Source organism: Melospiza georgiana, chromosome 3 (genome assembly GCF_028018845.1).
Source record: "Melospiza georgiana isolate bMelGeo1 chromosome 3, bMelGeo1.pri, whole genome shotgun sequence".
In the NCBI taxonomy this organism is placed as follows: domain Eukaryota; kingdom Metazoa; phylum Chordata; class Aves; order Passeriformes; family Passerellidae; genus Melospiza; species Melospiza georgiana.
Window position 1 is genome coordinate 60,156,166 of NC_080432.1, and position 1,125,963 is coordinate 61,282,128.

Here is a 1,125,963-nt window from a genome sequence, read left to right on the forward strand (position 1 = left end):
ACAGAAAAAACAAATTAATGAATCATATCAAAAAGTAAAAATTGAGTCTGATCATATAATTTTCAATGCTCACCACTACTCCCAATTGCTCCTATAGCACTTAAGCTTTGATATAGAGCCTGAAGCTTGCAAACATTTCATACTAACTCTTCCTGTTCTCTCTCTGTATTTTTAAAGTAGTTTACACAAAATATGAACCTCACAAGGCATTCTGGACAACATAAAATCAAAGACTGTTCCTCAAAATTAGCAATAAAAGAGCTATTCAAGCAGTCTGGCTTGAAAAAGGAATGCACTGTAATTATTCCACTCTGTGCCAATGAAGAGAATCTAAAGTTTAATTTGTATTTGCTGTTCAACTTATCAGGGCATTTTAAACAAATATGAGATAAAATATCAAATTATTTTTTTGCTAAAGTTAGAATTAAACATGAGTAATAACTGCTGCACATTCACAAGTTAACATATTCTGTTAACTGTACTGAAAAGTTTCTGCCACTGCTTTGTAGCAGTACTCCCATTTTAGAATACCAAAGGAGTATTGAAAAAGAGTAAATAGTAGATTTCAATAGATTTTCTCTAATATCTCTTCTACATCCATAATCAAGTCTTCCTTTAATTTGTGTCCAGACTCCAATATACATTGAAGTGAGAGGAATTTGACAGAAGGAACATAGTACTGATAAGGACACCTTTCCCCCAGTCATCTACAAAACATGCTGAAGGTAGACACTTCAAGTCCACAAAACAGATTAAATTCACATAAATAAAGCAAATAGACAGGCATGAATACTGACCACACAGTTTTTAAAACCAATCTATCATTAGCTTGAGACTGAAGATATTGAATCTCACAATTAAACTGAATTTCACGGGTGCCACCCTGGCCACACTCCTGGACAACAGAATAGCTCTACTGACTGGAGACTGCACAAGACAAAATGTTTTCTAATATATTTATAAAGTAGCAAGGTGCTAGCTCTGTTTAGTTGCTACATTTCTAAAGTTATCCCAGTTTTGAAACTTAACCAAGTGATAATGTTAAGCATTCACAAAAAATAAACAGGAGCATCTCTGAAAGCCAAGAAGGGTACCCATTTCCTGCTGTATATACTTTTTTTTACAGAGATCCCTGATAAAGACTGTACAGGAAAGTAAAAAATCATAAATCAGCATCCAAGATAAAGTACTGACATCAAAACACAAAATTTAACCTTGCTGCAAGTATTATTTTTTTTTATGTTCCATGAGGAAAAAAAACCAGCAGTGAAATCTAGTTCATCCTTCAAACCCAACCCATAATGACACACTACATTGATATGCCACTATCTGATGATATAAGCAACCTGGAGTACACAAAGAACATAAAACTCTTGAAGGGGAAGGTAAAAGTCTGGGATAGACACTGGAGATATAATTTCTCTTACCCTACTGTTTCAGGATCAGTTACTGAAAAGGCTGTCCAATACAAACTCATGTTGAGCAGATGGCTCTGCACACTTAGCTGGAGCAAGGATATAAGTATTTTTTTCCCCTTCAGATTCAGGGAAAAGATCATTTATGCATTTCATAGAATGAGCAGGATTACATCTCACCTATTTCTCCAAATATGCTCTTTCCTGCCCTCAACTTTCCTTTAAAAATTCAGTTGCCCCCTCACTCCAACCACTGTTTCTTATATTACAGATTATGGTACACTAGTTGAATAATATGCATTAAGGATTTTTTTTCCCCTGGATCTGTAGCTAACTTTTTTTGCTAAATCAGTTTATAGATGTCTCCTGAAGGCCTTTTATACAGCCTCAGTATGTCTCAGGAAAGCTCAACTCCACATAACAAATATCTGCTTCGACAGGGCCATGTGGGAAAGACATGTCAAGGAACACTCCACATCTCACAGCATTTATATCTATAGCACCAAGATACAGTTTAACCATATTCATCCTTAAACCATGTTTATATCAACATTAGTTCATCATCTGTCACCACAAAGCAGTTGCCCATTTTTATTTAGAAAAGCATTTTTAAAATCATAAACCCCAGAAGCAGGAAGTAAAAAGGGACTGTGTCTAGCTTATTGCTTTATGAATAAATGAGTGGGTCTCTGGTCAGGAAACAATCTCCTCAGTGCAACTTTATGAAATACATTCCTTATGCTCACTGAATTGGAATTAAACAGAGTAACGCATGGCAGGAGAGACAAGGTTCAACAAAAAAAAGGCTTAAATAAAAACTCTGGTCATAAGAAATCAGCCTACTTTTAATACCGTTAATGCTTATTGCTCCGTTGAGTATTCTGTTGCTCCACAGCATGGAAAAAGCAAACAAATCACAAAAGAAAGCATTAGAATATATTTTTTTTTAATTTTTATAAATAACTTATCTGTTACAAAGGCAGTTTACCCAGCTAAATCACAAAACCATCAACTCAAGATATCCAAATTAGGTTTTATTAATAAACAGGTAAAAACTGATTTGTCAATCTTCACATAGAACTGCAGATGAAGCTGAAAAACAAGGCCTCATTTTATAAACAAAATGCATTGAATGCAACTGCTTTGGGTCTACTGCCTAATTACCTGGGATTGACATTTTCTTCCCACATAAAAAAAAATTGCAAAGCCTTCAAAACAAAGGCCTCTGTGCATTCACATAGATCACTTGTAAAACTCCTAATAAAAGTGTCCACTGGCGGATGTTTACAGTGGGTGACAGTCTACTTTGTCTCTTGCTACATGGTTAGCACTCCCTCCAGCCTCACACTAAGTGCTGCTGCTACATAATTCTTTGTGTGCCGTCTTTCATGCATATTGTACTGGAATTCCATTTTCTTGATCTCGGTTACATACATCCCCGATCATGTGAGTATTTTCCTTAAAAAAATAGATCATCAAAATAAAAGAGATGCTTGAGGTTGCTTCAGTGTTCAAGTCTGTTTGATTTCTCTTTTCCAGCCTTTATTTCAGTTGTCCTAAATATTGCTATCCTTGTTTTCTATAAATATGAGACTTCACCACAAAGTCAGGTATAGAAACTGGCTGCCAAAACAGGAAAGCATTTAAAGTCCTTGAACAGAGCCGTATGATGCTGCTGCTGTTGATTTTGGCACTTTAAGTACTTCCCCAATGAATCTCTCTTCAGGAGTCTGCAAGACACCCAGCAGATGAAGCAAGCTTAACTCGGATGCTGATCTGTTGGTGGGTTGAAAGTTTCCTAGTATAAAGTTTCCTCACAGCAGACAAAATGCTCCCTTTGTGTCACCCACCGTAAAACTCAGTGTACAGAGTGAACTATATGCGTGAACTCTTCCAACTTTTCCTGCACTTTTACCACGCTGCATCTGCAGGTCTTCACAGATCATCAGCATTTACAAGAGCAATGTACAGAACGAGCAGAGGAAAGCTATTTTGTGCATAGTTTTTTACTAATGCTCTTATTTTAAGGCATTGCTTCTCTCAGATAAAAGCTTAAAAAAAGGGACATGATCGTGCTTAATCACTTAAAGGGAAAAAAAGAAAGTTAACAAAAAGACTATTACACTATACATACAGAAGTACAAGAAAATAATAAAGGTGAGGAAAGGAAATCACTTAAAGCAGGCTCTAGAGCTATGTACAGTAGGAAAAGCTTTGGGGTATTTCACTGTGTGTATTGTACAGACAACGCATGCAGTTTTTCCTTTTCATCTTTAGATGTGATTGTAATGATTTCTGGCTTCACAGAGATGTTTTCAGGGAAGACAAGGCAAAGAGTACCACTGATTTGTGAAATTCTTCCCTTTATCAAAGGCACTATGTGGCAGCAAACAGTTTAAATATTTAAACCTTGTTCCTTTTAAGATTTCCTTTGTGCATGTAGTGTTTCACTGAAAGCTCTGAAAACAAAAACACTAGCACTCTATTCCTTTCCCCTGTCAAAATTCAGTAGTGACACTGGGGCAGAGAAGAGGATGGGTGACACCCAGGCACTGAACACGGTGTGTGTTCCTGGTAATACTGTACATGGTTCAGGCAGCTGGCGAGTCTCTCAGCAGATTGCCCTTCAGCCGATCAGCGTCAGCTGCCTGTGACACAGCTCTGAGGTATTGCTTGCTCTGTGGGCTGACATTTAACAATAGCAAAACACCATCTTGTCACACCTTCCATTTTACAAAACCCTATGCATAAATGCTTTTTTTGCCCCCCAATGCCTGGACAATTCCTTGTACGTTTGCTATGGTTTTAGGGAAGGTAATGGGCCCGTTGGCTCAGAAATGCCTGGGCATTTCACACTGTTCACAGCGATTTAAGGCAGGATGGTTTAAAAAAGTACAGGCGGTACAACTCCACTGAGCTCCCTCATCTTCATCTGTGTCTGGAACAGTCTTTGGTGTTTTCACAATGGACCTCTGATCTGTGACATGGAAGAGATAAGATAAGCAGTTACTAACTGAAAACAGCATGGAAAGAATTTTGAGATTTTTTTTTTCAGTAACTGAGAACAATCTTGTTCCTCTGAGAACAGCACAGTTATTAAAAGTGACAGAAGCAGCTTTTTACCACCCCCTTGACTACAGCTTGATTGTAGGTAAGCCAAAAGGCTCAAGGTAAAACTACAAAAATCAAGTTTCCCATCCCTTAACTCTGCTTTCTTCCCTTTCTTCCCTCAGTTCAAAGCTAAGGCATAAAAAGGAAATAAAATTTGCAAATTAATCAGCACAGGAAACATGGATTTAGAAGATTTAGAAGTCTGAGGTCTATGAAGTGGTCTCAAATTCATTATGACAAGAAGTATGTGCTTTGTAACCCTGTGACATGTCAAACTTTTTGATTCTAGAAAGAAGGTAGCAGTTCTTCAAGCCAGCTCAGCACGCAGATGTATTAAATAAAAACCATTGCAGGGCTCTGTCATGCTACAGAGTAATCATCCCAGCAATACCAACACATCTTTTTGCATGATGTGTTAGACAGTAATCTTCAAATATTTTAAAAGAGAAAAGAAGAAGAGAGAAAAGGAATGAAAAGGATGAAGAGAGAGATGAGTGACTTCTCAAGTTAAGGGTTCCCCAGTTTAGGTAACTGTGAAATCCTTTCAGCCCATTATTTCATCTGGAAAACATCTCATCAGCAACAGCAATTGCTGCAAAATGACATCAAGATCTCCATAAGTACAACACTACTGATCACAGTACAAGAATTATTTTTGTTCTTTTGTGAACAGCAGTAATTCTGTTTTAAGTGAAATTCTGTTTTAGCTACATGATAGCTAAATTGAAGCTTAAAATAAAATTAAAATTAAAGTTAATGAAGAACTAAGATACAGCAGTGATACTTTTTTTTTTAAAAAAAAGAAGAAAGGTAATTGACAGAGGGACTTTAGAGCTTATAAACCAATCAGGGTCAATTTTGTATTTTCAAGATAGATTGAACGAAACACTTAAATTTGGGAGTTCCTAAAAGATAAGCCAATAAAAATGTTGACAACTAGTCAAAGAAAATTAATTTTTCTTCTTTGATGGGTTAGTTTTTATTTATTATAGAAGGAACTACATAATTGACAGAACTTATAAGTTCTTCATGGTTCAGTTGTAAAATGTGTCTAATAGGAATGTGTTTGGATTTAACTTTACTCAGAATTTTCACTACCAGCTCAGGTAGTGGAAGGATAAAAAGTGCTTTATAAAGTATGAAAAACAGTATCAGTTTGGAAGTGCTGCAAAAGATTGCAGGACAAAAAGTTCAATTTATCTAGACTATTTTACAATGCAGAATTGTCAGAAATCTCCAAGATGAGATTCTGTGACAACAGTTACTGCACACCCCAAGGACAATTAACCACACGCATCTATATTATGTGGAGAACTTCCAGGACAGAAAGACTGCACAGAAACACCTGTGGATTATCTCCATGTTTTGTGAGATGGTGTGCCTAAAGTCATAGTATAATGATGTTCCAAGCAAGCTGAATTCATTCTCTGCTTTATGTAAAACACAAGAGGTAATTGTTCAGCTTTGTTTGACGCCTTGAGAGCGGAACAAGCAAGTTATGTGCACACTAATGATAAACAGAATGCTCAAGAGTGGCTAATACTCAGCAATACTGACTCCCTACTGCTCTGCATTACTTTCCTGTTCAACTACCTAGAACTATATTTACCAATAGTCAGAAGAGGCTTTCATGTAACTTGTTAATAGAAATTCTGCAGTAACCACGAATTCCAGTGAGGGTAACCCACCTGAGTTGTTACTACATGTAAGTAAATCTACTGCCCACTATGGATAATGGTGAAGTCATCTAAGTGAGTTTCACTGGCCCCTAAGCAATGTACCTCATGCTCATTTTTAGAGAAAGATGGATGCTTCCATTACATAAACTGCCTTACAATATATTATTCATCTTTAACATAACCCATTTAATATACTTCTCTTTCCTGAATGTATGAGTAGAGAGGAAACAAGAGCAAACAGAAGCATATTTACTGCCAATACAAATAAAATGTGAGGTTTGTATGCTTTTGAAGTAATCTATTTCAAAATCAACACTTCAACAAGATCTGTAAATTAGAACTTGGTATTAGATACAAACCAGGTATTTGTATCAAATCCAAATTTTATCAATACAATACCTTTGGGTTTTGGTGGCACGGGACCAAGAAATCCAATATTATCGTAAAAATTATGAATAGCGCTGGGATTAAAATGTGGTCCTAAAAATAAAAAAAAAAAACGTGCAGCAGTTTAAAAAAATAAACTTGAGTAGGAAGGCATATCAGTTTTTTCTGGCAGTAATTCTGTAACCATACTATTATTCACTTATCACCTTTTATATCAAGGTGTCAATACAGACCTAAGTGAGATATTAGTGATTTCAACAATACACTTTAACAAACTTATTGCCCAAAATATGTAATATAAAGTAAAGTCAGAGACAAGCTCTAGCAAACTAAACTCCTTTAAAGGTATCTTTTTCTATTACTCTTTAAGATCATTTTATTAGTAAATCATATCTGACTTTTTCCAAATTGCAACTATACTCAGAGATATCTTACCTACTACACAATGTATTATACAGGCTTAGAATTAAAACTCAAGAGAAAGTTCTAAATAAAATTTACTGTAACAAGCAAAAAAAAAAAAAAATCACCCACTACTCACTCTATTTAAGGTCAGGCTTTCTGTGTACCATTACATTCAGGACACCTGTCTGCCTTCTCCTGAACTGCAGGTAGACTGAATTTTGTGTTCATGTGTGGAACTCATGTCCCAGCTGATCTAACAGCTCACTGCTTCTGGAGTGGGAAGCATCAATTCCTTCCCTATCTCAGTTCTCCCTTCCTGTGCCTCTCCCTCACATCAGCTATAGCAAGCTTTTCCAGCAATGCAAGTTTTAGCTTGGCTTGTGAACAGAATCAGCTCTGCAGAGAGTCTAAAAAACAAATACAGAGCCAGAGCTAAGTGGCAAGAGAGAGAAGCAGGAAGAGAGAGACTTTCTTGCTGGCAGTTCTTGAACTGGCTCAGCTGTCTCATCATTTCACCCCCATGACCAAAGGCTGTGTCCCTGCAGACAAAGAAAGCAGAGAGCACACTGGAAGTTACAACCACATTTTATATTTTCTACCTTGAGAGACTAAATACAGACAGAGGTGGAAGACAAAAGAGAGAGATGAACACATATGTATAGATGTATCACTCAAAAAAATTACTCTTTCTTTGATACACAGATAATCAGATTTGTATGAAATAGGAATGACTGTGGAATTAGGAAAATCATAAGGCCGACAAAAACAAGAGGCTTTAAAGACAGTTACTACCATGGTTTCACTCACTCACACTAGTGTGATGATTTATCAAAAAGTATGTATATTCATCATTTATGATATGGACTTTTTTGAAACATGTAGACAGTGAAAAAAAATCAACATTTACAGTTACTGATGTACTAAGACATACTGTACCTCTTGCTTGAAAAAGATCAATCTCTTTGGTTAGGCAATCTATGTCTATCTGCAGCTGTCTGTTACAACTTCTTAACTGTTGCATTTCTTCCAGCTGAAAAAATAAATCTGCCTGTTAGACAAATTTTCCCAGTTTATGAACAGTTATCATTCACGCACAGGTAGACAACATTTAATTATTTCAGAAATGATGATAAAAGAATCTTCCCTAATGACTACCTTTCTTTTAATCCAAGCATTATCTTAGAAAAAGCTTCCAGACCTACTGAATATTTCTCTCTCATCAGACTTCAGAGAAGACTGAACAACTCCAAACTTCAGTCAGGGCACAGCCAGTGGTCTGGTCCACCAGATCAATGGATGATCATCTAGCACTGAAAACTGGTGCATTAATTGGTTTCTTTGAGCTCAGTATATGCACCATATGCACCAAGACCAAAAGTACTTGGTGTGATAACAGTACGAGTATTAACTTGTAAGGACTATCACGCCAAACCTTTAGCGACTGCCTGTAAAAGCAGTTCTTCACAAAGCAACTAGCAAGCTGCAAGCTTGTGGTTAAGTGACACATTTTTAGTCCTTACTCTGAACTCCACTGTTCACCAACTTAATTCTAACTATACTGCCTGTCCCTAGTATACTGTCAATATACGAACAAGTCTTCCTTCCATTTATTGTGACAGACCACACTTGTGGTTAGGTTTATACCCTACAGATGTTTCAACTTACTGATGGAATTTGGGAAACAGAATTCGATCTTTTCAGGCGCCTTCGTGTTAGATTATTCTCCATTTCATTGACCTCTGATTTTAGTTTATCCAACTTTTTCTTTTGAACCTCAAGTTCTCGTTGAAGTCGCTCCATCCTGGCCTTCTGGTGTACCAGTAAAGCTGCAATACATAAAGTCCCATTTTATCTACTTTATTATCCTTCACATGGCAACATCATATTAAGAAGCAAGTTGGCACTCTTTTGGGAAAAACACTGAAAAAACCACTGCTACAGACTGGTTTTCCAATTTCCTCACAAGAACAACTCTGCCATAAGACAGAAAGGGCTGTATTTTTGAAAACAGCACAAGCTAACTACAGACAAGCAAATATGAGGAAGCCATACAATGCAATAAATGGCCATGCAAAATTTAACTGTAATCTTAAAAACCGACAAGACTAACTACCTAAAGGCAGGAACAAATATTTCTGTGTGTATTCATCTTAACTACTGTAAAACAGGTAGCATGAAGAGGATTTCAGACAACTGCAATATGGAGATCTGCATATGCTTATTACAATTAGGACTGGATCCAGTGTTCATCATAGTACAAACCATCAAATGATACCAAATCATAAATAAGCACACCACTAGCAAACTGATACTTGTCAAAAGCTGGACTGTATGTCACTTTACCCCTAAACTATGGTGCAGAACCATTAGCTCAGCTTCTAATTTCTAACACTGGTTACTATTTGGAAAGCAAAAGGCACAGGGAGACCTAATTTAGAAACAATGAAGGTAGCAGAACTTCACAGTTTCAAACCACAGTTTTTTAAATGTATAAAGAACCTAAGTAGAAGATGACACAAATTCATGCAATCTAATGAGTTTATTTCACTGAAGGCAGGTTTACTATTAAATATAATCACAAAAGTAGATATCACTGCTCAAAGCAATAACCACCTTCTATAAAAATGTATTTAATTAAATAAACTAAAGAATAATTTTAATTTCTGCACAGCCATTCATTCATCCATCAAACTAGTAATTCCTAAACTGTGATCATTTTCACAGACTATGTACCTTTATATCACCCTGGAAATTATAAAGAAGTAGCAATAACACGGTATTTTAAAAAAGACTGAATTTGCCTCACAAAGTCTTTAAACCAAACTCCAGCTGGAACATGATGTTTAACTCCTCACAATTTCTTCAGGTACCAAAAAATTAGAAGCACTCAAATCTGGTTGCCTAGGTTTCCCAAATAATAGCAGAGGAAAAAACAAAACCCAAAACAACATCAAAAAGATGGAATGCTCCACATCTCTGGCAACTGACTTCTCCTGCAGATCCTGCCTGCTCATTCATTCATTCACACATTGCATTTTGTCTTCCAGAGGTTCTTTAAAAGGAGGAACCATGCCAAACTATTTTTGAACAGTGTTACAGACCATACTGAGATCCAGCCTAGGCTTTTGAGTCACAAATGTTCACAAGATACTGAAATGACACCTAGCTTCTGCTACATTTTATTCAAATCACAGAAGTTTTCATAAATAGACACCTTTACTTTGGGTCACAGTAGTTGCACTACAGTAAAAATTGTAGCTGTGCTCATATGTAAAATAAAAACATAATAACTGAAACCTCAGTATAAAGATTTTTGTTGAAGACTTGAAATTATCAGGTAAGTATTCTCAGCAGACAGCCTCTCCTCTTGAAAAGCCTTTTACAAACAGAAAATGAAGCTGCAAGTCTAAAGAAAGGAAATCAAAGACTACTTCGCCTCTACTCTGGTAGAGAGTGTACAAGTCCTTTTTCTTTCTACGTTTTATTTCCACTTTTAGACAGTCTCTTCTGTTTTCATTACCTTGGTAAGCCTGCTAAGGCAACACAGCAAAGCTCTACTGCCCAGACCCAGAACTCCTCAGACATGTCAAATGGTGGATGCAGGCTGCTGCCAAGTAGCCAGTGCTGCTGGATGTGCCAGGTGAGGAGCATTGTTACCAGAATATCAGGTTGTATGGCATGGCCTCAAGAGTTCAACTACGACCAAAACTTTGCCTGTGCATCCCTCATCTCCTTTTTTAAACTACTTTTGTAAAGAAAAAGAACCCAAGATTCCTCATTTTGATGTTCTCCCACTTGTGTGGTTTAGAAATTTGGCTGTCAGTATGGAGCTGTACAAGGAGGAGAAGGCACTGATGGATGCCCCCAGCATTACTACATGCTTTTCATTTTCATGTCATGTCTGGAAAGTCATGCACTTTATTTTCCTAGGAACTTTGGGACTACCATCTCACAATTTCAAATCCCAATAGGTTTTAAAAACACATTAAAAATTACCATTGTAATTAAAGAAGAATCACTTGACACTACTGCGCTATCCTTCTACTTATTAAAAGTAACTTTGATAAGGAACTTGAAAGAGATTGGTGTAAGCAGAGACTTTCATATACAATTTGGTAATTTTGTTTTAATACCAATTTGGTAGATGCAGGAAAACAATGATGGGGGGAAGACAAAACCGTCCTATTTCAGTGTCGTAATTATGAATGGAAAGCCGCAATTTAAGTATTCAGCTCCCTCTAGCGTTGCTCAGAGCAACTGAAAACGTTTTCTTAATTAAGTGCAAACAGGGTATTTGGCACATTTAGTTTTTTTAATACTTCTGCATGTTTGCATTCAGCAGAGTACAGTACACTTCAATGCCCTGGCAGATGCCACGGTTTCCTCTGACAACCAAAGTGCATATTTTCACATAAAAGCTGTATATCATTATAATTACAGGAAGGAGCATAAAAGTCTGGAGGACAAAAGTTCACTCTTCCTCTCCCAGAGATCTTCTCAGTCGGGCACTAAATATACCTTGAAGTTTGTAAATGTATGCATAATTGTTTTCTCAAAGACTCTGTGAATGTGAATTTTAACGTTAAGAGTATATTTTATTATTTTAAATGTTTCTAAGATAAATTCTAATCGAGGAATACAACGATTTCACCCTATCCTATAGACCTACACAGTTTTAAAATCTCTTAGTTTGTCAGATATGGAGGGGATTTCTGACAATGCAATTACACTGCAGCAGGAGGTTCATGAGAGTCTCACAACTTATGCTTGGGCATGTTGTCTAAACCTGAAGCTGCACAGAATTCAGTCATCTGATATGCAACTTCAATAGTTCAAACTGATTTCTTTGTTCTCTCTTTTCAATACTCTCTTCCCCTAATTTTTTAAAAGAACATCAGTGAAGAGTGGGGTGTGATATACAGAGCCAAATATAAGGTGGTATTTTTTCTTAGACCATATGATGCAATGGGCTCAGAGCCCCGTGGTGCATAGGCCACAGCTGTATCTTATTCAAGTCTTTTTTCTTAAACATCTATGAGGACTGGCTAAGAATGAAAAAAAGTTGTTTCCTGCAGCTTTATTTTTTTTAAGTTTCAAAGATCTCCAAGAAACCAAAGCAAGAGCTGTGCAAAATATTAATTTACTAATCTAGTTTATAAATTAATTTATTTACTTTAAAAACAGTGGCAAGAATTGCTAAGCAAACATGCTTCCACATATATAACTATAGTTGGCAGCAATGATTCACTCAACTTTGCACACCATCCTCTTTCAAGTTGAAGAAAATAATATGAAAACATCAGTCAGTCAAAGGCATATAATATTGAACCAAAGGACTTAAGTTCCCTAGTAAGAAAACATGCACCTAGTGATTTTATTATACAATTATGTATTTTCTTGAGAGGTTGCCTTCACTTATTACAGATGGAAAGCTATACCCAGAATGAGCAACTATTAAATAACTGTTCAGCCTCACTACTCATCACATGACATGCATACATCACAAAAAGGTATCTGAGTACAGCATTTTCAATTTCTAAAAAGATTCCAATTTTCCATCCATAAGACATGTTATACTAAACTAAATTATACATTGAAATCCCACTTAACTACTTCATATTAATAAAACTAATTATAAATTGTAATCTCCACTAAGTAATGGGAATACTCCTGCACACTGACAGAAGTGATACTGAACACATAAAAATGCATCCTCTTTTGGCTGTCCTTCTGGGCATGCATCTAGCATTACTCTTCTCACAGCACCATGAATTCTTACTGACTTTAACAGCAGACACATGCACTCGACACTTCCACAAGTGAGTCCTCAGTATCTCAGACTAGAATCCTAGAAAATGAGAAACATCCCTCAGCAACCAGTTCTGAGAAGTCTGGTGACAGTGAGTTTCTCAGGATGACAGAGTCAGTGCCAGAGATACAAGCAAGCATTCCAGGAAAATGACATTGATCTTATCTGAGCAGTACCCACTCCTTTACACATTCTGTAACCTCCAGGTTTGGCAGCAAATAAGACAGAGATCTGGGGCAGCCTTCTACTACCCACTGCAACTTTCTTGGGAGGGAAACCAGAAATATCATGGAAGGAGACTGAGGCGCCTACACACACTGCAATTAAGCAAAGCTTCTTTCATGGCAAGCAGCAGCACCTACAGAGAAGTCAAACACATCTTCTGTTCTCCTGGGTTGGACCATGTATATAAATGTAAAATAAATAAAAAGAGCAAAGGAAATTTCATTTGACATCAAAGCAACTCCATCTTCCACCCCAAGGTTTCTTTTTCCCCAAGCCAGTTTCAGTTCTCCCTGCCAAGATAAGGAGCACTCTGGTAGAAAGAGAAAAGCTGATAAAAATACATGTTTCTCTAATCACGGCCAGAGAAACTACTCATCTTCTCTGGCTAAAATTAAAATGAAACAAGCACCTTGCATGGAAGGATTCTGGCAGTCTGGCTAAATCATAAGCAATTTAGAATACAGAGAAAACATGAAGTAACTCAAATCCCTTTTTGTACGCAAGACGAAAAAGAAACCACTGCTAAGTATAAGAAACATGTTTAAAAGCAACAGTTAGGACTTTCAGATATCAATATCATACAGTAAGTCTATGATAGACTTCTCAACTTTACAGATATTAATTAATAACAAAAATGTAAGAAACACTGCACTTCTTGCAGCAGAAATGGAGCACACATGCCAGAAATCTCTACATGTAAAGAACTTCAGGACTATTAAGTGCACTTTCTAGTGAAGGACACAGAAGGATGGTGATTTCCTGAGGTCCCTAAAGTTGTACCAGCCCACATCATAGATCTACACATCATCTAATAGCTGCAGCTTGGTTCAGGAAGAGCTGGGCTCCACAGCAACTATGAGGTCAATGCTTCTGGAAGTCTAGGTTGTGTATCAAGCTTGCCTGACCTTGATAAACTGAATGCTGACACCTGCAGCTTGCGGAGAGATCACAGTGGCCATCACTACCAAGGGTACAAGAGATAAAAAGGTAGAACTGGTAGAAGTCAGTGCCCTCAGAAAGGAAAAACAGACAAAAGGGACAACTCTCCAAAATGAGCAGTTTGGCAAGCCCCTAAAAAGTATCCAACTTGCTTGGGAAGCAAGTTCATGACCTAAAAGACTGTTTAAAGCCTAAGGACAAGATTTCAATTGCCGTATTTCTGGTATATGAAGTTTTCCAGGACTAAGACTAAAACAAACAGCTAAGTCTCCCTCCACAGTAAGAAATGGAAATATGATATGGGGTGGCAATTTTTTTGCTTACCTACAGGTGAACTTTCTGAAGTTCTTTATGCACTGAACATAAGAGAACGTAAGGATGATTAGCTTTTTGGTTTTGACACATAACCTTTGGAAACTCTTGAGTTAGGATTAACTATTCCTCACTAAATATAGTTATATCCAGAAGTAGTGCACAAGCTGGAATAATTTTTTTTTTTTACTTCATTAACACGGTACTCCAGATGCAGATCTGGCTTCCAGTGTCCTGATCACTGTACTTACTTACAAAAAATAAAATGGCTAAGTTCATCTGAAGAATGTTTACACTGGTTGTGCAACAGGCCAGTTTTTTAAATTCAGAATTGTTTGCTAGGTCCAGAGGGGACCAGTGAGGTCAAGGACAAATTATTTTGACAACCTATTGTGAATACTGCTTAAATATGCTAAGACTCATTCAACATTTTTATGGAAAAAAGCTCACAGGAGGGTTAATAAACGATTAAGTTGGTAATAAAAGCATGCAAACCCATGAAAACAGAAGAAAAAGATTAACAGGTTATCTCGCTTTATCACATATTCTAAGCTTTACACCTCCATTACCACTGACCCCTTAAAACAGATTCCTTTGGTTTGGTGTTCCTTTTCACATTTTAAAATGTAACAGAAGTAAGTATCAAGACTTTAAGCATTTTATTGCCAGGAACATAATAGGAAACATGGAGGCCAGGCCAACACTTTGTGCCATTAATTGCTTTTGAAGTCTGCTTTTCTTTCTTCTTAAAGAACACTCGCAAAAAAAAAATTATCCAATGTAAACAGTATCTCAACAGATTTAAAAATCTGACAATGGAATTGTAGCTTTAAATCACTAGGACAAGTTGAACAAACTAGATTTTTCTTTCAGAACAACATAAAAATGAAGATGGCATGATTCCACTTCATTAAACAGATAACATATCTACTTAAGACAAACAGAAGAATATCTCCAAGTATTCAGTTACATGTCTTTACCATAAAAAGAAATCTATGAATTGCTTATAAAATGCTTTTATTTATTTAGGAAACACAAATGCTAAAATTAAAGACACTGTATTAACGTCATAAAGGTTACTAACTGTTTCCTGTTCTGCAATCTACACACTGAATTGACAACCTGGTCAAAATCTCTGCAATTTATATTAAGAATATTACCTTGTGTGTAGGCAGCATCATCAGATCCCATACTCAATTTCCGTGCATCACTGATCCTATCCACATGTGCTAAAACAGGGTCAGTAAGATGCTGGATACCCTCTGGTTCAACATAGTGATCAGGAAGGTTTAGAAGGTTTGTAGGTTCAAAAGTTGGGGATACTACCCCTGGGGAAACTGCAGGGGGCTTATTTGGAGAAACTGTAATTTTAAAAGTATATTTTGTGTTAGGCTGAGTAACAACCACTCGAGGAGAAGTTGCAGTGGTGCTGTTGCCCACTGCTCGACTCTTGGGTGGATGGTGATGAATAAATGCAGGACCCATGCTTACTTGACCAGACATATTCCTAGCAGTAGTAGATACTCCAGGATTTGTGGATATGAAAAGCGTGGGCTGGTTCCGCACAAGTTGATCATCTCCTGTTGTGGCATTTGCTGAAATGTAGACCTTGGGCTGACCACGTGTGATCACTTCATCAGTATTTGGAGGACTGGCCGATATGTAAACAGTGGGCTGACTTCTACTTAATGTCTGGCTATTGAGGGAAGAGGGAACGGTGGAGGTGCGAGGGCCAGTTGAACGCAATTTAGAAGAACTGTTTCTTTGTGGCGGTTCAAGTTTGATTTCAATTTGATTTTTGCGAGGTCCTGTGGATATATTCTGAATGTTGTATTGGCTATGAGCAGAAGATTGTGAGCTACCAGACGAATGAATCATAGGTGCTTGTGGAGTAGTAGGAGAACTGATAGGCATGTACACATGAGAAGTCTGGTGGCCTTGCTGGTTTGGCTGTGTCGAGTGTTGCGATGAGGTATGTGGCGTAGTACTGGATGTAGGAATAGTAGTCCAGGGACTTGGCTGTGAAGGCTGGTAGACTTGCTGAGGGTGCATGGGATTAAACTGAGATGCCCAGCCTGGCTGCTGCTGTGTTTGCCGAGCAGTACCACTAGGAGCTGTGATGTAAGGCCTAATATAGATAGAATTTCCCTGGGGACTGTTAAGTACAGGAGGAGGTACACCATGTATGTGCAAAGACGTTGGGGTATTGCGACCAGGCTGAATGTTTGGGGCTAAAGTTACCATAATGGGGTTGAATCTGGGTGTTTGTTGAGACAAGTTAGATACTCCTTTGCTGCCTAGGTGAAATCCAAGATGCTGCCCTGGATTAGAAGCACTAACTGTATTAGCCATCCCAAAGACATTAAATCCTTGTGGAACCTGCGCAGGTGCTGTCTGTGGTTCCTGCTGAAACAGTTCATTGTTGGACTGACTGGTTTGAAGGTGTCCATCACTAACACTGTGAGCTAGAGTCCTACTTCCATTCATTCTACTTCCTTCTCTTCCATGGTGATAGACGTTCTGTGACTGCAAATCCAAATTAAGAGATGTCATGTGATTTCGTAGTCCAGGAATCCCAGAATCATCCGAAAAATTCAGGTCTCCTTCACCGTAGAGATATTTTGTGCTCTCTTGAGAGAGAACTGCACAACAGGCATCCAAATTATTGTTATTCTAAAAAAGACAGATGAAAGTTTGACATTACTGATAAAATACTGTCACAGTTATGTATGAATACATCCAATCACAACTGAAAAATGAACAATACAGCATCAGATAGAAAGCTTTAGGTGGCTGGCTAGCGTAGCTGCTCTATACACACAAGGGGCTTGCCTGTGAAGCTCACTGCTCTGGGAACAGTGACTGAGCCAGTGGCACCAAGGGCAGAGTTCTGCATTGCCTCTGAAGCAGTGACAGGGAGATCCTGCACCTTGGAAAGCTAGCTTTATACAGTATGATACACCTTGGATGAATACTTTCCCTATTCCTTCTCAGTTTCAGAACCATCTTCAGCAGAGACCAAAGCTCTGGCTTTATGGAGGAAAATGACAGCAGGAATGGATTCATAGCATCTGCATAGTATTGATTAATAACTTAAAAACAAAAATAAAAACATGTTTATTTTAAATGTTTTCCCAAACACTTCCATACCAGTTATGCATTACCTCCTGCTGAAAACAAAGTGAATCTTATGAAGAGAAGAAATACACAGACTAAAGAAACTGTACATGACTTCAGAAGAAATGCAAAAATTCAGTTTATACAAATACATCAATGACCATTCTTTTGTAAGATCAAATCTATTAATTGAAAACCCAGAGGACATTTGTATTTTCATTTTAAATCACTGCTTGCAAAGCTTTGAAATACTTTTTATTTGTACCTTTTAAATCTAGTAATAGGATGACTTGGAACAGAAACCACAACCTAGCTAACTCTTTTTTCAAGAACATTTCAGATGCAAACAGCTAATCTCTTCTCCCTTTCCACATGTGTAATAATATTGTACTCTAATCTTCCCAACTGAGTTTCCTACATGAGGATTGTTAGAAAGAGTGAACATACATCAGTGACCTAATTTCTTCATACTGTGCTCCACGCTTATCACTTTTCACACAGAACCTCCCACCCCTCAAGAAATAAAGGTTAATATTTTCAGCCAGAAGAGCACCTGTTCATTACGTCATTAACACTAAATAGGTGGCAAATCCATCTCGCACAGAGAAACGGTTACTAGAAAATATGCATGTGATCAAGGAAAAAAAGTGCATGTGCCAAGTAGCAACGTTATCAGTTAGTTAAAAAGTAACACAACCAGATAAACTGATTCATGCTACATGCTTTCTATTTTGTCATTTTTGTTAAACTAGCAGACATTTCTCATTCTTCAACCACTATGAAGGTGACAGTGTTTTTCAGCCATAGCAAGACTGTCTCTACCTCACAGATGTACAAAAAAAAAAAAAGAAAAAGGAAAACAGAAGTGGGAGAGGGATGACAAGGCTAAACTTCACCCACAAAACCAAAACTGTGTGTTCATACAGACCAGATACAGTTCTGAATTCTTCCAAATTAAAGAAAAAAAAATCCCAAAAAAACCCTAGCCACAGAACTTTTTAAAATGACAGGATTCTCTAAAAGCTATCTATCGAGCCAGCGCTATATATTGCTGCAAAAAAGTATTCAGCGATATGAAAATGGATCAAATTGATGATACACATATTGGCTCTAGTTTGGAATAAGCACCAGAGGATGAAGTAATCAAAGGAAGTTAGTAGTGAAGAAAGGAAACACACGGACAGAACAGTGGTAAGATAAAGAACAATAGCCTGGTATTTGTTGCAAAGGAGAAAAGGGAGCCAGAAAAGGGAAAAAGATAGGATGCCACAGAAAAACAAGCTAGAAAGATCTCAAAGGCAGATTTTGCATGAAGTGAATTAAAATTATTAACAGAAAGGCCAAAAATACCAAACCAAAAAGGAACAGGCCAAGCTTGCAAGGCCCTTACATTCAGCTTGAATGCATTTCTTTGGACAATTTTTTTTTCTTTTTTAAGACCGCATCCAATCAATTCCAAAATTTCAGTGACGTCAATGAGAAAATTGGAGAACTCAAAGGGGAAACGGGGGCACATGGAACCCCTGGCATCTTCTGGCTGGCAGAGGCAGAGTTTCAACCGCTTCTAGCTCTTTACAGATCAGAGAACCGGTTGATGGCAGAACTGAGCATATTCCAGCAAAACAATACCCCTCATCTTATCTCTGCCCATGTCCCATTTGAGTTTAAAATGTTGGCACCCTGAAAGAGAAAGAAAAAAAAAAGAAAGAATAAGAATGTTGGAGGGAAATGAGGAAGCAAGGAGAGGACGTAGACTTGAGGAGCAGGTACAGAATGCTCCGGACACAAAAAACAGAATAACAAGGAACAATGTCCACTGACTGTGGGCACTGCAGTGACTCCTTTAAATGAGAAGAATGGGAGATCTGAATGCAGGAGGCTTGTTGGGAAGAACAGAGGGATACAAAACTTCTTAGGAATATTTAGTGCTGTCAGCCCAAGACCTTTTACTACCTAGATTAAGCTGGTTTAGGTTTCCTCCTATTAGCTCTTTGGTGGTCCTCTGCTGTTAGCATGCTATATATCGTTTAGATATTTCAACAAAGGGCTATTTACAATAAGGTATTTGCATATTCTCTTTATCCCTAATTTTTTCATTATAAACATATAATGCTATAAATCTTCCTTTAGAAACAAGCTGTGTTTGTTTACAAAGAATTCATGAAGGATGACTGAAGTATCTGTACACTTTTTTTCCACAATTCACAGTTATCCAAAGAAATTTTCCTTGTAATAAAAGCCTCATCAATAATATTATAAACTGCATAATTGCTTATATTCTTTCAGATTCTCACTTGGGGTATGACTCCTAGCTTAAAAAGAATTTCCCCCTGACATAAGATGGCTGTACATAAGGTACTGTGGGGACAAGGCACTTTGTATACCAAATGTCCTCAAGTACTTGTCTTTGATCTGAAATACACTTATTGCCTTTCTTGGAAATTCCTTCCACTATGTTCAGCTACAAGGTGGCAGAACTCAGGATTCAGATACTGTTCCAGCAGCATTGAAACATGCGCACCAGAATTCTCAAATTCCGCTTTTCAATCTTTCCCATCAGTCCAAATACAAAATTTGTTGGTTTGAAGAGGTCACATTAGGCAGCTTTTATAACAACCCCAAACAAATCAAAACACAACAAACAAACAAACAAGACCCCAAGCCAGAGAGTAGCAAAGCTAGAAGGTGACTCAGAGAAACCAGAGCTCATGAAATTTCAAAAAAACACCAACATGACAGGATTTTCTTGGTGAGTCTTAGTTCACAAAAAAGGCAGCTTTCCAGTGTGACAAATTAGTTTAACAATACTGCACACACAGAACATTAATTACTTTAGACTGTTTTTGAAAGATTCTCTTATGAAAGCTGACTTAGAACACTTCCTCAAAATCTAAACCCATCCCCATAAATCTGTCATATGGGATGCACAGTATCTTTTCTTCACTGTTATAAAACTCTTTTCATTTAAAGAGATCCACTGTATTCAATGTTACGAAGACCGCTGACTCTATTAAAGACAAGCATTAGTTTTTAAATTTATCAAGAATTACATTCAAAAGATGATTGCTGATGCATTCACTCCATCAAGTCTACAGACCTTGCTGAACAAGCAGCTCTCGTGTTCCAAGAACAAAACTGTACTTGTAGTATAGAGTCCTACAGGGCACTAACAAAAATAGCAGTGTACAATCCTGAGAACAAGTACAGGCAATTTATACTCTGGTTCAGTTTCCATTTCAGCTAAATAATGAAAAAGAAAGAACTGGAGAAAGCTTGAAACTTCATGAGCCTCAAGCAGAATTTTGCCACCTTGCAAATCAAAAGCAATTTTGTTGATGAAATGCACTTTTCTCAACTTCTTACTCTAGAAACACCGGAGAGTTGTGATAAAGTCTTGGCAATATGAATGTTAAATTGTCACAGACACTTTTCCCAGCAGTACAAACACTTTATTTGAATGCATATGTGTGTGAGTACATATACATATGTAAGTATAGAAAAATATGTATTTCATAAATAAAAATACATATAAATAGCAAGACAAAAAATTAGGATATAAAGAATGTTGAATCATAACCACAGTTGTCCTAGCCACACTCCAAAGAAGTTAGCTTCTGGGAAGCCATAACATCTTTTTTCCTATCAGTGTATACTGATAATCAGTATGACTACTTGGATAATTCTCTCATTAACCAGAGTAAATCAAATGTTGAGTATCTTAGAATGAAAAAGAAAGTCAGCTATTATGGATGCTTTGAATTGATGGAAAATGCAAAGCAAACACATCTAAGCAACACAGTTAAATAAGTCAAATCTACCAACATAAGTTAACTCCAGGCATTTAGGTGTCCCTGTTGGGCTTTGAAGGGACATTAATTTATCTTCTGAAGTAGCTAACATGATACAGAACAAGAAGCTGAAACAAAATATGGTATGTGCTCTGATAGTGGCAGCATTAAAAAAACAGCTGCATGTAGAAGTTGAGAATATGCAGCTTTAGCACTAACTACAGCACTGGTCAAAAATGATTTTTTACTATCAAGCCCAACAAAAATCCAATAATTAATTACATAGACTCCAAACGTACAGCAAAAAAATGAAGCCCATCTGGCAGCCAAAGCCCTGGGCAGATGCACACCAGTGCCTCACCCCTGCCTCTGGTCTAACACTGTGGAAGGGAGGCTACAAGCACGTCATCCTGCCTGAGAGAGCCCGACTTGGAACACCTGGCTGTGCCCATGCCACACTCCAGGCTTCCTGCTGGAGAGGGTACCTAAGGCCACCAGTGCTGGCTCTGCAGGCCAAGGGAGCTGGGAATGGAAAGTATTGGTGCCAATCTGCATGCAGGCAAGGGCCCACCTTTAAGACTGATGGAGACCAGGTAGCAAAGTTTCTTCTGGACCTGCTTCAACACTTAAATAAAAATTAAAATAAAATTTTAAAATGCTGCTCATTGTAGCATTGCCTTAAACTGTCCCTGCTGGACTCAAGTTGGCTTTGCATCCCTCCTTTTGCCACAGCTAGTTTTGGCTGTTGAGATGGCCAAAAGTCATGAGCATACTGATTGGTGAGACAGCAGTCTCCATGCACACACCAAATATTGATTTACAGCCTGATTTACTTTGGACCACCCCTGATCAGGCATGGAAAAAGAGAGGCCAATTTAACACTTGCTTGCTGTGCAATATAAAGAAACTGGTTGAGTATATTTGCTTCATTTATAGAGAAAAAGAAAAACATCTGCTTTCAAAGGAGACGCCCATACAGAAAGCTTAAATTAGCAACGTTGCTTACTTGTACAGCCATGAACAGAGCACTGACCTGTAACATGCATCTGGACACAACACCTTCAGGTACCTCAGGAAACTTCTGTCGCAGGTCATGTAAAACCTGAATATCAATTTGCTGGCTTCCTTGGGCCATTCGTATCTTGCCTGGTCAGGATTGTTTTTCAACAGGCAGTTTTAGGCCTTAGTAAAGGGAGTACTCATCTCTTCTGTCCCAGCATTTTCTGCAAGAGAAAGGAAAGCCTTGAGACACCAAAAGCAGGCACTTCTGATGTAACAGAAGAACACCCCACAAACTGAAACACACATACAAAATCCCTTTTCAATTATGCAGCCAAAATTTGTACTTTATTTTGATGTTTTCCAATGTGACATTTCTAAGTAATTGTCCTTCACACATTCATAACCTTGAAAATTGCCCATTTATAGACACATCTGACAGTCAGTTTTCCTTCTATCTTTGGTTTTATACTGATATTATAAAATACATTCAGAATAATAAAAAGACTTTATTTACCAAAGTATTAAAATTATTTGGTTTAAAAACAGTATTTTTAGTTATTTTAAACACAACTGAACACAAAGTAGTCCACACCAAATATTGGAAAATAGTGTTCACTTGACTTTTGAATGTAGCTGCATTTTTACCTTTACCATCATTGTTTTTGTTTACTGTCAGGATATTGTGGATAGAAGTTCAATGTCTCTAAGTTTCAGAAATTACTAGCAATTGTCTACTTGGTTTTCACCCAACATACTTCAGAATATTCTGAAATTATTACTAGAAGGAAATAACACTGCAGGCTTCTTCAGCTAATTCTGTTCCTGCTTTGAAGGAAATTATGAAAGCTATGAATAAGACAATTTCACAATCACCAATCAACACATTCATACAAATGATCTGTCCGGACCATATGACACCTACAGGCATTTACCAAGAAGAATTTCTACCAATAAATCTTCAAAGAATGCACCTGAGTGTTAAGCAATGGAACAGGATCTTCTTCATATAAACTAGTATTATAAATAAATATGGTTCATAGAAACCCTGGCATAGTCAACTCCAATGAACATTTGCCTCTTAAATTAGTAAATCTTATTCAAGCATCTCCATTAATTTTATTCACTTTCTCTGCGGCAGCAGTAGAGCAATTCAACAAGTTACTTAGTCCATATCTCACTAGAAGTACATGTGTGTTACTTCTTCAACATTTACAGTGCTGGACTAATTTAAGCAGTGATAAGACTACTGATCTTGCACCTTCTTTAAAGAAAAAGGGAAAACACTCTTCAAATGAAACAGCTAAACAACTATATTGTTTATCAAAAACTGTATTGCAATACTTCTCTAATTAAACTTCAAACTCAACGAGACCAGAGCAAATCCACAAAACCAGAAGATTCTATTAACCAGAAAACTGGTTTACCCTAGTTCAGTATCAAATGCCACTTTTCCACCCCTCTTCTACCGAGCAGTTCATTAAACTTCCTGCTAAATTTTTAATTCCCCTCAATCCTCCTAAGATATCTTAATTTTTTTTCCAATCTCTCTAGCCTAGAATAGCAAATTCTATGACCTCCACCTCAAGTTCCCTGGACAGTACAAAATTTTTGTATTTACTCTTCATTTAAATTGTACCAACAGAAAAGCACCTTCACAGCTGTCACAGCAAAAACTCTGTTGAAAGAGATTCATCCATGTAGTCTATTCAAAAAACCACAGAGAATAAATAAAAAAACCCAGTACTTAAAACAAATGCTCCACATTGTCACCCCAGTGCTTCATTTCAATAAAGTATTTTGTGTTCTAACTCATTTTTCAATGTCTGAAGTCTTAATAAAACACACAATGACCACAGTTCCCATTTATTATTCCAAAGCAGCAAAGTATTGTAACAATTACCTTATACTTCAAAAGTGCTACAGAAAAACTTGTCTGCATCTTCATGAGATGTAAAATGATTTATGGGTCATCATTCAGTGTTTGCAAAGTTCAATTATTTGTTGGTAGCATGCAGAACTTGGGAGATAGCTTATTTTTATTTTTTCTACAGTACTTTTAAGTTTTGGTGGCTTAGCACCAAGCAGATGCCTGCAAGCAGTATCGCTACTAAATTTGCTGATAAAGTTTTGCATGTGTGCATCAAATGTCTCAACATAGCAAAATATTTTTACTGTAATATGGGAAGAAGTGAAGCAAAGAGGCTCTGTCCCCACTATTTTAACTCAGAGAAATACACTCCAACACGAAAAGAAAGATTAGTTTCAATTAATTAGTTTCAATTACAATAGGCAACTGATATGGCTTCACTGACAATTTAACATATGAAAAATGTATCATACAAATGTGAAGGTCTCATTCCAATCATCACTTCAAGAAGAAAAACCCACTAAAGAGCTCAAAGATATCAAAAGATTATTAATAAACTCAAATTAACCTTAAGGAAGGCTGAAGTGAAAGGTCATGAGGTCTTTTGAAGTCTCTCTAGTAAAGACAGATGAAAAGTTTTTTTCCCAGTTCCTGATGTTGCAAGAAGCTACAAAAAGGACTCAGGATGCATCTCCAGGGGCAAACTTAAAGGAACTGAAAGTTACTTTGACAGATGGAAGCTTAAGGGACAGACACACCACACTGTTGTCAGTCATGGAACTCAGGATCATCCAGAATATTGCCAGAAAGTTACATATGCAAGTGGAAAATAAAAGGCATGAATGCAAGAGTGAATAGCCAAGTCTGCCAGTAATTAAGACTGTAGAAGAAAAGGGTATCAACAGGAGGCAAAAGAAACTGCTGGCAGCAGCATTTTTGCTTCATTCAGAGACTCTGGCATAAAAATCAAGGCAATACAGCATTACAGAAGTAATCAGAAAAATCTATTCAAGAAATTAATTATTGGAAGAAGGAAAATTCAACACTGGTGACTCAGAGAAATAATTCTTCCCAAAATCATTAATATCAGAGTTTAATTTCAAAGGAACACTTCTAAATACTGCAGTACAATATAAAGTTATTCTTATAGTAATGCCCATTTACTAATAGTTTTACATACTGCTTCTAGCTATAAAAAACCCCTCAAAACAACCCCTTCAATGTGACTTTATAATGTTGAAGAGAGACAGAGATCCCAGTGCTCATTTATGCCAGAAATCCAAAGTAACCGGAAGAATTAATTAGCTGTGTTCTTTTTCAAAGAGTATTGGCATGATCCCCAGACAACTTAAAAGGCCTGGCAATTGTATCATGATGGAGCTCCTGTTGAAGCTTTATTCTGTGAAAACTATTGAAACCAAAGTAAACAATGTGTCATCTCCCAAAGACTACTCAGAACCATGAGTATGAGACAAAATACACTGCCTCTTTTGTTTATGAAAATATTCAAAGACAACTTAATGTGAAATATAATTCAGATGCCAAATACTAGGCTGTTAGAGTGCTGAACCAGTGCTAGCTAAATACATAATTTTTCAAGTCTCCTTTCTTCTGACAGAGCACATGTTTAACATACCACAGACAATTCTTCAATACAAACCTTAACTTAGTATATCACATTGACTTTCCACAAAATACTTATAAAGCAAGTGTTCTTCAGAGTAGATTCTGCCAACATGGATCTTATGAAATAATTAAACCTGACAAAATCTAAACAGACTAGAATGTTATCTGCACTTCTTGTTCATTACAAAATTTTTCCTACTGTAACTTCACATGCAGTCCATGTCACAAAAAATATCAAAGATAATTGTGCAGATTTTAACATAACTACTGTATTTAATAGTTCCAGTTGGAGTTATGATGCCCCCATTATGACTGAAGTCCCATTCATGGTTAGCTCCCATTTGGGAAACAGCCTTTGTGTGTTCAAGAGAAGAGCTTTTGGAAATATGCAGAACACTGCCACAGTAACCAGCATGCCCTTCACCTTCTCCAAACTCAAATCAATGCAGCCTTTATATCTCCCTTGTTAGTTCAGCTACATCTAGTAAGTAAATTCCTCATGTTTTTCTGTGCTTTTAATCTGATCACATCTGATCTGTGCTTTACTCACTTGGCTAAAATGCTGTAATCTATCTAAAAGCTTATTTTAGAAATCAGGCTGTAAATATTTCTTAAGAGAGTGAATGCAGAAACAAGAGACCATTTTCTTGTAGCATTTATGGTGTAGGAGGATACAGACAATGTGCATAAAAGACTGCTGTAATGACAGGAAATCAGATGCAGCAAGTTGCAATGCAAGCCTGGTAGAGGTTGCTAAACCAACAGCAGAAACACACAAGCAATTAAAAAGGTGACGGAAAAAATCCCAAAACCCAACAAAAACCCCAAAATAAACCACCTAATCCCTCTATACATGTCTAATGCTCCTTCATCAGGACTAAGACACACAGCCTGTGTATCTGTGCATTGGGTAATTCCAAAAAGTAAAATGATCTTCACCCCTCCTGTCCATGCTTTTTTGAGCCATACCTTCTACCTTCCCCCATATATTTAGATACATTTTTTTCTGTTATCTTAGCCAAACACCTATCCAGGCAACAAGCCAACAAATATTACGAAACTTCTACGGGCCCTTTTTTCAGCCTGACGTTTCACTCCAATAATTCAACTAAAGACTAACCTTAGTTCACTTTCCATTGAGGATTGCGTTACACTGGATTGCTTCAATGACAAAGTATAGTTGATATTAATATTGCTAGCATTTCTTTCAGCTTTCTTTAAAAAATATAATTTCCTCTCCAGTCTACAAGATGGGCAATCGCATTATAAATATATGAATCTCTATCCACAGAAGACCCCTTCTAAGCAGGATCTCCATTCCTTTGACTGCAACAAGCATTGCAAGCTTATTGCCCGTTTGTACCTACTTCTGTGTTAACACTCCCATTAAAATTAGAAGTATGTTTCTGTATTCCTATTGCTTAGAAAAAAAATAAATCATTACACAATAAATGCCATATTGTTCTCTTGCAACCTTCCTCTCCAATCTCTTACGTTCCTATTTCTACACCTATTCTTCCTTTTCTTCCTTACTTATAACTGAACATTCTTGTTAAACATGAGACTAGAAATTTTCACTGTATGTGTGCCTAGCAAATGGAGGGGGGAGAAATTAAAGAGTTACCACTGCATGTAAGGCCAACTTTCCTTACAGAAATTGGTTCCAAGCTACATGTAGGACAGCACCACTTTTAACTCTGTCAATGACACCTTGCAGGCAGGAAAAAAGAAAAACCCAAGAAAAACAAAACCAAAATTGTCTGGTTCTCTGAGAAACTACAATACAAAAAATTAGAAATTAAACAGCAAGGAACAATTAAATTCTTTCCTCCCCATTTAGCCCTAATAGACTTTTTCTGAAAGCCTACATGGAGCCAAATATCAGGCAGCCTGAACACAAACTTGTTTTCTTAAAATTAAAATTTAGAGTAATTTCGTAAGGGCAAAAATACAGAAACAAGAATATTCTACCCCAGAGTCCCATATTCTTTCTGCAAAAGAGATTAAGAAGTGACAGAACAAAATCTAAAAGCTTACACTAACATCACTAACACTTTAAATGCATATTTTAAAAAAAAGTGTGAGAACTGCATGATGGAAACAGGTTTGTTAAATACTCCTAGTATAATTTAATTGTTCTAATATATTATTCACCTTTTCCATGGCCAATTTGAACCATTTCAACAGTTTTTCACCAGTATCTCCACTTAAAGAATAGTATTATCAAATCCAGATGTTATACTTCACTCATTGCCATCCATCTCTTAAATAAATAAAGAATTAATAAATTTACCCATCACAGTTCGTTTCCCATCTCATCCTCAACTTACTATACAGTGAAACTTCCTTGTAACTGTTTGCCACATTTGTACTCTACACTGTTCTGAATCCAAACAAGAACACAAAGGACATAAACCTGATTTCATTGCATGATCTCAAAATTGAAAAAAAACCCCCAGAATTGCAAATAAGCATCACTAAGAGTTTTCCCCAAGCACATTACTGAATTATATCAAACCAAAAGACTTCTATCAAATAATTAATGATGAGCAAGGTCAGAGGAAAATGGCACACTCTGGAACAGTTCAAAGAAGGAATCTGTTCTTATGGAAAATTTATTTTAAATGACCATACCAGGAAGTAATTCCTACCTGGAAGCAATTCCTACCTGGAAACACAACTTGGTATTTTTTCTTCCTCCAAATTCATTACAAAGAGTAATTTCCAGAAATAAATTTTATTTAACACATTTCATAATGTCTTTTAAACTCCTGGCCGGAATAACAATGTACTTTAATGGGTCCCACAGCAAAAGTGCACACATGAAACATTTAAAGAGGTTTAATCTGTCAGGTATTCCTTGGAAACTATAAGCAGTTACATAATTTCTTTTTCAAGGGAAATTAGTTGGGTTGTACGTTTGTATTGTTGACCAAATTTAAAAAAAGGGTTTGGTTTTGTTTGACTGTGAATTTTTAATTCTTGCTAGTTCAGTAATGCTAATGCACACATTAAGGGATCCTACTAACAGATTTTACTTAAGTTTGGTTTGGATTTTTTTTCCCTTTTCCTTAAGAGAATTAATTAAAAACAAAGCCACCTTCCTTTACCGCAGGTCATTCTGTCAATTCTATCAAAGCATAGCTGACCTTTTCACAGCTCAGCAATATGCTGGCAAATCTCATACATAAGCAGCACATTGAAAATGAAGTTTCTCAGATCACAGTAAAAATTTCCTCAGGAATATGGTTTTGTTAGAGAAAAACCTATCACAACAGTTGAGCTTGCCTTAAGCCACCGTTAGGGGTTGGCAGCTTGAAATTTGACCTGTAATCTTTGCACTGGATGTTACCAACATCTGAAAGCTTTGACATTTGTAAAAAGGGTTTAATTCATTTTTACTGGAGATGAACTAAAGGTGAGGAAAGCAAAACATCTCTAAGATAGCTGAGAAGGCGTTTTCAATTCTTCCTACACTTATTCACCAAGGCACACCCAACCATTTAAGAGCAACACTTCTCATGTGCTCTCCTGTCCACAGTTCTCACAAGACCCCTAAAAGCTCTACATCACTACCCACTAAGTTATACTGGAAATATACATGAAGATAACAAAATCAGAATTACATTACAAATTCTGAATTACATGTGTATCTTAAATAAAGTACTTGATGAAAATCAGAATTAAAGTCCAAAAATGTTTTAAATCTATCCTTACGAACCATTTCCTTCACCTTAGAAGCAATCATATGTTTTGTATGAGTCTTGTAAAACCCGTTTCATGGCAATTGTAGGATGTCATATGGAAATGAAATACACAAAACTAAAATTGCATTGCATCATCTAGTCAGGATATTTTTTAAAATTATATTAATGAATTTCACAGTAACTCTAAATTCTGCCTGCATTATGATTCCAGTCCTAATATTCTTCATGTCAGTTTTACCTAGATAATCAAAGCTCTCTACCTCTAGGAGATTTATTCCCTTTTTTATTATGCAAATGTGTACATTTGCTTCCATTTGTCAGTTTCCCAACGAATGAAGAACCCATTGTTAATTCACAGGAAGGTCAAGTAGCAAGCATTAATCGTCACATCCCCACCTGTGATTGTATCAGGTTTCTTCCACAGATTGACAATATGAGAAAGCTGTCAAGTATTTTATTTTCCTTCTGCATACTTAATTTATATGTTGCTGCAGTGTAAAGTTTTCATAAAAATTAATCCTCTATGAACTCTCTGGAGTCAAAAGCAGGTGTAGCTATTTTGAAGAGTATGCACTATTTCCAGCGTAACTGTTCTAAGAGCTGAAGGAAGAGAAAATAACTTATGACAATAAAAATGCCAATCAGAGAAAGAGGTAGGAAAAACTCTTTAAGAGGCAGCCCTCATTAAAAAATCTCAGAAAAGTAACTGAAAACAGTGACAGTCTACAAAGAAACATGATTAAACATTTTTTCTTTAATTCACTTGACTATATCCCCTTTAAAATCTGCTTTTGATTTATGACTGACAAAAAGATACAAGGACTTCCTAAAATGAAGCAATGATTTTGAACAAGCAGTTGAAACCTAACGAGATGCTATAATCTCTCACAGATTCTCTGATCACAAGTGCACTAATATAAGAACATAAATATCCTGCTGAGTCAAAAAAGGGTCATTTTAGCTCAGTGTTGTTTGCAAGAGTGGCAACAAAAAGCAATATTCAGGAAGAACATGTAAGCCTAAGCCTTTTTTGAGCACATTCCTCTCATTCTCTCTGTATGTACACGTACAAATGTGTGACTGAGGAAACTTGAGAGCAGTGCCCTGCCTATTCTCTCCATAGATCTGCTGATGATGTATTAATCAAATTCCTTTTCTTAACCTACTGAAATTATCTCCTTCTCCAATACATTATGGCAAAGAATTCCAGAAGTTTACTACTCTGTGCATTTTGAAATAACAATTCAAAATCAACTAAAAGATCTTCCTTAGACTTTTTTCAAACCTCTTGTCCTACAGGTCCTAAATGAGTGGTACACAGTTCCAAGCTGCAGGATTTTGTAATGGTTCTGCACTCACCACCTGCATTAATTTTCAAGCTTCAATCATAAATCCTCCTACAATCTTCACCTCTCCAAACTGGTAAGTCTGTCATCTAAATGCCTCCTTGGAAGGCAAGAGCTGTTGCCATGATTAAAAATAAATTAACATCCTCTCAGTACCTTCTCTAACACTAACATATGTTCCTTGAAATACAGGGACTGTAGCCCTTGGTTCTCAGGGGGAGGGCTTACCAGGAATGACACCGTTTCTCATGTCCTCAGTATCTTTCTGATGATGCCCAATAGCTCTGCTGGCTTTTCCACCTGCTCCTGAACATGTTATGAATGTAGTACCTATACTAGTTCAGATCAAAATCTTCCTTGAACAAACTGCCCCCAAAAAGCTGTAGATGTTCAGGGAGCTCACCAGGAACCCACTGCCAAGAGCAGCAATAAAATGTGTATGAATGACAAGTTGAGTAGCTTCAGGAACCCCTACAATAGCTGACTCTGGGCCAAAGGGGACTATCCTGCAGTGTAAGGACACAGCAGCTCATCTCAAAACCCCTTGGCTCCAAACACCCTGCCAATAGTATGAAACCACATTCCAACTGACCTGGATCTGCAGAGCTTGCAGACTTCTGGCTCCACCACTGGAAACCAGTCCAACATGACTGGCTGCTTCAGAGCTGCCAATCTGAACTCCAGAATCATCAGTCCCATGACAGCTTCTCTGAACCCAGGGAAGACTCAGCTTACACTTGCTAAGCTCGTATTTAAAAATCTTCACATAAACGAAATAGACATCTCATGAAACTAGAATCATGACTCCTAGCAACCTACACATTTAGCAGTAGTTTCTGATAGTGATTTCCCAATTTAAAACTAAAACAAGACAGCACACACACCAGATACCAAACCTTTCAGTGAGAGATGTGCAATTACAAGTGAAGAGCCATCATGGGATATCAGTGTATAGAAGTGGGCACATAGGAAGGACATGATGCTTTTTATTCTTTGAAGATCACATGATCAGGAATATCTCTGGTTTTCCCAATGTAAAGCTCTATTACATTATACATATTTTTAGATCATACATAAACAAATTTTTTTGGACACAGAAATATGACTTAGAGAAATAAATTTAGATAGAAACAACTTGAAATTGCATTTAACCAAGCATAAAGAGACTCAAATCTGCATTGAAATACCGAAGTATAAAAACACTGGTGGTTTTCATAGTGAAATTCCACATACCTTAGCTTTCATTCTAAAGAGAACAGCAAGAAGTGCCATTGCTTCAATTCAGAGCTAAGTAAGAGTGCAGTTAACACTACACCCTTTCAGTGACTCAGAAGACTGTATCAGAGAAACACTGCACACCTAGCTGGCCTGAAACTGCAATAACTCAGATTTATTAATGAAAAAAAAAATCTTCAATTTCATTATTACATTGCCAATTCAACGGAGAGAATGAGAGATGAGAGAATCCAAAAGGCTAAAGAAATGCAATTACATGCATGATATATAATGATTTTGTTCTAATTTATAGTGACCTTTATAGTGACCTACAGTTGTTGCATGTAAAATTATCCTATTGTTTGTCACGTTTGCACAACACTGCAAAGTCTGAGAGTGAACTTTGTGCCCTTTTAGTATGTTCCCAATGAAAATATTACCATATTTCATTAATATTCACATGAGAACATAAACATGTTGTGCCATGTTTTAGCAGCTTGCCAGGTAGTTCAATTTCTGATATGTATTTTGGGTTATTCAGTTCACAGCAGGAAGCTCTGGAAAGCCTCTGTATCCAGGCAAATAGCTGAACTTCAGCAGTTCAATACAGAAGCCAACAACAGCATTACAAATCTCAGAGCTTGCGTTATGTAACCCAATCTTCCAGTGGTTTTGCTGATGACTAGATTGGTATTTGAAGGACTTACTTCAGTGGTTCATACTGATACTAAAGCAAGTACCTCTAAAAATGCTGAGAAGTTCCATTATCCTACAAGCATAAGCCAGAATCAGAGATCAAGGGATATGACAGCATTTTAGGGAAAACGTTCCAGAATCAAATCTCAATGACTGCCCACAGCCACAGTCAAAAACTCCTGAAGATGAGGTAATAATTTTAAACTAGAAGAACATATATTTAGATTGGATATAAGGAAGAAATTATTTGTGTTGAGAGTGGTGAGACACTGGAACAGGTTGTCCAGGGAAGTTGTGGGTTCACCCCTCACCGGCAGTGAACAGGTTAGGTGGAGCTTTGAGCAACATGAACCTCTGAAAGGTGCTCCTGATCTTTCAAGCCCCTTCAGACCTAAAACATTCTGTATCCATGGTGTCCAAACCAAGGACAATTAATTGGATTTTGATGCACTTAAGTAATGCCTTTAGAATTTTTTTTCATACGATTATACGATGTTGCTGAAGTCAGGCTGTATAGCAAATTAAATGCATGCAATTACATTAAGAAAAACATACAGAAATCCCAGCAGCAACAAGGCATGCCGACTGTTGTCTTATTCACATTATATTATGTGTCCTATTTTCTAGCACTTGCATTACATGTTTCCCTAGAGAAAAAAAATGGCTAGTGTATAATATTGGCCTAAAATGCTGTTGATAGCACACCTAGTATATAGAAAGTGAGAAACAAAAAAAGCAAGTCCCAAATAATTTCTAAATTATGGTCAATCTTTCTTATTGCTTTGACTGAAAACATTAATTTATGGAAAAAACTCCTAAGACATTACATTTGCATCTTTCTTTCCTTCTTAGGCACACATAATGTACAGGCTATTTCCTGATCTTACAAGGAAGATTTTCTAAGTATTTGTCTGATTTCATGGAACCCTTCTCTATTCTTTACTTTTTAACTTAAATGTCTATATTCTTAGTTGTGCAAGCCCCATCCATACAAGGACTCATTTTGTCACAACCTGGTCACTGCAGCACAGCCCAGCAAGAGCAGCGCCCGCTGTCAGAAGGCAAAGAGCTGCAAGTCACATGCCAAGAAAACCTGGTTCTCAAATGTTTGTGTGACCATAAAAAGAAACAAAGCACACATTTCAAGTTCAGGTCTAGCTGCACCTTTGACACTCTCTCCAGTTATTAGAAATTTAAATCAAAACATATATGTTCCTATTTGGAAGATGTTTACATTTGGCAAGTATGGTCTTTTTATTATTTTTCCCATGTTCCCTTTATGTCTCTTGAATGTGACTAAATGAGATAAGTAGGTAACTGAATTATTGTTTGGACAAGCAGATGGAATTCAAAAGGTGTCAGTACAGCCCCCCCGAGTGACCAATACAAGTGGCCAGAAATTGTCTAAAGGTTGACAGTTCAGTCCATCCTCTTACTGAGGACAAAAGTGTAAGGTTAACTATAAGGATCTAAGGGAACATAAAGGATATGAGGCTAACTCTTGCTATAAGCAGGAGCTGGGAAAAAAAAAAAGCCCAGGTCTGGAAAAATGATTTGGAGGAAATTATCATCTCTGCACTAAGATTTAAATTAACCTTGTTTTCTTAGTAATTCCCAGAATACAGCCAACCAGCCAAGAGACTCCTCCATCCTTCATTTAGTCTATTGCTCTAAAGGTTGTTACTACTGCAGCAAGGGCATCACTACTGGCAATGCTTTTGAGTGCAGCTGTGGTACTGAGCAGAAACCTCCCCAGGCCATGGAGGGAAACATATTTTACTAAGTTTCTAACTCAGCCAATGAGATACAATAACATTTCACGCAGCAAGAGAGGTCTCTAGCTTGAGGAATTCTCATTACCAAATTTTAAAACTGAGCTTCTAACAGTAGGTATATTAGACTAACAACAATAATTTTTAGGAAAGTATTTTAAATTCTCATTTCCTGCTGCAATAAGGCTACTATGAACAATAATATTCTTATTAATATTGCTGCTGAGTCTTTGCCCTTGTAGCCATGTTAGGTACTGTTCATCATATTCTACAAATGAAAAGCCAGACCAACATAATAACTGAATAAAAGGCCTCAAAAAAGCATGACTATACCAAAGTTAAACTAATAGCTGTGATACTCTGAATAACATGTAACTGTAATGCCAGCTCAGTCATATAATGACAGCCAAACTCCAGCAGTAGTACCTTCTTTAAATATATCTTATTTTCCATTAATTATGTTTCCTTTGTCTCTAAAACCAGTGTGTATTGTTCAATAGTTGACATATCTACTATAGAACAGCCTATATTAATGGTGACTTAACTGAGAAAATGTTCTAAATACACATAAAATCACATTACTTGTGTAGAAAAAAAATCATCATGCACTGGGAAGTTAAGAGTAAAAATATTAGTAACATCACAGCTAACCCTGATGTGATTTCACACACACATTGCTCAAGTCCCACCTAACATCCTGCAGGAACTCCACAGTACTGCCAGGAAGAGAGCTGCACACTGAATTTAACACACTGGAACACAACCAAAGAGACAATTTCTCTCTTATCATACGCCAGCTCATTCATCATCTTTCTCTTGTCTTGCAGTAGGCAAAACATTACATTTCTGAATTGTATCATCTTCTAAACACTCTTATCAATGCAGTCTCCTTGCTGATCTCATTTTAAAACATAGCAGGAATTCTAACTTGTTGAAATAACAAGAGTTTTTCCAGGTCACAGGGTCAAAGTCTCTGATTCCCCTTACGCTAAGCAGGCACTTTAGGAAGAATATTAACATTTTGTAAAAATTTACAGCAAGGGCTCTGTCATCACTTGTATACAATGCACTTGTATACAAAAACCTCCATTCAGCTTGCTGAAGTCACATTCATACAGTATTTCACTGTGATTCACTGGCTACTTTGAGAATGCCTGGTTTACACAAAACATTACTCAAAAGAAAAGTGAAAAATTCCTGAGCAGTAAACTGGCTTTGGGGAGATTATCTGCTTACAGAAAAGCAAAGATACCAAAGATAGCTCAAGCAATAATATTTTGAGCAAGTCTGTAAGCTATCACAGGTTACAAACCGTATGATTTAAGAGCAAAACAACTCCATTGCCTTCCATCTTCAGTGCTCTTTCCCGGACACTATAAACAGTTACCTGTACATCCAAATGTACCTTTGACAGCACACACAAATGTAGTTGGAAGTTTGGTGGTGGAATTTGTAATCCCATTTCCATGAAAGCCACAGCACAAAGCATTTAATGGATCAGCAATCCATAGCTGTGTGCGCAGCGCTAGAAGTGGAAGAAACAAGATGGTTTATTTCTCCCTAGCTGTCATGTACAACCACAAGACCACACAACTTCCTCCTAGGAGGCATGTGTTAAAATACACCATTTACAGAAAAACTGGAAGTAGCTTTGGACTGTTCAAGAAAGCATCAAACAACAGAAAACAAAAAAAATCTATTTCATATACACCAGACATAAGTAAGTATTTGAACAGTTGCTAAGCAGCAGCAGGCTGTGTGCATCACATCAGACTTTAATGTTTGACTGATATGTTAGAGACAGTTTTGCAAAATCATCTATCAAATTTTTTAACTATTTAGCCATATTTCATCCAAAGCACAGTCTGAAACCTTACTAACCAAGCACTAGAGCAACTCACACAAATACAGATGCTGTCGTGTCACAAATAGCGCACATCTGTGCTTTAGTCCTCTGGAGCAAAATAACAGACAACGAAATAACAGAGAAAGCTTTTAGATTTTTGGCAGGGACCTTTTCCCCTATGGATAGAACAGGCTGTCCCCACAAAACTGGTATTTACCAAACGCAGCTCGATGATCAAATTACACTTTCTCTGGTATTCACAAAGTAGTGAATGCATGTGTCACAAAAAGCCACAAGAAATTCACAACGATGAAGAGTAACTTCAAGTATTCCCTTTACTTTACAGATACTCGTTTCAGAAAGCACTCTCAATTCCATTATCTATATGCAAAAAGCCCCTTATTTTTTATATTCATATTTAAGTAACAAAATTTCACTCACTTTAATTCAAATCACTTAAAAATATTCAAGTAACACAAATAATTAGTCCAGGATGGTAATGATACTGATTTGAATGTCTCAAAAGCTGGACCTTTCTTTTAATTAAGACTGCCAAACTAGGAGCATAATTTATGGCAAAATCTATATGCATGGAAAAAGAAAACAATTAGCTGCCAAAGAGTGAATTGTGCTCATTCAGATTAAGGACTCCACAGGTAACACTCATCTCACTTTTCTTCTTTGTTCTTTCTTAATTAAAAAACAATAAATACTAATGCAAAACAGTTTAAGTTTTACCAAAACAAAATATTTAACTACCCTAAGCAAATGATACTTCTAAATATTTAGACAGAGTCTACTGGCTTGAATAAAAATGAAAGCTGGCTATTCAGCCAACTAAAAGTTTTCTATCTTTCAACTCTTCAAAGTAATTCCAGAATTAACACTCTGGCCTACTTTCTTTTGGAAAAAAAAGTAGGAAAAAAACTCCCTTTCAATATCTATGTCTGAAATCTCTATGAACCTTTTCAAATCAGGAGTAAAGGCCACTCACAGCTCCAGATGCAAACAGTGAAGCTCTAGAGCTCAGATTATTAAATCTGTCAGGTGCCTCCTGTGGCACAAGGCCCGTGAAGAAGCCACCTCAGTCAGGAAAGCACAGAAACGGCTCCTTTAGCTTCCCTCAAGACCACAAGTCCTCAACCACTATTCTCACCCACTGTGAGGGTAAGATTTTCACATCAATCTTCCTATGAGAAGACTGAGACCCAAGTTAACTGTGTGGCAGCAATAGTCAGCCTTGCATGCTCCTTTACTAATGAAGTGCTTGCAGATTTAGGGTGAAACTACATGAGAAAGCTGAACAGACCAAAATCTTCAGTATACCTTGCCTTTCTCACCACTCTGCTCTTAGACCCTGCAATTCTGCCCTCTTTCTTACTCTGGCCATGGTATTTGTCCACCTCTTCTCTGGGACAAACTGAAGAGATCAATCTATTAGAAAGTAATACCTTTCTTTTTTGTTGGATTTCTCTTTGTGTTTCAGCAGCAATGAGCTGCTGTATAAGCTCAAACCATCTTGGATACATTCAACTGTAACACATCCAGCAGACTGGAAGATCCCATCAAGCAGAAAGCCTGAAAATGCCTTATTCTGAAATCAAAGATTTTACTGCAAAACTGAAAGAAATAATGAACTAGGCTGACACAAATTGCACCTGCTTTCCAAGAACTGTAATTAAGAATCTGAATTACAGACCCTGTAAGTATGGCTAGACCAAAAGCTGAATTGGAGCAGGGAGTTATGGGCCATGTGCTGTTACTTCAACAGCCAGCATTAGATCAGTGCTATGACTGGATCATTTTTATATCCCATTCCTATTAAAATCCTATGAGACTACATATTAAACCAATTCTACACCTGGAACAGGTAAGGAAGAGCAGTGACTGCCTAAAAAAAAACAAAACAAAAAGCATTTCTAAGAGACATGTAAAAGTAGATTTTAGGAAGCAGTAATCTCAATTCATGGAGCCCCAAAAAAGCTGTAACTATATAATCTAAGGCTGCTCTGTCTCAAAGCACTTCCAACAGCATCCCAGACAAAACAGTATTGATCTAGAATGTTTTCTAAACTTGGGCCTATGATTCTTGAATACTCTAATAAAAACCAACTCTACCATCATAGAATTGCTGATAAACTCAGGTTGGAAGGTACTGACAGAGGTCAACAGCTCCAAACACTACTGAAAGCAGGACTTGACTTCAGGTTTAAACCAGGTGCACAAGGCCTTGGACAGTCAAATTCTGAAAAATCCCAAGGATGGAGATTCCACTAGGTTTCTGGAAAATCTCCTCCACTGATTAATCACACTCACTAAGAGCAACTTATTTTCCTTATAAACAAGGAAAATTGGGATTTCCCTTGTTGCAGTCTATTACTTGTCATTTTGTTTGCTACCTGAGAAAGACATTCCTGGCCCATCTTGCCTGTAATTCTGTACATCAGTCCATCTTTAGAACTCTCTTCCCCACATGAAGCATGCTGAGGTTCCTCAGCCTCTCCACTTATGTGGCTAACCATCTTATTTCCCTCAGCTGAAGTTGCTATCAGCATTTCTTGCAATGGCAGGCTCAAGGCTGTCAGATGCACCCTCACAAGTGCTGAAGAGAAAGAATAATCACATCCTACAGCATGCTGCCTATGCTATTGCTTATGTGCACTTCAAAAAGCCCTTTTGCTTATCCTTCAACAAGTTGACTTACTGAGAAGTACATATTGAGAAGCCCATTCACAGCTGCTGTTTAAAAGATGCTTTTTTAAAAACAAGGTTAATTAACTTGATGTTTTTACAGTGATTTTGCACCAGAAGTTGTATTACAGATCAAGTAAAGCTAGGTATCTAATAAAAAGCAGTAACTGGCACAGAAATACTTTTTCTCTACTTTTACATGTATAATACACATATCTCCTACATCTCACTCTTCCACAGAACACAGAGAAAACCATTCAGATTTGACATCTGCCTACATAAGAAGTGGGGGAAAACACACAGAGAGAAATTAAAGTTATGGATCTGAATAAGCTAGGAAGAAGAGCAACAGGAAAAATTATGGACCTCAGTGCAATTTCTGACACTGAGTCCAAATTAAATTCAAAATCTGTGCCAAGTATTTGTTACTGTTGGGCTCTATGCAAATCCTTAATCAGTAGCTTCTGTGAGTCCCAACACTTCTTTCCCAGACCTTTAGATCCCTCTCCACTAACTAGATGCTTACATACCTCGGTGGAATTTGGTTCCATTTGAGTAAGACTTATTTTTTTTTTAGCCCAGACACATGTCTTCTCTAGACATCACAGAGAACACATTTAAATATTTGAAACTGAAATTTTAAAATGCCAAACTTCTTAATGCCAAAAATCAAAGCCACCGCTAACGTTATTTGCACAGCAGGAAAGTTTTGATGCCAGTACAGAGAGTGGAAAAGCTTTTTCAATATCATATACTGAAGTTCAGAAAAAATTGTCAAGCTCCAAATCTTCCCATGTCATCACAGCTGGTAGATCTTGTTCTGCCTTCCTGAGAAAATGCAGGATGGCCATCAATTGGCTATAAGAACAGTAAGCCTTGCAAATGGAAAAGCATATAAGTATCAAAAAGGGCTAATGTGAGTTGCTACTGGCACCAGTTATTATGAAATTAAGGAAAAAATAAAAATCCAAACCAAAACCAAATGTTTTCAGATGGACTTCTTGATTTTCCCCTCACTGCCCTGAAAAGCAGCTCCTCACCAACAAGGAATGGAAACTGCTACACTTTCCATAAAACAGAAGTTACCACCATGTTGCAAATAAATGGTTAGTTATTTTAAATGAGGCGGTAGAGTTAATTCCTTACGTGGAAATAAAAAAGAAGATTAAAAATATTTTAAATGCTCTGGTTTCCTCTTATCCTATTATTACCCTATAATTCCAGAGGGTCTACTCATTAGTCTAAAGACCGTCATAAAATCCCTTTTGATCATTACACAAGAAGTCCTTAGAACAAAAGTTTGAATGTCCTTCTACTTTACCCTAAAAGCTATGTTCAAGCTGTAAAAAATGTCAGTGATCTGTCACTGGAAATGCTGTATCCTCATTTTGACACTGTCAGGGTACTCTTTTGTACATCTTCAAAAAGCAGTTCCCTCGGTGACTGAACCACTGAGGAGCCCTTTCCCCCACTATTATCATGCAGTAGTTTTAATAGCACTGACCAAGACATCTTTACCCTTTCACTGAGAGGCACAGAGGACAGACACAGCAGGTAAGGTGTGACAGTAACCAACTGAATCACACTGGGACAAATTCTCAAGACATCACAGAAAGAATTCTGACCATACTGTGCCCTTTTACATCAATGAGAGTTAGATATGCTTACAATGCATGACTGATTTTAGGCTTCCAAAGAAGGCACTGAAGTTGTCATAATACAACACAGGTTATAATAAATAAATTAGTAAATCTAGAGCCATTTAACTTCACGGTGTTAAAGTATATTCTGAAATATTTTCACTTCTTTCATTGTTTCAGCTATAGTAAAATCAATCCCTTTTTATCGGCAGTGAATCCTAACAGGGTTGATAGCTCAGTCAAAAGAACCCTAAATGCCACCAACATCACCAACCTGAGAGGCCTTGTATCTTTCAGGAACAAAACAAAACATATTCTAGAACAATAAAAGCTTCTGTCAACACTCCATTTCAGGCATATGAATTTACAATGAGGAATTATGAAATGCTTCTATGCCTGAGTTAATAGTAAAATTAGTATGTGTAGGAGTAGAATAAAACATATCCTACCCACTATAATGTTTCATAGCAAAAACTCATCTAACAATTAATTACTTAAAACTCTACAATATATGTAACTTGCCTTTTAAGAAAAGTATTCCTTGTATCTCAATTCATAAGAGATACAAAAAAAGCTTTTCCTGTAACTTAAAATTCCATAAAGAAAATTCCATTACGAACAACACTGGATGTTAGAAATGTATTTCTTATAGATTCAGCAAAGGAAACCACTATTAATTATAGTGAAATGCATTGCCCATACTCCTTTTTCCAACATCAGAGGAAATTCTGCATGAGTTGTCTTTACAGCTTCCCAACTACTGCATAATTTTCTCAAATATCAGTGACTGGAACAATTTCACTCCAGCACAGATCAGTAAGCTTACCCTTATATTAAAATTTCTCTTCAGTGCATAGGAAAGCTACAAACAGTCAGCAAAAAAAACCTGTCTACAAAGAACAGATTTGTGCTTCCTTTCCAAGCCACAAAATGTAGAAGTTTAGGAGCTGCTCCCCCCCCCCCCCCCCCCCACTTTAATGAAACCTTAAACTCTGCATAATTAGAAAAAGCTCTTTGCAGTTGTTGCCATAGGGACAGTGAACTCTTAAAGGAATACACAAAGCACAAATTTCTACTGTAACATCATCTTTGATTTCTCAATTGATTTGTAATTGCTCAACTTTAACATTATATGATAAATACACAATTACATATATGGGTATTTGTAAATGGAATTGGGTAGAAGGCATTACAAAGACTCACTATCAAATGAAATAAATGAAACTGTTTTACAGCCACACAAGAGCTCAGGTATCTGCCAACTTAGAGAGTAAAAACCATGAAATACTGCAGCATTTTTTTTTAAATCCTAGAAATATACTGTTAGGCACACATGGCTAAAGGAAGCCCACCTTAGCAGAATGATACCTGTATACAAAGAAATGTAATATCAGCTCTTTTATTGTACACTGTATACTATGCATGCCAGTGTGCAGAAATACAAGATTTAAAAGTAAAGCATCACAAAATTCTAACTAACTAGTCCGAGTAAGGGAAAATACTTGCCTTCCCCCTCACCCATTTATAACATGAGACTGAGAACTGAAGCTGAATTTAAAATTATTAAAAAATCCAATCAGAAATGAAATTAAAAAATTGAATTGTGTGTGTACAGGACACTTGACAAGCAACACGAAAGCCAAAGTATCAGGACAAAGAATGAAAGCATTTTTATGCTTTCTTTCCCAAGGGGACCCATAGCTACAAAGATTCAGCAAAGACCCACAGATACATAAGAAGGAATTATTATTCATAGCATATTATCTCCTGAAATCTTAAATCTGTTCTTCAGATCTTTAAGTTTCTTATCACATCTACTAAAACACTGTGAATTTCATTGCTTCTAGGACTTTCTGTTGCTCTCATCTTCAAAAATAAAGGCTGAATGAACTGCGGGAACACCAGTATTTTTGAAGATGGAAGCGACTATCTCAGCATTGCATATATTCCAAGCAGACAGCATTAAAAAGCAGAGGATGTCTTCATTTTACAGTTCTTCAATTTTCTAATGATCCATAGTAGTTCAAATCAGTTTATATAAACAGTAACAAATTTTACACAGAACTGTCAAGACAGGTTTTATAGACATATTTTGCCAACATAAATACATCAGAGCAAACCCCACAATTATAATTTTCTCCATTCCACAGTCAAACCATGCTAATAAAAGCTGTATCTATGTGAAGAATATTTTGCCAGCATAGTACAACTGTACCTAGAACACACAGATTAAGCTATAGTTTCATAACACTTTTTCCACTACAGTACCAGCTTAAGCAGTCCTCATTCCTCAGCTGTGCTGGCACAACTGTTTGTGCAGCTGAGCAGTGAGGCCGGTCAGGGAATCAATCCAGGTTAAAAATAATATTTTTCTGATGGTAAATTCCACAATCTGCTTTGCTGCAAAGCCACCTGGCACATTAACTAGTTACACCAGCACAACTGAGGGGCAAGGCAGGAATAAGAAGCTAAGGTCAGGACAGCCCATGCCAGTGCTGAATGGAAAGAAATGCTCATGAAACTACACTCTTGGTCTTTAAATGTTTTGGCATTCCCGGATTAAGTGCATTATCCAACTACCACAGAATAAAAGGGAATACTAACTACTACCTTACAAGTATGTTTTAAAAAAGAAATAAAAAGGAGGTTTCCACCTACTTTTGAAGAAATTCAATGCAAGGGTTACAAGAAATTCTCTTCGAAACTCATTTAAAACAGAAGTTTCAAACTGCCTCCCCCCATTCCCTCACCATGACAATTTCCTGTCTGTGGAAGAAGTGTATTTTATCATTTACTGATTCTTTCACTTGTTCACACACAAAACTTGATCTTGGATCTCCATCCTGCAGAAAAAGGGGCAAAATGTAACTGCATTTGTCCTCTTAAATCCTAGGCAATGGAAAAGGAGGGGAAAATAAACTGTTAACTATAATTGGAACAACTGTCTACAGCCCCTTTGTATGGAAGAAAATTATCTCTGCTCTGATACAGTAACAAGAATAAAACAATACAACTCACCTCACAATATTGGCTATCCTATTTCTGTAAGGGCTACATCCCAGCTCCTTGGGAAGATTTTAAGCTTCCGTAGCAAAAGGACAGGACTTTCCTTCTGTTAGTGATCCACTGTGCTCTAAGTTTATTCAAAAAGCTGTCTACCAGGCCATGAAAAGGGATGAACTCTTGTTGGCTGTGCTCTATTGATATAAGCACTGTCTATCCTGGGCACAGGCTATTGGCATACAAATACTCAGGTTTACAACTACACGGATAAAGCTTCCTGACAGAAGCTGGTTTAGATCATGTTGGCATGGCATGGAGCCATACTCTACACACACAGGGAGCACAATTTGTGTCTCACACTCAAAAGAAGCATCTCTGGCACACAACCTTCTACTTCCAGCTGGTTACAGCCCAATTTTTGAGAGAATTGCGGTTAATATTGAAAGAAAACAAGCTTTTACTTTATCTTAAAAGGAAAAAACCACTAATCCTGGAAACATTCTATTATTTTGTTTTATACCTGATGCACACATACATATTTCACACTTAGGCAAGTCTCTGAACACACATCAGAAAAGTCAATAAATTAAATGTATCATTCCAACCATTTAAATTTAAAATATATCAAGGAGCTATATCCCACTTTTGTAGCTTCTTTCTATGAAATTGCTTCAAAGCATCCATGAGACATTTTTACCGCTATTAACTTAAAGAATAAATGTATTTTTTCACCTGTTAACTTCAAATGTTTATCATCAGATTTAATTCAAGATACAGTTCAGAATTTTTGCTAAGAAATACTGTAATTGAAGAATAAGCCATATAATACTGATTTGGAAGAATTTTTATCACCAAGTACACACTGTACTCTATCCAGTCATGGCTGGGCAGGGTACTTCTTAGAAATGTGCCATGAGGAACAAGCCTTGTTTAGTATTTTGATTCTTTATTTACCTCCCAACAGATACTACAATATGGCAAACCAGTAACAAGATACATGAAAACCTGTGGACTCTGGACTAATGAAAAAAAACCAAAACCAAGACAAACCTTAAGCAGGAACGACTCTAGTGTCAAACACAAACACAGGCTTAATTAAGTTTAAGACAGAAGTCTCCTCTCACCTGAATACAACTTAGCACAGGATCAGTCACGTTGGAAGGCACCACAGGGTCATCTGGTCCCATCTCCCTGCTCAGGCAGGATCATCCTAGACCACACAGCACAGGATGGCATCCAGATGGTTTTTGAATGGCACCAGGAGTGAGACTCCACCACCTCTCTGGGCAATTGATTCCAATGCTCAGTCACCCTCACTGTAAAGTTCTTCTTCATGTTCAGGTGGAACTTCCTCTACATCACTTTCTGCCCTTTGCCTCTTGCTCTATTGCTTATCCCCTCCCAGGAGTTAAGGTTGTGCACTTCCAGTTTTAAAAAAACTAGCCAGAAGCATGCACTTCTTCAGCAATTAAGAAACACAAAAGAATAATAAGCAGTGCATTTGTCAGACCTTGCCCAAATGACCCCAAACTACCGACCATCCTGTGGTATAACTACAGGAGCCCATATCACGAAGGCAACACTACACTGAAGTTCTGAGACAGCAGTCTGGCTTCTCATCTGGTCTGAACACCCCTCTTCAGGGGTCAAGTTTCACTGCATTACTGTTACAGTATAAATTCTGATAAAATCATGGTCAAACTGTAACCTGTGGGAGCCCATAAATATACTTCCTTTAGGTACTTCTTCTAGCACCTTACCTGGTCTTGTATTACTCTGATACAGAGTAATGAATTTTGATGTGACCCAATATTTCACCCTACGCACATACTACCTGTTCACCTTGCACAAAAAGTACACAGTTTATTTAAAAATACACATTTCCCCATACATATGTCTCACTGTACCATTACAGTAACACAGACAGGCTTAACCCAGACCTTCTCAGAAGATCCTACAATGAGTAGCTGAGCAAACAACAGCAGCCTGCTGTCACTCAGAGGGGCTCCTTTCTAAACACCACTCCAGAGCTCTTTTGACAAGTGTCCTGCACCACATCTTGTTATACAAAGGTCTGAGAAAAATAGTTTAACAGTCACTATTATTATTATTATCTATTAAAAGCTAGCAAGCTACCTTCAGTGAAGTTTCTTCATCTATTTATCATTTACCAGCCATTTTTCCATGCCCTCACACCCCCAAGTCAGCCCAGCTCAACAGGTTGCTGCTGCCACCTGCTGTAAAGAGAGCTTTACTCTTCTTTCTCCATCACAAAACCTCTCCTGAACCTTCTGCTCACTGGACACTTGAAAAGGGGAAGTCCATTTGCTAGGTGATCAGAAAGGGACTATCTGGCAGTCTGAACTTGTAGCAAATGGAGCTGGTTAGAAGAGGTACCTGAGAAGTGCCAATCCAAGCCCACGTGTAGGGGAAGATACACTTCTTTTGCTAACAGGAGGGAATTCTTAGACTGGCACTCTATTATTTCCAGTGACAGGAACAAGCAGAATGACTGCTGCACTCTCAAAGCCAACCAGCATGATGCTTGTTATAAATAAAGCCACCTACTGTTATCATCAACAAAACTAACCATGTCAATGTTGCTTACAGAAATCATAAAAAAGTTGATTTCTCCAATCCACTATTTTCACACACACATTTAAAGACACTAGGGCCTTTGAAAATAAAGCTCTTAGCTGACTTTAGGCACCTTCTAGAATTCTTGGTCTTGTATCCCTTTGCAATGAAAATCCAGTCTGAAGTACTGAATTAATCTGAAGTAAAGACCACACATACTTGATTTTAAGCTTTCAGTGCATCTCCAGGGAGCTGAAACAAACGACTCCATTGTTAGCAACTCAGCTAATACCCATCAGTCTGGTAAAAGAGCAGAAAAACAATTCATCTGTCCACTAAATTCCTTCAAATTTGACTTAAGCCTCCTGAAGTTGCAAGTGAAGTAAGGCATGAAGCATAAACAAAGTAACTGAGTTGTACAGGTATCTGGTAATTCATAAAGATAACAACTTCCAGAGTGCCATGGCGATGCATTAGCCTAGACTGGTACTGCATCACTCAATTGTGAAAGCTCCTCAGAGCACCAAACATTCCATTGGGTAGTTTTACATTTTTTAACTTTATAACAAATGTCATTTTAGATTAATTGTAGTCATCAGCAGCATGAAGCTTGCTGGAACTCTTTGGAATTCCAGTTTTAAAAGTAAGAAGCAGTCATCAATATAGACAACCACATATAAATGGGCTCTGGTTTTCTGGAAGACTTCAGAAGAAAGTCAAAGAAGAAAGAAAGAAATTCTTATCAGTACAATTTATTTTCCTTTCTTTCACTTTGTTTTATTCAAAATAATCAGACATTATGCCACCTATGTTCTTCAGTCTCGAAGGACAGAAGACTGAGGTTTAAGAATATTGAAATTCTAACTTCAGTACTGGGCAAGCACCATGCAGCTCATTGCAAAACCACCGAAGTTTCTTCTCCTACTTATTTTTGTCATTTCTTCAGGCCCATTCTGCCAGGGAACAATAAAATGTATTCAGAAACCAACACTTTAATTACCCTATATTCCTTTTTGTCTAATCTCATATCTGTTAAAGAGCAATCTTCCCACAGTCAGCAAGACCAAACCAGGTAAAGATGTAGTGTGAAATAGGTCTGGGAATGTAGGATGGAAGAAAATGCTAAAACAGGTATAGAAAGAACACAGCGCAGATTCCCTTGTAGAACACTCAGGTAAATCAAGAAAGGAGGAGAAAGGTCCTGAGAAACAACCCACTAATGAAAAAAAAAATCTTGCATAGCAGATAACCAGTTTAAACAGCAGATCTTTGGAAAGGGACAGATGAGTCAATAATGCCTACTACAAACAGGCTTTGACTACCCTCTGTTGAATTCCTTTAAAATATATTGCTACAAATCCTATCAAGTATTGTATCAAACTGCAACATTCTCAACACAAAAGTCCATATGCCTGCCTACAGTGACTTGCTGATCCGGTTCTTAGCAATTTCATCTGCTCTTGAAAGGTAAGTTTTACTGCCTGCTCTGATAAAATTTTTATCTACCTAAAAACATAAGACTACAGCAGAGTAAGACTCAAACCTCAGGCTCTCCTCCCTCTAATTGCAATAATTTTCAACATCGTAATTTTCATTCTTTAAGTCCAGGCTGCCAAGAGAAAACTGCTACCTACATGAAGCTGCACCTTTGCATTTTGCATGTTGGGGATAATAAAAACAAGAAAGTCCCTTTTTCTGCCAAGGAAAAAAGTAATCACACATGATCCTAACCAAGAAAAGAGGAGTAAAAAATTCAGACCAGATTATCAGAAAACACTTCCCCATGCACACACAGACTCATGTTCCTCACTCACTATTTGCTCAAATAAAATCAAACGCCTGCTTTTTATGCATGACATTAAAGGTAAAAACCCAAGTACCTGAAAGCTATAATCATGGTCCCTTAACAAAGCAAAGACACTTACAACATCACTCTCCCTAACAGCTGAAGAAAAATTAAAGGAAAAAAAAACAACTTCTCCCTTATGAACATCTGCGCAAGTTGGGCTTCTTAAAAAAAAAAAAAAAAGTTAAAATATTGGTGGCAAGAAACTACCAATTCCTTTAACTCATTTAAAAAGTGCAGAAATTCAATTAAGAGATTCAATGAATTATTTAAGCCTAACTGAAAACCACTTTGTTCAGAATATCCAGGCAGAAAATTAGGTTCTCAAGCTTTTCAAAGAAAATAGCCTCTTGCTTGTCCTAATGATTCACACAGACCATATTTCCTTTGCTCAAGAGCATCTTCAACTAAAATGCTTCAGATTACAGATAAAACCCATTTCAAAACACTCACAACTACACTTCAATCCAGAAAACAAAGACAGCATACCAAAATGTATATGTGTCACGGTGTAAATTTTTCATCATACTGAAAGGCAGAAGTGAAAGAAAATCATGTTTTTTGCTAAGGCAAAAATTTTGATTGCATGGAAAATGATTGGCTAAGGCAATCAGTCATATGCTTCTCTCATTTTAATAAAATATAAAGCAGATTTGTTCCAACAGAGGCAAATCATTTTGGTTATTTAAAGGATTTGAGGACATCTCCACCCAAGAGTTTATTCATACAGGTCATCTTTTGAGAACAGCAAGCTCAAAGATACAGTAATAACCAAACAAACAATTAAAAGATATGCTTGATTGAATAGAACAGATCTTCAGTTTCACGCATGGCTGTACTTCACTTCACCCATATTTTCCTGAGAAAATGACTACAATTACTAAAGAAAATTCCTTGAATTTTTCCTGCAGGCTTCTAATCCAAAATAAACTCTCCTTTTTTCATTTTGGCATGCTTTAAAATTTTTGCAATTACATGTGGAACTGGGACAGTAGGACAAGTCTCAAGGAATCATCAAATGCAAATCTCTCACTCTCCTCTGGCATGACCACCAATACCTTGTCCTGCACACTCCAAAATGGTGAAATCTCTTATGGTTAACTCCCATTCCATAGAGGTGAGTAGGTGAAAAGAGGCTAATGAGCAAAGAAAAATATCCACCCACTCTTTGGAAGTACACCAATCATTTTGAAAACACTTGCACTTTTCATAATATAATGACATTATTTATCACTAACAAAGAGTCAAAACAGTAAAATGTGTGCCCACTATCAGACACTCGAGTACTCCTTAGAAAGCTCCGTGGTCCTAATTCCCACAGAAACAGATGCAAGCAGAATGAAAGGTCTGAAGGAGCTGGGCCAAGGAATATGTAGTTAGATAACCAGGCTGCCAAGTACCATGAGCTCCAATTTCCCTCCTGTTCCCTAAAGATAAACCAAGTAACTACAGGACAACTTCTACTTCCTTCTCATTGACATTTGTGACTCACCTTGAGAAACATCTCAGTTTATTTCACGAGCTTTGAGATTTGTTTTAATTTCCCAGCAACCCTCATGGTACTGTCTCCTGATCAAGGAGCACAGTGGATTGTGTCTCACACACGCTTTCACTTCTGGGCTGATTGAATACTTTCCTTTACTTCTGGGCTGGCTCAGTATTTTCTTTTCCATTCTTCCACCCATTACAAAACTCAAACAATTTCTTTAATTGATGGGAGAGGTGCCACTGGTAAATCCAGTATTTGCGTAAATACCTACCCAGACTGTCAACAAAATAAATTCCTTTTTCATCTTAATCAAGGATTTCACTTGTTTACCAACATATCCTTTACTTATAATATTTTAATGACAGTAAGGCTGGGTATTTCAGCCACTCCCTAAAATGCTGTTCCAAACCAATTCAATACTGCCACTGTCATTCCTCCTGTTCTCAGGCATGCATTCCCCCTCTCCCCCCCCTCCTGTGAGTGCCCAATTCTGGTACTCATCTGATTCTCCAGCAAGCCAGTTCATGGAGCAAAATCAGAACAAGGAATAATGTCATGTTAATTCTTTGCTAGTTTAGCTTTGAGTCAGATTAATGTCAGGGTGAACACAGGGAAAGAAGCAGAGCAAACTTACACTGATCTACAAATCACACCCTTAACATTTCCTAAGGACAGTCTTGGAGACGGGAGAAAAATCAAGGTTCTCTTCAACACTAAATCAGACTTTTCTGATTTTACATTATCTTAGCACTAGAATAAACATTGAAAAAGTTAAAAACCTAGCCCAATCAGACAAAGCTGCTTCTGGCAGCTGTTACAAACAAGCAACAATGTAGGCCTGTAGGATAAGAGAAGGAGGAAACACACAAGTTCTAGAGAAGCTATACAAAGGGTAAATAACAGCAAACCACTTCCTTCAATTGATAGCAGCTATAATTGGAAACAACTCTGTCAAAACACAGCACCTGAACTTACAGGCAGCAGAGAAGTTTCAGAAAGATTGGCAGGACAACACCAAAAGAGAACCTCCCACCAAGAGTTAGTGAAGAAAAGACCTTTAGCTATTTAACACATTATGACAAGCAAAAAAAATTGGCCACAGAACTCCCCTTTTCTGACAATCCTCTTCTCTAGAAGGTCAACTGAGATCCTTAGATATAAAGGGTGTCCATATTAGGAAGAGACTCACAGCTGGGCTGCCATAGTTTTAGGCTAACAAAGCTTTACTTTGTATCTGCAGTTATCTTCACCTGTGAAACTACACTGGCAGAAATCCCTGCGGTAATAGTGGAGGACTTTTGACAGCTGCCAGAAAAAAGGGGGAAAAGAAAGGGTGAAGTGTGGTAATGGAAAACTAGTTGCTGTTTTCTCTTTCTTCTCTATTAGTTCCCAAACCAACACATATAAGGACAAACCCAAGAGCATCACTGCAATATCTGGGAGGAAGCCTCTAGTTTCCACTTATTTTCTGCCAAATTGTAGTAGAAGAAAATAAACAAAAATCCAGCCAAAAACCTCCACCAACACTAAGATGAGGTAACAGACACTGATAGGCATGAGTCAAATAGAAATACTCATGGTGGTGCCCATACAACTTGGTTTTCTTGTTGCTTTTCTTCCAAGGCCCTATCTGATGCCCAAGTAGAGAAAGTAACAGACAGATATCTAAGCCACTATTCCTCTAGCTCCCAGTTAGCTTCCCATACTTATCTTCTAGAATAAGATTTAGATTTCTCATCAAGAAATTGATAATAGATAATTTTTAAAATTGCTATTTCTGTAGGTTCCTCATATTTCACTATGAACTGTCTTCAAGGAAGATAAGAGTGCCAGTTGTTCTCCATCCTTTTGTTAAGGAAAGGAAAATGTGATCACTGCACTTGCTATTATGTAAGGGACTAATACCACTGATCTTTTTTTCTGCATTTTACTCCCCACAAGGCTGGGGGAAGGCGATTAACAAGGAAAGGGGAGAGGAAAGCCAGGAAGAGCTGAAATGTCTCCAGCATTCACAGCTTCTCAGTACCTATTGTTTCCTGCTGTTACAACCTTTAAAAGACAACTACTAACCCTTTTACAAAGTAACCCATCATCTACGTTTTTCCTACCTTAAACTAAAATTCCTTACAAGAACCCTGTCAACAGATACATACTAACAAGACAACTAGCTACGCTAAAGGAAAAAACTAAGTAACCTGCTCTGAAAAAGGCGGACAAGGGAAAAGTAACAGGAAAGCTGAGAAAGAAAAGATGCCTCATGGCACCAGGAAAGTAAAGAGCTTTCAGCCTTCTAAGGTCTTCCACTTTTTCACATCACTTGGGAAGAAAAAGAATCCAACGGCAGTAGTAAGTTTTACACAAGGCTAAAATTCACATAAAAAATCCAGAGGACTTGCAATTAAGATTTTGTCCTTGTGTGATCCCTATTCCGAGCCCTCTCTGTAAACCATGGACAGACAAGCAGAAGAGAAGTGTAGAAATAAGCAATTTCTACTCAGATTTTGACTTCCCACTGTGTTTTCTGGGTATTGTCTGGATATATTTACTGGATATTAATATCAGCTGACAGCCTTTTATTAAGGAAAAAAAAAGGAGGAAAATATAAAAAGTACATACAATTAAGAAGAACTGTTAAACCTCAATGTTTCTATTCTAATCAGAGATATAGCCAGAGATTGTGTATTTTCAGGAATCTAAAGAAAGCAGAGAACTCATTTTATGAAAATAAATATTAAACAAGAGCATGGTGAAAAAGTATCTCTGCTAGTCTGGATATCTCTGCACAGCTTTGACATACTAATACATTTCTTGCATTTGCAACAAAGATAAGAGGCCTGTTAATAGAAGTAGACCGACTTTTGAAAGATAAAATGAACAGTGTCACACAGATAAAGCAGCAAAGGATTTGTAACTATTTAGCTCTGTATTTCACAAGAATTCCATTTTTACTTATCCCAATTTTTCTAATGTTTGTCCTGCTAAAACAATAAGCTATAGGTTACAGGCAGCATTCTTTAAAGGCAGGCATAATTAAAAAATGCAAATGGATACTTTTCAGAGGAACTGGCAAGAACCAATGTATTAAAAAAAAAACACCTCATGCTTTAATATTGTGATATCACCACCATTTCCCCCATAAATAAACAGCAAAGTACTATTCCTTCCAATTACATTCTAACAAGAGGTTCAGAAAGGATGATAAAGTAGTGACAACAAATTTTTAAGTTCATAAGGCAAACAAAGCTGCACTGCTAGGCTTCTCCTAAAACAATTTAAAATCCCAGTCAATCCATACATACCAAAAAACAAAGCTACAGCAGCAGAGAAGGTGGCAATAGTAAACCAAAATGAGAAAGGGCTTTTGAAAGCAGTGAATTCGACAGTCTGCACAATCACTGCAGGCATTCTGCAGCATTCATTGACATGACAGTGTAAGGTGATGACTTGCCCTTATCACAAACAGGCAGCAGCTTGAAGTCACACAGACAATGCTGAAATACTGTTTTGTCCAAGACTCTGAAAAACTTCAAACATAAAGACAAATTTCTTTTACCTAACAAGATTCCATGCTAGTATAACTCTGAATATTTTTCTAGATGATGTATTCCTCTGAAACTATATTATGTTGAGGCAAGTTGAAGGTCTCAATCTCATTTGCGTTGGCAAGAATTTCCTCACTCATTGATGGGGAGTGGAAAAATCCTTCCAGAGAGCTGTCCCTGGCTCTGCACTGAAGAAACATAAGCTTCAGTTTGGCCTGTTCTTTTGGCTGGTTTCAACAGGAAGGAAGCCTGTAGCTTCATCAACTCTGCTAACTCCATTAGGTGGTACTTGAAGATACTCTCTTGTCACAGCAATACTACTGGCAACCAAAATCCCTAAGAAATCAAGCAAAACCAATATAATAAACACAAGCAAGAAAACACAAGAGAAAGCACAGCCTAAGCTTTAGCTTGAAGAAGTTGTTGGTATCTGCCAGCCAAGAATGTGAACATGCAGGCCAGATTAGCAACTACTGCTGAGTTCCAAAGTCCATTCAAAATCTGCAACTGAAAGAAAGAGAACACCTACACACTACTTTTAATTAACCCATCTTTAAATGAAGATTTTTATTCATGAATATGTTTGAATAGCAGATTATAATTTAAGAGATTCACTAGTTTTGTCTTATAACCACTAAAGGTTATAAAAGGCTCCAACTCCAACAAATAATGCTCCCTTGTAGTACACAGGCAAAGCATGAACATCATTACAAAACATCTGTTTTGCTATCCTAATTTAGCCACATTTTTCCTCAAGAGTTCAACAAGTGCTGCACCTTTCCTCTCAATCTTTCTCTTTCCATATTTTACATAACTCGTTGCACTTACACTTACCTATTAGCCACACTTTGACTAGTTTCAGTGGAACCTGAATTTCCTACTGCACTGCAAAACTGAACTACAGCATTTAAAGATCAGAAAACCTTAGTAAAAACCTTTCTTACTGACAAAGAGAAGACTGCTAGGATTCTTGCAGGCACCATCACTTAAAGCTAATTTAAAATACAGCTGTTGAAAGCATTTAAGACTCCTTGATTATGTGCAGATAAAAGGAAAAAACTACTGTTAGCACCTTTCATCCAGGTAGGTCACTAGTGAAGATTTTAGTGGTAGAATCCACATATATGTGTTCTGTGGTGAAGTTAGTTGAACTAATTAAATTAGTTCAACTTATGAAGTTAGTTCTACTTTTTGAAGGGCTAGCTTTTAATTTACACCATTTCAGTATTTCAGCTGGTGACTGTGAACAGCTGCAGTGCCACAGTGAGTAAGGATGAATCCTTGAGCAGGTCTTATTTCTCTTCATAGGACCACTCTCAGGTCTACACTTTCATCATCCACAATACCAGCTTAATTAACTCTTATTTCTTCTATGTATCTATTCTCCTGCTTTTTCTACCATATCTCAGAAAAACCTATTTGTGGGCTCTGAGGAAAGGATGGCAAGTCCATGCCCTGTCACTGATGTAGTACAGAACAACCCCCTCAGTGTGAAGTTACAGGAGGCCACCAGACTGATCCAGCAGCTCCTCGGCACCCAGGACTTATTCTCAGCCCAGGAGATCACCTAAGTTTAACAGCAATTTGGTTCATTTTCTAACCACCCATACAGAAACTGCCCTGGCTCACAGACAGATGAGGCCAGAACAAGGGAGCAGCTGCTTGTGTCAGTGAAAGCAGTCTTCTCTGTTCAGTCACAGCAAAATATGGCCCCTGATGCTCATGAACACTTTGTGTTCTTCCATTTTTTACTCTAAACCTCCTATCTCAAAGCCATTTTTTATATTACTTCAAGAGCAATTAATGTATGAAGAATACTGACAAAATAGCGAAAGCAGTCCTTTCATGGCAGCTAAGGCTATTTTTGTATCAATAAACCAAAACAACTCACTCAACATTGCAGCTCTTCCAGAAAAGCAGCACCATTCTGCACACGTGACCACACTACACCTCCAATCTCTGCATGCAGACTGCTGCACCATGGAAGGATGACACTTTCATCCATCCAAACCATGCAGCCATCCTTGGTACCTTTCCCAACTTTGACAAAACCAATAGCATCAGAACAGCCAAGATACCACACTGTCAAACTGATATTTTTCCTCCACAGCATGTGTATGAGAGCCCTACTGGCAGAAACTGTATTTCCTTTTGATCTGGAAACCACAGGGGTTTTCAGCCCCATGCAGGGGAAAGAAGAAACAATTAATGGGTATTTTCTCTGAACCTTGCTGCTTAACACAGGAGACTGGAAAGAACAGGAATTTCCACAATTCAAACGACAGCTTTCACCTGCTGCTGATAATTTATTTTATTCTCCCTCGCCAGATATTGTGGAAGAGGAACAAAAAAAGTGTTGCACTTTACACATGGAAAAGAAAGATCAACATGTGCTTCTTGTAGAGGCACAAAAACTGACCCTCTAGCAACTTTTTTTACATATATGTTCATACTAAGTTTTAACTCAGATAAAAATCAAAATTAAATATGTATTTTTAAGAAGTTGCTTGTGGTCAAATTTTCCTTGTATTCAACTCATTTTCTGAAGAAATAAGATGTTCTTATTCAGAGTGAAGCCCCAAGTGTGTCACAGATGGGATCCACTCTGATAACCTTCAACTCTCAGCTTTGATACACCAACTTCTACCCTAAGCAGCTACCAATGAATACAAGCTAGTGAGAGTCTAACTCAAGCAATGTCATACCTCTTCTATGAGTTTTCCAGGCAAATATTAAAAGTAATGTCAAAACATCACTAAATGAATTACAGCTATCAAAGACAGTTTTAATTAATTTTTAAAGACTGGAACAATTTTAAAATTACCAGAGAACTAAAAGGCCTAATAAATGAAAGATAAAAATACTTTGCTAAATGTCTTTGTCTAATCCAATATATGTTCCTAGGTAAACAAATTCATTATTCATGGGACTGCAAACTCTTCTAGGACTGACTTATTTGATAAATATTTATACACTGCCTTGCACAAAAGGGCCTAATACACATTAAACTCCAGTCAATACAATATAATAATCTGGTATTGGCAGTTATTAAGTAAGACAGTTTTAAATACACAACTTTTTGCATACAAAATAATCTTATCCTCATTTACCAAAGACAAGAGTGGTACTTAAAAAAAAAAAAAAAGGAGAGAGCAAGACACCAGATTTTTTTACTGTTTTGTACTTATCAACCTAAAATGCCTTTACAAGCACACTTTTGCTGAGCCCCTGGAGATTGTCTGTTCCCAGGCTTAAGGCTGTTAGACTTAAGAAGGCTCTTTGGGAAAGATAACCTACTATTCCCTTTGAAAAACAAATGCTTGTTCAACAAATGGAAGTTGCAGTTTGAACCAGTTGAGTGACTAGAAAGAAATCCAAGTACAGAACTCAGAATTTTTTTTCTATCATTCTCTCAGGAAAGCCTAAATGAAGCAGGGGCAAACTTAGCAATGATACTGTGAAGAAGAGACAAAACGGGAATGAAATGACAAGTGCTGAAGGAGTCTCTTAAGAAAGATTAGAACAAAAAGAATGGCAAAGTCATGTATAAACAAGAGGGCACTAATGCTTCAGCTATAAAGTATACATCAGCATGCCTAGGCAAGGTAAATGGAGAGGATACAAATGACCTGATTTCCTCTTTTCTAGCTCCCATACAAATATGATACAATGTCAGTAAAGTGGTTGAAGGAAATAAATTCTGCATGACACAGATATTTCAAAGAGTAAAGAAAAAATAAACAGAAAAACTATGAATGCTGTAAAAAGACAGGAGAGTACTGCAAAGAGATGTGAAGCACCACAGATGCAGGGAGGGGCAATCTCAGCTCTTAAGACTTTAAACACAACATGAATCAACAAAAGATGCAATTACAGACCACACCGTACAACTTAAATATTTCTTTAATTGTGCCTTTCCCCTCTATATATAGGTGAAACAGTTAATTTTTTTCTGCCTGGGGAAATCAGGCTTAGGACTTATACATGGAAAGACTTTTCTGCATTTCTAGCCTTCAGTACAAAACAGAAATCAATTTCCAGAACACAGAAAGCTTCAAGAGAGATGATTTATCTGAATGTACATGTCACTCACAGCTTCTGAGGCATCAGATCAGTAACTAATGTCTGTGGTGTAGTTAAATTTTGAAACATACTGTATTTTTTTAGTTACTTTACTAAACCTGTCTCATTTACCCTGTTAAAAAGGGCATTTGGAGAACATGCTGATAAACTGATGGATCAACATGGGATTTTTACACACAGTGTAATTTCCTTTGAAAAATGCATTCTAAAGCCCTAGCTTTGACAGTCTCTAAGAGTTACTCCCTAAACATATTTATGCTTGATCTTTCCACAAGTCACTTACAAAAACACCTGATAACAGGAAAGTATATTCATGAAAAATAAAGACAGGCTGCAGCAAATAAAATTAAACGGTTGCTGTTAAAGAGTATTTCCCATCTGCCAGTGATTTCTTACACACTTTTACTAGCATTGTGGACAAAAGAGAGGTGTACCAGGCAAATACTTATTTCTAGACTCAAAAAACTCCATAAAATCTTTAGTCTGTAATAAATCTATATTAAAAAACAAGTAATTTCAGACTTACTAAAACAATTTGATACTACCATGGCTCACCTTCACAAATAAATCAGGGAGTGCATCACATGTACCATTGCATGCAACAGCCGACAGAGACATGACTGAAGTGTACTTCCACCATGCAACCAACATGTAAGTCACATTATCTAAAGAAACTCTACCTCTACATGATGCAACAGTAAAATAATGTTTTTGATGGTGTATTTTGAGAAAAACATGTATGTCTTACACACTTACATAACTCCTCCCTTACTCATGCACATTCTTGCCCTGTGCTGCTTCACACACTGTGCCAGTCTGGGCACTCCTGTTGAATCAGACTCACACAAACACAAGAGCAGCCACAGCTCAAGAGACTCTGTCATGAATGGAAGCAACAGTATCACCAAATTTTTTTTTTCAGTCTTCATCTTCTTAAGAACCTACTTAAATGTGATTTTTGTTCAGGATGCTGTCCCAGACAGTGCAGAAGTAATCAAGCCCCGCTTCCCACAGATTTCTCTGTGTCTCAGCCATGCCCTTGTGCTCCAATCAGTCACATTCCACCTCTATCCCAGACATCCATTATCTTACCACTCTCTCCCAAGCACTGGCCACAATACACTTAACCTCCCACATCCTCCAACTACTGACTGGAGAAAGGAGTACAGCACTTCATACCTGGTTCTTACCCCTCAGACAACGGGGAGCTAAGTACAGGTAACTGCTAAATTCATGCAAAACTTTCCCCTAAAGAGATGATCTTAATGAAGCCATCAACTTTAACGAGTTTAATTTTTGTTCAACATTATTATAATGTAAAACCTTTCACACCTTGACCCTTGGCTAATTTCTCTGCTGAAATTTTGATGAGCTCAAAATTTACTGAGACACAAGATTAAATGAAATATGATTGCTCAAGATTTGTGACTTTAGAAAAGCAAATTAAAGAGAGTTAATCACTACACAAATATACAAAACCAGCAACTATTTCTTAAAAAACCCTACAAAAAATAGGTGCATCTCAACATTTTATCCACAAGAGAACAGCTGATTCTGAACTCCCAAACTGCAAAAAATTATTTTCTAGCATGTCCAATTAACTAAGGCTTCTTAAAGAAATTGCATTTATGTGTTTTGCTTGTCCTTTTAATAACTACTTGCATCCTCTGATTATTTTCAAGTGCATTTTAAAGGAATACAAAATCCCACAGATAAAAAGGGTTCTACAACTTCTGTGAAAACTGGCAGCTTTGTAGAAAAATAGTAACTTGAATTCATGCTTTCAATGAGAGTAAAAGCAGGTTCAATTCTGCTTGCTCCATTGGCAGCCCCAGAAGACCAGCCAGCCAGCACCAGATTTGATTAATTCTGGAACAAGCATAAGATACTTTGCATTGAAGTGGTAATCTACCTTAAGTAAATCATCAAAGCAGTGAGCATATAAAGTGGCTTTGTCCTATTTTTGGCAAATTCTAGCAAACCTAACAATATGACTACAAGGTGTACAGTCCTGGTTGCTTGGGTGATCACTTCTAAAAAACTCACATATACAACCTACATTTTTCTTCTGCCATGGAGTATTCCTAAGGTAATGATTTTTAAACACTAAAGGGATAACAAGGTTTAAATCCATGCTGAAACACTGATTTTTAAATAATGGAAAAATTAAATTCTGTTCATAGTACAACCCCAATCTGAATGAGTTTTAAACCACTCATCACTAAAGACAGCGAAATCTGATCTTCATCTGTGCTTAGAATAGAAAAGAGCTACTCATTTTGCACATTGCTACAAAAATTGATTCCACATAGCATTTTTCTAAGAGTAGAATGCATATTTCAAACAAAAAAAAAAGTATTTGTGTGGTAAAATTGTCTGACTAGGTATTAACTTACAATTTTTTTAGCACATTACCAAATTACGCTTGACTTCTTGCAACCAACAAAAAAAACCCCTAATACATTCTAAAAATATTATGTATTTAAGTATTCCTTAACTGCACCTATGGCAGCAAGAATATAGCAAGTGATGCCGTTCATTCAGCAATGGTCATGTTCCAAGAATATCGTGATACTACACACAAACCCCACAGATCTTTTAACTTTACTTATGTCAAACTATTTCACTTGGTTTCACTAGAATTCAATTACTACCAATTAAGGAACACCACCTAAAGGCAGTGTAACAGAAACCAGAAAATTCAGTAAATGTCTGTAGAGCATTTGTAGTAACTTTTTGATTGAGAGTTTTACTTACTGATCAGTTCAATAAAAATAAATTCCTAATTTTATTATAATTAGGATAAATGTCTACAAAAACTTCTGTCAGGGAAAGCATCAATATTATGTCAGTGATTTTTTGCTAAGCATTCTCAAGAGAGGGTGAAACTGAAACAACTATTACACTGAAAAATGCCTAATGACATTGGAAAGTTTATAAAAAAATATTATCCAATATGACAGTTTTCTTGCTTTCACAGTTGCATTTAAATTTGTGAAATCCAAACCAGACCAGGTTGCAAAGAAGGGTTCAAGATGCCTTGGAGCATCCAACAGCATTTCTCCTCCTTGAAACAGAAAGCACACACTTGCCCATTTGAGATAACCTACTACACCAATGAAGTGAGAAAACCCAACTTGAATCACTGTATACATTCGTGGTAAAAAAGTTACCTTTCATGTCAAACATTTAAATATTTGAGTTTTGAATACAGCTTTAAAAAAATCCAGTTCTGAATCACTGGAATTTTTGTTCTGTTTTCTGTAAAAGCACCAACAGTAACATGGTTCAGCATTCCGCTTGCAGCAGTTCAGAAAAGATCAGCCTGATCCCGCAGTCCTAAATTTACAGTCATTTCATAAACTTGAGGTCACGTCTCACCAACTTATTTCTTCCAGTGTTTCCAACCATGGAGATCATGATAAGGAAGGCAGCACTTGCAACAGGATGAACAGTAACATAGCTTTATGTTTCAAAATACACTCAAACAAAGAACTAGTTCGCCAATAGCTCTTTAAGCTATAATAGCTATAAGCTATAATATAAAATATTCTGGCAAGAATATTTTTTTTTTCTGAGAATAATCTCTCGAACAGATGACAGGTTTAATTCTACAAGACTCAAAAAACACAGAGTTACCTATAACACCAAAAACCATTATAAAACAACACAAGACCTTGGCCTTCAAAGCAACGCCATGGTGCAGAAAACCACTATCTTCTTCTGTTCTGTCACTGCTGGAAAAGAGAAGTTTCCACAGGACACTGTCATAGGAAGAGTGCCCATTTTCAAGAATTGTATTATTGTATCAGCACACACAAAGGAAGAGTAGAAACGTTTGACTTCTCTTGTATTGAGAAAGATAATGGTTTGCATTTCACAAAGATGTGAAAAGCTGGCATAAGCAAGGGTAGCATAGCACAGCATAGCAAGATGGCACTGCTCCCACAGGTAATGATAGGGATGATCTTTATCAAGTATCTGAAACACAAAATTGGGATGACCCAGACTGAGTACCTCCCCCAACCACCTTCCTTGCCTCTTCCCCTTTGGAGGCTCTCTCCCCTGTGAAGCAACACGAGAAAAACCACCCTGGTCTTCTCAGTTTTTACAGGAAATTGAGACTCAACTGAGGCTTCATTCTGCTGCAGCACAAATCAAGGTACTATCTACAGTTAAGAATACTGAAGTTTAACACATGGATCACAGTCACAACTGACTTAAGTTTTCATTTAAAATGGAGAGCAGGACTCACTGAAGCTGATGACATGTCTCTCCTAAGTCAGTGGAACTTCCCTCTTGCCAAAAGCAGGTATCAGCATATAATTACAATTGTAATTACATACAGTTACAACAGTATAGGCAAAGAACAAATAATTGAAATTTGTATGTGAAACACAAATGCCCAATTATCTGGCAAATCAATAGCTAAGCTGAAAATTATTCCTGATTTCAGCAAATTGTAGCCAATAGTGAATATAATGCTATTGCTACAGCATCATTAGCCCTCCTTATAAAGTAGTGTACAAGCAGTACCATTTTGGTGGGTAAAATCATGACATGAACTAATTTGAACAGTCTAAGACTCTATCTGACTTATGCTGATGTTTAGAAGGCATATATGAGAGTATTGAAAATTATGTGCAGCACCATTTCCAGCGTTCTACAGGTGAACTTCAGAAACTGCTTTATCAAGTCTGTATCAGATATCCTAAACTTATGACTAGAAATCCACATCTGAAACCCACTCCTTGCTAACAAGCATCCCTATGGAATTCCTTTTTTATGTATGTGCTTTCCATCATTAATACAGAAACACAAGTCTTGGGAACAAACCAGGCCCTGCCGAGCCACCAGGCACAGCACAAAGAACACCAGATTTCTGCCCTGAAGGCCTTGCCTACTTCTAACAGGACTGAGCATTCAGACTTTCATACGAGCCTTCCAATGAATGAGACAGAGTACTACACACCTCCGCAGAGCGTTCCCACGTCTCTCAGAGGGACAAAACAGAAAAAGGGAAGAAAACGAGAAGCGCTATGCATCTCCCCTCTGCAAAACCCCTCTTATCAGAGCCACTTCAAGAATGTCTACTCGACAACTAAATTGACTCGAATAATGGAAACCAACGTCCCAAATATACTATATATGGAATCGAGCCCAGCCAGCCCCCGCAAAGACACGGGGCACCAAAACCTCCCACCTCAGACATTCGGGTACTCATCCTCAAATGGCGGAGTCGCGCCCGGCGCACTCACACCTGTCACCTGCCAGGCGCCGCGCCAGCCCCTCCCTCTCTCTCCTCTCTCTCCCCCTCCCTCCCGCGGCCAGGCGAGCCCGCTGGCAGCTCCCGCCCCTCCCCGGGTCGCCGCAGCCCCCCGATCCCTCCCGGCGTCGGGAAGCTCCAGCGACTCGCGAAGGAAAATAAGTTTCCATCTCTCTCCGAACGCCCCGCTGCGCGGAGCCTTCCCGTCGCCGCTCGCCCACCCCGCCCCAGCACGCCGGCAGGAGCGGGGTGCCGGGGCTGCTCCCTCCCCTCGCACAGGCCTTCCCCGTCTTCCTCACCCTGGCACAGCCCGGGGCGCGCTGAGCGGCCGCGGAAGCCCCGGGCCCCCCGCCCCTGCCGGCCCCCCGCGCCTCTCCCTGCAGCCCCCCGGGGATGGGACCAGGAAACCGGCCCGGGGAGCCGCCACCAGGCCCGTCTCGGCGGGGTCAGCCTTACCCTGCTGCCGCTTCTCCTCCTCCTCCTCCTCCTCCTCCTCCGCCGCCGCCTCCCCCACCACCACGGCAGCAGCCGCCGCCACTACCGCCGCCACTACCGCCACCAGCGCCGCCGCCGCCTCCGCCCGGCAGGGGGGACCCCGCCGACCCGACCCTCTCCGCAGCCTCCCGCCGCCGCCGTTCCGCTCCGCGGGGGGAGGAGGCGGAGGAAGGAGGAGTAGGAGGAAGGAGGGCAGGGGGGTCCGTGCTGCCGCGGCGGCGGGCGGGGAGGGCTGGGGCTGGGTGAGGGTGTGCGTGCGGTGGCTGTGGCGGCGCCGCTCCCGCTCAGCCGGAGCCGCCGCTGGGGCCGCGCGCCGCTCCCGGCCCCCTCCCCCCGCGCTCTCTGCGCTCCGAATCAAAATAGAGCGACAATATGGCGGCGGCGGCCCCAGCATCGCGAGACCGCGCCGCGAGCGCTAACGGGGATGCGCCGCGCGCCAATGGGCGCCGGGGCGGGCGTGGGGGGTGGGGGGGGGAGGGGGGGTGCGCGGGCGGTGCCTCCGCCGGCTCCGCCCTCAGGGCGGGGCGCGAGCGGGAGCGGGAGCGGGGCCGCCGCCTCAGAACCGGGACCCCGGCGGGACCGCCCCGGGACACCGGGATGAGCGGGAGCTTACAGCGGCTCCTTCCGGGAGAGGGGGAAGCGGCGGTGGCGCGTAGGTGGGCTGCCCGCCTGGAAAGCAAGCAGGGTGTGAATGGGCTGGGGAAGGAAGGGCAGCATCTGCAAAAGGACAAAAAAATCCTAGGAAAATTAATATTAATTAAGCCCTCTTCCTCCCGCCCCCCCCCCCTAGTTTATAAACAAAACGGTTATTTCGAGGGAATTGCCAGACGCTTTCTCTCAGAAATAGGAGTGCTTACTCCACATTACTCAGAGTACGTGATTTCCATCATCCCTCTGAGGTAGAGCTCTGGTTAATCATCTCCCAAAAATGCCGCCAGGCGAACGGGGCCCGGTATGCTGGTGAATCCCTCTTCCCCTCTCAGCCCCACCAATACCCTGGCTCAGACCACAATATGCATGCTTAATTGTAGTGGGTCCAAGTAGGTCTTTATATTTCGGTAATTTGGGAAGTTTCAGCTTCAATGTAAAGACAACTTTCTCATTAAAAACATCCAGTAAATCAGTTGAGTTTCAGAGTTGTGATACCTTACACTATCTACTCCTTATTCTTCCTATATTTGCTTTCTTCCTGCATCTCTTGAATCATCCTCCTTCATCCCTGCAGTGAGCAGGTGCTGCCCATATTGTATAACAATAGTCCATCCATCCATCCATCCATCCATCCATCCATCCATCCATCCATCCATCCATCCATCCATCTTTGCGTAAACTTACTTGAAAAAATACAGACACAAAAGTCAAACACAGAAATAATTTTAAAGTAATCTTTATTATTTATAGCAGAAAGAAATTGCCTGAAGCCCTGTAACCTAGAATGGGACCTGGAAAGGAATGGGATGTGCTGAAGCTTTCAGGTTTTCCCACACAGTGGGACTAGGCTGGAATCAACAGAGAGAAAGGTTTTCTCCGCCACCTTGATTCCCAGAGGCACCAGTGATTTCCCACAGATGCCAGTGTGTGAAGGGTACTACAAAATGGGCAGGCCATAATCATCTCAAACCTTAAAACTATCCCTTGCACTATCCATTTCAGTGGTGTGACAAGAGAGAGCTGCACTTTCTTTGTAAGACTCAGCTGTTAGACTGGCCAATTAACAATTGCAACACAGAATGACAGAGACTGATACAAAATCTAGCTTGCTGTACCAGGAACTAAATTACTCATGACAATTGAGGCTAAGTGTTCTGTTAGAAGAAATAAAGACAACCTTGCCACTGAAACAATGGATATTTGCAGAAATTATTGGAAATGCATTTTCTAAATGAAAGCATTAATAAGTGAAAAAAAAACCCTCTCAGCTACATTTAGTTTAAGCTGTCAGAATCCCAAGGGAAGCTACTGCAAGGACTGACTGCTTGGAGTAGGCAGGGAGAGAAAATACCAAGGAGTCTAATAGTGAGTTGTTATGCTGCGATGGGGGGAAAAATAGAAAAAAGGGGAAGAGGAAGACAGCTTTTTTCCCTCACAAAATGTGGAAATATAGGGGTGTGTGTGTGTGTGTATGTACATTCCATTAAGAATCAGTTGCTTTCATAAGCTGCAACAGAGAAGTCTGCAGTTCTTTTGTACATGAGCAGCATGGAGGATGGAATGCCCATGTCCAAACCTTATTACTCAGACTGTCTTGTGTCATGCTTATACAGAGAATCACTGAGATTTGTTTGTTAGTTGTAAACAAAATAGTATTTCCCCAAACAGACAGAAATTATTGCAGTCCATTACAGCCATAATGGGTAATGGGGACCTAGAAAGAAGGTGCAGTGGGAACATCAGGTCACAGCTGTACCAGGCACTGCCCCGCTCCAAGTGTTTGGGTGCATTAATGAAACCTTTCTCTTTTGCCACCTGTGCTGTAGACATGGTCTGTAGGCATGGTCTGCCTGGTCATTGCTCAAGCACCCTGCTCTTCAGCTTTCCAGCACAACTGTTTCAAACTTTGTTAAGCCATTCCTGACCTTTCAGACAGATAGGATAATAAACTTACATGAATATGTTTTTTGCACAAGAAACTCAGTTTATTTTGCTAAGTTTAATACCAAGTTAAATATTTGACCCTTTTGCCTACAGTTGCTAAAACAGGGATTTACCACAGGAGAGTGAGACTACTTCTCACTGTGCTATCAGCAGAATTTACTGCAATGCTTAAGCACTGGGATCATGTGAGTGAGCTACACTGTCCCCCCCCACCCCTTTTCCAGGCTCTCCACACCACATCTATGTCTGAGCCTGTTGCTAAAGTAGCTCTTCTCCTATAGCAGCTAATTTTGGATCAGTTTTTAGCACCTTTCCAAAATCTCAAAGCACAACTATTTAGGAAATCAGATTTTTGTAGTGAGATTAGAAATTAACTGTTTTCCTGTGTATCTGAAACAAGAACCTGGCAGATCTGTCTAATAGTGCATTCTGAGAGTAACTTACCATGGTGCAAATCAAAGCTCTGTCACCAATGAGGCCTTGCATCTTTCTCTTGAGATTTTAGATATTACTCCCCTTTTTGCCATAGAAGGTATGAGTTCATGTTTTTTAAACCTTCATCAGACGGTTTATATTCTTCCCTGCTAGAAAATGAAATTTTGAATAGGTTTGGGGAATGATTCTTAACATATTGTACAGAAAAGCTATTTCTACAAAGTACAGTCAATTCCATCAGCTTGTGACTGACAATTCTGATGCTGAAATTTCCTGATGCTCTTTAGGAAAGGTAAGAGGAGGAGTCCAGTTAAAATCCACAACAACTGGCATAATTATTTCTGTAACTGAGTTTAAGAGTCATCTTCCACAGCAAAAGGTAGCATTGGCAGCTTTAAAGACACTTTTCCATTGAACATTCTACTGGCAATTTATTTTTTGTTCTTCTAGATAGGAAGTCTGTCAGTCCTCCTATTGGAAGGGTGACAAAAACAGAAGTAGCATTCATTGGCCAAGGACAGTCCTTGCAAGCTGCTAGCCTGAGGTTGCAACCGCAGCTTCTCCTACAAAAACAATTAGAATTTGAATTAATAACATGACAAGGAAGTACAGAAATTCACCTTATTTCACAAGCATTTTCAGGCACTGTACTTCTCCCATTCCACGTGGAAGTTACCAGCTAGGTGCAGTTACAAGAAGCTGTTGTGCCCCGATGTTTTCCTTTGCAATCTGCAGAACACAAACAGCTCCTGTTATTACTGCTGAGACTCCCTTCTTTTCCAGGTTGCTGCCGTCCTTTCTTCAAGATAGCACCGGCCTTTTCACTTCCTAGCAGCTCATCTGTTTGGGAGCGGAGCGCAAACATGACATGTGCGATAAGGATGTGATTAAGAGGTGCCTTAGTAGTTCATGAGTTCTAGCAGCTTCACAAGATTTGGATAAGGCCTTTGCTGAAGGAAAGTCCATTGAGATTTTGAGGACAGCCAGCCTACCCAGGCTTTTCAGTGGTAAAAGCATAGGGACCTGTGTTACGGCAGAACATTATTGCAGTCTATGTATTAAACTGACATACAGAAATAGCATGTTTTGAGACTTGGTAAGACTTTTTGTAATGCATTAAAAAACCCACACTTGTTTATATTGATCATGAGCATACTGGGATAATGTTTACACTTGAAGGAAAATATCTGTGTCTACCCAAAGCAATTCTGAATTTTTTTTTCAACAATTGTTTTAAAAAGTGGGGAAGATAGTCATAATAAATCAGTCTTTTGAGTAAGTAGGGAAGAGTGCATCCTTGACATATCTTTCAGAGCTCTGAATAAGAGAATTAAAAATGTGTGAATAAAAACTCATATGCTCATATGACATACAGTTGAGTCAGTAGCTACTACGGAGACAAATTTAATATTACTTAATGCTATGATAAACCTTTTTCATTAAACTATTTTATGATAATTCAAAGACATAAAGTATAAAAAGCCAAGACCATCTGAGGCTTCAAAATACTTCAGGAGAAACATTGATTATGTTTATATCCAAATCCTCTGTTTCCTATCCTTTGTGGGAAACGGAGTAGAAAGTAATGATAAAAATTTATTCCACTTTACTTAAGATTTATGTAATACTGGTATAGAGTTCCTACATGTCTCTAGGGTCTTGATCAGCAAGACACCTTTAGTCTCTTGCTAAAGTCCATCTGTATTCAAATACCTCTCAATCACTTGCTTAAACTTTATGCTGTGTTGAAACCTGAGACAAAGAATGGGTTTAAGTGTTTCTGGACAGGTATAACTTGCTGAGTTGAGACAGGAAACCTACCTTGAAGTCCAAACAAATGACTTGCCTGTTCCAGATACAAATCAGGCATGAATGTTTTCATAGTGAAAACCCTTGCAGAATGTCTTACAGCTCTTTCTTTCTCTAGCTACTGATTTTAACCTCTTCTGTCTCAGTGACTTCAGCCAAATCCCTTCCCTTTCCACATTTTGAAAATGTGAGAAGTGAGAGTGAAAACTGTAAAATACTTAATCTTACTATATATGTTAACACACAAGGTGCAAAAATTGTATTAAGTTTAAATTTCGCTAAATGTGAATCAGGAGGCTGTTTGTAGGTGGCTAGTACATTTTAAAAAGAACCCAAAGTACTCTCTAAACCTAAATGTTTCAAGGCATTATATTTCTCTGTCTTCTTCTGGCCTTCTGCCCCACCGCTGTAATTTCCTTATCACCCAATATTAAAACTCTCTGAACAAATCCTGCGCCTGCTATTAAGGAAAATTAAAGCTTAGTACAAATTCTCTGCATTCTTTCTTCTCTTCAGCTGCAGTCCTTGACAGCTTGCATGGTACAAATGAAAGCCTTTAAGCCATCCCACATAAAAAAAAGGCAACTCAGAGCTTTGTAATGCTGATAGGTATTAGACAAAGTCAATTTTGAAGAAGAGGGTACTGGGTCCCCCTTTTGAGTGGAAAACCCACTAGTGTAACAAAACAATCATGTGAGCTTATATATGCACTGTGCTGGTTTGTTTCCTTCTGGGTCTTGTGCAAGCCCTTGTAAGGAGAAGGCAGCTTATTCCAGGTCCACTGTGTCCTAGGTCTGTCCGAGACTGCCAGCAGAAGTGAAAATTGTGGGAATGAATTTCTCTATGTAACCAGTTGTCCTCTAGCTACTGCATCAGAATCCTCAAGTTCCTGTTATACTTGTTTGATTTTCAAGTTCCAAATTGAGCTGCATTTCAGTCATAATCCCCTGTGGTTTCACCCTTTCTGTGGGAAAAGATCACTTGTGTGCGCCCACAATTAAAAATGTTTCAGTATCACAGAACAAAATATTAAGAAATACTAAACTTCCAAATCATCAGCTCATTAGCATGAAGAAAGATCAACTCTTTTCCAAGGTAATATTCTTGATACAACTAGAAAAACGAATACAGAAAAGACAGTGGTCATTTGTGAAAACAATCAGCTACCACTGCACCTGTTTTCAGCTACTGCATTGTTACATAGTGAAAGAAGAGGAAATTGTGGCAAGTTTGTTAGGAGATGCATGACATACTTATTTAGAGGAGAGCATTCATCTCCAAAACTTTTAGTGTTCACTTGTTGGTACATTTTTATCTTGAGATCTTCTGATAAATAACAACATATCTTAAAACTCCACAAAACTCTGTTCTTCCTTCAGGAGGGCATCCATTTTGCAAAACACACAAAGCCCTCTAGACCATAAGCCAGAGACTATAACCCCAGCTAAGCCAAACACAAATTTGTACTTAGATTTAGGCGTAGGAAAGTTTTGTTGGCTTTATTCAACTTGCTTAAAATTAAGCATATGTTTTAACACTTTGCTGGATTAGGGCCTATGTCAGCAAAATAAATTTCTTGGGAAGAAGTAATAAAAATGTAGCTTGCAGTGAGGGACAGCAGAGCCATTCACAGTTACAGAAGCTTTAAAACACTAGCTGGTATTTATACATTTAGAAAAGAAATCAGGCGTGAAACAAAACATTTTAGATAGCAAACCAATTAGTCTGCTACAGAATATTGTTTTTTTTAATTTTCATTTGAAGAAAAACATTTTTTTGCATCCTTGCACCCCCAAAAGCGAATTGATTTGCACATCAAGGAGAAACAGTTTTTGCAAGCACAAGTTTCAAAAGCAATTTCCCCACTGTTTAGTAACAGCTTGGCTGTTCCAGATATACCATTGCATTCCCTGGAGAAGAGGACCAACAGGAGGCCAAGCTTTTTAAACAGTTTCATTACACACATGCACCTGAATTTGCTCATTCAAGTTCACATAATTACATATACACTATAAATGTCAGCTAACTGATTCTCCTGTATGCATTGTGCACTGGTGTGTATTTATTTTTTATGCTAAGAATATCTCTGAATATTTGACGTTGTAGGTTTATCCTTTAAAGAGAACTTACATCATTCTCAAAACCAGAAGGAATACAATTCTACCAGACTATGTCCGTGCTAATTTTAATTTTTCCAGCAAAACCTTTCTGTTGCTAACAACAGTGGGGCAAAGTATGAATTCTAGTGTAGCTATTTGCTTCTTTGGCATTCAAAGCACAGGGCTATCTGTCATCATTCAGAGCTGCTCTATCTTGTGTGAAGGGCCACACATCCTTCAGGAAACCCAAACCTGGGAGGGGCAGAGCTGGAGTTGCCCTCTCTGTGACGAGGCAACACTTGGATTGAATCAGGCTCTGTCTTGGGTGGGTGATGAGCAAGTCAAGCGTTTATAGGCTGGGTTTAAAGAGCAGACTGGTCAGGGTGGGACTGTGTGGTGCTTGCTGCAGGCCATCTGATCACAGGGAGGAAGTAGGTGAGGCCTTTTACAGACAGCTGGAAGCAGCCACAAAGTCACAGGCATTGGCTCTTGTGGGGGACTTCAACCACCCTGACATCTGCTGGAGGAACAACATGGCAAGGCACAAGCAGTCCAGGAGGTTTCTGGAAATTGTTGGCCACAACTTCCTGACACAGGTGGTGGAGGAAAAAACGAGTAATGGTGAGCTGTTCGACCATGTACTACCAAACAGGGGAGGCTTTGTTGCATATGTGAGGGCTGGGGGCAGCCTCGGCTACAGCCACCATGAGATTCAGTATCTTGCATGGAGGAGGAAGGGCAGCAAGTCAGAATGCAACCCCGCAGTTCAGGAGAGCTGCCTTTCAGTGACCTTCTTGGAAGAATCCTATGGGAACTGGCCCTGCAGGGAAGATGGCTAGTCAATATTCAAGCACTACTTCCTCCAAGCTCAAGAACAGTGCATCACTAAGAGCCAGGATCACAGAATTGTACAAGTTGGAAAAGACCTCTTAGATCATTGAGTCCAACTGTTAACTATCACTTGCAAGTCCAGCATTAAAGCTTGTCCATTAGCAGCAGATCTACACATTTTTTTGAACTTCAAGGGACAGTGATTCTGTCACTTCTATGGGCAGCCTGCTCAAATCCTTGACCACCCTTTCACTGAAGAAATCTTTCCTAATATCCAATTTAAACCTCCACTGGTGCAATTGAAGCCATTTTCTCTTATGCTATCACTTGTTAGCAGGGAGAAGAGATCAACCCCCCCCCACCTATCTACAGCCTCGTTCAAGGTAGTTGTAAAGTGGGTAAACCTCAATGTCTCCACACTAAACAACCCCAGCTCCCTCAGCTGCTCCTCATTGGACTTGTGTTCCAGATCCTTCACCAGTTTCATTTGCAGAAGTTGGTGCGTGGGAAGTTTAACCTGAACATGGGGAAGAACGTCTATACTATGTGGGTGACTGACCACTGAAACAGATTACCCAGAGGGGTTGTGAAGTGTCCCTCCTGGTGGTATTCAAGAAGTGTCTGGACACAATCCTGTGCCATGTGCTCTGGGATGTGTTTCTGTACATTGAGGCACCAGCGGTCACAGCAGGACTCTGCATTAACACTTTGGCACTTCCCAGCAGCAAGTGGAGCTGTACCAGCAACCTTCTCACTAACATCCTCACAGAGAAAATGTGTTACACTTCCACAATAAGTGTCATCTACTCCTTTAGCATTGCTTCACATCTGAATCACCAGGCAATGCGTGTGCATTGTATTCTGCCTTTTCAAAGGGAAAAACCTTCATTCAGAAGACATCATAATTTGTTTTCAAATTAGGTCCTTTACTGATCCTTAGTAGCTCTGTCCTTATAGCCAGTCTTCCAAAGGTGCAAGGTTGCTGAGTGCACAGCCTGCAGGTGTTTGTGCTCATTCTGCATTGCCAGCTACAGCCCCAGAGCACATTGAACAGTTTCTGATGACACGTTTCTAGTTTGGAACTTTTTCAGAAAATAAGTGTCTGGGCTGAAAGCAGTATCCTTACAAAAGGGAAGAATGAAGATGGATCTTCTCTCATCCTTATGACACATGAGGGAATCCACTGGAAACATTAGCCTTGACACACATGAAAAGCAGGTTTCATCACTCCACTGTTAATAAATTCCTGATCTAACTGGATTTTACAACTAAGGATCTGCAATCTTCTTTTCATGTCTTATTCACAAGGCCCACTGCTCACCCAGAAGACTGGGTGATGGTCCCAGTGCCCCACAGAAAAAACAAACAAACATTTAACAGTAAAATTATTGACTGCATGAAACTTATGAGATCACAGATGGAAAGAAAAGTAGCTTCAAAGGAATGTTTTCTGCAGTAATCCTTACAGATAGTTATGGGACTCTAATTAATAGGGTTTGTTAAAAAAAAATCAATTCTTCCTACCAATTATGTCAGAGGTTGCTTTTTCTTCAAAATTCACCTCTTCACCAGTTCTTCTGAGGTCCTGTGTGGATTTCTGCAGTGTTGTATACAGATACCATTAATCAGGTTAAAGTTTTTAATAAATTTTGAAACTGCACACTTCTAGTAAACCCCAGTGCCACCTGTTCAGCTGGACATAAGCGCTGTAATGTATAATATCATGGAGAAAATATAATGGAGAAAAATGACACATATGAGTCACATCTCAATTCTGCTGTATGGCTGTCATCTGCTACTGATGGGCAGGAGACCGGAACGCAAATTGGAATTGTGCAGGTTTTGCGTTGAGACAGGACTGCAAAGGAGCCCTAGCACTCAGCTGCACATTGACTGAGAGTGTGGCAGAAAGGAAAGTTTCATTTTTTGGCAACAGCAGCAAAGCTGGGGCTTAGTCCAGTTGGGCAGGCAAGCTAAGTTGTGCTGAGCTGCAAAAGAAACCAGCTGCAGGGAGCAGGCTAAGGTACAGCACGGCTGGAATGACAGTTCAGGTTCACCAACAGTTAACTCAGCATTGTGTGTTTAAAAGAGCTGTAGTAATGGAACCATAAAAACTCCCACCAGTTGAGATCTCAGTTTGGGAGCTTCCTAATGCATTACATATTTCAAAGTTTAATCATCAGCCCTTCTCCAAGCAAAACTCCTACTCATTTCAGTTAATCTTTGTCAGAATTAGTCCCAGTAGTAGGCAATGCTCTGCAGTAAAGCAAAAATAAGTTTCTAATCACAGAAATTAAGTTCTGAAATAGTCTCCCAACCGTAATGGTGAGTGAAAACTAGATTTAAAATGTAATTAAATTTAATAAATAGGTATCATTGCAGCATCATAGAACTATGTGCAATGAACCATAGAGGTTTATCTGGTTCAATTTCCTAACTACCAAAATCCAATACCTAGTAGTAATCTGAAATTTGTACATGCATTGAACTGTTATTGATTAAAATAATTGTCACTAAATAATTATTTTAGTGAGACCATCATCCTCAGAAAAAAAAAAAAAAAGAAAAAGAGAAGATTTAAACCAGTGTTAGTAACTTTTTTAATAAGTAATTTTTCACCTTGTTTATAAATACTTGATGCCCAACAGCATAAACAGACTTTGTTTCTTATTTAGAAAGTATCAGTTTAATTTTTAGGAATAGTGTTTCTATCTGGAAATCTTGCTAGAGTACTACACAGAAATTTTTGTTCTGAATAAGCAAGGTCTACAAAGACAATGCATGTATTAAATTGTCAAAGAATCTGTGCGTTTTTGAGGCAATAAATATTCAAGTAATTAGTATGTTTCAAGTATGATTAGTACTCATAGAAACTTAGGGATTTTAAAAATCTGTAGTTTATATCTATACTAGCTTTTATGCATCAGCTTATATAAGAGAGAAGACACTCCAAAATAAAATAAAATACTCAGAAAAGAGAGTAAATTTTAGTTATTTTTTTGATTATGATTATCTTAACCCTGAAGAAAAACCCCAAAGAAAAATCACCACAAAATAAAAACAGGTGTGGAAAACAGTTAAGAGATGGTGTTACAATGCTGTAGCTGAGACTCATAAGGTATCTGTATAAAGAACAAGTAACACATGTGCTGCACAAGAGGTGACTTTTAAAATATGTAAGTCAAGATGTCCTAAATATTTGGCTTCCTTTTGATTGTTCACCTGTGATAAAGCAATAATTTAATTTATCCAACTTTTAGTTTAAGAATGTATAAGTCATTAATTTTGAGTTGTGATTTCATCTAATTTAATCTACAGCAGTTCAGATAATGCAGCTTCAAAAAAGGAATTACATAGACCACATGGCCATGTAACTGGGCAATTTAATTACAAGTGCTCTCTGTTTCTTTGAGGTGTGATAAATTATCAAAGAAAATTATATATATGTAGTCACCCTGAAGCAATGTAGTGATGAAAAAAAAACCACCTGGTATAATTTCAGAGTGGAATCCAATAGAAATGTTGTAAAAGGGAGGAGAAGAAATTGTAGCACAGTGTGTAATTTTTTGTTGAAATGAAAGAACATGCCATCCTCAATGATGCAATAAAATAATAGTGTGCAATGTTAAAATGCCATGCATTGCAATAAAGGAGTTGGCTTGCAGACAGTACACCTACGTTTCCTGTAAGGTGGTGTGTATTGCAATTGTCTCTCTCAGATCAAGAATACTGGGAAGCAGTGCCTTTTATTCATATGGATTTTGAAACTGCAATAATTTGATAAAATTTTCAAGGAAAAAATGTGTGTATCACACTGGAAAGTACTTTTAGCAGTATTGTGGTGGAATGACTTCTAGGCACTGAAATTAGGCTGAAAATAGCTATTGAAGTGTAGCAGAGTTGCCATATCCATATCACTTTACCTCTTCTTCAGATAACCCAGTGCCCTGCCTCTAAATATGCAGACCAGATAATCATTGTGTTAAAATGTACTCTTAAAATATTTTTCTGAGCAAAGCTTCAGTGTCACTGTAATGTAGCAAGCAGCGATGCCTTCTGTTTTGGTTACCTGGCTATGTATTAAGTTCATAAAACTTTTAAGTTTGGTACTTACAGGGAAATATCAGTACTTAAAAAGCCCATTGTGTTTAAGAAACTAGTTATGCATATTAAGAGGCCTCATTACTGTGTGTTTTAAACAAATAATAAACTTTACAAACTCCACAAAAGTCAGCAGTGAGCACTAATTCCTGGTTTAGTGCTAGGTAGGAGAGCATTTCAAATGTAAATCTGAAGGCTCTTAGTCCTTGCCCTTGTGGAGCTGACTAGTGTAAATTGTAGTGAGGTCTTCTGTTTATGGCTTTACTACAGGTGTTACTGGGCAAAATTGTTCAGAGCATCATCCCAGTCCCAACGCTATTCCAGATCACCCTGTGCAAGCAGGAGCTCTTCCATCTGCCTTATAACAACCTATACAGAAGATGAGGCAGGAGCACAAAGCTGCAGGAAGTACCAAGCAGCAGTTTGTGGCGCACAGCTACAACCACAGCTGGCTCTGCAGCCCATCTCAAAATAGAGCCCACAATAATCAAGATAATTTTATGAGCAGAGTTCTTTCATGTCTCTACTCAACACACAGTACCTGGACTATGGTGGCAACAGGTGCCTTAAAGATACCTCTCTTTAGAGTGATCAACAGATACTGAAAGTTTTATCATGTGTCTTTAATCACATTGCATAATGCACTTGCATGTGATCTAAAGCAAGTACTGTTTATAATTCCTTCCCTGGCAAGGTAAAGGGGGCATTGTCAATTGTTTATGGTAAAAACAGATAAGAAGTAAGCAATAAGTTTCTATCAGGTGTAGTGTTTGAAATATTGCTAATAAAGTAATGTATTGAGGATTGTAATTCCTAACGTTTTAACGCAGTAGGAAGATGCCTACGTTTAAAGTATTTACTTATTCCTGTGGTAAGAAAAGTAAGTGCCATGCACCTAACTTGGAGACATTAGAAATGCCTTAATTAAAAAGCATGCACATAGGACAGCACAGCAACAAACTGGTTTGTTACAAACAGATCTTACATGTAAAAAAACCTCCCCAAAACCACAAACAGCAGCAGAACTAACCTGGGCAAAGGCTGGGTCCTTCCCCTTGCTGCAAAATGGGTTCTTTGGAACTCATGAAGAAAACCTGGTCTGAATGTAAGCACACTGGGAGCATGGAGCTGTTGGCTTTTGGCATGCATACAACACAAAATAACCTGGAAACAAAGAATCCCCTCACCTCAACATCAGCAAAAGCTGGGAAGTAGGTCAAATGCGCCATTGCAATATTTCAAATTACATAACAGTTCCATTACATGAACACTGCTCTTCCATGACACTCTCAAAGTAATATTTCTCCCTCCTACTAGAAAAAAATTACAACTATTACTAGAATTCCTTTCATTTCCAATATGTGGAAAACAAAATAAATTATATATTCTACTCATGTTTATTGGTTTATTTCTACTAGGGTATTCTCCCTTTGACTAAGTTCCAGAAATCTGAGATTGAAACTTATCAACCAACAACTGTCCTTGTTATTTGTGCTTCTGTGTTTCCCTTTAAAACTCAAAACCGTTGCCTTTTAATTGTGTGGATTTTTCCTTGTTATTAACAGATTCTTTAAAACATTTGTACTAAGGACCAGTTCTTGCTCATCACTCGCATTAATTTGTTTCAGTTCTTTGTTTTGCAAGTGCCTGGCTGATCCATGTTCTCATCTTTGTGAAATAATCCTTTTCTAAAACAGGAAGAACTTCAGAGTAAGCAATCTCATATTAGGCTTCACAAAAAAAAAAAAAAAATGTCAGCAAAATACAGAAAGTAATCTTGCCCTGCTCAGCACTGGCTCAAGTGAACCTTTCTAAACAGTGAGTGCAACAAAAGCATTGCAAGAGCTGGGGTAGTTCAAACAGCTCCACCTTTGGAGATATCGACAAAGAACTTATGGTACAAACACATCAGAAATGCCATAGGGTATAGTTCATCCCTTAGGGAATAAATTAAACTACTTCTCTAAGTCCCTCTCCAGGCCTATTTCTATTACATGTGATTCAGGTTATACAATAAAACTGTGTACTTAAAATGCAAATATTTGTATTAGTTTCTCATAACTTTTACCCTTGTGATCATCTCCTTTATCTCTGTAAAACATTACCATGTTATATATATGCAAAAACCACTGCCCAATGTAAACAGAAAAAAAAAACCAAACTGCATTCTTACTTTGTCCTATGGTTCACAAAAGGTTATACTCCTATTCTCTACATTTTCCTTCAGAGTAACAGATGATAAAGGAAAAAGTCACCTCCTTTTGAGGCATTTTTTGCTATTAGAAATGATCATCTGAGGCATTATCAGTAAAAAGACTGGTAAACAGGTATTTTAGTCTATTAAAAAAGAATTGGTAAGAATCTCCTGGGTCACCAGAGCAGCCTTTCAGTCTACAGTTTAGCAATCTTCAATATGTTTGCAAAGTTCTGTCTTAAAATGCTACTTCCATTATACTGGCTGGGCAGCTGTTCTCCTTTCCTCTGATGTTTCAAAATTTCTAAAGTTTTCAAAGTATATTTGTTGAGGGCAGTTTGTGCTACTTGATTCTTGTGCCAGCATTGACTTTTATGTTAAATATCAACTTTCTGTCCACCAGAGAGGGAGATAGCAATCCTAATCTCTCTTTGGTTTAAGGTTAATATTGGGTTTTTTTGCCTCTTCTTTAGATGGTGTGTTAGCCACCTTTTGGTTTTTTCATACAAATTTTCAACTTTATTACATTCATTTTTTTTCCTTTACATGCTTTTTTGACATCCAAAGCACTTCAGTCTAATGCTTTACTTGTCAACAAGAAGAACTTGACCAGTGGTAAAGACATATGCCTTATCACTATGATATAATCTATTCCTAAAGTGTATGTTGTATCTTATTTTAAATTTTTCTCAGTATCTTTGGTTATACTTCATTCAATATTTACAAGTTGATATCTGATCAATGGATTCAACTAATAACATACATTGTATTCTTGCTTCATCCTAATCATAGGAACATATTTGCTATTTATGCCCTTTCCTTACTATCCGATCAAGTGACAGCCTCTCCTTCAAAACCTTTGCTTCTAGATTCCATTTCATGTGCTAGTTCTTCAAATTTAGTGATTATCTTATTGTATTATCTCTGCCCCACCCTTCAAATGAGCATCTTCACGTCTTTAAACTTTTTTGCTATGTTAGGTGTTCTCATTTTCATTTCTCAGTGTTAAACATCCTTTTCCTTAAATTGAGTATTTCTCAGTAGCTCAGAGCTAATACAATTTTTTACCTCTACTTTTACTTCCTTTACTTGTCTCCATGCACTGTCTCTCCTCAAATTGTTGGTGATTGGCACTTATTTAAACCAGTGGACACCAGCTACACTTTATGCAGTAGCCTACAGGACTCACCAGAAAGGAACCAACTAGCACGTGGAGTGTTCCTCAGCCAGAGAGGGTCCAAGTAATTCCTACATGCCTGCTCTGATCACCCACGTCACTACAGGAAATTCTCATGCAGGGCCTCCTGCATCCCACCTGGTACCCGAGTTACTGCATAGTTCAGATAAAAACCCCTTCTTCTTGGCACCCAAAGTGGAAGGAGGAAGAAAGAGTTTGTGTTTAGAGCCCACTGTCAGGGGTTTTGGCAGAGGTGATGCCTGAGCTGTAGCCCCCAGGCTGGTAGTGCATTTCACCCTGAGGCAGAGCAGTACCACAGCACTGGCTGCTGTACCAGCTCTGTGGATCAGATGCACAGAAGTGCATGTACCAAGATGAGATTCACAGCAAACCCTGAATGGATGGTAAATCTCAATCCCATTCACAGTTCAGTGCCAGCTGATAGTGGGAGAGAGAGAACACCACTGTGGTGCAATTTTGATGCCTTCAGATAGAGAGGCAGGCAAAGAAGCTTACAAAATTACTTCTTCAGCAACAATTTGCAGATAAAACTTGAATCCAGCCAAACTTTAGGAGAAGCTTTATAGCTGTGGACTTTTCTAACCACTCCAAACTCCCTAACCTGTGCAGCTTGCCTGTTTGTAAAGGAGCAGTAACACCCTAGCAGAGTTTATGTAACTGCTACTCAATATTGCATTAAGCTTCCTCCGTCTGACATGTAAAACTTCCACCTGCTCAGTCACCCAAGTCCTGACTTGAACTAATGACTTTTGATACTACTGGGCTATATTTGCTCCCAGCAGACCGATAACAAAGTGTACAGAGGATTGCCTGATCCAATTTATGCTACAGTCTGAGATAATTATTTTACACTGGCTGTTATTGCCTAGCAGCAGAATCAGTTTAAGTTTGTTGCTCTCTAGAAAAGAAGGAAAATGCAAATGCAGTGAGAAATCTATGTGCTGTGGTATTTTAAAATGTCAGAGAGCCACTACTGTATCATTAGCTATAATTTTAAGCTTTGACAATGCTGTCAATGGTCCTTGGTATTTTGTCATCACTATACTATTTGAAAAAATCTGTTTCTCTCCATTGGTGGCTTCTTTAATCTCTGTGGTTGGCAGTGTTGTTATTTGATTTTCTCTCTAAAGGAAATTCTAGAACTACTGGTAATAAAAAGAGTATCGTTATGAAAAATACAGGATTCTCCCTCCTCAAATACATCTCTCTTTCACTGTTTAAAAATTAAGACTTAAAATGTAAATGAGCACTGCTTCTTCCCCCTCCCAATTTGTTCCAAAGGTAGCAGGAGCTTTTAAAATCTGTTTCTCCCTAGACTTACCACTGATATAATTCTGAGTCACTGTGAAAAGTTTCTTTCTGCCCACTCTCATCTTTTCTGCACAGAGATGTCCTCACAAATCTCTTGTTATCAGGCAGTGCTGAGAGTAGAGCAACTGTGGAGTCTCAAAATGCCAGCAAAGATGGTCAAGTTTGCAGTGGTAAAGTACAGGAACAAACGAAACATTGTAACATGCTTTAAAGATTCAATCTGCATTTGAGCATTTTCTGTGCTTGATGAATACGAAATAAGTATTAAATAAGCCAGCAAGTACAAAATAAGTCTGTGTATTCCTTTAGAGCAGAATAAAGCAGCTTACAAGCTTTCTGTTTAAGCCATTGTAACACCCTGATTACCAGGGAGGCTCCAAAGCTTCTGAATCTGGCAATTTTTGTAATTACTGTTATGCTTATTTAATCTTCCATTCTCTTATTTGATCTTTAATCTATGATCTAATCTCCCCTGCCCCTCCCTTAATGCATGTGCTGATCCTGCTACTGTATGCAGAGTCAGCTTTCTGGATGTTCCCTCAAAACATACAGCACAGCTCACCTTGCCATGTGCAGATAGCTTTATCTGCTCCAAAACCACTTCTATCTAAAGAGAAATGAAGAAAGAAAGAGGTCCATTCACCTTGCTAGAAGCTGGTCACTGGAAATCCATACCAGCAGATCCACAGACCAGAAAATCTTTGAGAAAAGTGGATCTGGCTCTGCTGTGCTGAATTCAGTGTATCCATGGGAAACCAAGCCTCTCAGATGACCAGGGATGAGCCAGGTGAATTCAGGCTGAGGTTATGAGCAAGCAGCAGTGGAGAAGCTCAGCTGCACCAGTGGCAGCCACCCTGAGCAGGTAACTAGAAAATTAGCAGAACTAGAAAATTAGAAATGCCCAGACCTCATTAGGTGTGTTTTGTGGATGGCTTATTAAATTCCATTTCAGTAAAGTTTTACATTTTTCCTTTTTGATGTGGCTCTGCATCAAAGGAGCTTCATTTTTTACTTGGTCTAGGAACTGCAGAAGAGAGGTGGGGTAGAATGTGGCAGTGCCCCCTTGGCTTCTCCTGCCTCCCAGGTCATTTACTGGTGTGCATTCAGTGGGGACTTCAGCCACAGGTGGTGCCACAAAGTGCAGGGCCCTGTCCCCAGTGAGTACCCCAAACTCAGTTCTTCCAGGGAGCAACTGGATACTTCAATTCTGATCCACAGCTAAATGAGTAACCAAAAGAACAGGCATAAATCTTGCAGGCAGCTTTAAGCCCATCCTTGGCACCTTGACTGCAGTGTGAAAATTTCCAAGAAAATGCAGAAGACAGAAATTCAGGAAAAATGAGAAGGCATCCTGCAGAAAATTACACAAAGTCACATGCCTGAGTGCTAGATTTCATCATCAGGGTTCCAATTTAGATTACAAGTTTGGTGATACTTTAGGTAACCCCACAATGTGCTATTCCCAAAGTTCTCCTGCCCAAGTTCTCAGGAAGCATATGAACAACAGGCACATGGGATTAAAACAAGGAGTGTGTAATGAAATGCCAACTTATTCTGTTGATATTAGTAAGGGCTTCATAAGGAAAGATTTTATCTTGTCAGAAGAAGAGCTTTGTGCCCAGGTTACTTCTAAACTGTAGCATATATCAATGTACCATACAGAATGGTGTGTCTGTCTAGCCAGAATGAGTATTTAAGAGACAAAACCAGAAACGTATCGATGTGAAAGAAAAGGACTGTGGAATAAGAAAGATAGTTTGCTTTCCATTTCTAGAGACACAATGAAACCAAGTGCTTTGCATTAACTATGCTCTCAATAGCTTAAAAAGATTAGGAGCAGGGCATTCTCTTTGTGCACGCGACCTTTTCAGCAGCTTGGCAAATAAAATAAATAAAGAGAATAAGCTAGCCCCAGAGGTGGGTTTATATTTAAGCACAAAGTTTACATTCAAGTTTCTAGGAGAAGAGTTGGAACAATGTGATGTAAGCTTGGATCTTTTAATTAAGATCAAATTGCATAGTATTTTTAGACTTTAAAACAACATGTTTTGACCCAAAATGCAGTTCAAGTTTTCTTTTCTCTTGGACTTATTGTGAATTATTAGCACTTGACATTCTGTAAACCAGGTCTGGCACAGACTTCAATGGACATAAACCCAGAGTCAGAGGGGGGCTGCTGGGTTGGGTTTTTTCTCTTTTCAGTAAACACAAATTTATAATGTGCCAAAAATTCTACAGATCCCTTCAGTCCAAAGTCAAGGGGGAGGCTTTCAAAACATTCTAGGCTTTTTTATTTGACCGACCTTGTAGCTTTTTGTGTAGGCATTCCTTCCCAGCAAATAGCACAAGAGCTAGCATGCTGAACAAATAAATACAAAAAGGTTACTGAGTGCATAACACTTTCCCTCTGAGCAGCCTCCCTCTACCTTGCTGCACACTGCAGGTTTGAATTCCAAGTGTAATTTAATTCCCACAAAACAAACCAGACAAGGCCTGCAAGGATTTAGAAAAAATATTATTGAGTCATAGCAACTTGTTTCATGTGTGAACTTACTGAAGATATAAAAGCTCCAGAAATAACTTCTGCTTGTTGGAACCTTCTTTTAGACCTCACCTTAACATTCACAAGGTGCTCCCGTGCATCTTGACCCCTCCACAAGCAAAGATTAAAAGGTTACTCATGGAAACACCAAGTTCATCTTCTTGTGAGATTTTTCTGACTTCAGTAATAAATGTACCTAGCCCTAGTGGCATCTTGTTTAGTGCTCTTTTTTGAAACCTGAGGCAAACATGACTTAATAAGGCAAATAGTCCTGTGCAGTAAGGTATTGTAAGGTTTTTCCTTAATCTTAAATATGTAAGGCAGACTTTGCCGCTTTAAAAGTGAAAAAACCAAACAGTTCTCACAAAAAAGTTGCTTTTTGCAAGCATACATCATGTTTCACTTACAGTGTTACAAAACCACGCCTCCCAGTCTCAAAAACCAAGCTCACTTTTTTCATAACTTGCCATCTCTGAAGCAGGTAAACACATCCAAGTAATTAAAGCTACTTGCCACTTCACCCTAGCGGACTGGTTCACTGTGGTAGAAAGAGGAACCTTTGTGCCATAAAAGTGATTACTTTAGGGCTCCTAAGGACTACACCAGCAGTCTTCAGCTTAAAGAAGTGAGATAAAGAGAAGCATCATTTGCACAGTGTTTCACAGCACCAAATCCATACACAAGGTTCACAGCCAGTCCCAGCCCAAAGATAAGTGGTGATCCTAAGCAGGCTGTGCATTGTCAGGCAGCAAAAGCCACTTCCTTGTGTACATGCCCAGAGCCCTGGCCCAGCTTGCACAGGAAGGGAGGTGAATGGGTTAAACCTCTATTTCCACTGCTTCTTGACATGGTTATATGAAGGCTGAAGGTCTTAATGGAGCTTTTCTAAGGTTTTATGTCAGATCTTGGCTTCTTGTCTTTTTTTTTTTCTTTTTTTTTTTTTTTTTTTTCCGCAAATAGTATTCAATCTTTGGAAAATATATTTTTATAGAGATTAAAACATACATGGTTAGAAGACTCTGACCTAGATTTGAAGGTTTCAAGTGGAATTGATAAAAGCAGAGTTTTATTGAATTTTCTTCTCTCTATGAAAGTGACATTAGAGATTCACATCTTCACATATGGATGTGAAGATGTGTCAAAGATTCTTTACCTACTACTTAAAGCACATTCACTATCTCCTCTTTCTCCATGAGGCTGTTGTCTCCTCCTGTCTGCTTGTTTGGATGGAGGACATCATTGACAGGGCAGGGATGACTGGCAGAGGAAATTCTCTATTGCAGCAGTCACACAATGTGACATGTCCAGTGACTGCCTTGGAGAGAGTGGCTGTATGCTCAGGAAATCCTTAGTGTTTAGGGTTTGTTGTTACATTTTCCCATGAAACCAGAACTGAAAGAAGACACAGTTAGAAAGAACCTTTTTAACTTGGCCTTACAATCTTGAAATTCAGTATTACTCTGGGACTTGGAAAGAGTTAGTAATATGTCAGATGATGCAGGTATATAAAAAAAATCTACTCTTTTAATGATCTCTGCATCCACTCCTAAACTGATTTTCAGAATAAAGACTGGACCTATCACAGTGCAGCACAGGCATTTAGAAGAAGTGGTATTGTTGCTTAAGGGATAAGGATGTATCTTAATGATGTGAGATCTAACCCATTTTTTGCCTGTCAGTAAATGTAAATACTGCCATTAGTGTCTTGGGACAGATTTCTCATCTCCTTTGCCATGTTAGTGTTGTTCAATGATTTTTCACACTACTTTCTCTACATTGATTTTCGGTTTCATTTCTTATCTGACCTTGTGTGTTTCCCAAGGCTTGAGCTGCCATTCTTCCTTTAAACAACAAAAATACTAATTTTATTTTCATTTCCCACTCTCTCTCCATTTGTCTTCTATTCTCAACCTCATTTCTTCCCACTGTGTTTTCTACTTCCCATTTCTCTGTCTCAGTTCCTGGCCTTTGTTTCCATCTCATCCCAGTCTGTAATCTTGACTTCTGTTCCTTCTCTCACCCCTTGCTTTCACAGCCTCTCTTCTTGATTTTGCCTCAGTACTGTGTCATTTCAGCTAGCCTGCTAAGCTCTCCGAGGATACGAACATATACATACATACAAATATATATAGACATACATATATGTATATATGTATATATGTATATATATGCACACACACTTTGCTGCCTCAACAATTGCCATTGGCTGTCTTGGGTTTCCCCCCATTCTCCACAACAATTTCAACTCACCAGTCACTTTGGGACTCAGAAATGTGCTAAGGAGGCTGGTTCTGAAAGTGCCCATAAATAAACAAAGTTTTTCAACTTTTCTCCTTTCCACAGACTGCTGCTTTTGCCTGTCAGAGCTGTCTTTTAACCCATGAGTCTGCAGATAAACCTGCTCCCTGATCTGCTGTACTGTGCTGGTAGAAGTCCCTCCTCAAGTGGTACCTGTACATGATAAACACATTCAAAGAAATGGGTGAGAAGCACAAATTTTCTCCCCTGCTGAGATGTTCTGGTGTTGCTGATTCATGCAAACTAAGCACTAGCTATGAAATAATCTGGTCCATAGTTCACATCAGTTCTTGTAGTCTCTCTAAAATGATCCAAGTCATCTATTTGGGCTTGTCCTCTTGCTGCCTCACTGTATCTCCAAGCCGTGGACTCCTTGGAAAGGCTCTGTCGTGCCTGGTTGCAGTGGGAACATCCCCATTGCTATGGCTACAAATGCCCCTCGCTGTCTTGTCCCCACGTTCATCTCAGCTATTAAGAAATGAAGGCCCCAAGAAGAATGAGCAGGCCCCAAATCAATCCTTTGAGCTCAGTGTAAATACAGCCTGGTGGGAGAGAGAGCTGGATCTAGTCCTTAATCAGGCAGCGAGCACAGTAGCGTGGCTAAGTATAGAAGCCACTTAGTTTACAGTACAGTGACCCAATAATTATGCAAGATAATACTGTATGCACTTAGCTGGCCTGTACCATTCAGAGCACTTGCCAATAACACACGAACATATTTCATTATCTCCTTCCCCAGCTCAGGGCTCTCTATAAACAGTTTGTTTTCTCCCCAGATTGCTGGAGCTATGGCCCAGAGCACTGTCTAGGTATATTTAACCCCGCGGCTCATTCCAACATGCTTCTTTAAAAGAAGATCATATTGTTTTTCCTGCTTTCCATTTTTGTAAGCCTAGGCTTTGGCTGGAGGGTACTCTACATATCTGGCTGTAAATAGACTGCTTGGAGCCAAGCAATGTGGTGCCTTGACTAATTTCAGCATTCACTTAAGCTAAATTATTTATGATACTCTCTGCACAGGCTTTTCTCTGTTGTTGTTGTTTTAATGTCGTAATCTCAGCCAGAATAAAGGGATAATTTGCATGCATTTTCAGCTACTGCAGTAGCTAACACATGGCTCTGAAAACTGAAGCCAACTACAATATATTCAAAGTTTGAACTGAGTGGCCAGAGAAGGGAAATCTTGACGTGCCACTAAATCATGTTCCTAATGGTGAGAAAGCTTAACGTTTTTACTTAACAGCTGAAACAACATCAGAAACATTTTCCAATGATACAGTTATTCACTTGTATCAAGAGCTCATCACCTTTGCTGTAAGAACGTAAATCAGGAGGATGTTAAGCTGTGAATGGTCTATTTTCACCTCTACGCTGATATTACGAGTCCAAGTTCATCGCCAGCAGAGCATGTCTCCATCGTCATGAGAATGTAAAGCACCACACAGGCAGAAGGAAGAAACACAACTGTGCTTTTAAGGAGCCTCTGAGTTTCCAGCAGGCACAAGGCATAAGAGATAAGAAAGAGAATAAAAGTTAGAAGGGAGCTCACAGCAAAGAGGTACCTCCTTCTCCACCAGCTGGTGGCTTGCCAAAGAAAACAACAGAAGTGGGGATTAGAGTTTGCAAGGTTGCACATTATAGGAGAGCTACCTATTCCCTGCCTTTTCTCCTCTGAAAAGCTGCCATGTGAGGAGAAACATTCCTTTTATTATTTATGGGGACAGCCACTCTTGTTTATTATGCTCATGTTACTATGCTACATGCCAAGTACAGGCACTCTTTTTCACAGAGAGGTTTTTCTTTGTACAGAGGGGGAAAAATAAAGGAAACATAATACACACCACCTCCCCACTCCCTGTTTGTAGGATTGGTGAGGAAATTAAAGTCAGGGCAGTTAAAGGAGGTCTTTCTACAGAGTTGTGATTTTGCTTAGAAAGGTGGCAGCAGCAGAGCACTGCAGTGGCCTGACACCATCGTGATCTAGGGGATTAGCAGATCTGCTTCGAGAGCATTTCTGTTTGCCCCAGCACTGCCCAGGCAATCACATCCCTTAACAGCCCAAGGAGTGGAGAACTCACAGGAGAAGAAACAACCTATAATCTGAACATCAGTATTTGTACAGCTTGTAGGAGGTGGATATTTTCCCTCCCTCTGAGTTTGGAACAATGTTGATAGGAAAGAAAGAAAAACAAGTTTATTCCTCACCCCCTTTTTATTTTTTTAAAGGCAGCTGAAGGACAGCTGACCTATTTTCTGAGTTGAGCAACAGAGCAGGCTCCCCAGCACCTGATCACTTCTTTGTGCCTGTCCCCTGAAGCATGTTGAATTCTGAAAGGCCTGGCCCTGGTCAGGGATTGCAAAGGAGGAAACCCTCGTCTGCACTTGGACTGCAGCCTTCGTGCTGAATGCAGGCAAGGATTTGAAACAATCCACTGAATGCAAAGTAAATCCCAAGGCAAAGGGAAGGGAAACTAGGCAACAGTACTTTCTGTGGTAGATGGCAGTGGATTTATTGCCTGGCAGTTCACAAACTGCCTACAGCTGGGGGAAATTGCTAGCTCAATTATCCTATGTTTAATGTGATTACTGGTACTGGTTCAGAGACTTAATTTCATTCCTTTGAATTCCTCTCCACTAACAAAAACAAAACAATCAAACAGAAAAAAGGTGCAATAAAAGATCTTCAAAAATACAGAATATAAAATGCATTTTTCAAACCAGGAAACTTCATTTATCCTGTCTTCAGGGTTTTTCTTATTTTTAACCAAATTATACACAGAAGGATCTTATTCTGAAGGAAAAATCTGCCATGTAAGAAAGAAGGAGAGTTCTTCATCCTTTCCCAATGGGGCTTTTAAAGATAACACTGACAGATGCTCTTTGAGTTTAGAATCTAGGAATTAAATATTTAGATATGACAGCAAGATAATCTATTTGCAGGGGCCATGTAAAAACCTGACTTAGCTGGATGGTGAGGAGGTACAGCTCTCCCCAGCTAGAAGACTGTGCTAGGAATGAAGCTCCAGACTTCAGCATAGCAGCTCCCACACAGAAGCTTGGTTCTGCCAGGAAGGGATAAGAGAGCAAACACATGAAAAGAACAAAAAGACTCCTATCTCACACATAATTTTTCAGATTTTAGCCTTAAAATACAGGATACAGCTACTTAGTTCTGTTTCAGAAACCATGTATTGCTTCACAATGGCCTTAGAATAAGGTGCTGACCAAACATTTTCCTGTTTATCAGCAACATAAATGCCATGTGACAACAGCAATACTTCAGGTAGAAGTATTTTCTATATTTTTTTTCTTTATTGGGCATGATCTGAGACATAGGAGAATTCCCAAGAGCCAAAAGAAACACACCATAAAGAAATGCATTCCAACAAATCACATTCTTCATGCTACAAGGCCACTATATAACCACTGTAAACAAACAGTAAGTTTAACATGCCAATTTACTCTTGTTTGCAATAGGTGGCTGAGCTTACTTGGATTTCAGCCTTAAAATAGTATCAATAGTTGTTGTGAACAATTATGTTGTGAACAAGTATTTTATGCCTTCTCAAGGCAGGTTATTGAATCAAAAAGCATAACTTTCCATGCTCTTCCAGAGTTGCTGTGGTGAATTTTGCAGATATGGTTTCTTTCACAGAAAGAACATGGATGTTCTATTTTTTGTTTTTCTCATGAAACAGCAGGAATCGTTGCTTTTTTAGAAACAAAACATCTGATATATGGCAATGCAATACTGCTCTCCCCAAGCCCACTGCAGAATGCTGTTTTCTTGCTATTTTTCTTACCTGTTAAATAATTTTTATGTCACTGAGACTGTCCATTTGACTTAATTTACAGCTCACTCTGCAACTATTGCATTATTTTAACATTTATAATTCTATTTGCCAATGACTGTCTCCATGTTTCTAATGTGTTAATTAACACTCATAACATACCTGATTATATTTTACTTATTGTTGGCTTAATTTACATTGAATGAACCCCAAACAGTTCTTACCAGTTGAGCTCATTACAGGAATAATGTTATGCCATTTTTAACAACAAGCTACAGTTAATAACTCACTTCAGTCCCTTCAGCTTCACCACCAGCAGGCACGGAATTATTGTCCTGCTGATGGTGTCCCTGACTGCACAGACCTGCCCAAGCCAGACATTATCCAGCAGGTTTAAAGATGAATTATGTTCCAGAGATGTTTTTTTCATCATCATTTTATTTTTTCATTCCCTCTCTGTCCTCACCTAATGAAGATCACACCAAGAAGTCCATTTGCTTCCAGGGAATTACTTGTATTTATATTGGGAGATGTCTGGGCTTTGTGGTCTTGACCCTTCTGCTGCATCCCAACATCCTTGTCTCACTCCAGTGCCCCAGCAGCCTTAGTTACTTTACTCTATCAATTTTCTCTAACTTCAGACTTACTTCTGGCTTTCTCCACTTGTACCAGCTGAGTCCTCACAGTCCTGCCCAGCACTTCTTTTACTGCAAAACCACTGATCCCTGTGTTACTCAGGCCTTACATTCATACCTGCATTCCTTCTACTCAACAACTTTATTACCTTTGTAGTCACTGTATTCTAATAGAGGGTATCTGCAGCCTCTTAAAACCTTCCCCCAACCTCTGTGTATTTAAAAAAATCACAGATTTCATTTCTGCTGTGCTGATATTATCTTCCCTCTGAGTAACTAGGCTGTCTCACACAGAAGTGAGTAGGTGAGGAAATATGAGTATGCGAGGGAATCTCTTCCCAGTCTCAGTGGACCTAGTATCTTCCCTCCTTCCATTAAATATCACCAGTTCTTTCTCAATCCTTCCACACTCTCAAAATAGCACAAGTCCGCACACTTCTCTCCTCAAAGTCCTCCCAAAATTTATCCACTGGTATAACTGGTTATCTGACTTAGGTTTTACTTTGGCTTAAGCTACGAATCAGCATATGTTCTTGCCTTCACAAACCCTCTCCCTTATTGAGGGCCCATGGTGGTGGCTCCTACTGAAGCCCTCACAAGGGAAGAAATGTCCCCAGAGAAGAACAGTTCTGGGAAGAACAGTGGCTGGACCTTGCCCTTCCAGCCTAGGTCATTCCTGTCCCTGCAGAGAGGGTGGCACACTGTGGTGGGGCCATCAAACAGAGCATCTGCTGATGCCAGGTTCCAAATTTCATGCCCAAATGGGCTGCTGGGGTACTGCTCCCACTCTCCAGACCCACAGTCTAAAGGTAGAGAACCCACTCACTGGCCACCTCTGCAGGATGACTACAAGCCTTTATTTGGCCTGAGAAATGCCCCTTTCTCTTCCAAGAAGAAGGCACAAAATGGTGTCCCCGCAGCAATCAGACCCGAGTCTGCCAGCGGTTTTTCCAAACCCTCCCTGGTTGTGTTTGCTCATAAATGTACCCCAAAGCCTGGATGTGATTTTATTGTACTGCACTTCCTGGCTCCAGGTCGGCTGCCTGTGCTAGGATTCCTCATGGAAGGAATGGTATCAGCTCCTCTGTTTATGAGCCTTGTACGCGCGCCTACGATCGTCATGGGGGAGATCTGGGCACCACTACAGTACTAATAAATGGCCAGTAATAATAAAAATAAAGGAATAAACTATAAACAAATAGCAGCAGCAGGAGCTGGCAACAGTCAAGAGACTTGAATGTTTTCTTCTCTTTGACTTTTTATTAAAGTTAGTAAAAAAATTGTATATGAGGAATCTTTTCCAGGAGAAAATGCCTTTTTTTTTGCTTTTCCCAGAGTGAAAACTCAGCAAACAGAAACACAAAAGCTCCTACACTACCAAAAACAAACTTAGTCAATTCACAGGTATATTCATTTACTGAAACAAACCATTTTAGGCAAATGCAAGCATTTGACAGGATTTTAAAGGTGGTCCTTTAAAAGTGTTTACTAAAAATTATAAAAATTAAGAAACCTCAAAATTTAATAATTTTATTTGCTGTCACACAGATCCAGTTGCACAACTTCTGCTAAAAATTTACAACCTCTTTGAATATATTGAATGCATAAGTGCGTGTGCACGTGTACAAATATATACAAATACCTACATGTACTTAACTCTTTCATGGCCTTAAAAAATTGTCATGAATTCTCAGATGTCAACATTCACTGCACTTGTCCTGAAGCAAAGTCTCTGGAAAGACAGCACCTGTCAAGCACTCACACTCTGGCTACCATGGGGTATATAGAGCCCAAAGGGGCTATTGTCTGTCAAAAGTTCATCTGTCTTGAAATGGAAATGACAAATGCTTTGCTACACTGAAACAAGAGCTGCTGGTTTTCACTCCATTTTGCAAAGTCTGCAGCTTTTCTTGCAGCAGAACCTTGTGAGGGCCACCCATCAACCAGGTTCTGCTCTGTGAGAGCGGTGCCTTTTCTCCTGAAGAACAGAAATAATTTATTCAGTGGAAAGTGACCAGCTGAACTAGTCTATTGGGCATGGACCTCACCCCATCTGAAAACTTTCCCCACAGGCTACCATCAGCATATCTGTCTCAAAGCAGCCTTAGGTGACTACTTCATCTTATGTCTGAATCTTGTTTGGAAGGGCTTTGCCAGAAAAATCCCACATAACCAATTTTCTGTTACCAGGCACTCACTGTCAGGGACATTCCACGTTTTCCACCAAAGCACTCTTCCTAGTTTTATTCTTTCCTTGTCTTTCCTAAGTGTGTCCATATGGGATAATTTAACTCTTTCTCAGAACTTTGGACACCAAAGAAAAAGTCACAAAAGTGAAGCATTTTACATTTGCAACATGACAATCGAGACCAAGTCAGTAAACCCAAAACCCCAACCAAAATTAAGAGTAGAATTCAGTCAAGCAAACTGCTTCCTAGTTAATCTTCTTTTATTAGAGCACAAACACAGCAGATCTTCATATGTGAAGGACCTTTGGGAATCCCTGTGGCTGAAGGCCTTTACTGCCCTAAATTTCTATCTCTGTGCTAGGTACCTCCCTGGCTCCTTCACCATACACCCCTCTAAAAGCTGAGCTTCTTCCCTGTTTGCAGCAACTGTTTTCTGCACAGCTACAGAGAAATGACACATTTCACCCCTCAGCTGCAGCTCCTGGCTCACATCTACTTTTTGGTCCTTGTAGAGAGCAAGGTAGCTGTGATGAAAATATGATCACAGCAGCCACTACTTCAGAATCTGGGAGACAAATAATTATCTGAAAAATTAATTTTATAGCACACCTCCTCTTGGTTGCAGATTATGAAATTACTAATACAATATAAAAAACTTTATCCTAAACATAGTGGCCATGGGTACCTGCCAGCTGAGATGAGCTGAGGCAACCCCCAAAGCCAGAGGTGTTTGGGTAACCCATAGGACAAAGTGTCAGTGTCTGGGGACTGGGATCCTCAGGTGCTGAGTTTTAGGGAAATCCCTCCTTGCAAATACAGAACAGCTCCTCCTTAGCAGTCAGAAAGCAGCAGAAATGATCTTTTGCCTGGAGAAATCAGGTTGCCACATATTCTAAACATATATTAAAAAGGGCTTTTGTAAGGTTATACCCTCATTTTTGAATAGTTAAAGCATAAGACTAAGGGATAGGATCTAATTATCATAATTATTATGTGAAGATAGATGGCTTAGTTTCTTGTAACCATTTCTTCAAAAAGGAGCCTCTGGGACTATTTTTAAAGGAGCTTTTAAAAGTAAGTTGAGTAATTTAACAGATCTGCTCATTTCAAAGCCCTTGAACCCAAAAACTGTCCTAAAAGAAAAGCTAGTTTTCATGGCCACAATTATGCTACATGGGTCCTAGAGGAAAACAAGGCAAAAAGCAGCAGCACAGCACCAATGCAGCCACCCCATTCCAGAGCAGACAATGCCACACAATGTGAATTTGAGCTGGTGTTTACCACTTGGCTCTGGAATAATAATCTCAAATTGAGGTTATTGCACTATGTGCACATAACAAGAAAATACTTCAGGAAAGACTCTTAAAGCAATTTACAAACACTGAGCTTCCAGGGAGCCCAGTGAAACTCCTGTTAAGAGTTTTGGAGATAATGAAGCAAGGTGCTGTAAGTTTAAATTACTCATTCATCATCACAGAAGTTATTTAGCAGCAGAAGCCCAAAACCCAGAACCCTTTCTGATGCCTGGTAAGCCTGTAATAAATGCTATGAGATGACAGAGGGCTCCTGAGGCAGGGGCCAGGAGCTGATAAGGCAAGAGTTGCATTCCACCCCCCTATCTTGTGTTTACTTCAATCTGACCACTGGGCAGCATTCTTTCTAGTGGAAGGAACAAAGTGCAAATCTCCTTCTTTCCTGCATTCTTAAGGGCCAGGCTCCATTTCTGGGCAGAACATGAAGGTTTGCCTTATCAGGAGAAATTCCCACGTGGCACAGCCAGACAAGCAGCTCAGCCATGTGCAACGTGCAGCCATGTGCTGCAGGGAGAGGAAGAGCTGCTGGAAGGTGCATTACTCTGCAGTATCTCAGGGACAGAAAATACTGTAATGACAACAAAATCAAGTCTGAATGGCCTGAGAGCATTAATGAGCTGCAGCAGAGCTCTCCAGTTGGGATAATGTGGTGACAGAGTTTGCATGGTCTTCATAGTTCAGAGCATTCCCCAGTGCCTCAGCCCCTGCCAGGCAAACAATGCAAGCCTTAAACTCTCTAGAAAGCACTTTCCATGTGGAAGTCACCGGCCAGGGCTTCCCACTCTATTTTTTTGAATGCAGGAAGGGATGGCATCTCCTACTGATAGCACAAATGAGCCTTGGCCTTATGAGGAATTGTTTTTCTCAGAGCGGTCAGGAAATCTTAGGGAAAGCATTGGCACCCTGGAAAGGCCTGAGGCAAAGGCCATGCTTCTGTCCATGTGTTGAACCAGGCAGTGCCAGCCCTTGGCAGAGCAGGAGGTGCTGAGGGTCTCAGGACATTAGAGGACATGAAGGCTCTCACCAGCCCAGAGCCCTGGGATGCACTCTGGGCAGTGGATCCAGCTGGCTTGGTTGATCTCACTGTAACCATAGTGCACAAGAGCTTTTGCTCAGATGGGAGGAAATTCTCCTACCTACAGCTCTGCTCTGGCTCCTTTTCAGGACCAGCACTGGAAGAGCCCCTGCCTGCATCACACTGTGCTGCAGAGTCACTGCACATCTGCTCATCCTCCATCTAAATAAGTCCCCAGATCAGCTACTGTGTCCCTGCCAGAGAGGAATGGTTTTTTGGTTTAATGAATGTGGTACTTGGGTTTTGCTACTCTCTGTGGATTTTTTTCAGTTTATGAGAGGAAAGATCTAAGTTTTGATCTGTATTTGAGTCTGCAGTGATGGGAATCAATTTCAGCAGGAGTCTGTGGGCTCGTGCAACACTGACACATAATTAGGCACATTGGAAAGTGCAAATAACAGCAACTTTTCCTTTCAGATTGTACAGTGGTATCTGTCAGGCTTTTCCAAATGTGGGAGCCAAGGTGGGATGGTCTAAAAACAGTGGCAACTGCATATTCCTAATACCCTCTGAAAAAGTCCACAATATCATCTGTTAAAAAGATCTGGAAAATCCACCTTAAAAAAGCCACACCAATGAAATGGCCTGCCAAGCTGCAGCTTCCCAATCCTTCCATTATAAAGAAATTTGCTTATGGTGCAATTTATGCAGGCTCCATATTCCAGCAAAAATACATCAAGTGGTATCAGGTTACTAGAATCAGTCCTAAAGCAACTGTTTCCTAGAAGGGGAGGATAAAAAATGAAGCAGCAGCTTGCTTCACACTCAGTGACACAGGTCTACCAGGAAAGCAACAGGAATATGAGAAATGATGGTGGGGTTTTGGCTGGGGGTTTTTCTGTGTGTTTCCTTACGAAAGCCTAATGTGGTGACTAAAAGCAGAGGAAACACCCACTTTTCAAAACTGAACTGTTATCAGTTTTTCAGCAAAGATAATGTCTCAGGCCAGCAGTCTATCTGCCACAACAAAACAATGACAATAGTAATACCCTTCCCTCATCTTTGAGAAATTTATTGGCAAAAACCTTTGTCATATCTTAATCTTTGAATCTGCTGGTTTGAGAACTTTGATGACCAAAATGTTTTGACCCTCTGTTTGGAGTCAAAGAAGCTTCCTGAAAGAAGATCTAACACTACAACCTCCCACTCACCATGGATAAACTTGTCTTCCAGCAGAAACTCACCATTTCAAAGACATGATCTGACATGAAAGTAAAGGTTTACATCTTTTGCTGAACTGCTTAGGTTTTACTGTAAGGGAAGCAAATATTAGCGGAAGACAATGCAGCTGCTACAGAGGGTTGGTGTGGTTTGGGTTTTTTTTTCTCTGTGTGTTTTTGTTTTTTGTTTTTTTGGTTTTGTTTTTTTTTTTTGTTAGGAAGCTACATCGATGCACAAAACAAAACTAAACCACATGTTCAACTAGAGGGAGTTAAATGAGTTTCACTAGAATCCACAGTCATATATTCATCAGCTGAAGGCACCAATTTTTATACAGGGAAATTTTCCTTGCTTTCCCCACTTTTCTGGAGCAGAAACAGCAAGCTCAGATGAAAACTTGAGCCCAGACAGTTCCTTGTTTCAGAGATTAACCTGAGTACCAGAAGAGCACGGTTGCACAAAGTGGAAGTGACCTACTTAATGACTGTGACTCATTTCCCTCTTTCTTAGGCTGGTAGTCAGCTGCCATGCCCCCATTCCCCACACCCCCCAGGGAAGGGATCTTGTTTTGCTGAGCATATGTACATAGGTTTAAGTATGAAGCATTGCAAAAAGTGCTCTGGAGACAAGGACAAGCCTGAGGTACCTGGAGCTACATAAAACTTCAGCTTCACAGGAGTCTCATTTTGGCAGGCAGTAATCCTGCAGTTACACAGATGGTATTATATGGTCTTCCAGAGTAAATCAAGGCAGGCATGTGCTTGTTTAGAACATTTAAAACATTAGATCTGCAGAAGATACTGGCTCCTCTACTTTCTCAGCTGATGTGATCACCTGCTCCCATTACCCGACTTCTTGAGCAGTAAGAACAAGGTGATCCTGAAGAGGTGCCACCCATGTGAGGTATTTAATTTACATACTGGCAACAGCAGCTGAATTTTTAGAGCTGGTGCTGCATTATGTGTTAGGATAAATGTGAGTAGGAGTGTGACACTGAGCAGAAAACATGAACAAGGCTGCAGACTGCTTGCACTATCCAAACTTGCCCCTCATTTTACTCCTGTAGCCATGAAATCCCAAACATGCCTTTTAGTTTCAGCATACTTCACTGTAATCCCCACATGAATAGTCGCTATGCATGCAGAGGAAGAGATTAAAAACCAAAAGGTTGACTCATATCAATCTAAGGCCTGGCACACAGTAAACTCATTAAGGAGTAGCTCTCTGAGCTTCCCACACAAATACTTGCCATGTGTGACTCTGCCCTTTCTGAGACTCCTAACCTGCCACTGTGGCTTGCAGCTGGGTACCCTGTTCTTCCCTCACACCCAGACCTCCCACTCCTCCATAGAAACTCTCAGAACCCTCCTCAGCCTTGGCCTGACCTGGTCTCTATCTTGGCACCCCAACCACTGGTGGAACATCATCAATTCTGCTGAGCCACACAGGCACGGATCTGTCATTGCTGGCAGAGCCAGGCAGGGGCTGGGTTTCCCTTTGCTCAGATGTCTGTGGTTCAGAGCAGAATGACCAAACCCTCTGCACCATTTTCTATGCACACAGTCCTTTCAAATCAAAAGGAAAAGAAAGAAGAAAGGTGTTTGTATACTTCTCGTTCTTTTCCATCTGTAGCTACTGCTTTAAATAGGTACTGAGAGACTCTTTAGTACTTTTCAGTACTAAACTCTTTCAGTATTTTTCAGTACTGAACTCTTTCAGTACATTTAGGTAAAAGCCAGGACTGGGGGCTAGAGCAGCCTTACAACAACCAGTGGCAGTACATGGCACTAAACTGAATGAACTAAGAATTTGAAAAAAAATCTGTATGTCTCTTGAAGGTCTTCACTAAAAAAGTGCCTGTGAGCAAAGTTATTTTCTTATGTTAACATATATTTATCAGCTAATTTCCTACATGCAATTTACTGTTTTACAAGTCAATGTATGATATAAGATTGTAATTATAAATATCTTACAGTATTGACAATATTGCTCCAAAACCTCATCTCATATGGTAAAATCATCTCTCCATTTCAGTTTGTATTTCTGCCAGCCCTTCATGCTTCTTCACCTCATCTCCAGCAACCCTTTCTGAAGAATTTAATTACTCTGCCCTTCTCTGACAACCACAGCAATCTCTTCCATGGGTCAGTTCTTCCAATCATGCCCTGTGCACCTTTTAAGGTATTAAACATTAAAGCTAAATAAAAACAAAATAAAAAGGAAACAAACCCTAAAAATACAGAGCTACTTCTCTCTACATGGAACTCTTTCACCAGATATGTTTAGTGCCAAGCTGGTCTTAAAATATACTTCCTTTGATGGTTTACATCCTCCACCCCCTGCCAGACAGCTCCCCTCTTATCAGCCTCTTTCATTCTCCAGGTGTTTTTTAGATATCACACAATATAAGAATCTAGTTAAAAAGCAATCAAATTAAAATACTTGAACACTGAATAAAATTGAAAGACCCTATGCTGAGGGTGTGAGAACTCAGAGACTGACAAAGTGCTGAGAAAAGCAGATACAGAACCAAGCCTCAGTGATGAGCTTAGTGATATTTTCAGAGTGATAGTTTCAAAGACCTTCTCAGAGGAGATTTTGTTGCAGTACAGAAAGTTCCTGAGCTGCTAAACTGAGAGAAAGCCTAAAAAAGGGACCTTTTCTGCCAGGACATAGCAGGCAACAAGTAATTTGGTTTCCAAAAGCTTTCATTTCTGTTTTGTCTCACTCTAAGTTTTATCTGTTTTTCAAGCTGTGGGATCTAGTTTCTGTTAAAATAAAACTTGGATTTGTACTTAAAACCTCTTTTACAGTTTTGAGAACAGTTAACTTAAGAAAAAGATTTACTCAGATCTGCCTCAAGATTCTAGCCAGCTTGGAGTCCCATCACAGTACTTTAGGTTGTGAAGAACACACATATTTTCAGTGGAAAGTAACAAGAAATAAGCATTTCTAGATGCCACACTTAGTCAAAGTGCTTTGCAACTCATGAGAGACATCTGTGTCTGCCTTTAAAGAGCTGTGGTATTTTTGCTCGGGGAAGAGACACCTGCTTCCTCTAGTGAAACACGACACAGGTTCTGCCTCAAAACTTTCAGAATAATCAAGATACAACACTGTACAAAGCACACATCAACCTTTCTGTCTGCATTTACTTGCATGACTTTTAGTGATCTTGGCTATCCCATGAAGTCTGTATCTTGTATTACAGTGGGGAATCAGAATAAGCAGCATAGGAAAAAGGTCATTGGAAGAATGAGCAGAATAATCAAATGGCTTATTCAACCAGTTAAAGACAATGGGTGCAAGTCTTAAAATCCCATTTTTGCACAGAAAGGCAAAATGATGACTTCTCTTGCCTGATACACTTCACAATTCCTCAATTTGCAAACATGAAGTCATTGGTACTGGACTTATCCCCATCATATTTGACTATCAGAGACTTTTCTTTTTCACTTGGCAGCAGCATATCCAGTTCAAAGGATGGCTGGGAGCCTTCCATTCGTTAACTGAAATGAATATGCCTTTTTAAGACATACCCATTTATGGCACAACACAAACACACAACTCATTCAGGTTGGAAGGGACTTTTGGACAACCCCACCTCTGCTGCACAAAGCAGGACTAACTTCTAAGGTTCTTAAAGCTTTGACCAGTCAAGTTTGGAAAGCCTCAAAGGAGGCATTTCATTTCAGTCAGGAGTTCCCCCTTCTAAAGCCAGTCCCTTGCCAGGGCTAGTAATTTCTGAGTACTTCTAATCCAAAGGGATTCTTGAAGACCAAACAAATGTAAGCTTCTTCACAGTGTTCTATGACAGCATCCCATGGTAGCCTGAAGAAGGTGAAATCAGCTTTTCTAAAGACAATATTATCACCCTGCCTACCTTTCTTTCCTCACTGGCTTGAAATTTATCATCTCATGGTCACAGTAATGTCAAATTGTAATGTAAAGCAGGTTGCCAGGTAAGCAGTAGAACAGTCACAATATCAGCTTATTTTATAGTTTCAAGACAATCCTTTATAATGCAAATATCAAACTCAGAGACATTACCATAATGCAAAGCCAATGAGAGTGACCATTATATATCTTCGTATTACATGTCAGTTCAGTTTTACCTTCCAAGTTTTACCCAGCAACGATATAGTTAACAACATTAAAATGCACAGTGCTGCATCATTTAAGTAATAACATGTCATTAAGATGAAAAGCAAAAGTTCATATCCCTTCAGATCTTGCTCTGCCTGCCTGTGGACACCTTTGTACTGCTTATCTTTGGCTTGCACTTTCACAACTGTCCTTGCAGCCATTTGAGGGCCAGCAGGATGTTTGGGAAACATTAAAGCCAGAGGGTAGAGCACAAAGTAGCATCCTCTGTGGGACAGATTTACCTGGTGCTGCCTGTGAGCCAGCTCAAACTGCCCACAGAGGATGTGTCCACATGATTTATTCACTTCTCTTGGGTCATACACTCCCTTGCCCTCCCTTCATCTCCTATAGTGTCTCATAGTTGCTTTAAGAGCCATTTGTACGGATGGAACAGCAGAAAAACTACACTTAGAACAGATATGGCATTATCTCACCTGTGAAAGTAAACACATGGATTTATGCTTCTACATGTATGCACATTCAAGTTCAATTTAGTGATTCTTGTTTTTCTGCCTTCCCACTCCTTCCTAGTTGACATCCATAAAGATATTGCCATTAACAATAGTTTGGAAACTAGTAAGCGTGAGTTTATGAATAGAATTTCATTGCTGGGCTATTTAGTCAGTTGTCAGTACTTCATTTTACATACCATCCATAACATCTCCAAACCAGAATCTCATTGACTGAATATGTTTCAGCTTTAGCTAATAATAACTATTCAGTTTTAGAGACACAAACCATTGCTGCTAAAGTGTGGTCCTGACAAGGAGCTTGAGGATATCAAGGTCTTGATTTGATGATACAAAACCGGCAAAAAAACTGTCTAGAATGTGAAGTTACTTCCAGTGTATATATCACATGTAAATCACAATGCAAACATCATGAAATAGTAAATAAAAGTGTGAGAAATTCCCAATAGCATCCTGAAAAATATTGACACAGCCTTTCATGCTTCCTCTCAAAGTGGAAGAGAAGCAGTCTGTTAAGAAGTAGCTTAGTAGACTGCCAGCTCCTTTTCTCTCTCTCCAGACTGTGGCTGACATCTCAAAAGTTATTCAGGCACCTGACTCTCATTTGAAAGGTCTGGGCCGTGGTTTCTTCTGTCAGGCTCATGTAGATCTCTTTAGAGTTCCTTTTACTTGCGGTCCCCTTTTCTTTTTTTACCTATCTTCATAATTTACTATTTAACTATTGCTATATTTATCACAGCAGCATTTGTGTCAGCCAGTACAGAGCTCTCCTGAATATACAGACACAGGCTCTCCTCCTTGCCTCATCCATCAGTGTGACTGAGTGGTGTTCCTGAAGCCTTCCCAAGTCCCATGGTAGCCATGGATGGATTGAAATCCCCAGCTTTAAAGAGGTGTCAGCTGCCCCCACAACCCACCTCTGTCAATGCAATAATCATGATCTGTTTTGCTCCCAGAAGCCCACTAAATGCTTCATCTACATCCTCAGCTCTCATCACTGCATCGCTTACAACTTTCAAATCTATTATTGCAACATGATCCTTTGAGCAATTGCTATTGCTTTTAAAACCAATTTATTCCACCCTCAAGACCTCTAAACTCCCATAATATTCAGATTGGTGCCTGCACATTAAACTGGTTGCTAACAAAGGTCTCAGAAAACTAGCTGGTTACTCATTCAAGCTAGTGCAAAAACAGTAAAAAGAGAAAAGGACAGAGACACATTCAAACTACACTTTATAGTCTATCTTCCCAATTAAAAAAATTCCCACTGTTCTAATTCAAAAACAAGCAGCTCCCCATACAGCTGTGCAGGATAAAGGCTGTTCAAAAGCTCTTTCTTATCATTACCCAGTGAAGAATGGGTGATCCAGGGGGCAATGGGAACCCAGACCCAGCAGGACCCACCTCCCCCAACAGGGCCCAAATGAGGCAAGCAGGACAAACATGGAGACAATTGCTGGAGCCAGCCAAAACCTCTGCTCATGAGGCAGGATCATGGTGACAAAACAGGTCTGAGGTCAAGCTGGAAATTCAGTCCATAGGTCAGGGTTAAGACCAGGTTTAATAATGGCCAGGAAGGTCCACAACAACTAGGCTGGATTAAGCCAGGATATCAACCTGCTGGTTGAGGTCTGGATTGATAAGGCCCATGGCAAATAAAAGGTACAGCAGCAGCCACAGATAAGAGAGCAGCAGCCTCCATTACTGCTCAACCCTGGGCTGGGTTGAAATGGGGATTCTTGGCCCCATGGGTGTGGCTGGAAGCTCCAGCTGAGGCTGATCAAGGCTTATTACTGTGTCCAGGGGCCCAGCATGTGCAAACTTGATGAAGAAGATGGCACAGGGATCAAAATGGTGGCACAGGGCATTTGAATCTATTCAGCTATTACAAATAACCAGTGACAATACCCCACAAACAACAAATGCATACTTCACTTTGGCCCAGAGGCTTGTGTGGCCAGGCTGAAAACGTGCATTGAGCATGGCTTGCTGCAGGGGTGGGAGTTGCATTCTTCTGCTCACACTGTTGTTGTCTTTGCATTTCCCCTATGAAAACACACTGGGAAAAGCAGGGCTAGTGTTTTGTTAGGTCTAAGACTTCCTCAGGGCTATCTGAATCTTACTTGAGAAAAGATTTAAAAGCCAAAATGCCCCCTTCAAAGAGCCAATGTGCTGAAAACACACACATGCAACACACACATGCACCAATGGGTTATTGAACTTGAATTTACAAATGTAGATCCTGTGTGAGGCAAGGGTCTCTTCTTGGGACCTTTTCCCTACTGCAATTAATTTTGATGTCTACTGAAAGGATAAGAATTATATCAGCACTGTGAGAGTGATTATGTCAGCCAGTTTATTATATGAAAGCAACTATGTTATAAAGCTTTTGCTTTCCTCGTGTAAGCTGCAGAAATGTGAGAAAATTCAGGCTTGAGCTGAATTGCTGATTCTGTTGTTAAAAGTGCCATGTCTCTGTGTCAGCCAAACTCAGGGCTCAGCAGAGCGGTCACCATCTGCCCCCTGTGCAATACTCATAAATGTTGCAATCAATATAAAATGTGGGATGTGTGGGCAATGCTGGAAGGTAAAAATATTCTTTCTTTGCCAGATATATGTTAATTGGTTGTTTCATTTTACACATATGGGACAGTAAAATGTATTTGTTTTCTTGCCAATAAAAGAATATTTTCCTAACTCCTTAGTCACAAGGTATCTACAAAAGGAGAAGGCTCTGATGTTTCCTGTTGGGTTTTTGGTTTACATTACAATTCATACACAAATGCTTTTTGGCATCTAAATCCTGAGCTAGAAGTATTTTTAAAATTATGTCCTGAAATAGGAACTTCAGAACACTGTGTCGGCATCTGGCAGATATCTCAAGAGTGCCATGAACTGTTACTACTTGAGGAACTTGGCAGGCTCTCCACGAGCCTTGTGTACCTTACAAGTGTGTAGGAGTCCAGCTTAATCACCGAGCATCTGTATGGCTGGGCTCTCCAGTGGGCACAGGTCCACCCACCAACCCCAAAAACACGTGGTGGTGAGTCTGCATTCCACAGGATACATCTGAGCCCCTGAGCAATGAATGCTGCTCAAACACGAGTGACAGCAGCCCACTATTCTATAAAGACAAGCCTTTCCTCAGGACAAACCTTGAATCACTGATCAGTCTCGCTGCTCAAAGCATTTGGCATGTGTGTTTCCATCCTCATGTGTTTTACAAAGTGCTGATACACACGTTAAGGCTGAAAGCCCTTTATAAAGTGTTGGGGATCTCATGTGCAAGAGTGTTTCCTGGTAGAAGAGCACAGGAAGCATTTCTGGGGCCCTGGGTGAGGCACTGGTGAAGCCAGTGGGCCTCAGTGGTGACCGCCACTCTGCCCCAGTCTAATTGACATTGTAGCCATGCTTCATGACTGCTCAAGAGCAGTAGCAGATGTGTTTGTAGAATAAATTTGCCTGTAAAGCAGGTTTACATGTGTCTCCTTAGCGATGCCTTCACAGAGGTCTTTTGGTGGGAGTTTATAAGCGATGTCCTTCAGAAGCTCTCTGGTCTGCAAACATGCTCTTTCTGGACAAACCTTTGCTGCTTTCAGAAGGCACCCATGTACCATACCCTTCTGTATGGTTAATGACAAGACAAGACTTTTGCCATTTTTGAGGGTCTTCATGGAAAAAGTTGCATAAGTCTACACAAAAATGTTAATATTTTTTCATGGTTTACTCATAATTCCGGCACAGAAACCACATAGCTCCAGCACAGAAAACAATGGCTTTGGCACTGCCTGAGCCAAGGAGCTAAGGGCTGGAAGCCCAGGAGCCCCATGGGGGTAAGCAGTCACACCAGAGACTCGGAAGGGGAGTCAAGGCAGATCACCAGTTTCAGCCTGGCTGTGCATGCCATGGCAAAGCATTTGACAGCTTTTCCCAAATGCCTCAGTGATATTTGATTTCTGTGCCTTCTGTTTTTTTTAAAGAGCATAGAAATCTCCCAGATTAGGAAGACTTCTGAAAAGAAGTGCAAAGGACAAAGTATAGACCACCAGTCCCAGAGCCCACCTCCCAGACAGGAGGAGAGCAGGACAAAACCAGAGTATGGGACAGGCAGGGTCCAAGGTGAGAGGTGAGTTATCCTCTCAGTGCCATGTTGCATGCACTTATTTAAGACACCAGCTTTGCTGAAGCTGAGCATCTTCTCTGACCCACCCTCTCCAACAAGTGTCTCTGTCCTGGGCTGTCCAGCTTTTGCTGTCCCATAGTGAAAATGAACCAGAATGTTCCTGGTGCCTCTCTCTGGGCCTGAGCTTCTGGACCAGGCAGGAGGACTTGCTCCACGCAAGCCCTTGGCTCTGGGATTTATTGCTTCTTGACACAGAGTTTGAACAGTTGTAGAATGTGTTGCAAGACAAAACTTTTAACTCTGGCCTTTATTTAATTTGACACTGGGTGAGGCCTTTATTCTACATCTTTCTTTAGCGGATAGAAATGTGTTTGGTCTCTATTAATTTTTTGTTCTGTACCAATGGTTGGCATTGATTGGTTTCATTTTATTCACTATAAATGTTAAAATAAACAAACCAAGGTCCCAAGTGGTGGTCAGGGATTTTGCCAGACCATGGGAAGTAGTGGGCCCCGAGAGGCTCTGAAAACCACCCAGAGAAAGATCTGCACCAAGCAGGGATAATAATCTGTTCCAGAAGCTAGAAAATATTTTCCAGGAGACTTGGCAATTGTGGCTTAAGATGGAGAAAAAGATGGATCGAGAGAAATTGCCCCTTTTCCAGGAAAAATGGAGAAGCCTGAGAAAAGAAAATCCCTGGCTATTGCAGGGTACTTAGCCACAAGGACAGATTGCCTTTGAATCTCCCAAGATGCAGAGACAGTTCTTTGCCCACCTGTGGAGTCCAGACAGGCAAAAGCTGGAGAAAGTTTTTGCTTACAAGAGAGATAACAAATAAGGCTGGTAGATAAGAAAAAACTTAAACTAACCTGTACCAGTCTCTAAGACACAAAATGATGGCTAGGGAAGTCAATAAATTCATCTGGTCTGAATTTCCTGAAGCCAGCTGAGTCGCAGTCCTTGGGATGGGCCATTAGGTTTGGACAGATTTTCCCATCAGGAGCCAAAGGACTTGTTTAACAGCAACTCCTAATTTAGAAATGCCTGGAGATTTGATGTGATGATAGCTTGATATGAAGAAGCAACCACTTTCTTTGGCAAATTGTTTTAATGCTTACTCTCATCGTTAAACATTTCTGTTCATTTTTTCATTTGAAGGTGCCAGGCTTCCATTTCTAGCTATTGGCATTTGTTGCACATTTCTCTGCTAGATTAAGAGCGTCTTCATCCATGACATTTCCTGCCAGGAAACATTCTCTGTAATCAAATAATTTCTCATTTTTTATAAGTCTTGATTAACTCAACAGACTATGCTGTCCAAGTTATTGCTGTGGCCTTTTTCTCTAGATCCTGTACAGTGTTTTGGCTCTTTTCCACACCCATGCCAGTATTTCAACAATCTCCTAAAACCGTGGGTGTTGAAAGAGTACCCCTAATACTGTACATGGATAAAAGCACATCCCTGCTCAAACTGGATTGGGGTAGTAAACTCTTCTGTTTCTGGGATTTTTTTGGTCATTTTTAGAAGCTGATCTGGATTCCATTTGCCAAGGAGGTAAAGCACTTAGGTGCTTTGAGGGTGTCTCTTGCTCACATGCCTAAAGTAAAAGGGATCATCTGAATTGGTTTCCAAGGTCAAATCATCAAGCACATTTGTGAAGTTTTTATCCTTTTTTACAGCAGAGATCAGTCGTGTGCCTCTCACCTGAAGAGTTTCTTGCTGATGTGGCGAGATCGATTCTGCCTCGCTCTTGCCTGTGACCTACAGCTGATGATTGAGCTGTTGTCTGTAGTCAAACCACAATTTAACTGCTGGTTGGTTCAGTCTGGTTGTACCTCAGCAGCACTGAATAACCTGCTGCATACAGATGGCAGCCTGAGGGGAACCAGCAGGACACTCTTTGGAGGGGCTTCAAGCCCTATGTTAATCCCTTTGGAACAAACCACACAGACACTGTGTATCATTAGTGTCTTACAAGAATGCTATCTTGTAAACCAGTGTAGACTTCTGGTGACTGTGTTCCCACTTAATTTCATTAACAATTCATTCTTCTGCTGCCTAGGATCCCTTGTCAGGCAGACCGAGCTGCAGTGCTGTCAAGCATGCTGGTGACCTACTGTGATGTTGGCTGAACACTGTGCATTGTTCTAGTGTCCTTCTGGTGTTTCAGGATTCACTAAAAATGATCTGCTCCTTCATCTCTGTAGGTGTCTTGACTGCAAGTTTTCTAGACCTGTTGATTTTCAAAAAAATTAATTCTGAGTCAGTGTGTTTTAATATAATCCTGCTTTATAAGTGGAAAGAAGGCATCCATGCTTATTAGCTTTCTGGCTTCCAAACACAGCTAAGAATGAAATTAGTCTATCTTTTCTACATGACCATTAATAATTTTATAATTTTTATTTATCAAAGGACCACTTACCTCTTGTGGTATGCCTTATATCCTTGCAAAGTAGTCATGTTGTTGATTCTGATACAAATATGGCTGCCCCACTCCTGCCTGTGTTCATCTGCTTTTTACATCTTCCATGTCACCAAACCTTTCTCTTTCTCTTATTAATGCACAGTTAATTTCACTTGAGTATTGCTCCTGATGGCTGGACAAAATTTTCTGAGAGACACTAAAATATACAGTCTGAAGTTTTGGGTTCTGGGTCATGCCCTAAAAGAATCAGTGTTTTTCACTAGAGGGTTCAGGCTCTTTCGTGATGTGCTCTGCTTTTTACCACATTATGAAAACCTAAATAAGAGTGAGTGCTGCAACTGTGTGGATCACTGTAGATCAGCTTTTGGACCTAGTTTATTTTCTTTCAACTCAAGATTTCTTTCTCTCTTTAGTTTTATATGAACATGTATATACATTTGTCTTTAAGTTAATAATCATTATTCATCTGACTATTTTTTCCTCCCAATTCTTCTCAGTTCCAGGAAATGTTTTTTATGAAAATATGCCTACGACTCAGCAGTGTCTTCCATTTGCCCCTACTGTGTATCATGCTGCTACAGGCAGGCTACTATCAAGTTTCATCCAGTGAGTAATTATCTTTCTTTAGTATAAAGAAACCAAATGATTTACCTCTTTGGACACAATACCCTTTTGTTAGAAATTCTTTTCAGACAAAGATTATCTTGTAAGGAAATCTTACCTCTTCAGAACTTTTTTAAAAACAAGGCAGTTAATCATATCTGCTCCTCCTCAGCCCTTCCAAAGTCTCCATCTGTGGCCTTCTGCTGGAAACAAGAGCAAAAATGGGAGGAGGAGGAGTAGAGGCAGACAGGTGGAGTAAGACTGACTGAGAGATGGACAGTGATCTTAACTTATGGACACTCTTCTCAACCCTAATCTATTACTTGTATTTACCCCAAGCCCTGTGTACTTGACGCTCTGTGTTATTAGAACTCAAAGCAGTATTGCTTAGACTATTTTCAGTGTTGACAGTATCTTCTTCAGTGCACAAATCTCTGACACTGTTACAATTAATAGCATTCTGATCATAACTCCCCTCATTGACCTGTGTGTAGGGTTTTTGGTTTTGTGTTCCCTGTAACAAAGTATTCTTACCAGAATGAGGAGTACCTAAAAATCCCCAGTTGTTGTTTACTTGTGTCTGAATTTTAAGCCCCCATACTGGAAAGCAGAAAAAATAGAAAATGTAATGTCATTCATCCAAATTTTTGTGTAAATAGACATAGCTGTTCCATGATGCCTCCAGCTAAATAGTTTCCTTAGTTGCTGTTGAAATTGAACATCAAATTGTCTCCTGTAGCCTGCATATCAATATTTTTTCTACCATGGTGATGATAGTTAGGGAGTCATTAAATTCAAAAACAGGAATGTAACTGGATAAATAAACCCATGAGATCCCAACCCATAGAGAATTGGTATCCAGGTATTCAGCCAACCCAAACTGCAAATGCTTGTGCAAGAAAAGGACTTGTATTTCTTGTTCTGTGCCAGGCCCCTCAGTAATTATGTTCCAATACAAAACTCTTCATTCACCAATGCTGTGCACATGTCATATGGAGCTCTTGCAAAACCCTTGAGCAGTCCTGAGCCCAGCAACAAGCACAAGCTTGAGTCGTACAATGCAGGCCTAATGGAGCCAGAAGAAGCAGAAGTGGGTAGGTGAAAGGAAAGAGAAGGGAGACAGGACAAAAGGTACAATTCAGGTGTACAATGAGGCGGCTGAGAGTAAAGAACTTGTGGCAAAAATAGAGCAGCAAATAACCTTAAATCCCAGCACAAGGTCATCTCCAAAGGAGGGGACTGCATCCCACGTGATTGCAGACTAACAATTCCCACTGACACGGCAGGGAACACTCAAACACTCACAACCTGACAACTGTCTGGTTGACTGGACTCCACAGGGGAGGAATCAAAGCCAGGAATCCCACTGCCAATTGCAGATGTATGATTGCATTCTTCTCCCTGCCTCCTTCCTAGATCCTGAAGGCAGCAGGATGGGCAGGTGACACCAGAGAGTGCCATCAGAGATGGTTGTTTTACTGCTGAAAAACTGAACAGTATTTTGAACAAAGATTTGGGTAGCCAAAATTGAAGGTACTGTGGCTTATCAGAGCCAATGAAACCCTGTCACAATCCCTTACACTGAGTATTTTGCATTTCCAAAGTAATCACAGAGCTGTATCCGTAAACACACACAAAGTGTCTGCAGGGCCTTGCCCCAGGAATAAGGAAGGAAGGGAAAGTCACTTACTGCAGGACCAACAGTGTTTGTTGTCTGGCAGATATGGTCTAAAACAAGCCTGGAATTGAGAAGTTTATCTATTGTGCCTTTTTTGTTTGTTTTAAGAAGTATTTGCCAAAGAAGATGCCATGTTACCAGGAAATGACTGCTTGACATGATATCGTGTTTTCTGCAGAGTTGTTCTGGAAGAGTGACTGGACTGAATGCTTAGCCCATGAAAACAATTGAGACCAGGCCTCCTGATACAATGGAACCATTTTCCATAGACACAGGCTGCTTTAAAGGAATATTTAGGAAAGCACAGTAAGCATAAGTGACTCTAGAAAGACTGGTGCAATGAATGCTTCTAACATCTGTTGTTAAGCTTTTCTCAACATAAGCCTCTTCATTGTATCCCAGCATAATGCCAATGTGGGAACAGCCACTTTCTCTCCTTGTTTCACATGAAGCTGCTCTCTGAGCTAGATCCCAGGCACAGGGAGGTCCTTGGAAGACCCCAGTGAGAAGATCTCTCTGTGCTGCACTGGGGAAAGAATTTGGCCCATTCAATAGCAGGGTAGAAAGATGGGCAGCTACACAGGCACGTTTTCACTTCTGTTTTAATTTGGCTGGTTCCTTGGATGAATGTAAACAACCACTGCCCAAGATAAGCACGAAGAGAAGAAGCCTGCTGATGGACATGTGGATATACCTGGGCTCCCTGTAAAGGGTGGCAGCATGACTTGTTCACTTCCACCTTGTGTGGGTGAGCTGTCGAGTCCCAGCTGTGCTTGCAGAGACAGCCCCACACTGGGCATGAAGATGGGACCTACACTGTGCTCCTTGTGGAGTGACTGCCTCACAGGTTCCACACCTATCTGCTTCCTCCCCTATCTGCTGTAGCTGAATCCCCAAGAGCCTACCAGTGCTCTCTCATGGGCCAGATCCAGCCATTCCTGTGGGAACCACCAGCAAGCTGCTATCCACTTCCACAGGGAAGGAAAGACCTTGTACTTTCAGCAGGAAGAAAGATGTCTGTCTGCCCTTGAAGGATAAAATACTCTTATTAGCAAAGTATGGGTAGAAAGACTACATCTTGATCAAAGCAGGGCTCACTGCTTTGCAAAACATGAACTGAGTTTCTCTTGCTAGCAATTTTCATAGGACCCATTTGGGACATATCTATCACATTTGCAGTTGCTAAAGATGATAACCTGCTATAGATGTACCAATCCACCACAGAGGCTCATTCTGACACAGTTTCCTCCTCACAGCTCAGTCATCACATAGAAAAAAACCCTAAAAATCTCTTTTCAAGATTAGTGCACTCTTGATGTCCAAGGAGCGAGAAGATTTAACTGGAATACACTAAGAATGAATATGGTGGTGTATTTTGTGTGTCTTTCACATCTGGTTTGCAGTGAAAGAAGAGTTATTTGAGTGCTTTCCTATGTTTCACAATAACTTCAAGAGAAGGAGATACTTAGATTTGACCTGCTTCATCAGGAGTCAGCTATTTCTGAAAATGTTGTTGGCTAGTTTGCTCCAGTGACTTATTTGGCTCACTATAAAAAACGATCATTTACACATAAACTTGGCAAATGTCAATTGCTTCCATTCTAGCCTGGGAGGTTTTATTGCACTCTTGAGAAGAGTGGCAGTTGGGTGAATAAGGCCTTTTAAGTCCCACTGGCAGCACAGAAGGCCCTGTAACAAAGAGCAGCAATTTTCATGATTCTTAGAGGCCGACTTGTCACTCGGTCCTGCAGGCACATCCAAGGAGCCCTGCTGGATTGTTATTTCCAGGTTCTGAGAAAACAGCTTTGAGGGACAGCAAGTGTCTGCTGGTATGGAGCATCAGTCAGAGGCATGTGATGGGAGCAGGTAGAGCAGGCTATGTGAGCTGCAGATTCCAGAGGTCTGGAGGTGCAGGCACTGGAACATGAGTGACAAAAGGGAATACTACCCATGCTGAGAGGGACACATATCTCCATCACTCAGGAGAGAGATCAGCTGCATAAGACCAGGGGCTGGTATCAGCCCGTCTCCCCTGCTAATTGGGTCTTTCTGAGCTAAGCACAGTGCTGGCAGGCAAACGGAGTCCCTGGAACAACAGAGGGAAAAGTTTCACTGGGCTTTAGAAGCACTTTGCTTTCAAGCATTATGCAGTGAGATTTCTTCCTGATACTAGTTTAACAACTCAGCAAACATAAAGCAAATGAGCAGATGAAATATGGATAATTTCCAAGATTAGCTAGAAATGAAATGTGAGCAGTGGTGTCTGTGGGGGAGGAAGCAGCCCTCTCTTGTAGCAGCTCCTGCAATTCAGTAGCATTTGGAAGGCTCCAGTCCAATCCCTGTTCTGTCACACCCGCATTTACTGGTATGCCTGAGATGTCAGCAAAGAGCTCACAGGCCAGGTCCCAGCCCCAGGACTGCTTCTAACTCGCAGCAGCTTCTTGTTATTGGTGGAAATAAAGGGAACAGGAGCCAGAGCAGCAACACAAGATATTGTGACTCTGAGAATGAGGAAACTGTCCCCACAACAATGGCAGAAAAATATTTTTGATGCCAGCATCAACTATAAGAATAAACATTTTCTTGGGGCACAAATCTAGGATGAGTATGCTATATTAAAATACAGCCCTAAGAAATTCCTGTGTGCATTGCTTGAGATGGCACATGGAGAAGGGGGAAGGCAAGAGAGGTAATGTTAATAAATCATTGTCCTGTCCAGCGGGCTTCCATTATTCATAGAGAAGGGCAATTACGAAGGCATACCACTGTCCCGCTTCCAAAGTTTAACATTCCTGTTTGATATCTGATCTAGCAAACAGTGTTAGGAGGTATCCAAGCAGCATGCACAGCACTTTAAATGATTAAGGGAGCAAAGTGCTTGGGCACGTTGGCATTCTAGGCCGTAGCTCTCTGGCAATTAAAGGCATACATACATACCTACATACATACATACGTGTCTCCTTAGGTATTCATTGATACAACCCAAACTTGTTTTCGCTGAGAAGGGAAAACCACATTCCAGGCCCAGTGTTATTGGTATGAAGTCTGAGGCTGCTGCATCCCTGAAACAGGTAGGCTTATGCTGCTGAAATCAGAAGCTGCCCCCACTTCTTCCATTTCTAAAGCGGTGGTGGTGCTCCCACTGGACTCCAGCTCTCCACATCTAGGAAAAGGTCACTGAAGTATTGGCAAGATCAAGTGGACAGTTCAGACAGTCATCTCCTCACCCTCCACAAATAACAGGCTGGTTGGCTCCAAGTCCAGGACTCTAATCCTACAGGACAGATTCCAACCTAGAGATACTTTGTGCCCAATTCAATGAGTGTAATGCCTACCCCTGAAAATAACCACAAAGCCACAAGCTTACTTCAGCACAAAATTTCAAGTACTTCAATTTCTGCATTAGGATGCGTTCCCTCCTGTTTCCCGTGACCATTGGAGGACTGACCATGAATTAAGAAACAAAATTGTTTTATGTGATTGCATGTTTGCCCATCATAACCTCATTGATACTTTCTGCAATGGTTCCAGTAACCTCTGATAAATTGCAGGATGCTGTGCTATGGGTCAGAGCATTAACACTTACCTGGGATGCTTCTCATGGATCTTCAGAATGAGCTTGGCATCCCACCTTGGCTCTGAAGCCCAGCTACAAAATAGGAATATAAAGACTGATCTGACTCACTCAAGTGTGCATTTGTCTGTGTGTGTGTGATGCAAAACACAGTGCCAATACCGTAGTTAACATCTTCTGGTGTTGTACACTGGCAAGTGAGAAAGGAGTTAGACTTACTGAGGCAGATTTTTATAAATATGTACTGGAGCCCAACTGACTGTAGAGCCCAGTATGAACTGAGAGCTGAAACACCACATTGGCTTGCCTGACCTTTAGATTTGTATTTTTATTTATGGTTTGAATCACCTTCTCCCCCAGGATGGTAAGGGTTTAATCACTTGAAAGAAGAGGACGCTCAGAGTAGTTCTAACAGTGACTAGGTAAGTATAAAAGCCAGGCAAGCTTTGCAGGGAGAGGTACTTACTGTCTGTAACTTCCTCCTGCTTTTGACTGCTTCAACTTTCCATGACACTTCTGAGTCACTTACCAAACCTCTTGTGGGTTCAAAACTAATTTACAGAACAGAGAGAGAGCTTCCAGGAGCCAGCATCTCTATATCACAGGTCAAATGCTCTGATTTCATTTGATCAGTAGCATGGCCCTTCCCTTGCTGCTGTGCTCTGCAAAGGAACCCAGACTGGAAATGCACAACATGGACATAGGGGGTTTCAGCCTGCTAACTCTGAACTAGATAAAGCTGATGAATGCCTTTCACAGCACCTCACATCAGCTCGGGTTGTTAAACTCATAGGCTAAGCTTGCCATTGATTCTCTGACCAAGACATCCATTGCATCCAGCTGCTACATCTTTCCTGTGGTTTTTGAGGAGGACCCATAGAAAAGCCTCCTTCCTGTGGCAAGACCCACTCATCTACCTGGCCTGTGTTGATTCCCCTCTGTCTGCCTGTTGCAGATATCTCTTTCTCACTATTTTAGCACAAGAAAGGACAGGGCTGAGTCTGCTCTGAGGGACGAGGTCTGGGCCATATCAGTGAAAACCAAGGCTGGAGATCAGTGGAAGCAGATGCCAAAAGAACCTTCATCTCCTTGGCATTCACAGCCACTGAGGACTTGTCAGTGTGAGCTGGAACTTTTGGCTGAGCTCTCACGGAGAAGTACTGACATGCAGTACCTGAATGGAAAGCTTTTGTGATTCTAGAGACAAAGTCGTGGGTGAGGCACCTGATATCCAAACAGGATATGCAGTCTAACCCAAAGCAACCTCAAAATACGGACTGTCCAGGTCAAGCCTTTATGTTCACTAGACACATTCATGCATGCAGATGTGCATGCATCCATCCACACACTGCTAATAAAACAGAATTCATTTTCATACAAAACACTAAATTGAAGAAGAACCCTTTCATTATTAGGCTCACAAAAAACTCCCTGAAATTCTTAATTGTGGCTGACCAGCTGTCAAGATCAGTTACCCTGTCATTGGCTAGTTATTGCTCTGTTGTACAGTGGTACCACTGCTCCCACTGTGAGGTGCACAGTGCAATCAATAGATGAAGATCTCTTCTATGCTGCTATAAATTGTGGATATTCTGTGCTTGAGAGCTCAGGGCACACTGCTGAGCCTTGTCCACTGAAATCCCTCCCCTAACAGAACTGCCTGTATTTTAATGCAAGGCAAAACATTTGGAGTTATCCTCACTCTTTCATGCCTGAGGAAGAGGTGCTGGTTTATACCTAATTTTCTCTAGTCAAACAGCTTGTTCTGCAAACTAGCCTCTGAGCACTTCTGTTTTAACCACTGCTGACCTCCAAACCCCACAGTATTCATTCACAGATATTTGGAATGACTCAGTGAAATGTACCTAGGAGGAATGCAGGCATGAGAACTTCATTCCAGGATGCAGATTCTGGGATGGTTAAATGGTTTTACCCAGCCGACAGTGGCAATTTGGTTTTCATCACTCAATCTCTTTGCCTCAGGAGAACAAATGCATAAATTGAATTTTGGCAATGTGCACCAGAGCTCCATTCCAGAAGATGTTTATTAGCTGTCTTCCCAGTCAAAGAGCAGAAAGAGGCTTTTTAGAGAGGTTGCATCCCTGAGTCATTATCTCAATATCTCACATTTAAAATACTGTAATAAATGAACTTATTCACCAGGAAATGGGCAGTCAGTCCATTGTAACCTTCTGGTATCTCTGACAGTGTTCTTAGGGGGGCAGGCTCAGTCAGTCTCTGATTTGAATATGGGAGCCTTTTTCCTTTTATATGGCTGTAATAGATCCATTGTGACAGTGAAAATGCCTCTGGACTGCCTGTACTTTCTTGGAAGTATAGGCTCAATATTTCCTCACAGCAGTGAAGAATTCTCTGATAAATATTTGGATGGTCATCTCTCTCCACCACCCTGGAGACTGGACTCCCTTAACCCACCTTTACCTTGGATAGGCTTTCCATGGTCTGGTGAAGTGCACCATCTGACCAGAACTTCCCAGGCAGGGATGAAAGTTCCACTACCAGGCACCAACACCCCACCCAATTGTTCTTGATGTCTTTTGGAAGAAAACATGGCAAGATGAGGAAGATCACCAGGACCTGACATTCTGGCTCCTGGATTACCTGGAGCGTGCAGCTTGGTGTAAGGAAAGACTTTGTATCTTCTATCTATCAAGGGAGGAAAGAGCCTTTTCTGAAGGGAGGGTTATGGGATGACTTCAGTGAAGCCAGAATTTCACCCTTCTCCTGGAAGCACCCTGTGACAGAAGCAGCAGCCTGAGAAGAGGTCAGGTGAGAGACAAGGCTGCTCACTCCTGCTCCCACACCAGGGATAGCCGTGGGCTCAAGGCACAATGGGAGCTGCCAGCCTGCTGCACCATGCTCAGCTGAGGAGATCTCTTCCTCAGGTCCTGCTCAGTGAGGTCCATGCTTCCACACTGGGTTCACAAGTCTTCATATTTTCTTAGCAGTAATTTCCATAAGGAAAGGACTTTATGGAGAAACCATGCAATTGACTTAAGGACTGATGCTACCAACATCTGTCATTCCTATTTATGTCTCATTTTAGTATCTCTTTATACAATGCTTAAATAGCACAATCTCTATTCTACAACATCCTTCCTGAAAGCTAAACTTTGCCAAGAAATTTCACACAACCACATGTAGAAATAACCAGATAAATCTCCACTAGAAAGAGATGAACTTTTCTTTGCACTTTCTGGTGGCTTGAGAAGTTCTCTCTGACCTTAACATCTAGGGGCATGACAGCATCTTACGAAGAGAGAGGGAAGTTCTCAACAAGCTTGCTGCCCATGGGCACACTCCAGTGCATGAAGCACAGCCAAACCTCTGACCACTGCAGCTCCTCTCAGGGAATGACAGCCCTACCTGCTTGGGAATGCGTTGAATTTCTCTGTATTGATCAATTACATACCACCAGCTGGGAATGACTGATCCCTGAGCCATCAGGTGCAGGACAGCACTGTTTTCCTGCAAGGGTCAATGCTACTTATTTTTCTCAAACCAAATTCCAAATATTGACTCCTAGCTTACACTAATTTATAGCAACCTAAATAGCAGGACTCACAAGAGTGTTACTTTTAAATTTAAATACAAATGAAACAATCTGTACTTGAGCTACAGTGATGTTAACATCTTATAAATGCTACATGAATGAAATCAATGCAATGCAAGCAATTTGCCTCCTTCTTCCTGATAAAGCAGCTTTTACATGTTCTTCTGTTAAGTGCTTGTTGAAGATGAGACTTAAAAAAACCTCAGCAGCTATTCAGATCATCTGCCTCAGTACATCTGAGCTATGTGATTCCCCTTTCCTGGTCCTGACAAAAGAATGTCTTTTGCTTGTTACCCTCACTTTGAAACTGTTGGATATCAGCTACGGATACTACGCCAGCTCCTCCAAAGTAGGTTTTGTTGGTAGCTTGTCACAATTCAATGGTGACATGAAACTCAGTTTCACTCCTGTATTTTGGGTCAAGTTAAAGTGCTATGTGATATTTAAGGAGCCTTTGGTCCTTTAACTCAAATCAGTTTGCCATTGTATTTTGGCAGCTTTTAAAGATACCAGCACAAAAGGATGGTTTCTGTGGAAGTCCTGAATTCCTGCTGATTATTTCTGCTTTGCCATGGTGGAAGAAGCTGTTTGGTCTTGCCCTGCCCTGGTGAACCTGACACATGTGGGTAGCTTTGGCTTTGTAGCTGCTGCATGCATCTATGCCTTCTTTCCGCAGTTCTTTCCATTCCATTTCCCCCAGTGCTTCTGGCCCATATTCACACTCTGTCATGTATCGCCAAGATCACTTCTTAAGGAGCATCCAGGTGATCCAGGTCCCCAGCTCCCTCTAAGGTCTATAGAGAGGCTGTTGTGACAGCCCTACACCTCTTGTAACAGTGGTTTCTCTATCCCACCTCCAAAACCCAAACAATCCTGCTTGCCTCTCTCTTTCCTGTGGTTCCCTCTCTCTACCTCGGGCACCTGGTGCTATTTCCGTGCTGCCCCCCAGCTCACAGCCTCCCAAGGACTGGCAGAGGAAGGCACCAGCAGAAGGGCATTGCAGGGTGTGCTCCTCCCCAGCAAACAGGAGAACTAACCCCAGGGGCACCCCTTCCAAATGGAATAGATGACAAGAAAGGAAAAAAATAAAATCCCTTTATGACCTGCACCCTGCAGAGACAGGCCCGCCTCTCCATCATCCCTGCAGGCCTGGAGACAGGCTCCAACACAGAGAAGCTGGAGATAGAGGCTAACAGAAGAGGAGAACCAAAGCTCTTTTTCCCTTTCTGTTTATCCCAGAGGCCATGAAATACGTGCCTTTCAAAAACAGATATTGCTGACACATTCCTCCACTAATATAAATTAGCGTAGGCCCCACACTTGATCTTTCTGGTAAATTCAGTGTATTGTCTCAGCTTCTACTTCAACAGGACTCTCTGAGGTCTCAGATGCTGGCGAATTGCTTTCAGCACTCAGTGCTGTTGCTGCATGGTGGGTGAGAGCAGAGGCTGCTTTACCCAGATCCACCTTGCTACAGAGTTTCCATTGTCATTTCAGGAAAACTACAGACAAACCAGAACACCTTTCACCACAAATTCCTTTTGTTATCAGACAACTGTATTTGCCAAAATGTCCGAGAGCTTGTGTGTTGCCTCTGGAATTTGGAAGAATGAAATCACCACCCATCCCACCACCCTGCTCTCTTTGAGACATTTCTGACTAGGCTCACATGATGTGGTTGCCTCCAATTAGGAGGCACTGGGATCAGTGATTCAGGAGGTCACTTCCAGTCCTGCAGCCCTTAAATAGTATGGAAAGAGTTACTCTGAGCTTGCCAGTAGAAAGCAATGGTAATTGTTAAAAATGGCTCAGGGCCTGGAAGCGTGTTACTAGGGCAGGAGAGGGGAGATTCTGGTCCCAGCTGCTGCTTAACTCAAATCATTATGTTTGGAGGATCTCTAATACTGCTGTCCTTTATGATCTGAGGGAGTTTGTCCCCTGGGAGCAAAGGCTCTTCCCAGCCTCGGCAAGGCCCTGTGATCTCTGTGTGCACTGACTCATGCTGGCTACTGGCAGTCAGTCTGGGTCAGCAGCAGCACACAGACTGACAAACTGACTCGGTGCCATTGGAAGGGGCCAATATCCAAAGCTGGATCAGTTGCTCTCCTAGGTCAAGATGGAGGTACTTGTGACATATGTAATTTTCTCTTTCCTGCACTCTGATTCTGTCCTGGGAACACCTCCTTGCAGGATGCAATAGGCACCATTGCATCTTCTGTCCAACCCTCTGCAGGGCAGTTAGATACTCAGGAGTGTGCTTGTATATTGCAATTAATTGGGAAGGCTGCTTTAGGAGCCTTTGCTTCTCCAAAACAAACACAAAAGCCAAGCAGTCTAATCGACTACCACAAAACAAAGCCCTTCCCTCCTTTCCCACATGCACAGCCAATATTAAATAACATCCTCTTGTCCAAACTGGGACAGATCCCCGTTCACCTTGGGCACGTGGAGCCTTGAAGGAACTTTCTTACACAGGATATTAGACCAAAAGTACTCATGCAGAAACATGTTTATATGGATGTGTTTATAGTCACACGTAATTATGCAGCAGTGAGGCGTTTTATGGTCTTGTCCTCTCTCTGTCTCCAACAAAGACTGCCTTTAATGTCTCAGTGATGTGCCAATTCAATGTTTACATCCCCCTCAATTGTGAAAGCAACTGTGTGATGCCTGACAGCAGTATTTCCTCTCTGTTATAAGCAGCACCAACAACTGATTTTCATTTCCTTATAGAAGAAACCCACATTTGTGCTCCCCAAAGGCAAAAAATTTGTATAAAATGGGTTTCCCAAGGAGTAATTTCGAGGCATGATATGATGCCAGCCTTGAGTCCTGATGCTGGAAATTGTTCTGCAAGTTATTTCTGCAAGTTCCTCCTTTAGCCTGCAGCTGAGAGTGCACGTACTAATAACTCAGCAGAATAATACATGTGGTAAGATATTCAGTAATATTCAGCTTTACCCATGCATTCCTTCTCCTCTGTTTTTGTACAGCGTTCCCCTTCTTCTTACAGTTAAGCCTGGACATATTTTTTCTATTTTAAATTTTCCAATGATTTGTACAAGAGAGTATTAAATTGCTAAAGGGCATATTAAGTATTACTGCTCTGTTAAACTTGAATGAAGCAATGCAAGTCTGGAACACATTTAATAAATCTGCAGCCCGATAAGGAAACTCTCCTCGCCGAATCTGACATTCCTTTGCACTAATCACCTTTGTGAACGAACTGCCTCTAATTCTTTTATTCTTTCAACTTTCTCACCCCAGAACTAAAACCAGCTGCAGGCTTCCCCTTCTCTTGGCAGCATATAATTTAAAACCCTTTCCACAGCCTTGAGAAGAAGGTGTGCAGGAGCTGGGCACTGTAGAGGCTGCAGATCCATCCACATGGCCCTGCTGCAGCACTCCTTGCTTACATTTTTCCAGGGTTTTTTTTTAGTTGGAAAATGAGCACACAGCACAGTCAGCTCTGAGGAGGGCTCGTGGTGAGTATGTGGAAGCTGTACCAAGAAAAGACCTACAGCAGTGAATGCAGGGGGAGGAGACCAAACCAGGCCATCCAAAATTGCCTGGGAAAGCTTGGAGATTTAATACTGAATATTTTTCTTTAACCCATTTTTTGAAGAGTTACTCTTTCACATGAAAGGTCACAGGTCATCTCCAGGGTGATTGAGTTCCTTAATTTGACCCACAGGGGAAGTGGCCATTGAATTAGGCTCCATGAGGAAAGAGTTTGTGAAATGTGAAACCATTTCAGGGGCGATATATGGTGACAAATCAGTTTTGATGGATGACAACTCTTCTAAATGGCTTTGCTTTGCATTTCAGTTTCTTCTGGTGGTGTATCCCTTCACTGCATCTGTCCTTCTCACTCCCTGCACCTTCTCACCTCACAGAGCTTTCCTGGCCTGTCTGCTGTATGCTACACTTATGTTTAGCATATTAAATGAATTCAGTCAGGAAGATTATGAAACCCACTCCAACAGAGATTTCAACCCTTGTGAGAAGCCTGTATAAACTCTCAGACCTGCTGATAAAAGAGCAAAGAGAAAACCTCCAGGTCTCTATGATGAAAGCTGCAGCTTTCTCATATCATATGATAAATAACCTTGTTGTAGTCAACACTTCTTGCCCGTGATAGCCTCTTGCACAGCTCTGGACTCACTCTTGATCCTCACTCGGAGGGAAAGGCTGACAGTGGCATGTACACAGCTACACTGTACCTGCTGTCGTGCTCCTAGAACTGCTCCTAACAACTGCTCATCTACCTGACAGCCTGCCCACCCATGTGCCACTGTACCAGGTACCAGCTGGGCACTCAGCCTCATGCCCAGGAGGAGCTGGGGAACAAGAGAGGAGGGTTAAGAGGCAGAGGAGATGATGGGCTGTCTGCCAGGTAGCAGGAAGATAGGACATCACCTTTTATTTGGGAGAGAAGGACAGATGGTGAAGTCAAAATAGTAGCCACAGGATTGATGGTGGAGTCCTGGAGCCTCGTGAGAGGAAACTGTGTGTCCTTCTCCTTTAAAGTGAATGTACAGTAAAGGGTACCCATCCCATGTGCCAGACTGGCAGGACAGAAAAGGAAAGCCGGTCCGTGTGAAGAGGGCAAGTACTGTATTGACAGCGAGAGCACAAGGCTCCTCATACTTTTCTGATGACACGCTCCAACCCAGATCAAGCTCTTTAGGAGTGAGCTGCCTCGTGTGTCACAACCCTCAAATCCTTGGCCTCCACACTGAGACTACCAACGAGAATGCCAGCTATGATGGTGGGTTTATTTTCACTGGACTGAATGGACTTCCCTCTCATTCCACAGAGAGCACGAGACAGCTGTAAGTTAGCAACAGCTTTTCCTTGGAGAGGGGCCCGAGGCATAAGATTTAAACCACCTAATCTCTCTCTGTGCCCATGTCCCAGAATCTATGTTCTGTCCGGACGAAAACAGCTAACAAGGAACCACAGCGAGTCTACCTAACGAAAACTGCACACAGCCCTTGAGGTGCTGCTGGAGGAGAGGTAATGGGAAAGGGGGAACAATAAGGGGGAAGGCTCCTGCCTCAAATGAAGGAAGGGATCCAGGTTCCCACTCCTGAGGTGAAGACTGGGTACTCATGTGCTTCTAAATGTGCCCAGCAAAGCTGGGATTATGACAGTGAATTATCTCTCAAGAGAGTAATAAGGTTCAGGCTATTCATCTTCTTTTGGGCTTTGGCGTCACCAGAAGAAAGGTACCAACTGTGTGGAAGTTTAATTTGTTCTTCCCGTTGCCAAAAGTCAGTGGGAATATGTTTTTGCAGGTTTGATGTCTGTTCACAAAAGGTTGTCACAGCCCCAGCTTGAAAACAACTTTTCACAGCTTCGGCTTCTTTGGTTGGCCTTTAAAAGCAAGCTGTATATTATCATTTCACTACTCAGCAATACGCGTTCTCCTTCCTCCTCTCTCTCCAGCGCGCCTGGCTTTTGCCTAGATCACGAGACACCAGCGGCCACTCCCTGGTTTTCATCTTCTAACATCCCGCCACATCTCTCACCACCTCCCGCCCGGGATCTCTTGCGTTCCTCGGTGCCCGAGTGCCGGCCAGAACCACTCGTCGGCCCGGCCCGGCTCTCTGGGCCGCTCCCTCCCCGTGCCCCGGCAGCGGAGCCGGAGCCGCAGCGAGCCCCGGGCGCTTCCCGGAGCCGGGGCCGCTCCCGGCGCGGCTCCACCTGCCCGGGCCGGGGCTGGCGGGCACGGCTGCGGCCGCGGCTCCCTCTAGTGCCCTCCGGGGAGCCCGCACCGCCCCGGGCAGCCTCACCCCGCCGGCCGTGCTCGGGGACAGCGGCACCGCATCTCTGCCCGGCCGGGGAGGCGCATCGGCGCTTTCCAACAAGGCGGGAATTCCGGGCAAAGAGCAGAGTCCGCCCCAAAAGCGCTGGGAGAAAAGCAGACTTTCGCGTCTTGCATGGAGAATCATTTGTTCGCTTTCCACTGCTTCTCATTATAAATGCTATTTTTCCCAAAACAGGATGTTGGGCCAGGGGAGGTAATATAAACAGATGCATTCTTTGAAAGCTTGCGGTGCATTTTTGCGGAGCGCAGGCTCTGCGCTGGAAAAGCAGAGACCCGTGAGGTATGGGAAAAAGGGACCACAGCAGCAGGAGGAAAAATCCTTCTTCTGACAAAAATGAGTCAGCCCAGAGCCTCCCCTGACTTTAGTACTTTTTCTTGAGAAGCAGAGGGCACAAAGTTGAGACTGAGAGGTGAAAAAAACCCCTAAACAAAGCTGGTATTAGTAGCTTACTGGAAGAAAGCTTGAAACAGTATTATAGGCAGCCTTGACTCCTTTTAAAAAACGTGCAACATTAGTTAATTTATACCAGCACTCACCTTCGATGACCAGAACAAAAAAGCATGAACAAATTCCATCTCTGCTCATTTCCCCTCAGCCTGGCTCCAGCACCTGAAAGCCGGTGACTGGCAGGGTTATTAAGCAGTTTCCCCTGGACCCATCACTTCATCTAGGCACAGGTTGAATCTTTTCCCCATTGCTGTGTGCTCCTGTCTCTTATCAGGTGTGGGCTTTTCACCATCAGGAGTAGGGAAAGTGGAGTCAGAGAGGCTGTGACTGGCTTTTTTGCCAGCTCCCTTATGGATATCAAGCTGCATGGAGAATGCCCAATATCTGTACCAGGAGTAGCTTTGCCCAACCCCTCTTGTACAGGATTCTGCTCCTTACACCCCATGTGTTCATCACCTCTGTTTTGGTTTCTTTGCTCTGGTCTCTAACAACTCTTAAATCTTCCACAAGCAAAACCCTTCTCTCTTTGGTTCTAACCCCTCTGCAGAGCTCCAGAGGGCCACAGTGTTTTGAAGCTGTGCACATTACACTTGCCTGTGTTCCCATACAGTGCCCACACCAAACACACACTGACTGTGACACTGCAGCACTAGGCTGGGAACTTCCATTGCTGCAGTGCCAGCCTGGTGTTGCTCCCCTTGGCTGTTTTCCCCTTTGTGGTGGCACTTTCAGGCAGGCTGCACCAGCCCTGAACAAATTCACCATTCAGGCAGTCCCTACAGCTAATGCAGTGCTTCCCCAAGAGAGAGCTACCAAGCACTGGTGCAAAGTTCTGCGCTTGTCCACACCATTCCTCTGCCAGACCTCCCCTGGAGCAGTGCAAATGGGAATGATGAGTAAGGGATTAGTACCTTTTGACTCACTGGACTAAAGCAAACTACTTTTGGACGGACAGGCTAGGAAAACAATGGATACCTAGGTTCGGTTTGGCTTGGTTATTTTTTCTGTTTTGTCTAAACTGAAATGACTGGCAGGCACTGGAGAGGAAGGAAGAAGGGGAAAGCTGGCTGTTCCCAGGCATTGAGCACTGCAGTCCAGGCCTCCTCAGCAAGAGGCTCCCACAGTTTAACCTGCACTCATCCCCTTCCTGCATAAGGCTTCCTCTGCATGCAAAGCATTTTTCTTTCATAATCTACTGTTTCAATTGAACATCACTGTGAGGTAAACACAACATTATTATCATTACTATTTGTAATTACTATCACAACTTAATTTAAAATATTACCAGTAAGAGGAGTCTTCAAGGCCATGACATGTGACTGCTGGCTTCACAGTACGTAAGGGCCAGCCAAATTCTGAAGGGCTATTTTGATGAAGGTAGATTACCTGTCCTGTTTAAAATTGCTTTTCCTAGCTCACTATCTGGTAGGAAAGCAAGGAAATTTTTCCCATGGAAAATTTCCCCAGGGAAGTTCCCAGGACCTCCTTTTTATTTCTGGAGGAAGACAAACAAGTGCAAAGTCCCAGAGCAGTTTAGGGAGCTACATTCAGCTATCTTCCAATGGTGCCCATGCACTTTGCTGAGCCTGGGACCAAAAGAGAAGGAGGGAGGTGAAGGCTGAAGTGCTGTGGGCACTGAGCAGCTGCACCTCAGCTGGATTGTGAGGGTCTGGGGCACTTTTCCCCAGACACTGGTGGGAGGCAGAGGAGCACAGCTCCTCCCTGCAGAGGCTGTGTGTAAATGAGGCCAACAGTGCAAGCGTTTGGGTTTGCATAGTCTGGCTCTGCCGCAGCTATTGTGATCCCTGTTATTCAGGAATTCTACAAAACCTTACCAATTCTCATAAAAGTTTTGCAGAGTAGATAAATACTGCACTCCAGCATTCACAGCGAGGGGAAAAGGAAAGCTTTAAGCAATTAGGCTGGGCCACACAGCGATTCGGCAGCGGGCCGGGCTCCCAAGGCACCCTCATCTGCCTCCTGCCACAGCACCAGCACGGCCCCACGGCCTGGGCAGCTCTGCCAGGGGCTGGGGAGGGGCACTGTGGGACCACATCCATTGCCGAGGGAAGAAAGGGTCTGCTCTTCCTTACTTTAGCAGGAGCAGCAGCTTTTGGGAAAGATGTTGACCTGCAGAGAGAAGCATTTTCCCTGGATTGCCCCAGTGAGCTTTGCTATCTATTTTGTGCTTTTCTATTTTGTAGAGAAGTAAGAAGCTCTTAACTTTGGTCAGAGCTGCTCTTGGCCAAGGTTTTTTCCAATGCCTCTGTTCCCTTTCCTGTAGTGAAAATAGAGAAATGGGCTGGGTCTCACCTCCCCTTCCTTGCTGGAGCTGTTTGCTGTAGTGCTTTACCTACAGGAGACAAAAATGCTTTAGGCTCCTTTGGGTTCACCAGTCCATGTCCATAAGGATTTAGAGTAATTTTGAGAAGAAGCCCCAGTCCCGGGGCAAAAAGAGGACATTGTATTTTCTTTTTGAGAAGCAAAAAGCTTTTTTAACTCAGAAGATATTGTTTTGGAAAATCAGAGCTGACTGCACTAATTCAATCTCCTTTTCCCCGTTTTGGAGCAATAAAGCATGCATGATGCTGCTTGACACTGATATTTGTAAGACAAAGTAGAGGTCAAATTTGTTGAATGTTTTCCAAATTCCAGTGAGGTTTATCACAAAGACCCCCATGCACAGACCCAAGTGGCGTGACTGACAAGGGCTGGATTGTGAAGTCACTAGAAAGCTCAGTTTCCAGCCAGGGCTGATGGGCCAAATCATGTTCTTTAGGGCAAAACCAGATGGAAAGCTACAACTGTGCAGAGAGACTCCAAGGAGTTTTCATGGCTAAGTTTCTGACACCAGACTCCATTGTGAAGAGCTGGGTTTTCAGGCTTCAAGGAAAAAGTGCTTTCATGCAGCACTGTCCTCTACCAGCACCACCCTGCCTAGGTCTGATGAGAAAGAGCTTGGAACTCAGCCCATGGGGCAGGCAGGAGGCTGCTGCTTTCCCTCCCCCACACCCTGACATCTCCCCAGGATCTCTGCAGCCTCTATGGAAGAGAAGCACTGCTGGGTTTTCTTTGCCAGCTTCCTGTCCAAAGAAGCGCAGGAAAAAAGTTTCCTCTCCGCAGCAAGTGCTGACAGGACCAGCAGAAACTTGTCCAAGGGAGATTGGCAGAAGTGCCCACCAGTGCGCCATGAGGGAGGAACCGGCTCAGTCTCCCCCACCCCACTCAGACACCAGCCCCCAGGGCTGCTGCTGGCACTGAGTGTCTCTGCTCACACTGGAGGACTGACACTATGGAGAATTCCTTGCGCGCTGACGGGCTTACCTGCCAGCGCATTTCAGCCTCCCGGCCCAAAGCCAGAGGGGAAGGATTTGGTATTAATTTGGCTAAGCCTCATTATTTCAACAGAGACAGGCCAGCACCTGTCCTAACAGTCAGAACAGAAACTACATCTGGAGCAGGAACAAAGATGACACCTGCAAGGTGGGCTCAAAATCAAGAGTCTTCCCCCACTATTAAAGTTTGGAGCCAGGCTCACAGCTCATGCATCTCCATCGACACTTGGAAGAGAGGATTATGGCTACATTTGCACAATCTTCCTTAAGATGCTCCCAAGAATATTTAGGCAAAAGCTCTAATGGTGTGTGCTGTCCAGGTGAGGGAAGGGCAGGGAAGAGATGAGAGGAAAGCACCAGATCTCTCAGGTGAGAGGCATATGCCCCTACCCAGTAAGCAGAAGGTATCAGAAGTTGGGGTATATGAGTACATCAGACAGAACTGACTGCTTGGGAGCTGTGTGAGAGCTCTTTTCACTCTGTGGTGGTTGCTGAACAGCGAGGCATTGCTTCTTTTTCTGGGTTTTTAAGCACTGTGGAAAACCAAATGAAAACACAGCTTAGACCACATACATGAACACAGGTCTGATGACTTTTCAGGTAGGCTACAAGTGCCACATATTGCAGGAGAAAATGTGACTCTGTTCTTGTGAATGACTAAATTTACAAGATGTGACTTCAGCCACCGATCTATCTGCTTATCTCCTCCTAACTGCTACAGGAACACTGTTCCCAAACACAACATCTTACAACCACACCATTCCTGCAGGTCTTTAGTATGCAACTGAACAGATAAAACTTGGAATTAATCTTTGTCCCAAAAGGAAATAAATGGTCTGCAGAAGGGCTAAAATATCATTCACATTTAGGCAGTTAACAAAAAGATTTTCCCAGTTTTAAGGAAAAGACTCCAAGTAACTAAAATTTTCCATAGTAGCTGTTTTGCCTTCTACAATCTAGGGCTGATCTTACAGCAGAAAAAAAAGTTCAAGGACTAAGACACTTGGATAAATTATCATCAGCTCTTTTTCACAACCTTTCTGTGTGACATTTGGGATATCACTTACACACTTGCTGTAACCATTCCCAATGTATGAAATGGGGATAACAGCACTTCTTTACTTCCATTGTGGATCAAAAGGATAAGCATATGAATAATTTCATTAAACAATATGATCTGGAAAGAAATACCCTACACAGACTGACCCTGGCAAGTACAGCTAAATAGAACCAAACAGAGGAAGTGAAAATGGAAAAGACTCACAGCTCTTCTGTGAAGAAGAAGAAGCGCAGGTTCCTCATTGCCGCTTCTTCTAGCACGCTTATCCAGCGTTATCTTGAGAATCTTGTCTTGAGGAGTCAGAGACTAACAACTGCAGCTGAATTCCTCTCCCTGAGCTTCCCACCACACCAACTAGACAGGAAGCTTCTAGAAGAGAAAGCTCTGTGTGCTGTGGGAAACCACAGCCGGGACTGCCACTCTTACGTCTGGTACAAACAGTAACCACCTCTGCTTCTTTCCTGCACCTAACCTGGGATGATCATGAGTTCAACACTGTGACATGCAATTGGCTTTTGCTACCTGACAATGGTCTCATGACCCTTGAGGTTATCCAAAGTCTCCTGTAGTAAACTGGAGAACTGCAGGAATACTTTCCCTTGTGGCACAGTAACTAAATATTACTCCGCCTGTTAGCAGCAACATTGTGCCAAGGATTTGTTTCACTCTGCTCGTCACTTGCACTTGCAGAGAGGTTTGTAGAAGGATCAAATCCGTGTGTCTGGTGAGCTCCTGCACATCAGATACAGGAATAGGCTGTGTGCTTATGCTCCGCCAAGTTTGTGAGGTGAAGCGGCAACTTGAAAGCACAAGGAAAAAGTAAAAAATCCAGTACTGTCCTGCTTAAATGTACAAATCAAAAATTGGAAGAAGCATTTGATTTTGAAGCATAGTATCAAGTTTTCTAGATAAGACAAAGCCACAGAGTGAGCAGCTTGTGTGCCACTGCTGCTGGTTGCTCTGTATCATCCTTGCATTTAGACCAATAATCTTATGAACAGCATCACCTCCATGTATTCCTGCTAATCTCTACTTTTCACAGCACCAATTGCCCTGCAGTATAGCTGAATTCTTTCACTTTTTTTTTTTTTTTTTTTTTTTTTGCCCATTGTATCCAAAGAAGGGAACAGAGAGATGACAAAAGTGTGCATAAAGCACACTCCTGTGCCTGCCTGACAGCAGTTTTATTAACTTACCCTTCCAGCCACAATCAGTTAAATACAAAACCAACTCACATCCTTTACACACTCAGAAAAGGAAATCCACATGTTTATATTCAGAATCTGAGTTTAAATAAACCAGTGGTCAAATCTTGCCATCTTACGGTGTCTGCAAGGCCAAATTTGTATTTGCAGAAAATTTTCCCCTTCCCCCATCCCACTGCCCCCACAAAAACCTTACTGCAGGCTCTTCCAAGATGACAGGGTCAGCCATCGGTGCTGAGACTCAACCATGATGGTGTGCTGGTGCTCTCCTCACACACACACACACTGATATTCTGAAGCTTGCAACTGAGATCCAACATTTACTGCACACTGCAGCTTGGCATACAATGCCATTTCCAAACAAACCAAAGCAAACTTACCACTGCTTCTCAGCTGTGAGACATCAGGACTTGATTTATGCTGGTTGCAATTTAACTTTCAACCTTCAAACCAAGATCCCTTCCCATCCACTTTAAATATTCTGCAGCGAAGGTTTTTTACCCTCCAGTCGCCATTTCTCATGGAGTTGCCTTCCAGCACCTTCCTGCCATACCTGTGGGTACTTAAGCAGAACCTAACTTTGCAAACCCTCCCTTGGGACAGATCCTGCAAAAGTTGTTCCAGTGATTCCATTGCCAGCAGACAGGCACTTCCAAGGCTGGGTAACACCCTTGTTCTTCCCGTGCAATCTGTGTGTGGAGGTCTGTATGTAGCAACACTCAGCTCTTTACTCCGGTCTTGGCTCGTGCAAGCAGACTGATCAACAGTGTTTTATGTGTTAGCTGAACTCCCCGCAAAAAAGGCCGAGCCCTTAAAAATAAAACAGAAGGAATGCTGTGGTACTGTACTACAGTATTTTAGCTCTCAAAAATGTTGCTGTGTTGTTTTAGGCTAATGTTCTAACATCACAGATGTTCCCTTTCTTAAAATGGAGGGAATGATCAGAGCACCATTACTGTTAGCTGGGAATTTATTATCAGGTCTTTATTTTTTAAAAGAATGTAGAATTTTATTCTTTGGCAGACAATGTTTTTTCATTTGATAAGAGGATAAAAGTTGGCATGCAGTGTGGTTTCCTTTGCTAGTCAAAAAACATACCTGTACATTCAATTAATTGTATCACATACTGAAAGGAGGAAAAATTCCATGGCTTGAATTCACAGATGTATTCTCCAACATTTAAAAATTCGTGGCTTTGCTTGTGTGTTTATGCTACAATGCACCATTTTACATCCTAACACTCAAATGATTCATCCAAGATCCACGATAAAAGAACTGCAAAGAAACTGGAATGCTTTAAATACACCATCAGTACTTTGAGTTCTGCCAAGCTGCTTCTCTACATACAAGTAGAGAACATTTGAGACACTTGGACTTAGCCCTGCATTGCCAACAAAATTCATATGGCAGAGAAGTAAATTGAACAGAAAAAAAAATGGCACAATTTGTCATTGTCACTTGAAACTTAAGACTAAAATTTATTTTTTTTCCAGAATGCTGCATTTTAACAACCGTTGGTTCTCTCTTAATGTGAAAGCATTGATACTTCACTTACATTGTAACATCACTCTGATCAATGAAGCTTTTATGCCTAGCCATCAAACACCATATCTAGTAAAAATGAAGTGTATGGAGACTAAGTTGTTTCTCTCCTGGATAAAACTTCTACTTAGCAGCCACGGAACACTGGACAATGTACTTCACTGTACTGACCACACACCTCAGGTGAGTAAAACAATTCAGACCTCAGCTCACACCTCCAGACAGCTTGGGAGATGGAATAAGCTAGGAGAAACCTGCTCCAGTCTCACTGCTCGAGTATGACCCTCAGAGGATGCCCCAGGCTGTATCCTGCCCTGCTCTGTTGGGTGCAACTCCAATATCCTCCCCACAGCCACTGCATCCAGGCAGGGAAACTACTGTAAGCAAGAGGACGATGGCGCCAGGAAGAAATGTGCAAGTTTTATTTTTAAACATCATTGGACTGGAAAATAAAGAATCATATGGCTTATTGATATTTCAGGAGATAGTAGTGAATAAGTTAAAGAAGATTTCATTCCAAAACATATGTTGCTTCATTTATAGCTAAGCTAATGTAGACATTTATTTTCTTATTTTTGTAAGTGTTGAACCGCCACCTTTTTCCCCCCAAAAAGATTTCCAAGTTGGCACTTTCTACAAAGCTGTTGTGGACTAAAGGCTTACAAATAGTGATTTTTTTGAATAAGAAATATTCATCAGACCCAAACACAATTACTTAAATCAAATTCTTCCTGAGCAACTTAGAATTTGGAATGTGCTGAAAAGTTTCAATAAATAAGTCAAAGATTTACCAGCTTATAACGTACCTTTTAAAAGTTAAGCAAAATATATTTAATTACAGAGAAACAGGCCATAGGACCAGGAATATTAGATGCTATGTGCCAGATAAATTTAAGAACTAACATTTGAGGAGGAGAGGCCAGGTTGATTGTTACGAAAATACAACAATATTAAAACCTAGCGAGTAAATCATGAAGCAGCTTCTGTATTTAGATTATAAGTAGTGATGGCTGAAGATACCATTAAATAAACAAACAGATAGAAACAGACTTTACTGTAAGCGGCAGTGAACTCTCAGGAAGGGTGAATGTGTTAAGTGACTATATTCTGTTAAAACACTGGCAGAAAAAGGATTCAAACAGAATTTCAGAAACATGAGAATACTAGTTCTTTCCAAAATATAACAACTCCACAGTGTGTAAACTAATCATTACTCTTTCAATGTAATTTCATAGAAACCACTTAAAATATACAATGCAGCAGATTCATATTTTAGCTAATATGTTAGTTACTATCTGTGCCATTTTCAGCTTTCTTTAATGTGCTCCCCCACAGTAGTGCATTGCTACCACCAACCTGGATGTTAATAATAAGAACAGAATCTTCCTAGTATTTTCTGTAAGTTAGCATCTTATCTTAACTCTCCTTTATTTTCATTCTCTGTGTACAGGTAAAGACTCAGGAGTGAAGAAGATCGATCATAATTTTTATTGGCTCTCAGCAGGCTCATGGAAGAGGAAACCCTTGGAAAGCCCATTTGAGCTGATCCTGAGTTTATATGCTTCATCTATCACAAAATAACTTTTGCTTGATGCAGCAAACTGAAGAATGGCCTTGCAGAAAGCAGCCGTGGAATAGGAACCAAAAATTTTCTGGTAAATGTTTGAGAAAGGATGTGAGATAGACAGAGGTGGATTGTCCTCATCCTGGCAAGCAGCTGCAACATCTTGTACCTGCTTCTTTCCTGTGCTCTGGGGACAGGAATTTTTTGCTCTTATTCTCTATTAGTCCAGCTTTCTCTGGCAATAATGGTGCATAAGAGGCCAAGGCCTCATCAAGACCCCAAACTCCCCCTATTCTGCTGTGTAGCAAAATGCCAAGGAGCTCTGCCCAGGACTGCCTGTGTGTCTGTCCCTCCTGCACCTCCAGGGCTGGCAGGCTGGCCAACAGCCAGCACACCCACATCACAGGGAATCCCACTCCAGGAACACCCACCTGAATGACTCCAGCACCTCACACAGTGGTGCTACTTCTCTTTCACCAGTTTCCACCGATCCCTTTCCTAGTGTTGGCAGATAATATCTGTAGCGGTTAACAAGGGCAACTTTCACAGTGACTCTCTTTCAAACCTATCACTGAATCAGCTTTGGTTTTGGAGAGCACATCTTGTCTTTGTTTGATGATTCTGAACTATTTCAACTAGAGAAGCTGTGTATGCTCATATTGGTAATTTCCCTTCTAGCCACACTAAAAGCAGGAGTTTGGTGTTTGTGCTGGTGGGGAAGCTGCGTTCAGATTCAGATGTGAACAATTAAATTCTGCAGTTGCAGAAATACAGGTCGTGCTTAATAGGAGCTCCGGATCACCCCAGCTTTTTCATGAGTAGCTTTTTCTGCATCTATTTGGATTTGTGACCCAAAAGAATGATAAAAATCTAAAAATACCATTCTTGAACATAAAGCCCATATGTTACACCTTTTCCTTTAGAGTTTCATAGAAACATACTCAACTGCTGACATAAAGCTCTGCTTGGCACTTTACATTTGTTGTTGCCATTCACTGATCTGGTAATGTTTCCCACTCTGTGAACTAGAAGGCTTCACCAAAAATATCTGGTTCGGGTAGCTTGCCTTACACTCACTAGTACTGATTTGGTAGAACAGCAACCTCACTCCGCTGGCACAGGTAATTCAAGGAGCTGTTACCTAGCCTCTTCCTGAGCCTGGTATCCTTGGATTTGAAGACAAAGCTATGGCTCTGACCATACCACTAGGATATCAGTGTGCTTTGGACAGAAAGAGGCACTCCTCCCAAAGGGCTCACTGCCTGTAGTTCATGCCACAGTGTTATGCTATGAAGACTTTTTTATGATCAAAGAGAGAGATGAGAATCTGTAAGACTTGCTTTTCATGAATGCCCAATCTATTCTTTTGTATTCTGCAGTTCACAAAGGACTACTGTGTATTCCAAAAGTTATTTTGTGACAGATGGTAGGTCCTTCTCTCTTGAACTATGCTGGAGCAAGGATGCTATAGAGCCAACACTGTATAATGAATCAAACCTGCAAAATCAGGTATCTCCCAATGGCTCCAGCATGTGGGAATGATCTCCTCTGTTCCATTTCAAATCCGCTGCGCATTAAATCAGTTCCTTAAGGAATTACTTTTAATAATAATTAAAAAAAAATCTTAAGAAAGCTGGAGGGGTCACCAGAAGAGAGAGGATAGCTCTTCCATCCATCACCTTTTATAGATATCCTCTAGCCACTTTTCATCATCTTCTTCCTCATCATTTATTGGTTCTTCTGTTTCCAGGGGAGAAGGAATGAAGAACTCAGGTCTGGGACTTGGTTTCCTGATATGAGACTTCAGTCCAAACTTGCGCTTTAGCAGGTGGAACTGTTCTTTGACATAGTAATAGAACTCATATTCATATCTCATGCGTTGGTAGAGGACCTGTATTGCTTCTGGAGAGGGGACGGTCTTTTTCACTGTCACAGTCAGATTGCCAAGTTTCCTATGTTCTGTAAAGAAAGAACAAGCAGCAACATGGTGGGTGCTGATTAGTGAGGCCAGACGAAACTTTTTAATTTAAACATTAAGGCATGGCCCTGCTACATTCCTGATACCAATGAGTTCAAGTTGTTTCTAACAACGGATTTACTTTTAACAAGATATGAAAAAACCCTGATGTTTGAAGTCAGACTTGCATGTTTAAATACGGCTAGTTCACACAGGTCTTGTCTGCAGTCACCAAAGATCCTAATTGTCAATGGTTACCTGAAAATGCAAACTACATCATATGAACTACGAGCATGAGCCACACGTAGAGAAACCCAAAATCTTGCCTAGCTTTGGAAATTCGACATCAGGCACGCCACCAAGCTTAACTAATCAATTATTTCCTATGTGGCATATGGTGACAGGTCTATGCTGTGCTTTATTATAGTTCAAATCTAAACAGATACTTGTCAACCTGAATCCATCTCAGGGTAGCACCGAAGGATTGCTGGCATCACCTCATGACACTTTAGGATCAACTGTGCCTCTTAACTTTCTCGTCCTGTTATACCTGTTAATGGAACTAGACTCATCTTCCTGTCATGCCCTGGAAGATTTCACTACTTTTTTGTTCACCCTGACACTTTTGCTTTGGCAAACTGAAATACAAACCTTTTATCGTTGATAAGGAATTAAGAGTTACTAACAAAAATACTGAATTGTCTCTTTGCCCTCTCTCTCAATAAATGAGTCCATCACTGGAGATGAATGTATTTAAATGAGGTGTAAAGCAAAATCTGAAGGCAATAATTTTGCTCTTTTCTAGATGGCAATTGGCTGCCAGAGCATCCCAAGTATTTTCATCCTAAGTATATAACACGGGAACCTAATTCTTACTGTTACAGCAGTTCTTCAAGTCAGAATTATTCAAAAGGGTCAGGCCATGAAGGACAGCAAAGAAAAAGCTAACATGGAGGAAGCAGACAACAAAGAACATTAAATGTTTCCAGCTGGGTTCCAGTGGCAGCAACTACCCTCACTTCCAGAGGGAGTCCCTGAATCAAAATGTGATTTTACCATGCGCAGAGTTTTGTTCATGTGAGCAGAACAAATGGAAGTCTTCTGAAGCACCTGCCAGCAAACCTTAACAAATGCTTAACATCTCTACAGAGAAACAGATTTTCACAATTGCTTACACATAAAGCTAAGGGATGCAGTGCTGGTTCCTAGCAGAGAAATGAGTTGTTCTTGGGATCCCACAAGTGATCTGTTTATCCAAGAGAAATAATCAAGAATAGTTTTTTGGGGAAGAGAGGAACTTTAAACAAAGACAAACCCTTTTATCCCAAGAGGTAATACAATACTAGTAAGCCCATCTAGCAAGCACAACAGCAATGATCTTTAGAGAAAAAGTTGGTACAAGACTTTAAACCTTGAAATGTCCAACAGATGGGCAGAGCACAGCATTGAACATGAACTGCTTTCTTTAAATTTTAAAAGATTAACATTCATAGAGCTTAAGGTATCCACACTTATAAAAATTTCAATTTTCAGTTGGGGAACACACATTTTCCTCCTACAGAGTAAAAGAATTAGAGAAAAATAATTCAGAATATTTTAATAATACTACATGAGACAAGTAGTGCTGGGGTGGACATCTTTTTAATCACTGGACTGCTCTGTGGCACACCCATCTGGTGCAGAAGAAAAAAGTTACATCTGAAATATCTATCTTTGAAATTGTTTTGCTTATCAACTGTAGCAGAGTAATTTGAAATGCAGGAAGAATGATACAAAGGGAAGACATGTTGACTAGCTTACCCAATGCAACACTGTTCTAAATCACAAAAAATTATTTAAAACATTAATTCTATTTTGAATCTATACTTTTAATTCCTTCTCTAAAGGAAGAATGGTTTTTATTAGTTGGCAACTATTAAAACATACTACTTTGTAATTAAATGGAACTTTTACACCAAAGTTAGTAGTTCTTTACACTGAAATCTGTCTCTACTCATATATGTAAGTAATTAAATAACTGAGTACACAGAGTTCTCTGTTCTTTAATTACAGTGATGTAATGTGAAATATGCTCTTTATTTACTGACTGTTTATCAATTTGCTTAGTTCTATTTAGATAGTAGTGAAATTATTAAAATATACCAAAAAAAAAAAAAAACAACAGGAAGAGAGATGAAATTTTACCATCTATTAGCTATTTAGCTAAGAAAAGGTGTAGAGGAAGGATCAGGAAATGCTTGCATTTCAAACAGACAACGGCATAGAAAGCAGGACCTGTGGTTAATGAATAGTGTAAAGTATTCTTGGTGAAAATATCTGGGTTCCCCAAGAGCTTATTCTCTTCTGCACCACCTTCACCCATAGACCAGAACAGACTCACAAATATGTCATCTACATTTTTAGTCAAGTTGTTCAAGTTACCTTCAAATTGCCATTGTGTATGAGATGACTACATTCCAGAAAGGCCAATGTACTCAGTCTGTCCTTGGGTGAGAAAACTTTCTTATGATTATTGAGCACTTCAAGACACTCCTCTTTATTGTGCTTAACTGATAGCTCGTGCCAGCTTTGCAGTCTGGTTTTCTTTACAAATTCAGCAGCAAATATACACTACTAAATATTGCATTTATTAGCTTAAGCCTTTATACTGCCTGCCAACTTTATTTTTATTTTACGTAAGTTATTTCTGCTACAGAAAACTCCATTTAGCTCACTGGAAAAAGCTCTTTGCTTATATGGTCCCTCCAGGACTGTAAGTGGGGAAAGCCACTTTCACAGCTCCAGCTCCCTTAGTGCTGCTCTCCCAGCAGAGAGAGGCACTTGTGCTGAGCCCAGGAGCGCTGCCAACAAGGCGAAAAGCACGAGACTGCTTTCTTTGGGGGGCAGTCTGTGGGGGCAGGAGCAGCCAAAGGCAGCGTGCTCCCAGGCAGGGAGCCCAGTGCTCTGTGCCACCCTGGCAGCACAATACACTCCTCCTCTGAATGTGCTGCTGCAGTGGCACAGGGGTTTCTGGATGTGTGCAATTCTCTGTTCTGTTCACACACCTACTTACAGAATGTCCGAGCAGACAGGAACAGCCACACTCTGGAAGGCTGCAGGGGCTGTGTAAATTTTCTGGCTCCCGTTTGTTTGCCTTGCAGCACAATCATTGGAACCACAGAGCATGAAGAGCTGTGAGGTGTGGGCTCTTGGGTGGTGTGAGTTGGGCCTGTGCCTGGCTGCAAGCTCAGCCTTTTGATAAAACAAGTGAACTCTGCTATTTTTTGTGCTTGAACTTTATTTAGGCTATGTTTTAATCTTAAATACTCTTAAAGGGCTCTTTAATACAAATACGGATGAAATCACAAAACTGCCCCTTGAAGTCACCTCAAGTACCTTTTCTCATCATAGAAGCAAAATGGAAAATTAGGTAGATCTGGCTTAAAGCCAAAATACCAATCTGCATATGCTACATAAACCACGCTGCCCCACCAAAGGACCCCCATTTTATGACCTTTGAGACAGCTAACCAGATGGAGGGCAACAAACTATACCATTTACTTCTTAGGGTTATTTTTTTAAAAATATGTTTGCTTTGGCATTATTTTCAATTACTAGAAGAATGTACTATACAGTAATGCACCTCCCAGGGCAGCCTGCTCATACCTTAAATTAGGACTAAACTGGTATGCAGATAGGAATGAAGAAAATTAAATTCTTTTGGGTTACCACTTGATGAGTGTTTACTGTTACTTTCCACACTCTCACTTTTTTTTTTTTTTTTTTTTTTTAACTAAGAAATGGACATTACTCACTGCACCAATCCAAACCATAGGGAAAAGTGAGTTTTATAACTTGTGGCTTCAAAAACCCTGAATTGCCATATTTAGACAAAATGATCCTAAAGGCATTCTCCACCTCAGAAGAAACTTTCCAAACAATGTGCTCTCCAGTGTCTTGCTGGTTTGGGGGGTGCCGTGCAGAGGCTGCTCCTGGATGGAGCCACAGGGAGCCAGTGTCCCTGGCACCCTTGAGGAGAGGTGAGGCAGGCTGGAGGCAGCACAGGAGGGCTGCAGGCCAGCAGAGCCGTGGCTTGCCGGGCTCACACCCGCGGTGGAAGAACGCCACGCCGAGCTGTGCCGCTCCCACGGCTGTGAGAGAGAACACAGTGGCTGTCACTGACACAGCAAACTCATTTCCTGCAGTGGGCAGGGAGGCCCCACGTCTCAATTGTATGCAGCTGAGTTACAGCACATACCTACTTCTCCAGAGTTTTAAATGGAAAGAAATGTGTGTCACTGTGGCTGGATGTGACATGTGAAGGGGCGAGGGTCTCTGTTTGATCTGCCTCTCATTGCTGTGGCGCCAAGCAGGGCTCTGATGGCTACACTAGAAATTATCTCCCCTGGAGTGTTCAACTGCAGCTTAGCAAAAAATTTTCTGGCACAATTGATTTGCTTTACAAACTCGAAATTTTTAGCCTGGCACTTGAAGGATATCTGGAAAAGGACATTTCCGGGAGAATGGATGAGACACCAATGTGCTGGGCTTGCATGTCTTTCCAATGGCCACTGGCTACTGCTGCTCAGGAGTCTCAGCACAGGGCAGGTCCCTGGATCTGAGCTGGAGGAGGGATGGCGTGCTGCAGCCACACTCTGTGAGGGAGCACCTTGCTTTGGCTCACGTTTGTTAACGGAAAGCAGGGATGGTGGAGAAAATCTAACAGAGACACTGACCAGAAATATATTAAAAATCAAAAGTGATGGAAAAGTGAAGTATCAATTTGTCCCACAGTATCTACCAACTTCATCCAAAATACCATGAATCCCAGTTATTAACCTCTTTACTAGAGGTTAGTTTAGTCTCAGTTATTCCCACCAACAAAATATGGCTTCAGTTTTAACAACACATAAAAAAAGATTGGACTCTCAGGTGCACACTGGTGACAGCTTGCTTGGCTTCAGCACTTCTGTCCTGAATTATTGTGGTGCTTTGCTGACACAGAACAACTCCTAACTCCAAGGGATTAGGAGAACTCTCACACACTGGCACACAGCCATTTCCTATCTCCTAAAGGTCAGGTATGGATCTCTCTGAAAGAGCAGCTCTCCAGAGGTCATGGAAACTCCCAGAACTTCAGGGATCTGCAATCCTAGGCAATAGAACATCCTATTATTTATCAAACAGGGATCTTGGGAGCAAATACACCAGCCTGTAATTGGCCCAGACACTCTAAAATGATGGAAATAGGTGAGATAGCAATGTTCTTTCTTCTTCCTTACCACTACAATAAATAAAGAAACTGGAGGAAAGAATAGTCTCCCTGTAACCTTACACAATTTCATGACTTATATTAACATAGAAAAAAATGCAAGAAGCTCTGATAATGACAGGGTGGCACAGAAAAATGGAGGGATGCCAAAACAGAGATTAGCCAGGAAGAGTTCAAAGAGATAATCTAAAAGACACATAATCAAACAACTACTGATGTTCAAGGATGCATGATATAAAATCACAGCAAGGAAGAAAGATGAAGAAAAAAGAAAATAAAAGTTAGCAATAAGTCATAAATAAATATCAGCCCAAGGAGTACCTTGGGCTGATAAGGCCATAAATCACAAATATCTTCCTACACTATACAAATAACATATATTTAGAAAATATTGCAGAGGTCAGCACTGCACTGGTCTGGCTGTCAAGTGGACAGTGCAACAGCGGTATGTATTCAACAGTGCTCTTACATAATTTGAGCTGTTAAAGGCATTATATCACTGTTATGAAACACTTGCCATACAACACACTCAGCAATGCTAATATATAACTTTCTCCAGCTACTACTCTCTGAAGTCTTTTCTCCAACCAGTAAGTATAAAGAAATCTCTAAACTCTCCTCCTGGAAATGTCACAGTGCTATGCCTTTGCTCCTACCAGTTCAGAGCTCTGGATCCAACAACATGGATTTCCAGCTGCATGGGACGCTTCAGCCAACCCTGCTGTACAACACACTGCCTCTGATGCTGTCCTCAGCCTGGAAATGTGCTCTATCTCACACAAGATCAGATAACAAATCTCAGCAGCATCCTCTAAGAGACTCCTCCATTTGGTGCATTCTCATGTTGCATTCCCAGTTCAGGTAGGTTAACGCAGACGAAAAAGAAAAGTCGAAAATTAATCCACACTGGTAGAATGAACAGGCAGATTCTTATGAGAATGTGGTCAGGTACTTTTATAGCCATTAAGCAACTTTTAAGTTGAACTAGACAGAGTTGGAGGTGCCAAAACCAAAGTCATCTGCAGAGGAAATGCCAGGATTGTCTAGTTTGAGTTGCCGAAAGAACCAGTATGGTTGCAGCTCATATGCTGCAATTTCTAATGTATCTTTTACAGCTGTTTAAGAGTTATTGAATGAATCCAGTCAAATCTGGATCTGACAAAACCACAAGTTAAAAATAGGTTCTTACAGATGGCTTGTGAACAGTGCTGCATAGTAGGTTAATCAGATACTAACATTATCACTTTTTTGCAGACAGAGGAGAGAGTTGCAATGACCGAGACAAATTTCAGCAGCGCTTACAAGCAGGAAAAGCTTCACCACAGCTATGTAATGCAGAAAGCCTGCAGAAATACAGCCCAGGACTTGAGAACCTACAGCAGGCATCTTGTCTTTGTGCTTCGAGTCACGGTAGGCTGCTATCTGTGATTTTTGTCCACAAAAAGGAAATGATGAAGAGGCATGCTGTGCAAGCTAAGATGTCCAAGAGGGATGGAGAGAGGTGGAGGTATCTTTATTTCCATATATAGTATTGGTAAGTGAAACACTGGCATACAGCATCCAGTTTTGTAACCACATCCTAAATCAGGAAGAGTATGAAAACAGCCTCAGAATGAACACTGGGGTTGAAAGGGACACTTTGGAGAAATATGATAAATTTGCTCTGGTCAGCTTACAAAAAAAAGATGATTGAGAGGTGACTTGTTTACAGCATCCGCATATTTTCATGGTGAGAAAACTACGGGTACTGAAGGGTTGGAAGCAGAAGTCAGACAAATGTGGACTTGAAGTCACTGCTTTCTTGAAGTGGCGAAGGTGATTAATTGTTAGTACAAAATGAACACAATTGATTGGTATCACTTGAAAATTGTGCATCAGTGATGGATGCACAATTGAATGAACTCCAGATACTGGTCTCTATGCAGAAGAGAGACTGTGTGGCCTGTAGCACACAGGAAACCAACCTCAGTGACCCAATGATCCATTTAAGTCGTTCACAGATTCAAGTTTTGAACATCTTGCTTGCATCAGCTTCCAAGTCAGAAGCAATGCATGCAAAAGCCTTTTTGTCACTTCATTTCAGATACCTCAGTGTTAATGTCTTTTTTGGAAGATGTCTGAACACCAAATTTGATACATTTTCTACTTCTTGACTGTTCAAACTTAGTGGTCACCATCCTGTAGTATCAGGGCTTGCAGGAATGGGAAATAATCCTATATTTTTTTTTAAATATTGAGACTATAGCCTTAAAAACTGTTAATTCTTAATGCAGCCTCTTATATGCTTAGCCTCTTAGACTTAAGCCTAAGTCTTCCAAGAGCATATATAAAGAAATAAACAGTCTTATATAACTACTGAAATGAAAAATGGATGCAAAAATACTAACTAGGATATAACTAATGTCTAGTAATAAAACTTATGCACTGCCAAGTCAAAATCACAACTGAGAGGAGATACAGGACTGGGAAGATGGATGTTGCAGTATGAAGGCTGCTATTAAAATGGGGGGAAAAAGGTGCTATTGGTTCTTTTCCCTCTTGTGAGAAAGTTGCCAGTTCCAAGAAGATTTTCTCCCAACCATGTCTGCACACACACAGCTGAAAGCCCCAAAATGGTTTTGTTTCTTATTATTTCAAGTTACAGGCGGTCAAGAGAAAATTGTCTCTTTTGCCCTTAGGTTCTTTTGTGCATAATGAGTGACTGAAGGCAGCCAGGGGCCGAGGCACTGCTGAAGAAGGAAGAATGCTACCAGAGCAGAAACAACACACTGTTCCTTTCAAGTTCACCCCCTCCTGGCCCACATCCCGACTGCCTTGGCCAGCTGCCAGGAGATCGGGACAAAGGCTTCCTCCTCTGGCCAAAACCAAGGAAAAGGGTCTGTTGTTTAACACAGGCAGACTTGTTTCAGCAAGAGAAAAAAAAAAAAAAGAAGGGGAATTATATTAACTAGAAGCCCTGGGAGAGGAGAGTAATCTCATAGTGCGGCTAATGCAATTCTCACCCCGTGCTTTTGCTGGAGAGGGAACATCTTGATTTTCTACTGTTCAGGCTAGGAGGCAAAGTATAATGTCCCAACAGGGCTAAGCCTTAAGGCTGCCAGGGTCTTCATGTCCCCTGAGGTCACTATGAACCAGAAACAAGAATTCATCTTTCCTCCTTCCAGGAAGGTCCAGGCAACCCACTCTACCCTCCACGCCTGCATTAATAGGCTCACGTGAAGGTCAAGTGTCCTCACTCACAAAGACAGTAATTGCTATGCACCTAGGAGACCTCCAAGAGTCTGACAGATAGATAAGCCAAACATTTAGCTATCTCAGAACTTCACAGTGACCAAAACTCCTGCTGGATTTCCACAAGTGCAACCCAAGTCAAGGTGAATTCATGCTTGGGTTTTTCACTGCCTGTGTTACAGAGCCTGCAGCCATGTCTGCAGTGAGGAACCTGGGACACTTGGGATTTGCTGTGATTTGAGAGTTTGTGTCTCTCCTGGAAACCTTGGAGGCAGATGCTGTTGCAGAAGTTACAGAGATACAATGGCTCTTCATGCCAACCTCAGCATTTTAGCAGCTCAGTCACAGGTGAGGGATGGGAGCCTGAGAAAGGCAGAAGAAATTCCCTTGTTCTGGTGTGACCTGCTTGATCTCAAAGCGCTCCTCAGAAGCTGTATCACAGGATGTAGTGACCTGTGACAGGAGACTTCCCCTGGCAATTCCTTATATGCATGAGAGCTTTTGGAAGCAGGACCCAACTCAAGGATAAGTATAATTTTAATCTGTTCGGGTTAATATAAATGAATATAAAACATTTTTAGGTGCTTAGAAGGTGTTCAAACACCATCAAGATTTACATATGCATGTACTTGCTCTATATTCCAAGCAATATATTTTCTTCCAGAAGGAGTGTGAAAACAGCATTTCTGACATGCTTACAAGACTAAGATCTTGGAAGATAAAGGCTTCCCTACGCACTCCATCCATCTGTGCCAGCCAGAAGCAAAGACAGTTGCTTTTGTAGTAACTCTCACCTGTCTTCTGGGACTGACACGATCAGCTCCAGCACACCCTCACCATTCTTGCTTGTGTGTCAGCACCCAGAACAATCCACTGAGGGAACAGGGCTTGCTCAATGATCTTTTTTAATTCAACTCCCATTTAACATTAATGTACAGACAAGGAAGAGATACATGGGTGCATCACTTTGCCATCTATCACCTTGCTTACAGGAAGTATATTCTCAGTAGCCTTAACTCTATTGCTTGTTAAAGGACTTAGCTGAACACTCTGAAAGCACACATGATTCCCAATAAGAGACTTATGGGGCATGAAAAGCCATTGCTCCTGCACTTAATTGTGTAAATTGTCTTATGTCTGCAGTATTTCAACCAGTAGTTTCATGCCAGTGCTAGAGAGACTGGCTAGTATCAAAGTTTCCAGGATAGTCTGCACATTAGTTTAATGACAATACTAGACCTGACATAATGACTACTGTGCTTCAAAGTTATACTGCACAAACCTTTCCCTTGTGATTAACAAAACAGGAGATAAAATGATCTGCTGTCTTTTTCCATTTCAGTATTTACAGGAACTCGTAAATGTTAACACCTCTGAATAAGAATAAAATGAGACAGAAACCAGGCAATGTGACAGCAATTAGGAAAAGCTCTACAAGATAAATCAATTTTGGGACGGAACGAGGTTACTAAAAGGAGCACTATGCGTGCAACAACCTAGGCTTTTGTGGAAGAACATTGCAATTTTCTACAAGGCAATCTTGAGGAGTGGTAGAATAAAGACATTCAACATTACTCACAAAATGTGCAATAGTAGAAGTTATATCAAGATAAAGAGAGAAACCTGTTGAGGCAGGCTGGACATAGTCAGCAGTCCAAAAAAATAAAAAATTCACCTCTGGCTCAGTGTACATTTGTGTGGAAGGGATATTGACCACATTGATGTGTGTATGCACTTACACATACACAGGTTTTCACCCAGGCTTAGTGCTCAGTGGGTGAGCAATGCACACAATCAGGTTTTGTCCTAGAATCATAAAATCATTAAGGTTGGGAAGACCTCCAAGTTCATTGAGTTCAACCTTTGACAGAACACACCAGGTCAAGTAAATTATAGCATTAAGAGCCACATTCAGTCTTTCCTTGAACACTTCCAGGGATAGCGACTCTACCACTTCCTTGGGAAGTTTCTTCCAATGCTCAAACATCCTTTCAGTGAAGAAAGTTTTCCTGATGTCCAACCTCAATGGTCCCTGGCACAACTTAAGGCCATTTTCTCTTGTCCTGTCACTGGTTCCCTGGCAGAAGAGACAGACCTGGGTACAATCTCCTTCCAGGTAGTTGTAGAGTGGCAAGGTCTCCCCTGAGCCTTCTTCTCTCCAACTTGAACAAGCCCAGTTCCCTCAGCTGCTCCTCATATGACTTCCCCTCTAAACCTTTTACCAGCTCTGTTGCTCTCCTCTGGACACCCTCCAGCACCTCAATGTCTTGCAATGAGGAGTCCAGAACTGAACACAGCACTCGAGGTGTGGCCTCACCAGCACCAAGTACAGGGGGACAGTCACTGCCCTGGTCCTGCTGGCCACCCTGTGTCTGACATAGGGCAGGATGTTTTTGGCCTTCTTGCCTACCTGGGCACACACTGGCTCATGTTAAGCCAGCTGTCAACAGCACTCTCAGGACCTTCTCTGCTGGGCCACTCTCCAGGCAAAAAAAATCTACTGGGGAGGTTGTCCTCTGCAATTGAATGTGCAGCTTTGGGAGAGACACACACGGAGCTATTGAAGGAGGAAGGGTACAACCAGTCCAAACAGCAGAATCAACCTTGGCAGCCAGTGTAGGGACAGATGCTGCAGCTAGATTGCCTTCACATCCAGTCTTAGTGTTGCGTATGCAAGTCCTGGAACCCAATTAAATGCCTGGATGGGTCAAGGATCAAGTTCGTCAGTAAACCCACAGGTGCTGGGAGTACGAAATTGTGACTCTGAGCTCTTTAAAAAAACATTTCTCACAGGCTACTCCAGTATGTCCAGTGACTGTGGTCATCAGCTTCTAAATAAACAAAGTAACCTGGGCACATCACGCTCAGCTGAAACTTAATCCATCTGCTTGCCATAGTGGCTGACAGCATTTCTGGCACATTACCAGAGCATTTAATTTTATTAAGTACATTTACTGAAGAAATGAAAACTCTTAAACTGAGTAAATATAGAGTCCTCATAAATATAACTAGGTTTTTTTCATTTTGTTTGAGCAACAGTGGGAAATGAAAAACTGCAAGCCTAAAGGAAGTGAAGGGGCTATTTATGTAGCATGGGAAAAATTAAACTGAGATTCAACACTTTAAAGTGGGTGACATCTGTTTATCAAAATACTTTTGTTGTATCTTTTGCTTTTTGTCTCTTCCTGCTAAGACTCAGAAACGGGGATGCAGTGCTAGATTCAGCCTTTGATTTCACCAGCAATCTGGGCAAGCTCTGCCATTATTTCAAAAGCAAAATATTGGTCTGGCAGTGCCAATTGCTAATAAAATACACTAATGTATCATGTGCCATTTTTTCACTAAATTACTCACACATGTTTATACAGTATGAAAAGATGTGTGCGACTAGGAGTTTTTCCTTTTTTGCACATGAGATACAAAGTGGCTATGTGCTTAAACTTTTATTACTTTTGAAGGAGTGAGATGCACACCAAGGTGTGGTCTGAAAGGGTAACTGAAGCAGTCTGTGAACTGAGCAGATGAATTAAGCAGGAACTCAAACCACTGATTTCCACAAGTAGCTTGCAAAAACATGCACCAAGGAAAATAATTTTCAATGATTCAAAGCAGAACCTTTGGCTAAGTGGCATATCTGCCCTTAAACTAGGCTAAATACTAAGTACTTTCTGCAAATGCACAAAGTACTGGGGCCTGCCAGGGACCCAGTACCATATTCCAGCAGGAGCAGAAGGCAGTGCCAAATAAATTCTGAAATTTAATATACAGACAGATATGCTTTGCAATTTCCCTGATCTGTTAGCAAAGCCCAAGATGAACTGGGCTGACATCTTTGGTAAACTGCTTGCTAAAGTGTAAGACAACAGACTGAGTTTTCTTGCTATCAACCACTTGCACTGGCATGTCTGCATCAAAAGGCAAAGTTGTACAAGATGCAATTTGTTCTTGTTATTTTCCACTAATAAGAGCTAAAAATGGCTGACTATAAAAAGGGCTTACTGCTCTCCAAGAGCTGCTCCTGGTACATCTGGATAAATATATATTTGTATCAGGATGTGTGTATGTGTATGCCCATCATAATAATGTGTTTCCTTCAAGGGCTTAGAGCACTCATCTCACCCTTTTCACTATACTGACTAGAAAGAACAATCTGCCATTTCCAAACAAAACAAAACAATCTTAATAAATTGTTTCATTGTGCTTAAAAAGAATTCACACCCTCCATGCTTAGCATCTCACCTGGTCATTACAGAAAATCAATGAATTGGCTTTGCACACAAAGTCATGAGCTAGACTAAGTACCAAAATTCCAGAAAGAATGTGAACTCTTCAAAATGCTATTTGGTATCCAGGATTCCCAGCTGATGTCCTGACTCTAGTAGGACTCTAGGTTTTAATTGCCATCACAGACACTCAAAATTTACCACTGAGTTTACCACTTACTGAATTAAATAAGAATGGAAATAGATAGGGTAAGAGTCTAGAGTGGAAAAAACTCCACACCTGAAATATCCACAAATCCGGACATAATAACCCCAAGTAAAATGTGGAAAGCATGTGATACTTCTGTGGTGCAACTGGACAAACACTAATCTCTATGAACCAGGATTCAGTGCAGAAAAACAGATTGAGGACTTCTCAATCACCAAAACATCAGTTGTGGGCAGTGAGTGGCCAGAGATGTAGCTAATCCAAAAATCTTGGAGAGAATATGGAAGCAACTGGTGAAATTACCTCACTGCCAAATACCTGAGCAGGTTGGTTCAACCATCATCCCTCACCACAGTTGATCCTGCCATGCTTCACTCTCTTCAAGACCCTTCATAGTTTAACTGTCCAAAATCTTTCCCCAGGTTCCCATCTTCTGCAGTTCATTCACTCTCTAGCAGTTGCTTTGGTCACCATGCAGGGGTTTCCTGAGACTTTACTGGAAAAGATCTTCCTCTTCATTCACCTCCCTTGCTCTTGGTAAGGGAGTCCTGGGCTTCTGCTGTGTTTCTGTACCCCACAGGGGAACTACAGTTATAGACTTGTTCCTGGAATCACTGCAGGAAAATTTAGTGGGATGCTAAAAAAACCCAAAGTGAAGTCCACAAATGAGCCCCAAATAATTAAACCAAAACTTAAATCAAATAGCACTCAATGATGCACAGATCTGTCTATTGGATAGGCAAGGAAAGCACTAAGAAGGATGACATAAACTTTGGTTTTGTACTCATACTTCATCCCTGCTCCTACAAACACTACTGCATGTCAACTCCTAGCCAGCGTCCCTGTCTACCCTACTGTATACCAGCATGAGTACCAGCATGAGTCAGGAGTACTCCTGCTGATGAACTCCAGACAGGACTCAGGGCACCAAACAGCCCTCAGAGAAAGAAACAGCCATTTACCTCTCTTCACTGGTCACACAGAGAGTTCAGTTTCCCCAATACATAATTTAAGTACTGACATTAAATAATATCAATACCCAGTGAAGTATGGCAGGTTTGTTAGCTGTCTGAAGACCCTTCAAGGGTGTCTCATGGCTACTGTAAAAATGGCAGAGCACCCATGGAACAGTAGAGAGTGGAAGAGAACTTAAAAGATAAAAATAAGACTTCAATGCCCAGAAAATATTCAGTGGTATTTAGGATAAAACAGAGTTTTTGGTGAATATTTTCATTCAATGTTTTAAATAAATTTGCTTTGGCTATGCTGTCACTTCTGTCATGTCCAATTTCCACTAGCTTTGGGAAGATGTATATTATATATCAGTCACCCATTAATTCCATATTCTCATTTTATGTAACAGAAAAAGCAAGTGTTCGTGCCCAAGCAGAAAACCTCCAAACTTGGTAACATCCTAAAAGCCACAGGAGCACAGCTCTGCAAAGCACTGTGTGCTCTGGTTGACTGTGCATGCCCCTGGCTCCCTGCATGCACCAAACTCTGCTACAGCAACATCCATGTGCTCCCTGCCCCTGTTTTCCCTACACACAGGCTCAACACAACCACTGGCTCTCCCAGTAACTTCTGCTGCAATTCCTTCCAGTGAGAAAGAAGCAAAACCTGAAAGAACCCACCCCTTCTGTTCCCTTTTCTTTGCTAGATCCAACAGTACTCTCTCTGTTTTTCCCCCTCCCACTCCACAAATACCAAGAAATAAAACAATGTAGGTGATGGCTTGGAAATGATTTGAAGCAGTCAAGAAGCAGGAGGAGCAGAGACAAGACAAGCACACAGCTTTTGCTCTAAGCCCTACCTTTGCATGCTCTGCTACACCAAAGATGTGATACCCATAATGACTTATGTACCCCATGACACATGTACCCCAAGAACAGCAACACATCACACAGAAACACAACGTCCCAGGCCCTTCAAAACTCAGTTGAAAGCAACAAAATGGAAGAAGACAAACCTCATTCAAAACTTGCATTACACAAAAGGTACTAACAAGAATCATATTGAAAAAGGCACAACAATAAACTATATTATTTTATCATTAATCTGTCAGAACACAAGAAATTAGGTTTTTTCCTATGCTGGATGGATAGAGCTGAATAATTCCACAATTATAGGGAAGCCAGCCCAGAAAAAACAACCACAAGGAAAGCAAACTGTGAGGAGAGTATTTCAGGGCCTGAGAACAGAGCAGGAGTGCTTGCATGGGCAGACAACAGATGCTGCTCCAGCAAACAGCAGAGCAGAGAGGGATGGGTAAATGCTGGCATTTACTTGCTGTTTTAACTTAGGCAACAGGAGGAAGATAACAATTTAAGACACTGCCTCCTGGATAGCTTTTGTATTTCTCCTGAGTCTCCAATTATTATAGTTTTCTCTCTCTTCAATATTCTCATTTCCCCTGGGTATGCACTGACCAGCAACTTGCATTCTCTAGAAATCCTCCCACTAGCTATCTGGAAAGAAATTTATGCTAGAGGGCATAACCCCCTTCTGACATGTAGATGCCTTTAAAACCACAAGTCATCTTCAGAAAGCAAATTGCACAGAGATGCATAAAGAATTCCTCCAAGACCTATTTTGGAGGCAAGTGAATTCAGCCAACTCACAAACATCAGCAGTAATTTCAATTCAGTAAGCACGACTGGCATTCTCAAAACCTTTGCCCAAACCACACAACCTCCTTGCACGTGCACTTCTTCTAAAAATATTTCTTCTTGCTCTGTTTTTGTGCTCACTTTTTGCCCTTGGCCTTTATGATAAAAAATTTCTGGGTGAGCCCTGGAGAACTGAGCAGACCAAACACTAATTCTCATATGGAATTTATTTAGAGGGGAAGAAAAAAATCCCTCAAGTTGACTAGTTACATTATTTTGAACTGGTTTTATATTTTATGCGTACATAGTGGAGCTGGAATTTCAGGGCTGGCTTTTGTTTGCATTCATCATGAAACATTTGTTATATGAGCTGCTGCTACCGCTACCAAAACAGCTGCTGCTCACTGCTAGAAAACGAGAGGCCAACTCAACAGTTTCTTTCTTTCTCTGGTGAGTCTAGCTGGAAAATGAGGCCTGGTGTGTCTGCAGAAAATTACCTTTCTTTGGCTTCGCTGTCATCCTTGCCACCTTTCGCTTACCCAAAATGCAAACTTGAAAGAGAATGGATAAATCAGAAAAAGAGCAGGCACGTTCTGATCCTCCTGAATCACCTACCATTAAACACAAATCACAACTACAGCTGTGTGAACTCCCTGCTTTGCAGTTAGGGCAGCACTTCCAAGGGGAATGCCTTTCTTTCAGCTGCTCCTGCAATTCAACCAGGATTTAACCCTTCTGTCCTGCATCATCATTGTCTGCCATCTGGAAAAATTGAGTAATGACTTGATCTAGTGTCACATAAAAATTTCTTCTGTAGATGACTGCTTCCCCATCTGATAATCAGTGCACTTTCTCACCAAGCTCCACATGGAACAGGACTCAGAGCATCCTTGGACTGCAGCTCTGAGTGCCGAGGACAGACCTCAGCAGCACTTCAATGAGCTGAATTTTAATGCTTTGCTTTGTTATGATTAGTAAGCCACTTCAGTGTTGTTTTTGTTGCTCCCTGGTAACTTCATGTCACCACTGACCTCCCTTACCTCTGACATGGCTTTTTAAGAGAACATTTGTCCCAGGCTGGAGCACAGTCCCTTCAAGACTTCCCTGTTTTTTATACTAAGGGGGCACGAGGAAACAATGAATGCCTACCTCTTTCACCAGCTTTATCCTGCAGGAGACCACTCTTTCTTCTGTCCTGACACCCAATTTTCTTAAAGAGCTTTTGGACAGAGACCTTGCTGAAAATAACACCTGTACCATCTCATATCCCTGTGCTTGCTTAGTCCTTAAAGATTTCACAAATGCCATGCTGACTTTTCCCAACTGCGTATTAATCATATCCTCTATTACAGTTCCTCCCAATATGTCAATTTGATTTTTTCATCTGTTGGTGTCTAGGTGACAATTGCAGCCCTCTAAAAGCTTGAGAGTGATCTTACCTATTCTTCCAAAATAGCTGCTGAATGAATCAGGGGATTGCCAACCACAGAGCTAGCAATTTCAGTTTCAAAGAAATCCTTGATGAATCCTTGCTCTCACAGCAGCATCCCTAACACTGCTGTCCTGGTTTGAAGGAGTAAAGACAGCTGCGGAGTAAAAGATGCAACACTCTAACATTTATCTGTATTATAGACGGCATGTAACTGAAAAGATATTCAAACAGAGTGCAAACTCAGAAGGTAAGGTTTATAAAGTGCAGTAACAATGATGGAGATAGGCAAAGAAAACTGGAGAGAAGATAGCAATAAAAGAACACAGTGGGAATGCAGTTTGGAAGGGGAGGAAACTGGGAAGATGAGCCTAGAGAGAAATGGAGGGGAGGATGCTCTTTCATGCTACATTTGAAAATTTGCGATTCAACTCCAAGAACTGAGAAAAAGAAGAGAACCAGAATCCTCACAGCTATATTTAGTGAAACTCTCTTTTCTTGATATAGCTTCTAGGAGAGCAAGTTTTCAAGAGGGACAGATCAAAAAGGCTGGGAAATTTCAACAAGGAAAGGAAGTAGGGAACATAACTCCAAGAAAGACTTTGGAAGAGCAAGGAGACAGCTCTCCAGCATCATAAACTGCCTTCAGGGCAGGTAAAGCAAAGGGGTTCACAGGAAGGAGCACAGGAAGGGTGTGAAGCTGTGCTCAAGTGAGGAGACACATCAGCTGAGAGCTACACTGCTAACATATTTACTTCATTTTAATTCTTAAAATTTTGTCATCAAGAGCTGACCCTTGCAGTTTGCTGAAATTCATGTTACTAGTTCTTTCCCTTCTTTTCTAATAGCAGCAACAGTATCCTTAAGATGATTTTAGAGCACTATACACTGTGTCCTGTGGGAGCAAGTGGCTCCTTTACAGATGTACCTTGGACATGTCTCTTCCCCAAGACTGTCTCCCTGCACTTCTCCCAGCTGCCCACTGCCTCTCTCTCCCTGACTCTCTTCTCAGCCACCTAGCCCTGATGTGGCTGGAAAAAACCCTTTTGGTGTTAGCTTTATAAAATGCCTTTTGCAAGTTGCATGCCTTGCTATAATTTCACACATAACTTGTCAGAATTTATGCTCTCTCATGTTTTCCTAATTTTAATTATTACAACATTCAAATTACTATAGCAGCTGATTTGCATCACTGTAAAAACCTGATATTAAATTGCAATGTTTATGTGAAAATCTAAGTAATTCCTAAGGGATGGCTCCTTGTCCCTGCTGCACAAAGATTACTAGTAGAAGTGTTTTAACACCTAAATTTCTTTTCTATAGTTACCCTATCTTTAATTCCTGGCCCATCAAAGATACTGGCTCATGGTAGTTGCATTGTTCTTCCAGATGCCTTGGGAGTAAGAATAATCAATTTAACCCGCAGCCCATTGTGCCACTGACACAGTGATTTAGTCTGAGAAAAAAAGTACAATAACTTTATTTGAAGAGTGAAAATAAGATTATGCTCCTAAAAGTAAATAGTCAGCTCTGTGATCTGCTTTATATTGCTCCTGTGTCTTCAATGCCCTATATGCTTTGTTTTCAATTAAGAGGTGTTTCTCCCCAAACACTGGCCCTGAAAACATACTGTGGGATACACTGATTATTGAGCTAAATTCTCAGTAGTTTTGGTCATTTATTAATAAAAGTTTTTTATATTTCAGCCTCAGTCACCTTGCGCAGCTTGCTTGTTTCCATGTAGGTGAAATGAAGACCTGTTCACCTGGGAACAGAAGCTGGTCTATTAAATGGGATTTAATGGCTCCTTCTCTATGCCTTCTGTTGCCTGGGCAGAGGGCAAAGTTGTCAAAGAAACAATCTGCATAATCTGTTACCACTGTAATTTTGGTTTAAATGCTATTTTTAAAGCAGAAGCAGTAAGGGAGCTTTAGTGAAATGCTACTGATTAAAATAGCATTATGATTTTATTTACTAAGTTACTCAAGAAGGAATGAACTGTCATTGCAGGCTTTAACTGCCTGTCATTAAAGCGTTTGTGGTACATTGTCATCAGCAACCCTGGATTATTTATGAGATATCACTAAGGCTGTATCCAAATGCAGATTTCCTTCCATGCAGGAGCTTTAACAAAGCTGGCTACCCATGGGTTTTCCATTTTGTGACACCAGGAACAGGAAATATTCAAAAGATGCATTGGGGAATCAACCTTAGATGAGCAGCAGGAGCACACTTATAAACCATAACATCTTTAGTGACTGATATGCTCATTAAATAAACATGACAGTTGCTCGGAAGATATCAGTACAAAATGATATCCTGACATACACAAAAAACCACCAAGACATATGGATTCTTGAACTGTGAGATGTAAGGGCTTGTTTGACTGGTCCCTCGGGATTTAGAATAGAAATAATTTTTGTTTTTACTGCAAGACAGTATGAAATTACATCTATGAGGGTTTAGTCCAAAACCAGACAAGCCATTGATAGAGCTGATGAAAAGAAACTGAATGCAAGTGACAGGAATAGGTGGGATGAAATGCAAAATCTGTAGGCTGAAGTCTTGGAATTGCTCTAAAAGACAAAGATGATGCAATAGGTGGTCTCATAATCTTCATAATCCTACAGACGTACAGAAACTTTAGAGAGGGCAAACTGTTATTGATAAAGAGGTTCAGATAAGCATGCAAAAAAGTAAAATTTGTTTGGCTTCAGGTAAAGACCCTGCCATTTGACAGGAAAGAGAAATATGAAAAAGGTGGAGGAGAGGAACAGGAAAAAGATAGCAGATTGCAGCGTACAAGCTGGGTACAGGCATGCATTATAGCTCACAGAAAGGGAACCTTAGGTAATTCTACAAAACACACTCAGCCTATCTCTACAACACATTGCTGTTTGTCAGAGCCAGTCTATGAGCTCATATGTCCAGAAACTGTATTAGAAGAACAACATTAGATCTAGGTTTTTCAAACAATGATTTAAGAGAACATGGACTTCATTTTCCAATACAACTGATTCTGAGCAGAGCCTTTACAAATTCAACGCCCATGAAAATCCAAGCCTAAAATAAGGATTTAAAAATCAGTACTGTAATTAGAAAGAAGAAAAACTATATTCTTCTTTGTCATAATCAGTGGTGAGATCTGGAAGGCAGCCACCATCCTAGAATGCCAGAAGAGCTGGGAAAGGGAACTATGGATCAACAGTAGCCTCATTCCTCATTTCTCCAGTTCATGAATCATGCCCACTATCCTGGCCTGCCAATGGGAAATATGTAAATTTCTCACCTGATCTAAATGATTGTTGCTGGTGCTGCTGTACTCAGCAAGTCAAGCACTGCTCTTGACTCCAGGAGACAGCAGAGCCATAGTGATGTGTTTGGCAAATGGACACTAAAATCCCACTTCCCTGCACTGCAGGCTCAGGGAGCAGATTCACCCAGATCGAGTGCCAGCCCTGTGTCAGGATGTCAGCTGCCTCACTTTTGATCTCAAAATGCCATTCATTTGGGGCCACAAGATGTATTTACAGGCAACCTCTCTGCTGTGTAACTCTGCACATATGAGCTAACTCAATCCAACAAGTACACATTAGCAAGGAAGAGCAAATAGTTAGGACTTGAGCCTGGATGTACACAAGCTCCATGTGGGTTGGAAAGCCATACCAAACTCACTTGCCACACCTTTACTCCCGGTCACATCTTAGCAATTAGACTATCTTGGATAAATCTTTTGGTGCCACAGTTATGGTTTTCATGTCACACACATATTGCCTGGAGTGGCTTCACCTTCCTCAGCAGAACAAGAACCACAGCTGTTATAAGCTGTAAAGCTTTGCTTTAGAACTCATCACAGAGAAGCTTTGCTTCTGAGACAAATCTTCCAAAGACCTAGTGGCCCTTTTGAAAAACACAGTGATGAGAAAGCCCAGAAGTGCTTAAATCCTTTCAAGAGCTCCTATTCGTAAAACTGCTTAGCTTATTCACAAAAGGATTTCAAACCTCTGGAAGACAAAACAACGTATTTTTCTTTTATGGGACTGAAAAAGAAAAGATACTTTCACTGACTATCCTTACCACTCGTTAGTGTATCCACTAACTTCAAGTCATCCTGGATCAGGCAGTCTGGTTTTTCTCTGCTCTCCAAACCTTGTATCTTCATGGCCAAAGAGCTAGATAATGGTATCTACAGCTTTTGATAGTACCTTCACTTTTACAAAACAAACCAAGAACAGATTAGTTGTGCAGAATGTCCTAGATGTTATCGACCTAATAAAAAAGAAATGTCCTCAGGGATATGCACTGTGACTCTTCCTCTTTCCCTGCCCATCTTGCACACAGAGAACAAGGAATTTGCTTTACAAGAAACAAAAGTACAATTAAACACTTTTCCTAGATCTTAAACTGCATGTTTTAGCATTCACGTCGTTTTACAGCGTTTCCTCTGTGCAATACTGAAAGTTGAGACTTCAAAGGGGGAAGAGAAGAATGGTCTGCTCACGCTTTCTATTTTCAGAACAGGATGCTGGGCGATAAGAGAAGGCCCCCCTGGCGGAATGTGAATCCATGTGTGCCGCTGGCGCTGGGAGCAGCGCACACGCGGGCGGATCGCTCCATCTGCTGGGCACAGCGGCGCTGCTCACGCTCTCATCACACACGGGAGTGTTACACAGGGAGTCACCTCCCAACTCCAAACTCACGCTTTGCCTCCTCGAGAAATTTGGAATTTTCCTCCTCTGTAGAAAATTTTCAGAGTCAGTGATTCCTGTTCAAAGTATTACATAGGGAAAACACAAAGCTCTAGTTTTAGAGTGCAAGGCAAAAGAAAAGACAGCATATTTTGAGTCTCCAAAGCTTTTGAACATTTAAATGTTTTTGAAATTTTAGAAGTGATACCAAAACAAAAAATCCACAAAAAACCCCACCCAAAACCAAACTGAACAAAAAAACCCACCACAAAACTCCCACAAGTATTTACATTAAAACTAATCCACGCTGATTTTATTCTCTCAACAAGAGTGCAGGTGCTTGTAGGAGAGAGGAGGGTTGGGCACTTCAGCACAGGAGATGAGCCATTGTATTCCCTTCCCATTTACCAGTCACAACCCTTTCCAGAAAATACAGCTCACAAGAAGCCAGCAGACTAAGAAGCCTCATATAATTTTTCCTAATTTCTTCTTTCCTTTCATTTTGTGCTAAACAAAGGCAGAACAAAAGACGATAAAATGATCACTATTTAAAAACATTGCACAAAAAGCACTGCCTCCTTCCGCTAGAGTCCTATGATCATTTCTTGCTCAAAGTTTTTGTTCTTGGAGGTGGTGCCTGTAAACACATTCACTACAATTTCTCAGAGGGAAAAATCCCTTGTCCCTGAACTTTTCCAAATGCATAGCACCTGAACCATCTGAAGGCATGGCCCACCTTCAGGGCTGGCCTGGCACAGGAGTGATCTTCAGCACAGCACGAAGACTGCTGAGCTTGATTTCACCCTTCTCCTAACTCCATCAAAAGTGCTCTGCTTCCCAGGACCTTAGCTCTGCAATAAAGACAAATGGCACCATCTTTCTCCTTAATGGGTTTAAAGAGAAGGGGAAACTTATGAATAGAAAATGGCAAGACTGTATAATTAACATTCATGAACATAGCAGATTTAAAAAACAAGAGGGTTTATATTACCTGGGATAATATTACTACTACAGTTTAAGACATTCCCTGTAAATGCAATTCTTATGGGAATCACATTTTCATTGCATTTTTTTTTAATTTGCAGTTTACCTAAACAATATATTTTCTTTCAGCTGACAGTGTGAGTTATTTCATTGCATTCAATAAAATTCAGTGTCTGAAAAGCCTAAAGTCAGTCTTCCTGTTGTGGAGTAAGACCTATACATTCTCCATGCTAAATGCACCTTTCAGGAAACAAAGGGGTTTTTTCCTGGTATTGGAAAGAAGTGTTTTTATAGGGCTTCTGGTGCCAAAGAAAATTTATGAACTCCTGAGGTGTGAGGACATGGCTCATTTCTGAGGTGATAAAAAAACATTTTATTGCCTATTGTTTTACATTGGATGCTGTTAACTTTCACTCCATGCCACAGAAACTGACAAGACAGAAGAAAACTGTTTTGCTGAGTATAGTAGGTATTTTTTTGTCTCTGAAAAGCAGCAAAGATATGAAACCCACATGTGCCCATTTCAAAAGAAACTGAGTAAATATTCTCAGGGTTCTAGCTCCCAGCCAGATTACAGAAGTGAGCTGCAGCCAGCAGAAATGAACAGGACTGACCAATCTTTTTTTCCTTTAGCCTCTGAGAGTGAGGAAAGACTTTACATGTCAAGTTTTGTTATAACTATTTCAGGCCTTTCAAAGAGTTAAAGAATACTTTCAAGTTTTGCAATAAATATATTCTAAGGCTCTGCAATTGGATCCTATCTGCTTCAATGCTGGTGAAAAAAAGACAAAATTTTGAGCAAATTTTACTGTGTTAGCAAAGAAAGCTATTAAACATAAAAATGTATTTTTAAAATTTATTCTACCCCTCTATTAATCTATCGATTGATTTCAAAATCTGCTGCCCCCATTCCTGCCCTTTTAATCTCTTGTCAAAGCTAGTTTTGGCTGCCAGGACAAGTTTGTAACTTTGGACAAGATAGGCATCAAAAAAGAGAGTCCTTTTGCAATTCTTGACTTGGTATTAACATTAAGATAATGCTTCATTTCAAGCAGAGAGTGGAGAAACAGAAAAACAGGAAGCCCATAGCTTTAAAGTACTGTACAAGATAAAACCAGATTAGTTCCAATGAAAACTTTAGCACCACAAAGAGCTTTCACATTTTGTTACACGTGGTTATAAAACACACAGGTCAAAATATGTGGCATATGGAATAGTTGAATGCAATGTTTTTGTTAATGCAATGAAGGAAGTTATCCTTCTTGTGTCCTCTGACATGAAAATTTTCTTCCATGCTGAACTGCCAAGTTTTCTTAACATTTTACCTTTCTTCACAGTTTCCTTCTGCCAGTTGATATCAGACAAATCATTAGCATCAAAAAGAAAAGTTCAATTCATACTGCTTTAAGCAGTTACCTGTGTCATCAGGTATACAGACAGACAGTAACTCTCTGATGAAAATGTCACACTATCTTATCATAGAGCCACAGTTTAAATGATGAGCTTCAGAAAAACAGCAGAAAAGTATTTCTGAAGGTAAAACAACTACAGGCTTTGTTTTCTGCTAAGAGAATGCTGAGCAGGAGCTTCTTGACAAATGTTATCACAGTGCTTCAGATAAGAAATTTTACTGTAGGTACAAAAGAAACGGAGAGCTTTGAATATGGCCTGCACAGTTCAAAGGAGTAGAGATGAGGAAAAGTTTATAGATTTCCTGATTTCTGTATTATCAACCTATACTGAAGGTTTTCAATACTAAGAAGTTTGCTTAGATGAGATCTACAGTGATCTGGTGACAAACCAAAGCACCTGTAATGAGCAAGGGGAGTCCCAACTTCAGGAAGAAGGGGTTTAACTCACAACTCCTGCAGATGTATCTTATATGCACATGTGATTTTATGCATTTGATAACATCTGGCATTTTGCTTCCCATAGCAGGAAGGTGCTTTTAATATAGTTTAGATTATGATGTTGGTGGGACAGCAATCACCCGTTTCCTACTGTGATTTCTAATCTATGTAATCCACGAAAGCAACACTGGATTGAAAATGGCTTTCTTCAGCTAATTTTTGCTTCAAGGCAGCTCTACAAATCCCATTTCTGAATTGCCTCCAATCCAGAACTGCTTGTTGCAGTGGACTCTGGTGCAGATATTCACAGATCTGGAAGTGAATTACCTTTCTGTACATGTCCTTCTCTGTGTTTTCCTCATCTTGTTATGTTCAGCTGACAAAAGATAAGTTCTAGAAAAACTTTCCTTCTTTATGTGGAAAGAGGAAAGAAAAACTGCCATAAGAGATTATCAAGTGGAGCAGCAGTTCAGTAGACAATACTGTAAACTATATAGATTTAATCTGCAAGTGTTAGTTGCAACAAAAGGTCAGTTTTGGCCCAATTTATCTGCTGCTTTGTGGGACCACCAGACAGCTGGCAGAACAACATGTCTTCTTCCCTGCACTTCATGATGCAACAGCAGAGAGTGTTGCAGATCAGGTCTAAGATACCCTGAGGAGAACAATGTACGATTTCTTACACACCACTTGAATATTTTTTATTTTTCTGGCTGATTCTTTTAAGGGTTTTTTTTTTTGGCAAGCATTAGCACAAACTCAAAAATAACCAGAAGATAATTATGATAGGAAAAAACCTTCAAACACGCATGTATGAAAAAAGGAGGAGAGAGGAAACTGCTTTCTAACTAATATGCCCAGTCAATAAGTGAATGGGAAAGATAAAATAAAGGTTTAATCCACCTAGGGAATACTGACAGAAAGTGGTGAATCTTTAGATTCATGATCCATTTTTCACATGAAATCCCAGAGGAAATCATTGTCCTGTAATAGGTGATCAAATTTCCTCCTGGTACTGGAAAATGCAAAAAGAGGAAAAAGATTACCCAGCAGTTAATGATTCTGGCAGATTGCTTATTTCCCACCTGACAATTTCTAGGGCACCCCGATGAAAAACAAAACCCTTGTGCTGCTTATTAGCTTCCCCCATTGTAAAAGAAATGAAAATATATGGTGCACAGAACAGCTGAAGAAGTCATAAACTCAAAGAAAACTCTCATGGCAGAGAGAGCATATCCTTCTATTGATCCCCCTGCCTTTTGTCTAACATCCTATGGGGAAACCTTCGAGACCAAATTGCGCAAACTTTTAGGATGATTTCCACATATTACAAACATCATTATTTTTCTTTTTTAATTTATAAAACCAAGGGAAGTACCTGATCCCAAACTAGGCATTGCTCTTATGTCAGTACAATACTGTCTTTATGTCTGTTATTAAGCAAAACTACTCTATGGCTGGACGTGGCATCACAAAGTTACACGCCCACCTTCCAAAGAGCTGCCTTGCAAGCAGACAATGACCCACTGCAAGCACGTTCAGAAAAGGAATGCCATACTTTCCCCAGTACCTGTATCACAGCTAAATACAGGATTTCCAAAGATGAGTCCTAGAAGAAGGGTTTGATGGACAGTAATGCCTAAATCCCGTTTACGGACACAAACCCGTAATTTCTCCAGAGTGACTTGACTGACTACTGTAATAGCTGTTCTCAGTCAGAAGCCAGCCATCAGTTGCATGCATTACAAACTAAATTTAATCTTTGTTCCATGTGCTTTGAATATACAGCTTGGTACAAAACATAATAATTTCACAATGACACAAGTGCAACCGAGTCACAAAGGAAGAAGGGAAGTTTTACCCCTGCTTGGTGCACACAGTGTTGATGGGCCAGTCAAATGTAAGCAAGAAATCAATTCTGCTGGAATGACATGCACAGCCCTCCAGAAGCATCATATCTATTTTTAGCACAGGATACAAGACAGCCTTTTAAAGAAGTCAGCAATAAATCAGTGTTGGAGGGACGGATTGGTGCAGAGAACCCTTTCAGATTGACCATGGGGTACAAATTAAGGAGTAGGCCGAGTGCTCTCCATTTTCATTTCTCAACTCCCGACTCCTAAGTCTTTTTCCTCAGCATGCTTTGTATTGGAAGTGCTGTAAATGCACATTCTTATTTGTATTCTACCTAAACTCAGCTCAGCTGAAGGTTCATTTCATTTCAACCCATAGTCAAGGCTGAGAGAAAATAAATAACCTGGTCCTGGAGAATCATCAAAGTGTCCAGCTCCCCAAACCATTCCTTGAAGGTTTATTTAAGTACATATTCTTGACACCATTTTGACAATATTTTGACAGTATTATTTGAGAACTGAGTATGACACAATTAAAAGAAGAAGGCACTTCAGTGGAAAATGGGAAGCTTTCTGGCAGGTGGAAAGATCACTGAGCAACAAGTGCAGGCAAGGAAAGAAAACCACACAGTAACATTAAAGATAAAAGTGGAATATGTTACTTTCCCCATCATAAAATCTGCTCCCTAAGAGGGAGATAAACTTCTTCATTGACTGAACAAGAAAGAAACACATACCCTTCAGCAGCCACGCAGATTTAGCTGAAGTTTCTGTAAGAACAGCTTTTTAATGGAAAAAGTTACCTGGATTTTTGTAGATGCTAAGCACATCCTTGAAATAATGAGGTAAGAATCTTTCTAATAAAAGCAGCACGTCCTCCAACTCCTCCAGAATGCCCACAAGCAGAAAATTTTCATTAACGTTCAGCTTTGCTCTTTCAAGGGCCCATTCACCAGGCTCCCTGTATGAAATTGATGGGGGAAGATGGAGGAGGGAAAAAGAAAAGTTAAATATACATTTATTTCTCAAATTCAAGCCAAGAACACAAGTGAATAAAAAATATTCAGTGCTATACTTAGAACAAAAAAAGACCCCCCCACCAAACCCAAGTAGCTTACTGAGCTTTTCCATGCAACATTTATAATTGGATTGGCATGTAAAAACAGGATCATGTCAAAAGGAGGCTAATCATTGTGTGAAAATACTCCATTCTGAAGGGAACTTCTGCCAAGTTGTTTATAAGCTCAAACTTGTGAACTTTGGTATTTCAACTTGGAAGCACAACCCATCTGATCAGAGGGATGACTGCCCTTGGTGTTGGAAGGTTCTGAGAGTGGTGGTGTCCCTGAATTACATCAGGAGAGCTGCTGGGATCAACCACTGCTTGCTGTTACTGGCGAATCCTACACAGGACACTACCATTTTCCACCTTATCCTTCATTTTAACTTTTGCCAAAGTCTCCAGGAGCTTCCCTTCCCCCTGTCATTACCCCCAGTTGCCCTGCAGCTTTGCTACAGGATTTGCATTTTTTAGCTGTGACTGATGCTGGTTTTGAAGAACAGTTTGGGGTTCTTCTGTCCTTTCTCCCAGCAGGAGAAGCTGGCAGGACTTCACTACATCTTTATGCTTCTCTGTTTCCCAAAAGCACAATGTAGTTAGACAACCATACAAATCCTAAATCCCGTATAATAATTCATATTAGTTATGTTCTGGGAGCAGCAGCCATCATTCATATTGACACAGGATATAATGCCAGTGTCCCAGGCTAAAGGAATCAGCTCCCCACACTGCCTGGGAGTAGCTGTAAATCACAGCTCTTCCACGACTTCATTAGGTTATTGTGGATCCTATGCAATAGTGAATTTAACATTTGTCTGAAGCTCTTTCTTTGTCATGTGGAAAAGCTTACTACTTTTCACTCCTACTAGAGCAGACTTGTAGCAGGTTTTTCATGCTCTACCACCTTCTGGGCACTGATCTGTTTTCTGGAATAGCAAAGTGTCCTAACAAACACTATAGCCTCCTGTTTGCAGCTCCTTATGGGACTAAGAAGTAGCTGAAGGAAGTTCAAGGGCATAACAAGAGCCAAATCTACAACAAGGTACAAAACAGTATTCAATATCCTGCTTGGGAACCTCACAGAGATATTTTGTGAAGGTATTCAGGCATGTGACTGCCATTAATGGGATTATTTGTGCAGGCAAGTTAAATGTGCAACCATAAGCATTTGCAGATAAGGCCAAAATATGTTAAAAAATGTGCAATGAAAATGAAGTCATTAACTTGTTTTGTTTCTTATACATAAGTTCAGTTAAGCAAAAAACCCAAAAAGGTAGGATTTTACAACATGGATACTTCTTCTGTCTTTATTTGTAAGTAATACATTTTCACTTGTTATTACTGCTACAAGAAGTATGGCTTTTGAAAGAAATTCTGAAAAATGTGCAACTGTTTCATTATGGAGAAGCTTGAATAATACAGAAACAGAATGCCTTGAAGTTGAACACCTAACAAAGAACATTTGTTACTAACAATACTAAACTGTTTAAAGCCAAGAAAATATTAAAAATTATTCCTATAGTATTGTATAAAAATCTACTAAAAATATGGTATCAGTAACTCAGCATTATTAGAATGGTATTCACAGACGTTAAAAATGAGGTAGCTCAATTAAAGCAGTAGAGGGCTGTATTTTATATGGTTTTGAGCACAAATACAGTTTCTCACATGGACACAGAAACATGTATTTCTCATCTAGACCTGATAGAAGCATCTGAGCAAATCAGAAACACGTATTACAAAATTATAGTGCAGATAAAATGAGTAACCCAGAAAAAAATTACACATAAATACATTAATATTTGATGAATTATTCATGCGATAAATCAAGAAAAAAGAATACTGCTACATTTGCAATGGCCTCCTTACTTCAAAATATATCCATGCAGTTACCACATGCAGTGCTGCATTCCTTGTACTTTCATTTTTCTCTTGGACCTCAAATAATGTCACCTCTTTATTACCAACTTCTGACAAAATGTTTGCAATAGCTATTGCTGAACAAATTGAAATACCTTGCATATATTTACCTGCATCTTGGATGCTGTCCACAGAAATATGGTATGATGTAAAATAACCTGGGATTAGAACATTCAGGGTAGTTTTCAAGGATACATACATTAATGTCCTGTGGGGGAGGAAAAAAAATACTGTATTTTCCTTTCTCTATTAGCAACTGCTTTCTTTATCTCATACATTTTACAGTCATCTCAGGGTTAAAGAACTGTGCCAAGGCCATAACAAGTATCTTCAAAATCATCTATTGGTCCATTTATCTACTTCTAAATATCAGCAGGGGAAACAAAAGTTATTTTGTCCTAGAATGCACAAAGCAATTTTTTCTTCCTTGCAAACCCCACAATTATTTTACTGAGATTACTGTATGAGTTTAAGTGGGACACATTAATCAACTTTCATACTAAATAACACTTAAAATATTCAGAAGATTATTTTCAGGCTCTTCTTTCTTCTAAATACACCCTGGAGAAAACCTGAAGTAGCCAGAAAAAATGAAATTGAGACAACATTTATTACTTTGCCCCTCCCGCCCCCCCCTTTTTTTTTTTAAATTCTGCTGCATTCAATGGCTGGAATGAACAAATGTAAGATGTAATTTATACATCTCACTCAATATTATAACATACATCACTTTTAGTTACAATTCTGTAAACTTAGATTTTCAGAACTGAACTGTGCGAAGCCTGCTGAGAAAATGGGTTATTAGAAAGTATTTATCATTTTCATGAAATATCATTCATCTAATTAGAAACTATTTATCATTTTTCAAAGACTTGGCATAGCTACTGAACCCTGAGGAACTGCATTCCATTTATAGCTTTACTTCAGCACAATAATAAACATGTGGGACTGAATTCCATTATCCAAATCTAACAGAGCCTTACTCTGCAAGCAGACACACCCTCTGCAGAGACATACAGGGCAAAAAAATGGGTAAGACAACTAAAGCAAGGATGGAAGGATCTCACCTGTGCAGAATCAATCTTCTTTGTTATTTAGATATGGGCTTTCACAATGCCATAGGCACTATACACATCAGTATCAAACCAACAACTAAACAAAACCATAATTTATCAAGTAAATAAAATGTGATAGAGAACATTGCACAAGACAGATTGGAAAGCATGGAAAACATGGAGAGCATCCCCTGCTCTCCCTTAGAGAAGGGGAGGGTACAGGCCTCCAGACACAGCATCTGCATCTGAGGCCTCATCAGAGAAAAGCTCTTCCCAGAACTTCAGTCCTCTCGCCTAACTTCATTAGATCCCCGTTTCGGCCTGTAAGCCTTTTAAAGTACATTTCCTACTCTGTCTCACAGTCATGTGAATCCAACTTTATAAGCACACCAGAAAACTGGGCTAGGAAGTAAATCACATGGCGAGGAACCATTAAAGAAAATAACATAGAAATTGCCAGCTGGGATACAAACAATCCATTTCCCCTGCTCCCCACAGTATATTTCAGGGCTTGCCTTAAATACATACCAGAAGATTTATGGTCAAGACCTGAATTTTGACATTAAAGGCTCTGAGCTGAAGCTAACCAGCCGCCCATGCTCCATGCTATTACTAAGAAATCTTACTGTGGATGTATAGATTGCACAGGCAATGTGTCTCTCCCGTCATCTCAACAGGCCTTTATAACATGAATTACAAATTGCACCTCTTTAAAGGCTTATTGTGCTTTTACTATAGACAACACCAGAGATGTTTTCAGTAATACATATTTTTAGCTTTCATAAGAAACTAAAGACCTGCAAAAAATTAATAAATCTTTTGGATAAAAAAAATGAAATATTGCCCTGACAATACTTTAAATTATGGCCAAGCTGACTTGCACTTGGTAGACGGATTAGATGGGAGGTGGGTAGAACACCTTCCATAAGGTGTTCTTAAGACATAAGACTTAAAAATCTCTACCAACACCCAGCTAAGAACATTTTCTCTTTTCTCACTGTCATACAAAGGCAAAAGGACATTAGCTCCCAACAAAGAAACTTACAATTTCTTTACAAGAATAATGAATATGATGAGTCAAGTAATATTCCCTGACATGAGTATCAATACCCAACACAAAAGTGTAACTGGGACCTTCTGGTAATTGTGAAAACAGTATTTGATTCACACGGCCAGAGAAACACCTGTACAATAAAAGCAATGTAAATTCATGTGGAAAATCCTGCAGCTTTAGCAAGCAGACAGCTGATACTAACTGAAAAAGAGATTTTTAGTGTCCTTTTTAGGGTAAATTTATGCAGGATTACTGAAACAACCAGGCTGGCTCTAATCTAATCTCATCTCCCCCATTCCTTGCTGATAACTCAAGGTTTAAGATAAAGGCCAGGTGAGCTTTCATACAAACCTACAATATTTTGCCACACAAGGACATGCACTTCACCCTCCTGACATCAGAAGCACCAGGCTTTCTCTGCAGTAAACGCACTGCCCCTTCCCAGGCCTTGTTTCCCACCACTGCTATGATCTGTATTGCAGCTGCTGGAGTGTCCTCAGGCATTTGCAGCCCCTGCTCACTCCCTGAGATGTGAAATCAGTTTTCAACCGAAAAGTGGGTGAAAGAAAGGTCAGCCTGAGGTGAGCCAGTCATTACAAAACTTAAACACACCTACAGAAGATGCTTTTTGGTGCCAGTGGCACACAGGAATTTCTGGCGTTTTTTCCCAGCATGGAAAGTCAAGGTGAAACGACATTATCCTAGGCAACATTAATTAAGCCACATCTCCAAGTAAGAACATGCTTTCTCAGCAGAACACAGATCTTTCAGGGCAGAAATGTTTCTACGTGAGACAAAAATTTGCAAGGTGACAGATGAGAGCTGTGCTCATTTAAATGACTGGAGGAGCCTTGTAAAAAAATTATTTTAACACAGTCAGGAAAGATACAGAAGGAAACACACAGAGCTACTTTGATCATAACCTTTCAAAACAAAGAAAGCAGTATTTTACTTCATTCCTCTGCTCCTGGCTACAATTCATATCACTCACATCCCATGGGGCTTGTGTCTTCAAAGGGGCAGTGGCAGGCCTGGGAATCAGCCCTGCAGCTCCAAGTAACAACAGAAACTATCTTTCTTTTAAATAATACTCTATTTTTCTACTCATGTAACAATTTTGTCTGAAAAGTTAAACCGATAATTTCTGCTTCCTTCTTCTGTAAAATGGTCTTTGAAATGAAAATCACAACATGCCATAATCCTTTAATCTGTCAATGAGTCAGACAACTGATCAGAAATATATCAAAGCTGCATTATTAATTTGGGGTTTTTTTTGAGATTAGTAATAAACTATTTCATTTGCCATAGTGAGCTCAGCGTGCTATAAGAGAAGTCAGCATCTGATTAAAAATATTTCATAGAATAATTGAATCATCAGGTTTGGAAGAGACCTTTAAGATCATCTAGTTCAACTGTTAACCCAGCACCACCATAATCAATCCTAAACCATATTCCCAAGTGTCACACCCAGATGCCTCTTGAACACTTCCAAAGATGGTGACTGTATAATTTCCCTGTTATTCCATTGTCTAACATCTCTTTCAGTTAAGTTTTTTTTTTCTAATATCTAATCTGAACCTCCCTGATGCAACATAAGGACATTTCCAACCATCCTTTCATTTCCTCCTCACTAAAACTCCTTTCAGGTAGCTGTAAAGAGTGAAGGGCCACAAAATTCCTTTGGGAATTTTAATTTCATCACAAAAAGAGCAAGCTTTAAGGTGTTCTTTTGCAGAACAATAAGCAATTTACTCAAGTCAATGTCTTATGAGAAATACTGTACCATATACAAAAGGATGTGACACAAGATTTGAGAACTTTTTTCCTCCAAATACAAAATCCTATGAGTACTGACAGAAATAATAACTTGGTTTTTATTCAGTTGAAGAAACACACACACAAAAAAAATCATATTGGGTTTCAAGGTGCAGTAGCCTACAGCTGACCTGTAGGCCTCAAAGTATAAATAATTATAAAATTTTAACGGAAATAGGTAATCAGTTACATAATTCCCTTACTTACATAATTTGACCAATAAGAGCAGGCCCAGGCCGTTGGAGACTCAGGCTTCTGTTGGCAGTAACTGGCTCAGCCAATGAGGATTAATCTCATGGACTCCTAAGATATATCAGGGAGCAAGATCGGAATAAAGTGGACTGCTGCTGCATGAACTCAGCATGTCTTGTCACTAGTCTGTCTCCAAAACTGTGACAAGTGGTGGACCACGACATGATCACAACAGCTGCCGCCAATAGAGTGGGGAGACAGAGGGGACAACCAGGAAGAGTTGCCCGCAGCCTTTGAGCTATGAGGAACGGCACATAGAGCCGTGATTGCTTCGGACTCCCCTTTATTATTTCTTTTAATTTTTCCTTTTGTAACTGGAAGACACCACCAGCATGGGAGCATGGGCTTCAACACCGGAGGACCCCCTCCTGAACATACAGACACCCGCTTTAAAGAAAAGATTTGAAAAATATGAGGAATGGGCTTTATTTTCCCTCATAACATGGTGTGAGAGCCACGGACTGGATGTATCAGAAGGGGCTGTGCTAGATTTAAAAACTTGGGAGCGGGCTGGACGACACATCTGTACAGCTGCCTGCACAGGAGATGACTCTGCCATTTATGTTATTAAACCATGAAGACTCATAATAAACATGATAAAAATGTTGCAGAGGCAAAAATGTTACTAGGCAACTCAATGGTGGCTGCTGTAAGAGTGTCACCTCGGTATTGTAAATATAAACAGCAAGGCCATCTGAAAACAAATTGTTCCTGTAAACCCATCTTAACAGGGACAAATCCTGTCAAGGACCAGGGAAACCAAAGATTCAGCGTGAGGAGGGGATGTGTGAAGACAAAAACATCTCCTCACCTTCCTGTGGCTTATGTGACCAGCACGCAGGAAGGACTCGAGGAGCAGCTGGAATGGATGTATTCACATCCAACACAGTAACCATATGCAACCTAAAGGTACATAAGATTCCTCTTGAAGATCGAGGACCTACTGGGAAAGGATTAAGTGCACTATTGATTGGAAGGCCTAGTGCTACAATGCAAGGTATCTTTGTGTATCCTGGTTGTTATTGGCTCAAACTTTACTGGACAAATATATGCTATGGTTTCTACCCCCACTCTACCCATGACTATCCCTGAGAAAACCAGAATTGCTCTGCTTATCCCATTTAAGTCTTGCATCCCACATACAGACCCAGAGGTGCAAGGAGACCAGGGCTTTGGATCAAAAGGAAAACCCCAGGTATTTTGGACCCAGATTGTAGGTGAACAGAGGCCCAGCGTGGAATGTATCATTACAATGCCATGTAACATAAAAACAGACAATGGACCTGCAAACACATCACAAAAAACTAAACCATTTCTACAGCTCTGGGGTGTGGCCCACCAAACTGGTATTCCCCGACAAGCAACCTGACAGGCCATTGTAGAAAGGGCAGATGGCACTTTAAAATATATGTTAAAAAAACAGAAAGAGGAAATGTGTGGCAAAACCCCACAAAGCAAAGTGGCCAAGGCTGTTTACACATTAAATCATTTAACAGTACCAGAGCAACCTCAAAATCCAGTAATTCTAAATAATTTTCTATCATTGCAATCGTCTGGTGATGTCCACTCACCCAAACCCAAGTCACAGTTTTGGAGACAGACCAGTGGCAAGGCATGCTGAGTTCATGCAGCAGCAGTCCACTTTATTCCGATCTTGCTCCCTGATACATCTTAGGAGCCCATGAGGTTAATCCTCATTGGCTGAGCCAGTTACTTCCTGGTCAGCCAGCCAATAGAAGCCTGAGTCTCCAACGGCCTGGGCCTGCTCTTATTGATTGAATTATGTAATTTATTATATATTTCCATTATAATTTTATCATTATTTGTATTTGAGGCCTACACAGCTATTTTTTTATTATGACTGTCTCAACCAAAAATTACAGAAAGACCACATTCTGCCCAGGATGCATTAGAATTATTGGTAGCCCTGACAATTTAACATAAGAAATCATAACCCAAATGCCTACATGCTTTGCAAATAATTTCCATTCCATTTCCATGTGTTCATCTATGGAGAACCACCAAAATATCCCTTCTCTTGCAATCAAAACAAAAAACCACATCCTCTTTCTATGCCCTGCCCCTGTGAGATACTACAACTATTGTGAAACCATGAGACCCTGCCCACAGCCCAGGAACAGTGCATGCTACTTCAGGCTGAAGGGTGAAAATGTGCAGGTGTGTCAGCAGCAACCTAAATTTCAAGTTTTCATAAAAGGAAATGAAATAAAAAGATGTGGAAAACCAGTGACTGAGCCCAGTCCAGAGTGACCTCTCCTGCTTACAACGCTGTTTTTCATACACCACTACGGTCCACAGTGCAGTCTAGTCCTCACTGCTGCCAGCCAAGGAAAATTCTTCCGCTCTCCTGAGAGCCACCAAGAATCCTCTCACAGCTTGTTAAGTGCTTTCTCACATAGTTGGTGTTTGTAAAGAGGTCAAACTGACCATTACATCCTGAGGACAATGTCACACTATATGAGCTAAACACAATACACAAAAAAAAAAAACCCCAACATGATTTCCCACCTTCTCTGGCCCCAGCTGGGGAGCTCTGGGTGGCCTTAGAGTGATTGGAAAGAAAATGTTAACATGGTATCTCAGAAAAGGGTTTGTGAGTACAAATATGACATGAAAGAAAGAAAAGTGTGACTTCCTACTTTGGAAGGCTGCAGAAAGATACTGAAAAGTCAAGGTATAGTTGGCATGAAGGTTTCCAAGTATAAATGTAACATAAGTTACTAAATCTTATTTAGGAGCACAAATTGTTTACACATTTTAATGAAACAAGATAAAATGCAACACATTTTTAACCCTAGTTAGAGTTTTACTTCACCAGGTGATATTTAATGTTTCTGTTCAATCTCAATCAAGTATTTGGGTAAGCAGAGCCACACAGCAGCAAAATTACTTCTTTCTTTCAAATATATTTGGTATCTGTTTGTGCATCTATGCCAGCAGCACTGGCAGTAGATTGCTGTGGAGTGGGTAGGTGCTGGGCATTGCTTCCCAAATCAGCATTGCCAATAGAGACAAAGCCAAATGCTTCCCATCCTGTGCTGATGGGGCACTGAGGCCTCCCCAGGGTGGGCTGCCAGGTGGGGTGGACTGTGCCAAACTGTGTGGGATGATTGTCCTCTGGAGATACCAGCAGGCTGGACAAGTTTATTGGGACACCAGTGGCAGGCTGCAGAGTGACCAGTGGGAGAAGCTGCAGAGTGATCCTGGGGAGAAGCTCCACAAGATGGCAGAGCAGATCCAGCTGAGCCTAGAATGCAGGGTTTCTGTCCCCAAATGCCCCCCAGCACCAGCTGTGGTTGTTCCTTCACTTCTATGAGGCTCAACCAGCTCAAAAGGCAAAAGAAACCCTTTTCTGTTCCTCCTCCACTGCCTTCTGCTGGTCTTCTATCAGAAGAGAGGGTGGGGGCTTGCTCACATTAATGCCACCCCAGCACTCCAGCTGCACAGGGCAACACAGGTCACTGTGGATGACTTCAGTCACTGCAGTAATTTCTTTTACAGCCTCCCTTGGGCATCCACCCTCTATAGTCTGGGGTCCTCCATGGACTGCAGGATCCTCCATGGATCTCTGCTTTACCATGGACCTCCATGGGCTGCAGGGGGACATCTGTCTCACCATGGTCCACACCATGGGCTGCAGAGGAATCTCAGCTCTGCTGCTGTAACACTTCCTCCTCTCCTTCTGCACCGACCTTGGTGCCTGCAGAGCTGTTCCTCTCATGTCACTCCTCTCTTCTCCAGCTGCAACTGCTCCTGTGCAGTACCTTCTTTCCCTTCTGAAATAGATTATCCCAGAGGTGCTACCTCCATCACTGAAGGGCTCACCCCTGGTCAGCAGTGGACCCATCATGGAGCTGGCTGGCATTGGCTCCACTGGACATGGGGGAAGCTTCTGGCAGCTTCTCACAGAAGCCACTCCTGTAGGCCTTCTGCCTCCCAATCCCCCACCACTGCTACCAAAAGCCTATGGTGCAAGCTCAATAAGTTTTTGTAGAGGATAATTCTGGGGTTTCTTTGAATTGACTTTCCAATTTCTTCTGGCAAAATGCATGTTTTTACTTTCCTTCCCCCACCACCACATAAGTAAATAGGCTGCTAAGTCTAATTCCCACTTTTTTTTTGGCTGGGCTAATTTGCCTGGACTCTTCTGCCTGGGCTAATTTGTCTGACTTTTCAGCCAACAATATATTAAGCTCCTTTTTTTGGCATCTTTACAAGTGAAGTGGCAGCTAACAAAAGAGCATCTTCTGCTAACCATCTACATTTTCATTAAGTGCAGACATAAGTTTTTCATTCATATACAAATTTTTGCTGGTATGGACATAGCAAAAGTGATGAACTATACCCACAATGCTCCTATTTAGATGTGACAAACATGAAACACATTTGTACATCCCTGTTTTCTAACCTAAAATGATGTACAACATCAGGAAAATATAGGTGGATATATTTCTCTCTGTTATCAGAAATCATGGTAGTAATTTGTCAAAGATAAGTTTTACTGTTAAGAATGGAATCACTTCATAGTTGTGATTCCATTCAAAGCAGGAACATTATAATATCTTTTCCATTGCTTTTGTATTTTTCACCTCAAACCATCTTAGTACGGGAAATATATTACAAAAAATAGAAAGAGATTGCCAAAAAAAAAGGATGAGTGGCTGCCAGCTGGAAGCAGTGTGTAAGCATTAAACACCATCCTGTTACAGAGGGCACAGATCCAGGGAAGACCAAAAATGAAGATCATTATACTGTAATCAAGAATGAATCCCACTGGCAACTAACAGGAGGGGGAGAGTACATCTGCTAATTCTGTTTACTAACACTTCTTCATAAAAGAACCTGGAAAATTTGTCTGCTTGGATAATAAGCTTTAATAAAATCAATTAGGGATGGCATATATTTAATTCTGCAAATGAGAAGCAGGAAATACCCACCACCTCAAGAACTTTTCAGCCCTCCCTAATGGAGGGCATGTGGACTGTAGCAAATTGATGCCTACAAGAAAAGCAACAAGTCACAGAACGGTTTGGGCTGGAAGGGACCTTGAGATCACCTAGTTCCAAACCCCTGGCAAGGCAGGGACACCTTTCACTAGGTCCAGTGTACCAATGCCCTACCCAGCCTAGTCTCCCAAACACTCCCAGGGATGGGGCATCCACAGATTCTCTGGCAACTTGTTCCAACAACCATCACAGCAAAGAATTTCTTCCCCATCTCTAAACCTGCCATCTTTCAGCTTAAATCCATTTCTCCTTGTCCTGTCACTAGATTCAGTTTTTAAAAAGTTCCTCTCCAGCTTTCTTGTAGACCTCCTTCGGGGGTGGGGGGGTGGTAACACTGGATCATCACCTCGCTAATACATCACTCTTTTAATGTGAAAAGCTAAAAGCATTAATGTTCAGCCAAGTAAATTGTAATACTAAGACTCTGTGACCTGTATTAACAGCAAGTCCTGCTCACAATTGAGCAGTAATATGCATGACCAGATTACCCAGAATGAAAAATCATGTAATGAGAAAAACCACACATTACATCACGTTTGGATTGGAAGGGAAGTTAAAGAGCAAATGTCTAGTTCCAACCACCCTGCCACGGGCAGGGACACCTTCCACTACACCACGTTGCTCACATACAGAAAAGGGCTCTCTAGAAAGAGCCTAAGTCAGGAAAAACAGTCTTGAACTGAAGTGCCAATCAAAGACACTTTAGAAAAAATGGATAAAATAAACAGAAGATTGGCAGAACCTAACTAGTATTAGACAACACTGTAAATGAAGAACACAATCAGCAGGGGGAAGAACCAGCAGCAGCAGAAAAGCCTTTCCATCTTACAACAGGTCTTTAATCCAGTCACTGAAGGTGTGATAAACGTCCTTTGTTCCCAGTACAAAAAAAAGGGAAACAAAAAGAAAGGATAGGATGAATAAGGGCAGGAAGCTAAAGACAGGAATAAAATAGCTGGTTTTCTTAGTGAAATGAGACACTGAGCAAGGATGCACAGCACCTGTGCTGAGACAATTCTTGAGAATAACAAAGAAGGGTTAACAGAGTGGAGCAGCAATTTTTTCAGGGAATATTAATGGGAGCAGATAAGAAATCTGACCTCAAGGAGATACAGAAGGACTCCAGAATGCTGAAAGACATTCAGCATTAAAAAAACATAGATCCTTACAACAGAATACTCTGGATGACAAGGATGTAATGGGATTTAAAAAGAAAAACCCAAATCACCAAAAGAATAACAACACTAATAAAACAGAAACTATATATTTATATTACAGAGGTCTATCAAGGGCTATTACACACAGATATGGCAGCAATGCCTGCTGGTGAGCTGAAGGATGTCAGAACCTGGGAGGACACTCAAGGGGAAGCACTTTTTACCCTGCCCCCAGTTTAGCTGGCTTCCCCCGCTGGGCTGGATGGTGCTCACGGCTCAAGAAGGGCCTAATGCAGAAAGTTCACACCTCCACATATGACACAATATCATTTGCACCAAGCTACCAAGGAATTCAGATGTTTCAAAATATCGCATTTCCGACAGTATAGAAAAGGCCATTTAAATAATGAGACATTTCTGCAGTTCACATTTTTCTCCCATTTTCTTTCCTAGATCAAACATTCTCATTCAGTTAAAACCCGACTGGATACACAGAAATTATACTCAGCAGATTTTAGCCCAAACCTCAAAAATGCTTATATTAACAGAAACACATTCAAGTTCTATGAATACCTCAACATCTTGAAGCTAGCATTACATTTGTTTTTAGCAGAGGCCCACAATAGTAGTTTAAACAATATTAAAGTTTGAAAGAGGCTCATTAGAACAAATGTCAGAGTTCTGTATGCTAAATATATCACCAGAGAAAAGAAATCCGTTAGCCATAAGAAAATTAATTTAGTATCAATGAGCATTAGATATTATTGCTTTCATACATCCCAACAGGACAGAGGCAAAACAAAAGAGATCATTCCATTTGCCTTTTTTTAAAAATAGGACTTCATGTGACAAGAATCATGGAGGAAAATCTTTACCTTCTGCAATATAAATCTTCCAAATAAGAGAGTGAAGAGATGGAGAAGGAAAGAAATGCCTCAGATCAAAAAATTATTGCAGGCATCAGGAAATAAATATATTTTAGAAATTATTAAGCTTTTCCTAATCTGCAGATGTAGCAAAATTCTCATTTCAGAAAATAACCACTCACTAGCCAATGCATGTTTTATTTCAACATACTGCTCAGTTATAGCTTAGACCATCTGCTGTCACAAATTCCAGTGATACAACTCCCTTTTGCTCAAGTTAAAGGGAGAGAAGCTGTATCCAACAGCTCCTGATATGTCCCTGAAATAATCCAGTCACATAAAATACCCTGCCTAGCAAAAAAGGAAAACAAACATGCTGCCGACCTCTGAATTAAAAAAGAAAAAATACAGTACATGTTATGAATTTCTCCGGGTTTGACCATTTTTAAGTCAGATGGTAAATCCCAAAGATCACAGTACTGACTTTTAAGAAAAAAAGTTCCTCCTTGTACCAAGGTCTAAATGTCTTTTATGTCTCCTTGACCCACCACATTTGTGATGGCACATTAACACAAACCTATTGAATGGTGAGAAAACAGCTACAAGTTTGAGTTGTGGGCTAATTTTACCCTCTTATCAGGTTTCTGCCTAGTGTTGACTGACTTGGAGTTTCTCCCCTCATATCTCTCAGGGCTGAAAGGAGAAGGAGTTGCAGAGCAGAGAAGAAAATCATACTGCTTCTGCATGTGGCTTCCCCGCTGCTACAACTGGAGGAGGTTTCTGCTCTGCTGACCCTATCTAATTTCCCTAGTTAAAATCTTCCCCTTGCTGAACACTTCTGATGCTTTTCTGGAAAATTACTAATACTTTGCATTATTCATAGCACTGCCATTCTGAATAGCATACACAAAATGGAACATATTGATTCCACTTTTCAGTTTGACAAGACTATCACCATACTGACAAGATCAATATTAAAAACCTCATAAAATTACAAGGTTCAGAGGCATAAGTAATGCACCTATTAGCATTTTTTTTTAATTTTCAGTCATCTGCTGAAATTCTTTTCTACAACTATGAAAGAAAAAACCACACTCCCCTGCCTACACAGAAACCCACAATCTCTCAATGCTTTAATCTCAGGTGCTGCGGCTTCAAAAAGCTCAGCAAGCAACAAGATTAAGTATAAAATCATGAAGGTTAATAAATCTGTTAGGAAGAGAGAAAAAAGTGTCAAATATGCTTCCCCTTGCCCCCACTTCCTACTATCAAAGATATAATCATTTGGATTACAGTCTGAGGAAATTTTAATTTTTTTTCCTTCAGCCACTGATGAAGACTTGAGTTTTCTTTTTTCCTTTCAAAGAGAACAGAAAATTAATTTTGAAGAAAATAATAAACTCATTTAACAATCCATCTTCACCATGGAAAGTTTCCTATTTGCCACTAGTTAGTGGATTTTTCCCTATGAAAAAGGAAATTACTCTTGACAAGCTCAGTTATGAATAGTGGCTGGCTTTGCTTGGAGCACAGTTCATAGGAAAAAAGTTGTGTTCAAGGTAACCTGACTAGCCTGTGTTTCAATAACTCACTGAGCAGTAGCCAGATTTGCTGAAACAATGGCAGTCCATCTTCCAGAATCTACAACAACAAACAATCAGCTTAACACCCTTTGTTGGGATTTTTGGACAGTCTGATTTTGATTTTATGTAAAGCAGCTATATTTACAAGGTATAGAGGAGCTTTGAAAATTCTAGCAAACAAGAAAAAAAAAAAAAAGTAATGTTTGGAATAATAGCCAGAAAAAATGAACACTGCTTTTACTTCAAAGGAGAATTTCACTACCTTGTTACACAGGGAATATATTTTCTCAGCTGACACAGCAGGTCTACTGCTTATCCTGAAAGATGGAGTTACCATTTCATTCAAGACATGCACCCCACCATCCCTGATAACTTGCAACCATGTAATATCATCAGCAAACTGGTCAGGGACATGTATTTTTGAAAAAGGCAATTCAACTTGAAATAGCCATCTTAAGGCAAAAACCAAAACCACATTTGAAACAGATGATGTCTGTTTCTTGGGGTTTTTTTTTTTACATTTCTTTCTTTAAATAATGTGGAATTACAAGGAAGATAATAAAAAATTATTTCCTGGCAGCAGTACCCTTCTTAACTTGACTGATTATTAACAAAAAATGGGGAAGGAGAGGGAGAGGAGAGAGGAGCAGTTCTTTTTAAGCCAGGAAGGAAAGTCTGATTTCTGGAATACCTGACACCTGAAGAGCACTCCTGAAGGAAAACACAGCGGCCACTTGCCAGGCAGGGCCAAGCAACCCGAGAGCAGATTACAATCCATCTGCCAACACAAACCTATGGCATTTGGTTGTTTTTGGAGAAACACAAACACCCATTCTCTCCATCACAGGAGCAAACTGAAGCAAACAAAGCAAGAACAGACAGACAGCACCAGATTTTTAGGCAGACTATTCCCCCCAGTTCAGATCTATTCATTCTGTAACGAGACCGAAACAAAATCTACATTTGCACCTCTGTCCTTCGTCTTCACTGCTGTATTAGGGGTTCTTTCCCTGCTGGGTGGGCTGGCTGGAAAGAATCTGCCACCTCCCTAGTGGGACAAGCAGCCCAGATGTGTCCCACAGGATATCCAGGCACCCCACGTGGGCTCCACAGACATGAGTCTTGGTGCCAACCAGAAAGGAGCAAGCACACTGCGCTCCAGCAGGCCCTGGGGTCCCTCTGAGCTGGGGGCAGGATAAGCCACAGGATTTTACTCTGCAGGCCACAATAAACCCTAAAAACTTCAGAAAAACTAGAACAAACGAAGTCTTGAGTATGTCTGGGCACTGTTGTCCCTTTTTTCCACAAAATGCCATCTCTGCTTCCATATGATTTCAACATAAACTACTTCAGTCTTAAAAATACAGAATTGACAAGTGTGCCCGGCAATTCTGCAGTCAACAGAAGAGTCCACACCACCAGCAAAAATTACACGATAGGAAAATATTTTGTCGTCAACAAACGCCTAAGGCTCAGGACAGCTTTGGATGCCTGAATAAAGACATGTCTATCCTTCACCACGTCAGCCACACACCATGGGCAGGCACTTCTCCCAATTCTACTGCCCTGCGCTCTCCTTGCCATGCACCACCTCACAACTTCAGCTTTGCTTTAGCTAGGAAGTTCTAGAGATCAGGATCTCTGCTTATTTCTCTTTGCTGGCAGCTCTGACAGCCAGAAAACTTAGGTATAAGCCACAGAAAGGAAAGAGGAAGGTGAATGACAGACAAGGAATAAAATGGGCTAATAAATTCAGTTTTATTTTCATGAGTTGTCAGTTCCTGCAGGTTTTGACACCTACAGAGTGAAGTGAGTATCTGACTACCTGAAATTACGTTATCATGCCACAGCCTGAACACATTCAATATGCTGGCAGTAAGAGGAGGGGTGTCTCTCTCTGTCCTTCCTCTGTCAGGAGGAGCAAAAGGTTCTGCAGTTTCCTTCCCCATCCTACTGCCAATAAAAAACTTTTCATTCAAGGTGGTTAAAGCATAATGCAAGAAGGAAAAGAAAATAGGCAAGGCAAACTCCTAGCAAGGAGTTTTTATAGTATGGAGTATAAAACCTTCCTACTTAGGAGGTTTTATAGTATGGTTTCCTAGGGACAGCCACCATGATTTCATTAGATAAGTCTTCATAAAAATTGTTAATTAAACACAATTTCAAAAAGTCTGACTCCTACTCCTAAACACAGACATATATACACATATGTACATTATTACATCATATTTTTAAGACACACTATTTGCTGGTCAATGCCCCATCTCCATTATTTATGCCATGTACAAACTGTAACTTTAAAAATAATTTTTTAAAACTTTGCACTAACAGAAACTGAAAGCGTTCTTTTTTTCTGGATGATAAAACTTTCCAGTTTTAAAAACCATTGTATTCCAACTTAAGACAAAATATCAATCAATAATTAGTTTTACTTGATGACTACTAAATGTTGCTTTTGTGTTCATAATGCCCAAAATGCTAGACTATGCACTGCAGATAACATTCATATCACACACAGATCCTCTTGTTTTTTTGTCAGCTAATTATAATTGTTAAATCATCCCTTACTGGGAATCATGCAAGTGTTATCTGCTTAGATGTGTGTTCCTGTTACTTTCACATTAACAAAGTATGTGAGAATTGAAAATGCAAATACTCAACTTGAGGCTTACAAAAATTATCAAACACTCGAAATTCACCCATACTGAAACATCAGACCAAAGAGACTTCACATTTCTGAACAGCATGAAACAAATGTTACCACTGAAACAGTGTTTTATCCATCAATTTTAAGGATTTTGACATCTTCTCTTCTAGTACCTTTACTATTAACAGCGCACAATGTAAAATTGTGGATGCAGTTCACACTTGAAATGCATTTGTATCTTAGCTTTTAATGATAAATTTGAGAATAGTTGTGACAGTGTTAACAATTTATAGCTTCAGCATCAGTTTGGAACTTACAAAAATTAATTTGATTGGAAGAGATGTAAGACAACAAGTCTTAGCTACTATGGCATATACCCAAGAACACTCAACTATTTTAAAGTCAAGAAACAACATTCAACTGGAGATGTCTATAACTGTAACTACCTTATATAAATCACCTAGTAGCAGAATTCACTTGTAAGCATGTCAGTTTCAAGTTTGCTTTTGAGTTACCCAGAGCAGAAACCAATTTCAGAAAATCACTACTGGCTATGAGGAACATTTACCATACACACAGGACCTTTTCCTGGGTACCCCTGAGGCTTTAGATTTTTACTGATCAGATATTTTCTGATGAAGAGGCGTTGCTTTGGTAATTAACAGACCTTGGGGGCTACATAGCTGCACTTTTAAGACTAGAATAGAATAGAATATTTCAGTTGGAAGGGACCTACAAGGATCATCTAGTCCAACTGCCTGACCTCTTTAGGGCTGACTGAAAGTTACAGCTATTGTTAAGGGCGTTGTACAAATCACTCTTAAATGTTGACGTTCCTTGGGCATCGACTACCTCTCCAAGAAGCCTGTTCCAGTTCTTGACCACTCCCTCTGTAAAGAAATGTTTCCTAAGATATTTCCTTTTTGAATACATCAGAACTTATTCACAACAATGACCAGAAAGGACTTCCACAGCTTCAGTACACGCTGTCCAAACCATCGCATTTTCTATTTTTTACTGGATCTCGTAACTATCCATTCCAGCTGTAAACTTCTATTAGTCTTACACTGAAACAGCTCAAAAGTAATCATCCTTGAGGCCACTTTTTCATGCCTCCCAAAAATCTGTCTTCTTGTATCCTTTCCCGTGTTTACTTCTTCCTCGAGAGCCTGAACCTATGTAATTCCTCATATGGAAATTATTTAATCATTTCTCCCACCCATTTGTGAGTGTTTTCTGGTTCTTTCAATCCCATTTTGGGAATGGGAGGTGTCCTGGTTTAGGACAAATCTGGGAGGAAATACCCTAGGACAGGAAGTCACAAATGTCAAATGAAAGTAGTCGAGCGCAGACATACTGGAGATCTACATACAATGAAGCTCTCTGTATTGCTCTTTATTGCTTTTGGTTTGCCTTTTTTGACTGCTACTGAGAAACAAACATGCTATGGTAGAACCACCCAACGCACAGAGAAGATCTCACTCCTAACCCTGTAAAAGGCCTGTGAGAGTCCATCAGTTTCTAAGTGAAATAAGGATTATCCCCCACAAAGTGCTTTCCCTCCTTCACTGAAGGCAAGGCTGGCTTTTGTCCCTGGGCTGCACAAGAATGCTCTTTTCTGTTCTTGTTCAATGATCCAAAAATATATCTCCTTAAAATATAACACAGACATACCCTCTTCTCTTATACATTTTACATGGCCTTAAAAAAGCTGGCATCAGTATATTAGAATCTTTCTTCTGTGGTTGGGATTTTCCACTCTACAAACAGGATCTTCCTATAGAGAAGCTAGAGAAAACTATTTCCCCAAGCTACCACAACACATAAAACCCAAAAAGCAGCACAAGAGAGAAATCAAGAGCTGTCCTGTATTCATGCTTAGAAGGCACAAATAAAAACTTGGCAAAATCACCATAAAAATTAAGATTCATAATTTTAAACTTAATACAGCAAGGTCCTTTAATAAAAGATCTTAAGTATATAATATATAAGTATAATAATATAAGTATATTCTTATGCATATAAATGTCTTTAAAAGTGCTACCGAAACACAGTAAGACCCTGTAATAATGTTACATTTAAATAAGGTTGTCGGTATTTAGTGTTGGGACGTCTACTGCTACTTGTTTTCTGGTTTTCTGTGCAGTTGCTTAAAATCTGCAACAGCCAGAAATTTTCAGACCACTACAATGCTGCAAGAAAAGACCCCTCACCTTTTCACATTCTGAAGCAATATATTGTTGTTATCCTGTATCCTGTCTCCACAAAAAGGAGAATGGCAATACAGAATGGTATCATTAAAATAAAAGCATGGTATTAATCTTACATTTTCTATGAATATAAGTATGTATTGTGAATTACATGGAAGTTTTTAGTGTTGCAATCTTAACCAATGCTATATTGCATATTTACTATATGCAACTGACTCAGACTACTGAATGAAAACAGATTTAGAAGGCCCATTTTTTTGCTTTTGTATAAATGCATAATGTTGCAATGTTTGGAATGCAAATGCCACAGGGGAACATTAAAAAAATATTGGTTTGTAAATTAAAGTCACTGAAAAGTAAATGTCAGCCATGAAAATATTTCCTTTAATATTATAAGTTGTTTAATCAGTCCCTCCTCCAGCTGAGGTCTGAATTACCATTAACTTTGTGGTTCAATAAATTATTAATACAAAGTGGGAGAATCTAAGGGGGAAAATGGTGCTTTAGAGCACACACAATAGATGAAGAGCTGCAAAAATGGGCCAGAAATTTTGCTGCGAAGAGGTAATACAGCAAAAGGGAACAGCTGGAGACTATTAAAAGTACTCATTAGAGGGAAGAAGCAGCGAGCTGTTCTAATTGGGTCAGCTGACAGGTGGCTGTGCTTCAGCAGTGCTCTCCTGGCAGCCCTGTCCTGGGTGCAGGGATTGGTGCTACTGTGGGATCCAAACCCAACCTCAGCTGCAAACTGCACTGCAGCACGTCCAGTGACCAACCCCGTCACATCCAGTGACCAACCCCTCAGCACCAGGGATCTGTGCTACTGTGTGATCCCAAACCCAACCTCAGCTGCAAACTGCACTGCAGCACATCCAGTGACCAGCCCCAGCCACATCAGCACCAGGGCATAACACAGGCAGGAAAATGACTACTGTCTGCATGGGGCTGTGTCAGGGAAAACACTGAGAGTGCCCAAAATGTTTAGTCTCCTAACTACAGCTCAGAACACAGTGAAAAGTGAAAAATGTTCTTTTTAATTTGTAGATTTAACTCTCCAATATCTGGTATGCACTGCACAGACAAAGGCAAATAATTTTAACCTCTGCGTGCCTCAGATTTCCAGTCTAATCAATGCTAATCAAGTTATCAAAGCCTCCTCGACATTTCCCAGGTTCAATCAACAGACACTGGTAGCCCCTCTTGTGAGGTCCTCAACAGGAAAATCAGAGTCATGAACCCTGTACTCCCCCACTGGACCAAATCTGCAGGCAGACAACTCTCTCCCAATATTTTTTTTTTTTAGAGAAACACACTCATGAGAGTGACAGTCAGAAGAAGAAGGCATGGGCTCCATACCATGGTCTCTCCTTGGAGGCCAAGTGTCAGGCAACTGAAAAGCTTCAAGAAACTTATCTGAAGTCACAAAGGAGAAAGCTCAAAGATGACAAATACTAATGTCAGGTACTGATGACAATTCATAATATAATTACCCAGGATATTTTGCAGATAAACATAGGAAATAAGACAGCCAGCTGCTGTCCGAAAATCAGTGTAATTGGTAAAATAATATTTTTCATTGTAGATAGAAGTTTGAGGATATAAATAACTAAACTAGTTAAATATATTTAGTGAATATTCTTATATTAATGAAAACCATGGAAATAATAAAAGGAAATTCTCAAGATTCAAGACTAAAAAAAAAAATGTTCTATGGTGAAGGGAACACCATTTACCCATTCACCTTTTGTAATTATTTTGTTTGGAATTTATGAAATAACCTAAAAAACATTAGTTTAAGTATTTAGCCATAAAAGGTAGCATTGCAAAAGGAATTTTTTCCCTATTATAAGAAATTTCATGTGAAAGTTCCCTGACATCACTTGAATTTTACTTCCCTCCTTTAAAGTAATCTTAATACACTTTTAACAATTATTTTAACATTTCATTTAAAACACAAAAGGACAGATGCTCCTTTATGGGATCACTTGCATAAGTAATCTGTAACATAAATGAGGTTGAATATTGTTAGAATATTTTTAATTTTTGCTGAGAAAAACATATTTATTTTCAGAGATGAAGTTGAAAAACTATACAGAGCCATACAGAGATGCTGTGCAAATGTAACTCTTAATTATAATGAAAATTTCAAATATCCTATGGGAAGGTGACAAGTTCTTTTCTCACGGAATGATTTTTTAAATGCAAAAATTCTCACTTATGATACATTAGCTCAGCAATCTTTTACTGGAGTGAGCTAGGAGTTGTAGTATTAATGAGCCTAACAGAGATCAGAATCCCATGTAACCAGATTTGCTGCAATTCAGGCAACAACACACAGCCTATGCTGCTTCACACACTTATTCAGCCTGAGTAGTCTTAGATCAAAGTTTCACCAAGTATTAAGAAAATATGAAACACCTATACATGCCTTTTTTAATATTTGATATCTCAAACTGAAGCTGTAATAAACACTAGATAATTACAAACAAGTCTTCTGGAAGGAACAATTGTAATATAAAACATTAAAATATTAATAGTAGTCCCTCTTCATCGGGGTGCTTCCTGCCTCCTGCCCTTCCAATCCCTGAACTAAATCACATCTCAGGCATGTTTTTCTTTTGCCTGGTACCTGCAGCACTCAAAACTGATAAGGGTTTGCTTTCTTTATTCAAGCATATTTACTCCAAGAACTCTAGTTCGACCTGAAACATATTCACTACAATGGATTTAAATTAACTTTTGTGACTTTAACTCATCTTACAGGACCATAATGTAGGGCTGACAGTCACATCAGTGTGCTTGAGACTTGGCTCAAGGTGCTCACCGTTAATTACCTCTCTGCCACACTCCACACTACCAGGCTGCCACTGTTTTTTGGGAGGGAAGCTTGGAAGTGATTTCTTCGGGTGACTAACAGTAACTCAGTCCAGCAGTGAAAGTGCCAGGTCAGGCACTGGCAAGGAGCTGGTGGATCTGGGTAAAAAGTCACACATTGCAGCAGCTGCCTCTGCTGTTATCTGACTCATGAATAAAAGGCTTGTTTTCTATCCTGACTTTCAATTAAATTTTGGTAAACAGAGACATTTACCAAAATGTTTAGTACAATTTATCTGACTCCTGAATGAATGGTTGTGTTTCCTGGAACAAAGTCAAAGCCTGAAGCTCTATTCAGAGAAAATTTCAAGTGATCAATGAATGGCAGAAATTTCTGTCTCTATTTCTGACCTTTGCAATGTCAGCAGTTCAGATTTTCGATGTTAAAAAAGCAGCATGCAAGGTACTGCAAGACTTCAAGATAGTCTGTTTTTTTTTCAACTCCCTTTTTTCATAAGGATCAGAATTGATGGGAGGGAATGCTTCCATCAAGGGCATCACAACCTGATCTTAAAATGCTTTTCCACCCTTAAGAGCCTGCTTTCCAGAGCAGCTGAGCTCCCACACCTTCACACTGCAGTTTGAGGGAATATGGATGCTGCCCTCAGCTTTTCAATGGAGATGGCCATTGCTGGCAGCTGTTGATGAAGATGCCAAGATGGCCTGGAAAGGCTCCCAGGTGCCCGCACCACGTTCCAGGAGATAGCAAGCCAAGAACGTCATGGTTGATAAAAGCACAATTAGCCCCTAAGACCCACTTTCCACATACATGTATTTTGCCTGCAAACCCATTTCTTCTGGTAAAACAGGAAAGTAATATATAAAGCTTCTCCAGTCCATTTTGTAAGTCTTTAACTGCTATGACACAACAAGTACTCCAGCAAAGAGCTCAGTGTCATGGATCAATTAACAGTTATGTGTTTTCCTGGCTGATGGAAGAAGAAAAGTAAAAGTTCATATCCTCCCCCTGCTTTCATGTATCTGCTAGTGGTCAGGCACACCTCATCCCCAACAACTTAGGTTTAATATTGTCATCAATGTTGAAACTATTTAATATGCTAAATCTAAGTTTATCCTTAAATAGTCCCCTGTAAAAAAAAGTAATGCTTCATGATGAGTTTTGCATTTAAAAGAATATTAGTGAAGAACTGCAAAAATTATGTGACCTGCAAAGAGGCCACACATCAGTCCTGTGCTAAAATGGCATATTGGTTCAGTCTCAGAGGTAAAACCAGCTGCTTACTTTCTTCACAGTTAGATCTAACAATTGATTTTGCAGATTTCTGAAGCCATGCCTCCAAAATCCCCAATACATGAATTTTAAGAAATACGCCAGCTGATTTTCTTGCACCACTGAGGAAAATATTAGAATGCAGGCATGCAATATATGATGTAGTTGGTTAGCTAAAGTGTTAAAAATGCTGAACATTCAGAATGACCAGCTTTTGAGACAATTAATTTCAATGGCAAGTGACCTATGTCTTACTGTCACTCTCTTTGAGCAGTGCAAGTGACTGCCAAAGTCTGCCAAGGAAGGATGGAAAACAGGTTCCAAAAATATTTCCAGGATTCTAACACTGACTTACCAACAGAGAAAATCAAAACAAAAATGCAAAAATAGTTTTTATTAAGGATACTAATGGTGCCTGAGATGAACAAACTGCCTTTTGAACAAAATGATTACTGACCTCAGTCAGACACATTTTATTTCTTTTTCATTATAGCTTTTGTACTGATCTATGTATTCACAGATATCTGCATATGCATATAAATAATTAACTTCTTAAAGAACATACCAACATCTCTGAAAATGCAAGGTAATTTCTATTAGATTTTAAACCAAGACAATATGAATTGGATCTATTTGTTTCTGTTCTGCTTGAAGTAAAATTTCACTGGCTATATAGATCATGTCTTAAGCTGCGCAGTCAGTACTGGAATAATACCAGAGTCAGTCGTAAGAGATGCCAATCACTGCACTTCAAATGAGAAGGCACTCAAAGCAAAGTACAGGCTCTACCACTCACTTTTAACATTTCCAAAAAAGAAAATGTAGTACTGTTATAAAGTTGTAGTAAAAACCCCCACCAATCAGTAATTTCCTCAACCCTCTTGTCCCATTCAGAGACAGTGATGCAGAAGTCCATGCACACACAACAGGCAAAACCTTCCAGCTCTGCACACCAGGAGGTCAAGACCCACTCAGCATAGGGACTTCTTTGGGATCCATAGGCACATAGCAAATAAGAAACCCTTCACAGTTTATACCTGTATAGGAGATGTCATTAAATTTAAGGCTATTAGATCGTTACACTGATACCTCCCCCTTCAATTACCCGTAATGTACAAGCTTGTCTGTTCACAGGGCTCTACATGACCAAAACCAGAAGACAAATGAAATTTAAAAAGCTCTGTAACAGGGAAAAAACCCAGCCCACCTTGGATTCATCTAACTTCAGCCAGGGCTGAAAGGTAGCGTGTGGCAATTGTTCAGAGCTGTGTTCTCTACGGCTCATCACACATCTTGTACTCTACTGCCTCTTCAAAACCTCACAAAAACATCCTCTCTTTCTCCTCCAAAAGCCACAGACATATCTTGTTCTGACATTATCTGGCCTGCAACATCTCATAGCAGACCATCAAGCTGTCCTGTCACTGCTGTTTCATTGAACTCTCTGCAGTTCAAGTATGCCTGAAGGCTGAATCCAATCCAACTGGATCTCCATTAGAGAGAGAGCAAGAAGTAATTCCATCATTTTGTCTTTTTGAGAGGTATCTGTGTACATGCAAAGTGATCAATAATAAACCAAACTAGCCACCTTCCTAGCTTCTCAGTTTCTTATTTAGCATTCATTCAACACCTACTGCCATGGGACCTTGCTTTGCAACAAAAACTGGCAGGTGTTACGACTGTTCAGCAGTCGTACAAATTTAAAACTTGTTATGAATAGCTTATTCAGCATTATTGCCATCACCTTAACACAAAAATGACAAAAGGCAACAAAACCAAAGCAAGATCTGAGATTAGAGCCCTGGTGTAAAGAACATTACAAACAACTTGGCAGCAGTAACACTGGAGACTTGAGCTCCCTGAATTGCTCTGTTTCTCAATTTTCTTCTGAGGCTGCCGAGTTACAGACATCGTCTGAACCTAAAAATCTGTGTGAATATTCACAGTGATAAATATAGGCAGAATTATTACATTACTATGCAGTGCAAATCCAACGCAGTGTGAGGACCATAATTCAGTCATGGAAATCTGGAACTTGCTGTCAGCTTATTCAAGATCAAACTGAATTCATTGGCAACACTCTACACAGGAAAGTTGCCCAAACTAAGGACCAGGCAAGAGAAGACAGAGGAAAAACACAAGATGGAAGATGCCTGTCTCCCACTTTTCATGCATACAGTTTGAATAACAGCACTACATAACAATGATGGGAAATTGGTAATCAAAACCTTTTATTTAAACATACCAGGTATCTTTCCTCCTGCCTCATGTTGGGGGTACGGATCATGTGATTCTGTTCTCCTCTCCAGTCTCCGAAACGTCGAAAAAAATAATTGGACAGGAATCGGTTGACAGGATCTCTAATAATATTGATGTACACGGGCTGGTCTCCTCCAAACCTGGTGGAAAGAAAAATGGGCGAATCTCATCACAGGCTCCACACAAACATATATCTATTATCTCTCATTTGAATGCTTTCAAATTACTTCCTACAGAAATTCAGAGCCTTTACAAGGTGAGGAGCAAAAGTGAGAATCTTACAACTAGTTTCCAAACCTTTGTAAATGCATGTAAAATCTCTTCAGGGAGAACAGTAAATATGAAGTCACATTAAGCTATATGTGTACTACAAACATTTTAGTTGAAAACCAATTTTTATACTGTATCAACAGTTTTGCTTCTTGAGTTCTCTCCTTGCTGTTTTCAGATGAAGAACCTTCTGCAGATGAATCAGAGAATGAGCATTTCTTCTTCTCAACACACTTCTTACCTGGGCAGTCATGTTAGAACAGGCACCACCCAACAGTAACTGCTGTAAGGCAGCCTTGGATCCCCTTTGCCTGTACAGTAAGTGTAGTAATGTGCAAAGGATTTTCAGCTTACTTTGAAAGCTTTTTCCCAGAGGTTCCTCTGGATGAACTGACAGATATGCATGGTATTTCCAACTTTTTATTTGCTGGAACAACTTGTCCCCTCACCCCCAGTCTGCACCACCGGCTGGATTTGAGGTTATTTCGTGGTTATGCAATACCTTATCCCTGTACTGCACTTCATGAACTTTTTTTTTTTAAGTCTGCATGAAAATTCTATATTCAAAAAAATAATTAAATATCAATCTCAAGAACATGCAAGTCCAAGGAAAAGGAAAGGGTAACAACAGCTGTGACCAGGCTTGCACATAAACAAAATCTAGCAGAGATATCTGCAACTTAAGAGATGAGAAGATAAACCAGAGCAACTTCACCACCTTGACTTTACCCTCCTGTATGTCTCCTCCTGGTGCTAAGTGTAAGCACCTCCTGGTGCTAACATCTTCAGTTCAATAGCTGCGATATCAAAAGAGGAAAGGAGGAAAAAGAAGCTTGGGAAAGTTTGTGATTACACTGTATTATCACAATGTTAAAACACTGACTGCATATTTTATATCAACACACAGCATCAGGCCTAACTGGAAAAAAAAAGCGGGGGGGAAAGCTGCTTACACTGTTCCATAGTCAAAATGAAAAAATGGACGTTCATGGAACAGATGTATGGACTACAAATTCTCTGAGACAAAGAATAAAATAAAACCTTTCTGGACTTAGGAGTTTATAGGATAAATTCAACTTGGAATTCTCCTCATCTAAGAACACACATCTAAGATTATGCTTCTCTCTTCTGTTTTCCCAATTTAGGTGAACAATTCTCACTTAAGCACTAGCTTATACTTTATTTTTGTGAGACTGAGAACATAGCCATATTTAAGTATTTAAATGCTATTCTGATGATTTTCTGAGTCACAATTTATATAATTTCTTCTAAACTGTAAAATACTAGATTAAAGAGAGAAAACTGAAGACACCCTTTAGATCAAAAAAAACCCTCTCAGTTTCTCCCCATCTTTTGAGGCAATGAATGACTGAATTTGTATAATAAAAGATCAGGGCTTCTCATTAATATTCAAGAGGCAGCAAACTTGTTTAAAATTATGAATTCTAGTAAAAGACAAGAGAAAAATCTCACAGAGTTTAAAACTGATTTTTCTCCTGCATGATTCCCCAGACTCCTAAACACAGTCTACAAAGGCTTGTCTCATGAGTAACTATGCCTATCAGTAATCTCATTGACCTCAGTGTTGCAGGATCACTGCTGTAATTTGAAACTGCACAGACAGCATAAAATTTTAAAACAATCCAATTAAAAAGGCATATGCTCCTTGCTTCCTGATTAGTGCACAACCCAGTTTGGACATGGATGTGCAAGTTAAATATCCTGAATTTAGTACCCTGAATTCTTCTCTAAGCTTATCTTTGCTGCTTTTTGTCTTTATACAGAAATAAAACCTGTATTAAAAAAAAAAAAAAAAAAAAAAGAAAAAGAAAAAAAAAAGGCATTTCTGCAAATACAACAGGACAATGTGGGCATAAAGTTTTGACAATATTTACTCAAATAGAAATCTCTGAGTGGATGCCTTGGCCTGGTAGTTTTGAAAACTAAACTTTTCAAGTGAAATTGTTGGAAAGAATGGATTGCATCTAAATTACTGGACACATTATCCTCCTGCTGCTTGATGCAGATAGCAATAATCAAAAGACAGAGGTGAGTGGAGGAGAGCAAACAAAAGGGGAAGCAGTAGCGATTAAGAAGCGATGTCAGCAGCAAGCTGTCTTAAGACAAAAAGATCGTAAGATTTATAGATGCAAGAGAGCAAGGATGTCCTGCCCTAGGTTCCATAGAGGATGTTAAACCTAAAAGCTCATCAGAGGAGCGAAAAATGAAAATCAGACAGCTAATAGCTGTCTTGATAGAAATTTTCAATACATACTGTCTTTTCTGAAGTAAAAGGAGGAGTGAGATTGTACAACCAACCCATCATATTCCCAGAGCCCACCCTTTTGCTGGTAAGGTCATGTTTCTGAAAATGAGAACAGTCCTGAGTAATTCAGGACCATAAGCCCTGAGAAAAGAGGCCCACACAAGCTCAATCACCCTCAGAGGACAGCTGAGACAGGAGGTCACTCTTCCACAAATGCTACAGAGGAATTCCCATTTCTGAAATGCACATTGTGCATGCTCCCCCACCTCCCCAAACACAGGACAGCTCAAATTTCTGATTTTCTGCACAATGTAACCAGCTGCTATTCACCCAGCTGTGGGTTGCTCCACCAGGCAACAAGCAAGGGATTATTAAAAAAATCAAGTCTGTTCTGGTCCTTATTCAAATGTGCCTTTTTTTTTTTTTTAAACATAGTTTATAATACTGCAAATTCCAGCCATTTGTTTCTATCAACTGTACTTGGAGTCATTTATGGAAGCTAAGCAGCACTCACAGAGCATAAAAAATCCTAACAGTTAAAAGAAAATCAAGTACCTTAAGCTATTTAAAGAAGAAAAGGGCAAATCAATGCTCCATTTGTTCAAGTATGTTCTGCATATTTTTAGATACCTATCAATCACAACATATTAAATGCTCTCCCAAGTGAAACTTTTCAGATTAACAACACCCACATGAAAGCGCTCTTGCAAAAAAATAGATATGTGCTCTCATTATACATCACATCACCTTATTTGCACTCAAACCCCTATTGTGAAGGATTCAACATGGGACATGATCCTATTTTCTAGGCCTGAGTAGCAGACTTACCTTCCCTGAATGGAATCACGACTGGATCCCACATGATGAAGTTGCACAAATATTCTCATCTCCAGCAGCACATTGGCCTGACTGGGAAGAGTGGGTCAGGATACCACCACTCCACCAGAGCACTGCAAATGGATAACACACCAACCCTCACAACATTATTGCTGTATTTAATGTTTCCTGATTTATTTTATATGCACTAGTAAATCCCATTCGTTTTAACTGATCTGTTGTTGAAGGTGTAGTTTTGGAGTCCTCATCAAAAAAACTATTTGCAAGCTTCAATCAATGATATTTAGCTTCATTAATAATATATTACCTATGTCTTTTTTAATAAAAGCAAAGTAAAAAAAAAAAAAAAAGCCTGAGAAGCATCTGAGCTTGCCCCTTCACATTTTCACATTTCTGATGAATTCCAATTTTATTATTTACAAACCCCTTGCAAGCTAGGGGGGAAAAAACCAACAAAGTTATTTGCTTGGCGTTAAAAGGGAAACTCTCTTAGCTCCTATTATTTTACATTTCACTTCAGGAGGCTTGTGACTTTGCATTTAATACAAAACTCTTCACACAAGCAGAAGATGGTTACTTCATCCTTGCAGGCAAATCATAACTCCTCAAGGAAAAGATGACTCCCACCCTGTTCTCTGAAAGAATGTCGTCTGCCTCTTACTCTTTCAACACACTCTGTTTCCCCTTAAACAAAAAGGGTGGTTGCTAGAAATTCAGTATAATGGAAGCAAAGAAGAACCAACAGCCACATAAAATTAATAGGAACAGGCATATTGTTTCCTTCTTATAAAGGAAGCACAATTTCCTTTTCCAGCACCATACAAGTAAGAATCACATGCTGAGAGTACAACTGCCCAGCCATCTTTACTCAGCAATTATGTTAGAGCTCCATTACCTGCCCTGCAGCACAGCTTCACAGGGAGGTCAAGTAAAAGCACTAACATAGAACCTTCACCTTTTTAGGGCTTAAATAAGATGCAGTTACCACAATGTTTATCTTCTGAAAAAGTTATTTTGAAACACTAGTTTTCATAACATCTGCATCGGCATGAACTTGTGGCAAAGCAATTCTCTCCACACAAACACCAGACACTTCTGGGATGCTCCAGTGGTCCTCCCAAGGGATGAGATGCAAAGAGGAATGGGCTGAGGTACTGCCAGCCTCCATAATCAAGAGTTTATCTTCCTGCTCTTGTCTGCCTCTCTTGCAGCCTTCAGCCTCATGCTGTGGTCATGCTCTCAACCTTTTCTTTAGAACTGGTGGAGTTTGAATAGGGCATTTCTCTACTGATGCACCTATGTCACCCACACAGTTATTTCAGTCATAACAGTACAGGCTGGCACAGCTGAACTGGTACAAGGACTATCTAGAGCAGACTTCAGGTAAAACTTTGGCTTCATGAGGCCTTTTTCCTTTCTTGCAGAGTACTAACGAGGCTGCCTCTCCCCAGCAAGCTGAACTTAAAGTTATGCCAGTCTGGTTTATTGTTATCGCTCTCTAATTTATCCCAGACACAAAACAAGCAATGCAGACAGGTGATGTATTATCATCCTTGGAAGCATTCAAAAAACATGTAGGTGCAGCACTTGGGGACGTGGCTTAGTGGTGGACTTGGCAGTGTAGTTAACAGTTGGACTTGATGACCTCAGCAGTCTTTTCCAACCTTAACAAATCTATGATTCTATGAAACAAGTATTTTCATTTCAAAACTTTATATTTGACTGGCCTGCCCTTCAATGAGAGGTATGTGCAGGGATTCAAAATGCCCAGTGGTTCAAAGTTAACAGTAAAATAGTGCACAGTCCTCATCAATCATCCTTTCTGGACCTGAGATTTCAATAATAGAAATTTCAGTTTCTGAAGTGATGTGTCTGGGTCACTGTAAAATTACAACGGAGTCCTTTAGGAATTGTTTCGTAAGCTGCCTCAGACCAGCGAATGGCTAAAAGATAACGCTGTAAAGCCTTGTATTTCTCTACTTCATTATCCTGTAAATCTACCAAAATATTTTAGGCTGTATTTTGTCAGTCATTCATGCATGCTAAACAATTAGGGTCTTCTTTCTACCCTATATTTTTCATTCTCCTGAGGATATCAGAGAAGTTTAATATATAAATTCACAATGAACAGCACCAACACGGATCATCATCCTGCATGGGTCCCAAGTAAAGTAAAGGAAATACTAATTATGTTTACATTTATGTAATGCAAACAGCTGGTAACAAGTAAAAGAGTAAACTAAGTCCATAAAAGACTAACAGCAGCTAAACTCCACATTAATTAAAATCACCTAATTCCAGATACCCTGTATTTAAGACTTTCTTCCAGAGGTCTGGCTCAGGATTTCTCTGGAACTCTGATTAATGTTTCACTGTAATTCAGAGATGCAAATGTTATGCATTTGCACAGAAGAATAGGGAAACTAATTACAAAGTATTACAATAAATTTCCTGCAAATAGTAGAATAGCTGATACAGCTCTTTGGAAAGTATTAAATCAACAAACATGATAGGTAGAAAAGATGTATTTTCAAAATTGGATGAGACCACAGATTTGGCTGAGGTAGTTACATTAGCATAAAATCTTGGGGCTCAACTTCTTAGGAAGGTTATTATGCAAAGGATGCTGCAATGTACTCAGCATTGCATATTCAGCTTCCTGTATGAACACATTTATCAAGAGAAGCATGGGTGACTCTAGCCATCCCATGGAAATGGCTGTTGCAGACAGCAAGTCAATGCTAGGAGTGTCCACATGCAAACTGAAATACAGTAAACTGTGCATAACAAAAGAATAAATCATTGTAACTCAGCAGTACATATCATGTATGCAATCTATAGAATATAAAAATCAATGTAAGTGAAAGCTATAACATGGCTGCCCTGTCACAGATGTGAAAATCTGCTGTCAGAGAGGGATTGTGGATGCCACTCTGCTTGAGGCTTGGAACCTACACAGTTTAATGTGACAACCTGTGATTCAGAAGCTATGTGCAACGTGACAATATTTTAAGAAAACAAAGGAGGTAATAATGAAGGGAGTGGTTTGCTGGTAAAGAGTCACTTGAGACAAAAGGCAAGAAAGACTTAAGAAAACATTTTGCACTGCAGTACAGCAAATGAAACCCAAAGCATCTAGAACCTGAAGCAGAGCATATTCACAGGGAAGGAGTAGTTCTGGCAAGGACATGCATACTTCCACATATTATCAGGAGTGTGGGAAACCCTACAGGCCACAATAATAATCCTCGTTTCCCTTTTTCTAAAAAACAGGAGGAGAGAGGAGTAAAGGCCTGACACAGCACTCGTGAGCATTCACAGAGTCCATTTTCAGAAAAACATGAACAAAGTTCATGCAGTATCACAAAAATGATAAAAAAAACTAAAAGCCTCCAGCTTGCAAAGAGAATGAGAAGGAAAAAAATACAGAGAAGCCTGAGAGATGACTGCATGACAGTGTGTAAGAAATTATACATAAGTACACAGGTGAAAAATTTGATGTGTCTTTACGTAGTGGACAAATGGACTCCGAGATCCAAGGAAAAGGAATCAACTGAACTTCTCTGAAAAATTAGGAGGAAAAATAGCTCAATTTATTATCTGAGAGAACAATTCACTATTGAAAGAATTTATCAAGTGCAGCAGATTCTCTATTACTGGTGATTTAGAATCAAGACTTCCATTTCCTTTCTGAAAGATGGAAGCTTCAGGTTTAAACTTATTCATCAAAGGTAAAAAAAGCTTCAAAATTATTCAGAACTGTCACTGTCCATCTTTTTTTCTGAAGGCAGGATCAGCTATGCGACTGCCACTACCAGCTTCAAAATCCTTAAGTATAAGCTATTCTGTTGCTTTGCTGCCCTTGTTGTTTTAACCTTCTCCTAAATGTCTGATCTAGAACTCAATAGCAATTTCAGTCCGCCACTTGTGTTATCATTACTCATTAAGAACTGCATAGTCCCTTTTCCGCTGCAGAATCTTTTAAACTAAAAAGTGAAAAAATCAGAAGTGTTATAACAGTCCTCTCTTTCCGTCTTCTCTATTTGTTTTTCTTTTCCTGTGATTTTAGGTAAATTTTTAAAATCTCTGTTCATTCTTCTTATTCTCTTTTGGTCCCCTGTGGATTAATCATCATCTTTCTTAAATCAAGTTACTCCCAAACTGATAATCTGCAGTGTGACTGTGAGCATGGAAGCTGAAAACAGTAAAAACAGGATAATTGAGGAGACATGCCTGACCCCACCTTCAGTAACTAGATTTCAAGCAACAATCTCTATTCTGAACATATCATATTATGAGTTGAATGAAAGATAAAAGTGTATTATGCAACACAGGAAAGCTAGAGGAATAAATTAAATAAATTAAATTATCTTAAAATGTGTGGAAAAATTCACCAGAAAGCAATGGTTTAAAAAAAAATAAACCCCCAAAAAACCCTGCTTAGATCACATAAAGGTCAAACTGCACATGAGATTTGTGCTTAACCTTCCATCAAGTCACAGTTAAAAAGCATCATTACACACTCGCATAATTAAAAAAAGGTAGCATAAAAAAGGAAAAAAAATACGTAGGAGGGATTACAGCACCATGTGGCCATTCATGAAATGTGTACTTTACAAGGCAGACCTCACATGATGGTAGAAAGTGTTTCATGATGTGTTAGCAAAAAGTACAGATTATAAAGAACACACATAAAGACACAGTGTTAAGGCCATGCTCGAGTTTAGCTGACATTTCCCTACTTTTAACAGCTTGCCCAGAGGGTAACTTTTTTTTTTTGCTACCATATTTTTAATGACATTTCCCTAAGTGGGTATTTTTTTTTAAAGGAGAAAAAAATCCCCCAACATAAAATTACTCTAATAGATAATCTTAGGCTGCAATCATTGTTTCAAGATGTTGATTCAAGACGGCATTCTAAGAGCCCAATCCCTCCCACAGCTGAGCTGTATAGTCAGTGATGCAAGCTGACCCAAGTACTGCTCTTTGTACAAAGTATACCTGAGTGCATTCAAAGGGTCCTGAACATTTAGCATCTTGTTATGCCAGCTCCATGCATTTGCTCAACACACTCCTTTCAAATGCTAGTGGAGCATGGTTAGCAGACATAATAGACATGTTCTACAAAATACGAACAAACTGTGTGGCACTACTTGTTCCAGAGAAAAGAAGAAACAATATTCCTCAAATTACTAAAAAAAGTCTGGGTGTCGTGACCAGAATTGCATGACTCCAAGACAATGAAAACAGCACCACAGGATCACTCTGGTTTTACTGACCTCCAGTCAGTCTATAAAAAAGAGAAATTCTATTTCCAAATCAATGGACCAAAGACATACATACTTAGGTTAAGTCATTGCAAAGCAAGATGTTTATTTGTCAAAAAAAAAAAAAGGATTGTAAATGTATCATCCAGCCCTTCCAAATTATCAACAAACTAACATGCAAGGCTTCCAAACACAAGCTGCCAGCACAGAGTGTGCTTCAGCTTTCAAACACGAAGCTTATTCACATGACATAGTTCATTCATCCAGATTTACCTCCTTTTTGTTTGTTAGCTATAGACACATTTTGCAAGAACAAGAGAATGGTGTAATACCAAAGTGCTGTGTTAAAACACAATTTTTAAAGCTGCTTCTGAATGGGAAAAAACACTGTAACAATGACTAACAAAAAAAGCTCAACGACATTCAGAAATCAAGTTTTGTTTTAGGCTTATCCAGAATTTCTCTGTCCATCCCTGCCTTCACATAGCATGTGATTTATTGCTACCCATAGGTCAGAATTCAGGTCCGAGTTTAAGGAAAATTGCCAACCTGACCAGCACTGCTGCATGTGACACTGTCTGGCTGCTACAGCAGTTTAATTTACTCATTTTTATTAGTTAGTGTTGGCCATTTAATCTGTGCAAAAAAGTAATAAAAAAAATTCTCAACAATGTTGATACAGACTGTCTACCAAAAAAGGCTTGTTTCAAGAAAAACAAGAACTTTACACATGAACTCTGCTAATGAAAAACAGAAAACTGGAAATATTCCTTATGTGGATTCTAGGGACTAAAGGCAAGCTCCTTCCCAAGAAGACGACCTACAGACCTTTCTCTCCTCCCCCAAACCCGTCTCCCCACAGCTCTCACATCGAGCAAGGACACAACAGAGCAGGGCCCGGCATCCAAGCAGGGCACAGGGAGGTGACTGCTGGCTGTGGCCCAGCACAAAGTCCACCAGCTCTGTTCTGCATGGCTTTGCCTTCAGCAGATGTACCTGCAGTGCGGCTGTCTCAGAAGTCTAGTGACCTACTCAATGTGGTTTCAAAGTGGCCAGCATGTTCAGAAATTATTTAGCAATTCAGGAGGGGAGAGGATGGAAAGACAGGCAGGACACCTGAAACTGCTGCATGGATCTCATTTCTTTAGAAACTTATGTCAAAAGTGAAGTGTTGTCCCCTCCCTTAAGCACATGCACACATGCTAAATACACACTTAAGATATTAAAAACTGCAGCTGAAAGGAAGAAGAGGGCAGCAGCCTGACAGCACAGAAAGGATGACTCCTGGCACAGCAGTGCTGGGTGATAATTCATCCCGACTCTGAACAAGTAAGATATACTGAACTGAATTATAAGGGCTAATTAAATTGTAAAATTAAGTAGAATTGGTGCTTTATCTCTCAGCGGCCCAGAGCTACTGCAGAAAGCAAAGAATTCATAGCTCCAGTGAGACATGAAAAAGTCTGTCTCACTTTCTGGGTGGTTGTTCTAATGCTTCTCCTTTCTCTGACTTCACCCTGCCCTGATCAGCCAGCCTCCAAGCAAAACTCACCAGCCACTGACAAAGGCATGTCATTAGATTTTTACACACTCAGCTGCACCATTCACTTACCCCAAGACAGGAAAGAATGCCCAAGCTCCCTGCTCTGCCCAAACTGGGCTCTGTAAGTGCACGCCCGGAAGAGAAGAGTTTGATGTTGGAGAGAGACATGCTGCCTTTCCCCTGACCAAAAGAGATGTTGCGCAATTCTCCACATCCCTGACTCATCCTTACCCAAAACCATGGCCTTGCCACCCGCCTCTGCATTCCTGCAAACATTCTTCCTGCTTCTCTGAAATCTGTGACACTTGGAGCACTCTCCAAGTGTCTTGAGTCACTGCCCAGTGACTGTTACAGTTAATTCAGCAGATTACTGAGAAATCAAGGGGGGCTTTTCCACGAATTTGAAGCCTCTTCCTGAATATTTTTTTCTTGGACTAAGTAGATGACAACAGGCACTCATGGTAATGCACAGTGAACAAACTGCAGCTATTCTGAAACAGCTTTTTATCTCTCTGCAGGTTATTCTGCTTCTTCACAGCTTCTGCACTTCTACACTGTACTCCCTGGATCTACCAGCAACACCTGGAATCTCAGCAAATATATCAACACATAAATCTTTACCTCCTTAGAGACATTATTTAATATTTGCTCTTGATTAACACTTTGGATGTTTTTCCCAGCAATATTACTATATAAACTTCAAGTCAGAAAAAGACAATAAACATCCCCAAACTCACAAAAAAACAGCACAACAAAAGAAACAGTCTTGAAATTAACTGGGTCGAGTAGCCACCCTCCAGAAGCACAGGATCATCTTCTGAAGCTAACCATCACTGCACTGGACAGACTGAGAACAGAAGCTGCAAAACACTTCGAATAAAAGCTTTCTCTGTGACAAAGGCTATGTAGAAATTCACTAACATGAAAGAAGAACAAGACAGTTTTTTATCTTCTGTTTGAAGCTGGAAAAGGTTTTGCTTTCATGTCTCCTTTTAATATTTATCTTTTTGTCTGCCTCTTCACACTACTTTGGATTGAGAAAAGATAGTACTGAATCAGAAGATGAAGATGCAGTACAGGGAGATTAATTTACTCAGCTGAACCAACAGGCACTCTTTAAAAACTGTTCAAGAATGACAGGAAAATGGCCTTGGCAAGCATTCAGGTCAGGATGAGATTTTCAAGGTTTTAGAACTTTGTTCAGCAAAACTAATGGGACTTCAGAAACACGCATGTACTCAAACTCATCACTGAAGGCTTAGCTCACTTCCACTAGAGATTTATTCTGGAAAGAAGATATAGCCTTTTTTTTTTTTTTGCTTGTTTTCACTTGGAAACAATCATAAGTAAATGCTTGTCTGAATAATCAGAGAGCTTTAAGTGCTGACAGGTTTATAAGCAGGTACAGGGCAACAGGGCACAAAGGCAGAAAATTACTGATTTGTCACTGCTGCTGTTCACATCAGCAATGTTAAAAAAACCCAACAAGTCTGTTTTACTACTGTTTGGGAAGCTGAGAAGCACCAACAAGGATGAGGAAAAGGCTAAGGTATTTAATGCTTTCTTTGCCTCAGGCTTTAATAAAAGACTAATTATTTTTGGGGTACCCTGCCCCAAGTTGGAAGACAGGGAGCAGAAAGAAGTCCTCTTAATTCAAGAGGAAACAGTCAGTGAGCAGCTACACCAGTTAGCTACACACAGGTCTACTGGGCCAGATGGGATCCACCCAAGGGTACAGAAGGAGATGGCAGGAGTGCTCACTGAGCCACTTTGCCTCCCTCACCAACAGTACTGGATAAGTGGGGAGGTCCCTGTTACTGGAAGTCAGCAAACGTGAGCCCATCTACAAGAAGGGCTGGAAGGAGAGTCCAGGGAAGCACAGGCCTGTCAGCCTGATTGACATCAGGGCCAGGGAAGGCTGTAGAACAGATGACTCTGTGTGCCATCACAGGGCACATGCACAACAACCAGGGGACCAGGTCCAGCCACCTTGGGTTTGTGAAAGGCAGGTTCTGCTTAGCCAAGCTGACCTCTTCCTCCAAGGTGACCTGCTCAGTGGATGGGAGCAAGGCTGTGGATGTTGTCTGCCTGGACTTCAGCAAAGCCTGTGACAGCTTCCTCCAGCACCCCCCCAGGACAAACTGGCTGCTCATAGCTTGGATGACTGCAGAATTTGCTGGGTGAAGAACTGGACAGCTGAGCCCAGGAATGGTGGTGAATGGAGTTACATCCAGCTGGCAGTCACAGGGGGTGTTACCCAGGGCTCAGTATGGACCAGTTCTGTTTAACAGCTTCTGGTTACCAGCTTTACTAATGATCTGGATGAGGGGATCAAGTGCACCTTCAGACAACACCAAGTTGGGCAGGAGTGTTGATCTGATGGAGGGTAGGAAGGTTCTGCAGAGGGCTCTGGGCAGCCTGGATTGATGGTCAATTGTGTAAGACTCAACAAGGCTTGGTGTTGGGTCCTGCACCTGGGTCACAACAACCCCAAGCAGCACTACAGGCTGGGGGCAGAGTGGCTGGAAAGCTGCTTGGTAGAAAAGGACCTGGGGGTGCTGGTCAGCAGCTGCCAATCATGTGCCAGTGTGTGCCCAGGTGGCCAAGGCCGGTGGCATCCTGGCCTGGATCAGCAACAGGGTGGCCAGCTGGACAAGGGCTCTGATCTCCCCCTCTATTCAGCTCAGGTGAGGCCACACCTCAGCTCAGTTTTGGGCCCTCTCACTACAAGAAGGACACTGAGGTGCTGGAGTGTGTCCAGAGAAGGGCAACAGAGCTGGTAAAGGGTCTAGACAATAATTCATATGAGAAATTGCTGAGAGAGCTGGGAAAAAAGGAGGTTCATGGAAAATCTTACTGCTCTCTGCAGCTATCTGAAAGGAGGTTTGTAGCCAGGTGGGGATTGATCTCTTCTGCCAAGGAACAAGGGACCAGGCAAGAGGAAACAGCCTCAAGTTGCACTGGGGAGATTTAGATTGGATGTTCAGAAATTTTTTTTCGTGGAATAGGTTGTCAGGCATTGGGACAAGCTGTCTGGGGGAGTGACTGAGTCCACATCCCTGGAAGTGTTTAAAAGACATGTAGATGTGGCACACAGGGACATGGCTTAGTGGCAGATTTGGCAGTCCTGTGTTAACAACTGGACTCGATGATCTTAAGGATCTTTTCTACCTTAAATAACTCCACATCTCTATTTTAAGACAAAGCAAATCAGATTCACATTTTTCACGACTCTGCTTATATTTCCTCTGCTTCTCTAGTACCTTGGTGATATGCTCTAAATGGCTTAATGCAAACCCTACGCATCTTGAAAACACTCAAGCAGAGAGGTGCAAGGCAAGCAGAAGAAACTTCTTTTGTTTCTAATGTGACCAACCAAAAGAGTAGCAAAGTAACACGCCTTCTAACTCCCACCTGTTCGCCAGCTGAATATATGCAGGAGGAAGGAGAATAAATTGTTTCTTTCCTGTGAACAAAAACTTGGTTTCAAAGGTATAAAATGCCAAACAAGAGAAGTGAGTCACTGGACTGATGTCCAGAAAGGCTGCTCCTACAAAAATTCACAGAATCCAGTAATGGCTCTGCTGCAATGGATGAGGAGTTTTGTATGACTTTTATGTTGAGCTGGCAAAAAAGCTGGGGCAAATAGGAAGAAAAGTATTCCATAGACAATCTGACTCCAGCTAACCACCACAGGTAGGAAGGTTTCTATAAAGAAATAGGGTAAAGAAATCAAGCAAAACTAAAACACTTTCATAATATTGTAACATTTATAACGTGTATTTAAATCACATCCTGAAATTTCTGTAAATGCAATATTTGACAATCCATTTCCTAAAGAAATCAGTTTAAAAAAATCACCCTAGAATTAAATAACCAAGAAAATATAAAACATGCTACTTCATTGTTAAGTATTACACTGCTAATAAATTTTGAAATGAAAAGTGTTTCATTTATCAGAAAACACTAAGAAATGCTGAACACTAGTATGCAATATTGCTGCAATTCAATGCTGTCTGATTTAGAAGACTCATCAGCCTTTTCACTACTCTCAAAAAAACCCCCAAAGGTCTTCAGGTTTGCAACAAAGAGCCAAAAGAGAAGCTACAAATAATTTTATACACCTTATGTAACTGGTTTATATTTTTGCAGACTTATATTATAAGAAAAAGGTAAATACATTGTAGATATATAATGTATACACTACAGAAGAAATGTGATACCTGAGTGGCAAGGATGTACCATAGGTACCGAAAATGGGATCCCCAGGGAGGAGCAAGAGGTTAAGACTGTTGATCTTTTTCTTTTATACCTGATGCTGAATACCATCTCTGTAAAATCAGTCTAATCAGGAATCATCCCTCTGACCCTCACATGTGCCTACTCTTTTGATCTTGCAGTTTGAAGAGCAAAGAGATCATTTACTAAAAGTGTGAAGTCCTAATGGTTTTTATTTTTTAAAGGTAATACATTAGAAATGGAACTCTCAAGGAATCAGAAGAGAGAACACAGAAGATCAAAATTTTGTTTAACTCCTCTTTGTTTCCATATAAAAAAATCATGCCCACTGTTACGTTCTATATCAAATGAATTTCCAATTGCTCAAAATATTTTATTTTCCAAGAAAACAAAAATAAACACACTCTGCCCCTAATTTTATAATTTCTTACTACACTGTCTACAGAAGCCTGAAGCCATGCACTCACATTAACTTCCATGCAAACAAAATGCTGTGTAATTAGGCAGGCTTTGGCAAAGATCTGCAGTACAATCATAATTCTACAGAATTTAAAAAAAATCTAAATGCAAGGAATCCAATCTGGTGGCACAGAGAGCATGGTTCCTGAATATCATTTCCAGATTAAACTTACAGTCTGGGCAATAAGCATCTGCAGTCAGCTTTAACCTCTGCATCCTGGCTAAATGCTAACTGGCATCATTCATTCAAGTCCTTCCAAAAATTCCTTAGAAGTTTCATCCAAATTCAATCTTCTTCACATTCCGTGCTATAAAAGTCTCTAGAGTCTTGCTGCATACTTTTAAATATCTGCCAGAAGAAACAGCACTCCCATGATACAGAGTGTAATCTGTTTGCAGGGTTTAAAAATACTTCCATAGCCTGTGGAATGGGGACTATTTTGTCAGAACTAAATTAAATTGGTTATATTGGTGAAGAGTTATTCCAGGCACAAAATTAATGAACTCAGTGCAGATTTAGATCTCCTTTTAGTGTCTGGCTATACACAGATGAATGTTAACAGAAGTGTTCTTGCCACTTTTAAAACACAAGTGCACAGTTTAAAGTCCTAAGTTACCATCTCTTGCATGTTGACTGCAAACATTATAAATTACAATCATTTTAAGAGGCAAAAACATATAATAGCATTCTGACTTTTCACAAACATACTGTACATAATTATGCTACAGAAAAGTAAGTGCGAGGGGAAAAACAACAACTTCAGAATGTGAATTCTAGTGCCAGAAGGAAGGGAAAAAGAAGTGCATTATATTGTTTATGAGTAAAAGAGGGGAAAAGTTTTATGTATTACAATTAATAGAAATCAATGAAAAAGGTTTTTGACCAAAAAAATGCCTTACCTTGAGAAGTTGAGGAAATGAACATGTCTAGTGAATAAATAGGGCTGCTCAGCAGTGCTTATGTTTTTAATCAATTCCATCTAAAAAGAATTAACAAATCAAATTTTCCACGTTACATCAACGCACAATTTGAGACAAACATAAAACTTTCAAAAAACAGATGATGATATAATTTTCAAGTCTGAATTACTCAGGACCTCCTTCCCCACTATCATCAAGAGAGCATGATGAATATTTTATGTCTAAGCAAGAAAGGTTGAGCTGCAGACACCATTCTGCTACCATGGAGCTTATGTACTTCCAAAATACTTCCAGAAACAGGAATCAGTCTAAACAAAGGCATAAACTAAAGGAAAAATCTAAACTGTCTAAATCTGCAAGAGCCTTCCAAATGGCAGCTACCCTCTGAAGACACTAGCTCTATTCACCCCAATGCCAAAAATGCAAAATGTCTGTAACAGAAAGCAGGAGCTGAACCAATGGTCATTTTTGTGTAACAATAAACACTGCCAACACAGTCAAGACACCAATTGATTTGCTTGTTTAAATATAGAAATCAGGACTTGCAATTTCTTTTACTATTACAACAAATTAGGAGCACAATCTGAATGGGCACTTTGAGAAAGGTGATGCTAAATTCTAGTTCAGGCCCATTCACATAATGTTAATTTTTTCAAAAAAGTAATTAATTAATTTGAGTTTTCAGATGATTAAGACAGAATAATGTAAACAACACCACAGACATGAGAATCTATTTTGTGTGAGCTGAACTCTAGCTATGATTTAGGGGAAACTGGAAGTATCTAGTGAAGCATCATGCTAGAAAGTCGATGTTTCAGTTAATTTTGCTTCCTTCTTATTAATTTCCTAAGATTTCATTTCCAATTTTCTGTTCTGTGTTCAAATGCATGCTATGTTATGGACACTGAACAGAAACACACTTGAAATGACAGGTTTATTGATTTTGCAGACTGGGTAGTAGAAAGCAATTCATACACTGGATAAAAAAAGAGGCAAGTCTGTGAACTACATGTTCTGATTTGAATCATATTAATCTATGTGAGGGGACAGTAATTAAAAAATGTATTTCTTAAAACTTGAATACTATAGTTGACATAAAATAAGCAAGAACATGTAGTCCAGCCTGTTGTGTGGTCAAAATAAAGTAACTGGCATATGTGGAATTACTAGCAGCAAAAAGAGCATGGTAAAAAACTCTGCCCATGCCATAGCAAATACCAAACCACATTTAAGAGACAGCAGTTGCCAATTTTTTTCCCCTTCTAATGTCCAGTTTCAATGGACTGGTATTTTGCCATGGTTTTTGTAATTTATATCACATCTTTTTGCTTCTTATCCATCCTCCACTTGCATCCTCTGCTTTTTCCCAGTGCACATACCCTGCTGGCTTTCTTTCAGCCAACATAAGCTACAGCCATTTAACTGCCAGAAAAAAGTGCACACACTCATAGACTTTCTCTACTTTCCCTCTGTCTTCAACAATTCTATACACACATATACACTATGACCACTAAAGCAAGGAGTTCAGATTGTCCACCTTCTCAGGATGGACCTTTCCCTGTCCAACTGGTTTGAGCACATCAGGGTATTTGAGGCACAGACCTCATACATCACAACATATTAGGTTTGAGAAAGGACAGCAAGGTATGTTACACCTAAAAAAGGCTGAAAACCCAAAGACATGGAATGTAAGATGAGATCACCAAAAGAAGGACAATATAAAGGGAAAAGAGAAACAAGAGAATATGGAGAGAACATGTGCAATTAAAATAAAAATTAACACAAGGAATTTAAAGAAATATTCAGGAAGGGAACAGCATCCCTTCCTTAGCTAGTCATATATGAAGAGCAAAGCTTGTCCGGATCACAATTAGAAAGCCCAGGAAGCTTTGCAATACTTAGCACAAAGGAACTGAGTATTGTTTCTTCGTGCTCTGAAGAGACAAAGGCTTTCCTAGCAAACCAGTATGTTGACATTTCTTTAGAACTGGTAACTCACTCTGACAAAAAATTATATTCTTCATTCACATTCATTCACCTTGTAGAATCAAACAATAGAAGACCCTGTAGCCTGTGTATCAATTGGATTCTGTGATAGTCAACACGCTACAGATTTTTTTTCTGTTTTTGGTTTTATTTTTATTGAGACAAGTTACAGGAGAAGAAGTTCTCAGAACTGTATAAAGCCTGATGTTATATTTTGCATTTTACTTGTGTTGCTCTATCTGCACGAATTAAGGACTGAAGACAGCAGAAGAAAGTTACTGATCTGGTATAAAAACTCTGTTCATGCCCCTATGGTCATCATTGTAATTCCTGCTTGGCATAAATTTAAAAAAAACCTTACTAGAGTATAAATATGGAGATGTAAAGATACTATACCCATGCAAAGTGATCTCACCAAATCTGAAAACACAGGCAGCTCTAGTAGAATACTGCTACTACTAAACATAGATAAGATAAGCATAGCTGGGGGTATATGTGAGTGTTGCAAAGCACCACATGAGCTTCCCCTGGCTCCCAGCTGTCGCCAGGGCTGGCACCCATTTGCTGTCAGGATTCACATCACAGCACTGCCAGGTTTCTCACTCCATTCCACCTGATGTCAGTGTCACAGAACCTGCTGCTGGACAAGCACAGACACTTCAGCCTCAGGAGCAAAGGGAGGCTGGAAAGATGTGCACAGTGCAGGACAGCATCTGGCTCCTGGCTTTTTTTTTGATCTCTTGCTACCAAACTCAGTCTCTTGAGCAAAGACAACAGCTTGATCTAAAGCAGAAACAGAATTTTGTTTTGACTTAGAGTACCTTCATATTTAGACACTTAATGATCAACTGGACTTGTAAGCAGATGTGGATAAAGCTACAATGTGCATAAGAACAAACAAGCAAAATCCATTCTTCTAAAAACCCTGCCAAAAGGGTAACTAAGGCTCAACTGAAATGACACACAGATGTCAGGAGGGAAAAATAAGTAACTGTAATGGCTCATGGCCACATGCAAATTGTGGCCATATTTCCCATGGGCCTCTCCCTCTCTCATCATGCTGTTCTGAAATGCTTTCAGGCCAACAACCCAAATGTATTGCTCAGAAGGATATAGTGAGCCCTTCCTCTTTCTAAGATTATGTTAAAGAAAAAAAAAAAAAACCACAACAAAAAGAAAAATCTCCAGTGTCTCTCAGAAGAGTAAGTTTGGTTGGTTGGTTTTGGTTGTTATACTTTTTTTCGTTTGTATGTTTGTTTCTCTAAGATGAAACAAGAATGAAAGAAAATAAGATGTAGAGGATCCAGCCCACAGAGAGCAAGAGTGAGCAGAGGATGAGGGCTGAAGAAAGAAATGCTTTTGGATGAAATGAGTGACGAAGGAGAATGCCATACAAGTACAGATGATCATATAATCCTAAATTTGAAAATAAATAAAAGCAGCAGAAGATAAACAATCCTGGCAAACACTGCTAGGGAAGAGATGAGTCAGAACACATCCATGGTTGGAGGGAGAAGCTGTAGAAATTGGAGAAGTATGAAAGGAGCTTGCACCTGCTGGGATTAAGAGCTGTTTCTCTCTCTCACTGCTGCCCAGAGCTCTCCTGCAGGAATTAGGCAGCTTCAGCGAAACCTAGCTGAAAAATACACTAATTTGCTCTTGAAATTAACTTGCAATGGGCAAGCAGTATTGCGATGGGTTGGTGCTGTATTGCAAATAAAGCTCCAGCAGATGGCACCGTGAAGTGACTCCAGGAGGGCCGGATGGGATGGATTTTCTCTAGCCTCAGCATTGTTCCTGCACAAAACCTCAACTCTGGCCTTCGAGACAGGTCGCCTTTCTCTCTTCTGGAGATGGCTAGTCCAGTCCCTGTGCTAACCACTCAGGGAAGTCCCACTTTAACTGTTTGAGGTTTGCAGTAAGTAAATTCTACTGGGAACAAAAGGAAATAACCAGGTAACAATCCCACCCTAACAACAGACAAAATGTTACTGTATTTTTTTAAGATGCTGTATTTCAGTGTGAGAATTTGAGGTCAAAATATTTCAAAATGGTGAGGCAATTGGGATTTTGCAATGTGGTCTGCTGTATCACACTATGGTCTCCACTACTATTGACACAAAAAGGACAAAAAAACCCCCTCTGTATCTATCTTCCCTGTGAGCTCTTTACTTTCTTCCACTGCTTTCAGTCTCTACTGAAGGCATGTAGGGCTCAGGAGGCACAAGTACCTACAAGAATTTTGGTATATCACTTTCATCTCAGTACTCATTTCCATAAACAACTCACAACTCCCAGGAATGAGACTAGATCTTCATTTTCAGCTCTCAAAAGCTTGGAATGGTTTCAAGAATTTCTTCACCTCCCCAGGCTGGTATGACCAATTTTCTGTCTTTAAAAGCATTTTAGAAAAATTTGTGATGGATTTTTAGTGCGTTGAACTGGAATTACACAGTAAGTTGGCTGCACAGCCATAATGATGGGTGGTAGAAGGAAACAATTTAAGGATAAACTACCAATTACTCTTGTATGTGACTGGCATTTCTATACCTATAAGCATACTCATTCTTACTTCTCTGAATGCAATAAAATGATAGTGGAGGACAAAGTCAGGGCAGGGGAAGACTTCATTTTGCAACAGTTTGAGTGACATTTTAAAGCCACATCAATTAGGTTAATATTATGTGTTATTTCCTGTATTTAATTTACTTGAAAATATTACAGCAAATGGCAAGCCATATATTAATACATCTGTTTCCAGAACTCACTCCCTTATGCCCACAGATGTTCAAAGGCTGCACTTCTAATTGCTGGCAGACACACATAATTTGGGAAAATTTCTTAGTAGGAAGCAGACTGGAAAAGGCAATGAGAATATGGATTCCAATTATGTGCAATCCCCACAGCCATTAAAAACACCTACATGCTTAACTTTATTTAACAACGGCAGACTGCATAAGCTAAATATTTACAGAAAAGTCTTGGCTGGATCAGGGCTTTAACCAAACACAGGACCCAGAAATGACAGAAGGAAGAGAGACATATCATCTCAAGTGAGAAGCCCATGCTCATGCTGAAGCCTACAGCCCAGTCCAGCTTTCTTTTTTCTTTTTCCAATGCCTGGAGCCTGAGATCATTCATTGCCTTAACTTCCTCCTGTTACACCACATTAAAGGTGGAAACCATCATTTATTTTTTCATATTCTGCTCTTAAAAATTGAGTAGACAACTAAAAATGCCCTCAACAACAGAATAGTTACTGTCTCCAAGCATGTTCTCTGGTGATCAAAGGCACTTTTCAGCTAAAATACTCAATAAATTATGAGCCTATTGTAACTATGGAAATAAACCATAAATAAAAATAAAGAGACTCAAATTATGGCAGGGAAATCTATAGAGTAAATCATCAGCTCTGTAGCAATACTTCCAGCAGATTTGCCATTTAGTAAATTAACCATTTGGGGAGTGCAAAAGGTAAGGCAGATAATTATTTGTCAGTGTGTTGGTTGCATCAAAGGTAAGTCTGGGTCTCCCTGGAATCTCCACATGCTGGACAAAAGCATGGAAAACTGTGAAGAAGTGATCTTGTACCATGTTTTAACAAAGGAAAATCCACCTACCAGAGAAAGACAGAAAAGAACTGAAAGGAAGAAGCTGATCACAGTGAAAGCTGGCGATTACTATCACCTGAAAGATTTTTGGGATTTATGGTATGTCCCTCAATCAGCAATGAAAACTGGTGAAAGATACAAACAAAACCCGAGCAGTCCTACCCACAGAAATCCCATATCCCAGCAGAAAAACTAAGCAGACAGGCTCTGTAGCACGGGATAGTTTGACTCCTTTCTGATGGGACCATATCGCCACCTTCCCAGGCTGCACAGGGCTGCCATAGGATACACATGGGAATGCTGCAGCAGATGCAGAGCAGCCATTTCCTTGGCCACAGGCAGGGGCAGTGAGGGGACACTGTCCCCCTCCACAGCCTGTTTGTGGTGTGCCACATCCAACCATGCATAGCAGCTGTTTTTGGGCTGGCATGGCCGCCCTGCCCGTGGACCCCATCTCTGGCTGAACTTGACTTATGGAGTGTTAGGTCAGTCAGCTGCAGTGGGACTCCGTGGACATCTTGAAGGGGAGGAAGATGGTACCTGAAGGAGCAATATCAGCTCCTAAATTTTCTTTTGGAGTGAACTGCTGCATCTAAAATAACAAACTTGTGCTCATGAACAGGCTGCAAGTAAATGACCCCCAATCACAGCACAATGTCACTTGCAGGCCCACAACCATATTTTGATCATTGCACACATCCTTTTGTGGTTTGCAGGCTGCTATTTCTAGAAGTGACACAGGCAGCAATTGCAGCCTTTACCTGATCAGCAGCTCAAAATAGCAGCAGTGGGCAACGTGTGCAGCATCCGACTACAGACATGCACTTTGAGGTTTTCCTGCACCACTTGTATCAATCTACTCACAGAAGTGATACATACAGTGGGTACCCTGAAGAGAGGAAAATTTAAATAAGCAGATCTGTCACAGAAACAAAGCTGCAGAAGTAATCCTTCTACAACTTTAAGGGAACATGAAAAAGGGTGTTTGCGTTATGACGTTTCATGTGGTATTTCCACTTCCCTCAGTGAGGGTTGTGCAAAAACATGAAAAAGACAGATAAGCAAAAAGCTGAGATAGGATCAAGGACATGTCATATTATAGAAACATGGGTTAGCATGGCCCTGGGAAACAACTTTTTGAAGCAACTGATTACTAGAAGTGAATTAAGAAAGTCATCAAAAAGGACCTTTTTGGCTATTATTTACTCCTGCTCTAAGACCCAAGCTAGGTCTGAATAAGGTGTCCTGGTTATAGGATAAATGGCTGCAGATACATTAATACATGTCCCAGATCTGTTTGCACTTAACTTCACTGTACTGATCTTTCTTGCCTTGCTGGAAGTCCAACTGCTATGCTGATTAAATTCAAGAGCTGTCTCACTGGAAGTTAGTTTTTCTGGTTAGCTGCCACATCATGTTGTTCTTGGCTCTGCCACCTATTTCTCTTATTAAGTGAAGTCACTTAGAGAACGATGAATTCCGCATGATTACTCAGGACAAAGTAGCAATGCATCTTTTTAACAGGATTATCTGCTAACATGTGCCTTTGTTTCTCAGTTTCATACACATAATAAGAAAACAGAGTCTAAGACAAGCAAGAGTAACTTACCTGCTCATTTTTGGTCAGTCTTGTTTTGTTATGTATGTCAGATGTAACCAGGTTGAATCCATGTTTCTCTGATAAAATTCTTAAAAGCAAAACCACAGTTCGACTTCCACACTTTCCAACTCTGTTGTAGACCACCTGACTGGGGAAAGGAAGTACCTAAACAAAGATTGAGAAAAAAATTGAATCAATACATTGACATTTTGTTTCTGTGTGCTTCTCAATAACATGCTTTTACCTTAAACCAACAGTCACATAGAGAAGAATTTCTAGGCCCTAGGTCAGAAGCATTCACTTCCCCTAGGAAGGTAGAAGCTCTTCAGAAAAGAAACAGCATGGCTCAGGGAAGTGGCAAGGTGAGATTTCCCCCTTGAGATTTCCCCCAGTTAAATGCAACAGATTGACAACTACTCCAGAAACACTATTATTATTATTATTATTATTATTATTATGTTGGTAATGATCTAGATCTTACTGCTTGTAATCTCAATGCAAATACTCATCTTTAGTTGACTATCTCCTGTAAAAATAATTTAAAGGAGTGAATTTGCACTACAATTTGGGAACTTGAAGTCAAGCTGACATAATGCAGGAGGAATGAATGCTTGGATTGCAAAACTTCAGTTTAAAAAGAAACAAAAGCAACCAAATAACAACCAGTTGCAGAGAGCTGAAATTAATCAACCCTTTTAATTTAAAATATAAACATGAATCTTTCAAACAGACTCAGAACAAATCATGCCACTGGTCAAGGATCTACGCGCAGAATAATAATCAGGGCCACAGGGGGCCTGAGGCCAACTGGCACAGTCTGATCACCTCTGTACAGGTAATGTTCATTAAAAATCAAACTAGAACAGCAACATCCAGCCTGGCCACTGGGAATGGTGTCCAGCCCACACTAATTCTTGCACCCTGCTCTCCTTCCCAGGAAACCAGAACAAGCAAAAAGTAACTCAGCGTCTCACAGTCTGTCAGATGCAGCCTTATTTTGTTCCTGGATGATCTCTATGGGCTATTTCAGCAAAGGGCATTCTGGAGTCACACTATTGCACTAGACAAGTATTTGCTGTAAAGCACATACAGCAGCATGTGATAATACAGGCCCAGAGGAAACTGTTTCCAAGCCTTTAAGCTGGCTAACAGAGTCAGGAGCTCTCAGTTTCACCCACAGTGGGGCATAAACAGCACTTAAGGAAAGATCATTTTTCTATTTAGACAATGGCACAAAACATATCCTGACACAGGGCCTGCACCTGGGTTCCCAGCAACCTGTGTTCAGCACAAGGAATGGCCACAGTGATGTCTCAGTGGTGTCTCTGCATATAGCTACTCCTGCTGCTGATGCAATCATGTTCCTCCAGCAGAAGGAATTCTAACATAAAAGCAGTCAGATGAGGCATATGGCAGAGCAGAGTACTGTGTACTTCTTCACTGCATTTGAACTGCTAATAGATCTTGATCAAGGAAGCAAAATGATTTGTCAGGCAACCCTTCAGACAACTTTCAAAGAGAACTGCCAAATAGAAAGAAAAAAAAAGGAAAAAATCTGTATTCCCTTATACTTAATGGGAATCTACTGGCACTTTGCTCTCAGTGTAACATTTCATGAACAAATGAACATTGCTGGTGTTACTGGTTGCAATGTTTAGGATATCCTGCACTGCAACCTAAATATGGAGGCCATTTTCCCCCAAATCACCCTGGGAAGGACTAAGTATTGGGTGTTCATGGCCTCAGTTAAGTTGGAGGATGTTGCATCTGCTGATTCAGCAAGCAAAGAAGGGCCTCTCAAGGCCCATACAAGCCCCACATAGTGCAGTATGTCTTACTATTTTGTAACATTTTTATAGGGTTTTCTATGACAAACATAGTCCCCATATTTCTTTATCAATCTTTCCTTCAGAAGCCTTGCTTCTTATGAAATGCAAAATCTCAGCTTCAATTATTAGAGAACTCCTAAGGTGATGAATTTAACATCCCTGTGCTACAGATGTAGCTAACCTTTCCCAAAACTACTCTTAATGGTGTCTGAAAGGTTAACAATTGAACACATTTTATTATGCTGATTATCACACCCTAATCAAAGAGAACATGAGCCCTATTTTGGATTGTCCCCTTTTTGGTTCATTTCTTTGCATAACAAAGACTAGCATCACTACTTGTCCCAGTCCTGCAGCACCATCCACACATCACTGCAACTTGTGGGTTGGGAATTACTCCTCTGCTTAGACACATGCTTTTGGAATACTTTGCTGTGTAAGTGAGTGAAAGTCTTCAAGATACATGATAAGTAGATGCTGACAAGTGTCAGTGAACAGGAAAGAGCACATGCACTATATGTTTGTCTAGCATTCCAGAACTTAGATGAATGATGGGAGTTTGTAGAGTTATGGAAATATTTTTAAGTGCTTCATAATTATTAACTGCTTTGATTTTGCTAGCAGTTTGGACTAGGCAAGATAGTGAGCAAATTTTTTTCTTTATTTGTACTTCAGTCAAGTACAATTTTACTCACAGATTACACTCAAATTCTAATTAAATCCTTGACTGGATTATCCAGTAACTTTGGGTGAATCTTATAAAAATGATTCTTTAAAAGCTAGATAAAATTAAAGGGGGCCTTTGTAAATTCTCTATTCTAACTGCAAACAACTTTGTCAGCTTGGAAAAATGACAGTAGTTACCAAATTTGGCCAGTTCTCACATTCGTTTCTGAAACTCACCTTCCTGCACACAAACCATGGTAACCCCCAAAAAGACACGACAGCAAATACTCACTGCAGAAAAAGGAACCTGAAATAAAGGGCTATTATTTTCAGACCCTTATTTAGCTTAAAGGAGACCAATGTATCAATGCCTTCTTTCAGTACACAGTGAATGCACTTAGGTGTAATCAGACAAGACTCAAGATAAGCGCTGCAGCTCAAAGGTCACTTGAGAAGAAGAATCACGAGTGGTAACCAGAACTTCCCTTGCAGCACCGCTGAGTGTGGTTGGCTTTTGGGATGCTCTCCTGAAACCCTGCTCACGTTTCCCCCGTTTACGTCACCATTGCACTTATCACACCCAGACGCCCCACAGGGTGTGTCCAGTGCACAAAGCCATGCAGTACACAGGCTTCTGGTGCACAAGCAAGGTTTGTTTAATGTGACCAGTTCCCTCAGGATGCTGCAAATCTGCTTTCTGTATTTAGAAAATGTTGAAGTTATTTGAGGAGAAGAAATATAACTTCCAAAAGCATGAGTTTGTATCAGACAAAACTAAAAATGCAAGAAATTGAAAACTTCTCCAGAGAGGAACTTTCTTTTCCCCCTCATGATACTCACAAGACAGACAATACAAGAGATGGTGGCAGAGAAGGCACTTAGAAAGAAGGCTCCTATTGTGAGAAACAGCAGTTGGACATTTATAAAATGCTAATTGGATTACATTTTATTATTACTTATTACCTAAGAGTAGGTATCATGTAGACTGACTAACTGCTGAGATGATGCTCTGTCAACTTGATATTCATGTAACAATACACACAACTGCAAAATAATTGCAGAGTGACTTTATTGAGCACTCTATCAAAGCCCAGAGGTGATATAAACAATTCAAACATATAATTCACTTTAGAGTTACACAAATTAGCACTTACAGCCATAAAAAAGTAAAACCCACAGTATAATTACAACAGCTCTCTCCAAGAGTTTGGAAAGTTATATGACAATTTACTTGTCAGTTCAAACAGGGTTTTTTTTTTTTTGTTTGTTTCATAATTAAAGAATAAAGACTGTGAAATGAAATCAAGAAGAAAAAGCAAGTTTAGACCCAAATGAACTTGCATTACAGAAAATGACTGTCAAGAACCTCTGCAGAGAGGTCTGCCAGTCTCAGAAAAGGAGTCATTCAACAGATAACCTGACAAAAACCCAGTCTTTCATCTTCAGTGGGGGCTTTGTCTGCAGATAAATCTTTGCACCATTAAAAAAAAATTTAGGCTGGATAATTACTTGTAGCATCAGCGATGTAGGGATTCAATCATAGGCCTAAATTATTCCACTTTTACTGAGACAAATCCATTACAATTTTGCCCATTTGCCAAAAATCTCCCAGTCCAGGTACAAGTTGCCCAGGTGTCAGTCTCTGACTCGTTTCAGTACAGTGGATACTTTATTCACACCTCCTGCAAGTAAGTGACCCCTGTCCTTACACACAAGTGGGGCCAGAAGCAGATGCCAGAACTGGCTTCTCCTTTCTGAGCAGACACTAACCTGTGGTCAGGCAGTGCTCCATGTTTATCAGGTGAGTAAGGCCAATAACACACAAAGTACTGATAAGATTGTGGAAACAATGCAACATTTGCTGGCATATCTTTATACAGCATTACATCCTCCCAGTCCAACCTCTTAATTTTATTTTCCTGTCCAACTGACACAGAATTATAAGAATTTTAAAAATGGCTTAATTGGTCAAAGGAATGGCCCATTTGACTCATGAGAGGAGGATGATACTCATAAGGTAACTACAAACCTGACAGCTGTCAGAAGCCCATTTCTCTCCAGTGCCTCTCTTCTTTCTCCAGTGTTCTCAAAAATTATACATGGCATGTTAAAAGGCACATCCTTCCATGCTGCCTGAAGCTTTTCTTACACAACTTGTTCCAGTATTTTTTTTACCCACCATGCATTTAGCTTTTAATTAATCTTCTATGATTTCCAGAGAATATCTGTTCTCACATTGTGAATGAAGACAGATCAGATAATTCAGTCATCAGCTTTGAGATCTTCTCAGATACATTGGATGCTCTTTTCAACTGAAGTTTTTCACAAGCCTGCCATGGTCTTTAATGACAAACTCAAAGGCCACTAAGAGAAAGCCTTCCAAAATTAAGTTCAGGAACTGCTGCTCAAAACTCTCATTTCAAACAAGTATCAACTTGCTCACTTTTAAAGCAATCACAATGAAAAGTTGCTAACACAAAGTTATGTCAGTAGAAAACACGACTGAAGGGTGAACAAGGAAGTAAACAAAATATAGCTGGAATCCTTCTTCCCCATCTAAACCACACAGTTCCAGTTATATAAACAGTCACCTGTAGAGTGTAGTGATGCTAGACAGAGACAAGCTTTTTGAATTAATCAACTCTAAAGCAGACCAGACAGCATGGTCATCTGTATGGGTCACTGAAAATACACTCGAAGGGAAAAGAAGAAAACCACAAGAAAAGGTAAAAATTAAATTTGTTTGTTTTCAAAGTTTAGATGTCATATAGCTGTAGCGGAGCATGGAAAGTAAGCAGAAGAAGAAACAGAATATTCTTCTGTTGCATTCTCATTAAGAAACTAATTTAATTGAAAAAGGGTGACTTCCTCCCTCATCACCACAAACAATGCATTTCATCTGTCAGACAGATGACATATTTGGAAGACTAAGTCAAAATGTGTTCTCTAATGGCTCAACATCCCTAAGTACCAAGCTAAATTGAAAACATAAGCACAGAGCACCAGCAGCAAAAGGAAACTTGGTTGTAGACAGTCCTCGAATTTATTAATACTAAAGAAAAGCATTACTATGAAGTGTTTGCCAAAGCCTATGGTCCCTGATGTGTCCCACAAGACAGATCTGTGTAGCCAAAATCAAAACTTGCAGTAATTTTCCTGTGAAGAAGCACTACACACTTACAAATCTAAAAAGAACTGAGTTCAAAGCACAGACAACTATTCCCATTAAGTCTCCCATCAGGTCCTATTACAATATACTGCAGCTATAGAAACAACAATAACATCAATAACAGTCTGGGAAAGTTACAAAGAAAAGGACAAAGATCCAGTTTCTAATGTTCAAAGTTTTGGATGCATCTTGTCAACATGTTTGGGTTCGCTCATCTTATACCTTACACCTCATTTACTCGTCTACAACAACAGTTTGCAGCAGAGCAAAACCCCTGCACTTCCAATCTGCTGCACAAGACTACCCACACCACAGGGAGTGCAGAACCAGGTTTATTTCAGGCATGTGAAGTTGCAGCAACATTCAAACTAGGCACATGTATACGAAGTCAAACAGGTTGGCAGAGAGCACATGCTCTGTTCACTCAGCACTTTCAGGTACTCACTGATAGTAGGCAGCCTCTGGAGGTGTGAGTGGCACTCCTGGCTTTCATCACCCAGCAACACTCACTTGCACTTAAGCGATGGCAGCTCAGTTCCAGCTCCTTCCAGGGATGAAGCAGGTGACAGGGAATCACCCTACTAAATGGATAATTGCTTTGGGACGGGGTACAACTGCCATCTCTAGACTAATTAAATCTTTTCCTTTTGGCCCTTATTAACATAGCACGCTTTTCAACCTCTTCTGAATTCTTCTTGGTTTCCTCTGCAGTTCACAACTTGTTCACCTCTTTTGGGGCCAAAATCATATACAGTGCTGTACCTTGTATCCCTAGTGCCAAGGAGAACTGAACAGTTTCTGTTCACATCTTGGAGATATCTCTTTTTAATACATCTCAGGCCAGAGTTTAGAAGCATCAAAGAATATGGCACTGTCCCTACTATAGATGCAGAGGGATGCAGAACAAAGCTATTGCTCTTTTTCTTCTTTGCCCTACACGAGTGAATCCAGATTACAACAGAAAAAAAAATTGGAAGACCCTCATTAGCTTTCTTATGAAAAGCAGTATATTTTTCTCTTTTTAAGTTAATCACATTGTGGAAGTTATCTTTCTGGTAGGCACCCACCTTGTAAGAAGATAAAGCAGACAAATTATCTAAGAACATGATACTGGTATTTGTTGAGAGAATTAGCATGAGGTCAGGTAGGTTAAGAATTTTAGTGTCACTTTAATTACCCCATTTTCCACTAGAAGGTTTAACCTGCAATATCAAAAACCCCTTAAGCTGCAGAATTTGTGCAAGACTGATTTTACCTCCAGAGCAGCATCACATTATATGTATCTTGGAACTGTAAAGTTTAAAATTGCCGTTTTTCCTTCGGAGCCCAGGGTTTAGTACATTCTGTGATGTGCTCAGAACACACTGGCACAGTTATTCTCTGTTTAAGTAGTAAATCCTATCACATCCAACCCACATGTTTATATTGGATACTTGCAAAATGAGAGATATTAAGTAACTAAGCCTGGTTTTAAAACTTTTTATAATACTTCACAGCCCTGGCATTCCCTTAAGTAACCTCACCACCTTATGGTTGCTTCTGTCCTTCCAGTGCAATATTCACAAATTCACCCGGGGAGCCAATAATACTGGATTTGAATGTGGTGAGTGGCAGACTGAGTAATTTATTCCTCTGCATGCACTTGTCTTTCTTCACATTCAGGTTTAACTCTTCGGTAGCTATTGTGGTTGACTATTGATTGGTTGACTAGCGCAATCACCATTGCCAAGGACTGTCATGCTGAGTTTCAGTTTGTCCTTTACTTCAGGCTCCCTTTCAGTAACTCCACACTCTGTTTTATAGTCTCTAGTGTGCTTGTCTTTTCCACTGTACTTTGAACAGACACTTCATAAGCCAATCACAGTATGAAAGAAAGTTTGTTTATAGCCATAATTAGATCTAAATTTCGTAAAACAGGCCAGTTCTGCTGGACTGTAACCCACACGCTCATCACCAATGAGCTGTCTCTGAGGTGCTCTTGCTCTGCATACTTGCAGGAACTCAAAGGGAGTTCCTTCCATAGCTCCTGCAGGGAGCAGATTAAAATCTAGTTCATGGCACGGTCTCTTTACTTGGAAGTAACAACGCCAAGAAGCACCTACAGGAAGGACAACATGCTGCTATCCAACTCTTCCAGCAGAACCAGAGCTCAGCAGAAATCAATAAAATTACTTATATGCCCCAAATACTTTCCCTTACAAACCATGTCCTGAATCACAAATGGATCTTGTGGTACTGAAGATGGCACAACAGAGTCAGTAACAGAGGAGGCCCAATATCAAGTGCTCCCATTTCACTCTTCTGCACTTTGAAATTATTAATTTGACTTGATCAGAGGAAAACCAAACCTCATTCCTGCTGATCAGGGCATGACTCCTTCCCATTTTAACAGATGGAGGCTCTCCTTGCATCTACTGCAAATCCCCAGTAGTGCCAGCCACAAAGGCCTCCACACTCCCCAGGACGTCAGGATGCTGTAGGTGCTGTGGCAAGAACTACTTTGCCCAAACTCCTTCACCTTAATCACCGTAATACTGCCACTCCCACACTGACTTCTTCAGCCCAGCCACAAAGCCCTGTCCTCTTTGCCTGATGCTTTGACTCTGCTCCTGACCACACGTAGGCATGTTCACAATCTCCTATCAGATTAAAGCTTATGACCCTTTCCAGAGTACTTCACTCCTATTTACAGTTTCCTGAATTAAACTTTATCCTTTCTTAAAGCCCGAGTAGAAGACTGGCAGGACCTATCAGCTCATCTTCAAAATCATGAGGCTTTCAAAATTATACTAGAATTCTTACTTGGTGGTTGTTTTTTCAGTTTTGTAACACTCCCCAGCATCCCAACTTTCAGATTTTTTTTTTCCTTCAAACATCAGAGCTACAAAAATTCCTTCAGTTCATGATTTAAGAATACCATTAACAAATATAAACATGTGGTAGAAACCTGAGTGATACTCATCAGAGTCTCAAGGCTCAGCAAGATAAACCAAATCAATTTGTCACTCAAAAGACACTCTGTCATGTTATCTCTATGCAGAATGGCAGATATTTGTTTTTCCACTGAAGGTTTAGGTCATCCAGACCCAGCTGCAATTGGACATTGGTATTATAATCCACCACTTCTTAATAAAAAGGCAGTTATGATTGAGTTGCCATGACCTATAACATATAATGTGCTAGTTTATGAATATCTTCCAATCATGAAAAGAAGGAAAGGAAGAAGAGAGGAATGTACTAGACAGCTGGAAATCTAAAACTGTAATCTCTAAGAGATATTCATATGCTGTGTAATAATCTGCATAGATTATTTGCAGGTGAACAAAGACCATCTCAGAATGGATTATGTCCTAAATTTCAATGAAAGCACAGAGCTTTACTAGCTTCAGAAATTGTGATTATGCCTTGTGTACTTCTTTAGCTACAGCGTGTGACATAGAACAAAACCTACAGGTTGAAAATTTGGTGATATTAAATTTTTTTCTATTTTGGGAATACTGGGTAGGCTGCTGGATTAATGCCAGAGATAAGCAAGATTCACCTTTAAGCACACACACAGCATGACAATTAAAGTACCACCAAAAGGCAAAATATTTTCCAAGCATCTTTGAAATTAGATAAAAACTACAGACTACTTCAGTAGTCACAAAACCTGCATACCTGCTAAGTCTTTTAAAATTTAAGGGCTGCAAATGTCAGGCTTAGTAAAAATCCAGCTCACTACTGTTTAAATTTTTGCAAGACATCAGCATGCACAGAAACCCTCACAGATTTATCTTCTTGTGACAGGCAATCTGGCTTTAATTTCCCAAGTCTCTCTGTACTTCCATTTATGATCAGTCAGCCTCCCCACATCAACAACTTTCTGATATGCTATAAACTGAAGTTGTATTAAAAAGTAAGTAATCATCTATTTTGATAAATCATGGAATCAAGTGATTGTTTCATCCTTAAGATTCTTGAGCAATAAATTAAAGTGAACAAAACAAACAAATTAGTGCTCCAGTATAATTCATATATTTTTATGATCCAATTCACACTTAATAGTAGAGATACAATTCCAGCCTTTGGATATATCTCCATACTATTACAGTGCTGTATCATTCACCACCTGCTTCAGCAGAACTGCAAAGAATTATGAATAACAGACAATGGGGTAATACTCTGTAAAAACCAGATTTTTCTTCCCTTGAGATACTATCATTTACAAGGAATGAAAACACAGTTTAAAAAGAACATAAACCAATTATTCTACAAATATTTTATACTGTATGCTAGTTTTAGCTAGGATAGAGTTAATTTTCTTTACAGTGGCTATTATGGGGCTGTTTTGGATTTGTGCTGAACACAGCATAAATACAGAGATACTCTGTTATAATATAGAGACTTTTTATTATTGCTGACCAGGCCTTACACACAGCCAAGGTCTTCTGTGTGCTTTTATTTTGGCAAGTAGATTGAGGGTGCCTGGGGATTGGAAGGAGATACAGCTGGATAGTTGACCCCAACTGGGATATCCAAAGGGATGCTCCAGACCATATGACATCATGTCCAGTATATAAAGTGGGGAGAAGAAGGAGGCAGGAGGAATATTTGGAGTGACAGGGCTTGTCTTCCTAAAGTCACTGTTACGTGTGGTGGGGCCCCGCTCTCCTGGAGGTGGCTGAACACCAGCCTGCCCATGGGAAGCTGTGAATTAATCCCTTGCTTTGCTTTGCTTGTGTGTGTGGCTTTTGATTTCCCTATTAAACTGTCATTATCTCAGCTCATGAATGTTTTACCTTTTATCCTTCCCATTTTCTCCCCAGTCCTGCTGGTGGGAGAGTGAGTGGCCGTGTGGGGCTTGGTTGCTGGCTGGGTTAAACCACAACACACTGCTTCTAGTAAACAGAGGGAAGTGGAGAAATGCTTTATGGGTTTCTTAAATCGTAGTATTTTATTGGCTGTACTAGGCCTAAGAGCTCAGTTTTACTGTAAAACTGCTTCAAACTCTAAAAAGGATCTTTGTGGTTAAGGCACTTGGTGAATTCTCTCTTCGTATTTTATCAGCCAAGTACTAAGCCTGGTAACCGTAGGAAATTACTTACTCTATTTTAGCGTTGCTAAATTCTGATGATTTCTGCTAGCTGAAAATTTGTACACTGCCCAATAATCTCAAGTCTTCATTTTATAAGCAGGATAGAATATTTTTTAAATCACTGAAATCTTTCCTAGCCTGTCCTGGAACAATTACTTTAAAGATAATCTGCCCATTTTTCAATTAAAGCTAAATTAGACAGTTTCAACTCTATCAAAAACAACACTACTATTCATGCTCTTAAAATCCCTAGTAAGTATATACCTAAAAGAAAACAAATCTTGCTTGGTTCTAAGTATTGTGGAGTCGGTTGGTTTGTTGTTTATTTTTTTAATTGGTTCTTTGTTTGGCTGACTTCAAATCAAGCACTTAATCCCTAACAAATCAATCACTCAAGACTGTAGAGAGCTGAAGGGTTAAAACCATGTTCTCATAAGGGATAGCTAGAACTAAAACACTATTTCAAATGAAGCATGAAGTATCCACTAAAAAATAAATAATCAAAACTAAAAAACTAAAAAAGTACACAGCTCTAAGCCATTACCTTAATGTCTTAATTCTGCTATCAAAATTCTAGGAAAAAATAAAACTGGCATAAACCTGATGAACATAAAAACTCAAGTGTAAAGGGGACAATGCTGAAATAATATTTCAGTAAGATTTAAAGTCAAATAAAAAAGAATAAATAATCTAGTTGACAATGGAGAGTGTCTAGGACTGGGTACAGTATGACACACCAAAGTGTGTCCACGCAAGGATTCTGCTACCTTTTCCCATAGTGGTGAACACAGTGTTGGCTAAGTTAACAATTGGACTCAATGATCTTAGAGGACTTTTCCAAATGATTCTATTGTGCTATGGTATATGGTATATTCCATTGTGCTATGGTAGTCTTGCTCCATAAGAAAAACAAGAACAATTAGCACATAATTACTACCTAAGAACTGAAAGAACGGTGAAAAGAATACTTATCCACTTTCAAGATTTAAACCAATAAAATCAGATAAAATTTATTTTGTGTATGCCTCTTATTTAGATTCATTTTGACCTGATCCTGACCCCCATCCATTTTTGTATTCATTTAAAGCTTTGAAGCACTGTCACACATGCTAAGCATAGTGTCTTGCTGACACTAAGAAGCTGCCAAAAGATATACTGGGTCCATGACAGGCAACCCAAGGGAAAACCATCAAGAAAAGGAGAATAGACTACTTCAGTGTAATTTATCTGTGTGCTATGTGCACAGCTCCCCCACAAATATATATGTCATTTCTGCTGAAACAGGGACATATCTTGATGCTCTTGCCAAGTTCTCAGGGAAAAGCTTTCAATCAAGAACAACTGTAGGTCTGATAAAGTTCATATCATTTGTCCTCCAAGGCCAGTTTCACCATCTTGGATGGAGCAAAAAAATCTTGGGAGGATCTGATAAGGAAATGGCTGGTCTAAATACTGGAACAAAATACACCCATTTTATTTGCAGAAATGCTCAGACATGAAATATATCCAGTGAACACCATCAGCCATTAATGCACATCCATTTCAAAGGTGTTTTTGAAAACCAAGGCCTCACTTAAACATCAATCTACAGAAAAAGGATAAACAAATTATCAGTTAGCAAACTTTGTAAAATTTATGCTTTCAGAAACTTATCTAAAAAAAAAAAAAAAAAAAAAAAGCCAGGAAGTCAGACAGAGATTTGAAATAGGAAAAAAGTCAACTTTCACTGGCAGTGTAGAACCACCAGCAGTGGCTGTTTTGCTCAAATGCATTCCTTTTCTATCTGTCACATACTAACACCAGAAACACCAGAGGTATGCTAGGGCTACTGGAGGTTGCATCTACCTGAAGAGAAGGACACAGAGATCTGTCTCAGAACTCATGAACAGCCTAGGATTGGCCCATCTTCTGAAGTCTTTGGTGCCTAAGGACCAAAGAAGAGTGGCCCATGTTTGTGTATTCAGTATACATGGCAAAGTTCTGCTACTACTGAGGGGACTGCAGGAGTGGCTTCTATGAGAAGCTGCCAGAAGTTTCTCCCATGTCCAATGAAACCAACACCAGCTGCCTCCTAGACAGACCCACTGCTGGCCAAGGCCAAGCCAATCAGGAATGGTAGTTCTGTGTTGTAGTGTGTTCGTTAAGTTTATTTGTTTGCTCCCCTATTCTCTGAATTGTTTCCCCCCCTGTTTGATAATGGTTCTGCCCTCCCTGTTTTTCTGGCAATAGACCTGTCTGTTATGTTGTTCCCATGGCAACTCCCGCCATTGGGGTTGTCAGTCCCTTTAGTTATGTAATTCCTCCTCCCCCTAATATCCTTATATGTACATTTGTTTCTCCTCCCCGGGCCCAGTCAATCATCCCCACTCCTCCTATTTTGCCAGAATCTTCTTCCCTAGGGGGGTTATGATTGGCTGTGGTCCCGGGGCCCCTCCCTTACTTTGTATTGATTGGGTTTTCCCTCATGCCCCTTATGTCGTGTTCACTCCCTGGTTCTCCCTTATTGGTTCAGTGTAAACCCCTCCTTTGTATGCCCACCCCCTTTATAACCCTGTTCCACCCTCCATTCCGGGCAACTCCCAGGTTGGTTGCTCCTTAGTTGGTTTCTTGGGAACATCAATAAACTGACTTCACCCCCAGAGAGTGTCCTGCTCCTTTTCTCGTCTGACCAGCAGCGAGAGCCTGTCCGCAGCCAGCACAGCCCAAGGCCACCAGATGCCGAGGGGTGCTGGCAGGGAATTGCAGCTGGGTGTCGGCCATTACCCTTGGCTAGCCGGACACTGACCCTTTGGGCCACATACGCCTCGCCGCAGTACTGTCTCTGAGATAACATTTTTAAGAAGGAAAAAATGTTATTGTGCATAAGTAATTTGTGGCCAGAGAAAAGAGGCATGAGAATGTGTGAGAGGAACAGCCCTGCAGTCACCCAGGTACATGACGAAAGAGGGGGAGGAGATGCTCCACATGCCCACAATGAGATTCCCCTGCAGCCCATTGTGAAGACCATGGGGAAGCAGCTGTGCTCCTGGAGCCCATGGAGGTCCACAGAGGAGCACAGGTCCACCTATAACCCATGGAGGTTCCTGGAAGGACATGTTGACTCATGGAGAGAAGAAAAGTTTTCTCAGCAGGACTTAGTGACTCCATGGGGGACCCATGCTGGCAGGATCAGTCTGCTTCTGAAGAACTGCACCCCGTGGAAGGAATCCACATTTGAACAGTTCATGAAGAACTGAAGCTTGTGGCAAGAACTCACACTGGAGAAGTTCGTGGAGAACAGTCTCCCACGGGAGGGATTGTGCACTGGAGAGGGAGAAGGCCTCCTCCCCCTGAGGAGGAAGCAGAGGCAGACACAACATGTTTCTAATCCCCACTCCCTGTCTCCCTGTGCTGCTGGTGGGAAAGAGGTAGGGAATTGGGAATAAAGTTAAGCTTGCAAGGGAGGAGAGGTGGGGGAAAGGTGTTTTAAGATTTGTTTTACTTCTCATTATCCTACTCTGATTTTGATTAGCAGCAAATTCAATTAATTTCTCCAAGGTGAATGTTTTGCCCGTGACTATAATTGGTGAGTAATGTCTGCTTGTCCTTAGCTCACGAGCCTTCTGCTATGTTTTCTCTCTCCTGTCTAGTTGAGGGTGGGAGAGACAGAGAGGGTTTGGTGGGTGCCTGGCCTCCAGCCAGGATCAAACCACCACACCTAGACACATTACCTCCATATCACTGGCAAGGATAACCGCTGCTCATCTTGAACAGCCAAGTAAACCTTTACTGGGGAACACCATAAAAGCTGTCTCACATGGTCTTTGAGAAGAATCAGAACCACACCAGCAATGCTTAGGAACAGAAGTGAGCCAGGCTTTCATTCTTTGCTTGCACTGCGAAAATTGCTGCTGCCACCTTATCTGAAAAACACAGACCAGTACCCTGTTCTCCTGAAATGTGATGATGCTAATTCCTTATTACAAGAACAAGTGCTATTTTCAGCTCTTCCACTGGGGAAAAAAGCCCCACACGGGTATTTAAAAAAATCCAAACCTCTGGCACCTAGCCATGACAAAGAGCCAAAACTAATATGATTTCCTACAAACACTGGAATGTACTCTGCAAAACAGCTACGGTCCAGTGCGTATCAACTATCAACTGCTGGTGGCCTTCCCCTACAGCTAACTACACACTGCCCATATTAGCTACCAGTCATTTCAACCTCAGGCAATGCACTGTTGTTCATTATCTCTACTTCTAGCATTTCAGCATTTTATAATGAAATACTTCAAATGTTGGAGTCAGGACCGATTTCTTCTGATGCCTTTTTGTATGTGGAGTAAAAGCATGCATAGAACTTAACCATCTGTTAGTTTAAACAAAGTCAGCTATCAAGTCATGTGAATGGAGGCTACTTGAAAGATAATGACAATTACAGTGAATTTCACTCACACCCACAGAGTTCACAGTTCAGATATGAAGCTGTAAGAGGGTAAATAACTGCACTTAGCCAAAAAATGCAATGCATGAGATTTGCAAAGCAAGAGCATCTTAGTTCAAAGCATGACCCCAAGCAAATACCAGGAATTAGCTGGGGATCCATCAATCCCCACCCATATTTTGATCAGAGGAATAAAAAACAAAACAAAAAAAGCAAGCAACTAAAGAATAAGCAGGTTTGTCCAAGGGATGATCAAAATGATTCATATTTTATCAATGTTTTTGAAACACGGGCAAATACTTCAAAAAGCAAAAATACTTTTAACTTACACAATCCTATATAGCCTGTTACTCTGCTGAGCTTTTCATCAAGTTTCCAGGAGTGAGGATGACTACAGAGGAAGGCCACAAACTTTACTGACTGTAGGTAGCTAATCAAAGAGTATCTACCCAACCAATGAGTAGCTATCTAATCAGCTGTCCTTTCTACAGACAACTGAGCTGCAGCTGGATGAGGCTGTGTGAACATGGCCCAAAATTACATGTTTAGACAGGCAAAAGATATTTTCACAGTGTAAACAGAAAAGTATCTGGGTTGGATAAATCTGTCCAATTGCTACTGCCCATGGGAGTATGGGTCCTATCCACAGCACCATTAATGAGTAATGCAAAATGCCTGAAGAAAAAGTACCAAAATCTGAATGAAGTTTTCAGGGTTAAAAACCCTTATCTAGATGGAAGCCTTTTCCTTACAAGAACAGCTTATTTCTGAATGCTAATGCAAGCATGAGAAATACAGGTTTTGAATAAGCATTGCTTTAGTCTTCGAAGGAGAGTGCTCACTGTGAAGACACAACAAACATAATTCTTTATTTCATGCAGCCTGTTGTGCTCCTGGACAAGAGAAGCAGCTGGTACTAAATTAAAAAAGAAAAATGTATTTTAAAAGAAGCAGAGAGCGCTAAACAGATTTTAGTGTGAAACATTTGTTTAGCCTTAGCATACTTGTGTCTTATCTCAGTTTGCAATGATAAACACAACAGGTTGATTTTGTCACTTCTGTCTACATCCATTTACTTTTGTAATTTGAGCAATTTTGTTGACAGGAAGAAAATCAAATGTACATCATTCCTCCAAGTGAGCCATCTGAACTTTAACAAGTACAAATACTCACATACCAGCTGAAAATTGCAGATTTTGTTGCCCAGAAAAAAGTTGAAGAAACCCAGATTCCTGTTTTCACTAATAACTAAGCTAAGTGGAATTGCTTTCCACATTATCCTCCTCCTGCTGATCAGAAGCCAACTGTTTCACCACACAGGTGCACACATGTGGTTGATCACTTCAACTCAAGGCCTGTGGCTCAGGATGTGACTTCATGGTCAGCTGAACAGAGATGAGGGAGGGCTACCACCAGAGGCAGTGGCTACTCACACCCATCCCCTCTCTAACTACTCACTGTCACCTGCTGCACTAGCATCCATGGTGGGCCACAAAAGTGAGATAGTCTGCCCTTTCAGTACAGGTCTGCACCGTGCAAAAGGAACTTTAACAGGAAAGACAGGCATAATATAGTAACAAATCTGTTTAGAGAACAAACCAACACAGGGTAAAACAAAGAAAAACAAATCAGGATACTCTAAATACCTATTTCCACTTTTTTTCTCTTGAAGAAATTATCACAGTGCCCTTCCTAACCTGAAATGTCATGAGGTGCCATGATGACATAAGGGAAAAGCTTATGCAGCGCAGTCCCATATGATAGGAACAGTGAACCTTATTCCTAAATAAGGGCTCATGACTCACATTCATTAAATTTATCCTACTGACCTGCTTCAAGTATTGTTTTTGCAGCAGAACCCAAGTTCCAGAAAATGCTGCCAGCCAAAGGCCATCTTCACCTGCCAGATGAGTTACAACTGTGGTGTCTTGGTTTTTTGCATGAAAGTGCTGACAGATAAAACCACTAAATCCCTGTCTCCCTTGACTCAGTGAGAAAAATTCCATTACCTTAATGCATTTTAACCCAAGTTACTTACAAACATCTGAAAACATCTGGGGGGTAAAAAGTGGGAAAGGCCACATGCTGTTGATGTAAACTCAGCAGAGTTGCTTGGCACACGAGTAAACATACAATGAGTCAGAAACAAAAGCCAACTAAGTAAGGATAAAGCAAATACAAAATAACAACAGCCTACCTTTTGAGGAGGTGGTCCGTGGTCATCCAGGTAAGTGGAATTTCCTACAAAAATAAGAAGGATGGAGATAAACAAAAGCCATCCAATGCAACTTTCAAACTTTCCAATTCATGGAACCAGTACATCTCTATCCCACAAGTTTTGTGGTGTCAAATAATTAAAGGAAAATAAATTCCCTCTGCTTTAATTTTTGATTAACAAATAATCTATTTGACTACATTTGTAATACATTAGATGCACATTGCCATTTTACCAAAAAAAAATTACATGACCCAAGGCAGCTTTAATTAATCAATCAGTATTCGATTATTTGTATGACAAAAAATTGCCAGCTGCATCCTTGTACATTTTGAGCAAGTGAGCATGGTTAACTTCAAAAAGTTTTCTTAAGTAATCAAGTATCAAAGGCCTTTATCAAATTTTGGTCTGATGGAACTGACAAGCATTCACTTCTCTCTCTTTTAACTGTATTTTTCCCAACCTCCAAGCTACTTTTTTGTTCCTAAACAGCACTGATTGAATGGGAGTGGTATTCTCAGGTAATTGCACCTGCCTTTTCAAGATGTTTGCTAAATTCAGACAAAAAGCTTCAGAAAAAAAAAAAAAAAAAAGCTTCTGAACAAGTTCACCCTTGTTAGCTACAATAAAAATTTCAGACTTTTTACCTCTTACTTACAAACACACACTGATACATAAAATACACACTCCCCCACACACATAGGCTATCTTCTGCAACTGTCCCTCTCGAACTCTTCTCCAAAAGTATTAATCACGTGCTTTCCCAACACCTTCCAGCAGATAATGAAACCTTGCAGCAAGCCTAAAATTCCCCCTTGAGCCATACATGCCTCTCCTCTCAGTCATGCTCCTATCAAAGACAGAACAAATACCTCTGCTCTAACCATACATCAGTATGGGGTATGAGAATTATTTTTACAAGTACCTACTAGACATCCTAAAGGCACATGGAAGAGGACTTTAAATAGCTTGTTCTGCTTATGAGCTCCTGGGCCACTGAATAGGCAACAGAAACACAGGCTAGTGGGATAAAGCATAATTCAGAACCAAAGCACTTTTCTCTTTACGATCTGGCCAAATCCCTCATTTTTCCAAGTGCCAAAACCTGCCTCCCAGAGGTGTCTGTGTCTGAGTGTTACCGTTACAGAAAAAGGAGGTGAAGCTTTAGCGTGGAATATTCAATAGCACCCACACCAGTGCTGGGGGCTGGTTTCAGCAGGAAAAGCAGGGGGCTGGAAGTGGAAGGGCCACCATTCCCTTGCTGGACTCTTGGGAGAGGCAGCCACCACCTGGATCACATCATCTTGGGGTGAGAGAGCCTGCAGATCACCACCACTGCCACAGCATGATGAATTTCTATGTGTAATAAGAAGTTGGGATTACTTCTCAGAAGTATTTTGCTTTCTGCTTTTCCAGCACGTGTTACAAAGCCATGAAAATTTCAGTCAAAAGGCTTACAATTCATCTAAAGGAAGCCTCAATAACCCAAGCATGTTTTTACAGATGTATGTTCCTTGATCTAAGAGTTTGTGCAACTAAAAAAGCCTGAACAGTAACTTTTTTTTGGTCATCTGAAATCACAGATCATCTTCTGAAGCATACCAGAAACTCATCTCTCTATACATTTGACACAAATACCCACCCATTAATAAATCCAGTGACTTAATTTAATGCCATAGATAATATGGCTGATGCCCCACATTCAGCATAATTTCTTTATCCATCCCTCTGATATGATTCTGATTTCCAGGGAAGAAATTCAGCTCTCAGACTGCTAAAAGAGTTGGCACTCTGGTTTTCTCTTAAAGTAGCTACTCCACACACAGTGACACAGAATTGAAAATAAGCATTTTCAAGCATTTCTCCTCCCACTTAATCTGGGATAAGAGCAAGGAAAACTTCTCATTCAGAATTTAACTTTCCTGTAGAACCAGGCTGTTAATAGCTTGCAGCAGCTTTCTCCTCTTTGTAATTTGACAGCAGAAAGATTGACACATTGATAAAAACATTCCTTACAGTTTTCTCATTGTGTCAGGAAAATTGTTTCATTTTGATACCTAACAAGAAAAGTGATGTTTATTGTTTAAAGAAGGTAATATACTAGAGAAGTCAAAAACATTAGATAAAAACTACTAATTTAAAAAAATGAGCAAAACTAAAGTTTCATAATTGGTGTTAAGGTGGTTACAGGAGTAACAGGTTTTTTCTCGTGTCTCCCCAAAACAAATGCAATTTATGCTTACCTAAATAAAAATATTAATTACATATGTATTAACTATCTTTACCAATCACCTGTCACAGCCAATTTCACAGTAGAGAAGGACTTGGAATTACTAGTCAGGAGTTTACACAGCATCTCACAGTGCAGCATCAAGAGTGTCAGAATTATATCACAGAAACATTTTTGAGATATTTCATAAAATTAAAGAGCTTATAACTAATTTCACCTCTCTGTGTCAGTAATGGATGTTCTTAGTATGGAGACTGCGTTCTCCTTCCTTGGAAATTTTCAAATTATCAAAACGACATGGAAATATCTCTAGCTTTGAACATATGCCTTGTAGATTTTATTTCAGTAATCAAAATGTTGTTTCACAGCACAGTCTAGTTACTACTGTACCCACTTACAAGACAGTAGAATTATAGGATATTTTAGAACTGTTGTTTTCACAGCAGTTGCTTGCTCAAATTTAGAAGCTACAAACTGACAGAAACTAATTGCCAGGGCAACACAAGTGAAGGAGGAACCAGAGTATCAATTTGAAACCTGGTCAGAATTACTCACAATGAGCAGAGGATGGAAAGCTGCAGACAGCCCCCAGAGCCCCACACTCCAAGTGCAGAGCTGGCCACTGTCCCATGTCACAGCTCCTCCTTCTGCTCCCCAGGTATGTGAGCCAGAGTCAATCTCAGCATCCACAGGTTGCCACATCAATTTAACATTCTGAATTATTTTGGGTTCAAGTTTTAATTGAGAACTATTTTTTTTTTCAGTAATAAAAGCAAAACCCTTTGCTGCATGATTCATACCATACACTAAGCAAAATACACTAAAATAACTCCACAAATCCAGCTGCAATGGAGTGCAGCAGCAGCCTGTGAGGTACACCAGCCAGCTCCTTAACCCCATGAAGCCCAGCAGTGCCCTTACTGATCACTGAATTACAGATCTCAGCTTGCTTCCCCTCTGTCTGTAAAACTGGGCCACACTACAGGAGCCTTAATGCATGCAGAAATGTAATGAAAAATATGCAAAAGGCCTGAAGGAAAGAGGATGACTTTCTAACACAAGAGGTCATGAAAATCTTATTAAGCATGACTCCCAGGATGGGTGTTTGTAAGATTTAAAAACTTAAAACACGGTGCCACTTTTACACACAGGGCCACTTTTCAGACAATGCATATCAAATTAGGTTAGTTTAAAAACAAAAGAAAAATTCAGCATTATAGAAACTGCAACCATTGGAAAGTACGAGGTAAAGCAAATCCATGAACTACCAGCTAGCTACTAACAGCTGACATAGTAGGAACGTTGCACAGTAAAAATCAGAGACTTGGGCTTGTTAATGCAGTTGTAATAAACATTTTAAATTAGGTACAATGCTTTTGGTATCCATTACCATCTAAGATGGAGAACATTATTTTACAGCTTTTATATACCATGGCAGAGACAACATGTGATTGACATCACTACATGCCACAAGCAGAGAAGAGGCTCTCTCTGGTAGAAAAGGTAAAGTGATAGAAGAGAGAATCATCTTTCCTCACTAGGAACCTTGTCCATTGCCCCAAAGCAACCTATGGCATTAAATTATTAGGATGACTTCTTCCAACTCCTTTAATAAAGCTTTAATAAAGGCATCATTGCTCTTTTCTGCTAACAAGATTATTTTAGTTTTTCTGTTTTGGTTTGGTTTTTTCCCCTTGGAGTATTTACTCTGCAAAAAGGAAATTTTCCACCTTCCTGTAATAGCACAAAAGTCTAAGGCATTAGAAACAAGTCAGACAAAATAATCAGGTCTCGAAACAAGTGGTATTACACATTCCACAAACACTTGGGCTGGCTGAACATGTCTCCTCCACACTCTGCCAGAGATGATAAAAAAAAAGAGTCAGCTTTAGTATAGAAAATGTTGAATGCATGGAGGCAGTCCAGGCTTTTCCATAATTCATTATCTTTGAGGTTAAGTGAATCAGCTGTATGCAAAATCTTTGGGGAAACCTCGTGGTTATGTTCCTTTCTTCTTGGAATCAGTCAAGTGTGGGGGTTTTGCTTGAAGCAAGCCAAGTTTAAAGAGAGAAAGATGGTCAGCCAACCAGGATTAAGGACAAATATTGCTGTGTACAGTTTAGAACCACAGATAATGAAAATAACTGCAATTCTGAAAAAACACCTTTTCAAAAAATACTGTAGAGTACAGGAATAGAAGTAAATGGACTTAGGCATGAAGTGAAGACCCTTTGATAGCAACTGAAACAGTGTGACTCTACTTGAACAATTCCAATATCCCACGGAAAGAATTGTGTGAAGATAGGGAGAGAAAGCCAACACTGAAAATGAGGAGCTTGGATTATTATTCTGGAGCAGGTTTTTCCCATGTAGGGAATCACAAGCAGCAGCCTAAGGGAGCTGGGGTCCAGCGAAGGCCAAATTTAATTTGCCTTGTGAAAATCCTTCTTTGTTCTTTTCACTTGGTCACCATCTCAAATTTCCAGGTGCCAACAACCTCTACTGGCAAACAATCCCTTAGACTCTCTGATGTTTAAAGGAAAGGAACAGTTTAATAGTTGCCTGAAGAGTCTTCTTGGTCTGGAAATCAGACCCTGAAGAATAATCTCTCCACCAAGCCCCTCTAATCATTAAGAGCTGCACCTTCAAAATAAACTGAAGTGCCAGTGAGTTATCAGAAGATGATAAATTCTGCTGTGCTTCCTTCTTTTTTCTTTTTCCCTCCCAGTTAAGCAGTGGACACACTTGGAACTTTCATGAGTATTTCTACATCTGAAACAATATGATTTTCTTAGTCATCATGTCTTGGAGCCCTCTGTGGTCCAAAGGCAGGAAGGGAGTTAGGAACTACAACTTGAAAACTAGCAGATTAGCAGAATTGATGTTGCCCACAGCTCAAATCAAATCTAAGAGAAAAAACACTGCTAATGCTGAGGTAGCACAGCCACACCAGCTTTCACAAAGGAAAGTTTTCACAGAGGTGGACAGAGAACATTAACACAGCAAAACCCCACTGACCATTCTGCACTGGAATACAGAGTGACTTACTGCCATTTCTTCCATCATATGTAAAAAGCTGCATACCTACAACTGGTTTCCTCTGTGCAAGTGTATCCTCCTATAAACATTTCCATTTTTAACCACAAAATAGTTAAAGTAAACATTATTTTTAAAGGCATTCCACAATGGATTTTTTTTTCTTCTTTTCTTGCCTTCAAAATAATTTTGGTTATTTTTAAAAACATAAATTCAATAAAACCAACTAACCACAACAACAAAAGCCAACCTACAGCCAAAAACCAAAACCAAACCAGCACCAAGTCCACATTCAATTCACTCTACATCACTGCACACAATGAAGGAAAAAAGCTGGAACATGACAAAAATACCTATTTTGCTTTATTACTCCGTGACCTGAACCCCAGAAACTTCATCATTATATAATTCAGATTTGATTGCCTACAAGTTTCTTACTTCTAACACAATTAGGAGAGAAAGTGGCACATTTAAGGAGAGTTTTTGAAAACTTACTGGCAATTCTGCATATATGTTATATATGAAAGAACCACTGAAATACAGATATGAAGGGTTTGAATAACAGGAGGTTCTAAACCAGTACAGGATATAATATACATCAGATGGCCCTCCTCTTGCAAAGAAAGGAGACTGCAGAAGGCAAAGTTACTTCAAAATCACAGAGCCTCTCTGAATTGTGAGCATGTAAAAATGTACAGACAGGTGTTTCATTTAATTGTTTTGTCAATAAACTGCTTTATTAATAGTGGGGGAAGGAAGGGGGAAAAATTAACATTTAATCAAGAAATAAAACAGCCCCACCAGGTACTTTCCTGCACACAAAGGAAAAGCACATATACAGCTTTACTGAGACACTGCAGAGAAAACCTAATGACCAAAAAAATAAAAAGGGGCCATTAAGCCAAACTACTGCAATTTTATTTTAATTCATTTTGCTATGTAAACAAAGACTGTGATCTATCTTTGTGGCCTGGCAGCTCTTTACTAAATGCACTTCAAAGACCCATTAACTTGTTGCTAAATTCAGTCTACTTTTCAGATAGTTCTTAAATTCAGCATTCTCTTAACATACAGCAAGTGGGGACAGATTAAATATGGTGTCCTTTTTTTTTTTTTCTCCTGAAATATTTTTATTTTACCATCTGTCAAAAAATGTGCCAAATATTTTGTAATGACTTCTTTTCTTAACTTCCTCAGCAAGGCTTACCTTAACAAAATGCAGAGTCAGTTCTATAAATACACACAGGTGTTCCTGAGGAAAAAAAAAACTCTCAAGATGTGTGGTCAATGAATACCTACAGCTACACAGCTACCAACAAACCTGTTCAAAATTTAATGGGGCAAGTTGGGAAAAGCTCACAGTTCAACAGCTGAACTGCCATCCACTGAAATAACACAGATAAACACTGGTCTCTGACTTCATTTCTTAGCTGGACAATGTGAGAATAATAATGGACACTGTATCAAATTATTATGGCTGAACACAAAAACGATCAGAGTAGTGCAGAAACCAGCAAGTTAGAGAGTAGTCAGAAACATCTGACAGTTGTAAATAAGCTTGACTCCATGACATCCAGGGAATCTGCCTGCAGAATGCTGCAGTAACAACTGTCTGAGCATTAACAGGGATTGAATGAGTCAAATATGGCTGAAAGAAAATTCTCTGAAATCAGCTATCAAAACCCAACACTCTTAAACTGGAAACAGAGAAGTGTTGCAACAATCAGGGGATGAAGACTGGACAGCACTGAATATACCTAAGAAGAAATTAGTCAAGCATCTGCCAGGAATGACCCAGGTGTTATCATGCTGCTTTAGAACCAACAGGCAAATTAAACCAGGTCCTATTTCAGCAACATTTCTTTTAAATTATTATCTCCTTTTTTTGTTTTTGTTTTTAATCAGGCAAACTTCCCTTGGGTGTTCTTCTGCATCCTATTACTCAATATTCTCATTCATTACTTGAAAGATGCATTAAAGAGCACCGGTATCAAATCTGATAACAATACCAAATGAAGGGACTTAAAATCTGCTGAAACTCTGAGGAGAACAGAAACATACTGACCCTTTAAAGCAATGGTCTGAAAATACAGGCTACAATCCAGTAAAAACAAGCATACAAATTTCAACTTGGAAAAAGGCAACATCTTCATAAAAGCAGAATGGAAACAAAGTGGAAACTGCAGAAAAGAGCCATGATGGGAGGTGAAAATCAGTTCCCTTCCTTTGGATTTCTTTGAGCACTCTGAAAGCTTTTCAGGAAGATCATTCTATTCCAGCTGCATGTATAGAGATAGTTTCACTAGCTTGGTAAGAAGTTCATTTTAATTGATTGTCCTATGAAGAAACTTTTTAAGACTTAGGATTTCTCCATTTTCCCCTTTTCTTCCTGAGAGATAACTGCAATAATATTTGCAAGCCATTTGATTTCTTCAGAGAAAACTTCTTTCCCCTCGGCTGTGCAGAATGCATGCACAGCAGAGAGGAAATACATGCATGATGCAGAGGAAGAAACTCCATGGGAGTGATGTTGGCATGGCCACAATCCTTACCCTTGCAGCGCACACATTCTGCCACACAGGGAGCAGCACAGCCAGCACAGGAGACCTCCCTCTCTCTGCACAGCTGAGCTACAAGACTGCAACTCCACAGCTGAACCTTGCCTTCACAAGGCTCCCCTTGGCAAAGTGATGACACTGAGGCTGAGGGAGGGACAAGGTACATAATGATGAAGCTTCAGTGAAGACCTTGTCAAGTGCAAGGCCTCTCAGTCTCATTTCACTCTGCCATTCAGGCTACAAACTCCAGCGAATCTGTATCTGACCAGACACCTTCTCAGATGATACCAGTCAAGAGTTTCCTCTTACATCAGTGCCAGACATCAGCTCTGCTCTTTCACATGATGTTTTTCCAGAGACAAGAGTTTTATTATTTAAACTTAACCCAACTTGCAAGCTTTACTCCTGTCTGCTGCATTTTTGCAGATATATTTCTGTCCTTTCCCCCTGCACAGGCAATCTTGGCAAACAGCAAGTTAATGAATTTTGGAAAACATCCAGCTGGCAAGTCACCAGTTATTCAAGGAAGACTTTTATTACTATTATTAGTATTATTAAGTACTACACTGCAAATGCTATCCAGAAGGAGTGGTTTGTTGGGTGTTTGGTTTGAAGTTCCTGTCCCTGGAGGCACATTTCCGAGAAGCTGCCTAGGTCTGTGGTCTGACCCCAGCAGCACCTTCCTAGCAGAGAAAAAATGAACATGCTTCACAGAAAATTGGTCACATAGATCTCTAAAGAATTATTCATATTTTTATTGTGCCGAAGCCAAATGAGTTTTCCTTGCGTGTGCTTCTCACAACATCTGAGTCATCTGGTTGCTATGATTTTGTCACACGTCTTTACAGAGGCTGCTGCACTGAGGAAAATGGACCCCCTATATGAGGTAGCCTGACAAGACTGAGCTGTATGTCTGTTTTTCACTTTCTCCATAATTCAGGTTCTTTAAGTATCTGATTTTAAGAAGTACAAATGAAAATTTTTATAAAGAGCCTTTTTACAAGTCTGTCTCCTTTTCCCCCTAACCAGTTTTTTGTGCCACAGGAGAACCACTCTAAAACTCTTCTTATATATACTCTACCTATATACCTCCTGAAAAGCAAGAGCACTCTATGTAAGAAGTAGCTATCTTTGTATTGCTTTCTTTTCTGAATACAGAATTAAAAAAGAAAAAAATTACAAATTGTTTAACCATTATTAACTTCCCACCCTCCAATGTCTTAAGAGACATAAAATTAGAAGTAGCATTTCTTGCCAAGTCTGTTAAGATGCCTATAACTGCAAAATGGAGCATATAAGTAGGTCAGATAAGGAACATAATGTACCTAAATGAGCTATTTCTTTTTTATGACACATTAGCATAAAATTTTATTAATCTCTACTTTAAAAAATACTACAGCTTCAGATGGCTTTCGAGATTTCAACATGATTTAATAGAAATATTTTCCATTACTATAAATGCTTTGGCCAAACTACTCATTTTTCACACTATCCAGCTTCTATTCATGAAGACATTTTAACTCCTCCCTACCCCAGTCTCAAACATGCATTTGGGTGACACAAAGACTTCTCAGTGAAGGAGTTTTGTATTTTAAGAATTTCTGTAGAGAAATCGCACATTCAAAAACAGGGGATGAGATTTCGCAAGCAAAGTGAATTGCGCTAGATTCAAACCTGCCTTTCTATTTCAGCACCGTTTTATCTCCTGCAACTGTAAAATTAGAGGATTAACCCCATTCTTGCCATTCCAAACCCTTGCAATACATAACTTCCACTTTAGATTTCAGCCTTTACTTTCTTCTTTACTGAGAAGAATCATTTTGTTACATGGACTTTGGTAGCTTAAAAGGTAACTTAAAAGGCAGCTTAATAGGTGACTTGAAAGTCAGTATTTTGAGAAGTACTTTTTTCCTCTACAAAGCACTGCAAGACTCCAGCACAAACTTTATCATTTATGCCTAGAAATATTACCTTTTCTGCCTTTAGCCTCATTTCTCATGATCTTAAGTAAGATTTCTACCCATTTTTGTATGAGTGGATGATAGGTTGATTTGTAAACATTTGGCAGGATGCCCTATGGAAAAAAAGGACTTAATTGTTTTGCTCTTCAAAATCTAATGGTGTCATCATCATTGCAGCTGAGGACCAACTATGCATCAACCAGGCTTACCTGTGTGAAAGACACTACAGAGCCTTCATGAGTTTCATCACCTCAACATATCCAGCAGCAAATACAAACATGTAACAATCTGAAACAGCAAAAGTTTGGCTATCCATTTTTTGATAAGCATTTTGTATCTTTCAATTTTCAAAAATTTGAGTGAAGACCTTTAGAAGACAAGTTTTCAGATGTATTGATTAATTCTTGCTGCCTTCAGCTCTCCAATGACTAAAAGAGCATTGTGAAAGTGTCAGCAATGGCAGGTTCTGCATTGACATCGTTAGGTGGAAAAGGTAACTGCACTTGTAGCAGTGCCACAAAACTACAGAAGCAGACCAGGTGTCATCGGCCTCTGCACAAGTCTTCAAATCTGTTTTATTTTTCTTGTGCTCTCTAGCTATCCTGGAAACACTTGCACTCAATATATATACTCCTAACCTAACTGAGAGGAGCTCAAACTTGCTGAAGGCAACTAGGAGGAACTAAAATGTATTTGCACTCACTGGAATGACTGTTTACTTAGGACTACTCTCGGATGCTTTGACCGCACTCATGAACTCTGAGTTGCAAACATTCACTACTGGTAACAATTACCTAGGCGTGCTCTTTCTTTTTATATCATTTTCCTGTGTTTTATTTAGCTTGGAGAACCACATCAGGATGTCACCACTAAGATGTGGCAGTTTAATAGAGCTCTAACTGCCACTCACCAGGCCTCCTGCCGACAATGTTTCTTACAAGAAACATCCTAAAATATATGAAAAACATCTGTGCCATGTAGACTATGACAATACAGTAGTCATCATCTAAATTCAACTTCTCAACATACACAGGGATTAAAGTTTTTTTTTTTTACTATATCTACATATAGCTGGCTAAATATATAAATATATATAAGCAACAACCACTGCTTTGCTTCAGTGGTTTGGAGATTCCTATACAACATTAAATTGTTTCAAAAGTGCTAGCAAAGGTACTCACATTGTCACATCCTACAGATGAGTATAAATTAGATCAACTATTATATTATTTATGATAGATATACTACTATATTTTGTATATATACTATTATATAACAAATATACTATTGTATTATGTATGGTGTAGCATTTTAAGGACATGCTTGTCAACCTTCATTTTAAGAGTAAAAATTATTTTCTGATGCCAGAACTTTATGACAATGCTTTTTAATTTTTGCTGAAAGATGAGAATAGGCTTCTTGTTCTAATCATACAGCAGGCAGAGTGGTGTTATTCTACATTTCACAGGGTAATTTCAGCACAAATATTTAATTTCTACAATTTTCCATTGAGTTTGGCTGAGATAGAGAGTAAAGAAATTGCAGCATACTGAAATCAATGTTCAGATACATGAAAAATGCAATCTTTTGTTCTTTATTTTGCACTAGATTATACATTTCTCCGAAAGATGACATAAAAAAAATAGGGAAATCTACCTAGAGAAATCTAATCTAAAGAGTTGTTTATATTGTATTACATTAAAAAAAGATTGAAGACCCTCTAGAGCTAAGCCAGGCTACTGTTTAAACCTATCTATCAACAGCCACTGTGGTACTAGGAAAAGGTTATTATTAACTACTATTTATGTAGCATATATTTAAAATATTAACCATTAAATGTGTCCTCTCATTTGTATCTCCAAGGATGCAAGAAGAATACAAGAAAATCATATACAAATGTAACACAAGAAACATCCTCTCCCCTATTACAAAGTTAGAGTTGTGATTTTCTGTGCTTTAGAAGCTTAAATACAAACTTACATACAATTACAGATCAGTTCATACTTCCAAGTTGTGTTTCCTTAAGTAAAAGCATTTTTACATGGCAAGAACATCCAGATCACTCTCATTAATTTTCTTATGGCTTTGCCTTTCTTCACATGGGATTTCTGTCCCTTTACAGATGAGGTTCTTTAAGTATTCCTGTAATTGGTAGCAAGTAACTCTGAAATTAAATTATTGAGTTCCCCAGGCAACAGCAGATTGCAAAACTGACTTCTGCTAAGTAAGTCCCATCTAGGATGCAGCCTTCACTCAGGAAATGTGTCCACACAAGCACTGCAAAAACAAAGTCAAATCTCATTTCATGTATTCAAGCGTTCAGTGCTCACAGGTTTTGTTTGGTGAACTTTTTTTCTATTTTCTACTGGGTTCTTTGTTGGTCTGGGGTTTTTTAATTCTTGTGGTTTAAAGCCAGGTACTTAAAAATTAAGGAACCTAGCATCACCAGACATAGAAACAATGGTCTGCGGTGTAAAAGCCATAAGGGCACAAAACACACAAATGATGGTGCCTACAGTTCTCGCATTAGTTTTTCACAGAGAATTTAACCCTTCTCCAAGTTATCCTGACCTCTGATTCAAAGATGGAGGTACTTTCTGAAGAATAAGGAACTCTACCCTTTGAATAGGCTCCTGTGGGAAAGAGATGCTTAAAAAAAAAAACCAAAAAAACACATTCAAAAAATCAGTATAATGCCAACACCAAATTTGTCTCCATCTGAACACAACCTCTGCACTCTAAAAGGGCACATCCACTGCACTGCCACAGCAATTTCCCACCCTGACATGAACATGAAATACCCTCTCAGCAAAGTTGTGGCAATTTGCTCTGGGCTTCCGTGTCTTTTGGCCTGACAACACTCTAGGCTTTGGGACACATGTCAGGACTTTTGTGGCATTACTTTCCTCTTTAGACCTCAAAAATTCATCTCAGACTTCCTACCACAAGTCATTTTGTTCCAAGTCTTGACATCCTTATGGATCCGCTATCGGCAGCTCTCATGCTATGGTCAGCCAGTGTCAGCTCCTCAGCTCCCCTAACTCCAAACAAAATACAGCTGTGAAAATACCTCCTCTCTGCTGCCACTGCAGCTTCACACAAGCTGTTTAAGAGGTCTCCACTGTTTTCTTCTCGTTTCCCACAGCAATTTCCACTGTATTACATTATTTAACAATCGAGAGTCCTCCAGAATTTATTTTTGTCAAACTCTAAGAAACAAAGTAATTCCCCTAGCTGCCTTTTCCAAAAAAAAGTACATTATTTTTTAATAAAATTGGAACAAACAGATAAAAAAAGACATGGAAAATATACTAGCCTAAATTATTGAAAATTAGAAAGCTGAATATGGAATCTTAAGAAGGTAAAAACTGAGGTGGAAGACTTGACAAAATGCCAGGGCACTGGGATTACCCATAGTTGTATTTCAGAAGACACCAGTGTATTTACTCAGGCTGAGATTTGAGTTCACAGCCAAGGCACAAGCAATAAAGCGCTTCAAATGACTTGACTGGGCCCAGAGCTCCTACTCCCATGCCAGGCAGCTTTCCTTCCCTCTTTGCCATCCTCCCTTAAATGAGACAAAACAATGTCATCACTTCAAACATCTCTAATAGCAATTTTGTCTACAGTCATCCTTAAATACAAATCATTGTTGATGTATTTTGTAAGAGTAATAGAAGTGAACCATTATAAAAGTCCTGTGATGGGTTACTTTCGTAATAGTAACCAGTAATAGCTCCTGGAAAGACATGAGAGGAGATGATATTTTATAATAAGGTCTGCACCAGCAATGCCTGCAGGACTGAACTGTAAGATTAGCACCTCTTTGGAAAGAGGATACAGCCTTCTGACACACTCATGTAGGGCCCAGCACTCACTAACTTCGCTATTAACTACAACACATGAAGTTTCCAACATCCCCAAAAGTTCACTATTCATTTACTTAAGTCCAGGACTTTATAAACTCATACACTTTTGACTCTTTCATTGGCACGTAAACAAGCAATGCATTTAGCTCCAAAGGAACCCTGTAATATAGTGCCATTTTAGGTCATGGAAACTTAAAGAACGAGGCATAAATAGAGTGCCATCAGCTAGAACATGCATTGAGTGAGCACAAACAGGATTTTGCATATGCAGCTTTATGAGGCATATATAAAACAATTTTACAGCAAGACAGAATCCTACACATCATCCTGAGTTGAAATCAGGGTGGTTGTGTCACTTTTGTTTCCTTTTTAAAACAAATGACCTGGTACATGAATCACAGCACAAAATGGACATACCATCATCCCACCCCCCTTAATAAAACCAAAAACTCTAGAGCTTGACAGCCAAACTAGGAAAACCAGCTTTGTGCTCATACATCCTTTCTGGGTTTGGTTTGTTCATTGTTCCTCTCCTTCTATATCAGTTGCTATTTTAGAAGTGTGTCTTTATTATAATGGAATCACATTCTACATATAATCTTGACTGGATGAAAGGGAACTTTGCATTGCTTCATCATGTCATATTAAGCTACTGCATTTCTGCTTGGCCTGGGAAGGATGCCAGCAGGGTAAGCATACTCCTGCCACCTTCAGTTAAGGAGAAAGTTTCAGAGCCTTATGCTTCTTTCTGTACTCAACAAACCGTAGCTTTGATGATATTCTCCCTTTTTATAATGCAGATGAACGACAGAATCCATTTTCACCATGTATTTTCATGGCACTTGCTGAATGCTTAGTCAAATTTTAAGTACAACACCTGAAAGCTATTAACTAACAGAGGTCATCCCTTATGAATTCACCAAGAGAAGAAAAAAAACAAACAAGCAGAAACATGGATATGTTTCACCTCATCACTGACATTGCCAAGTCTCAGTCTTCTGCTGCATCCTCCTGGGCTACTGCAGGTACACATATCCCAGGAAAAGCCTAGACCTCATGCAAAATCCCAGCATTCTTCAAGGGACCAGGCCATGTCCTCAACCTCTTCCACCATCACTGCTAAATCTGGGAGTCCTACCAGCAAGAGCAGGATCATTTCCTTTAAGTTAAACATCTGCAGAGTCTGAGACTGTTCACAACTGCCAATGTCCCAGGAGTTGCAAACCTTGGTTGAGACTCCACAATCACAGAACCACTTGGTTGGAAAAGACCTCTCAGATCATTAAGTCTAGCCATTAACTCAGTACTGCCAAGTACACCACTAAACCATGTCCCTAGACACCACATCTACACATCTTCTAAATACTGCCAGGGATGGTGACTCAACCACTCCCCTGGGCAGCCTGTTCCAGTGGAGAAATTCTTTCTAATATCCAATCCTGGCACAATTTAAGGCCACTTCCTCTTGTCTTGCTACTTGTTACTTAGAAGAGATGTAACACCCCCAGCTTGCTACAACCTTCTTTCAGGTGAAAAGTGATAAGGTCACCAAGCTAAACAATGCCAGTTTCCTTAGATGCTCCTCATAGGACTTTCTCTAGACCTTTCATCAAGTGTGTTCATCTTCTCTGGATGTGTAATTTGGACACATTTAAATGTAAACACATTCAAAGCTACTCTGGGAGACAGCAGAGGAAAAGGGCAGTGCACATCAGTGCCAAGAAACATGGAGTAAAACATTCCAGCATCAGGTGGATCCCTTTCCTCTTTTAGCACAAGTGAACAAGAAAGCAAATATTAAAATGAACAGTGTCTAAAAAGGTTTTGGACTTCCATAGTTGTTTCTCAAAGTTGTGGATTCAGCACAGCCAACCCTATTCATTGGCCAACACAGGTACCATTGCCGGGCTAAGGCCGCATTGATGATGCACCAGAAGCAAATAGGTTCATCACATTAGATAATGGTGCTCTAACCACAAATCACAAAAAAACACCAAAAACAACACCCACAATCCAGAAATAGAAAACTAACAAAACGCACCATTTACCTAGCTACTTATTCCTGATGCCAATTTCTCAGCTGTTCTGCAGAACAGATTCTCAAATTATAAGAACCCACATGAACATTCAGAAGAATTTCTGCTGCAAGACAGTCCTGAAATAATTGGAAATTTTCAGCTACTTAAGTTTTGGTTACACAGAATAGTTTCTTCTCTGAAGGAAAGAGGGATTTTCTGCAGAAATCTGAGCTGTTACAAGGTGGACTTTTCTGACACTTTACTTCTTGTACAGTATTCTGACAATATTAACACAAAAATACTGGGCAATCGAGGTACCCTTTCCAAACCCATACATCTGTAAGGGTACAACACAAATAAAAGACAACTCTGAAGTTTCTACAACTTTACCATTGCTAGTCAGCAGTGACTTCACCCTGATAGAATAGGACAGCAATGTATGTTAGTAGTAGTTAGGGAAAGCTGGGAAATGTGATTTCACAGTAGAACTAGGAACAATTTAGTCACTCCAAGATCACAAAGGGGAGAGCAATTTTACTCCTCCCAGTTGCTGAGCAATATCCTGGATGAACTACAGTTTCTGTTAAAATGATCACAGAGAAACAGGCATTTTACAATCTCAAAAATTGTTTTCAGTGCAGAAGTAAGTGAAGGCAGTTCACACTTTTCAGGAAACTCATAAAGGCAGTAAAAAATATCAGAAACACAGCTAGGATGTCTTCAGTGATTAGAAGTTTTTTTGCTGTTACAAATGGAAGAGTATCTTCACATTTAACATAACACTGTTTTCACACAGTTAAAATTATAGTCTTTTTTGCTTCCTTGTAATCTGGCATACAATCTGGTTTTTTACTTGACTTCCATTCTTAGTATGCCATTTAGGACCCAGAACATTATGTAATTTTGGCATTTTAACTAATTTTCCCCAACTATGGCAATTCCATATTTTTTTCCACAACTGACCTGTTATTTACTGTCAATGTATTACTTCTACATTATTCTGAGATGTGTCTCTGCCCTTACAATATCTTTGCTTCAGCATCATCTGCAAATATAATCAAAATGTTACATCTCCCCTTGCTAAGCCCTAAAACAGATATTGCTCAAAACCAGAGTACTGATCCTTAATAGACATCTTCCTTAACATGCACACATGCCATAATAGCTGTAGCACCACAGTGTATGAAAAATATTATAGTCATATACTCAGCATTCTCATCAATAAAGAATATAATAGAAACTGAAGGTTAAACACAGTAATGAAAAATTACTTCTATAACACTACTAGGTTTCTGATTATAATGGCATTATTGCACTCTAGCACACCCTGAAAGAAACACAACCACCCAGCAACCAGACCCTATTTCAAACTCTCACTGCCCTCAGCATCCCCTGAGACCATCACAACCAGCACACGACCGTGACTCTGTCTTCCCCAAACCTGCCCTGAGCTGTCCCTGGGTGCAAACACAGCACCTGTATCACTGGGCTGCCAGTGCCACTCTGCAGCCTGGTGACACGCTGGCAGCAGCCTCCAGTCACCTCACCCAGTCACAGTGACCAGCCAGAGAGGCACCTCAGCGATGCCACTTTCCCTTCTTGAGCAGCACCACATGGGAAGTGCCACATCTCACACTGCAGGAGTGGCTTTCACCACAACCTCCATGTGCTGAACAGTTGCATCAAATCCGTTATTCCCAGCACACAGCATTCACCCTCCAGCTTCTCCACACTTTGTGTGAAGCACTTGAACAGTAATGTTTTTATGGCTGATAGTAAACTGTGGGACACTAGAAACAATTGTGTTTTTAAACTTGAATTAATGACAAAATCAGCAAATGCACCTTTGGACAGTCCAAAACTAAAATGTATGAATATATGAAATATATGAAATAATTCACCGAGATACAGTTCCTGACTACATTTTCATTTGTAGCAGCTCTGAATTGAAACAATGCATTTTGAAAGTAGGAATCCTGAGAAGCTGATCACTTCAGAGACTTCTGTTTAAGTCTTGCAGTGTGGAGGAGACACAGGGATTACAAGCTGCTTTGAGATTTTCTTTTTGCTTGCACTGAAACCTGTTTGCTTTCTCTTCCTACTGCTGCTTTTAGAAAAACTCAAATTCACACTTTTAAGCTCCTGCCTTCACTTTACAAGAAATCCCTACTCTGCAAAATACTTTAAAAAATAATACTTCTTGACTCATAAGAGCATCCTGTGCCATACAGTAGGAGACCTGTGCTCGTGCTGCCGATGTGCTTCTTCCCAAAGACCCTTTGATTTAATCATTCATCTGATCAGCAACAAGAGGGGAAAACAGAACAGGGAATGAGAACATTCAAAGCCAAAGCTGAACAACTCACTACTACTCAATGGCATCTGAGATTTTGCCAAATTAAACAGAAGGCCAGCTAACTTGATCTCTCAGTAAACTCCATCCTCCAGTTACATTTCCAGTGAACACTTGAATCGTGACAATTTTGCACCTTCTTCAACTGCTAGGAATGCAGTTCTAATGAAATAACAATAAAGAGAAGCCCCAAACCACAACTCCAACCATGCAATATCTAAGACTGACAGCCTTCTGTTGCAATACAAACCAAACCTAAACCTCCAAACAGCCTCTTGCTGCCCACCATGGCCAGCGAACAACCTGCGGCAAGCGGGCATCAATTCATCCTCACAATCCCATCAACACTTTACCTGCCTCCCTGTTCCACACCAGAAGTAGAGTCTCCATCTGAGCTGTCGGGCTCTCCTCCCAAAGGCCTGCAGGAGCCAAACCCCACAGAGCCCTGGGTGGCAGTCCCACAGCAGAGTTCTGCAAGCCTGGCCACATGGGACCCTTTTGCAAGGCCACCATGGAAAACAATGTTCCCCATGCTCAGAGACGCCTGCAGGGATCTCTGTCTCACACAGAGGCACCATGGTTGTGTAGTAACTCTCAGACCTGTTGCCACCTCATGTTTGGAGCAGCCACATGGGCAGCCACAGCAGCAACTATTCTGAGGAAGGTCCTTCAGGACAAGCCAAGGTACGGATGCATCAGGAAGCATGCAATCCATGCACACAGTGGCTGCTAGGCTTATGGAACAGTCAATAAATCATTCTTCCAACAACTCAAGGCAAACAAACATCCTGCCTGAACTACAGATTGGTGCCAATTGTGCAGCTGAAGTTTCCAGAAAACTGGCAGAAACATCTTCCCTTCCAGGTCTGGAAGAAAGGGAGCGCTCTGTTTGCAATCACTGGGGCACACTGGGGCTGCCAGTGGGAGGCTTTCATTTCCCACCCTCCTGCTCTCTGCCTCTCTTGGGACTGCTCTCACACTGGCACCTGATGAAGCCAAGGGCAGCCTGGCTTCCTGCATCACTGATGCAACAGTGTCCTGCACCCATTCTCCAGCCTCTCTACTGATTTTACTTCCCTACTCCTTGGCAGCAGTCCTGATGGCATATCAGACTGCCCAGGTGGTCACAGGAGACCTCCTGCTCTCTGTGATCTTCCCATGTGACGACTTCTCACGGAAAAAAGTGATGACTTTTCATGGAAACAGTGAGGGAAGCACCACCAATATTTCAACTATTGTGCATCTGCAGCTTCACATGGCACTATTACAAATAAACACCCACTTTTATTCACTTCCAGCTAAACCATTATTTTCATATTGCCAATACCATTTCTGGCATTGAGTAATGTTAAAAACAAGGTCAAACTCAGTTTTTAGAGATGACATTATTTTCTGCAATCTAAAGACACAATTGAACACTTTCCTTCTAAAATCTCAAATTTATGAAAACTTGTAAAAACAAAATATCTATTTTGAAACTGACTGACTCTGAAGCTTGACATGGAAATTAGAGCTGGAAACATAACCTGGCTTTTGAGTAAGCAGAAAAAAAGTAAAGTAAGAAAATACAAACAAAATCTTGATACTGTGCTACCCAGATAGTTTTCAGGATACACGAGAAACACAATTTTACAATAAGAAATAAAGAAATTAAAACTTAAAACCTCACCTTTTCACTGAACTGAAATTTCTCCTTTCTTGTGCTTAATTGAATGTTCTCCAAACAAGACATCTGAATTCAATTAACAGACGTTTTGGTTTGGGGCTTGCAATTTGTTTTTTTTATTTTAGTGGCTTTGTTTTGTTATTTTAAGTACTGAAAATTTAACTATGTGAACTCATCATTGTTGAATGTCAGAATCACGGGATGCTAAAAGCATAATCCAAGTTCTGAGTAAATCCTTAGGAAAAGTTGTGTGCAAATTAAAAGTGGAATGTGATCACAAGGATATACTGCAGTGAGATGTAGAAGTCATGCTGTTACTATTTCATATATTCTGAATTTAGGTAGTTGTTTATCCTCAAAGTCTTGAGCACACAGACGATGTGCTAATTTGTTCCCAATTTAATGACTTTACTTTAGAAGATAGATTAACATTCTCTTTGTCCTTGGCCTCTCAAGTAAATCTATAAGCTTGAAAAACACATGTAATTAAGAGCTCTTTTTTGCCTAATATTTCCAGATACTGTTTTGTACCTGACATGAGGATATTGATACACAGAAAGTTCTGGTGCAATGACACAGAAATAGTCTGAAGTTTCTTTCTAATATCGCCCATGACAATTTGTGTTTGTCTGTAAGCCCAGCTCTTGTGTCAACTTCCCAATTTTTACTTGATGTATGTCTCAGAGGCAACTTACAGGCTGGAGTTGACCTTACAGGAGGCTTCCTTTAGGAGGTGTGGATTTTAGCTGCTGGTGCAGACAAGTCATTCAATACAGAAGAGACCTTCATGATCAACAGCTTCCATCATAAAGGCCTCATGACCTTCATGACCCACTAGTCCAACTGTGATAAAATACCCATTTCAGACATCTTCTACACTGATTATTTTATTAACAGATCTTAACAGACTCTTTAGTTGTGCTAACCTGGCTGACACTTGCTATGCAATATTCTACATCATGACATCCCTGCTCTTCCCGAGGCCGTACTCACAGAGATGTCTCAGGCTGTTGTGCCTCGCAGAGGTGCTTAGGAACCATGTCTATTTTTCCTTAGAAAAAAAAAATCTCCTTTCTAATGTCTGACAAAATATACCAAAAGATTTTTACACCAGAGCTGCATGCTTTCCCACAAGTATTTGTTCACAAACAAGAGATGAGACAGAGGTACAGATCTCATCAAGAAGAGCCTGAAAGCAAGAAGCCTTCCAGCACTGTCCATGTCCTTTGCACAGCCTGAGGCCATTAGCTTCTTTTGTTGTCTTTACACTGTCCAATAAATGAAACTAAATCCAGCCTCATTTGTGGTATTCCATTATTTAAATGAAGGCATTTATGCCTTTCTTTCCTCCAGCTTTTTCTTGCAAATTTTCTTGGGCTGATAAACTGGTGATCCTCTTATATCTCCAGCTTTATGAAAATAAATGCTGGGTTATGAGAGAGAGGATTTGCATTTTTTGATCTGCAACTGCTCTGTAAATACCTCACAAAGTGCACAACAAAATACTCAGACACAACAATATCACAATATGTAACAGCCATGGTAAACCCAACCCCAATTTTAAGGAATTTTTTTTTTCTTCAAAGTTGCAAATATCAGTTTCAAAACAAATAGTGTGAACATTTGAAAAGCTGGTTGATGCTCACTGTAACCAGAGCACACATATTCAAATGAGATGATCAAGCACTACAGAACATCATTAACTTCCATATAAAGCTGTAAAGAAACATTGTATCATTTCTTTTTGGGTGTTTTTGTGAGAAATAACTATCATCACTAAGTTTGGGAAAATAATTTCTCTGCTTGTTACACAAAAGGCAGAGAATGGCAAAACATTTCTTTCCAAATTGTTATCTCTCACATCTGACTTAACAGTACTTTCACAAGTATGAACAAGTATGTTTGTTTTTCTAAAACCACTCTATATATAGAAAATTAGGTTGTTTGGTGACCCCAGACTAAAGCAAAACAGCTATCTCCTGGCACATGACCAGCTAACACTGGTAATGCCAGGCATACACATTACTCCTGAAGCACAAAGCCCTAAAATTAACTGAAACACTGAGGAAGAGAAGCTTGGATCATTCAGTTGTGAAAGAAGGCTAGTTGCCTACTTCTCTCAATATCTTAAGACTAAGGAAAGAATCATCACTCAGTAATTTTAGTCCTGTTGCTCAAAACACTAAGAACATAAGTATAAAAGACTCAGCTACCATTACAAGAAAAGACTGACTGCAGACCATCTGAAGAGAACTCAAGTAATGGAAGGCCAATTCAGAAACAGGGCACTGACTCTAACAATAGCATTTGGTACTGGTTTAGATTTGGATGAAAATATGTAGTGCTTTGGGAAGTTATATGATATTAAACTGGACATCTGCTCTTAAGCCACAAGAATTCACATGCTTTGGTTTTGGATTTTCAACTCCCCTTTTCCAGGAGGTCAAAGTCCCAATTCAATGCAATGCCAACTCTCTTGCTGTTTTCTATGAGAAGCTCAAGACAGAGATCCAAGAAAAGCAGAAGCAAATCTTGGCCCTGGCATGTACAAGAATTTCCCAGGAGCAGCTATGTTTGTTTCAGTGCTCACTTGGCTCCACTTTTGGGACAGTCCTGCTCCATGGCTGCTGTCCGCTGCAGACCTGGCTGGCTGGTGTGACCAAAGACAACCCTTACTTGCTGGTTGTGCTCTGCAGCACCTCTGCCAGCCTCCCTCCCAGCCCTCTTCCCCTCTCTGCAAAGCCCAGCTCAGCTCCATCAGCTTCAGGCTCAGTAAATCACCATTCCTTGTCCACATTTCTCCCCGGACATGTTGTGCCTGCAATATTTCTTCCTCCCTTGCAGTCAAAAGGGATCAATCTTGCCAACGAAAGAACAGATAGGAAACCATTCTCATTTTAAAAAAACTCGCTCAGTGAATATTTGCACAGCTTTTTCAGAGCTCTCTTGAGGAACTCTTCCATGACATCTCTGTAGATCTTATGCTAACAACGTCTGCCAGAGCCCATGAGCTCTGCTCTGACTCCCACACCAGCAACTTCTTTAAGGCTGTTTTATGAACACTACCATCCACAATTGTTCATAATACCAAGCCCCACAGAAACCCCTTATTTTTGCAAAGGGACGAGTATCCAGCTCAAGCACACAGAGTATAAATAACCCTTGGGCAAAATATACAGAGTGAACAAACAAGGCCAAAAATATTGCATGAAGTTCAGATTCTTTCCTGAAATCAGACTTCTCTCCCCTCCCAAAGGTCAGAAAAAGCTATTCTCATATCACAGTCATGTACAACAGGTAAGGAAATTTTACTTCCAAATTACTCCCTTCTTCTCCCACCTGCAGGGTCTTTCAAAGCATTTACATAATACTTCTTTCATGAGAGTTGCCATTTTGAAGGCAAAAGCAAAGCCATTGATCTTTCTCAAAGAGCTTAAGACTATTTTGACAAAGATAACTAAGATTTATTTCAAAACTAAAGAGCCACAATGAGCATTAAAATGACTGATTTTTGAAGTGCTGAGTATTAGAACTCTAGCATTTGCCAGAACATTTGCATTTTATTTTTTAGAGAAGATCTATCTTTGAGTCTTTGCCACAAGAAATGTTTTTGTCCTGCATTTTTGATAACCTCCCAGAACATTTTCTCCTCCCTTAATTAAGAAATGTGGGGGTTTTTCCATAGCTTCTACACAAACAGGATATGAAGGCCTAAATGTTTCTTGTAACTTTTTACAAAGAACACGCTACTCATAATGACCTTGTTAGAGACAGATCCTCCACAACAGATTTTTCTTGTCACATATCTTATGATTTTCTCCAGTTCTCCACATAATCTCATTATCATTGCTATTTCCAATTCAAATTTATCTGACTGCAGCTTCCAGCTATTGCTTCCTGTTATTAATTTCTCACATACTGTAATTTCCTTGGAATTTTCTCTCTGCAAAGGTACTTGAACACTGTGAGCCAGTTACATCCCAGTCTTCTTTATGCAAAATCAATATCAAGTTTCACATTGCAAGGTATTTTTTCCAGCCTTCAAATAATTTCTATGCTTTTCCCCTCCGACTACTCTTTGCCATTATTTTACCCCCCTAAAAATGTGCCTTTCAAAGCTGCACTATACACAGAGGTGCCATTTCACTGCTGAGGTACATCTCACACCTATTAGGAGAAAAGCATTCCTCTATTACCACAGCATCAGTCTGAGGGGCGTGGTGATATACAGGAAAAAGACAGTTATATATAACAAAAGCTTTATCTTGAATATTGACCTACCCAATTGCATAATTTTATATATTTAAGCATTTGCAAGTATTCTAAATCTGAATGGCACAAACATACCAGTGAAAGTGACTGCTGCTTAGGCATGTATTTAAATATATGAAATGCCAGTTTATCTCTGCAAGACTGAGATTATTCTTCAGGTTTAAACAATCAAATCAAGTTGTACTCCTTACAAGGTTATACTTTATACCAGCAATGGTTTCCAAGTGGGAGCGAAGGAAAGCTTAAAAGCAGCATGCTGTTTTATCAGAGACTACAAATAATACTTTAGTCCCTAAATATTCTGCTTTTGACTTATGGATTTGGACCAATTTCCACTTGGTTACATATACAACCCTTAATATCAAATACTTTAGTGAAATACCTAGCAGGTACTGACTGATTCCAACCAGACATCTCTCTGCAGCAAGTTAATAATAGCTATAAGTTAAAACTGCTATTTTGTCAATAGCCATTTTGTCAGGCACTGTCATTAGGTATTTTTGAATTGAAATAGCACATCTACATTCAAAAAACGAAGTCTACAGTAGCAGAAGTCAAAGCATGACTTTTAATGAAATCTTATTGTCTTTGACCATCATACAGGCATCACCATTTGTATGAAAAAAATGTTTTAATGAAGAACTGCATATGCATTCCTCACACAAGGATATAGGTATTTCTGCAGAGCTTATGTTCATGATTTATGGAAAGCCTTCCTTTCTTATGGAGGAAATATTTGAGTGGCTATAGCCAAAAAGGATACATCTTAAACACCAAATAACTTTATTTGTTGCATTTAATTATTTTACCATTCTGCAGATTCATTTCCCCCTTCTTCCCATATTTACATTGCAGCCATCATCCTCATTAAAAAGAAACTGAAAAATTTCTTTTTTCTTTTCTTATTCTAAGCACTACTTAGCACAATAAAATGTCAGTGTTTTATCAACACTATTCTCATACTAAATCAAAAAACACTGCACTACATCAACTACCAGCAAAAAATTAACTCTATCCCAGCCCAAACCAGGACACACAAATAGTAGTCGCCACGAGACAACAACCCTCACAGTGCTCAGGGTCTGTCAGTGTGAGCAAAATCACTTGTGTAAACAAAGACTGCAAGCAGGCTGTGGGAAGGGAAAGAAGGTATCACACCTCCTGAGAGGACCTGCCACAATGGCAAGTGCCACATTCTCTGCAGCTTGGTCTCCTAGCATCTCCTCTTGCACCTGTGTGAGCTCTCGCCTGCAACAGCCAATTCAACCACCTCTTCACCCACCTCAAGAGTATAAGAGTGTAACAGCATTTTACTGAAATAGGTATTCCCTAAATAAAGGATTCAAATTTTTCTTCCTTCTGGGAAACATTAACTGAAGTAGTAGCTTTCATTATGATACAGTCCCTAAGTTGTAGGCAAATTACTTGTATCTGCAGTAAGACCCTTAGGCACATGCATGAAAGCCCACAGCCTATGGACTCCAGTAAGCTGTACAGTTTGTTGCCTCTTTGTTGCTATTGTAACTCTCTTACCTAATCCCCTAACTATGAAACACAAAAATATGAGACACATGTTGGGTTTATCTTCAGGCCCCTTTGACCTACTTCATAAGCAACTGCAACCAGCACACTAATAGCAGAAGAGCTTTCTGCTGCCTTCACACAGTAGTCATTTTCTAGAGAACCACCAGTACAGGTAACTGCACTCTAAAGTCCCCCCAGTTTCTGCCACACCATACTAGAAAAATGAATAACAAAGAAATAGTAACTTGTAAGGAGCAAAAATCTTATTTCAGGGGAGGAGGTCTTCAACTGTTTGACAGAAGCATCACTGCTGATCCAAACTCACTGCTGTTTAAATCTTTCTCACCACATGCAAGAGAAGCACATAAGAATGCAAAAGCCAAAGCTGCATATGCTCAAACACTTTAAGGATTGTTACAGCAAGGACTAACTCTCTACTGTACTCTCTACCTACTGGAGCACCAGTTCTCTGCATCAGATAAGACACTGCCAGCTGCTCTGATTTCCTATTCAGAATGAAAGGAAGAGCACCTGATGGGACAAACCTGCAGCTCAGTTTCAGAAGTACTGAGCAGATTGCTTACATCTTTCAAAAAACTTAATGCACTTCCCAGCATCTAAACAATTTTTTAATCATTTAACAGATAGAAACAATTGCTGTAAGAAAGCAAACCAAATACACTTCAGGCATTTTAGAAAGTTTTCTAACAGCAGATGTTATTTTCCAGCAGCCAACTTCCATGTTATCATTGCTTACTTCAACAGGCGGAACAAGAGCTGATACAGCCATTCCAGGGCTGCATCCTAATTAGGGTGATTTAGGCCAATCTTGTGCAAAACATATTTGCAAGTTTCTTTAATATGGCCTTCTTGCCCCAGAATGAAACTCACCCCAGTTCTCCCTCTACCTCTAAATTCAGGGACAAACACTTCCCATTTTCAGCACAAGAAAACATCGTAAAGCTTTCCTTTGCAATAAAACACTCAGGTACTTCGGCAACCTTGGAAAACTCCAGGAGGGAAACCAGACCACCCACACGTTAAAGTTCTGCACAAAGTTTCCCTTGCAGATGTGCAGTCCTTTTCCATAACAGATCAGATCTCATGGGTTTTATGAGGTAGAAACATTGATCCTCATCATGTACAGTTCATTTGATTCAGCAGACATACAAAAATAGGAGGAGACAGAGGTCAATGGTTAGAAGTATGTCACATTTTTTAATGATGAAAAGAAAGATACTTCGATATCTCTAATAAATGACTCCATATGTTCCTCAGAAAGACTTCTGAAGGCAACCAATAATATCCAGTCAGATGCATTGTATTTCATACATGGAAAGGGAAAGATGAGCAGTTTACACCTAACATACTAATATTTTACTTGTGGTATTTATTCATAAATGACACAGATTCAGAGCGATCTTAAAGCAACTCTTGAAATGGCTTCATACCACCAAGAAGACTACTCAGCACACTAAGGCAAAAAACATTTCAATCCTTTCCCTAAATCCAAACAACATACAAAGAAATAAGAAATTGCCATGCCAGGTAAGCATTGCTCACATTTACCTCAAGTATCCTACTCTTCATCATGATCTTCTGAAACTGTGGATTACAAAACTGATCTTCCTTTAATGAGGTTCGTCAGAAAGTATCACTTGAATATTTTAAAATTAATTAGAAAAAAATACTAAATACCTCCAGTTCAGCGATGTACTAGATTTAATTAAAAAAAATAACAGTGCTTCAGGTTTCTGCTTGAGAAATAAATAACTAATGGCTTGACAAATTTTTCAAGATCCAGTCAGAGCAATCAGCCATGCACAAATGTCATCCTTTGAACTCAAATTTGGTCTCCTGCGAGCTCTGCCAGGGTTGAGGGAGGAACACACTGGACACAAAAGCTGCCACAGAGCATTTTCAGGTATAGTGCAGAACATGAAACAGAGAGGAAAACAATGGCAGCACCTACTTAGTTCAAATTAGTAATCTTAAGAGGGTTCTCTGCTGTCATCCATCTCAGACTCCCAAAATTTCCATTTGTGTGTTCATATATTACAAATTCATTTGCAGTTATAAATAACTCAAATAGCAAATTCAAAGGGAAGAACTTGTTTGATCTTAGTCTGACACTCCAAGGAAGACAAAATTGTTACAGTTTCATATATTTACTGTAAATCAATACCAAACCAAAACACAGAATTTGGCCCTCTGCTCTGAACTTAATCATTTCCACCCAAGAAAGAGAGAAAAGTTTGTAATTGTGTAAGAACCAAAAGTTACACCACCATAGTTTGGACATGTTGCAGTCTATAATCAAAATGGCATAATTTTGGTAATTACTTTGGAACAAAGGTTAGGACAGCCATAATGATGCTCCCAGGGACACAAAGCTGGAAGGAACTGTCATCAGAGGTGGATTTGATCTATGGAGAATTGTGGCAATGCTGAGGATCAGACTAACAGAAATGAGATGCAACTAACTACAAAACTTCACCCTGAGAAATCCTCCCTAACAGGATATGAGCTTTCCACCTGGGAACAACACATTGATCAACAAGTCCATATCTAGATGAAAATGAATATTAAAAGAGCAAACAGGAACACAGTGTGCCTCAGGAAAGTTTTGTCCAAATGGAAAAAGGAAGAACTAACACCACTTAAGCTTTGCGTGAGGTTGTATATAAAGTACTGTGCAACATTATTTTCCATTTTTCCAGAAAGTAATTCACCCTTTAAAGTGTTAAAGGAGGCGTTACCCGCACCATCAGAGGAAAGGAGGAAATCCTGCTGGAAACAAGAGTGTTGTTTTGGGTTTTTTTAATGAAAAAGGGCTACATTAGCTTTTACAGGCTCATAGAAACAGGAATTATTTCATCTACAAAACGACTGTGGCACAAAACCAAAGATAAATCAAGATGCCAGAGCAAAAAGTTTCAGTTGGGTTTGAGAGGGATTTTCTAAACATCAGAGCAGTGTTGTTTGGTGACAAGTTTTCAGTAAGAATGCAGAACTAAACAAATCTACCTAGTTTTAAAATAGTTATTAAATTGATTATAGGAGATCATTGCTTTCAGTAGTAGGGAACTTGATTGTAGGGTCTTGCCCTCCCTGTATTCCTAGCTTTGATTTCTGTATTACATCCCTCATATCTCTAGCGCTATTCAAGAGAAATATTAAAATAGCATTCTAATACTTCATCCTTGCAGTTTGGCAGCTGGACAACCCACCTAATATTATTAGTTATTTTTTTCCCCAGTAAGCTGATCTCCATAAAAGCATCTCCAAACAGAACATTTAGGAATAAGCCTATAAACTTGATTTCACAGAATGTGCTGAGCTGTAAGGGACCCATCAGGATCACCGAGTCCAACTCTTGGCCCTGCACAGCACCATCTCCTGTGCCTGAGAGCATTGTCCAAATGCTTCTTGAACTCTGTCAGACTGGTGCTGTGACCTCTTACCTGGGTAGCCTCTTCCAGTGCCCAGCTACCCTCTGGGTGAAGAGCCTTTTCCTGATACATCAAACTTAAGCCCCACTGACTCAGCTGCAGGCCACTCCCTTGGGGCACCACAGAAGAAAGTTCAGTGTCTGTCCCTCCTTTTCCCTTCAAAAGGAAGTTGTAGACTTCAACGAGATCCCCCCTCAGTCTCCTCCAGGATGAAGTGCGACCAAGTGACCTCAGTCACTCCTACCATGTGACTTCCCCTCAAGGCCCTTGGCTTATCTGCACTGTGCTCCTCTGGATGCTCTCTAATAGCTTATCATCTTCTTATAACCTCGTGATTTCTTTATGGATCAGGAGTATTCTTAGAACAAAACACAAGGGCAGAGATTTCAGCTGCTGGGCTACACCCACCCCATCCAACTCCCTGTATAATCTCATGCTGTTGTTCAGGTAACACCAGGTGTTAAAAGACCTGCCCCAAAAAGTTTAACCACTATTACTGTTGCTACTAGTGTTCCCAGCTTACTGCTCCACCTATACCTAAACAGATGAGCAAGGACTCATCACAAGGCCAGCACACACCCAAATCCAGTCCTTCACCTCACAGCTCAATCAACACAGAGGCATCAATTGGTACAAAATGCACTGAAGAGCCACAGCTGCCTCAGAGCTACAGACATTAATCTCCATTTCAATAAAACTACTTCAGATACTTCCAAAATATTTATCACCAATTTTTTTCTTTAACTTGTGCTCTCTCCTTTATTATTTTCAATCTGTAAATAATGTATGGTGATCAGCAATTAAAAAAAAAAACAAAAAAAAGAAAAAGTCACTTGTATTAAGAAAACATTACAAGCTTGCAGACTTCTAATGAACAGTGGCTTTCATACTTGCTGATGGCCACCATCCCCACCAGAAGGGTGAAAAGTCTCCTGAAACACAACATCTTGTTTATGTTATTGAAAATATTAATCCAACTTGGCATTGGCTCAGCATTAGATTTTTATTTTACTTATTTCTAACTTTCTACTCTTGACACCACGAGAACTAACAAGCAGAAAAACCCCCAGCAAATTATGCCACATCATCTTGAAGCTCCAGTTGAATTTGAAAATTCAAGTGTAAGAAGAAAAAGTCAACAACTTCTGAACAGGCAGGTTTGCTGATATGTGCTATTAAAAGCTGCTTATTTCAGCCCAACTCAGGCAATGCCATAAGAGTAGGTTTGATTGTGTTCAGAGCCTTTCCAGTAATTACAGATCTAGAACCACCACAGTGTGGCTGACTATTCAGAAACAAACAGCTTTACCCATATGCTTATCGAAAGGGAAAATAAAGGTAAGTTATTTTAAACAGTACACCGAATATATCCAGTAGTAAAGGTATATATAGGACATGGGTTCACTCCCCCATCCCAAACCTCTAATCATGTTTTCCTCCACTGAACTGTTGCCACAAAAATTCCTAAAATGTCAACAGCCCTAACATACAGGAAAAAAAAAATGAAACAAAACATCTTAACCACAGTATTGCAAAGGTTTTTGGTGTCTGGGCAGATGCACATGACAGAACATTGCTTTCACTCTTAGCTTTGTGCTACAAAGGCTTCCATAATACTACCCTTTGATGCACATATTTTCAATGCTTCCATATAATGCACTTTAAAAAATCCAACATCTGCAAAGTTCAGAAGACAAAGACAGCCCTCCAAGGGAACTTGGCAGTACTCAAATCAAGAAATTTGCTGCAATCAGGTTTCACCAACCTAAACAGCATCTCCAAAATTCAAATTCAGTTTATCATCTCCACTTTTTGTAAAGGCCATCTTCAAGTTTTGCAAAATGGGCTCGGTCATTAAACGTAACATTTCTTTAATTTTAAACTCCCAGTTTTATTATCATTGCAAAAAACCCCAAACCCTAGCAAGCATTTACTTCTGCATTCAGGTGTTAACACAATTTAAAGCAACGTGATGAAACCAGCTAGGATACATTGGGTCTGATATCATAATCAAGGCCAATCTCTTGCTTTTTGACAAGCAGAAGATTTTTTGTTCAGAAAATTCACCAGCACAGGCTCCCAAACATCTGCATCTATCCAAAGTTAAATGTTAAGTAAATACAGTTTACATATTCTATATTTAGCCAGCACATGGCTTATTCCACATCTCACAAAGTAACCCAGCAAGTCTGTTCAGTAGCTTGTTAGTTTGCCACTGTTAACTGTTGTCATTATATTGCAAAGGTTCCATACTGTTGTTTCCTTATTGCAAGAGTTTTGTACCTCCTTGATGTTTCTCATAGGCATCTCTTCTAGGCACTGACTCTTCGTTTTCACAGCAGCCACTGACTCCAGTTCCCCCTCAACCAACCAATCCACTCTTTTATAGCACTCTTCTTCTCACTGGTTACAGCTGTGGCCTGTTAAAGTCAGGCCTGCTCCTAATCTTTATTAATTGGCCCCAGCTGCAACTTAGGGGTAAGCTTACTCTCTATACTACCTTTATTTTTTTATATTCTATCCCCCTACAGCTAACTCCATGACTAAGGATAGGAAGGAAGAACCTCTGTGTGAATCCAGATGTTGCATGACACAGCATCCTCTTCAGCCCCCAAACCAAGAACCTTGTCAACAGCTTCTAAACTCACTGCAACATACAACAACTTATTGTCACACACCCCTGCAGAGCTGGGGGGTACTCGGTGCCATTGTGAGAGGCACTGGCTTTCCAGACTCTCAGACAGAGCCCAGAACAGACAGGGAACCTTTCACAAGAGGCACGAGCTGTTTTGGAGGAAGGCCAGGATTTTGCATGTAGTTTAGGTCTACTGTGGGCAAGACTGAACAAACACTTTCTGGTCAATAACCCACAAAGTCCTTGTGTGTTTCCTCTCACAGCCCTCAAGACATTTTCAGTGTTCATGGTAGCATTCAACAGTGGAAGAACTACACAAAGCCTACAATGGCATCTCCTGTTATTCTGCAACAGCCAGCAAAAAAAATTATTCAGCACCCATCCAACTAGCATTATTTAGCTAACATAACTCAGTATTTTAACAGATAATACTGATTACACTATTCCTAAGCAAGTCATTGGCACTACCAGAAAAATCATAGCTCTGACAGGCAACCTCAGCCCAACACAGACCACAGGTATACTGTGGTCTGTGTTGGGAATTTGGCTTTCCTTAGCACCCATCACTCTTCTTCCTGCTCTACAGGATGTGTTCGCCAGCCACCATGACCAGGACATGGCCCACAATTACCAGAAGACGAGGCACAGCATGTCCAAAACAATATTCCGCTCAATATTCTGCTCTGTGTATTCTGGTTTTAAAACATTAGTAATTTTTTCCAGCTGTTCAGTATTACTAGAAGCTTTACTACAAAAATCTATATTATGTTATTGATATCAGTTCACAAAACTTTAGAACTTTCTAATTTGTCCAAGATGTACCTAGCCCAGGAGCCATCCAACTTCTAGAATGTCAGAAGAAAACAACTGAGGGCATACTAAAATTCAAGAACAGACAAGCTTTCCAAGTCACTACAGTTCCAAAACACTGAAGTAACAGAAAACAAAGAATCGGAACTAAAATATGAATAAAGCTAAAATGCTGTAATTTCTGAAAAACCTTCAAAGCTTTATCTTGCTACTGCCAACCTTCTCTTTTCCTTTTCTTCAACCTTACTTCAGTGTAAATTTTATGACTACATCTGCCATTATAAGATTTTTAAATACTATTCACAGAAAACTAGAAGTGCACAGTAGTCAGGTTCTTTTTTCCCCCCCTGTGACTAGAATTCAAAGAGAAAATGAGTAAATGTTTTTTTCTTCAGAGAATATCTTCTGTATTCCTATAAGAAATACAGATTTCCTATCAGGCATAGTACTAAAAAAAAATTACTAGTTTTGAGTCTTTTGTATCTTTTTCCTCTCTTCCTAAACTGTCAAATGTTGCAAATCCAATGGTACTGCAAGCACAAATGATGGTGCTAATTAAAAGTAAGTTTACCTAAGTATACATTTTGTCCCAAACCACTGTAATTGTCATCTCAGAAGACTCATTTAGGACACTGTCAATTGAAATACACTTTCAATTAAGTTTACAATGCATTGTAATGTTCAAAGAAGTCATTACTAAAGCTGGATGCCTTTTTTTACATATCCGTTGAAAGAGTTATTACCAATGACCAAGTTAACGCTACTTGTTCATCTATGGGGTAACTTAAATGTCTTAGGTCAGACAAATTGTGCCTAAAACTACACTCTGTGATGAGGTCCTCTGTTCTGACCACAGGGTGCCCCACAGCCAGGTGAGGTGAAGGACCCAGCACAGCAAGGCTGGGGACAGATTTTGCCTGCCACCTTCCCAGCAAGGAAAGACTTCCCAGGAGCAAGATGTCAGCGAAGGAGCAGACAGATCCTGGCTCCATGTTACTGTCCCACGTGAAAAACCAATGTACAACATTATTTTGTATGCTTGGCAACAGCAACACCCAAGCTTCTAAAAACAGCAACCAAGTTGCAATTGTCTTGCCCTTGAAAATTACCAGGTTTTATGCAGAAAACAACACACCATATGCTCCCTAGGAAGAGTAAAGCTTGCTCTCTCAGTAAACCAGAACTTTGTAACATGAACCCAGAAAAAAAGTCACCTCTTAAGAAATCAAAACAATACACTTTTTTTTCCTGAGTAAAAAATTATAGTCATACTACCTAGAAAATACAAGTGTTACACCCTTTCTAAAATACAGTCCACTTGCTAAAACATAACAAACAGGAAATAAAGGCTCTTTTGGCTTGAAGCAAACAAAGCATTAAAGCTTATTTTTATGGAGGTCAAAAATAAGATATTGTATCATGTATCATCTGGAGCAAAACACACAATAGCAATAGAGACAAAAGAGAAGTAACTGAAGGACATTTTACTACACAAAAACCTAGAGCCACTTAAAGAGTCATTGGATTTTATGGCAATATTGAATTTATATTCACTAGAACAGTTTGTCATAAGTTTCTAGTGTCTAACAAATTTCCTTCCCTATAACAAGCTCTATGTGTGTTTCAGTGAGATATAGACTATTTGGCACACCACAATGCACGCAAAAAGCTGCATGAATTCATCCCTTCATACTTACCACTCTTCATACGCACCACTTTAATTTTTTTTAATTGGTGTAATTGACCTAATTTTAGCCACCACCTGCTATCTTATCTTGTTCCTGCCACATGCAGATTCCCCTCCAGTCCCACCTGAAACATGACACACACTATTTGCTCTCTAATGACGGGGTTCCCACTTCCCATAACATAGACGCCCACCAAGCAGAAATATTTGATTAGGTCCCTGCCACCTATTTCTAGATGATATTCCTCAAAATCCAGGTGAACTGGGCATAGGACTTTTTTGGCCAACATGCACTTACCAAGTAGATTCAGAGATGCTGTCTGCTTAATATCAGACCTACAAACCCTATTCAACAAACACTGACTGCTACAGAAAGTTGTATGAAATCTTTAAAGTACAAAGGTAAGAAAAAAAGAGATGAAGTTACTTTTAAAATCAACACGCTGCTAGGGTTTTTTTCCTTTTTGACAAAGCCATAATCCTACAGATTCCTTAGAAAAGCTTACTTACACATATAAAAGTACCCCAAAATATATAATTCTAGCCTGAAACCAAATACCAGAGGAGTTGAGGCGGGTGCTGCTGCCTTTGAGCTATGTTGTTTTTCAGAGCGCAGCTGTTCCCTCTCTCGGTTCTGTTTGTACATTAGCTGGCAGCTACAGTCAGCTGCATTTTTGAGAGAGAGAAGGATTTTGATGAGAGTCCAACAGTAAGCAGTAGTAATTTGTTCTCTTCAGATCATGGGGTTTTCTTAACTGTTAGTAGTCACTGTCAACTACGTGATGACAATTTCAATATATTTCAAAATTAACTGACCATGTTGATATTTACTTTTGGAAAGCCAGATTCAAATGAAGATCCAAGATTCAAATTATTTCTTTAACAGAACAGCAAAAGAGATATTCAAAAATTCCTACAGTTTCAAACATTCCTCCTTGGAGCTTTAAACACCACTAACTTTTTGGAATACCATTTGATTCACAGTTGTTTCTCTAGATACTTGTTCGTGTGGTGCAGGGAATAGCACACTGACAGACATAAGCTTAGAACTCCAGTAATTTCTCATTCTTCCCTACAGCTACAAAATGTACCTCCTTTGCAAATTCTTGTCTAAAGAATCTAAAACCAAAGTTTGCATTTAATAATTATGAACATTATGTCGAGACCCTTTCTTCTTTCTGGTCTCAAACATACTTTTTAGGATATAGGTGCTAGGTTTTTAGCATTAGTTCTGATAAGCACTGCTCCCACAACATTGCTCCAATTATTTAGATCTTCAAATTTCTCCTTTCAGTTTGCAAGGAAATTACAATCTAACTAAGCACAATTAATTTAAAAGAAAAAAATCTCCTATATGTAACACCAAGAAGTCCCATCAGCATTTTTTGAAACAATAAAACTAAGTCACAGTGTAAGGTGCTGTATGTGTATTAAGTAGATCAATATTTAATTTGCCAAGAAATTCTTCATCCTATTGCTGAAGCTCCTGCCTTCCCAAGAAGGGGTAGAAAATAGAAAAGCAAACACCATGGTTAAGCAAATGCTCATTGTGAGTGCATCAAAAAGCTGCCATCTCAAAGTGCTGAGAAACTACTCTTACCCAAAAGAAAACTTTGGCTAACAGGAAAATTTCCTACTACTTGCAAAAGTCTGTATAGTTCCACAGGGCAACAAAGCACAGCCTTGTAAAAATGGCATACAAGTCTACAATATAAAGCAGGATTTAATATTCACTTTACAGTATCAATGTTTATCTTTATTCCCAACTCTCTTTATTGCCACTGTTTGCTTTTAGAGCAGAGGATCATCAGCTTTACAGGGCTGCTGGGCAGAGGTGCAGTACCACAATTCCCCCTCCTCCTCAAGAAGTCTCTCTTGGTCTGGCTTGTGCTCACAGACTGGGTGCTATCACCCACTAACGTAACTGAGGTTTGCATCAAAGGGAGTGAAAAAAGCAGAAAAGAGTCTAATTTAATTTTTAAGTAGGACAACACACCCTACTAAAGGGCCCTACAATGCACCCTACTAAAATGTACATTTTGCATGGCCTGCAGCTGGTGTGAGTAGGGAGAGGTGCAGAGAGTAGAAAGCTAGGTCCTTACCTTTTAAAAGCATTTGGGATCCACTTACATGGGGACTATCACAATAAGAGTTCTATAACCTATTTAGATACTTGAGGAAAAGAGAGGGGGCAAAACTAAGAAAAATCAATTAAATGCAATTATATGCCTCGATTCTATGTCTTAAAATAATAATCAAATTAATTCTTTGTCTACTTGCAACATCACAGCATCCATTCTGGAAAGATATCAGAGCATGCCTTGATACTTTCAGTCTTCATCCTTTCTTTAAAAGTTTCCTTTAAAACTTCTTCAGAATCTCCTTGCTTGTTGACAAGATCTAGTTAACACACTCAGTAACAGGGAACTGCAGGAAAAGGAATGCACAAGTATTCAAATTGCTCTTCCTTCACTCCAGCAAACAGAAGTGCTGCAAAACCAAGAAAATTTCCTTTGGATAGGAATGCTTACCGGTGCCAAATATGAATATGTCATTTGAGTGAAGGAAAATCTCAGAATATTGCTGCTTATCTTAGTAAATAAATTAACACAACAGCTCTCAATTCACATGTAACTTTAAGCCCAGTTTGCTCTAATTTTTTAAAAGTTAATCTCTAATTGAAAAAGTTCTTTGTTTTCTTTTGTCTCCTTAAGCTTCAGGACTTCCATCCTTGGCACAGCCATCTGAATTAGATCCAACTTGCCAGAGGTATCAATTTCATTGAAACAAATCTGCTTCAACATTTTTCACTTGAAAGAATTAGACCATGCCTTTGCAAGATAAAGTCACAGTAAGAAGGAAAAAACCCAACAAACAAGCAGGCTAGATTCTGTCAATCTTTCACTAGAAGACTGAGGCATCCTATCTTTTGAAGTTAATACATCCTAGAGGCACAATGGATTTACTGTACTACTTCCCTGTTCTAAGAAACTGCTCTCCTACTGACCCAGAAGGGAAAACATACCACGAAGGAGGAAAAATGCCATTGTGCTAAAAGTGGTAAATGATAAGCAGCATTGCCAAGGAGCATTCTCTGCCCAGCACAACCAGATGCATTCTCTCTTGAAGCAGCTATCCATCCTTTTTCTCCCTCACATTCAAGACATCATCCAAGACTCTTCTTGGAAAAACTTATTTCTGTCAAATTCATACATAAGCTAATAAAACACCATTTCTAAATGTTTTCAGCTACAGTATATTAGAAGCATACATTATCCTGATTTCTAGGCTCAAGTTCAACGGGACATTTAATTGTGCATAAAGCAAACTCATGTGTTTTTACTGAAGGCACTACTTATTTTTCTCTTTAGCCACTTGCTATATCTCCTTCCTTGAGAATGACACAATGCAAGACAACAGGCAGATTTCACACAACCACTAAAATAAACCTGAAGCTTGATCATGATATACAAAGGATACCATGATCAAGAAAAGTATGCAGCAGCATATTCCACCTTCTAGCTTACTGTGTAGCAAGTAAGATTCATAGTCTGAGTTACACAGTTAGCAGTCAGGTAGTTTACCCTTCCTTTTGCAACACAAAAATTATATTCTTGCATGTTAATTAATCAGTTCCTAGAAAATAATTTTCCAAAGTCCTGGAAATAAATCAAGTCTTGTAAGTGATTCATAAATGTGACATGCAATTTTGACATATCAATCTCCTTCACACTGAGACTGACACTAGAACCCAGCCCCTGTTCCTAGAACTGGCACTGATCAGCAACATGCCTGTCATGTTCCACACTTTACACTAGAGTTAACTTTTCACTCCTACTGCTAACCAAGTTTCTAAAAGGACAGCACATGCCATGAGATCCCAGACGCACAGTGCCACTGCACAGTGGGGCAGAAAGGCACCCCAGCAGAGCAACCTGTCCACTCCAATCCCCTGCTCAGCCAGACCAGGGGGTCAGGAATTGCATTGCATATCCTGGGGAAACCTGTGCTGGGGTTCAATCACCCCTGCGTGAAAAGGGTTTTCTGATGTTTCAGTGGAATTTCCTGTATTTCAATCTGTCACTACTGTCTCCTGCCTTGTCACTCTGGGTATTAGTGGGAACAATCTGGCCCTGGCAATGGGTCTTCCTTGCCTGAGGCTTCTGAAGGCAAATCTCACCAGTAAAAGCTGAGGTGGAGGTGGCTTTAAGCACCTCAGCCTTTTCTGAGGCCCTGTTCAGCAGCAGCCCCTCATTCTCCTTGCTCCTGCTGCTGATACAGTTGTAGGAGCCCTTGTTGTTCCCCTTTGCATCCTTTGCTAGATTCAGCTGCAGGTGGGCTTTGGCTGTCCTAAGCCCATCCTTGCACATTTAACGTCTCTGCACTCCTCCCCTGGTGAACTCAATACAGAGCTTACCAGAAAGGCACTGGTGAGTTTCACTTGCAAACATTCATGAAAATATTTAAGCAGTTGGAAGCACAAACCACATTCATTGCTGCTCAAGCTCCCAAATTTCAAGAGGAGGGCACCCAGAGAAATCAAAGTTACTTTCAACAGCACATCATGCCAATTTCTTCATAGGTACATTGGTATCTACATTCAACCTGGCCATTTCCACCTTGAGAGGAGCTCATATGAAACACATAGAAAGTATTTTGGATCAATCTACTGGGTTATTTAACTCTTCTTACCCACAGAACTTATTAACTACTCCAATCCTTGCTCAATAATAGCTATTACCACAGATGCAGGAGAAACATCAAAACTGTCTCATCTGAACCTTATGGATAAAGAAGATCCAGTGCAAGTGTTTTAATTCTTTATATCCATTCCTTATTAATTTTTACTTTACCAGGAGGACACAAATTCTCACAAGCAAGGTAAGGAAGAAAGCTGAAAAGGTTTAAACAATTTACTACACATGCTTCAGCTTCATGTCATGCATGAAAAGCGGCATCTTACCATGTTGATAAAACTATGTGTAACCTGGAATATTATTTTTATATTCACACACATTATTTTTATATTCTTGTTTTCTCCAGAAGGAGACTATGTCTTATTTCTCCTACAGAAAATGTCCTGTAGTAACACAGTATTTAAGCTCTAAACTACCTCTACACTAAAACACATGCAAGAAAAATATTACTATTCATGAAACAAATCTAGCATGCCTTCCTCCTAAGAAAGAAAATACACCACTACAGACTGATCTCCAAATAAAACAAATAAAAGATAGAGTTACATAAATAAAATAATATTAAATAATGAAATGCAAATTCTAAGAAATTTCAAGATATGCCAGTATAATAACCCCACTTTGGACACAAACTATTATTTCTCGTAGAAGAAAATAAATATCAGGCTCTACTGAACCGTAATTCTTAGCAGGATCCTAACTTGTGTGTCACAGACAGGCTGAAGTTGGTAAGGCTAACATAAGAACCATCAATGCAAACTCTGACTTCCATGGCCAACTACAAACTTCCTCAATTCAAAACTATTTTTCTTTCCAGAATTCAGGCAGTAAAGCAAGTCTTTTTCCTCCTCAAAGAAATTGCAATGCATGCAAGAGAACACAAAAGAACATTCCATGAGTTTAAAGAAAGTATAAACTTTTTTGTGGTTCACTAATAAGTGCAGCTTCAGGAGTTTGAGCACATTAGTGCTACCACCACTTTGTCTTAAGTGTCCATAAACACATTAAAGGAAGGAAAGTGAAAGAATGCTTACTATTCTCCTCTTCCTTGTTCTTGCCTCCCACCTCCTTTCCCAGCTGAGCAGGAGCATTTGCCAAACCACAGCTATGACTGGCGCAGCATTACAAGGCTCTGTGCAACAGCACCACATGCAACACACAGGTTTGCACTAAGGAATCCCACTGCTCACGTGGCATCAGGAACTAAAGGTTCCCCATTCTGCAATCCAGGAACCATTCATTGGCCACTAAAGTAAACAAAAGAGATTCATTGAAAATGGGAGAGATGCCTTGCCAGACCCAGAGCAGTCAGAGATGAGGAGTGCAAACAGGCTAGAACAGAAGTGAAGAATGGGTGTTTGGAGAAAGTATAAAGCACACTTATGATGTTATTTATAGAGTATGAGGAAGGAAATATTCTTAACCAGGGCCATATTACACATTATATTTAGCTGAATAGCTAAACCTCTCATTTTTATCTTATATTTAACTATATATTTAAATCAGTGTGAATTTCTAATTTTCTTTGATGTTGACCACATTTACAAAGGAATTGCCTGAGACCACCACATTTATTTCTCATAACCATTAGATCTCAAGCCTGGATGTGGATCCAGAGAAGTCTGTATCAAAATTTTCTGTTTCCAGGCTTTGTGAGCCAAAACAATCATGTTGCAAGAAAATCAGCCATTCAACTGATCTGCCTTCAGTTTCATCATTATTTTGTGCTTGTGACATGGTAATGATGCTTTTAGAGTGGAAGAAGAGGTTCTCTGGTCATCCTTCTCATACAATGCAAGCATTACCTCCAAATAAAATAAAAAAGGGGATGTAAAATTTCAGTTTAAATAATCAGAGAGCTTAACAGATGGATAAAATTTGCTTGAGCAAATCAACCCCCTTGCATTATGAGCTCCTTTGTATTAAAAAATATTTTTGTCTTGAGACTAAGTAAGTTAAAGAAACATTTCTGAAGCTGACTATATAGCTTTCAAGCTGTGCCGTCTGCATAAAGCAGCTGTTTTATCATCTACCCGTGCCACAAATACAACTTTTTCCACTCACAGCAGAGGCTTTGGTGAGCAAATTCTACAAAGGTGCTGAAGAAAGCTGCAGAAAGGAGCAAGAAATACTTTTCAATAGGAATAGGTGCCACTTATCACTTGTCTGCTCCCCCAGAACTATTCCTGTCTCTCACAAGCTTATTTTAAGTAGAATACATTAAAAAGTATGCTTTCTAGCTTAAATCAGGAAAGTTTTGCCCAGCAACCTCTGCTTCTCTCACCCCACTTTTTCTTTTCACAGCTATCACTCCCTCCCACAAGCTTCCCTGTCATTTTGAGCGTCTCAAGCCCAGCACACAGTTCTGCAGTAGCAGGCTTCCCTGCTGAGGGAAACAGGGGAAGAAAGACTCTAAAATGCTCCTCCTCAAAGTCAGAAATAAGAGTTTCTATGCCTGGGCTGAATGGAGGTTCTGCAGGGCAAAAACTGCACACAGTTGGGTAGACCTGTTTTCACACTTCCCTGTGCCTCAGAAGTCCCCTCAGAAAAACAACTTCATTACTTTTCAGGAACAGTGTACAGATATAAAGCTCACAAACTGAACAAACTCAAACCACCCTACCCAGGAGAGGCAGGCAAGTGCTGAAGTAAGGGCAAGTAGAAGAGTTTCCATGTTGCTGAGTACCAGTGTTTTGTTGGACATGGTGCACAGGTTTCTGGGAAAATCCCTGCCCTTCTAAGAGTGCAGAGAATCACAACTCTGTTCCTGATACTGCTTCTAATCAGGCATATGACACCAAAGGCACATCACCTCTCTGTGCGCTTTAAATGAAATCAGAAGTGCCAATATTATCTTCCTCTTCAACATGCTAGATGAAAACTGAGGCATGAGGATAAAAAAAACAGTTGTACTCTCCAGTCAGTAGCAATTGAGGGAAGAGGAAGCAAGAAGGACACTTAGTAACTTCTTTTATAGACGATGGAAAAATTTCTTTGTTTAGGACACCTGGGAAGAAAATTTCAGGCTTGCCTTTTTTTTTTTTTAATAATAATAAATTTATCATTGATACAACAGCTCCAAACAAACAAGCCTAACTATGCAGCAGGGTAGTACAAAGAAATTCAGCATACAGGCACAGCTCTGATCCTGGGGACAATTGGGTCCATGCCTCCCCTCCCACCCCCAAGGTTTGTAACCTCCATTAAAAATCTTTCTGAATCTGAAGTCCCCCTTGCATTAAGTGTGAGCAGCACACACACCATCCCTAAAGCCAGAGCACATTTAGAAAGAGGGACAAAAGTGCATCAGCCCATTGGGAGCCCTACCAGATAAAAGCCATTGGATCCTCCACTGGTGCTACACACTCTGTCACTGGCATGACATGCAGTATCCTTGAGCCAGCAAAGAGGGGAGTGGCAGTGTCACAAGCACCTCAATGAACTTACTGCACACAGCTAACTGAACACCTCAGCACAGTAATAATAAGATCCAGTTACTGCCAGCCTCAGCCGTATTTGAGCTGGGGTCAGAAGGTGAAAGATGCTATATGCTATTTAAAAGCCTTTCAGTTTCGAAAATTCATAACCAAAGAGTTGCAGAGGAAAAAGAACTGAAGCTGTCAGCTGTTTCCATGTAGCATAGTGCAAAAAACAGACAACTGCTGAGCTATAAAGAATCTCAGAGCTTTGCCAAAATTTGCTTCATTGATTAGATGAGACAAGTATCAGATTCAAAACTAGACAGGGAAAATGCAACAGGCCTAATAAAGTAAGGCTGTTCATCAGAAGACTAAATAACTCATGCTGAGTTTGACTGACTCCCCAGAAAAATACCATTGAAAATATCAATGATGATATTAAGTAACAGGTTTTGCTCATTAATAGAGAGGCAAGGTAGAGAGCTCACAGTTAGACAATGAAGCATTTTCTATTTCAGCTTTCATTTAATCGCACTTCTGAACATCTCTATTTTACAAAAAAAATCCTCCCCACCCCAAAAAAGCCCCAAACCAAACCAACCCCCACACACACACAAAAACACCACAAAGCTTCAGATAAACAGGCGGTAAAGGTTTAGGCTCCACTGTTTTGTTATTCACCCTAATTTTCTTATTGTGCTATCTCCCAACAGGCAACACAAAAGAAATCTGCACATTTGTATGGGGAGTTCTGCTAGGAAAAGAACAATCAGCTGCAGACATGAAAGGAACTGAGAAGTCAGCAATTTCACAGCCTTTGCCTTGCAATATCTGCTGCAACATTTCAGATCGTATCAAAGCTGTTGTCGCGCTCCATTTCCATGGAACTGCAAGAGTTAGGAAGAAACAAACATGGCACCAAATCCACCCATCAAACATGGGCAGATACCCCCATGGTGCTCTTCTTCCAGGGCCTTATGTAGTCATTATTTTATGCATCCTAAGCACTCACCTTTCAGTGACCCACTGACATGAAGTGATGATCTTTCTGTTTAAAAATCTTGCTATGTAACTTCCCAGCTCCTCTCTCCCGTCCCCATCCTTCTCTTCCTCCTCTTTGGAAGTCTGGTCATCAACGAGTGTTTCTCAGAACACCTACCATGACAACTCAGATCCTTCCCACCAAACTCCAAGTATTTCTTTGTGCTAAAGTTAGGGGTTCTGCCATCATAGACACATAAGAAGCCTGAGTAAGTCTTTGGAGATACCACTGTCTCTCCCTGCAGACTTCAGAGGGAACCTTTGAAACGAGGAGTAAAGGTCTTACAGACAAGCCATGTGCAGTCTAACTCTTGTGTAACTTTTTCTAATCAAGACACTTGTCTGTCCTTTGCTCCCCCTTCAGTTCTCTCCTATTTAACATCCTCTTCTTGGCACTATATTGCTCAATCTGAATGCAATTTCTATCTGTAATTTCATCAAATTTGTAGAGAGGAGGTCTACCAACATCACCTCTCCAAGATCTTGCTCTGTATTTCACAGCATCCCAGTAGCCTTTTTCCTTACCTTTTGGGAATACAAAAGCATGGGCTGCTTATGGGACGCTTCTTCTCAGATCCCATTTTTTTCTGATTTTCAATGCAGAGATTCAGCTGGCTCTTCTCTAGATGTAGGCCAGCAAAAGAGGCAAGAGTATTTGCTCTATGATGCAAGCCACCAAAGAAAGAAAACTTGGTTGAAGGAAATAGGACCACCAGCAATTCATGACTAGGAAATCACTATCTGCTAAACATGGTTTGGTGTTACAGAGGAACAGAGTAACAAAAGGACTGGGAAACTACCTGTAAGTACAGGGACAGCAGAAAAAAACAAAGTTCTTAGAAGGTAAGAGAACAAAAAATAAGACTGAACAAAAAGACACCAGTAAGTATGGTCAATATTGATGTAATCTCCTCCAAATTGCCATGAGATAAACAGAGGCATAAACATTTATCAATTACTGTCAACATTCACAAAATTACTGTCTTCTGAAATCCAACCCAAAACTGTATATTGTGAGATAATTCTCAAACTCTTTCCAAAACAACCCCATATGTCTTCCCATGCCCCAACCCCTTCAGGAATCATGCCCATTGCAACACAAGACTGGCATGAAGGAAAAGCATAAAACTTCATAATCTGGATAGAATAAAAAACAACCAAAACCCAGAACATTCAGACAAGTAATGCAAGCTCTAATCCACACAAGAATTTCCAAATCTTAGGGTATTTTACAAGGAGACGTGTAACTGGAATTTGTATTTCAAAAGCAAGCTTTGAAATCAGGGCTAAAACAACATGTAAAGATCTTTGAGAAAATCAAAGTATCCTCCAAATGAATCTGCCATTACATTCAAAGGCCAAGCAATGAGAGAAGCCTCACAACAGTCTCCAGCAGTAACTAAGCAAAACCTAAGAAACATTCACTTATTCTAACAACTTTGTTGTATGTATTTCATAATCATCTATTAGTAAACTACAAGAAGAATTGTAAGGAGCAAGTCCTCTCCCAGAAATACCGAGGACATTTCACATCAGGAAAAAAAAAAAGAAAAATAAAAAAGTGGAAATAATAAATCAAACTTCCTTGACTAGCAACTGTTAATCCAGGCATCAGCATCTCATCTCCCAGAACTGTCACTCGCTAGCAGTTAGTAACCTTGTAAGAGTACAATGTTATGCTGGCAGCCTCTCTCTGGGGCAGCTACATTAAACTGAACCAACCATCCACTTGATCAGCAGAAGTTTTTAAAATAAACACTCTCAGGGGTGCTGAAACATGCTATTTACTCATGGCAGAGACGTACTGCTTCTTCACTGAAATAGCACAGGCACTGTGATCTCCATCCCAGCCTCCTGATGACTTCTACTCTGAATCATTAAGTATGATAAGTAGCAAGCCTTGGCAAGCATCCAAATGTCTATTTCCAAAGCATTAGTACTCAGAAACCGTAACACAAACCTAATCACTGTGCTTCCATGCTTACAAACAAAGCCGAACATCCATTTTCAACACAACAGGGCCTGCTCCCCTCAGTGCAGCTCTAAAGAGCAAGAGAGTAAAATAAATTTCACTGAAATAATTGCTCTCTACTTCCTATCCACCCGTCCAGTCTCCAAACATCCTCTAACCCAGATTCTAAAACAAAGAAAAACAAATGCCTCATTATATAAACACAAGTTATGTTTGAAAATCTACTTGCCTGCTCACCAATAACGATGAGGAAACATTTCTTGGTGGAAAAAAAACAAAACCTAAAAATCATGTCATCACTTTCCACAGCTTTCACTTGAAAAAAAAAAAAAAAAAAAAAAAAAAGGACAGAACCAAAAAAAAAAAAAAAAAAGGAAAAAAAGAAAAAGCCCAAACTATAAGCTAAAAGCTTGAGGAGCCACTCACTGCTGTGCCACTAAGACTTGGTCTTTCAGGCAAGCACCTCTGCTGCCCAGGGAAAGGCAGTGGCAGCCTATCCCAGCTTGGTGTTCCCTTCTAAATTAATGTCAACAGGCTACAGACAACTGACATTCCCAAAAAGGGCTGATCCTACTCATATCATTTCTGTAACAAACTGTAATGGCCTGGAAATGGCTCTCTCCCTTCACTGATGAGACAGGAAAAGCAGACAAATAGCTGAGAGGACCATGTATCTTCTAGCAAGATTTGAAGAGGAACTTAATTCTTGTCAATTTCAAAAGGATTCTTGTCTTCCCTGCCCCCATGGTATGAACGAACAGCACCCAGACCATTGCAAGCCCTAGCGCCAAAACTTACTGGTCCAAGGAAAAGAAACAAATGCAGCACAGAAGGGGGATAGGAGGACCTCCCCTTGCAGCCCAGTTCTCAGGAGAGACAACCCAAATAGTAATATTCTCAGAAGTCTTCTGGCCCATATAACAATGCAGTAGCTGATTTTTCTAAGTGTGTTTCATACACACCCACATGAGCACACAGAGTGGCTGCTGACCTCCTTGGCTGTACCTGCAACAGAGGAAACACAGGGCTTTCTCTCACACCACTGCAATTTAAAACAGACCTCACAGCGGGTCAGCAGCAGGTGCAAAGTCACAACTTCAAAAAAAAACCTACAACAGCCTTGTTTTTCCTGTCCAAGATGAAAATAAACTCTTACATCCTACCTGAAACCTGTCTTTGCAGAGAGGGACAACTATGAAAACAAAATATCCAGGTCTTCCTGAATAGGTTACAGGAGCCAGAAGCTGACAATGTGCAACTACTTGCACATGAAACTAAGAAAACCACCCTGAAAGAAGGGCTTCCTTGTGCGCTCAAAATTTATGTCCAAAATATGTGGTGATTATCATACAAAATACACTCAAGCAATTTCAGTAATCCCAGATTTTCCCTAGACACAAGAGACAGCAGACACACTTTCTATTAACATACAAATTTAAATGATGGGAGAGAAAGGACCAATTACCATCAGGAAACAGAGTGAAAAAAAGATATGTGGTATCTGCTCAACCATTTTACAGAATGTTCCTGCCAAAAATCGTATCAAATCCAGTTCCTTCTGTTATACTTTCATCATATGTTCTACAAACTTTGATAAAAGGCCCCTGTGCTTAAATAACAAATGAAGAACTTCAACTTACTGTCACTGCTGATTTTAACATGTGCTACTGATTTCAAAACAGTTTTTATCAAGCATCAGTGCAGTAGAGCTAGCAGAGATGTTAATTAATCTCAAACCTCTTATTAGAGGTAAGGGGGGGGAAAAAGTAGAGAGCCTTTATTTTCCCCACAGAGCACGAAGTGTTGTAGCTTCTGTAGGAGTTATTTTGCTACAGAGTCTCTCATTCTAGCACCCGTGAATGTTTATCAGTCTTTGTAATACCCCAAGCAAAAGCAACCTTCCTTCTCCCTAACTTGGTGTGAAAATACAAGAATCACTGCAACAACCACTTTTTACCTCATAACAGTCTTTTGGCTGCCTATTCTCCAATAGAGAACCTGCCATTCACTTAGGATAAACAAGGCTTCAAGAAACTGCATTTTCACAAATCAAGTCTAAACAGCACCACAGGAAACAAGAAATAAATTATTTGGTAACATCTGTGGACATGAAGTCTTCTAGATGAAGTAATATTTAAAAACTGAAGTCCTCTGATAAGACTCTGGAAACCAAATATAATAACCCTGAAGTAAAACTGAACAGAGTCTGTGATAGCCAACAGTGGTGGCACCCTTGAAAGAAAAGCAGCTGGACCACTGCCTCAGCCTATACAGGAGCTTCCTCCTAACACCATCTGCCTTATCTCTTTGACACAGCCAAAACCTGCACATAACAGAAGGGTTTATCAAAAGCATCTTTTCCCCCTCAGTATTTCTGTGGCTATGACCACCACACTATCTCAGACTATCCTACTCTCTCACACATTAATCTTCAAAATGTCATTTGGACAAAAGGGAGTTAGAGAGAATTTCTACACAATTTGTTCAATGTCACATGAAGTCTGTCAGGGCAGAGAACTAAAGCCTCTCATCTCCTCAGGCCCAAGTGAAACATCCCATTTAACCAGCAGACTTGTTTTTACACAGGTAAAATATATACATACCACACTGCAATATAACCTGCAATATAACCTGAAAGTAAACCAAATAAATAATTTTTTGAAAAAGCTGTAGTAATATTCCCTCTCATCAGGGACTGAGTTAATCCTTTAAATCCCTTGTCAAATGACAAAATGGAGAATAAGAAAAAGAAACACATACACAGACACCCATATGGAACTCCTGATTCCCAGACTGGAGTGTGACTTCAAAAGCAGAAAATACATTCCTGAATAAATGCTATTCAATTTTTCAAATATATTTAGTATATTATCACAACACATTCACACCAGCATTTTTTGCTATGACTTCACTGTACAGAGTGTTTTAGCCAGCCAGCACAATGTAATCCAGAGGCCACTCAATCTTTTTGAAAGAAGAGGCTTGAGTTTTATGACCTTGGTTATAAAATTAGATGCATTCTGGTTCTCCACAGAGTATTCCCTGACATCACCTTGTGTTAGGAAAAGCTTTGTTAATCTTGCCATCAGACAAGCTGTGAGTGATGAGCAGTCTTAACAAAAGCTATTTGGAGATGAGGCTCCTCTTTTGTCTTCCAAAGAAGCTCACTTATAACTTGAGACTTTAGTAACCTAAATGGAAGTCCACACTTATTTTATCTAAAAGATAATATGGATTGGCTTTCACAACAGCAAAATGAGGAAGTTCAAAGAGGACAGAAAAGCTAATTAAGAAAGACACAGCTACATACAGACTTGTGATTTAGGTTCAGACCATCTCTTTTCAAGGCTTTTAGGAAGCAGATTCCAAACTGACCTTACAGTTCCCTACAATGTTAATGAACTTTGAAACATAATTAATTCCATGCGTATTGCAACTAAATAATTCTGTGAGAAGTCAGACCAAAATAAAAATGCTTTAGAAGAGCTGTCTCTTTTGAGAACAATAAGAGGGGGGAAAAAGTCACTAAGAACATAACCCAGGCCTTTTTAAAAGCCTAGGCACCTCAGAAATGGGTATTGTGTCACTACAGACCTGACTCAGACCTCATCAACAGACCTGACTGTCTTTCCTTGAGTGTGTTTCTCCCACACACCTGAAGGGCCTACAAAACTGTAAAGGATTCCTGATCATGCATGTGCAAAACAAAACTGAATGGGTCAACCCTTTCTGGCCATGCAAAGTCAGCATGCTGCTGACTACCTGCAAAATTAAACTATGGTAAGTGCTTCTACTTTTTAGAAAAGCTTGCCCTGAAGAATTCTGTGCTTTACATTATTCTATATAAAAATGCAGTATTACCAGAATAAAAATCCCAACCAATTCCCCTGAAAAAAGCCCTAAAAATCCTTCTGTTGTCCCTCCCTTCTACGGCTTATAAAAAATTTGCACACAAAACACTGACACTTAGTTTAACTGTTTTCTTTGGATAGTCAGGTTTTCATTTTCGTCCCTCTCCTAATAGGTTAACAGGAAAAAATCAGGTCAGGAAAAAAGAAAACAAAACCAAACCAAACAAACAAGAAAATCCAACCACAACACCCTACCAAAATAAAGTCAATTCACACTAGCTTGATTTAAATAAAAAGTTTCCCTTGCTGCTTAGTTTTTAACATTTTGAAGATTTTTGTAAAAACTTCCCCAAATACTCAGATTTCTTTCAGCTTCTTTTATGGTTATATTCCTCAAAATAAACACAACTGTTGCTCTAACAACTTTAAAGCTACCAAGCCCATCTTGGCCAAAATACCTGAGAACTTCCAGTGTCATGAAGAGGGAGAGCAACACAGAAATTGTTTGAGGAACACAAGTGGACACTTAAGACTTTTGCCTTGCATAGGAAACCACAGGAAAGGCAACTTTCACATGCAATCACACCAGTGTACTTGTACAGGCTCCTGGCAAATTCAACAGGGAAATGTTTTAATTGACACGAACAACAAATTTGCACAGCAAATACTGAAGATACAAAGGTTTTATGTTTTTATTGGCCATTAGAGGGTTGCTACCAGCCTTGGACATTCTCATTTCTGTAATTTGAAGCATGTATATATCACAAGTGAAAGCAGAGACGAATAAAGCAATGTAGAACCACTGCAGTTGCACGGGAGTGGCGTCCCTGGTGCGATCCCCAAAAGCCACTGGGCTGTCCAGGATTTACGATTTGTGTCTTACTCATCTAAGGGAAGACTCTTCTCACTTCCTTCCACTGCTGGAGCTGGTTTTCAATTAGTGAGCCAGGGTTACCTTGGCAGAATCAACAAGCAAGACCTCATTTGTGCAAATCCCAATACTGCAGCTCATTACTGGAAAGCCTGGCAGTTTTTAAACCTTCCTGTTTTTTGGAGATCATTTTTGGTCCAGGACTGGTATGCACCCCCACAGAGCAAATTTAAGCCTACTGCCAGCAGATAGACTTTTAAGTGTCTTCCACAGATTCTTGAGAAATAACCCACATATGCCTATGCCCTCTGCAATAATTTCATGCTGAAAAGCAGGGTCCCACCGGATGGGATGACTGCAGTGAGAAACTTGAGCCCTGTCACTATGAGCCACATTCACAGCAGACAGCAGAAACATCAGCTTTCCACAGACCTTCTGTACTCTGAGCTACTGTGAGCTTGAAGTCAGAACAGGATAAATAACAAAACACAGCCTCATATCTACTACTCTACTCTCATTTGCTCAGGATGACTCTGCTATAAAAGAAATGGCCATATCAAGTGGAAATACTGAATACAGCTATTGCCTACCCTAAAAACAACCATAATGTTTTCCCAAAATTCTCTCCAATCAGTATGGCAACCAAAAGAAAAAGAGGCATATATGGACAAGACACCAGAGAAGCTAGTCTGGGAGAGAAAAAAAAAATTACTAATAGTCTGAATGTTCTGAAAAAATATTCATCTTCCCCACCTCCAAAGGAAAGTTAATAGAACTAGCAAATGTTCACACTTCATTCCTTTGAAAATAAATGTATACCTCCTCCACAGCATATGATGCAGGCCTAATAAAAAAATTGAAGTTTTTCAAACCATGTGTTTTCACACTTGATTTTCTTTTATGCACACACCTGCCTAATGCAGGCGAGATTTCTGTCCAGACCACTATTGAAGTTTGGTGTTGTTGCTCAGGAACTTCCTTTCAAGTTCTGAGGTAAAAAAATCCAAGCATTCCCCTCACAATAACATAACTAAACATGAGCAATGCACTGAAACTTGCAAATACAAACAAAAACTCTGAAGTCAGACAAGATGACCCCTCCCACACTATGGAGGGCACAAAACAGAAATCAATATTCCCTTTAGGCTACTCCTTGGTTTCTGTAGATTTAAATCCAATGAGGGAAACTGCAAAATTCACATAACAAATATGGTTTACAAACTAACTGCTCTTTTTCTAGAGATGTGAACTTTAACACCATATATTGTGGGTTGGAAAGAGTAGAAAGAAAGAGTTACTTGTACTGAATCTGTGGCTTCAGGGGGGAAAAAAGGTTTGTTTTGATTTTTTTAAACATCATGAAACTTCCCTCTGCTGTATAAGACACACATATACACGTACAGCTTTGGTAGTTAGCAGGATGTGATGCCCAATACCTATTCTTCCAAGCACTCCTGTTAGCTCCCTGGAAGACAATACACCTTCTAGTTACAAAAAAATATTGTTCCTAATTTGAAAGCCTTCCCAGCTGGATACCTCAAGGAGTATGCATCACTGTAAAAAATTAAAACATAAAATGTTCAGTAAAGTCACCCACGTGGATCAACTTCGACACCCAAATGAAACTGCAGACCAAGGAAGTATAAAGTAACTCCATAAAGCTGCATGCAAACAGACACCTCAGTGCCCAGAGCACATCCCACCTGTCTGCAGAGGCAGCAGCACCACCTGCTTAGTGGGTACCAGGACTCCAGGCAGCCAGGAGGACTCTGCTTCCCTCTCAGGCACTAGCCTGGTGCAGGATGTTAGCCAAGCCTGCATCTCCTTAACATCCCAGGCTCGTTAGCCAAGCCTGCATCTCCTTAACATCCCAGGGCACTCATGCACAGAAAGGAAATTCCTACACTAATTCATGTAACAAGTGCAGAAGTTCATTAGCAGAGATTAATAGATCTGTCTGCTTTCTCCTGCGAGAATCCCACACATCAAAAGAACCCCAAAACATTTTCAGTAAGACTACACTCCATCCCCAGGGGCACATCACGTTCAGGCACACACAACAAAGGCTTTTCTGCACTTGCTGAGCACCTCACAAAAATTATCCTGACCCATCCTCCAAGACGCAGTGGTTTCCAAGCCTTTCATCTACAGGCCTCAGAAGATTTTCCAGCAGACATGCAACTACTGGCTAGAGTGGTTAGGGTAGTAGATCTTAGGGTTTTTTCCCCCATTCCTCAAAAGCAGTCAAAAGGCCACAAGCTGAGTAACTCTGCATTTCTTGCAGTCTATTTTCACTCAACCTAAGCAATATTTATCCCTGAAGAAGATGAAAATTTAAAAATTGACAAAAACTTTTTTCTGAAACCAAAGATTGTGTTTAATCTCACTAAAGTATCAATCAATTGCAAACAAAATCTTCTACCAGCGTGAGCTGTGCCTCTTTAGTCCAGAAAAGAGAAGACTGAGAGGGGATCTCATTAATGCATATAAATATCTCAAAGGTGGGTGCCAAGAGGATGGTGCCAGACTCTTTTCCATGATGCCCAGTGAGAGGACAAGGAGGAATGGCCATAAACTAAACCACAAGAAGTGGCAGAGCACTGGAACAGGCTGCCCACAGAGACTGCGGAGTCTCCTTGTCTGCAGACATTCAAAACCCACCTGGATATGCTCCTGTGTTGACCTGCTCTAGGTGACCCTGCCTTGTAATGGGAGGTAGACGAGATGATCTCCAGAGATGCCTTCCAAAACTAGCAATTCTGTGATTCTATGGCAGAAAAATTGTCAGTTTCCTCTTCAGTGGAGGAATTTCTTCCTAATTGTAATATTAAAGGGAAAAAAAGTCATTAAAACTCAAGCTAAAATTGTTGTGTTCATGAAGTAATATCCAAAACGTTTTTCTTCTCCTATTTTCACTTGAATTTTCACCGACTTTATATGGCAGATTTACGGAATAACATTTTCTGAAAGTGACTTCTGTTCTCCTGGTCCTATTTCCCCAAGAAAACAGGAAAAATTTACTTGGGCTGCTCAGAGGCTAGTCCAGCTGAATTCTGAATATCTGCAAGAACACCCCAACCTCCCTGGGTAGCCTGTTCCAACACCTGACTTTTCTCACACTGAAATCTTTTTTTCCTGATATCTCATTGGAATTTCCCTTGCTGCAACTTGTGTTTGTTGTCTCTCGTCCTACTGCCTCTCCATACTCTCTCACTAGTTAACTGAAGACAAGGGAGAGTTTTCCCATAAGGAAAAGCAACACACACACTTAGGGCTGTATTCTTAAAATGTTCCTAAAGTATGGACACATAGAAAAGGACCTGCAGCTTATTTTTCTGAAATACACAAACAGTATTTTTGTTTGTAACCTAACATTGTCTCTTACAGCTTGCACCTCTGCAGCATGTACCACCAAAGCCTCACCTCCACACACAAGTAAAGCAGACCAGCCAATGTGGTAAAAACTCACACCACAAAATATTCTGTAGAAATCCTCCTGTATTGAGAAACACTCGGTTTTTGTTCCCCATTTCATATCACAGAATCACAGAATGGTCCTAAAGGTTCCTTCCAATCTAAACCAATCTCACCCCTATGGGCAGGAAGCATCTTCCACTAGAACAGGCTGATCAAACCCCCATCCAGCCTGGTCTTGAACAATACCAAGGATGGGGCATCCACAGCTTCTCTGGGCAACCTGTTCCAGTGCCTCATCCCTCTCACAGTGAAGAACTTCTTCCTAACAGCTAAATGCAATCTGCCCTTTTTCAGTTCAGAGTCATTCCCCCTTGTCCTGCCACCACCTGAATGAGCCCGGCCAGCCTAAGGTAATTACTCGACCTCACGATAAACTCTTTTTTACACAACTCTGCTGAGCAGGGAAGCAACATTTAGCGATGTGGACGCTAGCTACAAAGAAAAACCACGTGAAAACTTGGGGTCAGCATGAGGATGAGAACTGCAGGCCACAGCGTGGGGCTCACACCCGCTCCACCGGGGCTCCTCCTTCGGGGCTCCTCAGGCAACCAGGCTGGGAAAGCACCACGGTGAGCCCGAGTGTTCGAGCGCTGCTGCACTGACCCTGCTGAGCAAACCCCTCTCTCCAGACTCCAACCTCCTGCACAAGGATGGATGCTTGGTTCACAAAGTGCATCTGGGGTTCTTGGTTTTGTTGGTTTTTTGGGGGTTTTTTGGTTTTTTTTTGAACAGCATCTTCTGCTGTGGGCCATCGGCACCCCGCTTGTCCTCCCCGGGGCACAGCACCCGGCGGGGAGGCGCTGACAGCTCCGGGCGGCTGTGCCCGAGCTCCCCCGGTGCGCCACCCGCGGGCGGCGAGCGCTGCCCTGCGCTCGGACCGACCTGGCGGCCGGAGGAGCCGGCACACCGCGCTCTGCCACGGCCACCGGGCACACAAAGAGCCGCCCGTGGGGGCACAGCGTTCCCGGGGCTGAGAAAGTCCCGAGGGGACTCCGCTTTGGCCAGCAGGAACTTGTGGCGGGGCGCGCCCCACGCTCGGTCCCGCTCCGGTGTCAGCGCTCACGGCGCCGCGTCCCGCCTGCCCAGCCCGCCCGGCAGCCCCGGCCTCTGGCCGCCCCAGCCCCGCGGCCGCGTCCCCGGTGCGGGGGGAGGGAGGCCCGGCCCAGCCGCCACGGGGGGCGAGGGAGAGCCGCAACAAGTCGCCGCCGCCGCCGGCCGCCCTTACCCAGACAGTGCCGCAGGGCCAGCAGAAAGTGCGGGGGGCCCCCGTTGAGCTGGTAGAAGAGGGAGCCCAGACAGAAGAGCAGCAGGGTGGCCATGCAGAAGACGTAGTCGCGCAGCGAGAGGAAGGGCAGCAGCGAGAGGGGCCGCCGCCTCATCAAGCCCCCGCCCTGGCCCGGGCCCCCTCCCGCCGCCGCCGCCGCAGGGGGCCAGGGCGCCGGGCATTCCCCGCCGCCGTGCTGCTGCTGCTTCTTCATCCTCCCCTTCGCCGCCGCCGGCTCACGCAGCCCGCCGGGGGAAGCGCATCCTCCATCCGCCTGCCCGGCTCCGGCTGCCCGCGGCCGGGAAAGTTCCCGGGAGCTCAGGGGATCCGTCCCGTCCCCATCGCCGGCTGTCCCCGGCTCCGCGTCAGGCGAGAGTCCCCGGCGCTCCTACGGCGGCTGCTGCTGCTACGGAGCGCCGCTAAGGGGAGGGGAAGGAGGTGGTCACCATCCCGCTCCCTGGGGCTCCTCTCCTCCTTCTCCTCCGCCGCCGCTCTCGCTCCCTCTCTCCGCTCGGCCTCTCGCCCCGGTGTCAAGTTACAGCCAGCGCTCCGCCGCCGGCCGCCTGCAACTCGCGGCCGACTTATGCGCGCCGCCCGGCCCCGCCGCCCCCCGCCCGGCCCGGCCCCGGAGCCCGCCCACCCCGGCCCGCCCCGGCCCGCCCCGGCCTCCGGTCCCGCCGTGCGCCCGCCGCCTCCGCGCCAGCGACCCCTGCGGGCGCCGCCGCCGCCCGGCCCCGCCGGCACAGCGCACCTGCCCCGGGCCGCCGCGCCCGCACATCGCCCGTGCCGAGCACGGTCCGACGCGGCGGGAAGGTCCCTGCCTTAACATGTGTAACATCCTCTATGGGGGACGAAAGGGACCACCACTCTTCTCCTTGCAGCCTTGCTGGGGCGATTGAAGCAGAGCTGTTGTCTACTGGGGACAAGGCGTTAGACAAGTACAGAAATTACAAAATTAAGGTTGCACAAAGAACCTTAATTTGACCCCGTTGTACATATGGCTTATGATACAGTCTCTAATTACTCGATCATGCCATTTTTTCTAGACAGCCACTGGTGGGTGAATGGCATTCAATCAGCGCTGAGCTGGGTAATAGCTTCATCCTCTTTATACAACATATGTCCCCAATGTGTCCTGATGGCTTATTTGGAGCTTGTTCTTGGACATTGTCTGATGTAGAAATACATTTCATTCCCCGTGCAGCCGTGTTGCCAGCACAGCAGTGGAGGGAGGAAAGCTTGGGGTGGTAATACTGGTTCACCATTTTGTTTTATTGACCTGGCTGGAATTGGGGATTTCCCAAGATGCTGCTCATGGCATCATATGAGACTCTTCATTTCTAAGAAACAGAAAAATTCTATTTGCTGTGGTTTGTAAGAAAAATTGGAAATCAGAAGCCAAGTGTAACTCACCATGGAAGAAATTAAAAAGCAATCACACTTTTCCTTTTAAGACTTAGAAAAAAAGTATTCCGGTTTAGGGGACCTGATTTAATCTTTTCACACTGACAGCTGGAGATTTTGCTCAGGAGACTGCATTCAGATGTTTTTGCCACTTGCCCTGAAAGGCTTGGGTAAATGCTGCCTATGCTACTGACTTTGATGTTTTTGTTGGCAACCAGCAGCAAAGGGTAAAATACACAAATTAATCTTCCTGGTGTGGATAAGAGGACAAAGACAGAGTCTAACAATAAAGAACCATTCTCGCTGCATTCCTTGATAAAAAATACTCTCATATTGCCTGAATAAACAGACCTTCTTAGTTTGGAGAGGAATCTCCTGGTTTTAGTTACACAGTTCTACAACATCAATGCACAGATGCTCCACAGTCTTATATAGCAAAGGCAAATTGAGGTATGACATACCATGTCTGAAAAAGAAAAAGTAACAAGATACAAAAAAAAAAAGCCCACTCTGGGCTAGGCCTTTAGGGCTCAAGTTCATTTGAAAACAAAAATAGCCAACACCTTTCACCAGATAAAGTCAAAAATCTAATTGCATGGTTAAACTTCTTAATTCTCATTAATATTTCTTTGAAACACTTAGGAAGTAGTGGGGGCCTCCTTACCATACTCTGCTTCCATTCATGTTTTATACTCCTTTGAATACTTCAGTATCTACCATCTTGCTTGGATGACAATATTGCAGATTTGGTTAATAGTGCTAGTTGCTGTTGCAGATGAGAAACAGATAAGCTCTTACAGTGAATGTTTAAGAAAAATGGAGGCTTTGATGAGAAAGACAACACCTGTAAGGGAATCAATAAATCTTTATTTTTCTGGTTGCAAAGAATGTCTTTGATCTCTAGGCAGAGATTAAAAAAAAAAAAGGATGGAAAAAGAGACCAATCAATGGAGCAAAATTTAAGTGGGAAGGCTGTATTGTTGAGAGTTCTTGCCATATTTCTAAGCATCTACAGATAAAAAAACCCATCTCTTGGGAGGAAGAAGAAATAGAAATCTCTGTTGTTGAAACATGCTTAAACATGTAAATTAGCTGTAAAATTATTTACTTTCATATATGTGAACTGTCGCACCTATTATTACAATTTCTAGCTAGGGCAATGTGTGGGAAAAGAAATAAAATTTAGTTTATGCCATATCTTGATACACTGAAACTGTTTTTCCTATTTTTATTTTTCCCCTATTATTCATCCACTTAAAAAAAAAGTATGATTTTGTGTGCACAGTGTAAAGCAATTTTATATATATATATATCCTTAAATTATTATGTTCTGTTCACACAAAAAACCCCAAAGAATTCAAAACACAAGCTGCACATGAAAAGAATATTATGATTAAAAATCCAAGTATTGACACTTAAGGGTAGGCCAAGGGTAAGAGTTTTCAGACGAGCTTGTTTTGACTTGTAGAGGGTATGACTTAAAATTTAGCCTTTAATTGTGTGATGTTACTGTTTTGTTCAGAGGACCACTGCCTTGTAGAGTGCCTGGGACAGACGCTGCGCAGCCTTTCAGTTTATGTTTAATCTCTTTGTTCAGCATATGTCCTTAAGCTTTGTTTCAATCTGTTTAATCCTCCTTGCAATTATTGACATCGTAGCAGGCTTTTTTTTCTACAGCATTTATTGTTACAGTACCTTGAGCATACAATGAATGCTTATGAATTATGTTCATGAGGTGCAGGGAATATCAACATTTTACTTATTGGGAATTGAGACAGACAGATTAAGGTTAAACATGCCTATTAATTTTGGTTGCCAGCCTTGAGATGACTGGGGTTTGCCTTGGTGAAATAGTTAGCATGACACAGTGCTTTGTACGTTTGACATCAGATGCAGCTGTGAATGCTAACTGCTACATATCAGACCCCAGGCTTCAAACCTAACAGCAAGTGTAAAAAGAGCACTCGGTGGCCACCTGTAGTTCAAGTAATGCACCTGACATCATGTAGGAGAGCTCTCGGGCTAGCAGGCACAGAATCAATCATTTTCAGAGTGGTATTCACTGCAGCAGTCCTCATCCTCTGCTTGCCCTGACCTTGTGTTGCTGCTTTTCCTCGCCCTTCTAGATCTGGTCTCAGCTCCAAGATTTTTGTCCAAATCTGTTTTCTTCCATGACCTCACCCAGACTAGGTCCAGCTTTTGCTCCGACTGAATCCCCCTCCTGGCTGCAACAGTTGCAGCAAGGAGGACATGGTGAGCACGGAGGCACTTACCTCAGGGCTGCAAGAGGATGCTCCTCTGTACAAAGGAACAGAGAGCATACCTGCCTAAAATTTCCAAGTGAGTCCACATTCGAACTGTGCTACATACTCCTGCACTGAATCATAATTACAAATGCATGGATTCAGAAACAAGTTCAACGAGTGAGATGGAGTGCAAGGAGGTTGTGTGTCTGGCAATTCTTTGCAGAGAGACTCATTTGGCCAGATCAGGATGGGTTACCTATTGGTTGGTCAGATCTGCTAAGCAAAACATATTTTTCTTATTCCTAGGAACATCTGAACACCTTTTTTAAAATTATTATTTTCTAAGTAAATTCTTGAAGTAATCAAAATTTCTCAGCTGTTATATTTCAGAGTTGGCAGTTGGCAAAGGTATAAATAACTAGAAAGGAATAAGATACAGACCAGGCCCTGGTTTTTACAAGGCAGCAAGGATAGAAGAAATCTAGATATAAGGCTTCCCTGAGTAAAGGTTCACTGGTATATAGAATGACATAATGTCATCTGGGAAGCACCCATGAAAGATTTCAGATTTCAATTCCTCCAGCACTCTGCAATTCAGAACGGGTTCAGAGAGTAACAGAGTAATTGATGGCAACTATGCAAGCTTTATTTTGCTTTACTCAGCAACAGTTGATAATTTGATGAAGATAAAATAAGGATGCACCATACTTTTTAATTTAATTCATATAGAATTCTTTCAAGTTTAATCTGCCTTGGCTGAACTGGAATTGCAGCTCTGTGCTGGTGATATTCATTTCTGTCCTTTGTGGAAGGTTCAGGAATATATATGCCTATGAAAAATTTGATAGTAAATATCAGAAGACAGGGAAATGAACTTGTGTGCCAGATTAATAAAATTTAGTGACACTCTGAGCAGGTCACTGCAGAAGAGAAATTTATAATTTGTAATTGAAATGGTACTTGGAATTACCTTAGCATGTTCTATCAATATCACTTGGAGTATGATAGATTTGTCACAAGGAATTTGTATTAATCCCTTAGCATTGCTGGCTATCTCCATCAATGTACTACTTACAGGGCCATCTAAGTCCTGATACCATTGTTTTTATTTGTTTGGTTAATTTTCTCAGAAAATGGGTAACAAGAGAATTCAGCCAGAATGCTTTCTGTTTTAGTCAGCACGCATATCATTCAGAAGGGGCAATCAAAGCTAGATAGAAAAGAGGATGCTCTATGACATATAGTATATCCACTCAGAACACCCAAACTGTGTTCCCTTTGTCTTTGTGTCCTCTTTGTATGGATTTTCAAATAGCAGTCTAATTCCTGCATTTGTCTGCAGAAACTACTAATAGAAAGGCAGAAGTTTCCGTGTGTTAACATGACTTTTCACACAACAGACCCATTAAAAGCTTCATTTGTTTGGACAGTTAACAGAGTAACACCATATGAAGGACTGGACAGGTTTAGACATGTAAAGATGGAGAGGGTCACACGGGGAAAGCACAGTACTGGTGCTAATTAGGCACCAATTAAAGTAGACAGGCAGGAATGTCTAAATCCAGGAAGTGCAAAATATGATGGAAACACACAGTTACCTCCAGAGTAGATGGTGCATGCATGCAACCCCATGCAGTGTTACAGCAGTGCAACGCCAGAGAGCAGCAGTGACAGGTTAGCACGGGGCTCTCAGCACGACTAGACAGAGTGGGCAGGGAGCCATCCTGGCACTGATTTACCTCAGCCAATTTGTGAGACATTTTACAGCTTCCTGTAGAGCACCACATTCTGTAGCATAGGAAAAAGCTTCAGGGAGAAGCAAGCTAATACACAGAGAAGTGTGTTGGTGTTGGAGCTGGGAACACTGTGGGAAGACGAAGCAGCTACCTAGTCTAATCTGTAAGGAACCCCAATCCAGATGTCTAAAACTACTCCTAAAATTAATATTCTAACTTCAGATATTATACTAAGAGTCATGCCACCCCTGTGGTCTTATAAAGTATGGCAGACCTGAAAACAAGGTCTCTGTCACAGTATGAGATGACTCTCCAACTTGTTTGGCTTTAAGGTTTTGGGGTTAGGGGCAAGGAATGTAAGGAGAAGGAAAGTGAAAAGCCAAAGTGAAGTTAAAAAAGAAGTGGGAAGCAAGTTCCTATGAGGGACTGGAAAAGAGTGGTCCACCAAAGGTGAAGACAAAGATCCTACACCTAGTGTGGTGTGCAAAGTGGAGGGGTGATTTGTACTTACAGAGAAGAAGGAAATGCTTTCCTAGTGGGGTGGGAAAACAGCAGCTGATATGGCCTTAGTGCTTAGCAATCTCAGACCCCAGACAGGATTTTTAAAGGCAGCTGTCCGAACAACAAGAGTAAATCCCTCAGTAAATTTGGCCCATTTTTTTTCAGCTAATCTTAGACCTTATGTATGAAAAAAGTCACAAGTTGAGAGTTATTTTACTGAATTATTCATAGACAGATTGTATGTAATCAAAGTACTTCAGAAAAGCTGTTTGTTCACATATCAAGAAGTCATGGAATGTCAGGTTCTGTAGCATGGATCCCTCGCTTGGGAAAGTGGTATTAACCGAAAATAGAGTTATGCGTTGGCTGCTTTTGTATAATCTGCCACAGGGATGTCATTACATGTGTCACGTCAAATTTTGGAAGAAAACAGTGTACAAAAAAAGGACTTACACAGAAGATGGAGTTTATTGTAAAGCCTGTGAATCAGGCTATTTCATCTCCTAACCTCCAAGAGTGGTGGCCTTCAGTGCATGTGTTGTGTGAAGCTGCCTTTGCTCCTCCTTTGGCTGCCCATGTCCTGCTGCTCCCAACCCCAAACCAGAAGCACACCATACTTCAGGGGATACAAACCTCCCTCCTGAGCCACAGCAGAGGGCATGTCCCTCAGAACTCTTTGCATTTGCTGCATAGGTAACCCGGCACTCAGTTCTGTCAGCAAGCTTTTGAACTGCAGAGTGGTGATGCATGGCTGAGAACTGAAATGGAAGGTCAAAATTTAAAAGCAGCAAGCCAACAGATAACATATCAGCTGCATACCAATATCTGATAATTCCCCCCTCACATGAGGGACTGGTAAACAGTGGGTGAAGATGAAAACACTGTCCTGTATACAAGTATGCACACACATATATGAGGTACCTATAGGTGGAAAATGCTGACTTAGACTGGTTCAGACAGCTTATTTCAACAGCTCAGAGATTTCTTTTTCTAACTTAGTTTTTTGACTCTTTTCCCAGATGGTTACATATAGAATCTTAGGTTCCCATCCTTTCCTTGACACACGCACATATAAACCTAAAGATCTTGAAGTTGTATGTGACGTTTCGTTTTGATGTCAGATTACGAGTTTTATTCAGTATCAGCTTGCAGAATAACTGTAGGAAAAATGGAATGTATAAATTTTTTAAATTCCATAAGAATAGCTCACAAGTAATTAATTCTTGCTACTCTTGAAGTTTCATGTTGTTCTTAAAATGTGAAATATGCAAAGCAGAAAGTTGATCTGTATATCATAAAGTATTTCCACGTTTAAATTAGATTCTTTGGCAACAGTACTTCTGGAATGTGGTATGCATTTCTTTTGAAACTATACAAAGTACATCTGGAAGATAATGCTTATGAAAATGCCTGTTGAAAAAGTATACTATATAAATCAAATATTTAGGACCTCTAAAGTAGAGCAATAAAATCTCTAAAATTACTATAAAAAGATACAATGTAATTAACATAGTTATGAATGTCTACACAAAAATAGCAGCCAAGCATTTGCAAGAGAAGAAAGAATGCAATTCATTTATAATGAAAAAGGGCAAATAAATCAAAGTCTCCTTGCTCAATTTATTGAGTCCTATTCAACACAGGGACTTCCTCTGAACCAATATGATTTTTGTTCGGTCTTTGTCTAGAACCACATGACTGGAGCAAAACTACGAATTGCTTTAAGCACTCCCAGATGCTGGAATTGTCACTTTTAGATCATAGCACTTCCAATTCTTGTGGAAAAAGAAAGCATATATTCTCATTATACTGGGCCTTCAGCTGAGTAATGTTCAGATTTAGAGACTTGAGTTTAAAAAAAACAGTAACAATTATGATCAACTGGTCTGATTTCTGTTGCTTGATGAAATAAAAAGAATTACTCTGGGGTTGCTGCTGCTGTTTTGTTGGCACTGTGGTTTACTTCCCTGTCTCTTGCTGCAGCACCCTTAGCAGTGTCAGTGGGACTGTACGCGTGCTGCTGATTGAACTAAGCCAGACTTCAACATCACACCTTGTAAAGGCAGCTCCTATTGCCCTAATGGGAGGCTCTTTCAAAAGATGTCACCTCTTTTTTTTCCTTTCTTTTTATCTCCAATTAACACAAGCAGGCTCAACCATATGTCGTTTGCATTTATAAGAACAGTGCACTGATCTTTGAATATCTGCTTAAATTGCATTTTTTCGTATTCACAGCATGAATCAAAAAGATTATATATGTTTGTAACTTTATGGAAAACGTTCATTTACTGTAAAAGAAAGATCATTTTGCCTTCTCCTCAACCTTGCCTTTTTATTTAATTATATTTATCCATGGAAAGCAGGGTGTTTCAAGGACTGTGTATGACAGTCCCTGCTTACACCCTCAGATATCTTAGTTACAGGCCTATTACATTTGTAGTCTTAGGCTGGCTCAAGGTTGGGAGATGACAGATGTGCATCTGAGTAGGAAATCTCACCCTAAACTGCATCATGGAAACCCCCAAATACATATGGAGATTATATGGTATGTAAATCCCCCTTTCCTTCTGGATGGATAACCAGAAAAGTGTGGCAGGATAAGGCTATTGCTCCAAAATCTGCACTTTTCACCATCTGCATCTCCACTTTTCTGGATTTCAGCCTGTGTTCCTTGTGCCAAGCGCAACGTGATGAAGAATTATTCTTGCTGCAATCATCTGTGTCTGATCCCAGGTCAGGAAAAAACTACAACACTGAGCTGCACGTGTATGAAATGCAAGTGCTGTGGAAGAAATTATGATACAGGATCAAAAGTGTGATTCTTACATTGAATTCAAAGATTTGATTGACTTGTTTGTCTCTGTTATAGTAAAATTCTTCCTCAAAATTACATTTTAATAGTTACTTTGTTATTGGCTTAAGTGTTCTGTCATAAGCATCCATACATTTGTGGATCCTATAGCAGTTATAGGATAAACAGTGCCTTTTATCTTCATTCGAGCTCCCCTTCCAAATGACGGCTTTGTACCTCTTGTACCTCTAAATTTTCTCAAGATGGAAAGCTAAAATTGTCCCACTCTGCATAACTGCAAGTACTGCTCACACAAGTGACCAAAATGTCTGTCTTCTCCAACATAAGTGTGGTATGTTTGTTCAAGCCAGGGGAAGGAGGTGCAAAGCTGAACACTGATGTCTTGAAAATTCTTCTCCTTTTAACCAGAAACATAAATATTAGGTGGAAATAAATCATGATTAGACCAAGCCCTCAGACAAAACCAAAGAAGAATGTTTACTGTAGGGATGAGATGCAATTTTAGAAAAATAGGGCAGTCAAAAGTTGGGTTGGGTTTGTTTTGTTTTTTAAATTCCTGGTGCTTTAAGTCTAAGCTTCAGAACTGTAGAAATGGCTTCATTTTTAGCCTTTGGACTTACCCCAGACATGATCCCTTACAAGGACAAGTGACTGTGTATTGTATATGTACACAATGGACTAACTGTTAGACTAATGGGGGGCTGCAGGAGGTTTCTGTGGCCCCTTCATTAAACTAATGACAAACATTCATCTCTTATTACAGAGGATACATTCTCTTCCATTTCCCTTTTGCAACTCACTGTATTTTTTATTTTTTGCAAAAGCTTTTCAGATATGTTCTCTGAATTCTTAAGGGTGTATATGATGAAGACTCTTATTACCTATTAATTACTAATCAAATTTTCTAATACTAATAAGCAGCTGAAGTTCACGTAACTGCACCTCCTATATCCTATACTATAGCTGAGACATTTCAACTTCTCTAAGCTTGTGGACATGGAAGTCTAAATCCATTTACATATGATTTGCTGTTGAGGCAGAGCCACAACTCACCTGAAGACAGTCACACACACATTTATCTCAACTGAATGGACCTACCTTCCACTAGGATGCCTCTGCTTCTCACCCCCTGACTCTGCTTTAAAGGTCTCTTCCATTGAATAGATGGAATGTAAGTAAGAAATACCAAAGCTGGAAGGGGGTGATGATAGTAATTTTACATAAGTTTCACAGCTGGGAAAACTCTGAGAAGCCAAAAAAATCAATACAGTTTCAGAAGACCTGGGATAACATTGCTTAATGGTGGGAGTTATTAAATGCAGAATGGTGAAGGCACACGAGTACACCACGTGCTGTTTTTGTGCACAGCTCAAGACCTTTGTAAATTAAAGCAGGGCTGGAAGATCCCAAAGAAGTTTGGCAGGGCGACTGTGAAACATTTTATAACATTTACATCATTGTCTTATGTTTTTCAAGGGAAATTACTCATAGTGTGATTTTTACAGTGAGTAGAAATGTACTCTCGCCTGCAGCACTGCACTCTAACTTAGAGAGAAGAAAGATCAGCTGATCAGCAGGGTGAGAATTCTCAAAGTTTGTCCAGTGTCTCCAAAGTTAAACTCTAACTGCCCTTTCTTTACTGAGTGAATATGCAAATGTGTTAATGCTTTGGGGATGTCCGTGGCGAGAAGCTGAGCTGAGATGCTGAACTTACTGTCTACAACTCAGTTCTTTGCTTCAGAGAGGCTGACAGATGTTTGCACTCTGAGCATGCTTTGTAGCAGTCTCCATCTTGAAAGGAGCAATCAGGTACCTGCTTTGGAATTTCTAAAGAAGTTGCTTCAGGGCCTGCAGTGCTTCAAAGAAAAGTTTTTGAGAAAATATCAGAAGTCTTGAAGTGTGCAGAACACACCATAATAATAACAAAAGGGGATGAGCTGTGTTCTTGCAAGCAGAGTGCTAGCTGAATAAAAGCAAAAGGAAAGAGATGCAAAAAAGAAAGTTACAGTAGGAAAATTTCCAAATTCAGAGCCCCCAAAACTTTCCATTGCCACTATTTTCAACATTTCCAACATTTTCTTCATTTTGGTAAATATAAAATGCACATAATATCACTTTATCTTTTAAAGAAGACACTGATTATCAAATAAACCTAAACTGTCACTACAAAGTTCACTTTTGAGCTGTCACCACTGGGTGATTCAACACAGTCCTTGCACACTTGCAAATAGTAATACAAGATTTATCAGGAAAAAAGGACTGGATCTTATATTGAAAGCAAGGGTTACTTTAAGAGGTAAAGCCTACAGGAATTCTGCAGTGGTTTATGTTATGCCATAGAAAGTGAGAAGAAACTGCTGTCACTGAAACTGTCAAGTCCTTTTGGGATTTGGCTGGCTGGTAATTGAAGAATGCAAATAACTGAGGATTGAAGAGTATTTTAAGAAATTGCAGATGCATCATGTTCAGAACGTGTGCAATTTTTGCAAAAGCCAGGCACACAAAATCTGATACAGTCCCTGAACACAGGACCTCTGGCTGGCAGAGTGGTAAATGTGCTGCAAAGGTAGCTGCAGAATATGTACTGATTAAAAAAGAGCCCCATGTGGAGACCACCTTCCTGGAACTTAGTGCTTCTTTTTTAAATTTTCAATTGAAATCACTCTTTTAAATAATTTGAAATTTGTATTTGTTATTATGTGGACTTTCCAAGCATGTAATTGTTACATTCTATTATTAGATTGGTAGCTCCTGCAGCAGTCCCTCATGCTGACATTTTAATCACTAGTACTTGCTGCTGTGAAACTTCTCCCAGGCAGAGCTGATTTGTAAAATCAAATCTTACATCCTTTATGGGGTTTGACATCTTACATAATTAACTAATCTACTATACACCATAGTTCATTGATTAGAAGTTAGACCAAAATTTGCATCTATTATCTTATTCCAATGGATCATTCTGCCCACCATAAATGTTCTTTTTTGTTTCATTTTCATGAAAGAAGTTTTGTTACTGATATAAACATGTCATGGTCATTCTGTTTAGTTATTGATATATTTTTCTTTGTAGAATTGCAGGGTTTTTTTAAATGTGGTTGAAGTCGTTAGCCCCCAAAACCTATCTGAGAAAAGGATGCTTTATATCTTCTCATTTCAGCCTTTTCATAAAAATCAATATTGTCTTTCTATATGAACTATGACTAGCTTACTGAATCACTTACTTTGCTGTCATGATTTGACATAGCTCGAGCTTTAGTTTTTCTAACAGATTTTTCTTCTTACTGTTATTATTAATAGAAGCAAACGAGAAAAAATAGTGTTTACTGTCATCTATGTATCACATGAAAGTAGCTGAATGCTTGAGTTTTTCTAACTCAAGTTGCTGGGTTAATGTTTTCTTCCAAAAACTTCCAGTTTCACACATTATGGAAATACAAATATTATACACTGCATTTTAATTCCCTTTCCACTACAAAAAGGTAGCTTGTTTATCACCTTTTAATATATCAAATCTCTTTAACATAATGCATATTTGGTTGAATATAATCTAGCTGATTAAAGAAGTAACAGTTTACAGGACTACAATTTCTTTGGTCTTTTGATATTACAGATAAACCTACCATGGAAGTGGTTTCCAAACATAGAAAGAATGAATAAATTAATAGGTGATAAGCAGAACTTATTTGTACATCAGTGATGCAGATCAAACTGCAATACTCAGCTTTGACACAGGGCCTTTCCTTTGAGAGTCATGATTTAGAAACACTAAATGTTCCTTTAAAAGTTTAGAAAGCCTAGGTTCCTGCTTAGAGAACAGGCAGGCTGCTATTGTCAATGTTTCATATGCCAATCTCCTGAATGCAATGCCGGGTGCAGAGCTTCTCAGTGACCAGCCAGGTGCTGTGGACACTGCTGACTCTGCCCGAAGCCAGGCACTCTCCAGCACTCACAACAGGCTTCGGTCCCTTCCTCTCCCTCCTCTGTCCTCCCCAGCTTTCTGTGGGCACAGTTTTCTGCCTCTGCTGCTCGTTTATGGACAGTGTGAGCTATGATCACTGATGCAGTTACTGTGGGTTTGTGGTCTTGCAGATTGACTTCAGATGAGTCTCCTGTCCAAGCTGCAGCTCATCGCCCTTGAAGTTCATAGATCTTCAGCCATTCATGCAGTAGAAACAATTACTCAGTCATCCTCTATGTGTTCTTTTCCTATTTTCCTCTTCATGCATTTAGCCACCCTGCCAGTCTCTCAAACCTAATATCTGGTGTTATGTTGAGTTGCACCTCTTTGGCATTCTACAGTGTAGGCTGTTCCTAAACATTCCCCATTCAGTAAGCTGCTCTGCCTAGCCATTCATTCAGATTAAACAACTTCTGGCACTGATTTTCTATCTCAGTTTTGGTAATTTTCATGTCTCTGTCCTTCTCTGATCACAGCTGAAGCAGAACTTGGGAGGAGGCATTAACTGTGTAGTTAAATCCATTTTTGTCCCTTTGAAAATACAAGCTAATGGAAGAAAAGGAAAAGAACTGTTAGAAAGAAGACCAGAAGTTTATTTTGTTGAAACAAAACACTGATTTCTGAACTTTTTCATCTAGTCATAGGGCAAGCAGGACTCTGCCCCAAGGGGCATTTTGTGGGCTGGGGCTCCATATGAAGACCCAGGGTGCCATGGGCACTCAGAAGTCCTAATGAAATGCTCAGGTGGAGAAGAGTTTCCTCACCTCATGTCCTGATAACTGTTTTTTACTCTGGTCAGAGCTCTTGTACATAATGCTGTTCTGGTCATACCTTACAGTCACAGCATTTGGGAGAGAGATGTCTAGCAGTGGCAAAGATCTGAGTTGTTAAGTGTTCTCCTGCCCTTGTTGTGGAGTTTCTGATCCTAATGATTCCTCAAATTTAAATGATAAGGAAAGTAGAAGAGGTGTCTATCTGTGCATGTAGTAGGGAATAGACATTGCAAGACGGAAGCAAGGTGTTGATGTGATGTAGATTAAGATAGAGAGGACATTGAAAAGCTTTGATCTTAATCTAATGTGATCTAAAATGAGAAGGAATCAGAATCAAAGAGAACAAACAAGGACACAAATTAGGAAGGGGAGAGTATGGCAATGATGTGCTGAATGGTGAACTGAAAGTCAACAGTGGTTAAGAGAAGATCTTCCTAACGTGAATGACTGAGGCATATAAGTAGATTGGAAGAAAATAAAGCTTCTGCTCTCTGTACCTAGCATTTTCACAGTATTTTCTACACTTAGGAGGCATTCATGTTTTGCCAGGGAGCGCTGTGCTCCCAGCACCAGAACTATGAACCAGCAAAGACAAACAGCATTGCAGTTGTGATCCAGCAAGGCTCCCTCCTTAGTATGCCCAGGTATCAAGAACTAAATCAGTTCCAAAAGACATGTATACACATTTTGCTGAACAGATAACCATCTCATTATCTAGAAAACCTACCTCCTATAAACTGTAACATGAAAGACCAAGATGAATAAATTACAGATTTAGGACAAGTTTTCACTGCTTTGAATAAACTTGAATGTGTATGGACTGACTCCAGGAACAAGCCCAACCAACTATGGGATCTGGAGGGCATAATAGAAAAAGGCTCTGCTATAGTTGCGGTTTCTGCTGTTACCTTCAGTGAAAAAATCCCTATATTCAATGGGTACAGCTATATATCACTAACTCTTGTCTTCTGCAGCCAAGACTATATACATAAAAAACACTTTCCAAAAAGGACATGTTTTTGACCATGTAAAACACCTCTCCTTCTAAGTTACTGTGGTGATGGTGGGGCATTCATGCAATTTTTTCTCTCCTCAAATGTAAAGCAATTTTATATTACTCTGTAGGGGATGTAAAGACACAGGAATTATGCATCCAGACAACAATAATCAGAAGCCTGAGAATCCCTACATTCCCTGTAATCTCCAGACACACAATTCCAGTCCTTTGTTATTCTGACTCAAGTTGTCTCATCTACATCTCACTTGATGCAGTTTGAGATCATTACTTTTTGTCCTTTTCACAGAGGTGACAGAAAAGCTGTTTAATTTTTTGTTGTTGCTGTTATTGTTGTTTGGTCTTGTTTTTCTGGTGGCCTGTAGCATTTCTGGGGACTTTTATTACTGTATTTCTAAATCATCTTTTCCCTATGCTAAACAAATCAAATTCCTGTGACTTTTGTCAGGCATTTCCTCCAGCTCTGCTCACTGCTGTTGCTACCTGTGACTCTTCAGTTGTTTAAGAGCCTTTTTATATGAGCCCTGTTTTATGGTTTAATGATCTCTTACCAAGGCAGACAGCTTTATCTTTCGCCATTCAAGTCTGCTCTCTGGGACTCAAATGTCTCGTTTTTATGGACAATTAGTTTGGAAAAGAGATGAAGTGAAAGTCCTAATTAACAAAACCATCTTTAAAAGTTGATTACCAACCAATAATCTTCCAACTAGCATTTTCCTTGAAATGTAACAAGAAAAGTCTAAAATGTTGTCTCTTGTAGATACATACATAATAATCGCCGTTCTCACGTCTTAGAGAACCTTAGAGAACCAAAATCACAAATTTTAATGCAAATTTTAATATCATAAATTTCTATGCAAAATTTTAACTTAAGCTGTTATTTAACTATGCTGTTCTTTTCTAAGATGGTTAGATAGTTAATTAGAAAATGGAAGGGGATATTACTTTCTGCAAAATTTGAGTGATTTAGGAGCCTAATTTCCTATGAAAGGTTATTAGCTTTTTGAAATCTTCTTTTAAAGATATGGCTCAGGCCTAAATGAAAATGTGAAAACTGAAATAAAATGTTTCTTTTTAATGTGTGTTTGTCACAGACATCTTTGTATGAAAAATCCTTTCCTTAGGATTTTTCCTCCTGAGAAGCTGAGAGGCCTCAGGAACAAAATGTAAACTGCTGCTGTGGAATGCAACAGGTGCATCTGTGATTGGTCTCGTGGGCTTGTTTGTAATTAATGGCCAATCACAGCCCAGCTGGCTCAGACAGAGAGCCGAGACACAAACCTTTGTTATCATTCTTTCCTTTCTATTCTTAGCTAGCCTTCTGATGAAACTTTTTCTTCTATTCTCTTAGTACAGTTTTCATGTAATATATATCATAAAATAATAAATCAAGCCTTCTGAAACATGGAGCCAGATACTCATCTCTTCCCTCAACATAAGGGAACTGAACACTGTCACAGTGTGTTTACATTCTTTTTATTTTATGTTTACATTACTTTAAATAAGTTTACATACTTTATGCATGTTTACCTCTTAATCCTTCTTTGTATGTTCTTCTCCAGTCTTTATTTTTGCTTCTATTAATTGATTACTTTTTAGAGACTGCTATTCAACACATGTATTTTACTCCTCTTGACCATTAAAGCCATTGGAAAGGAATATATTTTTAAAAAATTCCAAGTCATCTCAGTTTTTCTTTTCCCAAGCCATTAGCACCTATGGCTCAAATGAGCAGCCATTAATGTAAGGTGAGGGAAAAAAAATCCTTCTGCAGCCTGTTTTCCCTCATTGCAGTCTTTCTCTGCAGCAATAGAAATACTGAGATTTCTCCCCAAAAGCTACCTGTTGTCTCCTGAGACCTGAGTGCAGCAGACCCTGAGGAGGTTGTGCAGAACTTTCTGCTCAGAGGGGATCTGGGCATCAGGAGGACCAGGACAGGAGGCATCTTGCATTGCTTCCTGCCACAGTCATTAAGCAGTACATACATAACCAGTATGACTTGCACAGAAGAAGCTCAGAAGAGTTATTTAATTGTAAATACAATTCCACGCACATAATCCCCTCAGTGCTTCTTGGGAGAAGTAAGTCATGGTACGCACGGTTTGTGGGTGTAGCTTTGATTGCAGTAAATCCCCAATTTCTTGCCACAAGAGTGGACTGACAGCATTTTCCTCAGAGCTCTCCAGTGGCAGACAGACATGCAAAGAGGTTTTGTTTCCGCTGGTGATTCCTATCAGGCTGTCCAGAGCACACAGAAAACTGAACATGAGGGTCAGCTCCCTCTCACCCCCGGTGCCATTCCCACCGTGACCCTCTTTACAGGTGCTCCACTTTGCATAAAGACTTGAAGATTCCTGGGCCCAGGGGCAGGGGCCAGCAGGCTCTGAATGAAGGAGCTTTGCAGAAAAGTAGTGAATCCAAGTTTAAATTGCTTTAGGCAAGAGAAAGGCTCAACATTCATGTCCTACACCTTGCACAGGGGGGAAATGCTCCCCTGTAAATCAAGTTCTGCAGTGTTATGATCACTATATATTTTAACAACAAGTGACAAATTGTTTGACAGCAGCTTTAAGGACAGGCAAACAGATTTTAATCTGGCAAAACTACTGCCAAGTGACTAATTTGTATCTACGCCTTGTTACAGGCAAAGGTACAGAATTGTAGATTACATCAAGAGAAGAAAGATGCGAAATACATTTATTCCTGCAGGAAAACAAACTGCTCTTCTGAGTCAATAGTCACAAAATGACACATTCTCTCTTGATGTGTATTGTAAAACTTTCTGTTCGACCAGAAGCACAGGCCTTTGCTTACAAAACACCAGCAGCTGTAATTAACACCTGAGAAACCCAAGCAGGAGCGTGCCTGTAAGGCTTGTGCAAACACATCCTACTACTTACTTCTGTTACGATGTAAACAAAAGCCATATGCCTTAGAATAAAAGAGTGTAAGAAACAGCAATAAATATTTCACAGAGATGGAAATAAATAGGCAGGAGGAGTTGAGAGATGATAGCTGGAGCTAGCTTACTGCATAAACAAATTCCAACTTGAACTTAAGTATGATAGGGAGAAAACAAGGTCGAAGGAAGAAGGGCATGTTCAGTTGAATTCTTAAATTTCTTGTGCTGCATACTCACAGTATTTTATGTAATTACTAAATTTGGTGTCAAGTCAGTTCTCTGAATTCTCACATCCCATTTAAAATAAAATTATGTTTCTCAGGGTCATGGCTGTGAAGAAATCATTGAAGACATGAATGAAACAGGACTGATGTAGTCTTATGTTCAAGAGACCAAAGACAATCAAAAGAATAATTTTCAGTCTATTTGACCTGTTCATCCTTTACAGTACTGACTCTGAAATCTGAAGATGACAGACAGAATGTGAACATTGTTAACTGCTGATAATTTTAGTCATGTTACCTAAAAATAAAATATACCTAAAGACAAAAATATGTATACGTTCCACTTAGAGCACTGAACCAGCCTGATTGTACAAACTGGTTTTTACTTGATATTTCTGAATAGAAAAAATCTTACCAAAAATATGTTCATAAGTTGTTATTTTCTGTATATTTGTGACGAGCTCAACAATTTTTTCAAGGCCATCTAGAAAAATATTCTAGAGTTGGGAGATGGAAATGGGTTCATTTATCCCAAAATGAAAGGTGATTTCTTTTTGAAGGCTTATTATTATTTAATGAGTGCTCTCATGTGAATCAGCTGGTCCATGGATTTTAACAGAGTTAGTACCTGTCAAAATACCTCCTAGCCCACTGATCTCCTTCAGCTGGGCTGGGCATCTGCTTCCCAAATTATTGTGGCATGAGCAGAAGACAGGAAGTGAACTTTGCCCATGAAAACAGCAGCAAGACCCCACCAAATCAAACCAAACCCCACAGGCAGAGTGCTTTGGTCTTCACATCAATAGCCTAGGCAGATGACTGCAAGCATAATATCTTGTTGTCATTGACTCAGAATTACAGATGAGGAATGCTAGGTAGGTGTTTAGGGTTCATATGAAAAAAAAACAGCGGTAGAAGAGAGGATCAGAGGGGAGATTCAGGAGAGAGTGCAGAAGGGAAAAGTTTCCAATTTGGAATTTTAAACCAGCATCCAGAGCTGGAGCTGACAAAACCAGTACGTAAAGACCCGGTAAGGCAGTCACAAGAGCTCTACTTAGACTTTTATCTTACAAGGCAGGAAAGCTTTACACATCTGGAACTTTTGAGGCCAGCAGTCCCCCCTCCTGGACTGCCAGAGGCTCCTAATACTTAATCCCACAGCAGTCACAGAACCGCGTGGGGTTTTCTCCAGAGGGAATCCAGAGCCTGAAGGAATTGGATACAGGACTTCTGCACTATCTCCATTTCCCTCTTCAACTCAGAGTTTCAGTACCAACATTTACATCTAAATTATTGGTTTTTAAATTTCTAAGACATTCCGTCCTCCTCATAATATAAGAGTTTAAAAAAAAAAAAAGGCTGAGTGGAAGTCACTATTTTTAGTTATGCAAAACTGGCAGTAATCTCACCTGAATGGATGTGGAGGTCAGCAGCTCAGTTTTACTGTTTCACTCTGAAAATAGCACCTTTCAGCGCTGAGACAGTGGGAAACAACATCTACTGAATGTCTGGGGAAAATGTGGTGCTTCCATGTTTTTCTCATGCCTCCTACCCAGTTCTGCAGTTCTTTGGCTGATGAGGGTTGACATTGCCACTTCCAAAAAGGCTGGCAATCTCCACCTGCTGAAGACAGTTTTTCACTGTGTGATTTTGACCATCTGGATACAGCATCCTTATTTACTTTTTTTTTGGAAATAGCTCCTTTCATGCATTCCCAGGAAATTGGGTTTTACTCTGCTGCTTGATTCAAGCTGACAAAATCATCTGTTGTCTTCTTCCAAATGGTTAAGCTTTTTCCTTCAAAATCTTTTGGCTTTAGGACAGATCATTCATCCCAGATTTTATTGTGTCTCTCCTCAATCATCTGTAACCTGCCTTTGAAATAAGTTTCCAACAGTTTCTCTGCAGGCTGCCTCCTTCCTATATAGAAAGTTTGATAAAAATGAGAGGAAAAGTGTTTTTTCATTACCTAAGTTGTCACATTCACTCTGAAGAGAATGCACTGCCCTACATTTCATAATGCCAAAAGCAATTGTAAATTAATTTAGCACTAGCACTTGAGCCTTAAACCCCCAATTTTATCACTAAAAACACCAAAAGGAACATTATTTCTCTTGGCAATGGATGTTATAGTGTTCACTGCAATCTTCAGTGACGAAAAAAAGAGTAAAGATATACCAAGAAGCAGTGAGGCAAACACAGGAGGTGGAGCTTAGACAAGATGAGTAGGTCATCCATTGAAAATTATCCAAACTTAAACGTCAAACTACATGTAGGAATGTATGTGTACAGTACCCATATAGTATATATGTATTCTATATTGGACTATGCTACCTCCTTTATAATGAAAAAGTTAAAATAATGGCTAGTTAAAATAATGTGCTAGACTCCTATATCACCTTTTTATTTGCATGTTACTGGCTATTAACTGGTTTTTTCAATCCTTTTTTTTTGGGGGGGGGGTCTGTCTCAGGCTTTAAATAGGGATAGGAGAAACACTCAGACACAATAAAACAGATAATTAAACAGAGATCTAAACAGAAAAAAGCCCAAGAGGTAGTGCTCACAGAAACTCTATTTGTCATTGCCCCTCATAGATTTTCCTGCATTATTTGCCTAAAGTTAGCATGCTGCTAGATATCCTGAACCCTTATCTGCTTTTTCAATGGGGAAAAATAAATCCAACAATCAAGCTTTGTGTTGGTTTTGCTGAATGCCTCCTGAAGCTGGCTTTACTCCTGTGCCATGTACAAAACTCTGCAACTTCCGTGGTATTCAGCATGATTTGATAGAAAATAAACATATTTTGCAGATTTCTCCAGACCACATTTAATAAACAATATATCTGAGCAGGTTCATGCAGGACCTCCTCTCAGGAGATCCTAATGTGTTTTTGGAGTCTGTCTCTGCAACACTTCGTTCGCGCTTACTAATGTAAGGGGAAGGGAGGAGTGGCTACCAGCTCTACCAGCTGATGCTCTGTTGTGTGGAAGCCCTTGGGGAAGTCTTGCAGCATTTATAATGTAGAACAGGTAGTCAAGAAAGGTCAAGATGGACGCTTGCAAGCATCTATCTGAAAATATAATGGTTCACATTTCAGTCTCCCTATGTAGCCTCAGGAGCTTGGGGACACCACATGACACAGGTCATGGATGAAATCGCCTGCTCAGTGTGCTGCAGTCTCTTGGATTTGTCATTAATTTGTGAACAAGGTTCCTCAAATTCTTATATCCAGCATGCAACTAGAAGCATTGCAGAAAATGGGTCATGACAACACTATTTAGTATATGGGTATGTTTATGCATATATTCAAAAATTCATGAATTCCCAGAGGGCTTGAGTCTGGTATCAAGAAAAAAAGTCAGTAAAAAGTCAGTCTGATCATAATAGATGGTTCAGTACTTCTAGAAGTGTAGCAGACAACACCCTTATTACCGAATTCCTGTGGTTTTGCGTATTTAAATTATGGGTGGGGTCATTCCTTTCAACTGCCCCTCTAACACGGCGCTGCCCAGCATTGGGGAGGCGCCAGGCAGGAGTCCTGGGCTAAAACGTTACCAGCGCAGCAGAAACTTGGGAGCATGACACACAGACAGCCCAGCAGCTCGGGCCAGAACGCAGCCAGGAGCTCTCACAGCCAGTGCTCTGCCACTGGACACCTCTGCTGCGCTCTGCTTAGCTGCCCAGCCCTGCAGGAGCTGCTGCTGTGGTGCACAGCACGGTGAGACTCTGGAGCCTGTCTCGGGGTAGGATGCGGAGTGCTGCAGCAGGAGGGCTCTCTGGGGATGTCACAGCTGTGAAGCACAGAGCAACCTGAGCAGCTCTGCACCTCAGCCATGGAGCCAGGCTAAGCACCAGCGCATGGTGTTGTATGGACACTTGTATGGACCTCACTGACACTTCAGCACCACCCATATCCCAAATCTCTGGCGTTCCTGCCTGTGCAAAATGTTCCCACTGTTATCTGTGTTTTTCATCACATCAGTCTTTCCTGGAGGAGTGTAGAGGCAGTTGTGTTCAGAAATCACAAACAGAGCGCATGTAGCATGACGGTGCATAAGCACGGCCTCTTAATTCTTCTGTCAGGCCCTGGTAGAAGGAGAGGGCTATGAATTGCACTAGAAAAGATCCAGTTATTCACATGAAGACCCACCAGCTCCTAGACATTTCCACAGTCTGTCCTCCCTGATGTTAGTCGCTTTTTTACTAATATGTCCACTAAAAAAAAAGGAGAACCAAAAAACCTCAACCCCAACCTCAAAACGCTGCCAAGCATGAGTCCTGTGGTAACATTCAACAAACTCCAAGCCAAGATATGCATGTTTCATATCTTAATAGTACAAGAATGTTGCATGCCTTCTGTATTCCAGTGAAAGCAGGTTTTTTCCCACAATACAGAAGATCAATAAAACACTCTTCCATGGAGTTAACTAAACAAAAGCTGTTGTTTGTTGGCTTACTGTAGGTGTGTCTCAACTGTTCAGTGATTGATACAAAAAACTCACTTTGTCTCTTCAGCATTTCATAGAAAAAGGTGCTTGAAATGTCTTTAAGTCCATTAAATATGACGATAAGCAATAGATGTGTGGTCTTGTAGGTTGCCATCAGAAGACTGCGCTTTTGTGAGGTGGGAAAGAAACCTTTGCTACTCCTGGCTTTTTTTGACCAGACTGGATTCTAAAGATATCTGTTAGAGTTGAAAACAAGGGGAGAAGAGAGCATCATTTTTACAGCTCTTTACTTAACATGCTTATTTAGGAGAGCAACTTGGGGGGGGGAAAAAGTAGACACCTGTTTTGTATTTTTAAAGAACTCTCTCCTTAAAACATGGTAAGTATGTTCTCAACACTCAAGCTGTTGAGCATATCCCAAGAAGGCTGGCAGGCAGGAATGGGGGTGTGTGGTGCTACATGAAGGGGTGTCAGTGGTGCAGCTGAGGTGTTGTCTAGCCAGGTGGTTGGCAGCAAAAGCAAGGATTGCCTGTTGGTGGGGAGAGCATCTGTGAGTGCTGGCAGAAGTTGAAACTGGTTGCAGCTCCATCCCCAAAAACCTGTACCCATTTCCAGACAGCATTCTGGCTCTACCAGCCTGATCCTTTGATATCCTAGACTGGGTCTTGACAAGCAGCATGCTCTGGTTTTAATCAGACAGATGTTTTTGTGAAATGGTAAATGCAGATGGCATTGGATGAGTGGATTTGCCGGAGAGCTTTGGAGACAATCAGTGCTGCAGAATGGAACAGAGTGAGTATGCAGTGCTGATACCTCTGTGTGGGAGAAAGCTACCAGTTGTCTCCCTTTTCTTCTTCTTATATCCCAGCCTCTCGTTTCAGCAGATGTGGTGTTTAAGCATTATCACTGTATGGGCAATGCAAACAGCATGTTTTCTATACTAGTCCCACAGCTTTCCACCAAAAGTCAAACTGTTGCAGGGCATGAAGAATAGAATGAAGGTTAAGTTTCTTTAGTCCCTCTGCTCTCACTGGATTTCTGCAGCTGCCAGCTACTTGGCAGTAATTACCCTCCAACAGCACTACATATAGGAGAAGTAATTCCCACAGGTAATCCATCATCATCTGTTTACAAGAGCTGTCACCTCGAGAAATGATGCTCTGGTAAATCTTCCTAAAGTAAGGGACGGTAGAAATTACAGCCACCAATAGCTCGGGTCAGGCTGAAGTCAATGGTCTTGTGCTCCCTGGAGCTACAGCAATAATAAAACAAAACCAACAAGGAGTGTAGTCTTCATCCATCTTGTGACATTCATTTCCCCCCCACTTTTGAAAAAAACCTTCCTCTAATTTCCACAGTTGGTGAGAACTCAACATCTTCTCCTTTGTGCTGTGGGTGAGGTTAAATGGGAGGCTGGTCCCACACACCTCACAGCCACACACTTTATCCTTATTAGAAGGCATTAGCTTTCCCTTAGTGCTACGAAATATCCGACTTATATCCACTTGCCTTCCACTACAGCTTCCAAAATGACTTTTGCTGTTGTAAGTATAACCCTGTTTACTAAGATTTAAGTGAATTAGAAACAATATACATATATGTATATTCCTAGGACCTATGGTAAAGGTTCAGATGTCTCTTAACCTCAAAATAAAACTGAAATAACTCCTTCCTGGTTCAGCATCATGCAAAACACGTGCTTACAGCACCAGAGACCATCTTAAACTTTTACATACTGAAGATGTAATCAAGGTAAAAGGTTGATGAATTGTATCTTCCTTTCTAAAAGGTAGGGGATGGTTTAGTTCTAGCTTTGAGACGACAATGCATTTAGTAGTCACATAGCAATTCTTTACTGTGGTTTTGATGCAAAAACAATTTGTGATGACTTTGATGGCCTATACTAGGCAGATATGACTCCCCTCAATAAAAGGCTTAATCCATTTAAAAGCATAATTGCACTGATGTTAATTTAATAAATTAAGCAGCTGTCAAAATTTTTCCTCTGTAAAGTGGACTGCTTGAAAAGATATGGGCAGTAATTCAGCAAAATAGTTTCTTATCAGCCTGCTAAGTGAGAGCACAGATCAAAACAGTTCAGAATAGGACATTTATGAACATTTCAAATACAAGGAAAATGATTTTGTGTGGCAAAGCACTGAATCCTACTATTAATTATAGGCAAAGTCACACATCCATAGATAAGTGAGAAAAATTGCCATATTCCTAAAGGGGCAAAGCAGATCTGGAAGGCAAAACCTTGTAGGAGAGACTATAGACAAGAAAATAAATAATTCAAAGAATAACAAATAAGAAATATTTGAACACACTGAAAAGGAAAACAGGCTAAGAGACTTCCATCAATGCTCGAGCAAACAGAAAGAGTTAAACTATAATGAAAGCTTACAACTAAAGCTAAAAGACCTTAAAACCTGCTCACCCTCCCGAGAGTAGAGACCCCTCTGCACAGTACCTTAACATCAGCACAGAGCTTACCTCAGCAAAGCCAGTTCAGAAATCCCCCAGCTTGCCTCTGACCAAACTCCCTGCAAACAAGAGCTAATTAGCAATTACCACACGAGCCATCCCTGCCCCTTTTTTTTTTTTTTTTTTTTTTTTTTTTTTTTTTTTTTTTTCCTTTTGTAATTGAGCCCAGCCCAGCTACAGGTGCTGCTCTGCTTATGTTCTCAGCCTGGCTTCTGGCACCTGCTTCAGCTTTTATCCTTGCTGCTCCATGCTCCCTTCTGCACCCAGCATGGGCTTGGCATTCCCCTCGTATATTTTAGTGTCTCCCAGCCTCTCCAGCAGCAGGGCCCAAGCATTTCCTGCAGATAGGCCTGGTGGTTGGTGGCATTAGGGTCAGACTGGTGGCACCCTGGATAGCACGTCCTCCTAATGGCTGTGGCCACAGGCTCAGCTCCTTCCCTGGGAGTGTCCTTGCCTTTCCCTGGTGCGCTCGAAAGCTGTGAGAGATCTGTCTTCTGAGACGACTTCCCGTTATAAGGTCACAAAACCACATTAAAAGAAAGCAAATTGTGTCACTTAAATTACCTACCCACGGAGATGTTTCTTCCCTCCAGCAGGACTTTGTGGCTCACTGTGTCTGCTGAGAGGCACACTGGAGAGAAAGCCAGGGGGGTTGTGAGGGAGCTGGCCCAGCTTGTTAAAGGGAGAATAGTGACCTCTTCCATTAAATACCTGATGAACATGCACCACCACTCACCTCTGCTCTTGGGGTATTTAGCACAACCTCACGTGAATTCCAGAATGCTTCAACTGACCAGCAGATTGAATGCATTCAGCTCATGACTAAAAAAAGCTGCTTTATAGGACTGCCAGCCCTGCAGACCTTCTCAGGGCTGTGAAAGACAGGCTGTGTTCCTCCTGGCACTGACTGCCTCATCCATAATCCCGTCCCACTGAGATGCCTCACAGGCACAGTGAAGGTAGAGCTGAAGCCTGTGAGAGATGATTTGTGAGTCAGGTGCAGATTAAGCACCAGCAGCTAGAAAAAACATTTTTTTTTAAGTGAGCAGATCTGAGGTTTGAGTGACTTAGAACCAATAAATATGGATTTTTTTTTTTACAGAGTAACATTTCAGAGTGGAGCTGGAGTTGGAGCTCTTAACCTCAGAAGCTGGTACAGAGCCATACCATATATTTTTATGTGGCAGTACAGGAAGAAAGGTTATCATGTTTTAGTTAGCTAAAAGAAGTCTGAAAAGTCACCTTTCTGCTAAAACCTAACCTCAGCACCTTCCCCTCCCCTAAGACTGTGAAGCAATTTCACACTATAAAAATGTGAATTTTGAAAACACAGCTGCTTGCGCTGACTCCCTGGTTAGAGTAAAACTGAGCAAAAACAAATCTAGAGGAATTTAAATGTTGTCTTTCTTCCTATTAAAAATTTCACTGGATAGTCTGCCAGAGTAACTGGCCTCCAGAACCAGGGTCTGCAGGTGACAGTCTGTTTGTCCCTCCGGCTCCCTCTGTGACTGCAGGCATCATTTTCACAGCCATCTCCTTTGGTTCACAGGGTTCACTTAGTGATGCTGCCCTGGGAACTGCACATCTCTGACAGCAAATCCACAAATGTCTTTTATCTGAGCACAGGTGTTTTCCTCCCCGGCTATCTACAGAATCCCTAGAAGTGTTAATCAGGAAGTTTCAAACAATAAAGTATTTCCAGCTAAGAGAAGCCTTAACCCAAGGGTTCTGCTTTTTCAGAAGCATCAGCCTATGAGCTCGCTGTTGAAGTAAGAACAAATATCCCACTAGCACATTTAGATCATCATCATTGTCATCCTCAAAACTCAGCGGTGTGGGATCTTTTAAAAATAATAAATTGTCAGAATTTATCAAGATATTGTGAGAAAAGGATTATTTAAACAGACATCTGATTCTTGTAGTAGCCTGTTTTGGGCTATCAGATTTATGGGTTTTCTGGTGGTCTTTCAAAATCCATAGGGCACGGAGTTGCATAGTATCAGGTATAATTTAATAAATTTTATCTATTTTATATTATTTCTATTTGACTTATGTGTTAGTATCACAGTTTTATAGATCATTTGGTGTGAATTTATTCTAGTTTTGCCTTAATTTTGAACCTGCCATGTGGCAGTAATGCACTTGATAAGAGAAGTAAATCTTCCCAAATTAAAGTAAGTTGTGTTATGGTTCCTTATGTACAAATTCTTATGTCAGCTCAGCTCTGACAAGTGCTCTCTTGGAAGCGGAGGAGCACAGGACTCCAGTATAGTAGGAGTCCTAGTAAAATATCTGTATTGTATATTGAATATTGTATATAGGCCTTGCCCTGATAAGCCCTGGTTGCTCTTGATGGGCTGCAGTTGCCATGTCCTTAATTGGGCTGCAGCTATGGCTAATGAAGATAACTGGGGATAAAATGGGCTGGGCTTGGCCAGTCAGGGAGAACCTGGGAAGAGCCCTGATGAAGAAGCAGCAACAAGCAGAAGAAGTCAGAGCTGCAAAGAACTGCCCCCAAGAAATATCGCTGAGGAGGTATGAGACTTTAGAAATATGAAATACAACAACAGGGTAACAACACTCCCGGGTGAGTGTGCTGTTCAGACAGTAATGAATGAGAAATCACTGCTACGCAGCTAAGTTTGTCTGGCATCTGTCTTGACATTGGCAGTTTGAGCAATAATTTCCTCTCCAGATGCTGTGCAGAATGAGAGAGTTTGGCTTAAGAGGTTAAAAAAATAACGGTCTGGCAGTAAACAGCTTTTTAGAAACACTTTTTGGAGACTTACTTAAAATTGCGCAATGCTTTGTCTACACTGTTAGGAATCACAGCAAGTAACGCATTAGATGCACAATGTGTATCTTTGAATGATCTACCTGAGGGAGACTGCTACCTGCTGGGCTTTCAAAACTTTCTCCCAGGATACAACTTTTTCATCTTCTTTCCTTATATCCCGCTTAAATCAGTGGATAACATGAGTTGAAAACTCGCAAACTTTGGAAAAATATGAATCTGGCTCTAAATGTCAGGTTTTGGTTCTTTTCTGCAGATCTGTGAATTTATTTGCCTATAAAGAAATGTTTAATGATCCTCAGAACAATAAGCAGGAGCCAGCTCCATTTCCTTTTTTGCCATCAAATTCAATCACTATGCTAAAACTGGTTTCTTTAAAATCAGTCAGAGGCAAATTTTCCCCTTGTGAAGATGAACCATTACTCAGCCTGTGCATTCTGATATTTAGCCTGACACTTGGCCCTGGCTGCTCTGCATTTCAGAGGCAGCAGCGGGGAATGAAGCATTCTTCAGCTCCTCAAGGGGTCTGGACCACTGGAAAGGTCAAGCAAACAAAGTTAAAATAACCATGAGGCTTGCTGGCCAGCCAGCACTCTGGGTTCAAGATCAGCGGTGCTGCTGGTGGTGACTAATGCAATTAAATCAGCTCTGGGTCCTGTCCTGCGGGAACGATCTTATAGCGGTGCGTGCTGCTGCCAGATGGATTGCTCAAGCCTGGAAACCTCCCTCGTGCGCACATACTTAACGCAACAGGCACTTTCTGTGGAAAAACGTGGCACTGGCGGAGGGATTTTTAGCCTCTTCCCTGTAGGAAACAACGGCAGGGAGCAGAGTGCAGCGTGCAGGAGTCGGTGGGTGGTGAGCATGGGCTTTTTGGGCTGCAAAGAGCCATTCATTTCTTGGGAATGGTGGCAAAGCAGAGCCTGGAGGAACGTGTACCAGGAGGACTTGCCGGAGAAGGGGCCAGCAAGCACTGTGGACTGGGGGCCAGGGCTGAGGGTGCTCCACCAGGTGTCCCCCTGCAAGCTGTGACAGCTTCCAGCCTCTCGCAGAGAGGAGTTAGATGTCTAGCCATGTCTGCTGTGGTTGTTTCTCAATTGTTTCTATCTTGAAAGATTAGTATTTGGAATAACAGTGAGAAAGTAGATATCTGGAATTTGCCTGGACTAAATGGCATGGGTAGTTTCTCTGTTTCCCACTTTGTGAGGCATTAGTGGAAAGCTGGAAGGAAAGGGTGGGAGGTCAAGGACAGCATCTGAGCCCCATTATGTCACCCACTGGTGAGTTAAGCACCAGCACAGTCTCCCTGTGGTGAGGTGACCTTACAGTGAAAACACTTCTGCTTCCTTTCCTTCTCATCAGGTACTCCTGGCTTTGTCACAAGCTTCATTATCGCATGCAAGGAGAAAAGCAGCATCTGTTTATGGCCATATATGAACACTAAGCACCATAAATTGTGTATGAAAAATGGAGTGTCAGCCAGGAGAGATCATCCTTCAGCTGCTGCTGTTGGCAACTGCTGAAGTTTGAGACATCCTGTAGGCTAACATAGTAGGGAGCTGCTCAGTTTTTAATGGAAAGGCCCTTTCCTGTTCAATTTGAATCCTTACACGGTTCTGGACAATTAAACTGAGGTTTGAGGTACTACAGATTGCTCTTAGGTAAAAGTGACCTCATATTTGACCACTGTGGCTAAATCCATGTTGTTACCATATCTGGTCCTAACTATGGAAAAAATGATGTACAAGGAAGGAAGCACAAGCTGCACTTTGCAGTCTTCCATCAAGTCTCCCAAATTCATTAACATCAGAACAGTTATGTTAGGTCAGACTAAGGGTTTATTCATCTCAATATCTTTCCTTCAGATACATCTTAACTATGTTTGTGAAACAAGTAGGAAACCTTTTCTCTTGTACATTCTTCCAGCTCTCTGTGGTTTAAGCATGTCCTGATGTAAAGCCTGCACTCACCCCATAATCTTTTTAGCAGTCATAAAAAAAGCTTAATTCCAAAATCTCCTCAATTTATTAGTTCTTGTGGCTTCCGAAGCAGTCTGCTGTAAACATCACCACAATATAACTACACAGCCATGAACCATTATTTCCTTTTGCAGATCTGGTGTCAGTTGTTCACTGCATTGTGAAGACCCTGAGCAAACTGTTCTCCATTCACATTTTCCCTTACTGCCATCACTTTGCTGCTCTTCATCCCATTCTGCATCAGTCTCTCCATTCAGACCTCAGGGCTGTTTAGCCTCTCTTTGTAGGAAAGCTGTGCTGCACTGACCATCCCTGCTCTTATCCTGTGCTGTATCCAATTCTGACACAACGTTTTCTGGGATAGCAGTGACCTTACTGATGTTTAGTAGGTGAGATATAGATAAACATGCAAACTCCACAAGCTTTTAAGTTAGGAAGGAATTACTCAATTAAATATTATTAACTCAGACAACTGGAAAAACAATGTCCTTGCTGCTTTGCTGGTACCCATATTTACCTTACAGCAAGCACAGAAATCACCTTTTGGGCTCTCCCAGTTGTGCAAAGTCCTGGATTTGCCCTAGCACAGAGCAAGGTTTGTCCAAAGCACATTTCTCTCTGAGAAAGGCAGCCCTCCAAAGGCACAAGGAAGGCAGGGGCAGCCTGCACAGTAGTGCTATGTGTGGGGAAGAAAAGGGGCAGATATCAGGGGTGGGAACTTCATGGGGTTAATTTTTAATACAGTTGAGGCTAAAATAGGGTTAGTACTTTGGAGGGAAAGTACAGAGTGCAGAGTCAATGACAGTAGTCATAGTAGACAAAAAGAAAGTGGGTAGGGTCATTGGAGCCCCTAGAAGACTTAGAGGAGGATAGCTACAGGGAAGCACTACTTGTGCATAAAGAAGGCTGAATATTTTAGGTGGGAAAAGACTGCCTTCGTGTCCTCAGGAAGGCAAAGGATGCACAGAATAAACAAACAAACAAATCCACAAACCCATGCTTGCGTAATTATATCAAGATATATGCTAGGCTTCATAATGACACCAGTGCCAGCAATAGGTTGGTTTATAATTTTTATGGATCAGGATGGCAGAAATGAGTGCCTCGGTTCAGGGCAGCCCATGGAAGTATGTAGAAAAATATCAGTATGTTTTGTTACTGCAAAGAGAAAGCAACAAAACTTAAGGAAGGGCATGTAGGCTTGGCTGCAGTCTCTGAATAAGGCAATTAAAAGGTTTTGCAAAAGTAGTTGACAGCCTTATTCTCTGGGTGCTTCTGTAGAATACTTCATCTGCAAGGCACAGCTGGCTATCCAGGTGAATTGTTTTCCCATCTCTACTGCAGAGGGAGGTATGAGCTGACTCAGGATGAGGCAAGGACAACATAAGCACTCATTTTCAGACAAATACAAAGTAGCTCCTGCAGCAAGACACAAAATCAAGACAGTGATAATTTGCTGTTAAGCCCAGATTCTGGATCTGAGGACATGGAAGTGCTCTAGTAGACATGGGACTTCCCTTAGTTTTGCACCTTCCTATCAAAGGTGCAAAATAGGTCTGGCTCATAGGTGGCTCATAGGTCTCTCCCTGAGCTGTCAGCTGTGCCAGCCCTGGGCTGGAGGGAGACACTCTGATGGCACAGGTGATGGCACAGTGGGCATACATGGCTGGCTAACGTGTTCCTGGTTCGTTCAGGAGCCACAAAAAGCAAATAAAAGGACTTGGCACAGAGCTACATGAAATGTTATTGAATGACAGGACAGTGAATTGCAGACCTTTTTTTGATTTGCTGTTTTGATGCCACTCAGAAATTTTATTGGAAAAAAGAAATACACTATTATTTATGATATTTGTCTCTTCCACGCTGTCTCTCAGAGCTGCCTGGAAACCTCCCCAACTCCCCACCCTGTTTGGCTTTTTGTCTATGTTTTCAAGAAATACAGTCTCATCAAAATGGAAAAATATCCAAACTGCTGCACAGAAAATTGAGCCAATCAACTGGTCACCTGACTTGGAGCTTGGAGGATAACTCCAAGCAAATTGATTTTTTTTTTTCCTTGCAGTCACACATTTCTCAACACTGAGATTTTCCCCTGTCTTAAGGGTTGCTGCAAAAGTCACATGGTGTTGCAGATTTTCTTCAGAGGGGTGCAGCACACCAGTATGAGATGCAGAGACTAAAACATACTTTGTTTTCAAGGAAAGGAGATTAGGAGAGATGTACTTACTTCTTAAAGAGAACTCTCCAAATTAATGGGATAAATGCCATTCTAATATGTATTAGAGTCCAGTCCTGGGAGGCTGGGCTTCCCTGGTTAAGCTGCAAACTGATCTGTTTCTTCCTGAAAGAAAATTAATTCAATCATTTCAAGAAAAAAATTAGGGAAAATTATATAATAGCAACAATAACAATAATCCCTCAACTGTATTTATTCCTCTTCTGCCACTGAGCACTTGTTACCTCATTGCTTTAGGATCACAGCTATTGGCAAACCCTGGGTCTCATCCTTTCTGGTTGCTTACTTGCTAAAATGTAACAGTTAAACGATGAGAAGATTTAATTTATTTTGCACTGAAAATGGTCCAGCTCAAAGCGAGTCTTAATGCTGGCTGCAGCCACTGCGCACCATATGAATCTGTTCAACAGATCTGCCATAATGCTGCAGGATCTGGATGGGATGTTCCCCAAAATGTTTCTCCTGCTGCACCAGCTGAGCCTCAGCAGCAATGAGTGACTTGTCTGGAGTGAAACACTCTGGGCTGTGGTGTTCAACAGAGAGGAGCAGACTGCAACAAGCACCTCAACAGATATCTAATGACAAGGTAAGCAAGGAGAGGCAATGAGGAGAGAAGGGGGAGAGAAAACACAAGATCATCAGAGGACAAGCATAAGGAAATATGGGCAGGAGACAGGCATGTGGGCGTGCAGAAGGACTCAGAAGAGCTGTGGTGGCTGCAGCTCATTCTTCCTGGAATACAGCCGACTTTTCAATAATCTTCATCTGTCTTTCTAAACAAAGTATCTGGGGTTTTTTTCCTATTTTCTGTTACAAGCATGACTCTAACTAGCCTCAACTGACACAGCCATGAAACCATTCTTTCTCTTACTGTACTTACATGCCTCATTTGATATCTGCCCCAAGCTTCCTCAGTAATGTAGTCCAGAGCCCTACAGATTTATTTCCCCCCACTTCTTTTAAATCTGCCACCTGGACATGATCAAGTTCTGCAATGAATGAGAGGAGCATCCTATAGGAAGAACATTCAGCTCATCAAGGCAGTTGTAGTGCACTAGGTAGGGTGAGTTGAGGCTCTACCACAAACTGTAACTGTTATTTTCTCTACCTTCGAAGAGCATTGGACTTTATAGTCTTTAAAAAAAGTAAATGGAAGGCAGCAAGATATTACTGTATATTAATAGGCTTAAATACACAGATTCATTTCACATAAAAAAGATAGAGGGAGAAAGCTTTAAATGTTTCACTTTGATTTGCCTTTGGCATAAATTCTGCCAGCAGTTTTATCTCCCGGTAGTAATGCTATTTAGCTGTCCAATGACCATTCTTACAACTGTAAGAACACAGAGGCCACACAAATACAGTAGATCAGAACTTTAATCTTTAGCAACATTTTTACTTGCTGCTTACCCAGTAATTCCAGCTTTAAACAGATTATATATGCTCATTTTGAAGAAACCTTTTAAAAAACTTTTTAAGGGCCTCATTCTAAAAGTAATATTTATGCAGTCTGACTTTGAGATAGTGAAGACCAGAAGCTGCTTACCATAACAGAGAACTTTATAGGCCGTCACAGACTTGTAGTAATTGTACAGAAGCAGGGAAAGTTAAAGACAAAAACACAGACAACATGGTTCCCTCACTATGAAGTAGCTGTTTATTGGATTGTATTTCTTTACTCTCCAGTAGATGGCAATCCAGCACTTGGCAATAAAACAGTCATGTGGAGACCCTTCTCTGTATACAAGTTTGTGGGGACTTTAGTTATAAATTCTAAGTCCAACTTTGGACTGAAAACTTTATCCAAGTGAATAATTCAAGTAGTATTTCATTATATTGCTGGTCAGTGTGAGACAACACATGTGAGACAGAACAAATAAGACTTGAGAAATGAATGTGGAAATGACATTTCAGAGCAGGACAAGATTTTAATGTCTTTAATAGCTGCTTGTTGGTTTAGTTATGTCTCTTACATGGACTTTTTGGAAGACTTAGGAGGTAAAACTGTAAATTTTGGTATCTTCTCATTTGGAACTTTACTTGCTCTTGGAGTATTTCCTGTGCTTGAGAAAAGATTATGCAGAACTCCATGAATTCTCTTCCTTCTGACTGACCCTCTCTCCAGAAGGTAGCTGTGTGTCACAAGAGTGTCTGCGCCTTGCCTGCTCATTCACATTGCCCCAGGGACACTTCTGGGGTTGTCACTGAAAGATCAAAGCCACAGAATCTGTCAGATTTGGCACAGACCCTGCCTCAGCTGCCAGCCTCCCTACTCACCTGTCCCACATGCCCACGTCACCAGAGCCTTCTCTAGGGGTTGGGGTGGGTGCAAGTGGAGGTATTTCCCTTCAGAACAGGGAGATAGGGGAGGTATGGATTTAGGAGCACCAGAAGGGAGATCAGGGGAGTTGGCACCAGCTGTGCATTGCACGACACAGGGATGGCTGAAGTGCTCTTCATCATCAATGGCTGTGTCCCTGCTCAGGTCTGCACAAGCAGGGAGACCCATATTCCAGTGAGGTTACCTGGAGAGAGGTAAGACACACTCTTCTGTGGAAAAGAGTGACAAGTCAGTAAACAATAAAGTGAAGGGAAGGCAATAGAGATTCAAGTGTATTTTGCTCATATCTCTGAGTCCTCATAGGCTTTCTTCATCACTTTATTCATGCATTTGTTTTGAAGCTTTGTGATTTCCAAAAGTATGGACTGACAGGCAAAAATGGCCCTTTGTCAAATATTTCACCCTTGTGTAACAGAGATAAAAGCAGCAGCCCTACAGAACAGTTTACATTTTCAGAACCTTGTACCAGACATCAATTACTATTTGCACTCCACCTTGAATCAAGCTGGAGCTTAAAGGAAATCACAGGTCTTCGTGGGATGGAGATAACGGCAACAGGGGGCAGAGCTCCTGAACAAATGGGGATCAGAGAGGCATCCATGGATTTTTGCTAATTGGCTCCCTAGCAACAAGTATGGGGCTGCTTATTTGGTCTGCTGTAATCATTTGGGTTTTGTTTGCTTGGTATTTAAAAAGACCTTGAGTTTTAAACACAATGGATGCAAAGGTGGTCCCAAACATTGTAGCAGCTGCTTCCTTTATATGTTAGGCCAGTGAGGAGAAATTATATGTCTGGGAGACCTATATCTGTTTTATGTTTCCACTGCTGTGTGTGAGGGAGGATGAAGTGCATGATGCAATGCTCAGAACAGCACAGAAACATATCTTCCTTCATACCATCTCCTCAGAGTTGTGTCTTCTTCCTTGGCCTTTTCCCCTGCTTTTGCAACATCTGTGAGCTTAGTTTTGGCATGTTTTTGTCCTTTCCACTGCTCCTGATATAATTCCGGTCCATGTTCTTAAAGTCAAAAAATGTCCCAAATTTCCCCAATTTTTTTTTTCCTCCAATTGGAATTCCTTTGATGGTATCTCCATTCCAGCATGTTTCTAAGTCCTTCTTTTCTGTTTTGGCATTCAGCGGGGATAAGTTTTGGCAAGCTTTGCTGCATGTGCCTGCACCGGATGGCATATGGCCTGCCTTTTGATGGCTTGGACTTTGAAAGAATTTCTTTCTTTTGTTTTTTTTTTTTGTTTAAAGTATCCATGCCACATCCCTCATATCTTCCCCTCCAAGTTGTGTCTTCCTCCTTGACTTTTTCCCCTGCTTTTGCAACATCTCCGAGCTTAGTTTTTGCATCTTTTGGTCCTTTCCACTGCTCCTGATACAATCCCGGTCCATTTTTTGATAGTCACAAAATTTCCCTAATTTCCCCACTTTTTGTTTTTTCTCCTCCATTTGCAATTCCTTTGATGGTATCTCCATTCCAGCATGTTTGTAAGTCCTTCTTTTCTCTTTTGGCTTTTAGTGGGGATCAGTTTTGCTAAGTTTTGTTGCATGTGCCTGCACCTGATGGCATATGGCCTACTTTTTGATGGGTTTGACTTCGGGAAAAATTTTTTTCTTTTTTTTTTTGTTATGTATCCCTACGTGGTGAGCCTGATGTGTCACCTTGTCCAATCAAAATTGTCATGAGCCAAGAGTTGCCTCTTCTGGGGGAGAACACCATGTAGCTCCCACAAGTGGAATTAAAGGAGTATTTTCTACTTGTCTTGAAATTCTTCATCTATTTATCGTAGTTTCTCCTTTAAAAAACATATGATGAAACTACCTTATTAATCTATAAGAAGGCAAGGAACAACCTCACCTAGTTCACACGAAATAAACACCTGAGAATGTGAGAGCTCTGTGTTCCCAGAAAGTAAGAAGTGCTGCTCTTGTTTTTAAGGTATTCATTGGTTTTGCCCTAATTTCTTCATGCAGCCCTTCCTTCTTTCTCTCCTGTCTCTCCCAATAAGTCTCACTACTACTTCAGGTGTCCCATGAGCTGGCTGATCCCTTTTCCTTCCTCCTGTGCCCTTCATGCAGCCAGAGCAAACACATGCCAGAAGTACTACAGAGACGGATTTTCCCTGTGGCTGCTTGGAGGGGTTGTTGGGCCTGGGTGGCTCAGGCACACCTTGGGAGGGCATGAAGGAAGAAGAGAGGCACAGCCTGTAAATGTTATTCCACAGCACATGCAGGATTAATCAGAGGTAAGGAACCCTTTGGGGCTGATATTGGAAATAACTGAAAGCAAGTAAGAGAAATCAGATGTTTCCTACTCTGGCATTGTGAAAACCTTGCACAAGCTTCAGGGTGCAACATGACAGATATTTGCAGTTCTCTCTAAGTAGGATTTATCTAGATTTACTTCACTTACATCCAGAAGACAACATCTGTAGGATTTCACTGTTAGCCACCAAAGCTTCCTGCTTTCCTGGGCCTTTCACTACTTGTGCTTCAGGACTCATTGCTATCAGTAAAAGCAGTACTTCTTAGAATTACTAAGAGAGAGCATCTGGTACGGATGCTCTCTCAATTACCTGAGTTCAGTGCCAAACAGCATCTTGACTTCACAGAACTTTACAAAAGTTCTCAGCAAAGTAGATGCACCTGGAAAAAGGAGCAGAAATAGTGACCAGCATGGAGGGTCTCCAGCTCACTGTTTTTTTTCCCCTCCCTTTCTGTGTTATACCCAGGATCTTTGTGAGGCTCTAAGGAGGTATTCACCAGATCAGTGTCATGTTAATTGTGTTTTCACCAAGCCATTTATATCTCTTGGGCTGCTTACACAAGGCACTATGAGCCACTTTTGCTTGGGGACACTCCTAAGTGAGCACCAGACAATGACCAGAACTTGAAAAAACCTTGGCTTTGGTCTTCTCACAGGCCAAACATGTAACATGACAGGAGAAGGCAGTAGGATGCAGCCCACAAAGATGCAAGGAGTGAGGCTGAATCTTGGTCTACTGTGTATGCAGACAAGCGTAGAGAAATTTATGTGTTCCTGGGCATGAAACAACTCTGAAGCTTGGCCTGGAAGGTTAAACACTGTGTTGCAGACACCTGCCAGCCCCAGGGGAGACATATCTACACACAGACATTGCATGGAAGTTTGGGCCATTGCTTGTGATGTGAATTTCCATGAATCCTCACAGACTCAGGTTGAAGCTTCCCATATTCCTGAAGCAAAACACAACTGTTGAAACTGCTAAATTAGACACAAAAGAAAAAAAGAAAACAAACAAGTTTTTGATTGCCTTCCAGAGATTTCCTGTGGGCCAAAAAGCAAATTTTTGACTGATGCTCACATGTGTGTTAGAAAGCAGCCTGAAACTTTTCCTTACTTTGTCATCAGACTGACGAGAAAAAAACTGAGAAGTCAGCAATTGGTCCCAAGGCATGCTCTTAATCAAAAAAAAAGTCTCTTTCAAAAGGAACTGGTTTAATGAATTGAGAGAGCCTCTCATCTCTCATTTCATTAGATGACTTTATTAAGCACATAAGCACTTTTTTTTGTGTAATTGAATTCATCTAAGCCATTCTTCTGCTCTCCAGAAATTGCACTGCTCCAAATCCAAAACACCGTCTATGCTTCTGTGATGCTCACGCTTTGATGATCATAAGGAAGCGCAGCCTGCGCTGCTCTGTAACAGCAGCAGATCTGATCGCAGTGGGAGGCACCAGGGGGACAATCCTGCTTCTCAATATCAGCAAACGGGAGCTGCTCACTCATGCAGCAGCTCCTCTGGATGGCAGGCAATTCAGTGCTGCTTAAAGAAAAAAAAAAGGTATGTAGTGCTTGCCTGCAGTCCCAGGGTGCTCAGAAGTGTCACTCATCCTGGTTTCAGATAGACAGTGCCAGCCATAAAATTGCTTACACCTCAGAGAGTATACAGCAGGATTTTGCAAATTCTTTTTTCTTTGGATTTGTAGGATTGCTAGGACCTGAACACACCTGCAAGTTGAACTAACCTTATCTGTCACTACCAAGCTTGTTCCAGTGGGGACTCAGGACATCAGGATGGAAGAGAGGCTACTGTCACACTGCTAGTGATGTACAGGAACAGCTCACCACAGGGCTGAGGTAGCATTGCATAGGTTTTTTAATCAACACTGAACTTGCCAGAGAGACAATAGAGTTCCACTCTTCGAGGCAGAGAAACAGTGGTAGGTTTTTTTTGTTTGGCTAAGTGCAAATGGAGCCACTTAAATCAGAACTTTAAAAGTGAGTTCTAGTATTAACAGTTTAGTCATGCTTCAGTAAAACATAAAAAATAAAATGAAAAATTGTATCTTCCATTTTTAGTACCCAGTGAGTATTCATTACCATAGGAGTTAGTGAAGCTAAAGAGAGAGAGAAAAAAAAAGGCAGTAGATTGATAGTCTAATTCACAAGGGTGTCCCCTTAAGACAGGATTTGTGGACATAAACACCAGGCTTATTCTCACAAACTTGCGTATCTGTGTATGCAATTTGTGGCTAAATGAAAAAATGCAGCTTGTGGGAATTTCAGAATAGCATATGCATAGTAGCATAAGGAAGGTAGAACTTGTCAGGGATGCAAAGGTCTCTGCCTACCTGGAATGGATCCACCTTTGGACAGCCAAGTCCAGAACCTCAAAGGCTATGCAGGATTCATCTTAGAGATGGCAAACTTAAACAAATTCATTAACAGCAAGGTGGTTTGGAGTATGAAACTGTAATCCAAACTTACCTTTCTCTCCTACTCAAACCTGTCTAGTCTTGGAAGCAGCTAATCACACCAGGCATCTTTCTGTTTGACCATAGGCACCTATATTTTCCATGGACTTCAACTGCTGCAGGCCAAGAAACAGTATTTCTTTCAAATAAGACCTATGGCTTTGTTCTCATCTGCTTCTCTTTGGAAGAATACTAATTCAATAAATGTCCTGAAAAGTTTTTAAAGAAGCCTTGGGGTCTATTTGGTGTAGAATATTACTAAGTCCATTTACATGTGCAAAAATTCTTCTGCTTGGAGAGAGGCCCAAGCCGACTGGAAATGACAGAATCTCGGTAATATCAGAGCTTTGGGACTTGAACAGTACCAGTATGTCTGCAAGCAAACTACTGCAGGCACAAGCTCAGCATAGACTACTTGTGTTACAGAACTGAAGGAAACAAATAATGATGTCCATTCATGCTATGAAAGACTGCAGTGCCTGAAAAAGAGCAAGGCTAAGAACTAGTGAGAACCATAGAATCATAGAATATGCTGAGTTGGATGGGACCTACAACAATCATCGAGTCAAACTCCCATCCCTGCACAGCGCCATCCCCAAGAGTCACACCATTTGTTTTGTACTGCTTCCTGAAAGTTAAAGGATCATCCTTTAGTGGACTCCTGAGGTGGCTCTGGTGGTACATGTGACATTACATTCATAGCTTTTAAGTCCCTGGGGGCTTACACATGAACCCTCTGCTCAGGCATAAAGTTTCTTTTTCTAAGTATTAGCAGCAAGAATTTTTAGCACGTTTCTCCCACATCTCATTTTCTGGTGCAAACACATGTGGAAAGAGAAGTTTTAGAATCAGGATCGGTATGTATGTGTTGAGGGTGGCGTTGTTTGGTTTTGGCAGCAGCTACTGTGGTTAGCACACATTTGGATCAAACACAGCAGCAAAACGCTGAGAGCAATAGATGGGGGCTTTGTGTTTCAGCTTCTCCCAACGCAATCCTGGACCACAGCAATCTTGGAAGGGAAGCAATGCTCTTTCCAGCTGCAGAAATGGCAAGCGCCCTGGCTTTTCACGTTGTGCAGCGTTTGTTTTGTTTTTATTTCTGTTTTGTTACTTGAGAGACCCTTGGAAACAGCGGGTCCCGGCGGCGCGGCGCCCTCTGCCGCCCGAGCGCCCTCAGGGCCGCGCGATGCCCTGACCCGCTCATGGCCGGGCGGAGCCCTCGCCCCTTCAGGGCCGCGCAGAGCCCTAATCCCCTCACGGCCGCACAGAGCCCTCATCCCCTCATGGCCGCCGGCCGCTCGCCACGTCCCGCAGCTCCGCGGGGATCGCTGCCCGGGGGGAACGAGGATTCAGCTGTCTGGATCCAGCCCAAAAGATTCTTTTGTTTTCCGCTTTGTGCCTTTCCTGAGTTCAGCTTCCGGTTTACGACAACTCGTGCAGACACAGCTCCCCTCTAAATCCACAAAGGATTAACTTCAAGCCGTTGCCATAAGGAGCTGGCCGCATGCTGTTAGGCAGCTAAGCATACCCATTAATTACACAGCAAATTTAACAAATGCAAAATAGTCAGCAAGGAGTTACTCAGGTGAGCTGGAAGGAAATGCCAAGAGTCATGTCCCAAGGCTCCTCTGTCCCCAACCCTGGGCACTGGCATCGTATTCCAGACTGGAGACATTACCTGGCTGCTCAGGAGTTCCAGCACCTCACCAGCCAAACAAAGCAGAGCTGCATTTGCAAACCATGTTTGAAATCCCTTCTTGCAGGCAAGAACTTTAACTACAGCTCCACAGCATTGTACTCATGGGCCCTTCCTCCTGGTTCACCAAGTATTAATTATTCCACTGCAAAGTGGTAAAGCTCTCCAGGGGAGACCTGGGAGGCCTCTCACACATATCTCACTGAGCCCAGCATCTGGACATTCACAGGATATAACACACAAAGTTTGGACTGTGCATAATATAATTTAACAGCTGCTTCTAGTCCTGAATTACCTGGGCTTTGAATATTTTTAATTTTTTAAACCTTTTCCTCCTCCTGTAACAGTGGTTAACAAGGAGAGGAACTAGAGGCTTGGTAAGCTACAGGGTGAGGGGCAAATAAATAAGAAAAAAATTACATCACTGGACATCACTGCGTAAGCATTAAATAGAGGATCTGTTAGCGAAAATAAAAACAACAACAAAAGAAAAAAACAATAAAAAACAAAACAAAACAAAAAAAAACAAAACAGAAAAAAAGAGAGAGACCATGGAAATTTATTTACCTTTTATCTATGAACAGTATGACATATAATTATAGACAAGTTTTGATACACAGGAAAACCCTTTTGTCAACCATTTTTTTTGCTAAATGAAACAGCACAATAATCTTTACACATTCATATTTTGTTTTTGTTTTTTTTTTTCTTTACAATACACAGCTTTCTTGGGTTGAAGCAAACTGCAGGACATATTGAGTACTGGTATATTACAGCTACTTACATCATTTAAGAACAGCAAATGGAGAAAAATAAGTTATTTAAATATTGATTTCATATACAGAAAGTGCAACTTTGTTAGTTGTTACATAACTTGCTTAACAGTTTTGATTCCCCAAAGGGTGTCAATTAATGCTAAAAGTATCTTGGACTGAAAGTATTATTTATTCTAAAAATAATACAGTACAACTGCACAGCTGTGACTTGGTGAATCGACCACTATTGCTGCTCTTAGACATGATGGCCTGTTTGAATAATGCAATGTTTAATGCTTCTGATCATGCTCCCAGTCTGCATCCACAGCCAGGCTTATAGAAGAGCACAGGGAATTGCCACCTGGGTAGCAACAGCAGGTTATTGATCAAAGCATATGACTATAATGGCATTTGGTAATATTTTGGGCTTGCTGCTTCTATTGTTAAATAGCTGTTTGGGTTACTAAGATACAATGGATAGATACTTATTAACATGGTGAGCCTGAGTAGAGCAGATTAAGATTCCAGCAGCAGGTTTCTTCTGTGCTTTCCAAGAGTTAATGAGTGAACTTTTGCTTAGAGCACTGAAGGTTGCAAGAAGATGCAAGAGGTTATGGCTCTCACAATGCACCACCTCAGCTGCTTGGGGAATGCCACAGGTCACTGAAACCACAGCAGGGAAGCTCAAACACTGAGAAGCTTAAGGCTTTTTTTGATTAGAATATAAACTAAAATTGTAATTCAAGTAAGACTACAAAGCACAGTCTATAAAAGAAAACAAAACAAATATTAAAACTCATAAATCTCAAACTGCTCACTCCAGTCCTAATGGGTGTGATTTGGTTTCCTTGGGTCACATAATCATTAAAAAAGAATGGATTTACAAAGAGAGTTTGGCAAACAGGTTCAGCTTATTCCCATAATTCTCCTTCTGTTATTAAGAGAGGGGGGAGTGATTAATATGGGAGAGCTTTATTATATGACTTGTCTTCCCTGCAACACAAGGAAATTTGTTTCCTTTCTTATTGCTATAGTCAGCATGGACTTTTCCCTCGCTGTAATATAACTACTGTCCACTTACTTCTACTCTGTTCTGGTCCCTGCTAGCAATCCCAGGAAGTCTCAATACTCTTTCCATCTCCTGCTTACTGATAGTCACCATGTAAGCCTCAGAGAAGAACAAGAGAAAAAAAAAATTTAAAAAATCAATTAAAAAAAATTCTTTTATCTTTTAGAATCATGGAATATACTGAGCTACAAAAGGGAACCCATCAAGTCCAACTCCTGGTCCTGCACAGCACCATCCCCAAGAGTCACACCATGTACCTGAGAGCATTGTCCAAACATCTTTTGAACTCAGACAGGCTTGGAGCAGTGACCACTTCCCTGGGGAGCCTGTTCCAGTGCCCAACCATCCTCTGGATGAAGTACCTTTTCCTGATAGCCAACCTAAACCTCCCCTGACACAGCTTCAGGCCATTCCCTTGGGTCCTGTCCCTGGTCACCAGAGTGAAGAGATCAGTACCCGCCCCTCTGCTTCCTCTCCTGAGGATGTGCAACGAGGTCTCCCCTCAGTTTCCTCCAGGCTGAACAGACTCAGCTGCTTCTCACAAAGCTTCCCCTCCAGACCCTTCACCATCCTTGTGGCCCTCTTTTGGATGCTCCCCAATAGCTTAATGTAGTTTTTATACTCTTGTGCCCAAAACTGCACATGGGACTTGAGGCAAGGCTGCACAGACTTTCACCAGCTGTACAAAACATGTGTCTGCTCTGTCTCTCCTGATTCTGTCATATGAGAACATGCTGCTTATCAGACACCAAGAAGAATATTAGAGCTTTGCTTGAGAACAACTTCAAGTTGCATCAGTGACTTAGTTGCCTTCATATGATGGCATGAGAGACACTGGTGAAGTATGAAATGTGGGAAGTAAACCTAACAGCTATCAATTCTACCAGAAGGCAAATTAGTTATCATCTGTAGTAAAATGCATCCACTTAAAACATGACTGTGAAGGGCCAGATATAGTAAGGAATCATGGAGTAACCACAATCTTTCATTCATCAATCTGACAGCATTTTATCATAAGTCATTAGCTCAGTATGAGCTGGGATATCCCAGTATGAGACTGGGATAATTGGAGCACCAAACAGTGAAGTGCCTTGTCTGGTTTTATACAGTAAATTGATGTCAGAACTGATACAGGAAACAGCCACACATCCCAGCCTGTGCCCAGGTTTCTATTCTATCTCCCTTTAACTGCCAGACTAAGCTTGCTCTGTCTTCCACAGAGCATTTGCCCTACAAGAAGCTGAAGGACACACCATTTAGACCCCAAAGAAAAAATCTGGTTATGTGCTATTCATGATCATTTGTATTTGGTATATAAAACATGTACCCAATATAGAAAAATAAAATCTGTCATTAGTCACATATGCGACTGGAACATTTCACATGGAGGCAGAAAAATATCATTGTGTCATGAGAAACGGTTCATCACATTTGCCAGAACAATGCTCTTTTCCAGCGAGAGGTAATATTAATGCAGTGGTGTGTTCTAAAAATCACAGTGTTATTCATAAGACTATCTGGGAATTTTCTTGTCCATGCCATGGAATTACTGGGTCTAATGATTTCTATGGGACACAATTTGCTTTTTCAATGCAAGTGAATTTTCATTTGTAGAAACCCACTGTTTGGAATCAATATGGTCAGGATACCAAGTCAAAGCTGCCGCATAATGATTGACAATATAACACAGTACACAGAATATGATTAAAATGAAAAGCAGTTACATATATACAAGGCAGTATATCTTGGAACAGTTTAGTAACAACAGTAAATGCAAACTGTAGTGAACAAGGAGTTAACCTGACAACTGAAACCTAGCATATCCCTGCATTTGTAAAAGCACCTCTACAGTACAGGAGATGTTATGATGAGGCATTTTATAGAAGCTACTTCAGCTGGAAATCACCCTAAATGCAACTTAAGTGTGACAGGTTGAAACAAGGCTTGGAAAATGTGAAAACAGGTAAAGTGAACACTAGGTAACTGCTTAAAAGCTTATTTTAAGGCAAATAAAAAGCTGATTGCTAGAAAGCAGTTATAAAAATTATCTCAGCTCTGTACAAATAAAAAGAAGCTTTCTGACTCTCCGTGGGTTAGTTGCATTGAAGTGACAGAGATGGACCCCACTGAAAACTAATTTCAGTCCATCAACTTCAGCCTAGCTAAAGGCTTCGTAGCAACTGGGACCTACACCAAGCAACAGCAAAGACGACTGGGGAGGGCTTTGTTTTTAGCTCTAGACTGCTGTAATAAACAAAAGACATTTGCCAAACAGCTTCTACTGGAATTTGCACCTTGATTTGTACCTGGTCTTTAGAACTGATTTCAGGTACCTGGAACCTAGATGTACAAAAGACCTGTTACTAGTATCACTATCACAAACTTGAGGAAAATGTGCAAGGGTCCCTTAATTCTGTGAAGCTGTCTGATTCTCAGGCCAACCCTGTGCAGTTTATGAAACAGGATACTTTAGATGGGAGTGAGGGGGGAGGGAAGTACCACATCTATGCTACCTGGTGGTTGCCTCTCTTCTCCTTCAGTGGCCAAATACTTTCATATCTTTTGAAGAAGATATCTGCCTGTCCTGGGGGGCCAACTCCTTGATCCCTTTAGCTATGTGAAGTGATTAGAGCGGTACTGGTGCAGGAAGAAGCAGTGGATTCTCGACCAGGCAATGTCACCCTATGGAGCATGTTAAATTGCCTCTGGATCAAGAGGTTTGAAGAGTCTTGCTGCTGCCAGGAGCTTGCTTATGTGCCTTTCCTCTGTGATGCCAGCTTTTTGAAGGCAAGTTTGTGACAGAGAAGGCACTTTGCTCAGTGTGTTGAATCCTGCTTCTGTGAGCAGGCTGAAATACATAGGCAGACCAATGGAAATCAGCCAGTCAGACACAGAGGTGATGAGTCCTGGGGATACCGGTTTACGGCAAATTTCTGTGAGTCCTCCACTTGGAATCTGGGGAGTGAAAAAAAAGAACAGAGAACCCTTAATGTTAAACACATCTGCTTGTTTTACAACAAGTCTTTTTTTTTTTGTTTGTTTTCTCTTCCAAACTGGTAGAATTTCATAGCAGATGTTCTAACTTTTCTCATGTCACATTTGTCAGTATGATAGTGGTGTGGGCTGAAAGGCTCAGATCCCTTGGCCAGAAACACGGACAACAGTTTTGGCAACATAGACACAGTGGGCAGTATCCAGCTGCTTGGCTGATCTTCATGTACCATTCTGAATCAGTCTGAGATCAGTAAAGAATACCCAGTAATAAGACTTTTCAGAGTGATGCATTTAATTTCTCAGTAAGGCAAGAGAATACCAATTTTGCCTAATACCTCCTCAGACAGACAAGTTCTCTCAGAAGAAGCCATTAAAGTTTTTGATGGTTTCTCCCTTCTGCTTTTGCTAAGGAGAAGTGGACACTAGTGCAGGTTAAAAAATGAAAAAGGAGTGTAAAGCCTTTCAAATTTTAATACAGAAGCATTTACTACATGCCATCCTTAGTGAGCATGTCTCTGTTACCACTGCTTGCAGTCTGCTTAGACTTTTAAGATCATTATTTGGCCAAGAGAATGCTATCCACTTTCCTTTCAACTACTGACTGTCCTCCTTTGGGACTGGGGGAGCTACCTCCTGCCCCAGCAGTACTTCTACCTATCTTGTACCTGCTGGATGAATATAAGGAGTACTTCTGTACCAGGACTTCTGAAGTATCTCCCTTTACTACTAGCCAGTCCTTTTAACAGTCTGCTCAGAAAGGAGAAAATCTGCTTTATGGAAATACTCACTGCCATGCGATGCTGCTTCCTCAGCTGCTTTACCCGGATTTGGTCCATGTTTGTAGCCACATCCTTTTCAGGCTGCTCTAAATCTTCAGAGTACCTCTGTACCAAAGCCTCAGGAATGCCACAGCGACCATGCTGAATGTTCCCAGCCAGACACAAAGGAGAGAGGACAGATTAAAGAAGTGTAGCTATACAGACCAACCAATGCAACAGAAAGAAAAGTGTAGGACTGAAGCAAGAAGGAGCTTTCCTCAAGATTCCAAGAAAACTAAAAAAAGCAATCCCTAAAATATTCCTTCCTTCCCTCCACTACAAAAAGATGTACTAATTGATGCTATCAATTCAGAGTTTCTTGGAAACATAAAGTCTAATAATTACTTCCTTTTTCAGCTCTATTCCCCCACATTAGCAGAGAGAGACACATTCCCATGTCCAGTGCCACCAAGGCACCAGTGGTCTGAGAAGATGATTTCTGAGTCCTACAACACAAGAACTACTTTAGTCATAAAGTCTGATAGCAAAGACAAACAAGAGCTGTAGAATGTCTAATGTCCCAATGATTGTTGGTTTATCTAGGCCAGTTACCCACAAAAAATGACAGATACAATGAATGACAGACTATGTCTTGGAATGCTAGTGGAATAAAACCACTGCAGTGATTACCACTTACCTTGTCTGAGTATGGTTCTTCAGTAAGATCAATGTCTTCAGACTGCAGCTTGTTTTCTATCACCATTTCCAGATCCATTCCTCTGCTGCATGAGACTTTCCTTGCTGATGCAGGACCAAGCTTTACCACATGCTGCTGAACACTAGCAGTCTCTGGGAGCTCCGACAGCCAGGGTGGCAGCGGGCTAGGAGGGCTACTGGGCTCCTGCTCAGAAGATGTCCTGTGGACAGGTACTCCATGACAATCAATGGGAGTGGATGAGCTTGTCTTTTTTACTGGCAAACATGGTGCTTCTAAACTCGAGTGGTTTCCACTTGTAGTCGTGGGAGGATGATATAATCCATTAGAAAGGCGTTCTCGGCATTTTTTGGCAGGGACAGGTGGTGGCTGAGAGGGATTTTTTGGTTGCATTCTTGCCTCGTTTGTGCTTTTTTGCTCAGCTTCTAGACCTCCCTTGAGGACTGGAGCATAATCAGCCTGTGCAAGGTCATGAAAACCTTTACTCTGTATTTCCACAGGTGTCCTTGTTGCATGATGCATCACTAAGGCAGGCTGAGCTTCACAGTTTTTCAGGGGGAATGGAGCAGGCTTTCCACCTGCAGTCTCCATTACAGAGCAGTTCAATTCCTTAGCTCTTCCCTTCTGAGAATTAGCAGCCCCTTTGCCTTGCCTAGCCATGACATCATCTACCTTACAGCTGCCTCCGTGAGACTGAGGTGGCAAGGCAGAGCCAGTTGCCTTTTTAGCTGTATCCAGTGAATCCTGAGGAAAAGAACCTACTTTCTTGTTAGCGTCCTGTAAGTTGGTATTGGGTTCTCCCTGGAGATCATCCAGTGAGTGGGATCTTGGCCATGTATCTACACCCTGGGGGCCATCCAGAGTTTCATAGCTTCGACACACAGCTACTGGTAAACTTCTGCGGTTCTTCTTCAGAGCCATGATGGCTGGAGGCTTGACAGAGCTCTTCAGAGCACGATGTGCACAACCCAGCCGGCTCTCTTTTTCCCCTGGCTGCAGAGTTTCTATTGACTTGCTCAGTGGAAGAGTGGGATAATTTGATAGCTGGTTTCTGCTGAAATCCCTAAAGCTATGCTCAATTGCTGATTTAGAGGGTGGAAGACAGGACCTTCGAGTTTTACCTAGGAGCAAATAAACCCACCATTAAAAATAAAATCTGAAGCATAATAAGAAATCTCTGTCAAATGCTTCTGAAAGAAAATGATTTATTCCCTTTTTGTTAATTTTACTGTAGAAGAACTCAATGCCATTTCAAGCATAGATTTGATTTGACCTTCAGCTTTATTAGTAACTGTTATCTGTAAAGTAAAATACATCCAAAATACTTAATATCCTTCCTACTCTCCAAATGGCAGAGATTTGAGGTTTAGCTCACATAAACCTTGTTCAGTGTAGAAGTACTGTATCCTACAGTTAGAACTGACACCCTATGCTCATTGTACGAAGTGATTTGACAGGCCCCCCCTGAAACACCTCAAAAGATGTACATTTTTTTCTTTGTCTCTAATCTTAGTATATAAATAATGATGTTCATCTTTTAATAAAGTTTACTAGTTTGCATTGGATTTTTTAAAAACACCCTGTTTATGAATTTTTTAATTATTTGCCAATATAGTTATTTCTTCTTTTAAATGAGCAGCAAACTATTCACAATGGCAAAACAGAGAGCAAGACAGTGCATGAAGACTGGTTTTGCATCGGCCCCTTTGGAAGGCTGCTTGCAGTGAAGACAGTAGCAGTGAAAACCAATGTCTCAAGCCAAGAGGGAAAGAGGTAGTAGTCAGAGCAAAGGACAAAGTCAAGTAGGAAGTAGCTTGTGTTAGCTAGGGACAGGAGAAAAAGTATATGAAGATATCTTCTAAAAAGAAAAGACTGCAGGAACTGTAAGGCTCATTGCTGTCACCATTACCATTCTCCAGATTTTCACTGCTTTCATAGCAGCCAGAATCCCGAGGAGAGCATCCGCTTAGGCCTTGGCCTTCAATGAGAAGTTTCTCCTGAGATCCTGACTGATCGCTGTTACCTAGAGGATGTGAGAACACAGTGAAAAACAGCCAAACAGAAAATGCAGCTGAACTTCTCAACCTTCCATTTCAAACACCATTATGTTCAGAGAAGGGCAACACAGCTGGTGAAGGGTCTGCAGCACAAGCCTTATGAGGAGTGGTTGAGGGAGATGGGGGTGTTGAGCCTGGAGAAGAGGAGGCTCAGGGGAAACCTAAATGTCCTCTAGAATTGCACTGTTGTAGCCAGGTGGGGGTCAGCCCCTTCTGCCAAGCAACAAACAACAGAACTAAAGGAAACGGCCTCATGTTGTGCCAGGGGACGCTTAGTTTGTGAATTGAGAAAAATTTCTTCACTGAAAAGGTGGTCAGGTACTGGAACAGGTTGCCCAGGGCAGTGACTCAGTCACCATCTCTGGAGGTATTTCAAAGACATGTAGATGTGGCCCTTAGGGACAGGTTTAGTGCTGGACTCGATTGGACTTGGTGTATCTAAAGGTCTTTACCAACCTAAAGGATTCTATGATCTTTCCTTTTGTATTATTTGTATCAGAAAAGAGTGAGCATTAGGAAAGCCATCACAAATGTTGGAAACATTCATCCTGTTTGGCAAATTATCAACAACAGCCTCAGCAAGAGTGTGAAGGAGCAGCATGGTACACAATGAAAGCAGAATGGAATTCCTGTGCTCCTCAGCTGCCTTGGGGCCAAGTTCTGCAACTTACCACCACAGAAATTTATTTAAAATGCTTATGTCAAAGTTCTTTCTAAGACTCACAAAAATCCTCCAACACCTAAAGCAGAACAAAAGAGCTGAAAAGAATCAAGTCAAGTGGAAAATAACTAAAAATCCTAACTCTGAATTACCTTCCCAGAAGACCTGGAGGAAGGATTGAGACTGAGTCTGGCACATTAGATAATCGTCCCCTAAGAAAGGACAAAGGGACATGAAGGAGACTAATGATGCCAATTCCTTCCTTCCTCGGTCTATGTAAAAAGCCAACACTCAAGTGTGGTCCATCCAGCTTACATATACTGGATGCCAGGAATTTACCCAGAATTTTTGGCAGGAAGCATATTTCATAAAGAAGCTAAATCTGGAGCTGAAGATACAGAAAACCAGTGTCATGATACAAGAACACAGTTTATGCTGTGGTAATTTTCCCTCTGCAATGAAATGTCAGAAATGGCTACTCCCATTCCTACTCTCAGTACATGACAGGTAATTATGGGGTAGAACTATGTGCTGTTGCCCCTCCCAGATTTCATCTGTCTGGTCTCCATTTCTCTTTCTCCTCATCATCCTGACTTGGAGCTGGAATTTGTACTTTCCAACCACCAAATCTTCAAGTTTGCAAACCAAAATTGAAGGATCCTGAAGAAAATTATTACTTCAGGGAAGTTCAGCATTCTAAATAGGTCTGCAAATAATGAAGAGAAGCTCATCTGAGGTGACAAAAAGCTACTCTGATATAAGTGAAAAGAAACTAATTCTGTAACTGCAACTTTATTAGTAGCTAGAGGAGGGAAAGGAAAGAGTGGATTGCCTCTTTGGGAAATGAACAAGAAAACTACACAGGCCACACAGCACTGTCTAAAGATATTCACCACACATATTGCTGTAATTGAATTAAGCATTTCCGACTTAATAACAGCTGTTTAAATAGCTGCTATGGAAGTTTAAGCTAAAACATAGGAATTTGCACAGAAGCAGCTGAGAATGCCCTCACACAATCCATTCCACTGACTCTGCTTGGTGGATATCAACCTTCTGCTGATACTTGGGGATGAAGGGAAAATTCAGAACTGTCTTAGGTCACTGCAGCTAGGCTCTGCTTACTCCTGTGCAGCAAAGACACCCCTGCATTTGACTGCCATGGCTTATTCCACTTTTCCTTGTCTTTGCAACCACTTGCCCAAGACCACGTGGTTCAGTGAGCAAAACTGCACTGTTGTACATAGATAGGTGAGTCACTGTTTTTCACTCTGCACTTGACTGATATATTTGCTCCCTTTGAAAATTGCTGTGTTGTCATATACACAACTGAAGCTACCTTTACAATCATGCAGTTAACAGTCCAAGAACCAAAAGCATGTGTTAAAATTAATTCACATTATACTTTCTCCACAGCCCTCTGGGCTTTGACTTTTTTAACTCTTGATAATCTTAATCTCTTCCCTCTAATCTAGAAATTTCTTCTTTCTTATTCTCTATGTCTCAGCCTCCTACTTTAAGTAGGTAATCTCATGATTTATTCTTGAGCATCAATATTCTAAAGTGTTATGTGTTTTACACTTGATATTTATTAAATAAGTTGGGTGGTAAGGCTTACACGAACAGAGTAATTCCAGCAGAACAAAAGAAGTCTTGCGTCACCTCTCAAAAATCTAACGTTACACAGGATTACCCTCGAAATAACTATATTAGGAAAAAAAAGATCAAAATCCTGGAACAAGTTTTCTGGTTTAAGGGGTTCACAAGGTTCTTGGCAGAGCTCTAGTAAAACAGAAAACCTCAAACATCCCACGTACTATCATATTCCTGAAGAAGTTCCACTGCTGTGAGGAGAACAGCTCTGTGCTCAGGATCTCGGATGTTCAGTTCATCCAAATCTTCCTCTTCTAAAAGCTTAAAGGTATCCAGATCTTCATAACCATTGAACAGAAAAGTGGGCATGTGCTCCTGCACAAAGGGAAAAAAAATGAGTGGTAAGACAACATATTTATTCAACTTATTTTGTCAATAAAGATGCTAAAAGAGATTTTTGCAACCAGCAAGAAAAGCAGTAAGTGAAGTAAGTGCAAACCAAGGCACAACAGCAAAATTATAGCATTGTAGTTTGCATAAGCACTGCTCTGAGTTCAGGGAGGTAGCTGTGCCAGAACTAGAACGCTGCACATACTGTTGTGTTTGGAATGCAGTGCATTAGATGGCCTGAGTACCATGCTACCTGAAGGCACAACGTGGCATGGCTCTGTATGAGGGGACAAGTATGAAGGGAGAATGACAGCCCCATCAATTTATCCCAAGCACTTCTGAATAGAAACATGGAAAAAATGTCCTCTTTAAGGACAGGATAACTGTTGTTATTTTACACTTTTTGCTTGCCTCTGGAGTGTGCTAGCCTGTGGTCATACTGTGCAACAATTTCCAGTGTCTGAGTGTACACGACTCACAGCCTGCAGCACTTCATCAAGCCTGACAGGCAGTTCTGCACTTCAGCTATTTTCACTCTGCAGCTAAGACCCGATTCTGCTAAGCAGTGTCACAATCCTTAGGATTATGAATCTGGTGTGTAGCTTCCAGAACTAACAACTTCAAAGGCGTGGTCCCCTTCCTGCCAGAAAAAGTGAAAGGGTAAGCAGAGATAGAGAGAATTTGGACCTTCAAATTGATGCGATCCAAGAGATCCTCAACTGACTTGGGCTGGGGTGGTCTGCTTTTTCGCCGTCTCCTGGTGGGCCGCTTCGGCTTCTCTTCCTCTTCATTTAGCACATCCACATAGATAAATTTGAAGGTGCCAACTTTGTTGTTCAACAGACCCATCCAAGTGCCCATGGGGGGTTTGCTGATTATATCAATGATGTCACCTTTCTGCAGACCAAAGAAGCAAGAAAGCCATTTAGCTTTCTGACAGGTATTTCAGCAAACACACCCACTTGGATTTCTATGTACATGGGATGGACAACACACTTCAGTTTAAAAAGGTTAACCACAGCAATTGCAAAGATGTCTGATTAAACTTGTTTTACAAATGGAAGAAAAAGAAATTAGGTGATATGCCTTAGAGCAAGTCAACAAAAGATCCTGGAATGGACCCCAACGGTCCAGATTCACAAACCCACTGACATCTCTGTAGAGCATCAGTGCTGTTTTGGTACAAAAGTCTCTATGCTTGCAACTACCTGAAATTGTGCAAAGAAGAACACAGTGTATATGAGCAGAATTTCAAATCAGATCTCCTGAGCAAAGGAAGCCAATGCAGAGGGAACTGATAAAGTTGCTTTTCCTAATGTGCTCCTGACCGTAATGAAGAAATGGACATGCAACTGCTTTTGCATGCCTCAAGAGATTACCTTACATACATCTGGTTTAATAGGGATTAGCTGCCCTTGGAATTTTAAGTAATGAACGTAAGGAGTCAGATAGTTTGAGTTGACTACAGCATAACTAAGAATAATCAGAGCTGATATCCAGAAAAATTAAAGGGTGGTGACCACTCAGTTAGCAAAGTATTTCAATATTAACTCAAAACAAGTTATATTAACTGAAATGCCTTTAAGAGACACTGTGTGCAGGTGCATGCACATTTCTTCCAAGAGTTCTGAAAATTTTTCCATTGAGGATTATTTCATTGCGGCAGACAGAGTACTTTTCCAATCTTTTAAGCAAAATCCTTGCAAAATGGAAATGAGTTCATGGCACATCTTTAATTTTCCAGAGACTAAAGACACAAGTGTCTTTCCATGGATGCAGAGAAACACTAGTAGTTACTTACAGTCTATAACACTTTGCTATAGTTCTGTGATTGCTATTTAAGGAAATCTTAAATGTCGAAGACAGGTTAAAGGCCTTCAAAAACAGATACAAATTCATTAAAAGATTAAGAATTCTATAGTTTTTGTAAAAAGGTCTTAATTTAGAATTTTAGCAAAATAAATTTTTGATTCCTTAAAAACAGACATAGCTGGTACCTTGAGCTTCAGAGAATCTGTATCATAAGGACTCGGAGTAAAATCAGTGTGAACCCTGGCTCTTCCACAGAAAGGTCCTCTGTAAGGAGGCTCTTCATCGTCACCATCTTCTGATTTCACACTCTCCCTGTTGCTGGTTGAGGAATCTGTTGTACTCACTGTCTGACCACCTGTGTGAGGGACATTGGATCAGTTCACAAAAAAGTTTCTTTGTGAAGAAGCTTCACAAACAGACAAGACAGAAAATGGGTCTTCTTTCAACAAAACATGGTAATCAAAGTTAAAAGCCCCCAAATGCTGCTTCTTCTTATACACACATGTGGATGGGAGAGTTAGCAAATTACTCTGCATTCCTGCTTTCCTGAATTCACCCCCTCAATATTTAACAGAGAAGCTGTTCAACAAGTGTCTCATCTATGGCACATCACAAGAAATTGACGACATATTTCTGGGAAGTTTTGCTCACAAAACGTTTGTGAGGAAAATAAGCTCTGAAGCCTGCAAGAGGGTTCCAGAATCCCTCTCAAGTCCAGAAATTTGGTGAATAGTGTAGCAAGTTCACATCACGTGTGTTCCATTTAGGCTGTTTCCTGTAGAGACAGTCTAAACCAGAGAGGTTTTAAATACTACCCTTCTTTTAACTAGCTGATGAAAGAAACTCAAGGTTTCTCTCAACAGAGAGTGGAAGGCCCTTCTGGGGCCCTCAGGAGAAATCCAGTGGAAGATGAGCCTGTTTACTACTTAAATAGTAGTAAACACGTTAATTATTACATTAATTTAATATTAGAATATTTATATTGTAATAGCAGGACCGAGTAGATAGAAAGCAGGATTTCATTTTTTTCAGGGTTCTGTATAAACATAAAGCAAAAAAGCCCTGCCTTTGCACCAAAGAGCTTACAGTTCTTTGCAAACCCCTAATGACTAACCCTTCACCCTTTCCACGTTTTAACCACTGTTTCTGCTTTGACCTTCTCTGATTCTGCTTACAGTGGAGATCTCTGCTCCCTGAAGCCACGGAAATGGAGCAACACAATTACAACTGAACTTACTCATTGAGCTCTGACCACTTAGGGAACTCCTCAGGCTCTCCACCGAGCCGCCAGCTTTCAGCTTGGGTTTGTCCAGGGAGTCAGTGTCTGGTGGTGGCGACTGCGGGGAACCCGGCACGATCCCAGGGCTGGACTCCTGAAAGGGGTTGGACCATTAAAGTTTGATAAATGAACACAGCACTGACGGGAGCTGGTTATCCGCCGCCAAGGAAAAAGATTCTGTTTCCCTACTCTTTATCAGACAGGCTGAAAACTTGTAAGTAGAAAAAAACCCTTTACACAAAACTCTCAATTCAAGGGTTTTCATGACACATTATATTTTGGACAGCAGTACTTGCAAAACAGCTAGTGCCAAATTCAGGTCTCTGAATCAGAATTTTGTACAAAGATTAACTCAAAAAAATCAGACAATGCAAGTAAGATATGAAGAAATGTTTTGGGGGGTTTTTTTCAGCTATTTTTTATATCATTGCTCATTTATCTATAAGAACAACAAAAAAAAGAATTAGCTAGAAAATGCAGCCTGTGCATGGTACAAATACTCATAAACATAAATGCATAAATATAAAAAGATTTTGCTACGTGTATATCCTGGTTGCTACAGTGTACCATAGTTGAGATAATTTCTCTTTTCATACAGTCAAACATTACTGAAAATCAAAAGGGACTTTCCTAAACTGAAATTCTGTCAGCCTTTGTGAAGTACAGTTAAAGCAAAGCAGCCGATATTTGTTGCCAGCATAGCTTTTGCTTGTTTAATGCATGCAAAAAGAGATACTGGAACATACTTTGAATCATGATGCCTGAAAGTTATAAATATTCTAAACCAGCTGTGCCATAAAGTTTGAAAACAAAAGAATTGTAGCTTGCATACAAGTGTGTTTTGTTGAGATGTATGGTCATAAAGCTTTTAGATTAACACTATTATTTGTATGGTGCAGAATCATTAGGAAAATCTGATCCCAGCATTATGACTTCAAAGGTTAAATCAATGTTAGAGTGACAGAGAGCAGAAGTATTGCTAAATCACTGTAAAGCAATTTCTCAAAGGATCCCTTTTCTTTGGCAGACTTTGCAGAGGCACACTGGAAAGTCAGTCAGACACCAAACCATCTTCTTACAAATATTAAATCATGTTATACCTTAAAATATTTTAAGTTTAAATTAAATAACCGTAAGTGTAGCACTGCCCCGGTTATGAATAAGCATGGCTAATAAACAGTTCTGCAGGAAATGGATTCTGTAGTCACAAAGCACTGGCCATATTTCTGCCTCTCTTGGTGCCTCTGGATTCTTCAGTCTGGGGTTGTTACTACGAATGGTATGAAGTGCTCCTTTTACAGGCACTAAGGCTTTGCATTAAGAGCAAAACTTCCATTCCCGATTTCCCACGACTGCGAGCATCCCCCGCGAGCAGTCCGAGCCCACTGGGGGGCGGTGTTAACCAGGAGGAGCTTTGCCTTCCCAGCGCCTCTCCAACCTATTCCTTACACAATCCAAGTGGCGAGCCCGGTTTTAAACAAATGCCGAAGATTTTTGACACTCCACTAAAGGAAAAGGAAAAAAGACAGCAATTGTTTCTAGGCCACTGAAATTCAAAGTCTAATTTAGAACTAATGTACTACAGGTTCGCCTTTAAGAATAGACTATAAAAATCTGTAATGAAAGAATAATAGGAAAATCTTCTGACAGATGCCCCTTTCTGACTAGACTGAGCCTTTGTTTTAATAGACTGCTGCACAGGGAAAGGTATGATGGAGAAGAGACCTGTAAGAGCAGAGAAAAGCTGTGTATATGTGAAGTTATGCTGGGAATTTAAACTAGGGTGTAAACTGCAGATTAAATGTATTACTGTGACCCTGTGTCACAGGCTGGTTCCCTAATAAATTGTTATAGAAAAGAAATGGAAATAGAGAGTGAGGTGTGTAATGCCATCAATGACAGACTTCTGATGAGCTACTTAAATGAAAATCTGAAAATGCATTTTCCATGGTACTGGCATCTATAGGAAGCCATTTCATAGTGAGGGATTTTATAAGAACATAGGAATAAGTCACACCATATAATCTTGTTAGAAATTTCTTCAGAGATGCCTTGATGTGTGGGAATCAATATTGATTATCACTTCCACATTATTAAGTGGATTCCACTGCAGACCTTACATACCTGCTCAGACAAAGAGCTGCTGTATTTTTTTGACATCCTTTTCTTCATGGTTTCTTTTACAGACTTCACCTTTTTGCCCAGAGATATACGGGAGGCAGAGGGTGATTTGATCACTTCTTTATAAACAAAGTCTCCTTCTTTGCCCTGCAAAATAAAACAGGGCTTAAGCCTTTAAAACAAAAGAGCCATTTTCTCCCTCAGCCATCAGTTCCTGCAGAGATGTCCAGGCAGACACAGGACAGCAGCACACTGCCCTGCTGCCTGTTTCAAATTCACTGTTGAGACCTTCTGCAAACCACCCTAGTAGTCCACTGTTTCTTACTCTTAAAGCCTGATTTGTGACAGTATTGTGTGTGGATGTGCTGAGGACTGTTAGGATGCCTTTATCCTTTGAATTTCAGTAAGTATTTGATGTGATAGAAAACCCTAAGTTTCAGGCTAAGCCTTTCTAACAGGACACACAACAGTAGTTGTGGCTCATATTGTTCAATGCTACAAAGAGTTTAGCAGGAATAAAGGTACCTCTGAGATATAGCCAAATATATATCTCTGTGTGTATATATATATGTGGGTATCTACATTTGGCTACCTAAATTTACTTTTTATTTTCAGACAGGCATTCTGCTAACCTCTGTGGTTTTACTATTCACCCTAAAAAAAAAACAACAAAAACCAAACACCACAAAAAATGTACTAAATCCATCAACCATGGTAGGTTAAACTTGCACTGCTTTTTTAAGGCACACAACAGGGTACTGACAAACTAAATTAGCTTGTCCCTATATAGTGGATGACAATGACCAGCGGCTTTGAATTCACTTAACCTTTTCTAAACCAGCTTAAGGTACTGAGCACTTACTTTTATCACAAGTACACAGTTAACATGGATCAGCTGACATTTTACTAAACTTGTATGATTCAGCCCTTATTCAGATTGTCCAGGCAGGACATTAAACATGTTCTACTCTGTTTCAGGAAACACTGAGCAATGCAGCTCTATCAGATGTTTTCCAGCACCCTCCACTGGCAAGGGTACACCAAAAATCACAGCACAAAAAAGGACCAAAATCCATCGGGCCAGAGAGATTGACTATTGAGTTTGGTCTCTGATCTAGTTAAATTTTGCTACAAGAATTTAGCAAACCTTAAAATAAATGTACTATATTATACATTAAAGATTTATCTTTTTTCTACATTCATGTATGTTCTCTACTTCATCAATGTTCTTACAAGAAGTTTCTCTGAAATTCAACTTAAAAGTTGTTCATAATTACAACTTCCTTGGTAATTTTCATCTTTTACCAGAAATTAGTGACAGCTTTTTGCCTAATATTTTGAAAAAAAGTTCTACCTAATGGATTTATATGTTTCCAAGAAAAAAAACACCTGCTTTGATCTGCATGTATTGATCTAGTACACTGCATCTCTCCCACTACTGATGCTCCCAGGGATAAATCTAGACTTCACACTTTCTTATATTAAAATCAGTCTGATCAAAACAAGTATCTATGTTTAAAGATAAACACTATTAGTTCAGAAGTTAATTTGTTTGCTGAGTTGAAAATTGATGACTAAAATAACCACCCACAGATTTAGCAAATTTAAGGGTAATTTATGATGTTAAAAAAAATAAGGCAACAAAAAACATGCCCAAAAACTCCAGCTGACATAAAAAAATAATATAATTCTGGCATACAAAATGGTTGAAAATTTAGACTTGATTTAAGTGGACAGGAAGGTTATCAAATCCAATTCTGAAACAGAAAAGAAAAGCATATATGGGCAAAAGGAAAAAATATGTTTGCAATTTCATTTGATATAATGTTCTGGCTCATTTCTGTCCTGTTATTTTTGGCCACAGGCCAACCAACAGTAACAGTGGGATCAACATGACTAACATAAAATGGAATTAATTCTCAGGGGAGATGTGTTTTTTTTTAAAATACAAAAATGCTCTGAGATCAATTGCGCAGCACCCAGCGCAATGGGATCCTGGTCTACTCCAGAGCTCTGAGATACAATGAGAAAACTAATAATGAACTTCTTGCATAGCGACTTCCATGCAAATAATTTGCAGATCTTCAGTGAAGTTAGCCTCATCATTCCAAATAGTAAATATTTTTACCAAGGAAGTATAGCAAGCACATGTTTTGCCTTGGGTGATGCTCTGAGGAAGTCAGATATAAGAATAGCCACAGATGTGCCCCCAGATCTGTGCTTTGATCACTTGTTCCTACCTCTATGCACATACTGTATATAAATACTTATACACACGTGGATATGGGCGGGTATGTTATTCTCAAAGCTAAGGAAGTTTGAGGTTAACAAAGATGCTCTGTTTTCTTGGATTCCCAAACTATTATTACAGACCGAAATTACACTTCAGTCTATTATAATTCTACTGTGCATTTCATTTTATGTTATTTCAAGCCTGCACCTTCTCAAACTCACCATTTGGTCAGAACTGTTTCCAATATGAAGGGAACGATTTGTCAAGTCAAAGCCTCCAAAGCTACAGGTTCTCTGCAAGAAACCAAGGATAGATAGTTTTATCACCATAATTAGCTAACTTAGAACATCTGCAGTTTGGAGAACACCAATTGAAACACAAATGTCTGCAAAAATGGAAAGAAACAAACAAACAAAGGGATGAGAGATTATAAATCAGGAAATCTGTTGCAAGGCAGTATGAGTCTCTCTTTTCCAGAGACAACTCCTTGGCCTAAGGTCTGCTGCTGTTGAGTCATCTACTGCCTACTCCTCTTTTTAAAAAGAAAAAAGACTTTTTGGTCTGAGGAAACTGTTGATCTTATGCATCAAGTTTTCCAAGGTGCTGGCAACTCCATCTCTTCACTCCCATCTGCCTTCATAAGTAAGTCCACAGCAACACTGAAACAGAGAACCACCAATCTTCTAAATCTTTTAAAACACTGAATAACCTACCTTCTGAATAGCGGCATAGGCTGCATTTCCACTGAAATACAGGGAATCACTGGAAGCCTAGTAGGGTAAGCCCTTGGTAAGAGGAGGGAAAACCCAACTCAGCTATTCATAAGCATTGTATCCCCAGAGACTCAGCTGATTCCAGATTAGTCACTTTCAGATTTTTTTTTAAGAGGTAATAAAACCTGCCCAATGAACAACCAGCTGCACAGTACTCAAGTAATTGGCCTTGGCACAAGTCTCATGGGGCAATGCAGGGAAATGAAGGTATGGCCATTACAATAAACTTGCACAACTTCAGCTCTGGGCTCTGAGTGTGGCTTTGAAGACAGGCAGATGCCTGCTGTAAGAATTATTTTCAGAGTCAGAGCTGAGATAAACAGGAGGCAGAAAATCAACGCTTGTGAACTAAAAGTTCTTAGGGTCTGAACTACCCAACAGAGTAACTTCAAAGACCCTTTAAGAATCAATTAGGTATTGATTTGGTATTGGCTCAGACCTACAAAGGATTGAGTCAGTGAAAACCCACCACCTGAGAAGTACCAGCTCACTTAATCTATTAGGAAGAAGCAAGCTGTATAAACTGTGACACTTAATAAACAATTATAAGAATTCATTCTTTTAAAGTAAACACACTTTCTGTTCACCACTTAGAAGCTTTTAAAAGGTCTTAATAGTTTTTAAAAGGTTTTATTTATAGCTTCTTGCTGCTACACCCAGCAAACTTGGATGACAGTTTTTATACCTACTACAACTCTAGTGGAACTCCGAGCCAGCTTTGTCTAGGCCCCACAACATTAAAGAGAATGTTGTGATGTAGACTTTTTCTAAGTGTTTTTTTTTTTTTTCCAGAGGGCAATGTGACTATGGCATGGGTTTTAAAAATTGTTTTTAGAAAACATTAGAGACCAACCACAAGTAGTGAGATCAGTTTCTAAAGCACAGCATGTTTAGCTAGGAGTAATTTGGTCCTTCTGTGAAGAACAATCATAACTAATCCTACAGCGTATGGTAATCCCATCAATGAAGAGAGGATGTCTGGAACTGCTCTGAGCAACTTGTCTGTCAAACCAGCCAGAGCTCCTCCTAAATAAGTCTTCTTGGAGAGCAAGACAACTGTTGGCTAAAAGCTTCTGAGTAAATGCACCTTATTAAGGATAATTGATGTTTCACTATGGACCTGCCCATACATGTAAAATTTAACTTCCATCTCCAGATTCCAGTAGGGACCCTGGCAATCCTGCAGCAAACAAAAGGTCTGTGGATGAGGAGAGGGATATTCAATGGAATGGCCATGCAATCAAAAGTATTATTCTTCTGGGAGAAAAGAAAAACTGATGCCATTTGAAAATTTCATGCATGTCCAGGCCACTGAAAAAAATATAAATGACAAAAATGAATGGCAAGGCAAGACAGAGTGACCAATTCCACTGAATACAGAGGCATTGCAGTTTCCCTGAGGTTGCAGCAAACAAACACTAAGCGTTTCTAGGAAGGAGCAACGTTAGTTGAAGCTTGTCAGCTATTTGCATTTTTAGGAAGTGCATGAAAAAGTTAGTAAGGGCAGCAGGTCTCCAACATTTATCCCATTCACACAAGGCTGGAGAAGCAGCTGACTGAGAAGTTCCTCAACAACAAAAAAGCACTGTCCATTTCTTTAACTGTATCTCTGTGATTAAGCAAAGGTCAGTGCAGATAGTTTTCATAATGAAATTATTATGGCGAGACAAGACTAACTTATTAGAAGAACCAAAGAGTTGTTTCTGTCATCTGTATTTACGAAGACAGTTTTAGAGGGTATTTTTCATTATGGGGCATCTCTAGAACATCTCAAGTATGCTTTTTGGTTTAAGATAACCTTACTATTCAACCCACAGAAGGATGAGCAAGGTTTCTCCTAAAAGTGCAACATCCTTACAGGAAAACAACATCATCTGAGTACAATGTCTGTAGCAATGGACAGTATCCTGCGAGAGGCAGGGTAAGCAGTCAATGCGGAAGGAACAGTAAAGCTGCCAAGAGAGAATGTTCATGGTGTTGGATAGAAAAAACCTCCCTGTATTTTGTGGCCAAAGAGCAAAAAGTGAACCATGAGGACTTGGTCACCTCCCACAGGCTATTCAAGGAGACCACAGCTGTCACTCTTGTACCTTATATCAGAAGAAATTAAGCAGAGACATCTCAAAAAAAAAAAAAATCTGTTATTTAAGAGGAACAGCTGTTTCTACTGTATTGTTCACTGGAATATCTTGCTTAATGTTATGGGTGCACTGCTGTTTCCATCCACTAAAGTAGGGAACGTTGTCAACTACACAACAGACTAGCTGGCTCAGCTTTGGAGATCTGGCACCAAAGGCAAGTTCCTAGGAAACTCAGAATCATGGTTAATGGAACTGTCAAAACTGGGTCATATACTCAAAAAGCAGCTTTGGATCCCTCTGGAGTGTTCAAATCACTTACATTTCTCACTGTAAGCACAATTTCCTCTTTTGGCCACCCCTTGATTGCTTTCTGTAATGCTCTGAGGGAAGGTACCACCTTCATTCCATGCTAGAAAGAAGCAGCAGCAGTGAAGCAGTGACAATTCTGGTGGTGGTGAGCAGCAAGCAGGAGGGCAGTGACTACCTAATGCCAAATTCTCTATCTTTCTGCAGTTGTGTATGTAAGGGAGAACACTGACTTGGCGAGTGAACTGATGAGATGCAATCTGAGAAGGGAAGGGCCAATTTAAGGCAATGACAGCTGAAGAGAAATAGAGCTCAGTTGAGTAACAATACTCTATTACTCTGAAAACCTTGTTCATCTCTTGGTACCTCTTGAAGAGAATACTGACTTCCAAAGCATCACAAAGAACATGTTTGTAGCGTCTCAAACCTTCTCTGTTCACTGGTGATCTCTACTTCTGCACTAGGTGAATTAAAAAAGCAGAATTTTGTCATATTTGCTCTCTCTCACTGAGTTATTCTGTACACACAGAAATGGCAGACTCAACAAAACTCTTCTCTGACAAGATTTTATCAAGCTCTTCCCTTATACCTGCATTACAGTGCTTAAGAGTTTCTAATGGCAAAGAAAGCAGAAGCACTGCATTTTAGTTAAAAGTACAAAGCAGAAAGTGTTCACTGCAACCTCACAGAAACTGGAAGACCACCTTCATGGCAACTCTTTGACTCACAGACTTTTGGTGGATTCTCAAGAGAACCCTTTTAGTACAGCGATCCACTGTGGCAGCCCACTTCCTCTTGGCCTCCTCATCCTCCTCCAGCAGGCATCTCCTCAGGTCCTGCTTGTCGGCCTTGCTCAGGGTCCTGTCAGTAACGGGACGCACCAGCTGTGAGAGGTTGAGGTGACTGTACAGGCTTCTCTCCACCACATAGGTGATATTGAACTCGCTGACAGAGGTGCGCCCTCGTAGCCTTCTGTTTGGGAAGCCACAACCTCCACCCCCTTTCGTTTTGTGCCGCAGCAATTGCAGGTCGCAAGCTGTGGGGGATGCTCCTTTCCTAGCAGGGCGCTGGCAAAGAAAAGCTCTGGAACAGGAATAGTTAGTATCCATTTTCTTCAATCGGATCTGCTTCCTTACACTCTGAATCTCCTCCAGGGACACCAGAAGATGGTGCTTGTGCCTGTTGCTGTCATAAAAGCAAATGCTTTCTGTACTTACCCCATGGCTCAGCGAGCCGAGGCTCTTCTTCATTTCCCCATCTGTCAAGGAGCGGCAAACTTTCTGGGACTTCTCCTCTTCTGGGTAAGAGAAAAATGTCCCCAGTTTCTTGGGAGGCTTGATAAGGCCACGGCTATCAGTTTTGCTGAAGGTCTTCACCAGCTTCCGGTTAGCTCCCCACGTATCAAGACTGCTGGATGAGGGAGAAGTAGTGAGTGAGTCCGAGTCGTCCTCTGGCTGCTTTTCGCAGGAGCTGTCAAAGTAGAATTGCTTCTTGTGAACTCCAGAGTAAAGTGCTGATCTGTCATCCAGTATAGGAGAGTTGTCAAGTGGGTGCTCTTCTACACCTGCAGGGGACAAAAGCAGCACAACGCTTGTCATTGTTCATAATTCTCTAAGAGGTTTCCCTGTGGAGTCTTACGGTATTTATTCAAGATATCAACCATTAAATTGGAAGAAAACTATTTTTGAAGTAAATTACTCAGAAGTTATTTTTGAGTGGATAAACTTGAAGCAGCTCCTTCCATTTGTTAAGTGAGAATGTGGGATTAGTTAACAGACAGAAGACAACATCCTGTAAGTAAACTCATCATTATTTTAAGTTTCTCTCTTTCATCTGCTGCTAAGACCACAGATGTTCCAACTAACAATCCCTTAAAAGCTGGAGCTGGAATCTGTTTCTCTTGTTTTTCTTCTGTTACTTGCATATGATGCTCAGCTCTAGTGAGCTTACAAAAGGTCAGAAGTACACCCAGGTATTAAAACCCAAATAAGTAGCTCTCAGGTCCAGTTTTACAATACCTAGTTCTCCTTTGGCTGCAGAAAGGAGTATTTTTCACAGAAAGTTATGGAGCTGAACCCCAGGATGAAATTTATTGTTCTGGGGTTTTGATGGGAGAAGAGACACCAGTTTTAATCACATAGAATTTATTTAGCAGATGCAAAAACAAAGAAGTAGGTCAAACTGCAGATGTGCCAACTTCAACAGTGTCCTGGTAATGAAAGAAACACTTAGTTTTCACCAAATTTTTCCAGAAAATATTTCACAGGAATATTTTGCAACATAAGTACTGGACATGGGCAGAAAGCCAGGTTTCCTTTTCGGAATGGAGAGAAGAAAATAAAGAACTTCAAACTGCAATTCCTTTTAACATTTATCATATAAGAAACTTTTCTCTGGTGTTTTCTTTAGAGCAAAGTATAGGCACAGGTTTTAGATGCAGTAACAAGGTTAGAGTAAAAAGAAGTACACATCCTCCTCTGTCTCCCTGACAAATTCCACAGCATTCCTAGCGTTGTATCAGACACACATACACACACAAATGTAGCTGTAGTTATTTCTTGCCAAAATCAATGTCTTAATGACATAACTTTGCCTTCATCTTTGATTGCTTCCACAGTCTTACAGCAGAGTAAAATTTGAACTGTTACCAAAATACCTACAATTTACTAAACAGGCTCATTCAATAACAAGGGACACCTTTCACAATGACTGATTAGCAGCCCTGTATAGGATTCCTGCCTCACCTTCAGTTCACTCTGTTGGCAAAACATGTTTAAAATATATTTGTTGAAACCTAAGATGCTATTTTACTATGATAAGGATCATCATGATATTGAAGGGATAGTGGATCACATCTGACATGCAACTTTCACTCTTTAGAAATTTATTGGGGTAGGTCTGTAGATTGGAGTCTTGTTTTGACACCACTTTCCCTGGACTGTCCAGCTTGTGCTTCTCCCCCTCTACATCTTAATTTGAACAGAAAATAGACTTTCTCCTGGGACTGAGTATGTACTGATAAACAATTTTAGTCCACTAAGTAAATATGTTTTTAAACGGCTTGTAAAATATGCATTGTGTGTCAACACTGTAACAGATGTTATTTGGAGTGAGTCCATGACACAAAGCCATAATGACACAGATGTAGATGTGATATATAAGAATGGTGCCCAGGAATTAGGAAGTTTCAGTTATTTGGCTCACTAAGGAGCAGATTAAGACAAAATACATATGGATTCAGATACTGGCAAATTCTAGTGAGTATCAGCTCGGCCAAATGTGCATTCATTGTGATAACACAGTCAGTAATAGAAATGTGGGAGCAGAATCTGAGATTAGTGTGCTTTTCTTTAAAATCTACAGGAACTCATAAGGGAAATTCAGCAAAGTTGTTCTTTGTGAAGAAATTTTTGAGTAGGATTTTGCAGGATCTTTCTTCCAGGAAACTGCGTGTCAGTTTTCAAAATAAGTCTACTCTTATACTATACTAAAATCTGTTGAACATTAATGAATTTGTTTAAATTTTAATTATGTTATTCAATCAAATATTATAGCCAACTCTCCAAAACCTAGTCACCTATGATTCCACATTACTTCATATGCATAACACAGATTCAACGAACCATAGCAAACAGCTCAAAAATCAATCCAGTCAACTGCGGTAACTTAGAAGGCCAGACAGCAATCTCAAACCTGACCACCCTATTTTTTGTCATCTTGCATAGCCTGTCAAAGGGCTCTCTGACATATCTAATTGGGAATACAGACCTCTATTATGAGAGATTGGGTAAATTAAAAGCACTTTTAATTTACCGCATGAAAATTTGTGTGTTGAATTTCCTGACAGAAAAGTCACAGATATCTACTGCTAAGGCCTGGCTACTTAAGGTGCCTTCCAGTTATACAGAAGTTATAATATATATAATATAAAATCCGTGTTGTTATTTAGCACTTATTGGTCCTGCTATCAAGTTTTTTAAGAGTAAATCTACAATGAAACTCCGGAATGACGGATGAAGTACAAACTCAGAGTTACAGATAATTTAATCAGAGAAGCCTAGAGCTAGAGAAGACAGACAGCAGATGGGAAAAGAAGGAAGGAGAACAAACTTTTTAAAATACAGTTGCTAGTTCAATGCTTTTTCTGCAGGGGTAGGGGTGGAAAAACTCTAAGGAAATAAAAGCCCTGGAAGGAGTGGCACACTTAAGTGAAAGACTGAGGGTTGAGAAAGGAAATAAGGAGGTAAAGCACTGTAAGAGAGGATACAGAGAGCAAGACAGATAAGTAACATGCTGAAGAAAAAGTCTGGTCCAACTGCAGCAAGGCATCTGTATGCCCAGCAGTCCCTGAGCTGCCTGCTCCTATGTCTGCTCACATCCCTGGAGCCTCCTCCTGATTGCTCCCTGCAGCTTTTCCCAGATCCCTGGGGAGAGAAGGAGGAGGTAGGACAGGCTTCTCTGAAGGCTATCTTTCCCCAGAGCAGTGGAAAACCAGTCCTATTTTGTTTGTCCCATCTCAGAATCCTCATCTTTGTTTCCAAGGTATCTGGGCTTTATGCTCACCATATGAAGTGATAAAACCTTTCCAGACAGAGACAGCTGCCCATTCCAGAGCTCTAGACAGGCTGTGCCTTCCACACCAGCCAGTAACACCAGCCATAATGTAAGAGAGGCAGGCTAGATCACAGATCTGCCAGCAGCTTCCTGCCACATACGCAAGATGCACGTGTTCTCCTTAAATGCACTAGGGAAGAATCATCATGCTGCTCAGCTCACTGCAGAGCTGAGGGGAATTGACATCACCCAGGAAGGCCACCAACATAGAGAGGTGCCCACAATTCCAGGGAGGACTCAAGCATAGCTGTGCAGAGAGGCTCCTGAGGATCAGGCTCCATTAATCTGAGTGCTCACGCATGCATACAGGTCATCCGGAGTTAATTCTGCAGCATCGTGTTCCCAGGGCCTGAACTCTGCTTCCCTTTCCCCACCCTTCTCCTCCTCCCTTCTCTCCCCCTTTCGGTAGGGAGCAGGGCTCATTTAGATGCCAAATTGCAGACAGAAACCCCTGGAAGTAGAAGCCACAATGCAGCCTCTATCCCACAAGAATGTCTGATAGAGGTTCTGTATATTTGCCACAGGGTGATGCCATGTGGTTCAACTGCACCACCAGCCAGCTGCTGCCCTCCCAAAATGAGCAGGAGCTTCACCTGTGTGCCACCCAGGGCCTGGGAGGAGGGAGCAGTGTGGTAATAGCTCCACTTACCTCCTTGCTGAGCTTGTGGGGCAGCTGGCCGGGATTGCTCCCAGGCTCGCTCCCTCCCCAGCATGGGGCATAAAACAAGACAACTTCTGATCTCTTAATGAGGGGCTCTCCAGCGCTGCTCTGAGAATACCAGATCAGCAGTAACCACATTCTAGGCTGTCACTTTCCTCCTTCTAAAGCCTAAAAATTCAGTAACTTAAGGCATGCACAATAGACAAGGCAGTTGTTCCTACCATCCCTTATGAATACTCCACCCCTCCCTCCCCCAACCCTCCACTTTCTGTCCCCTGTCAACAGAAACATGAATTCACACAAACAGTTTTAACCACGTTGCTTTTTACCTTCTGTGCTGGGTTTTTTCATTTCTTCAACTCTTATGAGTTTCTTCCTGACTCTGCGAGTAGAATTCACCAGCTTGTGCAACCTCTTAAACTTCACCGACTCCTCTGTTTCATCATCGGATTGTTCTCTTGACTGGCAAAGAAACAAAGGGAATATTAATAAAGCAGGAGTTCCATGGCTTGCTCCTCCAAGTCAAGTTAACCCAGCTCATCTGCTGCGCTGTGTCAATGCAGCTCTGTAACTGGTGTTATATTTTCAGCTTGGGTCAGACAGAAACATTTAAATTACTGAGAGTTTTCTTTCTTTCTTTTTTTTCTTTTTCTTTTTCTGAAAACATGACATACCATTTTGATTTCTAAATCTGTGCAACGTAAGATCCTAGGCACCGAAATGGATTCCTGCCCTTGTCTTTCTTCATATGCATTGTGTAATAACTACTTCCACGTCCTCTTCCAGTATGTTTCAGGCAGGGCTCGTTTCCAGGGTTCTTCTTACCATACCAGTTATGCTCCCGTGGTTTAGTCAGTCCCTGGTCTGTCTGGCATCTCAGAACTCGCTATTTAAACCTGGTAATAAACAGCTTTTCCAAACTGAAGCTGTCACTGACGACTTCTCTTTTTTTCCCCCCCAGTCTTCCCAGAAAATCAAAAACAGCAGCACAAGAAAGGGATGGGAAGGAAAGGAAGGAGGAGACCTCATCTGCCTCACTCACTGACTGCCACAGCTACAGAATCTTCCCTTTCTCCTCCCTGTTCCTTACACTCCTCCTTAAGGCTCTTGAGGCTCGAGTTAAGATGGACAGAGCATTCCTCCAGCACTGACCAAGGGAAAACTCTGACCTTTTCAGATATACAGTGCAGTCCATATTCCCCAGCATCCCGTTTCGTTTTGCATCTGATCCAGTATGCTCAGTTCCAGCTGTTTTCCCTCAAGTATCAAACATTACAGAGACAAAAAAAAAATTCCCTTCTCTCCAGCAGCAGTGACACAACAAGCTGAAACAATCCATTCCTTGTGAACAAGAAGACAACTTCGATTTTCGAGCCAGATCCAATGTTCAACGTGCTACTTCCTCTGTTTTAATCAGTTCAGAATGTGGAAGGCGGCGGGGGGAAGGGCAGGGAAGGGAGAGGAGAGGAGGCCAGCAGGGCTCTCGGGCTTGGCCAGGACAGCCCTGGCATCCTGCGCCGCTGCACATTCCTGCGCACAGCACAGGCTCCAGCTGGAGTGCAGTATGGATCGTATACCTTACTTTGTTTGCACTCACAGTCCCAGCCAATTCACAGCATTCCTAATGGCCAGCTCTAAAAACTCTCATGCAACTTCCTGTCAGTGCAGCTATCTGGGTTTCCACAGTGTGCTCATCCTTTTTTCTCTTTCTCCTTAATTAAACTTTTAAAAATAAAGATCCCCAAGAGATGCAAGCCAAGTAAAAACAAACAAACAGAAAAAAAGCCATTCCCTTCTCTTCCCAGCAAAAATTCTGTCTGCTTATCTGGAGGATGAATAAGAGAGGCCAAATATAAAAATGCTTTCTACTTTTGTAGTGCACTTAAATACCAGGATGAGGTACTGAACGCAGATGCCATGGGGCAGGACACCAATTAGCAGCTGCACTGGAATGCTTCCAAAGGCACACGCAGTGCCTACAGAGCCAGGGCAGCTCTGAAAGCCTACCTCCCAGGCATGCACCTCACAAGGGCCCCAGAACCACACCAGAGCAAACTTCAACAAATTTCTGCAAGGGCACTGTCCATTACCAGCTTCCCACGAACTTTGCATTACTCCAAAATAAGGAAGAATAGCAAACTGACCACATATGGCAGTAGGAATTGTCAATACATCATCCAAGAATTGCACAAATGTGTTTACTGTGGTTACAGACTGGCTAGGTAATTAATAAACTTCCTTCGGGAAAAATAGGACTGTAAAGAGTAGCCGGGTTGTTTACATGAAGTAAATTAAGCAACTCCATGAGCATTAATTCCGAGATTATGCCTAGGACAACTTAGTGATATGTCAAACAAGACAGACACATTTAGAGAAGATGATGAATGGATTATTGACTGTAATCAAGAAGTTCAGTCACAACTTCTTGGGCCATTAAGTGCATCCTGGCAAGCAACCATCATGCACATTCTGCACTCAATACATGTTTATATTAAATGCAATTATTCTAGGGGATTGCTTTCCATCAATACTTTTTGTACACTCTCAGTTTGCAAGACTACTGCTTTTGAAACTGTGAGCTCTGTAAGACTTTGAGAACAGCTCACACCTGATCCTCCTACCCAGGATTTCATTGAAGAATAAACAGCTGGTCCTGCTTTGCACCACTGATATATCTGATAAGGAACTGTACCCCCTCAGGGTTATGAAGGTTCAACAACAGCAACAACAAAGAGCTTTTAAAACATCTGACACTTGCATTCACAAGTACCACAGCAAGAGCAAGTGTCAAAACAGCCTCAGCGCAAGGTACTGACATCAAACCCGAGTGGGTGGTACAGAGGGTGCTCACCATACTTCAAAATAAATAAAGTCCAATCACAATTAGGTGCCAGCTGCTTCTCCCCAATGCTTCAGGACTCCTAGCACCCTTTAGAGCTGGGGTCTTCCACAAGCAGCAACAGATCCTTTCTATCCCTTGTGCTTCGCAGGTAGGTGAGAACAGGTCATGCTTTATGGATAGATAAAAGACAGTCTCCCTCCAGAATCCTACTTCCTGTCATACCAGGTAGCATGTAACAGAGAAATCTTCTATAGTGAAAAAGGATCGACAATAAGTTTATGCAAAAAGGCCTAAAAATTGCGACTGCACCACTGGTGCTGCTTGGGAAACTTTATTGTCAAATAACGCCAATTCCTTAAAAATGAATTCATTTTCAAAAGGGTTACTCTTCACTTCCTGTTTTTGAATCAACTTTTTAAGAAAGGCCTTGGAATTATCAAAAGTTTCCACTTTGGCACATGGGAAACAGAGCTTAATTTTCCAGCTCAAGCGCTCAAGCAATGCTTTCTTTCTCAGCTAATATTAAAGAGAGAACAGAAATGTAAAGCATTCAGGCCATAACTGAGATATTTGGAAATCACTGAACTTCCCCAACACACTCTACCCTCCCCTCTTTCATGGTGACTGAACTGCTGTTTTTGGTAGCTTTCCCTGACTTCAGAGGGGAAATTACCCCAGTGTCCCCAAAGCATGGTAGGCTGGGCAAATGGCTTCCTGGGCAGCTCTAGCAGCAAGGCCTTGGCAGAGGGCTTGGATGTAGCCAGTTGCCAGCCCCCTCTTGTTCCCTTCCCCTTCACAGGCACTCCAGCGTGCTGCGGCCCTGCAGAAGGGTAGATATGGTCTGTTACGGAGGGGATGGGTCTGCAAGATGCTCAGCCACAGACAGGCTCTCTGGCACTGGAAGAATCCATGCTGAGCTCTGTCCACCAACGCCTCCTGGCCCTGGCACATGGCTCTTCCACCAGGCCACGCCTCGGTGTCCCTAATGTGCCGATAAAACAGCCAGAGCCCCTCCAGCTCCCTGTCCCCCCGTGCAGAGCCAAGGTACGCCTCTCCCTGTGCCCTCAAGGGGACAACAAACAGATTTGCAGCACTGCAAATAGGAACAACTTAACTTCCATCTCCTCTGCTCCAAATTTTTCCATCCGAAAGCCCATATGGCTCAACTTTTAATTACTTTGGCTAATGCTGTATGTAGTAATTCTGTGGTGAATGCTTAAGTGTTTCATTTCTGGTTTCCAGAGCAACATTACATCAGATTGCAGACAGCTGGCTCCACAGCCCTCAGCCATAGCGAATTGGCCAAAGCCGAGGCACAGCGCTGCGCTGGTTGAAGGGAGCGCAGGGCTCGGCCGGGCTGCCGGGGACGCGGCGCAGCCCGCGGGGCCCCTTGGCGGGGCTGGCCGGGCGGAGCCGCCCTCCCCGCGCCTTGGAGCAAGTGCATCCCGCATCTGCGATGCTCTCACGGCGCGGAAACCCGCCAGCTCGCACAGCTTGGCTGCACGAACGAGCGAAGGACTGCAGGGAAACGGGGAATATATTAACAGCATCTGGAAATACCAAGAACTGCATGCAGAGGACTGCAGGCACCACGTACCACACGGCTGGAAAACTACAGAGAGCCACGGCCCATACCCACTGCTCAGCTTTTCACTGCAAACAAATGTGGTCACAAACAATGAAGATGCTCTCAAATCCCCTCTGCCACCTCTCGCCTCCCTTCACCTTGGAAAACTCCCAACTTGTGCACCCCCAAAGGCCACGCTTTGCATCACCTCATATGTAAGATCAAAGTGAAGAGCTTTACGTTCAGGAACAAATAGGAAACTAGCACACATACTCTGACATTCTCGGAGCTCTTACAGTTCTGCTCCTGGCACCCTTCTTGCTTTCTCTCCTGCTTTTCTCACGCAGGCTCTTTGCTGCTGCTTGCTTGGGAGGCAGGACACACGCCTTGCTCTGCTGCTCTCTAGCAGCCAGCCCATTTCACACGCCACAGAAATAACAATCTTAACCTCCCTCTTCGAATTAGTGCTTCACAGAGAGAAAGGGAGAGTGAGAGAGAACTAACATTTATTAGTGTTCTTGGAATTAAATGGCAAAATGTAAACCAGAAGTAAGTAGTTGACTTTCTACAGGACTATGTTTGGAAACACTTCAGGGTTATAGCAGCAGCCCTTAAAAAACAGGCAAAGCTTGGTAGCCATGTCCCAATAAAAATGTGTAAGAAACACTAGGACAACATCCAGTCAAAGCTATCAAAACTGATTAATTTGCTTCAGCTCCAGAAAAACCCCAAACATACATGACTTTTACATGAGCCATGTAAATCCATTTAGAGAGATGTTAAAATTTTACAGTTCACTTTATGCCCAGTAATAATTCAGCCCCAAACTGAAATCTCTAGGAAACCTTCCATCTAAGAAAAAAGAAAATCTTTTAATACCTGCATAAACTTAAGCTGCAGTTCTTCTTCGCTATCAGACAATTCTTGTTCAGCAAAGTGGGGCAAAAATCCACATTTAGATTCAGAGACACATTACATCCCCCAGCCCTGGCTAGCTCACCTCAGAAGTACAAGCTGTATAGTAAATGTGGTTTTAAAAGAGGCTTTGCTGTTCCCTTTAGGAGATGTAGCTACACGTGGCCTTTCTTCTTTCTAACAGGCTTTCCATCTGCCAAAAATCCCAACCATTCTAACTTTAAAAAGTTTTTCATTAAGGATGCCTGGATAAAGTCAGAGACAGGAAAATAGAACAGAAAAGAACTTAAAAGCCCAACGAAAGGAAAAGGAAAGCTGAGAAAAGCTATGCATGCTGCGCTGTGCCTAAGAATAACCACAAAAGCCTTTTCTCTTTCTCCCTCTCTGAGACAGGAGGCACATCCTCTCCACATCATGCTGCATGCTCAGTCACTTACCAGCTTCGGCATTTATGGGCCTAAAGCTCAGTTTCGAGTATTTTCCCCCGAGTCCTCAACCGCTGTCAGCTTTGTAACCCTAAAATTTAGGAGCAGACACTTCTTCTTAAGTATTGAATTTGCTCTGAATCCTGCACACAAAATGCCTCTTCTCTCGAGTTACATTATCAGACACCAAACTGGCTCCGATTCCAGTGCTGAATATGTAAAGAAGAAGAAAGCGTGATGCTGGACTCAATTAGCTGTTTTCTGCTCACTGATTGATTCCCCCCGTTACTCGCTAGCTGCATAACTTGCAAGAAAGGCATAAGTCATCAGCTCTAAGCAAATCTTCTATTCACCACAAGGAAAAAAGGGAGTGTTGTACATGGCAAACAATCCCTGTTTTCACTGACGAAGGCTTGCTGACCTCTTGCTGGCCTCCAGTTCCTTAATTACTGTCTATGGAATTTCAGTGAAAGAAAAAAATACAGAGAATCTCTGCAAAGCCAGGACGAAGAGTGACCCTCAAACACCACCACTAGAGTGGAGGCTGTGTCTATAGGAAATGTAACTTAAACCCTTTACCAGGCTTTCTTTATTTTCTCTTTTTTAATTCTTTTGACAAAAACCCCTGGAGAATTTCCCTTTATAAAGGGCTAATTTGAAAGGAAAATAAACCTTGCTTAAATGTTTTTTAACTTGGTGAACTTAGATACTTTTTTTTTTTTTTATATTTCCCCTCAGTTTCAGTGCTAGAAAAGAACATAAATAAGAACTGGAAAGAGAAATGCAGGTCCAGAAGTGGTGGCTTTATGAAGTATTGTAGTGTGACTTTAAAGTTCTCTGCCTTGGCTGGTCTCTGATCTCCCTTCCTAAGGAACAGACTCTGAGATGCTCAAGTAACTTGGCATGCCTTTAACCAACCACACCTTATCCCAAACCTCACAAAAATCCAGAATTTGGACATTTCTTCTCGGAGCACATGAAAACAAGGACCAAGACTGCTGTTTTTTGGGAACACTGCTATCCAGGGGTGGAAAGCAGTAGCATAGGCATACCACAACAGCACTCTCTTTAAGCCAGGGAAGATTCTCCTTTATCAGCACCACACTATAAGTGGCCTGTTTATCTGGATTTACTGCAAATTAATCATACTGTGAAATCATAGCTGGACTAAATATCTATTTCCTTTGATGGCTAATTTTAATGAGCCCCCCAGTCAAATAGCCCTTTTCAATTTCTCAAATCACTTTTTTAATAGTGACTGTACGCAGCTTTTCTACTCCCGAGTGGTCATGTAAACTGGATTGACTAGTGTGCTGCAGCTGGGTTCTTACCCTTGAATTACTTCAGCCCCAAAACTCTCATGTAAAGCCCTATAGAAAATTCTAAGCTTCAGATAAAACCAGCTAGTGTTCTCCAGTTTCAATAACATACAAGCCCACATCAAGTGAAACATGACAGCAACTTCCTTGAAATGTATCCCAGATTCCCTTAAAAGTTCATGGCCATGAGTGAAACTGATTTAAGTTTGGGGCTTTGCAACTTGAGTTTTAAAGGCTTTGGGTTTCATTAAGAAAGCTTCACAGACCTCTAATCCTTGCAGAGGCTGTTTAAGAAAACTGCATGAAATTAAGATGTGATAATCTGTATCATCTCCTGAAGTTACAAATAACAGCCTCCAAAATTTTAAAGAAAATTAACAGAGGTCATCAACATATTTTTTTCCAAGAACATGAATTACAAGGGCTGTGCAAGTCTAGAATGTGCAGTGTCAGACCCCCTAGGTAAGCCCCTATAACGTCTGGGTTTGGTCTGTGATTACTTATAAGAAAATCAAAGGAGCATCCAACGGCTACTTTGGTGAGAGATATATTACACATTAGCTGGTGACGACACTGCTTGCTGAAATTAGTGGGAAATATTTGTCATAAGTAACCAGAGCATAAAAGTTTAATTCTCCCAGGAGGTCTGCCTTGATACAAGAATAGCTGCTTAGGCAAATTCCTAGCTGTTAACTGTTTCCAGGTTTTAGTTTAATTTTGACAAGCACATGCTGACATTAGTATCTGCAAGCTAGACATATTTTCTCATGGCAAAGTGCTTCTCTCACTGATTAGCATAATTAAATTTAATGAAATTACAACTGTACTCATGTACCACTTGTCATAGGTATATGTAGCAGAATGAAACTCTGTATTACATTATTTTGTACCTGTTACAATCCAACATTCTTTTCCAATTGTCCTGCAGACTCCTCTATACATGGAATCAAAAGTCTTTAACAAGACTCTCTCAACTGAATCTTATGTTTTGGCAGGGCTAAGAAGATTCAGGGAGAATTCCTATACTTGGCATAGGCTGTACTATTAATGAATGGAGTACTCCACTGGTGCTGGAAATTCAACTCTTGACCTCTTGGAAAACCAAGGGTGAAACAGCAATACATGAAACACAGCAAAATTTGTATCAGAATTTTGTATCAGAAACCTTAAATCAATCAGGCTGTTAATGTTACCATCCAAAGCAGGAGGAAGGAAACACCAGCACTGGGGAAGGGGCACAAGTGGCAACCAATGAGAGGGCAATTAAAATTTTCTGTTGTACCACAAGGAAAGTTTATTCAGCCTGTGTCTGCCAAATAGGGCAGTGAAACACATGGGTTTTGAAATTCCTAATTTTTGAACTGAGCAAAGCCTTGTTTTAATTTAACAGGCTTGGGGGCAGGGAAACCACATTATGGATTATAGCATCTCCTGCTGGCTGATGCATGGAGGACAGGAAAAAACTGGTACCACCCCTCACCCTCTAGGTAGTAAGCAGAAAAAATAGGCAGCTGCCAAAGCCAAGAAATGTATAAAAAAGTGAGCTAGTATGTTAAAATAAATATTAAATTAATTTGCCTTCCCATCTCCTATCCTCTTCAAACACATGGCCAAACATTTTGCAATAAAGTAATCCAACAGGGCTAGTCTGAATGCATGCAAACAGAAGTGGTTATGAACACGCCCAACTGCAGCCACTGCTTGGGTGTTACAGTAAGCTCTGAGTCATGACAGAAGGCAGATTTTTCTCAGAGACTTTACAACAGACTAACTGCAGGAGAAACTCCTGCTGGCAGCGAGCAGGAGGTTTACTTGGGCTACATTCCTGCCAGCTGCTCAGTACAATCCTGTGGTGACAATGTCTAGCCCTGCTAGAGACACAAACCTAGCCCAGCTGTATCTCATAACAACATGGGTGGCTCCTGCAGGGTAAATAATGCTTAAAGACATGACACAGTTTTATTCTGAATAATTTGCAGCTGTTTCTCCTGCAAATTCTGAAGTGTTCTGGAAAATTTCAGAAAAAATAGGTAAGAAACTCTGTAAGAGTGTTCTACAAAACCAAATACAAACACATCAACGGTCTCATGCTTTGCTATCATCACTCCCCAGCACTGACCTTACTTTGGGTTGTGCCATGGGAACTGTAATGACGATTCCCATTTCTCTCATGAAGGTTTTTGTATCACTGTACCCATGAGAATTCCTGCTCTTATGCATAGATAGAGAGGAAAGATCATAACAAAATATGCTGTAATTCTTCTGCTACCAGCTTTCACCCAGAGGCGCTCGACACTGTCCCTGTGATCAGTGGAAAAGGAGGGCAGCCAATACCTCCCAGGACAGGTCCCTGTGACAGGCACATAGTGTGGGAACTCACCATTACCATTTTGAAGCATGTCTTATTATAGGTTCTTTTTCATCATAACTGTTACTAAGCACTAACAGTATTACAGGAATTTGGGTAGTAACAATAAATACGCCACCCAATAGAATGAGGCACATCGGTGCCTTTCAGGAAATCTTAACAGAAATTGGGTCACTAGATTCTTTGGAGCAAAGATGAAAGCTCTGCATTCATTCACAGCCACACTCAGCAGCAGCTCCCCTCTGTTACTTGAAAGAGCATGCAGGGCCTGGAGGCAGCAACAAGTTCTCCAAGAAGAGCTAAAACACAGAAAAATCATCTTCTACCCTTTAGCCTTTTAATGGAAAAGAAACCTTACCAAAAATGGTGAGTCCTGGGATAACAGCAAAACCAGGACTAACACTTCAAAATATTCACATTGCTTCAAATTAAATAATACTCATTTAAAGTAAAACAAACCTCATCACATCCTACTGTCTATGATACCCAATGCTGATTCCCAATATTCATTGACTCTGAGCTGATTTAAAACAAATTAAACTGAAAATGCCAAAAGAATAACTTTTTTTCTGTTTATGCTAACAGTCCTGTATTATGAGCAATACTGATGTTAAGCAATGGTTAAAATTTTTAAGAATCCATCTGTACTATGACTAAAAATTAGTTAAAAAATAGCTGCATTTAAAAAGCATCCACATACTGAAATACAGTATTACCCTGAGTAATGTGGATTTGCTGTAATTATGCTTAGATTTACTCTTGAGGTAATTGGTGCTACAGAAGTTACACTTTCATTATTTCTTTTCTTCCTATTCTTCACACTCACCAAACCCAGTAATGACTGTCATGTGTCAGAGATAATTATATCAGACTTATTTGTCAGAGTCAGGTTTGTACCGTGGGTAACACAATCCTGATTCAACAGCTTCAGCATCTCTGAGACTTAAATGAATACAGCCCAAAGTCCATTCGCATCTGTTACTCTGCCTTTGATGCCTGTAGCAGACAGAAACTCAATTCTGCACAGCCTTTCAACTTTTATCCATATTTAACCACTTGCTAAAAAAAAAAAAAAAAAAAAAAGAAAGTAGAGGAGCAACAAATTATTGTCTCAGTTCAGCTATATCTGTGTGGACTCCATGGACTGCCATCTGTTAAAAAATGGATCTATAGAAGACAGAAGAGAGAGGCAACACAGGAATTGTACCCAACATCAGCCTCATGGCAGCTGCAGATGTGCACAGCACACTTACAGGTCTGCACCACTGCTGCCACTCTCCTCAGAGAAACCAAATGGGCTGCCAGTTTCCTACTGGTAAGGTAATGATCCTGGGAACACAAGTGTTGGGAGGGCAGGGATGTAAAACAGCACTGCAGGCCTACCCACTGCCTATGTGTGGGCTATATTATTGGAGGGAAATGCTGCTTTTGTTCTCTTCACTCATAAATATTACGGCCTCTCTCCTGAGGCTGCTAAGGCACAGCTGGTAGGTGGGGTGATGTCAGACAAGCATGGCACAGCTCACTGTGGCACCTTTCAAATGAAGGCCAGCTACACTACCTTGAACTTCCCTGGATGGGTGAGCATTACCCGCTGATCGAAACCAAAATACAGAAGATGAGACCAACAAACCAGTTTGGTTCAGAGATAATTACAACTTCATTCAACTCGCATCTACAGAAACTGTCAGTGAACTTAATTAGTGGTTTGTGTCAGTGTCAGCACGCATATGATACACACTTCTGTCAAGCTCCCTGGTGCTTCATCTTCCATTTTCCCCGGCATGAAACATGGCAAGTGGTACAATTCGTGGTCTTTAGCAGACAAGGCGCAGGAAAGAAACTGACTGCCACACTGAATATACTTGTGGGATCTCAGCACCTCAGGACTGATGTGCCGAGTCACCAAGACCACCCTTGGGGGGCTCAGAGGTCCTGGAATGTTGCCAGAAGTGTCTGGTGGCTGGACTTTGATCCTGCACGGGAGACGACACCTGTATGAGGATGGGAGGATTTCACTGGGATAAATGGTGGAGGGATAAGTAAATTAGAGTGTGAGACACAGGGTTTAAGATTTCTGTACAGGAGGGTCTAGAGAAGTAAGATGGAGGAATTGGGGCGTGTCCTGTCCTTCTTCTTCTTCTTCTTAGCCTCTATCTTCTGTGGTGATGGTGGCACTTTAAGATTGGTCCTTACTAAAAGTGCACTAGTCAATAAAGGTAAAAAGTATTGGAGAAAATAGGTAAATATTGTATACGTAGTTTTGAGTATAAAGATAAGTGACCGCCCCGGGGCTCTCAGTGTGCTCATGGCTGGCTTGCTGTGCAGACCTCTGTTGGGCTGAGAGAAAATCTTTTACATAAAAAACTAATAAACACTGAAGACCAAAAAAAACCCTGAAGCCTCTTTTCGTCTTTTAGAGCGCGGGCTGCCCAAGGCCATCCCGAGCCTTCCCAAGCCATTAAAACAGCCGAGAAAGAGACATATACTGACTTCTCCTCATGCATGGGCTGGTGCCATAGCAGCAAGGGCTCTGAGGATGAAGCAGCCCTATTTTAGATGAACTGGGAATGTCAGCACCCAAAAGTTATCAAACGATCTTCTATCTTTAGGAACCATAAAAGGCACCTCAGTGTAAAGAAAGAATGCGATACAATTTAAAGTCCTCTCTTTCCCTGGACTTTCTGACTCCCGAGGACAAATAGGCCCTTATCTACAATCCAGAAAGAGATCCATTTGTAATCTGCACCTGCTTTACATCCCAATGCTTGGCACAAGGCAATGAAAGCTTGTCTACTGTTAATGTGAACTGCCTTCATTGCAACAGAGATGAAACGTAAATATTCAGAAATAAATTTGTAAGAAAATCATGAGGCTTTTTATAGCTTTGATACATCTGACTGAAAAGAAAAACAGTTTCAACTGCATACCCACATTAGCAAATAAAGAACACACATATTTTGTTGTGAAACAGGGGGACCACAGTAGTGAGACTGAAAGCTACTAATTACTCCATAGTGGCAAAGAACCAGGTCACCTACTGGCTTGGGAAGGCTATTGTTTGTTTATTTGTTTCTTAAGAACAAACAAACAGGACATACAATTAAGAGCACAGCAATGACATTGGACTGCCTGCCTTGGGATGCTGACCTTTCTACTCCTCACTCCTTTGTGGTTCATCTTTAGGGTTTAGTTTTATTAAGGGTATGAAAACCAAGTTTCCATTTCCTGGTGGAGTAATTTAAAAGAGGAGAACCTGGAAAATAGAATCCTCAAATCAATCCTTAAAATGAGAATCTTTAAATCAACACCAGTTATGGTAGTCATAAATATGATAGCTATAAAAGCTTTTTTTAAAAAGTGGTCTTTTCCTAAAAAGGAAAACGATAACTTATGATATATGCACTTTAGATATTATTTGTAGGCTGTGGGCACGGCTGACTTGAAAGGAAAGGATGACTTAAAACCTTAGAACACTCCAGACATTCTGCCTTCATTTTTAGATTCTCTCATTGCTTAGATTCCAACTTGTTTTTGTTTTGTTTACAAAATGATCACATTGTTTCATAAAAAACTGCCTAGTAACAACTTGGCTGTGAGACTGAAAAATAAATAAATAAGTTTAAAAAGCAAACCGAACCAGAAGAATCATTGCCCAAGGACTTCAAATTCAAACGAGAAATGTTTAGCTCAGGGACTTGTATTTTCAATTTCTTTCCTAGTGTAAGTATACAGCAGTGGGCTACCTAAAAGTCTATTTTTAATATATGGAAGACCATCTGTGCTTCATGGCCTATATAAAATGAGTGGGGAAGTTTTAAGTTGAGGTTCCAAATATGCAGAATATAAATCACACAAATGGCACTGAAACTCAAACCAAAACTCTCCCAAAAATTTTGGGAAAGACAGGGCTTGAAAACAGAATAATCCTTACATGTCTCAAAAGCTGCTCATTTCAGATTAGTAGAGAGGTCCTTTGGCAAAAAAGTATGAGTGAACACATATCCTATCTCTAGACATATCTGATACTTTTCTTTGTTTGATTTTCCCTTTTGTCAATTACAGCCCAAAGTCCTTCACACCAGTTAGCCTCAGTTTCATCCCTGTCCATAAAAAAAAAGGTCAGGCTGAGTTTTGTTCTAACATGTACTTTCATTTCTGCAGATGATCCTGTTTCCTTGAAGGCAAGCAGTTTCACAGCTTCTGTTAAAGTCAATGGGGACAAAAATCAGGAGCGAGGGCAAAAGTCTTGAGAATTATCTACAGTGATTGAATAGAAATCCCTGTAGATAATTACTGAAGTTAGCAGAAATTTGGTTCAAATCCTACCAGAACATCATAGAGAGGCAACCAAGCTGTTGGCTCAAAGTGCAAAGATGGCTTAGGAAAATAACTTTAGAGAAAAGGTGCCAAGGCATTCCATTAGGGCAGAAATACTGAATCATGTTCAGTCCTCAAGAGATATACACAGCTTTCAGTAATTCAACACAAGCGCAAACCACTATCAAAAGATTTAAGAGAAATTCATTATCCTTCTGAGATTTGACCATGGTAAATGAGAGTTTTGAGGGGCTTATGCTATAGCTACCCTGGACAAAAGCGTTAAAAGAAGGGAAAGTTCAAGCTATAAATACTCATGAGGAAAGATCAGACATCTTTCAGCTGGCTAAACAATCAGTTCAGGAGAGTCAGGATCCTTCCTTCTCTATTCTTTGCACATTTTTGATGTATCAGAACAGAGTATGAGGCAACATCAGTTCCCCTCTGCTCCAATGTAACTAAAGATAGGCATATTTTTTTGAACACAAACAACAAAATCTTTCTCTGCCACCAAATATGTTAAACATCTCATAAAATGACATTGCATTCCTTTTTTCATTGAGGAAGGAGGAGCTAACTGGCTGCTGCAGTTACCAGGAAATTCCATTGACAATAAAATAAATAAATCAACCAATCATCTCAAAAGCCTATGATTCAATTATATGGGTTACAAAGAGCTTGAATTTGACAGTCAAATGTGTTCTTCTGTAAGATTTATCTGTGAACTTCCAATTAGAGAACTGAAGTGGAATAAACTACTCAGTGAAAATGAAGATATCCGGAAGGAAAAAATAATTAATTCAGTATGGCATAATACAAAGACTGTCTGGTGCCCATAAAAACAACAGAAGTTAAACAGCTCAGAAGGAAAAAAAAAAGGGAGGAAAGCTGCCTTACTGTTTATGGATCTGACAAAAGCCACAAACTCTGGGCTGTGAGTTTGCAAATGCAAAGACAGAAGTGTTTGAAGGCAGCAGGCAGCTAGGATTTAGCCATTTCCTCATCTAGAATGTATCAACAAGGGCTAGAAAAGCCTGAGAAATTCTACTGATGAATCAACAACTTCCCTCTAAATGACCTAAAAGCTATTTTCTGTGGGTTTTGAAACGAGGGGGATTTTTGCCTGGGACAACTTGTGTTTCAAAAGCTCAGTGACAAAGGGGTGAGATTTAAAAAGAAAAAAGAGATATTATACAATAAGACTGTTGAAGTCTATGACAACAGATTTTGAAGATTTCAAATGCAAGTTAAAGATTCTTTGCACACAGAACAGAGCATCACAAGGTCAGTGATACATTTGCTATTAAGGAAATTGCCAGGTAAATCAGGATATTTCAGTACTGCAATGAAAGAATTTAAATATTAAATGACACTAGGCAGGTATATCACAATGACAGGTACTTACATTACAATTGGAAGACCCATCAAGTGTTGAGTAAGAGCCATCAGGCCATTCTGTAACATCTACAGCACTCGATTGCCTGTGCTGGGCTTCATACTCTTTCAGCTGAAATTTGAAAAGACAGAAAGAACATTTTCCAGTGACAAGAAGAGATCAATCTTCATTAAAATACCAAGAGTTAATGTAATTTCATTCTTTCCCCCTGTATCATTGTGGATCTGGGAAAATCTGAATTTTTCCACTGCACATCTCACTTATCCAAAATAAATTGTCCAACAATGGGAAATAAGAAAAATTAGTTGCTGGGGTTTTTTTCTTAGAAGGAAATGACCTGTAAATACTGAAATTTGATGACCTATTGTTGGTAAAACATAAATTATATGTCCCCATCTTAGAGGCAGAGTTTACAGTGGACAGACTAAATCGCAATGACCTGCCAATTTCCTTCATAAAGAAAATGATCTGCATTAAAGACTAGGAACCATTCTTTGTAAGGAAAAAAAAAAAGAAATCTCTCCCATTGTCCAATAAAAGGCTTCAGACAAAACCATTACTAGAGGAGTCAAAGTGTTGTAAGGATAAGAACTGATATTTTAAAAAACAAGGCTGTTGCTAGTAGCTCAGACCACTAGAGGGAAACTCTACCAGTCCATAGATGAACTATCAGATTAGGTACAACTCTTTCACCCCACAAAACTTTAACAGCAGAGAAGAAGAACTATTCCCAATATTCCAACCCAGTAATTTTAAAATCTTGCATTTTTCAGTATATGATTTCCAGCTAAGCAATATTTTATTCAGACAATAACATAAATTTATATTCTACAATAATCTATTTCACAATGTAGTATGTCAGTAAAGATATTTATCTGACTGCCAACCAATCTAAATGATGTTTTCTCCAATGGAGCCCATACAGAACAACCTGTGTTCCATCACAGTATTTTACACAAAGGTTGTGTTGAAACTTAAATCTTCCTTTGGTTCCTGAGCAATTAAAACCTTGGCCCTATTGCTGCAAAAATGCAGTAATACTTTATAGTTCTTTTTCTTGTGGGTTATTAACATTTAGAGTTTATAAAGAAACACTTGTGACAGCCACCCCACTTATAAAAAATATCTGTGTTTTACATCTGACATAATGACATATGTAAAAAATGGGTGAAGATGTTTTCTTGAGTGTTATATAAGCAAAAAAAATCTCCTTTTTGGCTAAGAAATAGGCATAAAAATTTTAGCTTAAAGGAAAATAGTAAGAAATATATATGTTCTCTATTGAGTAAGGCAAGTTCAGCAAAACCTGAAGCATTTCTGTTGGTACTTAAACCTATGAACATAATAAGTAAGAGCTAGTACAAGTCAGAGAGATTCTTCTCCCTCACTTTAGGCAGCTGCAATGAAAAAGTCTGCACTTAATCTTTTCTCTGATTAGTACTTTTATTGTTAATGGAGAGAAGCAATGCTTTTAGGACTCAATTTACCACGTACTGGCTATCAATTTCTGGTTGAGTGAAACCTCACTCAATAAACAAATCTCACTCAATAAACAAAGGAATTCCTACCTAATTTATGCTACCTATTGCAATGGGGCCAACAGGCAGGCCTTCTCCACCTTTTCCTATGTTTTGTGAATGAAATAAAACTCCAGATTGATACATCCTACGCTCTAAAACATGTTTGTCAAGGAGACTGAAGCATGCACATATCATACCCTAGCAAGTGCTTCCTCAATGGTGATCATCTTCTCTTTCACCATCATCATCAGCTGGATCCGTTCCTCATCACTCATTGTGATCTCGCTGGCCACATAACCGACATCTTCTCCTGCACAAAAAAAGCACAAATATTTTAAGCACGTGTAAGAATTCATACACATACATTGAAACTGGATTTTACCCAGTGCTCTAAAATCTTGTCACGTGGATCTGGCAGGCCAGAAACACACCCTCCCTAGAGCAGGCTGATGGTATGTTTTCAATAGACTGACTGATTCTGAAGTAACTGAGCAATAAAAGGAAGCAATTTAGAATGAAAAAACAAAGTCTACTTTGATACTGAAAGCAAGGACAAAAAGGAGAAATAAAAACTGACCGTCATCACGTGGCTATTGACCCTGAAAGACAAGAATTAAAGGAGGAGGTGCTAATGCTGGAAAAGTCAAGCACTCAGCCCTGAGGATTACTGGAATCAGCTGCCAGAACTTGCCTGTTCAGGAATGTTGAGCTGGGTGCTTGCAGCTCTCTGCTGTGGACTGGCCACTGCTTGTGATCTATCCAGACTAGCTAATCACCCACTAATCTGGCACATGGTGTCAGATGTACTGCACCCTCAGCTACCTCTCCTGCTATGTGCTTGGCATGCCAGCACAGAGAGTTAGAACTTGCCTTGAGAACCAGCAAGGACCCACACTTAACTGCAAGTGTGTCCCTTCTGGACCTACTAAATGGGCTTTTATCATCTTTCACAATCCACCTGAACAGAGAGACGTGGGGAAGCATCTGTTTGCAACATAAGAAGCTAACTGATACACATGGGGAAACAGAAATTTTCTGTGGAAAGAGAAACACTCAATGCAATCCTCAGCTGCATCTTATGCAGGAGAACTAGAGAAAGACACCTGACAGTTTAAGTGAAATCAAGCCTACATTTGCACTGGTCTCCAGAGACACTTTTACTGCTCCTTCTCGTAGTGTCTTCTACTATGACAGGCTGGATTCAAGCCTAAAGCAAGCAGGTCAAAGTAACGAAATGCCAAAGAAAGGAGAAATATCCTTCTAATTTAAGCAGAACAGTATTCCCCTTACCAAGTCAGGACTAGGGGGGAAAAAAAAGGCATCTTCTTTAGATACACCTATCACTTATATATTAACTGCACCACTTCACATGTGTGCCATCACTGGCAGTAAGGACCAAAGGCAGCCCAGCTTCCTGTCTGCAGTCTCAAGGATTTGACTTGTCATTCTGAGCACTGTCACAATGAACCAAACCTGTGACACTTCCAGAGCCAGAGACCCCAGCTGCCACACTATCACAAATGCATTTTATCCCTTTGTGATGCTGGCTCCTTATGTTTTATATGGATAGCATGTGCACTACTGAAAAAACTTTACCTTTTGAAGTCTGCCTCATTAGTCCTTTCTGGTTCTTTCGGAAATTCTGCCAAAAAAACTTATTTTTCTTTTTCCAGTCTGCTTTCCCTAAAAGGAAAGTGGAATGGGAGGATGAGGGGAAAGGGAAAAACAATTTTAGAAAGAAACATTAGTTAGTAAATTCTAGAGACACTTTCAAACATTACATTCCATTTTTAAATCAGAAACAAGAATAAAAAATCCTCCATTTTTCTGGTTTTCTTGATTTATTCCATACTAGAACTAAGTTGATGTAGCTATTTCAGGGCAATGCCCATTCTTTTATAATTGCCAATGCTATAGAGGATGGAGATAAGCCAGTAACTTACATATTTTGAATTATAAATATAAAATATTTTACATCAATTTTGATGTCTTTTGAGTTGTTAATGTCAAGTCTGGAGGTATTTTTGAAGTATTTTGTTGGTTTGTTCTCTTTAACTGAATCACAATTATGCAGCCTAAGCCACAACCCAGGTAAGTGATTTTCTAGTGTATCTGTGCATATCTATCAAGAAATTAAATAATTAACATATATATACATGCACACACACACATGTTCTGCTACTTGGCATGAGATCATCAGCTACACCTGACCCTTGCTCTCTGTATGCCTGGACTGTACAGGGCAGGGTCTCTATGTCCACAAGCACTGGATTTCCATATGGATTGATGACCTCAAACTAAATAATTTGGTCTAGAAAGACAAATGGGACCTAGCTCAAAGTAGGGCATATATATCTGTATTCTGTTGAATTAACCAGGGCACATGCTATAAAGTTTATGCCACCTACAAATGAACATACTGTCTGTGCCTGATCTGGCAGAAATGCTACTGACAAAAAGCTATTAGTATTTAAGATCTCGCCCTGGATGACCTAGAGCTGACCTTCCTGACTCTCTGAAATACTGCTTAAGTTTAGACTGTGTGGACATGTCCCTAGAATAGCATTAAAAGGAAACAAAAAAGAAAAACCTCCTAAATTTATTTTTCTTTTCCAATAAGCAATTTCAGAAACAAAGAAAGAAACTCTGGCATGATACAAACAAAAATAACAAAGAACCTCCATTATTTACTGGTGGTGGTAATTCTTGGAATACAAAAGAACAGGCTAGCTGTGATCTAACATGCAAACATTTTCACTTCAATATAACAAGTCAAAAGATGCATATTTATCACATGATAATGCTGGCTGGGCAGTTTCAGTGATTGCTGAGACACTCAGCATCAAACTGAAAGCTGCTGAGACTAGCCCTCTACACGCACAAATGTTGCTGACTTCTGCCAGCTCTTCACATCCCAGCACAAGCAAAACTCAAAAGCTGTTTAAGAATTCCATAGGAGTATCAAATAAAATGAAATATACTGACCTACAGAGCCTTCTTCTGAACTTGATTTATGAATGGAGAGCCTAGGACACAAAAGAGAAATGGACTTATTGATGCAGGCTTTTCACATTTCAGGGGAGTTGTCTGGTTACAGTAAATTATAGTTTCCAAACAATATATCATGAGCTGCTTTCTCTTCCCTTTTCTCCCCAACACAGCAAGTTAGAAATGAAAACCGAACCTACTGGTCTGACCACAGTAACTGAGTTTCCTTCTGAAATGAGCCTTTTGTGACCAGCATAGAAAAATATATACTGACAGAAACCAACAGTTAAGGCAAAGTAGTCCAAGGATTCCTCAGAAAAACAATTATTCACATAGTTTCCCCACTTGCATTTGTAAAACAGTAATTTTGCTGCCTTAGAAACTGTAGAACTGGGACACTGCACTTGTTTAGCTGTACATCAATTTTCAGTTCTATTTGGTTTTTATCTGACAATCTGTGTAAGTATGTGCTCATTACACCTCCAGAAGCCACCATGTGGAAGACAGCAGTAGAGATTTAAAGACAAGGTGGAGAAAGTTTGTCCAGACCATATGAAGTGCAACCATAACTGACTGGAGACTACAGCTTCTCCCAAATCCCTTCTGTGTGTGCTTTCTCACCAGCGTACGCTCCCTTCCTCAAAAGCTAGCTGGAGAGACTTAGCCAAGGCCAGCACATGGGCTTTACAAACAACTCACTAAAATAGCAAATATATCTTTTGTTCTTGGTCTTTATGTTCACTGAACCAGTTTTCCACAATGGATTCCAACTCAGTGCCAACAGTTCATTGTGGGATCTCTGATGAGACAACATCACCCCGCTTCACTGCCTTTTTATTCTGTCTGCATAAATGGAGCTAACAGAAATTACCAAACCTTGCATTATTCTTTGAAGCCTTCCTGTGGGAATTGCCATTTAACCACGCTGCAGCAAAGCAGTGAACAACTTCTGCAAGCATCGAGGGCTTTGCTGGAGGCTCCATGTGCAAAGCATCAGTGCGGTGTCTTTGCTGCGGGCTCGGCCCCGTGACACACCAATGTCCCATTGTGTGGTGGCTGTGCTGCAGCCAGGCACGATGGAAACACACACACCACAGCGTACCAAGCAGACCTCAAGCCAGATCATTCCCTGAATGAGGCCATATAATAACACACACACGACACACTCCTGTTGCTGTCCATGCACACTGTCTGCACGGGCTCCCTGAGCTCTCTCAGACCCCCGGCAGAGGGCAATAAAGAGTTTCTGATCAATTCACTAAACCACTTGAAGGGAAATTACAGTTCAAGCCAGGTCGGTGTTTAGAAGAAACACGCAATTACTGGCTAACATCTTATAAGCAGGAAACACATCAATTTGCAAAGATATCATTAAAGGGGAAATGAGACAATACAAAGTTTCAGGGTGACTCAGTAATTCATCTAGACAAGGAGGGTCTGGCATAGTGAAGCTCTGAAATACTCAGACTGCTCAGAAATTTAATCCACCACAAACTGCAAACTAATTAAGGGAAACAAACTTCAAATTTTTAGTGCACCACGAGAAGGGAGACATTTAGTGTCCTCCTTGCTGGTGTTTACTCTTGAAGGGGAAAAGTCAATAATATACCAGCAGATGCTTAATTTTTAAGAAGCCTGGTGAAAGGTGAAAAATACAAACCCCATACTTTCAGGATGAAAATTTCCAGCAAAAGCCCTTCAACAGCACCAGGAATTAATCCAGACACTTCAAAGTAAAGTTGTCAGCAAGTATTTTTCTAAATAAAGGTAAATCAGATAAAAAAATTACGTGGAGTTTGAGATTTTTCTTTTTATGAAAGCCAAGCTCTGTTGGAACTGACAGAATTAATCCGCTACATTTTTTGCAGATGAGCATGGACTCCACCCATCAAGCAGTTATTCTATTTATTTTAAATTAATTTAGTATCCATGAATTGTACCAAATCACTATCCTGAGAAAATGAAATCTGTTAATGATCAGAACTCTGCGTCACTAGTGAAATCACCCTTAAAGTGGAAAGGCAGTATCTTGTGCTCTGTGGCCTCCAAATCCATTTTTATCCTTTTCTTCTCTTGCACAGTTGCCAAGAACGATGCAAGTAAGCAGCAGGTGTAGCGGCAACACTTGTGATGTGGACATCTGTTCAGTAAGAGTTAGCCTGAGGCCACCAACTCATCATAAACTGGCCTCCAAAGAAGGAGAAGGGCAGTAGGAGCAAACATCTGACACGCCCGAACCAGAGGGGGCAAGGAGAAAAGCAGGATCCACAGCAAGCAGACCACCTTCTCATTTATAACTGATTTAAGAACTATGCTGAGTTTCATCAGAGGATGCAAATTCCGATTATCATTTCATGCATTCCTTCAAGAGGAAATCTTCCATGCCTGGGCTGACCTTGAAAATGCTAGCAGCTGCTCTGAAGAGATGGAAATGCCAACAAAACTTACCACATAGTGCCTGATAAGGCACTTGCATTTCAGCTCCACCTGACAATTCCGATGCTTAAAAATCCTCAGTGAAGTCAATCAAGCATTTTACTTGCTAGATGTCTGGTGAAAAATTCCAGACTACCTTGGTGTCGCTGTATGTTTGATTTGTAAATTACACTCCCTTACTCTGTTAAATCTGCAGCGCTTCTGTGAACGTGCCCTGAAAGTGATTTGTGTTCTTCCATTCATAGACTGATAACTTGTACTGAAAGTTAATGATGCAGTGACACTTGGCAGAAGTTTCAGCACTGTGTGTCTGAAAGGAAGCCAAATGCTATTACTCCACCATGGAGGCCTTCATTTTTGTTGTGGTCTGATGTACAACTTCATTAGCAAACTTTCACATGAAATGCACTCTGTCACTGCATAAAGCAGAAGAAATGTATGGGTATATGTTCACACAATGAAGAACAAAACAAGATTTACACCCAGAGGGAAGGAGTATTTTCTTATCAACCCATAATCTCTGGAAGTGGGCAGGAGATGGGGTCAAAGCTTTAATTCATTAATCTCACAAACCCAAAACCATCTCTAGGCCAGTACTTTGTGCCTCTTCAAGCCAAAGTGCTGAAATAAACAAATGAGAAAAAAACCTCACAAAATCCAAAACAGAAATGGAGCTACTTTTTAGAGTACTCAAATATTACTGCCTTAGAGAGTTGATGGGTTTGAGCAGAATTTAGCAAACTACATCAGGCCACTAAGTGATCAGGGACACAAAATTTAGTAGCAACAGCTGGAGCAGAGAACCTGCACCAGAAACTTGCTGACTGGAAGGACTGGCTTAACAGAAATGAGTTTACATTCAACATTAAAGTGTTCAAGTACACAAGACAGACACAAAAGTCAGTCTTTCAAATGCTGGAGGTCTGCAAATGACAGAGTACCTGGGGATATCAGGTAGAAGAGGATGACTGAGAAAAAAACCTACATATTATTCCTAAAAGGCATAAGGATGGAAAATTCCCATGGCAGTAGGAAGACTATGAAGAACTATATATGGGAATGGCTGTACAACCATCATTATTCTTGTTCAAGAAAGATAAATTCAAACTAGATATGGTATAGAGAAAGCTGTTAGAATAGCTAGGGAACTGGACAGCTGATCTTACAAAAGAAAGCTACGAAGTTTTGCCTGTCAAATTGGAAATCTGCGAGAAGATTAACTTACTGCCTATTAATAAATCAGGCACAGAAACAAACAGACACATGCTGGAAAAAAATTAGAAAAAAGAAGCAAACATTTCCTAACTATTTGGACAAACTTCCAACAGTAGGCAGGAAAAGGGAGAACAACTTAAAAAACTTATTTAACTGCTTTTACAGAAGGCTGCTTGAAAGATAAGAGACCAAACCAGACATTTTAAACAGACCAGACGAAACATCATCATAAGGATTGCCTCTGGAGGGCACTTTTGGTTCTTGTTTTTCAGCCTGGGGGCTCTGTAAGAGCAATGTCAAAGTCTGACATCTAAAATGGTCTCTGAACTACCTTTCCATGAAATTGCTGCAGTGGGGATAACACTGTTACACCTAAGCAATACCTTTGAAACCTGGAGGTGGTCTCCAAAACTTGGTGTGCAAGGAAGACCAAATGCACACATTTGGTCACAAGCCAGCCAAGCCTGTCTGATTATTAAGACTGGTTTTAACTAGGCTACAGCTTTCCAGTTAATACTTTACTGATTCTGATATCTCAGAGAGAAAAACACTGAGGCTAATCTTTCATAGAGAGTGGTTGATATTACAAGAGACACAGTCATACGTGCCCCAGGAACGTGCTGGTACTCCACAGAACTGGGAACAGAAACAAATGACACCATGCGCTGCTTTCATGAATGTGCCTGTTGATTTTTGAAATCTCATCATTCCCAAAACAGAACAAATATGGGAAGTGAGAATGATGGGCATTTATATTTTAAATGCAGATGTGCTTTAACAAATGTCTGCGTCTCATTTATGGGCCATAAAATCCACAGGTGCACAGCAGCGTATGATGATGAAACCACTGCTGTTACCATCTTCAATAAACTGACAGTGCCCCTCTCATTCCTTACCAATGATTACTTATAGTACTCTTTGGAAAATGGTATAGATGGGAATTTTAGTATATGAAATTTATGCATATTCAGAGTGGTGAATAAACCAGTGCAAAAGCCCATGCTGGCTCTGCTGCAAAGCCATTTGGTTATCCGTGTGCATTAGAAATGGCCCACTTAGATAATTAGTATGAAAAACTGACAGACTTGTAACTGCTCCTGACTGAATACAAGGTAATTTATCTAACTGGAGCTGGCACAGGGAAGAAAATGGGCCTTTGGTATTTTTATCAAATTTGCATGAACCTGAAGAGAAAGGAGGCCTGCAAGGTTCTGACCTTGCTGGCACCAGTGTGAGAAAGGGATGGAAAGCAAAGAGGTTTCATTCAATTATCTTCTCATTAGGTTTCCATAGCAATGGCTCTTTAAGCAGGTCAAAACTTTCTCAGTGGAAACAAACACTGAGCTGCTTGTGGGCCATGCGTGTGTATGCGTACCCTGTAGCATGGAAGCCACCACACTGGTCCCGTGGGCTTGGTCTGTGGACAGGCAGCAGGCTGACAGGGGTACACCATGTATTTAATAACAGAGTATTTGCTCCCAGCCAGGGGGCAGATAATTGCCAGCTAAAAACTCTTTGAGAGCAAAGAGCAGGGCCCAACGCTGCAGGCAATGCTTCCCCTCCTATCCATGTATTGCTCACTCTGTGCCATCTCAACTTGCTGTGACAAGTCAGACTTTCTCGTGAAATGCGCCCTTCATACTTCCTTGTACAAAATTACCAGGCTTGAAATCTTCTTCCAGCTGCTCAAAGGCACACTGGTTTGCCTCCTCACGTGTCCCAGGCAGCATTTTGGCTGGCCTCGCACTCCCATTGTGTGGGTTATTGTGGGAGTTTCCTGCCCTACTTCTCTCGAGGAGGCTGTTTAAAGGCAGCATGAATAATTTGCCTTTGACTAAATCAGGCCTCAAACAAGTGAAAACAGGGCCATACACATTCAGTGATTTTTTTCAATTCCTGCAAGGACAGGGTACAAAAAAAATATATCTTAAGTTAAAACATCTCAAGTAAAAAACCCTCTTCTTTTTCTTCCAATATTCTTTTCCATTTTAAAACTATGCAAAAGAAATAATTTATTCTCTTGGCAATTAAGTGCAGCCTTTATCTACCTCAGTTTGGGGGATTTGTTTGTTTTTTGCTTTGTTATTCTCAGCTTCTGCTCTCTCTCAGCCTTACATCCTCTTTCAGACCTGCACTCCTCTTTTTTTGGAGATGAGCTTACAAATACCTGCCAGAATTAATCTGGGCACTCTGAGAAGCTGCCAGAATCTACTTTGATAGAATTTAAACCCCCCCCATCCATGATCTGGAGGGATGATTTAATAACCTCCTCCATTCAATTCTTGACCTGCAGTTTGGATGCTGCAGGGAAAGAAGACTGGGGAATCAAGTGTTAAAAGCTACTGGCAAAGGCCAGTAGATGAACTTACCACCAAAGGGGGCAGAACTGAGGCTTGGATGAACCTTTCTGCAGCTTTCACTAAAAACCATTGTGGAAAATAGGAACACTGAAATGCAGGCTCTATCCCAGCCTTAGGTTGATACAGAGTTCCAGTTTATGCCATGGGATGCTGGAATGGCCGTACCACAGCATATTCATTGCAAAAAAATTCTTAAAGACCGATTCAGTCAATTGTGTCTCCTTCAATGACAACAGATTCAATGCAGATAGGAGCCACTTGTGCTGTGGCCTCACTGTTTGCCTGCTAAGAACCCCAGAGAAAGCCATAATGCCCGAGGAGCCTGCAGCCCCTGCTGAGACATTCCCAACAAGGCACCAGAGATCTGGCCAAGCTGCATGAGTGGCAGGCATGAGCGGCTCAGTACATCCTGCACACACACAGGGTGACAGCCATCGCCCTCTGGAGCAGCTGAAGGAGGAGCTGAGGTGCAGCTGCCAGAGGCACAGCAGCTCCCACATGCCGGGGGAATGCAAAGCCCCTGAGAGATGCTGCCCTGTGTCACCTGCACCCCACACATGCCTGCTTTTCTCCTTCTGCCTGACATGTGTGCTTCTGGCCAGTTCCCTGCTCTGGCAGAGTCTCAGATTTAGGTCTTGAGTAGCACAGGGTCAAGAATGTTTGAACTGTACTGAGCCACAGCCTGAGGAGTACAGCAGGATGAATTGTGGCACTTGATATGAAGGGTGACAATTTACTGGTCAGGAGTGCACTTGATTGGTACAGTTCAAGAAAGTGCAGTAGATCAGCATAGAAGGCAACAATTCATAACACCCACTGCCACACAAAGGTGGTGGAAACGACTGAAACATCAGAAACAAGACACAACTGTTACCTCACGCATTATTTTCATCCTTTCTTTCTCTAGCAGAAATATTAGAAAAGAGAAATATTAAGGGACTTTGAAAAATATTAGTCTATAGGAACGTCTGTACCTCGTCCTATTTGTATGCAGTGCTCCTGAGTCTCTCACCCACTTCCTTTTCTTTCCCAGCAGATCTCAGATACACCACATCTGAAACACAGCCCAAAGGCTGATGGAGCAAACAGTGACAGCAAACAGATCTATTTCCAAAGAGGGAAAACACACAACTTCCTTTCTGCAACATCCCCCCAGTTCTTCTAAAAACAGGATGAGAGTCAGGATGCAGAAGCCTGAGTTCAGGGGACTGGGTTTAACCTGGATTTCCTGGCAAACATGCAGAGCTCATCAGTCTGTCATGTAGACTTGAATGCTCAAAAATGGGAACAGGCTAAAAGTTGGGTTACATTGTTTAAATGCTCTGTTTACAATTATGAGAAAACTCTGCTCAGTCCCCTATCTGAGTAAACATCCTTGGAGTGTTGCCATCTCTTCGAAATAATAGGAATTGTATATACAATACATCCCCAGATGAACAAGGTATGGGGTCAGAGAAGTAGCAGTAATTGCTAAAGAACATATTTACTGCATGTTTTCTACACTAATGATTCTTCCAGCAAAAGCAGAAGCCAATGTGTCTTTTTAGAAGCACCTGTGATTCTGGGGAGATTTTTGTTTAAAATTTAAAATATCACTGTTAAAGATGCTGTTGCCACTGTACTGAAGGCACACTGAGAAACAGCAAAGTTACACTAGCACCACAATTGTCAGCAAGACCACAGTTTAAAAGATGGAAATCTTGGAAAAGGCAGAGGAAAGTGAAATTTATTGTTCAGAGAAGAAAGCTACACCTCATTCCATGCTCTGCATTAGTTGCTGAATATGACATAACTTAGAAACCTGGCAAACTGTTTCAATTTACAGAAGGAACTCCAGTAAGGCCAAAAAATCAGAGCAGTTGTGAAGCAAAGCTTGAACAAACATGACTTTGTTTTCTGTTGTTTATGGCCAGCTTTTCAGGCCACATCAGTACCCTTGCTGTTATTCACATAAATCTCAGAGGGCTTTCCCTCCGAGTGAAGATTTTTCTTTCTTTGTCAGAACGAGTCAAACAAAAGGCATATTTGGTAGGGCACATATAACACTGAGTAGGTTGACATACGCAGTCTTTTTTGGTAGCTTCATCTAATTAACAGGAACACTGTTGCTATCGACAGTGGAAGGTAGTACTGCCCCAAATGACTTAGGGGGTGGGGGGTGGTGACAATGACTCACAGTGACAAACACTTCTGCCTCCAGGCTCATTTAATCCCTCTTGCCTGCCTACAAGCTCTGCTGCTGCTTGTCTGTGTTAGAGCACATCACTAGACAGATGCTTGTTGAGCAACTTGCTGGACTGAGGGCACTGACTAATTCTGCACTGACTTTACACCACACTGGGCAGCAGGGTTAGTAAGACTCAAGGCAAGACTGAACATCCACTTCTTGTCCACACAAACAGGATTTTTTCCTACCACAGACCACCAAGGTTAATCTGTTTTCAGTGTGGCGTACAGTGGAGCCTGCTGGGCTCTCTCTTCCAGCTGAGCAGCACAGAAAAGGAAAACCAAACCAGGTTAAAGCAAACATTGCTCTTCCCAGGTTCCCTCAAAGCTTCTTTCTGTCTGGAATGTCTAAACTCTGGCAAATTAAACAACCATCCAGATGTGTTATTTTAAAACTTTAGACGTTGGTAGCATTAAGCTGTAGGGTGTGCAGGCAGCAGTGCTGGGTGAGGGTGCTACTGAGAGTGACTGTATTCCAGCCAGACACTTTCTCTCTCCTTATTTTAGTATAGATTTTTCCTTGGGACTGCCCTTATTTTCTAAATCAACCTGCTCAGAACACCGGACCAGAAACAACTCATTTCACCCTAGGAAAACATTTGGATTTTCAATATGTAGAATTATAACTGTTCTTGGATAAGCTCTTACTTGTGGAAGAGTATTCAAAAAACCACTTTTTCCAGCTCCTGAAAGTCTGTATGTCAAGTTTTGAACACATTTTTCCTTTCGTCCCCCAAATCTTTTGTGAATACGAGAAACCAGTGTACATCTGCATCAGGTTTCATATTTGGCAAATTAGTCTTCTTACAACAAAGGAAGTTTTGTAGAAGGTTTACCACACATCTTTCATGCAGCATGAGATTGACATAAAAACTGTGTCCCCAAAGGAACAAGCTTCCATGTTTAGCAGCATGCCCACACGGAAAATTCAGATGAAAGCCATATAATGAACACCACAAAAATCCCTGGGGCCTACACAACATCCTTCCCTGAGAAATATTAAATTCAGCATGTTAGTAGCAAATACAGGTGTATTGATACAGGATGGGCTTGAAGTGGTCATTTTCCTGCAGATCAATTTTATGAAGCTTTCCTGCCTGGAAGGGGCAATTTCTGTGAGAATTCAAGTCTTCCAGGCTAGAGGGGTGAAGCCAACACTGATCTGTCAGGCTGTCACAAATAGGCACAGACTTGTATAATTTCAGGTTTCAATAATTTGTACAGTATTGAGTAGAGACAATTTATTACTTTCAACACCTTGTCCAATTACCCTGTGTCACATGGCCTTGCTTCTTATTGTGCAAGTATCTGGCACAACCTGTCCTGCACCAGTTTCATATGTATGATCAGGTTAATCACATACACCCTTCTACAAATCCTCAAGTGGCACATTTTCATTCTTAAAAGGTCCATGAAAATCACATGTCCCTTTCATCTGAACTAAGATAATATAATTTCCTTTCAGTGAGATAAATGGGCAGTCTCAGAGGAGTCACTCAGGAGATTTTTTGCTGATACTGTCTTCTCACCCAGTTATTTGTGGTAGAACACCTGCATAGAGACACAACTTAGGAAGCTGGCTAAAACTGCTAAGTGGAGGTTTTTCTGAGTTGTGTGCTGTTCTCCTGCAAGAGCTTCATCTCTTTATTACCTGAGGTGGGATTATGATATTTACCCATGGGTGAAGTGCTTTGAGGCTGAGAGAGAAGTTGTATGATTATAGGCTAACCTTGCAGGTCTGCTTCCCAGATTACAGCTCCCATCTACTTGGCACTTCTGGTTTCATTATAATGTTGGACAGCCACATATCCTTCAAAGATTCTTTTCCATATATGAGAAGTCTTTCCTAAGACTTCTAGGCCTTCTCTTTTACCAGCATGCAATATGGGGACAGTGATGATACCCGAGGTAATTCACCTTATCTGTCTTAGGTTGCTTTGAAAATGAGCATCTACCTCAAGCAAACCATCTCTGCTTTTCTCTCTGCGTGATGAAGCAAGAGAAGGCACCTCTAAAAGGCAAGATATCATGTTCTAAACCTTTAGCATGAATCAGCTTCCAGACAAGCCCAAAGGAAGCCCCTAAGCAGTTGTTCACTACCATACAACTGACTTCTATATGGTCAGTGCCCAGCAAAGTCCCATACATCACATCCACCAAAGATTGCTCTGGGACTGACAGTCCTTATACTGAAGTAGCAAAAGCAAGAAACCTTCCTATTACTGCCAGTGATGAATCACTTGAGAATATTCAAATGTGGGACTGTAAAACCATACAAAAGCACATCCCATCACAAATGGACTCCATGTAGTCCCTCTGAACTCGTCCAGCTGGCACTACCCCATGGAAGTGCAGGCAATTGGACACAGAGTGTCAGTTGTCTTCATGCACCACTGCACGTTACCCTCAGCAGCAGGGATCCAAGATCTTGGGATCAAAGGAAGGAGGCACAGAAAACAAGCACACACATTGCAGCAGGAGGTGACAGTAAACAGAAACCCTCTCAGTGCTCACAGAGAGGTTTTCATTCAGGACGCTAAAATTAAAGCTCCTTTTAACTTGGTTTTAAGTACTTTTATGCCCTTGGCACCTTCTTCAAAAGCACAGTTACAAACTCTGGAGTTCACAGGAAAAGGAACACGATGGAAGTCTGTAACTGTCCCTTCCCCTCACCTATCTTTTTTGGCTGCATTTAAGTCTAGTCAAAGAGAGTAATTTTTAAAGCAGGTGTAATTTGCAGAGAATGTGAAATCACTGATGTTCCTCAGCAATGACTAGCAGTCATCTTAGTATATGCACACCCCAAGCGCTCACAGAAAAGAGAAACAGTAACCCTCCCTTGACATAAAAACCCAAAATCATAGAAGGCCAAAAGTGAGGAAGAGAAGGAGCAGTTTCCAAAACAGGTTTCATTTGCGGTGTGTGGATCTGAACTCTAGTAAGTACAATCTAAAATTAAATTACTCCAGAGAGAAAGAAAACATACCAAATTCCCCCTCCCTCCTTTCTCACTTCCTGTGCCTTCACTTACTTTCTTTCAGTGTCAGGTGTTGATGCAGTGCTGCTGAGACCAAGTGATTCCTGCAAGAGAAGACATGCAGCACTGAGAATAGGCACTAGAGAAGCTTTTACCCAATTTTTGCAGAATATCAAATCAAAGAACAAACAAACAAAAGTTAATGATCAAAATCAAAGTGCTTACCTCAATCTGGGATCGCAGCTGTAGAGATGTGGGGCTGGTATCAGGTTTCTCCTAAAATACAACAAATATCAACTTAAGGAAATATCCAAACACCAGAAAGAAGAAATATGAAGGGGAGAAAAAGGAAAAAGACAGTAGCAGAATCAAGAATTATTTCAAAACAGTTCATACAGGAAATATTAACTACTTTAAAAAGAACTGCTTTCAGGATAAATTTGGAAATAATCCACTAAAACAGCTAATTTCATACTTATCACTGCAGAATACAGAAAGTAAAGCTGCCTGACAGAAGTCATTCAAAACAAAATAGAAGGAGGGGCATTTTATTTTCACTAGATCATCACCACAATTTGTTAGATAAGTTCAAGTGCAATTTCCAAGAAATTACCTTCAGGAAAAATTTGGCATTAGGAGAAAATTCTCTGAGGAAAAAATACTGAGAGGATGCAGATACCTTTCATCAAGACCAGCTTCTCACATAGAAACATGTCAACAGTATGGAGTTCAAACCACTTTTCTACAAACACCTAGGATTCAACCATCTACTCCAATGAGAACTCCAGAGAACTCAATTACCCAGGCTCCCTTTGCAGTTGATGGGGAGACACAGAAACTCCTACAGAACAACTTGCCTGACTGGTTTCAGCTACCTCAAGTTAGATGAGGGAGTCCCACTGGTGGTATCTAATTGAAGACTGCAAGCCAGCTGCTTAAAAGGCACACACTATTAATGTGTCTAGCTGAAATTAGTGGGAAAACTCCAGTTAGAATGGAGGAGGATAATACAGACATCAGTACTGAGAACTACAGTTTGGTGTGTTGATCTTCATGTGAAATCATGGGGTAAACTACTTATTCCTACTTTATTCTCAGCCAGCCTTAGCCTTTGTGAAGTCATTGCAAAGTGAATTCCATAACTTACTCATCACAGCTGGCTAAGCAGTGGTGCACACGCTTCAAAAAAATTAAAAAAAGGATTTGTTTCTCAGTGCTGAAGGACTTCTTGTTCATGCATTCCTCAGCCTACATATAAAACGCTTATCTCTGTGAAATTGTACTTCCTATTCCCGTTGTTTACACAAAGGGTGACAAAACATTCTTGGGATTTAATTAAAAAAAAAAAAAAAAAAAGAAAAAGAAAATCAGACACAATTTTCTGGAAATGCAGCCTTTTAATGCTAAACAGGAACTTACTGCTGACAGCCATGAGGTGGTGTTGGACTAACCCACTCAGGAAGTCTGCAGATCTGGAGCAGAAAGGAGCCGGCTCTGCCATCACACAACAGAGTCAGCTTGCGCTGCTGGCCACAGGAGCCAGGGAGGGCACAGGATGGCCCATGGCCACGTCCTTGCTCGTGTGCAAGGCTGACACCAGGTCACTGCCCTGCTGGGGGATTTTGCCTGACCATGCACCGTCTGCACATCTGTTTTTGCTGATTGTGTAGCACAAAAAGGGAAATGAAGTCCTTGAGTGAAAGTGGACATGAAAAGGCGATCACGTTCACTTACTGACAGATCCAACAGGACTCCTCTAGTCAAGCAGAAGCTGGACTAAGGCCAGCGGAATTCCAGAGATGTTCACAGATAAGAGAAATGAAAATAGCTACTTGGCACCAGGCATCCCTCTCTTTCTCCCTTAGTTCTGTCAAAAGGAACCTGACTAAATTTTGTACCTGGAAAAGGCTGCAGGCACATGGCTGAGAATCTTCCTCAGACACTCTCCAAGCCCTACCTAGTTCTTTGCAAGGAGGGAGAGAAAGAAGAGCTCCACTATCCAAACACTTGCCATTCATGAGCACCTCATCTGTCCATAAAATGCTGCACTGAGGAGAAAAGGAACATTTTATCAGTTTTATGTTACAGTTTCAGTATGCCAAGTCAGGAGAACCCACCATGTCCCCAACAAGGCCTTTAGATCCCAAGTTTCTGATGATTTATCTGCTGTCTTTAAAAGCTACTTTGCTTCAAGTGGTTTGTTTTTTTATTTTTAAAATATAATAGTTTTGTGTAAATTTGTGTAACTGCTTGAGCAGATGCTCATGAAGCCTGAGACTACAATTACATGAAAAGTTCCTACTCAGCTGAACAGTCAGCTGCATCCATGTAACTAAATCCTAAAAAACCTGACTGTATTTACTTTCTTTTTTTTTTTTTTTCATTTGTTATCAAGCTCATCCTGTTAGAACAGGACCTGTTTTATAGGAACAAGATGACTGTAGAGGGCAGAAGCAAGGACAACTTTCCTCTCCCTCCTCCAGAGCACAACTTCGCAATGCTGGAATGCAAAACACCTGATAGTCCTACACTGTTATGATTAATATTCCTACCTGCCTTTCCAGCAGAATGGTATTTTTTTCTATTGCTATTTACACAAGAAACAAAAGGAAAATACTTGGGGAAATAGTACTCTCAACTAAACTTCTGGCTTAGATCTGTATCAGAGATCATAGAACTTTCATCAGCTTTGAGCAATTCTATTTATTTTGGTTAAAATCCATTAAACCTCATATTAAACCTCACTTTAAAATCCACAGGTTGTGCTGACTTTAATCCATCAGGATCAGGGCCCTTTTTTACCAAAGGCTAATTTTAGAAGGTTGAACAAATGTTGTACTGTTGGCATGTTCTCCAGCACACAATACGATCTTTTCAGAAAATATTTTTAAAGGTTAGTTTCATTGAAGTACATCTTTCATCCTTCTGAGCCAAAACTTAAAAATGAAACCAAGGATAGCCTGGGCTTATAGAAACAGGGGCTACAGCAAGAGACATCCCCAGCCTGCATTTCCAGAGCTCTTGTCTAGACAAAGCAGGCATCAGAGCAATAGGTACCTTCTGTGCAAGCAGCCTTCCAGCCCCAGATAACTGCCCTCTACATGTGCCCATAAAGCTTGTCTGAGATGTACCATAAAATTCACATCACCTACACGCTACACAGTGCTGAAGAAACCCAATGATCTGAGAAAGTATCTGATCAAGTGCACATTCCTTAAGCTACACTATTAAATCCAGTGTTTCCCAAATGTGACTGATTTCTAGCAAGGCTTCTGGATTTAAGGGGCCCTAGGCAGGACACCTATCCTGTACTCAGAAACTGTTGGTGCATATTGAACTTGTCCAATACACTATTAAAACCAGCAACTAAGATCTGAGGATTGTGGAGAAACTGAGATGCCCATAAATTGTATCCAATCCCTGGGGAACACATTAGATGGAAAGTGCGCAGTGGCTTAGCACCAGCTTGTCCAGCTCCCCTGCAGGTCCAAGGTCAGCACAGCACAGAATCTCAAATACTGATAATAAACCCAGGAGGAAGTTTTAAAAATCAGTAATGCTAATATCCTGTAGAATAAGCCCACTGAATTTAAAGTAGGGATTCTTCTATCAAGTCACCTACACCTGACCTAAAACATTCTCAGGTTGCAGAGGAATTTTGTTCTCTCACCTTCTGTTCTCCCATTTCTTAGTCCTAATAGGAGTCCTATATCTTTCCTTTTGCCTCCTTTATCCAAAGCCACCATCATCCAGAGGATGGGTGCAGGACAAGGTCCTGAGGTCCTGGTAGAAGCTCTGATCCAGCAGCTGGTAGAAGGGATGAATTTCAGGCGTCGCACTGTCCAGGAATTGCCTGGGATTACCAACCCTTCCACACTGTGGGTGCCACAGAGAGCAACTGCAGAGCCACACTGGTAACCTTGGGAACTCTGGTGCAGAAGTTCAAATTGGAGAAATGCTTTTTACAAATCTCTTTTTTTGGAAGAAAATGTAGTGGTAAGCTTAACAAGCAGGATTTGTAGCTTACGCTTCAAACCTTTAATTGTTTGCCTTAGGGACCAAGAAAGAAGCTTCCTTTGCAGGTAGCTTTTTCTGCCTACTTTGTGAATGAATTTATGTGATCATTTGCATACATTTTCTTTTCAAATTGCTGCAGGTTTCTAAATATTGTGATTTTGGTTTTATATACTACTTTCTTCATAAAAATCTTATAAACAGTTTTGCAACCATTTATGAGCTAAGTCTGAAAAAGCAACTGTGAAGGAAGTACAAAGCACAAAATACATGGGAAAGAAGCTGAAAAACCATTTCCTGACTGGAATGGCAGGTTCTGAATTCATGAGGGACTTTTTCTTCCATGACAACTTCAGTTCATTTGTTCTGTATGTAACGTAACATGTAAAAGGTGTATCACAGCCTATCTGAAGGCATTGCTGTTCTGCTCCTGAAATACACAAACACAGCAGACAAGAGCACCTAAAAGGAAATTTAGTTATCCAGGATATGGCACATCTAGGGGGAATGTGCATATTTTAATTACTTAAACATTAAGCCCCATCAATGCTCCACACAACTTAGTTTAGGAAATTGTATTCATTGAATTAATCCCTTCTAATTAAAAATTCATGAACCTGTTCACAATTTCTGCCACAGGAGCAGTATCCATTTGAATCATAAATTTAAGCACTCCTCTGCAGATCCCAAGACAGAATTAATCTCACTGTGCAGACAGAAAGTGTGCAAAGTGAGACTCAGATGAGTGCTGGGAAAATACAGTGACATAATCAGTAAAAAGGAGATGACTAAAAAGCTTATAGATGTATAAATAATTTTATGAAACCATTTCAGCGGGTGTAAATAAGGTATACAGAGCAGAAAACTTCTGTTAGAGAATTCTGCCAATCCATCCCCAAACGTTTTCTCTCTTTGCTCTGAACATGCATTGCATGTTCTAGTCTAGCTTCTAAAATGATTAAATGAAGATGCATCTGAAAGACAGCAGAGCACTGAAGGCTTGTATGAGTTTGATTTACTTTGAAAGCAATAATTCTGCCTGGAGTCCTCCACCACACTGTATTTCAGCCTCTGCAGAGGTGCTGGGGAAGAAGCAGGGAAGCCCCTGTAAAGAGACAGCGCAGGTATGCAGCTATGTAATGGAAATTGCCTACAAGTCACTAGATATGAGCCACAAGTCAGAATAAAAAAAAAAAAATAAGATCTGTTCCTGTGTCAACCACTTCAGCAAGTGTTTGAGGGAACTAACAATCCAGTCAGTTTCCAGTGGTACAGATTAGTTAAAGTCTCATTTTGAGTTTCAAACCACAACCTCTGGACCATCCCCTTAGCTGTTTCAGCAAAGAAAGATTTTTCTGCACCATTGCTCTTGCACATTAGAGCCTGAGTTGACACATGCTAAATGATAACATCCTGCAGCAGCAGCAGCAAAACTCTGGATCAAGGAAATGAGTTAAACAGAAGGGGTGGCTAAAAGAAAAAAAAAAAGAAAAGAAATTTCACACAATAAATACTTCTAAGCATGAAACAAAAGTCCAAGTGTCTCAATGCCTCATAGAAAAGTGCAGACATAAGGTAAACACTTAGCTTAACTACTGATGAAATGCAGCTTCAGAGAGAACACTGATAGAGTACTCACATGTCTGCTTTTAGTATTGGAAAGGGAAGAAATATCCTGCCTCTCAGCTTGATGTAAACACCAGAATCTATCAAACCGAACACATCTCAGGGCAAACATTGGTCCCTCTCTCTCCCATTTGCCATCAATGAAAGCAGAAGGATTTTTTTTTACCCATCTCAAATACTCTGCATTTAACACTAAGGCTGGGAGCCACAGGGCCAAAAAACATCTCACAATGATTTTGAAAAACATAATTCATTAGCAATTATAGAGAAACTGCAGCTTTTGTAAAGCCATGTAACAATAAAAAGTGAGGCAGTGCTAAGACATAAATTCACTTGTAACTAACAGAAGCAGAGTCCAGAAAAATTATGGCATAAACACAAAAAAAACCCTCAATAGAAATGGGCTTCAGAGAAAGGAAAGTCGATATGGGAACACAGCATTCTGCAGCAGAGAAATCAAATACCTTCTGATCAATTTTCCAAACACGATGGAGCAAGGCCAGAATTATGGCAGCTATCTTTGTGCTAAAACCATATTAATATAAAAGCCAATATGTGATTGAGACACAGCAGGCCTTTGATTGATGCATTTTACACTTGTTACTCAAACGGTACAATACTCAAGTGCTGGCAGGAACTGCCTCTGTACTAGAGCTCTTGCTGGTATAAAAAGATGAGTAAGACCTGCCAGCTCTGCCTAAAAGTCCTTACATTAGTCAGCACTGATTTTTATTATACACGTGAGGCTAAAAAGAACTTCTGTGAAATAATGCTGGAAAACAGTGAAAGACATGGGTTTCCAGGGAGGACTTTAAGATAGAGTGGTTTTGGCATCAGGAAGAGCTGTAATGTTTCAGTGGAATGAAAAAACCCTAAGCAGACCACATTAAGAATGGTTAAATGGGAAGCCAGAGGACTCAGGATGTGACACAGACAAGGGAGGCATGAGGTAAAGCCCAACTGGATACTGCCCAAATAGGGCCCTTCTTGCTCAAGAGCTGACACTGGGCCTGGGGAAGAGCCACCACTTCCCCCACTGAGAGCATTTTGTCCTGTGGGAAAAGCACAACAAAAGGAAGAGAGAAAATAAATGAACAGACAAGCAAATAACAGTTTGCTACAGGGTACTTTGGGGCAGGAACAGTCTGGTCAGATTCCTTGCCCAGGTGCCGGTTCTCTGGCAAGGACAGCTAATGGCAGTGTGCTGTACCTGGGCCTCAACCACCTCCTGAACCAATACCCGCAACTAATGAAGAAAGCAGCACCTCCCTGAGCCACACGTCCCTATCACCACCACCCTGCAGCCTGCTTTCTATAACTGTGGGGCTAGGAATTTGGAGTGGTTCTGAAAGTGAAGCACTCACTGATAAGATGAGAAAACAAGCATGAGGAGCTCCTTGCCATGAAAGCCATGGCTGAATATGGCAAACCTCTTTCTGAATACCAGTGGTCCTGAATTCTGTGCTCTTCAAGTTCAAGCCACCTATTCCTTAGGGCCAATGATGTTGTCCATTTCTCTAAATAACACTTTTCAGATCCTACTAATTTTTCATTTTCATGTACACAAAGCTGTAGTATATTTCTATTAAGATTATTTGCAGTTTTCTCAATTTCTCTTCAGTGTTTCCCTGAACAACAAAAAATGTATTTTATTTTTGAAAAGTGGAAAGAAAAAGGAAAGCTCAGACTTAGACCAATGCTTCCAGGAAAACTTCTACAGCCATGCTATAAATCCTTTCAGACACACCATGGAAACAGAGGCTAACACAGGTTCACTGTCATTTCTATTGATACTATACTTGTGTACCTACATGCCAATATCCATATCTCAAATACGTGGAATTTCAGATGATCTACGCTGCAAATGAATGGAAGCTTTTGTGCTGAATTAATCAATATGCTCAAGGCTCAGGGATTCTTGTAATATGGGCTGTTACCCTAATACTGATGACTTTTTGCAAGTATAACCCCATTCACATCATCACTATGATAGCTAACATTTAAAAACCATATGTTGCTTTTACTTTATGTTTTATCAAACAATAATTTACCAAGAAAATCAGAAACTAAGTCAACTTTGAGTTACTTAAAAACCCTGGTAAAATTGAGGAGGAGGTAAATCAAGAGAAAGCACTGATCATTAAGAGACCTACAAATGGTTTTTTACCACAGATGTATCAGCAATGAAGCCCCCCATTTCAGGGGGAAAAAATGCCAACACTTTGCATTAATTCAATTCTGGGAAAACAGTGATTTGCTTTACTTTGTTAAAAAGTAGATAGATTTTTAAAAAATCATAAAGGTTATGTAGAAAAAGAAAGGATATTTTAGTTTTACACTTCCCACTTCCCCACACTTTTTTTTCTTCCCTAATTTATGACAAACTGATAAACTGGAAGGCATTTTGTGTCAGGAACTTTCATCATACAGTCACTGCAACCTGCAGTAGAATTAGACAGTCCTCTCCCTTTTTTTTAAAATTGAGGCCTCACATTGCTGAGACTTGATCCCAAATCCAAGTACACACGAAAAAGATTTGACTCTTTCTGATAGGTTCTCTAGCTGTAGGAGGCAAACCCAAAATTCAGAACTCAACAACACTGTGGGCAGTGGAAGAAATCTGGCACTACATCTTTTTTCCACAACTGCTGCTCTTTGGGCTGCCTGTGGCTGCTATCAAGTCATGCTCTTCAGAACTCCTGACCTCCTCTTCCTTCATAATCCTCTAGAAAAACCTGGACCTACATCCACGTTTCCACTTTTTAAAAGTCCATTTGTATAGATGTGCATATACCTGCTCTGTGGTTTTTTAAATTTTTTAACATGAAATTGATCCTTTCAGAGCATGACTGAAGCCCTTATGTAATTCAAGAAAACCGATTTAAAACTGTCCCACACCCAGCACAGAATTTCTGAAATTTTTTGTGTTATTGTTCAGGAAATGGATTTAACTTTGAACTTTTTAGAGAAGTGAAAGAATCCAGAAAAAAACAAAACAAAAAAACCCCAAAACCACAAACAACACAAAAATCCCCTAAGATCACAGAAAAAAAAATCCCAAACCAACCCCACCAGGAAAAAGATGCAACAGAACCATGTAACAGAGAGTTGTGCTGAGGCAGGACCTGAGCCACATCATCCCTGACAAGCAGCCTTATCACGAGGCTGTGCCCATATGCACATTTACTGGTTTTCTCATCTTTCCATGAAGAAATTTAAACACCCTACTGTTGCATCTTTTTGTGCAAAAATAATTGCATCAAAATTATAAACATTTGGGCAAAATAGATTCCTGCTTTCCTGCTTTCCAGCTGACAGTAACACTGTACCTCTATTTTCCTCTTTCAGAGGTTAAAAACGTCAACAGCTGCTAGCTCAAAAAAGCAGACATCCTGAACTCAGATCTTTGTTGGCAGTAAGCCTTGCAGCCCAAGCTCTCAAGCCATCCATTCTTAAAGTTGAGACTGGTAAGCTCCTTCTGCTGATTTGCATCATCACTTTAATTTTTTTTAGTTAAGTTCCCCCTTAGTGATTTCTATGTTCATTATTTCATGAGAGGACCACAGTTGAAAAGCTGTAAGAACATGACATATTCTGCATATTTCAGGACTTAAAAACATGCAGGGCTGGTGGGGTCTGACCCTCATTTCAGCCACTTTGACAATGAAAACATCAGGAATACAAATGAGAAAAGGTTTTGAAAAAAAATTTCTATCACACAAACCTGTGTGAGCATATTGGGAACTAACTTTGATGACATTTCTTTATGACAATAAACTCGTTTTGAAGAAACAGTTTATTTCAGGATCCTTTTTAAGAACGCACTTGAAGCAAGAAAAAAACTGATCATACTGGGAAAAGTTTTATATTAGATATACATTTTAAAAATCTTATCTTTATAACCATTTTGAAAAGCAGAATAAATGTACAACTTGAAATCAAATTGGTTCTGTTTAGTAGGTTGATATGTGAAACTGAACACCTGAAAATTAAGACTAATTCCCTAGAGCTGAGCACTGCACTTCTTGCTCCCAACCTGCATAAACACACTCCAGGAATGTGAGTGGGTGAGGGGAGGGAGACAAAGGTTGATAGCTGGATGCTAACTTCAAAGTCTCCTACAAAGTGAGAGGAGAAATTAATTTCTTGAACAAAAGAACTGAAAACAAATTAATCATATTAATGCAAAAAAAAGGACTAGACCACAAATTGCTAGTCTGTACTTACTCATTCTTCCTGCTATAAAAACTACCTCTGATAAAAGAATTTTTAAATTAGCTGTTCTCTCTTTACCTTTGAAATTGAAGCCTGTGCTTTGGGATGGATGCTTTGGGCCAGAACCTTATTTAAATCTTTATCACTGGTCATTAAATCTTCATCACATGATCATTATTACAAAACTAAATTTCAAATAAACTCTGATGCTCTAAGTCATCATGGAAGATTGCTCCCTCCGAGGGAAAAATTATTATTGAATACCATTAGACTATCTGGCACAATTTGGTTATTTACACAGAAGATTTTCAACATCCCTATTTGAGAAAATTAAGAAGTAATTATTGCCTTCTACACATTCACGATAAAAATCTTTATCTACGCAACTATTGATGGGAATATTCTCTGTTTTCTGTTTACATTTAAAGTAAGACTGGGATAGAAAATCATGTGCCATAGATGTAGGAGTTAACAGGAACAGCCCTGACTGGAGGTGCAGCAAATAGAAGCCTTGCTCTATGGGATTACTGCTGCATGCTTTGCTTTGAAGGGTTATGGTGCCACAGTGACATCTGACAGCTACAACACTAGTCAGCACAACAGCTGGAAAGGGGTTAAATTAAAGGCTTCAATCAGCTATTAACAGCTCCTGCTGCTGGGCCAGGCTCCAGCCCAGCTGCAGAGCTCCAGCCAGTTTTTGAAAAGCTCAGCTGTTCTGCTGAAAATGTACAAGTGGGATCCTGCCACATGACCAACAATTGGGGTAGAAGGTGGGATTTCCTCTGGCACACAGGTCAAACAGAAGAAAAGTGCTTAACACAAGTTTCAGGGATTCTTAAAACTAAAGGGTAACAAATCTGAATTCTGAGGCTCCATCAAGCAGTTGTAAAATGCTCCTTTCTTTGTTCAAAGCAGGAGGAGCAGAGATTTTCCCCAGAAGAGGACAGTGGAAGCCAGAACCCTCCCCCTGGGGCCACAGCAGCCTCCTAGTAAGATCTGCTCATGCAGTCCCTGGGCCTGACTGCTGCTCCCTCTAGCCCAGGGGCACTGCCCCACTTTCAGGCTAGCAGAGGGTGGCGATGAACAATTTTTCTTTGCCTTGTTGGGTTGTTATGCAACACGGGATTATCCCATCGCTGACTGAGTGAGGATCCTTTCCCACCTTTCCCAACAAAAGGCCAATTGCTGAATGATGAACAAACTTACTACCAAGAATGTCTGCAGAGAAAAAAATGACAAATGCTGTTACAGAGAAAGCATTTCAACCTCAGCAAACATCCATCCTTCAGTCAGTACAGACAACTCGGGCCAGAGGAATCTGCAAAGAAAACTGCCACCACTGTTCCAAGCAAATCATCTGCAATCACTATCTACAACTATTCACTGGAGAATTAAGAGTACTGCAGCAAAACCTTACAAATTATTCTCTCACATAACATTTTTTCCTTGCTTATTCCTGAAATTGCTCCTGAAGCAGCAACTACAACAGACTTCTTCCCAAGTTCCACTTGAACCTTCAGTCTTTTTCTCCACCACACTTTGGGACACACTTGACTTCAAGAGGGATGCACAGAACCAGCCCTGCAGAAACAAATGAAGCACAAGTGTAGGGCAGCCTTGCACTCCAAGAGTCACCCATAGTTTTTCAGCGACACAGTGTGTACAAGCAACACTTGCACTTTGTTCCAGCAAAGCCTGTATAGCTTTGCACTCCCTCACGCACCTTCTTTTTCCACTAATGGCCATGTTTTACTTAAACATGTTAAAGGAGTGCTGCAATCACAGGTAATCAAATTATGGCATTAAATAGGCCAGCATACTTTGGATTTTTATAACTTGTCTTTCAAACACACATGAAGCAAAACAGAGGCCTCAGCAATGAACAACTGCTTTTGTTCAGAGGTCCATTCAAAATCCTGCCCCTTTGCTATTAGCACTAAACAGTGAACTTATGCAGGCAATCTAGCAGCACAAGAGTTGGCCAAAAGTTACAGCAACGTCCTGATGAAGCAGGCAAAGCCAGGCCATTAAGGGAGTAATGCCTTACCTGTACTGCTTCCCATTTTCTTCACCATCCCACTGTAGAGGAGTGAATAAGTGGCTGTGTGGGGCCTAATTTCCAGATTGGGTTAAGCCACAACTATCCTTCTTGGTGCCCAGCATGGGTCTTGTAGGGTTCAAGATAACAACAGGTTTGACTGGAATGTGCTAGATTGAATGTATAGCTGTAATTGCTGATTAGCTATTAATTGGCAGGTGCTTGTCAGGAGCCTTGCTTGCCTGACTGTACATGGGAGTCCAGTGCTCATTAGTGGCTGGCTTTTGCTCTCCCTGCTGCTGTGCTGCTTTATCAGCTGGCTGTGCTGTGCCTGGGAGCACTGTGATAACAGCAGCAGGGATGTGCCGGGCTGGCAGCGCCCAGGGACTCGCTGTGTGTCTGTCCTGCTGGCCTGGGCTGGCTGGGGCTGTGCTGGGAACTGCACTCCAAGGGACCCCTGGATGGCTCCACGTGGGAGCAGCTGGATCTGTGTCAGTCAGGACAATCTGGAAGTGGCTGTGGCTGTGTCAGTGCAGCAGCAGCAGGAACCTCTGAAGGGATGGAGCCCAGGGATAAGGCTGTGCTGCAGCAGGTGGATACTGACACATCAGTGCCTGTGGATAAATCCATGCTGGAGCACCTGAAAGCGTTTGGCCATCGATAATCCCACATGAGAGCAGGTGCTCCCCTCGAAGGACTGCAGCCTTAGGTAAAGCCATGACAGAGCAGGTTTATCTCTGAAGGGGCTGTGGCTGTGGGTAAGGCCACAGTGGAGCAGGTGGCCTGTGGACAGGCCCATGCCACAGCAGCGATACCGCCAAAGTGACCACAGCTCAGAGATAAAGGCTCTGCTTGGAGCAGGCACAGCCATATGGGACTGCAGTCTGTGGATAAACCCTAGTCAGGCTGAGAGCAAGAGAATGTTCAATGTTATGGTCTGGCTCAAAGGGACAAGGGGCAGAGATTTTAATGGATATAGGTTTAAATCACTGTACCCCATGATTTGGGTTGCGTGTCAGAGGAATGGCTACAGCAGGACCACACAACACTGAAGGACAAGTTTTACAAAAAGGAGTTTCAAGGGTAGCAGCAAACCAATTTGAACTGGCTTTAGTGCCCAAAAATTCCACACACCATACCACCGCTCCTGTCCTCAAAAATCTCAGGGGACATCTATGGATATTTTACAGGCATAGTCCATAGGCTAGGGGAAATAATATCTATGTTTTGTATCAAGGGATAGAAGGGGGTGGCAAATAATGAGCATGTGTTGGATAGTGTGGTACCTGAGAATGATGTAAATGGTAATGAATGAAGAGTGGAGAATGTGCTGGTTTTGGCTGGGATAGAGTTAATTTTCCTCACAGTAGCTAGTATAGGGCTCTGTTTTAGATTTGTGCTGGAGACAATGTTGATAATTCAGGAACATTTATGCCACGGATGAGCTGTGCTTACACAGAGTTAAGGCCTTTTCTGCCTCTCACCAGCAAACAGACTGGGATGCACGAGAAATTGGAATGGGACATATGGCATCATGCTCAACATACACAGCTGGGGGAAGGAGGAGGAAGAGGGTGGGGACACTAGGAGTGATGGCATTTGTCTTCCCAAGTCACTGTTACAGATGATGGAGCCCTGCTTTCCTGGCTGAACACCTGCCCATGGGAAGGAGTGAAAGAATTCCTTGTTTGGCCTTGTTTTTGTGCACAGCTTATGCTTTACCTAATTAACTGCCTTTATCTCAACCCATGAATCTTTTCACTTTTACTCCTCTGATTGGCTCCCCCATCTAACCAGGACAGAGGAGTGAGTGAGTGGCTGTGCTGGGTTTAGTTGCCAGCTGGGGTTAAACCACAACACATTGAAGGGCAGCAAGAGCAAGCAAGCTCCACATTAAGCCCAGTTAATTTAAGGTCAATATAAAGGCCATCTGCTACTGTCATGCTACAGAAACCTGGGGCTTCATCATGACTCCTACTTCATGTAACTAAGTCTTTGCAATAATCTTCTGTGTGCATTGAACAGAAACAGACAAAAAAACAATCCATTAAAAACCAGAAGGAAAAATTAAATAATATGGGCAATCATATAACAAAGCACAAGACTAGAAGTGACCAAAAAAAATGTTGACAGCTGGGGAATTTGTAGTAAGAGAAAGACCAAAGCAGACTGTACACTGTAATCCTCAGGATAAGCAGTGTCAAGCCTGAATTCATCCTGGAGATGGACAATATACCTGTAATAAAACATGATCAGCAAAACCATAACCAGCTGCACAAAACCCACAAAGACAAAGGCAGCTCCAAAGGTACAAAAGAAAAATAAAACTCACAAACAACTAGCAAATTACACCCACAAGTCCAGAAACCTTGGTGCCTCCCAACATTGCAGTACCACTGTGAGCAACAATTTGCGATTTCAATCTAAACCAAATGGCAGTTAGAGCTTTAGACTGGGAAAAAGCTACTGAAGACAAACCACTTCAGTTAATAATTTGCTGCTAAGCACTTTCAATTCTGCTTTGTCACTGCTGCAATCCCAGGGAGCAAGCGCACTGCGAGCTGCCTGCCTGCAACAAGCCAAGGCTTTGCTGCGGGAAGGGAGCGTGCTCGGTCCTGTCTCCTCTTCCCTCCAGCAAATGTAAATTACGAATGCAAAGCTCCACGAACAAATCACCAAACACCCTGTCTTTGCCAAGGTCTTTGTGTAAGCAGTATGACTCAGTTTGCTGGTAGGCATTCCAACTAAATTAATTTACCATGGTATGGAAAACCTGAGAGAAGTAAAACTTAAGCTGTACAAACACCTGCAAGAGTTTCTAAATGCCTGGGCTTTTGCAGCCAAGACCTGCTTGTTTGGGCAGGTGCTATACAGTTATCAGAGTATACACGATACAAATTCCTCTGCTCAACTGTCTTCAGCAGGGAAAGCAGCCCAGACTTCTTGGAAACAAATCTGCTCTAATCAGGAAATCAGGACAGCAAGAAAATGTCTTGACCAAAAGCTTCTTTTATTTTTTTTTTCCCTTTCCTCTTCATACCTTAGGGGGTTTTCTTCCAGGTTATAGCCCTAACAAGGTTTCATTACAACATCTTGAGGCTCTATTAGTGCATAAATTCCTTTGTAAGTTTTTATTGTTTCAGATCCAGTTCTAACACAAACTTCTCCTCAACAATACTGTCTCTTATTCAAGGTTATGTGCAGTCTGTGAATAAATGCATGCCAATGGTTACAGAATTGAGTTGTCAATTACACAAGGTTTTGCTAAAAACAAGTGAAATAAAAATAGTACATTAGTAAATGTAGCTGAAACTACAGAACAGTATCCCATATGCTATACTAGACTTTCACATACACCAACAGGTCTCTCTAATCGAATAGGAATTAGATTAAATATACTGCAACGTGCTCAGCATGCTACTCACTTCTATGAAGAAACGATGGGTTTATGCAGCTTCATTGACTTTCAAAGCATAAAGAGACACACTGAAGTCCATGAGCATCAATTTTTATTCCCTGTCTCATCTGCACTTCATTTCACTTACTCTGATAATTCTTACATATATATATATATCTAATATAATATTTCAGAGAAATTGAGGGGTTAGGACAACAAAGTATTTAAGTACACACCTGGCAACAGTACTGGTATGTTTAAACCTCTGCATGTTTTTGCATGCTTTACTGCATTAGGTCCTGATCACACAGGACAGTACTAGCAGTAAGACAAGTTGGTAGATAATACAGATACCTTAATTTTTCATTGCACAGGATTGCCACTCCTGTAGAAACTGCAGCTTTTTTTTCATAGTGCATAAGCTTTCAACTTGGATAACAACTATCCAAGCCTTTAGAGGACATATCTTTCTGAATTTGGAAAAAGAGTAAATCACTTGCTGTCCCAGCATATCCAGAGGCCGCTCTTTATCAGTGCCTCACATCACAAAAGGAAAGAAGACAAGAGGGTGGAAACTGGTCAGTGCTTAGAAAGAGTGGGGGCCGCAGCAATGATAGAGAGATTATCTGAAGCCTGTTTCATAACTCAACATTCCTTATAAATTAATGGAAATCCTAACACCCAGGTATACCCCTTATGCATTGAAATTCCACATGGGCTCCTATAACTGCAAAAGTGGATTCAACAGAATTCCTTAGATATCAAAAATCTACTGGTACTCTGCACTTCTGAAAACAAACTCCAAGTCTTCATGAAATTTTAAGGTCAAAATCTGATTAATTTCTGATTTGAAGCAATGCTTCTTTCTAGTGTTTCCCTGTCCCTCAGAAGTACTCAATTCTAGCTTCTTGAAAATAATCCATGGTGAAAATGGATAAAATAAACTATAACAGAGCCTGTTTTCATATCATATATATGATATCACATATAGCTCACTATGACTTTAAAAAAGGCCAAAATGTAAATAAGGTGATAGAATTGATTTACCATGATCTTTATCTTTAAACTTTTTAAACAGTAACCAATTTGCCTCCCAGCTCTCAGCTTGAGTCAGACACTGTTAATTACACGAACTCAATTATTAGCCTTTCATATTAACACTTCTGTTTCCTCACACCTTTGCTATCCTTCAGATCTAATTAAACACCAACTTTTTACAGCACAATGCTTCCCACTGAATGGATTCTCACAACTCCTCTGCATCTGCCCTCCCTTGACAAGGCCTTGAAACGCCTACAAGGATTCAAAATGCTGCTGCTGCTGTTTAGGTATTAAAATGTGAGATTATTTCAGCAGATCTCAGTCCCTTTGCTGGCTGTGCGAGACATCTACTGTAAAAAGTGTTCTTCATGGTCTCTGCCTGTTTGCCACTAAATTAATCTGTTTTCTTTGCACGTCCTTGGCTTCTCTAGCACTGGCAAACACTTGTCTTTTACACCATTCCTTTCTATCACTTCAAGTCTCAGTAGTAGAGGACAAAAAGACATTTTGAAGTTTACTGCAAAAAAGAAATGTATGAGATGATCAGAATGAAAAAATGAATGAATTATTTGCTTTACTATCTTGAAAATCAGTTTCTTGGTAGCTCTAAATATGACTTTAATTGTTATTTTCAACAAAATTTTAAAAAATGAAACTTTTGGCTAGCACTCCGTGTAAAATGGGATGAGTTACAGAAAGACCACTGCAGTTTTAGGGGCTGGCATGCAAAGCTAATTTGAGCCCAGTTATCTTTCCAACTGTTTCTCCCATCTCTCCAATTCCAGGTACACTACAAAGTGATAAATTTTGATGTCCTCCACACTATGAAAAGGGAAAGTAAAAGTCTTCAGAGAGAAAAAAATTTCCCCTGAAGTTTCCTTCTGCATATTTTGCACTTTGCATTGCCTCAAGGTAAATATTTGCCTTTTAAAGCTGTTTTACTATACACTGTCCTTGTCTCTGTAGAACTTGCTCCCAAGGGATTTTTTCCACAGCTACACATGTAAGAGATGGGATTTATGTGGTGGCCGTGAAACACACATTGCACTGCTGTTCCCAGGAAGGGAAAAACTAATCCCAAACCTACTCAGTCTTAAGACTATACCTGCCACCAGGACAGCCACTGGGCTCACATCTGTCATACTGCTTTGAATCCTGTCATTGGTACTGCTGAGGAGCAGATCAGCTCCTAGGCAGTAAAAACTGGCCTAAGTATGGTGTGATGGCCAGAAGAGAACAAGGCACAAAGCCCAAACAGACAGGAGATGGCATTCCTTGAGAGGAAACAGCTGGAGACAAAAGCAGCAGCAAGTGCAGTGCTGATGCATCCAAATTAAACTCCACATTATTCAGACTGCTGTGGTCTTCCAATGGACAGCAAGGCTTTCCTACTTCTTGCCATAAACTAGCTCAGAGCAGTGCTGACTGACTCAGAGTTCATCCAGCAAACCCATAAAGAAAGAGTCCTCTCTGCTGTTTTTATATGCTCTGGCTGCAAACAATCTGAACAAGGCCCTCCAGGATTCAGGAGCCTGAATGACCCAGACTATGACATCACAGAAAGTAAAACACGGCTCTTACTTGTGCCTGTTCTACCTTGAATTGCCAAAAATCATTTGTAACATGCCTCCTACGGTGCCCAAAGAACAGAATGAGAATACTTTGTTAAAAGATAAAAAAGGGTCCTCTTGGGGTATGAGCCCAGGTGAAAAACCCAAACCCACCATAAACGCAGCACTAAAACGACAGTGTTTTACCTCTCGCTTTCTGTGAATGGCACTCCCAAACCAGCAAGAAGGACTTCTAGATAATAAAAATATTCAGTCCCTCTTCTAGTTCTGGTACTGGCTTTCTGTATTATTTCAGGAAGTTACTTGAATCCTTTGTGTCTCAATATATTTGCCTGAAAACAAGAATTCTTACCTACTGTATTTCACAGCTTTGTCAGAGCTGCCAACACATTCAGAAAAGACATATGAAGATGTAAGTAACTGGAGTCACAGCTTACATCTCCTTCCCTTGGTGTCCTGCATTTGCAGCAGAGGACAGGACTCTGCTGCAGCAACCCCCTCCTTACCAAAACCAGCCTTGAAAGCCACTGGTGAGATGATTACTGAGAAAGTAACCACAAAACTCTCTGTGATTGTGTCCCACTCAGTACCACACAAACCTCCCTCCATAATTCTTAGAGGGATGCATTCTTGGTGTTTCTACCTGCATATTTTCATTAGACCAGATTTTAATTAGACCTGGTGACTAAAGGCAGGAGTAGTTATCTCTAGTGGTCTGAGAAAGCAGAAAGAGACAACACAGACAGAAAGGAGCTATTTTGTAACTTGTCTTTATGAAAGCGAAGTTGGCAAAAGCCCCAAGAAACAGATAAAGTCATGTTGAGTAGGCTAAATAGTTCACCCTGCCTTATGTAATTGCATGGCCACTCTCAGATTCTTGAGTTTTAGAGTAAATAACCATTTTGAAAAATAAATGGGAGAAAACAAAAGAGTACAACTGTTTTTTAAATAACATTCTGAAGTCCTGAAAACTCATTTTTTTCAATTTGCCCTGCTTTATTAAAAGACTGCTTGCCAAACTGAGATAACATCTCTTACTGTTAAAATTTTTAATCAGTGCAGCAATTCATGATTTACTCTTTCTCAGCTCTGGCTGTGATTCTGGATACACACCCACAAGCAGCCCTGTACATTTCATGGACAGTGACAATGCTTCAAACACACAACAACCTCAACTGAATTATCTAACTTAATTTTCATCCTTAAGCTTCCTGTGTTTTGAAAAAAAAAAAAGCATTTAGTAATTGTGCTCTGAAAGCAGACTTTGAGGAGAATGTGTCAGCAGTTAGCACTGTGCCCCTAATTAAACCAATATATTTATGGTCTCCATAAATTCCCTCTGCAGCTATAATATAATGCTTCTATATGTCAATTTCCTGGTATACACAAATGTTTTCAAATTATTAGCACTGCCTTGCTGACTGTTTAAGATAAGGCCCTCATCTAGCCATGCAAAGGAGACTTAGGCTCTGTCACACATTAATGAGAAATGGGAACCATTCACAGAAAGCTTTCTGCTCCTCCAGAAAAATCTCTGCTGACTGCATAAAAATGTTGCCTTTTGTATATTAATTAAAGCAACAGCATCATGAATATACATTTCTTTTCCTTCTTCTGACCTAGCATCTCTTAAACAGAATATCCGTAATTTTTGCTGCAACTCCTTCAAATGCTAATTTAGGTTCCTTTGGTTAAGTGAAGTGCTGCTTTCTACACTTGAGAGTGCAGAAAACACATATAATGAAAGTCCTGAAATTTTCATCAAGTTTGGAGAATGAACATTGCTACAATTCAGCATTCGCAGGCTTAGTTTATTTTCCTGCAATTTTGAGACAATTTGTCTTGGCAAATAAAAATCCAGGAGTGGTCAACAGCAAACTGTCAAGAAAATGGGGAAACCAAAAGCAGCAGAACATCCTGTATGGCAAACACCAGGGACACCTGGTTGCTGTGTCATTCTTCAGTGTCACTGAAGAAACATCATTTGTCATTTGTCAAATCCAGTCAATTCCACTGTTTCATACCCAATCAAGGAAATTATCTTTGTCAGTATATCAAAGCCTAATACTTCCATTACTTAACATTTGAACACCTCCGTTAAACTATCTGTAAAATGGACATTTTAGCATTCAATGCACAGACGCAAATCATATGTAACAATCTGTCTGCCTACAAAGCAACAGCACAACACCAAGACAAAACTATAAAGCCTGTCCTCTTCAGAGCATAAACCACTACCTCAAAATGTGCCTGCAGAAAGAGATGTCGTGATGACGAAGGACAGAAGCTATCTTACATGACATGTCCTTACACTTCTAAAATGACTTTTACAGACAAATCAAATGAGCACAGCAGAAATCTGCCTTCCTGCATGGTTTTAAACTTTTGATGGAGAACAGTATTTTCCAGAGGAAAGGAACAGGGGCGTTGGTGGGGAAATCTGAAACTAATTTCAGCAGGAGTTTGTGAATAGGGTATTCTTTCATATTAATGAAAACCAGATCATAAAATAGTCTGTGAGCTAAGAAACGGGCAGACAATATATTAAATATACAAAACCTCACATATGATAAATTTATATGTATTTATGTATATAAATAATTACATAAAACTGCATTAAAAACAATAGAGTTTTCCCCATCGTAAGATATGTTCAGGATATTGTTTTTTAATAATAAAAAATAAGTCAGAATTCTAAAATGCAGTTCCACAGAACAACAGAATGTCTGACAAGGGAAGACAAGCCACACAAATAATGTTGTATCACAAAGCTATTGCATAATGTAAATCTGTGTAATATAGTTTGTCATTTGATTTCAAAGTCATCAGGCACAGGAAGAATGCAACTGTGTTTAGTTTACAAACACTTCAGGAAAATTTCAAAGCATATACAAAACACGAGGTATTATTATTATTGCATAAAATTGAGAATAAAATAAACCACTTCATTTTTTCAGGTCAATTATTTTGACAGGAAGGTTGGATAACAGTTGTCTTATAACCTGAGTTGACTTCCTAATTTTCAAGCAATAAATAAGGCCTTCAGGGTTCAAGATCAAGTAATCAATTACTAAATTTATGAAAGGCTCTACTACAAAAAAAATCAATAAATAGTGACTAAAGAAGGCATTATGAATAAAACAACTTCATAATACTGGTAACTCCACTTGAGAGGATGGCAAAATTTTCTACATAGCAAGTACATGCCTAATCAATCTATGTAATATAATTTGCATTGAACAAACTATTTAGCATTTTGCACGTGACCTCTGTGATGAGCCAGGTTGAGTTATCTTCCATCTTTGTGCAAGGTCACATGTAAATACAGGGTGATCTCTGGACCCTCCACTCTTACAGACTGTCCCTTTCCTGCAAATATCTACAGCGGGGTATGCTTTTCAGAAGGAGCTGAAAAAACCCACCTCCATCAGTGAAGAGGTAATGGGACTGGGCAATTACAAATTCATTCTTGTCAAAGCTAGTGAAATTTATATGAATATATACCTATTGGTTCACACATAGATATTAGATCAATAAATATATGCTTGATCTCTGGTGAAAGATTAAATGAGAAAGGTGCCTGCTTCTGTTACTGAGACGCACAGGGCTGGAAGGTACTGACATTACCCATTAGAGAGACAAAGGTTGTTGTCCTTTAAGGCTCCATCCTAAAGAAATAAACATGTCAGTCCACCACCACTTCTAGGGAAACAACTGAAAAAGCAGGTTATTCTGGCCAAATGTTTGGGAATCAGATGCTGTGTAATACTGAAAACTGGAAGGTACTGCATTTAAACCAGAATTGCCCAGACAAAGACATTCAGGATGAGGAACATCTGGGGAGCTAAGAGGTTTGCTAAAAAGGATGCAGGGATTACAGTGAATCATAAGGTAAGCACAAGGCTTCATGGCACATTGTAGTGTAAAGAACCACCATTGTATTACAGATATTATGAATGCTAAAATAGTTTGCCTAGGGAGACAGTGGAATTAACATGCTGGAACAGTTTAAAGACAGGTCTGATCAACATCTGTTAAGGATGATAAGGACAGCTGAATCTATCTTGGGGCAAAGGAGGCACCAGGTGATTTCTCAAAATTATACAACAAAGCCAAGGCAAAAACCATGAAATACAACAGTACTTAAAAAACAAAATAGGTTCAGTAACACACCTTCAACCACAACAAAAAAAATTCAGATATTGTTGTATTTGTGCATCACTTCTGGTTTACACATTTCACACATAATTACAGAGAGAATTTCCACTCCTCCTTTTGCAATAACTGGAAATTTTATCCCAGAGCAGATGCTGCAAACTTAATCTGGTGTAGCTGAGATGCAGACTGCTTATGGTGATGTCTAGTCCAAAGCTGTAAGCAGAAAAGATAAATAAACAGCTTCACTTTTCGTTTATTCTGTGTTTCAAGGGACATTTTACATGTGGACTACCATCAACTCTCTAGTCTCAAAGGGATTGAATTTGCATAGAATTCTGATCTTTGCCATTCTTTCTATTGCTATTCTGCAGAAGTAGCATAGCTGGTAGCACAAATTCACTGCTCTCTAAGAGGTAACAACATCCAAGCCAGGCACACAAATGCAGGAAAGAATAAGGACAGGACAAAAAGGAGGGTGTAGAAGGTGTGCAGGGAAAATAAAATGATGCATGTGGGACAAAGTGAATGGAGAAGGGGTGCTGTGAGGACTTTACTCCAAGAAAATCTTGTGAAGCTTTGAAAAGATGCATGGGTAGAGTAAAATGAGGAAGGCAGGGGGGCATAGGCTGAGCTATTAAGGAGTGGGATGCAAGGGGAAGATGACAGCGACTAGTAATGAGAACAGCCTAGAGAACAAGCGTTGTGTCATGGAAGGAGAGTCAGCAGAGAAGAAACAGAGGGTCCTCCATACCTTCATGTCTCCTGTAACAAGGCAGTACAGAGGCAATATCTGAGCTCTCACTGAGGGCTAAATGTGATTAATCTGGAACAATGTGCTGCCTCTTGAGGTATTTTATCCTCTATCTTCTGTGGGAAAGAGGCTGACAAATCCAGCACTGGTGATCAAAGCCTTTCATCTGCCACTTAGCTGCCCTGACACAGCAGTGAAAATAAAAGTCTTATGCTCAAACGCAGAGATAAATAATCCACAACATTCCCCATTTGGAAAATACCTTGCCACTCAACATAACTGCATCTGTGTTGATCTGAAGCTGCTGGTAAGAGAAAGGGTACAAAGACTGATACGCTTGTGTTTCAAAAAATGTCTTGCTTTTGCGTAGCCCCTTTCTGCAGGCTTATAAATTCTTTCTCAAAAGAATTTCCAATGTTCTGAAGGTAATGAACAAGGATAAGTAACAGGTCTGACTTCTGTAAGCCTTGCTCACCTGTCCAGTCCTGACATGAGCAACAGCAAGTAAAACCAGGGTAAGCAGTGTGATTTGTGCCAAATAAAGTTAATTTTCTTAATATGATGCATAAGATGATTTTTTGCACACTCTTACTATAAATAGTGAACTCTACCAAAGCCAGAGACATGGACAATCAATAGATTCCTTAAAAAAATCTAATAGGCTACTCTTAATAAAAGGAGGTATTAAAATTACATTAAATACTCATGGGTTGCACTTGTTCACAAGTAGTCTTCATTTTGTTTTCATTCCACTGTTCAGACAACTTAAAGAGCAAATAATGTAAGACATCCTTTTATATTTCCAAATCTCCTTTGGTGTTTCTGTTTGGTGTGAAATGAAAAAAATGTGCCATTTGCCTCTAGTTAAAAAGGTGAGACAAAACACAGCCCCTTTTGTACCATTCCATTTTGGGTGGGTTTGGGCTATAAATAAACTATGTGCTACAGGGTCAGCATTTCTGTGTTATAAATATCACATTACGTAATGTATTACCATGATAGGATATGCATTTATATGGAAAAGGAAACAGATAAACACTGCCACCAAATTTTTAGGATTACTCGTTGACAAAATATCTCTCCCTGGAAGTAAATGAAAGTTGCTAACTGTCAAGGTGTTTCTGAGGTAAGAGATCAATTACAAGGAATTGCATTAGCAGTAGGAACTAGAATGGCACTGTCTAATGTATAAGATTAAATTCAGATTATATTTTTCTTAAGATGGAAATTGTTAGGCCTCAGTTTGTGGCAAACTTGTGATCTCATACAGAAAATATTCCTGTTTTCAAGACTGATAGAGGGTGACAAGGACTGTGGTCATAAAATGATAAAGGGAAATAGGTGTAACAAAAAATACAAGAAGACATATCCCAGAGATCATGAAAAACATGCAAGACCACTAGCTTTTTAAGAGAGCCCCTAAGTTTATAGGTAAAGATTTGAAAAGTGCTGTGATAATCTCTAAAAAAAGCTTTCATACTTGAAGAGCTGCTACTGTGCAATCAAAAATAGCCTTTCAAAGGAATAATCTCACAGTATGTCAATGATAATGAATTATAAAACATTCTTCAGTGCCAGGAGGACCTCAAGATTCAACAGAGAAGAGTTAAAAAAGCCATTTATGTGAAAAGCTGAAAGGAAACAACATAAACCCAATGGTTATGTCTTGCCTTAACTATACCCCTTTTACTGTCAACAAAGGCTACTATAGAATAATGCCTGTTTTAGAAACCTAAGTAGTTTCAATCAGAAGAATCTCAATGGATCACTAAGAAGAGAAAATCAATTGTGTTCCTACTATTTAGGGAAAACAATAATATTTCCTGTTGCATGTAGCATGGATATAGAGTGTTTCCCACCATACTTTGCTATGCTTCCCATGAAAGTGACTTTTGGAAAAATGCCCATTTCCAACTTTATTGCAGACCTCAGACATTCAGTATCACTCACTCAGATAAAACATCTTCTGGCTTTCTTCTCCATTTGCTGACCGAACTATGGTCAGAAAGGGATTTCTATTTTTGTAATTTTAAAGAGCAGAAGAAATACATTTAGGATGCAGACTCTAGGGATACCCATTTCCTTCCACTGCTCCAAATGAAGCTATAATAGAGTAGATACCTTCTGTATTCTTAGTTTTTTTCACTGAACTTCTGCAGTTCTTAAACGTAAACAGTTTTAATTCCTTCCGTCGTTTTGTGAAGCTGAACTAAGACAGGGCTAATTTCAATTTTATTCTTTTGCCCCTAAGTGTTTTCAGGTGTATAAAACACTCAAAAAACCCCAACTGTCCAACCATGACATGACTTTCTTTTTCAATTTTTCCATTTCTTTTTTCTCATTAGTTTCATCTTGGAGCTTACAAAGTTCCAGAGCAACCTACTGTAGTGGCAGTCAGAACCTTGACTGTGGCTCAACCACTTCTCCTACAGTACCTATAATGAAAAGGTCAAAACTGTTATTCCAAATCTCCTCCTTTGACCTTGTGCCTTATCAAAGCAAGCCTCATTATGGCCAGTGACCATGACAGATTGACAGAAAAAGAGTGCACTGGTGTGTGAAGACATTTCTGCCAAGAACTGACAACCATTCTAGCTCTAATTTTTAACAGCTTGTAACATTTTTTGGTGCCTTGAAATGACAAGTTGTGCTATATAACTGTGGAGATTTTTTAAAATTGTTACTTATTATTATAAATTATATTGCACTATTACAATAATCTGGTCCATGCAGACAGTTCAGGTCTCACATAAGCACAAATATCTTGCTGCCCTGAGACATTTTCTGCCTTTGCAGCCACAAGAGTGCATCACTTGTTCTTCTTTACTCCACCTTAGTTTTCTAGTCACCTATTCACCCAGCCTTGTAACACTTCACTCCTTACCCTTCTAAGCAAGCAATGACCAAATCTCCTGTTTCCTCTGCTTTCACCTGAGAAATGCAGAGAAGTCCCAGCTCCTGAGGCACCTGGTCCTCATGCTCTTGGACTCCCTGCCCCACACTTTCTGCCCCAAAGTTGAGGCTTCTTCCTTGAGCACACATCATCTCCTGTGCTGCAAAAAACCCCAAATCCAAACAAAACCTACAAGAGTGAAAAAGCTGAGCAAGAAGCTCTGAAGAAGGCAAGTCCAACTGCCAAAATTCACATTCACCTTTCCTTCCTCCTAATGTCCTTTCCTACCTTCAGACCAAAATTACAGCTACAAAACTTGATGACTACTTAGCTTCTGTAGAAACTGTTTATCCTAGCCAAAATGTAAAACACTGAAAATAATGTATTTAATTTATCTACATGTTTTCAACAAAGTATGTTCCATGTCTAAATACACCCTGTCATTCAGTCATGGAAAGCTTCATGAAATACTTCATATTTCCATGTTACCAAATAAAAGGGTAGAGTTGATGCAATTCTTGATGTTATTCCATTTCCACTGTTTAAAGAAAATTTGAAGAACATTAACATTTCTTAGAAAATTAAAATGACTGCTACATAAATCTATATATATTTCAAGAGCAAATGTGTGAGTTTACAGGTACCACCTGCAATCCAATAGCCACAAGAAAATTAACCCACTAAGACTAAACCAAACTCAGCTCAAAGAAGGAAAACCAAACAAAATTACCAAATCTGTCAAAACACTCATCCAGCCTAGCATTAAGCTAGTCTTGCTATTAACTTGAGAGGCTACTCAAAGAAAAAAAGATCACAGGACAGAACTTTTCTGCTATTGTCGACCCTACAAACAAAACATTATCCAAACTAAATATGGAGTAAAAAATAGCAATAAAGAAAAAGAAATTTGAATTTTGCTAGAGGGTCAGCATCTTAGTTCCTTTTTAGACTATCATTCTGATGTGAAGTAACCAAAATATATGAAATAATTTAAAATATGTAAATGTAATTATATTATTATTTATTTTCTATAAAAGTGTAAAATATAAAAATATAAAAGGTGTCAAAAAGCCTTGGGCTAAGATTCACATTCCTACTCCATTAATGTTCAACCATGTTTAAAATATCTTAATTTTTTAACCTGCAAGTGAAAAAGAAAAGATTCATGAACTTTGTGAAAATGCCTACCTGGAAGATGAGATGTTGCTATTCCCATTGCTACACCAGGAACTGTTTACATATGTGAATAGGGTTGATTAACAGATAACGTTAAGACAGAATATTAAATTGCAGAGTACTGTGCTTCAAGATAAGAGATAAGAGTTCAGGTTTCCTCAGGCAGAGGGAAGAACCAAACTTTGCTTTTTTACAGCAGTGGATCAAACCACCACCTCCTACTACTTTGCACGCCATGCCCTTCATTTCTCATGCTTTCCCACAGGTGCTCAAAATGAAATATCTCATTTAGGCTTTAATAAGAGCATTTTTTCCAGTCCTCACCAATTGGCATTATGCCAGTGAAATTAACACATTGAAGAAATCAGGAGTCTCTTCCACAGCACCTCTGCATTTCTGTTACCCCTGCCATACGTCAGATGATTATTTCAAGTACAGGCAGGATGGTAGAAATGAGAGATGGTGCCAGTCAGCTACTGACCAAGAGAGCTAGACTCTTCATCAGACCTCTACGTGCCAGCTGCAAAGGGAAGGTGCCAGGCCAGGAACACACTGAAGAGTGTGGCACGGTTTTGAAGTACATCTTGCTTTCTTGAAGTGTGGTCTAATGGACTGGATTTGAGGCTTGAGCTGCAGGTCAGCCATAGCGTCTGTCACCTGCTGGCTTCAGTGCTTCACTGGCCAGGATTTGTTCACAGCTACACCACTGTGAATTATTAGGTTGTTCTGAGCTTACTATAAATTTCAGGTTACTCTGTTGTAAATTTAGCTACAGAGGAGGAATTAGGGAATTACACAGGTAAATCTTCATCAGCGGCTGAATCTCGGGGAGGCAAGGCCTAAATAGGGATAATGATCCTAAAATTACCAGCTTCAAAGGAAGCAACAAAGGCTAATTAATGTTTTTCAAGGGTTTTGAGGGTGGAAAGTGCTACACAAAGGAGAAATAAAACTATTTGGTGAGCTTCTGTGTGGGCTAGCAACTGAAGGCTCCAATTATGCATAGCTTTCAACAGTTAACCACATGAACAAAATAAAGCTACTCTGATGACTGACTTCCTTCTTACTTCTCATTTGTGTGACTTTCAGCACCTGGCATGTGCTTCAAAACTTTAAAATCTCTGTCTTTTTTCAAAATGGACTCCATCCATAGCTTAATCTTTGCTCAGCTACCATGATTCTGAGATTAGCTCAGTTGGTTAAAGCCTGGTGCCAAAAAAAAAAACCTTGCCAAGGTTGTGGGATCAATCCCTGTATTGACTGTGCACTTAAAAGTTGAATTTGGTGATCCTTGTGGATCTCTTTCAACTCAGAAGACTGATTCTTTGATCTGTGGACACGCCAAGACAGAAAGCTGTCAGAGGCCTGAACTGTGTGCCCCTGGGAAGGGAAGGGGAGATGGACTTCTTTCAAATACTGTTTATCAGCCTATTTTGTCTTAGAGAAACTTACAAATTCTGATTTTTCTTTTGCCATCTTTTTATCGTCTAATTTATCTGGATGTCTCATGAATAAAGCCTTATATGATGAAAAGCTTGTCTATTTTTCCACATCTATAAATACTGATTTATTATGATGCTATTCCTATCATCTTTACAGCCTTAAATGCACCGGGGTACACAATTCTACTGCCACTAGTTTCACATGAATTGTAAACCAGACAATTTTAACTGTGGTCTTATCAGGAACTTCAACAGCAACAGGCAAAAGACACTGACATAAAGTAAAAATTACCAGTCTGTGTTTCATAATGAGCTTATGAATTCCAAATTTTGCTAATCATTTCAAGTCTTTCTTCTTTCATTAGTTTCTAATCCATAACTGATTTTATTCATCATGGCCACAAGCAATGCAAGAAATTAACCCCTCTGATAAGGAACTGAAATGGAATTCTTTTAAACATATTACCTGTTCATTTTCATATGTATATTTTTACAGGATTATTGCCTTTGCCAACTCTATTTGCTTGAAGAACCAAAGAAGCCTTAGCATCAGGGAAAAACTGGATGTAGTAATCCCAGATTACTTTGTTCCCTTATGTAAAATAAAGCTGCAATCTAAACCATTGGGGAAAACCTAAAAACATAAATCAAGAGGGATATGACATATGGAAGTCAGGAAGAGGGATTTCCAGCTGACAGCCATTTCTTTTCATTATTTTGTGGAAAACAGATTGATCATTCGGCAAAGAAATCACATCTCTTCAAATTGCTTGAGTTCTCCTTCAAACACAAAATTCACAGAGCATCTTGTTTGAAATGGAGCATTTCTCTGTGTGCTTCAGGCGACACTGCTGAAACAGGAAACCTACACAACACTCAGAGAAGATAAAGCATGGAAAGATCAAAGGAGAGTAGCTGTGGAGCACCAGAACCTACATCATGAAGAGCAGGGGCCAGGCCAGCAGCAGAGAAAAAAAGGAACCAGTCCCTTTGAATTCACAGATGGAGGCCTGCCTTCCTCTGGGCTTCTTTGCTGGAAGAGTGTCCTCCTGCTGCAGAGAAACAGATATTCCAAAGCACATCCAGATGTGCACCAATACTCACGATGTGTTTCTCATTCTCCTCACAACATGCTCTTGATTTATTATTGATTAAGACCTGTTTGTTTTCCCTAATGACCTGCAAAGCTGTTCTGGTTCTTACAAGTGAGATTTTTCAGCTAACCTCACGACATCCATCTTGAGCAGTATCCTTACTATTCCTCGAGGACAGACAGTGGTGTTTCTCTACTTGGGGACTTAGAAGAGGCACAGGCAAGTGCTACAGTTAGTTGACATTTGAAGTTGCTGCCAGCTGTCTTCAACACACATAGATGGACTGGTGAGCAGTGGCTGGGGAACCACAGAAGGAGAGCACAGAGGGGCTGCCTGGGGAGTCAAGCTGACACTATGCAAAGACAAAGAGGAGTAATCTTAATAGAAAACATTACATCTTTTTGGTTCATTCCTCTGTTGGTTTAGCTGCTATCACATCACAAAAGTCTGACACTCTTCTAACACAGCCAATACACATTGCTGTCCTCCCAGAGTAATGCCACTCAGTTGGATATCTTGGAAATCTAGTAATATGTGAATGTGAAGTTGGGCTGCAGGGCTGCACATCCCATAAACTGTTCACTACAGAGTTTAGGCAGGTTTGAGTTGATTTTGTTCGTTAGTTTTGGTTTTTCTGGTTGTTTTGTTGTTGTTTTTTTTCTCCCTCAGAGATGCACCTTCTAAATGACAATTTAATTTGCTCTCTTTTTAAACAATTGTATCCATTGCAATGAAATTTACCAGCATGGTGCTGTACATTTCCAGTTTTGCTGTCACTTTTAAATTCTAAAGGGAGAAAGAAAAAAAATAGATAAAGGGAGCTAAAGTTAGTCAATCAATTACTCCTTCCCTCTAGTCCTCAGGCTCCAATGAGATTAAATCACAGAGTTAATACAAATCCAGTCTGTCAGTTCCACCAGATCTGTGCCGTTTCTGGGATAAAAGAAGAGCACAGTAAGAATATATTCAACTGATCTAAGGTTCAACATAAAATTCCTGCTGTATGCAAAGGGGCAAGAAAATGATTACAAATGATGTTAGAAGATTAAGAACACCTAGACAGTTATGAAGCTAAAGAGAATTTCTCCCCTCCACAATTACCAGTCAGACTGCCAGAAGTCAGTTATCTTTTCTATTTATAACATAAATATAATTTTGTGTATAACAGCATTACCAGCTCAGAAAAAAACAAACAAAAACCAATTACCTTTGACAGCCTATTTTTCCTGTAACACTGACATTATCAAAAATATTTCAGAAGACCAGAAGTGCTAAACAAAATATCATACTCCAAAAAAACAAGGGTCCTCCAAAAGTATGAAAGGGAGATAAGGTCACCCAAACCATCACAGCTGCAAAGGCCACTGAGTCTCCAGCCTACAAATGAACAGATTTTGCCTAAGGGATTATTCATAAATGGCCTTCCAACAAAAACAGTGGTGAGGCTGCAGGAGGTCATTAGCTTGCAGAAAGTGGAGAGATTTTTACTTAGTTGCTAGTATTAAGTGAACTAAGAACAGTTTAAGAATGGTATTAACTTTGCTGCATATGGAACAAGCCTTGCTTTGTTTTCATGTTTAATGCTAGCTCTATATTTAAATGCCTTTGCTGCCTTGGTCTGTGATGTGAGACACTAAAAATAGCCTGTCTGTTCCAGAATTTCCATTGTGTCTACCTTTAAAAAGCTCCATTAATTATGAAATGTCATTATGAATTTAAATTATAAATATAAGCCTAAAATACTGAGAGATTGAGACTGCACACACAGTAAATCTTCAATTATTATTTTCTAGGTGAACCTACTTTATGTAACTCATACTCAGGCCCAATCCCCCTTAGTTCAATCTGTATTGAGTAAAAATAAATCCACAATGATGCTTCAAAGTCCACACCTTCTACTGCTACTTTTTCTTCTGCATATCTGCCCCATAAGACCTGGAGACTTTAAAAAAAATTAGGAAATCTTATCTGTGTTCTCCAGCTCTTCTGTTTTTTTTCTTTTTGTGCTGTAGATACCTTTTAAATTAAACTCAGACGTTGTTTATACTTTGGAGGGCCTCTTACAGCCAACAAGACAAAACAAAACAGTGGGATCTTATTCCAGTGAGATGCAGAGGTGTCCTCTCAGGACTAATGATAACAGCAGCCAGTACTGAATTTGCAAAGCAGAAGTGATCATTTCATAGCAGGAATAAGCAGTCTATTCTAGGATCCTGAAATATTAATATATGATGTGAAGAATGGCAGACATGACTAGTGTCAGCTATAGAGTAGACACAGGCACACTCCACAAACACATTCAGCATCCCAACTCCAGCTTTGGTGGCTAACTGTCTTGAACATTTTTTAAATGTACATCAATCACTGACTGCAACTGTTCTGGGTGTTTTAGTGTGCTTCAGCAAAGGCTGGCTAGTTTCTCAAACAGCCTGATGATAATGCCAACCAGTAGTACTATAAAAGACAAATGCAGCTGTAAAGAGGAAAATTCATTATTATTCTATCACTCAAATTACTAATTACTCTACTTTTGCTGCTTTTCCTCCCCTTTTTCTTGCTGTACATACCATTTATATGAGATGACATTACCTACATGGTCAACTCCATCTGTAAACAAACAACTGGATGTTGAGCATCTCATAAAACCATGCACAGACAAGACTTAGGAAGACTACATTGATGTTGGAAGTAGGACAAGAAACTTATGATTGTTTTATGTTATTTTGTATTTTCTGGCTTTGACTGTGTACATGTGCAGGTATTGTAAAAACAGCCAGGATTAGGCAAGGTAATTTTTCCAAATACATTCATTGTACTTTATCACAGTGTACAGAGAGATTTTGAACACTTCCCTTTCTACACAATGAAATTAATTACATGAATGTAGGAAAAAAGTATTCTACTATGCCATTTAGCTTTTCAGTGGCATTAATTTTATACAATTTGCAAGACAAAAGATGGATGCAACTTCTCGGTGCCCCAACTGTAGCTGTCAGAGTCCATCAGAAAACCTCAAGCCATTCTTTGACTTCAAGCTCATCAGCTCCAATACAGACCTCGGCAGCAGCAGTTAGCTGGCTGCTGTCAGTGATAGATGAGACAACAGAATGCAGTTTGCTCTTTCATGGCTAAGTCAATGCTGTCCTGCCCTGCCCTGCTGACAGGCAAGACAAAGCTGCTTTTGTCAGCAAGCCATGCAGGTATGACCCCAGAGACACAAAGGAAGCAGGTCACAGAATGGTTTGTGTTGAAACACATCTCATTCCAATCTCACTGCAATGGGATTGCTCAAAGCCCCATCTGACCTGGCTTTGAACACTTGCAGGGACGGGGCACCCACAATTTCTCTGTTCCAGTATATCTCACCCCATCACTACATGCCCTTGTAAAAAGTGCCTCTCCAGCTCTCTTGTATCCCCCTTTAGCTACTGGAAGGCTGCAGTGAGATCCCCCTGGAACCTTTCCTTCTCCAGGCAGAATGAACCTAGTTCTCTCACATCTTTCCTGTGCTGGGGACCCCAGAACTGGATGCAGAGCAGAGTGGAAGGGAACAATCACCTCCCTTGACCTCCTGGCCACACCCCTTTTGATGCAGCACAGGGTCTGGTGGGCTTTCTGGGCTGTGAGCACACACTGCAAGTCATGTCAAGTTTTTCATCCACCAACAGCATTAAAACCTTATCCCCAGGGCTGCTCTTCATTCATTCTCCTCCCAGCCTGTACCTGTGCACAGGATTGCCCCAACACATTTGCTGGACCTTGCACTTGGTTTTTTTGAATGTCATGAGGCTTCACAGGTCAATCTCTCAAGCCTGTCCAGGTAGCCCTGGATGGCATCCCTCTCCTCCAGTGTGTTGACCACTCCACTCAGCTTGGAGTCATCAGCAAACTTGCTGAGGGTGCACTTGATCCCACTCTCCCTGTCGCCTGCAAAGATGTTAAACAGCACCAATCCAAACAGTGCTCCCTAAGGAACACCACTCATCACTGATCTCCATTTGGGTACTGAGCCACCAGAGTGTGGCCATCCAGCCACTTCCTTATACACCTGAGCAGTTCATCTGTATAATTCATGTCTCTCCAATTTAAAGACAAGGATGTCATGTGACCAGTTAGAAAATACCATCCTCACAGAGTCACTTCTCTGGCCACAACTATATTTTAGCAGATGTCCACCTCAATATTACCAGTGATACATTCATTATGGGCCTGCAAATCCACTCTATCTACTCCACCTGCAGTTCTTCCTCAGCCAAAAGCCCACATGGTGTACAGGAATAGGCCAAATGCAAGGAAATGTGGGCAACTCCCATGCTGTTCACAAACATTAGTGTCCAAACCCAAGCACATTCTTCATTACAAAAACATAGGCAAAACTCCAAACACAGAAAGCAGTTATCGTGTTTAGAGAGAACTAACAACCCTTGACAGCATTGCCATTTGGAAAAATATTCTGGGTTCAGCTCCATCTGCACCCACTGTTTTCTTACAAGATATGCTGCTTTCCCAAATAATTTTACCAAGTGATTTTTTTTTAAATTCAACTTCAGAGCAGGATATCTAGACTGAAATGGCCATGGTGTGATAGGAAAGGCTGGAGAGCTGATTAGAAAGTACAATATACAATCAAGATATCAACACTTGCGCCCAAACAGCTTAAATTATTTCAAAGGGTACAGAAGCAGCAATAAACAGTTCATATTTCTGTCCTTCCAGTGGACGTGCTACAAAGGGCAATCTGGGCGAGCCGGTGCTAAATACATGTTCCTGCCAAAGCTCTGCCAACTCAGGCATGTCTTTGTTATTGCACTGCTCCTCCTGACAGGGCCTCTCTGTGCACGGTTTACAGGATGCTTTGACTCCTGGAGTGACCTGCTCTTTTCTCTTTGTTCAGAGCATTCTGTAAAAGCAGCAACCTAACCTAACCTTTTATGTTTCTGCTAAGTAATTTTATGCACTCAATACTGCATTTTCATATGGATTCAGTAACCACCACTCCATCAAACCCCTGAAAATATGCACTAATACTGCATGCATGTCAGCTCTGCTATGTTCACTTCACTAAAGAGAGGGAGAAGACCTTTGGGGAGGGGAGGAAGAACTGATACACTGCCCACCTCCAGCTCTGGCACAATCCCACTGTTGGGAAGACAGGATGTAGAGACAGCACTGCTTTCTTCATCTGTGCTAGAAGAGCAATGTATGGCAGAGCAAGGTCAGCCTAGGCTAACAGACCCACAATACTGGTGCATAATCATTTTGGAGCTGCATATATTTGCTATCTGGTACATTTTTTTTCTTTGCTATCATAGCACATCTGGGATGTGCATTGGGCATTTACCCCAGCGCTACCTCCCATTCACTATCCCCAAATGTCTGCCAATACACTGCCTTTCCTCAAGGTGTATAGAGACAAAAAACCACCAGAACAAGTGACTCACTCTTCTGCTCATCACACTAAAATCACATTCTGGTCTACATGGCTATTTCCCCCTCTCTGTGTAGCTAAGTCAAGCCTGCCTGTTCATTGATGAGAGCAAGATTCAGCTGCAGTCAGCACTGTTTGGATGCAGTTGTTCGGCAAGTGAGCTAATATCTATAGGCTCATATGTTATCAGCAGAATGGCTATCTTATGTCTAGAAAATGCATTATAGGAGTGACAGATGTAGCAAAAATGGAGCACTAATTTAATTTTCAATTGCATTGTCTTCTCTCTGACCTGGCAGTTCAAGAAGTCATCACTGGAGTAAGCAAACTCAGTATCAGAGAGGCTGAAGAGGAATCTCCAGGCTGTTTTTCACACAGCCACTTTCTCTGACTACAGCTTCTCTGGAATAGAATGAATCACTTGATGGTCTGTCTTTGGTTAGCTCATGTCTATTTAAACCAGCATGAAGATCTGCACCTTTGATGTGAGTTAATTAAGCTCACATGGCTTTTTCCAGCCTGGCTTCTGCAGCTTCAGAAGTGAGGGGAGCCAAATTAGGCCCATCTGTCTATGGAAGGGGTCCTCTCCTGCCATAAGGCACACTCCATTACCCAGCACAGGAGCTGGCTTCCAAGAGCACCAGGAAAGGGGGTTTCATTGCTGCCAACAGCCACCGAAAATTACCAGGGCTGCCAGGTGTGGGGGTTTTCATGAGAATCACAGTTCTGTGCCATCACTTCTCTGCACAAAAGCCTTAAGGGTCTGTCTACAAAAGAATTTCCTGCAATAGCTTTTTGTTTAACCCTTGGAACTTCTCGGCAGCAACAGATATGCAAAAACATTAGCTTTTTTTTTTCTATATAAAAATAAAGAAGAAGCTAACAAACTTCAGTGGGGCAGAAGATGACTCCCTGCCTTGATTCTGCTGCCACTAATTGTGTAACTGAAGTTGGTAGTGTCTACAAACTCTGGAAGCCTCTCAGTTGGTATCCTGGAATCCCAAAAAGAAAGAAAGTAGCCTTAAATAATCCACATCATCAGCTGTTACCAAGGCACTCTCAAGGACTTTTGCCTGTGCTCAGCAAGAAGAGTTGGGAGATTCAGCTCCAAACTGTCAGAAAAGACAGTTTCAAGATGATCTACTGGTATCTGTGGGGAGGTTATCAAAAAGGTGTGTTTCATGAGAACAGACAACAGGTATAAATTGCTATGGGGAGGATCTCACAACACATTATTTAAACATAGAAGTTCACTATGAAGATAGCAAAGCAGTATTAACAGGTTTCTCAGAGACAGTGCAGTATCTGCATCCCTGGAGGTCTTCAAACTCAATGAGAAAGCCCTGAGCAACTTGGTTTGAATTCAGTGTTGACACTGCTTTGAGCTGAATGCTGGATTAGGGACCCCCTGAGGTCCCATCCATCCTGAAAAGCTCTGTGACCCCGCATCACCTCCTACAGGTTCTATAAACTAATGGAAAGGAGTTGGCAGAACTGCTTACATTTGGGAGCCTGGAACCTGCACCCTGGACTTTTGAGAAGCCCCTCTTTACACTTTGTACAGCGCAACTGGAAACCTCACAGTTTCACTGTGCTCACACTGGGATCATCTTGGAGCAAGGAAACAATGCTTTAGTCAGACAGTGCCTTGCCTCTGAGAGTTGAGGATTGCAACCAAATGTATGCAAGCAAGAAGTACTCTAATTAAAGAAGAAATAAAAAATGCAGACTCCAAGGCTTAATGAATCATAAAAAATACCTAGAAAAAACCTAATCCGGCTAATTCCAAGCGTTTAATTGAGTTGGCTGAAATGTTTGCATGCGTGAACACAGCCACGTACAGTTATTTCCCTGGGTAGAATTCTTCAAGCTGTAATATTGATTCTTCATCTGGAGCATGAATGGCAATTATTTGTTAATAAAGTTGTAACTGTTCTACATACCAAATCAAGGTCTTGGGAAACCCTCCTCTTGCGCAGCTCTTCCATCCTCTCACACACATCTGTGAAGCAGGTGTTATAGTAGTCTGCATACTGCTGTGCCAGATCATCAATATTTCCCAGTGACCCGTCCTACAGGGAAGACAAAGAAAACAGGTTAATCAATCTTAAAATTCTAATTTAAAGGTAGCACCACAACTATGAAGGAAACCCCTGTCCCTGCAGCACATCATGCTCAGGTCATCCCCTCCATCCCTATCCCAGAGCACATTAACAGCTGCGAACTGGATAACCAGAACAGCTCCTCACAACCAGGTGGGACTTTGTTAATTCCCACAGAGAGAAAGAAGGCAGGGACAACAATGCAGTGGCAACAACACATCCTCAGGCACTATCTGCCTCAATTCTCTCCCAGCAGCATGCTGGGAGCTCAAGCATGGATCTCCCGAGCAGTGGCTCACCCTTCCAAGAGCCAGCCACTACAAACATTTCACTGACCTAACCAAGAGTAGCCCTGCTTTAGCCCTAGTAACTGCAACTAAAATATTTCTTACCAATACACCAAACCAGCCAGACTGCAAACAATGACACCCACAAAGACACTCTGCCTGGTCTTTTAAGATGTACTAGAGGTGGCAACATGGTTTGCTGAGTCCCACATGTCTGCTTTGCAGGGTAGGATTGCTACAATGCTAATAAAATGGCAATAGCCAGAAACCTAATTGTATTAATCTGCTAATTATAGTCCAAATTCATACTTTAAAAATAATGAATGAAGAAAATAAGATCAGAACAATAAGAAGGCTGAATTTTAAGTGTCATGAGAAGCCTTTCTAAACATCAGATATGTATGCTCCATCTGTAAAGTGAGGGGGTGGGCAGGTACAATATGCACACCCTTAAGATACATCCAAATGGTGGGATGGAATAATCTTGTATCCTTACTTGTCTAACTTATGAAAGAGCATGTATATCACTGAGTGCATTCTTTAGAAGGTAACAGATGAAAAAGATAGGCTCTCTATGCCTATCCTGAGAGAAGGGCAAGAATACATTGCAGACTATTACTTTATTGCTGCTGTTAATATATGCACACATATAAACATAAAATTATGTCTTGATTATTAAGAAAAAGCTAAGCAAGAGAGAAATAATCTAAAATAATTATGCTAATAATATACATAAATTGCAAAGTTGAGTTATAGCATAAGAGCTAGGAGGATTTTTTATTAGTAACCACACCTTAATGAAGCTGTTGTTACTTGGAAATAAGCACATGGTCCCACTCTCAGGGTTCTGGACTACACTGAAGAGGTAGATTTGCTCTAATGAAGCGTCACTTCCAGAAACATGGAAAAACCTTTCCAGTTTAAATCAAAGTGAAAGCCTATTAAATCTCAGAGTCTGTGAAAACTATTTTCTACTCTTAAAGCATAATTCCATAGGTGGAACAGTTATCTCCTGAAACTTTTGCAGATTTCCCCAGAAACTTTTGCAGAGCCCACATTCCTAAAATTTAGAACAGCATTTTCTCAACACTACTGTGTTCAGTATGGGTGGAAAACAATTTGCACGTCACTTGTTGGAGCAGCAGAAGCAAAATAACTACGCTAAATATATATCTACACTTTGTCCCCTGCCCCCCGCTCCCATACCTACATCATTTTTTACTGTAGTTCCTATCTCTCAACCTGCCAAAGATCTCACACAAGAGATGTTTCAAGCATTACAAGATTGAGTTCCCTATACAAATACATTTCTGGGAACTTCAGACTTTCCAGAGCTTTGGACAAACAACTTCCTGCACTGCACACAACAGTGCTACCCTGCCTTTCTACAGGAGCCACAGTGCTGCCTACTCACAGCAGAAGCCCACGTCTTCCTACAGCACCTCCTTGACATCCATCACTTCTCAACAGGCTGGGGAGGAAACTTGGACTCTTTGACTGTACCACGAGTTCCACAAATTTCCTTGTGCCACTGGACACTCCTCTGGTAGCTGAGGGTGGGCTTTCTGGTCCTACATGAACTACACGCTGCTTTCAGTGTTTAAACACTCAGTAGGAATAACCAGGAATGCACTGCTGGGGAAAAAATATGAACACCAAACTGAAGAAGGAACCCCAAAACTTAACCTTCATTTGTTCACTTTTGTGGGCATTAAAGGAACCTGTATGACTTCCAAAGAGACGATGGGACATCGGAATCCCAGCCATGTAATCATAACAAACATCACTCTCTAAGGTTTATCAAAAATTCTCACTTCGGAGTATCTTCCCCAACCAGAGTCTATTTATTCTTTGATAAGCTTTGCCAGTTGAGAATATTCAAGTTGGAAAGAGTCATGATATAAGAGCTACACAGGGAAGCATCATCTTACTAGAACAACATGAAAACTGCCTATCAGTCCATCTCCTCTCACAATTCTGGAAACCATACATACATTCCATAAAGTTCACCTGCTCCAAAAATACCCATAATTTTCAAAGGTAATTCACAACTTTGAAATTGCCTGAAATTGTCCAAATCCAATATTATCATGTGAACTTTAGCTTAGCTGAGAGCCATTCAGAGCTGAGGATCTCAGCACGCTCCAGTGCTCCTCCCCACACCTCCTCAGACATGTGGTCACGGACCATTTGCAGGATAGCAGTGGCACTGCCAGCGGATCAAACACAGCCAAACAAGTGCTCATTTTTTGCTTGTGCTGGCGTGCAGTTCACTGTGCTATTTTTAAAGGTACCCTCCAAAAGGCTGAAGGCTTCTGACTGTCCCTAGAACAAAATTAGCTCGATTGCAGCATCCCCATTAAAGCCTGCAGAAGGTGGGTGGCCCCACTGCCAGCAAGCACAAAGAAAGCTGCAAAGAAAGGCCTGTTCACAAGTGACCAGTCCACCAGTGCCATCGTGTCCAGAGGAACAGAGCTGCAGGCATCACCCTGCCTGATGACAGCAGGGATTGCTGGCGGCGCTCAGGGCTATGCTGCAAATGAAAACAAGCTTGATGTCCAGAAAAAGATGAAGGAACAGAAAAAACCCCGCAATATGTTAGAACATACAGCTGACACAGAGAGAACAGACAGCTGGCATACATGCTCATTACAGCCCTGCCACATGCTTTTGCTGGGGTCCAGACCGAGGCAGCTACAGCTTTATGCAGTTGCCATTCCACAAAGGCTGCATGCATCCTCCTTACTAGCTTTGGTGTTTGAAGCCCCACAGCTTCAACAACACCACAAACATTTGCATTTGGACCTCAACTTGCCAGAAAGGTACAGTGGAAAATGCCGATTGAAGGATCTGTGTCTGTGGCCAAGAGTTGCTTTTATGAGTTTATGTATGCAGGCAATGCAGAGAGCATTGGTTTTGTAAAAAGAAATAAAGATACATAAATCAACCCAAGCCAAAGACAGCAAGCATCTCATGACCTGCAGCATCCATTCATGATTTCATGTAAGTAAATGTCATAACTTAACAAAGGATTATATATTTGATTTATATGACCTCAAATTTGATCCCTACATAGAGTTATCTCCATCATCCTCCTTTATTCTTCAAGCACTACCAAAAACATGGCAAAACTTAGAAAAGATGCTTCATTCTTCTACTACACAAATAATGGCCACAAGTATATCTCATCTGAAGAACCATGACATTTTGTCTGCTCTTTAAATTGACCCCCCACAATGTCTCCAAATAATTCTAAACTGTCTCACACAAAATAACCAGCAGAGTGCTTTGCAATTCTATTTTGGCTTTGAGTCTTTAAAAATATTCATATGCAAAACATTAGCTTCAGCTTGATAAGTCATGCATTCCCTTACAAACAGAATCAAAGGAGTAGTCGGAGATGTTTTTAAAAATCTCTAGAATTATTAACAAAATAAAAGACTAAAAGCATAACTAAAAATATTTTAAAAAATATTTCACTCTGATTCACAAAGAGTAAGATCCAGTGGCAATTTTCATAGGTTTACACAAATGTGGAGGGCCATTTTAGTTTCACAGGTAGGAAAAAGCACACAGTTATTGGTACAAAAAATAACAAGCCAATGCAATAAATAATAAGCCTTCAATAATGCACCACTATGTCCCATTTTGATATAGATGGGCATTTTGATATTTGAGACAGCTTATGTGAGCAATGAAAAAATATATAGCTTTCAAATTTGTTCTTACCAATATATCTGCATTTCAGAAGCCTCTGAAATGCTCTGAACTGTCAGTAACACTTTTAAAACCAAAACCTCAGAATAACCTCTGTCATTTTGTTACAAATGTAACAGTTAAAGCACTATCATGAAGAGTATTTTACACCAATTGTGTTTATTACCATGCAAACTGCAATGTTCCTGCTATATAATCCCACAGATCTTTCTGATGGAAAAAAATTTGTGAGCAATACAAATATTGAGCAGGAAAACCATTCCCCAAGCACTTCATTGGTAAGAAGTTACAACATGTGTCCCCTAAGACTCCACTACAGCACAGACTCCCACAAAATAGTTTAATAGCCAGTAAAATACACAACTCGTTATTTATAAAGGGTTAAATGTAAAATGAAGATTTAATGAAATGAAGCCTAATGAAAACAGAAGTTCTCTCAGATTTCTATTTTCAGCTGTGATGTGTGTTCCTAAATTTCCATTTTATAATGTATGCATGCAACATTTTTTGGCATCATAAAACACAGAGCAAAATGATGAATTGCCCTGAAATTCCCAGAGAATTAGTTCTGATATGCATGTGAATACCAAAGGAATCCACTGGGATTCCTGCTAATGGAGCGACTACAAAGAAAAGTTGGAATGATTTGGCACTTATTATAAAGTTAGAATTTATCGGTCACTGCACATCAGTTAGTTTAACGCCTTGGCAGAATCCTCTGTATTTGACATCTGAAAGCGTAAAAGAGAAAAATGTTTTGCTAGAGAGCTCTGCTGGCTGTAAAATTCAGTAAAAATATATTCATAGTTTAATAGTATAATAAAATAAAAACACCAATAGCTAAGGAGGAATAACAGACTTTGCTAAGTAACAAATACATTTGATGAACCTACATGTGTACCAAAATATTAGCACTAGCAGAGCATGCATACTTTCTGCATAAATTTCTATGCAGAACAAGATTTTTAGAAAAATCTTCCAAAAATACAACTATTTTATTCTGTACTTTTCTGCCTCAGAATCTGAAAAATATGTTACAAAGCAGCATATTCCAGCATATCCTCCTCCTATTCTGGCAGCTATTAGGAATGTCAGGAGAAAGGTCTTGATTACTGGATATATGTGCTCACTGTCCCAGCCCCTGGGTAAAATTCACATAACTGCATGAATCTCAGAAATGTAGAAAGATGTGATGCTACAAGCCTGTTTGTTCAGCGAGACAGATGGGTCTCCATCTGCACATGGCAATGCAGGTGACAGCACACAATGCAACTAGACGAGTCCAAAACTTAAAATCCATTGCAGCTATGGCCAAAGCACATGCATAATCTGGGATCTTAGGAATAGGTCAGAAACTGGAAGACAATCTGACTTTTTTTCCTAATAAGATATGAATGAATGTGGAAATGGCACTGGTGAAGGGAAGGTGCTTTTTCACAAAGGCACATTTTTTGACCTTTACAAGCTAAGATGAGAAAAATCCATTTCCATGCCTGAAACACAGGACTACTGTGTGGAGAGTCACTGTAAACATTAGCAGTTTATTTCTGGCAGTTAGACTTTAACAGGGACGCCTACTAAAAATTTGTGGAACATGACCTTGCATTTCAATAATACCTTTGGTTTGGACAGCTCAAAGAAGTACATAAATGAAAGCCAGAATGTGGGCCAGAGCAAACAGGCTTGTTTGGGGAGGGGAGACGGGCAAGAGGGAGGAGGGACAAAAGAAGCAGTGAAATGAGAACATATGTAGGAAAATATATTTGTGCCTAATAAATGCAAGGAATGATCAGATTTTCATGGGATAACTTTGACTAAGATGCCACTCCTTTGTAGATATTTTTACTAATCATAAGAGTTCATAAAAGCTTGAGAAATTTTGCATCCTTCCCAAAGTGACCTTGGACTTGTGGCAGAACTCCCTGCATTCCAGAATATACTAATACCTGAATTCAGGCTGCACTTGATAAACCTGAGACACAGTATTTCAGGTTCCTTTACAGTTTTTTCTAAGGAGGCAGATTGAAATCAGATCCAAACCTTTTCCAAACACAAGAGTTAAACCTGCATCCATCTCTCTGGCTAGAGCTTGCGTCTCAGTTTACTACAGTAAAACACAGTGAGGATAGGCATCTGTAGGAAAACCTGCAGAGTTCCAGTATAATTCTGTTGCCCATTTCTGACCCTCTTGCTACCAATGTATTTCTGCTAGGAATAGGGCTGATATTTTGCCTTCTGGCACAGCTTCAAAATGCTTGCATTGAAAATGAACCCAACATGCTGCTTGAGAAATACTTCTTTCTATTCCTAGGGCTCAGCAAGGACAATCTTCCATTCAGCAGAGTTAACAATTCTACTATCCATGCAATGACAGGTTCAAAGCCTGTCTTGACAGTCAGCAGGGTCAGAAATGTGAGTGAGACAGAAGTGCAAGGCCAGGCAGTCAGCGCTTCCCTTGATATTCAGAAGAAGGCGTAAAATACTCAGCGTACAAGTCATGACATTTTTATATTGAGAACAGCTATTTTTGAGGATGCCGAAAAGTTGTCATGATTCCCTTGACCTCTCTATAGCCAGACACTGTGAGAACAAAAAGAACATACAGACCAGATTGATTCAATAGTCTTTCCATTAATTTTTATGGCATCTGAGGGTTGAGTCATTAAACTATGTGGCTTTAGAGACAGTTACAAAAATAGATGTGATACTACTGTGTCAAGCTCTCTGTAGCATGGTTAAAAGACTTATAGATTCTGTACAATAAGCAGAAAGCACAATGGTATACTTTGATATCAAAGATTTTGCAGCAGTTATCTGAAATAACTAATGCAACCCACCAAGTTCAGAGCACAGCCACTCTAGACCCAAAAAATCATATTAAACCACAGAGTTTTCCAAGTTGTTTTTCCCCATATATATCTATATATAAAACTTAGCCCAATCTTTACATCAAAAACCCCTCTTACTCTTTTCAAAATTCTGAAATTAAAGTGTTTCCTTTACCAGTAGCACCACAGTTTTTTCCACCTCCTTCTTTTTACTGTAAAGCCCCAAAGTCTTTGTCAAGAAGGTATAGCAATGCATCTCTGGAAAAAACATTCTGAATGTGATTTCTCCTTTTCCTTCTGTAAATTAAAATAAATTTAAAAGCACACTACTGGGATCCCTCTCTGTGGTTTGCAACCAAGGAAGTCCTCTATGGAAATAATAAAAATATATGAATGCTAACAAAAAAGTTGCATCTATGCAAATGTACTTTCCAACATACTTAAAAATTTGGTATTTACCACAAGTAGGACCAGTCTTAACAGACAAGAATATATGCAAATTTTATTCATGACAGTCAGTTCAAAGCACCCTTAATGTCCAGCTTCCCTAATAACCACATATTATCCTCTATCCTCCTTTCCCTGAGGAGCTCTGCACTAAGCTCATCAAAATATAACTCAAACCCCTTGTCTACTCTGATACCACCATCCACCAGACTGGTCATCAGTCAGCTACAAGTTGCCATTGTCAGCTTGTAAAGCAGAACAAGCTTAAGCCATGTAATAGCTGCACCTAACATCACCTCTCATTAGTTTTTCCTCCCTTGCTCTTACTGCCTCCTCCTTTTGCACACTCTGCTGAGACTTTTGCTCACATTAAGTGAAAATTTTTCACTTCATGTGTTCCAGTTGCCGTGGGTTCTAGCCTGAGACTTGGAGCAGAAACAAATGGTAAACAAAAGAATGGCAAGGGTTAAGAAATGTACATATATCTGATAAAAATACCATTAAGGAGATGGAGGTGAATTTCCTGTTTCAGATTTGGGAAATTTAGCATATATTACGGGGGTGGCTTCATGTCTGAGATAAGTTAGTGTCTAATGAAATAGGCAAAAGGCAAACATCTCAAGTAGATGTTGAAATAAATATTTCAGGGAGTTAGCCATATCAGCTGCAATAGTGAAGGAAGTCTCATTAAAGCTCTTTTCCTTATATTTAGTAGTAGCACAGTATGACAAATCCAAATCTTCTGTGATAAATGGGACTACATAACTGAGGTGTGAGTAATCATTAAAAGAGTAGCCTGAAAAAATCTAAACAAAAAACATGTAAAAAAATATTTGGATATTTAAAGGCAAAACAAACTGAGTAGTCAACAGTATCTCAGGTCAATTGTGTAATCTCAGCAAGTCTTGTTTACAGTATTTCCCCAAGGTGTTAAAGTTGCTCAGAGAAAGCAAACTTTGGTAATGGTTATGTGCTAGTTTCACTAACAAAATTACTTTTCAAGTGTCAAGGCAGGAGAGAATGACTGCCTTTAAACTGAACTGTGCAACGCTTTTCCCCTGGACAGTTTGGCAGAAGGAGGGCATACCTTGTCCAGAAAAAGTAAAGTTCACTCAAAAAAACTTCTCATCCTTCTTTCTCTGTTCCCCCTGCCCCTCCCCCTTGCCTCTTCAGTGTACTATTGTGCACTCCTTGACGCTTTACTGTGACATCCAGGCCCAGGATCCTGGGCAGGTCCCTATGGACAGCAGTTCCCCCAGCAGTACTGGCTTTGGAGATGCACCAGTATAGGGGAACACTCCACGCCTTCCCTCATTTCTTACCATCCCAGCAGCCAAATCCTGCATGGGACCTTCCCCTCAACCACAACTACTGAGAGGCAGAGGAGAGAGCACAGTCCTCTCCCACTCTGCCGCACTGGGAAAGCCCAGCAGGGCTGCAGTCGTCTGCTCCACATTTCTCATGGCTGGATGAGCCCATTACCTCATCTGCACTTGCAGGGCAAGAGCTACAGGGCAGCATGCACCTTGCATCATCACCCAGCTCGGCAGTGACAGTCCCAGCCTTCCGAAATGCTGCTCTTAGGAAGCTGGGTGTGACAGCAAGCACAATTACTTACTCCCACTTGTACAGCCACTTTGGATGCTGACTTCCAAGAGGAAGCTCTCCTGTTATCCATGTTAAGATTTCAGACAGGGCAAAGGAAATGTCAAATATTTGCCTTCACTTCAAACTGTTTTTACAAAGCGTGAAAAAACACTGCTCTGCACACCAAGGCATGACAAGACTGCTCCTCTTTTTTGGGAGTAGGTATGGACACCAGCAATCCTGGTTGAGATGCCCAGCAAGCAGCACAGGCCACTGTGTCTCCTAGAGATGCAGCCCCTGATTCCCTGCTGCAGGTGCAGAGGGCAGCCCAGCCGTCAGCCGTGGAAAGCCAGAATGCTGATGTTTAAACTGCTTTCTCAAACTCTGATATGTTTCTGGTTTTTCCTACTAGAAATTCTGCAGCTTGCAGCCTAGAGGATACACCCAACACTTCTACATAAGCAGGGACTAACCTTGTCTTCACTCCTACCGCTTCCTGACAGGTCATCTTTTACCAGGAAAGGAAACAACTGTAATTGAGCATGGCAGCAATCCATGTCATCTTAGCAGCAGAAGAAATTATTTCCCGTAGCTCCCGTACGCAAGCTGGGCCCAGGCTCCCCCTCACCAATGCCACCCATCCTGTGCCTCCCTCTGCTGTCCCTGCAAACCCTCACTCCTGCAGGGAAAATGTGCTCTGCACCAGCACAGAGGGGTAGCATTAATAAACCAGGTTAAGCAGACACCCCACATTCATACAAATCTGAAACCAGAAAGGCTGACTCTGCCCTAAAACACTTCAGTGAAGCCCCAGCTTTTGACTCTTAACAGAAGTATGGCACTGTTAGTACAGTCTCAACCACTGCAGGTAGCATACAGATGAACTAAATCTAATATTGCTCATGCAAAACTTCATGGTGCTGGGCTCAGGTTTTTTATTGCCTTAACTAAGCTTCCTCAAGTCTCTTTGGAGAGTGTTTTATTTAGGAACAGTAAAGCACAGTTACCAAGGGGTTTCAGTTCATTTAATTAAGTTGAATACAATTACACTCCAGTGGGTCTTAAAAAATGAAGAATCTATTTAAATATTATTTAGATGCGTGTCTTTTAAGTACCACAGATTGCACAGGGCTTCATGTTTATATCAATTAGGGATATCAACCTAGCAATAAGAACTGTTATCGCTTGCCAGCTTATAATCCTTTCCACTCTGGGATTCCGTATTTTATTTACTCATTTCCCTTTATCTGTGTACAGTGAAGAAGGGCTTTTTGCGTTCCTGTGTGCTCACACTGCTTCATCATTGCCAAAGCACTTCCTAATTAGGCTAAATAGGCCTCTTACACAAATAGATGAGGAATATTTCTGCCTATCAACAGAACACATCCTACAGAGTCTGGGCTTCAATAACAGTGTGGCTGCCATATCTCCCAGGTATTTCAAGCTCATATTTTTCTGAAGGGGGGACATGAGGATGTCATGTGCTTGTTTCAAGGAAGTGCTTAATCCTGTGGCTGCTGTCAGTCCAATGGTTCTGCCCACTGATAAGAGACATGAGGACATGGAATGAAGCTGCATCACAGGAAGTTCAGATGGGACATTAGGAAAACCTTCTAGATTGTGGTCCATCACTGAAACAGGCTCTCCATGGAATTGGTCACAGCACAAAGCCCATGAAAGTTCAAGGAGCATCTGACAATGATTTTAGTCCTGTAGTTCAGTTTTAGGTGCCCTGTGAGAAGCAGGAAGTTGGACTAAATGATCCTTACGGGTCTCTTCCAACTTAGATAGTCTGTGACTCTACGTGGCTTTTATTAGAGACTGAATTAGTTACTCAAGTGTTGCACATCACAGATGCACCTCAAAGTGAGGCACAAAACAATTTGAAAAGCCCCATATGGCTAAAAAGGTCATAAAAAGCAGAAGCTGGCAGAACTCCAGCGTTAATGAAGCTCACAAAAAATTGTGTCTACAAAACCTGGCAGTTGATTCTCACTGACACAAGGCCCTGAACCACAGGCTGAAAGAAAACATTTGCAGATAAAGACACTTGGACTTGGATGGCAAGCAAAGCCCTTGAGAAACTTCTTTATGCATAGTGACATGAACATCAAAAGGACAACATCCTGCTAACTAACCATTTGTCAGGACAGTTGTCATGCCAAAGAAAAACATCCCACCTAGTTGTAAAAGTGGCAGTAACATGAAAAGAAAGTCTCAGATTGGAAGGAGTTTCCTCACAGACTCTGCTTCTCAGATGAAAAAAGTGGCCAGCAGTCTCAGGGAACACCGCCCCTTAAGCCCAGCAACAGTGGTAGGACAGGCTCTGTACCAGGCTGCATCTGAAGCAACACAAAACCAGCAGAGAGCTCTCTGAGCAAGATGTTGCATCACTTTTGACAGTCTGCACCATTATCAATTTCAAAACAAAGGATGTGTAGTAAATAAGCTCCTTCATTGACAGAGAATTAGGATTTGAAAGAAAACAAGGATTTTACTGTATGACTCTTTCAAATGGAAAGGAAAATCATGTATTTTCAGATATGGCAATCTCTTCAAACCTTGAGAGATGCAAGGGCTGGCTCAGAAGGAGTTACATGTGAACAGGAAAACAGGGCATCAGACTGTCTCCAGGAAAACAGTAAATTGCACTCTCATGCCCAGCTTGTTGCAGCTAACCAGCCCTCTGCTACCAATTACCCATTCAAAGCATCTGCTGGCAATACCTTAATGGTTTGGTTTTACATGACTCACCCACATCAATGGTTACCCACCTATAGCCTACATTTGTCTCTAAGCAAAAGCAAAACAAGGTGTGACCAACTAGACATGAAGGCTTACTTTGCACTGTGACATCCTTATTCGGTGCCTGAGATAAGTCTTTTCATTTCTAAACCAAGCTTAAATCTCCATTATTTATTTCCCACATGCTCCCTGACGTCCACACCATTCAGCCACCTCCTCTGGGTCTCCAGGAAGTCAGCCTGCACACTGACCTTCCCCAGCCAAGGCCCCAGTGCGTGCTCCAGCCATTTCCTGCCATGAAGGCAGCAATTCTTCCTTTCACATGATCCTTCTAAATCCCTCTTCCTAGCAGTAGCAAGTCACCCTTCTCAGCTAGGACTCCTCCCACTTTTCTGGCCACAGAATACAACTCTGGATACTGACTCACTGCACCTCCTGCCATCCTCTGTTTCCGCTTTATATGAGAGGTACTTTCCTAAGACAGGGATCAGTCTGAGAAAAACCTCCGCCATGCTTTTTTAAAATTTTTTGGTTTTGTAAACTTTTTAAAGCTCCCCCAGCAACAGAAAGGCAAAATGGTCAGCAGCAGTTAACATACCTTTTTATCCCCCTTTCCTCTCTCTTTCTTGGCAGTTTATAAAATAATTAACTATCTGTAAGCATTCTGCAGTAGTTGTTAATAGGTTTGGCAGATGAAAAATGAAGATTTGTACAAATCTTTTGTATTCTATGTACACTTGAGACAAGATTAAAAACCCACAAGTAGCTTGGCAAAGATTACTTGAAGCAAGGACCATTCCAACAGAGAGAAAAAGCAACACTGAGAACATGCACCTCTTTTTTTTTCCTCCTTTCACAGAATCACAGAAATTCTAGGTTGGAAGAGACGTTTAAGATCATCAAGTCCAACCCATGTTCTAACACCTCAACTAGATCATGGCACCAAGTGCCACATCCAGTCTTTTTTTAAACTCTTCGAGGGATGGTGACTCTACCACCTCCCTGGGTAGATGATTCCAGTATTTGACCACTCTTTCTGTAAAATACTTCCTCCTTAATTCTAGCCTGTATCTCCCTTGGCGCAGCTTGAGACTGTGTCCTCTTGTTCTGTCTTTCCTCCTACTTTTGGTATTTAGGAACTCAAACTCCACACTAAACAAACCCAGTGAGACTCATCACGACTAGGATAACAAGGATATGCAGAAGGATCCCTTTCCCTTCTCATTTATGTGTGACCACACACCACATGTGGTATGAAGCTATTCTTTATCATCACCATCGTGCCAGTGATTTTGGCGAGGTCCTTGACCTTATGTTCCCTGTTAACTTCCTGAGTTTAGACAACTATCGTGCAAAGCTTAGGTTTTACAAAGTTTAGGTTTTAAAAAGTTTATCCATCTGCACATATACTCATTCCCTGACACAAAATCTAAACAGTGCATTGCTAGGTTTGGGCTGAGCAGGAAACAGTACACCTCACTGCACTGAAACATCCTGGTGTCCCTTCAATTCAGCACATCAGTACATGGCACCACAGTGGAGCGGGATTAGACTCCATTTTTTGTCTCATGGTAAACCACTCAAAATAAAGGTAAGTGTAACTAGAGAGGAAAACAGTTATTAAGGAGGGGCAGTCATTTTGCACTACCTACAACAGGGCAGTCTCCACTGATTAAAGAAGGAACAAAGCAGATCTTTCCCCCAAACCTCAGAAGAAAAATTTCCTCTAGAAATTTCCTCTCCCTACAAGGTTTTTTGGTTTTGAAGTACAGTATCATTACCAGTCCTCTGATAAAATGTTGCACTGGAAATTCTTTCTCCAGCCTCTGTAAAAAATATATCACCAAAAATACTCTGAAGCATCGTGTTTTTAAAGCATAAACATACAATCATCTTGAAGATGGAAACTTGAAGACAGGAACCACAACTGACAACATGCCCACACCTCTTCCTGTTTTACAATGGTTATTTATGAATTCTAAGGTGGGAAAGAAACCTAATAATGGAGTGGAAATCACAACCTCCAAGTGTTGGTGGATATTATGTATGAATACAAACACATTTATTTATAAAACAGGATTTTTCTTATTTTCATCCTTGGGGATTATAAACTGAAGATTAAATGCAAAGGATTTATCATCAGCTTTCAGAGGTACTGCCCTAAAGTGGCAAATCACAAAGCTCCAAAACTCACAAGCATTAAATATTATTCTGTTTAACTGAAGGCTGTGTTAAGTCTATGCAATAATATTGATAACAATATGAAGCATGTCTGACATGGATGGTAAAGGAGATGACTCCTAATTTAGCAATAGAAAATAAGTATTTTCAATCTGCACTCCATTCCTAAGATCGCACTAGAAATTTTTGGTGTAAAAACCCCTTTTGCCTGAGTGGCACATGTCTGCTAGAAAACAGCAAGCACAGAATCAAAAGAGAAGGAAAATGTTTCAGAATTGTAACAGATATGGACAAACAGATAATAAACAGGCAGAACACAAACATCCAAACCTCCATGCAAGTGTAAAATGTGTAAAACCCACAGATTCTTCAGCATTTCTATTCTGACATATAATTTCTAAAGGTATATACTGTGACTCACAAAATATTGCTCTGGCAAGCAGAATTCTTTAAAAGCCTAAAATGTCTTTTTTTTTTTTTTTTTTTTTCCTGAAGTGCGATGTAATGCTATGCAATCAGTTCTAGCACGTGTTTTCATCCCAGCTCCAGCTGTGGATGTGCACTCGATGACAGAACTTTTAACAGCGCCACCATGGTGCAATGAGCTCTCCTGTTTCCTCCATCAAGTTGTGCTGGGGTTGCAGACAAGCAAAGATCAAGCTCTGCAGAGCAGGGTGAGCCTGCTGCTGGCATTGAAAGGGGCAGGAGGCTCAACTTATCTGAACTTATGAAAGAACAACAAAAGATGCATTTTCCTTTTTTCTTAAAACCCTACAGGCCACACACTGCTCCGCTATAAATAAACTCGCGCCTTAGGCTCCTGAAGTTTTTATGTAAACAGTGCAGAAAGTAGACCCTTTATCTTTTGTTTATCTTTTGTTTTCATCATACCTATCAACACTGCATAAAGCATCTTCAGTTGCGGGTGAGAGGGTTTGGAGCATCTCACAACCAAGAGATTGCTCATGTACTCTCAATTTAATATTGTAACAAGCATGGTACTGTTTCCACTATCATCCATCAGCTCTCATCACGCTTGCTGCAAAGCTTTCAAAGCACTGCTTTTATTATTATATTAAACAGTTACCTAATCTCCTTTACACACACTCCCACACACAAAGAATACAGTCCAGGTGGAGAACACTGTGAGATTAAATATTAGTAGGCTGTAACCTACAAAGAGCAAAAAGCACTGTATATCACTACAAATACAGTGACAATAATGAAACACAAAAGGATGTATTCATATTCTAGATAACTGTATTACCATGCTTGTAACCTTCACGGTGTACATTTGCCCACACATGTGAAATGACACATCTTCATCCGGAGGCCTGATGATGCAAACTGATGTCAAGAGCATATCCCCATGTCCATGCTGGGCCACAGGGAAGTCAAATCACCAACATCTAATGGGCTTGAAGGAGAGCAGATCTGCAACAGCACTTCAAGCAGATTGCACTCAGATTGTGACACAGATACTGGAAACCAGTTCTCCAATTTATTGTACGGTTTTCCATTAAAAAGCCTGAAAATGTGATTTATAAATCATTGTTGTATTATACTCTTTAGCTTGTTCATCCAATTTTCCAGCTACACCCTGCTTAGAACTGTTTTCCAGATAGGTTATACAATCCCCACTCTACAGCTCTTCATAGGAAACATGCCTCTAAAACTAGTATGTAGCTCAAAAATGCTTATACAGGTGTCATTGGAATCTACACCATCAATTATTTTATTATACTAATCTTAGTTCAAATAAACCTGGTACATTTTGAGTCTGTGTTTCAAAACACGGCAGTAGACAAGAAAGCTGTGCTATTACCATAAGCCAGGAAAAACATTCCCCTTGCCTCAAGAAGATGAAAGCAGAGCCACCATGCCCACACCTGACCCACACCACAGCAACTGCACTGTGGGAGGAGAGGGCACTGGTAGCTCCTTTTATTTTTAATGTCGTTATTTTCAGTAACAGAAGTCTGTGTTGGGAGCCCTTGTGCCGAAAATGTGTTGTAATTTTTCCCTGCCAATGAAATAAATAGAAATAAAACCCTTTCGTATCTCTCTACTTTATCACACAACATGTTCGCATATATTTTAATGGAGAACATGTTTTTATAGTAGAAATCTGACTTTTAGACTTGGACATAGGAAACCCACTTTCTTCCTATTGCCCATTTTGTCAGTGAAAAACGTGGAATCCAGACCCTTGCAAAGCCACCTCAGCATCCCAGCAGGCACAAGCACCTTCCTCCTCCTCCCACCACTAATAATGCCAGGTGGTTCATTAGTCATCAGCTGTATCAAGCAATCATCAAGACAAAAAATGTTAGCAGCATCTAATGTTAAAACAAGTATTGTGACAAATCATTTTGCTGGGTGTAAATTCAAAGTAATTCCTATTCCTCCTGTGTTTTTGAACCCCCATAAGTCCAAACACAGCATGTACTCTATGGCCACTAATATTGTCACAACAGGCTGAGTTAAAAAGAAAGCACAGGCTGCTGCATGAAGGAAAAGCTACTAGCACAGATTCCAAACAACAAGAGGGTGACCCAGGAAGGTGCAGGAAGCAGGGCTGGGTGCTGCAGCACCGAGCACCCTTTCCTCCACAATGCCACCTCTGAAGGGAAAAAAATCCTGAAGGAGCATAGCCCAGGGCCAAAACTGGAACAGTTCAACCCAGGTCTGGACGGAGACAATCTGACTCAAACTCCTTTGCCCTGGGCACTAACTGTTCCCTCTGTCCCTTGGCCATGTGCCACATCCAGCAGTGACCCCGTGCTCCACTTCTGTGTCCCGATCCCTCCACTCTGCTCCTGTTTGCACAGCACTTTATACAATCAGCACTAATTTACACAGATTTCTACACAGCATCAGACTAAGTTAAACTAATTACCTACTTCTGTAAAATGTCATTTGCTCTAAGATAACCTCTTATTTTTAGTGTTTCACCTAACTGTAGAAAATGGTAGCCAACATGTCTAGTGTAGTATATTTCATTCCATGTAATAAAAGTCCTTTAAGTGCTCATGTGCAACACCTTTTCTTTTTCCACATCAATTTTCACATTTTCTTTCTCGTTAGAGACTGTCATTCTTTTCATATCCAGAAAAGGAAGAAGGCATCATTAAAGGGAAATTCTAGCAACCTTGTATTCCACTGCTCTTAAAAAAAACAGAGAGCTTGGTTGACTGACTTTCAAAAGATGAAAAAAGTATGAAGAAAAAGAGTATTTCCAAGTTGGTATTCACAGCAAATTAGCAAGAGGAAGAATTTGCTTTCAGGAAGGAACGAAGAAGGCACCAGAACCAAAAGCTCTTATCACTCCTCATGGTGTAGGGTCTTATGGGGACTAAACTCTCTGATGGAGACATCTGTTTTATGTGCCCTGACGTGCAAGAAAAAGCCTAGACCAAAGGTTATCTCTGTGAGCTGTCTTTCCTCATAAAGGGATTAGCATTGCTAGGCTCAACATGTCTTGGAAAGGCAAAGGAGATGCAACAGGTTAAGTTTAAATTATAAAACTGAATCCAACACTCAAACTGACATTCAGTCGCTCTCTCTTTTGACTTCTTTATTTGAAAGCAAAATACCCTCTCTGGTTTTGTGAAATAGACAAAATAATATCTGCCAGTTTGAAAGTGGAGACCAGGCCTTCTGGGTTTATCCTTATTGTTGCAAGTGGCATATGCTTTAGAAAATGTGCTCCAAATAGAAGTCGGAACAAAAATGTTTTGAATCAGAACATCCCACAGCGCGTTTTGAGTTAACTACACAGTGCCACAGGCACTATGCTGACATGTCATCAATACAAATCATAAAGAACAAGTATATTGCATTTTCAAAAGCATATCTACCTGAGGCAGCTATTCATTTACCTGCACATTTCCACAGAGCTGTGCTGAGCATCCATGATCTCAGCTGGAGTGGCCTTTTGGTGCCAACCTGACACCAGAAAAACAGAGTCACCCAATGAGAAACTGAGAGAGCAGCAGTGCAGACATTTCCATAAGAGTTACAGTGATTTAATGAGGGTTTAAGGAAGAGCAATCCTGGAAGAAACCTTGGGCTGGTCTTAGCTGCCACAACTCCTCCTGGCAGTTCTACAACTGCTTTTATCAGTTGGGGATCTACTTCCCTGATCCTTCCAGATACCCAGACTCCCTGGCTTAATATCAAATTCCTCTTCCTAAAGTATGTTAGCCAGTATCCAATTACATGTTATCACAGTAGCATTATCAGCTGGCGTCTCTTTCTCTTTTGGTTTTTTTCTTTATTACTTTGATAAGAAATTCAAATAGTCTCCTAAACATGGAGACCAAGATAGATTATATATGTAAATAGGAGGGCTCTTGGTAGCCAAGTGAGCTTTATTGCCCTCAAAACACTCTGTTCTCTTCAACTAACAGCAGATGGTGGGAAAGGACTGGTTTTCTCTCAGCATAACAGCAAAATACTATTGAAAAAGAAATAATTTTATTTTGTTACAGCTGTTATAACTGATTCAATGGTTTGAAACAAGAAACTAGCTACTGCTTTGAAATAAAAAGCTGTAAAGACTTCTAATTCTGTGACATCTCTTTCAAGTTCTGTTGGATCTTTTGCATCTTGGCCATTGAAGACAAAATCTCTTCACACAAATAAGACACCTTCTTTGGTGAAACTCCTATTACAATTGATCAGAGTTTTGTCAGTGATTTCATTAATGTCAGGATTTGACCCAGATATCTCTCCTATGTATATATAAAGGAGGAACTTAGCATAAACAAGAGGGGCACTGGAATGACTTCCTGGTACTAAGGTCAATAGCCCATGTTTTGAAAGCACATCTTTAAAAGAATGAAGTTCCTGATGTTAATTTCATATTAAAATTTGTTCTCAGATCTCATAACATACAAACTTTTAGACCTTTACATAGCAAACAAAGAATTTGCTATCACCACATCAATATATGATTCTGTGCCAAAAACATCCCTTTTTATAGCATTGAGTTTTAGCAACGCAGAGAATTGCTTTACTATTACTCACAATCTACCTCTCTAAAACCTTAATACACTTCCAACATCCACTGTTGCTCTGAAACACTGAAAATTGTAATTATCCAGTACATTCCAGCATGTGCTTGCTACAGACTAAGTGAAAGCTTTTGGGCATAATTTTGTTATCTAGCAAACTCCATTAACAGCACAAATACCTTGAGATGCTTATACCACAGCTGCACCTATGGAATATTTCATTAGGAAAGTGCAAAAGGGAAAAGTCACATTTGCTTCAGCAAGACCTAGTACAGCTGCAAGCACACACCCAGTATTTACCAACTATAGGGCTATTAAGTGACTTCAAAGTCCACAAAATAGGCTCCTTACAAGCAGCACTTGACAACTACTTGCTTCCCCTCCAGACCTGGGATCTGCCATCACAGGTTCCTCCTAATGAGATCCTATTTTAAGGAATGCAACTAAAAGTAAAAAACCAATGAAATATATTTTTCCATATAAATATGGAGAGGGGCTCAATTTGTATTTCAAGTAACTCCATACTGAATACCAGCTGTGCTGACACTGGCCTCTTCTCCTAATTCATCACCTAGCGCAGACACCATTACACTCCACAATGCTTCCAGCAGGGCCAGTGGGAGGAAGGCAACACCTTCCCCTCCTCCTCCCCACTGCCCTAACTTCTCAGTATGGGGAGGGAAGAATAAAACATTTTATCACTTCTATGAAAAACATCTTTTTTACCATAAGGACAGCAAATTGCTGGAACAGGCTGCACAGAGAGATTGCGCAGTTTCTGTCCCCGGAGGTTTTCAAGATACAACTGAGTAAAGCCCCAGGCAACCTCACCTGATCTCAGATCTCTCCATGTTTCAGCTTGAGGATAGGCTAGATTCTACCTGAGGTTCTTTCCACCCTGCATCATCCTACAATCATGGCTTTAAGAATGTGTTTTTATCTTTAATTCCATCAGCAAACATTGGATGATCACCTTCTTTCTTAATTTCATTCTAGTTTTCTCCTTCCAAGATCACAGAATCATAGAATGGTGTCTGCTGGAGGTGACCTTAAGGATCATCTAGCTCCAACACCCCTGCTATGGGCAGGGACACCTTTCACTAGACCAGTTTGCTCAGAGCTCCCCATCCAAGCTGGCCTTAAACACTCACGGGAATGGGGCACCCACAACTTCAGGCAATTTGTGCCAGTGCCTACACACTCTCACAGTAAAGAGTTTCTTCCTAATACCGAATCTAAATCTATCCTCTACTAGTTTAAAGCTTCTCCCCCATGTCCTGTCACTATATGCGCTTGTAAGAAGTCCTGTGTTTGTTGTAGGCTCCCTGCAGGTACAGGAAATCTGCAACTAGGTCACCCTGAACCCTTCTCCAGGCAGAACAATTCCAATCTCTTGGCATTTTCTTCACAGGAGAGATGTCCCATCCTTCTGATCACCTCGGCGGCCTTCCTCTGGAATTGCTCTAACAGTTCCATGTCCTTTCCTGTATTGGGGACCCCAGACTTGGATGGAGCAGTGCAGGTGCGAGTCTTACAAGAGCGATTTTGGCTCTTCTCTCCTGACTCTCTCGCTCTGATAGTGCATTCCTTTGGTAGATTCCACGCTGTTGCAGGGCCAACCTGGCCAGCATATCACTGCACCAACTTTTTCATTTACAGAGCCATCCCCAGTGAATCACTCTGGTGTCTACATCTATGCTCCCCAGACAGTTTGAGTCATGAACTGCTACAGATCCCAGGAAATTAAGACCCATGCTCTCATATAATTGACAATGCAAAAGAAGTAAGCCAGCTACACAGGCCACTGATGGGGCATCATGGACTACAACCAAGCAGCTACTGACTCCCACTTGGAAGCCACAACTCCAGTTCACTGCTTGCCTTTTGCAGCACAGGTTTAAAAGAGGCGCCACAAAGATGAGCAGTGGAAATGGCACTGGAGCTACCTCTTCCTTGCCTTCAAATAAGGACAGAGCACTAAATAAATTTATCAAACTTTTGATTCTCAGTTCATTTTAGGACCTTATTTTGCAGCCTGAAAGACTAGAAACTCTTCAAAAGTCTACATCTGAAGAAAACTGACAGCATGTATTGAGAACTTCGGTCTTCCCTCTTACAAGAGACCCAACACAAGGTATCTTTTCATATTTGTAATTGTGTTGCAACACAAAACACTGAAGTAATAAATGCTAATAAGGCTGGGTGATGTTTGTGACCGATATAAACCAGCAACTTCATAATCACAAGATGATTCCTTTCTGTAAAGCTGGCCAACTGTAAGACAAATTATTTTAGCAAAGTTTCATTAGAAGACAAATAATAATTAAATAGTCCTGGTTTCCCAGGAAGGAAACTAGCTCGTATTGCCAAAAGAAACCTATTCAAAATTATTAGTTGTGTGACAATCAGATCTTTTTCTGCACTGAGCTTCAGCATGCTAGGCTGCTGGTCTGGCCTCCTCAAAAACTCTTTCCCAGGCATCCAATAGCACTTTGCTCTTACTAAATGCAGTACTGAAACCTGCCAGAAAAAGACAGAAAGAGACTGTTCATAAAGTAGCAACTGTGAACTGTGTGCTCCTTACAAACTGACAGAACTGACTCCACTTGCATTCTAAGATTAAAATCATTAACAGTGAAAAAGTGTACGCAGTTGGGTGCTATTAAACTGAACATCAAATCAATGGAGAATTTCTATGAAGAAAAGGAATAAGACAGGTTTTTGAACCTGACTTTGAATATTAACAATAAAGTCCATGTCATAAAAAATATTCAGCATAAAATGGTAATTAAATTATCTGTTCAGTTCTATAACATTTCTTCTGAATTGCATCCTATGGGTTTACCATTCATTACGTTCCATGGTAGTTTTCCAAAAAGTATTTCTCATAATATTCTTGAATGTCTGCTGGTTAAATGTTAACAACAAAAACTAACACGCATCAAGCCTATTCATTTGCTTTTAAAATGAATAAACAGGCACTCCACTGTTGATTACCACATTCCTGTTTCGCTGGAAGGCTGCCAGCTCCAGTACGTATATAACGTTAGTATTTGTTTTTTTGCTGAGTGGCAGTCCTCTGCGGTAATTATCATCTTGCAACTAAAGTAAATATTATTCTCTCGCTGCAAGTAGAAATAAAGGTTTGACTCTTCCTGTATTTTTACTGTTTGCCATCCAGTCAGTCCTGTCGGTACGCTACGTGCCCATTAAACGTAATTCCTTGCGCCCTCGTTACTGGGGCCATCTCTTTTGTCTGTAACTAGTGAATTACGAGGATTAGTCGCTCCTCAGAAGATCACCGGCGCAGAAACTCCACGGGCCGTAACCGAGCAACTCGTCTCCACAAAACTACCGGCAGTAAGGGCTCCAAAGCCGGCGCCGGCGAGTGCCGGGGGCGCTGCGGGCCGGCCGGCCGTGCCCGGGACCCCGGGGCAGCGCCCCCTCCGCGGGGGCTTCACCCCGAAACGCGGGCGGGGGATGCAAAGGCTGCAGCGACACCGCCTTAGCCCCAGCTGCCCCGTATCGGCGGCACGCCGGGCCGGCGGGGGACAATGCGCCCATTGATCCGGCTGCAGCAGCGCTCCCGCCGGGGAGCGTCCCCGCCAGCGGGCAGCCCCTGCGCGGACCCGCTCCCTGCGCGGCCCTTCCGCCCCTTCCACCGCGACAGCCCAGAGAGCTCCTCCGGAACGGCGGTGTAGGCGGTCACCGACACAACCCGGGGCTTTGCCCATGTGCCCATGAAGTTACTTTTTCTGGGACGTACGCGCCCGCACACGGGCACGCTCCAACTCGGGCAAACTCCGCAGCAGGTGCCGGGAAGACCCGGCGAACGCCCCGCAGCATCTCCATCCCCCCCACCCCAAGCCCTCGTTCCGTGATGGGCTGCCCCCACGGCCGCCCCGGTCGCAGACCCCCGTCCTCACCACACTCACCAGGATGCCCATCACGTCCTCCCACAGCTGGGCGAACACCTCCGACGTGCCGCTGTCCGCCGGGGCGGCGGGGCCGTCCGCCCGCTCCCCCTCCATGCCCCGGCCCGGCCGTCGGATCAACGCCGGCTCCCCGCCGCCGCCGCGGCCGGCCCGCCCCGCCCCGCCATCCTCCCCCGCCCCGCTCCGCTCCGGCCCGCCCCGGGACACCGCGGGACGGCCCCGCCGCCGCCCCTCAAGTTTCGACCCAGCGACGGAGCGGCCGGCGGTGCCGCTGCGGCCCAAACCCCTCCTACGCCGCCCGCCCGGGGGCTCGCCCGGCGCATGTGGCCGCCCCAGGGCGGCAACAAAGGGCCCAGCGCCGCCCCGGCGGCTGCGCGCACCCCGAAAGTCCAGAGCGGCGTCGGGACACGCGTGGTCGCCGGCGCAGCTCCTGGTGTTGCCATCCTCGTTACCCCCGTGCCGGTGCCTCGCCTGACGGCCAAGTCAGCAGCGCTTTCTTAACACCGGGGAAAGACTCTCTGGGAAGAGGTGTCAGCCGCACGCGTCACACGGCGGCAGGGCAAGGGGCACCCTGTTAGCTCGGGTTCAGAGTTTGGGTACCGGGACCGCATCATTCTCCTGAGGAGCGGTGGTCTGCCACCTATCGCCCTTGGGGCGGGACTGTGAGAATGCTGCCGCCCCTACGTCTGTGCCTCATGCTCCCTGGTACCACTCCCAATTCCCCATTATACTCAAATTAAATAATTACTAACTACAGACAGCAGCAGTGATGCTCCTGCATTCTACTTGGGAAACTGCTAAGGGCCCACACACACGCACTTCTTGTGGAAGGCACATGAAATAACAGTGGCCAAACCCCTCTGCCTGTGAAGGGAAGGAGTGGCAGAGGTCAGCAGAATGACCTGAAGGCCTATCCACCACCTCACACCTCACTCCCAGCTTCTGCTGTGACCAGCAGCAAGGAAATCTTTTACTCTTAGTGCTCATTCCTAAGCTTTGAAATGTTTAGATGCTTCTTGAAAAGCTTCTGTTTCAAGCTGCCATTTATTGGAAGCACCTGTCTGCCCGAGGTGGCAGGGAAAGCAATGTATTTAATGGATACGCAGCTGTCACATGCTGGCCAAGCATTTTGAGGGCTCACAAAGCTGAGCAGCCAGTGAATCCTCCAATGTCCCTCCTGCCCTGCTTACTGCCAGGCTGTATGTTACATGCCCTGCACCACCGAAACACAACTCAGAGCCTGCCCTAGAACCTGTGCTCCCCTCCAGGCTCTCTGTTCAGCCCGGGTGTCCCCTGGCACCAGGCTCCCCTCAGTCCATTCACCAGCCCTACAGCTGACAAGGCTCCCAGTGAGGGCACAGCACTGGTGGCCTAGGAGGGCTGGAGCAACACATGATACCATTTGCTGTCAGAGCTAAAAATAGTATCTGGAGAATGAATAAAGGAAAGTGTGGTTATTGCACTCATCTTCTCTCAATGTTCTCAACAATGCTTTTTCTGTCCTCAAAGCTAAGATTTAGTTTGTAGACTAGCACTGGAGAGGAAAGCTGGCCAAAACACTTCCTTTCTCATCAACTGCCACACAAAGAAGGGGACAAGACTTTTCTAATCACTTTGTTACTGCAGCTTTTGCTGGAGTGGTTGACAGCAGAAATTGAACAGAGAAAAGGAGGTGGGGAGCAGAGGCAGAAAAACTAAAATAAAATTATGCTGAGAGAAAGTGGTAAAGAAAACACTGATGACTGACCCTCCTTTAGGATGCTCATGTAGGATACACCCTGTGTAATCCACCTTATTGACTAGTAATGAGAAATAATGAAAGACCCAAACCAGGTATAAAATCTCTTCTAATTGGCCTTTAAATTGTATACAGCTATAAGCCTATGAAGTACGAGACTAAAGGCGTGTCAGTGAAGTCTCTCAGTGTTCTGAGATGGCTTGCATAACTCAAAACTGGTTTAATTACTCAGAAGTAATTTACTGACTGACCCTCTGAAATTCATGTTGAACCACTTACAGTAATAATGTCAATCTACTTTAAAATATCTGAACAAAGCTCACTTGATCTCAGGATTTAAGTATTCTGGGTTCATCATGCACACTATCTTGAGTACTTTGTCTTTTTTATAGACAGAGGCATATTAAGAAAAACAAACCAACAACTCTGCAGCACACAGCCTAACTCCCCTCACTGTTGTGTCTTGGGCAGCAACAGATGAAGATCAAATAGGTGCCAGGGGCAGTACTCCCACTTGCCTGGCTCCTCCCTGCGACCGAGGTCATTGCTTCTGTGCAACAAGGACTACATCACTTACAGAGGCAGGCCCTGAACAGCCACACTTTTCAGCCTTGCAGTACAGGTAACAGAAGCTAGATTGTGAATTGTGGTGGTCCCAGAGCTGCTTCCCGAGCCACTATGTCATCCCTTCTATGGAGGCAGAGCTTTCATCAGAGAAGCATGATGCACGGCTGTGGCAGTCTTCCCCTCAGCCTTTAATTTGAGACACAGAGCCTTTGATTACAAGAAAGTGAGATAAGGAAGGAAAGATCTTGCAAAATCACATGACTCCAGGCAGAGTTGCTTTAAAAGCAAATGGACACAAGAGAATCAAAACAAATCCAAGGCAGTTTACAATAGCTACCACCTTCTATGGTCTTGCAAATTATAGTATTTATGCATTTTCAGACATTCACAACATGCCATTTTCACAAGACATTAAATGAATATAACATGCTAAAATTATTCTGTGCTCTTCTCTCGAGTAGAATCACCCCCTCCTTCTAGACAGGACAGGGTTCTTCTATTTTAATGAAGGCAAAGTCCTGCAGAACTAAATCCCAGGAGTATTTTACAAAAATCAGCTGCAACAAGAGTATAGGAGTTTTAGAAAAAGCAGGAAATCAGATCTTCAAAGGGTTTTGAAGCCCAGCTATGAGCGCAGTATTTTGTGTTACAACTGTTACTACGAAATAAATTATTGGAAATTTGGCACGTTAGAATACAGTTTTTGTTTGCAGTTTTTATCTGTAGTTGCCTAGATGATAACTCCAGCATCTACAAAAGACTACTCTCTAAAACCATCTTGTGCTGGACCTCTCTACAGCTATTGGAAAAAATAAATCTTATAAATTTTCTGAGATGTTTATGACATTTCACAAGAGGTCTGACCAGGTGTGTTTCAGAAATCTTGAAAAAATGGTCACTGTGCACCTTCAGAGCAGCACTGAGCAGCAATCCTGATGTGATTCCCCTGTGTGGTGCTGCCACAAAGTGACTATGAAGCTCCCTGTGGCTGTTCTGCAAATCTCTGAAGAGGAGATGGAAACAATTGACACATATGTGGTCAGTCTAGTCCTGCTGAGTTATGGCAGATGCACTGTGCATAGGAGCCTGTCTTCCTATCACTCCATCAGCTACACGTGGGTGTCAAGTTAATATGAGTTACCCACATGTACAAGCCAGGCAGGATTAACCAACTTGGAGAGCACTGCTCTGTATTCCAGAGAGATGGACTTTCTTCCAGAGGAATACTCCTAGCTCCAGGTTAAGGTGGTCATAGAGAAGCTCATCTTTCTCCTTTTTTTACTGAGGGTTTAGGGAGATGGCTCTCACTAGGACAAATTCGTTCTCTGTGAAAAGCACGAACCTCAAACACAAACCTCTGAGTCATTAAGGCAATAGATGACAAACTTTCTGTTCCAGAGGTGTGTGCCATCTCACCCCAATGTCACATAAATGTTTCAACAAAGCATTTAATAGGGAAAAACTGAAATATGCATCAAAATAAACTAGAAAAGCCAACATGCACTATCACAACTGTTGTCATCTGCATCAAAGGCATTTAATCCAGGAAATCAACAACCTTGAGCACTTTTAAATCAATCAATTTTAAACTATATGCAAGGTTGCCTCAGAAAGGGGATTATGCTCCACAGAGTAAATGGACACCAAACTTCATGAGCTCCTGATAAATGACCTGAGGGAAATGGCTTCCTGCTCAGAGACCTGGCAATTAACTCTGCATGCATGAACAAAACACATGAGGTTTCTCAACATCACTAACAACACCCTGCCCAGTAGATCAAGTCCAAATTGGAACATCAAAGCCTCAGAGAAATAAATAAGCAAGCCATTGTATGCAGAGAGGCTGCAGGGAAAGGGAGAAATAAAAATTCCAGCTAGCTCCTGCAGGTGACCTGCCAAAGCCCTAAAACTCTTAACACAAGCACATGACAATGGAACACCTATTACCAGTGATTGCATCTCCTTTCAGCTCTCTCCCTCTTCCTGCTCAGTGGAGGTCATCAAATTGAAACACGCAAAGTTTCACATCACAGTCTTTGACTGGAAATGCAGCTCTTAGTGGTTGTAGGGTTCATCCCATCAACTTATCAAGATCCATCTCAAGACAATTTTATCTCATTGTCCTTGCTACATTTTTTTTTTCAAAGTCCTTCTAAAATATAATTTCTTTTATCTCTCCCATTCAGTTCTTCTTTAAGAACTGTTTAAGTAGTATTACTACTTCTGGTAGCATAGTCCTTTGGAGTAGGGATCACCTGTATCAGCCAAAGGGGCCAGCAGCTGCTCCCCAACAGAAAGCAGACATGCCAGCAGCTGCTTCAAAAACTGCTGTCTGCTGTGGGATAGAATGAGGACCCCCACACCTGACCCATCAGTTGATCTGACAAACAGGCTATCACTGTCCCAGACCCTCCCAGAATGTACATGCATAAACTACAGAGAATAGAAGATCCATCCTGCATCCATGATCCATCCATGTATATTCCAAAAGGGTCATATTTCAGCAGTCAGACATCTATAGAAAATAAAATGTTCCTGATTTTAGAAGTGATACAGACAGTACTTATCCAGTGGCTTTAAAATGGATGGTATTTAGATCACATACTATATACTGTATGGTCAGAAATCATTATTTATTCTTTTAGAGGTTTAGCTGTCAGCTCCCAGTCTCACTGCCAGCCTCATGACCAGAGTAGCACATCCCAGTGAGAGTGGCACACTAATATGCCCAACAGAAACCAGATGGAGTTAAATCTGTTTAATTCTATCAGTAGAAAGCAGTTAGGAACAACAAATTGCTTTATTCTGACAGAAGTCTGAACTCTGCACACTACACCAAATCTATCATTCCCCTAGATATCAGTATTCTACTAGATTAAAAACATAGAAGGTGGAAGAGACATATGCCCAGTGGAATTATTCCTGTAGTCTTAATATTTTGGGCTAGCACCACACTCAGTAGACACAGAAGTACTGTGAAGGTTGTCAGGCTTCATTTAAAATACAGTAGCTGTCATTTACATGAAAAATCATATAAGGAAAAGAAATCTAAACACAGCAAGCATCACAACCCTTCTGGGAGGATATCTTTTGACTCATAAGGAGAAAGGAAAGGTTGACTTCCTTCCCTTCCTGCTCCACAGAGGCCTCTCATATCCTGCCTAGTTCCCCTGCCAGTCATGGAGCACAGCATCACATTTCTTGACTGCAAGGTGGTAGCACTAGCTCAGCCAATGGAGGGGCTCTGGGAGCTGGAGCATGACTGCTGAGGAGCACATATCCCAAGGGAAATCACGGCCACAATCCTGCTTAGGGGCACATCAAGCTACTCCAGAAGTGCCTGCAGATCAGGACTCCAACTGCTTCCCACAATGTCAGGCGCTGTCTGGAGATTATCCAGAAATTACTAAGACTCTTTTTCTTTGTGTTACTTCTGACTTCTCCACCTAAACTCAGCATCCCCTCTTCTCCACCTGCACAGCAAAACCAGTCTTGATGTGTTGTTTTTTCTTGTCAGCATTGAAATAGTTAGCATTCACTTTTTCCTTAGCTTTCTGCAGCACTTTTTACAAAATGTTTTCTAAACCTTTATTATTTTCTCAGAAAAGAATTCAGCATCCTTTGAGATACCTAGGGGTAATCTCTGCACTGTCATTCGCAGGAGGTTGCTCTATGGATTGAATTATTTTCATAAGCAGCTGCTAGAAGGGATGCATACAAATTTTTTTGTAAGAGACTTACAAAGGCCATAGAGACAGAAGTATTAGGCTCAGTGTCCTTTGGCTGCTCTTCTCCCAGATAATTTTAGAACTGTGGAAGTAAAAAAAGTGAAAAGCTAGCCTCAAAACTGGGAGTAGAACATCAGTCTGTCCTTTTTCCAAGTGTGGTGTCCTTTGATTCCTTTGTTGAAACGCCTAGTAAATTACTAATGAAAAGGAGTCGGATGATCTCATCCTAAAGCACACATAAAAGCAGCATAAGGTACAACTCAGTAGTGTGTGGTAACTGTGTATTTCAGAGATGCTCAGTGCTGATGTAAGTATCACTCCAAGTTAGCTGCAGTAAGATGAGAAGAGCATCAACAGAGATGACCAATCTCACAGAGTGACACCTATATTACTGCTCACTTTGTGACCAGCACAAATTTTTAAGATAAAAATGTATGTACCTCAGAGATTATGCTTATTGCATCTCCCTTTGCAAGGAAAATGAACGTTTTTAAAAGCAATACTTCCTGGAAAAAGAAACCCAGGAGCTTTCAATAATTTAAGTTTCATTAATTGTATCTTTGCAAAAGCAACCAAGCAAGAAATGCAAACGCAGATCTTTAAATAAAAATGTTACCTGCCTGTTATAGAGAAAACTTTGTGGAGTTGCCCTTAACAAAATATTATTACAACAAAGTACATGTGACCCAAACAAGTCAACTATAGACAGTTGGGAGAAAACAAAAGATGAAGAATTGCTTAGCTTCTCATTCAGAAAAGATCACATCCATCCAAAAGCTACCTCCTCCACACTTCACCTAACACCCATTCCTCAATTTACCTATTAAATAGTGCCATAAAACACAGCAGAATAAAAACTGTTCCTCAAATGATTCTCTGAAAGTTAATACTCTCCCCTCCTCTCACCTCCATCTGAACCAGCAGAAAACAGACCCTACCAAAGCCTGACTTTCAGTCCCACAAGGATTCAGAACTGAGCTTAGGCTTTGCACTTTTAAAGCCTATGTTGTAAGTCACATAAATATATTAGCAGCAAAGGAGTAAGTGGGCCTAGTTAATGCAGAATCTGACCAAAGAAACCTGCCTGATGCCCTCAGGCACAGGTTTCTAGATGTGTTTTCTGATGATCTAGGCACAGGTGACCAGATGTGATCATCTGATGTTTGCTTGCATATCATGTATCATCAGCCTGAGGTCAATTCTCCCCACTGCAGCCACTGGATAACAATGTAGTGGCTTCAACCTCTTCTTTCAGATCAGTTTCTGTTGGGGTAATTCCTGCTCCATCACCAGAGCTTCTCCTCTTGCTTCCATCCCCAGAAACAGCTCTCATCAGCTCTCTTCCTTCGCTTGCCAAACAGCACTCCTTTCCTTTTAAATGCTTTCTGCCCATTTTCCAAAGCACCACATCTGACTAAAACAGGGGTCTCCTCCCCACATCAGAGCTGCACCCCTGACCGACCTGTGTGCCATGCAGCAAGCCCAGATATGTACATAAAGAGAGTCTGTGGAAAAACAAATGGCAGTTGACCAGCAAGCAGAACAGCAGTTGTGTTGCAATTTCTATTGTAATTATTAGTGTTCAAAAATCACAGATGTCAGGGACCTGAATACTACACTTGCATTTAAATATAATGAAATTTTAAAAGTAAGACTTTTGGAGTGCTTCAGCTTCAATTGTCTAAGTCATTAGGGTGCATTTAGGTCTTCATCTTTATTCTTTTATTGAAAAATAAAACCCAGAATTTACATCTCTGTTACTTAAAAAAAAAGCAGCAAATTGAAATTTTTACATCACTGGCTGCAGGTGCCAGGATGTTAAATAAATCAGCAAGCCAGTGATGAAATCTGGAGCATTCACAAGACTGAAAATGTAGTCAAGATGATAAGTACTCATTTCAGCTGTGGCTGTAAACACAGGCATGAGCTTGATTCAGAGTCTGTGCTCCTCTAGAGAAGCTTTATTCTTCACTGCCCAGCAAGCTGTACCATCAATCACTCTGGACTCTCTCAAATCAGAGTTTCAAATTGACGTGGCAAAATATAATAAAACCTGCTTTGCACTCTCTAATGAGAGTTATGAAAGAAATGGAGAATCATATCCAATCTGTAGATTTCACTTTTCCTATATTGTTAATAGCATGTTTCACTTCATAACTTCATAAAACTTCATTCAATCCTAGAGAAAAGAGAGAAAGAGCTTTATACAAGCAGACCCACACTGCACTTTGTGTCCATAAATTCATTGAAGGGGCACAAGACACTTATTACTTCTACAACACAGTGAGGAGGGGGAGTAATTCCAAGGAGCAGCTGCTTCCAGTTAGGGTAGCTCAGCTGGAAAGGAGAGGTGCCTGTCAAAGTAATTAAAATGAGAAGAAGCCATCTATCTGAGACTTCAGCTTTTAAGCACTGGCCAACCCCCTCCCAAAATGTAATTATAAAAAAAAAAAAAAAAAAAAAAAAAAAAAAAAAAAAAAAGAAAGACAAGTGAAAACAGGCTTAAGCATTGCTGAAAACATACCTCCAAGCTATTCTCTCAATAAATATTTTGGGAAGTTCACGAACAGAAAGATTATTGTGACTGTGGTGGTGTGAGTGGGAGGAATTTACCCTCCACAACTCAACCAACTGCATCAATGATGATAAAACAGCCCTTGAGGGCAGTGAGCTTACTGCACTGGCTCCACATTGATGAAGTTTTACAAGAAATTTTTTTTTTGTTTAAATATATGTAGAGTAGGCTGGTAGCTCTAGTTCTCAGAAAAAAAAATTAATTTTCATTTGCAAGGATTTAATAATTAGGTAATTCTATTTTACAAGGCCAAATATGCTGCTTCAGTACAATGTGTATCCTGTAGCAACATATGACTAACAAAAAGCAATTGAGACTTGGGTTTTTGAAAATTACTAATACACTTGATCCCCCAAGTGCATCACGCGTTCCTTTTGACTTCTGTGGGAAGATGTTATTTGTGAGAATACATTTAAACAAACAACTGTTGCTTGGCTAGATGAAGGTTAAAGGGACTGGAAAAGATGCAGCAGTTATCTGAAAGCATGAAGGGTGTGTAAACACCAGGGGGAAAGCCAGATTGCAGAAGAAAGCTCAAGAGGGTGTAACTCAAGGCAATGAGGTAAATATGTGTTTTTAAGCCCTGAAATACCGGCTCATAAAACAATGACATTATTTGTGCATACAAACTGGTCAGTTTGGTCATTGTTATGTGTCACTGAGGACAGAATATGTGAGAGGGAATAAAAAGAAATGAAAAAAGTATCTATACCACTGAGGGGAATATAAGAGAGCAGTGGTAACCCTATGTCTTAGGGACAAGCCAAGTGACCTTATGGATACTCTGCATATTTGCTGTCCCTACTGCTGAAGAAGGAGCAGCAGGGATGGGTGGTGAGCACACAAGGCTTTGGGCTAGATACAATCCATGACTTAATTTCACATGACTCGCAGCTCCATGAATTATTTTGGGTGGTTTTAATGGATAATTCTAAGGGGTTTGCTATCTGAGCAATTGCCTAGAAGTCTGAAAAGCCTATGTGGCCCTTAGGTTTTCCATGGTAACACGAGGCATTTAGGGAATACATAAGTACACAGTAAGAAGACAATTTTCATTATTCACCAAATTTCAGGGGTGTATATAGAAATGTAAAACTCCCAGAGATAAAAATTATTATATTATTGTATATTATTATTTATTATATTTGTATATGTAAACTGCATGTGCAGACAGATCTAAGGAAAGATTGCTTTTAGGAGGTAAGGAATTTGTCTTTCTGACAGATCAAAAGGCATTCTTCAAGTGTTGTGATACCTTTTAACTCCTAACATTTTCCAAATACACACTAATAGATATGTAGTTCTTATGAATAGAAAGGAAATATAATTATCCTCTTGGATAGTTACTTAAATCAGTTTTCAGTGTACAAAACATGATTTAAACATATGCTTTCTATTGCCTGTACTTGCCTAGCTAGTGTTGGTCTGCAAACAGAAAATTATTCAAATGACCCCCAACATGCACAATATTATCCTAATCTGTAAATAGATTCCAGCAAGGGAGAAACAGGTTTTAAATATTTTAGCACCCATTTCCCAAAGGTGCTAGGGAATACATACGTACATACACACCAAAGTGTGTATGTATAGATGTAACAGAGGTTAAATAGCCAGATTATTTTATATGGATGCATGAAAAAGGACTATAAATACCTTCAGGTATGACAGAAAATTCAGGGCAGTGTCAAAGGGCTAAACACTATTAGAGTACTTAGTGAGTCTGGTGCTTTCAAATAAGCTTAACCTGCTCATTTTCATCCAAGAATGCCCAAGCTTGGCTTCAAGACACAAGGATTTTGGCAGTAATAATGACTGCTGTCTCCATCTCTTGTTCTCACTCCTGTGCCATGGTAATTATAAATGAGGGCTCATGAAGAAGAGAGTTCAAGAAGGCTAAGAGAGGGCAAGCACGAGGCTGGAAAAACACACAAACAAATTATATAATGTTTCTTTTTCTACCCTATTATCCTGTAAGAGTTTTAAACAGCCAAATGGATTTGACAAGAATTAATTTTGTCAAATCAATCTAATTTCCTACTTTGGAGGATAATTGGTAGTGGATAAGAAGTAGCAGCAGCTGGAATACATATTGAATTTAATAAGGTTTCTACCTTACACAACACAGCTGATACCATTATAAGGTGGTACACAACTGCTTGAAAGAAACACTTTCAGATATTAGTTTTCAGTGGTTGGCACCGAAAGGAAAAAATATATTGAGTGAGGTTTTTCAGGGATTTCTTCTTCAATATTTTAATTAACAGGTTGGCCAGTAGAATAGAGAATATACTCATTAAATTTACAGATGACAGACAGCTAGAGTGCTTGAAAATAGCTCCTGAAAGTGCATAAAAAAAAGTCATCTTGCTACAGAAGAGCAAGAGAGTACCCAGTACAGCCAGTAGGATACAGAACCACCTGCAAGACATAGCAATCTGAGCACTGCTCACCAAGCCCAAGCTGTCAGCTCGAGTTCTGGGTTATGTTTTGACCCAGTGTGCCCTAGATGTCAGGACTGACATGGACTAACGAGAGAAAATGTAAAAGACAACCACATAAATGAGATGCTTACACACAGAGATTGAAAGAATGAGGATGTTCTATCCAAGACAAAAGAAGACTGCCAGAGAATAGGATAATAATTTTCAAATATGTAAAACTTTTCCTTCACTAAGAAAAACAAACTTCTCTATCTATTTGGGATAGGGCAAGAATGAACAGGTTTAATTGCAGCTGGGGCAGTGTTCAGTTAAACACTAGAAAAAGCTTTCTAACTGCAAGGTTCATAAAAGTAATGGAATTGATTGCCTGGGGTCAGTGTGGTGCCTTCATCACTGTCTAACCTGTTCTTGAGAGCCTCCCAACATCCCATTATTTCAGTACAACAGATTCTGCTCTGGCGCTTGGAGCTGGCTACATAACCTTTTAAGATTTCTCCTTTTTTTTTTAATAAAAATTTTTTGTATTTTAATTCTTTAAACCAGACTACGAAGTCCTTTGCACAGCAGCCAGCACTTAATCCAAAGGAGTCCGAATGACACTCATGCCAAAAGGCCAAGATACAATGCCACAAGTTAGAATTAGAGTTTACAGGTATCAAGGATCCACAAAGGCCATTGAAATGCTTTGCATGACAGTGCCACAGAAACCACCATTGTCACCTGGAGAACTTTTATACAGGCCGTTTGTAAATACTAGCCTAATTCTCATTTTGCTCCTGAACTGAAGATCTATCCCAGAGCTTGCAACCACCTGGCCTGCTTTTAATATTAACATGTGCACAAGATGTTTGAGTGGCTGCGGCAGCATGTAACTGATATGACTGGGGATGGCAGTTGCCAGAGGGACAGGCTGCTGCACAAGGAAGCCAAGAATCTCAAACTCAATATGCTTCATAAGAGTAATTCTAAAAATTACAGCTGCTTGTGGGCAAGAGGTTTGTTTGTTCATTTATACTCCAACTGAAATGCATTAAATACTTGTTTAGATATTCCTATCCCTCTTGGTCATATCCAGTGCCAACCACTATTAATTACAGCTACCTTTCTGAAAGTGAAATCATCACCTGCTTTCTCCAAAGAGGCAATTGCTGGGAAAACATATGTCTCTTTCAGGATTTAAATGCTGGAAGCACATTGCAAGTGTGGTTTTCTTGTGTACACCAGACCTGCCAGGGAGTGTACAACCTTCAGGTGAGGTTACACTTGAAACAGTTACTACATGTTTTTTGTATGAGACATATATATGTGCAAGAACTGAGCAGGATGGTGGCATGTTAAGATTAGCAAAAATAATTGGGACATATTTTCTTCTCTGAGACCTTCTCACCCACCAGCCTTTTGGAAAGAAGACCTCCACCACTTCTGGAATCCCCAAACTGGACATTTGCAAAATCCCTCCTTTGGGAACCTGAAGTGGGAAGGAGGAATGGAGGGATGTGGGCATTCACACATCTCCAGAGGCAGCATTTCACAGACATGTTCGTGTTTTTATGCATACTTGATTATGCCTGTCATTATAGGATTTCACAGACAGTGCTGCTATTTCTATGAAAATACATGCACACAATAGCATCTGTGGCTATACCTAATACAATGCATGGTAGGCAAGTCAACAGCAAGTGACCAATCAGCCAAAATGGCAAATTCAGCACCAAGGAGGTATGAATTCCCAAGAGGATTCACAGGCCAGTTAGTGAGTTACTGCTCTCACTCTTCATCCAGCAGTGAGTTAAACAAGCTGCTCCTGAGGAAAAAAGGGCTGAAATTCCAAGACCCACGCTTTCCAAGGCAGGATGCATGGAGAGTGTAAGGTTCTGTCAATTAGATACAACAGTAAAATGGCATCCCATCTGCTCTACAAATGTCATAGAGCTCCATGGCACCTGTCTGGGAAACCCACCAAACACAAAAGAGTAAGAGTTTACCGCAGATTTAAATACTTATGTGAAACAAAGGCCTCTTTGTGCTAGAGCTTTCTGTAGCAAAACTACTTTAGAAAAGTTTGGAATTTTTTTTTCAGTAGTATTTTATATCAGAACATGAGAAAAAAGAAACACTTTCCACACTTTAGCCATACCACAAAAGTCAGAGTCAGTTTTTTTATAACTTTGAAGGTGCAAAAACTATAGCTGAAGACTCCACTGACAGGAAAACACTCCCTCCGCTCAAGTACAAATTTTGAAAGAATTAAGTTGACAACTTACACTTTATGCATCTCATTTCCCTTCCAGAAGGGTCTAAACACATTTGCAGTGAATCTAAGCTTGCATATTGCAAAAGGTACAGTGCCAATCAGAATTCACCCACTCATTTCTCTGGAAACAAGAGCAGTGCAAAGGAGCAGCAAGAAGTTTCCTTTCTCCTTCAATATCCAGGCAGGGTTCTCCCTCTGTTGCACTGAGAGACAGAAATCCCAGCACTCCCTTCCTGCAGCCTCTCAGCATCAGCCCTGTAGGCTTGCTTTAAAATGTCTGAAAACTAATGAAATTTGCACAAAACAGAAAGATAGTGTTGACACAGATACAAAGTTATTACCAAGGCTTGTGAAAAGAGCTTTTTTTCCCCCACCTTGGTATGACTATCTTCTCTGGTAAAATTGAACTCAATATAAAATCATCAGTGGTTGGACTTTATCATAGCTGAAAATTACCTTGCAGCTGTAAAAGGGAGTTCCCTCTTTTCAAAGCAATTTGCCCAAACTGCTATAATGCCAGCCACCCAGAAGTCAATATATTATAATTCTTGCACTCATTAGTGACAGTGTTACCAAAATTAGAGTTACCAAAGTCAGAGGAATGTATGAAGTAAAATGGGAGCTTTTGTCTACACATAAGGTTCTGAAAAGTCTAGAAATAAACAGTGCAGGAATAAATACAGAAGTCAGAAATCAGGAGTAGTGGGACCAGGTGTTGGAACCCTAGTTACTGAGAATTCCAGACTTTCTGTGTGGACAGGCACTGACCCCCAAGAGAAGACTGCAAATTTCTTGAGACAAATGTTTGCCCAAATGGATCTCCTATGTTGTTTGACTTTCTAAGATGTTTTGGTACCTCTACTATTACTTAATATGCATTGAGTGTTTATTACAGAAGCATCACCTAAAGAACAAGATCTGTCATACTGTACAAAACAATGTTTTCAGATTAAAAGCATTTTCACTCGACATCTGAGTCAGAAATAGAGGGTGAAGATGCACAAAGTTAAAGTTCTCTGCTATGAGAAACACAGCAAATAAGTAATTGAGCCAAAAAGGAAATCAGGGTCTTCCAAAGTTGTGGTCCAAGGCACTGCCAATGGGATCACACTATCTGTACTCCTTGTGCTGTACATAATCATGCACCAGTACAGGCTGCACATCACATGTTCCATGACTCTAGGAAAGCAAAGATATTTTAGGAAATGGTCTGTTTTGCTGTGAAACATTTATACAATGAGGTATAACAGAAATAAACCTGCTAAAAAAATTACAGAAACAAGAGGAGAAAATAAGCAGCTGAAAGGAGACACACTTGTACATGGGAAGGGTAAGTGCTCTGTAAGTCCTAAATCATGTAAAGACATGGAAGCACTTGCTGGAAAGTAGTAATTCTGTACTATGTAGTGCATGTACAAATGCAGAATTTCAGAAGAAACTGAAATATCAACTATTTTTGAAGTATTTTTGCAAGAAAACTCGATTAATGAGAACTAAAAGTATTATAGTTGGGAGAATTTTATCAGCACCATGATCATTGTGGAGGACAGCATAGCAACAGTTATATTTCAATTCTATTTTCCATGTAAAGCTATACTAATGACAATTATAGAAGAAGTGAATGTTACATCACAGGGACCAATGGTAATCATTTACTAACACTGTACTGAAGATGAATCATAGAGGATTTAGCTACAACTGCACTAACCCAAATTTATATGATACAGCAATATCTCTTCATTTCAAGCACTCACATCTTTCTGGATTTCATGTTCTTCCATAATGAAAACTACATGGTGATATGGTGAAAGAGGGGAATGAAAAATGAGAGATTTAGAATAATCTAGATCCTGAAAGTCTTTCCAGATCATCACCACTGGAATAAAATGACTGCTTTTGAAACCTCTGCTGCTAATCTTTGCTGCTTAAATAGATAGCAGATGCTTCCTCTTGTTTACTAGCAGTAATGCAGGTAACCAACACTGTGAATTCACCACAAATTCCTAACAGATTGTATCTGAAGCTGTGGTTTTCCACTTGTGGTTCATGGACTTCTGAAACCTCACTAAGTATCTTAATGAAGTCCTTATAAAGTCATTAGGAAAATTTCTTAAGTTTTTAATAGTCTTAAATTCACCACACTGATTTGCATCTGTGCCTAAACATCCTCAGGAATACAGAAAGGTTGCAAATTACTTTTGCTGTCGAGAGTTTGAAACTAACTAGAAGATGTATGGTGTCAGATTGATGGTTAAACATGCAGGGAATGCCATTTAACACTAAGTACTAATGGTAGCCACAGCTAATCCATGGAAAGTGTTGCAAGCAAAAAGTACCTGGGATAATTGCTTATTCTGGGTCAGTTTAGTAATCAGTTTTCATGGCAAAGTCCAAGAAGTCAGGTGACTAAGTAGCACAGAGGCCCTCAAACGCACCATCACTAAACTGCACCATCTTTTAAGTAAGGAGGAAGGAGCAATCAAGTGGTGGAAGTGGTCACAATATTTTCAAGGAAATGACAAACACTTTTAAGATGTCACAAGATTTTTCTCCCAAGTTTTTTTTTTAAAACTGTTTAGAAGTTTGTTTCCCTTGGTTAGGATCTTGATTTTCTTCCCTTGCTGTTGTTTGCTCTTCAGTTTATCAGGAGCCCAGGCATTCCCTGCCTGTGTGGGAAGTTCTTCTGCTCCTCTCCAGGTGCTCAGGCACCTCAGTGACTTCCTGCCATGAAGAGTTCTGGTCTCTTTCAGGAAGCTTCTCTTACTTCAAAAAGTGGAACAGGAAATGCGTAAAAACAAACCCATGTTTTCCTAGGGAAAGTGGGACAAATTTGGACAATAATTGGGCTAAGCAAGACAGCGCAGGGGCTGCCTCAGCACCACCTTAGACCCTACCAACTCAAGTAAAACACCTGGCAGAGAGGGGCACACATGGACATGTGGGCACACAGACATGATGGGGCTGCACACACAGGCGGTGCAGGGGACACTGCCAAGAATGCTTTGACTTCTTTCATCATGGAATAATGGCTCCATGACAGATTCCCCACTATTCTGCTGTTATCCATCTAGTGAAAAAAGACAAAAAACAACAAAGCGAACTAAATTCTGCCCTCTCAACTACAACAATGCAGACTAACAGTCAAAACCCAGGCAGATGATTGGAAATAGGGAAAAAAAAATAGCACAAACTATGGAGAAGGAAAAAGAGATACTGGAGTTCACTGTAAGGTCACAAAAGGGACAACAACAAATAGCAAACACTGGCTATCATATTAAAAGCCTGTGTGCTAATAAAAGTCATGAAGAATAAACCAGGACAACCAGATGTCGTATTGCTAAAAAAAAGTAAGATCTCTAACTGGCACTAGAGAAACTTCCTTGGAATTAACACAACTGAATTTCTAACGTAGAAAATGTACAGCTTGTTTGGGAATGATAGGCAGGGGAGAGGCCTGTGGTTGTATTTCAAAGGTAACCTAAACTCATCCCAAACTCAGAAAGACAGCAGAAAGCCCAGTTAGTCTGAGGGCATTAAAAAGGGAGGAAAATAACAAAGGTTCTGATACCGTTCAATACCTACTTCAGGTAACTACATCAGGTATAAGCTGAATAAAGATTCAGCCCATACCTGGGCAGAATAAAGATTTTTCCTGAATAGTACCACACAGAGCAGAACCTGCTGGTAAGCAGAAAGACCCAACTATCCAAAAGCTGCTGAAACACAAACACCAGAGGCCACTAAGCATATCTTTGATATGTGAGAGGAAATGGTCATGGCAGATGTGGTTTGGGCATGAAAGAGGTAGAGAAACTGAGTCCTCTCACTCCCAGAGAGGTCACCAGAGCAGTCTGGGTTGACACAGGCTCCCCAGCCCCTTGCAGGGCTGCCCCACACCAGCACCCTGGTCCATGGTGCCTCTGCCCTCCAGCTGTCATTGCCATGGACAGCAAAATCCTCCTCCACACAAAGATCAGTAGCACAGATCCAGGCACAACAGTGCAGAGCATAGAGAAAAGGCAAGTAAATGTTTATCTCTATGGGCCAAAAGTAGGTTTCATATGGGCCCCACTGATCTTTCAGTCTGATGTAAATCTGCAGGAAAAAGTGTAAAAAGAAACACACATACTATTTTCTAAGCACATGAGGATTTTGAGGTCGCTCGCCTTTGCAAGCAACTTTGTAAATTACTGTCAAATAAAGTTAATTTTTGTTCAATAATACACCTTACAAATAAGAAGGAAACAAATAGGATATAGCTCCATTTTTACACGGTTCCCAGTGCTGCTTCACATGGCACATTCATGAAGAGAAGGATCTACATGAAACTGTGCAGGACAGGGAAATCACATCAAAAAGTATTTGCCAGTAGTTCCTCATCAAACCGGAAAGATGCATCAAGACATTTGCACACTAGTCAATATTCTTACATGTATTTGTTTAGGAACTGTTCACATTTTGAGTCTTGTGACCAAGACATCCATTTTGAGGCCCCTCTGGGGCCTCAGTGACCATCCTCTCCAGATCACGGTGCTCAGCAGCAATCTGCAAGAAGTGCCTGAGCCTGCAGAGGACAACAGAAAGCACTAAAAACCCTGAGTAAGAGGACCATGTCTGTTGATGATAATGATGCAACATGATTTCTGAGTTTTCAACTGCAGAAAGCCAGACAGAGCTGCAGGAATAACAGAGAGCAGATTAGGTACACAGATGGATATGGAAATAAGAGAAATGGACTAAGACAAAGGGGAAGCAGTAGGTAAAAAGGACATATTGTTGCAAAATACTTCACTTGGGAAGAAATAAGTTAGGAGGATGAGCAGGGGATGGGAGACAGCTGGCCCTGCGGCAGTTCTCACAAAGGCATCTGCAGGCTTCAGGCTGAGCAGGAGTCAACTTCTTTCCTGCTGTCATAGAAAAGCAACCATTAAATAAAGATTTATTAACAGATGGCATGTAAAATAAATTGTTCACTCTCCTCACCATTGCAAGACCTCTATCATCTGGGCTATGAGACTCATTCCTGGCACTGCACTTCAAAAAAATCTCAAGATCTCAAGCAGTTATGAAGAGTCCCGAGGAGAACACCTTAAATAATCTAGAGGCCTAGTTATTAGGTCCACAAAACATGTCCTTCTAAAAAACCAATTGCCTGGGAGTTACCACTAGCTCAGTTGGAAGACCTTCAACCTGAGAATTTATGACAGTTGACATTTCCTTGCCCCTCTACATGAAGTTACACAGGCTTTTTTTAAAATAGAAATGGAGAGGAAAGATTTTTAGTACTTTTGATTTTACAGTGCATGAAAATACAATTTCAGCATTTTTCAAATACTGAAAAAAATTCACTGAGCATAAAAGGAAACAAAAAAATATAATGGGGGAGAATTGTTTACAGGAGAATTCTCATTATTCAGGAAGCCTAACCTAAACTTGTGCAGCTGAGATCAAGAATACTGCCTATTTACAACAGTCTATAAGAGGAAGAAAACTGAAAGCGTTAAAGATGCTGTTCATATTTTATGAACAACCATAGAATAAGATCCAGTTTAATTTTATTATTATACCTTAAAATAGACAATCTTCACTTAAGAGATCCTCCCTCCATAGTGATACCTTCTTACAAGATATTTGAAGTGGTGTACTTCAAACTCATTTAAATCAGATGTATAACACCACTACAATATATTTTACTTTTTTTTTTTACTTTGTCTACTTTTTCCTTTCAGAGGAATACACATTTAGATTCAGTCCTCTTCTTTTTTTATTTAAAATTCTTATGTAACAGCATATGTGAGACAATCAACTTGTGGAAATCCACTTATTTAGTTGGAACAGGAGTCTCTGTGGGAACTTTAAAAATAGTTTAGTTCAGGCCTACACATAATTTGAAGAATTAAGAATCTTAAGATCAATTTTATACCACCTATTATAAAGCATATACTATAAAGTGCACTTTATACTTTCAAAATTTTTAGAATTTATTTTGTTGAAGTATAGTCTGAATTTTTTGAAGTTTCCAAGTTACAACTGGCTTATACAAAAGGCACTGCCATTAAAAGTGACAAGTCCTCATCTCAATGCCAGCAGAGAACCATACTACCAAAGCTTTCACACACAGAAAGTTTGTAAGTAATGTAAAAGTTCCAACTGAAAACCATACTGATTTGCTGATTTTAGTTCCCTAAAGGCCTTTGGTTTGACACCTAATTTAATTCCCAGAGACTGAGAAGTGAATATTCTGTTGATTGTGCTCTGGGATCTTAAAGCTCAGCATGTTGCTAACATCCATGCATCATTGGAAACATTGGATGCCCCCAGGCACGTTTTTTCCCATCTTGACTGCATTTTCTCAACTGAATTATCCCCACCCATTTGGCAGACAAAAGGCTCAGAGGTATGCTCCGATTCAAAGGCTTTACTTTGTAAGGGAAAGTCACTCTTAATTGAGGTTTCATTTCTTGTGCCATCTCTGGGGAGTAGTAACAGTTTCAGCCACCCAATGAATCACTGAAGTTTTTTTTTTATGTTCTCCCATACAGATGCCCTGAACAGAAAATTAGATCTAAACCAAGTGAATGCATGGGAGCAACATTCAGTCTCTCTTGCCTCTAAAACAATGTCAATAGGTGACTAATTAGAAGATGTAGCAAATGGAAAACAACCTGAATTCAAGCTAAATTCAAGAAGGAAATTTTCACTAATATTTAAAGCAGAGAGAGAAAACAATACCCTGCATGACTAATTTTCTATCCACTTCTCAAAATTTGTATTATCACTCTCTTTCCTTGCAATTTAAACATTCCTCACATTCACATTTATCCACAAATTTCATTCTAAGGGATAAATCAAATGTACAAACCAACACATAAATCTTACCTGTAATGATAATTAACTGTCGAATTTAATTTCTTGCCTTTTGTCTGAGAGGACAGGAAGCAGCAGAAGTGTAATGCTTCCATTTCTCAGGTGAAACCAGTTTGAAAGTAATACTCAATGTCAGGAACTACTAAATTCAGCTATAATTAACTATATGACAGATTTCTAAAAGGCATAAATGTAGTCTATAGTTTGAAGACACAATATAGAAATATATGAAGATGGAGTGCTCTCAGTGACTTACCATCTGACACTGATGAACAGCAACTGCCTTGGCAGGAATTATTAAGTTTATTCTTCTTTACAGCCCAGACTATTCTCCAAAACGTCTGTGCCACTCACTTCTCCATCAACTTCCAGATACAGAAAGGGCAAAAACCCCATCAGCCATCAAAGCAGTACTTCATACTCCAGATGAAAAGCATCAGTAAGCCAAACAGTCCCATTCCTGAGGAAGAGCCATGTGTCCTAAAAATGCTGGGTAACCACTCCTTAAAATACAAAAAAGTAAATTGACAGGCACATACAAAGGCTCACAGGAGCTGAGCCAAAGGCCTTGCTGACTCCCCAGCACTACACTTCAAACAAAGGCAGAGCCACCCAGCTGCAGTTATCTGGCTGCAGCCCCCCCTTTGAAAACACCTTCTTCCTTTCCTGCTGGACATGTGTCACTTCCAGCACCACGTGCTGCTGCTGCTAACACCAATGTGACAGGTCTGTGCCTGGAACACACACGGGCTCTCCAGCCTGAGCAGGGAGCAGCCAGCCCTGCTCCCCAGCATCACCCTGAGGGTACCCTTCACCCAGAGACTGCAGCCTTGGCCCAGCCCAGGCTGGTCCCTTCCCAGCTTCCCCTCCAGACTGGACCAACCCGAGTTCTGCCGCTTATGAGAACGGCTGATAAGGACTGTACCGCCAATTTGTTATGGCCCTCTGAATCTTATCTAGGACTAAAAACAGCAGAAGCTTTGTAGCTGCACAAATGAAAGTGAGCTTGGAATGCAGAAAGCAAGTAAATGTGTTGAAAACTGTATGACTTATTCCTACGTACACATACACAGAAAAATTTCTCTTAGGCATATGTACACACACGAAAGATTTTAAATGTTATGCCTTTAGCAAGATCCCTGTATCTAATTTTCTAAAATACCTTTTAACTCTATTTGGAAGCTAATTAAAAAAACAACATACTCTATAAAAGACATATCACTACCAGTTCAAAAGGAGAAAAATGATTCTGAGATGGAGTGTCATTTGTAAAGTCCCACCACACAACTGTAAGTCAGTGATGCTCTCAGATTTCATCCTTTCATGTTAAAAATGTTTTGATGTCCTTAGAAAAGCAAAAATGACATTGCTGTTTTGAAGCACCAGAAGTGGCAGAAAACCACTTTCTAAAGATGATGGTGACTCTGATGATTTTAAGTAATTGCCCCACACCACATTACTTGCATAAGCTCACCTTTCCAACTCAGCAATTCCTGCATTTGCAAAGCAAAGCTGTGCTCTAGCAGCAGCTCTATCCAGCTGCTATAGGTGACGTTTTCATCTGCCCAATTTAATTGCCCTATTAAATTGGGCAGTTCTGCAGGGTCTGGTTCTGCTACACTCCTACAAGGACAAAGAGGGCATGATCTCAGTATTACAGGGACAAACAGCACAGGCTACAACTGCACAACATCCCAGCCCCACCAACCATCCCTGCTGCCGGGGGAGGAGGAACCAGGGCTGAGATTAGGTGAGATGCATACTACAAACAGCTATCCTCACAGTCCAGGCAGGGATTTTACACCCACATTTACATTCAGCAGCAATGGCCTTGTGGCCAAAGTGAGCAGGAGCAACCTAAGCCCATCCAAGCACAATGCCAACTGTCCATGGGAGACAAGAGGCAGAAGCACCATGGAAAGAACAGCATGTGGGATGAGGGTGCAGGAGGGTTGGGGGCTGAGCCCAAGAGCTGAGGGTCCCTGGCAGAAACAAAATGGGAAGGAAGCAGGAAACAAGCTGTTGCCTCTTCTCAAGGCTTCATTTCAAGTCTTGTGAATCTCCTGTTTTCATTAAAAGAAAAGGAAAGGAAACCCCCTTGTTTACGCCTTCTGGTATCAGAAAAAGAGATTAAAGTGAACTAACTTTAAATTCTTCCATATGCCTCCACAGGGTTTAAAATTTAGAAAGTAAATCTGAAGACTTTACCAATCTATTTTTAACCTCATGATTCAGTCTGATTCAAGTATTCAAGTGTTTGTATATAGTCACAAAGGGACTAAATCCTTCTCAACAAGACTTCCATATGCTTTGTATGTTTGTGAACTTTATAAATGTTTAATAACAAAGATCTGATTAAAAATGAGCGTGCATTCACAAGCCTGGTACACCTACCCCGCACTAGGAAATCTATAGCGTAAAAGGGACAAAAAGAACAGTACGCACTGCACTCTGCCTTATTTGTATGGCAGTGTCAGACAGAACCAATTTTCAGTTTTCAAGTTGATCAATTTCCCCACTGAAAGCAAGGCTTCACAACCTCTGCTGAACAGCCACAACATCAGAGAGAAAAGGCTTAAGCTTCCAAATTTTAAATATCAGTGGGAAGTAAGCCAGTGAACTACCTTTAGCTGACTCTCCCACTATACAGTCATTGAAAATAACAAATGCCTAACAAGGAATTCCCAAGAAAATTGTATTGCCATCAGTCTTGTGTCGTGCACTGCTGAGAAGAGTCTCATTGCATACACTGCCTCTACTATGCATCAGACAATAAAAACATGGGGAGAAAGGGACTGGACTTCTCCCAGTGCCACATGAGAAATTCCTGCAGCTTACCATGGTGTCCCCATGCTACCAATCCTACATGTATCCTGTGTCCTCCCAGTGTGGACTGCTCTAACACCTCCTGGTGTCACAGCATAAGCCGCAGCACATGCTGCAGTTGAGACAGGCACAATACACAGAGTATTATCCGACAACTTCAGAAAGCTTCAACCCATACAGAGTAACACCTTACCACTTCAGAAGCCTTCAAGCATTGGCCCACACACAGGAACCCCACATCACTTCAGAAGACTGCAAGCATTGACTCTTCTTGTTGTTTAGCCCAACCTTTTATACCCTCATGTTGATGCACTGCACCTGTGTGCCTCTGTTCCCTTTGGTGGTTGGTCAGTGCCCCTGGGCACTCCAGCTCTCATTGCCTTCAGTGCTGCTCACCTACTGCTCACAGCTGGGCCCACTGGGGATGAGGGTCAGCCAATTACCACAAACTGTGTGCCTGATCCAGGTACCTGGGTAGGTGAGCATGAGGCATTAATTCATGTGTGACCCTTTGCCTCCTATTGTGCCTCTGTCCTTTGACACTCACTGGTTGCTACAGTCTGCTCTAGAAAAATTATTTGTGTATTCCCTTATGTTCCCTATCCACACCTCCTGACCACGACATTTTAATGCCCTCCGGTAGCAGACTGTGTGTCTGCTCCAATTTGCCCCTCTTGCTGGATGCCTTTGTGAGCTCACTTCCTCATTTTTCCATGTCTCTCAAAGACTTTTTAATTACATCTGACTTGCTACTGGAGTGCTTCATGCCTCCTCCTCCTCTCAGGCACCCTCTTCTCCTCTCTGCTTCTCCACTCCATTTTCCCACCTCCTGCTGCAAGAGGGAGGCAAGAGGCATTCCTGGCCATCCAGGCACTGACTTCATAAACTGTATCAAGAGACTAAGTGGGGAAGATGTTTGCTGGTTGCCATTAATGGATATGACTCTCAATCATTTATTCATTTATCTGCCAATAAAGTTAATCTGTTATCTATTATCTGTCAATAATGGAGAGGTATGCTGTGGTTCCCCTTAATTCCTCCACTGTCAGTTTGTTTGCTGCAGGCCAAATCCCCCAATTATTTAAAACCATGAACTGAGTTTGTCATGCAATGTTTATGCCTTTAAACAAAATCTATGCATTGTTTATATATTTAAACATAAACATAAATGCATTAAATGTTAAATGCATTTAAACAATCCTGCAATGTTTAAATGCTACAGATGTGTAAACAGAAATGGTCTAGTGGAATGAAAGACCTTCCAGGGTGCCCTGTTGAGGTTTACACAGTCTTGAAAAATGGAATAAGGATTTATTCTGTGTGTTCCCTTGTGCAGGGCTTCCCTGCAGCCATACCCCCCACCCCCCCAGCCAAGGAAATGCTCCAGAAGACTTCCTTGGCCAGGTGAGGAGGTTACCATGCAGGTAAGACAAAATTCTTACCCCTTGGCAGGGAGTTTGTGTCTTTTCAGGTGTGTGTAACTCCATAGTCTTTTGATGTATCTTTGTGAAATATCCCCACCCTTGATACTTCAGCAAGCCCAAGGACTGCTTTTCAGGCATAGCCAGGCTCTGCTGGAGTAAGGCAGAAAAGGCTATCTCCCAAAATCCATCTTGGCTTTTCTGTGCCCAGAATACAGTATGGATTTCCAGTCCAAATGACTGGAAAGAGCTTCAAATTCAACTGATGCAAGTTTTTGAGGCTTTACTGAGTTAGGGTTGCCACAAACTGCTGTCTCGAATTCGTGACAGCTTCATGAACCTTTCCAGCAGCCTTCTGGTCATGGGCTCCTGCCAGAAGCCATTGCCTGGCAGGGACAGTCAGGGCAGAATCCATCCTGGCAGCCTGCCACAGAAAGGGCTCCCTGCTCAGAGCGCTCAGGAGCAGCAGTGTGCATCCCTGCCACAGCCCACCCAACATCCTCCTGCCTAAACCTCACCTAGGGCTGAAAAGGAGAGGACAATAATACACAGATGCTACTTGGTATGACTGTGAGCCACATCAGCCAGCTAAGGGAAACTCTGTGCATTGAGTGATCAATGGATTAGTCTTGGTAAGTGATTGGTTATGGATTCCTGGTTATTGGTCAGCATATCAGTCCTGGCTGAATAAATCACAGCAGAATGTCAGCCCGACTGCTTTAAGAATACAGCTGGGTTCAGGGACCTGGTTTCAAAATCGTTCCAATTTGTAGTGCCAACAGAATCTTAAGAATATCCTATAGGCAAGCACAAGCCCCAGGCTGTCTCATTTGTATTATTCCTTGTTCTGCTTTCTCTTTCTTTTTAAATAAGGAACAATACAAAGAATGACAACTCAAATTCCGAGTCATGCTGTCAGGAAGAATAATAGACCTATTCTGTACAAAAATGCCTGTATTGTTGGTTTGTTTACTTCATCTGTTTCATGGCCATGCTGCTGTCAGAGTTCTGGAGACAAAGCCTCAGCTCTGAGTCTGTTTCTGGGTGCTGGGCAGGGAAATCTTTTCCCTCTGCTGCTTTTTACCAGGGGGGCAGCAGCAGTGCACCCCACCCATCCCCATAAGCAACACTGAGGGCAGGAGCTGTGAGATAAATTGGAGACATCCAGGCTTCCCATTAAATCCAGCCCTACTACTAAGATCCAGTATCTCAATGGCACATGGGGATTTATAGGCAAAAAGCCTATTAAGTATGCAAGGGAGTTAGGCATGACTAGTACAGCTCTGCACATCTGTGTAGAGGGTTTAAAGCTCAGTGTCTTTCACTGGAAGGGCGTCTGCAGAACTACACTCTGCTTCATGTCACCCCAGTAATGACTAATACACTGTTGGAACATCTCTGTTAAATTGATGACAAGGAGGGGGTTTTAGAGAGTCCCAGTTCAAATAAATAACTCGACCAAAATAGTCTGTTCCCATACAGCTATACCAACCACAATCTGCTAGAAACTTTCTCAAGAAAAAAATAGAGGATAACAGTACTACATGAAATCTAAACAAGGAACAAAGTAAGAAAACAAAGGCAATGGGTAAAGGAAGGAGTAGATTGCACAACCTACAAAGAAAGACTCAGCATGGTGGGGTGACATGCATATTAATGGATGTCTGTTTTTGTGGGATCTGATCTCTTTTTAGATCTATTTTTAAGCGGTTTTCTCAGCTTCTGGAATGATAGTTAAATAAGGAAAAAGTTCCAGTCGTGGGTTACCAAACTACAAGAAAAACAATTATATCTGACTGTCAAGTTAAAACCTAGAATGGAGAAAGCAATTTCTCAATCTTGGAGCAGCCTATGGAAGAAACAATTCTGCTACTTTATTCCGGCAAGTTTTAAAAAAGACATTCCCATTCCAGTTAAGCAGTCTAAGTTTCTTAAAGAAATAGTGTCACAGCAGGCCATTTTGGCTGAAACAGGAATGAGTGCATTTTCATTATGAGTTTCTTAAATTGCCAAGAGAAAGTCTAAATCTCACCCTCCATCCCCCCAAACAAATCCCCCACCCAGCGCTGAAGAATCAGCTGTGCTGCTGCCACATTTGTGATACAGCGTGTCAATACAGTGGAGGGAGGGAGATGATCCCTCTGCAACACAGAGCCTAACACAGAGGAGCTGTAAACAAGGCAAGGACCGAAAACAAAAACACCAAACATTTTGATGGTAAATTCGATTTAGTTGAGCCAGCTTCATGCAATGTTAATTTAATTCAGTGTTACAAAAATATGCTCTCATGTGAAGTATTTTCAAATGCCTGCAAAAATGTTAGTGTGAAAAATTCTTTAACTCATCCAGTTCATTCCCGACGATGTTTCCTGCCAGCTACATTCACCACAAATGCTGTCTGGTAAATAGCAGCTGCAAAGGAAGGATAAGGATGCCAGGGTACACTTCAGTAAACACTCATTCTCAGTGCCTCACTATATCCTGGGCCAAGCGAGCTAATATACATTCACAGCCATGTGCAAAAATCCTCAAACTTTGCTTTCGCTACTTCCCGAAGGTGAGGACAGTGGATGCCCTCAGTGCTGCGTTTGTGGGCAGGGGCTTTGCGGGGAGCCAGGCGCAGCCCCCGGGCCGGGCCGGGCCGGGCCAGGCCAGGCCAGGCGGGCTCTGCTGCGGCTGAGGCAGCGGAGCAGCACGCTCCGCGGTGGGCACGCTTCCCTGCCACCCGTCCCGGGCTCCTCGGGCTCTGCCCTGCCTTCCCACCCGCAGCACTGCTCAGGAATTACACCTAGCTGTTCTCATGCCTCTTCTTGTTTGCTCACCCAGCCCGTCTTGTTTTCTGAAGCCAACACCTTTCCCCACCGGCTGCCAGGCGCAGGGAGGAAGCGGGTGCGGGCCGCGCTGTGCCACAGCCAGGCTGGCTCAGCACAAAGCCCTTGGCAGCGCCATGAAGCCACCTGTGAAGGATGAGGCTGCTGTTGAGCAACACTTCCCCTAGATCCTGCCCAGAAGAGGCTCCCCGGGGAGAATGGCTGGAGCCGGACAAGCCGCGATGACCGATCTGGGAGACTACTGCAGGCGCCAGAAAGCAGAGGGAGAGCCAGGGTTTGCAGGAGCCACACCTGCGGGGACAAACACACACGCAGGGCAGGCAGCTCTCCCTGGGGAGCAGATTGCTGCCTGCTGGCGTCACTGCCGCCCCGCCAGGGGTTATCGCTCCCGCAGAGGCACTGAGGAAACTGCCGGTGTGAATGGCCCTAATCTGCTTCTGCTGCAGCCCCTGATAACCCGGGGAGCGGCCCGGCAAACGGGAGGCTTGTCCAGCGCCACAGGGAGTTGAGGGAAAACTGCTTTTCAGCAGTGCAGGGGAAGCAAAAGAGCAGGATGGATCCATAGGCCGATGCCAAGTTATTCTAGAGCTACAGTGAACAAGGGCCCCATACAGCACTCGCTTAAGAGCACAGGTACAACCCCGCTCCGCAGTTGTTTTAGTGACCCCGATTGATACAGGAGCCAGCTGAGGGATGCTAACAGGCCTGCAGCGCCATCCAGGAGCTCATTCATCCCACACTGCTACTGACTGCGTGGAAACTGCTGCTGAAACCTCCTTTCAGGCTGCTGAAACTTCCCCTGCCTTCTCCCTGGTCTCTCCTGTTATAGAATTGTTTCCCAAGGTGGCTGCGTGTCAATTTGTTTGATTAACCACACAGTGAGCATGTTAGAAGAACTTGCCTGCGAAGAGAAGAGAAAAAAAGGCAAAAAGAAATATCATCATCAGAAAGTTATATGACAGCTTCTGTCACAAAGAAGGAGACAGCTTGGAGTGGCTGGAAGGCCTGGACTGTCACAGTAACAGAGTAATAAAAAGAAATTTTAAAAATTAAAAAAAATGAAAAAATAAAAAAGAATTAAAATTTTATTGCTGCTTTCTTCCTCTTCTCCCATATCTCCCCTCTTCCCCCCCCAAAACAAAACAAAACAAAACAAAACAAAACAAACAAACAAACAAAAAAAAACCTGACAGGAAGAAGAGCACACCTAACCTCATCACTGCATGCCTAGAGCCAAGTGCACTAAACAGAGGAAGAGCAAATGGCAAAAATTAACTATTCCAACTCAACAGACTTTTGCTTCAGAAAACCCTGGTACATCAAACCTAATGTTGAGTAAACCTTAGCTCCACCCTGCCAGCAAGTGTCTTGGAAAATAAATGGGAGGTGCCAAAAAAAGACCCTGTCATTGCTAGTGCAGCACCAGTGCCTGTTTGGCTGATGACCCTGGTCATCACTATTGCACTCCATTAATTAAACCACCCAAACTCATACTAAAGAAATCACTTTAGCACTGATAGCCATACTCATCCCTGGCTCTGCTTGAATAGTACCTTATGACAGATACTTTAAAAGCAATTGACAGCAGCTCTGGAAATAAGAGCAAACTTTCCCACATACAGCAAAACAAGGTTCTCATTGATAGGTACCAGGGGAAAGGAGAGAGGAAAATGTGGTGATATCATAACATAAAATCAAATTACATCTATGCTGCAAAACTTTCCAATTTTTTTCTCTCTTTTTAGCCACCTCTCATATTTTAGGTTGAGGTGGTTTAACCTAGTAAGGGTCTCATTTCTAGCCTGTCACCTTTTCCATAGTTTACTAACATTTATTACCTAAAACATAAAAAGTTCAAACAGATCAAAACAAAGAAAACATAGGTCAGGAGAGCTGAACACAACTGAGAATGTGGGAGGAAAACAGTCCTGTGAGAAGCTGCTTCAGCACTAGACAAATAAAATCCCCTCTCCCTGGATACAAAGACATAACTTTTATTTATGTGAATGGGAAACATGCTCATGCACTGAGGGGGGAATAACTTCCATAGATCAGCAGAATGACTGCACTGGAGATAGCTAAAACCAGGCTACATGTGCAATGAATGTGAAAATAATTTCAGCCATCTGGGCTATGTAATTTTTCACAGATGCTTTTGGAGCTGGATGGACCATGTTACCTCTCTTTTCCCTGACATTTCCTCAATGTTTGCAAATTGCTTTCTGTGACCTGTAGGACAAGACTCCATAAAAATTTGGTTTGTTCCTTTCTGCCATCATCCCAAGTGTTCAAACAGGCCTCTGTGACCAGTTTTCCTTCCAGAAAGATTCTGCAAAACACCCTGCTCAGTCAGATGAGCCAAATACACCTGGCAGGTATTCAGTAATGTGTCCACACAGACTGCAGTACAACCACCTCCAGAGACATCTTCAAAACCCTCAAATCACAAAGAGCTTAATTCATTGTGTAAAAAGCTTTTTCCTGGGTACCTAAAAACTACACACTCACTGACTCAGTAATATATAGGGATGCTGCTCTCCATTGCTGTAGCTACAACATTAACAGTCTTCCCCTCCATAGAAGGCCACCATGAAAACAAAACAAGAAGCTCTTAGTACTTTTCATTCAGCTGTCTCTGGGCATTTTGTAAGTCTGAGGCATTAAAAATAGAGAAAACATGCTAGACTTCATGAGCTACTGGTGTTTTTGAGTTTGTTAGCTGGATTTTAACCAACTGAATTTAGCTGGGATTTTTTAGCCGGTTTGGGGTTTTTTTTTCATTCCTATTGTAACTCTTGTGCAGAATATCAGGATGTTGTCACACAATGTGCTAACTCTGGTTCTAGGGCACATAGTACTAAATAAAATAAAACCTAGCTATTTGGCATAAACCACCAAATCTGTCCAAACTTACATTTCTGGTTAGAATTTGTTTTGAAGTATTTCTGAAGGATAGCTTTTTTTGTTCTGGCAGGCCTTACTCCTGACTAGGAACGGTCTGTCCTCTGAATCCAGAATAAACAAAAGTCTGAAATACATGCTGGTTTGTAGGTTATTTTGCAGGCTAATTGAGTAACCATGCACCCAAGTCTGACAAAGGACACATCTATGTTGCCACTTGATGTGGATCTGGTGTTGTACAGACCTGATCTTAATGGCATTGTAAGCAGGATGGATCTTTGTGGGACCTCAGTGCTTGCACCACTCATTCCAAAGGTCACTTTAATTTACCTCTGGAAGCTGCTTTTTTAGAGGCTCAAAGCTACTTCTGGAAGCTATCCAACAATGCAGTTTTGAACAACCAGCATGGTCCATAGCACTGACAACAGCCCCCCAAAAAACCAGATCAGAGCTGGTCTCATATATTTGTGTGCAGTGGCCTCCCAGTTTTATACAGGCTCTTCATACACACTGAAAGCAGCTGGCAATCTAAACCTGTGCTTTTGGATTTCATGCAGCTGGAACTGTGATTCTTGGAGCATTTCTCTGATGGCAAGGGTAGTTTAAACAGCCCTGGCTCTCCTTCTTTAGACATTGGTGTCCACCTCACTTCCCTCCCTGTGCTCTGCCAAAGCCAACTATTTATGCAGCTGCGTGGCAAAAGGTTTCAAGGACCTGATCTGGGTGGGGAGAAAAGGAACCTGAAAAAAACCAAAAAAAAATCCATCCTGATCACTTCTGTGGTACATCAGGAAGCCACATGAACACTTTTGTTGGCATAGCCTGGGGTGGGCAAGAGCAAAGAAAGAAGGCTGCTCTATGGGTATGTTATTCAAACAGTGATGCTCCTTGATGTGGACGCCACAGCCAAAGCCCTGTACTGTGTCCCTGATTTGTAGCATTTATAGGCACAGTTCAGGTGTTCATTAGTGATAGCTTGGCCCCCCTTTTGAAACTTTCTCTCCTTCATGGCAGTGTGTATGGAAACAGGCTCATGCAGTTCTGCTAGAATGAAGATAAAGCCTTGTAAAGCTAAATAAAACTGGGCCTGATTTTTTATAAGCTTGGTAATAGTGCCCTGTGGAAACAGGCCATGATTATGACCATGGCAGTCTCTAACTGCATCTTTAAGTGGCGTCCCAGGTCTGCCACACAGATATTTTTGAAGGTCTTTGAAGCGAGAATGATCACTGTTGTTAAGACTAAGCAGTTTTATATCTTCTGGACTGCAGCCATCAACGAGACAAAACTAGGTAAGCATTTTATAGAAATCTGCAGATAGCCAAAGAAGTTAAGTCTTACTCTGTGACCTGTCACAGTTTCTACTGATCTGAGTACATAAAATCAGCTACATCTAACAGGCAAGCCTGATTCATTGTGTCTATTCGTGTACAGAAAAACTAGAGGCTGTATATACAAAAGAAAAAAATCTTTCTCTCCAAAACTTCACCTTTCAATTCACTGCTTTTTGAAATAACTAAATCTTATTAAGAATAAGTCTGTGACTCCTGAGGTTAGCCAAGCTTGGAGAAGTATCATTTCAAGTCTCTACTGCCACAGGGAATACTGCTGGTTAAAACTTCCCAGCATATCCCTGAAGAAGGGCTCCTGTCTCAATGACAGGAACTGTTAAAGGGACAGGTTGCTTTTCTTGTACAGTGTCAGAGGCCACATGACCAAGTACAGCTGAAACCCAAGCAGCAAAAAGAAAAGGTGGAAGTCTGAATTTCCGTTTAAGGATATGAAAGCACACTTTTATTCAAAGGAAGAAAGGTGTTGGACAGTCCAAACATTTTACAGCTAATTGAATCAGCTGCTCTCACCCTTTGCAATATGCATCAGTTTTGCAGGTAGGACCTGAAAGACTATGGGAAGAGGAGGGCCGCAGAGATATAGACCCCAATGTAACAAAGATCAGGAATCCTCCAAGAGGTGCACTTACAGTTGTTTTAATCGTGTGAGGCAGCAAGACTATATAAAACCAATAACTACAAACCTGTTTTCCTTCTACCTCAGTTCAAAACAGAAAAGAAATAACAAGCACTGCAAGCCCCTGCTGGACCACTTTTTTTTTTTTAAAACATTTTTTTTAAAACCGGGAAGAATCACAAACATGTAAGCACAACACACAGAATTCATTGCTCTTTATGTTGGCTGCCTTCTTATTTAAAAATAAAATACTTCTCTCTAAATATACCATGGCTCCTACAACAATCTGTGGCTTGTAAAAAGCAAGCAATGACTCTTGGAAGTGTGCAGGACCGGGGCAGAAGAGGCTGCCCCTGAGGTACTTTATTTAATGTGAGACTGCAAAGGGGCGTTTCACAGCCCTTGCAGCAGCACAGACTCCTGGCTTGCAGACGGTGAGAGAAGGGAGCATCACTTTTGGCTGCGCAGGGCCCCCTGGAGCACGGGCTCAGAACTGGGACAGCCGAGTGGCGCTGCCCCGGGGATTCCGGCTCCCGGCCGTGATTCCTGCACCGGTTCACATCAACATGGTTTCTTGAAGTGTTCAGCTGGATTTTAGAAACTGCCTTGCTCACCCACACCACTCACTCCTTTGAACCTGCATTTAAAAATTTATTGTTTTGGTCTTGTTTTGGTGCTAGCAAACGTGACTTGAACAATGTCAACTTCTCAATTAAATCTTACTGATTTAGTACTTAAAGTTTGGTTTTTAAAAGTTTTTGTAAACACCACAACCTTCTGACTTTCAAAGCTATTTTAAAAGAGCAGGAGAATGCCGCATATCACTTTTAACATGCATCTGGTGTTATCTGCGACTGCCTGGTCCCCCAGCAACTTCATCTGTTCCCATCTCACTTGGAAAAAGAGGTTTTGCACAGATGTGGTGAATTGACAGTTACTGGTTTATGTGCCACTTTCTGAAGCTTGTAAGGAATGGGTGGTCTGCAATGCATTTGCCCTAAATTATGGACATCCCACTCTCAAATATGGTAGCCTGCACTCCCCTTTGTCCTACAGTAACTTAAATCCCTGTATAAATGGCAGATTTCAGGGTTCTTTTTCCGTTTGGAGTTTACCACCTCCAGAGTACATGTTTTCAAATGTTTCTTTACAACAGCAGCAGCAATGGCTGAATTTTACCGCTGATGCAACTTCTCATTTATTTTATTTAAATGAAAGTTCTTTCCCATATAATCATTGTATTCAGCAACTAGGGATTAGTAAAAATACCAAATATCATGAGAAACATAATAAACCAAAAAGAGACAACCATATTCACCAGTTGTTCTACACTCCCAGTATTGCTATTGCTAGTGGATCTGGGCCAACCGTTTAGATAATGGAAAACATTTGCAAAGAGGTCTTCATGCTTGAAGAACACTCAACTTTTCATATAATGGAATTCAGCAATATTTTCCTGACAGTGTGGGGCACTGCTTCTCCAGTGAGGTTTGCTCTGAGTGCTTGCAAAACCTTACACGACTGACAGAAGAGCTGCTGGTGTAGGCAACTACTGCAGTAGCCAGGTTAGTCCGCTGTATTTTTGCTCAACAGAAAGCAACAACTGTTCCAAAGGTGACTTTTTTCCCCCCGTAGAGATGTAATTTTCAGTCCCCAAAGAATAAACAGAGGTATCAGGCATTTCAAAAAGAAAACATGTTATTTTCCCCTGTAATCTTTGCAAAATACCTTTATAAAATCATCTTACCGGATGAACTTGGACATGCAAAGAATAGTAAACAATGATGCACACCAGGCAAAAGGGAAAAACTATGTTTTCTTTTAAGCAAGACTCAGAGACACACCAGTCCAAATGTAAATTACTCTGTGGAATAATTAATTGCTTAAGAGTGGGCAAATACCTCTGCTGTGCTTACATATCTTATGCTTGAATCAAAGTGCAGCCTGAGCTGTAAACTTCCTGTGTTTGGAGGCCTAATAAGAAAGCACAGTAGATGAACTGTAGGGACAAGGAAATGCTTTGATCCATACTTCAAGAGAAACCTAAAGCAAACGTGCACTGCAGGGACCGCTAATGCCTGTAAAGATCTTGTTGTTTCTCATTCGCTAACGATGTTAACTTTTATCAGGTGTCTAATGTGATTAAGGTGAGTGACAAAGGGGTGAGAATTCAGGTCAGATAACGAAAAAGAAGAGGTTACAGACTACTTAGGTAAATTGCACTTTTTCAAACAGTCTAGTTCAGGTTGAAATTTACCCTAAGGAAGCCAGAGAATTACCTGAAGCAATCTTGATGTTATTAACAGTGCAGTGGATCCTCCTGAGAGGAGGCTGACATTGAACAGCCTGTGAAAAGGCAAACACGGTGCTTCATTTTGGTGCCTTCGCTTTAGACAGAACTTTATTATCTGTCTTTCAGTCATAAACTTTAAAATGTCACCAGTAATTCCTTTGAAAGCTCTCAAATTTAAATTCTCTTCGGGTCTGACAGCCTGAAAAAGATTATATCCCTTGCAGACCAGAGAAATTTTGGGTTTCTCAAAGCAATAATTGCAATGATTCTCACAATAATGGTAATAGAGAGAATAAATGTAACAGCTTCTACATGCACGCCCAAATGTACATATATATTTGAATTTTAAAAACTTGGTATATTGCTGAGCAAACAGAAACAAAATTACGAGACTCTTGAAACGTTGCAGAATGCAACAGAGTGTATAATTCTCACCTGAGTTCTTGACACTTATTTGTCCTTTATGTCATGTGGTCTATAATGGAATAAATGAAGAAAACCTTTCTGATAGCTGCCTCTAAGGTACTAACCTGCTTTCAAATCATTTGGCATTGCTGCTAACTAATAAAAACATATGGAATATTAATCAATATACATCACCTCTTTCCCTTTAGAATGCTCAGATGACAGGAATTCTTCAAAAATTATAAATAAGTGCCTGTTCCTGAAGTTACTGCATGAAAAAATAAGCACACAGACTAAATCTGGGAATAAAATAAAATTTTCCCATTAAAAATGAGGATCTAATTTTTTTCTTCTGAAAAAGCTTTGATGACAAAAGCAGTGTACTAAATAGGGATATGCATTGATACACAGGATATAGGAAGTTTTGGTGATATGGTCAACAAAGTGTTGTGATCAGGTTTATTATTCATGTTCTTCTCTGCTACATTTGCCAGTCAAAACTAGACAGCTACTCTTTATTGAGTATCAGCTTTCTGAAAAGTTGAAAGAATGCATCTTGTTAGTAATGACAATGTGGAAAGATCCTCATCTCGGGGGATGGCTACAAATAGAAATAAACATCATTCTTCAGCCACTCTAATGGTGGTTCAGCACACATGAAATAAAAATTCCTTCAACCAGCTAACCAACTAAATAAGAAATAAAAGGCCTACAATGGTGCAATGGTGGACAAAACTTGTGGTCTTCTAGCTGGATGCACTGAAGTGGTTCCAAGTGTAGTGTAGACACCCATACATGGCTTAGTTTACTTTGTTTTGCTGAATAATAAATTGATGTCTTGTTCTGTCAAGATGCTGGAAAGTGCCATGGTGTCAGTCCAACAGGACAAATATTATGTATGTAAGAATAAAAATGTGGGTCAGCTCAATTCAAATTTTTATCTTATTACAATTGAATGCATTCTTAAATGCCATATCCTGCAGAACTGGGCTCTAGTTTTGTTAGATGAGAAAAATAAGAATCACTTGAGTATATGGTGTACCCTTTTGAGTCAATTAGCTGGTGGATTTAAATGGCAGATTTATCAGTGGTTGCAACAGGCCACTCACCACTGCACCCTGGGGAGGGCTGGTGCAGCCAAATCACTGCCACTAAAGTTATGTGAAGTTGATATATTTTTCCACAAAACAGCTTCATTATCTAATCTAACAGATGACAAATGCAGATCTCTCAGGGAGAAGGTAAGGATTTTCCCTGATCTAACAGAAACCCAGTAACACTAGTTGGTGTGATGGCACAACAGCCACAACCCTTCACTGTTCTGTGTTTCTCCCCTAATCTATATGGCACCTTCCTTTGGTCTAGTAAGGAAAACATGCTTTATGTTGCTAACTTAAAAAAAATTTAGTACTCTCTTGTACTGCCACTTTTGGTTATTTTTCTGCTATTTCTCCTGCTCTCTGATTATGGAATTGAGGTAACTAATGCCTGATAATACTCTGCAAAGCAAGGTCAGGAGTAACTTGTGAAATTTTTGGGATTTTGCTAACATTTGTAACTCAAATTCTGTGAATACCAGGTAATCTTACAAACATGCACAAAAAAGATAACTGTAAAGAGAAAACAAAGTAAATGCAGAGAGGTTATTTTTTTTTCTCATAAATGTTATGTTTCTTCTGTAACAGCATACACATAATCCTAAATTAATGATAACAGTGCAGTACATATTTTTTAAAAATCCAGCTTGTGCACTGGCAAAACATTTAAGTAAGAGCTTTCTTCCTTTTACATAAGTAATGCAGAAAGACGTATCTAAGCACAAAGAGCACATCCCAATCTCACCCCCAGGACAGTGCTGTCTCTCTGGCCTTTGTGCTCCTCTGCCACCACAAGACAGGCACCAGCATGGCCAGTGAGTCAAAAACAAGGAATGTGTCTTTAACTTTGATGAAAAATGAACTGAAGGACAAGATCTGGATTTTCAGAGATGAAAGAGCTATCTATGAATCTGCTTCCTTAACTGACCCTTAACTGCCCATTGCTCAAAATCTATTAATTCTATCAATCAATACAGTTTTGATATTTCAGTGTTAGGTGAAGCCAAAAAAGCCACCAAAGAAACCCAAATAAAAAATCTGGCTGATACTAAGGCAAAGACAGTCCCATGGTACTCTGCAGTAATGTCTGGCATACACAAAAATCTGACATCATTTAAGAGATGTTGGCAGGTTCTCAAAACAAAACCAAATTTTGGACAATCTAAGGAACACATCAACTCCTGGCCAATGCATCATTACTTCAGTAATGAGAATCTCGTGTAACATAAATTTTCTTAACACCATCACAATATTTATGGTCAATGGACTTTGGAAAAATAAAGTGGTAGCTGAGTAGATCAGATTTTTCTCTCACTTTTCCAACAGCTGAAAAAGAAAGGAAGAAAATCTCCCACTGGCTATTGTTCCAGCTTTCCAAAATCTTTTAAGCTTTCATTATTTCTCTTATAATGAATCAACACAAATCCTTTTTTCCACTTTTGTCAGCTATTTGGCTCCCGATCCTTCACATGGTTTTAGTCACTGGATGTAACTCATACCTCCTGCAGAGAGTCAATCTTTGATTCACAGCCTCATTTCCTTAAAAATTAGGCATATTGCCTCCCACAATCTTGTCCTGTCCCAAGCAGGCCATCCAAGAGCAATCAACAAAGTGCATGTCCCATCTGTGCTAACCAGTTTTTGAACTCAACATATATCTAGATGATTCAATTGTAATTTCTGTCACTGTTGTCCCAGATGCCAAGAAGAGACTTCATTTCACATGAAAATGCCAAAACAATGGACTAAAATAGCAAAGTGGTGTAACTTTATTCTTTGGCTTTTCTTAGGGAAGGTGAAACAGTCAAGGGCAGATTCAGAGTGCATGACTGGCTACAGCAGAATTCTCTGTGCTTTGCTCAATCACCTCTGGCATTAAATACATCCTAATTGGATAATGATTATAGTATGCCTTATATAGACTTTAAATTTTGACATATTGATATATTGTATTTTAATTTGCTAAAATTATGCTTCCTTTCATTAAAAAAAAGGTCAATTGCACATAATGTTTAAAATGAGAAAGGGCTATGGAAAACCTATCTTTCTAAAGGATTTTAAAATACATTTTGGTGGTTATCAAGAAGACCTAACTACTGCGTTCTCCTTGTTCCTCGAGAGAGCTAAAAATGCTCATGATGTAAGCAATATTTGGTTTGTACCCAAATAGGCCCAATCCTAAGAATTGTAGTATATGAATTAAAAATATGTTTGGCATACAGAGTTGTAGTCTCTTGCAGTGAGAGCAGATCTAAAATATATTTTAGCCCCTGATATGATTTTATCAAGGCACCAGCATGACTAGATCTGTCAGGCCATGGTTTCAGCTGGAGGAGGAAGCAGTGATGACCACTTAACTGGCTGAACATCCACTGCTTTCATGGGCTGAAGCAGTCCCTGACACTCTGCAGCATGTATTTACTTGTTACCTGCATAGCCCAATCTTCAAGCACATTATTCCTATTTTTTTACTCTCTAATTAACAACACGAGGCATTTCTAAAGAACAAAACATGTATTTTGTATATCTCTGTTACTCAAAGGAAGAAGTTAATTGCTTGTAATTTCATCATATTTTATTTCAAAATGTACTTCCCAGCTGACTCATTTCTAGTGTATCAGTGATACTGAGGTAATGCTCTTTAATGCAGATCTGTTTTCAATTCAGGGCAGATACAGATTTTTTTTTTTTTGCAGCCATAGGGATAAAGAAATTACTCTTAGCACACTGCATAAAACAGAGGAATTGATTCCCATGCAAGGCTTACTTAAAATTCTGTCAAACTGTCAGTAAGCATATGGAAAAATTAAAGCTCATATAACTAACAAAAATTAAAGAAAATGATGCGGTTTGCAGTGCATCCTCTTAAAAAATAAACAAATTTTGCACAATGTCATTAGGTGCCAGACACATTGTACATTTTAAACATATTCTAACCAGATCCTGTCATTCCAGAGGCAACACTGGTCTTGCAACCCAAGTGCTATTTTCAAAACAGATTTAAATACTTTCAGTTTTGAAAATCAGGAATGGACCTCCAAAGGCTCTGGAATACTGCTCAGTTAGGTTTCTCTCTATCTTGAATAAAAGCCAAAACTCCCAAATGGGACTCCAAAATCCCCATTTGTGAAAGATGATATATTTAAAAATGCTCTTGCAGTAATGGATATAGAAATGCTGTCATATTTCCAAAGGAACACCCTTGTGGGCTTTCTGCCTTCCTCCTCTATAGGAGAGTCAGCTTCATGGTGCAATATGTGCAAGAAAAAAAGGTAAAAGGTTTTGTGGAAAATGATCAGATTTTCTGAAATTTTACATGATATTTTCTGATATTTTAAAAGTAAAATACACAAATCATTAAGAACTTTTATACATTGAAAAAGGTTGCACAAAAAGGAATATCAAATTGAGGATGGGTCCATGTCTCTTCCTCTAATATGTAAAACCTCTGCATTTTAAAACCAGCCATTTGACTTTCCATATTTAAAAACTAAACAATGAATATATTTATTATAGCAAGGTTACATGATTAGCTGAAAAAAATTATCCATTTTCTTTAAAATTACAAGCAACGTGCCATCCATCTCTTTTTCTTAAAAAAACCTCAAGCCCACTCCAAACCCTGCAAATTCCCCAAGTTAAAAGGAATTATGATCTCTTTACTTAAGACTGTGATTTTTGAAGGCCATTCCCATGTGAGCACAGGATCCAGTCCCACAGCCTGAGTCACTACTCCCGGGTGGAGCCCTGTTCTGGCCAGCACAGCCTTGCTTGCTCCCCATGGCAGCACAGCAGGCTCCACACATGCTCTCCGTATGGCTTCGACACACGCTCACCCTTCCGAGACTCCGAAGGGATGCAGAGCTCCCAGAAAAGAGATTGCTCTTGTGTCCTGCTCCCTGATGCACATGATGAAGTTTGTTTACCTCCCTCTTGAGCTAATCTCCTCTGCAACAGAGCTGGCCTAATTTGCTGTTTGTGAAGCCCTTCATTAGCAAAACAAGGATTTCTCTGGATAAAAGAAGTATACATTAAAAAAAAAAATCTTCCTTTACTATTATTTGCTTGTACAAAATGGGTACAAACTCATGCCAGCATTTTTTCCATAGGGCTGGATCAGGGTCTTGAGGAACCTTGTCCCTGAACACTCATGGCCGACATCAAAAGAAACATTGACTTTGTGAAGCGCAAATTTTAATGGGGTTCAGCCACAAAAACCTCAGTGTTTATGCACTGAAACAAAAGACAGCCATGCCTGGACAAAGTCTGGAAGGGAAAGCAGTTCCGACAACCTCATTCCCACATGTTATCCTATCATTCACCTATCTGAAAACACCAACTACTTCCAGGTCTTGATGCCTCAGCATCCAATTTTTTACTCTGATGCGCTTTTGCCTGCACTGGAATTTGCAGCTGGGAGGACTGGACCATGGACTGGACCATAAGTCCATATGGCAAACTTTGGAGTAAGGCAAGGGCAGGAACATCTGCTGCCATCATGAACAGCTTGTTGGCTGCGTTCAGCTACAGAGGAGTGCCAAGCAACTGATCTGCTTTCCCATCTCTCTGGTTTGGCTGGGAGACTCCATGTCAATTAATCTAAACCACCCAATATACTGAGCACTGTCTATTTCCTCTGGGAAGGACTGATCACAAAGGCATTATTTAGATTGATTTCGCCAGAAAGTGAAGATTTAAGGATCTGTCTTTGCATTCTGAGAAGCACATTTCTCAAATCACAGCTTTTTTGTCTCAGTCTTTTTACTTTAGATTTACTGCCCATTTTACTGCTGCTAGATTCTTTTTAATACAATTTGGAGGGTTTTTTTCCTGTAAATTGTAGTCATGCTAACATTAAGCCATAAATCCTACTTTCATTTGTGAAAATGGAAAATATTTTTTATTTTCTGTGGATTTCTAGTTTATTTATCCTCTCCTAAGTGTTTGCTTTTTTAAGGCAAAAATAGGAACTATTTGGTTAACTCATAACTTAAATATGCTGAACACTCATGCATTTCTCAAACCATCCTCAAATGATTTTTACTAAAAGCTTAAAGATACTAGATTTAAAATACACATAAACTATAACTTAGGTGAAAGATTGCTACATCACTTAGGAAGATTGGTTTTCTTAATGATTTACTGCATGGACCTTTGGTAAAAGGGGAACCATCGTGTCTCAGATTTACTATCCTCTCTACAGAGATCATCATGTTTATCCCCCTACCTTGGTGAAGCATTTGAAGGAATGCTAAATTAGCATGCCCTTGTGCTGTGCTTTGGGTAACATACATGGAAAGGATGCCTTGCTCTGTTTTACCCGCCTGTATTCAAACTAAATTTTCTGGATGATGAAACTTTACAAACATGCGTTAAGCAGTTCTAGAATGAACATGACTTCTTTCACTGATAGCCTTAATTCCATAGAATAATGGAACTAATTTCCCTCTGTCCTCTCATCTCCAATGCTTTTTAAAGAAAATTACATGTAAACCTCAGAGTGGAATGTGGGTCAGCAGTGCACCCATGCAGTGGTGGAGATTAGCTTTTTACCAGCTTGCATGAGCAAGACAATACTCAGCAGGTCTGGGGAGAAGTTTTTTCTCTTTTCTGTAGAACCTGAAATCGCATCCAAACCACCGTGGCCAGTTTGGCCACACATCACAAGAGAAATACTCACAAAGTAGTGAGAGGCTACTGCAGCAGAGGCTGGGCCCAAGCCAAATGCTGCCACATCTGCTTACCCTGGACAAAAGAAGGCAGAAGGGCAACCTAACCAGTCTGCACCTACCTAAAGCAGGAATGTAGGTTAGACAGAGCCAAACTTTACTCAGAGATGAATGACAATGGGACAAGAGCCAGCAGTCACAAATTGCAACAAGAGAAACTCTGATTAGACAGAAAGACAAAATTCTTCACTGCAAGAGTGGCTCAGCACTGAAAGGGGAACCCAGAGAATGAGCAGAATTAGCATCCCTGAAGACAGTCAAAAGTGGACAGGGCTTTGAAATTAGCCTTGGTTCAAGTATGCAGTTGGGTCTAAATGATTTCCATAAACCCCTTTCAACTTAAATTATTATGTGATTATATAATATATGACTAATAAGAGACATTAATAATGTTCCCATTATTTGTTCTCTCCTCTCTTTCTCCCACCCCCTCCTTTCCCTAAGGGGGACATTGGCTCACCAAGATGCACATAATTGTGTAAGAATATTCTCAGAATCACACACTAAGGTGTCAAGTATGAAACACTGGTGCTGGCAAAGAGCCAGGTGCCAAAATATAAACTTCTAGAGCTCAGCTGGATTTTTGACTTGTCAGATCTGTTTCATAATTGCTGTTTATCCACATTCTTTTTTGCTGACATGTATTTGCTGTCTTGAGGTCCCTACTGATTTAGCGGGTCATTCTGTGTCTGTAAGGAATTGTATAATTAAATGTTGCGATTTAATCCCTTGAAACACATTAATGTTATTCGCCAGTAAAGTTAAGCATGGGAAAGATGACATTTTCAGGGTCTGTATTTATGTATTAGCTTTACATGTTTAAATGAATATAAGAGTCTTTTGGGGCCTGTCTCCAGAGGCAAGTATATTTAAAATTAACATCATTCAGCAATAGCTTAGTAGAAAAATTTACATTCCCAAATCAGAATGACTAAGTTTTGGAAATTACTTAAATATACTCTCCAAAGTATGAAAACTTGGTATTAAGAGATGATACTCTTATTTTGAATAAGCATGCCTACCTACAGAAATTTAACCAGGAATATTTATCTGAAATAATTATTCTTTCATTGTTGCTGCATTATTACCCAGACATATAATACTACTCTAGAGTCCGTACATTCAAATCCAGTCAAAAAACCCCCCGAAGTTCAAGTACAAATAAGTCAATCACATTACTATACTTTAGCACAATGTCTAATGTTAAAGGTTAGGTAAAAGACTGCTTCAGTTCTCCCAGGGCTGATGGAAGATGCCTCCTCCAAAGGACTTCAAGACTTTTCAGGCATTTACAGCTCTCCCATTTCAGCCTAGGAAGACAGATGACTTTTTTGGCTTTTTTTTTGACTTTTCTTACAATTGCCAGATAAATGCAATTGCACTATTAACAAAGCACAAGCAGAGTCAAGAACAAAAAAGTGAAAATCCGACTGGTAACAGTTGTATTTTTTGAAGAAACCCAGTTTGATATTTTTTGAAATACAAAATATCAAACTGGTTTTGAAGAAACCAGTTTGATATTTTGTATTCAAGGTCCAGCTCAGAGGTAGGAAAACTTTTATGGCTAAATTATTAACTCCTGAAAACAGGGCTCTGTAATAGAAATGCTGACAGACGCTCTAGTACAGCAGTGCTATTGGGCACTGCTATAGTCATCAGTTTTAATGAGAGCTGTTAATATCACCTTGAGCAAAATGGCTGCCCTGGGCTGACATCTTGGGCTGGGCACAGGTGCTCTCAGCCAAAACTGTAATGAAGGCTATTACATTATCAGTGAGGCACAGATGCACATCCTGTCTGAACTCAAGGTGGTGTCAGTGCCAAGCAGCGTCTCTTTCGGCAGGTCCCAGCTCTGTTTATATCAATACGCTGTTCCAGCTCAGTGAACCCAAGCACAGCCTTCTGCTTCTCTGTGGCACTGCTAGGGAGAGAAAGAGCAGCTTTTATGAATGCAAGAATGATGAACCCCTGATGTCCAGGTGGGTCACAAAAATTAAAACCAAACAATAATATAGTCTTTGAACATGGAGTTATGCATTCAGATCTGGGCTGCCTCAGTATTTCAAAACAGCATCCTCCTTTTCGCCAAGCACAGTAACAATATTGGCTTGATGGAAACTCTGACATCTTTGTCCCCTCTTCTTTTTCTCACCTGAAATCTGATGTAGTATTTTTTGATTTGCATGTTTTCCAAACCATACTTTACACTTTGCTCATCAGTGCTCATGCTCACTTACTTCACAAAACAGACCATGCAAGCAAGCCACATGTCTATTTTGTTAAAGCATCTCTTGGTTTTATAGTAAATATATACAAAATTTTAAGGCACCTCCTGAGTAATGGGATCTATAGTGTCAAACATGGATAATATGATGGGTTACATTTCTACTGAGATAACAGCTGGACATTCAGAAGCCAAATGAGCCAGCCAGTCTGCTGAGGTCATCCTTCTTTCTCTGCCCTCCTAGGACCCCAGCCTGAAGGATGCAGTAGTGCAAGAGGGATGATGTAAATGTGAAATGGCATCTCATCAGGACAAAAAGCACATTTGTTTAGCAGAGACTGACAACTGCTCACAGATCTCTGCTGGCACAGTGATGTTACTGTGCTCCCAGAACCATATGTTATACCTGGAATCACACACAGGTAAAGCAGCCGAGCAAGCATCACAAATTGTATTTATATGAAAGACTGAGGGGGTGTGTGTTTGTCTATGTGTGTGCAAATACATATACGTGCGTGTGTGCATGCATGCAGGAAAGAGAGCTGGACAAAGCAGCCACTATTGCTCAGCCATTCTAAATGTAATTCCTGGTAAATTGTGCCTGGAAAATGATCAATGTTCTGCCTCCCTAATAGCTTTCCTCTTCATCTTTGTCCACTTCAGCCTTTACCAAAAAATGCAATCACAGTGCTGAAGTTGAACTATTTGTGGTTTCACAGCTGTCCCTCGTAGCTCAAGGACAGACAAAGATGAACTCTCTCCACTGGACTGCATCTGGGACCCCTAACAATGATCCAGTATAAATCGTTGACTGAATGGGCTCCATGCCAAAATCCCTGGCACAGTATTGTGCAGGTGATACCACTGATTCCCTGGCATTAACATCTGTGCACTAGAACCATGATGGAAGCTGAGTCATTGCAACCAGAGAACAACATGAACCATGAATAGTGGAGGCAACCAAAGCAGAGCACAGGCTGCAGTGTGACAGCAAAAGGGAGAGATCAGTACCATGCATATAGAGGTAGTGGTTAAGACATGACTGCATCCTTGAACTCTGGTCCTGGACACTGCAAGTACATACTAAGCTCTGCTATTCCACCAAAACAATGTTTGGTTAGCCAATCAGCTAATAGCTGACAAGTCAACCTGAAAATGCAGCAAGACAAGAAATCAATGAGTTTGATGTTTTGAGCTTTGAAATAGAATGTCTTTAGGTGATTATTTTCTTTAAAAAATATCAGCCTTTTTTTTCGTAAAGGATTAGATGACTGTTATAAGCAAAGCTATATATAGGTAAGCAGTACTGAAACTGGAAGGATACAAGACAGGAGCTACTGCTTCAGCCAAGCAGAGGCCACAGAACACTGTTTTTGAGTCAGGAGATGAGGGCTGCTTTATTTCTAACAAGAGTAAAGCTGCACTGCCTCATGCCTCCTTAGTCAAATGTTTGAGTGGAAAAATATTATATGAATGGAGATGCTCTTTGCATTTCTTAGTAGCAAGTATAGGGTAATCTAGTTTCAATTTTTCTGGCTACCCTAGCATGTTCCTTTATTCTTGTCGCTGTCCAAGTGGAAATAAGTCAAACTTTTTAGTATGCACATACCTTCCATCTGCCAGCAGGCAGCCTATGTACACAGGACTACATGCCTTATGCCTGGTCTCTGTGAACATGCACACACAAACCCTGGTCTAAGCCTGAAAACAGTTCCCTACAAAATTTTAATGTTCTTGACTCATTTCTACATTTCATGTAAGACTTCATAGCAGACAGGTAGCAAAACCCACTGAAAGTGACCCAATTATGTCCTGGAGGAAACTTATGTTGGGAGTAATTGCTACAAAAGAAATAAATGTTCAGCTGTCATGGTCTGAATAACTTTCAACGTGCAGCTGAAGGGGTAAGGGCAGACCTTTGAAGCTGGTGCTTCTCCACAGCTGCCACTTTTGTTTGCTTTCTGCACTTCTGACTGCCACAAATCCTGTACAGTGTCCCAGAAGGGGTGGAACAGCACAGTCTGGTTCATGAAGAAATTAATCAGAACATTCTGAAGTACCTTCTCTCTAATAATTACATACATATGAAACAGGCAATCCAAACTTTACCTATAGAAAATGCAGACCAGCACTTTAAAACTGCAGTAGCAGCAGCAGTTAAAGCTTCCTCTCTGCCCCAATACAATAGATTGCCTAGTAGGAAATTGCACTGTGATTTCCTTAAATGAAATATAATACCCTGATTAGCAAGCAATGCTTTGTTTAAAAATGGGGAGTTTCCAGCTCAGTTTTCTTCAATAATAATAATGAATACTGTAAGTTGATGATAGCATACAGTAATGCCAAGGAAAACAAAACTCCTGATCACAGAATCATAGATTTATCCAGGTAGACAACAGTCACAGCCCTTCTCTAATCCATGACACGTATCCTATCATGGAAGGAGACAGAGTTGGCCAACCAGGACCTGCCTTGCACACATGCAAGCTGGCTGAGCCTGATCCCCCAGTTGTCCTGTATGTGCCACATGATGGCACTCAGGATAATCTGCTCCATGACCTTCCTTGGCACCCAGATCAGACTGACAGGCCTGTAGTTGTCCAAATTCTTCCTCCAACCTTTCTTGTAGACAGCATGACATGTGCTGATCTCCTGTTTACCAGGACCTCTCCGGTTAGCCAGGAGTGCTGATAAATGACTGAAGTGGTCTTGATGCTGTGCAAGGAAATATTTGCTTTGGGGAGGGGCAGGAGGTGGACTGACTTTCCTAAAACTTTTAATTTTTATTTCCTTCCACCTCTCATGTGCATGTCCTTCCTCTAATAGTTTAGAAATAAAGGATGCAATCTGTATTCCAGACATTTCACATGAATAATTTTCTCTTATCGCAGACTAGCCACTACTGTCCTTGAATAAAAGGAATTGCTCCAGCTCCCAGCTGGAGGAAGCATTAGGTTTATAAATACATTTTAACATTTTAAACACAGTCACACTACAGACTCTCTTTAGCACCAAGAAAAAGAGGGAGGACATTCATCTGTATGTTGATAAAAGGGACCAGGCTCCTCAAGAATTTCCATCTGTACTATCACACAGTAGACTGGTGACTGTGAGTATCCCACCGGCCCAGGAATCTCTGCTGTACCAACTTCTCTGCTTCTAAAATGACATGCTGGCATCCCATGTGTGTCCCTGCAGAACTTTACTCTGCATGAGGCCGGACAGAAGGAATGGAAGCAAAGTCTGGCTGCCCTCACACCTTCCTCAGGAGCGGGGGCTGCTCTTACCTCCTCAGAAGGAATAGCCAGGTTGGCATCAGCAGCACCATCCCACTTGGGGATGACAACAGCAAAGGAAGAGGGAAAGAAATGCACAATCCACTAATTTTTTAGTAGTGTGAATGCCATGATAATATGAAACTGATTGTTTCAACGCTGTCTATCAGCTGAGTCAGGGTGGTGCCACTTTATTGATGCATGTCTGTCAAACAGCTGTCAGACTCTTCCACTCGGGTAGTCCGCACTGGTTCATTAGGAGGTGATTTCCCATAGATTCCCTAGACCTGACAGCTGGCAGAAAACAAACCTTGCTGTCAATCCCGAAAGAAAGAACCGTGACTGTCAGCTATATAGACTAAAACTGATAATTTTTGTGTTACTGTAAAAATCTTTGGAATAAGCTGTATTAACAGTGTCTGAGGAACAGCTTTTTTTTTAAACTGTGGTCCAGGAAGGCATCAAGAGCAATACTAGCCATGGTATTTGGATGAATAAAGAACTCCTGGTATTACTTAAGCATAAGGAGGAAGTACACAGGATATAGAAGCAGGGTCGGGCCACTTGGAATGAATATAGAAAGGTTGTCACTGTAAGTAGAAATGAAACAAGGAAGGCCAAATCCCATCTGGAATGCACAAAAAAAATTCAGTACCAATTTGTAACTAATCACTGAACCAGAGAATAGGTAAGGTTGGAAGAGACAATAGCGGGGCCATCTGGTCTAATATCCCTGCTCAAGCACATTGCACATGCAGCCTACCTAGTTAAGGTTCTAACATTTTGCCTTAAATTTTCCTACCAACTTCCAATCTTTCAATTACATTTTCCCTTTCCTCCTACGCCACTTATATCTGAAAAACCTATAAAATCCCCAAACTATCAACCATTTCAACAGAGCTATGAAATGTGAGGCCTTTTACAAATCTATGTAAGGTTGTTTTAAATAAGCTGGCAACTGTTTCAGTTGCTGGGAGTTTATGCTGTTAATTCCACAAAAAAAATCATTGTTTAAGTATGAATAAGCTATCCAAGACAGTCTATAATTCTTTGTCATTTTTGATGGGTTATGACCAAAATAAATATACCTCTCCTAACAATACTTTCCTAGTTCTGTGGACAGTACCACTTCTCTTCTGATTACTCCAGCCCACTTTTGGGAGTTGTGTTTGATTTTTTCCCCTTTGCTACATCCAAACCATCTCCAAGTCTTGACACTAATCTCTTCAGCATCTTTAAAATTCACCTTTTCATTCCCATCCTTAGACTGCAATCCTTTACTTAATCTCTAACACATATTTCCATTTTGATTACTGCAGCCTCCATTCTTCATGTGTGCACAAAAATCACACAAATCAAAGTGCTGCCAATTAAACGTGTTTCTTGACTGAATATTTAATCACCTCTTTTCTTTCCTTTTCCCACCCCTCCATTTTTTGCTTCACCATTAGCTTTCCTTCAGAATCAAAACACAACAGCCTCCTTCAAACTCAGTATAATCCTGGGTCCTTTTAATTTATCTTGTTTATATATACATTACATAAACATCTTCAATTTACCTTAACTTCTTGCTTCCCTCCACACCTTCCCTTTTCCTCCCAGACCTCCTGCCTACCAGATTTTTGGAGTTTCCTCCAGTTTTGTCTTTTGTCCTATATCACCTCTTCTGTCCAAATTTCCCTGAAAGCTCTGCTTTACCAGAACATGGCAGATCCATTTCCGACACGCTGCTTTAAAAACACACTGATTGTTCAGCTGCCTTTGCAGTTTTCCAAGCTGTCATCCTCATGTTCTCAGGCAATGCCAGGCACACAGCTGGTACTGCAACAAACACTTAACAGCAGTGACCTGGGCACAACACTGAAAACTGATTAAGTAATATGCTAGGGGCTGCAGCAAACACAGCCATCCTCAAAATGCTGTCAAACGTGTGAAGCAAGCAAGTTGGAAGAAATATATAGAAGGAAAAAAACCTTCATATATATTTAGTTACAGAAGTTTTCTATCTTTAAGTCTTTTATCTTTAAGAACAATTGCTGTTTATTTTTCTGAAGAGTATCAATGTCATCTCTACCTCCTCTAGCAAAATTACAGAGTTTACCACAGCTATTAAGTTCCTTTCCATATCTTAACCACCCTTCTTCAGGTGGGTGGTTCCCTGAAGGTTCTCCTTCATACCCTGGCAAATTCTATGCTAAAGCCACTGCCTCTAGGAAGCTGCTCTGGGTTTACAGCTTCACAAGTCTGAGTGACCCACACTCTTAGGAGAACGGGACCATATGTCTATGACTCAGAGTATCTACCCAAAATTTTACTTGCAATTAACATTAATCTGCTGCAAGTCCAACTCAGAAGTTGCCTGTTTACAACAATACAAGTATGAATGTATCCATGTGCATAGATGTTCAGGCTTCAGCCTCTCTGCCAGACTCTTGTCAGGCTCCTACCTCTGTCTGTGAGCAATCCCTAAGAGTCAGTCCTATATCAGATCAATATTTGTCTCTACCTTCCAATGGCATTGGAGTAAAACTTCAGCCATTGTAGGACACAAAGGCATACAATTTTTTCCCACATTTCTTATTTTAAAGATATTTTTAAGATATCAAATGTCCAAAAAATTGTATATTTGCTAAATTGTCTATCAATCTCCTAACTACTAGTGGATACTCCAAAAAACCCATCGAAGTGCCACTTTTAGATGATCAAGCTTAAAGTACTTAGAGACCTTGAAAATTTGAACACACATGCCAATATCACATCACAGCGATCCTTTTCTCAATATGGTTTTTCAAATCTTGTTAAGCTTTATGATTTAATATCAAAGAGCTTTCATGACCATTGAGAACTTGCAGAAGGTATCACCTTTTATTCAAATAAACACAATATTTTATGTTAGCCTTTCAGCCTCTGGTTGTAGCAAGAGATGAGTTAAAAACTGTGTAGTCAAAAAGGAGAAATTGCATCAATCCTCCAAGATTTAATACCTCAGGAGCTTTTGAATATTTCCTCTTTTAAGCGTGAGGCAGCTGTTTCTCCTGGGAAGGTTTCTGGAAGACATCTGAGATGAATGCAGAAGGCTGGAATGTAGGATGGATAAAGGAATGCCAGCACAGGACTTCCACTCTCAGGCAATATCCCCAGCTCTCCCCTTAACTGCTTTCAGAGCCCTGCCAGCTGCTCAACTTCAGCCTTTCTGCACTCCCACCCACCCCTGCAAATTACAAAAACAGCTAATCCTGCTGTCAAGGGGCAGAGCTCTCCAGTGTGCACCTTCCTCCAGAGGCTGAGGAGCAAACAGAGAGGGTGGAAGGAGGCCAGCCTTGGCAAGGGTCCCGCTCTGACACATCCTCACATGGTCACCACTGTAACTGCCCAGAGTTTCTATCAGGAACTGCACAAAGGAGCTTTTTTAATGAACTCAGGATAGCTGGTTCAGAAGGTTCAGGCACAGAGCTTATATGCAGGGAAATATAAACTGTACACAAACCAGAACTATGCTGGTAAAAAGCCATTGCACGCACTCCTTAGAGCATTAGATTTAGGATTCTTTTAAAACATCTAGAATCACTTAGAAAAATTAAAGACACACTAGTGAACTGGGATTAAAATACAGTTTTCTACTATAGCACCACGGACCTGTAGGTTATTTAATTTTGGGGAGAGAAAACCTATGAAAAGATATGAATACTTGTCTGGAAAATACAGTATTTAAAATGACAGGAACAATTGTGCTTCTAAAATTGTGCCCTGAAAAATGACTCAAACGTTTGCTGCCCAGTTCCATGGCAAGGAGCTTGCTGTGCTCTTGCTCTGCCTTCTGTGGGAAGGCAGCAGCTCTTCCTCTGATCCACCACTAGAGGGAACGGCATGGAGGGACAGAAAGAAAAGGAATCTCTCCGAGCTTTTTGTGATCTCTTTGTTTGTTTAGTTTTAAGCATCACACCGTTTGTTTTTAAGCATCACACTCCTAACAACAGGAGTAATTTGTGTGGCACGCTCATAGTCTAGGGTGATCCAAAGAACAGGTCTCCTCCCTTATCTCCTTTCCACATCAAGGAGAAAAAGCTTTTATCAAAGGGATTGATGTCAACTGCTGCCAGACACATACCCTAGAACTGAATGTTTAGGGCTGGTTTGGGTTGGCAAAACTCTGTCACTATAGCCAGTTTCACTCTTGTCTCCTTTTCAAAGCAAAAGCTTCTTCCATCTGAACTGGTGGATTGTGCCAGCAGAGGGTTAGGGGTAAGATCCAAAGAGCCCTCTGGAGGCATGAAGATGGGAATGTGTGTGCAAAAATGACTTAATAAGAAATTGCCTCATTGTCTCATATAACACATATAAGAAATTCCTCCTGCAGCTTTAATGATGGAGTGGGAAGCTAAACCCCATAGGAGTTCCTCCCTCTATTTACCAGAAAGGCAAGATATGGGCTCCAGTGATGAAGTGTTCCATTAATATTAAAGCTAGAGGAAATAAAGTGACTTAATTGTAAACTAACGACCTCATCCTAATAACCAAATTCTAAACAGAAAAGGCAAGAAAAAACTCCTACTTTTAGCCATGCTGCCAACTCATAAATTAAGCAAATGACATTGGCATATAATTACACTAATTAGTACTGATGCCAAGCAAAGACTATTTATGGATATGCATTCACCCCATTTCTAACCCCAGAGCCTAAATCTGAAGTAGAAGCTCAATCAGCACACTTTGAAAACTCAGTGTTATTGTTTATGCCATTGTGGATCTAATTTAATCAATACCATATTCTCATTAAATGCAAGGTCTGTTAAAGATTTTTTTTCACAGGCCCTACAAATGAACTCTATTTGATTCATCTCATTACATTACTGCTCTAGGCTTAACTATGCATCATTAACAGAAACAATACACAAGTTAAGTATAAAGCTCTATAGATCACCTTAAAATGACACAGTCACACATGATTATGGTCATAAGTAATTGGAATGATAAAAGCTGGTGTCCGCAGTGATTGTCAGATGTCATTGGCTCTTTCACAACAAAAAAGAACACCTCAGTGCCTGGTGCCCTTCATTGTGACAAAAGGGAAGATAATGGAAATGGGTTCTATTATCCCATTACTATAGATGCTGTACTACACCGTAAGTTGGATTTTTTTTTCATTTCCTGCTGCCACCAGAAAACTCTGAGGATGCCATTTCTTTCTCTGAATTTACAGCTTTCCATGTTTCAGTCACAAAGAAAGGACTGTATCACTACAGTGGAGTGAGATTTAAGAGATCAACATATGGTAGCTCTACAATAATACCTGGAAGAGATCAGCAAGCTCTGTATCTTGAACTACTAGAAGTAAGAATAGACTGATTTCTTCTCTTCTTCCTAATTTATACCAAGATGCATATTATATAGATGAAGAGTGTAGCAGCCTCATTTAGCTTTGTGGGCTACCTCTTTCTCCTTGCTTTTAGAAACACTGTACATTTGCCACACTTACTACTGCTCCCTGTTAGCCTACGTGCCTTTCAGTGGCAGAGAATCACACATTACACAAAGGCCTCACTGATTTACATCTGAAACAACTGCATGTAGAAAATTTTTCATTCATTTTGTTATGGTGTCAAGAGACACTACTAAAGCTTGCGCTGCCTTGCCAGCATCCATTCACTTAACTACACAGTTGCAAACCTTCAGCAACTTCACTGATTTCATCAGGTTTGGGTTTTCTTATAGATTTAGTTTCTTATAGGTTTCTTTTGTTTAAGCTTTTTATGGTCTTTTTCTTTTCCTAAAACTAGCCAGCCAGGTCTGTGATTGTCATCTAATTATTTACTGGAAATATATATATATGGATATAGAGAAAGCACATGTAGAAAACAGCAGAAGATGTTTCCTGGTATAAATTCTTTTCTTGATATTTCTGCTGACCATTTCCATGTAGAGTTCTTCACTGATTATAATTGCTAGAAAATTGCATGTTTTTGCTTGTCCCTTTGGACAAATGGGCTGAAATTAGTGGTTGCACAGATCTGCAGCTGACTCATTACAACATAAAGCAGCCGACTGTGGGACTTGGGGTTTTTTTGGATCTGTTATTTTAGGATGGAAATTGCTGAGTTGGCAGCCAGTCTGACCATATAAATCAACAGCAACTGCATACTTCTAAAATGACATAGTGCATAATCAATTTAATATGTGAGGTCTGAGGAAAAATAGCTTTATTGGGGAAGTACTGATAATAAAAATTCAACTGATGGTTCTTCTCAGGTCACTAAGGGCAAAGCCATAAGCCAGTATTTATACCACCGGACAACTGGGTCTTTCTTAATCAGCTAGCCTTTCTTTGGATTGCTTCTGAATGAACAATAGCATCTAAAAGATTTATATCAGTGACAGAAAAAGGCCACTGGTATTATGACAGAGTTATTGCTATTATCATCCCTTGAGGAGACAATAATATGCGAGTGCAAAACAAGCACAGATAGTCCTGCTGTGACTCTTGAAGATCTTTCTTCCACTTTGCAACAGAAAGTCATGAACACCTCCAAAGCATCATCCCCTAAGTCTTCTGGTTCCAAGGCTGCTTTTTGAGTAATGCTTTAAGAGAAGCAGAAAGCCTGGGGGGATCATCCATAATTCCACTCTCGCTGCGGTGCAGTGGCGTGCACTGCGGCTTCTCTTTCTGAAGTAATCCCAAAAGGAGCATGGAGTCATGATGCCATGTCACACTGTGGAGTAGCAATTGTCAAGTCAAGTCTTGGGACAAGTTCATGACATTTTATGTGTGGGGAAAAGCTCAAGTCTCACATGCACACAGGATACCCTGAGGCAGAAGTGACATAAATCTTCTTGGTAGGGTCCCTTCTAGAAGGTGGGGTAGGGGATGGTTGGAACCAAAGCACTGAAAGATAGTGCACAATCTTGTCCGTTTTGGACACAAAGACATTATCTGAATACAGGAATTTTCAGATGGAAAGGTATAAAAATAAGAGAACCAGGCTGGGGGCCTGCAGAATGTGAGGAACCACAGCCCTTTCACTGTGATTAACTGCATTGGCTCACAATCAGTAGGGCTCGTCAAGATCTCACTGTCTGTCTTGCCATCAGGTCCTGGATTCAAATCTGATTAATGGAATTGCTTATCCTCATGCTGCAAGTAGAAAAGCAAGAATCTGCTCATGTGTAAACAGAGCAGATGTTTTCTATTCAATTATTTCATAGGTCTTCCACAAACATGGCTGGAAAACTAAAACCAAAATTTTTCAAGTATTTTTTTCAAGTATTATTTTTCAAGTATGGTTGAAATTGACAAGGTTCACTAAAATTTGCCAAAGGAAAAGAGCAGAGAATTAACACAAAGTAAATTTTTTTTTGTTAGTGAATTTTTTTTTTGAAAACTGACTAATCTAAAACCACAAGGGATTTTAAAGGACATCTTTTAATATTAATTCAGCATTATGGAAAACCATAGGGCCAGATATAAGACCATACAAAACTGGCTTCTCATCTTGAAGAGACCAAGGTAGTATCCATTGTTGTGTCCCTTGGGTTTTGGCATCAGAGGCATCAAAACTAAACCGATTAGATACAACTTATTTTTTTAATTCAAATACTGAAGTATAGAAACAAGGCAAAAATCCTGCAGTCATCAACATATTTCTTTGAAATGGTCCAGAGATTTAGGGTAGAGGAAGAGGGAAGAAAAATCAAGGGAACAGGAAAAGTGTGTCTCAATTACAAAGGACAAAATGAAATTGACAGGTTTTGAATTTCAAAATAGCTTCTGGAGTAATTTATTTATTTTTAACACTGATTTAACAGTACCAAATAAATATTTAAATACACAAAAGTGGGATTTTTGAACATTCTTTTGGAAAAGCAAAAGATACTGGGAAAAACAAAGGCAGAGGAATTCAACAGCCCATATTGCTTGAATAACTTCTTTTAAACTACCATATTCTGTAAGAAAACCAAAATGAAAAATCCACACTTTTAGCAAATGAAAGTCCTCCTGAGGACAGCCATTTGCCTTAATTCTCCAGAGAGCCTAAAAATGCATAAAGTATATTTTAATGAGGAAAAAATGTTTATTTCTAAAATATAATTCCCAGTTCGCCTTCATTTTTAGTGTAGGTAATGGACATAAAACAAATGAAATGTTTAGAAAATGGCTTCTAAAAATAAACTGCTTGTGCTCCATTTTCTTTCTTTTTTTTTTTTTTTTTTTTTGCATTAACAACATTATTCTCTGTTAACCAGAGGCAAAATAATTTTAATATAAGAGGCTTCCTTCATAATCTAAAAAAAAAGGGAGTTTTAAGGGCAGATTTGTTAAATGCTGTGGCAATATAGCTCTGACTGATTAATGAAAATGTACAGCTCTTAGCTTTTAGAAATTTTTGATGACATACTCCCTGACTAGGATGTGATTATTGACAACCACCAATATCCAGGAAATCAATTGTCACCACACACAAATTTTAAGTCTGTACAAAAGCTACTAACTTTTTTTTTTTTTCCCCAGCACTCAACACTATTGCCTTTGAAAACCATATTATCTTTTCATAGGAGTTACTTTGAGACTTCTGTTGCTACTAAGAATATGCACCACGAAAAACAATGAATTGGTAAAATGAATAAACTTTAAGAATCCAGTGCAGGCATACCTTGTTCTTGGAACTGGTTTGATCTCAGTTATTTTAAATCAAAACTTCAAAAAGACAAAATAAGCAGTACCTGTTGATCAACATTTGCTAAATCTATATGGTGCAGTCGAAATTACTACATGTTTGTCACAAACTTGACACTCCAGTTGAAGGAGTGTAATTAAACCTGTTATTTAAATTACACTTGCTCAGTGCATCAGCTCAGTTTCTGCCCACTCTACAGGACCAGACATGCATGTGTATAAGCATGAAGGCAGCTGGCTCTTGCTCACCTAGGTGGAGACCATTTTCCTCTAAGTTCAAAGAAGAAACTCAGGCAAATCATACTTGTTGTACCTGCTTTTAGATGAGATTTCCTCTCCTCTAAACTACTGCACTGACAATAGATGCAGAATTCTTATTTGGTACAAACGTAATTCAAAAATTCACATATTTTTTCCGAACCTTTCAAGCAAATTCTCAGGATTGTTCGATTCAGTAGGACAAATTTTACAGTAACTGAGTGTATGTATACATCCAAACCCTGATTTTCAGCCACTGGCATCTGTTACAGAGGGAAGAATAGCGATCATCACATTGCACAAATACTTCTAGTGGCGTTTCTTGATCTTCATACCTTTACAACTTCAATTACTTTTACTGCTACACTCACATCATCTGTACTTCTTGTTCTTGGAGGATGAATTTCCCATAGCTCAAACATTTTGGAGAACTATGAAAACCTAAATGCTATTTTCATAATTTTTACCATTTTTTAAAAGGAGATTTTATCCCCAAATACTTGGTAGGAGAAGAAAATATTTGGTACAAAAATATTTTTTACAGAGGAGTAAGATGAAATTTTCAGTTTTCTGGTGAAAATATAATTTGTCTTGTCTAAGTCTCAGATTTCAGACATACTTAGTGGTGCAACATGCAGGCCAACCACATGGCAGAATGTTTAGGAAAGCTGCACTGGTGAAAACAGGCTCAAGTAACGTTGCTCAGAAGGTTCTCAGGGGAAGCAGTGTCTGACATAAGCTCAGAGTGGTGTGTTTGGACATCTCTCCTAAAGGCTTTTCCCACCCACACTAAGTACTGTGAATTTTACTTGGAAATCCTTTTACTTTAAAAATGAATTTCAAAAATCAGATACGTATGCATGCCATTTAAAAGATGTGTTTGGCTGAGATGAGAATGTCTGGACCGGTGATTTCAAGAGAAAAAGGTGGGGGGAGAAGGGAAAGAAAAAGTTCTGAGAATTAGAGAATCATAGAATCTTTAAGGATGGAAAGAACTTTAAGATCATTGAGTCCAACTATCAGCCTAGAACCGTGTCCATCATTAAACCATGTCCACACATTCTTTGAACACTTTCAGGGATGGTGCTCAACCACTTCCCTGCACAGTCTGTTCCAATGCTTTACAACCCTTTCCATTTATATGTTTTTCCTAATACCCAATCTAAATCCCCCCTAGTGTACCTTTAGGCCATTCCCTCTTGTCCTGCCACTTGTCACCTGAAAGAAGAGACTAATCCCACCTGGCTACACCTCCCCTTCAGGTAGTTGTAGAGAATGATAAAATCCTCCCTGAACCTCCTTTTTCTCCAAGCTAAACAACCCCAGTTCCCTCAGCTGCTCCTGCTAAGATTTGAGCACCAGCCCCTTCACCAGCTTTGTTGCCCTTCCTCTTTCGTCTCTAAGACCCTTGGTTGTAAGAGGAAGGCATTGCCTGACTTCAGTCTATAAACTGAGAGAATAAAAACATCCCCATAAATCGAAATGCATAACCCGACTGGTTATGTACCCTAATTTCTTAGGCCTTGAAGTAAATGGTAGGAGGTAAGTCTCCTTATTTTGTCACTGTTGGTGTAAATATGGATGAAGAAAAAAATGAGGTGGAGGGGGAGGTAAGGGATGGGAAATGAAAACCAAATTTATTCTTCCATGCACTAAGGAGAGGAGCAGATACATTCTCGGTATGCCACGAATTACAGAGTCATCACAAGCATCTCACTGTCAGAAAGGGGAGTTATAGCACTAGGGGAAAAAAAAAATCTTAAAAAAATTGACCATGACTGATGTGTGTGAAAAATCATCAGGGTTAACTATTTCATCTTCCCAAAGAACTGGTTTCTTCCTTGTGCCTTTTTGTTAGGTGGAAAAAAACAGGTCCAAATCATTACACTGATTTAAATAGAATGAGGATGTTGTGTAGGTTTTTTTAAAGTATTATTGACTAATAAGTTTCTGATATATGTTGCCATGAGTAAGGCAGCACCTGAGGCAGTCTTTTTGCTCTCAAAAGAAGAAAAGGGACCACATCTAAAAATTTACAAATTAAACAACAACAACAAAGTGATTAAGAAATTCAAAAGCACTAGCATGGGGAAAGAAAGCAAACAAACAAAAAAGATTTTCAGCTATGCTTTGAAATTAGATGGTGAACAGATGCTTTAGAAAGATAAAGAAGGGCTTCTTTTAGGCAGCCTTTGGTAGGACCAAAAGGCCTCTGATGCTGGATGAGAGAGGTGAGATCAGACAAAAGCTGTGTGAAAGCAAGGTGACTTTGCAAATGGAGGTGTTGCAGGAGACAAAGAAACCTTTTGAGAGAGTTGCCACACATCTGTCCTGTTTATGCAGCACCAACCTGCATCCTGCTACCTTCCTAGCAAAGGACTGGATGGAGGGTCTTGGACTTTCTCTGGCTCACCTGTCCTGTGTTTCTGCCAACTCCACTCTTATAGCTCCTTGTTCTTCACAGTTTCATAGGAACCATATCAGAATGGATTTTCTTTTTTGTCACTTGTACCTGAAAAAGCCGTTCAATAAGCCAGAGTGATGCAGCATGCACCCTGGAGCAGAGGCAGGGATCATCACACATCAGCTTCCAGAGCATATGTGCAGGGCTTCCCTTCTCTTGATGGTGCTTGCTCAGGCTAAAAACATCTGCTTGAAATTTTTGTACATTGCGTCCAAGATCTCAATACATTTTCTGCACGTTTGAAAGGTAAATGAAACTGCCAGAAAGCCTGTCAAGATTAAAACCACTGAAATCCTCTTGAACTGATGATAATTTCTTCTCTTGCTTTTCATTATCCTACTACACTGCACATAATGAACTTTCCTGCTATAAGATAACCAATGGCAAAGAAATTATAGGAAGAAGCAACTTGAGCCTATTCAGTCATTTGCAGGAGGTGGATTTTATAATTAGTTCAGAGCAAAACATGCCCTTTATTAGCATAGTAATATTTTTGAACAGTATTCATCTTTTCCTCATCATTTTATAGTGTGTTATTCCTTTATCAATCATTCAATTATAACACCGTGGCTTACTGGAATTTCATCTAGGTACTAACACAACGTTTCTTTGCTCTTCCTTTCCCGCTGGAAATTTTGGAACATTTTGGGCCATGTGCTACAAAAAGCAGTGCCATTGCTCAAGCTAGATTATACTGTGGTCTAGTCTACATAATCATTTTCATCATATGTTCTGAGTCCACAGGACCCAGACTCCTGAACCATAGTCCAGGGGAAGAGACTACCAAGGGGCCTTTATCTGCATTCTGCATTGATTTAAAGGACTATTTTCAAAAGTAAAGTTGAGTCAACTGCAATTTTTTTTCAATAAATATATCCTATGTTTATAAAATATTTCAATTTACCAGGAACACCACTTACTGCATACATTTCTATTTTCCATAGGAATAGTTTTTTAAGGATTAGCAATTTTAAATGAGAAAACTGGCAAAACAAGGTACAAAATGGAAGGGAAAGGGGCAGAAAACACAAGGAGATGATGTGATTAATTTTTTATTTAATTACTTTTAGTTTGTGAATTTATAATGCTTCTCAGGAATTAGGCTCTTCCTCCTACTTGGAGAATGAAAATGTGTTGCAATACTATAATTTCTCACTGCATTAAAGGATTACTTCTCTATCATGAGTAGAGAAGTAATCCTTTAAAGAAAAAAATAGAAAAAAAACCTCTCCTAAGTTCAGAGAACTCTCAGGATTTGTCTGTGTTGCAGCATTAACACAAACCTTGCCTTGTTCTGACAGTGGTGAGAGGATCATCCCTTCTTCTGATTCCTCCTCCTTTACTGAATACTCCTCTCCCAGCAGTTTCCAGAGGCAGCCCTACTGCCACCCTCTCTTTCCATTTCCCAAGGGAACCTTAAATCTTGGCTTTGCTTCATTTTTGTTTTAGTTTGGCAAACATTTTAGGTAAGCATTCCATCACACTTCTTGAATAAAGATGCCGACCACGCCTAAGGGTGACCAGATGTGACATGTCAAATGTGGCTGAGGAGTTATAAAGGGCTGGGCAAGATTTAACACAAGCTGTGACTTCACTCTTTAAGTGCAAGGAGAGACCAGTACACATGGTGAGAGAGTGGATCTGTCACCATTGGCTTTGACTTTTTAACAGAGCAATTTGGAGAGAAATGCTAAATGAAGTCCAAGGGTAGGGTATGTCTAAGAAGGCAGGGATCCTGTTTTGATTTACAGGTAGGAAGGACAGTTTGGCACCCTGTTCTCTGCCTGAGTTTCCACTGCAGCACATCACTGTGCGGGGAGGTGCTTAGATGGAGTTTCACCTCTGTGTCTCTGAAAATAATACACAGAGACCTGGAAATAGGTAAGACAGTGGGATGGGGTACAGCCACCGAAGATAGCAAAAAATTCAGCATCTCTGAGGGATCACAGCTCTGCTTTGTATAGGAATTGCTGTTAAACAGTTAAAAAAAAAATCACACACATGAGTGGTAGCGTATCTCCTCACAGAGAATGCCTTTACAGCTAGGAGAAATTAACTGACTTATCCCAGCACTTTCTTGCATGTCAATGTCTAACTTCTTAATCACAACCACCCTGCATAATATGGAAATTAAGAACATCATCATTTCTAGTAATTACCAGAAACATACACATTTTTCAACAGAGTGACATTATGTCATGAATCCCCTTGTCAAGAAGAAAAAAAAGACAAAACATATCATACTTGTTTGAGAAGGCAAAGTGATAGATTTGTCATGAGGGTAATCATCTATATATATAAAAAAATCCACTATTATCAACTTCCTGAATTTCTGAAAAGGGATTCATTTTCTGCCTGAGCTAATAATGAACATTCTTCTTCTATTCATCATCTTCAGCTTTTTTCTCTCTTGAGATTCATTTATCACTAGCTACTGAACCTGAGAAACAAAAAATAGGCAACATCCCTTTCTGAAGTAATGGCTTAGAAGACTATTAAATCAAGAGGCAAAAGATGGATTTTGAAGACGTACATTCAAAATTCTTCTAACAGCTGCAGGTTTTTAACACAGGATCTGCACCACTGGTTTAGTACAGGTATTGGAGAAAGTAAGTTTATCTAGTGACAGCACAAAATGGGGAACAGTATTTTTTTTTTTCAGATAAAATTCACAGTAAAAGGAATGAAATAGAAGAAATAATGAGATCAATGGCACTATAAAGTGCAATTCATGCTGCAGGAATTATTCTAGGATGATTGTTCAAGTGCATTTTAAATCTAAAATGGCCTGCATTAAAACAGATCATGCAGATGCTTGAAGTCTTCCCAGCCCATCTGCCTGTGCACAGCTCTCAGCTTGTCAGGCCCTCACTTGGGCCACTGATTGACTATTTAGTGGTACTGGGAAATGGAGTGACAGCCACGCTAGGGGAAATGGCCCAAAAGTCTTCTCCCATGGTTCAGTCAGGCCTGAGGCTCCCTGAGGATCCCAGAGTCTCAGCCCTGCTGAGCTCTCCCTGCTGCTGGAATTCCTGCTCTTTGGCAGAGCTAAGATGGGACATTTCTGCAGGGAAAAGGAGGAAGACACAGCATTTGCACTTCAATTCTTCTCTTGTAAGATTCTGCTGTCACATTGTCTTACTATCCCTACCTTGTATTTTCCAACAAAATGAGACCTTATCAACCTGGGAAGCACAGGAAAGAAGATCCCTTACACATATGAGATGGAAGGAGCAGGACTTTCTTTGCTTTCGAGTAGGATGCAGAGAGAAGACCTCCCCAAATGCCCTTTTACCTAATCCCTTTTCCTCAAGGTTTTCTGGCATGGCAGGAAAAACCATACAAGCAATCACTGTTGGAGGTGCTTGCCTGATGCTACTGGGTGTGCTTTCACAGGGTTATTGCATAAGTGCATTCAGATCTCTCACTTGGGCCCTGGCAGAGGTCTCTGGGCAAATCAACGAGTCTAACTTCCAGGAGCAGGTTTCTGAGAGGTGTGCTTCAGCAGCACTAGCATTCACATCAAGGTACAGGTTTCTGACATTAACTGGTTCCATACTTTCCATGGTGTCTCACTGGGATGCTGTCCAAATACAGCTTCTTGCTCTAACTTGCTATGCTAAGCAAGTGTATGGCATTTGAGAGATTACTCTCTGAGATTCTGGCTTGCTGGTCAGAAGCCAAAATGCAGACAACACCTATGAAGTCCCAAAGCTAAGCAATTTTATATCCAAGGCTGACTGTGTGCAGGAGTGGCAAATTTCACAGGCTTGTAAAGCTAGTAGTGAAGACCCTCTGCAATTTATTTCTGCACTGCTTTCAAAGTGAAGAGGCAGAAGAAAGGTATGAGTGTAAATTCAGTTTCCACTCATGGGTTCCTTGCTAGGAAGCAGAGACAGCTTTCAACAGCAAATTCTCATTTCAGTGTTGTATTAACTAAGAGCAGGATATGAGGAAGAGCAGAGGCTTTAATATCTCGTATTGAAGGTATCAAATCCTGTCAGAAGTCAGCAAAAAAAAATTCATACTCTAGGTGATTTCTAGACAGAGTGTTCTAACACTGTTGCCAAGAAACTCGGCTATCCCTAGGCAGCACCTTAGAAGTAAATACTCACAGCTGTTTCTAGAATTTTGCATAGTGAGTATTGAAATGGATTCTCTACTTAACACAGCAGACAGCTAGCCAGAACAAAGCATGAAATCAAATTCCACCAATCCCTTGAATTTGTTTATGCAAGCTATTGTTACTGCTCACAGAACAGCTTTGGCAAGCAAAGGCCATGACAAACCATAGCTGTAGTTTATAAAGAGAAATTCTTCCCATCTGCCATTTTTGTTGTCAGTTGTTTTATATTAATTTCTCTCCATGCAGTTCCAAATTTAATCTGGGCACAGCTGCACTGAACCAAGGAAGCCGAAGTAAATTTTCTCTTCTAGTGAAGCAGAAATGGGGGAGAAAATGGCAACTACCGCATTTTTTTTTGTAGGAATAGGTTAGAACTTCTTTGCTGTAACACTGATGTAGATTAAGCTTGCACTTATGACTTTTGATACAAATATTTCTGGTAATTGAATTTTATCTGTGACAAGCAAGATGAAATTCACACCAAGGAGCATGTTCTCGAGTAACTTTCTTCACATGGGAATGAGCTGACTCAGCACATGAATTACGGAGTCACAACTACATGGTGCCATATTACAGTGCTTAGATTAATAAAGATTTTGCCTTAACTATAAACAGCATTGCTTGGGCAATAAAGGGATTTAATCTGTATCCACCTGGACTTCCACTTTACTTATATGCTGAAATGGCACATGGGATTTCAGCATATAAGGTCATTATCAGTGGTCACATTATTCATGCCTGTGGGGTCTCTATTTCAAAACCTTTCTGGTCACTGCACAGCCATGACAGAGGAATTGTAAGCAGGAAGTGTCATCATGGCAGCAGAGCATCTATGGTACATGAGGAGAGGAGCAGAGGCTGTCGACCTTGGTAAGGGGAGTCTGAGCTAGAGACTTGCTCATACCAAGCACAAGGAAGAAAACTATTAAAGTTAAAAACATGTCTCTGTAAGATGACCACAAGGGCATCTAAATTAAAGGACTGCTGAAGTAGTGAGGTTTGGGGCTGCCAGCCTAACTACCAGTAAAGCTCAGAAAGTTCCTTCTAGTTCTTTCGTTTCTATGGTAGCTGTAGCCTTGACATGAAAAAATCCCAGTGGCACAGGACTACTGCAGATACATTAAGAAACCTGCAATGCAAACGTTATGTATCATTATATGCTGTGAGGGAATTAACCTGGTTTAATTTAAAGACTTTTCAATCAGAAGAGTTCATTGGAACAGAAAATGTTGCTAGAAGGTGTGCTTACTTCTATTCATGGCTCATTTCAATGTACTCTGAAGCTGGACAAAATCCACTGGGTTTTATTTACCAGCAAACCTTCACAGCAGATAAAGCAATCACTGCAAGAAACCTGCAATTCTTCTTTGCTAATGAGCATTGCTAGATTATTGTATGACAGGAAGAATATGTCCAGGGAATACCCTGCTGAACATTTCATCCTCCCTGGAATATGCTTCTGTGAGATAAGTCATAATAAATACAATGTACCAATAGTCCAACCTATTGGGAAAGAGCAGGTACACAAACAACTTGGTGCAAATATGGGAGAACCTGCTGACAGGCATGGATGTGGTTTAAATGCCATTTTCAATGACAGCACTATAGGTAAAGGCCAGGCAGGCAGATCACTTGTGTAATAGCTGGAAAGTGTCCTCCTGCTGTTGACAGGAAGGACCGACAAGAGAAATTATTTTCTTACAATGCCTGATACAAAAATTCAGGAATTACCAAAATGGCCAGCAGAAAAATGCAGGAAAGAAAAAGAGGTTAAAACAGTTAAATGATAGGAATTCAGAATTACTCATACTAGCTGAGGAATGCAAAATACATCTTTGTAATATGGAGTTCCAAGCTTTAAGCCGGCATCAATGAAGGGCATGAAGTGACACATTTTAAGTTCTGGAGACTACCTGGTTTATTTTTCCAACTAGAAACTTCTAATTTATTGATTGGGAGAGTCAGCTATTTAAAGAGGCAATCAAGTTTTTCTTTGAAAGGTGTTAAGAGCATGATTCATCTTTTCATTTTGCTGAGCACCCGACCAGAATGTCCTTTCCTTTTCTCATTTGGACAGTCATTATCGAACATAGCTTCCCTATCCCCTAAACAAAGGTGTCAAAGCTCTGCCCATCAGCTATGAATACAAGAAAAAAGCTCCAATGGTTTCTAAGAGGAGAAAGATAGACAGGATGTTGAGTGGTAAATGAGGATATTTGAAATACATCTGTGGACACATACTTTGTCATTCCCTACTCAGCGCATCTCCAGCACAGAGGAATGGATTCTCTTATACAGCAGCAGCTGTTACTGTTTGGATTGTAAATAGTCATAAGCCATATGGTGTGGCAGGAGAAAAAAACTTCACACTTTCTCACATGGACAAATATTATTATTGCAAAGAATAAACACATCAATATATATATATATCTTTTCTCTGGGGAAGAATATAGTCTTCAACCTGATGCTAAAAAATTATTGGCTTCCAGATGAGCAGATTACCTGTCAACAGTTGGTTTAGATTTTTAGAATTTGGATGTCTCGATAGAAAATAAATGTAGGTGAGCAGTAGATACAGCACTTACAGACTGACAGATGGGGTGAAAGAGACACAAAATATAAACTGAGATAGTGAAATGGGAGAGATGATTAGGAGGAGAAAAAGTCTATATGCAATTACTATGGAAAAATATTTTGTTATCTACTAATTAACTACACAAAACCAGTATGATTGTGGCTTATCATGCAAATGGATCTGCAGTTTCTTCATGCATGTGAATTTGAACTTTATGCACCTGGTCAGTGGTGCATAAAGCGTTTCAGATGTTGGTGGAATATATCCAGACGAGAACAGGTCTCTCAAAAAGGATGGGGACTTCTGCTTGGTAAGGGAAGCTGATACAATCAACGTGCCCAGAACTTGGAATAAGGAAAAGCAGTGCACTCCCTTGCTGTGCCCCAGCTAAGGGTTGCTTTCATTTGAAACCATGATTTCTTCAGTGTTCATGTTTAAAACCTACTGGTGCTTCTATTTATATTATTTCTAAAGAACTGTTTAGCTTATCTTTTTGCTTCAAGCACTTTAATTAAAGGAAAGCGTGATCACTCTTCCCATTGTGTGGTGAAGCTGGCAACACACACAGTTAACTTACAGTTCTGCAGAGCCAAGTTTCTGAACTACACCCCAAAAGTCTTAGCAGAGGAACACTGCACTTGCCAAGAGCAAACACCAGCACATTCTGTTTGTATTATGGTTAGACAGACTCCATAATAGAACCCATGACCTGGCAATTAACACTCCTCCTGTTCTGTGCAAATCTCAAACTGTATCAAATCCTACATTGAAGCCAACTGGCAAAACAGAGCAGTTCTGAATTTACATGAAGAAAATCCCCATCAGCAAGAGATTTTGTCTGTGACTACTGCACCCCAAATGAAATGAGACAATGATAAGGATGACAGGGCACTTCTGAGCCCACAGGAGTGACTCCTGACCTCAGGACACCAGTAGCCATGAAGGAAATCAAGAGAACTTCCACATTCATCATCCCTTGATGAGAATCACAGTCCATATCCAACACATGGATAAAAATAGAGGCAGAAATTCAGCATCTACCATGAAACAAAGAAAAAAAACCCAATCTTCCACAGGATTTGATGTCCTTGCATCAAACAGCCATTTTGCGCTAATGATGTTCCTACCATTCCCAGTTTTCAATGAAAATTACTTTATGGCTGAATGCTTTTCTGCCACTGTTATCATTTCTATCCTGACATCATAAGCCACATTTTGTGACTATGTATTTTGCTACTGAAACTCAACAGTGGGAGTAAAATGCCTGTGGATCAGGAGAACGGGTCCACTGTTGCCTTTGAAATGTCCAGCATGCCTCAAAGTGTTTTCTTTTTATCTTTGTCAGGGAATGTGGTTCAGACCAATGATCCAGTAAGGACCAGACATCCTGACTCACTCTCACCAAGCTGGCTGGATAACCCCACAGTCAAGACACATGGGGAACCAGTTCACCAGGTTCCAGTACCGAGATACTCTGCAGAGCAACTTGAGAATCCCCTCCAGGTCTCAGCTCAGCACAGCAGTGTTACTGCAAACCTCTCTACCAGTGTGAACACCAGCATATCTTCTTCATGACAATCAGCTGGCTTCCTCCACAGGAACAAAAAGCATTTGCTGTTCTCTTTTGAAATCACAACCAACATTTCCAGGAACCTTTCTTTTAAAATACTTCTTTACAATCACAATGTTCACACAAACACAGCCCCATGTTTGATTTCAAGAAAAGGGAAATCCCACAGACAGCAGATTTAATTGCATCTTTTTCATGTAGTGTTTTGAAAGTCTTGAGTGCAGGACTCTGCTCTTGGCAGAGAGAGCTCATCTGAGAAGAGTACAATCAGATGATGATAGAAGTGTTAGAGTTCTGAGAAAATGGTTGTAAAAACCCCCAGTCACTGCAAAAAAAGAGAATTAATTGAAATTTATTCCTAGTTTTATTTTTTAAAGGGATATTTAATCCACTTTGCATCTAAATAATGCAGGAGACATTTCCAAAGTGGTCACTGGACTTGAAGTTGATATAACTAAGTTGCAAAGTTAACTTCCATGCATGGGAACCTGTTCAATATATATGTTCAGACAACCACAGAGGTTGTCTTTACCCATAAAACTCTTGGTTTACAACAAGCCCAAAGGACCATCATTTCTACTTGCAAACTTGCTGTTGTGAGCTAATGATGTTAGCACAAATCACGTATACAAGACAAAAAAATGATGAACTTTATAGCTTGCAGACTTTAACTAAATTATATGGAAAACGATTACCTTAACTAATATATCCCTAATATGCAGTTTGTTTGTGTAATCCTATATTTTCAGCAGTGGGACAGCCAAACAATTACTTTAGTCACCTTTTTTAAAACAAGGAACTACCAATAAGCCCTCACAAATTTGAACAAGTTTTATATTAATCATGCTTTCTCTCCCAACATGCTGCCCATGGAAAAAAGACCTAAAGACAGCTGAAACAGTGCCATCAGATCAAATAAACCAGTAGAGTAAGAAAAAATTACTGACATTTTAAGAATATGGAAACGGAAAGATTTTGTGGGAATAGCGTACCACACGAACAAAGTACAATTCACTTTGTAAGCAAGTGTAGTAAAATGGGTTGTACTGTGGCTTCCTCAAACTGATCTAAGGCTGCCTGTGGCAATGCCTGAGACAATAAGCCAGACACACTGATTATAAGCTTTACCAGATAGATCAGGCTCCCTTTCTCCTTCAGAAAAGAAAGTGTTCTTTAAGTTACTTTAGCAATCCTCCAGTTGATTTTTCCTTTTCGTCAGGCTAATATGAACGTCCTGATTACCATCAGCAACAAGAGAAGGCACAATAAAGTTTACTTGTCCTAACCTGCAGCTATGCATATAAGTACCTGCCTTTACATAAGCAGCATTATTCTGTCTGGCCTTTCTGCTCTCATGGGCAAAACGAGGACTTAAAAAACCCACAGTGTCTCTGGATAAAATCAATAATTCAATGAATGAATTATTAGTTGAATTTTGATTGGAAAAAAAAAAGAAAAAATAAAAAGAAAACAGCTACTTACAGAAAAGACAGAATACTGTTCTCATAAAGAGAACAGTCATAATTAGTCACCTTTAAAAATTTTTTCCCCCATTTCCCCCATCAGAAATAAAACTATGTTATGATTTTATTTTTCTTTTTTTTTTCAAGAAAAATATCCACCTCTTTAAATATCAAGATAGCAATACCATAAATTATTTTGAAAATCTGGATTACACTTATCTTAAAAGTAGCTGCTTAGACAAAATATATCTGTTTAATGAGCTGACGTGTTTCCCTTTCAGATTCTTCCGAAAACCATATGAACTAACTGTAAATCAGATTTGTATCTTGATATTAAAAAAGAAATCACATTCCACTTCCCAACAGAACACAACAGCAAACGTGCCTTTTACTGCCTATAATGGCTACATTATGTTTTCTGCTTAATAAAAGACATACAACTCTACAGAGAGAATAACAAAATCACTTCCATCTTACTTTTCAGAAACTGCTGAATAAAACTCAGAACAATAAAGATCCCTTTCCCGATTCACATGGTTTACTCACCATCACTTTATTCCAAAACTCTGTTTCACTTGAAAAATGATCCATAACAATGAAATGATTTCTTCCTTGTCAAAAGTATCACTCCAATCATTTAAATTACTGAACGCAGAAAAGGAAACATAGTGCTCCACAGAGCACTCTGAACACGCTCTGTTGTTTTTGCTGATGCAATGAGGCTTCTAAGCAAACGAGCAAGTTTGCAAGCAAGCTGGGTAGTGGCATTTTCCTTATGATTCAAAAGTGAAGTATGCCTCAGCTAACTGAATGCTCGCACAACGTATAATAAAGGAACTCAGGCATTCATACACGTCTCTAACACAATCATTTGTAAAACTTCTACTTGTATTACCATCTCTAAGTCTGCCACACCTCAAAAACGACGAGCCAGATACAAACTTCTACTGGGTGCTATGTGCAGCCAAGAGAAAGACAGCTTCAAGCCAGAGGCTTGTATGTAAAAGTCTCTGAAGTTTAAGTCCCTAAGGTGTATGAAATTACATTCCGTGTATGGAATGTAACTGTGGATTCCTGCTTGCTGCATATATAAATATGATAAAGTTCATCATAAGCCACATATTAAAAACGCAGAGTCTGCCACAACGCATTACCAGATTAACACACAAAACTACTGTGATAGGAAGAAGTTACAAAAACATATTTAAATAGGTTTATAATTGCAACTTTTAACAATTAAAATGTTCCTCCCTCAAGTGCCAAGAAAAGCGCAGAAGCATTTGCAGGGTAATTTTCTAAGAAATGGGGATAACAAGATCCAGGGAAAATCTAAAAGCTGTGTCTTCCTTTCCACAGAGGTGCAGATCTGTCTGAGCCCTGAGAAAGCAGAGTTTAGAAACAAACCTCTGCCTTAAGATGAAGAGGGGAGAAATCCATAACAACTTAATGACTGCCTGATAGGTAGGAGCCTCCAGTGCAAGATGTGTCATTTATTTCATCAATCTTTAAAGCTCATGTCAGCTGCCTTGACAGGTAAACCTTGTGAAGGTTCAAAATCTTTCAAGTTCCAGACATCAGCAAATAAATGCTGATGCAGACCTTTACATGACCATCAACCCTCACCGGATTCATCGAGTAACCTTTTTTCCTTTGCCAGCTTTTACTTTTTCTGACACACTGAGCTCTGAGCTGGTATTCCCTCTACACCACTTGACGTTTCCTAATGAGCTGGGAGTGCTGCATGTGCTGCAGCCCTTACTGCCTTGGAAACTGCATCAAGATGAACGTTCTCCACAGCTACAAGTTTTAACATTTAAAAGCTCATGTTTTCTTCCAAGCTTCCATCTTTAACATCTTCCTCTGATGCCCTTGCTGTGGTTGCAGGTTCTTCTCACAACTCAGAGAAGCAGGCAGGCAAAACTAGGTAAGGACATGGATTAAAGCAGGGAGTGGCTCTTAGGGGGGCCCCAGCACCCTCTGCTGGGGCTGGAGTGGCGGGAGGTAGCTGGGCCAGCCTGTGGCACCTCAGCCTCACGGCTGGGGTGGCCCTTCAGCAGCTGGGGCATGGAACTCCTACCCGGTGGTTTTCACTGGGTGAGAGAGCAGTAATGCTACTGGCCTGATTAACTGAAAACAAGAAAAAACTTCTGCTTTCTTACAGCCTAGGAAATTCTACACAACACCTAATAATATACACACATACATACATACACACACACACACACATATATATATATATATATGTATATATAAAATGGCATAATATCTATGCTACTATAACCTGAACTAGTTTCACACTCTCAGACAGCATTTAATTAGATGAGTGGGCCTAAATGAAAAGGAGAATAGAAATGCTGTGTTTACACCCAATAAAGTTTCCCATGCTAGTGAAACATCCATACTGGACTCTGCACACTTTGGCCTGGGATATACTTGTGCTGCTCAACACAATTATTACATTTACAGTCCACTACCTGATTTTAGATATTCTGATCTGTGCCATACCCAAACAATGTGGAATAAATTTAGATGCACCTTTAATCAGCACTTTTTTTCCCAGTTAATAGTTTCCGTGTTCTACTTATACAAACAAAATTAAATAAAACATGATACTGATCATCCTGTATCTGTCCAGAAATAAATAACTTCAAAGGATGTTATTCAGCAATAAATCTATTATAAGTGCTTTTCAAGCTTTTTTATTTGCAAAAATTAGCAAACTGTTTGTTATTGGTATGTACATTATTCTTGCTTTATTCTCTGAATCCTGCAACTCAGCAAATTAATATAATTTTGTGAAACACAGGCATCTTTGTCCTTTTGCAAAGGATCCTTAACCCTCTGGGCTTTCCAGTTATGAACAGAACATCTCCAATACCTTATCTGTTGCTTTGAACCATGTTCATTGAACGCAGTGGGTTGGAAATATGTCTCCACTGTGAGCACCAAGGAATTTTTGTAGATCCATTACATTACTGTGATAACGTTAATTTATTTTACTTGGCCATTTTATTTTGAGAAGCATTTAAGACCGTGTCATGAAACTTAATTTACACTGAGAATGATTTCATATGAATTAGTTATTTAAAAAACGAGGAAACAATTTCCACAGTTAGAAATATTGTGGTGAGAAGCTGTGATGTAAATGCTAAGTGACTGAGTTCTTAGTTTTGAAGTAATGTTTGGAGGGGAGCACTGTAAAGGAGAGCAAAGGGGAGCGATGGCAGCTTGTGCACTGCAGAATCCTGTAAGCTGGCACTCGGGATAGATGCCGCAAGGTAAACCACAGAGGTGAAATGGTGCATGGTAGAAACCATCTTTAAAATCTATTTCTTTGCTGCTTCTTCTTCTTTTTTTTTAAAATCTCTTGGTATTCATACAACACAGCATAAAACCTTTCATAGGGATCATAATAAACATCTATCAGATATCAGAGATCTTTCTCTGCTGCCTTAACAGAAGGCCAAATAATTCAGAGACCAGTTGAAGTTCAATTACATTTTTCTGCAGTAAGCCAGAGAAAGGTGCAAAGTAAATCAACTTTATGTACGCTTCCTGAAGTTCTTTTATATTGATCCCCCCCAGAAAATGTGGTTTGAACGTTTTCACATGTTCATCATCTAGCTCTGAGGTTTGGTTTCTGTAGTAAGCACAAGTATATTCTGGTTTTTTATGCCCTATTTGCTCCTGCAGCCACATACTCCTTTCTGAGCTGTGGAAGTGGAGCAGCTCACCCCAGTGTGGGGCCTTCTTTACCCACTGCTGTCACACTTCAGAATTCCCTTATCCTGTGGGTGATTAAGACATTCCACTGTAATACTACTGTTCTCCATACAACGTGCACAGATTTCTCTATCTCAAAATTTAAATCACATTATTCTCCAGAACCATCACTCCAATCTGACAAGCAGAGGAAGATTTTACATCTGATTTACTTTGGGAGGTCTGTTTTTTGCAACATGAAATAAGGTCACAGATGGACTGAAGAAGCATTGCACTGGCACAGAAGCCCATGAGTCTGAAAGTCAGAATCTAATTTGAAAATCTAGCTGCTGAAACAAGTCTATGCATTGGTTAATATGACAGTTAATAATTTTGGACTTCACCAAATTATGTGCTCCTTTAAGGCAAACAGATGACTTGCAGCAAACTTGCAGAACAGTTCTATGTCCCCTGCAGCCCTTTGAAGGAAAACTGATCACCAACAAAACTACTTTTAACTGCCCCGTAGATATTAACAAAACTGAGATTATCACTGTAGAAAGTATCCTGTCTTCATAGCACTGTGGCTCTGAACTTGCTCACTCAAAATGCACTATAATTATGACTTGAATACTGAATGCTGATATAAAAAAATTTAAACCCACTCATCCAGGGCACAGGCACTCTCGTGACAGGGCAACATCCAACACCATCAGGATGAAGAGCTGGGCCAGAGCACTGCCACGTGTGTGTGACCTGCCAGTGTCCTTCTTTCTAATTGCAGCAGCCTGTTTTGTGACTGCTGATCACATCCCCTGAATAGGGCTTGAGGAAGTTATTCCAGGATGCACCATCAGTACTGTGATATCTTTTTGTCTTAATGCTTTATGCCCAAGTTAGTGCTGTCAGGTCAAAGCCTTACCAGCAGCAATGCAGGGTGCATCTTGCTATGGGATGTGGAGAGGAATGTGAGGCACATTGTGGCCCTCACTTCACTCTGGTTTGTAAGAAATGCCACTGCACAGATCACGAGATTACAGATTTGGAAATTATATGGAGTGGCTGAACTCTTCCAATGTACACTTTAGGGGAACTACAACACAAATACAGACTATTCCACAATAAGAAGTGAAAGCACAACGTCAAGATTTATAGTCTACAATATTAATTTAATAATCAAGTCCTTATAAAATAACATCTAACATCATGTGACAAAGGGAACTGACAGAACCTTCCCAATCAGTGCTAAATAATGCATCCATAACAATTGCCTCACTTGATTATGGTAATGTAGTTGATACTAGACACAATTCTAAGATTATTAAAGTCAATGAGTGTTCTTCATTAATGCCAATGGAATTTGAATAAGACTCATCAAACTAAAATATATGAGAGGAGCTAAATGTGTAGTATGGGCATAAGAAACAACAGTGGTTCTATCCTTGGATATTAAAAATTACAGTGTTCTCACATTGTACCACTGTAGTGATTCTTAAAAGTAATTATTTTTGAATCTTGGTGACAAATGTAAATAGTTAAACACCTGGTATAGGTCCCCACTATTATCTCTGCACATGACATCCTCTGACACCCCAAAATACAACTTGGTCACAAAATACCAAGTTTTGATCATAAAACTGCACAGTTCTAAACTCTAATCAAACTCTCTAATACTAGATTCAATTTTACAGTAGAGAATTATTGCATTAAATGGCAACAGTTCTAACTAAAAAGTCTGAGGAGTGAGAGGAATTCTTTTTGGTATTTATAGCAGAAGAATATATGAGCATACAACAGAAAGGACTTGGGTTATTAATAAAGAAAAAATGGGTTCCAACATCTCTGATGGTGACTCCAAATGTAGACTACATAGTAAATCTGAACACAGCTGTGCTAAGGGAACCTTAAATTTTACCATTTTTCTTGCTTGTTTGCTTAGGAAAAACTTTATAACCCCTTTACTCAATTTTCTTCAGTGCTTGTTTTCATTAATTTACAACACTATAAGAGCATGGAGCCTTCAGAGGGGCTGGGACACTAATGAGGATGGTAAAGTTCATGGCAGGTTTGGGAATTCAAAGCAGAGATCAGCATGTTCACCCTGCAGGAACCCTACACAGGTCTTCAGCATTGACATGTACTAACACTTTGTCAAGTTCCCAGATACTTCTGCCAAAATGGAAGAGGAGCAGGGAAGTGCTGTTTTTAGTTTTCTAGCTATTTATGTTTGGGGTTTTTTTCTGCTTTCCCTTGTAGGAACAATGATACTTTTTGAAATCAGGATGCTGACAGGAAGAGGTCCCATTGCTCTTTTCTTCCTTATAGATTCTGTAGCAGAAAACTCTGATATGAAAAAGAATTTGGAGTAGCAGGTAATCTTTCCCTGCTGAAACGAAGCTGGGACCTCAAGGTCAGCTCCAGTGTGAGATGTAAGAAACACGAAACACTGCAAGCAGAGAAGCACAAAGTCATTTCCTTGGATCAGATCTATGGTCTTTGGGGCTGTGAGTTAAAGGCAGCAGATGACATTGCTCTCCGTCTGCAGCCAGACTAAAGCAAGAATTGTATCTGTGCACTTATGTCCCATGCACAGACCATGACACTTGGACATCAATACAGGCAAAGAAAGGGTTTGTCTTGAACAAAGGAGTGCACATGAAATACTTACTGTTTTTAAAAAATGCGTTTTTAGCTGTTTTCCAAGGAAGTGGCTCAGTATTTCTCCCTTAGCAGAGTTCACCATCTTGGACAGACTGACAACAGCAATTTTAAGCTTACCTAATGACCAAAACAAACCAAATCAGAACAAAAAAAACTTCTTTTGAAGATACTTGATATCTACTAACTGCCTTATTTACATCTGACCTAAGTTTTGTGTACTTAGGTTGTTGACAATATACAGTGTTGCAGACAATGTACACAGAGCGCTGCCATTTCAGAGGGGGAAGAGAAAATCATTTTACAGCTCTGTTGCTTCTGCAGGAGCGATGCCAGCAATCACTGGGAAAAGAAGGGTTGTGCTTACATGGATTTCTTATACAGCACATTACTCTATAATTTGCCCATGCTAGAAGACAGAACAGAAAACCACTGACACTCTGCTCAGTCAGGCCTGTCCCCAGAGGGCCATTCTGGTTTTTTTGGAAAAAATGTAGTAAAGGTTGATACCGATTTTTAAAAAAAGCTACCAGTTAATTAAAAAAAAAACACAGAGAAAAGAGGCTCTGTAAATTATGTTGTCCATGTTGCTGGCTTCCTACACAACTTTCTTACCCATTATTCAGAGGCTGCTGCCAATTACTGGGTTTACAACCCTAAATCCTTGATGGTAAAGTATATTTCAGTCAACAAATCTTGACTGTAAACAAAAAAGAATTCATTTGTTCTTCTGTAAAGTCCCCAGTAAACAGCAGTAAACAATGTTGTTCCTCTCTCTTGCTCAGACTTGCAAACACAGAATGTTAAACACCATTTTCTCATGCAGCATCACTTTCTCTCCATCACAGGGGCTGCCGGACAGTCCTTGTGTTCAACTTAACATTGGGCAGCACGAGAAAAACATTTATAGTCTAAGCTAGGTTGCAGCAAAGACTGATTACTTGTCAAAAATAAGGCAGAATTATACAAAGCATATAAATAATCAGCAAGATATTTATCACACTCCTTGACAGTACTATTTCAAAGCTAACTCAGGGTTTGATAGTTGATGGGGGAAAAAGAATCCATGGCTAGATGTCAATATAGTTCCAACCTGGCTCTTGGGAAAAGCAATGGCTGTGCCCCCACGCCTCCCCCAGCATCTGGCTTTAAAATAACAAGTTTTAGCAGCATTTTTTGTAAGTCTCATTCCTGTTTATCTATATATATAATATCCATAGATGCTTTGATAACTAAAAATGGCACATACACCCCATGAACAATAATACCATTATTTAACTAATATAACTTTCATAACTTTGTACTTTCTTGTACATATATAAGCAGAACTTTATTCTTTAAGCTTCAGCTCATGGAATCACACTATTTATGAGAAGTTCAGTTTTCATGAAGAAAATCAGGTTGTTTTAAACACTTAGGATCTCAGAGAAGGGACATAAATTCTAATATCTAAAAGGTATAAAATGCAATAAGGTAAATAAAATTGGGATTTTTTAATATCTGTCATTAGCAATGGAGAAATAAAAATATTTTAGCACCAAGAGAACCCCTTGGCATTTTTATATCCACAATTCTCTCTCGTAAACCACAATGGTTGCCTCATCTAGATTTTGTCCAGAACTGTGCAGAGTATCATAAGAGCTCAAGATGTCCTCTGTCTTCCAGCGTTCCATAGATTTCAGAAAGGTAGTGTGGCAGAGTGGGAAGCACACAAGGAGACAACTTTCCTGTGCAACAAACAGCCGAGCAATCTTGCAGTGCTTAATACTAAAATACAGTGCAAATGCTCAAATGGTTGCAAATGGGCCACCTTACAGTAGGGATCTTTTTATACGAAGCAACTGTGAATGGCTAATAAGTGTGTAGTTTCATATCTAGGCTTTGAAAAAAGCCAATGGCATAACTTCATTTCAATTATTATATGCCAGATAATTTGAAAGAACAGCTTGAATAGCTAAATTGCTTAAGCTGCATCACCATCCTGATTGGAGGTATTTAATTAAAAAAAACCCAAAAACCCCTCTCAACAAATTGCAAGTAGAATTATGATTATTGCATCAGGACAAAATATCAGCTCTTTATGTGCTTTGTGTTTGCATTGTGATCTTGTATATTGCACATAAGCAAAACACGGTTTCCTTGCTTCTTCTGCCTAAGTTGTTCTAAGATTTTCTTTCTTTTTTCTTTCACTCTGTTGCCGTTTGGCAGGGAAGAAACTATTTGGCGTGGACTTTTCCCGGCGGGCTTAGAGTATTCCTTCAGCAAACGTCTACTTCATTTGCAATCACAACAGCAAATGGCAAAGCCGACCCCTCACCTGATAAGGCGGCAGCTCCCAGAGGGTCCCACCACAGGATGGGCAGCCCAGTGGGCACTCCCGACACCCAAGGAGAGCGGCACAGTGCCGGGGGAAGCCTGGGCAGGGGCTGGGCACCCGGACTGGGCCGTGCTGCCTTTCGGAGCCCGTTCGTTCCCGTTGCGGGCCCGGTGCCCCTGAGGCGGGGCCGAGGCCGGGCGCGGTGCCCGCCGGTGGCCGCTAGGTGGCAGCGCGCGCTCGCGGAGCCGCCGCGGGACCGGGATCGGGCCCGGGCCGGAGGTGCGGGAGCGCCGGGAACGCACTCGGGAGCGTCTGCCCAGAAAACCCGCTACGGAACTTAGCAGAGCTCCGGAGACAATTATTTATACGCCCGCAGAAATACCGTCTGTGCCTGTTCTGCCTTTTTTTCTTTTTTTCTTTTTTTTTTTTTTTTTTTTTTAAGCCAACACGGAGACCAAGCAAGCGCTCTCCTGAAATCCTACAAAACTCTGACTATACTGTGGGCTTTCCCCTAAATAGCTTCGACTGCAAAAGCAGCTCTAGTTTTATCAACTACGGAATCAGTAGATTGGAAAAGACCTCTGAGATCGCCAAGTCCAATGTATGAGCGCACACCGCCTTGTCAGCTATCCATTACACTTAAGTGCCATGTCCAGTCTTTCCTTGAACACCTCCGGGGGACAGTGACTCCACCACCTCCCTGGGCAGCCCATTCCAGTGTCTCATCACCCTGTGACGAAATTCTTCTCAATGTCCGACCTAAATGTTCCCTAGCACAGCTTGAGGCCATGTCCTCTCATCCTGTCACTGGGAGAAGAGACCGACCTCCGCCTGGCTACACCCTCCTTTCAGCGAGTTTGGAGAGTGATAAGGTCACCCCTGAGCCTCCTCTTCTCCAGACCAGATGCCCCCAGCTCCCCTCAGGCTCCCCTCACAGGACTTGTGCTCCAGACCCTTCCCCAGCTTCATTCCCCTTCTCTGGACAATAATGCCTGTTGGGTTGGGGTCTGACTGTACCCCACTGGGCTGCCTCCTCACAGAAAGCAACAAAGATCTGTCACTGGCCTGAAAGCACAGAGTGCTGCTTTGCATCTTGAAGGAAATAAGAAAAACTGTTTCTGGAGAATAAAAGAAAAATAAAAGGGACACTTAACCACTGGCAGCTTTCAAGAGCAAACAGAGGTGGGTGTCCCTACCCCCACTGGACTACTCATTTATCTGTGGAGGGAGAGAAATCTCCTCAAAGTCTGGATAAGGAATAGGGCTGGATCCACCAGTTCGCCCCTGCTAAGCATTCTCCATCCCCCCATCCATTATCCTCTTCAAGGATCAGACTGGAGAGCCAGCACAACCTATGTACTGTTAAGAAGCCATGGCTTGTCTCTCCCATCACCAGATATCCAATGCTGCAAAAGCAGCATGGCTGCCAGAGGGAACACAGGTGATTATAGACAAAGCATTAGCCTATCCCTTCCTTTTTGAGTCAGGGACAATATTGTGTGCCTACAGTGACACCAGCAAGCAGTAATTCTGAAACACAGAAGGCACACTTGACATCAGCATGTGTCTATGTTCATGAGGATCTCTTTCTTTCTAGAGTGTAGAAACCACAGCAGAGCACTTCCAAGCCTTTTGTAGGCCAGGGAAATGACTGCCAGATTACACTGTAGACATAAAATGCCATCTAGCTTCCAGTGTTGTGTTTGGATGCCTTTTTTGCAGTTCTTTATGACACAAATTTGAGGCCATATAAAGACATTTGATTACCCTCATTGTAGATCCTTGTGCTAAACTCGCAATCTGAATCGTCCCATTTGAAATGAGGGAAAGACTGGATAGTAGGATTCAAACAGCTGCCTTTATCAGCTGTGCAATAAGGTTCCCACATAAGATATGCTTTTTTTTTCTCCTCAGACAGAGATTGCTGTATGATAAGTAAGATAAGTAAGAGGAAATTATGCAAGATGATAAACACAATTATTCAGCAGTTCAGGAATACCCTGCAAAACCCCACTAACCAAAATAGTAGCTACAGGCCAGACAAGGCAAAGAAGGGATGCTACACATGGATGAGAAAGAAATGAAGACTAACCTAGTATGACCCCCCACTCCCCACTTTTTCCTTTTCTCTTTTTCAGTCTGTCTCTCTGAATGAGTTTTTCTCCAGCCAAATCTCACTGCAAGACAAATGACCTGAGAAGTTTCATGAACCTTCCTACTTTAAGATCAATTATTTCTCCAGGCTGTAATAACCAGAGGTTACAAAGGACTCCAAGGGGCATTATCTCTGTTAAGAAAGATACTTTTGTGTGCATTAGGGCAAACAGAAACATGCTTTGGGCAGTTAAGGCTCTGGATGACTGCTCAGTAGAGAAAGGGGAGGGGAGACTAACTCTGGATTTGCTCCAGAAAAGCAGCCTGGCTGGGGAATGAACAACATTTCAGTCTTTATCTCCTGTGAAATGCAACAAAGCTGAGACACTGACACAATCTCTCCTCTTGCACAACCTTTATAACTCACCATCTCTGATGTAGTTACCACAACCTGCAACTCTTCACAGAGTTGTGGACACGCCGCTCCTCACCCTTGCTGGACAGAAATCAAACTGCAGAGAGACTGTCTCACCCAAGGCCAAAGGGAAATTCTGCAGCAAAGCAAGGACTTGAAGCCAGGTAGCCCATATTTCCACCTAGTCACCTCATGTCTTTCCTAACCTGTTCCTCAGTCAGGAATCATTCTGTGGCCAGGGGCAAGGTGGAGAAAAAGAAGAGTGGTAGCAAAGAGGGGTGGTGAGAAATTGAGTTAAAGATCAAACTTCAGAAGCCTAGTTGAATATTAACAGTTACACTCATCCCTTTTTCAAATTGAACTGCAAAAGAAAGCTGTGACTGGAGGTTTTCAATAGCAGCTGGAGCTTCTACACTTAGAGAAGTAATTTGACTTGTGATTTAAAATGTTTATTTTCAGGGCATTGATGGGAATGTGTGTCCTTCCTAAGGCCCTGTCACAACTCAGCAACTTCTTCCACCGTGAGCAGTGCTGTCCTGAGCCCCTCAGATGGCAGCCACCTGGCACACAGCAGCTGGCAAATGGCCTGGCTGTACTCGCAGGGCAGCGTGCTGCTGTGGTTACTCTGGTGTGAACTCCCTGAGACAAGAGTGACTGAGCGAGGAGTTATACCTGTGGAACTAGAGCAGTTTAATTACACTGGCAAATTTTCCCTGCAGATAAGCACCAAGACAGCTCATTCTGACTCTCTTCCAGGAGAAAATCACTTTGGATGTCTCTGCACTTTTGTGAAGTCTGAGTGTTTACAGTGCCTTCACCCATAGCAAGAATAACCTGCAAACCTGGACTTTACAGTGCCCATCACTTTGGATCACACCTGAGTTTCTCATGCTCCCACTTATGCAATAAGAATTGAAAAATATAAATACAAAAAACCCTAAAAAATATCCTCCCCCAACAAAACCCCCCCAACACCACACAGCTGGAGAAATGAATGTAATTTTTTCACTATTGTTGTTGTAAAAGGCTAATTTATTACCTATTAAAGCTTTTCCATTCTCTTCAGAGAATTACAAGAAGCTAATAGAGAAACTAAGGAAACTGATAAAAAAATCTCCAGTCCCCCAAAAACCAGCCCCACAGTTCCACTGAGGAGGATGAATGCAGCTTCCTAACAGCACCCCTGACTTCTCTTCCAGCCTGGCAGTGGTCCAAAGCAGACTCAACTGCAACAGCATGTGCCAAGCTGTGTCACAAGCTCCTAACAGGTCTCAGGTGATCCCCTGACATTTCCACTTGTTCCTGCTGCTTTAAAGGCAAGCAAACAAACACATACCCCCAGATCTTGTGCCTGAGCCTGTTCAGCATCGTCTGTCATGATCTTAGAAGCAGACCAAGGTAGATTTGACGAAATTTTATGCTGGGTGTTGCACTGATGCTGGCATTTAAGTTATGACAGAGGATTTGACACCTCCCCCAGTCAGCAGCTTTCAAGCAGTGCGGGGCCTACCCAAAATCTTGAACTCTAAAAGGCACACCAAGTGTATCAAACATAAAATTGTATTTAATTTCATCAGACTACATCCAATTTAATCCTGAAAAAACAGGCGAAAAAAAATCCCATACTTGTACAGTTGCACATTGTAATTAACCAACTTGGAATGCCTGGTAGACTATGAGTAAAGGAAAGGTATTAAGCTTTAGATAAAATAACCCTTTTAACTGGAATTCAAAGTATGAACCCTTGATCACCAATATGTGCAACACAGGGACTGCTTCTTTCAAGTAACAGAGGTATTTGTGGGGGAGAAGAGTGCTGATTCCCATATGGCCTTGGAGTTTGAGCAAGTAAACTGCTTATTCTATAGTGCCAGAGTTTGCTGGCACTATTCCTGGTTTGAGATGATAGCTTCTGTGCTAGGAAAACATAAGAGAATATTTGCTTTCTCTGGAAACTAGGTAGGGTTTGTGAACAATCCACTTTAAGGAAGCATTATGGGACCCTTTTCCCTGCTTTTTTTGTTTCTTTACAGGTGAAGAAAAAGCCTGCCACCATTCACCCCTAAAAGCACATTTAGAAAATAACAGAAATAAGCAAGACTAGGGCTAGGCTGAAGAAAAAGGCAATACTGACTGCAAGCACTGTACACTGACAAAATTACAGGGGCCTTACATGCAATTACCAAAACCTGCAGAAATACTCAGACTTTGGGCCAAGCCATGATTCATACTATAGTAATTCTGCTCATTCCATTTGATCATTTCAGTTCCAAAAGAAGTTTCTTTTAAGGTTTTTACATTTCTCCCTATCATTTTGACACTCATGTATCTTCCATATAATGGCAACAAATTCAGACAATAGTTTTCAAGTTTTCAACTGACATTTTCTTTTCAAAATGAAACCTATTTTGGCAAGAGTAAAAGGAGCTAAGATTTATGAATATAAGGCGATGCCAAGTAAATATCTTCTTTTGACAGAAAGTAGTTTTTCATGGTGAACAATGGTCAAACTAGATATTCACCTAAATACTTGCCTTTCCATGACCATATGTTCTTGACTTTCTCACAGAAGCTCATTGATGAATACAATCTTTAAGATGATGACATTATAGAAAAATGCAAAGTTATTACTGCTTTTGAACACCCTTCCTCTCGTTTTGGCTTTGAACTGGAGGATTAAAAGATTCACCTTGTTAAAGCAAGGTAAACAGACAATGCACGTGCCTGCACTGGTGAAGGGAAGCAGAAGGGCTGCAACTATGACCTCTCAGATGCCCCTTTGAATTGGGCAGGGAGTTGCCAAAAAGCAGTAAACAAACCTAAAACTAACAAGCTGTTGCTGCTGTCACTACACCCTTCACACAAAAATGGGCACCAGATCCTTGTTAGCAGGATTAGCAAGGGGTGACTAAAGCTGCTGGAAGGAGTCCAGCCTGAGCGCAGTCCAAGGGGCTGTCCCAGAAGGCAGCTGGACAGCCTGCCAGCTGGGAGCTGCACCACATTTTCACATGCAGCTACAAAGCCTGTAAATTAGGATTGCTGAGCCTGGAGTTAGCATGTGCATGACTCACAAATATTTATTAGGGAGGAAGGAGTGACATCTCCAAGAGAGCCTGAAGAGAAAAAACAAAACAAAATCACAGCATTGAAGTTTTGCGGACAATCAAAAAGGAGCTTGTGCTTCTCACTGCTCAGCTGAATAGGGACTGAAGGACCAAAGTAAAATATTGGTTTAGTTTCAGTGTTTAGCCTTTCCATCTAGTAATTTCTATATTTGCTCCTTTTCACCCAAAGCCTGACCTTGTGTGTATATTTTAACATGCTAGAAGTGCGGAAGATTCCTGTCATTTGGGAATGTGCCATTAAAATCCATGTGGGTCTGTTTTAGTAATTTGTGATACTTTTATGAGTAATCCACTGGCAGTTGAGAAGAATTTTTTTTCACTAGTTCTCCCAACATATATGTAGAGAAATTATAAAAGGAATTATTAGAATTTACATACCTTGCCTTTATTTCAGAGTTATCATTCACCCTCTTTAATCAGACGACAAGCTTAGTTGAGCATGCACTTGTTAGTCTGATGAATTTATTTTAGATCAGAACAGCTTACACATGTATCCTATTTATTTAAGGTGTTTCCAGGAAAAGTTGAAGCAGAATATCTTTCCCTTTTCAATAATGTTAGAAGTCTCTCCATTAGCTAAACATGAGGAACAAGATTCTGGCTGTTCTCTTTTCCCATCTAGGTCAGTTGGAATTTTACTATCAGTCAGCTTCAGTAACACTTTGTTACTGTCTGGTAACAATTTTATTCACAAGACTAACTGTACTGCAGAGCTACAGCCCAACTGTCTAGTGGACTCTTCATTAGCTCATCTCGGTTAATGAGTAGTAGAAATTATCCAGGCATTTAATTACAAAGCATTTGAAAGAGAAGAATTATTTGCAGTTCTATAATTTTCCTTTTTCATTGTTCTTCTGCCATTCTATGTCATACTTCAATGATTCTTCAATAATAGTAAAAAGGTGTCTATTTTAATGAGGGCCTAGTAGTTTTAAATAGCCACTCCTGAGTATTGCTGTCACTATGTCTAGGTCTTGACTGTTCTAAAGTAATGCTTTGTTTTTCCAAATATATTTAACCACTCCTCCAGCAGTTTAGCACTCTCACCAATTTAAAAATCTTTTTTTTTTTTTTTTTTTTTTTTTATCAGGGCTGCAGCTACTCTACAAATACAGTAAGATTTACAGTGACAGCTTCAGTTTCAGATTAGGTAATCAACAAAAAATTGTTTACAATGTACACCACTCACTGAAAGAGAGCGTTTTTCTTGCTGCAGAGGAGCAGAGAGGCAATGGACAAGAAAGACTTAGAACATGAGAAATCAACAGCTCCAGGCTGTGCCCACCTGAACCATGCTATAGGGCTGTTCTCTTCCTTCTGCAGGTATGCCAATTAATCTTTATACCTCTGATAGTCATCATATACCTTAATGAGTGCATTAACACTTGCACACCTCCTCCTCCACAACCCATTTGCTTTTTTTTTCATCACAAGTACTAACTGGTTAGTGGATTCACTGACTATAGACTGTCCTGAGTTGGAAGAGATCCACAAAGCTTATCAAAGTCCAGTGTCGCTTTAGGACACAAAATAAAACTACATGGACACTGGAATCGCCAAGGTAAAAAGACTGAAAATTTAATTCTGAGTCCAACATTTATAGATTTGCAAAAGTGACAGTGGATTGGAGGATGACAGTGACACCTCTCCAATGACACTGGAGAAACCAACAGTCAATCAAATTTCTCCTCCTCCAGAAAAGAATGCAAAGCAATAAGTATTTACAGAAAAGGCCGTGAGAAAGTTCATTACAAGAATGTAAACATCAGAAGCTTAGAGAACTCAAAAGAACAGGGTGACAGTCCAGCTCCTGGCCCTGCACAGGACAGCACCAAGAATTACACCATGTGCCTGAGAGCATTGTCCAGAGGCCTCTTGAACAAGAAGAAAGACAGTAACAGCAACTTATGTCTTGTAACTACAATCTCCTTGCTAAAACAACCCCCGCTATTCCAACAGGTATTCTCTAGATAGGCTATAACTCTGCTCTCTCCGTCTCTCCATGAATGCTTTTAACCTTGTCTGTCCTACCAAAAACTGCCATTAGGTTAAGTTTCTTTCAGTTGTTAAGAGAACAAATACATCAACTTTGAAAACTCTGACCTAATTCACAGAAAAAAAAGAAAAAAAAAGAAAAAAAATATCTACAGAGATAAAACTAAGTACTCAGGAAAAAAGATGCTACATTTTTCCCTTGATCACTGTAACTGCAGTCTTTGCCAATGTTCTGTGACAATTTTCCTTTCAAGAGATTTCTTCCTACTCACCCTTACAGTGTATTTTGAGTCCTCTAGCAGAAGTATTTCAAGGCACCTTCACGTGTGTAAAGAAATACATCTGTAGATCTGTAGTATGTAAAATAAAGTTGCTGCTGTAATGCAATGACCCAAGGTGCCCGTGTTTGCAGTAACCTCTGTGAGCACATGAAATGCCTGCAGCTCCAGGGCTGTCTGAGCCTGGCATGAGCTTGGCCACTCTGCTGAAAGCACAATGCATCTCCTTCTGCAAGTTATCTCTCTACTCCTGGCAGACAATCCTCAAATACAGAGTAACATAAACAAGTAATGGTCTGGGTACACTTAATTAGTTGTAAGAAGGATATAAAACATGTATCTTTTCTGCATATCAGTTTAAGTGTTGTCCAGGCTGGGAATTAAAGAAAACCAATTTACTATATCTGATATCTGAGATATCATTGATAACAGTATTAAGAAAAAAAAAAAGAAAACCCTGACAAGAAACTTTAACTCAAACTTTCTCAGTTTCATTGCTCTGAAATAAAATTGAAATAAAAAACTTTGGTTCATTTGGAATTTTTGAAAAATTAAACCCTGATTGACAAGGTTTTACAAACATGAAAGCTCCCTTGAGGTATCCTTAAGTGATTTAAGATTTATTACAGCTTTGTAGCTAATAATTACTTTCAGAGGGGAAAAGAAAGGTAGCTCCAGTTTGTAAATTGTTGCTTTGTGTAGAAGAGTAACAATAGCCAATATGCTTTACTTAGTGTAGTGTTAATTAAAAAATTACAATGTTATTTAGTTAGTTAGTTAAAGCTGGTCCTATGAGGGACCGCTTTAACTCCAAACAAATCCCTCAGACCCGAGAGAGCTGCTGGACAAAAAGCAGCACTGCCTACCTCACTGGAGATGAATGCTTGTGGGTAGGGTGACAGCAAGCCATAAAATGGACAACAAAAATTACAGGTGCTATAGGAATGCATTTGATTGATTTACTTCTAATAGCTCCTGAAAACCCAGTGCACATCAAAGACATATAAAAGCAGCAACCAGATTATTTTCTCAAATAAGGTCTTAAGCAACATGATTCGTTAATCAGGATTTACACACTACACATATCAAAGACACAGGTGGGGAAGGTGTAGTGTTGTTAAATTAGTCTGACCCTCCTTCTTCACATCAAAACAAATCTTGTTCCTGAATAACAGCTATGGAGTTAGAAAGATTTTGGACTTTGTCATCAAATGCATCATGAAAGAAAATGACATACAATGAGCTCTTTGCACACACTGCTGGGCTTTGGGCAATCATTCATTCTCCTGTGTTATGAGGGTGACTATTACACAATCAGAACCATTAACAATATTGTATTTATGGGACCTTGATTGCAACCCTACCACTGGTACAGAGCCCCCAATAAACACAGTGTTTGGGTTTTATCTGGTGTACATAAACTGCTGATTTTAGAATAACTGACTGTAATGGTTTATAAAATCCAGTAGAGAGGCTGTTGCAGAGTGGTGCCTGACTAATGGATTTATGGGAAAGCAAATGCAAGAATACAGACACTACTGGGAAAAGCAGCAGCCTGTTTGGTGCTTGTACATCTAAACAGTTTTAAACTGCATGAACTAATAAAACTCCATCTACTGTCTTGGTGTTTTTTCACGTTGCAAGGACGCATAGTTTTGATTTACTGTTTTTGAAAACATAGGGTTTTACTTCTGTATGAAAATGATTCAAAGGGTTCATAGCTTTATACTTTGTGTAATGGCTTTTGTCTGCTATCCATTGGAAGGCAATCACAGAAATTATTCCCAAATCATAGGGCAGCCTGCCTTATAGGATTCAGCACAGAGCTTTCCAACGACTAGAATAGTAAAGTGAAATAATACTTATTACTACTAAAGCAAATACTTCCCACCACAAAATGTCAAGCAATCGTCTAATCACTCTAGGAAGGACAATAACTGCTCTGAAATAATGATTAATCCCATATTCCTTGCTAAGAAATTGCTTATGTAATACCAGAAAGAACAACACTTTTCAGATACAATCTGTTAAGAATTGCCTTTCTCAAAATGCTCGTGGTCATTATCAATTTAGCTATAAATTAAATTATAGACATCAGATAAATATCAACATTCCCTACCGCAGAAAAATAGCAAGTCCAACTAGACCAAGTAGATGAAAATGTGGTTAGCAAAGCACATATATATAGGTCCCATGGGAAGAATACCACCACTTTATCTTTTGCTTACTTCAAAGCAAAATAAATGTTAAAATTTTCTCTTCCATACAGACAGCAACTGATCCTATGACATGCCACAAACCACTACAAATAAAACTCTAACTCTTTGCTATGGGCCAACTGTAGAGGGTATTCCTAAAGGAATTATACCTCTACAAGCAGTAGGTTTCTTTATATGACAGACAGTATGACCTAATAAAGCCTGCAGGCTGGAGAGCAAATATTTTATAATCACAAATTGAATATAATCCAAAGAGTTAAAAATAAATACAAAAACCCCAAAAAACAGTACAGCAATTCTAAAGAACAACCGAATTTTCAGAAATTATAATATGTTTAAGGCTATTTGGTGAGCAGACACAGAGGCTAAATTCATCAAGAAAATTATTCACTCAGCATTAGCATTACAGCTGTGTTTTGCCTCCCAAGACTTTTGCCTTTATTTGCAATTGTGTTGATTATGCATATGCAAAATATTTTATCTATTCTATCTATTCCCCTTCCCTCTAAATGGTGCACTAATCTGTAATGACAGGCATGGTGCTGCACATAGAAAACTCATCTTCAGGGCAGGCAAAGGCACTTGGTTCATATCTAGCAATTTTAAAGATCTGAATGCTAGATGAAATAGGTATAAATTTTCTCTAACAATATAAATGTGGCATTTTACACAAGAATAATGCTCTGGTTTAAGGAAACAGTTGTGGTATGTAGCTGAATTCATTACTGACTATTCCAAAAGCATGACTGCAGCAGCAAACCAGCACTTCAATTTTAATTTGTAAGCCTTGTGTGGGGTGACAGACATTTGCATAAGAGTGACAGTAACTTTAATCCCCATATACCCTTGACTTGCGCCTTGGTTTCTTTGAAGACATTTCTAAATCAGCAAAGCTTCAGCCAATTAGGAATTATAATACTTCTTGGGAAAGAAAAAATGCTTTCAATCCCAATACAATTTTCATGAAATAAATTATTTGCATAGTGCACAGCCAGTGCAAGTAACTGTATTAAAATGCCATTGCTAATTAAATTGTATCCTTTAAAACTTGGCAGTTTGGAGCAGAAAAGGAGGGGAAAGTGTTAAATATATGTGTAATTTTAAGCAATATTCTAAACACACTTTACTTGGCAAATATCTGCTGAGCATTTCCTGACTAAGACACATAGTGATAGCTATTTTCCTATTCCGTCATACAAAAGGGCAAGACAACAAAAGCAGCTGTCTGATTAGGGGCACTGTTGTCCTGAATCAATTACAGCCCCGCAGCAGAGAGCTCCACTTATGCACCTGTTTTTAAATAAAAAGCTTCTGTAGCTCCCAAGCCTTGTACAAGGGAGATGGGGGTGGGGCTGGGGGGAGAAACTGTGAGTGAAAGAAACAATAATTCTTCTGAAGGTCAGCCAGGGCATCCTTCATCCCTCGCTCTCCACATTCACTGATTGCCTCCGAATAGGAAATCCGCCCAAATCTTCTGCTACAATCAAGGAGGGGGGGAGGAGATCCGTGTTGAACATGTGCCACTTTCACTGGCTTTTGAAGGAATATAATTATTGTATTTAACCGACTGACTTATCGCTTTCCCAGAGCTTTTCAAGTTGAAGGGTGACAGAGCTGAGCAGCCTGAGCACTGGCTGCTCATCCTGATTGCAGCGTGCCTCCAGGTACCCATTAGTGCCTCCCCTCCTCTCCTGCCCCCCCAGCCAGGGCTGCTGCTTCAAGCTCTGCTCACAGCAGCAGTACCCGGGCCCTCACTGCCTCCCTGCAGTTCTTGCTGACACTGGGTGGGACCTATTTACCTCCCAGCCCGAGGTGCTGTTCCCTGAAAAACAGCTGCGGACTCGGAGCCCACGGTCTGGTTATTTTGATGAGCTCCAATACCAAACAAGAATCTTTCGGCAATTTATCCTGTCTCATAGCTTCTGGTATAGCACCTTTCTATAAGAAATTCATTACCATTTACCACACAGAATAAAAAAGAGCCTGTTTATGCAGTCTTTTACTGCATGCATAAACCTTTCCTTATAATGTGAAATATTTCTCTGAAGAATTTGCATTTAGTACATCTGACCTGTCTAAGCACACTTTTTGCCTTTAATATTAATAAAATCTTAGTCTTTGATGCATGCATACTTCTTTTTTTACAGGATGAAGAAATTAGAATATATTGTTTTCCTATTATCTGAATGCATGAAGAAAAATGCAACTGAACTGATAAAAGAGAGTAGGTTTTGGCCAAGGCAGCTGTTCTGCAGTGGGCGCATATATTCTGTTTTCAATTCCAGCTCTGAAGTGAAAAGTGTCCAAGCTCCTGTTTTCTTGCACACATAGCAGAAGACAACTAGATGGCTACCCTCATGAAAACTGCCACTCAAACACTACAAAAGGAAGATCCCTTCTAAAATCCATACAGGTATGTTTTAACATAATTTATGAATGATTTTTAATTTTTTCCATTTTGCTTTTACATGCAAAAAGGAGTCTTCAAGGTCTTTCAGAATTATAGGTCTTTTGCAATAAATATGGGCAATAAATATCAGGGCTGAAAAAGTTCCTAAACATCATTTTGTAAATGCTTACAAGCATTGGATTTTTCAGGCCTTAAATATCAAATTATCAAATTACTAGGTAGATAAAATAATTTCATTAAGGCAAAAATGCAATTTGATATTTAATTGCAGCAGCACTATGTAATCTAAAACTGTACAGAGCACAAGCCATCTAGGAGGTATCTGGATTGCATTGAAGAATTCCCTTTGTGATGGATCTGTCTCTCTCTCTGGATAGCTGGGGAAATCTAAGATACTCTATTTGACTACATGCTCAAGATGACTAAAGTTGAGAGAACTAAAATATGATGGAGGTAGATAAACAGATGCTTTTAACAATCTCAGTGCTTGCATAAATCCTTTGGTACCCATGCAGCTTTAGAAGCCTGACCTGCAGTGTCTGCCATATTGGGAAATGAAATTCAGGTTCTTCAGTATTTTAGTCTTAAAGATCCAAGTTTTTGTGCATGTGCATACAGACATAGCAGAGTTTCTAATCTCCAAAGATTACAGTCAAATCCCTAACCTATGTAATTGAGGGACTGCATTTAAGTAGAAATTTTGTATTCTAATAGGACTTAGCTGGACAGGATATCTGTAAGAACAGATGTAAAAATCAGTCTAAACAGAGGCTGAAGGTGAAGAATGACCTTTTTAAAAGATATTGCTATGAAAATAAAGCCTTCCATTAGTTTGTTTTATAATTTGTCTTTATAATTAATAAAAATAACTTCCATTGCAGATAGGCATTTCTTAAAAGCCTAAAACAGAGTCTGGCAGAGTAAGTAATTGAACAAACGATGAAATTTTAGTACTCCTTTTCAGAAAAAATCTCCGTTTACTTCTTTTACTAAATAATAATTATAATTCATTCTGATTTTCAGACATTAAAATTAAAGTGAAAAGTCACTCATTGGAAGACATTCTGATCCAGTCAAAAGAGCTCTTTGAAAAATTTCCGAAGAACAGGGACACAGAGTGTCTGGAAACAGCACTTAAAACATGGAAACAATAGAGATACTTCTGAAGTAAAAGGCCAAACAAGGAAACAAGTGGGCTAGTGGGCTCTTTTGACTTCAGGAAGGCTTGCAACACATCTCCCACAATACTCCTGAATCCATGATAGGAAGTTACAGCCTATGTAGGTACAAAATTTACTGGCTGGTTGGGCTCAGAGGGTTGGGTCAGTGGGTTGTGCTCTGCCAGAGGCTGGTTAGATGCAGGTGTCTGCCCTGGGACATGTTGTGGTGAGCAGTGATCCAGGCCATCAGTGACCCCGAGGAGGTAGCAGAGCTCCCTGCCATGAGGCTTGCAGCTCACTCCAGAGCAGTGGGAGCCATCAATATGCTTGGCAACAGAGCTGCCGTTCCAGAAATCTATACAGGATGAAGGAGAGAGCTGACAGAAGCCTTATGAAACTCAGCAAAGTCAAATGAAAAGCCCTTTTACCTGTGGAAAAATAACTCCTGCAACAGTAATGGCTGGGGAGCAGCTCTCAGGCCACACATTGGCCTTGAATGTGTGCAGGGATGACCTGACACAAGCCAGCAGTGTCCTGGCAGCAAAGTCAGCCAGCAGCACCCAGGGCTGCAGGTACAGGAACGCCACAACCACAGCAACTCTCGAGTCAGCACTTCCTCCGATACACAGGAGACACTGATTAGCAACCAATTTCAGAAGATAACTACCAATATGGTCAGGCCTGGAACATTTGCCTCATGAGGACAGAGGGAGCTAGACTTGTTCCATCTGGAGAAGAGACAGCTTTGGTGAGACGTGATAGCAGCTCCTGGAACCTACAAGGAAGTTATTGAGAAGATGAAGCCAGCCCTTCACAGTGTATAATAGGAGAATGGGAGACAACAGGCATAAACTGAAATGACAAGTCCAGATTGTTTATCACACAAAGGTTTTTTTCACTTCTTGGACAATGAAGCAGTGGAACAGACTACCAAGAGAGGCTGAACATCCTTGGAAAATTTCAAGACCAACTGGAAAAAAATCCTGAGCAACTTCATCTGAACTCATAGTTCACCCTACTCTGAGTAGGAGATTGGAGTACAAGCTCCCTGATCTTTCTTCAAACTTGAATTATGCTGTGATAGTTCACACTTCAAAGAAGGAAAACAAGACCCATCTATTCTTGAATATTAAGCCAATTAAAAATTTCTGAACTAATGACAGTATTCAAATCTCATGTCAATAATACTTGCCAAGAAATAAAGCACCTTGCTAACTTCTCACCAACTGCCTTGCAAAATCTCACATTTTATTGAGAACTTAGGCCAGAGGCAAGACAAATGCACTACTTGGAAGGAAGAATACATTTTGACTTTTCCTAAGATGCGTGATGAGATTATTTTGTTCATCCTTCTTTGCCTTGGAAAAATCAGTAAGACTGAGACCTTTAGTCTGTTTTTAGTGCCACATATTCTAAATTTGTGCAGCATATACAAACTACATGTCAAACTAAACTACAAAGGGTTCCTCAAAGCTCCTATTATAGTAACTGCAAATTGAAAGGGGGGGAAGTCTGCCTGACTAGACAAAAAGAAATCAAGTATAAATACCTATGCTTTTATGCAGACAGACAGTTTAAATATGTAAGCATTTTGCCCTACAACAAAACGATTTAAATATTCTTTGCATTGTGTTTCTGTGAAAGATTTTTTTTTTCCTTAAGGTGGGTGTTATGTTTATTTTGTCATTTGGTATGTCAATCTCAAATGTTGAAACTTTTGGTCTTGGGAGGGCCAAGCAGCCCACAGCCAAAACCAATATTTACAGACCAGAGGCAGTTCAAACAGTGGATCACTCACCCTCCCACAGACAAATCTAAGAGGCAATTGGTACTGCACCTGTTTTAACACGCATGGTATCACAACGTTGCCCTATGTAGACATAATAATTTAGGCAAAATGTCCTATTGCAAGATAAGTCCCCAGATTACATAAAATATAGAACTATACTTCAAGAATAATACGTATTGGTATCATTCATTCACTGGAAAATAAGCAGTTTTGTAGCTCTCTTTGTAAAGGGATTTGAGCATCAATCTTCCTAGCAGATGATAACCAACATTCAGCAGTAACTGCAGCAGTCTAAATTAGAAAAGAGACATTATATTTCCTAGATTATTTTTTCTGCTCATCCATAAACACCAGTTATAATCCATGCACATGTTCAAGAGCAGACCAAGTGATTGAAAAATTTGTAGAAAGACTCCTAAAATATTTTGCAAAATCTATTCACACCAATCCTTGGAGGAAAAGATTCCCCATGATGCAATAACCAAGGTATTATTACAGTTCCCTAACTGGGACACATAGCTCATATTTCTTTATACTATCTGCCAAGTGAGCAGCTGACACAATCACCAAGTGCATCTTAAACAGTAAGTGGCATTTGAGACTTTCAATGACTCTTCATTAACTTAGTGAAAGGAAATGAGTAGAATAATATTTTCTACTTTAATCATCTGTTCATAGCAACTATTATAGCAACCGTGCTACTATTTACTTTTGCTGTAACAATGATGAAATGCATCACAATGAAATGAAAATAAATTTAACTAAAATAAGACAGAGAAGAAGAAGATGAAATAACCCTTGAAATTACAGCTTGAAAGCAATACCTAAAAAGTCATTCTCTCAGTTGGGGGCTCTGATGCTGGGCACACACCAATGACTGTATGTGCATTACATGTGCTGCTATCTGCATTCCTAAGGCTTGTTTGACCTGAGGTTGCAACAATATCCGTATTTGACCTGGAAGAAAACTGTGCAGGTGCATCCAGCACTTCTTTACTCCTGCAGAGTGTGATAGCCTTGGTTTTTTTTTTAATTTCAAGTGTCCCTTTGTTGAAAATTATGCCTAAATCACAAAATAAATTGGAGAGACTGGCAGCAGTTATCTGCCAAGGGGCAAATTAATGTGAATAGAGAATTAATAAGATTCAATACTGCCCTTCTATTAAGCCTGTACGACAAGCCTTGGGACTTTCACTTGAATATCAGGTATGTCCTCATCGTTGCAGTACAAGTAGTTGCAGTCAAGCAAGCATTAAATTAATGAGGAAATGAGTTAGCTAGGCAGCACTATTTGGTCACAGCAGCAAATGCTGATCATGATCTAAGCAGGATGTGTCTCGGGCAGGCTTCTCAGGCAGTGCCTGGCTCTGTGTGGGCACCTGCCCCCAGGGCTTGGAGCCCAGCAGGTCTGTGATCCACTCTGGATCACAGGGCAAGAAAGGGTTCATAACCCAGAATTCAGCTACAGAAACAAACCCCAGAAACTGACTGGTTGGGATTAATCACTGAAGACAAGATCCTCTTCAGACTGAAGACCCATTCCCTGTCTGAAAATATTTTCTGTGCTCTGGTGGATTAATATCACCATGCACAGGGATCATCTACACCCGTTTTTCACTACTTTTACTTCTCTCGGACAGCAAATCTCTTCTTTCAGTGATATATGAGGATGGAAAACATCAGCAATAAAAGATGATAACTACAATGTCTCAGTCCTGACAAGGTTATGTATTTTCAGCAATTTACACTATTCCCGAGGGAGCCCAAAGCAGATCATGTCACCATATCTCCTTTCCTTTTAGAATCATAGAATAGTTTGAGTTGGGACATTTAAAGATCATGTGACATCTTCAGCTAGATCAGGTTATTTGGAGTCCCATCCAACCTGTGTTTCCAGAATGGGGCACCTACCACCTCTCTGGGCAACCTGTTTCAGAAAGAAGCTTCTGTAAGAAACCTTACTGTAAGAAACTTCTTTGAACTGTAAGAATCTTTGAACTAGTCTAAATCTACCCACTTTTAGTTTAAAAAAATTTCCATTTGTCCTATCACAAAAAACCCTGCTAAAAAGTTCCTTTTTATAAGCCCCCTTTGAATACTGAATGGCCAACTGTCTCAGCCTGTCTTCTTAGGAGAGATGCCCCAGCCCTCCAACAATCTTCATGGCCCTCCTCTGGTCCTGCTCCAACACATTCATGTCATTCCCAAAGACCCCAGAGCTAGATGCAGTCTAATGGAATCCAAATGGAGTCTAATGAGAGTGGAGAAGAAGAGCAGACTCACCTCCCTTACCCTGCTGGCCACACTGCTTTTCGTGCAGCCCAAGATCCAATTGGCTGTCTAGGCTGCAAATGCACATTTCAAGCTCATGTTCCACCTCTCATTCACCAACACCTCCAAGTCCTTCTTGGCAGGGCTGCTCTTGATCTGTTCAACCACCAGCCTGTGTTGGTATAGGGGGCTGCCCTGACTCAGGTGTAGCACCTTGCACTTGGTTTTGTTAAACTGCATGAGATTCACATGGGCCCACTTCTCAGACTTGTACAGGTCCCTCTGGATGCATCCCATCCTCCAGGTGTGCCAACTGCACCACAGAGCTTGGTGTCATCTGTAAACTTGCTGAGGGTGCACTTGATCCCACTGTTTATGTGGCTGATGAAGACCTTAAACAGCAGTGGTCTGAATACGGATCCCTGAGGGACACCACTTGTCACTGATGTCCATCTGGACTCTCAACTGTTGGCTACTACTCTCATGGATGTGACCATCCAACCAATTCCTCATCCACCAAACAGTCCACTCCTCAAATCCATATCTCTCCAATACAGAGAGACTGATGTTGTGGGGGACTCTGTCAAAGGCACTAGAGACTCCAGAGAGATGACATCCATGGCTTCTGCTTTGTCCACTGAAATAGTCATTCCATCATACAAGGCCACTGAGATGTTTAGGCAGGACTTGCCCTTGGTGAAGCTGTGCTGGCTGTCTTGAATCATGTCCCTGTTCTCCATTTGCTGTAGCATATCCCCTGGGAGGATTTGTTCCGTGATCTTCCCAGGCACAGAGGTGAGTCTGACAGGTTGGTAGTCCCCAGGGTCTTCCTTTCTACCTTTTTAAAAAATGCATGCAATGCTTCCCTTTTTCCAGTCACCAGTGACTCTGCCTAGAAGCAGCGAACAAGTCTGATGCCTGCCTTTAAAGTCCAAGTTTCATTTCAAAGCTCCTCTTCTTCTCTCCATGTAAATGTGTTACGCCTTCTAATTCTCTGTACTCTTTTCAACTCTGCTGGTTGCAGCTCCATTATCTCTGGAAGTTGCTTTAACACCTGCCTCCTGCGCCAGCCAAAACAACACCATCTGTTGCACAGCCTGAAAGGTCTATGAACCACAGTGTTTTCTGGTTTGCCTACATTATAATGAATCCTTTCTCCCCAAACACGCCCAGGCCAAGCAGTCTTCCAGGGGCTCTGACAGGTACTTGTTTTCTCCCCTAGTTCCCTTTGTTCCCACTTGGGCATGGGGGCCAGCCCCACACCAGCTGACAGCACTCATTGCTTAAGAGGTCAGAACAAAAGCTCCCTGAAAACATCCTGCAAGCACATGCCAAATCCACAGCCAAGGCTGCATGAGGTTTCTAACCGTGGTCCGTGGGTCATTACTCTCCAATTGTGTTTTTCAACAGATGTCAGGGGTGGGTTAGTGGCAGGCCAGCTCTCACTGTTAGCCGAAGGCACGAGCGGGATGCGGGACCAAGGCTCACCTGCACTGCTCTGCCTCGGCATTCAGCCCATGCTCTGCCCCCTGGTCACTTCCTTCCTTTCCAGCACTGCCCTTCTCACCTGCAGTATCCCAGGCCTCTATCCTTGTCTCACTTTAAATAGCACCCGAGTAATCAATTCATCTATCAAGACAATAAAAAAAGGAAATGGGGGGATGAGGGGGCTGATAATTTCAAGTACTGTACTACAGACCATCAGGAAGATGATCCTGATCCCATGTCACAGGACTGTCCTTGAATTATCTGAAGATTTCTCCTCTGTCTTACTGTATCATTTTGTACTTACCTCACTTTGAGATTTGGGAAGTTTAAGTTCAGACTACCTAGCAGTCTGAGAAATAGTAGTATTCTAGAGAAAATAAAGGTTCAAACAAACCAGCTGGATGTTAAACACGACTGAGAAGCCCAATCTATTTTTATTAGTGTGTCTCTGTGGATATTTTTATTTGCTGTCTTTTCTTCCTATTCATCTTTAACTAGGAAGGACAATTGGAAGTCAACCAGACAAACAGCCAGCCCAACTACTTACACTTTTTTACCTTAATGGAACGAGTGGTAAAGAAGTGGTTTAAGATAAAGTTCTGAAAGGAAACTATGATTTTGAACTTCGTAATTCTCATTTGAATGTAGTGATTTATCAAATATATCAAATACTACATTTAATAGGAACAAAAATTAGCATTCTGGGATTCAGTTTGTCTGAACAGGCAACATTCAGGTTGGGATAGAACAATATAGGAATGAGACTTTTCAGAAATTAGCAGTACTTTGAAGGGAAGTGGAAGTCAGAGTTCTAAGATGAAAATAAATTGTCACAAACAATTATTTCGATTAACAGACTTTTCTGCTTCTCCCCTGGCTACCACGTATTTCTTGTCTGAAAACACAGGATTGTGAAACTTTCCATCTTTGCCATGATGAAGGAAGCTCCCAGCTACATGTTAGAGAGTAATCCCTGAACACCCACAGTTATTGGGCAGGTAATGCTGCTGTCATTTACCACCATTTCTCTCTTACCTGTACTCTTCAGACTTTACATTAAGCCCAAAAGGAGACCATCAAAAGCTGCAGGACTCCTCCCAAAGATCATGCAATTTTGTGTGCATCGGTACTCACAGATGAGGAACTCTGTGTGGAGACATCTGTCATGTATGGAGGCTGTTGACATGTTCAGCTGGCACAGTTTGGAGGTAATGGGGAAGCCTGTGCTTCAGCCTCAAAGAAATTATTCTTCTTTAACACTAAGGTCCCAGTTTTCTGTACATCTGGCCCAGATTCTCTGCTGCTACCCACATAGGGGAAATTTAAACCTGTTTCTTGCTGCAGCTTTGTGTCTACATCATCTGTGATTAGTAAACAGCAATCATTTTTAATGTTCTTTGGAAAATGTTTTGGCTGCATTTCAAGGGTTTTTATGTATTCTCATCATGATCTTTTTCTGTAATTAAATTTAAGATAATTAGCATTTTCCTTACAGTCTGTATCTGCACATCTTTTTACCCATATCCTAGACCATTAAATTACATTTACTAAAGCCTTCATTGTGTCCTAGAAAACAACTGAATCACTGAAGGTTAAAGTCTTATTTTTATTCAGTGCAAATAATAAACGATAGTGCATAAAATAATGCAATATTTACTCCAAAGTCTCAAATGACATTTGACTGGAAATTGGTTTTATATACCTATTTACTTATCTTAATATCTTAGATATACCAAATGTTCTTTGTAAATACTGAAGGTGAGGTGAGTCACTAGTTCAACAGAACAACCCACTGAGGATGTGACAATAATGCAACTAACTCTGGTACTGCTGTATTTCTTTAGGCATTAAAAGATCAGAAGAGGGAAATTTGGTGTCATCAAAAAAATCAATAGACACATCAGGAAAAACAAAAAATGCAATTACGAGCTCCAAAATTTGCATATTTCAGTCTTAATATTTATCTAATACATATTTAATATGTGTATTTTAATGTCATTTCAGCTTTAACAGATTGCAGCATTTCCAAAAGAACTATCATGAATTGTCTTTGTTGAAGCAAAGCTTAATTCCTATATCCCTATTTATATTCACAGACTTCACCCCCATATTTACAAGTCTTGTAAATTAATTGTCAGCATAATGACCCATCTCCATTCTACAAAGCACTAAAGCAAATACAGAAAAAATTCTACAAGTAATTTTAAGAATAAATAGTTCATGAATGTGCTATGTTTTAAAAAGAACAATTTCAGGGTGCTGCTGCTACAATTATGGAAGGTAATACATTCTATAAACATCACTGATAATTCACTACCGGGGGTCAACTAGCCAAACCTCCCTACTGATATCACACAACAAACTCTGCCATTATGACTCTCATAAAAGGTAAAACCTTGCCCTAAAGAATCCACATGGCACCCTGTATTTTCCTACACACTTTTTGCTATGGAAACAAATAAACCAGTAGCAGCAGCAGCTTGCCGTCTGCTGACACATTTTCATCTGACACCATCCTTTGCACCATGTTTTATCTTTGCATTTGCATAAGAACACCTAACCACCCTCCTCCTAGACCCAGCGTGACTGTGACACAAATTTCCCTGTATGGAATGTATGAAGTAAGTGTTCCTCTAGCAACACCTTGGTGCACAGGCAGGCAATCACATACATTTGGGATTCTACCACCTCTTTTCCTGACTGGAGAAGGTGAAAGATCATTGAAGCTGGAGAGCCATCACTTGAGGTGAAGTGCCCTACTGTAAGACCAGAATGCCTTTGAGCCACAGCCAAAGTGAAGTGTTTAGAAGAAGAGAAGGGAGGAGGGAGACTGATGTTTGGAGCAGTGGAATGTATTCAGGATAATACAAAACAGTAGTTCATAGCAGCAGATTTTAAAAAAAATGAGATCCTAGGGTTGCTGGGATGACTCACATACACATGCCTTTCGATGAAGGAAAACTAGAGTATATTTTCATAGCAGAAAGAAGCAGCAAACTGAATGTACACAGGAAAAAAACCAAGAAATTAAAGACACTCTGTGGCTTGGATGAAAAGATAGTTGCAGAAGTCTGATTGAAATGGTTTATACCTGGCTTTTTTTGGGCTGATGAGCTCTGCAGGTGTCTCACAGGGAATGAGTTCAGTCTTCCCTTGGTACATAAACTGGAGAAATACTGATTTGTTTCTACTATGGCATGAATACAACCTCTGAGACTGAAAAAATCCCCTTAGGAACATGCTGTAGTGGGATCTTAACATGATAACTGAATAACTGTTCAGCTGGGGGAATTTTAACAAGACTGTAATAAAGCTCTTACTATTGTTCAGTCTGATCTATTAGAGAATCTTTTCTCCATCTAGCTTCATTTAAGCTTTTTTCCTCCCTGCTCCTCTGCCCCTCTGTCCCCAAGTAAATCCAATCAACTAAGCAGCCATTTACTTAAAATCCTCTGAGGGTCAGAGTCCTCAATTCCTTCAGGACTCTTACAATCCTATCATCATTTCTTCAACTCTGTTTTTCTAGATCATTGATTATTTTTTTTCCCTTAGGGCTTTTTGAAACTGCTCCTCTGGTACTATTTTTGCAATAGCCTGTTGTGCAGTGAGCATTGCCCAGGTCTGACATACACAGTTCTGTGACTCTGACAGGCCATTAGAGCCAGCCTCCACTGTGGGGGAAACTGCATCAATTTTGATTGTTTCATTTAATTTTTTTTTCCACCTTTGACACTGAGATTAATGCTGTAATTCTCTGAAGTCTGTTGGATAGCCTAGAGAACATGTATGGGTCTAGCTGCTATCTTACAGCTGGCAGTTGACTCTCATAGTAATCCAATGTGAAACTGGAGGGGCCACTTAGCAGGAATTCACACAGATGTTTCTGGCACTTCAGTATATCCTGCATCTGCACAAATATCTGATTTAAAACATGGGCTGAGGAGAAATTCTCTCAATAGCTATCACATTTTGCTCAACTAAAAACTCCAAAGAGAAGGCATGCACTGTTGAAAAGCAACATCAGACACAGCCAGGACTTGTAGCAGGTAAGAGAGAGAAGGAAAAAGTAAAACCAAGTGGCTCCTGGAGGCTGGCATGAAAACAAATGCCTACAACAGGGAATGATGACTGCAGATAGCAGGACATTACAAGCAGTTGGTGGCATGGCATGAATTTCACAACCAAGATAGGCCCTTTTAATGTGGAATTAGGTGGTGGTATCTTTCCCACATCCCAGGAGAGCAGAATGGTGTTTTGTTCAAGGAAGTCTCAGGTGAGAACCCTGCCAGGTGAAACTGCTAAGTCTGAGGCACAAAGCAGAATTGCCACAGTAGGACTGCTCACACTCTGGTTTTACTTCAGGGCAGCCCCATCAGTCACCACAAACAATACAGGGCTCCTCAGTAACTGATTATGTGTTGTCATTTGGTAAGAGCTGATGGATTGATTGTAATTGCTCTCTTGTGTTTTCCAGGGGTATTACTGTTGTGTTTGGCTGGGAGATAAAAATGCGAGAAAGTGCTGTTAATAGGTCCTGGCACAAGCAAATTGGAACAATGTGTTACCCAAAACTGCTTATTATACTGCACTGCTCTGCCTGTTTTTCTGGTATGGCACAAAGTATATCTGCCAAGAACCTTGGTTCCAAGTAATTACCCCCTAGCATGAGAACACAAGTAGCCACAGCAGAATTTGATAGGCTTTAGCACATTTGTAACTCCAAATAACCCTCTCCCCTTCAGCTACACTTCTGAGGCAGCACTGAATGATGAGCTACAGGTTGAACTTTTGTCCTCTCTCAGAAAAAGCGCAGTAGATTAAAACCTAGGTATGTTAACAGAAATAGTGTCTTACCACCATAGTTTAATTTTCCAGTCTTGCTGGCATTGCAATGGTAAGCTTGGTAAAGTCTTAAGGGCAACCCTTAAAAAACAAAGTGCTTTAATACCATAGTTGGGATGATAATAAAGTTGATTAATTTTCACAAACTCACATGAGAAGAAGAGTAGATGAAAATACTGTTTTAAAAGCAGGGATACAATCATTCTGGCTGCATGACCATGTACTCAGAAGCATTAGGGCACTGGAATTTACTGCCCATTACTTTTTTCCTGTCTTGAGTATACTACATTTAAATGCAACAATGAGATAACATCTGTATATTCCACAAAGAAAAAGGCTGATAAATATTAATGAAATTTGCTCCTCATGTATCTTATGAATTTTTATGTATTCTTTCATCTAGGGGCATCATCGTACAACTTTCACATAAATGACTGCAGAGATCCCATTTCAACCTTGAATTTCCACTTTGCACACAGGCCCCTGCAGAGGGAAAGCAAACAGAGCACTCACTTGGCTGACAACTGACTACTGAAAAGCCTCTAACCCTTCACAGAAGTGGCCTTTTCCTGCCTGTTTAGAGAACAGTGGTAAGACAAATTCTCTCCCTAAACAGATTAATTTTAACTCAGCAGCGCTGGAATGAGTCCTTACTAGATTGCCTTCAGCTAGGCACACTGCCCCCTGCACCTCCCCATGCAGCCAGGCACCATAAACACCATGCAATAGATCACCAGTATTAAGCCACATTTCATGGTGTCTAAGAGGAAAGGAAGTAGAAAATCTCTACTGGTAAATAAGGCCATCCTTGAATAGACCAATATTTCTCAAGTGCAAAATGCTGACTCCTTTCTGTATTTTTCTCCATTCCAAATTCATGAGCTCTGTGCTCGTGAGCCTTTATACAAGAAAATAGCAAAAACCTCTTTAGATAAATGCAGCTCTCTTCAGAATACTGTGGCCATCTGATCCCTGCAGAGAGAAGCCTAAACAAAAATCTGAAGTTAAATGTGACCAAATGCAATGTGTAGCTTGCGGGTTTCAGTTCTAGGATACAAGGTTCACTCCCCACAGAACAACTTAAATAAGCAAGAAAGTATGTGGGGTTTTCTTAAGCTTCAAAGTTCTTAAAATAAATGAACAGAAAAGAAGAAAACAGGTACTCTATAAAATACAGTAACTACCGTGGTAATTTCTGCCGTGTCTTCTGATATTAAAAACCAATCTTAGCATTAAAATATGCAATTTAAAAATTACTGTATACAAACTTATATCCAACCCTCAAGACTTATTCCACTGAGTATTGATTGCTGTTTCCAGTCTTTCCTTGACACTGGTTAATCGTGGCTGTTGAATTCTGTAACCCTAGAGAGCAGAGCTGGGTTTGGGGTGACACTAAGCATAAAATGTCCTCATCACACACCTTCTTACCCTTCACCTTCAGTGAGTCCTTGGTGTTTGCTCCTTTCATCACCAGGTGAGCCACATGATGCACATGAGGGAATTATATTTCTGTATATTCTTTGTTACTTTACTTAATGCTTCATTGTATTACATGATTGTTTTGCAATTAACAAAATCATTGTTTATCTAAATTCAAGCTAAGACCCTGAGCAAAATCCCAGCCATGCTGGCCTGCACCAAAGTAGCTCAAGCACACAGCTGGGAAAAGAGCACAGCCCCCTGAAAAATTGAGTAAGGCCTGCAGGAAAAGGCCACTATCAAAGTAATAACTTCAGACATCAGAAGCAGACCTGCTGATCATGAAAGAATCAGAGCAGACAATTAGGAATCTCTGTAAAGGCATCTGCACACACATCTTAATGAGTAAGATTACAGGGTAGATCTTCCTCGCACATCTTTAAAATACAGGCACTTGTACAGAACTTGCCAGCTCAAAATTCTGTTATTGCACCATGGTGTTTACAAAGGCACAATGAGCCTGAAGAAAGCATAGTGGAAGTCAAACATTTTTTTTAAAAAAAATCCCATGCCAATAGCTATAGAAAAGAAAGGTTTTTTATACAGTCATGGCCTTACAGCTTGTTAAATAACATCCAGCCAGGTTCAATACTTAGGCTGTTGGCTGATGTTTATTTTGGTACAGAAATCTGTCTCTTCTAAAAATGCAATTTGATGCAATTGTTTAAAACTGCACTGATCTCCACCCTTCCTTCTTTTAAAGGAAATGGATAAGAAAAAGAAAAAGAACAGTTGTCTTACTGCTGTGTTCAGTCCACCGCTACAAAAAAATTACTGAAAATAATAAACTCATAGGCAAAACCTACTGAAGATCTTCCAGCAAATTCTAAGAGGCTTTGATCTTTAATTCTTCCGAAATGAAGATGCTATCACAGTCTTTGTGCAGATACCATAGTAACAAAAAAAAATTACATGAATTTTCATTAACATAAATGCTTAAGTCTGCCATATTAAGGACGTAACCTTTTTAAACAAAATATTGGCTGTACAGCTGTCATTGTCACCTATTCCAAGGAAAACAAAAGGCAAAATATAATGCATTGTTATATGTCTGCATGACTTCCAGTAATAGCTGGATGGTATGTTGGGAAAGCAAAAATGCCTAAGAAGTCATGATACTGATACTTCCATGTATGAAATGCCAGGAGCACTCTGAGTGGTAGCAGAAATGGGGCATTTCTTGTACCATTAGCTTGTTCTCTAAGGTAACTGAGAACAGAGATGTTACTGTCAGACAGCATTGTCTTCTTCTCGCTATCACTGATGTCTGCCACTGAACTGAACCTCTAAATATTCCTCAGTTGCCATGGAAGCTGTGGGAAGAGCAATAGTACCCCAATACACTGGGAAATGATAACCAAAGGTGCTTATGGTGGGCTTCCTATCTGCTTTGAATAATTGAGCAAGTCAGATTGAGGGAAAATACCAAACTGCTCAAACATTCTTATCTGCTGACATTTCCCAATATGGATTCTCTAGTTAAAAGTGCATCTAAATTTTCTCTTTAAAAAAATTTCTTTGAAGGGTACTAAAATGTTTTTATTCTTTTTTTCTGATTTTACAACACTTTTTTAGTGTTGTTTGTCTGGTTTGTTTTCAATTTTTTTTTTAAGCTTTAGATTCACAATTACTTTGGTACTGTGCTAACCTAGAAGATTTTTAGTAAGCTGATTATTGAGTTGGAAAAGGCATTTTAGAGATGAGTTTGACTTTGAAACCCAAACTCATTTCAGAGTTGAAAGGCCACATCTTTATACAACCTTCACAAGTACTGAGAAATCATCAGCACAGACCCAACCCTAATAGCAATGGAGCTGTCAGGTAGCCCATAGTACACACAATAGACAGCATGCTCAGAGCCTGAATAGACAAGAATCGTATTTTTGCATAAAACCAGAGTGTAAGAGCGGATTTAAACACATGTAACAGTATGGCTAGTTTTTTTAGGAACATATTTGTGTTTTATAATGATGAGAAAATAGATTTCTTAATATAGAACACATACTGTCCAGCTCTTTCTTTATGCTGTTACATATTCATGAGAAAGCAGCATCAGCACTACACTATCAGAGCAAAATCTGTGTTAGAAAAATCAAATCTACAGCATGTAAACTATTCAGTGTAATCCTAAAATATGCCATCTTATATAAAAATAGATGATGGTATTTTTCACCACCTTATGGTACAACATAGTTCTTGCTCGTAAGATCATTAGAAGGTTTAACACCACCTCCCCACCAGTCCTGGAAAACTGAAGCCAATGTAATTTTCTTTTAAAAGACTGCTTGTGTTTGACACCATTATACATGTTAAACAGCCTTTCAGGCATGCATTTGTATTGAAATTCAACATAGGATTTAGACTTGGCAACCGTGGCCAGCTCCTGCCAGTTCAGAATCTGTGCGAAGTCAGAAAAAAATTAATATTCCCACAGTGTGCCCCTAAATTGTCTAATCCAAGACGGCTACTAACCTAAACTCCTAGTAAATGAAATAATGTCAGCATTATAAAACTTATAATTTATATCCATTTGAACTTACAATACCCTTTTGATTAATCATTCCTGATCTATTGCATATCAGCAATTAAATGTCTTCTGAAATGTCAATGCTTACCAGAAAATTACTTAGTTAGGAACACATTAGCCTCATAATTTACCTAATATTTATCTTTAACACTTTAATTTATGATTCTATTTCTTATAAAGATTAGTAGCGAATTAGATGTTTAAAACTTAGATCATGAACCTGCAAAAAAGAAAAAAAGGTGCATAATGCTCTGAAGAGAGCAGTTGAGGTGTGTTTGGGAATGAGTCTTACACAAAGAATTACAGGAATACCTGGAACAGGCAAATAAAAAATAGCAACATTAAAAAGAAGTCTCAAGAATATTCACTCTAGCAGAGACAAAAATTATTCAGTTTCCTACAACCAGCATGAATTATCATGCTTGTCTTTCAACTGGAATATATCAGGCTAGTCATGAGGAAAAATACATTTTAAAATTATCAGCTAGATCTTGTCCTGCTTTGAAAACAGAAAGATTTTTTAAAGTTGAATTTCTACTTTTTTGAACAGCCACTGTGCAGAACTGACTTTAAAAAGATCTAATCTTGCAGAAGGATTAATAAAGGGATTTGGCATTTATAGGACTAATATGAAGATCTCCAATTACATTAAACAGAACAGAAATACTTCAAGGCATCCTGTGGTTAGGAAAGAACTTTTCCTTAGAGCAGCTTATTCCATAATTGTCCACTGTGGGAGTTTTAGCACTTTTCTCCAAGATCTAATACTCTCCACTGCTGGAGACAGAAACACTGGGACAGATCTGTAATTGTATAGAACAAATTTGGAAATACTTAAAAAAAAAAAAAAAAAAGAAAAAAAGAAAGGCAAAGGCTTGACTAGCCACTAAATTCTTTGCAGGAATTGCTGATACTTATTTTGAGGGCTCAGACCAAATAGCAACTCAGCACTACTACCAAAGTTGTAGGTATAGCTGCCCTCCTGGCCCCTGCCATTAGTTAGAACTGCTTGTCAGCCAACTCTCCATAAAATGAGGGATTTTGAAACAAATGGCACCACTTGTAGCTGGTTTATACCATTTACACACAGATCAGATGAAGATTTAAAATTATAGTTGCTCTCATACTCAGGAGTTTCATATGTTTGAAAACTGGGAGAGAGGATATACAAACTGCATGTCTGAAGGATATACAAACTGTATGTCTGAGAACATAAATAATGTCCTACTAATTTCTCAAGTGTATTTTTGGTTACCTTAATCAGAAGCTGGCCCAAATTCTGGCACAGTCAATATACTTTTAGAATATTCCTTTTTTTCTCCTTTCCTGTTTGTCAACCTGCTAAGAAACCTCAAGTTGGTAGTTTTTGCTGTTGTTGCTGACGCTGAAATTCTAGGGGGTATTCATCAGAAAATGTCAGGACAGGCAGAGATGTAGCTAATGAAAATGGAAGTTATTATTGTCTATTTGTATTCTCCTCATCATAAAAAAATATACCTAGTGCAAACATCCCTGTTTTGTAAAAAGAACCCAAGACATTAAAACCTCCTGAGAAATAAATATAGATATACACACCATACCTCCTAGCCCTGGGGATTAAATATTCTGATGCTTGCTGAGAGCACATTGCCTTTTTCTCAATTCTGAACATGAAGTACTGCAGACGCTCAACCACCTTTATTGAAAAAAAAAAATAATCAAAAAAATCACAAGCATAGCTGCCATCCATAGGCCTGGAGAAGGCTCAGGAGACTGCAGAAGAAAGGATTGTTTTCAAGAGATCCATGCAATGGGTGTAAGTGAATTGTAGAGTGAAGAAATGGGCTTCAGAAATTATTATTTTAAAACTCCATGTTTAATTAAGGTGGGAAGCTGGACAGAAGGCTTTAATACACCTTTATGTAACTAGTAGGGCAGTCTAATGATAACACTTCAAACCTAACACTAGCACAGACTTGTTTGTCAAGTAGGCTCTCTGACAGGTCAGAAAAAAGAAAAAAATGCCCTCATGGTCTTCTATTCTCCTTTGTCCTTCAAGACAGCAGCTTCAAAGCCCAGAAAAAAATCAAATAATTACTCTCGCATTTTATATTGCTATTTCTGCACTCAGATCAAACCCAGTCAGGATCTGCCTGCCCCAGATATCCAACACAGTCTCTGTGCCTAGCAGAAAGAGAAGCTGCTGGGGAGCCTGGAAATGCAGCATTATGCCATAGTAAAAAGAACAGAAAAAACAAAGAGCAAGGTTGAAGATGTATTATGGAGGATTTTTTAAAAGAATTTCATATGAGAGGTGAGAAGGAGCCTCTGATATTCCTGCAACTAATGTATGTTTGAATTTTAAAATACCAAGTCAAGTTCTACCACTGATGTCATTTAGAAAATCTGTCCTTGCTTGTGGCATATTTTACCTATGTTAATCACTGTATTTCGCTCATTTTTTTCTAGCTTGTTAGATACATTTGTCAGCTGGACCACAAAGCCCTCTAACATCACATTTCTGTTCTCTGTGCAATACTAATTTAAAATAATCTGGTTCTTTCTTAACCATTTCCTTGACCAACTGAACCAACTGTGATCCTTTGGAAAGTCACAGCAAAGCTTTCACCTGATACCTTCTCAAATTGCTGCTTTCCTTCTTGTCCCAGGGACTTCAGGACCATACACAGTTCTCCAGAAGCAGTCACACCAAATTCCATATCTAAAGGTGGTGATTATTCACTTATTAGCCTCTCTGCTGCCTTGGGAGATTATGTTCAGCTGATGGCTGCTCTGACTGAGAGATGCAGCATTGCTGTTTGCCCTGATAACTACCCAACAAAGGGAACACTGCAAACATTCCTTCTCTTCACCATTTGAACTCCCTTCTGCAAGGGGAGGAAGATTTTGTTCTACTTACTGCAGTTACATATTCATCTGTTTATTCGCCTGTCAAAAGTTTCTTTTGGCAAAGAAAAAACTGACCAGCCTGAGACTCAAAAAGTATGAGGCTTGTTGAAATTACTTGTCTAACCCCATCGTTACAGGGAAATCCCTGTGCTTTATATTAAACAGCAAGGCACTTGCTCAGCACTGATAAGGGAAAAAATAGCCATATGAAAGAAGGGTTCTTATGACAAGGGCTGACAAGGCAGAGGAATGAACAGATAAGTGAGATTAAAAGGAGTTTGTCATTCATACAGAGCTTTTCAACAAATTGCTGAACTAATGTTTTAAAGGCTAAAAGGAAAGTTTTTCTAGGGGCAAGGAAAAACTTCATCAAATTAATTTGGTTTCACAATTAAATGCTGTGTAAGTTGAAAAATCGCAGGCAATGGCTGGAATATTCTACAAATGGAGCAAAGATGAAGGCATATGGTATAGAGAAAAAACATTGCTATGTGACCAAGACAACTCCATAAAATACAATGTTCCCTTCTTCCATAAGGCAGGTAGCAGACTTAGAACCTAAAAAAGTCACTTACTGATGGGCTGCTGACACATTTATGGCCACTGGTTTGGTACAGCCAGGCAAGAGACCAGGTACAACACACAATTCTGCATGAGGGTGATAATGAAGTGTGTGCTCACAAGAGAGGGAAGCTGAATCCAAACCCCTGCGCCATGGCAGGGACCATCCACCACCAGGAGATGCCCATGCTCATGTTTGCAACCTTTTGAAAAGCTGAATTTTGGATTCTGAATTTTGAAAAGCCGGAGGATTGTTGTAGGTGTAACTAACACTACTTTGTACTCAGACTCTAAAATAAATACCAGTCTGAGGCTGCTCAGAATCTCCGCCAACCCATCAAGATCATGTGGATCAACATGAGCAGTGCTGAAAGCAGTAAACCTCATTGCTGATTTGGAGTGCTCAAAATTGACATGAAGCACTTTAAACCTAGGAAAGGAAATACTAAGCAAGTACTTCACACTGAATAGCAATGTTTTAACAGTTCAGGAAGGATGCAAATGTACCTGTTACAGAATTCTGCAGTCACTTGCCCAGGAAGGGATGTTTCAAGAGTCTACAGTCCTAACTTGATGTAAGTCCCAGTGCAGCCCAGTTCCATCTTTCCAAAAAAGTAAGTCACTAACACTTTGGGCCAAATCTAACATTTAAAAGCTTGGCATTTCTCCTTGAAGTTTCAAAGGTAAAGAAAAAGCTAGGGGTTTTGTTTTAAGCAATGCTATTTACCTGTTTTACATTATAAGGGACCTAAGCTGTGGGGGCTATACTGTACTTGTTGGTGTAATTTTTAATGTGTCTGAAGCACAATATTTTTCAAAACAGATTTTTTAAAATATTTATCAGCAAAAGGAATTTTGCACGCCTACCCCTGCAGAGCAAAAACCTCTATATTCAATACTGCCCATTCACTCTTCTATTCCTTTTTAACCAACTGTCATTCATTGTCCTCAGGGTGCTCATTAATTCTGAAGTTTAAAAGATATCCATCAGCAGTATCATAAATTCACAGATAGCTACAACAGGAATCTCTCTCTCTCTAAGCATGACTTTTTCTTTTATGGTTTAACCTCTGTGATTAACTCCCATTTTTGTGTCTTGTGGCATCTTTTATGCAAATGACAGAATTTCTCATAGAAAGACCTTTTCTTAATATTTAACACATCCTTCATTGTCACTGGTCTCCAGAACACATAGAAATCACATTGTCTAACCGGCAGCACAGTAACTGTGCATGTGAATACCTAGTAAAAAGTGCTTGTATATTGGTGAATTTTCACTGCCATGTCTGGATGAAATGTGCCAGAAGAAAGTTAAAGCTTTTCAAAAACAGTTTACAAAATTTTAATTAACCCATATTTTCAAGACATCAGATTGTGACTTACAAGATGTGATTACTATTTGGACCATTAAAACATTTTTTCCCAAGTTGAAGAAAAAATGGTTCGCATAGGAGAGTATAAAGACTATTAGAATGGCTCAATTAGCAATTAAATAATAACAATAAAAAAAAAGGCATCCAGTAGTTTTGTACACATCTGTTAAGTTTCACAAAGTGAAAAATCTTCTGCTCCTCTACCCCAAAGTCGCAGCTGAGTCATGATGCTTTCTGAGTACCTGGTGCTTATCATCAATCTCTGCAGGTGAGCCCAAACTCCAACCAAAAACTGTGCATCTCCAAGGTCTGCCAAATTCTAGTGGGATGTGTCAAACAGTGGCATTCAATATAAGCAATATTCAAATTTCATGGTCACCCATCCACTTACAGACTGATATTGTAAAATAAGCTTGCTTTTTCTGCCAGTTGAGCTACAATTTCAAATACTTATTACCAGACCTTACAGATGGTGAAACTGTAATAGTAAAGTGTTATTGTCAACTAAAGGTGTAGCAACATAATTATAAAAGCTACAAACAGCATCTATATTTTAGCAGCACTAATGCAATCAAAATAAAACTTCAATTTCAAGCAGAGTAACTATTAAATGGCCATTCAACAGCATCTGAAGGGGCGGGAGAAACAATTCCACAAGGCTCATCCATGTTTCAAAATTACCTGCATGTAATTTTCCACCTCTCAGTGCTATAATGCTTTACTGCATACCACTGATGAAAATTTTTAAACAACATGAATGGCTAGCTCACGTTCAGTGAGAAAATACTGAAGGCAGTGGTGCAGCTGTACAGCCAGAGCCGCACAGATTTTCCCCTACTTTTGTGTTTGCTTGCAACTTAATTCTGGAATGTTAAATTATTTTGAAATACCCACACATGACAAACACAGCTTTCCCAGCTTGAGACCTTAGGCTGAACAGCTTGCTTCAGTTCAATTATTATTCAAGCACTGATACCCAGCATTATCTTAGATGAAATGCAAACCAAGTGAGAAACAGATTCCACATAAAAAACCTTGAGAGCTGAAAGAAAATGAAATCAATCCCCAGCCTTTCAACTCCTTAAAGTGATAGGCAATAACAGGGATGTCAAACCAGGGTAAACCTGAAAAGAAACATTTTGCAGCACATGATTGAAAGAGAACATAAAAGGATGTCAGGTAGATGGATGCTTTATTGCTATTTTATATTTGAAGCCAGAAAACAAGGCCAGGTTGTAGCTGAAGACGTGAAACTGCAACTCTTCCATCTATTTTAGGAGACCTGATTGATACTGTTAACCTTGTTGTCTGATCATGATCACACCCCTTCATCTTCCCTATACATTGATCAGCTGTTTCCTTGGAGAGCAACTTGTCATTAACACCTCCACACATTTATATTTATATGCATGTCCTTTTCTCCCCGTTACATTTTTCTTGCAAGCAGCCAACAAATACAGCAAATATGTTAGTAGCAAACGTAGCTGCATAGCAGGGAGGAGCTGGCACCAAGTTCTTATCTCCAACAGGAGAGACTTGACCTTTTACACTTTTAGCAAGTTAGGTAGTTATGGACTGTGGTGGGCTGGGGCTGCTTGGAAGCTGAGCTCCCACCCAGCCCACTGCATCACTGCCCCATAGTGGGACAGGGCAGAGAATCAGAAAAGCAAAAGCAAGAAAAGCTTGCTCTCAGTCTCGGTGGTCAAGATAAAGACTGTCTCCTACATGAAGAAAAAACTGAAACAATGCACCCCCCCCCCCCAAAAAAAAAACAAAAAACAAAAAAACAAAAACCAAACCCAAAACAAATCTAAAAATCAAGTGCCAAAAAGCGACACTTTCCTTTTTCCCCTCTCTAGATGATTCTCAGCTCAGTACCTATAGAAGAGCTTCACTTTCAAAGCTTAGCATTTCTGACTGTCAGGTTAAAAGTGTTATCCATTTTCGCTACTGAAAAAAACCCTCTTCACTTTCTCTTTGACATATTGCTCAAGTAGTAATGTCAAAAACAAAAACAAAGAAAAACCTCCACAGATAAAAGAAATGGGAAGGGGTAAAAACCTAAGAAAGGAGAGAAAAAAATTGGGAAAAATGGAAATTGACATTTTAGTTTGGAAATTTTGCAAAACTTTTTAATGAAAATTCCTTTTCAGAAAGACGTAAACTTTTTTCAAATAAGAGTTATGAACAATTAAGGAATCATCTGAGTCTTTCCTGATAGTTTAGGAAGTCCTAGATCAAGTTTCAGATAGCAGACTCAGAAGGAAAAAGTAGAACATGGCTGGATATCACATCTCTTATTCTACTAATCTAAAGCAGGTAAGCGACAATCAGTGAGTCTCCACAACTGGACTGAGGCTTGGGCTGGATTTCTAATGCTAAATTAATAGGTGTTCAGATACCAGTGTGATAAATAGGCTATAAATACACACAGGCTGACAGCTCAAATAGTTTGCTGAAATAGACAGCTCTAAGAGCTATTCTGGATAACTGTTTATCTATCCATCCATTCATCCATCCAAGCTCACTCTTCTCAGCTGTTGGGTTGAGTTTTCAGACAGGATATTCTAGTGGGATAGCTTATTGAAGTGTTGCTATAATAAAGAGATGGCTGAAACAGATATTAAAGCTTAATTAGATACTTGGCAATACAGAGAGAGCTCCAGGAATTGTGGAGGGAAACAAAAATAAAGAACATAAAAGAGGTGAGCATGGAAAACTGAAGAACAAGTTCGCACCCTACAAAAGAAATAGAAATAAAAATCCAGCTGGTAGTAACTACATTTTCTCATAGCTTTCTACTTTGGACAGAAGGGGCCTTGAAAATTCATCTTCAAAATCACCCCAATCCAATTCTCTCAGCATTGACTCTGGTGCAGATATACCAATCCCACACACAGTGCAGAGTGAGCATGACATGGATGGACTGTAGATCTGCACTGCTGCTCCATCTGAGTGATAGAAAAAAAATCATAATTTCATTTGTTCCCCTGCTTTAAATGTCCAACATCTCCTTCAAGCCCCAATTTTATTTTCTTTTTCAGGTTTTTTTTCTGCAGCTTGCTGTATTTTATCCTTCTGTAATATTTATCATGTGGCTTCCTGCTTGCTAATGACTGCAAATATGTCCAGTGAAACATTCTTATCACAGTTTGGAAACAGAAGTTCCAGAATACAGTCCATCTCCTACTCCCATCCCCTTTCAGTCCTTCACAGACTCATATCCCCAGAGAAACCTTTAAACAATTAAACCCATTGCAGGATTTTACCAGCTAAATGGAGTTCTGGATTTTGAATAAGTTTGTGCATTCAATAGCTACATTTTAAAGTAAGTTCCACTACATCACAGCTAGATAGAAGAAGACATTTAAAAGTCTTTTTATAACAAGTTTATAGTTGCCAGCTGTTTTTCTGATCTTTATGGTAAATCCTGCACTGAAAAATAGCTGCCTAGAAGGCAGGAGCTGATAACAATTTGAGTTTACTAGCCATTTCTCTAGATCAGATGCCATCACCACCAGTGGAATCAGTATTCCAGTCACATGCTTATATTTTTCACTCTTGGAAAACACTTTGCAAGAAATTACATGGAAATATATATATTGCTAGACTATGGTTATGAATGCTGTGTTAATCAATTTACATACTTTAGCACAGCTTTCTACTGGACTATATGTAGTATGCATACACACTCTGCATCCTACCATAAGCTTTTTAATATACCGATCTTTTATATAAATGATACAATAAAGGTGTTCATTTAGTGGATAGATACCAGTATAGTCACTGAAATTTTGCTCCTCCTTTAGAAGTCCTTTATAATTTTAAATATAAAAGAGCATTACAAATATAAGATACATAAAAAGCAAGAGCTATTCAGGTACAATATTGATATTTAAATTTTATTATTATTCTATACAAATCAATTCTGAGACAGAATGTTTATGGATTTCCTCTGCAAAAAACCAAACTAGTAAGAAACAAATTACATCTGCTTAATATAGAGAGCAGAAAAGACATAAAATTGTCTTAAGATGCTATTGTTAATTTGAGATTACACATCAAGCAAAAGAAAGGTTTTGAACTAGAAAAAGACAAATAAAAATTTTGTCTTTTGGCAAACCAAGTTACATCTCAGTGCACTGTCTTCAAAATCTTGACCACTTACACCAGTGAAATGCATGTGCTGATGAAATTAATATCTTAGAGGTCAAAATTTCAGGATCAACCATCACAGCTAATAAAACTAAATATATAAATAAACACCTCATACATAAAAACTCCCTTTTATTTATATTTCTATAAAACAGCAAAAGATAAAAAAGATTTAATGAGATATGTACATAGTTCAAAGATGGTTAATGTATTTGTTTCAGTTCTCAGATAAGGCTTTTGGCTAGAGAATCTTGAGATAGCAATGCATGTATGCTAAGATGTGAATGGTACACATGAAACATATCAGTGTTAAAAAATAACCCACAGAAAGAAGGCAAAAAAATATGGAGTAAACAAGGCAATATTCAGATCTGGTTTGTCAAAAATTAATTTTGCAACATTAAAGAAATGCAAGTCACAGTTAAAAAGAAACCAACCTTTTGAAGACAGCAAATCGTTATGGGGTGCTAAAGATTTCTGAGTCTATTAGCTTGCCCTTAGGGCTTATTGAAAATAATCTATTTCAATTTTCTTCTCCATTTTCTAGCACAAATAACACTGCAGATTAGATCAAGCCATTTCTTATGCTAGTAGTATTTTCTGTCAATATCCACTAAGGGGTAGAAGCCTGAGAGGAGGAGCAAGTCATAAATGAATTGCACAACCTGCTTGCAAATTCTGCAGTCTGTGGTTTAATGTAAGCTTACACCATGACTGCCAACAGCTAAAGAAGGACAGGAAGGCGACTGGTTAGATGCAGTTTTTAATTCAGTGCATTATAAGATCAATATTGCCCAGTGGAGGCAGTGGAATTTCCAAAATCAGAAGTATTTCACGAGTTTCTTTGCCCTCCTCAGTGACTCCTGTTCAGCACATTTCATTTTACCTCCAAGTTATAAAAAACTTGGCACCTTGGGTCTACTGCCCTAGGGCACTGCATTGCACACATCGCTATCCCTCTGCATCAGGTGTTCCTGCTCAAGCACACTTACAAACTGAATTGCTCCCACCCTCCCACCCTTTTGCACCACATCATCCCCTATCTATTGCTCTTTTAATAATTCTGGACTTTGCTGTGCTTCTCACAGGTACTTTATTTGTGCCTCCCTCTTTTACTGTCCCTCATCCATGAGTGCTTTCCCTCCCCTGACTTTCACTGTAGGACCATGAACTCCTCTTCCTGCAAAGTCCACTCCATCATGCCAATGTACGATTGTAGGGTGAAGGAGATGGTTAACACAGAGATGAAACCTTATTTCTGCATTTTAAGTTAATTACAGAAATGGTTAAACAAGGTACATGAAGAGCCTGCAACTGATATTAACACTGCTAAACATATTTGGGTACAGGGTGCAATGAACCACAAGGGTACAAAGAGGAATAATGGCATGTCTGAAAAGGAAGCTGTCCCCTGAGCTGGAGTTCATTCAACTGCAAAAGCCCGAAATTTGTCACCTAAAGAGGAAACGCCTACTGAAAGAGTTGAGGAAGAACATTACAAAACAAGCAGTAGTTCCTTTAAGAGATACCTGCAGCTATTTTTCTTTCTTTGAAAATGGGGCTTTCCAAAATATGTTTAGTGGGAAACTAAGATAGAAAGCTGCTGTCAGACTGTATGTATTCCAAAATCTAGAGGTGAAAGGACATACTACATCAGTCTTTCATTCTGTGGTCACTGGTAGATTATTCCCTATTATATACTCCTGAGCTCTTTGCCTACTGTAGTACTGTATTTTTAAATGACTCAAGTGCTTGGACCTCTATCACTTCCTCTGGAAGACTTACCCATTCCTAAGAGATCTCACTGTCAGGAAATAGCCTCCATTTGCCTTTGCTCAACCTTATCCCATTACTCCCAGTTACGGCAGTTTTTTCCTGTTGTTCTCTGAAACACCCTTTTAATGGCTCTTACCCCAGAATCACAGTGAAATAATGGCCATAAATGGAAACCTCTCGCCTTCCATTAAGAGCTCCCTTGTCCCCTCGCTGCCACCGCCTGGCACAGCCCCCCAGGAGAGGCAGGAGCAGTGGCAGTGAGCAGGACCTGGACTAACGCCACCTGGGACAGGCCACTGCACAAGGCTCAGCCGTAATTACGGCACAGTGGGACAGAGGGAGCAGTGTGGCATGAAAGCGGTGTCAGCAGGCAGGGACACCTCCTTTTAACCCAGGCAGTCTTTAAGTTGCCTGCTCAATTTTGTAAATAGCCCAATTTTGTAAATGGGCATTAATCATCCTAGTGAAACTCCTGCACGGTGGGCCTGTCTCTGCCTCGCTCCTCCCTCCTCAGCTTCCCGCTGAACTGCAGCCAAACACTGCACTGGCAACTATGTGACCGAGCTTTCAGTCCTGCCAGGCTGAATCCAAAATCCAGAACCACTCACTTCCCATGTGTGAGTGGCAATGGTGAAGGGGTGCATTAACACAGCTTCCCAGTTTTATACTGCAGGGACGTGTGTTTGTGTTAGTTAAGGGTCAAACTTTGATTTTAAGACATTTGCTTTCATCTTTTCTTGGTCTTGAACAGTACTGACAGCAACAGTAATGCAAAGACAGTGGATGCCAGACTTTGGCAGGAAATCCCCAAATCAGCAAAAAAAGCTCAAAAACATTATCAGATGAAGAAAAGTCTGCCATGCTCAAACAGGTATAAGTCTTTCCTCTTCATGTGAGATGAAGACACAATGTCACCCTCTAACAAAGATGGCCAATCCAAAATTTAACTACTAGTTCATGTTTTCTGCCAGACTGATTTTAGGCAACCAAGTAGATTCAAGTAATTTTATTTACACCACCAAAAAAACCAAATCAAACCAACAAAAAACCCAAAATCCCAAACAAAGTAAAACTGTCACAGAAGAGAGAAACCTTACACAGGTTTACTCAAGAAATTCAGACACATAAAATTCCATTTCACTTGTGTTTTTCTAATTGAAGACAGCTACAGTCACTTCTGCTGTTCATTTCTTTCTTTCATTATGTTATTTTTAAGTATTTTGCTGAGATTTTCTAATTCCGAAGCTTGGTTATTTACAAGGCTATTTTTTTGACAGTTTTTGTTTATGTCCTACCAAAATCCATTTTGATTTCTCTGCACGTTTCCCTGTGGTGTCCTTGGAAATACTCAATCTGTATATTATAATCTGGGGACTGTCAGAGTAAAAAAAAACATAAATATCATTGCTGAGTTGTCTGCAATACATTATGCTGTTTTTTTACAGACCTGTATTTTTATTAACTCCTGCACTGCTTTCCTCTTTCATGTATGGAAAACTAAGTAACCAATGGAGAGCTACTGAAAATTATGTGCTTGATCTTTATTTTAGGCCCTGAATAAAAGCTATCAAAGCAAACACTATATGCAAGGCCTCTCTCTCTTTCATACAGATAAAAAAATCCCAGTTATCTGCCAGCTAACTTATTTCCCACTCACTGGAAAGCATACAAAGTTTTTGTGTAGCAGTACAGATGCCAAGTTATTAATTGTCAAAGGCAATTTTTTTTGAATCGTGAAAGTCAAAATATCTAAAGAAAAAAGATGACTGAAAAAGCACCTAAAATGGGAACGGTCCAGGCCAAAATGTCTTGCACCTTAAATGCTTCACAGGCAAAGGAACACAATCCCCCTAACACTCTGAATTCCTGATATATATTTTCCTAGGTGCATTGAGAAACAACCAAAACAACTAAAATTATTTTCTGCTCTTTCTCAATCTATTTCATCAAAAATTAAGTGTGACAGTAGATAAAAGTAGTCAACAAAAAATTGAGATGAATTATTAACACAAAGTCAGAGAAACCTCATCATAATAACCTCTCCTAATATGCAGTACAACTGGAAATACAAGTAATTTAGTTTTTTATTAAGATAAGCTTTTTTATGGCTACATATTTCACATCATGGTAATGTTCATTGATGGTCTGAAGGCCTGAAATATCCGCATTCTTTTCTCATCTGTCAGAAACCCCCTCATTTTCCTGCAGAGAAAGGTGACTCCTGTTCGCATCAAATCCAACCACTAAACTTTCATTATTTACACTTGGCATAAGGTCAGGTCTATAAGATTCAACAACAATCTTGTTGCATTAGAAAAAAGATGCAGCATGACTGCTTTATGTTTTGGCTCCTTAGCTTAGCATGTCTGGAGGGCACAATTTCACAACTGCTGTCCCCTCATTTTCATTCATTTACAGCCTCGCAGGTCAGAAATATGACAATGTTGTTGTTTTAGCACCCTGTTCTGCTTCTCTAGCACACCTAATAAGGAATAAATACAGTCCTGGTTACCCATGTATTTCTAGCTCCTGTAAGCACTTAGCATGCACAAACTGTACTTCAGGTGCCATTGCATTGCTTCTCTTTCCTCATCACTACACAGAACTTTGGGGTTATCCAAGATCCAGGCCCACCTTCCCTACAGCAGAATGATGCTGTAGGGTGGGATCTGCACTTAAATGGGGGCTACTCCATGCAGAGAGTGAAGCCATTAAATTAGTGGATAACTCCCCCTTTGAGGATTTGATGAGTTGACATGTGAATTATCTCTCATATCAGTTCACCTAGGATTTGCAAACTGACTCTGATTTTGATAAGAAAACTGGGGAGTGTAGCCCAAACCAACAGGTGGAAGTGTATTTTTCTTGGTTTTTTTTAAACATTATTTTTTACATTTAGCTGATATGTATGAATAAATGTGAGAACATTGTAGTAGACTTCCTTATTAGTCTAGTAGAAAATACCATATTGCAAATATAAGCTTCTTTGCAAAGATTGCTCCTGACTGGCCAGCAAATCCAATAAAAATATGACTTTTGATTCGGCTTAACCATATAATACACTTTATCACCCAGTGTCTTGCGTAATAAATGTTACTGAAAAGACTAATTTAGGATCTGAATTTATTTTAATTAGTCTTTGTAATACTGCAGCAGATGTTAGCCTGTGTAAAAGCAAACCTGGACTTGTGAGGAATCTCAATGAGAAGGTCCCCAACATTTGATATTCTCAAACATACTGCCTGCAACAGCAGACAGGAGGGGAGAAAGGCAACGAAAGAACTAACAGGATGCAGGAGGATGAGGAAAAAAGGCAGCAGAGATTCATTTTGTTATAAACATGTCCTGCTATCAGTCACAGCACTGTAAAGGTGAGGCTGCAGAGCACCATTAATACCTGACAGTTGTTGTTAACTACCAGGGAACACCAGATAACCTTCCCGAGAATATCTATACCCCCATCTTGGGCAACAAAGTAATGAGTCCCAGTGGAAAGAAAGCACTGGCTGTCTTTGTTGTAGCTATTGATCTCCTGATGTGATTTAGATAAGGGAGGAAGAGATAATGGCATTGATTATTCTATTTAGGAGCCAGACTGAGACTAAACTAAAGTATAATACATAAAGAGGAAAAATCCACACTCAATCACTTCTTTTTTGTTCTTTGCAATTCAAGCCAGGTGGTCACAGCAACAGGGAGACACATCTTAATAAATATGTGGGGTTTGGTTTCTGGAACAAATTGATATAAACTAACATATGACAGAGGGGTTTTTTTTTGTTTCTTCTTCATTATTTTAAAGGACAAGCATTGTTTTCATACAGCAAAGCATGGGAAGAATAGTTTTCCTGCCAAGAAGGTTGACAGAAGTCAATGATGGAGATCTCAGGCTGACAGCAGGACATGCATAACTAATTTTGCTTTATGCTCCTTGCCCCCATTGTGAAGAGTAGTCAGCTCAGGCCAGGTAGTTTACAGAGAAGAATCTTTAAAAAATAGAAGGAATGCTTATGCCTATCCACAGCAAGATGTAATTATTCTGACAAGCCTTTACTGCAGGTCACCTGCAGACAGGGATTAGAGCCTCAGGCCTTGCCTCAGAGTAAAAAAGAATCCCTGTTGTATATGACAGCAGATACCAGTGAGATTTAGATATAGCCTAAAAATGGAAAAAATAAAAAGAAAACCATTTCCAATCTTTTTAAAGCTGCTGAGCTTAAACTGCCCCTAAATTTGTTGACAGGTTACAGAAGTCACTGTTCTACCAAGGGAACACAGTGAGGGGTATGATGGATCGACACCACATCCTGTTTTATATTCTCTGTTATGCTCTCCCATATTTGGAATACCATCCTAGACCTGAAAACCAACATAGACTTTTACTTCTCAGTGAAGAATTTTAGACATCAAACTGAGGTTCTCTTAAAAACATGCGCATTTAGATTAAATGTTATTCATCTTTTATTGGTTTGATTAGTAGATATGTTTGGCGAACTATGAAAGGGAAACAAATAAAAGATGTAGGAGCTAAAATCAAAATAAATGTGTCCAGTTCTTGGATGTCAACATACAGTTTCTACATGTTGTGAAGACAATACATTCACCTGTTTGTGACCCTGCCCTTCCCAGTGTCAGAGAGCTGCAATTGACATCAGGCAGAACTGGCCTAAAGATTTTTCAGGGAAACACAACTGACCTTTTAAATATGAAACTGTAAAAATCAATCTTTATAAACTTTTTTCTTTGGGTGGGATTCTGGTTTAGTTTGTTGGGTTTTTCAAATGTTTTGTGCTTCTTGAACACAAAGCTGTTTAAAGAAAACAAGCCTGGCTTCCTAACATGATTCCCTAAGATGGGTGGGGAGATACTTGAGCTTCCTGCACCTGCTATGGTAAATTAAAGCTTTACAGTGAAGCTAAAGGGTGGATTTGAAGCATCCAAGCCCAATTTGACCTAAACCAAATTTTAGGCCCAAACTGTATAGTTTCCCACAAAGTAGAAACTTTGTCTTCTTGTCAGTTTTAGAGCAAACCTCTAAGACCTCATGTCTTAATTAGAATGGAAAAGATTATTGTACAAAATCACAAAGCACTCCCAACATCTCTGTGCACCGCACCACTGCTCTCCGTGGATCTTTGCAAGCTCAGTGTGAACAACACACAGCTCGGACACAGAGGCACCTGGCAGCTCTGTGAGGGCACCAAAACCGGCTCTTCCCTGTGGGCACAGAGTCACTGGAACACAACAACAACAACAACACACCGAGCGCCACTGCTTGCACAGAGCCCCGCGCCACCGGTGCCCATCTATGTCGCAGAATCAGCAGGAGAGGAGAGAGCAGAAGCAGGAGAACAACCAACTTTGTGCAGGCAGGAGCACAAACTGAAATGCTAAAACCAGTCCTTGAAGGATTAACTGTAGCTTCAAACTTCGTAATTCAAACAGGAACTTCAGAGCAAGACAGGCAGTGTGGGTCTAGTTGGTTTAAGGGGGAAAATCTATTGTCTATATAACCATGGTAGATATACTGACATATTGTCTGAAGGTAAAAGAAGCATAGGTTTTCCCTTTCAAAAGGAAATCGATTGAGCCATGAAGAAAGGGTGGATTTACCCATTTCCTTAACAGAGAAAGTTGGATCACTACTGTCAGTGTTTGAAATAAAAAACATTTCTGTGCATTTCCCCAGACTCTGGCACTTGTGCTGAAGAACAAAGAAAGACTTAATAGTGGGAAAGAAAATGTCTCTGTGAAAAAAATACAATTTGGGATTTCATTACTACAAGTCAGAATAAAAATATACATAAAATCATCAGCACAGATAATTTTATCCCCCTATGTATAGCTGTAAAGTACTATGACTGAAAAATGATTTATGAATAATACATCCAGGATTTAGGTACAAGTTGAGGTGCCCCCACAATCAGAAGTCACATTCTATATCTCCTGTTAAAGATCACTAGGATAAGCCAAAATTCAGGGCATAGAACATACCAAAAATTGATAGGACCTTAAATACCTGAAACTAAGTAGTTTTAGTTCAGCATAAGATAGAATCGTAATTTCAGAGCATATTTAGAGTGACATTACTTCACCTATATTGGTCCAAGCAACTCAAAACTGATCTCATAAAGCATTTAATTCTAATCTTACTTTTACTCTGATACAGAAATTTTTCTGCAAGTGAAAGTTGCCTTTACAAGTTTTTTGTGCTTCTAGTAATTTGGATGATGATTTTGTGAAGTGTTAAAATGAAGCTGTGGCAGTTGACCTGCCTGTCAGCAGACATAAACCAAACCAACTCATTAGATTAAACCCAAATCCCCTCCAGTGGCATCCTTGATTCCATTCAATATTTTCATGCTCTAAGGCCATCTGTGAATGCTTTGACTGTATTGACATCTCTTTTTATTTTATTGTTTGACAGATATTCCAGAGCTAGGAGGGAAGTACTAAAGAGATAAGAAAAATATTTTAGAATCATTAAAGAAAAAGTGGAATTACGCTACTATTGTTTTAGAAATATATTCATACATTGAAGCTATACATACCAGAAATTCTTATACAGGTAGACCCATTTATACTGTATTTCTCAGCCACTCCTAAGTTAAGATGACATTTTCAATATGAACTGTCAAAATAAGACAGACAAATCCTAGTAGAAGTGATTACATTTCTAGCAATATCTTTTGGGAATTATCTTATATTATTTCTTTCATTCCACAAAGAAAATATTTTTCCCCTTCTTCTAAATTCTGCAAATCTTTAGCAAGAACTCCCAGGTAAATGGTTAAACAAAAATTGGATATCAGCTAAGCCTCATTTAGCAAAATTAACTCATGCTCCATCTTCTGCTTAATTGCCAGTAAGGTGTCAGTTCCTTCGTCTTCTGCTTCGTGCTACTGTCCAGACTGATAACTGACCAGTCTGCTTAAGTATTTAAATTATTTAGGGAGATAATTCATATGTAGAAAATACTCTTGTTGCCAGGTAAATGACAAATTTTTACAAGGAAGCTTCCTAATCCTGTTTGGTTGTAGTTCTTGAGCAAACAGTGGAAATGCTGTCACCAGGCACCTTTACCAGCTGCTGGGTTTAACTGGCAATTGTCCTTTAGATAATTCCTGCTGTTTGATGTTCCAGCCCTTTCTGGTTTCTAGGTAAGCTGAAAAAATGCTGAATCCAGCACTCGAAATGGACTTTCATGCAATTCCCTTGGGCCTGCCCTCAAGCCAGCTACAGTCAGTTGAAACCAGTGTTCCACGTTTACTGGACAAGAGGTTCTGATAAAGATGGTATTAAACAATGGCATTCTTGTTTAAATTCATATAGTTTTGCTATTTTTTGTGGTTTTGGTTTTTTTTTTTTTTCAGGAAACACATCAATTGTCCTAGAACCATTCCAATAGGACATATGAGAAGTCACCTATATGTAAAACAAACCCAAACTTTGAGACACAAATGTTAAGGCTGAAGAGAAAAAAAAGTACACTCACTTTAAAGATTTTTGAGAGGCAGGGAACGTATGCAAGAAATATATTCTTTCTACTTCTTAATCATTTGTGGTAGATACTTGCTTGTGTAGAAAGAGAATGAAAATAACCAGAAGATAAACATATAATTTCCAAAGGAACCATATTTTGAGTTTATCACAAAATGACAACTAAATAATTGCAATGCTAACATTTGTAGAAACTCAAAGGCCACAGAAATGACTAACCCTATTGAGAATACATTATATATGCATGTGGTAAGGGCAATTGCAAGAGATCAAAAGACACCATGTCTTAAGTTTAATAACCCATTTAATATTGCCTTTCAATTCCATTTCATGCTCAGTAAAGCAAGAATAACTGAACCTTTCACTGATGCTGGCCTCAGATGAACAGCTTTTGTTTTGAGGGCTCTGGTTGCAATGCCTTATTATGGTTGACAATTATGGCCTTGCAGCAAATGCCAGGAACCGTGTCAGAGGAACTGCTTCTGCACCTAAACAAGGATATGTCTTTAATGGGCTGCTTTTCTTAACTAGGGTCATGCTATAGGTTCGTGTGCATAGGGAAAAAGTCTGGCATGCACTGTCTTTGTCCCTTCCCCACCACATTCCCCCATCTTTCTTGTAATGAAATACAGCGCCTGCAAATGGGCAAGGGGTGAAAATGGGCATGACATGCTGAGGTAAGCAAAACACAGCACACTGTCCCATCAGAAAGGTTAATGGCAAAAAGAAGCAAGACATAAACTCATGACATGCTAAAAAGCCACTTTCAAAAGGTTAATGGCTATTGCTCCCAGTGCTTGCTTAAAGAACAAACTGTGTTGGGACTCAGCCAACCAAGAGCAAAGAATATAAAAGGAATGAGCAATAGCTTGAAATCAAAGATTACAAATTGAACCTATTCCAAGGCAGACAGCAAAGGTTTACAGTCTAGTTATGTGCACAGTACAACATACCATTATCTTATATTGTTCATAAACAAAATTATTTGATCAGTAGATGAGAGATACTGTACAGGATTCTGTATTTTGAGTCTATCCATACAGCATAAGCAAAAAGACAAATCACTAATTAATCAGGAAATTCATTGCAGTGATTTGGTATTTGCAGTGTAAACTGGCTCTAGCCAGGCTTCTCTAAAGTCTTTAAAACAGCAGGTGCCATCTTTGCTTTCACCTTTTCATAAACTACTCAGAAATGTCATGTTTCACCTTGAAAAAGACAATATATTAGGATAATGTAATATTGTAATAGTGTCTCAGCCATCCAGTGCTATCTTTATTATAACCAACTGGAAATGAAAATTAAAAAGACTCAGTGAAGTTTGCTATGAAGAGCTACTAGAAACATGAAAAATTGTTTTGTTGTAGACATGCAGCTGAATGACAGATTTCAGCAGTTTAGAGGCTTTGCATTAGAGTTGCACTAGGACCTAGTACAGAGTTGACTCACATGCTTTGTAAAGCAATGAAATTCTTATGTGTCACATGTACCTCACACTTCTGTCTTGGTTACATCATAGATACCCACAGATGCCAGAGCATATTCCCCAGCTGGAGAAAGACTTGTCTTGAGTTTTCATGGAACTCTCTTGTTGTATAAGTATGGGGGTTATTTTTTTTTTAATCTCCACTACCTTCACACAAAGGGCTTAAATGTTTGACTGTATCTGTATACAGTATCATGCTTTTCCCTTTTTCTGGTACAGCTTTTCCATAATTTTTGCTTCATCTACATCTCCTACACATTCCTTTGAACTCCTAGGACCTTCTGAGAAGACAACAGTTAATTTGACTGCACAGTCACTTTTTTCAGAATGCAATGGTCCACTAAACCACAACAGGGATAGTGCAATACCACCACAAATCCCCAAAATTAGCATGCTGACTTGTAGGTAAGATCTCTACCAAAGGACTACAGAGGCCAGAATCACTAGCTAAAAAAAGATGAGTGTGCATCAAGTCAGAGGGGAAAGGGAGAAGGATGATCACAACAGAAAAATACCAAGTTACACTTTACTATACACTCAATTATCTCTTTTTGATGCAATCAGCTGTGTTATGCTCTGCTATGACAAATACAACACATTAAGGGGGAAACTATACTCTCAAACTGTCTTTAAAATATGAAGTACAATATTCGGAGTACATAAAAAAGGGTGATCTAACAAAATTTAGTTTGGAGAACATGTACAAATTCATATGAAAAAACACATGATGTTTTTGAGTCTACAGATGAAGTGGCAACAGCTTTCTTCCTGCAATGCTAATACTGTCTCTATTAGCACAAAAACCCCACTTTTAGGAGGGGTGCCATCTTGAAACCCTCTGAGTAGCACAGGAAAGACAGGGTTAAAAAAGCTGTTGCAATTCTGTGAGTGTTTAGATGCAGATTTTTAAATTTATCTTCATGTTCCTATGCTGAAGTCTCAATCTCAAAATTGCTTCAAATTATGTAAAACCAACTGTCTCAATTTTTGAATAACATATAAGCACATCATGTGGTTAAATATTAAAATACTGACTGATATGATCCTGTAACATGTTAAATCTCCCTGATCTAATCCATGCTTTTGAGAAGTACTTGACAGTTCTGACTTGCTCTGAAGTAAAGCAATCCTCCAGCTAATTACTGGGAGAACGAGGAAGATTATGGGCAGGGATTTTGCTGCCTGATTTTAAAGAAACACACAATGACTAGGTTGGAAGAGACCTTCAAGATAAGTGAGTCCAACCCATGCCCTACACCCTAACACTTCAACTATACCATGGCACTGAGTGCCACATCCAGTATTTTTTAAAACATATCCAGGGATGGTTACCACCACTTCCCTGGGCAGGCCATTCCAGTACTTTATCACTCTTTCTGAAAAAAACTTTTTCCTAATATCCAACCTATATATCCCTTGGCACAGCTTAAGGCTGTCCTCTCGCACTGTCAGTTGCTGCCTGGAGAAAGAGACCAACCCCCACCTGGCTACAGCCGCCTTTCAGGGAGTTATAGAGAGTGATAAGGTCACCTCTGAGTCTCCTTTTCTCCAGTCTAAACACCCCCAGCTCCCTCAGTCATTCCTCACAGTGTTTGTGTTCCCAGCCCCTCACCAGCCTTGTTGCCTCCTATGGACATGCTCAAGCCTCTCAATGTCCTTCCCAAACTGAGGGGCCAGAATTGCACACAACACTCCCTCCAGGTGTGGCCTCACCAGTGCCGAGTACAGGGGAAGAATGACCTCCCTGCTCCTGCTGGCCTCACTGTTCCTGATACAGGCCAGGAGCCATTGGCCTTCTTGGCCACCTGGGCACACTGCTGGCTCATGTTCAGCAGGCTGTCACCAATGCCCCCAGGTCCCTTTCTGCCTGGGTACTGTCCAGCCATACACCCCAAGCCTGCAGCATTGCAGGGGGTTAATTTGGCCAAAACGCAGGACACAGCACTTGGACTTATTAAACTTCATTTTACTGGATTCCACCCATCCATCTAACCGTTCCAGGTTTCTGCAGAGCCCTCCTACATTCCAAGAGATCAACACATTCTCTCAGCTTAGGGTCATGTGCAAATTTACTAATGAAAGTAATACCCTCATCCATGTCACCAATGAAGATATTGAATAAAACAGGTCCCAGCACAGAGCCCTGAGGGACATCACTCGTGACTGGCCACCAGCTGGATCCAGCACCGTTCACCTCCACTCTCTGGGCCCGGCCATCCAGCCAGTTCTGAACCCAGCAAAGAGTGCCTCTGTCCAAGCCATGGGCTGCCAGCTTTTCCAGGAGTGTGCTGTGGGAGACAGTGTCAAAGGCCTTGCCAATGTCCATATAGGCAACATCCACAGCCTTTCCTACCTCCACCAGGTGGGTCACCTGGTCATAAAAGGAGACCAGGTTGGTCAGACATGACCTACCCTTCGTAAACTCACGCTGGCTGGGTCTGATACCCTGGCCATCCTGCAAGTGCTGTGTGGTGACACTCAATATAAACTGCTCCCTCACCTTACTGGGTACTGAGGTCAGGATAACTGGTCTATAGTTACCAGAATCCTCCTTCCCACCCTTTTTGTGAACGGGCATCATATTGGCCAGTTTCCAGTCATGTGTAACCTCACCAGTGAGCCAGGACTGTTTGTAAATGATGGAGAGTGGCTTTGCAAGCTCATTTGCCAGCTCCCTCATCACCCTGGGATGGATCCCATCTAGACCCATAGATTTATGAATATCCAATCGTCGCAGCAGTTCTCTGACTGCCTCCTCCTGGATAACAGGGGGACCATTCTGTTCCCTGACACCATCCACCAACCCAGGAGGACAGCTGTCCTGAAGACAAGCCATATTCCCACTGAAGACTGAGGCAGAGAAGGCATTAGGCACTTCTGCCTTCTCCTCAACTGCTGTTACTAAGTTCCCTCCCGCATTCAATAGAGAACAAAGGTTGGTCTTACCTTCCTTTTGCCATTAACATATTTGTAAAAACATCTTTTATTATCCTTTACAAAAGTTGCCAAATTAAGTTCAAACTGAACATTTTAGGGAGTCATTAATATTTTACAACCCCTCACATTATATGGAAACTGTTTTGTGAACTCAACTACATCAGACCTGACAGAGCACCTATTCTTAACACTGTTTTCTTCTTAAATAAATGTCCTGAACTTATCTTTTTCCTTAACCCCAACAGTATCTACAGTTTTGTTCAAATGCATTTCCAGTAACTGGTTTTCTTTTCACAAAACTGAATTCAACTCCTGTGTAGAGCTGTTACCATCACTGCTGTGTGATTATAAGTCGTCACATCATGGTTTCTTTTAATATCTGCTTCTAAAAAAATACAAACGTGCAATTTATGTTTCATTACATATTCTGAACCATCCTATTTTTCTCCAGAAATTTATGTATTTGCTGCCATACATGTCCCACATTTGACATAATATATTTTTACAAGTCAACAGATTAAACCAAAGCCTCCACAATAAGATGATTTTCACTTTGTAAATCAGAAAGAAAAGCTGCTATTGCTGATTATGTTGAGAGGTTAAGAAAATACCATGCTTCATAAAAGAAAACGAAGAGCTGAGCAAGAGGATAATTAAGAAGATATAACTGAAATATGTAATAGTTTGAGAAACAGAGAAGTATTTATATATTTTCACACAGAAGTTTCTTCAGAATTTAAAAACCAGTTATAAATCAAGAAAGAAAACTAGTCCAGGCAAAGAAATTTTCATAAGAGTTCCCAGAGAATCAGAAATGGATGTACAACCACAAACGCAGTCCCAGAATGGTGTTATTCTCATGGTAAAATACTAGCTGCAAAAGTTTATCTTGAGCAGCAGTCTTGTCCACTCCTCCCAACAAGGAACATCCACGTTTCAGATGGCTACCATGCCATCCCCAGGAGGCATGGTACCCATGGTGGCTCCGTCCCACCACAGGCCAGCTAAGCAGCCTTCCTGGGCTTCCCCCACCTTCCTTCTGCTGTAAAGAACACAACCCAAGACAAAAGCCCAATGAAAATAAACCCTTGGTGTAATCAATGGCAGACGTTTTTTTAAAATAAAAACTATTTTTGTTCCATGAAACAGTAAATTGACTCAAAATAAATCAGGTTAGTGAGGAGCATGTTTTAGATTTTCTATCTAAATTGCACCCTGCAGCACTGTTTTCCTTGTGAACTATAAAACATGGTCTCTTCAGCAGACCACAGTCCTGTGTAGCCCAATAGGCCTACGTATTTTACAATATAATTTGGAAACAGGACTATCTGTGAATTTAGAAATTCCTGTGGACACATGTATGTGTGATCTGGTTATTTTTCAATAACAAAAAAAAAAAATGCTATTGCTGAAAAGGAGTCCAATTTTTGAAGGGAAAAGAATCTGTTTCAAAAAGCATATGAAATGACACAGAAAGAGGCAATTACCTTTTGTGAAAACCCAGAGACCAACATTCATGTGAATCTGGCTATTTATACTGACTTCTCTCTCTCTTTTTTTTTTTCCTTGATCTTTTGATATTTCTTGGAAGTATAACATGACACTAAGATCTTTAGGGAAAACATGCATCATCAAGCATAATTATATTGACTTATGTTTTTGGCTGGTAACAAGATTTATTAGTCCTCGAGATATAATAATGTCATGGATTTGCTGAAGTCAATATGTCTCGTGCCAATAAATCTTGATATTGGCAAGAGAAGTCAATGCCTACTTAGGATTTTTCCAACCAACAAAGCATCCTGTTAATATCAGATCTGTTCTCATGCAATAAGCAGTTCCTCTGATACATTATTTTGGCAATGTAGTCTGTTTTATTCAAAAAGCAAATTTCATTCCAAGTCCCATCACTTGCTTAGCTGATGACTGGTTTTCAAGCATAGAGTCAGGCAAAGAGGGCACAAAAAAACCTTTGCTTCCCAACTTGGAAAGGGCATGAACAGTGCATTCTTGCACTTATTTCAGTGTGATGTTTTAATGGGAAATCCTCTTGTGAAGACCTGGAAAATAAAATTTCTCTGGGTATGGCCAAAACCTGGAAAAGCAAATAAAAGCTCTTTTTAAATGATGATAGCCAAATCTGAAACTTCCAGAGATATTTATGTTGAAACTGTATGATTTTGTTACAATAACATTTGCTTCAACAATGTTGTACTGTCTTTCGCCAGTGCCAAGAGTGCTATCTTTGATGTGAAACCAAATAATGACAACAACAATAATAATCTGAAAATCTTTATATCTAATGCAATTTCTCTAGCTAATTTTTTCACACACTCTAATTCACTCCTAGGTTATTCCTTCATATAACAGACCAAATCTTAAACCTAAAATTTTCTCCTATCATCCACTCTGATGTACCTTTTCCTGACAAAATAACCTCTTCATTAGATGTCATAACATTATATATTATACATTTTTAAAATATAAACCAAACTTTTCTATGGAAAAAAAAATCAAACTTGTCAAAACACTTCTAATATTTCAACACTTTGGTTTGTAATTTAATTCTACACTTACTAATCTGTGCAACAAAATATGGTGAAATTCAATGTCTTGATGGATCACTCATGGAAAACTGAAGTAATTACCCTCATTCTAATATTCCTATTTAAATGCATGGAAAAATGATTAGCTGAAAGTTCTTTATGGAGCAGAAATGGCATCTGCTTAATATTTATGCTAATGTGAAATACCTCTTACCCTAAAGGTTAAGGGTGATGCATGAATGAAAAATTAAAGCAAATAAAAACAATACAAATATAAATTCCTGCTACATAATGTCATTTTAATTAATTTTTTTTTTCTTGTAGCATGAGTGTGACATTATTTCTTGGGCATGACTTTTGCTGATATAGGCATAATCCTATGAAGGTTTCTTTTTTTTATTTTTCCTTCCTCCTCCTCCCCCTCCTGTTGCTGGTAATGCACGTGAGATCTAAGCTGCGTTTAATCTAATACATTAAAGATATCTGATAGTCTCTTTAGGGCATATTCAAAGCCATTCCTCATATGAGCCTGAGGTAAGAAATGAGTAACATTACCTGAGTATTGGAAAAGTCTCTATCTGTTCCCCACCATACAAGCCCAGCAAAAGAACCAAGAAATATGCCAGCAATTTATCTCTCCCATGTCTACCCCAGCTCATCCAAAAACTTGCACTTCAGTGAACAGTCCTGGGCATACTATGGGCACCTTTTCACCCCAGTATGTCCAACCAAATGTTTGCAGCTATTTATTCTTTCTCTGTGCACACCTCCAAGAGGAATCCAGTTTCTTTTTCTTGAATGCTCCTCCCCCATGTTTAATTGAAAACTGCAATTGTATCCCTGATTATCTTTATCTTCTTCAAGCTTCATCTTCTTAAAATGAGTTGGCACATAAATTATATTCAGTAGAGAGAAGAATATTGCATGAAATTTGGGTGAGGAGAACAAGAGTTTTACAAAGCTGGAAAACAAAACCATGACAATTTGTTTTAACTAATGAATTAAGACACAAAGACTGCAGTTTTCATGACAAGATCAGATAATGACTACAAAAAAAAAAGATGTTAAAAGAAGATATAGAAAGAAAAATAAAGAACTGGAAAAAAGAAATGAAGATGTGTGCCACCCTTCAAAAGGAAACAAAAGGTATGAAATCTCTGTGCAGACTGTACCTGTATATCTGATAACTAAATATTGAATTTTCATTATATACCTATACCTAATATTTACATGACTATCAATAGCAAATTCATGAACCAAAAAACCTAGAGAAAAGTTCAGTAAAACAGGGGGTGACTAGTGGGGAACTAACAACTGCAGAATTTCTGTATGACCAGAGTTGAAAATTAAAAAGAATCAGTAGAATATTTCTTACTTATTCAGCACCATACAGAGTTTTTAAAATATAAACACAAACATATAACTTAAGTAATTCACTGAGCATCTTAGAGAAATTAGAGAGGAAACAATGCTGGCACATAAGCTAATGTTGAAGATATCATCTGAACTAGACATTAATATTTACACACATTTACTATTACATTATTACTTACACTTCCAGAGATTGCACTAAAGGGAAATCTCTCAAAAATATATCACAGCATGCAGTAGAACTAAATATGAGCAGTGTGCTGCAAACAGCACTACCTGATAATGGCTTTCAGCTCAAAGACCAGGATGCAGAGCAGTTCCTAATTTTAACCATCACCACCAAGCTTCAGAGAGCTTAATTCAAAGGGTTTGAGGCATAATGAAGCTTAAAAGATTTTTGAATTTGCTAAAAAATAAATGAAAAGATTTGAAATCCAATGAAAGAACCAAATTTGGCTGTATTTGTCACACAGTAGCATCTTTAAACCAGACTGCCAACAGCCAAAATTTCCTTTTAGTCTTATTTAAAAATCCAAATCCCTATCCTGAGATCTAACAGAAACTTGACATTAACTGAGTAAGCAAGGGAAACTTATTGAAGCTTCTTAAAGACAATGAGAAAGAACTCTTGAACATCATGAGGTATCTAATACTGAAAAACAAAACCAAACAAACCTAACATCCTCCCAAACAGCAAAAAGAATAAAACAAAACACTGTTCTCCCTGCCCCACCCCAATTATTGACTGGTTTTTATACACACTTCTAACTTCTGCTTCTGCACTAAGTCCTTTATCAGAGCTAGTACAGTGGCTTTAAAAAACACGACAATAAAAAAAAGGAAAATCCTTCCAATCTTTTTACTTGTTTTTCTTCTTTAAATCTTTTTCCTCTTTAATTTTCTTGAATTAAGTACAAAACACAAACAGCAGCTGCCAAGTTTAACCTTTTACAGCTCTTTATCACTAAATTTTGTAATGCAATCAATTTTTTTTTCAATTTCTTCTTTGTTAAAATGAAGATTTTAGGGGGATCTTACCACTAGGTACACCACTGAATTTTACTACTGGAAATCAAACCCTATCAGTTTTAGAAATAATGTTTAACACATTTGAATATAATTTACTGAAACCACAATCCCTCTAAAATGAAACAGTGACAGCTGCTAGCTGGCAGCTGAAATAGAATTGAAAAATATAGCTCTGTAGAATATAAGCCGAACGGATTAATATTTTATTTGCTCAAGGAGGAAAGAATTCACACAGTAATGTGCAACCCTAGAATGGATTGCACTCTATGGGAAACACTTTCTCAGTTCATATGGGAGGTTTAGTGTTCCTGAGTTTTGAGAATTTATCTCACTTCCAAATCCGGGGTGTGCCCTTTAGGTAACCTCTTTCTAATCCTTCCCATTTGATGTTAGCAGGTGATAATCTCATAGATTTAACACCAATACTACAGCGGTAGGTCATGTCAATCATTACACCTGCTCCACCAAAGAAGTCTAAAAATCCACATCTTTTAATTCAAGTCTGCAGTCTGCTAAAATAATTATATTTATCAAAGAGTGTTTCTGTCAGCTGCTGAATTATAACCGCCCTTTATCACACACATTCTACCATGGGCAGGGTCTGGAAGGGTTAAAAAGGCTTCATATAGGTGAGGATGTTGCTCTATGAACTGTAAAATCAGTATTGAAAGCAACTTGGCAAAGGATCTTAGGCTCTGGCTTAATTAAAGTTGAGCTTGTTGTGCAAGTAAACGACACACAGTCGGGATTTGCTCTCTGCATAATTTACACATCCCTTGCTGGCTTGCTCTCAAAGCATCAGAGACTCATTCTAAGGCAAGCCTTGCCTGATTTGATTCAGAGGTCATGTCATTGGAATAAAAAGAAAGAAGAATCAGTCACTGATATGTTTAGAAAATCTTAGAGTTTCAAAAGCCTGCATACTGTTAATTGTAGTATGCAGAAGAAAGCACATTTAGCTTGATACTGTGCAGCAGAAGAGTTCAAGATTCTGCATATAAGTGAAAGATTTATGTCTTACTCAGTTCAACAATACTCTACATCAGAGATTTTTAGAATCAAGTGTTACAGCTACTTATTTCTTAATTATTATGGGTATAAATCCTGGAATGTATTGATGTGAATGTAAATAGCTTAGAGCAAATGCATTTTTTAATTGAAAACTGTATATGTCCAAGTATGCCTTTCACATTTTGTGGGTCAAATGAGCTCTTAGATACAAATATCTCCAGTGAAAAAACCGGTATCATTCTATGTGCTCTCGAGCACGTGTGTCAGTTTGATGCTTTTTGGCTTTTTACCGAGATAGTAAAGTTATTATGCTCTCCATCTGTTGTTCCTTACACTGTTGAAGTTTGGTAACTGGCAACACTCTTAAATACACAGGGTATTTAAATACAGAGGGTCTGTAAGCTATCTGCACTTGCTGGCAGAGAAAAATATTTTCAAGTACTTAAAGCACAGAAGAATGAAAAAAATTAGGGTGTAAATTGATCTCGTGTCATGTAAAGGAAAGTTACAAATCTGTGTTGTCATCACGTTTTAGACCAGAACTATACTTTTAAATCATTCGAGAGTCAGTGAAAATGAAGTTTTCACAAAGCCTGAAAACACCTATACTGTTGGCTTACATAAAAGAGACTAAATTCTACCTTTGATACAAAACCCAAGGGAGAAACTTAGAGTTGCAGTTGTATCAGGCAGTAACTCAAAGGAAAGGGGCATAGTGCCAGTTTTATGGCGTTCCAAATCATTCCCACCTCCGTTACAGCTCAGGTACTCAGCAGCAGAAAAGGAGCAGTGAGGAAGGATTTCTGCCTCAGCTCTCATTCATGTTTGGCAGCACTGGTTTGCTGCCCTCTGGGTTACAACTCATAGACCAGGATAGTGGTGCAGATGACAGAGGCAATCTCCTGCCAATAGGCATTGTCCACAATTTGGGTCAAAAACGAGCAGGGATCACTTCACTAAAACATGCTTAGCCTTGTGTTTGAAACATTAATGCATGACTGCAAATGAAAGACTCTATAAAGTACAAAAGAAAGAAAAAAACTCCTTCCTTTTTCTTTTAAAGGTTTCAGTGCTATAAAATAGATCCTGTGAAAATATGCAAGCAAAGATGTAAGAACAATTTAAACTCAGATAAAGAACAAAGTAGTAAACCAATTTAACTGTATAAAAAGATAGCCATAAAAGGATATACACCACTGAGAAAGATTATTTTTTTTCTACTACACACTGATCACAATCAAATCATGATTTATAAAAAAATTTTTGCAAATAGGCTTTGCACACTGGATTGTTCTAACAGGTCATGTTTTTTATGTGAGTTCAGAAACCTTTTATAATGACAAAATGTAATGTACAGACCTTGAGATTACTGCACGGTCATAAAACAAGGTGATTCCTCTTGCTTAAAATAAATTAATGTTAGAAAGTCATTCTCCTCAAGATATAAGACATAGTACTGGCACAGATTCTACTGCTCATTCTTTAGCTCTCTCTCTGTAGCTCATTGCTCAGATGGAATTTCTGTTTTCATACAAAGTGACTGATGTGAACATATTTTCAAGCAACTTTTACAATCTATTTTTTAAACAACAACAAGGGACCCACTGGCGACTGCCTGTAGACCAAGTAACATCTTAAAGGAAAGTGTCACAGAAAAAGGCTCGTAATATTAACTCTCACTGTGGAAAATCTGCCTCAATATCCAATAAAAGCATCATATATGCTGCCATCAAGTTGCAGAGTATTTTTCATAAACAATATGCTAGACCATAATGACCAGGATATTTTGTATTTTTGTAAGTGCTCATAGGCAAGTCCTGTCTGACCAACCTAGCAGTCTACTTTGATGGAGGGGCTACATTGGCAGACAAGGGAAGGGCTGCACATGTCATTTATGTGGATGTAAGGCCTTTGACATGAACCCCAAAACATCCTTCTCTCTGAACTGGAGATAGGGAGTAGGTAGCACAGCTGCATGCAGAGGGTCGTGGTCAATGGCTCAGAGTCCCAATGGGCATCCAAAGCAGCATGGCCAGCAGGGCGAGGGAGGAGATTCCGCCCCTCTGCTCTGCCTTTGTGAGACCCCACCTGGAGTGCAGCATCCAGCTCCAGGGTCCCCAGCATAATGAGGATGTGGACCTGTTGAAGGAGGTCCAGAGAAGGGCCATGAAGATGATCAGAAGGCTGAAGCACTTCTATGAGGAAAGGCTGAGAGAGTTGAGATTGCTGAGCCTGGAGAAGAGGAGGCTCTGGGGTGACCTTATTGCAGTCTTTCGGTACACAAAGCGTGCCTTAAAAGATGTTTAGAAGGGCCTATTGCAATAGGACAAGGGCTAATGTTTTAAACTGAAGGAGGGTACACTTATGTTAGATATACAAAGGTTAGTACAATGAGAGTGGTGAAATACTGGAACAGGTTGCCCAGTCTGGTGGCAAATACCCCATCCTTGAGAACACTCAGGGCTGCTCTGAGCGAGCTGATGTGGACAGAGATGTCCTTGTGCACTGCAAGGGGGTTGAACTGGGTGATCTTAAAGTGTCCTTTCCAACCCAAACTCTTCTATGATTCCATGACTGTAATAATATTTTTCAAATAGCAATTTTGACCAAAGAGCTTAATAGACTTAGTCAAAAGAATTTATTGTTCATCCCACAACAGCTTCCAGTTTCAGGAAAACCTTTACTCCTAGAAAAAGAATGGGAAATACACTGGAGATTTAAAACAAACACCAATAAAAAGAACCCCAAAACAAAGAGATAAGGAAAAAGAAATACAAGCAAAAAACCATTAAAATTGTAAAAACATTAGTAAGTTTAACTTTGCTAAATTTTGACAACATGCACTGATACTTCTTAGGAATTTGTATCTAGATTTAGATCTTTATTTTAGACCCCAAAACAAAACTTAGATGTTTGAAATTAATAGAAATAAACGTGAAATCTCATTAGTCCCTTGATTCTGTCAATTACAGTATTTCTAATGGAAGCCTTTTTATTAATACTCAATGTTAGACATAAACGCCATTTTAAGTTACAATTTTATTGTTGCAGATGGCACACATCATTAATCCCATACCTAATAATTCTCAGGTTAACAATCATCAAATACATTAGCTTGGGAAGAATTATAATCCTCAGAGTGATGGAATTTCTTACTGATGTAGTCACTCATAGCTTTTTAAAGGCATGTACCATACACTGTTGATCTCAATGGTGTGGAAGACATTGAAGATATATATATATATATATGTATGTCCAAAAGATCAATGGTCAAATGGTTTAATGATTTCTTATCTTAATTTAGCATACTTAATAATAATTTTTTGTAGCCTATTTCTTATATATCATTGTAGATTCAGTCTTTCCAGCTCACACAAACAACAGTGACCACGCACATGTGTCACCAAAAACCACAGATTTCTAATGGGTGACATCCCACTGACTATCTGTGCCCCTTTCTTTGAAGAAAGTATTCACTCAGACACTACTGAGGTGATGTTGTGGGGACTTGAGCTTTTCCTTTTGAGGGGCAGTATGAACGAGGCAGCACAGTTAATGTCCCCTTCTGCCAGGACCAGCTCCCCTATTAGAAAAGCTGACTACTGCTCTCTGTCATGACCTCACCATTCTGCCACAAACCACCACTCTGCTGGGCTGTGACCTAGTCTTCTCTCTGCTTAAACTTATGAACTTCTCCCCTTCTGTCCGTATCCAATGCTCACATAAGTATGTCTGCGAGTGGCAGAGGTGCCCAATTTAGTTCAAGAGAGAGCAATCTGTACACCAATGAGCAATGGCAGGAACACCATCAAGGGCTTTAATGTAAATGCTGTGAACTTGAGGCACTCTAGAGCTCTTTATTCTACAATTCAGAGATCAATCTCTACCCAATGATTCATTATTGTAGGTTCAACTTGTGATTTTCTATTTCAGCATGTAACTTCCTAACACCAAGCTGCACTGCTTTGATGTTGTTGCACTAGAACCTGATGGCACTAAACTATATCCTTACTACAAAAAGGAATACCCCTACCAAAAGATTTTTTAAAAAAGTAAATCTGCAATTGTTTTTCTTACCTCTGTTGCATAACCAGTTTAAATCTGTTATTGCTGCTCTGCATTAATAGCTGCTTTGCAATCCATTATTTATTTCCTCTACCGGTTTAGTGTGATTGACACGTTTTATAAACATGGCATTTTTTTTCACAAGAAATAACTACTGAAACCATTTGCTCAGCATAGGCAGTGGTACCAACAACTCAATAGTCCTGCTTCCTATAATCAGTGCACTGTCATTGATCATTCAGTAGTTTTCGACTACTGACTTTCAGTTTTTTATCTGTCAAAGGGTATTTACGTCAATTGGAATTATATTTTCAAGTGATATTTCATATGACATTGTAATAAATGAGATTTAAAAAGAATTAAATCCAGATAATTTTCCTTCTTTACTACAATAATGTGATCCAATGAAAGAATATCATGAAATAGAGGCCTCTGCTTTTCCTCTGGGTGGCTCCCCTAGCTTGTTGGTGACTGAAAAAATGAATTAGTTTCAAACTTATGAATTCACCATAGTAAGGACTGACCTTAAATTTCTGGAAAGAACATTACACGTAATATAGTATTTGGTAACTTTTGCCTTCTCAGCTTTCAGTTACTTTTTACATTATCCAAACACAAGACTGCCACATTAATTTTACTGAAATGTTCAACTTTCTTTAAACCAAGCAAGAGTTAGCTTTAACAGTCAGTCCACCAATTCAACCTAAATTTATTTGCAATGATCTGGTCATATAATTATAGGTCTGTGTATCACCTGTAAACCTTGTTCTATGCAAAGAGTTTATACCTGCCCTAAAACAGACATCAAGCTTGGAAAACCCCAAACCAGAAATTTAAGTCTGGTAAAACTATAAGCTACAGAAAGCAGACTTTAATGATGGAAAGCATTAGCCAACCTTATTTCCCTGCTAGCTTGCTCAAAATTATTCCATCAGAAACAATTTGCCTATTCTCCTTCAAGACATATGCTTTAGGGAAGAAGGAACAATTATTTTATAAAATATGCAATAACACCAGACCACATTTTCTGAGAGGCTGTGATTACACAGCTTTAGAAGCACTGAACACAGACACAATTACCTAACATCAAATTTGGTCTGAATGTCAGTAATTGTTACTTCTGAAAGAACCTTATGAAAGGTGAAATAGAATGTCAAAACTCCAAGAGATCAAACCTGAGATTTATAACTTTTCTAAGAGGAAAAAACCTTATGCAATCTTCTATTAATGCAATCATTTACCCCCCCTTAGCCTTCACCAACCAGTTCTATGAATTGTCTCAAGTTCTTGATGATCTACCAATCAAGGACTGGCCAGCCTTCCCTGTGCCCTATCCTTTATCATGCAGAAAGAAGACAACAAAACACTATGGTTTAAGATAATATATTTTTCTGTTAACACTAACCAGAATATTCAAAGAGAAGTCATCTGACCAGTAACTGAGGAATAGACAATACATCTGCCTTATGTGCTAGGTGGGCACACAAATATCTCCCATAGAGAAGTGACCTGTAATACCATGTTCTGCTATGAGTATTTAAGAAAAAAAGTTTCATAGCAAATGTTTGGCAATGCCCATCTAACCTCAGCTGCTCTCTCCTTTTGGATTCCTGTAAGCTATAGTTCTGGATACTAAGAAAAGCCTTTGCTCTTATTTTGTATTCCCTCTTGTCCTGTCCGGCCGCTTGTGCATATTTCTCCAAAACTGTTCCCATTGTCCTAGTCTGTTCTTTTTCTGGAAGTGCTCCTTGAGCAGAACATTTTGGCATGGAGATAGGTATGCATCTGCTCTTCCCCTGCAGTTACCCTATTTATAACCCAGGTGTTAGCAGCTGTGCTCTTGGAGTCGTCAGCCACAGCTACCTTAAGTAAAAAAATGTTGCTTCAGTGAATTTGCTGAAAAGAGGAGACTGATGGGAGGGTGGACACTCAGCACAAGTGCTGTAACTCAGACTTGCTCTGTTTTACCTACTAATTCTTCTTTCTTGTAAACTGTCTCCAGGGAGAAATAAAATGCAAATCTTTTTTTCCTATAGATTGCAGATGACACTGCAACAGGAAAGAAAACTTCATGAAAATCATGACTATAATTGAAATGATCTCTGAATATTTATTCATTTGTGCAACATAAACTAAGAATTTAACTTGTAAAAGACACATCTAAATGAAAAAAAAAAAAAAACCAACAAAGGCGCACTAAATCTATAACTTCCTTTTATATAAATAAGGAGGTTCTATGAATACTAGAATTTTAATCAAAACCTAATATGTTTTTAATATAAGTTAGTGATATACAAGTATTTACAACACTTAGAAAATATGATAGATTTATAACTTGCTGTTAAATTATCATTTGGTGATCCATCTCCAGGTCTATAAGTTCTCTTAAAACGCTGGATGTTAGATATAAGGGCTATAAGGGAAATGCTTAAATACTAGTATATAACTGTCTGTAATAAAATCTGAAGCTCTGAATTTCATGGTACTTTAATGCTGCCTCCAAAGTAATGGAAAAGTCATTTTATAGCAATTGCTTCAAGGGCATCTTTAATAACATTTTTCACAAAGGACCTATCTTTTTTTAAATAATATATTGTGAAGTTATTCTAAAGTATTTAAAATCATGCAACTAAATTTGGAAAGAACTTCTCAGCCTTTTAATTTTCCTTAATGGAAGGTTTTTTTTTAACTATTTCTAAACTATTTTAATCACAATTTTTTATTGCAACTTGATATGCAGTTCAATAACAAGAATAGAATTGCTAAGTTATTACTTTAATATGACTCTTCTGTACTAATTACTCTGCCATTCTATCACTATGATCTAGCTTAAAAATCCATTTCTGGCCAAAGCTGAAGACTTACTTGATAGCTTCAAACAAATCACTGCCATCTAACTTTCACTGCAAAGAATATTAAGCCATTTGATGCTTGGGTATTGCAAAGCAATAAAGGTGGGAGGGTTGCATAGGGACAAAATATGCTGACAGAGCTGTGCATGAAAACATACAAAAATACTCAGAGCTGGTCTGGAATATAGACAGAAGGGAAAGCAAGTATCGACCCAAAGTGCAGCAGCTCTTGCCAGCAGCAATATGCATGTCCTGAGAGCTCTGCAAAGAGGAAACAGCCCACTCCCCATCTTATCACCCAAAGAGCCATGCAGCAGCTTTGAAAGAGCCTGTTCACTTTCAGCAGCCAATTAACTAAACTAAGTTTTATTTTGGAGGCAGCAATGACGATTATGCTGAATGAATTTAAAAAAAAACCAACGTAGACTAGAAACATAATTAAAGGGACTCTTCAGCAAAGGCTGACTCTCATTTTTCAAGAGACAGCAATTTCTTTTAACTTCCTGCACTGAATGTATAAATTTATTTCAAGACCAACCCATGGGGCCTGAATCTAATAAAGATTTAAAATCTTTGGGCCTGAGGACTGTGCTTTCTCAAAAAAGCAAAATTATTCACAAGCTACCCTGACTGCTTTCAGAGACAAGAGATCCAGACTGTGTTCTGTCTTCCAGGAATTTTAATTGAAGTTTAAGGGCCTTTGGATCTTCCTCATTCAAGCTAGCCAATGCATAGCAAAGGTACCTTCAAATGTACTCTCCCAAATCCAAGCCTTATATCAGTGGACCTAAGGGATGAGACTGCCCAGGCCTAGAAATGCCTGCCTTCTGCCAAAGGAACTCTCCCCACTTGAGCTTCCTTTCCTCCAACCCACAGAAGTATGTTCCCATGAAAAAAGAAAGAGGTGCAGCCTTTCTAATTCTCTGGGGTACCAGCACATCCACTCCCTGCATATTTTTAGCTCCTTTAGTCTGAGAGGGTTAAAGAGAAGAATTATCCTGATGTCTCTTGACATACCAAAAGGCAAGTTTCCTTTAAACTTCTCTGCTTTTATCTGGCAGGCTGAACTCCAAATAATTGCCATATAAAATATCTAAAAAGAACCCAAAACATGAAAATCTATCTCAAGAAAAAAACCCCAAACATTGAGAAAGCATTACAAAATTACCTTGTGATTATTTCTTAATTCTGAGTAATTGTTTCAGATGCATTTAGTTTTAATTTTTCCTTCAAATAATTCAGTAGCAAAAGTATTAAATTATATGAGCAAGTGTTCTGATTTCCTGCATGCATATTTGTCCTAGTTTGCTGTAAAGTTCAGAGGTACTCAAGCATGATATAATTTCTACAGATGTAGAAATTCATAATATTCAGTCACATTCATAATATTTTCAAAAATTACCTCTACATTTAAATGGAATGAATATGTGATAATATATATTTGTAATGCCTAGATCTATCTACTAATATATTTTGTTAGCCACATTTTCAATAAGGAGGTGAACCAGAGGTCATGTTGTCAGTACTAGAATTATACGGAGAATATGAGAAAAGAACCTCCCTAAACTTTTTATGGAATATAAATACACATGAACTGATTTTTAAAAAGTCATAGAATTTACTAGTTTTGCTCACAAATAAAAAAAAATATTGCCATTTGATTTCTTCCTGACAAAACAAACTGATGCAATACAAAGCACACCGGTTGTAAATTGTTATTTACCTGCACAGCCATAGGCAATATTAGCTTCAAGTCAATATTAGCTTCAAGTATACGAGAGCTTTTAGCTTTAAGGATAACATGGATATTCCACACATGATACTGGTCTGAGCTATGTAGGCACAGCATGGATATCTTTAAACTTGGGGCCCTTGAGGGCTGTGTTTAGAGTACAGGTTTATCCTCCACATGCAATTAATTAACTCCAGATAGCATTCCTGAAAAATTCCTTAGTCTCTTGATTAATCAGAGACTAAGGCTCCAAACCTATACATCCAACATTATCAAAGAGAAAAGTAAAAAGTTTCTGAAGTTTTATGCTTGTAGGCAAATGAAATATTAACTATGGATACAAGACAGATTTATGTGTGGATGTCAGAGAGGTTCAGCGAGCCAATACACCCAGACCTTCAACATAACTATATATTGTAAAATAAAAACCCGAGGACAAGCAGTTCTCTGCTTGCAGCCCCAGCACTGTTAGAATATCCCTCCTGCCTGGCTACAATTCCTAAATATTTAAACTGCTCTGGCAGATCAATTATTTTCTCACTAATTCAGAAATGGGCAACACTTGGTGGCAACATGGCAGAGGCAGGGACAGGTCTGAGATGGATAGTCACTGATATTTGTGCTGCTATTAAGCTAAACTGATCATGCAGAAATCAAAAAGTTTCTAGTTTCTCTATCAAAGTCCTACCAAAGAATACCTGAACTTAAAGGGAAAGGTCTTTTGATATGTAATATAAGAAAAAAATCCAAACGACCCGCTCAGACAACCTTTTATTTTATTGAGGTTGACATTACCAGCCTTTTCTATTTAACATATCACCTAAGACAAGAGGAGATTTCCCTGCCATTTAAGCAGTCACACTAATGGTGATGTATTGTCTGACAACAATGACATTTTTGAATTGGGCTGAGCAACCCTAGAATTTCCTGCAAACAGTGGGTGTTCATATGGCTCCATAGGCAGGCAGGGCTGGTAGTAATTACAAATACAGTCAGTGATGTTCTCCGCTGATCTGCTTTGAGGAAACTCTAAAAGCAAGTGCTATATTAAAGAATCCATGAATATCGACTGTATAAATGTTTTGACACACCATGCTAACACTACAATTAGTTCTTTAGGCCTGAACAGACAGCCTGGAGCTCCAGTCACAGAAAGGCCCAGGCCTGTCAAAGCTTGCCCTTGACCCAAGTGGCAGTCACAGAGTGAACCACACAGATGTGTGACACGGGAGAGGCAGCACATGGGGAGCACGTCCCCCACGCCCGCTGCCACAGCACGTTTTTCCAGGCAGAGCTTGCCTGGACATCACACTAATAACTTCTTCCTGAGGAAGCAAGACTTGAGACCTTTCCAAGCCACTGAAATAAGAGTGCCACATCTCCCCAAACTAAAGGTGCTATTAATATCTCTAAATATGACACTTATTGCTAGAGCATGGGAAATGACTCATTTGACTAATAATGCTCCACTGTGGATCAGCAAACTGACAGTATTAGCAGTACTTAAAAAGATGATTAAAATAGCCTGAATACTTTAACATTTTTATAGCACACAGCAAGAAAGAAAGAAACATTCCAATGCAACCTAACCTAATCCAAGGAGAGAAAATATCTGGAAGTAGCAATAAAAATTAGAATTTATTTTTAATTACTATCATTGATTTTCAGACAGCTCAGTGAGATGGTTTATCTACACTCATTGGTCTCTAGCACTTCATACTACATTTAGAGCTGCCTTAGGATGTGAGGGAGGACTTAAAATTTCCAAATTGCGAAGACATTAACAAAAGACAGGGCTCTTAAGGAAAAATGTATCATGTCATAAGAAAAGCAATAATTATTAGGTTTCTTAATCAAAGATATTCCACGCTAAGTTCACAATATAATAATTGCCATTTTGAGAGAAAATTTATGAGCAGAAAATCAGCATCATACAATGCAAATTAATCTACAGAAAATACCAACAGATTTGATAGCATTTTCAAATATTTGCTGGAAGATGTTTATTGACTGAAGATGCATAATTAATATAAACAAGCACTGCAACTGCAATTCATCATTAATAATACAGACAGAATGAATCTATCAATCTAGAAATTTAAGCTTCATGCAATTGATTATTATTTAACAACACTAGAAAAAAAACATCCTTTTAATACAAACACAATGTTTGAAATAGTCTCGAGATGTATCATGTATTCTAGCTAATTCTACGCTATGTATAGGGAATAATAATTTATTTTAGAGTGGATTTCTATTTCTTTTCAAATCTGATCACTAAGTTTAGCCCAATTTAAGATTTCTTATACTACTAAAGAGTGATCAAGATGTCTTGAAAAAAACCCATGATAAAAAAACACACCCAGAGTTAATATAACTTTTTTTAAAACAGTTTTTGTTACATTTCATTTCAGAGAAAAAGCTTTAAACCTTTTAGTACGCACTATCAAAATGTGATTTCTTTTTAAAATGGAAGACAATATGCTCAAGTACAGGCTATTCTGGTTGTATGCAACTGTCTTCTGCACTGTGTCTCAAGAAGAAAAAAATCTCCAACTAACTAAACCCAAAGTACCACAAAAACTTCCCCAAAACCAAAAAAACCAAACCACTCTCCAACCCAAACCCAAGACCAACCCACCCCTACCAGTCCTTCAATATCTTCTGTTTGACTTAAAGAAAAATAACTTTCCATTACTGTTGAGTGTTCTGTTAACTCAGTCATCCTTTGTGGGTAGCCCCACAGTTCCCATTCCTGACAATGACATAAGGCAGATAATAAAACAATCAGTCACACTGACTGCTAGCTGCATCATCTATCTTTAAAATTGACCAGATACTGTTTTACTTGACTCTGTAGGTGAAATGTGGTTGGATACCGTGTACCTCCCCTTGGGGATCAGTAAAGATTACTAACACCCACAAAATCATTGTGACATTTGTTTCATGCTTGGATGTCCCTATGAAAGCTGGAGAGATAGTGCAGAATAAAAAGAGCCATGACTTAAGGATGTTGCCATGGTGAATTTAAATCTCCATTTACATATTCAGTGAATGAGAAGACAGAATACTGGACAAAATCAGAATGTTAACTTTCATAGATGGGTAAATGTTTGCATTTTAAATTGTTGAGGTTTTTAGCTGAAGACTCTGGTTCTTATCTGTGGAAGGGATATATATCCAAACTTCTCAGCTGTGGATCCAAGCAGGAGCTGAATTTGAACCAAACAGTACCCAGAGAAGCATGATCCCAGACAGATCAGGCAAATAAATTGCTATTTTGAGCTTAATCTATTTGCCTCAGTTCTAGACTTTCTACCACTCAAATGTTTTTAATTCCTTTTTCTGATAAAACTCCATAAAAATAATCTATAAATGAGGATAATTATACCATTTCTTAATATTACATGTGTAATGATGTAGCAAATTGGAATACTTACAAGCAGATAAATTGTTCTATTTGAACTGAATAAGGTGCAACAAAGCAGGTATAGGGACTGTGCACAAAGAAAGACAGGAGAGGGAGAAGAAAAGATTAAATAGAGACCAGGAAGAAAACTTGCTCAACATTTCTACATTCCTAAAAGCTAAATTTGCCGACTTTATTAAGCTACTTTAACACTGCATTTTTGCATTATGTAATTTTGGTTAATTATGACTTACACAATGTCTGTATGCACACATACATTCCGCAAAAAACATTCCCTCACACTATTATTTCATAACGTATATTTTATAGTTTGTTTCACTTGCACCTGGAATTTTTTGTTTTATGCACCTGCCAGGTGCAAGACAAACAGCAGATTACAATGCCCTGCACTCTGACAGCATTTAAAGCAAGCACATATGTGTTTACACGACAGTGCATTATCAGAATGCTGTGCAGAAGCAGTGCAAATTGGTACAGTACCAATGTTCTCAGAGGAAGCCTTTACTATCACCATTTTCTCCTCCTTCAACTCACCTTGAGCTGATACTGCCATTGCACTGTTCAGTTCCACACAGCAATATAGACTGGGGCACTTAACACCAGTTTTACTTGTAGTCATTGCCTGGCCTATTTGTGAATTTTTGGAGGACAGACACGCTCACTGACACGTATAACATCAAATTTGATAAAACTTATTTTGAAAGCAGCCTCAAGGTGTAACTATAATACAAAATATAAATAATTTTCCTCCATTCCTGATGAAGATAGGTCAGAGCTGTTGGTAAATCCTCTGGGGCTTTGCATAAAAAGTAATATGAATATCAAATCAGTTCAATCCCCCTCCTTTACTACTATTGCTAAAAAAAAAAACAAAGTAGATTCTTATGTCTTTCCCTTTAAGAACAACAACATCAAAGAACTAAGGAAAACGAATTTTGCATTAGGAAGACTGTGTCAAAAAACATTTCACTTCAAACAAGGCACCACACAGAGCTGACAAGATGAGAGATTTAAACACTAATTAGCATCAATTTCTTTATTGAATTATAATTTCAAGAAAATGTTGTGTGACCCTCTGATTTAAATACTGTTTCCCTTCAAACATGTTTGTCACTGCCAAAATGGGTTCTCAAGATTTATGGGCATGGATTGTACATTTTGAAAGTTTGATTCTTACAGATGAGAGCCCGTTTCCACATTTATAACCAAAGGCTGTGAGGACTGTATTAACCACAATATGCATTTTAAAGACCAGAACTGTTACAGAGTTTGCAAGGCACTATATCTGCATCATGCTTCTACCTGAGAAACAGTTTTTTCATTCATGCTGAGTGGGCAACAGAAAATTATTATTTTCTGTGCAGTCATTATCCTCTTTCAACTACAGGTCCCACCTTGACTGGCTGACAAACACAATCTGGACTCCAAACTTCTCCAGAAAGGCTTTACAGTAATAACAAAACTGCACATAAGTGGCTTCTCTCATACAGACACCACAACCACCCATTTGCCTGAATGAGCACACACAGATGTAGAGATTTGTAAAAGCATTACAGGTTAATTCACACCTACCTCATGTAAATCCTCTCCTTTAATATTCATGTGTGAAACGCATGAAATGCAGATTTCATAGATGAATGAACTTAAGAAGTGGGAGCTATGAATGCTTCTTTCTGTACAGCTTCCCTCATGAAACAAGAAAAGGAGATTTACACGGGGTAGATGAAAACAGACCTAAAATAACTTCATGATAGGGGGCCATTGACTGACCGAATGCTGAAGTCTCAATTAATAAGGATTATAAGGTGTGTTGTGACTGAGATGCCAGAACATCAGAAAGGCACCCAGGGGACTAGCTCACCTCTGTCCTAATGAGGTTTCCTTGACAAAGAAGAAATATGATGATACAGACAGTCTATATATAATTTATGAATTCTTGGCACCATGATGATGTTGACATGTATTTGCTTTAAGGAGGAGTGTGTGTCCGTGGGAAAGGGGACTGCAACGCCTCTCTGTGGGAAGCAGGCTTGGGTGAAGTGATTATTTCTTAACACTGCTGTGCTGACCCCAGGGTGGGAGGCTAAGCAGGCTGCCTCAGTGGGCTCAATTTGTCTAAGGCTTTGTGCAAAAGAGTGCTGGAGTGGTCGATGAAGTCACCATAACAATAAATCAACTGAGCTCCCGAAGAGCTTGGCACAACACAGAAAGTGAAGAGCCTGCCTTCCTGGCAGGTGGAGTCCTGCCTAAGTACAGGGTCAGACCAAGGGGGAAAGCAAATGGGTTTAAAACACAGGAGAAAATACACTAAAGGGATCCCTACTTTTTGAAAAAAGTTGCATTCTAATCCCATGCAACATAAACATATATATGCTCTAATACATCTACAAGCCATACCCTGTCATGCAACTGTAACCAGGTACAGAGCATTTGAAGGGAAGAGCACAATAGCATGCAAGTGATTTCCAGGTTAGTCAGAGAGCAAAATTCTCATCAAGGGAAAGCAAGACCATGTACTCATCAAATACGCAACTACGAACCAAACAAATACAAAAAAAGAGAGAAGGAAGGGATTCAGTCTCCTCAAATGCCAAGAGAAAATTCAGAGCACAGCAGTTAAGGTGAAGACCCAAATTTTGTGGAGTTACTACAGTATTGAGAGAACTTCTGAACTTTGAAAGCATAAAACAGTGCCTCTGCCAGGAAACACTGGAATAAAAAATTAAAGGCACAGTCATAACTAGCTTTCAAAACATAAACAACCTGTCGTCCTGCAAGAACACTGGGCCAAATTTTTATCTGAATGTCCTTAAGAAAAAGAAAACTAACAAATACAGCATAAAATAGAAATCAGAATAGAAGATCCTTGTTGATCTCCTTGTGTGATAAAATGAATATTTTTAGTTTATAGAAAGAAGTAAATAGGGGATTTACTAGATAAATATCCAGTGCAAAAAAAAAAAAAAACCCAAAAATTTCAACATAAAACACCTCATATTTCTTCCACACTAAGCAGCAAATTCTGAGCTGAATTATACCAGGACACCCTAGTTTGTTTATTCACAGTAATGAGACTATCTTCCTATATGAATATTCAGCAAGATGCATTGAGAGATATGGAGATTGCTGTCCCATCCCTAATCCTCTTGCCTTACCAGTTGGTACTATGTATTTGATGTTCAATGTCTTTTAATAACAGAATGGCTGTTTTCTACCCTGTGTAGGTGTGCCTGGCTTTTTAAACTACTGATCTGCAAAAACAATTAGAACACTGTTTACCAGATCACACAAAATGCTCAGATGATACAGCAAAGCACAAGGCTCAGAGATAAAAGGAATATTTCAAATTAAACAATCATGATTCCTTCTCTGCAATTTATACCACTGTGTGTGTTAGAATATTGAAAGCCTAGGTCAGTACTTTGGTTATATTGAGCTTTAGGATGCCTCAAGTTATGCCTCTGTGACTTGTTTCAAAATATACAAGTTCTTTTTTCCTGAATGATACCATGGGTTTTGTACTCTATTTCATTAGAAGGCAATAACAGAAAAAAGCCAAATAAAAATATTTTGAATAATTTCAAATGCAAAAGAAGAGAAAAAGAGCAAGTCAGTTGGCATCATGCCACAGTTGTGGCAGAGGACCTGTTTTTCTGAAATTATCATGGATGTTTAGACTTGCAAGGAGACCTATTAAAAACCCCTCCATATTTGGATGTGCTGGTTTAGGCTAGGGGAGAGTTAATTTTCTTCACAGCAGCTTCTATAGGGGCTGTGTTTTGTATTTGTGCTGGGAAGAGTGTTGAAAATTCAGGGATGTTTTCATTATTGCTGAACTGTGCTTACACAGAGTCGAGGCCTTTTCTGCTTGTCAGCCAACCCCACCAGCAAGTAGGCTGGGAGGGCACCAAGGCTTTCTGTAGGGCTGAAGGGAAAGGTTGAAGAATGAGGGAGGGGGAACAACTGAAGTTATGGAATTTATCTTCCCAAGGAGAACTTCCTTCACTTCCTTCCTGCCTTGTTATTCATGAGTGAACACCTGTTTGCTGATGGGAATTAGTGAATGAATTCCTTGTTTTGCATTGCTTATGTGTGAGCATTATTTGTTTTACCTGTTAAACTGTCTTCACCTCAACCCACAAGTTCTCATTTTTACTCTTCTATTTCTCTTTCCCCAACCCACTTGGGGAGGAGTGAGTGAGTGTCTTTCTGGAGCTTATTTGCCAGCTGGGATTGAACAACAACATGGGAGTGTGAATGGCCTTGATGCATTTAAATTATTTTTCAACTGACAGATGAAGTGTATGCTGAAAAGTCAAAGCTGTTGTAGTAAAATCAACTTGACTTTCAAAACACATTCAAAGCCCCACCCTGCTCTTGTTTTTGAGGAAAGGAAAAAAAATTAATCTCAAACATATATGTGTGTGTCTTATGGAGGGTGATTTTAGTGCTGGAGATAGCTGAGATAGACAAACAGATAAATGCAGGCATTTATCCCATATGAAGTTAAACCTACACTATTTATGCTCAGCTTTCACTGAACCTCTAAAGAATTTGATTGCTAAACTTGCCTAATTTATTCCAGAAATCTCAATTAACAGCAGTAGCCTTTAGTGAGCAACAACTAAGAAACCTAGAAAGTGATCCTACCATGACTTCATGGAGTGGTACACAACCTGAGGAAATTAATAATTTTTTGGTATTTGGTTGAGTTTCTCTTTTGGTTTTGTTTGTATTTTTCTTCCTTTTTGGTTTGGTTGGTTTTTTTTTTTAATTTAAAAAAATATAGCCATAAAAAACTCACTTGACTTAACCCAAAGGATAGTAAGCATTTGGAACATATCAAGATCATCTTTCGGAACTGGCAAGAGAAATCAATGAACACTTGGTGTGGTATTTTGCTTTCATATGTTAATTTCAGATTCACAGTTGATACCATATATTTGAAACTTAAATAAGACATAAAAAGGTTAAAAAACACAGACTCAACTAAATAAAAGCCACATATCATTCTGGTTAAACTACACAAGATAATAAAAAAATTGACATCAAAGAAAGCACCTCATTCAGGCATTTCAAAATACTTGTCATTAAAAGATGGTTTGTTGAAACTTCAGACAGGCTAAATGTATGCCAGTTTTTGAGTGAAAGAATTACCTTTCCAGGATTGCAATTACAACTGTACTTAGTTGTCATGGCAACCTGGTAACATATAGATGTTGTCAAATGAAGATATCAAGGGAGAGACAGTGATCTTCAAATCACTGCATGCCAAGTGTCATTTTTCATGGGTATATCTGTGCTCAGTTAGGAAAAAAATATTAAAAATCGAAAATTAACATTTAAAAAAATGTTTAAATAGCATTCAAATTGCAATACCAATATCCCATTTTACAGTGCTATTTTAGTATCCTTAGATTAGTGTCTGCTTTCTCTTCCTTTTTTTTTTTTCAGGTAACATGTTCCCAAAATATGACATTGGGTGTTGAAAGGAAAAGAGGCAAAGAGGTCAGGATCAGCAACGAAGGTTACCATGCCTTGGTGACTGCTGAGTCCTGCTATTATCCTCCACCTTCTCTTCCTGTTTTAATTGTCCTGCTATCTCTACATGGGTATTTTCAGTCAGATGTTCTTTTTGACCTGTACTTCAATCACTTTAGAGCCAGAAAAAGGAAAAATGGGTCTATACTAAACGTCATTGTTGAGCATGCCCCAAAGATCTGAGGCTCTGCAGATACTCCAGCTGTGATCTATTTGTACAGGTTGAGACAGAATCCAGAAAGCATCCACTACAAACACGGCTTTCAGCTCTCCTCAATAGGCAGCTCATACTGTGGAGCTGTCATCTATACTGCTATTTTTACTTCTACTGAGCACAGTGGCTTTGCTTTGTTTTATATTAAGGTGTACAACAAGGGCTTTCTGAGTGGGCATTCAGTTTCTTCACACATGCTGCTCACACCACGCTGCTGTGCTCACTAATGCCAGACCATGCAGTACCCATTTAAAGTGGGTCAAGCAGGAAGAAACTTGTGCATCCTTCCATCTAACCCAAGTCCAGGCAGGTGTTGGTGCTGCAACAAGACAGAGGCATCGTTCCAGTTTAAAATTTGCCTGAATACCAAATAGCATAAGAAAGCAGGAAGGCCACAATCCAATTGGAATTTTGTCAGGACAAAGTTATCTTTCAGAGCTTTTAAGCAAATTGGAACAGGGGTAGATTGTTCACCATGTCTGAGATATTTTTGATCTAACACTAAACTGTCGCAAACCCCAAATTCACCACCTTATCAATCCCTACTTTACTATAAATCTGCCTTGTACCCACAATACAAAACTAGACACTAAAAATGCAAAGTAGAAATGAAAGTTTGTTTAACTCATTAGTAAAGCATAGTTTGAAGTTACTGCACTTAATGCATACAGATTCATCAAAACAAATGAATTTGCTTTTGTTTGTTTGCTATGTTCATTTTAAATTAACTCAACAGGATTTTACTCTGTGTTGTGGCTTACGAATGGTGTTAGTGTTCCCACAAAAATGAAAGACAGTGATCTGCTCCACTCTACTTCCCACCCCTTTTGGCCAGAGGGAGAGACAATTTTTGAAAACAGCAATGAGATTAAAAAAACGAAACAGTAACAATAGTAATTAAAAAAAATACAGAAAAGAGGGTAATTTATGTACAAAAATGATCACTGACCAACTGAGCCAGCACTGTGCAACCCCTGAGACAACGAACACAATGGACACAATGGCTCCCAGACCCTCTCTTTTTCCCCCAAACCCAAGACACTGAAAACCAACGGTGGACAGACTTTCCATTTGGAACCAGCACTACCACTGTTCCATTTACCACTTTCTCCCCCAGAAAAGAAACACCCCAGTCATTCTGGGAAGTGAGAATCCCTGTTCCTCACCCTGGCTATGACACAAGATGTTATCAAACAGTGAAATATCTTGGCCATGCCTGCACAGCTCCAGGCTCCTCTCCTTCAAGGCCACTGTGAAAAATCAACCCTGTCCTTGGCTCAAACTCTTATTTCTAAACACTTTCAGTAACCTGAACCTTAACAGAAAACATTCTTTCCTCTGCACAGGAAGAAACAGTGCCCAAATCAAAGAGTTAAAAACAGAAAGGATAATAAAAAATTAAGTAAAATGCAACAAGTACTCACCAGAAAACTATTTATTTTAATGGGAAATAGTTTTATTTAGTATGTGTAAAAAAACCCTAGATTTTTCAGAGTATTTAGACATTTCTCCCTAAAATTATATGTTGACTGACACTGAGATGACTTCTTTCAGATTTTCACTGTTAGAGTGCTGAAGAAGGATCATCAAGAAAGGTAAGCAGTGCTCCACCATATATCTTTTCAAAATTATGACTCCATATTTTTCTTGTCTTCGTTACCTTAACAAATGCTTCAGAAAAAGACACCACTCTTGTTAAATTTTATCACCTCTCAAGCTTGTAGAAATGACAACATTGATAAACTGTAATAGCGAACAATTCTTTTCCTTCTCTAGTGCAAAAAAGACAATCTTCTTAGTTCAACTTAATGCAAGAGAAGGAAAATAAAAGTAATCTAAGGCAGCCTCCAAGCCCATGTATCTCACTGTGAGGTAAGGATCATCAGAAAGTGCCCATTCCTTAGCAAGCACTGCATAAGAGAAAACAGAGAGCATATTGGAAGCATATATGCACATGCATGTAACGAAAGAAGTAGAGCTCTTTTATTAGCACTAGTTCTACATTTGGTCGGCAGTGACATTTGAAAGTTCCCCTTAAAATTAAATTCTATTAGAGATTTTCCTGATACTCAGAAAATCAAATACATGATCTTGTCAATAACTAGAAATTCCAATATGAAAGGCCTGTCTGTCTTTCAATAATGATTGCTGTTTAAGTCAGATGTCTATATGTATTTATTAAAGTACTTTTCTGTAACTTATATCTGTATCAGTTCTTTTGTATTTCTGATTTGAAACAAAATAAAACGAAAAACCATTATTTAAATATTTTGTTTGACCAACAAATGAAGCATGTCCTTATTTATGACATTAACACAAAGACAATTTACTTCAGTCCTTGCCAAACTGTGCATTTGTCAATAAAAGAAGATACAGAGTTATGTGTATACTCTACTATAGCCAACTCTAGTCTAGCCTGCAAGAGCCACCTCATTTTGTACAAGCCTCCAAATATCCATCAGACTACAACAGCCCTCACTTACTGCAGCTCCAGTCGACTACAAGTTGTCTCTATAAGGAGTCAGTTCCTAAGGCTTTGTGTGCTGCCACAGTCAGTCAAAGGTTATTGGCAACCTGCAGGTCTCCCAGGACCGCATTTACCACTTACATCATCTGAACCACTTCAACTTTCCCAGCAGATAAAATAACATTTCTAAAAATTTAACAAGCTTTCTTAATTTCTTTCCATTAGGAATTTTAAGAGCTGATGCCAACATTTTTAAAAGCAAGAAACTTTAGCATTCTAGCACATTTTAGCCACAGAGTAAGTTTTAAGGTACAAAACAAACAGGAGAAATGGTAGATCAAATAGAAAACTCTCTCAAGTTGGATTAAAAAATTGTTCTCTTGTATGAACAGGGAAGAGTAAGTGAAGGTAAAGTATTGCTCAACCCCTCTAATTTTTCTGAAATTACTAGGTGCTAAAATATTATGGATGTAAAAAGGAAACTACTAAGGTCCAGACAGAGTACAGGCTAGGAGTTCCAGGAAGGAATCAGAAAGTGCCCCTGCCACTCCACTCATTTATGTAAATGAGAAAAAAACTCATATCAAAATGTTCTCAATTATAAAATAAGCAAAGATTTTAGATTATTTCTAAAGGAGCGTGGAAGAAATTTTTCTATCATCTCATTTTGACTTCAGAAACATTTCACAATGTTTAATGAAATCAGGACACCAAGTACCCAACCAATTTGCAAAAACGGTCTAAAACTTGAAAATTCTTCTTTGTAAACATTTTTTTCTGCTAGGAACAAATGAACAACAACAAAAAAAAAAATCAATATTTTCAGCTTTCTAGTGGTATTAATTTTGAATATAATCAATTAGATCAATCTTAAAACGTGGAGCTCAGTTTTGACAGTAATCAATTCAGAAGAAATTAAAAGTTAAGAATATATACAAAGAAATTGACATTGTAAGTGCTATTCCCACCCTTAAGACACAGATATATACACACATATGCATATACAGTTTACATAGAGAAGAAAACATTTCCAGAATTGATTAAATCAAAGAATTCTTTAGATTGGAAAAAGACTTCTGAATGCCTTGAGACCAACCCTTATCCCAGCACTGCCAAGTGCACCACTAAATGATGTCCCTAAGTGCCACAACCACACATCTTTCAAATACCTCCTGCCCTGAATTTTGACCTGCAGGATCTTGCACAAAATCAAAATTCTGCTTTTAAATAAGGAAGGGACTGAAATGAGGGACTCCAGAATTCTCAGCTCCTGAAATTGAGTCTTGGAATTTCCAACTCCTTGAATTGAGCACTGAACTTTATGCTATGTTCCCCACTTCTTCTCTCTGTAAAAATATGACTTGCCTATCTCAGATCTGTATACAAGATAACTTAGATGTTTTCAAAGTATATCCAGGGTGAAATGAAACTGATTATTGTATAAGTAATGGTTTATTTGGTTTTTCTAAACATGATCTTCCCCACTTTGTTCATCAGAAACACAGCTGTCATCCCTTCTCCAGCTATTGGGAGAGATCAAATACATTATCATGTCAACAGGCGTTGTGAATTATTTAAGCACCTATGTCAAGTTTAAACTTATTTTTCAAGGCAGAGGTAGCATTGGGATGATCCAAACTCAAGTGTCTGATGTATCACTTCAGTGATCAGTGGTAGTTCAGGAAGAATTCTCAACAGAAATGAGATTTCTGAGGAGGAGATTCGTATTAGGACCTTGGCACTTTGCAGAAGAGATAACTGGTCTTATAACTCCATGAGCAAACAGCACATATTGGCATGAGTGGGAGAAACTAGCAAGGGTAAAAGAAATCTCTTTCCTCAATACACATTTATAATTTCAACACCTTAATTTTCTATTAACACTTTGTTTTTGTCAGTATTTTTCTTCAGCTTTTATTCATTTCCTCATCCAAGTCACACTGTGACTTTTGGAAGGCACAGGGGTCTCTGGTGTGATTTACAAAGACACCTTGGCACAGGAAGTTACAAATCATCTACATAAGGCACAGAAGAATTTACAAGAGGCTGAGGAATTTACTAGGCAATCTCTCAATCCATTTGTCAAAGCACCTGCAGGACTCATTTGAAGGCAGGTGAACTAATAAACCTCAGAAAAGCAGCCACCAGGAGAGCATTCTGTTTTACTAAAAGCATTTGTAGCCTTTGCTCACATCCCCCACCAAAACATACACTTTTTAACTTACTGGCTCTTATCTCACTCTCTGCTGTAATAAATCAGAGGCTGGAAAAGCTAGTGGAGAGCAGAACAATAGGGTTGAAAATCATGACCTTTGTGTGCAGTAATTGAAAACCACAGAGAGTTCAGAGTGCAGAATGGACTTTTGGACACATCTATGCTGGGAGCTTTGAAGCCTGAAATTATCCTCTCTTATAACTCCAGGCTTACATAGCAGTGTTGTCAAATTGTAAACTGGAGGTAGGTTAAATAATTATAGTTCACAGCCTTAGTATGTAATTACAGAATCAAAGATACTATACAGCTATACTATTATCTTATTTACCAGAACATTTCTTTTTCTTCTCCTGAGACAGCCAATGTTTGTACCACCTGTTAGGATGTATCAGTTTTAGAAGCGAACAGAGCAGCTACTGAGACTGCAGTATTTGTAAACAGCTTCAGAGGGCAGCTGTGTCTTTCCACACCAATGCTACCACCATTAAACTGTGCAGACAGAAATAACTTTGGATTTTTAAAAAAATAAAAATAAAAGCATAGGTAAGGACCAGCATAAACAGAACACTTAAACCTCTGTTATCACTTTATTCCCCAGTAAGCATCATACTACTGCCAAGGCACAGTTACATCACTTAACAGTGAAAAACTCCTGACACTGAACTTCTATCTTTGCCACCACACATGAAACAATAGCATCAGTAGCTTCTGACTCTGGCTTAACTCACTAAAGTATTCCCTAAGATCACAGAATCCCAGAATTTAGTACTTTGGAAAAGACCTCTGAAATCATTGAGTCCAACCGATGACCTGTGACACAACTGTGACAACCAGAGCATGGCACTCAGGACCACATCCAGCCTTCCCTTTAACACCTCCCAGGACTGTGACTCTACCACCTCCCTGGGTAGCCCCTTCCAATGCCTTTGGAGGAGTAAATTCTTCCCAATACCCAACCTAAACCTCTCTTGGAACAGTTTAGGACTGTGCCCTCTCATCCTGTCATTGGTTTCCACGGAGAAGAGACTGATCCCACCTGGCTACACCCTCCTTTCAGGGATTTGCAGAGTGGAAAAGTCACTCTGGAACTTCCTCTTTTTCAGACTAAACAACTCCAGCTCCCTCAGCTTCTCCTTACACAATGTAAGTGTGTAAGAAGCTGAGGGAGCTGGAGTTGTGAACCAGACCCAGACCCTTCACCACCTTCATTTCCTTTCTCTGAATCATTCAACTTCAAATTACTCAAGTTAAAACCAGCCTCCACCTCCCCACCATAAAAAACCACAAAAAACTTGCTTGGCAACCACACAATTAGAAGCTCACATTCCCTTTGTCTGTTACACCTTTCAGTTTAAATAGCTTATCCATGCCCTTGTCTTTGGAAGAATTGTTGTCTGACTGCAAGAAGTCAATTTATCACCAAAAAGGTTGAATGCCTTTTTATTTTTCATAATAATAAATTCTCTTCAATTGAAAAGACAGTCTTCTTAGGCAAATTAAATGCTCAGAAGGAAATCTTTTCTCTTCCCTGCTGTTCACCAGGAGGGTGCTAAATTTGTTACCTGGACATTTCTATAGGAAATACTGCTAACCTCCACTTTCTAAAAATTTAAAAAGAAAAAAGAAAATCTATTCAATTCCAGACAAACTTACAGCAAGAGAATGAAAAAGCCAATAAATAAATATAAACAAAACCCCCCATTTCATAATTACATTACAAAATGCAAATAATCTGAAACTGCATCTCCTCACACAAAACCGAAATATGATTGATTTTAAAAACTGCATTATTACCATCTTAGTGGTAATGAACTACCCACCTGCAACCCCTCCTACTCATTTCTTCAAACACATAACTTCTCATGAACAGTTTGGGGAAGATGTCACATCATACAATATTGTCATAATGCACCATGACATAATCAAGAGCTTCATTAACACATCAATAGAACATTCTGGCCTGTTTTAGAAACATATTTAAGATGTCTGAACTTGTTGCAAATCATCACTAAAGTCAGTGCTAGATTTTGGATTCTTTAAGTTAAATCCAGAGACAGTGGTGGAGAAATATAATGAATAAGGCTTATTATAGACACCTGTAGAAGTAAAAATCATATGTAACCTCTTCAACCACAGACTGCAAGAATATTTCTTGTCATAATTCTGCACCACAAAACCCAGTCACGCTTATCCTCATTAGCTTTCAACGCCTTAGAATTTTTAACAGGAATTATTTTCTTCTTCCAAGGAGAAACACTATTTCTCCATCTTAGCCTTTCCAAGTAAAAGACAGCAATCCCATTGTTTCAGAATAAGGAAACCATCGTACCAAATGTTACCATTTGTAACAGAATGTTACAAATATGCTGCCCATCCTCTTGAGATGCATCTGTGAATTCACTTTTGACAGACGGCTGATTTTATGTCTCTCTGTGCTCTCCTTATGCATGGCAGTTTTTGTTACATGTGAAGACCACAGCCCTAACCTAATTTAGGCTTCTGCAGGCTCAGATAACTAACAGTTGTCTCCACATTACCATCTTAGCACGAGTAGATTTATGCCTTAAGACCTAAGAGCAGGGTCTAAATCAGCTCTGCTTCCATACTAGCTATAGTTAGCAATCACATTCCATGTTGCTTGTTAAATTATCTGAGGCCCTTTTGATTACAAATTTTTATAGAGTATAATGCTAGACCAGAGCATACTGTCTGTAAAGTGCAGCACGACTGTGAACACCTCGTGAGCAACAGGAAAGCTGGAAAACTACAGAAACAAAATAACCTCAGCTATGTACTGAACATGAGTGGACTTGTTTCGCTTAGTACAAAAAACAACAGTATCCGAAAATCAGCATGAAAACACAAAATCATTTGAGATAAAAAATGTCAAAAGAAAAATAATATAGCTTTCAAGACAGAATGTGGCATATGAGCTGGTCTTCCAAGTGCAGCATGCAGGTACACAATTAAAGGGCAATTGTCAAACCCTGACATCAAAGATGGGAAAGGAAACCAGAAATGCTATGTTTGGAAATGCCATTGATACAATCTCCACATAATATTTTACATACAGTTTAAGACATGCCACATAAACTTAAAAAGAAAAAAACAGCTACATGCAATGACAAAACCCAATATGGGACATGAAGAAAGGAATCAAGTTTCCTGTAGCATGCAACCTAAGAAGATTTAATTATTATAGAACGAGTCCTCAGACTTATGAATCCAGTTCTGTCACATTTTCACCATACCATCATCCTCTCCCACAATTCAAAAAAACTTTGAAAGAGCAATAATATATTGCTCTCTAGGAAGAACACAGACTATGTCTGTAGGAAACACAACCATGATTTCGGGGTGATCTGATCATGTACTTGAAACACAGGATAACAGCAATTTTGAAGGAGCAGGTCTGTGCAAATTGAAATAGAGATAAAGCAATATTGGTTTGAAATGCAGATGTTAAGGGTTCAGCTTGGTAGTTTTAACCTTGCACCTGGCTCAGCTGCATACCACTTAAAAAAAGGCAGAGTTGCTTTTGGCCTTTTAATTTCCATTGATAAGAAAAGAGATTGACACACATAATGATTACAGTATTAATTGTAGTGAAATATGAAGAAACCAGAGTTCAAAGAAGCGTATAAACAAATACGGGGGTGATGTTGCTCAACTGGCAACTTGTCTTATCAACAGACTACATGGACTGATAGCTGAAGAACACAGTCAGGGTAAAACAAACAAGCAGGTAGCAGCAAACTCTTACATTCTTATTTTCTAGCCACCATACCTGCCACCATTAATAACAGTTCAGAGAAAAGCTGGGAAGCACTAACTGAAGAAGGCACGCGCTACATTCTCGTTGAGTACTCGCACAAGGCTCCTCTCCAGATTCAGGCAAGTGTACAAGTGTTTGCAGGGTTTAAGACAGGCCAAAGAAGAGCAGGAGCTGAAGCTCTGTCATGATGCCTATGCTTTGAGGAAGGCACATGCAAAGGCCAGGCCAAATGGCAGGGTCACTGAAGGGCAGCTCTGCTGGTGCTTTTGGACCATGTGCGGGAATATCTCCTCCGCCCTTCCGAAAGGAATCCCCCTCCCTTACCTGAGCCAAATGCCACAAATCAGGAGTCTGTTGTTTAAAATGCCAAATGGAACAGAAATGTATCCAAAATACATCCTTGACTTTATTATTATTTGCTTTAAACTCAAAAATACTTTTTTGCCCCAGGAGACAACATGCTAGAATGTTGGAAGATTATCATATTATTCACTGATGATTAAGTGAAGGAGTTTCTAAACTACTCAGCATGTACAACAACTGATTCAAACCAAAGGGGACTTGATTCCCTTTTTTGGGTTGGTTGGGGTTTTTTTTGTTTGGATTTTTGTTTGTTTGTTTATTAAATTTTACCTGGTACTTGTTAAGCTACAGATGCACATACACTTAAAGAAATTCTTCTTGAGTGCGAGCCACTGATTTGCTCTGTGCACAGTAGCCAGTTATCTGGCCACAGGGAGGATTGCCTGTAACACTGTTCAAGTTTAATATTCCAAACAATATCAAAGTGAAATAACCCTTAAGAGCAGGTTCTAATGTATGTGTTAACTTGACTATTACTGAAAAATCTTCAGTGCATGTTTTAAAAAGTACATCCTTCAAAGTATTCCAGTATGGTGGCTGTTGTGGTATCACAGACAGATTCTCCCACTGGTGACACGACAATGGACTGTGCAGTCACTTCACTGACTGTTATATAGAACAAAATTCTGATAAACTGAAAACCCCCAGAGCTGAAGTTACAGGTGTCAGAGGAATTTTAGAAGAAAAGACTCAGACATTAGGTGAACTATAAAATCTACCCTGTATATGAGCTCGTTTGATCTTCCTAAAATATTCAGTTCTTTTCCCATGATCAAACAAAACAGCCATGTGCACTGAAAACATGTCCTTGTTTTCAAACAACAAATTGTTTTTACTAATTTACAATTTTCTGCATTTCCAAATCATGCCATAATTTGACACATTATCAGCACCATACCAGATTATTTTATTATAGATTTTACATCATTCCTTGTAGCTTCTCTTTATTAAAAATTACGTTGTGTGATTATTCTAAATATGAAGGCAGGTAAGTTAATCAGAGAGAGTGCTTCAAAAGTGGAGGCTTGCACTTTAGGTATCGTCAGTGCATTATTGCTTTAACAAGCAAAGTAACGCTTTAATGCACTTTAAAATACAAATCATACTTTATAAATAAATACACACAAAATTATCATATTTTAAGAGCCCAGCCCAAGAAATTAGAAAACAAATTAAAGCTCTAGAAATAATCTGCCCACAGTTTTTTTTCATTTTTGAGCAAGCTAATTGAGAGATAACCAATAAACTGAACTGCAAACAGAGTTTAAAGGTGAAAACAATCTGATACTTCCATTCAATTTTTTTGTTCATATCACAAATTCTGCTGTTTCAAGATCTACACCTCAATTTTCCTTGCTGTGAAGGGAGGAATAACCTGGCCTGCTGTTATGTGACCTACTCCTTTCCTTTTAAGGATGATGAGTAGCTGATGGGAAAGCTCACGTTACACGGTTAAACAAATGTTTCCATGAGGCAAAGTTATCCCAGACATTTAACACTGGAGCTGCCACCATGGCCACACAGAAGGCAAAATAATTCCAAAGGCATTCCACTTCATCAACATACAGAGTCCTTTGGTCTGTTGGAGGCACACCAACACAGCAAAGTGTAGGAGAATTTAGATCCTCCTGCTGTGGCCACTAGCCCAACCTAAGAAATCATCCATGTGCTTGTTAGGACCTACTGCTGCTTCTAGAGACAATTCTGCACTGTGGAACACACTCTTAGGTTCTCTTGGGGATCACTAGAGCATCAAGTACCTGTGACTTTCTTAAGCACAAAAATATTTATCTGCAAAAAACCTGGTTCTTAGAAAAGAGCACTACAGTAATTGTTAAGATGCATGCAATAGAAACAGGATGCCCCACTTCTTACAGAAATACGCATTCATCACACTTAAACAAAATGTCATCTATGTGGATGATAGATGAATCCTTTTTTAAACAATAATTAGCAACATATTCCAGTGGCTTTCTAGATGTGCAATGCATTTCCATGTGTTAAATATAAAAAATGCCTGTCAGAGAAGCTTAATTCAGCTATCACTTCAATTTTCAGGACTACAGTATACCAAAGATAACTTCCTTCGATTTCTGAGTGAAGCATGAATTTAACTTCATTTTCAGAGATACACATCTGCTGAGCAAATACATTTAACAGAGGTGAGTACTGTTATCAGTTTTCTAATGATGTTCATTATCAGCAATCATGTAGTCAACCAAAGACCAACATCTTTGTATCAGAAAAGAAACCATGGTTTTGAGTTTATTGTGCAATTACCAAAATGCTGTGCTGTTGGCCATGTTTGGCCTTCTTTTGAAAAAGTTAAGTAGAAAAAAAGCAATAAAAGTCTGCGGTGTTTACAATGCTAAATATAGAATAGGAAGGATATCGGCAAACAGGCATCTTTCTTCCTTGGCTTGTTAGGTACAAGACAGGCTGAAAGGATTTTGTACAGCTCCTACACAATTAAAAATGTACATTCTAGCTGTTGATGCATTTTTGTTGGTCTGAGCATTTTCCTCCGTTTATAAAGTTAATAAAACTGCCAAACAGTTTCTAGAACTTCTATGAAACCAAATGGAGTAATATTCAAAGCACTATCATTATATGCTTTCTAGCCTCTTCTCTTTATTTATTACTGTTTACCAACATAATTCATTTCTTCATGTTTAGCATCAAAAGGGCTCTGCTATCTTTCATGGTCAGCAATCTTATGCAAGCTGATAAAATAAAATTAGGACTTTCATCTCTTCCTCAATCAAATTTGCTATATAATTACAGAGGATATGCATTTTACTTATACAGCATTATCTCAGTGTTCTTCAGATTACTTTAAGAACACATTGTTCCTTAACATTCAAAGACCCATTAACAACTTCCCTAAATCTACAAGATTTCACTCTGTTAAAAAATGCACTCCTAGAATTGATTAAAGATTAAAACTTGAAAAAAAAACAAGTATAATTTGTCAGGGAAAAAAGATGGCCTTTGAATCCTACAAATATACAAGTTTTCCCACATCATTTTGAATACAGTTCTGTGGCATACAAAAATTAGTTCAGTACTCAGGCTTCAGCTTCATCCAGCACACAAAAAGCATTTTCATCAAGAGGGGCAGTATAGTTTCAAGCAAGACTTATTCTGAGTCATATGACCAAGAAAAACAGATATCTAACAGATGAAATTTCTGCCTGGTGGTGCATACAGGTTGTACCAGCACTATCTGTAACTCAGAATAAGGTTAGTTAGATATCTTAGATCTGTTTTGGTCAGCATTCTTTTCAAATGATTGCCTTTCCAAGTTACACAAAATTTCCACCTATTCTTACAAAAAATTCTTATAAATTTGCAGTTTTAGTTCTTTCAGGAGAAAGATGTATAGAGTATATTTCATTTACATAGATTTCTTCGAATAATACCAAGTTAATTACATTTCTGATGAAATGTAGAAATTCCAAACCACTTGAAAATTTCATGTGGATTGTCCCAAAGGCTACTAACAAATACTAATGGCTTCAAATGGCACTTGAAACTAGTGTCATTAAAGAGTATTAAATATTGCTAACGTTTATCCTTTGTACACTTTGAACAAGAGTCTTTGCAGATAAGAAGGGATATTGAAATAATTTACTACTTCTTACATACAAAGTAATCATATCTTGGTAAAAATAAACTCGGAACTAAGCACACAAACACCTCTGATGATGAAGAAAAATGAAACAATACACAACAGTACAAGCTGTAACTAAAAAAACACACATATCTTTCATTTGCACAGCTTCAGGTGACTCACACCACATGCTTGGGGAAAAAAACCCCAAACCCAAAACAGAAAGAAATCCCTTAGGCATTGTCTTCGTGATAGAAACAAGAAAGAAGCAACTAATCTGCAAACACACTTTAAGTTCCCCTGTCCACTTTTTATATGCAAGAGTGTGCAGCAGCAGAGCAGATGGCTCTCAGGGAAATTAAGCAGAGTTCAAACTGGGTGTAGATGTTTGAGAAGTCACTTGTGTTTTTCACAAAAGTTTTGAGAGTTTTCCATACTGAAACCTAAAGAAGTTGGTCATACAAACAAATTCAAGCATCTGGGCTTTATTGAGTATCTGACATGTTATTTGTAGATAATGCTAATTATTAAGAGGGACAGCAATAGGGCGGGGGATATCTGAACTTAAGAAAAAAATTCCTTATTTCCAGCTGTCTTCACTGTGTGCTGGTAGAGAATCCCACCTTTCCACCCTGGGTGTCCTCAGAGCTCAGCACTTGCAGTCAATGGAAAGGTCCTCAAACTTCTTCCCAAGCCTTGAGCAGAGAGGTTCTTTTAGAGGGAAATCTGGGGGAGGAGAAGCTTAGGAACAGCTACAAATTATTACCAAAGTGGTAATTAGTTTAAGCAAAAACTTCTAATTTCAGAAACCTTCTAAGTCCATGTCATATAATTTAGAAAAATAATATTCTCATCAGTAAAATCAGCAGAAGGAGGGAAAGAAAATTCTGGATTGTTTCACGGGACATGTTGTGATACATGACAAGAATAAACATTGTAATAAAAGCAGTGCGTTCTGAGCTTTGGGCAATCAGCTAAGGAAATTATGATGGATTTTAAAAAATCTACTTGTATGGATGAGTTTAGTCTTTACCTTTTTATTATGATTACACAAGTCCAAAAATTACACATGGTTGTCCATGACCAGCAAAACCAACAGGAAATCATGTATGACACATGAAGTGCTAGAGGCAGGCAGATTAGGTAGATGCAGTTTACATAAGACAAGTTTGGTCCCTGAGGACATAGGAAAACATGCTGAGGAGAAAAAGAGACCTAGATGAAAATATTATTCCTGAGAGGGAGCTTTGACAGAGGCTCCCCTCATTCCTCATGCCCACAGACACACTTCCTTCCCAAGTGGCTTATCTTAATGTTGGTGAGTTTGCAAATGTATTTCTAGATTACCCTCAGGAAATTCAGCCAGGAAAATGGAAAAAAGCCTTGGACTGATGAGCTAGGACTCTACTACTGTATTTTATCTCCATGTAGAAGTGACAGGAGTTGAGGAATTAGCAGCTGGTTTCCTCCATTTGATCCAATTAATATTGGATCAAGGCAAACAGCACTTCAAGAGAGACAAAAAATTCCAACAAAATTTCCCTGTGCTCCAGGAAAAAAAACCCAACAGACAAACCAAGAATAAAACCCTTCCTTTATTCCTCCAAACTATTATTCTGCCACAGAAATTAAAGAGCACAGAAGTAGAGAGGCAAACTGAAAAGTTTTGCTTCTTGCTTTTCAGTAAACTGCAAGTGGAATCAAAGATTCAGAACAGTTTCTGAGTAAACAAGTTGACAGAGGAAAGGTCAGATCACTAAAGAATAAACCTGCTGAGATTCTTTCCTGTCACTGAGATTCAGCAGAGAGCTTTATATCTTGGGAATGAAGAAATACACAATCAAAGACAGGAAATCAGTTGAGAACAAAATCAAGAGGTAGAGAAAGAGTGGAGATAGTTACCTTGTTACCTTTATTTATTGTTTAATTTTAAAATGCATGGAAAATTTAATTCTGCCACAACACAACATCTCTATATATGGGGAAATTAGTAAAAATTAATCTGCACTGCTTTGGATAATGTTAATATTTTTTTTCTATGTGCCATTTTTTTTTAGATTTTGGTTTTTACTTCAAAAATAATTAATTAATTAATAATAACCTGTCCTGAGCATAAAAGTGAGCATCCAGAGTGATGAAATTCTGAGTTTTCAAACCAACAAAATATAAGCAGATTTGTCCAAAAGACCTACTTATTCCTCTAATGTATTTCGAGTCCTGATACTTTGCACATAAAGAGACAAAGTTACCTGAGGTAAACACCATTTACTAGGCAAAAAGGTGCACACATCCCATCATGCTGTTCATATGAGGGTTGTATGAAAAACGTAATTATACAAAGAAGCCTATGAACATTTACAGATTGCTTTTAAGATGAAAGCCAGGAATGCTCCTCCTCTGTGCCAGGTCTATCTGAAGCCCAGCTGCTGGGAAGGGGGAAAGAAGCAGCATGAGGGGTCCAGGGCAGCCTTGTTTTGCCCTTCACCACACATGAAGGGGAAACGGGTTATCCACCCATTTAATTCCTCTGCTAACTACAGCAACACTTCTAGAGGTAAAGCAAAAGAAGAAAGAATGAATGTGGAAGGAATCAACCTAATTAGGGCTGGATCAAATTGCATAGATGGAAGGTGTGAAAATATGAGGTGATGGCCCTCTACCTGCTATTTCCCATCACTCCATGTGCTTAAGGATCTGCAACTGGTCACCAGGAGGGACCCTCACAGGCAAGGCACTTACAACAGAACTATTGCTCCATTTAGTTTCAAATGGCAAATAAGGCGGGAGGGAAACAATCCCACCAGTTATTCACAAAGGTGATTAATAAGAGTCATGTAGTCTTCTGGTGAAAGTGCTACAGATTAAAGATGATAATTTCTTTGAAGAAAGATAGCAGAGGGGTTGTGCTGTTTCTTTTACTGAAGGTATTTGGATAATTGGTCTTTTCCAGCAATTAACCCAGAACTGTCCTATTTTTCAATTAGACAAGAATCTCATTTGCATGTTCTCAAAGACAACATGATGTTCTGCTTCCTGTGGCTTTTAAATGGTGCAAAGGTAACCTTAGCTGGCCCTGCAAAAATATTTCACTTGCATTTTCAGGTTGCCAGAACTTCCTTGCAGCAGAACAAGGTAAAAAATGTGTCAGATACAGAAGAAGAGATGATTGCAATCTTGAGTCCTGCACTGAATTTAATTTCCTGTCACAGCTCCAAAAGGGTATTGGGATGAAGGTGGGGGTGAAAAGGTTTAAAGTTAAGTGAAAGAATATCTGTCCACATCCAAGTTTTGCTTATAGATATGTGAATCTAAATCCTTATATTTTATACCTAAAATTCAGGATTTCAAATGCTATAGTTTCTTCTGACAAAAAGAAATTCTGTGTATGCTACTCACATAGCATTTTCAGATCACAGAACATTTAAATTATGCTCAGCCCTCCCAAAACCTAGGGTATCTCTAACTCCATAATGTTTTTTCTTGTGATTGCAGTGAACTAAATCATGTTCCTTAAATTTTTCCTCCTCTAAACAGCACATTTGAGATACACTTCACAGATGGATGAATCAACAGGAAATTCTCCTGCCTCCCTTTTGCTAAGACTTTGAAAAATATCACTTTCCTGGGGAGATCCAGAAACCACTTGAACTTGCCTCACTGCAGCATTTGCATTGACGATATTATTGTATTCTATTCTAAATATCACGTGAATAAGAGACCTGGAGCTATACAAGAATTTCTCCTTTTTTCCTTTTTCAATCTCGTTAGCATTGCCTCTACCATCTCTCAGGGGGGCTACCCTAGTTCTCTCAGGTCAGCTTCAACTCTTCTCCTTCTTACAATGCTTCACTTTGAGCAAGAGAATTAACAACAGTAGTTATTCTCCACCTTATAAAATAACTGGTCATGTCACATTTAAACATGTTGTTTGATTTTCCCATTATGCAAAATTACTGGGTAAATGGGAGGGAAAAAGGGAGGCATCACTGCTGAATTGTCATGCATGTGCTAAAAAACCCTCATGATTGTAAGACCCAACAGGTTTTCTTTCTGCTGAACTGGGACCTATTTAAAGCAAAATGATACATTTAAAATGATTTCCTAGTGGATTCGATTAGAGAAATAAATTAATGACTGCTATTAAATAAAACATTTTGGCACTGAATATTATGGCAAATTCATTTGCATAATTTAACAGTTGCAGGGACTTAGGGAAATAACAATGTAAATGAGTGCTGAAAGTGTGCAGTAATGAAAAAGCAGATTTTGCCATGCATAAGACTCTCCCCCATGATTTTAAGGTAATCTTTTCATTTCTTAATTACATTTTTAAATAAAGGTTAAAACAATTTGTTGTCAACACCTCTGCTGTCATTTCATTCTGGTGTTGTTACAGATATGCAACAACAGTGGGAAGCTTCTCTTCCCATTTCTTTTCCATAAAAGAAAAGTTAAGTTCTGAATATAGAAGACAGTGAGAAATTCTCAAAGATGACAAAATAAAATCAAAACTAAAACAAACATGACCCCTCCACCATTACTTCAGAACTAAAAAATAGCATTTTACTGTTTCCTGTCAGGCAAACCTTGAGGAAAACAGATATTTCATATAATTAGGAAAGCACTCATTCAAATAATAATAATAGCAAAATAAAATATTTTAGTTCAATATTTCATAAATAATTAAGAGTTGGATGTCAGTTGCAGTTCACAAATTCCACTTTGTTAAAAAAAATAATCACGGTAGTAAAATGCATAGATCAATATTTATCTGGCAATCCACACTGTGATTTTTAATTTTATCATATTCACAGCAATTAAACACACTGGAGTTACTCTGAGCCATAAATAACACTATGGTTCTTTTACAACATCCAATACTCATGCACAGCACCAGATAATTTGCCTTTCAGTGTGTCTTCATTAGCTGATAGGAATAAAAACCCCAAAACCACAAAGAGATCAAGGCTTCATAAGATGTGTAAGGCCAGTCAAGTGCTCCATTCGCATGTAAAACAACAGATGCTGTGTTTCCATACCCTGCTTTGGCTGGCATAAATAAGGGCAGGTACACCAACACCTAAGTGCTCTCTATAGGGTCTCAGTCAAATCTGAGAGGGCCAATTTAACAAGACATTTTGTCACATCCAACTCACCACCCAGTGGGTTTGCACAAGCCGAGTAAAACCAGCAATCTGAAACCCTGTCACACAGGAGCTCACTATTGTTGCTGCCATGGTGGTTCTGCTCACCCAGCATAAAGAAACAAAACCTCCACAGAGGATCATGTGTGTCTTCTGAGATTATACTGATTATCTCCATACAATTTCACCTTTCACTTTCAAAATAAGGAAACCAAAGATGAAAAAAAAAAAAAAACCACCCAGCCTGGTTATTGTTAAGCCTTTTGAATGAAATTTAATAGATTAAATAGTACAATGATAAGCTTATGACTAAAATCCTTCTGAACTGGACTTCTGAATTAATGCAAATAATGCACTTTTTGCTTTATGGAATGCAATCCTAACTAATCCTATGAAAAATGAGATAAAGTAAAGGTGAAGTCATGGACTATAAGAGATAAGAATGCAATATGAAATGTCTGTGTAAATAATCAGAAAGGTAATGCAGTTATGACTGTCAAAACAACAAATTGAAACAAATTATCTAGCCAGATTGCTATTATAAGACTGCTCTGTTACATACATGTTTACATATCTATGAACACAAACTCAAAAATGTTTCAAAACATTTAGATTATTATTTTCATGGTTCAGTTGAGTCAAAGACACTGGATGTTTCTTAGTGGTTTCTTTGAGAGGTAACCTTAACCAATCTGCTATAGAAATAAGGCAGGTTAGAAAAATCTAGATAGCATAATAATGAAAAGCAAAGTTAAATGTTACTAAACAGATTAATGCAGTGGAAGTAAATTTATTAGAAGCAATCTGTTATTGTAAATTCCACATCTGTTCCAAAATACAAGATGAACTGGTTTGATTTTGCACCTTGTACTATCAGAAAATTGAGATCTTATTTGCTTCATTCTTGTTCATAAATATCTTGAGAAGCATTGCTTCATCCTGTAAGATAAAGGCTTATGGAGCACTTTCTGTAGCCAAATATTTTTGAAAATCTATTTTCTTAATAAGTATATGAACAATTATAGCACAGTTTTTTTTTAAAAAGTAGTTTAAGAAATGTAGTAACTGAAGAAAACAAAACAACAGATCACCATAAAAAACCCTTTAACACTCCCCACCCCTAGAAGTTCATCAATGCAGGATTATTTCTGAAAGGAAAGTTGCCAGATGGATGAACTTTATGATAGCCTTCATCCACCTTGGAGTAGATGCATTTCAGGCATGCCTCAAAGTCACATTCACCTGAAGTAACCCGTGGAGCAGGTTGGAAATGCTTTCCCCTCCCATACACACAGCAGACTTCACGAGTCTAAAGTAATTGGCATGAGTACCAAATCCTACATGTTTTACTTGAACAGTTGTTTTTAACAGCTACTTTGGAACATGATATTTTTTGCATTTACAAGTTTTTGATAGTGTAACTTTTTATTTGGCCTCTCCTTTGAGCAGCTGCAAAAGGCACAGCAGTTTCTTTCTGTGTTTCATGTCCTGGCTGCAGCCCTTGCCATAACTACTAACACAGCAGAGCAAACAACATGGTAATAGAAGCTGTAACCTAAAGGTTTTTAAAATGTCACTTGATTTCCGAAAACAAAAGTAAACTTGAACAAGAAGAATGTAACAGGTAGTTGCATAAGGAAAAGCAAGACTAGAAGCATTTACATCCTGAAATGATCATCACCAAGGAAGCCAAATCCATACTAATTAGAATTTTTGCTGTGTGCAATTCAAATCTGAATTCCTAGTCTCTACAACACTATTTTGTTTTACTAAAGCTTCTCCACAGAAATTTGAAAGCAACCTAAACTGAAAAGATTGAAATTGAAAAGATTTGAGTATTTGCATTAATCAAAAATTCACTTTCTAATATTTTGTTTGACCGTTGAAATACAATGCAAATTAAGAATATTACTGCTATTAAAAAAAAGCTTAATGTACAATGCCGTGCAATTTAAATGAGGATCACTCTGAGTAAGCAGTGTTAAAAAAAAACAAATCCAAACCTATGACAAATTTTTAACTGCAGCAAGGTCTGCCAACAAATTCAGGTATCAAGAACCAGCACCCCCAAAATGAAACACAGAGGAAGACAGACATCTCAGTACACCATTACCACTTGATACGGGATACAGCTGTCAAGCTGTTGGACATCAAACTGTATAAGGTCATGAAAAACCACAATCACAGGTTTGCCCTGACACTGTGTCATTTCCTCTGACCAACCTCCTTTGAGGCAGCTCTTCAAACAACATCTGGATTTGCGTGCCTCTGTCCCCCTCACAAAGGTTCAAAGCACAAGCATAAAAAGCCTATGCAAGCAGAAAAACTGACCTTCACCTCTGCATTTTTCTATTTTCTGATCTTTTTTTGTCCTTTTTCTTCAATAGAAAATAAAACCATAATAGGGCTGGTGAACAGCATGGGGCACAGACTTCAATGTGGCATTTAAAGGAAAATCTGCTGTCTTTATTATGTTTCAAGAAAAATTATCTGTCTGCCAGGAATTAATTTTTAAGTTTCCTACACAACAAGAAGATATAATTTAAAAGCTGAAAAAGAATATGTAACTAGTGTTGACACTGATATAACTGCATTTTCAAGCACAGTTTCCTTTATGCATAGGCCATTGGCAACTCTTCAGCAGATAGTTTGTATATAATGTTACACACACATATGGCTTCCGTCTCCCTGCTCAACCAATGCTACAAGGCATGACAACTCCCATGAGGTTTTTATTCAACTTTGACACCAAATATTCTTCCCTTTGGACATTTTCTACTTCTTAGAGTTAATCCAGTTTTTCTACTCTACATCATGAAGCACACCAAGCAATAAATTATTATTTGTATTAGTAAGGGGTGATTAAATTTTTTCAGTTAATTAATTTTTTTCTATGTGTTTTTTGGACAAAAAATTTAATTTTTTTAAGAAAAAAACCATATCAAATATTTTAGCAAATATTAAGTTAAAAATGGAGGGGGGGAAATGCCATTGGAAGCAAGGAAGTAATGTTCCATTATAAATTAAATTTTTTTGTAGTAAGTAGGTAGCATTTTTCATTAAGTCACTAAGTTCAACAAAAATTATTTGACTACAACATATGTTATTAACTTGTTATTAACTTCTATGCTACTAAAAGGTTTCTGTAGGGTTTAAGTTATTTTAAGCACAGAAAGAATTTTGTTTAATTGAACAGCACCTTTAAATAAACAGTTCATATATTTATATATGTACATAATCACACATTGGTTGTGATTTTGTCTGTTGTGCTGGCTTCTCTTTAACCCCAGAGCTCATTCTGCAATAACCTAAATAACCTATTGCTCTTAAAAAACATATTCAATTTTGAACTATGTATGGTATTGAATAAATGTTTCCCTTAAGCAAGAAAATAAAAAGAAAAAAAACCCCAAAACAACCCAGAATAAAAAAACAAAAACAGTGCACCTGGGTATCCTCCAGCTAATTCACAAATGCCTTCATAAAACACGAATTTTACAAGTACACACTTAAATGTACAGTGAAATTTTTTCACATAAAATAGCCATGCCAGTGTAGATGGACTGTGCCAAACCTTTGTATGATCATTCTGAATCAGGACACATTACAGCTCCATCACTTTCATAATTTAATAAGCATTTAAAAAAAATAAGAGAAGCATCACCATTGCTATATTTTTGATAGAGCAACAACACAAATAAATGGAATTCATTTGGTTGAAAAGGTGATATACTGAAAACAAAAAAATCTGATTTTTTTGAGGAACTATTCAGCACTAGCACAACCCTCTTTATCTGCACCAAAAATACCATCAATATAAATCATGCTGTTGGCAAAGGCTAAACAAGATGGATATGCTTAAAATACTACTGCTGTAAGCAATGCATTATTTAATCCATTTTGTTTTGTATAAACAAAATCCATGCAGGATAAAGATTTAAAATCACAAAACCTCCAAAACCCTCCAAAAGAAACCAAAACTCAAGCAGAATCATAAAGTTTAATTTCAAAGCCACAGCTGAATAGATGGTGCTACAACACACATTCACAGTCCTTTCTACAAGAGGAGGACACATGTACTGCTATTCCCAGGACAATGCCAGAAATGCAAAAGCAATCTTGTCACTCCTGCAGCCCGCTGCCTCTTTCTTCATACTCCAGCTGAGGCAAAAATAAAACCCATGTGGAATTTTCATGGCCTCAACAGAAAATTTTTCCCTTTTTTTTCTAAAACACAAGTTCCTAAAAAATAGCCCATCCATTTCTTTCACCCAGCTATGATACAACATGAATAGTAAGTGCACAAAAATAAATTCAAACATTTTTTTTCTCTGAAACAAGTCATGGCTAGGTATTCAAATTCTTTTTCACACACACACATGTAATTTATAAAGTAATGTAATGTAAATTTAAAAACCACATACCACAATAAACCCAAGCCAGTAACAATCCAAACTGTGCTACTACAAAGCAGAGCAAAATAATGTTAAAAGAGATGAGAAAAACAATATTAATTTCTATAGCTAAACACAAGAAATTTGAAGGATAAGTTGCCAAAACAGAAACACAAGTAAACCACTTCAGCTAACAAGCTTTTGCATTGTAAGACCAAACACAACCAGCTAATGCAAAACCATAGTTACATGAGGAAAATTGAGTCATGATACTTGCAAGCTGCACAACTGAGCAAGTCTGCAGAGGAAACATCATCTTCTGTGTCCAAAACCATCACTAACTTGTGCAGGAGAAACAGCAGGTAGATATACCTGCAGCCTCATAGAACCCACTGCCACATGTGAAGCCAACTTTAAGTGTTAATTTATACACAGCTGATCCCTATATTCTTGTGATGAACACTTACCACAGCAATTAAATGTGGCCCCAAGTCATGAAGAGAAACCTTCCACTTACCTAAAATGATAAAAAAGAAATAAATAAGATTAAGATAATGTATAAGAAACTCAAGTGTTACAGATCCAATATTCAGGAGAGAAAAATTAGTTTTACTACGTGTAGTTTTAACTTTTCCTTATAGTTGTCTGTATGTACTACAACCAGCATATATATTTAATCAACACACATATTCACCAATATGCCAGACAAATCCTGTTCAGCAGGGATGGGCAGAGCACCTGCTCTGGGCAATTCCCTGGCTGGGGGGCCAGAGCCACATCTCACTCCCCACTCCCTCAGGGGGCTGTGTCAGGAGGAAACCTTCTGCCTGAGAAAACAGCCAAAGGGTCACTCAATCCCTGCACACCTGATGCAGCTTCACCCCTTCTGAATGGGTGGATTGATTTTAGTGGCCTTACTCAAAAGCAAGATAAAACTAAATTCACGCATCGTTATAAACCCAGCAACTATAAAATTGGCACAGTATTTAATCCCTTCTGCTTAAATAGTTCCTAATAACTGAAGTGGTGTTAGATCAGAAGCCCTCCATAATTCATTAACTTTGTAAGCAAAAACAGTGATAACAAAAATTAATTCAGTGAAATATGAAATGAGGTAGTATCTGAGAGTTCCTGGGATATGAAATTTGAAAAAATAGACATATTGTCTCCACTGTAAATGTATATACAGACATTCAAATCCTTGCTAAATACTGGCATGTACTATCAAAGAATGGATTGTTCCAGTGTACACCACTTTTCAACCCTTCAACATGAAATACTTAATGTGTAAGGACATTTAAAAGAGAGGTTCATAAGAGAAAAAAAGAAAAAGAACAAAGTCCCTCATTTACAACTGATACCACCTTTGAACTGCACTAAGCTCTTTTCTAAATTTGCCATCATAGGAAGCGTTTGAATAATTTAAAACATGATGTACATTTAAATAAGAAACTTTGAAAGCCTGGTAAGGAAAAACAAAGGATTTTCTACAGAGTATAGATAGCTGACTATTTAATAAACCCCCAATTGTCAGAAGATTTAAAATAGTTTGCATGCAGTTATACCCCTTCAATATATATTTAAAGCACATCCTTTTGGTTGTTTTTTTTTTTTTGCCCTTAACACAGCAGAAACATTCCCGTTATTTTGGAGACAGAGATGCCATCTAATTAGCACAAGGCTGTGTCAGCTTTGTACAGCTGTAGAGCCCTTTTCACCTGTTACCCAGCTCCTTTCTCCCAAGGGACAGAGGGGCAGATGGGTCAGGGGCCAGAAAAAATGTGATGGGTATGAAACAACACCAAAAATCCCCCTTTGACAACCTCTGTAAAGCTCCTCATTAACTCTCTTTTTTTTTCCTAAAATTTGCATCATTGGTAAGTAAACTAAGACCTTGCAAGAAATACATTTCCCTTCAGCCTTTTCCTTAATGATTTCTTATTACTTATAGCTAAGCCATTGCTTTTCTTCATGCTTTCATCCAAAGAGAGACTCTGCAGGAAAGGACTCAAATGCTAAGGCCCTAAACAAATGCTCAAACTGGACAAAAACAATTCATCGCATTCATGATGCATTTGACACAGTAGGATTGGGAACATCGAGCACAGGTCTGATACCAAGGTACCTCTTATTTCTACCACCACCGTAGTGCTACAGGATAGTTGGAAACCCAGAACAACAACTGGCTTTTAACAAACATATATAAAGAGTTACTTAACTGCAAGAAGCAGTCCTGGAAAGAGTTATCAAAATGTTTAAGTTGGGTGGATATCAGAATGATTGGGTGGCATCTGATATTGTTAGGAACTATCTCACAATTCTGCTGCTGCTGTTCCTCCTGGGCAGGTCTGCAGAGCGAGCTGTGCTCCCTCCCTCCATGTCACCCTGCTGTTACATCACCTAACATGCTGTTAGAAAAATCCCATATTTTCCTTTTAAAATCAACAAAAGCAAAGAAGAAACACCATCTACTTTCTACACACTTTAGTTCTACTAGTTCATTGCAAAGCTTATTAAGACTCTGTTCTCCCTCCAAAATATGGCATTTTAAATGTTCTATTACTACACAGATTTAACATACAGACTCTTCTTTATGATACCTTGTGTCACCACCCTATTCATGATTTCATTATTTTAAAAAACCCCACAAGCCAAACCCAGAGTGCATAGGTAGTCAGGGTGCTGATGTAAGATTCACTAATATGAGCAGCTATAGCTGTATCCAGAAGAGAGAATGTGTGCTGCAAGATAAGCCCTTGGCATGAATGGCTTTCCGCCAAGCTTCCAGGCTTCAGCCTCAGAGGAAGATAAAGACACCTTGAAATCCCAGATCAGAAAAACTTGCATGGAAAAGTTAACCTTGCCTCAGAGTCACTTCAGCTTCAAGTCTACGTGCTTTGCAAAACTGGGATTGTAGAAAAACAAAACCTGATTATGCTATGCAGTGAAGGCTATATTTTTTTCTTTTAAAATTTTAGCTAAAAGTAAAGCTAAATCACAGAAAATTGTGGCTATTTCACATATGAAAACACAGTCTGTTACAGTCCAGAACCAAAATAGCGCAAGCAATAAACAGGAAACTTCTTCTGGTTTTGAGATTGCTTCTGTCCTGCTACATGTAATAAAGCTAAACCTGTCAACATCTGCATGTATTTTATTTTAAGTAAAATCTGAAGTATCCTGAAGTCAGACTATTCCTCTTCTGCCCCATCAAGCCTGAGCAGTCTAGGCACACAGGATACTGCCTTGCTGCTAAGTACTGCACATAAGGGAAACAGCACAACATTTTTCCTTCTAGCAAGCTCACTCAAGAATATCTATAAGCCCTTAATCTGTATTGCAACCAACCATTTTTATTCTCCTTCATTAGACTCAGTTTAAAGGGATTTGTTTCTGCACCAGCTGTGGTGAACTCACAAAAAATGCCTGTAAGATGGAGATAAGCTATGACCACAGTTGCTGCTCTATTAGTTTGCTTGCATGGTGGATGTTTTTGTGATTATAGTTACTCCACGATTTAACGGTGGGAGGCTAATGGAAATGTTACTTGCTATGGTAGCAAGCTAAATCAGCTGGGGGAAGGAAAAGAAATGTGTTTACACTTGAAGATGTCACATAAAACAGTGGGAAGTTCCCACCCCTGACACCAGAACTGGCATGCTCATTCAAGGACTCATCTACACTATTACATGCTCCTTCACACTTAGGAATCTATTAATTTATAATTAATTGCATTGATTTTATAGGAGATTTGTAAGTTCTGCAGTATTTACAGACTACTGAAGAAATTACTGTGCTTCTTCCAAAGATAAGAATTATTGATAACAAGGCCCTGGCATGAGTTACTGAACACATTACTGAGAGTCTGGATGTTTTGCTGTAAATTCTACATTAATTACAGCAGAACTGATAAGTAGATTCTATCTGTCCCACCAAGAATTTCTTCACTGATTCCTGACAGTAATCCACCAGCAGGAAATGTAAACAGTCAGATAATGTCAGCTCAGCCTCTGAGGTCTTGTTAAGTTAGAGAGATTTAAAATAATGTAGTTATTGCATATATCATCTCACTGGGGAGGGCACTGTGTTCTCAAAAAAATACCCTAAACCAAGTGAAAGCCAAAAAAGAAAATCTGAAAAGAAATGCATAAAATACAATTTAATCATATTTTGAGAGCTGCATTGACTGCGGCACTGAAAAAATTTACAAAGGTCCAGTGATTGAGAATGAGCTTCTTCTCAAACTTACACTGTATAAACCATGAGCACATGTTTTCAAGACCAATGCTTGTCACTTATTATTTGAAAAGAAAAAAACTCCAAATTTATAAAGTTGAGGGCAGGACTTGTCTATATTATTTCAATAAAGTATGAGCTGTTTGATAAAACAGGATTGTGGTAATTAGTTCTGGCATATTTCTTCAATTCTTCCATACAAATATGAGAAAAAATGCCTTTAATTAAAAATATACAATTTTTTGTCTTTGTTCAGCACTTTGCTGAGTGACAGTGCGAACAGCATTCATGCCAATGTTGGGTGAATCCCTTTCAGTATAAAGCATGTCACTACATAAAACACCCAATTCCTGATTCTGTAGCCATGTTACAGAAATGCATACCAGTCAGTGCTAATCATAAAATCCCTGCCAAACCATGTCCTTCTTTGAGGAATCTTTTGTTCTTCTTTATAAACAAAATTTTTCCTTTTCACTAATATGCCTTCAGTACTGCATATGGCATCCTGGCACCTGAAACACCCATAAATGCATACAAATATAAACCCAAAAATAAATACCAAGCATCAAGCAGATAAAACATAGATATATTCCACAACAGTAAAAGTATGGATTGTGCAATTTTGGTGCCCAAAAATTTATCTCTGTGCAGCATCTGCTCAGTGGACACTCAGAGTTTATCTTTGTGAAATTTTACGTTGGCCTGAATTATATTTGTGGCACTCCAGCAAAATCCCAGCAGAATTGTTAAATTGGTTGTGGTCAATTATGCACTGCTCAATCAGAGAAGAATCTGAGTGGTGTAGAAATTCTGATGAACTCTGAACCCATCTCAGAGGACACACACACACACACATACACCCCAAGGTAGTTGTGCAATTGGAGGCACTTAAGTTATTTACATGCAAACAGGACCAAACAAGGCAGATGATCTAAAGCCAATGGCATTTGTTCTCCATACAGCACCCAGCAAGATCCTGAGTACTAGATGAGGCAGTGGCTTTTGGGGAGCAGCAAATATATGGAATGGCATGCCATAATTCTCACAGAAAAGGAGAGGCTGTAAGCAGCCTGAGCAACTGAGCAGTGTAATGGTAGAGACTTTGACTTTCCAATGTTCTCTTAAACAGACTTTGTAACCCTTTAGAGGCAGGGATGAACTTTTTGTTAAAATGTAGTAATGTATTAACTCACTGGGGCCTTAGAAATTATGCACAGTGCAAATAGTCAAGAAACCAGTATCTCTTCCAGTTATCTTAATATTCCATAAAGTTAATTATCACAAGAAGTCTTTTGTGTAAAACTGAGAACTGCTTGAAAATGAGAAAATAAAGGCCCCAGAGAGAGAAAATATCCCCCTGGATCATGACTATCTCTTCAGTTTCAAATGCAGTCCCACCTGTACCCATGTGCCTCCTTTTAGTGTATCTTTACCATTAGCATGTAAACAAAGTACTAAAATGAGTATGACAGAATGGTGGAGAAAAGAGATCTCTTGCTTTTGATAGATCATTTCAATGTGCACGGTTGGAATTTGTACAATTCCAAGCTGATGTCACCAAGACTGGGAAGAAAAGTCACAGAATATGGTACAGACAAGCAAACTCAACATCTAACTGGACATCAGATACTATTTCCATTTGATGAAGCAGCTAATTTTAAAACAGATGTTCTTTTGACATATACTAACAGCTGTAAACTGAGTGCACCTATAGGTGGTTTGTAAATGCCTTTCTTGAAAGCATTTTAAATTTGACGTAATTTTTATTAGATGCATTGCCTAAAAGATTTATCTGAACAGTATGGGAAAAGACACAGTTACTCAGAATTAATATTCCAAGTGCTACCAGATAATGTGCAATATGCCAGCCTTGTAAACCCTCATACTATATTTTGTGTCTGAAAATTTGTGAAGTGTAACATTATTTGACTGTCTCATTTTTTAACAGCACATAGCCCTGCTTTCCTCCATCATTGCCTGTTGCCATGCTCCCACCTATCTCCATAACAAATGAGCCTCGGTGTTTACTCTGATCAAAATTCATAGCAACAGCTGACTGCTGTGGTTCTGCACTCATCTACAGGAGTAAAACAGGCTGTGGGCTGATTAGTGATCAGCTGGGCTATACACTGCTATTGCAAAAATATTGCCACTGACAGTCACAGTTCATTTAAGCCTCATTGTGATAGATGCCCAGAAAATATGAAAAGAAGGTCGGGAGCCACTTAGACATACTTAGACCATTAAAATGGGCAGTGTGAACATCTCTAGGTAAATCACAATGAAACATAGTAGAGAAGCAGTATCACAAAACACTGGGTTTGTTGTGAGGTAGAATATTAGCATATGTCAAGGCCATCACACTGAAGACAGAGTCGCTCACCAGTCACTCCAGGCTCAATAGAGCAGGACAGAGACAACCACTGAGCCAAGGGGTTTGATCTCTACAGGGCAGCCAGAAGTGACTCACAGCTGTAGCCTCCCCAAGAGCCAAGGAAGATGTTTGCTTGGCAGGGGAGCTCAGAGAGATGTTCTCTACTGTTACAGTTTCTCCTGACCACTACTTAAAATTTTGGCCATCCCAAGTAATTTCACCCATTGCTGTTGAAGGACACATCCCCTCACTGTTCATGTGGTAAAGGTCATAGAGTTTATTTAAATGCCTGCACTGGTTTTCACTGGGGTAGAGTTAATTTTCTTCATAATGGCTCCTATGGGACTGTGTTTCAGATTTGTGCTGGGACAGTGTAGATAGGATATGGATGTCTCTGCTATTGTTAAGCATCAAGGCCTTCTCTGCCTCTCAGCCCACCCCACCAGTGAGGAGGCTTGGGGTGTGCAAAAATCTGGGAGGGAACACAGCCAGAAGAGCTGACCCCATCTGATCCAAGGCATATCCTGTACCATATGCTCAGTGTACAAAGCTGGGGGAAGAAGGAAGGGGAGGAGGTGTGGAGTGATGGTGTTTGCCTTCCCAAGTCACCATTACATGGGATAGAGCCCTGCTTTCCTGGGGAGGGCTGAACACCTGCCTGCCCACGGGAAGTGGTGAATGAATTCCTTGTTTTGCTTTGCTTGTATGCACAGCTTTTTCTTTAATAATTAAACTGTCCTTATCTCAACCATGAGTTTTCTTTCAATTCTCTCCCCCATCCTGCTGCAGGGAGCAAGGAAGCGACTGAGATGCCAGCCTGTGTTAAAGCACAGCACTGTCCAGATTAAAAACTCAGTCAGGGTAGTCTTTTAAGGGAAAACAGAGCTACCCTGTGGTCATCCAGAAATGATAAAGGGGTTTGTACAAACAGGCAAGGAGACTGCACCTCAGAAATATCATGTATTTCCAGGATATGTTTGGTTTGGAGGGAGTAACAAAACACAGAGCTTTAGGAAGGAAGCAACACCTTCCATATACTTAGAATACTTAATGATCCTTCCATGTATTTAGTATTCCTTGCATGTACATGAGCACAGAAAAGTCATGAATGCAAACAGTTACAAAATCAAGACAGTTAAATTTCTAGGAGAAAAACTGCAGTATTTAGCATCAGGAAAGAGCTGGAAGGTTGGGTTAGTAAAATATTGTTTTCAGAGCAAGGAGGTATTTAGAAGCATCGCATCAGGCTGTGATGTGATCTGTGAAATGGCTGATAGCCATGGCAGCAGTGACCACACAGCATGTTCAGCTCTGTGTGAACCCAGAGGTAGGAGCACTGCCCAGAGGAAACAGACCAGTTCATGGAACCAATGCTTAATGTGTGTCCAAGGAGGGCAGTGTACTGACCTTCACTGTAAATACCACAAACATCAATTCAACAGTTTCTTGAGATGTGCCTGTAATGAAGATCATGAAGAAGGAAGAAAAGCTGATTTTGACACCAAGAAAACTTAAGATTATTAAGTGCTGAGCATTGTGGGGAAAAAAAAAACCAACCTCAAAAGACTCCCGAACTCTACATAAACTCTTAGAACCTGTCACAAATTTATTTTTCCTGCAACTCAAGCCTGTCACCTCTGCTACCTTCCCAACAGAAAACTACAGACCAGCTCATTAATTCCCTCAGCTCTACTCTCAGAACAATAAATGAAAAGCATCCAAAAGAAATAATAAATGGCAGCAACCCTTAGAGGTATTGCAGGTCCTTTCTTTTGTCTAACTTCTTCATAGAATTAATATGCTCCAGACTATATACTCTTAGTTTGTGGAATAGCAAAGGGCAGATATCCACAGAAGAAAACCTGCACAAATTTAAAGTTTTATTGTCAGGTAGCTCTACTGAAATAATAACCTGTAAATATGAAATGCATTATTGATATTGAAACTTGTTATTTAATAAATGAGAGTGTGCACAAATGCAAGTATACAAGTGTACTTGTATATACTACAAATACAAAACCACAAAACATTTAATTTTCTCATTTTGATATTAAAAAAAGATTTATCTTAAATTTCTACCAATTTTACCTACATGTTTACTTTATTCAGGAAAGAGTAAGAGTATTGAAAAATCAAGACCATAAAGTATAGAAGATGTCCCATTCTTATATCACTGCACTATGTTTCTGAATATCCACAGTTTCAATTGGTGTTTCTTTCACAAGCATTCTAGATTAAATAAATGAAGCCACATGAGTCCTGTATGTCAAAATGCACAGAGCTGAGACAAACAGCTTTTCACTGAAGATTTTGGAAGCCATAAATCTGGAATAAAGGAAAGGGAATATATAGGGATTCATTATATTTTTTACCCCATAAACTTCAATTTAGAGAAAACTAAACACATAAAACAAGATTACGATTTTATAACTCTATCATATACTATAAATTAAATCCTTGGAACTTCTGCTTTTCCTTATTCTGTCAGCTTATGCCTGTAGACTGATACCTAACAATGGGAGTGCACAAATTCTCTGTCAGTATAGTAACAATGTGTTTTGCAAATACTATTTTCCTAAAGCAGATATTTTGAGTTCACCCTATGGCAATAAATACTTCACAGCAAACCTCCTGCTTAAACTATTCTTTTACAGCTGACAAAGGTTTTAACCCACCAGTAACCATCTAGGCACCTGAAGGATCACCTGGGAAATGGTATCAAGTAGCTTGGTGGCAGGAGGGATAGAAAAAAGTGTACCAAGAAACCTGCACATGTACAAGTAGCGTGGGCTACAGACAAGAAAACAGGGAAACAAAAAATCTGGGGCTGGTAAAATGCAGGGTACGAGAACAACACAAAAAAACCCCCTAAACCCTTATTACACCTCCACCTCTCCCCATAATTGAGACTTAAACATGTTGAAAGCTACTATTCAGCAGCATACTCAATGATCAGCAGTCTGGGGATTTAGTGTTCATTCGGCAAGATTTTGCAAAATTTGACACCAAAGCCTATATCAAGGAGTTATGATTTCAGGGCTGTGCACATACTGGGAAATAGAACCCTTTTGGTGAGTGTTTTGATGGGTGATACAGAATAAGGTATCAGTTTATATCAAAAGGTATTATTTCCCACATAAGTAGGCTTGTAAAAGCTGTTATTTGAATACATGAATATAAAAGGAATTTTGTAGGCCACATCAGCAACAAGAATTAAATCTTTAGAGGATGGCAACTACAGGAGCATTTTCCAATTAGGATGCCCACTGTGATTCAAATATGAACTTTTCAACTTGCATTTAGAGTTTTCTCAATGTTACACCTTTAAGTAAAACCCACCAAATACATCAGCTCATTTCCAGAACAAAAAGCCACATCTTCCTAAAGTGTTTATCTGTGAACTGACACTCATAGTTTAATTATCATGGAGCTCTATAAATTATAACAACATGAGAGCTGAAATTGCAAAAAAGCCTCCAAGATTTGAAATGACAAGCCAAGTCATATTAAAGTGTAAGTGGCAATATTCCTGAGGCATGATAGAAAAATTGATAAACACTGCTGACTCATACAGAAGAAGCCAGTATCTTCAACAAAACCCACTGAAGCAGCAAGTATAAGAATTTGTACTAGATGGTTAGACCCTATCTAGTCAAGGGCATATTGGCTGCTAAAGCAAAATAAAGCAACTGTAAAGCTGACTTCATGCTTTTCATCTAAATTCTCTTAGTCTGCCTTGCCCTGGTGGCTCAGATTTGTTACTTTTGAGCAATTTGTTTTAATAATGTTCCAGAAACCATCTCAGCAACATTAACATGCAAGGGATTATCATGAAAAAAAAATAATAGCATGCTTTATATATCTGCTCATTAAAACACAATGTTTAGGTGCTGGGGAAGTATCCCTAGAGCACTCTAGAATGATGCAGCATTTTGGAACAGAGGACAGCAGTAATAAACAATTCTATGGCAACGAAAAAAATCCCTGGAGTCCTTTATAAAGAGGGCGCAAACACTTCAAACAACAGCATTTCAGTTCACATCTGTTTTCCAGTCAACAGCATACATAATTAGTTATTGCTATGCTCATGTCCATAATTTCCTGTCTCAAATCATGTCCTCAGTGTTTTTAAGTTATCCAGTAACTAAGTCAAATGAATATACAAGGAGAGAAAATATGTGAAGGTAAAGAGTATATGACTTTCTCCAGCCCCACCCAGTTTATCTAAGTACATTTGAGTTTTTATCTGTCTGTATCCCTTCAGAGAAAGGAAACTGGATAAATTCTTCCTTTATTTTTATTTTGGTTTTGTTAAATATTTCATTATATATACTCACAATGTATATAAAATGCACAAAAATATCACTGTACTGTTGTACTGTTTCAGTTTGATATTTACATAATGGGAATAGAAATGGGATGCATTTCAGAAATCTCATGTCAAACCTTCCACGAGGGAAAAACAAAAGAAAAATATAATCATTAAAATAATTCAGCTAAAAGAGATACTAGAATGGAGAGGGGGAAATAGAGAGCCACTTGACACCTCTATCAGCTTTAAAGATTGATATTTATCATGAAAAGTCTCTTCGCCAAACCTGTAATGTGGCACTCAAGTCCACTGAAATGCACTGTTTTGGTCCACTGTTCTTAGATCTCTTTCAGAACCTCTAATTTAGAGCTTAAATTGTTTTGTTTCATTGACATTAAATGCTATCCCCAAGTATATGTCACTCAGGGCCTTATATGATTTTTTCCCTGGCATTTACCTATTTATGTATTTTTCCCTCCTTTCCGAAACACTGTCACTTCCAGAGGGTATTTTACAGAACTTGACTTGGTTAAAAAATTATAGAGGTTAACACTTCTATCAATTGTAGAAAATGTTGTTTGCATGCCATTTCTAACAAGCCTGTTGCAAATTGAGGCATTTCAACAATATTTCCCTTTCCTTATATGATTTGCAGTTACTTAAGGAGCAATTCATTGTGTTCCCTGGTTTAATTCAATCATTTGTGATATGTGATATGTCACAGCAGAACTCCCTCCTGAGTTTTAGTCGCCAGTACATTGATATATTTGCATTCAAAAACCTATGCTTCAAGTTATCAAAGGTTGTAGTTACAACATCTGGTGCACAGCATGTAAGTGATGCGTAAAACATTGTTTATAAGGTCAGGAATAAATCTTTTCATGTCAGGAGTGATCTCTCCTTCTTAAAAAAACAAAAACAAAAACAAACGTAGAGAGGAAAGAGACAAAGATTAAAATTATTTTCATTAACTTTTCAAAAGCAGACACTATTTTGTTGGTATTTACTTCTGTCAAACCTCTTGTCCTTGAAGTAGAAGCACGGCAACTAAACAAGCACTAAGTTTATTTAACATTTTCAGAGTGCTCTGACCCATTAAATACAAATTATCTAGTTCTTTCAAATGTGCCTTTAGTTGTCAGTGTCAGTTGGTTTCTATCTACATGGATAACCAGCATACAGAATCATCTTTTAATGGTCTTGCACTCAGCTTGATTTCCTAATGCATTCAGGGTCAAATCAGTCACAACCTTTTCTCCAGTTCCTCAGCCCTCAGATCATCAGATCAGATTTGTTCTTCCGCCTACTTTTTGTCAGTCATTGGAGTCAAGCCTAGGGGTATTATTTCCATTTGCACAGCTTTATAGCTTCAGTGCATGTTTGGAGGATGTACAAAAAATCCTGTCATGGTCCTCCCTCTTATTTTCTTCTTATTGTTAAGGATGCCTCTTTCAGTGCTTTTAGCAAATGCGGTGGCCTCAAATTCTGTTTTAATTTCTGTAGTTAGCTCTGTGGTGCTGACACATCTCATGAGCACTGATGAGGACAGATTGATAAGGAACTAAAAAAGACTCCAACAACCTATAGGCCTGAATTGGGTGAGTACATCCTAGTTCCTAAGGGATGAAAAAAAACCTACTAACTTGAGTGCTTAAACTGGGACTTTTTCCTTCAGGTGAAAAACATGGCATAAAATCAGCTGTAACAATTGCATTTTAATATCTTTTACTGCTGGATCCAAGCTACAAAAGCACACATTCTGAAAACTTACTTTTTTTTTTCCCTAACTGCACAATAAATATGTGAGTTTGATGTGTATGGAAAAAAACCCAGTTATTGTTTTGACCTTGTTGCCTCTTTGCTGCTAATTATGATTAATTATTCTGAATGGTGATTCTCTTTGAGAATGCACATACACAATGGAGCATGACACAGCCCTTTCACAGGATCAGTAGCTGTCATATAATAAAGGAAACTGCTGCAGCTTAGACTGTGCTTCCATTGCCCACATTGTACAGGAGGAAACTACAAACTCAGGACAAGGAATGATGTATTGGCAATAACACTTCTCAAAGATGTCACAAGCCAAAGATCCAAACAGTTCCACGATGAAAGGAAATAATATTATTATCAGTTCAAATGTATTTTGGTATTTTCTTTCCCAAACGGATTTTTAATGTAACCCTCTATCTTTCCTCACATTTTATTCTTTTCTGTTGGTTCTATGGACATAAAGGGGTTTCAAAGAAGTTAGAAACATTTCCACATCACTTCAAAACAGGGACATCACTGGAAAGGTGTTTTCAACCAGGGCTTTTATAGGTGCTTTAGTGTAATACTTGCAGCAAATTACCAGTATCTTAATATGGAGGGTGATTTAATGAACATTACTTCAGGACATTTTTGTACACATTTGCATAGAGTTTCTTTGAACACAGTGAACTGAATTAAGTCCTGTAGGATGAATCCCTTGATAGTCCTGATCAAAGACTGAGTCAGACCATCAGAAACTACTAGATGTGCTAGTTCCCATGCTATGCCTTCTCCAGTTTTAACCTGAATGTATTCAGTATTCAGCAGCTAAAAGAGAGGCTTTCAAAGTAAGAAGAGCTGTTTTCACAAAACAGCATGGAAGAACTAAAAAGAGCATATACAACTAACACACTGATGCTGCTGACTTTAATTCCCCAAACTAGCTGACTCAAGAGTATCCACAAAAGTAACAAGAAACTTTCTTATGCCAGCTTAAGGAACAAGAAATAATTACTTTGGTGGCTGTAAAAGTGAACTAATAATGCAGAAGACTATTAAATCCTATGAGATTAAAGGGGCTGATGTATTGAATAAATTAATAATGTTAGCTTCCTTTCCCCTCTCCCCAAGTATGTTTTTGTGATGGAATTTTGCATAGGGAATAACAGACTCGTAGAGTGATTTAGGTTGGAAGGGATCTTAAAGCTCTTCTAATTCCAAACTCCCTGTCATGTCCAGGAACACCTTCTACTAGGCCAGGTTGCTCAGAACCCCATCCAATCTGTCCTTGAACACTTCCAAGGATGGGGCATCCACCACTTCTCTGAGCAACCTGTTCCAGGGTGTCCACACACTCACACTAAAGCATTTCTTCTGAATAGGTCATCTAAGCCTACCCTCTTTCACTCTTAAATAATTCTCCTTGTCCTATTACTATGTGCCCTTGTGAAAAGTCCCTATCCAGTTTTCTTTCTTAGGTATGAGACAGACACTATAGGGAGTGGAAAATTCAAGAAAAGGAAAACTTTTCTTAAGCTCTTCACAAAAATTTACTTAGGAAAAAAGTGACAAGAAAATAGTGTGCAGCAAGGATCTATCCAGATATTGCATTGAATGAAGCATTCAACAGCAAGAAATCACCTTCCTGAGTAAATCCTAGCAGCTGCTTTTGTGGCTGCTTATTTTGCATTGGAATTCTGAAGTCAGGTTTAAAAGCTTCTTATAGTGAATTAAATTTACAAATATACCATTTGCTGGGGCATCCCTTCTCTTTTCCCAGGGGGGAGAGTTCTGTCCATAGGGTATTTGTATCTCTCTTTTAATCCAGATTTTCCTCTCTGCTATCATCTGCCATTAAATCTTACATAAAGGTACACAACAATATTCAATGTATGAGACAATGAGAAAATTTTCCAAGTTATAGAGTGAGCTGAAAGTTGCAATTTCCCATCACTTTCAGAGTGTCTACAGTCACAGTATCGTCAAACTCTCAGGTAGCTGCAACTTTAGACTCTTCTCTCACTACTGAGTTTCAGGAGCTACCTTGCCAATCAGTAGCATTCAGATGCATGTGACTCCAAATTTCTGCCAGACGTTCACTGCATCTTTAGGCATCCCACACATTAGAATTTTTTTCTAACTGCAAAAGCTAGCTTTTTAAAGGGGCATGGATGTGCTGAGTATCAAAGGATCACCCTGAAAATACACAATCCTTCTGGATGTAAGTTTCAGTCACGTAAATTTGACTTAAATTTCATTCAATGCAATCAACATGCAGTCTTCAGAAGTTGTCTAAAATCCAGCAGTTTATTCTAAAAATCACTTAAAAACATTGTCAGTTCTCATGTACAACAAATTAATTTCAGTTATAATATAGCAGCATCTCTAAATCTACCAAATATGAAATCCATGGAAATTTAAAGGGTTTGGAGACACACCTAGGTAACCTTAGTTCTGTTGGTTATGTTTCCTTTTTTCCCCACTAAACTCCAGTGTCCTGAACATGTAAAAGTATGTAAATAAGTTAAGAATACCTTACTTCTCTGGCTGAATCTCTTTTCTCTAAGTAATATCCATTGTTTTCACATTACATGGATGCAGGTGTCACCTGCTTTGAAGGTACACAGAGACTGCCTAAATTAGAGGACAAATAGACATTTGGATTTCAAAATTGAAATACCTTTTTCTAAGAAAAGATTTATGTACTTCATACAGTGTAAGCAAATTAATTCAGGAATGTCATGAGGACTTCAGAGCACCTTGAAAGAAGTGAGATTCCTGCCTGCTTAATCTGTATAAGGGAACACAGTTTTATTGGCATGTTAGAATTTCTTTGAAATTCTAAATATCTGTGTGAAAAACAGGCTACAATAAACACAATTAGGAAAGTTGCTTTACATTTGCTGGATCACCAACTGTCTACAACTTTTATTCCATCAGAGACTAAAGAAACCTTATATCCACCTCTATATACCTCCTTCAAATAAAGTATCTCTTTACTCACATTTTCTTTGCAAGGGGACAAGATGGAATTGCAATAGAATTTAATGAAAATAATTCACATTACCAGAGAAAGAAACAAACAAAATTGGAGGTACTCCTGTTTAATAAACATAAAAATTGCACAAAAATTAAAGTACAAAAATATTTCTCCCAGCAGCAGACTCTTTCTACCACATGTTTAGCACTGCAAATCTCAGTAACAAAATGCTGCATATCTCCACAGGATAGGAAAAGTGACAGAGATAAAAAGAACCCTACTTTTATTTTTCTGACTTCTGTGGATTTGCATTTTTTGTTCATATCCTAATGTTTTCCATAAAAATTAATGCAGCTTTTGTAAAATAAGCCAGAAAGAGAAAGATACGAGGAGCATTTCAATCAGAACAGAAAAAATAATCCTGCCTTAATTCATGTTATCACATTTTTGTGGACCAGTTAATATGAATAGATTTTGCAATACTGAAAAAAAAGTATTTATTTTACAAAATTGAAGAGAAGAAACTTTATTGCATTTATTTTTATGGCATGAATATTCAGACAACTAATTTAGATAATTTAAGATTTGTCAGTTCCCCAATTGTTAGTACTCATCTGACATAAAAGGTCTCCTTACATAACCTCAGCTCAAGCATTAGAAAATGCAATTCCCCAAAGCATTAGTCACTTTCAAAAATTTAGGTCAGAGAAGATTTCTACCCTTCAACATCAAAACGCTATTTCCCTGAAAACTCACAGGGATTATATTCCATTTCATTGAAAAGTTTTACAGAATACAACAGAAAGTAAAGGGCAATCATCAAACTTTTGCCAAGGCCTTGTGCCTACACATCAGAGAAAAAGCTCAAAGAGTGAACTCTGGAATTCTGAGACCTCTCAGGTGATGTGTGTGAAGTAAGGGAAAGTACTGTGCTGTTCTTTGTCAAGTAGATTCTGTGAGTACTTTTTTAAATTGCAGCACATCTCCTCTCCACTTACCACCTTGGAAAAGCTACAGCAGATTTGACAGTGGTCTGAAGTATGGTTTGTAAGATAGTATTAGAAATGCATATGAATAAAAATACCCTTCCCAGCCTTTATCCATCACTCAGTGGATTACACATATTACACTCATTTATGCATAAGTGACCCTTGTCTGTTAAAACTCCCTTCTAAATTTAGTGAAAGGGAGTGAAAAAGACAAATTTTAGTTAATTTTAAAATATGTATGTAAGAGGTAAAAATTGATAGAATTCAATGATAGGTGTTATTACTGCCTATTCCTGCTAGTAATGTACAATTAGCAAATCACATCACTAAAGACAAACATCAAAACCCACTACATAAAAAAAACCCCCAAACCCGTAGGCTGATACTCTTGTTTTGTCAGGAAAGCAAATGTCTCTAATCAACAGTACAAATCAAAGGCCCCACTAAAGTAAGAATAAATCCACTTTTTTCTTTTGTTTACGCCAGTTCCAACTGTATATTGGAAATTGTAACAAAATTCCCCTAATATTTTTTTTCAGCTGAATTCTGTACTCTCATAATCTCATCTGTCATCTTTTTAAATATAGAAACTTCATTTCAGCATTAGCTACAAATCAGACTTGAAACAAACCAACAAACAAAACCCCTCCACTTTGAATTCTGTAGCCTTCAGCTTTATTTCTACCTCTACAGTGTATAAAATGTTAATTTAAACAGGTGAATAGAAGTGTGGAAATGTCATGATTACCTCCTTGAAAAAATCTGTTCCCTCAGTAGCAGTTTTCTGCTTCCCTACTAAGAAATAAGACACAGAAAAGGGTTTTGAATATCTAGGTTTTAGTGCAGATTTCAAAAGCCTTTGTTAGGACTTCAGCTGAGACTTTTGCCACCAGACAGAAATTTCAGTCTCTCTCTATGAATCTGTTTCGAGCTTGAGAAAGATCAGCAGAGACTAGATGAAGGCTAGTCTGTCTAGTTATATAATTACTTAAGGGAAATTATGTTATAAAGACAACTGAGAAAAAGGAAGTCTATGAAAAACGTGACTGAAAAGCCCAAATAATATTAATTTAAAAACTCCTCTGGAGATGCACTTGCATAATCATAAAATGTATAAATTAAAAAAATAGTGTCAGTACATCAAAACCGAGTTTTAAGAAACATTTGCACACCAGAGATACTGGAGTATTTAACAATGACTTCAATACTTCTGCTGCAATATCCACCCAAAAGAGATGTGCTTCCTAACATGGTTTTTCATGCACACAGAAATCAACTGTGGGGCTTACAACTTTTCCTTGTAAATCTTAGAGAAGCCATAAATGTAATATTAAGAACCTTTTCTTTTTAAAAACTACTGAGGGATCAAAATAAAGTCTGCAGATTAATATGTCATCAGAAAATGAATGTGCTTTTAAAAAAAAGTTTTGTGTAAAATGGACACTGCAGTATACATACTGTAAATGCATATATGTCTGTATACATATATGTATGTATGTATGTATGTATGTATGTATAATAGAATTGTGAGTTTGTGCAAAATTCCTGATGATCCCACAATTTGAAAATTGACCTTTCTTTGTCTGGTACTAGCACCCTCGCATATTATTTCCTGAACCTGATGAATTTTTCTTCCACTCTTGTGCCACTTGAATTGAGGCATCTTATCAGTGGGTCACTAAATTCCAGGCTTGCTTTTAATTTCCACTTGTTCCAATCAGTTAACTGTGAGTAAAAAGAACAGCTTCTATTTACTGTGGAATTCTCATTTTCTGCCTCATTGAATTTTTATTTGCATAAAGTCAGAAATTCACCTAAACAACCAAATTATCCTACCCAGTCACACAATCACATATCTGAATAAATTAAGAGCAAATTGAGGTATTTGTCTACTCTTATTCTCCTTTGGTCTTTAATTTTTAAGGAAGAAAACAATTATCTTCTGAGTGCTGTATTTTTTTCCCTCAGACTTAAAATATACTAGTATCAGACTGTTCTTCATTCACCCAATTCACTGGCACTATATCCAGCTTCTATGTCTGTATTGTGATGCTGAAGTTGAAAGCCAGCCCAGAATTTACAGATGATGCCCTAGGAGGTTACACACACCATTAATAAGCACTGGTCCCTGTAGCTCTCATGTAGTTTATGACACAACACTGCATCACAATTAATAGCTCCTGTTTGTACACTGGAATGACTTTGATGAAAACTTTCTTTACTGTTTTTCTTTTTTTTTTTTTTTTTTAAGACATAAATAAAAGGCTCATTAGGTTTTACTGCAGACATCACACAACATTAATTGTTTTTAGAATTAAGATGTGCCTGAAGGAAAGAAATGCTTTGAACTTTAGTCATGTTTCTGTCAAAACCCACCTAAATTTAGTCTTTGGAATGGCAGCATCTAAAATAATAACATCACATAAATTCAATGTCTATGTCAGAATAATCTGGTAAAGTTTCCGGTGAAAAAAAAGTCAAACAGAGAACTTCACCGTCTCAGAGCAAGGTTCTCTAATTTTGGGATACTGTGGCTAATTATACTGCATTGAGAATAATTTCCTTATGTAAACACATTGAGATGTACAGCCTGAATTCCAGTCTACCATCAAATTATATATGAATGGATAATTTTATGTGGTAGAAAAGTTTGTGCTCCATTTGCCCCTTGAATGATTTTAGAACATTTTGCTGTGAAGGTATCTTGCCAGTTTGTCCAATACATACATAATAGAATTCTTTCTTCATTAAAAAGGTTTTTCTCTGTCTTCTAGGAGATTTTTATCTGATTTAAATGAGATTTTAAGCCTTTCTTTTACAATAAAAGGCCCCAAAAAAACAAACCAAAACAAAAACCCCTCAAACCCAAATCACAGTTTATTTCATTTGATGCTTTGTTGCATTAAACCAAAAAAGCTCATGTTTTATAATTCCAAGGACCTTGTACATCAGTAGCAGAGAGGTTGCATTCTTCTGTCAGGTCATCAAGCAGTCAGGGCATTAAAGACAGGTTTTCTCCAAATCTATAATAATTCTTTGAAATTGCAGACAGAGATATTCCTCAAAATCTTAGGGAAAGCATGACACCATTAAGATCCTCTACAAAGCCTCATGAGAATCTGTGCGATAATTTAGGAGCTTCTGCCATTCTCCTGCACAGGGACAGAACAAAAGTCACTGTCTGCCTTGTCCCCCTTACAGTGATAGAGGCACAGCTTATGATGAATCACAGCAAAAAAAATGTTATATGGTAACTACCTACAGAATAAATTCAAGTCTTTGTGCAGTAAAACCACTTGATAAATAGCTTTTACTTGGTACTTCTGACTATCTTCACCTGCCCTCTGCCCACAAATCCCTCTCTCCCTTTCTCACTCTGCTATTTCTGACATCCCTAGGTATCAAGCCATAAGGCATAGCTACTGTTTAAAAATTATCACCCATCTAAAAGCCAATCCCTCTTGTCCCCAAACCCACAATGTTTTCTTTCAAAAGAGCTTGAAAACCACACAGCAATTAACTTGAACACACAGAGGCATTATGGACCATCAGTAAGCAATGCTCTCAGCTCTGTAAATCTGCACTTTCCACAGCTGAGAGAATGGTTGATAGAAATGTCTCTTTAAATGTCTAGAGAATGACAAGTTCTAGATGACTTTTATTGTTAGTGGAAAGAAACAAATATTTCTGTTGTATTTTTGGCACTAACCTTAGGATGACCTTGACCACATCCTAAAAAGGGCTTTTTCTCTGCACTGACTACAAAGGGGGATCTACTCATCTGGTTCACATGTGGATGCCATGATGGGAAAGTAAGATAGACCCTACTTAAGACAGACCCTACTCTCAGTGTAAAACAGTGAGGCATCTCTATCCTCCATAGCACTGCTGTAAATGACATAGTATAGAATAGCACAGGGATAAAATACTGTGAAAGCTTCACTTAGCAACACGTAGAGGAGTGCAATTCACATACCATAGCTGTGGTATGCAATGCCTGATTATTGAAAAACCACAGCTTGAGAAAATACACAGCTAAAATCTTCAGTAAGATTTCTATTTTCACTCTCACACAGAAAGAAGAAACTAATCTACAGAAAACCAGATGTTTAAGTACTTTCAAATAATGCAGGAAAATATGAAATATTAAAAGTTTTATATTATATTCTAATATTCCAATATCCTAAGATAACTCCCTACCATGATCATTAGTAATAAAAACCACATAAAGAATTATTAGACAAACAAAAACATACTGCTCTGAAAATAATATCTCTGAGCAGAAAATAAGAAACATAAAAGACAGCAGGTGAAATAATTTCTCAAATAGCATCATATTCCTCTAATTTCTTTCTTCTTTCAAATATGTCATCCCTGTTTGTACTTCCCATGTTTAGCAGGATGAGAAGGGTTCTGAAAGGAGCCAGAATTTCGTTTAATATAAAACGCCATTACTAGAAAACTAGTAATAGAACTATAACAGAGATAAGAATCAAATTTGAAAATGACAAGTTTACATTCTCTAAAATAACTTAATTAAAACAAAATCACCTTATTCAACATCTAAAGATAATATTGACACAGTACCCCCTGTAATAAGACTGCTGCATAATCTTCAGAGGACAATCTTTTACCTAAACCCCCTCTTATTCATCCTTCTTTATGCTCAGAATTTAAGCAGAGCAAAATCTTTGAAAAGCTGACTTAATAACATGCAGCAGAGACTGAAAGACCAGGAAGACAGAGTCAAAATATGAGAAATCCCCCTCCCCTCCCCAAAAGCTTATCAAGCAGCCAGCTGCCTGTAATAAGGGCTGTAGAGAGCAAACAAACTGAAGATCATCTCTGTGGACAGCAGCTTTACAGCGCCAGCACAAAAGCTTTAGGTCAATGTGTCTTAAAGCTGGATTCCTAATAAATGTGAGAAAAGGTCATTTTTAAAATTGAAAACAGCATTTCAATAATAAGAATTACCTAATCAACTTGCGAACATATTCTTTTATTATTAAGATGTAATAAGCAATAATTTGTGGAATGGAGGTTTCCACTGAAAAGATTTTTCCCCTCAAGTTGTATTCAAGGAAATGATCCTGCATGGCTTTTCCTGTCTTGTGTTATAGAGAATATGGCAGAACTTTAATTGACAAGTAGTGAAACCTAAGGAAACATTTTCATTTTAAATTCATTTACTATCTGCATGACCTGAAAGTGATTTATTATATAATGCATCTCACAACTTCTCTTCTCATTCTCACATATTTATCACCTTATACCCATAGTTAAAATAGCACACTGCAATATATAACACTATTATTCCCATTCACACAGAAAAGTCTGCAGTACATAAAAGGAACAATTAAAAGAGAAAAGATGCTACACCAAATCAGCATATTCTTTAGGTTTTGACAGCTGGTTCCAGCAGGTATCACTGGCAGTTTTTCTAGTCCCCTGCTAAAGATTTTCTTCTGTAAACCCAGCTCCTTGCTTATGCTTTTTTACTCCCCAACATTTCATGGCTCTTGCAGAGTTTTTAGCAGAAGTCTCTGCCCTACTCAGATGTGAGGGATCCCAGGCCATACTGGACATTTGCCATTTGGGTCTGGCCACACAAACACCTGATGTATTTCCAGTAGCATTGAAATAATACCACAAAGGTATAAAAATAAACACATCACTATAAGAGAGATCTGCATATGTAGTCTTGTAGCCTAAATGATAACTCTAGATCTTCTCACTCTGTACAAGAGCCTGAAAGGAGTCTGTAGCCAGGTAGTGGATCAGTCTCTTTTCCAAGTAACAAGCAACAGAACGAAGTGAAAAGTCCTCAAGTTGTGCCAGGGGAGGTATAGCCAGGGTATCAGAAAAAATTATTCACCAAAAGGTCAGGGTCTCCCGGGACAGGCTCCCCAGGAAAGTGGTTGGGTGCCCATCCTTGGAGGTATTTAAAAGACCTTTAGATGTGGCACTTAGGGACTTGGATAAGTGGTGAATTTGGCCATGTAAGTTTTAATGGGCGGACTCGATGATCTTAGAGGTTCCTTCCAACCTAAACAATTCTATGAATCCAAGTGGGTTTAGAGACATTGATTAGTTGCCATTACAATAGAATACACCATTAAAGAAGAATTAGAGGTTACAAAACAATGATTTTATCTCGTTATGATGTTGTTGATACAGGACAAAGTAAATCTATCTTTCACACACTTAAGTTTATACCAAGAGACAGGGAGAGCTCTATGCACCAAAACCAGGTCCAGCCACACACCACTTACAGGCAGGAAGCCCAAACAATGCAGGCCTAAAGAACACTGCACAACATATTTAAAACCAAAGACTGCCGAGTGTTTCTGTGCTCTTGTTCATAGATATTTCAAAGCATTTTTTAAAATTGCATTTTAAATAAAAAAGTTAGTTTTACAAGCCAGTCAAAGGAGGCTGCTCTGTGGACTAATCCAAGTTCATCTCCCTCTTCCTTCTTTCCTAATTAATATTTTCATGATGCTACCTGCACCAATATTTCCCACTCTAATAACAGGTCAAGGAGAGACAAAAGATTCCCATGCAAAGTTATAAGCAAACACTGCAGAGAAAAGCATTAATGACTGAAGAATTATAGTGTCATAATAGCTAGGGTCGGGTCATATCAAACAAAGGGGAGTGAGATGGCTTTCCTGTGGGCAGGGGATTGCTCAGAAGACATCCCATTAAGACTTTACTACACATTTTGTCAATACTCTTTGCTCATGGGAGTTCTCATGAAGGTCTGTGTGGATGACACCATTTTAGAGAGATACAGCTTTAACACACTGAAAGGCAGTGAAGAAGAGCTGCCAGTACATAGGAGCTCTAAGATAGTGGCTCTTGATTAACAGGGAGAAGGGCATTTGTTTTTTACACGTGGATTTTTAAAAAGTAAACTTCAGGAAGCTTTGTAAAGGTTAAAGTCACTTCTGGATGGCTGCCATCATGTAGCAGAGACCAGGCATGTAACTGTGCCTAATTACAGACCAGCTTTAATCTACCAGATGATCTGGCTGTGCAGAAGTCTGGCAGGAGCTATCAAGAAACACCACCTTGAGGAGCTCAGTACAGGCAAGCTTCAAAAGCTTTATTTCACTTTTGAAACATTTCTGCAAGGGTACCAGAAGGCAGTATAAAAATTAGCTCTGTTTTCCAGCCTAATTAAGCTTTTAAAACACTGAAATTTGGTGAGTAAATTTAGCACATACCCAGAGCCATGGAACTACAATATGCTACCTAATGTTCTGAACATGGAGCATTCTGAATGTGTCTTCTAAATATAACCACTAGTTTTACAGGTTAATTTATTATGCAGGTATTTTTTACAGTATCTCTCATTTTTGACAACCAGCAGTAAATGAAGGCAGAGGCAATAGTTTCTGAACTGAGTGAATTATTTTCCTAACTACCAGTAATCATGGATGTCATATTTCCACAAAAGCAGTATTAGCACTTGATTTATTGCTATCCAAAAGTTAATGCAGTGTTATAGCAAGGAAGCATAAGACACATACTTTCAAACTTCTCTCCACACTACAACCAGGGTGAAGTGAAATTCAGATAATGCCAACAGCTCTTTGTTAGTTCAGTGTTTTTCATCCTTTCCTGATTCACTGACACAGAAGAGCTTTTCATGGAAGATGAGCTCTTTAAAAGTTTAATATATATCTATTTATATCAATATCTAACCTATATCTATATCTAATCTATATATATAAAATCTATATCTATCTTTATCTATATGACACATTATGTTCAATTTGACTTTTATATTCCCCAATACACATCTGTGCCTCAGAAGCAGCACAGGATCCCTCAGGATGCTGTGTGTGTGACTGCTCCTTCTAGGCTCAGGCTTTTATTATTTTTTTTCCTTTTTTTTCCCCTTTCATTGTAAGATTTGGTATTTCTTGAAATTCCCAATATTGAATAATTGTTTCTGCAAACATTAAAATTTGTAAACCCTGCTTGAGTTATACAAGATCTCTTTGTTTTAAGATCCATCTCACAGCTGCAGTGGTACACTTAGGATAATTGTATGCATCTACGTAACAGTTTGAAAAATAAGAGAAATGCAAATTATACGTCAGTAGCTAGAGAGATGGTCACTATTCTTCATTTTTGTAACATTCCTAATGAGGATGACTAAGAAATATATGACAACACAGTCTAATGTTTTGAAGATGGCTCCTGGGTTTTTGGTTTGCATGCGAGGGGCTTTTTTCCCAAAGAAATTGAAAAGAACTGAATGGTATCTATATTATCTAGTTGTAAGAATCTTTCTGAAGAACCATAAATCCTGCAAGTGCTTAACTTACATTCAAACAATTTCAAAGGCTTATTTCACCTATGACATAACTAGCAATTAACCTCTGAGTGGCACCAGTGTGGAACTTCCCCATTAATTGTCTTGGTAGCTTCTCCAACCATGCAAATCAAAAACTTTTTTATTTGCTTCTGCCCTCAAAAAATCTACACAGTAAACTGCGATGCATCAATAGCAGAGAACACACAACAAGCTTTACAATAAAAAACACTTCAGAGAATGACAGAGGCAATCTAGCCCTGGAAGAACACCTGTCTCAGGTTTTATGTGCTCTATTGTAGGGAAGGAAACTTGAACTGTATCTGCCACTGCCTGAAGGAGTCTCTCAGCAGCCAGGCTACAGTGAGACAGATCATGGTGAATTCTACTGGCATGGCTGCTCTGCCCTGCATCCTTCCTTCATATGTAATGGTACATCTTGGCAGAGGATGCTTTTCTACTAGACCCCTCCCTGCCAATTTGCCTTGAGAGTCCCACGTTACTTAATTTTTTTCTTCTTGATTTTAGTTTTAAGACGTCCGGTACGCACTGCTTTGGTGCTATCTTGGCATGTACTCTTCAATGCCACAGAAAATGGTGCTGCTCCGGCTGCCAGAGGCACATGAGCAGCCATCACTTCAATCAATTAACTTCTTCAGAACAAACTCAAAACAGCTAAGTAGACATGCAACATGGTCTGAACCTTCATACAGAAAGCAAGATCAACAGCTCATGTGTTTTTTCAGGCAAACTGAGAGGAACAATACTGGTGGCATCAGCTAGTTTGAAATCTAGGCTCAGTTTCAGGCAGGCACTGGGGCTGTGGATGCTGGAGGGACAGAGTGTGCTCCTGTGATTGCTACCAGCAGTGCTGCTGGAGCTGCTCAGGGCACTGACCTCTCATGTTGAGGAAGGCAGCAGCCAACTAAATAAAGTCTGCAGGGTTTTGCCTCAGCAACATATCCCAGCTACTGACAGCTAAGCTGTTTGTGACATCTTCCTCACTCAGCTGCACTTTCTTTATGGAGGTTGTGCTTTTGTTTTTCTCAAAGGCTGAATATTTTAGCTGGGCTTCTTAAATAAACTTTCATCACACCGATGCAAAGAGGGAGAACTGAACAAAACTTAAAAGAAACATAAGATTTGGCAAGTAGCTTTGATGTTCTCTAGCTTTTTATTTATAGAATACAGATTAACTTCCTTTTGTTACCATCTATTGTTGTTTTATAATGGGCCCTGCTTTGATAAGTGAATTGAAAGAGTTTACTGCAGTTCCTTCTAAGTGCCCTGCCTTGCTAAAAAGTAGGTTCTGTACAAATGTGTTTCTAACTGAAAAATGGAACAAGAAAACTTAATCTGACTTTGGACGATTGTGAACTAAAGCAACTGCTTTGAAGTTGTGAAATATGATTTCTATTCTCACATGTAACCCGTAAAATTCAGCTTCAACCTGATATATGGGCATTGGACAAACATAACCAGTAAGTCCACTCTTTGACTTTTTATCCCTTTTGATATAACGATACTGTTTCACTGAGACACTACAGGTTCTTTTTCTTCAACCTCTTGCATCTCTACAATCAGTACCTTTTTGTAATACACAGAGAGGTTTTGCTTCTGAGGAGGATGCCTGATCCTTTTTTTATCAAATATGTCTGACATTTTCTATAGATGTCTAAAATAGTCCCAGAGGTGGAAGATATTCCGAGAATTCCTAGGATCACTTTAAAGAGTTACCAGTGAAATTTATTATGAATGAGCCTAGGTATGTGCACTCCAGCAAGAGGGGCTACTGGATGGCTACTGCTATTTCCCTTCTTATTTCCGTTCAGACACGTCCTGTTGCCAGTGCTTTGGGCAGAGAAGGTTTTCAGTTTGGTACTTATACAAACTGACAGAGAACCTGAAACTCAAGTGATGAAGGGCTACATCAGTAAAAATGCTAAGGAACCTAACATGCAGTTTAAGTGGAAGGTAGTGGCCTGGACTCAGGCAGGATGTTTCATAAACGTCAATCCCCACAAGCCATTTCCATACCAGTAAATTAAACAGGTATAACCTCAAGGTCTGCTGGAGGTGTACAGCAGTTATCTCCAGCAAAAAGTCAGAAAGAGAAAATACACTTTTCAGTCTGTATCATGCTCAAACTGCCCTTTCCCATCACGTACTCTGCAAATGACTTATCTTTTCCATTTTCCATTTTGATTGCTCGTTTTCTGGTTTCCGACAGGTGCATTCAGCACAATGGTGCAGCTCCTTTTACTGAACCCACATGTCCTCTAGAGAGGTATCAATGTGCATTTGAGTCTTCTCAGGCCATAGAGGAAACTAAAGGCAGACTTGAGAGCACTGGATGAGTGCTCCAGCTGCGAGGCTACATGTAAAGGTCAGCAACTTGTCTGCAAAGAAAAAAATCAGTTATTTGTCCATGCTCAAATGGACCATTTTCAGGGATTAATTCCAGGCTTTGGGTGATGAATTTCCATCTTTTTGAGTTCACAATTCAAGTGTTCAATATGTTATCTAATTTGTAGGAAAAATACCCTCCTCCACAGCATAAATCGGTAAATATTCTTACCAAAAGGGTTTTTCTCCTCAGCTATATATGATCATATGACTATAATTCTTTGCTATTTGCTTTTCCCACTAGCTGTGGGTGCAATAGCAGCATGATTCACCAATTCATCATCTGAAAACACCACTTAATGACATATATTGATTCTTTGGTTACTACAAAATCCAGTTTATTTTGCTTGGGCTTGGCCTTTTTTTTAAAGTAGTATCTCCTTTCAGTCCAATAAAGTATTTTAATTTAGTTGATTTCATCTGCCATGTGATTTCTGAATAGAAAAACATCTCACTATTTTTTTTTTTTTTTTTTTTTTTACTTGACTGTATGTTCTTTAAACTATTCAGGGCTCCTTTCTCAGCCACCTCTTTCATCTAATGGACCAGATACGCAAAAAGGCACATTCATTTACTCAAATGTAAAACTGATATTTCTGTATTTAATGATTTCCAGCTCGGTTTTGCAAAAATAACATTTGGGGAATTGGTCATGCTTGTTAGCTGCCGTTCCTCTGTTCTTTCAGCTTCTTCCTGCTCTTTTCTGCAAGCCTCCTTCTCATCTCAGCTTTTTAACTCCAAGGACTTGAACTCTATTTTTAGCCTTTGTATGAATTTCTAATCTAATGCATTTAAAGAACCTATCACAGATGTCTAAAACCTTGGAAGCAATTAATTAAGTCCTGCTATTTCCAGACTACACCAAAACAATTTGTCACTGCATGTAAAATGGTATAATCGTGCGGTATAAATGTTTTCAGGCCAAGTCTTGCTATGAATTATTTAGTTCATCTCCCCTAATTAAAGACCTATTGGAGGATTAATGTCTCATAACCTAGCATACTACTTTACTAAGTAACAAATTATCCATAAAATGACCTCAAACTAAATTTATGTAACCTGAGTACTAATTTGCATAAGTATACAAAATCCATTGAAATAGAGAAATCTGCATTCAAAAAAGAATCTGTACCAAAAGTAAATCTGTACTAGAAAAAATAGTTCACTGAATATCTGGGTATTTTCAGCACTTACATCCATATACGTTTATAAGGACTGCTTCTGTGAACACAGCCAGATAATAGTTATGCTGTGGAATGAAAACACAGGTTTTCCATTTTCCTCATAAAAATGGAACTTGCTTTCCTCTGTAATGCATGCAATACATACATTTCCTGCATCTGAAATTGATTGTGAAGAGAAAACAATGTAAATGGTTGAAAAATGTAGGGAAAGATGAAATGGATCAATAGGTCAATGTGAAAAGATGAAATATTGGTCAATATAGAGCTACTGCCTATTTTGGTATAAGGAAGAAAGTAGGATGTAAGGCTATGCTTGCACAAACAAAATGCTTAGAATTGTTATTGTTCAGTTGTCAAAAAATTGATAAAACTAAATATTAGCAGTAAAAAAAAAAAAAAAAAAAGGGGCTATAACAAGAAGCAACAGCAACACTTTGTAAGCTTCCCCCCTGACTCTCAGGGCCCTGCCTGGCTGTGTTTCCAGAACTTGAGGCCCAGCTCTGATCCAACCCAACCATGTCACTGTGCCTTTGGCTTTTGAGAAATGACTAAGTTAGGAGAAAGAGCTGTCTGAAAAAGTAGAAAGATAAGAAAATAAAGATCACAAACGGGGACAGTTGCTGAGCTGGGGCTTGTTACCAGCGCAAGAATTCGAGAGGAAAAGAAAAGTAAGCTAACTTGCAAGAGGGAAAGTTGCATCAAGACAGCGATGTCTGAAATCCTAAAGGGAAAAGGCACGGATGCCAGTCAAGGGAGCTGGGAATCCTCAGGTCACGGCTCTGAGGTGGCAGTGACAGCAGTGGTGACAGAGCTGGTGGCAGACGGCAGCTCAGCAGCCGAGCTGGTCCCAGGGCCGCAGGGCTGACCCTGCCCCGGGCCGGGCTGGCCACAGGTGCCGCACGCTCGGCCTAAGAGCTGATGCTGATGGACTGGGGCTAAGCCCAAGGGCTCATTAAATCCTACCTGTCTTCTGTGTGCTACCAATAATTACCTAATTACAAATACCTAATAACTGCTTTATACTCCTTGTAATAGATACATATATCTTGTATCCGACAGTTTTTTATACCAGCTAATGACAACTGAAGAAACCCATCTGAACTGGCAAAAATTCCTGCTGCTTTAGTAGTTCTTCTGCTGATTACATGACCTATTTCTGCTAAGCAGGGCAGATCAGGCTATGACTGGACAACTTCCGAGTCCCAGATTTTCAGGCCTTATTTCTGCTTTCTTTATGTCCTACTTTTACCAGGCCACAGTTTTAGTAAAATGAAAACCAAGTATCAACTCTACTTATCCCCCTTTGCTATCTGCAGAAGAAATTACAATCAACATATATATTCCAATCTGATTTTAGAAAAAGAAACAAAACTGTTTAGAGGACATAAAGAATTTATTAGTTCTTTCTGGCCTTGATTCTGTAAAGTCTACTGTAATACACATATTATCAAAGACAAAGCTGAGCAAAACCATCTGCCCTCATATACACCAAATGCCTCCAAGAATGATAAAAAATAGCCAGTCAGAGCATCTCACTTGGCCTGGAAATAGAAAGGGACTGATGAATTTGGATATGACTTCTGTAGTCTAGGGGAGAATGCCTGGAGAAACATATTTTACTGAAGAAGCCAATCTGTAAGATACATGATGTTAATACTCGTCCAAATACAAGAGTAAAATAGAAAAAAATTGAAAGCCAACAAACTGTCCTCCCTGACCAGATCTTTAATAAGCCTTTAAATACCCAACCTGACAAAACTGCTTCTTAGGAAGAAAAAGACTCTCAAGGTAATACAACAGAAACCTTCTGAAAAGCATGCAATAGTTAAAAGCATAAATGTTAGCAAACCTAACTGAATGAGCTTGAGGGTTTTGGTCTGTTGTACTCTAAGAATATAGTATGGCATAAGTTCCAGTACCTAATAAGGGATTTTTTTAAACTCCAGTACAAAAAAATGGAAGAGGTGAAAAATAAAACACCTATACCATATTCTAGATATACGACAAAATATAAAGGGCTGTTAAAACTACTTGAGGAGTCTATTTTTACAAGTCAAAATAATCAAAATGCAAAATATGCTGCAATTTCTTTCTGAGTAAATGCTCAATAAAATGTAGAGAATAACGTAGAAAATATAGTGCTTTCAAATAAATTATACCTGTCTTTTTATTATTCATTCCCTGTGCAGGAATGTTCTATAAAAATATCCCTCCACCTTCAGGATTCAGGAAGCATCACCCTCACTGTGAGTCTCTGTTCTACGTTTTGTAGGAAATGCATATGTATGTGCACAAGCCCCTCTGCAGAGAGGAAGGGAAAAAAAGTCCTAAACAACTTTGCAGGATTTCTTTTTCTCAGTGTTCAGGTCTTCACAGGAGACATGTGCAGACCTGGACCCTGAGAAAACTCCTAGTTTTTCCTCTACACCAAGTTGTTCTTACAAGACCCACTTGCTGACTGGCAATGAAACCAGTTATGGTACACCTGCTCTATCTATAACACTTCTGCTCCATCCCAATAATCCCCACCACCAAGTCCAGCCTGGCACATGGCACACCACACTCCTAGCAACTTACAGAGGCTTGAGGCGAGCCAGTAGTGCAAATGAGGACTGTAAAATTCATTTTGCTGAACTTCTGTCTGATTTTAACTGTTTCCAGAAGAAGAATGTAGAGCTGTGCAACTGGTTACCTTTAATATAGAGATTGTATTTCTAGCATGTCCATGGTGTGCTTCGGATGTATTTTTGAAGGTTTGATCCAACAGTTCTGAAGAGCACAAAAATTTCTTGAAAACAGCAGGGGAAAAATCTGACAAGGCAAACTTTTGTGTTTTCTACTGGGAGCTGCAAGGTCAATGCTGATTTAATTGAGATATGGGGAGCAGAGCTTTACCCAGAGGTATAAAAGAGAAAGATGCTACAAGATTTCTTCTCATGAAAATTTCAATTCAATCAATATGAAAGCTACACATTTGGATCAAAAATGGCAGTGAAGCCTCAAGGACTCTTCTTACAAAGGGTTCAAATAATCCTAAAATAGCCTTTGATAATCTGAGGGAGATGATTTTGTGGCTTTGAAAATATTGAAGTAGCTGAAATTAATCAGTGTTGCTGGAATCTTCACTTTAATGCCAGGCAGTGACATTTCTTACTCTTTTGAGTGCTTCCATGCTAATTTTTTCTTTACCAATAAGTCTCGTCCTAAGAATGCTAAGAATTCTCTAAATCCTGATGAGGGCTCTTGAAGAAGCACAAGGCAAATGTGGAGGGTAAACCCAGGACAAATAAATATATTACCATGATGAAGAGTTTGTCCTAGGAAACTGATTAACCTCCTAGTATGTTTCCCTGGTTCTGTCCATCTATCCCTTTTTTCATCTGTAGTATTTTGAAAAAAGTCCTGATTTTTGTTCTTCAAAGGCTAAATGAAAAAATAACCAAAAACCAAAGAAAACACCTACAAAAAACCAATAAGCAAACATTACTTAGGTATGCTATTATAGTTGCTGGATTGAAATATTTCCATCTATACCATCCTCTCAGTTGGATGGCTGTTCAAATGAATTTAAACTAGTACCATAACTGTTTCCACCTGCCCCCATTTTAGACCAAGTTATACAGGTGTGGATCAAAACAAGTCTCATGTTAGTAAGTGAGCTGTTCTCAATGTTGGAATATTTAAATTTGACTTGCAGTTTTTTTGAATCAGATAACAGTAAGTGAAAATGAGTATACAGTGTATGCAATATTTACATTTATAATTGAAAGTCTACTATATTACATTTTTAATATGAAAAAGTGAAGAAAACAGAAATGAAAAGGAATGGTGTTTTAAATTACCTGGGATTTTTGAACTATAACATAAAGTACCTTTAAATTTTATTGCTGAAGGATTTTTACTTTGCTTTACTTATATCAAAGTTTATTTTAGAATGCAGAAGCACTGATAATCTCTTTGAAGAGATATGTGCTCAAAATCTATGATTCAAAACCCAAACCATTTAAAATTAAGTAACTGTCAAGGGGCATGTGCAATAAAATGAACATTAAAAAAATCCAAGCTGATTCTAAGTTTATTTATGGAATTTTCTTCCCTTGTGTGGAATAAATGGATATGCAATTTGCTTTGGCTTTCTGTTTAGATTTAATTTACATCTGAAAAAAGGTTGTTCAATGGATTTCTGGGATAACTAGAAAATCAGATCAAATCAAATCACTCGTTCTTATCAGATGTATCTACCCTTATAATTTATATATACACACACAGACACACTTCTACATTTACCCTCCAAGCCCTCATTCACTTTGCTCTCTTCCCTCACAATAATACTGTCATCTCTGTGTCTGACAAAATGGACTTATTGTATCTTCCCTACTGCAAAGAAGAAATATGAAAAAGCTGGATTGCCATTGCCCAGGTCAGCATTTCCAAAGTTTTTTGGTGGTTTTTTTGAGGACTGCATCTAGCCAGAAGAACCATCTCATAAGAGGCAAATGAGTCATACAGCATAGCAGTATTTCCAAACACTGCATATGAGTTTGGATTCAAAAGACTGAGAAATACTGGAGCTCCACTGTTTGGCAGTAGTGTCACCAATTACCACTTTTTTAAATCATAGCATTTACTACCTGGAAAGCTGCATGTACTCATATCTGACTCAAAATAGTGCCAGGCAAGAATTAAACAGGAGATACACAGAAGAGCTGTGAAGGTGTTACTTTAAAAATGAAATATTTGTGACTTCCTTATTTTTCCAGTCTCTAACATTTCTGATTCCTGTTGATTCAGAGATGACTTCTAGATCTGAGACTTGCATGGAAGGCTTAAATCTGAGGGTATACACAGCACCAAAACTTGTGAAACTGAATGAATAAAGCAGGTACTGTGGTAGGCCACAAACCTAGTATGCTTAATAAAATAATAAAGAAGAAAACACTCAAGTAATCCAGGGACTTTGGTCAAGGTTTAAGAGTCACTGAACATTAGTGATCAAAAGTACTATTGAGAGATATTAAAATAAGATGGATAAATAATATAAATGGTGTGAGATTCTAATTTGACTAAGTGCTTGAATGAAATCATTAACATTTTGTAACTGTGACAGGAGACATAAAAACTCAAGACTTGACTGTCTGAGAAAATATAGCTACAGCCTGAAATGCCAATTGAAAGGGGAAATGGAGCCTTTGCATGTAATGGCATGGAAAGTACTTCCCCAAAAGTGTCAACAGATTTAAGGTATGACTAGCAGTGAATGACCCACCTTTTATTTTAACTATCAGCTGAACCTTTTCACAGCCCCAGAGGCTAAGTGTGAACTTTAATGAGACCACAACCGAGTGCATCTCACACAGCTCTTAAAAGGCAGCAGTTTTAAAAGTAATAACCGCAGTTAGAACCACCACAGAAAGTCTTGGTAAGCAAAAAACCCAACCAAAAAAAAAAAAACCCTTAAAAACAAAGGAACCCAGCCCTCCAAACAAAACCAAACCAAAGAACCTTGTCTGCACTGCAGTTTTCACATGAGAGCAATTTTTGCTATCATTCAGCTTCAGCTTTTTCCATACTTTCTTCTGGATTTATCAGTTTAGTAATTTTTCAGGTTCATGAATAAAGTCAATGTGTTCAATCATTTCCAGCCTCCAGTCCTTCTTATGGAGGCTGAGACCAGGAACTGTCATTTGAAGAAACAGTAGGTATTCTACAGAAGTAACTGAAATAACTGAGGTTTAGAAAACTTAATCTCTTCCCTTTACTTCTCTGTAGGCATGAAGTCACATCAATTTCTCAGACAGAAAACAAGACCACCTGGCTCAATTTGGAGTATGAACTTATTTTGGGGAATATTCATTTTAACACTAATGTGGCAAAATGAGATAGTGAAGGATGAATAGGCAGGGAGTAGTGAGGCAGGGAATAAAATTAGCAGGCATCAAGTTGTACGTATAATTTCAACTGCCATATAAAGAGTAACATGTTTCTTGCCTGCTACAGAACTGGTTAAGATTTAAACTTTTCTAACTTAAATCTAGTAAAGGAGCTGAAACAGCTGCAAATCTCATCTTTTTGATGCTGGATAAGATAAAAAGCACAAGTTTAGAGGTAAATACTCCTTCCCAGTAACAGAATATCACATTTCATATATTGGACAAAGACCCTCAGGCCCCTCATTATGTTTCATTGCTTTGGGTGGCTCTGCCAGCCTACACTTCCTCATTTGCTCTCAGAATTGTCCACATCCAAGTTGGTGGTGCAGGGGGAAGAAAGGTAAATTCCTACACTCATTCAAGTGTGCCTTCCTGCCCAGTCCTGTACCAGCCAAACTAAAGCACAAAAGAATTGAGAATTGGTGATTGGTGCTGTCTCCTCTCAAAAATCCATCCTTGTTGTGCCCAATTTCTCTCTGCTAAATAAAGTGGAGAAATGGGCCTTCCTGACAGGTCACATATCTTCTCAGCGTGCAAAGAGTCAAGACTTTCTGTTTGCATTTAATAGTATGTGAAATTACAGAAGAGCTATAATAGGAGAACATTAAACACTGAGAAAAACTGGAAGTGAAACACACAGAAGAGATGGAGCAGGTCATTGTCTTGATCTGTAATCTCCTACTGAACCTTACTACTACCCCTGAAAATAATGTTAAGTCATGTAGAATATTACAGAAACGTCAGCTAATAAAAAATAAAATCCCTTTAAGAATTTAAATGGCAAGAGCCTCGAGCAGTTGACGATAGGCTTCTCCCAGAGAAACAACTCATGTAGACAGAGGAGTCAGGATTACTGGAGCTAGCTGTCATGCAGCTCTGTGAACTTTCTACATTTCTGTTAGCTGAGGGTATTGGCCCGTGCTGACCTCCTGTACTCTGCTTGAGGCAATCACATCAAATTCCCTTTCTGATGAGCCAATGTGAATGGCACTCTGCTAATGACTCCTCCTGCCACATTTCAAGATTCATGGCAGTTACATCCAAAGGAATTATGGACTCCCTATCTTTTGCCTTCAATTAATGAAATCCTTTCAGTTCAAAGACCCTCAACTTGAATGCTAATTCAAAGGATATCAAAGTAATTGATAGTCTGCATGAATAAATCTATGTGCTTTAAAATGCTTAGCCTTCAAAAAACCCATCAATTTATAATCATGGTGCCTTAAAATGGTGAAATCAGAAATCAGAAGAAATTCCTGTGCATTACACATACAGTTTATTAACCTATATTAGGAAAAGAACTTAATTTCCTTACCAACTAATTTCACAGAGTAAATTCAGACAGCAAGTAACTACATCCCACTTCTTCTATATGTGAGCTTTTACTTGACCTTTGCCTGGAGAATTTCTGCCCAATGATAGCTTCACAGCTTGTACTTCCAGTGTTAGTCCTGATTAAAAAAAATCTCAACTAATTAGCATGTAACAACCAACATTAACAACATATGCTGGGACTGTAATGAAGTCCTAATTTGTAAAATGTTCTCAAGGATGCTGTATTATTGATTAAAAATTAACATTTTCTCTTGCTCTAGAGCAATTAGTGAAAATGTAAGATAATGAATATTTATAAAGCTAAGGTAAAAACTTGATCATACCCTAAGACACCATTTTTTGTGCTTAATAGCAACTAGCAAACTGCTGGCAAGCAAATCTTATATATTAGGTTTCCAAGGCAGAAGTTTGTTGATGGCAGTCTGCTTTACAGCTAGAGCTGAGAATGCAAGAAAAGGGCAATTTCCCTCACAAAAGCCAAAAGGCAGCAGCAACAGCACCAAACAAAGAACAAGAAGTCAAGTCAAGTTAACTTCTCATGCATATTCCCATGTGTTCCTCAAGAGGTCAAACTGTCAAGTTAGCGAACACCTTTGAGGAATTCAACGGCACAGCCAGTTTTGCAGGGTTTTTTTACAGTTTTGCAGTTTCACTTCAGAAAAATAGTAAGTGCATGCTGCATTGCACTCATTCACTGTGACTCCCCTGATGGAATATAAGGAGGTAGCTGGACATCTTTATGTCACTGGCAAAGCTAAGATATGACCCATTCTTCACTCTCTGGAACAACTTATTTTTATGAGCTGTTGTGCTAGCACTCTGCATTCATCAAACAATTATACCTATTAGAATTTTGTCCTACTATCAAATTTTTAATCATTCCTTAGCCCAGAACGACCTATCAACAAAACCTGCCTACTTTATATTTTCTGCCTTTGATTCTCTTCCCCTAGATTTCACAAGCACAATAAACTTCTTCTATACTTATTAAGGAGATTGCCCCTGGACTTGCCATATGCAAGGCAATAAAGCAAAAGTGTCAAACCTTGAAGGTAGAGATATATTTCAGATATATTAAATTCTCAGCAATTAATTACACTGGAAGGAACACTTCAAAGTAGTTGCTAATGCTAATTTCTAGGGATTGCAAATGAAAAAAAAATACAAACACCTGTCACAGGGGCTTTTCCTCCAAATCAAGAAAACATTACTGTTGTGTAGCCCATGGTCTTCAGAAACACAGAGATATGTCACCAGGCAGGGAAGGATCTGCCTGTAAAGGATGCCATATCCTGTCAAAATATAAACATATCCCTTGCAACCCTGTGTCTCCAGCCGGTATGGAAACCTTGGTATACAGGCAGACAGGTGAGAATGAAATTTCTTGCTTCTTTTTCTGGACCAGATGGGAATTCAAACCCTTTTTGAGAGCTGCAGTTTCAATCTTTCCATTAGGCAACTGGGACTTTATGTGTCATGCTGAGAGCTCAAGGTATTAAGTTCTTAATCAAAAAAGACACCTTTTCTCTTTGAGGAAGAGTCTTACATAATAGCCATGGCAGCAGAACCTGCTGATCTCAGCTGAGGCTGCAATACACATCTGCCTGCAGCCTTCACAGAAATGCTTCTGACACTGAGGGAAAGGTTGTTAAAAGCTCTGGCCATCACAAAGGGAAGCATTATAGAAAGAGGGGTGTTTTTCTAAAGCTTGAACCTTTCTGGAGCTATTTAGGTCTTTTGGTTTGAGGGGTAGTTGTTGTTATTGTGCTGGGGTTTTTTGATAGTTTTGTTGAGGTTTTTTGTTCCTGTAATGGGTAGGTTATATCAATAAAAAAGAGAATTGAAAAGAATCTTAAAATTAGGCTGCAGTGTTATCTCCCCTACTGATTTGCTAGCACCATAGAGCCACAGCTGTTCTCTCAGGTAAAACCAGTTTGTGGTAATTAAAATATTGACATCCATTTTCTGACAAAAATGAAAGATTCAGTGCTTTTATAAGATAACTCAAAAAAATACCTTTTGTCAGCATTTATTTTCCAGTTAACTTTATGTAGTATTAATAATGTAAGTTAATTTGAAGATTTTTAATTCAGTTCTCTACTGCAGAAGGGCTGACTATGGCATTACCAATCACAAATAAATGCTGAATGACAGCTCACTACATCCATATGCATTTCCTCCTCTTGTTAACTTCAGTAGATGTGACCTATCAAAGGATATTGCTTTGTATTTCATTAACTCAGAAATATGGGGAAATCACATAAGGGACAAACATTTCTAACTAGAGGATTTCTGCTATAAAAATGTTTTTTATATCTTTGGTAACTTTTGTAGCAAAAGCCATTTCTTACACTTATGCTTAGTTTCAAATGTGCAAACCACACCACTAATTTTAGCAATAGACTTTAAAGCATCAAAATCTTTTTTCAATGTTAAATAATGCTAGAAAAATACAATTTAACTTCCATTAAGCATTTTAAGCTCTAATGTTTTTTAGTACTGAGAGCACTAACACATAGTCTATGCCATCATGCCTAATTAGAGGCCATGTTCTTTGTGTTCTTTTTAGTTTAAAAAGATGTTTTATGGTTTTTGTTCGTTTAAAATCTTGGTGATTTTATCAGAAAAAATAAATAGCCAGGAAAAGAGGGTGTCTATCCCAAACAAAAGAACACATTTAAGCAACAGGTGAATGCTCAAATAATCAAGTGGTTCAAGAGATGAATTACCGCTGTGATAATTAACATGATTACAACCAAGTGAGGAATAATGCTGGGGCCACTCTGTAAATATTCTAAGATGGACCAAACTGAATGGTAATTGTACCAACCACTGCTCTTCAATACTGCTTCTCAATCACAGGAAACACAGCCACAGTTTTTGTGGGTTTGTTTTTGAAAGGAGCTGAGTATACATAGAAGCTACTAAAAATCCATTACTCCAGTCCTATGAATTCTGACAAAATTTGGAACACCTTAAACCTTGGAAAAGCATAATAGAGTGGGCAAGTAAAGCCTCTGGTTTTTAGAAGTGCTCTTTATAGAAACAGTCACAACAAAGTGGCAAATTTGCAGGTCTCTTTTTTCAGTTGTGAACTACTAATCTAGAGAAACTCAGTACTGTACTTCAATTTCCATAAGCTGTAAGTTATTGCAAAACAAGTTTCCCAGCAATACAACTTAGACTGTTGCTTCTTAGCTTATCTGTGCAAGTTTTCAGGAGAGCTGACTTGTTATCTTTTAATTATATATTCTACATCAGCATTGCCCAGGCTGGCTCAGCCCATGGGTTTTGCTGTCTGACTCTGACTGGAATTACTACTTCCTTTACTAATTCATGCCAAGAAAATTCTGAATGAATTACTCTCAAGGTCAGTGTCAAAGGTGCCATATAATATAAACACTTGTTTAGAGTTATCACTATTATACTTAATTTATTGAGATAAATAAGGAATCCCTTGGCACAAATAGTATTTTTTCACTATAGAGAGAAGGCAACAGTCAGCATTATGGGTTCAGAAGTAATTACTGACATAAATCAATAGATGCTGGAAATATTGATTATACATTCACTGCTAATTCCCTGGCACTGCATCTCTAGGATATGACCACATCTTTCACTTAAATCTTTTTAAAAAAGCCTAGAAATCAATACAGAATTTCAGGCTCTGGCAAATATTAAAAAAATCAGTTAATGACTCATTAAAATCTTTGGATGTCACTGCATCATCAGACTTTGAATGTTCCATGGAGTAGTTTTTCACTTCCTTCTCAATTAGTGTAAGATGCTAATATGGATTACAGGGAACTTTCCAAGAAAATGAGAGAAATATAACTGTCATAGAGTTTCCTAGCTGCATTTTTCCCTGTTAGGGTGAATGAAAGCTAAATTTCATCTCTACATTTAATGTGTTCTGCTTTGATTGAATTGGACAGGAGGAATATGTTCAAAGATTAGCATTTTATATTGCTTTATGAGAGGAGAGGTTTTCAGCCTCAGTTCCTAGCACTGGGCAGTATATTTGCAGAAAGGTTAAGTATAGTTAAATGGGAGAAAGGACTTAATTTTAAGGGATAACAGTACAATAGTTAATAAGAGTTAAGTTTTGGGGCTGTTTTTTGGTGAGTGAGGGTATGTGCACATATGTTTATGTCAAGGAAATGTTTCCCAGATGCGAAAGATGGAAAAAAAAACTGGACAGACAATAATACAAGGAACCAGAGAGACACACAGACACTAGGGAAGAGCAAAAGACATGAAAACTAACTGGTCATGTTGGCATGAGAAAAACTGAGTATATAAACAAATTTAAGAATTAAATTGAAATTACTAGTCTACATAAGCAACAGAAGCAACAATTCTAATTAGTTTTCAAATGGAACTTGATGAATTTATTACCAATAATCCATCAGGCTGTAGCTGTAATCACTGGAAACTGAAATCAATTCCTGCTTGCTAAAACACATCCCTTGAGCTTGCTCTCCCCAAGCACATTGGTCTCTGGGAGCTTCACCCTGCAAATACTTTCATTTTCCTCTAGAAGCACTACCAAGCCTCTTTTTCTAATGTGAATCTTCTGTTTAAACTAATTTCTTGATCCTTTCTAAGAGACACCAGGTGTGTTGTTTGCACTGCCACTGTTCCAGGCTCAGCCCTAGTCGGGCACACATAACTGCAGAACTACGCCCCCACACCTTCTGAAAGAACCTTCCTTTTAGCAAGGCTGCAGCAAGGATGTACTTTTGCTAAGATCTAATAGAAAGTTGAATTGCTTATAACTGAAATTTTACTTCTTTGCTTTGCTTCATAGGCTGAGAGTCAGGGGCTTTCCAAAGCCACTTCTCACTTAAAGAGACCCTAATAGAGCCCTATGCTGGGGCATTTTCTTAGTAGAACATATTTATTACCAAAAACTTATTTACAAACTCCCACCTCCTCAAGCACAGAGGTCTTCTGTTTAGGACCTGTGTAAATATCCTGGTGCAGGAATGTCCCAGTGTGCTTCCTCTCTGATTTTCACAAAGCTAGTGAACAGTGTTCACCCCAGAAATAGAGAAGTCAGTCTTTTTATCATTAAAAAAAAAGCTATGATGATCACAGCCATAGTAAGATGATGAACAGTAAAAGTCACCTCCTAGTCATGAAAGTCACTCAGATCTGTGTGCAGCACAACTAAAATTAATTCCCTTGTTAAACTGAAAATGGGACCTTATAGTATTTGTCTGAGTCAATATCATGAATGTGTCATGTAATGCATACAGAGTGGCATGCCTTGGTTGCAAACAGATTTTCAGGCTGCCTATTATATTTATTTTACCAGATTTATTTTGTTCATTTTAAAGACCTGGATATTCATCTCTACCCCAAAGTGTATCTCTTCTTTGGCTCTATTGTATCTGCATTAAAAGTAACAAAATTAAACTGCAGATTATCTCTTTTTGATTCTAATGATTCTTTCTTATATCTGGGAAAAACATGCTGCATAATGTTTTATGCCTGCAGTTTTAGACAATGACTTTATATATCCTTTTTTTCGTGCATTGAAATAAATTGCATTTTAAGAATAGACCAAGACCGACTGATGCAACCAGTTAATTTTATAATGCACGTAAATCAAGCTCATTTGAGCTGGCAGCCTGATCTGCTGTGTCTCCCTTGTATCACAGATTTGCCCTACTTCACACTGAATGTGGTAGGCCATCCGTTTTATCTAGATGATTTAAATAGATGGCATCTGTACTGTGTAGTATTTACCTCTGGCCAAATACCTTTACACATGCTTTTGGCAATGTCATCAACTACAGTGACAGTCAGGTTTGTCCTGAAAGGGATGGCAGGAAGCTCACAAGCACAGCTGTGGTCTTTCCAAGGCATCTAGGCCTGGATGGAATGAGGACAACTTGGGACACGAATTGTTTTGTACACATGCACCAATCCTCCAAACATCAGCTTTCCCACCGGTTGCTGAACAAAATTAACCAGAAAAGCAGTTAGGTGGCTATTTATAACAGGTTACTGTATGAGGCAGTCTGTTACACGTGCCAAATACGTGACAGGATTTATGGCCTGTCAGGTAGTATCTCTCCACAAAACTCTACACAGGGTTTTCGACACAGACTTTGCAACTTTTTTTTTACCAAAGCTGAAACAATCGCCTAAACCGAGGTAAAAGATGCCCCACATGCAAACACACTCATGTTTTACTTCATGACAGAACCCCTGTAAAAGAGGCAGCATCTGCATAATCAGCAGGTATTCCCAAAGTCCCAAGTCTTTGCTCTTGCAACAGATGGGACTGCAAATGACAGGGAGACAGAAACCTCCCAAAATACTTATTTTAAACTTTTCAAATGAAAAAGCACAACACAGAAGTTACTTTGTATTCCTACTTTGCAGATAAAATTTGGTATTCCTAAATACAGCCTCCTGAACAGCACTTTCTTTTGCCTTTTTCTTCTAAAATATGTAATTTGTTTGGTATTTATCCTGCATTATTAAATCCCAGTTGGCCTTTAAATTACATCTTTGCAAAAAGTAAAAATATCAATATGGGTTGTTTAAAAGAAAAGGCGAAAAAGGCAAATACTTTTTTTTTTTCCTTAAAATTTTGAGTGTAAAATAAGAATGTCTATCAAATGGTTAGATTGTTATCAAGTGCCTACACAACCACAGCAGGGTTATGATTGGTTCCACAGAACCTCTTCTACTTTCACACTGCTGCTCATTTCTGAATTGCTCCAATATAAAACGATTTCTGAGAAAGAATGGATTCCTAGGCAGCAGATTCAATCAGGCTTCAGAATGCTTTGAATTCTTGCAATCATAAATACAATTGATGCTGGGAACTGAAAAATCGTTGACAAACTATTTGTCTCTGAGATGCACTGTGAACTGACTCAGCTCTTGCAGCCACAAAACCATAAAGCATTCTGATGTAGCCTACCCTGCTCTCAGAATCACATTTCTTTACCTCCCTCTAGAAAAATCTCACCTAAATCTAAGATGTTTGTGGATTTTCTTCCTTCTTGACATGGGAGAAACATCTTTTTCTCACTTATTCCCAATCTCACTTCATTTTGTCTGGAACAGAACCCAGGGACTTTGTTTAATGAGGAAATCTAGCCCAATTCCTATTTAGACATAATTCATGCTCTATAATCCAACCTTGTTAACCACCCTATTCATCTATATGCATCAATCTCAATGGATGAAACAAGTACTGACACTAATAACTTTGCTTCCAGTTTCCAAATGTGGCTGAAGGGAAGTAGAGTAAATGGAGCTGAAGTCTCCTATGGACTGTGAGCTTTATCTTGTTCTCATCACCTGAAAGTATTGTACAGTGCTTCTGACAGATTCTGAATATGCTTATGCTGATGTTGTTAAACATCTGGTCCTTGTTTCTATAGAACTTGACATTGCAGAGGCTTCTTGAAAGCAGCAAAGATGCTGCTCTGACATACAAGGTAACACCTTCTAATGCATTATCTAAAAATCCAAACTGGAAAGACTCAGGTTGCTTCTTACGTATTTTGTATAAAGGCTAATTACTATATTAATAACCTGTGAGGAGGTGGAAGACTAAGTTCCCACCTGCTGTACCCTCAGTGCTACCATTAACAGTTGTCTGTTTATTTATTTATTTAACACTGGTGATATGAACCTACTTCTTGCTTCCCATTATATCCTATATACAATGTAATATGTACATTCTATGTGCAATATTGTGTCCTATGTAGACTGGCATATATCCTAGAAATACTGGTCAATCCCTATCCTTGGTTGTCTTCCATATATCATGCCTACTTTTACAGCCTTACAAGGCTCAAATGCTGCTTATAACAGTAATTGCTATTTTTTTTTCCAGTTACAGACCAGCCACTATCAAAGTCTAACTGCTTTTCTAAACCATCTGAGCGAGACCTTATTAAACAAGGAACATAAATTTTGGGGAAAAAAATTGCCTTTGCTAATAAAAACATGGGTATTAGACTGCCTCAGTTAGCAGAATTTGGACTCTGAAGAATTCTCTCTGCAGATTACATTTGATCTTTGCCAAAAAAGCAGAAGTACACAGTTTAATATGATAATATAGGACCTGTTGTGAGGTAACATAGTAAAAAAAAATCATAACCAGGTCATAAATGTTAAAATGCAAAAGGAAGGAAATGCCTGTTATTCATCTTGCAGGCAGTATTCAGACATTCATGAAATTGAAAGTTAATGTACCAGGGACTTTCATTATCTGACCCATTCTATACTATCCATTAGAATCCCATAGTACTGGAGACAGAGGACCAATATGTCACTAATACAAGACGGAAAAGGTCACAAAAACTAAGCATCAATAAGACATTACTTCTCTATTAAATTTCACAACACTCAGCAGAAAACACATTTGCTGAAACCAGAATGTTTTATTATGTAATGTAGCTAAATTGAGAAAAATATATGTTTACCAAGGCAAGGGCATAATGATTAGTTGTCGAGTGAAAGTAATGACTTTTTTTCTCTCCATTTCCTCATTAAAGAAATTTTGTTTGTTTAAAGGAAAAGAAAGGTATTGCACAGGTTTATTTTTGCTTTTTAAGGCTATTTCTTGCAATAGAAATATATTGCTCCTTTGGCTTTAGGAAAGGTTTCCTTTCACACCACTGACAATATAATATTTATTAGTATGTAGTAAAGCCAAAACAAATTTGCTTTCCATTTCCTCTAGTGGAATATTCCATTTATTTAGAATAGCTTTCAGTAAAAACAATATCACTACTACTCCAACATCATTTTCCTGTAGAAAGATGATGTACTGATTCCCTTGAGCTTTCTCCATCCCATTTCTCCCCTAACGTTGTTGCCCAAGCAGCTCCATATACATTGCTCTTACTACACAGCTGAGAAAAATGCATAGCAGGAACTGTGATGTGCAAATAAATTACTATGAAGCAACTTATGAAAAGACTCAACTTCACCATTTGCCATTACAGAAAATATGTGAGCATTCATGATATTTATTTTAAGTGTTAGAACTAGTTTTTTCATAAGGCAAAGTTTGCTGTCAATGATCTCGGGACTCACTGAGATGAAAATCTCATTCCTCATGCTCCTCTATCCAATAATGGGTAAAAAAGACTTGTCACACTAGATTCATCCATGTAAATGAAAAGCAGGACAGGTGATTATGTGCTGATGGACATTGGACAAGAGGATTTCATTCACCAGTCTTTGACTTGTGGGGAATGCCACAGGAAAAATGGTTACAGCTTTCCAAGTTTCATCTTGATACATTGTCAATGTCATCTAAGTATTTTCAGCATCACCAATAAACAGCTGGAGACTAGGATAAAACTTTAACTATTTAAATGTAATCAATAACACCCAGGTCTTTCAGCAAAACAATATTTTAAAATTGTTTTAAATGGTACAAAACCAACCTGTAGAGTATACTAAAGGTTCTTGTAAAGAAGAGACAAAAATGAAAGTATGATGAAATTAAGAGAGAGAGATCACAGGAAGAAGTTTTCCTTTGGGATTCCCAGAAGTAAACTGGACAAAATTACACAACATACTACAGCACATGTGATGTAAAGAGTAACTCTACAGTGCCTGGAAGAGAGACACAATAGACCAGTACCATCTCACTGCCTGGCCCTGCTACCCTTTTCAGTCAGGAAGGTTGGAATTTCAAGTTAATTGTGCAAACCAAGACAGTGACTGAAGAAAAGCCTGACAAAATTTCAAGTGAGTTGGAGCCCTAGGACACATATGCCTCTTTTTCTTCCAAGCATCTATAAAGACACAGTCGTATTTACAGTCTTTAATTGAAGATTTGCTGGTTTTAATTTTTTTTTCTTTTTAATTAGAGGAAAAGAGAACTGCAGCTAAAGAAATTCAAAACTGCAGAATGGCAAAAATTAAACAAAATGACTGAAAGACAAACTATTGCCTTGCCTTGAACTCAGCAACTCTTAGTATAATGGTTTAAACTCCTTGCCATCATATCAGAGGGAAAGCCTCTCCTCTTTTCATCAGCTCTGGGCCTGGGGTTCCCAGTGCCCATCAGCTTCCACCTTTACCCAGATCACCTTGGCTGGGACACAGCTGAATGTTCCCACTGGCTGACCAGCTGTATTCTTCAATGAAGGACAGAAGTGAAAGCTTGGTTTTTTTCTTCGGAAAAAGAAACCTTCTCCTGCATCCTCTCCAGAAGGCTAAATGGAAGGAATGGTGACCAGGTCTAAAGGACATCTATCATTCTTCTCTCTCGTCTTTCCTAAATGATTTAAGATTTCATATTTACCCAATAAGTAGGAAGAAACAAAAAACCTCCACTGCTCGTCAAAGAACACCATACCCAATTACAATATTTATCATAAGGCACATGGAAAGCATCTGCACTTACTTTAATCTTCCTGCTTAATGAGGAGACACAAGGGAACATTTTAGGCATTTTTTACTCTTGCTGTGGTAAACACATTGCAGTTGACTGTGACACAATTTTTATTTAGAAAGAGGTCTTTTTGATGGTGCAGAATCAATAGTAATGCAGACAAGGTTAGCAGTTAATGGCTAACCTCTGTCCAAAATAGCAGGCCCCTGAGGCACATGGAATTTATGCAGAATCAAAGTTAATAGTGTTGAAAAAAAAGACAAAACCCTGAATCCTTGCTACTTGATGTTGCCTCCTACCCAGTGTGCTCACTGTGTTTGAGATAACAACGACAACCCAACAGTTCTTTTCCATCCTAATCTCCTGATCTTTTTTTTTTAACAGAAACATAGTATTATATAACTGAAAGCCAAGATCACAGAAAGAAACTAGGATGGGATTTTGGTAAAGTTACCTTGTAAAAGAATAAAAGACAAGAAACATCAACTTCTGCTTTTTTTTTTTTTTTTTTACATTAACGAAATTTTTTTACTTTAAATACCTGGATAAAATGGTAGTTGCCTCTCTGTGCTTACTAACTTTTAGTGAGGGCTGGATTGAACTGGAGCATTGGATGGCATGACAGCTCCTCCTAAAAGAACCACTCTGAAGTCTTCAACTCACCTTTGGAAAAACAATGTTTTTCACAAGACATCTTCTGCCTACAGGTGCGCTAATATGAAGTAACCCCAACACATACAGACAGAAAACACTGAACTGCAATTCAAACATTTTAAGGTTAGCAATATGATTCCATGTAATGTAGTCAGTCTGCACTCCAGATAAACTCAGAACAAGAGATTTCCAAGCACTGCAATTCTAAAATAATTACTTCTATTTTAGTACGTTACAATGCATGCACACCATATGTCTTTACACAAAGAGATCAGTATCATGGTACCAAGGATTAGAACATGAAATCTATATTTTCCAAAAGAAAATGACAGCTAAGAAAACCTAGCCAGCTACATTTCAATAATAGGGCAGGCCATATTGTTGTTTTACTGGGAAACAAAATATATGACAAGTACAGCTTTGGTTTAGACTTAATGTGACTGTACAAAAATAGCTAACCTTCACTAAAAACAAAAAAATTCCCAAACCCAAAAAACTCTTAATATAAAGCGTCACTACACAACATACAAAATACAGCACTTCACAATACTTCAGCTTGAGCAGGCTATGTAAGACATTCAATAAAGTCTCTCCAGATACCTATTTCTTTATTTGACATGCTTCCATCTATTACTGTCACCATTTACTACTGTTTACTTTAATTAGATCCTACTGCCAAAATTCATTGGAGAAGAATCTGGTACACTGAAGAATAATAAATTCTGTTCATTCATATGTTTTTAAATTATTCTGCTCCTATAGAGCAAAAAACAATACCTTGGCTTCTAGCTGAGAGACTGCAAAAAGAGTCACAACAATTCTTTCATAATCTTGTGTCAGTCATAACTGAGTTCACAGGATGTACTGCTAGAGTTTCATGGAACAGAGCTGCACAGGACACCCACACCATGATCCAGTGCTGTATTACTGGGGTGTACACATCTTACTGCAAGATACACTGTAATTGTTGGCCAGGAGGGGGGACTGACACCCCTCAGACAAACCCTGTCCCAGATATCAGTGCAAGAAATACAGAAAGCTCCAAATTTTGAGCTGTGCTTAATTGCCTGGTTAAAGGTTCTGGAAGAAGAGTGGAATGAAGCCTCAGACTTGTGGCTAGATAATTTGCCCAGGAAGTGAAGAGTCCTGGATTTAAATCTCTCTCCATCTAGAGTGATGGGTAATATCAAGGTAATTGCATTAACAGCAGGTTTAGGGGCTACTTTCTACCTACCTTGTCAAAGGAAAGCTAACATGAGAGTACTGAAAGGCTTATGAATGCCAAGCTACTAGGTATAACTATATCCATTTTCATCACAACTAGCAATTAACTGTTGAAAACAAACACACACATGTCATCACTCCCTCATTTTACATAAATGAGAACTAGAAACAAAAAGCAGCATAGTCACCACAAAGTGCAATGATGGAAAAATCTTCCATCAAATTGTAGTGTAACTAATCAATTACTGCATTAAAATCTTTATTACATCATATTTTTATAATTACTATTATCAAACTGAAATACTTAACAAGTATTTATCAAGGAAAATCTTATTCTCCTATGTCCATCTGAAATCTCACTTTTTTATTTTATTCTTTCTTGTTTAGATACAAAAAATATATACATCTTCCTCTTTTTAATGAATGTCATCTTCAGGTAAATATTATATCACTCCTGTCTTTTTTGGGAGGAAGAAATGAAGAGACAAATTCTCAGTCCTGTAGGAAATCTAACCTATTTTGAAGCTGATGGGAATTGTTAGGTTTCACTGAAGGATGCAAAATCAAACTTATAATGGAAACTTCTGCTTTAATTATGAAGCAAATACTGATGCCACAAGAGAAGATTCGTTATTGGACTGTTACTTAGGTTACCATGGCTCTCAGTGACATCCAAAGTGATACTGTTTGAACTTTCTCACCAAAATTCCACATGGGGTAAATGGAAATATTACAAAAAAATTCAAGGAAGTTGGAGGAAACAATGAGCAAAGAAAGGAAATTAATTTTCTGCTTTAAATTGGATCCTTACTTCAAATTAGATTCTGCAGGAAAGGTTAAAATCCCTAGTGGAGGCCGCAGCCCAGAGCATTTGTGGTACCCTCTCTACCTGCTCCCTTCTCCTTAGGTACAGGATTGCCTCCCTGTGCCAGTTCCCCACCTCTGACAGGACAAAAATAACAGCTCTCATCTGGTACTTCAAGGGATAAGGAAACCTGTGCTGGCCAAGGGAAAAAAAGGACAGGAATTTGGCTTATCACCAGGCCCTCTCTCCCTCCATGTCTGTAAAACTTCTCAGCTCATAGGGCACAGATGGAGCTATAAAAACTCAAGGGAGAATTCCCTGCATGCCAAATTGCAGATTTTTTATCACCTCCTTATTTAACTTTATCATTATCTTCTAACATCATGAAAAGAATCACTAAACAAAACATCAAAATATCCTTTTTCCTGAAAGTCATGAATGAAGAAAAAGCCTTGCTACCCTTTCATATGACTGGCCTTCCATCAGTGGGCTGCACTCCAAAAGCAACAAATGTGAGTAGGAGGACAGAATCAATATAAAAAAAAAAAAAAAAGAAGAAAAAACAAAACCAAAAAAACCCCTCCAACCAGCAATACAGGTGCTGCTAGAGATAGAAATTAAAGGAAGAGATGAAAGAAGCGAGATAGCAGTTATATTCTCACAGCCTACAAGATGAGAACAAGGTTTATATTGACCTTTGTGCCTCGTTCCTCTTCCTGAGCCCAAAAATGCAGTTTTAAATAGTTTCTGAACTGCTGAGAAGAGGGGGCAGAAGGCTTAAGGGAAGATAAACAAATGATGCCCTGAAGGCCTGCTACATATCCAGGGTGCAGCTTTGTGTAACAGCAGAGAAGACCTGAGGAAGGAGTGCAGGCCAGCATTAATTAATTTGATTTGGCCAAGATACTAGAATTAAGTGACTTAGTTTGGCTGGGTGCAATTCAATTACAAAAGAGCTCAACTGATGATTTTGAAGACAGAAATTATTTATTTCAGAGAAGTAAAGATACATGAATGGAAATAAACCAAAGAGGAGACAGATAGGTACACAGAGCATTTCTCATCCCTTTTCATATAAATTGACTTAATGCTTTAAATTTTGGGTTCTGGCAGATTCTCCCCCAGGAATAATCCTTAGCAAATAGCAGCTGTAAATATTTGGCTTGCTTAAACTCTTGGAAAAACACATTTCTAAGAAACCCAGCTAAGTAAATAAACGTTCCAATTTGGAGTCAGTCTGAAACTGAGCACCAAATGGTACAATAACAATCAGATTGTGCACAGTCACCTAACCTATGTGTGGCAATGAATGCATGTTAAGAAATATCTGAATAATTTAAAATGCCTCTTTGAGCCCCTACTGAAAATATGGCTTCCTATTTTATTGAATCGTTAATTACTCCAAGTAGATTTAATGCCAGATAAAGTCATGTGTGCATGAATTTTTCACATCTAAAGCATTTATTTGTGTGATGCCTATGTTACAAAGCAGAATAAAGCAATGCTGTCTGAATTAAATACTCCAAATGCCAATAGGTTGGATGGAAATAATTTCCTCTCCCCTCTTTTTGCTTCTACATGACAAAGATAAAAATTAGCATTAATCATACACTGGCAAACAGCTCATCGTATTTAGTTTGAGCAAACTCATCTCAAGTGGATGTCAATCCAAGTGCACTGGGGGCAAGAAAGACTCTGCAGTCTTCTGGGCAAGTGAGCACGAGGGTTGCTGGCTCCCTCCTCTGTCACAGCGCAGTGTTTAGGGTGGCAGGCATTTAAGGTATGAACTCTAGAGGGTGTCACTCAGTTTGTTTCTCACTTTCATAATTTGTGTTTTCTCCAGCTTCTGTGTGAGAACAGCTGCTCCTTACCAGAGAAGACTTTTTATGGAAGAAGCTTCCTCAGTGCTAACTTCAGACAGAATATTCAATTCAGGGTTAATGCCAGAAGAAAAGCTAACATTGGTTCTAAAAATACCTTCCTTCACCTTAAACTTGAAGAGTCTGTTCCTTACATTCCTGAAAACCAATTCGTTTCACCCAAACAAATCAATCTCTATTTGCAGTCTGAGCTAATTTGTCAGAAATGCATCCACAAAATGCTTTTATTTGTCCTAATTCTGTTAGCTCATCTCTTTTTCTCTTCTCCACCGTCCCCTGGCCAAGGAAGAAGATCTAATTAAGAGCCCTGTTAAAGTAGCACGGTGTTGGCTGAAAGCTTCGTTTGTACCCTTGCCAGCAGAGAATGACTGACATTAATAATAACCCAGATTGTAGCTGCTCCCAATAGTTAAAGCAAAGCAATGGCTGATGCAAAGCCAGGACCAGCAGTTTAAAACAGGCAGGGAAACAAAATGGGCTCACATACCTGGCAGCAATAAGAATCCTTTCACTGATGGATAGGAATAAATATAGAGGCTGATAGCACAGTAATCAAACAATGATGATAACCTAAAATTATTTATTACAAGGCAAGAATGCTGCTGCTTGCTCAGGCTCTGCTGTAAATGGAAGCTGACATCAATGGATGACTCTCAGTGAGAAAACATGGACCATTTTAATTTGGGAAGTGTCATCTCATTTTTTAAGGTGAAAGCCATTATCAGAGGTGACAATGATCTATAGTGAATGAAAAGAAACAATAAAACCCCATACTTAACCCTTCAGTCTTGTACATTTACTATAGATAGCAACTTCCTCACAATGACCAAAACCTCTTAGGAAGTTGAAAACATCAGCAACATCCTGGAAATCAAAAGTCTTATTTGGTTTATTAAAGAAGAGCTAGAAATCACACTGGTACAGTATGTTTTTTGAAGATAATACAATCAATCCATATTATTCAGACAATGACTACCAGTGAATAAATAACAGGGCACTCCATTGGAAAAAACAAAAAAGCACAGCATAAAAACATGGAATAAAGTAAAATTCTGATGAATGGTGTTCAATAACTCCTAGAGAGTCCAGTCAGCAAGGGAAACATTTCTTCTCACTGTTTCCTGCCTTAACATAGCTAAACCTATATTGACAAATTTAAGAGAGATAATGTGCAAAAGAAGCCTTATGGCACATCCCATGTAAGTTCTATGGCCTCCAGTAAAATGTTACCATAGAAACACCTTTGCCACAAGGAAGGTGCACTTTTGTAAAGGGCCTGGGGGTAAACTTTCAGATTCCCATGGCAACTGTTGTGTCAAAAGGCTAAAGTACCAGGAGTCAGTTTCTTGTGGAGCAGCGTGCAAGAGAAAGAAGGAAAAAACCTGCCCAATATTTTCTTCACTGAAACTGGTAGTCATAGCTGGTAATCATCTACCTGAAGGTGGAATAGCCACAAGAGAGTATTTTGAGTTTTAAACTGTGAGTGGGGTACTAAAGTTACAAAAAACCAAAGGAGAAAAGTAATGTTAATTAAAATGACAGTGAATAATCTGATACGTTCTCAGTGAGTAAAACCTATAGGGACTTTATGGTTCTTAAAGTTAGGAGAGGGACTCAAAATTCCCAGATATACTTAATACAAAAATAACTACAGTAAAAAAAAACCAAAAAACTCCCTCCCCCCCAAAAAAAAAACCAACCAAAAAAACCCCGTTCTTTTTGCCCATCAGAGTTTATGCCACCTAAGTCAATAAATTCCTTTATTTCTGTCACATGTTCAATCACCACCACTTGCTGGGAACAGCTCTCACTGGGAGAAGACATCCTGTAACAAAGGTCAAGAGGGCAAGTATGCTTAAGAAGGGCTACACATTTCTCATACTTCAGCAACTTTCCTATCAGCTAATATAGAGCAGTCTGTGGAAATCCTAACAGCAAACTTTTATTCAAAGCAGATTATTAGGCAGTACCTGTACACAAAGGTATACCTTAGCTGTGTTTGGACAGCTCGTCCTTTCTGAAGCGCAATAAGGGTCAGTAAAAAATTGTGTACCTTTTCTAATGCTGACCAAGAAATTTAATAATACTTGTTGCCTCTAAGGCAAATCCCTCAGTTTCTTATTCTGAAACCTAGGCATGAATATCTAGGAGGGAGAAAGAGAAAAGTGCTTGCTGATACTGAATTGGAATCTATTAAAACTCTGACAGTAACTGAATTATTACCTTTTTGTGAACTGTCTTGGGACTCAGTCTCATTCTCATGAATCCTATTCGACCTAGTAAAACCACTAACATTTTTGTTTTGATGGAGTCACTTGCAATAATTAGATGCCTGTTTTCTGAAGTCTTTGAAATAGTCTTTAATGAGAACTTAGAAAATTACCAGCATTATATCCGGTAACTGTCAAAGTAATTAGAGTTTCTTGGGATCAAATACTTGGAAATTCTTAGAAAAAGAACAGTGGGAATTTTTTCTTTATCTGAAGTAAAACTAGGAATATTTCTTTTAGAGTAGCCAAACCTGGGCTGAGAATTAAAAATTTAAAAAAAATTGAGAGGTGTCTTCAGCGGAATGATTCTGTCACTGTCACATCATTATCAACATGCTTATGCACTTTCTGTCATAACCCAAACACACATGATAGCTAGGGGAAAAAAAAGCCCAAGTGTGCAGAAAGGTATTGCCTTGAATCAGTTGGTATTATGGCAAAATTCAACTCAGAGAAATGAACACAGAAGGGCAGGCTTCCTTTTAGGATGATATGAAACTCCAGGACATAAACATTGTTTTTTTTCAAACCAGGGAGACTCATATTCTCTGAAGAAAAGGTTTTTCTCACCAGCTGGGAAGAGGCAATGCGACGCAAATTCTCCTTCTGTTACAGAGACTTAAACATAATATTCAACAGGCTGACACCTGTTTGTTCTTAACAAACATGATTTCCTTGATCATTTGCAATCTTAGCCTTTATTTACAGTGATTTCAATATAATTTTTATCCTTTTTGAAGATACACACGTTCATGGCATTTCAGAAGGAATTCCATCAACATTTTAAATAGTTGATACTACTCAGTACAAGGACTAGAAATACCTTGTTATATGTCTTTTGCTATTGCGTGTTTTGCACAACAAAATCTCATCAGTTTTTCATAAACATCCTATGAATGCTTAATGCACTTAAGTCTATTTTATTCTAAATGATGAGGGCTCAGAATATAGCAGATATTATTATTTGCTCCTGATACCCGGCTTTGTCTCTTGCAGTATTAAAATCCATCTCTTTTTATTCATTTCAGCTCTTCATATTACTCACTTCATCCTACTTGTTATTCAGCTCCTACTCTGCATTGAGATTGACCCCATCTCTGTTATATCAGCAAATTTCATTCGTGAGTCAAGGTCATTAAGGAGAATATTAAATATAAGATTGTTCACTTGATGAACTCCCCTAATATCCTTTTTCCCTGAAATACTTCCACTTTCAAGATAACTCATCATTCTGGGAAGATAAGGAGGATTCATGTAATAGACAATGGGTCAGGAATGAACTGGGTTGCTTGAAGCCTCTTCCCGGAACAGCAATAAACTGAAACCTGTTACTGTTCTGAAGGGCATTACATATTAATGTCACTATGGTACAGGTGGCACCTGACCCGTGTCTCATTCTGTAGTCCCAGATGTGGCTCGGCCCTTTGCTAAGCCACCACATTTTGTTATGCCAAGCCCATCCCAAGCTAGGCCTAGCACGAGGACTGTGATGGAAGCATGGCTTGTGCACACCAGCAAAAAGGACTTGTACCTGCAAAATGCCAGCTGTGGAGTCAGGGGGTGCTGGATGGATCTGGAGAGAAGCTGGGGGATCACTGATAAGAAAGAGAGTGCACTAAAGCTGCAGGAAAAGAGCTGGTAACAAAAATCTCCCAGAGGAATGTCCCCATGTCCACAATCAAACCAAGACTGTCTAGAAGACAACAGTGTTAGAGAGGAGAGAGACCCCCAGAGTCTTAAAACATAATCTAAGTATTTTCAGGGCATCACAGAATTTGAAGTGTAATGATTCTTAATTTTTAGTACCGGTACTATGAAATATTCAGACGATACTATGCATGTGAGTACATAAAATTCTTCAATTCTTAAAGCTTTGATGAAGGAGTTTTATAGCTGTGCAACAAAATCTTGCCCTCTTCCTTTGGTGGTGAAGGTCCACAACTATTTAGCCAGTCCATTGGAGCTGGCAGGCCAATGGGGCAAGAAATTAGACACACAGCAATGTGGCTTAAATAACAGCCTAGGCTTAGTAAGGCTGCAGGTGAAGCTAACCTGGCACAAATAAAGAGAAACTGGGAAGAAGGAAAGAAATTTTTAAAAAGCTAATTGAACTTCCTCAAGCATATTCCAGTTACTTTTGTGCCTGTTGGCCTATGCAGATTGGCAGTATGGGAGAAGCAGGTGTGGAGAGGAGAGGTCCCTGGGCAGAGGGGAGGCCAAGCAGCAGCTGTGCAGCTTCACAGAACGTGCTCGAGCTTTCTGCTCTGTAGCTGAACCGTGAGGTAGAAAATGAGGGAGGGAAAAGAGGTGAAAGCAAAGGTAAAATGGGGAACTGAAATAGATTGATCGCATCTCAGTGACCTTGGTTCAAGCACACTGCTTCATGATATATGGAACTGCAAAGTGACTTTTGAAGCATAGTGGTCTATTTCACAAGGATTTATTGTCAAAATTGTGGTTTGGTTGCAAATAGGCTGAAAAATGTTCACAGAGAAATTTGATATAGTAAAACAAACTCTTGCATTTCTGCTACTTCTCTGCTGTGGCACAGAAGCCCTGAGCTGGCTTAAAGTAGCTGTACAGACACATCCCAAACACAGCCAGGTTGGCAGCTTACATCAGGAAAGTGACTTTTAGAACAGTCTGATGGGAAGCTTTTCCTTTAACTCAGTTTTTTTGGTCAGTCTCAAGAATTTACAATTTGGAGTTAGAGTTCAGCTTTAAGAATTGTTATAAATTGAGTTTTAAAAGCCCTTACAAGTATCTCTAAGAAAGATAGCTACAAAATCCTGTTAAACACAATTTAATTTATTTGAACTCGGAGCCCAACAGTATAAAGGAAAAGGAACTGTGAAGTCAATAGCCAAATGAATCAAGAATTTATCTGGGATTTTAACAGAACCTAGAAGAATTAAAAAGCCTCTGAAAATCCCTTTCTTAGAAAAACAGGTAAGACCTAGGGCTTTAAAGAAAAGTCAGTTATCAACCAGTTTCCAAGAGTAGATGCTGCATGCAAAGGCAAGATATCAGAAATCAAGGTCAGGATTTTGACTAGGTAAAATCTCTTTCACTAGCTATTTTCCTTGGATATTAATCAATGCGAGAAAGCAGTAACAAAAGCCTAGAAGTTATCCAAGTGTGATGCAAAAGAAGTTTCTAATGACAGTATCAAGCACTGTATCAACATAGACAGGGTACTTGATTATAAAATCCTTATGCAAGTTAAGAACACACTAGTCAAGGATTATACCAAAGGCCTGAAAGAAGAGGTTAGAAAGATATGCAACATTTCTTAACAATTTCATTGTTTTAAAAACATCACACTTCTATACTGATGTCCTCTTCTTTGGCCCTTCCTGGCTTACATTACAGTGCTAAAAAATAGATGAAACTGAAAAAAAGTATTTTGCTTCATTTCCAGTGGAGTCTTGCACAAGTTTCTTAGAACTCTGAAGTTGAAAAATTTTGTGTGTATAAAAAGAACAGCCCTCACCCATCAAAACACCAGCATATTTATTTCCCAGGAAGGGGGAGGTAATAGGCACTTTTTTAGTGAAGGATATGGATTATTGACTGTTTTAGAGGAGGCCACATCAGTTTACAACCCATCACACAGTTGCAGGAACCCTTTGCACTTGCCTCATCCAGCACTGAGAACCTGTACTGTTCAAGTGAGCTAAGTCATAGCAAGCAAATCATGTTTGAATCCCATAAAAGAGAGGCAGAGAAAGAAAAGTTGGAAACTGCCTCCCTAATCAGCTTCTAAGACAGGGAAACTAAAATATTTCCCTATAAAAAAAATTATCAGTTCTGCAAGATAGCATTGATGCAAAAAGACCTAATATTCTCTCTGTGCTATTCTTACCTAAGTTCTTTCTGCAACTGAATTAAGCATGATTTTATTAATCAGCATTCAAATTTCATATATGAGACCTATTTTAGAGCAAACTATTTGTCCATAGTAGAAAAAATTCTTCAGGTGTTAAAATTTTCCTTTTTTTCATGTCTGCTATTTTTAACATCTTCATAAGTAAAGTAACAAGTGCATGATTGACCTCTTTATGAGAAAAATCTAATGTGTAAATTAGTAAGACATCCTAAGGTTCAGTAACTAAAAGTGACATGAAATTCCCTTTTGCTTTTTAAGCTAATTATCTAATTGATGCATTTGCTTCATTAAGCTTTAGGCTTTATTTCTTTTTTCAAGTAGTAAAATGCTAGCTGACATGCATTTTAAAGAGATATCACTTTCAATGGCTTAAGACAAATTTTAAAGTAGTGTTTCTTAGAAACTTTCAGCAGATAAAGTTTTAATCATGCTTTAAAACAATGGCACACTGAGCTCTTTAAAGGTTGCACAAATACTACTCAGAAGAACACAAGCTGCATTATCCACCTTGAGTGTTGTGACACTAGTGCACAAAAGTTCTTTTCCTATTGTAATATGTACACACTTTTAAAGTGCAGTTTTACAGAACCAAGAAATTAGGCAATTCAACTTAATATATATACACAAAAATTACTATGCATGTTTTTACAAAGGAGAAAAATTAGCACCCAGTAAATTATTAAAGCCAGTAGAAGAAACTGAACCATGTGTGAAAGGCCTATTCTCTTGTAGCAGGTGAAAAATGTTTTCAAATAGAATTAATGTTAATTATATCAGGATACAATGCATATTTCAATAGAATAAGGTCACTTATTTGAGCTATCATAGGGGATATTATTTCTTTTTCACAATACTGTTCTTTTTGTTGAACTTTATTAATAATAGTATTGAATGCAATCATTAAATATAATTAAATTACATAGTAGCACCACACAGATTATTGAATCTGCTAGCTAAAAAATGGATTTAAACTTAGCAAAGAACAAAGCAGCACTACTGTTTTACATAAGTTTGGAGAGGTACGTTGTCTATTCTACATGCAACTCATTATCTACTCTACCTCTATCACTAGCAAAGGTTATGGCTACTTTTCATTGAATTTGCTGTTTCGAAAGCAATTAAAACACAAAATAAGCTATAAAATATCTTAGATTTGTGTAGATTTGTATGCAATTAATGGAATTTTCAGCCAGCCTTGAGTAACTACTACTAAGGTCTGTCTACATCAAGACAGACTTCCAGCTACTGCTGCCTTTTCCAATTTCCACAAACAACAACATCATTGTACAGGATGGAACCAGGTGTCACACATTTATTAACGTGGCTGGAGAGGGAGCAGAAGTGTTAAAAGAAGTTCAGAATGCAAAGGAATACTATTTTGGAAATGTGACAAAGAGAAAAGTCAGGCTGTTTGAAAGCTGCACTGACTGTAGAGAAAAACTTACAAGCAAGTCTTAAAAACTGAAATCTGTTTTAAATCTGACTCTTGCATCACATCCTTTTTTAAACTATGTACATGTGTATCCGAAGTATCAGATGAAAGGCAAAGCCATTGCTTTGCTGTTCAGATCAGAGCACATTCAGGAAGGGGAGTGTTCAGCACACAATCTTACAGCAGCAACATGGAAGGACCCATTGCCTGGTTTGAGATCTACGTGCAGCCTTCTTCAAGGGATCTGTCTTACTAGTAGAAATCAGGCTTCCATTATGAAGGGTTCTTACACTATGTGGTTTGATTATGGTTGGGTGCCAGGTTCTCAACCTTTTTCCCAATTCTTTACCTCCTCCCTCACAGCAATGTAGGAAGATGTGGAATGGGGCTGTGCTGGTTTTGGGTGGGGTAGACTTAATTTTCTTCACAGTGGCTAGTATGGAACTGTGTTCTGGATTTGTGCAGAGCACAGCGTTAATAATAAGGAGATGGGTTGCTATTGCTGAGCAGGGCTTGCACAGAGCTAAGGCCCTATTTTAGGTTTTGTACTACCACGCTGGCAAGGCAACTGAGGGTTCCAACCAGTTCACCTCATATTACTAGTGCTGTTGCTTTCTTCTCAGAAAGAGGAGTCTTTGCCTTTGCCTGTGGGGTCCCTCCCATGGGAGACGCTCCTGCATGGACTCCTCCAGTGTGATTCCTTCCCATAGGCTGCAGTTCTTCACAAAGATTAGACTTTTCTCATAAAGAGGTCAATTGCGTACTTGTTACTTTATTTAGGGAGAACAAATAAACAAACAAACAAATAAATCAATCTGGATTGCCTACTATGCTATGTGTGTATTATGTGTGTACTATGCTATGTGGCTATTATTAGGATAACAGGTTCCAGTATAAGCAGATCCACTTTAAAACAGAAATTATTCTGTGAGACTCCAGAGCTAAGCCTTTAATCTATATCAGCATCTATTTCTTATGGTTTAGGCTTTCCTAAATCAGATGGATTTGTGCACTTGATGAGGTCTCTATTTCCCTGCTGAGTCAGCTACCCCTGTTTCCACCTCTTTACTGCTACTTTCATTTACTGTATTTGTTCATCCACACAGGATGAACTTCCTTGTTCATCCACACTGGTTTCTTGCTAACATTGCCTCACTTCCCGCACGTCATACAGGACCATTATCAAGCTTGAAAGTGGAGATTTTAAAAAAATCAACCAGCTCTCCTCGACACCTCTTCTATCCAAGGCCATATCCCATGGTGTTATACCAAGAAGATCCATCAATATGCAAGAGCCTCTTCTCTTAAGCTCAGTGTTATGATACTGCTTTTTGTCTTGTTAAAGCTTTGCAACTTCTACATTTCATGACCACTGCAGAAAAGGCTGCCCACCCCAGGCTTCAAATTCCTAAGCAATTCTTCCTTGTTTGTAACTATGTGGTTCTGCAGAGTGTTATTTCTGTTGGCTAATTGATCGCTTGTGTCATAAGTGAACATTTTTTCCCCTACAATTCACTTTTTTCCTCCGTGATGTTGTCCCTGCACAGAAAAGACTGCAAAGCAAAACCAGCAGAATGGTAAAGAATGAGAGCCAAGGGACAAGAGGGATTATAAAGCAACTGTTGGTGGTATGTTTTCCTATTTGAGCATTCATGCAGCACTTGAAAAACCAGCATACATTAAAACGCAGCCAGGTATTTTCTTACACAAATTCATCTCCAGCTATTCAGCAGGCTTAAAATAAATCTTCTAGCATCTCCTATGGTAGATACTCTGGTGGTGTTCCTTAATTCAGAAATAGTGCAATGTGTGACCTGCTTATTCTGGTAATTTAACATGGCACTGTGTGATGAAGGCGTTTGTCTCATTGCTCCATGTGACAATAGCATTCTTTCTTAGCCCTGTCTTAGAAAGTTGGCTGTGAAACTAACTGGCACTCAGCCAAATTCTGCAGTGGACCAGACAGCAAACCATAGTTCAGAATTCAGTAAGGTTTGCAGTGTGCAGGTTCATACAGTGACCCCTGCCACGCTGTGCCACTGTGTTCAGCCAGCTGTTTACAGGAGCCCACTCAGACTAACACTACATTTCTCATTTTGATTCTGCACTTATAACCCCTTCACTTGTAGTCCAAATTATGCAATGCAATAAAACATCTTGAAAGTGGGAAAGAAACAAGCACCAAAATTTAGTTTTGGTAACCCTTGCTGTGTGGAAATTGAATTATAACACCTCCTACAGGGATGTAGAGATTTACAACCAACCATATCTATTCATATCAATGATTCAGCATTCAGATCCTGGACAGTGTGTAAATATCAGGCTCCCTGTAGTGTCTCTAAAAATTTGCCTATGCTGGCTGTTAGCTTTTCTACCTCAAAACCATTTTGTAAGATGGAAAAGTTTGGTTCAAATCAGATTTTAAGTTTTGTGGATAAAAAGACAAAGGATCTTGGGTTTAGTACTGAGCACAATATAACTTTTAATGACACCATTACAAAAGAGAAAAAACCCCTGTATTACACAGCATAGAAACTTTTAAACATTAATTAATAAATAATTTAACATTACTATATGTGATTCCATTGTACCAATGTGAATTTTATATGAGAAAACTTAAGAATTTGGAGCTTTAAAGGAATTTAGCTACATTGTGCAATGCCTCCCATACATAGCATGATGGGAAGCTGTGGGTGCTAAGATCAGACAGAGGTTTGTAACTCAGTTGTGTGTGCACAAGAAGCGTATGTATTTTCTTGGTGTGGTAGAAAGCAAAAAGACAGTCAAACATTAGTCACTCTCTATCCCTCTACAACTTTAAATCATTCAGACTGATACATAAGGATAGAAATTCCAACAGAGTTTTTCTTTTGTTCGCTTTATTTTTCTCCCAGCATCTCAGTTACTGATAATTTCCATGGCTTTTTGTTCACTTTAGATAAAACAGAATTTTACCAACTTGGCCATGGGAAGAAACCAATCTCCCAACCAAAAATATGCTACTTAAAGATGGACACACACAGAGCTCCTAACAAGATGCAGCCACTGCATCTCATCTACACATTAGCAATCCTGTCATGACCAGCTTGCTGATGTGTAGCTTCTCCTAGATTCTTAACTTCTCCACTTCCAGGGCAGACATGTCATGATATGCTTTCACACAGGCAAAACATTTATACATCTTTCAGGTTTTCTTTGAAAAATTCACCATCTTTCACTGACCAAGTCAACATGAAGCTTTTCCTGAATATATTACAGCCTTTACCCCTGCTGGCTCCATCTCACCTCTGCCTACTCCCTGCTACACACAGCCACTTCCAGGTAAGTTTGAGAAAGTGGAAATAGAGTAAACCCACGTTTGTGTGCCGTATATCACTTTTACTATGCAAATGATTGTTTAGAGAAGAATAAAAGGCTGTAAATATTTTGAGAAGTGGGCCCCCAGTGCCTCTTCAGTCTGCCAAACGGCGGCGCGTGCTTTGTAATTATGTAATATAGAGAATAGCAGCTGGTTCAATCGTTCTCAGGGGCTTTGGATGATATCGAAATGCTCGGCTCCCCCAGTGAGAGCCATAATCAAGCAAGTAATACCGTAAAGTCAGACCAAATTGACATTGAGTTGTTGGCTCTTAACACACTTTAAACCAGATGTTAATGCAGTACACTGTGATTTTAAGGTTTTTTTGTCTTTTCCATTCTTAGATAAAGCATTACTTCTCTGACAAAGAATGCTCTTGTATATAGATACTCCCTCAGATGTTGCATTTTCTGAAGAAACAGACAGGCATTTATTTTCCACTGCTGTGGCATAGAATGAAAGGGGTACTTGTTTTGCTGACAAAGTAATTTTGGGAGGCAACCAGCCCAGATATTGTTATATATTTAGCATGACAGTGGCTTAAATTGGAGTTTTAGGGGCAAACTTCTCAATTCCTACAGTGGCATTTACTAAGAAGTGGTAGCTTTCTGTTAACATGTAAAAATAAGCAAGCATCTCCATTAGGAAGTTTTTTGCAATAGGTTCTCTGCTGCTTTACAAAGAAATAGAGATCTAGAATTTCTCCAGACCTTGTGGTCTTTAGATATTCACAAAAATGTATTGTGAAACCATAGTATTATATCCATTCTGTGCAATCTAATATAGAAGCTCAGAAAGGTCTCAACTGTTAGCTGTTAGTACGACTTCCCTCCTGAACATCACAATTAAACCACTCTCCATTGATATTCTGTCTTCCTTCATATCTTTCTTAATCATTTCTTACAGCCATGCTGTAACAACTTTCAGTTTTTATGAGGGCAAAGAGCTGCTTCCCTTTCCATACAACACACTCCCAGGTCAAAGACGCTGTAAGCCAAAGAATGAATGGTGAACCACTCACCACATTTCCTATGGACTGAACTTTACTACATGGGCTGCTCTACTTGCTGCTTACAGTAGCAAGTTTAAAAACCACATCTCACCTCCTGCAGGTGTCTAATGCAATAGTGGCATTGTCCAAACAGTAAACTGCACTTTGCAGTATGAACTGGAGGCCCAGCAATCAGCTGGGTGACCCAGCTCACTGCCTGGGTAATCCACAGCCAATCTTCCCATACAATGCCCGTGAAAATCCTATTCACAATTTATAATGCTCTCACAGTGTTAGCCAAAAATATGCCAAGTCTGAAGGACCCAAGAATGGCTGCCATGCATTACATGTATCATAAGACCAGTTCAAGCTCCTCTTCATCCTCACTCCCCTCCTCCTAGCCTTACCAGTTTGCCACTCTGATCCCTTGACAGCCATTCTGCTGGTTTTAAGCTGCTTTGCATGCTGCTGTCTGATCTGAGATGTGGGAAACAGAGTGCTGTGTGATCACGTGTGCTGTTAGACAAAGCCATTGCATAAGGGATAGAGGTCAACAACCGCTTGGTTGAAAAAGACAAAATGAAAAAAATGCAAAAATGTCCTAAGCCCCTGCTGTATATTATAATATCCCAAGGTGAATCACAGCGACATTTCCTCCCTGAAGCACAAGTATAGCATCGTTTTTCTTAGAAATGTGTAGCAATCCTTCACCAAAAGTCAGTATAATACACTTTTATCCTCTTCAATAAGCATGGAAAACTGTTTTACGTACTATCAATACCCTCCTTCTAGATAGCCATGTTAAAACAGCAAATAGACAAGCCCCTAGGTAATAGGAATAAACACAACCAATTATGTTATCAATTATTCAGATGGATAACTACTTTAAAGAGGACGACACAGCTACTTTAATAATTAATAATATTTAAGACACTAACAAACTACAATGTCACTTAAGATTTTTATGGTCTACTGGGCAAGTATTTTTTGAAAGAGCGCATCAAAATAAAGGAGCATTTGAGAGACTTCTATTTGGGTTTGGAAAAAATTTTATCAGTATTTCAGGTTAGATTTTAAAGCTACTTTCCACAATACTCTTCTATCTCAAATGACCTGTTCTAAAAAAAATATGGTAGCCTTGTATTTCAATAGTTAACATTTTGTTTTCTGTTAAGCCTATCTTTATTCTTTTTTCCTTATCAGTTACCTTATTTCAATATATAAGAAACTGACTTTTGTTCCCCAGTGGGAATCCATAGCAAAATGGAAACTTGTTGGGAATGGATGCTGAGATAATCCAAAAAAAAAAGAACAAGAAGATGCCCAATCAGCTCTTGTATATGTATAAAAAAACCAGTTCCCTTGAGGAATGCAATAAAAATCCATGCATTTGCATTTTTGCGAGTAGGATACCAGCTCTACTGTTATTATCTGTTGTATCAGTTCTTGTTAGTTCCACTTATCCAAGAGAGAGGAGAGATATAGAGATTTTTGCCCTGATGAGCAGTCAGAAATTTCCTAATTTCTTTACAGGAGTTCCTAAAATTAGACTAAATCTATATACTTTGATATCCAATATGTTTAGCTTTCTAACATGAGTAACTAACAGCAAGGCATTCATCCCCTGATAAAATAAATGGAGGTAGGTTTTCATTCCATGTCTATTAAATAATGAAACCATCTCTAATTTAGTAGGACAATTCTTGCATCATTTAAGATTAAAATCACTGCTACTGACATGTGCCTTTTCCTGTGGCAGGTTCAATACACATAATTTCCAGAATTAACCTGGAGCTGAGTGTGGTATCTGAGCTATAGCTTTATTGCTTACATTTTTTCCTCTAAAAGGTAGCTAACCCCCAGGTTTCTTTCCCAGAATCTTCTCCTGCAACCATGGTTCACTGATTGCTTGTGATTCAAGGACATGACTGTGCAGGAAATTCGTCACAGCAGGCTGCAGGGGTGTTACATTTATGTTGAAAAAACCACAGACTCCACAGTAATGTCCTCAGCCTTGCTCCAGCACAGCAACGACACAGTAAACAGCTCCTCAGAAAATATCAACACCTGACTCAGAGAGGGAGCAAAAAGCAACATGATTTTTTATTCACAATGTGAATCAAAATGTGCCTGGCCTTCTGATACAGGCATATTTAGAAAAGGGTTTGAAAATGGAAACAATTTAACTACACTAAAGTTTAGGGTAATAAAAGCTTGTTTGAAAAGATACACACAATTTTTATGTCAGACCTTAACTACCTCCAAGAGAACAATGTCATTTCTTTGACAAAAATGGTTCTTTGACATGGTTGCTTAGCTAAAATTTATCTTATTTTTACATGTACTTTTCATTCTGAAAAAAATCTTTGCATTTGTGATTTTTTTTTTTTTGCAGCTGCTCCTCTCATGGCTTTTAGAAACTCATTTAATATTTAATATTCTGTGCAAACAACAACATTTTAAATATGTCACTGCTTTGGTAAACCTAAAAATGAGCTATGTTCTTTATTCCAGCACAACTACACAGTGACTGAACTGGAACACATAATAGTTTTCAACTAGATGACATTTCTCCTTTTTTATCACCACTTCCCCAAGGGCTCTTTGCCAAATTGGAGAATGATAAAGCAAGGGGAAATTATTTAGTAGGATGGATGTTATCAGAAACATGGGAATGCAATCTAAGATCAACCAGAATAAAATCACAGATGGCAGGTATACAGCCATTATGAAACAGGCTTTTAAGTATAGTAACATGAGAATACTTAGCAATAGTAAAAACTTCAATTACAAATGGAAATGATAAAATTTCATGACATTCCAATGAGACTAAGATATTCAACTAATACTTGAACTCACAAAGAGCACAACGTGGTACTCATCACATGAGAATGCAGGAAGATTTTTTTTCACTGCATGAGTAAATTAAGGGCATAAATACACAACATGGACTAGGGAAGAGAATTACTTAAATGGCTTCTTTTTTATAACAACCTCTCAAAACTTTATGGAGATATGTGGAGAGATATTTTAACCACTACTACCAGCTCTTACAAAAACCCCTTCATATTCAGGATACTTAAGAAATTTAAAGGCAGTCTAGCATTTCATTATCCAACAAAGGGAAACAAAGAAGTATGATGAATACTGTGCATAATGAAAGAAAAGATTGCCAAAGATTTGATTTCTAGAGTATGGGAATACAGTTAAGCACTACATTTGTGGTTGTATAATGAAGGTCTTGGCAGCCATACCTAATTCTACTATTTATAGAGGTTATAAATTGGTAACTAAAACCTGGGATAGTCTTAGAATTTTGAATTGCTTCAGCTAGAATCACATTAACTACCAACTAGAAAATAGTGCAACACTAGACAAATACTAGTAAAGAATGCACAAGGCATAAAATTATCTAATAATATATAATGACTCTCAAAATGCTGAAAATGCAGTTTTGTAATATTCAGTACTAAAGACAACCCTCTAAAAATTTTTAAAAAGCATGAAGGAGTAAATAAAAAAAACCCAACAAACAAGATTGCTGATTTTTCAAATTACACAAAGAATGCTTGTAAATTCTGACCTGCAGAAGGAAGTAGTGCATAGAAACGAGTTACTGGGCGGGTAGTACACCTAGGAACCACAAATACAGCTCACACTAACAGAACAGGAAGTTTGAACTCTGGAAAATGATGAGGCTGGAAAAGGTTCAGAGAGAACATAAACTTGCAGGTTGATATTATGATATAAGTACTGATGAAATTCTTGGGCAGGAACAAGAAGTATTAAGCAGAAATAATGACTTCACCACAGTGCTAAATTGACATAAGAGCATTTCACATGTACCTTGGCATGCATAAGCCAAAAATTATTTTCAGAAACTGAAGAAACTCCAGGGAGAATTAAAAAAAAAATTTGGTTTTGATATTGCTGCATAAAATATTCAGAACCAATCCATATGTACCACACATTGAACTTATTTCAAGATGATCAGATAAGCAGCTTTGTAATTCTTCCTTATCCTGCCCCAGTGTTTCTACCCCATCCCATGCCTGAAAGGAAATTCCCCCTCAGAAACAGAATACTGACATACCTATTCCCAAGTCACATACTGAAAATTTAATATAGGAGACACATGCTATATTTGAGCTGTGATAGGAATTTTTCCTCTCTATACTTGTCCCTCCATTTATAAGCACCTTTTGATTCAGTCAACTACAAATACTAAAGAGAATTAAAAACTTATAAAGAATTAAGCATTAGAAGGGTTGCTTTCAGTTAGCTGCATTAGCATCAGAATTAGCCTTTCCAATTAGGCATTCAGATAAATTTTCAGAAAAAAGGATGTAAATATTTAAAAGTTATTAAATGAATAGACAGTCATCTGTTATTTGCAGTCCTATTAAAAGTCGTAAAACAGTATGTTTTTATGAAAATACCAAAAATTCAGATGTGTTGGTGGGGACTGGACTGTAACCAGTTATAAATCAAATTAAATTCTAAGCCAGCATGCATTTTAAAGTCTTTATTTCACTTTAATTTATTTTTTCTTTTGCACACAGAAAGCTTGGCAAAAGTGGAATTGACCTAAGCCAGTACAATACACATTTATCTCAGAGTCCTATATGTGATAACTTTTCCTTTCACCCTAGCTCTGGATCATGCTGCTTCAAGAAGCAGGATTTTAAGGACTTTGACAGCTGACATTACAGATGTTAGGCAGCTAATACCTTTTGAGCACCTGACAGAGAAGTTTAATCTCTTGACCAATCATTTTTATGTGTACCTGGTCCTAGAGATTCAGCATTCAGGTTATGCACTATTGGAAGCGACATCAGAATGCTTCTGTGGCAATTCTTTGTTGCAAAGGCTTTATTTGTTAATGCTCACACAGATTGTTTCACTTCAAGTTATAAATGAGGTTAGCCAGTATCCAAAGAACTCATCTCACAGTAAGAAATGGTTCAAATTCATCTTCTGGTCCACAAACTGATCCTGTGCCTGGGCACTAACTGCAGCACATACAGCCCCAGCTTTTCAGAAGTGCAATTCTACTCATACCAAGGCCCTAAAAAGGCAGCTACACTTTCATGAGAGAACAGGAACATCCTTTCATGCCAGAAATACACAATAGGAAAGCCACAAAGGAGAATGAGAAATATAGGTCTCACTTTTTAGGACTGCTGTTAAAAACTCCTCATTTTCCATAGCTTACATTCTGTGTGACTGATAAGGAGACCCAAAAAGAGCATGAGATGAAAAAAAAAAAGAGCTAGCAAAGGGATTCTTAAAGGAGAGAAGGTCTTTCACAGGACGAGAAAATAAAAGTGCCCTCTCAGATATGGAGAATATAAGGACTAGAAAAGAAGAAAACCCAGTGAGATGAGGCAGAGGGCTACAAAGGCAATACATGGAAGCAAAGAAGCAGGTAATTTCTACAACAGAAGAGATCTTGACCGGAAGAATACAGCAATATATATATGAGACAAAAATGTGCAAATATGTTGGGTAGCCATCAGATATGTAAAGAAGGCTTGCAAGGAGAGAATAAACAAAGGGAATAAACAAAACTCTTGGAAGGCAGATGGGAAGAGATATTTTGATACCTATCTGGGGATGGTATGAAGAATAATTCACAGGAAAAATATCAGGAGGTTTTGGGAAAAAGGAGAATAGAATTTTGGCTTGAAGGGGAATGAAAAAAATGCTTTGTAGATGGTTTTTCTAAAAAAAATGTAGCTTCAGAATGAAATGGCTAATAAAGGACAATTGACAGAAAACTGTATGGAAAATATGGGTAGTTTAAGGTAGACAGTTCAAGGAATTGGTACTGGATGGGAATTTTCCACTTGGAAAGGCAGACTATCTACTCAAGAGAGATGCCTAAAGTACACAAGATTGGGATGAAACATTTGAGTGGGCCTACAGAAACATCAGAAGCTAAACCAGAGATGCAGAAATTGGAGAGAATGAAATGAATGTTGTCAGCCAGGGATACAAATACTACCTGCATCCACGAAAAAAGGTCGAACCACCATTACCCAATCTAAGCCTCCTAACTGAGCAATTAATCAATCAAGGCAACACCTTAAAAAATCATTTTTAACAGTAGTTAGCCCCATATTCATCTCAGGATGAACAACCACAAGTTTCATCAATTTCCAGAGGTCTAGCATTCCCACCTGATACATTCTGTTTTTTTCATATGCTGTATACCTGAAGGATAAAGGGTACACTAAGAGTCCTTAAGTGTGTATGTCTCTCTCCAAATAGTTACCTCAAATTGATTACTGAAGTATATATTTCCTGCCTGTCTAAACTGCAACTTAAATTACTGAAGGACTCAAAACATTCTTAGAAGATAATAAGCAACATTACCCAGCAAGCACTTACTATTGTTTTAAGACCTGCCAGAGAGTAGACATGCAGTGGGATATTGATATGAAAAGATGAGCTATTACTTCCACTCAGTGAACAGGAAATTAGTTGACACAATAAAAGGAAGAAAAAACATAGTGGGGTTTTTTTTTCCTTCTCTGAGTTTGCACTTGTAAAGCTGTCACATCTTGTCATGAAAGGAAAAAACCTCAAACTCTCTGGAAGAATTTCTTTTCAACATACTTACTCAAATACACAAACTGTGTTTATGTGTTAAGTACTCATTTTGGCAAAGATCTGAAAAGTTACTCAGATCTTGCTCCAGCCTATGACTCAAAAACCGACATTGTCCTACTCCTGCTAAGTCATGCAGCTTCAGGGATTCTCTAACTGGGAGCTATTATTGCACTTCGCTCACATGTATCCATCAACCTCAATCACCTTGGCTAGTGCATTTCTCATATTTTCAACTCTTCGATTTCACTTTATCCTGTCTCAGCTTTTAGGTCCAGGAGTTCAGAAAAGCAATTTCTCCCTTTCACCGCTTCAGAAGCATCCTGTTCGTTCAGATGACCTCATCAACCCATGAGGGATTCAACTCCAGAGTTTAGGCCTCTTTCTCATGCAGGGCAGCACAGTAGCTGAGAGATTTGTCTTTTTTATCTTCACAAGACTGAAAACAGTATCAGTGAAGCAACACATCACAGTATGTCAGTATTATATGGCTGCTTGTGAAAGGTGCTGACAGCAGCACAGTTCAGAAGCTCTCTGTGCCAGCCTCAGGAGGTGGTTATGTTTTCATCTGCTAGTACTAATAGAGGCCATATTGTGACACCATCAGAGAGAGAACTATCCCAGAAATTATTTTTAGGGCAATTTTATCTCCTTAGCTTTAATATATAAGAACTTTTGTTCTGCCTCAAGAGGTAACATGGCTGTTGAAAATCTCCCTCCTTTTAATGTTCCAAACCTGCTTTCTGTTGGCTTCAGTTCAGCCCCTTTTTAATTATGGAGGAAGATGTGCTCAGCTTGGCCAGGTCACTCCTGAGTACTAGTGGTGAGCTAAATGACTTCATTTTCTGTGTGAAGTTCTGACTTTCTCCTACCTGTATCACTTTGTATCTGTTTACATTGCATTTCATCTGCCATTTCACTGCTCAGTCACTGACTATGTAAGTTCATCTTGTGGGTGGTTGCTGATGAACCTTGTGGTTACCACGCTGAGTTAACCTTAATATCATGAACAGACATGGTCATATCTATAGTGTCTCATTATTTCTATTTCTTTTTTTTTTTTTCTTTTATCCACTACCTGACTACTAAAGGAACTATATAGGCAGAAACCCTTCAGTCACTTAATTTCCTTACAACTTTTGGGAAGTCACCTTTTTGAAAGTCATCTGGAAATTCTAACAATATCCTTTACCCACATACTTGCTAGCAACTTTGAAGAACTCCAGTGGCTTTATGAGTTCATTCTATTTAAATAACCATCATAATAGTTCATGATAATTATTCATGTGTCCATTAATTCTATCAGCTAATGATATGTCTAAAGGACTTAGAACTGTTGCTCTACTTTCAGCTACACCTGACTGCTTATGCACTTTATCCACTCACAATTAATAATAACCCTCACAATTATACAAAGATAGAAATTTTCTGATTTACCAGTTATGAGCAGAAACTGTTTTGTATGCAATAGCTGGTATATATGTCTCTTTCACTACTGGCAAAAGAAATTACAAGAACACAAACCTTAACCAAAATGCTGCCCAAGAATTCCTACTTAAACTTAATTGGATATGACTTCCCATTGTGTCCAGATTTTGGCATAATTAGGTTCATATTTATTTTTAATTTTAAATACGTAAATTTCCATTGGAGAACTGTTTAGTTGTGAACTTCCATCATCTTAAAGGTCTCAAATGGAAGAATGCAATGGATTTCACAGAACTGAACATCTGTGATGTAGATACTTGTCCTCTCTGTCAGTGCTCCTTGATAAACATCTAAATAATTTTGTTCTCCCTTCTCATTAGCAAATGAATAGGTCAGGCATTTGGACTAGATGATAATTTAGGTCCCTTCCAACTGAAATATCCTATTCTATCCATCCACTGCTAATCTGGCTTACTTCTAAGAAATAAAAAATTATGTACAGAAAGCATGCATTAGGCACAATACAACGCTATCTAAAAATGTTCCTACCAGGTTAAATTACTTTGAAAAGCATCACTGTTGATAATATATCCACATGCATGACCAAATGCTATTTAATATATTGAAAATAGTCTATACAATTTCATTTTATTCCAGTTACATAAGTTTTCTCTAATAAAGATACAATAAACAGCCTGTGAGTGAAACACAAACATATTTCTTCCAGCCTTGATTTGAGTCAGGTTCTCTATGCTTCATCAAGCATAGAAAAGATAGTTTTCTTCCTTGCATCAGACACAAGCAAGGAGAAGATTTTGTATATGTCTCTTGACAACATTTCATCTTAATACAATCTGGTCACAGCAGCTACTGCAGAAAATTGCTGGCACCATGGGAGACCATCATTACTGACAAGATTGAGAAACCCATCAAAGGCAATTCAGGATTCAATCTAACTGTGGCATCCAGGTGCTGTGCTTTTTTATTGGGGCTATTTTCTTGCATCTTTTTAATTCTTATTCATGTCCATTGGTCCTTGACTCTCATTGCGATTCAATGCAATAAAGGCTTCAGCTCAACTGAATTCAATCTCAGAAATCATCAAAAACTAAGATTTATGTTATAGTTTTTGGAAAACCTTATGACAGCTACCAATTCAGGTGAGAAGATGTAATCTCTTCTTCAACAGCATTATAAAGATATTCGCCTGACTCCATCACAAAGGAAATGCACAAGGCAGCCTACTCCGTATCATGTTGCGATGACAGAAGTCACTTTCTCTGTGGATGTTTGGCAGAAACCAGTTGTCACCTGTGTCAGCAACATTGTTTAATAGGTTTGTTTGATTGATTGAAAGTCATCTATGGTATGGTAGTTTTTTACAAAAAAAAAAAAATTCTCATTTCAGTCGCATGGTCATCCAGTCCAAATCAGACTGAAGCCATCACTGCTTTTCAAATACCACACAAAACTATTCTTTTGAAAATACACGACTTGCTGAGCTTGCAAATGTGACACAATAACCAGCAGAATGCAAGAGGCAAAAATCATAGGTCTGTTTTCATCTTGCTGTTGCAGACAAGGTACCACTATCTGCAAAGGGGAGAGAGACACACTACAATTCTGGAAAAGTTACAAAAATACAACTTTTTCATGAGGATGGCAACAGACACAAAGATTCACACTGTCTTCAGCTGAAGTTGATGCAGCTGCCATTATACTGCACCAGTTCTATGGTCTTCATCTGTAATACAAATCTAGTTTCACACCAGTCTACTATTCCTTACAGGGCAAAAATTAATGGCTAGCTTTTCACAAAAAAAGAGTTAATCAAATGAGTAATCTGGATTTAGTTTGGGAAAGGCAAAAAAAAAAAAGGAAAAAGATCGTGATTTTTTTTTAACTTCTAGTCCGTATTTGAAATTTCCCTCAAAAAACTATATCACCAGTCTCTCACAAGTAAGTAGTAGGATATTCTAGCTTTTGATTTTCATCAGTTATTGAAAAACTATTTCTTTATATGCTCAAAATACGTTGTTTCCAATTAGTACAGATTCCCAATTTGTAAATTTCCAGATTGGAAAATTAATCTGGGGCAAGGAGGAGTGGTGTGGGAGTGGTTTTTGCTTTTTAATGTCATATTGTCAGACATAGAAAAGAAGTTAGGAAGAAAAGTCCTTCACTGCAACTGGGTGCTGAAGATACCTTGCAAAATCTTGTGATCTAGTAAAAAAACCCCATAATATCTGGCTGGTATTCTTTTGTAGCCGAAGGCTGATTCCATCTCAAACGAAGTCATTACCAACTAGCTTCAATACGAACATCACCTTACTCTATCAGGTCATTAAACAAGCAGAGTGCATTAGGCCAGGGTTAAGAATTCCTCTCTTTCATCATTACATTACACAGATCCAAAATGAGATACCAGATCATGGTCCAAAGCCAGGATTGGCCAAAACACAAGCGACCCAGGAAGATACTACCAAACTTTCCTCTGGGAAAGGGATACTGTGCAAATGGAAAACATATCTGTGTGCTGAACTGCCCACATCTGAAGCGATTAACCAAAAAGAAAATTATTTGGTTGTGGAAGCTATCCTAAATTTATGTAAATTAGCATCCTAAGTTCATTCACTTTTCAAGTGTTTATTCACTAGCTGATGCCCATCTACTGTGTGTGAGATCAGAACCACATCTATCACACCTCTATTAATAGAAGCTAATTTTGGTTGTCTCTTTTACAGCTTGGAAAAAATTAGTAAATGATCACACACATAGCATAAAGAGAGAGTGCCATTAGAAGTATTCAACACATCTAGTTGCTCAACTAGGACAAAAGCAGTTCCTTTTAACCACAAATCTAATTAAAACCAGCTTATACAGAGCATCTCCAGGGCATAGTGAGACAATATAGAAAACATGCATATTTAAAATCTCTGGATTTAAATCTAGCAGAGCCAATAATGCAAAAGAATTTAGAAATATTTTCAATTAAGTTTAGAATCCTAATTATTTTTTATTTCCTTTTCAGGTAGGGTCTTAGGTTAGTTTGGCACATTTAACCATTTTATTTTTGGTCTAAGAGACAAGTTTCCTAGTTGGGTCACAGAATCTGTAGACAACACTCAGGATGAGTAATCTGGTTGTTATCATCGCAAATATTACTTGATAGAAGAACTGAAGATTTACATAATTCTCCTCCTTCACTGGAAGATCCAAGAAGATCTCATGATGAAGCACGTGCTCCATTTAAGCAGAAGTGACTGAAAGTGCACCCCTAAATAAGGATCTTCCTCCCACTGTTGTCCACAGCAATATCTGAACAGCATCTAGCATCAGAGAGAAAATGAAATCACAGAAATAACCTCAGCAGCAAAGATGGAAACTCCAGATATAATAAAGACAACTCAAAGAAATCTAAATCATATTCAGTACTTTAAAAATGGCTCCTGGTGAAAAGAACCAGCAGAGAATAGTCTGATAGAAGCTGATTCCTGTGCTCTTAATGTATTTTGGTTGGCAATCACATAGGGGCAGCTGACTGTGCAGATGCACTGTGTATGACTGAGAAGAATCATACCTCAGGTAAGACCAACATTTGTTTCAAAACATGTATGTCTTGTGCTTGATAACACAAGAAAACCTAAACTTTGAAAATGTTTGTTTCTTACCTAGGACTGAAAAGCAATTTGCAACTCTTAGAGGATTAGCTGATATAAAAGACCAACTCTTGGTCAGTCTAAAGGACAGAAATGTCAAAGTGAGATTCAAGAACACTTAGATTGAGCTCCTTACAGGGAGATCCTCATTTGCCCAGGAGCAGCCCCCATGCTGATCAGGCTGTAGTTTCTGACCACACAGGTGAGATTAAAAACGCAATGGTATCACAAGGAAGGGCTGGAAGCAAAAAGCAAGGGGGCTAGTACAATGTCTTTTTTATAATACCTGGAGCTTGCCCAAAGTGCCAAAACTGAGAAAATGTAATGAGGCAAAAAAATAGAAGGGATGCAATTTATTTTTAAGAATGAATACCAATATCCAGATTCAGCTGAATCACAGAAGGAATGGTGACAACACTGGGTCTATATGACAGTATACACCAACTGCCTACAGTATGCTAGGGACCCAAAATAGGCATATTTGCTCATTTGCAGAAAGGCATAGTTGAGAAACAACTCCATTCCCTAATAACAGAATGGATACAGAGAAACACCTTAGTCTGTGGGGAGTGTCTACTACCTAAACTTGAGTGTACCTACCTCCACCTAAATTCTCCAAGCAAATAAATTCAGTTGGTGTGTTTAGAACAAATCTAAAAATTACTAAGGCAACCTTCCCTGACAGAAAAGGGAAGCTCACACAGGGTAGACAAAGCCAAGCCTACCTTGGTGGGACATCCAGTAGGTAGCACAATTGCTGACAGAGGCAGGACCCAGCCCTTCCCAGCCTGAGAATATTTGAAACTCACTGCCTGGGAGCACCCTGCTTATATGACAAGAGGCAAAACTGAGAGGGAGAGGCCTCTGTTCAGAGCTGGAAAACCAAGAATGGTAGAGGCAAAGGGCTGAAGAGAGAATGAGCATTTAAAATGTTGATATGGTAGCTTTATACCTATTCACAGACCATTGCATATAGCTTAGAAATGGTTTTCGGAACTGGGACCAGCTTCCTGGATTCCAAAAGCAATTTGTTCTTCACTGGGCTATAAGTTGCATACTTGACATTTAACTTTAAATATATAGTCTACTATTATAGTAGGCTGTAGTTTGCAATTTGCTACTATAATTTCCTAGGAAACTATCACAGTAACTTATGAAAGTCTAAGCAGCAAGTCAAAGTGCTCAGTCTGGTCTGCCTAAGCATTTGACTATATCAACAAAAAAATCAGCAGTTTATGAATGCTTAAATTACATTGGGTGGGAGAGGACGGGTCAAGGTCATACTTCTGTACTTTACATTTCTGATTTTTACAGAAACAAAATATGCAGGGCAGCTCTCCAAAGTTTTACGTGTCATTCAACTCTGGTGCTGACCTGCTTAAAAGCTTGAACTTTATCCTCATGGAATGACTGAGAAAACTGTGAGGCTGCATTTTCCTTGATAGTTCAGACCTCATCAAGAAACATCCAATTGCTGAGTCAGTAAGATTTTTAAAAAGCTTCTCTATAATACAGCTCTAATACTGGATTACTTCCAGTCTACTTTTTTGACCCTTTGTTGAATTACGTGGCATGGATTTTTCAAACAAAGCCTTCATTGCCTGCCATTAATCCTTTTGGGTAGGCAAATCAGCAAGCCTTTTAATCACTGTGATTGATGCAACCACTCCTAGAAAAGCACCACAAGCCATCTGCCAATTTCACAACTATCAGATCCATGAGTGAATGAAAGTACAAAATAAACAGCATGGTACAGAATGCCATGGCTGAATAAAAAATTAGAACCACCACTGGAGAGATGAATTTCTACTTTGTTGTACTGCAATCCACAGAGCAGTTAAATCTCAACATATAATTTCTATTATAGTAGTCTTTGCTCTGAACTGCAAGTCTAAGCACAAATCCTTTTCTGTGTATTAAAACACATAATGTAGGTTTTCATAGGTTACCTTGCTCCTGCTGCCTACAATCACACTTTGTCTGAAACAATACTTCAAGTCTTTGTATGCTTTACACTTTAAAATGTTATGATTTGTGTCCTATACAGTTAAATAAACTCAAAAGTGCTTAATAGGATATGAGATGCCCCTTCAAAGTGATGATAGCCCTATCAGCAAAGGCTACTGCAGCGAAGCATTTGATAAAACTAGGTGCAAAACAAAACTCAAGGCAGGTCTTTTTTTGAAACAGTTGAAGATGGAGAGTTACAGTGGAGACAAGGAAGGGTCACCATCCTCCTCCTCTGCATATATGAATTAGAATAATTTATCTTTGTTTATATATATAATTTATATTTGTTTTCTTTTAACATACTTCTTGAGAACATAATGGAGAAAACCCCTTAAAATACATTGAAATATGAAATCATTGGAAAAAAAAAAAGTCTAACCACCATCACAACCCATTGGAATTAATAGTGGCTACAAGCAGAAAAAAAGATACAATTTGATTCTCTGCTCAAAAATGCTGGCAACAGCACAAGCAGCTGGGGCCTCTTTTAAGTCTCCCTCAAACTTGCAAAGATCAACCCTTTTCAGCATAAGTCCAAAATTCAGAGAACCAATTATTTAACAGTACCAATCAGAAAAAAAGGCCAGCAGTAAACAAAACCAAAAATTATAATTATTGCTGCCTTTCTCTTCTCTCAGGGCAGAGATTTCCACCTCCAGGGACAGCAGTTGCATTCAAAGTTTAGAAACAGAAGTTGTTTGAGCATCAGCCTGTTGTCACCTTATTGCAGGGGTTCCATACTGTTGTCTCCTAACACAGAAGTTTCATACCTTCTTGTTGTTTTCTCGTGGGCATTTCCTCACAGCACTGACTCTTCCTTCTTCACAAAGCAGCCAACTAACTCTAGCTCCCTTCTCACCCAGCCACCCCACTTTTTTATAACACTCTTATTCTCACTGGTTACAGCTGTGGCCTGTTAAAGTCAGGCCTGTTCCTAATCTTTGATAATTGGCCCAGCTGCAACTCCTTAGGGGTAAGATTACTTTCTACACTATCTTTATTTTCTTATATTCTATCCCTCTACATCAACCACTGGTTACAAGTGGTAAAAATAAAATTGCAGTAGGAGGACAACATAGTGAGAAGGTAGAGACTTTCCTGCATTGGTTTGGCTGATTCCCAAGCCCCCAGGTTTGCAAAAAAGGAGCTGCTCCTCCCTCATCTGGGCAGGCTCATATCCAGTACTGTTCCTCAGGCTGAGGGAAGAGCCACCACTGGCAGGGCAGAAGCAGGCAAGAGTCTCTTAATCTGATGCTCAACCAGTAGCAGCTTGGGAAAATGAGGATCAATAACCACTTTACCTGAATGCTGAGAAGGGAGTCAAGCTGACCCTGGCACCTTCTAGATGGATTCCTAAGGTGAAAGCAATCAGTAAAATGTCAGGAGATGAGAGAGACCTGCAGTCTAGCTTTTGTTACTGGCATGTGGTAGCTTCAGTCACCTTCAGTGAAAAGCTCCACTGGCCTCTGGGCTCTTCTGAGGTCTCAGTGGTTTATGCTTCTCTGAGTAGTCAGGGAGAAGACAGCCTCCTTTTTGGATTCTCACTTAGAACAGGGACCAGACGAATCACAAAGTTTCCTGCCTAAGGGTGAATGGCCAAAAGTTGCTCTATTTATGTTCCCATTGCTTAGGAAACTTCCACTCAGCTGTGTCTGAGGCAGAACAAACTGGAGAGACCAAAACAGTGCCTTTGTTTGGGGCTCTTTGTAAAGCAGTGTGGAGGCCTTTAGCCAAAACCATGTCCCAGACCTCTTTATTACCTGTATCCATGTACAAATAGAGAGCACAGGCACATTCTTACTACGGAAAAAAAATCCCAAAAGCATTAAAGATTTTTTTTGTTTACATTTTTTTCTAAAAAGCATCAAACCATTGTTGGCATTGTGAAAAAATTTGGTCAGTGTTTTCAAATTTGAATGGCCAAGTTCTATAGAAATTAAAGCTGCCTGGTTGACAGAAATAGAATTAAATTTCTGAAATCTGGATCCTTTGGCAATCAATTTAAGTGTGTATTTCTGATGTGAAAGTGTGGATTTCGATGTCTTATTTAAGTATCTCAGTAAGACAATACCAGCATGATTATTCAATGTCCAAACAGAAGATTTTAATTAAAATTATTTTATCTAATTCCATGTCTTGAAGGACATTTATCTGCAGAAGTGATACAAAACTTAAACCCACTAAAAACCGGCGCTATTCACTTAAACATATCTGTAATTTTAATAGCAGAAGTGATTCAGCAGGCCATGTGGCAAAATTACTACAGGAGAAAGTGATCCAGAAATAGATTTCTTTCTTGGCAATGGTTTTGAATTTGTGCTGAACACAAAGGGTTGATAATGGAGAGCTGTTTTTGTTAGCCCTGAGCAGGGCTTGCACAGAGCCAAGACCTTTCCTGCTTTTCACACAGCCCCATTGCTGAGGACGTTGGGGGTGCATGGGGGGCTGGGAGGAGGCACAGCCAGGACAGGTGGCCCAAAGTGACCAAAGGCACAGTCCAGACACGTGACATGATGTTCAGTGTGTAAAGTGGGTGGAAGAAAGAGGAAGAGGGAATGCTTGGAGTGATGGTATTTGTCCTCCCACATAGCCGACTAATACTGCTGACCCTGTTTATTGCACGGCTACAGTTTTTAATAAGAGTTTGCTATATTTTAAGTTCAACACTTACAAGGTTTACATTATTTGTTTATTATCTTACTGGTGGCTTCAGGCTGTTCCTGGAAATTAATGACCAATGACCAAACAAGGACTACTGTGAGGTGTTAATCTTTCTAGATGTCAGCAGTACCCCTATGAAGTAATTTACACAAGTTTTATTCTCATAAGAAATGCAGAAATAATCTCTTTCTGTTTTCTAATGTAACTGTTTTTGAGAAGAGCTACAGAGTTTTTTTCCTTACTGGATCCCTTTCCTAAAACCTTTTAAAGATGTTCCCAATGTGCTGGGTCTTTCTAAAGGCTTTAAGCTTTGAAATTTGGTGCATTCAGTCTCATTCAAATGGCTAAGGTTCTGCCAACAGAATCTGGTCTTTTAGGTATCAGGGGGGAAATATGCTTTGCTAAAGTGAGTCAGCTGGCCTGCTCCTACTGGGGCAAAAGCTTTAGTGTATTCACAGAAGGACCAAGCTATGATCTGGCTTTATGTTTGCTATTATCTCTTGAATCAAAGAAGTCATCATTACTTTTAAATTCTGTGAAATATGTATTTCATTCATATTTATATAAGAAAATCCAGAAGGTTACAGTCTCCTATAGGCAGAGACTCTGAGACTTCCTGAATGGTCCTTCTACTTTCTATAGATTCTCCCTATTTGACATTTTATCAGTGCTTTTTATCTTCCAAATCCCCCATTCAACCACCATCTCTTATATTTTCTGCAAAAAGAGGGGCAAATTTTCACACTTTTGAATTTGTATATTCAGTTTTAAATATATACCCTATTTAAGACTCCTTGAAGCATGAGAAAAAATGAATGTGTTGCAAAGTTCAAGAACTGAAGTGCCAAAGAGTTGAAGGCCAAATCAGCTAGTACTCAAAAAACCCCAAAAGAGATTACCATTGTAGACATGGACCAAAAATGTCTTGCTCTTATATTAATATTGAGGCGTTGCTCTAACAATGGAATCTAGTCTGCAGAATAGGGTGGTTTGCTGTGTAGCAATTGCAACACTTAAAAATATTACAGAGGTGTAAACTTTGCAAACCCACATGTCAACAAAGTCTTGTCCTCAACTCTAACAAGAGGCAGGAGAGACAGACATAACCAGTGTAGATTCATTACTTTTGCCAGATTAAACCTGATCTAATCCAGACAAGCACTCCTGTCCACACAGCTGCATTCCTCTTTCCCCTCCTTCATTTGATGCGACCAAATATCCCCTCAATCAGCTTATAAGTTTTGCAAAGGTTCTAAAAAATCTTGAAAAAAAATTAGAAATAACAGTAATCCTGATCTAACTTAAGAAACTAAAAAAAACTACAGGAAGAACATCAGTTAAAGAGAGCATATTTTCTGGCTGGTTTGAGGAAAAATTCCCACATAGTTCAGGAGGCAAGTAGCAGAACCAGAGTAAGAATATGCAGGAAGCTACCCAAGAGAGCCCACACCTGCAAAACAGCATCCTGGTCAATGTCACTTGTGGTCACAGCACTTTCATATACTGATCTAAAACCATGCTGTTTTAGGAAAAGCAGTTTGTCTTATGTCTGTCCTCTCTGTTTAGTGTTTCTATCCTCCACCTCCACTGTTAGTCACATAAAGAAAAATAATTTAAGTCAAGCACTTAAATAAAAAAATATATATATTGATATCCCTAGTTACTATAATGGACAATTACAAAACTATGATTAACAATCACTGTCTCCACATCTCAAGAGACTGCTATGCCTTTTACTCATGATTACTACTGAATAGTTACTTAGATGCTGAAAGGACGCATAAAACCCAGTACAGATGCTTTGTGAAGTCTGAGGTGCTGTTGTAAAACCATGAAATGCACTTCCCTATAGTTACTGTGAATATACTTGAAAAGAACGCAATGTATTTTTATGATGGAGTACACCACGCCAGAAATAAGGAAGATGAAAATTGCTATCAGATTAGAATTCTCATAATCAAGCAGTCTAGAAATTCAAAGATAACCTATATGCACGCAGAGATGTATATTTTTTTTACATTTTACATCTTAAGACTATTGAGAGGATTTATTTTGTGAATCAACTCTGAATCCTTTAAAAACTTTCAAACATACCCTTATAGTAACTGTATGACCTTGTAGGTTTGCTCCATTTTACAATACAGTAATTTTAAATTGAAGATTAGACTGAGTGAAAGAACCATCAGTCAGTGCAATTTTAGAACATTTTAAAGCACTACATAAGTAGGAGTAAACCTGGTCCTTTCATGATGTGAAAATGAATAAGACGTGACACTGTGCATTCCCTTTACCTTCTTTGTGAAGGCTTTCCTCTATCACAACTGTGTTTCCATAGTCTTTTAACCAAGCTGCTGTAAAAACATGGAAATTACCTAGTCAGTCCTCTCTTGGGTAGACATTCCTCCCCACATGATCTACTGAGTCTGCCACTGAGCCTATCCAGTGGCTTACAAAGTCCCACAGTTCAAGTGCTGTCGACTGTGGCTTATCACTCCTAGTATCCCAGAAGTGATAAAAAGAGGGCTCAGTCATCTCTGTGAGTCCAGATAGAGTATCTCCTACTTTGTCACTTGAGATATTTACATATTCCAACATGTATGTATAATAGGCTGGGGATAGGCTCCAGCACTGCTCCATGATCATTTACTGTCTGGTGCTTTTTCACACACCAGGAAGCATGGGTGTGAGTGAGTAATAGTCTGGTTGTAGCAAAATGCAAGGGCTGTTCTTAATAGCCTGTGTAGATGAGGACATGATATTTTTTTGAGGGAAAAAAGTGGTACAAACTCTGTTGTGCTACTTGAGCTTAAGGCCAAGGAGTGGGGCTTTGACCATAGATGCTTTCCCTACATAATCTACTTCCCTGCAAATGTGCTAAACTCCTGGTGAAACATGGCGAGAAAGCAATAACTGAGTTTCAGCAGTCAAGTTTAACCTCTGACTGCTCTGCCTGTGATTACTTCTCATTGGACAATTTTAGGGCTTTGCCTTCCCCATACTACCTCCCCACAAACATACACATTCTCCTCTATTTTCTGCAAAGATGATTAATAAATGAGAAACTGTCATTGTAATAGGGAAATGTCTCTCAGCTGAAGGCCTTTTATGGCACAGTGACCACTTGGAGCCTGTCACTGCAGCAACTGCCAAGCATCAATGACAATTGTTGCTGTAAGCCACCCCAACAGCCAGTGAAGATGACACTGCAGAAGGAAGATTGCAAAGCAGAGCTGAGCCCTTGAAATAAAGTGGCAGTTTGCCAACCTGACACATTTTATTTAATTTTTCATAATCCTGCATGGTTTTGTTCAGTACGTCTTTCTTAACCTAAGACTCAAACAAATTTGTTTTCTTCATTAACCTTTCTTGATACTACTCCCTGCTCATGCACATAGTTTTGATTGGTTTATCAAGCACCTTGCAGGTATGTGGCACACACTATCCTCTTCGGCTATACTTTTTTCTTAATAGAAAATATTAAGATGTTTGGTAGAAGAACTAGTAACCAAGAACAACCCTATTTCATGAGTACAACAGAAGCCAGCAACTGTTGGTGTGCTCAGAAAGAGCTCTTGGGGATTAGTTTTAATATTAATTTTTAATTTCTATTCTATCTTCCAAATCTTCTATTATACTTCTAAATAAACCCTTATAACAAACACATCACTCCACTCCTGTAAAACTATATATCAGCAGTCAAGGAAAACACTGTCAGGGTCTTAAAATACTCATTGCAGAGCAGCTAGATCTCTGGAAGTAGGCATATACACTAACCTTCTAGCATGAACAGAGAAAAAGCAGATGAAACTTCAAAAACTACACCTTCTTTTAAAAAACTAAATGAAAATTTCAGCTCAAAGATCCAATGTACAGCTATGTACTGTAACTGAGGCAAAGATTGTCATGAGTCGCCGTCTTCAGCAAATGAATATAGATTTTAAGGATTACATGTATATCTTGCCTAGCAAGCATCTGCAGTAATTGAAGATGCCGCTGTTCCACAGCAATATGTTCCACAGCCTTGGTGCTGGAGGTTACTGCATTGACCGGATTCTTCAGCCACTTTGTCCGAAATCCAGCAGCTCAGCCCCAACCCACATGTTCATGACAATATAAAATAAAACCACTTAATTTTGCACTGTTGATGAGCACTTTTATAACCTGTTGACACATCTGTCTTAGAGGTTGTTGTTAAACTCTTGCAGCTGATCGCCATGTGACATGCACTTAAGATTTTAATTGTAAAAAGCTGAAAATTAAGTACAAGATTAAAATTTGGACCCCAATTTTCTTCTTAAGAAACCAGGCTGATCTCTGAAGCATCTTTGGTCTACTGTGTAATTAGGATTGCTCACAAGTCTAGCACTGGTGCTTCAGACTTTCCTACAACTAGCCCAAAGTTAGTACACAAATTAAAATCTTCCAATGAGAAAAAAATCCCTTTTTTTAATATACAGCCAGGTTCTGAATTTCATTACTCAGTCTCTTCCTGCAATACACTCTAAACAAACTAATTTTAACAAGGAAACATGACAGTTATGGTTTGCCCTGAGGCAAAAGCCCTAAAGAGATATGGGTTGCAGAACGAAAGCTGTGACAATTTGTACAACATACAGAACTGTAAAACAAAGTGATGGGGTAAAATCATCAAGCATCTGAAAAACAAACAAAAAAAAAGTCCATTCTCTATATCAGAAGTTATCAGTAGAGTACAACCAGCATACCATGTCTGCATGACTGAATTCAACACACATCACATTTAGACTGATGGAAACAAAAATGCTTGTAACCATGTTCTGAATTGCCTGAACAGTAACTCGAGACACAGTTTGCTAATAGTCAGAGTGGAGAAATGTGCTTGTGGCAGGGGACCTGAGGGAAAGAAACACCATTTTCAATTATTTACTTGATGACAACCTACACTCCACAGCATAATCACTTCTGTAAATTACAAAAGCCTTACTCCTGTTGTAATGACTTGGTAATAAGTCCAAATGCATTGGAGCATGATACAACATCTAAACTACTACATAAAGTGTAAAAGATCATTACCTGGCTCAGAAATTATTATTGTAAATAACATCTTGTGCAATTAACAATATCCACTGAATTTGAAAAATGACAAGTAATTTTCAGGCCACCTATACATTGCTTCTCTAACATTTGCATATTACTGTGAAACAAGGATATCTTTATAGTTAGAGCCCAAATCTTGAGAATTTGGAATGCATGTGTTTGAGCAAGAGAGAGCAGGAATGTCTTCACTGGCTATCTGTCCTCTGTTTGCTGTATGTTTTGAACTCCAGCATGTGATAACCTCAGACACTGTCTGAACTGGATAAACATTTGGTAATTTTCTGCTTAGCAGAAAATAGTTCAGATGTAGGTTCCAGCTGTCATATTCCATCCTTCTTCTTCTTATCAATAATCAAAACATAATAAGCTTGTTTCATCATAAAATAAATTTGGTGGAATAAGGCTTTCAGAAGAGTGAATAATGAAAGTTGCCTTCTATGCTCTCTTCCTACAGGGCACAGGACAATTTCTGTTTTGAACATCACACAGTTGGTTTTTTATAGGATTTCTGAGAATAGAAAATACATTTTTGTTTTGACAGTTTATGGGTTTGGATCTAAATCATCAATGTAATTGTCCTTAGTGAAAAGGTAGTGTGATTACAATGACTGTGTCCAACTGTTATCAATAGGATTCTCTATTTTCAAAAGAGACTGCCTTATTTAAATGATAATTTATGAAAAGAGTAATAAAAAAATCCCTACCATTTTTCAACCCTTTTATGTTGAGTCCTTTAAAGTCATAACTTCATAAAGAAATCAAAGTGACAGTTTCAACTTCCTATGCTTCACCAGAGCACCTCATCAATAAAAAAAAACAAGAAAGGATTTTCTCCAATAAAAGAAAAATCTACAGCAAGTTCTCCTGCCCTTTTCCTAAGTCCAGGGATGCATTACTCAGGGAATACTGCATAGGTGCTCATTAGTGTGTTACTGCATTTTGAGATGCTTCAGGAGCCCCTTGGTTTTCATCACTTTCCTCTCCACCTCCTTTTTCCTGATGTCTCTCCATCTTTACTCTCAGTGTATAGAAAACACACTAAAAGCAATTACACCCACTGCTGAGGCCTTTTGTGCTGTATTTCAATACTTCAACATATAACTGTTTCTGAAACAGAATGTTGGTACTCTAGTTATAGTCACAATGATGGAATAATACCTTATTCCTTTAAATAATTTTTTATTTAAATATTTTATGTCAGACATAAAATGCAGATTTGGGTTCCTAAAGAAATATGGGGTGTTTATAGAACTATATGTGTTTCTTACAAATATAATGCAATGATCTTCAGATCTTCATAGTACACAAGGCCCAGAAATAACATGAAATCAGATGTGCAACAAACCCAGTCTTGACAATAGGGAGACATTTTCTTTTCACTGTCTCTTTATCCAAAACCCAAATCACAGTCAAACTGAACATTTTCTGAGCTTTGAAAAACTTGGCTAGATTTTTCCCATAAGCATTTTCTTCTCCTATGACCACCAGATCACAGAAATACCAGACAAGTTATTGTGGTCAGACTGATGAAAAGCAGAGGTTTCTTTTCAGCTGTGCTGGACTCATTTGTGCAGTCAGTATAGGCAGTGACTGAATGTTCACCTAGATTTCTGCAAACTTATTCAAATTGCTTGAGATTCTTCCAGAAGTAACTCTTGCATTCTAGCAAGTGCCACTTTTATTAGCTAACACTTCCATTCAAAAACAATGAAGAAAAACAACAAGACCTATTTTACATAAATTTATGGTCTAACCCACTCCCCACTTTTCTTATCATAAAGTAGCTATTCCAGAGACTTTAACAGTCCTTTTAATATGTAACATGATTATTAGCAAGACTGGGTCAAAGCCCCCATAATGTCTTTAAGGCATTTCCAACTTGCCAGTTCCTACCCCTATAGAGTAAATACTGCAGAATAGCTGAAATGAAATCTACAAAGTAATTAATTTACAACTGCACTCTTAAAATCCCTCTGACAGGGTCACATGAGGTGTGTGAGACACCAGACACAGTCAGTACACTTTTGGCAGTGAGATTTCATGAGAAAGTGCGTGACTGGACTACCTCCCAAAATGGAGATTTGCTAAAGCAAAGTTATGAAACTGATGAACAACTGATAGAATCAATTCAGTAACCTTCCTGGAGTCTCCTTTCAGAGTGGGTGCTAAAACCCGGTGAGTGCCCTCTTCACTGAAAAATAGCCCAAGATCACAGCAGGATCCTGTGTGCAGAAAAGCTTGGCACTGCACCACCGAAAATATAATCAGTATTCTTCTATTTACCACCTAATATACAGTCATTAGTCTTCTACTCTTTGAATCTACAATTGTAGTTGTCTTCTGAATCACATACCACACTGTAATCTAAATGACCAACTGTCCACACCATATAGCTCATTAGGAACAGAGCAAAGCTGAACTCTCCTTCTTGCTCTATTTCCATAATTAACTCAAAATCTGCTCTCTCTTACTGTTTTAATGTATATTAATGAGATAAATTTTATTCATCTACTAATTTATTACAGAACTTTTATTTCAAAAACTGGATTCTGAAAGAAAGACTCGCAGTTACTGTTGTTTTCAGAGTTCAGGGTTTTGATCATCTGATAGTCAGGAAACACAGTAGGAGATGCTTTGTATCAGGGAGGTAACAAGGGACTTAGGAAATCAGAGGATTTATTTGTAGTTAGTTGTGCTATCAATAAAACAACAGAGCTCCTGCTAAGGAAGCAGTTTGTTGGGGGCATGTAGCACAGTAGGAACACCATGTCTGTCTTTAAAGGTGACCTGAAAAAAATTATGTTATGCTGCTGAGCTGTTTATTATGGGCCTGTTCCTTTCACAGCACAAAACCTGTCACACTTAAAACTTACTCCAAAATGTTACTCCAAAAATTCTTCTTTGAAAAAACCTTCAGGAAAGGCATAACATTACACAAAGAAAGTGTGTCAGAAGACATGCACCATACAAGTTCACTCACTGATAAATAACAAACTTCACCAGGAAATGATATCACTGATCTTTTGTTGTGCCCTTCATTTTTTCAGGAGTGACACATTTTAGTAAGGCCTGCTGCCATAGAACATAACATCTTCAAACTAAAAGATGGTAGATTTCAGCTAGATACAAGGAAGAAATTTTTTACAATGAATTTGTTGAGACATTGGAACAAATTGGCCAGAGAGATGATAGTTACCTCCCACTGATGCTACATTAGGTGAGATGACAGTACTTTCCATAAACAAACAATAAAGTATGTAAATAACTATTCATCTATCTTAATTGGCTACCTGGTTCTTCATTAGTTTAAATTCATAACCAATCTCTTCTTTGGCTGAAGATAAATATCGATAAATATCTTCACCATTCAGCTTTTAATTTGCTCAATATTCTACTATCTTCTCCCCTTCAATAGGGATGAAATTATTATTAGAGATTAAATAGCTTTCATATGCACACCTATGTAAAAATAAATCCTCTCTCAATGATACAGGCAGGTTGGCTGAATGGCAGCTAAGGTGTTTTACATCCCAGGCTGAGGTTGGCACAGCCTAAGTTCCATTTTAAATTTTTTCCTTTTAAAAGGGAAAGAGAAAGATTATCTCTTGAGAGATAATTTCAACAAAGGAGAAAAACATATTTAATTGACAGAAAATGTAAGGATAAATACAATGTGATCTTACCAGGAGCTACAATACATATCTTTTGCTCTGTATTTTGATAAATGCATAATCTGTCTATGAAATGGAAAAATGTCTGATGAGAGCATATCCCTCCCAGAATGAGGCCCTCCCCACCAAGGTCATACAGTTATGAAGATGTTTTTCCTCCATTACAGCACATTTTCATTATGATTTATGACTGCAAAAACCTTTTCATATTAAGATTTGTTTGATTGTCTGTTTCTATTAAGGGTATCATAATAATATTTTTCTATTTTCCAAATAAATGTTCCACACTGCCTAGCATCCGCCAGACTTGCACAGGAATGTGACAGTGATTAATTTCTGTTGCTGAACTCTTTATTTCCAATAGCTAATTTAGGAAACTCACTGCTTTTAAATAACTAAAAGGTATAAATTCTGCAGGGTATTTTTGCTTATGTAATTGATAAAACATCTTCCTATAATACCTATAAATTATGACTGTATTGTATAAATCTATCTCCTCTGAAGTGTCCTGTAGGCCATGGCAGTATAGGGAGGTGCTGTGCACTGAGGTATAAAATTTATACTATGAGGAATAACACATGATCACAATACCAGAACTTCTCTGAAAAAAATAAATATAAAAAACACTTTTTCTGCTATAATTTTATCTGGATGATCTAGTTCTGATTAAATAATACAGAATAGAAATAAATTATATATAAGGTTCTTGAGACTGCTAAATATCATCTTCCCATAGGAAATAGCAAAAGCACAATTTGTATTGGGTTTTAAAAAGCAAATTAGACAAACCACTGGAAAATTGTTTGTGGAGAATAAGGGTGCAGTGGCACACAAAAGGACAGGTAATTTAATAGAACTTTCCTAATATCTTAGAACTTCTCAGTTGCTGGTCCTTCCTTAGGCAAAAGTCTAATCATGCATAGACAAAGTTGGAAGCAATTGCAAAAATAAATGGTAAACTAACACTCCATTTTTAAAGCAAGCTCATCAAATTATCCTTGCTTCCACATAATCCTTTCTGATAGCTGAGGCACACATTAAAAACCAGGAAATTTTCTTGTGTAGTGTCATATATTATACGTGCTTAAAAACACTTTAATGTTTAGAAAATAATTTGGTCCTGGTATGACCTACTATGTTTGAAGAAGCTATAGGAAGTTTTTTCAGGCAGTGATGAATCCAAGTCATAGTACAAACAGATAATCAGACTTTTGATCAAAGTAGCTAAGAGTTTGGTTTCACCATTCCATTGATGTGCAAACCACTAAAGCCTCCAGAAATTGTCAGCAGCCAAAATTCACTGATATTTCATCAGGTTTAATATCCATATATTTATGTTCAATTTTATTGCACCTTACAGGAAAGTACAGTCCAAGTATTTGGGTTAATAGAAGTTAAGATGACTTCCCATGCAAACATCAGGCTGAAAGTTGTGTTGAACAGAAACCCACTCCTCTGAAATTGTCTTTGGGCGCTTGACAAGACTACAGAGAGGAGTAAAAACACGTTCTTAAAGATACTCAGCAGCTGTTCCTTATTGTCTATTTTACTGGAATTCAAAGACTACAGCATTTCAATAATGCATATAATCATAAGTATGGTACCTATATAGTGTGCAGACAGGGTCATCACTTATTCATTCTGCACTATCTTTGGCTCTAACTCTGCTATTCTTGGTAGTTGCACAGAAAGAGCAGGAGCTAAGGAGGATACGAGGACACTGACACAGACCCTTCACCATTCCATATTGGAAAGCCTCTCCAGATTTTCTATCCACCTAGCCTTATATCACTTCTGTGCATGCTACAACCTGCCATATTATGTACAGGATTTTACTGATTTGTCAAAAAAACCCCCACTAAGATGTTTGTGCCAAACAGCTCCTCCTGGACAAGACACAGGACAGCAGAGACTCTGACTGTGAATATGCAACTGGATTTTAACAGCCCTGGAAGAGAAAGGGTTGAACACTCCTAATCTATTGGCCAGTATACAAAAATATTATTGCGAAAGGCCTATTTCCCAGACATATTTTTAATAGCATTACTGCGTTAGTCAAATCTAACAAGAAAGTGAATTCAGCTGATGCTGTGAGGAGAATAAAGTCGTTATATTTTAGCATTCTGTCCTTTTAGAAATTATCATGGGATTTATTAAGTGCCAATCAATCACATCTTTCAGGGGCTAAAAGTCTTGTATATGACAAAGGCAATGTGTTACATTATTTCTGTAGCATAAAGCAATTTACCAGGCATGGAGTAGTGTAGTAAAAGAAAATTACAGTAATTCTCAAATTGACCAGGATGAATGTGCTCCTACCTTAAGTACACACTGAGCATCACTGAAAAGAGAGGTCTGAATTCCAAACAAACCTCAACATGCCTCAGCTTCCAGCTGAACACGCCCCCTTTGCTCTTTCTCAAAGGTTCTATGCTGGAGTTATCACAGGCTGGACACTTTGTTGGGGTCAATTTTGTTTTACTCCAGCCAGGCTATTATGCACGAAAATTATAGTTTTCAAATTGCTGCAAGTACAAACACCACCTTGCTTTTGCAAACAATAATATAATTAGAGGCTATTATAAAATAATCAACTCTGAACCATAATTCTGCATGCTTTCACTAAAAATGCACAGACTATAATTTAAAGTACTGTAATTATTTTAACATTCAAATAACATTTCATGGAAATGTTTTGTCCAATGCAGATTCAGAAAGAATCCTTGAACATTTGCAAAGTCATAAAAGAATTCGCAGTTCCTGCTTGTGCCTTAAGATTTTGCAAAGGAAATGAGCTAAAAGCTTTGAAAAAGACACAGATGGTATTTAATATCAGAATGGTACCAGAATTAACAAAAAAAAAAAAAAAAAAAAAGAGAGGAAAAAAAAAATCAAGATAAAACCCCACAGGGTAAGGAGTGATTTAAAGGGAGTAGCAATGCTGGTAACAGATATCTTTTCCAAGGGCAAAATCTTTGGCTAGACAGTGGACAAAACTGAGTATATTATGTCCTACAAAGAATAAAAATACTTGAAAACTTTCTCACATGCCAATCTTTACAATATTTAAATATATACCATATTTTAGTTTTGCTTATAGGATTTTATATGAGAAAGGACATTCCACCTCCCCACGTTGCTTTCTTCTTTAATCCAGTACTGAAAAACAATGGAAGAAATGCACCTATTCCCAATCAAAGTAGTTAACTAGAATGAAACTTCAGGCCTGATAGGTATCTACAGCTGAGGAATGAAGCAGTTACACAAAATACCAAATGTAAGGAAATACTACAAAAACCATAAAACTTCATACAAATACTAGAAATTCTGAAGCCTTCTCTTTCTAGGAAAGCCTAACAAAGATAGTGAAACATCCTATAATTTACACCTATAACTTAATCTAAATTTCAATATGTGTGTTTCTCTTTTAAGATCATATGATTAACTTTACCTTCAAAATAGAAAAGCAGTTCAGAAAAGCGCTTCTTCACAGTTAAACCCTAACTCTTCTGCTTTTAAGTGAGAATTGAACAGACAAGAACTACAGTCTCAGAATGCTACAGCCTGAGGTAGATCTCCCAAGGAAATAATTGCCAGAGCTCTTTGCTGACAAGCAGCCAACATAACGGAGAAAAGAGTCACTGTGAATAACTGGAAATAGATTTGAGATTTAAAGGAGAGAAAAATTAAATAAATGTGTATTTTTTTACTTACACAAGTAAAGCATGCATTGAAAATAATTTAAAACACATAAGCAAAACTACAGAAAGTGGATTTGAGAAATATGACACTAAAAATTATTAATACTGCCATTAACAGGAATAGAATTAAAATATTATTTAATTAAATTTATAAATATTAATCTAAAGTATTAAGACCAAAAGTACCTCACAGCATATGTTTTCCTTCTCTTTTTAGCAGCATTACCTGGCAGCAACATGAACAGGATGTTTTGCTACAACACTAGACTTTATTTATTTATTAATAAAGTAATTCATCCATAAGCATCTTGTGCTGTGACTAAAAACATCCTGATCCTTTACCTACTTGTGACAATGAAATTCCTGAAAAACTGAGAAAAAATAGAAGACAAGAAATTTTCCATGACAGTGCACTAGGCTGCTAGAGCAGTGAGCTTGCTGTTCACCATCCATGCCGTGGCTACCTACCTATAGCACGGGACAACCTTGAGGCTGACAACACAGCTGAGCCTTCTTAATCCTGGCAGAGCAAGATGAGTTCTCAGAATATTTTGATCTCCATGACTAATGGCAGTACACATGGAGGAGCTACCAGAGAAGCAATATAAAATGCTGTGTTAGGCTTCTATAGTGCACTGATGTTCTACACGGCAGTAAAAGCTGGTTTTAATGCCTTCCTGTGCTTTTTGAGAGAACATTTAATAACTAGTTATTTGATAATAAAATATTAACGCTTTATGTATTTATGATGTAAATATATTAATTAATATTCTTGATTTAATTGAAACCTTGCCAAAAGCAAAATTCTCCATAAAACTAGACACACGGTTGTCAACAAAATATATGGCAACGTGGAAAGAACTAAGCATGGAATAAACAACAAACCCTGACTTGTTTTCTCTTGAAAATGACATCACAGCATGACATGGTGCATGCACACAGGGACAAATTACGTCTGCTATTATCATGTTCCTTTTGCATGTTATGACCTTTGTCTGACTTGACTTTTTTTGGTCACAAGTGCTGTCATCTGCTGTCATCTTATTGCAAAAGTTCCATACCTTCTCAGTGATTTCTCATGGTCAGCTCCTCGCAGCATTGATTCCTTCTCTTTCTTCTTCACAGCACAACCAACAAACTCCAACTCTCTTCTTACCCAGCTAACCCACTCTTTTATAGCACTCATCCTCACTGGACACAGCTGTGGCCTATTAAGGGCAGGCCTGTTCCTAATCTTTGGTGATTAGTACAGGTGCAACTCCTCAGGGGTGAGATAGTGCAGAAGGCAATCTTTATTTTCTTACATTCTATCCCCCCACAAGTGCAAGCTCTGTGGTTTGACGTTAAAAACAACTTTATCCAGAAGAAACTTGATCACCAGGAAGATAGAAGAATTTTAGAATATATAAATCAAGAATTTATAAACCTAAGAATTTAGGAATTTAGAAATAAAACTGGACATTGCAGAACAGCTGCTTCACATCTCCCAAAAATACTGCCACTGTTCTGTTTTTAATGTGAATCCACACATTCTAATACAAGTTGTCCAATTCTTTTCTCTTTTTTCTTCAGAATCATTACAGTTGAGCTGCTTAGTAGTTTAACATTGAATGTGGAAAAAATTGGGTTTCATTTCCTGCACATTCCCTTTCTTTTTCTTTATGTCCATCTTATTTGAAATCTTCCTCCATTCTAACTGTATTAATTACAGTTAGTTCCTCTTATTTCCCTTTGTTATGCAAACCTTTATTGGTCCCAACTACCATTATTTTCTCATGTTGTAATTCCTGGGCCTATCATTAGACCTATTTCTACCTCCCTCTGTGTTTCTCCAGAACAATCCCCATTGTTATCCAGTGTGGTCCAAATTCTTCCTTTCTTCCATTTGTATTCCTAACACTGAAAATATGATCCCACTTTCACATCATTATGTATAGTTCCTACATTTTGGTTTTCCCAAATCTACACCAGACATCTCTAGCCATCTTCAAAATAATCCCCAAATGTCATGCTGGTACTTACACCTGCCCTTACCATGGGCTAGAGTTTAATGCTTTTCCTGATATCACTCTCATTGTGGTTGCACAACCAAAGGGGAAAAAGTACCTCAGCAATTCATCAGGAAAAGTGCAAAAGAAGGCTGAATGAGCCCTTCTCTCACCATGCCAGGCTGAGCACATTCTGTGATATCCCATGGGGTGCACAGAGAATTAAAGGAATAGACAATTCAGTAGGACAAAATAGGAAGAACAAAAAGTAGTATGAATATTATTCAGCAGGCTGAGTAAGCCACAGACAAAGTATTTTGGGCTACAGAAAGAAAACAAAAAGGTGACACTCTCTGGCAGACACAGAGGAAGAAGTTATTTGAATATAAAGGTATCTCCTTCCAGTTGTGAAACATAAAATTACACTAATGGAAAAGAGCACAGACTGTCCTTGTCAGATTTCCAAACTAAAGGAAGAAAAAGAGCTTTTGCTTCTGTTTCTGCTTTCAGTGCATTGACCATCACTGACATAATCTGGAAAAGGACAATGAGGGCAGTGTCCTGATGTATGCAGCTGATGAGAATATTTTCCTAGAGACATAACTGAAGATATTTTCAGAATTATTTGAGTAAGATGCTGCTGTGCACACAATTCTTATTTCTGATTTAGAGCATAAACAGAGTTCCTTGGGATCAGCTCAGAGAAAACACAACATTCTCAGAGTTCACCTTGTGGCCTAGCAGAGAGTTAAAACCTTCTATATTTACTGTGAGGAGTTTACAACTGTCATTTAATAGCTCCCATATTTCAGTTTTTACAATGGAATGTAAAAACATCAAAATGAAGGATAAATTTACGTTTTCTACAGGCTTCTCAAGAATTGTTTCCAACATTTCTAGAAATGCATAGTTATCTGTGGCACATGCTTATCTTTCATTTTCCTTCTTATATATAATTGAGGAATACTACATGTTTCTGCAGCTAAATTTTTAAGCACATGTGAAAAATACCCCTCAAATGCTATACTACAGTACATGACTACAAGACATTGTAGCCTTAGAAGACATGACAAGCTAAGCAGAAGGAAATTTGGGATTGGATTTTGCTTGTTTTACTCAAAGGACAAGCATAGTAATATTTGCAAGCTGTGACATGTGACTTAATTTTATTTATTGTTGGCTAGAAAGAACAAATTGCTTCATTTCATTTTCAGCAACCTAGAATTTGATTCACAAGATCATAGGACAGCTGCAGCACATTCAAAGAAAAGTGTTCAGCTTCTAAAGTGAGTTTTAAAAATGTAATGGGCCCTTCCTTGTAATGAATTTATATTTTCATTTTTGAGTAAATTGTACCACCACAAGAGACTACAGAATGCACTGTTGCATTAGAAAAGCATAAAGATTATTTCCTTTCAGAACTTAGTTCACGTAAATATTAATGAACACATGTAAAATAAAAAAGTTGGGGAGTCTGGCTCAAAGCAGAGCTGATCCATAATACAGTCTATGTGTGATTAGAAGAAAACAAGCATGAAAATAATAAAGAGATGGGTATCCAGAAAATGTGTCCTACAGAGCACCAGCAATAACATGTATTTTTTTGAAAAATGTGTAAAATGTTCATTATATAAAAAATGTCAAGTTAACAGATGGTTTTGTGAGTTTTTTTTCATTCATATGTCACAATATTTGCATAAGTAATTAATAGCATCTTTTTTTTTTTTTACAAAATCAACTTTTTTTTAAGGAGCCCTAGGAGAAAGATTTAATGACTGAGACCTTGAACAATGGCTACCTCATTTTTAGATATTAGCTTTTGAATAGATTTTACAGCCAAAAGAATTCAGTTTTTTCTGCATTTTTGTGTCAAGGATTCTTGTTTCTCTGCCTTGTGTCAGATAAAGGGAATTATACAACTACGTGGTGAATTAGTTCAGTTGGCTCATCCTTTGGAAAACTAACTCTGCCAGCACAGAAAAGGCAGAATGCAAGTTTTCTGATGATTTAACAAGATCTATTGATTCACCTTCTTGTGATAAAATCACTTGATCTAATGCAAAGTAGAGAAGTGGGAATATGGTTTTGGGAAGGAAAGCACACAGACTGTTCCATTAAGTGGCCTCCTGCCACAGAATCAGTTTTCAATCCTTCATGTACATATCCCAGCATACATTCCAGTGTATGGGGCATTCCTTAAATGTTGCCATCTGAGATCTCTCCTCTTTCTTGGAGTCCTTTCAAACTCCTTTTTCTGGGGAAGGTGAGATTGTGCCCCATGACTTCATTGTGCTCACGCCACTCTGTCAACAGATGAGTTTTTCTAATGCTGTTGTATGTTATCAAAAAAGTTGTGATACCTCTCCCCAGTTGTCCATGTTGACATATCATTGCAATTTATCCTTTCATGAGTGCTTAAACAGCATTTTCAGAGGCAGACTAAGCATGGAAAGCACCTGATGAGGAGTGCCACATAAATTAGAAGAGGCACTGCTATTGAAAGAAGAAGTACCACTATTAAATTTCTGAAGTACTTGCTTTCTAGTGATTTTCTGAAGTACTTCTTGGTTTCTGCTGACTGACACTGGAAAAACAGAGGTCCAAAAGGCAAACATGGACTGCAGTTCCTCTGACAAAGGCCTTGGAACAGTAGGATCATTTAACTTTCTTCAAAAGAAATTCATGGTGCAGAGAGCCTTAGTAATCCTATAGAAATCCTTAGAAGGCCTATATGGCTCCTGAAGAACCTATATGCTTCTTCAGGAGCCATATAGGCCTTCTAAGGACACTGTGAGTAGATGAACTGACAGTATGAGGAAAATGCCTCCTTTATTAGCTTTAGCAAATGGCTCAGTGCACTGGCTATTTCTATGAGATCTGTGACACAGAAGTGCCTGGAGCGAGCACTGTGGTTTCTTTTCAAAGAAACAGCTGAAAGAGGAACAAAATCATCCGCTAAGGGCCTGGATCTGCAGAGTGACAAATTTACCTCATGCTGTTTCAAGTGCAACTAGAGCTGCCATCTTCCTCAATTTCATATCTTTCATGAAGTTTAGTAGTGCAAAATTCAACACAGAACTAACTCATAAGCTTGGCCTATACTGTGAACAGTTTCAGCCATGGTATGTGATTTTTGAGGTTGTCCTCTGCAGGGCCAGAAGGATACTCTGATGCTTGTGGGGCCCTTTCCACTCAAGATATTCTATGATGCTCAGTGCTGAGCTGCGTGGCTGGACAGGAGATGATGAGTGTTAACACCAAGCCTGTGGAAATGCCATCATAACCATTGTGAAAAAGAAAACATTCAGGCCTTGGAATAATGGGCCTAGGATCAAGAACAGCCCTTGACATTAGCAAACTTGAAGCTTTTCCAGGCTTCTCAGCTTCTCTAGCAGTAATAAATCAGTTATTCAACTGTGTCCAGAGCTGAGGAAGCCAGAGAGTGTTAACAGCTGGAGAACTATGCAGGCAGCCCTAAAAGCCAGGGAAGTACTGATCTGCCACAGCAGTCTCCTGAAAAGTACAATCAGTAGGGAGAAGTTAAGTCTACAGGGGAATATGAAGTCACTTTTTCCCCTCCAAAGTATCAAATTTATAGAATTCAAAGAAGAGGAGAAATAAAATCTGGTCACAAAATAAGAGTGCATCTGTCCATCACATAAGTAAGCTCTGACATGGAAGAGACAGAGCACATGGCTAGCATTTGGTTTTACATTAAGCTTGACTTGGTCTTTTGTTGTGGTCAACAACAATTTCTTCACTTGATGTACTCTTACATTCTATGAGACAGCAGAACTCTACACTCATGTGAGAACAGACAGACATTTGAGGAACAAACACATATACAAGTCTACTAAACTAATTAGTAAAACTGAAAGGTAGTGACTTATTCTCTTTGAAGTTTTTCCTTCTCCTGAACACATCACCTACAAACAGTACAGTAATCTTGTAACTGATTTGTTTGCTCAGATCCAAGCTCTGGTTGCTATATCCTGACACCGATTTACCAAGGTTAATTCAAAGGAGCATTTTAGGATGACCTAAAGATATTTTGTAGAATACCCTGCAGGTCTACTTTTAGTTATGCTGTCCTTGCATAATTTCATCTGCTGAGCTGATCAAACACCTCAGCTCCTCTTTTGTTATTTAGGTAACTGGCAGCAAAAGTCCCATTTGGGAAACCTGGAGTGCCGCCTTCTGCGTGTGCCCGGCCAATGCAAATGAAATCCAAGATCAAATGCAGTACTGAAAAATGTCTTGGAGGACTGCAAGTGAGAAAGCCCTCTGGATTTGACTTTATTATTGTAGCAGCACCTACAGTCACTGAGGCAGCAGCTGAGGTTACAGGATAGTGCAGATGAGGAGAGGCCAGTTTTTCTGAGGCTCTTTCCAAGACACTGTATCTTCTGTCACAGTGCCTAGCTAGAACTAGCTTATCAGAGATTCTGCAGCCAGTACATGACTGCATTTGCTCAGAGAAAGTACTTTGTTACATAAGCAAAGCCAATCTTATGCCAGGAATTTTCAAATAACAGCATCCAAGGCCACAGCCTGTAGAGCAGAACCCATAATAAATCTTGTCTCATGTACATCAGTCACACATTAAACAAATATAGAATCTTTGTAGACATTTATTAAAAGAGAAAACAATACAAGAATTGGACTGTCCATATAGACTACCATAAACATCAATCATTGGTTCTCAATGCTTTAATAATTAATTAATACTTTCTTAAAAAAAAATGTAGCTAAACCAGCTCCAGAATGTAGAGATTGAACAATTTATAAAAGTATAAAATCAAATACTATTGAAAAATTTGGATTGACTAATCAAGAATAATTGTTTAAAAATACCAAAGGTCTTTCACAATGCTTCCAAGGACATTAGCATTAACATACATACCTAACCTCATATTATGAGCCTTAAATTTAAATTACCTAACTCACTGCTGATTGTATAATATCTGCAAGGTGCTCCTGTCATCATTCTACTCCTTTTCTGAAAGTTAAAGGAGAGAAAAGCTAAAAAAAGGAAGCAGGAGTTAGACATGGGAAGTTGCAAGTTTTTTTCTACATTTCCTTCTACAAACTTTTTTCATTATTTGCATTTATGGTATTTTAGATATGTAATCTTAGCAGACCTCCTGAATGCAACAGGAAGAATTAGAGAAAGGAGAGCAAATTGTACAAAAAGCAGAGCTACAGACAATAGTTAAGGAAAGCACAAACATTGTAATTGTGCTAAATATTAGTGTGAATCTACATAGGAAAAAATGGAATAATTTTACATTATATTAAACAGCATTTGCTCTTCCTACAATTATTATTTTTATTGAGGAGTCTCTCTCCCAAAAAAATTCCCAACTTTTTAACAAGTCATGCCCACTTTCCACAGGAATTCTGAGTTTGACCTGTTCTATTGCATTATGTTATCAGTGCTGCTCTGGAACCACAACAGAGACTACTTGTGTGTCCAAGAGTTTGACAGAGCACCCCTGTCATTTCCCTCATGCCTAAAAACAGAACCATTAGCTGGATGCTGCAGGTAACACTGCTAAATTAAACATGGTTTTCCTGTTGCAATGAATGTACTGCAGCATTCAAGTTCTGCTTTTAGACAACAGTATCTAACTATGAAGGTAGTACGGGTAAGGGAATAATATGACTAAATAATTGTGGGGTTTTTTACTTATTTTGAAAGCCCACAATATTCAGCAGATGAACAACATACTTATGGAGAGAAAATTCTGTTCATAAGAAATGTCAATACATCTTATTAAGTGAGAGTGCAGTAGCATGTCTCTGATATTATTAAATTCACAGCTTTGATAAACAGCCTACAAATTACCTCTTGAAGGGAGCTGCATAATAATACCTGAAGCGTTAAGAGAGGAAATGGAGTTTAATTAAGTGTTGCCCAGCTAAATCACACAGATAAAAGCTTAGAAAAGTGGTAAAAATACCAAAGACTTCTATCTCTGCATGGAGGTGGTAAGACAGAGTCACCAGGCAAAAGGCTATATCTGGAAATATACTGAGCTATAGTGGGTTATACTCCATCACTTCCTGATGAGCAAAAGCTCCCGTTCTCATTCCTCCCTTTCCACATGCAACATTCATTTTCTCCCCCTTGTTCTCAGAGGAGAAAAGCAGTGTCATAAAAAACCCAAAAAACTAGTGAGGATGAACTGCATGTATCCAAATTAACATTTAACACTTTAAAAAATACACAAAGCCATAGTGCAATGCACATTTAGTAGCCCAGCAGGAAATTCTTGGGGAAATAAAAAAAAAAGACATAAACACAGATGGAACCACCATGGAAAAAAGGTACCAGGATTATACTGGGGTTGGAAAGCAATGGTATTCAAACATCTTTTGCAGAATGTATGGATTTTTAAAACACATGGTTGGATTTTTTTGCCATGATGCTAAATGCTAACATCACACACTGCTTTCCCTAAGTATCACAATAAATGTCTTTATTAATAATAAGTAATACAATAATTAATAATATAATAAATCAAATTATTTAAAGTATAAAAACTATTATGTAATTATGTAGTATATACAAATTTTTTATGTTTAATGCATAATTACATAGAATATTATTTATTAATGATAATTAATATTAGATTATTAAGTACCACCTATCTTCTAGAATTATATAGCTTCGCACTAAGAAAAAAGTGAAGTAACCTAATACTTTTGGACAGTATACACAATTTTTAATGTATCAAGAGTCCAACATCTGTAGGAACAGGGAGATTCTCAAAAAGTGTGTTGCTGCAGAGCTCCAGTACTTACTCACATCCCACAGGTTACAAAGAGCCTGCATTTGACTTTGCCTCACTATGAATAATCCTTGACTGAAACCATTTCATAGAATCCTAAAATACCTCAAATTGGAAGGCAGCCACAAGAATCATCAAGACAAATCCCCGCTCCTTCCAAACCACCTAGAACTAATGCATATAACTAGAAGTTTCTGGATGATGCTCCTCAATATATGGTTTATTTCTATTGACCTAATTAAACAAATGAAATTTCAGAAGCAGAAGCACATTAAGAGTCTCCTAAATTTACCAAAATTTTTAAAAATTACTTGTGTAAACAGTAATTCAGTCACTTGATAGGATATAAATTTCTAGACATTTATGACTGTGAGAAATAATTCCAATTCCTGTTTTTCTCCATCTGATTCCTAAACTAAAATGTGCTTTCAGCAAACACAAAAATATGTACAATGCCTAATACTTTGAAAACAAAGACCAGACACGAATTTAGAAGGGAGTCATCTTCATAGGAAGACCATCCCAACTACCTCACACACAAATAACCCAAGCAAATTTACGTTGAATTTAAGTACTCCAAAAAAATGCACCTAACCTCCAGAAACAAGCTCAGGCAGATATGCTAACAACTCCTGCAGTTTTGTCTTTGCCTAATGAATAAACAAAGGTTCTTTAAAGAGTTTCATGTAACATAATCTCACAGAAATATTTCTTCCGAGAAATTTTATGCTTCTTGAGAGTGTTGGCTAATCCAATGCTAACCTAAAGCTCCAAGAAGACAAGTGCTGGTGCTTCTGTAGAGAGTTAGTCTCTTAACTGGAGACTCAGCAGTCAAAACAGAGGAGAACTTCAGCACAAACTGCCTGTACTAATAATAGAGACAAGGTGTCATCTCCTAATTAGCGCACCAACAATTGAATATTGATTAGAGTTTGTCACTTTCAAAATAATTGAATCCGTTTTGCCTCTAACAGCCAAGAGTGTTAAAGATTTGTAATAAAGGAAGAATCTTCAGTTGAGGAATGCTTTGTCAGCTTTCCTATTGTGTTTTCTATGCTGAAAGACACATTCAAAATATTTCCTCCTATTTGATAATTTTCCCTAATTTTTTCATTCCCAAAGAGAAAACACCTGGGATATGCTGGGTGCATAGAATTAATACATATCTTCTTGTTTCCACATACAAAAACAGTGCAAAGGATTTAAGAGACTAAAAACCTAGAATTAATACTGCTAAATGTTACATCATTTACTGGAAATTGGGATATAATTATAAGGGTTGTGCAGCAACCCTATGAAAGCCCAGTAACATGAAACAGGAGGGGGGGTTTTCCTGCTGGATTTCCCTCCCCCCACCAGTTATATTTTTTTGGAGACAATTAAATCCTGGGAAATAGTAGTACTTGAGATAAACTGGAGAAAGAATCTCTGGAAAGGTATCTGGTATTAACAGTCGAAACAAGTTAAAGGCATAATCCTGCTTCCTGACTGGGGAAAAAAAAAGCCACTGACCTTAAAATGTTTTCTTATTGGGAGTGACAGGAGTATAAGGAGATGTGACCAAAATCCAAGTCCTAAAAGGACAACTGAAATTAAATTGAATACTACTCAGAAATATCCCCTTTGAGTGATTTTAGTTCTTCTTTAGTTCCCTCTGTTTCACATGTATGCCTCACAAAACATAAGATTGATTATAAAACAGTAGATTTAAAAATAATAAGTAATCTTTCCAAGTGCCACCTCGTTTCTATGATTTCATGTTTACAAGAGAGATTACTTTATGACTTAAAAGTTCACATGTGATAAAATATATGTCATACATTCACACATGATTTTCCAAGACTAATTTTTTAAGAATATATATTATTTTAATATAATTTAAATTTATAAAAAGAGCTTTTTTTCCTACAACAGGGATTCAAACAATGCATTTAATAAAAAAACCCCAAATCATCCTGATTCCATGATCTTATACTTAACAAAACAATTTTGTGACGTTCGTTTCCAGATGTTCAAGTAACCAGAAAACTACAACTCTCTGTTCACACAAATGACTTCCCAGTTCTACCTTGTCCACCCCGAAAGAAGTGCAAGAACTTAAAACCATTAAACTTGAGAAGCACTTTCTGTGGTTAAAAGGCAATTTCTGCATAACAAAATGAGGTGTTGCTGGTCAAAGAAATAGAGGTATTTATTTTACCTTATTTAACTGACAGGGAAATTCATAGGTATTCCTTTCTATTCTACCTTCCTTTCAATATGGAAGTTGCCCTCCGCAACTTATGCGGCAGCTGGAGAGAAACAGTGACACATATCCACCAAATACACCTTTTTCTCTCACAGAAGGTGCCTTCTGTGCTTGGATTTTGAGGGAGAATATTCTGGATGGAAAAGTCAATTTCTCATTAAAAGTCACTGAAGCTTATCTTTAAATAGGTGCCAAAAATGGTTCTTGCATTGCAACCTTTTGTGTCCGGATTCATCATGTAGGGAATTTTTACAGCAAATTCCACACCTCCTGCAAAGCATGGTTTAAAATGGAAGCTCCAATACAACATTAGCAATGGCCATGCCATGATAAGAGAGAAGAGAATACAATAATTGTTATAGTTTGCTAAACTCCACCTGGAGGACCTGGTGGCTAAATGGATTACTTGCTGACTTTTCACCTCTGGGATTCCAGCCCTGACTGGAGTGACTGAAAATCATTCTGATCAGTCAAGTGAAAAAAGACCAAAGTGAAATTAGACTGGTGGTTTCAGATCAGTTCCCTCAGTGCTGTACTTCCAAATCACAAAACCACAGCACGTTGAATGCTGCTAGCAGGGGAGAAACTGAGAGGCTTTGAGGCTTAATGAGCATGAATCCAGCTGCCTATCCAGCTCACAAACACCTTCACACAGACTGTAACCACCCCATACAAACAGGCACAAAGTAGAATAAATGACTCTGGATTACCATACAAATTAAGCAGGGGGAATCCCTTGTGAACTTGTATTGAAATGCCTGCACTGCAATCACAATAATAAAATTGTTAATCATATTAGATTAATTCTGACAGCCAGATGATACTTTGGTAAATGTTTAAACCAAGTCTCGAACAGTATTTCAATATTTCTATTTTAAAAAAGCAATGCCTTTCTCTTTTCATTGCACTCACAAAAACTGAACAATCCTAGCATATCCCATAACCCATATGTACAAGAATTATTTCAATTTAAAAAGGGGAAAACTGGGGAACAAAGAGATTGGAGTGTTTTTATCCACAGATTTTTAAGGCCAAAAAAGGACAATGTGATCGACTAATCTGATATTAAACCTTCCACCATCTCTGTACAAAGCTGGACAGTGAAAATCAATCAAGAAAACTGCTGTTGCCATGCTAGAATGCAAGATTTCAAACCCCAGCTCAATTTCCTGTTAATTTATGGAACTAGGCATAGAAAATTTGCCTTGAAGCCAGTGTTTTACTGCAGATAAAACAGTCTTGCCCTGTGCTGCTGTCTTTGGTTGTAGCTCAGCCAGCAAAGACAGAAAAAAATCCCACTTTCTACAGTGAGACAACTTAAATGGGAAAGAGAACCGGCATACATTACATGTGTTTTAATACTCCATTAAATGACTGCTTGGAACCAGTCAGAAGAAAGACCTCTGTCACAGTTTGAATATTTGAGGGCTAGGTTTTTTCCCTTTGATAATTCCTTTTTTTTCCTGGGCTAAAATCATATAAGGTTGCTTCATTATGACAGAACCTGCAGAAAATACTCATTTGCTACACAAGTGACAGGGTAGGTATAGAAGAAACTGTGATTTTTACACTGGGACTGAGATGTCTCACAAAGAAATTTCATCAAGAATATTGCCAGTAAAAAGGAACATTTTTATTAATGAGATTATTATTTGGGCGCATCTAGTACATTGTCATGATTTTCATTAAATGAAAAATCAACTGATTTGGTAAAGGTAAAAATAGAGCCTGTGAATTTCTCTAGGGCATCAGGCATCACTCCTCACTCAAAAGTGATGTTGGTTTTGCACCTCAGAGCATTCTCAATTCTCACATCAGAGGAACAAACACGAGCTCTTATAAAGCAGCCACAGCAGCCTAGCTTCAGTTTACAGAATTCTGACATTATTCTTCTCCCCAACCAACCATCTTCCATGCTCTGCTTAACGAGATTAGGGAATATTAGCAAATATTCAACATTTGACTGCTGTGAAAATGTGAGAGAAAAAATTAGAAGTCGATTGAAACATCCTGTGTATGCGGAAGATTTTCAAATATGGTTCACTGCAGAAGGCTTGATTAGCTATACATGATTGCAATCACTAATTCTCTTCTTTAGGGTCATATGTCTGCTCAGATGCCCAGGAAATGTTTCCCTACACAGAAAATGTGCTGCATGTGCTCCACAACTCGTTCACTAACCTAATACTGAAAAGCCTTCTTAAACACTGTTTCTGACCATAGTTCATGCAAGGACTTTCCTGTCCGGAATTACTTGTCTTTATTTATTATTTATTGCTTTATAGGATTTTTCTTAATCTATTTTAAAATGGTCACAGCATGAAAGTGTTTGTAGAAATTTTGTAAAACTTGCATTTAATCAAAGAGTATGCCAAAAGACCTAGAAATCCAAAACCCATTCAAATTTCTGGTAGCTATTTAGTAATTGGCACAAAAATATATGGCTCCAAATTAATTTATTTCATGTATCAGAGGTGCCTTATACTGCAAGATCTCTCTGTCTCTACTCTTCAGCTTCCTGTCTTTAACACTGTGGAAAGGAGACTCTATCTGTATCCTGAACTTTTTTTTTTGGCTCAGTATCTGACAACTGGAACCTGGATAACTTACTGTAGTCTGTTGAAAACCATGTGACATTATTTTTCTCTGGCAAGTCATATGCATTATAATAAAAACTTTGTCAGTGAGAACCTTGGTAAAAACTCATCTGAAATTAATTGGTCTCCATACAGACACCAAAATAAGACAAAGGAGCTGATTCACTTTATCATAAAGGAAGGATCAGAATTGCTAATGGCATTTACTGCTATGCAAAAATAAGGGGTTAGATGCAAGTTAATTGCATCTGATGTTTCATCTATTTCATTATAGAGACTCATGTATTCTGCCTTAGAAGAATACCACTACAGAAGATGATGTTATCTTTCTTTTGATGCATCACCAGAAATTAAAAATGGCTTTTTAAAGAGTCTATTGGGGAACCAACATTTTCCACAATTTTTTCATCCTTTATTTCCCCAAAATGGATTTTCTTATTGATTTTGGAGCTATCATACATTTTAGTTCACAGTAGCCTAGCACACTGAAAAATTGCTGGGCACATCTATCTCTTTTGCTCTCTGCTATTTAGATTTTGGATTATACAGTCATTCTTCTCCCAGAGTGAAAGCCTGCATCATTTGCCATCTGTGCAACCTATTAATAATATTGAGCTATACTTTCACATCAACTCTTTTTCTTACCAGTCAGTCTTAATTAAAAATAAAAATCTACTTATACTTGTTTTAAATAAGCCTTTACTGCTTTGTTTCATGTAAAGAAGAGCATATTAATTTGATTCCTATTTTCCTATTTTGCATGTGCAGCAGTATCTAAAATTGCCGCTGGTCCAACAAAATATAGGTAATGGAGAAAAAAATGTTCTTAGAACATTTTTTGTCTCAATACATTTTCTCTGAAGAGTGGCTATCATAAAGTCTAGTTTCATTTAAGAGCTAGTCATGAGACAGGTACATTTTTCCTATTTAAATGCACCCTTGTATTAAGAATCTGTGCCTATTTGTACACAAAATGTAGTTCTTGGAGGATGAACAACCTAATCTGAGACCTACTGTCTGTGAATCAAATGTAAGGATCTACCTTAGAATGAGCTAATATAAATGCAGGGTATTTCTAAAATGCTGAGACCAAGTTGCATGTTCTTCTCTACGCCTGGATATGAGATTGTAACGTGATGTCACATCCAGGTTTGCATTTCTAGAAGGTGGGCACTGCATTCAGTCACACTTCTTATTCTCTTTGTCTTCTGTGGAAAAGCCATTGAGGAAAGAGAAGGCAACAGCATCCTTGGCACCCTAGCTTGTCTGGACAAACACAGCATCTTCAAATCAGGACTCAGTGAAAAAGGCCTAGGAGCAAGAATCTGTATTAAGAGTGAATCCAAGCTGTGATGTCATGCAAGTGTCCTAATTATGTGTAACAAGATGTAGTAGAGAGAAAAAAAATCATTAAAAATCAGTTAACCAAAAGAAGAGGATTGTATGACCTCGATTTTCATGTATTTTGCAATCTCACATGCTAATATGTGTTAGTGGTAAGTATTAAGGTCTAAATATTGCCATCTAAATTCATACAAACATTCATGTCTAAGGATAGAGTTTTTTATTCATTCTTCAATACCTGCAGCTAAGGTTAGATGGGAAATCAACATATCCAACACCAAGGTATGGGAATCACAAGCAGGAGGAAGGGCAGGAGTGCTCAAGGTATCATTAAGAACAACATGCCTTCCCAACAACCAGCCTCAGCCAGAGCCCTTAGCAAGCAGGGAGACAGGGAGAATGCTTAAATTCCTGTCTTTGTGAAAAACATTTTACCTAAGGGAGCCCTTTAGCTTATTTAACAATTCTTATCTTTTGTTATATTGATCATAGCTTTTGTCCAGTGTTTTTGCACAGTGGGAGCTGTATGCAAGCAGTAGTTAGAAGTTCCCATTCCCTGAGTCTCCCATTACTGGGATAAGGTTATTCAAGTGGAGGCATTAAAGTTAGCCCCTATTACACAGCAGTGTCACTCCTACTGGGCTCCTGAGAGGTGGAATTCTTCTCTCTCACAAAAAACCCCCCAATAAAACACATTTCATATGCCAGAGGAGACCATCTCCCTACCAGCTATCTTTACTAGAAGGGCCCTTGAACACCCTTGAGTTCATTTATGCAGCTGATATTGGCAAGGCTTGTTTTTTCCTCTTACTGGTGATTGTTGCTATTTTAGGGGAAATGCTGCTGGAAACAAAAGCACCTGTAATCACCGACACTTCATAAAGTGTCCTCAGGCACAAAAGCAGCCAAACAATGGATGCCTCCTCATACATTTGCATATATTTGGTTTCTTTATTCAGAGGAAGTTTTAGACATAAAGAATGGTTGAGAATGCTGATATATAAAGACAACTGCATGATATATTTAAATTAGCCTTTCCCTCCACCCCAGCAAAACTGCTTAGAATGGTATTTATGACATAGCACAAAAAGAAATTTCCACACAACTACACTGTCATGAACTGAGATTATAGCAGCATATCCTACAAAAACCACCTCAGGTAGGTAGATTCATTAGGTCCCTAATGAATTAATATTTCCACCAATGGTAGCATTGTAGGTACAACCCCAGACCCCAGGTGATACCCTGAAAACTTAAGTTTCTCTCAGTAAATTAAAAATTTTTCTTGCAAAATTCTTGCAGTGTTTGCTGATTTTTGCTTTCCTAAGGAACAATACATCTGTACTTTGTTAAGGACCTCCTGCTTCTGGAATTTGTCCAGTTAGCATCATATCACTGTACAGGAAAGGAAAACATAACTGGTCACAAGTTTTCTAAAAGCAAGTGTTCCTAAATTCTCCTCTTCCCCAAATAATATCTTGAACACCTAGTTAGCCCCCATCACATAGTATAAACACATAGTATAAAACTATCAAATTAATTGTAGTGTTGAATACTATCTTATTACTAAAATTTGGGGAAAAAAGTTTTTATTTAGTAAACTTTGGCTAACTTAGTATTATTATTTTAATACCAAGATGTACTTCTGAAATCAATCACCAGAATTACTGTAAATGAAATAAAATAGTGAAGGGAGAAACAGAGCATTAAGTAGTCTCATATAACTAACAGCCTTCCTTAAAATAAGACTCTATTTGCAAATATGTAAAATATTAATCAACTTCTAAAAGAATAACTAGAAAATTTTTGCAAGCTTATAGTTCTCATGCAGCCCATAAAAGCATTACCATTTTGTAGTTGTAATTAATTCTCCCCAACCAAATATATTCAGGAACAGTTACATTCATTTTGCCCTCCTGCTACTACCACCCTTTATCTGAAACAATTATTTCACTTTCTTCTCTGGTGCCTGCTCCCAAAGCAGTAATCACACTCCTCAGCATTAATTGTATTGCATTTAACAAGCCAAACTCTCTTTGTACCCTGCACATGGTAGACTTTCTGTTTTTTAATTACCCTAGCTTAACCTGTCCCAGTTGAAATTCACTTTCCATGAGCATGGCTAAACAAAACTGTCAGGTGAGTCCTTGCACCATGCTGTACATGATGAATGCTCACCTATCTCTACCCAAATGCAGTTTTTGAGTGGCTAACAACATAGGCTTTTTATGGACTCAGCTCTGATACATGGGGCTCTCGTAGGTTTGGGTTTTTTCTAACTTGTTAATTTGTCATTGAAGGGACCGGCTCAGTGCAGAAACTGGTTGGCTATAAGGCTAAAAACTCCCAGAACTTCTCTATCCCTAAAGCCACGTACACAGCACACAGCATTAGAGTGTAAGGCTGGGCCCATATTGTATGTCCTTGATCCAAGGACACATGTTCATGACAACAGTGACAGCAGTTGCTATCATTTTAACTATTAGTATTGTTATTGCTAGTGTGTGGGGTTTTTTCAGTTCAACATACTCGTACCAAAACCAAAAAAAGAGCCCCATGTTGCAGTCCACCACTGTAGCACTTTTATGCTACAAAATGAAGTTTATCTGCAACATGCAGCACGCAGATGCCATATGAAAGCATATGGGACTGTTTGAAAGTGCAAAGCCTGTGGGACTTAATTGGTACCAGCACTGTCCAAACTAGTATTGGTTAGTATTTGGAGCTCTCTGTTTCCTAAGCCATTCGTGACCATTGTCTTGAAGAGGGCATCAAAGCTCATCAGAAAGCAGGCTATAAATTTGAGACCATGCTAAAAATCAAGCAGTACAATCTACACAAGTACTTAGCAGTCTACAAGTAATCCAAAGGAATGATCCTGCACTTCCTAAAACTAAGTTTCATTACATTTTTTGTTATTATAATCTTCAAGTTCATCGTATTTTCCTCATCCTACTATCTCTTCCTCTGTTGACAGTAAAGAAACCTCCTAAGTTTGTGTCAACTGCAAAAACAGAGTACTAAAATTTACTAGAATTTAATGATAAATACTAATTACTCCATTAACTTCCTGATTTTTAGGAAATCCCATTTCTTTTTCACCCTCAAACCGATATTTTTTAATACAATCCACTATCACATTCTATTAGCCAGGTCTTACACTTCCTAACATTCCATATACTAATCGTCATCTTCCCTGATTTAATAAGTAATTTTTGTCATTCCTCTCTACAGATAACTTGTTACACGTCAATATTATTCCTGTCATTACAGATTCCCTTCAAAATTATTAATTCCAAACTGACAAACCTATTTGCAAATGTCTTCTGAAATCTGGAGTATACATTTTGTAGTTCTCCAGAACTGAACACACTAAGCTCTGTAAATTCAGATGCAGTAATTCTCATTCTCATGCAATCTATAACCCTTGTGTTTTTGATCAGCGCAGTCTTATAGAGTAGAAAATCCAATTCTTCATTACTCCTTTATTCACACAGGTAAAGAAAGTTAATAAAAACTTAAAGCTAAAGTTTTATAAAGATTTAAAAGGAGTGTAAAGTGTAAATCAGTCTTTTACAGTACGACAACTTTTATTACACTTTCATGGCAGTCTCTTTTGTGCTGTCTTAATACTCTTCAATTAGTTATTTAAACACATGCTTTGGTTCAGAACATCACAACAATGGTAATGTAGGCTGATGACAATAAACACATGAAACTTTCTGAGTTTTTCAAATTTTGACCTTAGGGATGACCTGCTGCTGAGTCCAAATTGTCTTGTTAAGTCAATCACTTGGATGATCACAGATTATTTTTCCTAAAAAAAAACATTCTATTCAAAACTAACTTCTCAGCTGGTCTCCCTAGCCACTTCCAAGAGCTCTGAATTTGACATATCTCTAAGAGAAGTAATTGAGAAATGGAAGGTAAAACACAGCCTCTACCAGGGGAGGGAGCAGATAAGGTCATACATTGATAAGGGATTTTACCTTTTTGCATTTGCAAGCTTGCCAAAGGACCATTGGCTGAAACAAAGTTGTGAGCTCTTGATTTATTCCAGGATGTACTCCACTTCCTGGCAGTTCAGGCAGATTTTTTTTTCAATAATTTGCTTAGTGGAAAAAGGCAAACATATTTGCTCCCTTTTCCCTATGAAGGGAATAGGTTCAACTGTGGCATGTCTCCAAGAAGCACTCCTTTCCTCCAGCAAATCTCAAACTGGGACACCAGATTCACTGAAACTTTTTACTATCCTCAACTTGTTTGTGCCAGACACATTTGGAAACTATTCAAAAGTGAATTTAAAGAGTTTTGTGCCTCTAGTTACCTGATAGCGCTTTGGGTTGTTTTGGTTTTGATATTTTTCCTAAAAGGAGAGGATTTGCTTTTTCTTCATTCATTGAAATCATAAAATACCTTTAAGAAGATATTTTCTCTTTTTTTACCTCTTGATCTATTAAAAGACACAGTATAACAAAAAGCATATCCCAATAAGTATTCCACAAAATAACAAAACCTCTGATCTTATTCTCCTCTCAAAAACTGAAAGAAAATAATAGGAGCTAGAGACTTTTATGATAAAAAGGCTTTATCTCTGTGCAGTCTACGAGGCAGTTTATTCATTATTTATCCATTCGTCCTTCATCCTCCCATCCCCTTTGACTGTAATAATTACATCTGCAAGACTAAAAGAAAAGATTACTTTTTAAAGTCAGTTTTGATCCTTTTCCTTTGCCAGAACTTCTTAACCAAGCTTCCTCTGTCTCTCTGGAATTAAATGAAAGCCATATGCTGAAAACACATAACTTGAAGACTCCTTCAATATTAGCAACGTTTTGACTTGCACTGGGAGAACAGCACTAAGAAGAAAAAAACCCCAAAGAGCTACTTTTCAGAAGCAACTCCTGACCTACCACTATTTTGCAGCAGCACAGCAGAATTGGTTTTGGAGCCAAATCTACCAAGTAATCAGATGAATATTCCTTCCACTCTCCCAAAGACAGCTAATTGAAGAACTGTGGAGAAAAAATTCCCACATTTACATTTAGAGAGGCAAACATACAGTCTATTTATGGTCTGTCTGAAAATATCCATGTACACAGAAACATGCACTGCACCTTGCCAGATTTAGTTTCTGATATCAGATGCAAAGCAATATAAACTGAGCATGCAGTTTACACTGGAGGAATGCTTTCATAGGAAAAAACCCAGCAAATCCTTCACTTGCTCCATCTCAGCAATGCAGTCCTGCAGCACAATGATTTCTGAGAACTAGCCCTACATTCTCTCAGAAAAATAACTCATCATTTTATATCAGAAAGCTCTGGCCAGACTGAAATCCCTCAATCTCAGGATGGATTCAATCATAAACTCCTAAAGGGAAGTTATGCAAGAGATTCCAGGAAAAAAAAATATTTTCTACTTCAGAAAAACAGCTATTTAGGTCTTCTCTGTATATCACAATATTAAGTTCCATTAAAGAAAAGCCATTTTATTCTATAGAATAAAAGAAGATAATAATAAGTGCTAGAATACACCTAGCAGGTGTATTAGCACTTATTGCTTTGAAGTACTGTTTCCTAAATAGTGAAAATTCACTCCACTTTTACTAGCACTTGGTAATGCGGGTGAAAATCTCAGGATTTTCATAATCTGCACCTATTTTTAAAGAGTGTTAACAACTCCCCTATTATGGTAACTACAGCAAGCAAAGTATTTTTAAAAACCAAGTTGGTTTTGTTGAAGATTTTATATTATTTTTTCAAAAAGATATGACTAGAGAAAATTCTAGAAAAGATATAGAGCTTTTTTTTATATAGACTGTGTTAATTAATGACTGTGGTCATTACCACCTATAATTCTTCTTCTGTGAGTCTCTGCATCTTAGCTACACTTCCTAAGCTACTGAGGATGGATTCAGGTTCACTTCCCCAGTAGGAGACCAAAACATCTCATTTTCTTTCAGTGAGTTTCATCACAAATTACTTTTGCCTGAATGCCCTCCTCTAAAATCTCACTAAAGCTTTTCACAGGCAAAATTATTTCACCATTTATAGTTTCTCTTCTTTTAATTAATAACCTAGGATATAATTGCAATATGACATTTCAGAGAGTGCAATTACAGTTTAATAAACCATGCAGGGCATTTAAAGGCAAAGGGCCCTAGGTTTTCAAGTACTCTGCATTATTTGCATACTCTTTGACATGCTTTGTGGTTTAGTCTGATGTGGCTTTTCTAATTAGAAATAAACATAAGTTAATCATTCAAGAGGCAAAGGGAAAGGCACAGTCAGAAAAAAACCCCAACCTATTTTGCAGTTATACATTTATTCCATGCCATAATTTAGACACAGTTTATCCGCCCTTTCTTTTTTTCTTTTTTTCCAAATGGACTGAAGAACTAGAGTGACATTGACAAGGAGAGAAAAAAAACCAACAAATAATACAGAAACCTTAAGACAGAATAACGTTCTGTTAATGTTTTTTCAGGAGTCTATATATCACCTCTGTCCACATTAGGTTTTCTGAGCAGTACCTTGTAGAGTTCTTCCACAGAGAACAATAAACTCAGGTAGTTAACCAGATGATTCAGAAAGGAAGAATTTGATAAGGATATCACCCAAGTTCTAAGTGGACTCCATATGACTCATTTGCCACTTAAGAAAATCAATGGCATCATTCCATTACTCATTCTCTAATGTTTTGGGACTATCTCCAGTGGGGATAATTACTTTGGAAAAGAGTACAATCAAATTATCTAGGAACAAGGTCAGATGTTCATACAACTGAAAGATTTTATTAAATAAAGCAAGTGTTTGGCTACTGTCTTGCAGGAAGCTGAGAGAAAATATAAGGAAGCTGTGAGCATGGGAAGTTGTTGACAGACTTGATAGCATTAAGCAAAAAACAAAAAAACAAAAAAAAATAAACAAAAAAACCCAACAAACTAAATAAAGTAGTCATAATACTGAATAAATGCTGGCTTAAAGTATGTAATTTAGCCTCCACTTCCAAACGACTATTTTCCAAAGTAAGTCACAACCAGAATTGTCAAGATCTTCGAGTGCTCAGGACATCAGGCATCTGACAGGCATCTCAGGACCTTCTCAAAATGACTACCTTTGATAATAATTTTCCCTTAAAATATGATATTTTCCTGCTTCAGACCACTTCTTAAGTCAACTATTTTCACAATAAATATTTAATGTGATGAAGCATGCCATGAAAATTATTATTGGAAAATGAAGAAACTGGACCAACTTCCTAAGGAAAAATCACTAGGTACTTTTTCAAAGAGAGAGAAAATAAATTTATGTTTATTCTTACAGTAGTGACGGGATAGGAAATGATGTATCAACTATTTTTTGCAGTTCTCTATTTCCTTTTGTAAAATCTTACCTCAAAATATTGATTTTCCACTATTATCCCAATAAATTGCTAATTATTCTAACTAAATGTGGGTAAATTAGCAAGCTAAGGGTTGTGAGAAGCATGCAGTGTGTCTTCCTTCTTGCTGTGTGTATATTCCAGGTACCTTAATAATTATTTGACTACTTCATTCTATTTCTTTTTTTCTGGGGGGGAGTTTTATATTGTGTCATTTAACTGTTTGCTAGAATGGGCCGCTTAAGGAATACCAATTGTTCACTCAGACCCTCAACATTCTTGGCGCTAATTTAACGGCCTTGAAACACAGAGCTACAAGTTATGTTTAGTTATGTTCAGCCCTACACGCATTATTTAACCTTAAAAAACCTTCACAGTAGTGTACCAGACTGGAAAGAGCTTTCTTTCCTCCCCCCCCCCCCCCCCCCCACCTTTGATTTGTTACTCTCACCTAATAAAGAACTTTTCAAACGCAATGTCTTTAAATCCACAGCTGCTAGAAGAACCATAGAAAAGCCTGTGACCACCAGGTGCTTACCTTATGCTTGTACTGGGAGATTTTCTTTGCTAATTTCCCATTAAACTTTTAATGAAGTATTTTTGTTCAGAAGGTGGTCAAAAGTAGTTGGTATTTTTGTAAAGAGCAAACAGACACATGCTCTCCCCCCCAGTTCTAGTAAATGGAAACACGTTGCTGCTTGTGCTCATGTCCCCAGCACCTGTGGGAACTGCCACCAAGGCAGATGGCCAAGAGGAGGATGAAAAGAAGACGGATGAAGGGAATAAGGAACCAGACGGACAATCCAAGATGGTATTCATCTAATTCTTCACGGTTCTATTTTTCTGTTTCTTCCCTTCTGTCTCTCTGTCTGTTCCAGACTGAAAATCAGTTGCCCCTTTTCAAGACATTTTACAATTTCACAAGCAAACTAAAAAAAAATAATAATAAATTAATTCTGCTATTATGTAGCTCAAAATGGTGAGCAAAATAAGAGTTCATTGATAATAGTGAAAATGCTAAACAAAACACTTTTATTCCTGAAAAAAAGGGTTTTCTGGTTATGTAACTCTCCCATCATACAAGCAATTCTTTTTTTCACAACAGTCCAACAATATTTGTAATTTATTTTCCTGAGTTCCTCATCACGCCTGCCTTTTATCTCTGTTGCTCAACCTCCTTACTCCATTCCTGAAACCTGTTCTAATACGCATGTAAACCATTACTAAAAAGCATATAATTAGACTTAAATCAATAGCTGGATATCTGGATTGTGCAGTGGCAAAAGTCAGGCAATTCACAGAAATAGCCCCTGAGGGATATCCTCTGCTGCTCTACAAGGCTTTAGGTTTTACTTTCTGCCTTTTGACTGATTAATACAAAATGTACCTTGGCATTTTTGCTGCTTATAACGAAAAAGGTTTTCAACATTCAGCAAGATAGACTTACATTTGCCCAATATTTCTAATACAAACACTACCTTAAATTTTCACAATTACCACAACAGATTTTTATTATTTCACATACACACATTCTCTGTTGGTAAAAGCAGTAGCTGTTTAATGTTTTTTAATGAGAATTAAAAATCTGTTTATTTGATTTAATCAGCTCATTGAGCATTCTCTTTGTTCCTCTAATCCCTTGAATGGGGATGTCAAGGCATGCGATAGCACACAGCCGTGACAACAATCTCAGGAGGTTATCTATCGCTGCCATTTATAATAACTAATGCATTTGAGTGCTAACGAGACAGCCATACTCATTAGAGGGGAAATCTACTCCTCCCCATGCATAAGAGCAAGAGCAGCAGCTGGCTTTGGGCAAGGAATTATGGAGGTCTTTTGTGTATAGAACCCATTTACAAAATGGGAGCTGGCTCTGTAGCCCTCTGGAAGGGCCCAGTCACTCCATCACATCTTTTTGTTCAGCATCTAGACTAAGGAGCAAATCCTTAGTCTAATTCCTAATTCCTCCTGTTATACCACATTCAGAAGCTGCCATGGACTCACTGCTCTACTCAGCCACTGAGTCAGAATGCTATGGGACTCACCAGGAAAAAGAACCTTCCATATGCAGTCAAGGACAGCTTTCAGGATATACCTGCACATGGCACACGTAACATTAGACTTTGAATGAATAGGTGTATGAAGTAAAAATCATGCCCATTTTTACTTCAAAGATTAGAATCTTCAATTAGCCTACCCTGCAAAAGAAACTCTTTTCAGAGTTGTTTAGCACCAGCAAAGACCATCAGAACTTTAATCAGGGCAAACCTCTTTTAGCCATTTCAATCTAATTTTAGTTTCTTGCACAGAAAACTAAATGTTTTTGTCCACAATCAGTTGATACATCTATGCAGGGTAAAAGATTCTACAACAGCAAAGAAATTTTTTTTTTCTGGAGATGAAAATATAGGCTGTCTCACTTATTAAGTACACCTACTATGTTTTTTTAAAGTTTCCTCTTATTCCAGTTACTACAATAATCTTCCCTGATAGTCACCCTGCTTCCCTTTACAAATTCATCAGTGTCTGAAGTTGTACTTTATGATGAACAGGAAAAATCTGCAATGTGCTTCAAAGGATTGTGCAATGCTGATTAGCATTCATTTGAAGGATGTGTGCACTCAACAAGGCAGGTAAAATAAGTCAATGTGGTTATCATGAGTTTTCAGTAAATCGGTTTCTTAAGAACTACACAATTGTTTCACGTAAAGCCTCTTTTCTTAAGCTATTAAGATAGAAAAGAGTTGAGCCATTATCCTTCAGCCTTGAAGAGAGATGATGACTTGGTTTTCTCACTAAATTGCAGCTCCAAACTTTCAAAGAACAAAGGAAAACTAGACTGCAAGGGCTATCATAGAAGGACCATAAAGTCTTTCAGGGTTTATCACTGTCAGGTTTGAATTGTGTGGGGTTTTTTTTGTGGTTTGTTTTTTTTTTTTCCCCAAATCCAACAGTTACTTGCATTAGTAAAATTTTATTTTCTTTTATGCTTTATCTTATATGGAGCATGTGGTTGCCTTTACCTACACAACTGAAAACACTTCTGGGACTTCTACTGAAGCTTAAGTCAGCTGCCATTATTTAAGCATTCATATTCATGTTTATGCTCCATGGCTGCAGAAACTTTGTGAATATCAATCACTAAAGTCCCATCTCAAAAAAGCAGCACAATATAACCTCTGTGAAGAGACTAGGTCCTTGCTAATTGCAGCTTGAGGTAGCAGGACAAGTTCTGTTCAGCAATATGTAGAGAAATAATAAATTCCTTAAATGCAGCAGAGATACCTGAGAGCTGTATGCAGTGTCACTGACATCAGAACATCACCATAAATAGCAGCAGATGAGAAAGCACATGCAGGGATGCTTATCGCTTTTTCCTAGAGGTGACATCTAAAAGAGCTATTACTACAGAACTGAAGAAATAAGTTTGAAGAAATATGATATCCAAATTCCCATTAACTTCTCCTAGAGATGAACCTCAGAGGCTGCAGAATCAGACTCCCCATTTTTGACATGGTTAATGGACATTTTTAAGCCTTTATTTGCTAAGTACAGGAGGATCATATAGCTCAATGCAGCAACCACATATACCACAAATTATTTTAAAAGAAAACATAATTACCATACCACATTTTTTGAGTGGGACATCAGACTGCTCAGTCTGATGACTTGGATATCCTGTCCCGTCTTTGAAAAGTGCATCATTCTGCACAAGTGATTGCACTGAATAGAAACTGCATCTCCCCATCAGAACTGATTGAGGAATTCATTCACTCCATTTGGTGGTTGGTTTGGAATCAGCTTGGGTCCCTCACTCACTCCATTAACTAAAGTCAGGTCATCTCCTGGTAAAATATTCAGGCCTTTTTAAGCAACAGAGAAAAAATACGTAAGCAATTAAAGTTAGCATACGTGTCAATTTAATCACAATGTAGTCTAGTAAGAATGGAGTTATTTCATAGATACTGGTTGTACGTCCTCAAAAGAACTCACATGCAAGAGGAGTTGTTAGATAACAAATCCAGGGGGTAGAAGTGACAGACACAAGATTTGCCTTGTGCAGTGAAGTGTGAAGGGAGGGGGAGCTTCTTTTCCAGCTGTAATGAATTCCATGCAAGCACATTAACAAGCCACTTCTATTCTGATTTATCTTTACCATCAATTAGATAACTTTTATTTATGCCTTAGGGCTGTGCTGTGTTGGCACTTGCTGTGCACTCTTACCCCTGTGAATTTATTAGCCAAAGATGTAATTTAATCAGTGATTTCAATTTACCACCGGCAAATCACATTTACTGTCATTATTTCTGATAATGTTTTTCAACCATGTGGTGCTTTGTTGTGTTTCATTTTTATATAGTGTCTTCAGTATTGTCAGCCTGGTCACATTAGGCCTCAACCTGTGCCAAAGAATGAGCTCAAATCCTGAGTTCCAACTCTCTACTACTCCACAACATATCACACATGTTAAAAACATAATTAAATTTTAAATGCCTCAGGACAGTGGCTTTTCTACCTCATTTATAGTTCTGGTACTTTCTGGATACTGGTCCCAATGGTCTCAACAAAATGATATCAACTCTCTCAATGATATCAACTAAACCTGTGTGACTCGGGTAAGGATGACAAAAGATAACAGAGCCACTGCTTTGAGCTTCCCCTCAGGCGCCTTTTATCATTACTCTGCAATATTAACATTCCCAGTGAATCACTGGCATGTCTAGGACAGGATCTGAAGTAGCCAAGGAGCAGTTACCACAATAAATATGCCATCTGATTTTTAAGGTTATTCAAGTTGGTTATGCCAAAAAGTCCCTCACGTGGCTTCCACTTTGAAGTTCCTGCAGGAGGAAAGACTTAATGAAGCTCCCACCAACCAATGCTGCTAAGAGCCTTGCTTGGGGGATGAACTGAAAGAGCTGAGAAGGGCCCGAAGCCACAACAAAAGAGGCCCCTACAAGGGATCCTACAGGCTCTGTAAATATTCCTCAGATATTTTCTAGGCCTCTGTTTGCAACTTAAGGGTAATTTCCTTAAAGGCTTAATTTCTTTGTCACCTGCTTTTCTGTGGCATGAGGAAACAAGGATCATTGTGATTTTTTTTGATACATAAAATAAAAAACCAAAGGAAGACTGAAGCACTTCTTCCATATTAAAATGACATTTAATTTTTAAAATGACATTTATAATATTCAACATGAATATCTGCTTTGCATATAAGCTCAAGGCACTGACAAAAGGGTGCTGCAACAACAGTCTTCAAAAGAAAAGAAAGGAAAAACAAGAAATGAATGGTGAAAGATGAATAAATAATGAATCAATTAGGACTTAAGAGGTGTACTCACTTATTAAAACCAGGTTCTCTCATCCCAAATTTTCATGATTCTTTTTGTTTGACATGAAAATTAAAACATTGATTACAGATTATTATTTCTAGACAGTTTGCTATGTGTATAAGCTGTAATGCAGAAGTTAAACATCAAGCTGTTACTGAACACTATTTTGTGTTTTATTGGCTGTGTTGGGCAAGCATAATTTTTTACTGTGGTTTCATTTACCCTACTAAGGGTTAAAAGCTGATATATGGTCAATGCATCTCAAAATATATGAGAAATAAACCTCTGAATAAAGTATTTTATATCTTTTTTAATGAGTAAAGACTGTTAATAACAACTGTGAGTGAAAGTACTTGTAAGTATAATGTCTGTTTGTTCTACAGTATGTCTGTAGGGTTCACATGGCTCAGTCCTATTAATTTAAATAACCTGAGTCAAATCCTTAGATGCACCAACCTACCTTTTTGGCAGGTCAACAGGAATAGACTAGGCAGACTGTCCTGCCTGGCACTCCTAAACTTCATCTTTCTATCACCCAACACAACCAGTATATTAAAAGAAATAATATGGTCAGGGCTCTGCTTTACTAAGTATTGTAATCAATTCAGACACAGAACAGACCCCAAGAAGGATGACTAGGCCCACATCAGCACAAACTTCCATCAGAATCAGGAGCTGCAGTCAAGCAATTTTTAGCAGTTAGAAATCCAGGCTACTGTCTTTACTGGTTTTTGTCAATGACTTTGGTTATCTGCCAGCTATCATCACCAAACTGCAGTAAACTCCCAAAATCAATTAAGGTCCCAGACTAACATTCTTTACAATAATAGAGTTAAAAAAAGCTTTCAATTCCATGGAGGAGTCTTTAAGGTGAACTAAAGCCAATGGGGTAGGAATGAAAAGCCTTAAAAGTCCTCAGAGGACAAAACATGATTCTCTCTAAAGCTTACTTAGTTCACAGTATACAAAACAGTGTAAGGGAATTGTGTCTGATTTGCTACATTTTAATTCCTTACTTGTTTGATCTTTTATCTGTAACACACCACAAATAAAGACCCATACAATATATTTAATTTGTCCAAGCATTCATCTTCCAATTGGAAAACAAAGTAATCTTTTTCTAAGTGTTCCTAAGGTTGAATCTTGCTGTATTTCATAAAGGAACAATGAATAAAAAAAACCAAAAAACCAAAAAAAAAAACAACACAAAACAAACAAAACACCAAAAAAGAGTGTCAAACCCACCACCAAAACCAGTTTCAGATCTTTCCAGATATCAAGATGGCACTATCAGCTGGGCAGCAAAATTTTCCTGCATTATGTGCCTTCAAAACTCAGAAGACCTAGGTGTACCACATCACACAGTATAGCCAGAATAATCTCAGTGCTAACCAATAATAAACCGGGTATTACAGATTTCAGAGGTATTACCACAAAAATACGCCTTTGTACTTCATCACTGCAATCAAAATAATATTCAAAGAATTAAAGCTCTCAACCTCTCAGAGGAGTGAAAACAAATTCTATTCCATTCTCAGAAAAATTTTGCCAAGAGAATCCATTGTTGATCAAAGGCCCTATGTATTTAGGATTTGCATACATATTATGTGTTATCTGAGGGGGCTACTAATGCTAGTAAGATCCATAAAGCACAGACTAGTAAAAGGTTATCTCCTTCAGTACTTAAAGAATAAAAATGGCTTAATCAGAAGTCATCAAAATGCAAAGGCAACTCAGCAGCTAAATAGTGCATGACTTCAACCTGCATTCTGCCTCTTAAATGACACATTTCTAACACAATTACTAAAATAACAATATACTGCAAGGCAGCACAAACTTCTTGAAGACATGAAGAACTCTTATCTCCCACAGAGGACACTGGGAAGTGGCTGTGCTATGCTCTGCACCCTGAAGGATCGTGCCTGGAAGTTTCACTTCAAACCTATGGGACCGGGCATGTCCTAAAATGGTGATCCTTGGATGGTTAAAACACACATGGATAGGGACACAGTGAAAAAGTTAAGATGCTTTTTTGATAAGAGAAATGAACTGGCATGAAGGCAAGCATCTGTTCAGAGAAGGACCATGCACACAGTCAGCCAGAAATAGAGAATATGTAAAGACAGCATGCTTGCTTCTGGATGACTTTTTTTTTTTTTAATATGGCACTGCAAATCTAAAAGCTTCACAAAATAGTTTCCTTGGAAGGTCTTCAAAAACTTGGACTTCCAAAGCACAGTATCTACAAAACATTAAATGCTCACCCTTACAAAGTTCTTTGTAAAGATGTATGAAAAGGAAGCTCAGTCTAATTCACCACTTAGGCAGTTAAGGAGTGCTTCTTTCAGCATTCCTCTGTGGCCTGTGTCAATCCCATTATTCTTAATAAGATAAGGATGCCTTGACACATGTTTCATTTTCTGTAATAGTCAAAATTGGTGATGCTGGAAAAGCTTTTCAGGCACATGACCTCCCTCTATCTAACTGCAAGTCAGCTCTTGTTTACAAGTGCTGGTATTGTGCTATGCTGGTATCATTATCTATATTATCTGCAGCACAGTTTGCATTATAGATTTCTTTTATAATGATTTTTTTTCCTTTAGATGAAAATTCTGTTTGCATGGGACCTCAAAAAAAGCCTCCAGACAAAACAATATTGGCATTTTATAATTTTCCAAACTGTTAACACTAATAGTACTTCATATTTCTGCCACGACTCATTCATGGGTACCCAAGTGCTATATGAACAGTAATTAATTACGTTTCTCAACATGCTGGTAAGGTACCATGGCTACTATTTTTATCCTAAAAAGAGATTAAATGACTTGTTCAAGGATGCAGAAACAAATCAGTGATTCAGATGGAAGGTATGAATCCAGGATTCCTGCTTCTTGATGACCAACACTTCCTCTTCTTTTGCTGGAGAGAAATAATCATAAAAATTTTAATGAATTATCTGTTAAACATCTAATTGTGCGTTGCACGGACTATCAGTATCAGTGTGCATAAATACATCGCCACCCAACAATTTCATCTTCACTCCAAGACAAGTAACTTCAGCAATAATGAAAAAGGAGATGTACCAGAAAGAGATCAAAGGTTAATTGTTATCACATTAGACTCTAAAAATATGCTCCCCTTTAACACCTCATGACAGATGCCAGAAAAAGAGACAGAATCTGCCAAAAGGGAAGAAAAGATGCTAATTTGCAGATAAGCCAGCTATAGTCTACAGTAATAAAGTCAGTTCTTGTTGTTTCTTAATAACGAGCTGTCAGACAGTGGGATTACAGCATGGTTTGACACCAAACTACTTACAGAGAGCCACAGTGTTGTGACGACACTCATCTCCTTCACTCCTCTGGGACATTTCAATTCCATTATGTTAAAATGGAACCCAATTTCCTTGGTAGAACAAACCAACTTTGAAACCCTTAATGTAATTCTGTGGGGTGAGTGGGCATGAGGGAAACCACTTCATAAGGAAACAAAATCACATTACTAAATCATCATTTCTCACAAATACACTGCCTATTCTGCCTGGTACTCTCCCTTCTTCTTCCCCTTGCTCCAGGGCACAACACAGTACTGTGCAGTACATTGCCTTATGAATCTTCTTCAAGTACCCAATTATCCTGGTGCACCAGACTTGTCATTACCATGACAGCTGTGTGCAGCATGCAGCACATGCTGTCAGAGGTGAAAGATTGTACACGGGCATCCTGCATTTCCATTACAACATGGAAAAGAAGACAGACACAGACATGTGCACACCCCAACAAACAACTTTGCTGAAGATGCTGATTAAAAGCAGAATTTAAGATCCTTTTTTTTAAAGTGGTAATATAATTGCTAGGCATTCCAGCTCTGTCTGTGCCTCCAGCAACAGTCCTCCTGTGTATTTTTTGTCATGATAATCGATGAGGTGGCGTAAGTACATTTTGAGTCCTTTTAAAGAGAGTCGAATAAAACATTCCATCAGCCTGAAGTTGCTCCATAAGAATTAAGCTTCATTTTTTCTTTCCTCTGACCAATTTTCCTCTTTTCAAAAAGTAAATAACTCATTACTTTTCACAAACAGAGACTCAGTCACAAAATCTCACAGGATATCTCCACAGTGCTGGATTAGTTGTGCTGGTTTAAATAGCCCCCCATGCATAGAAAGGTGCTCAGAAGTGATATGGGACACTCACCCTCTAGGTGAACAATACCGGCTAAGCACAGACATCTGACCCAGGACACATCTGGCAAACTGAATTGTGATGGATCAAACCTGGCACTCACATGGCGGGAAGTAAGCCCTCTAAACATATGTTCATGCAAGGTGACATATGCCCTCAGTTCCTACTAATGCCAATGAAAACCATACCCTGGAAATATCACAGTCAATATCTCACTGCATCAGGCCTTTTAAGGACAAACCTGCAGGACAGATGAATGGTCGCAGTTCTTAAGAATGTACTGCAGATTTTCTAATACACAGTGTTTGGCACTTATGTTCTGCAATGTTGCACATTTTGGTAAACACACTTCCTCCTTCTTGAATTACCCCCAGCAATCCCTTGCCAGCTCTTCACTTGATCATGCAGTTCATTACAGCTGTAAATACAAACACCCTTTTTCCACAACCCATCATTATTAAGAAACCAGATGGTACAAAAATACCTAGAATAAACGTGAGATAGGGAGATTTCTTTTTCCCTGAGTAATGGTTTTTCTATTTTGAACCAATGTATAATAAGCTTGTAGAAAACAATAATTACACAGAGTTAAGGACTTTTTCTAAAGACAAGCAGGCTGAAAAGGCTGTGTAATAACTCCTAATTCAAAATTAATTTATTCTAAATTAATAGACACAAATGGAAGCAACCTGAACCCCCTGGTCAAGTATTCTAATACCAGCACTTGAGAAGATGTATCTTTCCAGTCTGAAATGGAAGAGAAAGGGAGCAGCTGCAGAGAGAGAAGGGAAGTAAGCAGAGAACTCCCACCTCTCTCCTTTGCAAAGTGGGAATGAGGTGTTAGTTACTCAGCAAAGCTGCTTGCTTTTCACAGGATGATATAACACACAAAGCTTCTGAACACAATCTAGAGGTAATACCCTGTGCAGACACAGTGCATTTATGTTTATTGAGGACATGGGAGGCTGAGGTTGTGGGGAGTCAGTGCAGAAGCCTTTCATTCCGTGCTGTACATAACTAAAGGACAAACATCAGTTCCTTGGAAGAGCTGTACAAAATCTGTGCTCTGAAATCAGTGTCCTGTCGTGAAATATGATAGTGTTGCTCTCCTGTTTGGATAACACCCCTCCTTACTGAACAATAAGCGCTCAGAAAGCAGCCTCTCTCTCAGAGTCAATTACACAGAAGACAAAAAAAAAAATGTGTAGACAGGGAATAAGCACTGAAAGGTAAGGATTCAGAAAAATGTTTAAAAAATAGAAACTAAGCACTCTTCAATATCAAGCATTTAATCCTTCATAACTTTTCTCCACTGCAAAGGCCCAGGAGCATCACTCTATCACCTTCTTAACAGCACAGTCACACCAATGTCAACAACAGACTTAAGCCTGTGTGAAAAAAGATCTTTGGAGATGCTGTGGGAATTATGACAGTGAGATAAGGGAGTGGAGAAGAGTGGAAAAACAAATAGCAATAAGAAAGTGAGTTCTAAAAAGCTAAACTTGTTACTTGTGTAGTATCTTGTAGGAACAGGTCTGACAAAAACCAAACCAGCAGTTAATCTGACAAATACAAAATATGCATAATTTTTACTAGTTATGAAAACTGCAGCTGTTTTATAGCAGAAGGTTATGAATTTCCATATGGTTTACATTATTATAATTTCTTTTAAAACCTACATCAAACTAACAACCAATTATAATTCTCATCTCTCTGATGAGAATAATGACACTTTTCTACGCAATGTGAATTGCTTTCATTTGAAATTATGCATTATCATTTTTTTCACAAAAAAACCCTAATACTTATAAAATTTTGCAAATGCACGGCTTATCATATATTCCTAAAGTAAATATCCTCTTGTGAAGCCGCAAGGTCAGAGGCGTAGAATGCACACATGATCATGCTAGTGGTAAGAAGGTGCTATAAATATCTTAATTAATTTTATTACTAATCTTACTCTCAAGCTCCTTTCAAGTTAGCAAATCATCTTCACCTTGCTGAAGCTTTGTGAGTGGGAGCACTACACAGCTGGAGGATGTCACAACTTTTCTGTCATGAGGATATGCTGCATAATATCTGGACAGCATCACTGTGAAGCTGGTAGGAAGGCAGAGAACGCTTCAGCTTTTCAAGGGCATTTAGTGCAACTAAGTTCTGGTTCAGCTCTGTAAAATTGTTCTTATGCTTAAGATTTTTTTTCCCTTAGCGTTTATTAGCCCTCTGAATGTTAAATCATCTGCAATTCTGGTGTTAAAAATAATTTGGATGCCTGGGATTAATGGTCTTGAAAAATGTTTTACATTTTGGAAAACACGCACAAATCTCTTCCTAACGTGCTGCGTAGGAAACCTGAGGTGCTAAATGCCACTTCCATTTTGAAACACAACACTTTAAAATTATGTCTGAGTTTTTCTGAAAGTCAAAAAATAATGTACTATATCTTAACAAATAAAATGAGAAATTCAGAAATCACCTGGTGATAAAATGATCAATTTACTTGAAAGGGAGAGGAAATTACTTGCTAAATATTTATTCCCTTGCACCTCTGCACATACTCATATACAAAACAACAGAAATTAAAAACACCACACTGGGAGATGAAGACCTCAAATTACCAGAACCCATGGGACCATTCACAATCTGTGAACCACTGATATTAGCAGACTTTCCCTGCACACCAATAAAGATCTGTCACAGCTCACTTTCAGAAAGTTTTCTTACTTTAATGCTGAGTACAATTGAGCCTCTGATTTTTGAAGACAAGCATATTATACCAAGCCTGCCCTTCCATTACTATTACCATTGTTCAAATTACTTACAGCATTTTAAAGGCCCAAAGTAATTCCTAAAATATACTCTAAATTATTTCATACAACAAAAGCAGTTTACCAATGGAAATAACTGTCTCTTTGATTTGAAGAGAAAAAAAATCCCCACATAAGATTAAATTTTAAAACTATCTAAAATAATATTCCCCCATTAGACACATTTTCTTACCTTAAATTAGGAGTAATTATTGTTGCTGTCAATGTTAAAAAAAACCCCAAACAACAAAAACCTCAAAACTAACAGATGTTAATTGAAAGTGGGAGAAAAAAGTTGTAACTAAGATGTTCTACTTCATTAAAACTGATAGTCAACACACTGTTTTTTAGAGAATTATTTCAAGCCTTTCAAAATTCTTCTGTAGAGCATGCAACCCTAGCAGACCATGGTGCTGGTGGGTGCACAATGTCAGCTGTTTGACCTGATACTTTACTTCAACAATAAACAGCTACCTTTTGCCATCTTCCAACTTCCTTCCATCTATTGTGTTTTATTTTAATATTAAATTCCACTACATATATCCACCCAACTGATACCTGTAGTTCATATTCAGGAGACTGGGATGTAGTCTGAGGAGTGTTTGCAGAACCAAATATTCTAATAAACTTGATATTCACAAGTGAATTCATAATTTTAGCTGATTTATCAGACTGCTAGAAAAAGCCTCACTGTACCTGGAATGCATCAGCTATGTTCTAAATAGTACAATTCTACTCCCATGAGAAGTGTAAATTCTGCAGATGGTGCTTGCAGAAGTGAAACCAGCAATATTTTGGGGCTCTAACAGAGCCAAATTGCCAAAGTACCTACTGTCACAGAGGAATAACAAGTGAAGAGCCTTCACCCCCATGTGCCACTGAGCCCAAAGAAGTAACACTGTAAACTACCGGTACTACAGGACCATAAGGGAAAATTCCAAACAAGGACTTGGGTCAATGGGTCAGGACTTGGCAAGTGCTTCTGGTGTTCAGTAGAAGAAGCTGTATACTGTGACAGCATGTGCCTTCAAATTGATGCAGCCATCTTCTACTACAGAAATAGGAAAGTTTTGTTCACTAACCCCATGATAAAACTATAGGTGGGTAAAGCCTTAAAAGAAACAATTTATATAACTATGGAGGAAACACTGCTGCTACCTTCTTCTTGGGATAACACACAGCACTGAAAAAGTCTTCATTATTTTATCATATCATTGTAATAATTTGAATTGGCAGAAGTTTGAAAAATAAAATTCAGCGTCGTATTAGAAAGATTTGAATGTATTAGCAATGTAAGTCTTCTGGAAAATTGCCTTCACGCACAGACAGTCTTGTAATTTCCAGATTCTCTGTTCTTCTCTTATGTGCCTTTTAATAATGCAGCATATTTATACTGTCATGGCACAGAAACATTTATTAGCAGAAACATTTGATAGTAATTAAGCAGGAGGAAAGCCACTTTCCTTCCCTGTGTTGCAGAGCTGCAGCATCTTGTTTTTTCCCATGCCTAGACTCTGTCTCTGATCTGTGTAGGAGCAGACCTACCACTTTTCTTGATCTCCTTCTGCTCATTGTGGCCTCCACCTCAAATCTTGCTCTATAGGATTGCAAAGCCATGTGAAAAGATGGTCTGTGCCTTGCAGGGACACTCTGCTTAAGCTCCCCAAACCAGTTTAATCTTCTAATACAGGATTATAACATAAAACTTTATCAACACAATCAAATAGGGGGTGGGAAAAAATGAAGAAATTGCTTTATCTGCAGTACAATTTCACTCTCAAGGCCACAACTGTGTTATCAACATTATATTTTAAAGTTTTTTAATTCAACCATCTAAGAAAATACATTCTGCATTTGTTTCCATCAGTCTGGCATTCAAGAACACTCACAGGGCAAAAAATACACAATTCCATTTGGTGCAACTGATAAGCAATAAAAGTAAAGGTAACTTATGAATTTTGAATCTAATCACAGCAGATTGATAAAATGACTGACATAAAACAGGATATGGCTTTTTGAGATACTTTTCTGCTCCATTTACAGTAAGCAGCAGAAATGCCTTTAAAATTTAGGGAATGCTAAGGCTGTCCAGAAACCATTCTTAATTTAAATTCTATTGTCATTTTAAAAAAGCTGAGGTGGGAATATAAGATAAATTGTCTGTATCAGAGGAATTACATCCAAAAAATAGCAAAACAAATTATGACATGTAGCACAGGTTGCCCAAGTGCTTCTCAGTCATGGCTTAGGGCCAACCATTGCTTGTCCGTTTCACACTAACAGCTGGACACTCTTATGCATGGTAAATGGCTTTCCTAATGAATTATGCTTAACAATATAATCTACAGATCTTCTCCGAAACCAAAATGGAGACACCACAAACACTTGAGACACTTCATAGGCTGAGATTAATCTCCTTTTCTTCAAGGGCCCACACAATAGAGGTGTGCACAGCAACTATTTCTGGCCACGTAAAAGGAGATGGGCTGTGCAAATCCTCTCCAAAACTGGGGAGGGAAAACAAGAAGCCTTCTAGCAGGACTGGCTTCATCACAGGGCTGCACAAGGCAGCACACACAGCTGCAGCAGAGTGCAGCAATCTCCAGGGTCAGAGGCAGATGTGTGAGCTTCTATCACTGGTGTGAGGGGTCACAGACTGAAAGAAAGGCCAGTGCCATCCTTCCAGCCTGCAGGATCTCATCCTAGCTTGGGAGAAACTGGACACAGGAGCCTGTCGCATGCACTGTGCTGGGCAGGAGGGGAAGGTGTGCATTTAAATGAGTTTACACATGATATAGAAATGGTGCTCTGCAAGTCCTGTCTCAGTGCCCTTGCAGACTCTGCTTTGTCTTAGCTACGACTCTGAGTGATATTGTTTCTGGCATCCAGTACACCTTGAGGGTTTAATATCCTTTTCTCTCCTCTCCTTGTCCTGTCCATGTATACTCCTACTTCAGTGTGGTCTGTAATTTAAAGATATACTTTAAGATATTATATCTGTCTTAAAGAAGAATATGGCAACTCTTCAGCTTTCTTAAGCATATTTTTCACATATCAAAACTTTACCTCATCTACTCATCAGAAGCTTTTGCTCCCTTTTGCAAGAAATAAACTATTATTATGCAACAACAATTGTTGTGGGGCTTTTTTAGTTAATAATTTTAAGGACATAATAAAAAGCATAAAAATCAAGACTTATTGTTAAAAGATTTTGAAATTTTCAACTTGATTGCTGCTGAGTAATCTAAGCCCATCAAAAATTTCAACACAATCCATTAGCCATCTGATAAAAAGCAATGTTGGAAAGGTCTCAAAGCTCAAAATCTCCATAGAGGTTAACAATGTGCACAGTGATACATGAGTTCTTGTCTATATGTGTGCTCTGAAAAGAGGCCACACTCAGTGAGGTCTCTTTATCCAAACAACATTATCTGTTATCTGAGCAATAGTCTCAAAAAATAACTCAGAATAGAGAGACAGCAGTAGCCTAGAAAAAAAAATAGTAGAAGTACTCCTTGGTTACACCTAAAGCAGTAAATTTTTCCTGTGCCATAGAAGGTTCCTAGGTACTAAGCCTCAGTGGTCTTTACTACTGAATCACTAGAATATGCTTTTGGGCTGTGATGACCATTGTGTTCCCTAACAATTTCCTGCCACAGTTCAGGATTTAGCACTCACTGGAGGCTGGTTCTAACAGGCAGTCTGCCTACAGCCATGCTGGCCCTACTTATGAGAACATGAAAAGTGTGTAAAAATGTATTATGAATGTATGGATATACCATAACAGTTCTGGCATGTTTAATTTAGTCATGACAGTGTGTGTCAGTTTTAGCACATCCCAGAGGTTGATCTAAAGCTATTAATAGACACTATGTTCAGCAAAAGATGTTTTAATTTTTTTTAGTACATGTTAAACTTTGCACAGCTGCTATGTCTAAATAGCTGCCATAAATGAAGACAAAAGATATGAACCATACTAAAGAAGCAAAATTTACTGAAAAATTTGCTTAAAATTTTAAGTGCATTAGAACCTCTTTCTGGACTCAGCCAGTGAAGGTTTATTTCCAAATGTAATTAACACAGTGGGAAAATATCAGTTCAGGGTAAAGATCTTTGTTAACAGAAAGGAGGTTCCTAAAGCAGCGATCTTTTTATATGGTTGATGCCCAGTCGAAGAAAAAAAAGTTCATTGCATTTGTGTGGAATAAACCAACTACTGTAACACTGTAATTGGTATGAACCCAAGGTCACTACTTTTTGAGCAGTGAGTGAAAACAACCAGTATAAAAACAGAGATTCGAGTAGGGTGCTGCTACCAGATGTATACTGTCTGTGTTGTTTTTACTTGTTTAGGATATAAAGGGAGTTTTGTTCTTCAGAAGAGAAGAGAATTGGCTACATTCCACCCAATGTGCTTATGTGCTGCACCTCAGGGGGCCAGTCAGTAACTTTATTTTGCTTTTGTTTTGTCTTTACATAAGGGCCTCCATATGCTTTACCAACATATCCATATGCTTTTTCTTTGTGTCTATGAATAAAAAAATGGGGTTTGATTTTTTTAAACTAAAAAAGATTTTAACATTTATCGGATGTGAAATAAAAATTTAAAAAAATCTAATCAGTTTTATTTTCATCTCTGGAAGCCCACAAATGGATAATCTTTTGCTACTGTTCTGAGTTCTCAGAAGTCAGTGCTATTACTTAGAGTGTAGCACATGATGTGACTTAGAGACTTTGGGACAGAGCCCTCTAACCATTTTCTTCTCAGTACATACAGCTCAATTCCTCTTCCAAGAATATATAAGCATTTTGGAAAAGCATCAGAAAAAAAAGGTATACAAATTTGCTTGAATGAGTGTTTTTATTAATACTGTTTTTGCTAAAACATTTAAAGCAATGGAGTTAAAGTTACCAATAAGTACTATATTAGTAGTTTATTACATTCAAGTGTACTTTTTCCAAGCCATGCATCTTCTGTGCATTTCTTTTTTGCTTAGATTTTACTACTAAATAAGAATGTGGAACTAAAAAATCACAAGTAAATTCTTTTCTTGCCAAGTCTCTCTTTACTACAGCCTCTTTCTTAAGTACATCCAAATAAGACTTGTTTGGACAGAGAGGAGAAGGTGCCAAGTGTCAAAACATAGAAATAACTGTAGATTTTAGAATTTGATAAATAAAATAAAGATGTGATACTTGGGAGACACACTTTCTTGTATGGAATAAATTCTCATATAATTGGGGTATCTGTTTTACATACATCTAAAGTCTGTTTTAATATATCTACTCCTGTTTTCTATCCTTTGTGTTTCTTTTTTTTCTTTTACAATCCCTATATAGATACAACTTTAGCTATCTTACTACCCTGTGACTTTTGATGAGTTCATTTTATATATGTATAACCACTAAAAAGAGCTACATTACATATTAAAAAAGGATTTCCTTACTCATAGGTGTTGAATGAAGTTAAAATACAAAGAGCTTTCCTCTTGCATGATTAATAATATCTTTCCTATTGTAAAAGAGCGTTATGTTACATAGCTCTGTTACAGTCTGCCTATGTTTTGAATGCTTTCTTTTCCAAGGTTAAAACCCCTGCAAATTACAATGACTTTGCAAAAAAATGAAAAATATATAAATACACAGAATATGACTTACTGTGACAGATAGATACATATTTTGTTCTGAACATTCAGGCCTTTCCTTATGAGTTCTCCCTTTCCATGTTGTCTTTTCCAAGATAAATGCATTGAAAAGGATTTCACAAAGGCACTGCTACTGAGTAACAAGACCTTGTAAACTGAAAGCTGGATTATGCAATCAGGCAGCTACATGGAGATGAGAAAAGAACAAGGGAGTTAATACTTAGAAATTTCACTCTGCAAGTTTTGAAGTAAATTAAGGACCAACATAAGGGAGCACCTGCAAAACTACATTATTCTTGCAATGAAAACACACAGTGTATCTGCACCAATGCCTTAAACTCCAATTCCCCTTAAAACATAGTTGATGGATGCTGACAAAGTATCTCACTCATATAAAAATAAAAATACAACTAAACACATTCATGTTCAGCTCCTGCCCACCCATGATTTTTGCAGTATCTCCCAATGACTCCCAGATTTCCACCACAGTGAAGAAACAATTTCTCTTTCTCCCCTGTATTAAAGGACATTTTCTGTTAGTCCTGTCCCATTGCCCACTTACTCCTGTGAAAGAACCTAGCACATTCTGGTCACCATGAGCAAGTGCAATGGGAGATCAACACTGCTTGTGCCATTACAGCATTAACGGGGTGATCTTGCCTCCTACATTACACTACCCTAAGGGTCGTGTTTGTGGAATAAGGCAAACTTCTCTGCTTCTTAGAGCAGCAATCCATAAATATCCAAGACAGCCAGAGAGAACTGCAGCACAATTCACCACAAGAGCTCAGCAACAAGTAGTACTCTGCAGTAACAGGAGGAATTATAAGCCTGTGTGAAAATCCATAGCAGAAGAGAGCATATTTTACTCAAGTCTAACATTCAGCAACCACGTTATTCAGATGGTAACATAAAATGAAGTTAAAATAAATGTGCTTCATAAAGCTCAAGGCTAGGAGAAGAATGACAAAAAATACAGGGTGGCAGATCATAATAATTTTTTATGCAGTGACTCTGGTTAAAATAATTTGGACTTGGCTTCCCATATATTTCTTTATCAGCAACAAAATAATAGTAACTTTAAGTGCTGACTGCTAATTGATTTTCAAAGGATTTTTTCCCACTTCTTTTTTAAAATAACCTGCACAATTAGCCTGCAGCAGAATAATTTAGTCACAGACTTCATATCTTGCAAGCAAGTAAAATTTTATTTTGAAAAATCTAGAGAAAACAAACACTTCATAATTTTAAATACTCTTCTGACATTACCAAGAAGAAACAGTCCTGCAAACTTCAGAGAAGCTAAGAAGTGAGATACATATTGGACACATCTTTTCCATAGGTGCTGCCTCATAATTAGATATTTGCCCAAAGACAACTCTTCTGAAGTCATTTGGTTAGAAAACTCTCCTGATAAGAGCAACCTATGGCTTTGAATCCCAGTCGTCTATTAGGATGCTTCCAATAAATTCTCCTTAAGCCTTGATTCCCCACACAAACAAAACACAAAATCCCCTAAAATTTCATCTACCAGCAACAAGAAAAAATAACTTTTCAATTACTGTCCTGCTGTGATTTGTATCAGTTCTCTGTGCTTGGATTGCTCTTTCCTCCTCAGACAAGGATGGTTCCAGCTGCATGTGGAAGAAAACTGAAGTATTTAAAACTTGACATGAGGTACTAAAATTATTTTGCTTCGCTTTGAGTTAGAATTTAGGAGGCTGCATTTCAGATGAACACAGCCTCTCTGTATCTCACTGACTTCAGAGACCTGAAATGAACTTTTTCCTGTCAGTAAAATTATTCTGACTTTGCTTCGAGCAGTTTTTAACCCAGTTCATGGTGAATTGAATTTTCTTTGTCTAAACTACTCCTGTACTTTTCACAGTATACATAATTCTGCTCTGCACTGTTGACAGACTTCACACAGCGGAAAATTTGTCTTGTGCTTTTGTCCTATTGCATGGAAAACTGAAGGGAAAGACGTTGAACATCCAGTTAGATTTTTCAATGTCCACTAAAAAAGTGCATGTATATTCTACAATACTGCAACAGTAGCCACCCCTTTCCCTGTAACACCTTGTTTCTGCTTTGCCACTTTGTGCAAGATGACAAATCAACTGATTCTCACCATTACCAATACTTACAACCTCAGAGTTAATTATCACTTCACTCTTTCCCCTACAACACAGCTGAGATGCTCCAATTCTACTGCTACCTCATTCTTAGCATCTCAAAGACCCTGCTTGTGCTTCCTACAGACAAGTCTATTACTCAGACCCTTAATAACCCTTAAGAATAGATAAGTCCTGTTCCTTGACCTGTCAGAAGACTCCCCTCATTCATGCAAAACACAGCTGCAATAGCCATCTTCCTCACCTGTCAATTTGATCATGTCAAGTCATTCCCTCCTAGAAGCTTTCCATTTCTATCACATCAAATTTAAGCTTCTTGTCATCACATTCAAAGCTTTAAATTGCCTGTCCCCTTGTTGCCTTGGCCAGTTTTCCTTATGCTTTGAGTTCCCTAGAGCAAAGAATGTCCTGCTTTAACACTTGTAAATCATTAGTTGTATGACAGAGGTTATTACCAAAAATAAATCACAAACAATAAAAGACCCCAGCAAACCTCATACCTCATTTTTTATTTCACTGTTAACCTTGCAAGCTAATTCCTACAGCTCAGACACTAGTGAGATAAATTTCACTTTCCCGTTGGCATCTGAAAAATTTCTAAATTATTGGCCTCAAAACCTCTCTTCCCAGAGTACCAGATAAAATTGCAACATAGAGAAACTGAGCAATGTGCCGAATGCACAGAAATGTTTTAAATAACAAAACTGAGGACTAAAGAACCAACATAAATTCTCTCCAAGGGAGGCTTACACAACAGCACTTACACAAACAATACACTTTTGCTTCTAAATAAAATCCTATGAAGATTTTTATTACTCTATGCACAATATATCACATCATAAACAAATTCCTTTCCCATGTCACTCTGCAGATCAGCCCTCTTTCTCAGGTGTGTCAAACTTGGAAGAAAATTTCACAACTGCTTTCACTGTTTTATAAGATTATTCTGCATAGTAACCTAATGTACTTTTTCATCTACTTTAGTATAAAACCCATATGTAAGTAGTACACTTGTGTGATGCTTGACTGACTGCAAGGAGGCTTCAAAACTGGAAAAGCTGTGAACCTTGTTGCTGCACCTTCCCCATTTTTCATTTCCAGTTTCCCAACATCTTGCTACAGATTATGCAAAAAACCTATTTTTTACAGGGGCTTCCTGTGGACAACTAGATTCTCTAACATTACATTTTGAAAAAATAGAAACAATTGTGCACCATCATCCAGCTCTTCTCCAAGGGTATGCCATTCTGAATTTGAGACAAGGACTAACTAGCTGAAAGGTCCTATATCTGCTCTGAAGCATTTCCCTCTTTTTGTGCATTCCAACTTCTGTATTAATTAAGACAAGCTCGATTTCCACTTGAGCTAACTTCAATATGTCAGCATCTGTAGCAGATTTAATCCCTTTCTCTGTAGCTGCCTTTACAAATGCATGCTATATTTTTATCAATTCCTTGCTCTCTCATGACAGATTTAAACACCCATGACAGATCAGCACAAAAGGACGACTCAAGCTTTTAAGAATTTCAGGAAGTGCCACTGGAAAACCTCCTTAGGCAACCACACTGCCCTACAGCCTTCACATATCCTCTGTGACAGTAAAAGTACCTGTTGCTCTTATCACTACTCCCTCCTTTCTTTTTATTATTTAACCATTTCACTCTTACACTGAAACTACTCTTCAATGCTTATAGTTCATTAAAAAAAAAAAACCAGCATCTGGTAAGTTCATGCAAATATTTTGAGCACAGCAGGTGGATTCAAATAGGAAAGTTGTTGTGCTTTTTTTTTGGCAGCAGCAGCTTTATTTCCACAATCTTGCCACAAGTTCAAAAAAAAAAAAATTATCAAAAATGCATGATGACAGAAAATCTGGTGGATGCATCTGATTCCCAGATCTCTGCTACTACTCTCTTCTGTGCACCATTTTTTCCTGATCTTGACTCTATTTGCTCCTCTGGTTATGATTTCGGGATATTATGAGCAAAGATCTGAAGTACACTGCTACTGCAGGAGGAGCTCCCAGTGTTGCCAACTAGAGCTGGCATTCCCCTGCTTTGATCCTAGTAATTTCATTTTCCCCTCATCTTCCTTTGCATCACATCAACTACTTTCTAATTTTGCACTGGGTAGTCTCATTCCTCAGAAACAAAGTCTAAGCAGAGGAGCTAAAGAACTTCTGCTGAATTAGCAGCCTAAACCTTTAAATGAAAAGTTAGGAGTCAAAGCTGTGGCAAAGGAGATGGGTAGAACTGCGTGGTTTAGGAGCAGACAGGAGGAGCAAGGGAGGACTTGTCTCTACACCTCTCAATGAGCTCAGCTGTAACACGTAATTGCCTCTCTAGGCTGTGGCTCCACAGCAGGCTAAGCAGAACAGCCACTGCTTACTTGGACTTGTCCTTCACTGGCTCAGTGTGGTGAAATTCAGGTTTGGTGAAAACAAGAACTGTCAATTGTGAGTGGGATATGTGTGGCAAAGAAAGGGGCAGATTGTGACTGTGGAGACAGTGAGACCAACTTAAATTCCTGTTATGTGCTTGAAAGAGCTTCGGTTGTTTTTCTGAGACAGGAACTTGTGCCATCTGCATTCATATGATACAACTTTAAACTCAATAAGGCCATTAAGTGCAAGCACACTGGAAAAATAATAAAACAGATAAAAGAAGATGTCAAATTGAACATGTCACTTTATGATGTTTGCTGAACTAGCCACATTCCTAGGAAGTGATAGTATCAGATGCATCACAGATTTGACTTAGAAAATACCTCAATATATTTAGCAGATCTCATTCAGATATTCAAAATGACCGAGTCCGGCATAAAATGCTTTCATTTTAAAAGATCTGTGAGCATCAGGAAGACAGCTACAAATCCTTTATTTTTTGTTTCCAGATTATTTTTTCTAAGACAGATAGAAGAGATGCATCAATTTAAATACCCTACACTAATGTAGCAATGCGTGGGACCTTGTTTAGAAAACTGATGCTCTTTCTGCGACAATTTGTAACCCTTTTTAAAGGCTCTTCAAAGCTTAAATAAAATCTGACAGTTTTCTTCCTACCATATGTAGAGGTAATGAATCTATCAAGTCTCTTGAGGCAGCCAGCAATTATCGCTGACATGAGATACAACACACTTGCATTTAGCCACACAAACATAATTTTAACTATGGGCCAGAATAATTAAAACTTTCGGAGCTACTATAAAGTAAGGACAGAACAGCTGGCAAAATGAAAACACACTGCAAATAGATTTCAAAACTGCGATGTGCTGATTTTCTTCTGATTGCAGTTGTGGCACTTAAGGCTATCCATCAAAAGATGTTTAGTGAAGCAGTTTGGCCCATTCCATCATTGAACAGTTTGTGCACCTGCAGATTCACTCACTAGCTCTTAACAGATTAAATTCTCTCTAGGACTGGGGCACACCTTCTCTGAATATTTTGGTGCTGCTTTGAACTCACTCTTCCTCGGTCTTTACTCTGACTGCAGGTTCCCCTTGTTCCTAGTTTTACCAGTTCTGACTAAAGAAGGCAATTATTTAATCCCCTCTGTACTCTACAGGGTTTGGAAACCATAATTCAAATCATAATAATAAAGGCACTGGGATTGCCTACTCTTGTCTAATCCTAGTTTCCAGAATCTGAAATTTTCCAGTATTCTAGGGCAGGCAGAATGTCTTGTTTTCTTGTTCTCCAGTCATCTTTGCACAGGGATGGTTAACCAGCTCTTGAATACATTGTCTCTCTCTGCCATGTAGAAAGGCTGGGACGTGTCAGATATTATTAGTTATTCAGTGATGTTGTCTCAGAAAATTCATTGTCCCTGCCAATCGGACCAATTTCAAAACACAGTCCAAATTCAGGATCACCTTGCAATGGCTCTCGGGGACAAGCTGTCAAATGTTCCTCTCAGCAGGTAATACATCTGCAATACAGTCTTGGGCAAGGTTGGATTTGTTCCTGCAGTAATACAAGATGGAGACCCTAAAGTAAGACAGTGACAGTTTGACAGAGATGAATCTTACTGTCATCCTTGAAAATTGGTAGTTTCAGGCCTGTATGAGTTACAGCTACACAGTGATCTCTGCTATGCAATCCAGTGGGAAGCTTACCATCTTTTCCCTTTTCACCTTCACCTCTCAGGTCCTCAAAACTACAGTACAGGAGAAATTTGGCCTGCTTTGTCCTCTTTCCTCTCAGAGCAGGTATTTACTGCAGATAAGCAGCTATTTGTTTCCAGATGACTGCATGAGCTAGCCAGACCTGCTTTGTGAGCAGCTTACATGCTGTGTGTGTGGGTCAGCAACTACCTGTGAGCAAACCAAAAGCTACACAAAACCTGCAGATGCTGATGTGCCCAGTCCTGCTCACATCGCCTCCAGTGTACTTCAGCACAGGTACAAGTTGAGCACTAGACCTCCTCCACAGCAGTGCTCAGTCCTGCAGTGAAGGACTATCCATACAGTAAATTCCTTTTTGCTGTAGTGCTCTCATCTCCATATGCAAACTCTGTACTTCTGAATATATAGGGTCTGTCGTATAGGACTGATATAGATCAGAAATTTTTTGCTGAGACTGGAGGAGTGGGGGGATAGACTAAAAAACAAAAGAGAAAAAAACCCCAAAAACCAAATTCCACAGTGACGACTTGCATGAGACAGCATGTCTACACTACAGCAGAGAAACAGAGCTCTATTTTAAATTACTTTAATTTCCTTCACCCACTCCCTGTGTCATGAGCTGGAGACCCCTGAAGTCAAAGTTTCCTGGCACTGAAGATCAAGCCTGCTTGGGCTTTGCTCACTTTGGAAAATCCCCGTTGTCAACACATGGGAATTTTTCAGTCTTGTTTGAAAAAAGTTGCTTTTAGTCTCAGCTCTACAAGACCGAAGCCTCCCCCACCATTCTACAATTAGAATCATAAACCCACTACATGTTTGAAATAGACACATATAACGTTACTAAGCTTTCAGAATGGCTATGGTTCAAATTTATTTTGATCGCTGCTACAGCTTTTTATTGTTGGAGCATGATGAAAATTAACAGATTTCATGTATACTGTGAAGGTTCATGTTAACTTTTGAGCCTGACACAGCAACTGGAGGGAGAAGCAGAAAAGTAATTAACTATCTGGATGTTGTGGCAGTGTTAATTAGATACTGCAAAAGCTGATTTAGCTCCACAACAATTTTCACTGAGGTAGTCACTTCAAGCGCTGCTTAAAGGGGTCTTTCTGTCAATCATACAAAAAAATTCATGCTTTGCTTCTTTTTTTCCTCCAAACTGTCACAACATACTTAAAAACTTGGCACACAAAAGAATGAAGATCAAACTATGCCTCCTCTCATTTTCTCTGCAATCAAAACAAATTCTATACTTGAAACATCAGGCCTATATGACTTGTGCACAACGTGTCCCAGCATAGCCATATTTAGTTAGTGAATGATTTAACATACTAGGACAAAGCAAAAGTTCAGTCACTGCTTCCACTCTTCCTCAGAGGTGATCCAGATAAAAACCAGAAGTTTTAAAAAAATCTACCTATTTTCCACTGGTAGAGAAAAGGAAACAGATCTAAGAAAGCAAGACAGCTTTCTCCAGGAGAATACAGTTTTTGGGCTTCTAGCTCTTATGTACCAAGCATACAAGATATATTATGTCCACAAATTGTTGCACTTGTAGCTGGCATTTTAAAATGAATTAGGTAGGTGGATGGTTAAATGACAACAAGTACTGTATATCTTTAGCCCTCAAGGAAGAGAGTATTTAAGATCTCCTTAATATGTCTTTTTTTTCCCCTCCTTCTTTTAGGTAATAATTTTTTCCAGGAAAAGGTCAGGTGAGAGTGACAGAAAATCTGATTTGAAGGCTTTTAGGAGTCATGAAAGTAACATAATCCTGCTATATTCAGCCAGCCTGGTTTTGTGCAGAAACCTGCACAATGCAAAAACACCAGAGGATGTGCAGTGGAGGGGGAAAAAAAAAAAAAAAAACAACCAAACAATTGAATAAAAAACAGGAGAGGGAGAGGGATGAAGAGAAGAGGTCTCTGCAAAGAAAGTTTTACCAAAAACACAACCAACAAGAAAAGGAAAGAGGCAATGATACTTGTTTTTGAATACAAAGTCTCCTATATCTACTCTAGCACAACTTTCTACCATTTCTCCATGCAAAAACAGGTAGTTCTTTAGATTATAATAGAACAAGCTAGGGTAAATCCATTTTTAATGGCAGCTCAAAGGGAGCTCAACTGTGAGGTGACTTGCACCTCTGTCCTTAAAATAGGTTGACCAGAAGATGTGAGGTAATGCAGAGGGAATTTAAGCACTGGCAGGTTTAAAGCTCATGATAATTCAGTGATCTTGCTCCAAGACATGAACAATAAAGCTTCTTCAAGACTTATTTCATTGCATTCTTTACCAAACAAGGAAATCTCCTCTAATCTGCAAGTAAAGGAAATGACAAGTGTGAACAAAAAAATGAGCTGGTTACAGACTATTCAACCTTAGATTATATTATTCTGAACTGTTAATTAAACTCTTTTTATAGCTCTCTCCTGAGTCTGCCTGGGGCTATACCTTTAAATTACCTTTTAATGGGAAATTGATGTGAACAGCATGCAGCCACAAGACCAGGGAAATGTGTCCCCATTCTTAGGATGTCTGCTGTGCACATCAATGGACATGAGGGGTTCATGTAGAACTGCTACCTCTATTCTTGGCTGAGTGAGGAGACAGCCAATTAATTGGCTGTCAGGAAATGCATACAGCACTGTAACAGTTGGATGGAAAAAGAGAAAGAGCATACAAATCAGAGAAAAGAACACAAGATAAGCAGGTCAGCTATCATAAAAAGTGTGGAAAGAAAAAATAGCTATTGGAAATAGATGAAGACGAAAGTGGCTCAAACTTGCAATTCACTGTATTTATGCTGATGTAAGCTTGGCCAACATGTTTATACAATGACATAAGCCACACTGTGATATATTCTGGACTATTTCCAAAAGCTTGATTTACACTTAGAAGATAACCCCTGGTAGCATATGTCAGATGAATGGTGTAAATGAGATTATTGATATGATAAACTGTTACAAAAGCAAACTGAGAGAAATAGCAATGGCTTTATGTTATAGTTTTAAGTTAGGAATGTAGGATAACACTATTAGGGTTATGGGTTTTTGTTTCATTATTATGCCTGTCTTGTTTCGCAGAAAATACAGGTCTGATGCAGCCTATAGCTTTAGCATCTTAAAGCTCTTGTTAAACACAGTGTTTTCTCCTGGGTCTAGCCTGAGAAAATCCAGGCAAAATACAATGATATAAAATGCAAGGGATGAATTTATACTGATAAAAAGGCAAACTGTGTCAAATAGGTCATAAATAGAATGAAACAAAATCAACATAAATACTGCCCTCATGTTCCATCATAGAAAAATCATCTTTCACAAATGTATTCAGGGGAAATCTAACTGGGAATAAGAGGATTGGCAAAAAAAATTTAGAATTCTACAATCTAAAGACAGACAACTGTCCCCATTTTCAAAGAAAGACTTAAAAGAAGAACTACATGAAAAAAATCACTATATGACATAGAAGTGGTCAAGGTGTTAATTGAACTTCAGCAGTGATATAAATCAAAATAGCTATGATGGGATCTGAATTCATAACAGGTCAGGTCAGTGCCCCACTGCTCAGACATCCCTGGGAATGGGGAAGTGAAAATATAATAGCTCCAAGGAACAATTACTGAAACAGTATTTTTTAAAATATGTATTTAGCTACAGTAAATTATTCTATCCTTACCTGATAAACTACTATATAGTATAAAAACCAAAAGCCAGAGCATTATTATAGAGTTACAGGACAGACGTCACATTTTATTAATAAAACCAAATATATAGATGTAAAAATCTTAAAGTTTGAATTGCACAGAAGTTTATGTTTAGAAAGAAGTATCAGGAATAACTACATCAATGCAGCACCATGCTGTGCACTTATGTTCTTAGATATTTCTGAGCAATCATCACAATTTTAACTAAGAAGCAAGAAGCTAATCACATGCAGCAGAGCAGAAACAGGCCTAAGATCACAAGGCTGGTTCTACAACAGCAATCCTTCTAAAATGACATTAAGGATACATGACAATGTCTACTTCATTAAATATTTCTTAAACAGCGCCCACATCTTTGGTTTGAATACACAAGGGCTGATCATGAGATTAGAACAGAAGGTAATTCAGCATTTCATAACCAAAATCTTATCCTCCTTTTGCTCCTCTGTAAGCAGAGCCAGCAGGAGAGGAAGTAATGATTTGCTATTCCAACAGGTTATCAGCTTGATAACCTGTTGGAATAATTGATAGAGTCTTGTTGGGCAGAAGAAGCAAGGAGGGAAAGGTAGGAATGGGTCACATCCTGCTGACTCAACACAGCTCAAAAAAAGCCCTATATTTGAAAGAGGAAGGGAAATACTCATGATAGATAAATTCCTTTCTGTTTCCTCAGAGAAAAGGAATGGGATATTTGCATGCAAATAGCATCCTCATGAATGATCATTACCATGTATTTCCACTGTATTTCAGGATGTTGACATGTTACCTGATCTTTAAAACTCTTGAATATGACTCTGTTGAACTATATTTGTCTCTCCTAACATTATACTGCAATTGGCAAGAAACTGCATTTCTTGGGAGAATCTCAGCAAAGATAATCATGTAGCACATAATAAAAAGTTAGGGGCTGACTTCCCCTCCTAAGAAAGATGTGCTCTTCTTGAGAAGGTCACGGACCACCCAGAAGATCACAATAAACTATGGACAATTGACTAAGGCTTTAGCCTACCTAGTAATTTTGAAGCAGGTAGATGGAACATTTTACCACACAAAAGCTACAATGCACAGCTGGAAACAAAAGAGTAAGTAGACAGCATTTAGACTGCCAAGTGGTTAAAGGCATACAGAGGCATCCAACAGGATGTAAACATACCTTGTCACAACTTAAATAATTTAAAATGGATCCCTTTCATGGAAGGGTCATTAAGAGTGGAGTAACTCCTAAACAACATGATTTTGCTGTTTAACTGCCATGCTCACTACTACTGATAAAATGCCACCCACAAGGGGAAAAGAAATCTTTACAGCGGACAAAAAGCTCTGCCAGTGGCAACACTGAGAAAGTGAATTTAAATAGTCAGTCGTTTCAACTGAAACAAATTGCTGAATTATATATTTTATTTAACTCGGCTCTAGTGTCAGACTACTTTAAAATGTAATCAAGCACAGTTAATTACTGTCAGTTACTTGTTCTTACACTGTATACAGGTGGCACATGTTGAAAAAAAGATTGCTAAAACACATTCTCACTCCCTCTTCCTGGGAAAAACAAAAAACACTCAAGGATCCAGAAGGAAAAGAGGCTGCTGCTGGCTACTGTTTCAAATTGTACTGTGTCACTCTTCCATTCAGCTGTATAAATGCAAGATACAGAATGAAAAATATTACTGATATTCCCAGTGCACCAAAGTAGAACACACAATTTACTTGTATACACTTTCCTTGGGTTTGAATGCTGATGTCCACAGAGCCTTTACAATAAATTTTTCATTTGTTTTCCTGATGGAGAGAAAGACTGAAGGAAGGAAAATAAGGGAGAAGGGATGCACAGGCTACCCACAAAAATAATAGAAAACCCTTCAAACTGAAAGCTCACCACTTCAGACAGCTTTTAGGAAAAATACAAAGCACTATATTCATTCATCATCACACTTGTAAAATATTCTTAAAAAACCCTTACCTATTCTCTTCCCTCAAATCCCCTTCAAATCCTCTCCTCTCATCTCTTCAGGAGCTTGTTAATAGTGTAGGCAATGCATTATTGCAGAACTACTTGTAACCTTAGATTTTACAGTTTAGTATCAAATATTGTTAGGAATATACCTTGATTCATATATATTTTTCCACATATACTGTATCATACATATTCCTCTACATATACTATTTCTAATAGAATTGATTTTTTAGCATGATTAACAAATAGACACACAACTGTAGAATGCATATTTTTAAAGATTGCATTTAAAAACTTTTCAACCTCCACAGTGCTGAAAGGCTGCCCCCAGGAAGGACTGTGTCAGGATGAGGGCAGCTACAGCCTAAGAAGTAGTGTAAGCATCCTTGGGCACCTCACACGGCACACAAATACCCTCCATTCTTCCCTCTCCTCCTCCCAGATGCCAGCACAGACCCTCATAGTTGTACTTTCCTACTAAACAATGTGTTTGCATGTCTCAACAGCTCAGGCATTTCTTCTTTTTACACAGTGATGTCATGGACTGGTTCACAACACTTACAACTTTAGTCTGATGTCTTCAATAGCCATATTAAAAACACCAGCTAACAGAAATAACAAGAAGAGAACAATGACCTGAATTTACCATTAGTGTCCAGGTACTTTGTGAATCCCTTATGGTCCAATCAACCCTTATTTTGTTCAAAAATTCTTACAGGTAACAAAGTTTTCCCAGGGGGTATTCAATTTAAGTAACAGTTTACTGACTCGATAGGCTATAAAAATCTTTAATTAAAAGAATATATTTAGATTAACTTTTTTATCCACTTGTACTATCTGACTCTTTCTGCTACACACAAGGGGAAAGATGCAGGAAGCATGCAACACTAAAGGGTTTATCCTCATTTCATATAACCATTTTGAGATCGATACCTGAGGGACTTAAGCAACTGCATAATAAAATATGGCAGAAAGCCCAACAAAGCTATTGCTGTTACAAGAAAATAGTCTTAGGCACTAGAGGGAGCATCTGTCTTTACAGTCACTGAACAACTGTTTCCATGTCCCTACAACATATTCTGTATTACACACAAAAATAATTTTGCATGCGTTGTGTAACGTACAAGTCCTACCTTTCCCATGAAGGACAAAGAAATAAAAGCAATACCAATATTATAAAACCATCACTTTACATAAATATGGCTTCTTGTCTATTAAACTTATTAAACACTAATTTTAATTTTATTTTCCTAAATTTCAGACTCTTAAAGTAAACCTTTTCTGCAGAAGTATCTAAATAGCTGAACAGCATTAGAGTACCATGGTGGCACTGTTCAGGAAATGAAAGCAATGACATTTTACTTTAAGGACACAGCTTCAGACTTCTGCAGACATCCACATCTTGGCTAACTGCCTAGACTCCCCATGAGAGAAGGGCATTTCTGGGCTGTGATTCACCTGACCAGCTCTAGGCAACTGTCAGAGGATTAACGTGTGAATCATACTCCCCAAACACCACTTCTATGAACAGAAAAGTAGCTGAACTCACATGTGGATGCATACACCACAGATAATTAGCTACAAGGTCTGCACCCAAAAACATAGATAGAGCACACTAAGAAAATCATGTGTGGCAACATCAGTGATTGTAAACTTGGGGGGAGGGGAATTGTACAGTGAATCACAGTGACTCGTTACCTGAAGCGTACTGGCAGCATGAGTTTATTGTACATTTTCTAGTACTGTAAAATTCTCCATTCTTGCTACAGGTAACAGATTCAGTAAGGAAAGCAAAGATACAAAGGGTAGAAATCCCTTAATAAAACCTGTAAAAAATAAGACAACTTGAACACCTACCAACTTGCATACATAACTATTTGAAACACTATTATACTTTCATCCCCTTGGGGTGATGGGAAACAAAGTATCTGCCACCTATGGTTCTCCTTAATGCCTCAGCCTCGCTATGCACTCACTCCCTTGCTTACTGGAAGGTTTGCATACTCACTTCAAGACAGCCCTCAGCTCTCTGCCTGTCTGGACTCTGCTAACTGAAACACTGCTGCTAAGAATCACAGCTTAGTTTACCATGGCAGTTTAGTAGCCATGGTTTTAATATCAGGCATTATGTTCCCAGACTTTGTGCCAAGCCCTGGAGCAGGAAATTCTATTTTCAAATGCATCAAATTGGTACTGCCGCAGTCAAGGTTATGAAATTATATAATTTTAGCTTGTTGTGCGGTTTCTTACTGTTGTCTACAATGATCAGCCACATAAGACAGGATTTAAATTTTGGGAAGAAATATTAACTCTGCTTAAGTTCCCTAAACAAAATACAGTGACTGTGGCTCTCCAAAATTTTTATTAGAAAGCTCCTTTCTTCTTCCTCTTGGCACAAAGGTCCTTGCTCATTGTGAAGGACAATGCACCACAAAAGCAAAATTGCCACAGTTTCTTCAGTTATTCTTCCAAATTTATAAAGCAGAGTGATCTCCAAATAGCACTTTTAGTGAAAGAAGGCAAGAGACCAACAGCCTCTGAAGTTCAAAGCTAGGTTCACAAACCCACTAGTTTTGACTCTAATAAAGCTGAATATAAATTATTGTACCAAAAGGATCTGAGCTCCTGTAAATTTCAGATCTCTTTGAAAACATTTCTCTTTGCACTTCAAACACTTTTGCAGTACTGTAGCAAAGCCTCCAGAAAACTAACATAAGCATTTATCTTTAAAGCAATAATAAAAAGAATATAGAAAAATCACAAAAATAAAGCTTAAAAGGTAAAATATTGAAGATTCAGCCAATATATTGGGGTTTGGAATATAAATATATATATTTGGTACTGCAGTAATAAGGCAGCTGGAAATTCCCATCAAATTCAGGCACAAAGACTGTGCCTGAACTGCAGGGCACCTGACCTAAGCATGTATGGGTGCAATGGAAAAAAAAGTAAAAAAGGGACAACACAACTAAAAGGAATCACCACATGGTCTAGACTTGTCCTAACATGAAGCTGGGACATTACAAGACTAATAATTTAAAGATGAGCAAAGGTGAAGAAATAGGCTTTCATCTTTTTCACTTTCTCCATTCACTGTGTGAGCTTTTGGACAAACAAAATGCTCAGTTCCCTCATGTTAGGTACACAATATATTCCCTCCATGTGCAAGAGAACAATCTGCTTTCAAATCAATATGTGAACTCAGATTCACTTGACAGGAGATGTGTATTTTGAGAAACTAAGACCCACAGAAACCAAAATCTTTGATTCCTGGGTATGTGGGAGACAGGAGTCTTACTATTGGCCCCTGTGATAACCCCATTTTTTCCCTTGTGAAACAAAGGTTACTGTGATCAGTGATGCCATACTATGGAGGCAGAACATTTCAAGTCTAGGAAATTACTCCTCCTCATTGCTATCCAGTTTTAAAAAGCCAGCACAACTCCTTCAGTAACAATTTTCTAAGGACTTGAATATTTTTTTCTCTAAAATAACTGAATTTTTTAAAAGCAGCTAAAAAGACATGCATGAAAAGTGATTGGTTCTTATCCACAAGCTTCATTCTGTTTAACTGGGACACCAAACATTAACAGTTATGTCCTGCACTGAGTGAACTAAAAATACAGCAGACCACACAGTCTAGGACAATGAAGAAGTAAGTGTCCTGTTTTTGTATCCAAGATGTACTAAACAGTTTAAAGGATGCTTGATAACTGACATCAGCTCCTTCCCCCCATTACCAGGACAGTCTCACCCCTCAGAAGCGCCACAGTGGAGTTTCTTTAGTCCACAGGCTTTCTCCCAAGCACAATGGATTGTGCATCATGGTGCACATTGTGAGAGGGAAGGCTACAAATTACATACATCACTCCTCCTCCATTTCTTGGGCTTTGTGGAGTAAGGGGGGAAAAAAACCCCACTTGGGAGAAATTTAATTCCTTCCATGTTTCAAAAACAAAGCTTCAGCTACACAGGAAATCTAACTGTTGCATTTCTTGGGTTTTTTTTTTTTTTTTTTTTTTTTTAACTTAACAGTGAAAACTACTAAGGCTGTGTTCTCTTTAGAAGAAGGTCACAAATAGTTACATCTTTTTAAGCTGTGAAAATACATAGTAGAGCCCCCTAACCATTTTCTTTACAAACTGTGGAACACTTGCTGTATCAGAAGCAATCCATAAATATGTATTACTACCTTATAAATATGTATTGTGTTACAGATGAAGAAAACAACTGAGTAGAAGACCTCATAATTGCTATGGTCCTTCTTTTAAAAATGAAAAAATCCCAACGTAATTCCACAGGGAACTACTTTACATGTAAATGTAGAAAGATAGTATAGCAAAATAGTTTCCAGTTCTTTGTAAATGAACATAGCATTTGCAGTTTTTGGGCATTTTTGTCAGGTTGGGCTTTTATCTATTTATTTAGGCTTGTGTTTTGGTTTGTTTTTGGTCTTTTAAAAGTTCTTTTTAGTTTAAACTGCGGCAAAAGGAGTGCAGAATGGGCTGCTTGGTTTATTGGGAGGAGGACAGTAGGTAGGGCAGTTTTATATTCATCCACATGGCAACAGTACCCATGCAAGTCCACAGCATCTCGATTATTGTATTTTCTTTCTAAGCTGGCAAACACAACAGTACTTACTTGTGATCACTTCCTGAAGCTATTGCTTTGAGTATGCCACCCACATATTCCATCTAACATTTCCTATTAGACTGAAAGAAGAGTAGACACATGACTATAATTTTATGCAAGTTCTTCTTATCAAGCAAGCTAATCAGCTATTTGAAGCCTGGCTGTATACTTTGAAATTCATAAATACAGGGGAAAAAAAACAGTTGGTTGAACTTTCCTTAAAAAAATATGCAGGTTTTCAAATTCATTCTTCACATCTAAAACATTCCCAATTTAAGAAGATACCTATAGATCAGCCAGGAGCGGCACACTCCTCAAACACTGGGCAGAGGCACTGGTGAAAGAATCTCCAGCTATTCAGCACTGAGCTCATGTGAGCTGTTGGAAGAGTCACACACAGGTCCATTAGTTTGGGCTATGGAATCCTGGATGTTAAGTGGAAACAACAACAACCTGAATCAACAGAGAGGAAGAAAAGACCTGAAGCCCAAGACTTGCCATCTAGAAAAATTAATTTACTAACACTCTGCTTTGATGCAGAATTGGAAGGCAGAAGGACAGATTGTGTATAACTTTTAAAGTAAAATTCAACAGTGATAATATCAGTAACTGGCAATTATTTCTTATTTTAAAAATAGAGGAATAAACAAGATTATAATGAAAGGAGGACACTCATTACTTGGAAATATCACCTGTACCTCAGTTCATCAATCAGACATTATCCAACTGTATAATTTTCTATGCAAAATGGTGTCTTATAGATATTGAATATCTCTAAGCAATTATTACCAGGTGTTTCAGGCTGCCTTACCAAAGGTAAGTGTAAGAAAGACTAAGAATCACAATATAAGCAAAGCATAAAGATGGGGATTTGAATCACCTCCATGCTCAAGGACACAGCCTTTTGACTCTTTACCATGTGTCTCTGATGTAATTTGTAAAGGTCATTATATCTCCATTCCCAGGGTTAAGCCTGAAGAATTTCCAACCCACAAGGAAATTTTTGAGCAAACAGGGTGCTGCAACTTGGAGAATCCAGCTCAAAGTGAGCTAGTATACTCCAGAAACAAAACAGTAAAAAAAGGGAATAACTTAATCTGCAGGAGAAACTTTAGTTGTTCTAACATCCTTATGCATATTCAGTCCGTGTAACTTTACAAATGAACAGTGAAAGAGGTCTCCAATACTTCATAACATCTATCATTCTCTCATTTTTTTCCACACAAAAGTACTCCAGACTAAGAAGCTCTTTAGAAAAGCACAAAAAACACCAGGTAGGCTACAGAGAAAGGTCACCACTAATAACATTACAAAAAGTGACACGGTCACAATGTGACTGTATCTTGCATGTAAAGCATCACCAGACTGATGCTTTCCATAGGCAGTCAGGGTTAGAACCCTGTCTCTCTACGGAACCACCTACTCTCTTGTGGCAGAGGAAGGCCATACATCTTCAATTTTCAGGAGAAAAACAGCACTGCCATCTGAATATAACATAACGCTACTGTTTAATATTCTGCGATTTAAATTAAAACAACAGCAGACTTTGCAATTCAGTAACCTGAGGTTCTAAATTAATGAACATGGAATGATGAGAGTAGAATATAAATGAAAGGGCTCAGCACTAGAATTCCCACAAATAAAGATCCAAGGATTTGAGAAACAATTTACAAAAACAGCTGATTATTTCATTGCTATTTTTCAGTAAGGACTGGAGAATAGCACTAACACAGTGCTATTTTCTGGCAATCCACTGATGTAGATCTTTATTGAAACTAAGTGTCTTATTACAAAATGAAAAGATAATTTACTGGGAGTTTATGAGTAAGAAATTATTTTACACTTTCTAATCTCCCTCCCATCCAAACACCATAAATGTTTCATTGTTCTCCTGAGAGCATGTCACTGGTGGAATATAAAGACGGTGCTTACAGCAGCATTTTGAGACAGTTAGTAGTTAATCATATGTAAAATTGTTAAAAACTAGGGGACCAAATAATTTTTAAACCACCCTCATGCATCCTGTAATTGTGCCGTGGGAGTCTGACAGCCTGATGAATACTGGGTCAAAGTTTTGCAGAACACATAGTGTTTAGGTGACTGAGTAGGTAACACAGTAATGACAGCATGATAATTACAAGGAAAAAAGGCTTAAGGAAAAGCCTTAAAGGAAATGAGACATGTAAACATGTGCCTCAACCAGGAAACATAACTAAGGTTTCTAAAATACAGTGTCAGGGCAGATGCACAGAACACAAGAAGGGCAAACACTGTATGTTGTATATAATGTACCTTCTTAGTCTCATATTGAAATGGGATGCAAGACTTGTCTACAACATCTCAGGAGATTTTTCCTGTTCATCTATCAGAACTGACTGCCACTTAATTTCTCAATTCTTTGGACTCTCATTTAATTCCTCTTTTGGGCTGATGTCATTGCCACTCAAACACATGTAACATAGCCTGCAGCTCTTGCATATTCAAACCCTAATTAGAAAATCAGACTAGAAGGCAAGACATTCTCTCACAGGAGCACACGTACTGTGGTGACCAGAGAACCCCTGTTAATCACCATTAAAGGATGACCTCCATGTTCTGAACAAAATCTCTGGTTTTTGTCCCACGTGGAGTCCATTATGAAAGGGTTTTACCTTATCTGTTTCTCAAGCAATGTCTTTAGGGACTTGACCATTCTTGGACTCAAGCCCTGTCATCATATCATCAAAGTTTCTGCCCATTATATTATTTGCTCTAAGATTGATGATCTTGATGATCCCATATTTCATAAAAAAAACCCAAAACAACCCAAACACCCACCTCCAAAACAAATACCCAACAAAAACTGGACCACAAAAAATCCATTACCAAAAAAACCAAAAGAAAAACCTCCCCGCCCAAAAAAACCCAAAAGAAAACAAGAAACCCCCACGAAAAACCCCAAAGAACCCCCCCAAAAACAAAGCTCCCCAAAATGATCCTCAAACTCATTTTTGTACAATAAGGGTAACAACCCCTAAAAGTTTTAGACTCTGTGCCTATTTCTGCCCAAGAGGTTGAGTTTTGTTGGTTTGCCTCAAGCACACCACATTTAGCAGTGCAGCTTCTTTGGCTCAGTGTGAGCAAGTCCTGACTCCTTGGATGCTTGCTCCTCCCAAACATGAAAAGTATTGTATGACTTTTTTATTGTATGACTAAGGAAGGTAAACTTGTAATAATAATATTCAGAATATCATATTCAGAACTTTGGAAATTCAAAAGAGAACAGGTCTAAAAACTGACTGGGTCACACAGAAGTGAAAAATATGTCTCCACTTACTGCTCAGCTGGCAAAGCCACTGTTTGTGTGAATGCCAAGGAAAATTAAATAATATTCATTTGGAAGCCATTCAGGGTTTCAGTTCATATGATTATAATGAATTAAATGCAGACAAGATTCACAGCATCAAAGTACTCAATCAAAATAAAACAATGAGAAAGCAGGCAAGAAAGCTCAAGGATTTAAATATGAACAATTCTATCACAAAGCAAATAATTTTCAGTGACACAGCCAGGGGAAAATAGGTAAACATTACACACTTGGCCTTTTAGTTTTCTTGCACCTACTGTAGAATGAACACCATTTGTTTGAAAATATGTAATATTACATTAAAAAGTGAGACAGACTTGACTGACAGAGAGGGACAGGGATTAAAAGCCCCAAGGTTTACTAGCCTAAAGGCAGCCATGACAAACTGCTGCCAGTTGCCCAAAGCCTGCACAGCTACTCAAGCACACAATCCTCAAAATAGTAATATGCGGCTGAGGACAATCCCTGCTGTGCAGAGCTGAATTTCAAACTGGGCTCAAGAGAAGGGAAAACATCAACACAATCACACACCAGTCACTCACATCTTACATTCATTATCAGGTTTTTCAAAGGAATCCCCAAGGCAGCTATATTTCACAGAATTGAAGGTTTAAAATAAAAGAAAAGGAAAAGAAAACCAAAGCAACCCCCTCTACTCAAAACTGTATTTATTCTATTTTCTAAATGGGCAATAAAACATATAAAAAAAATTGCTAAAGTAGACTTCAAGACAAAAATGCTTTTTGGAAACTGGAAAATAAATATTAAGAAAATACGTAACAAGAATAACACTGATACCAGGCAATTGAATGCCATCCTATATATAAATTCTTAGACAAATACTATATAATTATAGCTTACTTTCCAGGAAAGTCTGCAAAGAAATTTTGATTGTACAGAAAACATAGCTACCCCTCTTGTCCTTTCCTCTGAAAATTCTATCACTGCAAGTACCAAGTATCAGCAGTAGGATGTGATATGTTAATGTGTTCTAATTTTGATTACTTCAGCAGAACTGATGTGTGAAGAAATTAAAGTCTGTGCATTAGACAGATTAATAGTCTAGGATGAATAAAATACGCAATTAGAAAACTGTTTAAATTAAGAAGAGAATTTGCAGAGAGGAGGGCACATTACATTCATGTGAATGGCAATCTGCTGATTTTTTTGTGTGTTTTCTGGTGTCAGAATGAGATTTTCTTTATTAAGGTACTCTGAAAAGAGTTGGAAGAAATTATTAAAGACTTCAGAAAGATTTATTTATATTTTAATGATCTAATGTGCTTCAAGAAAGCCAGTAGTAGTCAAAAATAAGGCAACATTTAGTAGTGCATGCAGAGAGTAAGCAACCAAAACACGTCTTATTGATAAGTTACATGTGCAGATGAGAATGTTAAGTACAACCTGGGAGTTGTTGGTTGTATTTATGTTCATTTTACTGCAAGATCTCCACAGTCCTCATCCAGCACTGCCCTAGTGGGAACCTTCTTTCACATTGCCCTTTTACTCTGGTGGGAAGTATTTAATAAAAACCTCTGAGATTAAACAGAACAGTTAGTGGGACTGACTGCAGCCAGCAATGTCATTGTCATTACCCCATTCAATGCATTACCCATCATGGTCACAAAGGAAACGTGGCAACCAGCAAACCCTGTTTGTGCCGGGCACAGATGGGAAAGCTCCCTCCCTCTGCTAATTGTCTGGGAAGGAAACTCATTAAATAGTGGTTTTCACCTGTCACAGTCCAGGAGCAAACTCAGCAGCCTCTCAGCTGCCCACTTGTAGGGGAAGGCATAGCTGATGGTGCAATGGGTTCTCCTCTGCTACTGAACAAATGCCCTGTTTCTCAACACAAAAGAGCAAAGGACCATCCCTCTAACAATTAAGCTCCAGTGGACTCCAATGTCATATGCACCATTAAGTTCTATCACCACCCCAAATAAATGCTACAACTCCTCATTTTCATAGGCAGTAAATAATGAATAATATAGAGGATGAGTTCTGCATTTTGTTAGGGCATTTTTCCCTTCTCATTTAAAGCACTGTCAGCACAATGAAGCTTTAGGAAAAGACATTTTGATTTCAAAAATAAGAAAACACATTAATTGTTTTCAAATTACTTTTACTTTTTCATAAAACAGGCCTATTATTATTTGCACTTATTAGAAAAAAAAATTGAAAATATACTATTGAGAGATTTTTTTTTGCCTTGTACTCTGTTTTATTATACTGCTTAATTTATGGCAGCATAATTTTGTAAAATTCAAAGAACCAAGTGCACATCCAACATTAGCGTCAACCCATGCTACACCAGAAAATCCTTAACTTCTGTGTTACACTGGTATAAAACAGAGCAGGATTTTGTTTTGGCATTGCTAGAATGGTTTAAATAGTTCCTACACACTTGTGCTACATCACTGGGTTGTGAAATTCACCAGTGTACTCCGAGAAAAATTAATTACTGCACCTAAAAAATCTTACACAATTGCAATGCTACGTTCAAAAAGAGTAGATACTGAAACTCTCACTGTAATTATGTATGCTTATATAGAGACAACAGAGGGGAAAAAACAAAAAGATAAAAAAATCCCAGAGTTATACATCTCACAAACAATAATTCATGCAATTACTTCAGAGTACAACAGCACTCAGCATGAATGCACAGCTCTTATACAGACATGGGAAAGAACAGCAAAGTGTTTTAGAGAAGGGGTATGTGCAAGCTCAGACAGTCTGCCCCTCCCCAAAACAAAGTCTTAAAGGGAGTTCCACCAGTTTCCTGTCAAACAGCTCAGCAAAGTGGGAGAGTAGACATAAATCAAATCTATAATCAAAATTTCTCCCACTGCTGCTTTTTCCTGACCTCTCCCACCTCAAAGAAAACCTCACTAATGCTTATCTGTACTATATATCATAGCTAGGCTCTCCTGCACACAAACCTATCCTTGTGTTTTAAATGGTTTGCAGGAAGAACAGATTTTACTTCAAAGTATTGCTGCTTTCAAAGAGCTGTTTAGCTATCAGTCTATTTTAATTTATGATTTGCATGCCAGCTCTAAACCACAGAAGAATTTTCTCCCACAATGACTGGTGATAAATAATGCAGAGCACTGACACTGAAGCTGAAAGAAAAATTCAGGAAAATAGTCCCAAAATTAATCCTATTGATAGGAAAAGTGCCATGTGGCATGGTTTTTAAAAGGACTGGTCCCAATATCTCAGCCACTTTTCTAATTTAGCCTGCTTTTAAAGTGTTGCTCTCCTTATTCTTTCGTTGAGTCCTTACATAATACAACAAACTAAAAATTTGAGTAAGATTACTCACTTTCTGCCTTAGCCATAGATCAAGATCTAACTGTTGTAGAAAACAGAATGAAGAACAAATGGATACTTCTTCCTTTTAGTAAAATATTATCCATAGGGAAGGAGGAGCAATGGCTTTGTAAAACCAACAAAATAAAAAGCGAGAGCAGGGCAGGTCAGCCCAACAACCCTCTATAAATTCTGTTTTCCATCGGCCTCATCGGCATTTTAAAGAAGGAACAGGATGGGGAGCAGTGAAGCAGCTCTGTAGATCTTCATGCTGAACTCTAGCCAAGTATGGGAAGCTGCATCGAGACTGATGCAAGGGAAAGATGTCCACAAAAGCAGATTCACACTAGAACTACCCAGCACAAAAGCAGGATGGTAACAAGTGGTAAAGGATCACAAATAACAAGCAAAGACAGGTATCTGTGTAGTAAAGAAGGAGCAAATGCACAGACTCAGAGCAGCACAGTCCATGCAATAGCTAATGAAGAGGACATGCTATTCAGGCCCCCAAAAGGAGGTAAGGCAAGCAAGCCTCCTCTGCAGAGGAAAAAGAAGGATCAGTGCCTACAGAAGAGCCAGGACAAAAATAAGTTTGTCTTCTTTTTTTTTTCTGCCAGCTCCAAAAACTGCTGCTGAAGTAACAATTGGAAAACAAGTAAAATATGAAGAGAGACTCCCAAAAATGTAATTTTCAGACTCACAATTCACACTTTATTGTTTGCCTACAGGGTAGAATGCAAGACCACGCTGCTTTTATTTTTCTTTAATTACTTTCCATAAGACATGACAGTCACAATCATCAGGTTAGACAAATTCGTTGCATAGACTAAATTTGCCTATTTTTCTACTTTGTGTCCCACTTTCATTGACAATTCTCCAAATAAAACTATTGTGTAAGCTCTTTGGTTTCACTGGGCTCTGTAAAGATTGCCACAATGTTATAAAACATCCAAAAGAACACACACAAACTCCCATATTGTGAAAAGTTACTTAGTCACTGCCATCCCATTTGAAATGTTTTGTTTGTTTCTTGCTTCAGATGGAATATCCCCATTAAGTTCTCAGATGTCAGACACGTCTCATGAAAACAATTCTGTCAAACTATAATGGACAAAGAATTTTTTTTTTTTTCTGTAATGTGTTTTGCTTGTATGAAGAGCTGGCCCAAGTATCTACTAAGTTAAATCATTTCCTTCAGTGAAACTAATTTTCAAGGAAAATGAATCATGGGAAAGACAAAGACGATATCAGCTATTCTATATCCACCCTGTTCCTTCCTGTATCTGTGCCTGGAAAAACCAAGCAACATAATAACAATGGAGTAAACTCTGACCTGCTGTAGTGCCATTGAAGTCAACGATGTTACAGCATGAATGAAGTTGGCACAACATCAAAATTTAATTTTTACCAATGCCAAAGTCTATCCCAGCATGTTGCTGTTTTCCAATTACTTGACAGTATGAAGATAACCTTTCTGTTAAAAGCACATTATGCTGCATCCGTTTTAACTGGAATTGTGCAGGTATGCAGGAGGCATGCCATAGACTTAAAACTAAGTTAGTGCTTCAGGAAAGTAAGTGCTCTAACAAGCTGCATGAATGATTAGTAGGAACAGCAGCAATGTATTGCCACAACCAAACAAAATCCCATCTTGTTTGCTTCACTGAGAACACAGACTTTAAGATAGGAGGGACAATGCCATAGCTGTGAATAAGTAATTTTTTATCATAAGTCCTTGTGTCAGGTATATTTATGCATTCTCTTAGGAAGGTCATCCTTTGGGACAAAATTTCTATGCTTGATTTGTTCCCACAATTTCTGACAGTAATCTGTCATTCTTGTAAAATTGCATATATATAAAATATTACACAAAGACCCCAAAACCCCCAGAATAACAACAACCAAAAATCCATCAAACAAAACAAAAAAACCCACAGCAAACACCAAAGCATAAAAGTACTCTCTCAGCAATATAAGGATTAAAGGATTATACAGCTGCTTTTTTTCTCCCCAATTATCACAAAAGTAAAATTATTTTAAATCTGAAATTTATCACCTACACCACATAAAGTCTACATTAATGGCTCTGCAGGTTTTTTTTTCCCCCTGTACCCTGACTCACTAAATACATACTGCCTCCAAAGTCAATGATTTTCAGAAGTTCATGGGAATGCAGAGATAGAGAGGGTAGAAAAACTGTTGCAAAAAGAAAAGATAAGTATGTAGGCCTGAATCACAAGTTGTGCTGTAGAAAAATGACAAGGGATGAAATTTTTAAACTTATTTTAGAATTACTTAAAGATTTTTTGAAGGGTGTTTTTGTGATGAGCAATCAGACTAGTTTTGGGCCTGTTTATTTCTTCTTACCTCAGTAAAGAGTACATGACTTCCCAGTGTCCCCTCCACTGCTAACACATTCTCTTGTGTAGCATATGGAAATAAAATCTGTTCCCATGTAGACTGTACTCACCATTTCAATTTGGTTTCGGTAAAATTGTGTGCCACTTGACCTCAACACTAAGACTAAATGCCCATTTGAAATATCTCTGAAAATCGTTTCAAGTACTACCATTATTTAGTATATGCTCATAAGGCTGTAGCAGAGTGTGCAGTACCACTACATCCCTCCATGAGCATTGCTGTATGACAAACACCTTTTTCTTGGCCGAGTTGCAGCATCTGTGCCTAACACTGCTATCCACAGCTTAAAATCACAGAATACATAGAAACTTCTATTCCATCTTTTAAAATTAGGCTTTTATATCCTTATTGTTGAAAACTGATTTTAGATTAAGATTGTCTAGGGATAAAGGCTACTTTGGAAGTCTACCAGTTTGCCAAACTGGAAAAAAGTTTTAAGCTAACAAACAAGGAAGAAACGGATTAGCTACAATATAAAAACAAAAGATGAAGTTCAAGACAATTACTAATTCCAAAACATGGATGTATATTCCGCAGTTTTAAAGAGAAAAAAATCTTTTATAACTTAATAGGAGCAAACAGACCATTCACACAGTGCTCTTATGTATCCAAAGGGCACTTGAATCAATCACGCCATTCTTGGCAGCAGATGGGCCAAACAGAAGATGATGGTGTGTTGCACTGAGCACTGATGCTCCAGAGAATAAGTCCTGACAATGCCTCACTGACCTAACATGTCACCTTGTGCCTCGATTTCCCAGCCTTCAAAAGGACGGCCAGTGGCAGTAACCTTACTGACATGCTTATGATTTACTCAGGACAAGGAATGTAAATGCTGGGAGTCGGGTGGTATAGTAAGTAGTGCTGTGTCACATGTTTGCAATTACACAAGCTTAACTACTTAGGATCAAAATACAGCCTTGTGCAGGGCAGTGCTGCAAATAAACTGCTCTGAACCTTGTTAAGTGCCTAAAATGGTATTTTTTTCTAAGTTTACAGTCAATTCAGGTCACAGGCAAATAGGATGCAGTTTCACAGCCTCAGAAACAGGCTGAGAGGGACACTGACTCCATTTGAATTCTGTTCCTCGTCTCCAGCAGAGTATAAAGTGTACTGTGTTTGTGTTGTTGAAGTATACATCCTCTGATGTATTGCACTGAATGATGCAAAGCACACAATCATTTGAAAATATGTGCTCCATTACCCAATTTCTTTCTTTTGTAGATCCAGTTTCTACTCGTTTTCCTACCTGCAACTTGTGTAAGTGACAGTCAGCTGTAAAAGGACTTCTCTATCCCCATGAAGCCATTCTCCTTTACTCCAGGTTGCTTGCACTGTCTTAGAAAACAAATCTGAGCCATGCACTGAGTTTATAACAAAGGCTGTAGTGCATCTCTTTGCTTAATATCATACCATAAAATGTAGTTATTGTAAAAGCAAAGCAGAGAATCTAAATATCTTATATAAAAGGAGCAGGCAAACCTTGTGTAAGGAAAATAGAAGAAATGCAAGAAATAAATACAAAAGTGAGGCATAAACAGTAGTAGTTATGTTTTCAGATAGTTGTCAGGAATTACAAAATTTTTTAAAAAGTAGGGGAAAGTGTGTTTTCAAATTGATTTCATAAATCTAATGTGGCAAAGTATACATTACATTGCCAATTAAAAAAGACAGCAGCTCAGTCAAAATAACAGTAGAGTTACTCCCTTCAAGTCTCTGATAAAACAATAATTGAGCTACAACAGCTCAATTCCAAAGGATAGCTCCGTGTGTCCAGAAATTTATCATTGGCAAAGACAAAGAAATGAAGGCAGGCAGCCAAGATTCACTGAAGGGAAATAAATAACAGTACCTAAAATGACTCCAAATATACACAGCAATTTAGTCACAATTTTAGAAAAAACAATGAGTAGCTAATAAAGGAATGCTTACAAACAGTTTCACCTAGAAATCTTGCTCTTTACTTTTTACCCATATAATATTTGCATAGGTGCACATGCAAAATAATGAATAATACTGAAAAATCTTTGCTTTAAACTGTTCAGTAACATGCACTACCATCTTAATCATACCCTAGGTATGTTGGCAGCAGTGCAACACAAGTGGGAGTCACAACTGACTTTTCCTCTGTAAAGACCAAATCAGCCTTTAAAGACTTACAAAGGCAAAGTTCTGAAGCAGCTTGTTATGTACAAAACTATTTGTTCTTAATCAGAAAACAAAACAAGTTCCCTTTTATTTAGAAGCCACTAAGGAACAAAACTTATTCCTTGTTTAGAGGCTTAAATTGAATCTAAAAACTTTCTTAAATATCACTTAATGGTGATTTTTGCTGCATTATGAGCAGTAAATTCACTTTACTGCAATGAAGCATATACATGTGCTGAGGTGGTAACAAGAGTACATATACTTTATTGTCCCACACACATTGAAGCAGTTATGTATTCTTTACTCAATTTTTTTTCCAGAAGAACACACACAGAGTGTGTGTATGAGTTCAGTACCTCTCTGAACTCCCTTCTATACCCTTTAACTACATTCCAGACTGCCAGAATGATGCATTTTTCATATATATTATACTTATATTTGTTAAGTTCAGGGAGCCAGCATTATTTACCACTACACAAAACATTATCATGTAGTATGTTAGGCAAAAAAGACAGTGTCTACCTCCTTGAAGGTGATTGAAAATCCCTAGCAAAGTTGTATTAATTTTAGTCTAAAATAATCATCCAGAGAAATAATTTTGATCCACATGAGTCTTTAATCCTAATCAGCCTTACTGCTAAATTCTTTCTTATTGGACCAAACCACAACATTAATAGGTATTTTCTACAGTATAATGCCCTGCTATGTAGAATTACTGCAATTAGCTCTAAACCCACAAAAGGTCTCATTGACTTCAGTTCAGGCATAAGAATCTGCACTGCTCTGTATTGTTAAATACTCCACACCAACAGATGCAGAGCATTACTGTAAGTAAGTTGCCATTGATGCAGGAGATACACTGGAGGGAGTATCTCAGTATCATTGTTATGCAAAAAAAAAAGCCCCATGCAAAACCCACAAATCCAATAATGAATTCCAACAGGATTCTCATTTTGTTTTCAAACAGATTTTGAAAAGGTGCCCTTTACAGACTTGCTTGGCTATTGATGATGGATCAAATTATGTCACTTTTCCTTCTTCACCCTGCTCCCCAAACCCTAAAAAGGCAAGGAGGTGGTCTCTTAAAACATAGCTACTTATATCAGGCTATTGTTTCCTTTCCCTCCAAGACCACCCAGCTTTTCTAAACTGAATCTCTCTGCATGAGACAGATTGGAGCACTACCACTGCTCTCTATGCAAAGCCCTGCTAGGCTGCACTATTTACCATCCCTGCATAAACAGAGCATGCTGTACTGGCTGAATACAAACACATAAGAGACAGTAAAGGTTGGGGGAGAAACAGTGAAATCTTTGGCATTTCAGGAGGGGAGAGCCATGACTAAAGTCCTCTTCAAAGCTCAGGAGATTGCTTGAGAACAGGCCCTTTTTTAGAGAATGTATACAAAGCCTTTATTTTCTTCTCATTGGGAGTTTTGAGGCTGTATATTTAAGGCAGGAGTGTAATTAAAATTTTAAAAGAAACTGGAAATTATCACATAATAACTGAATTCCAAATTCTAGCATTTCTGCAGGAAAAAAAAAGATAAAACAAAGAGGACTTAAGTTCCAGTTTGCTCTGGAGGTTGGGGCAGTGCACTGGGCAATACAAAACACAGATTATAACTGTGGCTTTCTTGTTATCTGCTTCAAGTCTCAGATCATGATGCTACAGTTTCCCACCCAGATACTGGTATATTGCTACTTGTCTTCACTGCACTTTGAAATCTACAAATGAGAAGCAGAAAGTATGAAAGGAACAATGCTATTATGAAAACGAAGTTGGGATACCACACAAGGGATAGACACTTCTTAGGGGCTTGGTTTTTCTAGCTGGCTTTGGCCAGCCTGAAAAAAATTTAAATGAAAGGGACAAGGTATAAGCTTCTTTGAAGACAGAAAAAAATCACAGCAGGGAGTTGCTCAACACTGGTGCCTGCCCAGACAGCTAGTTTAGGAGACTTGAAACACTCCCTAGGCAACAAAATAAGGCTAAATTATTTACATGAAAACATGTCAGACATTTTGTCCTTGGCTCAAAGCACAACACTGGCATCAATGTTGTTCTGTATTTCATCAGATTTAAAATAATAGTTTTTACTGTGATCAGCTGTACATATTCTTGACCAGTCAAGAACTTGCCACCCCACACTATGTAACTGGCACAGAAGGTATCCTAAAAATCAGCAGCTGCTCAGCACTGAAGTGGGGCAGGCACAGAACCTCTTAAGACCACGATCAAGACAGGGCACTTCTTTCTGCTATGACACATATCAAGGAGCATCTAAAGAAGAAGTTATGTTTGAACTAAAACATGTCATTATTAAATTGAATTAACTAGTATCAACAGAGATTTAGACTGGAAATCATAGAAAAAGAGGAAAAGTGCTCACTAGACTACTATCATGGGTTGTAGTGGATGTGTGTTATGTTTTAAATACTTTAAGATATGCATGTTTTTAAAACATGAAAAAAACAGATGTAACATTATTGCTCAGTTGCTATGGGTATTTAATATGACACCAGCAAAATGCTTCAGTTTAGATGTTGGGCTTGTAGCCTTAATTTTCCTTCTAGTTCCCTAAAATATGATGAGAGTTGGAATGTGCAGCTCATCTTGAAAACAAGGTTGCTGGTTCTTTTTTTACATTACACACAGCATAAATATGATAATAGAAAAAAGGACAGCTAAATTGGGGGTGGGGATGTCAACATGTGGAGTTTTCTCAGAGGCACTGAGGGACAGGATGAGTGACACTAACACAGGCTGTAATACAGGAAATTCCAATGAGGTATTAGGAAATAACCTTTCAAAATGAAATAGTCAAGCACTAAAACAAGGGACTGGTCCAGTTGTTGAATGCTTATCTTTGAAGAGATTGAAAAGTGGGTTGGATGAGGCTCTGCACAACCTGCTGTACTTCCTCTAGTTGCAGTGGAGGGCAGGACTTAATTCTCCAAAGGTTGCTCCAGCTGAAACTACTCTGATTGTAAAACACCTTGAAATTCCTTGCCTTCCAAATGACCACTATGTGTAAGACATTTTAAATTACTACAGTTAACAACATGGTAGGTAATATTGTCAGCATTTCCCTGGTAGGTGAATTTCTGCTTCTCCGGTAGGAAAATAGCCCATGCATCAGTGACCTGGGAGGGTGCCTTGAACATCTTAAGCTAGCTTGACAAAAATTAATTTCTTCTTTGCAGTCTTGGCATGCTTCCTTCTCTCTCCATCCCTATCCACAGCTGTGGCCTATAACTAGTTTTGTGCCTGTAAAATAATCAGTGGCATTAATTCTTTGTGATAACTACATCACACATTTCCCAAGCTGCCGTTTTTATGAGGTTTGATGTTGCTTGCTTCTAACCTGGGCTTTGAAACTCTCCATGTGCAGACAAAAAAACCAAAAATTAAATGTGCTTCCATAATTGAAGTTTAACTACCCAGAAGTCAGCAAATTAGCTACTCATTGGAATAGGATGTTAGCAAAAATAAATGCTTCCAAATATATTAGTAAATAGCTAAAAAGGAAGATGGTAGTTAGGCTTTCTATCACTCTGACACTACAGCAGATTACAGTAATACTCCAATAAAACCACATTCAAAACCTATACAAAATTTCAAAACAATAGCATAGTTTCTGGGAGAGAGTATTCTCTGCTTTAAAACCAACATATCTTCACAGAAATCACCCCAACAGTAAAAGACTGAATTTTATAAACATTTATAAACATTGAAAATAATTTTTGAGTGCAAATGTTCCTGTCGTTTTTTGCCAACCCTCCATTTTCTCCTAACTTGGTAAGAAGGAAAGAAGAGCAATCTCACAGGCATCTGACATTGACAACTGAATTGGATTAGGCTTTGGACAGAGTAATAAATTATCAAGATTGTTATTATGCTGTAAATTCATCAGCAACTGAGCTTTTACAAACTTCAGGAACACAAGTTTAACTACAATATCACAAACACCAAAATCCATTTCCGTGAATAAGGAAATACAAACGGAGCAAAATGGAAAACAGGGAGACTTTTAAACTGTGAGAAAATGCCCACGTGGAATAGCAGCTGTTGCATTTAAAATATTTGAAGCCTTGAGTATATACAAATATATCTATAGATTTATGACACTGACTGTCAATTGACAGTTAGAAGGTTTTCATGTCATCCATAATGATTAATTGTTATGTCAAATAAATATAGTCTTCCTGTATTTTTCCTCTCTTCATGACTTCCAATATGAAAAGCTTACTTAACACAATATTGACACTAGACTGAGACAAAAGGAGAGAGGTTTTGCCACAAAATTAACTTTTTTCAAATTAATAAAATGTCAAAAAATCCAAACATGGCCTAAAGCCAAAAGTAACCCAAAATCAATCAAAATGTTTAACTTGGGAGGCTGCATTTTTTTTTTTTTGTTTTAATGTTAACTATTATACTGTTGAAACAAACACCAAAATTTAAATAGCATTAAATTAGGATGTCACAATAATTTCAAAACTCTGTCAAAAACATTTCAAACCAGGAAATTCCCGACCACTTCCTATTAAGATTGAAGCCAGGAAAATTCTGGTGTAGCTTGCTGCTTGGGCTGTTCTTTGTGTGCATGACATGAAGTATTTCTATTATGGAACTGCAGTGAAGAGATAGCATTCCAAAGTCAACCATTTTAGAAAATGGAATGAGCTGTGAGTATAGTTTTTAAACTATATTTACATAAATGAATTATCACTGAATAAGAAGACCTTAAAAAAAGAAAAAAAGAAAAAACAGAAACTGTCTGCATGTCACTATGAGAAGTAACATTACAGCAACTTTTGCTTTGATTTTTAATTCATTGCTTTTACTGAAACAAAAAGCATTTGAAAAATGAGTGAAAAGTTAATGAGCTTCTGTTGTATGATCTGGGTAGTGAGTCAATCTCAGATTTTAAATCACCCACAGGAATCATGAAATACAAAAAGGGATGCTGTAGATCTGTGTATCAGCAATGTGTATCAGCATTGAATTAATTGTTTTGTCCCTGGATCAAGCACATTTAATCTTCAGATGTGTTACAGTTGTTTTCAAGATTTACAAAAAATCCTTTAGATGTACAGGACTTAAGAGTGTTTCTATGTTTTAGAGAAGGCCCTCTGGAAAAACCAAAATCCTTGCCTTTTCAACTACGATGTTATATGTGGACATGCTTAGCATGCGTCTTGGTACAAACTTTCTGCAGATTTCAGATGAGGAAATGGCCTAGGTTAATATTAACCTTAAAGTTTAAGTGTTTAGGTAGGCTGAAAATACTTATTTACAAAGGAATTTTATGGATTATTTTCCCTTGGACAGAAGGGAAAATACAGAATACAACTTGATCTATATGTTCCTGGTATGTATCAGCCCCTGCACAGCTGAACTACCTGCTGCCTAGATATCATTGCCAGATTTTGAGGCACTGTCCTTTACAGACCTGAGTACCTCTACACTGCACTCTAAAATCACAGGAAAAGGAGGTGCCTCAGAGACCAGCAACATGCCAGATGTCCCAGTTTAGCCAACAGGAACCAAAAATGCCAACAGGGGAGCCTGCTGGTGCATCCTCAACCCCCTGTCAGGGGAGCACAAGCAGCAACATTCCTGTTAAAGCTGCCTGGAATGTAATCAAATTTAGATACACAAACTTTACAAATCTAAACTGTTGCTTAATGCTTTTATGTAAGTCTCATGTCTTTTGTGTGCAAAAAAGCAGTTTCAACTGAGGACTGTCCCTCAGCCCAGATGAGTGTCATCTGCAAAGGCAGGACCATTTCCTGAGTCTGGACTAACACATTCACAGATGCAAGACAGAAATAATCTTCGATCTTTCACATCCTCACTGAGGCCTTTAAAACAGAGATGGGAAGGCTTCGCCTTCCTCCTGTTTAGGGGTGTTTCCCCCCCACCTTTCATTCCCATTGTAACTCTTCAGTGTGGCAAGTTGATAGAAATAATAATGTGGATATGGCAGACACCTTAATGCCTAAAATCAGATCTCTCAGCTCTCAGAAAATTTTACTTCTCAAAATCTGAGTACTAATTGACTTGAGATGTGTTGTTCGACATACCTTGATAACATGTTTAAGCTTCTAAATTTCTTTCTCTACCAAGTTTTTGGCCCACTAGGGTATGGGTCTCAGTGTGTCACTGAAACACATGAAAATAGAAACAGGAGAGAGGCAGCAGAAAGCAGTTTGTCAGTGAACACTCTCCAAGTGTGTATACAGTGAAAGATGCTCTGCAACATCCAAGGACAAAGGGCATCTTCTGTCACACCATGTCCCAGGGCAGAATCTTTTACATATCTATGTATGCTTCAGTGGTTTCCCAAACACAAGTCCTTTCACTTGCAGCCTGACACAGTCCTCAAAGACTGGGAAAAGGAGGTCCAGGAATGCAAGACTTGCAAAAGTACTGCAGCAGAACTGGGAGGCCATTCACAGCTTGAACCTTTCTTAAAAGCCTCAGGTGATCACTAACAGATTAGATGCTATTACAGAATGCAAAATGTCTCAGATGTTAATTAACTAACAGATTTACTATAACTTGATCAAGCATAAACAACCAGCTTTTAAAGAAAATTCATGTTCTGGAGAAAACAGCGATCCTCATACTTGATTGATCTCTGCCACAGGCTTTCATCTCCTTAATTTTGTTAATGAAGTTGCTATTTTGTAAGCATATTTTAGTGCTAATTGGAGTAGTTTAGAAATTAACTATAGTTGTCTCAAGCTACTAGTAAAGAATTTCAGTACCATCTAGTTTTATAGGAGAACAGGAACAGCATTGAAGGCTACAGGAATTTATTGCAATAGAAACAAATTGCTGGGTCACAGGGACTAACAAGTCACGGTCCTACTATTTTCTCAAAAAGCGATTCCCTTATTAGAAACAAGCCACCTATTTCATATTTCTGGAACTGGCAGTTGTTTTTTCAGTGGGTCATTTTATATGTTTGTTTTCTCCTCCTAGGTCATGTTTTGGGGAGATCTTTCCCTTCCTTTAACTACAGCAAGGATGAAACAGGTAGTTTAAATTGCTGAATAGCAATTTCAACAGAATTGCTGTTCATGTAAATTACCTACCCCCTGTGGCATGTTTACTAACCAATCAAAATATTTTCTTCAGACAAAGCTCTGCAATAAATTTAAATGAAAATAAGGACAACCACAACACAAGACACATAATAAGAGATTTGTGCACAGCATGGAAAGTATCTTATAAGTAAGAAAATTATGTTCATGCTTTACAGTGCAGAATTTTCAGAATAATATAGCGTATTTATCATTTGCTGTAGTAGAGTTTTTTCCAACAACTTAATGAAAAAACTCCAGTAATAAGTTGCTATTGGAATTGCTGGGAATAAAAAAAATTAATCTGCTTTTCAAAGCATTTGAAAAGCCATGCATATTCTATGAGAGCAGATCTTTTATTACAGTCTTACGATAAACACTTACTGAAATGTACATTGCAACCCAGCCAAAAAACTCCATCTAATGATTTCTGGGGTCCATTGCAAGTGCAGATGGAGTATAACACAGCTCTCATCAAAAATTATGGGACAAGGCACACACACCAAAGCTGAACAGAAAGGAAGTGTAAATACCCTGTAAAATAACTTTACATCCCCTCATCAGACAGACATTAAAGACCCTAGTTGCTAGCAGGCTCAGAATGTATCTTGGTTTTCTTCTGTGTACTAAAGAAAGGCCACACCGAGAACAGCACAATAAACTACAACTTCAGAAAATGATGTCTATCCCAATCCAGGGTAGAGTCCCTCAGTTTGCTCTGTTCTGTGCACTGATAGTCCCAGCAACTTTCCCCTTTGGATTTGTTAATATCTTACATATGTACACATATGTATATATGTGTGTGTGTATACATACATCTATATATCTATTTGGATATAAAAATGAAAAAATCCATTAATGACAGCCCAAATCAAGATACAATAAAATTTCATCCCTCTTCAAATCCAGTCTTCTGATATGCTGGCATTTGGCAGCTCACCTGCTGCCAAGAGTGTTAGCCAGTCTCTGTTCAGACTCTTCCCAAAGCCGGATCCTCTAAAAGCGTGCAGCTGAAGCTAGTAATTGCCTACAGCAGCAAATTGCTAGAGGCAGGAAAACAGTCTTGTGTCCCTGCTACCTGCTTCCCCATTCCAGCTCCCTGAGGAATGAGATGGCTGATGGTAATGCTGAAGAAAAGTGTGAGGCACAGCAGTGACTCCTGCGTGGGGCAGAAAAGAGCCAGATCCACCCTCCCAGGCAGCAGGTCTGCCCCAGCTTCTCCCACAGAGGAGAAGCATTGTTTTGCTTGGCAGTATGGGTCTGGTCAGACCTGGAGACTTGCAGCCTTTGCAGCCCTGTGGCAGAGCCCATCACATCACAGACCCCACTGCACCCCCAGCACCACAGAATCTCAGGCTGTGCCCCCAGCTGCCTGTGACCAGTGACTGACTGCACAGCCAGCTTGAGACACACAGCATTCCCAGAGCCTCTGGAAAAAAGGCATTCCCATGTGAAATGGCCAGAAGTTGTTAACCATTTGATAGTCCTTTTCATTACTACTTACTTATCCTCCAACAGCTCCCTTCTAAACTGAGACTGCATATTCAGAAAGCAAAGACATTAACAATGCACCAACATACTGAGCTACCCAACCCAGGCTCAGCTTAAATCCATCCCCCTGTATCACATCTGTGCTATGGAAACAAGCACACCATGGAAGAGTGCATTGCCACAAGCACTTGACAGGCAAGAGGCAGAAGCCAGCTGGTCCAGCAGTTCCCAGCCACCTCCATTACTCATCCAGCCTGAATGCATTTTCATCCACCCAGAGAAGGCCAAATGTTTGAGGTACATTAAGATAAAGAGGATGTCATGGAACTAGTGGGGACAATACAGAGGCAAAATAGAGAAATGTGCCACTGGGGGTATTGTGAATGGAAAAAGGGAAAGACCTTATACACAGGGAAATGTGCCATGATCTGTCATAGTCCATCAGGCAACCTGATCTGTACATTCTGATTAAAGAAAATGGGAGAAAGTTGGAAGCATTAAATTGAAGAGACTACAATTTTAACTCTTTTTGCTTTTTTCAAACAAAAAACCCCAGCTAGAACATAAAAATCAGCAATTGCATAGAGAAGTTAGAATGAGTGTGACTTATCTTGCAATATAAGGAGTTGTGCAATTAAAATGAAGGCAGAGAAATGCAAGGGGGGAAAACTGATAAGTATTGTTTTACAGAATGAAAAAAAAAAATCAAAGTAAGAGCAAGAATATACCTAAAGTTTTGACAGCCATAACTTGAACAGCTGTCAAGGATACTCAGATTTTGTGAAATCAACATAACATCTTGAAAGGTTATTAAATTCTCATGTTTTATGGGTTTAAACCTGTCTTTAAATATCTGTAATTTGAGTGAAAACAGTTGGAAGAAGAACTTATATGCCTACTGTGTCATTTTTACAACTTCAGTTTTCGGATGCTGTCAAGTACACTGTCAGAGCCAGGACACCAGCCAAGGCTGCACTAGGAACTGGTATTCCCACAAACAAAGGGCTCATTCCTCATCACTGAGGCTTCCCATAGCCATCATTCTGCAAAGTCAGTGATTTTTAAATCAGGGTTAACAGACCAAAAGAAAAACTGTAAAAAAATATTGTGCTGCTGGAACTCGATTCACACATAACACAAAGTTGGAAACTGCTGATCTGTATGCTGTACTTCATTAAGTAAGCTGAGTTTTGATAAAAGTTTAAACATGAAATTATGGTCCACAAAACATAGTAAGGACCTACTTTGGAAAAAAAAAAAACACCCTTATGTTTTAAATTTATTCTCTTTTTTTTTTCCTCCCCCAAACCAGGAAGCACTTAAAAAAATTGCATATAACATATTTGTCTTAAGTAACTATTACAGCATTAGGTCAGGTGTAGCGATTTCAGTTAAAACAAGAGCTGTATGATCCAAAGTGAAAAATCAAGCTTAGAGTTGAACTGAAAATTCTCCCTTGGAATGGTAAGAATAAAGACTCAAAAGTTACCGATTCCTGACAGATCCTGAGGTTATTTTATTTTTATTACTATTTGGCATGGAAACTAACAGTTACCTCAAGCTTCTTTAAAACATTGCAATTTGTGTTTTAGCTACAACTACAGATGAAAGAAAAAAATCAGTGATGAAAAATAAGCCTTGTCTTTTTGTGCTATCAATAGTTTAAAATTTTTACTGAATCTTGGCTGAAACATCCCTACCTCCACAGAGACAGAAGGTTAACTTGAGTCTGAATATCTTGAATCCTGACTAGCTAGCACAGATGGCAGTATGGCTTAGAGCCCAGGGTCTAGTTTAAACTCAGTTAGCACTTGCCCATTTTGTAGAAAGAACACAAATAAAAACACTCAGAATCCTCCAGTACCCCTCCTGCAACCCATAAGAAAGGTTAGCTTTAGAAAGGCTTGCCCATAAGGAAGTCTAGTTTTCCACATCTAGCTGGGATAAACTTAAGGCATCTCAGGCCTTGGGAACATAGTTACAGACACAAGGTTAGACTACACTGTTCATCAACTAGTGCAATAGCTACATTTAAAGAGACAGATAAACTGAACATTAAGGTTACAAGCATGAACTTAGATAACCTGAAAAGGTTTCCTCATCTCTATCACTTCAGATAATAGGGTCAGGATGTGGAGCTGATCAGATACAACTAGTACACCCTAAATGAACACTCTGCCCTAAGAAGAAATATTGGGAAGGATACCAAAGAATCAACTTTCAGACATACTGAGGCCTCAGGTGAGATCAGCCATAGGAGCCCCACATCTCTGAAAACTGCGGTAGGTGGCCAGGGTTACCTGCAGCCACAGAAATGGGCTGGCTGCTTGTTCTGTAAGTAGGATAACACACAGCCTTTTTCATCCCATATGGGCAAGATGGGGGAAGTTAAGCAGCGCTGTGAAAGCAGCAACACTTGTCCATTTCTAGAAAACCCATGCCTGCCTAGAGGCTTCAAAAATTGGCACCTACATTTCCATTAATGTCCGGTCTTTATCTGTGAAGTGTCTGTAGTGTTCAGCTTTATTTAAAAAACAGAAGGTGTTTTCAGTCAATAACTTTTCACTGCTTGCTTTCTTTTTACTGGCACTGCTTGGGATTGTACATATTTCTATTTCAAGTCTTCCAGAGGCTCTTCTGAAGAGTAAACGCAGAAAAACCTGACCATTTGCAGCACTACACTGATTTTAGGAGAGGAATGACAACATAGAAAGTGGAAACGGAAAAAGTAAAAGCTAAGATTACATGTAAAATCTCAACCCTTTGTAATGTTTTATATGCTTATTAAAATAAATCATATACAGTAGCTTCTCGTTCCCATACTAGCATTTACAAATGACTTTTAACCTTCCATCCCCTTACCATGTTTTAACCTCCAGTTAAGTACATCTTATAGCCTTCAATAAACTTGTCTTCCCACATCTGCTAGGCAGAGAAGTGCTATTCTCCCATGCTTCATAAATATGGTGCCTGGAAACTCATTATTAAAACCATTCTTGTGAATGCTCAGGTTCTAATTCATGACTTTTCTGGAAGGATTTAATCAAACCAAGATGTCCGATAATCAAGAAAGTTCTTCCAAAAGGCAAGAGCAACAGATCTCTCACAGCCCATTAGAAGATGTGCCAAGACAAGTTCCTTCCCTGTGTAATAGAAGCCACAGGAATCAGAGTTTCTGATCAAAGTCCAACACCTCGGCACTGCCAAAAGCTGACAAGCCTTTTTTCTCCTCTTTCCTGAAAGCAGTTCTGTAATCACACTGGATTTTAATAGGATAACTATCTCTTGGACTCAGACTGAACTCAGTTGTATTAAGCTATGATTAAACCATATGACAATTGCTACATATAGCATTACTTCATATATTTATTTTTAAAGCATGCTGAGATTCTTATGCAATCTACTACGACAGTCCAGGTCAATGAGATTTTCTTAATACACAGAAATTTCCCTTTTGTCAAGGACATTGTATGAAGCATAGAATAGAATACTCCAAAAAGAGCAAGTGACAATTCTGCTCTATTTGCCAGTCCAGAATATAGAGACTGAATTTAATGAAGTTATTCTGTTTTGACCAGCATAACCATGAAGAAATCTTAACTGCTGGAAAGTTCTCCTATGCATTCTTTCATACTGTGGGGCACTGCTTTGAACTTTTTCACAGCCAGAGCACTTAGGAAACTCACGGCTACAAAATTCCTTCATCAAGATTTAGGGAGTGAAATAACAAACTGACCGTGCAAAGGACTAGAGCAGGTCCAGCGAAGTTTACCTGCTCGTGATTTGCATTGCAGCTTACAGATAGGGTGTTTTCAGCTCACTAAGGAGACACATTCCCATCAGTGGGAACATAACTTGAGGCCATATCAAATCTTCTTTAAAATTTGAAAGCACCATAAAACTGTTCTTGAGTAACAAAGAACCAGCATTAACAGGGTCTCTTGCAGCCAAAAGAAAGGAGACTTATAGATGATACTCTATACAACAATTCACCAGAGCAAAGGATGAGGATGGGGAACATCGAGATCTATGCATGTGACTTTCCACAGCTGTGCTGATGCTCTGCTTCCTGCAGAGTGGGGGGACAACCACACACCCAGACTAAGCAAATCACACCTGAACTGAGGGACTCATAGACAAGGGCCACTTCGGCCAGCCAACATCCTTCATCAGTAATGTATTTAGTTAAATAATTTCATACCACTGAAATACTTCAAAAATCTAAGGATTGTTCTCATAGAAACTTTTAAAACTCCTTACCAGTTTTGGATGTACAATTGACTTTTGGATGTTATTCAGTTAGGGGTACCAGAGGAAGTAGAAGTTCAGGAGTAACATGTAACAGTCTGGACTTCTGACCATCTTTTCCTCTTATATTACAGATTCAGTGTACAGCCACAGCAATACCCCAGAGCTGATTTACCAGGAGAAAAGGCTAAACACTGACCAAAAAGATCTAATTGTCCCCAAGAGGAAGGAAGGCTGCCATAACATGTAGCCTTAAGATGAAAAGTCAGGAGAACCTCAGGACACAGAAAACTGCTCTTTCCTCAGTTCTAGTTCTTCTGTTTGAGGTAAATCACTTAAACATGTGTGCCAATGACCTAATTCTGTTTTCAATAGATGTATTACTTATGCAAGAGAGACTATAACAACTTCTTTACAACTATTCCCAGTCTATTGCAGTTACATGTTTAAAATATGTACAGTGCATAGCGAAATGTAATAGTGAGAAAACATGCAGAACCCAATTTAGCAGAGGGATTATAACAAGTCATACTGTCAGTTACATCTCAATTCAGTAAAAAAAAAATCTATCAGATTTCATACTACACATTTATGGAAATTTTAGCACCTACAGAGAAATGAGTTAGCTTCCTGAGGCACCAATATTTTCAAATATAAGATGTTATGGAGGCATAAAAATATCATCAATAAATGATAACATAAGCCTCTAATTTAGCATAATTTTTCTTTTAAATCTGCCAGATGGGGAAAGAACCTATTTTCTCTCACGGTTCTCATGACTCAATAGTCACTTATTTTCTCACAATATTCTTCAACCAAATAGGATCAAACTACTTATAATAGTGGAATAATCACAGTTAATATTTCGAGAGAGTTTTTATAGGAAACAATTTTCACCGTATGCTTGGACTTGTATTAAGAACAGTTCTTGTGAGTCTAATGTTTTGTGATTATGAAGGTGCAAACTGCTGACATGAGGCCTTACAACTTGTTATATTAGCTTAACTCTCAGCAAGGACTAAATCACTCAGAGGTGTATAACAGAGGTGTATTAACAGCTTTGGCTATAACATGGCATTATTTTGAATTTTAAGTTTGTGGCAGACCTGCTAAAACTATCATTATGACCTAAATTAAAGATAACCAGGCTTTTTATGCCTGCCTATGCATGAACTGCCTCTTATGAGCAGGAACAATGGGAACATGCAGCAGATTGCTCTGTATCTGGTGATATTTAGGTCTGTTTGAAGCAGTTCCAGTCAGCCTAAGGCTACCAGTGTGGTGCTGACCACACACAACCTCTCAGCAATTTTTGTATGAGAAAATGCTGTGGGCTTGTGCACAAGTGGAACCAGCTTTTTCCTCCCCATTATTGGCCTGATACTCTTCCCAACCAAGCTTTTGATTTTTGCTGACTGATTTCAGTCAGAGAAGAATTTTAATCCCCAAATACTCTCATTATTTTAAAAATCCTTAATGTAAAGGTAAAACACACAATCCCACAAAACCAGAAAAAGGAGTCTATCTCGCTAAATAGAGAAGTCTTATACTAACAGAAAATTTGGAAAAAAGAAAAAACCAGGTCTCTGTAAGTTAACACCTTGCAATGAAAAGCTAATGTGTATTGCAAAACTGAACGGATTTTACTTTACACATTATATCTAAAATGTAGCTGTTCATATCCTGGCAAAATCCAGCCAGACAGGAAACGGCTGTCCTGCCAACAGTTACTTTATAGTTTGAGCAGGTTGCTTCCCTTTAGTTTGAGCTCTAATTTAGTTGAAAAAGTTAGCAGACCAAACTTTTCTCTGGGTGAAGTGGTCTTTATTCACCCCCACCATCACCCACACACTCACTTCAAATGTTACTGCTTGGCCAGGGAACAGGAAACATGTTAGTTCCCTTTGCACTGCTTAAATGGAAGCAGATTATCCCATATTATTGCCAAATGGGTGAAACTGAAGTCACAAGATGGGATCACGTGCTTCATAATGTTTGTACACATGATGATCACACTTTCTAGCAAGCTAATTAGGGTATTTTGGCACATAACACCCATAAATATCTTAGAAGACATCTATGGTTAGATATTTCTAAGAGAAATTACTTGCTAAGCAAAAAATTATTCAGCTAGAATAAATAGAGGAGATCGGAGGCAGTTTTTCAAGTTACTGCCTTTATGAAACAAAAAAGTTAAAAAGAAGAGCCAAAGTTTACATTGTCCTTGCAACATACCTGCCTTGCAGCAAGAGAAAAAAAATTTACCAATCTAGTGGACAATGTAATCCTGTAATCCCTGTGCTGCTACCCAAAAACCCACATGCCCACCAAAGTAGGTGGCTAAATCAGAATGGAGGACTGCTTGTCATTCCACAAAGACCAGACAATATTAATGCCAGTGCTGGACATTCCTAACTACTACTTGGTTGCAGTTTACTATAATAATGAAAAAGAAATGTGAAAATAAAGGTTTTTTTAAAATTCTCACATCAAGTGTTAAAACGCTGGAAACATTCATCATGTCTCAGAATTCAAGCTACCATTTTTTTATGTTTTCAAACAGGAAAACACACTGAGTACAGTAATGAACAAGAAAATCAATAGAGACTGCCAATTTTATGCAAACAAGAAAAATTAAAATATGTATTGCAGAGCTAAATGGGATTAAAACAGTTTTGCTGCATTTTTCTCCAACTGCATGACATGAACAGCAAAAGAAAGAAATAATTTTTTTTCCTCCAATTTTAGAGATTAACATATCCTAAAAGTATCTCCACATATTTAGGAGAATTATGCAAATGCCAAACCCCAATACTTGGTTGTTTATCTCCTGCTGGAAGACATACAAATTATGGTGAGCAGGAAATGTTAGCTGCATCTCACGTCACATACTTGTGGGATTAGATATATGTGTGTGTGCCTGTGTAGAAATAAATGTTCACAGTTACAATTTTCTTGAAACCTTACTAAAGCAGCAGCAACCCTGCACTCCATCTTTCCTTACACATACATATTAAAAATTTCCAGAGATAGAGACAGGAGCTCATTAGCAAACTGAAGACAAGTAAGATCAAACATCCTTAAATTATTATTTTCCCATTAATTGTTTTGACATTAGAAGATAAAAACCTGTGAAGAGACTGTCACAGCAAAGCAGTGTCTATAAAGCATTATGTAAAGATAATAAGCCTTTACAGATTTTAGTCTGGTTCCCCAGGATGCCACCTATTTCAATTTATCAAATAAAAATAGCTAAATAGCTAAGAAATTAAATCAGCATTAGTGTATGCTTAAATTTTTAAGCTCTGAGAATTGTTACAGATGTATTGTCAACCATGTGTTTGGTATCTAGCTGAATTATCATCACTTTATCTGATGGTGATTAAGAATTCTCATGTGCATGTTGAAGAAATCAATTTGCATGTTACATAAGCTATAGTACATTATGGCTTAATAAATAAATAAATAAAAAATACACATTTTTTTTCTTCCTAGACTGAATTATGCTTCTTTAAAAACAAAATACTTTGCATCATTTACAGCTTTCTATCTTACATTAACAATGTCATAATACACCTGATTAAAAGGAATCAAGGAATGTTTATACTTTGTTTCCCAGACATTCCAATTTCTTATACTCTATCAAGCACAATCAATAATTCATTGCAAAAATGTGTGCTTCACATTTGTTTTCAGTAGTCATTCCATTGCCCTTTCACTAACACGAAGATGGCCATAATCCAGTCTTGACAAGTACCCATCTCATTAATGCCTTTTTAATAAACAAGGACAGAATTCCTGTCAAGTTCTAGATAAATTGTCAGAGCACATTCAACACACAAAAGCATCATTCTCTCAATACATTTCAGTATAAATTGGTTTATTATGGTAATCTGGAATTTAAAAAGCAGAAAGCAGTGGGCAACAACATAGAAAAAAGTAAAAGAGAATACATAAGAACAGGGGTTTTAGTGATATGTTGAAATACCAAGTGGGGTTTTTTTGCTTTGGGTTAGTGGGGTCTTTTTCAGTTTGCTGGGCTTTGATTTTTTTTGGTCCAATCCCTGTCCTCCCCAGTATGACAAAAAGATATGAACTCTCAGGATTACTATTTCTTTTTTCCTCCCAGTGCTGTTCCACTCCCATCAAAATGCTTCAGCCCTGCTCTTTCCCTCTTCCTTTGCACATTCCTGTCTGACAGCTTCTTACACAGCATTGCCTCAGGGGCAGCACAGGGTTCACCAGGAGCACAGCAAAACAGAGGCTATGATTTCAGTTTCAGTGCTAGTTCTTCACCCAGGAGCAGCAATTGCAGCAAAATGAATCCAGCTTTAATGACGCAGCTCCAGGCTAACACATGTTAAGTATCTCGAGGCAGGGGGTGATATGTGCACAGACTGGTCAGCACTAGCAGAACTAAAACAAGCAGAAAAAATGCTCACACACAAATTCAGAGAATTCAGAAAATCCTGAAATGAGAATTCACCAGTATTAACTTCAGTCAAGTAAGTTTTCTCTCCCGTGGCTTCTTCCAGAAGTAATGAATGAAGAGAGCAACCCAGCAGGAGCCCAACTTTGATCCTTTGAATCAGTCCAGGAAAGACTTGTCTCCCATTAATTACAGAGATTAACTTTTTTCAAAATCTTGCTTTTGTGTCTATTCAGCCCATGCAAACAGACTTCAAAAGTTTGTAATTTGGCAAATGAATTATAGAAGAGATACCCCTGGCAAAAAGGCCATCCGCTCCAAAATTTCAAGGCAGTGCTCCAATTATTGATCTCAGTAGATAGAGCTAATTATTATTATTAGCTGCTGGAATTATTTTGAATGTAAAACATTTTTTTTCTCCTCACCTAATTTCCAGAAACTGTGCCATAGTTTAGTCCAAAAATTTAAAACTGCAAAAAATAAAAATTCAATTATAATGAAGTTTAACACATACACACACGTGTATAAATGTAGTGATCAGGCCCCATCAAAAATATTACACCTTGACTGCTGTAAATCATTCCAGTGAGGTACAAAAAGGTCTCAAGTCAAGTAATGGAAAATTTCCATGCCTCTAAACACCTGCCACATTGAGAAAAAAACACACAACCAGGAAGAATCATACAGAACAATCCATTCTCAGGGATCATTGTGAAGAACTATTAAATGTTATCACCACTGAGAACGTAAATTTTTTCTTAACCCAGATCCTTATCTTCAAAAATAAAACTAAAATAATGTGAAGGCTGAAAGCTCTGCTAAATACCCATCCTCAAAACTTCCCAAAAAATCCACATCTCTCCCCGTCAAGACACTACAATCACAATGCCCTCAGATCTACCCCTCCTCCCTTCTCTCCTTGCCCCAAGAAAAGTAAACAGCCTGCAGCAACATTCACTAATTCAGCTGCATTTCACCAGATGCTTTTTAGGTATACATTTATATATTTGCTATTAATACAAAATGAGACAATAAATATATTCAGACCATATAAAATTGTAATTCAATCCTTCATTATAGCAGTTTCTGTATTCAAACATTTAACCAATGCATCTCACACTTTTTACTGCTTTTCTAAGTGTATTAAATGACCAGATTATAAAATTCTCATAACAAAAGTATCTTAGCATCTTAAGACCTTAAAAATGCATTCTAAAAAAGCTGTTCTAACTAGTCAAGGCAAAACAAGACAACTACTACAGAAGCGAAGGAAACTTCAAATAAATTCCTGAATCCCTTTCTATACACCACTAATTTTGATAAAGAGAAACTAAGACATAATACTTTTCTAATACTTGCTATTATCTGTGGCTGGGATTTGGAAAAGTTCATGGGGAGCTGAGTCATGTGGTAGCCCAAATGTTTTGAGGCTTTTTTAAAATAAATAAAATACTAACTATGTTAATACATTCATATTTACTGAAGTCTTCTAGGCATGTCCTCGAAATAAGCTTTTGAAAATCTGCCAGACAAATGAAATCGCATATCTTCCCATTGTCTTGTATGACTCATGTTGGCTAAGCATCTCCGCACTAAAACTGGACTTCTCCCACTCAGGCTTTTTGATTACCGTCCATAATTACCGCTTCCCTCCAAAAAGACTACAATTCTTTCTTGCAAACAAGAAATAGAATATGTATGTTTTGATATTTCACAAAGATCAGGAAAAAGCCCTCTAAAGAGTTCCTGCTTTCCCATATGTTGCTCTTTTTTGTATTTCTAAGGTTCCATCCACCAAACTTAACGGCACTGGATGAATGTATCTGAGAAGAGAATTCAGCAAAAAGTTGTTACAAAGTATGGCAGTAGGTCAATATTTAGATTTCTCTGCCAAGGGCAATAGAGTGTTGAATATATAAACATACTGCCGGGCTGCAGGGTTGCTGTATGCCAAGTTATTCTCTTCCCACATATGGACCGTAAACTTACTTCTGAAAGCAAAGGCAGCAATCCCAGGCTTTAAAGCAGCTTATCAAAGTTAGCCACTGTATGCCCCATTGACTGGGCATTTCATTCCTCAGCTTTCCTTCACAGTCTCCTAGCATAATGGATGCCACACATATAAATTAATGTCCCCATACATCAGATTTCTACAGTTATTCAGCTGTCTCAGTGCCTAATTGGATTTTTAAAAGCACTGACTAATTTAACATTTATTGATTTCAATGGAAGTATGCATTCATGTGATTACCTGAGTCTGTAAGTACACTAACATCTATAATTTAACTGGACTTACAATGAGATCACCTAATTGGATACCCCAATTTTGTCATTGCTAGTGGTGTGACTTCCAAAGATGCTGAGTCTTTGCAAATCCAAGCGACTCAGAGCTTTGTAGGTGCTCAGCACTTCTGAAAAAGCAGACATTAAGCTTACCTGCCCTAATCAGAAGAAGGAGGCTACCTTTGATCAAGTATGCCTGATGCAGCATGTTTATTTGAAGTGCTGAAGTGTCATGCCCTGTATACTGAGTCTGCCTGAATAGGAGGAGACTAAGAGGTCCTTCTGATAGTGGAACCCTGGAAAAAGTTAAAGATAGAATCTAAAATGTTAGGCTTTCCTAGATCAACTGCACCTGCGTAAGCAGTATGATAAATTATATAATTGTTAGATGTGATGATTGTTTAGTAATTAAATGTAATTATTATATAACCATAAGAAGAATAGTGAGAAACTATGTTGGAAATTCAGAGAGGGGCTAAATTTATGTATACAATAGAACAATATAAGTTTAATAATTAACATGAAAGTTATGTAACGATAGAGTATAAAAAATGATTATTTCGGATGTATGGTTGGAGTCAGATTTGGGTTGAATATACCCCGATTCCCGGAGCTCTTAATAAAAAGCACCGCATATAATCCCCCGTGATTATGTGGTTTTGAACACTAACACTTCCACATTCATTCAGCACAGACCTGACATTCTAGCAGCTGTGTTTAGGTAGTCTGGAAGAACAAAAAGGGGTTCATATTTCAAAGATCCTTAGTGCATACATCAAAACAAGAGAAGGTTCAAACTGAATTGTCTTTAAAAACCTGTCATTGCCAAACACAGTGTAGCCTCCATGCTGTCCTACACTTCAAAGAAATGAGACCAAAGACACACATCCATTTCTGTGAGACCTATTTTGGAATTTATTTATTTATGCTGCTTGGAAATTGGCTGGCATATCCCTGTTGCCCAGCCTGTTATCTGTATAGCTGGAATCTGCTGTACTGGAGACATCCTGATGGAGTAAAAGTGTACCTAAACACTACAAACAGCTAATGTCAATGGAATGAGCCAAAGTAAGGAAGTGGAAAATTCAAGCCTATACAAGAGTTTGTAAGGGAGCTAAAGACTACTATTTCTTGAAATAATCTCACTTTTAAAACATGATTTTAACCTATACCGTTCAGGGAGCTCTCAAGCCTAGCCAAAAATGGAGCTCAGCGCAACAAATTATCTACTTTGTCAATCCTAAAAGGAAGTTTCTCATTAAGCTGCAGCGATAACAAAACTGTATTTCTTCAGCATTTAATGTGCAAATCTATGAACCTGTAATATAGAAAACACTTCCACAAGATAGGAAAAAAGTCTGTCTCATTCAAGTAGTCTAATTAGTGCTAGTGTAAGGTGCAGACTAACACAGCAGTGATAGCTATGTTGTGCTTTTTTGAAAAAAGATTAAAGAGATAGAAGTAACTACCATAAATGTAGCTTTGGTTAGGACACAAGATGGGTAGAAATCAAGATATTAATAGAGCCAAGACCAAAAACAGATTTTTGCTTCCACTGCCAGAAAGCAATTTCAAAAGCACAAAATACAATCCCATGATACAAATAGTCTTGTAGATCAGCAGATCTTAATTCTGTCTCTGAAAACTTCTAGATGCAGATTTTACACTGCACTGGTCCATGGGTTTGAATCCATGAACACAATGAAATCTAGGCTGGATAGCAGGATTCTCCAAATGCTTTTATACTACAGACTATCTTGACATAGGAGTTAACAACTTATCACAAGTCTCATAACATCTTTTCAATGACTATATAAGTTGCTTATGTACAAGAGCAACATTAGCAATGCAGTTTTGTCTTCATTTCAATGCAATTTTAAAATTGAAAATGAAGAGGACACATACAATTACTTACCTCTCAAAGGATCAAATACTTGCCACATACTTATCAGACCATCAGTAACTTGTGAATCACAGAGTGAAAATCTTTATGACATAGTGGAAAGTCAAGAAAAAAGTAGGTGAACAGTGAGTTTTTCTCATTTCACTTTACTACTCAAATCTTAGCACTGTTGCATTTAATCTACAGTATATAAAAGGGCAAATATAACAGTGAGGTGTTATCATCTTATTGCAAAGCTCCCATACCTTCTTGGTGATTTCTCATGGACATCTCCTCACAGCACTGACTCCTCCTTCTTCACAGCACAACCAACAAACTCCAATTGCCTTCTCAACCAGCTAACCCACTCTTTTATAGCACTCATCCTCATTGGACACAGCTGTGGCCTGTTAAAGTCAGGCCTGTTCCTAAGTTTTGGTGAATAGTACAGCTGCAACTCCTCAGAGGTGAGATTGCCTTCAGCACTATATTTTATTTTCTTACATTCTATCCCCCCACAGTATGGGATATAACTAGGTAATGAATAGAGCTTGGAAGTTAGGGTGGACAATTTAGAGGGAGAACAGGAAATCAAGGAGAGCAGTAGGAATGTGTGAGAAAGAAAAATGTTTTTCCCATTTCTGATTAGCCAGATTCTCAAGATTCTGTAGTTGAAGAAGATATGTAAGATGCTCTCCACTCCTAAATCAAATAATAATGTTGTTGGTTAGTAAATTTTCTAGTAAATGCTTACATAGTTACAGTTTTCCTTGTTTCTTTGGGCTTTTTTGGGGGGTGAGGGGCTGGAAGGGGAAGAAGTTATTTGTTGGTGTTTTTAAAGTACTTTTCAGTTATAGGAATAGAAACATAAGCTAGAAGAAAAAAAAATACGGAACACCAAAATACTACTTTAGCTGCCACTAAAAGCCTTTCAATTAACAATTGGTCAGATTTGTCTTTTAAATCCCAGCAGAAAAATTTATAGGAACACTGAGAATTCTTAAAGATGAGCTAAGTAAAGCTTTCACCCTTGGAGAAGACCGAGGGTCTTTCTAATTCAAAAGAGTTTTATAGAGCTAGGTTTTCTATTTTCTTCCTTTAATAGATTCAGGATTTATTTCCTTGGTTGGCCAGCATTATTTCTATTTTCCAGATAGTCCTGTTTGCTTGGTTAGTCACATGCAGACAGCTATTGATATAGTGCAACTGTAGGTTTCTGCACAACATAGTCCAGACAAAGAACACTTAACAGTTATCTTTAGCTCAGTCTATAGCTAGAAACAGAATTATACCCCAGCTCAGTCTTCAGTTCCCAGAACTCAGCTGCAAACCAAGCCAACATAATTTCAAAGCTCCCTAAAATATCTGTGTTAACACTAAATAAAATGGGCAGAACCTGAAGAATCAAGAACAAGGTGTTTCCTCCATAAAGCCAGTTTTCCTCAGGTCTGAACTCCTGTAATGTTTAATTCAAAGCACTCGTTTCTTGTTGCCAGTAGTTTGTGTTAAGTTAGATGCCAGCTGGCAAAACCCAGCCTGTCCCCTCAGTAAAACCACCTTCCCAAACAGCCCAAGCCTGCAGCAGAATGTCAGCATGGACAAACACCAATTGAGAACATATGCCCTCGGCTCCTCTGACACTGTCCTTTCACAGAGTAGCACCTTCCTCAGCATGGATGGCTGGTGCTGGGAAAAGCAGCCAACTCTGCATATGTTCCAATAATACAGCAACACTGGCAGCCGTGAGCTGGTAAGTTTTTGGAGTGTTGCGCACACCAACACAGGAATAGAGGGGGTGTGGTTTCCATTCTAGGATTTAATTAAAATGAATACAATTTTCTTGAGGCTTAAGTTCCTCCTCCTTATCTTTTTTTTTGTATTTGATAAATTAAAAGGGAGGAAATTCTAAGAGGAAGGAGGGAGAAGAGAAATAAAATAGATCTTTGTCACTGAGGAAGACAATGTGCTAGGAAAAATGCAGCCATGGTAACTTAGCAATTACACCCCAGCCTGTTGTAGGATAATTAGAACTGACGAGGTCACTTATACCTTGGCTTCTGTGGAAGAGACAGGGAAGCACGAACATCAGTTTCAGTACTTTTAGATGACCACGACTTCATTACTGAATAAACCGATAGTTGCTTTAGTGGTAAAAGAAAAAATTGCCAAATAAACACTCATCTTCGAAAAAGCCCCTTTTCCAAACAAAGTTACAAACCAAGCAGACCAGCACAGAACACACAGTAAATCCTACATACTGCACTATGCAGAGAAATGTTTGGGTTTTCTTATTTCTCAAATCTGTGCACACAGTGTGTGCTCAGAACAGTTCCCATGCCTGTCTGAAAAATGGAGGAATGGTCAGATTGGATCAGACAGGCTGACTTTGCCAGACTTAAGCCAAATGACATCACGTTTTCAAGCTGTACTGCAAGGCAGCACACCACAGATAAGAACACTGTGGTAATATGATGACTTACTGCCGCAAGGTAAGTAGGTTTTTGAAACTGAAAGCCATTGAGCTATTTGCATGTTTGTATGGTAAAGTTCATTTCTGCAGGAGCTTTTTCTGGATCATGGGAAAGGAAGCATTTGAATACCATTCCCTTAGATTTTAATGACACTTTATCTAGTCACATGTACATCAGGTGAAAAAACCCCAATAAAAATAGCTTTTTACTCAAAGGAAAAGATACAACTTTAATAAATCAGGCTCTTGCTTCATAATGAGACAAAGTAAAAATCCAACCAAACAAGTGAAAGATTCTAGTTCTTGGTTTGCAAAAAATCAACAGCTAATATTGCTGCTCAAGGGACAGTATCTCAGTAGACATCTGGAAAACCTACTGATTAATTAATAGATTCATTAATTAGACAGCTGTAGTGTTAGAAGATAATTTAATTTTTTGGATTAATAATCCTACTAATTAGTCCTAAAGAAAATCATCATCTACCCACAGAGATGAGAAAACACTGACTTCCTAAAGGCCCATCTGCATGATTAACTTCACATTTCCAGAACATGTTAACTAAGCACTGGCAGACTTAACAGACTGTATGGCAAATCTAAAGGCTGTGAATTTTCTGGTATACAGCAAATATATATATATATATACATATATATATACACACACACACACACATATATATATATACATATATATATACATATATATATATATACATACACACATACACCCCACTGAAGACAAATGCTACTGACAATTTACCCATTTCTTGATTCTGAAGTATGAGCCCGACATGGGTATCTGAGAAAAACAATTATAAACATTAAGCTTGTGTGGGGCTACATAAAAACTGAGGCAGCCTATGAAGATTACTTAATTTAAAATCATCAAGGTATGCAAGTGACACACAGCTGCAAAGAGAAGCCTATACAAAACCATGACAGGGCTACAGAGTTTGTGAATAATCTTATTTGTCTTATCTCATCAAGATAGACATATCCCTTTCTAAAAAGGAAATGCTGAAATTATATGAGGTCTTTCATACAAGTCACAATCATCTACAATATGTGACAACCAGCTTAGAGTTCTGTTTAATAATGAGCTAAAGACCTCACTGCAGAATGTTCCTGTCAACAGAGCTGAATCTGACAGTATGTCTGTTTGATGTTAAATATGCTAAAAATTCTCATGCTGGTTTTCCTCCTTTGTGTCTAAGTTGCCAAATGTATAATGCAGGTAGTATATCAAGGAGTATCATCAAAATAAATTAATGAATTTTGTGAAGCACAAAGGTGCTTCACTGTCATTCACCTCAAAACCCCACAGATAAATGGGTCATTTTGCATGGATTTTCATTTAATTAACATAAAAACACATAGGAGGGATATAGAGAGGAAAAAACATTTTGCACATCAAACATTCCACATGATAAAAAAGTTTACAACCAGTTGGAAAATAATTAACTATGAAATAGTTATACATGAAAAGAGAGGAGATAGAGTAAAGTAGTTAAAATTGCAAAGGAAGCCACAACTTGATGTTTTTTTCCCGTTCCAAGTACTTGCTTCTGCAGGCATAAGATTCTCTTCCTGCATTCATGAATTCTTTAGCTTTTTAGGTCTTTGCATGCTGTGGAGTTGTGGAAAATGAAGTTTATTGGCTAAGTCAAATACTGAAAGAAACGACACCACATCAAATTATAAAAGCTACTTAGTTACATAAAAAATCGTGGAGTTCCTTGTAGAATCTTAATGGGGAAGAGATACCAAGGATGCTTTTAAAATTCCACAGTATCACTTTATGCACGGCTTCCTCTGAGTAAAATACAACTCTTAATGAATGCGTATCAGATTATTATAATAAACTATGTGACATTAGGAAAGAAACCTACAGCTCAAGTGAAAGTATGACTTAAATGCATAGAAATCTTGCAATTTTTAGCTCTGGCTAGTGCTTATTTTACCTGCAATGTAATGCTTGAATATTACAATCAAAATCAATATTTCTTCTCATAAACACTTACAAATTCTGCAGTTGTATGTTAAATCAGAAGTTTCTTAACAGAATATTGATCAAGTAATTTTTGCCATTAACTTCCATCCTACCAAGTACCTGCACACTTGAGCTTCCAAAACACACTACAACTCACTCGAAATGCAATCTGCAAAGCAAGAACTGAATAGAGAGTGGGAGAAGCACATAGAGAAACCTTCAGGGACTGCTGGTAAGGATGGGGTAGAAAGATGCTGTGGTTGACCATATCTGGACACCAGGTACCCAAAGCTGCTCATGGGTCAAGATAAGGACAGGGAGAGGTCACTCATCAGTTACTGCCATGGGCAGAGCAGACCTGCCTTGGGGAAATTAGTTTAGTTTATTACCAATCAAATCAGAGAAATAAAACCCCAGTCTTGAAAATCCCTTTCCCCACACCTCTTCTCTTCCCAGGGTTTACTTCACTCCTGATTTCTCCACCTCCTTCCCACGAGCAGTGCAGTGGGACAGTGAATTGGGATTGTGGTCAGTTCATCACACTCTGTCACTCCTTCCTCCTCACAGGGAGGATTCCTCACACTTTCCTTGCTGCAGTGTGAGGTCACTCCCACAGAAGACAGTCCTCCATGGACTTCTTCCCCTTGAGTCCTTCCCACAGGCTGCAGCTCTTCACAAACTGCTCCCATGTGGATCCATTCCATGGGGTGCAGTCCTTCAGGAAAACAAAGATCCAGTGCAGGACCCTGCAGGGTTACAAATGCTGCCAGCAAACCAGCTCAAGTCTTGGCTCCACTGTCCACACACGTTCACAGGTCCTGCCAGGAGCCTGCTCTAGTGCAGACTTGCCACACTGTCACAGTCTCCTTCAGGCATTCCCTTGCTCTCCACCATCACATCTCCTCAGAGCACATACTAATAATCAAATTATAGGCTAGAACATTTCTTGTCCCTTGTCGAACTGTAGCTGCAAAGTTTATCTCTCCAATGACACAATCAGGTCAAAAAATAGAGAAGGGGGAGGGAAAAAGAAAGTAAATAACTACACAGTCTAAGACAAAGACATCCATCCACTATTCTACCAACCAATACATTTTCCCTACAGAATTATTTGTTTTATGCAATTATAATTTCTATTTGATACAGGATAAAGACACAGGTAGCAGAATAGAGACCCACAATACTGAGAACTCCCCCATTAAAACTGTCTATTTCATTTAGAAACTTTCACAATTCAAAGCCCAACTACAACTAAGCAAAGAAGTCCTCTGAATGATCTGGAAAGAAAAAAATGAGATGGATCATGTACTGGGATGAAGGGAAAAAACACATTACTTTAGGCTCCTTTTATAACATGTTTATAAAAAGAGAAAATTATTTTTTTACTTGACAGGAAAAGAACAAATATGAATTTTAAGAAACAAGTAGAAAACACAGCAAAATATGTTCAGAGGAATGTTGTGTGTAGGAATCCACCTTCCTGCCTTCTCTAAGTATATCAAAAGTTAAAAAACCATTCTAGAAAAAAATTAAAGCCTATGGTAGAAAAATTTTTCAAGTAGATTTATTTCAGGGATAAAATCCACAAATTCCTACTATGCGGTGTTAGGGAAAGACAGATATCTATTTAGATTGTGGAGACTGCAGTCAATAAGAGTATTTCATCACTGCTGCTGCCAAAATAGACAGCATAGAAATGTGTCTGACAAGTGTAAAGAAAACCTGAAAGATTTATTATTTGCATTGCATTAATAACTGAAGCCTCTGAAGGAAGATGAACCAAGTGGGATCAACTGGTTAAAAATAAATAATTGGCATTGTATTTCTAGAAATAACCTTTTTCCATAACTTATCAGGCAACTTTTTCATATTACTTTTTCTTTCGGATTGGACACCCTTTCCTCTTGATGCCTATTTAAGAAAGTATCACATATAGTCAATGATTCTGTTTACCTGAGAAACATGAAGAGTTCCCTAACATAGGAGTCACCAAATCATACATCTAAATTGCAAACATCAACTAAAAGTAGATTATTTTCTGAGCATGGAAAACACTTCCTGAACAGAAAAGTAGCTTAAAGAAAAATATATTGAACCAAACTACTAAAATTAAGCAAACAGCACAGGGCTGCTCTTGATGGCTTAAGTAGCACCTCTAAGGTTCTTTACCTTTCCCTTTGTCTTTCTGTCCTTTTTTGGCATTTTGACATTCTAAAACATTACTCAGACTATGTAGTTATTTAGGGTGGTATAGATTGAGAGAATTAAGAGTTTTTTCACCATTTTTTTCACTCATTGACTTATTAGGAGAGAAGACAACTTCTGGCTATGTTGAAGCATAACTGCATTCAGCCTTTAGTAGTCAGTCACTATCAGCAGATGACAGGTGATCTGTCAGTCAGCAGATTAAAGGTAATGCCAGAGGCCCTTGCTGCTATTGCAAGAGATTCCTGTAATGGTTTTAAAAATATACAGAAAATATTGTCACTGCTACAGTTCCAGCCATGGAATACCTCTTATAGCTGAAATAATTATTATTAAAATATCCTCTCCTTAAATTGTTTGCATCATTATGCTGTTTTGAGAGCAGCAAAGTGCAATAAAACCCAACCCGTCAATTCAACAAACATGTATTTGTTTTGAGAGAATAATTTTTGTGGTAGACAATGCAGAAGAAGGAAAGGACGTTAACACAGAGGAAAACAGTGGTCATATAAAATTTAAAAATTAGGACACAAACCCTTATGGAGACACAAAATTGAAGACTGGAAAGGGAAGAGAGAAATCTGGGATTTTAATAACAGAAGTCTCATAATACCAGTATAGTTGAATGTGATTCTCAATTCTTTGTTTAGATAATAGCAGTGGAAAGAATAGAGTTTGGGGGAGTTTTGGTTGTTGTTTGGGTTTTTTTCTTGTTTTGTTTTTAATATGCATGTCAGCCAACTAATTTAGAGTGTCAAAATATAAATGTCAAAGTCAGTCCGTCTTTCTGTCAAGAATACACAGAGAATGTGAGCATGTTGCCAACTTCTACAACACTGTCAAAAGTATTAACAGCACTTTTTTTCCCCTCAAGGCATATGGTTCAGTAAGAACCCAATGAGCTTCCATTTTTTAATAATGTGTTATTTGTGCTTAAAAAGCACAAAGGCAAAAATAACAGACAGAAGTTAACTGATAATAATACAGTGACAACACAGCTGTGGTGGTCTGGAAGAGCTAATAACGGGCTACTACATTCAGTAAAATCTGTGGATGGCAGTGCCCTAAAACTAATTAGGAAGGAGCTGGAGTAATGAAGAATCACCATTACGGGGACAAATACCACCAACAAGAACAGCCTCAAAGTCTCGAGTCTGTGCTCCTCATGTGATCAAAAAATCATGGCAGCTCCTCACCACATCCAGCACAAGAGAGATTTACTGCGGAATGAGGGTGATGAGTGCAGAGTTTTGTGCAGGCCTCTGCAGCAAATACCCTCCCATAACCCAGAACTGGGTTAAATTATGCCCACTGCTGGGCCAGCACTCTTATTGCTGAGAATGGAACTGAGATTTTTCTGGAATGAACTTGTAAGGATTTCACAGTGTTGTTTTCCACAACCATTAAGAGCCATCTTAAGGGCTTAAGACGCACCTACAGATGTGATACTTTTTCCCCTTCCTTTTTATTAACGGAACACGTTTGTACTCATGGGCTTGAGAAAGTCCCCAGCTCCCAAAGAGAGCAGAGAGAATGGAACTGGAACACCATCGAGGAGTCATAAGGACAGCGTTCTTTCTTTATTCACCTCAGCCTCTTCATGGCATGAAATCTGACAGTGTGCTGGGCAACAAGTTTGGCCCTGCTAAAATGTAATACACATTTCCCTCTTTTCACTTCTTTATCTGAAGTACCTCATGATTTTTAACAAATACAGTTTTGGAAAGAACGCCACTGCTCTGTAAGAGATTCTTATCTCAAAAGTCCCATATCTTTCCATTGGATTTTTTGTCAAGGTACTTCAATGGAAAATAAGAAAAACTGCACCATACATACATTTGCACGTCCACAGTGCACAGGGTTTATTTAATGTGCACATCAAGTATAACACACTTTCACCACCTGCTTTATATTCGTATCACAAATGCAGGCAAATGTTTAAAACTATGATAAAAAGGAAAAATTATGATTATTTAATGCTTTAATTTCTCATTTTCAAGGTGCATTGGCACTTACGTGTAAAAGCAGCTTTTTTCATGGCTCTGCAGTGAGGAATGGAGTATCTTATACTGGAACTTATAAATCAAATCACAAAAATATATATACATTAGTGTAATATAGACACAATTTGTTTTGGATAAATCTCCACCATGTAAGAGACTACCTTTGTGTGTTTTCACTGTGAATTATTTAAAAAAAAGCAAGCAAGCAAGCTAAATGCCCCAAAAGCACCACAAAACCTGCTACCACAACAGGCTGATTTTCAGGAATTGAGCAGATATTCAATTCATGACTCTCGACAAATAAGTGTCAATAAAAAAGAAAACCCATTGAAGAGAAAATGTATTGCAATCAAAAAAGATCTGAAGAACCTATTGCCTTTAAATTTAATTGTTCTGGACTTATTTCTATTTAGCTGTAGACACTATTAAAGCCACTGGAGTTCTGTACTTCTTACATAAGTTTCAGTCACTATATCACATGCACATCAGCTTGCTTACTGCTGAAAGTACAAGTAATAGGATTTATGGTACATGTGGAAAATAGCAACAAAATTCCAAAGCCCTTGAATCAGCAAAGCTATTTTTTTTCAGGAGCTACTAAATTATCAAAAAGTAGAAGAAATCATCAAAAATAGAAGATATCTTTCAGAGCATAATTCCAGCCATCAACATTTTCACAACAATGACTTTGTCAGAACATTTCTTCTCATTCAGGTACCAGATAACACATGTAGATCTTTTACAATACTTGCACCAAAACATGATATTATCCCAATGTTGTGACACAGTAAATTCATATCATAATGGATTAGTGTGTGTTGCCACCCCAGAGTACTTTCTCAGCCAATTGTTGTTTTCCATTTGATGTCATCTCTCTCCTGGACATCACACTGTTTTGGCAATGGTAGCCCAGGTTGGTCCCAGGTTCTGCTCCACTCCTCTCATTAGAGCTCTTTAGTGTTATCTAAACTCTTGCATGTGGTGCTGTTCATGCAGCTCTCTGCTGCTCACAGATGCTTCTCAAATCCCATATGCAGATAAACCTAGACCAAAACATTCCCAACACCTCATACATTCTTATAGCTGCATCTTTCTGGGCTTTTTTTTTTTTTTTGCTGTTTTTTTCTCTCCCCTTCATTTTCTGCTTCTCATGTTTTTGAAAAGCGTGAGGCAAAAACTATTTTGTCAGGAATTCTTAAATCTTCTTAAAATTTTAATCTCTTTCCTCCTCTTGCCCTGGCATTTCTTTTCCCCTAAGGTAGGATAATGGCAGTATTTCATATTGGAGCATACAGCAAGGGAAAGAATGGATTTATACGAAACCATTCTATTTCAGTACTACAGATTCCCATTATACAACTTATTCTTAGGAGCAGTAATTCACAGATTAAAGTAGTAGATATACATTCAAACTCAGGTAGAAGACAAGATGTAAATTTTAGTTTTGAAGTACTGAAAAGCCAAGGATACTATTTATCCCTCTGAGTCAATATATGAGGACATGGCCAAGTAGCTCTAAACCAGGAAGGATGACTGAAATCAAAGCCGTGTGCCACTGTGTTAAGTGCTGCCAACAGCGGCTGTGAAAGTGTTCCCCCACCAGTCTTAGGATTTCTGTGTAAACAACCAAAGCACGTGCCCTCTCTCAGCTGAGCTGGCTCAAACATCTGACTGACAGCTGGCTGCCTTTGATGAACTGGAAAACTGTCTTCTGCCTCTAGATTTGGGAAAGTTCGGCTCTGAGAAATCATGAGCTGCTCTTAGGCCTCTCCACCATCCCACTCCTTTCAACAGTCTACTTTGAATAATTAAAAGACACAGGCTTGTTTAACATTTCTGAAGGTTTTTTTGACTCAAGACATACCACTTTATCTTCCCTGTTGCTTTGTGTCATTCAGACAGAAGATTCAGGTATTTGGAAGCTACTAGGCCCCGATGACAAAAGCTTTTATTCCCAAATTAAATAGGGTCAGCTTTTTCTCCTTAATATGTGCTCGTATTCATTAGCAAGATGACATTTTTCTACAAAACTGCATCTATAGAATGCAGCAGATCACATTCACAGCACTAACACCTTACCAAGAATTGTGCTGACTTAGGACTGCTGGACCTGATAACCACGTTCTGTGTAAAAGACCTTATGGAATAAAGATAACTGAGATGCCCATCACCTAATTTTAACTCCAAGTTTTGGGGTTTTTTTCTTGTTATGGTTATTACAACCAAGAAAGGCATTTTAGTTTTAAAAAGAAAGACAGGAGGGTGATAGGAAAGCTGTTTCCTGAGCAGAGCACTGCTAGACAGGATGCGAATGTTGCTGTGATTCTTCCTTGCTGTGAAATTGAATTAGTCTCAATGTAGAGCTGCTGATTAACCACTGCAACTGGTAGCACTTAAGTTGCAGCAAGAGTTCTAAGTTCATATCCCATTCTACCTTATGTAAAGTTGGTTTTAATTTTTCTTCTTCATCCTTCCTCCACTTCAGGAGTTTTCTCCAATCCAGAAAACATTTCCAGATTAGTCTGCCTCATTTCCCCCTGGCAGCCTCCCCAAGAAACACATCCCTGCAGTGGCCCGAGTAAGGTTTTTCCTCCCAGGGCAGAGGAATCTCCTTCTGACACTCCTCTTGAAGATGGAGCACTTTACACAGAAGCTTGCAATAGGCTCCTGAAATCCTTACAGATAATTTCATAGCTGCTAAATGAGAAGAAATTCTGTTTGTGATGTTGGTTTCTGAATCTGTGTCCTCACACTAGAATAATAAACAAAAACCTTCCGCTCTTAACAGCTGCAACCTCAAAAATCTCTGAGTGACTGAGCTCAGTGGACCTCAGGCCACACAATTCTAGATTTCCCCCTTTCAGTAGTTTTCTTTCCTCTGGTGCACGAAGCATCCCCTCCAGAGGCCCCCTGTGACATCTGTTGAAACATCTGCTTCATTTTCTATTCTGTAAAATATCCATAAGAAAACACTCAAAAAAACCCACAAAAAATTACTTGCATTTCTTACACTGAAAACGTAATAAAAGCACACATCATTTGGAGAACTTTTAACAACTTGTTCTCATCTTGAGTAACATAGTAACAAACTTTACAGGGAGAGAAGAGTACACTTAAAAACGAGTATTCCCAGTGTATCCTATGACATTTACTTTTCTCTACCATTTCCAAAGAAAACATGTACATATACGCTGTGCAACAGAAAGTGGAAAAAACCATATCTCATCATGAATCCACATTTGCAACACTGCCAAAATAAACATAATCAAGGGTAACCTAACACTCCTTCTTTCATCATAACCCAGCTTTCTTCCCTCACGTGTCCTTATTCCTTTAGCACACAAGGATAAGTATCCAAGGCTTTTTCAGCCAAGGTCTTTAGCTTTCTATGCTCTGCTTCATCCCTAGTAATAAAGTGGAATCAATTATGTTTATTACACACTTATAAATAATTTCAGAAGTGATTTTTCTTCATTATATTTTAGAAGCAATGCACTGTTGAGAAATCCTATGTACTGTTTTAATTTATGAGTCATAAGCAAATTTTCACAATTAAAGGCCCGTTGTTCTCGTTCTTTTAAAACATATTTTGTAAGAATTAAGTTAGCACTTAGCGAAGATATTATATTTGCAGTTCTAAAACAACTATGACCCTATCTACAAATTCTGACAGAGGAAAAAAATGAACTTGCAAGAGGTTAGAGGACTTTGTCATTTTGCTGTAAAATTCCTTGCTTCACCTGTGCACATGAAGGGAAAAGGGGAACAATATAACACGGCATAGGAAGATTAAATGCAGAAACAGCTTCTCAGTAAAACAAAATGTTTTAAACATGGACATATTAGAAACTACTCTTAAAAAACATTGATCAAATGAAGTTTAGTACTGAAGAAAATAATGTCACCTGCACCTACACACGTTCTTCAAAGAGAAAGAGTATAATTCTCCAAATTACACTCTTACCTTTCTAGATCTGACAACTACCAAAGTAAGAACAATCCCCACATATCCTGCACTTGCATCACTTGAACACAGCTTCTTCTAGGACCATCACACCAGGAGATATGCTCCAAAGACTCTATCTGAGGAGTTGCCATTTCTAGGATTTCTAGGCACTGAACAGAACAACTTTGGTATAGATGTCCTGCCAGGCTTTCCAGAGCACAGCCTGCAGCACAAGCCATAGCCTGATGCTTCTTGGATGTGAGTCCACACAGATCCACAAAGTCTATACCTTGCACTACCTCATCTAGATCATGTTACTTCTCTAGACAGCATTTCAAACCCTGCCATAACATTATTGCGAGGAACATATGATTCGAAGCAAGTGGTGCAAGGTAGATGTGAGGCTGATCAGTATTGTGTTTATATAAAAAAAAACTAACATGAAAAGATTGTCTGCTGGAAAAACTCAGCCCTTTAAAAACAGCCCAAAGTGCTTCTAGAATTTAAAAAGTCAAGACACTCCTCTTCTGAAATCCTTTCTCCTGATTTTGAAAATAGGATCTTTTGAGACAGACTCAGGAAGAGTAAGTTACAGTCAGCATAAGAAAATTAGTCATAAGCACCTAGCTACACACCATTATGGCCTTGTAAGTGTACATATATGATTCTTTCCTCTCACCAAAATTCCCAATGAGATTCATTTGCAAGTGCCAGCTTTCTCCTACAAAACAGTATTTCCTACTATAGCATATAGATTTTCAACTGAGAAGAAAACAAAGTGAGAACCAATTTTAGTAATTTTCAAGTTCTGCTAGACAAATTTTGAAGAATAAAACCTGATGAGCCGTAACTTGTTTCTACAACATCTACCCTTAGATACATTTCCTATTGTACATACCCTTAAATAAATACAGATTTTAACCCTAAGAATATAATGAGATTATCATACTAAATCATTTAACATGACTTTTCATTTTCTAAATCAACACGCAACTAACTTCACTTTAAAAACCTGGAGATTTTTTTTCTTCTTCAAGAAAAATTCAGAACTATTACACAACACAATGTGCAAAGCATCCTAATATCATATATTACAAATAGATTTTTCACCCCAAGGATGGCTGGGCACTGGGACAGGCTCCCCAGGAAAGTGGTCATAGCACCAGCCTGACAGAGTTCAAGAAGCATTTGGACAACACTCTCAGGCACAGGGTGTGACTCTTGGAGATGGTGCCATGCAGGGCCAGGAATTAGACTTGATGAGCCTTGTGGGTCCAATCCAACTCAGGATATTCCATGATAATACATAAATATTAATTATACTGCAAGGCTCCCTAGTAATTACTGTAAATAAATATTTCAACCAACTTAGCAAGATTTCTGAAGTCTTTAATAAAGGCAGATGCCAACTAATTCATTTTGAAAAGTGGTAGATTGAAGATGAGCATTCTGAAATACTGTGAGAAATAAAAGAACATAGGCTTGTGTAAAGAGCTGTTATTTCAGAATGCTTCATACAGTAAAAGGCTGTCAAATGCACAGTTTCTCTCTTTAAATATCATCTATTTAATAGTTCTATTAGCCTGATGCATTTCACTTTTTTGCAATCATTTACTTAATATTCCTATACAGGTCTCATGGGTCTCAGTTCTTGGCTATTTGTACGCAACCCAAAAGAATTTTAAATTAAACTTCTGTTTTAAACATGCCATTTTGATGTAAATGCATCTACATATGCTATATTTGTTTAGTGCTGCAGATTGACATGACATTCCATTTGCTTTTCTTTTTTATTGTATAAAAGGCTTTTTTTATCAAAGTTGTTGCCTTGATTTTAATGAAGTGCACAGTTCAAAAAGCAGTAATATGCAGGGTTTGCAAAGAGTCCAAGACACTGTACAACTAGATTTTTTCATGACATATTTTGCATGTGCACACAAGGGAGAAGCTTGAAGTAGAAAAAGACTTTCTTATTTTTATCAGTATAAGTAGACTACATTCAGCCACTGCATTTAATATTATTCAGAATGACATTGTAGGCAACCACAGCTGTCATGTTCATATTTTGCTTTTTGAGATGGAATTAAATTCAACCACACAATTGTGTACATGATTTTCCATCAAATCTGCTCTTACTTTTAAACTTAAAGAACAGCAATAAGTTTATTCAGACAGTTACAGTGTTAAGAGACACCCTTGAAAAACACCCACAAGAGTGTTTTTCAATATATTTGAAATATTACACTCAGTGGAAACATTGAGCAAAATGATTGTACCCACTGAAGCAGACAACTTGGTATCAAAACTTAGGAACCTAAATAGAATTTCCAGATAGCAAATAAGAAATGACTTCTGGAGGAAATGAGAGAAAAGATACAATTAACAACATAATAAGTGGAGGAACTAAAAAGGTAAGGTGAAATGATGGAAGAGAAAAGGACACAGCCTCCATATAAATTGATCAATGAGACACAGGTACAACCTACAATAACACAAGACAATCCAATTTAACTCTTCTTAATATACACCAGGAGCCTGAGAAAAGATCTAACTACGTCAATTCTGCTACACAATTGGTTTAGAAAAGCTGCTGTCTTTCATGATAAACATCAGATGTTAGGATGGCTGAACCTCCAACACAGAGAAGTTTCCTTTCACAGTGAAAGCATAAATATATTCACAAAGGAGAAACTGCAGATTTATTTTTTTTGTTTCCAACTGTGTTTTTAAGTCCAGCATCATGCACTTTTTTTTCATTTTATTTTTTCCTAAACTTGTAGGTTACTCAGTTTTTCTACCACACTTCATAAGGGAGATGACAAAACAGAGTATGGTGCAAATGGCAAAGCAAAGCAGCATCTGCAACTCCCATGCACAGCTGTCCCCAAGGGCAGCCTGGGCTGGCACAGCCCCTCCAGCCTACTGCCCACAGCTCTGTCTGCTCTGTGGTCGAGTTAATCTCAAAACTAGATAATCTATCCTGAGTTAATCAAAAACAGACCTTAGCAAATCAAGACCTACAAATACCATTTTGTTTTATACAAAACCCAGGTGGAAAGATACAAGGATTTTAGGGGGTGGGGAAGAGAAGGAATAGGGACAGGACAACTTTCAAGAACTGTCAATATTCAGTGTTTGAACTTTTCTTTCAGGAAATTAACATCTGAATAAAAGTAATATTTTTTTTCTCTCCAGAAAACCAAGACTCAGATTCTCAACACCCCCTGAGATGGTTGTTTAATGAGTGTCATCTTTTACTTAATATTGACAGATAGCATTACACTGCAAAACCAAAATGTTTACACCACCATGGAAGTTGGTTTGGTTTTGATTGGGTTTTTTTTGTTAAAACTATTGAAAATAATGCAGTTATTTGATTTTAATAAAATAACTTCATGTGTGTAGTCCAGTTCAGAAACAAAATGAGCACAGCTTTACAAAGTCAGTATTAAGACATTGATACTTTTTCCCCTAATGTTCATGCTGGTTAAACACACACCTTTAATAACAGAAATGCCCATTGCTCCCAAGCAAGGTTGAAAAATGATTGCTATTCATGTTTACTATTCATTTGTTTGCTATTCACATGTTTGCTATTCATTTGTTCAAGGCTTCCCCTTTATAATTAACCCTCTTACAGCAAGCAGATTACATATCAGACATATAACAGCATGCTATTTAACTGCTTATTGAGTTGTATGAGGCTAAATCTTGAATTATCCCAGTGACATAAGAATGTGCAAACCAGTGCATTCTGAAAAGCATTCTTCTTCTTTGAAAAATTAAAAACTTTATGAAGTAACGTGACTTCTAAATCTCTCAACAATTACAAAGATAACTACTAGTTCCAGGAGACTTAAACATTTTAGGAACTCTATTTTTTGCTTACAATTCATAAAAAAAATTTTGCTCAACTAATATGATCAAGTTATAAGAAACTGGCATTTATAGAAGTAAGTATTTTTAGAAACTGAATTTATAAATTTAATTGAAAAACTTGAAATTCATTTATGCAGTAAAGGACATACTGTATCATTAATACAGAAAAACCAAGACGAATTGAGATTATTTAAAATAAGAGTATCCAATAGAGCAAAAGCATTTTCAGGAGGGGAGCAGAAAGGTGTGGAGATGTAAACTCAAGTTTTCTAACTTAAAAATCAATCACATCCTTACCACATGCATTTCACTAATACTAACCAGACAAACACAGGCAAAACTCCCTGTGCTTAATTTCAGATCATTCTGATTGAAGTCTCATCTCATTAAGTAACATACACTCTCTACAATTTGTCAGGGAATGCTGCAACTTGTTTCTGCAGCTGGATTTTTTCATCTCGTCTGTTCTGTACACTGTATGGCAATAGGAAAGAACGTGGCATGTGAAACAGGTATTTGAATGACAAATTATTTCTATGTTACTTTTATTTTCTATTTCAACAAGTAATTTAACATGTGCTGAAGAATATATGAACTTATTTTGCCATCTAGTCAAAGTTTATTGAACATAGAACTGTTTTCTGCCCTTATTTAACATAATCCCCATGGAGAATATTTTATTACTTTGGTTACTGCCTTCCAAAATTCTTATTTCTGGAACTTTCAGATGCATCTCTGAAAGTACTTCTCCCCTCAATCTCTACTGCTTTAAATTGGAAGGCTGAAAAGTAGGTTTGCCTTCTGTTTTCCAGGGTAACAGATTCTTCTGATTACTTAAAATATTTAGACTTTATTTTTGTTTCTAATTTTGTGAGGTTTTTTGGTCTTAGATTTTGGTATTTTCTGGTTTTTGACCTCCTGAGACTTCTGGAACCACACTGAGACTGAAGGAACCACAGATGCATATTGGTTTCTGCTAGAGTATAGTATGGAGGGATGGAAATAAAAGCCTGGAAATGCATCATTTCACAATGGCTTTTTAAAGCCATTTTTAAAATTACTTTTTTTTTTAGGACCCTATCAAAGGAACCATATAGGAACCCCTATAGATTGTCAAAGTAGGTAAAGCTGCACCATGTTGAATAGAATAAAATTAATAAACCACTACCAAGGCAGGGGCTTGCAAAGCAGGCTATCTGGCTAATCACCTCCTTCCTGATTATAAGCATTAAGGATGTCCGTAACATCCAAGTGCTATTGAGACTGACTGCAGCTACAGCTCAAGTGAGAGAGTTTTATTTATCCTTTTTTGAAAATTATAATTTCGGTTGAAAATACTTTGGTTTACTGTCAATTAGAAGAATACTTAGTTTATGATAGGCTAAGCAGAATTTATGGGAAATTGTTTCAGCTGGAAGTCTGGGAACTGGCTTTTTACCCTCTTCATATATCCCAGATGATCCCCTCACTGAACATACAATCCATTAGTCTAAAAACAGAGGATGTTGAAATATTCTTTCAGTTCACAATGGCCACAATCATCTGTTTCTGCCTCTAGAACAACAGGCCTCAACTGTATGTCTATGGTTTACCTTCTCCAGTCAATCAAGTAATTTCCAGTCAAGCAGTAATTCTAACATCTGATAAACTTACCCTTTTATTAATAAATACAAGGCCTCCCACATCCTTGACAGTACATAGCTGCAGATCACTGTCACCAGTCTACACCTGCCTTGTCCAGAAGCACATTTTACTTTCGGTGGTGGTCCAATAAAAATTTCAAAATATTTAAAAGATAACATGTTATTCAACAGAGATAAAGGCATCAAGTATTGCTCTACTGCCACAATGGCTTTAAGCAAAAAGAAAGGAGAAAGTAACATTTATGCTGTCTGAAAAGACTAAACAAAATCCTTCAGAGATACATGTCCCTCAAAAACCCCAAATCAACAGAGAAATATTTTTAGTCATTATTTAAATAAAATAAAAGACCTCACACACTCTTATATAAGCACTTGCACTGTTAAGCAAGCCCCAGAATGATTTTTCAGGGACTGGGCAGATTTCCTATTCTTAGAGAATTTCACTGAATTAAGCCATTAGCACTAGTTCCTGGAGAATGTCAAACACTTTGAGCCATTAAAATGAATACAGAAATCAGTGACATGACATTCAGTTCCAGGGACGGTCCCTTATTTTATCCTGTACATATTTGAAAGACTGTTCCACTTTTGAAATAATAGATGTTGTCATTTTTATAAAAGTCATGATAGAAAATACAACCATAATAGATTTTTCCGGTCTTAAATTATGTTTAAAAGTTTAGTTCCTTCCTAACGTTCCAGTGGAATGACTTTTTGGCAGAACTAGCTGGAAAGTAGAAAGCAGATTTAAATGCAGAGCTTAACCCATTTATTTCTGATCTGAAATGAGTACTAATATTTGTAAAATTCTTAAGTCTTTTTCAAGCTTTAAGTTACTAAAATAGCCTTCTTTAAAATAATCACTTCACCTTATTTGCCTTTTGATATTTTTTCTCCTGAGAATTTATAGAGAGATTATTTGGCAAAGTAAATGAAAAGTCCAACTTTTCCTCTTTTTTCCAACTGTTTAACTTATTTCTTTATAACTCTCAACAACCCTTTCAATTTGGAGAAATTCCTCCCAGACTGGCTCTGCAGTGGAGCTATTCACTGCAGCCATTTACTGTTTTTTCTTAAGTATTACACAAACAAGGATTAGAATTAAACACATACATTTATTAAAAATCCATGTAAAACACTCTCCATTCCATAACAAGCTGATCACCAAGGCATGCAGTTTTTTGCCCAAGACCAAATGGGGGGAGAAAAATTAACTAGTTACACTCCACAACAACAGAGAAGATGCCCAAGCCTTAAACAAAAAGGAAGTATCAGTAAAGCATATGTAGCACATTAAACCAAGAAATACTTACCAGCATAAAAAGACAAGAAAACCAAAACCAGACAAAAAACCAACTCAACACACACAAAAAAAAAATCCCCGAAATCAAGGTCAAAACTTCCTTTTTCTCCAAATAAGCACTGTCTGTCTTGTGGAATATGCAAAAACTACAGTAATAGCTGTTTTATACCAAGTTTTATTCCAGAAAACACTTTCATGGGACTAAGAATTGAAACATTTGAACTTTAGACATGAGTGAATGATACTTTTTCTTCTAGTAGAATAGCTCACTTGACTAAAAGTAAGTTAACATCATTAGAGTTTATAGACCCTCATTCTACAAAGCCAGCTAATTGCTCAGTGTATCAGTTTTATTAGTGCACTGCAGCTTTATCTATATCCTCCACTAGCTGGAGTCATTCCCACAGTGCTGTATTTCACTGTTAGCTGCGTTCAAATTTCCACAAGTTAATGCATCTCTTCTCCTAACCAACTTTCCCTTCTATATTACAAAGGAGTAAATAATATAAATTGCAAAAAAAATCAATTTTACAGGCAATAATAGCTAAAATGAAGGCAAGCTTTTACAATTTTACATTGATGTTCTGCAGCTTTTCTTGGGACCATTCAACACAGATAAATGTAAGCATACAGATCAAATGTAAGCATATATTTTGGTATTAATTAAAAATTAAGCAAGAGCCCTACTGTACAGCTTCATCATACAAAGTTGTCACTTGTTGAATTTGATACTTGGAGTTTGTACAAGGTGCATTTTTATATTGTAGAAACAGTATGAAGAGAAAATAGAAGCAGTGATGATGAGTTTCCACAGAGAGACTATGAGACGATATCAGTCAGGTCATTGCATGTAACTACCCAGGACAAAGCAGCTATTGCCTTTTCTGCCTGAAAAGAATCTGGAGAGAAAGAAGTTGAGTTGTTTTCCCACCATGTAGATTTAATCTGGACACCCTTGCTACTTCAGGAAGTTAGAAGTCCTTTCTGAATGACACCTTCAAGGAAGTACATAAAATGGGTTATTGCCTTCTTAGCCAGTGTAAGTTCTCCACAGCTTCATCTGTTCTTTTTCAGATGAACAACAGCATGACTTACCAACAGCATTGCAAGTTCAGCAAATGCACGCACACGTGCTGCTGCTGAACTTCACTTTGCACTCCACTGTCATACTTGGTTCTATTGTTTTAACTAATAATATACTTAGTACTCTACTGCATGAGGATGGACAACACACACCTCTGAAACAAAGGAAAAATTTTGAGGGTAACACAGAGAAGTCATTTATTACAGTCAAATTGATTCTTATCAGAATCTTATAGGTCTATAAATGTAATGTATGTGTGTGAATAAGGGTATGGACTAGTGTTTGTAATAAATAAATATTGAACACTTCTAGAGCAGCCATATGACTGTACAATAAGAGTTATACATTCTCACTATAAATCCCTCCAATCATGTAGGGTTACATAACTAACATACTTAAATTGAATTAGTCAAAAACAATCCATGGCTAATTGGCATCTGCATCTTCAAATAACATTTTTTTCTAGTTAAAGTCACACAAACCAAAAGGAAAAAACCTCCACATCCATCTCATCAATTACTTCATACATTTCATGACCACTCCCTTGATGATGACTTTATGCTACAATACTCCCTATTTTTTTTCATTTCAAAGAATTTTGAAATGCAGGCCTCTTCCACAATTTGGTTTCCAGCATTTAGTCTTTCTGGAAGAGCCTTTCCAAGGGATCATTCCTGCTACCCTCCTCCCCAAAAAAGAAAAAAAAAAAACTTAAATACAAGGCCTTTTCTTCTAGAAGAATAAAGAAGTATCACAAATACCACTAACTGATAATTATATGTTGCACTCAACTAAAAGCAACTAAATTAGTGAAGAATACAAAACCACCTCTTCTATATATTGTTTTTACTAAAACCCATCACAACAACACTGCGCAAGCACTAGAAAATGTGTATGTAAGTTACATAAAATTATGTGCTGCATAATCATGGCATATTTATCCATGACACTGTAATTAATAATCAGCTGTCAACATCCTGGAATGATTTTCCAAACATGTTAAACATAGGATGCTTAAATATTTTTAACTTCTTTTGTTAACATGCATCTTTGAACAAGCAGAATTATTTTTCCAAAGCACTGCATTATTATGAACGCCTGAATAGGATTAAGAGGCTTTCTCGAAATACAAGAGACCAAGTGGATTTCATCTGCTATGTGGGAAGCCAATGCTGTTCATGGACTTCTCAGGTTTACATTACATTCATTATCCACAAGCACTGTTAGGTGTTGACAGTTCTAACTTCCTTCACTGGAACAACAAGCCCTGCAAAACCGAACGCGCACAGAATTTACGATTCACCGCCCATCTGCCAAGGCAGCGAGTCAGCCCTTCAGAAGCACATGTCACAGCAGGCACATCTCCCCCAACCTTTCTGGGGAGGTGAGAAGAGGGAGTCAGGGCCAGAACCAGGACAGGGGGCTGGGGAGAAGGCCCCCAGCAGTCCCTGTAAGCTTCAATTTCACCCAATATCCAGTCACCAACAAAAATCTTACTAAGAGGTTTACACAAAGTGTAAACGGCACCTAAGTCTGTGCCTCAACCTGCTATGCCAGAGGAGTCAGCATAAGTTTGTAATAGGATATTAATTTCCAGGTCCAGAGGAGGACCTCAAAAATGAAATAGACAGCTGAAGCACATCTCCTGTGAGGAAAAAACAGAGTTGGGGTTGTTCAGCCAAAGAAGAGAAAGCTCCAGAGGAACTTTTTGCAGCCCTTCAGTTCCTAAAGGGGGCCTACAAAAGAGCTGAAAAGGGACTTTTTATAAGGGCATGTAGTGACAAGACAAGGGGGAATGGCTCCAAACAGAGTAGGTTTAGATTGGATGTTAGGAAGAAATTCTTTACTGTGAGGCTGGTGAGGCTCTGGAACAGGCTGTGCAGAGAAGCTGTGGATGCCCCATCCCTGAAATGCTCAAGGCCAGGTTATAAAAGGTACTGAGGAATCCGGTCTAGTGGAAGATGGCCCTGCCCATGGCAGGGCAGGGTGGGGGTGGAACTGGATGATCTTTAAGGTTTCTTCCAACTCAAATCATTCTAGGATTCCACAAAAAATACAGAGACACAGGTGAAATTAGGAGAGATTCTTTTGTCAGTGACATGATGATGTTTTGACAATCTCTTTTGATGTTCCAAAACCCAGGAACACCTCCTCTTGGTCTTACTATTAAAAGCAATCAACATTCTGAAATATTCCTATTCTGGACTTTAACTTTCCCCTTTCCATAAGGAACATAAGTTTTGTCTATAGACCAAAATTTTATTTCAAAGCATACTCAGATACATTAAAAGCACATTTATGTCCGATATTATTTTCATTATGCTAAAAAAAGTCACACTTCAAGTAATTGTCTGATGGTGCCAGTATGTTAACCATGAGGCTGTCATTAATTGATTTTGTGTCCAACTTAATTGTGTAGTGCAACCACAAAATGCTAGACAGACTACACAGAGAATTTCACTCATGCATCTTTTCAAACTACTGCTTATGCAATGTTTAGAAAAGAAAAAGATATTAAAATACTGAACTAAGAAAAGTAAAGTGGAATAAGTAGAAAAAATAGATCAATGATTTAAACACAAGTTTTAAAAAGATGTGTAACTCAATACAAAAAAAAAACCACTGTGCAACCTTAGTAGAAAAATTCTTTGACAAAGAATAAACATGAAAGTACATACCAAACACTAGTATTCTATATTAGGTTGAAATTGAGAGACAAAAGTCAAATGATTACAAGTAAAACCTTTCAGCAAATACAGATTGTTTACAGCACACATTGCATTTTTTTACTTTTTTAAAATATAAGTGAAATATCAAAAAAATAAACCCACAATGTTCAGTCTTGAAGACAATGTTATAAAGTATATTATTTTCAGCTGTTACTAAATAATGTTTTGGAAGGTATAGAACAAAACTTACTTTGACTCAGTTTTCAATAGCAGAGGATAGAGAACAAAGGCAGGAGATATGAACAAGAGAGGCCTGAGCTCTTAAACTCATCAAGGCAGAGGCTTATGCTTTGATTTGGAGAACTAGATGAAGAGTAAGCATGAGCAGGAATAAAAGTCATTAGGTCAGTGACAGGATTTTTGCACAAAGCAAACAGATCATTTGTTGCAGAGGGAAAATGTTGCAGTGGTTTTTTAGACCATGCTGGTACCTACTCTGTCCCTGGCAGCAGCTGCAGTGGGAAAGGGATTTTAGAACAGGCGAGTGAATAGACAATTTCTGCAGTTTTAAAGGTTCCTGATTTGCTGTGTCAGGCACAGTTTCTTTATCCATTTTACACCCATGACCTACAAGTTTTGAGTTTACTGTAATTTTCACATTACAAGTTTTGGTGAATAGCAAACCCAGTCTGTCAAGTTGTGATGTTCCTAAATCTGGCATTTCCAAGGTCAGAAACTGTTACGAACTTTTTTTATTGTTTCATGTCTTTACTTACTTTACTATTGTAACTTTTTCTACTTTCAGACTTCACAGCTACAACTGGTTCTAATTTCTCTATTCTTTCTATTTTTAAAACCTATTTCTACAACTTTTTAGAAATCATCTTACCTTTACTACTTCCCACAAGAAACAGGTAAGCCTGGTTTGGATTAATGTTCCACTCAATGTACTACTTAACTTCAGTGCAGAACAGATATTTTATCTGATGCCTTTTGCCCATTTGGTATTGTACAGCTCCTCCCCATTGGGAGGATCTTCAAAAAAACAAAAAACAAAAATACCCCCATCAAACTCCCCCCATCCCGTCTCAAAGACAAAAAAATAAGACAGCTCAACATCAATTTCATTGGATATTTAATATGAAAAAATAAGGAAGTTTCTGAATTATAAAAAGCATAGAAGGTTCCCCAACACACAGGAGGGCCTGTCTCACAGAGAACAATTAACCCAAGGATTACTGTATGGAAAACAGACAAGTACAACACTTGAGAGTGAAAGGCCTGTTTACATTGAAACACTAGAGACCTGTATTTACATCAAACTGTAATTAACCACAAGTGTCAACAGGACAATCCCACCCGCAGGAAAAGCAGATGTAATACAGTGATGGATCAGCAAAGTATATACCATGGAAATATTCTATTTCAGCAGTAATAAACTCAATATATGTCTATGGGACATTTATGATAAAGATAGAAAAAGTTTTAATCTCACTTTGGAATTTCTTGCTTTGATCTATGTTGGAAACCAAAAATAATCACTTAAAAAAAACCCAAATTAACAAAATTCCACAGAAGAAAGAAAACTCACTTTATGCAATAAACTAAAACTCTCCTTTTTTCCCCTCATTCTTTTAAACAATAGAGATTGATGTGGTGATGTGGTCATTGGAGTAAAGACAATTTTGCCTGATTGAATTTAAAAATTATATTAGCATTGTAGATAATTAGGAATAATAATGATACCTATAATGTATAATAAAATAGAACCTCAGAGAGAGTTAGAATAATTGGTGTTTGCAAGAAGCAATAGGAATAGGCATGCTCTATATATAGCACTGGCTGCACACATGTATGATACCTGTTACTATCAGTAACTGCCATCTATTCTTTCTGGGGGAAAAAAGTTCAGGAGGAAAAAAAAACCTGCCTGCACAAGAAAGTATTTTTTTTACTGAAAAGAAAACAAGAGAGCAGCACCGGAATATTGTGGTTTATTTCCAGATCTTCAACTGATCTAATGAGCACATTCAGGTGATTTAATTTGCTATTACACATACGTTTCATCACCTGTAAAATGGTACTTATTTCCATTGTAAAACTCTTGAAATGTACTGATGAAGATCTCTACATAATCAAGTACTTTTATTTTTTAGTTCACTAAGTAGGCATCTAGGTGAAGAGATTACAGAATCTAAGATTTAAGGAACAAAAAAATTATCACATGCAATATTAAAAAGTATTCCCACAGCCTTGAGAGTATCACTGCTGAGATAATACAGATAAAACCCAAAACCCTACTAAAATAATTGTTCCCCATTAGTAAAAAAATAATTTTGGTGGAAAGTAATTCATTTGTTTCAAAAATCATCTATAGCTTTCTAAAATAAAAATCTCTCATACTTCAGTTTAAGCACATAATAATTTAGATTTGTACATATTCTTCTACAGAAATACAATTGCATTGGCTAGAAAACAAAACTTATTTACTATGAACTGGCTCTTTCTCAAATCCCATTAAAATCAAATTGCTGGAATATTAACCACTAACTTATAATAATTGACACTGAGCAACAATGTTAATTAAAGTAGCAAACAGAAACAAAAGCCAGCTAGCACAGAGGAAAATGGTCTGTATTTATGATTTGCAGAATTACTGTGCTCTTAGCTTTGGGGAGATATTGCCAAGCCTTTGCTTAATATAAAGATAACAAAAGCATTTTTGTCAATTCTATTATTTTATTTGTGCTCAGGTTACTCTATCACTGAAAACAATTTATATAACACTCCAACTTTACATTTCCTTTGTCATTGAGACTTTACAGGAACTGGGAGGCTGCCAGCCAGCTCATCCAGCTGTCACTTCTACTCCTTCCTACCCAAAACAGGAAAACAAGAAAATTCTTGTCTTGCTTCAGCAAGATACTCCAAGCAAAATACAAAATTGTCACTTGGTACAATGGCAGCACCAGAAGACCAAGTGCAGACTATATCCCCCTAATGTACGAAGGCATTGGGCTTCACACATTTGCAATCTGCCAAAAAGAAGACACCCCCAACAAAACTACAAGGCTGTTGAACCAAGGATAGGAATTGGTAGGATAAAGGTCCCTGTTTTCCTTTTTCAGCAGAGCTTTGAAGACAGGCAATCAACCTGGAAAACCCAGTCCCAGTTCAGCTCTACCTTTGACAAATTTTTCTTGCCCACTCAGATGGCTAGACCAAGAGCTCCTTACCACAGCAGCACAAGATAACCGGGCACAAAGAGAATTCTCACTAACAAATATCACAACACTCAGTACCAAAACTAAATACTGTCAGTATTTAGCCTGACACCTCAGGTCATAGATTCTGTAGGCTAAGTGGTGATACTGATACAGAGGCATTAAATAATAAATTCAGATGATCTATATTAGGTTGCAGATAAGTTTTTTGCCAATAGTCTTCCAAATCACTCACTGTTAGCTGAACATGGTATACCTAAATTATAGAGGATATTTTACCTATCTAATATTTACTGCAATAAACTATTTGCCTACAATAACTATATATGGACTAATCTTGGAGTTTCAGGATTTTTTTTATTTGATTGAATTTGTTTTTAAATGACACCTAACTCCTTACATTGATCACTTGGTCCAAGATCAGAACATCATGCATTTCTTCTCCTGCAATTCTTCCATGAACAGCTTGGTCCAATTTAACCTACAATTGCTCCTTCTACTATCCTTCAAAATTTCTTATCATTTGAGGCCCCTGCTTCTAGCTGGGAAACCAATACATGATGTACAGGGTAATCCTGTGCTATCTGTGAAGTCCTGGAACTAAAGTAGTGTAAAGCTCATTAAAAACACGTATAAATCCCCACTACACAAACAAGTACATATGAAGCATCTCATTCAATTGCAGTTGTGTATCTATTTTCCTGACTCCAGCTCCAGGACTTCAAACTCAATCCATCAATTTTTTAAAGATGGACCACTTTTGTGTCTTTTAACTTAAAGGTAAATGAAAATTTAAAACAAACAACCAAAAAAACATGTCCACTTCAGTAAACCTTCCTATTATTAGTTTTTAATACTCATTAAAAAATTTCCCCCTTCAAATGTTTTGCTTTTTCATGTAGATGGCATTGAGGAGTTCAACCAAGTCTGCTATTAGGAAAGTTTTTTTGGTGTTTTTAGTACAGAAATAAACTGCATCTATTTATCTCTGTTACAGCCCTTCTGCCATCTGTGACAGATCATATTTCTTGAATTCATCATCAGAAGATTACTTGTTTCATGTGTTACCCCTTTACACTGCTGTACATGCATTCCAATAACTGATATTTTACCTCTAGGAAAGAAATCCTTGGATTTTAAGAAGCAGAGGGAGACTAATGACAGAGCCCTCAGCAGGACTCCAGCTCCTCAACACCAATCAGGGATTACATTTCCTGCCTTCCACTGCAGCAGGAAAGCACCAGCTGAGCAGTTCAGAGGAGATCTAAGTAGTTTAGAAAAAACCCTCAGAGCCAATCACAACTGCCTACTGGACACAGCGGTCACAGAGAACTAGATTAGTATGCAAAGCAGGAGAAAGATGCAAGTTATTTATTAATTCAGTCATCTGGGTGCCTCAACAAACTATTAGAGAAGAGGCAAAAGAGGCAGAAAATAACAAAAATTATGCTAGGAAAAAACCTCCCTCTTTTTCAACAACTAATTTGATAAACACAGTTATTCCTGTATCAGGACTCAGACAATTGATGCAACTCTGCTGTCTCATCTCCACACAGATTTCTTTGAAGGCCAAAGAGACCCAGAACATAGCTCCCCTCCCAGGCACACCAACCTACAAAGAAAGGGCAAAGGCTGGAAACATGAGGGCCTGAGACCCCCAGCCAAACAGCCTCCTGAAGAAGAAAAGGTTGTCATCTTGTCTGGACGAATGGAAATCATGAGAGAGGCACCATTCCTAGGTTGGGCTACCTTCCTTCCTAGCATGTCAACAAGAAGCAGCATCTGCAATGATGTTTCAAAATTGATTTATGAAACAGAAGATTCTCACTCCTGAAATGATCAAGATAAGCCAGAGCAACATGGAGAGATTTTCTGCACATCACACACAGGAGACTCATGGTTCCAAGAAGAAGCAGAGTTAGCACTATAACCTGCAATGCTGCTAGAACTACAGTATTTGATCTCAACATTTCACTTCCCACGCAGCAGTCAAGGTCTGCTCCGAGTTGTAAGAATGTAACAAGCACAGTTCTATGCAAACTTAGTGTGATGCACTGTGCCCACTGCTGCAGTAGAGTCCCAGCTTTGTACACATGAAGGAAGAAAGACAATGGGGAAGAGGGTTGCTCTTATTCATCACAGAATAAAAAAAACTCTGGAATCAATCAATTGCAACAAATCCTGACCATAAGGAGGTTAGGTCAGGAGAGGGACAACCCCACATGTATAGGTTGTCAGCAGACAGACAACCTGCCATGGAATGCCAAGACTCAAGTTTATTTTGGAATACTGATATGCAAATCTTAAGGGTATAAACAAACATGGAAAATGTAGATGGGCTTTAGAAGATCCCAGTTAACTAAACCAAGTCACTTTCTTATCCACCAGCATTTAGCTACTATTCAAACATTTAACAACAATAACTATCAGTTTATATGACAGGCCACTGCTTTATGTATTCCACATAACATGAAACAACTTTCCCAAAAAGCCACCATATACACACAAGGTTTTGTACTTGGGCATAGGATGGCAATACTAACATATATTTCCATCACAGCCTTCTATGTGTTGTCTTTGCTACATTTCCTTCCTCATTTCCAAAAGACAAGGAATACATTTGTAATAACTCTTCTGCATGGCCTCCACCCCATCATATCCCTTACTTCCACTTCCCACATTCCTTATCTTGCAAGTCTTACATCAAAACTTACTTTTTTTTCCCCTAAAGTCAAACTATCACTTCAATTTTCCAGATAAGAGTATCACCATTTTCCTAGGGGGTAGAGACAAAACAAGCCCTAAAATGCAACACAGTTTTATTTAAACAAGTCTGTACTTCAAATTCAAGTAGTTTATTCTACACTGACCATTTAAGCTCTGGTTTAAAAACTATGACCGCTGCTGCTTTTTGTAAAAAACCAAAACATAAAAAAAAAAATTCGCCCATACTTAATAAAAATACTGCTTTCCTAAAATACTATCATAAAAAATGGAACCAGCTTTACCACCCAAATAAGTATAACAACTGGTTTTAAAATTTAGAAAGGGAAGCCAGAAGATTCTGAAGTTCTGGGATTAGTCAGAAGCAAAAAACCCTGCAAAAGTAGCAAGAGGCACACTCAAGAGAGCTCATTTACCTACCAGTGACAACTTGCAAAACAAATAAAATGTAGCCACTCCCAACAATAAAAATTTGACACAACAACAAACCCCAAAACATCTTCCCTAGTCCTTGTAAGGCAGAGTGTCCTGTTTGTACCACTTTCCTCCTTTATACTTGGAACAAGAGAATAATAAAGTTCTGGCCTGCCTTTTCCTCAGTTAATGTATTGCTTCTATTCAAACTCATGAGATGTCCTTGGCAACTAATGATTTACCTCACCTGTTCCAGACACAAGCTGATTGTAATAAATTAATCTGGCTTTCAACACTACCTCTCCCATCCATATGGCCCCTACTATACATTCATCATTAATCTACAGTGTTTTCTGAAACAAGTGGTGCTGGCGAAGTAAATTCTCACAATTTAAAACAATATTCCCATTTATTTAAAATGGACACAATTTAGAATGAATATACTCAGTACTGAATCCTAGCTTAGTCCTAGGACTAATCAGTCACAACTGTCTGGATCCAACTGAGCCCCTAAATGTGCACCTTTTGCAATTATATTTAGGCCAATCACTGAAATAAAGTGTCTGCTACATTCTGCTTCACAGACAAGTGATAGCACTATTGCTGCAGGAACCAATACACAAGGCATTAATAATCCAGACAATTACTATGATCTCAATCACACTTGGAATTATCTAAGTCCTTGCCAGCTGCTGCATTTCATGTGTTCTCTTCATTGCTCAATTTCCCTAATTTAATAATATTTTAGAACTTGTAAGTAATTCAAAGCATAAAACCATGCCTTATCTCCCTTTCACATCTTCACCACATAAGCCTCAATATTTTGGTTGCTGATGTAGAGCATTGCACGCTTTGGTACTGCATGCTGTGAAACATATAATAAAGCCTCAAAAATGTTCAAACAGATCATTTGCAATATATCAAGAGGGAAACCAGTAAAGAAAAAAATGGTATGAGCTATCCTCTCTCTCTCACTTAATCACATCATTACAAAAAATGAATATAAAAGCTATTTACGCAAAAATCATTCTAGGACAAAGAAATGAAAATTCTGATTCAAGAAGAATCAGAAGAAGGTATGGCTGTGATGTAGTTCTGTTATTATAGCCAAAATAATTATCCCAAAGCAAATAATGAAGTTTCTCAGTTTTCCTAGACTCCATAAATCTATTTTGCGACACTATGATTTACCATACATCATGCCTTAAAATGTACAGTATCTACAACATAAATCTCTATTTGTTTTACTCAATATTGTTCACCTGCTACTACTGTTTTAGTATGAAAAAACACACAGGACAAAACATACCAAATTCAACTCTGCACTGACTCTGCTAAAGATCTGTGACATTGGCGGCAAACCCTGCCCCCCATATTTTGTGAGCAGTCAAGCAAAAACCCCAACCCTATTCACTGTTTCCATGCAGGTACACAGGCAGAATACATCTACATCCTTACAGAAACAACCTGACCTAGAAGCAAGCACCAGTACCTTGGACAGCCTGAGAAAATCAGCACACACTCATGTATGGTGATGGCAGCACATGGATGTGCTATGAAAGGGCGTGGAAGCCCGGGACAGCCTCAGGCTGCAGGTGCAAGCATTCCAACAGTGCAGGTATGCTGCTCTCAGACATCAGAAACAAGACGCTGCTCTACCATCAGCCAACTGACTCTGACCAGACATTGAAAACAGAGATGAACGTGGCAGCTTTCACTGCTGGCAATCTCCAGTGTCCTGAGGGCCATTTGCAGGCACCTTAAAGCTTCTCATGTAACCTATATGGAACTGAAAATATAAAAAGATGATAGAAGTGACTGGACCTTTTGTTGATAAGTTTCATTAAATGATCCCAATGAGTTACACTCCAATCTCATATGCAGTCATTGCAACATGGTTCAAACTCATGCTTTGTATTTACCACAAGGAAAGCTGTTCATATGAATTTCATTTAAGTATTAATACCAGACAATTCTACATCCTGGCAGACTCAAGGATCTCCTTCATACATACAGACTTAACCCACCTGTACCTTCAGTAATTTCCATATAATCTGTTACTACTTCCAAGATTAATCTTGCAAGTAGTCAGTTGATCCCTGTTTACCCTAGGTTTAGTCCAGGTACTTCAAATAGTGTTTTTGAGCCCAAAGGCTTACCCAGCAGTCTAACTCTACAGAACAATGAAGACCTAGCTAATTATGCTCATTAATTAAGCTAATTAGGCAGCTTCAGCTAAAGTATGTAAATGCAGCTGGTTTCAGAATATTTCATTTTAAAAGGCTAACATAATTCAGCATGACTTAAGGCAAACAGACACTTTTATAGTAAGTGTTGGAAAACAGCTGTAGTGGGTTGTTTTGCACAGGAAACTATTGCTGTCATACTCCCACAGAGAGAAATGCTCAGGGGACTCAACATTACTTAACAAATTGAAAAGACTAAGCTCAGCTCCAGGACAGTGAAAGTGTAACTTGTACATCTACCTAACATATGTGCCCTGCTGTCCAGAAAATTCCCCGCAGAATTTCAGAGTCACCATCCAAGTGTGAACTGTGCAAATGCTGCTATCATCTAGGAAGCTTCAACCTGAAACAATCTCACTTTGATTTTGTGCAGGCAGAGGTCATGATTGTAAAATAGTCATGGGTCTGTCTTGCCTTTTTAGACCACAAATAACTTATTTAAGCTTTATAAGCTAAACCATCAAAATAGAATTAGCAGGATATAATACATGTTTTTACATGATATTCTACTCCAAAAGGGATTGAATATGTAAAAGTATTTCAGGGTTAAATATGCATTAACACAGTCTTCGATTTTGCTAACATAAAGATTAGCTACAGATTACTACTGCCCCATGAAGGTCCAAAGGCCTCAAACATAATTTCTATTGCTAGGCCAAGCTTCAAGTGGTAGATTCATCTGAAATCTGGCTTACTAAAATGTATTTGCAAAGTATACCTTCTTCTCATCTTGCTGCATAAAAACACTAAGACCCTATTCAAAAAATATAATATGAATATTTGGTGGATAAGCAAATATTCAAATAAGGCTAGAGAAAATAACTGCCAAAAGAAACAGCCAAATTTAAACTCTGACCTACATTCACTTTGGGTAACTAGTAGGGTCAAAGGCCAACAGCCTGTAAAACTAGAACTAGAGACTGTATTTTCGTAGAAAAAAAAGTACTGAGATCTTCGCAAGAAAGAATTTAACATGACAATTGACAATTATGATTAAATAAAACTAAGAGCTGTAGTATGCATACTAGCAGTCTATCTCACTTTTGCTTGCTGTTTATCTTATTTCCTTTTCATTAAGGAAATGCCTCTTTTCCCTACATGGAACTGTAGAGACATTTGACAAAGGAATTAAGAGAAGGATGAGCATGATCAGCTGCCTTTGCCCTGTGACCAAACACAGTCAATACACAGTTCATGACTCCAGCAGATGTTCATGCTTTACAGACTTATTGGAAACTTAAGGTCTTAGTTTTTCTGTCCTTCCTGTATTACATGGAAAAGAGAATCTAAACAGAGAAACCACTGAATTACTAGCAGCAAGTATTAACCCATCCAACACAATCTACTGTACAAATCATCAAAAAATAAACTGCCCAACAGTTTTATTTCCACAAATACAGAGCTATAATGAAACAGGCAAACTTGAATTCTCTTGACAAATAGCAGAAAAGCTTGTTTGAGCAAAGGACTCTGTCAGGGTCCTTGGCTACTCATCCATCACTCAGTACCCCTCCCAGTTAATACTTGGCTAAAATAATCCTGCTCACAAAACATGAATCTACAGTGCAGAGGACAGAGGGTCACCTAGTATAATGAGGCAGAGTCAAACTCTGACTGTAAACAGGCATTTGTGAATTCCCCCATCACTCATGTCCTCATCTCTGCCTCTACTCCATCTCCATTTGCTACCCATCTTCACATGACCATAAACTTGCCCACATCACAGGATTTATCCAAATAAAAGCTTCTCAAAGGGCACAAAGAGGAGCTGTGTGTGTGTCTGTGCTCAGAGAAGACGAAGATAGTAGAAATTTAATTTTAACTGCCTTATAAAAAGGTTGGGTTTGGGACTTTGTTTGTTTGTTTAAATTTCTTATAAAATGAGAGCCTTATTCTAATACAGACTACAACCAATGCAGTGAAAGTACAGTAGTTAAAACCAAATTAGGCAAAAGGCTTCTCTAGTCATGCAAGAATGCAATCTCACTGAGTAGCTATGAGTATGAGGTTACAGGATAAATGGCTCCTAGGCAAACTCATCCTCATCCTGACAATTTCTGGGCTTCAAACACTGGAGTTTTGGCTACACCCTAGACACCCATCTGGCCTTCACAAATACATCAGAGATCAGCTGCAGAAACTGGGGATGGGTACCAGCTAGGGATTCACAGATCCTCCAGTGAAGAAGCTGAGAAGGAAAAATGAACAGATGAGGCTTTACAGATCAGAGAGATTCTGCAGGGAGACTGGGCCAAGTGTAATTAGAAATCAAAAGTTCATTCAAAATGGCAGAATATAAATGGAAACACTTCAGGTGCATAATTTTGACCAAAAAATATCCAACAAGCTCTAAACACAAATAGACTATGACAAAAATTTTTTTCAAACTCAATTTTGGTTGGCATTTCTCCTGCTTGATTTTACAAGTACTTAAGTCCTTAAGAAAAGAAAGATAAAATGTTGCTATTTTCAATTCCCAATACACCCTGCTTCACCCTATCATGACCACTAAACAAGATGCCAGGCTGGAGAGAATCTGCCAGAGTGTGCAAAACCCAAAGCAACCAGTACTAGATCTCTGCTGCACTTCAAAACCCACTTTCTGATGAAGAATCTTAATATGGAAAAATTTCTAAAGACCATTCTTAAGAACATTTTACATCAGTGGTATTAATACAAGCATTAATTCAACACAGTGACTGAAACCTTAAGTAGAATTCCACATAAAACACAAGCTAAAATAAAATACTACATTTATTCTTGTAACACTATTGTTCAAAAACAATAAAGGCCCTGCATTAAAGCATGTAGAAACAAACCACTGTCATTCAAGTTTTCAGAAACCTCTCTAGTTTTGAGGTTTTTATTCAGTATTCCTAAAGAACAGGTATGTAATCAGTAACTATAGGAGTACATTTTACATCGTGACTTGACTGCTAATGTCCCTGATCACTATCTTATCTTAGTTAAAATCCAAGTTTAATAAGAACAGAAAAGTGCTCTCTATGCTAATGCTCAAGAATGTTCTCAAGAAACATGTTATTTCGAAAACAACTTTAACTGGGAGTTCCCAAAGCCCAACTCAGAAGCATAGAATGGTTTAGGTTGCAAAGGATCTTAAAGACCGTCTTGTTCCAACCCCACTAACACGGACACCTTTCCAGGCTTCTCCTAAACCAGGTTGCTCAGAGATCTCCAACTAACCTGCCTGAAACACTTCCTGGGATTAGGGATCCACCTCTCTGGGCAATGGTTTGCAGTGCCTCACCACCCTCACAGTAAAGAAATTATTCCTAATATCTCATCTTAACCTACTCCCTTTCAGTTTGAAGCCATTCCCTCTTGCCCTGTCACTACATGCCATTGTAAACAGTCCCTTCATTTTTCTTGTAGGATCCATTCAAATAACATTACTTAAGCGTAGTTGTCGGTTCTTGAGTTTTGATGCATGAAGGTACAAAAAATATATACAGAAAACTGAGAAAGTGGAGAAAGAAGAAATGTGAGCAAAATTCCTCTATATACTTACTCTATTCAAAAGGCATTCTAAAATAATTTGCAAGTAAATTAGAACTTCCTTCTTTTTGTATGATTTTAAGTACTCAGAACTTCAGTATATACCTAGATATGCATTTGGGGTTTGATGGGAAGGGGTGAAGAAAAGTACTTAGTTTACATGCCAAACAGAAAGGAGGCTGGCAGCTAACCTCAAACTCTTAGACTATAATAGAAACAAAGAGGAAAGAACCCACATGCATATGTGCATGACTCTGGCTATTGCAGTCCATCTAAGTCATTTCAGCTGAAGTTAATATCCAGCAACAAAAGGAGATACAAAGGGCTACATGTGTACTCTTTAATATACAAGATTATAACTAATATAAAGTCTTTTTTAAATTTACTGTTATAATCTATTAGAGAATAACTAATTTTACAGCTTTCTAATGTGTAGCTCTTAAGCTCTAAATCACTGACCATAACTAATAAGCAGTGTAATAGCATGAGTATCTGAAGTAAAACCACAGACTGCAATTTCGTTGATTGTAAATCATAATCATTTTAATGCAAAGCAACAGAAAATCTCTGTAATTACTGGGTGCATTTTGAATCACTTTTATGATTACTGCTCCATACCCATTAAAAATCCAAAACACTGAACTGCACAGGGTATAAAACTAGAATTATGATATACTACAAACTATAATTGAAATCCATAAATTCCCTTACCAGTGTTCAAAATTATTTTGTTGCCAAGAATTGCAGCCCTGCAAAATTGACTTTACAAACATTTACTTTATCTAAGAAAGCAGTAGGGGCAGGGATAGTAGCAGTTGCTTTGAGATATGTAAATAAAAAATTTAAAATGTGAAGGATCAGATTTGGCACCCCTGCTTGTTTATATAATACATGTGGCTACCAAACTCATCGACTGAAAAAAAAAAAAACCTGTTCTAAGTGTGAGAAGCAAAAACTGAAAAGGTCAGCAGTGGTATACACACGGTTTGGACCTGTAATTAAACTTCAAGACACACCTTGAAGTAACACCTGGGATAACTTACCACCTACACCAGTGTACAAGAATATTCCACAAAGTAGTAAAACACTGTATATAATTTTAAAAAGAGAAAACAAAACCAGACAAAATCTAGGAAACAAAAAAGAAAATGCTTGCACATAACTTGACCAATCTACTGCATTTCCTTAGTAATAAAAAGAAAGTTTGCTTCTAGAAATGTCTGCTTTTTTTAGGAGAGGTGGAAAGGAACTCAGGAAAATTAAATAACTCATAACAGGAAAAGACTTTAATGTTTCTGAAGAGATGAAAGTGTATCCTAGACATTATCAGATTAAAAATTCTGAAACAAACCCACATTAAGTGAGGTTAGCAAGAAACGGATATCAGAATATTTATGGTTGTGGACTATTTGGACAAAGAGAGACCAGGAGAGCTTTCCTCATTTCAGCTATCAGAAAAAAGGCATTGAAAAGATAGATCTGCTCTTACTGTGCTGTGACTCTGGGTTATCGCTCAAATGGAGACTGTTGTTGCAATTAATCTCTTCATGCAAGGAGATTCACCCATGTCGGAGAAAATGCACAGGGCACTGAGTCTGGGTTGTTCTATTGTTACACAATAACCTACTTAAAGAGGTCATTCATATTTTTTAAAATATGAAAAGCAAGTCCACAATAAATGTAGGCTGAAAATTAGAAGACAGCTTCTATTAAAAAAAAAAAACAGAAATAGCACTTTTGAGGATCTTGCAGAGCTTCTCTTATGATGACTGATAGGAATAAACCAGTTGCAATGCCAGAAACATTCCTCCACATCTACATACTGATATCACTGTCTGGTTCAACTGGTCACTGAAGTGTATTTTAGCATGCAATAAAAATTGGTTTTTATTCTGGTGAGGGTTTTCCACAACTAATGACACTGCAAAAAAAAAAAATCCAGTAAGAGACGATTTGCAGATCCTTCCTGCAGAACCTCCAGGGATAGAATCTGAAGAGAACAAGGTAAAAACTGCACTTTTCCTTTTCTTTTCCTTTTCTCTCCTCATCCTTTCTTTCTCTTCCCCCCCCCACCCACCCCTTCATCTCCCAACTTCAACACAGTAATTTCTACAGGATCAGATTATGCATTCTATTCCATAACATCCTATTATGAGCCACAGTCGTGGTTGAAAAAGTATTCTTTAATCTAAAAACCCTTTTACACAGATTTATAACTTTCTCTAAGTAATTTCCTAATTTCCCCAAAGCTCCAGACTAGAAGCAACTTCCAAATGTTTCCCTTAAAAGCAGTATATCGAACTGTTCGTTTTCAGGAATTGTGTGGTGAAAGTGAGTAACATCAGTATTATTTAAGAATGTTTACTATTTAAAAATAAACTGTTGAAAACACCCAAGTTCACATAAGTAGAGGAATGTGTGGCTCAACAATTAAGCACAAAAAAAAATCTCCTGTATGCTGCAGCTTGCCCCTTTCTCATTAAGATCAGCATTTGTGAATCAAAACACATTCAGTCCATTAGGAGGATAATGCAGACAACATTCAAAGACACTGCATGGGCTCCCACTGCATTAAACAGAAGATCTGCTGATTATACAAGTAGGGACTAAGACATACAGTACTACAGAGATGCAAACACAGAGATTTTTCTCATTTATCCCTTCCATTGCTAAGGCTTGAGGAAACACATGAGTGACACTTTTGGCTTTTTTTTTCTCTTGCTTGTGCATTTGAACTGTCCAGGGCTTTTCCATGAACTCGATTCCTCTCGGTAGCACATCCTTTCCCATGGTTAAATTACTGTGCAATGTTTCATGATACTGTGGACAAATCCTTTGCAGACTCTCCTTTTGCACACACACATTCCCGTGGCACCTACAGGCAAATCCCGCTCAGGCACAAAGGGTTTAAAGTAGAGAACAAGGTTACCTCAGTTTCCCCTACCCACCAGAAAACCAGCAGGAGCTGAAACACAGAGGACACACAGGTGGCTCTGTCTGACAGACACTGCCATCCATGTAGGGGTTAACAGCTGTGCAGAGGCACTCGCCTACAAGGCTGGATTTATGATCACAGCATGGGGGGAAATTGAGACTGCATGCAAGGAGACGGGCTGCTGCTCAGCAAGAAAACATGCCACCCTTGCCCAAAACTGGAGGTACAAGTGACCAAGAGCAGTGACTTTTTGGATAAAGGAAGATAACAGAAGGTTGAAACAAATGCGTTTTGTTGGAACAAGATTTTTATGCTGTACAGAGAATACTTATTAATCTTCCCACATAAAAATACTTCTCTCACATTAATCAAAAAGTGACAGGATGTTTAATAGTCAACCCAAACTTGTCTAGAATCAATAATGTCAAACTCAACCTAACTTCTTGGTATACCAGACAATAAATTGCCACAAAAAAAAGGAAGTAAGTGGATGACAAAAATCCTAACTTCATTATATTTTCTGAAGTTGTTTCACTAGACATTTGGATTAGTAAACTAGAGAAGCACAGTATAAATCAAAGTACCAAATGAGTACAAAATATAGGGAAAATGTATTTTTACAAACAAAAACTTCAAGAGACATCAAGATAAGTGTTGCAGGGGGCTATCCTCATTACAGCAACAATCACTGGTGTTAGCACTGATTTGGGTAGAGAAACAATTTTTTACATCAGTAGGCCACATGCAATTGGATAGAGCATTAGTGTATAGAACAACAGCTTTAGACTACCAAATGGCTTACACTGAAGGGAGAGCCTGGAAAATATACAGGTGTTGTCATTGTATTGCAAAAGCTCCCATACCTTCTCGGTGATTTCTCATGGACATCTCCTCACAGCACTAACTCCTTCACAGCACAACCAACAAACTCTGCCTCTCTTCACAGCACAACCAACAAATTACAACTCCCTCTTTGCCCAGCTAACCCACTCTTTTGTAGCACTCCTCTTCTAACTGGACACAGCTGTGGCCTGTTAAGGGCAGGCCTGCTCCCAATCTTTGGTGATTAGTACAGCTGCAACTCCTCAGGTGTGAGATACCTTCTGCACTATCTTTATTTTCTCACATTCTATCCCTCCACATACAGGAATGTTATTCATCAGGGACAACAGCAAGAAAGCACCACTGACCACAAAGCACTGCATACACCAATGATGTAAAATAAACGTCTGGTTCTGTTACCCAGGGTCTCAGGGCCTTGTGGATCCAAGGCATGAATCCACAGTATCACAGCATTAAAAAAGGATATCAGCCATATAGGAGCAAACAAACCAATTTATCAACTGCAAAGAGTTATGCCCAACACCAGCAAGGCCCCAATGGGATTCAACATCCAGAGCCCTAAAGTCCAACAAGGGAGGGGACAAACTTGAAAGAACAAGAATTGGTCTAGCAAGTAAAACCTAAAAGAAGACTTGATTAACCATCTTTATTAGTTAGACCCCTTTAGGCAGAACTCAGTAACATCCTTGGGCAGCTAAAGCTTGTCACCAGAAGAGAAGACAAAACCCTTCATTCTTCATGACCATGGCAGACATGGCAAGAAGTAACAAGTTAAACTGCTGCATGGAAGATTCAGGAAAAAAAATGTAACAGCAAAGACAGCTTAGTGTGCTTAGTGTTGTAAAAGAATTAATAGCCAAGATTAAGATCACCAGTAATGTGACCTTTGAAAAGTTATACAACTGCTTGTCAGTCACCAGTTTAAAAATCCAGCTTACAGTTGAGGAAAAAAATACTTACCAGTATGTCACCTCTACTCAAAGATTTTGGAAAAGTATTTCAGTCACAAAAACTTACAGGTTAGTGCTACCAGTTAGCTGAACAGTAGAAGGACATTTAACTCCTTATGTAGATCTGATGTCACACAAACAGAATTATTTTTACAACTCAAGCAACATCCGCTTGGACAAATCTTAGATACATTGAAAGGGAACACATGGAAAACGGCTGAACAATTTTCACTCCTTTTTCTGGTACTTAGAAATACACATTTCCATGCAGCACTACCATTTATTTGTACACGGGAAAAAAAGAAGCTTATATAAAACTGCAAGAAACATTCTTCAGCTGCAAGCTGTCTAAACAACATCCAGAGCTGTGATTTAAACATGAACCTCTGAAAAAAAATATGCTTTTCTTTTCCATTTTTTTCTTGTATTTAAAAGACACTGACAGTATTTGGAAAGCCGGGTTTAAATATTCTTTATACATAGTTTTGGGGATATAGAAAGAAAATATCCTCAGGGTGTTATTAGCATACCCCATACCTTTTCAGACTTTTTTTTTTCAGGCTGATGGTCTACATGAGCACAAGCAATGGGCTCAGGTCTAAAAAATGTGTGTATTTATCAGAAAAGAGAGCAGAAAGCATAGATTCTGAAGAAAAAGCAAGGGAGCACGTGGGCAGACAGCCAAAAACTCCCCTGAACACGACTTTTTAAATTAAAAAAGAACAGGAAATTAGTAATAATGTCAGTAAAATTTCCACCTTTAGGATTGACCAGACAAAAGCAAACCAATCTACCCATCTCCAAACAAATCCCACCCCTTCACCAAAGTCAGAGTGATCTCATCCTTGGGGCATACAGCTCCAGAACAGATGATACAAACCCACAGTGCAGAAACCCTTCTTTCCTCAGTCTGGCTTTCTTGCAGTTTCTTTACTATAGCTCATATCACCTTTTCAAGTTTTGCTCCTCCCAGGCAGTTTAGGTCTAGTAAGGCACCAATAATTAAAATATGGAGTTATTCTTCTTAAATAGGTTAAAAATTCTTTTGAAAGAGATACAGCATCAGTAGATAATTATAACATAATTATCAGTTTATTCCACTTCTTGACTTGTCAATATTTTTGATGTACCAAAAAATAGAATCTCATTCTTACTGACAACATCTTCCATTCCCTAACTTCTAGCTGAAAAATGGAAAACCATCCAGAATTTCACCAGACTGTTTGACAGGCTACAACTTAAGAGCCTCTAAACTGGAAAAAGGAAAGGAGCGGGTGGGCATTAGGGGAGGGGTGGGTGAGAGCGAGAAAGAAAGAGAAAGAAGCAAACAAGCAGAAAAAAAAGATACAGATTTATTTAACAGCATTTGGCTAACAACATTAAAGGCAGAGGAGAGAGGGGCACCCACAATCTCAGCAGCTCATTCCAAGGAGAAGGGACTTTACCAGCTCGTGAAAATAGCAGCTAATAAAAATATGTTTTAAAAACCATTTAAATCTAGGCAAGATTTCAACCAGAAACCATAGTGGTAACATTTTTTATTTAGTACTTTGAAAGCACAGTTGTAGCTCCTTGGCAAAACCCTCAGTTCATTCCCAACAAAATCAATAGCAAAATTTCCACTAACTCACACGATGGAAGTAATGGCCACAGCCTACAAACCTGACAGAATCTAGTGTAAATATGCTTTTAATTTGAAAACCCTACTATAGAAAACTGCAGAAATTTCCTCTTCTATCTAAGAGCTATTTATCCACCATCATACAATTACATATTCTGTAGGTCTCACCTTCAAGCAACTAATGAGCAGACCACAAGAAAATACAGCAAGACAAAAATTCAATTCTGTAGTCTGTTCAGGTCCTAGTTTTATGGGGCTTTGTAATGCTTTTAAATATTCATATGTGCCCCTAAACCCATGTAATATTAAAGCCATAAATATTTCTCTGTTAGCTTATTATTGTCCATGAGATAAACATAACCACTAGTAGATAATTACTAATCAGATACTTATCTGAAAGAGTCTAGAGAACTAGAGAAAATTAGGGGTTTTTTGGTAAATGGAACACTTAGCAAGGCAAACACATACTAAAATAAAGGAAGACAGATCAAAAAGAGAAGGAGACAAAAAAAAAGAGCAGCAGAAAAAAAAAAACCAAATTACCAAGGAGCACTGTGAGGCGCTGAATAAAGCAGCAAGGTGCTAGTGATAACAACAGAGTCATTCTGAAAGTCACTTTTGGGATGCCAGCTCTAAACATTTAGAGAAGAATTTATGTACCATTATTGATTTGAAGGCAAATAAAAGCTAGCACTTAGCTAGAAATAACACACACAAACTTTCAATTAGACATCTATGAAATGAAAAACTATCAAGTACATGAAGCATATATTCATACTGCACAAACTATCAGGAAAAACAATAACAAAAAAGGAAGGAAGATTTTAAAGATAGAATGGGCTAAATAGAAGACACAACTAGACTAGACACATTCTTGTCTAGTTGTATGGCAAATTCAAATTAGAGAAAGACACTTTTCCATTGCAAACATGACAAGAGATACAAGGGCAAGAAAAGAAAAATAAGCCCTTGAAATTCCTTCACCTTGCATTTAATTCATATTCATTGTAAGTACAAAGCTGCTATTTATTATTGAGAAGATGATACTCATTTCCTTGTCCCTGTAGGAAGAAATATACTCAGCACAAAGGAAGTTCTGCCTTATTTTCCAAAATGAGATCAATAATATTAACTATTACATCAATTTCAGCCACTGAGAGGTCTATAAAACAAGTTCTATAAAAACATAGACAAAACCATGCTTCTTCCAAACCCATCACACACAAACAGAGGAAGGATATACAGCATATTTCCTGATAGACACCATAGGAATTGACTTAATGAATCCAGTGGTTACATAAGCAGTTCTTTTTAATATACGTAGAGTTAAGAATATAAATTTTCTTTTAAGTGTTTCCATTGCTATGATGGAACAATTCCTTAGGGAAATACCTCAAACCTTCACAACTTCTCATAGAGGTGAATTAATTCCCACTACTGAAGACTCATAGGAAAGTAACCCAATTTCATCAGTGATACAATGTTTTATAAACAGCACAACACCCAAACCAGTACATAACTTGCTACACTCTTAGCATAAAACAACCTCCACAAGAGATTCAGACCACTTCTTGTCATGATAATCCCTGCTTTCAAAGACATGCATAAAACTTACCTATGAGAAGAGTCATTGCAGGCAAAGTTCCCTTGAAAAAATATCCCAACCAGCTCAAGGTTATGCAGTTCTAGTCATATTTATAAAGTAGAGGTAAATGAGAACTGAGGCCACCAGCCTGGGAGCACTTAGGAGCAAGTCTAGCTCACCTGATTTCCATCAGCCTAATAGCAAATAAGCTCCCTTCCTTTCACTTGATAGCACATGCATGCATTTCTATCAAAGAGAAAAAAAAATTCCTGGGGAACTATTGCATCAGGACCCAAAACACTACTGAAAAGAGAATTTTTCAACATTGCTTCAAACTAGGAGATTTTACACCACAAGCCTGAGAAATACTGAAGAATTTTGCCTTAACCTTTGCTAGGGATACAGATGTTACTTCTTGAAGAGATATAAAATGAGCAGCTGGGGGGTTTGTTTGGTTTTGACATTACTGGCAATGACACATACACGTTTTATCACTTCTAATCATTGGCTCTATGAAGTATGTCCCTACTGTGTGCAATTTTTAGAGCTGGACAGAAACCAGCTAGTGGTATTCCTGTCAAACTTCCTCTTGCTCCATCCTACTCCACAAACTACAGAGCATTATTTTTACCACTGTGCAAATGCTAAGTGCATGTGAAAATGCTCTCTCTGAAACACCCTCTTGGCAAAATCTTATTTAGAAGTTATCACAGGAAAGTCCAATAAAGTTTTCTTCACATGAAAACAGCAGGTTAAATCAAAATTACTTTTAGTCCCTTTTCGTTATTTGGTGTTTTCTTCTAAGTGTTAATACCTTAAAAGGAACAAATCTTCTTGGTTAGCAATTTCAATTTCCACCATTAGTTTCTACAAGTTAGTGTTTTAAAATGAGATCTCCTTTTGACATTTGGTGTGATGTGAGAAAGAATACAGACTCAGATGCTGAAATAACCATTTGCCCTTATATTTAGGTTGAAATTTTTATCTTAGGAACTAGCACATAAAGACCTATGGTAGTCTTGATGATTCTTTATTCTGGTACTTTTCATTCCCTAACTGTAGAAAAACCCCTGCTAAACTAATTGCTGGATATTTAGGAGGGGACCTTAACTATGAGGTAAACAAGAGGTCAGAGATGCATTTGTATAAAAATTCTTAATGCAGTACAATGCAAGCAGTTATAAGTAGAAAAGGTTTAAATAAAATCTCAACAAAAACATTTTGGCAAACAAAAAACAAAGGACAAGAATTCAGAGACGCTGCAATTAGAAGCAGTCATTATGATCATACTATTTGAACTAGAAAATTATGCAAAAAAGAAAAGCCTTTCAAAATTTTTCCATTGAAGGCATTTTGTATTGAGCTTAGAACTCATTTTTTTAAGAATACATTGAGTCCTGCCTCAAAAAGATCAGAGCAGTCCCACACAGCAGTTCAAAAGCGATTATATATCCTCCTTTTCCTAGATCAATCCCTTCTTTCTGCCACAAAACTGGGACTGGAGGGACTTTGGATGACTGCTGCTTGTGGCAGTTTTAAGACTGAAATTTTTAACATCAAAGTTTAAAGCTTTCATTTTATGAGAACAACCTGGGTTCAGCCACCTGTGTCAGTGGCAAGGCAGCTGGGGACACTGAGCACAATGGGCAGGGAAGTGATTGCCCTGCTCTCCTGAGTGGGCAAATTTCTCTTCTCATTAGAACAAAAGGGAGGAGAGAGAAGGATCCAAATAGCAGCCAGAGACACTGGGCAGCAGGAGAGGAAGGTGCAATGAAACTCACCCAGAATGCAGAATAGGAGAAAAAAATGTTAGGAAGACCAAAGGCAAAAGATGTATATTCTTGGATGGGAAAAAGATTGTTTTTAGGGAAGAAGAGAGTGTGTCTTGAGGCAGACTTTGGGGAGATAATTTAGGAAAAATCAGGAAATGGGTAGCTCTGGAGTACACAGAAGGGTCTGGGAAGAGCTGGGAAATGTGGAGCCAAAGGCAGAGGTACCACTTCCAACAAAGTTCTCTATTCACAAACTAAGGGCACTGATGCAAAAATGGCACACACTCCTAGTTTTGTCTGGAGGTTGTTTTGTTATTTCCTCTATGGAATATACTTACTAAGTTTTTGGTTTATACTGGCTTTTGGCCTTCTACACAGCATGAATAGCCTAGTTACAGAACTCAGCCACTGAAGTTCTCAATGCCTTTTTCTCCTAATAAAAATATTTCCTTCTATGCATGTGAAAGCATGGCCAAGTGGCCACTTAAACTAACTCTGGGAAAAGAAAACATTACAAGCTTTCCTTAGCCCATGACTGAAAGGCAAAAGTTTTTTTCCCAGACTTTTAGCTCTTTTCTTAACCAGGCCTAGTTTACCATGTATTTTTGAGGCACAGACATCAGAATCAGACTTAATTTCCCCAGAAGATTGACATCATATGCAGTGATAACACCACATGCCTGCATCAGGATGTGTTTCCTCAAAACCAATGCAATTATTCTGGGAAAAAAAAACCCAAATGTGTAGAAGGCATACATTTTTACCTGCCTATAAGGTTTATTTGCCATATATTATTGCTACTTCTCCCTGATTTTAAGTTACTGAGAGGACAACTGTAAATAACTATGTTACCTCCGACCAATACACATTGGTGGAGATTTCAGAGAATATTTACCAAACATTTATTCTAGCACAGATCTGCAATATCTGTGTTCAAAAGTCTGCCCCACTATTGTTTGAGCCGTTAATGGGGATACTTAAAGATTAGAAAAATTCTGATTTTTTTTTCATGCTACTGTTGTATTTATCATTCTAAACTCATGTAGCCCTGTTCTTGTCCACCACCACAATTAGAGCCTGTAGGGATATGCTTGTTAGCTGATTTAAATTTGAACACCTCACTCAAAAAGCAGCATCAAATGAAATCCCTGGCAAAACCCCCACTGACTTCACTGGGAATGAGACCAACTGGAAGAACAGGGCTCCCACGAGAGGCATGAATCACTGTCATTCCCATCCTGCTGAGTTTGTGAGAATGAAGATGAAATACTGTTTGAAGGCCCTTCTACTTGTGTTTCACGTGACACGCCACTTCTTTTTGTTTTGCAAAATCATAAGAAAAGTTTTTTACTATCTGCAGTAACAAACTGAAGAGGCTGGATGAGTCACTGGGGACAGTTTTGGGCCAGCTTGGCTCACAGACTGCCAGTGTCATGGAAGGTTCACCCGAATCTCCCCTTCCTGCTGCACAGCCATTCCCAAAATAACGTGGCAGTGCTAAACATAGCCATGCTGTGCTCTTTTAATAAAAGACGATTCCTGCAGGGCACACAAGCCACCACATTTGTCAAGATAAGCACATCAATATGAGATGTCATATTAGCCTAGACAAAGAGATTGAACAGATAGCTTTGTCAAACACCAAGCAGAGGGGCTCATTCAAACTGACAAAGCAAGAAATTCAAACATTGAACCTACATTCTAGTATTAACACATTCCATCCTCTTCTGCTGTAGAAGAGTCTCAAACCAGTAAGCAAGTTCCTGTAAGTGATATAATAAATTTATTCCTAATCTATAATAATAGTATTCCTGTCAATTCAAACCTCTCTGCTGCACTTATCAAAAACTCTGTAATGGCTGTTAGCATGTTTCAGGTTATGTTTGGATCTATACACCTTAGTGGATAGGGACCCTCCAGAATGACATATGCACACAGGGTGTAATTAACGTGGAGAATTAACAAGCATAACTAATTGCCATGCAGCCAGGCCACCAGCTATTCCTTGATCACTTTTCTGTTACTTACACGTAAAGAAGTTTACTCTTAATCCTAAGGCAATAGACAAAGACATTGCAGCAGTGGGTCCCAGTGCCTCATCTGTCTAAAATCTGTCATGACTTTAAACAAATTATTCAATTCCACATCAGAAATCAGTGACACAGCTGCCCATATCATGGAATATGTGAGATTTTAATATTGGTCATATGCAAAACTAGAAACATGTCTCACAAGATTACTTCTTTAGTGAGAAATTATCTTGGATTTTTTTGTATTCCACATATGTGGTTGTGTATATGGGCTTAATCATCCTACATATGGCAGAGGCAGAAGCTATGGGGGGAGGGTTATCAACATAAATATTTTCCTTAAAATGCATTTACATTTCAGAAAGATGTATGATCACCAAACTTTAAACAAGATAGGTTATCAGTGCATGGAAGTGAAACTGGTATATAGACTTTTGTCCCAACACAGGTGGTGTCCCTCTTGAGGTGCAGTATTTACACAAAACCCCACAGTAGGTGAGAAAAATCAGTTCAGCTTTGCACTACAGAGCTCTGAGAGAATCAAGTCCTTTGGGGGAACTGCCAGAGGCTAGGTATTTCTCTTTTGCCAGGAACCTTTAAGTTTAGCTTTTCCTTCAAACTTAGAGCCTTGTGGAAGATGTGGGAAGGATTCCCCTTGCAGGGCAGCTGCTCAGTCCCACACTACTCCTCTGCCAGACCACACCTCGATCACAGCTCAGAAATTACTCTTAACACAATTGTGGAAAGGGGGAAAGAAAGCTGTGGAGTCGATACTATCCTCTCTCAGGATGCCACCTGTAATGTACCCTAATGAGATCTTCCATCCCTCTTAAATGAAAAATAATGAAATCCATGAAGATTTGCATTCAACATTTCCAGAGGAGATTGAATACACTTTAAAATATTCAGGAACAATTCAAATGCAAATACAATATAGTACTGTATTGTTCACATTCTGAAACATTTTGCTTTGATGGGCTGATTGGAAGATCTTTTCCAGTTTGTGTTTGGTGAGTTTAATAAATGGGGACTTTGAAACAGCTGCCAAATATATGAGGTGCTAAGTTTTCTTTAAAAGAAAACAGAGTTGTGAAGTCAAAGGCAAATTCCGTGGTATCTTATATAAAATACCTTTTCACTTCCTGAACATTGCCTGTAGCTTTGCTAATTTATTGCCATGAAAATATTGTTACTACTTAATGCACTAGTACTTCTGTCAATAGGCAGCTTTCCCCAAGGCATATTTGAGAACGCTCTGCTAATCAGAGTTGATGCAGTTATTCTAAAGCAGCCAGGTCTTTAGAAAAAGGTTCATGTTTAATTCCAGTACAGGTGAGTGTTGTCATTTCTTCAAAGCACAATATTTTTAATTTGCTGAATTCACTTCTGTAGATATCTAAAGTACTGATTACATTATCCCAGCCCCAGCTTGAACCAGTGTATTTCAAAGTAGAATTGCTGTCTTCTTTACCTCTTAAAACTTAACTTTTGTGAAATATTCCTCATTTTGTAGTGGCAAGGATTAAACAAAGACTTAATCAGAACCACAAATCTGTGCTATATTATCAGCACATAACTTAAAAAGAACGTGTTTGGGTGTTTAAGCAGATACTCATTTGGATCTGACATTTAACTTTTCTACATCTGCTTGAACTCTTGAGATTATGATCTCATGCATCTGAATTTTTAGTTTGTTTTCCAAGCATGCTGATAATCATGAAGAGCACAGTGAGTGACAATGAGGTCATGTACATGTACATATGTCATACTACAGTTTTATTCTCTCTAATAAATATGGAAATCTCCATGACTATAACTTTACTGAGGTTAAGCAAATAATCTTAATTGGTGTGGGAGATTTAATGCAAGTATGTTTTTAATGTACTTGCAATTCCATGCAGATGAAAAATTGAATAAAGTTCCTCAAGAAAGAGGTCAGGCCATTTATTTCAATTAGAAATAATAATGAAATTACAGTAAACTGTTAAATGTCACTTAATCTACGTTCAAGATAAATAGAGTACTAAATTTCTCTTGGCATGTTCCACAACAAGGTACCCTACTTGTCTTTTTATTGACAGAGTTGAATGCTCCTCTGCTCCCTCTTCCACAGTGACATTTAGTGACTTCTTCGCAAACCCAGCATGGACATTATCCATTCTGGAATAAGCCTACCAAAGAAAAAAGTGTTTTTTGTGAAGTTCATGGCTATACTTATCAGATCCCCTTATTTCAGATCAGTGCTGTGTTTTCCTACATTCACCTTCACTGTAATGCAGGGGGTATGCTCATTTTGGTTTCCTTCTGCCATCAATTCATTTCCCAAAACTTCTAGGGGTAAAAGACTGTCAAAAGTCTTTCTACATTGTGCATAATTAACTTTCTAATTAATGACAGAATTATAACCATCAAAGATAATTTTTTTGAGCAGCTAGATGTTTCAAGATGACAAAAAGTTTCACTTGGTCATGGGCTCTTTTTTGAAGGGCATTAAATCCCATCACCTCCAGAAGAAGTTTCTTAGACATGGGAGACTCCTAAGGCTACCAGCCAGCAATAGCAAGCTTGGTGAAAAAACTAAAACATAAAGCTTTGAGTACTATGGAGCATTACCAACATGGAACAAAATCTGACTCCTTTGCAGCTTTCCTCAGTTACTGTTACGTTCCTTGGTTTACCTGAAATCCACATAGGATACAATATAAGGAGGTGAGGCCTCATACAAATTCTCCATGGAAATAATCAAGATGGCTTATGATAATTCTCTGTGTCTGAAGTCACCCACACACATGGCTTCAATTCCAATTTTAAGGGATTTATGTTAAGCTCTGTAAAGTAGCTGTTAGCCATTTCTGCTGACTGAAATCAAACTAAGTTAAACTAAATTTTACCATAGCAATAGGTTTCTATTCTGCCAACTCTGTTGTTCCACCTTTCATCTGAAACTACAGCAAAAAGGAAAGACAGCAAAAGGATGCTTTTAACATCTCCACAGCCACATACAATATTAATTTTTGATCTCTTGGTATGTTTACAGCCCAGCCAGCTAGCAAAAGACTCTGAAGAAGCCAGAGGAGCAACACTTCCAGTTCTCAGGGATGTTTTAAAATAAAACACCAAATCTTGCTTGAGAACTTCTTAACTGAGTCCAAGAAGTACTCCTCAGGGAACAAATGCACATACATATGTACATGTACACACATATACACACCAGCAGGGTCCTCCTTTCAGAGACACTAAGTTCTAAGCATAGATATTAAGAAGAAAAGATGGCATTCTCCATGTAAGCCATGGAAATGGAAAACTAGTATGCAGCTCAGCACAACCAGAAATGCAAATAGTTGTCAAATAGTGGTCTAGTGCCTCACTCCAGAATGTCCACATGACAAAGATGACTAGTAAATGTATACAAAAAAACCATGACATTAACTTCAAGTTGATTCTTCAGTCCTGTGTGCTGCAGAAAATACATTCAATTCCTCTTGACATTAAGAAGCCTGTATAGTTTACATATGCTATATGTTCTATATAAAACTCTAATGCCTAAATTATACACACAATTTTCTAAAGTTTGGGGTTTTTAGGTTTTGCTGGATTTTTTTTTTAAGACACTGCTATAATATGGCTCTTTCCCAAATGCAAAAATACAGTATTTCATCTTTCTTGCTCAAAACAACACCCAATGAATAATGTACAGTGACATGATCTTCTGCTATTTACTTTAAGCCATTTTGGAGATAGATTGCTACAGTGGGTGGCATTCAGAATAATGCATGTTGAGCAACACACATTCAAATCTTGCCAGCTTTATGCTTTCTTACAACTTGCTACAATGTGAAGTGATTCACACAGAGAAAAGATTTTTCTGTTACTGTAAAAAATTATGTTATATGCATTTATTATCCAAAATAAATACATTGACACCTCAGCCTGAAAAAAAAAAAAACCAAACTAGGAAAATAAACTTTGTTTCTCTTTGGATTTCAAAACATGACATTTAGATTTTAAAAAATTAAAGCCAAGTGATGTTTTCTGTGTAAGTCAAGCTTGTCCTGACAGTTAATCCACATTGTTATCAGACTCATCAAATTAAAATAAAGTGAGCTAAAGAAGAAATCAATGCCAAGGATTTGAACTGCCTTGATGTCATATGCTGGCATCTTATAAATTTTACAATTCCTGTGGAAAAGTATCAAAGAATCATTTAAATTGGAAAAGACCTGTAAGACCACTGAGTCCATCCTTACCCTGCACTGCCAAGTCTGCCACCAAACCTTGTCCCAAAGAGCCACTTCTACACAACTTTAAAATACCACAGAGAGAAGGCAGATGATCCACTTGGAAAGACTGAACTGTTAACTAAGAACACACACAAAGTCAAATGGAAGAAGTGAAACACAGCTGTGGAGGTGGTAATGTGGTGCAGCTACACTGACAAGCCATAACTTCCATGGAATTTCTTTTATATCAAATGTGTAATGGTAATTTCAATCTAATGATGTGTTACTCCAAACCCTGGAGGGAAAAGAATCTCCGCAAAATGACACAGTAACTTTTGGAAGATGTTGTACTTATGTTCATGAGTGTTAAATCTGACATAATGTCTTTTACCATATCCTCAGCCAGAAGCTCAGAAAAAGGGAACAAATAAACATCCCAAACCAGACAACTGTGCTGTACTTGAGAAGTGACTATGGGCCTCTGTCACCAAGATGTTAAAAAACTGGAATACTGAAATTTGTAGTTTTATTATCTGCACCTTCACAATGTTATCCAAATTGAATTTTACCCATTATCCTCACAGCCATGTCCATGACAGCAGATAACACATTCTCAATTTTAATTCTGTAAATCCAGACTTGCAGCCCTCCCCATCACCTTGCCTCCATACATTCATAAGCATTTCAGAGAGAAAGAGTACCCGCAAGTTGAAGGTCAACATCAACTGCTCAGTCTTTCTGAAAAATGACACTTCAAATCATTGAAGAAAATATAGGCAACTTGGGTTATCAAACTACTCTGAAGCACTTCATTCTTAACTCTTAAACCCCCATACATTATAATACCTTCGTTTCTTTCACAAATAGTTTTCTTCTCTACGGTATTATTAATTTTATTCTGTTGTTTTACTTATTCTGCTAATTACATTTTCAGCAGGAAATCTACCAAAAATTTCAGACAAAACAATTTCAAACTTCCAAAACTGATGAATCTTGCATTTCTCTTTTGCCAGGAACCTTTAAGTTTAGCTTTTTAGCATTACACCTTTTCAAAAGATAAGAATTAGGTAAACATTGAGGCTTCATCAGCCTGGAATGGACTCTACTGAGATGTACCCTTTTCTGGCCTTTCAGCAGACTGTGCATCCTGGAGACTGGCTGACCTGTGCTGGAGCCTGCTGAATAGTTTTGACATTCACCAGTCACTACCATATTCCAGCAAATAAATCCAGGCAACAGTTGGATTCAGCTGCTGGAGTTCTTCCTCCAGCCAGATGATCGCTTATTTCAGGAGCCATTTCACCAACAGCAACTGACTAAAACAGGACCACTAGCAAAAGATGAGAGAAGACACCCCTCTTGAACACAATGGAAAAGTTTCACAGAAAAGACAAAGAAACGCCCAAACCATTAAGACCATCCTGTCAATTTCCACTTTCCCACCTCAAACTAAACCAGACTAATAGGAACAGTTAATGAAAAGAAAGGGAGGCAAAACCTAAACACAGCACCATGCCATACCACCAGTGCCAGAACGTGATGGTGGATCTGACCTTTGTTGGCCCCACTACTTTTCGCACCTTGCTGGTGCTCAATCCTTACCAAATCCCCTCCAAAACACCAGTGGCACAACTGGAGAAACTTAGCACCGGCACATGGCATAGGCGGGACCAGGCCCTGCTGGACCCCCATCCCCAGCCCATCCGCCCCGCTACTCCCGACAGCCACGGCTCCTGCTGGGGGGGCGGCCGGCGGGGACCCCCTTACCTTGTTGGAGTAGGGCGGCTTACTCAGGTTGATGCCGTCGCGGACGAGCTTGTCCCGGATCATGATCTTCAGCTTCAGCCTGGGGTACGCGACCAGCCCCGCGCCGCCCGCCGCCCCCCGCCGCCCGCCGGCCCGGGCCCTGGGGGCCGCCCCCCGCCGCGGCTCCTCGGGCCCCCCCGCCCGGCGGGGACAGCGCCCGGTGGGGGCGGGCGGCGGCGGCTCCAGGGTGAAGTAGAGCCCCGCCGCCCTCTCGTCCGCCTCCTTCAGCCGCCGCACGGCTTCGTGGATCCGGCGGCGGTGGTGGGGCACGGCCACGCCGATGGCATCCAGGTCCGGGTCGCCGATCTGCTTGCAGACCTCCAGGTCGTCGTAGCCATTATCGACGAAGGACTCCGCGTACTGGGGGAGCTGCAGGGTCTTCAGCCACTCGTAGACTATGTTGGTGCACATGCTGGCTCCAAAATAATAACGATTGCAACTTTCAGCACTGAAGCCAGCCTTCCCCTTTCCACTTTTCGCCAAAGGACGTAAAGCCACAAAAACTGCGATGCAAGTAAGAGGTCTCAAAATCAAGGTCAAGAAAACATCCACCAGGAAAAGGAAAAAAAAAAAATCCTTAAAGCAGATCAGTAGGGCACCGCAGGCACTGCTGACCGAACCCCTCCTGCTTATTCCTCCTCTTGTACCGAGTACAGCCGCTTTCTGCCACCGGAGAAGGGAGGCTCGGACTGGAGAGAAGCAAAATATAAGGGTGCATCCCCTAAAATCCCAGGTCACTGCTGCACAACATCCACCCACTTTCTCTGGAAGTAATTCTCAGTCGCTGTCTTTTTTTTTTTTCCTTTCTTCCTTTCAGTGTTAGTTTCTGTTTCTGCTTCTGTCTCACCTTCCTGCTCTCTGTCGTATGATGAATCTGTTTACTATAAGTAACTGCTTTGGTACACGATGGTGTCGGGAGAGGATCCCGCACCCTCGCCCAGCGTGGGCAGGGGTGCCGGTGTGCAGTGCGCTCCTCTCCCACGCCTCTCCCAGCAGCGGGCGCACACGGCGGCTTTTGATTTCCTTTTAAACGGCTCTTTTCGGATTAGGAGCAAAACAGAGGGAAGGAGAAAAAAAGAAAATCCCACTCACTTTTCCGAGTTACTTTCCCAGTTTCCCTTCATCCCCGTAAAGCTGGTAAAATGCGCTTCGCTGGCAGCGAGACCAGAAACTGCTTTCCAGCTCCACTTTCTCCGCGCTGATGCCGGCGGTGCCTTCCTGCCCCAGCGGGGCACGCAGCCCTACGCCCGGCCCGCACAACTTTCCCCGCGTTCTTTCCCCTATCTCTGCTGGCGCTCCCGCCGCTGTCCGCAGCCGCCCTGGGCAGGAGGCGGCGGCGGCGGGGCCGTGCGGGCGGCCGGCGCTCCGTGCATCCTCCGGCGGCGGATGAGCCGATCTGCGGCAGGTCACCGGCGCTGCCCCCGCCTTCCCCGGATGCCGCCGGAGCTCTCCCTTCCCGGCCACCGGTACCCGGAGCGGTGCTCCCCGCCCGGGTCCTCCCTCTCCTCTACCCCGGAGGCGCCTGATGCGCCGCCCGCAGATCTCCTCCGGCTCCTCCCGGTGCGGCTTCTCCCCGCTCCTCCTCCGCGCCCGCCGCCCCGCTGCCAGCCCCCTGCCCCGGCTCTCCCCCAGGCCTTTCCAACTTTCCCTGCCGGCTGCCCGCGGTCTCTGCCGCTCGCCTGCCCTGCCCGACCGGCCGGGTGCAGCCGGCCCGGGAGGCAAGGCAGCCTGGCAGGGCAGCGGCTCGGGGCCGCCGCGGCTCCGCGGGCTCTCGGCCGGGCTTGCCCGCCCCGTATTCCCCGGGACACGGGAACGCCGAGGGGGGCACGGCCCGGGGAGCTGCCCCCCAGCGCCCTTGGGACAGCCGGACAGACGGCGGCGCCGGCTGCCCCGCGGGGCAGCGAGCCCTTTGCGGTGGAAGGGGGACCCTTCGTGGGTCGGAGGGGCGCAGAGCGGCGCTGTCCCGGCGAGCGGCGCTGCCCGGGGAGCGGTGCGGGCAGGCGGGAGGCGCCGGGCCCGCTCCCCCCGCGCCGCCGGGGCCGCCCGGGGCCGCTGAGGCGCCGCGCGCTGCCCGCGAACGCCGGGCTCGCAGCGCCCCCGCCGGGCCGCCGAGGGAAGCGCCGCAGGCCCGGCCCGGCCCGGCCCCGCCGCCGCCCGCGGCTCCCCTCGCCTGGGGCTGAGGGCAGGACCCCTGCCATTTTCATTTTAAACTGCTTGAAACTTGTTTTTCTGCGAAGATCCCTCCTCATGCCGGCTGAGGGGAGCTGGGGACAGGCGGCAGCCTTCCGCTGCACAGAGGTGCCGGAGGAGGGGCATCCCTCCCCCAATTTTGTAATTCGGCGGAGAGCGTTATTCGGAACGGGTTTCTTGCAGGACTTTTATTAGCAGGGTTAGGCGCACATTTGTCCCCGGGCTTCATGTAGCTCGCCACATGATTGCGCAGCACAGCGGCGTTCTCACAGCAAGCATCGCGCTGCAAGGTGTTTCGGAAAGGTTAGCTACTTACCAGCGGTTAAATGCAGCCTCTGGGCATAAAGGATCACAGGGTCGTCTGCTAAAGAGGGAGAAAAGGAGGAAGAGCATTTTACTCCTTTTAAAATCTCCTTCCATCTTCTTTTTTTTTCTTTTTCTTTTTTTCCCCCTGAATCTTGTTTTCCTTCCAGACCACATAATATGTCAAACTCTCCTCTAGTCTACAGACAGATTGATGCAGCAATTATCTTCTCTTCACAGACCTGATGAAAGACTGACAGCACCGGCAAAACTAGCAAGGAGGTTCTGTGATCTGGAGCTGGAACTGATGGTATGAGAGGCAGGAAATCTGACTGATGCAGGCCCTATTCATCAGTCTTATTGACAATACATACTGAATTATATCATTTTTATGTGTGCATTTTGGAAGAGTCTTGAAAAGTTTTTAAGATATTGCAAATGTTATGATTTGGATGTGCTTGGTGAAAGGGTAAGACCCTTCTGATGGGGCTGCAGGAGGAGAAGTGGTGGGTTCCCATGGAACTGTGGAGGCTGGGAAGGTTGCAACATTGTCAGCCTCTCTGGTGGTTTGGCACTGATGTTGGTTTCACAAAAATTAAGTCACCTGTCATCAAATACAGTAAAGTTTTATGGGACAGTGAAACACAAAAATAAACAACAATAGAAAAAAAGAAAGACAATCAGAAGTCCAGGAAACAAAAGACTGGTCTATCTCACCTCAACCCCACAGAGAAATCTAGGACAAGTCTTTGTGAGGACTTACATCAGGTTTGGGTGGGTAGTTAGAGGGAATGTTCCTCAGTGTTGATACTAGTGCCAGCACTGTTCATCATTGTCACTGATGCTCCCAGTGCCAAGGTGGAATACATACTCAGGGAGTTCCCAGACAACACCAAATAGTGGGGAGGGTAGTCAATATGTTGGCAAGGTGAATCAAGAGTAAAGAAGGAAGGTCAAAAAGTGGCAGAGCAGATGGAGGCATGTTTTGATTGATAATAGCAAACTCATTTTGAAGAAGTCCTTTATGTGCTTTTTATTAACTGCAGTGAAATTATTCAGGGACACTAAGGGTTGTTTATTTTTTCTACATTCAAAATTTATTTGATTTTTCACACATTAAGGAAGATGCATGGGCATTTCCTCTGGATACCTGACTACTGTTCAGTGTTTTGAGTCATGCACTCACATATTTGATGGTTGAAGAAAAACTAGACAAGAACACAAACACTTTAAAGCTGAGTACTCACATAATGAATGAATACAATTCCAACAAGATATTTGTGAAGGTGTTCAGGTAGAACAGGAAATTCTGTGCAGATGCACACAAAGACTGAGTACCCCATGACTATACTGCAAGGAATAATGTGCAATGAACAAGTGGAAGCTAATATTTCTGTGGATTTTTTTAAAAGAGGAGAGCCAGACTCTAAAATATTTCTCTAGGGTTTCCACTAGGGCACAAGGTGAATAAGCCACTAGAACTCCTCATACACAAAGGCAAATGTTTGCAGAACCAGGCTATTAGTTCAGGTAAATAGAGCTATTTATACTTGTGTGTAAAATGTTGCTTTTATTTGACTGTACGTGGTATGCATTGGAAAAGGGTCCAGAAGGAAATAACAATGACTGTGAGAGCTTTGAATGTACCCAATGTCTTACCCCAACTGTTAATCCTAGAAAACATACAGCAACCTAACTCAGCATCTAAAGGAAGATTTGGCCATGTAAACTCTGCAGAGAAATAAACTTAGAACTTCAAAAACTAGTATACATCATGCCAATTCCCACAGCTGTACTAACTCTAATGGAAAGTACTATCTGTTAAATGTTCTGGAGATTGACTTCTCCTCATTAAAAAATCAGATGGCCATTATTTAAAGTACTCTTTTATTGGAAAAAAGGCTCCCAATATTACCAGTAAGATTGTGCCTGGGCCAGTCTGACCCTCGCTGCTGGGCCAAAGGCAGCAACTGCGGTGTGTCACCCCAGAGATACCTTGGCTTGCTGGTGGTTGCAGCTGGGCACTGAACAAGTCCAGGCTTGTAAGGGACCCCGTTACCTCAGGAGGATAGCTTCAGGCGATGGTGAAGAGAAAAAGGAGAGGATTCTGCTGGAGGGTTTAATGTCCAGAGGTTTATTCCATGGTTACAGAGGTCTGAACGTGAGGACCTGCTCCAACAGAACGATCACCGCATGGTCTGATCACCTTTTTAAGCTCAGGGACAGGGGGAGGGGAGGTACAGGTGAGCCACCAACCAGGTGAGAGGGGCAGGGTCTCAGGGGAAGATGACACCCAGACAGGCCAATGACCCCTGGGCCTGAGGGGCATCCTTTGAACTTGACCAACCACACGACGCCTTGCTGGAACGTTTAGCCTGATTGACAGGACTCACTCAGCATGGGGGCAAGGGGGAAGGGATAGACGTACAGGCACACCTGGGAAAGTGACCTGGAAGGCCAAAATGGGACATCACAGCACACCACAACACTCTTTCATAGAAGATTAGGAAAATTTCGTTTGGAGAGGACCCCTGGGAGTCACCCAGTCCCATACCTCACTCAGAGCAGACCTAATTGCAAACTCAGATCAGATTGCCAATGGGTTTGCCCCATTGACTTTGAAAATCCACTGGGATGGAGGTTCCCCAGTCTTTCTGGGTGGTCTCTTCCAGCACTGATCTACTCTCACCATGAAGAATTTCTTCCCCTTGTCTGGTCAAAGCAATTGTGACCTTTGTCTCATGTCCTTTTGCTGAGCATTTCTGAGAATGGTTTGACTCTGTCTTCTCTATGGCTTTCCCCACAGGCAATGAAAAACTGCAGTGTGATCCCCTTTGCCTCTTCATCTGTATAATAAACAAACCAAGTTCTCCTAGCCTCTTATCATATTTTGTCAGCAGACAAAATCTTTAAAACATGTTTATGAGGTATGTAAGTAAAAGTTTTATCACAGAAAATACAAACAACAACAAAAAAAACTAATGAGAACATTGGAATCAGGAATTTATATGAAATTTAAATGTAAAAATAGAACTGTTTACAAAACAGATTTATCACTTAGAATTTTATATAAACAAAGCAATGTTTTAATTAAAAGGAAACTTTAAAATATACAAAAACATGACCCCACTCTAAATTTACTCACTATGTTTGTAATAACTTAATGCTCACTGAGACTATACAACAGGGAATGTGAAAGGATCTAGCTGATTAAATATCCATTGTTCTTTGTTGTGTATATAAAATTAATTTCTATTTGAGAGTGCATTTGAAACAGAACAGTTACTTTATTTACTGTGATTCTCCTTTCCTGTAAAAATTTACAGGCATTAATTTCAGTTCTCTTTTTAATGAGATACATTTCATCAGAACAAGTTCTGTAACAAGAATTCAGTCTAAAAATTACCCTCTTTTTCCTTAGTAACAGAAAGAAAATTTATTGCAGCCAAACTTCTTCCACAGACTAGCAAATTCTCCATTCAACATTCTCCATTCAACCAATCAACTTCAAGCACTTTATTTTTGATATCACAGTCCATGAGAAGGTAAATGGGCTTGCACAAATTTTACTTTCTTGGCCTTTTGTAACAAAGATTCTATCCTGAAAGAAAATGAAATTACCCTAAACCAAAACAAAAATTTTGTGATTATTTTACCAGCTGCTGACAGATACCTATTTTCACAAAGCAATAGTTCCCTATAATAATTTAGGGTGGGTTTGTCTTTACAAACATAAAAAACACTGACCAACTCTCATTGTTACTAGATTTGAGCCAGCAGGTAGTGCTGATATGGTGTGTGTATGGTTGAATTTTACCCAAACCCAAAACATTTTGCTTCACACTCAATGCTCTTTAAGTGAACTGCTTCTTGTAGATAAATATAAGAAAAAATCTTAAATTATCACTAACAGTAATTGCTAATTACTAATAGTAATAGTAATATTACTACTGCATAAGTTGTGGAAATCCCTACTAATACCAACTGAATATCAGCACAGTGGGTAGAAAATTAATAAATATTAACACCCTCACAATTTACAATCTAGTGCTTCTATGTGATACTGTCTGGAAATCATAATGAAGAAAAAGCTTGAAGGTTTGCTCTCTTGGTCATTTATTTCTGTTTTCTTTTTTCTATGAAGTTCTACTTACTCGTCTTCATCAAGAAGAGCTTCTTCATAAGACACATTCATTAATCATGAAACAGCAATCTTTATAAGGCTTTCAACTTGGATTTTTTTCCCAGTGAGAAATTTAATTTAAAGCATTGGCTAATGCCCAACAAAATTGAATTCACAGTCAGTATAGTCACATGCCTTAAACAAATATGTTTTGAAAATCCACAAACATCAAGCACCAGGTTTCCAGGAAACGAAAGAGAAGAAAACGATTTAATAAAATGGGCAACAATAATTTTTAATTATTGTTGTTTGTATTATTATTATCTGTAATTCCTGTGGAAAAGAAAGCATATGCCAGGGAAGGGGAGAACCCCTCAATCCTCCATAAATTATCCTCTCCCTTCCAAAGGGGTCCTCTGGTGTCCTAAAACCTCAAGTTAGTATCCTGGCCATGGTGGATACCAGGGAAAGAACCCTGCCTTTCAGTTCAGACCAGCTGAGCCTTCTCTGTGCTCCTAGAGCAGTGTCACCCATTCATCCTACAGAGCTTCATCAAAGCTGCCCTATGACAGACAGGTCCTGGTTTGTCCCATGTTTGCTTTTACTCTGGCTCTCTTCAGCAATATATACACAAAGCCCCAAATTTAGAAAATACTTAGGGGAAGACAGATAGAAAATAATGAGATTTTCAAAATTATTCAAAACCCAGACTCTCTTAAGTAAATATGCATTACATCTGTGTGTAGAGGGATAGAATATAAGTAAATAAAGGTAGCATAGAAAGTAATCTCACCCCCTAAAGAGTTGCAGCTGGGTTAATTATTAAGGCTTAGGAGCAGGCCCGATGTTAAGAGGCCGCAGCTGTAGCCAATCAGCAGAGTGTTATGAAAGAGTGGATTGGTTGGCTGAGGGGAACTGGAGTCAGTGGCTGCTCTGAGGGCAAGGAAGGGATAGTGCCTACAGGAGCTGCCTATGGGAAATATCAAGGAGGTACAAAACTCTAGCAATATGGAATCTTTGCAATATAATTATAATAGAACTCTTGCAATATAGTAACAACATCTGTGTCCTTAAACTTCTTTCTGTTAGGTGCATAGCTGATTGTAGACTGGCTGTTCCTGTTAGCTCCTGGCATGTGTTCAGGTTCCCTCATTCCATTCCAGTTGGCTCTTTCCCCCACTGCTCCATTTTTCCATCCTTCTTCTATATCTGGAGCAATTTTCTGCAGTTCTGTCTGCCTCATGAACTGTGTTATTTTACCATCTCCAATTTCCACAATTCCTCCCCTTTTCCTTTGCAACATCCCTTCTGAATAGCTTTTTTGTTCACACTTCTCACTTTCAGTTATTTTCTCTTTCTCTTGCTGAATCCCGATCTAATTCTTTACCCCTACACCTCCAACAAAAATAGTTAAGTGGTAAAATTTCCTTGTAATGTTTTCCCTGTTTTGTACTTATTTTTGACTTAGGCACCTGCTACCTAGACAAAATATCAAGCTAGAGGGGCTTCACACCTGATTCAGTGTGGCCATTACTAGGTATGGTTTTTGTGAAGTGTGAAAGCACCATCCTAGATTTGCCTTTCTCTCTTGAGCTCAGCTACTGTAGATGTTACGAACACACACAACTTCCTGAGTGGTGCTTCAAAGACAAGCTCTTAAAGCAGGAGCTGTGCTAGGTAGAAATCAGCAAGAGCAAAGAAGCAAATAGTTGTTCTATTTCTTGAGGGCCATTGAACACAAAGTGCTTCCTCAGAGGAAGAAGGTAAGATTATTACCCAGGTGGCTATCAGGTAACAAATGTGTGAGTCAAGCAGTACTGCAGGTTAGCAGTCAGGATTTGTCCTCTTATGGACCTGAATCCATCATATCAGCAGGACCATAAGTCCTGGATGAGGAGATGGAACCAGCTGGCATGAAAACATGGGCTATGTATGTTGGACCATCTGAAACAGTTAAGGATTTGGCTCCTGGCTTTGAAATAAAGAGTCCTGATACTGTTGTGACTGTGAAGAGCCTCCACCAAAAAATCACAAATCTTTCGCTGTGCCATTTCAAAACAAAGACAGAATAAAATGTTTGGATTTGTGCAAAAGCTTTTCTCCAAATAATCAATGTTTGAAAGAATCAAACATTTCCCTAATTTCCCCCAGACATCCTGATTCTGGATAAATAATGAGAAATTAATCATCCTGTCAAAATAGATGCTGTGAGACCTTTTAGTCATGCTCACCTCTCTCACCATAATAGATTTTTGTCAGTCATTCAACTAGGTGTCCCAAAAGACAGCACTGCATCTCAGCTCCTGCCTCTTGTATGTTTTGTTTTTTTTTTTTTCTGCCTAGGACTAATTCCAACATTCCTTGATATGTCAGGAGTCGATCACACATCACAGGGGCCCAACTCATCACACCCTCCTTGCCTCCACTGACTGCCGCAGCACCACACTGCACCAGCTCTTCATTAAGTCAGGGTTGATTCCAGCCTTCCTGCAGCTGATACCCAGGATCTTCCTAACACAAGCAGACACAGCTGGTGCATCTGTGGGGTTTTAACTTCTTAGATGGATAAACACAAGGCTAGCAGAATATAAGTTCAGGGAATTACCGAACAAGAGTTCTCGCAGTCATATGAGTTCATTTACACTATGTATATTTCTGCTAAAGTTGATGCAACAGTATAATTGGAAACGTGAGTACGGAAAAGGAAGCTGTAACTTGGGTTTACTCTTTGTCTGAGTCATGATAACTAAAAGAACCTGGAGTTGTTCTGTAAATACAAAATTGAGATGATGTGTTTTATCTCCAGAGAACACATCTGTTTTATATTTTTGATGTCTTAGATTTTAATTCTTTTTTTAACAGCCAGTATGTCAAGAGAAGTTTTTTTTAATCTTTATATTACTTGGTCTTCATTTCTTGATAGCCTGCATGCTATTTTCCATTAATGTACAAACACTTTCATTAACATGAACCGCCATCTATCTTTAATTATCAGTTTACATTTGAAGTGAATCTGGGAAGACTGATGAGGGGTAGAGACCTTACCTGCAGAAAGAAAGACAGATCTGAGAGTTAAGCTCTACACCTCTGGTAGGAGAAGAATGAGTTACAAAGCAAATAGCTTTCAAATTAAAAAAATACCGTATGTGCAAATCACCGATGCTTTTTAACCCTGGAAGTGTTGGTAGGGGAATGAAGGATGTTTTCTTCCAGGCATCTGTAGACTTTCACATCTCACCCACTTCAGCTGAGTATGCAATATAGGAGTGTTATGGAAGTGGAAAGGGACTGCACACATGAGATAATCCAAGCTGTGACACCAACTCTGATCTAGACATGGGTCAAACCTAGCCCAGAAATAGCCTCATTGGCAGCACCTTGGCATTTGACAGCATCCTGATTTTTGTTGTCATTTGAGGTTGTGACATTTAGAAGACAGTTTTAAGTCTATAGCTCTGGTTTTTAAGTATCCAAGAAAGGCTCTATCTCACCTTAGTGGACCAGGGACATTTCTGTGCTCCCAGATTCTGTGCATGTAAATTCTCCAGCTGTGTCATAACCGCTTGCCAGAGTAGAATTTGGGGGGTCCAGTTAGTTATCATTGCAGTAACTCTTATGGTAGGAACAGCAGTCACACAGCCTGGAAGGCAGCTATTGCTGATGTCAAACAAAACCTTAATTCGAATGTTTGAGAGAACAGGAGTCCAAAGTGACTTGTGATTCATGAAATCCACCCACCTTTCCATCTAACGAGCCTCTGCAATCCTGCTAGTGATATGAGACAGGTCAAATCATGTCCTCAAAATTCAGGACTCTGATTTGGAATTAAGAGTCAAGGTTTTCTCTAAAGTTAACATAATGATGAATTAGCTTATTTTGGATTAATCAAATATTAGGCCAATTCCTCTTTAATTCAAGCCCAGTTGAAGACCAGGTGGAAGATTAATGCATCTCTGTCTCTGACCAGTGTTAGCCTTAAAAACTATAATTGCTTCAGACTGGTTAGCTGAAGTGTCAGAAGTATTCTGAGGAGATGTTCTGTAATGAATATTTTTTCCAGAAGATATAAAGAGCTAACTCTTTCTAGTGATGCCAGTCAATAGGTTTATGAGGCAATCTGTAGCCTACCTTTCCATTAGCAGGTAATGGAAAGATACGGGTTGGACATTCCCTGTCTTTTTACAATATAAAAAAACCACCTCTCTTACAGCTGCAAAAATCAACCCAAAGGAAGCTTCATCAGCTCCAGCCTAGGCAAAATGCCCTGCCTTCAGTGAAGGGTTCACGGGTTTTGTGTTACGAGTTTTTAACAAAATCCCATTTCACATAAATGAGCTCTTTTACTTTCAGAAAAAGATAGTCCTCTATGGATGTTCTCAGTGAGAGTTTTTGAACTCTAAAGTCCCTGTTTCATGGATGTTTTCTCCCTTAGTAATGCTATGCTGAACTACCCACCACCTGTCTACCACAATTGTAGGAGGGATCATTGGAAGTGGCACATTTTTGAAGTAAGAGCAAGAGAGATGCTAAAGATTCTTGTAAATTAGATAAGGAATATGAAATGGAAGATCCTATCAATGAGATCAAAGAAAACTGTAGAAGTGGGACATATATATCTCTGTGTTCAGCCTAGTAATTCAATCTTAATCCTCATGAGTAGAAATTTTTATACATAATTAATTTAATTAAAAAAACTTAGGTAAAATTTTGAGGGCACTTTGTACAAAGCATGCAGATAAACCTTTGTTATGCTAGAAGGCTTACTGAACTTCCAAAGTAACCTAAATCTGAACACTCTCTCACTCCTAAGTGAGGTGCATGGGAGTGAGTGTTCATGGATGCCAGGACAATGATGCTGGGGGCTTTGAGCTCTAAAAAGTAAAGGTAGAACACCATGTTATTTTTTCATTTTGCCTCTGCCTGAAGTACAAATAGAAAAATGTGTCTTCTTACACTGCAAACTGAAAATATTCAGTGCTGCTCTTTTAATATTTTCTAATCTAGCCTGTGTTCCAGCAGTCTCCACAGTTCCGCTGAGACACAGCACCCCTAAAACATTGCTGCAATTATCAGTCAAAGACATGGCCTCTAAAGTGCTGATTCTGATAGCTGTTTAAAGACATATTACTCTGATAACATGTCATAGCTGCTTGTCACACATGTTTGTTCATATGCTAAAATAAATAAAAATAAGGAAATTTTGCATTATTTACTTATGTTCTCTCAAGGAGTGGCAGACACCTCATACTCATGGTGCTGCACATCCATTGGAAATTGTCATGCAGAGATAGCAGCAGTATATGTGGTCCCTCCCTATTTGCATTTAATGTAATCATATTAAAAGTTTTCTGTAGCAAGATCTTATTATAGCAAAAAACAAACTAAAAAAGAAACACATTGAGCAGGAATATATACTATTTTTTGTCAGTGTACAGCCTAATTTCGAAGATTTTAATTTCATGAGGAAGAAAGTTAAAGCTTCCTTATTTCATCAGGTTTTTACTGCTAGAATAAACAAGAAAAAGACAGGTCTTGCACAATTATTCTTGACAGCAGAGCACTGTAAAATGATAATATTTAGAAACTGGTAATGCCAATGTCATTTTTATTTCATTTGACAATAGGGACTCTACAAATGCATCTGCCTCTGTCAATAGCAATGCTAGTGAACCAAAGCAAGTGACTGAAGTGTAGATTCTGAAGCTCACTAGTGAGCTAAGCATCATAAATCCAATTCTGTTTTGCTTTTGTTCTTTTCTCTATCAAAAATATTTTTTCAAGTTTTTGAAGGGCTAACCCAGCAGTTTAGTTAATTTTATTTTCCTTTTTACTTGCAGAACTAGCTCTTCTAGATTGCACTGCCTAACCAATGCCATCAGCAAATTATCTCAAGTACATCTTGAGCAGTTCTGCATATTTCAGCACAAGTTTTCTTTGAAAAGATGACTTATGTAGATCCATCTGCAAGAAGAAGCTAATTTGGTGAGTTTGATTTCAACAGACACTTAAATGTCTTGCAGAATAGAGGCAGACTCTGAACCTGAAGTAATTTCCTTTTTGAATGCTGCTAGATGATTGTTATTGAGGAGAGAAGGAAGGAGGGGTAAAGCATGCCTGGAAAACATTGCTGGTCACTAGCCTGTACTGCTTTGAGAATTGTTCACTCACTTCAGCAGATATTTTTCCCCAAGTGTTCCAGAGATCATACAAATTTAAAGCACTTTCAGATCAAGGTTTTGGCTTTGTGTAGCCATCTTCATTTTTTCAATGCAACACTCAGACCACTACAGAGACCGCAAATAATTATTCATAGTTTTGAGCAGTTGAATAGTAATTACTTGAGATTTAATTCCTTCAGTAAAAAGCCTACTGTGCTTTGCTTCTGTAGCAACCATTGTGTTTTCAATCCAGGATATTCAGAAATCATTAATTATGTCTGACATTTGATGTCATTCATATGATTTTTCATGACTGCTGTTTTTTTGCAGGGGCAACTTAGAGTGCAGAAGAGTTCCTTTTCTTTCCTTTTTTTAAGGAAAGAAAGATAAAATTTTCACAAAATCACTTCCTTTGGTGATTTGGAGTTTTAGTAAATTTTAGTAAACTTTGCACTGCCAGCAGTGCAGGTGGCATCTCAGCAAAGCAGAGCAGAGAGGCAGAATCACCTCCCTCAACCTCTTGAAGCACCCCAGCATATGGTTTGCATTCTATTATTGTAGTCACTGCAAACAGTAGTATATGATATATTAGCCATTGCTTCTGACTTCATTGCTCCCCATTTGAATGCCAGAATAAATACCCAGAGATCCCAAACAACTGCAGGAGTGAAAATCTGATGGATCCTGCCCATGGTCATGGCAGGCTGTGCTGAGTCAAGGCCGCCGTGTGCCTTCAACCCGTGGGTGCTCAGCACAGGCAAGGGGCTCTGTCTGTGTAGCTGTTCCTGGGAAAGGATAGAAATAAACATTACTGCTTCCCTGCCTTCCCTCCACCACAAACAGCCTGACAGTCATCTGAGTAACAGGGACTTGTCATGCCTGCCTTCATCAATAACGAAATTAAAATCTTGATTGCCATTAAAGAAGCTTTTTTTTTTTCATTTTTGCTGGGCTGTAACAAGCATTTCAACTGTTCATTTGTGTTAATGTTGCAAGATAGGGTGTAACCTGTAGACTAACTAATTAAATGCTCTTTGATTTTGAGTGAAGTGTTTGGTACAGTCTAGACAACAGAGTCTAATTAGCGCTGGATGTTTAATGGAACTAAAGACCCATGAAAAGCAAAAGGTGCTGAAATAAAAAGTCAGTGAGAGAGATGTGAAGATAAATGAGAGAAATAAGGAAATCAAAACAACCCTTTGCTATGCTAGAAATACCATTCCCTCAGAAAAAAACCCCAATATATTAATTATGAAAATTTAAAATATCCAATCAACTCCAATGTCCAGCTGTTTAGGGTAATATAATGGAAAGCTATCCAAAATACATCATGTCAGCAAGGAACAAATTAAGGCATTTTTCACTATCTCACTGCATTTCATTTCTTCCAGGCAACAAGTTCACCCCAGTATTTTTACAATATAACAAAAACTCCATGTGTATTGCTTTGTGAGCTATGATTCACCGCCTCTCAGCAGGAAATTGAATGTTTGCCTTAACAGTACCTTCCTCTGTCTGTAAATGTAGTCAATTTGTGTTTTTTCCTCAGCTGACAAAAATGTGGATGCAACTTTTGATTGCACACATGTATTTAAGTCCAAAAAAAAAACACCAACACAGTATAACAAAAAAAAAAAAAAAAAAAAACCAAAAAGAAACCCCCAAACCCCCTCAATAGATTGGTCAGCTTTAAGCCAATAAAGTTTTATTCAATGCATGTGTTCTCTCTAAGAAGGGATTAAGCTGGATGGGTTAGGAATAACAAAGCTAGATTTCCCCCCCCAGCTCTGCACTAATTCCCTGGTACTGTAATCTGCTGAAGAGTTGGGAGCAAGCTGTGCCGAATCAGTGCCAAAAGCTATGGACCATTTAGTTCTTCAGCACCTCTCATTCCTAAACCACCTTGGTTTAGGTTTAGGTTTGGCAGCACACTTGGTTTTCCCTATTTTCTTTTAGGGCTTTTCAGTGTATTTTCAGTTTATTTATTCTGAAGGAGAGCAAGCGAACGAAGGAGTCAGGAAGCTAGTGATACGCTAATACTAATAATACTAACACCAGTTCCTGAATAGGATAGTTTATAAAAAACCCAAACTAAAAAACCCACCAAAACACAAACAAACTAAAAGAAAACAAACACCCACAACACTTGCAGTACAAAACCGGATCCCTTAACCCTGCAGCAGCACATCAGTAGATTTATAATCCAGCCCTCGCTTTCTAAGAAGTAACATTTGCCTAATGCTGTACAGCATCCCTGGCTGGGGGATGCAGTAGGGCAAGGATCCCTGCAAGGGCAAAGCTTCCTGAGGAGGGATGTGTGTGTGTGCCCTGTGCTCTGTGGCCGACTGCTGGGGAGCAGAGCTGTGCTATGGGTCAGTGCAAGCAGAAGTGGCACCTGGCCCCTGTCAGACACGCAGAACAGGAGCTTGAGCAGCTCAGCCTTTGCTTAGCTGTCATGGGGCAGGAATAAAAATGGCTCAGTGATTCTGGAAGCCCCTCCTGCCTCTGGGCTCTGGGGCTTTTCTCCTCACACCTCACTGCCCATATACAGTGTCAGATAATGTTTGCCTTCTACATAAAGCCACCATACCCTCTTCCATCTCTTCAAAACATAGAAACCAGGGTAATGTATTCCTGAGCTGGGCTCCTGTGTGCCACTGAGACATGCTTTGTGGGAGAGGCCCCAGTAACTCATAGTCAGGATCAACTTTGATAAACTTGGTAGAGATTAGCGAACGTTTGATGAGCACCACAGTGCAGCCTTGGAGCCGTTTTCCTGTTTTCCTTCTGGTCAAAAATAAACAACAGTAAATGCATTAAAAAAAAAAAAAAAGTGTTCCAGAAATACATCAATGTACTTCATCTGCATATTGGAGTTTATCCCCGGGGACTAGAATCAACCTACTTCAAAGCTGCCTTCCTGACTTGAGTATAGCCTGAAAAGCAGATATTTAACACTGAGTGTTTCTCACTACCAGCATCTTTCTATTACTATTTTGCAGCTATTACTATTATGCAGCTGCAACCACATTGCTCAGACGATGGGTTAAATGCTTTCACCTTCCCTACTTGTCAGTCCTGAAGCTACTGCTATTGCTGAGAAAAGGAAAGAACTGACTCAGCAGTCACAGCAGCAGGGTTTCATATAGATCAGCACAGCACACAAGGTGGCACCATATGTTCCTGCCCTTCAGCATCTAACAAATATCAATTAATTCCAGCAGGCACCAACACAGAAGCAAATACTAATTAGAGACTTGGAGAAAGTGGTGGTATTAGCATTCTAAATATTGGGGGAATTTCATGCTATGCTTAGAGGCATTTGAAGAAGGATAAACTGAAGGTCATTTGCATATTTGCATTTAGAAAGCTGTGATAGCAGTCAGCCACCCCCCACTCCCCACAACATGCTAAACCAGAGTTAGATTGGTCAGAAGAGATTTGGAAAACAGGCTTAGAAGTTCATATTGGGTACAAGGAAGAACAGGCTCTTGTGTGAATGGCTAAGAGGAAGAAAACACGGGGTTAAAAGAAAGATACCTTACTCGGGAGTTTTGAGAGTGTCACAGAGTGCTGTGGTACTGTTGATCCATAACTGAGTAACAGAATAAGAAACAATAATTTCTTCAAAAGTACAGATTTATGTAATTAAAGTTACTTTTGGGGATCTACCCCTGGTTATATACAATACATTTGACTCAAACTTACTGCAGTCTTTATAAGGCATTTATTCTCTATGACTGGGAAGCTTGCATGGTGACAAGGAAGAGGGGACTTAAGAGGGGACTTATTCCATAGACAATAACAAAGCAGAGATAGATCTTTCTTTTTTATTTTATAATGGGATATTTACTATATCTACTAACAAAACCTGCTGTTTTCTTCAAAGTCTTTTAAGTACTGTGACTTGATGACAGGAGTCTACTGCCAATAAGGGAGTGGAAGTTGCAGGTAGGGGCTCTGTTTAAGTGAGCCCTGGAAGTGGTTTGAAATATTGTAAGGTCAAAATTCAGCCTTAAGAGTTTGTGCACCCCAGCTCTTTCAAAGATTCCAGTCCAGAGGATTAGAATATCAGAAGCAGTGACACAATCTTCAATCTGTGCAGTTGATTAAAAAAAAAAAAAAAAACCCAACAAGAACAACAACCCCCCCACAAATCCAAAAACAAACAAAAAAACTGACCCCCCCCCCCAAAAAAAAATTGACAAAACCAGGAAAAATAATCTAACCTAATACAGACTTACATGCAAGTCTGTATTTTGAAAGGCAGCGAGAAGAAGCAGGGCCAGAGTGCCTAAAGCCGTGGAAAAGTACTTTCATAACATTGACTACAACTTCACAAAGCCATTGACTCTTGTGAAATCCCACCCCACCACCTACAACCTGTCAAGACGATTTCTACTGCAATGTATGCTGGCAACCAGAACTATTTGCACAGAAACAAATAGAGCAAGAAATAATTATTGAGTTTCCAGGTGTATTTCCATAGAATTTAGAGGTTTTCTTTTCCTCCAGTGCCAGGACAAACTAAGTCTCTGGAGATCAATATCCCAAATATTTCTTTTGGAGCAGAGGAAAATCATACCACTGTTGGCTTCTCCTTGTCCATCAACTATTCTTTGTTCTCCAAGGTAGGTTAGTGCAGTCCTTTATTTTTCTGCTTTGTTTTGGTTTCAATTTCTTTCTCTGTAGAAACTTTGTTATTGCTGGAGGTAAAATGACAAAGAGCTAGTTCAAACTTAGAAGGTGAGAAATGTGGAAAATTTTACACCAAGACTGTTTTTTATGACTGATTATATAGAATATAGAAACAAGTGGACGAACAAGACTACTGCAAGGTCTGTGTGTCATTTGCTACTCACATGGTGCTGAGAATGAAGAAATTAAATGGGTGGAGCTCAGAAAGGTAGAAAGTATCCTGGCACACTGCTCATGGAATTTTTTGAAATGAAACTCCTCAAATGTGAATTAATATCTAATGTTGGGTGTTTTCTGTAGTCACAGCTGTTTCTTTATGAGAAGGAAGGCAAGGGGAGGGAGACTTCAGCATTGCTGCTTGTGCTTAACTCACTGCAGCAATACCAGATCTCCAAAATTAAGTCATGGCCCCAAAGTATGGCCTTTTCACTGTCATCAGTTCACATTCCTTTGAAGACTGTGCATGGCACAAGGTCACTCAACTTCAAAAAGCATACAAAAAGCCCATTAAATGCTTACAAGAGAGAAAGCAGTGAGATTTGTGAGAGAAACTTTTACACCAAGGACATTCACAAGAGCAAGCCACTTTCTAATTCTGAAAAATTTAAAGGCAAGTGAGACAAAACTTCAGGACAGTTTAGTGGTTAAACAAAAATGCAGACAAAATAATGAAAAAAAATTTCATTATACCTATAATTTACTATAGTTTCCAGTGCATTTTTTTCCTTTCTTCTTGCCTTTTTCAGCCAAGTGGATAATTTACTTATCAAATAATCATAAAGGCAGCTATGGCCTGACTTTTTGCCATTGTCACCATTAGTAGTTTTCCTATTCACCCTGACAGCCCCACACTGATTTTCTTCTAGCTAAGGTCTTTGCTTTAATCCAAGGGCTCTAAAATTTCTTGCACTAAGCTTTGCTGGACTTTTGAAAGAGCAGGTAATAGATAATTTACTGACCACAGTCTTAAAGTCTGAAAGAAAAGGCCATATTCAGAGGATGGGCAAGAGTCTGCTTTACATTCCTAAGACCATTTTATTCATGACCCAGACCAAACAAAAATCTGAATCCCTTTTGGAAGGTTAAGTGCATAGACAGAGAGATCTGAGAGGCTCTGTGTGTCACAGAAAAAAAATTATCCCCAAGACTAGAAAACAGTGATGGATGCTACCCCTCACTGGGATTTTAAAAAACATCCTAGCCTCTAAGCCTGGCCTTCAGATATGTTTCATCCCTGGTGGAAGACAATGGAGAAGTGTGAACACTCAAAGGACTTTTAAAAAATGAAGGAAAAAAATCTATTTCTGTGGTTATCCTGCTCTCAGGAATGTGAAATTAAATAGCAGACAGTAAATAGTTTTTGCTTTTTTTCTGAAAAAACTTAGAATTTGTGATAGAAACACTCAAATGCATAACCCTTATAAGATATGACTCTGATATTTGGTAAATATGTGATATGGAAAGAGATTACGTTAGTGCTTTACTTGTCCATCAAAATTCTAAAGATACTTTTCAGGCTTTGAAAGAATCTCAGGGGAGAGTTTGGTAGAAAGGAGGATGACACTTTTGTGATCCAACTGACAGCTGGAAAAGCAGCAGCAATTTTCCTGTTGAATTCAGGCTGCTGTATGATAAACATTGCTTTACATTGAAACCTTGATGTATGAATGTAAATTGTTTGCAACAAGAAAAGCATTGCTGACCAAAGGACACGTGCAAGGCAGCACAGGTTATCAAAGCGATATCAGCCCAGTTCTGTCTTTAGCAATTCTATATGTAACTACAAATCAAAGGAAAGGTCTGATTCATCTCATTTTGTGAACAACTTGTAATTTGTGTCGGTAGAGTCCAAATTTGGATTTTGGAATGGGGATCTGTAGCTGGATCAGAACGGTGGGCACTCAGCTCTGTGCAGTGGCACTGAGGCACCACCCATGTTTTGTTTCCTCTCAGCTAGTCCAGGGGTTTGAGGTTTCTAGCTCACTACAAAAAGACACTGAGATGACTAAAATATTTGCCATATTCAGAAGTAAATATACAGGCCAATTTTTTGACTTCTTGTCTGAAGAAATAACAGAATACTCTGTGTAGTTCTCGGAGTTGCTGGGAATTTAGTTGCCTGTGTAAGGACCTCAACTAAAAAATTGCAAGACAAAGGAAAAAGGAGAGGAGAAAACAAAAACCTGTCTAGCAGAGTGAGCCGGAAAAGCCCAGCAGAGGCAGTACTCAAAAAGATTTACAATAAAAATAACAAAGGCAATTTCAAACATTAGTGACGGAAGTGACATACCTGCATCAAAAAACAGCCTAGGCCCTAACATTAACCCTAGGGGGAACCCTAACCCTAGGCATAGAAGTAAATGCACCACTGAGCTAAGGATGGTTGAAATGAGAAAGCTGCGGAGGAAGCCATGTTGTGGCAATTCTGTATTCCACTTGGCAAGCCTTATGCAGCTGCAGTGTCCTTGGAGGTCAGGGTTCTGTGGTTTTCAGAACGCAGGCGGAACCATAGCTACAAGTGAGTTGAGTAAAGGATGCATGAAGGCGAGGCTGAAGCAAAACAGAAAGGTGGAGGTCAAGCAATGTTGTGGCAGTTTTGCGTTCCTCTTGGGGTGACTTTGGCAGCCACGGTGTGCCTGGAGCCATGGGCTCTGTGGTTTTGGAGACGCTAACTCTAGGTGTAACCCTAACCCTAGGCAGGAAATGCAGCCTTGGGTTAAGACTGGTCTCGAAGAAAAAGAGATGGAAGCAACCATGTTGCGGCAGTTTTGCATTCCCCTTGGGATGACTTTGGCTGTGGCGGTGTGCCTGGTGCTGTGGGCTCTGTGGTTATGGAGACGCTAACCCTAGGCATAACCCTAACCCTTACCCTAGGCAGGAAATGCAGCACTGGGCTTAGGGTGGTCATGCGGAAAAAGCGTCGGAGGCAGCCATGTTGTGGCAGATTTGCGTTCCCCTTGGGATGCCTTTAGGAGCCGTGGGTTGCCTGGTGCCATGGGCACTGTGGTTTTGGAGACGCTAACCCTAGGCGTAATCCTAATACTGACCCTAGGCAGGAAATGCAGCCTTGGGTTAAGACTGGTTCCCAGGAAAAAGCAGTGAAGGCAGCCATGTTGTGGACGACTTGCGTTCCCTTTTTGGTGTTTTTGGCAGCCGCGGTGTGCCTGGAGCTGTGCGCTCTGTGGTTTTGGAGACGCTAACCCTAGGTGTAACCCTAACAATATCCCTAGGAAAAGCAGATTTGGGCTAAGGATGGAAAAAGCGGTGGAGGCAGCCATCTTGTGGTAATTTTGGGTTCCCCTTGGCATGCCTTTGCCAGCCGCTGTGTGCCTGCTGCCATGGGCACTGTGGTTTTGGAGACGCTAACCCTAGATGTAACCCTAACCCTAGGCAGGAAAAGCAGCCTTGGGGTAAGCGTGGTCTCGAGGAAAAACAGTGGAGGCAGCCATGTTGTGGCAGATTTTTGTTCCCTTTTGGGTTTCTTTGGCAGTCACGGTGTGCCTGGGGCTGTGCGCTGTGTGGTTTTGAAGATGCTAACCCTAGGCCTAACCCTAACCCTAACCCTAGCCCTAGGCAGAAATTGCAGCCTTGGGTTAAGACTGGTCCCCAGGAAAAAGCGTCGGAGGCAGCCATGTTGTGGCAGTTTTGGGTTCCCCTTGGGATGCCTTTGGGAGCCGCGGGTTGCCTGGAGCCGTGGGCACTGTGGTTTTGGAGATGCTAACACTAGGGATAACCCTAAACCTAACCCTAGGCAGGAAAAGCAGCCTTGCGATAAGGGAGGTCCTGCAGAGAAAGCGGTGGAGGCAGCCATCTTGTGGTAATTTTGGGTTCCCCTTGGGATGCCTTTGCCAGCTGCGGTGTGCTTGGAGCCGTGGGCTCTGTGGTTTTGGAGACGCTAACCCTAGGTGTAACTCTAACCCTAAACCTAGGCAGGAAAAGCAGCCTTGGGCTAAGGGTAGTCCTGAGGAAAAACAGAGGAGGCAGCCTTGTTGTGGCAGATTTGCGTTTCCTTTTGGGTGACTTTGGCAGCCGCAGAGTGCCTGCAGCCGTGGGCTCTGTGGTTTTGGAGGCACTAACCTTAGGTGTAACTCTAAACCTAAACCTAGTCAGGAAAAGCAGTCTCCGGCTAAGGGTGGTCCCGCAGGAAAACAGTGGAGGCAGCCATGTTGTGGCAGTTTTGGGTTCCTCTTGGGGTGTCTTTGGCAGCCACAGTGTGCGTGAAGCTGTGGGCACTGTGGTTTGGAGATACTAACCCTAGGTGTAACCCTAACCCCTAACCCTAGGCAGGAAATGCAGCCTTTGGCTAAGGCTGGTCCGGAGTAAAAATTGGTGGAGGCAGCCATGTTTGGCAGTTTTGCTTTTTCCCTTGGGATGCTTTTGGCAGCGGCGGTGTGCCTGGAGCCATGGACTCTGTGGTTTTTGGAGACAGTAACCTTAGGCAGGAAAAGCAGCCTTGGGTCAAGGCTGTTCCCTACTTAATTATGTAAAAGTATTATGCTGAAGGAATCTCCCCCCTGCGGAGCGTCAGCTGTACTGATCCCCTAAAATTCGGAACAGTCCTGCCCATAAGCTTCCACGGCTCTCTTCAATAATGATTAAAGGTTTATAACAGTGTTCAGCAGGTGATTGATTAGAGATTTAGAGTTTTTTGGGTGTGCTGTGACAGATCTGGTGTTTTTTGGTTGTGTTGTGACGAATGCTGCAGTTTGTTGGGTCTTCTTTGAAGAAGAATTAATCTGTCCTGCAAGGAGCTGCCCATGACAAATCATCGAGGATGTGTGGGAACTTTTGGACTAAGATGGCCACAGTTAGTGAGCACTATGTGATCCTATGCTGATTTTGGCAGAGAACTGTAGAGAGAGCAGCAAGGAGGTGATCCTTTTGTGGTTTGGGAAAAAGACTTAAATATTAAGCAATGTGTTCCCATGATGATTCAGGAAGATGGCTGTAGACTTAAGAGAAATAAGATGGTGGAGTCAGGCAGACCAAGAGCCTGAGAGCCTAAAAATCCAGATGAGTCGTAGCCAAGCAGACCTGAGGACATAGAAGTCTGGACAATGTAAGAGATACCACCCCCAAGAAGAAGAGTGTTGGATATGAGGAGTGGACACTACCCACTTTTCTTTTTTGGTGCTTTCAAGCAAGCCCCATGCCCCCTGTCAAGGTATGGCTGCAGTTCAGGGGGGACCCAGGGCCGTGCCGGGCAGTGTGTGCAGCAGGACACAGGAGTGGCATGATAGAAGTGGCAAATGGCACGGCCACAGCAGCAATAGCATGGCCCCTGAGGAGTACAGGGGGAGGTTTGCTAAGTAGCTGCTACATTAGCACTGGAACAAAAGCAACATGGAGCTCTGAGAGGCAGAGTAAGAGCTGCACAGACAACATGTAAAAGAAGCCTTCTAAAATTGTATAGTGGCCATCTCCACAATAACCTGATGTGATTTGGGATGGGGCTGTAGGGTGAGGTGCAGCCGGAGATGGAGCCCAGTGTAGCACTGAGAGCAGCTGGGGACACTGCCTGGTCCGGACGTGACAGATTTTGGCACCTGGACTACAGGTGAGCTGCTGGGGACACAATGGGAATAACATATCAAGTGAAGAACAGATTGTTTCATCTACATGGAAAACAGAGCAGGGCAAGAGAGGCTTGCAGTGGCCAACTAATACAACAAAGAACTATAAAAGGAAGAAGAGACAGCAGTTGGAGCTGGGAAGAGTAGCTCTATCATTCAGTATGGTGTATTTGTTTGCTGATGAAATTTGCATTTTGTTTGTGAATTGCAACTATTAATCTTTGATTAGGTATAAGTGTAAAAGTTAATATTCCATAAGCATAAGTGAAATCTTTGGTGCAAGTTATATTTTGGCAGTATTGTGTTCACCATGGCATGCCTTTTGCAGCTGCAGTGCTCTTGGAGCTCTGGGCTTTGTGGTTTTCAGAACCCTAACCTTAGGCAGGGCCCTTACCTTAAGCACAATCCTTACCCTTGGTGGGTGGGTAAATGGTGCAAGGGTGAGGCTGCTGCCAAGGAGAAAAGTGGGGATGGAGCCGTGTTGTGGCAGTTCTGTGTTTCCTTCAGCATGCCTTTGGCAGCTGCAGTGTGCCTGGAGCTCTGGGCTTTGTGGTTTTTGGAATTCTAACCCCAGGCATAATCCTCATCCTACACTCATCACTGGGGTTGTGCAAAGTTTTGGGTTGGAGGTGGGAAAGGAGCACTTTTTACCTGGCAGCAGGTTCTTTAAAAGGATGGCTCCTGATTTCTGAGTGAGCCTTTTCATGGTATTTAATGTTAGAGAACACTGAGGATATTAGGGAAAACAAGTTTTCTAAACCTTTTCTATTCAATTCTGCAAATGCTTATCAAGGATTGTTTATTTTAGGCAGAAAATTATTGATTTGGGAGGATTTGTTTGGGCTGGGAATTCAATGCCAGACTATGGAATGGGAGACAAATCCTGAATATGGGAGGATTTGAAGAAAGTCAGATTGGCAGAAACTATAAAAGTGACAGGGTAGGAAACTAGAGAGGGAGCAGATTGCCCAAGAGGAGATGGCAAAATCTGGCAAAGATACAGAGAATTTGGGGACAATCAGCAAAGCAGGGTTGGTATGATCCTATCTGGACCTTTTAAGCTTCTCCTAGCATAGAGAGAGGAGTGCATAGCTGAGAGGTGTGAGGTGCTGTAGGGCAAAAGGAGCAGCAGGAGAAGAGTGATGGGGACAGGCTGCTCTGCCTGGGGTCTGCAGTTCCCAGCAGCCCTCAGAGGCCAGCCCAGGACACTGGGATGAGCTGGGGAGCAGTGATGGGGATGCACACTGGCTGGAAAACTGTTGTGTCGGAACAGGGACAAGGAGAAAAGGTCTGCCTTGCAACCAGATCTGCTCCTACAGTACTCATATAAAGCAAAGCTGTTTTGCTGTTAAGTGGCTTACATTTTCACTTTCCAAGCTAGGAATCGAATCTATTCTGATCTGTTTGTCATGTTTCAGGTTAGCATAAAATATACAAATCTTATACACATAAAAGATAAAGGAGTAGCATAATTTAACACCTAAAATACAGCTTCCTATCATAGTTCTCTGTATTTCTGTTCAACATTTGAAAGGGAAAAAAAATCACATCTTTGCTTTAAGCTGGTATTTTTACCCACTAAGGATTTCCTTCAGAATAAGCCACGCTGACCCATCTGCCCACAGATCTCTGTAGCCTGAACTGGATTTTCCACATGTCATTATGCCATCATTTACTTAACTTGCTATAAATTTTTAAAAGTAGAGAAAAGGGAAATTGTAAATAAAAAACCTGCAACTTCTTTTTGTGTATTAACAGATGGTGGGGAAAGTTTGATAGAAAATGGACAGTGGACATTGTTGTTCTATCAACATGGTTTTCTGTTCCATGCAAACTCTGTTAAATTTGTTCTAATTAGAACAAATAAGGTCTAAGCTGCAGATGTATACTCCTAAAAGAGTATATTAGAACAAGTAAAGGTCCAAGCTACAGATGTATAGTCCTAAAAGCTGAATGAGTAATTATTAGCAAAATAAATAGTATGCAAGCTTGGGAATGGCAACCAGTTCATAGGAACAGAAATTGATCAGGACTGCAAACCCTTCAGCCTGGCACAGAAGACACTTCTCTGATGAGTGTGACAAGAAGGGTCCTGGATGAAGTAAATTGGATCCAGGCTGCCTGTCTCCATTTTGCAGAAATGTGAAGTAGCTTCACAGATGGAAAGCAAGACAAAACAGTATGACCACCACACTACTTTGAAGACAACTCTAAGGAAGAAACCTCTCCTCACACAACCAACACATTCAGCTCTTGGCTTATGCATATGAAGTACAAAGCAGCTGTATGAGATCCCACATACCACTTTGGGTTGACAAATTTTACTTACACTGAGGGAAACTACATTTTTCAGGGTTGCTCCTATCAGGGGTGTAAGCCCCAGGAGAGTACAGCATTTATAGCACCACACCATAGAGATCTTGCTCTGAAATGCAGTGAAAGCATTTATTGAAATATAAAGTGCCTGTACAGTCATCTTCCTGGGGTCACAAACAATTGCTTTGCTTTACATGAAGACGTAATGCAATGAATCAAATCCACAGAAACAAAAGAACTGGAGGCTACAAAGCGTCAGTGTTGGAATTTGTTTATGAAAAAGTTCTAACTTTGCTTTTAATTAATTCATTGCAGTTTATTTTTTTTTCTTTGCTTATAATGACAGTAACTTACCACAAAAAGGAGGAAATCCAGACAGGTGTGGCATGGGCTGTGTTGTCCTTGACTGGTGTGGGAGGAGCTGGGCTGAGCTGACAGTGGTCCTGCCATTGCTGCCTGAGTGGGGTCCAGCCCTTCTTCCCTGCTCCTATCCTCCATGCCTGCCCTTCTCCCCTCAGCCTCACCAAACCATCTTCATCTACCATTTCAAATAGCAGCTGTGCTGGCACTGTAGCTTAGGCTTGCAATTAAATTGCAGGCTGAGATGTTTCATGAAAAATGCCATGGGAGTATGAATGATCCCAATGAAAACAGGACATCTCTAGCACAAGAGGGCTGCTGCTTATTGGTGCATCAGGGAGATTGTTCCAGTAGTTTATCACCTGTGATACCATTTACCTGTTGTGATTCAATGAGGTCATACCTCCACAGACAGGAGTCTTGATGATATGTAGATACCCAAGCACATGGATAGGTCCCCGAAAGCCATGCTCAACCCCACAGGTTCACAGCTTTATCAGGAAAAAAAATGGCACTTAAGTGCTTCTGGAAATGCCCAAAGAAGCAAAGCTTTAAAGGTAAGCATGGCCTGATTTCCATTTATTTTAGAGCTTATTGAGGATCTGCTTCTAACTGCTCTATGACTGCAGGTTCCAGCATAAGATGGAGCCAGACCCTAAGTTTGCACTGCTCTGGATTTTCTTTAGCATTGTCTAGTTCTTTTACTGGTGTACAGAGGAATGCTAGCAAGCAAACTCCAGAATGATTCCCATATGCCCAAATGTTTCAGAGACCACACTAGCCTTGACTGGCACACTGCTCTCATTGTCCTCACAATTTGTTGTTGTAGAATTTGAAGAGTTTGAAATAATCACACTCTATCACATCTGCACTTGAAGGGAAACATCTAAAACTTTTCTTTAATGTTCTAAATGACTTGCAACTACCAAGTCACTACTTCACAGCTGGCATTAATGAATCTACACTCTGTACATCTTCTACTGGCCAAGGAGCTCCACCATAATGGACAAAACATGGAAGTGAGGGTGGGGTTGCATAGGGTCACTGGAATAACAGCACAAGCAGCTTTGTGAGAACATGGTCTGTTAATAAACGAGATCTGCAACCCAAATAAAATATCTGAGAAGACTAAAGCAAGAATGAAATATAATACATAACAATTTTGAAACATAAAACTCCACTTTTTTACCAGGGCACAAAATGTGATTTGTTAACACCCACAGTAGCTGTTCATAGCAGAAATACGTCAATGAGTATTGCTCATATGGAAAGGCAGCAGAACCCCTGTTTCAGCAAAATCTTTTGAGAAGAGGGTTTGTCATAAGCTGCTGATGTTACACAGTATCATATCCAAGGTGGTGAAAGACATCAATTTTTTTTTCTTTGGAACAACTGCCAGAGAAATACCTGATGGGTCAATGGCCTCACTACGTGGGGGGAAAAATTCATGGGCATCTTTTGTCAGGAATGCATAAGTAATTATTTGCACTTGCTCATTCTGCATGAGAGAAATTGTTTGCAAGTGAGCAATAGTAAATTAGGCGCTTTAAACAGTTGATCCTCTGCTGTCAGAAAAATGTCAATACAAAGACAGTTTCCAGAAGCTAAGATTTGTAATAGAAATTCAAGCCCTTTGTGCAAAGGGCATTGGATTTAAGGATCTCATCTTTTTCTGTAGTGGAAAAATAAGTAAGAACCTTGTCTATTTAGGTAAATCTATATGCTTGATAAAAACTTTATAGGATTTTCAACTGGCTGTTAGATTTAGAATGAACCCATTGACGCATTGTTATTCTTACTCTTATTCTTAGCTGAAATGCTGGATTTTGCTAATGCATGTGGCTGGTTAATGGGGTCACTGCAGTATTGAAAGAATAATTTTCAGAAACAGGGTAAATTGTTTTCTCTGCAGTTTATTGTTACCATTACTATTCTGAGATGCATATCAAACAAAGTTACCTAAATTGCCTCAGAGAACCTCATTGCAAAGTGATGGATTCCAACAATTTAGCTGGAAGGATGAGTTGCCTCATGGTCTTAACATGCTGCTCTGTGAGATGCCCCCTTCCCAGTTCAAGAAGCTTTATGGTTTAGTCTCTGAAAAAAGTGTTACAGTTGTGCTACTTCACCTTCATGACATCACTGTGACTATCGCTACTTCGACCAGACTTCCTATGTATTTTTTAAAATTTCCCAGGGCAAGAACAATTATGCAGATTATAATCATGGTTTTTACAAAATGCATTATAGAAACCCTTGTGAAGAAGGCTCCATGTAAAATGGAATGAAAAGACATAAACAGGACTTGATTGAGTCCTGCAGTAAAAACTTAGAGGATATTTTTTCTGGAATGCAGTTATATAAAAATTACTTCTGATTTCTGACTGAATGGCCTCTTACAATATCCAGTCATATCTGCTTAGTTGTTTGACAGAAATTTCTTTTATTGCCTCTTCCCCTTGAGATACAGTACATACTAAAGCCATTTTTAAAGTCTCCTTTCAGTACAGAGCCACCTCTTGCAGCCAGAAAGAGACAAAGACTCCAGCAAGGCCTTTCAGTTCTCCTCTCCCCTTGCCTGGGCTCACGCACTATAAGGATGGCCTTTCTCTAACATTTTTTGTTGTTGTTGTCATACAATTTATTGCAAATATCCAGGGAGGTAAATTGACAGGCAGGTGCATGTTAGGGTGATATTTCTCTCCTGACAACACTAGATGGACCCAGACATAGGAAACAATGTGCTATCATGAGATATTTTTGCTGAATATGACACTTTCAATTGAGCATCTTCAAGACTGCTTCAGCTTTAAATCTGAATTTGCCTGATATAACAAGGATTTGACATTGACCTTTCACCTGACAGTAATACATTTTTTATCTTTTAATAACATACAGTAATGCTGCTTTGTGATTTCAGGGAGCTCTTTGAGTAAACAAATCACATTCATTGCCTGGAGACTAACATGCCTTTCCAGAGTCTATAAAGATTAGAGATAAGCTGAAAGGCAGGCTTGAAAAAGTTTTTAGCCATCTAACAGAATATTTTTAGGAGCACACTGCTGCACCATTTAGAAATTATTACTTCTATTTTTTTCAAGGGACTGTTGTTTATATGATTTCTCAAATTTATTTCTCAATACTGTTTGATTCAAATGTACTGAGGGTTTTCAGAGTGGGTCTTTATGCCAGTTTCTCAGAAAAACAAATGTTATGTGCATATACTGTCTATCTGCCTATGATGAGCAAATTATTTTTGAACTCAAACTTCAATTTACAATTTCTCTTAAATTTCACATCACACTAGAAGCAATTCCCTCCAAATTCTGATTTACTCTCTGGTCATCAACTGTTAGAATGAGAAAAGCAGTCCCACTTGTGCCATCACACCCACACCCCATGGCAGAAATGCTGAGGCCTGGAGAGTGTTTGGTCTGGCAGAAACGAGTCAGCGTGGGGAAGATCAGTACTACAGTGAAATACAGCTTTTAGACAGTGATGCTTTAAAACAGAAAATGAAGACACTACCAATAGAATTGAGGACTTTTGTTTAAAAGGCATTATTGCAATGTCCAGGGGACATCAGCATTGCAGTGTGAAACCAACGCAGCATCACGTGCTGCATGCACCCCTGGGTCCTCCCAGCAGAGCACAGCACAGACTCCTCCAGACCCAATTTTGCGTGACAGCTGCCACTTACAGGGAACTTCATTTGGCAGCTGGTGGTAGGAATGAAATGTGTCCAGAACAGTGGGATGACAAAAAATTAATTAACTGTGGTTTAGCTTGGAAAATTGGCTGGATGAGGGGAAGCAGCAAGATTTGTTTGAAGTTTGAGGTATAGCCTCAGCAAAGTATTTCAGAACATAGAGGGGACACGTGATACTTGCAAACCAAGAAGAATTTCCAAATATGTGTTTAGGAGGTGAAGGCAGAAAGACACAAACACACACACAAAGGATGGAACATCACCCATATATATGTTTCAAGGTTCCTAATGAGGCTTTTGAAACTGTGTTCAAACTGGAAGGGAATATTTTTGTGTAGCACAGTGGAGAATAATTACTGGCAGATTGAAGTGAATAGCACATGCATTGTACCATTTATTTTATCAAATGAATTCTATTTGTTCCTTATCCTACAGTCTTGTAATGGCATTAAGTGATAATTCTGTGCTACCATGGGTAATCAGAATGAAAATTAGCCTTTTCCAGTTGAATTAATTGTCTCTATTTATTCTGCTTCCAATTCAGTTTTTAGCCATTATTTGTGGTCTATTTAAAAAAGATTGCATCTCTTCTGCAAAACCACTGTCTTCAGCAAAACCACTGTCAGAAATAAGAGCAGTTTTACAAAATCTGAAATAGTGCAGTGTTTCTCATTTCAGTTGGCTGTGCCTTCCATAGTTAGCTTTTGGCTTGAAAAGAAAGCCATTATATTCAGATAATAGTTTTCCCAGCCAAAAGCACGCATCATATGGAAAAGATTGACTGTGAGACTATAGCAAAATCTGTAATCTACACACAATGACATTTTATAATAGCAGCCTAAGCTAAGTAAAGGCATTTTGTTTTTATTTAAAAAAAACTCCTGAGAAACCACAGGGCTGATGTCTCTGAATCCAGACAAGCAAGCAGCCTAGTACCCCACTGTGCTTTTGACAAAAGCTGATTTGTTCAGTTCCAGAAAAGGCTGGGATGGTTCTATCAATGTGTTTTTACAATATAGCAAAGGTTGCTATCTGATACAGCTTTGTCTTGCACAGGAACTGAGTCCCATAATTTGTCAAGTGCTATTGATCAACCATTATAATTGCTAAATGACCCAAGGTTCACTTCTTTGCCATCAGACCTATGTAAAAAATCCACACTGCTGCTTTCATTATGTATTTTGGGGTGAGTTTTTCCTCTTGCTCTGCCTTTTGTCCTCCTCCAGGCAGTCAGTAATCACAAGTCTATGTAATCACAAGTCTATGTAAAGCATCCTCTGAGAAACAAGATTTTCCTGGCAAACACAAATCACAGGTGAGGTGGTTTATACAGGGTGCAGCATACCCAAGTGTTTGATTCGGTCAGACTATGGGTGACCCACAGACTGGTGCTACTCTTCCTGTCCCTGGGGGATTTTCTCAGAACTTAAGAGAGGTGAAAGGCTGTATGCATAGCTGGTCCCTCTGCTGTACTCTGCTGGTTAGAGAGCAAATTAAATTGATGGGTAATAGCATGAGGTGGAAGAGTCAGAGAAGCCAGACCGCATCTCACAGGTATCCAGGGATGCCCAGTGTTTGGTAAACATGACACTGGATCCCAGCAAGCCATTGAAGCAGAAACTCTCCCTACACAGAGCTTTTTCTTCCTGCCATCCTTGGCCCATCCCCTCCACCTTTGAACTCACCAGCTGCACACAAAACTCCTGTGGTGGCAATCCACAGGCTTCTCTTCTTCCTATCCCTCATTTGTCCAAAATACAGCTGAACCCTGCCTGGGGTCCAGCAGATGTGGCTGGGACCCTGCCCAGCCCCTCTTGCAGTGGAAATTCTGTTCCTCCTGAGCCCAGGTCCCTCCAAATATTCCCTTCCTGTGTACTCCAGTCCCTTGTCCCCATAAGTGCAACCTGCTTAGCCCCAGGGGTCACCTCAGCTGGGAGGGGGTAAAGAGCAGGGGGAACAGCCCTGCAAACTCTACACATCCCACCCTGCTGCCTCTCATTTCTCCTCCTTGTGGTATAACAGCATCTTTTTCGTGCACCTGATGGGAAAACGGTGGCTGCTAGTGAAAAGACAAAGACTTGGAGAAACCTTCCTCTTCCACGACATACCTCCACTCCTGTGGCCCAGTGGCATTTGTTTCCCTGGCACAGAAAGCAAGGAAAACCCTCCCCAGTCAGCTGCCATGCTGATGCACAAAAAAAAAAAAAAAAAAAAAAAAAAAAAAAGAAAAAAAAAAGGGGAGCACAGGTTTTGGGGAAGGTTTTCTTGTACTTTACACAGTGATAGGAAGAGTTAATATAAAAAGTAGCTGAATGTGTGAATCTTTTAAGTGACTCGATCAAAGTAGAAGTTTGAGACTCATATTTTAGTTATCCAGGAGCTTTTAATGGGAAGTTTTACTACAGCATATACTGGTGACTGCATTACTCCCATGTGCAGAGGAGCAAAGGATAATGCTGTCGGGAAGATATACAACTTCCCATTTCCTATGCAGTAAATCATCCCATGTAGGAGAAGAGGTGTCTGCAATTTCAATCATTCTTGATGCCCTATAACATACCAGCACAGCTTTTAATTAAAACTATGGAGCAGGAAGGGCTTTTATTTCATTCCAGAGCAGGATGGGTGGTAATGGTGAGAAGGGGATGACTCTTTGCTTATTAACTTGCAATATTACCAGTACTCCTCCCATGAACAGCCATCTGGTGCCTGAGAACAACCCGACTTATTTTTACAGGGCACGTTCGCTGCTGCGTCTGTGAGGCTGTTGCACATCCCACTCACAGAGACCTGGCAGTGAAGCTCAGAAACCTGGCATGCCCATGAAATCCCTGTCTCACAAGTCTTTAGCCAAAGTGTGACACTCCACTGAAAACGATGAGAATGAATCAATGAAAAAATCTGCTCCTGTGTCCCATGCGTTATTGCTTGCAGGGAGCAAATGTCCCAAGGCACGACAGACCTACAGAACAGCAACTGTGAGGCCAAAAGTAAGTGTGCTCTGCAAATCAATTTCTTTGCACCAGAGGGTGTTTGCATCTGCAGGGCTCTTTAGACAGATGTGGCCCCATATCAGTTCACTGAAGTAAGCTGCATTAAGAAACATTGCTTGCCAGTTATTTTGGCCTTGAGCAGTGGAGGGTAGGGTCTTTTCTTAAAGAAAAAGATCTTTAAAAATCAAAGGCTGTATCTTCATATTCAGTTCACTGCCACCTCGGGAAATCTCAGGCATCAGAACCCCAGTGTCAGAGTCAGACAAGCCAGCAGGACCACACACCTCCCACCATCCGCAAGGGACAAGAACCCCACTGGCATCCCTTTGAGGAGGACAGAGATTCTGGTCTGCAGTCAGGGTCTGCCAGGACTTCAGTGTCAGACTCTGGTTCTCAGTTTCTCTCCACCAGCAGAAGAGCCTTGGGGTCAGCGTTCTCCTCATCCTGGCTGCCAGACATATTTGAAGCCAGTCACTCCTGGGCTGTCACAAGCCACAGGTCGGCCCCAGGTGTGACTGGAAACATGTGGCCCGTGTCTGATAGTGTCCATATGTGAAGTGATACCTGGGGTAACATGGGTCCTCTGGTCAAGCAGGTGTCTCCTCAGGCATTGTTTCCAGCTGCTCTCTCCAGGTGCTGGCAATGGGGCTGCCTGCTGCCTTGTGGGACCTTTTTTGTGCCCCTCTTCTAAAGCAAAACTTGTTGTACACATCTCCAGGACAAAACTTCATGCCAGCGCTCACTTAGATGCTCTCCTCCAGTTCTGACAAACACCATCCTACACAACACAGCCACAGAGGTAATTTCAGAGCTGGCTGTCAGGCTTTTGCTGCCTTCCCTCTTGAGAGCAGCAAATGCAAGCAGCTTGTCTCCATGTCCATTGCCTTCTCAGCACCCTGTCCCCTCCAGAGCTATCGCTGCTCTTTCAGTGGCATGCCAGGTCTCTCATGATCAGTGAATTATGCCAAACACTACTACTTCTGGTTGGGTTTTTCAAACAGTCCAACTTCTCTCTTTCCATGCTGTTTATGTTAGGGAGCAGCTCCCTGTAAATGCACAAACTGTCACTTTTTCTCATTTAAAATGCATTTTTAAAAGACTTTCTTTGGAACAATAGCTGCAAAAATGTGTCAAGAAGAGAATCAGTGCTGTGCCAAGGAGCTCAAGCCTCTTGTTTCTGCCTCCTTGCCTCTCTGAGCTATGCTGCAAATTCTTTTTCCAGGCTGAAGTCTATGGGACCATGGGCTCAGATCCACATACTTCCCATGTTTTTCCATTGCCTGGAACAATCAGGTAGTAGACCAACAATAGTAGCTCAATGATAAACCAAGACATGCAACTCACACTCTTGACTGAGAGCAAATTATTGTTTATTAGTGCAAATATAAAGAAATTCCTTTAACACCTACAGGAAAAATGGTAGGTAATTGCTTCCCATCAGTCCAGTGGGGGAATACAGCAAACCACCATTATTCACATAGGCTTTGCCTTTTCCCCAGGTTAAATCAAAAGGAGTGGGGTTTTCAGGCTAGAAATTTGCTCTCCAGGATGTGGTCAATGTCTCCAGGACATAGCCAATCCCTGTCACCTTATACTTTGAAAGACATCTTGGTGGTCTGAGTTACAGCCCTCACTAAACTCTACATTCACTTCAGCCATGTCCACTCCTACTGTTGAAATACTCTGAAATAGTGAAAGGCCTCAGATGCAATACTGCCCAGGTCCAACATGATGCAAATCCCAAGAGTTGCACTGTTCCCTGCAGAGGGCACACTAAGAGATTTCCTATTGCTCCTTAGGCTATAATCTGCTAAATACTTTGAAGTAGTTGTGATACTGGTGTTGGAACCTCATAGTTCCAGCCATATTTAGAAATTCTTCAGTTTTCTTTACCTGGAGAAAGTTTGCATTGGTGACTACTTGCCAAAACTGGTTCATGCAGCATAACTAGACTACTGGAGAGAAAGAAGCTGCATACAGAAGAATCCTAAAAAGAGCAAGGAATTGCATGTCAGACATAGACCCAAACCAACTACTGGCCTTTTAAAAATGAGGGAATGTGGTAGAAGTCAATGCCACTTTTATAGATCCTACTCTGACTACAAATTATATTTTAAAATGTGTAAAAACAAGTTTTCTAAAGGGGTTTACTGAAACAGTAAAATAAGGAGCTAATTTCCAGAATGTTTTGAAAAAAATCTGTGAAGTGGTTGGGAACTCTCAAACCCAACCAATAACTGCTCTGCTAGAGACAAAATGGGAGGTAAAGGGCCTCTAAGTTGACAGCTAGAATTGACTTTGGATTCAAGCATACTTAAAAGAAACCTTGATTCAATGACCTTGATTAGTCCTTTTTCTAACCCTTTCATATTTAAAAAGGAAAAACACAGCAGTTCTTCCTTCTATAAATTTATAATAAGTTCTGACATACATCTTGAACAACAGACATGCATACTCAGTGTGAAGACAGCAATTCTAAGGAAGAGAAGTCTCATGAGACCTTGGACCACTGTGCTGAGACCTTAGAGATCCTGGAAGAAAAAGCACCACAGTGGGTAGGTGATGCTAGCACTCAGTTAAAAAGTACTTGACTCAAGTGGTGCTCAGAGAGTTGCAGGTGCACAGGAGAATTAGGGGATACCAGCTTGAAATTGTTTTCTGTTCACTCTTATGGGAGACTGCATTCCACATTATTCTTTCCAGGAGTGTCTTGCATCACAGAAACCAGAATTATATCAAATTTCTCATGATGTCTGCTTAATTAGGCAGAGGAGTTCCTAAATTTATCAAAACATAAGCACAGTCTGGCATTTTGACTGCAAACCCCTTCAAACACTCAACTCTCAAACAAGTCCTGTTTGCACTGAGACTGCAGCAAGATGCAAAAATGCAGTCACTTGCTCCAAAACACCTCAACCTTTCTATTTTTGTCTTGACTGTGGCTTTGCTGGAGTCCTCCATCAGTCCTTCTGAGCAGTGTTGGAATCAATCAGCTCTAAAGGAGTGTTTGAGGCTAAAGGAGTGTTCCCCAGGTCTCAGCAGGGGCAGTAGGGGTGGGTACAGCTTCCTCCTTCTGGGCAGCCTGTACACAAAGCCTTAGCCCAGATTGTCTCCTGTGGCTGGCAAATACAGAAAGCTACAGCAAGTTTGTCTGCTGCAGCAAGTGAGCAGAGGTCTGCTACTATAATGAGTTGCATATGCAAGCCCCCAAGCCCTCAGTGAGGGAACATTAATTACACATTGTGAAAAATCAGCCAGCAAACTAGGAGATGAGAAACTGGGGCTTGCTGCCATCCTGCTCTTGTGGGCTCACCTCCGTGCAGGACTGTGTGGGAAACATCCCATTTCCTCAGGCCAGGCTGGGATGCCTCCTGCAAGAGGAAGCAGACAGTGCCTCTTGCTTGGCTGACCCGAGGCCAAGGGAGCAGTGCAGGTGCACAAGGCAGGAGGAGGGAGCAGGCAAGATCAGGGATACCACTGAGCACCCACAGGCCAGTGGGCAACAAGGAGGGGCTGATTCAGTGACCCTGCCTGGATGAAAATTCCCAATTTAAAAAATCAGGGTAAGAAAAGTGCTGATGGGCATATAATCCTATGTCTGTAGGTATTAAATGCATTTAATTTACAGTACCTTGGCAACAAAACTGTTGAAGCACATGATGCGCAAAGGAACCACGTTTTTAATACAGGTCTCATCAAATCCTGAGTTTCACTGAATGAAAATGCTTCACTTTGCAACCTCACTCTGGTACTCCCCTCTTGTCAGTCCATTGGTCTGTGCAGTCCTACAGTACCCATAAGAAGGAGCTACTTCTCCTGTAGCTTTTTTACTTTTATTGGAGACTACCAGACCTAGTGAGTAGCTGGAGGCGGTGTGACAGCTCCAAATATCTTGAATCCAATTAAACTGAAGATTAAACAATTTTTTTCATTCCAATGCATTATCCTTTTTTATAACTCCAAGCACTGCAGAGCATCCAGTTCATTATGTGTAACCGTCAAAGAAAAAACAAGTCTGGAACTAGCAGACTTTTTCCACAGATGAAACTATATTCTCACATACTAAAACAACCAACATGAAATATTTTGCTATTTGTCATCAAGAGATCAAAAAATTTCTCCAAGGTACAGCAATTCCACTTCTCAGATTTACTGCCCAAGCCTCTCTTCGGATTCATTATTTCCCCACCATTGAGAGAGTATGTTTACAAAGCCAGGTTGTTTGTATTTCCCTCTCTCCCCAACAGTAAAAGATAGCAAATTTAATAACACTGCAAGCTAGAAAACTGCTCTGTGGCAAAGCTGAGCCTCAGACCAAGAGAACAATCCATCTGCTGTACTGTAAACATGGCAAAGAAAAAAATACCAGTTTCATCTCTTCTCCCCTTACACGCTGGATTTTTCATTTAATAGACAAAATGCAGGTACAGAAAATACTTTGCTTTACTGAGTCTGTACAATGAATGACCTTAACTTTTCTGGTAACTTAAAAAGATAACAGGACTCCACATTTTCACCATCAGTATACACATTTCAGAACGTTTTTACATGTGCTTGGGGACATCACTGCAGATGAAGCATTTCACACCTCTCAGGGTCTTTCAGGGCTGTTCCTCATCAGCCAGGCTGGCTGCTCTGCTTGCTGTAAAGCACAACTCACACCTTCCTGCTGCTCCAGCCAGCAGAAAAACAACTGGTCAGGAAGAAAAGGAGTAAGCTACACTCATTTCAGGAGAGATTTGAATAGTTTATTTTGCCCAATCAAGAGCCCTTCAGCATAATGACACATTCATATACACATATATGAACATTTTTTTCTGAAACATTAATGTATAATACATTTTAAATTTAAAATACCAGCTGCACAGGTATTTTTATTTACAAAAATATTCCATACTTAATTTTTAACTTCATTATGATGACATAGTTCAGTCCAAGTACATGTAAGTAAAATAACTCTATGCAATCTAACATAGTTGAGTTTGTAACAGTACAGTTTGCAGTTCATATGAAACTATATTTGTAGACAGATGGATTTGCAACCCTACCTAAAAATGCATATTCCAGTAATCATCCTCAGAAGAGCTAGTGGGGCTCAGCAAGACTTAACTGAAGAATAAGTTGCAATGAACATAAGGGAAAAAGAAAACACTCATGTACACACTAACATATACAGAAACGAGAACTGCTACACATCAAGCATGCTTACCCAGGAGTGGGCAATGTTAGAAAAATTTACGGATGTATTTTTTCCCCCATGGTGCTGGTACAATGAAACAGCAGCATAACTAGAAAGCAGCATGTTTTCCTAGTTCTAACCACTACAGATAGCAGAGCTCAGGTCTAAAATAACACAGTACTGCTTATTTACAATTCTGTTTTAAAAGGGAATATTTAAAACATGTTCCCACCCCTCTCCCTTTCCATCACCTATGACTGAATGGTAGTGGTAATCCACATACAACTTCTTACATGTTTTCAACTGAAACAGTTTAACTTCTAGTTATTTGCCTGGTTAATATGGAACTTAGGTACTAACAGAAAAATACAAGTGTCAAAGTAACCTACAGCTGTAGGTAAGCTTAAACGTTTCTAGGTGCACATGGAAATTCTAAAAGATACTGATTGACATCTTCCATTTGATTGTTTGGTGTTTCTGCCTCATTTCTCTTCCTTTTTTTCCACTTTTAAAAAATTAATGCCTACATCTTTAAGTCCAAACTTTATAAGGTGGAAAAGAACCCAGAAACAGTACACTCATGGGATTTGAAACAGTAATAAGGTAGATATATAGCACATCTTTATAATGGGCTTAAGAAGAAATCGGCCCAGATCAGCTTTTCAATGAAAACGGAAGTAAAATTGGTTTAACTGATTCACCTACATTACACACTTTTTCCCCCTGATTCTGTTCACTTCCACCCCTCAAGCATCATTAATTTCTGTCTACAGAGTATTTGAAGATTTTGTGGTAGTAGCAAAGTTATCAACATCCACCCAAAAAGACTCAAATCAATTACCCAGGAAATTGGCTGGCACGAGGGAAGATTGAAGTGACCGGCTGCCCTTCTACCTGGAAAGGGAGGCAAGGCACTGCAGTCCCTCCCTCCCACACTGGACTGTCTGCAGTCAGTGCCTGCCCAGACATGTTAAACTACAAGCAGAAAGTAGTGGGCACTTCAGCCACAGACTCTTTAATTTTTCCAACACGTTTCAGACACAAAAAAACCCCAACAAAACAAACCCACATAAAAACCAACCCTGATTTACATGTAAAGAGCTGATGTATAATCAAAATACGCACATTACTCAAAGAAAATGTTTATTGGACAAACCTCACTTCAGTTTTGGAGAATTTTAAAAGTTCAAGAAATAGAGCTGAAAAAAGTCTCTCATGTGTACCAGAAAAAAACCCAACCCATAGAAAACCAGTCAGCCACGGACTGCAGCTATTGAGAAAACTTGAATATTAGGCTAGTTCCCTATCTTCTTGCTCCATACTTGGAGAATTATTCAAGGAAGTTCATAATGGGAGGTAAAAATAACTGATTATTTTCTGCAAAGCAAAATGGGCTATTTGTTTTAATTGCTTAGTAATTGTATCATCTCGATATGAGATATGAATGTATTCATAAGCTTAAAACAACTTCTATGGATAATATACATACTTTAAGTACTTTGACTTAAAACTTGAACACAAGTCTTTTTAAAATTAAAGGTAGAAGTGTACATATAAAAATTATTTAAAACTAAAAGTATATTCTTAAGCAGTATGTATAAATATAACAGATTTCTTTTGTATTATCTAGTAACAAATGCGAAAGCGTTGCAGTAATTTATAAACTGAATGCTGACACAGAATAGGTGCCTTTCATTAAATTCTATATTGTATATACATCTTTTGCTAAGAAAACACACATTCTAAATAAATCACATAATTAGCAAAGGTGCCTGAAAGTAATCTGTTCTAAAGTCTTTATTGAACATGTGTGTTTATATACAAATAATGAACCTGAACTGCACAAATGCAGAAACAAAATTAAGGAATAAAATACCATGATTGAATTAAAGTGCAGGAAAAATTCAAGTTTAAAAGTTCAGGTAAGATCAGTGCCATTAATTAAGCAAAAATGAAAAATAAAAGAAACAAAAACAATGAAACAAAAATTCCCACCCTTCAAAAAAACCCAAACAAACCAAAACACCACTAAAACAAATGAAATTAAAAAAAACCAAAACCAAAACATAGAAAGGAAAATAAAAGGAAAACTAAAAGGAAAAAAAAGCAAATGAACTTGCTTCCAAAAATCCTCCTTTGGATGTAGCTTTCCAATCTCCTGCCATGCAAGTACCACCTCAGGCACAAAAACTTTGCATAAAGACAGACAAAGAACACAGCTATATATTACTCTACTTTATAACTGACTGTTTGCTGAAGAACAAATCACTGGAGATGCCTGTGGTGTAACATTTTCAGACTGATTTGGAATACACACATATTTACACATACCAGGAATCAAAAGTTACGATTTGGCAGGACTAAGGTGAAGAAAAGTTTCTTCAGTTTACAGTTTCTAATGAGACACACTACATATAAACAGATAGGTAGCAGCAGGTAGTTTCTTACTTTCATTTAAAAAAAAGTAATAGCTCAATTGTATTTTTTTAGTTTTCCAGACACTCTAAAAAATGTCACACAACTAAAATGCTAGTGAAAAAACCAGGGATGCTTCCCTGCAAGGATTTCAATACACTTTGCTGTACAAAAGGTGCACCACCAATAGCACAATAAGATGCAATGATGGGTGTGTGATCGCCTTCCGTCCACTGGGAAGGAAAAAGTAACATTTTAGACTAAAATTGTACATAGCCCCTTTTATTGACCAAGAACCATTTGTGTATTTATCTCAATAACAACCATGCCATTATTCTTCCTATCTAGAAGCATGCCCTGAACACAAGCACCAGAAGAGATTCAACTACAATAGATTCTGTAACACCAAATCAGCCGCTACTCCTCTGGTACTGCCAGATGGTCTCTCATTGCCTCTGATTATTTTGCTTGCTGGTGGTTGTCAAATACATCTTGATGAGAAAGTTAAGTAGGCTTTCCTTTCAAGCCAAGGTCATCTTCCATTGATTGATACCATAATTTGTTGAAGAATACTTTTGCAATCCTCTCCCCCAGAGCCTGACCAGATTAATTCCTCAGTATTCTGTTGCCCTGAAATGTACTTCATTTTCAGCAGGTCACATAATAATGAGTCAACTCAATTTATAAATGTGAGACAAGGAAGGGGTCAAGTGTCAGCTAGGGTGGGTTTTTTTGGATGTGGTATGGATGGTGGTTTATCTCATTTTCTTCTACCTGAATGTCTCACAAAATGGTGTTAAATAGGCATTAATTAGACACTAAAAAATAAATTAACATGCAGAGGCAAATACTGCATGGCAAACTGAGTTAAGTAACTCAAGTAAACATTGCCTCAGTAGCTATGGGACAGACCTATCAAGAAATCATAATACTGCTTGTTTGAATTGTCACATTGTTATTTTTTAAGTCCTTTGAGCAGTGGGCATAGTAGAGCATGCCCTTTTACTGACAACACAATTCAACTGTCTTTTTAAAATGTTGCTCTACCTAAAGTGAGAACATGTATCAGTTTGTGCTTCAAAGCCCGAACATATTTTTCTCTCATTTGAAAAGTGATTTAAGGAACCATAAGTAACTTCAATATTTTGCATCCTTGAGGTGTTTTGTAAGGTGCCTTATCTGTGTTACTGCAACATCACTTCACAATACAAATATAACCAAAGTTTTGCTTTGGGAACATTCAGGAAGTTTGTGAAAAAAGTACACAAAATGCAATGCTCGGAGAAGCAAACCTAAGTGATTAATTTCAGACAATGTAGACCTATCAGCTTCTAAGTACTCCCTTTTATAAAACAAAACGAGTCAATGACTATTCCTGATTTGAGAAAAAATGTCTAAAGGAATTTTTGAAATGCAAGCATTTATTTTAAGGAATACTCTCTTTTAAAAAGAGCCCTGGTTATTCACACTGATACAGCTTTAGTGCAGTAGCCATTAACAAGTTAGTTCAGCTGTATTATTTATGTCACCCAAATAGAACATTATTTCAGCAATTCCTAAAGTTTTTATGCACACTTTACCACTGCTTACAATGAAAACACTGCTTTAGAGATTAAATCCAAACTTTAGGACAAATGCCTTTAGTGCTGCACGGGGCTGAGACAGGTACTTGTAAAATAGCACTACTGGCAGAACTTAGAGATTGGCCAAACAACATACTGACAATTATCAAGTATTAAATGCTTGCTTGCCATTATTCATGCATCAGCACCTCCATGGTGTGCGGAAGTTTGAAAACCTGAGTCCAAGATTATCTGATTTCCTAGTGAAGGACTAAAGGGGCATCTCGAACTTAAGTCTTGAGCAAAACTATCTCAGCTATTTCAATTAATGGCTGTAAAGATACATTCTGTTAAACATTTATAAAAATTCACAGCATGAGTGGAACCCACAGCCAATTCTAAATGTTACACAACCTGAACCAATAACTATTTTTGGCAAAAATAATATTTAACTGAACAGAAATTGAAGAATTCTTACCACAAGGAAGATGTTACCACATTTCACATTGCACGGCCATAACACAAACGAAAACTCCCAGCATGACACATTCCAGTCATATTATTCACTTGACTTTTTAATGCAAAAATTACGTATTCTTTTGTTTTGCACGTCACAGAATATGATGTGAATACAAGAATACTAGATCAGGGGTCCAAGAAAAGACTATGCACAGGTCAACTATGTATACAATTTTCAATAAGAAATCTTCCAAGCTTCCAGCTTTTTAAATGAAAGAATGACAGGAAACTTCAACTCTTCTTCAACAATAATGGTAAATATAGCGAGTCCTAGAGAGGGCAATTGTAAGTCAGCTACTGTCCAGCAAGACAAACAGCTCGATTCCAGCTCTTGGACCCCTGATTTATTGCCTCTCCTTACAGGAGGGTATAACACTGGCAGCAATTACAATAGCACAAAAACTTTTGGCATATGAAATATTAACACAGGATTGACCCTGCATTGCCCCTGCCCATCTCACCACGATTTCCTTTTACTCTCTTTCCCACATCTTCCAGCTACCTTCTCTGTTCCAACTTTATGCTAACCAACAGCTAAGAAACACTCAAGTTTCTTTTTTTGTGTGTGTTTCTTAGATATAAAGCTCCTCAGTTAAAGCCAGGACTGAGGTAAAACAGTGTGTCATTTGTGCTAGGAAACAACAGTATCCGATGGTGAATACTCCTTTAAATATCAGTGGTCCTGCCAAAATTAATGAAAAAACAAGATTTTTTCATCAGGACAAAATTAAACAGATGTGATTGATGAGAGTCATCAGAACTGGTACCACTTCTTGTCTTTGTACTTCAACATCATCTAAAAAAACAACAAAAAAATTCTAATTACTGTTTCTGTAATGTACCAAAATGTACAATGACACAAACAAATAATATGCTTTACAAAGCAGCATGAGAAAGAAAGATTTTAGCAAGGTTGCACACATGTCGCTGAACACTGAGCGTTTAGCATGATGAATTTTCTAATGGTAACATTATTGGTGGTGAGCTAGCCTCAGAAAAAGACATTTTAGGGAGAATGGGGAGGTTGCACAGGAGTTTAGGGTGTGGAAAGAAGTTGGCATGAAAATGAATGAGAACAGCCATTCTGTGGAAGTCACTGAGGAAAAAAACAAAGTGGCACTCAAAGGGTTTGCATACAACAGGACCTTTCTTAAGGACAGCAGGAATCTGACATAAAACATTACTCTTCTTATTAATTCAGTGACAAAAAGCAATTTTTTGCAGTAATGGGGATTGAGTTGAACATTTAGAAGCTTGCATGCCACTCCAGCAGACTGCATGCTCTAGAGCAATGTGCTAGGAGACAAGGCTGTTTCCAGTGAGTACTTAATTGTTAGTAGTGACAAGTGATGGATGAAAAGGAAGTATCCTTTATCAATGATACTGCATGCCCTTCAGATACCTCTAACATGCCTTTGGCAGAACTCAGTCACCTTGCAGAATTTGCATTTATGTGACAATCAGTTTAATGTTCAGTTTAACATACCTCATGAGCATGTTTTGAGAAAGAATCAGCACTGTAAAGCATAGCTGCAGTTTTCTCTTCCAGTTCTCCCAGTTTCTGTCCTCTTTCATCCAGTGCCAGCCGGGCTCGTGCCAGTTCACCAACTACACCAGATGCTGCTCCTTTGACACCTTCGATACCCCCAGGTCCTGGAATATGCTGGGCAAGACTCCTTGATGCCTTCCCAGATGCTGATTCTCCAACTGGAGGCATTTGCAAAAGTAGCAAATACAGAATAGTAAGTTTTTCTATCATTGCGACATAAATATCACTGAAACGAGTTTATCTAGTGGTGTAATTTCTTTGCATGGAGACCAAACAGCTTATTTTGGGTATGACTAAGCAACACTCACTACTCTATGTTAGCAGATGTTTCTACATTAGAACTGAGGCATTCAAACATATTCTTAAGTTTCCAGGTAGTTTATAAAACTGTAAGCTCTTCACAGCTCAAGTGTGAAATTAGAATTCTGTTGTTCATCAATAAAATTGTTGAAAAAACACTTCACCAGCACAATATAGCTTCTTTAATGAGGAATGTGTTTTGAGTTCAACAGAGAAAGCAGGGTATTGAAATATTGAAAAGTTGTGGTTAGTTCTGGAAGTGCTTTGCTGGTGTGTGAGCCAGCCAGTGTGATTCCACCAGCAGAAGTTTTTTTTGATGGAAGCATGCAGATACCTGAAGATTAGGTGTCAATGCTACCATTATTGTAAAAACCTTGCCAAAAAAAAAAAAAAAAAAAAAAAAAGGAAAAGGAATGTAAAACCTCAGTATGGCTGTAAGAACAAATCAGCACAAAAGGTCACCTGAACAGCTCCAGACTCCAGTGACAGCACTGACTACATTGACTTTGCTCTTAATGGCATGTCAGTCACCCAGTTCAATCTATACACTTGATGTGCCAATCTCAAGCAGAACTGTACAGACCACAGAAATATGAGTATTTGTTTCAAACAGTGAAATATTTTTTTAATATTTTCTTTTTTTTTACCTCCAGGAAAAATAATATTAACTGGTTAAACACATTTTGATGCAGTATTTCCAGAGTCTCTGATTTGATTTTATGCTACTAAGAATAATTTACATTTAAATTAGTCCCATAAAGATCTTTCTGTGAATTCCCAAAACAAAAAAAATAATTTCAATTATTACAGATTCTGCTGTGACCCTCATGGTAAATATGGCTACATTAAAGATATTCTCAAATGTCTTTTGAATTGTCATTGAAGTCTCTGTCAGGCTTTCTTTCATTCATTAGGATTTTTTTCTTCGATTCAATAATATTTTCTTTCTAAAGATCCAAGCCAAAACTTAATGGTGGAAACTTGACATGATATAAAGAGATAGCTTCTAAAGTTACACAATATTTTTCCTCTGTCTCATTCATATTAAATTATAATTTGTGCACATAAATTTCTCTACTGGAATACTTCACCAACCTTCCATAGTATTATATATACATATATGTATGTAAAAACGCACAAAAAAGAAACCTTTGACACAAAAAGTGACCTCTAAATATCTGAGAGTTGCTCAAAATGTAGAGGCACAAGTAATAAAGTCTAATTTTTATTCTACAGAAATCAAAAGAACCACCATAAAAGAAAGGATTGGCAGGGCACCTTGTCCGTTTTGACAGGTACATTTCACATTAATAAGAAAAAGGTTCTTAAAAGGAAGCTTGCATAATATGGTGTTGCATCTAGCAAATATCTAAATAAATAAGTGGAAGCTATTTTCCTTAAATATATTAAAGTGCTTAATGCCATCACAGTAAAAAAAGTAATCAAAAAAACAATGAGAAAATTATAAAGCAATGAAAATTTTGCCAAATCTGAATTTTACTGTCCTAAAAACAGAGGACTGACTGTCATTTCTAAGGCATTTCCACACAAGCAAAACAAGGAAAATCTGGCAAATAACTGAAGCAGAGTGAAATTTTAATTTTCTCACTGTCCAGAATAGAATTCTCTAAAAGCAGTGCCTTTCAGTTCACCAGCATAGATAGAATCATGGTCAGTGCTACATGCTTCATAAAGATCAATAAAAATAAGATTATAAAACAAGAAAAGGTTATAAAACAAAACCAAAATGTTCTAAAACAAAGCTCATCTACTGCTGAATAAATGAGCTAAAAGAACCTGTTAAAAAAAACCATCCATGCTTTTCTGATCTTGTTGGTAGGTTGTACAACACAAAATCTATGAAAAAAAACCATTTGTCACTCCCTATTTTACTCTCCTCTTCACAAAGGTAATGTTCTGTGAACACAGGTAATACATTCACCAAGGATCACTAGGTTCCTTGGGAAGAAATACCAGAAAAATAACAATTAACAACAACTTACAGAGTTCTTCTCTGTCAAGTGATTGTGCCCCACCTCCAAACAGGCCTTTGAAGAACCCCCTGTTTGGTGCTTCTGGTGTTTCTACAAGAGTGAAGAGCTCACCCAACATTTCCTTTGCAATGAAAAAGAGACAGAAAAAGGCATAAATTATTAAAAATAATGGAATATTCTTGCACTTTCCAGATTTGTTTAATGGATTTGAATTTTAAAAGAGATACGCTTTAATGAGCATCTGTCTTTGCAAAGTGATGTAGGAAATAGAAAAATAAAAAACATATTAAGAAACTTGTCCAAACTATCTGCTTCTGATGGTTACAAGCTCAGAGCTCATAGAATTCAGAAGCAAAGAAATGCATTCAAGTAAAGCTTATTTGCCCCTCTACAACTTGGGCAAGACTTCTGACTTTGTTCTATTGAAACTGCATCTACAAATACTTATATCCACATAGCAGTATGAAAGTAGAGCCGGCAACTCTGCTGTTTCATTTTTCTATACATCTACCAACCTGAAGCATGACTGAGAATTTTTCAAGCTGTTAACACCCCTGAGACATAATAGCTTCCTTCAAATATCCTGAGTTGGCATTCCCCACTTGTGTCAGCACACACCTCCCCCAGTGTCAACTGATCAAGGGAATTTTAATGGTATGTTAAAGGAGGATATTTCCTGTTGATCAAAATGAAATTAGGCAAGAAACTGATTCAGCTACAATAGGATGGATGAAACAAAAATTTAAGGTAGAAGTGATTTATTCAGAATCAGACTCTACAGTGAAAGAAAACAAAAGGGAGAAACAAATATCAGAGCACAAAAGCCTAAATGCTCAGCTCAGAATGTATCTAAGACAAAAGTGATTTTTTAAAGAGAGTTCATTACCTGAAGATTTTCACATGTTTCTTGGCTGTAGGTGAGCCTCTGTATTTCAGTTGGTGAGACAAGATAGAGTGCTTGTCCATTATCGGTGAAGCAGAATGTTCTGGCTATCCGCATGTTGGTGAGTGGCAGGTAATACACATCCAACAACGGCCTTAAACTGGGCAAACTTAAGGAAAAGAATTAAAACCCCATTTAATATAGCAGAAATGTCTCTTATTGATCAAATGCTGATTTTTAAAATGCAATACATAATTTTTTCTCTTCACCATCTGCATGATACCACATAAACAGGTATCATTTAATGATGTTACAGAATCTCAAAACATCAGATTTTTCAAGGCAGCACCTCAAAAGTGAAATTTATGAATTAGGCATTACTTAATAATTACCAAGGTATTTTGATAAGTATGTACCAGGAGTTTACAATTAAACATCCTGTCTCTTCTCCCAGGTTAATAATTTCTCCTTTACTAAAAATAAAATCTAAACGATCTCTCCTCAAGAAAATGTAGATATATTACGAGTGTGCTGTCAAAGGAAAGCACAATACAGTAGCTTCAAGCAATTTTTTTAGTTAAGTCCCCCCTTTTTCTCTAACTAGATGTTGAAGAGAAAGTCCTCTTAGAGCAAAGTTTGCTTACCTTGTATTTTTGGATTCTATACATGTAACTGCAGAACTTACTGTATCAATCTACTGAAGATGAGACAGCACACTTGGGCTAGAGCAATATTCCCCTACCAAACAGTCCTCTCCCTCAAAGTGTTAATAAATGCAAGGGACAAAACACCTAATGTCTTGACCAGTAGAACACAAAATAAACCACTGTCTCAAACATCCCCTGCAAAGTTCTTCTAAAAAAATTACTAAAGTTGTTAGCTGCCAATGTCCCAATAATTCCATAAACAGCTTCTGCTGCAGCCACCATCCACATAAGGTTATTAATTCTAGACACTATAAAAGCAGTCAATGGGGAAAACTGAAGTTAAAATCTAAAAAAGATGTAGTAACCACAACAGTATCAGGCTGTTTTCTTTTGTTTTTTTCTTTTTCTTTTTTTCTTTTTTTTTGCATGATGCTGAGATTGCCTTTGGAGGCAGATTTCAAAAGTGAGAAATAAAAAGCAATATTCTCTTGTAAGCATATCACCCAGATATGACACCTCTGCCACGCATGTCTAAAATAAGAATATTCCTAAGAGTCAGTAACAGGGAAGTGTTTTGCTTCAGATCAATGGGAGCATAAAACATTCTTACAGCTTCAAAACACAAAAATATCGTATCAGATAGGACAACTGTGATATCCATGAGAACATTTTCATAATTTCTGTTACAGATATGTTTGTTACTAAGTACTATCTCAATTTATTTCAGTAGTTAAGTATTGGACATCTTGGGTATGACACAATGCTCTGCCAACTTTACATGAACTGCACATAAGGTCCATCTCCAGCAGCAATTCATGCTTATGAAATGGAGCTCAGCATCAGAATCCAACTTCCCTACACAAGGAAACAATTCAGCATTTATAATTTACCACTTATGTAGAGTTCATTAGAGAATAATGTGAATCCTCAAGAAGACAGGATTTGTTTCACTATATGATATCTGAACATAAGTTTAGTTTTAGTAGGAAAAACAATACTGTTTGCCCTGCAAGGTGAGCAGCATTTTTTAGAGATGTTAAGCATACATGAAACATGGGATATATACCAATGGAGTTACAGACTTACATACTACAATTAAAAAACAAGTTTTGATTGTATCAGTTTTAGTTTTACTCCTAATAACTTCCTAAAGAAGTATTTTTTACAGAGTTTTCCAAGCTGAAAGCTTCTTTTGGCATCCTTAAAATAATCTTTTAGGAACTTTACTGGCATAATTTTATAGGGCCATGTTCTACATTCATCTTATCATCAGGCCACAACGAAACTGCAGGTGGAAGTGTTTAAGTATATACACAATGCTGGTTCAGAATAAAATAACACTTAGAAACATTTAAGATAAAGCACATGAAAATTACATAGGTGACCTGTAAGTATATTTAAACACTACTGCTACAATAACAACATGCTTAAACTCCTAACTTAAACCCCTTACTTTATTTGGTACTATACAAATGGCAGTTTATCTTGCCTTTATAGCCTGGGTTTGAGCCTTTAAGGCACAGCAAGCTACACGAGAAAATATTGAGGCATGAATGGGATGCCAACAACTGCACAAAAATAGGCAGAGTTCTGGTCAGGTGCAAGCTAAAGGTCTGACTGAAGGCACTTTTCTTCATCAGGAAGTAAATTCAACTTTTAGACAAACTTAAAGTCATGGACCTATATCACCTGTTTGGAACTGTGTGTTGAATCAGTGTAGCTTGAGCTAAAGTGGTAAACTTTTTCATGTGTTAAAGACATAACTAACAGGAATGTGCAGTCAAAATTATTCAAGCTTAAGTATTAGAGAATGATCAACACTGAGTGAATGTAATTTTTTTTAAATTCACCATCCTGCGGAAAAGGAACCTTTCTGTGTAGCAGAGGACTATTTCTTTTTGTATAAGTTACTATCAAACAGGTCTTACCTAAAAGTCATAATATGTCCATTGGCACAAAAACATGCAAGGCAGATACTGTTACTCAACGACACTATGTCTCCACGAAGAACAAAAGAAGTCTCTGTTATATTTTGCTTATAAATACAGTTCTGGGATGGCAGTGAGATAACTTTTGCTTGCTTTTCTGAACATATCACTGCATATTGGTTTTCACTGATTTCCTGAGAGGAAGAAGGGGACACTGAGACAGGTCGTCGCTTTTTTGCTTTTTCTTTTTCATCTTTATCTTCATGGTGTTCTCTCCAGGTTTCATGTGCTGGTGGGACCAAAGATCCTGTGGTATCCAAAAAAGCCATTCTCAAGATTGCCCCTTTTAGCCTCAGGATGGTTCCTAGGAAAGAGTAGTTGAGCACATTTCTAAAACAGTTCTCCTAAATTGCTTTCCAAGCTACAAAATACTCCTTTAAGAAGCTAGGAGAATGAAAAGAAAAGAAGAACTTCAGTTTGCCTCCCTAGCAAAACAGATGTATACAAACCTTGGGCATTTATCTAAAACTAATGAAGCACAAATGTAATCAGGAAAATGTTAAACCAGTTTTCAAGGGTAAAGTGGCTGCACACTCTTTTATTAACTTCAAGGGAAATGTATTTGTATTTAAGTTCAGTGTCACAAATGCAACTCATTTAATTCTCTCCTGATGAGTACACAGTATATTTAATATCAGCAATCAATGTTATCAAAGGTGAGCACCATCTTTTCCTTCAACTGGTTCAGAGACAAGCATGTGCAGTTTTTTTATTTCTCCCCTGCAGTTCACATTTGAATCTGCTTCTCTAGCTTGAAATGTAAAAGTATTCCCTCCTTACAGTTCAAATCATTGTCTCTGTAGGCCAGACCTTTAGCAAATCAATTTTATTTTACCTTAATTCATTTACATGTAAGTAACAACATCAACATCTGCTAGGTCCAAAATAAAAAGCAATATCTTTTAAGGATTATGCTGCAGATGCAAAGGGGAAACACACTGCCTAGCCTGCAGCATTGCTTTTATGGCCAAATGTTACCAAATCTGACCACTGCTGCCAATCCCTCACTCAACGGGCACAAATCCCATGTATGGTCTAGATGTCCACTCCTCATCATTCCTAAAACCAAATGGCATTGCAATTTGTATGTTTGATACAATCTGTGTAGCAAAATGGACTAGAGCAGCATGTTCTGCATGAGAGTGGTAGCAGGAAAGCTAAATCTATGACTAACAGTCTATCCAATAAATCATGAATACAAAATTACAACAAAATTAGTAGCTGTGCATCAGAAAAAAAAGATCCAAGACCTTTCACAGCAATTCAAAGGAATATAATTACCGCTAATATTTAAAGCTAGTTGTTCAATTTACAGCCTTAGTTTGCACTCCCTTTTTTTTGCTGCAGGAAAACTGATTGACTCTTACCTCATGACTGAAAAACAGTAATAAAATGAGCATTTGATACTATTCATCTCTTCTGCTATCTCTGTTAACAACTACAAATGGTTTCTCAGCAAGCAAACACTAAAGTTACATTTTTTTATTTTATGAAATTGTACTTACCATTTTTCCAATTTAAGAAACTCTGGTAACAAAGTAACCAGTCTAGCTTGTTAAACTTACCAGCTAAATCAATGCAATATATATTTTAAATTAATCAAACATTGAAAAGCAAACCCCAAACAGTTTCCTAAAAAATAGGAAGAACGACAACAATACTTTATCAAAGCGTCCTTTAGCCTGTTTGCTTTGTACATACCACTGGGAGAAACAATTACTGGCTGAAGAAGTCTCTGCTCTCCTCCTGGGGGTAAGTTCAGTACAATGACAAGCACTGTACCCAGCGTGGTGCCAACCCACAGGCATGGGGAAGGTGATGTATCAGCCTTTCTTGTGAAAGTCTCACAAAAATGAAGAGCTGAAATTGCCTCGCGTGACTCTTTATCAATGCTAGTTACACTAGAACTCCGGGATCGACTGAAAGAGTTGTCTTTGACATCTGAAAATAAACCAGTATTAATTAAAAAGAATGGCAAATTGGAGGGATTAAGAGAATTTAATTCTTTTTGTTCTTTAGCATCTACTGTATACTAACTATAACACTATTGATTTTTGTACCCCTATCCTTCATAAGTCATATCTCCTCATTCTCCAATTTCCAGCTGTTTCTTGAGCAAAGCACCCAATATTTGTTGCAGAGGTTGCCATTAGATAATTATAATGAAAAATCTGAAGGCATATTTTTGTCTTCTAGAGCCAGAGAATAATAGTTATCAAGTGGTACTCTTTTAAAAAGCTGAATGACAAACCTCTCTGCCAATTAGTTCATTGAGCAGATGAAAAAATATTGGTTTTTTCAACACAGTTAACTAATCTTAAGAAGATACAACTATTTTACTTTGGGAAATGCAGTGACATCTGCACAGCATAATAGCATGGGTCCTTGTAATGACCCACAATATTGTTCCACTTAATGAAACTGTATGCAGGAGATCTAACAAGCTACTTCCACACCCCCAAACTTTAGTGAGGGGGAAACAAATGCTACCAAATGCCACCTGGCACTGTTCTGCAAAGCTGAATATTTCCACTGGGAATGCTGTAGCATAGTGCCAGTAGTAGCACTAAAGCCCTTCTGGATGTCTTGCTCACTGTTTAGCAACAAGTGAATTCTAATGTTAACAAAAGTAAATTGCTGCTCCACTCTTGCTGCATGCTGTCTGTAGGTGTGGCAATACCTGATACATCAGCAGACACTGAATTTATCTATGCATTCACATATTAATGCTGTACTTACATTCTTATTTCATAATTACAAAGTTTTAACACAAGACAGCCCTCACCAGCAAAAGTTGGATGCAATTTATATTATGCTTTAAAAAAAACCCTCAGAAAATCTTTTGAGTAGGGTATAGATGCAATTGACATTTTAAAGCAGGATTAAGAGCTAAAGAACAACATTCAACCATGTACTATTTGGAACTACTATGTTAGTTTCATTAAATTATTGAAAAACTTTCTACAAGGAATATCTAACATGCAATTGGAAAACATACATACTAGATTTCAACTGACTAAATACACACATCTACTTAACACAGTGAATCTTCTGAGGAATTTCCTCATTCCAACAAGGATAGAAAAAAACCATTGTCCTGTTGAATTTTAGCTGTCAAATATAAAATATGGATTATAGGAACTAACTCCACCAGATGTTGACATACTAAGTTTTCACATTAAAAACAATAAATCCAGTGTAAAACAATGAAAACAATAATTTGTTTTTATAAGTCTTCTAATGACCACCACCTCTTATGATGCTTGTTTTTTTCAGGCTTCAGTATTTACTAATTTAATTTTTTTTTCAATTTTAACATGGATCAATCAGTCTGAATATAATCAATCATACAGTAACTACAATAAGCATAGCTTTACATGTGCATTTGTGTGTTCTAGCTATTAGATTTGAAGAACATGTGTACAAATTCCAGAAGCATTGGAATGGACAGGAGAAAACCAATGAAAACTAACTTGTCAGACACATGGGCATTTTTGAGAGTGGACAATCCATTTGGAAGAGAGAACAGAGGGCTAAAAGTTTAACTGCTTTAGTTCATCCTACTTATCCTGAAGTCAAGGAAGAAGTTTGTAAATGGATTAGGTTTAGATGAAGAGGAAGGAACAGCAGTGTGATGAATCACTACGCACCACCAGAAGGATGGACAGATGAGGCTCTTTTGAAGAAGCAAAGCAAGGAGCAGCACCTATGGCAGTAGCATCTTAATTGCTGGATTAGAACATTGAAAAGCAATGGTATAATGCAGACAAGGGTATGATCAAGATAACTTCTGTTTTAGAAAGCAGAGAATAAATACAGAAACACATAGTTTAGATTTTATCTGTTCAGAGAGGAAGAGGAGCTGGTTAAAGCTCCAAAGACAGAAAATTAATTTGAAAGAACAAGATCATGAAAGAGTAGGTTTAAGAAGCCATGGAAAGAAACAAGAGACAATGATAAGGATAATGAATTTAGGAGAAAGGCATTTCTGTTGTCTCCTACAGCCCATAGATATGGCCACATAAGTGACAAAAATACAAGCAAGCCAACACTGAAGAACACTATGCAAAAACTGTGTCACTACAAGAAAAGATAGAAGCAAAATTAAATGTAACTGCTTAAGAAAGTGATTTACAGACCTGAAAACCTAGAATAATTTTACACAGAACAAAATGAGGTGTCTAAGCACAGATATTTACATACATGCAAAGTCAAAACCAGTCAAAAGCTATTGCAATTCAGAAGGTACAAACCATTTTATGAGTTCATCAGAAATGATGTGACAAAAAAACCCTTCCATTATTTCAGCAGAAGAAACAGCAAATATTAAGTGATGTAGAAAACACTGTAACTCTTTCAAGATTGGAAAGTGCTGAAAAAAATTCAGCATCCACTTTTCACCAGTCTTCATTAGGAAAAAGCAACACTTCCAAATAATTATTGCCATCAAAGAAATGTGAGTAGAGCAGCAGAATTACAATTGGTTGATACTTAAGTATAAATGTGTTCCAGTTTGCCAAGTATGAAATTCACCCTATACCAAAATTATCCCTAAACCATTGGTGAACATAGCATAGAACAACAGAAACATATTGAAAAGAGTTGTCAAATTCTTCAGCTCTTCTGTGCCAACATGGCCACAGTCAAACTGCTCTAGTTCCAGACACTGAGCTTAGAAAGATGAGGACAAATTCCAGTTCCAGAGGAGATTAACAGAAGCCATCTCAGGGTTAGATAACATAACCTAAAGAAGAAGGAACTGCATTCTAGAAAAATAATTCTGTAAAAATGAAATTAGAGATATGATGACAGATTTCAACAGCATTAAAAAATTACTAACAAAGAGGGGGAGTATGTGTTATTCCTGTTTATTGTGCAAAGGACAAGAAAAAGTTAATATGGAAGCAAGAAAGTTGGATTAAGTAACAGGAAATCTGTCTAATTAGACTACACAACACTGAAACTTTGTCTGGTATATTTCTAAAAAACTTTTTTATTAGAGGCTCATGAATAGATCAGAGGTTAAATTGTCCAAATATCTGTATCCCTGCCAAAGGATCCTTGCCAATCCTTGGATAAAGAATCCCTGAGAATTGCTTCCAACTTAACATTTCTCTGAGAAGGGCAAGCTGTAACTGTAAATCAGGGTGGTCCAGCTCAGTTTGAGAATATCCCAGTGCCACGGACTTTTCCCCTTGTTGACAGCAGCAGCACCTGGCAAACACACAGAGCTACAGCTCCCATCTGATCCTGGCTGTCTTCTGCTGGGCTGGTGGTGGCAATTCTGCTGCAGAGAGAGGAGCAAGCTGTGGCAGGCAGAAGGCAGCTGCATTTGTTACTGCAGGTCTACAGTTGTGCCCCATCATCTTTAGAGAACAAGTCAGAGGAGCTGGACCTGATCTAACAGCTGGCAGTCAAAGTATTTAAAAAAACTCCAACCAACTCATTTGTACATTGTTTTAGGCAGCACAATGACCTTTAGTACCACAGACTTCATAACTGAACTGATCCTTAAAAAGTTACAGTGCATTTTCAAGAAAAATAAATTCTCAGACTGGTCATCCATCCAAACAGCTGTATATTGCTTTACTTTAGAGAGAGTGGTCACAAGACAATTAACATTTACAAAATTATGCCCAACTATTCGTTGAGAGCGCCTCAACATATCCAGTTAAGATATTTCATTTTTCAATTTAAAGTGTATCAGATGGTCCTAAACAGGAAGCAGCAGTTTTCCTAATGCTGTCTGCTTATTCATGGTTTTGCTATCACAGCACTACTGATAAAGTGAGTGACAGATACCTAAAAATTATGATGAAAGTGTGATAAGCCATATACAGGAATTGCAGGCTTACCTTATGATGACAGCAATGACATTTTGTGCCTGAGAGTCCCCAAAAAGAGTGGAATTAAAATTTTATTTCTACACTTCAGATAAATGCAACATAAAGTCATGACAGCTTACATAATTCAGGCCTCTTACTTTAACATACTCACATTCAGATTTAGTAAAAATAAAATCAACTATATAAACTTACCTAAATCAGGCTTTAACTCAGTTGGCAAACTTAGCTTCCTGGACATCTTTGCTGAAAAGTGAAGTATATCTTTTTTTTAAAAAGAATAAACATAATTTTGCTGGTCCTTATTTGCTTCTTTTGCAATATTTAATACATAATTATTGATTACATTCATTGAGGTACTTTAAAGGATTTCCACTAAAGCAGAGCCTCACTTCCTCAAGTGAGTGGTATCAACTAAATCATGGAAGACAGCAAAATCCCTAAATACAGCATCTTATGACTTTGCTGAGCTTGATTTCTCTTCAGGCTTCAGGCAGGACTTAATGGATTGGATGAACTTGGCTTTGGCTCAACCTCAAGTTTTAAATCCTCAGGTGAGAGGTCAGAATTGCAAGGATGTGCAGTGATTCTTACAAAAAGTTAAGATCCCATCCCCCTTTCTTATGCCCTACTTTCTGATCAAACCTGAGACATTTAAAATGGAAAAAAAAAAAAAAAAGAACTTGAAATTACACTACAATTAATGCACATGTGTAAAAAGATAATCACCTGAGAGAAAATCCACAGCCTGAGAACCATGAAGACATTACAGAGAATAATCATAAAATCAGCAGTGTACAAATACTTGCAACACGTTCAAAAAACCAGAAAGATTTTGAAAATACTGCTCAAGTGAAAAACAGCACTTCAACTCATCCCTGACTTAGAAATTATTTTTATAGGATTGGAAATCTTGCAATCCATTTAAACGGCAGTACAATACAAGCAAATGCTGCTACAAAAGCCATCACAAATAAACTAGTAGGCATACATACCACTTTCATCTTACTTTCAGTAATTACTGGAGAAGGAATTATTTTGATATAGTTTATCTGCTAGACCAGGAATACATTCTAAAATTATTTCTCAGCCACATGCTTCTGCTTTGATGTATCATTTTTATGATCTTGCATGGGTAATACTTCTTTTCCTAAAGTAGATACGAAGCTTAGCCTCATAATTCTAGGAGTACCTTGTAATGGGTACATCTCAAAGCAGTCTGAATTCTGCTGCTTTTCTCTGTTAAAATTGGAGTTACCTCATTCCAATTATCACTTTAACAGAAGTCATTCCAATTTCTTCATACCATGAAGAACAGCATGTGGCTTTAAGTTAGTTCCACTCCTCCAAAAGTGAAATACTTCACTGTATCATCAATTATGCTCATCAATATTGAAAATTCTAGTTATCTGAGTAGTTGAACAGTTTTATTCCTGTCATACATCATAAAAATTTGAGAACAAGACTCCAGAAATAATCTCCTAATTTCCTTTATGTGTCAATGTTAAAAGTATGCTTGAATTAAATTGAAATTACTTACTCTCAGGCAGAAATGCTAATCACCTATTTTACTGCAGGCTGAAACTGAAAAGGGCAGCCTGACTACGTGTTTTGTACCCTCATCCTTGCTTAAGCATTGGCAAATACCTAGCCTAATGGTGAGGTACAAACTCATCTAAATGAGGTCTCTGCCAAGGGCTGCTTCCAAACAAGATCAACTCCAATTTCAGATCAGAGTTCAGAGACAGGAACAGAGACAGAACAGGGTACACAACAGCAGTAGTGATGAGGAGCCCCTCTTTTTGCTGTCAGCTTGAACTTAAATCAGCTTCTGGAGAGATCATGAAATCTCATCTGGAATAGTGAATTTCAGGATGGGCATTCCTCATAACACTTGTTTTCTCAGTTGGACATTTAAATAACAAGAGCTGAGGTACTGAAAAAAGCCTCAAGTATGTACACACAAAATAACTGGAGCTATTTTTGGTTTTTAACAGCTTTCACCATGTGTAAATAACCTATTTAATTATTTGAAGACCAGTACAGTCACTCTTGGCTTTTCAAACAGAAACATTTGGTACAATCTTAACAACTGGGAGAAAACTGACAAAAAAAAAATCCAAAGTTACAGATAATATAACATGTAATAGCAAGTATGGACAAATGTGCTGGATTCTGAGAGCTGATCCAGTTTTAGCTTTTTGTTCCTTAGTGAAAGGCCAGCTGTGTGAACTAAGCTGGTAAGATAAAACAAATTCATCAGACAATTTTCAACACACACTGAACTATGCCTCATTAATAGGACAAGAGGATACAAGATTTGTTAAAAAGGATATAATTACTGGAAATTGTGAATTACTGTGCTATGCAAAAAAACCCCAACATTTCAAAACATATGTTAATGTGTCAGAAACCTCAATAATTTAAATGTAAATGAGAAATAAGAACTTATTTCAACAGCAATGCTGCCATCTTGTGTTTAAACAAAAAAATGCCTAAACATGCAGTAAGAAAATAGGAATATTTCACCAGCTAATAATCCCTTTTTGACTAACATTACTCAGTATTAAAAAAAACTCTGCTTCCATTCACATTGGCTAAGTTTTACAGTTTTTGATAAATTCAGGTTTTTTATGCCTCAGATGAAAACCAGCAACATGCTAGATACCTTGTACAAAGCAAAAGATATAAATCAGAAAAATGGAAGATACATTTGGAGAGCTACAGAGACAGCACTCAACGTCAGGCTTTTCCCTTCAGCTGCACAACAGGGCAGAGGTGATGCTGACTGCTCCTGCTGCACGTGGCTGACTTCAAGTAGCAGCTGTCATATCAGAGTTCAGTATCTCCCTTGCTGCTGCAGCATTTACAGCCCAGACAGAGACCTGGGAGTAATTGTGCTCCCCCGGCACACTGCTGCTCAAGGCAACAGTGACTGTTTTGCCTGGGTTTAGTCCTACATTTAATATTTCTCTATTTTAGAAAACCTAGAGTAATACACAGGTGCACACACATATTCTCTCAATATATATAATTAGGTATCATATTAGAGAACTGTCCAAACCCAGGGATTCTTGGAGATTTCTCACAGGTCAGGCTTGGGAAGGTAGGTGTTAAAATATCAAAGACTGCCTTTCCATAAGATGTTGTGTGTCAGTGTAGCAGGAACAACCTTCAATTCAATGAAGAAAACCTGAAGGCTGAGAAGGCTTCTCACTAGGAAGCTGTGGCTTAGAAGCAACAGCCACATTTCATTTGCAGTGGGTTATCCTGAGCTGATGCTTTAAATGTATAGCACATCAGTTTGAAAGCTATACAGTGACTTCTCCTCCATTCTTCTTATTTTAAAATAAAATTCTAAAGATTATTAAAGAGACATGTGTCTTGAAGCTTTGACAACTAAGAGAACAACTTATGAAGCCTATTTCATATAACATCACACAAGAAATAACAAAGCAGCTTAGAATTTGTTAGAGACACCAAAGCTCCCTAATAATTCTATATTTGACAACTACACAAAATGAAATATTTCTACATTACCAATTAACTAACGTTGAAATCTCTAAAATTCACATGAGAACAATAAAACCATTTTATAAGAAACTGTATGAAAACATATGCTTGGATACATCAAAAATTAGATCAAAGTATTAAAAACACATTGAAAGAATTGGTCTTTGACATTAGGGCAAATAAGAACTTATTATGAACATCCTAAAATTTGATTCAATGAAAACAGCTGTAACTGTCAATTATGATAGCAATGTTTGAAAAATTTAGGTATACGCTTAGAATTTAAGAAATGTGAGAAACCTCTGTCAGTATTAACAGCAGGGATTACAAAAGTTTGGAACTAAATCCACTCTGCTTAAGTCCGTCTACTAATACTTTTTGCAATTATTTTTAAATTTGTAAAGTGCAGGAAATAAATAAGACAAATTTTCCTAAGAATTATTTGACACAAGCTACTAGTACAGTTATAAAGGTTTTAAAATCTACCATATTTTTCAGGCACCTTTATTAAAGGTTTTTTCCAGAAATGGTTATTATATCTTAACTTCCAATACAATTTGTAGCTATAATATTTAGTCATCTGTATCTCTTCATGCCAAATACTTAGTTCACCAAATTATGAGTAAAAAAGCTGAAGGTTTTGCTTCCACTGAAGTTGGATCCCAATGTCTTTCTATAAAAATGTCATAGCCTTAGAAAATAAGTACTTCCTTCCTGTAAATTCATTTACATTTAGTATATTCCTTCATATTACTTCACAGGATATTGTTTATACCTTCAAATATGTGACATTCGTAAGAGAATGGGCTGGATTCAGTAATGGCCACAGTACTTTCTAAAATTTCTAGAAATGTTTAGTTAAATCAAGTATCTCAATATCTCCAAGGAAACAATTAACTATGATTTTTTCAAGGTTCATCTTTGATGCAAATAAAAAGGAAACATGACCCAAAAGCAACACATTCACAACAGGGCTTTAACTTGACTTACTATCCATTCCTTAGCACAGAGCATTCACCCTTGTGTATTTAGAAGAAGACAACAAACCAGACCAACTGATCAAAATGTTGGTGCATGAAGCATTTGCAGAAATCTGTAGAAATGATGATGCTTTACATCAGTTGCAATAAATAATAAATTAACAATGGCTTCATATTTATAATTGTGTGTGTGATGTTACCACCTTGCAGCCCTACCACTGAAATGAAATTACTTTTTCCTTTGCTTCTTGTTCCCATTGGGAAAACACAGGCATGATATTAACAGCAACTGAAGTTACCAATGGGAATGATTTTAATTCTGTTTTGCACCACATTTAGCAGGTTGTATTTTACACATTGACAAGGAATGGAAAGACCTTGAATTGACTGCTCTGTGTGCCAGTGCAGAGAGCTATGACCATGCCATACACATCAAATACATCTAATTCATCCCCAAGAATACAGTTGATGGCAAACAATTTGTTTCATACAACACAGTGATGTTGATGACAGTGACATATTTTACAAAACTCATCGTCCATGCACATTTGGTTGTCAATTCAGTTTAAAACAATGAAAAGCAAAACCATGCAACTATTAACACAGGAAAGGTGTTTTATTTACATTAAAGAGCTTAGAAGTAAGTTCAGAAAGAGCTAGAATAAGCATGCCAGATATAGAAAACATGGTAGCAAAACAACAACATTAGTGCACAGCAAACCACTCAAAACTATGAAAATGCAAAATAAATAATTATCTTTGGGCTTCAAATAAACTCTGCAAATTACACAAATCACAGTATAACTTACACCCTGAAGAATTCATTGCTTATAAATAAATGTTTTTCTTTCTTTAGCTGTGAAAAACATTTCAAATACTTTCAGTTGAAAGGCTTCCAGCTGAAACAGATGTGAATGGCTCTACAGAATCCTCATTAGCATACTTTATTAATGCTCTAACATAACTCTTTCAAAATAAGTGGAAAAAAATAAAAAGAGGTCACAGTCAGTCAAATTTTCCATGTGTTTTGCACAAGACAGTGTGTCTGATGTTCAAAAGAGACAAAAGGGAAGCATTACCTCAAAGGACATTGATACAACACGCACAAGATTAGGTCCTGTTTTTTTCATGGTTTTCTCAACCTGAATATTAGGTTCTAGTTACTCTGAAATTGCTTTAGGGGAACATATTAAAGCTCATCTAAAAGACACTAATTTCTTTTTTAATTACAGATGAATTCACATAATGTATTATTGACAGCCATTTGCTTTCGAGTGATATTCAGACTTTTGCTGCCCCAAAATTAATTTTCCCTGCTATTTCTGAGGTCATTGCAAGAATGTCTCAACACAGGGCAAAAATATGCTTTTTGTATAGTACTTTCTCATTCTGTACCTCAGATTTCAAGGATTAATTTGCCATACTCCCGAATTCTGAATGATTCTTTGTCTCCCTGAATTCTGAATGACTCTTTGCCTCAAATACTGAATTATGATTAAAGGGATTAATATTTTAGGACAAAATTTAAATTGCCAAACAGAAAAACAAAAGGGAGACTTCAGGAAAAGAAATCTCTTCCTCCTTGGTCTCAAGTTATGATTCCACACAACCTGTGAAATAGTAGCTTAGCAACTAGTTTTACTTTATAATTTCAACCTAAACTGACTGAAGAGAAAAAATGAAATTATTCTACAATGATATACTAATTTGCTAAATGAAAACAAAATGAACATTAGCAAAGTCATTCTGCAATCAAAGTAACCATATCCCAGTTAAGGAAGAAGAGTCCCTTTCCCAAAGACAAATCATACAGCCTGTTACTTTCATTTATTTAATGAGCCAGTCGTCAGAAGCAGAGTTATTTCCATCCCAGCCATGAAAGGGTTCAATCCACCTGCATACAATATATCCCAAGGCAATTTTGTTGCCAAATTAAGACACAAGTCTAGAGCTGGTAGGTTATTGTGTCACTGTTGGATGCAGAAAATTAGAGAGTTCTGGAACAGCAGTGGGGAATACTTATATATATATATATACACAAGCCAGTTCTCTTCCAAATGAATAAATGAAACCATGATAGTACCTCTTTCCTGACCACAGCCATGTAAAAATCTGACCATATGGCTATGAATACAACATATAAAAAAGAAATGGCATCAGCCATATGTTTCCAAAACCAGCGCATCTTCACAAAAGTGGAATCACGTTGTTACTTGTATAGACTGAACTCTTACTATGCATTAGAATTTCACCCATCCAGAAAAAGAGAAGTGAAACTGCAAAATCAGAGAATTTAAATCACCAATATCCTTGATTTTTTTAGATTATTGTGCCCAGTGTATTTAGTACAAAAGCAGCCCATAGAATAACCAAGTAGCGCAAAGAATGAAAAAATTAGTAACAGAATGCATTGAAATTTGACTGTTATTTTGCCTTTTTTTTTTGCTGCTGGGTTAGTGCTGCATAGAGTAAGGCACTGAATTACAAAGAGTAGATTTTTTTCTAGTTCCTACCTATGTCATTGGTTACCATCTTGGAAAACTTTCTGCTTTTGGTCCTCACTGTAAATAATATTATAATTAAAAAAAAAAAAAAATCAATCTAAGTGTATCAAAAGGTGAACTAAAAAAAAATAAGACTAAAGAAAAGAAAAATACTGTACCCTTTTCTATAAAATTATTCATTTTTTGTTCATCATCAGAATTGTTTGGTGAACCAGAACCTACAAGTGGAGACAGAATGAAATGGATATACATTTGACATGAATGAAGGAGATATAGTTTTGACACAAAAATCAATGTATATTAATACTTAAGATATACATATATTATACAATATATGTATACATTTAATATACAAAATTATATTCAAGATTTGAGTTTAACAAAGACACAAAGAAAATATCAAATACTGATATTGGTATTCTCTGTAGCTGTATTAGATATTATAAAGTACAAATTATTTTGGCATGACACAATTCTGGCATATTGGAATTAGCCACAGAAATTACAATGCAAGGTACAACGCTGCACATTGAGTTTATTTCTAGAAATAATGCCCTCATTGAACAAATGTTTATACTAAATAACTAAATGGCCCTACTAATCATTGCTCCAGACACAGAGATTAGCCTAAGTTATGATTCAGAAAACACAGCTGTAACAATAAAAACAAGTTCTATAAATCTGTTTGGGTTTTTCCTCCCCCCGCAATGCAGTAAATTACTGTTGGACCACAGTTCTTGAACTACTATGCAGACAACTGTAGGAGAATAGTGCCACCTGGATTTTTCTGTATCCCTACCCTGAAAAACTGATCTTAGCAACAGACGAGAACTTCAGGCTTACCATTGTCATGAAAGTAAAAGATTGCCAGGAAATTAAAACAATTTGTCTAAAAATTTTAAAATTTAATTGGATTTTATATTGTGGCAGTGTGAAAAGAGAATAGAACACCAGTATTTTGGCACTTCTCTAAGAAGACAAAAACTTGACAGTTTAAATGCTGTACAATCTTTTAGGTCAGATAAATGTTCCCAGAGTCTAAGCCTATTGCTGCTTGACATCTATAGAAAAAGCAGGAGGTAAGATTATTCCTACTGCATTTTCACAGTATTTCTATAGTTCTGTGTTCCTGAAACTGTAGGATACTCTCCTAACTTGCATAGACAGGCAGTCCTCCTTTTGCAGTCCTCTCATCTATATAACCACCCACTGGAAGAATCCTAATGGAAGTTACCTTCCACTTCACTTGGACATGGAAAGGTGGATTTGAGGCTTCAGTCCAAACAGTGACTGGTATCTTTTACAGATCACATTGTAACAATAAACACCAATAAAGCATTCAATTGCCAATCTCATCCTCGAATTTTAGAGCTAGTATCACGCAAACATTTTGTGTTTGTGTATTTTACTCTTAACTAGAAAACCTCTAGACTGCAAAATGTTTCCTTAAATTTGGCCTCCATCCTTCTTCTCAAGCTTGCGAATACTCTGCAGCAAATTTCTCAAAGAGGTCCTTTCTTACCTTTGAAAGCTAAATGCCACTTTCAAGCCTGTTTTCATTCTTGAGTTTTTGCCCAGAAAAGATGTAAAACTTAAACCAAACCTAAGGAATTACAGTTCTTCTCTCTTCACAAACATCAACAAATTATTTCCATCCCAGGGTGGTTCCTCCAAGACTTATTTCAAAGGAAAAGTTGAGAAGTCTACCATAAGCTTAATCTAATTCACTGAGAGCAGAGGACAGAATCAAGGGAAGCAAGGCACAGTCCAACCTCGCTACTAGAAGTTTCTATTTTACAGGAGAACGCAAGAGCTACATTCCCCCTCTATCTTTTGTGCATTCACACTTTTTGGTACTTTAGACATTATTTTTTAACCTTCTTCAGCTCACACTCAACTCAAACAAGCAGGAGGAAGGTAGGGGAAACCAATTGTTAAATTTAGTAGTTTTCCATAAACCTTAATTTTCATCTTGCAGTTGTCTTCCTTGCACTGTTGCAGAAGTGTTGAAATTAGTTTTACTCTACTTCAACACTCAATTATGAAAGAATCCTCTTATTTAAACAACACAGTGTTTTAAGTAGGGTAAGTTAGGAGTTGTTTGGGCTAACATTTGGGTGATTCTGGAGCAGGGGAAAAAAGGAGACACTTTAAAGGTTATGATCTATTAGCTGTTCATTGCAGACATTTTATAGCAGTGTTCCAGAACCTATATTTAGCCCAGACTTTTCAAGTGGGTCAAATTCAAATAGTGAATTGATAACTATGCTCAACCTTGACAGACAAAGGATTTACTGCAACTGCAGCAATGCATAGCAAATTATTTACAGGCATTGGTGTCAGTGTGTAAAAATTAAATAGGAAACATGCTCTTTATTCTCAACACCACAAAAAAAGCTTTCATCATGAACTATACTGAAGTTGATGACTTCAGCATGCCAATACTTAGCAACACAGATTTGTCATGAAATGACATCTTCAGGCAAGACTTTTAACTAAAACTCACAGCTAGGTTGCGCTTTAATTATGAATAAATCAAATTTACTCTAAGAAAGCTAGCAAAAATGAAAATGACATTGATTGATCTAGAGGAGTGTTTGGCAGAATTTATAACGAACGTCAAAAGACAATTGTCAAATCAGAAATTAAAATTCATGTTAAAATTTCTACTACTGCTACAAACACAATGTTTTGGTTTGTTGTGTTTTCAATTTGGCTTTGAAAGACACAGGCTACAATAGAAAAGGAACCTATATTAGACTCCCATCTTAATTAGCATTTTACACTACATACTACTTTACGTGCTTCATTTAAATCTGCAGTTGAGTCCTTTAACCTTGAGTAGCTTTGAATGAAACAAAATGAAATCTTTAAAAGTTCTCAGAGCAATAAATAAAGTGACAATTTTTAGGTACTACAAAAACTATTCACTCTATACATTGACATGCATTATTAAGTATTTATATGGTTATAGCCTCAACTAGCCAATATAAAAATAATAATTCTTGAAAGTTTCATTTAAAATATTCACATACAGCAGTGGCAACTGGAAAACTGAAAAAAATAAAAAAAGGGTGCAGGAGGAGGAGTATTAAGTAGGGAAATCTTATTTTCTCAGCATGCTGGTTTCTGAAGACCTCTGATTCCACAGAAAAATAGTAATTTGCCACTCATGAGGAAGCGGAAGTAAACTTGCTCAGAAATAATCTCTACCACTTTTGAGGAATACGAAACACAACCATATGAATTATTACAGGAATTTGTGCATCTCTTGTCAATGCTTCAAAACTCCATTGTGCAGCAGGTTCCCTGAGACATAAATATTTCAGCTTATTCTCTCTTCAATCATCTTTATAACATACTCCTATTGCATCTCTTAAGTCAGCCTTGTTTTAAAAATGCAGTTGTGCAAGATGGCAAAATTTATGACAGTTCCAAAAGTTTATGACAGGACAACAGGCTTTATATAATTACTTAACTAGTAAGTGTTAACTTAATGCATGCCATCTTCTGGGAAAATAAGAAGCTGAAGATCAGGGAAATGATTATGATTACCTGACGTGGGTGACTTGCAGCGATCTTCTGGCACCACTGTACCTTCATTTATATCACAGAGACCTGCTGAAACACAAAACCAGTGTATTATAAATACAGCTCCCATTTTAGTTTTACTTCCACCGCAGTCAGGAACTTCATTTCTTATTAGAGACAAACAAGCCAGTTGTGATAGAATTTCTGTTACATACTACTCTTTTTGACATTACCCACAGTAACTGTAGAGTCACTTCTTCTTACTAAAGTTGTCTTTGCAAAATATACTCTCTCAATAAATTTTAGTGAAAACCATTATATTTTCAGCTAGACAGACTTATCAGAAGAGTTAATTATTTACATGTTCCAGGAATATATTAAGCATAAACATAATTTGTTTTGAAAAAAATGCATCATATTAAAATATGCATCATATTAAAAATGTAATTGCAAAAAAAAAAATCATATAAAAGAGGGTCCTGATGATTGCAAACAGGATGTGTGAAATTACAGTGCCTTTTTCAAACCAATTTTCCACTGTTACACTGATACGCCTTGTATTTGCAAATTTGAATTACCAAGTTAATTTTCCAGAAAAACTCCTTATTGGTGTCACTTAAAGAACTCAGGTGTTAGGGTGTTGATAGGTGTTCTCCCTTGCATGGAAGAACTTCACTAAATTTCTTACAGCATCAAATTTGATCAATTTGAATAACTGCAGTATGTTAACATCTGAAAGGTAATTCCTTTCATTCCACTGAAGGAAACAAAACCTAGTCATACACAATCAGATGCAAAAGATGGAAGCTGCCTCAAAATGCTCCTAAATATTATTCCATTGCATAAATTAAAAGTATACAAGAAATTTTCTGGTTTTTTTGACAAGGAATTGCTGTCAAGACTGCCCAAAATTAAGAGAAGTGCATTTTGTTGATATTTTAAAGTTAGTAATGCATCTTCAGGTTTATATCATGAAGCTCTCCTACAGAAATTTCATTATGTGATACTAAGGCAAACAAACATGTAATACTGAACAGTAATAGCTAAGAAATATTTGCTAAAACTACAGAGTTTTGCATGCACACAAATATTCTAATACTCAAAAAGTTTGAGTTTTAATGGTAATGGCTAAGGCAGGAAAGGAATCACGTGGAAAGCCTGTCTATACAACTGCACACTACATATTCACAAGCGCAACTGTACATATCTATATATGTACATATATACATACATATATATGTACATATACCTACAAAAATACAACAGCTCTACTCCACCAAAGTTTTAAAATTTCCAAACACTTAACCAGAAGTTAATAGTTTAAAGGGAAAAAGGTTCTCCTGAAATAAAATATTAATATGGAACACATTAAAATTATGTTACATTAACAGTTCCATTTATCCAAAATAGTCTTTTTTAAGATTACTAAGAGCATGTATAGCTTAAACCCCAAAACTCAATGACTAGAATTGTCAAATGGCCTTAAGGCTTTGTTAATCCTACATTTAATAGTCCTGGAACCAATTTAAATTTTCTAAAATGTCAAATGAAATTCCAGGTGGAAGCTATATATTTCCACTACACAGGAGAAAGAAAAGAGCAATTTATTTAGTCATCTGTCAGTAAATCAATGAACACTATGGGATAATTAGAACATTACACCAGAGTTTTAAACAGGCACGGGAGACTAAATGTTTTGAACCAAACAGGATTGTGTAAAAAGATTTTTGAAAAATTCTGAAGTTGCTTTCACCACAAGCAATATAAATTTTAGATGATAGCTGTACTGGGAAGATAAATCCATATTGTGCTCTTAGAAGTAATTGCACCCTCAGGAGCCAAACCAAACAAATTCATACATGCAGTTCAGGAACACAATTTCCTCCTTTCCAATAAAGATTAATTCTTTACCTTCAAAGGAAGAGTTTAACTTCTTGTACAAGTTCTCCTATGAAAATTCATTAATTGACAGCAATAATCTTTAGCCAAGAATGAAGATACCTGCACACTTGAATTCTTTGTAGGAACTCTCAAGGCTATAATTTGATTTATATACATTTTAATTAGTAATAAGAGTAAGTGTGCATTGTGGTAATCATTATGGCATGTAAATCTTGGATATCTGTTCATAGCCATTACTGCTATTACTTAGGAGAGAAAAGGAACAAGAATAGATGAAAAGTCATATTAGCTATGATTAAATTGGTAATTAAACCAAACAGAATATAACAAGAATGATCTAAGTTTGTGAACTAGGAGGGTCTGCCTATGACCAAGCTGAAAAAACCTGCAAGATAATCTCTTGCTATTCATCTTGAAACCCCAGGTATCCTGACAGAAGCGCTGGGACCAAGGCAGCACTCCTGGAAAAATTCTCTGGTTTCAGGTTTATAGTATCCATGCAAATTGCTATGAATTACAAAAGAAAATTGATCCAAGAGTTTCTGTTTCAGAAATACAAACTATATCCTTTTAGAATACCAATATATGTACAAGTGACCTTCTAATAAGCTTTTAGTTTACTTACGCAAACTCTAGAAGCAAGAAATTGGAAACTCTCCAAATTACCAAAAATTAAAGAATGTCATTGAAAACATCATTACCATGCTGCATTAAAAACTCCACAGAATTACAGCTGAAATTAAATGATATATAAAGCTTCATGAAAATGAGTCAGTTTTTTGCACCAGTTTTAAGCAGACATATCTCAGAAGAACCTACAACTTGACTGAAAACAGTGCAATTAAAAATTACAACTAAATCTAACTTGATATTATGTAAAAGTTAGAATTAAAAACAACCCGAAAAACAGGGTCCAAAACACCCCCCCCAGCCCAACAATAAAACTTTCTGATACAGTTTTGGCCTTGGCTGATGTAAGCCACAGCTGATATTGGTCTCACAACATTTAAGTTAAAAATTCAAATGTTTCATGAGGGAGGATGGGAAAAAGATGACCAAGCAACTCAAGAAGAGTTCCAGGCATGTATTTTCTTCCAGTTTTCTCCACCCTACTTTTTGAATCACTCATAGATTACTGCCAAAAAAATTTTGATACAAAATAAAAATTTTAAAAAGTCACATGCATGTAAGAACGGTTTCATTTTTGTCAGAAACCTAAACTGCCTCTTGTAGAACTAAAAGATCCTAACTTTTAAAGAGTTGTACTAAATTGCACTAATCAAAGAGTCACATAAAATCTTGTAACTCTCACCAACAGTAACTTGCAAAAAAAGAGTTATGATTCATGTTCTTTGTGAACTTATGGAACTACACAGGAAAAAATAACAGCTATATAAGTTTTGGTGTTTCATCATGAAATTATGACCTTATTTAATGATTGATTTAATGACTCCTGTCTTATTTAGCAAAGAATACATCAAGCAAAGCTGCCTAACAGTGTAAGCTCCATCATGTATAGCTTTCATCACACTATAAACTTTTACTTACACATTTCATGTCTTTGGGAACATGGCCAAAGCTGATTTTCTACACCCTCCCCCCTCACTATTAGACTCTGAAGGCAAACTTTGATTTTGTTTTTAACCTTGACAAGCAACTGATGACACTGTCTGGCAGGCCTTAACAAAACACATATACTGCATGCTTCACAAACTATAAATTGCCACCCAAAACATGTGAGTAGTATACCTGGTAGGAATCACTGATAAATTCCAAAACACGATCCCAACTGGGAGCTTGTGTCTGTAGAGCTAGCCTGAAATGACATTTTACAGTCTAGCTAGTGTAGAGAGCCTTGTCTCTAAATAGATGCTGCTTTAAGACGGGAATCTGAATTTCTTTTCTGAGTAGAAAAAATGACAGAGAAATACATCATATTCTTGCAACACAAGAGAAGGGAAAAAATCTCGCATTTCCATTCATATTTTAGAAGATACGTAACTCTCACTCTATAAATTTTTTTAAAAGACGCCTTTGTAAATTTTTAATTGTTTGATTAAGGACATACCATTTACTAAATCTTAAGTATGCTGGCAGATACTGATAATCTATTGAATTGACATTTTATGCTGAAACATACAAAATATCTGGGTTTTTATGAATCCTTCCTGCATTTTCTGGGCTTGGTTGAATGTACAATAGCATTATCCTGCTCTGTTGCAGACTGTCTGAATGCATATGTTAACTAGTATGATTTTTTTTTCCTTAAATACACTGGTGTTGTCTCAAAGAATAGGAATTTTCTAAACCAACGATATTAGATAGAAAAATACTTTTTCTAGGAAGATTTAAACATCAAGTACTAGTAGTCCCTGCAGATTATTAGTTGTATAGCCATTGAAAATATCTTATTCATAGATAAAAATAATTTTGAAGTATTAAAATAGAAATGTTTCCAAGATAGAGATTCAATGAAGGCACATCTTTCAAAGCAAAAAACAAGGAAGCATAAGTTCCTTGCATTTTTGAAAGCACTAAATGCAAATAGTGAATGTCCAAGAAAGGGAGAATGCAAAATCTGACTATCTCATATAGTTCCAATCCTATAAATAAATCAGAGGGTAGTACTTAGATGTAACAGACTCATTATTTGTGGAAAATTGTTGAAGCAATAATTGAAGTCTGGGCAACACATACATTGAAAGAACTACAAATAATGAAAAATGTTAAATGATAACTAAAGAAATTATTTTCGCTTTTTAAACCACTGTAGCTCTGGTTAACCGAGATACTTTCAGAATGGTAAAAAGAAAGAGAATTACATGGTTATGAAATTAACTCTCAGGTACAAAACTTGTTTACACTTATTCCTAAATAAAATAGTCCAAGTAAATACAGCTTTACAATATTTACTAGCTTTGGGATTTCTACCCATCTTGTTCTTTTTTTCAAAACAATGATCAATCAGTGCCAGATTCTGGTTTTCAGTTCTGTATCATCTTAAGGTGGACGCATTTCTTTTATGCCCAGCTCCCTTTCTGTCATGGCAGTAGAAGAGGAAAGACTATAGAGAAAGCAGTATTTGGCAATTGAGACTATCCTCTGAGATGTATTTATTTTTTCTTGTTGGGAGAAAAGAAATGGCAGAACTAAGACTTGGACCATAATTTCAAGTTTGTTTTGCAGTTCTGTTTGTTTGTTGTTTTACTTTTTTAACTCCATTTTTACAGTAGCTTAATCTGCTCTACTTCATTAAAAAAAGGGCTGAGATTACCTACCTCTGCCTGGGGGCTGGAGAAAACTGGCATCCTAAGAAAAGGCACAATTCTATGCTTTTAAAAAATAAGATTTACATTCTCCAGATCCTTGGATGCTGTGAATGATGTCATAAGTCAGACTCTCTTGGGTAATTCATGGTTCTGATGGCTTCCCTTCCTCACACAGATACCTGAACTTCAAAACTGCTTGGAAACTGAACAGGGCTGTTCACAAACACCTCTTAATCCCTATAAACAACATTTTTGTAGAAGTAACTTTTCACTTTTAGAAGAAGAATCTCTCTGTAATCACAATGTTGATTCTTATCATTGCTACTAATACTCTAACTCTGGACTTCTGAAGCTTTTTCTGCCAGAAAGGGAGCCCAGCAAGGAAAGTTTCTAGTAAAATAACACTAAATTTTTGAGTAAGATCTTAGCTCTATAAACATCAGCAAACTCTGAGATAGGATCTCCTTTTGATTTTGAGATTTATTTGTTTAAAAACCCAAAACACAGAGACTATTATGGTTGCTTTATTCCTTTAAATTTCTTAAAGATAACACGAACGACAAATACAATGGATGCAGGATGGATTGCAATCAGTTTCTATAAGTAAAACAATTACTTAAAAAGAACTAAAGAAAATAATTATGCTGAGTGAACCAAACAAAAAAAAAGTCAAGTTCAGATGTTCAAAAAATATTTGAATGCCATGAGATGACTTACTTATATAAGAGGTGCGAAGCTTTTTCACAGACTCTGAATATAAGTTAGAAAGGCCGCACATGCAAGAAGCCACAGTCAGCATACCTTCATGAAGCAATGAGAAAAGGAAAGACCAAGACACTAACAGTACATTTGAGACAGAAAAGCCAGCTAAGTAACTTGTACAACCAGGTTATTAAAATGCCATTGCCATGCAGATTGTTAGTATCAGAAGTTAAGATGCAAAAAATATGACTTCATATAACAGCTATAATAATGAGCAAAAAGGGCTTTCATCAGGAACATCTTAAGAGACACAGTTGAAACACAGAGTTATGTGAATCCAATTTATTGGATCAAAATAACGACAGTTAGGAAAACAAAAGCAATGAAGTTTAAAAGCTCCAAAAGGCAGTTTATAATCTATATGCATGAGGCAGAATTTAAGCCCTTTACTCCCAGGACAAATTAACACAGTGAAACAGTAAAGCTATTTCTTTCTCTCACAGTTTGTATCACACAAGAAAATATTTTATCTGACTGGATACCGACTGTGTATGCTCTGCTCTGTATGAATGATTTTTACATCCAATTGCTCAATTCAAATAAGCTGACTGGTGTTAACTAGATCTTTTTCAAACCATTCATTTACTAAATAACTCCTAGAACATCAATTTGAATAAAATATTACCTGAAGAACTTACAAGGACTTTACTCTGGATCTCTAAGAGAAATTAACAGTCAATCATGAGAAAGGGTTTTTTTGAACAGCTTATTATTATGTCTTGTGTTTTCTGAAATAACTTAGGATTATCCATGACACATCAGGGAGCAGAAAATTTTAAAATACTAAATTTTCCTTCTGGTCACAAAAAGCTTTGCATTTTGATTGAAAAGTCACTTTTCATTTTAGCTGAAAAGGAACATTCTTCAGCATATTTTAAAATCAAAATCCCTTTTTTCTATTTCAAAGAGATTTATTTTATCAGTTTGTGTGTAGAAGTTTATTTTGTTCATTTCAATCAAAGGTTTCCTCAAGCATAACATATATGTATTAACAACATCATCAGGGACATTTGTAGTCAAATTTTAAAATAGGCGCCAAAAGATCCCAGCAAACACTCAGGCTATCTGCAAACATCAATGGATTTATACAAACATGTAATATGGGTACTAGCTTTATCAGAAACGTCAGGATACTTCCTAATGCTGAGTAAATTCTTGTAAACTGCATAAATCCATTGTAAATTTATATTTTTTCTTAAAATACACATTATCCTGAAATATAAGTGATGGTGTGAAGCATCAGTAAATTTCACTAAGCAACAATTTTTAAGGAAAGATGAATTAACAAAGCTGCAATAGTGACATTAGCAACAGATCAAGAAGAAAGAAAACCACAGCGAAGAAAGTGTGCATTTTTGAATACAAACAAAGACTAGATGACCAACTGTGCCTTTCTTCTGAGCTTAAAATAAGTTTTGGGTTACCCACCTCCAGATGGTTGCCGGGTTTTTCGGGGAGATCGTGGCTCCCTGCGGTAGGGATCGTTGGAGCCATACAGTTCAATAGTGCCTAGATTCAAGAGCACTGTCTTCTGGAGGTAATCAACCATGGCAATACCATTACAGTTTCCAAAAACTACTCTGGAAAAAGAGAAGTTAAAGGAAATACAATGCTAATTAAATGTTAGTAATGTTTTACACAGATATTTTTTGCAGTTCAGCATTTAACACTTCCTAATTTTTAGGAATTATCCTAGATTGCACTTATTTATAAATTTTTATTGTAGAGTGCAGTACTGATTAATTGTTCTCTTGTAAAAACATGGTGCCAGGTAGAACAGATCACTGTCAGTGTCCTTGCCAACCCATCTGACACAGAGCCCTAAGTGACACTTCCTCTTGGCCCTACAGTGCCAGGTGAGGAAGAATGATGCTGATTTGCCTCTGCTGTTAGCATCATCAGTATCTGCCATCACCCAAAAGGAATTCTCTCAGAAGCACAAGAAACTGATTACCTGTATGTTGCTGTGCAGCTCATGTGAACACACACAGAGACTCAATTTTAATGGATAGTTTCGAACCACTGTGATGGAATAATGAAAGAATTGTGTAGAATATACTTACAGGCCATATGCAGAGTTGATGGCTAAGCTGGTTATCTGTTGAGGAGGTTCTCCACTCACCCACACCAGCTGGATAACAAGCTCAATTTGGTAGCCTGGAGACTGCTTGAGAGGAGAATTTTTGACTCTGCAAAGTAAACAAAACATGGTGTTTCCAGTGTCTCAAGTTTTTCCTTATGGGATCAGACTTCATTAAATTCTACACCATGCTGGACTTTAAAATCTTGGAAAATGGTAAAAACTATTATCAAAAGCAAACAAAAGCAACCAGAAGAAAAAGCCACAGTGAAACTAGGAATTCACTTCTTTTGATTCACTACCTAATTGAAAATCAATTGAACAATGATCACATATTTTTAATTTTTTTCAACCTCAGAACAAGGCGTAATAGTGCTATTATGCTGTATTTCCTTTAATAGATAAAGGTACTCAGTCAGTGTCTAAAAAAGAAGGTGTTACATATTTTTTCAGAGTTTCCAAAAGAACTCTGATTTAAAGAACAGAAGGGGGTGAGAGGTATATGTGGAATAAGCACAAAGAAAGGGAAACAGAAGCACAATGTATTGAGATAAATGCAAATAAAAAGCTGACGATATGGCAAAACCAAAATGAAAACAAGGAAATTATTGTAATGGTACACCAATTGTATGCAATGCACCTGGGACTGGGGGAATTGAAACTCCTGTAGAGATTTTGTTTGCATGCTGATAAATTTACACAGAAAAGATTAGATCTTGCATTTTTTTACACGAAGAAAATTGTGTAGAACAAGCTCTTGTCTCCTCAATTCCACTATTTTACCCATTTATTCTCACTAATGGATATTTGAAATTGATATTTGAAAAATTATTTGAAAATATATTACATAAGTTTAGAATTTTCCAATTTTTCTGCTTAGGTGAGTTTCCTTCAGAAATACACCTCTCCAACTCAGTACAATCAATACAATTTGAAAACTCTTATCCAAATAAAGCAACTCTATCAGAACTGTTTTCTGGATGGATACACTCAAAAAAATTAAAATCCAAGTTGGAATCTTAAACTTCAGAAAACAAAGTATACACTTAACTTTATATCTCTAGATATACATTAGATATTTCTTACATTCTGTTAGAAAAAGTCATGGCTCATAAATCACACAAGGCACTCTTGTGGGAGAGTAAAAAAAGACTTTTTAAAATCTATTTTCTCTAAATGTGTAAAAGCTCACACAAAGAAGCTTGCAGAAAAAGCTCCCAATTTAAAAAGATCAAAAAACTTGTCAAAGACCTACAGTGAGAGCACTATTAGGCATCATGCAAAGTGAAGATCCATGAAAAAGGGACATTTAATGAATACTGTTTCCAATACACAAAGTTGTTCCCTTGCAAGACTTTCAAAAAATAAATATATTTATAAGCCTAAAGAGTTAGCACTCAGCTACCTATCTGTAAGAATTTTCACTTCTGATTTGCTTCTAAAGCTTAAGGCTCTGCAAAACTAACAGAAGAAACATATTCAGACATACTTGGTCTAAAATTAAGGAGAGCCACAAAACATCAGCTTTCCCATTCATTTCAAGGACAATAAGCAATCCAAGTGACTGAACTGCTGCTATTAAAAACTGCTCTAAGGCACCATCATCTGTAGTTATACTAACATCTATGCCAAATTTTCCTAAAATCAGGTAAACCAAAAGATATGAACCTTTTTTTTTAAAGTCAGCTTAAAAAGTAAAAAAAAAAAAAAAAAAAAAGGAGATTGCAATATTTATTTCTTAAAGCAGAGCTCAAATTACAGACACTTGGAAAACTCTGCTTTACAAAATAAAATATTTTCACCAGCAGTGACATACTCTGACATATTCTTGCAATGTTTCAGACTCACTTGAAAGTGTAACAGAATAAACTTACTTCAAACATGGGACATTATCACGAAGTCCATCAGATGAACTGCTACTAGTAGATGGATGAGACTGGGGAACAATGGATTGGGGATTGGAGCCTGTGCCTGGAGTTGGTACAGGTGGCACCTGCTCACCGTCTGGAGTTTCAACATCATTTATCTCATATAGGAGACGTACTTCCAGCATCTGTTAATTAAGGGAAAGAAAAATATCTGTACAGTACTGCCTTTCAAAACACTGAGTATGAAATAAATGAAGTGCAACTGAAGGTAGTAGTGATAAAAGTGACATCCAGAACTTTTCCATCTTTTGAAAGATAACCATCCAATAGCAAGTGTAACAAAGACACATGTAGCATTCAGAAATGCAGAGTCATACTAATACAGACTGAATATCTGAAGATTGCTAGAACTTGAATGTCTAATGTATTTCCCAGTTTTTAAAAGTTTGCTTCTTAATAGCGAAATAAATTAAGTACTGGACCCATTTAATTATCATTCTGCTGACTACATATTTCGTTATGAAGATGACTTGGTTTATGTACTTCAGGAATGGTAAAACAGAGCTGGTAAAGCCACACAGACTGCTAAATTTTTACTGATGTAATACTGTACACATGGTGACTTAGTTCAGTGTTTGATGTGTTGAACTGGATCATACATTTTAAAGAACTGTAAATTCATCATGACTTTAGATTTCCTTCTTCAGCATCTGCAACAACATCAGAATTAACTGCAGTGCAGTGTAAAGGAAGCTTTCAACTGTTTTATCATCTGCAAAATAGAACTTAACTCATAGACTATAGAACTGTATAGTATTTTTTAAAATGTCGAAGAGTACTCTAGATTAACTCGATTTAAGGCTGATTCATAAAAACTGAGGAAAAAACCTGTTCCCTAAGAAGGAAATGTACTTGTACATAAAAACACACAAAAAAAGCCCCACACCTCAGGTCCTAAACTACAGCTTACGCATGAGCAGAATAGTGGGGGGAGGATGTGTGTGTTGGAGAAAGAAGGTGAGAGAAAAAACCCCAACTACATTGCAATTAACACTTAGAACAGGCAACACTTTATAATTAAATGTTAAGTTTTTGTTCTTACATTCAAATACATAAATTTGCATGTGTGTGCTTCTGATTTAACAAGAAACTTCTCAACTCTTGTAATAGAATCATTGTATCTTATACAGAATAAAACAGTGACACAGCAAAGTTCTTAACAGATTTCAGGGCATGTTTGGCACATTTTTATTCTTCTAGCTCTATGTACTGCAGAAGTTTTGACAGGACAGATGGTAATTATGAAGATTCAAGGGTCAACTCCCTAAAATCTTCAAAATTCCTCAACTCCATAGCTCATTCACTTCTGTTATCATTATACCTTTGATACAGACAAGCTTTGATCCACTATTTGTTTCCATAGAATGACCAAAGAATGATTATTGGCTGAAAAGCCTCAAAATGTCACTGAAAACCATCTCTGTGTGCAATAGTTACTTTTGCTGAATTTCATAATTAATTACTTTCTCTCCAAAAACCCACACCTCTGTTTCGAGTCCATTACTTTTGTCCATTTCACTAATGTAATTAAAGACAGAAACAAAAAAAAAAAAAAAAAGAATTGCTACAACAGTCTTATTATAGCTAAATCCTACCAAGTTAAAAAATGGTCATAACTCTTTACCGGAATGACTTCTGTCGTCACTTCCTGCTTGCTGAACCTGTAAATAATGACATGTGCAGAAACTCCAGCTATGCACAGCATTCTACTTTCTGGACACCATGAGATGATCTGAATAGCGTATGGATCTTCATCTACTATATCTGTGTTTGGCCTGTCATCTTTATTCCGTGATTTTTCAAATACTTTGGCTGTTTTTAGCTTATAGAGTACTTGCAGCGTTACTAGAACAAAGCAGAAAAGAAAAATCAGTTTTGATCTAAATATATAGCTAATACATTGATACAGCTAATTTTTGAATTGTACCTTCTCAACTGCAACTTCAATTCTGTGTTAGATTTTTTTGCAACTGTCTACATGCTGATTTCAAACTTCACCGGCATATTGTCTAATCAATGGCCCAAATTACTGCTATAAATACTAATCGCAACATTAGGAAAACGTAAATTTCTCCTCTTCCATATTTCACTGGTTCTACCTGAATCACATTTCCCTAGTTCACCTGTAAGAATGTCCTATTAGAAAGATTCTAAAGTTTTTGAATCAGTAAAGAGGATACTTGTAATTTCTCCCTTAACAGGTTTATTCATCTGTTTCAGAAAGAAACTAAGTATCTTTAACAGAATCTCCTTTTGACAGATCTATGCTGAATAGAATTTTTAAGTACACAATCAAGCAGGTTTGGCTTACCCACCCTCCTCTCTCCCAGGTTCCACTCCCACTCCAAACCGAAATTAAAGATCTGTAACACTCCAAACAGTCCTCCTCCCAGCTTTTAAACATATACACTGCATCTGCTCCCTCCCACAGCCACACACGCCTTAGCCTTTTGGAAGCTCACCAGTTTTCCACACGTTTTTAAAGACAACTGATGAAGATTCCAAGATTGCTTCAAACAGCCTTTAACTACCAAGAGTAAGCTTAGTTCCAACTAGAGCAACTCAAACATCAAACTTTGTGCCATTTCTACTTTGAATTCTTGCTGCATTTTTCACTGTGAGCTGTGTAGAATATCAGAAGTAATTGGCCCTTTAACTGAAGAGAAAAAAATCTAAAACTGCACAGGAAAAATCTCTACTGAAAACACTTACTTGCTGACGCATCCCAAAATTTAATTGATCCATCAGCATGCCTATGAAATATTAAAAAAAATGAGATGATGAAATGATTAGTTGGAGAGCTCGACCTCTGTGGGAAAGTACACCGTTAACATTTTATTGTTATTAGTCTGTTTAGTGACACTTCATTTTCACAATTTGTTAAAAGCTGATATTTTACCAACATGTGCTCCAACTACTTTGGACAGAAGAGACTAAAAAACCATTTGAAAGGAAATTTCCTGATGATCCCACTGTAACATATTCATTTACCATTTTAAATACTGAGGCATACCTTACCATGCACTGTTTTTTGAAAGATGCCCTATATTAGGAGCAACACTTGAAAAGAAGATGCCTAAATATACAGTATCCCACTGTTAATGAGTCACCTAACTTGTTTATTTAGCCTTGAGTTTGAGAATCAGATGACTATATTTTTTCATGACTGTCTCAAAGTCTCTGCAATGTGTAGTACAAGGTGACAGTAAACCTGATTAGGGCTAATGAGCTGAAAACCACTTTAGTAGTCCTCTCACTTTCAGTGATACACTGCACAGTTATAAATTAAATTTCACTTATGTTCCTTACAGTAAGGAACTGTCTAGTCCTGATAAGGAACTGTCCTTACAGTAGTAAGGAACTACAGAAAGATCAGTCTCAAAATGATCAGATTTAAGTATTTGCTATTTTTGATATAAAAAATTGGCTTCTCTTTGAGAACTGAGCTCAATAACTACTTAATGGACCTACCATGCTTTAAAACAGTACTCAGCTATTTTCCAAAAATCAAATACTAAAAGGCAATTTTGATCCAAGATGCCCTGCAATCACAATAAATAAATGAAATAAACGTAATAAACATAAACATAAATATAAATATAAACATAAACATAATAATAATAATAATAATAATAATAATAATAATAATAATAATAATAATAATAATAATAATAATAATAATAATAATAATAATAATAGTGTTGCCTGTGAAACACCTGCTATCAATCTCTTATTACCTTCCCTTCCACATTCTGCTTTACTTTCTCAGTAACACGTCAAGGAGATTATGCCAAGGAAATGTCTGGTAATCATAGTTTCATGAATCTCTCAAACCACTCATACAAAACAATATTTTACAAGAGAAACAAAACATTCCCACTTCTACTTAATGAGCTAAGAAAGTTATTAGTAGACTATGGTATCACTTACCCTGTAATAATGATCTCTGAATAGCTCTGAGTGATCACACCCCAGTTGCCTCCACTGATAGGCCATTCCTGGAAGATTAACAAATACACTGAGGAAGAAAATATCATACAGTGCAAAGTTAAGGCAAATTACTGCAGATCCTCCCCAGACATTAGCCACACATATCCTCCCCTGCTATTAGTCACTGTCAAAGGCTGGCTGAGTCAGGTGTAGCTTTGGTCTTAGTATGGCCACTCCTGTTATTCAGAGCTTCTGGTTGTCAGTATTTTAAAATAGAAACACGTGTAGTTGATGTTGTACCTTCTTGCTGTAACCTTGACGCTTCTGTCGAGCACCAACTGAATAGAGTGCAGGTATGAGATCCACAGGACAGTCAGCAAAATATTCACAACAGGTAACCGGAGACTCATGTATAGTCAAAGGATAGGGATTCTCAAAGATAGGATACCTTTAAAAGAAGAAAGAGGCTAACTGTTAATCTAGGGAAAACTTAAAAAGCTATAAAGTAGAACAGCAGGCTGATCACTGGAGCCAATGATTAAAAATACTTTAAAGATTAAGAAGATTCTTACCCATTTTGTGCAAGGTCAATCAGTACTAAGTCTTTTTCTAGGAGAACAACTACAGCATATGGTTCCTGAAAGTCTGAAAACAGCAACAAAAGGTTACCTATTGGTAAATGGAGCCCATGCAAGAACAGCCTCAAGAATGGAATCAATGCTTGCACTCTGGCAGCTGAGATTACGAAGTCACTTAGTTTACTATAGTTTTTGAAGATATTTTATAGATGCAGACTCCTCAATCATCCAAGTTAAGTTTGGAAAACTCATGTTCTTTTATTCAATATTCTCAACAGCTCAAATAACAGAAAAAGGAGCATGCAGAGTAAATTCTATAAGCAGGTTATATGAGTGAAAGAGCCAATTTCTGAGTAACATTCTCCCACCCCTGAACTGCTTTTCCTTATATTCAGTGGAGCTTAAATTTTACTTGCTTACAAAATGGCTGAAAAGACAGATGACTTGACAGTAAAATAAGAAACTTGAAAAAGTTTTCAAAGTTTCAATTGCCCTCTTTCAGCCAGATCTCAAATTCCAAGCTAAACAGTTTAATATACTCTGATGGAAGCTGACAGATAAAACCATTGGAATCATCAGCAATATAATACTATTCATCTGAAATAACTACCTAAACTATGATAAGAAATCCCCAGCTGTAAAAGAGAGATTACAGGTTAGTTTGAAATCCATCTAAATATGGGAATAATAAAGCCACTAAAAGTTTAAAATAATACAAAAATGCTCCTCATGGTTTAGCACTGACTGGAAAGGCCTTATGTGCCCAAATATGCAGAGATGCACACATCTGCTCCAGTAACTACAGCTTAAAGTTGTAATGCTTTTGGTCTGCACATGCTTTTGGGATTAAAAAGAATAAAACATGCTATGAGTAATTGGCTTTTTTCTAGACACAAAATTTGCTTTATAATGAACTATTCTATTCATGTTTTGGCAAGTAAAACACATTTCAGACAATAGGAATAACAGATGTTGCTGCTGCAGTCTGATCCCCAGAGATAAAACAGAAAGACAATGGTAAAGAATTGTCTGATGGGATAAAACTCCAACGATAAGAAGTCAAGGTACAGAGAAAAATCTTTACAGAACCTACCATTAGGATATGGAGTTTCACACAGGGTTAGAAAATCAACAATAGAATAATCCATTTCTAGCACAGCAGTACTTTTCCCATGCATGACTGTTAAACAGGGTCTTCTTCCTACAGTGTCATATGACAAGCCTCCTGAGAGAATGATGAAAGGCTCCCTGGAATAAAGCAGAAGCATTGAGGATCAAGTCAGGATAACACACTAAAAGAGACTGGGCAGGTTTTGCAACCTTATGATAAAATTCAATGAAATATCTTTAAGCAGAGATGGAGTAAAAATAACGCAAACCTGCTCCCATGAAATATACAGCTTGGGTATGTATTTCAAATCTTACTCTAACTCTTGTTTAAGTCAAACATCTCCCCCAAACATTTTGTTGACTTAACCAATCTTTATAACTTCTTGGCAAGATGAGATTTTTTTTTTTAAGTTGTACTAATTTAAAGTTGCTTCCTTTCTACTGAGCTGCAGATTCAGATTTGCCAACAGTCCCATTTTTCCATAACATAAAACACCCCAGCAAAATCAGGAAGAAACAGTCCCATTTACTTGCTGTACAGCAATATGACTGTCTTGGAGATGCAACTAACTGCTGGGTAAGCTTTAAAGACATAACATCTGTTAAGTAACTTCACACATTTACTCTAGATGTTTTATCTGTTTTTCCCCCACCACCATGCACAAAATTCATGAAATGACTTTGTCTTTCTTTATTCTCACTGCAAAATCAAATAGCCAAGTAGAGCAAAGCAGAGATATTTCTTCTAGTCTTGAGAAGAGTTTAGAAGCTTCCCTTGAAACTTTTTTGAAAAACCTTTGCTGAAACATATGTTTAAATACATCCAAATATTTCCAATATGCACATAAATTACAGTTTACTATTTCATTTATTTAAAAACAAGATGAAGTAAATATGTTCATTTTACCAGGTATTTTCTTATTTCCTGATTGTCAAGAATCACTCATTTTAATACTGCTTATGTTTGAAATAGGACATAATCCTTTTGAGAGAGTAGAGTGACTGTAAGCATGCAGCTTACATAAATGTTACTCATTACAGACTTTTGCCTGAAATTTCACATTATATTTCTGAAGGAAAAATAGGCACTTTGCATATCTATCACTTGCCTCTGATCTACTTTTATGCTCACTTTCAGTAGAATTTCTACCCTTCATTTGCATCTTCCTTGGAAATAGCTAGCATATAAGTATCTGGAGAAAATTTATATAGGAAAAAAACCCTCCCGGATATATTGTAAAAAGAGAGGAAACCTTTTTTTTTAATGCTTTCCTATAATACTATCTTTTTTCACACTGTCTAAATGGCTTTCCATAGTTGGCATTTGAAACACAAAGTGAGACTAGATATGTCAGAATTCTTGAAAACTGTATATTAAGGTTTGGTTTATGCTGCAGTTTGTGTGTTTAAGACTTGGCTGAGATTACTCTGTGTTTGTAGCACTGAAGGCAAAGCAGATGAGATAAGCCTTCAGCTTCTACAAGTATTTCACAATCTGCTTGATCTTCCAGAAGACCTATGACCCAAGATTTGATAGGATCAAGGAGCACTGCTGGCTGAGGAAGAGACCTAAAAAGAATGGCCATAAATCAGACCATGGGTCCATCAAGTTCAATATCCTGCCTCCAACAGCAGCCCAGAGTGTATCTCTAGAAGAGGATTAAGTTTTCTCTGAGTATTCATTTAATCTCAGTTTTTCATATTGAAACTTCACACAATTTTTTATGGTCAGGTCCTTGAAGAAATTTCAAGAAAATTATACACTTGAACTTAGTCTGGTATTTTTCAGGATGTTAGTAAATAGAAAAATACTGGTGAGGTCTCATTGTGTTGGAATGATTTACTGCAGTATTTTTTTGTCCATAGAAATCATTAGGTTTTTGAAACAATAATGCTGCCAGGACAATTTGTAGCAATTATCATATTTGCAGATTCACTGGGATCAACTGACATTAACAAAGTAACAAATTTCAATTTTTAATTTTCATAGATCACAGTGACAATTGTATGTCAGCTTCTTCAGGTTTTATTTCTCAAGGTAATCAAACTGCTTTGGGCAGGCTTGCCAGAGACAGTATTCTTTAGATGCAAGGAATGGAAGAGCTAAGAATAGAGCACACTGATCTGTCACACAGAATTTTCACAAATGACTCAAAGATTAAACCTGACTTGAGTCTGCCAGAAAGACCACTAAAAGTTTGTGTATGAATTCTTCATATTTTCATGAAACCATCGATTTACCACAAACTGTGCATTTTCTAATTAAAGTGTTGCCCTTCAGCTGTGATACATATTAAAAGGCTAGTGCACATCAATTAGAATTACATAATTTAAAATAAAAATGTAGAAGATTTGTACTTTGTATAATAGATGAGACTGATTTAGTTTTGGAAATTACATTTTACCTACCTGAAACAATGGAAGACATTTTAAAAAACTCAGGATTCAGATCTTAGAGAATTGCTTTATAGCATTTTTTAATAGCAATTTATAGCAGCTGCTCATGCAGAGATTCTTTGAAACAGTTCAGCTTCAACAGGTTTGCAAGTAATCCCCTTACATGAATTTCCTCATCAGTGAAATATGTAAAAGCCCTTGGAGAATACTATAAGAAATTGACTATAAAAGGGGGCAACAGGTCATTGACAAAAAATTTCAGAAAACACAGGATGAGGTCTTGCAATGTATGAATACATAGCACAATTGAGAGGTGAGAGGCTCACAACCCAGGAGGGTGTTTCTGTTCAATTTTAGAAGTAAACTATCAAATGTGAGCCAGCTTCTGACAATCCAGATGTGTGATAGAACGGTATACAAAGAAATCAGGCCATTGGTACCATCTGGCTTACTTCTCAAACCCTGAGTAAATCTGTGGAGAAGTTAATCCTAGTATGAAGATGGAAAAGACTTCAAGAGTTAGTTTACCTTAATACTTGAAGTCTTGAAGTAGTAGTGAAGATAAAACTATGAATTTATTTTGGGAAGTGTGGTTTTAAACTAATAAGCTGACACAAGAAAATAGCAGTATTCAAACTAAATGAACAGATTATCAGCTTTTACTTGGTGGGAGGTCCCATCACTAATGTAACTTCGGGATCCCAATTACACACAATCATTTCACTAGAGATGACTCAGTCAGTCAATGAGAGCTGCATCAGCTACCAACACAAAATACTTCTGAATTACGTTTTACATGGAGACTTTGGAGCTCTAATTTCTATTAGACACTGGCAATTTTACCATAATGCTAATATGAACCAGAGTATTTTACCATAATGCTAATATCAACCAGAGCAAATACAGGGCTCTGATCTTGCACACGTGGAAAGTGGTGTGAGCAAGGACGGAATCTGGAGGGGGAGGGAATTGCACAAGGAAGCTTGAGAGTGCCTCTAGAAGAAAAAGTACATATAAAAGCAATATGGGAACCAGAAAGCACGAAAGGTAAGCTACCTTTGAAATTCAGTGCTTCTGAAAAGGACGAAGTATTTTAGATGAAGAGTTGCTGCAGTACAGTGACATTACGCTCTGAGATTGCCAAATGATGTCATTTTGCACAAGGAATATATGAAGAATGTACTTTTTTCACCCCTTATTCATCAATAGTAACCTTTCTCCCAGAAATAAAGCTACAGACATACTCTTGTTGTAGCGTAAGTTACTTTGGCTCTGGACACTTCACTTTTTGCACTATTTGCAAAAACCTAAAAACCAAACTGACCAAACAAAAAGCAACAAAAAACTCCACAAAGTTAGCAAGTAAATAGGTAGCCAATAAAGCCCAGGAAAAGCCTCATGTCCTTCTTTTGTCCTGACCCCAGTTTTACAATATGAAAAACAAAATGCGGGAAAAAAAAAGTGAGGAGGAATTAAAAAGAGCTGCAACAGTAAAAAGAATAGTGCCTGTAGCCCTTAATATGGGGTACTCAAAGATTATGGTCCTTCCTTTTGCATGGTTCTGAACCACTTTTCCCAAAACCAGCTTACTAGAATTAGAAGCAGTAAAAAACTCACTTCAGAGCATATCAATGAAATGTTTTCCACTGGAGGAAATACTGAAACAGACATAGATCTTTGAGCATTCTGGATAGGCAAGGGAGAAACAAAAAAGGGTTGATAGAAAGATGTTCAAAATAGAGCATGGAAATAGTTAACATTTTTTCCTAATAAAGATTTTAAATATAACTTAAATAAGTAATAAATAGTATCCCTTAAATGTAAGCTTTTTTGCTTTGTTCTGATTCCTTCTGGGTTTTTTTATAATTTGTTTTTTAAGAACAGCTATCATGAACTGCCATAGAAAAAAGTTTATCTGATATGTTTCTTACATTGTTTCAGTAGCCTGAAAAATTTTGTCCTGTCCAGAAACGATTCTCCTCTGTGCTACAGAAATTAAACCATTAATAAGAAATGACAGCACTTTAGATAAAAGTTAAAATCTTGCTCATATTAAACAATTCCAAATGATAAATAGAAAATCTATCAAAAATTCAGGTATTAAAAGGTAGTTCTGTCTTGCCTTAAAATTCTTGTAAGATTACAAGAGAAACTGGAAATTGAGTACAAACTGAAGTACACATAGCAATAAATGAAAGCAGATTTCCAGTGCACTGCTTCTCTATAACAGTGCAGACCAGTGCAGTTTTGCTTGTTGCATTTTTTTTTCCCCCCTCTCTTACTTAAAGTTAAGGAAGGGTTATCACTAATTCTAGATTTAATAGTACACTGAAGATAGAAAACGATTGTACAAAATTGTAGATTTAATAGTACACTGAAGATAAAAAAAAAAAAAAAAGATAGATTAGAGAGAAGAGTAAATTGAAATGTATCAAATACCAAAACATTCAGTTTGGATAAACACCAGAAAGTGAAAGGCAAAACAGAAAAAAAAAGCCAAACCAGGAAAAAGTAGCTTCCCCAAACTATCAAGAATTATTAGAAATTATACTAGAATGAACTCCTCCTTATACTATGTGAAAAGTCAGGTAGTTTTCATATTGTAATACTATGTCACAGAACAAGCTCCAAAGTAATTGTCTCTTTCAGAATGACTATTCAGAATAAAAGAAGGCTTTTGATTGCAGAAATTGTAACTTGCTGAAGCTGAGATTTTTTTATTACCTCTCTTTAAATCAGATTTTGATATTTCAGTTGAGAATGGATTACGCAGACAGATGTAGACTTTTGCAAGTAAAATACACTTTCCAGATGATGATAGATTTTTATAAAACTGGGAGCCAGCGACAGTTTTAAGTTTCTATTTATCTCATTTTTAGCAGAAAATAATAACGCCTAAAGCTGGTGATATTATGAGTATATAAACACAATACTGCACTGTATCATTTAATAAACCATCTTCTACAGATTTGAATGCCTGAAAAGCAAATAAAAATGGTACACAAACCCCCCAAATACAAAGGAAAGCAAACAAACAAAAAATCAGCTTTTGCAAATAGCTGAACATGAATAGTTTATCTTAATATTGCACTTTTTACTCAAACACTTTGGAAACACAAATAAAAGAAATTCCACACAGTTCAGGAAATCCATCCACCCTAGCTGCAGTCTGGGTAACAAAACATGCTACTTTATAGATCCTATAATTGTATCTGAGCCTCTTGTTGCAATTACTGCTTTGTCACATTCTCAATATGCATAATTGGGCATATTTCACGGCATAGAAAAACTACATGTACTAGAAAAACTCCTGTTAATAACACTTTAGGGGGAGGAACATGTATTCAAAATTAAGAATATTCAATTTGGGATACTATTTGTCAAAGTTCAATTTATCATGTCTGTATTTTGGTGTCTTCTTTGCTTCATCAGCCTTTTTTTCTTCAGAACTCTCAAAAAACTGAGCAAAAACGCATACAAGTTTTAGTAGCATGAAAGAAGAGTGTAGATAATGAATTAGCAGCATCGTTAGTTTGTATACAGTAATTCATTCACACAAATTTCTGTATTTTATTCATCAATATCTGATTTATTAAAGCTAAAACAAAGCTGTGCCATCAGAATATGCACCCCAACAACAGGGAAACAAAGTCCATTCCCAGAGTGTTGCACTGTTACATATGCTCATTTTGCATACAAAACAATTCTTACCCAGCTCTAGTTGTTTTATATTCCACCTTAAGGATAGGTTTGCAGGGTTCTGGCTTCTTTCCATCCTTCAGCTGCTTTCCTAAAGTAAATTATTTTCCTGCGTTAATCTTGTAGTTCCATAACATTATGGCAAGAAATGAAATTCACTGTGCAGCTTGAGAAGTATAAAATTCACACAACATATATTCAACAACTTTGACAGTAATAGAGTATGCCTTGGAATAATACAATTAAACATTTCTTAAAGCTCTCAACACACAAACTTTGAAGGTTTAGGAAAAAGAGCAACTCTAAACCTGACTGCTGTAGAAAATTTGTTTTCAAACATATAATCCTCCCCTAAAGTGCTGTTTTAAGTAGCACTAGGAGATTTAAAATTTATGTTGTGCCTACCCTTTTGCAATTAAAATTGGTCAGCTTACAAGTAAAGTGAGGTTTACCCTAAGTATTGTCCTTAAGGGCTAAGACTTCAATTGAGCATGAAAAGCCCATTCTCTCATAATTATCCTTACTGATACATCCACACTTGAAAATCTTAAGTAAATAAGTTGCAAAGACATGAAATAGAGACATGCACATCATGTAAGCCTGGCATTTGTGTACAACTTACTAGAAGAGCAGCGGTATACTTCACAGAAGAACAACATGGAATGATAATTTCCTAGATTAACATTAATGCAAGACCTCTCAGAAGTGGGAACATCTTACCAGATGCTATTCTTGTTCTGTTACAAACCCTCCCAAAAATTTGTGTGTTAATCTACACATTTATACATAAAACAGGTACTTGCTTATATGTATTTTAAACAATCTATGGGATTCTGATATAACAAAAAGCAAGTCCTGCAAAATATGCATTCGTTAACTCTGAGATCAGTGTCATTGTCTAAAAGACAAGCTTTAAGTTTAGAGAATTAGAGAAAGCTGAACAGATTTGGATTCTTATTTCATAAAGATTTTTCTTTTTCAAGTGAAATCTATGAGAAACTGGCATGACTGAGAAAGATTTTTACTGCATTGCAAGTACACTTTTAATACCTGTTTTTTGCAAAACACAGTTCTATTAAAAACAAGTTCTCTGTGTTTTAAGAGCTATCAAGTGCATTGGGTATTCATTTTCACCTTACCATGTGGAGTGATTGTCTGGAATGGTTTGGTAGGAGATTTTACATTCCATATGGTCAAGGTGCCATCTGAGTGACTACAAATGAATTGTTTGCCTTCATGATGCCAAGCCACGGAGTGGATAGCCTATGCAAGAGAAAGCAGAACAACATAAGCTGTGTATCTTATTATAATTTTATTCTTATACCTTCCTCAATGACATTAAACAGAAATGCCAATTAGAAAAATTACTAATTAAATAATACCTATCCTATTATGTCTTACTTTAACCACATCAAGTTTTCCAAGTTTTTTTTTTTTTACATAAGTGGTACTTTCAGACACACTTTACCCATCAAAAATACTGTCTTCTCTGTTTAGGGGGAACCCACCCTCCTCAGCAGAGTACTGAAGCACTCTCCCATGAAGGGTAACATGAAGACAATAACTGCAAGCACTTATTTAAGCTTTGCTAACCAAAATTTTCAGTATTGGGAAAAACATATTGTCCAGACAAAAAATATGGGATGAGATTATTAAGTTCAAGTACTACATATGGTTTTGAGATGTTTATGTGAATGTGCACAAGAGGCAAGCATTAGGTCAAAACTTCCATAAAACACAAATTGAAGTAACAAGATTTTTTTGAAATTATGATGATGAAAGCAAAGTATTAGCCTGGTTGCTCTAATATTGCAATGGCAGCTTTGAGGTGCAGTAAAGCACAAGAATCTACTAGTAAATCTTTCCATAAATACAAAATCATCTCTAGATTCCTAAAATTAGGAATGGAATGATTACACCATGCCGCATAAAAGCTACAGAAAAATCAGCTAAATAAATGAAATCTAGTTGCTGCCTTCAGGCAAGAGGAAAGTAAACAATGATGCAAAGAATACAAATAAGGCAAAAATATTGACTAGCAAGAAAGGATTGGTGCCATTTCTGCTTCCAGCACTTCTGTTAGTATATGGAAACATGATGGAACCATTAAGTGATATTCAAAGGAATTTTAGTTATAGCATGAAAGTATCAGTACATAATGAAACCTTAAAGCATTTCTCTACTATCCAGAAGGTGCAAAAGGAACTGTTAACTGCAAGACATATGGAACTTTGGTATTACTGAAAAGCTAGATTTTATAATGAAGACATTACTAAGCTAGAAAAGCAGGTGCTGAATGAGTGAAAACTGATGGACTTTACCCTCAGTGGGTACCTTCAGTAGTGATTCTGTCTGTAAGAAGGGCTTACACTCACTCCAGCTCTGCAGGGGCCTTGGGATTTCCTCTGTGAGGAAACCTGGGTGTGTGAGCAGTAGAGAAATGTGACCAGCAATGACAACCTAAGCAGTAATTACTGGGTGAAGAGCACATCTCAGGACACATCCAAGTGAGCTTTGCTCAACCTGATTATACACAAATCAGGTCTTCATATTTCATGAAGTTATACAGAGAGACAAGACAGGTTCCAGCAAACTGAATGGGAGAATCCAGAGCTTAAATGATAGAGGAAAATGGCTATGCTACATGAGTCTAGAGTCTCCAAAAAAAATGTCCCCAATATAAACTAATATAACATCTGGACATATGTAAACTACATATTAAATTTAGCATTTCTGTGTGAAATTTAATATTGCTCCCTATGTATTGTGGAATCACTATAGATTTTTTTAAGACAGATTTTGTGTACCAGTATGACATTTACACATGTAGCTCAGAAACAAACCTACTTGCCTCACATGATGTGTCCTACTATCAAAGTGAAATTCTCTTGCTCATTCTGCCTGTCAAATAAATTTTTATATAGCAAAAACTGGTATTATAAAAGAAATCTTGCATAAATATTGAGTTTTTATTTACCAACATCATACCAAATAAAGCAAAGGGTCAACAATTTTGAGCGTGCAGACAGTAAAGAGAAGGCTGCATTTAAAAAAGCTCATCGCTGACAAAATAAATGTCTACAGCAGACTTGGCAATACAATATAATCAGTACATTTTACATTATCTTCCATATGAAGTCTAACCTTGACAACAGTAGGCAGCCCATAGTGTAAATGAAACAGCTTGATTCACATTTATGTAGAAATAGGTCTTAAGAACTATTTCTACAGTAAGAGAGCAAGTTTCACAAAAGGAAGCAAGAAAAATCTGAGAAATGATCACTTCTTTCCTTTCTTGAAAGAGATGCCAGGAGAAGGGAAATGCAACAACTTGTTACTCTTGAAACAGCATTAATGCTTAAGAAGATAAAAAGATCTGAGCACAAAGGAGAAGAATGACTGCTCTCACTTTCTGCAAGGAACATGGAGATTTAAAAAAACAAACCTCTGAAAGAGAACAATGAGCCTTTTGGCTTTATGGCTATTTACTGCCTAGTTTTAGTCTCTTTAGTTTAAGAGTCACTTGTTATATTTAGTAATGCAGCTAAATATTTTTTAAAATGTAACTGAAAAATATGCTTTATGTTTTTTTAAATAATCCAGCTAACAACTCTGTGGGCTGATAACTTTTGCATAGAGCAATATCCTTTGCAATCACACAATTCACAAATTCTTGTAAGCCTAAAAAATAAAAACCAACTTCATAAGTAGCTCCAGCACTATCTCAAGGTACACAACAAGCTGGCCTAGTGACAAGAAAGTTATAATGAAAAGAGTGCAATAACCTTAAGTAGCACTAGTTAGCTGATAGCACTAGCAAGAATCTCAATCACCAAAACAAAACTGATATCTGAAAAATCATCTCTATACACAAGAGCAAAGAAGTTTTAACATTTTCCAGAGTTAATATTAGTGCTGGAAACTGGAGGAATGCCTAAAATAGAAAAATGAAGCAGAATCCACTGTGTCTGCAAAACAAATCTTCTAAGACACTAAAGAGCCACTAGGAGTAGTATATTTTTTTTTCTAATATTTTACACAAAACTTACTGATGCAGAATAAAACATTATGTTTTAATCTTAATTCTCACTATGATTAAAACTTCCTGTTTTCTTTTTGGTACCATAATGCAGCAGGAAGCTTATATCAGCTGGTGCAGATTTAACTGTGTCACAAATAATTTCTGGTCACATGGGACCAGAAAGTAACCCCTTATAACAAGATCATACCCAAGTATCACAGATGATTGTTGTTATATTTAAGGCATTTGTATCCATTATTGGAGTTGTCTGCACAGGTAAACTAAGTCCTGACCTAACTTTCATTCTGAGTTCTTCCATCTACAAACATGAACCAAATTCAGGGAACCTTTACAGAAACTCAAACAGAAAGAACTCCAAGAAAAAGGTAACCAACTTTGTCTAGATAAAACTTTATATTTAATTAATTACCACTGAAAGTTTCCTATTAGAAATATTCCTACTATCCCCTTCATTTACTTCAAATTTAAGGTACCTGTTCTGGACTCTAGGGAAGTTTGTTTCAAAACTTCTGAGACAGTTATGTATTTTCTGGGGAAGTGGGGAATTGAATCTTACTTTTTTGACTAACAACACAATTGACTTTGCTGTCCTACATATGCCTAAATTTTATTAGGAATTGTAGAATCTATGCCTGAGTTTTATGTAGAGACAGGCTGTACTCAAACACAAAATCAATTCACCATCTGTTCCAGAAAGATGATTCCATGTGGAAAAATTACTGCCATGCTGCCTGCAAAGAAGGTGAGTATACCTGATTTTAAGACAGAAACATTTTTGCAGCTACTGCAGCAGTTAACTGAGGGAGACTTAGTAATCACAAATAAACCAAAAAAAGTCTGAGGAACAAAATTAAAAGCATTTATATGCAAGACTCCTACAGAAATACCTTAAGTATATCACTAGCTTTTCAAGAGACTATTGCATACTTAAAAACATTTTGCGAAATTTATTTTCTTCTGCAATAGCTTGCAAATATCCCTGAAAATAACTATTAGTTCTTGGTACTTTTAGGAAGTACAAAAATGAATAATTTAAATGCAACCTTGCAATTTAAGAGACAAGTTCATCAATAAAGACCGAAGCTTTTATGGTATTTTTCCACTAGGGGAATTTAGCTGTTTCAGTTCATTAAATACTGATACAAATAATCCCATTCTTTTAAATTCATACATATTTTAGCCAAATGCATATGATTTTGGAACATTTTGAGACCACTCTTCTCATCTGTCATGATTTAACCCCAGGCAGCAACCAGGCACCACAGTGCTGTTCACTCACCAGTGGGATGATGGGGTAGAATCAAAAAAAAAGGTACAACTCATGGATTGAGGTAAGAACAGTATAATAATTCCAATAAAAAGAAGTTTTCAGCACAACTAAAACATCAGTGTGTTATCCAAGTTATTCATAGTGAATCTAAACACACAACTCTTTGGTAGGTACTAGAGAGAAAATTAAACCTATTCCAGCCAAAACCAGAACAGCGCGTGGAGGATTTCAATCATGTAAACACAAAAGTTATTCATTCAAGCAGTTTACCCTGTTTTCAAGAGAAATATTTTAATCCAGTTTTCTAACACCAAATTTAGACTACTGCAAATATAGAATACACTAGAGACATTGATAAGTCCTTTCATAATTCCTTGGATTTCTCAATGATCCTTTACTCTTGCGACATTAACTGAGCTTGAAATACAATGTGCATGACTGGCAAAGTCCATGATTAGTTATTCTGCAAACCAGCCTGGTTATTTACCATATCTTATCCAGATTTCAAAGCCTTATTATGACAGTCCTTTAATTTCCAAGGATATGGGCAGCATTTTTGCTTAAACATGAATGGATGATGATACTGACTCTTTTTCTACCAGTTCACCAAAATATACAAAAAAAGTATTTTAAACCTATGCTAACTCTCTTGTCAACAACCTAAGGAAGGGAAAAAATGCTGTGAAGGGAAGAAAACAAACAAAAAAATGTAGCTAATGAGACTTAAATGACAATACAACATGAAAATTGTTTCGATGAAATGAAATACATTGACACACTTTGGTTTCTGGCAAGTCACATACTGGGGTTGCTTCTCTTTCTCCTGTCCTCTTAATTCCACAAGCTACTTTGACATGTTTTTAATGCTCTAAAATAATCTCTTACACTCAACCATGTACCAGAACAGTGAGTCTAAAAATAGTAATCTATAATGCATTATAGTTAATGCTGTCAAAGCTTACTTGACATCAGAACAAACAAAATATTACTTGAAGAACAGACTTGATTATAAAACAAGCTATAGTTTTCAGAAGTTACAGTTGAGGGATTTGGTTTTTTTTTTTAGGAAAAAGAAATACTTGAGAAATTTGTTTAGTTTCTTTCATGAACATACAGGTTGGGAAATGACTGCAATATAAACTGTATTTCACACAGAAATGCACAGCGTACTTTCCTTAAATCCTCAATGTCTGCATATAAAAGGCTTAAGAATGATGCAAAAGGAATTTAGTCTTACTGTTTCATTGAGCCTGCCCAAGACAAAAGGGATGTTTTGAGTAAAAGGTTTCAAAGAAATTTCCTAAACAAAAGTTCATTTGCAGTTACAGTTCCACTATGTACAAATAATTTTTTCCAAATTCTCTGAAAAAGAATGTTACACTTGCGCATTATTTTAAGTAATTTTAAGTATTCAAAGTATTGCTATTATAATAAAAAATATGCATTACTTTAAGTTCAGGATTTAATTCATAATATAGAAAGATCAACTACAAATTATAGCTAAATTCTTTGACTTTTCCTGTAAGTAGAATGTTCTGGAGGGAAGAACATGCCAGCAATCAGCAGTAACCCTAATCATGACCTAGAGCTGCTTCCCTCAGCCATGGTTAATGTCACCCACCTGCTCCTGTGCTTGGGGTGAGTGTCCTAGAGTCCTTGTGCTGCAGCTATTGGCCCCGGGCACTGGGAAGGCACACGTGTTCAGAGAGGAAGAAAGTGTGCACAGAGTTCCATTAACCTGGCTTTCAGGCAACAAATGAGACTGCCCTACCACAACATGGGAATTTGCTTCAAGAAAGCCTCCTAAAGGTCAGGCCACTTGAAATTAAAGCAAGCAGGAAGCTACAAACCCATATAATTGGATTCAACATCTTCCCTCAGGAAATAACAGGTATCTTCCCATAGACCTCTGAACATGCTGAGATTTTGACCCTCATTATGATCTTCCTCTGCTAAGGAAGAAAGGATGACATTTGGATCCCTGCACACATCTGAAGTTTTGAGTTAAGAAAGTTGCATCAAGTGATGGTGAAAGACCTTCCAGTTGCATGCTTTAAGAATAACATCAACTACAAAGCGATGAGAGAGGAGGAAACCAATGCAATGGCAAAGTTTCTAGCACATGTTCCTTATGGTATCAATGTCCTGGCCACCCTGCTCATGATGCCTGAGGAAGTCTAGCCACCCACTAAGATGGCAAATGTGACAAGATTGGACTAAGTAGCTCTCTTCTTACTGGCTGTCAACTCCTCACTCAGAAGAGCCCTCATCAAGAACAAGCGGAGAACCAAGCGCATAAGTCCTGAGGCTTCAAGTCCTGCTCCTGCGACAGGGCAGAATGTCACATGCATTACCCTCCGTGAGAGAAGAGGTGAAGCATGTTGTGACATGAGATGCTCCCTGTCCCTTGAGGGTAGGTTGGCACACATGTTCATGATGGAACACAGCCCTTACAGTCAGTGTATGAAAGAAGTTCTCTAACAACGCCATGAAACCAGGAAATCAACAAGAAGCTGGCCAGAAAGATTCTCTGCACGGAAATGTCCAAATTCACACAGTTTGTTAGCAGGAAACAAAATGGCCAAGAACTTTGCTCTGTGTCACAGTAATCAGAGACAGAGGAGATCTCTTGAGACAGGGCACTGCTCCACTGCTCCATTCTGAGTCTTCTGTGTGCCCACTACCATGAGCAAGGAAACCACTACATTACCACATTATCACTTTTTTCTCTTCCCTTCCTAACCATTCCCAAGTTATGATAAACAAACTTCTTTACTGGGTCTGACCTGAGGTATTTCATTACTTCTTCTGCAAAAAAAACCTCAAACTGAAGATCTAGATGCATTCACTTCTAAATCCTAAAGAAATTCAAAGATTTAACATCTGAACTATTCCCTGATCTCTGCAGCCTCTCAAGTCAGAATTGGTTCTAAAAAGTACTGAGACAGTTGTTAATTTTTATATAAATGGACCACAAGATAAAAAAAAAAAAAACAAAAACAAACAAAAAACCAGAATAAGCAGCATGGTGTTGACCTTAGGTAAGTTTCTAGAAACTGCAACAAAATTTTAATAAAGAATAGAGTTAATGGACATATAGATGAGTATAATACACCTGATAGAAGTAGTCAACATGCTAAATACCTCTCAACATGAGAGGCAATTGTAGTCAAACCTTCAAGAATGGTAACAGGCATGAGGTTCATGGAAACACCACTTAAGCTGTCTACAAAATTTTCAAAGTCCTTGACCAATGTATCTCAAAGGAAGCTAAAACTAAACAGATTAGATAGCTTTGAACAAGTAAATAACTGGTTAAGGAAGTAAAGCAATCTGGAGTAAAGACAGGCTGGCACTAATTGATTAGTTCATGGATGAAGTTAAATGGTAGAGGCCCTCAGGGATCTCATCTGCTCAGTTTCTTCATAAGCAACTTGGAAAACTAGAACAACAATATTAGGACAGTAAAGTCCGCTGACAGTACCAAACCACACTCAAAGCAGAAATCAGGATTTCAGTGCAAAACTGCCGAAAAACTTCAATTTTTACTGTCCAACTATGTCAATAAAAAACAATGCCTAATTGTCAGGACTTTGACCTGACAAGTGACACCTGAAGAACAAGTCTCTGGTTTTACAGTTGGTTGTTTCAAGGAAGCATCTGCTTTATGCTTGCAGCATCAAAAGGCTAATCCAATATCAAGATCAAGAGAGAAAGAAAGCAAGGCCAAAGACAATTATTCCACATGACAAATCCAGTGTGCCCACATCTTCATATATACTATGCTGCTGTGTTTCTGTTTTACAAAACAAAGATAAAATAGAATGGTTAAAAAAGTTAGGGAAGAACACAACAAGTAAGAGGTCTAGGAAGAAAAAGATAAAGACATGAGTAAATTTATAAAAAAAAAAAAAAAAAAAAGATAAAGGGAATTAATTAGGCTCATGCAATGAAAATGGAAGGGAGAAAGATTGCTCTTTCCATAACACATTCTGGGGCTTATTTGGACATTTCTGATGATCTAAGGCTTAGACTACTTCAGAGCCTCCTCCTCCAAGCAAACTCTTGATTGGTAGAATACACAGAAGTACAAGTACTGAGCCAGAACTGCCACCAAAAAAACCCAACAACCCTGTTCCCCTTCCCCAACAAAAACCCTAAAGCTGGTACTGAACAATGACAAAGCTATTTTACAGTTAACAAAATGCAATCAAGACCAATTTTATATTATTTTAAATTAAATACATCAACTTGTATATTATGCTGACTCATTTTTCTTAATCTCAGTTGTTCAAAAAGTCTGTTCTGTCAAGAATCAAGTTTTAAAGAAATGAATGGCACCTAATACCATTGTTTTTTTAAACCTCCCCAGTCTTATTTCAAAGAGAATTGATCATGATCTTATTCTACAGAGAAAAGGTGGTTAGAGAAATGTTGTAGTGAGACTATTTATTTAGTGCTTTTTCCCCTACCCTTTTCTCTTGCTGTTCCCAGAATATGTGAGAGATTCCAAATTACAGAAATTGATAAACCATCTTCTTTAAACTTAAGCCCTTAACACAGGTGAAAGTCACACAATTAAGATAAATAAGATCTAAAAGCTTAGTGAAGAAATCCAATCCATGACACCATTCATTACTTTACACACTTAAACTCAGTGAAGTTGTTTGGTCTGAAGTTTATGATCCAAGCCCTACTGCTCTTTTAGAGAAAACTTCCAGTACTTGCAATTTCAAAGAGACCTACTTATTGATCCACTGGTGACAGAAGCAGGAGATTAAAAAATAATAAAAGTCACTATTTGAGTAGTGAATTAAAATGTTACCTCATCATGTGTATATCTGTAATCTGCCTTCTTTGACTTCAGGTCCCATAATACCACCGTCCCAGATTCAAAGCCAATCAGAAGCTGCAAAAAGAAAATACATTAATTCTTTTTAAGGAAAATCAAAATGATATCATTTGCAATCCTGAGGTTCTTGTCCAAAAAGACATGCAGCATAATAGTACATGTAGTAACAGCAAGTAGTTATAAAAACAAAAATTAAAGAGGCAAAGGCCTCAACATTAGAAAGGTTTACTTTGTACTTATTGGCCTCAAGTTCCAGAAAATATAATGGACATTCATGCAAAACTAGAAAAAAATCAAAGTATCCTTCTGAAATTTCCTTGGAAATCACTTTGAGTTGCAGAAAGATCTATATTAACCCTTGCTATGCGTATTCCACCCTGAGTGAAAATAACGGGTGTTGAAAAGGAGAACTTCATTGTGCATTTCCCTCACTGGAATTCATTCTACTTAAATTTGCTGGAAGAATACAACATTCCCCCTGAAGTTCTCAGTAAGAATTCATTGTCTATTAAGAAACTATATACTATGAGGTTTCTCCAGAAGTCAATCACAATTGAGATAACTGGCTTAAGGGAACCTCAAAAACATTATTTGTTCATGGGAAAAAAGCTAGATAAACTAAACTAGATAATTTCCCAAATAATCCTTTTGCAAGAAGCAAGTTTAAATCTTTACTGCAGGGAGTGAAGACTCAAATTGCTCATAACAATTGTTCCAACACATCATTGACTATTTAAGTGTTTCAGTCTCCTAACTTAACTGCTACTTCTCTTAATGGAAAAAAAAGACATAAACCATGTCCAACATAAGGCAGTAGGAAAAATGTAGTGCCACACCTAGAGGTTTTGCCTGGACAGTGTTTTCAGAATGTTAAGATTTTCAAAGTATACAGTTGGCTCCAGCACTAATAGATGTCCTACAAGCTTACAAATAAAATATTTCATCTCTTTCAGTGCTATACAGCACTAAAATATCATAAATATTAGACATGTTTGATCTAGTAGAAGTGAATACTCATTTTTTCCCATTAAGATTATGTGTATGTAGGCAAGATTATTTTTAAATGATTATATGTCATATACTATATTTTTTCTATTTTAACTTAAAACATTAGAAAATCCACTGTGATTAGAAAGCTAAAAGCATGAACACATTTTAAAAGTGTGTACATGCGGAATTTTTGCAACTACACGGGGCTTTTTTAGTAATGTTTTCTTTACAAGAAATAAGAAAAGCATAAGGTCAAGATCTCAAAACACTTATTTATAGCCTGATGAATAAAACCAGTAATTTTTAAACTTTGACAATAATTGGATGTAGGGTGGAATACATCAAAGTTAATTGATCACTTGTATTTCCTGAAATTACAACAGCTTCATTGCATTCATATGCTACAGTCCATAAGCCTGGAATGTGATTCAAACCTAATTCAACAGAGAAACCCATTAGTTATGCACTTACTGCAGTGAGCATCATACTAATAAAAAAAAACTCTACTTATTAAATTCTCTGCTGGACTGAAACCTCAGGTTTTTAGGGTACAAGCTGATAACTAGCTAAAGCTTTCAAACCACTGCTAAGACAGTGGGATCATTCCCTCTCTCCAATTTAATCTACTACTGACATGGAAAACACAACGCAGACAAAAAATATTCCTCCAGCCTATGCAGAGCACTAGTAAGCAAAATTGTATGTCACAAGATAAGGACTCCTGTCTTGCAAGGGCTTCAAGAAAAGCACTGTAAAACTTTTTTAAAGATGAACAGATGATTATGCTAATACTATCTCATAAGAATGAAAATAAAAGTCTAATACATAGATCTTTCTCACATATTTTGGTTTGTTTTTCTGAAATATCTTGTTTTTTGGTAGGCCAGTTTCATCAGCAAACGGCATCTAGTGATCATAATAAATGGCCTAATATGGGAGTATGAGTTAGATGCCAAATTCCACAAAACCCTCAGATTAGTTAATCTAAAGACAAAGTACATGGTATTCTATAAAAATATGCTATATAAATAAGCATATTAAAGTTGTGAAATAACACACAAGAGCATGATAAAGTGGAATTAATTTCTATCACACTTTAAGCATTCTGGTTATGATTAATTGGGGTTTTTTTGTAACATCTTAATTTTTATCACCATAAGTAAAAGTCTCTGCTTTTATTTCCAAAAGTTTTGCAGCTAATAATTTTCATCTCTGTTTTCAAATTACAAGATGATTTATTCCAGTAATGTGTCCTACATTCATGTCTGTACTTGGTTTTATGTGACTTTCAATGAAGTACCTTTATGTTACTTACAACAAAGGCCTAAAACCTTTGTTGTTCTTCACATACTTAATCCTTCCTTAAATAGCAGTGGTATGTAAACTTTAAAAAAGTCTTGGTGTGAAAATAATGTATTGAATAGTCTTTAAAATATCCTACCTTTCCTTCATCCATTGGATTGTCACTAATGTGGACAACAGGTCCTGGGTGAGATTTGGATGACCTGAAAAAGAAATATTTCCATTAAAAAGAATTGTCCCCTGCCCTAAATGGCATCTCAAAATGATTTGAAGTAATACAGATTCTGCAGATACAGACTCCACATAAGCAAGTTGTGACATTTCAAAATGGAGTTACTTTCACTTTTATCTTCAAGCCCATAAATACTGTGTCTGTTTGTAGACATTTAGTTTCTGTCTTAAGGAAAGACTAATTTATTGCCTATCAACAACAACGACATAAAAAAAAAAAAAACCAAAACCAACCAAACAAAAAAACCACATTAACTTTAAACATTTTATCCTAATATCTGTTGTTACAGAATTGACACTGTAGGATCAAATGTTTACTTTTACACTGGAATACAGGTTTTGCCACTATTCATAAACTGCCCAAGATGGCCATTGTTACAATAACACAGAATTAACACTTTATGTGGACTTCCTGCTACTGAAGAAGATGGACTAATACAGAGCTGTGTTTGCTTCAACGCCTTTTGGCAAGTGACAGACTTCATGTCTTTTGGAAAGATGTACTGGGAACAAAACACCAGCACAAGAAAGAGCAGCACACAACTACATCTTTCCCCCACTATCCACTATATTTGTGCATAAAATTTTAACATTGAAAAAAGGAGATGCAGTGACAATAGCTATAAAATGTATTTTGGTCTTGGCATAGACTTATTTAAATTTGCATTTCAGAAAGTCACTTCCAATTCAGAATATATCAGCCCTCTTAAAAAATGAATTATCTTTACACTTTGGTCTTTAATCCCCAACTGCAGAAGCAACATGTCTGTCCAAGTACCAGCCACACCATATTTTAATGTATATTATTTTTTCTTCTGCTTTATCTCAACACAGAGATTTTTGAATCTATTTCTATACTGTCTGTTTTGTCTATTTCCATGTCCATCCCAGGAGCTATGATAAAATACTGCTAAATTGAAGAAACATATATTAACATTAGCACCTCATATTCTTAAAAATAAAAATATCTACATGACTATGCACTTTGATAGTGTATGTAGTGCAGTAAGATGAATATGGAGGCCTCTCTAGAAAACAATGACATTCCTGCAACTGATGTTAACAACAGCTGGGACATTGCTGTTCCCTCCCCTCCGCAGACAAAAATTGGTTAAACTCACAGTTCAATGGCTTTGTTCCACATGATGACATAGCCTGAGAGAGTAAATGATTCCACATTGACGATGTGAATGTTTCCTCTTTCAGTGCCCACATATAGCCATTTGCTTTGGAAAGGCAGGTGACAAAATGTTATCCTGAAAGAGAAAGCCACCAGAAAGGAATTAAAGAAATGTCTTTTTGATATCCTACATTGCAAAGTCTATGCTACCAAAAGGTAGAAATAAGGCAACAGGCAAACAGCAATATATAAGACAAGTTTGAGGTAAAGTAGAAAAGCCAGTACACGACCAAAGTAAGAGATGAACAGACAAAGTAGAACCTTAGGCTGAACTAAAAATAGAAAGCAAGGTATTCTAAAACTCATAAATCATTCCAGTAAAAAAAAAAAAAAAAAAAGAAATTACAGTCACCTTTAAAAATTATTTAAGATATTTGATTGCTGTCATGTCAAACTTAGATTACAATGCTCCTATAGTCTCTAAATCTCCCTTTGGAATCTATCTACTTTCAAGTTTTAAAGAACAAAGGATTTTAGAAGTTTTCAGATGCGGATAAGGCTGATTTCAAGTAAGGAGACTGACAAAAGATATAACTCAAGAAAAGTAAGCTCGCATGTCATCTAAATTAATGCCAAAAGAGCAAAACTTAGAATAATCCTAAACAATTATAAAAGTAATTTTAAAAGTAGTTTAAATTTCAGGCTGCAGCTTTACTTCAATCATATTTTCATTTTCTGCCTTTTAGTCTTTTCTTCTGCTAGAAAGGTGTACCTGCACAAGACTCAAGAGCTACCAACTGTATGTACCAGCAGAGGACTCCTCTTTGACTGTAGCTCCAGCCCAAATACTAGCATTTGCAAACCTGATTATTTCTGCACCCTTGGGTCCTGATTACTGTTGACTATTTCTTCAAGATAAGGAAATAATGTCTGAACAAACTGACAGAATGCTAACTTGAAATTGGAGTCTAGAAACTTTCTGGAACCTCTAAACCATTTCAATCTGACAGGGTCTGACATTGAAAGAAATTGCCAAATTACTTAGCTATCAAACTTGGGCTTTCAGAAATGTTTTAGTGATAAGGTAAAACAATTATTCAACAAGAATTTGTTCTGTCGCCTCTAATCCTCAGCTTCACAATTTTTTATGTTCTTGTTTTCTCCCAATTGGGTTGCTTATTGCCAAATCCATGCATCACTTCACAAGCCTGTTAAGTATTTATGCAAAGAACAGCTTTAGATCCTTTGCATTAGATGCTGCATACACACACCAACTTCAGCTAAAAGGAAAATCTACCAGCAGCAAAGAGAGAAATTGCTGTGGCTGAAGAGATGTTAATTTGCACTGCAGGTTTCAAAAGTAAAAACTTCTGTACTGATACTACCTGGATTCAGATTCAGATACCCCTGGATCGTGGGGTTTTTTTCCACTTATTTCTCCCTAATTAGGAAATGGACTTTGCTCAAGCAAGTACTAATCTATCTGCTTTCCAACTCAATTTCTTGTCCTTGAACATTGATGTCAAAATAAAAGACTGCATTAACTTTTTCACTGATGTTTGATAGAAAAAAAATACCACAAACATGATTTAAAATGTAAATCTCATACTCAACTTGCAGATGTTGTAACACATTTAACAAGGAACAATAATCTGCAACCACCACAGGTTGAAAACTTGTGTTTCCCCAACATCCTAAAAAAAAAGGATTTTGATGGAAGCTAAATCACATACATTGGTACACATTCTTCCTAGGCTGGCAGAATGATAAGATAAACATAAACCTTCAGCACTCTGGAACACCACAGGAGCTTTTTGTGCCAGCGCTCCACATGCCAGAAGCAGCTGGCAACCACATCAGTTGGATCCAAAATCATGGCCTAGCAGCCAGAAAAAATAATCAGTAGCAGGGTTGTAGGCTTGCCTTGATTAGCAAGTTAATATTGTTAATTACAATTGTCCAATGCTTTCGTTATGAAAACCAATCTATTTCACATCATTTGAAGTAGGCAAAAATAAAAGTTTGGCCTTCAGCTTTGACTGTTATAGCCCAAGGGCAACATTTAAAGTAGCTCCTCAGTATTCTTGATACACTTCTTGAATACGCAGGGATTTTCAATTTACTGTCTCCTTTGTGCAACTGAGATTAATTTTGTCAAGAGTTAGCAAACAATGAACTGATTCAATGTTAATAGCAAATGAAGAGAACAAATAGCTTCACAAAATATTTACAAACTCTCAAAGGCCGGAGGCTGAAAAGACTTCAAAATTGAAAGAATAGGCACATAAAAGAGTTCTTAACATCATTTGTCAAATTATTTTACCATTCTTCTATACACTTGTGTGATTTGTCTATAAACTAAGAAATTCCTAGATCTTTTATTTCACAGAAAAACTTGTTGAATCCAAAAGGAATGGCATGCTGATCCTGCTATAAGAACCAAGATTTCTCCCTGAATGTAGCAAATGTAGCAACTGTAGCAACTTTCAGAAAGTCCACTATATTTTGACTTAATGACTCATCTCAGATAACTGCATTTATTTTAAAAATTTACAGAATAATATTTCCAACATCAAAGTTCATGCATTGAGCTTCCTGCCTCACTAATTAAGGCTTCACCTTAAGCTATGTATACTTTAAAAAACTTTGGAAGTGTTACAGCCCTCTTAAAAACTAAAAATCAGTGAAGCTAGGACCATCTGAATGGCCTGAGCAGCCTTGTTAGTTCTGCTGAGAATTGGACTGATGATTGAAGGGATTCAAACTCCTTTTGGAGGATGGAAACAAACAGTTATAGTCTTCTTGGTAGTGATGCAATACCTGCTTATTTGACACTTGGCAACAGACAGCATTTTTTTTTGTTCTGAAAAATGAAGATTTTTCTTTCAGAAATCTATCTTTTTGCCACCAGATAAGAATATACTTCATCCATAATGTACTTTAAGATCAAGAGAAGCAGAATTGGCCATAGAATCCTGTAGCCATTTCCACAACTCGAGCAGTCTTCCCCCTCTCTCCCCACCATTTGTGAATGGATATATATATAAAAGTGGAAATTGCAATCAATTGTTGAGAACAAATCAAAAAGACTACAGATGAAAAAATTTCATACTCCTCTTTCTTGCACACAAACCCCAACTGCCTGAAAACAATGCAGCAGTCAAAAGCAGACTGCCATACTGCTCTCCTGTACTAAAATAGAAGCATCTTTGATTTAAAACCGTCCAGTGCCGTAGATCTAAAGCGACAGCCTGGGATTGTTGGAGCCAGCAGCCACAGAGAGCAGGCTTTTGCAGGCAGCTCTTTCATGGCACAACAGATTCCTCATGTTGTCTCCAAGGCAATTTCATCTCCCTCAGTAAGCGCAGTCCATTTTGTGAAACAGACCAAAGTTTTAGCATAAAACAGTATAGGGCACGGCATGTCATTTCAAATATTTCACTTCCCCATATCTTCACAAAGAGAAAGATCCCTTTATAGAAAAAAAAATGCTTTAAGGAGATTTATCTTTTCAATGTGAAATCTACAGCAAGATTTTAGTATAAACTAACATCACCACTAAAATGAGGCACTGTTATACAACCCCAAAGCAGTCAGGGTAGCTTTAAATTCTCCTGTAGCTGTAATTTACTGTAAGCACAAAATCTTCATCCTCACCACACACATATTTGCAAAGCTTCTCCCTCCCCACTGCTCAAAAAAACAAAAAAAATACAAACCCAAGACTTTTCTTTCTTGCAAAATTAATTTGTAAAAGTTGAACCAATAGCTCAAGAAAACAAAATTATATACAGAAAAGCAAGTGACACACCCACAGGGAAAAAAAATGATAAAATATTTTCTGTTCTTACACTAATTAAAAATAATTTAGAATATTGCTTATGGGAGAGTCTTAGAAATGATGGGAAATTCTTCAATAAGTGCTTTTTTAACCTGCTGAAAGGATTCCCTTTCTTTACTGCAGACTATGTATATTTTCTGATAATCTGTCAAAGATGTTAAAAAAAATCTTAATTGCTGCTGTTTCACATCATATATCAAAACAATTAATTCAGCAAGTGATAATACTCCCTGCAGGAATTTAATTACAGAAATATTAAAGAACACAACTTATTATATTAATACATTACTCAAAGAATTAGTTTTTTAAGTGGAAATACTAAGGAAAAATGGCAGGCTGCTAACTTGACTGTATTATTATGACAGCAGAAATCCTTCTAAATTAATCTTTACCTTTTCCTAGTCTACTGCATTATGAAGCATTATACATACTTCAGAATTTTTCACTGCTTTAACAAAGCACAGTGACAAATACTTTGAAGTATGACAAGCACTGATAACAGGTTTTATTGTTAAGTCACTAAAATATTTCTAGTGCCTCGGCCTATCATTATAGGTGTGCAGTAACTATAAGCACACAGCTGCTCAGATCATTACTGTATAGGCAAAATAAAAGCAAAAGATTAAGCTATCAAAGCTGTATTCTGCACACCTTTATCCTCAACCTTTCATGTATGAGATAGCACCGCGTAAAATTCAGAAGCTGAGAAGTTTAATTCTGATGTTAGTGTAGAGTCCAAATCCATGGACTCTTGTCAAAGTCCTCCAGGGGCTTTGAAAGTCAAAAGCCAGTGTCAAAATGACATTCTGATGGAAGCAAGCAGTAGTTTTGATACCACCTGACTGTTGCAAAAGGATCTTTTTCTACATCTGATAACTTCAAAAAGCTTAGAACATCTACCAATACCAAAAAGGCCTCAAAGACCAGCAGGCATAAGCAGAAGAAAATGCATCCCAAAGAAGTTGCTCTTCAATGCATCCCAAAATGTCCCACCAAAAAAACATGTGGGCAAATGTGGTAGGAACTGAAGCAGGTACTTTATTTCCATTTATATCCCCAACAGCACTCCAAATGTTGCTTCCCCAAATCCACTGACTGGAATTGCTGTCTCTTCAGGCAGTGGAGAAGCACCTGTGCTCAGTATCTGAGTTGTGCTGGACATCAGGGGTGTCAAAATGGAGTAAGCATGTGTCAGAGCATGATCCTCAACTGTCTTGGGATGACACAAAAAGTAACAGACCATTGACATGTCAGACACACCAAAAGGAGTTCACAAATATACAGTGCAGGGTATTTCATCAGTGGTAAGAAAGTTTCTGATTTTTTTAGCGTTTTGCGTAGATTCTTTCAATACTGAATAATTCTCTTAGTTTTCAAATCATTTGCCTCAAAAGACACATAGGGAATCACAAACTCAAACTTTAGAAAAAAAATGGCCATGTCAGAGATGTAGCCCTACCATACGAGGCAGAAAAATTATTCCTATTGCTGATGGAGAAGCCTGTCATTTAGGCAGAACTTAAAGACTAGAGGTCAAATTCTGCCCAAGAATGTGGCAGTTGGCCATTATACGCCTTATATCACTGAAAGTCAGTGTGAAAGGTATAGCTAAGAGGGCAGCTGAGGCAATTTAAAAACCATTTCTCTGAAATTTGAAATTTCTGAGTGACAGGACTCAGCATTTTGGTTCCGCCTCAGTGCTAAAGGCAAAAGAAGGCAGCTGATGCAACTGCAGCTCCATCAACCACACTGACACGTGGAACTCTGCATGCATGCATGGCCTCAAGGAAACATTTTTCAAAGCAATTTTATCCTTGTGAAAGAACAATTCATATATATGACAAATCCAGACAGCCAATATGTTAATTTTCTTCTGCTAGTTTCTCGAAACAAGATCAAATTCCTTCTAATTACATGCCCTAGTGAATCACCACCGAGTTAAAATTTTGAACTCACTAGGTAAAAGGTTTTACATGACACCATCAAGGCAAGGAGACCAGATGATCGCTGCCTCTCACTCTGAAGAAAGTCACTTAGAAAAGTGTGAAAAAAGAAAAAAAACCCAACCCCAAAAATTTAGCTACGTGTGAAAAATAAACCAAAACCCCATAAACAATGTCTATCACCACCTGCTCTCACAGGCAAGACAACCTGTATGTCCTCCTGTTATCCACAATGTGGCAGAATTGGTCAGTTTATAAATTCAAGGTGAACGAAAACCACCAAGTCTGCTAAGGCACAGGCTGAGTACAAAGTTACAGTATCTAACAAGGTAACCTGTGCCAACAGAAGTTTACAATCTTACTGCTAATTAGTTAATACAAGTGGGATTTTCCACTCTCTATAGACAGTGTTCCAAACATAATGCTAAACCTGCTGTTTACAGCAGGATATAAAGCCAAAGATATTTTAAGCATAATTTTGTAACTCTGAATTATGCAGTTTCATGTTGAGGAAAACGATTTAAATCCCACAGCACAGAAGTTGACATATTAAAAATTAAATTGCTATCAAGGCATTCAGAGATCGATATGCAGAGCACTGGCACAAAACACTCAGTTCTATTTTTATGCCATTCTTGCTTTGTGACTTAGCATAAAGACAAACTTTCTTTTGTCAACTCAGGAAGGATGTAAGTCTCAGAAAATGAAACAAATTTTTCATACATGCATACAAAGCTGGTTTGCTTTGGCAAAGGGGCTGGCAAAGGGGCCTCAAATTTGTCATCCCATGCTACTTTTTCTTTTTTCAATCAGGTTAGTCTGTCACTCCACCCTCTCAAACAGGATCTGTCAAAGTCCCTGGCTGGTTAGTGATGCATGTTTGACTTTTCACACCTCAGATCAGCATCAAGTTTAACAGTTTCTGCATGGCAGGCATGAAGCCAGATCAGTTATGTATCAATGTATGTATTTCAATATTTACTCTAATAAGATCTTTTAACTACATTTATTCCAGAGCTAGCTTAGTGGAACATTTATATTTACTACTGAGTTAAAGCGAGTTTGACATGAATCTTGCATTACTTGTTAAAACACAACAATCTTGTGTTTAAGATATTTATAAATAGATATGTAGATGGCAAAGGAAATAGATAATGATCAACTGAAGTCATCTTAGAGAAGTACAAAACCTGAGATACTGAGTTCACACACTGAATTATGCATTCTGAAAAGAGGTAGAGTATTTAGACACTTTTGCATGACAAGTCAATGACAAGTCACACAAGCAACTGTTCCATATCATTATGCATTTTTGTCCTGGCCCCTACACACTGCTTCCCACAGTCAAGGAACAGTGGCCAAGCATGACATTGGTCTACTATCTCCTAACCCTTATTTGGTAACTAGAATATAAAGCAGCTGCAAAATCTCCACAAATGCAGCACAGAAAAGGCTAAAAAACTTGAACTAGCTTGTTTTGCACTGAGCTTTTGTGATCTGTCAGTAACTTCAGCTAACAGATTTATTAGATATGTAAAACCTCACCAATTCCTGCTTCAGAAGACTTGCTTCAAATTACTAACCATCACTGTTAACAAAAGGCAGTCAGGAGCTATGAACTCATTAATGGTCAGTTGGTTATCTACAGATTCTTTACTAATTTAATGATTCAAGAGAAAGCAGCATATTTCAGGCCTCTTGGCAACAGTTTTTAAAAAATATTTTGCTCCAATCTAAGATTGATGTAAGCCACCCAAAGACATTTTCCACGTATCAGAACAGAGCCTGTAATGGCAGAGAATTATATTAAAAAGAATCAGCTCTTTCATCACTCCCTGTTCTTAAAATTCATGAGTAGAAAAGCAATAATTCACATCACTTTCCTGTCATATACTAGAGAATGCATTCTGAAATAATTTACAGATTTAAAACTCATATTTTCAGGTAAGATTACAAAATATTTAACACACAACAGAAGCATTTATAAAAAAAGCTAGTTCTTGAGTTTGCATCTTAAGATGTTTAAAACATCTTAAGCGAGGCAACAAATTCAATTACCAACAGGATAAACACAAATATGAAATCTAGAAATTGTGTGGTTAGACATTGGGCAGTAGTTCTTCCACATGACTAAAAGAAAGGAATTAGGCAGAGCTGTTAAAAGGCTGTGCCAAAAGATTACAGAATTAGTTAATGAAGTCATAGCCTTATCACTTGATTTTTAAATTATTTTTTAAAATATAGTTAAAGAATAGTTTTCAAGACTAAGAAAATCCTTTCATCTGAGTAGCTAACTGCTACAGTTGGCTTTCTATGCTAAAGACAACTTCTTAGACCAAATCTAAACCTTATATATCAAATAGTTATTTAGAAACTAAATCTGAATAAAAATTTGCCTGTGACAGTTTAAAGTTCAACTCCTGTTACACAGGACACAAATACTGCTTTTCTGCAATTTCAACACACTTCCAGATAAACCAAATCAGTTAAATAATTTTAAACCTTTGCCTTAACAGAGTCCTAGAGCAAATACTGATGCCACCACAATCATTGCTTCCATAATATAATTAGTTTCAAGATATCTAATCTCACAAACTGACAAAGTATTATTAGAGAAGACAGTTATAAGGCCGTGTTGTAGTGCACAAAATATTTCAAATAAGTCCCGTTTGAGAAGTTAGTTATCCTTACAGACAGATCTTAATCCCACAACATAAAGTACTATAACATTTTTATTAATTAGGTTTATAACAACTCCATGAGTTGAGAATGTAGAAGCTGAGAGGAGCCGACTTTAGTCGTGGTATGTGTTGCAGTGCTGCATGCCTCTGCCACCCAGGACACTAATTTCTCTGATCTGAGAAATGCTCATTAAGCCCTGGCCATGATGAACTGCACTTGGACTAAATTCCCCTTGAGCTTATCAGAAACCCTGTCTGTTCCCAGGAACTAACAGGTGTCTAATGAACATCTGCTTTTAACAAACAACCCTGGAATTTTCTATTTGTTTTCAATAACAGCACAAGTGGAATAATATTTTTATTGCTGAACAGTCAAAAAAAGTTACCAACTAAAATTGGCCAAAATGGAAAATTACTACAACTGAAGCCCACTCTCTTGCTACCCTATAAACAGTGGTCCAAAGTGAGACGTTTTTGAGCGCCTGGTTATAAGAGGCTAATGTGTTTTAAAGCCCATTGTCTGACAACCCTATAAACAGCAGTCCACAGTGAGATCCCTTTGATTCCCAGAAGACAAGGTACTAATGTGTATGTCTCAAACACAGATAACTGGATGGCTGTGGAGCCAGCCAAGGACTGTTATTACTAACAGACAAGAATTGCTGGTAAATCCAAGGACTACTGGTGTTAACACACCATGAGAAAGAACAAGGTTTGGCTGGAGAAGGGGGGGTCAAGTGGAGATAGAGAGGCACTTTTCCTTTCACAGTACAATGCAGGAATGAGTGGCAGGAAGCGGACATGGACTACAGGGTGGGAATAAAACCACAAAAGACCTCCAAAGGCCCCTGACACATTTCCAGAAAGGCCTGACAGAATGGACTGTGCATAATTAATTTACATCATGAACTCTCTTCTCAATAAACTTAGTTGTATATAGCATAAAACTGACCAAAGAAAAGTCCATTTACTTCAGATTCATACAGCATACTGAAACTATTAGGTATAATGAATTACAAAGAACTAAGTGTTATAAAGGCCCCTATTTAGAATTATTCAACAGTGAATTTTTTGCATTTCAAGTTCCAGTCAAAATATTTACCTGATAATGAAATTATATGTTATTTTCTGAATTTGTGTTTTATGAACTAGTCAAAACAAAAAAGAATATTTGAAAACATTTAACAGTCATCCACCATGACCTAAGTGGCTATGACAAGGTACAGATCTGGCAATCTTAAGTGTTCTGGCTAACTCCATATGTTTATAATAACAGATGTTTTAAAATTAAAATTGCTAGAAGAATAAGCCCTTGTCTCAAGCTATGCTTACACCACTCATGGTAACTGTGGTGCTCTCGTTACGTACCTTGGCAAGACAGGATTAGTAACTAAGTCAGCCACTAAAGCAACATCAGTGACCAAGACTCCTTTCTAGCCCCACTCAACTCCCTGTGATGGATTTTGCTACTGACATCATTACATTCACAGAAAAAAGGATAGTTTAAAACTTTCACTTTACTTAACCAAAGATACAACACATCTAAAACTCTATGCCAGCCTACAACAGATTTGCACACAATCAGAATCAGATATCTGTTTTAGAGCATTAGTTAGAAGCCCATTTTTAAGTGTGGTTTCAGGATACAAATCTCACTTTTACACTGACACTTAAGTAGACACCACAAGTAAGAGAAAAGTCACTAAAAAAAGGAAGGGAGAAGTAGAAAATCCAGTTTGGACACACTACTGTATCTCTTACATTTGGACAATCCTCATTAAATTAGCGGTTATAAATTGCATTTCCCTCCATTTGCCTTCTATACTGCATAAAGGAACACTGCCACTCCTTTGGGGCAGAGAATTTGCCCCAGTCAACAAAGCTTCCGGTTTTCTGTACAACAGTTCAGAATCACAGAATTGTCTGGGCCTGAAGGGGTTATTAAAGATCACCTAGTCCAACTCACCTCCCGTGGCCAGGGACATCTTTCAGTAGGTAGTTGAGCAAAGCCCCATCCAACCTCTTCTAGAACACTTCCAGGGATGAGGCACCCACTACTTTTCTGGGCAAGCACTTACAGTGTCTCATCACACTCACAATGAAGAATTTCTTTCAATATCCCATCTAAACCTACCTCTTTCACTTTAAAGTCATTACCCCTTGTTCTATTCCTACAGGCCCTGGTCGGATTTTTATGCACAGTGATCACAGAAACAATTTCAAAAGGGAATTAGAATCACTTAATCCTCTACACAAAGAAACTTCAGTAATCTTCATTTATGTTGTTCCTGACGAATTTGTTCATAACCTACTCTTTAAAACTACCAGGGTACAATTTCACCCACCCAACAGTTTGTTTAGTAGTTGGCATGACACTACTTTAGAAGGTATTAGATAAGTATTTACCTTTTTCTATTGCTATCTATTACTTAAAATATATTACCTCCTGCCCTATTCAAAAGAAATGCAAGTGACAGATTATTTTGTGCTCTTGCTAGTATCCTCTGAGCTCCCCAAGCAGCCCATCTCTAATGCACACTGTTGAAAAGCAAATACAGCATTCCAGCTGAGACTTTACATATACTGGAAAAGAAGGAATATCTCCTAGAAGGGAAGGAGTAGTTGCTTTTAAAACAAAGGACATGTTTTTCAGAAATTTACTCAATTGGCTTTAAGAATTTAATCTTAAATGTCTCTCTAGCTTGCTTGGAATTTTATTACTTGAGTACAAAAAGTTTTAGTCAAAATACAAGTGGTTTTCAGATACTCTGATACAAACAAGAGCTCTAACAATGCAGAATCTTGCTTTTCCATCAAGGGAGAAAAAATTCCAGGTAAAAAAATTGACCAGTTTTCCTGATTGTCTTTTTGGTGCACAAACTTTCTCTTGTTCCACAATTCCTCTGAAGACATACATTCAAATTACTCTGCTCCTCCACCTTTTAAAGATATGAAAATTGATGTTCAACAATGCAACACAAAGTGATAGAAAAGGCATCTCAGTTTAGGTCACTAGTGTGTCTTATTCACAACTACTTTGGGGCCCAACAGATTGAAACTCAAACCCAATGTAAGCCCAGTTTCAATTATGTACCAAGTTATGACTTGGCCTGCATCAATAAGATCTGATCTCACAACAGCACATGGTGTGCTAAGGGCACTGCAACAATAACCAGTCCCTACCGTTCCCGGTTAAATTTGAGGGAATGAAGGATAGCCGGCCTCTTCTGGCGCAAGTTCCACAGGTGTAAGGTGTCATCAGCCAAGGCACTCACTAGAGCTCCCTAGGAGAACAAAAACATTTTAGTCAGCCTGTTTTCAAAGCCCTAGGAACAGTGTAGCATCACAGTGGAAATACATTACATATTTATTACCAGGATGAAAAAAAACGTATAAGCATGTGCATCAGTACCACAGCACAGCTAAGTTCTAAAGTAGTAGGAATGAGATAAGTGATGTGATCACACATTCAGCTCACTCATATTTGGTTCAGTGCTATTCTGAGAGGTGATGGGGAAGGAGCTTTTTCCAGTGTGTGCTCATCAGTTTCCTCATGCCCATCTCTGCAGAGAAATCAGGCAATGAACTGCTAATATCTGTGTGCTGACAAAGCCAGCGAGATCCCTCTAAAAACCCGTCCCTAGCTCAAGAACAGCACTGCTGTCAAATCTCAGCTGCTACATCCCTAGAAGCACATCTGAAACTCAGGCAACATTATACAGTTCATGTCTAAGACAGTAACTTGATCAAAATAAAATTAACTATCTAGTGAAACTGGTAGTACTGTGTAAAAAGTACTTCACCACTTCCAGAGATAACTTGCAATGTTCAAGGACATGAAAAGATATCCTAGTTCTTGCTTATACCAAAAGAGTACTCTGGTGACAAAGATATTTTCAGGAGTTAGTCAAGCATTTTCCAAAACTAAAAAATTTGATTTATTTACAATTGTTATTGCAGTTTGTTATTTGTGCTAACCACTTTTATCAGCTAATTTTAATGCTTGCCTAATGAAAAATTAAAGAAAATGTGCTCCATTTCTTCTCTGAATTACACATAAATCATTTTACTAACCTCATTAATCAGGAACTGAAGTTGGATTACTGCAGCTCCACTGTCATGTTGACAGTAGCATTCAACTCCTGGCCGACCAAAGCTGGAATTAGTACCATTAAGGAATAATTGTTGCATGTAACAAACAAAACACACAGCATAACCAACGTTTTCACTTTCACTAATACCACATTCACACAGGCTAACATCCTGGTTCTAGCTAGTGCACTCAACATATCTAACCACACAGAGCTGAATAGGTACCAAAACAGTAATTTATAAATGTAGAAAAGTAACACAAAAAAATTCAAAAGGCCTACCTTGAAATATAAAAAATTATATATAACTGCTTAATTTACAGAGATTTAAGGATTATTCATCACGAAGAACTTGAAGAATGATGAAGCAGTTATTTTAACAATGTTAACTATCAGGACTAGAATGAAAAGAAGTTAATCTAAATAAGCATCATAAACAAATTATTACATTTTTCAAATGCCAAAGGATCTTTCTCTCAATTTAAACATTACTTAAGGATGAAAAGACCTGAAAATGCAAGGCATGTTAAAAAAATTCTGCTGTGACAGAGATGAGATCAGTAGTCAAAATATGGAGGAGTCAATGGGAAATTATGTATAATTTAAATTTCAGGATCTCTGTATCAAGACTTCCTGGATTTACACCAGATATGAGATAGCAAAAGCTTGCTCATTTTCACCCTCACACATAGATCAGTCCTATCGTTCCATAACGAATATTGCTGGAGGCTGCAGCAAAACAGATTCTTTCACTTCTCCATACTTAACTCATCTTTTAGTCGCAAACATTCTGTATTTTAAATGTGGTTATGCACCTGCTTCTGATACAAAATTAAGTTCTCCAATGTTTAGGAGATCAAGCAGAAATAAGAGAGGAATTAAGCAAACTGGTCAGTATTTCACCATCATTGTATGCCCAGGGTTTCTGGACTATAATTTGTCAGTGCTGAACACTTCTTGTTTTAAAGAAACACCTTAGCACTCAGAAGAAAAGAAATTATTCCAAAGCTTTATGGAAAACAGGGACTATATGTACAATTTTTTCTCTCAGTATATGCTAAAAATTACTAAAACAGTACAATTCTCACCCATTTTGCAAGCTTTCCATTTACTGTGAAATTGCTGAACAAAACCTAAGTGGATAATATGTGCATTCTTATAAAGCATGTGCATTCACTCTATAGACAGTTGAAAGGCTGAAAAGACCATTAGGCCGCATGCAAATCAAACCTAAAACACATCTGCTCAGCCTCTAAGCTGGTAAATAAAAAAGTACAACAGCCAGGAGAAGTCTGCTTTAACACACTGCTATATTTTAACTTTTAAACTTGAAGCACATTCTTCTAGACTAATAAATCTGCGTAACATCCCGCTAAGTGGTGAGATATACACTAAACAGATGTTGAATAATCCACCAAACTTAATACCAGCTTTCTTCCCCAAACAGAATTAGTAATTTAATTTTGTTCTGCCATGGAAGGACTTAAAGAGTCAGCGAGCCTCACCTGTTTTTTGCCTTTATTTTATATTTACAAACATAAGGTTTTTTACAAAGTAGTTGTCTGCATTCTAGTCACAGTTTATGACTTAAAATACAAAAAGAGTGGAGGGGGTGTTGTCCCCAAAAACAATGCCTTCCTACACAAACTCACAATACTTTTTATGTAAAGTCGTTGCTTTCACATTAACTATGGATTGACGGCACAAATTGCCAGACTGAAAAAACCCACAAGAAATAATATAAGTTTCAGAGCTGATTCCCTTCGGCCTTGCTCATGCATCTGCATTTGCTTAAATTAATAATTATTTGCACACGTAGACAAAAACTATTTTCAAATGTGAAATTCTAATGCTTACAGGAATTGAATTTTAAAACTTGTTTACCTTCACTGACACAGGTAGCTTTCTAATAAAAGATTTCCCCAGCCCCTCCCTGGAACAACATTTTCCAACATAATTAAATGCAAACCTTGTTTGTAAACCCGGAGTTTATTTGGAATTAAGACTCTACAGCTACCTTGCTTCAAAATAAGAGGAATATGACCCAGAAAAACATAAGTCCATAGACTGCTCAAGTTACTTCTTCCTTCAAATTCTATTCCTCAGATGCTTTCTGCAAGCACTTATGATGCAAATATTTCTGGAAGCACTGTTATAACTAGTCAGTAACAATTTCATTATTAAGAATATTTCAGTGTTTCCTTAAACAAAAAATTCTTCCACATTTTCCAGAAATCAGTAAATATTCAGCACTGGGAGTAAGATTATACAAGTTTTAAATAATCAGAGCAAATCTCTGTTCGACAAATTAGTGGAAACCTCACATCCAGATGTGAAAATAGTTTTGCCTCTTCTATAGTGCTCGCCATCATTAAAAAAAAAAATAGTCCTTGCAGCTAGTCTTATTTAGTTCCTTTACTCAAGGATTATGTCATCCTCACTTTTTCACCTAGTAGCTAAAATTATTCTTCTCATCTCAAATTAATATCATCCTCCTAACCAGCTTTAATCTTCTTTTCTAAAGCAATGCAAAGCCTCCCTGTTTTGCAGGGTATGCTGAATTGAAAAAGCACGTCACAAAGGCTGTCTGCAGAAGGATAATACATGCCTGCTTCAGTACACGAAGCATCTCTCAACCACACAAAACAGGCAGCAGCCCCGGGAATGTAGTTTGCCCAAATCCACTGCACTTGTGTACGTGTGCTTTAGGCAAGAGAGCTCACTGTACTAAGCAGTGATCAGCCACTACATCGTGGTTCCCAAAACAGGCAAAAATTATAATGAATAATGACAAGATGAGCAAAGCATTTTAATTTTGTAGACAGGAAAAACTCTCTGCCAAAGACCTTGGGTAGCTCTAGAGGAAATACTCTGCTCTGAGCAGTTTTCTAATCAAAGACCCATCCCTGCTTCTTCAATTCAGAGCAGCTCATTCTACTATTCCTGCTTCATCCCCAATTCAAAATATTAAGGAATTGGATAAATTAATAGCTTCTAAACTGTACCTTTGAATATTGCTTCCATGTTCCCCACTACTATTTGGAAATTAGCCCTAGAAAACACTAGCATTTCAGTGTCTTCACTGCATATGTTTTGAGAAAACAGAGACAACAGCTGTGCCTGAGACTAGAAAAAGAGAACATGCTCACATCCTAGCATTAGTTATCATTTTCATAACTGCTAGAAGTGCAGGTAAAACACAAGGAAATCACAGCATGACCTTAATTTAATATCACATAAGATTAAATTCACTTTAATTTATGAGAAAAAGTAACATTTCCTAAAGGTATTTTTCCAAACAAGCTTCAGACCTAAGGTTACACTTCAAGCATTTCTTTTAGCGATATGCAAGTTTTCTCCTCAAAACACTCTTTTTTAAAGTTATCACTATTATTTATAGCTTAGCTACATAGTAGCAACTCAGTGCACATCTGCCCTTAGAAATCACATTTTAAAGTAAAAATTAATTCCAAAATGCTTATGAAAGTCAGAGAAGACCAGTTGGTTTGGTTTTTTTAAATTCTTTAGTTCTCTAAGTAGACCAAGGGACAACTTCACCTGTGGTTGACCCCTCTGACATAAAAGACAGTCCAAAATCTGTAGCTATCAATTCAACCCTTAGCCTAAGGCAGTCATCAAAAAATCACAGAATTTAGATTTAAAAAGAGCTCTAAATTAATCAAGTCCAATCTCTGACCAATCACCACCTTATCAACTACAGTATAGAACTAAGTGCCATGTCCAATCTTTTCCTGAACCATCCTAAAGAGATGGTGACGCCATCACATCCCTGGGAAGTCCATTCCAATGTTTAATCTTTTCCATGATAGAATTTTTCCTGGTACCAAAGCTAAACCTCTCCTGGCACAGCTTGAGGCTACGTTCTCTTGTCCTGTCATCAGTTGCCTGGGAGAAGAGGCTGACCCCCATCTGGCTACAGCCTCCTTCCAGGCAGTTGTAGACAATGGTAGGGTCTCCTAGGTCCCTGAGCCTCCTTTTCTCCAGGCTAAACACTCCCAGCTCCCTCAGCTGCTCCCTGTAGCCCTTGAGGACAAGTCCTTCTCTGGACACGCCCCAGCACCTCAATGCCCTTCTTGCAGTGAGGGGCCCACACTCGAGGGGTGACTTCATCAGTGCTGGGTACAGGGGGACAGTCACTGCCCTGGCCCTACTGCTGATACAGGCCAGGGTGCCATTGGCCTTCCTGGGCACAGACTGGCTGATATTCAGTCGGCTGCCAAAAGCACCCCCAGGTCCTTTTCCATTGGACAGCTTTCCAGGCACTTTTCCCCAGGCCTTCAGTGTTGCATGGAGCTGTTGTGATTGTAGTGCAAGCTCTGGCACTCGGTCTTGTTGAACCTCATAGCCTCAGTATATCGATCCAGCCTGTCCAGATCCCTCTGCAGAGCCTTCCCACCCTCCACCAGATCAGCATTCTCATGTAAGTTAGTGTCATTTGTGAACTTACTGATTGTGCACTCCAACCCCTCATCCAGACCATGAATAAAGGTATTAAACAGAACTGGCCCCAACACTGAGCCCTGAGCACTTGTGACTGAACACCAACTGGATATGTCATCACCACCCTCTAGTCTGGCCATCCAGGTAGTTTTTAACCAACAAAGAGTACACCTGTCCAACCCATGGGCAGCCAGTTTCTCCAGAACAATACTCTGGGAAACAGTCAAAGGCCTTACTAAAGTCCAGGTAGACACATCCACAGCTTGCCCCTCATGCATGCCACCCAGTTTCCTAAACCAGACTGGCTGGGCCTGACCCCTTGGCTCTCCTGTAAGTGCCATGTGATCACACTCAAGATAACCCGTTCCAGAACCTTCCTGGAGAGCAAGGTCAGGCAAACAGGCCTGTAGATCCCCAGATCCTTCTTCTGGCCCTTCTTGTGGATGGACGCTACATTGGCCAACCTCCAGCTGACCTTCCTGAATAGCCAGGACTGATGATAAATGATGGAGAGCAGCTGTGTGAGCTCTTCCACCAGCTCCCTCAGCACACTTGGATGAATCCCATCCAGTCCCATAGACTTATGAGTGTCTAAAAGGCTCAGCAGGTCACCAGCTACTTCATCCTGAATTATAGGGGGTCTATTCTGCTTCCTGTCCCTGTCTTTCAGCTCAGGGAGCTGGTTACCCTGAGGTATACACACACATTTATAATTTTAAATTATTTTCCAAACTCTCACCACACAGATATTGGCTTCTTTATTTATTACAATGTGATAAAAAGTCTTGATAATACAGAAAAGACAGACCAGGTATCAGATTTGCTACTGTTATAACAGCTCACGAGTATTAAGACAAATCTGAAAATGTAGCTGCTTTTAATATTCATTCCTAGATACTTCTCAAAACTATAGCTGTAACACCTACCAGTACTTAAACATTTGAAGATTTTGACAAAAAAGATCATTGGCTACAGAAAGACACAAACCACTGATTTGAATTGTATACAAAACACTAAAATCAGCAGATTACTCAATGTATTCTTACATATAGCACTCTAGGAGTGCATGACATACCTGTATATTTTACTACAGTAATGTATGTGTAGCAGTTTTGCACTTAATCAGACCCTGAATAATTTTAAAAAATAAAAATGCACCACTGTATCTCATCAAATTGAATGATTACTATTACTTTCACATACATAATCTACAGCCATCTCAACTGCAAAATACAGTTATTAAGCAAGTGAGTTTTATTCAAAAAGTCAGAAAGTACTACAGTCAAATACTGTCTAGAAAATACACTTTGACCTTTCAGATCCATGTACTACCAAACAAGATAACATATAGTTTGTCCTACTGTGAGGGCAATAACAGGGACAACATTTAAAAAATGGATGTTAGATCCACTTACAAATATCATAGTAGTTTAACAGGGTATAGCAAACCACTACTGCTGTTTGCTACTGCAGCTTTAGAACTTCCAGTGAAGTGGTGACTAAACAACTGGCTGGAAGTTGAATTTCTCAATTTCCAAATCAGCTTCCACTAATGTTCATTCCTACATAAGTACAGATCAGCTTCCTTAAGTATTCACTTTGTTTATAGAACAATGCTCAGCTCCTTTAAACACCAGAAGCTGAATGATTCCATGTCAGCTTGCAAAGAAAACAATCTCAGACTGACAGAGTAAAAAGGAGCTCTGTTTTGAAAAATACCAAAGTCTATAGATCTCAGCAAAAGTTTATTAAGTGATTTTCGTATAAAGGTAGTTGTAGCAAATTTAAAGCACAAACCCACCCTTTTTTGCCTCAATCTGCATAAGATTTTTATTTTAAAATTAAACAACGCCTGAACTTAGTTTTCATGTAAACTGATAAGGAATAGATAGGGAGCAGTAGCTACAATCCGTTTTCTAACAACAGCAGACAGGGGTCAAAGCACTTCTTAAACGTCAAAGTTGTTTACACAAATGTGCACAAATACATTTCCCAAGCAGCTATAAAAAGTGCCAGCAAATTTTCTGTAAAGGCTGTATTTGGTAGAGTTTTCTCAGAGCTGCCAGCGAGAGGCAATCATTCATTGGAACAAGATGTAATCGAGCAGTACAAATGCAAACAGGATTTAAAAACTCCAAAAAAAAAACATGATTTAAAATTAAACAAGAAACAAGATGGGTTTTAATGATAAGTTTCTATATGCACAATTCACAGATGGCAAAGCATGCTATTAAATGAAGAGGTAAAAACATCAATTTAGACCAAAAAAGAAAAAAACTAAAAAGGCTACAGGCTTTCCTTGATTTTACTCACTTTGCTTTCTGACACAGGTTGTACTCCTTTAGTGTAAGACCTCTATTTCAGCACTAACAACACCAAGATGACTAATCCAGTACTTTTTCTGGGTGGGATGGAAGAGAAGGAGAACAGCAGAACACAAGGGTAGGAGACTCTTACAAATACTGGTTTCTACGACTACACAAGATGCAGTGAAATGGGTGGTAACTGCTAATTCAGTAAAGTTTTTCCAAAGACTGCATATGTAAGTGTAATAATGGAAATAATGATATATCTTTGAAGAACTTCATCAAAATTCAGAGATAAAACATTTGTTTTCTGTTGCATGCTTCCAAGACCTGCTCACCTGTTACCCATTTAATCCAGTTTCGTTTCAAGTCAAATTTCAACATGTTATTACATACTATATCCCAATATTAATAATTAACCAGGCTTTTGCTTTTCACATGCATAGATTCTTGGCCAAGAATAAAGGCAGGGGCATTAATTCTATGCTCCTAGAACTGAGGCATACTGGAATAAGAATGATGTCTCTTCTCAGAGTACAGATATTTTGTACAAACATTGCCAAGAGCAGCATTAACAAGTGTAATGTTCTAGAACTAGATGCTAAGTGAATTACATACTTATTTAATTTAGCTTATGAAAACATAAATAACCTTGGATGTTATCTAATAAAAGGACAATTTAACATTTTCGAAGAACATAGCCAAACCTTGCCCAATCAACTATTGTCTGTCATCACCTATTTCTGACTGTAAAGCATTTTGCTAGGTCCAGAAATCTCTTCATTCATACAGCATGATCTAGAATAGTTCCCTTGACTCTTGTCTGACAGGCAAAGTCTCTTCAGCTATTTCCAAATCACCAACCACTGGATAGAAGGGACAGAAGACCAAATGCAATCACCAGTCATTCCATCTCAACTTTGTTCACACACAAGCCCATTCTCTAATCCCCTCCCCACAAATTTCATAGCAGTGAGTGTAGTCCCCTAAGCCAATTTTACCAGTACCTCATTAACCCTTTATACCATTAGGGGTCATTTAGAATCAGACCACAGGTACTGTTATCACTCTTCATGCAGCTGCTTTTACTCACTTGCTTTGATAAAGGCAGCAGGAAAAGCAGGGGACCTAGGCATAGGAAGAGGTCTTAAAGAAGATCTCAAATTAAAAGTTGGTCACATCTATCAATTTCTCCCCCAGACTTTGCTGTAGTTTCTCTCTCAGTACTGATGTCAGCTCCTTTCTTTGGACACAGTCCTTTAACATTCAGCTTGGGGATGAGGATTAATCCACCCTTCTACTTCCCACACCACTTTGCATTGTATTAACGATAGAAAAAATTTCTTCCAAACATGCTTCTGAAGAAAGTTTAATCGCTGGAAGTTTTATCAATACAGTGACACAGGTATGCCATGTTTCTGCTTACACAGCTTTTTGAAGTAGTTACCAGCAAAGTCATTTGTTGAAGCACTAAGCAGGTCAAGGATTAGAAATACCAACAATTCCACGGCATAGGCAAGTTGGAGAAACCTAGATCCCAAATCCAGGTGGCAGGTACAAGTTTACCTGTTCTGTCTGTGCCAAATTGATACGACAATCTGTCCCCAGACTCACAGCAGTCTTTCAGCTATTAGCCTGGGGAACAGACATGCTGAAAAACCTTCCAAATACCCCACGTGATGTTCACAGGCACAGCTTCACAAAAAAGCTGCTATTGCTTTTTAAGTATTTCAGCTAGCAGTCTCTAAACCCTAGTAATTCAAACATAATGAAATAAATGGGTCTTGGGACAAAATTTCCCTCATCTGCTCAAAGCAGACGTAGAGGCTTCTTAAATAGTCTCATTCAAAATGACACTAAAAAATTGTTAAAATTAGCCTTAAGTGTGAGCAATCACAGCCATCCTTTAATTGCTACTTTAAGTATTTTGTAATTCTAAGACAGTGTTTTTCACTTTATCTTAGCTTAAGCCTCCTCAGGTTCCACTTCAGCACAATTTTTAGTTTTGCCTATCACCAAAGGACTGAGAAACTTGCTATTTCACTGCTATCAAAACAGTAGTGACCATTTTATAGGTTTGCTCAAAATTACCACCACAAATGAAAACCAAGGTACAATTCCAAAAATTCAGTAGATGGCACTATTCCACAAAAATCAAGAGAGGAAACTATGTCCTTGCATAAACAAGGGGTACCATGGAGCTCAAACTCTTATTTTAAATATGCAAAAAACAATGCTCCCTCATTAGAGTGCCTTGCATTTTTTCATGCGTTTCACAGAACATGGAAAAATACATGCCAAAACATTAAAAGAAATCATTGTTTTGTGGAAATAGTTGTAATTTTACTTAGCTATTTTGATGACGCATTTTTGTTATTATACAGAGCTCCAGTTCACACCACAAAAATGGCTCCATACCAGTGTTGCAAAAAGTAATATTTTTATGGTTTGTATTTACCAGAAATCAAATTTGACACAAAATATTGAAAGGTTGACATTGTCCCTAGAAGTTACTTATGCAACCTTAATTCACATCTCCTCAAATCCATGATGGTAATTTATTTTTAAAATTTAATGCAGTAGCTCAAGATCAATTGTAAATGTTTTGCATTATTCAGCCTGATTTTTTTAAGTGTCAAAAAGACAACTGGTCACTAACAAAACATAAATTGCCAGATTTTAAAAATTGGCATTACAACATGTGTCTTCAATATGATTAAGTTGTAAAGTGTAGCCCTAAAAATAACCCTACCCATTCCATCTTAACTCTTAAAATTTGTTGCAGGTGCCAGATTAGGTCCTGTAGTTTGCTTCGCTCTCAGTGTACTTGAGGACTTCAGATGGGTTCTTTCCTCAGCCCCAAGAAATGCAGCACTGGGCAGTGCTCAGGAGTTCCCACAGGAGTACAAATTCAGAGCTACTGTTTTGCACAGGCTGTGAGTTTCACAATCCCAAGGGTTTTTCTTAGTGCTGGGAAGTGGATAATTCAAACAGTGTTACAAGATTTCCAAGAACCCAAGGCCCAGTTTAAGACTACAACAAGATGGAAAACAGAAAAACAGATTATCAACAGATAAAGCACAGTCCAAGGTACTTCTCCTGTACATCTTTCTTGCAGTTTTTCCTAGCAGGTGCTTTAACTACAAGATGGAGGGAGGTATTACCTTCCAACTGTACCCTCAGTGATTTTTTTTCTGCGCCTTTAGAGAATCTCCCCATCTCTTATTCACTTTACTCCAGTGCTTGGCAGATTCCAAGTGATGTCTGATACTTCAGGCAGTGCTTATCTGCCCTGGTATTACAAGAGTGATTGGTTTACTAGCAGAAAAAACAAATAATCTGAGTCTGAAGAGTTATTTCAATCAACTTTGACTGAAGGAAAAGAAATCTTCAGATAATACTTTGCCATAAATTTCATGAAAATATGAAGCTGAAAAAAGTGGAGAAAAGAATATGGAAAGGTGGGGAGGGGGGGAGCCAGATTAGGCCCATATCCCATCCAAAGCATTTCCTCAATATCCTAAAATACAGGCTCTGCTCAGTCACAGGAAACACTTAAGAGTTACAACAGACATGTAATACTACTACAAGATTGAGTCATATGGCAGCAAGTTTCACAGTGAAAATGTCTTTCCTCTAGATAAAAGTATCCAAAATTATAGATGTCCATAAATTCACTTCACATAACTGAAACCATTCCAGTTCCAAAGGAACTTAAAGAAGTGCCATGTAGAGTAAACTGTGTTGCTGCTCAGAACTTTTAAGTTTTTTCCACAATCCTGCACCTTAATAGAAATATCTAGCAATATTTCTCCATCATAAGACAGTCTCAATAAAAAATACAAGCACTGAAGGTTTATAGTTAGATCTCTGATTGAAAAGGAGAAATGAAAGGTTCAGGGATTGGTTTTGTAAAGAAATTTGAGCATTTATGTACACTTCCTGCATAGTAAAGGAAAAGCTGCAGAAACAGTAGAGCTTTTCTTTTCTACAAAGCATTTACATCTCCTTCACTACCACCCTGCATGCCAAATGCCAAGAGAATACATTCACATTTCCAATGTTCCTCTCACTTTTTTTTACCATAGTAAAGAGATGACAATGTAAAGAGCAAGTCTGCACAGATATGTGCTAGAAGAAGAATACAGCCAGATTCCTCAAAATTATTGCCTACAAAGTGACTGTTGTTAAAGTACAAAACTAAGTTTCAACTCTTTTTTCAAGTAATTTGGGTCTCACTGAAATCTTCAGCAACATATTTGCACAAGAATCACTTACAAGAAAGTGAAATGGCTGCTGTTCAGTTAAAATATAAAACCTACCAATTATGGGTATTCCAAAAAAGTAACCTTGATCATCACCACTAGTCACAGTACTACCTCATACAGAAAATTTAAAATGAAAAAGAAAATCACTTGCTGTTTGAGGAAGACTATCACCACAGTCCAGAGCTTTACTGAGGTTTTACTGTTAAAGCCTGTAGTTACAAATGTCAAACAGACAGGGTTTCCTACCTTTTCTATGGAAGCTTCCAGCTGTGAAAAAGAGCACTTCAGAAATGTCTGAGCCCTTGAAAATATCCCAGGGCTCAGACAAAAGAAAAGCACTGCCTGGAACAGGACCCTTCATCCAACCTCAAGATAGTTTCTAAGCACCAAATCCAGATCATTAAAATTAATGTGGCATTGTAGCCCCATCAATTCAGACCAGCTTTGAGTCAGAACTTCCATTTATGCAATGTAGTTCAGTGTTCAGTGTTTTGAGTGTCAGATAGCTTTTTCTACTCAGCAATAGAGAAAATTAAATGAATTCATTTTGGAAGTTCACTTCTATAACACCTTCCATCAAAAATCTGAGAGGAAAACATGTAGTTGTCAGGCAGCTACAACGTCCTAGAAGCTGTAAACTGGAACTATAAACTGGAACATCTGAGCTGGTACATGTCAGACAAGTCACCTGTGGTGCTCCTCAAACATTCATTAGGAAAAAAAAAAAACTAAACAAAAAACAACTACTGTTTCCAAGACTTCACTAGAAAAGTTTGAAGAGAATAAATACTACCTTTACAAGGTACTGTTTAAAGTTTCTACTTCTTTCAAATGTCAGCATGGCAGATTGGCAATGAAACAGGAACAAATAATCCCATAGTGTATTTACAGTGTCCAACAGCTCTATGTGAATTAAAAAAAAAAATTAAAAACAAAAAATCAAAAAGAGCATTAATCTTCCTGATGATAAAGAGCTCCACCAGAACAAAATTAAGTCACATATGTATTCAGAGAAAAAGCTAAGGAACCTTTTCTGGCTAACTACATGGAGATTTACTTTAATTCTTTGAAGCGTTACAAATCTGAAAATGTTTCACCTGCAAAGTATCTCTACTTCTTCTGCAACAAAGGACTGTAAAATTGGACTCCCAATTGATACCTTTTAGGCACATCAACCCAAAGTCTGAATACTACTCATTTTTCAGATACACACACTCAGTCTGCTCAACACCCTAAACTTGGTGGGTCTGCAGAGAACTAGTAGTCTTCAAATTCACTGTCAGGTACAAGACTTCAGAGTCAGGATAAAAACATTTCAACACCATCAAGCCTCACCCCTCCTCACAAACCACATCCATGCACAAACTCAATCATCTCGAAGCAGAGAAGAGGAAAGAGTTAAATCATTCACCCCAGATCACCAGAGATATAGGACAGTTACATTCCTAGAAACTATTCATTGACAAGGGCTACAATTATTTCTACCAGAAAAACTGCTATACTATAAAGAACACTTGAAAAACTAAGATAAGTACTTTTAAGAATTATTTTCTGAGAAAAAGAAACCAGTCACATAGAGATGCTGAAAATTTTAAAGATAATATTTTAAAGAAAAAGTAGAAATTATTTCTATTACCCAAAAATTTCTAATAAGAAAAAACAGCAACTATAAAAGAAACAATAAAATCTCCAGGAATAAAAATAAAGGAAAAATATTAATAAGTGGCCTGTTGAAAAAATCCAGGATTACACCTATTTTACTAAAAACCACTGTGACTGACTGGTACGTTCCAGTATTCCAGTCAAATATCAAGAAAATTAGTACACTGAATGGCATTTATTAGTAGTTATTAAAAAAAAAAATAGAAAGCCAGAGATCTAATATACCAAATAATAGCTGTGAGCAGCACTGAGCTAAGATACTCAGACTACTAAATATGTTTAAAATTTCTTGTTAGAAGTTGAAAATTACATATTTATAGCAGTTCAGTATCATTCATACAGAATTCACTTACACTGATCATCTTTACGTATTGTCCATTAAAACACTAAGACAACGCTAACAAGTATGCACAACTGAGTTTAATTTCATCATATGTGAACCTCTCCCAAATTACCTACAGTTGTATAATTTACAGTTATTGTCTGTACTACAGCAAATAAAGACAGGTAGCGAATTCTCTGGTATTCTGAAACTTTTAGGGTGGTATTTTTGTAGAATGAACTGTGTGGAAAAAGCTTTCAAACTATGCTTTTAAATATTTTACCTGTAATGCACTCAAAGCCTGCATAATTCAAGTTTGACATGAAATATGTTTTCAGAAATATTTTGCAAGAATAGCCCCTTTGTATGAGTCTTTTACAGCAAGTGAGATTACACTTCTAGAAATGCCAGTCCATACTGGGTATATGAAAATAGCAAGCATTAGCAGTATCTTCTTTGTCAAATTGCTTACAATTACTCTGGTAGCACACTGTGACCGCTTAGAAACGGCACAGAGTAGCATTTCTCCTTTAAAACTTACTCAAGGGCATTGTTTTCTGAACTTGCCCAGCCTGTGTTGGCATTGCAACAGTATGTTCCACTGCAGACAAAGAACTGAAGGCAGAGAACATCCTCAGATGGCAGCGTGACCACCGCACTCCCATCTGCACAACAGCTTCCTTGATAAACTCTCCACTGCACCACTGCAACAGTCTTGGCTTTTTACTTTTTACCATAGCATCAATACCTTTTCATCAGCTGTTCAGGCATCTCAATTTTCAGCTTTAGTAGCAAAGGTGTTTCCTTACTAACAAACCAGAAAGAAAATAAACTGTGTTGAAAAAATGATGATAACATGAAGTACTGAGTTGAAATGAAGATGTGCTTCTGGTCATATGCTAAGATATAAAATTGCAGTTTCTAAATGTTTCGAAATCAAACTTCACTGTCAGCATCATTTGATCTGCTCCTTCTCTCACTGGGAAGTGCCAACATAAGGAACAGATCATCAAAAGTCAGTAAAGCTGGCAATAAGTCAATAAGTAGCAAAAATGCCACTTCCTCCTTACCTTTTATTTATTATTATTTATTTCTTAAATTCAGTACACCATTTATTTGATCTGGAAATTATTGGCAGAGCATTCATATGGGAAAAAAAATTCTTTTAAACTGCCAGAGTTCAAATGTCGTTTTTGTCCTTTGCTACTCAGGTGAGGAATAGGATTGTACAAGTTAACTCCTACTGCCTCTCCTCTAAAATATGTATAAATCAAATTCCCCCCCTCCCTTTTTTTTTTACTAACCCTTTGACTATTAACATAACTGAGACTATATTTGCAATACTTCCATGGACCAAGTCTGTAAGAAAACGGGTATAGCTGTCATATCCTAGGCAGCCATATATATTGAAGGTAATTGAAAAAAAAAAATGTGGACCTATACCCCTGTTTAGGTTTTTTTTAAAGATAGAGAAGCACAAAGGTTTAAGAAAATGGTAGCATTCTTTGTCAGTGGCTACTTGAACTCTATTTCCTTTGACAAACAGCCCTTATGAAAACATGGGGACATTACTAACAAGCAATTACTAACATTGCTTTTGACATGTAGGCTACCTGATCTCTCTCCATCCCAGTTAGTAATTCACCAGGATTTTCAAAAAGGCTATATTTTCCACCTTATTATTTCAAAGAATGAGGGGATATACACCATGCCAGTTTGGGGGGTTTTTGTGACTTTCCTTTTTATCTGACATTTAGGGCTGGCTGTGGAGGTAATCTTACTGCATCAGTTTATTACACAGATTTGAAACACATATAAAAGGGAACACCAGGCAAGTTATTGTTTTGCAGCCCATTCTCCATATTCATAAGCATCACTAAAGCTTAGTAACTGTACCTCTAACATCAACATTACAATGTCCAGTTAAGAATGTTTTTCAACTGTGAAGACGAACATCTGCTCTGTTTAACAAGGTAGTATGACTGGATAGAACATATGCTAAAAAACTAAGGCACGCTAAAACTATTAATTGAACATTAAGTGATCACAAAAAAAATTAGTATTCCATCTTTTTCCCTAATGAGCAAGTGGGAAAATGCAAATAGGTCCATCTGCTGCTACTGACTAGGAATCATTGTTACTAGCTGGGAAAGAGGGACGGCCTATAGTAGAAACTGTTATCAAAAACATTGGACACCAACTGGATTACCTCTTTAGTTGGCTACTCTTGAAGAGCTACATTTATCATTATTATGTGAACCAAAAATCTAATAAGGTTACTTGTATACATACAGAGTACAAGCCAGACAGCAGCTTCAAGAGGCTAAAAAAATACAAACCCCTACTTAAATAATATGAATCACACAAAATAAAATAATAGCTCACTAAGCAGAAGTACAAACATATTGCTTCATTTGGATCCGCACCCTCTCTTTAATTTCCTGGCTTACAAAGTTCCAAAGCTAAACTCCTGTGGAGTTTACATGAGAATATAAAGCAGGAAATAACAATTAATTCTTGGACAATCTGTGAGAGACAGCTCAGAAAAGGGTGAGTTTGATCTTTAGCCTTCTTGGTGGAGAACCTAGCCTCCACTCTCCACCAGCAATGCTTGAGAGAGCACTGTGTGGTTTGAGGAGGACAGGTTAAAGACTTACTGTGAACTATTATTATGTCAAATCCAGAAGAAAATTAAGCTTCAGGTTTCCTAAACATAAATCAGGGTTTGTTACTACCTTTTTAAGTTGTTTATAAAACAAAATCCTAGACATTTAGCAAAACTGGCAAATATAGTAACATTTAATTACTTCTATCAAGCTGTAAACTTCTCTCTGTACAATAGCAATCAAATAATTGATTTGGAAAACTGCAACATTTTGGACTGCCCTTTTTCAAGTATTACAAAATCTGCATCATTATTATTACAAAAACTTCTGGGTTTATGTTTTGAAGAAGCCATCTGGACACAATCCTGAATCATGTAATCTAGCAGGGTCTGTTTGAGCAGGGGGAGGGATGCATTAAGTAACTGAAAAATAAAAAAAAAAAAAAATCTCAAAACTCTCAAGTAAAAATCTGTAAGATTAGAACTACTTAATCTTAGGATTAATAATACTAAGACTATGGATGAAAGACTATGCATGACCTATTCCTGATACTCAAAAAAAATTTTTACTAATACAGTATTAAAAATCAATCTTAATTCAGCAATTGATAGAGTTGCCTCAATACAAGCACCATCAATAACTACATTTTTTTGTTTAAGCAAAGCTTAGGCATTCAAAATACACTGAATCATTGCACAAAGCTAATAAGTTAAAATAAGTAGTACACAGACCAAGGACGTCATCCAGTTGTGCAGATCTTGACACAAAGCTAGTTTTAGAATTTCTTAAAAGGAGAGAAGACAAAATGGTTCTCGTTTGCGTCAGCCTTAAACTGAACATCATTGTCGCAGAACTCAAAAACAGCCACAGAAAAAGTAATTTCATAAAGGAACTGTAAAAATCACAAGGAATCAGGATTCTGTATGAGTCCCCAGAGGCTGAGAGCTGCTACATATTTTAGAAATTTACTAAATAAGGCATTATACCACTCTACCAGTCCTCTCTTCCAAAATATTTCTGTTTCAGCTGTTTCCAAGACCTTCATTATTTTAATGTGTCTAAATTCAGTGATACAAATACCACTGACAAAGATTTAAATTATGTCTTTAGAACTTCACCTGTATTTGCACTGAGAGCCAACAGTGGTGGTAACTTAGAGTGCTTCCTTTGATAAACATGTAAGCTGCACAATTACCAAGTGCCTAAGATAGAAGCGTTGACACGAATGGGGTCACTGAGTTATCAGGAATTCTAAGAGGCTACACTTGACTGGCATTAAGCACCAATTACAACACCACAACTGAAACGTACGGGTCAGCAAAACAAGGGAACTCCAAAAGCTGCTGGCAGACAGCACACAGGCAGTGGGTAAGCAATGCAGTTTTGCCTCAAAAGTAACACACACCTATTCCTCAGGCTGGCAGACAAATTACAAATTACTACATGTTAAAGAACTGCATCTCTGGGAAAGCAGAGTCTTGTCTACTTAAGGAGATGAACTTCGCAGGATCACGAACCACAATTTTTCAAAAAAAACCAATGATAAGTTTGATGGTGCACTTTAAGATAGGCACATTGAGAGCAGGAAGAGGAAGAGGGAAGACCCAACAGATTAAAGATTACCACAGTATTAACTCTCTCAAAACTATTAGGTACTCCAATATTTTTCAAAATGTAAAACCATTAGCAGATAGCTGAGATCAAGGGCAAAGCGAACTGTTCCCAAAATCCAGGTCCTGCAGTTCTGTTTATCTTCATATTGAATGTAATAATTTGCAGGTTTTAGTCTGTTTCTCACTGAGTTTCTACATAGATAAGCCAACTTAAGTCACTTTAAATTTATTGTGTAAGAACACTTACCTTTGTCTTTTGAAACTTTTGTGCAACAAAAGGACCTGGACAATTAGAAGTTTAATGCAGTTACAAAATTTCTGTCAAACAAAGTTTTGTTAGGAAGGGTTTGCAACATTGATTTGTGCCTTCATGCTTTCTTTATCACATCTCATCTTAAGCTGCCTCTACTCTTCCAGATGTGACTTGACTAAAAGTGGTCATTTCCCACAGCAATAATGCTACTTCAGTTCTAAAAGCCATTCCACAGTGATCAAGAAAGCATAAATCTAGTAAAATGCCAAATTAAGATCTAAGTGAATTGAGCAGTGTATCACAAGTCTGAAAGCCTAAGTCTGACTCCAGCCATCCAATTTCCTCTTCAGTTTAGCCTAACCTCATCAGGTGGCACAATCCATATACCACCCCAGCGTTTCACAAATAACAAAGTGATACAAGGAAACAATCTATGCTAATGCTACAGCAACCTGCAGCCTTACAAACTTTGCTTGCTTGCTGTCCAAATATTTATTTCCCCACGTTCCCCATGACCCAGCAAGTTTGAAGCTCCAAGGCTATATCCATTAAGTTTCTGCTCTGTCAGAAAAATACCTAGAGTGAAGGTTAAATCATAATTTTTTTTTAGATTATGAGTTTTAATACAGTTATACTTCAAGTATTCTTGAGCAAAAGGAATTACTACTAGAAGTTGCATTAGTAGAATCATAGTGTATGTAATAATGCTCCCAGTGAAAGACCTGCTGCTTCCCCACAGCCACAGTTGCTACAGCATGGCCTTACTGACAGCACCTTCAGGAATAAACCTGCTCTGTCATGGCTTTACCCATGGCTGCAGTCCTTCCAGGGAAGCACCTGCTCTCATGTGGAATTATCGATGGCCAAATGCTTTCAGGTGCTCCAGCATGGATTTATCCACAGGCACTGATGTGTCAGTATCCACCTGCTGCAGCACAGCCTTATCCCTGGGCTCCATCCCTTCAGAGGTTCCTGCTGCTGCACTGACACAGCCACAGCCACTTCCAGATTGTCCTGACGGACACAGATCCAGCTGCTCCCACGTGGAGCCATCCAGGGGTCCCTTGGAGTGCAGTTCCCAGCACAGCCCCAGCCAGCCCAGGCCAGCAGGACAGACACACAGCGAGTCCCTGGGCGCTGCCAGCCCGGCACATCCCTGCTGCTGTTATCACAGTGCTCCCAGGCACAGCACAGCCAGCTGATAAAGCAGCACAGCAGCAGGGAGAGCAAAAATCAGCCACTAATGAGCACTGGACTCATGTACAGTCAGGCAAGCAAGGCTCCTGACAAGCACCTGCCAATTAATAGCTAATCAGCAATTACAGCTATACATTCAATCTAGCACATTCCAGTCAAACTTGTCATTATCTCAAATCCTTTGAGCTGCACATTGAGTGTCATAAAGGATTGTTGAAGTTTAACCCCATCTAGCAACTGGGCTCCACACAGACACTTGCTCACTGCCTCTGGTGAGATGGGGAAGAAAAACTGGAAGAGGGAGAAAATTCACAGTTTGAGATAAAGAATGTTTAATGGACAAAGCAAAACTCACCCTGCACACAAGCAAGGCAAAACAAGGAATTCATTCACTTTTTCCCATGGGTGGGCTGGAGCTGGCTCCAGGAAAGCAGGACTCCCTCATGCGTAACACTGACTTGGGAAGACTAATGCCATCACTTGAAACACCCTTTTCCTCTTTTTCTTCCAGCTTTATGTCCTGAGATTGACACCATATGGCATAGAATATCCCTTGGGTCAGCTGTCCTGGGCTGTGTCCCCTCCCAGCTACTTGTGCACACCCAGGCTGCTCATTGGTAGGGTGGGGTGAGAAGCAGAAAAGGCCTTGGTTCTGTAAAAACCCTGCTCAGCAATAAGGAAAACATCCCCACATTATCACAACTGTTTCCAGCAGAAAACCAAAACACAGCCTTGTACCAGCTACTGTGTAGAAAACTAACTTTATTCCAGCCAAAACCAGCACACTAAGTTTCCCAACAAGTAAAACCACAGATTTAAAAACAACATCATCCTATTTATTATAAAGAATTTAGTCAAAGCTTTCTCTGTGTAGGACTCAGTTGTTTTAATTCCATGCACTTTCAGGTGATACATGCCTCACCATGCCATTTTGGCCCTATTTCATTTCAGAATACCCAAAAGTAGCTGGTTTTCTTTATTAAGAGGATGGGAATTTTTCACTAAGATAACAATAGCCACGTGAACAAAGTGCTGGATGATATGACAAGAAATGCAGTAGTGTTAAAAGAAACAGAAATGTGACAAGATTAACATATGGTTTGAGCAAAGCAGTCTTCTTGTTTGAACTACTCTGTGTGAACTGAGTGGCAAGGTAGACAATAAACATTTTTGCAATAATAAATAATCAGTGTGTCTCTGACATGGCACTGCTGCAATATTTTTAATAGCTTTACAAAGTACTCCTCCCAAAACAGGCATATTTATTCAAAGTCCAGAACACCAGTGACAAGGGCTGAGACCATTTTCTTCAGTGTACAAATGCCAAAAGACCCTGACCATCCACAAAAGAGTAGTTCAGCTCAAATTTGGTGTGTTCACAGAATCAACAGTATTACAGAGTGATTTAGGTGAGAAAGGATCACCCAGCTTCATCTGGGTTCACTTGAAGATGTGCCAACATCAGTTGGATGCTCTGTTTAAAGAGCTGAAATCTTTGCATACTCTAAACAACTCCAGCCACTGTCCTACTCCCAGTGTACAGCTACTACAGAGAAGAGCAAGTACAGAACTACTTCAATAAAAAAATACCCAAAAAGCAAAAACCCCAACATACAAATATCTCAAGCTGATATTTCCATAAGGAACATAATCAGCCAGACTTCCTTACAAAGTCTGAATGATCCAAAGGAAAAATAATTTTAATGGCTATAATCACATCACAACTTGGAAATGCTGTTTTGTTAGAGCTTCAGAGAATTTACCAAATTGCTTGAATTTTGTAGTATATATCTACAGCAAAGCTATCCAGATGCTGCAACAAGCACTTCATCAGAAACTGACTGCACAGAACCACATACCCAGGGCTTTGAGCTATTTTGATTACAAGAAAAAAAATGTGAGTTCTCAAAAAGGCTGGAGAATGGGTATCATAGAAAACAAGCTTTATACACTCCAAACACATAAAAACTTCAGCCATTTGCTCACATAAGGCATCTTTTAGTGCTGAAAAGACTGTGGGAAAATTAACAGATACTGATATTCAGGACAATTGGAATCTTCAGGTTTTTAATGATGGAATGATGAACAATCTATTTTTTCCCCTTCCTGTGAACTTGGTTTGCAAATGGAAAAAAAAATAAGCCAAACTTTAATTAGATAACCTATTCTGCTTGGGAATAAAGAGTCAGAGGCACAATTTGGTCTGTGTGGAAGGTACAATAATTACTCTTACAGGTATTCCCTTCATTTTCAATTATTTCTAGTGAAAATGGTCTTCCTTTCTAGAACTCGCTCTATCAAGAGGCTGAACTTCATGCTACAAATGCATATTTTTAAGGCACAAACCACTAGCAGATATTGTATTTATGTTGGGAGATTATCACAAAACATCTAATTTGATATACTGTCCTAGTTTTGCTATAGAAAAATTTAAGTGCAGAAAAATGAAGAAACTTGTTTAAGATGGAGTTTAACAGCAGGGACCAGGAGAATTCCTTTAATATTTCTGCTTTAGCTTCAAAGATTATTCTACCTTATAAAAGCAAATAAAAAAGCTCAGCTGACTATTAATTGTACAGAGCCCTGGACTTAAAACTTCTGAGGAAGCACCATCTTAAAGGCAAAAAAAATCCTGAAAAAGCTCATTACATCTTCCTCTATCCTCTTCAGAGTTTACACACCCCCCTGCTCAGATCACACTGGGCTTCCAGAGGGCCTTCTGAATAGAAGAGCAACAGCAATGAAGAGCACAGGAGCAGGGCTGTTACTTATGGCACTGAGCACTGTCAGGACGTCACGGGGTAAAGTCTAACTGATTACACCAAGTTAAACCTTGAGCAGATAAACTGAACTCTAGCTCATTAGAAGGTTTTGATACCTGCTGGGAAAACAACGCACAGCCAATTATGCACAAAACTTTCTTAAGACCAAGGATTGTATGTCATACTCTAATGGTTCAGGTATGCACAGAAAAGAAGCAAAGCACAGAGGAATTTTTAACTACTTGATATCTCACATGTTGTGACAGTGGATCAAAAGGTGAAAGCCACCCTGGTAGCAGCAGCTAAACCCCTCCAAGTATGGAGAAAACCAAAGATGCTGACCTGATGTGACAACAGAGGCCACCAGCAGCTTGTGCTGACCATAGCAGTTGAAATCAATAGTGAGCACAAGTGTTCCCTGTGGGGATCACATCCAAAAAATCCAGCACAGAGGAGAGGAAGCCTGAGGCAGAATTGCCACGCAGGAAGCAGGCCACCAGCCAAGACTCACACACCTCAAACAGCTGGAACAAGCATCCTCCAGCCACACCACAAACTCAGAGGAACAACTGGACCAGCATGTGACCAGGTGAGTGCCAGTACTCGTGAGATTTGAGATTTCATGTCACTCAGCACAGTGCTTCTGCCCACGTATCTACATCATCCCTCAATTTCCCTTGCAACAGCAAAAACAGAGTCCAACAGCTTAACTGTTTTGAACAGATCCTAGTGGCAGGAAGAGAGTCACATGAGGCTGCTCAAGGTTTCTACTCTACTAAGCTACTCACTTTGTACTTTTCCTTATACACAGTAAAGTAACCATGTTGATGTTCATAGGTGAGAACAGAACAGAACTTTTGCTGTTAATAGCTAAAACTGTTATTTTTGGGGTAGGGAAATACTTGTCTAATTAAGGATCTGTCTGCCTCCAAAAATCTTGGTTTTAAATCTCCTAGCTAAACAAGAGTTAGAAATGTTTCTTAGTAACTAATCAAGTTTTTTAAAATGAATGCAAGGGATATACTGCTCAAGTTACATCCGTGAATAATCCCAAACTACCTTTCATGACTCATAAGGTTAAAGTTTTACATTTTAAAAGCAGTCTCTTCCTAGTATTTTTATGGACTTGAAATTGCACGATCTACAACCAACTGCTGCTTAGGGGCGTAGAATGGCAAAGTTGCCCCTCTGGCATACTATGTTACCAACTACACCCATCCAGCCTAGAGGCAAAAAATATTAACAGAGTAGCAATTCCACTTCTAATCCCATTAGTGCAACATGACACTCATAATTTAGGCACTTTCATTTTTACAATTTGTGGATTTAGAGAATTCAATACAGTGTTGATGTTCAGTATATTTATCCATAAAAAAGACAACGTCATTTAACTGGCAGTATACTTGTAACCACAGATTTTGATTCTTCAGAAAAAGCTTCAGTTCTATTTTTAAATAATTTTAACAGTACTGCAAACATTTAGCACTTGTGTATAAGAAGTCACTCTGTTCTTCCAGTAGTGGTTACAGAGGCCTCATAAAGAAGAATAAGAGTGTGATTTAGAAAACTCCTCACATTAACCTGCTCTGAACAATACTGGTTCGGAATTTAAAACACCCAATTTGAAGACTGATCAAATACAGAGAATCTCTGGAAAGAGTCTGATAAATAGTCCAAAGCCAAATCAGGACTGTAACATTATTTTCCTCATATATTAATGGCATCTCAAACAGGTTCTTGCTCCTTGATTTAAGAATATTTTGCTTTTAATACCCTTTCCAAAAAAACCCCCAAACTTGTTTCTCCATTACTCAGACTACTTGCAAAAGAAAGCATTAAAAGATGTACCTATACTTGAAGACATAAGGAAAAAACTTATACCCACCTCCCATTTGCTGGTAGGCAACAAAAGAAGCATTATCATTCCTTCACTTCTATACTCTCACAACATGAACACAGAAGAAAATTAGGACTGCCTTCTATTGCACTTTTATGATTTTTCAATGAATAACATTTTACTGACACTCAGTCTTTCTAGTCCACACCTCATTTCAATTAAAACCACTTTTGCAGCTTTAAAGAGTAAGTGGATCCCACTTTAATGAACCCTTGCACATAATTTATTATTCATAAAAACCTTAGCAGCAGAGCATCCTGAGGGTTGGCTCTGTCTTTGAGCAACAGAATGAAATAAGCACTTCTTGCAAGCCTCACTCTGACCCATTCTTCTCAAACCAGCAGAAAGCAAGAAGCTGCTTTTACATTGGGAATATGTCTGAGTCTATTCCTTCTGCCTGCATTCCTCCATCACAATGAGGAGGTAATCACAGGAGATGCAAATCCTGCAGTGCTGTCTGGTTACAGGGCTACTCTGTCAGCTGAGGGCTTTTAACCAGCTCTTCCAAGAATCAAGAGCTGTATCAAAGTACTAAGAAGCATATTTATCTTCATCAAGTTAGAGGAGCACTAACATTTCAGTCTCTGCATGAAACTTCTTCTCCTCCTTTAGAAAACACATTTTCTGTCATTTTCTCACAGTAATGCTTTCTTCCCAAACAATATTGCAATACCTCTCTCAATTATTTAGAAAGCAATTCCTACTCCAAGAATTCACAGGTGTGTGTAGCCATGGATGAGTGCCCAGAAACAGGTTTTGTTGAGTCATCATTACCCAAACTGCAACATCATGTTGCCCAAAATTACAGGTGAGTAAGCTCTAAACATTTTGATCTCTTCTTTGCCTCCAAACCAACTTCTAACTTCTATATCTCTTTGCTTTCTCATCTATTCTACCAGTATGAGAGTAATTAACACCACCCACACAGAGTTCACTTTTCATTTAAGTCAACTTTATAACCTCTTAAAAAAGAAAATTTATTAAATTAAGTGTAGTTTCAAATATAGCATTAAGAACATTGCATTATTACCCCTATCCTCTTGCTCTTGAGTTAAGAAATCTGGAGAGTTCATAATAGAAATCTAGTTTTTCAGTTCTAGTTTCTCAACTTTTAAAAATCAACCCCCTTATGGCAATTAACCTTATAGACAGGGTAGTGATACACCAGAAAGAAACAAAAAAGGTCTACTTGAAGACTAATATAAACACCAAAGGAAATTGTTAGATTTACCTACAATTTAAAGAGGACTAAATCAATTTCTCTAGCAAGATGGCCTAAGCCTTCCCCATAATGTTTACAAATCAGGATATTTCAGGACAACAAAGAATTCCATTCATTTTCTTATGCTGACAAGTAAAGGTTCTGACATCAGCAGTGTGGATTAAAGACTCTACAGGACACTTCTCTTAAAAGTAAAAGTTTAAACACATATGTTGTTACATGGCTTGGATAGTAGCATATGGCTGTGGTACCATATGGCTATAAACATATGGGTAGTTCACTTTTTAGTGAACAAAAAGAAGCAGGGTTACTAGTGCTTTACTTCACAAATTCATTCCACTTCTCCCTGTCACTCGGAAGCTTTTAGCAAGATACAATCCCTTTACCTTTTACTGCCCCCACTTGAAACCCTCATTTGGCAACACAGAAGTAGTAGCAGGTCACTAGAGCATTACAAGGTTTATCTTAAGAACAAGCCCACCACCCAAAAAAAGCCCAACCAAAAACCCTACAAAAAAACCCCAACCAAACAAACATCACCTCACCAAGCAGCACAGAATGTTTCAACCCCAGAGGATAGAGCAGAACAACACAAGAGAGCTCAGCCCACGTCTCTCTTTAGAGTTGCAGTCAGCTGCTGTAAATTGTCAGCACACTAGTAACCCTCTACAAAATTTATCTATTACCTTGAGATAATGGCAACTGAGCAGCCGTACCTCACATGATTTACACAACTTAAACTGACACAAAGAACAACCAAGCCACCCACCAACAGCAAAGAGAGCTTGCTGCTTCACTCCCCTCCTGCATACCTGGCTCCCACCAGACTTCTGAATGGCTCCAGCAGCTGAATCAAGACATCACCTGTGTGAGGTGCACTAAATCCACTTCAGAACACAAAAGGATACAGCCTTAGTGCTCCAGTCTGAGTCCCAATGGCCAGTATTTTCTGAACCGGATCAAATGCCAAGGCTGAAGGTTGGTAGGGGAAACCGTGGCGTACAGTCTGACAAGTCAGAGCAGCGCAGTAACAATGGGCCAAGCAGGATACCAAAAACAAACAGAATCAAGACTGTATGTTAGAGAAGAGGATTCAATGTTAATCACAATTTTAAAAGGAACTACAAAGCAATTTGATCATAGACTGAGAAAATCACCTGCCTTACACGAACCAGTCACAAAAGATTTTATAGTCATAATTACTCATTCATCTTCAAGCATCAAGAGACAGTCAGACTTTCTAAAACTTAATTTGAATCTTACATTTCTTCTGTATAAAGACTGTATCAACTCAGCATTTCATTTTCTCATCGACCTCATTCCCTGAGTAATCTTATTTTCAGCTCTAACAAAGACATTAAACTATTAAAATCTGAGATGTTCCTAGCAAGTTTGACAACAAAGCCAGACATCATCAGAACTATTATAAACTACTTGACTTGCTTTTCTGAGAATCACTTCAATTTCAATCCAACAGACCCAACATGACAGTGCAACCTCTCTCAGCTCAGTAAAGAAAAAAAAAATAGCAACTTGAGCTTGACAGAATCAATCTCTCATCCTCTACTTCCCTCAAATAGAAAAAGCAGTCCCTGAATTGACCAAACAAAAAAATACTTCAATGAACAAAGTCAAACCCCCTCAACCATGGGATTCTTTGTTAATATGGAGCTATTGGCACATTTAGCTTTTTTGGTTAGCCAAGACTAAGTTGGTAATTGACCAAGCAATAACTCCATTAAAACTTCTCAGGCTGCAATTAATCAGAACTGAAAACATAATACAAGTGTCACCTACTCTTACTTCCACTCTAAATGCTCGCATCCTAAGCCATACAAATGCCAGCTTTTCCATTTCTAAGGCTTTAGTTTAAAGCAGAGGTGTTTCATGACCTCATAAATGCACAGCAAGCTTCTGGTATAGTCCTTGTACTTCACTGAAGTTGCAGGCATATCCCACAACTTTCTGCATTTCACAACTGAATAAAGTCTAACTGGCAACAGCTCTGCTCCTCTCCACATTCTTCCTGAGCAGCTCCTGAAGGCAGCAGAAATGCCTGCAATACACAAAAAACCGAGGAGAGTCCACAAACAAGCTCATCCATGTCAAGTTACGCCATGAGTGCACCGCAAAGATAAAAATGACTATTGATATTCCAATCAGCTTTTATTCCTCTTGATACAGCTGCTGGTTAATTCGCTGCATCATTTTCTGAACCGTGCAGACACAAGCTGCAGTTATCCTACCCTACAAAAAAACAAGCAAATAAATAAACGGGAACTTCGTTTCTAGATAGGATTTGCAATAGCAGCATCACCAACTTGGCAACACACTGCAGTGAAACCACCACCACAAACATCGAAAGCCTTTTTCAGGCATAAAGGAACAGGATAAATGATTTCCAAATAATGCAGAGGGACAGAGTCCCTGTCCTTCGGGCCCATCAGCAGAGGCTTCTGCTCAAACGCCGCGATGATCAGATCTGCACCACAGCTAAGTATCACTCCTCCCCCCATCCATCCAACTCTTTCTACGAAGCCCTAGTGAACACTGTCAGGGTTACTCGCATGAAAGAGCCTAGACGACGACAAACCCCGAAACTCTCCAAGAAAGATGACTAAAGAAATCCAGCAAGACCTGTACAGCTACACCCACCGCTCTCTTCCCGTCTTCGCCCCCGAAAATAATCAATCCAAACAAGTAAACAGGAGCGGCGGGCAGGCTCGGCGAGGTCGGCACGGAGGAGCAAAGCCCGCAGCGCCCATCGCGGCGGCGCGCCCCCTTCCCCGGCCGCCCGCCGGCTCGGGGCTGCAGCATTCATTCACCTTGCAGAGCTGGAAGTGCTCGGACTGGAGCGTCTCCTGGATCTCGGTCTCCCGGTTCCCCGCCTGCTGCTGCTGCGCGGCGGACGACGCCGAGGCGACGGCAGAGACCGCCGTCAGGCCGTCCAGCACCTTCCTGATGTTAAATTTCCTCATGGTCCTCGGCGGCGGCGCTCCCGCTGCCCCGGCCCCGCCGCCGCCGCGCTGTCACGGCCGCGCCGCCCGCCCCGCAGGCGGCAGACGAGCCCCCGCCGGGAGGGCGGTGCAGGGGCGGCCGCGGCCGGGGGCGCCGCGCTCCTCCTCGTCCGCGGCGAGGGCGGCGAGGCGTCAGTCCGGCAGCGCAGCGGCGCTTCTCATCGGGGCCCGCGGGCTCGCAGACGGAGACTGGAGCCAAGCAAACAGGAGTCGGTCAGCCCCCCGAGCGCCGCCACCGCCGGTCCCACGCTCGCCGCCCGCGGCCGCCCCGCGCCCTGCCCGCCGGGGAACGCGGCTCGCCCCGGGCCCAGCCGGCCCCGCCCCGGCCGCCCCTCCCTCCCTCCCTCCCTCCCTCCCGCTGCCGCCGGGGCTGTGCGGGCTGCCGCGTCTCGCCTCGCCGCCCCGCGGAGCTCCGCGCCCCCCGCACGGCCCCCGCCACTGTCACCCGTCCGCGTGCGTGCGCGCGTGTGCCGCTCCCCTCCCGCCGCCGCAGCCTCTCCCCCCGCGGCTCGGCTCGGCTCGGCACCCTCCGCCTCCTCCTCCTCCTCCTCCTCCTCCTCCTCCTCCTCAGAGCTGCGTGTGCCGCCAGCCAGTCACCAGCGGGGCTTCTCCCGGCTGCTGCCAGCGCCTGCCGCCGCCCGCCCCCACAACCATCCTCCTCCTCCTCCTCCTCCTGCCGCGGAGGGAGCCTCCCCCGCCTCTCGGTCGCTCCCCCTTGCCTGACAACGCGGAGCGCAGCGCCCCGGGGAGGAGGAGCGGCGGCGGCGGTACCGCGGCTCCCGGCCCGGTAGCGGCGGGGCGGCCGCTCATGCGCGCTGAGAGCGGCGGCGCCCGGATGTGGCGGAGCCGCTCCCCCCGCGCCGTGCGGGGGCCGGGGCGGCGTGCGGGGCGCGGCGGGGCGGCCGGGCCGAGCGCTGTGCTCCGGCGGGGCGGAGCGGCGGCAGGTAACAGGTGGCGGCGGGCAGAGGCTGCCGCGGGCAGCGCTGTCAGCGCCGTCCCTGCCGCCGGCGCGGCGCTGGAGGCGCTCGGCGGCTGCGGCGGAGCCGGGCCCCGCGCGTGGCGTCCCGCGGGAGATCCCCGTCCCGGGCGGCGGGGCTGGCCCGGAGCCGGAGCCGGCCGATCCCGCGGTGGGGCCGGGCCGGGCAGGGCGGCCGCCGGAGCGGGGACAGCGCGGAGCGGCGGCGGGGCTGCGGGCGCGCCCGGAGGAGCGGCGCGATTCCCCCTGTACCGCTCACCCCGAGCGCCCTGCTGGCTCCGCGGGCACGGCCCGGAGCGCTCGCTGTGCCGCTGGGCAGAGGCTGCGGAAAAGCTGCCCAACACCGCCCGGCGGAGTCGCGGCCAGCTCTGCCATCGCAAGGCGAGCGCCGGGGTTACGAAGGTGCTTCCATTCTTTTTTACGGCTGCAAAACCAATTTAAACAGGCGGCACAGAGCCAAGCGTTTCGTTCTGATAGCCACTGTTGTAGTGTATTCTGTATTTGCTTTTACTTTTACTGCGAGCTTGCAGTTTGGGATAGTCAGTGGTCAGGCAGTAGATATTATTCCGTCTTAGTCATGTTTCTTTATTCATGAAGGTCATAATTATTTGTGACACGTTATTGAACTTCTTTTCAGCTAAAATTAACTGATCAATCCCTTTTGGAGGGAAAACTTGTAGAGATGTGAGTCAGGACGCTGGCTCACATTTCCTAGCCTCAGCATGAACGCCTTAGCAGTAGAAGACTCTGCAGGCTGGAAAATGGTCCTTTCAGGTGGTGTTTCCAGCCTGAGGCCCGGCACGCTGTGTTAGCCTAGTGTCCAGTGCCGTAGTGCACTGAGGGATGGGCATAACCCGAATGCAGTGGTTTTGCTACGATGCAGCCATCTTCATAACCTCAGAAGTAAAAAATCCCACAAACTCTTCTTAGACATGTAAGTTCTTGTTAATTTACAGCTGTATTGCCAGCAGGTATATGAGGTACAGGCATTTGAAAGAAACCAAGGCAGTTCACATATTCTTGCAAAGTGAACTTACAGAGCTGTTCCTTGCATTACTGGGACAGAAATGTTGGACATTTCCTAAAATCATCTTGGTAAAATGTGAAAGAATGCTTCCAAAGATGACAAAAGTCCTAGGAAAAAGAAAGAAGTAAATTTAAATGAGGTTCAGTAAATATCTGATGTGAGAATCAACTTAATTTTAAGAGATGAATATAATGATATGATAATTATCTGTAAGATATTTTAGCTAACTGTGTATAAGTTACAGAAGTAATGTCTATTTTCCCATCTATTCACACATCTTTATTATAACACACTGAACTGGGAAGGAAGCTGGTAGAACTTGGCCATGTTTGAATGGTAAATATAAGCTGTTACAGGTAAAGACAGGTACACGTATAACTTTAAGAATGTAAGGTATAGTCCCTTTGAGACCTTCTGTTCAGTGTGTTTTAGGCCAGGCTCTGCAAACACTCCTAGATACAACTTCGATAGTACAACTAACCTGATTTTTTTAATAGGAATATTAATCACAGCAACAACCCCCTCAAAACTGGGTGACAAATTAAAAGACATTAAAAGCTCTCTTTTTGCATACTGCAGTCTCTTTCTTTTTCTTACTTTCTGTATATTTGGTCTATGAATGCATTCTTTATTTGTACTGTACATTTTAGAAGAAATATTGGATTTGATTTTCAGCTTACATTAGTGCCTGAGAGGAGCACCTCATTCATTTTTGCAACCTTGTATCGATACATGCAAACATTAAGTGATACAATATACACTTGGTTGGACCAACATGAGTTCCTCTTCCTCATGCTTTCAGGTTAATGCCACTCAAGGAATCAATGTTCTCTGGGACTGCAGCTCTTCCTGTGAAAATATTTCAAAAAATTTTGTCCAGCAAATTAGTGAAAAAAATTGTTGGGTTCACTGGGACATCAGTTGGAACAGTAAAAGGCCTTTTAATATTATAGTTCAGTAAATACCCTCTTTATCTCTCAGAATTTAGGTGCTGTATTTGAGAGCTTCTTTGGGCCCTCCAGCACTTACACAATAACCACATCCTGTTTTACAAACAAGACCATTCTGCTTAACTTCCTTCATGCTGCCCCCTCAGACCTTCCGGCCTCCAGTGTCAGAAATCACTTGCCAGTTTTATACCCCAGTTCAAAGCCCAGTATCTTGCACAGCTGGACAAGAAGCAGTGAGACCCAACTAGTGTGCAATGTTGTTGTACTCAACTGTGACAGGGTCCAGCTGGGACAGAGCCAATGTTAAATGTTCACAAGTTTCTTAGGCCCCAGCAGTGCTGTCGCCATCAAATGAATCCGCATGGCTTATGTTTTCTTTGCCTGTCATTTCTTACTGGTCTTGTTATCTAAGGCTCCTAGAAAATGAGAGAGGGAATCACTTGCTCATTTCTTGATTGATATTCTACAGATACCACATGAACAGCCACTGTTCCTAATAGGTATCTGAGACAATGGGGCATGAAGTGTTCTGCATATCTGTGCCCACAGACTATCAGTTAGTGTAGGTCAGACTTGTTGGGTCTTTTGCCTCAAGGTATTCACAATAACTTCACAGATGACTGTAGGGTGCAGTTATCACTGTACTTATGAGCCTTCTTGGTTGGTTTTTGAGGGGGTTGGTTGGTGGTTTTTGTGGGGTGATATATCACCAGTGTTACCTTGAAGAAGAAAGGAGTGATTGCAGTCCCGCATGAGCCAGAATGAATAAAAGCCCACCCAATTATAGTGTATTCTAAAATTTGTTGGAATAATCAAGAGAAGAGGGTAGATAATGAAGTGAAAGGTCCATATATGGTGTTTGTCATTAATTTGTACATAAGCCCCAAAAGTGTTACTGGTTGTGTCCAGAGAAGGCTGCAGGGGATTTGCACACCCTGCAAATTTTTTGGTAATTATTGCAATACTCAGCATATATGAGAAATGGATCATCAGAAGCGACCTCAAGATCCCTGCTTGGCCTCTAACAGCACTAAAGCTTTTGAAAGTCAGTCAATCCAGACTTTGAAGTCTAAGAAGCACGCTTAGCTTTCCTGAGAACTTCTTAAGGTGCTTAGTCACTGCAGTCAGGATCGACTGAGCCCTAGCCAAACATTTCCTCGCCTTAAATAGAAAGAAACTTGGAAACAGTTCTGGACTAATCTTATTCAGGTTGTTCTACTCAAATGTATTGGACAGGGCAGTGTAACCACAGCTCCAAGTAAGTTTTGGAATCTTTCCTGCCTGCTGGGAAACTGCTCAAGCTTTCTAGACTTAGAGCTGTTGCCAAACAAACATCTGTGATTTTTTTTTCCCACAATAATCTGCACTGGTGATGAATCCTAAGGAGGACTCCCAGCTGCAGGTGAGGTTTTTATTTTTCTGTAGCTTGGTTTGAATAAGCCGTAAACAAGAGAGAAACTAAGAGTGTGTGTCAATTAGCTGGTCAGCTCCAGGAAACAAAAAGCTTTGCTAGTGCTCGCCAGAACCACAGCTGGAGGTGAACTGTCTACTGTTTGTAAATTCACGCATTTCAGAAACATCCTGACGGACCATGCCTACACTGATAGATGAGTTTCTGCATCTGGAAGCCTGTGTGGTCTTTGGCAGGCACACAGGGCATCCATAATAAAAGACCTATGGAACAGCATGACTAGCACTTATATAAGGATGCCATCAGGCTGTATGGACATACATGGCAGAGACACACCTGCTGCTGCAGAGTCTGCACCAACATTCCTGCACTTTCAGCTTGGGCCAGCAAATAGAATGACAGGTGCTTATATTTGTTGTTGAAATCTGAATTGGCAGAGCTCTGCAGCACTGATCTACACAACCAGCATAGCAAATAATATACAAATGTCCATGTAGTTGTTGTGCAGAGCTGTAGCGTGGCAGAAGAAAGGCATGGATGTCTTGGAAGAGCTCAAGAAGTTGTTGCCAATTGTGCACTGTGGGTCTCAGACTGCTGGTCACTACCAGTGACAAGAGATGAAGAGCTGTGATGCACAAGGAGGGGAGAGTACGTAAGGCAAAAGAGAGGAATGACAGCAGAACTGCACGATGGAAACATGAGAAGGAGGTTGTGCAGCATTCTCCTCACTATCTCACGTGCTTCTTTGCACCTTTGTCCCACCACTGTCATGATGGACCAGAATAAGGCAGTGTCAGCTATTAAACTGTGCATTAAAATTTATTGCATCTAATGAAAATATCTGTGTTACTTAATACTGAAGTGCAATGTTGTACTTAGGCCTGTAAAATTCACATCTGTTATACTTCAGATCTGACCCTTTGTCAATTTATTCCATTCCTTACTATTTATAGTTTTTATAGATACTTTTTTGTGTATGAGTTGATTTTATAATATTTATCTCAATCTGAAGGGGTTTCAGTCTCTATGTTTTTAGGAAAATCATTACTTAGGCACTGTTAGTGGATGGTCAAGATTTACAGGAGGAGCAGGTAATACATATATTCAAAACTGAGGTTTCCTTAATGTGTTGTAGGTCTTTAGATGTCAAAGCAAAATTACAAACAATGATTCTAAGGAATTTCTAATTTTTACATGATTTATGCAATCACTTCAACATTTAACTAACCTGATGTTTCCTTCAATTCAATCCAGGCACGTTCTTAACAGTACCTACAAGATTAGGCTACATCACCAGAAGACATGGTTTACTCCACTGACAGAGTGACATGCTCATTACCAGTACATAAATTGCATCCTTACTTGCCTTCTATCATATTGCTTCTGTAATTCCATCTACTCTGATGGATATTTGAGATACATTAATGCAGAGTCATGTAAGCACAGAATAACTGAGGCGAGAAAGGATCTCTGGTGATCATCTGGTCCACTGGTCTACTCAAGTCATAAATTGGATGCAACTTCAATATCAGACCATGTTCCTTACAGTCATGTCTAAGTTTTCATGCCTCCCAAGATGGAGATTGCTTAACCTCTGTGGGTTTTTTTTGCTTTTTTACAAAATAAAATTACAATTTCATGTTCCATTCGCTGCATTTCTATTTTCTAGTTTTTACATTAATAGCAGGCCTAAGTCAGTATTAAAATGTCACATATACAATGCTAGTCAGAACAGGTTTTTAATAGCTTAAGGCTATTATCCATCTGGAAAAATATGGGCCAATATTTACTGAATAATGAATATTGTTTCATATGGATTTATCATACACATTTTATAGTTTTCAGTCAAGTATATTACAAATGCTTCTTATTACAGTGCTACTTTATGTCCTGTGTGAAGTAAATATGAATTACAATCTTTCTCCATGAAAAGAAAGCAAAGTATTAGAAGTAAAATCAACAAAAGCTTTATAAAGTAGCCAAATTAAGATGAAGTACGAGTGTCTGCCAAGTGAGGAAGGTTCATTTTGTACTAAATGAATTAAAGCTAAAATATGATGGACAAAACAAATTTATCCATTCTGAAAACAGAATTATAGTGGTGCAATGTCTTTCAAATACAGAGATCTGTTTATATGCAGTACTTTGTGTGAAGTATAGCATTTCAGACAGGATCCCTCATCAGCAAATCATTTAAAGTGATTGTCAAACACAAGGAAAAAACCCTTTTTTTTTACTGTCATTCTAATTACAATGCATTAGTTGGAAGGTCTGTTGTACAGTAATTTAACAAATTAGACAAGTACTCAGACTACAGAAACATTAGGCCTTTGTTAACCATGGCTCCTATTTCGCTGGTATTTTCTCTTCTTGCTTTAAATTAAAAGTGGTGAATTACATAAACCGCAAAGCTAAGCATGCAAGCAAGTGGACAATCGCTTTAAAGATGCTGAAGCTAGAAGATCCAAAATGCATCAATGCTTCATTTAATTTTAGGCTTTCATTTTTTCAATACAGTTATTTTTATCCCTGTTACCATTTTTTTTGTGAATGCAAACCCTTCTTCAGTATAAGAACACCAGATACATATTTAAATTTTATTATTAGCTCCATCCTGTAAGAAAATTTCAGATATGACAATTAAAGCATTCACCATAAAAGTATGAGCATTCTAACATGCATTCTAGCATGCTCTTAGCTTCATCTGCCTCATCCTGCATCTCCCCCCCTCCCTCCCAACTGGTGAGACAGGAGGTGAAATGCAAAGACAGCTGAGATATTACAAAGAAAATGCTGGTGTGCTGCAATTTAAGAACAAAATAATCTGAAATTAACGAGGTAAGTAATTGTTTCAGAGAAAGTAGACAGGTAACAAGGCAAATGGGTAGGAGAAGCCTAGAATATGCAGGATGGATTCCAATTTATTCAAGTCAGTCATCCTGACAATTCTCTTTTCTCCCATTCTTTAAAATTTTTTGGGATCTGTCCCAGGACACTACCAATCAGTGAGCTTCTTGAGTTGGCTTTAGATCCAACTGGTGACAAAAAGTGTAAGACTTTTTGAAGTCCTAATTGAGGCAATTGAACTTTGACATGAAGTAGGTGATTGAATCTAGAGGAAATTGTAAGATTTAACTAGATCAGCTCAGCAAGCTCCATAGTGCATGGCATTGTCGTGACCAAAATTCAGACCTATTGCTGAGATTGGGTTGAGCAACTTGATGTATTATAACAGTTTTCAGCTTTACTTCAGGCAAGGTGTGTGAGAAGTCATTAATATCTGCTCCTTCAAATCTCCCTGTGAGTCAGCATCCCTGCTGCTGTAGCACTTCAGTCAGACTGGTTCCAGCATCAATTAGGAATAGCCAACATTTATGAATTATACCTTTATTTTATAGCCCATTTCCACGTAGGTGCTCAGTTTGAGAAGATGTTTCCTGAGTCACGGTGGGAGAAAAACTTTGTACAGAGGTCCCCCCCTCCTTAGGCAAGACTGACAGGTTAATGGGAAAAAAGAGATTGCCTTAATTTTAGCAACTGGAAGTTGAGATCTACACACACAAGGCGAGCGGTGCTGGTTTAGCTGTGCGAGTCTGTGGTACAGCCTGTACTGCTGCGTGCAGCTGTGCCTAAATTACATCCTGCTCTGGGAGCCGCTTCATTTGCATTCGATTTGCATCTCTCCCCTCACATGGAGAGCAAGTGGCTTCCCTGGAACAATGTTGAGGTGTGTCTGGAGGAACCACAGAGGCTGCTGGCACAGCCTGAGGTTACCCACAGCTCGGCCTCCCAGCTAGGGAGTGGAGATCCGTTTTCCCTCTCCACAGCCAGCCCCACTCCCTCAGTCATTCTCCTCAGGACACCTTCTCCTGGTGGAGCCTGAGTGGCCCTTACTTACATTCTGAACTTTTTCAGGCAAAAATGGCAGCTAAGCTCTTGAAAAACATTCCATCCTAACAAATATCCCTCTCTTTTCCCCATCCCTGCAAGATGGTCAGGGCTTTGAGCAACCTGGTCTAGTGGAAGGTGTCTGTCCATGACAGAGTGGTTGGAACTACATGATCTTTGAATTCCCTTCCAGCCCAATGTTCTTCTGTGATACTAAATACTGAACTGCACTAACTCTGGGCCATGAAGGTTTATTGTAAAGATGGTTTAATATGTAGTCAGGGCACTGTGTGAGGGCTGGTGGCTCTGTGGGTCATCAGTGGCTGCTTATGGGAGTCCATTGGCACAGCCTGGAAACCAGGATGTGAGACACCCACCGGCCAGGAGCAGGCAGCCACGAGGCCCAGGGCAGCCCCAAACCTGGGTACCATGGGGAACCTCCATGGGGATGTGTCAAGGCTGGGCTGGGCCATGGGCCCGTGGCTGGGCAGGGCCGTGGCAAGCTGCAGAACGGCCTTGCTGCAGCATTTCTGGGGCAGGGGTTGGTGACCAGGTGCTGGCATGAATCCTGTGTCATGGGAAGCCCTGGGGGCTGCCAGGGACAGTCAGGGCTGGGAGTGCCCCCAGGGCTCTGCCATTTTTATGCCTACATCTAGAGTAGCAATTCATATCTGAAGAGCAAGCAATGGAAATATTTTTCTAGGTCATGAATATTTTTGTCTAGAAGTCCAGCAAAAGCAAAATTTTTTTGAAAATAAAGGTGCATCCCATAAATAACCATTATATAAAATGTTGGTGAGTTATTTTCTTGCTCTGTGTTTATATTTTGCTGATATATTCTCCATATTTCAGCTGATATATTTGTGTCTTCTATCTTCCTCGTGCATATGCCATTCAGATTTGGAGACACTCCTGGACTCGCCAAATTTCAGGAATCTCTTAGAGCTACCACACAGAAGAGAGGCTGCTCTATCTTTCAGTAAGTGCTTTGAAGTACTTTTGTCTGTCTTGCTGATCCCACAGTAAACACAGTTTTTTAGAATCAGGATCTTAGGCTACTGAACAGTATTTTCAAATAATTATTCCTGTTTAAGCACAAATTTAGTGAAGTATATATCTAACAGATGGTTCTTAATGCCTGTGACTTTGGAGCTTTCAGGTGTTGACAGATGTCTTGAAAAGGCATCTCCTTTTCTCCTCCCAGAAAAAAAAATATTAGGGTTATACCATAAAGTAACTTCAGCTGTGCTGAAATGGAGCATACAAGCATTAGCAAACCTTGCCCTGTATATGAAACTATTCACATAATGCTGAGTAATAATGCTTTGTTCCTCACACCTTTTGAAAGCATGGTATCTTTGAGCTAAGTAAACAATTAAGTAGAATAAGAAGTTTATCTCCCTGTTGTGATCTGAGTAGGTTCTAATTACTGCTATTGAGTTCTGCATTCAGCACTGTAACTCTCATATGTCATATGCAGCTTGTTTCCTCTCAGTCTCTACAGAGAATTATGTGAGCAGTATAATTCTTCCTTTGGTAGTTTTCTTTGAGGTGGAGAGCCAGTTGCACATATCTGCTGCTGTATTTTTGTACAAGAGAAGATATGATCAAAGAAATATGCCTTGCTCTTCAGCAGAAAATTATAATATTTGTGACAATACATGAAAATTGTAAATTTAATTCAGTGAAGAAATAGGACTTTGTGTAAACAATAAAGGAAAAGCTTTCATTAAGGTGAAAGCATAGAGAAATTTTTCTTCTGTGGATGTACATAGAGTAAGTAAATACATAAATAGCAGTGCTGTTTAAACAGATTTTCCCTACAGAACTCTTGCTGCCCAAAACCCATAGGAGAGTTCAAGCAGTGAAATTTATGTGCACTAGAAGTAAAACATTCTAAATTTTAATAGGAACAAAATATGCTCATTTATTTTCATGAGCTGAAAAATATCAAAATTAAACAAATTAAAAGAAGAACATAAATAGGTGAAAGCAAGATTCTTCTTTGTTTTGCATAGGTTATGAAAATGATCTTAATCTACCACAACCCCGTATTTAGTTTCTGAAGTAATTACAAGCATTTTGGAGTGTCTGTAATAAACATACAAATTTAAACTGAGTTTAGATACCCCACTCTCTCCAGTCAGAGCAAGGGGGTTATTTCTCTTGCATAATACAAAGTATGCAAGAGGGTAAAAAATAATGTGATCTGGAGGTCAGTGGCTTCCAGCTCCAGCGGATTAACAGAGAAACACATCCCAAAACTGAAGATCCTTTGGTGGAGGTCTCTTCTTCCAGCTCCTTCCTGTCTGAATGTGGAATTGTGAGTGCTTCAGCTGACCTCATCTCCACAGTATTCCATGAGTGAGAACTGTGCAAAGGACTGTGTAACCCTCCATGGCCCTGTATTTTAATGCATTTTTCACTTAGTCTTCTTTTATTCAACACTTATACCCCTCAACTCTTCATTTTACTGCTCTAGTTTGGAAGTCCTTGACCTAAGATAGGCTTTAAAATGGAGGAAAAAATGGAGGAATTGTGTCTAGTATTACATACAATTATCACTTTTCTTATAGTGCATAAATTTCTTTTCATTCCCAACATGCTGTAGCAAAAAAAAAAAACAACAAAAAACCAAAAAACAAATCACACATGAAAAAAATCCCTGCAACAACAACAAAAACCAAAAAAAAACAACCAAAACCCCCAAAATCCTAACAGAAATTAAAATAATGGATCTGAATTGATATACTTTACACATGGAAAACTTAAACATTACAGGAGATTGTTTTGAAAGACAAGAAGAGCACTCTTTCTTGCTGAAGTATCTTTGCACTCATAAGAACAATTTTACATGTCTGAGGTTACTCTTGAGAATATTTGCTTTCTTGATCTTACACTGAGAGTAGCCTCAGGGTGAAGAATTTATCTTTAACAGAGAAAAACCCTTCTACAAATAAAGTGAATAATACTCCCCAGATTTACTGTCTGGAATAATTTAGTGAAATCTAGATTGTCAAAGATAAGGGAAAACTTGGTGTATTCTATTTAGTCATTATTGATGTCCTTCTGATCAGTTATTATGTAAAAAAAGTAATTGAGTAGACCTTTGTAAAAGACAAAATATTAAAGTAAAAATGCCTTTCAGATATAAGGAGCAACTTCAAAACAATAAGAATGTTAGCAAAATATTTCAACATATGTTTAATATGTGCATTTACATATATTTAGTAATGATCTTGAAAAGGCAGTTTATGGCATCTAGGCAAGAGAACTAGTCAGAAGACTTCCCAAAACTAATAAGAGCCATATGAATAGTACAATAAAATGCTTGTAAATTAATCTTTATGGTGGGAAAATTTCAAATAATAATATGAATATCTATTTTCATGTTTTAAATTACTATCATCATGCCTATAGAAAGCTCAGGGAGAAGCTATGCTTGGTAATAGCAATCAAAATTTCTAAATTTCTAGAAAATACTAATGCATATTGGACTGAGAGTGAACTTTATCATTCTAAACACTATTGTGGAATGAAAATAGGTAAGGAGAGTCTGACTTGTTTATGAGAATTGTAAGGTATTGGAGAGTAAGTCTACATCACTGAGGAAAGAGTTGAATCAAGGAGGCATTAGTTATATACAAATAATAATGAAAAAGAGAAATTTAAAGGGGGTTATGAGAAGGGGATGTGGCTATATGTGGTATAAAAATGGAAAAATAAAAGAAATGGAAAATGTTGAATTAAGAGCTAACAAATTAAAAATTGACAACAGGCTACATCTCTTATACTATACCAAATGAATTGGTGTAATTTGATGGAAAAAAAAATTGATCAGCCAAGAGCTGGGAAAGATTTTTTTTAAGATATTTGGATGAGTAATGAGTAATAAGCACATCCACTGATAATTAGGTGACAACTTTGAAAAATATTGCATATAGACATTCATGACCAAATTAATCAGAATTTTCCTGGAGTTGGGAAGGAATTGCTTGTACTGAGAGATGAGTTGCATTTCTTCATTTTGGATGTCTTTTCTTAACTTCCTGTCCCCAGTATTATCTGCTGCCAGACACAAGATTAAGTGGATCACTGATTTAATTCCATTGGTAAACTGCTGTTCTACTCCCAAGCAAGGCAACATTTATTTGTTTTGTCCTAGTTTTTTACTTATGCCTGAGTTTCTTTTTGTTTACAATACTTACAAGTATCTAGATTTCTTTATTGTTAGCTATTCCCTGATTTATGATATTTCCCTTCATATTTTGGAACAAGCATTTCCCATCCTCTAAACAATATGAATGGGACAATTAATCACTTTCTAAGTAATATAAATTAGAAAGATTCCCTGTATTGTTTATATGTGTTTGAGAACCCAGGTTAAAATTATATGTATTGTGCAAACATTGTATCTGACCTTTAAAAACTTAGGAATATTTTGACAAGAATCCTGGAAGACACTTGAAATTCAAGCAGCACTTATGCCTGAGTTTCTTGAGGAGAAATTTTCAGCATGTACAAAGAAATATCTGTTTCTGTGAAATATTTGCACTGTTTCAGGATTGAAGGGAGTTATGAAGGATGCGCACTTTTAAATCTAAAAGCTGTTTGCAGACCACTGAGCATACATATGGTTCTTTAAATATTCTTTACTGAATAATAAGCTTAGCATGACCATTCAGATCCATAATTTTAACAGCATATGTGAATTTTTCCCAGTGCTGAGATTTGTGAGTGGGCACTGTAGTGGTTATTTCACTCACAATTTTTCAAATTATCACAATGCATTGCAAAGAAATTTACTCCTGAACTATTTGTGTCGAAGCAAGCAAACACTGTGTTTTATATATATGTATATATCTACATATATATGTATGTATGCATGTATGTATGTATGTATGTATGTATGTATGTATATAGTGTTTTGTATATACATTTATTTTGGGTCAATGTTTTTATTGTGGGGATTAGTAATCAAAATAAGAAGGAAAAGAGTGAATCAAATGCTAATCTGAAAAATCAGGGCATCATGATAGCCTGGAGGTACGAGATTCAGGCCTTGAAGGGCAGCGCTTCCCAATGGTAGGATAACTCACATAAGAAATTCCTGCCACTGGGGATGACTGAATTCAGCACAAATATAAAGCAGGAGTTACTCCATAATTTTTCAGATACTAGAGTGGCAGAAATTATGAAATCCCTAATCAGAGAGAGAAAACTTGTTTTTCGATAGGTGTGTTGACTGAAGTCTACAACTGTCACTAATCAATTGCCTTGGAGTTCTTCTTGGTTGCCCAGGGCTTCAGTCTCGCTCAGAATGAACATCTTAAAAGCAACTCACTCTGCAAGTAAAACTCAGTGTTTAGGTTATGGTGCTGTCAAAGGACAGGGCCAAACAAAATATTTGCTTCAAATTCTTTTCTACCACAAACTTCTCTTTTGGACTGAACTGTCCCTTGCTCTCAGATCTGGCAAAGGAATGAAAAAGTGAGAATTTGTGTTTAAAGAAAAAGCATTGAGGAGCTTAAACTCACTATGAAAGTAGGAATCCTCTTGAGTTTTTTGTGTAACACATCAAATGAGAAGGGTAAAAGAGAGTACAGGCAGTTCTCCTGGGGAGAGTTCAAAGGACAAATCAATTCTCTAGCCATCTGGAATCCCCTATCAAAGTGAAACCCCTCAAATACATCTGTATAAGCCAGACATGCATTACAGTCGATGGTGAGGACCCAAAAAATCAGGACAATGACTTCTGATACTTACTGTGAGAAGACCTTCCACCCAGCCTAATATTCTGTTAGTCTGTAGAGTCTGATTAAGATAAAATAAAGTGAAATCTCAACAGGTGTCTATACTCAGCCTTCTAACACCATTTGAGACAGCTCTCTGCAGGGAACGGGGACCAGGCAGGACAATGATTTGTGAACCTGTTGGTACCCAGAGAGAGCTGAGAGGAAGATACAACTATTGCACGCTTGAGCATGGTCTGTGTAAAAGGAGGCATTAACAATTCTAAGCAGTAATTGCTCTCTGGTTATTAGTGTGTCTTTGCTAACTTTAGTCAGCCATGAAGAACATACTTAATGATGGTGAGATGGTGCATAATGATGTAGGTCTGAAATTTTTAATAGAAACTCTCTATGTGACAAATGATGTATTAACTTTAACTTGGACTGAGTCTTTAATATCCTGCCCAGTGAAAGAATCTCAGAAGTCTTATGGGTAGTACCAAATTTACAGGCAACTTTCTCATTAGTCTTTAGAGGTTCCTCAGTTTGATCTTGCAGCTGGTAAGGAAATGAGTAAATTTTGAGGGGTGAACAGCCTCCCAGATCTGTGTTTTACTTTCCTAAATATACCAAGAGACTGGTGTGGTAGTTGTTGCAGTCTTTGTGCTGGAAATTGCACTTCACTCATCTGCAGTAGAGAATAATATAAAAAAGAAACATTTTTGCTTAAGAAAAATTCCTTTCCTTACATAAAATATTAGGAGTATGCACTTTTTAAAAAGATAATGTGAACTTTAGAAAACTGGTGCCTCTTGATATTCATGTAATAAATGACTTTTTAAAAAATATTGCATTTGCAAGGCTTGTGCTCAACTTTGTTGATTTTGTTCTGAAAATTAGAATTCTATGTCTATTGACCATCTGTGCTTTTTTTGTTTTAACTAAAATTTGCCAGATTTATAGATAAAAAAGAATTTCCTAATTGGCACCAAAGCAAATACTGCTTTGGAAAGTGAAAACCAAGACTGGTGTTTTGCTGTCTCACATGTCATGATAATGGACCACCCCCTTGGCACCCTAAGCAGAACAGAAATAGTTGGTTTGCCTCTAATTGCACAGTTTTAATCACATATTACATAAGGAAAATGGAATTAGTGTTTTGATTATTGACAATGTAAAACCTGGCTCGTTTTTTTATTGTCTTTTTGGAGCTGTGACAAAGCTAAGAAATAAAATGTATATTGTACAAAGGTTGCTGTGATGTAACTGACTAAAAGCAGAAAACACAGCTGAAGTAGTGCCCCACGATAGATAATAGAGATACCAAAATCTGACCCCAGCAAGTAAGTGTTAATATTAGGCTGTTGAAAAACAAGAAGTTTCAGTGTCTGTTCCCCTTAGGAGAAAGAATGCAAATATGCCTATATTTACCTCTAAAGTAGCAAAAGCCAATCTTTGACAATAATTATTTTTTAATGCTACTGCATAGCAAATATTTTTTTAACTTATGCAACATAATAGCAAAGATGATCTCAGTAAATATAGACACAATCTTACCACAGGCCACTGCCAAGCCTAATAAAATTCCCTAAGACATCATTCAGCATTGTATGCTTTTGATAGACACATTTTAGACACCAAACCCATTATCACTATAAAACTAATAAGTTGTTTGTCTAGAGCAAATTTTAAAAGGTCATAATGTTTTTTTTTTGCACACGTCTGTAAGGAAATAGTCAAAATACTAGGAATGGAGTGTTGGCATTCATCAGGGCTTTAGTAAAACAATAGCTGCAATGTGGAGCTATGACCTCCATTTCTCAAAGCTGGTTTGGAAATACCATTATTTCAGAATGCCCACATTTTGTTAGTAGCCTCCTATTCTTATCCTAAGTGTTGGTTACCAAGGAAGTTACATACTGGTAGCCAACAGATTAAATGTATTTGGCTGCTCAGTTTGTTGTTTTTCCTCCCTTAATTTTACTTAGCAAGTGCCTCCCCATTCTTGTGGGAGACGTTGAAGCACAAAAAGTGGGGAAAATAGGCACAGGGTACATCTTCCGTGTCCTAGACAGGGTGGGCAATTTTTTTATTTTTTCCTGCTGTTGCAATGCATTTTTGAGCTCACAAATATTACACTTCTGAGGGAATGATGACTTTTGTTTCCAGCTGCCAGAAAAAGAAGTGCCCTTTGTTTGCAGCCTGTCAATGGAATGACCTTTCCCTCCTGCCAATTCATGCTCAAGAAATACACGTGATTGTTTTCCCTTTGCTGCGTGTTTCAAGATCTTCCAAATTTGTTTGATCAATAGTTCAGAAGCTTTCAAACTGACATGAGAAAATACAGATTTTTGCAGACTCATTTTCAGTTGGATCTGAAGCAGATGAAGCTGGAGATCAGCTAGAATTAATCTGTACTTAATGAAGGAAACTTGCTGAATTTCTATAAATGCTTGCCTATGACACATATCCAGAGTTATATAAGCAGTCTGCCATTTATGCAATCCGCTTTGGCAATATTTATATTTGTATTCAAATCTTCCTCGTGAAAATAAATCAAAACCTTCTAATTGCCTATCAGTCAATAACCTGTCTTTTGGAATGCTACCTCAAAGGCAGCAACAGCCTTCAAAAGCTGCTATTAGGCTTTCAGAGTTGGCGTAGCCAGCAATACTTTATTTCTGCTATGTTCAAAGCAGATGCTGCCTTTCTCTTTAATGAAACCATGCAGACACACCAAATTCCATATATCTGCAACAAAAATTTCTAAAGTAACTTCAGATGCATTCTTGCCTGTTTGGCTACGTGGCAGGTATAGATGTACTCGAATGACTTTTGCCTGTACTCCAAGTTCTCTGGCAAACACATGGCCATATCAGCATGGCATTGTATCCAAGCTACAGATCTCTGCTAAGAAGCAGCATATGTTATCCTGGGCACATGTGACCTGTTAGCATTGTGATGCTGCTTCATAAGCTCTGTAGTCTCTTACCAATCTCTTTTATTTCTCTGAAGATCAATGCAAAATTGACATTAGGCCCTCTGAAATGCTCCATTTTGACAGCACATTTCCATCAGCAGTATCTGCAATCTCCTGTTGCAATGGGTAATGGCCAAGAACATCTACAGTGAAAACTCAGGCATGTAGAGCTCTTGCCTACATGAAACCAGTTATGCCAGCTGTGGGTATCTTAGGTGCTTTTAAAAAACACACCTTAGAAACCACTGCCTGCACTACCACACGTGTTCTTTGAGTGACAGGAAGCAGGGGCCAGATTTTTAGGTGATTTTATAGAGGATTGCTTGTTTGGGTGGCACAACACTTTTTCACTAAGGTGCCTGATTTTTGATAGATTTTAGCAAGTAGCATGGTCCATGCTGTGCACAGGATGGATTACTTGCTTAATTTGCCAAGTCAGGAGCCATGGCTGCATTACATGTATTAATTGATCAATTACTTCCCTATTGATCTCAAATCTAAAAGTCTATATTATGTACATTTCCTGAAAGCTGGGACACATACAGAACTCATAAATCTCATTTTCTCACAGAGGATCGGTTATACATCAAAGACAGAGCAGTGGCAAACAAAGGTGAAGACCCTTAACCTCAAAGAAAAAAGTTTAAGAGAATTTTAACCAAGGAGTACGTGCATGAAGATCAAATGTGGGAACAGTTATAGCAGTGTAAGCTGTTGTGCTGGGGTAAATTTGGGTGGTGTCTCTGAGCCCTTAGAAACCTGTGACCAGCAGCTGAATTCCTCTTGCCTTCCATGTGGCCTCTCACAGAGATGTGCTGTTCTAGCTGTGCCTCTCAGCCATGTTTTGGTGGGAGCCATGCTGTCCGTCTACCCTCTGGCAGCTGCACCAGGACCGCTTCTAAAAGCATCTTAAAATATTATCAGCTCACTCAGTAATTTAGAGGTCATGGCAGAGCTGTTTGCAGCCAAACATGTATTTAGCACAGACTAAGTGAACCTTTGCTTTCAGGCAATTACAGCTTTGATGCAGCAGCATCCAAAACTAACTCTCCATTATTTTCACTGAGTCAATGGTCTGCTGTTGCTTCTTCTGGGCAGAATGTTCTGGTTGCCTCAGCTGCATAAACTCTTGCCTAAATTTACTTCCTGATGGCAAGCACTTAATCACGTGGCTCCACAATGTTTGCTCTGGAAGATGGCAGTAAGCACTCCCACAGGTGGGGGAAGACCTCTCCTGGAAGTTGCAGGGGCCACCCTTCAGGTTTTCATTGCAGCCTCTCAAGGGAGAGTGCGGCCTGAATTGAGAGTGTTTCTCCCTCACTGCATTTCAGTGCAAAGTGCCAGTGATTTAAGGCCAATGTTTGAGGGCACAGCTCTCAAACAAACATGGTCTGTTGCATTAAGACGCAATTCAAAAAGTTGCTCAACTGTTAGTTACTGGTTCTTGGGTAAGAACTGATGAAACACAATGCAAGTATTTCTGGTCCCTGAACCTTACTTTGCCTTAAACAGACCAGATTACTTGGGCAGCTACATGGAGAGGTACAGTAAGCAAAGAGGTAGTAAACATCATAATCCTAAACAAGTCCCAGTTGCACTTATTGAGATTACAGTCTTCCTTCCCTCCGCTCGCCCTTCAGCATCCATCCACCAAGACATGCATTCTCGGAGAAGTGTTGGTCCATCTGCTTATTAATGGAATTTTCCATATTCCTACTCAGAGCTACATGGCACTGGAGAGCTGCCATGCTTGTGCCTAGTGTAAGGCCTCAGAATGAGATTTTGTGCCAAAGTAAAAGGGTATGTGACTTACCACAGGTACCAGCTATGCCCTGAAAAATGCTACTAGATGCTCTCTCCACTAACTTAAAATCCTTTAGCACCTTCAGAACTGTGCCTTGAACTCAGGCTCTGAGCAGTGGCATGTTAGGTGGAAGCTGATGCCCGTGGATGGAAAAAAAAGATCCATAGTGCAAAAAGGAGCATGGTCCGTGCTGTAGTCATATCAGCACAGTGTCATCCCAAACTCATTGGGCTTGCTGAGATGTAAAGCTTAGTTCATGTCCATTGGCTTCCTTTCACAGGCAGGCTGCTTCCTGAGGCTAAACCAGTGTGCTGGCACATGTGCTACACCATATTGTCATACCAGCTCCTTTGGCAGAGCTCAGACACTCGTGCACTCCCCTCCTTGTGTGCTGTAACTCCCCTCCAGGTATCTGGGAGAGTAACTAATGACTGAGCAGCGGCTCTTTACACAGTACATGCATGGTGCTGCTAAGCATCTACAGTCTTGCCCTTACTGCCTTTAAAAATCTCGACCTCAATGAGTGTAGATTGCCAGAATTCTGACAATCTGATAATATCTGATAATAGCCAGGTGACTGCAGGAGTAGGACAAGACACATTTTTGTGGACCACTGATAGGGTGATTCTTTTACAAGATGTGAATGATGCTTTCCCACCTTACACTGAAGTTCTCAACAGAAAGGTGTGAGTGCATACATCCAGATAAAATGGTCTTCCATCTACACATTACTTAATGAAAGGCCCACTAATTACTGGTAGTTACTGCTGGTCTTATGACAGAGCCCATTTTTAGAACAATTTATGGACTTTCACTTTCCTTTTCTTTATAACCTCATTTATGTTTGTTCTTGATTATGCTTGGGCTTCTTCATTATCTTCCATATCCCAACAGCCATGATTATATCAGCCAACTGCTTGATTGCTGTCTTAGGAGCTAGATAGAACACCTTCCTGTTCAGCAATTGGAGATTCCATGCCTACCATGGTAAGTAGCCTAGGAGTGCACCATCCTTCAAAGACCACTAGCCAGGTAAACAAAACATACAGAGTGCAAAATCCACATACTGAGCCATTAGATGCTCTCCCATATTTCTCAAATCCTCTTCTTCCAATCTCCTCTGCCCCCTTGAAGAGCCTTTAATCCTGATAGGTGAATTGCACTCCTACTGCCTCTTTCCCTCACTCTTCTCAAACCAGCTCTAGTAGCTCCATGCCAAGATGGCATTTTGCCACCCCAGAACTGAGCATTACTATTTCAAAATTTTACTTCTTACTGTCACTGAAAATCTAATTTTGGACCAGGAATAGGGTCAAGTATGTGTAATCTTTGTGTTTGGATCCTGACAACAACACCGGATCATGTAAATGCTTCTCATTTATTTTGCAACTTTTTGTTTTCCTCTTTTCTACTTATTACTTGGTTTCTTTTAGCTTTCCTCCTCACGTGTAAAATTAAAATAGAGATCACTTTAGAACTTTTAGAAAAACTCCCCCCCACCAAAAAAAATCCAAAAAACCCTAAAAATCCTTCCATACTGTTAATTTCACATCTGCAAAAGCAGATACAAAAATCCCTACCACCCACTTTTGGTCAATAAATATCATTACTGCAAACAAGCATGAGTTGTTAGAGCTGAAGAAATCAAGATGCGCTTTTGACAGGTTCATTTGGCAGTGTAGGAGGTATTCTACAATTCTAAAAATATGTTCTATTTTCACAGACATTTTGAGATGTCTCTGTAAGTTCTCTTACAGAAGATGGCCTAGGGCCCATATGGTACAAGTCAATCTGACAGATGTTATATAATAATCTTTCTTGATTAAACTAGTACAAGACATTCTCTTCTCACCAACCAAATAACAGGAAAGAACCCATCCATTCTGAAATTAAATGCCACCAAATACAGAGACATGATAGGGCTAGAGACCTTGCTGTAAAAATGCTCTGGTCACTTTTGGGAAATCCTTGTCCCTCTATGTCCCCTCTATAGGAGGGGTCCATTACCAGGGGAGGTAAAGTGACAAACAGGACTTGTTAGTTCAAGATCTTACATCCATGCCATAAATTCAAAAGCCAGATTAAGGAGTAGTAATATACACAAAAATCATTAATTAAAAAGAAAGCAGTAGGAAGAGAGGGATTCATTTTTGTTACAGAACTGATAATAATTAAATTGCTTTGCACAGAAAAATTGAAAGTAACTAATTTACTTTATAATATGTATATATAAAAAGCATATATATTATATATATAATATATTATCCATATGTAACAATGATAAAACCATCATATAGATTTAGACAAAATCTATATTTTTTTTGGGGGGGTAGAAAAGGTCATGAAAGATTTTGTATCAGATATTGCAGAAATAGGAATCAGATAGATATTGCAGAAATAGGAATCAGATATTTTTAAATATATATCTCATATATTTTGAATATGTTATCTATACATACAAGGACACATTGGAATATTTTCCCAAAGGAATTTGCTGAAGAGGCCTTGGGCATGCAGGATCTTCTAGGAGTTCATTATGAATATCACAAAATATAAAAAAAAACCTTCATGCTTTTCTTCAAGTTTCTCAAAATTGCATCTGAATCTCTAAAGCTGTTGATGAGAGGGAGAAGGATGTAATGAGACCATGCCTATACTGCCAACAAAAAAAGACAATTTAGCTCTGAAACATCTGCGCTGATCATCTAAATTAAACATTAAAAAAACCCAAAGCTGTAACTGTCTTTAATGCCTATGGCAGAAAAAGCTTCAAGCTCTTCCACATAGACATTTCATTTTCTTATACCAAATATGCTCATGAAGACTGAAGTTTCTGGTTTTCACTGAGTTTTGAGTTGGTAAAATTGCTTTAAATATTTAAACGTAATTTATGTGTGCAGAGCCTCACCACATTGTGCTGTGATTTGGAGCTAATTTTGCAAGTCTGCTTTTTTGGTATTTTGTTTATATTAGCAGTCATGTGGGGATGACTGTAATTCATTATGTCATGAATAAATTTTTACGAAACTGGATCTTCAGTCTAGATCCAGTAAGACTGAACCAAGGGACATTTTATACCATAATGTTTTTCTTGATCTAAAACTTTCTTATGTTTTAGGACTTCTTTCTTTGCTTCTCCCTCTCTCAGAACAGTTAATCATCCTGTCTTGTTTAGCTGGTAAAAAATGTAGGCTTATGTGAACACAGCAACCTCAGATACTGAGGACAAGACAAAAAAATCCTCTGGTCTGGTGATACAGCTCTATATCTGTGTCAGGCTTGTCAGTCACTCTTAATTTCGTGCTATTTATTCTGATGTAAAGCCATTCAAACACGTAGGAAGACTCCCATTAATTTTATTGGTCTTGGCATGCTTGTCCAAGTCTCAGCTGAAGCAACAATCTTCTGTTCATCTTGTATGAAATTAGACTTCATCTTATTGTACCAGAACCCCTGGGAACTAATTACAAATCTATTTTTATGGTAAAACAAGCATATTAAATGTTTACAAATTGGGTGTATGCTTGCTTGCCATAGCTCACATACTGTGCTCTAGAGTATTATTCCCACATGTAAACAATATTGCAAATATAAATTGCCTAAGTGGCTTCCCTGTTGCCAGAAACAGCTGTTCAGTGTGCTAGTTACTCCAGCTTTTTTCAAACATAGATACTAATCCCCTAAACTAGCTCTCTCACAAGTGAGTAGCAAAGTGGGATACTGTAGGAATTATTTGCTTCACTAATTTTTTTGTATTTTGGAGTAAGTGTCCATTCACAGAATGAATGCACTAATGTTGATTGATCAAATAAAAAATCATGGGCCTAAACTGAAGCACTCAAGTGTATGTGTCGCTTGTGCCTAATGCTAAATCTTTCAGAGCTTTAGTGCTCTGAAAATCAGAGTTCTAACACATCAGCTGTCCCTACATCCTCGTAAATGGATGAGCATAAATTTGATTCCTTCTATTCAAAGTCCATGTTTCGAACCTTGAAGTATGCTTTTGACATTCTTAGAGAAGTGGGTGGTTGGTCAGGTTCCTGGTTTTGTCTTGTTTTTTTTTCAAATGCAAGGACCAGGTATTTCTTTGTTTGTTAAAATAAGAAAAGTTGCACATATTATTTGGTAATACCAGCTGATTAAATTTCAGAGAAACACCGGACACCATGAGAATCATGATAAAACAGTAGATTTCCATAAGAGGGAAAGAAAGTCACTGATAGATTGCAGATAAGGCAACAAAGCATTTGTGTGGATGCTCATTTCTGTGTCCAAACAGGGTAAGCACAATACACCAGATACACAAATGCTAAAAGGTGCAACTTCCCTGATTTCTTTGTATCTCTCTGGCACTCTCCAAATAATAACAATTATTTTCACCTTCTTTAACATTTAAGACTATAAAGTTTGCAGACAGTGCGCAAGAACCATCAGTAAACACCACCAGTAGAATTTTAAGAATTTAAGCACTCTAACACTGCACTAGTACTATCAAAAATCAACTATGGATTTCTACAAACTAATTTTGTGGTAATGCTGATTGTCTGTCTTTTTCGGGTACACTTATTTTAACTGAAGTCTCAGCAGTTACAGGAGGAGTTTTATCTAGGTGGGAATTTCAGAGATGAGACAAACGACAATTAAATGTGACACAAAGAGAAGTTTAAATGGATATGAATGAGTGCCTATATGATGATGGCATAGTCCGGTGAATATTTCAGCTACTGTGATGCCAATTCATTGTTCTGAGCAAAACAGAAAGTCTAAGCACTTTGGAAAAAAGATCATTATCATTGAATTATTAGAAGGATTAACCCCAATGGAGCTGGGCTTTACCCTTGATATGGAGGGTGTGGTATACTTTTTTAAACAGGCACTCCTTATAATTGTGCCAGTTGTGCCTGTGGTGAACAAACAGGCTTGACTCAACATATTAGTCAAACCTTAAAAAACTATGTCAATAGCAGCATGGATGGTGCATAGGACTTCATCAGAAGAAGAAAGATTTAATACCAGACAATGTTAATTTTCTCAGCTATTGCTTCCATAGACTTATAAAGATCACATTAAATCTGGTAAGAAAACTCAATTTTGAGTAGCATTTGCATGGCTCCAATCACTGAAGGAAAAGGAAAAACTCTCATTTTATCAGGAATTCAAAACTTTCCTACTGCTAAGGATTTGCACATGGAACTGCCATAGGCACCTTTTGGATGATGCTTTCACAACAATTCTGGCTTACCTGGCTTGGTAGGGATTGGCCCAGAATACCTGAACTCTAACAAATAGCAGCTGTTGTTGAAATTAGATACATCATATAGAAACTACTCCCCAAACTGTTAGTGGTAAAGCAAACAAGCAACTAAAAATTAAAAAAAAAATTAAAATTCCTTTAAAAGACAGTCCTAACTAGGACTTTTTCCTTGACCCTTCCGCCTTTATCAACTAAGAATGTCACCACAATTCAAAGAAAAAGAAGCAATCAGAATTTCAAAACTATTGAAGAGAGGATGGTTTGCAAAATTGTCTCTTTGAGTGATTTTTTAAATCTGTAGTTATTTCTGGTGACTCTCTGTATGCAGAAGATCCTAAATAGCTTCGCTAATATGAGTCCAAAGAACTAGTTTGCCTACAAAAATGACAAAAATATTCAGGCAACTGTGATTAAAATTTCATTACTGCTTACTTTAATTCTAATTTTCATTCAAAATTCATGTGAGCTACCTACTCTAGGCAGAATATATGTGACCAGGTGATTTTATAAAGTATTGCTTCATATTCAGACAACAGGTAGCATCATTAAGTAGTAATACTACAAAATAGTGTATGAAAGACAGGAGTTGGCTTCCTTATCAAATGACACTAAATGTTTTTTTCTCATTAGGCAGCAGATAATGTCAAAAGTAACTCAGCAGAAACCAAGTAGTATCTTTATCCTTTTAAAAAATCGCCCCTAGTGTTTATCCATCATGTTTCAATTCATATTCTTAGCCTAATAATTCCTCAGTTACTACTCAATCTCACTTCAACTTTGGACCAGCTGTTCTGCTCTATCACCTGTTGTATGAATGCAGAACATTTACTCCAAGCTGGTAGTCTGAAATATAGAATTAGAAATAGATCCTGCATGTTCTTCTATTAAAAAAAAAACAAAAACAAAAACAAAAACAGAACTAAAAAAATTGTTGTCAATTGGACAGCTCTGAACTACAAATGTGAAGCATAAATAAAATGAGAACACCCCCATTTCCTCTTTATTTCAAAATCTCACACATTCACATCGTAATGACCTTACTAACTTTATGAAATACTCAGTGGTGAGCCAGGCTTACAGTGTGGGGGTTCTTTAGTGTGAAATTAATGAGCTGGATGGGATCCCTTATATTTGGGAGGCAGAAGGAAGTTTTGTGGGGAAGTGTGAAGTCTACTCATGTCAGTGGAAATGTGTTGTGTGGGCACTGAGGTGCCTTTAAGAGGAGTTCCATAACCTGACATTTTCTTGCTTTTCTCTTCATGGATGTCGTACTCACGCAGCCTTAACTGATTCAAACAAAGTTCTTCTACACATGAATCTGCACAGTCAGTGGGGAAGCACTCAAAGTGAGGCTGGTGAAGCCAGTCATAGGTTCTGACGCCACAAAAAGCTAAATTCAGCAAGCTCACAATGTACCAACCCTAACCTAGACTGAATTTGTAGCAGAAATACTCCATTAGTCACCATTCAGGCATGATACAGTCTCTGCTACCTGGCAGGGTAGTATGAGTCGGACTAGAAATATTCAGAATCCTTTGCTATCATCTGAAAGCAGGAAAGCCTTATCTGCTAAGACTGGGGGGGGGAGTTGGGTCTGGGATATTTAGTGAGGTTTTCTTTTTGTGTCTAACATTGGAGTCTGTTTCCTTAAAATCTTGAACACCAGCTTTACTTTGTCATAAAGTTGATAACACTTCATTATAAGTGTGGGTCTGCTAAGGGCATCTGTGTGTGTATGTACATCCTACATGATGAGAAGTACATTTGTGCTCTCTGGATGGAAGTTCATGTAGAATTCTTCTAATTTGAATTAATTTAAAAATTATTAGTCTTTGATATAGACTTTTTTTCAGGTGATTTGTGAGTTTGCCAAAGGACAGATCAACACAAAAGTAACTAATTAGCACCACTGGAGTCAGTACATTTTTCAGCTATCACCTCTCAACTTTCACCTCCTCTTTAACCCCCAAAAGGGAATTTCAAACACAAATGCATGTTTGAAAATAAAATACTTCTGGGTACTTATCAAGTTAATTTTGCCCTGCTAAACTTTCCACAGGAACTAAAGGAGAATTGCTGTGCTTTTGTGAATTTCAGAGTGTTTGCAGAGAAGTGTTGAATAGGCAGGTAGTGCAACTTTTGGAACGTTTTGTGCAGATGTCTGCACGATGGGTAACACTCCCTGACAAGAGATTTATCAACTTTTAACACTGTGTTACAATTATACTTTGATAGCACCTTACATTTAATTCCACCCCTTTTTTTAAATGAGCACATACCTCAGCTAATCCACTTTATCATGCTAGCTTGTTATTTGATCATACTGCCAACTAAGTCTTTGATTGAGGGAACAGAGTGATTTTCCTTTTTGTTCAATTATTCTCAAACTCAGAAAAACAAAAAATCAGCTTTTGACAGGAATATTACTTGCTTGGTTTCCACCCAAAAGGAATGTGTGATATGTTTGATCAGAAATTTACTTCAGAATGTGAGCATGGGAAAAGTGACATTTTCCCAAATGGGATATCTCTCATTTTAAAAAAAAGGCACTGGTGTTATTTTGAACATCTGTAATAGAGAGATGTTAGAAGCTGAAATTGAGTGAAAAATGGCTTCAATTTGCTTGAGTTACAGATTGTTAGATACAGAACCCTGCACTTGGTCAAAGCAAATTTTTCTTCACTAACATGGCATGCCGTGATGCTTCGTGGTTAATATGCCTGAGAGTCAGGGGCTGGGGAAGTATTTATGTGCATTTTCAGATACAGCTGACAAAAAAAACCCCCAAAAGTTTGCAAAATGGAAAATAACTCTCAACAAAAATTATTTGCCCTTTGTTGAGAATGTTCATTGAAATAAACCAAATAAACCAAATCCAAATGTGCAATAACTCTGACCCTTAAAAAAAAAAAAAAAAAAAAAAAAGAAAAAAAAAGAAAGTTATTGGATTTTGATTTTGATTTTTTTTACAGGAATCAAGGAAGCAATATTGTTACCTACAATCAATTCCTTCTGTTTGCCCAAGGTGTACAGAGTGGAATTGCTCAGTAATGCTGGATACTGTTTAGGAACCCAGTGGTAAGGAGCAGATCTGAGGTATGTTACACACAGGCTTCCCTCTGACAACCAAGGCATAAAAGCCACCAGAGCAGGCAATTATGCATCATCCAGCACAACTACTCCAGACTCAGGTAACTACAAGTAATGACCAAGGATGTGCTTCTAAAATCAGATGAAAATCAGATGTAGATTGTATCATACTTATTTCTATGATATCTTTTGGTGTTTGCCTTGCAACAAAGTACACACAGAAAAACCTGGTGTAACACATATCTCCACATAAGTAAAAAAAATCATTCAAAAGAAGGTGGAGTTGGTCAGAAAACAGAGAAAAAGCTATGAAAATTTTGATCATGTTATATGAACTAGGTAACAGAATTGTTTTACTACCTGAAATTTTAATGAGTCCAAAGTAGTGTTGATGTGAAAACAAATGTTTCAAGCATGTTCTATTGCTGTAACTTGAAGTCACTAATTTGTATAACCAAGGTTTAGATATTGCTAGCAGTATGCAAAATGGCTTAGATGTATATAGGACATAAATATGGGAAGCAGATGGAAGAACACAAAAAATAGCATATTTAAGAGAAATAATAACTTTGGTAAGAGTAAACTTTCTTTAGCATGATGTGTATTGAAGTTAGGTTGCACTCAGATAAAATAAATGAACTAGGTTTTGCATGAAGAAGGATATAACAAAATGCCAAAAGATTGCTATGGAGAGTTTGGCAGGGAAAAGTGATGCTATTCACAATAAAAGAACATTAAACTTAGTAATAGCTCTCTGAAGTAAACCTTAAAACTTGAAACTATTTGAAAAATATCCAGAGACTGATTCACAGGAAAAAACAGGATTCTCATGAATTTCCGTGTAACATAGGGTTCAATCATGGAATAGTCTGGGTTGGAAGGAGCCTTTACAGGACTTCTAGTCGAATTGTCAGGGACATATTCAGCTAGATAAGGCTGCTCAGAGGCCTTACCTTAAAAGCTTTAAAATTTTGGTTCATTATGTTCATTACACATTACATTACTTTTCGCCCTAGCTTCTGGCCTCTGTAAAACTGTGGAAAGTAACTCCTTTTCCTGCATTTCATGGGGAAAAACAACAAAAAAAATACTGCAGCTGGAATGGGTCTAATTACAGGATGTTGTTAGTATACCTTTTATATAATTTTCCATTTAATTTTGAGTATGTTTTACCATTTATTTTGGTTCAAATTCATGAAAATTTCCATTGATTAATAATGCTTTGTTGGAAATATACTGAAGCAAAAGAAGTTTAATGACTGAACTTCAGAAAATTTCTGGTTTTTTTACAGATATATTCTTAATTTCATGATATTTCTTTCCATAATAATGTATTCACTTGTTGCAACATAATTGCCTTCTTTGCAGACACAACTGTGTCATGTTCTGTCGCTGCTATTAATATCTTATTTACTTTTAAATATAAATGACTGTCTAATAATAATAGAGTAATTTTGCCTCTCTGAATCATGGTACCTCTTACTTCAGTAATGAATTTTTTTGTGACAGATGTGAGATCACTTTCTTCATTTTAACCAAAATAGACTATTAATAATTTGTCTGAAAGACCTTTACTTCTTCAACAATATTTTTAGATACTTAATGTTCAGCACTGTAGCTCTCACTCAAGAACACCTTCCAACTCTCATCTACAAGTGCAAGGAGAAACAAAAAAGAAGAAAATCAAGGTCTTAATTTTTAATTTAAATATTACATGCGAGAGGATAAAACATAATGGCTCTGCTTGTGTGTTGGTCATCTCAGGACAATCTGTAAAGTATTGCATTCTCATTTCAATATTTTGGGCTGCTTACTCCAGATTCCTAATGTTAATAATTACACCAGCTTGGAAAATTACCCTTTCACGTCTATTGCAATCAACTTAGCCTTAAGAGGTACATACCATTCCTCACCATGCATTCTAAAGAAAATCAAAAGGTTATAGATTCAGCAACTTCACAGCACGCTGATACAATTTTTGAGCTTTCTGTTTCAGATGGCAGTTCTATATAACCATAAAAACCCCTTATATGAGAGGACTGTGAGCATTGTTCTTTTAAATACCCCATATTGCATATAAAGTCCTTGAAGATTAATATTCCAAATCACATGCAGAATGTGGCCATCACTGAAAGAACTATGGCTGGAGGGTCGCTAACATCATTAGATTTACAGTTATGAAATGAAATTAGGTCCCAAATCACAATTGAATGCAAGCATTCATTGAAATTCCAAAATCCCACCCTCTACTTTAGAAACACACAGCTGCTTTATGAATTTTTAATTTGCTCCTTTTTATTTCAGGCTTTATTACTCTCTGACATTAGCCAAAGTACTATACAAACAGGAAGACTACTGCAATATATTCAGCTTATCTTTAATTGGTTCATTCTGGAAATGGGAGATTCTCCAGGTAAACTTTTGTCATTACAACATGATGCAGCTCATGTTTGCTGCAGTGACATACAGGAGAGGAAACCACAAACTCCCCTACACAATTTAAACAAACAACAACCTCCAAACCCTTATAGATATTGAACCACTACTAGGTCTGTGTCTCTTTAAAAATATGCGCTTCTGTACGCCCCTGATTCTCGTGGGAGCCTTTATGCTTTATATCTCTGAGGGATTCTCACTGTGAATAAAGGCTGGGTGCATTATTGTTGGGCAGCTACAAGCATGGGAGTAGCTGAGGGACCTGTATGCCAAGGTGACCTGCAAGTTACTGGGCAAGATCAGGAGGGAGGGCTTGGTCAGTTACCAAATGCAGAGCCCAAAAATAATGGAGATCAGAGAGTTCCACAGGCCTCTCTAGGTTTTACTAGGTAAAACTGTCTGCTTTTAAGCAGAAACAACAGAAATTGATATTTCCCTCAAAAACAAACCTAAAATCATTATTATTCTATATTAAATATTATTATTCTATATTCCATATACCAGCTGGCACAAATGGCATTCCCTCATTTGAATATGCTATGCCTAAAACTGAGACCAGGCATGGCAAGCCAGCCATTTCTCCATCCCTCTTATCCATCCCTCTCCACATACAGAGAGTTGAAACTATAATTAAAATGAGGCTTAATGTAAACCTGCTAGTCCCATCAAAATTTGGGATCAGATAATTGGCAGATTACCAGTGAAATGATTACTCCTGCTTGTGTGGTCTGGTGATACCTGACCACAAGTTCTGGAATATGATTTAGAAACTATGTGTAACAGAACACTACTTACACTCTCCAAAATTTTACCAAGGCATCAGCAGCTTCATATAAAAACCTTTCTGGTGAGAGAACACCTAAACCCGAGTTGTTTTTCTTACTGCATTACTATGGCTGGCTTGTGCCACTGCTTGTTCTTGTAAAATGGATCTGACACTGCTGAAGAGAGGCTTTGGAATGAGTTTACACATTATGATTAATTGGTTGGGCTTTTCAGTCAAATGTGGCAAGGATTCAAGTTTGCATGTATATAACACACACCGCACACAGATGAAAGGTGTGTTATTGAGCAGAGTTCCAGATCTCTTGGCATGGATCTTCACCATTGGTATGCATTCTTTGCCTCATGCCATCACATATTTAATGTCTGTCAAATATTTCCTTCCTTTTTTTGTTTTAGAGAAGAGACGTGCTTCAATTAAAAGTTTGGCATTTTTTAAATTAGTTAAAACAGTCATCTGTAAGGACTGACTTGTTTTTGATTAGGGGATTTTGTGTTTCTGTGAGGTTGGTTTTTTTTGATTGCCTGGAAAAGAAGCACTTAAAAAATTTAATGAGTGTAAATAATTTCTCCTACTCTGAGCTCACTCTAGAAAGACCAAATGGAATTTTATCACATTTTATAAAACATTCACTTTTCAGCAGAGCAAAGTCAGAGAAAAAAATGTCCCCTAAAATGATGAGACCTAATGACAGAGATTTTAATGAATACAACTCATCAACCATAATATCTTTTAACTGACTAATTGCCTCATGAACTCAGAAGCCACAGAACTCAGAAGGAGCATTGCACTTCGGAAGGGTCACTAATGATTTTATAATCCTGCAAACCTCAGGTGAAGTTATGGCTTTGGTAGAGATGACCTTTGACATTTGTAAAAAGGGTTCTCAAAAGGCAGCTTGTATAATTTGCCTCTGGGAAGAGTGATAAGGATGCTGATTAAATAAAGATTTGGTCTCTTAAAGCAGACTACAGAGAACTTTACAAAGCTTCCTTTCTCTAGGAACACACTTGTGCTGTTCACATGTTCCAGGTGGCCGCAACAGAAATGTGGCGAATCAGAAATAAATGTTTTCCCCATAAAGTATTAGATTGGAATGGCAAGCTAATAATGAAAAGGAATAAAACTGGGACTTACAAGTAATCAGCTTATATTTGATTAAACATGACACCAATAATCATAAGCAATAGATCAAACCAATTGATTAATTAGTTGTGTCTAGGAAAAGTAGTTATTCTTTGGCAGAATAAAAACCTCATCTCCATTTGTATATATATAATGTACTAACACCAAGAAAAGGAAGAAAGTAGTATAGTTCTCTAGGAATATATGTTTATAGATCACTGAAAGGTAAAAGGAACCACAAGGAGATCCTTTTAGAAATAAAAAAATCTAGGTATAGGTAAGAGAAGAACAGAAATAATGAGAAAAATGAGGCTGAGGAGAACACTCACACCTTATAAGAAGGCTTATGACCTTTGAAAGTGATTCATTGTCTGCAGATGAATGGTGAAGATATTTGTACTTCCTGAATGGCATTATTTCCAGAACAGATTTCCTTGTTCCTACATAAAAGAAAACCTGCTCCATCGGTTTTATGCATGCTTTACTTAATGTGCCAAGAAACATTACATTAATTTAATGTTGACCAACCTAGCCTGACAATTGGCAACTCCTTTTTGCAGATTTTCCAGCAATCTTCTAAGCTGGGGCTTGAAACATGGTAATTAAATACTTATTCAAAATACATTAAAATTAAATTTATGGCTCTGGACATTCAAATTTTGAAAGCAGTTGGCTGGCTAGGATAAACTGGTATGTTCTGAAAACTTGCATGTCATAGCCATTTGCAAAAGCCAAATATTTGGCCTTTAGAAAGGAATAAACTTGTCCCATTTATTGGGGATTGATTTATGTTGTTTTAGAAGTGATTTGGTGACATTTTTAATTTTTTAAAATATAATTGTATGCTCTATGAGAACAATATGGATTCTCCAGAATAGGATTTTTAAAATTTAATTCCAAAGATTTACATAAATTCTATGAGGGTGACTGTAATTTGAAGGAAGAGCTCTACCCAGCTGTGCTTCAGGTTTTAAATAAATAATTTTTTTTTCTGGGTTGGGAAAAACCCAGCTCCCAAACAAGTTAAAGAATTAACACCACAGAACAAATACAATTTTTGACTACCCCGATAAAGCCCTTGTCCTATTACTTAAGAGTGAAATCTTAAGAGTTGTAACTTAGACATGTTTGATGAAAAGCAGGAAAGACTTGCATGCTGAGTGAGAAAACTGCTGAATCTGGGGAGCTTGAGAATCATTCCCCTCTGTCAGCACTGAAGCAGATGTAATAAACCTCATGGTATTAAACAGGTGCATCAAACAGTGCTGTAGAAAAACTAAGGTCAGGAAGAGCTAAACCCTATCAAGATCTCACTTCCAAATTTGAGTCTCCGGTGGTTTCATAGTTTATAATTAACACAGGTCATGACTCAGCAAACCCCAAGATATGTTCTTAATTATTCAAGCACTCCCTCTAAGTGGACAGTCCTTTAGTTAAAGTCAAGATTAGACTTTGTAGTATCACTGCTTTAGCAAGAGTTCCTACTTTGCTCGTCAGCTTGTGGTAGAGTAGGGAAAAAAAAGAAAGAAATTCTTCCATTTGTTCTTCCTTCAGAAAAAAAATCTCTATTCTTCTCCCATATTCTCTTAGCATTTGCATTCTTCTCCATACCCACAATATTAAAAACCACTCACCTGAACAGCCACACTGTGTTTCTCAGCTTTCCTTAGAGTTAATGGAGGGAAAAGTTCCTTCATGGGGCAATTTGCAGCAGGAGCTGTGTCCATGTGGGATGCCTTCTAGAGCAGGGCTTTCTGCCCTCTTGCTTATCCAAGTGTGTGGGATCACCAGCTAATAAAAATGGCTACACTCGAGTAGTCTAACTGTGCTCTCAGTACAGCTTGAAAACTCAAGGAAAATTTAAACTACTAAAAAATTAAAATAAAAAAGCAACACTCAGCAATAAGGGAATTTAACCCTTGTCTTTTTCTCAATTACATAATCTTAGGACTTTTATGTAGTGCAAATCTTATGTGAACATAATGAGACCTTTCCAATGAGTGAGTTTGTGTAGCCACTTTTATTTTTAAATCTGGTGAGATTTTCTAGATTATGTTTGCTTTTAAGTGTATTTTTTTTTTATTTTGTGTGCGTGTGCCTGCACTGCCAGGTTGATTAATATGGAGTTTTGTACATTTGTGTAATATTTGCAGAGATCCACAAAACATTCTCGTAATTTGCAGTGCCTGACACTGTGGATTTGTCATAATCCCAAAAAGGGGGACAGACTGTGATTCTTGGATAAGTTATGCTTTTGCTGTTTGCAGCAATTTTCTACCTTTGACCCTAAGGGAAGGTTTGAAGGCTTCCTTTTCCCCTGCTGAGATTTTCAGCCAGGATGTGTTCCTGCATTTAGCAGTCCTCTCGATCTTTCTGCTTGCCCTCGCACTGACACCAACTTTTGCTTTCTCCCTCCTTTTGCTTCATCACTGTGAAGATGCAGTGTAAGAGGGCAGTCTTCCCTGACCCTCAGTGACAAACGCAGTTGAGTCCTTTCCCTTCATTTCTGGCCATGACATGAAAGGGTGACCATGACCCCCCTAGATCCCAGTGGTGCTAAACTAGATGGACAACTCACACCTTACTCGGACAGGGTAGAAGTGCATGCTTCTATCTGCTGTAATTGGCAGAAGGACTGCACCAAACATTTAGGAACTACTTAAAAATAGAGGAGTTCCCCTTGCTGGCTTGGGCTTCTAACCACAGAAAATTTAAACATTGCTTCTCAATTGCTTCTTAATTGGGTAGACACTTCATTTATTTTAGCTTATGCCATACTATGACAATCAGGACCTCAGCATTCCCAGCTGTTGCATTCCTAGGCAACCGAAGCATCAATTCTTGGAAACTGTAGGTTGCCCTTAGGTTTCTTAGGCAATTCTCCTTGGTTTCCAATTTATCCCCACAGTAATTTTTCTGTCCTGAGTGCAGCTGGCTTTACTGCGGAAGTGAACTTCCATAGACTTTCATCAAGCAAAAATCTTGAAAAGAGGATCAAATCAGGGAAGTGTGCCCTTTAAGGTTAATGTAATCATGCATAGACACACCCCACCTCTTTCCCTTCCCTACTCTAATTCCTTCAAGTGACTTGAGGACTTAAAGCATAAGAAAATGTACTGAGAAAAGCTAAATGTTACTAGGGGTGTGTCACTGATATATGCTCTTCAAGAATCTCACACTTAATTTCTTTCCCTTTATCAACTAAACCTTTCTTTTTATTGTTTCCAGAGTCCCAGAGATCCCAGCCTGCTTGCTCAGTCTAATAACATGTACAGGGCTGGCTGAAAAAAATCTCCAAATCAATAAAATCACTATTTTAGAGAAGAATAAAGAAAGAAATTGTTCTGGGAAGGCAAGCAGTATTCGAGCTGGTTTGATTTGACTCTTTTTCAGCTGAGCTGAACCTGTTTACTGAACTGAATAATTTTCAAAGCATGTCAGACCATATCTCCTATGTCAAACACATGTATCTATGAATACTTTAGTCTGCAGGCTGATGTACAGCCTCCAGTAGACAAAGATGTAAAATTTTTAAGTGGCAAATGACTTGGCTCTCCAAAACCAAACCTACCTTAAGTATTTGGCTCAGTTTTCCATTTTTCTGCTGATAATATGTAAAGGGTGTTTTTAGCCACCAATAAATATTAAGCTATTGGACTGCTTTTGCAAATATCATCGATGCCAAAACAAACCTCAACGTAATTCATTTGTGAGTCAGCAAATCCAACCCGCCCGGACCTCCTCACCCTCTGTGTGTTAACCATGCCCAAAACGGTGTGAATGACACAGTGCTCACAGCATATTCTTGGAGCTTGATTTGCTTTCTCCTGCAAAAGAAAAAACAACAAGGGAAAAAAACCCCACTTGTTGAGTTGGCTTGTATGGCCATTCATTACCTCCACTTCACCATGTAAAGATTATTGGAAAGACTACTTTTTCCAAAATTAAATAGCTCGTGTTGCTAAAAGTTAAAGAGGCACATTGTCTGAAATTCTTTGAAATGCTAGAAAATTCATTTCCCCATAGAAAGTTTTCAAATAATGTTGTGAAATATGGATGGGCATGACCTTTTCTATTAAAAGTTCACATATCTTGTGTGAGAATGGGGCATTCATTTTTAGAATTGCTTTCATGCAGTCTCTTGCCAGGCCATGGTGCTACTGAGAATCATACCAGAATGCCAAAAAGCCAGTATTTTGTTTCCACCATTCTGTAAGGTTATTTATGATGAAGTTAGAAAAGTGAAATGGAATTAAAACTGGCCAGGGATGTGAAAGGCAGCCAGAAGGGTTTCTATAAGCAGACGAAAAAGGAAAACTGGAGAAAATGTAGGCCCATTACTGAATGAGATGGGGGACCTGATTATGCAGGATATAGGACAAGGCTAAAATACTGGATGTTTTCCTTGCTAGCAAGACTGGCCCTCAGGAATCCCAGGTCCCACTGACCAGGGAGAAAGGCTGGTGGAAGAAAGTTGTGCCCTTGGTGGAAAAGGATAGGTTCAGGGAATATTTCAGCAAGCTGTATAGGCATAAATCCATGGGCTCTGATAGGATGCACTCATGAACAGTGAGTGGGCTGCCAGAGTTTATTGCAAGGCAATAATCTATAATGAGATCTGGTGACCAGGAGAAGTTTCTGAAGACTGGAGGAAAGAAAATGTCATCCCTATCTTCAAAAAGGGAGAGAAGCAGAAACCAAAGAACTATAGGCCAATCAACCCCACCTCAGTCTCTTGGCAGACAATGGAGCAGCTAACTTTGGAAAGCATTTCTGGCCATATCAAGGATAGAAGTGCTTGACCAAGATGATAAGTTTCTATGAAGAAGTGGCTGGCCTGGTGGATGAGGGAAAAGCAGTGGATATTGTATACCTGGACATCAATAAGGCATTTAATCCTGTTTCCTATAAGATCCTCACAGACAACTGCTGATGTGTGGGCTGGATGAACAACAGTGAGCTGAAAACTGACTGAATGACCAGGCTTAGAGGGAAGAGCAAGTTCTAACTATTGATGTATCCCAGGAGTCAATACCAAGTTCAACCATGTTCAATTTCTTCCTAAGTGAACTAGATGGTGGGACAGCTTGCCCAATGACACGAAACTGGGCATAGTGGCTGATATGCCAGCAGGTTGTCCCACCATCCAGAGGAGCCTTGACGGGCTGGGGAAGTGAGCCAACAGATTAAATTCAAATGCAAAATCCTGCACCTGGGGAGGAACCACTCCATGCTGGAAGACAACCAGCTGGAAAGCAGCTTAGAAGAATATAGCCTGGGAATTCTGGTGAACACCGGGTTGAATGTGAGCAAGCAATGCACCCTTGTAGGACCAAAGTCTAAGAGTATCCTTGATTAGAGAAATTATTGCCAGCAAGTGGCAATAACAAACTTTCCATTTACTCAGCACTGATGAGGCCACCCCTGGAGCACTCTTTCCAGTTCTAGGCTCTCCAGTACAGGACAGATATGGACATACTGGAGGAAGTCCAATGTACAGCCATGTAGATGATAAAGAGACTCAATGATCTCACATATGAGGAACAGCTGAGAGCTCTGGGACTGTTTAGCCCAAAGAAGAGAAGGAATGGAAAGTTATTACCAGATTACATAAACACCTGAAGGAAGGATTGAAAGAGGAGCCAGGAGTTTTTCATCAGTGACAGTACTAGGGACAGTGGACATGAACTGAAATACAGGCGGTTTCCTCAGGAAACACTTTTTCACCGTGAGGGTGCCTGAGTGCTGCCACAGTCAGCAATGAGGTTGTGAAGTCTCCCTTGCTAGATCCACCAAAAAGCCATGGACATGATTCTGGGCATCTGGATCTAAGAGACGCTGCTTGAGCAGGAGGGGGGTTGAACCAAGAGAAAATTTCCGAAGTCCATTCCAGTCTCAACCATTCTGTGAGTCTGCAAAGTTAAGAGATTAGAGAATTGTATTTAAAGAAAAGTATCAATGTACTGCTCTCAGACATCCTAACAGAAGCAGCCCTGGGCAGTTTTAAACTGGGAAATTACTGCAGGTTCCTGTGTGCTTTGGGTTCCTGCCAGCTTAGAAGGGTGGAAAACTCTTAGCAGCTTCTGAAAACATGACTAATCCCAGAGGGCGCAGATCTGAGTACCACATTTGATCTTTGTTTCTGGAAAAGCTTGCTGTACTTGTATTTTGTAAAGAAGAAGGAAGAGATATTTTTATGTGAAGCTGTTTTAGAAAGAAAACACAGCTTGCCTTGGAAAACATTCTTGGGTTTGAATTATCAAAATAATTGTAGAGTTTTCCTCTCCCTGTGGTTGGTGCAGAGAGAAGATTAAAAATTTGGTAAAAAAATAAAGATAAGATATTTTAAAGAGTCTTTGATATTCTGTTACAAATAAATTTTCCTAATTCAATGGTTTTTTCTTCCTCCAGAGAATGGTAAATTTGCAAATTCAGCATTACCACTAATGTCACTTATGAAACTTGAACTTAGTCGCCAAAGTTAAAGTCATCCTAAATTCAGGATGTCTTTGATCCAGTCACCTATAAACTTGGATTTAATGTTCATTTGATCTCCCTTCGTATGCCCATGGGTCAGGTCATGTTGTTAGTCTTTATAGTGGCTGGACATGAAAGCAGAGACAGCTGCTTTCAACTCCTCGTATTCCCATGAGTCCTTTATTCCCATGGCTCAGGCACATCCCTTTGCCTGAGAGTCCTAAGTTAGTTTATTCTCAGTGTGACAGAATGGTGGGGGTGTTTAGCTGGAATCCTCATTGTGCATTGAACACACAGATTTTGAAAGACTTTTAATTTCTCTTTAGGCAGAGTTTACCCAAGGGACAGCTTCTTTCCTCCTGAGTTCGCTTCCTCATCAAAGAACCACAAGTTTATCTGAGTTGTTTAAGTAAATGCTTGAATGTGTATTTCAAAAATGGTAGAACACAATATTTTTCTTTAGTCTCTAGGTCATAAATAGTTGATCTTTATTTTCCCCTCACACTAGAAATTCATTCAAAATCAGACACCCACACTATAATATTAGAGTTTAAAGGAAAAAAAAGTGACACAACCATAAATGCTTCAAGGCACAGTCTTATTCTGGAAAGCATTGGGCAACCATCACTTGAGATTCTTGGTACCCTTATGTAGCCTTGTTTGTTGCATATATATCTATATCTATGTATATATATATATATAGCTATATATATACACATTCATACATACATACATACATTCATATTCATGCCAATAGCTTATTATGTAAACACATGCTTATCTCTACAGCCTGGGAACATTTTAAAAATTAAATCATAACCACAGCAGTACATATTTTAAGCTTAGTGTTCTTCATTCAGTCAAAACCAGCCAAAATAATCCTGTTAAATTACTTGCACGTTTTTCTGTCTAGTTTCTGCTAGCTATCATAGTCATAATTCAATTTTTGATGGTTTTTCCTGTTGACCAAAATACTGCTGTGAAACAGCATTTCAGGGCCCTCCAGCTTTGCTGCTGCATGAACAGACTCAGTGATTCACCTGGGCTGCTCACGAGTGTGAGGCTGCAGAAGGGCTGCATGCAAAACTGGATGTGCAGCTTATCTCCCTTCTCTCTACAGCTTCATGCTCCAGGGCCAGGAGGTGGAACGACTGCTGGACAGATTCTCTCATATGCAACGCCAGCATCCTCTGGTTCTTCTATAGAACTCCAAATCAAATGTCAGTAAATAATTAATACAAATAAAATAGCAATTGTGTTTTGGTCACAGCACGGGTTTTATGTGCCAAAGAGAGGCAAGAAGTCTGTAGGAAGAGAAGAATGCATCATTGCTTCACAATTGGTGGGTTTGACAGATATCAGCAGAGTTTTATTCCTTTGCTTTTGGCATAGTGGGGGGCCAGGGAGTGGCAGGGGGGGCAGAGGCCCTCCATGGAAAGGCGGCTGTGTCTGAGGAGGTGGCAGTGTTGTGTAACCACATTGACAGAGTGCGTCACAACGTGTGACATGTGGTAGCAGAGGAGCCTTAAATAGCTCTCACCATCTTTTCTCCTCCGGAGGTTTTGAGGAAAATTTGGTTTTCTGAGTAATGTTTTATCCTTCCTAAAATCACCTGATAATATGGCTCAAGCTCCTCTAGAGAACATCTCCCTGAGTTGTCAGGGAGTTTTAGGGTAGAATCGGTGAGAATCGTGGTCTTTAAAGCCCGGATGTTAAAATTGTACACCCCAGAGACTGTGGGATGAATATATGTTCATTAATCCTGGTGTTAAAATTGATCAACGTCCCTTCATGACCTCATCTGTAACAGAAGCTGGAGCTGAATTAATTCCTGCTTGGGCTGAAGCCATTATTAGAATGGCAATGACTAAACTTTTTCCAATGATAGAGGATCCGTTGCAAAATACAAAACTTTGTTTAACTGTTAATTATCTTTTGTACTAAAATTTCTACTTTGTTTCTGAAGGTTGGTGAACTTATCTGGATTCATCACCCACTCAGGACTTTGTTATTTTTTTGTCTGCTAGACTTCAGAGACCTTATTACCACATTTCTGTTCTTTATTCTTGTACTTACAGACTGTAACCAAGTCATTGTTTATCTCTGTAAGTTTAATACATTGAGTTCTTTCACTCTTTGTCTCCAGGAGCTGCTTCTGCATGTTGCTCATTGCTCTGATCTCTCCAATTAATCTGTGTAGTGTTTGATCTGTAACAGCAAATTTGGACTAAGCATTCTAGCAGTGCCTGTGCAAATAAGGAATACAGGGAAAGCATAAAGTCAGCTGTGTTGCTCAATATTCCCCTTTTACTCCTCCCAGAACTTAGGTGACCATATCAGAATGCTGAGCCCACATGTCCAGCTCATCAGTAACCTGAGTGATCTTCAGAGTTAGTGCTTCCTTCCTATAATTGTGGCTTTTATTTTTCATTTCTGGCTGAATAAGTTCTGTGGGACAGTATTAAAATGCAGGCTGGTACCCACACCCAGGAGTGCTGTGTCCTGCTTACAGATGCCCACTGTGCTTTACTGCACCTTAGATTGTGACATGAGCTCAGTTTCTGTAAATCACCTTGAGTCTTGTTATGCAAATTAGGAAAACCCCCCCAAGATTCTGGTGGGATGCCCCAAGACCCTGGGAATCAGCCTAAAGTCGCTTTTCTGCCCTCTGAGCTTCCCTCCTCTTCTGCCAGAAGAAAAAACCTATTTCTCCATGTGCTGCCTCTCCACAACTCAGGCCAAGGATGGGGCATCAGCTGGGGCTGTCAGCAGTCTCTGGGGTGGGGACTGGGGTACACCAATGGTGTTTGGGATTTAGGGTGAAAGTAGGAAGGTAGGAGCCACCCAGGAGGAGTGTATTGGTTTGCAAATATGCAGGCAACAGCATCACGTGGGATGCTGAGGCTGTGGATGGCAGCTAGGAATGTAAAGACAACTGCTGTATGGGTGATCACCAAAATGAACAAGTCTTATAAGGGTGAGAAAATCAGGAACCAGTGAGCTGAGAGCAGAGACTGAGTCAGCTGCAGAGTGCAGATGAGCCTGGGATCTCTTCCCTCCTTCCTCTTCTATTATTTCCCTCCTCTTCTAAACTGGCATAAGCAAATTTTTCTCCAGGCACTCCTTGCAGACAGCATTAAAGCTGTGCATCCAGAAGGAAAAAGGACTGCTGGAAGTAGCCTATAACTAAGCTGGGCAAGTACATGTACTCTCCTATGTATGCTCTGGCCATTCAGATAGTGAGGGATGGTATCTGTCCTTTTCTGACTCTTTCAGTTTCTCTAAGATTGTCTTCAATGCTCTTTTATAGTGAATGAGACATATAAAATGTAATAAAGGAATAAAGAAGCCAGTGTCCCCCAGTTCGTTTCCAACCTTTCCCACCACTGCCCACCAGCTTCATTTGCCATGCAGCAGCAGACTTTTGTAAAACTTCTCTGAATACACTGCTCAGTAAAGAAGCATTAATTAAAAGAATAAGAAGATGGAGACCAATGTTGATTTACAGACAGAAGACAGAGAGCTAATCCTTAATAGATAAGTAGCTCTGAAATTGTATCTGGAAAGTGGATGGAAAGAGATGAACAAAACATCTGTCAAGTTCTTGTAGTGGAAAAGCAATACCCAGATTCTGCTTGGCCCCAGGATTCGCATGTCTGATAGAAAAGGGCAGGACTAGACAGCTTTCAGGATACCAGTGCCAGTGAGGAGTAGGATGGGGGAATACCAGAAACAGCTGGTTTCTTTTCTGGGCAAAGTTTTTTTATTTCAGGTCTAAGAAATATTTTCACCCCCCCCTTAGGCTGTCATGCAAAATGCTCCCAGATTGTTGAGATGTGTTCCTGCAAGAGCTTTCTTCCCACCCTTGTCCCTGTGTATTCCCCCTTTCAGTCACTGAAAGAACTATTATTTCCAAGATCATCTTCTTATCACAAAAACATAATCTAATTCCTTCCAATTTCTCCACCCATTTCTTTCTCTGTCTAATCCCTCAAAGAAAATTTCAGCATATATTTCCACTGTGGTATATGAATGTCATACAGAGGGCAGTGCTGCCTCTTCACAGGCTCTCCTGCTTCCAAATGTTACACTACTCCTTGTGATATTTTTTTTAGCAGGATTTGTTACTTTTTAAACCAAAGAGAAATCCACTGCAGGAATGAATTTATGCTGGCCTTGTGCCACCTAATCTTGAGAACTGAGACACTGAGTTTAACATTTCTGAGACAAACTGTAATGTGTTACAGGCTCGGTGTAGCTTAACCTCTAAGGAGGGAAAAAAGGTGTTTGAATAGGGATGATTTAACAGAAGCAGTATTTAAAAAAATAGACCTAGGCCTGGGTCTGGAGGAAAAGAACCCCGTCTTAGAAAGCAGTAGCAAGGATTTGCTTTGCGAATTTCAGGAAAGGGTTTTTCAAATGAAAAACTGTGCCAAATTCTGTTTCTCTGTCTCAAAGCTCATGATTTGCAGCATGATTTGATGCTTAGTGCATGAACATCTGTGAAATAATGACTGAGGAAGCATAGCAGTAAGTTTTTAATTCTCTTAATGCTATATAGTGCAGTTTCTCCGAGGGAAATAAGAAATTAAAGTCTAAGGGGTCCCCCAACCACTTAAAATACCTGTCCCTCAAGGTCCCATTAAACTGCCATTACAGTGAGCCTGGGGCTGTGCTGTTCTCTCCCCCAGCTCCTGTGTGTTTTGTGGCTCCTCAGCAGGTTCCCTCATTATTTTGGAGGGAAACACAGTCAACAGATTGAAGATCAAAAAGAGTTGAAAACAAGATGTGAAGTACCAGCCCAGCCAGAGCTGAACAAGTGCCATTTGATTTTCTCTGCAGAGGAAGCAGTCTAGCGATGAACATACAGCTGTGCCTACTGTTTGGCACATCCTGGGAGGTGTTTGATCACTTCTGTTGCCTACTTAACCATCAGCTGTTGGATTTGTTTTCCCTGATGTGATAGGGCAGGGGGAAGGGGAGGTCAGTGTCACCCCAAGCTGCCAGAGATGGACAGAGATGTTTCCCCGTCTGCTGACTGCAATTAATTTTCTCTATTCAAAGCCAGAATCACCACCCTCCTACCCTCCTTCTCCTTCCTTATATTTCCAGCTGCTATCCCATTGTGCTTCTGTGTGCTGTTCTTTTTGGTGCTGTAAAATCAACGTAATGGCCTGCAATTGGACAAGCAGTAGAGGCAAAGCCTGCCCCAGAGTTTCAGACATAGCAGAACATTGTGGGCTCTGAGCTAGTCTTCAAGGGCTGTGCAGTGGTGGTACCCAATCCCAGTCTCCAAGCTTTTGGTCCAAGTGATACCACTGTTAGGGAAACCCTTATCTGCATTAGACAATAACCCCACCACGGAGCTGCAGTTACAGGACTAGATGAGCTCTATCCATGTCTTCCAGTCTCTGCTGTTCTGTGATTCTGTATTCCAAAAGAGAAGCCAAATTTGGTAGTGTTTTCTCAATATCCTTGAACAGAGACCCAGCTTTGATAAAAGATTCTAGTAACCATTTTTATAGAACCAATTAAATAAAAACTAACTGCAGAATTCAACAGCCCAGGAGTTTTAACAGGCTTCCTTATTTAATAATATAAGCTTTTAATTTTTCTGCTTGGCAGCCTTGTACAAACAGGTGGAGAGGAAAGATCTGGGCTGGCTTAACTTGTGTTTTTTGACACAGCCAAATGTCAACACTGAGAAGTGTGTCGTGCAAATCAAAGCTTCAGATCTGAATGGCTCCAGTCTTAAGGAAGTTTGCACAGAGATACAGATTTTACAGATGGCTTCTATCTTTTAAGTCATCTGGCATAGGCCTCAGGACTGAACTATGGAGTAGTCTGGAGCTGCATGATGCAGACTGAATTTATCTGAGAATTTATGGATGAGAAAAGAAAATGGCATTGCTCTCCAATATAAAAATAGCCCCTCATTACACTGAAGGCTGATGTTGTCCTCGTAGCCAATTGCTCCTACAATAAATTACACATCATGATGTCAGCCAAAGCAGAAGAAAGCAACTCAGGTGTGCCCACGACAACACATAATGAACAAAAGGGAAGTTGTCATTCCAAATTCGAGTCAGTAAATATTCATAGAACACTACTGGTCGATTTTGAGGAATTTGGACAAAGTCATGAGCAGTCTAAATGAAAAGCAATTCTAGTAATAGTAAAATAATTCTCTCTGAACAGTCTCATGAGCAGCACTGAAAGCAAAACTAAGAATATCAATGACATCAGAAGTAACTCAGATGGTGAAACAAAACTGTTGTAGCCAAAATCTACTACAGTTTTCTGTGAAGAGTTCCCATTCATCTGGATGAACAATTTTTCTAAGCAGTCAATGGCAAATAAACCTTCATGGAGTTCCTTGTATCATGAGGAACAGAAGATTAACAGCAGGCTTTGCATATGTCAAAGGAAAAAAAGGTTTCTCTGTGTTACTGAACTACACTTCTGCACCAAATATTCATTCAAACACAAGGTTGGTTTCATTTCAGTTCATAGGTTTTGAAATGGAGAGAGGTAAAGTAACACAAGCAAATGCTAGGACACAAATGCCAGAAACTTATAAAAAAGATAGTTACATACCTAGGTTGATAATCCCTTTGTATAAATTCTCTCAGGCTCGGCGGTGTACTGGCTTTACAGTCAGTAAATAACTTCATCTCCACTTCTGACAGTAAATACAGATTTCCTTACAAGGAGATTAAAAACTCAGATACAGGAAATAACCAACCAGACTAGATCTGTAAACAGGGCATGCAATAAGGTTCAGTTCTGAGCTCATTAGCCCCTTTGGTACCAATAGATAAACTGTTTCAACAAAATCTTTGAATCTACAGATACCTGTATCCTACCAATTTGGTTTGTTTTCAATGGAGCTAATTGGAATTAAGTGTCTTAATATGTAGATCTTAGCCTTCCAATACATCACTTTCAGCACTAATAAATAAGAGCAGCAGCATTACATGTGCTCACAGCAGCACTAGAGAGTAATTGCAATAAAGCTGATGAGGGTCTGAGGCAGAGGTGATGGGCACTGCTCAGATATCACACACTGAAGATATAGCAGTGTATACTGCACTCACTTCCTACCCACACCCTGAGGGGACTTTTCACAGCAGCACTGAGGTGGTGTCAAATCAATCATTGCTAAAATCTGCACAGGCAAATTAATACCTCCTGATATTTCCTCCTGGTGTCCATGAAGATTGGAACAGGAATTGTCATTCTTTAAATTTTGCATGTGAGTTTCTGAGTTCTGTGGTTTGCTGTGATTTTCATCACATCACTGAAGAGAAGGTATCTTGGCAAAATCTGAGCCCTGATGTACATTATCATTATTCTTGATGTTTTGGCAGTGGCAGGGGGAAAGGCACAATCTTCCCCCATTTCTCCAGCTTTGAAAGTCCATGTGGCTCCAAGAAAGAATTCTCTTTCCTGTCTGCTAGTCAGAAGTGGGTCATCACCGGCTTAGAGATGGCCAATCTTTTTATTTGCAATTTTTTTCAGGAGCTTAGAAGGACATACAGTGGCCGGCTTGGCTGCGTCCATTCCTGCTGGGCAATGTCCATTTAATTATTGCATTGCCCTGCCTCCAGACCATCCTGCTTCTCTCCTGAGCAAGCCAGAAAGTGAACACTCCCTTGGCATCTTGGCAGAGCTTCTGGTGTTTCATCATTTAGGATCCTGTGTCGTTGATCTGTTTGTGCATATAGATTTTGAGCAAACCAGGCCTAAGATATATTTGGAACCCAAATAAAACTTTTAGAAGAGCATACATTAGCTTTTAGTCATTCTGACTACATTGGGTACAAACAATGCCAAAGGGAAAAAAATCTAGTGGTTATAAATTGTGAGGTGTGACAAGCCCTTGTATGTGTCAACAACTAAAACAATTATTTCTGAAATCAGCAAACACAGAAAGTTAAAGAAACAGGGAGATTATCCTTCTTAGCAGTTCCTAACAGGAATTCCATTTTAGACAGCATATCTGATCTCTCTTTTTTCTATCTCATTCACTCATTTGATTATTTCTTGAAAATTGGATTTATGAAAATAAAATCTTATTGTAGTTAGAAGCGGAAGAGTGCTTTGAAAATTAGGTCAATGGTATAGAAAGCATAGGAAATCTTTGTTCCTAACCCATATATATCTGTATGTCTTCTCTCATTCCTTATTACTACATTTTATTTACAAGTAAACCACCAGGCAGACTGATTCTTGCTTTGGGGAATAGATCCATTTTCTTTGTAACTAACCTACTTCCTCATCCTGTAATTTGAATGGATCACTACAAGTATGCTAGTGGCCTTACCTGAGGAGACATTTCAAGAGAAGATAGCTGAGCGTGATGTACAGTTAAAGTCCAGAGCTTCCTGTTTCCAAGCATGCACAGATTTCTATTTTTGTAAAGCAAAGGAACAACTAATGAGCCTTAGACATAAAACATTTGGTATCACCCTGCAGCTGCTGTTTGCCAGAAATGCTGACAAACCTGTTTGTAAGTCTGCAAGAACCACATGACGCAGTATGATTCACGTTCATGTTGACCTTTGTCCAGTTTGTGATTGAAAACAATTAAAATTACCAGAGTCAACAGAGTGAAAACTATGTGCAGTAATTGAGTTTGGTTATCTGTGCCTCTAACTCTGTTTCTGTGTTTCATCATCCTGGCTGTGCTGTGCACAGAAGCTACTGAACCATTCATGCGCACTCATGTGAAGATCTAGATTCAGCGTGTTTGACAGCTCAGGGAAGTCATAAGGCAATGTTGTCAAACAACTGCAGAGAAGATGCAAGAGGCATTAACTAAACTGTCAATAAGGTACAACATTAACATTAAATTATCAAATCAAGTTTGTCGAGTATAAACATGCATTTTTCTTAATGGAACAGCATTAGGATATTTGATTATTAAGTTCTCTCCCAAGACAGCAAAGTAGAACAACAAATTGAATTAATGTTTCTCTTAATAACAGACTGTCTTTAAATATTTAGCCTCTTCAAATATTTAGTCAGGAACTATTTGATTAGGACACTTTATTTTTAAGGAACACCTTGATTACACAATGATTTCTTCCTTGCTCACATGGTACCTTTCAGTCAGGTGTTCAACACCTCCTAGTGCTGGTGGAAGGTGATGACAGCTCCTCAGTGATTCAAAGGGTGAAAGTTTTCCCACTGGGTAATGAGAATGTCTAGATGTACATACATCAGTGTACATGAATTAGAACAAGTTGCTGACATTCAGTGGCCCCAGTCATCCTTGGTGCATTCTTTCCCTCTGTATTTGCAAGATACCCTCAGAAGATCCAAGGACCTAGTCCTAGTAGGGTTCAGGAGTGACCCTGGATTAACACATTAATAAGAAAAGCATATATCTTCAATATAAGGGAATTTATCTTTTTCTATCAAAAATGATCTTGGAGTTTGGATAATCTCTGTTTGGGTAGTGTTTGCTTAAATGAGAGCTCTTAGAATTTTTTTTTAATTGTTGTTGTTACGAAAAATGCAAGAAACAGCATGTCTGAAGTGTTGTATTTCCCTGAGCAAGGCCACAGCATGTTGCTGAGGTGAGTTCAGTGCCAGAGCTTGGTGTGGTGAGTAAGTAGAGAGACAGCCCAGAACCCTGAGATACCAGACCTCTGAATGCCATCTTGCACTGTGAGGAATCTCAAAAGCAAAATATGCTGCTATCACAAGTACCTAGAACAAATAACATTGGCCACATTAATTTAATGCAGTATGAAGAAGTTCTATTACCACTTCTCCACAGAGGTTATCAGATTTTATGATACAGTCAAAGATAATATGTTTAGTTCAGGAAGTCCCTTAGCTGGTCTTATCTCAGTGGTGTAACGCTTCCAGTTACATCATATGGGGCTAGGTTACACACATGTTAGTCAAACAAGAGAAGTAATTTAATGTTTGGAAAGCCAAAAACAAAATCAAAGAGTGGAAGATTATTGGCATGAAAAAGTTCAAGAGCTCTCAGCACTTCTGGAGGTATTGTAAAGGAAAATGGCCTAAAAATTTTCTTTCTTTTTTAAGTATTTGTTTTCATTATAATAAAATCTTTATTCTATACAAAGATGTTTCTTCATGCTTGAGTGTTTTTCAAAATGATGTAAATTTACACCTAATATTTTATATGTCCATAGCTTCTATTAACTGATACTAAAGTGAGTGGATTAGGACAACAATATATATTCTAGATATTATGGATAACATTCTCTTTTGTGGAAGTGTCTTTAAATAGAGGTTTTTAGCTTTGACTTAGAATATCTTTTCACAGCAAACACGTGTCTTTTATTTGTCATTTTTCATGACCTTTTCTTTCAAGAATGTCTGCACATATGCTGACATTTTGTATTTGTCATCCCTTAGACTTAGTAATTGCTGTATTTGCCTTCTAGTGCCACAGAGTTCATTCGTACAACCATTTCTTTTTATTGCTATAGACTCTAAGGCTTTTCCATCATGCTCCTCCCTGTAGCGTTCCATTCACTTACAGAAAAGAAAGGTAAAATCTTCACTTTCGCGAGAGTGACTAAAGCATCCTTGCCTTGGGTACTTTTTCCTTTCCTGCACAAACTAGCAATAACTCTTAATATAATGAATGCATTTTATCTTTTACTTACTGGGCTTTTCCAGCTTAATACTACTGGTTTTTGCTGTTACACCTGATTCTTTGATGGTAATTAATGTCCTTCTTATTTCCTAATCTCTGTTCCAAAATCAGTGAGTATTTCTGTTAGTTGTTTTTTCCTAGTGAGAGGAAACAGGAGAAAATAAAGAAATGTATGATAAAGATGTTTCTGGGGTTTTTTTGTTTTGGTTTTTTAGGTATCCTTCCCTCTAAAATACCCAGAATTATAGCCATGCACACAATAATTGTTTTTGTTTGAGAAAATTAGTATTTTTGAACATTTGTGCTTTAGCATATAAAACAGTGATCAACTGATAGGATTAAACAAACATTTTATAATATTTTTTACATAATTTTCTTCTACATAGTTTTTCTAATCTTAGCCTGAAGCAGTCAGCAGTTTTTATAGAACAAGAAAAACTGAAGTCTGATGTGACTTCAGTTGGGCATATAAAATAGAGAAGTACAATGGGCAATCCCAGTACAAAAGTCAGTCATGCTGCTTCCTTGAGGCTTTAACATGAAAATTACCTAGAACACATTTCTTCCTAATTCAAGCTTCTAGAATCCTGTTTATATGTCTGTTTCATAGGTAGTGACCTCAAGTTACTATTCAGAATATTGTACCATTTAGATGCCTAATTCATGGACAAAGACTCATTGTGCTTGGCACAGTAGGGACCACAAGACATCCTCTCCCTCTGTAAAAGCTTAGGCTAAGTGAAAAGGCTAATAAATAGTATTTATTGACCAAATTATGTTCTAAACATATTGTTGTCCAAAGTCTATAGGCATCAGAGCAAAGGAAAATTATAGGGAAGATAGAGGGAAAAAATAACGAGGTATCCTTGTGACTAATTATGGACCTTTCTTTCAGAGTATGAAGTGTGCCAGAAACACAAAGCCTTCGTGTTTGAAGGTTAACAAGAGAAGTGTAGGCTGGCATTTTCATAAGGAATGAGAATAAGTGCATATGACCTGGATGGGTATCAGCACTCTCACAGAAGGAAATCAAGCAGCGTGGTTCAATTGGATAGGGAATGCAAGGCCGGGGATGGCGAGCACAGGGAAATCTCAGTGGTCACTGTGGGTTGGAGGGCAGCAAGGCTGAGACTGCATTTCTCAAAGAAATAGAGAAGGAAGTTGCAGTAGCTGGCATACGAAATAAGGGCCCTGCTTTAAGGAGGATGAGAAATGAATTTACTAAGAAATGCAATGCAATTTAAATATTTTTTTTAGCTCAATATGTGTGAAAATTTTGAGAACAGGCAAAGATGAAGGTAACATGCTCTTCAAAGATCTAGAACATAGTAACAGGGTTTTAGTCATGCTAAAAAATTTAATAAGAAGTGACAATTTTATATCATTATCTATTAGATTAATATGTGTCTCTGCTGCTTGCTAGAGCTTATTTTATTTTCTATAATGCAAGTTATGTCAGGGTAATGCAAGCTGAAGGCAGAGAACAGACAATCCATTCTTCAAGGAACACAATTCCTAGGAAGCAGTGGTCCAGGGATTGTTAGCTATGCACAGATGTAACTGCTTTGATGTATTATAGCTGACATTAAACAGATCTTCACACCAGTGCTGCCTCATTAATTATTTTACCATCAAGTATTTTTTCATTGTTAGTTTTATATTAAATAGCTGCCCTCCTATAATAAAGATTAATCTGCACCTCTGCCAAAACTAGGAATATGTCATATCAGCATGCACCTTAACTGCACACTGGCAATTCTATCAATAGATGTGAAAATATAAATAAATCCATTACCTATTTTGAAAAATATAGTCATATTATTAACAGTATCCAAGCTAAAATACATAATCACTCAATTGTTAGGGATTAAAACTATCTAGAGTACATCTATACTATCATATAGTATAGATATGATTTATTGCAGTTCCTGCATTAGGTCATTAAAGTTATCAAGTTATATTCAATATTCAGCCCAGATTTATTACAAAAGTGTACCTTGAATTTTTCAGTTTGTGCAAATGCATGGGTCAATGGATTGCAAATTCTGGTGACTGTGTAGATACAGGAAAAGGATCAGGAAAGGTTTTGATTAAAGAAAAGCAGATGTCTCTTGGAAATCATGCCAGTTTCATTCTTGTGAAATTAGAAATTTCTGATGAGATGATAGATTTTGTGATTCTACCTGTTGACTTATTTTTTAAAGAAAAACAAAGTGAGGTTCAGTTGCACTATCAATTTAAAAAGGGGGGAGTGTTTTTGTAAATCTCAGAAGATCCATCTCTTCAGAGATCAAATAATGAATCAAAATACTGAATATACAGTGTTCTGCATAAAGTATTTTTTTACATGGAATATGCAGTATTTCCTCTTAAGCATTAATGGAAGACATAAAAAAAACCCCAAAAAGCAAACATACAAATCAAAACAAACCAAAACACCAAATGAAAACAATCAGGGGTCTGGGCAGGGAGAATTCTTGGGCAGAATTTACCAACATGACATGATTTTTGTAGACAGAAAGATGTAAAACCCAATAAAAAGTACAAGTTTTCAGAAGCAATGATTTGCTAAGTGTATCAGTATCTCAATCTAATTTTTCACCAGACAGGTTTTGTTTTTTCAAATATTTCATAAGTCAAGCAACAGAAAGCATTGTAATTTAACTAAAAGTTGTCAAGAAATATTGAGGTCTAGAGGTCCATAGAGGCAAATTTAGATCATAAAGATAATTTTCAGCTTTGATTCTGCTTTATTCTAAATAAAATAAAGGCTCCAAATTGCTTAAGAAAATATAACCCTAAACCTGCAAATTATTCTTTTTTTTTTTTTTTTTTCCTAGTTTTACAAAGTTTCAAAATCTTGCAAGGGATTGGAAGAACACTACTTAAGGTAAAGTACAGAAAGTTTAAAGCTGTACTTTAGGACTGGAGAAGTAAAGTAGACTGTAAATCCTACAAACTCTCATGTCCCCTTTTAACTCTAAAATTATGATCAATTTTAGAGAATTTGATGAGACTGTTCAGAGGAATAGCATTAAATATATGCATAACAGCAGCAGCAGGGGAGTGAAAGAGATCACAGCATTCCCTAGAACAAAATAACACAAATGTAAGAAAATTGGAATTTGACATTTTCAGTAATGTGTTCCATCAACTTTGTTTTTTGCCATGCTTTCAGAGCATGCCAGGGAAATGCAGGCTTAAGAAATTTTGATACAGTCTCTCTGCTTTACAATGCTTGGTATGCTTGTAAAGATGTATGTTTAGACATATATTTTATCAAATTTAGGTCTTACTTTTTGAAGGATTATTTTTCTGCTGTTTCTTAAAAAAATCAAATTAATTTACCTTGAATCTCTGCTCCTAATATCGCATCCAGCTGCCCATTAAAAGACCACTGTGCTTTTATTGCTGCCTATGTCTTACATCTGTTTATTGTAGAATAGTAGGCAGCTGATTCTTCCCTTTCAAAAAGCATAACATACCCAAAGCTTTAACTATAAAGTACTAATAAAATAAAGATAGCAAACCAATAAAACACAATAAATAATGGTAATGCAATAAAACACAAACTACCTTTATACTTGCATTAAGAAGCAAGAACTTAAGCTAATCTTTAAAAATACATGTATGAAGAAAGAGGTTTTCTGATGTACTGCGCGATGAAGAATTAATAGGGTCTTCAAAATATGTATCAGCCATTTTAATTTCTCAGAGTTAATGTGTATATAAAGTCATATTTCCTACATCAGTTGCATAATTTTGTTCTGAAATTTTAAGAGGCAAAAGATTGTCTGCTTTTGTTTTTCCCATGCTGTTTCTCTGACAGCACTTACGATGTTCTCAGAAAACAGGAACTCAACAAATGCTATCTTAAGAGTCCATAAAATCTTGAGAAATCCTTATTCTTTCTATAGCCCTTCATTTCCTGGAAATATAAGCCATCAGGGGTCAACATGATGGAGGTGTGTGTACTGGCATGCCCTTGCTGACTTCAACAGGACAGTGAGCCTTGCACTGGGTAATGAACTGGCCATCTCTAACCCTGTTGAGTTGGAAAAAAAAAAAAAAAACAGAAAGAAAAAGAAAGAATGGAAAAGAAATAAGTTTTAAAGATGACCTTGTGGGTGGAAAGAGGAGTACTTTTATGAGAAGAGGCACAGAGTCAAACCTTAAATGTAGACGTTCCTTTTTATTCTATATCAGTCTGGTAAACTGGCATTTCCTCAGTTCCACATCCTCGTTGTGCTACCACTTTCCCTGCAGCCACTCTTTTTGTCTATTTTAACTGGATGCCCTTAGGTGCAGAGTCTTCTGGGTGCTGGAACAGCTTCCAGCTCGATGGGGCCTGGTGCTCTGCCAGAGACTCCAGGCTCTGGTCTAATCAGCCATTTGCGTACTTGTTGCCATTCAAACTGAGCTTTGTCCAGCCCTGCCCTGAAACAGACAGTGAATTGGACATGAGAGTTGTTATAAAACTGTAACTGAGAATTAGAGCTGACAAAACAAAGATGATTGTCCAGGTCTCTTCTCCGTCACTGGAGGATGTCAGGGGTAACTCAATTAAACATAACTGAATTCCACTGAAGCGGAGGAATGGAAAATCCAAACTGATGCATGCACAGATGAATGTGTGGCAGAGGAGCAAGAACGCAGGCTGTGTCTGAAATAGATTGCTTGGCAAGGTGGCTGTAAAGTTGTTTGAGAAGGGATGTTGAGTGTGAGATGAAGATCAAGCTGGATCAGCAAATTTTTAGGGAGAACATTTGAGGACAACACACATCAGCCTGTGGAGACAACTGGTTGTGTTGTTTTATATGACTTGCAAGGGGTGTGTGTGAGATTATAACACTGGATCAGAAGAACATAAATATGGTGCTTTTTCACACTACTCAAAAACCCAATACATCCAGGACAAATAATGTACAACTGCTGGTAGTATATTGAGTTTATAAGCTCACATTATAGACCTCATTTCTCATTAGGTCTTTCTTTAATGGCAAACACTTCGTATATAGCTATGCATATACTTTCTCCTTTCAAAATGTCTTTTGAATGGCAAGTTTTCACCTGGTTCTGAAAGCACACATTTTCATAAAAAGCTTATTTTAAAAATATATTTCGACATCTATCAATTCATGGGGATGTGAAAAGCAGCCAGTTCAGAAATCTAGAGTGTCTTATACCAGTCTGCCTCTGTTCAAAAGGAATGCACCAGCATTCCTCAGCAGTGTCAGCCAGGACAAGCAGTGCCCACAGCACAAAGTGAAGCATCTCAGACACTAAATGCAGCTCCTCACAGGGAGATGAGAAATGGGTTTCCTGAAGGACCTCAGCCTTGGTTTATTTATGTGTTCAGGGGCAAGACGTTCTGCTGGCATAAAACCTCCATGGACAGTTCTTCAACCCCAGAAAGTACTGGGCCAGCTCAGTTTTGGGGAACCTGTTTTGGGGAGGGACTGATGATTTTCTATCTGGTCTTACAGGCTGCACCAGGCTATGGATAAAAGACTGCCTTTTCATTTAGGAAGGAGGTTTTTTTGAACAGCAACCATCTCCCATGTAAAGTTTGTTAATTTGATTCTCTCTTTGCCTTTCTAACTAGAAAAACTCCTTACTGCAGAGCTGCTGTCTCAAGAGTATCCATGCAGCTCCCAAACTTCTTAGATTCCTCACACTGTGTAATGCTGAACATGCTGAACACCATGAAACATTGCTTCATCAATAGCTTTCCAATGACTGTCTCCAATAGGGCTGAGCCCTCATGTCTGTGTTTGCTAGATGTTTTAATGTAAAACTGGAATTTGTTCTGGATCAGCTATTTTAATATAAATTACGGTGGCTGTTGAAGGTGACAATTTGAATGACAAACCCATAAGTGCAGGTCTCACTTTCCACAACTTAAGTAGCAATGTGTCATTTCTGTTATTGCATTGAGGCAGCTGTCAGAAACTAATCCAGCTTGTGGGCCTGATCTTAAAAGGCAGAGTACCTACCTACCTACCTACCTACCTACTTACCTACCTACCTCATAGAGCAATTCAAACCTAAGTGTTGTGTTAGTAATCAAAAATGCACTGAGTGAGGAGGGGGAACAGGGAGATAAGGATGACTCAATACTACTTAGCCTGAAATGAAGCAATCCCTGCTTGTCTGCTACTGAATTTTAACAAGAACAGTTTTTTCGTCTTTATTAGGACTAGAGCTTGTTTTGAAAGAGGAGAGTTTTTGGAGGCTTCCTCTTACATGAGAGGAGAGCTGATATTGCTGGCAGAGGTGAGGAAGCAGTCAAAAGGAGAAAGGATAGTCTAGGCAGGTATTTCACAGCAAAGAAAGAGAAATGGTTTGTAGTGGATTATAGCTGAAGTGACAAGTAATGCTGCTAAAATTTCTTTTTAGATGGATAGTTCATTCTATCAGTTAATGCAACCCCTCTGCCTTCCTCAAGAAAGGACTGACAAGCCAGGAAAAGGATTGTTGCAGTAGCCTTCTGGCCATAGCGTGGGAATAAGAAATCTATCTGTGAGGGTAGAGAGGAGAGGTAGCAAATTTTTTGAAAGGCTGTAGAGGAAATAAGGGGAAAACTTCATCTCTGCTGTAGCTTTAGGATCAAGGAGAGAACTATTGTAAAGAGGAAATGGGCAAAGAAGATAGAATGGTTTCTGCAAAACAAAAAATACTCCTGTCGTGCAAAGACTTGGAGATCTGTTTTGTGCCTGTGTTGACATCCATAAGGAGATTTGGACATTCAAGTCAACATTAAGACATGATGAAATAGGAAGTAATTTAAGGTAGCCAAGGTAAGCAGACAATATTACACTAACTACCTATTTGCCCAGTTTCAGGGCTGCAAGTGAATCAAAGTGATATAAACAAGAATATTACTTCAGTCAGCCTCTTCCATGCCTAATTTGTCAGCTGATGTCATTGCTCTCCATGGTGCCATCATCACCACAGCAAATGACTGCAGTGTGACAGACTGAGGTGTATGTGAGGAATAGGCAGCAGAAAAAGAACAGCCCATCATTAATAATTTTTTTTTCTCAGAGACAAGAATTCCACTCAGATTTTTTTTTTTCATTTCTTAAGTTTTTTATTTTCAGGAAAGTTAATTTTTTACAGATATTAGTAAAGGTTTTATCTCCTCCTCTCAGAGATATCTCTTTAACTGAGTTCTGTCAGTCCAGCAAGCCTAAGCTCAAGTTGAAAGCAATTTGTGTCCTCTGCAGTAATAATGACCATCAGCAGAAGAGTAACTCCTACCTGTGAATCATGGCATAGCTTTGATGATAGCTTTCCCATTATTGAATTGGTTTTACAAATGAGAATCCTAAAATAGAGCTTTTTAGGCAGAAAAAATATGCCAATAGAGAAGACTCACTCAGGAATTTATATTACATATAAATAATAGCTATTTCTTTTAGGATCATAAAAATACTCCCTGCTGTACATGTGATCTGTGCAAACACAAAACAACGAGAAACTGCAAACCTTACATGGAGACTGCTGCCATAAAGGTCTTCAAATGCGACACCAATTCTTCCACCTAAGCAGATACTGAAGGAAGCCTGATATTTTTCAGGAGAAATTTCAGACACCTGAGAAGTATCTTCTGGGTTTTACAGGAAGTTTATTTTTTTTGGAATTAAGTCCATGCATTTTCCATGCACTTTGGTTTTCATACAACTATCACGTTATGAAAAAAATTATAAAAATATCTTACAGTTTAGAATAAAAAATTATTCTAAAATACACACAAGCATTTTTTCTTCAGTATGTTCTCTAGTTAATAAAAAAGACCACTTTCAAACAGGTAAATATTTCTGAAGAAGAGTTACTGATTAAGTTGTCTGCAGCTCTCTTACTGTAAGGCAACAATTTTTATGTCCTTGAAACAAACTGGCAGCTGCTTGTGATCTAGCAAGTGGATCAGCAGAAGTGACCCATATTTCAACCTTTAGCTTTGCAACCCTCTGCTGATTGTGAAAGAAGTGAGAAAAAATTCCAAGAAGTTCCAGTTCCCCCACTTAAAGTACTAAAGCATGTGGCTGTTTCACAGCTACAGGTTCTTGAGCTATCAGAAAAATAGAAAAGAGCTGAAATTTCCTAAGGACAAATGTTTGCATGGTTTCATGTACTTTTACTTTGAGGACGCTGGGTGTTTCACTTTAGTAACCTTACCTAAAGTGCAGTAGGTATCTTTTAAAGTGTATCCCCTATTTTCTTCATTCCAGAATATTTTAGGCTCCCCTGTAGTAAAACTGTGATTTTCAAAGGGTCTCCCCATACTTTAGTGCTCAGCTCCAGCTGAAACAGGACCTGAGTGCCTAGCATATATTTGATGTTGTACTGACATTTCTAATTCTAGTCCCAAGACTGACCAAAGGATATGAGGAGATAAGGGAGGAAAGACAAAAAGCTGTATTTTACTTTTTAAAATCAAGACCAGTTTACATAGATACTTTTATATAATTCTTCAGAAGGAGATGGTAGATTTTTATACTTTCTGCCCATTGACACTCACAATATAGTTATATTGTGGTGATTTGTAGGTAACATGGCTAGTGTCACATTAAATTCCATTTCTCAGAAAGACAACAATGACAAAAGTTAACAGAGATCACATGAGAGCCACTGTTCTATTGAGTAAGATAATTCCATAGTGCTAGTTCCCTTGGGTAATTACTGTGTAATCTTTCATTTTGAAAGCTGAAGTTCTGAAAATTTTGAAACCCCTCAGCCAATTTGAATGAAACAATTCATGTTCCAAATGCTTAAAAGCCCAGTGAGAACCTCTTAATTTCTGTGTTTCTTTGCTGGTCTGTATAAGTTTTTCTTTGCAGAAGGTATTTGGACATTACATAATCTCTTCACAGAAAGTACATTCATAGCACTGCTTCCTGTCAGCAAAGTTTCCCTGGCTCATCAGGTTAGATAGTAACAGGCTGGTCTATTTGGTTTGTGTGGAAAGGCTTTGGCAAATGGGGGTTACAGGAGTGATTTCTGTGAGAAGCTGCCAGAAGCTTTCTCTGTGGCCAGAGAAGTCAATGCCAGCTGGTTCCAAGAGAGACCTGCCACTGGCCAAGGCTGAGACCACGGTGGCAGTACTGCTGGAATAATTTATTTAAGGAGAAAGGAGTTACTGTGAAAAGCAAGTGCAGCTGGAGAAGAGAGGGGTGAGGGACTGTGAGAGGAACAGCTCTGCAGGCACTACAGTCAGTGCAGAGGGAGGTGCTGCAGCAGGAGGTGCTCCAGACACCAAAGCTGAGATTGCCCTGCAGCCGGTTGGGCAGACCTTGGTCATGCAGATGTCAGCCTGCAAACTGTGGAGGTCTGCCATGCAGGTGGATTCCCAAAGGAGGCTGTGGCTCCTTGGAGGCCTGTATTGGAGCAGGCTCCTGGCAGGACCTGCAGCACCATGGAGAGAGGAGACCACAGTGGAGCAGGATTTCTGACAGGACTTGTGACCCTGCAGGAGACCCACTCTGGAGCAGTTCACAAAGAACTGCAGCCTATGGTAAGGACTCATGTTGGAAAAGTTCATGGAAGACTGTATCCCTGTATCCCATGGGAGTGACTTCATACTGGAATGGGGAAGAGTGTAAGGAGTCCTCCTCATGAGGGGAAAAGAGCAGCAGAAGCAATGTGTGATGAAGTGACCATAAATCCCATTCCCCTGTGCTGCAGTGGAGGAAGGTAGAGAGATTTGGGAGTGAATTTGAGATCTGGGAAGAAGGGAGGGGTGGGAGAAAGGCGTTTTTAAGATTTGATATTATTTTTCATTATCCTACTCTAATTTAATTGGTAATAAATTATTTTTTTCCCTAAGTCAAGTCTGCTTGCCTGTGATGGTAACTGGTGAGTGATCTCTCCTGTTCCTTATTTTGACCCACGAATGTTGTTCTATTTTTTCTTTCCTCTGTCCAGCTGAGGAGGGAGAGCATTACAATGGCTTTGGCTGATGCCTGGCATATAGCCAGGGCCAGCCCAGCACAGCTAAATTTCACACAGGACCATATTGGACCAGTACTGGGACTCAGAGAACCTCATGATATAAAACAGACCTCTGACCTGAGAAAGAAGAGTTCACTGAAGTGGCGCATCAACAATGGTACCTTACTCCATGTGACATACAAGCCCAATCCAATGAGATAACATGCTTCTCTGATATCACACCACCAGTGAAGTGGCACTTGAAGGAGTCACAATAACAGGGTGAATTATAATTATTGTTTCTGCAGTTTTGTCAAATGTCATACTGGGACAGTGTGTGTGTTGTGCTGCCTCACTTCATGTATGGCACTCCTGGGACTACATATTATTTCTCATGCCATGAAAGGATGTGATCTTTATAACTAAATAGCAGATGATATTCTGCCAGCTCAGTGGCAAGTGTAACTTCTCCACAAACTTTGGATTCTTTCTGTGAAGGATGACATTGGATGTGACCACAAAGCTGCCCTCATAATTTATGCAAAGCTGAAAACTTACTCAGTCCCTTTGGGGTGTTTTCTACAGCAGATAAGAGAAGCTTGATTATTTCCAGGAGATTTTATCCTCTTTTTTTTTTTTTTTTTTTTTTTTTTTACCTGGAGCTCTTTTTCCCAGAGCATTTATGTCCTGTGGCTGCATAAGAGTACTCATTCTGCATGGATACATCTGCGACCCTATGAAAAGGTGAGTGTAAAATGGACTACTATAAATTCTATATAAGGATCAGTGGCAAGGAATAAAATGGAAGTAACAAAACTGGCCAGAAGGCACTGACATTAGATGGGAGTCTTAATATTCCTCTTTCCCCATTTCACTGATGTTGTAAAGCCTTGGAAATTGTCCTTCAGGGTAAGTTTAACATGCAGAAAGTAAAGGTTTATCTACATGACCCTCACTAGCACTTATGGGGAGTTGTTTTGGGTTACGGTCGGGGAACCTTGCTGCTGGAGCTTGTGAAGTATAGCAGCAGAGCACAATTTATGCATTACAAGTCCAAGCTGCTTGTTATCTCTCATAGGAAAGAATGTTGAAGGACAGGTATGCAGGAGAAAGCTTTCCTAGAATCACTGCTGAAGGGGCCATTGTAGCTCTGACTTCATTATTTTTTCTGGAGAGCAGATTACTAAGCACCTGACATTCAAAAGGCAATGGACATTTCCTGCCTACTCCTGCTGAAGATGTATCTGCAGTTCATGTAAACTCTTTTTGAGATAACTACAATAAATAAATCCTAACAATAACAATGAACATAATGCAGAACACGGAGATCTACAGGGTAAAGCCTCAGCAGTGAGGCCTGCTCTCATCTCCACTCCTTCCTTCCAGGCTGTGAGTTCAGCTTGGCCTCAGGGACAAAGGCAGGCAGAGAAAGCTGCAAGGTCAGTCCAGGGCAAACCCTGGATGGAAAAATCAGACAGATCTACCAGAAACAGCATCTTCTAACAGGAAGGCAGAGTTGTTTGGCCTTGGAGATGCATAAAGGAAAAGCTGTCTGAGTGCAACCCAGCTGCCCCTTTCCCTGGCAGGATCTGGGCAGGCACTGACTGCATTGCCAGCCCCACAAAGACCTGGAATGGAGAGCACAGCCCTGGCACTGCTCCCCAAGGGTCATAACCTGTGCCTGTAAACAGTCCAGGGCTCTCACCCAGCACCACTGCTCTCCATACCTTTTAACTAACTTCCTGAATCCTTAAGGATTATTTTTTAAGAGCTGAGCACAGGATTAGGAGTATGTGTGGACTTTGAGGTCTATGAGGTCTGATACAGAGAACTAGACTGCCTTCTTGATTTGCATTCTGCTGTAGCAACAGCCTCTCACTTTCCAGTGGATGAGAATAGAAGATCAAAAGTCTATTTTGAGACTGTCTGGAATTCACTCTGCAGATGTTGCTCTTAACATGATGCTTTTAAATTAAATAAATTTCTTTTTAATTTCACACACATACTATGTTGTTTCTAGAGCTTGCAAGTCACAACTCCAGCTGAACATGCAACCTCAAATCTACATTAAGGAAAAGAAACTTTATTTAGTTTTTAAATTTAAAAAGTAGATCCTGTATAACAGACAGTTTTTCTAAACCTAAACCTAGCTACTAACACAAATGCTTACCTAATGAGAATTTCATAGGTGTTAAAGATAAGTACTGTACCTTGATTCACAATCAGTAACCAGGATAAAACTTTCCAGACTGGTTCCCTGAGCTAGATAGTACCAGATACTTTAGGAGTCTGCATTGACATCCAAAGTTATCCATGAAAACAAGTGACACTTTGAGATTTTGATTTTATATTATTTGCTGTGCTTGCATATGTAGCCCTCAGTGGATGAAGTTTAGCTTAAATGTCATGGCATTATTAGGATTTTTTTAAGTGTCCCTTAAAAGCCAACAAAGAGCCATCTGCTTTGCAAACTCTTAATTTTCAGTGTTCCATGTGCTTGTGACTCCTCAAAACTTCAGCAATTTTCCCCAAGGCATTTAAATATTAATTTATTTAATGCTGACTCACTCCACTTAATACACCGAATTAAGAGAGTATTGCAAAGTCACCTTCACATAAAACTCAGATAAAAAATTCCAAGAGACAGGAATATGCCTATCTAGCTGCCACTTTAGATTTGAGCAGTTTGGTAGGATGTGAATCCTTAAGATGTCATGGTTTGCCATTCTGACTGAAAGAGGAATATTTGCATTTTGGTATGAAACACTACAAGAAATGATGCGTTTCTTAGCTGCAAGGTGGCAAAGGAGGGAAACTGAGGGCTCTGCAAGCAGCTGTGCAGTGAGAGCCAGCCCCACCACTGTGGCTGGCAGGAGGACCTGCCCACACCCTCGCATGGAATCAGCAGCAGCAGCTCCTCACAGGCAAAGGAGGCTCCTGGCTGGCTCACTGGCCAGACTGCCCTGGGCTACTGGGACAGCCTTCAAAGCCAGTGCTGCCGTTTTTACCAGTTGCTGCTGGGTATATGACTGGTTGGAAAATTTCTGACAGAATAATGTTTCCACTAAAGAGACAGTTCTATTAAAATTGACACATTTCAAGGAAAGAATGACAGAGTTGATTCATTTGGACTTCTCCCATTTGAAAAATGAGGTATTTCTTTTCAATTTTCTGCCATGAAAACTGTTCATCTCAACTTTTATCACTTTGCTTTACTGTGCATTTAAATAATAAATGAGCTGCTACATACACATAGTATAGATGCATAGTATCCTGACATTATAGTGACATAGTGATTGAACCTTATGAAAAAGGTTTCACAATGCAGCCCTTTTGTTAGCAGATTCACTCTGCAGATTCTACATCCTATTCATAGGAAGTTTGAAAGACGAGGCTCCAAAAAACAAAAGGAGAAATCAGATTTGCCTGTGCAATGCAGCTACTCAGGGTCCTGAGCATCTCTGCATGGGAGCCAAGCTGTCATGTTCTGCAGGGCAGATGCTTGGAGCAGGCTCCTAATTTCCATGGGCTTGATCACTGTCCCCAGCTAATCCAAGAGGCCAACATGACTGCTGCTTGCTTTCCTCTCCACTGGAATCTGTCAGTGTGCTCCACTCTGATGGAAAGCCAGGGCATGCAGGACTGGCCACAGCTGATCATCAACCAGCCCCCTTGTCCTGCTCTCATCACTGGCTTTCAAACTGGGATGCAGCCTTTTAGTGAGTGGCTGCCAGGCACAGCTGTTGGAGATGTGATGTCACAGCAAGGCTGCAGAGCCCAGCAGTGGGGGTGTAATTGAACAATTAGGAGTGAGGTGTAGGACATTTCCCGGGGAGCTGATTAGCAGCCAGAGGATTTAATGGCCCACATTGTACTTGGCTCATTAAATGCTAGCAGATATCAATCTCCAGAGAACATTCCTGATGGGAGCTGGTGTTGCTGTTTGAAATGAGATGAAGCCATATTTTGTTTTCTCTATGCCTACCTGCTTGTTCTCGTATGTGTTATGAGTTTGACGGTGATCTCTTTCTCTTTGCCAGAATGAGCCAAAGGGGTCCTGAATCTCCTCCATAGACCCTGGTAAAAGTCCTGAAATCACCAGGTGGGACTAGATTGTTCCTGCACAGCTAATTGTGCTAATTCCTGGCTCATAGGTCAACCCCAAATTCCCTTACTGAGTTCCACACAGCACAGGAGTTTTCTCCTTTCCCATACACAGTGTAGTAGACGACTATGAGAAAAGAAGATGGAGAGAGAGCAACTTATGATAACTTCTAAACCTATCCAGGGAAACTTCAAGGAGTTCTGCAATGTATAAACTAAAATTAATTATTCTTTACAGGGAACTGTTTCTGAGGGAAAGAAAAAAAAAGACATAAGGCAAGCAAGCAGCTATTTTTGGAGGACATAAAAATATAGTAACAGAAGTTATTGATGGGTATACCCTTGTGAGAGAAGCTCAATAACATTATCAACTCAATCACATCCCCAGTCTTTTACAGCTTCTCAACAGTAATGGCAACCCAATAAAAAGAGATTGCATACAGTTTATGTCACTTTTTGTACATTTTAAAGCTATTTTATTTTCTGCTCATAGGGGAAATACTTTCTGGGAACATCATACTGAAAAATCAAAACTCCTCTTTCCAGCTTTTCTCCTAAAAAGTAACAGAGACATCTTTGGGAATCAGCAGCTTAATCAATGTAAATAGCTCCTGCAGAGCTGTCCACTGGGAATTACCTGAAAATCATTTCTTATGGAACTCCACTGACAGTGATAAAATCACATCAAAGGTGAATTTGGTCCTGCCTATAAGGAGGAAGGACAGAATCACAGTAGGTACTGTGTTATTTGCATCTGAACATACTAGTGGATTTGGAATTTTTCTCTTTGGGTTTGGGCTGGGAACATGAGGGAAAATCATTAAGGACAGAAGGAATTAAGAAGGCAGAGGCTAAGGGCGGCTATCCAGCAAGATGCAGTCGTTATCTATGTGCCCAGAGCACTTGCCATGAACTCATTAAAAAACCTCACTGTTTTATAGCTGGTGAGAAATGTTTATTGGAATTACTTTACAGCAACAGTGCTTTTTAAATTAAAAGTTGGATAAACGTAGGTTCTGTTGTAGAAAAATTCCACTTAATAACTGGGCTGTCTCTGGAAGACAAGAGGTTTCAGAAGGTGGTTTTTGTTCAGTTTCCTTGTGTTGATAGTCTTGGCAAGAACAGAGAAATTAAGCAAGGCTGACCATATTCAACAAGACCAAGGAGGTTGTGGAAGGCTGAGCAGACTCGGGGCCCTGGGGCTGTGTTGGACTGGAGGGGGTGAGAGCACTCAGGTAGTGACTCCTTGTATAAGGAGAACAAGCAGCCAGCCTGCCTGAGCCTAGCAGACTGCACAAGGGAAGCTGCAGGTGCAAAAGGAATGCTTTATGGGGTGGAGTTCTGACCATCAATAAGCCAACCAGATGTTAAGACTTTGGACTACTCTACAGATGCAGTGGGTTTTGTACACTTTTATGTATATCACTATATTGTATACTTTCCAAATAAAGATGTTTGCAATTTCATCTTCTACAAGACTCTCGTGTGATTTTAAAACGTTGAAGGATACCTGAAAAACCATTAGGAAGGTCACAGATTTTGTCTCTGAACCATGATAACAGATACATTTTTGGACAAGGAAGATTCAAAGAAAGCCTGTTGAGAAAACTGAGTCTGTCTCTGGCAGTAACTGCTGACATCTGGCACAAAGTCACAAAATAAAAAGGGAGAGAGACTGAAACATATGACCTCAATGAAACAACAGTTCCTGTGGCATGGTGGAATAGAATGAGATAAATATATTTACAGTAAGAAAAAGGAATAGATTGCCCACTCCTCTCAGGATGCTATGGAATGTAATATAGTAGTATTCCTCTGTCTTAAACTTTGTAAGTATAATACAGGTAGAACATGGAATGAATCTGAACAAAATATTAGTTTAAGAGACAAATAATAAGAAATTGCTTGCTTTATTCTTTTTGTTATGCTTTCTCATGCCACTTTTATTGCTCCTCTTCCTAAGTGCAAGAAGGCCTCAATATGTGTGTGATGCCAAAACCGCTTTTGATTTAGAAACTAAATTCTACCCTTATAGCAGAACAGTCATTCAAAACTGTAATAAATTATATGCCTAATATGATAAAACAGTTCTGAGAATGGGTAAAGTGAGGGCTTGAGACTTCTCTTCTTTTATTTTATTCATTTCTTGAGTGCTTATGGGGCTCCCACTGCTGCAGAATCTAAAACTCACCACTTTAAGAATTTATTCTCCTAATACTTAGATGGTGTTAGGGAGCTAAAGGAGCAATTCCATGATAGATGACTAGTCACTTCTGGACTCCTAAAGTCCTGATGGTGCTCCTCAAATTTTTTTCTTAGATCTTTGAGAAATTAAAATTATTTGTTTTTCATTCTCACTGACAAGTTCCCTGGAGTTCTCCTGCTTTTTAACTCCAGAGAAAGTTCTTTATCTCACAGGCACAGCAAACATTTAAATCCCCAAATTTGACAGTCTCCTCAATTTAAATGCTTCTTGGCCATAGTGAACCAGACCTAGCAGCCATCCTCAGCATATTCTGCAGAAAACATATAGACAAGTAGATTTGACACCCCCCCCCAAAAAAAAAAAAAAAAAAAATTGGAAGCTGCAGTTGTTCAAAGTTACAGAGAAAGAAAGGGGAGAATGATACTGAGTATCCCTTTCTCATCATATCAACACATACATATTCACTCCATCCAATAGCAAGGAGTGTCCTAATTACCAGTTAATTCAGATATCAAATTGGAGTTGCTGTCTCTAGCCTTGGGATACACAAAACCTACACTGGATCTCAGTTAACTTGATACTCTCAGTCCTGACTTTCAAACCTGGCCCTGCAGCAAACAGAAATTCACTGGGTGGCAAGAGCACATTTAAACTTACAAAATCTTGAAGCAATAACTCAATTTTTTTGCCCTAAAGTCTGTTAATAATTATTTGTCATAAAAAACTGGATGAATAATACCTGCCTGGCGGAGGTTAGTTCATACTGGTAGGACTGTCTCAGACTGTCTCAGGGATGCATCTTTTAAATGAAAAAAATTATTCCTCCTGAGTCTTGTAGGCTCCCAGCTATGGGAATTTATTTGGTACTCAGGATCAGCTGGCCAAGTGGTACAAGTAAGGCCTGGAGGGCTATATCAAATGAAGCTTTATGTGCTTCAGAACATGGCAAATATTTAAGATACAAAGTTTTGTCTGAAGCATTTCCTATGTGCAGCTCAATGCTGAAGCTACTGGAAACACCTCACCAGAGTGCCACCTTCCCCTTGGAAGAGAGGTGATCCAAGGTTTTTTCAGTTTAAGCACTCGAGTCAAGACTCTGATTTCAAATGGTCTTAAAAAACCAAAGGTGAGTCCTTTTGCTATATAGAGTCCTTTAAGCCTATATGACTTTTCAGCTATCCCAGCTGGGTAGGAAACTGAATGAAAGGCTACATGCCAGCTACTACTAAATCTACTGCTTTAAGAATGAACTTACCTGTGCACTCTAAAGAATCACCTCATTTATAGTTAGCCACATTAAAGTTAGATATCTGATCTTGCCGTGTACACATCTCCTTAGTTGGTGGGAAGAAAAAAAGGCTGAACAAATTACTTTTAAGCAGTGCCTGAATGTTCTATGGTAAGAACCTAGGTGGATGATCTGGAATAACTTTTGGATGGCTACATCTGGATTGAACAGATCCCCTTTTTTCTGTCTTTAACATTATCAAGAGGAGATGCTAAGGCAATACTGTCAAACAGCTGGTTTTCATCAGGAAGCAAACTACCCCTGACACATCAGACATATGTATGCTTTTTTAGGCCAAGAGCCAAATGATGCAGCCATCCAGTCAGGGATGTCTCCTTAGCAAGAAACAAGCCTTAGCTTAGAAGTGGCAATAGGTTAGATAATAGGTTTCCTTTTTTTTTTTTTCCTTACTATCAAAGGACATAAAAATGCTTATGGAGCTGAGAAATAGAGCTTGAAATGCATGGAATATACCTCTTTGAGCCTTCACCAGACAAAACAGGAGGATAGGGTGGGCTCGTGTTGAGCTTTCACACATGGTTTGCTTATAATGTGAGAGTATCTGTCAGTGACAGCGTTTAGCTGGTTGAAAGAATGTGTTTTTCCAGCATCTTCTCACAAAATTCTGTTTTCCAGCAAAGTCCTTAGGTACTGAGTGTCTCAGAATAGAGCAAATGGATTGCCAAAAACCATGAAAACAAAATGACTGTCACCACTGATTAATGAAAATAATATGCATGCTAGTAGGCGCACACTCGCTAATCACATTTTCCATGTACAAGCCCTAATCTTGTATTTACATTCAAAAACACTTATTTTGCATAAAAAGGAACAACAAAAGAAGCTGAAAGTAAATACTCTGTGGGAGAACACAGTCTGCATCTCGTCTGCAACAGCCTGTGTCTGAACTGAAGATGCAACGGTAGCAGTCTCCAGCTGATAGCAGATTCCTAGTGACTGAATGGGGTTATACAGAGAAAAGATTCTGATGTTTCTTATATATCATCACAGTCTTGAATTCTCCAGACTAGGAAAATACTGCTTTGATAAAAGCGACAGATAACAAATTGATGAAAGTTAAGCATGAGAGAACAACTCTTTCTTCAATATTTTCACAACATTAAACCCTCCAACTCTATAAAAGAAACACAGTGAGAAGTACAGGACTGTAATTACTGAAGATGTAGTTCTTCGTATCATGCATGTTTAGACACCAAAAATTGTACTCCAGACAATTGCACTCCAGAGTTCTGCTTGCAGTACCAGGTTCTCTGTCTTTCTCCTCTCCTAGCAGCTTCAGCAATTTCGAAATGCTGGGCATGTCTCCTCTGTAGCTAGGAAAACAACCAAAGCCAAGCATACATAAATAACACTGGTCATCCTCTCCTCTTCTCCATCCTTTAGTCCTGGGCCCAGTTGGCAATTGCCACCTTTCTGTGCAGATGGTGGCCTTCTCACTCCTCCTGCAGTCCTTTCTCTTCCTTGGTTCTGACTGCCAGCTTTCTGGTGAGAATCTAAATTAATTTATCTAGCAGAGTGATATTACCTCGTTAGCTCTATCATGAAGCCCTGCCGAATGGAAAATAAAAGGAAAGAAATTGAGCCTGGAGAAACATAGTGGGATTTTTCCTTCATTCTCTAATTTCTGCCACAAGACTATAGTGTTAGAACCCAGGTAAATGGTTTAGATTTAATGAGCACCCAATCTGCAGCCAAACCTATTTTGTATGGCACAGAGCCTATTTATTTTTGTTGTTTTTTCAGTAGTTGGCTGAAACTCAGCGCATATGGAAACAAGTACCATGAGTTGAACAGTCAGTGCTTCTATAGCTGGCTGGACCATTCTTAACATTCAACATCAGACTTCCTTTTCATAGTGCATCCAAACCAAAATGTCAGATCTCAACTTCCTCTTGAAGTTTGCAAAGCTGAAGCCTGGTGCTGAGCTCAGCAGTTGCAGACCAAGTTGAGCAAATGCTGCAAAGTCTTGGCCTGGCCTGAATGGCTGAAAACCAAGCCTTATGTTGTTCATGTAACTGCCTCCAGGGAATAGCTCTAGGTCAGGAACATGGTTTTCCTGGCCATTATAAAGACCTTTATCTCTTAATTACATCTAGATAACTGCTCTGTGAGTCAGAAAGGAACACAAACAGCCCTGATGCAGAGGACTCACAGTATCTTCCCTCCTGTGTGCCAAGGTTTCTGCCCCCACTGCACAAGCCAGTGAGACACAGCCAAGAGATCAGCTGTCTGCAGCACCGCCGTGATACAACACCATAACTTCAGATTAAGATGGGAATCTTCTCCTTTCCCCTACCTTTGCAGCATGATAAAGTGAACCATGAAATGTTAGCTGTCAGGATTTTCACCACCCTTCCAATAAAGCTATGTCCACATTTACTGAGATTTTTTGTCTGAGATTTTTCTTTATTTTTAGCCCCCAGACCAGTACTATAAAGACTTCAGTTTCTACAAAATCATGAACTTGACCTAAAAGAAACTGAGAGTACATTTTTGCCAGCAAGAATGCTTAACTCATCCTCTGCTTGTGGCCACAGCCAACCCAAGGGTGTCATGAAGAAAGAAGCTGGTTGGGAGAGGAGACAATGTGAGTCATGTGTCATAAGTTAAGATGTCTTTTGGCTATAGAGATGAGGAATGCACTCTCATTTCACATAAATACACTTATATAGTCTCTGACTTCTTCCCAGCATCTAGGTTGTCTGAAATCAAGCTAGTGAGGAAGACTACTATTTTGCTACCATTGAAAACCTGTCATTTATAGCCGCTGCAAGGAGAAAACAAGAGCCTGCTTTTTTGTACATAATTCCCTGAGGTGTGAAGCATCAGAAGAACAAGCTCGGTTACACTGCCAGCTATTCAGCCATGCAAAGAATCAGCTCTGTGAGAAATTACAGAATTAAGTCTGCTTTAAAATTGGCATTTAGAGAAGAACTTAAAATTGCTCCAGTTTCTGTTTAAAAAGAAGAATTTTACATTTTGTACAGTGGTACTTTTTTAGTAAGAAAAAAAAGTCTTTTTCTTCCTTTTTGAAAAAAGACATGTTTCCTCAATTTATTTGATCTCTTCTAACTTACAAGATAAATGTTCATGAATTTACATCTCAAGTGGCAATTTTTCTCTGAAATGTTTTTGACCCAGAAAAAAAGAGAAGAAATATTAAAAGTCTAAAGTTATAGCTGGAATTTTTCATAGGTGAATATCTCAGGGAAAGCCAATATCAAGTAAAGATTCTGTATTTCTAACACAGATTGATTTTAAAGCTGGATTCCCAATATTAATAATACTGAAGAAATAGTAAGGATCTTGGAAAACACAGGCCAGAAGCAAGGGAAATAATTAAATTTTGAATAGGAAGGTACTGGAAGAGCTAAGTTCATCCAGGGACATAAGGGTAGAAAACCTGGAAAAGTGAAATGCCCCATAATCTGTAATTTTCTCTTTTAAATAGACAACAGTTAAGAAGACAACATTTATTTGGTTTGACCTTAGAAGAAACACTAGCTCTTCCTTTGTGAAAGATCACCACTATCAGTTCATTAAAAATCTCATCAACTCAAGTACCAGCCAGCAGGCACTGCTCTGACTTCACAACAAATTAAAACAAATACTGAAGGTCCATCTTCCTCTACCTTTTATAGAACATTATTTTCTCAGTACTTAAGGTTAATGTGTTTAAATCAGAATTAGAGATGCCATATGTGTGCACACCATGAGATATAGCAGGTGGGAAAGGAGTGAAAATTGGATATGGAAGACAATTGATGGCCTGGACTATGTGTGGTCCTTACTGCTTTGAAGAAGAGTAACCAGAAGTGATGTTTACCCAGGCTGGGAATTATTTTTTGGTTCATTTTTTTTTTTTGGTGAGTGGTGTGTGTTTGGAAGTCATCAAGCATTACCATATGGCAAATATAGAAATCAAAATGTCACTTTTTTTTGGCTACTACTTGAAAGGTTCCCCTCTTCTTGTACAAGAAGTAAGGTGTTTTTCTTTCTCTTCTTTTTTAAATCAATAATTATTTTTTAGTTTTAGATTACATAATCTTTTAAGACTTTGCTGCTCTTTTAATTAGTTTGTTATCACGATCTTTAAAATAGCATTTTTGAGCATTCCTGCATGCCCTTTAATCCTGTCTGTTCAGCATCTCTTCTGTGACTTGTTTTCTATACAAATATTTTCCAAATGAAAACCTTTCACCATCTTTTGAGTCTTAAATTATCCCTTCTGCAGCAGAAAGAAAGCCCAAGCCAGTAAGTATGTCGATTCTAACATTCTCAGGTTTTGCACTCTGTGAAATATTGCAAAACATCAAAAGCACTTGAGCAGATATTTTAAAAGCATACAGAGAGTATAAGCTAATTTAAAAAAATTGCTGTTATTGGTACATCTAACAAGCAATACCCTACCATGACCTTTTAAAGCATCAAACACATAGTGAAAAAATACTAAATAATTTTCTTCTTGTCTTGTGTGTGGTTTCTCTTAGTGAAGGAGGGGAAAAAGAGAAGCTGTTACCTTAAAAACACTCCCTTAAGAGGCACTCAGCACCTGCAGTTGTGCCCTAATGCCTCCATCTAAATTAAACTGCAAATTTCTGCAATTAACTGAAGTGGTAAATACTGACGTTTAAGGCTTAGCTTGGTCTTCTGTATACTACTTTTGCTTTTCTGCTTTCAGCGAGTTCTGTTTTCTCTTTAGGTGAAAAAAGGTGAATTCATTATCCTTGGCTCTAACAATGAAGCCATACTAGACCTACAGATTTTAGAGAAAAACAGATACAAGACTAAGGGTAGGATTAAGACAGGATTTTCCCCAGGAACCTGTTTCTGGTGGGTTTTTTTTTGACACTGAGCATGTTATGTCATTTTATAGAATGACAGAATCATTGAGCTGGGATTAGACTCCTAAAATCAAGTCCAGCTGGCTACCCAGCACTTCCAAGTGACCACATCCATGGGTGCCACTTCCACAGACTTTTTGAGCACTTCCAGGAACAGTGATTGTGCCACTTCCTTGATCATTCTTGAAGTGAAGAAAGTTTTTCTAATATCAAATCTAAACCCAGATGGGGCAACTTGAGGCCATTTCATGTGGTCCTCTCACTTGTTACCTGGCAGGAGACTGACTCCCACCTCACTAGAATCTCCTTTCAGGTTGCTGTAGAGAGATACTTTGGGCTCAGTTACAACTGTTAAAAAGATCCAGACTTGCAAAAACCATTTGCACTGGACACAAATCCTGAACAAGATGACCCCTGTAGGAGGTACAAGTAAAGTAAGCACTGGTTGTGACACAGTACTCAGAGCAGCTGGGGGTGATAACTCTGTGGAGCAGTTTGCACACTCATATATAACTGTGCCACAGTTCCATCTAACCAGCTCTGTGCTTTAATTGGGGAAAAGTCTCTGCTCCCCTGCACACACACACACACTGAGCCCTGCAGGCCATGCTTGCCAAAGGGGATCCATAGGTAGGCAGGGTACAGGGCCTGCCCTGTAGCTGCGGCTGCCAGCAAAAGGCTGAACTCTTCTGAAAAATGGCCAAATCCAGAAGAGGGCATGCAAATGGGCTGTTAGACACAGGCCTTGCTTTTATGCAAGCTGGCACCCACCCTCACCAGTAAGGGTGATTTCTTCTACCCATCTGCACTCTGATGCAGAGGCAGCAAACTGGCTCCTCTGCAGCTGCAGAAGAGAAACCTCTTTTCTAAAAACAGTCATGGAGCTACACCGAGGTTTAAATGGGTTGCCATTTGTGTACATACATCTTTTGTTTTCATATATTTTTTAAACTTTAACACTGGAAGATTTTTCTTTTTTAAACTATTTATTGGAGTATCTTCCTGCTCTACTGCTTCTCCATTAGCTGAGCAGTCGTCAGCCCCTTTACCATGCAAGCCACACACACAGCAGGCTCTGAATTTGTGGCTGGGAGCTAGCCTGCTTCTGATACTCTGTGGGAAGGTTCTAATAAGAATTTGAAAAACTGGTGCAAAGCTCTGTGGTTTGATTTGCTCCAGGTTAGAGCATTCCACCCATTTTGAAGCCTGTAGCCTACTTGGCCTGTATTATGCATGACACGAACACCACTGGCCTCCCCTCCAGGCAGGGCATCAGCTCAGCAGGCTGCTGGCTTGCCTTACATCCTACATCACATGTTGGATTTGCTGCTTCGGGTCTGATCTGAGTTTAAAGTTCAGGTCCTGTGGGTTTAAGTTTAAGGCATTTTGTTGTTGTTGTTTGTCAAGTCTGAAATATTTTTCCTCCCTGCTGTTCATAAACTGACTTCTTGTTATCTCTAGTTAAAAGCCCACAATCCCTTGCTAAAACCAGTGAGAACCATTTTAAAACATTCCTTATATGTTTTGAAGAATATGGCGCATTTTAATCCACGTCTTTGTATATAAATGAAAATTTGTGAAATAAAACAATTATCTGGCACGCCAACATTTCTGCATTGATGACTTATCACATTAAGGAATCTTGGTTTTCCTCACTGTAAACCCTCACCCCTTCTCAAGAATTCACATATCCAGAAAACCTTGAAAAACATTTTGAATATTTAAAACTTGTTTGCATTAAGATCTCACTCCTACAGTTCTGTATCAGAGCTCTCTTTAATTTTAGCAAACTTCTGATACAAAGTCTGTTTTTTCCTCTCCTTATTCCGCTTCCTGCATCTATAACAATCATAAGCTCTTTGGTACAGGACCTGTCTTTCCACACTGCCGTGCTGTCCACAGCCCAGTCTGAGTGCTGTGGCTGCTCCCAGCATGCAGGAACAGAAGTGCAGATCTTGGCTGTGCCCATATCCAATCTTCCCTGGACCACTCTCAAAAATAGCACCCTGCTGCCAGGTTCAGTGCTGAGGACACAGCTCTGACACTGCAGGTTGTACAATGATTTTGGCAGGAGAGCTACTAGCTGGAGAAAACAAAATCTTCAAGGTGAATTATTCTTTCTCCAGGTTGGTTTCCTGACCCTGCCCTACACAGATACGGCTGTATAGTATAATTTCTTATGTTAAACCCTAGTAAAGCTTTTGTGTGATTGCAGGTGGCTGACAACAACATCAGTGAGCAACCAGCTGGCTTTTCCACGCTGCCATTCCTTTCTCTCTTGCTGCCCCTGTGAATGTTCTGTAGTTTCACTGGACACACTGGCTCTGAGTGTGCCAGGGAATATCTAGAATATTATAGCTCTACAGTCCCCCAAACACAGAGACACCACCCCAGCTACAGAGACAAAGCTTGTGCTGTAAGAGGTGTCAAAGGGCAGAAGACAAATCAAGTCCTTGTTTAACAAGGTTGCTAAAATAGACTTTATGACATTTTCTTTGTGGGTGTGACAGGATTTTCCCCCCCCTCTCTACCACAGATAGCTGATGCATAAAGAGATAACACAGGCTGGAAGGACAACAAGGGGTCAGCTCTGGTGCCAAAAGGGCTCAGGCCCCAGCTAAGAATCGACATCTTAGTCTTGAGAGCAGATGTGGGAAGAGACAAAAGAAATATTCCTGAGACACTGTTTTATAAACTATAAAAGAGTTGTCACATGTGTTATCACAGAGGCAGAAGCCTCCTACACACACACCCTAAAAGTGTTTGAGACTTCTCCCTGGAGTTTGCATGCAAATCCATGGTTACTTCCCTGGGGACTGAGGGAAAGGATCTCAATGGGTGCCCCACCACCAATTGGATGGTAAAATACATTGAATCCTGAATTACATTATTTCTTGGCTGGCTGTAACATTGATAGGTAACTTTAACCCTGCACTGTATGAACCTACAAATAATTTCTCTTTTTACCTTTATTCTAGTGTAGTGTTTGTTTGTTTTAAGTCTCATGACTGTTAGTTTTCTGCTTATGAAATAAAAAATTCATTCTATAACAGACTGAATCAGCCATTATTAAAGAACTTGCAGATGAGAGTTGGTTTTGAGGTGCTGTCCACCTCAATAAAGCTATTGGGCCTGGGCAAAAGGCAAGGGATCATCAAAACCCCCACATCCATTTGTAACAGTGGGATCAGCAGCCTGTTTAAACTTCATTCTTTTCATAGGCATTTTGACATTACTGACATCAAGGCTTGTTAATTTGGCATCCTGTGCTGCCTGTGCACTGGGACATGAAGAAGGTTTCTTCTTCAGCTATGCTGCCTGTACATGTGGAGGAGCAGCAGGATCTGGAAGGCACCACATTCCCTGCCAAGTGACAAAAACCAGCCCTGAGGCACCACTGCTCCCGGGGTCACTGCCGGGAGAAGCAATTTTTTCTGCAGTCAACTCAGCAAAGCAGAGGGCAGGGAGCCAGAAGTCCAGAAATATTATAAACAATTGCTGCAAGGGAATTTTAAAAGCCATTAGAAACTTTTGAAGCTGGATCATTCAAAAAATAAGACAGAACAGCCTAGTACAGCATAGTTCCTAGGGAAGATGACTTAGAGGAAGCTTGTACCTCTCCAGAGATTTATCACTGATTCACATCTTGTTCATTCTCTCTCTTTCCTCAATATCTTCACAATTTCTCCTTTTGGCAGTTTTCTGGAGATAGGGCATGACCTACAAGCATGAGACAGCATAAAGCCTTTTCCCTTGCTAATATTATGCAACAAATATTGGTAAGCCTTTGCTGGATATTTGTCACTGGCCATCCCTCCTGCAAGTTCCAACTAGGGAGCAGCAGGAGACCCACAATGGTAGGGCATTAAATAAGCCAGAGCTCATCACACCACTCCTGGCATGTGCCAGAGTAGCTAATAGCACAGCAACTCTTCCCTTCAGTCATATAAATTAACTTTAGGAAGCAGCTCTTGAGGAGGGGTATGGGCATCTGACCCCCAGCTATGGGATCTGCTTGGCTGCACCACCCCATGGGCACAGCCCAGGCAGGACAGCCCTGGCCACACTGCAGGAAGGGCTCTGCTCATCCTCTGGCTCAGCAGGGCCACTCTCAGAGCTGCACTGGCATGGCATCCTTCTCTGGACAGCCAAATGCTGTTGACACCATTGGCCCAAGGAGGATCACATCCTGCTGACTCCAGAGGTTCGGCAGGGACCATGTTACTGCTGGCTCCTGATCCTGGATGTGCTATAAATGGCCTCATAAGAGTTTAGGGACCAGAAGAGAAATCTCTACTATCCTTACCCCTACAAACTTTTTTTCCAGCTGTCCCTTACAATTCAGTGTCAGAGAAACCATTGTCCTTTACATCCATCACGATCTTGCACAGAGAAGCATTGCAGTTACCACCAAACCAGCAGGACACTGAAGGCATAGGAGGCACCCTGCACTTGCTGAGACTCAGATTTCCAGATATCAGCAAGGAGGAAAGATGGAACACCTGCTTGAAGAGACGCTTTTATCTGAGTAAGTCGCACTTTTGTTGGTTTTTTTTTTTTCAGAAAGCACTTGTAGACTTAAACCAACCCCAAAACTGAGTGGAATTTTCTCACTGAAGCTAGGGGAAGAAATAAAACTAATTTCCTATGAGTTAATCTTATGAAAAGCACGACCCAGTATGGGATTGGAGAGGATTATTTCAGCTGAAGTACTCTTAAGAAACATTCTCTCATTTATATTTATACAGATGCAGAGTGCAGAGGTAGAAGCTCAGAGATGTGGCTGGTGGGCTGCCTCAGAAACAGTCTCCTGTTATGAACAACCTGGTGAAAAAAAAAGTTACCCAGAATGGCTTGATGACTATGGATATTTTCCCAGTTTTATTCTGATGTTGTTGTTATCTGGAAGTGTGTCCTTCTAAGAGATCAAAAAGTTTCAAGCACTCAAGATTCAAGAATTCAAGACTTTCAAGCACCAAGATTCTTTCAAGCAGTAAAGCAGAACTGAATGTGAGTCAGAGCTGGGATCTAGCTGGACTGAGAAGGACAATTGAAAAAGAACACTAGAAATTTTATGGTTTTCCTATGGAATATGCTTTTTCCAAGGGTGAGAAAATCCTTGTCAGGAAATCCAGTCTTTTTAGCAGACATTGCTTGTGATTTGTCTTGAAAATGCCTGGAATGTGGCACTGGATTTGTAAGAACAGCCTCTTTTCTCCACCTCGTGTGAATGATGAAGTGAGGTGAGGCAGGAGAAGCCCTCACCAGGGAGCAGAGGACACAATGCTCCCAGTGCCAGGTATCTGTCACCCTCTGAGCTCTGAATGCAGAATGAATTTTCATCTATGACTAAAGGCTCCTCTGGGTCACAGCTTAATGATCCTTTAAGTGATTCTGGATCCACCTCAATAATGCTTTCAGTAACCATTAACCTACCATTTATCTGTTCACACTAAAATATCAGTATTTTCCAGCTGTTTAATATACACACATGCATCTCTAAATAGGGTCCAATTTAAATTCCCAGCTTCCTTTTTTTTTTCTTTTCTATTATGTCAACACACTGAATGTCTGCAGATGTCCTTAGAAAGTTTGCTAGAGAATAGTCAGTTACAGTCAAGTCTGAATATAAAATGTTTTCCCTTTTGTTTGAAATGAAAAATAACCTGAAAGCCTTTTCCTGGTAATAAACCAAGCTTTGTAACATGCATTTTTAAAGGGAAAAAAAAAAGAAATTATGATTTGGAGTATTCACAACTCATCATGGTATCAAAATGAATGTGTACTCCTAAGCAAGAATATAGCTATTCTCTTTGATGAATAAGAATTGCTCCATTTTTAAGAAGGAAGTGCCTAATGAGGGAAAACAGGCTGGCAAAGCAAACTCCCAGTATATTTGCATCTGAGACTCAACTTGACAGCAGGATTTACCCACACATTTTAGTTTAATATTCAGAAGTGACTGATAATTAAATCAAGTTTCTCTCCTTGACTATCCTTTTTATTTTTGTTCTACCTTATTTTTTGCCTTAATTAGTGGATCTTTGTTTTATTCTTAGACTGGAATACTTAGTAGAGGGAGGAGAATTTTGTTTTTAACTCAATACATCAAAACAACAAATCTTGAGATGAAGTATGGCACCTTAAGAACATCGGTCTGCAGCCTTCTCCTGCACTTTTATGCATCCTATGTTTTCTCCTAGACTGAGAACATTTCACCTAAATTTTATTTTAAAAAATCCAGAAATAAACAAACAAGCAAACAAACAAACCCCAAACCAACCTCAAAATAGAAAATACATTCTGTTGAAAAAAGGCTAAAGAAAATAACATGTCCATTTAGAAGAGATTTCACTTGAGTGGGAGGAATTCAGGACTCCACACACCTGGAAGAGGCCAGAGGTGTCTGAAAACCTGCAGATTGCTCATTTCAGCTTTACCTCTTCTTTCTTTCTGGAAAACTGGTTGTTCCCTTCATGTAGCATCATCAAGTTGGCTCTGCTTTCTTTACTTGTTCTATGGAATGTTTGTGTCCCTTAGGTGACTCGAATTGTTTTGAGGAAGGGGAAGAGAGCTTTAGGAAACAAACCTAAAAATTAAACAGCTGAAAAAAAAACCCAAACCAAACAACCTTTGATACTTAAACATGTCTAATTTTTGCTTAGCTACCAAAACTGGCTAAAAAACCTCAATGCAAACAGACCTGATTTTATTGGATGGCAGAGTTTTAATGAAATTGGAGGGAGATAAGTTTCCAAATCAAGGCTTACTTTCCAAAAACCTTCATTTGAAGATAGGTATATTAAACATAAATGCAAAATTTTCTCTAACTACAGACCCCAAGGTATTTCTCCTCTCACAGCACAAGCTCAAGTTCCTGACATAGTACAATTACACCAGATAGAAAAATCCAAAACGTAGAACATGATTCAATCAAGCACGTTATTTCTATGATTCCTTATTTTTTACATTTCTTCAGTTCTCATCTGTAACTGCTTTTAAGGCTGTAGAAGTTCTGGTTCAATTTATGTGTCTTTAGAGGCTTCACTGCCACACCTTATTTACACAAATTATCTGCTCAGACCCCATGGACAGACTGGGCCACCTTGAGAGAGGGAGCTCACCAGCAAATCACTGGAGGTCCGATTCACTCTGTAAAACAAGACTTTTACTCCCAACTACCTGAAACAGCAATTAACAGCACTGACAGTTGTTTACTGGACATAAATAATTCTGTAGTTGGGTTTTTTTCCTCGGGCTGTCAGGGAGCATTGATTTTAGGAGAGAGCCCATCCTCACATATGCTGAGGTCAGTTCTGCAACTAGACACACCATCAGGAGAGACTGGATTTTGTTTGGGATGCAGATGATCTTCCTTACTCTATTATGTTTTAACTATATATGCAGGTCAGCAATCTCGAGATCATAACACCACCTGAAACCAAAGGCATTTCCAAGCAAATATAATATTGGTAAAGGATGGAGACTATTACTATGCTGAAAAATCTAAGTTAGATTGAATCAGAGATACAAAAGAACAAGGCCAAAATGAAAAACTTGAGCTCAAACTTACTTATATTTGAGAAAAGCTTGCAATTATTTGGATACATATCCAAGATCTTTAGGTCATGTTGAAATATGAGCCCGACAGGCCATATGAGTAAGGTAGATTAATTTCTGGACTACTGCTAAACTGCTTCTTTAAAGATTTCACCATATTTGGTTCACTGTGCACTTCTGATTTTTTGTCTCTGCTCTTGCTACCAAGAAAGGTCAGAAATCTTACAGTTTCCCTGTTGTTTTAGATAGATCATGTCTTGGCTAAGGAAAATGAAGGCTTTTGGTTACTAGTTTGTTTACTTGTGGACATTAACTAGGACAGCATCTTACAATGTGTCAGTAATAAATAACAGAATTTGTTTGATCTCTTTAAATCTGCAGCTCATCACAGTAACTCTTTCAATGTACATTTTTATCAGTGTTGTTTGATTTTCAAAACCTCTGGAAAGAGGACCACCACAAAAAGTTTAAGCCTAAGTCCAGTACAAGCTCCTATCAGCTTCAAGAGCACATTGCCTTTGTCAACTTTTGGAAATGAAGGTGTGTGAAATATAGGTCAATTATTATCTGGCTTTAACAACCAAGCTACACTTTTGTTTTGCTCTGAATGAAAAAGAGAGTTGCTACACTCTTTTGAAATCCTGATAGTGTCAAGGGGAATACTTTATTTTATGAAACTTAATATTTATGAATATGTTTTATAATGCAGCCCCAGTATTTGGAAACAGCACTACATTAGGGCAAATGCATTTTTTGCAGAAACAAACAGCTGGAGATAAAAGAGATGTCATTTTAATGCCTGGGCTATAGACATCCTAATGACACTGAGCAACTCACAAGCTCCAGAGAAAAATGACATCCCTTTTTTTAAATACAAAGTCTAATAACTAATATGTTCAAATGTGAATAAAAAATAGTACCTTCCCCCTGAAGCACTCATCAGCACCCTGTATTTGCATACATTTGTATATATATGTATATTTATACATATAAATATCCTACATTTATACACACGGTGTTACACTGCCCCTGTTTATACTCACCCACCTTGCACATATGATCTGGGTTACTGCAAGCCAAGAAAACAAATGCAGCCATAATTTTCCTGTGAATGTCAAGCCAGATGTTTCCACAGCTGTGAAAGTCTGCCTTTATAAGGCAGGTATGAGAAGCACTTGCATGTACATCCTTTCCCAACTAATCCTCAAACAGGGGCTCAGCCAAGCAGCAGTTTGCCATGAATGACACTGCCCTGCCATCTCTACTTGCTCAGGGCTTTAAAACCCTTTTTCACATCTGCCTTCAAATGGGGCTGCTTGGGAAAGATCTTACCAGAAATGTCTCCTGATCTTATTCACAGTAGCTGCTGACATAGCTTCCTTTAGTCTATCTGGAAATAACATTTTTCAATTAATTTTTAGTCGATTGCAGCACATGCTCAGTGACAGATAAAACACTGCATCTCCAAAGCTGCCTTGTCTGTGCCTGGCAGTTCCAGCAGAGCTCCACAGTTCAGCTATGATTCACCAGGAGCCACAGCTTGATGAAAAGACTGGACTAAATTTCAGTGAAGCTTGATCAAGTCTGCTGCAGTTTGTTTCTGGGAAGAGCTGTGGTTTATGAGTGAGAAGAATTGTTGATGATAGCTGAGTTTTGATGCAAGTTTTTGAGTTGTGGTACTAAGACTCTAAAAACAGCTTTTTAGTATAGACTAAAAAGCACAGTGCTTCTTGAAAGCAGAGATAACAATATTTCTACTGGAGCTGCTGTTTGTTGTAGCACATGAAAGAGACCTAATATTGGCAGGTTGCCTTCTGAGGCGCTATGGACCAAACGAGCCAAGCGCCCCTTTCATCACACAATGGAACAAACATTTTCCATGTATCTCCAGCAAAATGTTTCTACCTTATTTTGTTCAGAAGAAACACTGACAACAAGGTAAAAAAAGGCCACAAAAAGAATGAGCCATGCGGAATATTAGGAGAAGCAATATTAATTAAATATATCAGACAGGGGAAAGTCAAGATGTTTGAAATTTTGAATACTGCAATATTATGATTTGAAACCAACAGTGAAGTAGCTCTGTTTTATCAAGGAAAACTTTCCTCTGGACAAGCTGGACTGTCAGTGTGCATCCTGCTCACCCCTCCTGCTCTGTACTTACATGTGCATAATTGTGAGAAAAATCTTGTATTTACACCTAAAGTCTTACCTCTGGTGGATTATTTTACTCCCACAGTCACAAAGACAAAATCTCATGGGTCAAAGTGTGGGTGAGGTTTTCTAGCTTGTTAAGGACTGATGTATTAAACCCTTGCAGAAGAGTAGCAAAAAATATTTCTCTATCACATCAGAGTTCACTTTGGCCTAGAAATTTCAAGTCTACTGAATATTTTTTTCCCCCAAATTCAGAAAACCTGCAGCAATCTTATATCACTGATCACTCTTTTGCATATTTGTTATTGTGCACATATTCCATGCGGGAATGCAGCCTTTTGCCACTTTCACTAAATTTTTCATTCCATTTTTCTTCAGTGAAAGAGTGTCCAGTCTGCCCAGTCAAACAGTGTAAACTCTCATAACCTCTGACAAAAAGGTCACTTTACTAGCATTTTGCTATTTAGCATCTAATTTAAATCTTGATTTTTTTTAACTGAACACTAAAATAAGTCATTTTGTGTTCTGCAGGCCTCAAAGGTGGCCAAACTGCTTTGGGAGCAATTGGAACAATTTATTTTGAAGGCGATGGCTGAGAGTCTTTCCATGCACTGAAACCACTGAATTCTTGCTATTCAGATATCTGCTCATGTAAGAATGTAAATGCTTTCCTTTTCCTCTCATATTCTGAAGGAGCATCTCTTATTAGTAACATCAAAACTCCTTGAAGAATCAAATTTTTCCAAACTGTAGTTTTATAAATCAGTCTCACTGTGTCAGAGAAGTAAGGTGATACCCTTCACCACTTTGGTTCACTTCCTGGAGTCTGTGCTACTGTTTGGGTTTTTTTCCATTCTGTTTTTAATTCCCTTTTTATAATAAAGTCAGTCTTCACTGCCCACCCTGAATTACATTTTAGTACTGCAATTAAGCTCTTAAACAATTGCAACATGATCCCCTCAGGCAAGGGACACAGCAGATAGAGCAATCTGTGCTTATTGTCTTGTATATCATGCTACTGTGACACTGAAGCTTTTTGCTTCTGCAGAGGAGAGGTTTGCAGGAGGAGCCTAGGGGTCGTTTGGTTGTGCTTGCAGTATCATGAAAAAGAATTCACACTGCTGATGTTTGTTTTGATTAAAAAGGAGCCGAGTCTTGCGCTCCCAGGAGGATATCAGAGAGATTTTTTGCTCCCCACATCCTTCTACCCCAAGACATTGGTCAAAAAAATCCCAACTTCTATTTGTAGAGAGAAATTTACATTTACAATTTTAAGTAGATCACAAGTAGCCTAAAAGCTCAATTCATGTATCAGATTATTCCATCTGAAGTAGGTTTTGCAGCTTCTCAAGGTACCCTGCCAAATTCATATAAAGCTTTTCACCCTGAAACACTGCAGACCTTTGCCCAGAACTGGGCCTGTATTAGTGATACTTCAGAAAAGATACAGTCCCTGCTGGTTATATGCTGGAACAGATTTCAGCTTTTGTTTATGTAATTGTGAAAAGAAAATGAACTGCAGACTTATTTTTACCACCCAGATACATCTACTGTCTCTCACTGACACTGGCACAAAGGCACAGTTGCATATCCCCAAACAGACACTATCTGTCCTTAAATGCTTTTCTTCTCTAAAACAAATGGACTTTCTTCTTCATCACCTTCCTATTTTTAAAGGTGGGAAAGGTCAGCACATTATCTCTTGCTGCCTACAAATGTTTGCCACAGATACACCTCTGAAAGTGGGCAAGAGCAGCAGTTGATGCCAGGTTTTGGATTCAATGCCTTCATTCAGCTTGGAGTTGAGAAAGACAACCTGCTCCATCTGTAAAGATTTCACTGAATTTTGACTGAATTCAGTTTGCTCTGGGATTCCTACCAGAGACCTGCTATTGAAACCACTAGCTGGGGTTCCTCCCTTCAGCTGCCTCAGTGCCTGCAGGGGGGAGCTGCTGTCCTGAGCCCATCCACCCTGCCCAGAAGGACATTCAGGGTGGAGGCATTTCAACTAAGAACACTAAGAACTACTTCAAATTTGCTTTAAGAAAAAAGCAAGAATGGGACACTTGGTGTATACATGAAATACCCTCAAGTCAGGTACAAGTTATATACTTGAGAAAGTGATGCACCTGAGATGAAGCCACAGGACAACTTACATCCCAGAGTTTTGGGAAAAGCAACGGGCAGTAGGTCTCATTTGCATGGGAAGTGAGAGTCAGCAGTGTTATCTGCCTGGAGAACACTGCCTTTAATCTAATAGAGGTGCCATAAAATAGGTTGGCAGCAATTTTACTGTGCTTTTACCAAAAATGAAGTGCATTTTAAAGAAAAGAATTTTAGAAACATGGAAGTAGTTAGGCAATAGCAAACAGGACAGGACACAATGTGAATTTGCCAGTGTTAGATCAGATTAGACTGATTTTCTTCCTTGCTGAGATCATTAGTATTCACACAGGGAAAGATATGGTTGATCTAACCTCAGAAAATATTTAAATTACTAGCAGATAGGGTAGTTATTAAACTGTAGAAGTTAGGGAATACCTGTGAGAATCATAAGCTGCAGGAAATGGGGTAAAGAGAGTGGCTTGGAAAAGGGTAAGAAGCTGGAAGAAAAAAAAAGTGTGCAGCTTGCCAGCAGTTGGTCTTTTGGTCTTCTTACATAATGTTCTTGTTAGTACTTGGAGCATGCTGGTGAGGTTAGTGATCCTATGAAGTTGGGAGGCATTAGGGAGATGTAATAGGGTTAGACACTTGTATTGGCAGAAATGGATGACCTTGCAGTCTGGAGTAACAGAAATTGAACAAGTGAATGTCATTCCACAGATAAAGCTAGCTCGTTTCAGGGTAGATAGCTAAATCTTCTGCTTTAAGGCGCGGATGTCAGCTGGAAGTGATGGGAGAAGAGAAAGATCTGATTGTTTCCAAGTGTGGGATAGTCACTTCTCACTGTGATGATCAGGACAATCATTTCTGTAATGCTGTTGCAGTCAGCCATCTCTGCAGAAGGGCAGAATTGTCCCTACCAGGCCTTTCCCATGCACTCAGAGAAGGAGCACATTAGGAGGCTGGCATTTATAACACTGACAGGGCACTGTGGTGAGTGGGGCACTCATCCTTTGCAAAGCCATCCTCTCAGGTTCCCAAAAACGCCAGTGGACATAGCACCCCATTGCCACTACTATACCAGTAACATTCAGCTTTCAGAGCCTTCTCAGTGGCCATGTCAGAGACTATTTAAAATGAAAGGAATCAGATTCTTGCGAGCAAGACGTCAGTGAGAAAGAAGTGCCACTATGTCATTCTGTGTTAGGTCAGCTGAATGTGAGCCTTCAATGAAATAATATCCAAACATTTCATGCATCTGGACAGTATGTTTACCTTGGAACCAATTCTTCCTGGTCTCCTAAGATTTTTTCATTTGTCCAGCTTAAATTTAGCTTAAATAAAAGCACAGAATGTCAAAGAAAGCCAAACTGCAGGACAAGTCTTCATAAATTATTAAAGATTGGGGATGTCACAGCAGAAATTCTGTCTTTGTACCTTATAAAGCTGTCACATTAAACTGATGAAGGGTCAATTTGAAATTGGGCAACATGTTTATTCTGAAATTAATTTACGAAAAGAATTTCAAATAAAAACAAACAAAAATAAAACCAACAACAAAACAACAACAAAACCACCACAACAACAAAAGCCAACAAAAATCACACAAAACCCAAACTTGTTTCCAAGTCAAACAGCAGGCACATCTCAAACTTGGTCTTTTAGAGCACAATCACATGGTACATCAAGTATTAATTCAAGTAAATTTAACCCCTAAAATGTAAGAGAAATGTTTCCTTTACTTCAGAGAAGAGCAGGACCCATCCTTCTGAAATAAGAAGCTTCCTAAACATATTTGTGTCTCAAGAGAGGATGTGGGAAAAAAAAGCAGACACTCAATAGGGAAGATCACATTGCATAACACATTTTTAAAAGGGTCTTCAAAGTGAAAGTTATGGAATACAAAATCTTCAGAACCCAAGCAGAGAAAGTATTGTCACCTAAAAGAATATGAAAAAATTGATAAAATTTACTAAAATATCTTTTAAAGATTAGTGAGGAAAAGCTCTTAATTTCCTAACAGAAGAAAAAACCTGAATTACTAATGAAGCTGCATTCTGACTGCTGCTGGAATTGAAAGTAGGCCTGCAGACTCAGACATCTGGCCCTGGGCATGGCTCCACTCCAAGTCTGGGAGAAGACAAGAGAGAGAAGCTTTGGCAAACAGGCAAATACACAGTTCATTGGAAACACTTCCACCACAGAGGAGGAGCAAAAGTTCTCCATTTCTGTGTACCCCAGAGACACCCTATGACAAATGTCCTGTGAATCCTTCATATTTCAAAACACATCTGCTAAAGGGACAGGATCTGCTGAACTGATCAATCAACAAAAATCAATCTGGTTTGTAAGAAATACTCTTAAAAAAAATAAACAGCTGGAGAGTAACACAGTGCTTAACTAAAAATGTGTATCTTATTTTTCTGAGATGGAGGTTCAAATTTTGCAACTTTAGCAGATCTGAGCAGATCAGGCATGGCTGGAGCTGAGCTCTGCTTCCTCTGCTGCACAGTGGCTCTGTCCACAGTGAGACATCACATCTCTGAGTATCAGATGAGGGCAGCTCTCCAGACAACAGGCTGTTGGAGTGGCAAAGCAGCCTACCATTCACTGCCATTTCAATAGGTGCAAGGGCTGGCATCCCCCCCATTGCCAAGGAAAGGCTCAGGGCTTGTGCAACACTGGGCTGCTGCTGGGGTCCGTAGCAGCAGTAAACTCCCCTTCCCACATCCTTTCCTCATTCAGCCTTGGAAGAAGAAGTAGAACTAGATTTTCCAGGACCTCTCACAGCCACCTTCCATCGCAGCCATGCTCCTCTCTAAGCCCCTGCCTCTCTATTCTTTTCCTACATCAGCAGCAGAGTGATCGCTGTCTCATATACTTGTGAAAGCAAAATTCAATTTTTTTCTTCTCTATCTAAATGTCCAAACTAACACTGAACTCTGCAGAGCCTACAGGGTTTGGTATTGAGAACTAGTGTTGGTGCAGTTTAATGACCTTTTGTATTTCAAAGGGAAGGACATGACCTTCTGAACATACTCGGCAGCAGAGACAGATTGAGTCTTAGTCAAAGGGTGAAGGACAAGTTATGGTCAGTTGTGAGTATCCCAGGTATTCCTGGAAGTGCACTTTGGGTCAGAAAATGTTTCAGAGCTCTAACCATTGCTTCTCTCTGTAGGGCTACAGGGCAGGAAGGGTAAGTTTCCCCAGGTGCCATGTAGGGTGGAAAAATCCTTTGTATTTTTAGGATTGAAAATAGGAGAACTTGACTTATAGCAAGATAGCAAGACCACAAAGCATTCTTTGAAGGACTGGAAAGGCTGGGGGCAATTGACAAGACTTCAGTTTCCTGTGGGGAAGCTTCTCCTCCTCGAGCCTGGTGGCAGTGCTCAGTGCCAGAAGCAGAGACACTCCTCTGGAGCCCAAGCCACTGTTGTTAAGGCTTCCCAGGGTGGAGAATCAGCATGGGGAATAGTACAAAGTTGCAGTCGTAGAGGAATTAAGTTATTTAGCAGTAGTCCTGTGATAGATTATGTATATCTAAGCTCTGAACCACTTCTGATTTGAGCAGGACTGTTATTACTATTTTTAATGCATTGAGGCAATTTAAATAGAGAAAGAAAATACAATCAATCCCTAAGGTCACTGGAAGGTCACATGCCCAAGTTGTGGTGCTCCTTCTGCTTCTTGGTTATTCATGGTACATGGTACATGCCATGCCTTGCACGCTTAGGGAAAATTGATATCTGGAAGGCTTGAGGTTTATAAAAATAATTTTTAAAAAATTGCAAGCTATCAATAGTCCTGCAATTATGAGAGAGTAGCTGGTCATTACACATAGTCATCAGGAGAAAAAGCCAGTGAATAGTGCTGCAGGGGTAAAACATAAGAGTTGAGCATCAACAAAAATAAGGGATAATATAGAATTTCTGCCTCTAGCCCTCTTCAAGGTAAACTTGCTGAATAGATACATTTGTCATGCATGCTTTACTAAGCTGTCATTAAACTGAGCAACTAATGTCAAGGTTGGGTCCTGGAACCAAGAGTTTCAGCCTCATGGCCTGGCACATGGCTGTGCAAGGCAGTACAGGTTGTACAAACAACCAGTTGTAAAGGGTAGTGCAGAATAAAACTGAAATGGGCCAGCTCCGAGTCAAACTTCCAATCAGAAAGATGCTAAAAACATAATTAAAGGCAAGTTAAATCGGTGCTTAAATCGCAGGGAGCACATTGAAAACGAAAACATACTGTAAAGCCCTGGTCCTCACTTGGTGAATTTATTTAATAGAGGCTACTTTTCCCTGGGATGATTCAAAAGTTCCCAGGAGGTTAAAACCCAAACTTTACTGGCAAAATAGAAGGTTAGGAACTCGGAAAAATTTAAAGCAAACATTCAATCAAAAGAAAGCATTTAACAAAGCATTGACTTGCAAACTACTACCCATCCAACTTTAAATTACCCAGATTTCAAGAGGAGGAAATTAGGAGAAGAAAAAGAGAGAAAGACAGAAAAAAAGAGAGAGTGAAGAAAGATACAGCTATTGCCTTGGATCCAGCTTCCTGTCAGCCGCCATAAAATCCAAGGACAACAGGGATGTGTGATGTGTGTCTCAGGGCAAAGGGTTTTATCTTCTCTGGTCTCCTGTGTCCATTGCCAGCCCCCTCCTCCCAGGTGAGGCTTCCAGCCATCTGGCCACTCTGAAGCTGGACTGGTTCCAGGGTGGGCTGTGTGACATTGCTGTCCCCGTGCCAGTGACTGACAGCCATTCTGGAGGCTCCAGTGGGGTGGGGAGCAAGCAGTGCATCATCCCCCCTTCACAGAAGTTGCTCTGGCCCACTCCCCCTCACACACACTTCAGTTGTTTTGAGCCAATAATAATTTTCTCCAGTCGCACAGATATCGAAAGAGCTCCTTTATACATAGAACACAGACAAGTTGTACTGATTTCATATACAGACATGTAAATTATCATCAGCACACATGCAGAACAAAACAACATAGTCAACATGAGTAAACATTAATTTTAGGAAGCCAGACTTCTCAGAAATGTCTGAAAATCACCAAGTAGCATCTGCTTTTCAGTCTACACGCATCATGACTGAAAATTCTGACCCCTGCCTCTAATGTGGAACTCAAGTAGTTTGCCTCTCAGCAGCACTTATCAAATTCAGACTTTTCTTCTAATCCCATTGTTGCAAGTTTCACAAAAATCCTGGTATCACTGCCATTTATGATCACATCTGGTTTGAACTGAGCTTTTGATTTTCCCTGTAGCTTAGCAGCAGAGCTCAAGCAGCAGAACAAGGACTGCAAAGTTGATACATATGAATGCATGTTTCTAGGAAAGGATAAGAATATTTTACAATTCAATAGCATACTCACCTGGATCTGGGGCTTTGATTACACTGAGATGCCAAGTGATGCAAAACACAATTTATTTCTGTTCTTTTCCCTCAGAGACCTATACTGTATGAGTGATGGTATAACTACAGGGTTGGCATGTAAATAACTTATTTGAAGGATATCATTAGCAACTTGCTGTGTTCTCAGTTGCCCTCCTCTTTCTATCCACCTCAGTATTTGTTAAGGATTGTATATTGGTCTCATTTTAGAATATTCCTTTGTGTAGATGTCTATACGAATCAAATTTGCAATGCATAGCAGCCAGATTCTTTAGCATTAACATACATTAGTTGAAACTTTTCTAAGTGGAGTGTGAAAACAGTAATTTCTTCTCCTCCACACCCTTGGAGGGGGTGGGAGGGCTAGACAGCTCCTCCGTTTAACTGGAAGTAATCTGTGCTTTATGGAAGTTCTAATGCACAAGGAAGGCTGCATACCATGCACAGCAACTAACAGGACTTTTCTCAGCATTGATATTGCTGTTGTAAGACAGTGGTAATATCCAAACTCTTTTTGGGTTAGTTCAAACATAAACCAGTTATTTTTAAAACCAGGATGCCAACCCCTTCTTTTACTCTTCTTGAATAGATGCAGAGTCCTACCACATTCAAATTTTGTTGCAAATTCGTGGATAAGGCCTTTGGTAGTACCTGAATATAGTACATAGAAAATGGATAGCAACTCTTCCAACAGATTGTAATTATTTTGCCCTGTTCTTTTAATCTTTTTTTTCCCAATGTTAAACAGAAACCATAAAATATAAGACAAAATCAGTGTACAAGGGTAGCAGGACCTTGCATATTTGTATAGTGTTCTTTTCTGGGTGTATCACTACAGTGAGAACTGTAACAAAAATATCACCACAAACCCTTAAAAAAGGTTTTATAAAAAAGGTGTATGCCTACATCATGTTAGCACCCAGCTCTCTTAAGGCAGGGCACTTTTCAGAATCAGAAAAAGATCATGAAAATCTCTACATCCTGAATATTCAGCTGCTTTGAAGCTACACCAGCCATTTAGGCTTCTATTACTGACACAGCTATCAGCCCCTACGTGGAGAGTTTACAACCAGCACACCTTAGTAATAATAAATGGCAGGAGAGATGGCAAAGGGGTTTAGGTAAGCACAATTGAAATTCTGCTGGGAATCTCACCCTACCAGGGAGCACAGTAGTAAAACAGCCTGGAATACCTCCTTGGAATGTCTGGGAGTACTGCAAAAGTTTCTCTCTGCTGGAGAAAGTCAAACTTGTGTACAGGTATTTATGTAACCCTTTGAATACTTGCAATACATCTACATAGAGCTGTAACTTTATTGCATACTAAGACCTAGTTGAGTGTATGACAGATATCTTAGGTGGTCTTGTACAGGTGCAAATAGTCTTAGAAAGAAAATGGTTTCTGCACACACGTCAGTTTCATGAATAGCAAAGGAATTTATCTTGTAGGAGTGACTAACATGATAACATCATAATGCTGTTCTTCTAGTATCACCTCTATTACAATGCACACATTCCCAAAACAACATATATATTACATTATTATGTCTAACCATCTTCTTTAAGAATATTTTTCTTCTGTTTATGAAGAAAAGTGGGAGGAGAATGGGTACTTCAGAGGAAGAGAAATACAGATTTTCTGGAAATGCTTATGAAAGATTTTATAGCTCAATATGTTCTCTGTAATGTTATGAGCAACAGAGGACACACTTCACATACTTCCTGACTGAAAAAGCAGTTGCTTATCTTTAAACAAGTCTCTCTCTCTCTCAAAAAAAAAAATAAGGATTTAATTTTTTTAGCTATAACATTAGCTTTTAGGAACTTATGATTTTCCTCAATTGTTATTGAATTGGACAAAAGGAAATCAAGTAGATGTGCCACATAGTACAGGAAGAATGAAATCTCATTCTAGAGGCCTCAATTCAAGAGTCCTGTCTTTGTTTTTGAACTTCTGAAGAAGGGAGCAAGATGTGCTTGTGCAGAAAAGCACTGCTGCAGACACCCTCTCCATCAGCCTGATGTCAGTGCACTGCCTCTGAGAGAAGGGAGCATTAAAGATCAGTCTATCTCACAAAAACCTTTCTGTGGTGGGCAATTGAACATCTGTTTCTGTTGCACAGTGGACTGGACAGAAGTTGAAGCTCTTCAGTTGCTTTTACTTTTTAGACTGAAGGACCAAGCCTGAAAATTTCTGGGAAATACAGAGAAACAGCCCTGTATGTTTATATGGCCCTGCAAATGAGCTGTGGATCATTCATCACTGCCTCAGTTTAATACAGCATTAGAACCACCAAAGCTTTAAATTAATTAATTTTGTCTGTAATTGGCTTAACAAGAAAAATAAAGTGGAGACACTCAAAAATGAGGACTGGTGAGCCAGCTGTATGTACCAACTGATGCAAAATTAGTGGAGAATTAGACTGGTTATATGAACCTAAAAACTCCTAAAAAAAGAAACTTGAACTCCCCTTAACCCCCTTTCTCTCTAGATAGGGAGGACAGTTGTTAGTATTGGCTGTTGACTATATTGCTTATTTCCAGCAGATAGCACATCTCAGCACATTTATCTGTATTCTGTCCCTTACACAGATATCCCTTCCCGTGCTAAAGTCTGGTGAAAGAAAATGTTGTCTCTTGATGTCAACAGCAAAACATCCATTATCTTCATCTGGGTCAGGATTTCACCAGCTGTCCACCTCTTGACTGTAACTAGGCAAGACAAAGTCAACTCTCAACTTCAGCTAGCCTTTGGAGAAATAAATTTATGTCTGGCATTTTGCATAGAGTAAGAGTTACAAAAAAATAATGAGTAAGTGAAGGGGGAACAGAAATCCAGCCCAGGCAGACGCCTTGCACAGACTCTCCAATCTTCCCTGCACGGGCTAACACAAAAACTGAAGCTGTGCTGAACCTGAGCTCCAAAACTCAGCTTGGGGACTCACAGTCCTAGTGCTAATCCCAGAAAACTCCCAGATTGCTTCCAATTAGGAAAAAAATATTTTAGTGTGAGAACACAGGATCTAGAAGGCTCAAATATGAGAAGAGCTAAACATTGCTTCTCTTTAATTGATTAAAATCAAGGCCTTGCCAGCTGAAAAAAGTCTGATTCTGTACATATTGAGCCACCCAGGAAAAAACTTAAGCTACAAAAGCAGCTTTGTAGAGTTCCACATTAAAATGTTCTAATTCATCTCCACATTTCACTATTTTTTTTCATATTGCGAACACATTGTTATCTACTTCAATTTTTAATTAATTTGAAATAAATTTGCATAAGTACTTGAAAAGATTTTAAAATATATATATATTAAATGGTGCCTAATTTAATAAGTACACCCAGAAACACAACAGGGTGCTTGCACTACTTGCTTTCCAGAAGAGAAACTCAAGGATATTCAGTACCCTGACACAGTACCATAGTTATATATGCTATATTTATATTGCACCAACATAGGAAAAATCAGAGTTCAATATGACAAAAAAAGAAAGTCAGTCCCTTCCCTAAAAGTGAGAAAGGTAGTATGCAGTATGCATTGTGTAATTATGATTAGTGTAAATGAGCCAACTTCAAAACATTACTAAAAAAAACTTACTTGATCATTTTTTTTTTCCTGTGCATTTCTTAAAACCAATTATTTTGGCTTGAGCTCATCACACCCTCTAAACTGGGTAACAGAATTTGTCTGTGGCCACTTCTGAAAGTTTTTGGAGACAAAAAAGAAAAATCAAAGAGAAGGCTGTTGCATTAGGCAACACAGAAGCTGTTGCTTGAAGTCAATAAGGTGCATTCCACCAGATCACAACTATAGCTGATGACAGAAAGAACATCTATGTGTCTCTGTACAGAGTTATTTTATGGCTTTCAGATCCTCTTGCCTTTGTCAGAGAGTAGCTGTGCCAGGGCCTTCCAGGACCACAGATAGATGTTATTTAACAGTGACTCTAAGCTGGTCAAAAGATGAAGACAAGTGCAATGAGTTACAAGTTGGAATCTACAATTCCCTGAAAGGAGGTTGTAGTGAGGTGGAGTTTGGTCTCTTCTGCCAGGTACCAAGCAACTGGACAAGAAGAAAGGGCCTCAAGTGGCACCAGACAAGGTTTAGATTGGACATTATAAGAAACTTCTTCACAGAAGCAGTAGAAAAGCAGTGCGCTGCCCAGGGAAGGGGTAGATTCACCATCCCTGGAGTGTTCAAATGTTGTGAGGATGTGGATGTGGTTTAGTGATGGACTTGGCAATGTGGAGCTAAGGACTAGACTAGTTGATGTTGGAGGTCTTTTCCAACTTTAATGGGTTTATGATTATAAGTTTTCCAAGAAAAGATTTTCCTAGTAAGTGAAGATTCCTGGTAGCAATCAGATTCTTTGCACAACTTCATGACATTGCCTTGGAATCAATGGCTTTGGAGCTGCTTCTACAGGCCAGGAGCAGTTTGACTGGAGGCACTGCTGCACTGCCATGCATCACAGTGGCAACAATGCATCACAGGAGTGATCAGCCCTGGTTTCAATGCAGCAATGTAATATATTAAGTCTGTGGCAAGAAATCTCCTCATGGAGGCAAACATAGGAAACACACTCATGTGCCAGGCTGCTTCAGTAGGTAACTGTAGGCAGAAGGAGGCTGTTTTAGTTACTAATTTAAAAGACTTTTCCTTCTGGGGCAAGGAAAAGTACCTGGCTGATGGGGATATATTTGTTCTACCCCAAAACTGAGAATGTTCCCATTAGACTCCTCCAGAAAATTGTCTGTTTCTTGTTTCATTAAAGTGATCGAGGAGCCCAAAACTCTAAAAGTGCATTGCTTCCCTGCCTCTTAATTTCCCTCAGACTGCAAATTTCCAGTGTACATATTAAATACAATGTGGTTCTAGATGCTGATGTAAAAGTTATTTTGTGGCTGTGTGTTCTGTGAAGTTAATTAGCTGTATATTGTATCTGGACTCAGACCAGCAAATCTTGGCCATCCTTTTCAAGCAAGACCCTCCAAATAACTTGTTAAAAGTTACTAAATGGGTGAAATTTTATTCCTATCTAATATATCAATCAGTTTATGGAAAACTAAAGGTCCTTACTACAAAACATCTTCTGTCTTCTCAACTGTGTTGCACCTGTGACACTACATTTTTTGGTTAAAATTGAAATTTTGAAATAAAATTCAGAATTTTAGTGTTGGTTCATAAAGTCTATTCTCTTTTCAGATCTGCTTTATTCATCACATTTAGTAATAATCTTGAAAGAGTGACTTGGGTTGCAGCTGAAATACGATTTAGTTTACATGTAACATATTAAATATAATTATGTTTTATAATTACCACTTGCAACTGCCTCTTTCAGAAACTCAATAGTAATAATTTGTCAGCCATATTTTCTTTGTAATTAAGAGTGACTTGGTTAAAAAAAATTATCCTACTAGCTAGACATGCCTTGCACACAATACTTGTGCACAAAATTACATCATCTGCTGCACAGTAATTTAACTCACAGCATTTTATACTGACCTTTCTGCTTTTGAGGTTTCTCACCATTTAATTTGCCAAATTTCTGAGACAGCTGTGCAAAAAAGCAGACTATGGACAGTGTGTCCTGGGTTTTGGTGGTGATGGTTTTAACCTCAGTGTCAGCTCACTCAGACATTCCAGCCCTAACCCAACAGGACTACTTGGAAACAATCACTTGTTCCATAGCTGGGGTGATTAAAATGAAAGAAGGGGAAACAAACAACAAACCCAAAGTAGCAAGCATTTTCTGCTAATGATTCCTTTCTTCTGTTGCCACTTCAAGCCCCAGCTAGCAATAAACTCCAAAGCTGGCAGGTGCTGGAGAATACTTTCTTCATCTTTCAGATGTTCACAGGCCTTCTTAAAGGACATATTAGTGCCAAATCAAGAGGGAAGCAGCAATCACTTTGAGTACTGAAACCCCTGCTGGGAAGAGGCTGAAAATATTTTCACATTTCTGCTTAAAGAGATGTAAAAGACAAAAAACTTTGGATATATTCTGTCTCATTCTCTTTAACCTCAAAGCTTATTTGCTGCAATTTAACTTCAGCAACAGTCATGAAGGAATGATTTAACCATTAAATAACTTGAGAACTATAGGGAGAGGAGAAAAAAATATAATTGTTAAAGTAAACTATCAAGTACTAGCATTGCAGTTTCATTCAATACCAGAATGCGTTTTTTTGGGAAGCTTATATGGCAGACAAGATGAGACTGTGACTCCCTAAGATGCCTTTAGTTTTTCCCTCTAGAGTGCCTCCAAAAAGATACGAAGTGCCTTTGACTTCTTTTCTGAGAAGCAGCCCCCACATTTTGAGAGATTGTTCCAGTTTATACAAGGTTTGAGTGTCTCTCATATTTTCAATTTGTCTCTGAACACTTTCAGTCCTTTGCTTTGTAAGGGGGAAATGTTTTTCTTAGGAATCCAAGTAAATAAATACTCAAACTGTAAGTTATTGCTTCAGAAATACCATTCATTTGGAGATAAGAACCTTCTTTCAAAAGCAGTTTAGCAGTTTAGAAAAAGGGTACAGTCATGCATCAGGATGCAAGCTCAGACTTGTTTAAAGAAGCTAGGCATATTAACAAGGGGAGACATCTTATAATCAGCAAATAATAATTGTTTGCTAGTTGGTAGGGCTGACACAACAAGATGCAGCCTTTAAGGACGTCTATTGTGGATTACACATTGAGAGAAGTGGGTAACACTGTTTTTGCACAGATCAGAGGTAAAAAGACATAGCATTGCCCCACACCTAAGCAAATAGTTTTGCTTGGCTAGCAAATGAAAGTAGAGTATATACCTGCATAGATTAATCCTATCAGAGGATTGCTGAAGTCCTAATCTTTCAGCTACATTTCTGATTTTATGCACCCATCAAAAAGCCATTTATGAGCTGGATATGTAGTCAATGAAAAAACAAAGCCTGCTCCACAGGACAATCTGTCACATCCAAAGGAGGCAGACTCTGTGCATGGGAGGCTCATGAGTCGAAAGAACTTCCCTCTCTGCATCAGCTACAAATGTCCAAGGCAACTTGCCTAGACCTGTTTCAGGGAACAAAGTTCAGGCAAAATAAATTCTATTTCACCATATGTAGGGCTTCTTATAAATAAGCAGGCAAATTTAACCTCACTAAAAGTCTTACTCAAGAGGCTGAAAATGCTCTATTGCAGTTTCCCACTGGTCTATCAACAGCTGCAAGCCATTAAGGCTTGCAACACGAAATTAAACAACCTCACTAAAAAATAAACTATTACTTGCAATAGCATTTATGCTGGTATTAAAATTAGAACCCAAAAGAAATGTTAAGTTACAATTCTACCACTACTGGAAAAGATCAGAAAGACCTTGTAAATCAACATCTGATCAAGGAAAAGAAAATATTACAACGATGGCAAAGTTTCCTAGGAATGTCTACACGCGGTATTATATAACACAGTGTATGCACATGGAAGTGCCGGTCATATTGTGTCAAGACGCATTTACAGGGAACAATCATATTCCTTCTTCTTGGATGACAGCAGTAGCTGGAGGGACTGAGGCATATTTGCTTTGGTTTGGCACTGCTCTCAGAGGGGTGCCCGCAGCGGGTGTCCTCTGTGTGACACCCTGCCTGCTATTCTGGTCACGGCACAACACGGCATTAGAGCCTGGATCAAACGCTGAAATAGAACTTTTAACTTGCAGTGTAAGAGACGAGATTGCTAGATAAAATTGAGCTAAAATGCCTCAACCTTATCACAACCAAATTGTCTTTTGACCTTCCTCAGCTTAAGCCTTTCAACACAATCTGGATTTACAAAAAAAGAAAAAAAGCGAATTTTGGCAGGTGAGCCTTTTTCGATTTGTTTTGTGATGCATTCTGAGCACTTTCAGTGAACAGACAGGGCTCAAAGCTCACTGCAGTGGGCCAGTAGGATCAAAGCATTAGATGTAAAACTTCTCATCTCTAGGAAGGTAGCAGCATGTCTTCCTTTAGCCATCTCATTACTAAGCATTTTTCTCATCTTTCCCAGGAAGACTAGGGTAAACGTATAGTACACAAGGTTGTTCCCACAAATCAATAGGACTCAGAGCATCAAGAAGGCAGATACACAATGAGAAGGTTTGAATTGCTTTTATTAATAACATTTAAAACTAATATGCAACTGTCCTAGTGTTTTAATCAGCCTTAAAAATGTAATTGCAGAGAACCCTTACGGTTCAAATGATGTCAATATTTCAGGATGCCCACATGCAGAGAGCTGCTACCAACAGATAATATTGCTTGTGTTTCTTAGTAACTGATAAAAATTGTTAATTTATAAGGAGGAAGCCTCTCTGAGTCACCTTAGCTTTAAGATCCCTGTAAAGATATGCTCCAAGACATGCCATATGCAACTAAAGGAAATAAAGGGCAGGTTAAGAATGACAAACACATATCATTCCAAAGCAAATAATGCAGTTAGGGATCAATACAATTTCTTGTGTATATTTAAATTTGCACACTTATCTTTTCCCTTCCACTGAAGGCCAGCTTGGTGCTTAGCAACTATGAGCTATCTGAACTGTTCACTACAGTCACTGCAACCCAGTGAGAGAGATTCACAGAAAAAAAATATAAAAGGTTATGGAACAAGCACATTGGGACCTCTACTACATAAAAATCATAAAAATGATCTAGAATTAGCCAGTTCATTTCATATGCTGCTACAGATTCAGAGCACAACACAACTTCCCTTTCATTCTTGTGTATGTATATTTCATATATACATAAAATTCATGTATATACATATATGGGTATGCATATATGTGGTGGTTTTTTGGTTTTGGATTTGGGGTTTTTTTCTGGGGTTGTTTTTTTTCTTTGGTTGGTTGTTTGTTGTTTTTTTTTTTACAATGTTCAATGAGCACATGGAGGTGTGCACCTCTAAGGCACATCTAAGTGGGTGCATAGCTGTAGCTGATATTTGAAATAAGCATCCAGGTAAATAAACATGACCCAGTCGTTCAGAGCTGAAAAAAAGAAAAAAACTATTCTTCCTTATGGCAGAAAAATGACTTGCAAAAAGCCAAAACTCTTTGTAAAATTAAAGAAAAACTTGTTAAAGACAAGAATCACATCCACACACTCAAAGCTATGTAAAACCACAATATTGAAAGCATGGGGGTACTGAAATATCATCTCAGATGATATTGAAATATCATCTACAGAGAAATCCTTGAGAAAGGGAGCAAAAAAAGAATTTCATATTTGCACCTGATACTTTAACAGAGGCAGCCCTTAGAAAGTGGAAGATATGAATGAACAGAATAAAAGACCATGAACCCCCACAGACTAAAACCTAAACCCACAGTGAGGCAGTCATAAATGTTTCAAAGCACAATTGATAAAAGTAATACATCCACAGAGATATAGATTGATTGCAAAGTCAATTGATAATAGTGTAAGAGCAGAAATGTATGAAGAGAAGATGTAATTTCTTGCACAGCTTTTCACTCTGGGAGAAGCTGGGAAGATTCCCATGTTCCCAGAACAACACGAAAAAAAGGATGGGGGTCTTTTGAGGGAGTTTGTTTTTAAATGAGTGACTCAGAAGAGCTGTCTGAAATTGAAGTAACTGTATAATAAGTTATGAAACAAATTCAGAAAATGAACTTAACAAATTGCCAAGTCCAGATGGTATTCACCCAGGAGCTTTAAAGGAACTCAAGGATGAAATAACTGAATTACTGAGGATAGTGTGCAGCCTCTCATTGCATCAGTATGAGAGGACCATGAAAAACGTGATGTCATTTTTTAACAAACAGATTCAAGGGAACTTCAGGCTGCTTGACCTGCAGTGGGCAAGTAAATGGCATATAAATAAATATATATATTATATATATAAATGGCATATATATAAATTTTAAAAATGCAGAAATAATAGTCATCTGAATGATCAACTTCAGGAGTCAATAAGGATTTGGAGAAAAATGACGCCTTGCAAAACTATTTTAAAGGGGCAAGAAATTCTGTAGAAAAGTCTCATAAAGGAGAAAATAACTACTTCAATTTCCAAAAGGATATCTACCTGAAGTGGTAAAAACAAGCAAGTACAGCATAAAGGATGAATGTGCCAGCATAGACAGATAATAATTTCAAAGTAGAAACTGAAGTTGGAAGTAAATGGCCATTCCTTGCTGACTAATGATTCTACCTAAATTTGTGCTAATTTCCTTCCTGGTGAAGTATCTGAGAGAGGGTGAGAAATGGAATGAGAAAGTTTTCTTATTTTGTTAATATTAAGTTATTAAGAATGAGGTCCAACAGAGAAACAGCAGGGCCAAAGAGCTGAGTGGGCAATAAAGGAGCAGAGGAAATTCAGTGTAGGTGATAACAAAGGATGCACAGTAGACAAAGCACAATTCCAGCTTCATATATAAATGATAGTCGTTACCATTTTTCTGACCATTACCACTCACAAGTGGTATCTTGAGACTATGACAGAAATAGAAACATAGGATTTATCTATATAAATGTAATAGGAAGCCCCATGAACACACCAGCTCGATTCTTTGCAGTGCTTAAAATCTTAAAGTTTAGGCACTATTGGGTGATAAACAGAGAAAAAAAATATGACCTACATGATACCATGGCTCATTTGGTTCAGGAGTATTATGAGATCACAAGAGCAATCTCCATATCTCTTGTGGGAGCCTGGAACAGATTCAGAGACGGAAAGCAACGAAGATCATGAACATGAGGACTGGACAGCTCAGCCACAAAAAAAAGATGACAAAAGCAGGTTATGGTGAAGGTGTACAAAATCATGATTTTCATGAACGGGTAAAAAATGCATCACTAGTTTGCCCTCTTTGCTAATAAAACAAATGAAGCATTAAAGAAAGCAGTTTGGAGGCAGGTTGCAAGCAAACAAAAGGATACAGGTTCATTTTACAACATTCCTTAAGACAATAATAGCTGTACCTGGGAGAATATTCAGGATTACCTGTGTTCCTACTGTATTCACTTTCCCACATGCCTCCATTTCTGACTGCTATAGTAGCTAGGATAGTTATCCAATCCCCTACTCTGACCTGCAGCCTTTTTTTCTATTGTCATATTAAGATGCATGGCATCTCACTTCCAAATTAATTCAGATACATCTGAACTACAGATTTAGAGTAGCAGTTAATCTGGACTTGAGAATAAATACTGTTTATGACTATCAACAGCTTTGCAAGGTGGAGGTATCATGAATTTGAATACCATCTCTACAAAACCAAGCATGTAACAGATGAAGAGATTGAATCTCTTGTAATTCTTTCACTGCAGTTTCCTTTTGGCAATTGACAATCAAATTTTCTGTTGCTAAATAGCAGTAGAGCTTCGGTCATTTCACTGCAGTTCCCCAGGAACACCCAGCAAAGAATCTTAGAAAGTAAATGCCAGTGCTCTCTGTCCTTGTTAATTAGATAATTCTTGGGACTATTCCTGGGAACGGGGATGTGATGGTTTATACTGTTGTTACCACTGTCCTACCAAATAGCCCCATACAAAACCTCACAGAGCACAATTCTAAACCAAAGATGTTCCAGGGACCCTTGCCAGGCCAGTGTGCACATGGATATCCTAGTCTGAGATCAAAGGAGAAGAAAGGACTTTTCCACAAAGAAAAGAGTGAGCGGAGGAGGGAGGAAGGAAATAGCCGTGGGAAGGAGATGGTTAATATTCTTTCATGCCATAAATCTGTACTCAGATTTCATTACACTGTTGCAATTTCCATCCCACAGATTTTTCTCTTAGCTTCCTGCCTTATTATCCTGACAAGCCCTGTTGCTCAAACACTTTGGTCTTTCTCTTCAACTGGTTTAAGGGCAGAGGCCCTTCCCACATGTAACACTCCTCTTGAAATCCTCCTTTTTTCCACATTACTTCATCATCTGCAACCCCCAGAGGAGAAGAAGCTACAGGTATATGAAACAAGACCAAATATTTTTCATTGTCTGTGTTACCTGTGCAAATGCTAGAAAAGCTGGAAAATTTCAGGAATATTCCAGTCTTTATAGACATGAAGTACACTGAAGGTATGTTTCTAGGATATCGATTCAAAACTATGTTTTCACTTTCCTACTGCCCCTTGCACTTGAGGTAGCATGTATAGAAATTGACAGTAACCTATATAGATGTATGCAGCCTACTCCCCTATGCTAATAATGAGTGCATTTTTGTCTTGCCCTTGTCCATAATTTACAAAGGGGAAAAGGTTTTAACTGAGACTATGTGCTGCACAGCACATGTGCTGTGTGTCCAAAGCTTGTGTGTCCAGGGAGAGGCTGAATGCACAGACCCCAGCCCCCTCAGGAAACAGCTGTGAACAGAAAGTCACTGGTATGTAGTAAAAAGACAAGAGATCACCAGTCTCAGCACTCTGAAGTGCATTTCCTCTGGTTACAGCTGAACATTACGGGATCTAATGATTCAGAGGAGCTGTCTAGTATCCCTGTCACCCTCCTATAGAAATCCCATTCGCAAAATGTGGGACTCCTTCAAGGCCAGTGAGAAGATGGGGGTGAGTGAAGGTGTATTTCTCTGATGTACATTCTCCAGTGGTTCTGGTGACAGATTTGGCCCAACTGAAACCCTGACTGTGATGGAGACAGAAGTCTTTATGCTATTAATATTTCTGTTGGCTACTTTGCAATGAAACAATAACATGGGTACTTTGATAAATAGAAGAAAATGCAGCAAGATGGGTTCAGTCCAAGCTAATCAAGTATCTTCAGGAATAACATCACACACCACCAACTCAGTGCTAAACTGCTGAAGGAAAGAAGTACATATGGTCTCCAGATACAAACTGAGACAAAAACCATCCCAATAAAACTTTATTTCTCCTGAAAAAATACCCAGCTTAGATTCTGTGTGAAGATTACACAGTTTTTCTTATCTCATTAGCAGATGCTAGAAATCTTTCCCTTGCTTCTGACACTGTTATATCAGTGCCTATTCAAGCCACTTGGGCATTGACTCAATACTAGCTCAGCTGAGATTCTTTCCAGCTCTCATGTTCTCTCCTCTTAGGAAACTCCATCCAATTAATATAACTCAGTTTACGAGCATATGAGGCCATTATGAGCATTGAACTTTCTGTAATTCTTACATGATTTAGTCTGGCATTTACTTGTTCATGATGAAAGGCCCTCTTACACAGCACTTGAATACAAATATTCTAACTAAGTCACAGAAAATCCACACTTTTTGAGGTAGCTCAGAAATAGTACAGTAATATTAGTGTCTCGCTTCTAAATGATAGCATTGTAGGCACTTGTACAAGTGACACTAGCCCAAAAGTGGGAAAAGTGGTTTATCCTTTTCCAACATATGTTCGACCTGTAGGCAAGACCTCACTCCAGCTGCTTGCTCCAATACCACGAGCAACCTGCTCTGAGCAAATCCATTCCCTCCCTCTTCCCTCCAGCAAAGAAGAGCACCAAGAGCTGTCAGTGGCTGGGGGTCCATACCTAAAGTAGAGTCCAGGGACTCACATCAACATAGCAAGACAGCTCCACAAAGCCTCTTCCTAACCTTGTGAGCACAGAAAGCAAGAGAATTTTTTTTCTGCCAGAAAAAAAAAAAGATTACATCTATCATCTCAAGCATTAAATAAATAATTTTTTTCTGTCAGTTTGGTTATATTAAGTAGAAATGCTGAAATGGAACTGATTCACATAGATTTGACCACATTTTATTAGATTTGAAAATCTGCTAGTTCTGCTGAAAGAATTAGAATGGTTTTATGTACCTTTGGAGGTTTTATTTCTTTTGCAAATTAAACAACAGTTGGGTAATATAATTTCAAAGGAACTGGCATTTGTTGTTAAGGGGATTTTTAAAGTGCATTCCTGCAACAAACGGAAATTTAAAGTCAACATTTTCTTCCTGGCAAAACAGCCCTGGATAAAGATGAATAAAACCTGAGATAAAAATAAAATTGAGATATAAATGGAAAAAAATAATAACATTTCCTCTCAAAGAGTCTAAAGACTCCCAAATCAGAGGTAGTTGGTATGTAAATAAAGACTTAGATAGGAGGGCCAAATATCTACTCTGTTCTGGGAAAGAACTATAAATCTCTCTTAGCCAAAGTCTTTATGCCAGGAAAAAGCACTGTCAGTGGTGAAGCTGAGGACGGAGAAGGGATGTAAGAAATTGCTTTAAGTGGAGACTAGGTCTTTTCAAAATACACTCCTAAAGCAAAACAACTCACCTCCATATCAGTTGAATGAGTCTTGAAATGATTGAATGTCCCCTTTCTTTTGAGAGCAATATGGTTTTTTTTGTGATTCTGAATATGTTTTTTTAAATAAAAAAAATGTTGAGACATTCTGGCACAATGTCATTTTGTCATATTAACTTTACCATAAACTTAATATGAAGAGACTATAAAACCACAGAACTATGCTGAACATTAAGACAGGTCAGGGAAACCATAATTTTGGAAAAATCAGCCCCTTCAGTAAACAAAACATAAACAGGAAATAAAACCCTACTAACTTGGAGTCCTCTGTGATAAATGACATTCAGTAGATCCAAATCCTTCCTTTTCACTTGTGGAGGAAGTGTCTTAGGGTAGCATGACTTAGATCTCTGAACAATATTATAAATATAAAGAGCTTCCTCATTGCATCACAATTTTTGCAGCAGTGCACCACTTTTCTTCTTGTACATGTCAAGATTTTTTTCCTTCTAACCTCTTCTCAGCACTTCCCAAGTATTTAAAACCCAGAAACCTACTGGTGGCTGGTCCATTCCCCACAGCTTGCAGCACCAGTGGGGCAATTACTGACAACCCACCTGAATCACAAGGATTTTCACAAGGCAGTCTGAGGGTTTCCAGATGATAATTATGGGCACAGAAAAAAGCTTGAGAAACACTTAGGAGGAAGGTTAAGAATTAACCCCACTACAATGCCTTGTTAGCAAGGTGATACAATTGGGAGTGATATTCACCGATTCAAGCAAAACGACTCCATCCCCAGTCTCAAATCTGCAATTATATCCAAGTTGCTTATCTGTGTTAGAGAGTCTGGGCTTTATCTTCCAAAAGTTTTCTGGGCACTGCAGCAGACATTTAGGTGCCTTTTCATTAAAGCAGCAAAGGTCTGTTGGTATATCTACTGAGATTTTTTTTTTTTCCAGAGAACAATTACATCCCATATCTCTGACCTGTCATCCAGCCTTACAAAAACAGCCTCCTGCATGTGTCCCACAGCATTTTCTCAGGGAACAACTCAGAATAGGGAGGTCAGGCCATCACTTCAGTAGAAGATCAATCCAGTAGCATAATTATTTCCAGACAAAGCATACAGTTCATATTCATGTCAGACAAAATCATTGTCAGTACTACAAAGCTCCTCCTAAGATTAGCAGTCCCACTCTATGGGATGAGGTACCAAACAAGCAATTCAGGAAGAACACAGCAAAAATGGGTTACCTGTAAGGTGTAAGAAGCAGGGAACTGAAAATTAAGAGGGCATTTTTATTTCTGCCATCTAGGAACTAACTCTAAGTTACATCTGTTAATGAGGTATGTGATTTTGAAATGTCATATTATTGGGGCTATACTCACTAAAACAGAAAGCAAGAAGATTCTAATGAGAGAGGTCACCTGCCTACACAAACAGGAATTCTGCCTGGTTTGGCCCAGTGCTATTAATGAAATCAAGACAGGAAAGACTGGAATGGCATATGGCTGACAGATGCAAGCATGTAATTTGATGGTGCAGTGGAAAGAATGACTCAGTACATCATTATCAATTTAGTATTTTTCAATTCCTTAGGAGAAAAAGACCTCACTTCTGGTTCAGCCATTTACAAGTTAACCTTTCCATGAAGGCAGTGTGTGGGGTACTTTTCAAATGTAAGCTTTATTTGAAGTTATAGCACAATACAAGGGATGGTTAGAAAGGACTCTATGAAGTGGCACAGTGTGTGCCCAGGTTCAGCTTCAGTCTTGTCATTTCTGATTAATGTTTGTCCAATCTGTTCTTAAAGAGACCTTCTCAGCTTCTGAGGTCTAAGAATATATCTCATTACCTTTACTTTTAGGTTGTTGTTTTGAGCTAGGGTTTTTTCCTAGCACCCAATCTCTACCTCTGTTTCTGCAGTTAAAGCTCACTGTGCAAAATGCTCCATGAACTCAGAGGTTTTTGCTCTATTTTGGCAGTGTTGAGATCACATTTTTTCCTTTGTGCTACGTAAAAACCAAATCAACAAAACAAGAAAACATTCTTTCATAAAAGGATCCACCTTGTATCTCCTTCAATTTTGAAATTGTTAGATTGATAACCACATCCAGAGAGCAGCTTATCTGGAGAAAATTAATTTTTCATCCAACCCAGTTTCTTAAAGACCACATTTCCCAGCTGATTCACAAGAATTTTATGTGAAGTAATGTCAAAAATACTGTTTCCTTTCAGGGCATCATCATGCTGTCCAGGCAGAAATCTAAAGTTCACAGATAAATACTTAATGTTCTACCTAAGTTAACTGCAGGCTATGGAAGATGGATAATAGACCATTCAAACAATTTTTCATTATTAAAAACTGTAGGCAGTGACCCTGTATGTCTTTTCTCTTGCTCTATCTTTGTTTCACAGTATGTATCTCTTGAAAGAAATCTCAGAAAGGTTATGGGATGGTCATGTACAACTAAACAAGCTCACCTCTGTTTTTTTGCCAAGATATTTCAGTTCAGTCCAGTCCAGTCTACACTTTCACATCAGTGAGGCTGGTACTTGACTTTCACTTGGCATTGCAAAGTGAGCAGCAGCTTGAATTCTGAGTCATCTGGCAGGAATACTCACTCCAAAACAGTAACCTCAAAGTTTTATCCTCTCTACTTTTCCTATCTATTTTTCCATAATTTTAAACATGGATGGTTATGGAAGAGTGAAATAAGTATTCTTCTGCTCACAAGTGAATATACTGCATACATTTTGTTTTCAGAAGAGTGTGAACTGTACCCTACATTGACAGTTAAGATATCAATAAAAGGCATAGGTGTTCTTGCCTGGTAAATCACATACACCCTGGAGGATTAAATTAAAACAACCTAAAAGCACAGGGAAAAGGGATTTGATACCTGGAGCCAAGGTCCACTCTTAGGTTGCTTAAATTTAAATTACTCTAATCGATTATTTTCCAAAGACAGATTTATCACAATTAGCTGAAAGTACTTGCTTCACTGGTAGGTAATATATACACCTAGCAATTAGAAGAAGAGCACTCTATTAGATGTTAATTACTTGGGAGTTTTTTCTCTTCTCCAAAATGTTGTTTTTAATCAAATACTTTGCTGTGTTTAGACCAAGCATTTGGTGCTTCCATCCAGAAGCTCACCTGTAGGAAGCCAAGAGGTGACTCTGCAAGATCTCGCTGCACTTGCAAATATCTAAACTCTGTACCCTTCCCATCCCTGAGGGAAGCAGCTGAGTCCCTATGCATTGTTCTAGAGTGCACTGAAATTCAAATAAAATCAAAGGGACACTTCTAAGGATTTTCTTTACTCTTAGCTGAACCTTTCCTAATGCAAGCTATCCACACACATGTGCACATGCACTAGCTCAGATATCCATTCTCTAAGGCAATTTACCAATCCCATGCTTTTATTGCACCCTACACCTGTTTTTTAACTGGTTTCAGAAACACAGTTTCAGTGCCATAATCTCCTGTGTGACTAGAGAATCCCATGTTACTGTGGATGTCAACCCCAGGGATGAGACTCTTTCCTCAGCGAGCACCCTGCCCTTTTCAGCCTGGGTGTACAGCTGTGTGACCTGTAATGAACTCCCCCTGCATGATTCACAGGCTTGATTTCCAGCCCCCTACACCCTCCCTACTCACCCTCCCTCCCCCCAGCATTAACAAGCTGCCCCAGAGGGGAAATGTGCTGAGAGGAAGAAGTGGCGATATTTCTGCCTCACTGAATTCTACACATGCCCCAACTCAAAAGCAATAATGGAGGAGGAGAGAGGTCTGGCAAGCGCTCTGGCACTATCCTTGTGCACTGGTTTAGACCGTGGAGGGATGGGCCAGGCATTGCTCCTGTAAGCTGTTACACTCCCCATGCTGAAGCACAATTATTGTCTGACCACCACTGACAGTAGCTCCAGAAGGAGGCTCTGACTGGAGTCTGAATTGGAGGAACAGCCTTGAAGGAATTTGCTTGTTTTGCCTTCCATGAAGCAAATCAGATTAACTCTAGCTTAAGTCTGATGATTTACATTAACATGTCATTTGGCTACATACCATTAAAAAAATGTTCCTCAGGTTAGAAAAGGGCTGTGTTTGGGGTCACTAGCTTCAAAGCCTGGAAATGAATCAGCAATTCCGAAATTAGACAGACAGGCTCACCAAGCAAGCACTGCAGCAAAATATGACCTGGGACAGCTTTCCTGCTTGCCTCGCCTATAAAACACACTATAAGCTAAGGCTCTTGTTTAAAATAATCCTTAAATATTTCAGTAGAAAAGAAGGGATTTAGGACCACCTGCCTTTAGGCTGAAATTTTCAAGAATCTGATAATACAAGGCTGTGCCAAACAGAATGGCTGAGGCCAAACCTTCCCTGGGAAGGGAAAGGGTTTGTTTCCCTTCTGAAATGGGAACGAAGCCCTGTGCCTTTATCCTAAATTTACAGAATAACTCTGGGAGAGATCTGGCTGATTCATTCAGAAAGGCTGTTCCTGAACCATCTCCTTGGATGAGCTAGCCCTCTACTTTGCTTGGTTCCAAATAATGATATCTTTGAAATCCCAATCAGAGGTGCTGACAGAAGACAAATCCCATGCCAGCCCTGTAAAAAGGGCTACCACTACTTAAACAGATGTCTCTGTCAGCACATCTTTGATGAAAATAGTCTCTCTGGAAGCCATAAAGGGCCCACTTTGCCCCAGCTTTTACCTATCCTAGACCAAGGTCTCCACTCTTCACATAGGGGGCTGCATTCTTTATTTCTGTGGTGTCCCAGAGCCTTGCCAGAAACTATTCCCTGGCCAGGAGACGACAGTCATCCTGGCAATATGTGACACTTCCACTCCTGCCAGCTGCAGTGTGCTATGCAGGGACATTAGTGGAGAACAGTAAAACCAAGTTCCAAATCACCAGCCCTATTCAACCTGCTAACTGAGACTGCTCAGGCAAGCAGATATTGCTCAGTGCAGGGGCAACCCTTGCAGCTGAAGGACTGGATTCACATCTGCATCTTCTTGCATCAGAAAGATTTGTCTTGAGGTCAGAAATAATCATTTTTATACATATTATGTCTCTTCTCCCAGCTAAGAAGCAATAGGACAGGAGTAAATTGCATCGAGTTGCACCAGAGGGAGTTTAGATTGGATATTATGAAAAATTTCTCCACCAAAAGGGTTGCCAAGCACTGGAAAAGGCTGCCCAGGGTAGTGGTTGAGTCACCCTGGAGGTGTTTAAAGGATGTGGTGCTAAGGAATATGGCTTAGTGGTAAACTTGGCAGTGATGAGTTAATGGTTGGACTTGATAGTCTTAGAGGCTTTTTCCAACCCAAACAATTCCATAATTCCCTTTTAAATTTGGGGAGGGAGGAGAAGGCAAGATGGTTTAAGAACTCCCCTTTAAATTGCAAGTTGGCTTTGGCCATGAACAATTCACATTAACACAGAAATAATCTGATAGACACCCAGACAAAGCCTTGCTGATAACTTGTCCCAACTCTTTATTGCCCAGCAAACAATTCAGAAATGAGTACTTTTTTCCATTGAAGCAATCCATCCATTCCTCCTGTCCTGAAAGCAGGTATTCCCCAAGATACTGCTCCATAAACAGCAGCAATAGTAAAAGGCCAAGTAACTACCTGAGCTGGGTCCTATCAATGAAACCCTTACAAAGCATAAACAATAAAGTGCAAGAAACAAACATAACAAGAAAAGTGGTCTCCAAATTCATAATACACCACATGACATCAAATGGCTGCTAGATAATAAGGTGATGCCTTTTCTTTTTTAAACTGGTTCCAAAACATAGACTGAAAGGTTTAAGCATCATTACCTTGCAATTTTCATCCAAATGATTACAGCACAATAATAATTATCCATAATAATACTTCACTATAAAAATGTCTGTTTTTACCCTACCCCTCCAGCCTCTTCTTTTATGCACTGGAGGACTGCGTTTCTTTCAACCAAAGTTATTGAACCTACCAAAATTCGATAGGAATAAAAACCCAGAACTGGACATTGACTGAATAAGATTTTAAAAGGATTTCTTTTGTGGCCCTTTGCTCATTGAAATAGAAGATAGAGATGCTGAGAGTTTAAATACATAATTGCCTAAAGGCCTATGAAGGAAGCCATGCAAGTGACTTGTTTCCAAATGATTTTAGCAGGTCTTCAATCTTACAGCTCTTATTGAACATATGCTCAGCATGTTGCTCAGCAGTGTTCCCCATATAATTTAGTAATCTGTAAATAGGGAGCTCCCTAGAATCCAGTTCCCACTCCTTCATCACCTGGATGGAGCTTTCACTTATTAATTCAGCCAGTAGTTAAAGGAAATTTTACAGAGAAGGTAAGGTAAGAAAATATTAATTTGGATGCAAAACCTCATGAACAGAAATAGAAGCCTGTTACACACTCGTGTTTTTCATTCCTTTTGTGTATTGCAACTCAGTCCATGTTACCAGTTTTTCCTACTGTCCATGGCTGCCCTAATCAATGATGGTGCAAATATTGATCAGAGCAGGCAAATCCAGGACAGATGACACAAACAAGCAACAGATTTTTGCAAGCAGATTGAGAATCATCCTCTGCTCTTCCTGCAGTTTGGAAAGTAATTTTAATCCTTTTGATTTCATAAATTTTATATCTGAAAAACAATTTGGCTGCAGAATCTAAGAAAATCAAGAGCCTAAAGCATAATATTAATCCAGTCAACCATTACAGAAGTCCTTATTAACTCTTTTTTTTTTTTTTAAGACCAAAAAACCCCTGTAATATGTCTTGCAAACTAGAGAAAACTAGGACCACTATGGTAGCAACACAATAGCTTATAAACAGACTATAAATAGGCTGTTATTTTTAGAACACTGTGTTTCTTAATTGCCTATAAACTTACCCAGTTGTGAGCACTTTGTTGAGACTGATGAAAGAATGCATTCTCCAAATTTCCACAGGGCATAGTGACTCTGTATTGTATCTTGTGGATGGGATGTTGACATTAACTGACAGAAGCAGGAATACAGCAAGACAGATATTTTTAAATGAGGAAGGAGAGGAAGAAGGAGCCCAGTTAACTCTCCTTCTGCCTCCACCTGGACTTCCCTGCACCTGGAACAGCTGTGGCTGCCTTTCAAACGGTCTCCAGGGGGACCTGGATCACTGTGGATTTGCATGTAAAAAGAATTGAAGCCAGATGGGAACATCCCAGTGAGATTCCTATAATCCAGTTTTTGTCCTCACCAGGTACAGACCCTGCTGATGATTTATGCATCATGCTGTCTCAGTCAAATAGTAAAATCTTTTTTACCTGAGGAACAGCCATTCTGAGATGAGAAGTGTCTCTGTGTCTGTATCTGTCTGCTCATCATTAACAGTGACTGATGTCACAATTTTAATAACAGAAGCCAGAAACACCAGTGAAATATTGACGAGTGGAATTTGTTCACAGAGATTTTACAAGACTCATAGGAGAAAAAAGCAACCTTAATGAAGACAGATGCAATTATCGAGAAAATTACTGAGTGTTATGCACTGTTTCTTTCCATCCATAGCTTCAGTGTGATAAATAGTTCAGACTGGACCAGCAATCTCCTGAGAGGTGCTGAGTCTTCCCAGGGAATGAATAATCATCACTGAGTCCCCCATGGCTTTACCTTTGGGTACACTTCCAGTCTTGCTGCCCCTGCAATGCTCTCTACCTGTGTTTCTACCTCAGGTTTTCCGGTGCTTCCACAGTTTTCTTGTTAGTAAATCTCATTTCCAAAGCCTTCTTGCTGTCCTTTGAAGTGGCTGAGCTCTACCACAACTAATCCCCTTCCCTTCACCATCTCCATTAGTGCTCCTGGCCTCCAAGAATGACTCCATGTGGCTCATGCAGCAGCATCCTAGAAACCATCAACTTCCCAGCAGACAAGTCCTGACAAGGATCACTATTCCCTTTACTCAATCCTTGTTTTCAGCAGAGGTACTCAGAGAGCATGCAAACAACCTCCTTTCTTGGGAATCTGAACACTTCTCTAAGGCCAGATCCATCTCAGTATTTTCTTTGGTTTGATAAGGTGAGGTGGGGAGTCAGTGCCTAGTTTTTGGCCAAGGACATTTTATTAGAAAATGAGCAGCAATGCAGAACTTCTCAATAGTGTAGCAAGTTTTGCACAGCTGTAAAAAGAAGTTTTATCACAATGAGTAACAGTGCCATCTGCTGACTCCCACTATAACCATATTGGGAAGATTCCATATTAGATAATTAAGCAATAAATTTTACCAAAATCCAATATCTTTTCATAGAAAACAGCTGCTGTTAGAGGTTTTTTTAGTAATTTTATAGCATTCTGGGGTAAAAATAATTTTCAGGATGACTTCTGAAGTCAGGGAATCTCAGCTGTTTTCCTATTGACCTAAGAGACAGCTGTGTGGACCTGAGAGACAGCAGTGCTTTATTAAATATTGCTCTGACGTCTTTGGGATATTTGGATTACTTTAAAATATTACACAAAGCATCAGAAAGATTTGCATAGCTCTCCCTGATTTGCCTCCTCTTTAAGTTATTTTCTGGGCCTGGTGAACTGAAAGCCTAACTTTCCAGATGGAAACAGTACCCTTGAAGGTTACAGAAAAACTCAAAGCTGTAGTGTCTGAGCTCCAGCTATTGGGAAGAGAAGCTGCTGACTTTTAGGGGAAAAAAAAAAAAAAAAGAAAAGTAAAAAATCCTAGTTGTTACATACACTGAGTCTGCTGAGTCTGCTAGTCTCAGGAGCCTAAATCCCAAAAAATGGCCCCAAGGGATCCGTATCAGTGACTAATGCCAATGGACCCATTTTAGGTACCAGTCTCCAAAATCCTGGTCATAGCCTTCTTCACATACTAGCTGCTATTATTATGATTTTTAAGATAGTGGTCAAATTTTTTTCAATCAAAAGACACTTGATAGAGCATTCCTTTCAAAATAAGGAAAATTACTTCCATACCTGCATCATCCTTGAGCTTTTCAAGGGAAAGCTTTTTGTCTACCACTCTCTTCACTACAGTGCTTTTCATACAAAAGATGTTAAAAATGAATGCCTAAGTAAAAAACAAGGTAAGGGGGCAAAAAAATTAAAAAGATCCTAGTGTGGGGAAACAGTAAAACAGTATAGCTACAAGACCTGGTGAGTCAACCTAAAACCTCCTGCAAATTATGTTTTATCACATATTTCTTAGCAGTCCAGAACTTGCTTTTCAGCTGGCTATTGCTAAGCTGAAGTGAGCAGGTTGGAAACAACAGATGTGATTTGCTTCTTCCCAGATGTTCCTTTCCTGCCACCCCAGATGACTGAGTCTACAGTTTTTACACTACGAAGACCTTTGCTGTGGGGCTGACGTCACTATATAATGCCATAGCCAACTCTAAAATATTATCATAACATCATATTATTTACTGACCCAAACTGGTAGAAAATGCAATAAAGGCAGGTTTACTTATGTAATTTTTTTTGTGTTAATATGAAAAAGCTTGGATGGGCTAAGCACATGTAAGTTAAAATGCTGAGAAAAAAAATGCAGAAAATAAGAAGTAAAAACTGCATATGAAGTCTACCACTGAGATTAAGAAGTTTTGGGCTTGTGCAGTGTTGGTTTTGCGTGATAAGTCAAATTCTGAGAGTATAAGAACCATAGCAATGCTAGAGGTCAGTGTGGGAAGGTAAATGAAACCAAATTTCTGACACCTATGTCTGCCAAGGAGGAATTTCACTGAAGGCTTTGGCAGAAGTTTTTGGAGCCCTGACTGAGATGCTGTTAGAGAATTTATATGAACTAATTAAACAAGAGAAGACTGAAATTAATGCTCCCATTGAAGAGAAGTCTTTGTAGCTGTGCACAATATCTTGCAAATATGCTGGAGAGGATTTATGCAGTAATGTCTTCTTCTGGGTCTGCTCCACTCAAGTCAATGAGAGGTCCCGAATTTTATTCAAGCAGGCACAGGACAAAACTGTGGGTAAAGGACAAAATCAGGCCAATTTTCATATGTGTATATTGCTTCTTCCATCTGGAAACAGGAAAGGAGTTTTTTTAGACTGGAAAAGTGAATCTTTTCCTTTTAGACTGGAAAAGTGAATCTGGGAGGTAGATTGAACTGTCATAATAATTTTGCTGTTAAACGAGTCCATAGCACGATCTTTGGCTTCACTTAGTCTCTTTTTGGTACTGTTTGCATTCACAGAATGCATCCAAATTTACCAGTTTTACTCAGCATCTGTCTTGCTCTTTCAAACAGAAGAGGAAGGAGGGTTTTGATGCTTGAAGAGGCCCAGTTGAGTAAATCTTACTTGAATGTCCACTTCCAGTCCAGTCAAGAGTTACTTTTAATGTGCCTTCCAGGCTGTGCTCCAATGTACAGCCCACCCTGCAATAATGCTATTTTCTTTTCAGTGTGATCTTTCTAACTGCTGGTCAACTTGTTACCTTCTGAAATTGCTACCAGAATTCATCCCTGGAAAGCTCCTATTCATGCAATTCAGATACATCCCTGTGTTTCTGCATTCGTCCAACTTACTCTTCCATATTCTATGTCATTTTGAAGGAGGTCTTCAATTCACCACATTTTTCAAATTAATTTTGATTTATAATTCTGTTCTCCAGCATATCCACAGTTCTTCCTAGTCTGGTGCAACCTGTGAATTTAATACAGTTACAATTATGTCGCCTGTGACAAGATGCTGCTCAAGATGTCTTTTGTGCTGGCACTTCAAAGATCCAGGCTGGACTGCCAGGCCAGGAAATGAGTTCTGTTCAGCAGGAAGTAGTGGGTAGGATCCAGTTCTGCCCACACGGCCATATGATAGATACTGGTCATGCTGGGAACTGTGGCAGGGCATCTCAGCTGATCTGTGATACATCCAGGAGAATGGTGCTGGAGCTCCTCCCAGGAATGCAGGACTTTGCTAAAATTCAGTCCAGACTTACTCATGAGACACATATACATCCTTCTGCTCTTTATTATTCAGCAGTGACCCTGGGAGCATGTAGGAGTGTGTGTGGGCCAGGTGTGGGGTGGCTCTTACAGCTATATTTGTATATGTAAGGTTCAGTGTATGCCCCAGAGGCTGGCCACATACCCACAGAGGCTTCCGAGGGCTTTGTCAGTGCATGGAGCCTATTGCAACATCATTTTTGTGATGAATATGATGCCTCTCATTCCTTATTGTATTTTCTATATATTTTGAGAGGATGAAAAACAGAGTTAAACACTTGTTATTTTAACTACCCTCTTTTAATTCCTGGCAGAAAACTCTTTCCTGCTAGAGGTTCTTTTATGTCAAGGAGCTTCAATGCTCTCTTAAGCACAACATTTGAGTCCTTGCAAAACCTCTTTTCTATGGTAATTTCCATAGTGGTCCACTTACTTGCTCATAGTAAGATGTTCATTTCTCCTTCTGTTAATTCACCTGGTTCAAAGTTGGCTTGCAGGACATCATTGAATACTATTTATATGAGCAAGAAATTGGTGAGCACTCACAATGACTTTAGGTAATGGTAATAATTTCCACTTGCTGAAATATTTTTTTTCTTTGAATGAATTATAGATAGGATTTTATCATGATGAAAACTAATAATCACTTGAAAACTAATAATCCTTTTTTAACCAGAAATAGAACCCTGTGGGCCTCCTGTTAACAGGACAGCTACTGGCTGCTGTGCTCAGGGAGTGAAATCAATGTAGTTGTGGTTCAATGCCATATGAAACAGGCTCTTGTACAGATACTTATCTGCAATTAGAGTGGCAATACTCAGTACTGTCTCTGCAAAGGGAGAATTTTTCTGTGGAACCTGTATAGCAGAATAACATCTATGCCAATCCATTTCTCCATGTGGAGGCAAAAAAGTGCTTAGTGAACAAGTCAGCCCTAATATCTATATAAAGGATTTGGATCTTCAAATAATACATACAATCCTCACCTGAAAAGCCTCACCTGTGGATCTTGGAATTTCCTTCCAAAGTTGTGGTCACTTCACACACACTACATAAGAACACTATGGAGAAGTCTGGAGAGGCTTAGATGTGGGGTTCCAGTTCCATCACACATTAGTACTTTGATGCTCGATCATAGTTTTGCCCATCTAGAGAAAAGGAAATTTAGGACTAGGTCTACAGTCTATGTTCATTATTTTTATTTTGATGACTGACTGAAATCTAGATTTATCAGCCTGAGAGGACCACAGTAATAGGAATTACTATAGAATTATAGAATATCCTGAGTTGGAAGGGACCCACAAGGGTCATCGAGTCCAGCTCCTGGCCTTGTACTGGACAGCACAAAAAGTCACACCATGTGCCTGAGAGTTTTGTCCAAATGCTTCTTAAATTTTGTTAGGCTTGGCGCCACGACCACTTCTCTGGGGAGCCTGTTCCAGTGCCCACCCATCCTCTGGGTGAAAAACATTTTCCTAACATCCAATCTAAAACTCCCCTGGCACAGCTTCAGGACATTTCTCCTGACCCTGTCCTTGGCCAGCACAGAGAACAGATCTGAACCTGCCCTTTCACTTCCCCGTGTGAGGAAACTGCAACGAAATTTCCCCTCAGTCTCCTCTTGTCCAGGCTGGGCAGACCAAGTGACCTCAGCTCTTCCTCACACAGCTTCCCCTACGGACCCTTCATTCTTCTTGCCCTCCTCTCAATGATCTCTGATAGCTTTATTTCCTTCTTATATTGTGGCACCCAAAAATTGTCTAGTTTTAAACAGAATATGACAGTGGAGAGATTACAAAAGACACATCAGCAAATGCAGCAGTCAATATGCTGCAGAGGTGCTATTGTTCTGGCACAAGTTTTTTGTTTTATTTTTGGCTGTTTGCTGGATTCATCTTTTTGCACTTCACATTACACAATACGAAAAATTGCCAAACTGACATTCTTTGCTAATATCTCTGTGTGAATTTAATCTCCAAATTTCTATTTGTGAAACAGAACACAATTTAGTGAAGGAGGAAAAATATGCATCTCCAATGATTAATAAATTGTGAAAAGCTATTTCAGCTACTTTGACTAAGAAACTTCTCACTATTCAAGATTAATCCAATGAATTTACTGCATGCAAAAACTCAAGACTATAAAAACAAACTGCTTATTGCAGAGTTTAAGAAAAAAAAAACCAAAAAGAGAAAGTGAGTCACAAACATTTTCAACCCTCTGTTGGCTCATTGCAACCCACAAGTTTGGGGGTTTTTGTTTGTTCTTGTTTCTTCATGGCATCTTCTTTAGCAAAGCTTGGCTTCCCTTAAGGCAGCATGCGGTGCTTTGCAGCACTTCCCCCAGGTACAGGAGCACCACATCCCCACATCCCATGTGGCTCCATCTATTTGCCATTATAGTGACCATCCATGGAGCTAGCAATGCTCCTTTATATGTTAAACTTTCCAGCTGAGAATGGTAGGCAAGATAGAAGACAATGATGGGAAGATGTGGAGGCAACCTCCATAGCTACCAAAGTGATCCTGTTCTTTCAGCACTCTTCCTGCTCTGAAGGTCAGAATTGTCCATGTGGGGCTGTTGTCCAGCTGTTCAGGTCCAGTGCTGCATGCAGAGGGGCTCATCCTTGGAGCATAGCTGCATCTGAAGTTGTCTGTAGCAAGGAACTAGCAAGAACAGCTCCTGGCTACAGGTTCCTTCAGATAGAGGTGTGCTCCAAGGGAGCTTGGGCCTCTATTTTTGTCCCTTTTCATTTGCTAGCAAAGTCATGGATACAAGATTATTTTTTCAGATGTCAGCAATACCCAGTGATTATTTGCCTGCTTTCTTACAACTGTTTAGTGGCTGAATCACTTCCCAGCCAGCAATTGTGAGCTCAGAGATGGAGGCATCTGTTCACACAAACTGAGGTGTGGGAACAAATTAACTCTAGGTTTGGAAAGGGGCGGGGGGGAAGGGAGAAACATTTTAAATACAAGCCTCTCAAGCCCTATGGCAGGCAAGACAGTCCAGGAAAATGCCCCACACCACCCTGCAATGTTGTTTGAAATGGACCTTTCTAGCTTGCACAGAAGAGGTTTTGAACTCACTAATAAAAAAATAATGAACAGCAGTAAAGCTCCAGGGTTGCACATTATTATTGTCTGTTGCCAGTCTGTTTCAGATTAGTTTTAGTAGATAGGCTGAAATAGTTTACCAGTTTTATGTTGCTGTGCATGGCAGTAGGATTTGATATTTGTTCTGATGCAAAAAAGCTTTCATCTGTGTGCAATGATTAAGGAATCATCAGTCTGGAATTGCCTGGTATTGCTGGGTGAAGTGCCCTTAAGCTTTTGAGCCATTATACAGAGAGCCCTGTTGGGTTTCTTCCATTTCTTTTGCTCCCCTATAAGGCTGTTTGCTGTATTTCCTAAATGAAACAGACTGCCTCTCAGCACCCGAGCTGGCTTCCCACCCCTCCTTTTCTGATGGAAGCCTACTCAGCAGTAGAACAGTCTTCACAAGCTTCCCCCAAAGCTGCTATGTGGTTTGCTAACAGCTTCATGGACAAACACACAGTCAGCCACTTAAAAACAACTTTTCCAGGAGAATACTCTGCATTCCTGATGGCAATATTCCCGAGGTTAATTAGAATACACCCAATTTTCATTGTACTTCCATCATCACAGCTTCTCTGAGAGCTGCTCTAAAGCTGCACAGTCCTTTAGAGCTCTTACCTCATACAGTGACAGCTCTATTCTTGGCAAGGAATGAGCAGGGAGAAGGAAGGAGGGAAGGGGAGAAAGGAGAATGGTCACTCCTGGCAGAAACAACAGTAAGATTTTGTAACCTAGCAGAATCCACCCTGGAATCTTGCCCCTGCAGCCTTTCACACAAAACCACCTAGCTATTGTCCATACAGTATCCAGAATTAGATAACAAAAAAGACCAAATCTCTAAAAAACCAAAATCCCTGAGGTCCAGCATGACTTCAAAATAAAAGAATAGTGCCTCAAAAACAGATTTTGCAATCCATTTCTTGCAACATGGCTGATCTGGACAGCTTTGAGTTCTTTTGGAAAGGACTGCCACACACATATATCTTCAGCATGTGATTGCCCTCACCAGTGAACATATATCAGCACTCCGGCAATCTTTTATATCTGTGTCCATTAGCCTGGAGCTGTGAGAGATGGTTAATGATTTCTTGCCTCCAAATCCACAGGAACAATAAACACAGACGTTGTGCAGTGTGGTTTGGGCTTAGGTTTGCAATTGTGGTGCCTTGAATCTGGTTTGATTAGGTTTGGTGGTCCCAGGACACCTGGAGTCAGAGCAAACTGTGCTCACCAGCAGAGGCGTGCTGTGATGCAATTAACAGTTACCACCTTTCCCCTTTGAGGTTAAGAAGAAGAAGCTGCAAATTAAATGTTGCTCCTCTGCTTCTGTTTCTAAAACCACAGGAAGACTTGCAGATGCAGCTGACTGAAGCAATATTCATAGCAGCTCATGAAAAAGGGGGAAAAAGTCTGATGGCTGTTTGTCCTGATAAAGGCACAGGAAACACAAAAGTTAAGCAAAGGCATCAGGCCCTACACTGCTGCACTTTCTGCCACTTGGGGTCAAGGGAAATACATAAATGGCAATGCAGTGAACCTCTGTATGCTGAAACCTCTGCAGAAGCCTCATTTTTAGCCTGTGCTTCAAAGCAAGATGGGAGAGCTGTAGGATTTGACTTTGGAGTGACACCCATGTGAAGGACAGGCATGTGGCATGCAATAGGACTTGAGATGAAAAGTTACTGTGACTTAAAGTCTTCCTTCTTAATTAATTGGCTTATGAGTAGAATGAACTAATACAAAAGAAAACTAAACCCATTTTCCCTTGCCAGAACATAGTACCTTCAGTAAGCAGTTCAAATGACTCCCTGACTGACAATCCTTGAAATCATAGGACAACAATACTTTTGTGCCCTTCGTGGTTCCAGAAAATTTGGCCAAAATTTGCCAGACAATGAGAAAGTGATGGCCAACCTGCAGGTCTTATTCTCCACAGAAAACAAGAAATGTTCTCCCTAGTGCAAGTATTTGGATAAGCTCCAAAATTGAGTCTGAGCACTTGTGAGTTCACAACACTTTGGTTGAATACTGCAGACAGACTGACACCCAGCCATAGGATGACTCAGGAGTTTTGTGAACTAGGTGGACTTGAAATTACATCCCACAAGAAAAGGATTTTGCAAAGAGGCAGCTCTAAATTCCCATCAGCTGTTGTGTGTCTGCTCAAAGGTCAGGCACCAGGGAAAATTTAAGGGAGAAAGACAAAACTCTTAAGGTTAAAAAACTGAAGTAGGGATTCATATAGGATTTGCAGTATTATGAGTAAAAATCATTATCTTACTGGCACCTGGACACTAAGGCATTTACTCATCTTTCAGTCTTGATAAAGTTACTATACAGATCTTAAGATAAATGGTTTATTTATGAAAGAGCCAGTTATTTATGTGATAATCACCCCTACCACTCCTGTTTAGTTGGTTAATCTCTAGAATAATCTGAGGTCCTGTGTGAATTGATGATAGTGGGCACTCGTGTTGGGTGGGGTGCTTGTCATCCCAAAATGTCAGCTACTCTCAATCCTGCCAGCAATCACCAGGTAAAAAAGTTTAAAAAATGAAAACCACCAGAAAACAAGGTTTATAGAATGAGAAAGTCAGCACTCTGGTAGCACTCACAAATCTTTTCCATCAGGAAAAGAAAAGCTACCGTCTCCCCTTGATACCGCAGGAAAGGTTAGCTGTTAATGAAGGTTGTGCCAATCAGCCGAGCTGGAACAGCACAGCACCACTGCTATCAAAAGAGCAAGAAAAATGTTATCAGTTTTCAGGAAGCCTGTTTTTTGCTAGATTGCTTTAAAACAAAATTATATCAGAGAAGTGAATGGGAGAATTTAGGAGTTAATGCTAGAACAGAATATAAGACAGCTTCCTGGCACACGCTTGCTCTGCAAAAATGCTGTGGTTTCCTCTGTCCAGATATAGCACAACTGCTTCAGTTGCACCTAAACCACCACCACCACCATCAGCAACAAAGGCACACAGGAAAAGGCAGATCTGAAATGTCCTGACATTTTGAGCGTGCAGTTGGAGTTGCAGGAGATGATCACTGGGCACATTCCACTGTTTCTGGAGGAGTTGTTTAAAGGGCATTCCTCACCCAGCATCTTGGCTGTGCAGAGCTGGGCTGCAAAGATTAATGCTGAAATACTCCAGGAGAAAGAAAAATCTCAAATGATAACATGCTGGCAATTAAATTTCTATTGATGAAGTTCATATTGGATCCCATATACACTGCATACTGGTCTTCAGAGAAGAATAGAGATGAAATTACTTAAGTCAAATTTGTCAATTTATTTTAGCTCTTAATTTAACAACGTTGTATATTTCAGTACAATGAACAAAAATATAAATGCATACCAGGAAAATTCATCAATTAAGACTTTATTTTAGTTACTTTTAACTGTCTTCACACCCTCTGGTTACTATACAGTGGAACAGAGCAGTCACCATGCCAGCAATCTTTGCTAGAATGAGGAATTCCACCAGTATGAAACTAGAAAAATTTAGGTTCCCACAGACTTGTGTCAGGTAACACCTGACTGCTCTGGCCATAATAATTCTTGCTTTCTGTATCTTTTATATATTTCCTATATTCATATTTATTTTCCCACTGTTCTCATGCTTGGAGATAAATGTTTGCATTTGCCCATGAGACAACCCTCTCTGCTGACTTGGCATTAGATATCACTAGCTCTCAAAACTGCTCCAAGAGGAGACAGTACTCTCCTGTCCCCACTAAACCAAAAATACAAGCTGCACAGGAGCTACTGCAAGTTCACCCTATTGTGGAATCACCACAGGCTGAAAAGCATCTCTTAACTTAGTCTGAGATCACCTTTCACTCTTACCAACAAAGAAAATTATGCCAATTAGTCCAATGTATGTTATCAAAGCAAATGGTTACATGGTTGAATAAAGGATTGAAAACTGAGATCATTTAAAATGTAGACACCTATTCTTTTCTTGGTTTTGAGCCTTAAATATTTCCCCCTTTCCTCCCTCATTTCTCTTAAAATATATTTCCATTGCACTCACTAGAAACAACTGTTTATGCGAAACATAAATTATGAAACATCTAGTTAAATTAACTGCTTTTAATTCACTCCAAGTTCAAACAGAAAAAAAAAGATGAGTTAATATCATAAGCAAAGCTTTTTCTCTGGATTCCCTCCTCTTTTCATCAACTTCAGGAGCTGTACTCACACAGCCCAGTTCTCAGCTCCACTTCTACCCCTGCTGCAGGGCTCTACCTCCTGCACCCAGCACCCCTGTAATCCCTCCATGCCCTTCCTGTGTCCCACTCCATCCCACTGGCAACACCGGTGGTTGGCCTCTCAATTGGGCAAAGAGCAGAAAATCATTGGACAAAAAGCAGCAAATGACTGAAGCACCTGGGAGCTGTGTATGGAATGACTGGCTGCTCCCCCAGCGTGGGCTCAAACAGGGTCTCTTTCTGATTCTGGCAAAAATTGCAGGAACTCAGTATTTCTGAGATAATATCCCTCGCTTCCTTTGCCAAATTTCACTGAGGTGATGCTGCTGATGGAAAAGGAGAAGGGCAAGTGGAAGAAAGGAAGGAGAAATTTGGGCAAAGACTGACAGGCAGAGCTGTCACATCATCTTTGTTTTGACAGAACAACAGACTAACACCGCCAGCCAACTCTGAAAACATTATGTCCTCAGATGCTGTTTGTCTTCTCTCTGTTTGTCTTCTCCTTTCCAAGTCTTACTGAAGATGAAATGAATACCTGGAGGAGAGACAGACCCCTCAGCCCCACCACAGGATGAGAAACCTCTCTGAAATAGCATGTATCCATGCTCCTCCATCCACCCAACATCCATCCTAAGCGTTTGAACATGATGCAAAAACAAGTGAGTCTTAAAATATCATTCATACATACAAATTATCACAGCCCAATTCCATTCACCACACAACTGTTGTATAATTTGGAAACAAGCTATTTGGGGGCATGACAAATGCAAGATGTCAAATTCTGATTGCACAGACATTCATTGTTCTGTTGCCATTAATACTCCTTATCTATGCCAGTGGAAATTATTTGCTTGTATTAACAACGCATGAAGCAGACAGCTGTGAGGATTACTTCTAGCCAGGCACCTGCTCCCCAGCCCTAGTGAGACTTCTGGGAAAGACGTGCTCCCAGAAGTGTCCTTCAGGTGTGTGTGGAGGAGGAGGAGGAGGAGGAGGAGGAGATTTAACTGTGAGGCAATCTGAGGCAGAGAGAGCGCTTGGAAACATGAACTATCCCAGTATCCAACCACATACCCTGGGTTTTCTTTTCTTTATGGCAAGAATAGGTGAAGATGAAGAGAGTCAGTGAAGTTCTTCACAGGCACATGGGAATGAAGGCTCTCACTGCCCTTGCCTGTTACTGCTCTAAGGGCATGGCAACACAATCGTCGTGTGGCTTTCCTCTCCTGTTATGGCTGTTTCTCTTTGCTTGTCCTTGGAACTTCTTCCTGTCACCCCTGCTCTGGTTCTCACTGAAATGAATCATCCACTGTGTACACTGCACATCCTTAGGCAAAATATCTCATAGAAATGCAACCACAGTTTAGTCACAGTTTGAATTATATCCACTCAGGCACACACTATGGGGGGGATGTTGATTTGTTTGTTGCATATATACTGGCTGTTAATTTTTATTGCTTGTAAACTTTCTCTCTATAAAATCTGTGTGAAAGCTGGACTACCATGGTAAAGGAAAGTTACCATATGGAGAAAATATGGTTGATTAAAGTGGCTGTTTCCATGTTTGCTCAGTGTTGTGACACATCTTCACATTGGGTAAGGTGATTGGCAGAGAAACAACAGCAATGAGCACTGATGAGTGTATGCATCATGTGTAAATGCCTGGAGCTGAGTAGGGCTTGGTTTTGCAAACTTCCCAGAGCTTCCAAGCATGATTTACTGAAGATTTTTCTGCAATAATGAAGAAATTTTAAAAAATAAAATCAAATAAGTGTCATGCTTCCTGCTTTAGACTACTGAAAGCAAAATGAAGAAAAAGCAGGGAGACTGTCTCATGCAGGGAATTAAGGTTATTTTAACACTAAAAATACTCTACAGAAGATACAATCCCATCTTCCCTGTGTGTATTAGCTCCCTTCTTTCTATTCCAGGAAGGAAGGAAGGATGGTCTTCTTCTTAAACCTGAGTTTCCTGATCTATCACAGACAATAAGTATGATCTGAAACTCATGTCATCTCCTCTTCCTTCAGCCTCCCATCTATAAAATGTGGATAACACTTATTTTCCCTTAGTCTTCAACCTTGTATATTTTCAATGCAGTTTATTCTAAGTGTGTAAGTAGATATATACTCAGAAATACACAGACATTGATTTTCCTGGCCTCCAGCTGGTAGTATAAAATGAGAATAAATAGCTTTCAGTAAGGAGCAAATATGGTGAACAATCCATTAACTTTTCCACTTGTCTAAAAGTGAACACCAGTTAGACCTGTAAGCGCTGATTCTCATGAGATGCCACAGGTAGCAGAGAAGTAATGCTCAGGATATTTAAGCATTTGAAGTTTCCTTAGAGAGGGGCAAGACTATTAGCTGTCCCTAGTCACTGGGATGGACAGCCCAAACACAACCCAGCCTAATCCATTTCCCGTGTGCAGAAGCCCCTGTGCCGGCTGCTGTCGGACATCTTCATTGTGTGACACGGAGAATGTGACGTAGTCCATCATCACTGCATTATTTTTGGTAGGCTTTGCTTCAGTCCTTGTGGATGTGATACCAGGTGCTTCATGTCTCGTCTCACATCCATCCTAAAAAAGCATGGGTTTTTTTTCAGACTTTCAGCCTATAGCCAGTCATTTTCTTCCTTCGTCAATAGTCTCTCATCATTCAACTCTAGTCTCAATCCCTTTATTCACAGAAGCTAACCTAGAGCTATTTTTTAAATTCAGCTCAAAATATACCCTGATGTCAAGGCAGAAGCTTCTGAGATCCACTTTGTATTTCCTGCTGGCCTGAGGCAAGTCTTACTCTCACGTGTTCTCTTCACCAGGCCTCACTTACTTTCTCCATTCAGCTTTCCCCTGCTAAGGCCCAGATTCCATGGAATGCCCTAACTTGTTCAAGAACTAAGCTCTTCTGAGGTAAGGTGAAGGCAGAGGTCCTAGAGGGGTTCTCCCTCCTGGCTGGTACATCATTGCATGGGGCAGAGCAGGGATGAAGCATGTGAGAACCAGAGCAGGGGCAGAACAGGGAACTAAGGAAGCATTTAGAGAAGGGTTCCCTCTAAGCCAAAGGGTTTGTATTGTATTGAGCTTTATATTGAGGACGGGTAAGGTCACCATAAAGCCTCAACTAACTCCTGGTATTTGGACCAGCCTGCCATGAAATCCTCCCCTGCAGCACCACAACCTGCTTCATCTGTGAGCTGCTGGTTACAGCTTCTCTGGAAGCATCTGCATGTGCTGAATTCATGGAAGGGAATTAATCTGTTATATGGTGAATTAAGTCTCTGGTTAACCCTGTGGGGTCTGACTGAAAACAAAGGGCCTCACTCCCTGGTCCTGCATTTGCATCCAGTTACTCCAACTGCAGAGACCAAAGTCCTTGGGGAAAGAAGTCAGCTTCAATGAAAGAAGAAAAAGTATTGGTAATTCTTGCAGGGAATACCTGCAAAGAGGGAAGATGCTCTTCAATTGCATCAAAAGCCGTGCTGCACATGTATGCACCATGCTGCAAAAAGCTCTTCCTTTGGGCAGAATGGAGAAACAAGGTAAATCTGGGTGGGGATGAAATTAGGATGCATTTCAGAAGACTCCTCACAATGCAGTAATAAAGTGAAGCTCAGCTGAAAGATTATAGTAGGACTGGCTTTTGATTTTCCAAACAAAAATTGAAGCGAAAGTGTTAAGCATGTTAGTGCTAAACTGATGGGATTATTTGTAGATCTCACTGTATAATTTGAGAGACTTTTATTGTTCAAGGAGGATGGTTATCCTGGTGACAGTCTCCTGCTCCCAGATCCCAGAGGCAGCAGAAACACCAGACAGCAGGAGTCCAAAAGCAGGAGCTGAGAATGGCACTAGTGCAAAGTGCGTTTCTGATGAACATAACTTTCTTTCCATTTTTGATACCAATGACTTTGTTCCATAAACCCTGCCTGACAACCCAAGAGCAACACTGCATGGTGAAAAGTTTTTCAGTGCATAATCAACTACAGAGGACTAACAAACAATATAAAACCATAATCATTAGTTTTATTTCTAATATTTTTACAATATTTTTACAAGTGGAATAATCAGACTTGCTCTGATCTGGTGATTTATGGGCTAGCTGACAGGTGATAGCTTATGATTTTCACTCAGGGGCCATGAAGTGTTTTCTGTCAAAACTATCAGCCCTTCACATTTTTTTTTAACTTGTGTCATCTAGATTTTTCCTCTTGGGCTTGCTAGCAATCAATGCCTGCCTCGGCTAGGTGTGTTTCGAAAGGAAAGACACAATATGGAATAACTTTTGTGTTAAATGCAATTTAACTAGGGTGTCAAGCAAAAAAAAAAAAAAACCAAACAAAACATTTGAGGGAGACTTTGCCATCACAGCAATTGAACTTCCAAATGTAACCACTGGCCAAGAATTCAATCACCAAGATGTCTCCTTTTGGGGCTTGCCTTTTGAGACCAGATATGCAGACACCTTCCCCTTGACAATTCTCCCTCAGTCACTCTGAAAATCTTAGCTAAAGCTTTTGATTCCAGCATCACCTTAATGGTGTTTCTCCTGGAGGCCAGTTAGCCAGAAGAAAAAGGGAAACAAAATATTTGAGAAAGCAATTTTTTGATCATTAAATAATAATTTACCACTGAACTTTGCAGAACCTTTGGAGATATGGAAAAATGTATGTCCAGAATTAATCGCATTCACACAAAAATTAAGCAACACATGGGCATAAATTATTACAGTATTTTATTCTGGATGTGCTAGTCATGACATAATACTCATTTGAAAAAAATAAACCTCACTCTGCACTGTGATATTTGTTTCTTCTCTGGTGCCCATGAAAGGCAACTTTCTAAGCTGAGAATTCTGGTCTGTGGCTCTGTGGTCAGCCCAGACTGGTGCTCTGGATACATGACTTTCAAGGGTCACTTCGTGGCTTTTGGGAGAGCCAAATAGCTACATGGTACACAAAACCAGACAATCTAGGGACTGTAACTCCAGATGCCATACAGCATTTGGAGAAGGACAGTCACCCCGAATTTACTGCCATATACAAAGAGCAGAACTGATGGAGATGAAATATTTCACTTTTTTCCCCAAGTTCAGAGCACAATCTGTTCTGTTGCCAGGTCCATTTAGGTTACACAGATAAAGATTGTGCAAAACATCCTTGACTTGCCACAGTGTTTTCAAAATGTTTACTGAATTTCAGTGGAAAGAGATACATTCTGTAGAGAAATATCCAGAAGGAATATAACACTGCTTTACTGCCAGCAGTGGTTAAAATGCCACAGCGTATTTAAAAAAATCAAATTAAATTTGAGTTTTACGGTACCACAGGAACTGATTAAACACACACCTTCTTTTGACAGAGCACTCTGCTCTGTCTGCTGTCGAGGGAGACATTGGGAACTGGACTCCAGCTGGCCCAGGACCTCCCTGGGTTTCACCAGACTGCGGCAGGTTGTATTGCACTGATCCCCCACGAGGCGAAAACCGACAGCGGCACGGCCTCTTCTTATCAGCGCTGTTTTCATGGGGAAAGGCTGCTCCAAATCTCAGGCAGAAGCTGCGTGAGCAAAACCCTTTCGCTTTTCTCTGAAGAGGGAAATCCTGCACAGCGCCCGTGCAGAAGTGGCAGCATCTGTGAGCCCTCCCCAGCCTCTTCCCACATCTCATCTGAGGACAAGGGGACAACTAAGCCTCTCAGCCCACCCGTTTAGCTTTTCTGCAACTCAGCTGAACGCCAAGTGCCCTGTGGCAGCTTCCTTATTTCAGCCTTGCAGCAAACCCTGCTGAAATCCCAGGGAGACCTCCTGCTATCCCGTGGCTCCCACATCTAGGGCTGAAGCAGCCCCATCTCCTAAAAATACACTCCCTTCTAGCCTGAGAATAGCCTGCTTGAGGGTTGTTTTTTTTCTGATCTCATTTATTTCCCATCGCTGTGCCTGTGATTACTCTCCCTCAAGCCCTGTCTCTCCCTCCTACCAGCATGCCTTGCCTAATTCCTCCCGCGACGTTATCGGCTGGGATGATGAGCGGCTGAGCTCGGTATTAGCGCTGACGCAGGCGGGCTGACAAAGGAGAGCGGGAGCGCCGCCGGCTGCGCTTTCCCGGGCAGCGGGAGGTGGGAGCTGATGGGCTGGCAAGGAGCGAGAGCTGGCGGCTCTCGGGCCCCTTCCCTCGGCGGCTCCGGGCGCAGAGACCCAGGGAAAGGTCCCATATGCTTCGCTGCCCTCGGCGTGCCAAGAGCCCCTGACTGCCTGGCTGCTCCGGGCCCTGCCCAGTGCCGTGTCGCACAGCCAGCCGGCAGCTCTGCAAAGGGATTCGCTGCTTTTTTTAGGCTTTTGCTCGGCTGGTTAGTTTTTTTCCCATGCACTCCCCCTTAGGATCACAAAACCTGTGTGGCATGACTGCCCAAGGCCTACACTAGCAGGAACTGGTGGAAGATGAAGCACCCTTTGAAAAACAAGGCATGCCCTTAGTTAGTTAGTCTCACAAAAAGAGGGACCAGATCCTCAGATTTTCACTGCCCACTGCTCCAAGGCTGGGTGGCTCCACATCCTCCATCCACCACCCCCTAATCAACTGGGAAGCACTGGGGATTTTTCTTAAGCCTCAGTCCTTGGCATCAACTGTAAAAATGGTGAATCCTCCTTTGTTCCAAAAAGAGGTGGGTTTGCAGTTCTGCACTTGAAAATGCGTACTGAGCAATGACTGGTAGAATTTTACATAAGTTCTTGCTGACGAGATTCAAAGTCTGCTTTCCCTCAGAAGACCTGCACAGCACCTTGAGCTGGGTTTGTTCCATTACAGTTACTGTGATGAACAGCCAGGAGGTCACATCAGGAAAATTGTACATAATCAGCCAAGTATTTCTCCTCTTCCTTTGTTAGCAGCTCAGACACCTGCCCCTGCATGTTCCTCTGCTAATGATGCTTCTGGAGAGATGTTTCTTCTTTCTTATTTTACTAACTACAAGACAATTACAATGTTTATGCTCTGCTTTGCTAATAAATATGGATTTATGTGTGAAAGAAGACAAAAGATTTTGGGGAAAAAAATATCTACTCTAAAACAAAAATGCCCATTTCTTCAGTGGACGTATCACATAATACAAGTAAATAAAGCTGTAAAATTCTCAATTCCTGGGGCGCTGATGGTCACTGTTCCCAAGGAGAAAGACTCTTGCTGTATCCCATCCCAGGGACAGAAGAACCTCACTTGGAGAGACATTAGTGTCTGCCGCCTGGGCTCTCACTATTTTCCATTAGCCTGCATAACAGAAATCCCACAAGGATGAAAGCTAAAGGAAGCATTCCTCCATACATTCTGCATTAGGCTGTTAAAGCGTGGCAGAAACAAAATGTATCACCCAGTGCTCCGTATGGAAGGTGGTGGCCCTTGGGGTGTGATCCAGTGGGTTTGTTTCACCACTAGATGACACTCCTGTCTCTTAAAAAGGCTCCTGCCACCCCTATTGTGACTGCAGGTCACATAAATTTTGAGAGCAGATTAACCTGGCTCCAGGTGGGAGCCCCCTGAGCACCTCTCAGACACAGTCACTGCCTGATGAATTGCAAGTGGTTGCACACTAGGAAGCCTCACCTTATTATTCTGCAAAAGTAAGGTAGAGAAAAAATGATGACTCGACTTTTGAAATTTTGGTTTCCCTCCCAACAGAAACAAGCTAACAAGTGCTCAGTGAGAGGGCTTCTCCTGCTGCCTCATGGAGCATGGCTGTGCATTAGCAAGGGAACACATTGAGCTGGCTGTCAGAAGTATGGTGGGCTCAGGGCCCAGGTACTGCAACCCAAACTGGCCATGAAACCAGGGCCAGAGTGTGCCACACTCCCAACACCACTTCAGAAAAGCCACAGGGCTTATGTGGTGTTATGGCCAATACCCAAATTATATTCTGTGCAAAACCAGGACAGCTCCTTTTGCCCCAGGCCTCTCAGGAGACAGAAATCATTCCTGTATAAAAGTGCTCAAATACCACAGAATAACATGCTGTAGCCACTGAGATGATGGAGAACTTTCTGAGTGATACTCTTCATTCTGCGTCAGCAATTGATTTTAAGTATTTGATAATGCAAATTTTGGAAAGGCAAGAGAATAAAATAAAAAAAAAAAAAAGCCTGAGATTAAAAGAGCCAGTAATAAAAAAGTCCAAGACTCAAATGCTAGTATGGCTTTAGGTAACACAGCCTTCATGTAGCAGCTTTGCAAAGGGATTCAGTGCTTTTTATTAGGCTTTTTGTCGGTTGGTTGTTTTTTTTCCTGTGCATTCACCCTTAGAACACAAAACCTGAGTGGCATGACTGCCCAATGCCTGCTCTAGCAGGAAATGGTGGGAGATGAAGCACCATTTGAAAAACAAGGCATGCCCTTAGTGAGTCTCCCTAGAAGAGGGACTAAATCCTCAGATTTTCGCTATACAGGACATGGGGAAATGTAGAACATTGTGTTTAAAGAGACAGCTGTAATCAAATTTCTGAAAACTCTCCATGAAGAAACGTCCATAAAGTTCTGACACATGCTCTTTGATTCCCAGACAAATACCAAAGGGGTGAAGCTCCTATTCCTCCCAGAAATAAGAAAATGGAAGAACATTCAAACACAGCCTGAGATGGCAGCCCTACATCACCCTCTGATCAACTTCAACAGGCTGCAAGTGCCATGCAGAATCCCATGGGATTGTACGTCCACAGATCTGCTTGCAAGATGGGACATGTATGGGTTTTTATTGCTTAGAAAGTGATTATCAAGATAAGGGGGGAATTTGTCTGCAAGCTAACCTTTATAGAAACTTCCTAACATGAAGCTCTTCTTCTCACATTGTGCATCTTAACATGAACAATTATAGTCTTATGAATTTTGCTGTTTTGTTTTCCCCAGTTTATGGTCTTTGCTTCCTCTTTTTCTACAAAAATGGAACTCTGTTTCCCAAGTACCTTTCCTTGCTTGCAGTGCTGGCCAGGCAATTAACAACTTCACCCACAATCAATACGTAGAGTTTTCCTGAGTGTGTAATAAGGTAGGAGATGAAGATAGATTTTTTCCCTGTAAGCTTCCCACATTAAACCTGAGTATTTACTCCTCTTGCATAAATTTACTTACCTCCTTTTAATCATGATGATGAAATCAATTAAATACATTTTACTTGTCTGCACAAAAACTAATGAGAATAAAATTTACAGGCAAGCAGGGTATTCTTGATAATGAATTACTGGATGGAGACTCAAGCTAGCCTCTAAGATTTGTAAAAGTCAAGACTTTTACAGTGCTGGACAAGTCTGAAGACACACCAGACTGCCAGCGCCCAAGACTTGACTTTGCTCCTGTGTCAGAACAAAGCAAAAGCTGTGTGCCTGATTAGAGCTATGACCATAGATAGGAGAAAGCAGTCCATTTTGGGGAAGCAATTTACAGGAACAGCTTGTTTACTTTTGGACAAACCATGCTGCCTGTGAAAGCCCCCTCTCAAGCACAGCTCCTGCTGACTTCAGTGGGAATCTGCTATGAGTCAAAAGTGGAGGCTCAGTGGTGCTCTGTGGAGAAGTATAATCATAATTATAGCATGGATTGTAATTGGAGACTTGCACAGTCAATCAGCCTGCTTCTGGTAATATCAATTGCAGTCTGGTGGCTAAATTGCCTAGACTAATTCTTTTTTAACACCTCAGCCATAAGACTCATCATTAAACAAATGCCATATCCTAATATATACTGCAGCTTAAACACAATGAGAGCTTCAATCTGTTTTTTAATTTCTGTGATATTCTGTCTTTTTGCCCACATACAGGGAAAAAAGTTTATTGTAGGCAGAAGACTGCACGGACTGTTCCCCTTCAGAAGGTTCTTGCAGTCTTCTTGTCCCTGGGAAGTGATGAGCTCCTGCAGACCTCTGGTGCATGATGACATTTGAAAAATAAGCAATAAATAAATAAAAAAATTTGCTGAAAGAAATTATCAAACTAATATGCATCAGATTCATAAATGGGAGAAAAAGGCCAATCAGCTGTTAAAAAATCTAAGCAGCCCCCATTATAATCCAGTTTACTTGTACAGTTGGACCTACTCAGTCCATGCAAGAACACTTGGAGGGGAAAAACCCAACCCTTGCTTGTCCCATCCCACATTTTCCTCTCGTACAACAAGCAGAGTGTGGATTTGGTTCCAGCTGAAGAACCTGTCCAGAGTCAAGCATTTGCATATCCAGCAGTGATGGTACTTGTACTGTGTCAGGCCCCTTAGTGGAGCAGGCAGGGTCAGTACCACCGAACAGCACCCTGAAGTTGTCTGAAATATTTTTATGCTTGTTCATTCTCTGGATCTGTTTCTAAAGGCAAGCATTGTACTTGGTGACAGCAGCCCGTGTTTTTAGAGCTAGGCTCCACCAGCAGTTAATTCAAACCGGCCTGATTTTCAGTGCTCCAATTTGAAGCAATTTCCTCAGCTCCTCACACAAGTAATTTTTAGTTAGAGACCTACCTTTGGGTAACTGACTGGGAACATTATGACCTGCCTTTAAATGTAATGTGTTACAAAATTAGAGGGACAATTTATGGGACAGCAGATACTTCCCTTCGCAAGTTTCCAACTTTTCAATGCATTATGTCCTTATAATGAGTCAATAAAACAAGTCACAGCTGCAGCACAATGAATGTCAAGAGGCACAATGGACAGCGGGTATTTTTGATGATTTACTCTATCAGCCTCCTGAACAAGCACTTTTACTTTCTGAAAGTTCACTGTGCTACACTGTAGGAGGTGAGTGCCGCTCGCTGCTTTGGCTGCACCTCCCGCACCGCAGTGAGATCGATACCGCACCGCCGTCCGCCTCGCTGGGGGAGGAAGGTCAGCCGAGTTAAGCCGTCAGCTGCCCCGCGGACAAACCCTGGAAACAAAAAGCGGAAAAGCCTTCAGGGCCTCTAAGGCTTAAGGCCACTCAGGCTGGACGCGGCCAGCGCCTGCATTCCCGGGGCCCGGCAGCAGCCGGGGTTCGGCCGCGGGTCAGCGAGCCGGGCTCACGTTTGCCGTGGGGCGGGGACACACCCGGGGCTGGACGGGCAGAGAGAGGGGCTCAGAGACACACAATCCTTCCAGGCCACCCAGCTGCCTTCTCTTTCATGCGGAACAGGGGCAGAATTCCCACTTCTTCCTGGTCAAACCAGCACAACGGGACACAGCTTTGCAGGGCCCAGAGGAAAGCACGGGGCTTTGTTACTCCGCAGACCAAGTGCCTCCCAGTTATTGTTTTTTACTTTATTTATAGCGCTACTTAAAACTGAGTACATATTTTGCTATGGGGGAAATTAAAAAAAAACCAGCTATCCTTGCCTTCAGCCTCTCGGAAACTAGCCCGGGTCAGCGAGAATTCAGCACTTCTCTCTGTAGCCGAAAGCTGCTGAGGGACCGTGTTTGGTCCCAGGGCAGAGCCGGGAGCAGGCGCTCCCCGCGGGCCGCCCGGGCCGTGTCCCGTCCCCGATGGCGGCGGGGCTGTGGGCAGCGCTGGAAGCGGCCCGCGAGGGCAGGAGCGGCCCAGCGGTGCCGCCGTCCCGGTGGGGTGTAGGGGCAGCGCTGGAAGCGGCCCGTGAGGGAAGGAGCAGCCCTTAAGGGCAGGAGCGGCCCGGCAGCGCCGCGATCCCGGCGGGAGCAGGCACAGGCGCAGCGCCCCCTGGCGGGCCCGGCCGGAAGGGAATGGTGGGGCCGGGACATCACGGGGAAAATCGCAACTCCTTTCGTAAGATATTCGCAGTGTGTATTACCTGTTCTCACCGACACGATTCACAGCGAGTTTTAAAAATTCCTCCAGGATACAATCATAATTATGAATTTTTCAAAGTGTCTGAATGACTACCGAATGACTCAGCCTCCAGATTTAGATGTTCTGGAGTTAGGCGTCCCCTCTATACTATCTGCACTATTTTTGATTAAATAAATAAATTTTAAAAACATTTTAAAAAAGAAAAAAATACTGCGGCACAACATTTCTGTAGGTTTCTATTTAAATTAATTTCCATATTATTCCTCATACAACTACACTGCTACCAAGGTGACAGTATGAAAGCAGCAATGAATACAGTGGAACCTGTTAAAAAGGAGGGAACAAGGAGACTGCATCTTGTTGAGTCTTAAAGCAAAGTACACAACTGGACTGTCAAGAGTGCTATCTGTGTTATCTCACAATATTCTGCCCTGTGCATCCCGCTGGTGAACTCCTGGCCTCTTGCAAATCTCCAGCTGAATGTCACTGAGCAGGGACTTCGTCTGATAAAATGTCTCACACTTGATTTGCCATTGTTCTGCACTGCACGCCAACTCTGATGTCCAGTGCTGGCTGTGTGTTGAATTATAGCAGTGATATACTCAGCACACATGTGCTGATAGATGGGTGGGGGACAACAATAGACCTCCAGCTCATGCTAAGTTTAGTGAGAAGACTGAAAAGAGAACGATACTTGATATGGACTTGTTTGTCTCTGCATCCAATTTGTAAATGGTACCATGGTGATCTACATTCTTCTCATCTTAGCCATGTTTCCAGATTTTTTGTTGTTGTTTTGTGGTAAATAAATCAGTGTCTTTAGGAGAAAGCAGATATGAACATAGACAGACAAACACACTAAACAGAACTTAAATATCTCAGCATATGCATATGGTACTTCAGAGCATCAATTATCAAAACAGTTTCCATCTGCTACATCACAGCTGCAATGTGCTAAGCCAATAATATATATAGGAGAAAAAAAGAAACTACTTGAAAAACCTAAGTTACCAATGAAGTCTTTTAAAATCATAACACTGAATAGTTCAGGTGAAGGCCATTTAAACAAGTCTGAGAAATGTGCTTTTCGGAAACCCACCTTTTGCACTAGAACAATAGAAAAGCATTTCCTTGCTTTTCCCAATGCTTTTGGTGAAATGCTGTGAGAGTAATTCTATCAAGAATAAGGACAAGTAAGAGGAAGTTTCTCATTCCTGCAATGGCTGAACCTCACATTCTCTCATGCCACATTTTTGTGGTGTAAGAAAGAGGAGTACAAACATAGCTTTAGGCACTTGTGGATAATATTTAGTCCCTTATCTTTCTCCAGTTCCCAAGAGTGAAATATTTATGGGGTATGTAAAGTCCTGTGATATACAGGTGTTCATTCCTTTGTCTGCTCTGGTGGAGTAGTTTTAGTCCTTCCTGGGTTTTTGGACCTATGATTCTAACCTCTGCTAACAATAGTCTCCAGAGCCAAGTCAAAGCTTCTCTGTAGTAAAAAAACCAATCAACCAACCAACCAACCAAACCCATAATAATTTTGGCCTTAAAGATGAAGGACTGGAGTATAGAAGAGGAAGAACAGATTTTTTTCACTGCCCCTTTGTGCCCCTTTAGGCACTTTCTGCTTTCTGTATGTCTGATGCAGTTCTGGTTGCTACAGTTGTGCCACTGCTGAGTGCTTGGACTGCCTCTGTACCTGTCTGTAGCTGACATCTACTGGATTTTACCATAAGTAGAATGTTCAGACGTTGGATGGAAATCAAATCTAGCACACTACAGGCTGCAAAACAGTAACTTCCTTTTACAAATACACTTCACTTTATTTATGACTTATTAGCAAGTCAAACCTTACAGAAGTCGATGGACATGCAGCTGCCCTATCCCTCCATGTATGTTCCACCTTTACAACGAGCTGGCTTATACACCAAGCCCTATGCTTGGTCTTGTGAGCATGGCTCTGGTGAGAATGGGTCCCCCATGGTGTGTGGGCCCATGGAATCCAGCTTTCTCAGGCTGAGAGTAGACAAGCCTGGGTATTCTTTTCCATGGATTGTGCTGTGCCCACAGGGCTGCCGTGTGCAAGGAAGCACCTCACATGTACCCATGGAAGAGTGAGCATTTTGGGGCTTGCCCTTTGAGGGAAAGCCATGTATTGGGCAGGGAAGCTCAGCTTTCAGAGAGAAGTGTGCAGTGAGATCTGACCCAAAGTAACATGTCCTGGCTACACTTGGGCCTGTACATTATCTCATTTTCAGAATAGCCTGGCAGTCCCTGAACCACTGACCCTAACTGCATTCTTGATGCCACACAGATCAAAGTTCCTGAGTCCTATCTAACGTCTCCACACTCCCCCCACCAATATAAGAAAATATTTTTTCTTATTGTGTCTACTGACATCTTCACTGCACCTTCCTATCGTGCTGTTGTCTTATTTCAAACAATGCAAATTGTTTCTTCTCTTTTCCTGGCTTCCTACTTCTCTACTTTGTCCTCTTTTGAGATGGAGGACAACATCTTGTTTTTCTGCAAACAAGAATATTTAAATCTGACTCTATTAGGACTGATTCAAAAAATGAATGAGAATTAAAAAGGGCTCTGAGAATGAGATTTCTTCATTCTGCAAATTGCCATGTGATTATGCAAAGCTGTTCTCTTATGTTTTCTGCCAGACAAAATATGTAGACACTTTTCTTGCCTTTTGGAGGGGAAATGGTATGTATGTGCATAATTTCTGTCTTCCTTAAATTAAAATGAGACCTTACAGAGTGGGTAAATTGCACTTTGCTGGGGTGAGCAGACTGGCAGCTCAGAACCGAGCCTGGTTTCACAGCACATTGCTTGTCTCAGTAGCGAGGCAACATGGAACAGGCTTGGTCTGCTTTTTGGTCTGTAACTCACTGTGTAAATGCCAGCCAAATTAAAGCAAAGCAGATGGGACAAGTAATATGAAGATTAATGAAGATACTTGCATTTAAAAGTAACTGTAGATACATATTTTAATGGAAAATATCCTTTCTAATTCAGAATGGCTGGTCAAAAGAAAAGGATCAAGCAGTGAAAACTGCTAAAGCTTAGCAGAACACACCTACAAAGAATTATTACAAGTGAATAAGTCTTTATGGACTTAATCCCCATTAAATTGAATTATCGGGTCAAAGACTTATTTTCTTTCTCAGCTACCTGCACCACACTGTGAATTTACCATTTCTCCTAAAATGTAGAAGAAATCCAATTCTGATAAATTCTTTAGGGATTATTCACAATGAAATCTGACATGTTTTCATTCTCCTGTGGCTTTTGCAGTTTCCATCCAAACTTTTACAAAATTCTACTGAATAGTGACATTTTTCCTTTGTATAACTGGCTATACTTCAGCTGAAAGAGAAATGAGTGTCAGGGAAGAGTACAATAAAGAACTTCTTTTAGTCTTACCACACAAAAAATGCAGCTCAACCATAATGATATGCTGAAAGATGCCCTCTGCTCTAATAAAGTTCTAAATCAATATTCAGAATTCCAGCCAATCACCAAGGATATTTGTAAAACATTCCAGTATTACTCTAAACTCTGGGCTCACTAGGTATTTCCAGCTGCATAGCTGATTCACAGGAAGGAAAGCAGGCTTGTCCCTCACATGCCACTGTGCTGCTTCTTGAAGTTGCTTCTTCTTGATGTTTAAATACTAACAGATACTTCAACAGTGTTTTAAGTGTAGAGAGTGGAATCAGCTTTGTATTTTATTCATGAGTTGAAGGTACTTAAAAATGCGGGGGAATCACAAAAAAAATAAAAATAAAATCTTACCATTATATTGGAGACTGTCTCTAAGAAGCACACAATCTTCTACCAGACACAGTTCAGGATTTTTGAACTGAGTAACCAAATTATCTTTATCTACGTAAAGAAATGGCTGCCAGACTCTTCAGGAGTTAGACTTGAAATTTCAGGGGAGAAGTATTACAGTTAAACTGCAACTTTTTGAGATCAACATAGATATATGTACTGCTTTTCATACACAGAGTCTTTCCATGAAGAAAAAAATGAGAGGCTGTGTAAGTGACAAATTGTGCCAACATTCGCATAGAGGATTTTCTGTAAGAAACAGTAGAAGGTCCCCACTCCCACTCCCTCAAACCTCTTCTGTGGGTGTGATGCCACCAGATATCTGGTAGAGTAGGTTTTGATGCAGCCATTCTGCTATTGCACCTCCAAAATGAGTGCCATCTTGAAAGATCAGCCAATCAGGTCTTGATCCAGAAAAGCTTGCCCTATCTGTTCTGTTGTGTAAAGGGCTTGACTCCATTTGTGAGTCCTTTGCTGAAGTTCTTCACTGAGTAAAAATGCACATAATTTCAGGGCTGTCCTTATGCCCTTACTGAATCTGGCCCAGAATGGCTGAGCTCAGTATAAGCAGGAGTCATGACTCTCCAAATTCCAGTAAATGTTATAAAGTTATGGTGCTTAAAAGTTGTGTTACTACTACAGGGCATAAATATGTTTAACCCATGTGAACACATAATTTGACTATTGAGCAACCCGGTTTACAAACTTGAGGCAAAAATCCTATCAATTAAAACACAGCATACCATTCTTGTTTTCCTTATAGTAAAGTGCTACACACAATGGCTCTTTAACTTACTGCAGATGCTGTTTTGAAATAGCTTTGGTTTAGTTTTTGTACATCTTTCCCTACTAACTTAGCTTGCAATATAGTGCACCATGTAAAAAAGTTGTTTTGTTAGTGTAAAACTGATGCATATAAAATGTCATCAGTCATCTGTTTCTGGTCCAATGTATGTAAATTCTTTGACACAATCTAAACAAGGCATTTTCTCTTCCAGGCTCCATTGAGGTAAGTGAATATTTTGTTCTTCTGGAACATACACAGGGATTTAGTAAAACTGTTACAGTGCTTCTCTTAAAACATTACACACTCCAAAGTACATGCAGTTAAACAGTGTGACAGTTATTCACACCCTCATCATATCTGCGTTGTTGAAATGATAAAAGAGCCAATGAAGACATTCACAAATCACACAGCAGATTTCCATGATGCCACATTATCCATCAAAATGATAAAATTATGAAACTTAGAATTATGTTTAACATCAGAGCAAGATTTGATAATGTAGATCTGACTATTCTGTGCGTGAGTTTAAGTCAGTTGACAGCTGATTACACATGGGGACAGGTTGTGATCATGAGAGTTATTAGCTGAATTTCTGACATTTAGATATTGATAATGCTGGCTTTTGGAGCTGGATTGATTTTTACAACAGAATGTCATTATAGCACTTGCAGTGACATGAAGAACAGAACTTCAACTTGATCTTCCTCTACAGAAGCTCATTAGAGATTCACATAAGAAGACAACCAACACGTGCCATTGCCATGGAAACAAGATGGAATATTATGAAGCAGTATATCCCATACTCCAAAATAGAGAGGACAAAGACCAATTATAGCAAAAGACTGACAGGCTTTTTATATGCAGCCTGTATGGGGCAAAGCAAAACTTAGCTCCTGCTCTTTGAAATAAAAATCACCAGTGCAGTTTAAGGCCTCTGGTTTCAATTCTTCCTTTTCAAAGACAAAACCTTAAGCTAGTTAGTTTAGTTTAGTTTACTTTAGTCTAGTTTAGTTTAGTTTATGATGTAGGGGAGGAAGGAGGCTGAATGGAGGCATTGGCATGGCAGCAGGTGGGTGGGTGTGATGAGGTACAAAGCACACAGGTCATACAACTGTCAGAAGACTGAGCCAAGTTCAAGCCAAATAGTGAGGCATGGATAAAAGAGAGGTGAGCAAAAGCACCAAAAGGTGAACATTAGGTGGTCATTAAGACACAGAGGAGGGTAGTTTCAAAGACAATGTGGTCAGTACCAGTGGCCAGAAATGCAAAGGATAAAATTTCTCGTGATTGACATTAAATTGGTGAGTCTCATAGTTTCTTACTTTGCCTAGATAATGAAAATGCTTCTGGACATCCTCAACCTATTTCAGGTATACAAGACATACTTAGTCTAACTTACTAGGCTTCTGCTTATGACTACATACATGGAAAATACTTTAAGTTATTTAAAACACCTGTCTGTTCTAGAGAGTTTTCACAATTGTAACAGTCTAGATCATTGTATTCAAGTAATAGTGATAACTTCTGAGTGTTTTTTTTTTTTTTTGGGGAAAGAAAGATGGATAAGGAAGCAGCATTGTGTCATTGATGACACAATGACAAACACAGGAATTCTGTGATAATGGAAACAAGAGCTTAGGGGAAATATTTTGCCCCTTGAATAAAAAGCCTGTGATTGCTACTTCATTCAGACAT

The 1,125,963-nt window shown here is 39.2% G+C and overlaps 4 protein-coding genes across 10 annotated transcripts; all 4 read right to left on the reverse strand.

Moving 5' to 3' along the window:
* Positions 1–2,344: 2,344 nt before the first annotated feature.
* Positions 2,345–62,907, reverse strand: TAB2 (TGF-beta activated kinase 1 (MAP3K7) binding protein 2). The gene is made up of 7 exons (XM_058021150.1): positions 62,858–62,907; positions 22,221–22,410; positions 15,443–16,955; positions 8,663–8,823; positions 7,934–8,027; positions 6,605–6,685; positions 2,345–4,392 (listed from the first exon to the last, which is right to left on the reverse strand). The coding sequence occupies exons 2-7, from the start codon at positions 22,320–22,322 to the stop codon at positions 4,247–4,249; spliced, it is 2,097 nt and encodes a 698-aa protein (XP_057877133.1). The 5' UTR covers positions 22,323–22,410; positions 62,858–62,907; the 3' UTR covers positions 2,345–4,246.
* A 65,986-nt stretch (positions 62,908–128,893) lies between these two features.
* Positions 128,894–280,920, reverse strand: UST (uronyl 2-sulfotransferase). The gene is made up of 8 exons (XM_058021486.1): positions 280,353–280,920; positions 225,711–225,754; positions 208,359–208,514; positions 201,132–201,211; positions 185,337–185,490; positions 161,431–161,528; positions 159,144–159,301; positions 128,894–132,016 (listed from the first exon to the last, which is right to left on the reverse strand). The coding sequence occupies exons 1-8, from the start codon at positions 280,603–280,605 to the stop codon at positions 131,733–131,735; spliced, it is 1,227 nt and encodes a 408-aa protein (XP_057877469.1). The 5' UTR covers positions 280,606–280,920; the 3' UTR covers positions 128,894–131,732.
* Positions 280,921–321,233: 40,313 nt separating this feature from the next.
* Positions 321,234–846,990, reverse strand: LOC131081216 (SAM and SH3 domain-containing protein 1-like). 4 transcript variants are annotated; one of them, XM_058020163.1, is made up of 20 exons: positions 845,712–846,990; positions 415,224–415,352; positions 378,662–378,712; positions 378,491–378,540; positions 367,220–367,260; positions 365,831–365,908; positions 364,432–364,544; positions 362,724–362,825; positions 347,892–348,024; positions 343,016–343,851; positions 339,349–339,420; positions 336,898–337,041; positions 334,732–334,867; positions 333,680–333,849; positions 332,370–332,579; positions 331,517–331,667; positions 328,891–329,004; positions 326,964–328,102; positions 326,297–326,428; positions 321,234–325,469 (listed from the first exon to the last, which is right to left on the reverse strand). In XM_058020163.1, the coding sequence occupies exons 1-20, from the start codon at positions 846,159–846,161 to the stop codon at positions 325,209–325,211; spliced, it is 4,512 nt and encodes a 1,503-aa protein (XP_057876146.1). In that variant the 5' UTR covers positions 846,162–846,990; the 3' UTR covers positions 321,234–325,208. The 4 variants fall into 4 exon arrangements, with proteins under 4 accessions (XP_057876146.1, XP_057876148.1, XP_057876145.1 ...); XM_058020165.1 differs by having other exon boundaries at positions 343,505–343,851; positions 365,831–365,917; XM_058020162.1 differs by having other exon boundaries at positions 365,831–365,917.
* A 35,909-nt stretch (positions 846,991–882,899) lies between these two features.
* STXBP5 (syntaxin binding protein 5) lies at positions 882,900–987,199 on the reverse strand. 4 transcript variants are annotated; one of them, XM_058019356.1, is made up of 26 exons: positions 986,993–987,199; positions 985,076–985,173; positions 959,582–959,663; positions 958,691–958,791; positions 947,044–947,178; positions 945,831–945,894; positions 943,373–943,456; positions 934,375–934,498; positions 933,248–933,326; positions 927,123–927,277; positions 926,024–926,096; positions 925,752–925,899; positions 925,452–925,519; positions 924,234–924,274; positions 923,146–923,366; positions 921,468–921,646; positions 919,577–919,702; positions 918,942–919,093; positions 911,605–911,667; positions 901,248–901,298; positions 896,911–897,150; positions 895,150–895,513; positions 892,578–892,743; positions 891,701–891,812; positions 889,335–889,555; positions 882,900–888,644 (listed from the first exon to the last, which is right to left on the reverse strand). In XM_058019356.1, exons 1-26 carry the CDS (start codon positions 987,143–987,145, stop codon positions 888,603–888,605), a joined length of 3,342 nt encoding a protein of 1,113 aa, XP_057875339.1. In that variant the 5' UTR covers positions 987,146–987,199; the 3' UTR covers positions 882,900–888,602. The 4 variants fall into 4 exon arrangements, with proteins under 4 accessions (XP_057875339.1, XP_057875338.1, XP_057875341.1 ...); XM_058019355.1 differs by having other exon boundaries at positions 911,605–911,670; XM_058019358.1 differs by lacking the exon at positions 901,248–901,298.
* Between the last annotated feature and the right edge of the window lie 138,764 nt (positions 987,200–1,125,963).

Bases quoted from the DNA above. Each gene is read 5' to 3' on its own strand.
- TAB2 (XM_058021150.1), bottom strand. From the start codon at position 22,322: ATGGCCCAAGGAAGCCAGCAAATTGATATTCAGGTTTTACATGACCTG. The intron at 8,824-15,442 runs GTAATATTCTTA...TATGTATTGCAG, and splicing joins TGATGCTGCCTACACACAAG to CTTTACTGGTACACCAGAAG. The intron at 4,393-6,604 runs GTATTGTATTGA...TCCATGTCACAG, and splicing joins CGTGCCACCAAAACCCAAAG to ATCAGAGGTCCATTGTGAAA.
- LOC131081216 (XM_058020162.1), bottom strand. From the start codon at position 846,161: ATGTGCACCAACATAGTCTACGAGTGGCTGAAGACCCTGCAGCTCCCC. The intron at 415,353-845,711 runs GTAAGGGGGTCC...TCTTCCCTGTAG, and splicing joins AGCCGCCCTACTCCAACAAG to GACGGGTCACTGGGAAATAT. The intron at 343,852-347,891 runs GTAAAAAGCAAC...TGTCCCCTGCAG, and splicing joins GAAAAAACCCAGCACAGAAG to GTGTAGAAGAGCACCCACTT.
- UST (XM_058021486.1), bottom strand. From the start codon at position 280,605: ATGAAGAAGCAGCAGCAGCACGGCGGCGGGGAATGCCCGGCGCCCTGG. The intron at 201,212-208,358 runs GTAAGTTACTCT...AATTCTTTTTAG, and splicing joins GACTGACCAAAAATGAGCAG to ATGGAATTGATTAAAAACAT. The intron at 185,491-201,131 runs GTAAGGCATTTT...TCTTTCCACCAG, and splicing joins CATTTCCTCAACTTCTCAAG to GTTTGGAGGAGACCAGCCCG.
- STXBP5 (XM_058019355.1), bottom strand. From the start codon at position 987,145: ATGAGGAAATTTAACATCAGGAAGGTGCTGGACGGCCTGACGGCGGTC. The intron at 943,457-945,830 runs GTAGGATATTTT...TTCTTTTTGCAG, and splicing joins ATCCAATGGATGAAGGAAAG to CTTCTGATTGGCTTTGAATC. The intron at 923,367-924,233 runs GTAAGTGTTTTC...GCTTTGTTCTAG, and splicing joins ATTTTGGGATGCGTCAGCAA to TAACGCTGCAAGTACTCTAT.